The sequence below is a fragment of the Balaenoptera borealis genome (genome assembly GCF_965194805.1).
Source record: "Balaenoptera borealis genome assembly, chromosome: 12".
Taxonomy (NCBI): Eukaryota; Metazoa; Chordata; class Mammalia; order Artiodactyla; family Balaenopteridae; genus Balaenoptera; species Balaenoptera borealis.
This window is the reverse complement of record NC_138869.1, coordinates 107,772,282-108,925,714: the sequence shown is the minus strand read 5'-3', so window position 1 is coordinate 108,925,714 and position 1,153,433 is coordinate 107,772,282. Positions and strand designations below refer to the sequence as shown.

At 47.8% G+C, this 1,153,433-nt stretch overlaps 6 protein-coding genes, 7 long non-coding RNA genes and 1 pseudogene across 23 annotated transcripts; 7 read left to right on the top strand and 7 right to left on the bottom strand.

The window, feature by feature from the left end:
* Nucleotides 1-21,014: 21,014 nt before the first annotated feature.
* Nucleotides 21,015-26,336, bottom strand: LOC309607789. Its single transcript, XR_014232552.1, has 2 exons — nucleotides 23,454-26,336; nucleotides 21,015-22,680 (listed from the first exon to the last, which is right to left on the bottom strand). It is a non-coding gene; the product is annotated as an uncharacterized lncRNA (long non-coding RNA).
* Nucleotides 26,337-154,111: 127,775 nt separating this feature from the next.
* On the bottom strand, nucleotides 154,112-161,230 carry LOC309607502. Of its 2 annotated transcripts, none has more exons than XR_014232424.1 (3): nucleotides 159,005-161,226; nucleotides 158,762-158,880; nucleotides 154,112-155,327 (listed from the first exon to the last, which is right to left on the bottom strand). It is a non-coding gene; the product is annotated as an uncharacterized lncRNA (long non-coding RNA). The 2 variants fall into 2 exon arrangements; XR_014232423.1 differs by lacking the exon at nucleotides 154,112-155,327 and adding an exon at nucleotides 155,345-156,622 and having other exon boundaries at nucleotides 159,005-161,230.
* Nucleotides 161,231-228,188: 66,958 nt separating this feature from the next.
* On the bottom strand, nucleotides 228,189-250,220 carry LOC309607479 (uncharacterized protein). Its single transcript, XM_082346047.1, has 4 exons — nucleotides 243,886-250,220; nucleotides 236,924-237,871; nucleotides 236,202-236,317; nucleotides 228,189-232,987 (listed from the first exon to the last, which is right to left on the bottom strand). The coding sequence occupies exons 2-4, from the start codon at nucleotides 237,115-237,117 to the stop codon at nucleotides 232,932-232,934; spliced, it is 366 nt and encodes a 121-aa protein (XP_082202173.1). The 5' UTR covers nucleotides 237,118-237,871; nucleotides 243,886-250,220; the 3' UTR covers nucleotides 228,189-232,931.
* Nucleotides 250,221-251,282: 1,062 nt separating this feature from the next.
* On the top strand, nucleotides 251,283-253,404 carry FOXQ1 (forkhead box Q1). Its single transcript, XM_082346046.1, has one exon. The coding sequence runs from the start codon at nucleotides 251,416-251,418 to the stop codon at nucleotides 252,562-252,564; it is 1,149 nt and encodes a 382-aa protein (XP_082202172.1). The 5' UTR covers nucleotides 251,283-251,415; the 3' UTR covers nucleotides 252,565-253,404.
* A 24,373-nt stretch (nucleotides 253,405-277,777) lies between these two features.
* On the bottom strand, nucleotides 277,778-424,701 carry LOC309607020. The gene is made up of 3 exons (XR_014232187.1): nucleotides 422,937-424,701; nucleotides 379,257-397,979; nucleotides 277,778-285,046 (listed from the first exon to the last, which is right to left on the bottom strand). It is a non-coding gene; the product is annotated as an uncharacterized lncRNA (long non-coding RNA).
* FOXF2 (forkhead box F2) lies at nucleotides 302,087-308,147 on the top strand. The gene is made up of 2 exons (XM_082348064.1): nucleotides 302,087-303,608; nucleotides 306,579-308,147. The coding sequence occupies exons 1-2, from the start codon at nucleotides 302,456-302,458 to the stop codon at nucleotides 306,743-306,745; spliced, it is 1,320 nt and encodes a 439-aa protein (XP_082204190.1). The 5' UTR covers nucleotides 302,087-302,455; the 3' UTR covers nucleotides 306,746-308,147.
* A 201-nt stretch (nucleotides 424,702-424,902) lies between the features above and the next one.
* LOC309607294 (uncharacterized protein) lies at nucleotides 424,903-461,756 on the top strand. Its single transcript, XM_082345682.1, has 3 exons — nucleotides 424,903-425,198; nucleotides 425,652-428,633; nucleotides 452,967-461,756. The coding sequence occupies exon 3, from the start codon at nucleotides 453,392-453,394 to the stop codon at nucleotides 454,532-454,534; it is 1,143 nt and encodes a 380-aa protein (XP_082201808.1). The 5' UTR covers nucleotides 424,903-425,198; nucleotides 425,652-428,633; nucleotides 452,967-453,391; the 3' UTR covers nucleotides 454,535-461,756.
* FOXC1 (forkhead box C1) lies at nucleotides 429,872-433,434 on the top strand. The gene has a single exon (XM_082345552.1). It carries the CDS (start codon nucleotides 430,019-430,021, stop codon nucleotides 431,654-431,656), a length of 1,638 nt encoding a protein of 545 aa, XP_082201678.1. The 5' UTR covers nucleotides 429,872-430,018; the 3' UTR covers nucleotides 431,657-433,434.
* Nucleotides 442,141-932,075, bottom strand: GMDS (GDP-mannose 4,6-dehydratase). 5 transcript variants are annotated; one of them, XM_082345677.1, is made up of 11 exons: nucleotides 931,818-932,065; nucleotides 834,769-834,813; nucleotides 826,439-826,526; nucleotides 824,832-824,941; nucleotides 718,413-718,605; nucleotides 717,408-717,512; nucleotides 691,964-692,091; nucleotides 532,917-533,035; nucleotides 508,859-508,955; nucleotides 442,651-442,719; nucleotides 442,141-442,458 (listed from the first exon to the last, which is right to left on the bottom strand). In XM_082345677.1, the coding sequence occupies exons 1-11, from the start codon at nucleotides 931,917-931,919 to the stop codon at nucleotides 442,396-442,398; spliced, it is 1,119 nt and encodes a 372-aa protein (XP_082201803.1). In that variant the 5' UTR covers nucleotides 931,920-932,065; the 3' UTR covers nucleotides 442,141-442,395. The 5 variants fall into 5 exon arrangements, with proteins under 5 accessions (XP_082201803.1, XP_082201807.1, XP_082201804.1 ...); XM_082345681.1 differs by lacking the exon at nucleotides 931,818-932,065 and adding an exon at nucleotides 893,279-893,544; XM_082345678.1 differs by lacking the exon at nucleotides 834,769-834,813 and having other exon boundaries at nucleotides 931,818-932,066.
* LOC309608334 (small ribosomal subunit protein uS2 pseudogene) lies at nucleotides 589,793-591,322 on the bottom strand (annotated as a pseudogene). The gene has a single exon. The product of its transcript is annotated as a small ribosomal subunit protein uS2 pseudogene (transcript).
* LOC309607296 lies at nucleotides 739,274-789,597 on the top strand. Of its 3 annotated transcripts, XR_014232357.1 has the most exons (4): nucleotides 750,435-754,748; nucleotides 770,950-771,108; nucleotides 781,819-782,050; nucleotides 786,072-789,597. It is a non-coding gene; the product is annotated as an uncharacterized lncRNA (long non-coding RNA). The 3 variants fall into 3 exon arrangements; XR_014232359.1 differs by lacking the exons at nucleotides 781,819-782,050; nucleotides 786,072-789,597 and adding an exon at nucleotides 739,274-744,674 and having other exon boundaries at nucleotides 754,543-754,748; nucleotides 770,950-778,230; XR_014232358.1 differs by having other exon boundaries at nucleotides 781,819-789,597.
* On the bottom strand, nucleotides 894,667-913,513 carry LOC309607297. Its single transcript, XR_014232360.1, has 2 exons — nucleotides 898,096-913,513; nucleotides 894,667-898,059 (listed from the first exon to the last, which is right to left on the bottom strand). It is a non-coding gene; the product is annotated as an uncharacterized lncRNA (long non-coding RNA).
* On the top strand, nucleotides 917,547-934,478 carry LOC309607295. The gene is made up of 4 exons (XR_014232356.1): nucleotides 917,547-931,577; nucleotides 932,427-932,835; nucleotides 933,656-933,764; nucleotides 934,222-934,478. It is a non-coding gene; the product is annotated as an uncharacterized lncRNA (long non-coding RNA).
* Nucleotides 934,479-1,037,286: 102,808 nt separating this feature from the next.
* On the top strand, nucleotides 1,037,287-1,090,311 carry LOC309607788. Of its 3 annotated transcripts, XR_014232551.1 has the most exons (4): nucleotides 1,037,287-1,047,935; nucleotides 1,054,734-1,055,151; nucleotides 1,080,647-1,080,786; nucleotides 1,088,745-1,090,311. It is a non-coding gene; the product is annotated as an uncharacterized lncRNA (long non-coding RNA). The 3 variants fall into 3 exon arrangements; XR_014232550.1 differs by lacking the exon at nucleotides 1,054,734-1,055,151; XR_014232549.1 differs by lacking the exons at nucleotides 1,054,734-1,055,151; nucleotides 1,080,647-1,080,786.
* Nucleotides 1,090,312-1,153,433: the final 63,122 nt, after the last annotated feature.

The following is a 1,153,433-nucleotide window of genomic DNA, read 5'->3' as shown; positions in this document are numbered from 1 at the left end:
TTTTCTCCCATTCTGATGGTTGTCTTTTCATCTTTTTAATCATTTCCTTTGCTGTGCAAAGGCTTTTAAGTTTCATTAGGTCCCATTTGTTTATTTTTGGTTTTATTTCCCTTTCTCTAGGAGGTGGGTCAAAAAGGATCTTGCTGTGATTTATGTCATAGAGTGTTCTGCCTATGTTTTCCTCTAAGAGTTTTATAGTGTCTGACCTAACATTTAGGTCTTCAATCTATTTTGGGTTTATTTTTGTGTACGGTGTTAGGGAGTGTTCTAATTTCATTCTTTTACATGTAGTTGTTCCGTTTTCCCAGCACCACTTTTTGAAGAGGCTGTCTTTTCTCCATCGTATATTCCTGCCTCCATTATCAAAGATGAGGTGACCATATGTTCATGGGTTTATCTCTGGGCTTTCTATCCTGTTCCATTGATCTATACTTCTGTTTTTGTGCCAGTACCATACTGTCTTGATTACTGTAGCTTTGTAGTGTAGTCTGAAGTCAGGGAGCCTGATTCCTCCAGCTCCGTTTTTCTTTCTCAAGATTGCTTTTGCTATTTGGGATCTTTTGTGTTTCCATACAAATTGTGACATTTTTTGTTCTAGTTCTGTGAAAAATGCCATTGGTAGTTTGATAGGGATTGCATTGAATCTGTAGATTGCTTTGGGTAGTAGAGTCATTTTCACAATGTTGATTCTTCCAATCCAAGAACATGGTATATCTCTCCATCGGTTCGTATCATCTTTAATTTTTTTCATCAGTGTCTTATGGTTTTCTGCATACAGGTCTTTTGTCTCCCAAGGTAGGTTTATTCCTAGGTATTTTATTCTTTTTGTTGCAATGGTGAATGGGATTGTTTCCTTAATTTCTCTTTCTGATTTTTTGTTGTTAGTGTATAGGAATGCAAGAGATTTCTGTTCATTAATTTTGTATCCTGCAACTTTACCAAATTCATTGATTAGCTCTAGTAGTTTTCTGGTGGCATCTTTAAGGTTCTCTATGTATAGTATCATGTCATCTGCAAACAGTGACAGTTTTACTTCTTCTCTTCCAATTTGCATTCCTTTTATTTCTTTTTCTTCTCTGATTGCTGTGGCTAAAACTTCCAAAACTATGTTGAATAATAGTGGTGAGAGTGGGCAACCTTGTCTTGTTCCTGATCTTAGAGGAAATGCTTTCAGTTTTTCACCATTGAGAATGATGTTGGTTGTGGGTTTGTCATATATGGCCTTTATTATGTGAGGTAGGCTCCCTCTATGCCTACTTTCTGGAGAGTTTTTTATCATAAATGGGTGTTGAATTTTGTCGAAAGCTTTTTCTGCATCTATTGAGATTATCACATGGTTTTTATCTTTCAGTTTGTTAATATGATATATCACATTGATTGATTTGCATATATTGAAGAATATCCTTGCATTCCTGGGATAAACCCCACTTGATCATGGTGTGTGATCCTTTTAATGTGCTGTTGGTGTTTGCTAGTATTTTGTTGAGGATTTTTGCATCTATGGTCATCAGTGATATTGGCCTGTAGTTTTCTTTTTTGTGATATCTTTGTCTGGTTTTGGTATCAGGGTGATGGTGGTCTCGTAGAATGGGTTTGGGAGTGTTCCTCCCTCTGCTATATTTTGGAAGAGTTTGAGAAGGATAGGTGTTAGCTCTTCTCTAAATGTTTGATAGGATTCGCCTGTGAAGCCACCTGGTCCTGGGCTTTTGTTTGTTGGAAGATTTTTAATCACAGTTTCAATTTCAGTCCTTGTGATTGGTCTGTTTATATTTTCTATTTCTTCCTGGTTCAGTCTCGGAAGTTGTGTTTTTCTAAGAATTTGTCCATTTCTTCCAGGTTGTCTATTTTATTGGCATATAGTTGCTTGTATTAATCTCTCATGATCCTTTGTATTTCTGCAGTGTCAGTTGTTACTTCTCCTTTTTCATTCCTAATTCTGTTGATTTGAGTCTTCTCCCTTTTTTTCTTGATGAGTCTTGCTAATTGTTTATCAATTTTTTTTTATCTTCTCAAAGAACCAGCTTTTAGTTTTATTGATCTTTGCTATCGTTTCCTTCATTCCTTTTTCATTTATTTCTGATCTGATCTTTGTGATTTCTTTCCTTCTGTTAACTTTGGGGGTTTTTTTGTTCTTCTTTCTCTAATTGCCTTAGGTGTAAGGTTAGGTTGTTTATTTCAGATTTTTCTTGTTTCTTGAGGTAGCATTGTATTGCCATAAACTTCCCTCTTAGAACTGCTTTTACTGCATCCCATAGGTTTTGGGTCATTGTGTTTTCATTGTCATTTGTTTCTAGGTATTTTTTGATTTTCTCTTTGATTTCTTCAGTGATCTCTTGGTTATTTAATAGCGTATTGTTTAGCCTCCATGTGTTTGTATTTTTTACAGTTTTTTTCCTGTAATTGATATCTAGTCTTGAAGCGCTGTGGTCAGAAAAGATACTTGATATGATTTCAATTTTCTTAAATTTACCAAGGCTTGATTTGTGACCCAAGATATGATCTATCCTGGAGAAAGTTCCATGAGCACTTGAGAAGAAAATGTATTCTGTTGTTTTGGGATGGAATGTCCTATAAATATCAATTAAATCCATCTTGTTTAATGTGTCATTTAAAGCTTGTGTTTCCTTATTTATTTTCATTTTGGATGATCTGTCCATTGGTGAAAGTGGGGTGTTAAAGTCCCTTACTATGATTGTATTACTGTCGATTTCCCCTTTCATGGTTGTTAACATTGGCCTTATGTATTGAGGTGCTCCTATGTTGGGTGCATAAATATTTACAATTGTTATATCTTCTTCTTGGATTGATCCCTTGATCGTTATGTAGTGTCCTTCTTTGTCTCTTGTAATAGTCTTTGTTATAAAGTCTGTTTTGTCTGATATGCGAATTGCTCCTCCAGCTTTCTTTTGATTTCCATTTGCGTGGAATATCTTTTTCCATCCCCTCACATTCAATCTGTATGTATCCTTAAGTCTGAAGTGGGTCTCTTGCAGACAGCATATATACGGGTCTTGTTTTTGTATCCATTCAGCCAGTTTATGTCTTTTGATTGGACCATTTAATCCATTTACATTTAAGGTAATTATCGATATGTATGTTCCTATTACCATTTTCTTAATTGTTTTGGGTTTGTTATTGTAGTTCTTTTCCTTCTCTTGTGTTTCCTGCCTAGAGAAATTCCTTTAGCTTTTGTTGTAAAGCTGGTTTGGTGGTGCTGAATTCTCTTAGCTTTTGCTTGTCTGTAAAGGTTTTAATTTCTCCATCGAATCTGAATGAGATCCTTGCTGGGTAGAATAATCTTGGTTGTAGGTTTTCCCCTTTCATCACTTAAAATATGTCCTGCCACTCCCTTCTGGCTTGCAGAGTTTCTGCTGAAAGATCAGCTGTTAACCTTATGGGGATTCCTTTGTATGTTATTTGTTGCTTTTCCCTTGCTGCTTTTAATATTTTTTCTTTATATTTAAGTTTTGATAGTTTGATTAATATGTGTCTTGGTGTGTTTCTCCTTGGATTTATCCTGTATGGGACTATCTGCTCTTCCTGGACTTGATTGACTATTTCCTTTCCCATGTTAGGGAAGTTTTCAACTATAATCTCTTCAAATATTTTCTCAGACCCTTTCTTTTTCATTTCCTCCTCTGGGACTCCTATAATTCGAATGTTGGTGTGTTTCATATTGTCCCAGATGTGTCTGAGACTGTCCTCAATTCTTTTCATTCTTTTTTCTTTATTCTGTTCTGCAGTAGTTATTTCCACTATTTTATCTTCCAGGTCACTTATCTGTTCTTCTGCCTCAGTTATTCTGCTATTGATTCCTTCTAGAGAATTTTTAATTTCATTTATTGTGTTGTTCATCATTGTTTGTTTGCTCTTAATTCTTCTAGGTCCTTGTTAAACATTTCTTGTATTTTCTCCATTCTATTTCCAACATTTTGGATCATCTTTACTATCATTACTCTGAATTCTTTTTCAAGTAGACTGCCTATTTCCTCTTCATTTGTTTGGTCTGGTGGGTTTTTACCTTGCTCCTTCATCTGCTGCATATTTCTCTGTCTTCTTGTTTTGTTTAACTTACTGTGTTTGGGGTCTCCTTTTTGCAGGCTGCAGGTTTGTAGTTCCCATTGTTTTTGGTATCTGCCCCCAGTGGGTGAGGTTGGTTCAGTGGCTTGTATGGGCTTCCTGGTGAAGGGGACCGGTGCCTGTGTTCTTGTGGATGGGGCTGGATTTTGTCTTTCTGGTGGGAAGGGCCACGTCCCATCGTGTGTTTTGGGGTTTCTGTGAACTTAGTATGACTTTAGGCAGCCTCTCTGCTAGTGGGTGGGGTTGTGTTCCTGTCTTGATAGTTGATTGTCATGGGGCATCCAGCACTGGAGCCTGCTGGCCATTGGGTGGAGCTGGGTCTTAGTGTTGAGACGGTCATCTCTGGGAGCGTTCTCGCTGACTGATATTACCTGAGGCCGGGAGGTCTCTGGTGGTCCAATGTCCTGAACTCAGCTCTCCCACCTCAGAGGCTCAGGCCTGACACCAGGCCGGAGCACCAAGACCCTGTCAGCCACACAGCTCAATAAAGCTGGAAAAAAGCCATTTCCCTCCTCGGTATACATCAAGTAGGAGACAGCTAAATATGTAAGTATCTCAATGGCTTCTTAAGTGATGGGGAAGATGTGATTCATGAAGGACACCAGCTCAAGTTTCACAGCTTAGCTCTGTGATCTTGGACCAGGCAGTTAACTTATCTGTTCCTCAGATGTCCTTTCGTGCAGCACCTCCTCACTCCAGAGGCCCAGTCAGGTGCGAGGGAAGGGCTGTCGCTTGCAGGCTGTGCAGGGAGGGAGCCCGTGAGGCTGGCACAGGACACTGGCGCTGGCAGCAAGGTCTTTTTTGAAAAGATAATACAACGTGATCAAGTTGGGTTACTATACAAATTGAGTGTTCTTTAATATTCAAAACTCTACGGACACAATTCAAGACATTAACAGAACCAAGGAGAAAAATCATATGATCATCTCAATAAATGTAGAGAAAAGGCATTTGATAGAATTAAAACCTGTTAATCCACACACTTTCAGCAAAGCAGGGTGTAAGGGCAGGTCCAATGCCACCATCGCTTCCTCTGTATATTGAATGCTTTCTCCCTGAGATGAGGAAAAGGCAACTACATCTACCATCATTTCTAAGGCAGAGAAAGGATATAAAAGAAAATTTTGTAAAGAAAGAACTAAAACCACCTTTTTACAGAACACAAAATTGTGTACATGAAACTCCATAAAGAATTTATAAAAAGCACCTGGTCTAAGACATTTACTTAGCAAACTCACAGGACACAAAGCCGATGTATAAAACTTATTTGCATTTCTATATTCTAGCAACAAGCAATAGGAAAATTGAAGTTAAAAAGTAAAATTTGCAATAGCATCAAATATCTAGGAGTAAATCTAAGAAAAGCCGTGTACAACCACTCACTGGAAAACACAAAACGTTGCTGAGAGGAATTAAACAAGACCTATGAAGTGATGCAATAAACCGAACTCACTTTGAAAGACACAATGTTGTTAAGGTTCCAGATCTCCCCAAATTTATCTGTAGATTCAGTACAGTCCTTGATCAAATTTCCAGCTACTTTTTAGATATTGACAAGTAGATTCTCAAATTTATATGGAAATGCAAAAGAATAGATAAACTAATACTTTTTAATAGAAATTGGAAGAGTCGTTTCGTCAGGGGGCAGGGGAGTAGATATGAAGTTGGAAGGTGAAGGGGGAAACCTTCTGAATCCCTGGAAACTTGTGTACCTGAGCAGGGTGGTGGTGACACAGGCATTTATGGAAATAAAAACCCATCAACCTGTACAATGGAAATTAATGCTCCTTAAACAACTTACATGCAAGTCAAAAAGAAACAAGAGGAGAAGAAACAAAACCTGTCATAATGTCATTTAAAAATCTTTAGGATTGGTCCACAGTGCATACACCACATAAAAACCTGTGATATAAAGCTACCGCAATCCGTAAAGGAACATTTATAATCTTAAATGATTATATTTGAAAAAATAATGAATGAGCTCCTATTCCTAGTCCAGAAATTAGCACAGGAAAAACCCAACACATCCAGAGAAACCAGAAGGAAAGAAATCATAATAACACGGAAATCACTGAACTAGCAACGGAATCTTTTATTTTAAGGGTTAATGACTGAAGAGCTGTTGAACAGGTTCCTGGGGTAAATGAACCTTGGCGCGTACGGCCAGAATGGGAGAGTGAAGACCCGTAAAATATGTCAGGATCGATGGCGGTGAGAGGTGCAAACACGTTGGAATGGAAATCATAAACAAATATAAACGAGTCTTGAACAAGTTTATGTGATAATGAAAAACAAATGAGAAAATTCCTACAACAAACGATCAGTGTATTTCATAAACAGTGAACTAGAAAGTGGTCTCTGTCAAAGCACAGTGGACACAGCAGTCGGTGGGGAAACTTCGGAAGCACCTCTGTCGAGGCCAAGGGTGAGGCCAGGTTGCCCACGGCGATGGCTCACGTGTCACCTGGAATCCAGGTCCAGGCCAGAGTGTGCGTCACAAGAAATGGAACGGAAGAAGCATAGCTGGCGTTATTCCCTGAGTTCGCTCGATTTGCTGCTGAGCATACCAGAATTGAAAAAACAGTAAAATCTCCAGTCTTAAGAACAGCACAAATATATAAAATAAAATGATATTAAAATTATATTTTATATTAAAAATAAAACCTGGACTTCCACTGCTGGGGGCCCGGGTTCAACCCCTGGTCAGGGAACTAAGATCTCACAAGCCGTGCAGCGTGCCCCCTAAAAAAATTAAAAATCAAAAATTAAAAAATAAAATAAAACCTCTACACAGAGACTCCAGCAAAGCTAGAACAGAAGCCACAAGTGTTCAAAGTTATTTGTAAGAAATGAAACTGACAAATACCTAGAATATTTTTAAAATTTCCTCAAAGAGATAAGAAAAGGAAAAACAAATACAATAGAAAAATGACAAAAGATATGAAAAGGGAACAAAAAGCCCAACAGCCAGCGAACACTGAGGAGCGGTTTCACGGGGTGAAGTCGGCGGCACATCCTCAGGGTGGAGGGGACTCGGGGCGCGAGGGCGGAGTCGTGCGCTTGGGGTGAAGGCGAAGCGGCAGCTTTGAAGCTCCCGGGGTGGCATCTGGGGGCTGAGGTCGCGAGTCCCTCACCACCGAGAGGGCGCACCTCCAGGTGCCGTGGAGAGACCCTCGCTCCCCTGCACCCGAGATTCGTCCAAGAATTGCAAACCCCCATGTTTTAGTGGGGGCTGTAAACTGTAGTTGTGAAATAACCAGCTGTTAAAGTGGATGAACTAGGTCTACATTCATCAGCAAGGATAAATTTAAAGTGTTAAATTTTTGAAGCTGGTTATAGGATGTTATATGCCATGCACTTTAATTTATGTGATATTTAAATACACAGAAGAGTACATATTGTTTTTAAACACATGCACATGCAGTAAAAGTCTGAAACGCGTGGAGTAATACACACCAACTTGAGAAGAGGTGGTAGAGACAGAGGGTTTGTCTGTATTTAACTGTGTTCGTGATGCTTTATTTAAAAAAATAATGTCAGCAACAATACAGTAAACGTTAGCTTCTGTTCAGTCTCAACGGAAGGTAGTAGCTGTCTGTTGCACTAATCGGCTTTTTTGTGTTTAACATGTTTCCCAATTCAAAATAAGGAAAATGTAAAGCAGTAACCAAGTACTTTTATTAATAATTCAGGAAAAGGAAAGACCCTCGAAAGCAAAAGCAGGGGGTCAGGGGGTGGGGTCAGACCCCAGAAGCTTCGTCGCTGCCCAGGGAGGGTTTCACCGAGGTGGGTGAGGAGCCAGACCCTGGAGGGTGAGCAGGGAGGGGGGAGGGGAGGGGCAGGGCCCTGCTGAGGCAGCTGGACTCCGAGGTCCTTGGATGGAGCCTCTCCTGGGACTCGGGGTCTGCTCTCAGCACCCCCCCCGCCAGGGGACATTTCCCATCTACATTCCCCCCGGATCCCGGGAGGACAACCGTCCAGAGAAGCCTGGGTGGCTGGGTAGCTCAGAGCAAGCAGGCCTCCACCCCGCTTGCGACCCTCTCCAAACATGACCCCATTGCTGTCCAGCCCGTCTGGGACCCCGTAAGCAGGTCCTGCCTCCCCCACGCCGGGTAGAGGCGGCCTGAGGCCAACTGTGGCCACATCGGTTGGATGGGTGCACGGTGGCGCCCAGGCCTCTGGAATTGCCCCGACCGAGGCTGTGCGTTAGGGGGAAGCAGCCCCGCTCTGTAAGGGCAAGCTGAGGGTCTGGGGAGGACAGAGGGCTTGGAGTCGGCAGAGGTGACCCAGCTCCACCCTGAAGGGCGGCTTGTACGGGGCGGGTTTGTACCCTGGGAGCCTCATTTCCTCATCTGCAAAATGGGCCAGTACTTCTCTCACAAGGTTACTGTGAACACTTAAATCGATGATCAACAAGCAGTGCTCAGCTCACGTTACTGAACACATTCTAGGGCAACACCAGCAAGCGGCCCGGGCCTCTGAACCCCAGCTTCTCTGCTGCAGGAGCCAGGCGGGCAAGGCTGCCGGCGCCGGTGGGGAGGGTGCCGCCTGGGGCTCTAGCGCAGCTTGGTTTTCTTCTCCCTGCCGCTTGCGGACCAGAGTGAATGAATATCCTACCTATTAAGGGCCTCCACGGTACACAGAAGAGAGTGCGGAGGAACCCCGGCCAGGAGGATCAGGAGGTCGCGGTGCAGGGTGAGCCTGGGTCCCACGTCCCCGCGTGTGAAATGACCCCTCACAGGCCTCACATCCTGAAGCCCGTGCGGCCTGGACCCATGCTCTCTCCTCCGGGCACCGTGCTTAGGCTCCCCTGACCCTGCGGCGGCCCTGAGAGGCAGGCGCCTGATTCCACGTGTGAGGAGACTGAGGCGCGGGGGTCCCCCACTGTGCATGGCTCCACGCCGATCGCCGGACCAAGCCCGGCACAAGAAGAGCCAAGTCAGGAGAGGCTGCTGCCCGGACCGCGGGGAGTCTGCCCTCTGTTCCTGGGGGAGACCTGCGTCCCCCGGCTCCGCAGGCAATCGCTGCTTCCTGGGTGGTTTTCCGCCCCCGGGTGAGGATGCAGAGCAGGAAGCCCATCCCGTGCCCCTTGGTGCCAGGACTCTGACTGTGCCTGAGACCCTGGGACTCGGAGTCAGGGGGAGGAGGACGAAGCTGGAAGGGGCCTGAGCCCCACTCGGGGCTCGGGGTGGGCAGAGCCCAAGGCCGCACAGTGGGGCTCCCAGGCCCCAGAGCACAGAGGGATCAGGCAGGCATTGCCAGACTCAAGGCACCCAACGGAGTGCAGGACAGCCGCTCGGGATCCCAGGAAGCTGTCTGCCAGGCGGCCCAGGCCCGTGGGCAGCTAGCCGGGTAGAAGTCAGCCCTGGGAGGCCCATGGCCTGGGCAGCCGTGGGGCAGCGCCTGCAACGTGCACAGACCAAGTACCCATCCGCTGAGTGTGTGGGCAGGAGGGCTGGTGGGGCCTGGCTGGGATCCTAGGTACCAGCTACGCTTTGGGGCCCAGGGCAGGACCCTGGGTCTACAGAAGGATCAAGGATGGAGGGAGGTACTGAGCTAGGACTCTGGACATTTGTGGCTCCTAGGCGACTTGGGCTTTGAGGATGCAGGAGAGGTGAGGCTGGGCCTCCGAACTCTGGGTCTAAGTGGATGACTCAACACCCAGCCCCAATGGTGGGGCTAATGTTTCCATGCACTTTCTTCTCCAGGAACAGCCCAAGTACAGAGCATAAGGGATCTGCACCAAGCAAGTCCCAGGGGCTAATTTAGGAAACCGCAGAGGACAGAGTGGAGGGAAGCACACAGGCCTGACAGCGCAGAGCCTCCCCAGGTGGGGAGCAGGGGGTGACAGGCTGACAGAACAGACACAGCACTGATCCCCACCTGCTGGCGACGGCAAAACACCGCCCCAGGAAACCGTACCTGCCTTTGGTGAAAGACGGCTTTTCCGTGGTCCCAATCCTAAATAAGCCAATTAACCGATCACTGGAAGATGGGCTACTTCTATAATTTAAAAGTGAGTTCATTAATAAGTTAAAATCAATGGAGTCTTGACCAATATTTATAAGGAATGAAATAGGTAATAGGAATATCCACACATTGCACGAAGCAAGGTTGAATGCTTCTTCATGAAACTTGTTCCGATTGATGTAGAGAGGTGTCTGTGTGTCTCCTGAGTGCATTTGTGATGTGGATTTCAGTCAAAGGCTTGAGCGCCCCTCCTGGGAGCATTTGCTGAGACACTGAGCCAGGTTCTGCGTGAGAGCTGCGGCTTTAAAAGGTCAGCTCTGGTCCAGGGGAGGAGCTGAGGGGCCCAGTGTCCTGTTGGGAGGAGGAAGTGACACAGAGGCTCGAGGAGCTTCGGGTGGACAGCAGCACGGGGCCAGCCCTGGCAGGAGCCCAGAGTGTGTGCACAGAGAGCTCACATGCCCGCCACCCCCAGTCTGGTCCATCTTAGCTTTGTTCAGGGTACCGGCTCTCACGCTGCTCCTTCGGGCCGATTTCCAGTACGATCTCGTGGGGCCCAAGGGCTGAGCCATCTGGATTACACTGACACCTATGACATCACAGAAACAGATTCTTCGGGCTACAATAAAATTTTCTTACACAAGGACATCAAATATCTGCTTACACTTGAAGAAGTTTAAACAAGAGTCTTGCACGAATGTAGCGTTCTCTTTGGCCATTTTCCGTTCTGCAGTGGTGTTGAGAACCTTTCTCTGGCTGAAGTAATGTGGTGATATCATCAGATCTTTGCTTCCAGATAAATATGTACCAGAAAGCAGCTTCTGGCCCACAAGCACCGCTGCTCAGTCCTCGGCCCGCTCAAGACGACCCTCCCCAGACGAGCTCACCAACCAAGTTGTCTGGAAGTGGGTGTGGATGAAAATGGGGGTGCCAACCCAGCTAAGAAAGATACCACAATGGCAGTAGGTCAGGACCCGTGTGATACTGCAGGTGAGGACTCGGGGACCCACCACAGAAGGTGGAGACTCACCCACCCTCCCCAGGGACAGACGGCAATTTATAACTGGGAAATCGTCGTCTTTGGTTTAGAATGTCCCTTCAAGGCTTTCTTCTTCAAAGCGAAGAAAGCAGCACAGGGATTTAAGGGAGTTTTGGTACATTTAGAGATCAATTAGTCCGTAACCTTGAGTAAAATTATAAATTATTTAAAAATAGTCATTATAGTCTGCCTGAATTGTGATTTTCAGCCATGCTCTCTTCCCGTGGTTGTCCCTGTGGCACAACTGTGTCATTTGGTTTCAGTCAAAAGTTTTTTTGGAGCCATAAACTTTTCCCCAACTTTTTATTATGAAAAAATTCTAATGTATAGGGGCTCCCCTGGTGGCGCAGTGGTTGGGAATCTGCCTGCCAATGCAGGGGACACGGGTTCGAGCCCTGGTCTGGGAAGATCCCACATGCCGTGGAGCAACTGGGCCCATGAGCCACAACTACTGAGCCTGCGCGTCTGGAGCCTGTGCTCCGCAACAAGAGAGGCCGCGATAGTGAGAGGCCTGTGCACCACGATGAAGAGTGGCCCCCTCTTGCCACAACTAGAGAAAGCCCTCACACAGAAACGAAGACCCAACACAGCCAAAAAAAAAAAAAAAATTCTAATGTATAGAATAACTGTTGAAAAAAGGACACAATGAATCCAATTTAACTTCCATCCAGATTCAACAATTGTTACTATTTTGCTGTCTATGCAAACACACAGATATGTATACATATAATTACATGTAAATATAAATGTATATAAAATGTAAATATTCAATATACAATATAATGCTTATGATGTAAATAAATGTATATTAATATAGTTAAAATATTTAAGTAAAATGTAAATATTATAATTATAAAATATGAAATTATAAAAATATACATCACTAAGTATTTGAAAGTAAGTTTAGCCATCACGATATTTCACCCCTAAATATTTTAGGATGTTTGTTCTAAAAGTAAAAACAACCTCCTGTGTAACTATGATACCAGTATCACCATTAAGAAAATCAACAATTCCACATCTAGTATCCAGTCCACATTCAGATTTCTCTGATTGTTTCAAGGATGTTTTTATAGTTGTTTGGTGTTTTTTAAACAAGGCTCCAATCTAGGGTTACACATTGCATTTTGTTATTTCTCTTTAGTCTTTTTTTAACCTAAACCAGCACTGTCCACATATGCAAATATAAATATTCCAGCAGCCACATTAAAAAGTAAAAAAGAAACAGTTGAAATTAATCAATCATATATTTATTTATATGACTTGTATGACTAAATCATGATGATGTGAACATGTAATAAACATATTTTAAAAATTATACCTTTTTCCATGCTAAGTCTTCACAATTTGGTGTCTTTTACATCTGCCGTAGATCTTGATTGGGACTGGCATGGACACGGTGGTCTTCCCACCGGGAATCCCTGGATTTTCAGTGGTGTTTATTTTCTGCACTTTTCTTTTCAAAACAAATTCAAGGTTCTCTTCAGTCAGACGACTGACAATCGTGCCGTAATTTCAGGATCTGAGGACGCGTTGTGCTTCTCTGGCTGTCAGCGGTGGGGCCCTTGGTGTGAGCAAGTGTCTCGTGTTGACATTACCAGCCTCCTCTCGACCCCTCGCCGCCGGGTGAGATCATGGCAAACAAAGGGAAAACGGCCTTGCTGCTTTCCAGAATCTCAGCCCCAAATATGCACAGTAAACAAAGAGCAAGTTTATTAAGTAACTGATCGTTTTTAAAGAGAAGCAAATTAGGAAACTTGAGGTCTCTCTTAAAACTTAGTAAATAAGGGCACCCAGGTACACCAGCGAGTGCACAAAGACCGCGCTCCCAATTAGTTTACGTTTCAGTGGGTGTCAGGTGAGGGATCGGACATAACCTGAACAATCTGAGTCTGTGCAAGAAGAGATACGGAGAGATTAAAGCTGGAGGGCGGCCAGGGTGGCTCGGGGGTGGGGTGGGGCTCTGAGTATAAGCAAGGCCTTCGGGAAGGCCTCATCCAGGGGGAGTATTTCCGCAGCAGTTGGAAGAAAGGGAGGGGAGGGCGTATGGATTTCTGGGGAGTGGGTCCCAGATGGAGGACCACGTGCGCAAAGGCCCTGAGATGGAAAGGTGCCTGGAGTGAGAGAGAGGTAGAGAGGAAGGCGGGTGGGCGGACAAGGAGAGGAGGGCCCACTCCAGGGGCAGGACCAGCTGGACGCTCGGGAGACACAAACACACAGCCTGTTCTAGCAGCCGTGAGATCAGATGCGAGCACCAGGGGGTGATGCAGAAGGAGAGGTGGAGACATCCAAAGACTGTGCCCTGGGTCTCCAATATCAGGGCCCAGGGGAGATGAGAGCCCAGTGAAAGAGGCTGAAAAAGGCTGAAAATGGCCGGGGGAGGGAGACCCCAGGAGTGCGTGGTATCCCGGGAGCCACGTGAGGAAAGAGTTTCAGAAGAAGGGGATGGTTGACTGGGGCTTAAGGCTCTTCTACCTTCCCAGCGAAATAAGAAGCAAGGTCATGGTCTCAGCCCCAGGAAGGGAGAGGCGCCGTCAGAGGCCCGATGAGAGTAGAGGTAGAGCATCTCCAGCTGTCATTCCCTGTCTTTATCGGCGTGGACACCACCCCAGGCCACGCCCTCCTCATCCCAACCTTACGTGGAGAGGTCGGGCTCTTCACTTTCTCCCCATCTGCCATCTCTTTTGGCCCCGATTCAGCCCCCTTCTGCCGAGTGCAACCTTAACATCTTATTCCCTTGCGAGAGAGCTTCCAAGAGCTTTCCAATCACCTACTTCTCAAGTCCAGAGTCCCGGCTTCCCGTCCAGATCAGCTGTGAAGAACTGGTTTATTCGTTCACGTTACCTGTCCTGCCCCCACGTGACTCCCTGCCCCCGGGTTAGCTCTGCGTTGCTTTGTTACCTGCGTGACTTCTCGCCTTTGCAAGCGCTGCCCTACACCTGTCTTCTGCTGCTCCTTTAGCCTCTAGTCTGCCTCTCTTCTCTAACTTATTACACAAAACACCTATTTTCTGTGTCACCTATATCGGTATTTGCATTCATTTACTCCTTCAACAAATGTTTACAGAGTATGACTTCTGTAAAAGAAGAGAGATTTTTCTAAGCACCTGGCTGGTTTTATTTTACATATTTCTCTGTGTTTACCATCCACATCTTGCCTCTTTAACTAGTCTATACATTCTTATAACAAGAACTACAAAATTTACTATGTAAATTACATATTTAGCTACTTGGATTATAAGGTTACAAGAAAACCCAAGAGGGAAGCAATTGCACAGGAACTATCAAAGAGGAGATACAATATCAAAGGTACCCTTACGGAGCATAGGAGAGCTGTCAGCGAAAATAAATCACTTCCTTCATTGTGTTGGCTCAGTTCCTGCTAATGTAGCCTGGCGCCACCGATAATAAAAGTAATCCGATTTTTTTAAGGTGGGGAGAGGGAAACTTTACCCAAATCTTAATGTTAAATTTCCACAGACCATTTCATTTTATGATATTTAGGCACTGGGATATTTTCAATTGATTTAGCAAATAGTGAGTGAGAATTTGCCAATATTTGGCCAGCAAATATTCACCAGTCTGGCAATCAATGTTGGTTAACTCCCGGGAGAAGACATCAGGTTGAGCCAGGAATCTGAGGATGGTGGCATTAGTTGTCTTCACTTTAACCCCCTTTTCTCTTTCTCTTTGATTCCAAAATGGCAACTTGTAATTATGTAACTGAAAATAACTTCTGCAGACACGTGTGTTCTTTCCTGTGTAAGCATCTCCTGGGATGGGCATCTTTCTTCCACAACGAAATGTGCATCTTTTTACACTTGAGAAACATCCGGGAAGAAGTCAGACCCCCATCTGGTTGCCGACCGACTGCTTTCTGTGCGTCTGTCTCTCTGTCTGCTGCGCTGTCCCTCAGCCCCTCGTTTCTTCCCAGTGAATATGCACTTACTGCATTTTCCTCCGCCTCCTACTGTGTAACTACATATATATTTACATCTCGCTCTGTTTATTTAAAAATTGTTTTTCTGTTCATGAAACTAGCTGTGCTTTTGGTGGAAGATGTAGACAATATATAAAATATAAAGAAGGAAATGAAAATTACCCATGATTCCACTACCTTCTAACATTTTCTAGACTTTAATAATATTATTACATAATAATATTATATAATAGGTCCAATGTATCATGGCACACATTTTCATCATGAGGATTTTTCCATGGTAATAAGTATCCCTTAGAAAACATGATTTTTAGCTATGGTGTAATGTTTCACTGTATGTACAGTTTAATCGTTCCTTTTGTCAAACCATCTACCTGCTTTCTGATATTTAGCTATTAAAATGTTTCAGAAAGAAAGTACAGCCCTGATCATATTTTTGGTTGTCCTCTAGGATAAATTCTTATACGTGAAATTCCTAGAAGGTTCTTGATACATCTTGAAAATTTGCTTTCCTAAAACCTGTACTAAATTATTCCCTAAGCGTTCTGGGATGACGTTGTATTTACTGCACTCTGTTCCTTCCTAGTGTTAGACCAAGAAATACGAAAGCAAGCTGACAGAGTGATTTCTTTAATTTGTTTCTCATCTGCTCCTGTGGCTACGGCTGCTTCTGGCTGATGTGTCCAGGTCCACACCTCCTCCTGCCTTCCCTACTCTGGCCATCGGCGCTCCGCGCGCCCAGTTTTCCTAACTAGGAACCTCGGAATTGTCCTTGACAGCTGCGCTCCCTCGTCCCCCCGTGGTGACCCCACCGACCACGCTCTGGATACTGCCGTTTCCCTCGCCTGCTTCTCTGAACTCTGCCTTCCTAACTGGCTTTTCCATCACCGTCTAACCTTCCCTTCTTAGACTCCTCGGCGTGCCCTTGAAAAGTAGCTACAGTTATGAGATTCTCCCGTTTGCTGCTCAGGAGTACGACCAGGTACTTTAATGTGTCACGGAGTCTTGTCAGCTTGCCATGAAGTCACGCCCCCTCACCCCTGTGCTCCAGCCACACGAGCCAAAGACTGCCCTCCCCTGCCCTCTCACTTTGTCCCTCCTCTGCCTTTGCTGGAATTCCTGTCCCTTTCCTCGCTGGGAAACTCAGTTCACATGTCCCGTCTTCCCGCAGATGACCTGACTCCTTCAACTGCGAAAACCCGTAACTGAGCTTCCCGTTTGTTGTGTTTGCTGACGTGCAATGTGATCGTCTTCTCCTTGGGGCTCTTGGAGGTCAGTAACTGTGTCCCTTGTGCCAATAAGAGAGACCGGCACCTGCAGCGTGTGCTTCAGCGTCTGTTTGTTGTGTTGTTCTGTATGCTCTCGAGTATGCATAGCGCTGTCTTCACCTGGCCCCGTACGTGAGCCCAGGTGTGCTCACTGACCAGGGTTTTAAACTTTAATTTAATCCTTAGCAGGTTATTTGGATTGTCTTAAGAATCATATCAGTTCCATTTCTGATCCACTGCTTAGAAGTGAACGTTTTAAAGCCAGAAAAATCAGAAGCTTGCAGATGCTCTGTCCAGAGGACCCCAGACTGGGAACAGCCAGGGTTGCTTATAATTCATGGTCAGTTGATTGGATATTTTGTCTTGTCCTTAAAAATGTTCAACACTTAATGGGAATGCCCTGGCGGTCCAGCGGTTAGGACTTGGCGCTTTCACTGCCAGGGCCCAGGTTCGATCCCGGGTCGGGGAACCAGGATCCCACAGGCTACGCGGCGTGCCGTCCCCCGACCCCCCACAAAAGCAGTTAAGTCATGAGAAACTGGAAAGACCTAGAGGTTGCAAAAGACAGCAACTTCTGGCGTAAAAATAAAGATTACAAATGGATCCAGTGAATAGTTTCCGTTATTCGTAAGATGTTAGTGGTCTTTGGAGGAGGACCATTCTGTGGTCAATTCAGCTGTTTTCCATACGTTGGTTGTGGTTTTCCTCTTGAACTTGAACTTGCTTTGCAAATGCCAACCATAGCAGCTTTTCTTTTCTTTCCTTCCCCTTTGATCACAACCCTACTTGTTCTAGGATGGATGTGCTAATATGAAAGGTTTAATGGTTCTACAACAGGAAAACCAGCCTAAAATATTTTCCTTTGGCCAGAATTTCTCCTTCTCTTATCACCAGTTGCACCAAGGTTTCAGATTGCAGCATGTGGTTTACTGCGTGGAGCTGGGTTTCCATCAACTTTAATTCTGGTGAGCAGATCAATGTCTTCCTGGATACTAATACCCTTTTTTAGATTAATACTCTAAATATATGAACCCGTCTTATCAGATAACTTAAACAAGCAATCTCTGTGCATTAATTGCTATTGAGGGTTAATGTTATTTATAAAATGAAATCAATATAATCTCTATTGCTCATTAACTGAGATGTTCTGGGCTCAATTCTGTTTTGTTTTCCAATTAAGTTCTATTATTTTTTCTTATTGGCCCTTGAAAAATAGCTGTGGAAACAAACTTAATGGTTCTGAAAATGTCAGAGTCAACCAAACACCCTAATGGAAAACCCTATATATTTGAGTCTAAAAAGGATCCAATGTTCAATTATTAGAAATTGCAAGATACTTAGTTATCATATATCCATCCCTTATTCTACACTTTTTAAAAAATTGAGTGACTTAATGTAAAAGTCAGATAGAGGCTTTCTCTTGGTTCATTTCATTCTCTGAATAAAATCAAAAGCCTCCCAGCACTTTTGTTCTTGCTGGTACACTTGGGGCCAGCAGAATGGCCAGCCCTCCGCAGTGAGGAAGGGCATGTCCCAGAGGACGTCGCCGCTGGAAGCTGGCTGCCCCAAGGATCTGCTCAAGGCCCAGCCTGTGTCCCTCTCCTGTAGGCTCTTGGTTGGCTGAGTAACGGTCCCCAGAGACATCCCCATCCTAATCCTCAGAACCGGAGACTTGTCACCTCATGCAGATGTGATGGAGGATTTTGGGATGGGGATGAGATTCTGGATTGTCCAGGGAAGGGCCCTGAATCCTACCACGGAGAAGCAGGAGAGTCAGAGAGAGGACAGGTGACGGCAGATGCTGAGGTATCCAGGAGAGCGGGCGGCTTCCAGAAGCTGGACGAGGCACAGCGTGGACCCCAGAACCTCCTGAAGGAGGCTGCTCCACCATGGCTAGATTTTAACCCGGTGAGACCCATTTCAGATTTCTGACCTGTTAGATAATAAATGTGGGCCGTTTTAAGCCACCAAGTTGTGGTCATTTGTCACAGTAGCAACAGAAAACTAACGCAGGCAGGAGGGCTCTTCAGTGTGTGACTCTGGACCATTGCTGGAGCTGGCCCGGGCCTTGAGTGGCCCGTTCGGTGCCTTGAAAGAGATGACTGACCCGAGAAGGTGAGAAATTTCCTTCTAAGAGCGTTTTTAATAACGTGGCTCACAGTTTTGGAAACATGGGTAAAGCCCTGCCCCAGGACGTCTCTAGCTGAACGTTCTAGAACCTGCCTTTTCTCAGACACTGCCCACCAGTAGCAGGCAAGGACGATGGTGTTTCAGGATCAGATTTACCTGGCCTCTTCCAGGAACATGGTTTGGACTTTCGGAGGGTGTAGGTAAGTGGAAGCGATGAGGTGTGGTTTTCTGGGGATTGTTCTACTCACCATCTTTACTTTTCTTAGGCTAGTAAGTTTTGTTTTGTCTGTAAACTAATAAAATCCAATGTTTTGGGGGCAGGTCTGCCCGTCACCCGACACAGCACCTTGGTGTGAAGCAGAGAATTGACAGCCGTGTTGCTATTCACTCCAGAGCTTCTGGACCAGAAAGTCCTCAGGGAGAGAACTTTCTGGACCATTTTATCAAAAGGATAATCCAAATATAGCAAGATTTAGCCCACACAGCCTGGTAAAGTGGTGGCTGAGGCCGGTTTTCAGCTCATGTCCCTTGGAGACACGTCCTTTAGTCACTAGAGGGAAGGTCAGTGTCATAAAGAGGGACCACACTAAAACAACAAAAAAAGTGGGCCTTGGGGTGAACCCCCAGCCTCAGCTGAAAAGTGCCCCTCCTGCCGCAGACGAGCCCTCGGGTCCCCAGCTGCCGGGGACAACGCTCCCCCAGGCCCTGTCCACATGCTGAATGGACGTGACGTGCTCGCGGCCCAAGTTGTCTGAGCCATGAGCCAGGAGTGTGGCTTTGGACAGGTCGCCTAAACCTTGGGGGAACTCCACCAACAGGGGCTCAGAGACGGCACGATTCCTACCACCTTGGGGATTCGTTCAGGGATGCAGGAACAAGCCTTTACCCAGAATCCTTCCATCTCCAGACGAGCTCACAGAAGGTGTGTGTTTGCTGTACTTCAGGTCTTGTAATAAGCCCTTCGGTTCGTTCGTCACGGCCCTGTCACGGCTCTGAGAGGAGAGGTCGGTGCTGCGTCTGGTCACGCCCCGCGTGGGAGCCCCTGCCTGCAACCTCATGGAGTGGCATCTCAGACAAGAGATGAACCGGCCTGCAGAGCCCTGCCCAGCTCCGCAAGCCCCTCACCAGCCTCCCGCAGCCTCTGCACACGCACACTCACTGCCATCCACAAGCTGGTCTTCTTCCCTAAGGGAAACCCCACAACCTTTCTCCCGGCAACCTCAGAAGAAATGGGGGGGATGGCACAGCCCTGCAGTCGCCGCTGCATTTAAACAGCCCCCCCCCCCACTTCTTTATAAAACAAGACAACTGATGGCTTTTGCTTCTGTGCTTGTTTGGGTGGAGGAATTGCACAGAAGGCTGAGGTGCTGAACGGCCAGGAACAGTGACGAAATCCTGGCAGGGAAATCTGATGCCCTGACGCACCTCAGCCGGTGTCCTCAGCAGGTGTCAGCTTGCTTCTCCAGGTAACAGCCCCGAGAAGCCAGGCCCTGCTCCCAGACATCTAAGGGTTTGGGAAATATCCCCATCGTGCTGTCCAGGCACTAACCTTAGATTGTCTGGAAGTCCCGCTGACTAGACCTGGGAATGGCATCAGGATGTCCAGGACAGAGGTGCTGGGAAACTTCTGACAATAACTTGGGTGCAGACACTGCTCTGACTGCTTGTTCAGGCTGGTTCGCTTTTGTCCTGGTAAACAGTTTTACTGTGTATTTGTTTTAGTATGAAAATAACTTTTCAAACTCATTGGGTTAATTAATTGATTATTAATTGTTGCTGCCGTTTATTGGCTGCTGGCTATGCACCAGGTGGTGTATGGGATGTGCTACACGTCTCTTCTCTTTAATCCTGCTCACCCCTCCAAGGCGTAAGTGTTATTATTTCTGTTATCTGGACTGGAAAACAGAGACTCAGGTCCCACCAAAGCCAGAAGTTACACGATCGCGAAGTAGCAGAGGTGGGATCTGAACCCAAGTCTGTTTGTACAAAGCGATGCTCATCCCTGGTCCCACTGTTACCGTGCCTCTTACACACGAGTTCTGTGTTCCTTGAAATACTGGGGGTGGTGTCTTTGTGGAGCCCGAGGCAATAATTTCTTTTGCTTGCTTGCTCTTCGGAATATCAAATGTGGTTACGTGATTGATAGGATCTTTCTTTTAGATTCACTGACCTCCAGAAACATAACAATTTAAAATGCATACACGTATCCAGAGAGACCCAGGCTCTCTTTGCCCAAAGTACACACAGCCCAAGACACTTACCATCGTGTGCAGTGGGCTTCAGTGTTTCATCCCAGAGACTCTCTATGGGAAACAGATGGGAGGGATGAGTGAGAGCTGAGTCAGCCTCTGGTTCTAAACAGTCTGTCACCACGGAGCCATTGCCACTGGTGAGGAGCCCGGGGACCAGATGGGGTGAAACTGCCCTTCTCTGCTCTGGCGTCGAGGAGTCCTCCCCTAGACACGGCTCTTCTTACTGAAGGCCAGGGAGTAATGTCCTCACAAGTCACCATTTACTATGTAAAGTACAAACGAGGGGCCCCTCGTACAGACACGGTTCCCAAGACTGTTTCATTCATGTATTACTTGCGCTTATCACAGCCTTTGACTTTTCCCATGTGGACCCAGTGGTACATAGCTCTGCTCAAGGCTGTGTCTGACGGCCTGGATCAGAAGCATCTCACTCATGATTACAATTTTAGAAATCACGCCCCACTGAATTGTAGCTACCTTAAAACCAGATCAAAGTGAAGCTTAAAAGAATACTGCTGACAAAGCACCCGGATCAGACGCTTCCTTGTGTCATCCTATGAAAGGCAAGTGACAATAAACGTTATCGCCAACAAATTATTTCTATTATTAGAACTTTCATAGTATGTTGTATTTCTAAATATGGCCGTATTCTAAAGTAGTAGTTAAATAAAAGATTTAGACTCTGTTGAATCATATCAATCTCCCTTAATCGACTCTTCTTGTTTTCCCAGAATAAATTTCTTTAAAATATGAATCAATAATTTTAAGAGTTGATGTAATTTGTATTTTTTGTCTATTTTTGAGGGCAGATTGGTTGACCTCGAGCTAATTTGTCCAGCGTGGTAGCCACTCAGCTACATGTAGCAGGCGAACGCCTTAAAGGTGGCTGGCCCAGATCGAGAAGTGCTCTGAATGTAAAACACAGACCAGATTCTGAATGTAAAACATATCAATGGTTTTTAAATGGGCTGTTTGCTGAAATGATAGTATTTTGGGTATGTTGGGTTACACACAATATATTATTCAAATTAATTTTACTTCTTTCCTTTAAAAAATGCAGCAACTAGAGAAAAAGCACAGGTGCCTTACATTTGTGCTCTTGTTCTATTTCCATTAAACAGAGCTAATGCAGAGTCACCTAGAACACAGAGCCCCTTTCTGGGCTTTCAGCCATCTGAAAAAGCCAGAGTCATTCTTTTAACCCAGTTTCACTTTTAAGAATTCAGTGGAACCATCACTTACTAAGTTGTACCATTTAATTGTAAATCGTAGCCTAATGGCAAAAAACATGTAATTCACCTTCCAAATAGGCTCTCTTTACAAGCAAGGAGTGACTTTCTCTGGAAAGGTTTGGCTTCATAAATTTTAATTGATAGTAACACTAATAAACTAAGGGGGATTAATTTACAATTATGGTTTATAAGGAATAAGCAGTAGAAAACTCTGTGAATGTGCCATAATATATGCTGCATATAAATTAATACTACACTGTTATAACATTAAACTGCATTATTATATGTCTGTCTTCACGCTTGCCTTCTTGGCTTCTGGTAAATTGGCAGAGGTTTAAAATATGAAATTAGCTTCTTAACAACCAGGCATAATTAGTTATAACACTCTTCGATCAAATCATTAAACACGCACACATGCAATGACTTGTAAGAATAATTCACTCTGGTTTCTTTGCGGGTCGGATCTCCTTGTCTCACAGTTTCCAGTTTAGCCCAGATGAGCAGGTGCCCTTTGAGATGGAGTGAGGTTCCTGCAGCCTCTCTGGCAGCCATGGAGGAGCTTGAAGGCCAGCAGGATGCAAGCGTGTGTCACCTGTGAGCCTGTCATTTATGTGCGATGCTATTTTTGTTGTAACACTGCTGGTTCCTTTCCACCCTTGTACATACACACAGGTCATCCCTTTGTGAGTTTCACTGTCATTCACCCTGCTGTCTGCACAAGGCTCCTCCTTCTTTTCCTCCTTTAAAGACAAACGTCCAAGTTCTCCATCCTCCTTGACAACAGTATGTTGAGAAAGAAGAGGAGGGGAAAGTTAGGTCAGTTTAGTAAGCATGATCAGTTAAGAAAATGAGCTTCACGTGTAAAATATCCAGGGATGGTTTGTTAAAAAGCAGCTTCATGAAATGACATGCTTTAATGTTTAGAAAAACCATAAATGCTCCATTAAACGGTAGCTGTCTCATTATAGACTCAAACATTATGGCAACAGATGAAGTTTATTTACAAATTTAGTTTTTTTTTCTTTTTTTGGTTCATTAAAAAATTAATGTCTGAAGAGATTGGTTCAAGATGGCGGAGTAGAAGGACGTGCTCTCACTCCCTCTTGCGAGAGCACCGGAATCACAACAAACTGCTGAACAGTCATTGACAGGAAGACACTGGAACTCACCAAAAAAGATACCCCACATCCAAAGACAAAGAAGAAGCCGCAATGAGACGGTAGGAGGGGTGCAATCACAATAAAATCAAATCCCGTAACTGCTGGGTGGGTGACTCACAAACTGGAGAACACTTATGCCACAGAAGTTCACCCACTGGAGTGAATGTTCTGAGCCCCACATCAGGCTTCCCAACCTGGGGGTCCGGCAACAGGAGGAGAAATTCCCAGAGAATCAGACTTTCAAGGCTAGCAGGATTTGATTGCAGGACTTTGACAGAACTGGGGAAAACAGAGACTCCACTCTTGGAGGGCACACACAAAGCAGTGTGTGCATCGGGACTCATGGGAAGGAGCAGTGACCGCATAGGAGACTGAACCAGACCTACCTGCTAGTGTTGGAGGGTCTCCTGCAGAGGCGGGAGGGGGGGGGGCTGTGGCTCACTGTGGGGACAAGGACCCTGGCAGCAGAAGTTCTGGGAAGTACTCCTTGGCTTGAGCCTTCCTGGAGTCCGCCATTAGCTCCACCAAAGAGCTGGGTAGGCTCCAGTGCTGGGTCACCTCAGGCCAAACAACCAACAGGGAGGGAACCCAGCCCCACCCATCAACAGACAAGCGGATTAAAGTTTTACTGAGCTCTGCCCACCAGAGCAACAGAAAGCTCTACCCACCACCAGTCCCTCCCATCAGGAAACTTGCACAAGCCTCTTAGGTAGCTTCATCCACCAGAGGGCAGACAGCAGAAGCAAGAAGAACTACAATCCTGCAGCCTGTGGAACAAAAACCACATTCACAGAAACATAGACAAGATGAAAAGGCAGAGGGCTATGTACCAGATGAAGGAACAAGATAAAACCCCAGAAAAACAATTAAATGAAGTGGAGATAGGCAACCTTCCAGAAAAAGAATTCAGAATAATGGTAGTGAAGATGATCCAGGACCTCAGAAAAAGAATGGAAGCAAAGATCGAGAAGATGCAAGAAATGTTTAACAAACACCTAGAAGAATTAAAGAACAAACAAACAGAGATGAACAATACAATAACTGAAATGAAAAACACACTAGAAGGAATCAATAGCAGAATAACTGAGGCAGAAGAACAGATAAGTGACCTGCAGGACAGAATGGTGGAATTCACTACCGCAGAACAGAATAAAGAAAAAGAATGAAAAGAAATGAAGACAGCCTAAGAGACCTCTGGGACAACATTAACCACAACAACATTCGCATTATAGGGGTCCCAGAAGGAGAAGAGAGAGAGAAAGGACCCGAGAAAATATTTGAAGGGATTATAGTCGAAAATTTCCCTAACATGGGAAAGGAAATAGCCACCTAAGTTCAGGAAGTGCAGAGAGTCCCAGGCAGGATAAACCCAAGGAGAAACACGCCGAGACACATAGTAATCAAAGTGGCAAAAATTAAAGACAAAGAAAAATTATTGAAAGCAACAAGGGAAAAACGACAAATAACATACAAGGGAACTCCCATAGGTTAACAGCTGATTTCTCAGCAGAAACTCTACAAGCCAGAAGGGAGGGGCATGATATATTTAAAGTGATGAAAGGGAAGAACCTACAACCAAGATTACTCTACCCGGAAAGGATCTCATTCAGATTCAATGGAGAAATCAAAAGCTTTACAGACAAGCAAAAGCTAAGAGAATTCAGCACCACCAAACCAGCTCTACAACAAATGCTAAAGGAACTTCTGTAATTGGGAAACACAAGAGAAGAAAAGGACCTACAAAAACACACCCATAACAATTAAGAAAATGGTCATAGGAACATACATATCAATAATTACCTTAAACATGAATGGATTAAATGCTCCAACCAAAAGACACAGGCTCGCTGAATGGATACAAAAACAAGACCCATATATATGCTGTCTACGAGAGACGCACTTCAGACCTAGGGATACATACAGACTGAAAATGAAGGGATGGAAAAAGATATTCCATGCAAATGGAAATCAAAAGAAAGCTGCAGTAGCAATACTCATATCAGATAAACTAGACTTTAAAATAAAGAATGTTACAAGAGACAAGGAAGGACACTACATAATGATCAAGGGATCAATCCAAGAAGAAGATATAACAATTATAAATATATATGCACCCAACATAGAAGCACCTCAATACATAAGGCAACTGCTAACAGCTATAAAAGAAGAAATTGACAGTAACACAATAATAGTGGGGGACTTTTTTTTTTATTTTAATAGTGGGGGACTTTAAACCTCACTTACACCAATGGACAGATCATCCAAACAGAAAATTAATAAGGAAACACAAGCTCTAAATGACACAATAGACCAGATAGATTTCATCAATATTTATAGGGCAATCCATCCAAAAACAGCAGATTACACTTTCTTCTCAAGTGCACATGGAACATTCTCCAGGATAGATCACATCTTGGTTCACAAATCAAGCCTCAGTAAATTTAAGAAAATTGAAATCATATCAAGCATCTTTTCTGACCACAACGCTATGAGATTAGAAATCAATTACAGGGAAAAATACATAAAAAATACACACATGGAGGCTAAACAATACGTTACTAAATAACCAAGAGATCACTGAAGAAATCAAAGAGGAAATTTAAAAATACCTAGAGACAAATTACAACGAACACACGACGATCCAAAACCTATGGGATGCAGCAAAAGCAGTTCTAAGAGGGAAATTTATAGCAATAAAAGGCTGCCTCAAGAAACAAGAAAAATCTCAAGTAAACAATCTAAACTTACACCTAAAGGAACTAGAGAAAGAACAAACAAAACCCAAAGTTAGTAGAAGGAAAGAAATCATAAAGATCAGAGCAGAAATAAATGAAATAGAAACAAAGAAAACAATAGCAAAGATCAATAAAATGAAAAGCTGGTTCTTTGAGAAGATAAACAAAATTGATAAACCATTAGCCAGACTCATCAAGAAAAAGAGGGAGAGGACTCAAATCAATAAAATTAAATATGAAAAAGAAGAAGTTACAACAGGCACCACAGAAATACAAAGCATCCTAAGAGACTACTACAAGCAACCTATGCCAATAAAATGGACAACCTGGAAGAAATGGACAAATTCTTAGAAAGGTATAACCTTCCAAGACTAAACCAGGAAGAAACAGAAAATATGAACAGACCAATCACAAGTAATGAAATTGAAACTGTGATTAAAAATCTTCCAACAAACAAAAGTCCAGGACCAGATGGCTTCACAGGTGAATTCTATCAAACATTTAGAGAAGAGCTAACACCCATCCTTCTCAAACTATTCCAAAAAATTGCAGAGGAAGGAACACTGCCAAACTCATTCTATGAGGCCACATCACCCTGATACCAAAACCAGACAAAGATACTACAAAAAAAGAAAATTACAGACCAATAGTACTGATGAATATAGATGCAAAAATCCTCAACAAAAGACTAGCAAACAGAATCCAACAACACGTTAAAAGGATCATACACCATTATCAAGTGAGATTTATCCCAGGGATGCAAGGATTCTTCAATATATGCAAATCAAGCAATGTGATACACCCTATTAACAAATTGAAGAATAAAAACCATATGATCATCTCAATAGATGCAGAAAAAGCTTTTGACAAAATTCAACACCCATTTATGGTCAAAACTCTCCAGAAAGTGGGCATAGAGGGAACCTACCTCAACATAATAAAGGCCATATATGACAAACCCACAGCCAACATCATTCTCAATGGTGAAAAACTGAAAGCATTTCCTCTAAGATCAGGAACAAGACAAGGATATACACTCTCACCACTATTATTCAACAGTTTTGGAAGTCCTAGCCACAGCAATCAGAGAAGAAAAAGAAATAAAAGGAATACAAATTGGAAGAGAAGAAGTAAAACTGTCACTGTTTGCAGATGATATGATACTATACATAAAGAATCCTAAAGATGCCACCAGAAAACTACTAGAGCTAATCAATGAATTTGGTAAAGTTGCAGGATACAAAATGAATGCACAGAAATCTCTTGCATTCCTATACACTAATGATGAAAAATCAGAAAGAGAAATTAAGGAAACACTCCCATTTACCATTGCAACAAAAAGAATAAAATACCTAGGAATAAACCTACCTAGGGAGACAAAAGACCTGTATGCAGAAAACTATGACACTGATGAAAGAAATTAAAGATGATACAAACAGATGGAGAGATATACCATGTTCTTGGATTGGAAAAATCAATATTGTGAAAATGACTATACTACCCAAAGCAATCTACAGATTCAATGCAATCCCTATCAAATTACCAATGGCAATTTTACAGAACTAGAACAAAAAAATCTTAAAATTTATATGGAGACACAAAAGACCCCAAATAGTCAAAGCAGTCTTGAGGGGAAAAAATTGGAGCTGGAGGAATCAGACTCCCTGACTTCAGACTATACTACAAAGCTACAGTAATCAAGACAATATGGTACTGGCACAAAAACAGAAGTATAGATCAATGGAACAGGATAGAAAGCCCAGAGATAAACCCACGCACCTATGGTAAACTAATCTATGACAAAGGAGGCAAGGATATACAATGGAGAAAAGACAGTCTCTTCAATAAGTGGTGCTGGGGAAATGGGACAGCTACATATAAAAGACTGAAATTTGAACACTCTCTAACACCATACACACAAATAAACTCAAAATAGATTAGCGACTTAAATGTAAGACCAGATGCTATAAAACTCTTACAGGAAAACATAGGAAGAACACTCTTTGACATAAATCACAGCAAGATCCTTTTTGATCCACCTCCTAGAGTAATGGAAATAAAAACAAAAATAAACAAATGGGACCTAATGAAACTTAAAAGCTTTTGCAAAGCAAAGGAAACTAGAAACAAGATGAAAAGACAACCGTCAGAATGGGAGAAAATATTTGCAAACAAATCAACAGACAAAGGATTAATCTGCAAAATATACAAGCAGCTCATACAGTTCAATATCAAAAAAACAAACAACCTAATCCAAAAATGGGCAGAAGACCTAAATAGATATTTCTCCAAAGAAGATGTACAGATTGCCAACAAACACATGAAAGGATGCTCAACATCACTAATCATTAGAGAAATGCAAATCAAAATTACAATGAGGTATCACCTCACACCGGTCAGAATGGCCATCATCATAAACTCTACAAACAACAAATGCTGGAGAGGGTGTGGAGAAAAGGGAACCCTCTTGCACTGTTGGTGGGAATGTAAATTGATACAGCCACTATGGAGAACAGTATGGAGGTTCCTTAAAAAACCAAAAATAGAACTACCATATGACCCAGCAATCCCACTACTGGGCATACACCCTGAGAAAACCATAATTCTAAAAGAGTCATGTACCACAATGTTCATTGCAGCACTGTTTACAATAGCCAGGACATGGAAGCAACCTAAGTGTCCATCGCCAGATGAATGGATAAAGAAGATGTGGTACATATATACAATGGAATATTAGCCATAAAAAGGAAAGAAATTGGGTCATTTGTAGAGATGTGTATGGATCTAGAGACTGTCATACAGAGTGAAGTAAGTCAGAAAGAGAAAAACAAATATAGTATATTAACGCATATATGTGGAGCCTAAAAAAATGGTACAGATGAACCGGTTTGCAGGGCAGAAATAGACACAGATGAAGGGAGCAAACGTATGGACACCAAGAGGGGAAAGCGGCGGGGGGTGGTGGTGGTGGGATGAACTGGGAGATTGGGATTGACATATATACACTATTATGTATAAAATGGATGACTAATAAGAACCTGCTGTATACAAAAATAAATAAACTAAAATTCAAAGATTCAAAAAAAAATTAATGTCTGAAGCCACCGGACCACTGTCTGTGGTTTACATGCCAGACTGTTTGCAGGAGAGGACGCCGTGGTTTAGGGCAGTGAGATTTAGGGGCCCCGTGGCATTTTGTGTTTCCACTGGGAAGAGACAGCCACGGTCACGCAGCTTTTCCAGGTGGAACCAAAGTGACAGCATCCAGAAGGCTCCTGGCCCGGGCTCAGGCCCCTCTGAAGTGTCTCTCTGGACAGCAGCCCCACTAGCTTCACTGAAAAACTCCAGCCTGAGAAGAGCACACGGACCCGTGCCAGTGAGGATGGGCCAGAGCTGAGCAGGGGTCTGGGCAGGGGTGTCCCTCTGGTCCCCCGGGTTCCGGGCAGGAGGCCGGGCGATTCAGGGGCCCCTCATCTGCCAGGCGACCTCGCCTTTCTCCTCCTGCCCTTCTGGCTACTCTGCCTGTGGTGCATGTTCACAGAGAAGCCCCCCGAGGCTGGGCCGGGAGGTGCAGAACGCGGACCCCGAGGGGCTAAGGCCGCCCCCGCGCCTCCCGCACACCCCGCCCCCGGCTCTGCCCGCACCGACCGCGCTGGCTCAGGGGCCTCTTTGTCGGGCTGCGGCGGGTCCTTCCAGCAGGAAATCCCTGATGGCTCCTTTGGGAGGGACAGGCTGGGAAGGCACTGCCATCTTGGGCCCTGACACCATTGCCGGTGTTTCCCTGACTTTCTTTCTCAGTTTTCAGACTCCTTGGCTGCGCACACTTATTTGCTGAGCGAGCCAGCGCCTCGGTCACCAACTTTCTGCCCCAGCTTTCTGCCCCGCCTGCACTCTCGTCCTGACCAGGGACACAGTCTCTGTTCTTACGGCTCTTCTCCAGGAGGACCTCTGCCCCTTCCTTACGTCTACAGCCCCAGCTTCACGTCCAAGGGGACCTTTTCCCGATCATTCAGGTTTTCCTTCCACTTTTCCTGTTTCCTCGGCCGTCACTCCCTTGGATCCGGGCCCTGCCTTCCAAGGGGCCTCCTGGTCACCTGACCTTCCGAGGACCCGAGGTCATCCCGACCCCGCATCCTGCGGGATGAGCCCCGGCCTGACATCGACTTCTCCCAGCAGGACGGTGGTCCCGTCTGTCTCCCTGGGTGGGGCCCGCACTCTCCTGGCCCGGGCTTCCAGGGCTCTGTGAGCCCCTCGCCTCACATTTCCTACAGAACCGTCTCCCCTGATGGTCAGCACCGTCCACTCTCAAGCTGCCATGAAGCCCCCTGCGTGGGCGACCCCAGCCCCCGGGCCGCCTCTCACTCCTAACTCAGGGCTGTGAGTGATCAGACCTCTTTGGCAAATAACTGGGTCCTGTGTTTTGATACTGCTTCAATTTCCGCCCTGAGAAATCAGTCTCCTACTGCTTCTTTTTCACCCGTGTACATCTCTCTCCCCACAAGAATCTACACTCATGGAAGGGATTCCTTGAGGCTCTCAGATTCAGGGATTTTTGTTTCAGTCCAGGCTCACCATCCAAGGCCCCGTTCTGTGTCCTTCGACTCATTTCTTTCCCCCTGGACATCCATCAGAGTTGGTTTATTAAAGAGATTATTTGCATCATGTTCCAGTAAGGTAGTAAAATTTCTTCTAGTTTTTTGTTTTCTATGTAAAATTTTCTTTAAATGTTATTTTTTATTAGCTATTAGTTTTTGCTCCATGATCCCAACTGTTATCTGAAGAGACTACTTTCCAATAACAGGAAGGGTCTGGGAGGGATTCCCTTGGTTGTCCTGGGGCAGGAACTGAGGGAGTGGGGTTGTTCCCGGGGACTCGGGGGCTGGCGGAGGGGAGGGTGGGGAGGGCTCAGTGAAGATGGGCAGCGAGACAGGACTTGGGACAGAAAAACTTTGAGAAAGACAAACTTTGAGACTTTGTCTCATGGGGGCAGGCGGCTCCCCCTGCACGGCAAGGATCTTCAATAGAGCCAACGGGTGGGTTATCCCGGGGATGTGGAGTTTGGCACGTGGGTCCACGGATGTGGAGATGGGAGGGCTGATCCTGTCTCTGGGTCACGTGGACGGTCTCTCAGGGTTGACGTCTCCCGAGATCTCCCTGGTCTCTGGAGGAGAGACACAAGAAGAGTTTACAGGGACAGGCCATCTCACAACCCACAAAATCCTCTCATCATGGTCAGAACCCCACATGGCAAGGGGGGTAGATTGTATCAACTCCACATTCAACCTTAAAAATGGAGATTCAGAAAAGGTAAGTCTTATGTTAAAGAGCAAAGTGTCCAAGGCGTGGTCTTACTCCTTTTATTTAAAACCCTGTGTTTTATCAACGGCATCCTCTCTCTCCTGTTTCTCTCTCTGCTGTCACTGAGCTGGGGGGGCAGCAGACTCTCCTGTCCTCATAGCATTGCCTAGGGCCTTGGTCAGTCTGATTCTTCAGCCGCTAAAATGCTTGGCTGTCTGGTCACCTCTAGGTTTCAGGATATACGTCATCAATTGTGCATCCAAAATTATTCACATGGGATAGCTCACATTTTGCCTTTGTTAAGGCTGTTCTGTGGTCCCTTATTACTCCGTCATTTTCCATCATTATTTTTTAAAATATTTTGGGTCAAATATACAATTTATAAGCAATTATGACATCATCATTGTTACTACTATTTTAAAAATTCTATTCCACTAAATTGCCTTATAGACTGTTTCTTTTTTCTATGTCAGTTGCCTCCATATACCTGTAAGTTTCCTCACTCTCACCAGCTCTTCTAATTCACATGCTGGTGGTCCCCAGACCCCTGTTTCCAGTTCCATCTTGAGATAATACTTAGATGAAGGTGTTTAAAATTTTTTTCTTCAGATGATTTAATTTTGGCCTAATCCCCGTGGTTAATTTCCTATTGGAGAACATCATTTATCTTTAAAAATGCAAATTATTATTTCTCTTTTATTTTTCCTTAAATATACTAGAGAGAATCAGAAAATAGACACCATTTTATGCTCTATCTCTGATTAACATAAACTTGCTTTAAAATTAATACTTGTTATTTGTAGTAGGAAAAATTTGTAAGAGCCAATATGTCCAACTTCTAGAGAAATTGTTAAATAAATTATTAACGTTCATATTATAAAGTTTTCAAACACATAATGAGCTTTATGAAGAGCAATTTGGCAACATTTACGCTCTTTATCGCAGAAATCCAGTTCTAAGAACCTATTCTATGGAAATTCTCAGAAATATGGTGAAGGACTTACATACAAGGACGCCTCCTGAGCGTGATTTATATAAAGATAAAGCATTGGAAACAGTTCAAAGAATAATTGTGTAATTAAATACTATCAAGCCATAAAATCATGTTTTTGCAGATTAGGTATAATAAAAGTGCTCATTATACAATGTTGAATGAAAAAAATTCACAATATAAAAATATACAGACAGGGCTTCTCTGGTGGCGCAGTGGTTGAGAATCTGCCTGCCAATGCAGAGGACACGGGTTCGAGCACTTGTCTGGGAAGATCTCACATGTCGCAGAGCAACTAGGCCCGTGAGCCACAACTACTGAGCCTGCGCGTCTGGAGCCTGTGCTCTGCAACAAGAGAGGCCGCGACAATGAGAGGCCCGCACACCGCGATGAAGAGTGGCCCCCGCTTGCCACAACTAGAGAAAGCCCTTGCACAGAAACGAAGACCCAACACTGCCAAAAATAAATAAATTAATTAATTAAAAAAATATATATATATACAGACAGTCTGCTCCCAAGCTCCTTGTATACTCGCTAAATGGAACAAACTACTTTTTATGTATGTGTGCTTATTTTGCTTAAAATGAGAATTGCATTACTGTTATATTCTTCTGGTTTTCATTTTTAATATAATAATATAAATGGCATGTATTTTTCTAGCATTTATTCAAACACAGAAGGTATATAGAAAAGAAGAGCTGCCTGAAATAAGCCCCCGAGCACACGGAGCAGGTTAAGCTCGGGGAAGCAGTGGGGACTGGAGTCAGTGATGCTTGCCTGAGGGCCAGGCCCTCTGGACTCTTCGCCAATTAACATTTCACGGCGTGAGCTGGTGTGTGAGGTGCGAAGAAATGAGGACGCTTTCATCAAAATGAGGTGTCAAAAAAGATCTGGATTCTGCAGCCCCTTCTACTCTGAAGCACCAGGGAGGAGGGTGTGGACACCGGGCAGAGACTTGAAAGTCTTCTGCATTTAGTCACCAGCAGAGAGAGTTGTGAACAGCGAAGCCAGTGAAGCAGAAACAGATGGCTCTGATTTTCTTTGAAATGTAGACAGATTGAGGGGAAGAAGTTTGGCACAAGTACACGGGCGCTTTGGCCAAACTGAAAACATTTGAGAGATGGTATGAAACACTGGAGGAACATGAAAGTGCCCGAACACTCCCACCGAGTGTGATGTGATGGGGACCCGAGGGGACGGAGAGCTGGGAAAGGCGGGGCCGCGGTTCGCATCCTGGACAGACGGACACGGAAATCACCCCCGAAAGTGAAGGGACCTGTGTGACCTCATCGTCTCCACACTGGAAGCCGTGAGGAGGAGAGGGTCTCGTCTTCAAGGGCCCAGCTTCCCCACCCCGCCCTCTGACCCTCTCTCTGTGACTGGGACATGTTTAAGTTGCCTTTTGTAGAAAGCAAGGAACAAAAAAATTCTTCAACTCTACTCTCAGCAGTGATCAGAACAACCAGACAGAAGATGAGTGAGGAAGTAGAGGCCTCGACACCACGATAAACCCAGAGAGACACGCAGGACCCCGCAGCCAACAACAGACGCACGTGCCCCCAAGTGCACATGATGGTGTCCAGAACAGACCTTAAGTCTCCATAGATTTTAAAAGATAGACATCATGCAAAGTAACTTTTATAGTCATGACGGGGTGAAGTTAGCAATTAATAATAGAAGGAAAACTGGGGAAATCACCGACATGTGGAAATTAAGCAATACACTCTTAGTCAATGGATCAAAGAAAAGTATCACAAGGGAAATTAGAAAATACTTAGAGATGAATGAAAATGAAAGCACAACATGTGAAAATTTTCTAGAGATACTCATTTTAGCCTATTAGGGTTTTATCAGTTTGGATGCTTTGTTGAATAACAGATCTATTTCTGTTATAATAACAAAAACTCAACTTGAGTGCCTTAAACAATAGATAAAAAATTATTTTGAAAAATCTAGAGATAGTTCCTCAGGTGAGATTTGATCTAGCAGCTCAACTGAGAGGATCAGGATTCAGGATGCAGTTTCTCTCTGTTCCTCCAGTCAGCTCTGTCCAGGCAGGCATGCTGAGCCTCATGGTCACAAGATGGCTGCAGATGCTTCCTGGGCTCCATGCTTCTAGGCTCAAATCTAGCAGAAAATCCAAACTCTTGTCAACTGAAAAAAAATGCACAATCTGAAAGTTGAGAATTATGTTTTGTTCACTGCCCTTACTGAGGACTATAGCCTGGCACACAGCCTCTCCGATCACCCTGAGGGACTGTCCCAAAGAGGTAAGGGAGGAGCCAGGATACAGGAGTTTTTGCTGAAAAAAATGAAGTAGGACATTGAAAGATGACTACTAATCACAAAAATAGACATCTCAAGTTAGTGGCCTTAACTATCTAGGGCCAGCGTCCTGTTTTTCTCCATCCTGAATCCCCTATGGTGCGCCATCAGGGGCTGCAGTGGCTGACGGCTTGAGGGCGGACAACATCCGTTGTTTACTGAAATGGCAGGAGACAGGCCCTGGGTCATGTGTCCACCCCTCAACCAAGGTCTGTGGTCAGGACACTGATTGGTTCAAATCAATGAAGGACCCGCCTCTGAGCTGGGAGGAGGGGAGGGGGAGTGTCCGGTCCCATGTGACCTGGGAAAGCAGGGCAGTGGCCAAGACTCTGAAGAGGGAGTGGGTGTGGGCAAAGAGGACCCGATCATTCCACAGGTGTTTTTAGCCTTTTAGACTTTTTCTAGATAAAGAATATTTTTTTTCAAAATGGATTACTATAAATATTATTTCTTTTGTGATCTTCTTTCCTAGTTCAAGGTTATATGACAAACTTACTGGAAAATATTTTCAACCTTTTTAATAATAAGATGTGATTTTCATTAGGAAATTTGTATTACATTCCATGATAATGTCATACAGTGAAAACCTCTGAAGGTGACTGAATACTTTTCTTCCAGTTAGAAGCCACGTGGACAAGATAGCCAGGTAAATTGTGTGACATGTATAAAATAGCTTGCAAATAATCATGCAGTGTCCAAGAGGTAAACATGACAGCAGCTAAGTCTGAACAGTTTGACATGGGGACAGTAATTCACAGAATTAACAGTAATTTACAGAAAGCTTGTTTTCTCATTTCTAAGTGACACAGATGGAAGTGAAGAATTTGAAAATTGAAAATGCAATAATACATATGGTACAGGTTCTGGAGAAGAAAAAGCAAAATGAAATATCTCCTTTCTGTTTAGGAAAGCATGTTCCAGAAATCATGTCCTCCAGAGAAGTAAGAAATTGTGTGCTCGTGAGAACAAACTTCTATTTCAGTAGGTGCTGGGTAAATGTTTGTTTACAAAAGAAAAGTTTTAAAGGAATGTGTATGGGTTTGCTAGGGCTGCTGGGACAAGTACCACTGATGCGGGCTGGGGGGGATAAACAACAGAAGTGTGTGTCCCCGCGGTTCTGGGGGCTGCACGTCTGAGATCAGCTTTGCTTCCCCCAAGGCCTCGTCTTCCTCCGTCTTCACATGGACTTTCCTTCTGTGCATGTCAGGGTCCAAACGTCCACTTCTTATAAGGAGGCCAGTCCTCTGTGTTAGGGTCCACTCCTGTGGCCTCATTTTAACTCCGTTTCCTCCTTAACAACCTCATATCCAAATTATGGATATAATAATCTCACCCTCTGAGATCCTGGGGGCTTCCAACATATGAATGGGGGCACAGTTCAACTCAGAGCAGAGCAAACAACACATCAAACCACAGGAAAAGAGAGGAAGAAGTGATCCCCTAGGAAGGTGCTGAGAAACCTGGCCTTCCCTGTAAAAGTGGTTTTGGAGCCCATGGTTTGATGGGAATAGGGCCAACCCGCTCGGGGGTGCAGACTGGACTCGCCTGGGCCTTCCTGACACAAGGTTCGGCAGGGGTCTCTGTGACGCTCCTCAGCCCTCCCGTGTCTGTGTGCGGAGGGTCCACGAGGCCACAGGCACCATGAAACCCTGACTGCCACCCCTCCCGGTCAGTGACACCATGCCTGGTGAGGCAAGCTCAATGGCCATAACATCCCACGTTTAGGTGACAGCAGAATGGCTCTCCTGTCGTGTGGCCGTTGTGTCACAGAAAGCACCCTTTATCTGGATTTCCTCAATGGGGACAGACCTCTGACCCAGTACCACTGTCCTGGGACTCGGCTGTGCCCTGGAATCTCCTCGGTGTCTACACTTTCTGCTGCCAGACCCCACCCAGACACCCTGCTTCAATTAGTCTGGGATCGTGGCCTGGATAATGTTTTGTTTTTTTTTAAAGCTCCCCGGGTGATTCTAACGAGTTTGAGAACTGCTGTCCTTGATCAGTCCCCATAAAGTCTCTGCTTCCTACTCCAGGGCGCCTGCTTTGTATCAGCCGCTGCCTTTGCACTGGCCGTCCCCCTGCTAGGTTGTAAACTGGTCCAGGGCTGGGGTAAGCCTGGGCTCTTCATCTGGAGAGTCTGGTGCTTAACGCACACCCATCACATGGAGGCTACGAGGCTGATGAGGACGAGGACGTCTTTCCAGCCTCACTGTCTGTAGATGGTGGAGGTGGGTCTGAGGTCCAGGTGGCGTGTCTGACACCTAAGACCAAACCTTCACACTGTGTCATCACTCTCAGAAAACTCACTTAGACACATAAAGTTGGCTTTCTGGTGTTGGGGAGGGAAATGACATCAAATGGGGGAACTTTTAGATCCTTGGATAATTGGTGAAAATCTTAATCATCCCACACTGTGGAACTCAATTCTAATGAATACTTTCTAGAAGGACATCTGCATTCTACCTCAAAACTATGACCAAAACCTCTGCAGAATTAAGACCTTTCCCACTAGAATATTCATCTGGGTTTTCTTCATACAATAAACTTATTTTTAAAAGCATTTTCTCCTTAAAAATTTCTGTCCCCACAGTTTTGACGATGAAGTATAATTGTTTCCCTATGAATGAATATTTTCATTTATCCTGTGCCTTGGATGTCATGATCAGCAAGAGGGAAAAAAAATAGAATTTAAATAAATTCTTAAAACCAAGTTAGTTACCCAACTTCAGGAAAAGTTAGTTACCCAACTTCATAAAGAAATAGTAATCAATAAAGAAACTTAAGGAAAAGTTAGTTAACCAACTTCATAAAGCTACCATAATCAATATTGTGCTGTATTGGTGAAAAAGTAAAGAAATGGAATAATGGAGCAGAATAGAAGCCAGAAATAGACACACAAATATAGTCAAGTGATCATTGACAAATAATCAAAGACAATAAAATGGACAAATGATAGGTGTTTTCAAGAAATGGTGCTAGAACATCTGGACATCCACATGCAGAAAAACGAATCTAGACACAAGCTTTACTCCTTTCACAAAATTTAACTCAAAATGGATTATAGACTGAAAGGTGAGTACAGAACTGTAGAAATCTCAAAAGACGACAAAGGAGAAATGTAGGTGAAGTTGGGTTTGGCAATGATGTCTGAAATGCAGGACATCAAAAGCTTGATCCATGAAAGAAAAAACTGATAAGTGGGACTTCATTAAAATTAAAAACTTCTGCTCTACAAAAGAGATTGTTAAAAGCATGAAAATCCAAAATACGTAAAGAATTCTTAAAACCCAACAATAAGAAAACAAACAACCTGATTTAAAAATGAGCAAAAGGGCTTCCCTGGTGGCGCCGTGGTTGAGAATCTGCCTGCCAATGCAGGGGACACGGGTTCGAGCCCTGGTCTGGGAAGATCTCACATGTCGCGGAGCAACTAGGCCCGTGAGCCACAACTACTGAGCCTGCGCATCTGGAGCCTGTGCTCTGCAGCAAGAGAGGCTGCGATAGTGAGAGGCCCGCGCACCACGATGAAGAGTGGCCCCCGCTTGCCACAACTAGAGAAAGCCCTCGCACAGAAACGAAGACCCAACACAGCCAAAAATAAAATAAATAAATAAAATAAATTTTTTAAAAAATGGGCAAAAGAACTGGACAGACACCTCACCAAATAAGGTTTACAGATGGCAAATAAGCACGTGAAAAGATGCTCCACGTCATACGTCGTTAGAGAATTACAGCTAAAACAGTACACTCTCGTGAGAATGACTAAAATCAAAACACAGAAAACACCAAATGCTGGCAAAGATGTGGAGCAGCAGGAACTCTCATTCACCACCGGTGGGAATGTGAGGTGGTGCCATGAGGTGAGTACATGATTGTACTGTACGACCCAGCAACCCCACTCGCAGTGTAAGTGTCTACATTAAGCTTTTGATTGCCGAGGCATCCATTTCAAAGACATCCATCTGGAATAAACACTTTGGCAGCCGATGACACAGCCACTAGCAAAACAGCCAGGTAAGGAGCCAGGCCACCCCACCCGTGAAGTTCCCCTTTTAGAAAGCCAACCTAGATCTCTGACAGCTGAGCGACCCCACCTCTCCTTTCCTGTGCCCTAATTCCCACCGCAAAACCCTAGGCACCCCGACTAGACCCAGGTGAGTGCCCCGGGGCATTCCTAGCCAATGGCATCACTAGCTACACACACTTGGTATTGACCCAAATGAGTTGAAAACTTGCGTCCACACAAAAACCTGCACATAGATGTTTACAGCAGCTTATTCATAAGTGACAAAATTTGGAAGCAAACAAGATGCCCTTCGGTAGATGAATGGATAAAGAAAAAGTAGTACATCCAGACAACAGACTCCAATTCAAGAATAAAAAGAAACAAGCTATCGAGCCATGAAAAGACATGGAAGAACCTTAAATGCATATTACTAGGTGAAAGAAGCCAGTTGTAAAAGGCTAGGCACCGTATGATTCCAACTACATGACATTCAGGAAAAGGCAAAACTATGGAGACAGTGAAAAGATCAGTGGTTCTCATGGGGTTGGGGCGAGGAGAAGGATGAACAGGTGGGACACAGGGATTTTTAGGGCAGAGAAGCGATCCTCCTGTGTGATGCTGTGATGGGGAGGTACATGGTATCATGTATTGGTCAAAACTCTTAGACTGTGCGACACAGAGCGAGTCCCAGTGTATCAGTATTGGTCCATCAACTGTGACAAACGTACCGTCTAATGCAAGATGTTCACAAACAGGGGAGCTGTGGGGTGCGGGTCCATGAGAACCATCTGTACTTCCTTCTCAATTTTCTGTAAACCTAAAACTCTTTAAAAAATAAAGTCTATTAATTAAAAATTTAGCCCAATAAGTCATTTGGTTTTCTTTTCTGAAGTGTCGAGATAAATACTATACCTAAAAGTAATTTAATTTCCCATTCTTATATTTAAAAAAAAAAGAATGAAATGCAGCGTGTTCATTTGGGCTGTGAAATTAGAATGTTTTAACCTGAATCTTCAGTGTGAGTAGTTCGCCTCACACCATTTCAGCTCCAAGACCAAGAAATAGCATGTCTACTTTTATTTTCAACCCTCAGTTTATTTTTGGCATATAGATTAATTTCCCAGTAGAAATTTATACATACATGAAAAGATGTACTAGAAATTTATGTTAGAAACCTCACAGTTAATCAATTAAGATATCCTGAAGAACGTTGACTAGAAAGTAAACAGTCCCAAGATCGCAGCTGGGGTCACGAGAGTTCCTCTCCGAGACGTCCAATGTGGATTAAAAGAGATGATGTGTGTGACCCAGTTAGCATGGTGCCTAGTATGTGGGAAGAGTAAAAGGAAAACCACGCGACCCCGACCAGGTTGTGCGTGCGGTGAAATTCCGTGGCCCAGAGCGGCTTCTGGAAAACTCTTCTGTCCTCAGCTGCACCATCCATCCCCCTCTCCCAGAGGGCTCAGCAGGCACCTCTGTGTCCTTCAGACCTTGTGTGTCTCATTTTGTGGCTCTGAGTTAGCAGGGCATGCGTCTTCTGCATCCCGTTGTGAAGGACCCCTGCTCTTTGGGGAATTAGCTCTTTTGTGGTCTATTTATAGTTTCTACTCTTCCGAGGTCAGTTCTGGTATTTTATATGTTCCAAGAAAACCATACATTTCACTTCATTAAGTTTTTTGAATTTATTTGCATAGAGCTGAGCAAAATCACATTTTATAATTTTTTGAAAAATATTTATTTTTAAGAAGGTAATTACTAGGACATATCACACAATCTGAAAGGTATAAAGTGATACACTGTACAAAAATAAATCTCCTTTCTACTTCTGTACTTAGGAGCCCTTCCTGAGGGTCATTGTTATAAGCAGCTTGTTTTATCAACTTACAAAATTGTTCTCTGTACTTGGCCTCAATATCCCCGTAAGTATAGCTGTAATGTCAAATCTTATGTCAGAGGTTTGAGTTCAGAAAATATATTCACTTCATTCTTCACTCTTAACGAAGTTGCTGAACCACAAGGCAATTGCCTGCCTACTTTGCCCAGCAAAACATTCCAGCATTATGCTAATTCCTTCATATTTCTCCCATCTTGTTCCCAAAGGTAACCAGCTCCTTAGAGGGCTGCCAATTTAAAGACTAAATCTCAGATGGCAGCTCAGGGAAATCAAGAAAGTAGAGACCCAATGTTCTAAACTCATGCAGTTGTATTTAATCTGCTGAAATTTACCTTGTATTGAGAGTTCCAATAAAAACCAAAGCCCTTCCATGTTGTGTAACATTTTGGGGTTGCGTGTGAATCTTTTGAATGGCTTTGCTCAGTTAGGTAAATGGCCAGCATAGGGCACCTGTGATCGGGCACCCGAAGGAACACAGCAGGGGAAGTAAGTAGGGTGAGTAGCCAAAAGGAGCTTGCTTGTTCCTTTTTTTTTTTTTTTTTTAGCATTTATGAAAAATACACAAATGGTATTTAAATGCACACAACACTGATGAAAAGATTTTTTTTTAAAGATTTGTAACCAACAATATGGTGGAATTATTTGTTTTTGTTCATCCTTTAGTCAAACTAGTATTTAACAAAAGATTTAATATTGAAAGAAGAAGAAGAAAGGAAACCAGAAGAAAGTTGTGCTAAAGGGATGTTCCCGAGCGTTAGTGAAAGTTAGGATGTAATATTTTCACCTAAGAATACTTAGCGCACATGGTTGTGTAAGCCATTCATCTGAACCAGAGATTCCAAACTGTGAGCATTCAGGAGGTTTGGGAGCCAAAGACTCAGGTGATAAATGGTTAAAACTGAACACACTGTAAGAATTCAGGCTGAAGCAGACGCAGAGAAGCCTGAAGACCAGAGCCTGGGGACCTCTCGCTCTGCTGACCAGCTACAGGAGGCCACAGAGCACTGACAAGGGTATTGGTCATTCGAACTACTCAGAAGTACATTTCAAATTCTCAAAGCCTTGTTCAGTCTTTAGTTAATTGTTCTATATACCTTGCTTGATTTTTTTTACTGGATGTCTTCTGTGACAAATTAGGAAAAAATCACATTTTCTCTTCCCTTCTTAAAAATTTTTTTAAAGGGTTTTATTTTCAGAGAATAGGGAGAACTTTGCTGTCACGTGCCATTTTCGGTCATCAGCCCCTGGAAGTGATTTCTGAGTTTTCGTGAAAGCTCTTTCCCACCATCTTACAAGCCTTCCTGGTGCTGGGACCGGCCTTGGGGCTCCCACCACTGGGACGAGGGGTTAAATAGCCCCCTGCACGCCCCCTGAAGCAGCAAACAGTTTGCCTTTTTACACAAAAGCTGCATAAAGAGTTTTCCATGTTTAAGTGACATATGAACCAAACTCTGCAAAGTGCTCCAGAATCCCTTGAAAATCTCGAATGCAGAAAAGTGCCTTGAGCTCAGCTCTGCATACAACAAATTTCATGATTTTTGATGATCTCTTCGGCACCAGTGAAATTTTCCAAAGCCCCACGTGTAAAAGTAGAAAAGGTCTGTTTTTAAATTTTAATCACGTATTTTTAAAATTCATTCATACGATTAAAAAAGTGGCAAAAGGATGTCACAATGGGAATTCTCCCTCCCAGCCCCGGCCCCTCTGCCAGGTGCCCTCCCGCGTGGGACTGAGCGTTGTCGCTGAATGGTTTCTGAGGAGCCGCTGAGATCCCGGGGCGCCGAGGAGCCCAGGATCCTTACAGCCATGACTCCCTGCGTTGGAAACACCTGCACAGCTTGTAAAGCGCAGATGAGACGGGCTGGGTGTGTGATTCAGAGCTGGAGAGGGTCAAAATCTCCTGCAAATCCAGAGCCTGCCGTGGTGTAGACCACGCGGTACACTGGATGTTCAGGCCTGGCTCCGGAGCGGGGCTCTCAGCGTGTCCAGGGCGACCACACACCGTGCACACCTGGAGGGCTGCTGGCCAGGATCTTGCCGATAATACAAACTGTGTCTCAGAGAACCAACTGGAAAGCTTTGCTGGGTAACGACCAAGTCAGGCATCGCTTAATTATGCCCCCACTTGGTGGCACACGTGCGTGGCCAGGGGCCGTACAGGCTTCATGTTGTATCCTCACAAGCACCCTGGGGGTTGGGTACCATTGGGACCATTGTCATTGTTTCAGAAGTGAGGGCACCGAGGCCGAGGGAGAGAGAAAGTCACTTGCTCACTTTCACACGGCTTGGAAATGATAGAAGTCAGGTTTGAACGCTAATCTCTCTGTTCAATGTCTGTCCTCTGCGTTTCACAGACTGCCCGCCTCGCATTGAAAGGTGCGGTGGAGACAAATCAAGCTTCAAGGCTTAGGAAGCAGTAATTCTAACGAAGACGACAGAAATTGGGAACCTTCAGTCACGGCCACAAAATGAAAGTCTTAAGTGAAATGTTTTCTGTCAGCTGGTGACGAGCCAGCCTCAGTCCCTCCGAGGACAGAGCAGGCTTAAAGGAGAGGGGATTCAGGACGGCCCCGAGAAGAAGCTCCTCAGGAGGGCAGTGGACGCTGCTTCCTTTGCGACCACGAGGCACCGGCCAGGTGTCGCACGGGGAGTGGTGGCTCCCACAGCAGAGAGTCCATTTTTAATCCTACTGGAAATAGGACTCTGGGCTTGGTTTGTTAGGTCTCAATTTTGTCGTCTGGAAAGTGCATAAAAATGTCCAAAGGAGGGGAAATTATCATCTCGAGGAGACAATGAAGTCACAGGTGTGAGTGACAGGCACGTGACAGGTGCTCCGTAAGTGTGAGCTCTGTTTTCCCATTTCGTTGAATAACTTACAGAACTTCTCCAGAGGTTCAATTTTTTTGTTTGTTCTTAGAGCTAGCTCTAAGATTGTGTGGCGAGAGAATGAAATTTTGGCAAAAGAGAACTTTTAACAAGAGCTTATGGCCCTGAACTGCGTGTCAGCGCAGGTTCTGGGGGACGCTGATGAGGCAGACGCTGTCAGGGGGGCGGTTTACAAGACCCGCTGTGTTTTCTGCTCCTTTTTGCCATGAACCTAAAACTGCTTAAGAAGCAAAGTCTAGTTTTTAAAAAAGAGAGAGAATTTAAACATAAAGAAAAGCTGAGGGAAAGGTTTTCTACAAAGCCTGTGGCATCTCGCCACAGACCACAGACCCTCTGCTCCCTCCGGCAGGTTGGGGGCAGAATCACGTGACTTACCAGTAGAAAAGCCCACAACTGAGGGTCTCGCCCCCGCTCGCCCCGGGCTCTTGCCTGTGTGCACAGGTACGTGCGTGCATTTTCACCTGAAATCTGGGCAGGACTTTCTGGTGCCCCCTCCATATCTCGGTCTCCCTGTCTGTGAGAATTTACCTGGCTCTTCCCAAGTTACAGTCACCCTAGTAACTTTGCTTAATTCAATATTTTGATGTTTTTTAAACACACAAAACATGTTCAAACACTGGAGAATCATGATTCAGTGACTGCCCCAAAGCCTTGGGCAAACTTCTGCAGGTAACACGAGCTCATGAAGACAACTTGGGAGGGGCGTGGGGCTGGCAGGGGAAATCTAGTTAGAGATGCCGTGCAGCTTCACTTCATTTTAAGGAGAGCAGCGCCTCGGGGCCAGATGGTAATGACAGCAATCGCCTCACCTTATGGAAGAGGGCGTTTAATAGACCTCAGCATCGCTCACATTTCACACTGGCGTCCAGCTCCCTGTGGAGACAACACCCATGGCTGAGATTTCACACGGCTCCTCTCTTCCCTCCTGGGTCAAAAACGCAACGACCCAGGGCTTCACATGCACTTGGCATCAGGGTCTGGGCGTTGTGAATGTCTATACTCCAGGCAGCGTGTCGGTGTTTCTTGGGGTTTTAATTGTTTGACTCTTTGGAGAGCTGAATACACTCGAGCTGCCTCATCAAGTGCGGAGTTAAATGCAGCCGCAGCCTCGGGTCAGGTTCCCACGTGTGCCCGGCCAGCACCAGAAGCCGTGTGAGTGATCTGTGGACAGAAGTTCTAGGTTTCCTAGTGAAAATGTAAAAAGTGCACACCTTCCCAGCTGGCAAGAGCAGATAAAACTCAAACCAGCTGCCAACCTTCAGTCTCCTGCTAATCACCCGCTCCATCTGCTTTTCGTGACATTGACTCACACAGTTTTATCAGCCCCGGCCCTCCCCGCTCCTTCTAAAGTTACCAGGTGAAGGGCCAGGGCCCTGCAGCGGAGGTGACAGTGGGGCGGCTGGGACCTGCCTCTCCATGTCGGGCCTCAGATCCTTTCTTGGACGGATGGGGGTCTGGGCCCCATCTCTGCCTTTTCCACAAGCTCTCACCTCCTGAGCACCTGGCCCAAGGGAGAGCAGTGATGCTTTCTCCCGGGAGCTCATCACTTTCCATCTGCTCTGAGGCTTCTGTTATCACCCCTCTCTGTAGTATCCTTTCCCCTGGCTCCTTCCTTCCTGCCCAGACACATTCCACGGCCTCTTCCATCAGAACAATTTTGGTTTTGGCTTTCTCTCTTCTTAAGATACTGCCCTCATCCTTCCACTGTCAAGCTTCTAGCAGGAATAATACACACTATCTCAAGTCTCCCTCATCCTTTTGTTGTTGGTAAACAGCTTTTCTGAGATCTAATTCACATACTATACAACTCACCCATTTCAAGTGTGTGATTTCAATGGTTTTTAATGTATCCACAGACACACAGTCAATTTCAGAACATTTTCATCACCTCAGAAAGGAACCCTACACCCCTCAGTTATACTCTTTTAGCCCCTCATACCTCCCTTGCAGCCCTAAACAACATTTTTACTCTGTAGATTTCTGAGTCTATAAACTTCCCTATTCTTACTCTGTAGATTTCTGAGTCTATAAACTTCCCTATTCTTACTCTGTAGATTTCTGAGTCTATAAACTTCCCTATTCTGGACATTCTTGTGAATGAATCATATAATATGTGGTCTTTTGTGACTCACTTCTTCACTCAGCATAATGTTCTTGAGGTTCATCCATGTTGTAGAAAGTCCCAGTACTTTATCCCTTTGTATGGTAAAGTAACATTTCATCTTGTGGATATGCCACAGGTTGTTCATCTATTCATCAGTTGTTGGACATTTTAGGTTATTTCCACCTTTTGGTTATTATGAATAATGCTATTATAAACATTTAAATAATTTTAAAAGGATGACACCCTCCCCCTTTATTTTTCCCTTTTCCCCCTTTTGGGAGCCAGACATAAAAGACTAGAACATTAAAAAACAAGAGCATACATGGGGAAAATTAAATAGTGACCACACATGCCTAGGAAAGGCTCAGAAGAGACCTGAGAAGAACTTTTTACACCTCAGCTTGGTCCTCAGCATAAAGACAGCCTGCACAGACACACACACACACACACACACACACACACACCATAAAACAATAAACAAAATGATAACAAAACCCAGCAATCCCCGAGGAAGGGAGTAGGATCCAATTTACAGTTACCACATCATTCAGTTCAAATGGCCAGTCTTCAACAAAAAATCACAAGGCATACAAAGAAGTAGGAAAGTATGGCTGATATAAAGGAAAAAATAAATCAACACAAATGATCTCTGAGAAACAAAAATGGGAGATATATTAGATAAAAACTTAAAACAACTGCCATAAATATGCTCAAAGAACAAATGGAAGGCGTGGGGAAAGTCAAGGAAATAATGTCTGAACAAAATGAAAACATCAATAAAGAAATTGAAATCCTAAATAGATATCAAAAAGGTTCTGAAATTGTAAAGTACAATAACGGAAATGAAAAATTCACCACAGAGTTGCAAAAGCAGATTTGAGAGAGCAGAAGAAAGACTCAGCAAACTTGAAGATAGGACAATGGAAATTATTGAGTCTGAGGAATAGAAAGAAAAAAGAGTGAAGAAAAGTGAACAGAGCCTAAGGCACCTGAGGAAACCATCAAAAGGACCAGCACACCCATCGTGGGAACTCCAGGAGGAGGAGGGAAAGAGAAAGTGCCAGGTAAGAATTACATCTAGCTTCTCCTCAGAAGGCACACAAGCAAGAAGAGAGAGAAGTGAAGTATTTAAAGTGTTCAGAGAAACCAAAAGCACAGGCAACAAAAGAAAAAAAAATAGACAAATTAAGTAATTTTGTATATTAAAGAACATTATCAGTAAAGTGAAAAGACAACCTACAGAGTGGGAGGAAGATTTTGCAGATCATACATCCGACCAGGGTTTACTATCCAGAGTATACAAAGAGCTCCACGACTCAACAACAAAAAGACAACCAACCCAACTCAGAAATGGGCAGAGGACTCGAGGAGTTTTTCTCCATTGGTTCAGCATCACCCGTGTCCCATCTGTCAGAGAAGCTGCTCCACACAGGCAGGGGTGAGGGAGGGAGGGAGAGCGGGCAGCTGTGCAGGGCGAGGAGGACCGGGAGGAGCCCCACCCCTGCCCAAGGAGGCCTCTCACAGGACATTTGGATGGAGTCTCGGGTAGAAAACAGACATTTGCAGGAGGAGGCTGGGGGATAAGGCAAGACATTTGGTGCAAAGGGATGGCATACACACCTGACGAGGGGAAAGCTCGTGCTGGGTCAGAGGAGGGTCTCAAGAAGTTCGTGGTAGACTTGGCTTCCTGGGTCCTGACTGTGTAAATGTCTTTATTGTATTTTTATTCTCAAATGGCAGTCCCACTGGGCACAGAGTCTGGAGTCAAAGCCGTTCCTCCTCAGCATTTTGAAGCCCATCTAATTCTCATTTCTTTGTAGTAATTTTCTTTCTGGAAACCTAAGGGACTTTCTTTACAGTGAGCAGATTAGAACCTGCTGCTTTAAGACACTCTATTGAGGGGATTGTTCCAGGGCCGTGAGCTGCATGCCCGTCCAAAGACAACTGATAACGCACATCACAGATACAAACAATGCAGAGTCCAACGTGGAGATAAAGGGACTCCACTTACCACAGCACTAAAGACGGCAAAATGCCAAGGAGGAATCCCAGCAAGAAATGTGCAAAACCGACTTGAGGAAAACTGTATAATGGTTCTGAAAGTACAAAAAAAGTTGAGCAAATGGTAAGAGATGCTGTGATCGTGGGTGAAAAACGTGTCATTGTGAGGATGTCGATTTTCCCTGAGTTAATGCAGAAGTCAAAGAAAGACCTCAATGAAACGCGAGGAGGATGGTTTTTATCTAAGGTCCGGGAGCCTGGGCGGTGGGTCCCACAGTGTCTCCTGCATCCCCGCAAGTCCTCAATTGAAGCTGGACCCGGGGAGCCCCCTGCCGCTGGGTGCTGAGCTCTGCCGTCTGGAACAGGCAGGTCCGTCTGTCTGGAGCTGTCACGTTGTTCAGGGTCGGGTGCGGTGGGTCCAGAACCTTCCGTGTTTTGGGCTGACGTGGGTCCGTCCTCAACTCAACGTCCTCTGGAGCTTCACCCAGCTGCCTGGATGGTGTGTCCCCGGCTGGCGGGAGCCCAGCACCCACCCTGGGCTGGCTAGGGTGCCTCCCTGCCCGTGTCCTGAGCAGCCTGGCCTCGCGGGTGGTGTTTCCTCCCGGGGACGTGCAGGTGCCGTCAAGGCTCGCAGGCTTCTGGAGTTCACCCTCCTTCTTTCTGGCCTTTGGCTGCAAAGCCCAGGGGCTTGGGTGGGATTGAACCTGGCGCCCCCCCCCCCCGCAGGCTTGCCCCCTACAACACAGCAGTTTCGACAGAGAAGGGGACCCTCTCCAGCTCTGCCACTAATTTTCAGAAAGCAGATTCATGAGAGCTGCGCCAAGAAGGAAAATGGGACTGTATTTTCATGGTTTCTTGTACTTACATAAAGATGTCCTGGCCATTTACAGGAGAATCACCAAGAGTGGTCTCTCTAGGGTGTGGAGGTGAAGCAGCTGTTGAGGGAACGCATGGCTTCAGTCCTTCCATCCACATCGGTGATTATCAAGTCCGACCAAAGCTGAAAAGTCAGTGCTCTGGTTATCCATATGGAAAAGAATGAAAGTGAATTTCTATAACATACCATTTGAAAAATCAGTTCCAGGTAGAACAAATAAATTTGAAAGACAAACGTATACATTGTTCAGATGATTATATAGGAAAATACCTTTGCAAACCTAGAACAGGGACAGATTTATTATAAAAGACAAAAATGCACAAATATTAAAGAAAACACTTGATAAATTGGATCACATTAAAATTTAAGAATTTAATTTTAACTTAATTGATTAAATTATGTATGTTGCTCAAAAGACACAATAAAAAGGATGAAAAGAAAGACAAAAACTGGGAGAAAATTAAATTATTTTTATTACATAAAAATAATAAAGAGGGCTTCCCTGGTGGCACAGTGGTTGAGAATCTGCCTGCCAATGCAGGGAACACGGGTTCGAGCCCTGGTCTGGGAAGATCCCACATGCCGCGGAGCAACTAGGCCTGTGAGCCACAACTACTGAGCCTGCGTGTCTGGAGCCTGTGCTCCGCAACAGGAGAGGCCGCGACGGTGAGAGGCCCGCGCACCGCGATGAGGAGTGGCCCCCGCTTGCCGCAACTAGAGAAAGCCCTCGCACAGAAACGAAGACCCAACACAGCCATAAATAAATAAATAAATAAATAAATAAATAAAAAATAAAGGAATTCCTTTAAAAAAATAATAAAATAATAAAGAGTTTGTGTACAGAACACACAAAGAATTTACAATAAAAAGACAAACAATCCAATAAAAAATTGGGCAAAAGCCTGGACGAAATACTTAACAGAGGAGGAGGAAACATGTATAGCCCACCATCATGAGGAAGATGTTTCACCTGGTGGCAAAGGCTGGGCAAATGGCCCCCAGAGAACCCACTGCGCTTTGGCCAGACTGGCCAGAGCTGAGTCAGGTGGGGCCAGGGGCAGAGGGAGGGTGTGTGGGCCCAGCTCCGTGCACCGTGTGCGGGGTGTGAAAAGGCAGGCGCTCGGAAGAGATCTGGGATGGCCTGGTAAACTTGAACGCGCTTACCCCCTGTGCGGCAGCGACTCTATCCCCAGAGGAACCGTGGCCGGTGAACCAGGACACGTTGGCACCCACACCCGCGCAGCTCTGGAACAGCTGGGGACCCGTGGTTTACAGAAGCAGCGCAGTCAGCAAGAGGCTGGGACCTGCCGCAGCGACGGCCGACACTGAGCTGCTCGGTGAACGCAGCACGGATGCGTTTCATAGCACTTCAGTCAAAAAGAAAGTCATGGAAAGATGCACAACGTCAAATTCCAGTTAAATAAAGTGCAGAGGAAAAACAAACAAAAGGGTAGAGCTATACTATGTGTATGTACGTGTTCATATGTAATATCTGTATTACATCTATCTCTCTATTATCTATGTATATCCATCTACCTATCCAACTGTCTATCAGGAAAGCAAGGAAATGATCATCAAAATATTTCGGATGACAGTTAATTGGGTTGGAGGGTGGTATGAAAAGAAAAAGTTCAAAGAAGCTTCATCTGCATCACTGGGGATATTCCATTTCTTAAGTTCTTTGGAAGATACATGGGTATTTTTATTACTATTTAAATAGAACATGGATATTATATTTACTATTTTATGTGAAAGATACATCTCACAAAGACAGTTAATGGCGTAAAGTCTCAAGTTTTCTTAGCAGTTTTTTTTTTTCTTTTCCTTTTCAGGGTTTACGTCACTATCTTATGGGGAGAGATTGAAATTAAACATTTACATATCCACAAATTTAGATAAATTGTAACGTTAAAAAAAAAGAGACTAATTTGATGCCCAACAGTATCAGTGATGGATCCCCTTCTGTTCTGCTGCATCCGTCCCACCGTATCCTTCCCGCCTCACTTGGAGTCGGCTCCGGGCGCAGGTGAGAGAGTGTCCGCAAAACCCGCACTCGCGGACGCGCGGGTCTGCAGGCCTCCCAGCCCCCTGCAGCCTCGTCCTGTTGGCTCGGAATCCGGCCACATGTCAGCCTCTGGTCACAGTTGGCGGGTGACGCGTGGACGGCGGTGCCGCCTGGGACACGCCCAATGTGCCATGTGGACACCAGCACTGTCTCTGCGTTTTGCCACCAGGCGACAGCGCCAAGGAGATTGGGCGGAAGCCGAACAATTCAATAGATGACGTCCGCGGTGGAGAGAAGAGATTGTTTCCACAGTGAGACCTCAGCTTCTCACACTGCACGTATTTCTTGAAGCGGAAGCCCAGGAGATGCCCAGATGCACCCTTTGGTGAAGCCCTGGCCCTGGAACACGAGCCCGGGCTGGTGACCCAGACCTGGTGCACAGCTGAGGGGGAAACGTTGGTTCGCAGGCCTTTTTGAAGTCTGTCTGGAGTAAAGCTGAGCTGAATGCCGTCTGTGCTGTGCTTTCTGGCCTAGTTTACGCTGCCTTCTGGGAAGCCCTCCACTGGCAATGGGATTGCTTTAGAGAAATGATCAAAGAAAGTATCTCTAATCGTATGGTCTTGATTTCTGTGCAGCAGTAATGAGCCTGCCAGCCCCTGCCATTGTAGGAAACTATAAATAATGCTGCGTCCCTTTGATCACCAGCTCTTAACTCTCATCTTATTTACTTTCCAGAAACAAGCACTTGCCAATAATGGTAGGGATTCTAAGCCACTTACGTGGGGAGGCCGCATAGGTCTACGTGTTTGCCCCTGAACTGAACAGTTACACTTTTCAAAAACATGTGAATGTTTTCAGACCTGTGCCCACGAGGGCCCTGGAGGGAGGGGGCCATGCCTGGCGGGTCTGCCGGGGCCCACGGGACACACAGACCCCCATCCTGTGCCCTCCTGGTTGGTCCCCACGTTTCTGTCACTGTGTTTCTGTTTGACAGAAATTTATTTTTGAAATTATTAAAAATAATTTTCATCAATTGCTGCTCCAAAAGGAGACTTTGTGACGACGGGGCCGCTTGGTCTACTGTGCGTCGGACGTGGGGAGTTGTCAGACGTGTCGTTTATCTGTCCTCTGACCCCTGAGGGAATCCTGCTCCCATCCTCTTATAAAACAAACAAGCAAAACCCAAACACCTCTCATCTAGAAAGTGTGTGGTTTTGATCGCACGTCTTTTTGGCAGTGTGGTCTCCGTGTGGTTCTGAGGGGACCCCATGGGAGAGATGGCTGGTCTCCACTCTGGGCTGGATGTGGTCAGGTCCCGTGTGGCCGCTCTAGACCAAGAGCCGAGCCCCTGCAGGGGAGGTGCGCTGGCAGTCAGGCTCCGGAGAGGCCCCTTCTGGGTCTGTGTGAAATGACCGAGGCCCAGCCTGCGTTTCCACAGCCTCCTGTCTGCCCCAGGCGTCTGCCCTCCCAGCTCCGTGTCCCTGAGCCTCTCTCGCGGAACAATCCAGGTCCTCTCCTTACCTTCTTACTGATTCCCACCCCGGCCTCTCATCTGTTTTATCGGGGAAGGAATTCCAAAACAGTTCTTAACAACAAAAGCCACAAACATTCTTCTCAACCAAAGACGAATATATCCCGTAGGACTAGGGCTGGGAATAGAGAAAGTGGAATTCGGGTCGGGGACTGGTGCCCAGGTCATCGCTCTGCAGAGCTGGGGACTGCATCTCACCTGGAGGGTGGCAGTGTCACTTAGGAACCCCTCCCAGGGCTGTTCAGATTCTTTGCTGACCTGAAATTTGGTTGTGCAAAAATCTGATTCAAGTAACTAGACTCCTGGAGGTGGGGAGAGGCCTTTTGCTAAAAGCAGACGAGGCTTCATTCACTGCACTGGACTTGATCCACGTTCCTGGCAGCGAAGATGCTTCGGGAAGGACCACCAGGGCTTCCTGAAAGTTCTGGTGTTCAGGGGTCACTTGAAGCTTTGAAAACACACAGACTTCTGAGGTCACCACCCTCTGAGGTGGTCTCTACTGCTGAAAATCTTGAAAAAAATTGGGAAGGAGAAATCCTGTCTTCATGTGAGGTTTCCAGTCAGTTCGGTTCCAGACCAATGACACTCTCATAAGCATCTGAGAGGCAGCTGGTTGGCGGGGCCGGTCCCACCTCCCTCAGAATCTTCTGATGTTCACTGGGACCCCCACTATGCATGCTATGGAATGTTCTAGAATAAACTCCACGGTGAAACCCAAACAAGCAGTGATTGGGTCTAGGGACCAGGACAAACGGCCAAGAATTTAAAGGGCGAGCTGTGTTCTCAATAATCCAGGAGTTACTGAAGAGACTTCATCTGTAAAAGGACAGCAAAACCTGAAACCCAGCAACCATGGTCGTGGAGCCCACATCACTTTCAGAAAAGTGGGGGGGTCTCCCCCATGTCGATGGAATTTGAGTTCAACTCCTGAGCATTCCAAGACACAGTGATTCTATAGGCCACGAATATTCGTTATTTCCAAGTTCACCCCAAAGTTTGCCTTACATAACCCACGTTAGAGAACTCGCTCTAAAATGTGGGAAAATGTGGTAAACATCTCACTTGGCCCCAGGCGGGATTTCCAGCCGTGGAGGTAAATACAAGCTCTGAGTCAGAATAAAATCATGCACAGGATCGGAGACAAATCTGACAGTCTTGCTTTTTTCTCCATGCCTTACTTCTGCGAAAATGGATGAGTAGAGGAGGATGCAGGGTACAGCACCTTGAACTGCATATTCTTTTGGGTCACGGATGTGATGAGCAGATACGAGACGACTGGGAAGAAGGGGGCTTCTGAGCAAAACTCAGCCACGGCTACATGCTGGATAAGGGGCTCCACCCTGAAAAATGTCACTGAAAGAGAGAAAGCCTTGAACTTTGCCACTTTGCCTGTCAAGTTAAACAAGGAGAAGGGAGACCCAAAGATGGGGAAGGACAAAGAAAGAAGAAAAAATCAAGAGTAGAAGAGCCACTAGCTCCCTGGGCTCCAAACACTCGCTACCAACCCTCTGCCCACCAGCCAGCTCACCCCTTACCCCTCACCTAAGCTGCTGCCTAAAAGACAAAGTTTTCTTTAAAACAATGCCTCCAGGCCAAAGGAAGAAACTAGAAAAGTAGAACTACTGAAAAGTATGTATTTATTTTTCCAGTCATACGATGTCTTTGGTACTTTTCTCTGCCACTGGCCAAGACTAACTTGCAAACCTTTGACTCTGCAAGAGAGACATAATATTTTTTTTTAATTTTATTGAAGTATAGTTGCTTTACTATTGTGTTAGTCTCAGGTGTATAGCCAAGTGATTCAGATATATATATGTATATGTATGTATATATATATACTTTTTCAGATTAATTTCCATTAAAGTTATTATAAGATATTGAATATAATTCTCTGTACTATACAGAGTAAGTCCTTTCTGTTTATTTTATGTATAGTCGTGCGGATCTGTTAATCCCATGCTCCTAATTCAACCCTCCTCACCACCCCTTTGGTAACTATAATTTTGTTTTCTATGTCTGTGAGTCTGTTCCTGCTTTGTATTATTTTTTAGATTCCATATAAAAGTGATATCATGTAATATTTGTCTTGAGAGAAATAATATTTTTAAAAATTTACTAGGCACCCATTATATCAAAAGCATTATTTCAGGTGTTATTTTTTTGCCTTAGATTTTAATTTTTGTATATTTTTTAACTTTCCACTTTGAAACTATTTCAGATTTACAAAAAAGTTGCAGAGATGGGATGAAGACTCTCTGATGTCCATCCTCCAGGGTCCCCAAATAGCGACACCCTCCCCAACCTTGGAACTGTGTCAATGCCCTGTGCCCCCCTGTGGCTGTGGACCCCTGGCCAGAGGGGACTTGTCAGAAGGCCAGAATTCAGCTCAGCCTCCAGACCCCAGGGATCTGTCCTCCCCTCCAAGTTCTTGGTCAGGACCCCACCCAACTGTATGGAATGCTGAGCGTGAGGCTGGGTGCTCCCCCGTCTCAAGTCTCCCCTTCAACTGCAGGGGGCGTGCACTCAGAAGTGCTCCCTGGGGTCTCACACCGACCTGGTTGAAACCAGATGTATTGTGTAGAGCTCTGGTCACAGTGAGAGAAACACATCTACCGACCAGGGAAGAACGTTTGCAAGGAGATTTGGGCGCCTGCTTACTCGTGAGGAGGGTTGGGGTCAGGACCCTTGAGCACAGGCAAGATCCCCTCTTTCCCCCTACCCCTAAATGACCTAAATGGGAAAGAAATCCAAAAAAGAGGGACTATATGTATATGTATAGCTGATTCATTTTACTGTACAGTAGAAACTAACACAACATTGTAAAACAACTATACCCTAATTTAAAAAGGGGGGGGGGGCTTTAATAAGAGCCTAGCCAATAAATAAATAAATAAATAAATGACCCCAGAGAGCTCTCTGTTCCTTTCACCATGTGAGGACACAGCAAAGAGATGGCCATTTATGAACCAGGCAGTGGGCTCTCACCAGACACTGAATTTGTCAGTGCCTTAATCTTGGACTTCTCATCCTCTAGAACTGTGAGAAATAAAATTATCTTGTTTATAAGCCCAAAAAAAGAAAAAGATTTTATTTTTAGGGACAGTTTTAGGTTCACAACAAAAAGGCATTTTGTTTTAGAAATTTAGAAGACCACTGTGTAACAGTATTTGAAATTCTTGCATATTCTCAAAACAGAGTTAAATTAATCAGAAGAAAGATTGGTTTCTTAAAGAAACACCTCTGCTAGAAATCACTCTCCATTTTGCAATTCTTATTTGTGCTTCACAGCAGTTTGAGTTAATTTCTTTTTACAATAGTGAGGCATCGTTCAGAAAGGAAAAAGGAATTGAAAAGAGAGCCTTAAAACTTGATCTTCATGACATGACATGATACTATACATAGAGAATCCTAAAGATGCTACCAGAAAACTACTAGAGCTAATCAATGAATTTGGTAAAATAGCAGGATACAAAATTAATGCACAGAAATCTCTTGCATTCCTATACACTAATGATGAAAAATCTGAAAGAAATTAAGGAAACACTCCAATTCACCATTGCAACAAAAAGAATAAAATACCTAGGAATAAACCTACCTAAGGAGACAAAAGACCTGTATGCAGAAAACTATAAGACACTGCTGAAAAAAATTAAAGGTGACACAAACAGATGGAGAGATATGCCATGTTCTTGGATTGGAAGACTCAACATTGTGAAAATGACTATATTACCCAAATCAATCTACATATTCAATGCAATCCCTATCAAGCTACCAATGGCACTTTTCACAGAACTAGAACAAAAAATGTCACAATTTGTATGGAAACACAAAAGACCCCAAATAGCAAAAGCAATCTTGAGAAAGAAAAACGGAGCTGGAGGAATCAGGCTCCCTGACTTCCGACTATACTACAAAGCTACAGTAATCAAGACAGTATGGTACTGGCACAAAAACAGAAGTATAGATCAATGGAACAGGATAGAAAGCCCAGAGATAAACCCATGCACATATGGTCACCTTATCTTTGATAAAGGAGGCAAGAATATAAGATGGAGAAAAGACAGCCTCTTCAAAAAGTGGTGCTGGGAAAACGGGACAGCTACATGTAAAAGAATGAAAGTAGAACACTCCGTAACACCATACACAAAAATAAACCCAAAATAGATTGGAGACCTAAATGTAAGGCCAGACAGTATAAAACTCTTAGAGGAAAACATAGGCAGAACACTCTATGACATAAATCACAGCAAGATCCTTTTTGACCCACCTCCTAGAGAAAGGGAAATAAAACCAAAAATAAACAAATGGGACCTAATGAAACTTAAAAGCTTTTGCAAAGCAAAGGAAACTAGAAACAAGACGAAAAGACAACTGTCAGAATGGGAGAAAATATTTGCAAACAAATCAACAGACAAAGGATTAATCTGCAAAATATACAAGCAGCTCATACAGCTCAATATCAAAAAAACAAACAACCTAATCCAAAAATGGGCAGAAGACCTAAATAGATATTTCTCCAAAGAAGATGTACAGATTGCCAACAAACACATGAAAGGATGCTCAACATCACTAATCATTAGAGAAATGCAAATCAAAATTACAATGACGTATCACCTCACACCGGTCAGAATGGCCATCATCAAAAAATCTACAAACCGTAAATGCTGGAGAGGGTGTGGAGAAAAGGGAACCCTCTTGCACTGTTGGTGGGAATGTAAATTGATACAGCCACTATGGAGAACAGTATGGAGGTTCCTTAAAATACTAAAAATAGAACTACCATACGACCCAGCAATCCCACTATTGGGCATATACCCTGAGAAAACCATAATTCAAAAAGAGTCATGTACCACAATGTTCATGGTAGCTCTATTTACAATAGCCAGGACATGGAAGCAACCTAAGTGTCCATCGCCAGATGAATGGATAAAGAAGATGTGGCACATATATACAATGGGCTATTATTCAGCCATAAAAAGAAACGAAATTGAGTTATTTGTAGTGAGGTGGATGGACCTAGAGACTGTCATACAGAGTGAAGTAAGTCAGAAAAAGAAAACAAATACCGTATGCTAACACATATGTATGAAATCTAAAAAAAAAAAAAAAGGTTCTGAAGAACCTAGGGGCAGGACAGGAATAAAGATGCAGACGTAGAGAATGGACTTGAGGACACAGGGAGGGGGAAGGGTAAGCTGGGACGAAGTGAGAGAGTGGCATGGACATATATACACTACCAAATGTAAAACAGATAGCTAGTGGGAAGCAGCCGCATAGCACAGGGAGATCAGCTCGGTGCTTTGTGTCCACCTAGAGGGGTGGGATAGGGAGGGTGGGAGGGAGATGCAAGAGGGAAGAGATATGGGGATATACGTATATGTATAACTGATACACTTTGTTATACAGCAGAAACTAACACAACATTGTAAAGCAACTATACTCCATAAAGATGTTAAAAGAAATAAAAAATAAAAATCAGCTGCATCTTTAAAAGAAAAACTTGATCTTCAAATTTGGGAAGAGGGAGGGAGTTGATGACATTATAGCATTTTCCCAGTGGCGGTTAGGGAGCCTCGAAGTGCCGTCAAAGGGTTAGTCCCTGGTGATTTTGGATCAGTTTTCAGCTTGCTGTAGGGAGGGTCCAAGAGGACCTTGTTGTGAGAGGCAGGTAAGCCGGGAGCTGGAAGCGGTGATGGCTGACCCGTCCTTCAAGACAGTCGATGCCTCAAGGGACAGGAACATTCCAATCTACTACAAACCAGCAAACTTTTATGGCAGAGGGAGCCGAGCTCTGTCCTAACTGCTAATTGCTGTGTGTGCATTAGCCCGTTAGTCCTCTGGTTACCCCACCCTCACTCTGTGCCCACGGCGGGTGTGGAATCTCCCGGCCGGTGGAGGAGCTGGGATTTACACAGGGCATTGGTGCTGCAGGAGCTTCTCCCAGCCACGTCCCAGCCTGATTCCAGCAGCTGCCAGGGACCAGCCCCCTGCCCAGCATCCTCACGGTGTCTTCCAGCCACGGATGCTGGGACTCATTACAGCTGAGGACAGGTTGCTGTTTGCCTTGGGACACAGAAAGCTACACTTATGATTGTTTAATTGGACCTTAATATAGATGATTTATCTAGGCCCATTCATCCTCTTAAATCTTATTTCATTTAACATTTCTACGTTGTTCATTTTACAGAATAATGACTCAATCATTATTCTCCCCGAGTTCCACTTTGTAGTAAACGGAGTCCAAGTGATTTTTTTCAAATTAAAGAAGCTAATGGATTTGGTAAAGTTACCCATTAAGGGACCAAATATGGACTTTCTTTGCTTTTGTAAGGAAAAGGTTGGGAGCACTTATTTGGGGACACAGTTAATTTGCCATGCCATATCCATAGTTATTTGTTGTTGAATAAGTATAATCCTCAGTTTGATTATGGGAATATCATTGATCCATGTGTAAAATAGATTATCCCATTAGATCTATTATTGGCCAAATCTAACTGCTGGCGGCCACCAGAAACCTTGGCCTGCAGAGGAGGAAAGAACCAGAAACTGGGGAAGCCGGCGTTGACCTTGGGAGGGGCTGCTGTGACAAGCCATGGCAACCACACATCCTGCCCCTTGCCCAGAAAAGGACCAAAGGTTTGCAGACTGTTTCGGAGGGTTCATGACTGTCTAAAGCAGCTTTAATAAACACTTTTGGATTTATATAATACATTTCTGTCTTTAAAACATTCTATTCCGATTAAAATCCAAATTTCTAAGCTATGGAAACAGATGCATAAAGAAGTGAAGTGATTTAACTGATGTTACAGGACGAAAATATTAACATGAGAAAATGCATAGACTCCTTGCTCGCCTTCAGAAGACAGAGGTCCTTGAATTCAGTTCCAGCCCGTTTCCCCTTCCCTGACATCCCAGAGAGGAAACCTGGATGGAAGAGAGCCTGAGGGAGCTCAGTGAGCAGCCGTGGGGTAGGGGTGTGGGCTGGAAAGCTGGAGTCCGCGGCGAGCCAGCCGCAGCTCCCTCCGAGGTGCCCTGGGCTGCTCAGTCCTTTACGGCCGCTGGGCTGGGCTGGGAATGCGACCCGATGCTCATGTGCAATCACGTGACACCCAGGGCGTCAGGGCTGCAGCCCTGCGTGAGCTAGAATGCTGGTTCAGTAGCTTTGACCGCGGGTCAGCCTCAAACGGGACCCCGCTGGCCACGTTTTTCTTTCTCTTTTTTCTTCACAAGCCGAACAGACAAACAAACCTTAGGTTATGAACTTCTGCTCTAGTTTTAAACCCAGAAATGCCCGTGAGAACTAATATCTAACATGTTAGGTGGTTCCTCACCTCCCGAATTCTCTTTCCGCTGCATCTTTTCTCACGCACGCCCCTGTCCCAGGCCCCGATGAGGGTATGAAGACTCCTCTTTGGAGGCGCGTGTTTCGGCCAACCGCAGGGTCTGCTTTGGAGGCGTGAGGGCAGGCCTGGGCTTCTCAGCACACCGGGACCCCAGCCTCCTGGGACGTAGAAGTAACACCCTCGCCCTTGTCCAGGGAAATGACACAGGAACCTGACAGGCCACCGTCTTCCACGTGAGGGTGAGACAGAGGCTTACGCCCAGAGCAGGGACTGTGGCCACCAACCCACGGTGCTGCAAACAGGCGGGAAGCCTGCTCCCATGGTCACCATGTCAGCCTGGCCACAGACCGTCTCTGAAACACACAGCATCAGAATTGGAAAGGGTCTCAGGGATGGTGTAGTCCAAAAAAAGGAAACTGAGGGTCAGAGAGGTGCAGGGCTTTGTGCCCAAGTTAGGTCATGAGTCGAGAGGTGAGACAGGCTGGACCTCAGATCTGCTGGTTTTCAGCTGGGTTATCTGTCGGCAGTGTGTTGTTACCACCCTATTTATGGCTAAATAAATGTCTCCCTAAGAAACGAGTGTGCTGTACTTTCAAATGCATCTTAGCCTCTTTTTTCTTTTTATTGTGGCAAGATGCACGTAACATAAAATTCACTACTTTAATCATATTTAAATGGTGTTAAGTACGTTCACAGTGTTGTGAAACCAGCATCGCCGTCCAACCCCGGAACTCTTCCCGTCCTCCTCAACTGAGACTCGGGCCCCATTAAACACTAACTCCCCAGCCCCTGGTAACGTCTCTTCTGCTTTCTGTCTCTATGAATCTGATGCGTCTAGGGACCTCATGTGAGTGAAATCATACAGTGTTTGTCCTTTGTCCGGCTTGTTTCACTTAGGATAATGTCTTCAAGTTTCATCTATATTATAACGTGTCGGAATTTCCTTCCTTTTTAAGGCTGAATAGTATTCCACTGTGTGTATGGTCCACATTTTGTTTATCCATCATCCATCCATGGACACACAGGTTGCTTCCACCTTTTGCCTGTTGTGAATAATGCTGTTGTGAACATTATTTTACAAATATCTGTTCAAGACCCTGCTTTCATTTCTTTTGGGTACACACCCAGATGTGGAATTGCTGGCCCATATGGGAGTTCTCTGCTTAAGTTTTTGAGGACCTGCTTCCGGTTTTGTGTGGAGGTTGCACAATTTACTTTCCCACCAACTGTGCACGAGGGTCCCAGTTTCTCCACACCCTCACCAATGCCTGGTTTTTTTTTGTGGATAACAGCTGTCCTAACCGCTGGGGTTTTGATTTGCATTTCCCTGATGACTAGTGACGTTGAGCCCTCTGCAGGGGCTTAGCCTGGGCGCATAATCCGTTGTCCTACGGCGTCCCCCGCCCCCCTGCACACAGTGGGGGACACATGACGTCGTGGCTCGGCCCGTCCCTGGCTGTGAATGTTCTGACAGGTAGTCTGAAGTTGGAAAGTCAGCCCCCTGCGGCAGAGAGATGAGAGGGCTGGGCTGGGGGCACGGGTCAGCCGGCCTAGTCCGTTCCTCTCCTTCCCAAACTGCAGACGCCGGTCAAAGCCGCCGGCTCCCTCAGCCCCACCCTGCTCTCCATGCTCGCGGCCAGCTGCCTACACGTCCCTCCTTTCGGGCACGTGCCAGGCCGCTGAAATCCTCGGAGCCTCTTCCCAGCCTAGGGCTCCTGGAGGCGGCCCCTCTCCCACTTCCGGTTTAGTTTTGCTTTGACGCCTGCTCCAGACCCACACTCGCCCCGAGTCGCAGGAAGCCCGTCTCCTGGGGCCCTGGGGTCCCAGCCCCCCTGCTGTGTGTTCAAGGGGGAGCCACCAAACGTCATCGTCACCATCACAGTCGGTTCCTGCTTGACACCTGCGGGCTTTTCTCCCGCATGTGGCACCAGCTTCGTGAGCCGGCGTCAGTGGATGAGTGTCTGGGCCTCTGTGCTCCCAGCCTTCGAAGCACACACGGTCACACCAGCCCCAAGGCTCTCCCAGCCGAGCCGAGGCCCAACACCCAAGCATGATTTATATGCGTCTCTGTCCTACAAATAACCCTGGTTTCTGGAGCTTAGAGCAAATGAGCTGCAATTTGCGAATTTAGTACACAGTAAACATGCAGATCAAAGGAGCATATGCTTCCCAGGGAAAACCAGGGCATTTGGTCCCATCTTTAAACGTATGTGCAGGCACTGTGAAAAGATTCCTCCTTTAAATGAACTGAATGGGTGGCATTAAAAAAAAAATCCAGTGAATTAGTGACCTGAAAATAGCACAGTTCCACCCTATTTTCCTACTTTATTCTAATTTCTTTTCTTGCAAAGAATATACTTTCCTCTTAAACAACTTCCCCTCAGGAATTGGCTCAATTCCTAAAGAGATGCTGGAGTTACCACTTGGGAGCTCTCTTGCTTGGGCAGACTTCCTACAGGCCCCTCTTAAGGCCACTTGTCAGGTGGCCTTTCCGCTTTCTGTGAGTATCGGCGAATCTGGCCCCCGCCCCGCCCCGGTCTTCTGAATTCATTCTGCAAAGACTCCAGTCCTCAGGGGCCCCGACACCTTTCACAAGGTCCCTGGGCCTTAGCAGTTCGAGTGCTCCACACAGCAAAGAAAGTTCTGGGCGTCCTGGGCCCCAAGGACCAGGCCAAGCGCTGCCCTCAAGAGTCAGTTCCCCCAGCTCCCCAGTTGGTGATGCAGGTGGGGTGAAGGCTTTTATCCGTTTCCTATTGTTACCGTAACGAAATACCAAAACCTAAGTGGCTGAAGGCAACACAAACCTATTATCTTAGAGTTCAGTGGGTCACAGGTCCAGGTGGTGTCACTGGGCCAAAGTCACTATGTCAGCAGGGCTGGGGTCCCTTGTGGAGGCTCCAGGGAGGGCCCACGCTTTGCCTTTTCCAGCTCCCAGAGGCGCCCGCAGTCCTCGGCTTGTGGCCCCCTTTCTCCAAAGTTGGCGACGTCATCTCTGTCTCTGAGCACAGCCACGAAAGGGTTCTGCTGTTAAGGACCCAGGTGACCACAGTGGGCCTGCCTGGATAATCCAGAATAATTTCCCATTCCACCTGCAAATTTCCTCCTTCCTCGCAAAGTAGCATCATGGGTTCCAGGGACGAGGATGTGAACACCTTCGTGGACCAGTACCCCACCTGGAGGAGGCGAGGTGAGCCAGGCTACCTGTCGCTGCTCCTGTTGGGAGCGGTTCTCAGCCAGATCCCTGCACTTTCTACTTTTATCCAGCTCGGCCCCACATCTGTCCTCTGTGCCAAAGCTCCTTCCTTGCTGTTATTGCCATCTACATTTTTCTTTAAAAAGCTCGTTTGCATTCGGGTGTGATTTTCTCTCCACTAGAAGCTTCAGAGCCCATCTCTCTGAGTCTGCAGTCCCCCAAGGAGAGCTCTCGGCAGTCCCTGGGGCCAGTTATCAGTGGTTGTTCCCACACAAGGCAGAGCCCAGCCGGCTCTCCAACCACATTTCCCATTATGAGGAGAGGAAGGAGCTTGCTGCCTCTGGGATGTTATGCTCTGGAGCACATGCTCCCGACCAGTGTGAGTTTAACACCTTTGCTTTTAAAGCCCAGAAATTTCAGGGACGTCTTTCTATGTGTGTATCTGTAACTTTCAGAATGAGTTGCTTGTTTAATGCATGACTCTAAGTTATTGTGACTTTAATCATAATTATAAAAGAGTTTGGATTTTATGAGTCACGAGGGCATCTATATAATTTGAAAGACGGGACAGGTAAGAGATGTTATTTATTTGATCTGGGGACTCTGCTTGCTGTGAAGGTGGCTTTGTGGGCACCAAAGATGAATCTAGTTGCCAAGATTTTCCTTGAGGGCGGCAGGCAGTGTCCCTGGGCTTATTCATTTTCCTGCGTCCCTCATGAAATGACCCCAATAGTACAGTCTTCCTCAGGCCCTCTCTAAGGAAAAGCTTTCCAAGCTCTCTCCACGGGAACAGTTGAGACAGGGTAGCTGTGTAATCTTGCCCCTAAGGCTGCGGGGTGTGGCACAAGGCCGCCCACCCAAGAGGCTCGGGCCTCTTCCTTGGTGGTCATGTTGGGGGAAGAGAATCTGCACTTCCAGAATACTCACATGCCCAACAAGAGGCATGTGCCCTGGCCTCCCATACAAAGCCGACCTCTCTCACCCTCTCAGGCGGTGGGACCCACATAAAAATGATGTGTTCCTGGTGAGGCAGCCCCCACTCCATCTCACTGTGACCTCTGGTCTCACTTTCCAAATCCTACTTATCTGGTCTGACTTTGAACTTTTTCCTTTCATTTGTGCAACTGTCAGCTCAAGGCACTTTCTGTGAACTGAGATTTTCAAGAGCCCTGCAAGAACTGTCCCTTTCCTCCTTTTTTGCGTTTTGGTACATTTAGACCTTTCTTTCCTCTTGAAATTTCACCTCCACCCGTTCTCTTCTGAGAACCCATTATGGGCTTGACATGAAAAATGGACTTCAGTTAAAGCTTATGAAATCATACTATATTTATGATTTTTTTCCCTTTGATATATTTAACCATTAGGCCATGTAAAGCTGTAACAGACTCGCAACCTGCCTTCTAAAAACATTTCCTCGCAAGATCATGTTTGCCTGAGATGGTTTTCCTGCCTCTACAAGACAGATTTTTTACATGCCTTCACATTTTGTAATAAATATTCTTCACTCAGTGTTTTTGCTTCCACGTGTGGTACTGACTCCAGAGGGTGTTTTCCAGTTAAGTGTGTTTCAGAGCCTTTATTCTCATGTTTCCCATTAGACTTACCATGCTTCTCCTGGCAGCTCATCCTGCGTGTTTTTAACAAGCGGAGTGTTGGTGGAAGCTGATCAGTGAAGTAAACCCACCCAGAGATCAGTTCATCTGCCTGCTTTTACTTACTTAGCACCACAGACCTAAACAAAGGAGACACCAATTTCAGATTTTCTGGCCTCATTTTAAGGGTGTTCGTGGTACTCTGCACTTGGATGTCAGTCCTAGGAGACAGTGCAACTCACTGGAGGTCATTCAGAAGGTTTGTGATTATAGAGATGTTTCAGCAGGGGCCAGCAAAGCTTTGGGGTCTGCTTGGAGCTTTCAGCTCCTAAAATAATCTTGTGAAGTAAGTAGAAAACAGATCTAACAAGGCTAAGTGATTTGCCAAGAGTACAATAAATTAACACGAGCCAGGGCTAGGTGGGTCTTCTGGAAACGAGTTCAGGCCCCTCTCCCACCTGAGGTGTGGCCCCAGGGCCTTCCTGGACCTCCCAACTAGGTGTCTCCAATGAGGACTTGATGATAGCATGGACTTCTCGGCTGAGAGGCCCAGAGGGCACAAAACCAGCCTTTTGCCTCTGGAGTGGATTCTGGGTTTGCACACTCAACATGGAATCTGAGCTGCTTTGGCCGTGATCACCTGACCCCCTTCAAGAGCATGGAGGAGGGAGGACAGAGAAGTGAGTAAACCAGCCTGACCCCAGTGAGCTGGACTCTCCCAAGGACAGTCTGTAACTGTGACATGAAACCCAAGGGACATGTTGCAAGATGGAGTGTCTGTAACTGTTTGGTGTTTAGAACCGTGGGAAACCTTGTTTATTGTTTATGTGATTAAATTATTTCTCTTCAGCTTACCATCAGGGAAAGTGTGCACACGCACATACACACACACTCACACGCACACACACACACACACACACACACACACACATATACGTGCACACGCTTAATTAAAGACCAGCACAACCACTGCCTCCACCACTTCTGACATGGAAATTAATCTAAAGACAGAAGACAGAACATAAATAAAGGGACCAAACAGACGCATGGTTGTCACATTTGTTTGCCTCGTTCCTGTTTACTCCCTGTTTATGACTGTCCTGGAAAATTGCTCTGATCAAAAGGCTATCAGGACAAACCATCGTTATAGTGACTGAGTTTTCAAGTTTCCTTTGAATAAAACTCCTGGAGGATTGCATGCACAACAAACTGGACAACCTAGAAGAAATGGATAAAATCCTAGAAATATACACTATTTTAAGACTGAATCAGGAAGAAATAGAAAATCTGAATAGACTGATTACTGAGTCAGTAATCAAAAAACTCCCAACAAACAAAAGTCCAGGATTGGATGGCTTCACAGGGGAATTCTACCAAACATTTAAAGAAGAGTTAGTATTGCCCCTTCTCAAACTATTCCAGAAAACTGAAGAGGAAGGAACACCCCCAAACTCATTCTACAAGGCCAGCATTACGCTGATACCAAAACCAAAGACACGACAAAAAAATAAAATTATAGGCTAATATCTCCAATGAATATAGATGCAAAAATCCTCCATAAAATATTATCAAACTGAATGCAACAATACATAAAAACGACCATACATCATGATCAAGTGGGATTTATCCCAGGGATGCAAGGATGGTTCAATAGCCACAAATCAATCATCCACAAATCAAATGTGATACACCATATCAGTAAAATAAAGAATAAAACATCACATGATCATCTCATAGATCATTTCATGATTTAAAAAACTCAACGAAGTGGGCATACAGGGAACATACTTCAGTATAATAAAGGCCCTTTATGACAAGCCCACAGTGAACATCATTCTCAATGGTGAAAAGCTGAAATCTTTTCTTCTAAGATCAGAAACAAGACAAGAATGCCCACTCTCGCCATTTCTTTTTAACATAGCATTGGAAGTCCTAGTTACAGCAATCAGATAAGAAAAATAATAATAAAAGGCATCCAAATTGGAATGGAAGAAGTAAAACTGTCACTACTTGCAGATGACATGATACTGTATAGTCATACAGTTATATAGTTATACAAAAAGCTAATAGAACTGGGCTTCCCCGGTGGCGCAGTGGTTAAGAATCTGCCTGCCAATGCAGGGGACACAGGTTTGAGCCCTGGTCCGGGAAGATCCCACGTGCTGCGGAGCAATTAAGCCCGTGCACCACGACTACTGAGCCTGTGCTCTAGAGCCCTCAAGCCACAACTACTGAAGCCCACATGCCACAACTATTGAAGCCCGTGTGCCTAGAGCCCATGCTCCACAACAAGAGAAGCCACCGCAATGAGAAGTGTGCACACCTCAATGAAGAGTAGCCCCTGCTCACAGCAACTAGAGAAAGTCCATGTGCAGCAACAAAGACCCAACGCAGCCAAAAATAAATAAAATAAAAATAAATTTTAAAAAATCTAATAGAACTAATAAATGAATTCAGTAAATTTGCAGAATATAAGATTAATATATAGATATATGTTGCATTCCTTATACTAATAAAGAACTCTCAGAAAGAGAAATCCAGAAAACAATCTCATTTACAATCAAATCAAAAAGAATAAAATACCTAGGAATAAATTTAACCAAGGAGATGAAAAACCTATACTTTGAAAATTCCAAGACATAGTCAAAAGAAATTAAAGATGATATGAATAAGTGGAAAAATATACTGTGCTCATGGATTGGAAGAATTAATATTGTTAAAATTTCCATACTACCTACAGCAATTACATCAAGGAAATGCAAATCAAAACCACAATGAGATACCACCTCACACCTGTCAGAATGGCTATTGTCAAAAAGATAAGAAATAACAAATGCTGGCTAGCGTGTGTGGAAAAGGGAGCCCTCATGCACTCTCGGCGGGAGTGTGAATTGATGCAGCCACTATGGAACACAGTTTGGAGGTTCCTCAAAAAATTAAAAATAGAACTACCATATGACCCAGCAATTCCACTCCTGGGTGTTTATCCAAAGAAAACGAAAACACAAATTCAAAAAGATACATGCACCCATGTGTTCACTGCAGCATTATTTACAAGAGCCAAGATAGGGAAGCAACCTAAGTGCTCATCATCAGAAGAATGGATAAAGAGGATGTGATGTATATATACAATGGAATATTACTCAGCCATAAAAAAGAATAAAATTCTGCCATTTGCAACGACAAGGGTGGAATTGGAGAGTATTATGCGTAGTGATACAAGGCAGAGAAAGACAAATGCTGTATGATATTACTTATATGTGGAATCTAAAAATAAAACAAATGAATGAATATAACAAAACAGAAACAGACTCACAGATACAGAGAACAAACTAGCGGTTACCAGTGGGAAGAGGGATGAGGGGAGGGGCAAGATAGGGGTAAGTGATTAAGAGGTACAAACTACTAGGTATAAAGTGAATGATACAAAGATGTACTATACAGCCCAGGGAATAAAACCAGTATTTTATAATAACTTTATATGGAGTATATTCTATAAAAATATTAAATCACTATGTTGTACACCTGAAACTAATATAACATTGTAAATCAACTGTACTACAATAAAAAAAGAAAAAAAAATAGTGGGTAGAGAAATGACTGGTGATTTTTTTCTCACTGCTCGCATGACTTTCTAATTTTGTGGCAGGTGTAGAAATGTGTGGTGCATTCCTTCCCCTGGGGGGTGCTTCTGGACACAACTACAGCCTCTGGGGCCCACTGATCTGGGTTTGAATCCTGCTCCGCTCACCACGCTTGCTGTGTGACTTGAACCCAATCACTGTGTGCCTCGGCCTCCCCATCTGGAAGGTGGGGGCATCAGGAGACGCGGTGGTTGTGAAGATGCTGAAGGAGCACCCGGGTCCGGGGAGCAGGGCCTGGCACACAGGGAGCTCTGTCCCCGTCACTCCCTCTGCAGGAGGGTAGGACCCGGCAAAACTTAGATCAAGACATGGGTTGACTATGGAACGATTTCATCAGCACAAGTCACTGGCTCTGGTTCTCAGGTCGGGTTGTCGCCCAGAGGGCGGGGACCGTGGGCACCCGGGACCCTCCTCAATGGCAAGCGTGTCCTGCGATGAACATTCAACACACTCACAGGCGGAAGTGAGCACTGTGGCTCTGGTTCAGAAAAGGGGACATGTTAACTGGGATGTGGATTTGAAATGCCTGAGGAACAGACGAGCTGGGTAGTTGGGCTGAGTCACAAAGTCCGGGGAGGGCGGTGCCCGTTGAGTGGATGCCCGCATCTCGGGGGACCTGCAGGTCCAGCAGTGGGCTCTCCCATGTGTGCGTGCACCAGGGTGGTGCACAGGGCCAGGCAACCGTTTCCTTCGCCGTGCGGTTCCGTGCAGCCAGGGTGAGAATCAGAGAACACGGCCCCTGTGAACCTGGACCCCAGGGTTACTACTCACAGGCTCTGAAAGCTCAGGGAAATCCCTCAGCTTCCTGGAGACCTCGGTTCTCATTTGAAAAAGAAGGAAGCAGCGGGAAGACGTTTACCCACAGGCCGCTGTGAGGATTTAATGGGATGGTCAGCGAAGATGACCAGCACGCTCTCTGTGTGCACGTAGGGCTCACTGAGTGCTAAATGCTGGCATCATTTTACTGTTTACTTGAAAGTCAGTGGGTTGTGGGGGAATGGGGCCCGAGCCTATAACTCTTTCCTCCGGTTTTCAAAAAAAAGTAGAAATCATTAACTAAGCAGAAAAGAGCAAGAAAAGACATCTCAGCATGAAGCAAATCTCCTACCATATCCTGGAAGAATTACAGTCACAGTGAAGGTGCAGACTGTTTCATTTAAAGGAAATGTATATTAATTGAACTCTGCAAAGTTTAGACTAGGAACATTGAACACTGTGGCCAAAAGCGATTCTGAGTTTCTTATTCAAAGTCAGAGCCGTTGGTACCGGCCTTGTTGGGACAGGAGCTTACAGCTTCTGCTTTCAGGACAAGTTGGGAGGGCCCGTCCCATGTGCAGCCCTTCTGCCTGGAAGCTCAGAACCCCCCTGGAAGCAGCCCTCGGGCAGACCCCTCAGTCACAGGGAGGGTCCAGGGAGTACCCCACCCCAACTAGAGATGTCTGGCTTTGCTTTGTGGGTAAAATCTAAAGGCCCTTTATCCTTTGGTGAGTGTTCTCATCTCTCCCCCTGGATGCGTGTGCGAGAGGGGATAGGGTTCCCTCTAAGTGTTTCCACCTGCACGTCCCAGAGCTAAACCCATCCCGTTTCAGTTACGGCCTCAAATAATACACATAAACACTTGATACATCAGGGTAATTTATGTGGTCTGCTTGTCTGGATTTCCCCAAGAAATTCCACTCAAAATTCTCCCACATTTAGAGTGGGAAGAACAAATCTGTTCTTTGGGTTACCATGAAAGTATGCTATTCATCAAAGAAATTCATATTCTCTGAAAGTATGGTGATTCACGTCTGTGTATACATCACACTAACAACCACATTTACGAGAACAGTCGGAATGTTCCTGAGTGAGCCCTGCATTGATTTCTCACAGTCACCTGGATTCCTGTGTGTGAGCAATGCTTCTCAGACTTTGCCAGAATGTTCGGTGCCTGTCTGTAAATTGCATATGTGAATTTCCACAAAACATTTCCATTTTCCACCAGTTTGTTCCTAAAGTAGTTCCCATACTGACATTTATATTCAAAGCGTTAAATTTAGTAGCATTAACTATTACCTTAAACTCTGAATCAGGAAAAGATTAATTTCTTATTCTTTATTGTGCACACGCGTACATGATTTTAAGCTTTCAAAGCATACATGTATTATTTAGCATTACAGGTCTTTACACCTGGAAAGGAACTCAAACATTACTTAGTTGGACCCAAGAGTAGAGTGTTAACCGTCTTCCTCGGACTGGGGAATCTCACGTTCCTGCCTCAGTGCCAGGGGGTCCCTCCCCCAGAGGACAATTGCCTCTAGACAATGGGGCTCAAATGTGAAAATTCGGGGGTCTGGGAACTGAGAAAAGAAGATGGACTTTGTGCTGGGGAGAGAGTCCTCAGCCCCTGCTCCTTGCTCCCTCCTTTTCAAGGTTATTGGAGATGTTGAGCTGCACCCTATCAGTGCACATCCTTTCCTATCCTAAGAGCTTTCTGCTCTAAGAGTCTCTAAAACCCCCTGCGGGCCAGGTCCCTTGGGCTATGGCTCCAAACCCACCATTCGTCTCGGGAATTGTGACCTCCTACTTTCCAGTCTCCATGGCTTTGGGTGACAAGAGATATTTCTGAGGGTGCTTTGACTAAATTATGAGATCAACTCCACTCCCATTTAACTCATTATCAATTGTGTTTTGGTTGATTTGATTTGGCCTCTCCCATTTTCAGATATTTTTTAAAAATCTAATTTTATTTCTCTCTGGATTTTATTTTTAATAATAAGTTCACAGCATTTTCCCAAAACCAACAATGCCACATAGAAAACATGCTTTAGACTAAGAAAAAAATAAACATATTTTTCAGTCCTAAAACCAGAAGAGTTTTTATAACGGCAGCAGAACGCCTGTGATCACTGATTGCCAATCTTAACTGGAGAATCTTCCGTTGCCAGCGATGCGTCCTGCGTAAGTGGATAATTAAGCCGCACCTACTCCATCAGAGCTGCCTTATTGCTTCAACAGTAACTAAGACAACCCCTCTCTTCCGCAGCCTGCCCCCCGGGAGAGCGCTGGGACACCAGCCCTCCCGTCGGAGGAGTCCGACCAGTGGCCCTCGCTGGTTCCCGTGGACGCGCACCCCAGCGCCTGGTCCCCGATATGACGGGGGATGTGGACAGGACGAGTGGCCGGGGCCCACCTCACGAGCGGGTACCCGCCGCCCCCAGGATCCTACCGCCGCCAGGCCGCCATCAGCCGCCCCCGCCCCGGCTGAGGGTTCAGTCCGCGCACCCCATCCCCCCACGTTCAGATGGGCAACCCTCGACCCAACGGCCCAGACCCCGTGCACAAGCGCCGCGTCCGCCGACGCTAGACGCCAGCGCCAGCGTTTGGACGAGGCTGTGACTACACGGCGCCTCGTGTCCACTTTCAGCCGAACCCTCTGCCCGGTGCAGTCGCTGTCGCTTCTTCCCGTCTGCTTTGAAAGCTCCGGGGCCTCGGGGTCCCCCAGGTGACCCCGCAGGGCAGGCTCACCCCTAAGGGCTGGGGACCGAGGCTGAGAGGGGTGCAGCGAGACGCAGAGCCGACTTGGGTCCTTCTCAGGGGTAAATCGGCTCCCCTCCTGGAATACTTGTTCTTAAAGCTCCGTTTGGTGGATGGCGAAGGAGTCGGTGGCTCTCTGGGAGAAAGGGCGAGCCCCGCAGTCACCTGGGCGGGATCTGACCCCCCCCCACCCGCGCCCCCGCCGCCGTGGCCCCAGGAGCACCTGCCCGGGAAGGACACGGCTCCAAGGCCCTCTCTTTGTTCGTCTTTGCACAGCTGAGAAAGCTTGGGATTTTCAAAAGAAATTTCACTAAAACATCACAGGAGAACAAACAACGAATGAACAAAGAAGAGACAAAGAGCATAAAAACAGCCTTCAAAATTCCGCCGTGGAGGCCTCGGGGCTCACCTCCCGCCAAGCTCGCCCGCCTTCCGGCAGGCAGAGCCCTTCCCGAGCGTGTCCCCCGCCTCTGCCCCAGCCGCTGTGTCGCGGGAGAGGGTCCTGCTGCCAAGGAGAGAGGGTATGAGATGAACGGTCGGGGCCACAGCCGGAAAATGCAGCCGCCCCCGTCACCTCTGGCGGGCCCAGGACCACGCCTGGGAAGTGATGCACTTGGACCAGCCCCAGGGCCTTGGTCAGTAAGATGGGAATAAGCACAGTGCCTGCTGATGGGGGACGTGAGGACGGCGTGAAAGGACACATGGGCAGTGCAGGGCACAGCACTGACCCCTGGCCAGCCCTCCCGCAGGTGGGCTCTCACTGTCACCAACAGCCAACGTGAGCCTCACGTTCCTGCTGCCCCAGCCTGGCTCCTCACGGGCAGTGGCAGTGGCATATCAGGTGTGTGATGGGCTCTGGACCCTGGCCTGGGCTCTGCGCCAGCTGCCAGTGACCAGTCAGCCCTCCCGCAGCTCATGGGGACCCTCAGCCGAAGTTATTGGTTCAGGAACAGGCACAGGACCCAAGTGAGATCCACCAGGACCCAGTAGACTCAACCCTAGCACTTTGGTTGGTCTGTTGGAAGGAAGTTTCTTTTTTTTTTTCTGCTGGGGTATATGAGACTTACGTGGCTGGAAGGTTCAGCCGGCCCCTTGAGACCACCAAGGGAGGACCCACCTGACAAGTGAGCACCTTTAAAGATGCAAAGCCGAGAAACAGAGACAATGGTTGGTGGTCACACTGAAGCTGGGTTTGCCCTTGGGCTCGGCAGCTCTGGGAGACAGTTGGCTGTTTAGATTTTGGGCCCCCTCAGCTGCAAGCAAATCTGGAGTGAGCTCCCCCAGAGCGAGGTATGCTGTCTGGGCCTGCAGTCTCCCTGGAAGCAAGTGGCCCCCAGGGCTTGATGATCCTGTATTGAAGGCAAAGGGTGAGCCCATAGATGTATGAGATAAGCAGTGGGGCCACCTCTGTGGCCTGGGCTTCTCGATCTGGAGAAACAGCCAGAAATAGGAAATTTCTAACCATTGTCAAGTGAACAGAGAAAAGTTAATGTTAAGTCACAAACACGACACTGAACTATGAGGCATCTCTGGGCCCCGCTGCCCAGCTACTGCCTGGGGACAGTTTTACCTCAATAAAGTGAAGCCCCCAAATGTCAGAAAGGACCTGTGTCCCCAAGCGGTAGGTTTTGTAGAAAAGTATTTGGTGACAATAGAGCTGATTGGTAGCTCTTTGGTGGCTGCTCCAGCTAACGCTCTGCCCTCCCCACCCTGTGTTCAAGCAACTGGCGGATCCAGAAAAAACCATCCCCATAAAATATGAGTAATAAGCCGAAAGAATACGAAAGGACCATGTGCATAAACAGGACCAATTTTTAAGTAGAAGGAAAGGAAAATTAGAAGCAAAGAGCAAAGAAGAATACACTCAAAAAGAAGAATCGTTGCAGGCAATAAAAGAAAATTTTAGGAAAATACTTCTCCATTCTCTCAAATAAACTGAAGAGTAAATAGATTTTGGGGGGAGTTGGTTGAGAAATACCTTAAAAAAGAGATACAGAGAATATAAAAGGAGATTGCAGAACCCAGAAAGGCAATTGAGGATAACAATATAACTGTCAATGGGAAAAAAAATGGATAGTTTAGAAAACATTGGAATATACACCCCTACACAGTAGTACTGTGTACTACTACACAGTCAGTAGTATGAGAAAGTCACCCAGACTAAGGGAAATAAAAAGAGCTAGTGAAAAAAGATAAAATGAAAACTATATAAAGCCGGACAGAAAAGAACTAAACTGAGTATAATTGGTGTTTCTGAAGACTGAAGAGAATAAACAGGAAAGTAAAAGCACTCAAATATAATAGAATGAAACATTTCTAAAATAAATATAAGACCTGAAACTGAAGGTGAAAAGGACACACGTTGTACCAGGAAAAAATAATGACACCGAATTATAAACACTGAGTCATATCTTGGTAAAGTTATGGAGATTTAAGGATAAAGAGTAAACATCCAGCAAAAAGCAAGGCACTTGTGAAGATGAACCTCAAACTTCTCTTACAGGAACACTTGATGCTTCAAGAGGAAGTGAAAATTCTCTAGGATTCCAAAGGGGAAAAGCTTGGCCTAAGTGTGACTGGTAATTTCTACATAGTTAAAATTTTAATTCATCATATAAAAACTTAGGCATATAATAGCCCAAAACATTTTTGGAAAATTACTTGGTGATTGTATTTACTGAGAGAGGAATTAAAATAAAGAACGCAGGGATTCAGAAGGAGCAAAATGAAAGAACACGTGTGGATGTTGTACATAATTACAAGGAGAATCAAATGTACCTATTTAATAGGATAAGACCAACTGTCAATTTTCCAAAGACTGTACTTTTTAGAACAGTTTTAGGCTCAGAAGAAATCAAGAAGGTTCAGAAACTTCCTACAGGCGCTTGCCTCCAGCCCATGCAGTCTCCCTACTGTCAACATTTTCACCAAGGATGAGCTATATCGACACACCATAATCACCCAAACCCATACTTTACCTAAGGTCCACTCTTGGGGTTCTACGTTGTATGGCTTTGGACTCATGTATAATGACAGGTATCCATTATTATAATATCACACACAGTAGTCTCACCGCCCTAAAAATCCTCTGTGCTCCCCCATTCATCCCTCCCTCTTCCCCACCCCCAACCCCTGGCAGCCCCTGGTCTTTCTATTGTCTCCATAGTGTTACGTTTTGGGGAATGTCCTATAGTTGAGATCATACAGTCTGGAGCCTTTTCAGATTGGCTTCTTTCATTTAGTCATATGCATTTAAGGTCCCTCCATGGCTTTTCATGACTTGATAGCTCATTGCTTTTTAGTGCTGAGTGACGTTCCATTGTCTGGATGGACCACAGTTCATTGATCCATTCACCTGCTGAAGGACATCTTGGTTGCTACTAAGTTTGGGCCATTGCGAATAACGCTGCTATAAATATCCATGTGCAGGATTTTGTGTGGACATGAGATTTCAACTCCTTTGGATATATACCAAGAAGCGTGACTGGTGCATCACCTGGTAAGAGCACGTTTAGTTTCGTGAGAGACCACCGACCTGTCTTCCAGGGTGGCTGCAGCGTTTCGCGCCCCCGTCAGCAAGGATGCGTTCCTGCTGCTCCGCGTCCTCCACAGCATTTGATGCTGTCAGGTGTCCGGATTTTGGCGGTTCTCCTAGGAGTGTATTTAATTAACTCTGTCAATGTTTAAAACTTAATAGCAAGTCTGGTGACAAACGAATTACCAAGGAATGAGGAAAAATAAGGTGAAAAACTGAGAGAATTAAAGTGACATAGGAGAACATAAGTATTATAATTCTTCAGACAGTAAAAGTAATTCTAATGTAGCTTAAATATCTGGAAATGCAGCTGGAAAGAGCCAGGAGGAAACTTCAGTGCTCTTATGTCCTCATATGTAATATCGGGGAATCTATAAAATTACATTTGTTTTTTAAATCCAAAGTTTAAAAAAAATTTACCGAAAGAGTAAATGAAAGATAAGGAGGATGATTTTGGTGGCCAGAAAATTTGAGATCGGGGTGGATGGATTTTTTACAGTTTTATGTCAACTTTAGCCTCCAGCTTACAGCTTATTTCTGTATTTATTTTGGTTTCACAGAACCAAGAAACTCCTGTTACATACAGATAATTCCCTACAATCGAACCCTTTTTTAAAAATTTAACAGCTAAGCTTAGACTCTCAGCGAACTCGGATCAGCCTGGTCTGGAAGCCTGAAGTCCAAGTACTGAACGTCTGTGTCAGGCTGAACAACTACATTCCCAAGTGAACCTCTCGGCTGAGAAGGAAACCCTGAGCAGATTGCCCTGCCAGGTACCCAGTGTCATGTGATGGAAAAATGCCTTTCAAATATGCCCAGTCAACTTGGGCTGTCGTAACAAAACCCCACAGATGGCACAGCTTAAACGACAGACATACTTGTTTTTCGCAGTCCTGGAGACGAAGCCCAAGGTCAATGTGGGCAGCTGGCATCCGGTGTGGCCCCTCTTCTCACCGTGCGGCCGGCTGCCTCCTCACCAGGTGCTCACGCGGCCCAAAGCAACCGTGCCATCACTCCTTCACCCTCTACGTAAATCACGCTGAGCTGCTTGTTTTCACCTGTCCGACTGGCAAACGTCGGGAAGCCTGAAAACGTTCCCTGTATTGTGGGTGTGGATACAGGAAAGGTCTGCTGCAGGTGGGCATGCGGTCCGGGACGCCCTCGACAGTGGGCGCCTGAAACCCCATCACAGCTGTAACTCACCCGCCCTCTGACCCAGCAACTCCACGTCTGGGGATTCACCCCACAGGAATCCTCGTCTCCGTGTTCCATGAGGTCTGTACAAGCTTATTATTCATTGCATCATTGTCTGGCAGCAAATGTTTGGAGAAAATATGCACGTCCCATGTGAGAGCGGTTAAATAAATGGGTGCTCGCAGAGGACGTGGCCCATGAAATAAACAGGGAGAAACCTCACACGGACAAACGTGGAGCCATGCCCCAAACCTACTGCAAAGGTTCCTAAAAGAGCGTGATTTAACAGTGTGTATCATTTATTTTTTTAAAGAGAGGGAAACATGCATAAAATATCTCTGAAAGGATAGACACTTCAAAGGGGGATCAAGGAGAGGCTTGTCTCTCGATATATTTCTGGGTCAATTTTATTGTCATAATGTTTACTTTTTTAAATAATTTTTATTCCTTATTTCAAAGTTAGTTTTAAAATGTATGAAATGAAGCAAATAAAAAATATTCCTTCATAAGACTGGCAGACCCTGTGGGCTCTGGGAGGTTTGGATCCGCCATCAGTGTGGTGACTTCTGCGCTTCGTTGAGCCACCGACTTAGCTGTCAGGCCATGGGATTTTAAATCTACTGGGTTTATTTGATGCTCTATTAAAAATGATCTAATACATGAAAAGTTCTCCCTCTCTTGTCTTTGTTTACAAAATAATAAAAATCCCTTTCATGTACTACGTGAGAATCCCACATGCAAATTAAATTTTCGCTGCCTGAGTCTTCACTATTTCAAAGAATAACTGAAAGTTTTGCCAAACCTGTCATCTTAACCAGCTGAGCTATAAAGATTTTATATAATCCCATCATCCAAACAAATCAAGGACAGTGAACATTTTTTCTGTAGTTTGCATTGCATCCCGTTTTCAAGTGCCATGTTGGGACCCATTGGTGAGTTACAAAGATTGTTGGGTCACAAATAGCTTTTTGAGAAAATGAAGTACAATAGAACACAACAGAATAGAAAATATCCACGAATCACACATAATAAAAGTGTATGTTCTGGGCTGTGGTGAAAATTGTATTTCTTACATTCCAGGTGCTGAGGGTTCTGAGGACACAGTGATAAACGGGAGTAACCCTTTTCCAGCCCTAATAGGGTTTACAGTCCATGGGGGAGAGGCAGGCAGTACAGAAGCAAGAAATAAATAAGCCAGAGCAGATTATAAACAGTGCCCGGAAGGAATCAAGGAGATGCTGGGCGGAGGTACCGGGGTGGTAACGTCTTACTTACATGCAGGACCCACAGACGGCCGCTCTGGGAGGTGATGTTTAGTTCCACGTGGCGGATGAAGGGAAGCTACGCGTGAAGGTCCCGGAGAAGCAGCTCCAGGCACAGGGCACGCAGGTGCGGACCCCAGGCCGGGGAAGAGTAGGGGGTGTTCTAGGGATGGAGGCCTTGGGAATGTAGCAGGACAAGGCAGGAGAGGGACGAGCTGGACCAGGCCAGGTGTCCCGGGCCAGGGGAAAGGATTCGGTTCTAAGTTCAGCGTGAGGCTATGGAAGGACTTTCAGTTTAAAAATATCATCCTGGCTTCTCAGCCTAGGATGAACTGGAAATAGGTCAAGGTGGCTTCTCCAGGGGGCTTCAGGGGGGCGGAGAAGAGGGGTGGAGGAATCTGCCCTTGATTTGGAGGCGGGCTGGCGGGGCACCAATGCAGGGCAAGCAGCAGGGAAACGTAAGATGACCAGCCTCACGGCTTTGACAGCTGGTGACACCAGTACCATCGGCTGCATTTTTGTAGCCAGCTGCTTGTCAACAGACTTGATAAAACGTCAGTGGCGTGACGTGCGATTAGCTTTGGCCCCATGGACTGTGCTTCAGAGTGATGTGCTGACTTCACTTCAGATGACATTCTAAGCGTATGTTCACTGTCACATTTAAATATCGTGTATACGGTTGACTTTTGAACAGCACAACTTTGAACTGTCCACTTACGCGTGGATTTTTTTCAGTAAATACATGTATGTACTGTAAATGTATTTTCTCTTCCTTATAATTTTCTTAACATTTTCTTTGTTGTAAGAACACAGTAGATAATACATATAACACAAAATATGTGCTAACCGACTGTTTATGTGATCAGTAAGGCTTCAGGCCAACAGCGGGTTATTAGCAGTTAAGTTCGTGCAGGGTCAAAGTTACAGGCAGATTTTCGGCTGCACAGAGGTAAGTGCCTCTGACCCCAACATGGTTTAAGGGTCAATTGTTCATAGATTTCTTATGACTTTGAGCTATTCGGTTTATGCTGAAAAAACTTAGAGGCTTATATATGTAGAGTTTTCATTTGACCTGATAGCTTCAAATGATGTTTCATGTTGGCAGGACCCGTAGAGCTATTTTCTAAAACTTCATAAAATAGTAAGAACTTGAGCGATTTGATCATCTTGGAAGGTGACTCCTCATGAAAAATACGTTGTAGCTTATTCCTCACTTCTCGTCACGTTGGTTTTATGTCCTGCTCTGGCAGCGTGGACGCAGCTGAAACATCAGTGCTACATGGTGTGATGTGTTATTGATCTGGAGTCGGGTTAACCTTTCACATTCATTTTCAATTTTAAAAAATATTTTTAGCTTTTAATAATAATCTGTTTCTAATTTTAAGCAAAAATTTAAAAATATTTAAAAAATAAAAAATGATGAAAAAGTACCACTTAGAAATATTAGAATGGAAATATCCCAGTCTCTCTACGTTTATAATAATTCTGTCTTATATATCATAGTGAAACAAAAAAACATTCCAAACTGCACTTAAATGGTACCTTATACCAGGACCTCAGGAGAACACGTGGTGCTGAGTTCAGTTATTATCAGGGAACGATTATGAACTGAAGAATTCCTGCCCGAGCAGGTGCGCTGGGCTTATCCTGGCCTTTGGTAGAGAGGATGCCCGTGGGCCGCTCAGGCTGAGGCATCCACGGGCCTCCACTTAAAACAAGATCGATGCAGGGTTGCACTTGTGAATCACCAATTTGTAGATACCAAGTTCAATTTTAAATACAGGTATTGGGAGAAAGCAGATTTTAAAAGTCTTTTTTTAAAAAAAGGACTTAAACTAGAAGCCCAAGCCATTACATCCGAGGACCCTTGCTCTTTCCTTTGGCTTTCAAACAGTTAAAAATCTATTTTTCAAAATTAAATTGGAAGAGGATGTTTGCAGAACCACTGAAGCGCATCTCACAGCCCAAATGTTCCAGGGACATGGTTCAAAAACCACAGAAACACACAGTGCCTAGAAATCAAGATATTGATAAGTTAGGAGGGCAGAGGGCACATTAGAAGCTGCTCTGATGACCCCCTCCCAGGCCCCCACCCATCTCAGGGGTGCTCGGGCTAGGAGCCAAATCATGTCTGTAATTTCTGTGCAGTTTCAGAAGGGCAAGCAAAAGAGGGGGGGCCCAGATGTTGCCCCGCTCTGACCGCTGGCCCTTGGGCAGATAGGGTCCCCCCGAGCTCAGTTTCCTCGTCTGGTAACACCAGTCCCGCAGGGCAGTTCCGAGCAGAAAATGAGGAAAATTGTGTAAGTGGCCCCGGACAGCGCCTGGCTTGTAGGAAGTAATCACTGACCAGCAGACATGTTAATCAATCAATCGGCAGGGAGTATTCTGTGTCCCCGGATGCAGTGTCGAGTACAAGAACCAGAGCAACACACCAGGTGGCCCTCAGAGGCCTGGCCGCCAGAAAGTCACGTCCACAGTGGGGGAGGGTGGGGGACACAAAGGAGAGGATGGCGGTCCTGGGGCCAGGCTGTGCGGGGCTCAGGGTCGGGGGTTTTGTCTAAAGAACAAAGCACTGAAACTTGTATTCAAATGTCACGTGCTTGGTCCACTACTTCATTTCTGAGCCGTTAGTTTCTTGGGGCAGAGCTGGGCTGTGGTTCTCAGTTAAGGAAGCTTGGAGTTGGCAGTTGGGAGCTGGACTCAGGTGTACCGTGCACACCTGGGGGACACGCCTGGCCTCTCTGTATGTGAACTGAGCCCAAAGTCAGTGCGGTTCTGAAGGAAGAGACCATGACCAGTGACCAAGGTGGGAGAAGGGACTGGAGAACCTCCCTCACAACATGCACAGACAGCCCTGAGCTGAGGCCCAACTGCCCCTGACCGGACCCTGGAGGTCTCTGGTTTTAACTGTTTCCCGTTCAGTTAGTTCGTTCACAAGAGTGTTTTCTTAGGTGTTTTTCACCCATGAGTTTCAACATAGTTTTTTCCAGTGATATTTAACCAACTGACTAAACAATTGTTTTCCTGAATTCAAACTTAGGTTTTAAGAGCTATAAACAACACCTGATACCTACTAGTCCTCAAAGCATATATGTAGGTATGTGTGTATGCATGTAGGTATATCTATATATGTGCAAATATGCGTGTGCATATTATGTGTAGTGTAGGTATGTGTGTATATATGTACCTATGTGTGTATGCACATGTGTATATATGTATGCGTGCAAATGTGTATATGTGTATACATGTATTTGTATTATGTACATATATGTGTGTATGTGTGCATGTGTGTACGTGTGTATGCATGCACACACGTATGCATGTGCATTGTAGGTATGCATGTGTATATACACATGTGTGTACATGTGCATATATGTATGCACATGCATGTATTTGTGTGTGCGCATGTGTCTATGTGTATGCATGTACACATATGTGTATGTATGCCTGTACATGTGTCTATGTGTATGCATGTGCACGTGTGTACATACATGTGTCTGTGTGTATGCATGTGCACGTGTGTGTATGTACATGTGTCTGTGTATATGCATGTACACATATGTGTATGTCTGTACATGTGTCTATGTGTATGCATGTACACATATGTGTGTATGTGTGTGTCTGTACATGTGTCTATGTGTATGCATGTACACGTATATGTATAGATGTATGTGTATGTCTGTACATGTGTCTATGTGTATGCATGTACACGTGTGTGTACATGTGTCTGTGTGTATGCATGTACACATATGTGTGTATGTCTGTACGTGTGTCTATGTGTATGCATGTACACATGTGTGTATGTCTGTACGTGTGTCTATGTGTATGCATGTACACGTATATGTATATATGTATGTGTATGTCTGTACATGTGTCTCTGTGTACGCATGTGCATATAAAGCACTCTCTCCCCCCCGCCCCAAGACACACGTGGTTCCCTTTTACCCGCGTGGGAAGCCCCGAGGCCCCTGACTCTGAACCCGTGCTTCAGCACAGCTGTCAGCTTGCCCGCTCCCTTCCCGGGAGGCTTAACGTTTGTGGAAGAAGCTAAACTGCTTTCACACCTACAGAAACAGGTAAAGCAGACCTCCTTGTCTGAGTTCCTCCTGGAGAGAATAGAAGTGCCCAGCGTCCAGGCCTGCCTAGGACTCGGGGTGATGGGCCCTGTGCTGTCCACACGGGGGGCAGGTGGGTAACCTGCAGTTGGCATCTGACCTCCTGGACGCCTGTGTGCATAACCCGAGTTCCAGGAAGAAAAACAATCCCCGGGAAACCAAGCCAAGGGGTGGGGATGAGGAACAAAGGACGAGCACGGACCCGGGCAGCGGAGCTCGTGGCCCCGTGGACCGCCACCCATGCGGCCTGTGCTGCTGTGTTTGCTCAGTGCTCTGGCCACAAGGAGATACTGGATTCCCGAGGGCGGCTCCACCCGGCCCGCTAAAAGTCATCCCGCCCCCTGGGAGGCACGACCCCCGCCCAGCCGCTCTCACTGCCTGGGAGCCCGGCGGGCAGTGTGGGTATCCCGCCCCCCGCACCCTCGTGCCGCAGGCCCTCACCCCCCACTTTCAGGACAGCTGCTGCTCCTGGCCTCACTCGGCATTTCTCAAGCCGTAGGGAGACTCTAAGCGGTCTGTCTGCAGGGAAGGTGCTGTGGTCAAAAGGACAGGATGATTAAAGAAGAGAGAGAGAGCGAGAGATGGCTGGAATCCAGCTCTGAATGGTCTCCTCTGAACCATTTTTGAGTGTACAGCTTAGTGGTTGGGTTGTGCTCTCACTGGTGTGAGCAGACCCATGGTCCCTCTGAAAACACAATGTCCCTGGGAGGGACAGCGTATCAGGCACCGGGAGGACGAGTTTTCTGAGGCGATGGGCTCACATCCCTTCTGTAGCCGGAGAGGCAGGACAGACACAACCTGGGAACCACGGGGGCTCGGGAGCAAGGGAGAGAGACAGGGGCAGGATGTCACAGCCGACCACTGGGTTGCCCCACTCTAGGGCCACACCAGCCCCCCTCAACCAGACAAGGGGAGATGTCGGAAGAAAAAGAAAATGAATCTTTCCCGGATTATAGATGCTAATGGTTAAAATATACGGGCAAAAACCATGATGTAAAAAATTCTGTTAAAGATAAAATGAAAAACAATGTTTTTAAAAAATTTTTTAACTTAAAGATTTACCAGAATAAAGTATATTATAAAGTTCCTTGGTAGTTCCCAGGAATAGAATTCTCCAGTTAAAAGAGTCCAAGATATAAAGCCACCATCAGTGCAGAGTCGAGGAACGGGAAGAGGTCCTCCGTGGCACTCCAGGCCCATGGCCGGGATCCAGGGATGCAGCTGCCTCCTTCAAGGAGGCATACAGAAGTGCTCCTTGCTTTTAAAAAAATTGGGGTAAAATACACATAACATAAAATTCACCCTCTCAACCATTTTTGCGTGTACAGCTTAGTGGCAGTAAGTACATTCGGGATATTGTGCAACCGTCACCACCATCATCCTCAGAACTCTTTTCACCTTGTAAAACTGAAACTCTGTCCCCATTAAACACTAACTCCCCATTCCTCTCCCCCAGCCCCTGGAAACCACCCTCTGTCTCTGAACTTGATGATTCTAGGGACCTCGCGTAAGTGGAATCATACGATACAGGTCTGTTTGTGATTGGTTATGTCACTGAGCGTGATGCTGTCAAGGGTCATCCATGTTGTAGCCTGTGTCAGAATTTCCTTCTTTTTAAAGGACAAATAGTATTATATTCCATTCTGTGGACAGACCACATTTTGTTTACCCATCCACCCACTGATGGACACATCCCAGCCTTTGGATATTGTAAATAATGCTGCTGTGAACATGGATGTGGAAATAACTTCTTGCTTTTTAAATTCCATCACTATTGGACCAAATCTCACCACGTGACATTCAGCTGCCTTGTCAGGGTCCTCAGAGCCACGGTCAGGTCTTGTCTGTTGTTTCTTTTTACGATGACTGTGGTAGGTGATCCTCATTAAAGATGGTTTTGATTATTCTTTCTGACTTTCCGGAAGTTAGGATGGGTCATTAACTGGGGCTTTCTTGAGGATTGTCTTTCCAGTTCCTTTAAGGTTTACACCAAAATTCTGACTCGTATCAGGGATGAAAATCTTGACTGAAAATGAGTTAAAGTGATGTGGCTAAATGAAAAAAAATAAATAAGAGTTTGAATATGGTGTAAGACAATGATGCTTTCTTGGCTTAGCTGAAATGGGTCTGAAAGCCTAAATAATCAAAGATCTGGGCAAACAAATGTAGGAAGGAAGGCTTATATGGGAAATCAGCAGCAGGGGAACACAAGACCGGACAGGAACTTACAACCTAGCAAGAAATGTAACAGGATATTTATGTAATTTCTTAAAAGCACACTTTGTTATTTTTTAAAAAAACGTGAAATATGTATCAAAGTATAAATAGCCCACGACGATTTTGGAGTTGGTATAGCTTTTCCTTGTGGTGATGAACAAAAGCTTTATGGGCCCAACATTTACCTGATAATAGGAAGGCAGGTAATCGTTGCAACCTGGGCAAAGCGTGGCTGGATTTGGATGCTGGGGGGCAGGGTTTAAATCCCTATCTGCTACCAGGGTCAACTACTTCCCCTTCCTGAATTTATTTCCATCACTGTAAAATGGAGAAAATGATTTTTTAAAAAGCTCACAAGGATATTTTGAGCATTAAATAGCATGTGTTTTAAAGTGTCTGGCCCACGGCCTCTCCTTCCCATCCCTGAGAGGTGGGTTTCACTGGTCAGGCAATGACGCCTGTGTCGTCATCGTTGAAAAAAGTCATTTTGTCTGAGCCAAACTAGTTCAGTTGCTAAGTAAGAAAAAAAAGATACTTTCACAAATGAATGATTCAAGAAAGAGGTTCGGCCCCAGCAGATGTGCCTTTGGTTCTCCATCAGAGGTCTCCTTCTGCTGGGCAGGTCAGCACGTTGAGGCCAACTGTGTGAAGGGAACTGTGTGAGGTTTTGTTTTTTCCTCTGGGTTCTTTGGCATTTGGTCTTTTACCAAAACACTTGTGTCTCTGGGGCATCTTTTGGTCCCAGCTGCATTTAAGTGAACCCCTCCCACGCTGCGTGGTTCTCCTGGGGGCGTAGCTGTCCTGTGATACTTACAGCTGTGTCGGCATTTTGCTTTCTCATGCCGCTTGCAGCTCTTTGTATCGTGTACACAGTGAGGAAACGCAGGATGCTGGTTAGAAATGCTCTGGCCCATCCACTTCTTCGTGTGATCACCTGGAGACGTGTCTGGTTGCCAGTGCTAAGCCGTGAAGCAGGTACCTGCCTCGGGAGAGAACTGCTAGGTGTGGAACATGGGGAGGATTAGCCCAGAAAACCGGGATGGTAATCCCGAAACCTGCGTCCTAAGCTCATCTCTTACCCCGGCCGCTTGCTGGATGACAAACAGCCACCGTGAGCGAGCCGTCCTGAGCGTGTAACACCGTTTCTAATGTCATTTATTCAGTGCAAATTGAGTACCACTGAGCGGCTGGTACAGGGATGCCAAGGACGGACCAGGGCGAGACCCTCCCTTCCCCGACATCTGTCTGGGAAGATGGATAGTAAACAGTGGATCACAGGTGCGTCAGGGTCCCGACAGGAGGAGGCCGAGGTGCTACAGGACCACGGCTTCAGCCTCATCGACTGGGAGGTGGACCGAGTTGGCCGGCCCCACGGAGGGCCACTGCTCTGAACCCGTCTCGTCCAAACAGCTAAAGCCCACCGGAGGCAACTCCTTGGGAAGCCAGTCAGCACACCTCCTGTGCAGGGTGGTCTTGGGTCCCGGGCCGGGGCAGGGCAGTGGGGTCTCGGGGGATGCTCCTCGGGCCGGCCGTGTCCTCCACTCCGAGGTTCCCAGACTGGAAGACCAGTGGCCCCCGTGACCCAGGCAGGGAGGTGCAGCCCAGACCTGCCCGCTCCCTCCCGGAGGTGGGTCTACAGGGGAAAGAGGTACCAGGTGCCCCATTAGCATATTTTTAGAACAACTGCCGGCAACCCAGGCTTTGATCTCCTGGGCTTTCTTGTCTCAGAATGCCTGCTGTCCTGGCAGGAAGTCAGCGGGCTGTTGACTTTACTGGCAGATAAACAAGCCTCCTTTGACCCACAGAATATGGCAGAAACTGATTTCCTTCCCACCGCCCGCGGCGTGAGGCCGCCCGAGATGGAGGAAGCAGAGGGCTGAGCGTCGCGTGGATTCAGAGCAAAAGTCAGGGCTGAGTATCTAGCGAAACGCTGCCCGTAGAGGCAGGAAGGAGGAGAGGGCGTCAGAGTCTCTGCAACTCCTCAAGTGAGGCGGGGGGACGGTCCAGGAAGGAGAGAGGGATGGACCTGCTCCCCTGGACGTGTGCTTTGCAAGCACTGACGGCCGTTTCCCCGGTGGGTTTTCACTCTGCATCTGCTCTGTCTTATTTAGTGACATGATTGTAAATGAACTTCAAAGACAAAGAAGCATTTCGGTGACGGTGTAACTGGTACATTGAAAACTAAAACTTGGGGAGATAATCATAAAAGCAACTTTTATTTTTGTCCCTCTTCTACCCACTTCAGGCTGCTCATCGAAGTCTAATGGTACTGCCCCCCTTCCCCTGGTGAAACATCAGGCATCTCCATGACGTTCTGTTCGCTGTTCAATAGAAAATCCCACCAATACTGTAAGATATAAAAGCAAGCTTAATTAGGCAGCTACACTGCTCAGTCCGAATGGTAAACAGAACTCTGGACGTGATGCTCAGTTAAATCTCCAGCCCTGCCCCCAGCCGGGTGGGTGGGGCTGCCTCAAGGGTGGGGGGCGGGGGAGAGGGGGCCGGGAAGGGGCTGGTTCCTCTCTTTCCTCCACTTTGCTTATCAGGCTTCTGACCCGGCCGTGGGCAAGGGGCTCCAGGGCGCAGCGGTGAGGAAGGGTAAGGAAGTCTGTGTCCACTGATGCTGTCACACAAGGCGTCAGGGTCACTGAACCTGGAGGGTTGTATCGTTGTCTCCCCTGTGGGCATTTCCACGGGTTCACGGGGGAGGGGCACAGAAACATTTGCTTGTACTTCCCCAAATGAAGATGGTATATTTTCTCTGAAGAATTCCAGGAAAATACTCAAATGATTAGGATAATTTTATTTGGTGGCAAAACTGAGGCCATGTCAACAGAGAGCAGGGAATGGGTTATTTCCACGTGGACTTAGAACGGGGACGAACCAGGTTGATTCATTTTCTACGTCCTGGAGAACGGCCGGCCCAGCTTCTGTGCACGTGGCTGCTGTGTCCCTGTCCCTCTCCTGCCTGACCCTGGCATCCCCTGGGGAGAATGTGGCCCAGCCTGTGGCCAGGGTGCTGAGAAGGGGAGGGTCCTCAGTCCTGCCAAAGAGGGTGTTTGTGGCATGAACCTCAGAGCTTAGGTCCTAGTCTCCTGGAGGAGCAGTGAGTCTCCACTTTGGAAACGGGAGGATGTGACGACCCCATAAGATATGGGGGAATTTATGAGGTTAAGGATTGAAAGTACCCTTCACGTAGCCAAGTTGAATGAACATGGATTCCCTCCCTATTTCTCTAAAAGAGCTTACCATGAATGGGAGTCATTAGCGCCAATCACTGGTTAGGATAAATAGTACTGTCAGTATTCAAAATCAATTGCTTTGTAGATTAACCAGGGTGTTATGGGTTAATCTGAACCTTTATCACCATCTGACTTTGCTTTTTGAGAAAAATGTTACAGGATTTAACCAACTGTTTCTACATGAAATCTTGGACTAAAAACTGGCAAATGTAATGTGTGTGTGTATATATATCTATGGAGAGAGAGAGATTACATATATGTGTCCTCTATCTATTTCTCTATCTACCCAGATCCATCGGTCGATCGACAGATAGAATTTTGTTACCAACGTTCCCCGGCCCTTCTGCTCAAAGCCCCAAGAACATAAATGACATTAGTTAGAAAATAGATTGCACCCCTATCAGCTCTCTGACGGGTCTTCAGATGAACAAATACCCAGAGAACACTTGAGAGGGCTGGGTTTCTGCAGGGCAGCCTAGAGCACGGGGGGTCTTGCCCGGGCTTCGTCTGGGCTGGAACCGGCGAGCCCGGAGCTCCAGGTCCACGCTTCCCCTCCTGGTGGATCACCTCAGGCTGCTGGGGGGCCCATCCGTGCAACCTGGTGACACCACGTGGGGCCCGCGGTCTGTCCTGCCGGGCGGGCAGGGGCAGCCCCAACACCAGGAGCGCCCCCGGGGAGACCAGACCGACCCTGGGCTTCCCGCGGGCCGCGTGCTCCGGAGGTTCTCTGCGGTAACCCTGATCGCAGAGGCCTGGGACCGAAGGGCCAGGATTGGTGGCGTGTGTTTGTCTGGGGTGTAGCCCCCTCCCCCGTCTCCCTGTCAGTTATGTCACCCACCTGTCCCCCCAGCAGCTGTCCGTGTCCCCAGCCCAGTCTGGGGCCCCTGCCTCTCCTCCTTCTGTTTTCCCATCGGCAGCCTGTGACCGCGGAATGTGATCTGTTCGGCCTCAGTTGTGTCAAGATGAGTCACTGTCTTTGAGCCTGACTTTGAGCCGGTGTCACCGGGAGCGTCCTTCTCTCACACTGCAAACCCCTGTGGACTTGCAAGTGTGTCCACTGTTTCCTGACAGCCCTTCTTGTAGAGAAGCGGGGCGGGTGTCTGCCTGGGGTTGAGGGAAGGGACAGAAGCCGGGGAGCCGAGCTCTGGGACGTCCCGTCTCCAGTTTCCCAGCCACTCGATAGAGACGGGGCCTGGGGAGTGGGCCTGGCCGGCGTGACACCTGCGGGGTGTCCTGCACCTTCACAGCTGCCTCCTGGCAGAGTTTCCGCCCAGCTTGTTCAGCAACCACTTTAATCATTTTGCTAAAATCTTGACAGTTACTCTCACGAGCAAGTTGTTACAACAGGTTTCCGTTTCTGCCTTCCCTTGTTTCATGCACACACACATACACATGCACACACACAGGCACACATGCATACACAGACACACACACAGGCACACATGCACACACAGGCACACACACATACATAGGCACACACACAGGCACACATGCACACACATACACAGGCACACAGGCACACACACATACACATGCACACACACAGGCACACATGCATACACAGACACACACACAGGCACACATGCACACACAGGCACACACACATACATAGGCACACACACAGGCACACATGCATACACAGACACAGGCACACACACATACACATGCACACACACAGGCACACACACATACACACGCACACACATACACATGTGCACACACAGGCACACACACATGCACACACACACACAGGCACACAGGCACACACACATACACAGGCACACACACAGGCACGCACACACACACATGCACACACATACACACGCACACACGCACACACATACACACGCACACACGCACACACACGTGCACACACAGGCACACACACATGCACACACATACTCAGGCACACAGGCACACACACATACACAGGCACACAGGCACAGCCCCTCCCTGAAGCCAGCCAGGCTGCACACTGACTATTCCAGCCTCTCCTGCAGGACAGCCCTGTCCTTGCTCGGCCCGCCCCGTCCCCCTCCACCTGGAAGAGGGCACAAGGCGGCCATGGCCTTCCTCCAGCACCCCCCCTTTCCCCCACCCAGCCGGCAGCTCCGAGGGGCTCGGCTTCTCCGAGGGGCTGTGGCGTCGCCTCCGGGCATCAAAATAGCAAGTCCCCTCCTGCCCTCCCACAAAAGAAAGAAAACATCCTTGCGCCCTGGCCCTCTGCCAGCTTTCCAAAATAATTAAACTTCCCTCACGTTCAAAGAGACTGTTCTCCAAGCCCGCGGGGCCTCCGCGGCCGTGACCGGCCTGCCCTCTAGACCCTCCGATGACACGGCCGGAGACCCGCAGGCTGACGAACAAGCCTCCCGTGACCCGTTTCCTGTTGTCCAGGTGGCAGAGGCCTGTGGGTCCAGGGCCGGGGGCGGGGCCGCTGCTGAGGCCAGAGGTGCGTCCAGGGTCACCGGCCCCTTGGGATGGGCTCAGCGCGTCTCCAGGGCAGCCTCTCTGGGCTTCTCTGCCGGCGCCTCCTCAAGGCTGATGCTCAGCTTCTTCTCCCCGTTTCCTCATCCCGGGCCTCTGGCCTGTTGACAAACACCACCAAGCAGAAGCCCCATTAGACGTGGGAGCCCGGCTCTCTCACCCACTGCTGGGGTTGGAAGGTGTCGGTGCAGGAAGAAGAGCAAGGTCTTTGCGGCCGACTTGCCGGCTCAGGTGGCAATTGGCGCTGACCACGCAGGCTCTGGGCAAATACTGGCCTCCTAGAAATAGGAAGGAAGCTATTTCCAAATACTGGAAGCTCAGTTTCTCCACCTTTAAAACTGAGGTGACGTACATGATCGTTTTGTTTTGCTTTTTCAAATTACAGATCATCTGTGCAAAAGTCCTGGTGCTGGGCTTGCTACAAAATGTCATCAATACAGTATTAGCGTTATTATTGTGAAAAGCATGTTTTCCGTGCTTTTGGTAAATTTGTGTGAACTGGATCGTGAAAGGAACACAGGACAGCGACAAAATGGTAGACAAGGGTTGACCTTTCATTTTTCAAAACCCTGGAAAACATACTTCAATTTAAAAAAAAATTAAAACCTTGGGGGACTGTGAAAGAAAATGAATGTTGACTTCTGTTGGTGCTTGGGAACACCGGGTGTTTGTGTTGGGTACCTAGCAGCTGAGTAGACTTAAAGCTTTTAGGCCTTAGAGTCAAGGAATTCAAAACTAAGGACAGGAAAATATATAGAGGATTTGAATACAATTCCAACATTTTGAGCCCCAGATGCTCAGTTCCAGGGTTTAGCAAAATAAGCTTTATCTTTACTCTCCATCCCAAGGATGTGTACAATTTCATTTGAAATGCTCATTTGATAAGCTTTTATTGAGCGCCTGCTGTGTGCTCTGGAGACTCAGAGGTGAACAGAGCTGACAGTTTCCATGTGTTCCGGATGCTTAGAGCCTGTGACTGCGGGGCTTTTGTAAAAGATGCGGATTCCCGGGCCTGGCTGCTGGAAATGGTGACTCGGCTGTGGTCGGAGCCAGGCTTTATTGTTCCTGAAAGCCCTTCAGGTGCTCTTACCTGCAGTCAAGACTGAGTGAGCGTCTCCGAGGAAGGCCCTTGTCGGTCCTGTCAGGATGCTGGAGTGTGTCCTGGTGAGAAGGCAGGATGTGGAAGGTTTTGAGCAGAGGGGCACCGCGGTCTGATCCGCGTTCTGACCGACGTGGGCAGGCTGGAACAAAGACAGTACTCTCCAGACAGCAACTCCTAAGGGTTCTCATCACAAGGAAAGAGGCACATTGTTTTCTATTTCTTTGATTTTGCATCTACATGAGATGATGGATGTCCCCTAAACTTACTGTGATGACCACTCCACGATATAGGTAAGTCAGACCGTCACCCTCTACGCCTTATACAGAGCTGTCTGTCAATTATATCTCAATAAAACTGGACGAAAAAATAAAGTGTCTCTTTTGTGAATAGAAAGAAAGAAATACCTAAAATGCCTGACTTCAACGTCCCTGGGGGATGATTTCACACCCGGGTGACGCCCGAGCCCCACACCCATCCCCCTCACTTCCCGGCCGGGACGCTGGGAACCCCGCGGCACTCTGTGCTAAAGCTCGGACTCTATTCATGCCTCTGCACTTGGCTGTGAAACCTATCTTTTCATAGATTTTATTTTTTAAGATTTTTTTTTGATGTGGACCATTTTTAAAGTCTTTTTTGAATTTGTTACGATATTACTTCTGTTTCATGTTTTGTTTTTTTGGCCACAAGGCATGTGAGATCTTAGCTCCCCGACCAGGGATTGAACCCTCACCCCCTGCATTGGAAGGCAAAGTCCCTAACCACTGGACCGCCAGGGAAGTCCCTTTTCATAGATTTTTAAGTTGAGAGATTTTAAGTTTGTGACAGGCAACTCATATTTTTCGGGGGGTGGGGTTCCAGAAGATTCTTTCTTTTTTTTTTTAAACTCTTTATTTTATATTGGAGTATAGCCAATTAACAGTGTTGTGATAGTTTCAGGTGCACAGCAAAGGGACCCAGCCATACATATACACGTGTCCATTCTCCCCCAGACTCCCCTCCCATGTGTTTAATGGCGTCCTTTTGCGATATCCTTGCTGTCCATGCTCCCTAGCCTTCTGTGACAGCGGAGGATGGAATTTCATGGACGTTCTGAAAGAAGAAAGAGACAAAGAAAGTGAGAAAGCAAGTGACGGCTCAGCCCGTGAGGAGAGGAGCAGTCGGTCCCAGCCGCCCGACTGCTGATCTGGGCGACCCACCGGAGCGTCTGTGCTGTTGGGTGCCCAGGTGGTCACCGTGAGTGCCCGGAGGGGACAGAGCCAATCATTCACGAGCGTCTCGTAGGTCAAACCAGGCTTTCTGTGTATTTTTTTAGGCCGGGCATCGGGAAGGTTTGGCCTTCCTTTGCTCCTAAGTGAGGCCTCCGTCTGAAAACACAGACACAGATTCAGTCACTGCCACGGCCACGCACTGCCATCAGTGTCCTCGGTCGTCCACGGCCACGTGCAGGCAAAAGGGGTGGAGCTTCCCCTCCCTCAGCCTCCTGGTCGCTTCCGGCGTCTCCCCACCACCGTCACGCCCCGGATGCTGGCGGGAGTTGGTGGTGCCCTCGGCGAGCACATGGACGACCCAGTCCACACCCGCCTGGACACTGTGGGCCGTGCTTGTGCTGTTGCCACGTCACCCCTTCGTGTTGGGAGAAGAATGAAGGCCTTTGTGGACTGGAGGTGAAGTCAAGCTCAGACAGCCCCCAAACACAGGGCGTTGTGTTGGGTTTCAGAACATTTTCTCGTGGGTGTGTCGCTTTTGTATCTGAATGTCGTCACTGATGGACAAATCTACCCCTTCACACGCATGTGTCTCGAACCTACACTGCCTCTGTCTCCACAGGCTGGCGCGTCCTGGGCTGTGAGCTGGATTATAACCCAGATGTCCATTCTTTTGGAACCCGCCCCTGACCTGAGTGCTGCAATCTTCATGGAGTCCTTCGTGGTGACTTTATTGATGGAATTGAGAGAACCTCACACAAATCCTTATGCACTTTCTGAGTTTTTAAAACTTTACGTTTTTGCCCCAAATTTAAACAGTTATTCACAACTCTCCAATGACGCGTGATCCTGAGAGAAACCTCTCCCCTCCCCCATCAAGGAATCAAGTCTCAATTGTGGCAAAAAGTCCCTTTGCCCTTGGTGGCCTTACATGGAAAGTGATTTGATTGCTGACTTAGCAGCAACAAGAAAAGTAAAATGTCTCCTATTGCAGTCAGTCACCCACCAAAGCTGTGATCATGTGATGCTTAGTTTTAGATATGAGTCTTACATTCCCTACTCCAGCCGGGACATTCCTCTCAACTCTGTTTCAGGAGCCTGGGGTGTTTTATTGTGAGTTTGGGTTTGACTTCTGATCATAAGGAGCAGAAGAAAAATGAGAAAATAAATGACAGAATTTATAGCGGGAAAATGAGATCAGACGGAAGAGAAAAACATAGATCATGAAGATAATAAAGGAAGAATAATGACATAGGCGATGTAAAGCCCCGTAGGAAGGCTTGTAAGAGACTCGGGAGGTGCTTCTGAGGCCCTGGGAGACTCAGTGCCGAGTGTGGGGTGCTGAACGTGACGGTGAAACTCCCCGGAAGCGTCAACAAGCAACAAAACTTCTCAGAAGCCACATCAGGGACATAAATACTGCTCTTCTGATTCCTTCCGTGCAGGGACGCTCAGCTGGCGCTTGGGACACTTTGAGGCCCGTGATTCTCCACCGTGGGGGCCGCCCGGGCCCTGCAGGAGGCTGAGCTGAACCCACTGGCGGCAGTAACCCTGCCTCCCGCTGTGATCATCAAGCCTGTCCCCACATGTGGCCGGTGTCAACTGCCAACCTTGCCCCCAGTTGACGAGGGCTGGCCTGTGAGATGCGGGTGGGGCAGTAGGGAACAGACGTGGTGGGGAGGTTCATGTAATTCTCTTCCGTGTCCCTGCCGTGTCAGGGTGTCTGGTGGTGGGTAAGGGGTTATCCTGATAGGACTTAATTTTAACTTGGCTTTGACCCCCACCCCACCCGCCGCGATGTGCATCCTTCCCTGTTCCCGCAGCTGGAGGAGGCCTTCAAATCAAGCTCATTTGCCTTTGACAATCAGCCCTTTGATCCCACGGATCGGATTGGGGTGCTGTCCTGCCCTTTTGTGAAGGGCTCCAGCTCTGTGATCTCCTCAGTGCCCAGGTTGCAAAACCCAGGTGTAGACAAGGACTCAGACAATAGGAAGACTCATTAGCAGCCCTTTGAAGTGTGCAAACAAGGCCCAGACGCCTCCGCCTCCTTCCTCTCTCGTCCCAGCCCCCATCCAGTGGGAGCTGGAGCAGGAGGGGAAGAGCCGGTCTCTGTGCCAACCTTCATTTCAACACTGGGTCCAAAATTCGATTTAACGTCTCCAGCCCCCCTTCCTCTCCACCCTTAGGAGCTGCCCCTCCTGGCCTGGTGCGCCCAGGCCACCCGGGGCCCTGCTCACTGGCCTCCAGGATTCCTGACATCTTGCCCTCGCTCTGGGAAAGGGAAATGTGTAGACGTGCATCCTGGAGTGTGACGGCCCAGAGAGGCTGCTTCCGTGACCTCACGTACTCAACATGGGAAGGCAGGCGGTTATGGGGTGAGAGGAGAGACCAGGAATGCCGTGTCGGCTGGAGAGGGTCGTTGGGGAGCGCGGTGCTGATGTGGAGTCCGCCTCGATAGCCTTTAACGTCAAGGGCAAAGCAGCAGCGTCTCCTGGGGCCTCAGGGCACGGACCTGTGATGTCTCAGCAGGTGCCAAGTGTCTTCAGTCTCATAGCCGACCCTTCCTTAGGAAACACTTTCGAATGTCATCCCAGCAAACGCTCCTTGGGGAGGGGCTGGCAAGGAGGTTGGGGCCACGACCTCACTCGGGTCACCTGGGAGGTCACGGCCAAATCTGGAAGCAGGGGCCCCGCCACGCCGGGGGTCCTCGCCTGGTGTTTGGGGTGGTGAGCCCACCGTTCCCCCACACGGGTCAATACGAGGGGCCGGGGGCATCCACACCCGACTGCAGGGGACCCAAGTCACGCTGGTCCCTCCAGATCCTAGGACAACGCTCCTGCCTTCAAATGACATGGTCTCTCCTTCATGAGCAAATCTGAACTTAGTCATTCATAAGTATTATTTTTATTCCCAATGACTAGAGGTTCACTGCTGAGGAGCTTTTGAAAATATAAAGAAGCAAAACAAAACAAAAGAAAATCAGCCACCAGTCCACACTGCTATGTAAAGATCACTCTTGCTAACATTGTTTCTGTATTCATCCAGTTCTGTCATTGCAAAGATGTACATTTTTTAAGGAAAAGTCATTTACTACTTTTCCTTAAAAATTTCCTGAAAATCACAGTACACTTTGGAAGGCATTCCCAGGTGGTACGTGATTGCGGTCTCAGAGCAACGACCCTTAGACCGCCACGTGCATTCACTCACCCTGGAGCTTTCAAAAATATGGGTGCCTGGGTTCTGAGCTCAGAGATCCTTTTTTTTTTTTTTTTTTTAAATTGGTCTTGAGTGTGGCCTGGAAATCGGAATATTTGAAAGCTCCAGACAATCACGTTGTGCAACCAACCTCCGCTGAAAGCCTGCTCCTGGGCCTTCCTGCTAACGGCCACTGTCGCAGGCCAGTGCTGGACTTGTTGGACCTGACCTCCACCGACACTCCCGCATGTGAGGAACTACTCAAAATATCCAGCCAGCAGGGACTCGACTGCTGTCGGCAACGTTGGCACGTAGGCCCACGAGTGGAGCAGCAACTTGAAGAACTATAACGTAGGCGGCACCCATCCCGGCCCAGCCTCCATCCCCACGTCTCCCGGGAGGAGGTGGGCTTCAGGGACAGGCCAGCAGGTGAGAAGGCAGAGCGGGAGGGGGCTCTGTGCCTGAGACCCGCGGGCTCGAGTCTGCAGGGTGCGCGGCTGCCCACTCCTCCCGAGGTGCCACTCGGGGACGCCCGGCGCGCCTCAGACTTCCCCAAGTGCTGGGCTCAGGGTGGGGCTCTCTCATTTGCCATCAGAAAACGCTAATTCCCATTGCTAGAGTATTAAGTCTCCTGGCAGTTTGTGCCTTTGTTTTTTTAATAAACAAGATGGAGATTTTCTTGATGTGCTTTCTTTCCTTTTCTGTTTGTCTGAGGCACGTGCAGTCCCGAAGGGTCCCACGGTCGTTGGTGCCCCAGCAGCTTGCAAGTCACCGTGCGGTCCCCCCGCCTGCAGGTCCCTCAAAGGCAGCGCCGAGGTCTGAGGCCGGGGCCCCTTTACTGTGCTCCTTCCTCCTGGGTCTCCGTCCAGCTCACACTCTGAGGCTCCTGTCCGCAGAGGAAGGTGCTGTGTGGTGAGCACCTCCGAGCAGGAGGCCTAACCGTGGGGCTGCCCGGGGGTGCTGGGTGCGGACAGAGCGCAGCCTGGCAGCAGTACACACAGCCTCTCGGTTTGAATAATGTGAGGGCAGAGTGTTTGCCCCCCTGAGCTGCTGACCCAGGGGGCAAGAAGCAGATAAACCTAAAACACTTTGGAACCTGGTGCATGGACGGTGGGAAGTGAGACGGTGCAGCTGCTGTGCAAAACTGTCTGGCGGTTTCTCAAAAACGTAGAAGCACCACGTGATACGGCGATTCCACTCCTGGGCAAAGACCCCAAAGAACTGAAGGCAGGGTCTTGAGGAGATATCTGTGCACCTGGGTTCACAGCAGCTAAAAGTGGAAACTACCCAAGTGTCCAACAACAGATGATGGATAAACAAAACGTGGTCCATCCACACAATAGAATATTACTCAGCCTTAAAAAGGAAGGAAATCCTGGCAGAGGCTACAACAAGGGTGAACCTCGAGGACATGATGCTCATGAACTAATCCAGTCACAGAAAGACAAATCGTCCAGAAAAGCAGGACTCCGCTAATATGAGGTCCATGAAGGAGTCAGAGTCACGGAGGCAGAAAGTAGGACTGTGGTTTCCAGGGGCTGGTGGTGGTGGGGACTTTGTGTTTCATGGGGTTAGAGTTTCAGCTTTGCAAGACGAAAAAGCTTTGGAGACGGATGGTGGGGATGGCTGCACCACATTATGAATGCACTTAACGCCACTGAACTGGCACTTAAAAATGGTTAAAATGGTACATTATGTGTATATGACCATAATTTTTTTAAAAAACCAAAACCTTGCTTTTGTGAACCATACACAGAAAACAACACAAAATCTCCTCGGTGCAGCAGAGAATTGCTTTTGTTGCTGTAAGTGTTCAAAGAAGGAAAGGCCAGGCCAGGCCCGACCCATCGTACTAGAAAGAAAGGTGTTTTCCTCCTGATGCTTTGGCAGGAGGAGGTGACACTGGTTTCTCTCTCTTCATTTCCTGTTCAGTTTTCCCATTTCTCTACTCAGTGGAGACACACTTTTTTCTTTTCTTTTTCTCCAGAGACCCAGACTCAGAAAGGGCTAAAGAGAAAGAGGTTCCATGTCGGCTCCAGGAAGGCAGTGGGTCTGGGGGTGGCTGAGAAGGACCCCTGCTAACTCTTCCCCTGTGACTCCACCAGCCCCACTTCATCAGTTCTTTTATCAGTTCCTTCATATTTCTATAGCTATATCTTTATCTGTAATTAGATGTTTTTACCTTTAAAATACATATTTTTCCACTGAGAAAGCTAATATTAAATCTGAAACATTTTATAATCATTATAAAAGCTAATATTATAATATGAAACATTTTATAATCATTGTCATAGAATTCCTGAGATATAAATTCTGTTGATTTTAGTTTCAGTGGTAGATGGGAAACTCTTGAAAGCAGTGATCGTTCTAGAGAAGGGTTGTCAGTTGGGGGTGGGGATGGCTTACAGACAAACCCCCCACCCAGATCCCCACCCTAACCCTCTCACCCTCCAGATTTGGATGTAAACCAGTGACCTCATGGGTTGAGGAACAAGTGTCCTGAACCCACCTCACTGGCTGCCTCCTTGGCCCCTTCCAGTGCATATTTTCACATAAAATAAAAAAATGGAAGCAAAAGGAAGGGCAGAAGTTTTAATTTGAACACTATTCTGATGTTAACAGAATACGTTCCTCTCCAATCTGTGGTCCTCAGAAGCATGTAGAAAAATTCTCTTTACCTTAAATGTGTGTATTAGACAGGAGTGACTCAGCTATGCTGCAGTAACAAATAAGCCCCCAAGTCTTACCAACATGATAGCAGTTTATTCCTTTTCCACATCACAGTTCCTTCCTCTGACGGTGATGCTACCTGGAGGGCATGACCCCCAAGTTCAGGGGAGAGGAGGGCACGACCCCCGAGGTCAGGGGAGAGGAGATGAAGGGCTGGCCCAGCAGCCTGAGCTGCCTCAGCCTGGAAAGGACCCAGGGCACGTTTGCTCCCGTTTTCCGGGCCCAGGACACATGCACGGTGGCTGGGAAACGCGTTCAGTGCACACCAGACACCTCTCACACGGTGCTGTTCCAGACATAACTCAAACGTGTTAAATGGGCGGGTGAAACATGGCTTGGAATTAAGGAAATAAGTTATCGCTAAAACCTTTAACTCAAAGAGAAGTTACGAACATTAGTTTCAATTAGAAATTTAGCAAATTGTGTTGCATTTTTAAACTTAAGAACTTTAAAAACTTTTTTGCACATACGTCACATGGTTTTATTTTCTTCAGCCAACATTGGACTCCTACACTGATACACACATGCTCAGAGACCCTTCACGCTGGACTTTTTCTCAAGGACCTTGTGTGCTCGTGGTGACGTAGCTGCCTTTTCACCAACAAATGTTCCCGTTTGCAGGAGTTCCAGCTCTGCAGGGACTGTCTCCAGACCACGTGTGTTTTTGTCAAGTGTGCTGTCATAATGACTCCCGTGTAAACGGCTTGCCTTATAAAGGAGACATAGAATCACCTAATTCTAATGGAATTTACCTGACTTAGGAAACAAAGGCAGGGATTTAGCTAGAAATTGGCACGAGTGGCTCCCACAGAAATCAACAAGAGGACTGGACCCACACGTGGTCCGGCAGAAGTCCCTAAGTCACTGGCCCTCACCCGCGCCTGACCTTTTCCTGCACCGCTCTCCCGTCCTGAGTCACCGCCCGGGCAGCTCTCCGGGAACTCCGTGCAGACACGGAGAGCAGATAACACACTTTATAAGTCAGTGAATCAATGTCAGTTGTAGCTTAGGGCATGTCAGGGCTGTAGGAACAGCATAAACTTACACAGGGTGTGAACCAGGCACAGAACAACAGAGAGAGAGGCCGTGTGTTTTCACATCGGTGATTAACAATGCCAACGCACCCTCTGTTGACGCTGGGGCCGTGCCAGCTGCGGCGGCATGTGGGTGTGGGAGTCCCTTTGCAGCGGGAGCTGGCGGCAAGGGCCGACGTGCAGGAGCCGCCCGCGAGCCCTGCGGCAGGAAAGCCGGTCCTTCACGGGCCTCACCCTCCTCCCAGCGGGCCACCCACACGGAAAGAGTGGCTCGGCCTCCAAGACCTGTGAGCAGAGTTGTGACACGCAGGGGTCAGAGGAGGGGGCGTAAGGACAGACGCTGGTGCGACCTCGCTGGGACCCCCGAGGGCGGCCCACGTCACCAAGCACTTCTGTCCGCGCTCCGGCCACTTGCTCTCAGTTGCCTCGTAAAGGAAGCGGGTCCAGGCTGGAGGCCAGTGCGCAGTCGGGTGGCGCTCGCGCTCCAAACCCAGCCTGAGCTTCTCCACCTGCACGCTCAGCTTTTCTCGCTCTGTCACAGAGCTGATGCTTCCAGGTCCTGGGCAGCAAGGCCCACGCAGGGTGGGGGCGACTGGAGAGCCGGTCACACCTGCCAATGCCACCTCCACCACCTCCCTCCGTCCCGCCCTCAATACAGACCCCGAGCGGCCTGGCCTCTGGCTTCCGGGAGAGCCAGATGCCCGATTCCTGGATGTTTTCTGGCCTTAAGTGCGTTGGCAGCTTATCTGACTTGTGTTTTCAGTCGCACACCGTGAGGTGATGGTGGTTTACAGGTGGCAGCCACTGCCCTGGCGTGTCCCTGGGCAGAGAGTCAGACGGAGGGTGGGTGGGAGGCCAAAGAGGGGGCAAAGGAAGTGACAAAGCACAGACGTGTGCTGGGAAACTCGAAGATCTGAGAACAGGTTCAAACCAAGGAGAGGCTCAAACGGGAGCAATTCCCATTTGTGGTGTCCCTGCAGAAGAGGGACCAGGGAAGCCTGTGGGCAGAGCCCCGTGACAGGAGGCTGCTCCGTGGCTCAACGGATGGGAACAAGTTGCTAGAGATGCAGGCAGATAAACGGAGCAGAAATTGCTGGGTAGGACCGTGTAAACAGCCTTCAGAATAAAAAACGAAAGAGAAGATGGTGCGGCAGGATGACAACCCCACAGCTCCCAGCGTCCAGGGCACCCCGCTTCCGGCCGGGCCCTGGGGAGGCACTTCCCACGGCTACGCCCGAGTTAGGACGGGGAGCAGGGTCGCCAGACGGTGAGACGCTCGCCCGAGGCCCCCACGAGGTCGGGTGCCCAGTAGAGTCTGACTCTGAGTCCGTCCCTAATTGAGGAGTGACCAGAGCGTGCGGGAAACCCAGCCCCCTGGTGGCTTCCCGTCCAGCGCTGACTCCACATCTGCACTGAGTGGGCAAAGTCTGGACCAGAAACACAAAGATATGGGTTTTATCGATGTCTGGTCACCCATCGATTCACCACGGAGCACCTTCAGAGGACTCGCTAAATAATCCACAAGAGTTCCTCATGACTCTTATCCTCAAGGAAACTGGGGAGATAAGACTGACACCGAAGAGACAGGAGCAAACAATGACACCACCGGGTCAGGACCACCCGAGGTGGTGGCCGGGGGGCCACCAGCCCCATTCACACAGCGAGGGTGCGGGGAGCTACCCCGTCAACTTTCTCAAGGAAATAGCAAATTCCGGGTTCAGAGGAGCCCCTCTCGCCGCCACCATCACCTGGATGAACAGGGAGCCGGGGGACGGCGGCGTATTCTCAGCCTGCAGACGTGGCCTCTGCTTCCCGGTCCTGGGCGCCCCCCAGCATTTCAGGTGGAGTGGAGCAAACTACAGGGCAAAGGGGAGTTTGAAGAAAATACATGTTCCAAAGGCACCTCTTCACGCCTCCTCATCTGATGCTTCCCAGCCGGGCAGTTTTAGTTCCAAGGGGACAGGCCTGGGCCTGCCATCCCAGCAGAGGCCAGGCTCCTTCCAGAGCCATTAAATGATAACTTACAATGATTTATCTCCCTTAATTTACACAGCCACCCTCAGAAAGCTCTCTAAATGCAGGCTAGCCTGTTATCTTAAAAATGCATTCATCGGTAAAAAGCACAACGAAAGCCCTTAAAGCCATAAGCTAACAGGGCAAGTTCCTCCCAGGTGACCAGGGAGGACTCACCGCTCTGAGTCCTGAGTCTGGTCCTGGCCAAGGCCAAGCACCGGTCACGGACATGGACACAGCAGTGCATCTCCCGGCCACTGTTCCCGGAGGTGGATTCGGTCAGGACGGTGACGTGCGCAGCGCCGTACTGCGGGGACAGGGCAGGGGGAGTCGCGGTCAGGCAGAGCGTGAGAGCCCTGCGAGGTTCCCAAGTGCCAGGGAAGTAAAGACGCTGCACAGACAGCAGCTGGACCCTCACACCGGCACCTCGCTTCGCAGCTTAAATAAGCGATTTCCCTGTCGTTTAGCGGCATGCTGTAAGATGCTGGAGGAGGAGTCGGATTCCAGGGTCCCATCCACGTGGGAGACACACACTTGGCCACGGAGGGCAGGCAGGCTGGCCTCCTCCGACAGGAGGGTCAAGGCTGGTCCAGAGCAATGTCGGCCTAAAGGCCCTGCTTGTCAGGCCGGAGGGCAGAGGAGACGGACGTGTCGTCTACAGCCGGAAGGATGGACAAGCGTGGGGTTCTGGAAGAGGCAGCAACTTTGGGGAAAATCCCTCACCACTGGAGGCGGAAATGAGTACATTTTCTTATAAAACCAGGTCCCAGGGGTGTCCCCATATGGTGATGTCAGTGGTGGAGGCTGTGACCCCAGTATCCCCTCCAGGCCAGCAGGCGCCTCTGGGGGTCGGCTGGCTGTTTGGGGCAGCACCCCTGTTCTAGCCCCGGGACGGGGGTCCTGTGAGCACCAGTGCCCGGCCAGGGGGGCAGTCCTCAGGCCTGGTGCCCAGAATCTAAGTCCTCGCAGGGCCCGGCCTCTGGGAAGCAGAGAAGGAGCTGCCCCCGCTGAGGAAAGACGCAGGGGGGCAGCTAGCCCCCCTCGGGCACCTGTGGCCCTGAGGCTGCTTCCAGGATCGGACTTGGCGCTGGTTCTCACACCTGGAGGAGAAGCGGACCTGCCACTCACAGCTACACCGTGTGTCTGAGGCTGGATGTAGGTAGGGTGCCCAGCCGTCCCGCTTGCCCCTGACATGGGGCTCTGAGTGCTAAGACTGGGATGGTCCCTGGCCCACAGGACAGAGGGTCACCTAGGGCAGGGTGGAGCCTTGAGGGCTGAAGTGTTTCTGTCTGGCCGAGCTTTCTGGTGGAGAAGGTGATTATGGCAATGTTTAAACTTATGTGATAGGAGCAGGCAAATTATCTTCAGCCGGTCAAAGCCCCACCCTGCACCTTTGTGACTCAGTGACAGAGCACGGGCACCGGGTTGAGCTGGACCTGGAGGGGCCCACAGCGCCCCACCCCCTGCTGGGACAGCACCCAGCACACAGGGTCCGAGGATCCCTCCTCTTGAACGGAACCGGGGACCCAGTACGTTGTAGGGGCTCTGACGTGACCAGGTCACTGGTCACCTGGATAGCTTGTTGTTTCAGGAACCGGGTACATAGGCGAGAGGATGTTGTGGAGAGGCGTGGTTTGGGGTGCCCAGACCTCCTCTGAAAATGGCCCCACTGATCTCAGGATGGTCCCACCGTTCTCACACTGGCTGGATGATGGTGGACGCCGGCTCAGGACCGGCCAATTCCTTTCTCCCCCCAGAACGTGACGTGTGGCCACAGATACCATAGTTATGTCCAGGGGCTGGTTAACAACGACTTATTAGGGCCTTCCTGAGATGCAGGGGTGCTGGGATGAGACGCTTTTCCAGGGACGCCCACTGGGAACCACCACGCTGACAGGTAAGCGGAGGAGGCTGGTTTGCAAAGAACGTGGAAACTGTGGGCACGTCCAGGTCAGACGGGAGGTAACAGGCCGGCGCAGGAGGGAGGGGAGAGGAGCCCGACGGCTTCCTGCTGGTCCCGGAGGACGCCCACCCCCGCCCAGTGTCTGCAGTTCATACACACCCGGGGGGATTTTACCCCTCAAACCAGACGCACCCCGCAGAGGAGGAACTTGGATGTTGCTTGTTCCGAGCGTCTCTCTTCAGTAGTTCCCCCGAGGCTGCCGCGTGGCGGAGGGGGCTTGCCTCGGCTCCCCTGTCGGGAGGACACGTGCAGAGTCAGAGTTCGTGTCCCTTTGCCTCCTCGTGTCCTGAACATGCGATAGAGCAAAGGTGGAGTGAAAACGATGTCAACTTCCAAACGCTTCGCTTACCAACTAACAACGTGCTTGCAGATAATCACCCTGAGCTGAAGTTTAGAATCAGTTAGTAACGATTTCTCTTTCCCGTGCATCCCTAATTCAGATCGCTGCATTAGCACATTTGTGTAAGATTCGAGTATGTTCCTGCGAGCTTGGGCCACTCTCCACGGCAGGATGACGCTAAGCCCTCCCCTGCTCATCGGTGCCCGGGAGACCTGGGGTCTGGTTTGTGGAGGGCATGCCTCACGTTTCAGAAGTTCGTCCCGTGAAATCTAGGCTTGGAGGAGAATAGGGGCATTTCAGTGACTAGTTCAGCCACTCGGGTCGCCCGAAAGACTGGGCCCTTCTGTGGACGTGGAGCCCGGCCCGGCCAGCCCACCCGTGCTCTGAGGACCCCGGGGAAAGCGCAGCAATGGATTCAGTGTGGAGGAGTGCGGGCAGAGGCTGGGAAAAGGGCAGAGGCTGGGCCTCCCCAGCCTGTCCCGTCCGGGAACCTGGCTGGGGGGTAAAGTCCCCGGGAAGAGGCAGACCCCCGAGTAGTCTGGCTCTCCTGGACCAGGAGCCGGCCAACCACGGCCCCGGGCCAGATGCAGCCCCACAGTCACTGCTTCTGTAAAGCTCACAGAACACCCACGCCGTGTGTCTGTGTCTTGCCTGTGGCCGCTTTGCTGCAGCGAAGGGACGAGCAGCCCCAACAGAGAAAAGACGAAGGTATTTGCTCTCGGGTCCTTCTCAGAGGAAAGGTCGCAGGCCCTGTTCTCGGCCCACGCCGAGTCAAAGCATCAGGACGCCTGCAAGTGTTCTGGAACTTTCTTCTTTGCGACCAAGCCTGCTTCAGGCTGGACATTTACAGGAGTGGCGGGTTTGGAGTTAAGAAACTGTTATCAGAGCCCTTCCCTTGATCAACACTGACGACTTTCTTAGATAAGCCGTGAGTTTATTCCCAGGCTCCCCTCGGGATCTCGTGCTTTTCTGGGGCGGGTGCAGCGTTCGCTCAACTCTGCCACAGTGGCCGAGGCCAGGGGAGGGGGGACGCTGGGACCAGCTCACCACCCCCTCCCCAGGGCCCCCTTCTCTGCTCTGCGTGGGATGTGAAACCAAAATGTCACAAAGGTCACCCCTTCCCCCCCTCCCAGGAGCTCGCAATCGTACTAATGCTCCTGGTGACTCTACAAAGGCAGTTACAGGTCCCCTTCCAAAGGGCGGGGGCCAGGCAGAACATCGCGCTGTAAGCAAATCTGAAACAGAGATGAGTAATGGAGCCATCAGAAAACAGGGGAAAGAAAGCCTTTCACTTTCAGCTCTTGGGAGGATGTTTCTTCAAGGGCTCAGGAGATATTTTAGTCAAATTTAAAAATGTTCCAACAAGACATCAGTGCAATTGAGAGGACCACTTAATTAACACCTTCGGGGATGGAACGAAATCTGCTGACGGTGGAGGGCGGGGGTGTCTGGCAGATACACACGGGACTTGCCCGAGGTCTGTCACTCCTGTGTCACTCGGGAGCGGTACCTGCAGCCTCCACTGAGGAGGCAGCTGGGGACAGAGGTTGTAGAAAGCTACAGTTCCGTGGAAAGAGAAACACGGTTCCGGGCAGTCTTTTGAGAAACGTTTTGAAGGCAGCGAGGTGGCCCTCGAGGGAGGTCTGGGTAAAACACTGTTCCTGCTAAAGGCACACAACGCGGCGGGGGTTGGGGGGGGCGGCGCGGGCATCGTCACTGAGTCTGAACAAGCCTTGGAAGCAGGAAGATGCAGGGTCTGGGCAGTAGGTCAGAGCGCGTCTGTGGCAACACGCGGCAGCCGGCCCAGCCGCCCAGGCCTCCGCTTCCCACCCCAGGACCCTGAGCCGCAGCACCTCCCAGGAAGCCGCCCAGCGTGGCTCCTGAGCTGGGAAAGGTCATTGCCTTGAGTTTCTGCTTCAGACTTTCCAGACTGTGAAACTCTAGGGGACCAGGGGAGAGGGAACCGAGCAAAAGGGGAAAAGGAACAATATTTGCCTCTACTATCGTGAGAGATTACCGGCCAAACCCTCAGACATGGTGATTGCTCATGTGTTTAACTATTTTTTTAAATAGCAGATACCAGTGTGAACCGGTTTGGAGAAAGCGTTTGCAGGATAACAGCTCTGCCATTTGCAAACTCTGAGCGAGAGATTCCCAGCTCCTCGGCTGGAGCCGAGAGGCCTGAGCTCAGGGGGTTGGGAAGGTGAGTCTACGTGAGCCCCCAGCACTTAGCGCCGCCCAGCGCACCCGCACAACAGCCGGTTCACCACCCCCCCTCGCCCCCCGGGTGCAGACAGCCCTGAGCCTCTCTCTGCAGTTGGGGTAATGAGACAGACTCGGCAGCTTCGGCTGCCCTGGGCCCCGGTGGAGATGCTCTGCCAGCAGGACCGAGATCTCTGAACACCTTCTCTCTGCTGCCCTCACTCTTGCCAGATGTTACTTCCTGATGGACCTCGGTTAAAACATTTCCCATTTGGACTTGGAGGGATTTCAAATCTTTTCCTAAATGTGACTGTTTCTGACACAGATACTTTAAAACCAAGGGGGTCCAAACTGATTAAAGTTACAACAAATTGGGACTCTGGAAAGTCCATGTCATCAGCCAAGGAAAGAGATTAATCTGATTGAATAATGAGTTTCATCTGGATTTGCCCTGCCATCTGCTACAAATGTTTTCCAAATTGTGTAGTGTGAGGGCAGGGCTTCATGGAGGGGTGTATCAGCTATTGTAACAAAAGTAACATGTTCTTATCCTTCCAAAAAAGGTAAATCTTTCCCCCAACGTCCACATCATGTAAAACAAACACATGGAGACATGAGAGAGCAAGACTTCGAAAGTTGTAGGTGCCTCTGAGCAGTAAATCCCCCATGTCAGCCTGTAGACTTTTTGAGCATTGACACTTGTTCAGTTAACACCTGACTGTCTCTGAAACTGTCAACACACACAGCTTCTGATAAAGAGAACATCAGACCAGGAGGCGAACCTGGAGATCGCTGGCTTCAATCCACCAAGGTGGCAGGTCAGAGAAACGAAGCCACGGGAGCTGGGGTTCCGGGTCCTACCCCAGGGCCTGTCGTCGTGCAGGCGGCGACAGAGGCCGGGAGCAGAATCAGGGGCCGCGACCCACAGCTCCTCTTTCTTCCTGCTGTCACGTGTGGCTTTGCAATTCCTTCCGCTCTGTTTTATTTTGGTTTATTTTATTCTGTCTAGTGCATTTTTCATTTCATTTCCATTCGTGTTTTGCTTTCGTCTGTGTCCCAAAACACCACCACAGTAAATCATTGCAAGGTGGATAATATTTTCTCATGGGAACAATGATAAAATCGAGGACCGTGTTTCTAATCAGGAATGTAACATCAGGCAGATGGTATACACGAGCAACAGCTTTCATAAGGCAAAGATTAAACAACCACAACCTTTAAAACAATTTTCATCTCTCCAAGCCTCAATTACCTCATCTGTAAAATAGTTATAATAGTGGGGTCATCTCATAAAACTGAAGGGTTAGTGGAGAGCATGTAAACAAAGAACTTGACAGCGCCCTTGAAGTCCGGGGATACCCTTTGTTAACTGCCAGGTGCCTGCAGGCACTCTGCACATTCGTTGGCCGTGATCCCCCGACAGTGTTAGGAGGTGGGCGCCGTTATTATTCCCGTTTTAAACATGAAAATATAGATGCCCGGAGACACAAAGCAAGTGTCCGAGGCACGGGGCCAGTAAGCGACCCAGCTGGCATTTCAACCCAGATGATGTGACTTCACAGTCTAAAGGATCCACCCCTGCTCTGCAAGCGGAGCTGACATGTAAGAAATAATGTTAATATTTTTATTTCTTTTAAATACAAGAGTTATTATCCATATCATACAGAGCAGGATACATGTGCTGTGACCATCATTTCATAAAAGGCCTCATCAACTCTCAAGGTAGTGAAACAGCAAAATATAAACCTATTGACCATGGCATTGGCCCCAAACTAATAGTTGGGGGATACATGTCCAGTCATTTAGGAGCACTTTTTACGTTATATGAATATATGACCCATATTATCATAAAATACGGTCCAACAAAATATGAGCTCATGTTTCCTTTTTTTCTGAATAAATTTCAGACTCGACATAAATTGTCTGAAAGTATTGTGTGGGGCTGGTGTCCCATGCCCGCCGCTGTTGTTAAGGGCGTCTGAGCTGCTGTTTTCTGTGAAAAGCATGTTTTTTAAATTATGAGAGATGTAAATTGTCCTGAAAAGGATAGAGAATGAAGTAACATCGTTTCACACCTCCACCCAGCATCTCAGACCCCAACGCTGGATAAATTTCAACACTGTTTCATTAAAACTCTTAGGAAAATAAGAATCAAGGGGAAACTCTTTAACCTGAAAAGCGTAGCCCTAAACATCCCACGATTAACCACACGTCTCAAGCGCTGTTCCCTTTAAAGGTGGAAATGTCGAGACAAGAGTGTCTACTTCACCTCCTGTGTCCTGAGACGCTTGGACCTGCGGGACCAGCCACGACGGGAAGAGCCAGAAGAAAGCACAGACTGGACTGTCCCCACGTGGTGGTGGACGTGGGCTTTGCCGTGGTCAGTTCCTAGTGGATGGGGCGTTTGCTGGAGAATGTGGCTTGTGTGACAACAGTTCTTCGCTTTGGTTGCCGTCTGCACTCAGGGCTGCGGCCACGTGGTCAGTGTCAGGCCGTGTCCCATGGGTGTTGGGCCAGAACGGGCTTCTCCAACTTGGTGACGCAGAATCCCCAGATACAGCGGAGGGGCCAACCCCGCTCAGCGCGTGGGCAGGCCCCATGTGGACACCGTGTCACTGTGCTCTCTGCCACGCCACATGGGGCCCGCAAGGCCCAAATTGTCCCTGACTGTCCCTGAATTGCGTGTAGGGCATCGCCAAGGATTATCCCAAACTCGGCTAAGCCACAGAACCAGAGGATTACTGGCACCTTCGGGTGCTTGAATTTCCTGAACAAGGATCCCACTTGCAGCAGGAACCCCGGGACGGGGCGCCCGGCCTCTGGGGATGAGCCCGCCCAGGAAGGGGGCTGCGAGCTGCTGGCTCCCACCCCGGGGGGGCGGCTGCAGGGACGCTGGAGTCCTGCTTTGCTCAGCATCACTTACCAATCCCTTCAGCAAAGACCAGTCTGGTGTTGCTGTTCTAGCCCTTGGGGTGAGCCGGGAGCAGCTGTGAAGCGCCTGCCCCGGAGCCTGTAACCAGGGGCGGTGGGCGCTGGGGGCTTCCACTTTCTCCTTGAAAGCCCGTCAGCTTCTGCTTTATAGAAATGGCATGATGTTACTGGCCTGATCCCACCTCAGAATTGTGTATTTCCCTGTTATTTAGCGACTTAAAAAAGTCTCTAATAGCGCTTCTTTACCCTGAGGTCAAGTTTGTCTTCCCTAACGCCTCGATTCCAGTTTCTGTGTCTTTGGAATCTACCTGGGCCTCGTCCCCGGGTGCAGGGCCCCTGCTGGGAATTCCCAGGGGAGACCCAGGCCCGGGCGCTGCCTCCTCTATGGGGAGGACGGACTCCTTCATTGCCCCGCTCTTTCGGGTCCATCCTTCCCGGCCTCGCGAAGGTGGTTTGCCGTCAGAGCCCCTCGATCGCTCCGGGGCCCCAGGCCCCTGCCGGGGATGCCAGATGCCCCTGCCAGCCCCCAACCCAGCCCCCTCTGATCCCTGGAAGCACCCCAGCCTTTCTCACAAGCTCAGCTCCACGTTTGAGAGAACGTTTGCTAACGTGTTCCTAGCACTTCGAGATCGTTGCAGCTGGACAGATTTCAGATTATTTATCCACCACATTTCTGGAACCAGAGACTCGTGCTCGAAAGCCAGGGATGCCTCAGCTCTCCTCACCTTCGGCCGCTCTTCTCTCTGAAATGCATCCAAGGACTGACTCAACCCCCCACCAAAACACGCAGCCATCTGAGCACTTCCCGCGTGGTAGGAAAGTCGTGGAGACGGGGAGGAGCCCGCGGTCCCCGCACAGCTGGTGAAGGGGAGCCGCTTCCCAACAGGAGGATGCCGAAGATGCAGGTGTCTCGCGGGGTCACCTCCGCCCACAGCGCCCCGGGTCTCACAGGAAGAGGCAGAACATAAATCCATACGGTGATTAAATCCCAGGCCGCACTAGTTCCACAGCCTGAAGATTTATGGCCCTTTTAGACCAGAACCAACCCCAGTGCCTCCTGTCAGGCCTTCTCTTCTCTCTCCTTCCAAAAGTAAATATTTTGGCATTACAACAAGTGATTTTACGGATGGTTTCTCCCCAGATCCCAGAGCAAGCTGATGGCAGGATCAGCTTTTCACACATCTTTCAACAAAGCCCTTCATCAATGGTCCCACCCTTGCCTCTCTCCCCACGTGTGTGCGGTGTGAGCATGGACACGTGAGTGTAACACACACACACACCAGACACACAAATACACACCCGCTGCACACACGTGCACACACACGTGAACATGCACGTCTGCCTGACCCCGTGACCCAGGACCTCGAAAGACACCTGGGTTCTTGCACCTGCTACATTCTTTACTGTTGTGTCTTCCCTCATGCAGTCATTATAAATGTATCTATCGAGGGCCCCTGTTCAGGTGCATCCGGGGATGGGAACCTGAGTGAAGTCATCTGTTGAGCGCCTGCTGTGTGCTAGGCTGTGTCCTGGCTCCTCACCACCCCCCCACCCCGGGAGATGGATTATGATCCCATTTGACAGGCAAAGGAGTTGAGTCTCACAGAGAACAGTGAGCCTGTGAGCGACTCACAGCCCCTGACATGAAGTCTGCTCTTTCCGTGCCAGGGGCAAATCCTCCACATGAACCAGGTGGAGAGCTGGCTCAGCTGTGGCGCCATCACTGACCCTCCGCCCCGAGCCCCTGGCTCGGCTCCGGGATGGCTCAGGCTCCTGAGACGGGCACCTGCCGACACACCTCTGCGTCCAGGTATGGGCCACGTCCCGTTCATCACGGCGTGGTCAGTGCTCCGCGCAGCCCCAGATCCCTCTGGCCATGCTGGGTCCGCAAGCCTTTCACCGAAATCGCCTGTCCCGGGCGGGGCTGATGGCTCAAGATTGTACAAACAGAGGCTGGGACGTCTCCCTCTGAGCCGTTCTCCTCTCCCCTTCATGCTTGGCAGGAAGCACCTAAAGCGCCGCGCCACGCCTTGGGCAGGGACATCCCAGCCCAGCCGCATCAGGGAGGTCGTCCTCCTTGTCTGAGGCACAGCCGCTGTACCTGGAATGCAACAGATATCCATATACTTCCTCCATAAAGTCACAGCTAAAGGTTTGTTCTCAAAATCAAGATTAATTCTGCTCAATAAAATCCATTTCTAAAACCTTTTCAAAACCTAATAACTGGTGTTCTAGACCCTAATCTTCTTAGAATGCACGTTTCCTTCAAACCACTGCCCTCTCGCAGTGAACCACTGGGTAAGAGACGATCACGGCAAACGCGTCCTATACGCTACGCGTGCCAGGAAGCTGCCCCAGCGCTCTCCAAGTACTTTCTGCTTTTAATCATACCCTATGGATTAGCTGCTACTATCATCATCCCCATTTTACACGTGAGGAAATGCACCACAGGAAGCCTACGTTGCCAAGGCCACACGTCTGCTAACTCTGGAGTTCATGCTTTAGTTCTTTAATTTCTCATTTACGTAGGTAATATATTCATCCGGCTTGAAAATCAAAACAATCTAAAAAGGCCAAGTCTGCCCCCACCCCCAGTCTCCTGCTTTCTCGCTCACCACCCCGGACCCCAACTCCTTCCTACCTGCAGGCACAACTTCGACTACTTTCTGGAGCATCCTTTTTGAGCTGTAGATGCCAATGCAAGAGCGTGCGAATATGTTCCTAGGTTCCTCCCCTTGTTACACAAACCGCAGGTGCTGCGCACACCTGTGTCCCCGGTTAGTGATCTCCCTGCCGGACCTTCTCCCTCGGTTCACAAATGTCTCTCGTCTTTTACGCGTGCGCATGCGCCCGATGGACCTGCCCCAACCCAGGTAACCAGTCCATCCACGGAACCTTGGTTGTTGCAGTTTTTGCTACGTGCACAACGTCGCCGAGAAGAACCCTGATGCCCATCTTTTCCTGTGTGTTGGTTTATCTGTAGAACAAATTTCCAGAAGAGCATTTCTGCATCAAAAGATAAGCATTTTTATGATCTTCTTAGTACTGACAAATCCCCTCTATATTAACTGACCAATTTGAACACTTTCCTGCAATTTGAGTAAATGCAGGAAAATAAGTAATTTTCTTACAGCCTCACAGCAGAACGTGTTGTTAAATGTTCTTGAATCTTTGCCCATCTTACAGGTGAGTCTGTGTTCCTTGCGTTACCATGAGGGTGAGCAGTTTCTCCTGATTTCTTTCCCACGAGCCGTGCTATTCACATCCCCTGCCCATTTTTCAGTTGGTTTGTTGGTCTTTTTCTTGATGAAATCTGGGATGTTCTTTAACCATTTTGTTATAGTAACTCCCAGGAAAAATGGAGACAATATTAATAAAGAGAATTGCCATAAATATGACATTTTATCATAACTGTTTTAGGAAAAAGTTAAAAAATCTCCCTGATTACTTTTAACATTAAACTCTATTCATCAAATAAAGTAATTCATATTAAATGCTCTACAAATTCCAGCCTATTGGTTATTCATTAATATAATAGGAAAAAAACATTTAGAGACGATAATGTAAAAATGTAAATAATGAGATTAAGATTCAGACCCTGAGAATTTCACAAACAACAGGTGATTAATTTGTTCCAAGAAGCTTTCATCTGTACTCAGCTCACCCATGACCTTTTCAATAACGAGGAAATAAAGGAAAATTAAAAGCTTTTTCTTCTGTGACCTTTCTGAAGCACAGGGCCAATTATATTTAGTGTCTGAATTTCTCGAGATTTCTAAAATACTGTGTATTTTTTATTTTTGAAGCATTCGCAAACTCTTCATCCATTGCAGACCATCTCCTTAGAGACATGACTGAGGGGTTGCCCGTAGCAACCATCCTAACCCTCCGGACTATTTATATCTGCAGCCCTCAGATCTCAGGCAAGTGGTTGTCTTGGACTGTAGGTGCGCAGAGCTGTGGGAAACACTTTTGAGTTCCTACCCTTGGAGTACTGTGAATGCCGGAGCTAACTTACAGCCCCTCTGCTTTCCCCGGCCTGGGAAGGAGGGGCTGAGGGCAGGGTCTGGGGCACTGGCCTGGAGCTAGAGCACCGCCAACGGCCCCGAGCCTCAGAGGCAGACGTGCCGGTTCAGGCCCTCGACCAGGTCAGTGTGTGCGAGCCTCTGTGATCACTTGGTCGTAAAAAGCTGGCAGAGCCAGGACACTGCTCCGAGAAGGATACACTCGCAGTGACGTGTGTCGCCAGTCAGGATGTACTGAATGCTTATAGGGCACGGGCTTTGGGGAGAAATTCTGGAGCCCGCAGGAGCCACCTGCGGAACAAAACCCAACGCCACAAGGTGATCGGAGCCCTGGTCGACCCAGTGCCAGCAGGACTCGGGCGGCCACTTCCCTGCTGGAGGATTTGCAAGTGTGGGTCAGGCGACACTTCCTTATTTGCGACTGAGTTTACTGACCAGTGTGGCTCAGCCACGGGACCTTGGAAAGAAGGCCAGTTTGCACGCCTGTGATTCTGCCGCATTAAAGTAGATCCAAGTCCCCATAACTCCTCTCTGTTGGGAGCTGAGTCGTCTGCACACGCTCTGAAATCCCTGACGGGCTCCATCTGCGCACAGGGGGTCCAGGACCAGGTCATCTGTCCTGTAGCCACAAACACACTCCTGCGTGGGTCAATACGAACTCGTAGTCGGGCTGGTTCTGGTTCCGTCTCAGACAGGAATCGGTCTGTAACGAGTGGAGGGTGGCAGGGACCCTGCCCCCTCAGAACCGAGCGGAAGTGCAGGACCCTTTACAAAAACACGACCAGCACAACGGCGGCGAACTACAAACACTCGCTCCTTTTCACACTTCGCTTTCATGGCTAATTCGTCCCTTGAAACCCGAAATGCAAAGCTATCCTTTCAGGAAGACTGCCCTGTGCTCGCTGTGAGGGGCCTGGAAGGCCAGGCGAGGACGGGGGTTCCCGGGCATCCGGACGGCCATCCTGGTGTGTCCCTCGAGGACACTCATCCCCGAGGCCCGGGGACAGAGGCTCACCTTCTGGAGGAAAGCTTTGATCTCAGCTCGGAGGGAACAAGGCCCGACCTTCCAGACTCCCCTGTGCAGCCCAGCCTCCCTTCCAGACCCTTCTGCCCGCTCTGTCCTCACCTTGTCCGGCCGTCGAGGCTACTTCGTTCTCAGGGTCTCCGGCCCCGACTCAGGGCTGTGGGGCCCGGGGTCTCCCTCCTTCCCACAGCCTCTGCTCTGCTGCGACACCCCAGATGCCAGGTCACTTTCTCTGAAACTCCCCCGTCGACCCCAGATTTCTCCTGGTGGCACGTGGGGTCTGAGCTCCCTGCTGGGACATGGGCTCTGTGGGCGCAGAGACTCATGCCCCCTGACCCCGTCCTGTCCCCGTCCTGTCCCCGTGGCCGCGGACGAGGGGACTGAACCACATGTGCTACGTGGAGACCCTGAACAAATTGCTGGGTGAACGGACGAGTGAACCCGGGACTGTTCACACGCACACAATTTAGCGTCAAATCAGTGACCGTCAACATCGAATACGCTGCTCCTTACCGTTTGTTACCTTTGGGGTGTCTTCCTCCCACCCAGGTTCTTGGAAATTCTACTGTGGAAACAGTGGTCCTGAAAACTCCTGGGCAGTTACCTCTCGTCCTGGGACCAGGGCCTCTGTGGGGTGACTCAGCCTCCCAAGATCAGAGAGCGGCTCACGCAGTCTGCCTTCTGACCCATTTCTGAACATCTGTGTTGATTTTCCTTTCTTTCTTTCTTAAAACTCTGTTTGGCCCACAGTGTAGCGAAATGAGAGGTTTTGCGTTGTGTCCCGAGGCTGATGGACTCGCTGTACCCACTGCAGCTGCCAAAGGCCCCGGCGCTGTGGTTGCTCCTGAGAAAACGTCCGTCGTCCTGTGGCCCGAGGACCACAGGAAGCAAGGAGCGAACCCCAGTGTCAGCACAGTGTAAAGGGGGGAGCATCTCACACCCTCCCAGAAACAGGCCTACACCCCACAAGCACACACACCTGACACTGGTGTACATCCGACATGCACACACACCCCAGATGGGCACCTGAGTCTTCCTGACCCTGAACGAGGGTCTCCTGGAAGCCTCCTCTCCTCCTTCCCTTCCCCCTCCATCCTCCCATTCGCCCCCCTCATTCGACGCTATCTCCTCTCCGACACCCAGACTCTCCGTCACTGGGCTTCAGTCAGAATTTTCTGGGTTCCAGACACGGGGCAGGGGGCCATGACGTGGCTGCCACCCACCTCGCACTAAGAGCGCGGGGACCGGGACCCCCAGAAGCGGCTCTGAACTGCCGCTGGTCCTGGAACTTGTGTCCCCCTGGCTCCCGACAGCTCTCCCGATGATTTCAGTGTCCTATCACCCAGGGCCGTCAGGGACCCCATTCTGTAACCAGCCCGCAGCCACTCTCAGCCCTGGGTGACAGGGAACAGTCCCCCCGCGTTCCAGTAGGTGAAGGCTCTCTGGGGTCTCCTGCAGAACAGAGCTGGTCGGGGCATTTTCCAGCCTTACCTGTGAAGACCCAATTCTGTGGTTTCTCAGACCCTGTCTGCACTACCCGCCATGCTGGTCTGGCACCTCTACTGGACCTTAATTATTGGTCTGGTCACCAGGAAGTGTGGTGTCCCAAGGGGGATAAAGGGTGTCTTGCAAGCAATGGGCCTGGGGCTGTCTTCAAGCAAATGAGAGGGTGCTGACCTCCCACAGGGAAAGCAGGTCAGCCCTGCAGACCCAGCGGGTCAGGGAGTCCGGGGTCGTCCACCCAGAGGTCTCCGTTCCACGTGGGGGCCGCGCCTTCTTCCTGAGTACCGGGCACGATTTCCTGTTTCTTTGTATGCCTTGCCACTTCTTGTTGCCTCTTGGACATTTTACGTAACCCGGTGTAGGAATTCGGGGTTGTGACTTTTCCCTAGGGAACTGTTGTTGTTATTGTTCCGTGTTTATTTGTTTAGTCACTCTCATTGTGTGGCACTGACGTCTCTGCTGAGGTTTTTTCCTCTCTTTTGACTATTTTAAAGCCCGGCCGCCTAGGAGCTGAGTGATCAGAGGAGGACCGGTCAGCACAGGTGATGACTCACCTCACACCGGCGCTCCCAGGGCTGACGCCTGGGCCGGGGGCACCTTCACCGTCTCGGCGGCCTCACGGCTGCCCAGCGGCTGCCTCTGCGGGCCTCTGCTTTCTCCCGTGTCCCCCGCTCCGTCGACCAGGCGTGCGTGGTGGCTCAAGGCCCCTCTGGTGTCCAGGCGTGCGCATGGCCTCTGGGCGACAGGAGTTGTGGGGTCTTGTTAAGCCCCCGTGGGCGGTCCACCTCCCGGAGTCCCCGGTAAACACCAGCTAGACCCCCGCCCACTGCCCGCCCTGCCTCCCTGGAGGCCACTGCCTGGAGGGACAGCGCTCCGGGCCCAGCCAGCCCTCCAGCGGCGCCCGCTCCCAGCTTGAAGCCCCCTCGGGCAGAGCTCAGTTTCTGGAGCACTCAGGTGACCAGGGCAGTTGGTCCAGCATAATCGTTGCTTTGGGGGAAGAGGATTCGTTGCCCTCCCGTGTTGCTGGAAGTGACCCTTCCCAAGTGTTTTAATCATCCTCTCACGGTGACGCCCACTCCGAGGAGAACAGACAAGCAGAGCCCAACTCCGGCTCGTCCACCGCACCGTCCGCAGCTCCCCGACCCCCAAACACACTTGGCAACGGAAGCAAAGACCTGTCGTGTTTGGTGGTTTGAAGGTCATCGGGGTCCCCACTCCACAACGGTACCTGGCCCGGAGGCTGCTTCCCCTGCGGGTAGATGTGGCTGATGGCAGGGGCCCGGCGGGGGCTCTGGGGTCAGCTGGGACCTTTCCTTCTTTCCTGAAGCCAGACTGGCAAGGAGGACTGTCCCCGGCCTGGCTCTGGGGGCGGACACCACCCAGCCTCTTTTCCATACAGAGATTTTCAAATATAGACTGAGGGTTACCTTTTTAATCCCAAACCCCAAAGTAAGCTAATCATAACTAAAAATTTTTTAACTTTTATAGACACAGAGACTATATTGGTAGTTCTCAATGTAGTTCAGTTCATTAAAGGCCTCCTGATTTTTTATGTTAAAAAATATTTATTAATTTACATTATCACTTACTATCTTATTTAAAACATCTTTAAAATCGCTCAATAGTTTTACACTTTTACCCAGCAGAACTCTGTAGTTTATAATTGTTTGCCAATTCTTTTTTGTTAGAACTGTTAAACAGATACCAGGGAGGGTCATAAAGCAAACATCATTCTAAATGTTTACTTAAAATTATCTTTTGTTTATTAACAATACCTGTGAAGTTCCTAATTAATACAAACAGGCTCTAACTAACAATGGATCAAGTGTTTAACTATTACACTAGGTGTTTTTCACTGTGTAAAAATAGCATTTTATAATTTAAATGGAACAATTAAGACATTTTCCTTTTGATGTTGATTGTGACTTTCAAGAATTCTAATTTACTAATGTAATCCATTTAACTAGATTTGATGTGCCTCTTTTGAAATGCTACACTCTGTGCAGCAGTGCACAGGACACATACCTCTCCTGAGAACCCAGCTGTTCCCCTTGGGCCTGTAAGCTACCTCAGTTGTCCCTGGCCTGTGAGCAGCGACGCAGGGCAAGGCCCTGACTGGGTCAGGTCAAGGGACGGGGTGGGGCACGAGCCCCTGAGAGATAATGTGGGATGGGTGTAGGAGCTGCCCAATCCACTAGATCCAGACGCAGTGCCTGAAGATCTGCTTAAACCCCAGTTTCAAGCCTGCTTTCCACATGTCAAATCCCGTGTCTCTCAAGCTAAAGAATCATAATACACTTGTGCTGGGGGGCAAGTTTAGAAATCGTTCAGTGAATGCTATTCTTTTCACAGATGAGGAAACTGAAGGCCCAGAGAGGTGGCCTCATTGACCTGAAGACACACAGAGTCGGTGGCAGAATTAGACTGGTTCCCAGGTCTGCTCGTGTCTAACCAGGACCTCTTTCCGCTGCACCAAGGCTTCCGAGTCAGGCCCTCTGCTCTCTGCACCTCTGATTTTCTGGAAAACTCACAGCTGGAAGGTGATTGCCTGGTGCAGTATCCCCAGCTCCGTGGACAGAGCAGGGCCCCTGCCTTTCAGCCACAGACCGGAGAGGCAGCTGGAATAAGGGATGAATTTCACAGCCCCCAGCTGCCCCGGGAACCAGAAGGAGGAAGCAGGACAGCAGACCCTATGTGAGTAGGTGGGGAACACGTTCCAAAGGGGGAAAGCTCTGCAGGGAGCGGCTGGTCCCCTCCGCTCACCTGCTTGACAAACACGAGGGTTTATACAGAGAAGCCGCAAACAGCTGGTGCGGTGGTGACCCCTCGCAGCCCTCGCACACGCTCTGGAAGTGCACGGAGGTCTCGAGAGGTTACACACAAACGGGCAGTGGCGGAAGGGAGTCTGGGTCTCAGACACTCCACAGAATTGCACAGACACCTGAAGCCACGGCCACGGAAGGCCAAGAGTAACCTGGGGTCCCTGCTCCCTGCACAGGTAGCTTAAACGGTGGCTCTTGATGCAGGACCACGTGAAGACCTGGCCGAGAAGGGTCCCCAGCAAGCGGGGCCGGCGCCTTGGGCCCTGGTAGGTCCACACGGCTGGCTCCTTCGGGGTGACTCCAGCAGGTCCGGTCTCTACTTCTGGTTCCTGGAACCCAAAGAGGTGCTTCCCCGGGGCCGTGTGCATCCAGCTGCTTGTAGACTGAGCATTAGCTCTGTGTTACGGGATCAGCAAATACAGAGGTTCGCAGATCTTCCTGCCTGACGACACCCCCGACTCAAAGAGGGCCTGACAAACGCCCCCTGGGGTCAAAGCCCCTGGTTGATTGTTTCTTCCCCAGTGGACCTGCTGGAAGATAAATTACAGGCGATAAAGCAAGACCTCGTCCTCAGCGGATGGTTCTTTGCTGAAGGACCCCATGTCTTTCAACACTCCTGTTAGGACACAGCTTTCTGCCCGGGTCCCCTCCTGCTGTCCCAAGGTAGCTCCACACCTTCGGAAGCAAAGCCCACGGTATCACAGACCCAGAAATGTTATTTTCTTTTAGCCAATAGTACGTGTTCGGGCTTATGCCGACTCTATACTAGAGTCACACGGGTCATGATGTCAGGAAGCTCAGGACCACAGACTGTGGCCCAGGATGCCCGCCCCCTCACCAGCCCGGTTCTTTGACAAAGGAGGGCCCTGGCCCAGCGAGGTTAAGGGTCACTGCAAGACGTCCTGGCTGGATGAAGGCAGAGGAAGCCTTTGAAGCTACGTCTTCTAAGCCCCAACCTTCCAGTCTGTGGCCTTGATGTCACACGACATCGAGGCCAGAAGTAGGGACTTATGAACAGACGTAAAAGCAGGAGAAAAAGTACAATACTGCCCTCTGACAAATGCTCACGTTTTCTTTGGGCCAATCTTCTTTGCAATTATCCTTAAGTAAATATCCAGAAATAAATTTTAAATACAGCCCCGTGGTTCTTCCAAGGAATTGATTAAAGGAATATTCTGTAAGCGAGAAGGAACATCTTTTTGAACGTTTTTTGGAAAACACAAATATGATATGAAACCATAAAACTACACTTCATTGTGTATCTCTCCTGCTTGAAAAACCTTAGTGATGGAAAAAAGGGGCCTCTTGAGGGATGAGGGCAGAAACCCATCTCATCTTCGGGGAGCAGCTGCCATCGGTGGCGGGGGAGACGTGAGCTGCAGAACAAAGAGAAAGGCGCGGGGCTGGAGCCGAAGCGGGGCTGTCTCTTCCCCGACCCTGCTGGGGCATCACCTCTCGGGGGCCACGTGTGACTGTTCAGGGCTCGCCTGGGAGGCCTGGACAAAGGGGAATTTAAATGTGGTCGTTTGGGGGCCAAGATGCGTGACAATGCGGTCGGTTCCCGGGCTCAGCCTGGTGTTTGGGGGGCCATGTGGGGCTCCGGTGAGGCCTGTTTCCTGCGAAGTGACACAGGGACCACCGGCAGACGGTGTTTATAAATCCAGCAGCGGGGCCGACTGATCTCACAATGGGCCGGGTCACATAAACAGTTCATTATTCTACAAACAGACACGCACGAGCCACCTCAGCCAAGAGCGGCTGGGCAGTGACCATGGGAAACACCCCACCCAGGGGGGAGCCCGCCCTCCAGGCAACGCGAATGTGGCTCTGCCCACATAAACACGGCATTTAACTCAAGGCTTGTTTGTAACGGCTCCAGATAGCTGAGATACAATTAGGACTGAACACAGAGCTCTGAAATTTTCTAATTTGGGGGTTAATCTATTTCAACAGGCTCTTGGCACGCACGTGAACATGTGTGTCCCTGAGTGTGTGTGTGTGCGTGTGTGTGTGTGCACCCCTTGAGGTTTACTTACTTGGTAGCATTAATTCTAAAAGGACACGCCCAGAGGGATGTTATGAGGTAACATGTTAGAATGTAGACATTATAAACGGAATTTCTCTTTTCCCAGTAATTGCAAGCAGGTGAAATTAAATATAAGGAAAGAGAGAGAGAGAGAAACAGAAATAAGGAAGAACAGCTCTGGTTATCTGAGGTGAGCACCAATAAATACCATTGTTTCACACCCCTGGCAGGGTTTTGGGGGGCGGGGGGGGGCAGTAGCTTTTAACCCAGTACAATCTATTCAGTGCTCATTTGGCACAGATGCAGTTTGGAAACAGTGACGACTTCGAAGCTAAGTAGACGTAAGGAAATGAGTTTTAGATCAGTTTAGAGCTGAGTGACTTCTCGAAGGGGCAGGACAGCTGGCAAGCCCTTCGCTCGTGTCCAGACACCTCGTGGGGAGGCACCATGAGCAGTGCAGAGGGCGCGGTTCCAGGGGGTCGGAATGGCCCCGTGTTTGGGGTAAACCAACTGCATAGGGAATAGGATCTCTGAGGCCGTGCTCGGGTGATAGAAGCACAGCCCTGCTGTGGCCATAACACAGCGCTTCGGGTGACAGCACAGCTGCACGCCGGAAAGTCAACGACTCACAAGGCCTCACGTCTGGCAGCTTCGAAGGCTCCAGAGGGGCACTCGGAGCAGGAGCCAGGGGTGGGTAAGCTGGGGGCTGGCTCACCGCAAAAAAAAAAAATCAGTTTAAAAGGAGAGAGGGAGCTCCTACTTGGCCCAAAAGTATAGATTTTGGAGTAAATTTCAGTCTGAGACCAGACTTTTCAAAATGCATTTGGTTTTAAGCAGGCAGGTGACTTATGGAATGTGTTTTGGGGGTTCTGAGACCTGGGCTCGGCGGCTGCGTGGGGAGAGCTGAGCCCAGCAGGCCTTGTGCATCGCCCAGGCCCAGGGTGCTCAGCACCCACGTTGATGCCCGTGGGACCAGAGCAGGGAGAACGGTGGAGCCTCAGGAGATGCAGACAAAGCCCGGTGAGAGCCCGTGGCCTTGAGATCCTGCACTGGCGTCCCTGAGACTCAGGCTCATCCCAGGATCACTGCGCAGAGGGAAGGGGGGCTGCGAGGGAGGGATGTGGTCCTTCTCTCTGGCCCCACGTCCTGCGCGAGGACCGATGTGTACAGAGAGTCACTGAGTATTTGTCGCACCAATGATCGAATGTCCGAACAAGGGGACCCGGGAGCCCAGGGCCAGGCTGCGGAGACGTCACGGGCGTCGGTGCCCTCGGGGGAGCAGGGACAGTGCAGAGTCTGCTGGCCCCCCGCCCCTGAGGCCTCCTCACCCAGCTCCCTGATGCAGGCTCCCCCGTGGGTTTGGGCAGTGGGAGGCCTTGGTGGGGCCTGGAAGCAGGCGGAAGGGAAAAGCTAGGGTATTTCTTCCTCTCTCTCTGTTATAATTCTTCAGAAAGCAGGCGGTTGGAATCAAAGCTTGTTAAACACCCCGAGCTGGTGAGAGTGTGGGACAGACCCTCACGCCTGCTCTGGTGGGGATGCAGGTGGCACCAGCGTTTTGAGGGGCAATAAGTGGCATCCATCATTGTTTAGGAGATGCAGACCTTTGACCCCAGCAATTAGAAATCTGGAGATTGAGAGTCTAGGAACCTAAGAATCTGTGAATTTATCTAGAGTCTAGGCATCTATCTCACCAGTAGCTGTTTTATAACCACAGGCATTCAGGGTTGTCAGAGTGAGATTAGAAACAATCCAGCTCTCCATCAGTAGGGGCAATCTGAAATGAATTACAGTCTGTCCAGACTACGTAACATTTGAATCCTCCCAAAAGCGTGGAGTAGATCATCTGTACTGACCCGGCAGGGAGCCGCTGGCCTGAGAAGGTGATGTTCCCAGGGCAGTGAGTACAGGCCCCCGGCCCCGTCCACTCAGGAGGCGAGTGTCTGTCAGCTCACTTCTGTCTCGGCAGCAGTGGCTTTTTCTGCTTTGAAAATCATCTAGGATGTGAAGCATGGGGGTCCTTCTATCTACGTCTTAGTCATGGAAACTCCACTTTCAGTAAATGCTCTTAGGTAGAAGAAGAGGAGACCCCTCATTTTTTGTGCATCTTCTTAGTCAGAGTTTAAACAGCTGCTGACTCTCACCAAGTATCCTACCTTAAGGAAAAAGTCATCATTTCAAAAAGCAAAGCTCAGATCTACATTCAGTTGCTACAAAATGGAATGAAATAAACCAGCTGGATTCAAACACAGGTTCCTGAGCTGGTACCTCCGACGGATGGTTCACACAACACAGAGATGGGCAGGGCCAGACACTGGATTGGAATCTTGGTAAAACTAAAGGTCTTAGTTTGTGTAAAAGCATAAACTCATAGAGATGACAGCTATTCTAAGATTTTTTTAAGCAGTTTGTTTGTGGATCTCTTTTACGGCCGTCTTGCATCGGTGGGCCTCCGTCATGTGGTTGAAGAGAACTTACACTTTTCCCAGGAACCTGTTTCACTTCCAAAAGCACCTGGAACAGGGAATCCCCCCGAGCTGCCCCAGCTTCTCATCTTGGACCTAAAGGGACGTTTAAAGCTCACCATTCGCACAGTTAGAAGGTAACTGAGCAACGACTCCCCAAATCTCTCCACTCATCAAGTTATCATCAGAGTTGATGGGACTGCTTGTCTGCGCCAGGGGCTGTGTCCAGGTGAGGAGGAAGGGCTGTCCGGCCCCCGAGGGGCGCTGGGAGCGGGCGGGAGTGGAGAGTGGAGGAGAGGGGGTCACCCCTCAGCCCCGGGGGCGGGGGCTTTGGCTGGAGTCTTGGATGGGAAGGCTTCTGTCTTGACTGAGCCGTGAAGAATAAACATTCTGCACTGCACAATCTACCTCACTGGGCCATCATCCAGCACCCTTTTCCAGGCAGGCCTGTTTTCCACCTCTGACCAGAGCTGTTCTCCAGGACGGCTAAACCTCCCTGAGCTTTTGTTACCGATTTGCGGGCATGAGTCTTCCTCCGCCATAGGTTGTCAGCTTCCTGAGGACGGGAACCGTGGCATCTGTTGCTTTGCAACCTTCACGGCTCTCGGCTGAGTGTAAAGCCCGCGGCCGGTGCTGGGGAGGTGCTGACTGGGGGTGATGGTCCTCACGGGCCACCCCCCAGCTCTCCCTGCCCCGGTGCATCTGTGCAACCCTGTATCACACATCACGGCTGCTGTTAAATGTACCCGCCAAGCGCAGCCCAAACACATCCACAAGGCAGGGGCTTCAGACTTGCTTTACCACACCCCACGGTAAGAAAGATGTTTCCACCAGCCGTCACGCATGCATAGAAGGGAAACTCCCTCTGTGTGATTCATATGTTCTCACTTCATCTGTCTTTCTATTCTGACCTATAACTCCTATTCTGTCCTACTTCATTTTCAAAATGCCAGAAGTAGGTCCACTGAAAGGATGTCACAACCCACTAATGATTTCAAAACCCTGCTCTCAGGGTCCCTGACATCTTGGAGCTCCGTGAGAACCTTGGGTTGCAAACCTGAGCAGGACACGGCCCCCAGGAAGCCGCCTTTCCAGGGAGTGAGGCAACACATTAAAAGTAACTCACATACATTCTCATTAGCATTTCCAGAATTAGCATGTTTACGCAATTGATGTTTCTTTTTTTCCGGGAAAGCTATTCTTAAATCAGCGGTGCACATGACACCGTGCTTTGGGTATGATACTGTCCCATAACTGCTGTGCAGCACATCCGAGACTCTGAATATGCCACGTGGCACCTCGGCTAATTGCAGAAGCAGCTTGTTACACTCTCCCGGCAGCTGCAGTGACCCCCCCACCCCGCCCGCTCGAGTGGCCCATTCACTGGAATCTAAAAGGAGAACTTCAACCCCAAGCCCCCTGTGCTGTTACTACCAAAGACTGCCGCCGGGGTCACCCGCTAAGCTAGGGGTTGCCAGGCGTTTTCGGGAAAGAGCCAGAGAGTAAATCCTTAGGCATCCTACATCTCCATCACAACTGAATTCTGCTCCTGTAGCCCAAATACGCAAAGGAGGGGGTGGTCTTGTTCCCATGAAGCTGTATGTATGGACACCGAAGCTTGAATTTCATATCATTTTCACACGTCATGAAACCTTCTTTTGACTTTTCTTCAGCATTTGAAAATATGGAAACCGTCCTTAGCTTGAGGGCTGTAACCAAACAGGCTGGAAGCTGGATGTGTCTCCAGGGCCTGTGGTCTCCAGCCCCTGAGGATGGAAAATATTCCATCTCCACTGTGAGCCTCTCCACCTTAGGCCCCCGGGGAACCCTGGATCAGAGGCACCAGGCAATTTTCTCTTGATGTCTGTGCCGAGGACGGTCACGTGGAGAGAATAAAGAATTGTTTATAAAGATGCGGTCGCTGGGGGCAAGAAGCCTTAAAACAACTATAACTGTTCACAGAGGAGGGAGAGGTTATAAACGGAAGGCTGGCAGGGGTGTTCCCCCACTGGTGCTGTGGGCACAGCTCCTTTCAGGATGAAAGGCTAAATCCACCTTTGAAAACAATCAGGCTCGGCCCATCACGTGGTTTACCAGCGCCAGCTTCCCGGGACAAACCGTCACCTGCTTTCACAGTGCTAATCCCGTCTTCATCCGGATGGGAGGCTCAGGACCCAATAGGCAGGGAGCGGGATGAAGGGTTCCGTCACCAGATTGCTCTGATCAGTGCTGCCGGGTGGCCAGGGCCCACGGGACCCAGCTGGACCTTCTCCCAAGCAGGTGCCGATGACTTAGCCACACCTCCCCACTTTCTTCATCTTTGCTCTTTAATTTACCAAATTAATACACGCAGATTTTAGAAACAAATCCAGCCAGTTCCGAGCTAAGTGGAGAGAAGACCAGCTGCGTCCCCTCCTCAGCCATTCCCCTCCCGGCCAAAAACCCGCTGCGGCCGCGAGCAGAGTCCTATGTAATCCAGAACCCACGTATGTACGTTGTGTCCATGTTTGTGCCATTTTTGATGTATTTTGTCTGTTTTTCATTCTTTGTTCTTTTGTCTTCACGAGGTTCCGAGGCCAAGCGCCCATGCGTGTAGATCCCCCCGCGTCGTCTGCAGGGCGCGTTGCCCTGACCTGCCGCCAGGTGAGCATGGAGTTGGTACCTTGGGAAATTCCCAGCTCTTCTCCCCAGAAGCAGCCAACGGGGTAGTTGGTCTTAACTGCGTGTTTGGTTGTGGTGCACAGGCTCTGTGTCAGCCATACCTTCAGACCAGAGGGAATGTCACCCAAAGGCAAATTCCCACCGGCTAACAGAGAGGGCCTTGCTCCCAGGGATCCTCCCGCAGGGCGCTTTTGGTTTTAATGCTTCTCAGATGTGTGTTAACGTAAGCCCCCTGGTCATGTGATATCTGTGGTATTTGGGGCAAATTTGACTTGAGGGGATTCCTTCAGAGTCAAAAACATTTGACTGTGTCTGCAGAGACAGCCCCAGAGATGCTTTTAAAAAAGCTTTATTGAGGTATAATGTGTATGCCTGTATACAGAATTAACTCTCTTGAGTACACATGGAATGATTTTCAGTAAATTGATAGAATTGTGCAGCCTTCACTCCAACCTAATTTTGGAACATTTCCATCCCCCAGAAAGGAGCCTTGCACCCACTTGCGGTCACTCCCCTTCCCATCCCAGGCCCGGGAACCACCAATCTACTTCTGTGTCTGCAGATTTGCCTTTTCTGGAAGCTTCATAAAATGGCACCATACACTACATGGTCTTTAGTGAGTGGCTTCTCCCACTTAGCATAATATGTTTGCGGTTCATACAGGTGGTAGCAGGTGTCAGTACTTCATTCCTTTTTATGGCTGAATAATATTCCACTGAGTGGATATGGAACAGTGTGTGTATCAATTCACCAGTGATGGACGTTTTGATCATCTCCACTTTTCTGGCCATTATGCATAAGTCTACTATGTATATTTACATACAAGTCTTTGTGTGGACAGGCGATTTGGATGTTTTCATTTATCTTGGGTAGATACCTAACAGTGGAATTGCTGGGTCATATAGTACATCTATCTTTTTTTTTTTTTTTTTGAAATGAATAGCCCAGTTTGCTTTTCTTTTTTTAAAGAAATTCACGTTCTTTTATTTATTTATTTATGACTGTGTTGAGTCTTCGTTTCTGTGCGAGGGCTTTCTCTAGTTGCGGCAAGTGGGGACCACTCTTCATCGCGGTGCGCGGGCCTCTCACCATCGCGGCCTCTCTTGTTGCGGAGCACAGGCTCCAGACGCGCAGGCTCAGTAATTGTGGCTCACGGGCCCAGTTGCTCCGTGGCATGTGGGATCTTCCCAGACCAGGGCTCGAACCCGTGTCCCCTGCATTGGCAGGCAGATTCTCAACCACTGCGCCACCAGGGAAGCCCAGTACAGCTATCTTTAACATTTTGGGAAACTGCCAAACTGTTTTCCAAATTGACTGCACCAAATGTAAAGTCTGTATCTTTGCTACTTGCTTTTAAGAAAGACCTTGGGTCACAGGACCTAACGGGAAAGGAGTCGGTTAAGCCCACAGCAGGCCAGCTGGGGACAAAGTCCTGATACCTTCCGTCCTTTCTGTCCCCCCTGTCGCCTCTCATTCCTGCCCCTGGGGCTTCTCCTGGACTGACTCAGAAGAGCAGTGTTCCTGCTGGCCAGGCCTCTGTGCACCATCTCGACCCCGGCCAACAAAGTGGGTTTCTAAGGGCAAAGGGATCTACAGACACACACCGGGACCACCCCCACTTCTCCCCAGGATCAGTGATCACCACTGGGAGCTCCGAGGAGGGCGTATTCAATGCGTCTGCGTCTGTCTCCCTGGGGAGACCCCAGCAGCGTCACTTTCCTGCTGCCCCTTCACTATGATGGCTCCAGTGCCCCCCATCGTGGCTTAGATCTTGGAGTGTAGCCTTTCAAAGAGTAGGTGCCCCTTCTCTGGGGAGGGGATGAGTCAGGACGAACCCTCCTTGAGGGTCTCCGCAGACTAGCACGGCGAGTGCAAATTTCTCTACCCTGAGAATCGGACAAGGTCAAGAGAGAATTCGACTGTAGGCGGGAAAGCCCCCATTTGTGGTGGACATGGACTTACAGCAAGGAGGCCTCAGCTGCTTCCCTGGACCCCTAACCCAGGGTCCCTACTGTCCGGTGAGCCCGTCTCCCCAGGAAACCCCTTCACACCCCGTCTGAAACATCACCCCTGCTCCCGGGCGCGGATGGCTCCCTCCCCGGACCCCTGCAAGGCCCCGGCGTGTGGGCTCCACGGGTTCCCGGCTTCAGCCGGGCAGGAAGTCGAGTCCAGGCTGAACCCCTCACGCAGCGGGGAGCGGGGGGTCTCCAGTTCAAGGCACTTTCCCACAGCGCGACTGTGTGTTTTGGCTCTGCTGAAACTCTCAATTGAGTTCACACTGAAACACTAACATTAAAAGATGCTATGTGCAGCCATGTAGGAAGTTCAACTTTAAAAATAAGCTTGTCTTTCAAGTCCAAACATAATGTTTTGGGGTCATTGTGGTTCAAACCCGTGAGAAAGAAGGAGTCCCTCAGTGTAGAGGCAGCTCTGCCTGGGTGGGTGGGGGGGACCTCGGGGTCCCCGCGATTGCTCAGAAGCCCGGGAGATCCGCTCCCACCTGGATCCCTCTCGGGGACCCCTCAGGATGCCGGTCCGGGTGCCAGCCTTCTGTGCGGCGTCTGTAGCACCAGAAGGAGGGAGGAGAAGCCAGGGCAGCCCCAGGACGGGGCAGTGTGCGGAGAGGGGTTCCCGCCTGCAGAAGGGGCGTCTGGAGGCCACAGGCGCATCGCACTTGGTAAAAGAGGCTGTGACGACCCCGGCTCCTTGTCCGCACGAGTCGTAGCATCTAACACCGGTTCTCACCCAGGGCCAGGGAGCAGCCGCGGCTCAGACGTGTCCACACAGCAGCTGCGGAGCCGGATCCCTGCTAGACGGTTCCGCTGGAACTTGAATGGGCGACGCGTGACCTTCTGAAGGTCAGAAACCCTCTGAGAATCTAAGGCTGGGAACGCTCTCTCCAGAAAAACCCACACCAGCTCCACATTTTCACAAACAAGTCTGGGGGCTTCACACATGCTGAAGCCCCACGAGACCTCTTTCTCAGAGTCGTGTTTTACACTCCTTTTACAATATAGTCCACTTTGGGGAAATGAAAAATCTCCTACACTCTTTTTAATGTTGATTGCAAAACAGTCCACATAGTGTGGCTAAAAAAAGAGCAGAGCAGTGAGACGAAGCCTTTCCCCATCACAGGAGCCCCTCCCCACCCTCCGAAAGCCGCTGTCCTGCAGGAGCGGGGTGGAGGGGGCAGGGGGCAGAGACCACGCCCGGGGCAGTAGGAGTGGCTCAGGTCACAGGGCGACTGTGTTTCATTCTCGATATGTGATCGGGGCTGACCTCTGACAACCTGTAAAGACGGAATTGCATGCATGCATTTTGTATTTGAACTTGCCGTGGTCACACTTAGAAGGACCTGACCTGTCTTCTGACCCCTTTTTTTCCTCCTGGTTCCCCTGATCTTGCTGTATTTTACAGAGTCTGCAATACACACAAAATAAAGTATTCATATGTAGCTAGTAGTTCATTCCACCTCTGGAAAGAGACCGGGCAGGATGAGGAAGTTATTGGGTCAACTGTCAATAAAACTTTTTCCAAAAAAGAACTTTAAATAATTTTACCATTTTCTCAAGCAAAATAAACCTTTCCCTTTCCTAAGAAATACTGATTGCGGAGAACTATAGCAGTTCATTTGCTGAGTATGGTTATCAATTATTAGATAATCATTAGTCATTAGAACTTTAAACAAGAGAAGGAACTGGGGGCATCCCTGCTGGGAGCGGTGGTCCATGGTGCAGGCAGAACGGGAGGGAGGGAAGGCAGAGGAGACAGGAGTGGACTCGGGACAGGTGCGCTCAGGTATACCTGCCAGAACTGACGTCACACACACAACTGAGGAGGGACTCGGAGATCCAAGATCTTGGGGCTTATGTTCAATTGATCTGCATTACTTTATCGATCCTATGAATTAAGAATTTAATTTTTCTATCTTTCACTGATAAAAGCACTAGGAAATCAAGAGGCAAAATTATTTTTCTAGGATTTCACTGTTGTTGGAGCCTGAACCAGGGTTACTATTCATAATGTTGGCTCTTAACCTTAGAATCCCACTCCCAGGAATCCATCCTAGAGAAATAATCACACACACAAAGAGCCACGTCAGGCTGTTCATGTAGCAAAACACTGGAAACAGCTGACTGTCCATCAAGAGCCTCACATCCCAGACTTCAGACCCTCAGTTTGCTACACCATCGTCAACTACCTGTATTTTTACTCACTTTAACACTTTTTTTTACGTCTACTTTAAACCAACTACCCTTCTTTTTACTTAGCTTCATCCTAAGTAATAATATCCAAGACATAATAGGAATATGCAGTATTCCTACATATTTTTCTCCGATACACATTAACATTTAAAAATTTTTCCTGGGGGCTTCCCTGGTGGCGCAGTGGCTGAGAATCTGCCTGCCAATGCAGGGGACACGGGTTCGAGCCCTGGTCTGGGAAGATCCCACATGCCACAGAGCAACTGGGCCCGTGAGCCACAATTACTGAGCCTGCGCGTCTGGAGCCTGTGCTCCGCAACAAGAGAGGCCGCGATAGTGAGAGGCCCGCGCACCGCGATGAAGAGTGGACCCCGCTTGCCGCAACTAGAGAAAGCCCACGCACAGAAACGAAGACCCAACACAGTCAAAAATAAAATAAGTAAATAAAAAAAAAATTTTCCTGTAGAATTTATTGCAGTTACCATGTTATGATAACAAAAGCAGGTCATTCTTAATGTGCCAAATTCATTTATTAATTTGAATAAAAACATATGATCCCCATCAAACAAACAGAAATTCTAAATCTACTTTGAAATTGAATCGATTGAGAAGTATCTATTTGGAAATTATGTACCTACTATCATATTGTACCAAAGATAAGGCTGCTGTCTTCACAGAATAGTTGGATCGTTGGTAATCAATCATTAACCTAGTGAATGTTCCAATATTTTGGGAAATACTGGAAAACTAACAAATTTCTCTGGATATGGTTTATCTTACAGATCTAGATGAGATTAGTTTGGAAAAGGGGCCTCATTTAGTTCAGAAAATCTTCAGAGTCCAGTATAGTTCTGGGCTAATCAGAGACTAAAGAAAGTTCTTAAGGAGAAGTAAGCTTGGAAGTCAAACAGTTTTATTTTGAATTAGCATATTTTAAAAAAAGATATGGAATTAATGATCAGGTATCAGTTCGGAATTTCTGGACTTCACTCCAAGCCCAAGTGACCACTGACATTTTATCTCCTACCTTGAGGACCCCTTGATGAGAGGTGAAAGGCATGAGGAACACTGCCAGCTATAAAATAAATTGTACTTCAATGTCTATGCTCTCTAAAGATAAATCTTTTTTTAATATAAGAAACTCACTGAAACAAATGAATGCTAATTAACATTGCTATTAGAATAAAAATATTTATCTGTATGCTAGCTAAAATAATCTTATATACCACTAATGATACATGTACCCTAGGTTTGATAACTTAAGGAAATCATCCACACAGCAAAATATAATTCAGCCATTAAAATTAGCTTTTTTGGTATGGGAAAATGTTTGTTATGATGTTAAATGGGGTTCAAAATACAGCATAAACTAAATTTTATAAAAATATATATATGAAAAATTGAATGTAAATACACACAAATGATATGGTTGATTATCTCTAGGTGGTGAGATTAATTACTTTCTTTTTTTTTTTTTGAATTTTACGACAGTGAGTTTGCATTACTTTTAAATGGGGGTTTATTTTCAAGCCTTTTATGAAGCGTCCATTTGATGAGTCTGTGAGCTGGACGTTGCCCAGGGCCCCTGTGATACAGAGAAATGGACCAGGAGTGAGTGAAGTGCGGACGCTCCCCAAACGCTGCATCTTCCCCTCGGTTTCGAGCACTTCCTGCCCCCCATTAGGGTCCTCTGGTTTCCCAGTGACTGAAGTTGGAAGAAACAGAATAAGCCCTTCTGAAGACTAACAGATGTCCAGTAAGACTGCATGATTTGATTGGATCGTCAATAGCTGAGCCGCCTTGAAAGCGAGCCCCGGGGCGTTTCACAGGGTTCTCCACTTTTACAGATGGGCCCCGCCTGGCCTCCTAAGACCCACGAGAATCAGAAACAGATGAGGAGTCAGGCCTGTCCTCACACATGAGAACCGCGGACCCACCGAAATCTCACAGTCCTCTCTGGGAAAAAGGCCGTCAACCTGTGCTCATAACAAATCACCTCGATGGTGACGCGGGTGGTGATGTACGTGTCGGTGTAGGAAAATACGGTCACGTTCATAAACTGGCAGTCTGCTGGCAAAGCTGACAAGAATCTATCTCTGGGGAGCCAGAGTCTGTGCTGGACGTAAACACTGGCCACCAGGGCTGCAGCAGCCTGGCCCAGCCCCGGGGATGAAGGATGAAGGACAGAGCGTCCCGGCCTCGGGGGCTCTGGCGGAAGCTGGCAGCACTCAGATCCGAACACTGGGGCTAAAAAGGGCAACTGTTTTTTTATAATCAAATTTTACCGCGTGACAGATTTTTCTCATTCTTCTGTGGGTTTAGTTCTTCCTTTTCCCAAAGTCGTAATTACCAGTTTCACATCCTAACACTGAATAGCTGGAAAGCCCAGTCTGAGTAAACTATCTCTACACGGGAAAATGCAAGACGCTAATAAGGGGTGATTTTGATTTAATTCATTGTTTCGCGTCAGTAACAATCACAGAGTCCAATAATCTTTCCTGAGATTTTAATGGGAAACAATGGTATTTTAAAATTTCAGTTATTATTTTAGAACCAGACTCAGAAAGTTGAAATGTCCAAAGAAACTACCTAGCTCTAAGCCTGAGTCTCCGTCAGAAGCTCACTTTGACTGAGGAAGGTGCAGGATCCCTGAGGAGGAATCCAAGGAAAGGTAAAGGGAGGTGCCCAGGCTCACGTCCCCGCCTCCTGAAATACAGACACAGACACCAGTGAGCACGCATGCACACACACACAGACCCCTACACACACGAAAACGCACCACCCCCAGGTCGTGTGAATCACCGCCAACACGACTGCAAGGGCCCCGAGGTGCCGAGAGCTCCGAGGGCCCAAGGGGATGGCCCAGGCCTGGCCTCTAGGCCAAGGGGTGTCAGCTCTCAGAAGGTAAGACTCGGGGTACTTTCTCGGCACGAAGGGTGCCTGGAGGAGGTGCAGATGCTGTCCTGTTCTTGGACTCGGCCCGAACGCGGCCTCCAGCTCAACCAGCCTCAACAGCTACAGCTGGACTTACCCCTGTTGCTGCCCGTGGGGCCTCCAGCTGGTCAAGGGGGCACCATTCTCTCCCAGGCGACAGCGCGAGCAGGACGGGGAGGGGAGACCCTAACCCCGGTCGCTGAGGGTCCTCCATTCAAGCTTAGCTCAGGGCGCCGCATCTAGCTCCCCGCGGCCTAGGAATGTGGATTCCCCGTGTCCCACAGACGACGGCCCCCGTGTGCTAAGTGTTGGGCACACGACGACCACAAGACATTTTGTGTTTTGAGAGTGTGAAAGGCGTCTCAATCACTTTTACAACCTAGAAGTCCTTTCTGTACAGAATATCTGAAGCCTGTACCACGAACCTGGAGACTTGTGGCCGGAGTGGGAGAAAGCTCTTTGCAGCCAGTGGGCCCTGGCTCCCCCGTGTGCGATCGGCCTAACTGCCTCATCAGAGCCGACGGCCCCCGCGTCCAGAAGGCCCTCCGGGTTGTGCAGGTTGTGCTGGGAACTTCTCCTCACGGCAGTGGATTTGGGTTCCCGGCGGAGAAGGGAGGCCCTGCTGACTCAGGGACCCTCCGCCATAGTCTCCAACACAGACAGCCCCCGGCAGGAGCCCCTGGGCAGGGCGGGGGCTGCACCCTCCTTCAGCCTGGGTTTCCCATTTAGCCACTTGCATAAAGAAAGGCCTGGGGGCTTCCCTGGTGGCGCAGTGGTTAAGAATCTGCCTGCCAATGCAAGGGACACGGGTTCGAGCCCTGGTCTGGGAAGATCCCACATGCCACGGAGCGACTAAGCCCGTGAGCCACAACTACTGAGCCTGCGCGTCTGGAGCCTGTGCTCCGCAACGGGAGAGGCCGCGACGGTGAGAGGCCCGCGCACCGCGATGAAGAGTGGCCCCCGCTCGCCGCAACTGGAGAAAGCCCTCGCACAGAAATGAAGACCCAACACAGCCAAAATAAATGTAAATAAATAAATTAATTAAAAAAAAAAAAAGAAGAAAGAAAGGCCTGGGAACTCTTTGCTGAAATAGCAAATCAGAGGACGGTTTTATAGGAACCTGGTGACACAAAGGTTCTGAAGAACGTGTCAGACAGACACTGTGGCAGGTGAGGAAGGCCCACAGCCTCTGCCCCAGGGAGTGGGTTCCCCTGCACCTGCGATGTCCCCCGAGATGCGCTCACTGAGGCCCGGGGGAGGCACCGACCAGGGGGCCTGCAGCTCCTGGCTGTCATCCTGGGAGCGGCCTTTGTGGAACACAGAGACTCCGAAGGGACTTGGATGTGGATATCTGGGGACAGACAGGTGCACCCAGATCTAGACGTGAGCCCTCCCGGCGGGATGGTCTCCAGAAAGGAGGATCAAGTTCTGGGGACCCCCTCGCGCAGTGTCTAAGGCACCTCCTGGACCCATCCAGCTAGGATGCCACCTGCCTGTGGGTCAGCCCCGTCCGCTCCCTCCTCGTCCTGGTCGCTTCCCCAGTGTTCCAGGTCAGCTGGGAGGCTGGTCTCAGATGGACATGATTCAACAACCTTCCCTGGCTCACTGACAGGTCCTGGCACCAGGGATGCCCAGGGGAGCGCAGACCACGAGTGGGGCGTTCCCAGCTCCGACACGGAAAGCACAGCACCCAGCACCCCGCAAAGCCGGGAAGGCTCACGGAGCAGCCCTACGTGTAGGACGCTGCGGCCTCTGGGCCAGAAGAATCACAGGCTGAATTTTAATGCAGTTTACACTTAGAATTTAGAGGGGACTTAACGCTCCACCTAAGAATGTCTGTGTTCAGTGTGGACCTTGGGCTTAGACTCAGGGATGTGTGTGTGTGTGTGTGTGTGTGTGTGTGCGTGTGTGTGTCTGCATCTGCGTGCACCCGACACCCTAGGGGCCTACGAGACCTGCCTGGCCTCTAAAATAGTCTCACCTGAACCCCAAATATATATCTGCTTTTGCAATTAGAGATTCATGCCTTGGGCTTAAACATTAAAGATGGGGTTTAGGGTGAGGGGCAAGAAGAGCTGACTCCTGTCAGATGTAAACATCCCCGTCTGTTTAATCGGTTTCTTTCTTTCTCAGGATACAAGTGCCCCGTTGGTCTTTCACGGAGAAATAGCGACCGTCCGGCTGGCACACTTTGTGGGAGAGAAAACTGATCCCTAAAAGGAGTGAGCGTCTACGATGGGCAGGTCTGGGAGGAAAACCAGCCCTCCTGGCACACGGAGGAGGCTTTGTCATCCCACCTGTAGCATCTGCCCTTTAGCCCCAAATACAGGGTCAAATCAAGTCAGTTCTCCCCTAATTCCCCAGCCCTGGGAAGCGTCTTCCTTAACTCGGAGTCAGGAAATTGACGCTGCCCTGGGGCATCCACCGCATTCAAGGGGCAGGAAAGGAAGCATCCTGCACGGGGTGGGTGTGGGAGCGTGAGGCACAGACCTCACAGGTGACCTCAGGACTTCAAGGCAGGTAAGTCCAGTTCTGTGCTGAGTAAAACCACTCAGCACCTGGAGCTTGGCATCTCCACGCTGGTTCCCAAACAAGGTTCATCCCCACTTCTACTTCCAGTGTTTTCCAGGACCTACGAGAAGACTGTACGTTGAGGTCATTCTGTTTTACTTTATTCCAATAAGATTTGTATGAACAAGATTTGTTCTCTCTTTTTTCTCTTCTCTTATACACAGAAGAGTGAGAAATCACTGAAATGTAAGCTCTGTAAAGGAGAGACTGTGCTTGTTGTATTCTCAATTTCACCCCCATCTCATGACATGGCACATACTGAGCCTTCAGTAAATATTTACTTATTAAATGAATGGAAAGTATGGGCAAATAAAATATATTATATTTATGGGGATCCACTTTGTATCAAAGATTCTATTATGAGACCTGAGTATGTTATGGGGTTTGATAGCTCAATAAAAACATACCATAGAAAAGATACAATTTATGAATAATTATTTCTCGAAATAGGGTCCTTAGGTAGGAATGCTTCCAAAATCTGACAGTTCAAAAGAATACAGGACATCAAGCTTTTTGTAGTGGAGCAGTAGCTCCTTGGACTAACCCTCCCTGGACAACAATTATAAACAGTGGTCAAGAAAAGAGACTGAAGACACAAATGTTCTATGCTCGTGTACTGGAAGAATTAATATTGTCAAAAATGCCCACACTACCCAAAGTAATCTACAGATTCAATGCAAAACCACATTAGGGAAAGACATTTATTAAGAATAAAATGGAAATTCCAGATCTAAAAAATAGAATATCAAAATTCCAATGGCATTTTTCATGGAAATAGAACAATCCTAAAATTTGTATGGAACCACAAAAGACCCCAAATCATCAAAGCGTTCTTGAGAAAGAACAAAGCTGGAGGCATCACGCTTCCTAATTTCAAACTATATTTAAAAGCTATAGTAATCAAAACAGTATAAAATTGGCATAAAATCAGACACATAGATCAATGGAACAGAATAGAAAACCTAGAAATAAACCCACAAATATAGTAAATTAATTTATGACAAAGGAACCAAGAATATACAATGGGGAAAGTATAATGTCTTCATTAAATGGTGCAGGGACAATTGGACAATCACATGCAAAAGAATAAAACTGTACCACTATCTACGCCATACACAAAAATCAACTCAAAATAGATTAAAGACTTGAACATAAGACCTGAAATCTTAAAACTCCTAGAAGAAAATATAGGCAGTAAGCTCCTTGATATCAGTCTTGGTGATGATTTTTTTGGATTTGACATCAAAAGCAAAGCTAACCAAAGTGAAAATAAACAAGTGGACTACATCATACTAAAAAGCATCTTCACAGCAAAGGAAACCATCAACAATATGAAAAGGCAACCTTTTCATATGGGAGAAAATATTTGCAAATCATATATCTGATAAGGGATTAATATCCAAAATATATAAAGAACTCATACAACTCAATAGCCAAAAGTCAAACAATCTGATTAAAAAATGGGCAGAGGACCTGAATAGACATTTTTCCAAAGAATACATACAGATGGCCAACAGGCACATGGAAAGGTGCTCAACATCACTAATCATCAAGGAAATGCAAATCAAAACCACAATGAGATATCCCCTCACACTTGTCAGAAAGGCCATCATCAAAAAGAACACAAATAACAAATGTTGCTGAAGACGTGGAGAAAAGGGAGCCCTTCTGCACTCTTGGTGGGAATGTAATTGGTGCAGCCACTATGGAAAACAGTACAGAGGTTCCTCAAAAAATTAAAAATAGAACTACCATAATATGCAGGAATTCCACTTCTGGGTATTCATCTGAAGAAAATAAACTCACTATCTCTCAAAAAATATCTGTACCCCATGTTCATTATGGAATTACTTACAAGAGCCAAGACATGGAAAGAACTTAGGTTGTTGGAGGAGTGCATAAAGAAAATGTGAGATATATATATAATATATATGAATATTATTCAGCCATAAAATGTAGGAGATCCTGCCATTTGCAACAACATGGATGGACCTTGAGGGCATTACGCTGAGTGAGATAAGTCAGAGAGAGAAAGACAAACACTATATGACCTCACTTAAATGTGGAATATTAAAACAAATATACAAACCCTGGACTCATAGCTACAGAGGACAGATTGTTGGTTACCAGAGGCAGAGGGTGGAGAGTGGACGAAATGAGTAAAGAGGGGGTCAAAGGCGACAAATTTCCAGTTTTAAAACACATAAGTCCTGGGGATGTGATGTTCAGCATGGTGACTATAGTTAACAATACTGTATTGTATATTTAAAAGTTGCTAAGAGAGTATTTCTTAGAAGTTCTCATCCGAAGAAATGAGTAACTATGTGAGGTGATGGATGTTAGCTAAAGTTACTGTGGTGATCCTTTACCAATATATACAAATATCAAGCCATTATGTACACACTTAAAACTAATATAATGTTATATCAATTATATCTCAAATGTTTTAATGGTGTGTTTGCAGAGAAAGAAAATACTCTCTTAGATCCCAGCTTCCTTTGTGTAAGAAGCACACTTTTTTTCCTGGAGGAGCAGGCTCTTCTGAGATGCACACATACCTGTTCGTGTCCCTTCATCTATTCCTCTAGCAACCTGAGACATCACCTGAGGGAATTCCATGTTTCCGCCCTCCACAAACATCGTTACCATGAACAGCCTCACCCTGTCTGAGCCCCATGTGACAGGAGCACGCGGAGCCCTTTCCCTTTCTACGTCTGCTGATGTCTTGACCACATACTACAACTGAAAAGAAATGTCAGTGGAGGCCTCCACTGTGCTCTTCAAGTCTTTCTATATTTTACCAAGACTTCTATCTGAACAGCCAACAGCATCATTTACTCACCCTGTAGTATTACCATACTCTCAAATCTCCTTAGGAAGAAAAAGAAAAACTCCTGTCAAAATATAAAAACAACAACATGAAAGCACTGGAGAGAAACCAAAAGTAGGCCGAAGTGTAGGGGAGTCCACAGTTGGGAGAGGGAACCACTCCGGGGAGACGGCGTCTGGCGTTTCAGTCAGTCAGGTCAACCACGTGCTGAAATAAAAATCCACCACTCTTAAGAAGAACATACCACAACTGAGTCCCTACAACAAATCAACTGCAATTTCCAAAACAGGATTAAAAAACTAGACATTTGAAACTCAAGAGTTTCAATAGAGGCTGACCCAAGATGACCCAGATGTTGTAATTAGCAGATAAGGACTTTTAAGTTTTACTCTAGGACCTAAAGGGAATCAACCAGGAAAACTCATCAGAGAAACAAACATTTTTAAAGAATCAAATCGAAATTCTAGACCTAAAAAATAGAATATCTAAAAAGAAAAATGTACCAGACAAACATAAGAAGAGAGTGGAAATGACAAAAGAAAGATTCAGTAAAGGTGAACATCTATCTATAGAAATCAACCGATCTGAAGAACAGAGAGTAAAAAGACAGAAGAAAAATGAACAAGGTCTCAGTGACAAAAATCAGAAGATCTAAAATACACGCAATTAGTGTAAATAGAGTCCTGGAAAGAAAGGAGAGAGGGGGAATGGCACAGAATGTTTGAAAAATTAATGGCCAAAAAAATTTCCAAATTTGGTGAAAGACATAAATGTACATATTCAAGAAGCTCAAAAGAGTCCAAACACTTTAGAGTGATAATATATAGAACATCTCTACTCAAATACTTATCAACATTCTTTCCTGCTTTGTGTATCATTAGAACAGATGAGCCTATGACTGTTGAAATGTCTTTTTGCTCCTGATTACCTTGAGGTTGTCATGGAAACCATCCTTCTCTTACATCATCCTTGTTCTCATAGAGTATGATCAGAATACTTCTTCCTTTTAGGGTTTACCTGTTCCTAAATTATTTTAACATATAAGAATTTTTTAACTTTAAAACAAACATTTGAATTTGAAATACTACTGAACTTAAAAAGCATGGCATGGATTTCAAACGAAGCAGGAATTTTATTTTTTATTTTTATTTTTTTATACAACTTTATTGGAGTATAATTGCTTCACAATGCTGTGTTAGTTTCTGTTGTACAACAAAGTGAATCAGCTATATGCATACATATGTCCCCATATCCCCTCCCTCTTGAGCCTCCCTCCCACCTTCCCTATCCCACCCCTCTAGGTGGTCACAAAACACCGAGCTGATCTCCCTATGTTATGTGGTTGCTTCCCACTAGCTATCTATTTTACATTTGGTAGTGTATATATGTCCATGCCACTCTCTCACTTCATCCCAGCTTACCAATCCCCCTCCCCATGTTCTCAAGTCCATTCTCTACGTCTGCATCTTTATTCCTGCCCTGCCACTAGGTTCTTCAGTACGATTTTTTTTTTTAGATTCCATATATATGCGTTAGCATATGGTACTTGTTTTTCTCTTTCTGACTTACTTCACTCTGTATGACAGACTCTAGATCCATCCACCTCACTACAAATAACTTAATTTCGTTTCTTTTTATGGCTGAGTAATATTCCATTGTATATATGTGCCACATCTTCTTTATCCATTCATCTGTCAATGGACACTTAGGTTGCTTCCATGACCTGGCTATTGTAAATAGTGCTGCAATAAACACTGTGGTACATGTCTCTTTTTGAATTATGGTTTTCTCAGGGTATATGCCCAGTAGTGGGATTGCTGGGTCATATGGCAGTTCTATTTTTAGTTTTTTAAGGAACCTCCACACTGTTCTCCATAGTGGCTGTATCAATTTACATTCCCACAAACAGTGCAAGAGAGTTCCCCTTTCACCACACTCTCTCTAGCATTTACTGTTTCTAGATTGTTTGATAATGACCATTCTGAACAGTGTGAGGTGATACCTCATTGTAGTTTTGATTTGCATTTCTCTAATAATTAGTGACGTTGAGCATCTTCTCAAGTGCCTCTTGGCCATCTGTATGTATTCTTTGGTGAAATGTCTATTTAGGTCTTCTGCCCATTTTTTAATTGGGTTTTTTGTTTTTTGATATCAAGCTCCATGAGATATTTGTATATTTTGGAGATTAATCCTTTGTCCATTGTTTCATCTGCAAATATTTTCTCTCATTCTGAGGGTTGTCTTTTTGTCTTGTTTATGGTTTCCTTTGCTGTGCAAAAGTTTTAAGTTTAATTAGGTCCCATTTGTTTATTTGTGTTATTATTTTCATTACTCTAGGAGGTGGGTCAAAAAAGATCCTGCTGTGGCTTATGTCAAAGAGTGTTTTTCCTATGTTTTCCTCTAAGAGTTTTATAGTGTCAGTCTTACATTTAGGTCTTTAATCCATTTGGAGTTTATTTTTGTGTATGGTGTTAGGTAGTGTTCTAATTTCATTCTTTCACATGTAGCTGTCCAGTTTTCCCAGCACCACTTATTGAAGAGGCTGTCTTTTCTTCATTGTATATTCTTGCCTCCTTTGTCATAAATTAGGTGACCATATGTGTGTGGGTTTATCTCTGGGCTTTCTATCCTGTACCATTGGTTTATATTTCTTTTTTTGTGCCAGTACCATACTGTCTTGATTATTGTAGCTTTGTAGCATAGTTTGAAGTTGGGGAGTCTGATTCCTCCAGCTCCATTTTTCTTTCTCAAGATTGTTTTGGCTATTCAGGGTCTTTTGTATTTCCATATAAACTGTAAAATTTTTTTGTTCTAATTCTGTGAAGAATGCCATTGGTAGTTTGGTAAGGATTGCATTGAATCTGTAGATTGCTTTGGGTAGTAGAGTCATTTTCACAATATTGATTCTTCCAATCCAAGAACATGGTATATTTCTCCATCTGTTTTTGTCATCTTTGATTTCTTTCATCAGTGTTTTATCATCTTCTGAGTATAGGTCTTTTGCCTCCTTAGGTAGGTTTATTCCTAGGTATTTTATTCTTTTTGTTGCGATGGTAAATGGGTTTGTTTCCTTAATTTCTTTTATTGATTTTTCGTTGTTAATGTATAGGAATGCCAGAGATTTCTGTTCATTAATTTGGTATCCTGCAACCTTACCAAATTCATTGATTAGTTCTAGTAGTTTTCTGGTGGCATCTTTAGGATTTTCTATGTATATTATCATGTCATCTGCAAACAGTGACAGTTTTACTTCTTCTCTTCCAATTTGTATTCCTTTTATTTCTTTTTCTTCTCTGATTGCTGTGGCTAGGACTTCAAAAACTATGTTGAATAAGAGTGGGGAGAGTGGACATCCTTGTCTTGTTCATGATCTTAGTGAATGTTTTCAGTTGTTCACCATTGAGTATGATGTTTGCTGTGGGTTTGTCATATATGGTCTTTATTACGTTGAGGTAGATTCCCTCTATGCCCATTTTCTGGAAAGTTTGTATCATAGATGGGCGTTGAATTTTGTCAAAAGCTTTTTCTGCATCTATTGAGATGATCAATTGGTTTTTATTCCTTAATTTGTTAACATGGTGTATCACATTGACTGATTTGCATATATTGAAGAATCCTTGCTTTGCTGGGATAAATCCCACTTGATCATGGTGTATGATCCTTTTAATATGTTGTTGGATTCTGTTTGCTAGTATTCTGTTCAGGATTTTTGCATCTATGTTCATCAGTGATATTGGCCTATAATTTTCCTTTTTTGTGATATCTTTTTCTGGCTTTGGATTCAGGGTGATGGTGGGTTCATAGAACAAATTTTGGAGTGTTCCTCCCTCTGCAGATTTTTGGAAGAGTTTAAGAAGGATCAGTGTTAGCTCTTCTTTAAATGTTTGATAGATTTCACCTGTGAAGCCATCTGGTCCTGGGCTTTTGCTTGTTGGAAGATTTTTAGTTACAGTTTCAATTTCATTATTTGTGATAGGTCTGTTTATATTTTCTAATTCTTCCTGGTTCAGTCTTGGAAAATTGAACCTTTCCAAGAATTTGTACATTTCTTCGTGGTTGTCCATTTTATTGGCATATAGTTGTTTGTAGTAGTCTCTTACAATCCTTTGTATTTCTGCAGTGTCAGTTGTGATTTCTCCTTTTCCACTTCTAATTTTATTGATTTGCATCCTCTCCCTTTTTTTTCTTGATGAGTCTGCCTAAGAGTTTATCAATTTTGTTTATCTTCTCAAAGTACCAACTTTTAGTTTTATTGATCTCTGCTATTGTTTTCTTCATTTCTGTTTCATTTTTTTCTGCTCTCATCTTTATGATTTCTTTCCTTCTACTGACTGAGTTTTCTTTGTTCTTCTTTCTCTGTTTGCTTTAGCTGTAAGGTTAGATTGTTTATTTGAGATTTTTCTTGTTTCTTGAGGTGAGATTCAATTGCTATAAACTTCCCTCTTAGAACTGCTTTTTCTGCATCCCATAGGTTTTGGATAGTCATGTTTTCATTGTCATTTGTTTCTATGTACTTTTTAATTTCTTCTTTGATTTCTTCAGTGATTTCTTGGTTATTTAGTAGCACACTGTTTAGCCTCCATGTATTTGTGTTTTTTACAGTTTTTTTCCTGTGATTGATTTCCAATCTCATAGCGTTACGGTCAGAAAAGATGCTTGATACAATATCAATTTTCTTAAATTTTCTGAGGCTTGATTTGTGACCCAAGATGTGATCTATCCTGAAGAATGTTCCATGTGCACTTGAGAAGAAAGTGTATTCTGCCACTTTCAGGTGGAATGTCTTCTAAATATTAATTAAATCTCTCTGGTCAATTGTGTCACTTAAAGCTTGTGTTTCCTTATTTATTTTCTGTTTTGATGATCTGTCCATTGGTGTAAGTAGGGTGTTAGAGTCCCCTTCTATTATTCTGTTACTGTCAATTTCCCCTTTCATGGTCGTTAGCATTTGCCTTATGTATTGAGGTGCTCCTATGTTGGGTGCATAAACATTTATAACTGTTGTATCTTCTTCTTGGATTGATCCCTTGATCATTATGTAGTGTCCTTCCTTATCTCTTGTAACACTCTTTATTTTAAAGTCTATTTTATCTGATACGAGTATTGTTACTCCAGCTTTCTTTTGATTTCTATTTGCATGGAATATCTTTTTCCATCCCTTCACTTTCAGTCTGTATGTGTCCCTAGGTCTGAAGTGGGTCTTTTGTAGACAGCATATATATGGGTCTTGTTTTTGTATCCATTCAGCCAGTCTGTGTCTTTTGGTTGGGACATTTAATCCATTTACATTCAAGGTTATTATCAATATGTATGTTCCTATTACCATTTTCTTAATTGTTTTGGGTTTGTTTTTGTGGGTCTTTTTCTTCTCTTGTGTTTCCCACTTAGAGAAGTTCCTTTAGCATTTGTTGTAATGCTGGTTTGGTGGTGCTGAATTCTCTTAGCTTTTGCTTGTCTGAAAAGCTTTTGATTTCTCCATTGAATCTGAATGAGATCCTTGCCGGGTAGAGTAATCTTGGTTGTAAGCTTTTCTCTTTCATCACTTTAAGTATATCCTGCTGCTCCCTTCTGGCCTGCAGAGTTTCTGCTGAAAAATCAGCAGATAACCTTATGGGGATTCCTTTGTATGTTATTTTTTGCTTTTCCCTTGCTGCTTTTAATATTTTTTTCTTTGAACTTAATTTTTTTTAGTTTGATTAGTATATGTCTTGGTGTTTTTCTCCTAGGGTTTATCTTGTATGGGACTCTCTGTGCTTCCTGGAATTGGGTGACTATTTCCTTTCTCATGTTAGGGAAGTTTTCCACTATAATCTCTTCAAATATTTTCTCAGACCCTTTCTTTTTCTCTTCTTCTGGGACCCCTATTATTCGAATGTTGGTGCATTTACTGTTGTCCTAGAGGTCTCTGAGATTGTCTTCAATTCTTTTCATACTTTTTTCTTTGTTCTGCTCCTTGGCAGTTATTTCCATCATTCTGTCTTCCAGTTCACTTATTCATTCTTCTGCCTCAATTATTCTGTTATTGATTCCTCCTAGTATAGTTTTCATTTCAGTTATTGTGTTGTTCATCTCTGTTTTTTTGTTCTTTAGTTCTTCTAGATCTTTGTTAAACATGTGTTGTATTTTCTCAATCCGTGCCTCCATTCTATTTCCGAGATTCTGGATCATCTTTACTATCATTACTCTGAATTATTTTTCAGGTAAATTGTCTATTTCTTCTTCATTTATTTGGCCTTGTAGGCTTTTACCTTGCTCCTTCATCTGTGACATATTTTTTTGCCATCTCATTTTTTTTTTTTTTTTGATGGGTGGGATTATGTTCCTCTCTTACTGGTTGTTTGGCCTGAGGCTTCCAGCACTGGAGTTTGTAGGCTGTTGGGTAGAGCTGAGTCTTGGTGCTGAGATGAAGACCACCAGGAGACCTCACTCCAATGAATATTCCCTGGGGTCTAAGGTTCTCTGTTAATCCAGTGGTTTGGACTTGGAGCTCCCACTGCATGAGCTTTGGCCTGACCCCTGGTTTATGAACCAAGATCCCATAAGTCACATGGGGTGGCAAAAAAAAAAGAAAAGAGAAAAAGGATCAGAACAATAACAAAGAGTAAAAAATAAAATTAGTCTAGGAAACTAACAGATATGTTAGAAAGAATATAAAAATAAAATATAGATGAAACAACACCAGAACCACAATAGTTAAACAGAGGAGAAGAAGAAGAAAAAACAAAAAGGCAGAAAAGACCTTGGCTGTGTTGGGCGGGGCTTAGGCAGGGGTGGGGTTTAGGTGGTGGGCGGGGCCTATCCTTAGGACCCACAGGGCTGGAAAAGGTCGGGGGGCAGGGGGTGGCTTAGGCTCAATGCAACAGAAGTGGCCCAGGTGTGCCTCTGGTCTCGGAGAACGGGGAACTCGGCCTGGGAGCCCAGCAGGCTTCCCGGGCCCTAGTGGGAGGGGCAAATGCCCTCATCTCCTCTCCTGCTCCTCCGGTCTTGGAGGGCCACTCCCGCCTGCTTCTCCTGTTCTCCCCTGGCCTCCCTTCTATGCCCCCAGGGCCCACGCAGCCCAGGGGTGGGGGGGGTTGGAGGTAAAGGAAGCAGGAATTTTAGATGGTATCAAAGAAAGAACCTATCTTTTACTTTCTTAACTTTCAGTTTATCCCACAAGATAATAGTTAGAATGAGCCCTGAAATTTTGGTGGCTTCTTCCTTACCAAGGGAGATCTTCATTTTGCAACAGAGATTGTAGAGTTGCACAATCACATGAGTGCTTTGGACGGTATTCCTTGGAAAAGGCATGTCTATCTACTTAACAAACAGAAACCAGAACCAGCTCTCCAGACATTTCTCCAGTACAAAGAGGCTCCATTCTCACTGCTTGATCCTTCCCAACAGACTAGAAATCAGCCTTTCACCACAGACCAGCAACACGGAAGGTGGAGTGTGGCCCAGGCTCTTGGGAATCATCTACACTGACGGGCAACCCTAAGTCATCACCACCAACGCGGATCCCCCAGAGCAGGCTCCGTACTGAGACTACGGACCCCGGTCTCCCCACCTCTCGCTAAGTGTCTATTATTATCGTCATTATTTGCAGGAATTTGAAAAACGTGCTGTGTTTTGCAGACAGGGGCGATTGCCCAGGCCATGCATGGCCTGGAGAGCGAGTCAGAGGCTCCACCTTCTCCCCTCCCGGGCTTTGGCAGCAGGTCCCTTTCTGCAGGGAGGTGTCAGCGTGGCGTCGGGGACGTGTGATCTTTCCCAGCGGCACTGCCAGTGCCAACTCGTAGTAGGTCGGGCCTCTGACTTATTGATAGTGACGAGTCCATTAGAGCTGGCGGGCGCCTGGATTAACTGCAAGCAGCCTGGGTCCTGTCGGTGAGCAAGCACAGGCTGGGGGGAGATGGGGGTGTCACCTCTGCCTGGGCTGTCCCAGAAGGCAGCACAGGAACCAGAGAAAACGCATATAGTGATGCAGGGGGGAAGGGTCTGAGCTAAAATTATAAATATTTATGGCTTGGCACAAACCTTAAATTGCTGTAAAAACAGGACATTAACACACACACGCCTCTCCACGGCATAATTGGACTCTCCCTCCTTGTTTCAAACGCTTTTCCTTAATGCACGTAGCACAAGAAATGCCAGAATCCCACCCCTGGGCTCGTCCGCCTGCTGGCAGCATGCCCACCTGCTTTGAAATCTAGTTTATTGAAATTACCGCACGAATACTTGAAGGATTTTGAAAAGTGATTAATGTGTTTCAACCCACACGCATACACTTAAAGAAAGGCAATGCCTGCCATTTGGACAGGCCCAAATGCGCCTTGAGGTGGGCGTGAGCGGGTCTGTGCAGACGTTTACAAGTAGGTATCTGAGCAGAGGCTCCAAAGGCACTTCTGTTGGGTAAACACAGCAGCTAGAACCTGGCTGAGCTGGACATAGGTTCTGTAACGCAATGTGGCATTTGGTGATTATCTTAAATCATATGACTTGCTTTATATACAGTGGATGGAATTTTTTAAAATAGCCTACTTCCTTGTAAGATCAAGTGAATTGCAAAAATCCCTCAGAGAGACGTTACCCAGTTGCGGCTTCAAGAATTCCAATGACTCCTGGCGGGTCTATTTTAAATCCTGGTATCACTCACCCTTGGTATACTCAGATCTGAGATTACAGAATTTGTTACACAGGAGAGTAATTCATTGTAAATGATCCAAAACTGGAAACTTAAGAAGTTTTACATTGTAGGGCTGTGTGTAAACTTCAGTTAACTTTAGTGAGTGAAGCACAGCGTTTCAGTCCCGTCCTATCCAGCGCTGGGAGTACCCAACAGAGGAGGCCGTGTTAGGGAGGAAAGGTGAAGTGATCATGGACTCAATACATTCCCAGACTTGAAACCATTTGTTAGAAAAGGGCTACTTGGAATCAGGAAAGATGTATTCTGAAGCACTATACAGCTAAGTGGTCATCGCTTTAAACTATAAAACCCAACACACTACAATGCCGACCTTGTTACACCAAAGAGAGGGTCATGGCCTGAAAACCAGATTTGATCAGGTCACTTCCACTGCTTGAATACACACCTTACCTTGTCACTAACCTGTTATTTCTTCTGCCGGGCGTCTCACCAAGCCCTGAGCCCCCCCATCCGCTAACAGCACTTTCTATCACTGTGTTCTGGATGTGGGTCTTCCTTCCCCAGAGCTTCTTGAGGGCGGGGACCGCATCTGTTCTGTCCACCTGGCATCACACAGATTTGTGGGAAGAATAAACGGCATATCCTAAAGACGGAGGCCAACAGAGTTTTAATAAACACTTATAGCTGATGCTTCTGTTTGGGCTGGTGAATCCTGAGAATTGTGAGTGGGCCTTATTTCCATTTTCTGAGTTTCTGAGTTTCCTACCCCAACTCTGCTCTAAATTATATGGCTTCTAACAGGAACAAAATTTTCATAGGACTGATAAGGGTCAAGTTGATTTTTGATGTATAAATACAATCAACCTAGGAACTAAAATTTGAAAATAAAACAAACTATGTGATGTATGGGTATGACTTGTGCTCTCCGTAGAGTTTCTGATAATTCTAAACCTATTACTTTTCCTACTTGAGAAATTCATTTAACTGTCTGACTATTGACAGATGATACAAATGTGCCCAACACGGCCTCTGTAGGTCAGCTCCTGTCCTATTTCTTCACTGCACAAGACCCATTAGCTCAAAAGCCTGCCGACACCAAACTCAAATTTTTACACATCCAATTATTTTAAAAATAGCGCAAACAAGCAGCTTTTTGGCCATTTACAGTCTGTTCGCTTTGCATCCCCACAAAGCATCACCTGATAGTAGGTTAGAAGTAAAAGGAAGGAAACAGATGTGCTAACGCTAGTCAAAGAAGCTGCGATGACGATTTTAATATCAGACAAGAGTAGACTTCAAAGCAAAGGACATCTCCAGAGCAATCACGTCATTTTGCAGTGATAAAGGGGTCCAGCAATCTTAAAGGTGTATTCCCTTAATAACAGGGTTTCAAATATAGGGAGTGAAAAATGATAGAACTGCAATGAAAAATAAATAAGTTCACAATTACAGCTGGAGATTCCTAAAACTTCTTTTCTAAAATTGGTAAAACAAATAGATAGGAAATCAGCAAAAATATATAAAACTTGAGCCAAAAAATATCAACCAAACTGACCTAATTGACATTGACAGAACATTCCACCCAGGATAGCAGAATATATGTCCTGTTCAAGTACCTTTACCAAGATCAGCCATATTCTGGGTCACAAAACAAACCTTAATAAATTTAAAAGCATTCCGGGTGTACAAATTATGTTCTCTGATCCCGATGGAATTAAGTTAGAAATCACTAGCAGAAAGATATCTGGAAAATCCCCAAATATTTAGAAACTAAATAACACACTTCTAAGTAATATATGAGCCAAAGAAGAAATTTAAAGGGAAATTAGAAAATATGTGGACTTCCTAACAAGGGTTGAAAAAAAATCAATGGACGTTCATTATCCTTTGATGGTGTGAAATGATGATATTTGCATTTTCAAGTCACTCTGTGTGGGTCACTGGTGTCATCAAGAAGAGCAATTTGAAGCTTGATGGTAAAAGGAAGGCCTGTAAGGTCATAGCTGGAGGGGAAGTTGGGGTCCTGAAAAAGGTTTTGTGTATATGAAAAAAACGTATATAAAGTTTTCACCACTTTCATTGAAACTTAGCTCCCATTTCTGAAACTTCAGCCATGTCACACTCTCCCCACCACCATCTCCTCTTAAACTCTTGCTCAAGTTTGCCCTTGGTCTAGATTCCTTGTCAGGATCCACACTTCAGTCCAACGATGGTACCCGTTTCCTCTCCATCAGCCCCTCCAGCTGTGCTTCCATCCTGGTCTAACCGCATGCACGACCATCGTTGTAACCGACCTCCCGCAAATGCTGCACTGACATCCTTTGTCTCCCTCTCAGAAACCCACCCTATGCCTGACCTCGAGCTGGCACACAGGGGACATCACACAGAGCTGCCTGGTCTCACTCCAAACGCCTGATCTGCAACCCCACGAAGCCCCACTGAGCAGCGGTCCCACTGCGTGTCTCAGGAAGGCTCGTCCCATAACTGTTCTTTCTGCCCCACACCCCCCTTCTCCAGCCAAGTGACCTTAAAATGTTTACAGGATCAAGTTACCTACTATTAAAACCTGCCCATAGCTTCCAAACACACTTGGGATAAAATTCGCCTTCTTTCCTAGGGCCTCTGGGGCCGACCTCTGTGGCCTCAGCTCTCCAGCTCATCCTCTGCCTTCCCTCGCTCCCCTCGCTCAGGCCACACTTTGGGAGAGCCAATGGGGATGTTCACATCTTACCTGTTGTTCAGAGTCCGTGAGGTCCCCTTCCTCTGGGAAGTCTTCTTTCTTTAACTGCCCCTGCTTTGTCGCTCTCTGCTTTCCCTAAATTTCCATTCTCTTTAGAGTCTATCCCACATCATCTGAGCTCTGACTGCTACTCATGTTGCTTTTTTCTTGTTTTTTTTCACAATTGTACTCTAATAACCTTGTAGGTAAAGGACCTGTGTTTGTTAATTCCCGGCTACAGTTCTGACCACAAAATGGGCCTCAAACACTGAGTTTAGTGACTGCTCAGAAGCAGATGAGGGGGGAGCCTCTCCTGGGATGGGCGTGGGGAGGGGCTATGCCGTGGACACACACAGGCTCCGGTTCTCCCCTTTCTGGCTCTGGGACCTACGGCAACTTATGTAACCTGTCAGCATCAGTTTCCTCATCTGTAAAATGGGAACATAGTAGTACCTGCCTAATAAAACTGTAGTAAGGATAAGACGAGATAATTTGAAAAGAACGTACCCTAGTGCCTAGCATGTGGTAAGTACTCTATAAATGTTATCTGTTATTATATACTCATTTAATGAGGATTTCTTAAATGTCTACTGGGGAACATTCAAATGATATATGAGATACAGGGGAATTAACATTTGTTGAGCACATAACCTGTGTTAGAAATTAGGCTGGGCACTTTCCAGATTTAGGTAGGTGAGAAAAAAAGGATGTTGAAGGAAATTAAAATAACAACACAACATATCAGAATTTCTGGAATGCTGCTCTAGCAGAACTTATGGGAAAATTTCTAGCATTAAACACCTATATCAGAAAAGAAGAAACATCTCAAATCAATGACCTCAGCTTTCACCTTAAGAAACTAGAAAATGAAGAACAAATTGAAGACAAATCAAGCAGAAAGAAGGAAATAATAAAGATCAAAGTGAACATTCAGTGCAATAAAAACAGAAAACCAAGAGACAAAATCAATGAAATTAAACTTCTTGTTTGAGAAGATCAATAAAATTGATAAGCTTCTAGCCAGATGTATAAGAAAAAAAAGAAAAGAGGAAACAAACACCAGTATCAGGAGTGAAGCTAGTGACATCACAGCAGATTTTACAGATATTAAAAAATTATAGGGGAATATTATGAACACTTTATGCATATAAAATTGACAACTTGGATGAAGTGGACTAATTCCTTGAAAGAGACAATCCACCTCTCATTTAAGAAATACATAACCTGAACAGCTCTATATCTATTAAATAAATTTAATTTGTAGTTAAAGACCTTCCACAAAGGAACCTCCAGGCCTAGATGGTTTCAGAGGGGAAGTCTAGCAAACACTTAAGAAAGAAACATTACCAATCCTGTGCAAACTCTTCCAGAAAAATTTAAAAAGAGAGACTACATAGTTACTCACCTTTGAGGCTAGCGTTATCCTGATATCAAAACTACGTAAAAACATTACAAGAAAAGAAAAACAAACATACCAATATCTCTCATGAATATAGATGTAAATGTTCTAAATAAAATGTGAGCAAATCAAATCCAATATACAATAATATATGTACTCTCCAATATTATGTGTATATTGGATTTGATTGGCTGACATTTTGTCTAGAATATTTACATCTATGTTTATACATATGCATATACATATACATACATTATGATTAAGTGAGGCTTAACCCAGGAATGCAAGGTTAGTTTAATACTCAAAAATCAATCAATGTATTTTACCATATTATAATAAACTAAAAAGAAAAACCGCATGATCTCAATGGACACAGAAGTATTTTACAAAATCCAGCTTCACAGTAAACTGGGAATAGGAGGGAAATTTCTTCACTCTGATAAAGTGCACCTAACGGTGAAATGCTGACAGTTTTATTCCTGAGGTCAAGAACAAGACAAGGACGTGGCTTTCACCACTTGTACTCACTGTTGTAATGGGGGGGTCCCAACAATCCATTAGGGCAAGAAAAAGAAATCAAATGGCCCCAGATGAGAAGGGAAGAACTAAACCTGTCTTATTTGCAGACAACATAATCACCTATGCAGAAAATCTAGTGAACTCAAAGTAAAATGATTCAAGAATTAACAAGTAAGAGTAAGGGTGCAGGGTACAAGATCAGTATTAAATATCAAATGCATTTCTATACACAGTCAACCTTTCATATCCACGTGTTCGGCACCCTCAGATTCAACCAACCACAGATCAAATATATATATTTAATTTCAGAAAGTTCCCAAAAGAAAAACTTGAATTTTCCACATGCTGGGACCTATATACGTAACATTGTATTTATAAGTATTTATAGAACATTTACATTGTATCAGGCATTACAAGGAATCTAGAGATGATTTAAAGTCTATGGGAGGATGTGTGTAGGTTATATGCAAACATTTTATAGGGAAATTTGAGTGTCCTTGGATTTGGGTGCCCGCAGGGGCCCTGGAACCCATCACCCGCGGACACAGGGAGATGACTGCACTGCAATGAATAGGAAAAATTGGGGATTTTAACGAAAAACACATCACCATGTGCAATGCCATCAAACTTACAGCTAAGTCTGACACAGGTACGTAAGCCCCATACTACACTGCTGAGGAAATTCAAGTCCTGTATTAGTGGAGAGACACACCTTGCTCGTGAGCTGGAAGACTCAATATTGTCAAGATGTCAACTCCCTTCAGTTGATCTACATATCTGAAGCATCTGGTCAAAACCCCAACAGGTGTCCTGTGGTCCCCCCCTTCCCGTAAAGCCTTTCTTCACAAGAGGGTTCCGTCCAGCTTTTACCAGCGTCTAAGGCGAAACTCCAACCCCAAACAGGAAAGCCTGATCACAGACAGAAGACACACCTAAATTCTATTTTTGGTCATTCTTTCTTCTTTCATAGGTGATGACAAACTAGTTCTTTTTTTTTTTTTTTTTTTTTGAATTTTGATTTTGATGGATCTATTTGTAGGGAGAAAAAAAGAAAAGACGTTTGTTACAGGAGGATGATTAACTTCTCTGGAGGAAGAAGTAAAGCCAAAACTGAGACCAGCCAGATAAGGAAGGGCTGGGGTGTGAAGTTTCACCCCGGGGGGTGGTACCGACCGAAGTTCTCCTGAGGGGCCCCAGCTGTGCCGAGCTCGGGGCCCAGAGGGCAGCCTGCTGTGATGCGCAGGGCCCTGGTGTGTGAGGTGGCCGTCCGGGCGCCCACCCGTCTGCAAAGCCCTGCGTCTCCCGCCTCCTCGGGGCAAAAGCAGGGTGTTAGTGTAGCGGGCCGTGCTGTCCACGTGTGTCCATGGACACGGTGGCCTCCAAACGTTTGAACTGTCTGTCCGTCCTCCAGGAAAATCTTTGAATATCTATACCCTGAAGATGTATACTTACCTATTTATAAATTACTTGTATGCATATATTTGACCATATCAATCTATTACATGAATTGTAAAAAGTTGCAGAAATGACTTCTTTAAACATGAGACAAACCATTGTAAAACAATTATACTCCAATAAAGATATTAAAAAAAAATACAAGAGTTTATATAGAATGACTATGATCTTGATAAAACCAAAAATAAATAATTGTGTTTATACTTGCACAAAAAAAATAAAAAAATAAAATAAAAAATAAAAATGGGATGAAATCAAATAGATGTGCTCACTTTGGAGCAGGTTCAAGGCTGGGCCTCGTCGTCCATCATCATGGCCGGAGAGGACAGAGTGACCACGTGAGCAGGGGGTCCCAAGGCCTCGCCTGCCCCAAGCATCCACCCTCATGCTGGAGGACCACGGGCTACAGGAAAGCTGAAAACCACTCGACTAGACATTCTCTCAGGCTCTTCTTGTAGCTCAAAGAACCTATCTTCCCCCTTACTTTTCCCACCGCATAAAATACGATCACTCTCCCCAACCCGAGAAGCCTGTTTTGTTATTCCACGTGACCAGCCTCAGCTGTCACACCCTGCAGAGTGGGTAACAGAGAAGCTGGGTCAGAGAACCGTTCCCAAAAAAGAGATCAGAGAGAACTTTTTTTAACAGCTAAACATAGCAGACTAAGCTAGGCCCACCGTGTAAACCGCTCCTTTCCATATCAAAATTATCCAAAGGAAAATACCCAGAGGGACAGGCACCGCTCAGATTAGACGCCGCCCTGATGCACATGGTGCCCAGCGGCAAGTGTTCCTGGGACCCGGTTCATCCTAACCCAGGGCCCTGGTGCTCCTCCCACCGATGCCTTTGTTAAACTGCCAAGGTACAAAAGGAAGGAAGCACAGCCTGTGTCTCCCGCTTTAGGACATGGTGGCCGAGTGCTGCATTTCTGGCCAGGCCCCCCCCCCCAACCCCGAGAAGGCAGGGGCACCAAGAGAGATTCTGGGGCTTTTGTTCCAAGTTCACAAAGGAAATTCAAGAGGGCACCAAAACAAAACTCCTACTTGCTGACACTACAATTTAGCCCCTGAAGTGAGTTCTCTCTGAGTCAGTTTTCCCTCGAGGGCAACCTGGGAAGGAAAGGAGTGCTTTTCTCCTAAAATCAGGTTGCTGACCTCTTCAGATCTAGCAGCGGTGCTCTCAGGTCTCTGCCAGACGCCCGCTTCACCAGGAAGCTGGGGTCTCCAGCCCTGGAGCCATCCTGACACTTCTCCGGCCCCCAAGCGCTGGGAGGGCGGGTGTGAGTGATAACGTGGGGCCGGGGTGCATGAATTCCAGGCATAATTATCCTCACCTATTGGGCTGCGGCCCCGACATGCTCACCCCATCATTAAAGCGCAGTGAAGACGACGAGCGCTTCGTGCCGCGCTGCCCCCCGGGCCCGCCCGCCAGCATAGCGCGTTCCAGGAGCTGCGGCGCAGACCCGAGCCCTGCCCGTGCTGGAATGCAGCCCCTGACTGCAGATCAGTCCCCGTAAGCAAACCTGGCCTTCCCGGAGCCGGTGGCAGACTAACGTGAGCAGCTGCTGAAGAAAAAGCCTCGTCTTTCCTGCCAAGAACCCTCTGTCCACAGAGGAGAAGGCTGGGATTCCTGCAGACGTGCACGTGCAAAACAGTCCCCGCCGCTCGCCAGGCCCAGCAATGAACTCACCAGACCCCTGGAGGTAGCGGCAGTGACCAAGCGCAGCAGGACCTGCGGACTCTGAGACGGGCTGACCTTCCCTGCAGGCGGAAGGAACGGTGTGTGGTTGTAGACACAGAACCCCTCCACTGCCAGCAAACCGGGGCACAGGGCACGTGCGTGGGCTCCTCCTCGAGACGCCCTGGCACGCGTGCACACGGACACAGACACACGCACACTCCGAACAGAGACAGGCACGGGGAAAGCGTGGGCCCCGGCCCTTTTCTCTCCAAAGGGACTCTCGGCTCCCCAGTCCCGCAGGCGGGTCAAGGTCCCCTTTGCTGGTTAACTGGCTTCTCCTGCTGGGTCACCGCCCTCAGCAGCAGCAGGCAGAGGGGTCCCAGGTGGGGATGGGGCCACTGCCCAGCCGGCCCCGCCGGGGCCGCTGACTTGCCCTGAGGAGGGGCTGCCCAAGGCCAGTCCCAGGCGGCCCCCTCCTGCCTGGTCCCCTGGGGAGCACGTCTGGCCGACACGACAGGAGCAGCGTGGTCACAAACGGGCATAAACGGTGGCGTTACTATCTCGTCCCTCGTCTGGGGCAGATCGGCCGCATCTGAGCTCCCACCTCCCGGGCCTCCCTCCCCCAGCATGGCCCTGGGGGCTCAGGCAGCGGCAGCCTGGGTGCTGACTCACAGGAGAGGCATGACGGTGCCTGGGCCACCCCTTTGATGACCCACACTGTCCTGCAGATGAATAACGGGGGTGGGAGGGCATGGGGCTGGCAGCAAAGGTCGGTGAGACCCTTGCACGGAGTCTCTCGTGGAGAAACTCCCCCGAAGGCGCCACAGACGGAGGCCCTGTCGTAAGACGCTGCGGGGCCGCCCCAGGCCCTGCCCATCACACCGACCTCTGGCAACTGAAAGGGTGCTGTGAGTCCTTTCTGAGGCCCGAGCAGGCAGCCTCTACAGGAGGCATGGGCCCATCCGGGCTTTGGGACGGGGCCCCGCGAAGGGTCTGGGTGGCCGACGCCCTTCCAGGTGGCTCTATCCCCTGCCATCTGGGCCCGGGAGCGGCAGATGCCTCCTCCTGGGCTCATATGTTGGCACGTTTTATTTAAGAGGGCTCCATTTGGAAGACCACTGACGGCACAGAAAACGGCCCCAAGGGCAGTGCGTGTGCAAAGTCAGCGCCCAGCCTGTCTCCTCACCTGAGGGCACCGGGGACCGAGGCCTCTCTCAGCGTCCCCTGCGGTGCTGTCTCTCTCACCTCTACAAAGCCCACTTTGGGGGATGTTTGGACAATGAGTTAGCATCCAGCAAAGCCTGGAAAACTAGGGGAGAAAATAACAGTGGGTGTAAACCGTGGGTGACCCACCAGGCCCTGGAGGGGCGCTGACGGCGCTCTGAGCCTCCAAAGCTTCCCTAAGTCTTGCAGGCAGGGAGACAGCCGTCCACGGTGCAAACACCCGCACTTTAAAACTCTGAATGACAAGCTCATTTAAGTCCTTATTGTAAGATGTGCGCGCAAGGAATCTGCCCCCAGGTGGCCTCCTCACCCCTCCTCCGGCCGTCCCTCCTGCACTTTCTGGGGCCTTTTTGTGCTGACGACGGGTAGGCTTGACCCCGAGCAGCAAGCAGCACGGCCGCCAGTGGTGAAGCGGGACCCTCCCGCGGGGACCGTGTGCAGCTAGGCGGCTGCGCGGAGCTCAGGCGCGCAGTGGGGATTATTTTTGGTGGCATACTAATTCGTAACTAGTGTTCACACATTTATCAGGTTTATCTGTGAACAGTAGACTCGCGACACACGTATTTGTTGCATGTGTGATGATACACAGCTGACCACACACGTCGTATTTCCCTTCAAGAGACGACTGCGGTTGACTGTGGACAGCAGGGTCCCACAGACGCTTTCTGTAAAGGGCCGGAGAGTAAATACGTGGTCCTCGTGCGCCGTCCACGAAGCCACTGCAGCAACTACTCCCCCACCTTTGTAGCCCAGGAGCAGCCGTGAAAGTGCAGACAGGAGCCGGTAGGGGCACGGCCTGGCCTGCGGCCGAGTCTCCTGACTCGAATCTTCAGAAACTTCCCTCCTTCAGCAACCTTGGCTCTTGAACTAAGAATCGAGAAATAAGAGGAGAAAAGCAAAAGCCTCTAAGCATCAGAAGGAAAGATCGACAGTTTGTGACCCAGAGCTCCCCGCCTTGTACATCAAACAGCCGCCCAGCCCGTGGTCCCCACTGACTGACTTCCATTTTCTGAGATGTCCTTATAATCTCTTGGACAACTGGCCGGTTCTTGTAACGTTTTATCGGTGCACGGCCCCGCCCCTGTGGGGCAGCCTCTGTGACCAGCCTCCCCCGAGCCTGGTGTACAAAGCCCGGAGCAGATGCTGTTTGGCCTTTTAGAGGAAAGGTGAGGCAAGCCCTGCTCAGCTCATCACTTTAGGACCAGACTTTGGGGTCCAGGACCCAGCACCTGGCTGTCAGTTGTATCTCTCCCTCAACATACTTAATAAAGAGCCATTGTCTACATGCTTATAAATACAAAGCCCCAGAAGGGAACAAACACGAGTCTAATAATTAAAATGAAGTTAATTAAAGCAGCTCAAGTAGGTACCATCAACAGTAACATCTTATACAACAATTATTTGCCCAACATATTGACTCTGAGTCTCCTAAAATGCCAATTCCAGCTTTATCGCTAATTAGGGCAATTATTCTATTTGCTTGGGTAATAGCTGCTCTTTTCCCCCAAGTAAATTAAATGCGTATGCAAATATGCATCAAATGCCAAGATGGTTTTCATCCTCTGACCTTCTGAAACTTATCAGAGCCTTTATAAGGGTGGGGTTCTTCAGGAGAAGCAGCAAAGGTCACACACACTCCCACCAAAGAGAGACAAGCAGATGATGATTAAGGAAGTTAGCCTTGGGCCGCTACATGAAAGCAGTAGCTGAACGGTGAAATAAAACCCAGGCAGATATGAATTGGCGTTAGGAGCGATAATAGAATGTAAGGGCGAATGGAAACCAAGAAGCAAATCTACCTGGTTCTGAGGCTGGGACCTAACAGGTGAGTGGCCACAGCAGGTGACACTCAGCCTGCACAGGGTGGGGGGCGGGGGGGGGGGTCTCATGACCACCATGGATAAGGTAGGAATAGATAATTGCTCAAGGAAGTTTTCAGGAGCCTGAATTCGGAGACCACGCACCAGTGTGGTCCCTTGGCTGGACCCTGTCCCCTGCCCTGCCCTCCTCTGTCCCCTACTTCCCCTGCTCTCCTTCCTCTTTTTCTGTCCCCTCTCATACCTGCCGAACCCCTGCTTGCCTTTGGGTCCTCATCTTGGTAGGGCAGGAGGTCGGCCCCTCCAGGCATGAGGGGGACGGGTGGGAATCCAGCTCTCCCTTCCCTGAAATCACAGAGGATATGCCACCATGCTCATCGCTCATCGAGCTTCATCCAGGATCAGATGTGCCCTGGTACCGAAAGTGTGTCCTCTGAGGCAACAAAACACACCCTGCTTCCCATTTAAATGTTGACTGGCCGATGCGTGTGCAACTACATTTACTGTACCTTGTTTAGTCAAAGTGGTTGCACTGTCATCTAAGTCCTCTGTCCCTTCCTTCAAGGAGCTTACACTCTAATCGAAGAGACAAAACTGAGGCAAACATTTTAGAAAACAGTGAGTATTTCGGAAGCCCTAAGGGCAGGGCAGCAGGAAGAACACAGCGGCATCACGCATCCCACCAGGCATGAGCCTCTCCCACGTGAAAACTCCCGGCAGGGGCTGCTGACCTGGGGTCCGCAGACCCTCGACTGGACCAGGAGCCCTCTGACTGTCCCCACACGTGTGTATGCACAGTGACCTCAGAGGAGGGTCCCGGCTTCCCACCAGTTCCCGCAAGGGCCACGTCCACCCCACAGACACACACGTGCCCGTGAAGGGTCTGCTCTAGGGTTGTAGCAAGTCAGACAAGAGCACAGGTTAGAGCAAGGCAGGAAGCGGTCCCTGAGGAGAAGGGAGGTCCCCGCGTGAGAAGCGCTGAGACCGCGGGGGAGCCGAGGAGAGGAAGGCAGGGACCATGCCAGGCGCCCGGACAACCTCAGGGCAGAAGAAACCCTGGAGGAGAGAGCTGGGGGCTCGGGAGTCAGGATGCACACGGCCTTGGGGGGACCATCCCCAGGCTGCCGAGCTCCCCGCCACCCGAAGATGCTGGAGCAAAGCAGGAGGGCCGAGCCCTACCAGGTGGCCAAGGACACAAAAATATTAACTTTTAATACAAACATCAAGACCTTTGTTTGATCAATGTGTTCAAAGTCAGTTTTTGCTTGGGCCACGTCAAAGCTGAAATTGATCATCATGGTGGGAATTCTTATTCTTAATAGAACATGACACAGTCATGTGGACCTTCAAGCAAGTTCACCAATAGTGCAAGCCTGTCATGTCTTATTTCCAGATCCTTTTCTTGAACCTCCTTCAACTACTCGGTTCTAACATCAGTGTCCTTAACTGCTGTGAAGGAAAAGCAGTTATACTGGAAAGATGATGTCAGGGGCTCACCGGGGTCCAAATGTAAGACAGTTTAGCACCAAGGAATAATGGTGTAAAATGTAGTTGGGCGTTTGGGTTATTTTAAAAAGTCCCAAGTGAATGACTGCAGGATGATTAAGATCCTATAGTCACAGCAGCCGCCGAAGTGAGGATGATTTTAATATCAGAATCTTCTACAGCTGTAGAAACATTTTCTTGTCTTGAATTAACTTAGGTAAAATTGAAGAAAACCATTTAATGCTTTGAAAATTAGGTACACGTCTCTCTTTTCTGGTTCAAAGATAAAGACGAGGACGGGGAAGAGGAGTTAATGACAATTCATCACTCTCTGTTTCCACCTTGACTGGGAAGAAAGCCCATTTGAGATTTATTTTAAATGATCTGATGTAACATTTAGAAACATGAAGCAGATTAAAAATCCATGTGTTGTTTTTACAAAAATAAACATGGGGAAAACGTACAGAATATGTAAGCCTGCTACTTTGAGTTGAGCAAAGCAATTTAAGTGTGTATGAGTTAACTATGATAGCGCCCATCCTTCTAATAAGCACAGGGCGTAAAAATATCCTCTCCAATCCATGATTAATATGTTTAATTAGAGACATTTCACCTTGTAATAACTTGACAAGTATCCACTTCAGTTAGGAACGGTACACACACAAACCAAATTAATATCGTGCTTCCTCATTTAATGGAAAAATTAATCTGAAAAACGTAATTAAATAAGCACTATTTTAAAATAGACAGAGTGCCTCATTCTTCTTTTTCTCTCCCTTCCCCCTCCCTCCCCCACCTCTTTCTCTTTCTTCCTAAATGAAATTGGATTTAACAGAATCAAAAGGCTTTAAATCAAATCTGCCTAAGATCACTCATGAGTAAAAGTAAACTAGTGTCTAAACCTTGGCAATAAACGACTTAGAGAAATGTTTGCACTGGTTCCTAGGAAAGCCTGATGGATGAGATAGGAGCTTTCGTGCTCGGAGGCAAAGCTCTGACCTAGATAAACCCGGGGTGTCTGGAGCACCGTGCCTCTGGGACTCCGTCAGCCGAAGGGACGTCCTCAGACCTTTGAGCAACTATGTTGAAGTGTGGACCCCAGAGATGCTCACTTTGCACTGAAAACAAAACGAAGCTCTGTTAATGGTTTAGTGTAACACAAAATTGTTAATATACACAAAGTTCAGCGACTGAAACATTTTTCTAAAGACCGATTCAAGAAGCAAAATGGATAGAAAATACCTGGGTTTATTTCAAGGCAAGCCTTTTACAGCTGCAGTTCTGAGGGTATTGGAGTTGCCTCCAGAACAGGTAGTGGGAAGGTCCTCTGAGATATTTCTGGGTGGGGCCTGGGAGACCCCTACGTCGTCCTACAGCTGAGACGGACCTGGGGAGGGCTCTGTCCTCTTGGGGTCTTGCACGAGTGTATCAGCAGGAGTGGAGGAGACAAGGCTGGTCCACGGGGGGCATCTGTGACCCTTTCCCTTGAGTTCCTCCTCCCTCTACAAAGCCCTCCCCTTATCTGCCACCCACCCACCCATAAAGAAACCCTTCTTTAGCCAAACCCACCCCGCAGCTGAAAGAAGAAAGGAGGCACTCTTCAGTCTGCACATCAGGCCGTAAGTCTTTCCTGCATGGGGCTGGCAACCTCCCACCCCCAAATAAGGAAAGCGAGCTGGGTGCAGACGCTGCAGCACCACCTGTGTGCGATTGCCCCAATCCTGCAGGTCCAGGCTGTGAAGGAGGCTGATGAGGACGCCCCAGGCAGGCAGGAATCCTGTGTTCTTTACAAAGACTAACCATCCTTTTCTGCCAAAATGGTGGTTCTCAGACTTTGGTGTGGGTCAGAATTACCTGTGCATCGGAAGCATGGTAACAGTGATAAAAACACCTAGTTTCCACTGGGCACTTACTGCCAGGCACTATTAGAATTGCTTTATTTTGATTTCTCTGCAAGGTAATGAGGAGTAAAGCAGAGATGTGCAGCTAAGTATGTAATCACTGGTTCTGTGGAAACCCAAAACCCCTGATTCATAGCATTTGCCAGTTTCTCTGACGGAAATACTCCAGTTATGGCCAACTCCAGCTGCCAATGTGACATCACCAGACAGCGTGGGGAAGAGCTGGCCACAGGCTCTCACCCCATCTTACTGATGGAGAGCCAAAGACACTAAAGGTGCCAGACGTTCCAAACCAGCATCTCCTACCAGTAAAACCTGAGGGCGGGTGTTTGGACTCCACCAGCTCCACTGGTGGGTGTGAAGGTCCCCAAGAGAAGTAACTCTGCCCCGGGCCATGCTGGGGGGCGGCCCCCACATCAGCTCAGAGATAGAGGGACCCAGGCCCGGGTGTGTGTGTGTCTGTGTTCTTGGCCGAGCCAGTTTCAGCCAAATGTTATGGAGAGAATTTGGAGGAAATGACAGCTGTAATACTAGGGCTCACAGGAATATCAAACTCCACCCAGATGACAAAGTGGAAATCATATTTTAGAGTCCAGCCACCCCTCTTCCCAGCCACCAGAGGAAGAAAGAGAACTAGGAAGCCCCCAAGAGTCCTTTACCAATTCCCTCGACCATCATTCTCAAACTTCTTGGACTCAGGACTCCTTTACACGCTTACAAATTATTAAGGGTCCCCTAAATAGCTTTTATAAATATATACGTATATAAATATATATGTGTATATACATGTGTCTAGATAGATAGATAAGGTTTTTAAATATTTATTAACTCATTCATTTAAAATAGTAAATTTATTACATGCTAATGTACATATCCTTATCAGGAAAAACTATGTTTTCCAAAATAAACAAACAAAAAAATTAAATTCAAAAAAATTTTTTAACAAGAAAATTTTCTCAGAAAAGAAAAGGGGGCCTATTTTCATTGTTGCAAGTCTCTTTCATGTCCAGCTTAATAGGAAGTTGTGGGACTCATATCAGCTTTGCATTCAACCTTTTGCAATAGTGTGTTTTTTGGTTCAAATTAATATTATCTCTGATCTTATTAGAAAAATCTTGAAGTTTGGGGAAGTCGTAAAGCTTAGAGTGGTGAATAAAAGTTTTCCAAAATTCTAGTTTTCACTTCAAAACTCAAAGTTTATCATTGGCAAATAAATACCCTTAGTTTTCTTCCTTAAAGAAACAGGCTTGTTTCCTGCCTTTTGGAGAAAGTATCTGTCACCGGGTCAAATCTAGATAACCACGATTTTCTGCCCCTCTTTCTGGCAGGCAATGACGCTGTCCCGCGAACCGTGACCAGTGCAGTGGGCCCCCAGCCCAAGCCCTCTCTTGGGGCTGACGGGCACCCGGGAGAGCCTGGCGGGGCCCCACTCCTCCTCTCAAACGTGCCCAGGACCTGTCCTCCAGGGTCAAGACGAGACACCATCACACTGCTGCTCCCTTGCTTTTCGCAGGGCGTGTGGAGAAACACGGCCAGAGCCAGCGCTTCGCCCACCACTGCTTTGGCACCGTCAGAGGAACAGTGAAAGGGGCCCAGCTACCAGGACACCGTGAGAACCTCGGCCACCGGGACCAGGAGTGGTGTTGGGGGGGAAACAGACACCACAGCAAACTCAGCCCCCGGTACCACCTGTGCTGACGGGAGCCAGGAGAGCCAGACCGCGGTGGCTGCTTGCACTGGATGGATCCCACTCTTCTCTTTCCAGTGGAGAAAACGGGAGAAAATGAATCCTGCAGGTCATGACCCTTTGTCTCCCAACCACCATGTTGAAAATTCAGTGGTTCCACCATCCTAAAGCCAAGTCCCTCCATCAGTGACCACGTGTTCCTGCCCTGAGCCAGAACCTCTCAAAAACCCAGACGAGTGGGGTCTGGACTATGGTCCACCTCTCTCTGGAGATGCTGCCACACAGACGCTGTTTAGGGCACAGACCCCGAACTCCAACACTTTGCAGCCCTTTTTTTCTCATCTATCGGGAGGGAAAAATAATAGGACCCACCCCCAGGGGATCTTACAACAATTAAACGGGATAATCCGAGGAGGATGCTGGCCCCGTGACAGCCCTTTCAAAGCAAGGTTTACCACCGGCTCACTGCTGAAAATGTCCTGCAGAAGAAACAGTCACAGTTTCTGCCTTCACACACTAACAAACAGAAGGAAAATTCCACCTGGAGGGATGTGAGCCACGTAATCGGGTTGAGTGGCGCCCAGCATAAACTGCCGACTGCGGGTTATGTAAACTCTGCTCATTTATTAGCGAGGGAGTGGCAGGTGGGGGGATCAAGGTTGATTTGTTCACGTCTGGGACAAGGAAAAAGCCATGATTTTCAAGTCTGACCATGTCAGACTCCGACGGTTAAATGGGCAGCCCTCACGCTAATCCGCACAAGAGCAGGCAGGGCGCGGGGAGGGCGGGGCTGAGCGGGAAACACGGGGCAGGCCCCGAGCTGAGCCTCTTCCTGCGCACCGGCCCCTCCACAACCGGCCTTCCTTGCCAGCCCTGGCCACTCCGGCTGCAGCACCAGCTCCTCTGCAGGCTCTGAGGGCAGGGACCCCGCCAATCCTCCGACCAAGCCCGTTCTAACCCATGTGAACCTGGGGGGCTTCGACAGACACACAGATTTCCAGAAATACTGTTTACAACAAATGGATAGAAGTATGTGTTTGGGTCTGCAATAGGAGGAAGAGCAGAGAGTGGGCCTTGATTCAATTCACTTGTTTTTTTTTTTTTTTAAATGATTTTGCTTTTTTTTTTGTAAAGCTATTTTAATTAATTATTTAATATATTTATTTATGGCTGTGTTGGGTCTTCGTTTCTGTGCGAGGGCTTTCTCTAGTTGCGGCAAGTGGGGGCCACTCTTCATCGCGGTGCACGGGCCTCTCACTGTCGCGGCCTCTCTTGTTGTGGAGCACAGGCTCCAGACGCGCAGGCTCAGTAGTTGTGGCTCACGGGCCCAGCCGCTCCACGGCATGTGGGATCCTCCCAGACCAGGGCTCGAACCTGTGTCCCCTGCATTGGCAGGCAGATTCTCAACCACTGCGCCACCAGGGAAGCCCTCAATTCACTTATAATAAAATATTTGAGAGATTTTCAGTTAGGAAAGCACTTAGCTGCACAGAGACCTGAACCCTAGTAGCTTTAAAAGAAGGGCTCAATTTTCAACATCATAAGTTTCAATGTAAGCAGCTGCTAGTGTTGGTACAGGCGCTGAGTATTGCCAGGACTCACATCTCTGCACCTCTTTTACCCTCTCCCTCATGGTTGCAAGACAGTTGCTGCAGCTCCAACCATCACATTCACATTCAAGGCAGGACCAAAAGACCACATCAGCCACATCTGCCCCCTTTTATCAGGAAAGAAGAAGCATTCCTAGAGATCCACAGCAGCTTTGGGCTTATGATCTGTCACTGCGACCAATATGTCATCCCTGGTTACAAGGGAGGCTAGAAAAGTAAGTACCTGGGTTTATTCCTCCCCTTCACTTTTTGTAGTTCCTCTAGCGAGGATGTGGAGAGGAATACAGCGTAGGTAACAGGTTCCAGGTAAATGTCAGTATCACTGCCTTCACTGAACACACTTGCTCTCTCTGTGCTCAGCAAGTGAAGTTAATTTGGAGGAGTGGCTGTGAAGCTGCTGGCTTTTCCACCGTTGACTGTGATAAATCCTTGTTATTCTGCAGACACCAGGATCATCATTTTCCTCCCCTGGAGGACGGCTGTTGCCAGAGGCCCTTGAATATTAGCGAAGAATGGCCAAGAGCAAAGGAAAAGTGAAGCAGCATCCGTCACGTGCTCTACGCACTGGAAATGCTGAGCCTCAGGTGAAAAAATGGAAGTAAATGGTTAAAATGAGGAGGCGCCATCATTCCCCTGTGCTGATGTCGCCTGTTTAGCTGAAAAGAACAACTTGAAGAAAAGTGAGTGTCGGGCATTCACTGTCAGATGGAAAGCCTGTTACGAAGTCAAACCTGGGATGCGACACTTTTATTTTGCTGGGTCGCCTCCTCTTTTAGGGTCTCTGTGTTCAGGGCCAAACTTTGGAAAAATTAAACTTTGGGCAAAACAGGTGGAGAAATTTTTGCATTTGAGAGACTTCATCAGTCCTAGTGTTTCCACATTGCCCGGGCAAAAAGAGAATACCCCCTCCCCAGCCTCTCGGAGGCCTCATTAAGGTTTTACCCTCAAACAAGCTCATTGTACGCTCTTAAGAGTTAAGAGTTTAATAAAGTTTAAGATAATTTTCCAAAATGAAGGAAGAAGAACCACGTGTTCAGAAAGTATTCGGGCGAATGGGCTTCAGACGTGCATGTCAGCTGGGGATCAAGGGGAGAGGCTCAGGCCTCGTTCCTCCTGGGGACTGGTTCCTGGAAAGCACAGCAGAAACCCCACAACAGGTCATCGGCCCGGGAACGAGGAGGGCATGAACGGGACGGATGGAGCAAAGACACGAGGAAGAGTTGGGGGCGCGTCCCTCGTGAAATCGGCAAGTAGAGCAGAGGAAAGGCAGGTGACTTGTCTAGTAAAAGCCCCTCACCCACCGGGGCTGAAACCGAGGTCGGAAACGTCAGAGGTTGTCCCAGAGTCAGAACAAGGCAGAGCCCAGAGCAAAGCCAAGCCCTCGGGGACGGAGTGGACCAGCCAAGGGAGCCAGGGTAGGGGGCTGGGTGTCCGGGGACCAGAAACAGTGAGGAGCTGAGTGGGGACCCTTCGAGGCTGGTGCCCAGCGCTCGGGGCTCCGCGTCCCTCTGTGTCCAGAATCCCAGCCTGTAGCTTCAAGTTCTCATACCTCGGGCTACTCCGCAGCCATAAATCCATCCCAATGTCCTATAACTCAGCCCACATTTCTTCATATCACAAAACACCATCAAATTCCACGCCCAAAATAACTCAGTTACTGTCATTGGCAATACATCGCTTGTTGTTTGGGGTTGGAAGCCCCTCAGCGGGCACCTACTGGTCCTGCCCCTTTGGGTTTACGGTCACCTCCCCGGAGGAGAAAGCAGCTGTAAGTTCAGGATGAAAGAGCTCTGATTTCCCTTAACATCTTGCCTCTTGCCTCAGGCTCAGGGGCCCACGAGCCACAGCCCTGTCAGCTGGGATGTCTGTCTGTCTGTCCATGAGGAGAAATCCCTCCCACCTCACAATCTGACTTTCTGCTCGTAATCCACGTTAGCAAGGTTTCTCCTTACTGCATCCGTGCTTTTATTACGGGACCTTGATCCATTCTGCAGTAGGCGGGGCATGAACAAATGAAGCCAGGGAGTACCCCGAACTCCTCACACCCCCGTGTGCACCGCCGAGGTGGGGATGAGCCGCCAGAGGGACGGACCTCACGCGGGGACAGCGCCAGCCTGGCATGCGCGAGGCAGGAGGGGCCGGGCCGTGTGTCCTGGGCTCTGCCCTGTCCAGCTCCAGATGACAGGAGGACAGCCCAGGTTGCTGCAGGGCCCAGCCTCCAACATTCCACTTCCGGCCTGGAAACTCGGCACTTCCAGAGGTTTAGGTGAGAGACGGGCACAGACCGGTGCCTGAGGATAGGAGGCAACTTTCGGAATCTTCCACGTCATCCCCAGGCAGGAGCAGTGCAGCCTGGGCTTCCACTGAGGCACTGGGAAACCCAGGTGGTCACGGCTCCCGGACGGCTGAGGTCCCTCCAGCTCCAGCCTCGGGGGCACCCTTAGTTTTTTCCCAGCGATCCGGCCTGTGAACCAGAGAAACAGCGGGAAGCACAGCCTGCATCCGTTTCTTGCTTCTGCATTCCCGGCCCCATCCTACTCCATCTCAGCCCCATCCTACTTTCTGAGGGAGGACGTCCCACAGACACAAGTCTGACCCCAGTGACTTGCCGGCCTGCCAAGCCATTGGTCACCATCTGACATTTCCTTCTGCCCACACGTGTTTGAACTTCCCCTTAAGAAGGAGAAAAAGAAGGCTGTGGACCACAGACAGATGCTTCATGTATACTTGAGAAGGCATGGGAACTTTTAACCCATATTGATTATAAGAGTATGGGGAAACCTGAAATACATTTCGGAAATAGATATATACACCCCTCCATACACAAATATTCCACATATATTTTTTCATATCGTGATACTGGGATTTATAATAAGAAATACATACTTGGTTTTCATCCTGATTCTGGAACAGAGCTCCTAAACCTGAATTTCCTGAGTGTTGAGATGGTGACGGTGCCTTTTGGCTTGTTAAAGAGGTGACTTTGGAAGCACCTGAGGAGGGGGCCGGTGGCCAGGAGAACCCACCATCATTAGAGGGATAGAAGTTTCAGCCTCACCTCCTGACCCCGGGGAGAGGGGAGGGGTCGGAGGTTGAATCAATCGCCAACGGCCAGTGATCTAATCAATCGTGCCCATCTAAGGAAGCCTCCATAAACCCCAAAAGGACAGGTCTGGAGAGCTCCCGGGTTGGGGAACTTGAGGCCACCTGGGGACAGCGGTACCTGGGCAGAGCAGGGAAGCTTGCCCCCTCCCTTCCCCATACCTCTCCTACTTCCCGAGTTACATCCTTTATAATAAACGGGTGGTCTAGTTAATAGCATGTTTCTCTGAGCTCTGTGAGGTGCTCTAACAAACTGACTGAACCCGAGGTGGGGGGTCCGGGGAGCCCCCGATCTACAGCCAGCTGGTCAGGAGCACAGGTGATGACCTAGGCGTCTGGGGTGGGGCCATCCTGTGCGGCCGAGCCCGTGCCCTGCAGGCTCTGATGCTGTCACTGGGCAGAGGGTGTCAGAACCGTGAGGGCCCACCAGACACCCGGAAGCTCTCACATTCGGGCAGAAGAACCCACCCCGGTGTCCACGCGCAAGCTAGAAAATCAGAGCATCTGAGATCAGACGTCTCATGGGTCAGAAGTTCTTTAAAACAGTCTGCTGCGCTGCCTGTGCATTGCATTTTTCTGAGAAGTCTGTATCTTTCATCCAATTCTCAAACGGGTTCACGTCCTCGGAATGTTTAAGGACAATTCTCTTACATCAACCAACTCAAGACCTTTATCAGAGCCGTTCTGTTGATATTAATAACGCAATAAAAAGGTTAAAATGACTCTAACTTACACTATTTGATGTGATTTGGTAAAAATCTTATTTATAGACTTTTAACAATAATTTCCATTTGAACTGTAAATAATAGAACTAGACTTTGATACTTATGTCTAGCTATTTAGGAAAACGTATGAAATAATATTTTTATTCTTTTGAAAATAAATGGATACTTAAAGGGGCCTTAAGACAATTAGTTCTCTTTAAAAGTCATAAGCAAATGGCTGTATTTTTTCTTTTTTTTTTTTTTTAATTAATTAATTTATTTATTTTTGGCTGTGTTGGGTCTTCGTTTCTGTGCGAGGGCTTTCTCTAGTTGTGGCAAGTGGGGGCCACTCTTCATCGCGGTGCACATGCCTCTCACTATCGCGGCCTCTCTTGTTGCGGAGCACAGGCTCCAGTCGCGCAGGCTCAGTAGTTGTGGCTCGCGGGCCTAGTTGCTCCGCGGCATGTGGGATCTTCCCAGACCAGGGCTTGAACCTGTGTCCCCTGCATTGGCAGGCAGATTCTCAACCACTGCGCCACCAGGGAAGCCCCATGTATTTTTTCTTAATTTAATTACCAAATCCTTTCTTTTGCTGGTAGTTCAAGGTGAATCCATTCAACTTCTGTCTAAATTCCTACACATGTCAACTGTGAGACCTCAAGCCAATCGGGTTATTGCACAAATGCAGACAGTTAACCAGATGCCAGGGACCAAACCAGGTAACAGCTGATGTTGAAGACAGTTGATATCAACGCTGGATAATCTTATCGTCAAGAATAGGGTGAGGGGAAGGATTTGTCCTGTAGACCAGATGGAGGACACCGTCTGCTGTGCTGGGGGTCGGAGGAGCATAGCTGCCTGAGTGCAGGTGAACACGTCCAGGTGACCGTGAGCCCAGGACTCTGACACGGTCATACGCACGTGCCCACTCACGTCCTTCTGTTCCTTGAGGTCTCTGCACGAAGCCCTCCTCACTCCCCACCCCACCCTCCCCGCTAAGGGCCAGGGTGTAATTTACAGCATCACCTGTCACTGCACCTTTGATGCTGCTCTGTAATTATCTCCCACTTGTTTCCAATCCTGGCTGCAAGCCCCTGCTCGGAGGATTCTGACACATGTTTGGAGCTCAAGAGAGGCTGTTGTCTAAAGGAAAGGAGGGTCCACTCATAAATCATGAGCAAATATAAAAATATAGGGAACAAAACATGCATTTGAAACCTGCCTCATCTTTCTTGAATTGAAGCCCCAATTCAAGGATCTTTAAGTGCTTTCCATGAACACAGCAGAGATGCCCGAGCCCCGTCTCCGCACCCACGAGCGACCAGACGCCCATCACTCATCCCCGTCGGGCCCCAGCCCTGGGCGACAGATGTGCCCCTGCAGCCTGCGGGTTCCTCTGGGCTTGTCGACAGGGAGCCTTGCCCAGCAAGTGATTTGTACACTTTTCAGCTTCCTTGACAATTCAAGCCCCCGTGTGGCCTGTTTGCATCTCAGGGGACAGGTTTCGGGCACCAGGAGACAGTCACCCTTTAGCATCATCAGCTAATTAGCCGGCAGTGCTTCCAAATGGCCTTTGATTGAAGACTCTGAGGCAGAGGCAGTAGGAACAACAAGGTCCAAGTGTCTGTTAATCAAACAAAACCAACACTGCCCGGACCAGTCAGCTCCTGGGGTTCCCCGCCAGGACAGTGGACCCACCGACAGGGGCCATCACTCAAGATCACCTGAGGGCGACCTGGAAAAGCGTCCCGACCTGGAGACGGCGAGATGCCCCAAAGTGCCGAATACAGAGGTTCAGGGTTTTCAACGAGCCCACGAGAAGCTCTGCTGTCCAGCGGCGAGGCCAGCTCCCCGAGTCGCCCGGCCCACGAGAGGGCCGCGATCAGGCCGTGTCTTTGACCTCGGCCTCCGGTCCCCCCGTCCCAGCCTGTCCCTGGCGTCCCCCTGCTGCCCGGCCCCGTGCACCCTCCTCTCTCTCCTCTCGCGTCGCGATCAGATCAAAGCTGCGCTGAGATCAATACATCACGTCTAATCCGTCGTGTCGCTGCTTTGGCTGGACTGCAGGGCGGGGAAGGCTGTGTACTGGGGGCAGGAGGGCACGGGGCTCCTGCTGGGACCCAAGGCCTCTTGGATCAGCCCGGCACCTCCGCCGCCCCCTCGGGGTCAGGCACCGCGCAAGGCGCTGAGGACGAGGAGGGGGCCGCGCCCAGCTGCTCTCAGGCTGCGGGCGAGCCTCTGGGTCTCGCTGTGCGAATTCAGGGCAGCGGTTGAGGAAAGGAGACTCCGGTCTCCCCCGGCTCTCGGGGCGGGGGACGGGGAGGGCCTGGGCTGTAGCAACCTCTGTTCCAGGCTCCCTCACCCACACCCAGCCCCTTGGAGGCCTCCCCTCCGTCCCCAGGGCTCAGGGTCCCTCCTAACCCGGCCCCCTCCTGCCTCAGCCTCTGCCCCCGTCAGGAGTCCAGAATCTACTTTCCCGAGTTTGCTTCCAACTCAGATCTTCCGGGGCCCACGTGGTGACGGGGTTTCTTCGTGTTCAGTCGGGTCACGGCCGCTTCCTTGAGCTGCAGAGATTTCTCCTAGCAGATTTTCTTCCCTAATTTTCTTTCACTTTGGTCAGTAAAACAGTAGGAATCTGTTTAATGTTTTCCTGAAACCCCATTGACCAGAGGTTCCCAGATGTGTTAGACAATATTGTCAGGGCCTTAAGTGTGCCACCACTAATTCACCAGGTGCACACGGTTTACTGGCAAATACACAAGGTTTGCCTGAAAGAGATCAGACAAATTTAAAAGCGTGAGTGGGAATCAAAGGTGGGAAACTGTCCCCCAAAGAGCAAGGCATTCGTGGTCCATCCCATCTAAGCTGACAACATTTATTCAAGACCGACGTGGAGACTCACGGTGAACGTGACGCGGGAGGAGGGATGGAGGCTTTCTAATCGTCCTTCTGTTTGTTTGTTGAATGTTTGCAAGGGTCTGGGGTTGAATCTGATTGATGCACAATGTCAAAGCACAGAATTCTTGCTTCTCACGCACAGACTGCTCCCCTCCATGCAGGAGTTCTCAACTGAGAGTGACCGTGGCCTCAGGGGACAGTTTTGTCCTCACAACTTGTGGCTGGGGCAGGGGTGCTACCGTGTCTAGTGAACAGAGGCCGGGGTCAGCCTAGACATCCCGCAGCGCCCAGGACCGCCCACCAGGAAGGGTTCCCCAGCCCCTAATGCCGGCGGAGCACAGCCTGCTCCAAGGAACCGCCAACCTGCACGGTGCCCCGTGTTTCGCTTGGCCTGTCCCACAATCTCATCGCCTCTGTGTCACCCGGATGCGTTCACTTGTCCCCACGGGAAGACCATCCTGACTTCGGTCCACGCTGGGGCCCAACGGCTCTCCGCCTCCTCTTCTGGGCCAGCAGAGTCCCCTGACCACTCTAGCCCGTGCCCCTGGCCCAAGAGGACCATCCAGACTTGGACAAGATTTTTCATTTCATTGTGAGGCTCAGAGAAGTGAGTCGAATGGTTCCATCTCGCAACACGCGTACGGCCCCACAGTTCCATCCAGCAACACGCGTACGGCCCCACAGTTCCATCCAGCAACACGCGTACGGCCCCACAGTTCCATCCGGCAACACGGGTACGGCTCCACAGTGTCTGGACGGGCAGAACGCATGACCCCAGACCAGCCACAGAGGTGTAGACAGCCCCTTTCTGAAGGGCACCCGCACCTGCCACACTCAGGGCCTCCTGGCGAGAGTCATCTCCTGCGTAGACTACGATACACAGACCACCTTGCTGCCCTGGCCATGCTGACTGGCCCAAAGGTGACCCAGAAGAAAGCCTGGAATAAGAGGTCTGCTCACAGGAGTTCTCAGTACGGTGATGGACTGGACTGCACTGTTGGTGCTGCGTGTGGGCGAGGACCCGCGCAGCAGAGAAGCGTGGAGAGGTTGTGGGCGGGGTCCACGGATGCACGGGTAGCGGGGGCAGAAACACGACGCAGAAGGAAGACAGCTCTGCTGTGTACGCTTGTGCATCCCCGGGACGGAGGACCCTCACTGGCTCCCAGGAAGGCGTGTAAAGACTGACTTAGGAGGAGGGTGCCGTGCGTCAGCAGAGAGGAGCAGGGTGACTTAGGAACAGGGCGTCAGCAGAGAGGGGGGCCCGGGGCAGCTTCCGGCGCGTGTGCGCCTGGTGCAGGAACCGCCGGCCCTGTCGCCGAGCGGATGATGGGGGCACCGGTCCCCTTCACAGCATCCTTGCTTCCCTGAGGCCCAGCTGCGCCTCTGTAGGGGCTGCTTCCTGCTCTCTCCTTCTTACCTATGCGATTTCAAAACAAAATGACAGTAGCTCGGGTCCTCTGAGAGTCTCTTGAAATGCAAAAAAAATGAAAGGCCCATGAGACCTCATCAAAGAGAGAAGGTCCTGATCCTCGAAATGCAGAGATTTTACGATGAGAGGAGGCCCAGCTGCGTGGCCGCCCGGGGTTCATCTCCAGGACGTCCTGGCTTTCCTTCTAGTTGATGACTTGGATTAACAATGCGACAAAATCTCCCATTAACGATGGGACTGGAAGAAAGAAAAAAATATTTTTAAATGGTTCTTCCCTCCCCTGCTCCAACCACAGGGTGCTTCTTGCCAGATGGAACACAAGAATTTCTGTAGCTCCTCCTGCGTGATATAAACAGGACCGAGGATTCGATGAGCCCTGCCCCAGCCGAGACCCAGGACAGACCACAGCTCTGTGCCAGCCCCACCCCGCATGAGTCAGATAACTTGAAGCACCCTATCATCAAAGCATGATTTATTCTGAGGCCCTGAACCCACAGCAAAACATTGGATAATATCTAGCTTATTAATAAGAGATGAAAGTGTTATTTTTAGATTAGGTTAACCTAGAAAAATGTTGACTCAGTTTTGGCTTACTAAGATGACCAGGATTGTACACACTGACCACTCACCTGTGTGTGTGCTCAGCTGTGCTCAAGCCAACAGGCACAGACCTACTCTCCTAACTCCTGCTGGTGGCTGAATGGACACACATGATGTAGGTCAGAGTCTCTTCTAGGAACAAAATGCATTTCTCTTTTCTCTTAGAAAACATCTTGAAATCCACTCCAAACACTGTGCAAATCATGGCCCATAAGGATGTTACAGGATATTAACAGGGTGGGCTCTGACTGCAGCTTCACATGGAGTTAACATCTGCCCACGCCCCTCTTCAGTTTCCTTTGATGGGAGGGTGGATGGTAAACAAAGGCATGACACAGAAGGATTGCTGTTAGTTGTTGCAGCAGGATTTTACTTAGGAATTCATTTCTCTGTTCCCACACAGGACTAACTTAGAGTAAGGAAGATTACCAAGAAAATCTTTTTTCAGAAAAAATTCCCTCTGCTTCCTTTAAATAATTTCAGTAGCCTTGACAATTAAATAGACGAGAGTATTACATGTCCATATTGCAGATGGGGAATTGGGATGAGAAGAACCATCATCACAGAACACTTTCCTGTGTATTCTGGGAACCCAATTTTCTCATTCTAATTTCAGTGCAATGACCCAGGTGACATGTATTTCATTATCTGAGTGGGTTAAATGAGACCAGAGAAATGAAATAAAACTTCTAATTCAAAATTTTTGCTGTAGGACTTTCACTTCTGGCTCTAGTGGAGGAGCCTGTGTCAATCCAACCATCCTGCTGAGAAAAGTATAAAATCTGGACAAAATGCAAAAGAAGTTGTTGAAAGACAATGGACAGCAACTGAGTCAGCCAGGACTTGAGAGACCAAGAGCTCAGAGAAGAGGAAAACACAGCAGAGCACCACATTCTTCCTTGCTTTTCCTATCGAAGCATTTGCTATATCCTAAGTGGAGAAAGCAGAGACTCAGCGCATTCACAGGGCGTCAGATCAGAGTCCTGGGTTCCCAAGGCAGCAGCACTGGAGAAGCCAAGAATTTGGAGAAATGGAAACCACAGGGAAGTGAGCACAGCATCCTGCGGTGCACTTCACCTCGAGGCCTTCGCCAGTTCCTAGCCTGTGCACAATCAGAGTCCAAGGAACCAACAGGAGAATGCCAGCTAAGAGGCCACAAAACTGAGCAGAGCTGCCATAAAACTCATGGTACCAGAGAGAAAAGAGAGACCCCTGAGGGCTGGGACCCAAAGGCAAGGGGAGACTAGGAATGGTGCTGTCCACAGGAACCTGGACTGTCTCAGTCCCTGATGGGACCAAGGTGATCTGAGCCCATAGAACTCCCTGTTAGAAGGAAAGTAGATCCCATGAAAGATAAAGATAACATCATTCAGAGACTATACAATTTTTATCCACAATATCTAGCATCCAATCATAAATTATCAAGAGTGCTAGTAAATAGGGCCAAATAAATGAAAACTAGGAGAAAAATGTAGACAATAGAAACAGCCCCTTGGGTGATCTAGGTGTTGCTGTTATCAGACAGACTGTTTAAATAGCTCTGGCTAATAGCTAAGAGAATAGGAGGCAAAGACACAGAACTGATATTTTTTAAAAAGCTATAAAAAATAAAATGCTAGAAATGAAATATATAATTACCACAGTGAAGAATGCAGAGATGTGCTCAACAGGGAACTCAGCAGAGCAGTGGAGAGAATGAGTGGAAACAGGTTCATAGAAAGACTGACCAAAGAGAAAAAAATGATGGAAAATATATATGAGAGCGTAAGAAACACATGACACTATGGGAAGGTGTAACATACGTGTAATTGGAGTTCCAGGGGAAGGGACAGAGAAAAGGAGTAGAAGCAATATTTGAAGACGAATTGGCCAAGAAGTTTCCCAAAATGGTCCAAACACGAACCCACAGATTTAAGAAGCTCTACAAAATTGAAGCAGGGTAAATACAAAAGGAGAGAAACACACTTAGATCCATCTGAGTTACATTGGGCTAAAAACATCACAGGTCAACATGGCAAAAACCAAAACCAAAAAGAATCTTCAAAACAGCCAGGGGTGAGAGCAATGTGCAAGGGAGCAAAACTTGGACTTACAACTGACTTTAAAAAAAAAAAATGGAATCCATAAGACGATGGAATAACATCTTTAAAACACAGAAAGAAAGTGGTTGCCAAGTTCCAGACGTAGAAAAATATCTCTTAAATGAAAGCCAAATAAGCTATTTAGTTAAATCTATCCATGTGTAACATAGCAGACAAAGCTGTAAATATGCATTAAAAACACTATTTGTGCCATACGCTCCTCTGCTAACATCCATGCTCCTTCCCACCGGCCTACAGACCTACAAGGAAACAGATGAGATGGGAAACCACGAGTTATTTTTAAGAGCAGCCAACCAATTCCTCTCCTGTTTTTGCTCCAGTTTACAACTGCCAGCCAACTTTTACCTTTGTCTTTAAATATATAAAATGCTGTGCCTAAGAAACTATGTCCCTATATAAGTAAACTTCTGTGGTGATTCAAAAACATGAGAAAAATGAATTTAACTATTTCACCTGGCACCACCTAGCCGCTGAGGCAGGCAGCAGTGCCTTGCCCCCTCTCTCTACATGACCTTCCTAATGTTCCTGCTCTGGACACAGAAAGCTCAGGAGTGAGGTGTGGCCCTGAATAAAAGCATAAATCATTTTCTGGAGATGCATTGCCCATTGAGGGGTATGTGGAGACCGTCTGAAAACCTTTCCTTAATAAAGTCCACAGGGCGTGAGGGAACGATCACAGGCTTTGGCGGCAACAAGATTTTTTAGACGACTGTCCACATTGACCACTTCCCAGCTGAATGACCAAAGCACTGAGCCTCTCTGAGCCTTGTTTTCTCCATCTTCTAAATGGGAATATGAATACCCACATCAAAGAGTTGGGAAGATTAAATGAGATCAAGAATCTGAAGTTCTGAGTACAGTGCATGAGTTATACTTGGCCCCCAAATAGTAGGTATTGTTTTCACTACGCAGGTGTGTCGGTATGTCAGGTGGGAGGAAAGTGCCGAATAACAAAGCACTGAGTGGGAAAAACGAGAGCTAAGTCCGTCCTCACTGGAGAATGGTGAGGAGTGGGGCTGGGCGCTAACAAAGCAGCGTGGTATTTACACGGCGAGCTCCCTCTTCGGCGGGCTGTGAAGTTTGGTTGCCTTAGAGATGGTGCAGTCATTAGCAACCAGCAAAAATAAGCACGCTGCTGAGAATTTATAGGAAAATGCATTTAATTAAGTACCATCTGAGCCACCCACGCTGTGAACAAGGAATCTGGCAACAAGGGTGTTATGGTTGCCAAGTTCCTGCCAAATGTTATTTTCCTAAGTTCGTGTGTTGGTTTCTTCCTGACCAAGACCTGAACAAAGAACTCCAGATGGCAACGTGGAGAGAGGAAGCCCGTCCCCACAGACCAGAAGTCTCCCAGAGCCCTGAGAAGATTGAAAAAAACTTTAACAATATTTCCCCTGGATGGAGGAAGGGCGTGGGTACCGCAGCAAGCGTGAAGTACGGAATGATGATTGAACTTTAGGGCGAATTCTCTGAGGATGCCAATCGTGTTTTTTCATCTTTGAATGTGCCCTTCCCCCTTCCCCGCCAGGGGCCTGTGCAAAGCACAGGTTCTCACCAAGTGCTGGTGAGGCCTGGACAGGTCACTCAGAAAGCTCGGAGCACACGTGGCAGTGTAAAGCATGAGGACTAAGCACTTCACGTGTGTGTAAACTTTAGTCCTTGCAACAAGCCATGGCAACCGATTATCACCCTCAGGTTTTAGCAGAAGCCCCGTCTCAGAGAATTTCAAGAGTTTGCCTGTGAACACAGAGCTGGCCTCCAAACAAGGCCTTTCTGAAGTCAAAGGTCATATTCTAGCACTGTACTGAGAAACTGGGCAAAGTTCTAAAAAGTCCACCTTGACATGAATCGGTAACTAAGAAAACAATGCATAAGATTAAGCCCGGCCAATAGGGAAAGACAGGCCAGCATGAGAATATAGGTCAAGAAACTCAAATACTTACTGTGTTGGGAAATCACAGGACATTCTGTGTAACGAAGAAATTTGGTGTCATGGGGTCAGAAGCAAAAACATTCCAAAACGTCACGGAGGGCCCAGTGTTTGACACAGCCCTGCCCACCAGGGGAGCAGTTTCCCTACATGCAGTTTTAAAGACTCGTGCAGCCTCGGGCAGGGCTGTGGTTTGTACACCCTTCTTTTTCCTTAGCTGATAGAAAATGTGGGTGCGAAAGTTGCAAGTATAAATGTGAAATCTGTTCAGTCCCTTGTTAAATTTTCTCCTAGATGTCAGGTGGAATGCCAAAGAGAGACAATGACAGAAATCTTGTTTTTTGTAAGTCTTTGGAGATAGAAGATGCTGGAGTGTAGCTGTGGAAAGTACTTCTGTGGGAGCTGCCCGTGCGATTCTGTCCCATCGGGGTGACTCACCTCCACTCCAGGGTCCCCACCGTCATCTAGACCCATCGTTCATGAACTGAAGGCTCCCACTTCTCTCCCAAATGTCTCTACTGAGCCGCAAAGCCTGTGCTAAGTTAGCTTCCAAACAACTCCCATTATATGTCACAAACAGTTCAAGTTCAATAGATCCAAAGTCAAGCTCACCATCGTGTAAATGTCCAAATGTCCAAATGTCCAAATACGATCTCACTTGGGTGTCCCCCGCCCCCGCCACGTTCAGGTCCTCTCATAGCCGTGGAAGCTGGAGACACAAGGGTCATCTTTCATACGTCTCTCTGTCTCCCTCCAAATCCAATCAGCCCCCAGTTCTGCCGGGTCCATCTTTGGATATTTCCTGATTTCTCTCCGTTTCCAGAACCGCTCTTAGTTCATCTTTATTCCTCACCTGAAATAAACCAAGTCTCCCCATCATCCTCCCTGTGGTGATGTTCCGACAAAATCCACTCTCCACACTGCATCCAGAGGGGTCTTCGTGAAACTGAATCCGGTCCTATTACTTCAATGGTAAAAAGCTTTAACGTTTTCTCCAGACACTTCTGTATAAAATCCAAGTCTTCACATGCCATGCAAGATCCTTCATGATCTGCCATATTCTTATCTCTCCATTTTTGACCCTTGTCATTCCTACATTATTATTTCAAATGGTCTACAATAGATAGAAAGACAGGTAGATAGAGGAAAGATAGATAGGTAGATAGATAGATAGAGAGATAGATAGAGAGATAGAGAGATGATAGATAGATAGCTAATAAATAGATGATAGATGATAAATAGAAGAATAGGTGATAGATGAATAGATAACTACACAGATGATTGCTGACAGTTAGGAAGGGAGGGAGAAAGGGAGGGAGGAAGACCGCATGTCTGCTGGTGAAGCTGCAGCAGTGGAGCTCTGTGCAACCACAGACGCAGGCAAACAGTGCGGACAACGGGAAGGTCAGAGTCAACACACGGCCAGCGGAGTCAGTCCATCTTGAGAAGAAAGTTCTGATCTGATCTCATAGATGGTGAGGTCTGCAGAAGACCAGCCTCCTGGTGCAAATGCTGAGAAGAGAAGAACTAAATAAGGGATAGAAGAACATAAGATGGGAAACATGAGAGCAACAGCTGCAGAGCAGAGAGAAAAGATGCTTTCACACTGAACCTGGAGAAGAGGATGCATCAGTACTAAAGACACAGAAGTGAAAACAGCCCAGAATTCAGGATAGACACTTCTGCTTGGGATGGACTAACAGGGATCAGAATCACCCTCCCGCCTTAAACAACAACAGCAACAAAAAGGAAAATATGCTTTTCAGACACTGACCACAGGTAGCACAAGAGAGTGATTCCTGAGAGAAGAGAAACAAACGGAGTGAGCCCTGGGGTGGCTCCAGTGTGCTCCAGAGAAGTAACAGTGCCGGAAGGAAGCACCTAAACAAAGCCTGGCAGTCTCCCCAAGTCGAGTTGCCATGGTTGAAAACTCAGGGATGTCGAGGTGGCCAAGTTTGCCAAGGAGAGTAACAGAGAAGAGAGAGCTTCACAGGAAAGAGAGACCCACCCAGAGGGCACGCTCCAGTAATCGGAGGGCAGTTCCCCTCTCCTCTCCAGTGGAGGACTGACCACGTGGAAGGGAGGGAGGTGGGAGGGAGAAGCATCAGGGGAGCGGCCAAATGATCCCTGAGCTTACACAGGGCAAGGGAGCGTCGACGTTCCTACAACCAGACTGAAAAAGCCTTGTAACACGCAGTGCATTGGGTGTGCTCAGAAGGCAAGGATATCCCTGAAACCAAGGTTGCTCTGGTGCCTCCCAACAAAGCTTGAAAGCAAGCTTCAAAAGGACTGACTGTTTGCAAGTAACTTACTGTGTCCCAGGACAAAGCCCAAGCGTATTTAAAGGAATATACAAAAATACCCAACACCCCACAAGATAAAAAAATACAATGTCTGACATCCACTCAGAAATCATCAGATGTGCAAGTGGCAAGAAAATACATTCCATAATGAGGGGGAAGGGTGAAATCTATCACCATAATCAGACCCAGAGATAATACAGATGAAATAAATAGTAGACAAAGACATTAAGACAGTTGTAACTACATTCTATACATTCAAGAAGGTAGAGAAAAGGATGAGAATACAAGAGCCACATGGAAGATATAAAAAACAGCCCTAAACTTGGGAGAGGAATGCCTCAAAGCTTGCAGTATCTCTATGATATATGAGAGGGACATAGCAATATCCGCTTTCATTATCTAGAATGATCATACCATTTGTTGTCCAAACGAGTCTGCTTTTGAGAATGGAAGGGCACAATTGGTCATTACTTGGAACCACAAGCAGAAACGGAGACCACCCAAGGTAACTGACACGTGATGAGGGGAATATTCCCCCCTGAAACTCAGCAAGACTAAACCAGGGGCAAGAAGCTGTGTAGTACATGACCATCGAAAGCAGTCGGCGTTATAAAACTCCTGTATTTAAAGAAATGCTTTCAGCCTTTTTGGAAATCTCAGCCACCCATACTAATGCGTGCCATAAAGCTGCCTGAGATGAGTTTTTCCTCTGCCCCACCCCCCACTCTGCTCCATGACCACCCTGGACCTCGCTTTACTGTGTTGGGTCTGACTCTTCCACTGAGCGTCTCAGGCTTAGATTCTATGGTCCCTCCCCCATCAAACTTTCTCTGCCCCACAGGACCCCACTGTCAACAGAGCTAAGATAAAGAGTGTGAACGGGGGCTTCCCTGGTGGCGCAGTGGTTGGGAATCTGCCTGCCAATGCAGGGGACATGGGTTCGAGCCCTGGCCTGGAAGGATCCCACATGCCGCGGAGCAACTGGGCCCGTGCGCCACAACTACTGAGCCTGCGCGTCTGGAGCCTGTGCTCCGCAGTAAGAGAGGCCGCGATAGTGAGAGGCCCGCGCACCGCGATGAAAAGTGGCCCCCGCTCGCCGCAACTGGAGAAAGCCCTCGCACAGAAACGAAGACCCAACACAGCCAAAAATAAATAAATAAATTTATAAAAAAAAAAAGAGTGTGAACGAGTGAATGAGCTCTTTGGTGAGACAGTTACATCATGTTACACCCTGGAGGCAATGCCTCAGACCAGGGACTCCTGGAGTGAAGATGTCAGGTGCCCTCTGAGGGCAGGTGAAGCTGGCTTTTCAGGATGCCCCTCAGTCACACAGGTAGCTCCCTTTTGACTAAGTGTTGGCAAATACCCTGCCGGCTGGCATCCCTCAACACTCTAAATTATTTGCCCAAGTGAGCCAAAATACTTATGGCTGCCAGAGAGGAAGAGAATCTCTTGAAAGGTGAGAAACAAGTTCTCGTGAAGCCATCAAGTTTCAACCTGCTGGTGAGAAACTCCAGTCCAGGGGTCCAGCACGGAAAGACCCTGGTGTTTTGGCGACCAGAGCATCTCCCTCTGTTCTTGGGAATAATGAGATTATCACAGATCCCAGCGTCATGTTATGACCTGATTGAAATCTGGACCTAAACCCTTCCTGGAGGAAGGACAAATGTCTTTGTCTACTATTTATGAACCAGAGGAGCTCAGAGAACTGTTGTCACCACCTCTTCGAATAATTAAGGTATCTTATTAAAAAATTATAAGCTAGACTTTTTGCCAGGGACTCAGATAAAACATCCAAAGTGGGGGAAACGGTGTCTCTGTTTGAGTTAAAGGGCAGGTTCAAGGTTGGGGGATGGGGCGAGAGTCACCAGAGGAGGCTCCCAAGACCTGGGGCCAGGACGGACCTGGTGGAGCGGTCCCGCCGGGGGAGCCCCCGCTGCAGGAGAGACTGCCACGCACTGGTGACCGCATGTCAAACAAGACACCTCCCTCCCTCCCTCCCGAAGCTCGTCTTGGAAAACAGGCCTGTCCCAGCATGTGCGGAAAACACACAAAGCACGTTGAGCTCAGATACGAATCTGAATGCCATGGGAGACAGCCAAAAAAGCAGCATCTTCTCAGCCACTGACAATCTTTAGCTGCCTCTGTTCCTTGCAGGGCAGTGAGAGCTGGGACACAGCCTGGCTCCCAGCAGAGAACAGCTGAGCGCGGGGCGCACCTGCTCACAGACCAGGGAAGTGTGATTTGCTTGTGCCAGACGTAGTCTTGGGAGGACAAAACCGGCCAAGAGAAAAACACGCCTTCTCCAGTCTTCCACGGACAGTGGTCTGACAGTCTGCAAGCGTTTGGGCACTTCAGTAGGCAGGTTTTTGTAAATGCCTAATTAATAGCTACAGGTTGTCAACGTAGGCTGGAACACCGAGAAGACAAATGGCTGGATTTCGTTTCTCATCAGTGTCTTCAATTTTTACGTCCTCTGGCTTTGGCTGTAGAAGGACCACATCCTGGGAACTTAAGCAAACCAGAGCAGAACTGGACTCTCGCCCAAGCTTCCTGTCACCTTGGTCCCAGAATCAGGTCTTTTCAGAGATTCAAACAGGTGACTCTGGGCGCCCACACGTCCCCACACTTGATCGCTGACAGGGGGCAGAGCAGGACGGTGAGAAAAGTCAGGCTGAGCGTTCTTCCCCGGGTTTCCTGGGCCAGCAGGCAGCAGGGCCCTCAGGGTGACACGGCCTCTGGGGACCGGCCGCTGGCCACGCAGGACCCGGGTCTGCCCCAGGGACCCCACCGCTCCTCCTGCACCCATCTTCTCCCCAGGCCCCCCCCCAGTCCACCTGGGACCACATTGTGACCCAGGAGCGTGGTAGAAAGGGCGCCTCTCGGTTACACCCCCTCTCCCCTCTTATCTACCTCCTCTTGTTACTTCCTTTCTTGGCTTCTGTCCAAAATTTGTTTCTTTGGGTATAAATCCAGAAAGAACAAATGGTATCATGTAACGATGAGAAATCAACATGCAAATCCTCTGTTTGGTTCGGGGAGGAGCCTGAAGCGTCTGGTGCTCCCACGTCCCATCATCTTGCACACAAGGGTCCACGTGTCTGTAATCTCTCCATCCCCTGCTGTAAACGGCATACACAGCAGTCTCCCCTCTGCTGACCAATGCCCAGGGGGGCCCAGGTGCCACGCTGCCAGGGAGGGTCGGTCAGACCTTCAACTAGACGGGTCCTCAATTCTACCTGCAGGGAATGGGGAGGCTCATGACCTTTCTCAGAAAACACCCAAAGGACTCTGAGTGGCCAACCAAATACCAGGCAATTTGTTGATAGGCAGGGAAAGTACAGTGGGACTCGCCAGAGCCTGGGGATAAATCCACTCAGAATGAGCCCTGATTAAAGGAAAATAGCAGGAGCACTTGGGCCAAAGAAGAAAGAGAGAGTTTGCCTTATCAGACACCAGCACGCGATGTGAGGGTGCAGTGATCAAGACAGCATGACATTGGGGTAAGAATATATGACAAATCAACTGAACAGAATAAAGCATAAATCAGACTCATACATATATATGACAGTTTCACATTTGATAAAAGTTGGATTTTAAAATCAGAAGGGAAAATGGATTATTTAGCAAAGAAATTTATTCCTAACTCACATCATACACCAAAATAAATTTCAAATGGATTACAGAATTACATACAGAAAATTACCAATAAAAAAACTAGAAAGCAATAAAGCTAAATTCTGATCTAATCCCTAGTAGGGACAGTACTCCTAAGCATATTCACAAAAAAGATTGATATGTAGGACTATATGGAAATTTGAAATTCTCTACATAAAAAGAGCATTGATTAAATTAAAAGATGAACAATGAACCAGAAGGCAAGAACTTAAAACAATATGATAGGCAAGTGGTTAAAATTCTGAGTAAAGCTCTTAGTAAATGAGACTGGATTACTAGCTGTGTGAGTTTGGATGGATCATTTAACCTTCATAAACCTGTATGATTTTAATGGGGATAATAATTAATTAGATCTCATAGGATTGTGAGGATTAAAAGAGATAAAACAGCATTAGCGGGACTTCCCTGGTGGTGGAGTGGTTAAGAATCCGCCTGCCAATGCAGGGGACGCGGGTTCAAGCCCTGATCTGGGAAGATCCCACATGCCGCGGAGCAACTAAGCCCGTGCGCCACAACTACTGAGCCTGCGCTCTGGAGTCCGCGAGCCACAACTACTGAAGCCCACGCACCTAGAGCCCGTGCTCCGCAACAAGAGAAGCCACTGCAATGAGAAGCTTGAGTGTGCACCGCAACGAAGAGTAGCCCCCGCTCGCCACAACTAGAGAAAGCCCGCGCGCAGCAACGAAGACCCAACACAGCCAAAGGAAAGAAAAAAAAAAACAGCATTAGCATAGCAAAAGGCACTTAGTGAAGGCTTCCAAAATGTTTGTTGTAATTATTACAACTATTGTTAAATTATTTATTATAATAAATAATATTAAATATTTACATTCATAAGTACTGAATTTTATTATTAAATACTTCAATAGAATTATGAGTAAAGACTTGAGAAGGTAATTCAAACCAGAAGAATACAAATGGGACACCGTGAAAGCCGCTCACCAGTATCAAAGCAGCAATCAGAACAGTAGCGCATCTAAGCCGTAACTCGGGGAGTGCTGTGAATTCTTAAGCCTCGTTGGTATAATCTTCCCAGAGGGCAATTCATCAGAATGTATCAAAATAATATAAAATTATGTTTATATAAATTCATCTAATAGTTCTACTTCCAGAATTTTATCTAAGGAGACAGTCAGATATGTGCAAAAGAAAAAAGTGTATCAATATTATTAATCATAATAGCAAAATATCAGAAACAACATAAGGTCCAACAAAGGAATGTTCTCCCATCAGGCAATGGAATTCCATACAGCCATTGAAAATCAAATTGTAGAAAAATATTTAGAAGCATGTGAGAATGTTCACAAGTACTTCTTCAATGAATAAAAGTAAGGTACAATTCTGTTCTATATTTTATTTCAACTTTTTAAAAATTATATGTTTTAAATACATAGACAGACTCTAAATAGATGTATGTATATATGTGTTCATGTATATATCTGAAACAGAAATAAATACACTGTTTAGATCTGGATGGTAGAAATGCTAGTGATTTTTCTATTTTTTATATTTTCTTTGTGTCTTTCTCTATTTTCTATAATTTCTACTTATTTATGTGGATCACTTTTTTCTTATTAGCAAAAAATGCAACAAATATTATTTTAACAGCCCCTGTGATTATTTTCATCCTTATCTCATATTACTTTCCAAGCTACTATTTTTGTCTCAAATTGGAAATCAAGGAGGCCAGTCAATCACTCATTTGAGGGTCTTGTTTCTGCCCAGCCTGTGGTGTGAGCGCCTCTCCAAAGAGCCTCTCAATGCAGGTGATTGCTTGACCCACACAACCGTGCTGGCCACCTACCCCACTTCCTGTCCCCTTTTGGGGAAATAGAGGCAAATTCAAAGAGCTCTGGATCTGGAGCTCACGGTCCTGGTAGATTTCCTCCTACTCTTCTTCTCCCTCTAGTTCCCTATTCTTTGGTATTATCATATATTTTAATTTGTAATTTTATAGTTATTGCTTTGTTTAATATTTCTCTCTCTCATACTCTAGGCTCCAGGAGGGCAGGAAACCGTATCTGGTTTTCTCAGCACTATATACACAGCACCTAGAACAGCTTTTAAAACATAGTAGGTGTTCAATAAATATTTGGGGAATCAATGACAGGAGAGTGACTGTCAGTGGTGAGAGCTGTGACAATGGTGATGAACAGTGGCAAAGATGAGGATGAGGAATGAACATGCACAGAGCAAAATAAGTCCAAAAAGAGGGGCGGCCTTTTCTACCCTTTCGAAGTGGGTAATCAAGAAGAAAGATCTTCTTCTTCTTCAAGAGGTGAGGGTTGATTGTCCTTAAAATATGAATTGATAAATGCAGGTAGATAGGATGAGAAATGGGAGATAGAATCTCATTAAACAGAACAATATAAGGAAAGTGAAAGAGGCGTAAAAGAGAAAGACCCACGGGGAAACTGCCTGGAGCTGGGCGTGGCCAGAGCCCAGGACGCAGGGAGGAAAGAGTAAGAGAATAACCAATAACCAGATCACGAAGGCCTTCTGTTCCACGATAAGGAGTTTAGATTTCACCCAGGAGACCTTTGGAGCCTCTGAGAAATTCTGACGAGGAGTGACTTGAGCAAATTTGTATTCTAGAAAGCTGACTCTGACTGGGGCAAAGGGGGAAATGTGGAAAGGAAGAGATGGTTTGACTGAGGTGAGTCACGAAGCAAACAGAGCTTGGCCACAGTCTGGATTGGGGAGGTGGGTGCCTTGAGGAGGAAAGTCAAGGTTGACTTCCAACCTTCCAGCTTAGGCAACAGAGGACGGTGTGCAAATCAATGAAATAAGGAAAGTTGGAGAAGAAGACAGTGAGACCAAAACTCACCTCCTTCTAGATGCCACTTTCTTTGGGCCCAGAAATCTGCAAAGTGGAAATAAAATAACTGGGTAATGAATGGAGGCCACACATCCAGGTGTCATAATCCCCAGGTAATCCATGAACATTTCAAGAGGGGCCTTTTAAAAATGAGTGCGTTAAATGAATTAGTTTGGCTTGTTGGGGCTGCCCAACTATCATTGTTTTCTTTAAGTTTATTTGGATTAATATTTTTTATATAATAAGTAAAAATATAAGAGAAAAAGCAGGATAGAGGAAAAGGTAATAGTTAAAAAGTGTGTTTATAATAATGACAATTTTTTAAAAAGAAGGAATTCTAATGGTGGAACCATCTACATGGGTAATATTTAGGGCCATCAGAGACATGGCTTGTTTCTTCTCTTGCCTCATGTGTTTAATATTCCCAAACAGGAGCTCAGCCCCTAGTCACTATCATGACTGAGTTAATAGGATGTGTCTGGGCCAAAGTGCACCTGGGTTTATACACCAGCACTGCCACCTCCTAACTCTGGGACCTCAGTCTCTTTTGTTTCGTGGTGCCTCAGTTTCTTCATCTGCAAAACCATGGTAATAATTTCTACGTCCCTGGATTGTTGAGAAGGTTAAATGAGACTATATGTAAAGTCCTTAAAACTCACAGTAAGTCTCAAGAAATGCTAGCTGTTTTGGTAGTGATAAGGTTTCCAGGGCGTCTTTGTGCATTTTCATGACTTGCTGCACCTACATGGTTAGTTTACTTGTGCTGTCACAGGCTGAAAGCATCACACTTCTGTGTGCCAGCCCCAGAGCTGCAGACGGGCAGGGTCCTGAGCGAACTATGCCATCAAGCCCTAAGGGGCGGGAAGTAAACAATGTGAAACACAAACAGAATCAAACACCATGTAAACAACTGTGCAAAACTCACAGGGCCTTTGTAGATCCTTATAAAGACAACAGCAACAACTATGACAGTAAAGCAGTAATTACGGCAATTCACCTTAATGGAGGTGATTAAGCCGACTGAGGTCGGGAGCCTTCCCTGGATGGCCCGCTCGCTTCTCCCACTTAACGTCCCTGGGGTTCAGAAGAGCAAAGCAAGCGTACGGCCCCAAGTCTCCCTGCAAGGTTGAGGGAGAAACCCCCAAAGCTGCGCTTGGACTCCTGTCTGAGGGGCACGTGCTCAGGATGGGGGGTGGGTTAGGAACCTGGCCCTGGCTGGGCCACAGCCATGGCAGTGGCCAGGCATCTACTGAGGCTTCACTGTGTTTTCCCGCCTGGACGGCAGAGTGAGAGCTGCGGTCCTGCCAGTGGCCTGCAGGGCGGGACTGGGGTGGAGCCACAGCCGAGAGCAGACTGAAGTTAGGGGGGCCTCAGAGGTGGACTTTGATATGGAGAAGTATGCAGAGTTCTGCTGCAGACGGTGCTGGTACAAAACGTGTTCCTCAACATCCAGCCACAGCACCGCCCTGGAAACGCACTTCCACGCTTCGTTTGCTGTAAGGACAGAGCTGCAGCCATTTCACCAGGCAACAACCCTAAACCTCCCTCCCACCCGGTTCTACGCAAAGGAGAGTCTGTGCCCGGCCTTCTTCTCCCATCTTGCCTCTGACGGCCTCTGGGCTCCGGGGGCAAGGGCACGAGTGTCATGCTCTCAGCGACCCGGAGAAGCTGTGGGAACGGCCAGGGTCGCGGCCAGCCCCGAGGAGGGGGTGGAGCTCGCACACCCACAGTTCTCTCTCGGTTTGGGAATGACCTCTGCCCTCCGGGGGCGAGGGGACGTCAGGCCCAGCTCATGCCCTCCTCGCCCTCAGCCTGCCAGGGCCACCAGCATCCCCGCGTCCTCCTAGAGGAGGCGCGGGGATGGGCACACGCGGGCCCGGAGCAGGCTCAGCTCCCGCCCAGTCTCGGTGGTCTGGGGACCCACACCGCTGCCTCGGGCTCCGGAGGAGAAGTGCAACAAACAAGCCCTGTGTTTTATAAACCGAGCAGCTTCCCTCTGGCTTTGATCTGTTCTCAGTCAGCACAGGGACGGGTGTGGTGACAGCCAGGGTTCAGGATGGCGCTGAGGACGGCTGCTCCCCCGGGGCCGTGCAGGGGCCTCCATCCAGCGGGCCCCGCTTTGCTGCCCCACGTCTGCCCGGAGCCCTCCCATCGTCTGGTCTGGAATCTCACTCGTGTGCTTCTGCCTGCCCGTCCGTCTGTCCGTCCGGAGTCCCCGGTGCAGCTGTGCTTTGGTGTGCCAGCTGTGGTCTGAGAGGTTAGGGAAGGAGGCTGCAGGGCCGGGCGTGGACATCACCACCCTGAGACCTCAGAGATTTTGTGCCGTGTGTTCTCCACTTTCAACATGAGGTTCCAGAAAAGTTCCATCAGTGCTGACTAATGACAAAAGTTACAATCCATGGAGGGTCCACGAAACAACAAGCAACATACAGTCGCCCCTCAGTGTGTGCAGGGGAAATGGGTTCCAGGGCCCCCGTGGATACCAAAATCCGGGGTGCTCAAGTCCCTTGCGTAAAATGGCGAAGTGTTTGCCTATAACGGAGGCACATCCTCCCGTACACTTCAAATGATCCCTAGATGACCCATAACACCTAACACAGTGTAAATGCCATGTAGATTGTTGTAAATACAATGTAAATGCCATGTAAATACTTGCCAGTCTGTGGGAAATGCATGTTTTGCTTTTTGGAACTTTCTGGAATTTTTTTCAAGTCTTTTCCATCCATAATTGGTAGAGTCTGTGGCTACAGAGCCCATGGGTATGGAGGGTTTAATGTGTATTTACCACTCGTTTAATCCTCGAAAAGGGAGGTGAAGAAACTCCGGCTCAAAGAAGCTACGTGACTTCCTCGGGGGTCGTACCCGCTGGCGAGGGGCAGGGCTGAGGCAGACGCCGTGTGCGCTGATGGTGGTGGCCAGCGTGAGACAGGCCTCCCCATCTGTGCTGGGGCAGGGTGGTGGCCAGAGGTGGGTGGGCCCCCCCCCTGGGCCCCCCCTCCAGTGTGTGGAGCAGTCTCCTGGGGTCCCAGGGGACAGAGCAGCTAAGCCCGGGGTCGGGGTCGGGGGACCACGTTCCCACATCCAGGGCAGGTACCGCAGACCTGCTGGCAGCAGGGCCGTCCTGGCATCTCCCGGCAACACTCCTCCTGGGAATCAATTCAATCAGGACCCCGAATGGTGATGGACCTGCTCCTGGCACATCAGACAGACCCTCCCCTCCTCAACCCGCATCCAGGATCCCTTATGAAAACCCGACAGCCTGCGGGCCTTTCCCATTGATCTGGACTTGGGAGCAGAAACTACAGCAAAAGGGGTCTTCCCCCGATACGATTTTTAAGAATAAAGAGAGAGGAAAATTAAATCACATGTTTAGGGGAAAGAGATCCTTTCTTTATAACAACAACGCTAAGAGTCTAAACAGCCACCTGCCTGCGGTCAGTGTCCTGCCCCTTTGAAGCCCTTCAGCCTCCTTCCAGGCCCTGTGATCTCACGCCCCCTTTCCTCTCCCGCGTGGCCGGCTGCTCGTTCTAGATGTTTCTCCCGCGGCATCTCTTAATCGTCGGCTTGTTCAGCAGCCGCATCCAGCTGTAAAGGCTGTTGATGTCGGTTGTGCCCCTGCGTCTCTGAAACCTCCCAGCTTTCCACTCCCAGCCTCTGCCGGGTGAGAGCTCCTCACCTCTCTCACCTGGACTCGGGGGCTGCCGGCACCTGGCCGACTCCGCCTCATCCCGGTCGTGGCTCACGGCCCAGGGCGGGGTCCTCAGCTGAAGTTCTGGTCACCTGACACTAAGGGCACTGCACACACCCGAGGTGCGGGGCCCCTTCCGGGGCACCTTGCTCAGGGCTCAGCCGAACCTGCCCTTCCTTCCCCCCCAGACAGGTGCCAGGCCTGGCGCAGAAGCTGCTCTGGGAGAGTGGTCAGCATGGGCCTGTGGGACGCCCGGGGGCGGAGCCTAGAGCTGGGGGCACATTCAGGGCTGGGGTTCAGCTGCGGGAGCCGTGAGCCCCTGGCGGCTGCCTGACACCACAGGAGGGGTGAGGCCGTGGGATTGGGGGCAGGCGAGAGAGCAGGAAGGGGAGGAGGAGCTGGAGGACGGAGCATCTCGGGACATGACCCACAGAGGCGCAAGGGAAGGGCGGGGCAGAGACGGAGGTGATGGACGGGACGGCCACGGCGCCGCAGAGATGCCGGGGGGCGGGGGGGGGGGTCTGCCAGGGAGGGCCTGCAGGGGAAGGGCCTGCCGGGGGCAGCGGGGGGTCCGGGGTGCGCAGGGGCTGAGCGGGTGTGGGCGGGAGGGGCTGGTGGCCTGACGGCAGGAGGGGAGGAGCCACCAGGCCCCTGCTAGTCGCGTGGAGCTCGCGGTTCAAGCACACGGCTCCGGGAAGAGCGCGGGGGTGGGAGGACAGGGGACAGAAGATGCCCAGCGAGCCGCTGGAACGGGGGCAGGGCCGGGCTGGCTCTGAGCGGCCCCCCCACGCAGAGGGCGCTAGCGAGTCTGTGCGGACTCCCTTGGCCCCCAGCCCCCTAGCGGTTGCCTGGGTGACGGCCGCGAGGCCAGGGCCAGCCCCCCGTCCACGCGTGCCCACGCTCATCCATCCAGAGAGAGTCAGCGAGTGTGCTGGCCCAAGCTCAGCCCCCAGGGCTAACGTTCCTGCCAGGGTGCTCCCTCCAAGGGCCAGCCAGAGGCGGCACCGCCACCCCACGTGGCTGGAACGCTGGAAAGCCAATGGCCGGCACTGAAATTATTCCAATTAGGAAAGGTCTACGCCGAGTCCCCAGGTGACCAGGACAATCTCCCGACATCAGGAAGGGCTCCAGGCCGGCTGAGCCCATCCCGCTCATAGTGACATACGAGGTGCTGATTCTCCCCGGCGGCTGCTGAAATGCTCGATCCACCTACACAGAATTTACAAGGTCATTAGGAGTGAGCTGCACGTGAACCGAAGTGACATTTGGTGGTCTTGGGAATGGACTTGGAAAGCAGAGAAATCTCTGTGTTGTCCTTTGCACGCAATACTGCCCAGCGTTTACTGCGTAGATATCAGCCACGAGAGGCCTGTTTGCCCCCAACCACACCGTGGGGTGGCACCTTTAGTCTCCATTTAGGGGAGTGGAGTTGAGATGCAAACCCAGGTGGACCTGATTCTAGATCCAGATCCTCTGGGGGAGACGGTGTGAGCAACCAACCCTGAAAAGCTCTGCCTGTGACAGGAATGCGGAAAAAGGGAGCCTCCCCCCGCATACTCAGCCCCTGGAATCCTCCATCCCGATACAGCGCTCCTGGAGCTCCAGCTACGGCCAGTGACGTCCCCCGTGAAGCTTCTGGACGTCGCTCCTAACGTAGGGATTTCGGGGAATAAGGGGTCAGATGCTGGCCAAGCCACCTGCTGGCTGCACCACTGACCCTGGGCAGGTTATTTTGCTGCTGCCCCTCATCCGATGAAACAGGGGCATCAAGGTGGTCGGGAGGGTTCGATGGGGACGAAGTGATTGGCAGGTGCCCAGTTGAGGAGGCATGCCATAAATGTCCATCAGGTATTTTTAGAATAATCTCTTTCAAATCCTGTTTTCTTCACTATATAATTCAGACCTCACAGAAAGACATTTAAAGCTAATATTCCTATTTGGATGACGGTAGTTTCTCCCAGTATAATAGCCTCATTGGCCCTGCAGCCACATAAATTAACTCCTATTAAAATCTGGTAAATACAGTGAGAGAACCGAACAGATTCAGAAAGTTCTAACTCAGATCACAACCAGCCATCGCCCTTGGGCCTCTTGCTTCCCCTCTGCAGTTGAACCATACGAACGAGGACGGGGGTTAAATCACCGAGCCTCACAGCACTGAAATCCGAATTCTCTGCAGTGTCAGGACGTGCAGACTGTTCCGCACTGTGTTTGTGAAGAAGAGACAGTTGATAAAGCAGAGAATGCACACCGGAGAGACTGCCTACATCAAGATTACATTGTTTTTAAAAATAAAAACAAAATCCTGTAATTAGACATTGAAAGCAGTGACTAAATCACTAAAAACAATGGCAGACCACAGGAATGCGTCTGTGGAACTCATCATCGAGTCAGTCATGTGATTTTCGTGCACACATCCAGCGATGCCCCGGGGCCAGCAAGGTCGGTTACGGGTGTGAACAGGCATCCAGCTTCTTCCCGAAACTCATGCTGGGGAACAAAATACACTGAACCTTCGGATGCAGCAGTGTGTTCCCAACTCCGTGGTCGGGGCACCATGTTAGCAACTGGAAGTCGAACAGCAAAAATCACAAATCAGAGAAATCAGCAAAAAGGCAAATCAGAGCCTGTTAGCTCGACGCAAGCTGGTGGTTAAGCATTTACCAGCACTCCTTATAGATGTTTAATTTGGTCCAACTAAACCACAAAATTTCAAGCCAAAAACTAGAACCTATCTTGAATTGGTCTTCTTATTAATGGGACTCTTGACAGAGACAGACCATTAAAGTGAAATGTATTTATTCTGCTTTTATTTTTTTTAATATATGTATATATGTGTGTGTGTGTGTATTTGAAATTAATAAACATTTTTATGGGAGAAGAGTGGCCTGGTCCAAAGTGAGAGGAACCGGGATAAATAAATGATGCTTACTTCAGAGCGTCTTGCTTATTGTATTCATTGCCTGGCCTTATGGTTAAATCTCCAAATTTCTCTTTATTTAGTGATCGATTCATTTTCTTTCTTTCTCATTCATTCCCCTCCTTGCTCTGGTAAGGATTTATGATGATATCTGCATGTTAAATTGTTACGAATTGATGTACAAGGCTAGCCTTTAAAGGCGGACAGAATCCATGAGCGAAGGGACAGTGGAAGCAGACAGAGATGTTAGGGGAAGGCAAACAAGATGAAAACAGGGGTCACAATATTCATACAAAAAGATGTAATTCAAAGGTATATGAAGATTTCTCTAAATCGTTAAGATGAAAAATATATAATAGTCACAAACATGTATTCACCAAAAAAACAATTGCAGCAGAATTTGTTAATACACTCCTTTCAGAATTAGATCTAACAGAAAAACGGAAGTTAGGATATTTTGATCATAATCCAATAAAATTAGAAAAATATAATAAAAAAGCTTTCTTAGAAACTAAAGTATATCTTTCTAAATAATCCATTTCACAATATTGAAAATCAAATTTTAAATTAAATCTATCTCAAAAGCAATCAAAAAAATACTTTATACCAAAACAGATGCAGCTAAAGCAGTACTAACTGCTCTATCTTAAGATATTAGGGGGAAAAAAAGTGTAAGAAAAAATTAGTAGGAAGAATCAATAAAGATATAAGCTGGAATTAAGAAAAATAAGAAAAAAAAAAGTAGAAAAGATACATAAATCCTAAAGCTGATTACTTGGAAAGACCATTAAAATAGATAATGTCTTCATGGACCTGATTAAGAAAAAGAAAAGTAAAAGAAATATACAAAACTAGGGAAGAAAGAATACAGATACAAAAGGAATTATAAGAATAAAACGTAAATAGTATGTGTAACTCTGGGGCAATGAAAGTTAAAACCTAGGAAAAATTTAGTGATTTTTCTAACAAATAGAAAAAGGCAAAATTTCCCCATGAAGAAGAAAAAAATGTGAATATACTATAAGAGAGACTCAAAGAGTGATTAAAGATGTACCATCGAAAAAGATCCCAGAGCAGCTGGTTTCAGAGCTGAGTCTTGCCTAGTATTTCTGTAAGGTGAATATTAATGTCGTATATATTTGCCTATGGCATATAAAAAGATGAAAATTTTCCTAATTCACTCTCTAAAGCTAGTCTATCCTTAATAACAAAGCTTGATAAGATTATCACAGTACTCCCAAAACCCTATAGAAAAATATTATTTATGAATTTAAAATTTTAAAGTTCTGGATAAAAGATTAATGAATGAGATCTGAAGTGTCTCAAAAGAACATAACAGAATATGATCAAATCAGCTCTAACCCAAGGATGAACATGTATTTACTATTTGGAAACAGCAGCCTCACACAGGCACACCGCTGATGCTGAAGAAAGAGACCTTTTGTAAAAATTCAACGGCTGTTCTACCAACACTTCAGTTAAGTGGTAATAGAAATCGAATATGTGCTATATAATAGAGGACCAAAATACAAGAAACCTCCTTGTAAATGAAGACACTCTAAGTCACCTGCACTAAAAGCAGGAAGAAGCAGGGATGCCCATTCTCACTGGGACTATTCAGTGCGGCTTTAGCATCTGGCAAATGAAATGAGAAAAGAAAACAGCCCATATAAGCCTTGGGAGAGTGAAGGCAAACCTTCTTTCCTTGCTGGTGATGTGATTCTATACGTATCAAATTCAAGACACTTGGAGAAAAAAAAAAAAAGCATTAGAATTAATCAAAGAATTTAATAAAGTGTCTGTGTACAAGATAAACACAGAAAAATTCATAACTGTTTTTTTATACTGGTATTAAATAGCTAAAAATGGATATTGGGGAAATGTTTAATTCTTAACAGAGATGTCTATAAAATAGGAAAACATTCCATAAGAAATATTGTTCAGGTCATTTGAAGAATACCATAGAATCTTATCAAAAGACATACAACAAGGTCTGAACAAAGCAGAAAATCTATCATGTTCTTGAATGAGAAGATTCAGTATGATAAATTTTTAATCATCCAGAAATTAATAAATAATATAAAAACTGCAATTTTAATCCTATTAGTTTTGAGAGAAATGTGGATTTAAGTTATCTTAAAGTTCCTATGGAAAAATAAATGACCAAAGATAGCAAAGGAAAAAGTGTTTTTGTGTGTTGGAGGGCTGCAGTGGGCTGGGAGGGACTCGCCTTACCAGCTGCTAAGACACACCATAAAATCCCTCTAACACGATAAACAAAATGAAATGACATTGGCATAAAGACAGACAAATAGGTTAATGAAACAAAACAGAATTCTAGAAACAGATCTTAATTTATTGGAGAATGTAATAAATGACACGGTTGGTATTTCAGTTTGGTGGGTGGAGGTGGGTTTATTAAATAAATGAGGTTGGCCACATGGCGTTCCATCTGTAGAGGGAAAGAAAATTGGGACGGTGCCTCACACCTCACGTGAAACTAACGCTGAACAAGGGAAGGACCTAAACGCAAAAATAAACTTGCAGTAAATTGCAGTAAATTACAGTAAATTTCAGGACAATGCGTAAGTGACCTAGGGCATAGGAAGATCTTTTAACAAACAAGAAAAAAAGGGGGAAAAAAGGAGGGGGGCTCAGAATGTATCCACACATATATACACACCACGCAAACATACATACACATACATACATACATACGCACATACACATACCTACGACTGCAGAAAAAAATTTAAACATGTAAGGCAAAAATACAGTATACATAAAATCAATAGGTAAATGACACTCTGGGGGCAAATACCTGCAATGCATATAATGAAAGGAATGATTTGTAGATAAAGCCAATGTTCAATCACAGGCACAGTGCTTTCCCAAATTGTTAAGATAAGGAAAAGACCTACGACCCAAAGTGGCCCAAGGAAATGAGGCAATTCACAGAAATATACAAGCGGCACCATGTGTATGAAAAGAAGTTCAGCCCCACGGGTGGCCAAGAAAAGGAAGGACGGTGACACCAACATGGTCTTGGTAGGGACAATCCTTCTGACATGGTGACACCCACCAGCAGGGAGGTCGGCAAAGAAACTCACAGGCTGGCGGTGGAAATGTGAGGGGCTGCAGCTGACACTCTATTAAAAAAGTGTAAAGAAGCACACATCCCTCAGCCCAGCCACCCCGCTTCCAGGGATTTAGCCGACGGAAGTGAAAGCTTCTGTAGATGGAAGACATTTTCAGGTCCACCACTGCCGTGTTCATGGTGGTCGCAAGTCAGAGAGAGAACTAAATAGCTATTCACTGAGAACTGTGTGAGGACACGCGTGTGAACGGGCACAGTGAAACTTCACAGCCATTCAGAAGAACGGGCTGTGTGGCAGTTTCTAGAGAACAGCCCCGGTGTCGCCCAGCAAGAGGATGAACCCGCTGAGAGGGGCGCTCACAAAGTGGGGCTCCTGGCGGGACACACAAGGCAGGGTCGGGGACACGGTCGGGCCGCTGCCGCGATCCGGGTGGACTCTGTGTGAAGGAAGCCGCAGGGGAGCAGGGCCAGGTGAGAGGTTCTAGAGAAGGTGGGACAAACCCACAGGGGGAATCAGACGGGATTGGCCGGAAGGGATCTGGTTACACAGGTGTGTACCTTTGCCAAAGCCCATCACATGATACCCCCAAGGTTAGGGCTCTAGATTCTAAGTAGGGTTATCTCAGAAGAAAGAGTAAAGGAATGAACACTAGCTAAGTATGTAGTTAGACACAGGCATAGCATTTAGGGGCAAGTACACTGATGCCTGAAACTTGCTTTGAAATACATTTTTAAACATAAAATAAGATGGAATGATGGGTGGTTAGAGGGATGGATAGATGGAAATCAAGGTTAACCATGAAAAGATTAATGGTAGACTCTAGATAGCAGGTATAAGGGTGTTTTTCTAAATAAGATTCTTCCTACTTTTCTGTGTGTTTAAAAGGCTTCCTAATGCAATGTTGGGAAGGAAAGATCGACACCAATGGCTACAGGGGCTAAGCAAGATGCAGCAAAAGTGTACATAGGAAGATTCTATTTTAGCAAAATAAACAATGACAAAAATATATCCACGTATGTGTGATTCAACCCAAGTAATCAGATACAGTAATGTGAACATGAAGACAATTCTGTAAAATCACTCAGTCCCCAGGGGACGGAGGTGGAGAGTTGAGCGGGGTGGAGGTGAGGGAACAAAACAGAAAGAGGAGAGAGGCCCTCAGTATGTGACGGATGCAGGGTGGGTGGACACGGCACACGGTGGCGAGCTCGGGGGTACAATTCCAGATGATGTTGACTTTCTTACATTTTCTATACTGTTTTTCTACATGATCATTTGTTATATATGCAATTTAAAAGCTATTTTTATTTTGGATAATCATAAAACCAAACGAACACACAAAAAAGAGAATTTTGTCATCTGAATCTTAAAGAGGCCCCCAAATCGTAGCCTCGGGTCCCCAGAAACCCGGGACCTGCAGGATTCCAACAAGTTTACGGTCCCTTCTCAGCCCCGAGCTGCAACCAGCACAAATCCCCCTCGGGACGCGGAACATCCCCCAGCGAAGTGTCCTGCCCCGTCTCAGCCCCCGGGCCACCTGAGAGCCCAGCGTTCTCGAACTCGGCCTGCGGGGCTCGAGCTGCAGACTTGGCCTGTGCGCCTCCGACTTGGGGCCCACGAAGTGCCCCCTCCCCGCCGAGAGCAGCTGCCCCCCACACTTGTGACTGTCTCCAGCTGCGTCCCAGGGCCCTGCAGGCAGAGCAGGGGCTAAAGCGGACGCCGGGAGGACAGAGCTCTGAAGGACGGCTGGGGGCTCAGCCGCATGGGGAGCGCCACTGCGCGGGGCCCAGGGCAGGGCTTGCGGGTCCCCAGCTGGTGACAGACGGAAGCAGCCCCTCCGACCCCTCCAGGAGACAGGCTGTCCCCTCCCTCGGGGTCATCCCTTGCCCTGGGCACCAAGTGTGGCGGGAAGGGCCGCCGGAGGGGCCCAGGGAGGCCCCCGGGGTCCTAGTTTTCTAGAATCGACACCAAGGGCCGAGTCCCCCCTCCGCCAGTGACTAACCCGCCGACCACCCGCACCTTGATCGATTTCTGCCAGGGGGACTGTGCTGTTCCCGGCTGGGACCGTTGGATGGGGTGTTTTCAGGTGTGAGAGAAGAAAATAATAAATGCGACAAACAACATATCCATCTACAGAAAATAGAATTTCTGAACAAGAAAATGGTATTTACAGCAACTTAGTTGTTTTTTAAACTACACCAGCTAAGAGCAAGAATGTGAAGAAAGAAAGCTCCTTTCTAGCGGGAGCTGCATCGCCTTGTCACTAATCAACTGTCCCCTTTCCCAAACACGGGCCTGTGAACCCGGACCACCGTCTGCCCTCGGGGTCGAAGACCTGCCCCGGCTGTCCCAGCAGCTGCCCCGGGGACCACGTCTCATTCCACCCCTCACTCCAAAACCAGTAGGGCTCCTGACACCGTGAATGTCTGCCAATTTTAAACCAAAGTGCCCGGCACGCTCTCGGCGTGTCCCTCACTGCCCAGCCGTCTGGCACCTGGGCCTCTGAGGCGTCCTCCCTGGGCACTTACAGGCTGACTTCACCACCTCCCTTCACAGGAGCCAGCTGAGGGGCCAGGGCTCGCTTCGTGCAGGCTGGCAGTCACGCACACCACGTGCTGTTCCGTCACAGCCTAGAGAGCAGGGCGGGGCAGACTCGCAGGGGCCAGGGCTCGGAAGCAGCCCATCGCAGGGCTGGCGAGGGGCGGCCAGGGGGAGGCACCCACCTGGCTCGCAGGCAGGTTCCGGGGCTGAGCTTTGGGGCCACAGTTCTCACACCGACAAGGGTAAGCCTCAAACCTAAAGCTGTCTGGGCCCTAGGAAGATTCTCAAGGTGGACCGGGACCCAGTGACCAAGAGCCAATCCCATCCTCATAACGAGGGACAGTGGGGCTATGGCGTCAGCCTGCCCTTCAGCGCTGGCCTGTGAGGTCACGACCACCGCCCCAGATGCAGCCTCCCCTTGACTAACAGGGTCTTGACGCCTCTGCCAGACACCCCAGCGCAAGCTTCACACTTGATGAAAATCTTCCCAACTGTTTTCACGTGATGCAGTAACAGAAAAATCGTTTTTGTTGAAAAGACTTATGCACGCACACGCAGTGCTGGGCAGATCATAAAGTGGTTTATTTAATCTCTGCAGACACTCAGAGAGATACTGTTGCCGGATAAAGAGCTGGAAGGAGGTAAAGCTGAAATTTACACGCAGGTTTTCTCTGACCCCAGGGCTCACGTGGGGTGAGCCTTGAGGGCAGGACCTCAGGCCGACTCTTCCTCTGCACGGCACGCCTCTCTCGGCTGGTGTTTTCATCTCTAAGAGGGCAGATCGTGAGTTAAACTGAATAGTACTCCTGCATAGCCCAGCCTAATTTTGATGATAAAGTAGGTTTATAAACGTGTTGTAAGTAATGTGTGAATCCGTGGCCGTCTGCCTTCAGGACCCACAGAGCCCAATCCCACTCCCGTCCGCGTGGGGTCTCGGGGAGGGCTTTGCTCCGTCTGAGAAAAACGGTGTTGCACACACACAGAAACTGCCACCCAAACAATTCGCAGCTTGGGATGCTGTGTGTGCAAGCGGCTTCATCCTAACAGCCACGTGACAGAGCTGACCTCAGCCAGGGACGCAGCCAGGAGTAACCCCCAGGGAACCGGGCGGCCCGGTGGACGGGGCTGGGCCTCCGCGGAAAGGGTGAGCTTCGGTCCAGACCCCCCACCCAACTCCAACCACCGCCATCCCGCCGCCTCTGTTTCGGCCAAGAGCTCACCTTGTTCTGTTGTTCCGTGTGCCAGGCACTGTGTCCAGGCTTTACAAGCATTTCATTTACCACTTACAATAGGGCTATGAAATAGGTACAATTACTCTCATTTTTAGAAATAAGAAAAGCGTGCTTCTCGGAACAAGCAAAGTGCTGGCCCTGGGCTTTGAGCCCAAGAGGGCATTCTGTACTCTGCACCGCATTTGTAAATAAAATGTCTTCCACTTTCCACTGGGCAAAGCTCCTTCTTTGGTGCCCCTTAATTCCTTACCATGTTAAATCCTCTAACCAGAAGCCACAGATAAGGGCTTGTCCAAACAATTTCTTCAACTGGTCTTTTTTTAGAAAAATAAATACAGGTAGACAATGCAGGCTGAGTATTATAACATTACTTACAGAACACTGAATTATTTGTAAAGACATTCTCAGCAGTGCCAAGGCTGAGAAACCCTGAGAGAGAAATAGAGATTTAGGTGGGTCAGTTCATAGGTAAGTAAGTAGGTAGGTAGCTAGGTGGATGGATGGATGGATGGATGGATGGATGGATGGACGGGTGAATAGATGGAGGCATGGGTGGGTGGATGGATGGATGGATGGATGGATGGATGGATGGATGGATGGATGAATAGATGGAGGCATGGGTGGGTGGATGGATGGATGGATGGATGGATGGATGGATGGATGGATGGTTGGACGGGTGAATAGACGGAGGCATGGGTGGGTGGATGGATGGATGGATGGATGGATGGATGGATGGATGGATGGATGGACGGATGGATAGATGGAGGCATGGGTGGGTGGATGGATGGATGGATGGATGGGTGGATGGATGGGTGGATAAGACTATGCCCTAGAAGTTACTTTGAGTCAAAAGGCTGACTCAAAGCATCGTGATTATCCTTCCAGTTTTGGTATGATCTTGTCCGGTGGCTACTGGTCAGATCATTCAAATTTAAGATGTCTTTCTAAGCAGGTAATCATGCTATCAGTTGTACTTACGAATAACTTATCAGTAATACTGAGGAGTAATGTGGAAACTTACAGAAATGGCCCGTACCTATCATCATCTACAAAGTAGTTATATGAGAAGAGAGAAAAAAGAAAATACGAAAGATTATGTCAAGATTCTGAAACTATTTAATTAGAAGAGTAGTGACACCGTTCATGGAAATAAAGGACTTGGAAAAGGAAACCAGTTGTGTTGCCATGGCTTCAGACACGCTGAGTGTGAGATGACCATGACACGTCAGAGCAAAGATGCTTGGGAAAACAGTCCAAGACACGGGGATGGAGACAGAGTAGATCCAGGGATGAGTGTCTCAGCTGTGAAGTAACAGCTGAAGTCGTGACACAAAGATGTTTACCCGGGACGAGAAAGCAGGAGCACTGATGGGAACCCGAGCCTTGGTGAGCAGCCCCCCGGGGAAGAGCCCAGAGGAGAGGAGTAGGTCAGGAGACAGAGGACCAGAGGCTTTGATGTCGCAAAGGCTCAGGAGGAGAGAGTTGGAAGGACAGAGCGTGGCCCTCATGCAAAGTGCTGCAAGCAGATGAAGAGAAAGAAGGTGGAGGAAAGATCAGGTATTTGAAAAGTGCCTGGTAGCCTCTAGAAGGACGACAGATGCAGGTAATTAAGGGACAGGTGGTCGTTACAATGGAGACTTTCTGGGGAGGCCAGTTGTTTGAGGCACAGACCGTAGGATGAAACCTAGGCAGCGGCTGACTGAGCAAAACGCTCTTCTCTAAAATGAGAGCTACTTAAATAAGTCCTTTAAAAGTGTGGCAGAGGGAGCAGTTGATAAAAAGTGGTCTCAACTGAATCAATCGCTCTTCTATGAATATAACGGAAAAGGAAAGAATAATTATAATTATTTGGAATGTGAAAGTAAGAGGGAAATTTTTACTTTACCAATCAATACGTATTAGCCAAGAGGGATCAAATACTTAAATTCATTTCCTGATTTACCTGAAACAATCAGAATCTTTGGGGTCTATTTCCAATTACAAAAAAAAAAAAGCTACAGAGATAACTGGGCAGCAACAAAGAAAACGCTCAGTGTGCGTTAGACTAACGTCTGTAGAAGTTGTTCCTACTTTCCTTTTCAGATTAGATTTTACAGTTTCCAGGAAAAACTTACGTAAGATGTTTGGCATAAACTTGCTAATCAATGCTTATATTTCAAAAGCAAGAGTAATGAATTAGCTCAGTAAACTTGTTTTAAGGCCAAGGGGGAGAATGGTAAGAGAGACCTGAAGAGGTTCCAGTGACTGATGATCTATATAAAGAAAAGTGATGCAATGCGGGGTTGTAATAACTGCTGGCGCTAAGAACTGCAGAGTGACTTGTTTGCTGCTTTGGTGAGGCTGGGCCCTGAGTTCAATTACATAAACATCCTTTTTCAAGCTCATTACAGAGTCAAGAAGCCCAAATCCAACCCCTGTAATTGCAAAAGTATTTTCCACACTCTTAGCAAAATACAGAAACTGGGTCAAGGATAATCATCACTCAAATTTATCCTGTCTCCTTGAAATAAAACTTTGTAGCTATTCATTTTTTAAACCCGCCTTGCTCCAAAAGGTATTTAATAACCTTAAATTTATTTTCTATATAGCTATATAGCCTGCCTTAACATTCATGGTAGAATACACAACCAAAACATGAGTACACATGGCACAAATCAAGAACATGAAAAGTGCCCAGACACAGCCTCTCGGGGAAGATCACGTGGGGAAGATCCACGTTTGAGGGCAGGGGAGGACTTGAGCTCATCTAGCCCAATGCCCCCAAGAACTCACATGAGCTTTGCAAACCTGCCAACGTCGACGAAGTGAACTGCCTGAAACAGTCCTTTAACTCTGATCATAGAAGAACTAGGACTAGAGTCTTGGTTATTTTATCTTCGGTACAATTTTAGAGCTATCCCGACGGTTGTCACAGATTTTGTTAATGATAACAATAAATAAATAATAAGAATAACAACAATAATAACAACAAATCTTGGGTTTGTCGCTGTTTGCCTCAAATCACTTTTGGAAAGAATAGCAATACTTTTCAAAACTCTTCAGTTCTAGCGTGAGCTCATCAGAGTAAGAACAAGGTCACTTCCCTTGTCCAGCACCCCCTGAAGGAGCTAGAGAAAAGAGCCTCCTGATTCCTTTCCAGTAGAACTTTCATGTTGCATCTCCCAGAGGTGTCTGCATTCTAATAGAGCAAACAAGTCAACCCTTAGGGAAGGATATGGAAATTTAAGACGAAGTTCATGGCCCAAGACCACACAACAAACAGAGACAGCATCGGACAAGCAATCAGAGCGTCTAAAACCTGAGGCCAGTTTGCCACACTCCTGGTTACCCTCCTCCTAAGAATTTCAGAGAAAAAGAGGAATTCCTCACTAACCTGCTCCGCCTACTTTTAAGACCGATGGGAAAAGACCCCACGATATACTGCTGCTCTCAGGACTGCGGGAACCGAAGCTTTTGGCTCGGTCTCTCTCTTGGTCCGTCTCAGGGGAGAAGACCTCACAGGCATCCAGCCAGCGTCCACTCTGTTCCTGTCACTGTTCCAGGCACCGGAGATGTATTGTGAATAAAAGAGATGAAATCCCTGCCCAGGGGGGCCCGATAGTCTAACAGGGAAGACAGAGTAAACAGGCACGTAGAATGTGCAATGTCGGGTGATCAAGGCCAGGCAGGAAATAAAACAAGAGAACGGCAGGGTGGAGGTCACCTCCTGAGCACAGCAGTGAGCAAGGCCTGCCCGAGGAGGTGAAATTTAATAAGCCCCGGGTTATAGAAGCAGCACATGGAAAGGCCCTGGGGAAGAAGGTCCCAGGCAGAAGGAACAGGGAGGGTAAAGGGGCTGAGGCCCGACCCCAAAGGGTGAGCGTGGGAGTGGCCGGTTCGCAGAGGAGCCAGGCCCGGGGCCTGAGGGCAGGGGACCAAGATGAGGGGCCTGACCGGATCCTAAGGACAAGCAAACACTTGGAGGGCCCTGGTCAGGAGAGGGGCCTGCTTTTAATGCACATGTTAAAGGTCACTCTGGCGGCCGCTGAGGAGATCAGACTGGGAGAGAGGCCGGGGCCGGGGGTGCAGGGGACAGGGGCGCAGCAAGGTCCCTGCAGAAGACCAGCCGGGGACCTCGGCCACACCAGCCGCGGGCTTTCCAGGTAGGGTGGATGGGACGTGGTCGAGTTTAGACCAGGAGGGTGAGGAAAATGAAGGAATCAAGGCTCCAACGATCATGTGTCAGGGCAACAAACGAGATGGGGAAGACCCAGTTCTAACGTCGGCAATTTAAAGTCTGCGGAGCCTCAGGCCCATCTAAGGAGAGAGGCCACGCAGACAGCGCGGTGCTGAAGTCCAGGGCCCAGGGAGAGACCTTGTGGGAATCAACGAAGGACACTTAACTTAATCGACGGCATTTACAGTCCCAGGAAGAGGACGGTGCGGCCCAGGCCTGCGTCAGGGAGCGCAGGACGGCGGACGGAAGAGGGGTGCCAGCCCAGGACGCTGGCAGGAAGCTGCCTGTGAGGCCAAAGATAAATAAAAACAAACAACCAAACACGCCTGTATATTCCAGAAGCCCTGGGGGACGGAGGGCACGACCGCCGTGGATTTGTCAGCTGCTACCGACAAAAGTAGCACGAGATGGGCTGGCCCTTGACCACGTGACTGGCCACACGGAATTTGCTGGAGAAGATGCTAAGATTGGAAGCGGAAATAGGCCAGAGTGCGGTTTGTAAAGAGTTTTGCTGTGAAAGGGGAGGGAGGAGTAAGGCAGTAGCCGGGCGGCCGGTGGGTCAGGAAGGGCTTTTTAGGTGGAAACGTCTGGAACGTCTGTACGCTGTTTGGGATGAGGCGAAGGGGAGGAGAGTCAGTGGTGCCGGTGTAGGCTCTGTACGGAGGGGCAAGCGGAGGGGCCCACACACAGCAGGAGGGCGACTTGGGAGAGGAGCGGAGACGGCCACCCACCGTGACGAGAGGACAGCGAGGCCGGGACCGGGTGCAGGCAGGGCTTCTTCTAGTTTCTCAGATGAGAACCCAGATGGTCAGCCGAGCGGGGACAGAGAGAGACAGGAAGGGCAGGCGCAGACAGCGCAGAGGGGAGGCGAGCGCTGGCACGAGAGCTTGGGTGCCAGCAGGGTGCGGGGAGCGCGTGCGGGGATGGGGTATGAGAGTGACAGAGGAACAGACACGGAGGCGCCGGGGCCAGAGCGCGGGGGGCAGAGCCGCGCGGGGCGAGTCCAGACGCCAGCGTCGAGGTGCGCACGTCCCCTCCACGTAGATGTCAGGACGAGGGGAGAGAGGGGCCAGCAGCCCGGGGTCTACAAGGACCGGTTCAGGGGGAAACGGCCCGAGGAACGCAGAGAAGGGCGTTGCCTGCAGCTGTGTGATTCGAAGGAGGTGGCGGCACTGCTCCCGTGGGCTGCAGCCTCCAGGTGAGTGAAGAGCGAGTTAGGAACGGGGCCGGGGCTCTGGAGGGCGCTGTCTCACTGCCACGTGCCCCGGCGTCTGTCCCCTGGGCGCTGCGCACCGCGGGCCGGGCATCCTGTGCGCTGAGGGGCCACCTGTGCTCGGGGGACGTGAGCAGCAGCCCAAGGCTCCGCCCACTCGATGCCCGGAGCACACCCACCACCCACCCGAAGCGCCAAACAGAAACGTCTCCAGCCGTTGACAGATGTCCGCTGGGGGCACAGTCACCCCAGCTGGGAACCTCTGACCCTCCGCTGACCACCCTGGGGCCGTTCCCCTTTCCCTATTCAGCACCTGAGCGAGAGAGAGAAACAGACCCCGTGAAGGACCAGCTGCTTCCAAGAACATACACTGCGCTCCCCCGGGGCCAGTGTGATCCCTGTTTCAGAAACAACCTAAAGAAACCACTATTGTCCCACGTTTTCCGCTGGCCCTTGGGCAGAATTATCTTACAGTGTATCTCGCGAGCGTATTTGGTACTTACAGCTAAAACTCCCAGGAGGCAAAACATAAGCCACAGAAATTGACATCCAGGTCTCCACAAGGTCACATGAAAACCCGCCACGGGGGCTCCCAGAAAGGACTAGCCTCACCGCCCCCCAGTTGCTCCCAGATTCTGTGTGGGGCAGCGTGCTCACCGCCACCCCGCAGCGACGGGAGGTCGGGCACGCGGATCTCTGCAAACAGCCCCCATCGGGCACGGGCTGGCGGAGAGCCCGGTGGTACCGTCACTGTGTGCCCGGCCCTCCTCCTGCGGGTGCGCTAGCCCCATCCAGACTCACCGATTTCTAAATAACAGTGCAATCACCCTGTAATCTATGTGTTTAGAAAGGAGAAGCCACACACATACAAACATAATCACACGCCACTTCCTTGAAGTAAGCAGAAGGGCAACATCTAAAGCAAACAGTCTCTTTTGGGAAGCTCACTTGGCCACGGTTAACCATTGATGGGCCAGGTGACCTCTTCCTACCCAGGATCAACACTCAAAGCCAAGAATGGAAACCCGTCGAGGAGTCGCCTGGGAGGTAGCACCCCGGGCCCTGCTCAAGGAGACGGGAACTCGCGGGGGTGACCTCCTTTATGGGGAAACCTGCTCCCGCCCTTCCCGGCGCCAGGGTCCTTCCCGGCGCCAGGGTCCTCCCCGCCGTCAGGTTTCATCTGTGATCGCAGTGTGGACGTGGGGGATCGTGTCCACAAAGGCCATAATCATGCAGACTTAGACACTCAGCCAGAGCGTCCCGGCCGCACCCCCAACCCCTCTGTCTCACACCTCTGTCTGCTGTCCCGGTGGACGGCCAACGGAGCCGGCTCTTTCAAAGGTCAGGTGAGAGGAGGTCTGGGCTCAGTGAGACCAGAGGTTAATGAACCTCCCTTCATAAGGGGCGCGTGGGCGGAGACATCCGGCTGAAGCCGCCCTGCGATGACCTGTGGCCTTCGCGGAGCTAGGCCTCGACACTGCCCACACCCCCAGCAGCCGCCTAATGGGTTTCTGAACTTTTCCAGCCTGGAGTCGCCCAGTTTTCTCAGGGGGCGCCGAGCCTCCAGGCAACAGTTCTGGGGACCAAGCAGGATTTTTTGCCTCATCTCCCTTTCAAGACGCATACTTTCCAGATGAGCCCAGAGCGATGCTTATCCAGACACCTCACTCCCCGCGGCCGGAGGGAGGAGGCCCCGCTGCTTCTCTCCACTCGGCAGCCCAGCACCCCGTCCTTTCTTACCTTCTTCCCCCACGTGGGAACCACTGGGCTGTAAAGGAGATGTTTTCTGGGCAAAACAATTCTGGGCCAAAAAAAGGAACTTTGCATCTGAAACTGGGCCTGTCCCGAAGGAAGTGAACTGGGCAGGAGACCGGAGAAGGTGACGGGGCTCCTGGGGACGCTTGTCACGCGGCGAAGAGCAAGGGCATTTCTTTCACTCACCTCTTCAGTTAAACAGTTTATCAGCACCGGTTCCTGGCACCACTATGGACCCAGCTCCGGCTGTGGGTTTGGGAGAAGAGATAAAAGAAATGGACGACATTCATTCGTCTGAAAAGATTCGGGCGCCTCCTGTGTGTCGGGCCCTGCTGACGAGAGCTCCGTCTAAGAGGAAAGGCCTCTACCAGGCTTCTTAGCCTCAGCACTGCTGGCCTTCGGGCCCAGACGGTCCTTAGTTGTGGGTCTGTCCTGTGTTGTAAGATGTTTTGCAGCACCCTGACCTCTACCCCCGGACCCCAGGTCGTGACAACCAAGAACGTCTCCAGACATTGACAAATGTTTTCTGGAGAACAAAATCGCTGCCACTAGCCCACCACATCCCCACTGTTGAGGACATAGACAAATATTTGCAATAGAATATAAAAAATTTAGCAGTAGAGTTACATAAAACTAAGGTTGTTGCACGAAAGCAAGTCTAAGCATCTTTGCCTGGGAGTGATCACCCCCAAGGGGGTGATGCTGGAACGGGGCCCTGCTAAGAAAGTAGGCTTCCAATGGGTGACAAGAAAGACCAGGGGTGGGACATGCAGCCCAGGCAAGAAACAGTGCACAAAAGGCAGAAGGCAAGAAACAGGCAGCACACGTGGGGCACAGACGAGAGATGGCCAGGGAGCCCGAGAGAGAAGCACAGCCAGATTCCTGAAGGATCGAGACCCTGGCCTCTTTTTCTCCGAAAAAATGGATATAGGTGCGTTAAACTCAACAAAGTTTTAAAAATTTTTTAAATCATTGTCAAGAGTCCCCTTATTTTCAAAGTGAACGTCTCATGTAAAGGGAACAGCAAATGGCAAGCTCTACGCTGGAATCTTGATGGAAAATTTGAATACACATATAAAGAAGGCTGTGACCCTACTGTGAGTAATTCACTCCTTAAGATGCTGGAAGCTTGTTCTTCAGAGAACATCTATTCATTGCCCACTGACTTCATAAAATGCATGGTATTATCCCTTGTAGTTCTACAATTAACCTTTAGTCATACCATTTTCTTACATAAGAATTACTTAGACTGAATGTGAAACTCGTGTGTAGACGCAGGGCCTTTGATCTGGAGCACCGTCCACACAGGACCGATGATGTGCCGTTGTGAAATTCTAAGGGCTGAAATTCTCTGTGATGTTCGAAACAAAAAAAATCATTAAGTTTTGCTGTGTTAGACTGAGTGGTAGTGCTTTCAGTTTAAGTATCGGTGGTAAATCTCTTAGCTGAGCGATTCTTTTAAGGATGACTTATGTTAGAACAAACGGATTTATTCCTAGGCCTGGTAAGTACCATACAGTATGTAAAAGGCTTGAACATTTGATCAAATTGTATGGTTAATCCCCTAATTGCCCATTGAGAAAGGGTTTCAGGAATAATTACAGAACCTGGTCCTATTCACATGCATGGCTAATCCTTTCTAAAATCTTACGAAGCTCTTCTGTTCAACAATGTCCTGAGGCTGAAGTTGCCGCAGGCTTGATAGATGCTTGCTTTAAAATACTGCCCTGGACACCCACACAAAACAAACATATTTGTTTTCAAAGTGTCCATTGCATTTGAAGTAAGCGGCGTTGACTCAGGAATTTTTGACTGAGCTCCTCGTGTGTGTAACAAAGCCCTTTTTTCTTGGGGGTGAGGGGTAAACACTTATGAAGGTCAGACAGACTGATGTACCTTAGATGTCAACTCCTCTGAGAAGTCGTTGCTGAAGACCTAGTCGAGGTCAGACAGCCTCCTTTCTGCTCCCCTTGAGTCCTGGGCCTCCTTCCTCCATGCACGTGCTGGATGCTTGTGTTTTAGAGCAGAGAATAAGGAACCAGCTGGTAAATAACTAGAAAACAGTGAGGTCTCTGCTGATCTTGACACAATGGAGGCCAGAGAAGTCTGGGAGAGCTTCGGGGAAAGGGTGAGCAAAAGCAGGAATAACTTAGGCCACTTTCCAAAGAATCTCCGTGGGCCGCCTACTGGGACAGGCAAAAACTGGAGCAGCCCACAGTGGTGACTGCATTGAATCGGGTGGATCTAGCCCTAGAATCAACAAGTACAGAGTGAAAATTACACGAGTCTTTAACACAAAAAAAGGCAGACAGGTCAACTCCAGTAAAAACTTGTGGCATTTTCTTTGGACCCCCTCCACCCCCGACTTCTCTTTTTTGCTTCTTTCCACCCAAAGTTCCTTCTCCTCCAAACCCTGTCCAATTAGATGGGTGACTACAGACTCGCTCATTTTGAGGGGAAACTAACTGGACGGGGCTAAAATAGTAACCGGGTGGCGTGAGGCTTCCCGAAAGGATGTTCTCACTAGAAAGAGTGCAGAGAAGAACTTCAGGCAGAGCCGTGATGGACATCTGTCATTCTTGTTGGGCCACCTTCCACCTTCATTTCTTTTCTCAGCTTAGGGGTGTTCTGCAGGTCGTGATGGGGGGACAGGCCGCCCCCTCCGTGGAAGCCGACCTTGTCTCCCCGGCCTCTCTTGCAGCTGGCACACAGGCCGGGGACGTAGGCTCAGGAGCCAGGGATGCAAAGCAGGGGTGATGCATGGACCCCCTTCTGGCAGTAGCTCCCTCCGGTCGGCAGAGGTGGCAACCAGTGTCCCCTCGGAGGGTGGCCTCAGTGATGTCAGCGTCACAGGCACCAGTGGTCTGGTCGCGGAAACTGGCTCCCAGTCTGTGATGTAATCATAGGAATTTCCTGGCTCTGCAAGATGGGAAGATGGATTAGACAGATTGTCCAGGCCTCCCGGAGGGTCAGCACACTTTATTTTTAACACATTCTTTTTCTTCCAAAATTGGCCCAAGTTGGTTTCTGCTGCAGCTGAGAACTTTGACTGGAGGGGGTGGATGGAGCCTCGGAAAGTGGCCCCAGGACGGCTTCTCCCAGGTGACCTCAGGTGTGGGAGCCCAGGATGAGTCTGTGACGGATGCTAATGCAGGGGAGGTCACAGCTTCCTACCTCACAGCGCAAACACCTGTTTGACCGTCACGTGTCCTTTAGCCCAGGGCGCCAGGAGGGATGGGGGCTGAGGGTGAGTCGGGAAGGACAGGGGTCCAGGGTCTTCCAGACATTCTCCAGTTCTCAGCTCACACACCGCTCCTTTCCCTGCAAAACCCCAGTGTCCTAAGGTCCAAGTGCCAGCCCAGTGTAGGAGCCCCAAAGGGTCAGGGAGTCCAGTGGGGACGAGGGCCCTGGTTGTCCTGAGACAGAGGTCAGACATGAAGCACTAATCCGTGCTGCACACGCCTGACCTCGTCACATCATGAAGACCTAACACTGATCCCAGACTGGGCCCCCCCTGAGGCCTGCGGCGTCCGGGGCTCTGTCCGGGAGAGCAGGGGTGGCGGGAAGGTGATGGGCTCGAGCCTGAAGTCCTGGGCTGAGCCTCAGCTCCACTTGTGACCTCCCAACGCGATGACCCGGGTACCTTACTCAGCCTCTACCTGCTCACCTGTAAAATGGCTCCCTCCCTCCCACGCACGGGACATTCAGGCCAGTCACTCTTGCAGCATCTCTTGTTCTTCAAAGGAGTACCAGTAACAACTGCTGCCATGTTCTGCCTGGTGCTTCGAAGATCTGTTTTACGGTTGTCTCTCTTATCTTCTCAGAGTGAGGAGTTACACAGAAAAGATTGTTTTCCAGAAAATAATAAGGCCTTGTGATACTACCTATAATGATTTCTCTAATGAAATAGAGAAACATCTGTATATTAGGTACATCACCAATGTGCCCCGTTCTACAGTAGGAACTCACCTGTGATACCGCCTCCCAGGCTGCACCAGAGTTAGTCTGTATAACAGACTGGAACACGGCGCCAGTGATGGTGAAACACTGTGTCTCTTCTCTACCCTGAATCACCAGCTCTGGGGGAAGCAGCTGCCATCCTGGGGATACTCAGGCAACCTTGGGGCAAAGAACTGAGATCCCAGCCAACAGGCACCGAGAACAGAGGTCCACTCACAAACACGTGAAGTGGACGCGCCCTCCGCTGAGCCTCTGGATGACCACAGCGCTGGCCGACGATGGGACCTGAGCTGGAACCACCTGGCTGAGTGCTCCCCGATGCCCCGCCCACAGAAACTGTGATATAATAACTGCTTGTTGTCTTAGGGTGCTAAGTTTGGGGTAATCTGTTACTCAGCATTAGGTAGTTAATACATTACCTAATTGATACAATCACCCACACACGTGCACACACACATTCATTACAAGTCCTTGGCACACGATTTCAACCAGATAATTCTATGGCATCCTGGAGTCCTGCCCTCAAGTCGTCCACACAGGGGGAACATCCCTTCCTGATGTCCTTTAGTTCTTCAGCCAAGATACTTGAGTCCCTGGAGCCCAAGACATACTCACCTCACATCAAATTTCATCATACACCAAAGGGTATATTCTAGGTCGAAGAAAAGAGACCCTCTTGGTCTCCATGTTTGTATCAAGGAAAGACAAATAGAAATAAAAGTATCTGCCCTGCTAAAGAGAAAAGCCCTCATTAGACTCTCCTAATAGAATGAAAGGAGATTCCCAATTTTATAAGCTGTGGAAAGTCTGCTAAGCAGGGTAAGGGTAATGGATGTTTGGTGCATTGTCTGTTGGTTGAAGAGATTCTTCCGAAGAATTTATACTATGGGCTATTATCAAAAACAAATCAAAGAACCAAAATGAACGAACAGTTTATGCATATTATGAATTCTTAAGCTTTGACATATATGGGAATTTTATGAGTCCAAAGATACTGACTATTTAGTATTTAAGTAAAATGCAATATATAAACATATTCATAAGGATTTAAAAGATTATGCCTCAGATCTGTCATGACCTATTAAATTCAACATCCATCATTTAGTTAATCCTCAAATTCTTTGCCATCATCATGAGATGAAACACCCTTGCTCAACAAAATGATTTGTTTACTTACATAAAATGAGTCATGAAATAAAACTTTATTTCTGGTTTAGACTATAAAATCCAATAACTGAGTAATGAAACAAAGTGCTCTAAATACTAATAGTAAAGATACTAGTTAAAAATATTGGAGATGAGTTAAGAAAAATAAGTAGGCAGAAACTAGAATATGTAGGTGTGCCATAACTGATTTAACTGTGGGGTGGTGGTCTGCGATTTGAGTTACTGAAATGGTTTTCAAACAAGTTTGGCATGCTGTGTTCTAGACCTTGATCTATTACATAAGGAAAATCTTCATCATAATGCTGTTCAGAAACAAGAAAGGGAGCCTGTGGGCCTTTGAGAGGGACAAGTGGACTTGAAAAAAGATGGCCTTGCTCTTCAGACCCTGTAAAAAAACAGATCAAACAAATGGTACATCGGTGTGGGAAAAATACACTCTGATCCTTATTTTACACCATCCACCAGAATTAATTTGAGATGGTTCATAGACTAAAATGTAAAAGCTAAAACCATGAAGCTTTTAAAGGAGAGCATAGGAATATCTTTGTGACTTTGGATAAGCACAGGTTTTTTCAGGCAAAATATGGAGAACAGTAATCATAAAGTAAAAACAATTAGCCTTTAACAAAATTTTAAACTGCTGGTCATTAACAAACACCATTAAGAAAATGATTAGGCAAGACACAGACTGGAAGAAATTATTTGCAAAAGAAATATTCACATTATAGAAAGGACTCCTAAAACTCAATAAAAATAAAAGCAAGCAAGAGATTTCAACACTTTACAAAAGAAGGGATGCACGTGAAAAATGTTCAACATCACCAGTGATTAGGGAATTGCAAATTAAAACTACAATGAGGTACCACTAGGCACCAAATAGAGGATCTAAAATGAAGAAGGCTTTTTTTTTTTTTTGGCCGCGCTGTGCAGCTTGTGGGATTTCAGTTCCCCAACCAGGGATTGAACCAGGGCCCTCAGCAGTGAAAGTGCGGAGTCCTAAGCACTGGACCGCCAGGGAATTCCCTAAAATGAAGAAAGACTGACAAGACTTAATGTTGGTGAGGATTTAAAGCAATCAGGTGGAGGTATAAAATGGTACAATTACTTTGGGAAAAGATCTTGTAGTTTCTTAAAAACTAAACATATATCTACCCTATGATCTAGCAATTACTAGGAGGTATTTGCCCAAGAGACACGAAAGTGTATTGCTGCAAAAGATCTGCATAAGAATGTTTGTAATGGCTTTATTTACAATAGCCAAAAGGTGGAAACAGCCCAGGAGTCCGTCCGCTGGAGAATGGGTAAGTTACCTGAAGTGTACTCCACCAATGAGCTACAGTTTAGCAATGAAATGCAGTGAGCTGCTCATATGCACAAGGACACACATGAATCCTAAGAGCATTTTTCTAAGTGAAAGAAGGCTTTACACAAAGGGTACATGTCATGTGAGTCTATCTGTATCAAATTCTACAAGAAAAGTTAATCTGAGGATGGTGGGGACGGAGCTTGATAGGCATCGTGGAACTGGGTTGATGGTCACGTTCAACATCTTGATATGGGTTTGGGTTACACAAACACCGCTGTCAAAACCCAGAGGATAGGACGCTTAAGATTTGCATTCCTCTTTGAGTCAAGTTTACCTCAAAAGAGAAAAACTATGAGTAAATATCAAACTCACTCAAGGCTAAGTATTTATGGAGAGGAGGACATTCTTGAAATGTACTTAAAAATAAGATGCGTTGGCAGCCGGATGCAGGAACAGGTAGGCAAACGTAAGGCAGGTGTGGCGAGCTTGCTCGGCCACGGAGGTGGACTCTGGTGGAGACCCCAGTCCTCACTGTGAAACGTGCTGGGACAAAATTTCTCCAAGGCTATGAGTTCCTAACAACTACATTTCTTTAGTGTCAAACTCTCATACAGGGTTTGGTTTCTTCTTTCTTCTGCCCACAGAGTTCTAACCAGAACAACGGCCGGGAAGGCCTGACGCTGTGCACCTGGCCAGCTGGACAGCCCACATAGCCGGCGAGCTCAGGCCCCGTGAAACTCGTAGAGGCCTTTGAAGCGCTCTGTTCATCAGGAGACAAGTTGCCTATTTGACCTGTAATTTATAGCTAGGAGATACACGAGAGCCCACGGAATTTATACCTTAAAGTTCAAATATGATTAGGAAACGGTTGAGATAAAATCATGAATATCTGAGGCAACCAACAAAACTTTAAGTTATCACAAATCTGAGTAAGTTAACAAATTTTAAAATTTTATAAGAAATATGTTGAAGAGACTTCTAAGTGTGCTAGTTAGGACAGGATGCAGAGGCAAAAAGTCTGATTTCTTTGCAAACAATGTATGATTTGGTAACAGAAATAAAACAAACACATAGAAAACAAGCAGGTGACACTGAAACGTTGACCTGTGAGACAGATTCATAGTGCGTAAGACAGGAAAGCTCGGTGTGGGCGGGAGCTAACGACCTAGCTCACATATACGGCACAGCACTTTACAGTCTTCTAAGTGCCTTCAGACGTTTCCTCTTGACATAGCATTGCTGTGAGATGAACAAGGCTGAATATGGTCTCGATTTCACGGAGGAGCCTGAGATCACGTAGCTGGAAAGTGGCTCTCCAGGCGGGAGGGGAAGGGCTGCGTAAGCAGATCTGGGGGGCCGGTGGTTCCAGGGAGCAGGGGGGAACAGTGTAAGGTTAGACCAGTAAACCAAACTGGGTGAGTCAGGCAGAGCCTGCTGGTAGCAAACTCGGGAAAGGCAGCTCAGTGGGGTAGAGCGCAGATCTGGGTGCCAGGCTCGGGGGTCTGACCTCACACCCAGCGCTAACGTGTGACCTTGTGCAGGCTACAGTCCCTCATCCAAAAACTCGGAGGCCGTTCAGCACACCAGCTTCTCATGCTTTCCTTAAAGAGCCTCCCTGAATTGTCAGAGCCTCAAGCCCCCGGGAATCCGGGTCTCTCTCTCTCTCCTCCGAGATATTAGCTACTCTTGTAATTGCACAAGACATATCGTGGGGTCTCGTCACCCTGGACAGGGTCACAAGGGGGACAGCCTGGGAAGGAAGCTTCCTCCACGTGGCCAGCAGGGCTGGCTTCAAAGGCCCAGGTCGCACGCCCACCACAAAACACCCTGCCCTGTGGCCTTTCCCTACAGCAAGAACGTCAACAGGTGATGACAGTTGTAATAAATACCCACAGACACCTGCAGACCCCACCAAGGTTCTCAGAGCTCAGTGGGCAGCGCTCAGATGCACTTCAAGGGAGGAAACTTCTGAAACTTTAGGTGCCAGGTTTCCCCCGAATTGAAACAAATCTCACCGTGAGGCCCAGAGAGGTTAAGAACCTTGGACAGGTCACACAGCGTCTGGGTGTCAGTGCTGGGATGTGAATGCCAGCGTCCAGCCTGCAGTCAGCGCTCCGAGCACCACCTGCTCTGCCTTCTAAGTGGGATAGAACTGCAGCCCCCGAGACGATGGCGAGCGCTCAGCCAACCCAAGACCGAAGTCTGAGACTTTACATAAACCAGCAGACAGCATCAGAACCAGACAGAGTCACAGGAGAAGGAGAGACCCGACTCTCAGACGCAAGGGTCTTGGGATTCATCCCTCGCCCCTCTTCGCTGGTCCAGGAGATGCCTGCCTCCCAGCCCACCCGTGCTGACCGGGTCGGGCACCACCTGGTCGGGCACCACCTGGTCATGTCACGGGGCAGGCCCGCGCCGTCCCCTGACCCAAAGTGACCGCAGGCACGTCTGCGGAGCCCCGGGCTCCGGGCGGGGAAGGCGAGCTGAGGGCTGGAAGGGTTGTTTCTGTAGATGTCGGTCTGGAACAACACAGTGGGCACAGGCGAGGAAGGTCAAAACCATAACCGACACCCTGCGTTTGAGCCGGTGGCAACTGCTTAGTGACACGGCGCAGGGTGCACGGGCGCTAGGGCTGCAGCCCCCTGCCTCCTGGAACCTCCAGCTCCAGGCTCTGGGGGGGCCCCCGGACCCGGCCTCTGGCCGATGCTCTCCGTGGTGTGGATGCCAAACCTCCGGCCTGGACGACGCGTGACCTGAAGGCGGAGGCCCCAGAGTGAACGCGGGGCCCAGAGGAGCCTCAGCGCGGGGTGACGTCACCCCTCGTCCATAAAACAGCACTTTCTTTTATTTTCTTTCCAAACAAAAAAAATGATTTCTTCTGTGTTGCTTGGTTGCTCAACCAGGAAAGAGGAACTGTTTCTATTCTTTATCATCTGCTATTTATTCAGTGCAAGAGGCAGAGCCCGGCGCCCTGGAAAGTCCCGCGAACAAACTGGAAATTCTGGCTCCGTAGACGATCTGTTCACAGAATCGTATTTTCACTGGTTGGCAAGAGCGTGTTTAATGTTGCCTAGACTTTGCAGTTTCTGGTTTTTGTGTTTTGCAGGTTTGCTGGTCTTAAAAAGAACTGCAAAGTGGTGTTAGAGCAGTTAGATTAAGGTAATTTTTCCTTTTTTTCTGTTTCCTTTCTTAGTTTAGAAAGCAAAATATGCTAAGGGAAACTGAGTACAAGAATAAAAAGGAAAATAAATTTTATTTTAAAAATACACATTTTTAAAATAAAAAATGTGTCAGTGGGGTCAGGTGTTCTGGGGCAAACTTGTTAGGTATGTCACTAAAAGGAAAATGAAGAGAAAAGAAACAGCACTTCAAAAAATTTGAAATTGTACTGTTAGTTGGTCCTAGACTTTTTAATGTACATTCTCTAGAATGCTCACCATGGCACGGAGGAAAAGGCCTCTTTGTTTGTTTGTATTCATGGATGAAGAATAAAATAAGAATTAAAAAACACTCAGTAGAAAAAATGAGAGCACCCTCAAATTATATACCAGGAAGAAATACCCTAAAGCTTTACTTTACTGAAAATTAACCTCGTGGCAGAATGAGTAATTGAGATTCTGAAGCTGCCCAATTTCTGAGTGAGAAGTACATGGTTTATAGACCCAAGGAGAATGAGAAAACCCAGCTTCGTCAAGACAGGCTGCTAGGAAGGATGAAATTCCCCCGGATGATGAAATTCTGGTCCACAGGGTTTCAGACAAGTGTTGGGCCCGCAGTGGAAGCTCTAGTTCCGTTTCCAATTCTCCACCAACTCAAGGGGCCGCTTTGGCCTCGAAGCGTCTGCACTTGAGTTTTCTCACCTGTAAAAAGGGCAGCTCCACAGGGCAGTCCCCAAGGCCACGTGTAAAAACATGGATCTGTGGTCATTCGCATTTTCATCAACCTCAGTTTGCTTTTTGCTTGCCTTTTATTTAACCCTTTAATGTTCAAGAGTATGTCCAGTTGAGGTTCAAATATATATATCTGTTCATACACATCTCCAGAACACTCTTCATTATCTCAGCACACATCCCACTTTCTGGTGTTGGCTGAGACCATTCTGTGCTGCAGGCTGGAAACTTCCCTCCAGGTCTGGGAGCTATACAGCTCTTCCCCCCAAAGGCCCTTCCTGCTAAAAGCATCTTGTTCACCTCAGTGTCCCAACAGCCCTTAAAAGAAATGTTTTAGGCCAGAAGAAAACACCCCGCACAGAAGGAATGGACTCTGAGGCCAGGGTGACAGGTGCCGTAACGCAGCACAAAGCCCTTGCTGGTTATGGGGCCACATCCTTCCTTGGGGGGATTCCTGCAGCCTGCAGAATGGCTCTGCTCTCCTCCCATCGAGACCCAGGCTGTTTGATGTTTCTCTACCCCCCGCCCCACCCTAGACTCACGGGTCAGGTCACCCCTGCATTCCCTCACCCTGGCTGTCTCTCTCTGCGTGGCCCCTGCCCAGTGCCATAGCCAGAGCCGACCTGGCATGGGGATGCCGAGGGACAGAGGAGATGGGGTCGGGGGGCCTTCAAGACAGGTCAGATAAGCACTCTGCATTAACAAATACCAGATTCCTAGCTGGGATTTTTGCTTATTGTGACAGGCTGCACTGGGCCTGACCCCAATTCATATGGTACAGTCTCAGCCCCCAGCACCTCGGAATGTGAACTTACTTGGGGGTAGAGGTCTTTAAAGAGGTGGTTAAGGTAATATGAGGTCATTAAGGTGGGCCCTGATCCCACAGGACCAGTGTCCTTATAAGAAGAGGAGATGAGGACACAGACACACACAAAGGGATGACCACGTGAGGACACGGGGAGAAGGTGGCATCTCCAAGCCAAGTAGGGAGGCCTCGGGAGAAACCAGCCCTGCCCACACCTTGATCTTGGACTTCTAGCCCCCAGATCATGAGAAAATACATGTCTGTTTCAGCCTATGGTACTTTGTTATGGCGGCCCCAGGACATTAACATACTTGTCAAATACTCGTCTCCGCGGGCACTGAGGTGAGGCTGCAGGAGCCCATGCAGAGGAGCCAGGAGCTCTCACTGCTCGCCCGCCGACTGACTCACTGGGAACCACCCTCCCGGCATCTGGATCCGGCCGGGTCAAGTCAGAGCCAAGGCCGTGGACTTCCTTCTAAGACGGCTTTTCTTTAGGAGATGGGAGGGGTGTCAGCACATAACAGGTGCCCAGTAAATGCTGTTCACTCCCGGTTCCCATGCGGCTGGTGTTCTGAAGACGGGGCCGTGCACGGCTGACATGTGCGTCTCCAACCTCATTCACACAGCGTCTCACCAGCTGAACCCTCACCCGCAGGGTCAGACCTGGCCCAGCGTCCCACGCGGACACAGCCCAGCCAAGGAGCACGTGGGCTCACACAAAGCCACACAGGAGCACCACTCCCAACACACACACATGCACATGCACACATGCACACGTGTGCACACATGCACACATGTGCAATACACAGAGGCACACATGGGCACATACACACAGGCACACACATGCACACATGTGCAATACACACAGGCACACACTGCACACATGTGCAACACACAGGCACACACGGGCACACATGTGCACAATGCACACGTGTGTGCACATACACACAGGCACATGTGTGCTCACACACATGTACACATACACAGGCACACGCACACACATGCACACATGTGCACAGGCACACACACACACGCACATACACAGCCAGATGTCTCCTGTCTGCCCGTCCTAATGGGCTCTTCGTCTTGTGCAAGGACACCATCAGGAGAGACTCTGCCACCTGCCAACCGCCCTGCAGTAGCCACACTTCCTTGACCCCGAGTCGATGGCCCCGCGACCCTGGACTTGAGCATCTGCCCAGGCCCCGAGAGTCAGCCCTGCCCTGGGAAAGTGTGCAGGACACTTGGCCAGGGTAAAGGGGGGCTCGTCCGCGGAGGCGCTGGGAACTGCAGAGGTCTTGGGGCTATGCCCACCCCAGAGCCCGGCTGGGCATGGGTCCAGGGAGCCGTGTGCCCCTTCCCTCAAGGGCTCTTGGGGGGACAGAGGGCGGGAAGGGAGGTCCAGGGCTGCTGCCCACTGCTGGTCCGGGAGGCCGGGCAGGCCCCTGCTCCAGGCAAGGGCCCTCAGACTGTCCCCTCCTCAGAACGCCTTCCTGGGTCCCCTGCAACGGGCCAGGCGCTGCCTTGGGTGTAGCCCCTGCCGCCTACAGGCCCGTCCCACCTCCCCTGACGCTCTCGGGTCTGTCTGGATGGGTTTATGGATTCACGTTGCAAGAGGATCCCATCCCGGTAACAGAGCAAAGCATCCCAATCAAGCTAAAGATAAGCATTTCTGGAGCCTGTGGTCCTGCCTCACACCGAGAAATATGCCTCTTGTCGGGCTGGATCCCAGAGGAAAATGCTTCTCCCCGATGATGGCGAGGTCAGAACCCTCTGTGCTTGTGAAGCCACAGGCCTTCCTGGTCCGAACGCCCTTGAGGACCGTCACAGGCGGCTCAGGACTGCATGTCTCCGCCACAGAGGTGCTCCTTTCTCGTTTTTTTCAGTGGTTTCCTGCATAAACAGTATTTTTGCCCTCGTTCTTCATGTGTAGTGGATCTCCGGTGAGCAGGGATGGTGAGGAACAGGCCTCCAGGTGTTACGGCTCTTGGGAACTCCTTCAACAAGCGTCGTGAGGAGGAAGCTGTCTACAGAGGCAGTGGTTAGGGAGGGTCCTCTGCAGAGGAGCCCCGGCTTGGGGTCCAGGACGTGCTCTCAAGGCGCCAAAGCATCACGGCCGTGTGTGGAGTGGAGCTGACCCAGCACCACCAACTTCCTGCCCTTCCCACCAACTCACATGTGACGCTCGGGACACAGATAGCGCTGTGCACACGGTGCCGTCCCTCCTCGCGAGGCAGACCATACCCCGCTCGGCACGCGGCGAGCGCGGACGCTAACTCCTCCTAGCCGTCTACAGACGTGGCCTCCGGGAACCTGCAGACCTTGGTCAGGACAGACAGGCTGGTGAACAGCAAGGTCGGGACAAGGACCCACAGCAACACGAGGTGGCAGAACCGTGGACTTGGGCCCAAACAGACTGGACTCCACTCCCAGCTCCTTCTTGCCAGCCGGGCTTGGGGCTCGTCGCGAAGGGCTCTGGGCCCCCATCCTCCCACCTGGAAAATGGGAGCATTTCTGGCTCTGGACGGTGGTGAGGATGGAGACGGCACGTGTGACCTGCGGGGCAGGTCCAGCTGCTACCGTGACCCCCGGGCTCCTGCTCACCTCGATCTTCCTCGGCGGCGGCTGTGTTTTCCAAGGGGCACCTACAAACCCGCGAGCCAGCACAGGTACCGGAAGAGGGTCTCCTCGGTAAGTGTGTCTGGGGACCTGGCCCACCCCGTCTCCCTTCCCAGGGCCTGACACAAGGCCTGGCACACGGGGACCGTCCAGTGAAAGTGGAAAATGCACGAGTGGGTGAAAGATGGAGAGAAGCCCCTTTAACTCTGCAGGACCCGGCATTTCCAAACTTGTGTCAGCGTCCATTTCCCTCCAAATACCTGGGAGCTGCCATTCCAGAGGGGCGAGTGCATCCCCGGCCCCTCCCGCTGGGGGGCCCTGCTGCTGGGAGGTGGTGACGGAGGACCCAGCGCGGCCTCCGCTCCAGCCGTGGCCGGTTTTATAAACAGCCTAGATGTCCAAGGATGTGGCTCACGGCCTTTCTCCACCCCCCAATTCACTCAGAAAATGTTAATCTCACTGCTGGTCTATGAGGAAAAATAATAAGAAGGTTAGAACAAGGCAAATCTGCAGTGTATTCCAAGAGGAAATAAGAGATTTCCCCCACAGGCGTTAATGAATTAACTGAGTCCCGACTGCCAACAGTCAGCCTATAACACTATTTAAATTTCTCCCTAAGAGTGAGAAAAGGGTTGTGCCTGTCGACAATCACAAAGACATTCCAAGTGAAGTCACTGTATTTGCACAGCAGTCTTGGTCAGTGGGACCCAGCTCTCGGCAGTGATGGGGGGGTGACAGGCCCAGGCGTGTGGGTCCTCGGGACACAGCTGTGAGCCTCCTGGTCGAGGCCGCATACATGACTGAAGGACACGCAGCGGCCTCCCACCTCCAGCCTCTCTCCCAGGTCACTAACTGTCCCGGTCTGCTAGGGCCACCAGAGCTAAATATTCCAGACCGGGCAGCTTAAACAACAGAAATGTAATTCTCCCAGTCCCGGAGGCTGGACGTCCAGGAGGAAGGTGCCGGCTGATTCCATCCCTGGTGACAGCCGTCCTGCCACCGTGTCCGCACGTGGTGGAGAGAAAGCCAGGGCGTCTCTTCCTCTTCTTGTAGGAGCTGTAGCCCTGCCAGACGAGGGCTCTGTCCTCAGGACCGTGTTTACCTTTACCATCTCCTCACGGACCCTGCTTCTGAATCAGCCACCCTGGAGTGAGGGCTTCAGCGTGTAGATCTGGGGGACATAAACGTTCAGTCCACAGCACTGACGTCGTGCGGGGACCAGCGTCGCCAGCAAAGACCACAGCTCAGTTGTCCTGAAGCCACGACGCAGCCCGGGTGGAACAGGCTTGACGTAATGCACGGGCAGGATTCCTACAGGCAGCGCCGTCCACAGAGGGCTGAGCTCCGCAGTGAGGTGTCGGGAGCACGTCTCACTCTGCCGGCCCCCGCCTGACACCCATGACGTGCATGACACACATGGCCTGCTGCTACATCTTGCCCGCCTGACACGCCTGACACACATGACATGTCTGGTTCCAGGAGTGGCATTAAAGTTAAGAAAAACAGGAATACAGATGTCCCCCAGACAACCCCAGCGTGTATCCACAGATGATGGGTAAACACAATGTGGTCCACCCATACAGCAAAGTACGACTCACCCTTAAAAAGGAAGGAGATCCTGACACAGGCCACACCATGGATGAAACCTTGAGGACACGATGCTCAGTGAAATAAAGCAGGCAGGAAAAGACAAATACCGGGTGGTTCCACTTATGGGAGGTGCCTGGAGGAATCAGATTCACAGAGAATCTGATTCGCACAACACTGTGAATGCACGTACCATGACTGAACTGTGAACCTAAAAACGGTGGAGATGATAAATTTTATGTCATGTGTATTTTACCATAATTGTTTTAAATAGCATCAGCTATTATTAAAGACAAGAAACTTCCTGCAAAGAGGTCGTGGGCACCATCATCCTGGCCTCCTGACACTGTACCTGCCGGCGCTGGTGAGAGGCGGGGGCCCCGGTGAGGGGTCCTGGGGGCTGCGCGGAGGCCACAGGGGTGGAAGCCTCGTCTCGAGCCGGGAAGTCATCACCTCTTGACAGAGGCTTCTGTGGCTGGCATCTTGCACAATTCTTGCTCTCCCACGTGTTTCCTTAGAGCGTCTCTGCCTATGGATGCAGCACAAGCACACTGGCTGCGAGTCGCGGGCCTGGAGCAGCGCAGGCCCACGCGGGCCTTTCTGTAATTTGCTCCTTAGTCATTGTCTGGCCAGGAGGTCGGCCTGCAGCGCGGTGCCTCTGGAATATGGGCCTCTGCAGGGGCTGCACCGTGGGCGCGGTGGGCAGTAAGCCTCCGCGGCGAGCGCCACCAAAGGGAACTTTGAGGGATAAGAGCAGAGTTGTCTGGAAGTCATTCCGGTGAGATAGCAAAGAGGGTTTCCCCGGGCCTGCCCAGGCACCGACGGCTTGGAAACTTGGGGGGCCATCACGACGCCCCGCATGAGCGCAGGGCCAGGGTAGGCCCGGCCAGGAAAGGATGGCGCCCGCGGGGGATCCAGCCTGAGCCACCACCTCCTGCCCAGGCCGCCGGCCTTCCCGCCCCAGGGGCAGGGGGTCCCCACTGAGCCCACGGCGAGGGTCAGCGACGGGGTCTGCACTTGCACAGGGTGCTGACAGAGGTCCACGCCCAGCCCGACACCCTTTGTTCACGGCTCTTTGCCTCATAAATAAAATGGAGAGAGTCCAGCTTCCCAAAGCAGAGTGGGATTCGGTGAGAAAGGTCCCGGGGGGGGCTCGGGAGAAACAGGCGTGGACACCAACACTCCACACACTCATACACTCATATACACACATTCACTCGCACATATACACATACACTCACACACATGTACACACATGTGCACTCAGGCACCCACAGACACAGACACACACGTACATAGCCACACATTCACTCAAAAATATACACTCACATACACACAATCACACTTATACACACGTGCACTCAAACATACATACACTCACACACATACACACACGTTCACATGAACATATACACATATACTCACATACATACTCACACTCACTCACGCTTATATACACGTACACTCACACACACACACGCACCCTTACTCTCAGGCAGGCCCAGCGTCGGTGAGTACAGGCCCCAGCCCACCCCCGCCTGCCCCCCCCCGGGCAGGCTTCGAGGGACCACGATGGCCCTGGGCCTTCAGGTCCAGACACGGCTCTCGCCCCGCTCAGCCCCATGGCAGCATCTACACATCCAACCAGCTTGCACTTTCCCAGGAACCTGTCTGCTCTCCCAGAGCTAAGCGTCTTCATTCTTGAATCCAGAAATCTTACAAGACCCAGTCAAGCGCACATGGAATCCCTATGAGTGGAGTGAAATTCATTTCTTGCATATGTGTCCGGAGGGAAAGATGTATGACTGTAAAGAATAAGCTACCAGACAGCTTCAATGTCACCCTGGTTTTTCTCGATGGCTTACTATGTAATGATGGCATCACCCTGAAATACCCGCAGAAGTGGACGTGACAGAGGAACGCACCACCGGGGGCTCTGACTTGGCGTCCCAGAACCAGGACACGTCCGCCCCAGCATTGGCCCCGGCGCGGACGCTGGGCCAGGACCTCTAGCTCCTCGGCCGGGCCCTTCCGGGGACAGAAGGGCTGCGGGAGCACGTGGGAAAGGGGAGCACTGACCCCCGCACACCCGCACAGGTAAGTGGACGAGAGGGGAGGGACTCAGGACCCCCGGAGACAAGGCTGGGCCTGGCTCAGCAGGGGGCTCCCAGCCCCCGCCGCCCCTTCAGGGAGGAGCCAAGGTCACCCCAGCCCCGGGGGCCGCCCCCGTGCCTTCCCCACGTCACCGCTAGCCCTGCACTCGGGTCCTCGGACCCCACACTTCAGCACACGTGAGGTAAAGGAAACAGTCGTTCGAGGTGAGATGCGGTTCACGGTGAGCCCACTGGGCAGGCCAGGCGCCAGGGCCCCATGCGCACAGGTGCAATGCCCCTTCCGGGGGCGAACCCCTGCAAGACGGCTGGTCCGGTCGGGGCGAGCTTCTCAGTGGGTCCTGCCCGGAGCCCCCTCCCCTCGGCACCGAGGCCCCGCCCCCCGCGGTGCTGGTCCCTTGGCCCAGTGGGTGCTGGTCGGTTGCTCGCTCCACCGGGAGGGGAGTTCCGTGAAGGAGGGGCCGCTGGGCGGCCGGGTCTGGAGATGCTGGGCGCAGACCCCATCCATCCAGAGCTTGCGGAGGCCCCGCCTTCCGGCTCCACCCGACCTGGGGAGGCGCCGTGGGAATGCGGAATGAAGAGTGAGCCGGAGCCGCGCTTGCCTCCCCAGGGGGGCTTCGACGGTGGCCGGAAAGGAGGCCCTTGGATGACGAGGTGCTCTCTACGGACACATTTCTAAAGCGACCGGAGGGGCGGATGACGGCGCAGGCAGCGACGCCGAGGCAGACCGGGGTCCTGGGCCGGCTCGAGCCGAGAGGAGGGGCCGGGACGGAGGGCGGAGCTGAGAGGAGCCGGGCGCAGGGCGGGTGGGCAGCAGCCTGAGCCGGTCCCGGGCACCACGCGGCTGCCGAGTCCCCTGGACGCCCCCGCCTCAGTCTTCTCTGCAAAACGGGAAGATAACGGCAACCTCTAATCTCGGGTACCCCCTCCTCCTGCCGTTCGCTCACAGTTTGAGAACTTCCCGACGGTGAGATGTCCCCGAGTTTGTGGAATTAGCAGGAGAACATCTCGAGCAAGTCGTACATAAACGATGGGAGGGAAAGAACACGCCCCAGGCGGGGCGTGCTCAGGTGTTTAGGACCAACTCTAAGGAAACTCAACTCGGCCTCACTTTTCCACACATTCTGTTTTGCGCTTTTGGAAAATTTGCACCTGGGTGTAAAGCGTTCCTGCCAGCTACTTAGCTAACTGGGGGGCCAGGAGCCAGCCTGCTTGCAATAAGGTAATTGCCGCCGTAATTCCTTAACTGAGAGCAGTGATTATCTTTAGACAGCACTTATAGTTTTCCAAGGAGTTTATAAGGCTTCGTTCTCCCCAGGAATCTCGCATACCACACCCATTTCAGGATGGAGAGTCGGTAGAGGGGCCGGCCAGGGCAAAGTCTCTCCGGCTGTGATGGGGGAGAAGCTGCACCACCTCAAACAGGCAAGCAGCACGTGTCGCTCCTGAGTTTAAAACCAGGGCCCGCCCCCAGTGTCCACCAGACACAGGCCTTTCCTCAGGGGCCCCGTCCATCTCCCACGCCTCACCCCACCTCCCTGGACGCACCCCGGCCTCTGCCCCCCGCCCTGCGCTGTGCCCCGTGTGCAGTGTCCTCGATGCCGGCTCCCTGCCCCTCACTCGGAACACGGCCCCCGATCGAGCCCACTGGCAGCCCCCCAAGGAGCCTCCCTCAACACCCCCGGGCACGCGGGCCCTGGAGGGCAAAACTGCCCCACGCACGATCCCCGCCCTGGGCCAGGCCCCGCGCCTGTCTCGCATCAGAAGATGAACTTGCCCAGGGCGGGAACGGGTCCTCCCCAGCCTCGGCTTCTGGACCTGCCCCGGGACCCAGGTGTGCTCAGTGGTGCCCGGGGTGGGGGGGGGAAAGCATCAAGGGTCCTGCCCGGGGAGGCTCTGTTGTGGGCGCTCAGCTCTGGGGATGAGGTCTCGGGCCTCGGGCCGGGAGGGGAGGGGGTCTGATGAGGGTGCGGGACCACCCGCAGGCCGCCCAGCAGAGGGGAAGCCCACCCCCATGTGGGTGGACAGAGTGAGGACGGACCTCACGTCCCGGGAGGCCCCTGACGCCGCCTGCATTATCTCTGCCTTGAAAGTAAAATATCCGCCGGCAAACGACGAGGTTGCCATCCAAAAGCAGCTTGATGTATTTTCCCACGAAATCACTTTGCATCCTGAGGTTTTCTCTCCTGACTCAACATGCCCGCAATTGGCCCAGCTGCCCAACCAGTGTGGACCTCCCGGCGCTAAGCCCGATCGCGTCACCCCTGAATGCCCCCGCCCCGTGTCCCTCCCCTCGTCACTCACCTGGTCACTGTCACCACCTCCAGCCTTCCTCCCGGTCACCATCCCCAGCTCCCTGCACTCAGTCCAGAAGCTGCAGCTTCCTCCCCTTTCCGTGCAAAACAAAGTCCAGATCCCAGCAGCCTGGCACTGAAAGACCCCACGACCGACCTTTGTCCTAACCTGCTCTGCCCCGTGCGGTCAGGACCAGCCCCATGGGCTGTTTAGATGCACGTTGGAAGTGATGTGAAATGAAGACAGACGCTCTCAGCCACACCGGCTGCACTTCACGCGCCCAGGAACCACCCAAGGCTTGCAGCTGCTTACAGGGCAGCAGGATTCTGGAACGTTCCGTGCCTAGACGGGCCAGGAGGGAGAGGACGGGAAGCTGCTCTGGGCCGTTCTCCACCCAGCGAGGAGCACTCAGACTTCCTTGCGTCCCAGCAGGCTTATAAATTCATCACAACAAGTTCCCAGGTGTCCTTTTCTGGGGACAAAGAAGACTCTGCTTGAGAAACCCTGGGAGCAGCACCCTTGTGCAGGGGACCCAGGAAACCTGAGGACCCAGACCTTCCCTGGCATGAAGTGGGGGCACCGGGGTGGGTGTGCTCAACAATGACCCTCAGCAGCGCCAGGGGAGGGGTGTGATGGCTCGATGGTTTCACCTGTGGTCCCCAAGCCTGGTGACGCGTGGAAACCCTTCGGTGAGGGCCAGGCCCCCTCCCAGACCCACCGGCACAGAAGCCCGGAGGTGGGTCCCCGATGTCGACAACTGGCAGAGCCCCCAGGACTCCAGTGAGTGCGCTGGACTGAGAACGAGATTCTCCTCTTCCCTCCCGCCTTCCCCAAAGGCACAGGTTCCTAACGGTGAGCGGAGCGTCAGAACTCCTTTCTCCCAGCTGGATACAAACCCTCAGTCGGGGAAATTAATACAAAACTGGTGCCGGGGATGATGATTAAATTGCTCTTAGAAACACATTGTTGGGCTTCCCTGGTGGCGCAGTGGTTGAGAGTCTGCCTGCCAATGCAAGGGACACGGGTTCGAGCCCTGGTCTGGGAAGATCCCACATGCCGCGGAGCAACTGGGCCCGTGAGCCACAATTACTGAGCCTGCGCGTCTGGAGCCTGTGCTCCGCAACAAGAGAGGCCGCGATAGTGAGAGGCCCGCGCACCGCGATGAAGAGTGGCCCCCGCTTGCCGCAACTAGAGGAAGCCCTCGCACAGAAACGAAGACCCAACACAGCCAAAAATAAATAATAAATAAATAATAAATAAAAATTAAAGAAAAGAATAGATTAAAAAAAAGAAAGAAAGAAACACGTTGTTGACGTTTCCACAGCAACTGTCTCCTGAAAGTCCTGGCGTCCAAGGGAAGCCGGGCACAGCCCCTCCCTGTCCTGAGCCGCCCCACCTCTCACCTCCGGGTGTCCCGTGTCGCTCGCTGTGTCACGTCCAGCCCGAGTCCATTGTGTGCCTGCGATGTGCAGTCTGAACAGGTGATAGATTCCATCACGGAAACTTACCTGCGAGCACTTGTCAGTATCTACTGAAGCCTGAAACGCAAGTAAAAAACAATTTGTTTTCTCTCTGTTTATGGAAACTGTTTTTAAAATAACTGAATTGTGTCAGCATCAAAAACACTGCCTGGGGCTTCCCTGGTGGCACAGTGGTTGAGAGTCTGCCTGCCGGTGCAGGGGACGCGGGTTCGAGCCCTGGTCTGGGAGGATTCCACATGCCGCGGAGCGATTAGGCCCGTGACCCACAATTGCTGAGCCTGCGCGTCTGGAGCCTGTGCTTCGCAACAAGAGAGGCCGCGATGGTGAGAGGCCCGCGCACCGCGATGAGTGGCCCCCGCCTGCCACAACTGGAGAAAGCCCTCGCACAGAAACGAAGACCAAACACAGCCATAAATAAATAAATAATTTAAAAAAAAAAAAAAAAAAAAACACTGCCTGGTGCAGCTGCGCTAGGCTGACCGGCACTGAATGAGGAGTCCAAGGAGTTTGGGGCTTGCAGGGACCCTGAAAACCATGAGCCAACGGCTTCCTACGGCAGGGGACCCGCCCAGGAGCTGAGGCCAGACAGCGGGATCCCGCTCCCGGCCCTTCCTTCCCCGCTGCCCACAGCTCAGCTCGGCCCAGGCTGATGGGCGACCCTTCCAGGTGTCAGGCCCACCTTTGCTCCCGGACGGCCAGCTGTAAAAACGGACACTGTTTCCTGAACACCTACATCCACCTCACCCCACGTTACACCCCTCAGCCCCACTGACAGCCCTCGGGTGGATATCAGGCCCCCCACAGGGCCGATGAGGACATGGAAGCTTCCAGAGATCAGCGACTTCCCAAGATCACACAGCAGCTCTGGGATGTGAGTCCAAGTTTAGAGTGACTCCAGAACCTTTGCTTCACCACTGAAGACGGCTTCCCCAGACGCCATCTCCCTGGAGTCCTGTCCCTCCCTCTCCCCGTCTTCCAGATCGATTCCAGTGCAGTGGCCCAGCCCACCAGCCAGTCACCCAGGTTTTCAGCTCCGCAACACAGAGCCCAGGTTACTGAAATCTACCATCTAGGGCTTCACGTGGGACCCTCCAAGCCCCCCTCTGCCTAAGCCATCAAGTCCCTGCAGCAGCGTGGCAGAAGCTGACGCTGGACCCCTGTAGAGGTTCTCCCCGTTCCTTAAATGCTAGGACTCCCTGTTCTTTGCCCCTGCTGCCCTGAGTAAGGACTACATTTCCCAGCCTCCTGTGTCTATGTGTGGCCACGTGAGTGCATTCTGGTCAATGGGATTCAAGCAGAGTGTTGTATGCACCTCCTGGGAAATCCTGCATACAAAGAAGAGGGGCGCCCTTCCTTGCCCCTTTCTCCTTCCTGCTGGCTGGAATGTGAGTGTGATGGCAGGAGCACAAGCATCCACAGTGGATGATGAAGCCTAGGGAGTGACAGAACAGAAGGCAGGAAGGAACCCGGGCCTCTGAGGACCTGGTGGAATAGCTATGCTAGCCCCGGACTGCCCATCTTCCAATGTTTTAGGGGCACATCAAGCATTTTGGGTTTGATTCACTGTTAATTTGAGTTTTGTAGCACTGATAACTCATCTTATTCCTAATGGATACGGGCAACAAAATTGTGGGCAAATGTTTGCTATTTCACCTGTTTTCTCTAAATTAAACTTTTGTCACCTGCTGAGTGACTCATGCTGACTCTTTTAAAGCAGAAAAGGCTGCCTGTGCTTTTGGGGACATGTATATTCCTCTCCCTCCTGCATTTTGCTCTGTGATGGCGGGAGGGGGGAGTGGGGAGGGGGGAGGGGGCAGGGGGCAGGGGCACGGAGAACGACCAGAATAGAAAACAGCACCTTCTGCAACCCAATCACTCATGCTCTGATTCCTCATGGCCTGTCTGTGACTTTTGTTCTGTGTCATTAAATACTGACCAAAACCCACCAGTCTTCTGACCGGAGGGAAGCCAGGAGCCCTTGACCAGCCATACAGCTCACGCCTCAGACACTTCACCCCAATGACAGGCACCTGTCGTGATCTAGAACCTTCCTCCACCAAAGCACTGACTGTAGCGGTTAGCTTTCTCCTTCCTGCTGACTCTTCCCAAGGCCCATCTTTTAGACAAGAAGAGAGGCCGTATTCTGGGGAGGCCCTCTGTGGACAGGGACCAGCCCCCTGCAAGTCCTGAGGCTTCGGCCCCCTTGACCTGGCTGCTCTGCCTTTTAAATTCAGGCGTTCATCCCTTGGCCACCACTTCATACAAACTGGGAGTTGGTCATTTTCTAAGTGCCTTAGGCATTTATTGTCTCCTCTGCATCTAAACTGCCCTGGGATCTAAGGAGACACAGAAGGCAGACACGGCGATTTCTGCGGCGATTTCTGCTCTCAAGCTCCCAGACAACAGCCACGCACGTTTTCTTATGAGTCTATGAAAAGCACATAATTTTTAAATGAAAACATGGATTTTTGCGGTGTCTTAAACCAGAAACCAGAATCAGAAGTGATAAATCTGTGTAAGTGTAAATTATAATGTAACAATAATAAGAGTCTACAACTGTCCTCGCCCATCAAAGGAGCTTTTTCACTCATTGCAACAAAAAATAAGGCTACAAGGGACCAATTTAACAATGAGGTTGAAGCAGCTCAGATTTACTGCGAGTGCTCAGAAAGATGCATGTAAAACCATAAATTTTAGATCAAGTGGCCCTTCTTCTGATAGCAGAGCCGAAGGCAGCCCAGCAATACAGCAGGAGGGGCGCCAGCTCGGACACGAGACGCCGGCAGCGCGGCGGTCGCCAGCATCCTCCTCGCGGTCCCAGGGCAGCAGCCCTACCTCTGGTGCCACTCTGAGCCTGACCTGGGGCCACACGGGAGAGACGCCAGCCGGTTCCCAGCACGGGGGGACCACAGCGCTGGAGTCCAAGTCTAATGCTGTGGTTAGAAGCACAAACACGCGCCCTCAACGCTTAACCACACACACCAGAAACCTGAAGGAAGGGGAAAGCCCGACACTGATGCGGACGAAGTAACCCAGCTCACGCAGAGTCCCAAAGTGCAGGTAGTGGCCAGTGATAATGATAACAGTCTGCATTTACTGAGCACTTCCTGTGTGCTACACATTGTGCTGAATACTTTATATGAACAATTTCATTTCATCCCTACAGGAACTTTCTGGGAGGGTATTCTTACCCCGTTTGACAGATCCAGATCGAGAGCCAGTGGGGGTGACATGTAGCAAAAGAGGAAGAAGAAGCTGGAGCCCTTGGACCAAGACAGGGCCTGGCCAGCTCCAGGCAGCCTTCCTGGAGGCAGCTCTTCCTGCAGCGTGGATGGGGGATAATCGGGTGCCAGCATAAATCATACACAGCCTAACGTACGAGGAAAACTTGTTAGAAATTTAGGGAAGAGTATGGAAAAGAAGACGGCTGATTCTGTGAAGCCCAAAGCCAACAGACAGATTCATCAGATAATCTAGATAAAATTGAGCTGGCAAGGAAGAATTTTCCTTGTGAATTCACTTTCTAGCACCACCTTCGCTGAATTTCAGCCTTTAGGATCCTCTGGGTCCACAGCCCTTTCCTGGCTTTGGACAGGTACTGACTTCTGCATCCGTGAAACACGAGACATTTTCCCCCCAGTTTTCTCATGCACGTGCGTTTGTGTGTTTTGTAAGGTTCATGAGGTCCGTCAGAGCTCAGAACGATCTCCGACCAGAAAAGATGAAGAGCCCGGCTGCAGGCTTCCCCATCCCGGGGCTGGGTGGGGTCTCTGTCGGGGTGCAGCTCAAGGGCACCCTGGCCCGGAGTCTGCTGAAGGCCCACGGCGACTCCAGGGAGACCCTGGTCTGGTCACCCGGGGGCGCGGCCACAGTGAGAACACTCAGCAGCTGGTGGCGTGGCCGTGACGCCCTGACCAGGCGGGGGGGGGGGGGGGGGGGGCGCGGGAAGGCTGCGTGTCCTGCCCGGTCCTCCCCAGCGAGGCTGCCTGTCCCAAAGCTGGGAAGGAGGCAGGGCCGAGAGGTCTCCAGGCAACCGGGAAAATCCTCATGCAAAGTAAGACAGGGGGCAGGAAAATGAAGCAGACCTTTCAGCCCTAGAGGTGCCCCGTGCACACCTGCCCGCCTCCGTCTGCACCCACCCTGCCCAGCCCCCCTTTCCGTCCTGCAGAGACGGCGAGCTCAGCCCTTCCCCTCTGGCTCCACCGACCCCGGCCCGGGAGCCCACCCTCCGGAGCTGCTCACAGGAATCCCAAATCTGCCTCGCTGGGCAGCCAGAGGACCGTCCCCAGGGGTCACGAAATCAAGTTACTGGTCTTTTTCCTATTTGGAAAAAGAATAGGATGGAACGGAATGAAAAGACTAGAAAACAGCTGAGTCATGGAGTACACGGGGTAGAAAGGTTAAGCTTTGCTTCTTGAAACTTCTGTTTCTGTGTACGTGTGTGTGCGCGCGCGCACGTGCAGGATCACAGTTTAAAACTGTGTGTCTCACTCAGGAAACCGAAGGGCAGATCTCGGGTGGTCCACAGAGCATGATGGCAATGGCTTTCTGAAGAGCTGTGAAGTCACAGGGAAGAAAACAAAACCAGTGGGGACAGAGGACCCAGAGTCAGTTCTGGCCGTGCTGTGTGTCCCCAGCCAAGCCCCAGATCTCTTTGAGCTCCTTCCTCATTTGCAAAATGATGATGGCGATTCCTGCCCTGCCTGCCCCCCAGGGCTCTGGGCAGCTCAAATGGAGCAACGGTTGCTAAACATTGCACACGGCACAGAACAAGGCTGACTGGGGCCCCGTGAACGTCCGGTTTACGGTGGGAAGTTCAAGCCAGGAGGGGAAGAGATGGGTGAGAGGATTGATGGGAGCCATCGCGGTGCACCCTCCGAGTCCCCTCAGTGTCTGGCCGGGTAACAGTGCGGCGGACGCCTCAGGGATCCTTCTGCTGCAGTGATTCTCAGCAGCACAAGCAAAGGAGGTTTTAAGTTTGTCTTGTTGCTGCCATTGGCCCCGGGGCTATTGTGTGTGATAGCAGCCGAATGTCTGATGCCGGATCATTCCAGCTCACCCCACCCCTGCAGAACTGCATCACTATCAGGGTGGAGAGGCAAGCCCACGTGCCTGCCTTTTACTGGCGCCAAGGCTGAGGTTCTCTCCATTGCATGGAAAGATCTTGCCAAACACTGGTTCTCATGCCTTCCTGCATGAGTCATAGACTAAAGAATGAAGAAACGCTTCTGAATGACAAACAAGGAAAAAAGAAAAGGAAGAAAGCTAGGATGATGTGTTCTTGGACCACAACTCCTAGTCAGTTTACATGAGCAAAATCAACATGCAGATCTCTGTTTATAGAGCAAGCTGTTAAAGGACAAAAAAAAAAAAATCCATTCCTTTCTTCTTTTCTAATTGAAAGATAATAGACACACAAAAATCAAATCATAAAATTAGTTCCCAAGAAGAAAGGAATGTCGGCATCTTAAAGTGGGTGCATCCTTCCAAACTTGTTTCTGAACTAACAGGTGGATGGACACAAATGGAGACACAGGAAGATGTTACTTTACAACCCACTTTGTTTATCCATCAGTGTCAGAGAGCTTCACCCATGATGGCCAGTGGAGGGCTAGGACACTTCATTATGCTGTTAGAGGTCGTGTAGGATTCCCTCGTACGGAGGAAGCGCAATTTATTAATCAACCTCACTAAGGGACGTTTAAGTTGCTTCTGAATTTTTTTTTTTTTTGAGATACAGTTGACACATAACATTGTGTAAATCTAAGGTATAAAACATGTTAATTGGGGCTTCCCTGGTGGCGCAGTGGTTGAGAATCTGCCTGCTAATGCAGGGGACACGGGTTCGAGCCCTGGTCTGGGAAGATCCCATATGCCACGGAGCGACTAGGCCCGTGAGCCACAACTACTGAGCCTGCGCGTCTGGAGCCTGTGCTCCGCAACAAGAGAGGCCACGATAGTGAGAGGCCCGCGCACCACGACGAAGAGTGGTCCCCAGTTGCCGCAACTAGAGAAAGCCCTCGCACAGAAACGAAGACCCAATACAGCCATAAATAAATATAAAAATAAATAAATAAATAAAAGATTACTATTAAAAAAATGTTAATTTGATCCATTTATAGTTGCTTCTGAATTGTTGCTCATACAAACAATGGCAGGATAAATATCCTTACACATTCATCACTGTGCACTGGTCCCATTACCTCCGCGGGGTTCATTTCTAGCAGAAGAAAGAGCCAAAACCTGTCTGCGGTTCCAGCGTTAGTGCAAACCACCAAATCGCTCCATGGAGGGTGGGTGCCGGGTCCCACTGCCTCAGCACCTCACCAACAGGGGCTGTCACCAATCCTTCCACCTTGTTCCCAACCTGATAGGTAACAAATAATATTCCACTGCTGTTTTCATCGCCCGTCTCTGATTTCAGTGAGGTGTGAACTTACGAATATGGCTCGTTGTCAGCGCACCTGTACCGCTAGCAGTGATGATGAAAGCATGCTGTGTACTGAGCCCTGCGCTGAGCTCCTCACGGAATTCTCTCTTTCACGCTCACGATAACCCTGCAGGCAGGTACCGCCGCCCCTGTTTCACAGAGAAGAACAGAGGCTGAGCGAGCTTCACTTGCCGAAGGTCAAGGAGCCGGTAAACAGCGACCCCAGAACTCAGTCCAGGTAGACCTGCCTCCACAGCCATGTCCTCGAGCGGGGCTGTGCTTCCACTTACCTCCAGATGCCAGTGGGCTGATTCTGTGTTTCTTCTAGGGTTGATTCTAGCTGGGGGTGTTATGTGTTTATGCCCTTCGCCCATTTGACAATTGGAGTGTTCATCTTTTTCTTCTTAATTAGCAATAACTCTTCGTATATTAAGAATAATAAACTCTTTGTCATTTTTGGCTACTTTTTCTCTGTGGAATGTATTTACAGCCAGTTTACAACTTTCACTTCTGTTTATACTCAGTGTAGGGGTTTGAGCGAGGGCTGGAAAGAGCCTGATGTAGGACCCCTGACGCACAGAGGGTCACGAGCAGGCGGGCTGAGCTGATGTCACATTTAGCTGGTGACTCAGTCACCGAGCCAGGGGCTTGGCCGTGAGGAGGAGGAGGAGGGAGGAAGAAAGAGACGGACTGAGTCAGCTGAAGCAGCGGTTCCTGCTCTGTTGGGTCTCTTGCTGAGTTGCCCCTCCAGGACTTTTGCTGCCCCTTCTGCCATACCCCACCCCATCCCACCCCCCGAAGAAGTGGCTTTTGTCACTGGGGATGGTTCCAACGGAGCTAACCCTCTTCTTCTCATTCCCAAACTTAAATCTCCCTTTATTGAAGCAGAGACTAAGATTTGTTGACAGACCGTCCTCCAGAAAGCAGGTCACACGCCAAGGGTGGGGTGGGGGCGGTCAGAGGCCAGGCCTCGGGGCGCCACCCGGGCGTCTGGCAAGTTGCTCCAGGCTCTTGGCCTCAGGGTCCTCGTCAGCAAGATGGGGAAACGATGACAACGTCACACGGTGGCTTGGAAACGCTCATCAAGCGTTCTGCCTCATGGGACCCGAGTCTCAGCTGATGGCCTGCTGCCCACCCACCCTCCCCCCCGGGGCCCTTAGAGACGGAGCAGAGAGGAGGCCTCGTGGGCGCCCGTAGGAGGGTGAAGCTGCCGCGACCTCGCTGCCCTGCTCGGAACCTAGAACTTCAGCTTGTGTGTCTCCAAAATCGCCCCGCGGGACAGCGGCCGAGCTCAACGACCCAGCTGGAGGGCTGCAGGCTGCCTCTGTCTGCCGCCCACAGCTGCAGGCCCCAGGGGCTGGTCCAGAGCCATCCCGCAGCCCTAGGAGCCTCTGCCTTTGCCTTTTATTATACAGGGTGGCAGAGTTAAAGTTTACAAACAAGATCCCAAATACATCAGAACTCCTTGGAAGACAGATGAGAAAGGTGATCCGCTTAATTCACTATCGGGACCAAAACAATCCCCTCGCCAGCTGATACCCGATCCCTCAATACCGGTTAATTCCCAGCCACCCCTCCTAGCTCGCCCTCACCCCTCCTCTGGCCTCGGCTCGGCTGACCCTAGCTCTGCTCTTGCGCCCAAAGCGCTTCAGACTGGAAGGGGTGTTCCCACCACGCCTGGAGCCCGATTCCTTGCAAAGGAGGAAACGCACAGTTGACCGAAGTGCAATGCGGCCCAGGTGCGTCTGGCCAGAGCCTGGCCACCGTGCCCTTGGCCGCACACTTGCCAAGCCCTTCTGCACTCGTCATGTCCTTGGTCTCCCCCAGACCCTCCAAGCAGCACAGCTCCTGGTCCCCATTTCCTGACGGGAGCCAGGCATCAGCTCGCACTCCGCAGGCAGCCTCCCGCCAGCGCCCCCACCCAGAAGCCCTCGGTCAGGAAGACACAAGCGTCCCAGCTCGGCAGCTCGAAGTCAGGGCTGAGCGCTCGCTGGGCGGCCTGGAGGCCCAGGCTCTGGGCGCCCACGGTCCTCCCCAGGGCGGTCACGTTGGCATCAGCAAGCGGGTGCTGCCCCCCGCCCTCCAGCCCGTCCCCGGGCCTGTCCCATAGCTCAGCTCACCTGTGAACCGGGTGGCACCACAGCCCTTGGGGCCACACGATAGGAGGTAAAACCCATCACAGCTCTTAGGAGGAAGCTGGGAAATGCAGCCAAAACCAGCATTGCCCAGATGGAGGATTAGAACAAACCTACAAGAAGGGCTGGCATGCGAACCACACACACCCCAAGTTCAAGGGCACAGATGCCAAGGAAGGCTCGTCCGCGAGAGAAGCCACAGGCAAGGCCGGCTCGAGGCTGCTCTGAGCTGCTCTCCACCAGGAATCGTGAAGGCTTCTTTGGGATAATCCAGTCCAATCCCTGTGTTTAACCGTTGACGGAACTAACGTCCAAATAGGTTAGTTAAGGGACTGGGTCAGCTGGTCAATGGCAGGAAAGTGGCTGGAAGTCAGGCGGCTCCAATAACGCCTCACGCACGCTTCCAGGCACTTGGACTTCCCTCCAATCCTCTTTCACGTACAGACACTCACCCGCATGCATGCCTACACACACGCATGCACATGGGTAAACATGCATGCATGAACACACTCACACACCTACGTGCATACACACACGTACACACATGCATACACTCATGTGCACACGCATCTATGGCACATGTGCTCATACGCACATACACACACACATGTGCTTGTACACTCACATGCACACGTGCACACACCTGCACACACACATCCGTGCCTCTCCTCCTCAGGCAGGAACGTCGCCCCAGTGACACGCTGACCAGGAAGCTCTCAGAGGGGACCCTGTGCGCTGGGGGAGGTCTGATTTACTTTCAGCTTTGAGTTTGCACCTGACAATCGGCCGACACGCAGGCCAGCGGCAGCATGGAGCTGTGAAGTGACCATGGGTAAAAATGCTCAGGAGGGGCCCATGCTGGCGCCTGGTGCAGAGACCCGGCCGCGTCCCGATGGGTGCGGGCAGGAGACGTTGGTGTAAAGCTTGGGGTCTCTGTGGTCAGCCCGGGTCCAAGATCCCCCACCCCGCCCTTGACGTTGGGCAGCTGGCCATCCTCACGCGCTGAGTCCGGGCCCACGGGGGTGTCGCCAGAGCGAGTGAGATGCTGCACATTGGCTGCTGCCTCCCGGCCCAAAACAGCCAAACAGACAGAAAGGCACCGGGTTGGTCAACGCCCGCGGTGGAGAAAAGCGCCGTCCTGCCCGTTCTTTTCCAAAACTCCAGGTCTGCAGTTGCCCCCGCGGGTGAGGGTGGTAGCAAAGTTTCCCCAAACCCTCTCGAAACTCACCCGATCGAGAGGTCCTTTCCCGGTGGACGCCGGGCGCCCGGCCTCTATGCTGCTGTCCTCCACGTGCTGCCGTCCGAGCATTCTCAAGCCACGTCCTCTGGGTCTGCACGTCCCCACTAGATCACAGCGCCCGGAGGGCAACGGTGGCCCCACGTCAGCTGAGAACTTGACCCGGGAGGCGCCCAGACCTGGCACAGGAGAGCTTTCCTTCCACCCTGGCCAAGCGTGTGGTGAGCTCCTGAGAGCGTCTGTGAAGTCGCTGTTTCCCAAGGACTCAGTCCAGCCGGGGGGGGTGGGGGGGAGGTCAGAAGCCTGCCCCTCCTCACGCCTCTGACCCCCAGCCTCGCGGGGGCCTAGGGCGCGCAGGACCACAGTGCACCCGATTAGAGAGGCGGACACGTCCCTGACGGCCTGGCCTCAGAACCCACTCGGACACCCCGGGGCCGCGAGGCGGGAGCGCCACACGCCGGCCAGGGTCAGCATCCAAAGGCCCCTGGGCTCGCACATGTCCTTGGCTCACGAGGACAGTCTGGGCAGCCCCTTGGCCCAGAAAGCATCGCCAAGCTCCCTGTAAACGTCCTGGCAGCGGCCTAAGCTCGCGCAAGGCCTCGGGGGTGGGCAGGTCAAGCTCCCTGACTCGCAGCCTCCTCGGGGAAGAACACAGGAACCGGCCAGGGCCTGGGCGGCACTGCCTGCTGACCCGCTGCACTCTCGTCACTCACCGAGCAATCGTGCTGAGCTGACTGTCTCCAAGCAGGCTCGTGTTTAATCCTCCCCACGACTTACTCCCCCAGTGAGGAAACAGCTGCCGAGAGAGGAGGCAACTGGACAGGATTACGGGGCCAGAAAGGATGGGGGCCTCGGCCAGAACCACACCCCAGGGCCCCCCGCCGGCCCCATCCTCACAGACCGTCATGAGCACCCACTGTGTTCAAGCAGACAGACAGCGTCCCACACTGGCCGGCACGTCTAAGCAGACAGACAGCGTCCCGCACTGGCCGGCACGTCTAAGCAGACAGACAGCGTCCCACACTGGCCGGCACGTCTAAGCAGACAGACAGCGTCCCACGCTGGCCGGCACGTCTAAGCAGACAGAGGAGGGAGCGGCCCCGGCCTCCAGCCCCGCACGGGGCTCCGAGCAGGCAGGGCAGACCCCCCCCGACCCAGCCCCGCGCCCGCTCCTGTCTGGATGACAGCCGCCCGGTCTCCATGGCAAAGTGAATTGTCCTCCGCGAGTCAGGATGCCCTGAGGCCTCACTGCTACAAGCTCGTGGGTCCAACCAGCCGAACACATTCCCATCCGCAGGAGTCCCTCCGCACAATTCCAGTGCCCAATCCTTCGATGCCCTTTAAGATAATACAAGATGAAGAGAATACTGAAAAGGACGCATGATTTGCTTGAACTGACCTGGGTCTGGTAAACCGACAGGCCCTCAGAACTGTGCTGGTTTAAATGCACCTTCTAAAAAAAATAAAAATAAAAATAAATAATAATAATAAAAAATAAATAAATAAATGTACCTTCTTCGCAGTGAGCCACTGTGCCCCCTCCAGGGCAGGGGGACACTGGAAACGGGACGCAGATGGACTCCTCGGGAGGGGCCGTGAGCAGCTCTGTAAGGGCAGACGCTCTCTCTCACCATGACCCACGTCTCGACATGAATGGAGATCTGGTAAAAAGTGAAGAAGGTACTTTCATGTAAAGGTACCTATGGGGCGTCTGCTTCCCTCTGCTCCAGTAAAACATCCAACCCCACTGGCGGGCACCGCTGGAGCCCCCCGGCCCACCTCCCCTTGCAGCCACTGCTGCCACCAGCTCTGAGCAGGCAGCTTGGCCAGGTCTCTCGGGTGCCTGCTGGGACCTCTGGGCACCGACACAGGAAGTGACCCCGCCACCGCCGACCAGCGGGAGACAGAGCCGCGGGGAAGGCTCCTCCCTTTGTGGGTAAAGGCAGACATTTCCAAGACGCGTTTCTCCAGGCACGCGGGGAGGCCTCTGGGGGCCGGTCTCCCGCCATAAGGCAGCTTGTAGGACCTTCCCTGCCTTTCCTCCCTTTTCCTGCTCCTCAGCATGATTTCCCAAATCAACCACCTGCCTACAAGCCTCTCTCCCAGCCTCTGTCTCAGGGTAACCCAGACGAGAAAAATAATTCCCTGCGGTAAGATCCAACGACAATAGTTTTCAAATCAACAGGAGATGAGACCTTACAAAAGATGTTTCTGTCCATTTTTACTTTCAAGGAGGCAGCCCGGGAGACACGGATTCAACATTGAAATATACAGAATTCCAAACAGCATCTCAACAATTTGTGTGGACCATTAGTCAGAAGAGTTGAAATAGGGCTTTTGCCCAAATCTGGGATGTCTGGTGGCTGCAGCTCTACAAGAACAGTGAAGATAAAGTTTAACTTTACTTCCCTGAGGAGCCTGAGAGACAAAGAGGCCAAGAATATCAGGTCCAGTGTGGCAGGAAGAAAACGTCGGTCACATCAACGCTAAGCGGCTGTCACCACACCTGAGCTGAAACGGCTGAAGCATCCTTTAAAATGTACTTTCCAGAAAGTCGAAACCAAACATCCCACACTAAACAAATATTTTAGAGAGGAGGAGGTTACCCTCTGAGGGGTATCTGGAGTGTGATGGGTGAAGGACACTAACATGGCAATGCTCCCAAAATAAACACATGGAGCCTGGGAAACCAATATTGTGCTTCACCAAATATACAAATCATCCTGGGAGCACTCCAGAAGGACAGGGGTTGGCTGCAGACGGACTGCCTGTGTGGCTTGGACCACTCTGGGAGCACCTACGCGCTCTGCTTGTCGAGCTTACCAGTGACGATCAACCAACACCTGGAAAGATGCTCCAGAGAGTCCGAGACAGCACGGAGAAAGGAAGTTCAAAGCAAGACACCACAAGCACACCTGACCTGCGATCACTATCCCAAAAGCTATAGGGAAATGCCGGCCTTGGTTCTTCTGCACAGGAGTGCTGAGTGGGGAGACTGGAGAACCTTCCGGCTGTGTTCCAGGGCATGGGGTGGGGCAGGGGGGAGGGTGTCAGCCACAGCGGAGGCCAGGAGCTGAACGAGCTTCTCCCAGTCCCGGGTTTTCTGTGCCCCAGTTTCCATGTCTTACAAAATTAGGTTGCTAATATTGACAAAAATCTTGAGGAAGAAGAAAAGAAAGAGCCTAGTGGAAAGTGCTTTGTAAAAATAAACAGGATCATGTCAACTAGTATTTGAGCTAGGACAGATATTCAACTTCACCTAGAAAATCCTACGTTCATAGCTAATATGTCATCCCCACAAACTACCAGGAAAGGACATATTTAAACAAATTTACACTTGAAAAAGCTTTAACATGCCCTTAAGCACCACAGAAGCATCTGTCTCTCATGACCGATGAGCCGAAAAGTCATTCTCGCCTCACACTGCAGAGAAAGGGTGTCTTCCCCCTGGCAGCACTGCTTGAGCCCAGCTTTAATTAGAGCACAACTTTGAAAGCCACATGTATGGATTGATATAATTCAGGCTGGCCTCCTTCCACTTTGTAAAAATGGGTCAACTTTTCTTTGAGCAAGTTTAAAAACATTCCACTCTTTATTGGAGCTCCAATTTGTCACTGTAATTGATATTTTGAAAACAAGTACACGGCTAGAAATAATAGTCCCATTTGCTCAGTCTAGAAATTCATCCTTGCTGAGGCCCAGTCTCTATGATAAATCAGCAAATTAAATGAAATGTTCTAGTTACTGAGCATCAGTTGCTGCTAACAGGACAAAAAGGCATGTGCCGCTTGATGGAAAAGCAACCAACACCTTTAAAGTCATCTTGAAAAAAAAGCTAATCTGAATCTGATCGAGTCTCTCAATTCAATCACCAGTTACCAGGGAACGTGTATGGAGGAATAAGTTAAACGACACCATGGGAACACAGTCAGTGAAATCCAGAATGATGTGTGAAACTCAACATACAAACTTGGCCAGTTTTTCAACAAAAGAAAAGGGAAGAAAAAAGAGAGAGCGAGGAAGGTGAAGGATGGACTTAATTATTTAAAAAGGTAAAAAGACACACCAGCCAATCAAATTGCGTGAATTTTATTTGAATCCCAATTCAAGTATACAAACTGTTTTTTAAAATTACAACTTAAATTCCTGGCCATGAAGGAGAAACCACTACAGATTATTTTTCTCCCCCAAACAAATAGAAAATTGTACAAAACATAAATAAAAACGTTTTTAGACATAAGATATCAAACAATATGACTCTGATCCTGGAGAAAAAGAAACAAAGAAGCTGAGTTTTACAATCTCCTGGATTTCTGCCTGAAAGCAAATTTAAAACAACAGCAAAGGGCCAGGAGCATCCAAGAGGAGCTGCACATCTGAACTGAGGGAAACAGATCAGAGTTCAGGGAGGCCGTACCAGAGAGAATTGAACTGTGCAAAGAAGGGTTCCAGAAATCTGCACGGGGGCTCCTTGAGCCTTTGGCTGAATCCAAACCTGTGCATTCATAGGGGAAATTTCTACAAGGCTGGACAAAGAACTGAAGAAGAAGTATAATCAGAACAGTTCCCAGAGCTTTCACAGGGCTGGGAGGGATGCAGATTCTAACCAGCCGTAGTGGACACTCCTGCTTGAACACCCAGAGCAATATGTAGAGATGCCAGAAGTGGCACACCTTAGTAATAGGGTTAACTTAGCCCTAAAGTACAGACTAGTCTAGAACTGCCCTAAAAAGGGCTTAAATACAAACCTGGCAAGGATTAATCAGAAATATGTAACTTAATTTTCTAGCAAAACAAATTCCAAAACATTTTAAGAAGACAAAATCCAAACACTCAACGACCTAAACCCCATAACGTCCCACATCCAATCAAAAATTACTAGACATGCAAAAAAGAAGCAAATTATGACCCATAACAAGAAGGAAAATCAGTCAAAAGAAACAGATCCATAAATGACAGAGATGTTAGAAACAGCAGACAAGGACTTCTAAAAAGCTCTTATACGTATACTTAAAATCTCAAAGGAAAACATGCACATAATGAAGAGACAGAAGAAAAATATTTTTAAAAAGAATCAAATGGAACTTTTAGAGAAGAAAAATACATTATTTGTTGGGAAAATTTAATTGGACAATTGTAACATCAGATCAGATGCTACAAAAGAAAGGTCAGTGAACAGGAAGACGTTGAAATGGAAAATATTCAAATAATAAATAGAAGGGAAAAAAGACAAAACACACACACACACACACACACAAACTCAGCAACCTGTGGGACAATATCAAGTAGTCAAATACACATGTAACTGGAGTCCAGGAAGAAGAAGACAGAGAGTAGGTGGCAAAAACAAATTATTTGCAGAATAACGATTGGAAATTTTCCATCTCTGATGCAAACAACAAATCCATAGGTCTAAGAAGCTCAATGATACACAAGATGGATAAATGCAAACCATAGCGAGGAACATCATAATCAACTTGCTGAGAACCAATTGTTAGCAGTAAATGCTTTAAGTGGCCAGAAAAAGATAGATATATATCTATATTCCTATATTTCTATGCCCATATAAATGTGAAAGAAAGCAGATTAGCTGTTGCCTGGGGCTGAGGATGGGAAGAGGAGGTGAAATTGACTGCAGGGGCATGAAAGAACTTCCTGTGGTGGTGAAATTGGTGGTTCTATAACTTGACTATGATTGTGGTTACAGGAGTGTGTACATTTGTCAAGACTCATTTAACTGCACCCTTAATATAGGTACGTTTTATTACATGAAAAATGCGCCTCAATAAAAATGACTTTAAAGTAATATGACATCTTTAAGATAATTGAAAATTTAACGCTTATTGAGTATTTAATGATATTAAAAATTACTGTTAATTTTGTAGGTATGATAATGGTACTGTTATATTTTTAAATGAGTTCTTATCTTTAGAAGTACATAGTGAAATACAGATGAAATTATATGATATCTGAGATTTGTCTTTTAAAAAATGTAGGTGGCAGGGGAATGGAAGAAGTAAGGATAAAACAATATTGGCCACCAGCTGGTAGTTGTTGAAGTGGGATATTGGGTACATGGGCGTTCATTATACTATTTTCTCCACCTTTTAAAATAAGTGTTTGGAACTTTCCATAACAAAAAGCTTTTTGAAGTGCTTTAAACACATGAATGATGTCATGTGTTTATTCATTTAAAAATATAAACTGATCAACTATTTTGAGTGGCAGATACTCTGGGGCATAAAACTAGTAGAATAATATTGTCATAATATTTCTTATTGCTCCATAGTCAACACTCAGTTTAATTTAGCCAAGATTAAGGAGTTAGATGGGGGTCTGGTGGAATTTTGAAGGGAACTTTTCAACACTCCTAAAGACGTCCGTAGTCTCCATTCGGTGCAACTGCCCATCATAACTTGTACATGCTTCTCTTTAATATGGTAGCACCAGCACTAGGCTGCTGGCTATTGACCACCATCAGGATAATTTCTAATTCACAGATAAAGAGCTTAAATGAGAAGGAAGGGGGAAGAGAAATAATCTAAACTCCCTGATGGGGAATTTAAAATGGAGAAATTATATGTCGGCTACAATGTAGGGCACTATAAATTCAACACAGAATAGCTTGGGAACTATTCCTAGGGCACTAGGCACTATAAATTCAACAGAGAATAGCTTGATTCCAGTCTGGCCTGAGAACAAAGTCGGCCCCATAGACTGTAAGTGAACTTGAAGGCAGTGTGCAAACCAGCTGACACGGAAGACTCTGAAAGTGAAGAACATAACTCGAGGTACATGAAAACAGCAGTAATATGGAGAGATGGCTCTCTTTCTACAACTTGGGAAGAACTTGGTAGAGAAGTTGTAGGAATCCTCCAAACGCAAAAGGGAGAATTCAGGCAGATCACCATCAGCACTACACAGGACACGTTATTTTCATTTTTGCAAAAGCAAATATGCTGATTCAGTCTGATTCAGTCTGCATTTGCCAGCATGCTTTCTGAACATTATACCCAGTGTTCACATTCTGCACAACATGTTGTGATGCAGCCTTACACAATCCTGCCCGCCCTTTCCAGGTGGGCGGCGTATGCCAACAGACTGGCATGCAGCCTACTTCAGGTAACAACACAGACTCCATCCTGGGAGGAGGAATTAATTAGAAAGCAGCTGACCGCTTCTTGAATGGACCAGCCTAGGCTGGGAAAGACCAGGACAAGGCTCCTCCCAGCTAAAGCTGAACCCCAAAGTCCAAGGCTCATGGGATCATTTACGAAAAGAATGGAGGAGACCTTAGAACAGGCTGAGTCTGGCTTAGCACCAGGATCTGCCAAGAAACTAACTGGGAATAATGTAGAGCTCAGACTTCAAGCCAGGACTAGAAAATGATAGCCCTAACATTTTTAACACAGAGACCATCAGTTTTATTATTATTTATTGGACCTCCCAAACTAGGGTGCCCGTAGAATTTACTGTCCAAAACTGCAACACTTTTAACAGGAAGGGGGACCCTATAATAATAACATGGGGACAACAAGCAGAAAATGGGACTGTTCTGGGCAGTGAATATATGGTCAGACCACCTAAAACCACAGCATGTTCTGACAAACAACCGAGCCCCTCATCTTACATGGACCCTCTACACATCATGCAACACATGCCACCAATTATGTACCTTCCATTCTCACTGGCCAAGTCCATGGTGCTGTGATGTTGTCTGCAAACCAAGGAGATGCCTCAGAAGAAACCAGCCCTGCTGACACCTTGATCTGCAATGTCCAGCCTCCAGAACCATGAGAAATATATTTTTGTTGTTTAAGCCATCCAGTCTGTGTTATCCTGTTATGGCAGCCCTAGCAAACTAATGCAAAGGGTAATTTTTAAACTTTTATCAAATGGTTACCTACAGAGTAGAGAAGAAGGCAAGGTGGAAAAAGCAGGGATGAAAATTAAATTTTCCTGAATACAACTCAGGTTACAGCTTTGATTTTGAAGCCAGATAAGTATTACATAATTATGAAAAAACTAAAACAATGAAGGAAACAAAAAGCAAAATGCACCAAATGATGTTAACCTGATATCAAGGGTCCAATTATCTCAAGTAACTTTAAAACTCAGTAATGTGACTGTGTAGCTAGTGAGCTATATCCCCGTAGAGAAAAAAAACAGCAAGTAAAACTCAAATTGTTTTCAGCAATTACAATGTTAATAATAAAAATTGAAAGTGACATTCTGAAACAGGAATAGGTAGAGAGACACACACACAGGAATGATAAAGCAAATGAGTAGCTATGTTGATGTGATATTCAGCATAAGGGAAAATAGATATAGACACAAAATTTTAAAAAACCTAAGTGAAAACCTTGTAATCCCATAGTGGAATTGGAAATAGCATATATTTTAAGAAAGTTTTTTCCCTAGTATTGTCCATTGTAAAGTCCTAGAAACAATGACCAACCCAGGAGCAATGAACAGGTCTAGAACTCAGACTTTGGTCCCTCAGTACTATTTCTATCTATAAAGAACCAGGGATACTTTGGATAAATAGATAACTCCAGGTATGAGGCAGGAAATAGAAAATGAGTCTGGAATATCTTGTCATAGTAGAAGTCTAGGAAGCTATGAATGGATTTAAACAAGCCATATATGTGAAAGACCTATTTGTTAACTATGGTATTTATAGAGATGTGTGTATCTTTTGATGGATTCTAGAAGAACTATCAAATTATTTGAAAAGAAGTAAATAAAAGGAATCAGGCATTTAACCTTCTTTCCTGCACAGACGGTATTTCCAAGAGACAAAGAGCTGATGAGGAACTGTTTTTCTTCAAATACGTTTAGAGCTTGTAAATAAACGAGAGAATGTCGCCATCTTGCCACCCCTGATGGTGACGGGCACTTGTCAGGGCACTTGTCAGGGCACTTGTCAGGGCACTTGTCAGCGACGGCTGCAAAGACCAGGAGGCGAGAAGCTGATGGGGAGCTTTGAAGTGGATGAGTCAAGCTCACATTTGAATTCACTGATTAGCCTTAAGTCACAAGAAGAGCAACACCCTGTCATAATGAGCCTCCTGACAGAAATCCACAACATCATCAGAATTCTTGAAAAAAACATCAGAAGTGAGTATGGTCAAGCCTCTAGATCTGTCAATTCACCGGAAACACAGCAGGCAGAAGACTGTGTTAACGGACAGGACATAATCAGCAAAATCCAAATTACAGGAAATTTCTACAGGACAGACAACCTGCTTATTTAACAATTAAATTAAAAACAGGGAAGAAAGATCTATAGATTCAAGAAACTTAGAAGACTTATCAATCAAACGCAAGAGGACCTTATTTGAACCCTGGATTAATTAAACTATTTATTAAAAAATGAAAGCATTGGGAAAATTTAATTATGATGATATTTGGTAACATTATGGAAATACTGGCAATTTTTCAATGTTTGACAATGGTGATGGGGTTACATTTTTATTTTTTAAAAAAGAAGTCCATATTTTTAAAAGATATTGACGTAATTATGGAAGAAAAAATATGATGTCTTGGATTTGCTTCATAAAAAGCTAGTGGAAGATGGGAAGTCAGGGTGGGGGAGATACAGATGAAACAAGAGGGGCCGTAAGTTGATAAACATTGATCAGGATGTTTGTTTCAACTCTGACAGCAGTTCTTGTTCTAGGTTAAAAAGACAAAAGTGAGGTCTGGGGACTTGCCTGATAGAGCAGAGACATAAACCCAAGGTCATCCATCTCCAAGGTCTCCATCGGGGTCCAAAGTGGCCACACCTTCTCCGGGGTGATGGGGAGTTCGCCCCTCCTGCCCGCACTCGCCACGCAGAAGCCTGGCCTGTGGTCCAAGAGCTGGGGCTGCCAGCCAAGGCAGGGGTGGCACAGACCCTTCCCTGCCCGTGGGGAGGGCTGAGTGGGCCCTGCAGGCACCGTCGTCTTCTTCCAAGGACACAGCAGGTCCCGTCTGCCACCTGCCCCTCTCTCACCAGATCCTTGTGACAGCAGGACGAAGGAGCGGAGCCAGGGGCCTGGGCGTCAGAGCCCGCCCACCGCAATTCTCCTCGTGGAAGGACAGACAGTCTCCTCCTTTGACAAACATCGGGGAGAGTCTGATCTTTAATTTACTATAGGACGCGACAGCGTCAACGTTTAAAAGACAGGACTGGATAATTCACTGCAAAGGGAGGCTGAGTTTTTCTTGCCCTGCTTTTAAAACTTCCAAACTAAAGAACTTCAGGTAAAAGGGAAACTGGACTAAAGCTGGACCAGGAGGGTTCCTTGGACGTGGTCAGCTCTGAGGACGGCTCCATGACCCCAGCATCAAAGCTCTCATCTTACTGTGATAAATTACCCGGGGCTTGCTTGCATTCTGTGATAATATTCCCTACACGGTGCAGGGTTTGTTGTGAACTTCAGATCAGGCAGCTTTCTCCCTGACCTCTAACCCCCCAACGCGCACTGGGGCTGAGCCCCCATATCCTCACGCCCCCTCCCCTCTGCCCTTCCCATCCCTGTCTCTGGATCCTTCCTCTCCTCTCCACCATCACTGTGCCGACCCCCCGCCCCTCCCCACTCCCAGGACCCACCGCCTAGAGGGAGCTCCCACAGCTCAGTGGAGCCCACGGGGGGTTTCTTCTGGTTGTGACCCCTGGATTCTCCAAAGAATCTTCAAGCGCAGCCCTTGGGTTTGCCCCTTGTGGACCACGCCCGGACAGATGCTGGGTTCCTTGCCTAATCCGTGTTCCCAGCTGAGGACCAAGAGGAACTTTGGGAACAGAAGTGACAGAGTGCAAACCAGCAAGGCCAGGTCTATGACACGATGCACAAACACACCCGGGTTGGATCTGCGCCCCCCTCCCCCACATCCCCGCAGGTTCTTCCCAAGGGCTCCACATCTACAGGAGTAGACAGACCGAGGCGGCCTCGGCTGGAACCAAGTGTGAAGTGCTCCCCCCCCCCATTTTTTCACTATGAGAACGGGGTGTACAGGAAGCCGGGCTGGAGCTCTGGAGAGGACCTCAGGCCCCCTGACCTTCAGCCCCCTCTGCTTCCCAAGCGACGGAGCTTGGATCAAAGCCATGTCCGTGGCCTGCGGCTCACAACAAGAGCTGCTCTCACGGCATTATAGTGTAGACTTCTCCAGAGACCCAGGTCCCCAGGGAAGGCAATTTTAAGTCCACCTTCTCTCCAGACCCAGGGGCCAATGGTGGCTCCTGGCAGAGGGTAACCTGGCAAGAAGCTCACAGCTGGTTCCAGGTGTCAGGGGGCGTTGGGGTGGGAGAGCGTGAGGGAGGTGATTCCCTGGTTCCCTTGGTGCCCGGAGGCTCTGTGCGCTCCTAACCCCCCGGGGCCAGCCAACCATGTTTCCACTGGGAGTCAGGTCCCAGTCGACCAAGTTCCCACAGGCATTTTAGGAATTACACGTCAAGGTTTAGGCACTGGGGCGGTGAAGCACCATCCAATTACAGCAAGTTCCAAATCTGCAGAGAGTTTCCAATTAAGTTAGTTCTTGGTGTCTGGAGATGGATGCATTATCTTCCTTTGCCTAAAACCACTTCAGGGAGCCCAGCAGATCACTGAAATGTGAGCTCATCCTGTGCCAGAGTTTATTCCCTCATCGCCACAGAAATGAAAGGGCAAGGGAATAAATGAAGGAAAGAGTCTTCCATCCCTGCAGGTGTTTGGTCAGGCTCCACCTACAGGCATTTATCATTAACCCATCAACGGCAGATCGCCGAAGGACAGAGAATTAGGGAGCAGAAATCTCCAAGCGTTTCTAGGGAATCTGTGGACTAACAAAATACCGCACGTGAAACGTCTGCAGTGTCTGAGCTCGTAACCTGCACTGGCGTTGAGGGCATCGTGGACACAGATGCAGAGGAGGGATGCCCTTCTCCATCCATTTCTGTTTTCTTATATCTGCAGCAGGGGAAGGACTTCCTGGGTGTAAAAGAACAGTTAAAGGTAACGGAGCAAAGTCAATCACAAGGGAAACTGAACACAAATGCATTTCCTCAGCGAATGGCACAGCGTTCATGACGTGTCCTTCTCAAGGCAAGGATTGGGGACACAGCAGTGACGAAAAGAGACAGAACTCCTGGCCTACTGGGGGCCTGCATTTTAGCGCCTGGGGGTCTTTTTAACCTTCCAGGTGGCCCACTGCCCCCCATTCTCAGTGGGGTCTTCCTTTCCAAAGCCCACTCCCCACCTCCCAAAGTTCTAAGTCACTCTGAAAATAGAAAAGGTTTTCTTGGCGAGAATTTTCCCACCTCCACGCCACCCTCTTCCCCCTAAACCTGCAGCCGGCGGCCCACTAGTGGCCCAGCCCCAGGCAAGGGAAGGCCCGCCCCCCAGGAGTGACTTTCTGGTCCTTTCCCCACCAGGATGCTGGGATGGGGGAAGGAGAGCTTGCTGCTGCAGGCAGAGGGGGTCTACTTCCCTGGCGGGGACTCCGCAGGAGGGGAGAGGCGGGGAGAGCAACCGCACATCAGTGCACCCCTCCCACCAGGCCAGGCTCGAGCAGCCTGGAGCAGAGCCAAGGGGAGGGGCAGGACTCTCTCGGGGCGCTGAAAATTCACCCAAAGACCCCTCCAAGTCCCCAGCGGTGGAAATGCAGCTGCTGTAATTCACCCCGAGAAAGGAGCGGTGCCAAAAACCTATCTGGCGCAGGAGTCCCTCCTCATGGGCGTCATTTTACAGGCGGAGGAGGGAGGAATGCAGCCCCAGGGTCACACAGTCACATGTGAGTGGCAACGGGGCCCGGGGAGAGCGATCCTCTTCTCTCTTCTCTAAACAAAATCCCCGTCAACACGCCCAGCTCACTGGCACTTCCCAGACTAACCCGAGGGCCCTGAGCACGGCTGCGGGGCCTGGAGGGCAATCCCGAGATAGGTGGGGCTGCGGATGGGGAAGGAGGCGGGGAGGCGAGCTGCCCGCCAGGTGAGTGCCGGTGCAAAGCAGAGGCGCTCGGTTGCTTGGGGGCAGCGGTGTGGCGGCCGGGTGGCCGGGCCTGCAGGGCTGCTCACGTAGGCGTCTCTAAGATGGAACTGTCCCCGTGCCACCCAGGCCCTGGAGTGTCTCAGCGGCCGACCTGGCCCACACCTCAACCTGCCGGCCTATCTCCCGCATAAAACAGGCCTTCGTCCGCCCGCCCCCAGAGGTCAGACCAGGACAGCACTCACTCCGAATGGCTTCTACCCCGGCTCTTTACCTGGCGGCTTTCTTGTCCCGGCCCACTGCCCGCCCCAGGTCCTGGGGACCACGAACTCCCCGGCCCGGAGCTGAGCCCTCTGGGGCGGCTGGCTCCGGAAGAAAGCCGTTCCCCGCCCGCTCCCCACTCGCGCAGGCACGCAAGAAAGTCAGTCTGAACTCTGCAAAGGAGAGCTTCTCCTCCAACACCAAAAACAACAGAGCCCTCGATGGGCCCGTCATTTTTCGGGCCCCATGCTGAATGCCTTTAAAACTGCCTGAATGAAGATAAGACAGGGTTGTGTACGTTTTCTGCACAAATGGTGGAAAGTAATAAAATAAACATCGGGGGCGGGGGTCCCGCCTACTCGCAGCTCCGTCGCTATTTGCAACAAAGGCCGGAAAAGGACGAAACCTCGGCGTGGAAGGGCAGCGGGTTAGAAATGCGCCCTCGAAGGGCGGGCGCCCCTCCCGGGAGCATCTACGCCACCTGGGCGTCAGGCCCCGACGTCCCGCCGCGGAGAGATGGCCCTGTCTCCCCACCGTCAGTCGCCGCTGCCACAGAAACCACAGCGAACGTCCCGGAGGAGGACTGCGCCCGCCCTCGCCCTCCGGAACCGCCCTCCCGGGGGTGGGAGCCGCGCAGGCAGAACCGCACGGCACGGGCGCAGGGGACCCGCCGCTCCTCGCAGGGGCCACCAGCCACGTAAAGGAAGAGGCAAAGGAAGACAAAAGAAAATCTGAGGCCAACATGGGAGCAAGTCAAGGTCATCTCAGAAAGCGTAACCAATTTCAAGTCCACTAGTTTATTCATTAAAGAAGGAAACAAGACAGAGACGGTCCTCAAAATGAAGTCCCAAGAAGGACACACCATGCGGCTCCGGTGGGCGGTCACTGCAGAGTGTGTCCTGAGCGTTCTCCGCTGTTCGCCCCCCGCGCCGGCCGCGACGAGAGGGGTTGGCATTGGGAAGCAGCATCGTTTTAACCCCCAGAGAAGCCAACACACCGCGTGTAGCTGAGGGAGGCCGGGGGCCCCAACCCCGCCAGGTGTCCCTACAGGTGCCCCCCGGCCGTGCCCACTTGCCCAATTCGCTTCCGTGAGCTCCAGGGCGCGGGGCCCCTCCCGGGCGGGCGGACTCGTGGACACGCACACTCGCGCGCACACGCGCGCACCGCTGCCGCGCGCACGCTTCCCATTGGCGGGAGGCGGTGGGTGGGGCCGGGCGGACCCAAAACAAACAACCTGCTGCCGCGCCGCCGCGTGGCCCCCGCCTGGTGCGCGCCCGCTCCGGAGCTGCGGCCACCTGGGCCACCTCGCTCCCCACCCCTCTCGGTTTGCGCCCAGGCCCCGCCCCCGCGGGGCGCCGCGGGGTTATATTGGGCCGGGCTGAAGGTGGAGGCGAGACGGAGCCGCGGCTGGCCGGCGTGGAGATGCTGCTCCGGAGACCGGGGGCGGGAAGGCGACTGCGGGCGCCACGGCCTCGAGGACTCTGCTCCGTGGGCGACAGAACCTGAAGGCCGGACCCTCCCCCCCGGCGTGGGTGGCACGCACAGCAGCCGCCACGGTCTCGGCCCGCGAGGACGCCTGCCCGGGGCCGGGGACTTGCAGAAAAGAAACCCCCATCTCGGGAACGGAAAGCAGATGTGCACGCTTCCTCCTCCAGCAGGAACTCGAAGCCCCGCGCGCTCGGGCACCCGAGGCTGGAACCGCGGCCCTGCACGCCTCCCCCGAAGTCTCCACTCCTTGACCTGAAGGCAACACGCCCCCCCCCCAACTGCTGCCTCTCCGCCCCTCTCGGTTCACCCAATAAGCACAACCCCTCCAAAGAAGAATTCCAGCGGAAGGGGACTCCTGTCCGGAAAGCGACTGTCTCTCCAAAAGGAAGGCGAGCTCTGGGAGAGAGAGGCCAGGACCCCGGCCCCGGATCGCCACCCCGCCCCCGGCGCCCGCTGCCCAGGACCGCGCGGAGGAAAAGGGTACGCGCCGGGCGGGGACGGGCGCGGGCATGAAGCTGGAGGTGTTCGGGCCCCGCGAGGGCCTCGGGGACAAGCCGGGGAGTGACCTGGAGGGGGCGGGCGGCCGCGACGCGCCGTCTCCGCTGTCGGCCGCGGGCGACGACTCCCTGGGTTCGGACGGGGACTGCGCGGCCAACAGCCCGGCGGCGGGCGGCGGCGCCGTGGCGCTGGCGGGCGGCGGCGAGCGGAGCGCGGGCGGAGGGCCGGGCGCGGAGGAGGCGGGCGCAGCAGCGGCGGCGGCGGGGGGCGCGGGCGGCGGTGCGGGCGCGCGCGGCAAGCCGTACACGCGGCGGCCCAAGCCCCCGTACTCGTACATCGCGCTCATCGCCATGGCCATCCGCGACTCGGCGGGCGGGCGCCTGACGCTGGCTGAGATCAACGAGTACCTCATGGGCAAGTTCCCGTTCTTCCGCGGCAGCTACACTGGCTGGCGCAACTCCGTGCGTCACAACCTCTCGCTCAACGACTGCTTCGTCAAGGTGCTGCGCGACCCTTCGCGGCCCTGGGGCAAGGACAACTACTGGATGCTTAACCCCAGCAGCGAGTACACCTTCGCCGACGGGGTCTTCCGCCGCCGCCGTAAGCGCCTCAGCCACCGGGCGACGGCCCCGGGCCCCGGGCCGCGGCCCCCGGACGCCGCGCCTCCGCCGCCCGCGCCCGCCGCCCCGGCGCCGGCCACGCCCCGCGCGCGGTCGCCCGCTCGGCCCGAGGGGCGCGCCAGTCCGGCGGGCAGGTTCTCCGGCCCCTTCGCCATCGACAGCATCCTCAGCAAGCCCTTCCGCAGCCGCTGCTCCGGGGACGCGGGCCCCGGGATGCGCCCACCGTGGGGCGCGGCGCCCTGCCCGCTGCCGCCCGCCTATCCCGCGCTGCTTCCGGGCGCGCCCGCCGGGGCCCTGCTGCCGCTCGGCGCGTTCGGCGCGGCCGAGCCGCCGGGGCTGGGCGCGCGCGGGGCCGAGGCGCCGCCCCTCCTGCTCGCGCCCCTGGCCGCCCCGGCCCCGGCCCCCGCCAAGCCGCTCCGGGGCCCGGCCGCCTGCGCGCACCTGTACTGCCCCGTGCGGCTGCCCGACGCCCTGCACGCGGCCTCGGCCCGCGCGCCGGGCCCGCACCTGCCCGGCCCGCCGGAGACGCTCCTGGCCTGAGCGCGACGGAGCCGGCCGGGAACGCGGGCTCCGGGAGGGGGTGGGGGTGAGCTTTCCACCCAGAGGACGGAGACCGTCAAAGAAAACACCTCCACCAAACGTGCCTTAGAGCTAACGCCTTCTGATGCCAGTGTCCCAACTCGGTCCCGGACATTTCCCTTCGTCCTTTATAACTAACGTCACAGCGGAGCAAAGCAGCGCTTCACAACGGTCTAGTTTCTTGACCAAGCCTGTCCCTGCCCCCTCCACGGAGACTTCTCCCTTCCTAGTGTCCAGGCTCCGCCTTGTTCCTCCTGTTTTCGTTGCACCGTCCAGTGATTTGTCCCTTAAAAAGCAAAACAAAAACAAAAAAGCACGTCAGGAAACCATTCCATGGGATCCATGATACGACTACTGCGGGGGTACCGGCCCCGCTCCTTGCACGCGTGTGGCATCTACAGGTGTGGCTGAGGGCGGGAGGGGCCGGAGGACTGCCAGACATCCCTCTGCTCTTGACCCACGTTTCACTGTGCCAAAAATGAAAAATATATATATTGTTGGGGTTTGTAGTTAAATTATTTATATATTTTTGAAACCCAAATTGAAAATGTTGCAGGCAACGGTTACGGCTTTATTCGCGGTTGGGTTCTCTCATAACTGTGGTCTCCTTGGGCCAAACGGTTTCTTCCAAGGACAAGTTAACATTATGCATGTGGGGTGCCAGGACCACTGCCACGTGAAAGCAAGTGTGATTTTTATTTTTAATATTATTTTATTTGTGTCTGTGTACATGTTCATGTATGAATGTTATGAAACCCAGACATAGTGCTTATTTTTTAATAAAACTCACAATCGACTTCAGCACTTTGTGGTGATGGCTTGGAGATGGAGAGCTTTTTACACCCCCCTGCCCCCCACCTCCAAATGGGTTCAGGTTTGACTCTTAAGAAACTCTCTGTGGAGTTCCAAATATTTTCCTGAATAATTCAGTAAAGGTAGAGGCTGCAGGTTTCCTTACCTGACAAATTGCTGTACAAGTCTCCGGGGTGGAACGTCCATCAGTGGGATTTCTTAAACATCAAACCAGTGACCTCTCCAAGAATTCACTTAGTAGTTACCAGAGCAAGATAAGGTGTGGGCCCCTCTTCCCCAAGAATCCTTTAGTGGACAAGTTCAGCTATTAACAATCTTGGTGTCGAGCAGACATTGCCAGGTGAAGTGGTTCTGATCATGCTCAAAAAGCTGGAAACCATCTTGGCAAGGGGCTTTCTTAACACACGATTTCTTCAGGGCAGTGTTAAGAGCGATTCGAAAGTCAGCTTTTTTTGTCAAAACAAAACCCTCCACCTTTTTAGGAATGCCCAGTGCACCTGGGTGTGAACCCATCAGTAGTAATTTGTCACTCTCTCCTTTTGTAGGAGGGTAAGGTTTGTAGAGGTGGGGCTGCCAGGCCTATTTCAGTTGTGATCTGAGGAGAGAGGCCACCTCCGATGGGGCAGAGATGATTACCCATATTAAAACCGGAAGGTTTCCATCAGCAGAAGGACCAGAAAACAGTGTGCACATCAGTTTCTCAATAAATTCAAAGGCAGTAGAGCGCTACCAATTCATGGATTGCAGTCTTCGAAAAGGAATACAAAGACGGAAAACTTCAGAGGTTCTAAGTGCCGGCCCCATTGTTGTTCCTGCCGCTGGGCAGATGTCATCTTATCCAAGACAAGAGGATGGTTTGGGGTCTACGTATGGTGAAGTGGGGAAAGAGAGTGGAGTTCATTTCAGGATGCTGTGTTTTGGCAAGAGTTGGAGAAAAAAAAGCCCATCCCTAAGTGTAGTTAACAAGAAACAAGTCTTGACTGATCTGGTTATATCTACTTAGTAGTCATGAAGAGGGATAATAACAGGGTTGAATTATGACAAAAAGCACCCATTTAAGCAGAGATTTGCACCCACACGACCAATAATCAACAGAAAATAAAACTGAAACGGGGGGCGCGGGGAGCGGAGGGGTGGTCCAGGCTCAACGGGTTGAAATGGCGACGATCCGTCCGCTCAGGTCTCTGCGCTCCTGAAGCCGCACCCAGCGCCTGGGGAGCCCCCGCCCCCATCACTGACTCCGGCGGACCGACCCCTCCCCTCCGACTCTGCCCGCTCCAGAGGCCGGCTGCCGCCTGCCTCCACGTCGGGTTTGTAACGCCACTGTTTGCATTTCTACATCGATACACCGGGACAGTTCTGCAAATGGACAGAAACAGCAACGTAAAAAAGGATGTTTTCTCAGTCACAGTTCTCCCCTCCCCTCAAACGTCCTTCCTTCCTAATGAACACTCCGGACTTCAGGTGAGTGAGGGGTCCCCTTCGCCGTGTCACCGGGGACCACCAGGTTTTCTAGAGAAAGGCCAGGGTCACGGGACCTTTGCGCCCCGGTCCGGCGCCACGACCGCTGCCGAGCTCCCGCTCGCACGACCGAGTGGCCATCATTCCCGGTGGGCCCGGGCGGGGGGCGATGGAGGGTCGGGGTCCCGCCGCTGCTCCACAGCCCCAGCCCTGGGAGCTTCGGCCTCCTTGCGGCAGGTTCCCTGCGAGACCCCGCCGAGGTCCTCCCTTCCTGCATCCGCCCAGAAAATCCGGTTCCTCCTCCGCGCTCTGGTGGGCAAAGAGCAAGGTCTGCCCCTCCCCCGGCCCCAGCCCATCCTCCTCCTCCGGCCCCCAGCCCATTCCCCTCCCCCTTCCCCGCCCATGACCCTCCCCCAGCCCTCCCCCGGCCCCAGCCCATCCTCCCCCGGCCCCAGCCCATCCCCCTCCCCTCTCGTCCAGCCCATCCCCTTCCCGCCGCCCACCCCATCCCCTAACCTGCCTCACCCCTCTCCCCAGCCTCCAGGCCACGGGGGCCAAGGCCCACCTGTGCAAACACCAGGCTGCCGCGGGCAGCTGACCCTAGGCCGAGGAGGGGGCTCGGGACCGCGGGGTGAGGGCGGGTCTGTTTGGTTTGGGCAACGCCCTTTGATACCTGGGAGTCTGGGCCGTGGGCCAGGGTGCCCTGGGTCAGTTTTCAAAGAGCCCCCCAGCCCCCCCCCCGGGTGCTTTGCAGTCCCCTTTCCTGACCCCCGACCCCCGGAAGGACGCTCGAGGTGGCCTGAGAGAGAAACGCACGCCCACGCCGCTTCCTGGAGCCTCGGCCTGCAGGGCCCAGACCTGCCCCAGTGCCCCCCCCACCCAGGCCCCAAGCGACCAGGAGCCGGTCTGCGGCCTTTGGGGGCTGAAAACCTGAGCAGCAAACCGCTTCCTAAGAGAGAAGAGGAGTGTCCCAAATACGGGAAGCGGGGCACTGTGCCCTGGCGGCGGCCCTGGCCCTGCCACCCCTGCAGTGAGACGGCCACGCCAGGCCCTGGGTTCCTGCTCACAGCCTCACGCGGGCTCCCTCCAGGTTCTCGGTCCCACGTGGACTCTGCAGAAAAGAAGAGAAACGGAGAGAGTCTCCGCCTGGCCTGGGAGGACGGGCTCATGGTGCCGGGGGTGGGGGGGGCTCCCCAGGCCGGCGGGGGGCAGCAGCCGCAGGCCACCCTGTTGCACTGCCTCACAGCGTCACAGACGTGCCACTCTCCTTTCTCGGGGAATGGTGTGCACACACAAGCACACAGATGGCTCACTGACTCTCTCGGATAGAGCCTAATCTTACAGACGAGGAAACGGGGCCCAGCGAGTAGCTTAAACACTCCTTCCTGACAGACCCAGCTGGAAACCGAGACCCAACTCCAGTTCAGAATTCTCTCCACCATAACGCAATTATCAGCATAATTCAGACCAAAACATACTGTGGCCTGAACTTAGCTGAACTACTCAGGTAATCGTCTCGGTTCACTTTTATTAAATGGTAGGCAAGCTTCCCAAACTGGAAAATGGTTTCTTTCGTTACTGAGAGCTGTACCCTCACCTCACACAACTGTCCCCTCCTCTGCCTGGGAGGCCAGGCGCGGGGGTCACAGACCCTCAAGCGTCACTGTTAAGCGGTGCTCCTGGCGCCCTTTCTGTCACTCTGCCGAGCGCCAGCCCCACCCCTGTGGGGGGGCAGCCAGGATTCTGTGCTGAGAGGGTCTCAGGGCCCCCTCCACGGGCCCTGGTCTCTGGTGCCACAAGCCGGTGGGCACTCTCCCCACACGCCTTTCCTACTTTCCCCAAACAACAAAAACAGCCCCTTCCCCACCCTGGAAAGAAGGAACTTCTTACAATAACCTGCCTTGCAATTCTACCTTCTAAAAAAAATGCCAACGCAGTGGACTCACGTGACTGACAACTTTCTTAGGTGGTAAGGGACTTTGTTGGCATCACACGTACAAAGGTACTGCTCCTCTGTTTTACTGTTTTTTTAATTCTTTACATCATAATAGCTAAGCTTTGCCTGGGTTCTAGAAATTAGACCCCAGAGAGTCCAGTAAATATTTCCTGCTTTCTAAAACCACAATAGTTCTCTCTTAAGTAACAGACTTTATAGTTCTCTAATGAAACCATTAAACTTTTGTCATGCTTTAACAACATAATTTGTTAATTCTTAATGCTGTCAACAAGTGGCCCTAATAAGCGTCTTCTAATTTCGTGATCAAAAACATAAAACTGTAACTGCCCCCGATTCCAGGTCCTCTTTCAAATTCGCAGAGGCTCCGACATCACACGGTGCTGTTGCGTGGACCTCTCTGCTCGGCATTCAGACAGATGGGTGACTAGAAGCAAATGCTGTTCCTGTCATTCGCCAGCTTACACACAGGACTTACACCCTCCTTTTTGGTGAACTACAGCCCAACATAAATATTAACATAATACCACACTTCCCTTACCACTCCTGGAGCTTCTTTGCCACTCCTTTCAGGAAAAGTTTACCTTAGAAGATTTGCCATAACTGATCCTTTCTATCACATCTGTTTGGAGCCCAAAATAACATACATATTCAACGGCCTTGACATGGATTTGTTGTTTCTGATCACCAAGTTCTAACTGTTAAGGGAAAAGGTAGAAAAGTTTGGCAACCTGTGGCTGGCTAGGCTCACGGCAGCTAGATGTCTGGTAACGCTCAAAACCACAGAAGTGGTCCAGTCAAGGGAGAGCTCAGAATGGGAACTCGAAGACAAGCCTGAACTCTGGCCAAGTCTCTCGAAGCTGGGTGACCTCAGGGGAGGGGCCTCCCGCCAGCCTCAGCAGGACAAGAGGATTGAGCCAGCACCTCTCTCAGCTCATGGGATGTCACAGATGTCATGCTGACAGATGCTTTTTCTTTCCCTTAAACTCAATCAACTTGGGAGCAAATGTGTATTTCAGGGACAAGCTTCCTTAGAGCATTATTCAACATAATTAAAGTTCTCATAGACACAGCAAAACATATTGGAGACCACCAGGGCTCAACAGACATATATAGCTTGCCATTCTAGTGGATCATAACATGTAGCTCCAATAACATTTGCCCCCAGTGTGTTCTCAACAACTTAAATTTTGCACAGAATCCCAGCTTTCAGAATTAGGTGTAAAACACCAACATGCTTATTTCACAGACAGGAAACCAAGGCTTCGAGAGGCTGGGCTATTTTCCCGAGGTTTCATGATAAGCAAGGCATCCAGGGCTGGTTCCCGCTCCAGCGACAGCTCCAGGCCCGTGCTCAGACCCTGGGATGAGGGGATCAGACCAGCCCTTCGTTTGTTTATTGAGGAACAAAGTCCAAATATGCCAACGGCGCTTCTCTGGGTAAAAGAGTCGGTACAACCTGAATACGCACTAGCACCCAGGACTCAGGGCTGGAAACAGACGTGTGTCTGTGTGTGCACAGACGGAGCACGGAGATACTAATACTAAACACTGAAATCAAGTCAGTGTGGGCCGTCAGAAGGAGGGCAAACCTGGAAACTAGAGAAAAGCCCTGGAAATACCAACTCCTACAGTAACAGGTATTATTTAATAAAGTGAACTGCAGACACATCCTCAGGCCCGGGGAAAGAGGAGTGACAAGGGCCACACGACGCCTGCAGAGACCAACCCTCTTTGATGGGGAGCAAACATCTGTTCTGCCCCCCGACTCCCTCAGGCCCTGCTCACACGGTGGGCTGCTCTGCGGGTCCCCGCCTGGGGCCGGACAGCGGCCTCTCTCCCCAGGGCTCTGGACCTGGGGCAGCGGGACTCAAGCCCAAACGGAGCGGGGCTGACTTGTCCCTGGGACCCCAGGGAAGTGGTCCGTCAGGCTCAGCTGTGGGAGCCCTGGCTCCTCTCCTTTTGGGGAAAATCCTCCCAACTGGCCCTGCTTCACTCACACTTGTTCGTCCACGTTTCTGCCACCAGCGCCCTCAGCGCCACCCTGCGGGGTCAGCCCAGGCGCAGTGCCAGCCAGGCCTTTGCTGTGTGACCTTCCTCCTCCTGCTGGCCCTCGGAGGACACCCACAGTGCCCACGGGAGGACGTGGAGACGAGGAAGCTGGGCTGTGGGCAGCGGGGGTCGGGCCGGCAGTGCAGGCAGCGGCTCTGTCCCCCGCCCCCCGGGGGACGACAGCAAGTACAGGGGGCCTCGCACAAAGGAAGAAGCTTCCCTCCGGGTGAGGCCACGTGCGTGGCACTGAGACAGGCGAAAGGGACGGAAATGAGATCCTTGCCAGGGGCTGAGATGGGGCTCTCAGGGGCACAAGGGGACTTTTGGGTGATGGAAACAGTCTTCATCTTGATGGCGAGAGTGGTTTCAGGACCGTGTACGTTGGCCCAAACTCAGGACTGTGCACCGAAATGCACGTGCTGCTGTTTGTAGATTAACTTCAGTCACCCGCATCTGACAAACACTCACTCTTACAGAGAATGAGCCCTAAGACATACTGTACTGCCCAAACCAGGATGTTTCCCAATCCCAGCTGAAGCTGAAGGAAATAAAGCTTTACTTATGGAAGTCTGGCTATAACTGGAGGTCGGCAGGGGAGTATTTCCGAAGGAAAGATAAGCGTCCCGATACCTCTGAAATCATACGCAGGGGTCAGCTGCCCCCTCCTCACTCTGAGCCCGGCAGCCCCCAGCCCGGGCACCCATGGCACTCCACGCAGGAAGTGTCTCCAGACCACCCTGCAAACCGGACCCCTCCAGCATATACCCACGTGTTCCTCCTACATTCAGAAACACTGTTCCCTCTGGCTGACCAGTTGGCTGAGAACAGACCAAGGGACCGAGCGCCCAAGAGGGGGAGAAGCAGCCTTGCTGTGGTCCCACCTGACGCCCGGATTAGTTCCCAGAGCAGCTCCGCGGGCTGCTGCCAGTCTAGGGCCCGCATCAGGGTCCAGCACCCCTGCAAGGAAAGGTCACCAAGAGAGGGGCCCCAGATGGAGCCACCAGGACCAGGTGACACAGCCCCAGCCTTTCCACCACGCTCAGACCCCGTGGCAAAGAGATCCCTGCTCCCTGCTCCCTGACCCCGGCCTGCACCCTGGTTCTGTACCCACAAGTGTCGGGGTTCTGGGAAGTTGCGCAAACAGGACATTCTTGACCCGGACAGCAGTTACACAAGTCAGCGCTCTGAACCGAGATAATTATTAGTTCTGTGTTTATTAGCTGAACCCCTTTTGACTAATAGCCTCTGGGGACGTTTGTAAATGCAATAAAAGGCCGCATCATTGTGTCGTGCAGTGATGAGGCTCTCTCTGGATTCTGGCTGAAGCAAGTCCTCGGGCCGTGCAGTACATCTGCCCGGATGCGGGAAAGGTGAGAGCCGGGCCCCTGTCCCCTCGCGCACCCCTCCACCTCTGCTTCCAACAACGTCGGCAGGCGCCGTCTGCCAACATGGATCCAGTAAAGATAAATCTGAGCCCAAATTTCCAGTTCATAACCCCAGAATGACTTGTGACAGAAAAAAGATGTCTGGTGGCCCCAGGCACCCCTTCAAGCCATGCCCTCCAGCCGTCAGAGGGCCTTGGGAACAGCTTGCCCAGTGGGGCTTTCTTATCGAATCGCAGGAGATAAAAACCAGCCCAGTTTTCAGTCACAGTTGTTTCCACAGCATCAGGCCACATCTGGGCAGCAGCGGTTGCTTGCAGAGTGATTCGCAAAGGGACCCGCAGGGCCCTGCTGGGGACGTGTCCCCCACTCCCCTCTGCCCACCCCGTCCCCCTGCTGTCTCAAATGTCTCGAGTCACTCTGTCAAGGTATATAGTGAACACGGGGCATAAATTCTCCAAAAGGAGAAAAGAGAAAACAGGCACAGGGAGACCAAGGCAATCATGTTCCATCGCAAACACAACTCCCGTCCTCGTGCTGTAACCGCAGGGCCCGTGGACAGGCTTGCTGGCCTCTGAGTACTCACCGTCCACATACAAACACACCCATCCACAGACCGACACCAACGGCAGAGTCTTCAGAAACATTCCTGCTGCCAATCTTAAGCTTCTGCCTGCCATACTTCACTAGTGGAGACGTTAGGTATGAAGGAAACACCTCTGGTGACCAGCAGTGGGTTCAGGGAACCAGCAGTGAGTCCAGGGGACCGGCAGAGAGTACAGCCCATACAGTGAAGACGTTCTGCTGCCCGCAGGCCACAAGCAGCTTTCCCTCCTGGGGGTCCCTTTTCCTTTGTCCAAGGATGTGAGTCATACATTCAAGTGCATTGTTCAAGTGCGCTGGAATAAATCTGCTTTTGAATCCCTTCGACTACTGAGTATCCAAGTTAGAAGGCAAATGCAGGACTTAACAAAGCCCACAACCCACATTCAGCATCAGGCTCCGGGGAGACGGAGTGACGGGGCACAAAGGGGCATGAGGACGGCGAGCCGGCACGGGGCCACAGCCCTGCCCGCCCCTGCAGCTGGCTCTCGGTCCGGACGCTGCTCCCAGGCCCTGGCTCCCCGACGCCTGCCTGCGCGTCCCCTCCTTGTGGAGAATGAAGCCGTGTTGCTGGCGCTGAGCACGCCCGTAGCAGAGGCAGGCCCTGGCCCTGAAGCAGAAGCTGCCTGAAGGATGCACACGCGGGGTCACGTAACCACACACAGCCGCCCGCCAGACCCGGGGACAGACCCGTTCAGAGAGACCCCTCCCCACACGGCCCACATATGCTGCCCGCTGCTGTGGCCCCGGCACACTGGCGAATTGGTGGACTCCTCCAGCCAAGCTCACGTTGTCCTCCTGGATGGAGACCCAGGCGGCATCCAACCTGGGCTCGGTGGGAGCGCCTCTCTGCTTGCGCCAGAAGGATGACAACAAGCCCATGTCACTCCTTCCACTGAGAGAAATTCACTTAGACTCTGCAGGTCCTCCCTGGAGAGGTGGACACTCCCTGGGCAGCGGGCGGGTGGGCGGGCAGTGATGCACCCTCACCCCCAGGGCCGCGGCTGGGGGCTGGCCCACGGCGAGCCCCGAACCCTGACAGCAACGGAGTCTCTGAAATGCAGGACAAGAGGCTGGTGTGAGTGTGTAGTTGTTCCCCCTTTAATACAAATAAAGGGGTGCCGTTCACATCACAGTCATAATAATTCCATGTGTCAAGTACAACGACTTTTGCCCAATGGCACTAAAGTGTCTTGAGGAAAGTACTCTTTTCTAATGTGCTCAAAGGCACCATCTGAGCATGGCCCTGAGTGCGTGGGGCAGACTCTGTAGGTGACTGAGTTTGGCTCCCTGTAGGCACCCCAGTGTCTGCAGCTTGGGAAGGACAGGGGCAGGAGGTGTGATTGGGCACTGTCCAAGCGTGGAGAGTGTCCACCACCGAGGACATGACGGCGTCACCCAGGGCAGTGTGTACCGGGCTTCGGTGGAAATCAGTTGACAGAAATACACACAAACAGCAAATTAAGGTTGTGTCAAAAACGGGGGTGAGTGGCCTGAGCAGAGGGAAGGATGGGGTGCCAGGACGTGAGACATACAGGGAGACTCGTGTGAAGGAGCCGGAAGAGGAGGGAGGAGGAGAGAGCGAATCACAAAGACTAGAAGAGCCACATTTGTGGGGGGCAGGGGGCCCGGGAGCCAACGGCAGCAGGGCTGTCACGGACGGTGGGGTTGATGACTGCAGAGCGGCGCTGGGGGCCGTCACCACCGGGCGCCAGGCCCGGACATGGGCCATCGTGGCGGGTCCTGGTCCAGCGGGCGGAGGCCGTCCCGGGTCCTGGTCCAGCCCTTCCTCAGCTGCAAGGCCTGCCCCCAGGGCTCCCTGTGGACCATCTTGGGAGAGTTGGAACGCTGGCCAGGGGCAGGGGTGGGTGCTCTTTGGGCCCTTTGAGGAAAGACTTCCTCGGTAAATGGCAGAAGGGATGGAGGGGGAGAGTGTGATTGACCCTGATCCTTAAGGTGATGTGGAGTTAACCTACCCCTGGAAAGGGTCCTGCCTCTCCCGGGGCCCTGTCTGCAGGGTAAGGGACAGTAAGAAGTCACGGGCAGAACACAGAGCCTGGGGTCACATGGTCCTGCAGGTCCCAGCTCTGCATCGGGGGCTGTGTGATCTCAGTCACCCGAGCCTCTGAACCTGCGTCCGTAGAGCGGGCATCACAGAACAGGTCCTGTAGGGCTCACGGGGCAGCGGGATGAAGTCAGAGCACACACTCGCATCTACGCGTGGAGCACGGAAGCACGAGTGGTGATCGGTACTAATAGTAGTGACACGCCTTAGTCCTTAATGATGACGTCATATCCTCATCGATCACCTTATAATTATTATACAAGTTACACAGTTTACCACAAGGTAGACACTTGTGGGGGGTGGGGGAAGACTTCTTCTGTACCTTTCAACTAAATTACCTGGAATTTGACCTACAGGATTATATGATTTATGTTGCAAATCAGAGTTTGTAGGTCTTTGCCAACAGGCCTATCACATCACTCACGCCAAGAAATAGAAATCGCTGATGCTACTGATTGTGCAGTTAACTTATCTGGTCTTTAAAGGAAAAATATCCCACCTGCTTATGAACTATGGGAGGAATACTGAAAACCTGGGCCACAATGTGACCTCTTGAACTTTCCATAAGAAGTTTTATCTGTTCAACCAGGAAAACTCACTGCGGAGATACTGTTAAAATGAGAGTAACAAATAAATTGTATATTCCTTCTCTCTTTCTTGAGCAGAGTTGAACAAACAAAAGGTAAACAGAATTCATCTGCTCAGCTGTTCTCTCAGCCCAGGGATTGTGTTTGTTGTTCATGCTGTTTAAGTGGAAATGGGGCCTCTTAGCTCTGTGGCTTATGCACATAAGTGATTTTGTCATTTTAAATTGGTGTTTTGCTCTTCCCATCAGAAGCCTGTTTTCCATTTTTCTCTCAATCTTCCTGTTGCATTTACTCCTTGAGGCCTCCTTCAAAATACAGCCCAGGGTCCCCCCGACTGGGAAAAGGGCCGAATCTTTGATCCAAGAAGAAGGGAATGAGGCAAGTTCCTGCCTGGATCCTCCAAAAGCCTGTCTGAATCCTTTTATTTCCAAAGGAGCAGAAAGCCCTGCTCTGGCAGCGCGTCAGTAGAGCCAATAGGCTGATGACCAAGACTACAACAGAACCTCCTGCAGCTGAATCCCTATGTCACCCCACGCACCAAAACGCAGATCTGAAGTCACAAAGACGCACGTGTGGAAGCAAACCCTTGGCAGTACAAGAGGAAAGCAAGGAGAGGTTAAGTCTTCTCTACATAGGCAGGGCTCACGTGAGCCTAGTGGAAACCCTAAATGCTCTCCAGGGAAAGCAGATAAATTGTATTCCATAAATATGGTAAACTGCTACGTGCTTAAATAATAGGCAAATAGGGCATGTATTTGTGACCTAGCTGACAAATAAAGGCTAATGATAAATAAAAGCTTTTATAGATCAATTTTTAAAACTACTAAAAACCTAATGGAAATGAACAGTAGTCAAGACCAGCATGTTTCCATCCAATAAAGGCAAATACTCCATAAACACTCTTCATAATACAAATGCAAATTTAAGAAAATAATGACTTGCCCTTTTTCGTCTATTGGCAAAGACTTATAAGTTTGATAGAATGCGCATTTGGTGAAGTTCTGAAGAAATTGGCTGTTCATACAATGTTAATGGGGCTATAAATTGGCGCAAACTTTTTGCAGGGCAATTGGGCAACGCCTATTAAAATGTGAAATGCACATAACCTTTGACCCAGCAATTCCACTGCTAGGAATTTATCACAAGGGCACACTCTCGACTGTGCACGAGTGCACGTGTAAGGGTGTGTAGGGCAGCACTGTTTGTCAACCCCCAAAACTGGGGAAGACTTTTATACACCATTTATGGATCAAGTTTCAATTAACTGGGTTACAGCCTCACAGTGGACCGCTCAGCAATTAGGCCGTCAGTGTTATGGAATGATGTGTGTTTTGCATTCTGACAGAGGCCCCATTCTCAACACAGAGCTCAGCTTGTGTCTCCACCCACAAAAGTGCTGGTCCAGGAAATGTTCAGAAAGATTGTACCAAATACTTACATTGTACAGTCACCTCTGGGTAGCTGATGGGGCTGCAGGGACGGGGGTGTGCTGAAAGTAGCTTCTCTTTCACCTTGGATGCTTTTATTCCGGTCGGAAGAACTATTTTTTACCATTATTGTTCATTACTCTACAATTTAAAGAAGCCTATTTCACTAAAAGGGAACAAAAACCAAGGGGGGGAGGGGGAAGGAAGAAGAGGGAGGGTGGCAGGTAAGCTGGGGCAGAAACTTTCTCATTCTTTGGATTAGATGAGCCCTTTGCCTCTTTGGATGCAGACAGACACCAGCACATCTGAAGCTTTAGCAATTTTACCAAACTTCACAAGCACGATACCCTCTAACTTCTTCTATACATGAAACAAGGAAGTGCCAGCCTGCTGGGTCTGCCCATTTTCCCTGGTCCCTGCAAACCACGCTGGGATAAAGTCCTTACGATACCGGGAAGGCAGACGCGCCCTCCTCCCGTGACACACAAACTTGTGTTTTGCCTGATGTTCTGGGCCGCCCAGCGACCGGCGCCATGGAGCACAATGCAGGGAGCTCTCCTGGTTCTGCAGAGATGAGACAGGCGAGGTCAGGAGGCTGGCTTGCTTTCTCAGGCCTGGGCCGTCCTGGAGGCAGGGGGAGGGCTTCCCGGTGGCGGTGACGGCCTCTGCCGCTAGTGCACTTGAGCTTTTACCAAATACAATAGCTTTGTCTCTTCCCCTTTTAGATTCTGGTAGCTGACGGGAAGCTAGATTGATTTTTTTCACTTATTTCTCAAAGTTAAAATCATATTTGAGGTCTATTTTAGAAGATAATGGGTTGGTGTAGAGGATTATTTTTTAAGAACTCTGTAAAAATTGAGAGATTTTCAGAGGGCTTTAAAAATGACTTTTATGGAAAAGGAGGAGAGGTCAGCCCTGCCATGGGGCCAACCCTGCAGAAGGACAAACCCTGCAGGAAGAGCCACGGGCCCATCTCCTACAGCCCAGCCCCACACCGAACTCCACGGCCGTGCCCAGAGCTGGCAAAATACTCTCCTGCACTCGGAGGGTTCAACATTAACGAGCCTGTCAAGGAGCCGGGGCTGGGAGCCGGCCTGATGGGGAGCCAGCAAGCCTCGGCTGGACCCCTAATTGCTTCTTGCGCAACTGTAGGCCCGGCTCCCAGATCACAGGCTCCCGGGTCGGGCGCGAGGGCCCGGCTCTGCCAGGTTGCATAAGCCTTTGCATAGCACCATCATTAGTCATGAAGACGCAGAACAAAGGGCCATTCTGACCAGGGCGGCACTGACGCTGCATGGATCCGCTCTCCGGAAAAGAGACAGTGCTGGCACCTTCTACCCGGAAGGGGGTCCCCAGGGTTCGGGAGGAGGAGGGTCAGAGTGTCTGCTGCCTGCGGACTCCCTGGGCATCTTCTGGTCCTGCCGACGGCTTCTTGCTGCTGTTGCCGCTGTTTAATCTCCCACCAGGTCAAGACGCTCCGTCCCAGCCCCTTGGCCTTGCTCACCGACTGGGATCACACCTCCCGTCGGGCCTCCGAGCCTCCCATGTCCCGGCCTGGCCTGTCCTGGCTCCTCCTGGCCTGCACGAGGCTGTGCCCCGGCCACATGGGTCTTCCTCCATCAGAATCAGTATGTGTGAAATCAGGTTCTAAAGCGTTGCTGCCCGGGTTGCTTCTAATAAAACGAATACACAGAACCCGAATTTCAGGGGTAGAGAAGTGTCTTTAGAAATAATCCGGTCTAGTCCCCTGATTTTACAGATGGAAAAACCGAGGCCAGAGGAGCCGAGGAGAGCTGACTTTACCCACAGCTGGGCCCTGACGCAGGCCCTGCGTTGCCTTGATGCTCAGGGTGCACCGTGACCTCACGTGCTCTCTGTCTCCCACGTGACTTCAGTGTCTGCCCGAAACCTCCCCCCCCCGCCTGTCTGTTCACCTGGAGAGCCCAGCCCTGCGTGTGGGTGACGAGATAGTCATGGCAACACTGCAGCCTGCAGGTTAGTTTGAAGATAACACCTGGTCACCTGCACGGAGCCTCCTGACAGCACAGGGGCAGGGCCAAAGTTTCCCGAGGAAAAACCTTGAATTTCCCCTGATTTTGCCAAGAAAACTTGGTCTTTCCACCTGTGGTTTATAAGCGAGGCCCACGAGGATGGAGGACGGCCAGCGTCGCCCCTCCCCTCCCTCTGCCCACAAGGGCTGCTGCCACTCAGTCAGGCGACAGGGGGAAAACTGTCCTTCACGTTAAACTCACGTCCCTGAGGTGAGAGTTTGACCAGCCGGGATCAGGGAAGAGCCATGGGTGCTAAGAACCCAGGTTTTCACACGTAAGGCCAACGTAGAGGAACGCAGGCTGGATACTTAATCACAGGGCATGTAAGTGGGTCCATCGGCTGCACCCCAAAGGCGCCAGTTCATGGATTAACGTCCACCTATAGGGAGGCCTCTAGTGACAGATCAAAGAATTCTTTTTCACCATATCGGCCAATGAACTGGATAGAAACATCTTCAGACCTCTGCTCAGATGTCACGTTTGTGTGAGGTCTCCTCTGGCCACCCTGCCCGTCTCTCGTCCTTGTTTTCTTTTCCTCCTGGGCACCTGCCATCAGCATACCATCCATGGAACTTATTTATCTTTGTTTACTGTCTGTCCTCCCTACTGGAATGAAAGTCCAGGAGAACACAGATTCCTTTCTGTTTCGTTCACCACGGTGCACACCCCAGAGCTTAGCACAAAGCTTGCATAGCGTGGGGAGCTCTGGAGACAGTCACTGGGTAGATGGATGGATGGACAGACGGACGGACAGATGGATGGAGATATCAAATGTGAAGATGAAATAACCCAGGAGAGCGAGGGTAAATGTTAGATGACAAAGTCAACAACCACAATCATCTCGGCAGGTGAGAACGACAGTCTAAAGCTAGCAAGTGGAATTTAGCAGGCTGTAGAAAGCAATCCCACACTTAGACTTCAGGGAACAGTTGCACAAGCACAAGATGGGAAAGATAATGGGGCTGAACAGCAGCACATGCAAAACGGACAGCATCTCGGAAGACGGCCAGCTCGACCTGAGTCAGAATGACACCAGACTGTCAGAAAGCCTAACCCCTTGTGTCCCCACTAATTAGAATAATCATAGTTTTCAGTGTACAAGTGTCTCCATACGTTTTCCTTCATTTGAACTCACATCTTTTCATACAAACGTGAAATATTCATGTGAGCAAGGCTGTTCCTTGCAGTCTGCCTTGTAAGAACAAAGATGAGAAAGACTCTAAAAAAGAATGAATATGTGTATGTGCGTAACTGAATCGCTTTGCTGTACACCTGAACTAACACAACGTTGTAAATCAACTATACACCAGTAAAATTAAGATTTTTTTTTTTTAAAGGGAACAAAGATGAGAAACCACCTAAATGTCCACCAATAGGAACTGACGTGCCATGGATACAAAACAGTCTTTTAATGAAGACTCTTTTTTTTTTTTTTAATAAATTTATTTATTTTTGGCTGCATTGGGTCTTCATTGCTGCGCACGGGCTTTCTCTAGTTGCAGCGAGCAGGGGCTACTCTTCGTTGTGGTGCGCGGGCTTCTCATTGCGGTGGCTTCTGTTGTTGTGAAGCACGGGCTCTAGGCACACGGGCTTCAGTAGTTGTGGCACGCGGGCTCAGTAGTTGTGGCTCAGGGGCTCTAGAGCGCAGGCTCAGTAGCTGTGGCGCACGGGCTTAGTTGCTCCGCGGCATGTGGGATCTTCCTTGACCAGGGCTCGAACCCGTGTCCCCTGCATTGGCAGGCGGATTCTTAACCACTGCGCCACCAGGGAAGCCCTTAATGAAAACTCTTAATGTACTTATTTGGAGCAGTATCACAGGCAGGTAGGTAAGTGGAGGAGATCTAAGAAAAAAGAAAATAAAAGCCAATTTTTGTTTAGCTTTCAGTAAAGCCTTGTGACTCGGGTGATCTTTGACCATTCGCTTGGGCATCATCTGAGTGCTCATTAGAAATGCAGAGTAGCCGGCCTGATCCCAGACCCACTGCAACACAGTCTGCATTTTCATAAGATTCCCAAATGATTTCCACACACCTTAACTTTTGAGAAGTGTTGTTTTAGAGAAGGAATTTCACCCAGCTTCCTCACCTCATCCACACCCCGAGAAGGGCTGCCCCCCTCTCCCGCCAGCCTCCCTTCTCCAGCCCTTGTCCCGGGGGCCACAGAGCCCCTGCATCCCAGTGGCCTTGGGTGCCCCCTGAAAGGCTCACCGGCACACGCTCACGAGCTCTGGATTCTGCAGGGTCCTCCCTGATTAGCTCCGAGGTGCCCAGGGCTGAGCTGACACCGGTGGCTGATGACTTTGCCCGGTGACTCTGCTTCCCGCTTCCCGCTTCCCGCTTCCCGCAGGGGCATCCGTAGGTGGGCGTGATTGGCTCTTGTTGGTCGCACTGCTCAGGTCAGGACACCGGCTGGTGGTCATTTTTAGTTGTCACCATCTAAGTGTTCAGCCCAGCGGATGCAATCCCTGCTTCAGCTGCGTGTTCTCCTCCAAGGATACACAACAGGCAAGGTTAACCTCAAAGTCACCCAGGGATTCTTCCCAAATTCAAGGTCACAAAGTCTCAGCATGACCCCTCCTTCACCTGCCAGCACGAGGAAAGCACCGAGGCACCGAGCAGGACTGATGTCGGGGGAACCGCTCCTGGCGCTGTCAGCTCCTGCGGCCCATCTCCTCCTCCCGGAACCGACGGCATCTCCTTCAGCCAGGCACCAGGCTCACCCCATCTTCCTTCTCTGCAGCGATGGGCAGCCTGCGGCCCTCACTCCGTCAAGATCTCGAGCCAGAAGCAAAGCGTGCACACCAGCATTGTGCAGCTTGGAGCCGGGTGGGCTTGGTTCCTGCGTTGCAGTCACGGTGAGAGGCACACTGGCCTCGGGTTGCCTTGGCTCCCAGAGGTCCAACTAACTAGGATGCTAGCTGGCCAGCATCCTACAGGATCTGTACCCCGGTGGCCAAAAAGCCCCCACTCTGGAAGTCAGATCAGTCCAAGAAAAAAATGTACAAGTCTTTCTGATTCATTTCAGAAAGAATCAACGTGTGTGAGACTGAGCTATGGAAAGTGCTGACCTCTGGGAGAGGTCAAATCACCAGCTTACAGAACTTGGGGAGCCGCAGGCAGACGTCCCATCAGGATGACGTACAGCCTCGCTGTCGAGCCCAACTGAGGCTGTTCAAGCTCGTCTTCTCCACCTACTGAACTGCTTCCTGCACGAGAATCACTTTTTCTTCCCATACGAATTTTAATGTTCTAAAATTGGGATGTCTTACAGCGGAAGTACATATTTATCGTGTAGTGTTTCCTTTCTTTCCAAAAGCTATAATTAAATTGAAGATGCATCCTCCCCCCCAGAAAAGGGAAGCCCCCCACCCCTCGCACTTCACACCCACGGCAGCTGCACACACCACATGCTCCCAGCTATCAAGCCACCAAAGGCCATGGAGGAGCCTTAAACATGTATCACTAAGTGAAAGAAGCCAATCTGAAAAGCCTCCACACTGTGTGATTCCAACTCTAGGACATCCTGGAGAAGGCAACACTATGGAGACAGTGAACAGACCAGTGGGTCCCAGGGGTTTGTGAGGAGGAGAGCAGGGGATTTTAAGGCAGTGAAATCATACTGTGGTAAACTGTGGACTTTGTAAATAATAATGTACCAATATTGCTTCATCAGCTGTAACAAATGCACCACACTAATGCAAACAGTTAATAATAGAAGAAACCGTGGGAGGGAGGGAGGGGTAACTGGGAACACTCTGTACTTTCCACTTAGTTTTCTGTAAACCTAAAACTGCTCAAAAAATAAAGTCCATTAAAAAATAACGAGTCCTTTAAAAATTAAAAATGGAATTAACATATGATCAAGCAATTCTATTTCTAGGAATATATGGGCAAAGAACTAAAAGCAAGGACTCACAGAGATATGTGCACACCCATGTTCACAGCAGCCCTATTCACAACAGCCAAAAGGTGAAGGCAGCCCAAGTGTCCATCGATGCAGGATGGATAAACACAACGTGGTCCATCCAAATAATGGAACGTTATTCAGCCTTAAAAAGGAAGGACATTCTCACACCTGCCACAACGTGGAGAAACCTTGAGGACATGATGCTCAGTGACATAAGCCAGTCACAAAAGACAGATGCTGTATGATTCCACTTATATGAGGTCTCTGGAGTCATCAAATTCACAGAAACAGAAATTAGGAGGGTGGGTGCCAGGGGCTGGGGGAGGGGGGAACGGGACACTATTGTTTAATGGGGACAGAGTTCCCGTTTTGCAAGACAAAAAAATTCTGGAGATTGGGTGCTCAACAATGAAAATACACTTAGCACTACTAGCCTGTGTACATAAAAATGATTAAGATGGTAAATTTTATCCTATGTGTATCTTACCACAATTAAAAATTAAAGATAATGAAGAGATAAGTAAATATCTGGCCTAAATTTGCTCATGCGCAGATTATTCCTAGAGGAAAACGCAAAAACTGACAACGTAGTTACTTCAAGGCAGAAGGGTCAGGCAACTGAACCAGGAAGGTTCTCCACACATTTTGAACTTCTAGCATTTTCTTACCATGTACATTTCTTAACTTTTCAGTTTAAGAGAAGAAGTCTGGCCGACAACCCTACATCCCTTTCTACGGAAGCAGGTGGTTTGGAACTAGAGAGTGGGTTTGGGGTTTCTTCCCCACATACAGTTGTCAGTTTTTAAACGGAGACTTTACATTTGCGGCTCCATTATCTCAGTACTTGCAGCTCCATGAGTGAACCTTTCTGAAAAATCTGGGAAGCCATTTATTCGCAGGAGCCCAAATTTGCAGTCTTTGGTACCTAAGAGAACAAAACATGTCAATTGACGGTATTGCTTGTGTTGTTTTAATAGCAGTGGTGGGTTTCTGAGAATTCATCTCCACCCTGTCTTGCGCTTGTGTCCACTAACAGCCCTGCCCGGTATGATCCGGGGTGCATTGTGTGTCAGCACAGGCCTGAGTTCTCACATGTATTATGTCATTTAATAGCCTGATAACCTTAGACTCACCACTACCCTTCTCTCCCTTTTACCTATAAGGGGACTGTACATAGGACGGCTAGATAACCTTTCCAAGGCCTTGCTTGCTGCCTTAGAGACCGAGTTTGCACCAACTTTGCCCTATGGTCCCAAAGCCTGTGTGTTACCATGACCCCATGCTGCCTGGGACGGCCCTTCAGTGCAGGCCTGGAGTGCAGCCTGTGGCTGTGAAGCCCCGGGAGACTACGCTGCGGGCACGCTCCCCCCCAGGAGCCAGAGCTAGTCCCCCGAGAGTGCAAGTAAGTGGGCAAGCTCCCACGTCACTGAGTCTGCAAACCCCTGTGACGGCTGATGAGCAGACAGGACCCTGGGGAGCAGGTGGTGGTAGAAGGGCAGCCGACCTGCTGTCCAGTCCCAGCTCCCCGTCCCACCAGCAGCACGTCCTGGCTCTGCTGAGACCTGCACCACCCAGACGCTACCTTTAAAGGATTCTCTTATCACCAGCAACACCAAGGAGGAATCACTAACCACCAACCCTCACATGAAGCCAAGAGGCTCCGTGAAGGAGATGCTCAAGATTTCAGCAAATGCTGTGGGCTTAGCGTGTTTGAAAAAGTAACGCGAGTGTCTGCAAGGGTTCGTCCTGGCCCCGTGGGAAGCTCCAAAGTGGGACCTTCAGGGAACGCGGAGGCTGCACCAACACCCTAGACCCATCCACTGCGTCCTGAGACAGGGGAGCTGAATCCCGGCCCTGAGCTCACTCTGACCACCCCTCCACCAACCCGGCCCCTACATGGCCCTTTAACGACTTTAGAACAAAATCCCCAACAGAAAATCGAACGTGACAAACGCATCAGGGGCACCGGAGGGAACCACCCATTTGTTTAAGCCCCAAGCTTAGAATCAATTTTTACACTATTGTTATTAACCCCAGGGGCAGCCGTGCTCACAAGGACTGTGTACCTGGGTGCCCCCTGACACTGTACAGAACGGGATCGCTGCCGTGGGGGGCACATCTCATGAGGAAAACCCACTCAGGGGGGCTCAGACGCTGCCCTGTCTGGCCGAGACCCCAGCGCCCTGCCAGATTTGGAGATGGCCAGTGGGCAGGTGTGTCGTGCTCTGGGCCCTCCAGGGGAGTGGGCGTCCTGGACCACTGGCATCTCCACTGCGGACCCCACGTCTGCGACGCCGTCCTGGGCTTCTCCAGAGCAGCGCTGGTGGGAGTGGGGTCATTGCGTCATCCTGCACTCAGCAGGGTGGCAGCCGCCCACCCCCAGCCCACGGCTGCCCCTGACCTCCACAGGGTCACAACGGCTTTGCAATGAGGTGCGAGTTCTGGGCAACACGAGACCGCGTCACGGTCCGAATGTAGCACCGTTTACACAGTAAATCTGCTGTGACCACAAGAAGGGAGATGTGTGACGTGGAGGGAAAAGAGACAGGAGAAAGTGGCAAGACAAGCAGCATTAGAGAGTGACGCGTGGATGGGGCCGCGGAGGCTGCGGTGGCGCCTGAAGGGCGAGCGCTACGGGGCTCGTGCCCAGGTCCCTGCGGGGCAACAAGCGGGTGGAGGAGATGCCGCGGACCCCAGCCAAGCCGGGGAGGCCCTGCTCTGCTGACCGTCGCGCGTGTCGGGAGAGTGGAGGGTCCACAGCCCCCAGCCCCCTCCCTCCCAGGGCTCCTGTGACCTGGCGTCAGCCAGTGGCAGGGGCCCCGTGGGGGAGCGGGGCAGTGGAGGACAGTGGGCATCCCCTGCGACCTCCTCTCAAGAGTCAAGGGCAGCTCTCAGAGGTCTTGGTGACTAAAGATTCTGGAGCGGTTGCTTGAGGACCGAGAACACAGGACAACAAGATGTACTGTGAGACTCCAAGGAGACCTCCTCCGTAAGACGGGCCACGCCTGCCGGGACAGCTCCCTCCCCCTTCATCCTGAGCACACTAAGTGGCTGGCCGGCGGCGGGGGGCTGCAGGGGCCCTGCCAGCTGTCTTCGGAGGGTAACTCTGCTTCACCGGAGGCGCAGCTGGGAATTCTGGCATCAGCTGAACTGCTCATGACTCAAGTCTAGAAACCGAACATGGGGAGTCGGTGCAGTACTTAATTGTTTGAGCTGTGCGGTCTTTTGGTGTGCATGAACAAGAATAACACAGGCTTATCTATGCTACGACTCTGGAAATGTATTGATATGGATATAGAAAGCGGAGAAAAAAAAGAAAACTGTACCCGTAAAACCCTTCAGGATCGTACAATAACGCATAGTTTTGTCCTCATAAATATTTCTTGAGATAATGTTATCTTCAGAAATGACACATGTAACACTTGCTCATAACAATCTCTGAAAGAATGCAAAGATAACAAACAGCTGATAAACTATCACACACACCCTTCCATTTACTCCCCAAATCTCCCCACAGTCAATCTTGACATCCCACTATTATCCTTACATATGTGCACACACACATGAACTCATTCTCTCTCTCTCCAACTTTTCTAATTTAAAACATCATGACACCCCTCCAGCTCAAGAGACATAACTCATTCTTTTGAGTCGTTTTACAATATCCCATGGTACAGACGTTCCAGGGCATAGTAAACTCTCTTGGTGATGGACCGTCAAGTTGTTTTCAGGTTTTTGCTGTTAAAACAGTGTAGACATCACTGTGAATGGCAGAGGAATGGCCTCCAGAAATCCTCTCCTCCATAAAAGCAACAAAAGCACTGGCAAAAATGGTCATCATCAACTTTCTTTGACCTCTGCAAATTAACCAAGGCTTGCGATAACCCGGGGATATTTTATTCAGGTAAAACAGCTGAATCTCAGAACAGAGAGGGCTTTGTGGCCTTTTAACTCCCCTATTGCCATCTCCTCCTCCCTCTCTCCTTGGAGCCTTGAAAACCCACAGCCTGAAATCCCACTGAAAACCAGGAGCCTGGCAGCCACCAAAGGGGAAGGATGAGTTGGAACTTCTTCAAGGCCCCTTCCCCAGAGAATTCTCATTATATGGCTTCTAGGTGGTTCTATGAAAGACCCCACTTTATCAAATGACCTGACTCAAATAAAGTGCAAACAACGTTTCCCCCAGGGGTGTTTGTGAAAAACAAATCAGTAGCAATTGTGTAACATCATGACTGCCTGAAACAGTGGCAAAAATTAGGCTAACCAAAAAGCTTAAAAGGAAAAGCTGAGGAATGAGATGTCCAGAGAGGGCCTTGAAAACCTCTGACATATTCCTGGGATTCTACGAGGCCACAGGCATGTGCATGGCTCTCACATCCCAGGAAAGACCTGAGAGGGTTCTAATCTCTCACCTCTGGCTGACCTTGAGGCTCTGTGCAAAGCAAGTGATGGCTAAGGCAGAGACGCCATCTGCCCTGCCGGGGGCTGAGGCATGGCCCAACACACACTAAAAGACCTTGGCAAAAACTGGAAGATTTACTGGTTCCAGACACTTGAGGAAATTGTCCAGTCATGAGCTGACCACTGAGCTAACTGAGCAGAGACTTTGGTGACCACACATGACAAAGAATACAGACTTTACAGAATTAGTTCTGTTTTTTAAAAAAAAGCCACTAAACAAACAACAAAAGCAACAACAAACAGTAACAACAACAAACCCTGGGTGGGAGGGAGAATTTGATTTATAGAGTTGCCACATTATATTATTTAAAACATGCAGTTTTCCAAAAAAATTACAAGACATGCAAAAAACAAGAAATTATGGCCCACACACAGGTTAGACAAAGGCTTTACATCAGTAATTTTAAATATGTCCAAAGAAATAAAGGAAACCATATCTAAACAACTAAAGGAAAGTATGAGGATTATGTTTCACCAAATATAGAATATCAATACAAAGGAATCATTTTTTAAAAGACCAAATGGCAAATCTAGAAAAAAAATACAAAAACTGAAATGAAAATTCACTAGACGAGCTCAACATAAGATCTGAGCAGGTAGAAGAAAAAAAGTCTGAACTTTGTAAGACAGATTAATAGATGTTATCAACTATGAGAAACAGAAAGAAAAAACAATGGAGAAAAATGAACAGTGCCTCCAAGACCCCTAGAATCTTACCAAGCAATTTTACTTCTTCTGGACATTCTTAAGGAAAGGTGGCGTTTTTCCCCGTGAGTGTGGCACTAGAGACCTGGTGACTCTGGTGGGGGACAGCTCCTTGTCCCTGTCTTCACTTGTGGTGAGACGCCAGCAGTGCGAACGTCAGCACGGTTGTTCCAGAACAAACCACAAGGTTCAGAAAAGGTGTTCATCACTTGGAATATTTCACCCCATGTGTGGTTGTTACCCAGCACTCACTTGAAGGAAGCCTCCTTCCATGATCATTGATAGAATCCCAGATGAAGACAAGCAAAACGGTAAGTCAAGCATCCTTTTTAAGCTGAAAGTACACGTTTGCAGACAAGGTCTTCCTGTTTGCAGATACAGCTTCAACATGACAGGTGACAGTGGTGTCAGAAAGCAGCCGTGCCACGACTCCTGACCTGACTTGTCAGCCAGCAGACATCCAGCAAAGTCAGCGCCTGGCTTGCCTCTTCTCTGCGCTGTTGTGTGCCAGTCTCCAGCAAGACCATCACCTACTCCATAAGGTGCTTCTGTGGCTTTTTCATTTCTCATTTGACAAGTTTTAACAAGCAATTTTTGGTTTTTAAAAGAACTCATCCTGTCTATGTTAAAAATGTTCTATTTCTTTTCCTTTAAACTCTGAATGATAGGTCCAAAAATGATGTCACAGTTTAACTGGCACCTTAATATAATTTGAATTTTTTCTGTTGCATTAAACACAAGGTACATTCTTAATCTATAGAGCTGAGGGGGAAATAGCTTTCATCATATTTCCATTTCTTACTTGCAGTTTCAACCAGTTTCTTTGAATTAGACTTCTTTCTTAAGAGAAGGCCCTGATGCATGCATTTATCCTTTGCAGCATCTTTCTACACAGACAGTGCAGCTGTGCACTGAGAAAGCAAGCCTTCTAATCTCCCATTTTAAAGCCAATGAGTCATCCTTAAATATAACAAAATATATATATATTTTTTTAATTTATTATTTTTTATTTATTTTTGGCCGCGTTGGGTCTTCTCTTGCTGCGTGCGGGCTTTCTCTGGTTGCGGCGAGCGGGGGGCTACTTTTCGTTGTGGTGCGCAGGCTTCTCATTGCGGTGGCTTCTCTTGCTGCAGAGCACGGGCTCTAGGTGCACAGGCTTCTGTAGTTGTGGCTCACGGGCTCTAGAGCGCAGGCTCAGTAGTTGCGGCGCACGGGTTTAGTTGCTCCACGGCATGTGGGATCTTCCCGGACCAGGGATTGAACACGTGTCCTTTGCATTGGCAGGTGGATTCTTAACCACTGCACCACCAGGGAAGCCCAACAAAATATATTATAAATAAATTTCATTTTATTTTAGAATAAGATATTAAATTCTAAAATAGTAATAGTTTCAGACACAATTATAAAATTTAGAAATTTTTTTCCATAAAGTTGAAATATTAACAAAAACCAGATGAAAAGGTATAGTTACTTTTTGTTGTATTTCTGCATAAGAAACTTGAAATTACTTTTCTTTCTTATTTTCCCAAATGTTTTATTCTTGTTCCCTGACTATAGTGACATTGAACATTTTTTTATATATAGTTTTTCATATTTTCTCTTCAGTGATCTCCTTATTTATATAATTTGTTCATTTAAAAAACTAGGTTACCTTTTTCTTAATAACATAGAATTTTCCCCATTATAATTAATATTATCTTTGACTTTGGGTTTTTTTTCCCTTTAAAAATGAAGCTTTTTAATATTTATATAGTCGAATCTGTGCGTTTTATCCTTTATATCTATGCATTTCCTACATAGTTTGGATGGCCATCTTTATCACAATATTACAAAACTATTCTCTAATATTTTCTTCTAGTATTTTATTTTACTTTTACATTTATATATTTAAACTGTCTGAAGTTGGCGATTATTTATGGTGTTATGTATGTTTTTTTTCTTCCACATGGATAAACAATTTTTGCAGCACTATTTATTGAATAATTCTTTCTCCACCAATGAAATAACATGCCAACTTTATCATAAATGAAGTTCTTTCATACTTTCTCAACGTTTGAATTTGTTCTACTAACATATTTGTCCATCCGGTGCGCATACCTCTCTGTAGCTTTACGGGTAAATTCTAATGATATATAAGTATATACCCCTGGTCACTAATCTTCATTATCACAAATGTCTTCTCAGACCTCATGCCTTTACTTTTCCATACAAATGTTAGATACATTTTGTCTAGCTGAAAAAAGCTAATGGGATTTTGTTTAAAATTGCATTAAATTTATGTATTAATTTGGGAAGAATTATAGTTTTCTTTATTCATGTATTTATTTATTATTGCCTTATTAATCAGGTTTTACATTCTGTTCTTTGATAAAATATTATGATTTTTTTAAAATATAAGTTATTTTGATTTTGCTTATCCTTTGGTGTATTATGATGTTTGTTGCTGTGAATAAAATTTTCACCTTATTTTTATACAAAAAGTCCTGTTAACTGGCTTGGTATTGAGTCTCTTGGATTTTCTATGTACAGAAGCATTTCATTTGTAAAAAAAATTCTCTTGGATTTTCTATGCACAAAAGCATTTCATTTGTAAAAAAATAATTCTTTCTTTTTCATTAGTATATCTTGTAAAATGCTAAATACTAGAAATTACAAAAGATATCTCTACTTCCTGATTCTAGGGGAGATATTCTTAGTATTTCTCAACATAAGTAATTTTAATGATAGCTAAGGGAATTTGAGATTTTCAAAAAAACCATGTATGGAAATTATAGTAGGTATAAAGGAAGGTAACTAGTAAGAACAGAGAAGTATTGAAAGCTGTTAATCTCCGAAAATGCACATACGTACAACTTAACCCTACTTATTTAGAACATGCTAGAGAACACGAGAATAGTGAGCTCACATTCCACAGCCTCTGGAAAACCCTACTGCACGCTTGTGGGAGAGGGAGGGGAGAAGAGTATTTAGTATTATTAGGAAAGTGGTTTTCACCTCGAAGACCTCCGAAAGGGTCCCGGAGACCCTGGGCCCACAGACCACGTTTTGAGAGCCCTGTTGTAGGTGACTCCCGTCAAAACCTCAGAGATGCTGGACTGAGCTGGTCCTGAAGGTGGAGTCCAGGGCAAAGAAGAAAGAAGGTCATGACGCAGGTCACCTGGGCTTTCCTACGGCCTGTGGGGCTTCCAGCCAGGCTTAGGAGGCTCGATCCTTTGAGAGGAAGAGCCTCATACACACTCACGTGCGGCTGGCCTTCTCCCGCAGCTGCACGCTCCAAAGGAGAAAAGACACCGGCGGGCAGCCCGCGCGCCGTTCCTGCTTTCCTGCAGCTTTTCCTCGCTTCCCAGGGATGTGACTAAGTGCACCGTCAGCTTCGCACGTATGCAGACCATTCTGGAGACGGCCGTAAACATTCGGACTACACTGACTCAGTAACGGGGACGTTTTGGCTCCAGACTGTGCTGAACTTTGCCCATTCCAGAAATATCCCGGGAGACATTCCCAAGGCTCCGAGTGACGCAAACCACATTTATCCACTTACCAGAGACAAACATGAGATTGAGAACAGGACCTCGGCGTCTTCCCGATAACGGAGCCGTGCGAACGGGGTCCGGCCTACGGGGCTCGTCGCCTCCCCGGCTCAGAAGAGACCCCTCGGCGCTGAGCGTGATTTTCCTCCGAGCTGCCCGCTGGCGTGGAGGCGAGGAAGCTCGCGCCGGGCGCAGCTCCAGGGCCCCAGACGCGCCGCAAGGAGCACCGCCAGGCGGGCGCTGGTGAGGCCACGCGCTCAGCACGCGTCCCCGCATCACCCCGGCCCCGCGGGCAGGATGAGGCCTTCTTCACTTAGGCTTGGGGCACAGCAGTGCGTCAGCCCACACGAGAGGAGCCGACATGCGGCCCGCGGTCCTGACGCGCCGTCTGCCTTTCTATTTCCTGAGCGAGTTTTCTGTCTGTGTTGCTCTGCTGGGGCTGTGCTTAAACCGCAGACATTTAGTCCCTCACAGTTTGGAGGCTGGACGTCCAAGATCAAGGTGTGGGCAGGGTTGGTTTCTCCCGAGGCCCCCCTACTTGGCTTGGAGATGCCACCTTCTCCCCGTGTCCTCACGTGGCTGTCCCTCTGTGTGTGTCTGTGTCCTCATCTCCTCTTCTTATAAGGACATCGGTCCTGTGGAATTAGGGCCCATCCTAGTGACCTCATTTTAACTTAATCACCACGGTAAAGGTCCCCACCTCCAAATACAGTCATCCAGTCCTGGGGGTTAGGGCCCAAACATGATTTGGGGGAACATGATTCAGGCCAGAACACTGTTTCTCCCATTACCCCCTTGCGCTCCCTTAATTTCCCATGTGTGTCAGGCAGCGAGGTCCACCTCATCCACCTCTGACTCTATAGTGCTTAGAAAGGTTCCCAGCCCGGGACAAGGGTTAAATATGTATTTGCTGAAAATATGAAAGTTTTACAAATAGTCACAGGTAGATACACCAGCAACACAAAGATGAAAAGTAATAAAACAAACGAAAATCCTATTTTGAAGTGGCTCAATTCTATAATTTCATATTAACAAATGATCATTTATTCCCATACAAAGTACCCCAAAGGACTCTCGGTGATGCCAAAATAATTCTATGGATTTACTTAGTGTCTTTACACTATTTTAAAGATAAGGGAACTAAATAAACTTCTATAGTATCCTTTTCAGAAAGAGGTTTAGGACCCATTTATAAAGCTGCTCACTGAGTAGAGTGCATTTTACGCCGTGCCTTCCAGGAAAGCCTGCCACCCTGATAAGTGACAGCATTTTCACGATCCACAGCGTCTGCAGATTAGAGGAAAATGGGTTTCAGGCAAAATTTCCCCACATATACTATCACATGATTCAATTTCATATGTAAATGAACTCTAGAGCATAAGTGTTTAAAGCAGGAAATGAAGCAAATCTGGTGGGTTTTTCCCTCTCTCCCTCTGTCTAAAGAGAAAAAAATGGATGCTTCTCAGGGCACATGGCAAAGCCAGGACATTTACATCTTCCCTTCCATGAACTTGCAGACATCTGGACCTGCATCTGGAGTTAGGAGTCTGCGTCTCTGGCTGCAAGTCATCGCACACTGGATCTGGAAAATGATTCATCCGAAGGAAAAGTGCCGCAAAATGCAGCCAGCTTCTCGAAAGTCATGGAAAAAAGGTCTTGAAAAACAAAGTTGTTCTGAACTCCACAAAATTGGCCGGAAGCTTCAGAAGTCCAGGATTTTTCTCTGCTGACTTTAGGCCCCTCAAGCACCAGAGATCCCTAAAATGCCCCCCCTGGGAGCAGCAGAAACAGAAAGACCAGCTTCGTGACTGCTTCCATGGGCCGTCCTGTTTCACAGAGCCGCCCGCAAACAATCTCGTGTGCCACATTCAGCGAAAAGCACAATTTTAGGAAATGCAATCAACCTGGGGTCCCACTGACCTGCAGATAACCTAGTGCACAACAATGAAACCCGAAAAAAGATTTCACTTGAAACAAGGACAAGGGAAAAGAAACTTGTAAAAATAAAATACTTCCCCATTTCAGGAGCCAAGTCAATGAATTCTCGGAGATTTCGGGTCCCTGCCTTCGTGGGTCTGCCCTGGGTCCGAAGCCGTGTTGAGGGGGTTTTCCCAGGGCTCAGGGAGCACCCCCGGCCCCAGCACGCGGGGAGCAGGAGTTCAATTTCACCTCGGAGGCCCCATCGTGATCGTCTGCTAAGTGGCCCTCGTGAGAAATGACACCAGGAAACCTGAGACACATTCTTAAAGAGGACAGCGCAACTCCATAGGAGCCACCGAGCCACCCGGAGACTCAGAGGCAGGCAAAAGGGGGGAAGGCAATTCAAAGGCTATGGAGTTCTCCTCCAGCCCTCCCCCTGCTTCAGGGACAGGCCGGCGGCCAGGGGACCATGCATGTGAATTTCATTCAAAGCAAAAAGGATTTGAAAACCTTATTTTCACGTTCAAATGGTGATAAACCTAGAAAAGCAGGAAACCTTTGATTTTTTTGTTTGTTTGGATTTTTTTTCCTCTTTGTCCCCGGGACAAAGGAAATTCTTTTCAAAATAAGGAATTTAGCAAACTTTCATCAAGGTATTAAAAACAAAGTGAGGAGGGCAGCTCTGGGCCTTGGAATAACAGCCTTGAAGAATCGGTGTTCTCTCAAAATCAAAATGGGAAAGCACAAGAATGTTGAAGAGAAGTTTTTTGCACAAGAAGAATTTGAAGTAAAAATGAGGTCGAGAGAACAGAGAGGGCGCTGGACGAACCATCACTGGCTGTGTCTTCAGCAGTCAAACAAGGCAGGACAAAGCTGGAGAGCTCCTGCCCCGCTGTCCCTTGCGCGTGACCCTCCACCCCTCACCAGGGATCTGCCTCTGGAGGAATGACGTGGCGGCCACGACCCTGCTCGGCAGCCCAGCGCGGGGGGGGGGGGGCGCCCGGAGCTCAGGGGCCATCGTCCCCCCCAGACTCTGGGGAAGGGGTCTTGAACCAGCCTCCCCACATCCACACATCACAAAGGCATTGTCTGACAGCCTCCTTAAGGATGGACCCTTGAGCATACATTTTCTATCTTAAAAGGAAGACAACAGACCATTTTATAATCTAGGAATTGCAAAGCAGAGACTTTACAGGTAACATTTTAAATGAGAAGAGCTACCCATCAGGAAGGAGAAGAAAGGAGAATTTATAACATTTTAAATGAGAAGAGCTACCCATCAGGAAGGAGAAGAAAGGAGTCTAGGTTTACTGACTCTGCAGTAAACCAACTATACTGATATCCTAAGTGGTTTCTATACACTCGTTGGACGTTGTGTGATCAATACTTCATAGATACTAATAAGACTCACTGTTATAAACTCCAACCCATCATTCCAACTCTTCATCGTGCACCGAGCGTCCAGGGACGGGAAAGCCAAGCTGATGGCAGAAAATCTGATCACTTCAACGCCCTCTGCGCTTTCACTACCATCAGTTCTGAAACGAGGGTTCCTCCACACCCAGGAAAATTCTTAGTTTTCAGTCCTAGTCTCTTCGAAAACATTTTGACCTCACCAAAAAAAAAAGACCCATGAAGACTAAGAATTAATACTTCTTCCCTAACTCCCAGCCCTTCCTCCTTCACCTAGCTTTCAACTTACATTCTCTTCGCTCACTCTAAATCTCCAGAATTTCACAGGTCCCACGTTGGGGACAAATAGCAGGAGGGAAGATGGAAGTCACCTCGCTTTGTCACAGACCTGATGAACTGTCACCCTCTTAGGTCGGGATTACACGGCATTTCTTGACAACCGCTTTGTACCCACAGCCGAGATGGAAGACGTGTGTCTGCATCAGGTACTGTGTAACCGGACTGCATCTCATCCCAACAGTCCTGGCGGCGGGAGGATGCAGGAAATGACTTGGACCCTGAAAAAGTGGCCTCATTGAGACAGTGCGGTTCATAACAGAACAAGGGGGCTGGGAAGGGCTGGCTGTGCAGCCTCAGGGCACGTTGCTAATAAAAGTGCTGGTGAACCGCTGTTTTAAGTGCCCAGACCTATGATGTCAGCATTCATTTTGCACACAGGGGCTATTTACTACCCCATAAGCTGGAAGATGGGGAGATTATGGGTGAAAAAAATGGTTCCCAAACCGAAATGCAATCACTCACTCGCCAGCGCCCCAAGGACTCCAAGTCCATCTCCAAGTCCTCTCCAGCCAAAAGCAAAGTCCTGTGTCCTAAGTGGTCGAAAGCTTCCTGCCCTGATTCCATCCTCAATATTTATGCCACATCTGAGCCAGGACTGGGTCAGCCTGTGTATCTCTAGGGAAAAGATGCTTGTCCGTGTCCCACTGCCTGCAGCCAAGGTGACAAGGCAGGGGGAGAGGAGGGGAAGAGGGGGAGGGGGCCTGAGAAGAAACCCCCCACATCTTAGGTCCCGTTGGCGTGGGGTGCAGACAGCCGACATCAAAGCCAACTCTTCACACCTCACCTTACATGGACTGTATTTATGCGCCCCCTCCCCGCACAGGCTAAATGCTGCGCTTAGAGACACAGAGCCAACTGTGCCTGACCCACAGGAGGTACTCAGAAAACATCTGCCGACTGAGCAAGTTAGGTGCGCTCCCCCTTCTCCAGCCCACGGTAAAGGTGAGAAAGCCACATGCTGCCTCTGGGAGAAAATGTATGTGCCTTCCCCCAGCCCAGGGCAGGAGCTGCGTTACTCAGGAACACGGGGAAGGGTCCCCTGTCCATCAAACACATTGTCCACTTGATGAATACACACTGAATTTCCCCCCTTTGTATGAGAAGCTGATTCATTCATATTCAACATCCATTTCTGGTTCTATACGCCGGAAGAGAAGGTAATAAAGACTATATCTCTCCTAAACTCATGGCCAACATAATACTTAGTGATGAAATTCTAGAAACATTCTCATTAAATCAGTGGGGTCGGGGGGGGGGGCAACAGGGAATAAAATAGCCACTCCCTCCTATATCATTTACCATTGTCTAGATGTTGTAGCCAATGCAATAAAACATGACACAGAAATACGAGGTACCATGTTTGGCAGCATTTCCCAAACATGTTCCTTGGAACACTACTTCCCTGAAATGTTAAACAGTTTCTTTGGTGCAAGACTTCTCAATGCCTTAAAAATCCTGACATTTGCTATGAGTCTCCAAGAAGGGACACATTATCCAGCATTTCCCAAAGTTTTAAATATTGAATTGTTTTTTCCCTCTGAGAAGTCTTGTGTTCCTCGGAACACCCTTTGGGAAACTCTGACTACATTTGTTTCTAGTCCTCAGATACTTTAATTTGTATATTTAGTCAAATATATCCATTTCTCTGAACTAAAACAGTAGTTAAGAATAAGGGCTTTAGAGTAGAAAACCTTAGGTTTAAATCCCACATCCTGGACTGACTGAGGGACTGAGCGGATGTTCTTTCATCTTCTTTGACCTTCAGTTTTCTCATCTGTAAAACAAAGATCATGACATCTCTCTTACAAAATATTGTACATATTAGACGTATAATGCATGTAAAGTTGCCTACCCTCAGGTATAATTAAAAATTCCAATTAAAACATCCATGAGATATCACCTCCGTTATGAAATAATCAAAACTAGGAAAGGGCTTCCCTGGTGGCGCAGTGGTTGAGAATCTGCCTGCCAATGCAGGGGACACAGGTTCGAGCCCTGGTCTCGGAAGATCCCACATGCCGCGGAGCAACTGGGCCCGTGAGCCACAATTACTGAGCCTGCGCGTCTGGAACCTGTGCTCCGCAGTAAGAGAGGCCGCGATAGTGAGAGGCCCGCACACCGCAATGAAGAGTGGCCCTCCCTTGCCACAACTAGAGAAAGCCCTCGCGCAGAAACGAAGACCCAACACAGCCATAAATAAATAAATAAATAAATAAATAAATAAATAAACTAGGAAAGATGCATGAGGTGCATCCTCTTTTATCACGGCTGGTGAGGCTGTAAATTGTTGCAACTGTTAGAGACAGTAATTTGACAGTTTAATCAAAAGCCATAAAATTATTCATATCTTTTGATTTAGTAATTTCACTTCTAGGATAAAAATTATGACAAAGATGTTTGTTGAAGCTTTTTTATAGTAATAAAATTTCGTAAAGATTATCAATGTCCATCAATAGGGAACTAATGAAATAACTCACAGTACAGGGGCTACACATTTGTCATTTGTTGGCTGCCCCTCTGGGGTGTTTCCTATTGTGCATAATCCTGTTGGGAGGAAGTACCTGCCAACCCAGAAATCGGGGGCCTGAACCTCTCTTCTCCCCACACGCCCAGGGCAGGCATCTGAGTCCGACTTGTCCAATGATCACCTCTCTCAGGACTTTGAATCTCGAGCTGATGAAGAATTATTCGTTTATAAATTGTAAATACTCTACCTTAGGTATTTCCTGATGTGTGCATATGTGTGCGTGTGTGTGCATGTGTGTGACTGTGTGCATGTGTAAGACTGTGCATGTGTAACATCAATGTTTTTCTAAGTGTCATCAGAGGTGTGTCTATCTTATTATTCTTTTCCAAGAAACATCTTTGGTCTGTAAATTATCTCAATATTGCAGAGGTAGGTTATCCATTTTATTGATATCTGCCATGATCCTTATGATTCCCTTCCTTCTTGAATGCAGAAGGTATTTGCCATGTACCCGCCGACCCTATGTCTTTTGAATTTCCTCCATAATGAGTTCTGTCTCCCCAGGTGGCAGCCAGAAACTCGCCTTCCCAGCCTCCCTGTACTGGGTTCACACCTGAGATTTAGACTCTGCCAGTCAGACCCTCCCATGTGAGACCCACTCTGAGACAGACCAGTGCAAGGAAACAGGCAGCAGGCCTGGAATGGAGAAACTCCCTTCTGGCCAGGTGACTTCAGGGGCATGAACTAGTCGAGGAGACCCTGATGTCCAGCGGTCAGTGTTAGTGGTGCCGGCAGTGGCAGCAACTACAGGGGGTCCTTCCACACCTGTTTTGGGGTGGAGTTCAATGTCATTCTGGTGACGCAGCCTCCAAAACGGACTCTTCAGCACTCCCAAACCAGAGAGCCTTTAAGTGTCCTTTAATAAATGCATTTTCTACTGAAAGCAGCCAGAGTGGGTGCTGTTGCTTCTCAGTAAGAATTCAGACTAATGTGCTGTTTCTTTGGATGGTTTGTATTCACCATAGGTTAGAAACTCAACAAACCACTTTTGATTTTCAAAGTATGAATCTTTCATCTACTTAACGACCACAAGTAAACTCCCCCTTCAGCTTTCTCGAAACCCTGCACTCGACTCTCATCTTTGCATCATGACTGTCACCTTCATCCCTTTAATCAGAGTGACGCCCCTCCACTCCTCCCCCAGCCTCCTGAGCTCCAGACCTGCACGTGTTGCCTCTACCACAGTCGGAAGAGTGCTGCACTTGCTAAGAACCTCCTCCAATCGGTCACCTACCCGTACCAATCCCACAGCCAGACTTGAGTGCCTACAGCGTTTAGGAATAATGTGCCTCTGTGACCAAAATGAGAAAAAAATCAGCATATCTGCAAACGTACGCCACTAAAATGTGAGCGCCTCATGGAGAAATGGGGAAAGATGACAGCCAAAAGCTTTGTAACCTACTGGGCTATATTGTAAAAAATCTGGCGATGTCATGTGACCGTAACAGGACAGTGGCTATTTATGGGGGTGACAGCCTAAAAGGAGAAGAGCCCAGAAAGCAGACTTGATGACCGTCCGTCTGTTAGTGCTGCACCTCTCATCACAAACAGCTGCCCCCGGAGTGGAGCGCCCTGGTCCTCGGTACCCTCGACATCCCGAGATCACTCCTTAGGGCCTTTGTCTCTGCTGCTCCGTCCGCCCGGTCTTCCCACAGCCGGCTCCTCTGGGTCATCAGATCCCAGATCAATGATACCCCCAGGTCCTCCATGGCCGACCACCTACCCGACGTCCATGTCTCAGCTGCATCATCCTGTTGCATTATCACCTCCGATACCGAAGGGGGCGGAAGGCCCTTGTGGCAAAAGGATTATTTGGATCTGAGTACCTTTAAGAAAAGGCAGACACAGGAGAAGCTCTGAAAACCTGGCAGAGGTCGCCCTCAGGAAGGGCTTTGCATTTATTAGGGAATCTCCGTTTGTCAGTGTCTCCCTCTCTGTACCAGGGAGCCGCCGAGGACTCAGCATTACAGAGACTCTAATCACCCGAGAGGGCAGGAACTTCAACCTCCATAACAAGCTCATACGCGTTCGCCCACTTCTCCTGATGACCCACCGTAACTGACTCCTCCAACCTCAACATCTGTCCTCTGTTTTTACCTGAAGATGGTGTTAAAGTGGAGGCTTGGCCGTTTCAGGGAGCGACTCCATTTTCCTGGGTCTCTCCTGTGTATACAGGACAGGATGTAGACACATTGTTAAACTTGTGCTTGTTTTTCTCTGGTTAATTTGTCTTTTATCGCAGGGGGGATTCAGCCGCAGAACGTAGAAAGGTAGAGGGAAAATCATTTCTCCTCTCCCTCATTACCACCAGAAATGTTCCCTTATATTAATTTGCTTGTGGTCTGTCTTCAACCACTCTTCTCTATCTGAAAAGTTGTTTGGTCCATTTGTGTGTTGTCTGTCTCCCCGAACTTAAGCTTTGAAAGCAGAGCCCTTGACTGTCCTCCCCTCCCAGCACCTAAGACAGTGCCTTGCCCAGCGTAGCACTCAAAAATGATTTTGGAACCAAGGAATGAAATGAGAGCTCTAGGGCCTGGCCGGCCCCACCCCCTCCTCTGCTCTCCTCCGGGTCGTCCTCTTCTATTGGGAGTGCGCTTCTGACAATGAGCCAGGGAAGTCACGAGATGGTCACAGGAGTTCCAAGCAGGCACCCTTATTTATCATCTTTACTAAGCACCCCAGGGAAGGGCTCCAGGTGCCCGAGGCTGACCCCATGCCTGCACGGGGCCAACCACAGGGGACAAGTGATACAGACAGGCCTGGGCCTGGGGGTCCCAGCTGCGTGGCGGCCCCGGGCCAGCACCAAGTGGGAGGAGCAGGATGCCTCAGGGATATGGAGATGCTGTCACTGGTAGGTAGAAGGGGGGACAAGACGCCTGGCAAACAGAGAAACAAATCTAGAAAATTCTCTAGATAACGCAAAGGTTTTTAAACACATTTTTCTCCCATTCTCCAACGTACTGCTGTCTTTTGAAACTCCCAGTTATTAATGAAAGTGTCAACCTGTGTGACCTCAGGGTTTACTTTTCATCTTCCAATGACTCCATTTTCCTAGTTTCAAAGGGCGAAGATGTGTTTACCTCTCTCCCACTCTAAAGGATTAATGGGAGGTTAATAGACATTAACCTAAGTTGTTCACCTTCTCTAGAAAAGACAAAGTGAATAGCAAGGAAATACAATGCAAAAGGGAAATTTAGAATCTTTTAAAATCATGTAAATTTTCAAAATTTAAACCTTTTCTTAAAGTAGTACTTAAAGCTTTAGGAAGCAGTTTACATGAAGATGACTTTAATGATGCAAATGAGCTTCTCACAATCAGAAGTAGCAGAAATTACATATCAACTGAAATTCCACTTTTAACTCAAGATGTGAAAGTAAGGTGCCCTATGTCCTTTCATCAGAAACATGAATGCAAACTAGAAAACTGCAAATAACATAGGCCAGGAAAAGTATTTCTAAGGGGTGTTACCTACATTGCCCAGCTCTTATCTTTCCGCTGTAGTGACACCCAAACTCCAGACATCAATCAAACTGTGGCCTCGAAACAATTTCCTAGTTAGAACGGGGTCGGGAATACATTATAATGAATTCAAGATACCCCAAATTACCTATAATTTTCACATTACTACAGACATATTTGCTGCTGTTGGAAAACAAAAGCCCCTCCCCCCCTAAAAAAAAAAACACCTTACTTTCCAGTCATACTTACCTGCTAGATGCACCTACATTCTTTCCTTTTCCTTTCTGTTAAATCCCTACATCCATAAAACACACAACAAAGCTTTTTTTGTAACTGACTTACAAATGGAAATGTCTTCAGGCTCAGCCCTTTTCTAAGAGCCTTCCATCCACAGCCGTTTTCCACAGGTAGAAACCACAAAAGGAAAAGATGTTTATTACATTCGGTCCTCACTGGGTTCAGCAGGGCCCACTCCCTCTGCCCGATGCCAACACACACCCTCCACCTGACCAGCAACTGACCGGGACCAGTGAGGCTTGACCCTGCCTCCCTGAAAAGTGCTCCCCACAGAGATCTGCCAGCCCTGCCCCCTCCACTGCACCCCTCCCCGACACTAGCCCAGACCCCCAGTGCATTCTGTCCCCCGACACAGATGGGCTCACAGAGGCCCCGTCACGCCCAGCCTCCACCCCAAATCCTGTCTTCCCAGCGGGCCTGCTTAGCTGCCCACAACCATTTCGTCCCAAGACCTGGGTTCTGGAGTTGGGTTTATATTTCCACGTCCCAAACAGCGTTTCCTTTCCGTGGAGGGAGGGGTGGGCGTTTAGAGCTCCTTTTGCTGAATGAAAAGTTGACAAATGCAAACAACTCACTGTTTTTCAGATTCTTAGCATATTTTAACTCCAGAGACTTGAGGATGGAATAAGTGACTCGGACCCATCAAGTGGGTCGTCTCGTTCAAAGCCCAGAACTGCGCGCAGCTGGGTCTCTTTCTGCCGCGCTGCCAACACCCCACCCCATTCTCACTCACTAGATAAAACCAAACAAAAGGGGCATTTGCTTTTTCCAAAAATATACTATCCCTCCAATGGAAAATAAAGTTCTGAATCTATCCTGGGCCTGCATTGATGAGGAAAGTCATGTGAGCCTTACAATAGACAGCAGAGTGATGTGTGAAAAGACTGAAAAGCCACCAACCTGGAGATGAAACTTTAGCTGTGAAAGCCAGTAATGAAAAGAAGGAAGAAAACGACCCCCCGAGAAAGAAAAGCTATTTTGTGCCAGATCGTTTTAAGAGTAAGAGTTTACCTGCATGGTTTATTTAAATGGCTATTAAGCTGCGAAGGTGTTTATATATGTAAAATATGCATATTGGAAGAAGTCAGCTGGTAGTTTCACCCTCGAGAGGGAAAACCCAAAGTTCATTACCAGCCGTCGGTCTACCGCAGAGAAGCCTGCACACCCCAGGGGCCAGGGATTCTAAAAAGGCCATTCAAGCCACAGGTGGACCCCGCGTTTCTCCATTTCCCTGTCCTTCCGCTTTTCTTCCCTTAAAAAAATTCTTACAGAATTTGCATTTGATGAGGTTCAAGAGGTCACTTCCCCTCCCCTCTCCTGCTCGGTCACTGGAGCAGCCACGTCCGGGCCACCCTCAGCGCCGACAGGCGGAGGTTTTGCGCTCGGACCGGCCGCCCTGCGGGCCGCTGCGCCCCCGGGAGAGGCCACGCCGGTCCCGAGCACAGGCCGACAGCCAAAGAGCGGCCCTGTCCCGTCCGCCTTTTCCAGGCGGTATCTGGAGACGGTCCGACACGGAGAAGGCGCGGCCGAGCATCCGACGGGGACACTTCGAAGGCGCGGCCGAGCATCCGACGGGGACACTTCGAAGGCGCGAAAACGAAAACGCTGTCTCCGCTCCCCGTGCCCGGCTGGGCTGCTACACTTGTCGCCCTCCGTGCCCCGCGATGCTGTGCCGCTCCCACCCGACGAGGCTCCCTCCCCTCTGCGCCGCAGCGGCGCCCCGCCGAGCGCTCGGGCCGCCCTGAGCGGCGGGTGTCGCGGCCGAGGCGGGGACAGGCGATGCCCCTGGAGCCCGACGCGACCGCGGCCCCGGATCGATTGTGGAGCTGGGCCCGCCGCACCTGCTCCGTGCCCCGGGCTCCGGGCTCCGGCCTCGCGCCCGCGGGTCGCGCGCGGGCCTCTTCGTCCCTCTTCTCCTGGCTCCGTTTCCAACTCTTCATTCTGACGCTACCTCGAAAGCTAAAACGAAGCCCCGGAGTTGGGGTGGTGCTGGGACAGGCGCAGGGGCCCCATCGTCCCTCGGCTCCGCGGGCCGCGACGGGAGGTCGCCGGGAAAGCCGCGGGGCCAAGGTCAGGGGTCTGCGCCGCGCATCCCAGGCCCGAGGTCTGCTGCGCGCCCTCCGCGTGCGGCGCGCTGTTCTCTAGGCGCTCGACTGTCTGAACTCGTTTAATCCTCCCCCGAAGCCCTGTGGGGCAGCTGTTATTCCATCCCAGTTCTGGAACTGACGAAACTGAAGTGCATAAGAAAAAGTAACTTGCTCAAGGTCGCATAACTAGTAAGTGCAAGGTGTATGGGGGGTAGCGATACACAGGTAAAATTAAATGGGCAAAATAGCATTTGTGACCTTAGTATATATTTAATATTAGTTTTTCAAACTGCAGGTTACATTTTCCGAGTCAGAGCTGCGAGAGCCTAACGGGGTAGCGCGGCGTAACCGGGGCGAGAGACCCCTCACACCCGCCGCCGGGGCGCTTGGTTAGGCTGGACGGAGAGGGTTCTTCGCCCGCCTCGCCGCCTCCCAAAGGACTGGCCAGAGCCTGCGCCTGTTGCAAACGGGAAATGCGGCGGAATGGAGAAAATTTCCGTGTAAAACAGCAAACGTGGGCGGCTGTTTGCGGTAGACCCTGGCCGGCGAGGAACCCTTGCCGCCCGTGCAGCCGCGCGCCGGTTAGTTTTCTTTCCGCGCTTCTCCGCTTCTCCGTGGGCTCTCGAACCCGAGGGAGTGCAGATCAGCCGTCTGAGGTTCCGCCGACCCCCGGTGAGCGAGTCCAGGTCCCACACACCCGGGCCGCCGCGCGCCTGGCGTTATTACTCGGGCGCTTTGCGTTTCTGCGAGGCACACTTCCCTCGGGACAAACGACGCTCTACCCTCCTCGATCGAGTGAGCTCCTCTGCCAGAGCTCAAACACACAGACACACACACCCCGCGCCCTGGTCTCCTCAGTGCCCCGCGCCAGCCCCCAGGCACTCACCCACCGTGCTGCGAGGGGGCGCGCGCCGGCCCGGGTGCTGCGAAAGTGTAGGATCCCTCCAGGAGCCGCGTGATCTGGTGCCCGGAAAACATCCCCCAACCCGGGGAGAATTCGCCCTCGGCGGTGAAGACACGGAGCCCCAGCCACAGCTGGAACACGCCGGAGAGCAGAGACCCCAGCCCGCAGAGGCGGGCTTAAACTGGTAGACAAAGACCCACCTTTTCCTTATTAAGGACCCAAGCAAACGTGCACGTAAGAGATCGCTCAGGGAAGGAAAGATCCCAAGGACGCGTGAGGCTTACAAAGTACCTTTACACAGCGCTTTTGTTGGATGGGGCCAAAAATAACAGTATAAATGTGTATATTTCAAATTGTTAAAAAAATTTTTTACAATTTTTATTTCATCTTTATGGTCACTGTGGGAGGAGGCCCTTTAAAGTTTATTTTTAGTATTCCCATTTTAGGAAGGAAGGAAGGAAGGAAGGAAGGAAGGAAGGAAGGAAGGAAGGAAGGAAGGAAGGAAAGAAAGAAAGAAAGAAAGAGAGAGAGAGAAAGAAAGAAAGGAAGGAAGGAAGGAAGGAAGAAAGAAAGAGAAAGCAAGGAAGAAAAGAAGAGAAAGAGGAAGGAAGGAAGGAAGAAGAAAGAAGGAAGGGGGAAAGGAAGAAAGGAAGGAAGAAAGGAAGAAATTGAAACTCACAGACTTACCCAAGGTCACCTGGAGCAGGTGCAACTGTCAAACAAAATCTAGGGCCACCTATGACACCACATCGCTGCTCCGGCTACACTGGGGGTTGCTAAGAACAAAGGTAACGTGTATGGTTTGGGGGAGCAGGAAAAATCAGACAAATTAACTAACAAATATTTATGAAATATTTGTACAGAGTCCTGGTACCGACTGGGCGTTGGGGATAGGGGCCAACCAGGGCCTCCTGGTTCACTATGCCCCCCCACCCCTGGATCCCTTCACACCCCAGCCTAGTTCAAAATCCTCCACAGGCACTTTAAAACCATATGAAAAAGTCTTTCCAGGCTGGCCACTGTCTGGGTAAATGACTGGAAAGTACTGTATGGTCCACAAGGATAAACACACACACACATACATCACACACCTACGTAGCGATACATTCAAAGGACACGTGTGACCTTGCAATGAAATGAATTCTGTACGTAGGAGCTGGTGGACGTGTGGAGGCAGCATGGGGGCGACTCTGGTGACCGCACAGACGAGCGCCCCTTCCACAGCTTGCTGCCAAAGCACACACCCAGCCCCAGTGATGGAGGGAACGTCTGTCACCTCCTGGCAGCTCCAGCAAGCAGGGAAAAGCCAAGAAACTTGGGGCTGGAAGTCACTTGGGGGGAGTGGGCAGCAGGATAAAGAGTTCTGCTTATAAAATACACATCCAGAAACAATGTCCCTGCCCTATTTCCAGCTTCCCTAAGGAACTGTGCTTGTCTGCACTAAAATGTAATTTTAGGTATGAGAGAGCCAGAGCCAGAGGGCATGGGGAAGAGTAATAAGGTGCCTTTTAAAAACACGACATCTGTATTTGCCCTGAAATATTTCAGCAAGAAATGAAAATAGAGAGACAGACAAGAGATAAATGAAGCAAGTGTGGCAAAATCTTGGTAACTGTTAAATCCAGGTGATGGGTATACAGCCCTCCACTTCTGTGCGCTATGAAACTTTTAGTACGAAAAAATATAAAAAGAACAATAAAAACTCAACCTCTTCATTTTATTGTATGTAAGGTATACCTGAATACCGTTAATTTTTAGGATTTTTTAAATAAAAGTCAGACTACATGGAGAATGCCTTCTTATCTCCTAAAAGATAAAGTGCAGCTCCTGACTCGGTGTCGCAGAGGAAAGGCCAGTAGGGGACATCTTGGTCTCCGGTTCCAAATCCAGCAGACCTGGCCTTTCCACTCCCAAGCCCACCACTACCCTGCCTGTTACCCTGCCTGGGTATGCAGCCTGCCCCAAAGGACCCCCAAAGTTCCCTTCTATGTTGCAGACTTTCGCCAGGACAAGTGTAGGGTGCTTTCCTTAGTTAAAAGGAATGAGAAATAATAAAGGCAAAACGTTGTCTTTCTGTCACTGTAGACCCAGAAGACAAGAGGTGGTCTTGCAGCCTCTTCGCGGTAGTCCAGAGTGGAAAGCGCTTCCCCGAACCAAGAGACTGGCTTGTCCGGGTGCCCGGCCGTCTGTCTGTCTGTCGTCTGTTTTCTGCTAGACCTCGGCTCCCAGAGCTCCAGGCGGGCTGCAAACGAAGACGCCGCCCCGGCCCCTTGCTGGCTGTGGGAAACCAGAAGGGCCAAACCAAAGCCAGACTTTCTTCAGCAAGATCCAAGCATGTTTGCAAAGGAGGGCGCATTTCCGTGGAGGGGTCCCAAGCATGCGACTGACCTTCTATTTTAAGGGCTGGAGGGGTCGGGAAAGCAGGGTGTGTCCTAAGGTGGCCAACCGAGTCCGAGGTGAGCGAGTATATCTACAGGACTCAGTCCGCCTGGGGCCGGGCTGCGGGGCTGGGCGCGCGAGGCGGGTTAGGGACCCGCGGGGACGGCGATTCCCGAGGGCCTGGCGCCACCCAGCGGAAGCGAGAGGAACTCACGCTCTTTCCACGCGGGCGCCCAGGAGGAGGGGAGGCCAGCCAGGGACCGAGACACTAGGGACTTTCTCGGACGGCTGGAGGGTGACACTCATTGACGGCTCCAGGAAACCATGCCTGGCCTTCCCGGCTCACCCCTCTCACCAGCAAGGACACCGCTACCCGCCAGGCCGAGACTCCTTTTGCCCTGAACCCCGAGATGAAAAGCGCTTTCCCCTAAAATGCGAACCACCCACAGAGACACGCTCTGGTGGACGCGCCTCGGAGCCGGGTGTGCGCTGGCCTTGCGCTGCCGGCACAGGGCAGAGTCCACGTGGGGGGAGGGACGACCAGGCCGCGTAAATCATCTGGAGGGATTTTTGGCCTGAGTCCCTGTTTCCGAAAGGTTGCGGGATGGCTTGGACGTTGATTATATAGCGTTCCCGTTTCAAGTGCGCGCCCCTCCCCATCGCAGCCCGTCTGGTGTGCGAGGATTGTTTGAAAGGAAGGAAGCATTCTTGAAGTGGCGGGTGATGGATCGTCTAAACCCTTCTGGGGCGTTTGGGGCGGGGGTTTGGAGGCAGCTCATCCATAAAGACCCCCCTGGAGAGAGGGGGGCTGTTCTCCAGCCCCCCACCACGCAGCCTGGAGCCCTAGGCCTGGACCAGAACCTCCTGGCCAAGGGGGAGGCGGGGAGGGGGTCCCGGGCAGGTGGAGACGCCTCGCCTGGACCGGCCGCCACCGAAGCCCTTCAGGTTGCACGGCGGGGGCGCTGCAGGGTGATTTATTGGGGGCGGGGGGGTGACGGCAAAAAGGCTGGTGGGCTCCCAACACCAGTGTGTCAGGGCACAGGGTGAAAAGCGGACCCTGGGATGCTCTACTTCGACTCCTTGGGGCTCCAATGCCAGCTCCTCAGGCGCCCTGCTACATGTGCCTTCCCTTGGTATAGATTTCTTTTCGAACCCCAACCCAAAACCTGTCCGTCCACCTTTCCCAAATTGGAGGAGGGAAATGGGGCGGGCGCGTAAAGATGACTCGGGTCAAACCATTCGAGGCTGGATGGGCTGGGAACCCCTGGGACCAGGCCGCAGCCTCTTCCCTCCTGTGGAGCTGCAGCCCTCAGAGATGTCCGTCTCAGCGCCCTCTGCGCCCGCCGGGCAGAGAAGACTGCCCTGGGGTTGCTACGGGGAACCTGCGGCCGCTCCCTCCTTGGGAAGACGCGAACCTCGACAGCAAGGTGGGCCTGGGGAGGCGGCCTTGGGGCCTGTCTAGGCGCGGCCTCGGGTGCTTTCCCGGCCTCTCAGTCCCAGCACCAGCGAGCACTCCCTCCCCCTCCTGCGGGCTTCCCGGGCGACAGAGGGTCAGGCCGCCTCCGGAAAGGACCGACCACCAGGCACGGGGGGGCAGGGTGGGGGGGGGAATGGGGGATGGGTCGGAGGGAAGGCTTCCGAAAGGCAGCTCCTCCAAGGCGGCGTCTGGGCGCCCCGAGGTCCCGAGTCGGGCTCTGGGCGCCGAGCACGTTTTATTTATCCCTGCAGAGGATGCTGGAGGACAAAAGAAATATTTGGACGTCAGAGCTGATTTATATTTTTGGAAGAGCTACGTTTCCTTTTCTGAAGAGAAGCGAGTGCGCCCCATATCCTGAGCGCAGCGGGGAGACAGGAGGGGAGTTTTGATGCTCCAGGAAGTTCATCCATCGCGGCTCGGGCCCCGCGGGGTTCGCTGCCCCGGGGGATATTTATTTATTGGGGGGGGTAGGGCAGGAGGAGAGGAGGCCAGCCAGACGCGAGAAGAAAGCCGGCCGCGGCCGGGTTGGGACCTCCAGGGCGCCTCCAGGCCCGCGGACCCGCAGCGGGCCGGTCTGGCCTCTCCGTCGTGGCGGAGTGCGTCCGAGGCGCGGCCTCGCGACCTCCGAGCGCGAGCGTTTGGTCGGTGCCTCCGCAGCCCTGGGCACGCACCCTCCTTCCTTCTGCGCCCGCCAGCCGGCCCTGCCCAGCATGCCACCCACCTTCCTCCCGAGCCTGGGGAAGCAGAAGCGGGGCACGGGGCCTCCTAAGGGGGGGCTGCGGAGCAGGGGCCCAGCAGGCTGGGCGCAGGGGAAGGGACTTGGGGCTCACTAAGACACAGCCTGGCCCCACGGTTTCTGTGTCATCAGTGGGGGTTCCCTTCCAGCACCCCAAGCCGCCTCATGGTGGTCCTGCGGAGGGGCACCCCACCCACACTTGTTCCGCTTTTTTCCTCCCAAGACTGGGAACGGGTGGGACAGGCTTCCTTCATTTTCCTTCGCCGCTGGAAGCTGCCTGTTAGGAGTGGCCGTCCCGGCCATGGAAAGCCTCCTCGCAAGCCCCGGGCCTTCCCCACATAAACGCAGCGGGCTGTCCGCGAGGCCCAAGGCCGCTCCACTGCAGAGCCGAACCGGGCAGACGGGCCGGCTCCCGGGACCACCCCAAAAACGCGTCTCCCAGGGTAGGAAGCTGGGCCTTGAAGCCCGGGCAGCGCAGAGGTGGGAAGAGGTGTGGCCTCCGCAGGGGCTCTGGCAGGCTGGACCCCCTTCCGCCTCCCCAGGCACCGTCGATTCCCGCCAAGAGGGTGATCAAGTCTGCCCACCGCCAGGCGCAGGGGATCTGGGGCCCATCCGCGGATCTCTCAGGAAGGTGGCTATAAAAAGAGACCTGCCCGGAACACAGGCGTTGGAGAGCGGAAGAATCTATCTAAATAAACATTTGGAATTGGGTGGCTGCTTTCAAACCCGGAGGTCTGGGGGCTCTGGACCGAGGAAGGCGAGCAGACGTCCACAAGGGTGTAAAATTCCCGCTGTTACCGCTCTGGCCCAGGTGCCCTCTCCAAGCCCGCCCTGGCGCCTCCTCCTGGCCTCGCGGCCGTGGCCACATTTTCTATTCTAAATAAGCGTTTCTAGCTTGGCCTCTGGGGCGCCTCCCCACACAGGCTCACCCCCTAGGCCTCAGCATGCAGCGCCCACCGCTGTCTGGAAAGGCCTCTCGACACACACGTTAACTTTGTACCAAAGCACAGGCTGGAAGGGTGGTCGCTTTGCATCGGAGTTCTGCTGGGCTGGGGAAGGAAGGGCGGCCGCGGGGCCAGAGGTGCCCGTGAGGGGAGGTTTCAGAGGGCCGCCAACAGGGTGGGTCTCTCCGGTGGGCAGCTGGTTTAGTCTAAGCCACTTCATGTAAAACCCACGCGGCAGGGGAAGCACGCTAAGAACATAAAACGTAAACCACAATAATGAGGAGATTTCCTAGAATAAAACGCCGATTACAGGACAAAATCAGAGAAACCCAGGCTTCCCGAAGTTTACATTTCCCTGCGCTGGAGCAGGGGCGGGACGTTGGGGTTTGCAGCAGAAAGGAATCCGCGGCCCAGATGGAGACAGTCTACCCGAGGGGTCAGCTCAGGGTATTTCTGAGAAATACAGGGGCACCCCTGGTATTTCTGGTTAACTGAGGAGCGCCTGGCCAAATCTGCAATCATTTTAAGGAACCATACCTTTCCTTCCCATAAGAAAGAAGTCAAGACTTTTGTTGTTTATAAGACAGTGAAAGTCAATCAGGAAGAGCTCCGAGACAGGGCAGCCTCCTGAGCAAAGCTATTTCAGAGACAAGCACAACTTTCCTTTTCAACCGTCTCCCACGCAGAAATTCAGGTATTCCTGCCAGGGACAGAGAGTTGGACATAACTGGTTATTGCATGCATTTTCACCCAGGGGATCTGTATAAATCAGTAATTAAAACAAACTTCTGAGACTTTGTTTTGCTGCCCCATAGTGGAAGCAACACTGGATGGAGACCCCAGACCTGAGCTACAGGCCAGCTCTGTCACTTGCCCACATGTGACTTTTGGCAAATCGTCTGACCTTTCTGAGCCTCAGTTTCCTTATCCCTAAAGGGGAAGGTACTGAGACCACGTGGCGGTCACATGATATGAATGTAAAGGCTTATGCCTGTGAAATCTACATGGAACACATTTCTAGACTTGGGGGGTCTCTGCCAGGGGAACAGTTTTCACAGGCAGAAGGGGAGTCTCCAAGAAAGAGGTCTGAAGAAGGGCCACTTCCTGCTCAGATAACTAAGAAGGGCACCAACCTCCGGACAGTCCTGGAGTACAGGGCAGCACTAAGACCCCTGTGGAGAGGGGCTCCAGCTCTGCAGACCTGCTCTCCAAAGCCTACTGCCTTTCCAGGACCTGCCTGGCCTTCTGGAAGACTGCCCAAACTATAAGTGGGCATTTCTTGCAAATTCAGAGGGTTTGTTTAGGTAAAATGGATACCACTGTCACTTGGATGGGAAGGGAGATTTTTAAAATCCTTGATCATTGAACCAGACAAACTGGTAGAAACTAAAAATGTATAGAGTTTTTGGTTCTTAATGAGTATCTGTGGACCCCCTAAAATCCCAGGCAAACTGAGAATATTTTTTTCTGGACGAAGTCTCCATAGTTTCCATCATATTCTCAAAAAGACCCCAAAACTGGGAACTACTGGTGTGTAAGGTTATTACTAGCCCTGCCTGGATTTTAGGGTCAGTGCTTTTTATTCTTCAATCTCTGGGTCCTAAAACCTTTTAGGGCCTGAGAGCCAGGCCCTAGAATTCCCAGGTGCAGAAAATCAGAGAGGGTCCAGTGCCAGCGATATGTCCACTTGCTGGATTTTTCCCAGATCCAGTGCCCACCACCCCCATCTCCAAATGAGATGATTGCCTTCCTGGTCCCTCTGCTTCTCAGCTGGGCCAGTTCTCTTCCCACTGCTTGCACACACACACACACACACACACACACACACACAGAGAGAGAGAGAGAGAGAGAGAAGGCTGTGTCAGGGGAGCTGCTTTCAGATATTCTGTTCTCCTCACTCCAGTTTCTATTGTATTTCATTGTTTTTCAGACATTTAAAGCATTGATTTAGTGAACACACTCTATTTATTGAATACTTCCACTTCACTTATAATTAAGTTATTCCCTGTAAAATGACAAAAGGGGCAAGAGAAAAAAATACCATGAAATTAATGGGGCCCTATCAAAAAGAAAAAAAAAAGCTCACCAGTCACTCAGAAAGGAATTCTTAGAAGTGGAAACAACTGCAAACCCCCTTCCCCAACTCAACCAAAACATCCCATCCGGAAAAGAGCGGCTTGTTTCTTTTTTCTATTGGAAATGAGCAGTAAACTGAGTTCATTTGGGCCGTGTTTTCTTAGCTGACTCGCAGCTACAATCAAGCCATTTTGGGACACATTCCCATGTAGGTACCAGGGGTGCTCTGGAGGAAGCTGTCGACGCCTGTTCAGCTAATTTAGGTTTTCTTTGTCTAATTACAGTGGAGCTTAGGGAAAAGGAGCCGGGCTCAGGGCAGTAAACTGACACTCGGTCTCTGTGTGTGGTATCCAGGCAGGGTTTGATGGAAAAAGCCTGCTTCCACTCAACTTCAGGTCACTGTCTGGGGCCAGCCCAACCCAGCCCCCCGCCTCCCCCTCGCACCCCTCGCACCCCTCCCTCTCCTCCCTCTTCTGCCCCACCGGCACACTCGGCCAGAAGCAACCCCAGCGCTCCTGGGCACGGAGAGCGGGTGCAGCCCCAGGGCCTGCCCCGGGCCTGTTCCACCCAGGGGCTCTGGCTGCCCCCCTTCTCCAGACCTGGCGCCCTCTCCCTTTCTCCCCGCCCCCGCCCCGACTCCCCAGCCTGCCCAGAGCGCGTGCTTGCACCCCGGTCCTTTCTGAGCAGCCGCAGAGGGGCGCCTGGCCCCGCCGCCCCTGCGGTCCGCGGTCCGCAGCACCTCCCCTGGGGGCCTCCCCCCATCAGCCCCGTGCGGCCCCGGAGGCTCCCAGGCCTCCTGTTCTCCTCCCACTTCCAGCCCCGTCCCTGGTCAGACGACGTTTCCTTGCACGTGTAATCCAATAACTAACTGTCCGGTCTCACTGGGAGTGATTCCTCCGAGGGCACATCCTCTCTCCCAGCCTCTTATTTATACGGAGAGGACCCAGCCACACTGGGTGGGGTGTCGTCCCACGGAAGCCAGCCTCGAGATGGCAGGCACGCTTGGGTGGGCGGCGTGGGGCCTGGGGGTGTAAATCCCGTGACAGCTGCACACCCCTTCAGGACTGGGTACAAATACAGTTATCTCACTCCTGTCACTCGGCGCGGCCTTCTTTCTGCATTTCGCACAAAACATCAAATGGCAAACGGAAAGGAAGTGGAAACAAATGCAAACGGGAGTCCTATTCGACCACGTTTCCAGGGTCTCTAAAAAGGAGAGTCTTTAAGGAGCCTGGCCTCTGCCCTCTGCTAACAGCGGTGGGAGCCCGCAGGCCCGTCACAGGAGGGTTGGCACGTTACCTTTGGGCGTCGCGGGCACCCCGGCGTGTGGCGGAGGCGGCAATGTCTAAATGAGCTGACAGACGGTGTCAGTGCGGGCGCAGGGGCAGCGGCTAAGGAGGTCTGGCGGCGGCACCCGCGGCAGCACCACTCGGCCGGCCCAGGACCGGCCGCGAGGAGGAGGAGGAGGGGGGAGGAGGAGGGGGGAGGAGGGGGGAGGGGGGAGGGGGAGGAGGGGGAGGGGGAGGAGAAGGGGTGGGTCCGCTCCGCCAGGGGCGGCTGGCTTTGGGATGGGGGGCAGGGACGCTGTCCGGGACTAAGAGAAAGACGATTTCCTAAAGTCTCGGGGGTCGAGTGTTGCGGGGCGGGGTGGGGCGTCTTCCCGGCACAATGTGAGTCGGCCTGCGATCCCGCGGATTGAAAGGGGGTGGTGGGGGAGACGGGGAGCATCCGAGAGAGGAATTAAAAGGCCGAGAGGGACCCCGGAGAGCGAGGAGAGAGATAAGCGAGGGAGCGGGCGGCCGGCCGGGGGGGAGGAGTGAGCGCCGGCCCAGCGCGCCCTCCCCAGGGCGGCGGCGGAGGAGGGGGCAGGGCGGGGGGGGGTGAGGGGGGCGGCGGGGGAGGGCGCGGGAGGGAGGAAGTCCGAGAGACAGAGCGAGCCGCGCTCCTGAGGGGAGACGTCGGGCTCGTCCCCGGGGTCCCGGCCGCGGTCCCCGCTCGCTCGCGCAGCCGCCCGGCGCCTGGCCGCTCCGGCTCCGCGGCCCGGAGGCCGCCGCGCAGGCCGGGCCCGAGGCCCAGGGAGGGATGCGCGGGGCGTCGCCTCCGGCCCGCGGCCGCCGCCAGAAGCCCCGGCGGAGCTGAGGGAGGCGACGGCGGAGCGCTGGCTCGGAGCGGCCGCGGCTGCAGCCCGGGCGGCGGGCTAGGGCGCCCGCCGGGCCTCTGGGTCGACCGCGCTCCCGCGCCTTCGCGCCCGGCCCCGGGCGCGCCCCCGCCGCCGGGCCCCGCTCCCGGGCCCCCGATGACCTCCGAGGGCGGGCCGCCGCCGGCCCCGCTCCGCCGCGCCCGCAGCCCGGGCCCCGGCGCGCTCCAGGCCGCCCTGATGAGCCCGCCGCCCGCCGCCGCCGCCGCCGCCCTGGAGGCCGCCTCGTCTTCGTCGTCGTCCGCCTCCTCCTCCGGCGCGGCCGGCGCGGCCCCGAACGCCTGCAAGAGCGCGGGCGGCGGCGGGGGCGCGGGCGGCGGCGGCGCGGGCGCCAAGAAGGCGAGCTCGGGGCTGCGGCGGCCCGAGAAGCCGCCCTACTCGTACATCGCGCTCATCGTCATGGCCATCCAGAGCTCGCCCGCCAAGCGCCTGACGCTCAGCGAGATCTACCAGTTCCTGCAGGCGCGCTTCCCCTTCTTCCGCGGCGCCTACCAGGGCTGGAAGAACTCCGTGCGCCACAACCTCTCGCTCAATGAGTGCTTCATCAAGCTGCCCAAGGGCCTCGGGCGGCCGGGCAAGGGCCACTACTGGACCATCGACCCGGCCAGCGAGTTCATGTTCGAGGAGGGCTCGTTCCGCCGCCGGCCGCGCGGCTTCAGGCGGAAGTGCCAGGCGCTCAAGCCCATGTACCACCGCGTGGTGAGCGGCCTGGGCTTCGGGGCCTCGCTGCTGCCGCAGGGCTTCGACTTCCAGGCGCCCCCATCGGCGCCGCTCGGCTGCCACGGGCAGGGCGGCTACGGCGGCCTCGACATGATGCCCGCGGGCTACGACGCGGGCGCCGGCGCCCCGGGCCACGCGCACCCGCACCACCACCACCACCACCACGTCCCGCACATGTCGCCCAACCCGGGCTCCACCTACATGGCCAGCTGCCCGGTGCCCGCCGGGCCCGGGGGCGTCGGCGCGGCCGGGGGCGGCGGCGGCGGCGGCGGCGGCGGGGACTACGGCCCGGACAGCAGCAGCAGCCCCGTGCCCTCGTCCCCGGCCGTGGCGAGCGCCATCGAGTGCCACTCGCCCTACACCAGCCCCGCGGCGCACTGGAGCTCGCCCGGCGCCTCGCCTTACCTCAAGCAGCCGCCCGCCCTGACGCCGGGCGGCACCCCCGCGGCCCCGGCCGGCCTGCACACCAGCATGTCCACCTACTCGCTGGAGCAGAGCTACCTGCACCAGAACGCCCGCGAGGACCTCCCAGGTAACACGGGGCCTGGCCCCCGGGGCGTCGCCTCTAGGCCTCTCCGCTCTGGGTGGCCGAGGCCCAGGGGAAGCTGGCACCCTATGGGGGGTGGGGTCGGGGTCACCGGGCCTTCCCGGACAGGCTTTGCCCCTACGGGGCCTCCACAATTTTCACCCCTAGGAGGATGGAGTCAAGTGCTTGCGTCCTCGGGCTCTCCGAGTGTCCCCACGGACTGCAGGGCTCAAATCTCAGGCCTGACTTAGCTTAGGGAGAAGCCTTGTGGCCTTAGGGGACCTTGGCCAAGGCACTGTGGCTGCTTTCTTTTGTCTTTTTTTCAAATTGGTTTTGCTGTGCTTTCACCCAAAAGTAAATGTCCAGAAGGGAGATGCTCGGTACCTGCCGTGTGCGTGGGGAGGGGCTCCGCTGGGCGAGGGTTGAGAGGAGGGGAAAGGAGGGAGGGGCGCCAGGAAAGCAGAGGGGTTCCAGGACCCTGCACAAAAGGCAAATGTTGCCAGGGAGGAGAGGCACCAAGCGGTGGAGGAGTCGCCTGCCTCCCCCCACGGTGGACCCAAGTTGATGACACATGGGTCCGGCCTAGGCCAGCAAGACCTGGGGCCCGCAGCGAGGCTCCCCTGAGAAACGCCTGCCCGTTGGGCGCCCCTTGTCGTGTTGACGGTGTAAATTGTGTTGGTTGCAGATTATGAAAATTTATTGACTCGCCCAAGGCGGTGAAAGGTGGGAGGGGACAGATGGGGGTGGAGGAGGGAATTTGAATATTTAGCCAGGTTTATGGGGACAGTGGAGATAAACCCTTACGTTAACCCCTCGGAGGCAGGCTGGTCTGCCTGGCAGGCGGGGGCTCTAGCTGACACTCACCCGCCCCGATTAGAAGAAGGTTCGCAGGACGACGACACCTACATTTCATGTCCGTGCATCGGTGTGGGGCAGAGCGTCGGGGAGAAAGGAAGCCCAGAAATGGGCTAAAGATGTTGGTTCCCTGGACGGTGAAATTTCCCAAATAGGCCTTTTAAATGCGGGTCTCAGAGGTTAACTAAACAAAGACAGTCTGGGCAGGACCACACCGGAGAGGATTTTAGCCTGACTTAACCCACTGAGAGCGGAGTCTTGTTCAGTTTTATGGGAATTTCAACAAGTAACCAACACAGACGACCCTCCCCTCTTATTTTTTTTTTTTAATCCCCCTGGGACGGGCTGTCAATCACCTCTGAGCCCTGGCGGCGCGCTCTGCGCTCTCCCGCCCACCCGCGCCCCTCCCGGCTCCCCGCTCCCCGCTCCCGCCGCCCTGCTCAGCCGCAACCCGGACTCCGAGGCGGGTCCTTGAAACTTCCGCGGCTGCCGTGAAACACTTCCCTCAACGTTCAAAATCGCGCAGAAATTGCCTTCTGACCATTTTGTGAGGCCGCCCTCGCCCCACGCCACACACCGCGCGCACGCACGGGTCCCAGAAGCGCGGGCACCCGGGAGCACGACTCAGTCTAGAGGAGAAGGGACACTGCCTTGCCAGCCCCCCGGGAGCTCGCGCGCCCTCCGGGCCGAGTCTGGGAGCCCCGAGGAGGCCATGGCCCGGCCGGGACGCTCTGCTTCTCCCCACCCCCCAGCCGTGCTCTGGCTCCCGCCCCCTCGAACGCTCTTCCCCGCGGGGCTAGCTGGCGTCTCCCAGGCCGGGCCTCGGCCGACCGAGAGCCCAGGGCCCCTCGAGGAGTGGGGAGGCCGAGGAGGTGCCCCGAGCGCGCGCTCCCAGCACGACCCCCGGGCGGCCCAGGCCCGCTTGCTCGGGGAGGCCCCGCGGCCTTTCTGCCTCCCGAGAACCTTTCAAGAAGGAGCCGGGCTCTTAGGTCCTTCGGTCCCATCAAAGCGCCGGGCCCGCCGGCTAGAGATGCGGGAACCGGCACCGCGAGGTGCTTTAACGCGGGGGCAAGCGCACCTGCGCGGCAGCGACGGCTCACGTCGGGGCGCGCGTTTGGCCACAGTCGGTGTTGCCGGGCGCTGATGGCGGGGCCGCCCGGTGGCTCAGCGAGCGCTGGATGCGGCCGGGCGAGGCGCCGCGGGCCGCCGGGTAAGGTCTTCGCGCGCGCAGAACGACCCGGCCCTGCACCCGCGTGGGCGGGCGGTCCCCGCCGCGCACGCGAGACTAGAAAGGCCTCGGGGAAAAGGGCCCAGCCCAGCCCGGCCCCGAGAGAGGCCCGGGCCGGGAGAAGCGCGGGGCCCAGCGAGCCGGAAGCCCGGCCAACTGCGCCCCCGGGCCGGAGGCGCCGAGAAAGCAAAAGCAAAAGTCGGCGCCCGGAGGCCTGGCTCAGGCCCGGGGAGAGGCTGCGGGCCGGCCCGGCTCTCCCAAAGGCTCCCCGCGCGGCAGAGGGGCCGCAGCCGAGCTCTCACCCAAGGGCAGGCGCTGCTCCCCGGGGGTCCCGCTTCCCTCGAGGCACGACCCACAGAGATGCGCGCGTTTGTTCTCGGCCCTTCTCTGGCCGTGGGATTGTTTTCTGTCACCCCCCTGGCGCGCAGGGCCTGCTCCTCGGAGCCGGCTAGTTGGTTGGGAAATAAGGCAGGGGGGGCTCGAAACCAGAAACGGGGGAGACCGTGGTGTTTCGGGGGCAGGGGCTGGGCCTCGGCAGCACCGGCTGGAGCCCTGCGGGCAGGGACCGGGCCCAGGGGCTGTTAGAGCCCCGCCCAGCCTCTGGGAGTAACGGACACCCGGGCACGGAGAGCCTGGCTTGGCGGGGACCGTGCTCCGCGGCCCCGTGTAAACCAAAGGAGACCCCAAGCCGGGATTCCTGAGTCGTCCTGTGGCCTACAGTTTGAAACTTTGAGAAGCTTCTGGCACTGGGTTTCCTCTCGCAGTTTTACCGCAATAGACAAAAAGGCCAGCCCCCTGGGAGTCAAAAGTTGAATTAAGTTTTCAAAAATTATGTGCCCCGTCCTCAGCGGAAGAAACGTTTCTGAAAAGGTTTCTTTTCTCCCTCCTCGCAGTGGGGCTCCCCCGATACCAGCACCACTCCGCGCCGGTGTGCGACAGGAAAGACTTCGTCCTCAACTTTAACAGCATATCCTCCTTCCACCCCTCGGCCAGCGGCCCCTACTACCACCACCACCACCACCAGAGCGTCTGCCAGGACATTAAGCCCTGTGTCATGTGAGCGGAGGGAGGGGCCGGGCCAGGCCCTCTCGCCCCCGGGGCGAGGCTGAGGCGGACTCCTGCAGCAGCGTGGCTGCCAGTAGCACACGAGTCGCTCAGCCAGAGTCCCCAGGCCAGGCAAGCATCCTGCGCTGAGGTTTGTCTGCCGTTGGCAGAAGGACAGCCCCAAGGTAACGCCCCGAATTCGTGCAGGCTCCCAGAGAAGGGAGAACTCCGCTCCTTAGCCGAGGTGGTGAGAACTCACCACGCGGAAAACACAGGCATGGAACTCTGGGGGTTCCCTTGCCTTCAGTAATCAGGGTCTGAAACACGCAGAGGGGCTGTGTGTGTGTGTTTCTTTGTCTATGGAAAATGCGTGTGCTTTTCTGAAAGGCAGTGCCGAGCACAAGATTGCAAGAAAGCCTCATCTTGTTGCCTGGCTCAGGGGGAGAGCTGGGCTTTGCCAAGCACTACCTTTGGATGCAGGTGCCAAAGAACATGATCAAGGAAGTATTTAGCAACAATGTGTCTAGTTTAAGAAAGTGGTCTTCAGTATTGTGACAATACAACGTTTTTTACAAGGTTGTTTTCTACCACCATAGTTTAAAGATATTTTTATGACCTTCGTGTATACTCACACTTTGCTTGTATTTTAAAAGGAGGATATATTTGCACTTACGTATACTTTTACAGTTTGCCAAACTATTTTGGTGTAAAATTTTTTCAATAAAATGTATATAACAAATAGTTGCTGGGGGATCTCTTTCCTCCCCGGGCATCCGATCGCCAGGTCTCCTCACCAGCGGGCAGTGCAACTCTACACTGGGCGGGCTTTTTTTTCTAAGTCATGTAATTGACGTGGTGTGGGGTCTGTGCCTTGAGCAGCACAGGCCGGGTTCTGATTGTGGGTCTTCTCAGGAGAGAAAGAGAATAAGAAACGTTTTCTATTATTTCTTTCCTTCACCCTCGCTCTTTCTGGCTAAACAAAAAACAGAAGGTGAAAGGAGCTTAAAAGAAAACCAGGCAGGATAAAGGCTTGAGGAAACCAAGTTTCGTGCCCCCTTTGTTGTCTTTCTTGTGCGCACGGCGAGTTCTGCCCTTTGCTCTTTCCTCTCGCCACCAGCGCAGGGTGGAGTGATGGGGCAGAACATCACCCGGGGCTGCCCTCGGCCCAGCCGGGCTCCAAGCAAGGGGTAGGTGCCCAGTGCAAGGGCCCCGGCTCCTTGGGTGGCCGTCAGATCCCCTCGCCCAGAGGGGGAAGCCCGTGGAGGGCGTGGGCAGTCCCCGAGCATCAGGGACAGAAGCAGGACGAGATGTCTGTCCCCCCTCCGGTTCAGGGACAGCGCCGGCCCCCACTTGTCTCCCTGTTAGTCACTCTGCTCCCTCCTCTCCCTCGCAAGGGAGTGATGCTTTCCCTCGGGATTCCCTCCGAGCCCTTTCCTTTCTCGCTTGGTTTCCTGAGGCTTCCCAATCACAGATGCTACAGGCAGAGCTGCTGAAGCTCTGGACAAAAAAGAAAGGAAACAGGCCGATGGGTATCAGCCCCGCCTGCTCTGACCAGCCCCGCAGACTCACGGGCAGCGCTGGCAACTATGGACCCAAGAGCGAGCAGAGAGGTTCTCCAGGTCTTGCTTTTGCTTTTGAGAACTCGCCTTTGATTCTCATTCCCTGCAAGCACTGTCTCTCAGTCAGTCACCAGGAACGGATACCACTGGGTGGGCGTCTCCCACACAGGGATTTTGTATTCTGAGTGAGTTTCAGTCCAAAGACAGTCTCAGTAAAACATCTTGTTTTGAAAAGTCCTAACCATCTGCCTAATCTTTAGGCTTCCTTTCTATATTTTCCAAAATTAAGCAGGGATTTAAACATTTGTTGTGTCCCATTATCACATTTGCAGTTAAATAGGGATTTTTTTTTCTTTTATTCGGGGCTACTTGGGGGCTGCTATAAATTATGAAGTCAGTCTCAGAGTTTGCTCTGACCACAGTGCTGTGTTTACATTCCTTCCGAGGCAGCCGGCATGGTCGTAATTTATATCCTAAACACTTGCACGTAACTTGTTTATACAGAGAATGACAGGACCTGGGAGGGAAGGCTGTGGCCGCCGGGCCTCGGCGAGCCCAGCGCGCCCCCTAGTGGTGCGAGGAGGCCCCGCGCATGGAGATGCAGGGTCCTTTATCCTATGCAGGAACTTTCCCCAAATGACCTGTTTTGTGGTGGTTTTCCCTACTCCTCCGACGTGGGGACGCCGGTCCTCTTTACAGATCCGCACAGGCGGACCTCGGAGATACTGTGGGCTTGGTTTGAGACCACCACAATAAATACTACAATAAAGTGGGTCACACAAATTTTTGGTTTCCCCAGGCATATAAAAGTTATGGATACACTATGCTGGAGTCTGTTAAGTGTGCAATAGCATTATGTCTAAAAAACAATGTGCAGACCTTAATTTTAAAATACTTTACTGCTAAAAAAATGCTAAACTTCATCTGAGACTTCAGCGAGTCACAGTAGTAATATCAAAGATCACTCATCACAGATCACCATAATAAATATAATAATAATAAAGTTTGAAATATTGCAAGAATTACCAAAATGTGACACAGAGACACAGAGTGAGCAAATGCAATTGGAAACAATGACACCTTTTGCATGGCTCTATTGCAGGGTCGCCACAAATCTTCACTTTGTAAAAAACGCTCACTCTCTGGGAAGCCCACTAAAGTGAAGCCCAATAAGAAGAGGTGTGCCTGCACTAGGTCCTGGCTTCAAGGGTCCAAGCCATGGTCCCTGATTCTGGTTCCTTTCACACGTGCTCCCCAACGTCACATACAAGACCTTTGCATCTGGAGTGGCAGACACAGGTGCGGTGGCCCCAGTGTATCAGAATCACTTGGAGGGCTAGTGGAGCACAGGCTGCTGGGTCCACCCCACCCCGTTTCTCATCAGTCCATCTGGGGCGGGGCCCCAGAGCCTGCATTCCCAGTAAGCTCCCAGTTGATTCTGACAGTGTTGGTCTAGGAACCACACTTTGAAAACCACGGGTCCAGGAGGGCAGTTTGAATTATGGATATTTTACAGGTTCAGATGGGTGGGTATTAAGGCTTGTGCGTTCATTAGTTAAGCAAAGATCTGAAAAGGTTTTTCAAAAATAGTTTGTCCACAGAAAAACTATGATGGATTACTCTGTGATGGATTACTGGCCCCTGGGAAACATAAGGCCTAATTTTGAGCCCTGCACCAAGAAGTAGAAACTCCCCATTTTTATTCAAAGCAATGATATGTCTTGTTTTATTCTAGTAAACTTTGCAAAGAAAAGTCAGGTGGAATCACTAAAGTCTATCGACCTCAGTACTGTGAGTCTGGGTATGTACACAGCAGTGATGTCACAGTTCTCCAGATGGAGGGAGGTGGTGATTGGAGCAGGCAGGAAAAGGAATTCCTTTATTGGTGATAAAATCTTTAGAGGGTGGAACAGAGGGAAAGCAAAGGGGAGCTGCGACCTCAGTGACCCCCAGATACAGATGGGTCAGGCAGGACCCGGGGGGGGGGGCGGGGAGAGGGAGAGACGGAAAGAGAGAGAGGAGAGATCTGCAGAGGAGTGTCTGAAAATATCTCAGGAGTTCCCGTCCCGACGTGAGCAGAGAAGCCTTTGAAGCTGGGCTGCCATCCTGTGAGGCCACCGCCATCTCCCCAGGCCTCCAGGGCCAAGGCATTGGTTGTAAAGCCCACGTACTTCTGTTTTCCTTGGCTTCTGCCTGGATTCTGGGGAAGTAAGTGAATTCTCTAGTTGTGCGTGCTCAAATTTTCTGAACTGCTGCAGCAGCGTCCAGAGCATTTGGGGAGAATCATCTCGACTTACATTTTAGAAAGTGGAAGTCTGATTTCTGGGGGAAATCTTCAGGTATTAGATGGAATTAGCGCCTCCTTCCCAAAAGAAAAACCCCTTTGTAGATTCCTATATACCTAATTACTGTGCATCATGGTGATTAATTCAAAACAGGCACCGGCTTATTTAGCATGGAAATATATTTTAATATATTTGATCAGAACGGAAATACATTTTACCAAACCTGTCTCCATGAAACTCTATCTGAGCAAGGACAGACACCCCAGATGCAGACACTGGGCCAGGGAAGACCACAGCTCACGGACGTCAAGCTCAGTTGGGAAAAAATGAAAGTGCTGGAAGTTCTTTAGGAGTTCAGAGCGCCCTGGGTCTGCAGCAATTGTCTCTCGGGTCCCCGGGGGATGCGAGGGGCCCAGGGCTGGACAGCCAGTCCTCGCAGCCTGAGTGTACAGGAGAGAAGAAGGGGCCCGGGGGCAGCAGGGAGGCTGGTGCCCTCCAGGCATTCCCTGTGGAAGGGCCCCCTGCTACCCCCCCAGCCCAGGAGCTGCTGTCTCACAGACGAAGAGACATGGAGGGCAGCCTTGGCCACGGCCAGGCAGGGACTCTGTCCCCCGACGGCACTGCGCCACCCAGAATGGGCGGAGCTCCCCGGAATCACAAGCCGCTCCCGTTTTGGTGAGTCTAGGGGCCTCTGTTTTCCATCTCATCTTCGATCCCCAAAGGCAGCCCTCGGCTACATCACTGGGACTCTGTCCAGGACCACTTTGTCCACAAGGCGGTGTCCCCTCACTGGGGTCTCCCCTCCCCTGCGTGACCCCTGTCACGTGTTTCCCTCACTCCGTCCACCCCAGCAACGAACAGGCAGACGCAGCAGTAAGTCGTGTGGGGTGAGTGGCTGAACCGCAGGACGACCCCTGCTAATGGCTCTTCTTCCAGAAGGAAAAGAACCTCCATCAGGAAAGAATCACTTTACTGGGTTGAAATTCCAGGTGACCAGGCTGGTCTTTGGTCCGGAAGGAGCAAGTCAGTGGCTGTTACTCGGTGATTTGTACACACAGCGGTGGGTCACAGCCCCAGAGCCTGGCAGGGGGGACCTGGGGAGCTTTAAAAACCACCCAAGTCACCCCCAGCCAGCAAAGTTGGCTCCCCCGGGGGCCCGGCCTCGGCGGTGCCCAGAAGGCCCCCAGCTGCCTCGGCTGCTCGGGCGGGATTGACAACCGCTAATGAACGCTATCTTGTTTATGTTTCACAGAAATCCTTTAAGGAAGGCCTTATCGTCACGGGCTTGCAGAAGAGAAAAGGCTGCCCAGCTGTGTTTAGCTGGGGTCCACACCAGTGCCCTGTCTGTAAAGCAAGGGTCCCCCACCCTGGCACACCGCCTGCCACCTGGGCAGCTTCGGCAGATCTGTGCCCAGCCCCCCGCGTGGTCACGCAGAATCTCCGAGGGGTGGATGGGGCGGCTCTGGCCCCCGCTCTCCGCGGCCGCCAGGTGTAACTTCACAGTAATCAGTTACGCCAGTTCTTCCTGAGTCGGGGTGGGAGAGGCACAGACGGGAGGAGGGGAGGACGGGCGGGGGATGACGGGGGAAGGACCAGCCAGGAGGGACTGAGGCCCTCGCCCTCCCCTGGGCTGCCTGGGCTGGCGGAACCAGGCTGTGCCGACGCACGGCACCAGTAAGGACGCAGGGTCCCCAGCCCCTGTGCAGCAGCAATACTCCAGCAATAGGGGCCAAGTAGGGGATCCCCCCACTGACTGGGAGAGCCAAACAAAGGCTGCCTGGTGCCCGGGCCAGGAGCATCAGATCCAATGCTTAAAGAGCACACATGGGCAGACGGGCACACACACACATATACATGTAGACGTACAGACGCACATGGCCACACATAGACAGACGCACCCATAGACACACATGGAGACATAGAGACACCTACACAGTCTTCTGTTCAGTTGGGGTCCCAACCCCAAGTACTGAGATGCTATTTGATTACACCTGCCATCTTTCCAAATCTCCAAATTGACCACAACAGTTTAATAATCACCTTCTGAGGTTTCCTTTTCTAAAGGCAGGAATTTCCCCCTCCTCTAGTTCTAGAAGCATAAAAACAGCCTCTTTTCAATTGTTGCTTTTGTTTTCAAAGGCTAAGCCGAGCCCCCTGCCAAAGGCAAGTCCACGGGCTGGAACCACGGCGCAGGGCAAAGTTGTTTAAGACACGAATGGCACTTGGAGGGGCCCTGGCCGCTCCTCGAAGGGGCGAGGTCCACGTGGTCTCTGCACCGTCCTCCTGTGAGCCCTGGGTGTCCCCTGTGGTGACGAGAACAGGTCTGGGGGGCGGGGGAAGACCTCTTTCTTTTGGATGACCCTCCTTCACAGCAGGCCCCAAGCCCCGAGAGGAAACAGGCAGGTGGCGGGCAGGGGGACCTCCGTCTAGGTATGAATCGACCAGTGAACTTCTGACACCAGCTAAAGATGCTGCCCCAGCCTTGGGGGTTCCCTGGTAGAGGCAGCTGGCCTGCAGACAAACTAAAGCCCACAGACAGTCCCCTCCCGACAGTGGGGCGAAACCCTGTTTCTTTGCCTGCCCTGGAACTCGCTCCTGGAGAAAGTTCACACACTAAGGAAAATACCCCCAGAGGTCTTCAGACGGCCTGTCCCACTGGCGTCCGTGAGTGTCCCCCCCCACCGCCAGCAGCAGCCTGACTCCTTGCACAGGGACAGACAGACAGACAGAGCTCACTGGACCCTAGCCTTGCCGCTGTGGCATCGCTTACACTGTCTGGGCCTCCGTTGCCTAACCTGGGCAACAGGGTACTGGTACCCGTCTCCAGTGTTGGTGGGATGATTACAGGGGCTACAGAGCAGCTAGGTCCTGGCACACGGTGCAAAGAAGCAGGGCCTGGTACAGCTGCAGAAGGCCCAGCCTTCTCCCTGGGGATGGTCCTGAGCAGGGACAGAAGGATGGCAGTGTCCAGTGCCTGCGCAGGGCGGGTTATAAGGCTATCGTCTTAGTTTGCTGGGGCTGCCGTAACAAAGTGCCGCGAATCAGGTGGTTTAAACAACAGGAATTTATTTTCTCACAGTCCTGGGCCAGAAATCCAAAACCAAGACGTTTCGAGGGGCTGGTTCCTCTGAAGCCTCCCCTTGGCTTGTAGACGCCGCCTTCTCCCTGTGTCTTCGTGTCGTCTTCCTTCTGTGCGTGTCTGTCTCTGTGTCCAGATGTCCTCATGTTATAAGGACCCCAGTCATATTGGATCAGGGCCCACCTACATGACCTTACTGTGACTTGATTACCTCTGTAGAGACTCCATCTCCCAATAAAGCCACCAGGGGATTAGGACTCCAACGTGACTTTGGGGACACAATTCATCCCGTAACAGCTGTAAACCAAGCTCAGAGCTGAACAGACACACACTTGGTTCCTTACGGTTCCCCCCACCTCCACTGTCCAGGCAGCTCCAGGCTGAGCCAGCTCTCCGAAGGCTGCTGAGGGGAGCCGGGCCATCCAAGCGTGGCCTTCCCCTCCATCTACGCCCTGCGTGGCCAGAAGCTAGGTTTTGTTTCCTTTGGGGAGCAGAGTCCCCCCCCCCCCGCCCGCCAGCCAGCCTGCATTCTTTGGGCAGAGCCTCCAAGATACGACCCCACCATTCCCTGGAGGTGTGCTAGCCCTGAAGCTGCGTCAGACGCGGCCCCGCATCCAGGATCACACCTCCCAACAGAGAAAGGCTGGGGAAAAGGTTCTTTCCTTTCTGATCTGGGGAAGAGCTAGTGTCATTAGCACAGTGTCATGAAGATGGCGCGTTAGGAAAAGCAGCTGGCGGGCCCCAGACGCATGATCTGTGGTCCTCAAGATAGTCTTTGAGGTTCAAGTTACTAAACCCGTTTCCTAGATGACAAACTTGCTCACCATTATACCAGTAACTGGGAGGGCTGAACTCCCAACCTGGATCCACCCGGCTCCACACATCTGACTTGGGGGGTCGGCAAAGAATGGGGGAGGGGGGAAGCCACGGGGGCGGGGGCTCACTGGAGGGCAGGCAGGCCCAGCGTGCCAGGGCATCTGGCAATCCACGAGGTGCCCATGGTACGTCAGGGCGTGTGTCCAGGAACCTCCAGGGCACAGCCTAGACCGTGCAGACCCGTGTTCTCATCACACAAGAAGGAATGGACCCCGAGAGGGCCTCCAGGGCCCCCCGCACCCGACCCAAGCTCCCGTGAGAACCAGCACACGTCAGCCCCCGACGTCCCACTGTCGGCGAGACGGCTCTCTGGGATCTGAGCTGAGACGGTTCTGCCCCACCCTCAAGCCAGCTTCTCACCCAGCGCCAGGGTATCGGCAGGACTCCCAGGCCTGGTGGGAGGGGAGGTGGGAACCGGCCCATCTGAAAGCTGCTCCCGGGGAGAGGAGAACCGGCCGCCACATCCAGAGGTCTGGCCCAGACTCGCAAGGACTCAGACTCTGCTCCGCACGTTTCCTCTGCGAGCTGCAATGTCCCCACAGGCTCAGGGACAAGACCTGCCCTTGGAGGGACCCCTAGGAGGGGGCCCAGCCGATGCCCCCCGGGGAATGAGCCTTCCTCCTGCCCGTCCTCCGCCGAAGCCCAGCGGCAGCTCCACCAGCCTCCCTGCCGCCCTTCCAGGACCAGAGCGGAGGCTGAGTCATTGAGGGCTTTAATTTGGAAAACAAGATCACAAAAGCAAGAAAGAAACCGCAATTTTATTAACAATCACATGCAGAACAAGGTCAAAGTTACAACTTTCATTTTTCTTCCCCAAATTCAGTGCTGGCATCAGATGAGGCTTTTCAGAGTTTCCAAGGGAAGGAGAGGTAATGGCAGGGAAACGCGGAAGGTTTGTTCGGGGACTTTGTTCCCTTTACCATCAAAGCACAGATGAAAAAGTCAAATCTGATTTAACTGTTGTGGGCAGGACAGGCTTTTTAGAACAAATGAGGGTACAGGGATGCTCTCAGGCACTGAGAGCCTGAAAGCAAGTGGGTCCTGGTGGGAAAGAGCTCAAGGTGGAAACGAAGCCCTCCAGGCCGCCGGGCTGGCTACCTGGGCCCTGGAGGAAGGATGGGAGACCGGGACCCTTGTGGAGCCGTGCCTTGAAGACCACCCGGTTCTGGCAGTTTTTAACAGCAGCCCCTGACTCTCCGGCAGAAGCCCAGCACGGGGCGGCGGCCGGCTTTGTTGTCCTGCCTTCCTGCCGCCCTCTTCCGCAGGCCGCCTCTGTCACTGCGTTGTTTGATATTTTCAGATCCGGCCTGAGGCAGATGATGGGGCCACAGGAGAATCCTTCAGGGTGTCTTGTTTGGTTTGGAAATATTTAAATGTCTGCTGCATTTCCTCTGAGAGGGGAAGAGCCAGGGCCTGGGGGAGAGCCCTGCCCTCTGGTCGTAGCCTGCCCAGCCCCTCCGCCTGCACCCACCCTCGGCACCCAGGGACACTGCAGCCCTCCCAGACGCCGCCCACAACCTCTCTGCAGGCAGCTGACCCGGCTCGTCACTCTTCTTAAGCCAACGTCGCGATCGTTCATGATTACAGAAACCTTCTCGGCTCCTGGAGAAATCACCCGCACGGCATTAAGCTCCGTGGTGAGACACATGTTTTCCATAGATTTTAAATGCTAGTGGCCACTGCAGATGAACAGAGCCTTTGAGAACGAAAAGCGTGTAATTAAGACATAATCTCTCCTGCTTTGTAACATATGAAGCAGTAAATGGCTACGGAGACTGATTCAGTTCTCCGGCTTCCCCTTGGCACGTGAGTGCCCTGCACGCCACGGGAAGCCACAGGTTCTAAGGCCTCGGTGACCGTCACCACGTCCCAGGCCACGGCCAGGCCGATTGCAGCCCAGGGCACGCCCCTCCCGGCTCTGAGATTGACACGAAGGCCCCCGTCCGAGCCCCGTCTGGCTAGACAGACAGAGGGAGGTGGGAGCGCAGGATCTGAGGCTGATTAACTGAGATGGAGTGAAATAGTGACCGAGGCAAAGGCTGGTGGTAAAGGAGGCCTGACTGCAGACACTCTCGGGTCACCACCCCCCGCCTGCCTCAGGAGCGGCCCTGACTTTGGGGGAAGGCGAAGCATGGTTTCCCCATGTTCTGCCTTTGTCGCGTTAAGGGCTCTTCACTCTGTGCCTCTCCAGGTGGGGGGCATCCCATCATTTCCCGTTTCTCCAGGCGGAGGGGCCACCCGGGCCGTGGCTGATCGCCAAGCCCCTGGCTTCGCCCCCATGGCCCATGCAGAGTCTCTGCACCGAGGTTCGTGCCAGAGGCTGTAACCTTAATCTCGCTGCTGAAGTCTTAGCAGAAGCCCTCTCTACGAAGCGACATTCAGGAGAGATTTCCAAGATGTGCAGCTCATCTGGCCCATGTTCCACCCCCCCCCGACGCCAGTCCACCCGGGAGCTGAGGGCCTGGGAAAGACGCGTCCACACGTGTGGAGTCGCCGCGCTGAGTGGTGCCCGGGCCGCGGGACGCTGCGGGGACGACGCGCTCGGCGGGCGGGGGCGGTTGGTAAGGACAGGACGCGTCCCCCTCCACCGGGCAGCCCGCCAGCACTGCTTTGCTTCTAACCCGTGGACTCGGGATCACACGAGCGGTGGGCACATCTAGCTCCGGCCACAGGAAGATTCCCGAGCTGCCCCCCTCCGGCCGCCAGCCCCACTTGGTCTGCAGTTCACAGGCCCTAGCGCCCTCCCTCCCCCAACTTCCTCTCTCCTGTTAAATTCATCTCTGCAAGCGGCCCCAACCTTTCCTTCTTTGTTTTTTCTCCTTATCTTGGAATGCTTCTGTTTTAATTTTTAGCTTTTTGACTCATTATCGTATGCTTTAAATAGTACTCCAGTTCTTCATGGACGCACACACATCCCGGACGGGCAGGGGGTCCGCTGGTACAGAGAGTGACAACTAAGCCCCTCCGGCCCTGCCCGACCCTCACCCCCAGCAGGCGGTCGCAGGGCCAACCTGAACACGTATAAGCATAAAGGTGTGAATGAATTTTTATCATTTCGGTGTGCACCAAAACTAAATAAAGTTTTCTCCAGCTTCGCAGCTGGTTATTTCCTTCTCATTCTCGTGCACTTGCCGATAAGACCTTAGAGGTCTTGCTGAAAAGAGCTGTGAGTTTCCTTAAAAGCACACATCTGCCCACAAAATCGCTTTCCTAGTGTGCGGAAGGAGACTGCACCTTTTCCGCCTGAACGGTTACCAGGCAGCTCAGATTCAACGTCCAGAAAGAGCGCGGCAGCCGGGGAGCCCGCTGCGGGGAGCTGGGTCCCAGAGAGCCCGCCCTGAGAGCCCGGCCAGAGGAGGGCACCCCGGCTGCGGCCTGTCCCCCTCGGCCCGCTAGAATCTGGGGGCCGCGGGGAGGATGCTGCCTGAGGGAAGCTAGGATTTACGCAGTAAGAGGGCGAAGCTTCACATGGACACAGATGCCAGGGGCAGGGTCTGCACCAGCGGGACGAGGAAGGAGAGGACGAGCTGCCCCACCCCCGACGCCCACTCCCCCAGGCAGCCGGCGCTCCGGGCGCAGCAAGCATCCGAGTCTGAACCCGCCAAAACCTCGAATGACGGCGACCTCGCGGCCTCCTGATGAAACGATCCCCCGAGTCCCCGCTGGCCACGGACATGAGCATCCCGTCTCCATGGCAACCAGGTTATCGTCATCCCACTCAGTGCCGGCTCACCCTCCCCGTTGAAAAGGGAGATGTTTGCCACGGGGCTGCTGCCACCGCCGCCCCCCAGGGCATCGCTGCCTCTGCAAGGCCAGAGCCACAAGGCCGAGGAGGAACTCAGCTAGCTGACAAAGCAGCCGGGACGCCGTGCGGCTTAAACTCCGTCACCTCCTTTCTCTTCTCCTCAGTTTTCCGACCTCAAAGGTTCACTGCTCTGGGAGTCCCATGTGACTAAGAGGGGTACACACAGACGAATTCTTAAGCCCAAAACTTAAGCTCCTCAAAAGCTACCGTTTTCACTCATCGTTACAAAATTTTTTTAAGCATTAATTAAAGTTTGAAAAAAAGAAAACAAATCACCTAGAACCCACACTTTCAGCGATTTAAACAACGGGCGCAGAAGGAACAAGAAGGGCAGGAGTGACTCAGCAGGAGCCCTGCCCCCGGCAGCCGGTGGTGGATGGGCCACAAATCCAAACTATTATGTAAAATCACCCACTTTTTAAATATTGGCTCATAGTATTTTTTTAAACACTGAGCCCTCTAAATTATATACCAGCTTTGGTATATAATTTTGCATCCACACAAAGCGTGAACAGAAGAAATCGGGGAGCCTACATATTTTTGCAATTTTAATAATCAGAACATATTTGAAGAAATATTCTCCATAATATGAACGGGTCTTAGACCTCCGAACTTATTAAGAGGACATTGAAATAATGATGTATCTAAAGAAAAGATGGGGGTGAACCTCCTCACCATATATTTCTACCAGGAAAACACCACTGTCTCATGCATATAATTTAGAACTCATCTTTACCATGAGACGTCTACTTGCAGCATAAGTGCACATCGATGGAGGATGAAATGGAGACCATTCTTGGACAAACAGTGAAGTCACGATGACAACATAGGCCAGGACACCTGGGGCCCACACAACTGGAAGAACAGCTTTGAAGGAGTAGTCAGTTATAAGGAAAAAAGTCCCTTTTCAATGCTGCAGCTGAAGGAAGTAAGCTGTAGCTCGTGTCATAAGTGAATGTCACCGTGCAGTGTCGGCAAGAGATATCCGTCTTGACAGTGAGGGGAGGAGGTGGCCGTGCCGAGCACAGACAGCGGCGGGTGTCGCCGTGACCTGGAGCCGGGGGTTAGTTTATTCACAAGTCGAGCTCACTCAGGTGCTGGAGTTTATCCGTTCCTGACTCCATGGCATCTTAGACCCTGGGCATATGGAGACAGCAGAATTGCTGTGGGCCTCACTCCCATAGAGCACGTGGCCTGATGGAAGCTGTGAAATAAACCCAGTATCCAAACACCTACCTAATTGTAAAAAAAGTGATGATGAGTGCCGCACAGGCATTGGGCAGCCCATGGAAATGCCGTGGGTCCTGCCTGAAAATAAATGGGAAAAACCCAGACAATCAACCACAGGGGCTGTGATTGGCACCCAATTCGCAGCCCAGGACTCTTGGCTGAGACTGTTAAGGCATAAAGGTCCTTCAGGGGAAAACCTGAAAGCTGAAGGTGGAAGTATCATGTGACTATTGAGATGGCATTAAAAGCAATTATACCCGAGACAGAGTTAGGATGCCCCAAACAGATCACATCAAGGAAGATCATTTTTTACAGCAATGACCTTGCACTTGGGGCCACCCTCACCATGGTAAACCCAAGCTGGACGGGATTTTGTAATTGACCCTGGAGACCGTCCCCCACCCCCAGGATGAGGAAGCCTCCGTCCACCCCCAGACGACTTATGAGGTACCTGCCTTCCATCCTGAGCTTACGATCTACCGTCACCAAAAATGACTTGCTATTGAGACAGACAACCAAGCCTTGACTGTAAAACAGGAGCTGAATAAAGATTTGTTTTGTTTCCTGCTGTGCAGGCTTGAGGAAGGGATGAAGTGCTAGGGAGTGTGAAGCCGGCAGGCAGAGCGCCCTCAGGCCGACTCCAGGCGCGGGGTCCTCTCTGGATCCCCCTCTGCCTGCTTTACGGACGGAGGTGAGAGTCAGGCTGTGTGATGTTCACGTCAGCTCCGATCGGGAAACAGGACTCTGGCTCTGTTCCCTCCCTAGGCCATTCCATTGCCAATCACAATATGGTTCTAGCAAAGGTGCCAGAAAATATGCAGGTTAGTGCTTCTTAGAGTTTCTTCTCAAGATCCGCGGTCCAACCACTGCAGTCGCGGGAAAGCCCAGGCCGAGCCTGTCGACCCTGACGGCCAGCAAGTCCCTCCACGAGGCCATAGAGGTGTCGGGAGGTGGGAAACATGGACTTAAAGACGACAGACTTGATGCTCTTAATCCTCGTCAGTATGAGGATATGAAACAGGTTGTTGTGCAGATTAAATAAGGGGATTCAGGTCGAGTGGTGCAAACAGTTCCAGGCACACAGTATATGCTCATTAAGCTGTCCCCGGGTCATAATTCCCTGCTCCCCGTTGGCTGGCAAGTCCTGAACTTTTCTGGCCTTTCCTCATCAAAAGCTAAGGGAGGGGGCCAGGCGGTCTCTGAATGTCTTCCTGGCTCTAAACCTCTAGAACTAGGGGACAAGAGCCTGTCTCAAGGGCTTTCAGACAGAAACCTCTTCTGAGGTTATAGGGCCCACGTAAAGATCTCAGTTTCCAGGACAAAATAGGGAGTGTGGCTCCACCGGCCTCGTTTGATGCCAAGATCTGGTGCAACCCCGAGGCTGGTGTGGGGTCATAAGTACCTTGGCCAATGCAGCTGACAGGAAGCACCCCCAGTCCTACACTCAACAGGATGAAAAGTGAGTAACTCCTAAGTTGTCACATTTGTGTAGGTAACAGTTTTCATCTTTGTAGTAGTTACCACTGTCAAACACCTGTATGTGCTAAATACCATAGCCGATGCTGTATAACGTTTTCTTTAATCTTCCCAATAACTCTTCAGGTAGACTTGTATTGATAGGAAACAAGGCTCAGAGTGGGCAAGCAACTCGCCCGAGGACACAGGGCTATGACCTCCACGCTCAGTGGTATGGCTGGAATTACGCCCAAGTCTCTGGGGCTGCAAAAGCCCCTTTCTCTTCCCATCTCATGCCCCAGACACTTGTTAAATGTTTTCCCAGGAGGGACTTTCACTGACGTGCATGAAACAGCGGCTCCTCGACCACAGCCACTGGCGCCCCCAGGCAGCAGGTGCAGGGAGGGGGGACACTGGGGGCAGTGGTCTGCTCAGAGCAGGTCACGGAGCGGCGGCAGGGCTCCGCTGGGACGCGAGGCCCTCCAGGGGGTCATCGCCCTCAGTGGGAAACAGAGAGGCCGAGGATGCTGGCCGCACAGGGGGGACAGCCACGTCGCAAATTCCTTCCCCCCGCGGCTGCTCACGGCTGGAAAGACAAGCCTGCCAGTGTCGTCCACCCGCAACGCGAAAGGAGCCCCGAGCCCTGGAGGATGGACCACCCGGGAGAAGCCCGGTCAGGATCAGGCCTCCCAGCACCGAGGCGGACCGGGCGCTCCACGACGAGAAAGACTCCACCGTGAAAGGCTTTCCAAACCCCCATGGCCCGAGCATCAGCCACGCCGCCACGGGAGCGGGGAGAGGCGGTCTGGGGGCCACCCGCCCGCGGCACTCTGGGGACACCCACCCGCCCGCCCCCCAGCGGGCCTCGTCCTCCTCCCTCAAAACCTGCTTCCCTGCCCATCCCCCCTCGAGCCCCGCATCACCCTGCCTCACCCCCCGGCCCGGGTCGCCGTGCACTCTGCCGCCGACACCTCAGGACGCACGGAACACGGGCTGTGTGTGTAGCAGACCCTGCTTCCACCCAGCGGCAGTGTCAACAGCTGGTTTTCACGGGTGAGCTGGGTGAGGCTCAGGGGTCCCTGACTTGACCATGGCCACAGAGCACGTGACTGCGGAATCGGGCTTCCAGGCCATGACAGGGGGCCCCACCCGGCTGGCGAATAGATATAAACCTAGGACAAGCTCAGCCATGGAAAGGACCGTCCAAAAGCAAAGATGTGCCCACGCGTGGCCCTGAGCTTCTCTGAAATTCCCATGAAGCCAGGCACGCAGCAGCAGATAGGATTTGGGGACCAGCGGCCGTAGGGCCATTTGAAGGGTTTGCTTTCGGAAGAGGGTCTGAGCTCTTCCCCATGCTCACCAGCTTCATGACTCGGCAGGTCACACTGAGCCTCAGTTTCCTCATCTTCAAAATTGGCACGATCATCGCTCCTTGGGGGGTGTTTGTGTGTATTATATAATTCACGTGAAAACATCCATCGCAGAGCCAGGCAGCTGGCGTGAAATACACGCCCACTGAAAAGGCGTTCATTAAGAGCATTATTGAGATCATTCACCTACCACTCGAAGTGCACAACCCAGTGGCTTTTAGGATATTCATAGAGTTGTGCAACCATCACCACAATAGACTTTAGAGCATTTGTCATCACCCCAAATAGAACCTCTGTACCCCTCAGCCCTCACTCCCATTCTGTCCCAGCACCCCTACCCCAGCCCGAGGCAACCGCTAATCCACTTCCTATCTCTGGGTTTGTCTAGTCCGGACCATTTCCTGAAAATGGGATCGTACAATATATGTCTTCTTTCACTCAGCATTGTGTTTTCAAGAGTCATCCATGTTGTCTCAGTGCATTTGTTTTATTGTTGAATCATTTCATTTTATGAATACACTATATAGTATTTATCCATTCATCACTTGTTGGGTATTTGGGTCATTCCCATTTATTGGCTATTATGAACAATGCTGCTGTGAATATTTACGTATAAGATTTTGTGTGGACATATATTTTCCTTTCTTTTGTGTACATACCTAGGAGTGGAATGTCTGCAACATATGGTCACTCTACGTTTAAGCTTTTGAGGAACCACCAAAAGGTTCTCAAAAGAGGCCGCTCCACTTTACATTCTCACCAGCGATATATAAGGGTTGCAATTTCTCCCCATCCCTGTCAACACTTGTCATTGTTTGTCTTTTCATGTATAGCCATCCTTCTGGATGCGAGGTGGTACCTCATTGTGCTTTTCTGATGGCTAATGATGTTGAGCATCTTCTCATGTGCTTATTGTTCGTTTGTACATCTTCTTTGAGAACTGTCCTTTCTGATCCTTTGTCCATTTTTAATTGAGTTATCTTTTTATTATTAACTTGTTCTTTATATTGGCTATAAGATCCTTATCAGATACACGGTTTCAAAATATTTTCTCCTATTCCGTGGGTTGCCTTTTCACTTTCTTAGAGGTATCATTTGCAGCACAAATGTTTTTAATTTTAATGAAATCCAACTCATCAATTTTATCTCTTCTCACTTGTGCTATGTGTGTTATATCTAAGAAGGGTTTGCCTAACTCCAAAATCACAAGATTTACACCTACATTTTCTTCTAAAGGTTTTATAGTTTTAGTCTTATATTTAGGTCTTTGGTTCATTTTTAGTTCATTTTTTATGTGGTGTGAAGTACGAAGGGGTCCAGCCTTCATTCTTTTGCACAATTTGATAAAAAGACCACTCTTTCCCTCATTGAATTGCCTTGGCACTCTTGTCAACAATCAACTGACCATAAATGTTGGTCTGATTTATGGATCTTGAACCCTGTTCCACTGGCCTATACGTTTGTCCTTATGCCAGCACCACACTGCCTGATAATTATAACTTTGTAGTCAATTTGAAATCAGGAAGTATGAATTCTCCAACTTTGTTCTTCTTTTTCAAGAATATTTGACCACCCTGAGTCAGTCCTTGAATTTCCATATGAGTTTTACAATCAGCTTGTCAATTTCTGTAACAAAGCCAGCTGCAATTTTGTTAGGGATTGCATTTAATCTGCAGATCAATTTGGGTAGTATTGCCATCTTATCAATATTAAATCTTCCAACCCATAAACATGGATGTCTTTCCATTGATTTAGGTCTTCTTCAATCTCTTTTACCCACGTTTTGTGGTTTTCAGAGGATAAGTCTTACATTCTTTTGTTAAATTTATTCCTAAATTCTTTTGGATATGAAAATTTGGATTCTTGTAAATGAAATTGTTTTATTAATCTCATTTTCAGATTGTTAATTTCTAGTGCATAGAAATATAATTGATTTTGCATATTGCTCTTGTACCCTGCAATCTTGCTTGAATTTCAACTGAAAAAAAGGCCAAAGGAAAGTAGGCTATGATACCAGGAGGCTGAGGGGCAACTCTGTTTTTTATCGAAGACAGAAGTGCTACTGGGAGAAATCACTCAGATTCCTGCACCGAGGCAGCCCTGCTGCCGCAGAAGAATTAGGAAATGTGTTTGCTTGTTTATTCATTAAACAGGTATTTACTGAGGACCTTCTATGAGCCAGTCTGCCTGGGTTTAAACGCCGGGTCTGCCACTGGGCAGGACTGACCTGCCCATGGCTCAGCTCCCCTCCTATAAAATGTGGGGAATAGCCCCTGGAATAATGGTAAGATCTTTGTGAGGGGTAAACGAAGGCCCTAGACGGTGTCTGCCTTCGCAGGTCTTAGCTCGTATTTTTATTACGCCCAGACACTAGACTCAAAAGTGAACAAAGACAACATTCCTGCACTCACGGAGCTTATATTTTAATGGCAGGGAGGGGTGCGCAGGAAGGGAAACAGACAAAGAAATAGAGCAACAAAGATGTCCAGTGGTGACAAATGCGGTGAAGAAGAGTAAAGCATGGGGAGAGGGGGAGACATCTCAGGTGGGGCAGGTTGGACTTCCCAGGTGAAGGGACGTAGCCATAGGGACCTGGAAAGGGCGAGGGAGCCAGCCCAGAGCAGGACCTTCCAGAGGAAGGGACAGTCGGTGCAAAGCCCTTGAGCAGGGACGGGGTGCCATGGGGCGGGGTCTGAGGTGTCCTGGGTGCGGAGGTGGGACAGGGAACAGCCGGGCCAGGGCGAAGGTGTGAGGGAGTGCGGCCAAGGGCCACATGGGGCAGGAGGGAAGTCTACCTTCTCACACAGGGCTCCCCACTAGGGAGACGGACCGGCCATCTCGCTGGGTGATGGACCACAGCGAAAGGACGGCAGCTGTGCAGTGTTTCCCACAGCCCTGGAGATGGCCCAGCTCTGGCTCCCAGGGCTGTGCTTGGCAGGTGGCCGGCCAGGCGGGTCTAAGGCCGCTCTCAGGCCTGGTGCCCTGTGCTGGGCCCCCTCCTCGCCAGCTCTCGTGACGGGTCTGTCTAAGCCAAGGCTTCCTTCCGGGGTGGCAGGAGCAGTCGGGGTGGGTCCCGGAGGCCTCGTTTTCAACTCTGAACAGCATCACTTGTGCTGCAATCCATCCATCATCACAGCAAACCCCGGGGCCGGCCGGAGCGCAGATGGGGATGGGGAGATGCGTCTTTGCAAGAGGTGTGTCGGGCATCAGAGGAGGCCGATGGGACCACTGCTCCTGAAAGCAGAGAGAGCAGATGCAGGTCCGCCCACCTCTTCACCTCGAGACCAATAATGATGCGTACCTTCTACTGCAGTTCCCGCCGGGGACTTCTTATCAGCCTTTCCCGGATCAAGGAGGCACGCCGTGGCCAGGGCTCCTTGAAGAACCAGCGTTTTCCTAAACCCAGTCTTTCCGTTTGAGGTTGTGACATCTTGCGTTCTGCTCTTTTCCCCCGAGCCTGGTGACCTGGGCAGTGCCATCGAGTGATTCTGAATGTTTGGGCTGAAGCGTGGAAAGTTCCTCACTGCAGGCGGGCATCAGGGACAAGTGATTTCTGGAAGGTTCTGCACTGAGACCTGGCCTGGTCCTGACCACCGTCCAGCGCTAGTGCCCGCAGGCAGTGGGATTACATTTAATCAGTAGATTCCAAATTAGAATACGGAGGTCAGGGCTAGAATTTTAATTTAGAGACGGAAATTAGGCTCTAAATTAGTGGTTGAGGATGTAGGCTCGAGTCTGACCGCCGGGCTCGAGTCCCGGTTCTGACACCACCACCGCCGCGTGACCTGAGGACAGAGCTGAACCTCGCTGGGCCTCCGTGTTCTCGCCTGTGAGGTGGGTGTGTAACAGCACCTGCTTCGTGGGTGTCTGCACAGGTTAATGACGCAGTACGAGGTAAAGCATTGGAACACGCGTGCACACGGCTACACCGTGCCGGCCGTGACTGTGAACAGTCCTAAAAGGGCAAACGAGCTTCTAGCACAGGTTAATGACGCAATACGAGGTAAAGCATCGGAACACGCGTGCACACGGCTACACCGTGCCGGCCGTGACCGTGAACAGTCCTAAAAGGGCAAACGAGCTTCTCGGTCAGACCCTAAGCTTGGCAGCCCCACTCGGAGATGGTGGGTCGGGGCGAGGGGCACAGGGAAGGCACCTGGGCGGTAATCTCTGGACCCAGCCCACCGCATCTGGGGCGACAAGGCGCAGAACAAAGAGAGTGGAATCACACAGGACGACGGTGAGCCACGTTTGTATGTTTAGTCTTCAAAACCCTCTTACGACCATCATCGCCATTAGTGACGAGGAGACAAAAGAAATGACGAAGGCGGATCCCAGTTGAAATGCTCGTTTCCCAGGCGTCTTCCCTTCCCTACAGGATGGCCGTGTGCGAGCTGCCGCATTTGTCAAGTGTAGGGGACACACACGTGTGTCACACTGTTAGGGACCCTATAGCCACTGACCTTGTGTGCCCAGGGAAGAGCAGGTGGTGTGCGATCCCAAAGCTTCAAAGCTAAACGAGTTGACCTGTGTCAACCCACCTCATTCCGCACCCTCATTACCTGCTCCACTCCTTTTTATAAGGAAGCAAACAAGAAAACTCACATAGTTTTAATTGTACACAAGTCGTTGTTGTTATTTTTAGGACTATGTTTCTTCAAATGGCTGTAGATATAAGATCAGCTTTTCTCTTTTGGGCCAAAACACTGGTTCTACTACAGTTAAAGCAAAATAGAGGTCTTTCGTGTGGGAATAAGATAAACCCACTGTGTTTCTTCCAGCCAGGTCCGCTCTTCAGAGCACGTTCATCTGAAGTCCTGCTGTCTCTGACTTAATTGTCCAACGTGTCTCTGCCTTTTAAACAGCTACGGAACAGATCTGTGGAAAACTGGCTGGAATCACCCACTCCTGTGCACAGGCGTCCTCGGGGGGCAGGGGGGCCACGATGGGGAGCTTTTCTCTGCCCACGTGACCAAGACCCACTGCCCTTGCTCGCATCAACTGCAGAACGTAAGGGTGGCTGTGGTTCTTTGCATGGAACCCGCCCCAAAAGGATTCTCCGCTCCTGGGACAGCGGGCAGCATGCCTCTGGCCCCGACCTGTCCCCACATAGCCCTTCCTCTCAGAACCCGCCAAGAGACAGCCCTGACCACTCTAGTGACGAACGTTCCGGAAACTGTGGAGACCGGAGGACCTGTGCCTTTGTCTCCCGCCAGAGTCATTCACTTCAGGACTTTGGGAATTGATGACTGTGTCCCCCAATGCAGCCCCACCTGGTGCTCGGGGACAACCATGCCCTGCGCTCTGGGGGTACCAATGGAATGTTACCTACGTTCTGTCACCAAGGTTCCGCACATGCGACTTCAGGTCATCTCCACCTCACCTCTTTCCGCTGAAAGCGCAGAGTTTTGGCAAGTCTAAGGCTGCACAATGGGTGAGAGGAAGGGCCAGGACTCCAAGGCCTTGGAGCGTTTAGGAAACTTTGGGAAGAAGTGGCTCAGAATCCCCTGCGGGTAAAGGGACGGCCTGTTGTGGGAAGACGCTCCTCCTCCCTCCAGCGTCTTCAAGAACATAGGCAGCTGCCCGGCTCCCGCTGGATGGCGCTCTCTCCGCCCGTCTCCACCGGAGCCCGGTGTCACGGGCTCAGACCCCCCCTTCAGGAGAGAAATCCCGAGAAACCGAGGCCAGGGCTGCGTATCCAAGTAAAACATTCCTGCTCACCTGTGTGTGGTCACACACAGCTCACGGAATCACCTGTTCTATATGCTGCACAGGTAGGAGAAGACATCCTTTAAAATGACAGATTTGAACTTGGAACTTTAAAAGGGCACTATTATACCCCGACTTCCCACTATCCTTATGGACAAAGCCAGCAGAGTTTATGCCAGCATGCCTATTTTAATGACCCATCATAATGTTATTTTACATAATTTGAATTTTATTTTAAATCATGTGTTGCTTGATGTCTTCTCTGGGTGCTCATATACGAAGAATCAGACGCCGAGATAGAGTCCGCTGAGAGCAAGGCGATGTCCGAGGAAGGGCCCTGCCAGGTACTCTGTAGGGACTCTCCCTCCGGACACGCCGTCCGCCCCGTGAGGGGTTTCCTGAATCCCAAGGAGAGCAGCTGGGATCATTCCAGAAACATCTATCATTCCAGAAATGCTATTTCTCCCCACAGAATTATTGTAGAGGGGGAAGAAGATAGAACTTAAGTAAAAATTCAGAGCATGGCTTTTTTGATAATATAGACGAACCACCATCTATATCAATCTGCCGTGACTCACATTTGGTACTTAGTAAAATTTAAGAAACGGACATTTGGGATAAACCCCTGCATCATACACCGTGGACAGTGGAGGGGGCCTGGGAGTTGCCTACTGCAATCGAGCCCCGCTTTGCTGCCTGCAGGTCTGAGACCACCTGCCCTAACCCGCCGGCCTCTCTCCTCCTCATCCAAAGACCTGGATCTTCATGCACCATCTGGCTAGAGAAGCAAGAAGACAACATCCTGAAGCTATTCCTTTCACACACCTCCTCTGCTTTCAAGGATTATCCTAAACAACTCTGCAATGTTTTCCCAACAAGAAAAACTTAGTGTAGTTCTATCTTAAATGACCATCTCGGAAAGAGGGAAGTAGAAGGCAAATTGACTAAAAGAAATAATCTGCAAACTGTCTGGAAAATAGAAGGCGGGTCTCCTGATAGAAACACCCATCAGTAGTTCTGAGTAAGGCGCTGTTAGGAAATTAACTCTTTACGTTAGGTTAGGTGTGCGTGCCCAGCAGTGCTTTAAAAATGACCTGAACAAGCGTTAGGGAGAATGTGGAGAAATGGGAGTCCTTGTGTGTTGCCTGTGGGAATGTAAAATTGTGCAGCTGCTGTGGAGAACTGCATAGTGGTTCCTCAAAAAACTAAAAGTAGAATTACCATATGATCCAGGAATTCCACTTCTGGGTATCTATGCAAAAGAATTGAAAGCAGAATCTCAAAGATATTTGCACACCCATGTTCACGGCAGCATTATTCACAACAGCCAAAAGGTGGAAACAACCAAACGTCCATCCACAGATGACAGATAAACAAAAGCTGGTCTCTCCACACAGTGGAATATTATTCAGCCTTAAAAAGAAGGAAATTCTGACACAGGCTACAATATGGATAAACCTTGAAGGCATTACGCCCAGTGAGATAAGCCAGACACAAAAACCATACACTGTATGATTCCACTCATATGAGTGGTCAAGTTCATAGAGACAGAGTGTGGCGAGGAGGCTGGCGGGGGGCCTAGAGCTCAGTGGGGACAGAGCTTCAGTCTGGGGAGAAGGAGGTTCTGGAGGCGGGGGAGAGGAGGGTACCACCGCACTGTGAACGCACCGAGTGCCACAGCACTGCAGACTCGAAAGTGGTTCAGGTGTTCAATTTTATGTTTTACCACAATAAAAAAAGGGGGGAGAAAAGCTGATCCGTACTGCAGGAGAGGGAATGGCCCCCTTCTTGGTCCTACAGTTCTCGGCTCCTGCTTGGCCCTGAGGACGACCCTCTGCGCTGTCAGGGGGGGCGGCCCTCAGCCATGGGGGACGGGGTGCAGCTCTCGACACCAGGGCAAAGCCTCCTTCCCCTCCCCATCACTCTGGGATTACTTCCAGGAGGGCAGACAGACAAGATTAGCCTCAGAAACAAAACAGATAAGACACTGAGAAAATGGTAGGAACACACACTCTGCAAACAACTGGATTCAAGAATGTGTGCAGTGTAAACACGGGAAGAAAGCCATCTGCCGGAAACCGGGGCTGGAGGATGGAGCTCGCAGCCTCCCGGCTTCACCGGCAAGCTTGGGCGGGGGAGACGCAGTTGACAGGTAACAGCCTGTGAGTGTGGGGGCACAGGTGTGTTGACCCGATACACTTGCGTGTTGTGAAATGCAGGTTGTCACATAATTGCCATTTCTTTTCTGTGGCGAGAACATTTATCATCTACTCTGTTAGCAACGTTCAAGTATGTGATACAATACGATTAACTATAATCACCACGCTGTACGTTAGAGCCCTAGAAATGATTCATCTTATGACTGGGCTCTCCCTTTTTAAAAATTGTTCTTGGGGTTTTCAGAGCAAGAGGTTTCCTTTTGTGGCACAACAGCGCCATCTCATGGACGAAGCTCATATGACACAAGGTTTCCTAAAAGCCGCCGCCCAGACAGCTGGACTCTCAGGGCGGGCAGAGAGGACGATGCTATTTTTACAGGTCAAATAGGTGGGGCACAAATCAGAGTCTCACATTGCCTCCACTTTGCTCTTAAGATTTAAAAGTCTTTTTGGCACTTGAATTTGAGATGAGAGTCTGATCGCTAGCTTAGTTTCCCACTGAAAACCCTCACAGAAGAACACGCCACAAAAACGTGCAATCCTGCTCGTTGGGAAAAGCAAAGGAAACCTTACCATAGCCGTCAGGATGAAACTCTGCAAAGAAAAATACCCCTTCCATCCTCATCACCCTTACACGTCAGATCTGAGCTCTCTCATTCCCCAATTTTAAATTTTATTAGGACGTGTCCCATGATCTCTGCTGTTGCTTTTCTGTGCTGTATTTTTAAATAAATGTGTGAAAATTTATTCTGGACGTGTGGGATATCTTGGATGTGTTTGTCAAGGCTTAAATGGGGAAGCATTTTTTAATAAACATTGTTTATATTTAAGGTGTACAACATAATGATTTGATATCCATGTACATAGTGAAGTGCTTACTACAGTCAAGCTGACTATCCCTCTCCTCACAGAGTTGCCGTGTGCGTGAGTGTGTGTGTGAGAAGAGAGCTACCGACATCCACTCGCTCCTAGTATTTGTGATCAGTGCCGTGTTATTAAGTTCAGTCGTCACCCTGCACGCACATTGGGTCTCTACTCAGTCATCCGACAGACGGCAACGTTGTGCCCTTTGACCCCATTTCCCCTCCTCCTCCCCATCCCTGGCTCCTACTTTCTGCTTCTGTGAGTTGACTATTTCCGATTCCACGGGTAAGTTAGATTGTGCAGTATTTGTCTGTGTCTGGCTCATTTTACTTCATAATGTCTTCCAGGTTCATCTATGTTGTTGCAAATCACAGGATTTCCCTCTTTTAAAAAAAAAATATATAGACACAGATATAGGTATAGATATAGATATAGGTATAGGTATAGATATAGGTATAGATATAGGTATAGGTATAGATATAGGTATAGGTATAGGTATAGATATAGGTATAGGTATAGGTATAGATAGAGATAGAGATAGAGATATAGGTATAGATATAGGTATAGATATAGATATAGGTATAGGTATAGGTATAGGTATAGATATAGATATAGGTATAGATATAGGTATAGATATACAGATACATATAGGTATAGATATAGATATAGGTATAGGTATAGATATAGGTATAGATATAGGTATAGATATAGGTATAGGTATAGGTATAGATATAGATATAGGTATAGATATAGGTATAGATATACATATACATATAGGTATAGATATAGATATAGGTATAGGTATAGATATAGATATAGATATAAGTGTAGATATAGGTATATAGATATAGGTATAGATACAGGTATAGATATAGATATAGGCATAGGTATAGATATAGGTATAGGTATAGATATAGATATAGTTATAGATATAGATATAGGTATAGATATAGATATAGGCATAGATATAGCTACAGCTATAGATATAGGCATAGATATAGATATAGGTATAGATATAGATATAGGCATAGATATAGATATAGCTATAGATATAGGCATAGATATAGATATAGGTATAGATATAGATATAGGCATAGATATAGCTACAGCTATAGATATAGGCATAGATATAGATATAGGTATAGATATAGATATAGGCATAGATATAGATATAGCTATAGATATAGGCATAGATATAGATATAGGTATAGATATAGATATAGGCATAGATATAGCTACAGCTATAGATATAGGCATAGATATAGATATAGGTATAGATATAGATATAGGCATAGATATAGCTACAGCTATAGATATAGGCATAGATATAGATATAGGTATAGATATAGATATAGGTATAGATATAGCTATAGCTATAGATATAGGCATAGATATAGATATAGGCATAGATATAGGTATAGATATAGATATAGGCATAGATATAGCTATAGCTATAGATATAGGCATAGATATAGATATAGGTATAGCTATAGATATAGGCATAGATATAGATATAGGTATAGATATAGATATATCACATTTTCTTTATTCATCCATCCATGGATGGACACCTAGGTTGTGTGCATGCCTTGTACATCATGCTGCAATGAACATAGGGATACAGATGTCTCCTCAAGATAGTGATTTCATTTCCTTCAGATACCAACAGTTCTTGAGGGCTCCCTTTTCTCCACATCCTTGTCAACCCTTGTTATTTGTGGTTTTTGATGACAGCCATTCTGACAGGTATGAGGTGATACCTCACTGTGGTTTTGATTTGTGCTGGGGAAAGTAGGTTTTCATAGTGACTCTCAGCATTCATTTGACAAAGATTCTTGAGTCCCTGCTCTGTACCAGCCACAAGGAAGCTTCTAGGGACACAACGACAATAGCCCAGGCGGAAACATCGTGTCCTGACTGGTCTTGCAGGACCTCGGAAGTGTGGGCTCCCGGTGGACGGGGCAGAATTCTCTGAGCTCCTGGAGGATGACTCAAATCCTGGAATTTCTTCAGTGTTTCCCGTATTCTTGCTGATTCTGTGTCCAGTCCTTCACTTCGTGGCTTTTTTGGGCTTAGAGAGCGAGTACAGGTCGGAAAAAATTTTGTCGCTCCTGCCACTGCGGGGGCTGAACCAGCAGAGGCTGGGGGTCTCCATCAGGCTCCCTCTGGGATCATCAGGCTCCCGCTTTGGGGATCGTCCCATCAATGTACAAACATGCTGTCTCTTCTCTCATTAAAAAAAAAGGCGGGTCTCTCTCGACCCCATTTTCCTCGTCTCCCGTCCCAATCCTCAGCTCACCTCTGGAGCAGAATCCTCAGCTGAGCTTTGTCACCTCTGTCTCCTTGCTCTCCGGACTCAGTCCAGTGGCGCCCACCCCCGCTCCAGTCCGTCCTCGGCAGCCCCTGACGGACCCCAGTCTCCCCCTCTCCGAACCCCTTCCTCGCGGCCTCCAGGACTCCACCCTGGGGTCTCCTTTGAGGATTCTTGTCTTCCTAACACCAGTACCAGAGAGCATGCGGGCTTCACCGGCCCAGGGCTGTAAGCACCGTCTGTATGCTAATAACCCCCCCCCCACCCCGCTGCTGTCCCCAACCCAAGTCCCACCCACCGGAGGACCCCAGCCACACTCCCCAGAGCCTGCTGCCCCGGAGCTGCCCCCAGACTCTCTGCTCGCCAGCCCGACAGCGTCGGGTCCATGTCCTCTTCTCTCTCTCACCCGCCACATCTCGTCTATCAGAAAATTCTTTTGACTGTGTCTGCAAAATAGATCCAAACCCAACCGCTTTCCCCCATCCCCACCTGGCCCCTGAGGTCTCTCACCTGGCTTTTCACCGGGACCCTCCTCCCCCTGGGTGCCCTCCTTCGATTCTCAGCACCGCAGTCGGGTCTCGTCACCTCCCCACCAAACCCCGCAAATCTCGAGTCCCTGCTCTGCCTACAAGGTCCGACGTGAGACCTCCCCCGACTTCACCTCTCTGACCTCAGCAGAGAAGGAAACAGGCCGTTTGTTCTAGGCTCACGAGATAAAACCACACTAATTGCGCGAAAGCACTGCTTTCCCAAGGTTCTAAGAAAGCCCGCGGACACGTCCCCCGCAGGTCCTCGGGCAGGGCTGCTCTGGGATCGATGCCCTTCCTGGTGCCATGCGGACGTCAGCCTCCACGCCCCTCTTCCCTCCAGCATTTCCCAGAGAAATCAGCGCAGGGCGGCCGTCCCTCCGGAGCCCACGCCTCTCCGAGGTCAGAGCCCCGAAGCCCAGAGACGCTCCGCAGATTGCCTGTCGCCCCGCCCCCCAGGGGATGAGTTAGGGGAGGAGCGGACCAGCGATGGAGGCTGGAGGGGGGAGGGGAGGAGAGGAGAGGAGACCCCCCCGTAGATTTAAGGTAAAATGTGTCAGCTGGTTGTTCGATGGGATTGGAAGGTCTCCGAGGAAGCCCCGCGGAGGCGGGACCAGGGGACTCCCCGACGAGGGACTCGGAGCCTCCACCCCTCCAGGTGCCCTACCCCACCCCTGGGCATCCCTGCCCCGGGCCCACCTGCCCACAGTCTGGAGCTGGCTCCCCTCGGCCCCCTTAACAACACCCACAGGTAGGACTTGGTGACCACGCTTTTGAGATCGGGGCCGCAGGGTCCGAGGCTCTAACCAACAGCGAGAGGCTGAGGGCATCAGGTTTCATGAGGCTCTGGGGTGACACGCCGGGCTGGACCCCGAGGGTCTGCTGGTGTGGCTTCACTCCATTCATCACAGCTCTTTATCATCTTGAACATTCCCCAGCAGGGCCGGCCAGCCTCCAGGTGTGACCCCCCACGCCATCACTCAGGGCCCCGGGCTTACAAGGGCCTCTGCTGTCGACACTGGAAAATTCTTCCAAGTTCTGTACACGGGGGCCTACGTTTTCATTTTGCACGGGGCTGCCTTGCGGGGTGCTCCCAGAGTTCATTCCTGTTAACTGGCCGTGTGAAGAAGCAGTGGTTTAGGAAACTTTGAGTTAAACAACGTTAGATAACTTCCTCTTCTGAACCACAACTTGTAGCAACAGTTTAGATCAGAAACTCCTATTTAGTTATCTTCCTGCCAGTAGAAAAGCTCTATTTATCACCACACAGATGTAAACATACAGCCAGACCTCAGGGATGCTCTGGGGTGGGGTCCAAACCACCACTATGGAGCAAATCACACGGATTTTCTGGTTTCCCAGAAACTTATGAAAGTTATGTTTACCCTAGATTGTAGTCTATTAGGTGTGCAAAGGCATCGCGTCTAAAGAAACAACATACTTAACTTTAATTAAAAAAATAATGTTCCTTTTGGTTATGGCTTAGATATGAAGATGAAGGAGAGGGAAGAGGTAGGGTGACTTGGTTTCTGGCATATGTAGTTGGGGTCATTGCGATGTGATGTCATTCACTGAAATGAGGAATATGGAAAATACCACCTTTTTGGTGGGGTTCATGATTTCAATAATGAGCTTTTTGAATTTCAGGTATCTTGGAGATATCCAAGTAAGGTTACCAAGTAAGCAGTTGTATTCATTAAACTGGTGGTGAGAAGAGAGCTCTGGGTTAAAGATATAATTTTATGAATATAATTTTTTTTTGAATTTTTGAATTTTATTTTATTTTTTATACAGCAGGTTCTTATTAGTTATCTATTTTATACATATTAGTGTATATATGTCAATTTTTTGAATTGTATGAGGAGTGACTGTGTGTTAGACAGTTTAGAGGAAGGATTTTAAATGAAAAAATAAAAGAGGGTAAAATGCTCTTTAAGAAGCGTTAACTGTTAATGGTGAGGACAGAAGAGTGAATAATCCCATGATGAAAACTGGGGGAATGTGATATTTTTTTCTATCTGTGACTCAAATAGAAACATTGTTTATAAAATGAATAAAGATACCTGAAGATATCTGGAAAGAAAAAAAATAATGTTCCTAGAAAAACGGCATCTATAGGCTTGCTCACAGCAGGTTTGCCACAAACTTTCAATTTGTAAAAAAACACAATATTTGCGAAGTGCAATAAAACGAGGTCTGTCTGTTCTGTAGATTAGACTCTGTCCCCAAAATAATGCTTCTCAAGCATTGATATGCAGTGGATCCCTTGGTGGGGGAGTTTGTCTTGGTACCATTAGTTCAGGCCCAGACAAGGCATTTCTTGGGCAGCCCCAATGCCGCTGCTGGTCCGCAGACCACACTTTGAGTAACAAGGTTCTAAAATGCACCTGCGGGCAGGGGGCTTAGCCCTGAGGGTTAGTTCTGTCTCCAGTTCGTATGTTGTTTCATTATTTAGTGACCAGGTGATTCAGGAGAAAGGGAATCTCTCAGAGCCTCAAATTCTTCAAGTACTGGTAACTTTTCCTACAATGACTTCAAGGATCAATGATTTCACTTACGATCATTTCAAAGCTGAGTCGTTTTGCAATAATCGTCTCATTTTAACAAGCACCTTGTGAGTGAGGCAAGGCAGACAGCATGACTCCAGTTTTACAGGTGAAGAAGCGAAGGCTTAGGGGGTTGGGTGCCCTGCCCAGGGCTGCAAGCAGGTGCCACAGCGAGGCCTGGGCCGTCCTCCTTGGACTCGGGGCCTCGAGGACGTAGGCGCACGTGAACACGCCAGCGCCCCTTACGTACAGGGCTCCCGTCTTTACGTCAATCTTCTTTACAAAGAGGTTTGCTTTACAGTGAAGTTTTAAGTTACTCTTCTTTTGTCATCACCGGATCCTTTCTCTTCCTTTTGAAAACAGCTCATTATTCTTTTTTTTATCAGAATGATAAATGTTCATTGTTTAAAGAATTCAAGCAAGACAGAAGAGTACTAAGAAGTCAGTAAAATCTCACCGTGTCGGATGGGACCTCTGCTAACATTTTAAGGACCCTTCTTCCAGTCGCCTCCTTATGACCTGAGGGTGACCCACTGGGGGAAAGAAAGGGCAGGGGTTTCCTCTGGTCAAATAATTTTGAGAACCTTATGTATATTATATTCCCCACCTGAAGGTCACAGAGAACATTAGTATTTTAAAGGCTCACAAAACCGCGGCAGCAAAAAACGTTGACGTTATAAACAGTGCTGCAAGAAATATCCTGAATTAGATGTTTTTCAGTTGTGTTATTATTTCCTTAGGGGAACAAGGCATTCACATTGCCCTACCCAAAGGCTATGGGCGTTTACATGCCCACAAAGATTTCCCATTTTCCAAATGCTGCCACTAGCAGATTTTATCAATCCCTTTGCCCTTTGTTGACCTGATACACAAACAAAACTAACTATTGTTTTTACTTCTTCCTTTGATCACTACGGAGGTTGAACATCTTTTCTTGTGTTCATTGGTTAATTTGTAAACTGCTTGTTCATGTTCTTTCCAAATTTTTATTTGGGTTTCTTTTATATTTTTTTTCTTTTTTGAGTTCTTTGCCTCACAAGAAAATTAATCTGTTACCATGTGACTTGCAAATGATTTCACCAATTTAGTTTTCAACATGCCTATTTTATTTCATTTTGCTACCCAGTAGTTTTAAATTAGTACACCATCACATACATGGGTTTGGGGATTTCTGACATGCTTATTTGAAAGACGTCCCCCAACCAAGATTATAAAACTGTTCACCCCTGTTTTCTTGTAACATTTTATAATTTCTGTATTTCAATTAAAGCCTCAATCCATCTGGACTTTATTTTCACGTGGGGACTGAGGGAAGCGTCTACCTCTACGTTTGTCTAAATCACTAGCCTGGAATCACACCCCATGTATCAGATAATTAATTTTTTTTTTTTTTTTTTTTTATGTTTGGCTGTGTTGGGTCTTCGTTGCTGCATGCGGACTTTCTCTAGTTGTGGCGAGCGGGGGGCTGCTCTTCATTGCGGTTGTGCGGGCTTCTCATTGCCGGGGCTTCTCTTGTTGAGGAGCACAGGCTCTAGGTGCGTGGGCTTCAGTAGTTGTGGCACGTGGGCTCAGTAGTTGTGGCTCACGGGCTCTAGAGCGCAGGCTCAGTAGTTGTGGCACACGGGCTTAGTTGCTCCGTGGCATGTGGGATCTTCCCGGACCAGGGCTCGAACCCGTGTACCCTGCATTGGTAGGTGGATTCTTAACCACTGTGCCACCAGGGAAGTCCCCAGATAATTAATTTTTTTACTCTAAGATGACATGATGTTCTTTAAAATTTATTTTATATTTGATATCCAGCATCACTCACTTTTGGTGTATAGCTGCATGCGTTTTGAGAAATGTAGAGAGTTGTGTAAACAGCACCACAAGCAAGATACAGAGCAGTCCCAACACCCCCCAGATTCCTTCTCACCGCCCCTTTGGAGTCAAGCCGCACCCCGTCCCTAACCCACGGCAGCCCACTGACCTTCCCAGTCCCCAGCGCGTGGCCTCTCCCATGACGTCATGGGGATAGGAAGACGGTGTGGCTCTGACTGCAGTTCCTTCTGCATCAGCTCGTCCTGGGTGTGTCAGTAGTTCACTGTTTCTATTGCTGAGCAGGGTTCTACACATCTTGTTTATCCGTTTGCAGCTGAAGGGCATGTGGAATGTTCTGGGCTTCCAGTGATTATGAATAATGTTGTTATTATGGACTGAATGTTTGTGCCTCCCCCCGCCCCCTGCAAATTGATCCTAACCTCCAATGTAATGGAATCAGGAGGTGATCAGGGAGGGAGGCTGGAGCCCCCAGGATGGGATCAGTGCCCTTAAAGAAGAGAGCCCTGAGAGCTCCCTTCTGCCATGTGAGGACAGAGAGAGAAAACAGCCGTCTCTGAGGAAGCAGGCCCTCAGCAGACACTGGACCTGCTGGCACCGTGACCTTGGATGTCCGGCCTCCAGACTGTGAGAAGTGAATGTCTGTGGTACGAGCCCCCAGCCTGTGGTTTCTGTGACAGCAGCCCAGATGGACTAAAAGAGTTGTCCACAGGTTTCTGTGAAAACACACATTTCATTTCTCTTGGATAAACATCCAGGACGGGAGGCACTGGGTCACGTGGTAGGTGTTTCCTACTTGATACGAGGCTGCCTTGCTGTGTCTTCCAAAGGGGCTGCACAGCTTTGCATTCCCACCAGCAGGACGGGTGTTCCAGGTGTCCTGAATTCTCATCAGCACTTTGCGTTCTTAATTTTGGTTTTTAATCCATTCTAATAGGTGCATAATGGTAACTCACTGCAGTTTTAACGGCTCTAGTGGTTAATCATGTGTTTATTTGCCATCTGTGTATCTTCTTGGGTGAAATGCCCGTTCCAACCTTGGGCCCAATTTTTACTAGGTTGTTTGTTTTCTTATTTTTGAGTTGACATGGCAACTGACTTACTTGCTGCATTTCATATCTGTGTGAGTCTCTTTCTGGATCCCCTGTTCCAGTTCATTAATCTACCTGTCTGTTCCCAGGCCAGGACCACATGGTTTTATTACTATAACAGTTTTACTACTGTAAGAATGCATTTCATTCATGTAAGACAAATCTTCCTTTATTATTCTTTTCAAAATATTCTCAGTTATTTTCAAATATTTATTGCCAGATTAACTTTAGAATAATTTTGTCACGTTCTCCCCAAATTCTGTTGAGGTGTTTACCTGAAATGATATTGAATTAAAGACAATAATTTAGGAAAAATGACCCTTTGTGCTACTGTCTTCCAATCCAAGAAAAGACAAATCTTTCCCTTTAGTAAGATCTTCACTTGTGTCTGGTGGCTCGGGTTTTTTTTTTTTTTTTTTTTTTCAGATATTTGTATTTAGTCTGTTTTCACATTCAGCAGGACCAGAGTCAGGGGTAAAATCAGAAATGAAAACAGGACACAGGACACTTCTTGGCAGGGCTCTGCTTCAGTCCCGACCTGGAAAGGCTGGAGGCTGGACCAAGACAATGCTGGTTTTTACATCTGTCCTATTTCAGCTATTTGTAAAACCTGCAGCATTAAATCTGAGGGTTAGAAAAGCAAACAGCCACAGGCAGAGTGAAGGCCCCATCTCTTCCTACAGCCCATAACTCTCCCGGCGAATGAAAACGCTCTCAGTTCACGCTCCACCCGAGGGAGAGCTGACCTTTCCCAAGGCTTCCAGAGGAACCCACGTGGCCACTGCGGCCCGCAGAGGCTCCTACACGGGACACATTTGTGACACGTGAAGAATGCCACTCTCTTAGTTTTAGTCTAAACATAATCCCACACGATTCTTTTTCTCTTGAAAGGAGCAAATTTAGCCTGATGTACAAAAGAATTCTTGTGAATACGGATGCAATTCATGAGCCTGCCTGCCAAGTACCTGAACTCTCTCCCTCTTAGTGATCAACTGATCACAGTGATCAATGCCATCCCCAGATCTGGTGTTCCCAAATGTAGCCTTCGTTCCATTTTCGAGAAACACATTTCTATCATCTACGGTTTTAAAGGAAGAAAATAGCTCGTGTGCATCTGACTTCACGTCTCTCAATAAACTCTCAATAACGCGAGTGTTCTCAGCTTCTGTGAAGGAGCTCGGGCCCAATTCACTTTGCTCCCCGGAACCTTCCCATCCTGCAGAATTCAAGTAGGTGTTTTCGTCACGATAGAGGCTCAGTGTCCTTATAAGAGACCCCAAATCTCAATGGCTTAAACAGAAAGAAGCTTATTTCTCTTTACATAAAAGTCAGAGCTGGCTGGACACTTCAGCTCCATGAACTTGGCGGTAGGGGGGTGGGGCCAGGCTCCTGCCTTCCTGCTCCATCCGTCACGCTTCGGATGTGCCCCACCTGTGCCTGGCCCTTGACCACAATGACGTTCCAGCCGTTAGGAGACAGGGAAGCGGACGGAGAGGCCAGGCCCCCTCCCTTTAACAGCAAGAATCAGAGACTGGACCTGCCCCTCCCATGCACGGACCTCTGACCCGTGTGTCAGTTACCTGTTGTCGCATAGCAAACCGCCCCAAGACATAGTGGCTTAAAACAACGAACGTTTATCATTTCACAGTCTCTGCGGGTCAGGGGCCTGGGCGCCTCCGCCCCCAGGTCTCTCCTGATGCTGCTGGCAGCCGGGACCGCGGCCTCATCCGAAGCTCTGACTGGGGCAGCACCTTCCTCCCGCGCGCTCTCACGGCTGCGGGCAGGACCGGATCCCTGTGGGCTGTTCCTTCCCACACAGGCCCTCCAGAGGGCAGCTGCTTCCCTCAGAGCAAGTGGGCGGGACGGCAACAGGGCCCCCAAGGCGGAAGACACGGTCTTCCAGCGCCTGATCTTGGAAGCGAGGCTTCCTGTCTCTTCCAGCCCGAGGCAGAGCGCAGATGGGGACAACCCAGCTTCCCAGATTCAGCTTTGCTTTCGCTCAGACAAGACAATGAATAAGACAGACAGAAAGCGGGGTTACACGGCAGCCCACCACAGTGGGACTCCGTTCCGAGGCCAGACCCCAGCTGTGCGCAGGTCGGGTAACGTCACGCTTATTTAAGCATCTATGTGCCCAGCTCAGCACTCCCCACCCATCTGAGAAAGAAGATGGGAACAGATCTAGAGGGGTGAACAGCAGCCTCCGCCCCCGTCAGCGTTAGGAGATGTTTCCAGGGATTTCATCAGGATGGCCAAGGTCACGCGGTGACTAAACCCCCCGAGTCCCCGCCACTAACTGGACGAGAGGCGAGATCTGGTGAGTGTGGAGCAGGTTTGGGCACATCCTCAGACACAGCCTCCCTGGGGCAGCTCGTCCTCCCGGGCTGCGCCATGTACCCCAACTCGTGCTGCACCGTCACAGCACCAGGGAAGGGACAGCAGAGGAGCAGGGGCTGCTCCCCAAGGCTTCCGCTCGGAAGGGGCTTCCCATCCTAGCATGTCTGACCAGCCAGGCTTCAAGGGGGCGGGAAAGCTCAGTGTCCTCTGCGCTCGGAAGGGCAAGAGGGCCCACAGGTGGAAGATGCCTCGGGGGGCTCGAGCCGGCCTCGGCGCACACGACAGTCCTCGCAGGCAGGGGCCCGGCTTGGCGGCCGCGATGGCTCCGGACCTGGGCTCCCGCCCCAGCCTGCACACGGTGCCAGGGATCCCAGGTTTGGATGGCAGACCGTTAGCTCACTTGTGGCCAAGAGCAGTTTGGGGCTTAGTGCCGAGTGAACCCTGTGAACTTGGAGCTCATTCCAGCAGCAGGAACTGTAAGGGCCCCAGAAAACCCACTGGTCCCTGGTTGTCCCGGGGCGCCACCTCTCAGTCACTCAGTGCCCCGGGGACTTGTTAAATTGCTTAGTCCCCAAACAGTTCGCACAGCACTCTCAGCGTGAACAGCCCCGATGGGGAAGCCACACAAACATGAAAGGTCCGTATTTTCTCCCACAGCTGTTGTGTACTGCCGGGACCTATCATTTTTCTGAATGGGAATCCTCACCACAGGTTTCTGGTCCCAGATCACGGCATCTTTCACGGCTGCACGTGGCTTCAACACAAGCTCCCTCCCAGCCCCAGGACCGTCTGGTGATGGATGAGGAGTCCGGGCTGCTTGAACCCACCTCTTGCAGATAATCCCCAACTGCTCTGCTGAGGAGGGCCAGGCCTCCTCTCAGGACGGAGGCTCTTTCCCAGGTGGCACATCTGTGCCCTTCAGTGACTCTGAAGATTTCTCCATGTGGGGAGGGTATTGCTACCGTGGTAATGGACAGGCCTCACAATCTCATGCCCTCGCACGACACAACTTTATCTCTCATTCACTTAAAATCTCGAATGTTGCGAGTAGCCAGCTCCAATCCACAGAGGTATTCAGAGACAGGACAACGGAGGGTCCACCATCGTCAACGATGCTTCCAGGTGCGCCGTTGGCACCTGCGTCCCACCCACAAAGATGGGAAGAAAGAAAGCAGAGAAAGCGCACTGACTCTACCAGTCTGTTTGGGTGGCCATATCTAAGCACCACAGACGGGCAGCTTAAACAACAGAAATGGATTTTCTTATGGTTCTGGAGGCTGGAAGTCCAAGATCAAGGTGTCGGCAGGGCTGGTTTCCTCTGAGGTCTCTCTCCTTGGTGTGTAGATGGCCGTCTTCTCCCCGTGTCCTCGTATAACCTTCCCCCTGCGCATGTCTGTGTCCTAATTCCCCTTCTGATAAGGACACCAGTCCTGTTAGGTTAGGGCCCACCCACATGTCCTCATCTTACCTTAATCACCTCTCTAAAGACTCTTTCCAAACACAGTCGCATTCTGAGGTCCTGGGCATTAGGACTTCAACATATGAATTTGGGAGGGCACCATTCAGCCCAGGACACATTCTGAATCACATCAGATCACAAAGTCACGGCCAAAGTCGATGACACGGCCCACCCAAGGCAAGCTGGCTGGGAAGCACCCACACCCACCAGGCATGGGGAGCAGGGTCGCGGGGGCTAGTGAGCCAGCTCTGCCTGGCAGGGGTCCTTGCCTCGGGGGCGCTTTCTCCTAATTGCCCCAAACCATCATACTCAGATTGTCCAGAGCAGCGAATTAAAAGCCCCAGAGATTCTCACAGGACAAACACGAAAGTAAGTCAGCTCACTGCTACATTTCTCTACTTTGTATCATGATGAAGACCAGACACAGGTTCCCAGTGCTTTGCAGCACGTGCTTAATGTAGACTCTACCTTCAGAATTTTAGTTACACCTGGAGACAATCATTACTGTCCTCACTGTCATCATCTAAAGAGTAAACAGTGTAGCTAAGAGAGACCTGGGGGAGTGGAGGTGCTGAGGACCACACAGGGGCCAGGGAAGAGTGTCCCAAATACCTGCCGTAATCCCAATCCTTACATTCAACCGAACAAAAATGTCAGTCCTCCCAGAGTGCTGACTTTCCAGATGTCTGTGAAACTCTAGCTGGAGCCAGGATCAGCCCTGATGAACCGCAGCTTAAATGCCAGCTGATGGGGCTCAAATACACATAAGCTTCTATTCGAGCCGACAGCTAATTCATGGAGAACAAGTCTCAGCAAAATCATCAGGACACGTTTCAGCGGCCGAGACGGGCTTCCTAACCATCAGTTCATCCTGAACTCGGGTCATTAGATATTCCTGCCTGGGCCGTGAACTTCATAATCACCTGTGAACCATAACACGGAACGATCTTGGCAAGAGAGGGGCATCCATCAGAACAAACGATCACCTGTCCCCACAGGAGCCTTTAATGAACTCCAAGGGCTGTTTTACCTTCAGGCCTCAGGATCTCATGCAGTGGCTTCTTTCAGGGCAGATGGTCGGATAGTGAGCAAAACTTTTCCACGTGCCTCAAAAGGCTTCTGGTCTGTGGCAGAGGACGAAGGTATAGTAAGGAAACAGAGGCACTCTTCCTAAAAACCTGACAAAGGTGTGTCCACACTTTCTCCTTCTTATAAACAGACGCAAATATCTGTATAAATATAGAGAGATGTGGTGTTTGTTTTTATGCACTAGATTCATTGCGTACAAATAGGGGGTCTTAGCATTCACACTTCACTCCCCGCGGAAATCACTCCCAGCTCGGGGGAGGAATCATTCTTCCGTTTTCTAGAGGCTGCACAATCCTTCATGTTGGGGATGCACCACCATCACCATCTATTGAACCTTCTCTCTGCTGACGGGCATTTACTTTGTATACATCCTTGCCAAAGGGAACAAAGCTGCTGAATTGTCTTTAGGAAGTTAGTTACTGCAAGTTATACAATACATGTGCATATGCATGCGCATTCACTGAACAAATAAGGTGGAGATTCCATCCAGCAACGAGGACCTTCCCGCACCTCAGGACTTAGCACTCCCCCACCCAGGACTCCCTCGGATGCTGTAAGTGTGGTGCCCACCTGGACTGTATGCTCCCAGCATCTGTGCTGTATCCCAACCGCCCCTGCTTTCCTTCCTTTCTCCTTTGAATGTCTTCAAGTTTCCCAGTTTCTAAGCTTCCCAAGTAAAAATCATTTTTCCTCCTCTGATCCCGAATATTTCCATTACTGAATTGTAACAGAATTATTGGGTTCCAAAAAGCATCTGGAACGGTGATTCTGAAAGTGCCTGGGGGACTCTGGGAGGGCTCAAATCCCTCACAAACCAGGCCCTTGAGGAGGGGTAGGGGTGACAGCAGAGCCGTGAGCGCAGGAGGGGGCACAGTCTGAACGGGCTCGTGATCGTGAACGACCCCCCAAGAAAACCCAGAGAAATTCACAATGACAAGAATGTTCCTTGCACCCACCCAGAATAATCTCCCCTTTGATTAACTCAAAGTCAACGGTAGTGACCTAATCACAGGAGTGAAATCCTGCCACACAGGCAGTCCCGCCCGCACTCAAGGGAGGGGACTCTCTGGGGGCACCCCCAGGGCGGGAGCCGCCTTGGGACTCTGTGGGGACAGAGGGGCTGACAGGCTCGGAAATGCTGATCTAACGCCCCGATGATACCTAACGACACCCTGACGTTTGCTAAGCATCTGGCACAGCCTGGACAGGTCCTGTTATAGGTCCCATTTTACAAATGAGGACATTGAGATTCAGAGGATGCCACGGCTTCCAAAGGTCCTGCTATCATGGGAGCACCAGGGACCCAACTGGGATCCGTCCTCCACCCGGGGTCCCTGGCTTAAGAGAGCGGTGGTGGGGACAATGGAGGTTAGTCCACAGCCGGGCTTTCAAGGGGACAGTCACTGTCGGCAGATCACACGGGAGACCCCCACGTCACAGCCCTCCCTCCGCACTGCCCTCCCGCCACGTTGCCCTCTCCGTGGGTCCCTCACCCCTCGATCTCCGTCTCCTGCCGTGTCTCTGGACTCAGCCGCCCTTTGTCACCTGTCCCCACCACAGGCCTCCTCTTCCCCCGGGTCACATGGTGGCCAGGTCCTTTCAAACACAGCTGGACAAGGAATCTCTCTGATGGCTGCTCACGCCCTTTCCCTCTGCTAGGCTCACCTGCCCTCGGGCCCCCAGGCCGCCCTCCCCAGGTGGTCCTCCTTCCCGCTGCCCCGTCTCCCCTCAACCACGCCGTCTCTGCCGATTCCAGACCGTGCACAGAGAGATGTTAGGGGACGGGACACACCCTGGAGAGGCCCCCGAAGGCGTGCAGATGCCCCCGCCCCCATGATGCTCCATCCAGGGGCCCGCCGAGGGCCTCCCACTCCTGGTGTCCCCTGCCCGCAAAGCCCCCGGGTTTGAAGACACCAGGCCTCCCAACCCCCGAAAGAGAGCTCATCCCAAAGTGTCACTCACAGCTAACGCTCTCTTGCCAGGGACTTGGGTGGGGTGGGGAGAGTTAGTATTTAATGGGGACAGAGGCTCAGTTTGGAGGATGAGAAAGTTCTGGAGACGGACGGTGGTGACAGCTGCACAACATCAGGAATGTACCTAACGCCACGGAACCACTCGCTTGAAAACAGTTACATGGTGAATTTTAGGTCACGTAAATTTTACCACCATTTTCCAATAAATAAACACCGGCCTCCGGGTCCAGCCTCCAGGCCCCCTCTCAGTGACAACCCCCCCCACCCATGCCATCTCTCACCAGCTGCCCAGCCCCTACCGGCCCACCCAGACAGATCCTGGGTCCAGACCTGACACCAGGTCCCTCAGACACTTCTGGTGGGAAGGGAAACGGTGCAGCCGGTCTGAGAAACAGTTTCCTACAACATGAAACATACACGCACCATGGAGTGCAGGACTTGCCCTCCTCAGCCTTTATCCCAGAGAAGCAAGGGCCAGTCCACGCCGAAACCTGCACGCAGGTGTTCACAGCAGTTTTGCTCGTAATCACCAGGACCTGGAAACAACCTGAGCATCTTTCAAAGGGTGGATCGCTAAGCTGTGGGACGTCCACACAAAGGAATCGTACTCAGCAGTAAAAAGGATTGGACATTGATGCGTGCACGTACGTGATCAGATCACACGGCTGTACGCTAAAAGAAAAAAGCCAGCCTTGGGAGATTACATTGCATGCTACATAATTTCATTTACACAATACTAAGGAAATGGCAGGATTATAGAGATGGAGAAAAACCAGTGGTTTCTAGGGAACAGGGATGGGGAGGTGAGGTGACTCTGAAGAGATAGGACGAGCAGGTCACTTTGTGGGGACAGGACAGTTCAGAATTCGCTTGTGCTGGTTACATGAATCTGCACGTGGGATAAAACGGCATAGAATTACACACACACACACACACACACACACACACACACACACACAGATGAGTCCAGGTAAAAGCTGGTGCCACCCGCTTAAGGCCTGAAGTCTAGTTCACAGTGTGATGTTGGTGTCCTGGCTTTGACACACTACAGTGATATAACAGGTTCCTGTCAGGGGAGGATGGGAGAAGGGTATCAGGACTCTGTATGATTTTTGCCATTTCTTGTGGGTCTATAATTATTTCAAAGTAAAAAGTTAAATTATTTTCTGAAAAAAATCTAGACTCTTGGGGCTTCCCTGGTGGCGCAGTGGTTGAGAATCCGCCTGCCAATGCAGGGGACGCGGGTTCGAGACCTGGTCTGGGAAGATCCCACATGCCGCAGAGCAGCTGGGCCCATGAGCCACAACTACTGAGCCTGCGCGTCTGAGCCTGTGCTCCGCAGCAAGAGAGGCCGCGATAGTGAGAGGCCCGCGCACCGCGATGAAGAGTGGACCCCACTTGCCACAACTAGAGAAAGCCCTCGCGCAGAAACGAAGACCCAACACAGCCATAAACAAACAAACAAACAAACAAACAAACAAAATCTAGACTCTAATTGCTAGATAATCAAGAATCTATAACGTATACCCGGCTCCTCTGCGTCAAGGACTATCTCATGAAGGAGCGACATGACCTCCAGGACTCCTCGCGCCGCCCCTCCATCAACTCCTGCTGAAGCTGCAGGCCAGCAACGCCCCCTGAGCTGGTCCAAAGTCCTCCCACTGGAGTGGCTACTTTCTACCCCCCCAATCCTACTGCTGGCAGGAGTCGTGGAGAATGGGCCTCGGGAGGCCGGGAGAGAGGAGGGGAAGACCTTGAGATGTGTGTGTGGGCACGTGGCTGGGTAAGTGTGTGTGCATGTGTGCACACGTGCGTGCTGTGTGTGCATGCGTGTGCACACACGTGGTAAGTGTGTGTGCACGTGTGCGGGTGTGTGCAGGCATGTGTGCATGTGTGTGCACATGTGTAGGGGTTATGGGGGAGGAGTGGCTGAGAACAGAGTTACCAGTTACCTATTTTCCGAGAATTGGCTCCAGGTAGACAATGGTGTTACTTGCACTGGTCCAAGGTTCCAAGTTCAGTCCCTTGGGGCTACCTTAACTTAGTTCCAAAACCATGGAACGTCCTCTCGCCCCACTGGTTCCCAAGGGGCCTGGGATAAGGGAATGGAATACATGGGGGTCAATACTCGTCCTTTGATAACCCTCAGTGTGGGTATGGGATCTACTATCTCAGGGGATATGCCAGGTGAGCAGAATGGGCTTCAGAGTCACTGCACTTGAGTTCTCACTAGCTGCCTTCGCACCCACTAGCTGTGGGACCAGGAGCATGTGATTTAACTTCTCTGGGCCAGAGCATTCTAACAGTTAAAACCAGTAGTTCATATATTTTCAACACTTTCTGTGTGTCAGGTACTGTGCAAAGCACTTGCCTACCTCACAACTTTCTTGAACAATTAAATGAACTTATGACTCTTACATGGCCTGGCAGAATACCTATGTCAAGAAAACAATCGATAAACTCTGCACTTAAATAGTATCCTTATTACCATAGTAACCGAGAGCAAAAAGGAAGCACACTTCTCAAATGGCACAAGGATCTCTGAAAATAGCCGCAGATGCTGAATTTTTTCAAGTGCTGAAACAACCCAACTAACTCTGATGTGATTTCTCGTCATCAAGTGTGCGCTGCCCTGGACATTAGTCACGCTCCCTGAGAACTTCAGCACAAGCAGCCCATGTGTTTGCTGTCACGTGTCATGAAGTTGAATTTCTCCTCAAAAGATTAAGTGCTCCCCTTAGCGTTAGCAACTTAGAAGACACAGAGCTATTTCCTTTCGTCTAACTATGCAATGATGCATCAGCCAAAGTAAATACAAAGAACAGAGTTAGGTAAAATTGCTAGGAACTTCAATGAGATGTAGACCTGAAATACGTTAAATAACTTAAGTAAGGGTTTGGCTGAATTGTGGAAAACAATGCCAGATAACATCTGACATAGGAGAAGGGCTGATTTAGAGAAGTTTTGTAACAGATGGCTGTTAAATTAGGACTTTAATCCTCTTAAGCAGACTCAGTAAATATAAATCCAGGGTAGGCTGACCTCTGCATACTAACGCTTTATCCTTGCTTTTAGCCTGGGGTGTCTGCCTTCAAACACTGAGGGTGGTGTGGTAGGGGGAGGGTGGTGGTGTATGTGTGCGTGTGTTTGGTGTGCGTATTAGTTACAATCAGCACCTCAGAGTAAGAAAAAGGACATGCCCAACCCCCATCACAAGGGACTCCTATAGGCAACTACAAAAGTAAAACATCAAGTTAAATAGACAAAATTCAGAGATTTTCAAGTAGATTTTCCCCCCTCAAATGTTTTATTCTTTCCCTACCTCTCGCACTTTCTTCTTCCTTGGAGCTCAATGAAATCTTTGGTTCTCCAAGTTTAATTTTGCATTTCACTTTTTATGGAACCCAGCATGTGCTTTCAAAAGCCAGTTGCGACCACTGTGACTTGGGTTTGCCCCTTTCTCCACCTGGAGCGAAATAAGATAAACGTGCGATCACACAAGGGCCCCGCTTTCCACTGCACCACGTGTCACTTTGCCCTGTGGAGGTGCAGACGTGGTCTTTTGGGAGAACATTTGGAATCAAACACATCTGTTTGGATTTATTGTGAATGAAGAGGTTCCAAGCCCTAAGTAAAATGGAAAAACGATTTTGTGTGGTTTTCAGAGCAAGTAAAATGGCCCAAATCACTCACATTTCCTAATCCCTGGTACAACCGCTAGGATTCCCCATCTTCCTTGTGAGTTGTTTTCAAATCAGTTACGTCCATACTTTGGTCTCTTTAATCTTCCTCCTTGGCTTTCCCTTCAGGGTAGTTGTAGGGTTTCAAATCTCTGATCCAAACTAAGTCTGTTGGCAAGTACATGTCTCCCAATTTGTTTTTTAAATTACATTTTAGACCCTTAGGCCCAAAGAGAAAACACCTGGAAAACAGGCGTAGAAATTCACTGAGCAGCTTTAAAAATAATTCAAATGAGCTTCATTCCTGAGCTGAGGTTTTTATTAGCTGATGCTAATTCTCAAAAAAGTAGACTCCAACAGTCCAGAGCTCAGGCTCTTAGAGGTTTACCTGTCAAATGCATAAGAGAAACTTTGAACTACAGCTGCTTTTCCCTCTCTACCTTTAGGAGAGACCCCAAATATCAGAATAAATTAGCTAACGTTGGCGATTTTGTGAGGGGAATTAGCAATAAAAAAAGGCAATACCTTCCCATGGAATTTTTCTAGAAGCCATACATGATAAACTCAATCTGCCGTTCCATTAACAGGGCTTTAAAAGGGAGCTGCTGCTCAGAACTAGGGTCACTGGGGTATCACAGAATCTTCAGCCATGAAACAGAAGTCTGCTGCCGTGCAGCAAATCAGCCTTCATTCTTTATTTAATGTATCATGTTGGGTGGTTACTATGTTCCAGCCATGGGCTGGGTGCTCAGGACGGAGATGGCCTTTTCTTCGTGGTCCCACATGTCACTAAGGCTCTCGTCTGCCTGAGGCTCCACCTGGTACCACGACCTCAGCCTGTTTACAGCTGAAATCATCACCTCCTAAATACGCCCCTCCTCCTTTGCCTTGCAAGTAACAGAAATGCATTAAAAGTCGACTGTGAGGGACTTCCCCGGCGGTCCAGTGGTTAGGACTTCTCCTTCCAATGCAGGGCGGGCCGGTTCGATCCCTGGTTGGGGAGCTAAGATCCCACGTGCCTCGCAGCCAAAAAACCAAAACATGAAACAGAAACAATATTGTAACAAATTCAATGAAGACTTTTAAAATGGTCCACATCAAAAAAAATCTTTAAAAAAAAAAAGTCGACTGTGAAAAAATGGGTTACGGACATAGAGGGAACCTCGTCGAACGCAAGGATGAGAAGTACAGTCAAGCCCCAAGAGGGACAAGAACCGGGAAATGGAAATCATGTGAAACCATGGCAGGGCAGCTCTTCTGCCACCTCCATTTCTCCGTTTGTGCTTCTCTTCACTTCTCTGTCTGTCTGTCTGTCTGTCTCTCTGCCCTCTTTCTCTGTTTCTCAACAATGGGGCAAAGATGGCTGCTCCTCTGTTCCCAAGGTTTTATGTCCTCCCAGTTCAAGTTCTAACCGAGACTGTTTAGTGACTCCAATTTTAATTCCAAAGTCCTAGGAGAGAACATCTTATTGATACAGTTCAGCTATGAAGTTAAATATAAGTAGACAGACCTCCTAGGGCGCCATGTCCTGGACCCCACAGGCTGTATCACGGAGTGGTTGTAGCGCTGACTAGTTGTAGGACCTCGTCACTGGCCTCTGGCTCTCTTTTTCTTTGTCTATAAAATAGGTTCTGTCATCTCACACCAGTCAGAATGGCCACCATCAAAAAATCTACAAACAATAAATGCTGGAGAGGGTGTGGAGAAAAGGGAACCCTCTTGCACTGTTGGTGGGAATGTAAATTGATACAGCCACTATGGAGAACAGTATGGAGGTTCCTTCAAAAACTAAAAACAGAACTACCATACGACCCAGCAATCCCACTACTGGGCATATACCCTGAGAAAACCATAATTCAAAAAGGGTCATGTACCACAATGTTCATTGCAGCTCTATTTACAATAGCTAGGACACAGAAGCAACCTAAGTGTCCATCGACAGATGAATGGATAAAGAAGATGTGGCACATATATACAATGGAATATTACTCAGCCATAAGAAAAAACGAAATTGAGTAATTTGTAGTGAGGTGGATGGACCTAGAGTCTGTCATACAGAGTGAAGTAAGTCAGAAAGAGAAAAACAAATACCGTATGCTAACACATCTATATGGAATCTAAAAAAAAAAAAAAAATTGTCATGAAGAACCTAGGGGCAAGATGGGAATAAAGACGCAGACCTACTAGAGAATGGACTTGAGGACACGGGGAGGGGGAAGGGTAAGCTGTGACAAAGTGAGAGAGTGGCACGGACATATGTACACTACCAAATGTAAAATAGATAGCTAGTGGGAAGCAGCCGCATAGCACAGGGAGATCAGCTCGGTGTTTTGTGACCACCTAGAGGGGTGGGATAGGGAAGGTGGGAGGGAGGGAGATGCAAGAGGGAAGAGATATGGGGATATATGTATATGTATAACTGTTACACTTTGTTATAAAGCAGAAACTAACACACCATTGTGAAGCAATTATACTCCAATAAAGATGTTAAAAAATATAAAAATAAAAAATAAAATAGGTTCAATAACAGTACCTATCACAGAGTTACTGTGAGGATTAAATGAGATAATGCAGATAAGAAATTCATCACAGCCTGGGAAGAGAACACGCCCCAATTAGATGTTACCTATTACTGCTATCCTAAGGTTATTTTGAGTCCATCGTCTGGCAGTTGCCCAAACACGTTTTCTCGAGGAAACATTGAACATAGCTGTTGGGTTCCCAGTTACACCTGGTCAGATCTTGGAAACCCACGAGCCCATTCATGTCAATAGTCTGTCCAGCGCAGGGTCCCATCTGCACACCTGCATCACGTTACAGCTCTAATACGTTCTCTCTAAACTCTCCCCCAGCGTATCTTCTTGGGAATTTCCAGAAAATAGACTCCCCAACACCACCCTCTTGCTCATCCACTCAGGTCCTGATCTGATGCCTCCCCACTGTCAATGCCTTTGTAGCCCAAAGAGGTGCCTTGTCATCGCCTTGCAGTGAGGACCCTCATGAAGAACACTGCCTTGTTGAGGATGACACCTCGCCACGTCCCCACAGGACCAATGTGCCTCCCACCCCAGGTGCTCGTGGCTCTTATTCCCGGCCCCCTCCAGGCTCACTGCTTTGAAGGCACACAGGTTTTCACACATGCATGGACAGATGCATATAATGACTGTGGTACTGGTTGTGGAATCGGTTGTCCAGCTGGAGTCCTTCCCATCACTGACGCGCTGGTGACGGTTGGTGTTACTCAATCTCCCTGAGCTTCAGTGTCTTCTGCAAAACCATCCTGACCCCCTTAGAGATGTGGTAAAGATTAAATGAGATGGCGTATTTAGAGTCTTGGAGATTTCCAGCTTCTAGAAATGGCAAAGCAGTTTATACCAGACTAACCTTCCTGCCAGCATCAATTATAAACTTTGAACGAAAGATAGGATACAGCTATTCTGAGGTACTAGAGAGCAAAGAACAGAGGCAGAAATTGGAGAAGATTCAACTCTTGAAAGATAAGATGCAGACAGAGTGAAGATCCCCATTTACCCAATTTGTCCTCCTCGGGCACTTCTTCACAGGCCCCAGGGGGCTCGAGACCAAGCAAAAGCAGTAGTCACTGGGGGCTCAGATGGCAGAGGCCAGAGATTGGGGCCACCACAGTGGCTAGAAGAGGAGGAAAGAATCCCAGAAAGAACGGAATCACAGAGGGCTTAATTTCCTGCTAGCATATTCCATGCCGACATTTTTCATAGGAATGTAAGTAAGCCAATCTAGAATTTCTACAGCATGTCACCCACAGTGCCCAATATACGACAATTACATGAAAAGAAGCAGGAAACTATGACCCAGAGTCGAGAGAAAAAGCAGTCAACAGGGCAGATTCACAGATGACCCCAAATTACTAAATAACAGATACGTTTAAAAAGTTTGCAAGAAAAGATACACAGATAAAGAGTTAGAGGATTTTAGGAGAGAAACAGAAATTCTAAATAAATAAATCTCCTAGAATTAAATACTAAATATCTGAAATTTTAAAGAAACCTGCACAAAGCTGAATATTTCAAGATCGATGACCTCGAAGACAGATAATTTCAATAGAAATTATCCAAACCGAAGACCTGGAAAAAATTATTCAAAAAACAATGCATAGCGCCAAAGTCACATGTGAGATAGTGTCAAGCAATCTAACCTATGTGTAGTTGGAGCCCTAGCAGGAAAGAAAAGAGAAAATGGGACAGAAAAAAGATTTGAAAAAATGTTGGCCAAAATTCTTCCTAATTTGATTAAAAACAATCCCCAGACATTTAAGATGATTACGTCCTAAGAGGGATAAATACAAATAAAACCACACCTGAGCACCTCGTCCTCAAGTTGTTAAAAACTCATGAGAAAGAGAAAAATCATAAAATAACCAGAGAAAAAAGGACACATTAATACTGCTGCCTTCTCATCAGAAATATTGGAGGCCAAAACAAAGTGAAGTGACATCTTTAAAGTGATGAAAGAAAAATATAAATTGTAAATATCTCTGTCCCATGAAAACATTTTCAAAAATGAAGGCAAAATAAAGACTTCACCCTACAGGCACAAGAGTGTCGTGCTGCAGGGACATTTGAAAACCATCTCACTGGTGGTCGTGTGGAAGAGGTGCAGGAACAGAAGTTACTGAGGAAACCCTCCCAGTGGGCAGGTCAGAAAGGAGGGGACAGAGGTGAGGGGCGTCCAGTCGGCAGAGTCTGCAGAACTTGGCCAGAGAGGCAGGTGGCCTGCAGCTGCCCAACGTAGGAAGCAGAGGTTTCACAAAAGAAGCAGGGTTTTGTTTTAATTTTATTTTTATTCTAATAGGATGGACTGAAAGCATTGGGTCATGTTTGATTTGATTTGAAAGGATACAGAAAAGTGACATTCCTTTCCTATCTGTGTTTGTATTGTTGGATTCACACTTGTTACAAAAATAAAGCTGCCAACAGACGTTCCTGATCTTGTCCCTCTCCACCCAGGACCCTCCCCCCTTGTCTGAACCACTCTCATCGCTCCTCCGCAGGGATGGGGCAGGGCAGGGTGAGAGGCAGGGAGAGAGGAAGGGTATCTTTTTCACTCATTACATTGTATTAATTTCTACTGGTTGGTTTCTACTGAGGCCTCTCTCCTTGGCTTGCAGACAGCCGTCTTCTCCCTGTGTGTGTGTCTGTTTCCAAATCTCTTCTTCTTATAAGGACACCAGTCGTATTGGATTAGGATCCACCCTAAAGACCTCACTTTAGATTAATCACCTCTGTAAAGACCCTGTGCCAAATAGAGTCACATATGAGGCCCTGAGTGTTGGGACTTCATCATATGGCAGCTGGGGGTAGGGACAGTCCAGCCCAGAACACAAAGGGAAAGGCAGCTCATCCAGGACCCAGAAAGTCTGTCCCTGCACGTAAGACAGAGCCCGCCCCATCAAAGCTCATGCCAGCTCAGTCTCTCAAGTTCAAGCTCCTGATCTTGTTCCCCAGACTTTTGCACAATGGAGGGGCCTCTTCAAAACTCATGGCATATTCAAAACTAAACTCTTTCTAGTTTTCCCAGTGAAATGCCCGCAGTTCGAAGGCTGATCTTATCAAAGGCTGTGTCAGCACAGAGCCTTCTGCATTTACACACGGACCTCTGGAGAAAGCCACATGGTGTCAAGAAGAAGCTGGGCTGCAGCCTCCTCTTTTGGTACCAGATTGATATCCAACACCCTTTATAGTCTTGTTTTGCAGCTTAAATTGTATATTCCCCAAGTCCCCGGCTGAATAAATAAACTGAATTAGGGATGGGGGTGTGCAACTCTGAATAATGCTGGCTCTGGTCTGTGAAATTCTATATGGCTTTGTCGGGCACCTAGACAGTTTTTCTTGCCCCACAATGACGGTTCGATTCTCACATTAAACTTTTAGTTTGATACAGGGCCAAAAAGTGCAGGCTCAAGAATCCAAAATGACCCATTTTCCTAAGCAAGCCCCTGGCGAAGCCAGTGATCTGCGGGGGATGGAAGGGGCCCGGGCCCAGCATCTGTGGTCTCCCCGAGGAGCAGGGGTTGTTTTTACGCACACTTTGATGTGGAAATACGAGAGAACCTCGAAACCATTGATGCTTTCGCGTGGACATTTCACAGGGGACATCTGCCCAGGTGTTCCCAGGCCGTGATGCCGTACGGGTCAGGGAGAAGGGGACCAGCACAAGTGGGCAGATCAGCCAGAGGCAGAGGTGCCTGGCAGCAATGTGCCACACAGACAGGACTCCGTAGCTGGGCGTCTACGAGCACAGACGCCGAGGCAGACCCTCCGGGAAACAGGAAGGATGTCTTCCCTGTGAACCGCAGGCCTGAGCCTCCTCGGGGTCCCCACTGATGCATTTCCGTGAATTAAGACGGGACCTTGGGGAAGGGACAGAAAGCGGCTCAGGCCAAGGGCCAAGACTGAGTAAGCACCTTTTGCCTGCAGGGGAGCAGCGCTGGGTGCCACTGTCCGGCCTTGGCCTGGAGAGGACAGAGGGCGGCGGAGAGAGGGGTGCAGGGCAGAGACTGGGGGGGATCCTCAGGCCTCCCCCCTCCAGAGCCTTCCCGCGGGGACCACTTCCCCGCGTGCTCCTCCCTTCCTGGGGATCAGCCCCTGCCCACAGGTGACCAAACCCCTCCCCTCTCTGCCGGTTACTGGCTGCGGGATCTTGGCAGCACACACTATATCCGCCCCATCTATAAGGTGGGCTCAGCCCCTTCCCCGCGGCCTGGTCGCGTGGGTTTTGTAAAGCACTGAAAGAGCCTGGCCCGCTGTTCCCACTACTGTCCTTTCCGAGGCTCCAGGTTCAACTCCTCACGGATTCGCCCACTGGGGAAGAGCATCGTCTGCCTGTGGCTCCGCGAATGGCCCCTGTGGGCACCCTGCTGGCCACCCCTCACCACGGAGGCCCAGAGGCTCGGGTTTCCTTCCCAGGGCATCTCAGGAAATCCCAGGTGCCCACAGGAGAAGGAGAAGGACCTCGGCACAGCTCGTATCCCAGGGCGGACAGCTGGGGCTCTCAACGTGGTGGCCCCAGAATTGGAGGTCCTTTCCCTGTAAAAACCCAGACAAAGCAACAGGATATTAACCTGTCAGAGACCATCCTCCCTGTCCTACAAATGAAGGTCTGTTTCCCAAAGTAATGCTCAGGGAAGCCCCAGGCAGTTCAGTCTTGAACTGGTTCTCATCCCCCAGCCTGCGCGCTCCTTCGGGAGAGACTGGGGTTACTGACATTCGTGCCCTCAGCGCCTGGCAGTGCCTTGTCCCTCGTCACCACGGTAACGGTGCATCCAATGTCTGGTGAAGGAAGGAAGGAAGGAATACATACACGTGTACATAAGCCTCGGCTTCTTGGAACTCATTTCTCTAAGCAATATTGACAACCCTGGTAGCTATTACACATCAAAGCCTGAATTTTCTTATAAAATGAGGATAAAACATGCCTGAAAGTTAGGATTGACTCCAGAATTCAACCTACAAGAATGGGGTTTTTCAAACTAAGGGTCTCACCCCATTCGTGGGTCATGAAATCCTTTTAGTGGGCTGTGACCAGCATTGTTTTATAACAAAACAGAGGTAGAACATGAATGAACATAACAGAAAACGTGATTGGGAATATCAGAGTAGGAAGTAAAAGTAAGTATTATTTTGTGAGACCTTTGTTTAGTTACGTACGTGGGGGAGTGCTGGCTGGGAGTGTCAGACGTATTTCTGGTGTGCACGTGGCACAGGGGCCTGACAGGCCCACGGCTCCGCGGGGATGGCTGACCTGCCGTGGGTTCACCCCAGATGAAGCAGGGCAAGGTCCCCAGGCCAGGGCAGTGGCTACTGCTGTCTTTGCAAAACCCTCTGGGATGCGCTTACTTTATCTCATTGCAAAGAACAAGTTTCTGAGTGAAAATCCCAGACCCTTGCAAGTCTGGCGTTTGCTATTTGAAGGCAAAGGAACCACACTTAGGACTAAATTGGCCTCTTCTCAAGGGAAAAGTAAGCACTTGCTCCAGGACCTTTTAGAAGGAACTGCAGGCAGGCCCTGTGGTGCCCACGTAAAGTCTTGGATCCAAAGGCTTACTTTAGGAGGAGGGTATCTAAGGCTTGGAACTACAGATTCATGGACTCTCGGAGTGAGAAAGGGCCTGAAGTCAAGGGACCAGCTGGCAACACCAGGGCCCAGGGTCCACCCAGCGCGGGGCTCCAGCAGCTCTGTCGCTCCACGTCAGAGCTTCCCCAGGTGTACAGAGCTCCTGCCGGAGTTGCTGGGCCCAACTGAGGGCCCCCCAGGGGCTCAGTGATTGTTCTAAGGAGGACGAATTAGTCAACACCACCCAGGGAGATGAATCGTCACCCCCGTCCTTACTCAGAGGCCACCGCCACCCCTCAGCATCTCCCAGCCTAAGGGGCACTGGGTCACCCCGACCACTTGTTCTGGGCCTCACTCTGCCCCCCCTGCTGTGTCCAGCACCCAGACATTCTGGCGGTGGCAGGGACGGGTTGTCCTCTTGTGCACGTGGGGCCTCCAGGGCCAGAGGGGACCAGACGGCGGAGCCTGCCTGGAATCCCGTTCCTGTCCCTCTTTCAACCACAAGCACAAAGCACGTTCTGCCCCCCACTCCCTCGGGACGTTTCGTGCACGGGGAGAGCAGGGCGTGCCTCCCGGGACGTGAGGGTGAGACCAGAGAAGCCTCCGGGCCCAGTAGGCTCGGGTCCTCGGTGACCCCAGGCTCCTCCGCGGCTGCCTTCGTCGTGGGGAGAGCCGGGCCCACCGGCTTTTCGGGCACCGACACCAAGGGTCCCGCTGGGCCGTCCCCGGGACTGGACGTAGGGCCCCAGTCCGCGCCCCGACGTGTGCAGGTGCCGCGCAGGTGGGCGGGCACAGGCCGGCCCCCAGCCTCCCACCCCTCCAGGGCCTGGGCTCGCAGGCAGAGGGGCGCCTGCACCCGGAGCCCGCGTCCGGGTGTGCGCAGGAGGCAGCTGCTGGGCTGCAGGACGTGGCCCGGGGCCGGGGCGTCGGGGGGCCTCCCCGGGGGAGGCGTGGCTCCCCGCGGCAGAACCGAAGCCGCAGCCTCAGCTCTGCTCCGCTGCCTGGGCCCTCCCGGCTGCCCCCCAGCCGCCCGCCCAGCGGGGCCCCCTTCGTGGGAGGGGCCGCTCACGCGGGACGGGCCGCCCTGCACGCCGCACCCCTGCGACTGGCGGTGCGCTCGCCGGCCCCGCCCTCAGCTCCGTGCCGTGTCCGGGCCTCGGGTCCTCCGGCGCTGGTCCCCCCGCGGGGCCTGGAGACTCGGCCGCCACGAGGATCGGGCGCCAGGGCCGCCCCTCCCAGCTGGGCAGCACCCGCCTGAGGGGCGCTCCTGTGCCCGGGCCGTGCCCCCGGGAGCTGGCCGCAGCAGGCACGTTCTGGCTCACCCTGGGGGTGGTGACGACCCGCCGGCCGCGCTGCACTCGCACCCGCCTCCTCGCGCTCTCCCTTGACCCCACGGGTCCCTGGGACTTGGCAGGACAGAAGTGCTCCTCAGTTTCCGGAATCAAGTGTTTGGCTCCTGCAAGGTCACTGAACTGGACGTGGGGTGGCCGGCGCGGCGCTCACAGCCCTCCCGCTCCGTGACACAGCCTCCGCAGAAAGCAGGGCAGGACACCTAGGCACCTGCGAGTCACCTGCGCCCCTTGGCAACGCATCCAGGGCTCCACGCTCTCCCCCGTGAGCCAGCCGTCACGAGGAAGCTGCCACATACGTTTCCTCCGCCAGCAGCACAGTGTCAGGCTTTGTCAGGAGAGGGCCCTGCAGAGACATTCCGGAAGGAAGGGCTCCTTCCTGCCCCAGCGGGCTCTCCCGTCAGCCTCCGGCACACTTGGCATTTCTACAGCAGCAGGTGGCGCAGCCCTTCCAGCCCCTCAGCAGAGCAACCCTGGTGCGACGCCTCCTGGGAGGAGCTTTCTCTGGCCGTTCTAGGTGCGTCGCTCTCACATTCAGGGAGCCCTGTCTGCGACCTTCCCAGCAAGGCCGGCCGCCAGGTCAGGGACCAGGACCCCTTTCTGGGGCTCTGTGTCTCAGCCAGGAGTGGCCACTCCTTAAAGTTCACTTCACTTCTAACCAGCCGACCCGTCAAGACTCCAACCCCTCTTAGTTAAGAATTCTCTACATTAAGCTTTCCCCCTTCAATTTACTCCGTGGTTTCTGCCTCCTGATTGGATCCTCGCTGATACATTGCCCAAGCGGCTATCATTTTCCCCGGAAAAACAGCATTGGCTTTCTAGACCCAGAGGAGGGAGACCAAGCCAGCTGACGATGTAGAAATCATGCCACATAAGGGACAGTTGTGTAGAATCAAGGGCAGGGAAGGAAGTGTTGCCAGTGTGACCTGCTGCCTTTGAGTCCCTGATGCACTGGCCATGGAGATGGGCTTGGACCTGCTCGGCTGGACTCAGAAATCAGACAGAGATAAACAGACAAAAGCTCTGGGCAGGAGGGGGGCAGGTTCCAACTCAACCTATGCAAGAACATTCTAGTCCTTCCAGCTGCTCGGATGGACATGCTCTGCTTCCGGTGGCCTGAGGCTGGCCTGAGCGAGGGGGCCAGGCTGGACAGTCCCCTGGGCAGGAGTCTCAGCGGGCGCTGGGGAAAACGGAGAGGATTTCTCAGGATTTTTGAGCGATTTTAACAAACAGAATGGAGAGCAGAGCTTTGCAAAGATAAAACAATAAGAAGCTAAATAAGAACATTAGGTTTCTCTGAATGAAAACCTGGGTCTTCATGTCATTCTAACATGGTTGTAACTAATAATGTCATTGTAAACAAGTTTCTCACCAGTTTTTAATGTTTTGGTATGGAATATCTATCTGGCTAAAAGCAATGTATCAATAATAGCGCTAAAAACACAGTCATGTTGGGACTCTACGTGCATTTACCCATATGAGCAAAATACACTTTCAGCTAAGGTAAAAATAGTACTACCAGCATGTATATATTGTATAGTTCTATATTTAATTTTTAATTTGATCGTAAAATCTCATTTACCATTTTCTATCTTAGGAACCCAAGGGCTGTTTAACACAGACACTTATGATGAACTGAAGTTACCATGAGACTGTTTAAGTAGTGAACGTTAAGTGCACATGAATTTATACTTCTATAAACATCTTCTTGAGCTGCACATGACATAGTTCTGCTAGCCGAGCTGAGAAAGTCAAGCCTCGTTTCATCCTTATTTCCCAATCAAGAAGCAATGATTTTATCTTCACCGATTTAAGTTAACAAGCCTGACCACTATACAAAACAGGTCTGGCTAATCAATCTGGTAGTTTAACAAATACTTATTACTGTCTTTTGCCGGGCACTCTGAATACAGCAGTGAGAAAGACAAATATGGCCCCTGCGCTCACAGAGTGAAGAAGTCACGTTTCATTACATTAGTGGCACAGACTCTGAAGCTTGCTGGGGTGCAGAGCAGCCCAGGCTGAGGCCTGGGGAGAAGGCGTGCCGGGCAAGGCCGCCCTGGAGAAGGGACGCTTAGGCTGAGCCTCAAGGTTGGGCAGGAGGAAAGGGGTGGGCAGGGGGCGCGGGTGCTGGCCCAGGCAGAGGCAACCATGCGCGCGTCATGGAACTGCACACCAGATTCAAGGACCTGAAAAGCCTGCAGACCTGCAGTAGCTGAGGCCAGCGTGGGTGAGGGGCACAAGAGATGCGAAGAGATGCATGCAGGCGGGGAGGCGGGCCAGGAGCCAGATCCTGGGGCCTCGCGAGCCACGTACAGATGTGGAGCTTTGTTCGCCACCTTACTTAGCTTTAGCCCATTTATCTTCATTCTCCATCTTAGCATCATGATCCATTAAAGCATGTGTGTGCATGTGTGTGTGTGTGTGCGTGTGTGTTTACATGCACGCACGCATGAGTGTGTGTGGTTATCGGTCTAGACGTAAGAAGTACTTCTTACCGCTCATCGTAGTCAAAAAACGTGGGAAAGAGCGCTCATCGTCTGTATACTGGGAAACCACTGAAGGCCTTTCAGTCACAATGACAGGACCAGATTACATTTCAGAGTTCCTCCTGGTTGCAGAGAAGAAAGTGGCTGGTGAGGACTGAGCATGGGGCCGGGAGAGACGTCAGGTTGCCTTGGGCCTGGGCGGTACCGGCAGGGATGGAGACAAACCTGAGAAGTATTCAGGGAAGAGAAACCATGATTAAATGTGCAAAGTGAGGTGATGGGACGAGTCCCGTCTGCCTTCCAGGATGCCGGCCGAAGAATGGCCTGTATGGTGGGACCATTTTCTACAAGAGGGCATCAGCAGAGGAAGGACGTTGGCCTGGGGAACGAGAGGCCCCTGTGAGGGACGTCAAGTTGAAGTTTCTGCAAGATGTCCACTCGGAGATGTTGAGTGAGCTGCGCGAGACATGGGTCCGGGGCTCAGGAGGGAGGTTGGGACTGGAAACGAGCCTGAGTGATTCGCTCGTTGGGCAGATAGTTCCCACCCTCCTCCCATGTACCAGGCGCTGTACATTACATCCTAGACACACATTAGTGAACAGACATGATCACTTCCCCCTTGGAACTTGGAGCAACTGCCCTTTAAATGAAAACATAAGTCGCAGGAGTGGATACACTTGCAAAGGGGCAGAGTTTTAGATAGAGTGAAATGGGCTTAAGACTGAAATACAAGAGGAGGCGCTGGCAGAACAGACCAAGACAGAGACAAATTAACTTCTTCTGCCCTAAAGAGCGGAGAAGCAAAACAGTTGCAAAGAGGGGGGCGTGTAGGGTCAGAGTCGGCGCAAATCCACCTGGGATGACAAAGTCATCCCCTGCTGGGCAGCAGGGCTCAGCTTTGTGACTTCCAGGGGTCACTCTTAGAATGAACACGGGAAGAGACATGGGAACCTGTGAGTTCCAGGAAGCAAAGTACCAGCTTCCACCATCATCATTGTAACAGTGATGTCCAAGGCCAGGGCCAGAAACCACAGCTGCAAAAAGTTAACCTGTCACCCTCCCGAATTATCTTTGTTTCAGAGATTAGAAACTGGACAGGGCTATCCAGAAAAGACCAAACAGAAAAGACAGTAGCATTTGAAAAAAAAGAGGAAACTGAAAAATAAAGCAGATGCATGTTTCCTGGCATTCCTAGTCAACGGCAGGAGCTACTTGTTGATGTGTTGATTTATTCTCTAATCTCTGTATGAAGATGCATACAGAATTATGCATTTAGTGCTTTTATGATACTAAATAACCTCACAAATTGGAGAAATCCCACTCCCTCCAGATTATCAGCAAGTCTCACTAATGAGGGGAAATTATCAAAGAGCTTCATGCCAGAGCTTTGGCTTCTGACATGATGGAGTCCCACCTCCCTGGGATGAAGGATTGTGAAGCACCCTGGGAATGTGAAGATCATCTCTGCCGTTGTTATTGATGTTCGCTGTGATCACTGAAGGAGAAATGAAAACAGCAATATGGGACCACAGTTGCATTCCAGAACGAAAAGGAAAAAGGACATTAATGGAAAAACAAATAAGGTCTGTACTTTAGTTAACAGTACTGGACCGAGGTCAATTCCCTGCTTTTGAGCATTAAAATGCAGATGCGTCTGATGGGAACATTAGTGGAAGCTGGAGGAATGGTACACAGGCATTCTCTCTACTTTTCTTTTTTCAACTTTTCTCTAAGTCTAAAATTATTTCAAAATGAGCAGTTCCTGTTCAAATGCAAAGAACCACTAAATAAAACTCTAGTTAATTAAGACTCTCTGAGTCCTCAAAGCAGGTTTCAGAGTCCGAATTGCTCGTTAACTATTTTCTAATGGGTTTTCTTTGTTTTGGTTCATGTGATAAGCTTAGATGAGGTAACATCACTTCCATATCAGTGTAAGTCTTCAGAATATTTTGACACTTTGCTTCTGCAAGTTCTTCTGCACCTAAACATAACAAATCACCCCATTTAGATCTGCCTCTCTAGAAGGAGGCTGCACTCCACACATAAGTGTGTAACAGCAAGCAGAATAGCTTCAGTGGCTCCAAAACCACATGGGTCTACCTTTTTATTTTATTATTTTAAATTTACTTTCTATTACTCCAATAAAATAATTTTGTATACTTGATATTTAATATCTACGTCAAAGTATTCTCGGCCCTTCACCACTTTCTTTCTAACCATTTTCAAGCGGTCCAGTTTAGTCTGCAGCCCATGTCAATTGATGAAGCATTTATAAAGCACAGACCCACCCCCATGTAGCACCCACCCCCAGGTGCTACTGATTCACTCGGCAAAAACATGTTGAAACAAAGCACGGTGTGCAAAACATTGGATGGTCTCTTACTGTGATGTCTTCAACAATGAAATCTGACTGTATCATCAGGAAACACTTGCCCTCCTGTCCCAATTCATTCTATTATTTGTAAATGCACTAAGTGTTACTAGTGGAAGAGTTTGCCAAAATCAGCAAAGTCAGCTTTAAAAAAAAAGCCTGGCTCTTTGGCTCTGGACATCTTTTCTGGCGGGCTGCTTATGTCTCTTTCCCAGCTCAGGACACGGATGCTGACCACAGAGGCCCTGTGTGAAGCCTGTGTCTGGGGCCCCCCAGCAGGAAAGACCTTTCATCTCGTCCCTCTTCATGTAAATGCAGGTCGTTGATGCATAATGCACGTCAGCATCTCGCTGAGATACGGACAGAGGAAGTCCACACGGAAAGGGTTATTCGGAGTGCCCTTGATTCAACAAGAATGATCTCACTGAATGCGCGCCAAGCCATCTGCTAAAGGACGATTTGCTCAAAGTATCCACCAATAAAGAGCTGCTCCAACCCAAACACAGGGAAGCAGAGAGGAGACCCCTGTATGGGACCACAAGAGCGCAGGGCCGGGACGATGCTGGGAGCCCACGCCGTCCCCCCCGTCCTGCTGATAGATGTGGCCTTGACACGGTAGCGTGGCCACGCCAGACACAAGGACGGCCTGCCAGAGTTCTGACACAGGGTCTCCTTTACCAGCCTTTCCACCGCTGAACCCTCAGCTTTCTACTCTGCAGAAGTGTCCCTGCTGGGTGTGTCACTGAGCCTCAAAAGAGAGCGTCGCTCTGAGCCAGAGCCCCTTTCACCACGCGCTCCTCCACGTGCAGGCAAAGTGCCTGCGGTCGCTGGGGAAAAGCACCGAGGAAGGTGGTGTCACCCACTGAAAGGTGACGGTGTTGAAGCGTGTTGTGGAGACGCTCTTACACCAGTCACCCATATTTGCACCCCTGGAAGGACTCATTCAGTTCTGCTAGCCGTAGAAGGACAGTCCCTTCAGAGGACAAGCGCATGGCGTTGGTCAAAAATAACACCAACGGAATGGACTGTCAGAAATGGGAAAATGGGGCACTAACTTCATCTCATCCCCCCAGACGTCCCCCCTGCTGCACGGGAAGAAGGGACGTTCCTTGGGCCCCTACGATCAGACCTGGGGCGCAGGTCTGGGCAGCACTGGATAGCAGGGGGCGGTGTTGGCATACGTTGGTGGACAGCCTGCCACCTGCTGAAGGAGAGACAGACCCACTAAAAGTGGGATAGTATTAGGCTGGGATAGTGGGATAGTGTCCCATAAGGATAAGTATTACCTCATGAAACTTGTTGCTAGCGCACGTGTGCACTTACGTGCTCAGTTGCCACAGCGCTGTAAGGCGTGCTGCGTATCACACAGTTCCCAGGCGAGAAACCTTGAAACACCTGGCACACAGAACACGCCCAGAGTGGCTAAAATGACCCTGTTTTAACAGTTCTGCAGAGAAAGGTCTTCCCCAGAGACCACCTCTGGGCCGCGCCACATGCGTGCTGCTCACGTGTCCAGACCTGCTCTGAGGTGCCCTTCGCCTCTCTTTATTCCTTTTCTTTCTGCTCCTCTGGTCGCATAGTTTCCATCTGCCTTCAGAGTTTGCTGGTTCTTTCTGCTGCCAACTCACACCTGCTGTTGACCCATTAGTGAACTTTTCACTTTTGTTTTTGTGCTTTTCGACGCCAGAACACCCCTCTGGGTCTTGTTTTATAGTTTCTATCTCTTTAGTGATGTTCTGTATTCACGAGTCATTCCATCGTACCCTCTTGTAATTCTTTAGGCGTGGTTGCCTTAGTTCTTTGGACACACGGTAAAACCTGCTTTGAAGTGTGCACCTTCCTGACCCGACGTCTGGGCCCCCGAGATCGTTTCTACGGCCTGTTTTTCCCCGTGTATTGGCCACGCTTTCCTGTTTCTCTGCATGGCTCAGGATATTCTGTTGAAAACTGGATTTGCACAGTGTAGTGTAGTAACTCTGGACATTGACCCCCATTCGGGGGCTCGATTTTCTTGTGAATTGAGCAGCTTGTTCGCTTGGTGAGTGACTTGGCTGTGAAGCTTGTCTCCATGCCCGTGCAGCCTCTGACATCCCTCAGATGGTTTCCTTGCTTGCATCCTTTCACCTGGCTTCCTCGGGATCACCCTGGACCCCACCCAACCGCCCGGCAAGCCAGATGGAGCGCCAGAGCTGCGGCCACGTGTCTCCCCCAAACGGCAGGGCTACTCCTTGACGGAGATGCTCCTGCCCTCTGTCGCTCTGACCTGGGTGTCCCCCTGTCAGAGGGGGGAGGTGGGTGAGAGCTGTTCGGCCTCTGTCGCAGGAGATGGGGGTGGTGAGGTATGAACATGTCTATCGTGTCTTTAAAAGAGTCGTTGGGAAATACATTCCGCGTCACAGGCATCAGCTGAACCGCAGAAGTGTGCCTTGTGTGTGAGCTCACCTAAGGCTCACGGCCATCCCGAAGGTACGGAACACGCGCCCATTCGCAAGGTGAGGAGATGAGGCTCGGGGGAGCAATCTCAGTGTCACGTGACCAACGAGCAGCGACCCAGGCTCGGAATCCAGGTACGTGTGACGCCGAAGCCCGTGTTCTTTCTGCTATATAGGCTGCATCTTCCAGTAAGAAGAAGGCAACTTAAAATGTCCTGAAGGTCCTCACAGCCGGGAAGGACCCGACGGGTCATCCAGGAGAAGCCCTTGTCTTTGTGCATCAGATCGTATAAACTCTTAATTTAAACTGGATCACGGCTTTATTGTGTTGACTGGAAACGTGACCCATCGTGTGTTCCGAGGCGATACAGAGATCCTTGTCACTGGACTGAGCAGCGTGTGGCTGGTCCCTCTCGCAGCCCCACACCCACCTCTGATCGCCACGTGTCCCTGTACTTACCTCATGGGTTTCTTCCTTTACAAACTGTAATCACTTAGGATCTCCTTACGACGGATGCTCAACAGTACTCATCCGAAGCCGTTGACATGCATTGTTATCGTTTAATAATATCGCTAGTTATACTATCACGAGTAATACTATCACTAGTAATGCTATCACTGGTAATGCTATCACTGGTAATATCAATCCTATCACTAGAAATACTATCACTAGTAAGGCGATCACTAGTAGTACTGTCACTAGTAATGTTATCGCTAGTAATCCTATTACTAGTAACACTATACTAGCAATATCAATACTATCACTAGAAGTACTATCACTAGTAATGCTATCACTAGCGATGCTATCACTAGTAATACTATGCTAGTAATATCAATACTACACTAGAAATACTATCGCTAGTAATGCTATCACTAGTAGTACTATCACTAATTAAACTATCACTAGAAAAGTTAGAAGCTATTCTTTTTCACTCAGATGATTAGGATGTAAACGTCAGATTCCCCTTTGCTCGAAGCTCCGCTGAAGCAGAGGACATGTTAAATAGTCCATTGTTAAATGACCATTGACCTGGCCGTTCCCCATCAAGGATGGATTTTTTGTTCTCTATTTTTAAATTATTTCAACATGATTTGCCGAAAACGAGCCCCTCGGAGGCTCCTGAGGGCTGAGTTCTGGCTGAGCAGGAGGGGCTGTAACAGCTGGGCATGTCTTTTTTGTTTGACTGATTTTTGTTGGGTTTTGTTTTTGTTTTTGTTTTTGATGGCATGAAGTTACTTTGACAATTCTCCCTTGAGCTTATTTCTGAAAAGTTGATTCAGGCTCTATTTATCTACACAACTGTGCTTTAACTACACTGGGTGCCTCTCACGTATGTTCACATGCATCTCAGGCCATTTCTAATATGATTTAGTTTCTAAAAAATAAATATATTCTATATTTACTGTGTCTGTGTCATTATTTCTTAGGGGTTGTAAGGTATCAAGAGTACTGATTCTTCGTCAGAGAAACGTGTCATTCTAGAACTGTCTCTGCCTCTTACTAACTAAGGTCCCTGAATGAGTGATAATCTCCCAAAACATCAGTTTTCTATCTACGAAATAAAGATGGTAATAGGACTTTCCTCATAAGACTACTCCAGGGATTAAATGAACCAGCATAGCGTAAGTGCCGACATGATCATCATTCACTAAATATCAGCTATGATTCAAATCAGAAGAGTATGACTTTTCTAAGACAGACCAAACAAGAATCAAGACTGTAAATATCACAGCCAGACTAAGGGAGCAACAATCAGAAACAGTCGCGTGGCACGTGAGGGCCAGCATCCCACGCCCTGCCCCCGCGTGAGCCCCTCGGCCTTCTGGGATTGACAGAAAGGAGGGGCTCTGCCCACCGAGCATGACCCCAGGGGCGACCCCTCTGCTTGGCCAGGACCCCTCTCCCCGCAGCCTCCTGCACAGGAGCAGCAGAACCACATTTAAGTGCTCAGGTCTGGTGCTTTGGCCAAGGCAGAGGCCCCCGATCGCACTGCGCCGTCCCTGAATTAAGTAGGAGTTTTACCGGGGGGACAGCAATTCCCCCAGGGCCAGCTTGAGGGCCCGGGATTTACTGAGCTCCAGCCGGGGTCACTGCTGCACGGCGACACCAGCACTTCCAGCAGGAGACATGCGCAAGGAAAGACGAGGGACGGCACGGCTGGGGACGGCCCGGTGATGGAAGGCGGCAGGTAGCGGGGTTCCGAAGGCGGAAGCCGCCTTCATCAGGAAAACCAGGAACAGTGGGATTTTACTTCCACTGTCTTCTGGCGACAAGATGGGCCAACAGGGGTGTGATCATTAAGTTTGGTTTCAAGAACAAGAGGACCAGCGTCAGTCACCTGTCTCAGAGTACCATGAACTCCAGCCCTCCGTCAGCTGGATAAGCGGAGACAGTCAGGGATACATGATGCAACCTGCTGACGAGGGCCGCTCACTCCCAGCACCCACGTCTGGCTTTGGGGAACGTTTCTGAACGTGGATTTTAAGACACCGCTCAGACGGAAGGTGAGAGAGCTCAGTGTCGCGGCCCTTAGAGGGCACCACCCCACCCTGCCCCGGCCCCCGTGACCAGCAAGACCTGCAGCTCCTCTGGGACGTGGGTGTACAGACCTCGCACTCTTCAATGACCTCTGCCAAGTGGCAGATCCCCTGGTCACTGTGCTCGCTGACTACCAGGCTGGCTTTGAACCGCGGACCGTATGTCCCCAAGCCACAGTCTCTTTCTCAGTCTTTATTGGTCCGAGGCAATGAATGGGTCAAGGTCTTGGAATTAGATGAACAGTATTTAGATCCCAGCTCTGTGACCTTGAGTATCTTAACTTCTCCAAACATTCAAAACATGGTAATAGAGACAAACAGAGTAAACTACTGGAACAGAGTGAGGGACAAAACCCAGGAGCTTAAAGAACAGAGGAGTTTCCCGCTCTCTCACATAATGGTTCCAAGCGGGTGCCCCGGTTTGCAGGGGTCAGACCCAGGCTAAGGGCACCGCCGCCTCTTCTGCCCATGGCGTCCACAGCAGCTGTGGTCGCCCCCATTCTCGTCATTACAGAGCAGGCGGACAGCACAGACGGCGCACATGGGGGGTCGCCTGCAGCCCCTTCGTGGATGCCGTCTCTGTGCTGGGCTGGAACAGTGCCGGGGGCCACGGGAAAGTCCAGCAGACATGCCCTGTCAGGCCTGCCACTAAGTGAGCATAAAACTATTTTCTCTAAAAGACGTAATGTTAAGTCATGAAAAACCCAGAAAACAGGCTGAAAGCCGCACCAGATCTCTGAATCGTACAAGAGTGTGTGAAAATCCCCACCCTCAAGCGTGCTCCCTTCACTGGCCCCGATTCCAAGGTCTCCTTCCTGTGTGAATCCAGTAAAGCAGGAAAGCCGAGGGCAGGCATAGGGCCGACTCCCTCCCCCAGATCAAAGACCCCAGGAGCCCAGCACCAGGGTCACCGCAGCCGCCCCACGCAGAGACCCTGGCCCAGCAAGCCCCCTGCTGCTGCGAGAACTGAGCCTGGGCGCGGCGGAGAAAAGAGAAGGCCGTCAGCACGTGCGCCGCTCACCCTCGAATGGGGCCCCGGCTGCATCAGGGGTGGGCCTTCAAGTCATGGCACTCAGTGACATCAGCCGGTCACAGAAGGACAGATGCCGGTGACTCCACTCACAGGAGGGTCCCCGGTCGCCCAATTCACAGACAGAAAGTAGAGCAGACGTTACGGGGAGGGTGGGGCTCGCGTTTAGGGGACAGAGTTTCGGCTTGGGAGGACAAAAGGCCTGAGCTGGGCGGAGCTACGGCTGCGCGGCACGTGAACGCGCTCAGACCACCGAGCTGGCGTGAAAAATGGCTACGATGGCAAACGGTGCCGTACCTGCCACGGCTGAGAAACGTGAAGGGGCTAATTCCGAACGTCCCTGCCCGACCGCAGGGGAACACGTGGGCGCAGGCGGGGTGCGGGGCTCTTGGGGGCTCCACTGCCCTCCAGGCCTTTGGCCCCCGAGCTCCTCCCAGCCCCGCACTCGGCCACCTTCTGGGCCACGGGACGGGGCACGTGCGGGCCGGCCCTCCTCCGGGCCCTCCAGGCCATCCCTGTCCCTGGGGCCAGCCCAGGGCATTTTCCCCATCGGTGACAAGCACGTGGACGCTGGGAGCCGGCGAGCGGGACGACGGCGGTAAAGGCCTCAGGACCCGGGGGGCTGGGCCTGAGCTTAGCCACGGGGCCGTGTCCATCCACCCCCGGGAGGAGAGCGCATTTCCTCTTCTCAGGACGCAAGCCTGTCGCCTGGTCAGGACCGGTCTGGGCAGCCGTTCCAAGGGCCACCTCCAGCCGCCGCCAAGCCCGGGCCCACAGGCTCGCCACCCCCGGAACCGTGCGCCCCGACAGCACGCGCACACGCATGCGTGGACCTGTGCCCGGGGCGTGCACACGCGTTAATCTGTGCCCGCAGCCCGGGCTCAGGGGGCGCAGGCCCTCCACGGTCACAGGATAGAAAAACCCTCACGTTTATGGTGCGTCCTTGTGCATATGTAAAATCTGCACACTTTGAACGTGTGCAGATTTTTCAATGTAGTGGGCCCCTTGGGGTTTGCACACCGCTGGCTCTGGGCCAGACAGCATCTGCCGCGTTGAAAGGGACCATTCTTTCCCCCGGCCCCTCCCCAGGCACCTCCTCCAGGGAAACCTGAGCAAACGGGGCCTTTCCCGGAAGGCGGGCCAGCCCCGCGTCCTCAGAAGCCCGCGCTCAGCTCGGGCGCCCAGCCCTGCGGCCAAGGCGGCCCACGTGACCCCTGAACTGTGACCCCGAGTCCCAGGGTGCAGCCCGTTTGTCAGCACCCCCATATTTATGATCAGAGACTGCTGGTCTCGCCTGCAAAGCCATCGTTCAGACTGCCAGTCAAGTCCAGGAGTCCCAGCTCTCTGCACTCCCTCCCCACCCATCTCCTCAGCTTTGAAGAAAGGCCATTTCTTCCCCCCAGGTCTCTTGTCTGATGACCACTCCGATTTGGGGACCCAGTGAGGAGAGGACACGGCCACGTTCTCTCTGCTGGAGAAGGCACCCGCCAGGAGCCCAGGAGGAGACGGATCAGTTCTCACCACGTGACCTGATGCTGGACACAGGCCTCTGGTCGACGGGCCAGTCCCTTAGCTTCTCCAGGACACCATGGGCTGTATTTCCTAAAACACAGCTTTACAATCTTCGTTTTCACTGTAAAACAATTTAGCATCGTGTGTAACTCACAATACGGCTTTGTCAACCCCGTGATCTTCGTGTGTTGATATTTTCCAATCCTGACTATATGAATGTTTCAAGGGGCAGCCCGTCCCATTCAGAGGGTGCATGGGGTTCATTCCCATCACTGGACACTCAAACGCAGCTTGTTTCTTCCACGGAATTATTTCCTTGAGATGAATTTCCATGAGTGACGCGAGCCTGCCCACTGGTATAACCATTTTCCAACTTGCTTTCGGAAAAGCTTTTAACAACTTATAACAACTAAAGTGAGCATTTTTTTTTTTTTTTTTTTTTACTGCAACCTTGCCAGGAATTAAATTAGTTTTTGCTGACTTAGTAGCTAAAAAAAAAAAAAAAAAAGATAAACTCAAAATGTTATTTTAATTTCCATTTCTTTGATGATTAGTAAAGTTTTTGTTTCCCTTAAACTTCATGCATTTTTAAAACAGCCCACGGCTACACCTTCATCCACTTTCTCTAGATTCTGCTTCAAAGCAAAGAATGCAAACAAGGCCCGAGGGGGGAAAAGGGAGCTGAGATCATGTGAATGGCCTGTAAACTGACTTTCCAGTGCAAGTCACACACTTCCATCTCTCCGGAGATTGAGCTGGGAGCAAAGAAGTCATCTCCAGGGAGAGAAAAGGTCGGTCAGCATCTCCCTCCCTTTCCTGGGTGATGGGGGTTTCTGTGCTGACACCTGCTCTCTCCCCGGGGCCGGATCCTCCTGCGGGCTCTCACGGTCCCGCCAGCATCACCCCCTTTCCTCAGCACCTGCCCCCAAATGTAAGCTCACCCTACACAGCTGTTTTGTCCTCAAAGGCCATGCTCTGGCACACACGTTCCGGCTCCTCTCCAGGAGTCCTTCAGGCTTGCAGTCTTTCTTTTTTCCAGCTTTACTGAGATATAGATGACATGAGACACTGTGTAAGTTTAAGGTGCACAACATGATAATTTGATGCAGTTGTGTATTGCCTGTGATTCCCGTCATAGCTCCTGCAGGAAGCTCCATCTGGAGCCGATGGGGACACTGGTGCCTGAGCACAGGCCATCGGGGACTTCCAAGGGGGGAAAAGAGAAAGGTTGAGGGGGAGGGAGCTGCTTCTAGGTGAAAAAAGGCTTAAAAGACATCAGCCAGTTCCAATGTGTGGGACGCACCTGGATCCTGATCCAAACCAACAGCTACCAAAAGATTATGACATTCATGAGACGACGAGAAATTGCAACACTTACTGGATATTTGATGGCACTGAGGAAGTATCGCTCATTTTTTTGGTGTGATAATGGCATTAGGGTTGTTTTTGAATCCTCACCTTTAAGGGATAAGTACTAAATACGAACGGATGAAATGATATATAATGTCTGGGGTTTGGTTCAAAATAACATAAGAGAGAGGGAAGTGCTTGGGGCACAGGTGTAACAAGAGTAGTCATAGTTGGTACACATTAAATATATACGATTTTCTCAATTATACCTCAATAAAACTTGAAAAAAAGAAAACAGCACTCATAGGTGAAGCTGTGTGGTGGGGACATGGGGTTCATTAGACCATTCTGTCTACTCTTGCATTTTTTTTTTAAACAAAGCTTAAAAAAACGAATGGTGCCTTTTTATAAATACCTTTCTAGACACTGTGGAATGACTGGATTATTTTTCTCTTGTGTTCTGTCAGTATATTTTATATCATCAATATCTAATTAGTGAGCCAACCCTGCCATCCTGGAAAAAAAGCCCCTCAGTCAGGGTCCCTTGTTCTCCTAATGGACTTTGTAATGCATATGTATAAATATATGAAAAAAGAAAAGACTAGAAAGGAAAAACACAAAAACATTAACAGTAGTTATACCTGGATGGTCGATTATGGGTGATTTTTTTGTTTGTTTTTTGCAAATATTTGTCAATAAACATGTCTTAATTTTTTAAAACTATCATTTAAAATAAACGACATCGTGGCATCCCATAGGCAGTTGCAGGACTTCGACGAATCCTATTCTATTGGAATTTTGTCCTGTTTAATTATTCCAGAAACACAATCGGTTGGCGATTAATAGATGCACACAGGTAAAAAGTGTGAGATCACCCTGCCCTGTTATTTTTAAAGCCTTACTCAGTATCGGACTCAGACCTTTCCCCACACGGCCAGTATTTTCTGTTTTCATTCTTCTCACTGCTCACCCTGTGATCTAAGACTCCTTTAAAAATAAAAAAAACAAAACTACTCAGGAAACTTGAGAGCGGCTGGGACCAGGGGCCCCGTCAGCCCTCACACCTCTCGTTTCTACCGCCGCCCCGCGTTTCCGAGATGCTCCAGCGCCGACACGGTTGACACGCGCCAGAAACCGGCACACGCCCCGAATGCTGCCCTGAAAGCTGTGAAGCGGGTCGGCCAAATGCAGTCACAACCGTCGTAATAGCTGTCGGAGGAGCACCTGAGTTCTCAGATGCTTCCAGAGAAGCATCTTCCCACCCTCAACCATCCTGGGACAAACCAACCGTAAGGAGGAGCTCGCAGGCTTCCTTCCTGCAGGTATGCTTATTACCTGGCCCAGCCCCGGCTCCCCAAGGACACCTTGAATCCATCCCGTCCTCTATTGTTTCAAGCACAGTGATGTCAAGATCAAATTCCAGAGCCACCTTATGATCTAAAGAGAGCCCAGACCTTCCAGGTAGGGGAGGTTGGCCTACAGGAGCCACTTACACACCAATTAAAAATAAACAAACCACGATATAACAGATACTGGCAAATAAATAACCCTCTTTTAAAGAACGGCTTTCAGTGGTCCAAAGGGAATGAAGGTTTGCCCAAAGAGAGGAAGGAATAAGATGATCTGGCTCTGCTCTCAGTGACAACGGTGCCATTTGTAAAAGCACAGAGCCCTCAAAACCCTCCAGGGTCCGTTCCCCTGGCCGCAGAGGCAGGACCCCAGGCACCTGGCCGGTCAGCATCCCGTGAGGGGAGGAACATGACCCTAGGGAAACTGTGGGAGGAGGTACTTCGCCCAAGGGGATCCCATTCGGGAACATTATTAGGGGTCACAAGGTGACAGAGCTTGCATTCAAACGAGGCCACGTTCTTGGGGAATTCAAGTATCCTCTGAAGAAGCTCATGGAGTTTTAATATAAAGCAAGTAAGTATTTTTGGATCCATTTTATAGCAGAAGTAACAAATTTTCCCACTGTCTGCAAAAGCACAGAATAGTTTTGGCATTTATCTGTTTTGCTTGATTAGTCTGTAGTTGCGAGACTGTTCATTTGGATAAAACCTATTTGTCGTCTAATGGATCCAAATAATTGGCTGATCTCTGTCAAGTCTGCTTTTGTGTTGTTTTTTGGTTTTTGTTTTTTACTTTATGCTCAGCGGTCCTGGCTTTGGGGAACTCCTTTCTTTGTGTCTACTCAGCAATCGAGAAGAATCATTTTTAAACCAAAAATAGATAAATAATAGACCTTAGCAATTCCTTTGATTTGCAAAAGCAATAAACAGACAAAGAGCAGCGGGAAAGCAAGGGCGGAGGTGGAGAGCGTGCAGAGTGCCCCTCGTGCCCACCCTCACCTCGATGTCCTGCCTGCCTGTCCTCACTGCTGGCCTGGCCTCACCTGCGGCCTCAGTCCCCTGAGGGCAGAGGGCAGCTCGCAGCAAGACCTCAGCAGACGGCGGCAACTAATTTCCTAGCCGAGGTTCCCTTTGTTGGTGCAACGCTTTAAAGCAAATGCCCGGGATGGTCTCCCAGCCTCCAGCCTCGGGTCCTGCGGGTGCAGCTCTGGAATACAGATGTGATGGCAGGAGGCCCATTGATTATTTTGGACCATGAGGTTTCCCTGAAAATGCACCTGGGAACAGAGAGTTGGAAGAGGCCTGGGTCCCTGCTGACACTGTGATGCTGCTACATCACCCAGGGATGCCTAGACATGGACCTGCTTTCCATCACAGAGTAAACTCCTATATGTGGAAGTCACTGCTATTTGAGGTTTTCCTTCACATGCAGTGGAACCAAATCTTAACCAAAGAAAAGAGAGAAACTACTTGGGAGAGTTTATTGATGCTTCTGGTGCAGGAGTTTACCTGATAACCAATATGGCAAAATTCCCTTTGCACCTCAGGGTTCCCCCTCACCCCAGAATCTTAGCCTGTGGACCTTTCTCCTTTCTTCAGGATGGGAGTCATGTTTCCCTTGCCAGATCCCTTACAGAATCACACAACAGGACTTTTCAGCGAGCGTTGCTTTCTCAAGGTAGATTTCTCCTGTGAATCTTATGCTCATTTTCTTGCAGGCGTCTCCCTTTTGCATGGGGCCTCTCACCACAAGGTTGCCACGTCACTTCGTTGTGATATTTTCTTCAGGTGCCCACCCCTTTTTCTCCATCTGTCAGGAATTGAGCTTCCAGTAAGAGGAAGTTTCTTTTTGATTCAGTGAATTGATGTAAGAAGAGGGGCAAAGCTATTTTGATTAGGGTGTGTTTGCTTAGATGCCTTTTCCAGCTGTGAAATTCAAGAGCTCCTTTTTGAATTCTCTCTGTCTGCAAGGCCCTCCCAAGAAACAAAAGTCTTGTTCAAAGCGAAAATGCATAACTCTTCTTCATCTCAGAAATAATGGCATCTAAGGGAAAGTCCGTGACAAGGTTTGCTTCCTTCTTTTAAGCTTGCTTTTACACAGAATGGTAAGTGGAATTTAAGATTTGAATTTTGTGAAAACTGTCTTAGTCCTTTTGAGATGCTCTAACAAAATGCCACAGACTAAGCAGCTTAGAAGCAACAGATGTTTCTTCCTCATGGTTCTGGAGGCTGGAAGGCCGAGTGCAGGGTGCCAGCACGGTCGGGTGAGGGCCGCATCTGAGATGCAGACGGGTGGCTTCTCCCTGGGTCCTCACAAGGCGGAAGGGGTGAGGGAGCTCTGTGGGGCCTCTTTGGTAAGAGCACTAATCCCTTTCATGAGGGCTCCATCCTCGGACCTAATCACCCCCAAAGGCCTCACTTCCTACCACCATCACACTGGAAATGAAGTTTCCAACATATGAATTTTGGTGGACATAAACATTCAGACCATGGCAAAAATAATACGGTTTACTTAGTCATTCACCTTAGTCTCTAGACTAAGGATGGACAGTTATAGATAAGTAGATAGATAATAGATGGATAAATGATAGACAGGTAGGAGATAAAAGAGAGACAGAGAGACACACACAGAGAGAGACACTAATGGACTCATAAAACGACTGAGAGAAAGTCTAGTTCAATTTCTTTCATTTACTGATGAGGAAATTAAGGCCCAGAGAAAACCAGCCCCGGTTTCCCAGTAACACCTAAAACCTGGGGTCCTGACGCCCAGTGCCTATCGTGGCCGCCCTGCTTCACTCCCAGTGGAAGTGGCCAGGTTACACTAAGTCACGCCACAGGGAAGCAGCCCCAGGTCTCCAGGCTCCCGACAACAAAGGCTGGCCTCTGGCTCCCACCACGCCCACAGCTGGTCCACGGGAGGGCCTCCCGCTCGCCGCGGCCATCGGGCACCAGCCACCGCCTTGGGTCCCAGCATCTCAGCGCATCCCCGAGTTCACAGCCGCCAGGAAGGACGCACGCGGGCCTTCCAGCACTCTTCACGCCTCCGCGGGGAAGCAGCCTGCGTTGCTGCCTCTTGCTCCGGGGAACGTCCACATGCGCTTCGCCAGGTATTACAAAGAGGGGGGCTGGGGGGCAAAGGAAGATGCACCTGCCAAACCTTTCTCAAGATGACACAGAATTCACCTCCGATGGAGCCTTGGGAAATCACAGCCCCAAGTCCCAAGGAGCTCTTGGCATCTCTAGCTCTGCCTCTTTATCTTTAGATCTGAGACTTTACGATCTTAAACCCTTAATGCTGTGGCCACGAAGAAAACTCTGTTTCTGGAGCGCGCCGTGCTGTCAGCTAGATGTTCCGCGGAGAATGTGAGGCCTGCAAGGAATGTCGTCTTCTCTAGCTGTCCCCGCGAGGCCGTCTGGAAGATGTTATTATCACCATTTCACAGCTGATCAAACTGAGACTCAGAGGATTAAAGCCAGTGGACCAAGCGCATCAGTCAGAACAAGCCAGGTTCTCCTGCGGTGACAACACATCCTAAGATCCCAGTGTCTTAACGTGCGTGTGTTCTTGCTCCTGGGGTGTGGCCGACGTGGTATTCACTTTAAAAATATTTTCAGGGGCTTCCCTGGTGGCGCAGTGGTTGAGAATCTGCCTGCCAATGCAGGGGACACGGGTTCGAGCCTTGGTCTGGGAAGATCCCACATGCCGCGGAGCAACTGGACCCGTGAGCCACAACTACTGAGCCTGCGCGTCTGGAGCCTGTGCTCCGCAACAAGAGAGGCCGCGATAGTGAGAGGCCCGCGCACCGCGATGAAGAGTGGCCCCCGCTTGCCGCAACTAGAGAAAGCCCTCGCACAGAAACAAAGACCCAACACAGCCAAAAATAAAATAAATAAATAAATAAATAAAAAATTTTCAAATGCCTCTTCTTTGACATTTGAAAATTTTGGTTTTTCTTTTAACTCTTTGAACATATGTCAACAAAAATCTCACCTTTCTTGGATCTTATCATGCAGCATTTTAAAATTTATAGTGGTCTGTGATCCGTTTTATCTACACCTATCAGAAAAGTGTGAGCTGTGAAGTTAAATGTGTGAGATGTAAACTGTTTTTCCAAATTCCTTTGGGGAGTCTCTGAGGAAAACGCATGCAGACCACTAAGTTATCTGATGTAGTTGAGTTTTAAGCAGGAAAGATCCCACTAGCATCAGAAGACAGGCCACTGACACCCTGTGGCCAAAGTGGCAGGATGGTCATACAGTAGGGGTCACGGGGGCCAAGGGATAAATGGAGCTTGGGCTCAAGTCCTTCTCACTGCGAACCTTACGGATCTATAAACTTACCCTCTGGTTATTTTTCCAGCTGCTGAACACAGAGTTGGAATAGAGGACCCTCAACACGGAACCCCACGCCCCTCCTCACCTAAGGAGGCAGGACTGTTAGGGTGAAAAGGACCAAGCTGAAGACCCTGGGCCGCTTCTCCCCACCAGAAGAGTCCATCAAAAGCGATGTCATGCCCCTGGGTGAACTGCCAAAGAGCTGAAGATGTAAGGATGCTCCGTGACTCCCAATTAACTCCCCTGCTGGACCAGCGTGGACTACAGAGGGTCCCGGGGGTGACAGGTTCACTGTTAATTCCATCATCTGATGACCCCACGTGCACCTGTTGTTCTACTGTAGTTTCACTACTAGAACGACTCAGCACAGCCCCGGGCACCCGATAGGCAGCTATCAATTTGGGAAATGCTTTCTTCTGTTTCCCAATAAAACCACCAGAAGCAATCTTATTTTACCTGCTAGGAACAGCAGTGCAGCTTCAGTCCGACCCTGTGCCAGGCCCCATCTTCTCTCTTGATCCCACCTGCAGCGGACCGTGTTCACTTCCCCGTCCCAAGGACATGATGCAGGCCCACCACCTTGGTGCTCTCATTCTTCCCAAGCCTGCTGAGAAGAAACAAATACATCTGACACCTGGATGTGTGCCAGAGGGTGGATGTCGCCCCCCAAGAATCAACCTGCTCCCTCAGCAGAACTTCTGTGTCCAGGGCCGGGGAGCGATGGGCATCTCTCCCTGCGCAAAGCCAGAGGCAAGAGAGCACGTGCACCCCTGCTGCCACCAAAGAGCCACGGCACTTGACAGGACTCTGTGTTTAGAAACTAATATGAACTACACGTGAGCCACAGCCTGCCCCGTTTCCCGAATCACCCATTAGCCTCCCAGCTTTGAGAGGAAGCCAGGGCAAGTCCCTCGGGCCACGTGCAAGAAGCTCTACCACTTGGGGCTGTGACAGGTCTGATAGTGTCTCTGTGAAATGTCTCTGCAGATCAGGATACTAATGGTGCCCAGGAGATCACGGCTGAGGCTGGGCGTCCCGTCATGGAAGTTAGCGTCATGGAGACGACAGCATTTCAGTAGAAGAAAGACCACCCAGAAATAGGAGCTCTCTGGAATAAGGACTTCGATCTCCCCAACAGACAAAGAGCTCCATCCAGCAGAGGCAAAGGATGAGGCGGAGAGAAAAACGTGTAATCAGGATAAAGAAAGGCTGTTAAAGAGTCCAACTTCAGACCCAAAAGTCTTGAAAAAATGAGGACTGTCATAACATTTTCCCTTCTTTTCTCTATTACATCCAAGTTATTTTCTTCCTCCTCCTAGCCCCTAATATTTCATACAGGATATGTTTTATAATTTGTTCTATGGGTTATGAGATATCAAGAAAGGATTACGACTGAACTAGACTAGTACATAGAGGAGAACGTAGACCTTCCATGAGAAACGAATACAGTGGCTGATGGGACTTAGGTTTCCCCTTTGGGGAGGAAAATTAGTTCTTTTACTTTTCTAGCTTTATTGAGATAAAATTGACATATAACACTGTATAAGGTTAAGGTGTACAATGTTGATTAGATACGCTTATATATTGCAAAATGATTCCAACCATAGCATTAGCTAACACCTGCATCACATAATCCATTTCTTTTTTGTGTTGAGAACATTTAACAGGTACCCTCCTAGCAATTCAAGTATATAATACAGTGTCGTTAACTACAATCACCACACTGTACCTTAGATCCCAGGAACTTATTCAGCTTCTAACTGGAAGATTGTAATCTTTGACCAACATCTCCCCTTTGCTTCTACCCCCTAGCCCCTGGTTACCACCATTCCAGTCTGCTTCCTTGAGTTCAGCCTTTTTAGATTCCATATATAATTGATATCATACAGTATTTGTCTTTCTCTGTCTGATTTATTTCACTTAGCATAATGCCCTCAAGGTCCAACCATGTTGTCACAAACAGCAGGATGTCCTTCTTGCTCATGGCTGAATAATGTTCCATTTTATACATATTCACCACATCCTTTTGATCCATTCATCCATTGATGAACACTTAAGTTGTTTCCATATCTTGGCTATTGTGAATAATGCTGCAAAAAATGTGGGAGTGCAGAATCTCTTTGAGATCCTGTTTTCATTTCCTTTGGATATATGCCCAGAAGTGGAATCACTAGATCAAATGGTAGTTTTATTTTTAATTTTTTGAGGAGCTTCTATACCGTTGTCCATAATGGCCGCACCATTTTATATTCCCACCAACGGTGCACAAGAGTTCCAATTTCTCCACACCCTCACCAGCACTTGTTATTTTCTGGATTTTTTTGATAGTGGCCATCCTAATGGGTCTGAGGTGATACTTCATTGTGGTTTTGACTTGCATTTCTCTGATAATTAGCAATGTCGAGCACCTTTTCATATGCTCATTTAGCCATTTGTACATCTTCTTTGAAGAAATATCTATTCAACTCCTTTGCTCATTATTTTGTTGTTGAACTGTAGGAGTTCTTTATATTATTCTGGATAGTAACCCCTTATTAGATATATGATTTGCAAATATTTTTCTCATTCCATAGGTTGCCCTTTAACTCTGTTGATCATTTCCTTTGATGTACAGAATCTTTTTAATTTGATATAGTTCCATTTGTTTATTTTTGCTTTTGGTGTCAAATCCAAAACAAACGAACAAAAAAAATCATTGCCAAGACTGATATCAAGGAACTTACCCCCTCTTTTCTACTAGGAGTTCTACAGTTTCAAGTCTTATGTTCAAGTCTTTCATCCATTTCATGTTGATTTTTATGTATGGTGTAATAGAGGGGCCAGTTTCATTCTTTTGCATGTGGCTATAAAGTTTTCCGAACACCGTTTATTGAAGAAACTGTCCTTTCCCCCTTGTGTATTCTTGGCTCCTTTGTCATAACTTAATTGACCATATATACATGGGTTCATTTCTGGTCTCTCTATTCTGTTCCACTGATCTATATGTCTGTGTTTATTCCAATACCATACTCTTCTGATTACTGTAGCTTTTAGTTTAGTTTGAAATCAGACAGGGGGAATGCCTCCTTCTTCTCTTTTAAGATTGCTTTGGCTATCTGGGGTCTTCTGTGGTTCCATACTAACTTTAGGATTGTTTTTTCTATTTCTGCGAAAAATGCCATTGGAATTTTGACAGAATTACATTTAATCTGTACATCACTTTGGATAGTATAGACATTTTAATATTAATTCTTCCAGTCCATGAGCAAAAACATATCTTTCCATTTATTTGTGTCTTCTTCAATTTCTTTCAGCAGTCTCTTTTTAGCATACAAATCTTTCACCTTCTTGGTTAAATTTACTCTTAGGCGCTTTTTTTTTTTTTTTTGGTGCTATTGTATATGATTGTTTTCTTAATTGCTCTTTCTGACAGTTCATTGTTAGTGTAGAGAAATGCAACTGATGTTTGCATATACATTTTGTAACCTGCAACTTTACTGAATTCATTGATTAGTTCTAACAGTTTTTTGGTGGAGTCTTTTTAGGGTTTGTATATATAATATCAAGTCATCTGCAAACAGAGATAATTTCACGTCTTCCTTTCTGACTTGGATGCCTTTTATTTATTTTTCTTGCCTAATTGCTCTGACTTCCAGTATTATGTTGAATAAAAGTGGCAAGAGTGGGCATCCTTGTCTTGTTCCCAATATTAGAGAAAAAGCTTTCAGGTTTTCACTGCTGAGTATGACGTTAGCTGTGGGTTTGTCATATTTAGTCTTTATTATGTTGAGGTCTGTTTCCGCTATACACAATTTGTTGAGATTTTTATCATAAACGTATGTTGCATTTTGTCAAATGTTTATCTGCATCTGTTGAGAAGATACTATGATCTTTAGCCTTCATTTTGTTAATGTGGCATATCATGTTGATTGATTGCTGATGATGAACCATCCTTACATCCCTGGAACAAATCCTGCTTGATCACAGTGTATGTCCTTTCATTGTGCCATTGATTTCAGCTTGCTAATATTTTGTTGAAGATTTTTGCATCTACATTCATCAGGGATATTGGCCTATAATTTTCTTTTCTTGAATTGGCCTTGTCTGGTTTTGCTATCAGAGTAATGCTGGCCTCATAAAATTAGTTTGAAAGTCTTCCATCCTTTTATTTTTTTGGAAGAGTTTGAGAAGGATTATTAATTCATCTTGTATGTTTGGTAGAATTCACCAGTGAAGCCATCTGGTCCTGGACTTTTATTTGTTGGGAGGTTTTTGATCACTGATTCAATTGCCTTACTAGTCATTGGTCTGCTCCTATTTTCTATTTCTTTATGATTTAGTCTTGGTAGGGTATATGTTTTAGGAATTTATCCATTTTTTCTAGGTTGTCCAATTTGTTGGCATATAATTATTCATAATAGTCTCTTATGATCCTTTGTATTTGTGTGGTATCAGTTGTAATTTCTCCTCTTTCATTCTAATTTCATTTACTTGAGTCCTCTTTTTTTCTTGGTAAGTCTAGCTAAAGGTTTGTCCATTTTGTTTATCTTAAAAAAAAAACAGCTCTTAGTTTCATTGATTTTTTTCTATTATCTTTTTAGTCTCTATTTCATTTATTTCTTCTCTGACCTTTGTTATTTTTTCCTTCTGCTACTTTTGAGCTTAGTTTGTTCTTTTTCTCATTCCATGAGGTATAAAGTTAGGTTGTTCATATGAGATCTTCCTTTTTTCTTAACGTAGGCACTTATCGCTATAATATTCCCTCTTAGAACTGCTTTTTCTACATCCCATAAGTTTTGGTGTGTTGTATTGTCATTTTCATTTGTCTCAGATATTTTCAAATTTCTCTCTTGACTTCTTTTCTGACCCATTGGGTGGTCAGGAACATATAGTTTAATCTCCACATATTTCTGAAATTTCCATGTTTCTTCTTGTAATTGATTTCTAGTTTCATATCATTATAGTCAGCAAAGATGCTTCGCTTGATTTCAGTCTTCTTAAGTTTATTGACTTGTTTTGTGGCCTAACATATAATCTATCCTGGAGAATGTTTCGTGTGTGCTTGTGAAGAATGTGTATTCTGCTGCTCTTGGATGTTATGTAAATATCTATTAGGTCTATCTGGTCTAATGTGTAGTTTAATGTCCTGTTTCCTTATTGATTTTCTGTTTGGATGATCTACCCATTATTGTAAGTGGGGCATTGAAGTCCCCGACCATTACTGTATTGCTGTTTATTTCTCCCTTCAGGTGTGTTAATACTTGTTAATACTTGTATTATATATTTAGGTGCTTCTATGTTGGCTGCATAAATATTTACAGATGTTATAGCCTCTTAATGAGTTAACCCCTTTATCATATATAATGACCTTCTTTGTCTCTTGTTACAGTCTTTGGCTTAAAGTCCATTTTGTCTCATATAAGTATAGCTACTGCTTTCTTTTGGTTTCCATAGGCATGCAATATCTTTTTCCATTCCTTCACTTTCAGTATGCTTGTGTCCTTAAAGCTGAAATGAGTCTCTTGTAGGCATCACATAAATGGGTCTTTTCTTTCATTCAGCCACACTATGTCTTTTGATTTGAGAATTTAGTCCACTTACATTTAAAGTAAGTATTGATAGGTGTGGACTTACAATTGTCTATTTGTCAATAGTTTTCTGGTTGTTTTGTGATTCCTTTCTTCCTCTCTCATTCTCTTTGTGATTTGATAATTTTCTGTAGTGGTATCCTTAGATTTCTTTCTTTTTCTCTTTTGTGTGTCTACTATAGGTTTTTGTTTGTAGTTACCATGGGGCTTTTATAAAACCTCTTTCATTTGTAACAATTTTCAGCTGCTAACAACTTAACTTCAAACATATACAGAAGCTCTGTATGTATACACTTTCCTTCCCATGCATTTTACATTTTTGGTGTCACAATCTACATCTTTTTATATTGTGTATCCATTAACAAATTATTATAGTTATAGTTATTTTAATATTTTATATTTTTTATCTTTATACTACAAATATAAGTGATATACATACCACCATTAAAACATCAGAGCTTTCTGAATTTAACTCTATATTTACCTTTACCAGTGAGTTTTATTCTTTGATATGTTTTATTGTTACTAATTAGCATCTTTTTATTTCACCATGAAGAACTCCCTGTAACATTTCTTGTAAGGCTGCTCTAGTGGTGATAACTCCTTCAGCTTTTCCTTATCTGGAAAACTCTTTACCTCTCCTTCAATTCTGAAGGACAACTTTGCCATGTAGAATACTCTCTATTGACAGGTTATTGTTTTCCTTTCAGCACTTTGAATATATCATGAGACTCACTTCTGGCCTGCAAAGTTTCTGCTAGAAAATCTGCTAGTAGTCTTATGGGGTTTCCCTTGTATGTATCAAGTTGCTTTTCTCTTGCTGCTTTTAAGATTCTCTCTTTGTCTTTAACTTTTGACCGTTTACATATAATGTGCCTCAGTGTGGATCTCTTTGGATTCATCTTGTTTGGAACTCCCTAGGATCCCTGGATCTGGATGCCTCTTTCTTTCCCCAGGTTAGGGAAGTGTTCAGCCATTATTTCTTTGAATAAGCTTTCTGCCCCCCTCTCTCTGTCCTCCTTTTGAGACCCCTATAGTGCATGTAATGGTCTGTTTGATGGTGTCTCATAAGTCCCTTAAGCTGTCTTCACTCTTTTTTGTTATTTTTTTTTGAATTTTTGCTCCTCTTATTGGACGAATTCCACTGCCCTGTCCTTGAGTTCACTGTTTCTTTCCTACACCTGACCTAGTCTGCTGTTGAATTACTCTATTGTATTTTTCAGTGCAGTTATTACATTGTCCAGCTCAGTGATTTCTGTTTGGTGCTTTTTAATATTTTCTATCTCCTTGTTGAAATTCTCATTTTGTTCATCATCGTTCTCCTGACCTCAGTGAGCATCTTCATGACTGTTATTTTGAACTCTCTATCAGGTAAGTTAGTTATTTCCATTTTATTAAGGTCTGTTTCTAGAGTTTTATCTTGTTCTTTGTTTGGAATATATTCTTGTTTCTTCATTTTTCTTGGTTCTCTGTGTTGGTTTCTGCACATTTGATAAAACAGCTACCTCTTCCAGTCTGGATGGAATGGTCTCACGTAGGAGAACCTCATCAGTCAGCCCAGCCTGAGGTCTTGTTTGTCTCTCAAACCTTTGTAACTGTCCAAGCCATCTTCTTTGTTCCTGGTGCTTCCCAGTAGTAGAGGGGGTGCCAAGGCCCATCAGTGTCTCAAAGGGGAGCATTACAGTCAGCACCTAGATGCAGGTTGATTGGAAGCTGGACTGTCAGACAGTAGCTAGGAAAATATATAGTTAGGGCACTTCTAGGGAAAAACTGGGAGATGAGCATTTTTGCCTGCTCTCTGTACTTGGTCTGGGTCTACAGCAGTGGGGGGTGCTCCTGCACATATTAAGAACTGTTTCTGTGTTTGCTACAATCCTGTAGGACTCATGAATGCAAGCCCTGTGGGCTATCAGAGCCGGGAGATGCAGGGACCCATCCCTCGGGTGACAGCTGCTAACGTTGGGGTGCAGATGTATGTACACACTCCTTTGAGGGAGATACTGACAATTTGGGGTGGGTTAGAAGGATACTGAGGAGGCATCCACTGATTCCCTAGTCTTGGGGGAGGACAGTAGGCAGCCTCTAGCCTCTGGATGTGTGCTACAGTAGAAGCCTGGGCCTCAGGCTTATAGTGTATGCAAATAGACCCTTTTCAGGGAAAAACTGGGATGTAGGGCTTTTTGTCTGTTCCTTGGGCCCCTGGCAGAAAGCCACAAAGTGCTCTCTCTAGAGACTGTTAAAAAGTGTTTCTTTGTTTGCTATATATAGTCTTGTGGGTTTCATGGACACATATCCCATTGGCTTCCAGAGCTGGATGTTTGGGGGGCTTGTCCTTCATATGAGAGTCTTAAAAGTTGGTATGCTTGCCGTGGGGTCCAAATTCTTTGCTCCTCCCTACTGGACAGAGATGTGCCAGGAGTGAGGTTTATGGCGAGAGTGTGTCTTTGCCTTTCCTACCAGTTCAAGGTGGGTATTTCCTCATTCGCCCAATGTGTAGGAGTCACTCAGCTGGTTTTGGAACTTCTTCCACCCACCGAGATGGACTTGCTCTGCGGATAGCTGTGCAGTATGTCCACAGGGGGAGGAGATCTTAGAAGCCTCCTCTGTCACCATCTTGGAAGAGAACCCAAAACGAGTTCTATTTTTTACTGCACGGTGAATTGTTGATGTTCAAAAGCTTAAATGTGGGAAGAAGGGCATGATGAGAGGCGAGTGACCACAGCGGAGGACCGTGCTGTGCACGTGAACTGAGTCACCCAGCATCCCCGCTGACACCCTTCCTATGTGCTGCCCTGTATCTCAGGAGCTGGAAAACTAGAGTTTTCACTGCATTTCCCCAGTTCTTCTGCATCTAGGGTTCAATAGCACTTTAGGTCCCACTATTTAGAAACATTAATGCAAGTTTGGAAAGTCTGTTTCTAATATTTCTGCTGACAGCACCATTGCGGAGGTGTCACCTCTCTGTGCAAGCAGTGTCCATTTACTGGCTTGTGGGACCTTGAAAAGCACCGCCCAGGGCAAGTATTTAGCCCGTGTAGATTGCACCAGGCACAGCATGGTTCTGGATCCAGCAGCACGAGGAGGACCTACCCAGGGGGGTTTCCTCATGGTGCCAACTCCCTGTCAGGGTAGCTCCCGATCATGGCAGGTGGTACGGCTCTGGAGCCTGCAGCTGTGGCCGCCGTCTCCCTGCATGGTTGAGGTCTGCTGAATCAGAGAAGAGGCAGTCACTTCTTTAGTTCTTCCGGGTGGCTTTGGGCAGTGATCTTAAAAGATCAATCTGGAATCTGTTTCTTCAGTCTCCCCAAAGAGTCTGTACACCATGTAATATCCTGGAATGAATCCCTTTCTACTTTAACTAGATTGAATCCTGTTGTCTTCAAGTGGATCCAGGCAATACACCATGTAGCCCTTGGCTGTTCCTTTCCCTGCATATCCTTTTTGTCACTAAACCAAGTCACTACACGTGGATCTAGAATATATTATTCATTCTCCTTGGCCAAACCACAGGCTTCCCTTTTTAAAAATGCAACTTGAGATTTACCCTCCATGAAGCCGTTTTAGATGAGTTCAGAAACACATCCCATTTCCTCTGAAACTGTAACTTAGACACTTAGTAACGGCTCTTTGGGGACTCCAAGAACATTAATCAGTTTCAGAACCAGAGTCAGAATACTTCCCCTGGGAAGCATTTTTCACATGAAGTAAAAAGTACTTTGACCTTAGCAGAGCAGATGAAGACTTAAAAGAAAAGCTAGCGTTGAAGGCTGGGATGGTGAAAGATGTGAAAACTCACTCCTCTAGTCTTTCAAGCTATTCCTCTTTCCGTTTCCTTATCTCTCTCCTTCCCACAACACTGGGCAATTGGCAGCAAAACTAGATGCAAGTTAATCATACCAATGACGGCACTCTTTCCAAAAAAAATGTCCAAATCTGTCAGCAAAGCATTTCCACCTTTCAGGAGGCCCTGGAGCCCAGAGCCACCTCCCGTGTGCCTGCGACCTCTCTGAGCTGCACGTGCTGGGTGCTGAGGGGGGCAGGCGGCTCCCGGCCGGCACACACCAGCCACAGCCCTGCCCTCTGCTTTCCCAGGGGGTCTCTGTCCATTTCTCAGCTGCAGACTTTCCATCTGGCCCAGAGCAGGGGCAGATACGGACGCAGAAGCAAACTCGCCAGCAGCTGTAAAGAGAAACTTGCAAAGGAAAACTAAACGAGGAGAGGTCATTCCAACAAATTTGTGAGAAACAATTTAAAATGCATAAATTGTATTTCTCTTTAACTGTGATTCCCAAAGTCTCTGCTTTTCTTCTTTTAACCTGTAGTTGCCTCACTCAGAGTGGTGCCATGACCCCTCGAATAACCACATCGTCAGGGTTTGGTAGCAGCACCAGCAATTTTGAAAATTAAAAGAGGTGATAACTGGCAATTAACAATCATCTACATTTCGATATGTTTTACAGCACTAAAGAAAAATGCAAAGCGAGCTGGTTCCTTAATCCTATGTGTTTATGGGTCGTTTCCAAAGCTCAATGTTCTTTAAATAATAAAACCAACACGTTCTCTAACTCAAGAAGTTATGGTGTGAAGTGTCACTGAACCAACATCTGGGATTTGGAACTAAAACTTCATTTGTAGAGATTCCCTAACTGGAAGGTTGTCTCCCTTGCTCAGGACACCAATCTGTAACTACTTTAATTATTCTTTCCTTCGATGAGTGGACTGTAGTACCTGCCTTTTTGTTCACAGGTGTATGAAATGCTTGTCTCACCAGGATCAACCAGATGCTAAAAAAATTTAAACATTTCCAAAAATTATAAAAATGCATTTTTGAGCATTCTAAGCACTTTTATTATTTTCCACCTGTAATGTGATCATCACTGAGAAGTAGAAAGGCGCTCAAGCACCTTGGCTTGATAATTCCCAAGGAAAGTCCCCACGACAAGGACAAGCCGATGAGCCTCATAAACTTGGCATATCGCAGGAATCTGCTCTTTCAAGACGTGGTAGAAACAAAGGGTGGGTGGGCGCCTAGAAAACTCCTAGCTTCCACTCCTTCTGCAACTTCATCTTTAAAAAAAAGGGGCAGGGTGTTCCACAGTCCAGTGGTTAGGACTCGGCACTTTCACTGCCAAGGGCCCGGGTTCAATCCCTGGTTGGGGAACTAAGATCCTGCAAGCCGCGCAACGCAGCCAAAAGAAATTTTTTTTAATTTTTAAAAAAAATTAAAAAAGGCAATTTCTGAAAAAGCTTTAAAAGGTATGTTCAACTTTGTGCAAATGTCACATGCAATCATTTGGAGCTGCTCCCAGTTATGTTTACTTAAAGGCAAAGATCCTTTTTTTTTGCATCCTCTTTTTTAAAAACTGTAGACCACATTATTAAAAATAAAATTTGGTAACAAACACAAACGTGTTACTAAAAGTGTCGTAATTGCTTCGGAAAATGTGCAAGCACATACATGTTTGGAATCCCTTCTTTTCATCATTTAGACAAACGTTTGATTTCCTGCTCTGAAACATGTGGAATATCATTGTAAACAAAAGTCTCCTCTGATGGGCTTTCAGGCTTGGGGTCGCTGTTGGGTGCTGAGAACGCATGGACTTGAGTTTCTCACTCTCCGCTCAGGAGACAAGACACAGCAGCACGTGCAGTAATCACTCCTCTTCAACCAGGTGACAAACCAGGGTGACGATCGTCCCCCTCCCCGTGCCCGGTGCCTACGTGACCTTTTCTCTCCACAGTGTGATCCCAGGAATTAACCACAAGAGCTGGTAGCTGCAGGGCTCGCCCTGCGTGCCAGTCCTGCGTTATCACGTGGGCCTCTCACACTGTCCCTGGGAAGCAGGGCCAGTCATCACCCCCGTGTCCCGCTGACCACACTGAGGCTCAGGGACAGTTAACCTGCCCAAGGTAAAGCAGCCCAGCACCAGCCCAGGTCTCTGGTGCCGGCCCCCTGTGCTCAGCCATCACATTGCTGCCTTTAATGCCTGCCTCTGCTTAATTAATCGGCCACATTTCCCTTTCATCAGGCCTAACGCAGTCGGCACTCTGAAACGCGAAATCAGAATGATGATTACAAAGCCAAATGACACCAACGTGCAAAATAAGAGTTCCAGACACTCAGCTCACACTTGAGACTTTTCTGCAGTGCATTTCCTCTAAAGACCTATACAATTTACTTATAAATTAAGACTGTATATCAACTTGACTCATAATCAAACACATCTCAGCATTTACTTCAGGTCAAGTTAAGTCTAAACGTGTCATAAAATATTTAAGCTTCCCCTGTAAATAAAAAAAAAAAAAAATGGAGCTACTTAATTTTACCCTTGAAAGATTTGAGCTTTACAATGCCGTATATTAAAAAGATTTCCCAGGCCAAGACAGGACCACCAAGAAAATTAAACTTTCCCTTCTTCATCATAAGTACTTACAAAAAAAAGCACTGAACACTGAAGAAAAAATAGGTTAAAAAGAATGGATGAGGGGCTTCCCTGGTGGTGCACTGGTTGAGAATCTGCCTGCCAATGCAGGGGACACAGGTTCGAGCCCTGGTCTGGGAAGATCCCACATGCCGTGGAGCAACTAAGCCCGTGAGCCACAATTACTGAGCCTGTGCGTCTGGAGCCTGTGCTCCGCAACAAGAGAGGCCGCGATAATGAGAGGCCCGCGCACCGCGATGAAGAGTGGACCCCACTTGCCGCAACTAGAGAAAGCCCTCGCACAGAAACGAAGACCCAACACAGCCTTAAAAATAAATAAATAAATAAATAAAAATTAAAAAAAAAAAAAAGGATGAATTCACATTTTTTTTTGTAGCTGACATTACACAGGAAGAGGCTTCAAGCATCAGCAAGAAAATCAGACAAGGTCATCTCTATTGCCTCCCTATTTTTTCTGATTTTTATTGGAAATATATTAAATATACACAAAAAGTATCCTCACTCAGTTCAACAATTGTCAATACATATCTTATTTATATAAATATTTATATAAAACCCACCCAATACTCAGTTCCTTCAATTACTTTGAAGTAAATACAAGGTATATCATTTCACCTAAAAATATTTCCATAGGCATTTCTAAAATATAACTACTCTTTTGGGGGGGAAAAAATAACTGCACTATAATTATCACAACTAAAACAATATGACAGTAATTCTCTGGCATCATCCGATATCCAGTCAGTGTTCACATTTCTCTAATCATTTCATGATTTCTTTTCATGGTCTGTTCAGTAGGGTCTGAAGTCCACACATTGTACCCGGCTGATATGTCTCTCAGGTCCTTTTTCATCTATAGCTTCCCTCTCTTTTTCCTTGAAACGTATTTGTTGAAGAAACCAGGTCATTTGACTTACAGCACTGTCCGTGTTCTGAGTTTGCTGATTGCATACTGCGGTGTCATTTAAATGTCCCCTGAACTCTGTGTAATTGGTAGTTCATTTTAGATCCTTTCTGAGATTCAGCTTTGCCTCTTCTGAGATTGGTCAGCTGTATGATTTTTCCTTCCTTCCAAAAAGAACAAATCTATACCATGACCTCAATACTATATACAGTGTACAGCTACTGTGGATGAGGATTTTTTCTGGGAAATTCTTTGGTGGGGAGGATACGTAAGGTCCTCACAAGGTCTAAAGGAAAGAGCACGTACAAACCTTAGAGCCCAACAGACCTCGTGGAAGAGCCACCCCCTACGAGTTATGTGACCTTGAGCCCGATAGTTACACCTTGGTTATTTCATTTGGAACAATAATACCTTCCTTAAAAAGCTGTTGTAAAGATTAGAAAGAGTGACACATATAAAGCATCAAGCACACCCTAAGTTTCTAATCACGGGTGTTATTGCTCTAGTACTCTGGAGCTCTCAAGCATGGCACTGCCCTCTGCCTGGCTCTTTACCACTCTGTCTGCTGACCTACATCCCTTCCCAAGCTCCAGTCACCCACTGCCTTCCCAGGAGGTGCTCCCAAACCCCCAGGCTGAATTACCAGTAGCTCCTCTGTGTACCCACTGTCTCTTGAGTGATCAGCATTTATCAAACAACTAAAATGTGAGCTACCTACAGATAATGCCTCTGTGTCTTTATTTAAAGTTGTTTTAATTATAAAACATTTCACACATTAAAATGCAGGAAATATTATACATATATATAAATATAAACAGTTTATATATATATAAACTGTTACTTATTTACCCTCTACCAAAATTAGGCAAGTATTAATATTTTATCTAATTGGCTTCATCCTTCTCTCTTTTAAAAAAATATAATATTACTGACCCAGATAAAGCCTACCCTTATACTTCATCCATTTGCTCCTTCCCAGAGGAAATGTCCACCTTAAAGCATATTTTTGTACTTTTATTTCATATATACGAATTTCTAGTCAAGAAATACCATTGCACATATTGGGTCTTTAAGGTTTACATACATAATATCAGGCTGTATGTATTCTTCTGCTATTTGCCTTTTTTTACTAATTTTTATGCTTTTGAGATTTGTCCATGGTGTAATACGTACCTCTTCTCATTCACTTTAATTGCTGTGTAGTATTCCATTGTACAAATGAATTAAAATCCACTTAGCCATTTCCCTACTGAGGGGCAGCTGGGTTGGCTCCAACCTTTTGTTACTACAAACTGTGCTCCAACAGCCAGCTGGGGACATCTGTTCACATGTTAGCATTTCTGGCGGGGGGGGGGGTGTTGGGACGGGGGGCGTCCTATCTCCATATACCAAATCCTATAGCACAGTGCCTGAAATATTAAGTGCTCAATCGGTTTTTAGTGAAGGAAGACATAAAAATATGAAATTTTTCATTCATCCAAGCATGAAATGCTGATGGGCATAAAACCAAAACATCACTGGGGCCCAATTATTAAAGACACAAAGTTCTCCAGGAGCATTTATAAATATGAATAGACTGATATTTCTTGGCTGGAGCCACAGAAATTCCTGTTCAGATGAATTACAGGGGAAATGAAAACATAATGCCAGAGAAAAGCCACCATTCTCCAGGTTGACTTCAGCTGTGTATCTAGTTCAGTTTTGAGGACAGACTGTCAATTGTTACCATGGATGAAACTGAAGGCCAAGTCAACCACAGAGCTCTGATTTATGGCCATGAGTTGCCAAGGGGTCTAATACCCCACATCATCATGAGGTCTTATTCATTTTCATGGGAATGATCAAAACTGGGTAAAAGCATAAACAAAAACACTTTGCCCCTAAGTGGCTATTGGGACACATTATGCCACATGTTAGAAGCCAACATCAAGATCACAAAACTACTTTAAAAACCTAATAATTGATGCTATTTGAGGGAAAAAATACGCTATCGGCTTCTGATACTGCTTAGGAAACTAAATTAGAAAACCTCTCAACTTTGTCATTTTCCAACTTTCCCAGCTATGAGCCTCCCACATGCAAAGGCAATACCAAGGATCCATCCAGCCCAAATTACGAAACCACCTATATCTTCCTTAACCAAATGTTTGGCAGCGAAGATGAGATGATCCTTAGACCACTTAGATCCATTCCCTGGAGCTGAAGACGAAATAAACCTTCCCTGAGGCACAGGCTGCACATGGGAAGGTGGACGCCTGAATGAATTTAAAGTCCTGGTTACAAGGAAAGAAGGAGGAAATAGATCTTGGGTAGATAACCAACAGTGTCAGCAACAGTCCACCCCTTTAACTTGCCCATATCCCTATGCACGCCTCTTGTCCTGATTTAAGATGCTCATGCCTACATGAAATATACTCACTCCTGCTCCAAATCTAGGCACTCTGAGTGATGTGCAGGCTTCATCTTCAAGTTCCTTCTCATACTCAAGCAATGCACAGAAAAAACCAAGAGTGTTGCAATTAAAAAACAAAAGCCATTTGAATATATAATATAGGCCGGCTTTCCCCACTAGTCATTGGCTGAGTGATGGGATGGTGTAGAAGGCTGAGGGGCTTGGCCAGAAGAGCAGAGCAAAGTCTCCAACAGTCTCAGAGTGCTTTGAGGATAAAGCCCCACTAGAAAGAAGGAGTCTAAAACAAACAGGTCTCCAGCTCAAGACATTTGTCAGATTTTGAAGCTGCAGGTAGCAACAGGGGGGGAAGAACTAAGATACAACCTCTAAATGGCAAAACAGTTAGAATTCAAAGCTGAGAAAGGCCACACTCAAAGGACAAGGATAAACCAGAGCTGAACCAAGTTTTCCAGAAACCTTGGAAACCAACCCAGCCTCAACCCAGCTCAATCTCTGCTTTCATTGAAGTAATCATCCCTTTATTCTACATGCTACATGGAAGAAAATAAAGACCTTTGCTGATGAAAGGTATTATTCAGAGCGACTGAGGTTCTTTTATAAACGTTCAGGCACACAACAAAGAGCCAGGAAGATGTGACCAAGAGAATATAAACAATAAAAGCAGATGACAGAATATCCAGATTTTGGAGATAGCAGAGAAGAATATTAAAATAATTAAAATATTAAAGAAATCAGTGGAAAAGATAGATAAAAATCAATGAAAAATGGTTAATTCAACCATTAGAATTAGAATATATACAAAATAATCAAAGGGACATTCTAAAACTAAAACACACAGTACCTAAAATTAAGAACCCACTGGGTGGGGATAATGGTAAGCTGGAAACAAGAGAAGTGAAATTGAAGATAAGTAAATAGAAAAATATATTAACTGAAACATAGAGAGGAAAAATAATACTATAAAGAGACACATGGGGTACATAATCAAAAAACATAATATAATGTGATCAAAGTCCTAGAAGGAGAGGAAAGAGAGATTGAAGCAGAAGCAATACATGAAGCAGAAGAAATAACAGCCAAGAAAGTTCCAAAATTGGTGAAAAGACATCAAACCACAGATTTGAAAATCTCAGGAACCCCAACCAGGGTAAATCAAAGAAAACCATACCTAGGCATATCATAGTCAAAGTACTGAAAAACCTGAGAAAAGTGAAAATCAGATAAATAGCCACAGTAAAAAAGACAGGTTATCTCCAAAGAAGCAACAATAAAACTGATGGCTAACTTTTCAACAGAAACTATGGAAACCAGAACACAATAGAATGATGTCTTCAAAGTGCTGAAAACCAACCTAGAATTTTATGCTCAGTAAAACTGTTCTTTGAAAGTTAAAATAAAGACACTTTACAGACAAAGGCTGAGGGAATTAATCACCAGCATACTGGCACTATAAGAAATACTAAAGGAAGTTCTTTGGGTTGAAGGAAATTTATCATAGATGGAAACGTGAAACTGCAGTAGAGAATAAAGAACACGGGAAATGGTGACAGCTACTCGCTGTCTTGATTACTGTAGCGCTGTGGTGAGTTCTGAAGTGTGAGCCCTGTAACACTGTTCTTTTCCAGGATTGCTTTGGTTATTCTGGGTCCTTCAAATTTTCATATGAATTTGAGATCAGGTTGCCAATTTCTTGAAACAATGCAGCTGGGATTATGATACAAACTGTTTTGAGTCTATATGTCAGTTTGGTGGATATTGTCATTTTAACAATGTCTTCCAATTCATAAACATGGGATGTTCTTCCATTTATTCAGTTCTTTTAAAACTTATTTCAACAATGTTTTGTAGTTTCAGCATACTGCATAAGTTTTTCACTTCTTTTGTTATATTTAGTTGTAAGTATTTATTCTTTTTGAGGCTACTGTAAATGGAATTGTTCTCTGAATTTCATTTTGATTGCTTCTAGCATATAGAAATGCAGTTAACTTTGTATATTGATCTTGTGTTCTGCAACTTAGCTGAACTTGCTTATTAGTTCTAATAGGTTTTTAGTGGAGTCCCTAGGATTTTCTATATATAAAATCATGCCATCTACAAACAGACATAGTTTCATTCTTCATTTTCAATATGGATGCCTTTGATCTTTTTTCTTGCTTAACTTCCCTGGCTAAGTTCCCAGTATAAGGTCAAATAGAACTGGCAACAGCAAATATCTTTGCCTTATTTCTGATCTTAGGTGGAAAGCACTCAGTCTTTTACATTAAGTATGGTGTACTTAGCTGTGTGTTCTTCACAGATGTCCTTTATCAGATTGAGAAAATTCCCTTCAATTCCTAATTTTTGAGTGTTTCTATCACGAAAGGGTATTGACTTTTGTCAAATACTTTTTCTGAATTGACTGAGATGATGATGTGGCCTTTGTCCTTCATTCCATGGATACACTGTGCTACATTAATATTTTTTTATGTTAAACCAAAAATTCTGGGATAAATCCCACTTAGCTATGGTGTACAATCCTCCTTTATATGTTGCTGGATTCAGTTTGTAAGGATTTTTGCATCTATATTCATAGGAAATACTGGATTGTAGTTTTCTTGTGATGTCTTTGTTTGGTTTTGGTATCAGGATAATACTGACCTCACAGAATGAGTTGTTAACTGTGCCTTCTTTTTTTTATTTTTTTTTTAAATTTGTTTTAAATCTATTTTTGGAGAGTTCAAAAGTAAAGCCTTCTGGACCTGGGCTTTTCTTTGTCGGAAATTTTTTTTTATATTTATTTATTTGGTTGTGCCGGGTCTTAGTTGCAGCCTGTGGGCTCCTTAGTTGTGGCTCAATGGCTTCTTAGTTGTGGCACGTGACTCTTAGTTGCGGCATGCATGTGGGATCTAGTTCCCTGACCAGGGATCGAACCCAGGCCCCCTGCATTGGGAACTTGGAGTCTTATCTACTGCTCCATCAGGGAAGTTCCGTTTGTGGGAATTTTTTTAATTACTAATTCAATCTCTTTACAGGCAGTTTTCGGACAGAAGTACAGTGAGAGCACCACGGCCACCCTTGCTCTAGGTAGTGTGGTGTGGAAGCTGGAGGGTGATCAGGAGCTGTCTGGTGACCGAAGGGTCAACAAGTGGTATTTCATGGGGATTAGATTTGAACAGGCTGGCGGACCCGGCTCCACACGGAGGCAAAGGCGACCTGAGCGGAACGGGCACTTCCAGGCACCGCCAAGGACTGCCCCCTTCTGACTTCTGTGTTGCTACCTTCCCTCGGGTGAGAGGGGCTCCCCACCCCGCCTGTCAAGCAGAATGCAGGTGCAGTACCACATCTTCTACCTCTTTGGAGGAAAAGCCAGAAATCCAAGTTTTAATTTTTAAATTCCTGATTTTTCAAAAGAATGACTTAGCATGTTGGGAAAGAGCATGTGAATCCAACAAAACATGCCTGCAGAATGCATCTGAGCTGCGGTGACAGGTTGCAACCTCTGGGTGACAAGGCAGTTGTCCTTACGGCGTGTGGCCACGGCCAGGCCTGCTCTAGGAAGCCCCTCGCAGACGGAGTGGGCTGCTGGGCCCGGCACCCCATGGGGCACCCCAGCGCCCCTCGTCCCAGGCGTGGGGGATATGCTCCCTGAGGAGCTGACCCGTCACCTTCTATGGTCCTGTCTGCCGTTCCCGGTGTTGATGAGCTGGAAACAGAGACGGTGTGAGCACCCAGGTGATCGTTCCTCCAAGCTGGCGGACAACCCACGCCAGAGTCTGTCCAGGCCAGGAACTCACCAGGTGACCCGCAGGGGCCGGCAGAGCCGCCGCCGTCTGCCTCCGTCAAGTTCCTATTCTTTTCATGGCTTATTCCCCCCTGCAAGAGTGAAGCAGAGTAAAGCAAGCTTGCACTAACTAAGCCCTGGTCCCGATTCCTGCCCACCTCAAGCCTGGGCCTGACGCGACGGCCTGGAACAGGGAGGGAGACTTCGCATAACCCTCACCGGACTGTTTCCCCTGCACCCAGCACGGCGCAAGCCACCCACTCCCAGTAGATACACAACAGGCCTCACACGCGGTGGGTCCAGCAGCACAACCCGTAGCCCTGGAGGGTGGCCCAGGCCCCCTCCTTCTCTCCTGATGAGCTGATGACCACAGCCTCAAAGTCTGGAGCATTTCATTATGAATGACGGGGTCCTTCGTCAGACGGACAGTCGTCAGATCATGTTGCATTTTGGTTCAGAAGTCTCCTCACTGGACGTAGAACTGAGTCCCCGTGGCAGAGGAAGCAGGGCCTAGGACCCGACTGACCCTGGCCGCCCTGGCCAACCTGCCCCACATCCCGGCACCACAGTCCTCCTGGCCAGGTGCCCCGTCCGCAGGAAGACACAGCAAGGCCTCCCCGGGGCTCCTGGCAGCTGGACACTCAGGGAGGGCGACTTCCCCTTTGAGCCGAGGCCTCCCGCAGCACCTGGAAGTGTCCCTCACGGTCCCTGGCTAGGAAGTCAAGGAGCGGGATTCCTCCCCCCCGATCCCCCAGCACCAGATTCACCTCGGCACCAACACCGCCAGTCACAGGGCGGAGCGCGTGGGTGCCCTCGGCTTGCCCTGTGGTGTCGGCGTGATGACCCCCCATCACCAACAGGAGGGGCCTGGGGCCACCCCGCCTCGGGGCTCCGGCTCCCGCCCGGCCCCTCCCCCGAGAGGCCCCCCGCCGTGGGTGTGGGAAGCGAGGCCCCTAACAGAGCAGGGCTTTAGTGACAGAGCAGAGCTGGGACCATAAGGCTCCCAGCCTCCGAGCTCCCGGGCCCTGTGTCAGCCGCCGCGCTGTGTCACTTCACAGCTCGTGCAGACGCGGCCCAGCGCTCCCAGGGCAGAGGCTTAAAAGTGCAAGTCGGGGTTCTAGAAAACACAAGAAGCTGACAGCCCCCCACCACGCCAGTCGGGGGCCGCGGGCAGCTCAGCGGAGGGAAGGAGCCCCTGACCGATGCTCTCACAGGGGACAGCATTTCTACCTGGGCAACTGGGGGGTGGGCAGCGCTTCTGTCCCATCGGGAAGCGAGCCAAAGCCCCAAAGCATCCCGACCCCGGGAGCCGCCCTGCTGTAACACTGACTCCCCCACAGGCCCGGGAGGCCAGGGTCTCAGAGCTTCAATCCGCATGTGCTCACGTGCAGAAAGGAAGGGATTCCAGGCACACAAAGAGTTGTCTTTCCAAAAACAGCAAAAGCCCAGATGCCTTATTCCGCAAACTTTCTTCACACCCGGAGCTCAGCCTTCCCCATCCAGCGCGGGCTGGTGGGTGCCGGCCGGGCTCTGGCGGGAGGCGGGCTGCGCTCCCCCCCTGCGGAAGGAGCGAAGGTGTTGATGAGGCACGTGTGCGTTTCCACGGGCTTCGAGAAGGCGTTTCTGGGCGGGGTCAGAGAAGGAGGCTGCCAGGAAGCCCTCCGCCAGTCTTGTTTTCCCTGAACTTCTGGCCCCAGTGGGAAAGGACATTGAAACTTCATTTTTAATTTTCAGTTATGGCCCACGTGCTGAAGGGTTACAGCCTGGGGTTTAGAAAACCAAGCCATGAAAAAGACCTGACATGCTATGTTCAAGGCTGGTCTGCCAGCCTACGATTCCTTCCAGGACACAAGCCCAAAGGCACAATCTGGGACGGTGATATATTATTCTATGCGACAGTGACATCGTACAGTTAGGACAACCCTGTTCACATCCCCCGAGTTGTGAGTTTATATCAATACTTCAGTCTGCAGGTTACCTAATGATTTCTACAGGGCTTTCCCACTGGGACTTGATGGACCCTCATCTCTCAGCTTTCCTCACGCTATCATTTGAGGAGTAAGCCTGGGGCTTTGATTGTATTTCTTTGAGGCCAGTTTTTGAAATGATGTGTAGACCAACCAGACCTGGCAATAATCGAAAGAGGGGAAGTTGGAGAGAGAGACAGCCAGACTCAGAATCAATCAGTGCTCAGCGGATAACTTAACCACCAGTAACTTAAGAAAGCAAAGCTCTTCAAGAACGACCAGCTCGTGTCTCTCACTGGCACCACTGAGGGATTCCAGAGGAAAACTGGCGACCGCAGGAAAGCTACCAGCTCCCAGAGGGTCTTGTTTGATGCTCAGTGCTTTTCTTTTCTTTAAAGTTGAGTCATCAGGTTCATAGAGACAGGAAGCAGAACGGGGGTTCCCAGGGCTGCAGGGATGGGGAGGGGGCTTAGTGTTTAATGGGGACAGAGTTGCAGTCTTACAAGACGAGGCGCTCTGGAGACCTCTTGTAGAACAACGTAGACTTAACACTACTGAACAGTTAAAAATAGTTAAGGTGGTAATTTTTATATTATGTATATTTTGTTGTAAAAAAGGAGAAAAAGAAGAGTTGAATTAGTTGCCAACATACACAAGTCAAGACATCACTCTTACAAATCTCGGTTCCCCGCTGCCCTTCTGCGCGGCCAGATCACGTGGTACGGCGGGCTGCCCGCCCGTGGGGCTGTGAGTGACCGCCCCAGGTCAGCTGCGTGGCTCTGCCTGTCACGTCCCAAGCTCCTGGGTCTCACACTCCTGTGCTGGAGGACACTCTCCACACCTGCCCCAGAGCAATTAAGATGCAAAATTTTAAATGTGCTTTAGATCCCATTAGAAAAGTTTTTTACAACACACTCGTAGCTACGCTTAACAAATAAATTAGGCAAATAGCAAATGTGGCCCCACGGGAGGGCTGCACCGGCTGGCCGGGCCACACTCAGAGGGGCTTCTGTGTCGCCCTTGCAGCCCAGGCCCCCCTCTGCCGCTGCTCCGGGCCGGCCGCCCTGCCTGCTTCTGCAGACTTGGGGCCACTCAACAGGTCCTGAGGGACGAAGGGCACTGGTCCTCCTTCCAGGACACCCGCCTCCCACGACCCCCAGGCCTGCGGCCAGGGCCCTGAATGGGGACAGTGTGTGATCTCAGAGGGCCCATCCGTCCACTCCTGGGCAGCAGGAGCCCAGCCCACCGAGAGCCAACTTTGGGGAAGGTCTGTGGCGTGGAATCTGTGCCCTGGAAGGAAAGGTGAGTTCCCTGGCTGGTCGCTGCCGGCAATCACAGGCTACCGAGCCGCCTCTGGGGGTGACAGCCGGGGGCCACCAGCCCCCGGCCCCGCCCGGAGCAGCCGTGCACAGTCACCCCTCCTGGAGTCCAGAACGTTCCTCCCTGTGCAGTGTTTGCAGGATCCAAGGACGGGTCCCAAGTCCCAAATAAGGAAGAATATCTGAAAACGGGCACCAAAGGAAAAGGAATAAATGGTTGTGACGTTGAGTTTTGCCGTCAAAGCACTTGGAAAGGCCCACAAGCCTGACATTATTTTTCCAAGTTGTGGTCCTTAAGGTGTTGTCCGAAAAGTGTCAGAAGGACCCAGGGAAGGACAGAGAGGCCTCGGTACCGTCTGTGTCAAGATGTCCCTGGAAGAACAAGCAGTGAGTCCTAAGGGCAAAAGCAGGAATTAGCACAGGGAGACTTGGGCCCGGGGGTCTGGATGCCCACATTTGACAGTGACAGTGACCTTTAGAAGTGAAGGCGGCACGTGGCACAGAGCAACCCGACTTTAAAAGCCATCAGTGGGACTTATGTTTTCATTTATGTTTTATTATTTTATGCAGAAATTCCTGGTTCTGGCAGCTCATAGAGGGAACCACAAGAGGAAATGGGTGAGCTGTGAGGAGCGTTGGATTGAAAATCCTATGTTTTCAAGAAGAAAACCTACCACTGTTTTCTGCATTTCTTTGCTGGAATTTATTACTCATCCAAGCACAACAGATAATTGAGTGGGGCATTCTGCCGTCTCTCCAAAAACAATATGGCCACATGTCCAAAAGTCCACCGTTTCCAAAACCTCATATCCATCTATAAAGGGTCCCTCTATGGTAAACATCTCGTACCAAATAAATCCTGCTGTTGTCACTGAACAGGCACGGTTCTTTCCATTTCTTATGTGGGCTTTGAACAGACCATAAATCCATTGATGAATTAGTCAGATTTTGACCACATTTCTTTCCACAAAGGCGAGGTGAGCTACGATGAATTTAAGCCTAGAGGCCTGCACAGGAAAATCCTACAAATTCCCTCTTCATAAATTGAGGATGAGACGTGCGGAGGATGCCAGCGAGTTCTCACTCACCCCCAGATTCCCAGGTCGTGTATTAGCTCTTTGGACGAATGGCTGGGAAAGCTCATCCTTCCTTGGCTCTGGTCCAGCGTACCAGCAACCGCCCGCGGCTGTAGCTGAGCCACTGCCCTTCCGGGGCTCAGATGCCTGGTCCCCAAAATTAGGCCCTGTAGGCTTCCTGCCCTAAGACTCCATGATTTTGTCTTTAATTTGCAGGAGGCAGGGAAAAAAGATCAGATAATATCTTGGAAGAAATGGGCAGAGGAGTTGGAAGAGAAATTGTTGCCGGGGGTCATGGCAGCCGCTCTGTCTGCCGTAGCCCAAGGGAAGCGGCAACCCTCTTTGCTCTGAGATCAGAGCTCAGCCTTTCTAGTTCCCAGAGAGACGCTGCAGCCTGAGCCTGGCAGCCCCGACGGGCAAAGAGAACTTGGCCTGAAGTGCGTCATCGCCCCAGCTGCAAAGAGCCCCGTGTTAGGCACGTCTTCACCTGGGAGGAGGGCACCTTATCACCGCATTCAAGGGGAGAGGAGGGGAGAGAGGCCACATTATTGTTAGTTAATTTCTGCTCTTGTGACAGGTACAGAGAAACAATGGGAAGATGACGTGGGGAAAGCAAAGGTTCCAGGAAAGGTCCAGGTGTATCACTGAACAGTGAAGTACTTATAAATAAATGATGTCATATAGTCACAAAGGGGTTTTTAAAAAACCTTACGCTACACTGGGTGTACACAAAGAAGCCAAACACTGCGTGCCTAACAAGGCTGTCTTTATTCCGTGGATCCCAACCCTTCCTTCAGCCTGTAAGGAGACCGCAGACGGTCTGGAGCACCCCAAGTTCAGAGGAACATTGGGACAGTGGAAGGCTTCCAGGAAAGTGCCGCCAAGTGAGTTACAGGCTGCAAAGGGCAGTGCGACAGGGGAGGGTCGGCAGAACGGAGCCCCAGGTAAGCGCAGCAGCTGTGAGCCCACCAGCGCCAGCACAACCTGCAAATAATCACCAGGACCCCCGTGAAGGTTTCCCTTCTCCCCAGAACTGGGGCCGGGCAGCTGCAGACCACACCTGGGCTCTCGGCCAAAGAGCCAACAACATATTTATAACCTGCAGATCCAGGAGCCGCGGCTGCTGGCCTGAGGGACGGGGGTTAGCTGTCGGCTGCCAGAGACACGGTCCCACGGAGGGTGACCAGCCAGGCAGAGTGGCGTCCGGGTCAGTGCAAGGCACGCACCGGTGCTCTCGCCTCTGTCCCCTCCTCCCACCCAGCCCTTCCCCTCGCTCTCCTTCCCTCCCTTCCCCCTCCCGCCGCCACAGTGATGCCCGCTCCTGGCCTCCCGTTTCATTCGCTGCTTCAGTCCGGGGAGTAATGAGATGTTACAACAGACCACCCTTGAGGCCTCAGTGACCCTGCAGACCAGCCTCCAAGACCACAGGGTCTGCAAAGACGCGCAGCCAGCAGACCGCCAGGGTCACAGGAGAGACCAAGGAGGCCACTGCACTGCCTCGGTCCTGCCCACCTGCCGCCCAGCCTGCATCTCGGACAGCAGTGTGGGTCAGAGGTCAAGGATGCAGTCTTCTGGAATCCTGAGTCTGTCCTCTTCCACTTAAGCAGCCTGAACCTGTCTTTCCCTCAAATGCACAACCTCTTACCCTAAATTTAATTTTTTAAAAAACCCAGAGGCAGGAAGATGTGGGAGAGTTACTTCATCTTCTGTGTTTGAAATCAGTGATCCGAGAACACATGGCTTTTAGGTGCACTAACGTGGCCATTACCTGGGGCAGTTTACAGATGAATTACTCATGCTTCAGGAGAAGCTCTCCCGAGTCTTTTCTTTCCTTTTTTTAACAATCCTGTGTTGACTGAGAACAAGCAAGGAAACCAGCATGGAGAACGCCGTTAGCCAGCCCACCTGGAGGGAGAGGTGTGTGGCTCCACCTGGCCTGGGGGGCAGCCCTGGAAGCTTTGCCATTACAGGCCCCTTACACCTGGGAAGCTAAGGTTCTACCAGGGTCTTCCTAACCCGTGTCCACTCTTCTTCCTTAGAAAGAAACCTCATAAACGTGACAACCATCCTGTAGTTCAGATTTGGTCAGGGTTCCGGGTCCACCTGTGATCCTGTGACCGGCGGTTGTCTGGGATGTAAGGACACAGGACAGAATGTCTGCTGACCCAGACATGGAGTGTGGATGGGTGGACAGAAAGGCAAGCAGTGTGGCCAGAATTCAGCGCTGACTTGGGGTCGGAGCTGCCTCTACTTCTTTGCTTCCTTCCATCTGTTCTGCAGCTTCCCCAAGACCCCCAGAGTCCAGGCCTCCTCCTGCCACCTGAGCCCCCGTCTTGCAGGCTCTGGAGCTGCGGTGTGAGGTTCCACAGGGTCTCCTGCTCACCTGGTGTCACAGGAGCAGCTGGGCAAAGCTGGAGGGGCCACTGGAGGAATTCAGGCCCAGGCGGATGAAGGCCAATGTCCTACGAGACAGTGGAGAGGTGACGAAGGGCCCAGGACCCAGAGGGCCCCGAGGAGGCAAAGCTCAGGCAGCACGTGGGGCCGGGGTCCCAGAGACCCCAGGCTGAAGACCATGGCAGAGCATGAATGGATGAATGGATAAACAGAATGTGTTCTGTCCATACAGTGGAATATTATTCAGTCTTGAAAAGGAAGGAAATGCTGACACCTGCTACAACATGGCTGAACCTTGAGGGCGTGATGCTCAGTGAAGTAAGCCAGTCACAAAAAGGACAAATCGGGTAGGATTCCACTTACATGAGGCACCCAGAGTAGCCAAATTCATAGAGATGGAGAGTAGAATGATGGGTGCCAGGGGCTGGGGGAGGGAAAATATGAGAGGTAAGCATGTAATGAGTACGGATTTCAGTTTTGCAACATGAAAATGTTCTAGGATGGATGGTGGTGATGGTTGCACAACAGTGTGGATATGCTTAATCTTACTGAACTGTACACTTAAAAATTGTTAAAGTGGTACATTTTATGTTATGTGTAGTTTAACTGCAATTTTAAAAGGGTTAAGATAGGTTTTTAAAAAGTGAACCTGGGGAAACCCCAGAGGTATTCTTGCTAACATCAGTAGGATGTCCACCATCATCACAACCATTAACACAGTACTGGTGACGCTAGCCAAAACAGATATGACAAAGAAATTAGATGTAAAAAAATTGAGAGGAGGTGAACCTATTACTGTTGATTCATGCTATTACTACAACCAGGAAACCATACGAGAATTAACCAAAACTACTACTATAAACAAGACTTGAGGAAGGTAGAAACAAGGTCAACATTAGACTCTACCACGCCTTTGTTCAACTTAGGAAAATGTGTCCCATCCCGGTAGAAAAGGCACCTCTTCCTGGTCATGGGGTCATAGCCCCATGAGCACGCTGCCTGGCCAGGAAAGGGCAAGCTGAGTTCCAGCCCCATGCCCCCCTCAGCTGGAGGCCTTGTGCAATGACACAGGTACACAAATGCACACTCTCAGTAGTAAGATAGAAAATTAACACGTAGAAGTCAACAGCTTCACACAAACAAACAACTCTCCTTCAAAAGATGGGGAAGGCAACACCACTTACAAGATCAGTAAAAGAGACAAAACATCTAGGAAAAACTTAACAAGAAATGTGTAAACCTTCAGAATAAAACTTCAAAATGCTCCTGAAGAACACAAAGGTAGAATTTTTAAATGGAAGGACATATCTTGTTCTTGACAGGAAGACTCAACATCAAAAGATACCAACTCTCTCTACATTCATTTTATTAAATATGAATACCATCTCAATTTTTTAAAGGGCATTTTTCTGGAACTAGACAAGCAATTCTAAAGTCTATATGAAAAAAAGGAAAGAGAACCAAGAAAATTCTGAGAAGAAAAATGAGGGAATTATTATTAATTTTCTTGGATGTGGTAACGATGTGAATTATGCAAGAAAACGTCCTCCTTTCGGGAGGGGCGCACTGACATGCCGTCTGCACCTTCTGTGTGCGTGCACAGGCTCACACACATCTGTGCTCACACACACACACACACACACACAGCTAGGGCAAAGGTGGTAACTGCTATCAATTGTTGAATTTAGAGGGTGGATACATAGGTGATCATGAGTAAATAAATAGGTGATTTATTTATTCATAATAAAAAGTTCAAAAAAGGTACACCATAAACAAAGTCAAAAGACAAATGACAAACTGGGAAAGAAAAACTATTCGTAAATCATATCATAGACAAGGGTTCGTCTTCCTCAAAACCCCCAAGATCGACAACACGGAGGCTGGGATGGCAGGGGTGGGGATTCCACACCCATCAAAATTACAGAGGTGCCTACTTTTGGCCTGACTACCTGATGTCTGGGAATTTAGCCTGTGGATGCTCCTCACACACACGACAGATTCCAAGTCGATCCACTGAATCATTGTTTGTTCCAGTAAAAGGCCGACAGCACCACAAGCATCCCTCCATGCGGGGTCAGATGACCTCAGCACGTCCACCCGCAGAGCAGCAGGTGCCTCTGGAAAAGAAGCTCCCTGGGCGCGAAGCCGAGGTCCGCAGGATGCAATATTAGGGGGAAACTGAGGTGTTTGGGGGTTGAAAAGGAAGAAAAAGAAGAACATATTTTTATTTGTTTATATTTCCACAGTGAAATACCAGAAGGACACAGCACACACATCCTCCCCAGATACACACACAAAACTCATCAAAGGAGCGGCCCTGCAGCTGGGGTTTGGGAACGGGAGGCCAGTGACCCAGGTGGGAGGAAGACATCTCAACGTCTGCCTTTTTACATCTTTTTTCTACGTAAACCATGTGCATGGATCACCTATTCCAACAATAAAATTCAAAAGAAAAAGAAAAACATCCTCAAGAACTTCTGATTTCTAGATAAGGATTTCCTAACTGTTGGTGAGACAATCTGAAGATTCTTCTCTGAGTCATCGGGCCAACACCTTGATTCCTGGCCGCCTCTGTGACCTCGGTCACCTCCTTTAAATTGTGCCAAATAAGGAGCCCGCCTCTCACCTGGTGAGTCGGGTCCCTGTGGAGAACTAACCTCAACAATCCAGAGCAAAAAACCCCTTCCTTCGGTGACTAGAAGCGTGGCATTTGCTCTAAACTCTCCATCAGCTCTCCCCCAGGCTCTGCTCGTATAGACACAGCCCGGCTTCTCCCAGGGGCCTCGGGTCCTTTCCAGATCCTTCCTAGACAAATATGGAGGTGAGACAATCGAAGGGCAAGAGCATTGGTGGCGATCCGGGAGGGTGGGGAGAAGCGCCGCTCCTTGTGGTCTTGGCCAAGACACCAACGCAAAACACGTCACCACCCCACCGAGCCACCCAGATGCCAGGAGGCCGCACGCGCTGATTCTGTCCATTCCAGCCTCTTCATAAGGGAGAAAAGCCAGAGAGTGTGAAAGGCCTGCGCTACGCGCGTGGAGCGCGGGCCCACCGGAAAGCCTAACCCTCTCCCAGAAGCCCCCTGCTCAGGGTGAAGACAGAATATTTTGCAGAGCGTAGCTGTCTGTCGGGAGGACGTCCTGGGCTGCCCGGGAGGCGATGGGGGACAGAGGCTCAGGCAGCACCCCCAGCCTGACACCCCGCAGTGGCTCCTCTGCGGGCGAAGTCAGCTCGGAAGAGAAAAGCGCTCGCTGAGAAGCCGCGCAGCCCGGAGGTCCGGGCGAGGGAGGAGGTGCATTTCGTGGGCCACCTGCAGGGGCACGGCCCGGGGCTTAGAGCCGCCAGGAGAGCTCACGGGTCTCCCCGACAGTCGACCTGGGCCGCTGCTCAGGCCAGCAGGACAGGCCCAGCGCCCGATGAGTGCCCTGTGGCCCCAGCGCGCTACTCACCTACCCAGGGCCAGGCCAGCTGGGGGTGACAGCCACCGTCACAGCCTGGCGCCCCCAGGGACAAAGCCACCCCGATTTATCTTCCTAAATCCTCGGCCTTTCTCCACCCCCGACAACTTTAGCTCTTTCTGTTTTCGTTTTACGCAATAAAATTATACAGGGCAATACGATATTGAAATACAGAAGATTAGAGATTTGGGGCTTTCCCAAGTAGGGTAACGTCTGTCATCTCATCACTCAGAGCCCCTCTGGAGAGAACAGCAGGCTGTAGGGGGCCTCCCAGCCCAGCGCCCTCCTGACCAATGCTCACCTAACCCATCAAGGCCCTGGATTTTTTTTCCGGAAAATTGGAGAGAACAGTGCTGCTGGCTCTAGCTAGTGACCGGCAGCACCAAACCCACGGAAGCAGGCGGGTGGTGAGCTCAGCCCCGGGCCTCGGCTCGGGCCACAGCGCCTGCGCCTCCCCGGGTGTCCCGGAGCAACCGCGTTCTCCCAGGACGTGTAAACACAGCTCTTCGGGACCAGAGAGGGATGACAAGGCCAGGACCAGGGAGAGACCCCACTCAGAGCGTTCTTGATAAAAGAGCAAACCTTGGGGACCCAGGGGTGTGCACGTCTCCCCATCACAATGGAGGGGCTCACGCTCCCTCCTGCTGTGGCAGCAGTGCCCTCAGAGGCCCCTCTGATTCACAGTTCATATTCCTAAAATGAGGTAGCAGCCACGCGAGTCTGTGCTTCAGAACTACCGAGTCCCGACACGTCTGCCCCTCAGTTTCCCTTCCTTTCCTGACACATAAAGCGGGAGGGTATCTGGTGACGCCCTGGTTCGGGGTTTGCATCAGCCAGACTGAGGGTGAGGGTGTGCATGCCGCGTGTGTCGGTGGGTGTGTGTGAGTGTGAGTGCCGAGCGGGGGGTGAGCACGTGGGTGGTGTGTGGGTGTGCGTGTGCGGGGGTCAGAGATGGAGACAGAGCATCTCTTGGGTGGCTGGGTCACATTTTAAATCACTGGTGAACTGAAGCCAAACAATTCAAATGAAGAATTGCCTTTTTCATTGACTCAAGAAAGGCTGAATAGCTCTGGCAGAAACTCCTCCAAATTTTCACCCTTGGGCAGACATGGTCCAGCACCAGACAAGAGGTTTCAGCCCCAAAGAATCTGGCAGGAAGTCAGAAGCAAGGGAGTCAAGTGGCCGAGACCGTCGCCTGGCCCTCGTGGTGGCCAGCCTCTGCTCCCGTGGGCGCTGGAGGCTGCATCTGCAGCCTCGCCGGACACGGTCTCTGCGTCCCGGGCGACAGGGCTCGGCTCACCTGGCCGCTGGGTTACGTCCCAGGAAGGGATCTGTGAGCTAGTGTAAAGCCACCTTTGCAGAAACAGCATGTGCTGTAGACTTCACAGAAAAATCCACACACATACCCCAGAGCTACCTCCTCTGCAGAGAACCTTCTGTGCTCAGAACACCCTAATAATCCTTCCTGTGAGATACTGACACACAGAGCGTGTTCTGTCATTAAGTTCAGAGGACAGGTGTGTAATGTTCCAGAGCACCTGCCAATACAAAACGTGAAATGGAGAATTGAGGCCCTTTCCAGACATGTGCCCCCAAAGTACGCGTGCCCGAATCATCTGGATAAAGCGCAGACACACGTGCCACTCGATGAAGCTGACGAACAGACGGAATTCACCACCTCACTCTGCATGTGTCATTAGTTCCCGGAATGATCGAAAACAAAAATTCTTCCAAAAACTAAGCGTACAAATGTGAGCTGCCTACTGCTTGCCGAACAGTCACCTGTCACTTCTTCACGGCCAGGCTCTGAGGAGACAGGCAACCGCGAGGCCGAACCTGCCCTGTGACAATGACAATGGGTGACAGAGGCCACTTGTCCTACGCTCCTGCCACAAGCCAGACACTGTCCCACGTGCTTTATCACCACTTTCATGTAATTCCCAACAACTGAATTACAGTTGAATTACAGTCAACTCCATTCGGAACCCCTCTGTCCCAAACATTGCCAGCAATCCCAGCCACTGGTCAGGGCGAACCTGGGCTCCAAGGGCACATTTGAGACCTGGGGGCTGAACTATCACCATTTCCTCATAAGTGCAGGAGCCTCTCTCAATAGGGACAGAAGCTCATCACACTTATGCTGTTGCCTTGTGGCTGGCACAGCACCTGGCACAGGCTACTTGTCGAATAATAACGTTTTCGTGCTTTCCTTCTGTGTGGAGAAGGCCTGTACCAAGCCTTGAGTCACACCAAGTCCAAGAGGGGCCACCCCTCCCTCGAAAGCCCACTCTGGGGCACTGTTTTAGAGTCACCGTCGTTATCCACCTGTGCAGGTGACACTGGCTCATGAGAAATGCACAGGGGAGAGAAAAGCCACAGTATTTCAACCACAGTAATTAACAGACGGCCCCAATTCCACTGTGCTCAGCGGGGTTCACAGAGCCTGAAATACCTGTGTTTGGTAACTGAGGTTGAGATGATTATCAATGCCGGGTGCAAAGCAAGATCAAAGGAGTCCCCAGAGTTTCTCTCGTCTTCTGGCAACTCTCAGCCCCATTCTTCTCCGCATCGCCCACTCTCAGTGCCCGTTCACAGTCAGGGCTTGACAAACGCCTCTTGCAAAATCACAGGGCACAGCACATCCATCTCGGCACCTAAACACCAGGAAACCATCCCCCAACAGAATAGACAGACGACAGGAAAGAGGGCTCTGGTCCCATTGTGGGCGGCCTCTTTCCACGTGGAAGCAGCACCAGAGCCCACGCACCAGCTGCCCCGTATCCACCCTAGACGCACCCCGTGTAGTCTGGGCCCGGTCCAGCCTCCACAGAAGTGTTTCCCAAGAGGGAACCCAGAGAACAGTGGTCTGGGAGATAATTCCACGGTCAACCTGTGTGGGGCACACACGCACTTCATGGGATTTCAAAATGTGCTTTAGCAGCTAAAGGTTCTGAGAAGGCCTGCGGAGGAGAAACAAGCTTGACTCTGCACAGAATTTCCCAACCGCACGATCCAGATGACTAGTGATCTGTGGCACTCACTTTAGGGATGGTGCCCAAGGGGAACAGTTTCATCATCTCACTCTGGAGAAGTGACAGGACAAGCCATCCTTGTCATGAAAATATAAAAAGGACACCAGAAAGGGATCCTTTACTTGAAGTGTTTTCTCCCAACACGGCTCCAAAGGCCAAAAACACCACCTCCCAGTGAAATAATTCACTGCTTCTAGGACACTGAAGACCCTCATGTTCCACAGCTGAACGCTGACAACCTTCGTTCTCTGGGACACGCCAACACACTGCCACTGGTGACAGCAGATGAGGCTGACACCAGTGCCAGTCGTAGCCAGAAACGTGGGGGGCTTGACAAGCAACTTTCCCGACAGCGGTATGAAGGCGAGACAGAAGAGAGATTGCTGCTTCAAGGGAGAGAAGGGAAAAGAGCTGTTTTCAAAGTCTGGCGTCTTTATTAAGAAAACATTATATAAATGCAGATAATTCTTAAAATGTGAATTATCTTTGCTTTGATAAGACCAACAATTAAATGACTAGATCATAATCATCACCCAGAATCAACAGATCTTAAAAATGCCCGTTGGTTTCACCGATTTACAGTCGATCCTCATTATTCACAGAGCCTGTATTTGCGAATTCTCCTACTCACTGAAATTTATTTGTGACCCCAAATCAATACTCTCAGAGTTTCCACTGCCATTCATGGACATGCACAGGGCAGTAAAGAACTTGAGTTGTCTTTTCGTGGCCTCTTCAGTGGCCCATTTCCACTTTTCTGTGCTGCTTACAGTGGCCCCCAAGCAGGGTGATGAATGCCGTCTCGTCCTCCTAAGGGCAAGAAGGCCGTGACGTTCCTCAACTGCGTGTATTGGACGAACTTCATCCAGGTCTGAGTCACGGTGCTGTGGGCCGTGAGCTCAGCGTTAAAGAATCAACAATAAGTATTAAATAAGGTGTCTCTGAACAGAAGCTCACGTAAAACAAGGTCCTCTGTTAATCAGTTGATGAAAATGTTGTGACCAGAGGCTCACAGAAACCTGACCCTGTGTTTCCCCAGGAGCCCTGGTCAGTGTCTCTAATTCAGAGTCCGTGGCGGCAACGTTCCAGAGCTGAATATCACCAGTGATGAGAATGGACCCTGATATATTTGGGAGAAAAGCAGGAAGAAAAGTTTCCTTCAAGAAAAGGTCTCAGAGATTGAGCAGGATTACTTCCGAAGGTGAGCAAGCTGCCAGGAGCCCACCTCCAACCTGCTGGTGAGCCCTGGATGAAGCCAGAGCCCCTGGGTCAGCAGCCGGGTGCCCTCCGGTCCTTGCCGGCAGAGGACGCAGGGCAACGCACTGAGTGCCGTCCGTGGCCAGCCTGCTGACTCAGCCCCAAGCGAGACTCTCTCGTACCTTCAGAGCTTTCTCTTGATTCCTGGCGGAAGCCCTGAAAGGCAGAACTTCATTCACGTCTCAGGTCTGCTGCTCTGAACTGTTGCTCTTGTCTGGGCTCATTTTAAGTTGCGATCTACTGGATTTGTAACATCATGATGATCAAGGGCAACTGTGACTTCAAACAGCCTTAAAAGATCTGATGATGTCATCAGACTGGTTTTCAGACCTTGTAACCTCGCCCTTTTCTCTAAAGGAAAATCCAGGAGGCCGTCGCTTGACGGGGCCATGTTACTATGCCTGCAGCCGGCGTGGCTGCCTTGACCGCACCGCGCGCCTGCTGACCGGGAGGAGCCATTTGGTCCCGGGGAGAAGCTCAAGGTCAGAGCAGCCGACCTCGAGGCCGCCACGTGGCCCAGGCGTGGTTCTGAAGGAAGAAAAGTTCAAGTCTCTACTCCTGCTTCCTTAGCCCCAGTGCCCTCTCTCCCCACACACACCAACACACACACACACCAACACACACACCGACACACACACGCACACACACCAACACATGCACACACACCAACACACGCACACCAACACACGCACACACACCAACACACACACACCAACACACGCACACACACCAACACACACCAACACTCACACCAACACACATGCACACACACCAACACACACACACCAACACACGCACACACACCAACACACACCAACACTCACACCAACACACATGCACACACACCAACACATGCACACACACCAACACACACACCAACACATGCACACACACCAACACACACACCAACACACACCAACACATGCACACGCACACACACCAACACTCACACCAACACACACACGCACACACACCAACACATGCACACACACCAACACACGCACACCAACACATGCACACACACCAACACACACACCAACACACACACACACACCAACACACACACACCAACACACACCAACACACGCACACACACCAACACTCACACCAACACACACACCAACACATGCACACACACCAACACTCACACCAACACACACACCAACACTCACACCAACATATGCATAACAACACGCACACACACCAACACTCACACCGACACACACGCACACACACCAACACACACAACACTCACACCAACACACATGCACACACACCAACACACACACACACCAACACACATGCACACACACCAACACACATGCACACACACCAACACACACACGCACACCAACACACACACACCAACATACACACACCAACACACACACACACCAGCACACACATGCCAACACGCACACCAACATACACACCAACACACATGCACAACACACACACACACAACCCTCAGCAAGATTAATTTTGCTCAGTCTTTTAAAACCTACATGCTTCTAGACTCAGCCCATGAATAGAAATTTATAGTCAAAGAAGGCTGATTTAAAGTACGTTCAGTGGAAAATCACTACCCAGAAAAGCCCTTTACAGTCAGGCACCCCCAGCCCCCAGGTACCGCGTGCTTCTTCCATGACGCGATGATTCTACAGCTATAAAGAGATACGTTCTGAGTCTGAAATGGCACATTTTTCCTCTGAACTAATGGAAAGATCCTTGGGCGATTTTGAGAGCGGGGCTCAGTGTTTGTGAGGAGCGAAGAGATTCAGGAGGGCTTCTGCTCGGCTTGTCGAACACACAGGGAGCTCGAGAGAAACAGGCCCAGGTCCGCTTCCTCAGCCTCATCAGCCTCAGGAGGAGCTTTTCCACCTCGGACGAATTTTCTGGAAGCCCAGCGAGGCTGCTGCAACCCCATGAACAGTACCCGAGGCACCTGTGGCCACCTCCGTGTCAGCGTGCACCTCGGTCCCAAGCCAAGCGACGCCCAGGCTCTGTGGGCACGTTCGTCCCGAGGAGCGGGCCCTGCGTCCTGCTTCCTGGGGAGGAAGCCCCTGGTAGGTAGGTCCCTTCACCAGCCTGGCGGTCCCACCGGCCGCACACGCTGCTGCTTCTCCGGAGGCGAAGGGGGAGACGTGACAGAGAAAATAAAAAGACTTTGCTCGGGGGAAGAAGCGGTGAGGGGGCAGCGGAGGGCTTGCTTGCTTCCTTTGAAGCTTCAACAGAGGCAGGTTCCCGGGGTCCTGGGACCCCGTGGTAGGAAGAGGCATCTCCTGACTTGACAGGCCTTCGTCTTGCTGCGCCCTGAACCTGCTTGGTAACTGAGGGCCGCGAAGTACGTGTGGCTGCCACAGGCGAATCCAGGGGTGTGTGTGTGTGTGTGTGTGTGATACGAGTTTTTTAATGTTTCTGTTTTGCTGTCTTCGAAAAAAGCAAAAAGCCACATGAAGGCACCAGAAATGGCGGTCAGGCCAAGGAGGACAGCGCTGCGGGGCAGGTCACCCAGCTAGGAGCTTTCTCGCAGCTGCCCGACCTGCGGCCCGAGCCCCCCGCCCACGAGGAGAGCCTGCGGGGAAGCCGCGCCGGCGGGAGGCCGCTGCCCGCGCCCCCGGCTCGGCGGCCACGAGGTCCGTGAGCCCACGAGGATGGAGACGCGGGGGGCCTGCACTGAGGGCTCCGCCTGAACGGCACCCGAGGCTTCTGAGTAAACTCTACGCGTGTTACGAATTCTATACGGGCCGCCATGCCAAGGAAACTTGTCAGGAGTTCGTCCTTCATGAAACCCCTTTTTGAAAATCACAGGAAAGAGGGAAAGCCCTATTTTCCCTTTCGTTTCTGAAGGACGAGAGTTCCGTGGTCTGGAAGCTTCCTCCCGAAGCCCGTGGAAGTGAGGGCAGGAGCGAGCGTTCCCAGGAGACGGACGGGGCTGAGAGCAACCGGCAGCCGAGGGAAAACAATGAGCTTTACGTTCTTCCAGAACAAATTGCACACTTTCCCCGGCTCATAAAGGCTTTTTACGCAACCTCGCTCGGGCAGTGCCCGGGCAGGGCGCGCCTGCCAGGAGGTAACCGCGTCCCCGGGGCGCCAGATGCCCTCGGAGCCCGTTCACCCAGCTCCCGGCACCCAGGGGCGTCTCCACCTGCCGGGGCCACCAGGCTTGTCCCCGCTGCGCATCCAGCCTTCGCGCCCGCGGAGGGCGCATCGGGGCCGTGGGCGGAGGGAAGGACAGATGGCCGGGCACCCCCACGCCTGGGACACGGTGAGGGCGGCCCGAGCGGGCCAGGGACCCAGGAGATGCTTCCTGAATGGTCATGACCCGCGCGTGCTTCCGCAGTCACGATCATCTAGGCCACCACACCCACGTCCTCGCCACCTCTGATACCAAAGCACGGCCTGGGACTTAGAAGTGAAAATTCAGAATGTGCGCCCTGAAAATCTTCGGCAGAAGCCCCCCTTCTCTCGGGAGACATCAAATTACCGACTCCATCCTCCTCTCGGTCCAGGCGGCCGTGCTCCCCACCAACAGCGCGGCCGCCCCACGAGGCAGACAGTCCCCCGGCGGAGCCCCTGCACTGGGCAAAGTGGACGAGGCAAGGAAGGGCCGGCGGAGGAGGGCGACGACCTGAGACGCATCACCGAGGGTGCTCCGAACCAGGTCCAAGAAAGACGGACTCGTGGACGCAGCGGCGAGGGACAGCCTCCCGGCGTCCAGGCATCCTTCCAGACAGCTATGAACACCTGTGTTACTTAACTTCACTGTTACTCATGTTACTATAGCAATACTCGTAATTATCATCAAATATTAATCATCATATTAAAATCATTATTTGAATTAACTAACCTGGCCACCCATGGCCCCTCGTAGTTGAGGTTTCCCAAGGGCTGGATTTGTAGGTAGGTGACACGTCCGAATCCTCAGCTGCCCAGCTGGCTGGATCGGGGGGATCCCCAGGGAGCAACCCCCGCCCGGGTAAAGGGCCCCCACTGGGTCATTCACTGGTGCCCCAGGTCCGCCCTGAATTCAGAAAGCAGTGCTGCGTCGGGTGAGAGGAGGATGTGCCCCTCGGGTGCCCCTCGGATGCCCCCGGACAGCCCGCTGCGGTGAGCGCCGGCCCCCAGGCAAGGACCTGGCAGCGGTGCCTGGGGTCAGAGGGGTTTGGGGAGCGCGCTCACGCCGCCTCTAACACAAGTCTGCCTGGACCTGCCCGCAGGCTCCCACCGACCCACACAGGAACGGCCTGCTCTAGGGGCGGCTCTAAGGAGGGGCGGCCGTGTTTTCGGAGCCGGCGCGGGAGAAGGGGCGCAGGAGGCAGCGCTGGGTGGCACAGCACACACTTGGAGCCTGTCCGGCCTTGGCTGCCTCCCGCAGGTACTCTTGGATTTGCACGTGGAAGGAGCAAAGTAGAAAAGCAAGGGGATTCCAGCTCACTTACGGCTTTTCTGCCCACATTACGGAAACAGACCCACCAAAACAGGCCCCAGTGTGACTTGAAATTCAGTGGCTCCTTCTCCCTAACGAGGGGACTACTGCCTTCCGCCTCCCTTGGGGAGGCCCTTGACCCGCAAATATTCAACCTTAAACCCAGACTCAGCCGGGCGGTGAGTCCTGCCTGCAGTCTCCCCTCCTGCCGCGCGATGGCGCCAGAGCTCCACCCGGCCCCGCGGCCGCGCCAGGAACATCGGAAGCTCCGCCGGGAACGCGTCCCTCTGCAGCCAGGAACGGGTTAAGACCCGTGGGTTCCCAGCTTCCAAACTGAGTTTATGGAGCTACGAGAGAACACTTGGCATCAATACACAAAAACCCGTAACAACTAAATTTGCAAAAAATAAACACAAAATATGGAACCGACCTTTAATGCTTAACCCCAGCTCTAGCATCAGTTATTGCACTGGGCGTGTCTAAAACAAGCTGGTCCTGGACTTTTTAACGACCCCTCTTCCCTGAATGCTGGAAGGGCAGCAGAACTGTACTGGCTGTCTTGCGGCAAACTTCCAGGTCCTCCGCCTCTGCTGTCCTCAGAACCTCTCTTCTGTCTCAGGCTGACATCACACAAGAGCCTGGGCCCTTCTACCCGGGAAACAGCTCTGGGGGATGCCCAACAGCCCGTCTGCCCGGAGCCAGGCGTCCCCCACCCCCCACCCCCCAAAACCTGCTCTCCCTGGGAAGCCAGAGCCATTTGCCCTGGAGCCTCCCAGGCAGGGACACACACACACACACACACACACACACACACACCCCAGCCCAGGAAAACCAGAAGAACAGCCCAGGAGCAGTCAGCCCTCCCCTCACATCCCCCTTTCCCACAGGCCCCCCACAAGCTCGGAGATTAGATTCAGGCAGAACCAGAGGGAAATCAATACCCTCAAACTTTTCCCCACTGCCCCCACTTGTCTTCACGTTAACTTGCAGCCCCTTCATTTCAGGAATCAGCAAACGTTATATAAACGATTTACCATTTTAAAGGTGAGATAACATCAGAGCAGAGGGAGATAAAGGGCTTTACTGAAACTCAATGCCCTGGTGGTGGGAGCAGCTGGGGCTCTTTCCCGCCTTCCCAGGGCGTTGGGCCCCTTGTTTATCTCTTCCTCTCACCAAATTACTTCGGGCCATTTACACCTCTCACGACACCCACTTCCCCCTCTTCCCATACCTCCCAGGAGGCCCTCTGCCTGCCCCATACTTGTTCCTGGGGAATTTCCAGGCCCGGCCGCCAGCAGCTTCCGGAGAAGCTCCTCTTGATGTGATTAGATTGATCTGAAATCGCAAACAATGCTTTTCTAGATTCCATTTTCCCACTTCATAATTTAAAACCTGTATCATCAGACATCAAAGAAAGGTTTAGATGGAAGAAAGCATCACCCCACTACCCTAACCACCATTTCCATTTTGCATTTTCTTTGACATTCTTTGTTCAAAGGAACCATCACCATTTCATATCTGCACGGTGCTCCTAATGATGATTTTTCGTGACCCTATTAAGTTGATGTTCTCATCCACGGGCATCTAGTTTCCTTCCGAAGGTTTTGCTTCAGAGTTTGCATTGTTAAAAACCTCACTTGTGTTTAAACCCAACTCACATTGCAGTGGACTGTGTCATTTGTGGATATCTACACTCTAATATCTACTGCAATATACAAAGGGCTTTTCCCCTAGATTCCGTAGCTCTCTCTGTTTCCTCTAAAGCTCAGTGAGATGGCTCATACACACTCCATCACCAGCACTGACGTGCAGGCCCCTCCGCTGTGACAGTCCTCTGAGAGGCGGCCAGTCGGGCTCTTCATTTGCAGAATCACACTTGAACACACAACTCCCGTCAGCGTGTGCTGGTCGGAGCAGAAACCTGAAAGTCCAGTGGCCTTAACTGGAAGCTCAGAGACCCAACCCGCTCTTTCATTTCCTATTTATAATCACCGTTCTTTCATGTCCTATATTTACAGTTGACTTTCTCAAAGGTTCTCCATTGAGATCATTTTATAAACATCTCTTTTAAGTTAAAAGAGACACATTATTCTCTCCTTTGAAAACAAAGTAAACCGAGGCACAGCTCAGCACTGGTGCTGGCCACCTGCCTGCCTGCCTGGAGCTGCTGCGGCTCGAGGCACGTGGCCGGTGATCTGGTGGCCCCACCGTCAGGGTCCCCTGGGCTCCCCTCTGCGGCTGATGCCTCAGCTTGAAGAGGGGAAGGTTCACTCCTCCATCAGATGCTGCTTGCAGGGCTCAGCCATTCGTTCCAATGAAATAATTGAGAGAAGTTCCTTTTTTCCACAGGCATCCTGCCTGCACTTCATCATGTGTATTATTTTGGATCTGCTTCAAAAAGAAAAATGGCCTTTCATGGTGTACACCGAATGTGGGCAGAAATTGGACCAGGCAGACGTTTAACTCCACACTGAGATGGAAACTATTCGCAGAGAACACCCACACTCGATGCAGGAGAGGGTGCGGGCCCCGCAGACACAGCGCCTGGGGGTGACCCCTGCCCAGTGCCAGCTCTAGGTGGACACCGTCCGCCAGGTGGGCTGCAGGCCCCTGCCCCCCAGCAGATGGCACGGCCTTTCACCCGGCAGGAAGGCCCCAGAAGGTTCCTGACTTTGGTACAAACACCACCTTCTGCCAGGCGTAAGTATTTGCTCTGAGCCTGTGTGTGGCTGGGTGGCTGGGTGACTGGGTGGGGAGCCCTCATTTCCCTCGGAGTCTCCCGACAAGAGCCTGGGTTCTTGCTGCACTCAGCTCCCCAGACACTCAGTTCCAGGGTGTCAGATGCCAGGGTGCTGATCTTGCTGCCCCAGACTGGACCTGCCGTAGGAGGGGGCGAGGCGGAGCCCTTCCATCACCACTGCCCCCCAGATCCCTGCCCCTCCCCAGGGCACAGAGGAAAATGGATGCCATAGAAGCAATTTGCACTGAAGTGTTAGAGTTCATGTATCTTTTAAAAAAGAAAACAGAGGAGGCATCCTTGAACAAAAATACCCTACCCCCTCCCCAAAAGAAAAAAAGTCCAGCCAGCGCACAGAGGGCCCACCCTGCGTCTCCGGCACAGCCTGGCCCCCAGTGGGGCTCAGACTGAGTCACATAACCACAGGCATTCTGCTTTTTAACAGAAGGTGGTCTCCACGAAAGACCCATCAAACCTCTTCTTCAAAATTTTGGTCCCCCGTTTGATTTCTTTTCTGAGCTCACCTCCATTCTCTCCTGCCATTCCCCCACCCCAGCTAATCTTCAATTTTAAATATAATATAAAATGGTCAGAAGTGGGGCACAGTGGAGGAGGATGAATTGAATCTATCAAGACATATATTCGAGTGAACTGTTCACAATTCAAACTTTTCCTAAGACAAAGAACAAATCATGTACCCATCCCCTTTTTTCTCTGCCTAATGTAGACACTTGCAATAGTTGTTTGTCTGGTGGATAAAACTGAAAGTTACACTGATATTGGAAAAGCAGATCCAGACACATCAGAGAAATTTGTTTTTCAAGCGACATGACCAAGAACTTCGAATCCAGCACTTGACCTGTATTTAATATTACTGTGACCTGCTAGGGGATGCTTTCTGGTTACCTACTTGGAAAATGTTTGGCACTGCTGGAAAGTAACACAACTCTTTCATGAGATCCACAACAGGCTGTCAACACCATCTGATAATTGAACCTCCCTGAAACCAGCAAAGGTATAGAGATATCATCAGGAAAGGTGACATACCAACAGTGAGGAGGAAAAAGAGAGTAAGAAAAACTTGTTTACTTCATTTAATGCATAATCGAGGAAAATTCAAACTCTGCCAAACTAAGGAGAAATATGAAACACAGATTTTTCGAAATTCATTTAAAAGTAAAAGGAAATGTGATTGCAACGCACTAGCCCTCTCTTTTAAAATATCCAAAGACACGCTAACATGGACCAAGCATCACAATCTGGGTAAGTCTGAGCCCATTCCAGAAAGAACAGGTGACGCTAATGACAGTGATGTTTACTAGAAAACTAACCTACCTCCCGCAGACAGTGGACGCTGTGACCGATATTACACAAAATGTGTGGCTGTATTTGCCTTGATGTGAGGAAGGTGGGCCCGTTTGTTTTCCTATTATGTAAAACCCCTGCCAGACTCCTGCCAAAACATTTTCCCAGTAACATGTCTGCCTGCCTTTGGACGGGTTCCTTACTAAAACAAATACACCAACCAAATCATCTTTGATAGCAAGGACACATAACGGCAAACAATGAAAACTACTAGGGGGTGTTTCTTAAGAAGGCACCAGGCACCATGCAGAATCACCACACAGAGCAGGGCAGCTCCCCCTGGCTAACTGGGCCGGCCCCCAGGAGGCAGCAACTTGGAGCAAACGGGTCTTTCTTGGCAAGTGACTGATGGGGCAGTGAGGGGTCCTCTCCCTAATAAGTCACAGTGTGTATATATGTTGTCTGCTTTAGAGGACAGATAAGTATAAAAACAAACTATTATTACAAGCGCACACTCCAATAAAAAGAGAATGTCTCCTAAGACGATACTGGCACCTTATAAAAGTGTAATTTAACCTTATCTAATCTGGAGCCTGTTTCATCATAGGGATGACCAATAATGTAAACCTTTGTGCGAAAGGGAGCAGGAGAGGCCCAGGCCAGCGGGTGGGCAGTGGCAGCCTCTCCTGGGACGCGGCCGCCGCCACTGCGAGGCCGTCGGTGCAGACTGGGTCGCCCGGGACGGTAGGTGAGAAAATGATGGATGAGTCGGGTACGGCGAAGCAAAAATGGCCGAGAGAAGCGTTTCCTCTTCCCATCTGTTCAGGAAGGACGTCAGCAAGACAGACTAAACACAGGCCCCGGTGCGGGATTTCGCGTGTGCCTGTGTGGACACCACAGCCCGGCCTCTAAAAGGACCTTCCTCCGTACGCAGCGGGGACAGGCAGGGAGGCCAGACACCCACGCTGGCTGCTCTTGAAGAGAAGCAGGACAGTCCCAGGCTGTCGCCACAGCGGGCCGGCGGGGGCCGGGGTCCCCGGGGAGTCTGGCCCAAGGTGCCCACCGCCTACTGTGGCTGCCAGCAGGGGGGACGCACCCGCCAGGGCCAACTTCAGGCTCTTTCTGGGAAGAGAGAGGAATTCCTGGCCTGGGGGGCCCCTGGGTGGGGTCCAGCACACCTCGCTGCCCTGTTCCCCGGGAGAGCAGAGCCCCTGCTCTGGAAAGGGTCCCCCCTCCGCCCCCGCAGGCCTGGCTGAAGTGGGCGTGCCTCCTCTGGCTCCGCCCCTGGCTCTTCCTACTGCACTACTAGCCTTTGGGTCCATCTTCCAGGCCCAGACGGAGTCCCAGGCAGGCAGAGGAAGGACTCTTTCCCGCAAAGGGAAAAGGCCCTGCCCCTCTGTTCATCCTCGCTCCCACCCACCTCTTGCCTTCCCCACCCCAACCCGATTCGACCAACGGCCTCCTTGCCTTGGACACCGGGGCCGGGTGGGACTGCGGCCGAGGAGCCAGGGTGACGCGCTGGGTGGGAGCTGGGTCTCGTCCACTTTCAGCAGTAGGTGGTCTGAGCCTCCGTGTCCCTCTCTGTGGCCTGACAGCCAGGCAGTCCCCCCACGGGCTCCTGAAGGTCAGCCAGGCTTGAAACCTGACATCCGCTGCCCTGTCTCTCCCCCCTCCTCCCCCCCCCCCCCCCCGGCCAGGTCTCGTGAGGGCAGAGCTAAGTGTTGGTGTTTCCAGCAGGGTCCTGAGCTCTCCTGGCCTGCAAGGCCCTGCCTGGCTGGTCCCCCTGAGCGTATAAGGACAGGCCATGAAGGTGGGTGGGCGTTAAAGATCAGGTCATCCTTCCTTTGCTTGTTTCCAGGAGAATCGTCCTGGGGGCAACCAGATGGAAGGGAAATCCAGGAGAGGAGCCCAGATCACACTCAGGACCAGGAGCAAACGCACCAGCAGGGGCCTCTAGTAGAGCACCTCTAGAACACGTGTGTGGCTCCGCCAGCCCAGCACAAGTGTATTTGCACACACAGTAGACTCGGGCATTGAGGAGGATGGACGTTCTCCCCGTAGTTACCAGTATTTACCTCCACAAAGGTGTCCGGCCCGGGGCGACGCATCCTGCTGCTGGGATAACGCTGAACAAGGAAACCGCCATATATGTGTCGATTAAGTGGATTAGTCCACGTACCATCGATCTGAAATGAACATTTTAACATGAAATTGAGATCGGACTTACCACCGACAAGGTTTAATAGTTCAACGTTTTCTTCTCTTGGTGGCACATAAGCGATGTACCTTAACATAAAGGGCATCTTAGGGCCAAGGACACAGCAGGGTAAATTCATGAGGGACGGTGTGTGACCTCGGGCAAGTCCCTCACTCTCTCTAAGCCCAGTTTCCTCCTGTGTAAGATGCAGATAACAGCGTCCACACCAGGGTTAAATGAAAGGATTACTCTCAACGCTGGGCAGGACGACCAGTGAAGTCACTGCCGTCTGAGGGCCCGCGGTGAAGACCGGAGAGCTGTCCCATCAACAAGTTCACCTTCACCAGGATCCACGCGCTGCCCCGAGCACGGGTCCGCGCGAAGAGGCCAGCTTTGGGGCGTGGAGAGATGTTCTCATTCGGCTGGGGTCTCTGTGACCCCAACCAAAGGGGACCTCGGTAAAAGTAAGCTCCGGGTTTGTTTGTTTCTCGCCCTTAATTTAGAGTTTAACCCAACTCCACTATTGGCCTTAAAAAATACGGGAGCGACCACAGTGAACACTACGCACGTGGCCCCTTTCCTTTCATACATCTATTCCTACTTATTCTGTGGAAATTTGCCTCCCTATTCGCCATAGTTTATCTTTTCTTATATCTTCGTTTCCAAACTAAATAGCGCTGACCCGAGCACACCCCTCTCCCGCGCCAGCGGCTCGCGCTGCTGCCGGCGATGCTCCGCCGCGGTCAGTCCGGTGCGTCGCGCGTCGTGCGGGACTTGGAATGGAAACGCGGTGGGGATGAGGACCGATCCGCAGCCGCCAGCTCCGCCTCCCCCGCCCTGTTCTCCAAACCGGTTCTTTGAAGGTTCAGTTTTTCATAATTAAGACTAAGAAGCGGTTAAAAAACAGAAGTACTTTTTCCTGGAAACCAGCGGTCTTAATTTGCAGCTTTTATTGGCAAACCTGGCTGCCAGTAAATACATTCCTTGACATCTCCCAGAATGTAATTTACTTGATGAGGAGGCCCTGCTTTTTCTGTAATGTGCACATCAATTAAAGGGGCCGCTAGGAAGGAATGTGGCCGGTGGCTGCAAGCGTCCTACCAGGTCACCTAGGGTCCCGGGAACAAAAGCGCCCAGGCCTGTGCCTGGGTGTCCGAACCGGTCCCTCCAAGGGGCCTCCCGACCGGACTCTTCCCGCCGGGGAGCTGGCTAGGTTGCAGGGTGCGAAAGCCAGGAGCCAGGCGGGGCCCTCCGCCGGCGAGGTCTCCCCCCCCCCATCCCCTTCCTCAGAGCCCCCTCCCGGGGGCCGCTCGGAGGGGCTGAGCCGGCGGGAGGTGGAGCGTCGGGTCGCCCACAGGCGGCCGCAGACGGCAGGGGGCGCTCGGGGCGCGTGCAGGGCCGGCGGGGGTCGGAGCCCACCGCGGCGCTCGGGTTGGCCGGGGACCTGCGCCCCGGAGCCCGGAGTTCCAGCCTCGGGGGTGGCCCTGCGGCTCCCCTGCTTCCCCTCCCGGCGCTCACGGGGGCGAGGCGGGAAGCCTGCGGGGGCCACCGGGCCGCGCTCCCAGGTGCAGAGGCACGCGAGGACCCGGGAGGCAGGCGGGACGGAGCCAGGTGCCGGCGGCCCCGGCCGAGGGCCCCGCGGCCGCCCCAGGGCCTGGGGGGAAGGGCAGCCGCGCCCCACGCGCACGGACTGGGCGGGCGGCGCGTCCCAGGGCCCGGGGCTTCCGAACTCAGGCTCCTCAGGCCGCTTCCGGGCGGGAGGGGGCGCAGCCCCGCGCATGGGGCCCCCGTGCTGGGCTAGAGAGCCGGAAGCCCGCCGCCCGCGGGACCAGGCCCCGCCGCCGCAAGGTGCGCCCGGCCCTTCCCCGCCCGTGGGGCCGGCCTGTCTGCGGGTCTGTCCGCGCACCAAGGCCTTTCCTCCGACACCCGGAGCCCACGCGTGGATGCAGAAGGCGCCCTCGCGCAGCATCCGGTGATGCCCGCACCGCGCACCCCGGGGCCCCGCGGGTCGTCGGCCGCGCCCGGGATGAGACCCAGTGGCGGAAGCTGGAGTGGCGGGGCCTCTCCCCTTCCAGGCCAGGCTGCGCCCCAGTCTAATGGGGACCCGGATGGGAAGAAACCGAGGCGCGCAACTAGTCCTGTATGTTCATCCACCCTTAACAAATTTTATTTTTGTCCTTGATGGTTAACGACAGGGGACAGTTCGCATCTGCATCTAGCTCTTCCTGGACAAAGCCCCAGTCATGCGTAGCCGGGCACCGAGGGTAAAGCTTCCCGCGAGTCCTGTGGCCCTTTCTTGGTACTCAGCTCGTGCTGGGTCCCAGAAACGCTCTGGGAGACCGGGCTTTCCTGCAGAAGGGCGACAGGTGGTCCGAGCCGGGGGAACCCCGAGCAGGTGCTGGCACACTCCCTCCCGTGAGAGTAATTAGTGGGACGGCCCGTCGTGGGGACTCGGGGGGCATTAAATGACCCCATCCTATAAACCTCCTGTGGAGGCTGCCCTTAGGAGGGCAGCTGTACTATTCGTTCAATCATGGACATCACTTTGTCTTTAAAACAATCAAAAAACAAACGCTCTTTTCATTTATCGTAGGAATTATTTTTCTACTAAGGAGGGGACTGAATCAGGAAGACTGCATTAACAGAACCTGTACTCAGAAACCTCCCAGCTAAGAGAGAAGTCGATCTGCCCCGAGTCTTGGCCACTCAGACGTGGGGTCCCTGTCCCTCCCTCTGCAGATGACCAGCACTTCCTGCCCGGCGGAGGGTTTGATAACGAAAAACGGCCACTGACACCCGCGTATCGCCTCCCACCCTGGGGCTTCAGGTCTTCGTAAACGAGGCCACATGGAGAACTTCGACAAAAACCTAAATAGCTCAAAGACACCTCAAAACAGACGTGGCTACAAATGCTTGCGACTTCAGTCTAGCGGGGAGCCTTCAGGTCGCACTCTCAGATACCATGCCTCTCCCGACAGCGAAGGGCGAGGGGGTGGGAAGGCTGCGCTCGTGCAGAGACCCCCCCGCCCCCCCCCCCCCGGCTGCCCCATCTAAAGGGGCGGCCCGCCTTTCTTGACTCCCGAAGCTCCCGGTCAGACCGGCCCTAACCCCCCGACGGGCCAGCTTCCCGAGCCTAGAGCCGGGGCGCGGATAAGCCCGGACAGCGGGCGGTGAGGGCCTGCGCGTGTCCGGGGAGAGTCGCTGGCCAGGGCTGGGGGGACGCTGGAAAGTTCCCGAGGGGTCTCTGACAGGAGGACAATCCTTGCACCTTGGGCTGGGCTCACCGCCCCTCCGGAATCCTTTTCTGGACTCGCGGGGTCCCCTCCCCAACCCCTATTCCGTTTTTCTTGAATTGAGAAGAAAAAGAGCTCCTCCCGCTCCTGGTGGCCAGCGTTAAGACACCACCCCTCCCCCTCTTCCTGCGGTGTCACCATGCCGCGAATCGGGCATTTCCTGGAGTGCTCGCCACCTCTCCCTTCCTGGTGCTTTTCCAGCTAAGGCCCCTGAGGCCTGTTTTGCGTATCGCTGTGACGTCACGCCCCTCCCCAGAGCTGAGACCCCTCGGGGGCCCCGGGAATTGTGACCCCGGCTGGCGGGTCAGGGAGGGGATGGGGCGGAGAGGGCCAGCGACAGTCCCACCAAACATCCATTACCGCTGTCGCCTGCGGGACCTTCAGGCCGCAGCCGCGAGGTGTCAGGAAAGCAGCCGAAGGCTTCCTGCGGGGGCATTTCTGCCCATTGAGTTAAGGGTTTCGGGGAGACAGTGGTTGAACCACCCGCGGAGCAGCATAAGGGGGCATCAGAAACTCCAACCTGAAAACAAAAACCGTAACCTGCTCCCCAAAGACTTCATTTCTGCGCCTTCATGTTCAAATACCGCCACCGACAACAATAATAAGTCGAGTACTTGAAATACAATCAAGCCCTTTAGTGGAGGTTTGCTTCCGAGGAAGCTTATAAAACACAAACGCAAAGATCTTTTCCTGGCGAATATCCAGAGCTCGAGCAGGAGAAAGGTGATCTTCGTAAACTGCACCCCGCCTTTTTCCCGCGCGCCAGACACTCATTTCACAACGGCCAGTTTTATACCCGAAGCGGGGCCCAGCACAGCCGGCTGTCGGATTTGCAGTTTACTAAGGAGATCTTTCCACCTCTCGGGCCGCGGAGCCGGGAGCAGGGGAGGACGCGCGGGGACCGGGGTAGCGCGGCACCACGTCTCGCGCACGAGCCGGGCGCGGCCCGTGCTGGAAAAACGGCCGAGTCGCCATCGCCGCGTAGGTGCCAGCGCACCGCGCGCGGTGGAGACGCGGTTCAAAGGCCGAAGTCGCCAAATGCCGAGGCGTTCGGGGCGACCACTGACTTCCTTAGCCTCCAGGCTGAAGCCGGGGCGCCCACAAGGCCTCGACCAAAGGGGCAGAATCCGTCCGGGTGTGGGGCGGGGGCTGGACACGAATGCACTTTTCGTGTCGCGGGGCTTCTCCCCCCCTCCCTTCCCCCACAAGTGTTGAGGAGTCTCCTGCCGATAAATCAGTGTTTTCCTCCAGCCGTGGAGACAGGGCCTTGCGGACGCCCAGGAAAGGAGGCTGGAGCGGCCCAGGCGCGGAGCAGGCCAGGCAGTGGCTGGGAGCCAGGTTTCCGGGCACCCGGCTGGTTCAGAAAGAGCAGGTCCTCGCGTCTCTCCATGTCAGGGTCCACTCCGAAATGCAACATTTTAAAACTGCACAGGCCCGCGCCCTAACTCCTAAACTGCAGCTGCAGCTCAAATTATGCAGAGGAGGAAGCCGGATTCAAGCCGGGAAGCCAAAAGGGTTCCCAACACGTCCTCGCAGTTAAAGATTGTCAGGAATTGGAGGGTGGAGGTGTGAGATGCGCCACGCTGCTCATCTTCACAGCCCCCTAGACGCGCCAGTTCCTCCAGCTTGCAGGAAAGGGCCGGAGGGGCTGTTCCAGATTTGCCCAAGTGCAGAAGCGCGCTGCAGAAGAGGAGGCCCATCTTCCTGCCCGCGGTTTCTCTCCTTTTCCTTCTTCCTCTTCCCACTCCATCCCAGTCCCCCGGAAACTGCAAGTCTCAGGCGCTGGCACAGGGATTAGCCTCTGTGCTCATCCCCAGGACCCTCGAACCGCCCTGCAGGTGCGATTCTGAACGTTCCCCCAATCACACCCGTTATCTCTGCGAGCCAGCAGACACGCGCGTGCGGAGAGGAAGGTGGGACGTATTGACTTGCTTCTTGCCATCACACCTGCTATTGTCACTGAGCCCGAAGGCTGACCCCTGCTCTGAGCCGAAAGGTGCTGGACTCGACAAGAGAGGGCGGTCGCGGCGAATCCCTAAGAGGAATTCGGGGTAGCCTCCAGGCTCCAGCAGCGCGCGCCGAAGACACCCCCGCCGCCAACCACGGCCTCAAGACTCCTGGCAAGGCCCCATATCCCCCTCCCTTATTTCTACTGGGGAGGGGTCGCGGGGACGGTGAGGTGGGGGCAACAACTCCGCCCCCACCGGGAACGGAGCTCGGCTGTGACTGAGCCCTTAAAACCGTGCCCTTTGTAACCCAGCTCAAGACTGGAGAACTTCCAGGTGGGGAAAACTGGAGACCTCTGGGAGCCCGGGAGCCCGGGAGCCTGGCGATCGGGCAGGGGAGGGGAGGGGAGGGGAGGGGAGGGGAGGGCAGGGCAGGGCAGGGGAGGGGAGGGGAGGGCAGGGCAGGGCAGGGGAGGGGAGGGGAGGGCAGGGCAGGGCAGGGGAGGGCAGGGCAGGGCAGGGGAGGGGAGGGGAGGGGAGGGCAGGGCAGGGCAGGGGAGGGCAGGGCAGGGGAGGGGAGGGGAGGGCAGGGGAGGGGAGGGCAGGGGAGGGGAGGGGAGGGGAGGGGAGGGCAGGGCAGGGCAGGGCAGGGCAGGGCAGGGCAGGGGAGGGGAGGGGAGGGCAGGGCAGGGCAGGGCAGGGCAGGGCAGGGCAGGGCAGGGGTGGGGTGGGGTGACCGGGGAGGGGAGGGGAGGAGTGGCCGGGGAGGGGAGGGGAGGGGAGGGGAGGGGAGGCCCGGGAAATCCCGGCGCTGGAGTCGGCCAGGCCGGCCAAGGAATGGGAGAGAGCCAGCGCGAGTTGGGGCTCGAGGACGCGGTGACATCTGGGAGCGGCGGACGGAGGAAGGGTCTGCGGGAGGCCCGGAGGACCCAGCAAGTCTGCGGGAACAATGGACGTCCAGCGGAGGGCCCGGGGTGGGGGACAGGGCCTGGCGCGGGCGGCGGGGCGCGGGGGCGCACGGCTGCGGGCGCGGGAGGGGCGCCGGCGGGGGCGCAGGCAGGGGCGCGGGCCGGGCGCGGGAGCAGGACGGGCGGGCCGGCGCGCGTGTGGTCAGCCCCGCGGTCCTCCGCGGCGGGGCGCGGGCCGGCGCGGCTCGGCCTCCGGCTCCTTCGGAGGCGTTCCCGCCTCCCATTGGCTGCCGCCGCCGTGATGGGGCGGGGCTCCGCTGCCCGGAAAAAATGTAACTGCGTAAAAAAGTCCTCGCCTGGGTGACGGATGCTCAAAAGTTCAGAAGTTTTCCCAATGCTTCCTTAAGCGGCCGGCGCGCGAGAGACTGAAAAAAAGGTGACGCGGACCCGGGCAGGCAGCCGGCGCGCTGCCCCCCGCCCTGGTTATCTGGCCGCCTTCGCCGGCGGCTGGGGCAGAGCCTCCTGGAAGCGCAGGCGGCGCGGCGAGCCGGACGTCTGCTTGTTTTCTAGTTCGGGCTCCTTTTTCCCGTTCCCGCCTGGAAGCTGCCGCGCGCGTTCTAGGCCGTCGGCCGAGTCCGCGTTCGGCCCTCTCCGCCGCCCCGAGCCTCCTCGGCGGCCGGAGGCGCCCCGGAGCCGGGCGAGCGCAGGGGAGGCGGCGGCCCGGCACCAGCCCGCAGGCCCGGACTCGGACTGGGCGGCCGGCCCAGCGAGGGCGGGGGGCGGCGGCCGGCGGCGGCGGCGGCGAGCGGGGCCATGCAGGCGCGCTACTCCGTTTCCAGCCCCAACTCCCTGGGAGTGGTGCCCTACCTCGGCGGCGAGCAGAGCTACTACCGCGCGGCGGCGGCGGCCGGGGGCGGCTACACCGCCATGCCGGCCCCTATGAGCGTGTACTCGCACCCGGCGCACGCCGAGCAGTACCCGGGCGGCATGGCCCGCGCCTACGGGCCCTACACGCCGCAGCCGCAGCCCAAGGACATGGTGAAGCCGCCCTACAGCTACATCGCGCTCATCACCATGGCCATCCAGAACGCGCCGGACAAGAAGATCACCCTGAACGGCATCTACCAGTTCATCATGGACCGCTTCCCTTTCTACCGAGACAACAAGCAGGGCTGGCAGAACAGTATCCGCCACAACCTCTCGCTCAACGAGTGCTTCGTCAAGGTGCCGCGCGACGACAAGAAGCCGGGCAAGGGCAGCTACTGGACGCTGGACCCGGACTCCTACAACATGTTCGAGAACGGCAGCTTCCTGCGGCGGCGGCGGCGCTTCAAGAAGAAGGACGCCGTGAAGGACAAGGAGGAGAAGGACCGGCTGCACCTCAAGGAGCCGCCGCCGCCCCCCCCGCCCCCGCCGCAGACCGGCCGCCAGCCCGCGCCCGCGCCGCCCGAGCAGGCAGACGGCGCGGCGCCCGGAGCGCAGCCGCCGCCCGTGCGCATCCAGGACATCAAGACCGAGAACGGTACGTGCCCCTCGCCGCCCCAGCCCCTGTCCCCGGCCGCCGCCCTGGGCAGCGGCAGCGCCGGCGCCGCCGCGGTGCCCAAAATCGAAAGCCCCGACAGCAGCAGCAGCAGCCTGTCCAGCGGGGGCAGCCCCCCGGGCGGCCTGCCGGCGGCGCGGCCGCTGAGCCTGGACGGCGCGGAGCCCGGCCAGCCGCCCGCGCCCGCGCCCGCGCCGCCGCACAGCCAGGGCTTCAGCGTGGACAACATCATGACGTCGCTGCGGGGGTCGCCGCAGGGCGCAGCCGCCGAGCTGGGCTCTGGCCTCCTGGCCCCGGCCGCCGCGTCCTCGCGCGCGGGCCTGGCGCCCCCGCTGGCGCTGGGCGCCTACTCGCCGGGCCAGAGCTCCCTGTACGGCTCCCCCTGCAGCCAGAGCCCCGGCGCGGGCGGCTCGGGCGGGGGCGGCGGGGCCGGGGGCGCCGGGACCTACCACTGCAACCTGCAGGCCATGAGCCTGTACGCGGCCGGGGAGCGCGGCGGCCACGTGCAGGGCGCGCCCGCGGGCGCCGGCGGCTCCTCGGTGGACGACCCCCTGCCCGAATACTCCCTGCCCCCGGCCACCAGCAGCAGCTCCTCGTCACTGGGCCACGGCGGCGGCGGCGGCCAGGAGGCCGGCCATCACCCTGCGGCCCACCAAGGCCGCCTGGCCTCGTGGTACCTGAACCAGGCGGGCGGGGACCTGGGCCACCTGGCGAGCGCGGCGGCGGCGGCCGCGGGCTACCCGGGCCAGCAGCAGAACTTCCACTCGGTGCGGGGGATGTTTGAGTCGCAGCGGATCGGCCTGAGCAACTCGCCGGTGAACGGGAACAGCAGCTGTCAGATGGCCTTCCCCTCCGGTCAGTCCCTGTACCGCACGTCAGGGGCCTTCGTCTACGACTGCAGCAAGTTCTGACCCCTCCGCCCTGCCCGCCTCCCAGCCGAACTAAACCGGGCCCCAGAGCAGGAGCAGCCAAAAGAACCCTCGATGCAAAACCGAAACCAAAAACCCAATTTGTGAAACGTTCACCAAACCAGCGAACAGAATCCCTCCAAACTTTCAACTCACCAGCACGAAGAAGAGTATTTTCTTAAAAGACGGATTCGGAGCCACCTCCACTTTGCCTTAACTAAATAAACAAAACCGTAAACTGTTTCGTACAGAGACAGCAGAGTCATGGTTTGTTAAAGGACAGTGTTACTCCAGATAACACGTAAGTTTCTTCTTCTCTTCAGAGAGCACGCTTTCCTCCTTCTGTCCTGTCCCTTCCCCTGCCGGCCTCCTGCCTTCACGTCTCACCTGTAAAATACTATTTTATCCTCTGTTGAAAGGAGGTAGGAAGTCCCCGTATATGAAAATCGCTTTCTTTTTTATCCATGGACTTGTTTTAAAATGTAAATTGCAACATAGTAATTTATTTTTAATTTGTAGTTGGATGTCGTGGACCAAACGCCAGAAAGAGTTTCCAAAACCTGACGTTAAATTGCCTGAAACTTTAAATTGTGCTTTTTTTCATTATAAAAAGGGAAACTGTATTAATCTTATTCTATCATCTTTTCTTTCTTTTTGTTGAACATATTCACTGTTTATTAATAAATTACCATTCAGTTTGAATGAGACCTGTATGTCTGGATACTTTCATACAGCTTTAAATATTATAAGAAAAAAAGATTTCAGAGATTAAGACACTAGAAATTATCAATTCTCCTTCTAAATCTCTGAAAAAAATGGAGACACCCTCTATTCCTTGTCAAATTTCACATAAAAGTCTCTTTTTGTTTAGATTTTTTTTTTCCCTGCAGCATCTTCTGCAAAACGTACTGTATAGTCAGTCAGCTTGCTTTGTGGCTAGTAAAAAGAGATTTTCCTAAACAGATCTGAGTTGGCATATACACAAATTCATTTCCTCAGTAATGACTGCACATGATTTGGAAATTTTAAGCCCATGAATCAGCAGCGGTCTTACCGCAGTGATACCTGTGTGTGGAGAGAGGTGGCTGTGCCTCCAGGTACCCACATGAAGATCTGGCTTGTGTATCACATCGAAAAACTGCGATGTGTATTAGACATCCCTGAGAGCCAAATGCTGGATGATTTTCTTCCTATTAATTTCACTTCTTTTTAAGAGCGAAAAAACCCAGCTTTTAAATGTATGTATATAACTCATCCACATCTACAGTCCTTCATGTCTAACGCAGAAGGATTGATTTAAAAACAAAACATGTACGGCGGGTTGGAAAGGGATATTTAATCTTTGGGAAACTATTTTAGAAGATATGTTTGTTGAACAGTTATTTTTTGAAAAAGATTTAAAACAATAACAAGAAGGAAGGAGCAAAGAGCAGGGCATTTTAGTCCAGGTGGTTTCTTTTCAATCCCACTTTTCTTGTTAATTTACAGTTAAACCTAGGGGGCAGTTCGGATCGGCCCTCCCCCTTTGTAAATAACCCAGGAAATGTAATAAATTCATTATCTTAGGGGGATCTGCCCTGTCAATCAGACTTTGGGGAGATGGCGGTTTGATTACAGTCATTCAGGGCCTTTCCGTTTGTTTTCGAGATAATACAGTTTCCTGCTATCTGCCGCTCCGATCTAGAGGCAACACTTAGCAGTAATTGCTGTTGCTTGTTGTCAAAATTTGATCATTGTTAAAGGATTGCTGCAAATAAATACACTCTACTTCCAGTCAAAAACTGCTTTACGTGGCCTCTGATTTGCTGGGTCCCTGGCTCAGAGTCGCAGCCCAGCGGCCGGGCTGGGCGCGCAGGGCGCGGCGTCCCCCGGGGTAGGCGGCCGGGACCGGCCTTCCCGCCGCGCGACCCGCTCCGATTCGCAGCCCTGGGCCTGGGCGGCCTCGCGCTTCCCAGGGCCCCCACCCCCACCCCTTTGGGTGGTGAAGGGGAAAAATCTGCAGACAAATCTCGTCGTTCCCGCGTCGGCCCATTCGTGGGAGCCGAGCGTGGAGCGGGGCGGGCGGACAAAAGGACCGTGGTCGGAGCGGGGCTGTCCGGGCGCGGAAGGGAAGCGGACGCAGGTGACCGGCGGCCCTGTCCCCTCAGACGGGCACCGCTCCCCGCCCCACCCCCCGAGGCGGGCAGCGCGGGCGCCGGGAGCCTGACCTTTCCGGCTTGGCTGTCCCACTTCTCCGAGTCGGGGACAGCGGTGTGGACCCGGACCCGCCCGGGGTTTCCGGCCGGGGTGCGTCTCCGCGGCCCCGACGCCGGCCTCTGGGACCGGACGCTCCTCGTCTAATTAGGGTAACGACGCGTCCGGCCGCTCGCCGCCCACGCCCGCGCCCCGTCCTCCCGGACCGGGAGGGTCGGGGCGGCCGCGCCGAGGGGAAGGTATCCGGAGCCCGGGGCGGAGGGCCCGAGGGACTCACCGCGCGTCTCAGCCGGGCGCGGGGCTCTGGCTCCGCGCCGCGCTCGCCGCCTTTGTTTGGAGGACGCACGTGTGTTCGTTCGGAGCGCGGCGGGCGGCGGGGCCACGGGCGGGTCCCGCTCCCGGCGCCCGCGCGCCCTCCCCTCGCCGGTCTGACGGCCCCGGCCCGGACGACCTGCCCGGCGGCGCTGGGCCCGGGCGGCCTCCCCGCGCGCTGCGTCCTCGCGCAGCGTGCGCGGCCGGTTTGCGGAGGCCTCGGGGCACCTGGAGCGGCCGCGCGGGTGGGCGGCGGGGCCCGCGACCCCCTGCGTCCCCGCGGCCTCGGCTGCCGGCCCAGGCCCGGCCTTCGGAGCGCGGGCGCCGCGGCGAGGGTGGGAGAGGGCCGGCTGGGCCGGGCGGCGCTTCCGACCCGGGCTCGTCCTTTCTGGGCCCCGAGTCCGGCGGCTGGAGAGGGAGCCGGGCGCGCGGCGCTCGATTCCTAGGAAAGGCCGGCGAGAAGCCCTGGCCGCAGCCGGGGAGTGTTTCTGCGCTCGCCTTGGGAGCCTCTTAGCAATCATTTCTGCCTTCTTCATTCCCAACGTTTGAAAGTTAGGCCTTTAAGAAATGCGTCGAGGAAGGCGTTTGAGTTATACGTATGCAGAGAAAGTTATTTCTACGCGAGTTGCCCACGTCGTTCAGAAGCTGTTTGAGCAGGAGGGCACAAGTCTGCTCCTTAAGCTGATTCTTAGGACCACTTATGTGATGTTTTCTACTCTCAGTACATTTGCTTTTGGCTTCTTACACCAACTCCTGCCACCTAAGCCCTGGGAAGCTGGGGCCTCCTTATTCGGAAGTGAGCACTCCTTGTACTTTCGTGCTTTGATTCGTACCTTTTTCGCAACAAGGATAATTTTGCTGTAAAATATTCTAAGAAAAACTCCCTGATACTTTAACCAGTAGCACAGTTTGAAATTAGCCTGGGACACCAGGAGGGACCCAGCGGGCAACTTGGCTAATTTGGGAGTGTCAGCCTCTGTAGAGAGTTTTAGGGGAATAAGGACTTTTGCCCTGCGTGTGACAGTGGGCACTCCTTAGCAGTTTTTACCATGAGCAGGTAAACGTCAGCGCGCCACACGCCATACACAAGCTTGCATTTGGGGTATTGTACGCGTGGCGGGCACTGTTCTCAGGGTTATGTGTTGGCAGCCCCTCTGCACCAGATGCATGCAAACAAGCACACACTTTACAATTTATCATGCCGTGCAGTTTGTGTCATTAATAATCGACATTTTCAGGGGAATAAGGCTCAATTGTGCTGGTGGCCCGTAAGCCCTTGGCTGTTTCCTGCGGGGTCAGAAACAGGGTCAGGAAATAAGAGTGCCTTACAGCCCTATGGCTCCCCCGAACTTTGATAGGTGGAAGAGAGACATAGGACCTTTTCTCTTCAGCCCTGTTCCCTTTGGAGGGGTCTTGGTTTTTTAAGGTGGAGAGCCGTTAGTTTTGTTGTTAACGGTGTAAAACCCCAGAGAGGCCTGAACCCTGTGCTGGTCCGGGCTGCCTGGTGGGGCTGCCCAGGAGGGACAGGAGGCATCCCTGGCGGATCCAGGCCCTGACTCCCTTAGCAGGGTTGTCCCCTGCTGTCGGTGGCAGTTGGAGTGACAGTTTCTACCCCACCCCACATCTTGGAGCTTCTGGAGAGGGGCCCCATTTGCTTCTGAGCCCAGTTCCCACCGCGGGGTCGGCCCTGGTGTCTCGATGCCATCTCTTTGGACTCCTGTTGACTCATTTTGTAGAGCCATTAGCCCTTCCCACCCGGTCGTAAACAAATGTCGCTTTAGGGGCAAGATTGATGGTGGCCATGTAATAAAGCTGGCCAGGCGGGACAGAATCTGATTCTGTGTGAGCGGTTCTTCAGCCGGGCAGGGAGCTCTGGGGGGAGTCGGGGAGAAAAGGAACCAAGAGACTGTCAGAGTGTTCACCCCAGGAGTTGTGGGGAGCAGGAAAGCAGAGGGCCGCGAGGCTCCCGGCAGCACAGCCTGACTGATTCAGGCAGTGGCCACCGCGAAAAAGCCGGCTGACGTGTGCCAGGGGCCTAAACACCAGTTTCAAAACCCCCCACTCTTCTGAAAGCTCCTATTTCAATTTAGAAGGAGGCCCAGAGGTTCCTGGGAAAGAGCTTTTTATTAATGGCACTTTGGTGGCACCTAAACACAGTCTTCCTTTGCTGTCTGGGCCCTGTATCGGTAGCTGGAACTTGGTGGCCTGCTGCCCCTTTGCTCCACGTCCCCGTTTTTGAGTGTGAATCCATCATCAGCACTAAGTTCTAGATGTCTCTACCCCCCTCCCCCCTTTCTGTCCTCTCCTTCTCCTACCCTCTTCCTCCCAGGCCCCCACAGAAGGCCTTGGGGCCCGAAGCCCCTCTAGGACGTCCCCGCGCCAGCCTGCACCGCCTCCCCGGGGGGCGCGTACCTACCGTGCACGGGGCCCGGGCCAGATGCGGCAGCCGGAGCGCGCACTCAGGCCCCAGACAGACCAGGACAGAGCGGGCCACACAGAGAAGGGCTGGCAGGTTTCAGGTCCGAGTCCGGGTGCGAAGGGGGCATCCTTCATCCAAGGAATTCCAGCTCCAAAACCCATTCAGGAGAACGAAAGCCGCTTCTCCACGACGTTCTCCACGGGATTAGGAGTGGAAAATTGAGCAAAATGGACCACGTCTGCCTTACTGGAAACCAAAATATGGTGTAGGGAGCATAAGGGCAACCTAGGACCTTTGCTGTGCCCTTTCCTATCTTACCCTGGCTCCAAAGAAGCCCTCTGCTTTACATTATTTTGTTGTTGTTGACTTTTTCCCCTCACTGATTTCAAATTTGCAGCATATTGAGCGTATTATAGGGGATACCGTACGATCTGGGATTTCCTTGCCTTGAGGCCCAGGCGTCTTCAGACAGGAGAGAAGGGTGGAGCTCCCAGAGGAGACACAGGACAGGGGAGGCCGGTCCACCCGGTCCTGAGAGAGGGCCTGGCGTTCATTCCTGCTCAGAGTGGTCGGCCGGTGACCCTGCAGGATTCAGGGGTGCTTCCCCAGGCCTCTCGCTTTTCCACTTTTCCACGTGGCACCTCCCTCTCTTCTACCAAAGAGCATCTTCTCTCTCTGGTCTGCCTTTGGGTTCCTCCAAGCCACTGCCTGTCCCCTTCCCCTAGCCGTCCCTCACGTCACTCCCAGGAAGGACACTGGGTGGGCTGCTCCTTTGCCCCCGAAGTCAACACAGCTTGGTGCTACTTGGGTGGCCCTGGGAGTGCAGTTTGCGAACCCAGGGAGTGAGCAGTGGGCAGGCGGCCAAAGCCGGGTGGTGGGACCCCGTGGCCTAGGGAGCAGAGGAGGACCTCTCCATGGGCTCCACCAGGACTCGGTACTGGAGGTTGGGGAATGACGGGGTTTGTTGTAGGGCTTTGGGGACGATTTAGATCAGAGATGAGAGAGGGAGAGAGAGAGGAGACAGACACCTTCCCTCCTCCATTACCTACCCCAGGGAAAAGGCAGGAAAACCAACACATTTAGCGCCATTAACTCTTAAGGCCTCTGCATTTCCTTCAGTATAAAAGCAGGTCATTGGGCCCGGAGGCTGTGCTGGGTCTCCTTAATGGCTACAGATGTGCAAACCAGACAGGAGAGGGGACCATGTGCTTAGGCGGCAGCGATCGGATTCTTAAAAATCTGCGAGTGGAGGAAAAACGAGAACTCTGTCCTCTGAGTTGAGCGAGCTCGGCGTCCCCCGCGGCGCACCGGGTCCCTGAGACCCGCCGAGGCCAGACCCGACCCCGGTGCACCCTGTGCGCAGCGCCTGGGTTCAGGCCCGGTCGGAGCCGCCCCGGAGCCTTCCGTGCGGTCCCGAAGAGGATTTTTATCATTGTCACCCCGCAGGACACACGGGGACAGCGGCCGGGCCTCGCAGCTGGCCGATCAGGTCCCGGCGAGAGGAGGCGGAGGGGCCGTCGGGGAGAAGACGGGAGGCCCCACCGCGGCTCCCACGGCCCGGGCTGACTGGGTGCCAGACATTCCCGGAGGGACCTCGGCCCCGGGGCCCCGCGGGGGCTTCCTGCGCGGAGCCTCGGTTAGTGCCGGCAGTGGTTTCCAGTGTTTGGTGACCGAGAACCAACCCAACGCAGCTCGGCTTTGCGGGCCGGTCCCCGGGTGGGTCGGTGGAGCCGGGGCCGCGGGGCGCCGTCGGGGAGAAGCGGCGCGACGGGAAGGCCTCGCCGTTTGGCCCTTGCCTGAAGGCTTCCTCGCCATTAAAAGCCAAACTCCAGCCGAGGTCCTGCCCCCTTCCAAATAGACACTTCCGCGCCCGGGCCGCCGCTCCAGCTCCAGGCGGGCCTCACAGCCGGCCCGGGCCCAGCGCCTCCCGTCGGAGCGGCCAACGCCAGAACCCCGGCTGCAGCCGCCTCCCCCGGTTCACCCACCCTGCTGTTGGGAGTCAGGCCTTCTGAGCGCTGTCTCCTCGCGCGCCCTGGGCGCACCGGCGCCTGGGCGAGGCTGGGGCTGAGCCGCGTGGGACTTTCGGCTTCTTAACTGCAGCTCTCTGTCGCGTCTTAGCCCGCGCTGGGGCTCAGGGCGCTGGGACACGTGCGCGGGGTCCCGCCGCCAGGGCTGGGGGAGGGGCGCGCGGCCGGCGCATGCGCGCGCTTGGTCCCTCTGCGGTCCTTGTCCTGGGATCCGGGCCCCTCGGTGCGGCCGCGGCTCGGAGGCGGTGGGTGGCGGAGCCCGGGGCCCCGCATCCTCGTCGGAGCTCCTCCGCGCAGTGGCTTCCGCGCCGGGAGCCCCAGTCCCCGAATCCAGAGATCAAAGGGGGCGTCCGCTGCGTGCGACCCCTGACCCTGGAGGCAGGGCGGGAACCGGGGTCTGGGGTCAGGCCGCGGTCGTCGGCCTCCCAGCTGGGACGCTCCAAAGGAGGAAAAGGGTGAGGGTGGGTGGTGCTCGGGACGGGGCCTGCGGATGGCCTCCTGCGGCCGGTGGGACGACCCGTCGCGGGTCTCGCGGAGTGGGGGGGCAGCGGTGGCCTCGCTAGAGGCTGGAGAGGCAAAATGGCTGGAGAGGCAGTCGCGGGCTAATCGCGGTGGCACAGCCCCCGGGTGTGCGCGGGCGGCCTGGCCTCGGGACAGCGGGGCAGCGGCGCCAGACCCTGGGGAAGGGGCCACTGGACGGTGGGGCAGGACCCAGAGCGGCTCTGCGGCCCGGCTGTCGCTGCCGTGCGAGAAAAATTAAAGCTCGCCATCTTTGGAGAGGTCCGGTGTGGCAATGTTAGGGCGTGGAGATGTTTGAAAGAGCCGTGCCCACACACACACACACACACACACACACACACACGACTTTTTGGTAAATCTCCAAAAATTTGGTAAATCTCCGGCTCTTCCACCCCACCCCCCCAACGCCATCCATGGACCCGCCCGGCTGCGGGTTGTGAAAAACAGATGACTTGTGAACTTGGACTTACTGGCACACATCTTAAAACTGAGAGTACCCGGCTGGGATTCCCAGTACACATAAGGTGCCTGGGGTGCTTTGAGGCTTTTTCTTGGGGCTTCAAAAGTTATTTGTAAACAGTGTATCTATGGTTATTCTGAAACGAAATTTTGAGGTGTTGTCTCCTGCAATGAGCTTTAATAACGAAGGTCTCATTCCCCAGCAGCCGACCGACCAACCAACCGGGGTTCCTGTGCATTTTGGGGGTTGGTGTTGGTACAGGCGATTAAGGGAGACTGAGAGGAGCCTGCAGCAGTGTCTGTACTGGTTTCCTGGCGCAATCACAGACCTGGAATCCAGTTTCCGAAGGAGCCGTCTCGCGTGGAGTTTAACCTCAAAGCACTTCAGCCCTTCCCTCAAAGGTCGGCAGCCTGTGCTGCCCACGTTCGCCCCTACAAGCTGTAGAGGTGTGTCAGGTTTTCAGGGCTGGGCCCCAGTCTCTCCTCCAACAGAGGCAGCACACAGCCCACCGCCGCTTGGCAGGCAGGTGTGACGCAAGCTGAGGCCCCCGCTGCCCAGGTACCCACGCGCCGTGCTGCTCACGTAGGGCACGAGTGTGGGGCCTCACTGCTTTGCTCTCATATTTGAGTGTAAAGTTTCACTTTCTTAGCTTTTACTTAAAAAAATCAAGGTGGAAGATATTTTATCACATCTAAAATGAACAGTCAAAGCTGGCAGAGCAGGGAAAAAGGGGAAAATAAGTTCGCTGAAACTGAAGTGAGATTTAAGGTAGAAGAAACACTTTAGTAAGAATTGTCTTCAAGGATGTCCAAATGAAATTCACAGCCCAGAAAGAAAGCACAGAAATACTCAAGCAAATCTGTTCTCTTTTCCTCCTTTTAAGCACACACACAGGGAGGCCAGGAAGCCCAATTACCCCTCACCCCACCATCGAAGGTGCAGGAATAGAGAGAAGGTTGCAACCAAAAATACTTCTTGTGTCCTTCAGACCCGCTGCTCCAGGCCATTTGGAGAATAATTTAACACCAAGGCACCACTGGAGCCCCATTAACCCCCTGCCTGGACCCTCTCCAGTCCTCACTGAGGAGCCTTTGGGTGACAAGCCACGGAGCACCGGAGCCCGGGTGTGGGATTAAGTTGGGGGCTCAGGGGGTCAGAGGAAGAGGAGGAGGGGTGCCTTCCATCGGGTCAAGGCTAAGGGGAATGTGTGTGAATGTGTTTGTGAGCCTTGTGAGAGTGTGTTTGTGACGGCGGGTTTGCGTTGTGTCTCCAAGTGTCTGTGAGTGACGTTGTGTAAGATGGCATGCTTGTAGGTGTGTATTTGTGCTTGCATGTATGTGAATCTGTGTGTGACTGTGCGTATGTGAGTGTGTGTGTGCCCACCAGCCCCCTAGCCCTGCAGGCCCCGCCTTCCAGGGACCATCTGTTTCCAATTAGCAGCATCACGATTGGGAGAAGGCCTGTCCTGGGGCAGCTCCCGAGCCCCGGGTGGGCCAGCTCAGGCCCCCAGTTCTGCTCCATCGGAGCCCAGGCCGCCCCAGCCAGCATGCTTTCACAGCAACTGGGGCAGCCACACAAAGAGCCCTCTTTCCTGCCACCGGCTGCTGGAGCCTGGGTCCCCCCGCCCCAGATCATAAACCTGCCCATGAAGACATTCAGAAATAGTTCAGCTGCACTCACACAGGCATGTGCAAAGGCTGGAATTCCATTTGCTGTGAAGTTCTATTTTATTTTCCTTGGAGGGGGAGTGAGGGGGAGAGGAGTCCTGACCTAATTTGTTCTGGGGCGAAACATGGTATTTCACGCAGAGGTTTCCACCTGTACGCAAACCCTGGCTTAATGCTGGTGGATTCCACACGCGCGTGTCCACCTGCCTGAACCTGCACAGATATGCCCTACACGGCTCGGGAGCACACGCGGTTAAAGCCAGGCCCCCAAATGCTGCTCTCAATGAAACCGGATTTCTAATTAACCTGATGTAGTTCATGTGCACGCTATCTAGCATATATTAGGCACTTAATATAAACTGGTTGAATGACTAAATCAAAATTAGATTTAAAAAGTGATCTAGTACTGAGAAGAGGTTGGAAATAAGTAGTGTGTGTAAGATTCTAGACCACAAGCAAAGGCATGGGCTCAGAGACCTCTGGGTAACCCAGGGGCCTGGCATGGAATGTTCCAGCAATATTTACCCTCCTTCAAGTTTCTTCTTCTAACCACCTCCCCCCATTTCTCAAGGCTTCTTTTGAGATGGTGGGAGCCCTCTGGGTTCTAATTATAGTCGCAGAGACCAGAGCTGGTGTGAATGCCGCCTTTCTGCAGGACCTGGGCTTCCAGATCGGCTGCATAGAGCGGCTTACCGTGACCAGGTGGGGAAAGCGAGGTCCGGGGCAGAGACTCGGGAGGACGCCCCGGCCAGGCCGGGCTCAGGCCAGGCCGCAGCTCTCTCAGAAGGAAGCTATTTCACCCCAAGGCATGGATTTGGGTATTTTTGTTCTGGGGTCCTTATATAGCTGCTTTTGTAACTTGGAGACAATATCCACAGGGACTGTGTTAATGCAGGTTAAGAGAAAGGATATTTTTAATAAGAAAAGAGAAAAACCATTTGAAAGCCCCACAATTTCAGTAGTCTAGCGACATAATTTCAAGGAAAGTGAATATGTGATTAAAACATCTTGATTACCAAAACCGATCAGAGGAGGCCTGGCCAAAAGTAGAGTGGGCGCCGCCGGAGCCCATCCCGGCTGCTGCAAACCTCGGCGGCCGGGCGCGGGCGCGGGTCCGGGCGCGGGGCGCAGGCACCGCTGGGCGCTCAGGCGTTGGGGTTGGTACTCATGAGCTCCACGTCGGCGTCCACCATCTCCCTCACCAGCTCCTGCGGGGAGGACGCGAGCGCTGGTGAGACGGGAGCGTCTGGCCCCCTCCCGGGGCGCCCCCTCCACCTCCACCGCGGCGCTTGCAGCGGCCGGCGCCCCCTCCCCGGCCCTCCTCGCCCTCCCGCCCGGGGCGCCTAGCCACCGCGTCCCCTCCCCGGGCCCGGACCGGAGCGGCCGGGAGACGCACTCACATCGAAGGCGACCCGGGGCTTCCAGCTGAGCTTCTGCTTGGCTTTGGTGCAGTCTCCCTGCAGAAAGTCCTGCGGGGCGGGGACGGAGCACACGGGCGGGCGGTCGGCGGTGGCCAACAGGCTCCCGGGTCCCCCGGTGGGACCCGGGGTCCCCGGGAGCACACGCGGTTAAAGCCAGGCCCCCAAATGCTGCTCTCAATGAAACCGGATTTCTAATTAACCTGATGTAGTTCATCTCCCGGGTCCCCCCCGCGGGCCCGGGGTCCCTGCCCGCCGCCGCCACCGCGTCCCGCCGGCCTCAGTGACCTTCTTTTCTGCCTCGTGTTGTCAGGGACGCCGCCCCGAGAGCCGTGTCGGACTCGCGCTCCTCTCACGGAGCGGAGAGGGGGATGCGCCCTCCGCCCCTCCCCTGCTGTGCGCGCCCTCCCCCCTCCCCCCCCCACCGCTCCCATCCTCCCCCCCCACCGCTCCCATCCTCCCCCCCACCCCGTCTCTCCCCCCCCCTCCCCTCCCGGGCGCCCCGCTCCCGCGCAGCCCCGCGCCCTGCACACCCACGCGCGCGGGAAGAGGCGCGTCTCTCCGAGGGGCCCCTCCTTGCTGACCAGGCGCTGCCAGCCCTCGGCTGCCTGCTCCGTCCGTTCTCTCCCTTCCTCAGAAATGCTGATCTGGACCCCCTCACCCCACCCCCCGCGAAGGAGCGGCCCCCGCACTCGCACTCGGGGCTCCTCTACCCCCGCAGCCCCTTCCCCGCCGCCCGGCTCCAACGGCGGCCCATGTGCTCACTCGTGAGTTTCTCATCCCAGCTGACACGACCTTATCAAAATATAAAAACACATAAAAAAGGACGAGATGACTCAAGTAGTAGCCGCTAGGCCTCCCTGCGCAGGGAGGGAGCTGCAAACCGCCAAGGCCTCCCGGTTTCCCTCCATTGAAGAGACTTCCTGGGAAGGAAACCAGAAGAGCGTCAAGTATTGCCGCATCCCAGCCCTGCCGCTTGAACAGGTCCTGAGGACGCATGGATGCCAGCAAGAGGGATGAGAATTTCAAGATGATTCCAAAAGGAAAGGGAGACGAGAAGGAGGAAGGAAAGAAAGAAGAGAAAGGAAAGAAAAAGACTTTGAAATAGACCAAGCCGGGGGTAAGATGAACAGTTGGCCCCTCCAGATGCAAACGTGTTCCTCCAACGGTACACGAGACAGGAGCCCTCAAACGGAGGCCAGCGAAGGCTGCCTGGACACAGGCGGGACTCTGCACACCACACATACCCCAGGAAGACACTATCTCTTAGCCACACGGAATACTGAAGAACAGCCTAAAAACCATGGCAACAAGGAAAGTAACATGCTCAAGCTGTAACTGAAGGCTTCTGCCCCACGTCCTCCCCAGGCTCCCGGAAGGTGGATGGAGATGGCGAAGGCGCAGGGGCGGGCAGGACCCGCTCTGCCCACCCGGCCCTGGCCCAGCCCCCGGCTCACGTCCGCTAAGGCGTCTGGATCCACTTCTGCACCGTTTGCCTGAAATCTGCTCCAACACGGCCCATCCAGCTGCTCTCCTCCTCCACCACCCAGCCTCACATTTTAGGCTGGAATAAATCAAGTTCCCAAAGGCACTGCGTTTCGCTGAAGGGCTGACTTCCTCTCCAGCATTAATAATAGTCAAACAAGTTATTTCTGCTGGCCTTAAAAGTCCATAGGCAGAGTCTTCAGGAAAAGTAAGACGCAAATATTACTAATTAGCAGTTTAACACAGTGCTACATGGAGCTGGAAATACAAGTGGAAAAACAAGTGAATTTATTTTTCTCTCCTTTCCCTAAATAAACTTGTGTAGACTTCAGCGATACCTCTGTTCAACTCTGAGAGTCACACAAAGATATGCATTCTTTTTCCCCAGAGGGAGCTGTGAAACGTGGCATGAGGAAGCAACAGGGCCCCTCAGTTCCACAGCGGTCACGGTCACGGTCACGGCTTGAAGGGGCAGGGCCGCTGTTCCCTTCCCACACCTGCCGTGAGGTCACCGGTTCTGCAGAGGGTGTGAGCCGGGCTCTAAACTCCTGGTTAGCAGAACCCGAAGAACCGGTGCCATTTCAAATGGCCTCAGTAGGCTTGGAAAGGGTGCTTTGCATTGTAACTTGGTTTCCTGTATTTTTCTACAAGCAGCTCTTAATCTAAAAACAAGTAGGGAACTATAATTAAGGAAGAAGAAAAATGGCTTTCAAAAGCTCAGAAACAGACGTTGCTACTGTGCAAGGATTTCATTGAAACCAGAGATGCACCAGTGAAACTTCCCAGTGTAGTTCTGAGCCCAACTCCTACATTCCAGCTGAGCAGCTACCTTTCACCTTCTACCGAGGCTCTGTCTCCCTCCAATCTGATTAGACCGAGAGATCTTGTGAAGGAAAAGGACGAGGTTCCATTAAAACGAAACGGTGGCTCTGGACGCCAGCTGCTCCAAGCTGACATCTAGCCCAGCCCCTGGGCTTGCGCCCCAATCCACGTGTAGGGAAAGATGAAGGACGGACGTCCCAGCTTGTTTTACCCTTAGCCCCTCCCGAAGGGCTTTCGTACTTCTCCCCAGTGTGTCCTTTAGGGAACCGGTTTGGGGCGCAGCAGTGGAGGTGCACGTGGCCGGCCTGCGGGGGAAGGAGGCTGGGAGCTGTGCTCTCCCAGGGCCACTCCCAGTACTCCCTGCCACTTCTCACAAACCCTCTCCACTAGGGTGTGGTCAGCTCCAAGGACGGGCGAGGAAGACGTTCATCTGTTCTGTTCTTTTCTTCTCTTCTGACCGTTCAGTTCCTTCTTTATTTATAGGCTTAAAGCCTCGGTATGACAACAGGGGCCAAAGCTGAATGAAAGTGATGATTTTATGTACAGTTTCCCAAGCGCACGTCGTGCGCTGGGTGGTCTGGACCTTTCCTTTAAAAGAGAGACGATAAAGCTCTGGGGAAAATATGAAGCACTTCCACGTGAAGATGACGTTTCCCGAACTCTGGCTCCTGGTGTCCTCCCCGTTTCCACAGGTGTTCCTTAGGTGAGTTTCAGCCTGTGATTTATTCTTGTCAGATTCAATTAGGGTTAGCTGAGCATTTTACAGCAGCAAAGCAGCACGAGCAGGGAAGACGTGTGTGTCCAGATGCCCTGCCCCTTCATGGTCCGAGGGCTCCAGGGCGCCTGATGACTCGGGTGGCCTTCAGGGCTTGTCCAGCCAGCAACCCTGAAGCCCGGGTGCCGGTGGTCAGAGTGGCAAACCCCAGCAGTTAGGAAGGCGTGTTTTGCTGCAGTAATTTTTCCGGCTTTCCTGGCTTCTGTTCTTGTTATAGTGAAGTGATAAAGGGCCAGACCAGATCCTGGAAAAGTCATTAGGCCAGTTCCTAAGCCCACAGTAGTTAACGCAAAACCCAGGAAAGCAGGGCCCATGCTGTGTCATTGTCTTACACTCTCACTACAGTCTTCTGGGCACCATTTCATCCTCATCAAGATAACAACACACCTTTAATACACCGGTTAGATTTCTTCCCTTCCCCCAATCTTACTTTCCTTTGGTCATTATTTAGCACATTAAATCCCTTTGATACTCAGCCACTTCCCTGAAAATCACTGTGGTGAAAGCTGTTAAGCAGATTCTATCACATTTCTTTTCAAAGTTCATAGTCTCATTTCTTTTTTTTTTTTTTTTCATAGTCTCATTTCTTTTTCTCACTCTTTCACTGCGGTTACATTAGGAAAAGTTTAATTTTTTTTTTTTTTTTTTTTTTTTTTGCCACGCTGCACAGCTTTCAGAATCTTAGTTCCCTGACCAGGGATCGAACCCTCACCCTCAGCAATGAAAGCACGGAGTCCTAACCACTAGACCGCCAGAGAATTCCCAGGAAAATGTTAATACTAATATTAACATTAATATTAATTTCAAGTGATGTGTTTCCTCAACAGGCCTGCCTGTAAGTTTTGCAAAGGGCATCTGTTTAGGTGGAGAAACATTCTGAGAGTGTGAGCTCTTTTGGCAGGATGCTGTCAAATTTCTAAAGTGCATACTGAAAGATCTGGACTCGAGTGACATAAATAAGGAGAAGGGCACAGACGACCAGGACGACAGAAGCCCTGCTTAAACATCTTCAAGGATTTAAGACTCGGATTGTGAGCGCCGCTCCGTAGTCATCGCTTTCCTTCCACTTTTCTTAAAAAAGCAAAATTGAGGAATAGCTGAGGTTCCAAGGGAATAAAAGAATGCCAGTGAATTTGGTTCTTGATGTCACTTGATGCTAATGCCTTCCTCTTGGGGGAAATGCTCCTTTTTCGAAAGACAGAACTGCTAACAACGACACAGTCAATGGGAAAACCTGTAAAGCTGCACGGACCGTCCCAGTCACGGGTGGAGATGCGCAGCTGACAGTCGGTGAGAACGGGAAAAAACAAACAACAAAGTCTGGATGTTCCCCCAGAAAGTCTGCAGTTGAGTCTGTCTCTGTCGGGCAGGTTAAACTCTTCATGTTCACATTTATGTCCTTTGATTGAAACCTTCCCAAAGAGGCAGCGAGCCCAGAGCAGTTCGCACCGCGGCAGCCTGAGTGAGGGTGCCCGGCGCGGCCCCCCCCCCCTTCGCCTGCTGCACGTCAGCACCAGGGAAGCTGAAGCCCGGCCTCTCCTCTAATGACAGCGGCGATAAGAGACGAGAAGAAAACGGCCGTCTGGTCTGCTCAGGAAGCGGCCTCAGAGGGGCTGTCTGTCAGCGGGGCTGCCGTCGGGGAGAACAATACTGGGCTCTCCCCCGGGGAAGTGCAGTCCGTCAGTACCGGCTCCACCGGCCACTGACCGTGGAGACAAAGTGGCAGAGGAAGCCGAGTGAGCAGCCCGTCCCGGGCGGCCGGGACGCGGGCAGGACAGGCGCACTGAGCCCTGGATGCTGGCACCCCTGCCAGTGGCCTCGCAAGTGAGCCTCGGGACGTGCTGTCGGGACCCCAGGGGGGCGGGAGGTACCCGAGGGGATCTCCAGGACGCTTCCCCGCCCCCCCCACCCCCGCCGCTGATCCCATGTTTCTGGGCTGGGGACCACTCACTTCCAATTGGTAGAATTTGTCATTTGGAACCAGCAGCTACTAAGAGCTACCAAACCAAGGGGGGAGAAATACATCCGCCTCCGAGCGTACCCCAGACTCGGATGAAGTCTATCCGGCACAGCAGAGCTTTCTGAAAAAGTGAATGAGAGCACTGTCTTCCCTAGGTGTCCACTTGTAAATCTGTAAATAAAGCCTACGGTGGGGGGAAAAAAAAAAAGCATTCACTTTATAAAGGGAGAACCCGATTAACGGCATTTATAGTGCAGCCTACATAGAGATGCATCTTTTTTCATTTGTATTTTGAAAATATGATTAGCAGAAAAAGACAAATGTAGTTAGGGAAAAGGGAAGAAATACAGACACACAATTATACAGGGAAATACAGGACGAAACACACCAATTTCCTTTTAAATAGAGCTTTAAAAATATCCTGGGGAAAGTCCTTTCAGGCAGACGTGCTCGGGAGGAGCGGAGACGAGGACAGGTGCCTTCCCGCGTGGAGCGGGTACGTGCCCCACACCCAGGCCGGCTTCTGTCCTGGCCGTCAGCCCCAGGCTCCCGTCCCCGTTCCCGGGACAGAGAAGCAGGCCCCGGGGACGCCCCAGCCTTCTGCACCGGCCGGGCCCTGGGCCTCCGGGGCCTGTCCGGCTCACCCAGGCTCAGCCTGCGTAGGCTGGGCAGAGGAGAGTGTTTCTCGAAGCTGCCCCAGGAGGTTTGGGGGCTGTGGAGGCACAGGTGGGTGTGTCATGGGTTGCTCTAAATAAAATAAGCCAATAAGGTTTGGGGGTGCAGCCTGGCAGCACACGTACTTCCGAGGTGCCACCTTCCTGCGCCTGGCCTGCACCTGTAACTGAACCGCAGCGCTCACTTCTCTGTTAGCTTTACTCCTTGGTCTGCGGTGCTCATGGGAGCGTCAGCCCAGGGGAAGCTCGACTAAGTCCTGTAACTGGGGCCTCTGGATTCTGATTCCTTCCCTGATGGTCACTCTGAGCAGCTGACGCGGGGCTGACTTGCAGTGGCAGCGCAGGGCTGGTTAATGAAAGGGAGATAAGGTTGTTGGTGACCTCAGCATCCCGGGCTTCAAAGCCAGCACCGTCTTTGTCGGAAATTACTGGTTACTGTTAATAACTGGATCTAGGGTGTAAATATTACCCAGGCTAGTAGGAGGTGACACAAACCCCGCGGAAAGGAGATAAAGCTCCTTTAAGTGGACCGATTAAAGAGGGTTGTCACACAGTTGGCTGGTGGCCCTCTGGAGCACGAGGCCGGGCCGCTCTTCCTTTGACACTTAGTACTTTCTACCCTCCAAGCACTGCACATACACCAGCTCATGAAACCTCCAGACAATCAAAATGCAGCTCAAGAGATCTTGTATCTGCTTCAGGTGGCCTCTTTCCTAGGGATGAAAGACCTGCAAAGCACCTGCAAGGCACCTGTGGGGCGAAGGCACGGCTCCGTGTTCACTCACCTATAGCCTGATGGCCCCTCACCCAGGGGGGCCGACTCAGGCCACCCGTGACCGCCACACGCACAAGGGGAAGGCAATTTCCTTTCTAGTTGTTAGATTACTCGGTCCCTTAGAAATCCGCCCGCACCCTCACCCCCGCCTTTGAACATTAGTTCTAAAGAGTATTGTAGGTAATATGGATGTTCCTGTGACACGGATGGCATAGTTTTTCCTTTGGGGTTTTTCTCAGCTTGTATAGTACATCAGGTCACTCAAACTCAAGAAACCTCACTTCAATAATCCATCCATCCATCCTTCCTTCCTCCCTCCCTCCCTCCCTCCCTTCCTTTCCCCCAACCAAAACAGAAATGACATGACGGTCATTCAAACATACATTCCCTCAGTAACTTCTTAAGGCATGCTAAGGCTAACCAGGCCACTGACAGCATCCAAATCCTTGCTTTTTGGTTGCTTCTCTGGGGAGTTTCATATTTGAGGAAAAATTAAGACGACTGCTATGACGTTTGTTAGTACGGTTTTTGAGAGACATGGGGAAAGATGAGTATGAAGACGAATCTTTAGGTTTTCTACGATTCTATCTGTCCATTCATTTGGTTTCCTGTCAATAGTGGGTTTACCAGGCTGTGGCGTAGCTACGCTACCCGGTTACCGGGTGTATTTTCTTTTCTATCTCTGTAAGAGAGACAGAATCCCATTCCCGAACACGGCTATAGAGATACTTAAACCAAACAACTTGACGAACATCACAAACCCATCTAGTGGCCGCGCGCTGGGCCAGAAGCCAGCACTCACAACACCCAGTAGGACAAGCCTTCCCCAGAAAGCACTGCAAACAACATGCTTTGTGGACGCTCATTTGAGTGGCCAAGAGGCCTCTGAAGAATGAAGACTAAACCAAGTGGAGACATCAACGCGTTCCAGTGCTGGGTGACAAGACGGCCAGAGCAGAGGAACACTTATGGTCCAGCGTGCGTGAGGCTTCTGGACCCCGCAAGCTAACTGAAGGTGGTGGAAATGAGACTGTTGGTTACAAGGGAAAGGGGTCGACAGGGAAGGTGCTGCAGGACCCTGCGGTGGGGGGGGGGGGGAGGCCTTACACCGAGGGTGTGTCCGGTACATGAGGGTGTGCATTTGTCAAAGCGGGTTCAGATCCGCGCGTTTCACCGCACACACATTTTATCTCAATAACAGAAGCTCCTTAGACGCTGACAGCACAGACACCACTGGGGAGACCTGGCTTCATCTGTGGCTCAACCACTGAGCTGTGTTGCCTTGGGGAATTCTCAATGCTTCTGAGCCTCAGGTTTTAAATCTGTGAAATGGGGAAACACGGCCCACCAGGCAAGGTCGCTGTGAGGATTCACGGTTACACGTGGAAAGCAGCTGGCACCATTTCTAGTTCATCATGACAGCAGGCTGGCTAGTGTTGCTTTTATCACCAAGGTGGAGGGAAAGCAATTCTTTTCATATCTTGTAGTAACATCAAGGATGAAAATGTAATCTTCTAAAGTGGGCTGTCTTATAATTTTTCTTTTATAGTTATGTCGCTTTTACCTTGCACCCTAACCTAACTTCTGTTTCTAGATCATCATGTTTTGAATAATGCTAACAGACTTGGTATTCTGTTTTTCCGCAATTACTGTAATCATTTCACATGCTCTTGACTATTGCCAAACCTTTACGGCCTTAGACGCTGGGGAAGCAGCACTGGACTAGACAAGGCCTGTCATGAGCTTCTGTTTCAGCAGGAGGGACAGTCCAGAGGACAGCAGACGTGAATAAGCCCGTCTCAGCCACAGGGAGTTCAGGGCAGAAGGCTGAAGGGGAGGGGAGCTTGAAAACCAGTGGCAGGCCCTTCTTGAAGCGGTGACGTTTATCAGAGACTTGACTGATGAGAAAAAGCGTCACGTGAAGCTTTGGGGTAGCAGGGTCCTTCGGGGATGGAGGGAAGGCCACTGAGTCTGGACAGGGTGACGAGGTGGTTGGAGCCCAGAGGAGCCTGGCGATCACACTGGCCCCCGGGGTAATTCCCATCACGGGACCCAGGACCTTCGCAGCAGAGCCATGTTGTCACACAACTTTATCCTGTAGTCACTGATGGTCCCTTAGAGCACCTGCAGCCCGTGGGCCACAGCTATAAACTGGCCACCTCAGCCTGATGTAGTCTGAAAGTCTGATTTTCTGATGCCAATGCAATTTTTGAAAGTAAGTGTGGGATTGACTTCTAGCTCCATGTTTTACAAGGGTGGGTGAGTTATTTTTGCCCAGAATGCTCCAACTCTCACACACAACCCCCTTCCCTCCTAAAGATCTGCCACTCTTTGTTGTGCTTGGGTCACTCAGCCTGGAAACATCGGGCCGCTCTTGAAGGGATGAGGTCTGGGCACCTGCCCTTGAGAGGCAGGACCGTGCCCAGCGGGCCTGCAGGACACAGTGCCCACGGGGCCTCCCGGGGCAGAGGGCAGCGCCTGCTGTGTGTGCAAGGAAGGGCTGACCCTCTTCTGGTCCAGCAAGGACACCGCGGACCTCCTGAGGGCTGCCTGCCCTTCGTCTCCTCCTGCAAGAGTGGGTCCCTGCCGGTGTTGGGCGCAGCTTGAGCTCCCCTGCGGCCACGGCCCCTCTTCTGCCCCATAAGGTCTCGAGAGGATGGGACACAGCACCTAAACCTGCTTGAGTTTAATTTTTTTTTTTTTTTTACAAAATCCTCTGTGTGTGTGTGTGTGTGTGTGTGTGTGTGTTACGTAAAGGTCCACACATCTGCAGAGAAAGAACCTGCTTTACTTTTAAGATTTGTGCACCTTATCAGCCTCCGACTGAGTCCAGAGTCTGGCTTTGCTTGGAGTCTGGGGCGGCTTTGAGCATGGGCTTGGCTGGGTGTCTCCGACCTCACCGTGGCCGCCGAGCGGGGTGATAGCGGCTGGAGACCAGGGGAGGCCAGGGGACGGTGGCCACGCAGGTGGCGGGGGACGGTGGCAGCCAGGACCAGGCATAGCGGTGACGCAGGAAGCGGGTGAAGCGGGGCCCACTTTGGAGGAGCAGGCAGAGGACTGGCCGGGCGACAGAGGGGTGGGAGAGCATTCACGGAGGACACCGGGACTGCGGCCCCAGTGAGAACCTCTTCGCGGCGTTCAGAGACTCGTGGGAACTGAGCGCTGCCAGCAAAGTACGAGAGTCACATTTTATCACGACCCCTCGGCCGTTAGATGTTGTCCTCTTTTCAGGGAAACCTCTTGTTTTTATGATTATGAGACAGAGACCCTTCCAAAGGATTCCTTCTGTAGAATTACCTGCGGTCTCCTCTGTCATTCCGTGGACACACTGTCTTGTTTTGAATCTTGATTTGATGCCAAACCTCTCAGCGGAGGAAGTCTGGTGAACCCCGTGTGGGAGGGAGGCCCCTCAGCTCCATCCATGCCCCCCCAGCGGGCAGCCTGGCCGTGCCTGACCGAGCAGGGAAAGGGTTAAGCCAGCTGCGTCCACGGCGTCCTGCCGACACGTCCCCTTCAGCCTGCGGCTGCTGCACAACAAAGCACGAGGGGGCCTTTCACATGACATCATAAAAGCCTGATTTATCACCAGCCACCAAACAACTAGAAAATCATAACATCCTTTCAGGAAAATGCAGTGGAAAATAATCAGGCTGACTTGATGGAAGCTTTGGAGGGGACTCCAAGTGCGATAGGCCGCCCAGCAACCCTTGGCAGGTGCTGCGCGTGTGGCCAGGGCGGCCGACGCCATCGAGGCTGGGGTCCGAGCTGTGCGCTGCCCATGACCGAGCGTGGCTTTCGTGTCCACAGATACAAGAGCTTGGGTCACACTCTGCCAGCTCAGTTGAGATAACAGTCCAGTGCGTGTGAAAGTCTTCTGGAAGTGACAGCTGTACGCAGACATGAGGAGTTACTGGTCACAGAAATGTAGGCGCCACCCCGCGTCACGTGACCCCCAGGTCACGTGACCCCCACCTGCTCCTTCCCAGGACGCTGCCCTTCGTTCCGTGTCATGTTTCCAGAGTGTGTGCCCGTCTAAGATGCGTCACCATCCTTAACAACCCAGGGGCCAAGAGACGACGCAGAGGAGACACCGGAAGCACCCCAGGAAATGCAGGGCTGGCCGCCGCCTGCCCCCAGGAGTTGGTCCCAGGGACGTCCGCGCCTCCGAGCGGTTCCTCGCGCTCGATAATTGGATAAAACCACGGAGCAGGAGCGCGGCTTCTCTGACAGGCATGATGCGTCTGCAGACAAACCGGAAAGGGGGCAGAGGCCGACGGGAGCCTCCGGTGGTTCCAGGGCTCCGGCCACAGCAATTCCACACAGCCCGCTGGCACCAACAGGGGCCCGCCTCGGCCAGGAGACGCCAACTCCGAAGGCCCTGGGGCTCTGGGGTGAGGGGGAACCGACAGGGCCAGTCTGGGGCAGAAGCTGGGCAGGAACGCAGCCCTGGACTCGTCAGAGCGACTTTCACTTGGTTTTGCTGCTTCCCCTCAGGTGTGCAGCGCGGACTCTTTGCAGGATCACAGGTGCACCGAGCAGATGCCCAGAGAAGCTTCCTGAAAGGCTGGGGCTCCGTGCGGCCCCGCGAAGGGGAGAGGCCCTGGGCGGGAGGTGCTCAGCCCAGCCCCAACCCGTCAGCCTGCAGAGGGGCCTGCGGGCACCTGGGGCCGCCCCGCCCCGACGGCCGCCCACCCCGGCCCGAGCCCCCAGGGCCTGCGGCGAACGGGGATGCCGTGGACGTGGACGGGGCAGAGGAAGGCCAGACAAAGCTGGCCCTGTGCCCGGCTCTGGGACCGGAGCCCCGCTCCGTGAAGGAGGCGGCGGTGGGACAGCAGTGTCAAGGTCCCGCCCGAGCCCCTGCTCACGCCCCAAGGACGGCCGACGCCCGCCCGGTACTACGGGCCACCCTGCACCTCCTCGCTGCAGCCCTCCCCGTGAACGGCGGCCTCGGCGGAGCCCCGAGCTCTGCCCCGGAGTGGAGCCGCACGACGGGCAGGGGACGTGGCGCGGGGGGCAGCGGCCTGGCCCCCGGCCCGGCGAGCTCCACGCAGGGGCCGCACGCGCGCGGGCTGACCGTGCTGGCGCGGGAACCGGGCTCCAGACGGTCCCCAGGAGAGCACCCTGGACACCGGAGAGCCCGTCCAGCACGGCTGGCTCGGCCCGGCGCCAGCTGCCCCGACCGCAGCGCGGGTGTTCGCGGATTGCGTCGCGCCCGGCCGCTGCGGCCACACGTGGGCACTTACCCCAGAGCCCCCGCGCCCCCCCGCCCCGGAGCCTCCATCCACCACAGCACAACCTCTCGGGCTCAGCCGAGGCTGCAGAGTCACGTTCCGCAGACCAGGAAACCGAGGCTTGGTCACAAAGTTACTGAGTAGGGGGCGGGGGCGAGCTTCAGACTCTGGCTGCTTTGCTCCCCAACCCTTGACCGCAACCCTAAATCGAGTGAAAGCCCCACGTGGGCAGGAACTGGATCTCGGCCACGGGCGGGACCACGCAGTGCATGGCTGGGGCTTCCCGGACACGGGCCTCCCCACCCCGAGGTCTCCTGCGCGGCCCTGCTTTTCCCCGTCGGGGTCCCTGCAGCCGACCCGGAGTCTGTAAGGACTCTACCGTCCGCCCCCAGGGGTGAGCGCCGGGAAGGCCAGCACACAGCAGGCGCTCAGCAAGGATCTGTTTCGTGGATCAGGAATGTTTACAGCCAAGGTCAGTACTTTCCCCCGTTTCCCCCAAAGAAACACACCTGCCCCCCTTCCCACTGCGTTGACACCATCACCCCTGCCGCCCCAGTTTAAAGTCACGGCGACTGTGACTGCCTCTTCCGCCCACATGTTTTTTCCCCAAACCTCTCCCAGAACTTCGGCTGGGGTCCTCTTTTCTCAGCCCTCAGGCCACGCGCACTTGTGTGACGACAGTCCTCCACAGACCCGCCCGGCCCCGCTCCAGGGCCCCCCTCTCCCTGGGGTGCTGTTCCTTCCCCCAGACCGAAATCTCCATTGTTTGCCAAGCCATTCCTTCCTAGAAGGCCAGCTCTCCATGTGGACCTACCCCCTCCCACCCGTCCCCCAAGGACACGCACCCTCCCAGAGCGCCCCATCCTGGGAGCGCAGGGGTTGGGCACCTGTCGCGCCCCCCAGGGAAAGGAACTCTGTCGAGTCTCTTCCGCCCTGATCACAGCCTGGTACGGGTGCTGCTCACAGCGACTGCGCAAGAGAGAGGTGCTGGAAGGGTGACTGTGCTCCGTGTCTTAAGTTCTCTCCCCGCATTTGCTGAGGACAGGCCTGGAGCTCTGTAGTGGGGGCGGTGCTTTAGCGTCGCCTCGCTTTTTGGGATTTCCCTGGGTTGTTCGTTAGCAGTGACAACATAAGCAGCGTGGTTATTCCGGGGAGAAGAGGACCAGAGGGAGCTGTTTTAGGTGGAATTTCACGTCTCTGACGTGTCTGCACATTTCAGCGTCCACCCCGACCGCAAGAAAACCTTTCTCTGCAATGCGGTGCTTCTGAGTCGCTTACATATTTCAAGCTGCCTGCGGAGTGGCATTCAGCAACGTGGGAGGTTCCGTGGGTTATTTTATGTCACTGTTGAGGGCTGCTCCATGATGTACGGCTTCAGTTCACAGCCAGCAACACAGTGTTACTGATTTTATACGGGAAAAGCCTAGAACAAGCATCTGTTTGGCTAAACCCGTATTCCTTGCTATTACAGCGAAGAACAGCTTCGAACACATGCTAAGAGTTTCCAATTGAATTCTCCTCTCTTCCTTTATTGCCTCCTCAATGAAAAGGCAGACTTGTTTTGCATGGAGAATCATAAGGTCTTTTAGTTTCGCAATACCTTAATTCATGGGTAGTCGAGCTAATCACCACTCCCAAATGATGAAACATCGAAACCATTAACAATTTTACATGAAAGCGTTTTCGTAAAATAGCTGCATTTTACAGGTCTACGTGTAGACATGCTGTGGAAATCGCTGGCTGCTGCCTGTGTGTTGAATTTTCCTGCCGGCCCTGATGGAGGCCTTGCTGATAAAGGACCTAAAATATGAATAGTCTTCTCAGAGCTCTTCTCTGAATTTATTGCTCTAAATTTCCAGCTAAAAGGGCTGTAAAGGCAACACTCTACAAAATCAGAAATAAAGAGGTCATGCGCTTAATTTTAAGGCATCCTTTTAAAATGCAGAAATGTAAATACAATTCTTATTTTGCTTCAAGTGTTGACTTATAATACTGTCTACGAAATACCATTCATATGCCTGGTTTCAGGTTTTGCCACAGGGCTGGGCCTCCCGGGGTGGGAGGTGTGCACCCTTCAACCCTCGGGGTCCTGACCCGCAGCGGGCCTGTGACGGCCCCTCAGGAGCAGGTGTAGGGGAGAGGAGCCTGCCGCTCCGTGGGGCTTGTACTGTCGTTATGACTCATCTCAGCCCAGGTCCCGAGGATGCATCGTTGGCTTCTTAACAGACGGGAGAACTCAGTCTCAGAGGTCAATTCAGGGGTCAGAATAGCTGATAATTCTCAGTCTCTAAATTTAACAATTACGCCCCCAACATGGAACCCGGTGGGACGCTGTGCACGCAGCCTCCCATGGAACATGGTCAATAACACTGTTCAGTTTTCCTAATAACACAGCCCTTCAGCTACGATTCCCAGAGGAATGAAATCCTGTCACTGCATCTTGTAACACGAAAGCGTGTTGCACAAGGTGCAGATGCAACCAACCCAAATGTTCCTGCCTCAGTGACCACATTTCCCTGGTGCGCGGCCAAAGGGCATCTCTTCCTTTGGGCTCATCCCCACCCGGTCTCAGACAAAGGCCACTTACCCAGGTGATTCTCCCCAACCACCTCTTCTTGAAAAGTTTATTGCATCCTTCTCTATAAAGACATTTTCATGTTGTTTCAAAGATACCCCTTAGATACCATGGTCCTAACGGCTCTTTAAGAAAATTGTTCTAACATGTCTTGTTTCTTTGCGCAGGTGACCAGTTCCTGGTTTCATAAGAGTTTTCCAAGCTCATCTTTCAGAGAGCCCTAAAGCACAGAATGGCCTTTCCGGCCTGTCTCCTGGCCCATGACCCTGACTCTCACCTTATGGAAAGGGCCCTGCTGTCTGGACCCTTCCCCACCCCCTGCCCAGCAACGGCTCCCGTGGCCCCAGCGTCCGCGGGGCTGCAAGGCGGCTCTGAGGCTGTAGCCTCTGCCCCACCCCGCGGCTCACTCTGCGGACACTGGTGTCACCCACATCAGGACCACACTCGCAGCACCGAGGGCACTAACCGTGGCCGTGGCCCCTCGCCCAGCATAGGTGTGAAGGCCGGACCCCACTCTGGCTCCTCAGCTCTCCTCTGTGGCACTCAAGGGTCCCGCCTGTGCCGAGGACACCACCAGCGACACACATTAGTCTCTTTCTTTTTTTTTTTTAATAGGGAGCATTTTCTTTTTTCTTTTTTTTTTAAATTTTATTTATTTATTTTATTTATGGCTTTGTTGGGTCTTTGTTTCTGCGCGAGGGCTTTCTCCAGTTGTGGCAAGCGGGGGCCACTCTTCATCGCGGTGCGCGGGCCTCTCACCATTGCGGCCTCTCTTGTTGCAGAGCACAGGCTCCAGACGCGCAGGCTCAGTAATTGTGGCTCACGGGCCCAGCCGCTCCGCGGCATGTGGGATCTTCCCAGACCAGGGCTCGAACCCGCACCCCCTGCATTGGCAGGCAGATTCTCAACCACTGCGCCACCAGGGAAGCCCAGTCTCTTTCTTTAAATGGAAGAGGCTCCTTGAGGCGCTGGCCCTTCCGAGTGTCTGCCCAGACGGCCTGTTCCAGTGGCACCCAGGACATGGGCGACATGCCCCCGGCATCGTGACCAGGCAGAGCCAGGAATACTCAGGAGACTCTGGCCACTTTTTGTTGCATTTTAATTACCAAGTAGGATAAAATGTACATCCAGAGAGGAAAAGCCCTCTTAACTCATTGTCTCTTGACTAAATGTTTTAAAGAACTGCGAGAGTCTTGTTATACTGGAAAAAAAAAAAGGAACACACGAACGGAACAGAAAAATGCCCCACGGCTGTGCCGTGCCCTCAGGGGCAGGCCCAGCTGCAGCGCCTGGGCAGGGCCAGGTCAGCAGGGGGGACTGGGAGCCACGTGCCTGCGCCCCTCGCGGATGCAATCCAGGCCTGGCCTGGCAGGGCAGGGTCCCCTCAGAGCGGCGTCTGAATAGTTCTGGCCGTGCTGGGTTCCACCACCTTTCACAGCGCTCACGCCCCTAGATCTGGTCAGGCAGGGAGCCTGCCCCAGCACGTAGGCAGCGGCCCACACTCACCCCTGTCCTGTTCCCGCCACGTCTGAGCTCACACCTGTCCTGCAGGTTAGGGCGCTCAGCGACAGGTTCAGGAGGCCGGGCTGACGGAGGCCCCTGAGCACCGCTGTCCTCACCACCCTCACACCCACGCGGCCCCGGGTGGCATTTCCAGTCCTTGCAGTTGAGGGACCGAAAAGGGAAAGAGACGTTCTCCTGAGATGCTCCGGGAGCTCAATTCCTGGTTCCTGGGTCACCAAGGCTCTAACTATGCCGTGTGCACAACTGCTTTAAGTGCAAGGACCGACCTGGGCGCCGGGGGCCGCAGACTACAGCACACTGGGGTCTCACCCGAGGTCACCCATCCCCCATCTCTGACCTTGCAGAGCACGGACACAGACGTGGGCCTTTAGTCAGGGTCACATGGGCGTGACTGTCAGCATCCCCATTTCCGGGGTGACCCTTCAAGGTCTACTGACTGGTCTTTAGCGGGCAGCCCTGCTCTGCCTCACGCAGCCGGGGCGGCGGGGGGGAACTGAGTGAGATACGGTGTCAGGAAGTCTGCAGACCTGGCCACCTGGTAACGACAGTGTCCATCCTTCTCCCCGTCCTACACACGTCACTGCACAAATGCCCTTTCTCCCAAGCGCACATCAGCAAAACCCTGGGCTGTACCACCTCACACTCACCTGCTGCCCTCTGCATGGGACTTATCACGTTCTCCTTGCTGACAGCGTCCCAGAGCCCAGAAACGTCTGTCAGCTCAGACACCATCGAGGGCCTCCTTCTGTCCACATTCCACGGCTTGTCCTTGCCCTGCGTGTTGGATGTGCACAGGCGCACACACGCACGTGCACGCACGTGCTGCCCTGGCCTTCTCCCCACACTTGGCCAGGTCACTGGCTCTGGCTAAGCATCCGCTCCGTCTCTCGGGTTTGTGTGTCTTACTCTATAGCCTTCCAGTTCACCTCCGGTCACCCAGCTCACAGACCCACTGCATTCTCGGCTCCCCTGCCTCTCCTGTGCCTTCAGGTGGGTCTCCTGGGGGTCCTGGTGCTAGTCAGATACGGTTTACTCCTCTGACCCTCAAGGCATCACCCCGATGCCCTCAACTGGTGTCAGTTCTCATCTCTGTTCTGACTCATTCATATAATTTGCTTATCATTCAGCTTGGACTGTAGTCCACTCTAGGAAAAAAGATTAATTTTTCCTTTTCTCCATGAACAAAGATGGTGCTGTGCTTACAATGGGACTTCAAAAACAAGTGCAGGGATTCCCTGGTGGCACAGTGGTTAAGAATCCACCTGCCCTAAAAAAAAAAAAAAAAAAAAGAATCCACCTGCCAATGCAGGGGACATGGGTTCAAGCCCTGGTCCGGGAAGACCCCACATGCCGTGGAGCAACTAAGTCCGTGCGCCACAACTACTGAGCCTGAGCTCTAGAGCTCACGAGCCACAACTACTGAGCCCGCGAGCCACAACACTGAAGCCCGTGTGCCTAGAGCCTGTGCTCCTCAACAAGAGAAGCCACCGCAATGAGAAGCCCGCGCACCGCAACGAAGAGTAGCCCCCACTCGCCACAACTAGAAAAAGCCCGCACACAGCAACAAAGACCCAACGCAGCCAAAAAAATAAATAAATAAAAATTTTAAATACATTTTAAAAAAAACAAGTGCAAAAGATACACGTATATGGAAAGACATCTCATGTTCATGGATTAGAAGAGTTAATGTGCTAAGAGGACAATGCTACTCAAAGTCATCTACACATCCAGTGCAACCCCTATTAAAACTCCAGTAGATTTTTTTTTCCTTTGCAGAAGTAAGAATCCATCCTAAAATTCATATGAAATCTCAAGGGCCTGGGAATAGATGACAGAATCTTAAAAAAGAAAAAGTTGGAAAAAGTTTGAAATCACTTCCTGATTTCAAAACCTATTACTAAAGCTATGATAGTCAAAGCTGTGTGTTTCTGGCATAAAGACAGATGAATAAACCAATAGGATAGAACATAGATCCCAGAAATAAACCCTTGTATACATGGTCAAAAGATAAAACTGCTAGAAGAAAACATGAGGGAAAAGTTTTATGACATTGGATCTGGCAATTATTTCTTGATATGTCACCAGAAACACAAGCAATAAAATTAATAATAGATAAACTGGACTACATCAAAAACTAAAACTTCTGTATATCAAAGGACACAATGAACAGGGTGAAAATACAACCTACTGAATGGGAGAAAATATGTGAAAACGATGTATCTGATAAGAGATTAATATCCAGAATAAAGAACTCCCAAAACTTAATAACAATAAAACAAACATCCTGATTGAAAAATGGACAAATGACTTGAATAGACATTTCTTCAAAGAAGACATAAAAATAGGCAATAAGCAAATGAAAAGATGTTCAACATTGCTAACAAATATGGAAACACAGATCAAAACCACAACAAGATACCACTTCACACCCATTCGGATGGTCACTTTAAAAAAAATAAACAACAAGAGTTGGCGAGGATGTGGGGAAACTAGAACCCTTGCACCCTGTTGGTGGCAACGTAAAATGGTGCAGTCACCATGGAGAACAGTATGGAGACTCCTCGAAAAACACAGAATTAATATATCATCCAGCAATTCTACTTCTGGGTACCTATCCAGAAGAACTGCACCCTGTTGGTGGCAATGTAAAATGATACAGTCACTATGGAGACTCCTCAAAAAACACAGAATTAATATATGATCCAGCAATTCGACTTCTGGGTACCTATCCAAAAGAATTGAAAGCAAGGTCTTGAACAGACATTTGGACACCCATGTTCACAGCAGCATTATTCACAATAGGCAAAAGGTGGAAGCAACCCAAGTGTCCATCGACAGATGATGGATGAACAAAACATGGTCCATACACACAATGGAACATTATTCAGTCTTAAACAGGAAGGAAATCCTGACACAGGCTATACAACATGGATGGACTCTGAGGACATTGTGCTCGGTGAAATAAGCCAGACACAAAAGGAAAAACAGTACACGATTCCACCCACATGAGGTCCCTCAGGGAATCAGATTCATAGAGACAGAAAGTAGGAGGGTGGGCCCAGGGACTGGGGGAGGGAGTGAGGAATTATTGTTTAATGGAGACAGGGTTTCGGTTTTGAGAGAGTAAAGAGTTCTAGAGAGGATGGTGGTGATGGTTGTACAACACTGTGAATGTAGTTAATGCCACTGACCTGTACCCCTGAAAATGGTTAACGTGGCAAATTTAATGTACATTTTACCACAATAAAAAACTCCATGAGCACTCAACTTGAAAATAAATGCATCGCTTCTGTACTGAACCACTAACTCTGCCTTGTCTTTGGAAAGGCGTCACGCCACAGCCAGTTCTCCAGGTGGTACCTGTGCCTCCAGGTGGCACCTGAGCCGTAATGTTTGTGTGCTTCGCACCCAGTACAGTGCTGTTTACACCCCGAGACTCAACACACCGAATCTAGAAAAAGGAGCAGGGATGAATGTAAGGATTCCGGTTATTCTGTCACATTTCTAAAGCTAACTCAGCCAACTATTTCATGTTCAACTGACATATATAGGTATCCTTTTTAAGTGAAGAATTTTCCCATTTAAGTAAAATATTTACTTTTTTTTTTTTTTTTAAGGTTGAAAGCCCTTAACATTTTAAATACAAAACTAGAAAGAAGAGTAAAATGATGTCCGTTTATATGGCCCGAGAGCTTTCTATCTGGCCATGCGTATGAGGTCTCGGTGAACTACAATTTTGGAGCCAGGGTCACATCTTCATGTCCAGCCACGGGTTCCCTGGCGAGGGAGCAATCTGTCCAATCACGATCACAGCCACCAGGGCGGTTTGGAGTCTGTGCTGAGGCTCCTCAGGAGAAACGGGCATGGGGGTGCCGTGGAGGGACCATGTGAGGGGGCACAGCACGTGCCTCCCTGAAGCCACACTGACGTCCTGCACCAGGCCCATCACAGAGAAGGGTCTGGTTTCGGTGGGTGTGAGCATCTTCGATCTATGAGAGCCTCGGGTCACCCACCATGGGACTGCGGGAGACTGAATGTTTAAAAATGCAGAATTCGTTCTTTCATCCAATGGCAGCTGTCATCATGTAAAGGTGGACAGGCTTGCATGGCCTCCCCCGCCATGGAGCGTGTGACAGCTGTCCCAGCCTGTGCGGACTTCCGGCATCACTGGTCCTCCTCAACCCCGTGTCAGGCTTCCCGTTTGCCATGGTGAACTTGGGCCAGCCTTGGGGAGTGCGCAGGCACTTGAAAATTGCATTGTGACGCAGGAAACCGAAGCAAAAAAAATGATTGTAACTGGAATGTCCATTTTTTAAAAACAGTAACATCAATTTTAAAGCCACCTCGTTTCCCTATAGTTTAGCATGGGCTCAGTCCTCCCTAAACCCGGGCTGCACGTGGCAAGCCCGGATAAGCTGAGAGGGTGCTGTGCACTGGGCCCCAGGCCGCCACGCGGGTGGGTGGCGCTGTCCCCACCCCAGGGACCCGCCGTGCCCCTGACACAGGTCTTAACTAGCACCTCGGAGGACACGCAAAGCCACCCACCCGCGTGCTGACAGGCTCAAGGGGCCTGACGGGACTGGAATGACTTTTTTACGGTAAAGCCTAGGACTTGAGCTACAGGAGTTTGAAAATCTTCATACGAAACTGGAAAGGGTGGGGCTCATGGAGTGTTAGGCTTACGGCACCCAACACCCAGGAAAATGAAATCGTCCCCCACTGCCCAGAAGAGGAAGGGCCGCCGCAGCCTCGGGGACCCTGAACACACCGCGGACAGTGTGTGTTTCTCCAGAAAAGCAGAGGACGCGGTGGTGACGAGGGGCGCATCTGGCAGAAGAAAGGGGGGTGAGAGAGACCAGTGGGAATCACCCCTAGGTGAGAGTTGCCGGCGGGGGGCGTGCAGAGGCTGGCCGTGGACTCCTCCTGTGCCGGTTCTTGGCCACCGGCTACCTGAGTTCCACCCGCCTGTTGGCTGGGTCTGTGAGATGCAGGCAACACGACATCACAGAAGATGACGGCAAATCTAAAACCCAGCGACACGCGGGAGCTCGGGGTACGGGGGGCGCGGGAGAGGCCTGGGCCTGGGGGCTGAGGAAGGAGAGCAGAGCCGGTCCGCAGCCGTTCAGGGAGCACCCGGCGGGGAAGGGCTTCAGCTGAGCCCGTCACCCCCGGGAGGCCCAGGAGCGGCCTCGGTCCCGGGGAAGAGGGGCCGGGCCGGGAGAGGGAGGGCCCGGCCCTCGGGGATGTTGGTGGCACGTTCTCAGGCCGCTCGCGGGAGTACTGGAAGATAAACATTCACGTGGATCACAAATGTCACCTCCACAGCTGATGTTAACTTAGGTGCTGTCATGAAACCCAGGCAAATGCCTCGATTTAAGAAAAAAAAGATGAATTGGAAAAAAAAAAAAAGGGAGTTCCCTGGCGGTCCAGTGGCTGGGACTCGGTGCTGTTACTGCGGGCCCCGGGTTCAATCCCTGGTTGGGAACGAAGATCCTGCAAGCCTCTCGGTGCAGCAGAAAAAAAGAAGGAGGAAATGAAAGAAATCATCCCAATACTTCCCCCGTTGACTGATGACAACGCAAGTTTAGGGATTACTCCCAAGGAGCGTTTTGTGCCCTGAGCTGGCAAGATGAGGAGGGCAGCCAGCCGGGAGGAACGACGCTTGTTGAACCACTGACTGGTAACGAGGATTCAGAAGCACACCTTTCAGAGCTTACGAATCCTCGGGAGGGGATGGACAGAATGAGGGTGTAGATTTGCATCTGTTTATTTTACGACATCGTAAGAGATACGACCGTGTCCCTTCATATGACGTTTCCTTCTAGGATATCCTTTGGGGAGGTGTAAAACCTAAAGTAGCATTTTTTATGCCACAGAACTCCCTGCTCAGAGATGGTTTTTAAGGCCATATGGTAGCTTTTCTGGAGCGTGCCCTGGTGGAGGAGAGCGAGGGAAGCCCACGTGGGCGCCTCTGGAATCTGCTGGGAAGCCTGGGGAGCGAGGGGCTCGGGTGTGGAGGCGTGCAGGTGGGGCACGGGGAAGCAGGGGGTCGGCCCAGAAAAGGCGGCCCTTTAGGAACCCAGCCCGGTCTAAACTGGGGACCCCTCACAGCGCCCCGTCTTGTTTTGCTGTATCTGAAGCCCTCAGAGCTCCCTGGGGCAGCAGGAAGCCAAGCTGCTCTCCCTGCAGCCGCACGGCCCCGCAGAGTCCGTCCAGCAGCCAGACGATGTTTCTGGGCGCGGTGGTTGCTGGGAACCACCGGGACCCCTCGGCTCCGACAACGGGCTGCAGGGCCCGAGGGGACCGCCGTGGCCTTGTCCCCACTCTCCCTGCGCCAGGCCGCCAGCCCCCAGCTGCTCCCTCAGCTGGCCAAGCACACACCTGCCTCAGGGCCTGGGCCCCTCGGACGTCCTTCCTCCGAAGGTCACTTCCGGCACGGCCCGCGCAGACCCTCACTACTGCAGAGGCCTCCCGGCCGAATCTCCTGCTTTATCCTTCACAGCACACGTGTCCCCGGCCTGTCCTCCGTCACGGGCTGTGTCGCCCATCAGGACGCAAGTGCCCCTGGGCCTGGAGCAGAGCTGCGCACACTGCCAGCACCCAGAGAGAATTTGGGGGATAAACGCTCCGTATCCGCACGTACCGCCTGTTATAGCTTCTTTGACAATAATAAGGCTAAATGCTGCTTACAAAAAAAAAAAAGGAACCCAATACAGTTTTTACTTTGGTGATTCTTTCTATCAAATTAACTCTGAAATGTTACCTGTTCTTACTCCAAAAAACCCACTCTGGATCCTTAACCATTTGTTTCTAAGATCCAGAATCTGCTCTTCGCTACTTGAACCTTCTCTCAACCTTTGGTCAAAACCAAGAGAGGCTGGGCCGGCCTGTTGGCCACAGAGATTTCTGAGTCCTGCGTGCACCTCCTTTCTTCCCAGGCAACCCCCAAGCTCCCCCTGCCACCCCCCACTCACACAGAGCCTGGGGTCTTCTCCCCACTGGAAAGGGGTCATCTCCCCTGAGAAGAGCCTTAGATGAGCAAGTGTCCCCTTCCCCCTAGGAGGCTCCCTCCACCGTGTCTGACCCAACCTCTGCATTCACAACCCGGACCATCAGTGGTCGACAGTGATCCTCTCTTGAGTCTGAGCAGGAGGACCGGAGGGGATGTGACGTGTGGCTCGGCCGGTGCTGTGCTGGAGGTCTGAGCCGCACGTAGCTGCTCCCCAGTCAGCTGCAGGCCCGGCCTAACCGTTAGAACATTGCTAATGTTTAATGTGTGAGCATAACATTTAATTTGAAAAATCCGAGTGTAGCAGTAAAAAGGCTGCACGTATGGGTAGAGACGTCTTTACCTCACTGATATGGAAGGTATAGGGCAGTAAAAACACTTTGAAATAGAAGTTAAAATAGTCCTAACTTTAGCATTGACGTTTCACTCCAGTGGGGTTCACCAGAATCGCTTACACACGACACGTGTGCTGCATAAATACGTATGTCTGTCCACGGACAGCTGGCGTTCCACGTCTGTAACTCACAGAGTCTGTAGTTGGGACTTTATCTTTTCCCACGGTGTTCAAAGGTGGCTTATGCTTTTAAGGACGCACAGCATATAGTCACGACTACTTTAAAGGGTTTCAATTCCATGTGCAGCAGAAGTAATGGGCCAGCCTAGGAACTGAGGATGGTAATGACAATTAATATAAAAGGGAAAGGGACGCGGCCCCTGGGCTTGTTAGGGCAAGAGGAGAAAGGCTTATCTTAGGCTCACTTTATACACTCTTTCTCCCATTCTTCTTCTCGGGTCAGAATGAGTCCCTGATAGGGATGGTACGGGACAGTTTTGCTGCTGTTCTGGGGTCCTGCCTGGTCTTCCTCTTTCCCTGGGACCAGAGCAGAGGGCCTCCTGTCCTCTCCTGGGCTTTACGGATGGTCACTGGGTTGAGATGGGGCAGAGGGAAGCGACAGGTGATGAAGGGGGCGGAGTTTGTACCTGTGTCTGCCCCACCTGACGGCTGCCACCTGAGAAAAACAGAACTTTTGCACATTTAATCATGTCTTAAGTGTAATGAGGAAGTGTGCTGTCTGAAAAAGATCCCACTGAGCTAAAATAAGCTCATAAAAACCATCCTTATCTAGCTGTTTGGTATGTTTGGGTTTGTTATATCAAGTTGAGTTAGATAATGGGTAGAATATTTCCTTCTGGGGAGCTTGTTTCAAATTTCAGTGACCTAGAGGATCTAAACTTGACCCCATCACATTAACAGGTGTCAGCCAAATGGACCACAGACAGGGGTGACAGCAACCCTTCCATTCAGGTGGGCTTGCGTGCACGTGGATCCCTTCTGACCTCGTAGGATGTGGGGGTGAGGATGTGGCAGGTAAGTGGGTCGGCACCTGTCCCATATTATGGCTGAAGAAACAAAGGCTCTGGGAGCCCCCGAAGGCCAGGCAGCTGTGAGGTCCTGGAACTGGGAGCCTCCATGCCTGCCTCTCCTCCCGCAGCCCCTGTGTTTTGAGCTGTGCATCTGCTGGGCTCCCCTCCTGTTGGTCCTGAAGCTGCACCAAGACCAAGAACACCGTCCACGATTGTGGAGAAACAGGGCAAAAGTGAAGCATCAGAGACCCGCCCCTTCTCCCGCTTTTCGGCCTGAATGCACTGGGAGGGGACCCTCCGCCATCACTTACCTGAGGGTGGTCTACCCACCTGTCGAGGTTGAAAAGAGGTTCCTGCAAATTTAAGAAGTTATACAGACACTCAGAGACCCAAAGGCTAAGTGAAGAGGATTTTAAAAGACCCCGAGTGGCACGAGTTTATCCCCACACCACCAGCTTTTCATGTGGGGCTGGGACCGCTGAGTAGTCACAGAATGCCAGGACCCTGGGGCTGGGGTCCCATCTGAGTTGGACCCTCGCCGGGGGAGCGGTGGGGGGGTCACCCCGTAGCGTCTACAGCTCCCCGAGGTCACAGTGTCCTGGTACCTTGGCACGAAGTGAGCTCACTGGATGACGGCGGAATCAGGAACTAAGCTCACCTCTGACACCACGAGCCTGGCCGTTGCACAGCCGTTCAGGGAGCACCCGGTGGGGAAGGGCTTCAGCTGAGCCCGTCACCCGTGGGGTCCAGCAGGTCAGAGCCCAGCCGGACGGGGACGCACCGGAGCCCAGGCGCAGCTGTGCCCAAACGGGCCCTGCCGTTGGCTCGGCAAGGATGCTGGCTGTGTGGGGGGGGTCGGCGGCATGTGGAGGCAGAGCGGAGGACGCCAGTCTGCTCCACGAACTGCTAGGTGGCCCGACCCAGGGCGCTCGGCCTGCCACTCTGCCTAATCTATCTGGAACCATAATTCAAGAATGAGATTGCCCTGGGTTTTCTCCTCCCACCATTAAATTCCATTCAATCATAAGAGGCAAAATGCAGTCACGCTCAAGAGCCAGATGTTATCACTACAGACCTTCCTTTATAAACCGCCGTGAAACCTGAGCGCTTGATGAGCCCAGCTAAGCAGCTGCCCCTCTGACCCGACTGCATTACACTGGCCCCATCAATTCAGGCTTCAGTGTAAACACCGTTTCCCAGGGCCCCTCGTGAAGCCGGCGGTGAGGAGCAGCTGACAGAGCCTAAACATTTTTTAACAGCAATCTTGTCCTACAACACCGAGGGGATTTGCCGGGTATCTGGGGCTTTATAAAACCATATGAACATGCTGAAAGAATTAAAACCCTTTAAAGACGAAAAATTGATGGTGACAGTCCTTTCTGAAGACCGGTGGGTGTGACTGGGTAGCAGAGTTGGTCTGACACACTTTTGTAGTTTTTCAAGTGACACACTTGTATTACGTTTTTCTTCTTTCTCAGATGTTTACTCTAAGGTGGCCATTTCAATTAAAAATGAAAAAATGCGTCCCTCTGACCAGTAACTTGGACAGTTTAAGTGGATCGAACATAGTCATTGTACTGCTTAGGTTTCTCCTGATGAAGCGTGGGGTCCTTTCCCCGTTCAGACCCCGAGGCAATGTTCCCAAATCTCCCCAACTCCGCTCGAGGCTGATGTTCTAGGGAAGCCGGGTCCCTACGTGAGCCCCAGACAAACGAGGCAGTGACCACGACCCTGTCATTTATTTACTAACATTACAAATGGACGAAACTTGGATTTCTGTACGATGCAAGAATATATTTACGATTTGTAAGTAAATATGCTTCCATGTAAAGTTATTTCAAAAGGGAAGACCAACCTTGGAAATAGCTGTCTAATTTCTTTTTCACTTTGTATAAAAACAGTACTTAGTCACTTTTTGGCTTAACTTCCAAATAAGGAGGATACTGTCACTTTTTGTTAAAATACTAAAATAGTATGTTGGTAAGCAAATAAATGTATGATTATAAGATTTCTAAACCCTAATAGAGTACTTTGAAAAATGTGTTATCAAAAAGATTTAACAACATCTTTAAATCGTAAATTGGAAAAAAAAATAGGCAGAAAACGCGAATATCTTCAGAGACATAGAGGGAAGAAAAGGAAGCACAAACATCAAATCAGAACATTTTCCACTGAAGGTAAAAAAATACCGTCGACTTAGAAATAGGTGTTTTGGAATATACGTTGCTTTTCACAACACATCATCTGAGTTTTGCCAAATCACAAGCACTGGGGTGTCTCTCAGGACAACAAAGCCAGAGAGGTAACAGGGATTCTCATGCTGAACTTCACGTCCACCGGGATTAGTGACGGAGCACACGCGTGTCTAACTCTGTGAAGGAGACTCTCCACCTGAAAACCCAACGCCGAGGCCTAAGGAAACGTCCGGCGTGGAGGGTGGGCTGGCAGCTGCCCGAGCCTCTTCAGGGCGGCCCGCTCATCTCAGTGTCACCTTCGCGTCACCTCGGAGACGGCGGCCCAGGCCCTGCAGGCTCCAGGGGTCTGGCCCTGTGCTCCCCAGGTGCAGGCTCTCTCTGGGACACAGAGTCTATCATCTTTAAGGCTCTTCCCATCTTTCCGATCAGTATTTGTTTCGAGAGAAAAACGACTTTGTGAGTACTAACCACCTTCTGTCCCTTAAGTAAAAAGAAACAACGTGCGTTGTGTGTTTTGCTGTTTAAATGACCTCAATGAGCTCAGGAAGCCTCCACATAGAAGCTCCGCCAAGGGCCGTCAGAGCCCGTCCAGTGACGGCAGGTGGCCGCCAGGAGGCTGGCCCCCGAGAGGCCTGGGGGCTCCTCAGGAGTGCCCGCCCAGCACTACAAAGCCTCTTTAGGCCCATCAAGCCCCTGGAGGATCACACGTCCACCCATCGGGGCTGGGGGGCCGGGAGAGGGAGTGCAAGGTTGAGGCCCAGAGGCAAGAAGCAGGCTCTGCGTTCAACTCCCAGGACCACACTTTTCTCGCTTCGATTTGACAACGCTATTTCAGAAAGAAGGGCTTCTGTGGGCTCTTCCCACCCGAACTGGGGCTTTGGGAAACTTGCTGGTAGTCACAGGAACCTTTCCCACTTCACGTAACACGCGCTGGAAGGTGGGATTTGTCAGTTTCTGAGACATCACGGCTGGTAACTGATGCGGTGTTTCCCTTAATTAATGAGCAGGTCAGTCATCTAAATGGAACTGGTTTATCCAGACAGGGACAAGACAGAGAAAAAGTACCTCAATATGAAAAGCCGGAATATTCTCCAAGTTGGTTTCATAATTAAAAGGACATTTACATCGAGGAAAACTAAGTAGACACAGATTCTGGAAACATAATCTTCCCAAGGTAACAACAGCTCAGTAGTAGTGCAGAGATAATCATCTCCTGACGTCTTCTGTCTTCAGCTGTATTTTTAGTTTTCACTCTGCATTCCATGGTTCCAAAAGCCGAAGTCATCTGCAGGTCAAACCATGGCCCGGGGTGAGTACCTCACACTTCTTAACAAAATGCATCTTCGTTCTGAAACAGAAAACTCTTGCTCTGAGGCTGGATTCAAGGAGCCACGCCTCTTACAAGCTCTCCACCTTCCCTCCTCCGGTGCGAGGCGGCCGGGCGGCACACTTTGCTCAGTTTTCCTGTCACCGTGTAGCTGCAGGGCTTTTCGAAATTCTAGACAATGAAGCTCATTTCCATGCTGCTCACCTCCCAGCAAGCGCGGGCCTCCAGGAGGCTGGAGTGCACAGACGGGGCAAAGATCTGATGGCCGCATCCTGCAAACCACAGGCCGTGCTGTCACCAGAGCCCTGAACTGACCCCTCCCCAGCCCCCCAGGCCCTGTGGGGAGGCCAGGCCTGGCGGGGGCTCCCCAAATCCTGCAGGAGACGTGGCCACGCCAGTGCCTTGGGGGAGGCTACCCCAGCCTCCGCGCCCCGTTCAGAGGAAGCACCAGCCGAAGGCAGCTTTCCCGCCCACGGCTCTTCCGTGAAGCAACAGGGTGACCAGGAGGGATCAGGCCGAGATCACCAACAGCCCAAGCTCCCCGGAAGGCGGCTCCGGGTGCTGGGCTCACAGTTACGGATGTAAAAGCCACTGAGAAGGTAAATGGAAACTTGGGATGAATGGCATCGTCCCGATGATTTAAGAGGCGAGCATGTCATGCTTTCCCAAATACGTACAGATTAAAAATAGGCAAAATCACACATCCAACACCAGCACACACTTCCTCTTTGTATTTCTTTTTTTAAATAAATTTATTTATTTTTGGCTGCGTTGGGTCTTCGTTGCTGCACGCGGGCTTCTCACTGCAGTGGCTCCTCTTGTCGCGGAGCACGGGCTCTAGGTGCGAGGGCTTCAGTAGTTGTGGCTCGTGGGCTCATAGGCTCTAGAGTGCAGGCTCAGTAGTTGTGGCGCGTGGGCTTAGTTGCTCTGCGGCCCGTGGGATCTTCCCAGACCAGGGCTCGAACCTGTGTCCCCTGCATTGGCAGGCGGATTCTTAACCACTGCGCCACCAGGGAAGCCCCCCTCTTTGTATTTCTCCAAAAGAGTGTTCTGTCCTGGGTTAGCCAACGCCCAGTCCCACCCAGTACAATCACACCCGGGTCTGGCTTCAGGAACGACGGGTGTCAGAGGTGCTGGCCCTCTGAAGCCATTGCTGTGTTACGTTTTCCGACGTGATAAAGCCATGTGGTGCCCACGTCACACTGAACGGATGGGACAGCAGATGGGAAGGGCAGGGGGTGGACAGGCCTGGGGGCGGTGGGGGGAGGATGGAGGGGTGGTGATGGAGCGGTCCCAGAGCACCGATGGGGGCCTGGGTGTGTGTGCGCGTCTGTGTGCCTGTGTGGGCCCATGCGTATGCACAAGCACAGACATAAAGAGACCTAGAGTTTTGCGGGATTCTTTCAGTAGGGAGATAATTCTCAGCAATGAAAGTCTCTCTGAAATGGCCAGTTTCATGTCTAGCGTTCTCTGTCACTATTTCAGTCTTTAAGATTAATGTAAAATTAGAGACATTTCCCAATGACTGGTCTCCTTAGTCAGCAAAATCAGATGGGGAGAGAGAATTCAGAGATTGGTCTCGAGGGTCCCGGGAAACAGCAGACGCAAAGGCTGCACCTGGGAGTAGAGAGAGGACCTATCTGGCCACCAGACTGAGCGTCTCCCAGAGGGACCAGGCCCCTCACCGGGCACGGAACGGCGGCTGGATTTCTTCACGGTCTCCACGCGTCTCACGCACGTTCTTCGGCCCCACCTCCCATCCTGCCGGTGGGCAGCCGGGGGTCTCAGGCTGGCGTCCCTCCTGGGCCTGTCGGGAAGACAGAAGGTGCTGGCTCTGCAGCCCCCCACGCCCAGCCGGACACCTCAGCGGGATTCGGAACGCACCACCCCGTCCCTAATTCCCCAGTTTTAAACACAGCATGAAACAAACCGTTGATCAGCCCACAGTAGCTGGCAGAGGATCAAGCAGGCCCACCATGGCGTGAGCTCTGGCAAAACAGATGAGGTTTGGGATTCGGAGGGCCTCTCCGGTTTCCGGCCATGGCCAGCATCCTGGCGTCGACACCGTCCCAGGTGTTTGGGCTGCTCCCCTCGGGGGGCGCACAGCTCCACAGCTCCCGAGACGGCAGGGCGGGTGCCAGGGCCGCGCCGGTCCCCTCTCCCCGCCCCACCACCTTCTCAGTTCGATAAAGATCCACGTTTCTTCCTTTGACTTCTCTTCAGCTGCGTGTCCAAGGGCCTTTCTTAAAGTAGGCTTTCTCTTTTTAGAGCAGTTTTATCTTCACAGGAAAATGACACAGGAGGTACAGGGAGCCCCAGTGAGCCCCTCCCCAGGCCCTGTGCAACCCACCCTGCTAACACAAGCTCAGAACAGCATCCTTGCGGCAACTAATGGACCGAACCGATACACTGACTCAAGTCCGTACTTGACACGGGGCTCCGCTCTGTTGTACCATCTTCTGGGTTCTGACAAACGTACAATGTCACATATGCACCATCACAGGACTGTACAGAATAGTTCTGCTGCCTTGAAAACAACCTGTACTCCACCTATTATACCCCGCCTCTCTCCCCTTTAATCCCTGGGAACCACTGATCTTTTCACCGTCTCTGTAGTTTTGCCTTTTCTAGGATGTCATATAGTTGGAATGGTACAGTGCGTAGCCTTTTCAGATTGGCTTCTTTCACGGCATATTATGCATTTAAGGTTCCTCCTTAATGGTGACTTGTGGCTTGAGAGCTCATTTCTTCTTGGCGCTGAATAATATTCCGTTGTCTGGGTGGACCATGATTTATCCATTCACCTACTGGAGACGTCTTGCTTCCAGTTTTTGATAATGATTAATACATTTGCTATAAACAGTCACATGCAGCTTTTATGTGGACAAAAGTCAGGTAAATACCTAGCAGTGGGACTGCTGGATTCTATGCTAAGATTATGTTTAGCTTTTTAAGAAACTGCAAACATTCCTCCAAAGTGGCTGCACCATTTTGTTTTCCCAGCAGCAATGAAAGAGGGACCCTGTTGCTCCACATCCTTGTCAGCCTTTGGTGTTCTGGATTTTCAATATTCTAACAGGTGTGCAGTGGTGCCTCATTATGGTTTTAACTTCCCTAATGACATAAGACGTGGAGCATCTTTTCATGTGCTTATTGGCCATCCGTGTATCTTCTTTGGTAAGGTGTGTGTTTAGACCTTTTGCCCATTTTTAAATTGGGTTGTTCATTTTCTTATTGTTGAATTTTCAGAGTTCTTTGTATATTTTGGATACCAGTCCTTTATCAGATATGAGTTTTGCAAACATTTTTCTCAAAGCTTGTGGCTTTTTTTTTCCTCAACAGTGTCTTTCACAAAGCAGAAGTTTTTAATCCTAATGATGTCTCACTTATGAACTGTTTTTTCCATGGGCTGTGCTTTTGGTGTTTTAACTAAAAACTCCAAAGTCACTAGATAATCTAGACTTTCTCCTATATTATCTTCCAAAAGTTTCTTAGTTTTCCATTTTACATTTAGGTCTATGATCCATTTTGACCTAATTTTTGTGAAGGGTGTAAGGTCTGTGTCTAGATTCTTTTTTTTTTTTGCATGTGGACATACAGTTGTTTCCATACCATTTGCTGAAAAGACTGTCCTTTCTCCACTGAAACGCCTTTGCTCCTTTGTAAAAGGCTATCTGACCGTGTTTGGGAGGGTCTGTTCCATGGATCTATTTGTCTGTTCTTTTGCTGACATCACGCTGTCTTGATCACTGAAGTAGTGACAGCTCTCTGACTTTGTTCTTCGGTGTCGTGGTAGCTTTTCTGGGGGGTTTGCCTTTCCATATAAACTTTAGAATCACTTTGTCAACATCCACAAATATATCCTACAATATTTTCCTTCTTTAGGAAGAACTTGTTCTAACTTCATTTTTTTACACGGTAAGTCTACTGGTGATAAATTTCCTTAATTTCTATTTGTTTGAGAAAGTATTTCTCCTTTGCTTTTGAAGGATAATTTCACTACACACAAAATTCTGGGTTTTTTTTTTTTTTTCTTTCAATCCTTTAAAAATTTCACTTCACTCTCTTATTGCTTGCATGGTTGCTAAAGAGAAGTCTGATATAATTCTTACCCTTGTTCCTCTATAGATATGGTGGGTCTTTTCCCTCTGGCTTCTTTCAAGATTTTTTCGTTGTCTTTTACTTTCTGTACTTTGAATATGACATACCCAACCATAAATGTTTTGGTATTTACTTTGCTTGGAGTTCTCTGAGCTTCCTGAATCAGTGGTTTGGTGTCTATCATTAATTGTGGAAACTTCTCAGCCATTTTTACTTCAAATATTTCTTCTATTCTTTTCTCTCTTCCTTCTCATCCTGGTATTTCCATTATGTGTATGTGATACCTTTTGTAATTGTCCCACAATTCTTAGATATTCTGTTCCAGTTTTTTGCATTCTTCTTTATCGTTCTTTTAAGTTTTGGAAGTTTCTTTTGACGTATCTTCAGGCTCACTGACTCTTTCCTCAGGCATGTCTAGTCTACTGATGAGCCCATCAAAGGCATTCTTCATTTCTGTTACAGAGTTTTTGATTTCTAGCATTTCCTTTTAATCCTTTCTTAGAGTTCCCATCTCTCTGCTTGCATTACCCATCTGTTTTTGCATGGTGTCCACTTTTTCTGTTACAGCCCTTGGCATGTTAATCATAGCTATTTTAATTTAAAGTCTGATAATTCCCAAATCTCTTCCATATCTGAGACTGGTCTGATGCTTGCTTTGTCTCTTCAGACTGTGTTTTTCACCTTCTAGCATGTCTTGTAGCTGAAAGCTGGGCTTGATATATTGGATAAAAGGAACTAAGGTAAAAGGGTCTTCAGTGCGAGGTCTTGTGTTTACCTGGCTAGGAGGTAGGCTGTGTTTATCGTCTGATGTAGCTGTAGGTGCCAGAGGCCAAAATTTCCTCCAGGGTCCTTTTGTTTTTGTTTCCCTGTTTCCCTTTGGGTTTCCCTAGAGACTCCTTCTTAAATAGGGTCTGAACCTTGCAGTTTCTTGTGTAATTACACAGGAGGCTGCTGATGTGGTGTAAGTGTGAGAGAAGGGAAATACTGCATAATCCTACGATGACGTCTCATTCTGTTACTGGGTTTGTGTCCCTGGCTGTGACCTTCACAGCTGCTTCTCAGTTTACTGCTCCATCTTCAGGGAGATGAGGGGGCTCGAGGGGGTGGAGGTTTGCTTCCCCCACATCGGTCAGGCCTGGGACAGAGCTTCCCTGGAGGGAAGGGACCAGAGGGCTCTGGACACATTCCAGACTGGTTACTTTCCTCATCCCCCGGCAAAGGCGTGAAGTGACTTCTCTCCTCCTTCACCCCGGGAACCAGCAGCGCTCCTGGAGATAAAAGTCATGGATGCGGGGCCCTGAATGCTGGGCCCTAAGAGTTCTGACCTCTCAAGAGTCCATGTTCAGCCTCTAGCAACCAGCCAATCACCCTCTGTGCGTGAGACCAGCCCAGTGGGAGGTTCTACTCATGCTAGCTCTGCATTCACCTCTCTCTCCGATCTGGGGGCAGCGTTTTGCCCTCAGTGCTCCGATGGGTCTAAGAAGAGCTGGGGACTTTCAGCTGGTGCAGCTCATTTCCTTCTTGTGAGGACATGTGTACACGTTGGAGGGAAACCAGAAGTGAGTTCCATGGACTTTCATTTTTCTCCCCAACTAAATGCAACTCAGATCAAACACGGGATGGTAACACATAAGGCAGGGACAGTGGTAAAAACCAGATAGGTAGAACATTTTAACTGAAGACTCCTTCAGAGGTGAGAAGATTAAAATAGATTTTATAATTATTTTTCCACATGACATATTTATAAATTCCTGTAAGGAGGGATTTCCCTGTTCCAAAATATATTTCCAGGCATTTCTTTTGGTTATTTAAACTTATCATAAAAAATCACTTAAAATATTTTCATTTACACAAGCAATGGGATACAGCCCAGTTGCCGTGTCACTAAACACTACGAGGGCTTCATTATTTGTTTAAAACAAGAATCCACCGCAGCACTGTCTAACACCTGGAACATGGTGGCCAAGTAACACATTCTCTCAGTGAGATCTGTTTACCACCCTAGACAAAGCTGCTTTCCAAAAGATGTACACAGCCCCAAGGTGTGCATGCACACACACGCACACACTCACTGCACACTGGCTGGGGCTCTCACGTCCGGAGCAGCCGGGCCTCTGTCCTGACGCCTGGACACATGCATCTCAGAGGAGCAGCGCCTGAGTGAAGCACCCCTTTGCACTGGGTCCAAACCCGCAGGCGAGAGCCTGGGACACCCTCCTCCACTGAAGCTCACGGACCACTCCCAGCCATGGGTGGGTGGGAAAGAACTTTAAAGTATAAATAGAGCCCCAGACAATGACTATATTACCTTAGAGGTGACAATAGCATGAAATAATTTAGGTCAGCTGATGCCAGAGCCGAGAGGCTGAACCTTGACCCCGATGGTCACCAGGTCAGGCCAGGGTGCCCTCGGCATGGCTGCTGGTCTGTTCAGGTCTGCTCTTTGCTCCCCAGACTTGCTGATATGGGCCCTACAGGGAGTTTAAGGCCCATGAATGGCCCTTGGGGTAATGACGGGCCCTATGGATGGACCCTCGCCTGCATGTGCCGTGCTCTCCAGGCCTGCAGGTCACCTCTGGGGGTGAGTCTGGCCATTGCCTGTTGCTACAGTTCACTGTGTCCCATAGTTTGGTAACGTACAGAGTGTTTTATTGCAGTCAAATAATATCTTGAGCTCTCACAACAGCAAACGGCAGGAACTTCAAAGGGATTCCAGTCCAACTGGAACCATCACTACAAAACAAATTTTAGCTTTATTGTTAGCCAGACCGCAAAGGGGCAGAGATGGTGCCAAAGTAAATGCTCTTGAAATCTCCTCTATATATTATCTTTGAACAACTAACTGGTCTCCTGGAGACAAGGGGGAAAAAAAGGAAAGAAAACAAAATAAAAGATTGACAATGGAATATATTGTTCTTGGATGTGTGGTATGGATAAACCGTAGTCGTGATGCACAAATACCTGTTGAATTGATCATTCATTTCAGCTAGTCTGTAACTGCACGCATGAGGCCGGTGCCGTGGACTGAAATCAGACTCACTTTACAGATTACACCTTCGGCGGGTTGCAGAGCAGAGGTCCCCCTGCCTATGAGACCCTAGTGTCCCTCACCACAGGCTGTTCATCAGACCATTGTCACCGTCACCAGGTCACCAGAGGTGACCTTTACTCATGAAGCATTTCTCTGTGGCGAATTCCCAACTTGTGGGCCCTTCGCCACCCTGACTTCTTCCCGAAGACTCCAAAGTGACAAGACGTGGCTCTGGGCGGCCAGCTGTGTGGGCAGGACAGAAAGGCACTGAGCTGCAGTGACCACACGGGGGCCTGGCCCATATCAGGACTGAAATGTTGGGGATCCCAACCCCAGATACTGGAGTCTCTCGGTCTGCGATAGGCACTGTCTTCTTAAACCTTCTGTCTTCCAAGGTGCTGTATAGCCCGAGGCTGGGAAGATACCAGCTCTGATTCTGACTGTGGCTCTGTTTCTTCCGTTGGGAACGGCGGCTGTCTTCTGCCCCTACGTCCCCCGCCCCCCAGGAGCTGAGCCAGAACGAAATGTCACCTCGATAAGGTCCGCTGAGGTCGTCACATTAAAGGCACAGTGAATTCCAGGGGCAATGCCGGAGCCGTCAGAAGCACCAAACAGTCGCCCACAACCGGCCTTGCTCCGAGAGCTCCTGGCCCCAAACTATGGGACTCGGTCTGCAAGGACGTCTGCTGCGGGGAGCCCAGGCGTGCTCGTCACCCTGACACTGATACAAGCGACCTGAAAGGCTGCTTCTCATGACGATCGCCCTGGGTGAGGCTTCCTGGAGAAAAGTCCCACAAGTGGGCTGGACGCCATTTAACGCTTGGTCTGTTCTGTCTGACAGTTCACACTCAGTGCTGCCTCCTGAGGGGGCCAGGGGTTGAAAAGGAGAGAAGCAAAACACACACAGACACACACATGCACACACAGACATGCACACACACATGCACACACGCAGACACACATGCACACACACACCCTGGGGAGGTGATGGGCACAGGGCGTGTGTCAACGCAGGCAGGAATGTGTGCGCGCTTGCCTCATGGCCGTGTCCTGCCACCCGGACAGGCCAGCACTTGTCGCAAAGTGACAAGGCTTCTGCTTGACAGACACGCATGACGGCACACTGCAGGGTCTGTCACATTGTTGGAAGAATCCCTCAGTCTGCAGGCGGTTGTGTTGGAGCACGCAGGGCTCTGATGGGGCTGGGAGAAATCAGCCCTGTGCGTGCGGAATCAAGGCTCCCGGGTCCCCACTCAGGACCAAGGCCATGGCTCTGAGGATGGCGGGAGGTGCCCCGCCCGGCCGGCAGGGCTTCCTGCAGGCTCAGGGACCAGTCAGGCCCACCCGCCGTCTTGGTCTTCCTGGACATCTCAATAAAGGGCTGAAGCTGAGTGAAGAATGCTATGAATCTGATTTTCAAGAATCCATTTAGCATATTCACGTGGAAATGTCTTCTTCTGATTTTAATGGAAGGATTGTGGGATTTAAACTTGGAAGAGCCGGCCCCACATCCTGGACCCTCACTTACAAGGGCCCAGCCTTCACTGTTTGGTATGGGCTTATGACAGCTCTGGGCTTATGAAACGTTCTCTTCTAAAACTGCGATGCTTTCTAAACACCGACAATTCACCTTCCCAAGCACGCACAGTTGTGAGAAATTTGATGGGATTCATTTATGTATTTGCTAATTTATTCTAAGACAAATACAAAGAAAAGAGAAAAAGCAGTCGATGTCCAGAAAGATCTTGGCGCACTTTGTAACGTCACCCACTTAGGAAAACCCCAGCACTGTTTCAGGGCCCAGCAAGGTCTCCTCCTCTGCCCTCAAGGACGGGGGAAGCGTATGAAAATGTCATGATAGGCTGGCTTTGGCGAATAAAAGCTTTAGACACGAGAGGTGTTTTCATCTCACCTGTGCTTTCCCTAAATTCGTTTTCATTTAACTAAAAAGTTCCTTTGCATAGTCCAACTTTGTATTCACAACCCACTAGATGAAGTCCTAGGCTCTTGGCTTTTGAAGCGTAACTGGTCATATTTCACCTGTCCTAAAATCCCCTAGATTAGCAACACAAGTTCTTCTAGCTTTAGGAACGGTATATTTAAGAACAGCTTCAACAGACCTGGTTCCGTGTAAATGGAGTCCACCATCTCTTAGCTACATGCCTCACACGAGGCACGCGATCTCGTCACGCCTCAGTTTCCTCATTTGTAACATGAGAATAGTAACCATAACACCTTATTTATAGTGTCGCTGAGGAGTGACTGAAACAACATATGAACACCAGGATGTGGAGCAACCGGAACTCTCGGACACCCCTGCCGGGAAGGCAAAAGGGCAGAGCATCCTTGGAAAACAGTTCAGCAGTGTCTTAAAAAGTTAAAAATACACTTCCCATGTGAGCCAGCAACCCCATTCACAACTATTTACCCGACAGAAATAAACACGTGTCCACACAGACCTTGTACGTGAACGTTTGTAGCAGCAACATTCACATCTGTCCCAAAGGAAACATCCTGGTGGCCTTCAGCTGCTGGTGTACCCACAGGATGGGGTGCGACCCAGTGACACACGGACCACAGACACGGAGAACGTGGTGGATCTCGGCCGCTGTCATGTGAAAGAAGCCAAACACAAGACTCCAAATGAAAGACTCCCTTTCTATGACATTCAGAAAAGAAAAGGCTAAAGTGGTCAAAAAAGGTGGCAGAGGGACTCTGCAAAGGGGCAGGAGAGAACTAGCTCTCCGGGGTGACAGAAACGTTCTTGGTGACGGTCACACAGCTATGTCTGTCGCCAAAACTCGTCAAATTGGAACTGCGAGTGAGTGATTTTTTACTTCTAATAAAGTGCACCTCATTAAAGCTGGGAGGAGGGCAAGTGTGGTACCTGGCCCCAAGCAAACTGTTATGTCTCCCCCTTTAGTTGTCACTTAGAATTACAACGCTGTCCTAGCTGTGTTAATGCTGCCTTTCACCCAAGCCACGCTGACCTGACCTCAGGCTTAAGTGCTGCTTTTCCGCTTCAAGTCCTTCTGACACAAGATTGCCCCTTTTTTACTACTTACCTACCCCCCTGCCACAAGGCAGTGAGATTTTAAATAGTACGCAGGAGTGCCAAGTGTATTACTCTTGTTTTCAACTAGTACCACGGCGCTACAGGAGCACCCATGGCCCGCCGAGGTTCAATCGCGGATGCAGAACCGCGGGTACGGGAACCGCGGAGATGGGGACGGACTCTAAGTTATGCTCGATTTCCGACTGCACAGGGGCTCGGCGCCCTTAGCCCCAGTGTTGTTCAAGGGTCAACTGTATACGGATAGTACAGTTCTTTGTTTGCTAAGTGACTAGTAATAAAGTAAAAAAACCCGCCAGAAACCTATTTAATCTTAGAAAGTAGTTAAAAGGCCAGTGAGGCTATATTCCTCCTCTCTCCTTATGTTCCCAGAGCGCACTGAAGCTCACGCTTCCACGCTCAGGAGACAGGCTCCCTCCCCAGGGCCACTGCCCTCCGCCCTGCCATGGGACTCTCCCCACTGCCTGGAGTGGGGCAGGTGCGGGGCACCCGCGTCCAACAGGAGGAACCAACCAAAGAAGGTGAAAGGGAGGAGAGGGCACAGAAGTGGGGATCTTAGGCTCAGGGTGAAGAAAAGCTATGGTTGTTTCACTCAACATTTCTTGGGGTTACTAATTAATAATGTTTTGTAGCATCACATGCCGGCGCCTTCTTTGGCACACACCCGAAGCCTAATTTCTCTTTCCCGTTCTGGGTGATGGAGCCGTAAGGCAGAGGGCAGAGTCAGGCTCTGAGACAAAGCGCTGGCTGCACCCTGGGAATGCGGGCTGGCTCTTGATGACGGTGGGCTGGTCAGTGGTGGGGGGAGGGGGGCTGGTGGCAGAATGGGGGCCTGTCACTCTAATCCCAAGCCTGTTCTGGCTGGGGCCATGGCCCGAGGGGGGCGCAGAGCCCGGCGACCGACCTCGGGCCCCGCGCTCTGAAACCTGAGATGATGCCCTTCTTCCCTGCACAGCAGTGTGGAGCGTTCGGTGGGTGTTCTGACTTGTCTGGTTCCCAGAGGAGGAGGAATCCTGCCAAATATGTGTAATCTATGCTGCTGTATGCAGTCAGGGAAGCCACACCCAGAAGCCAGTGCATGGCTGCAGAATGAAAGCGCTCCTGCTCGAAGGCCAGATGGAAACGTCGGTGCAGGGGAGGAAGCTGGAGAGCCTGGGCCTGCGTTCTCTGCGAGACGTTTTCTCCTTAGGCTGCAGTAGACGTGCACCTCTCTCTACCCTCTCTGAATAATCACTGTATTCTTCTCTGTGAGGGTGGTCATTGCAGACAATATTTGCATCTCTTCAAAGCAGCTAGGTAGATAGGTCCTGATTCATTTGTATTTACGTCAAGAGCCAAAAGGGACTGCACTGATCTGCGAATGGCCGTCTCTCTTCCTCTGAGTAAAGCACTTTGCCGTGTTTGCTAAGGCAGCACTGGGTGAACGCTGGGAGGTATGATCGGAGTCGACCTTGGGGCTGGGCTCCTCTGCGTTTCAGGGCTGGCGTCACTATCCAGAAGGGTTCAAACCACTCACCATCTGAGGAATCAGTAAGACAAGGACTGAACACACTAATGGACCATCCCAGGGTGCAAGACAGTTTTTTTTTTTTAATTAATTAATTAATTTATTTATGGCTGTGTTGGGTCTTCGTTTCTGTGCGAGGGCTTTCTCTAGTTGCGGCGAGCGGGGGTCACTCTTCATCGCGGTGCGCGGGCCTCTCACTCTCGCGGCCTCTCTTGTTGCGGAGCACAGGCTCCAGACGCGCAGGCTCAGTAATTGTGGCGCACGGGCTTAGTTGCTCCGCGGCATGTGGGATCTTCCCAGACCAGGGCTCGAACCCGTGTCCCCTGCATTGGCAGGCAGATTCTCAACCACTGCGCCACCAGGGAAGCCCAAGACAGTATTTTTAATGAGTTTTTTTTTAAGTTAGTAAAGCTGAAACTTATTTTTTTATAGTCAGATAATAGCTACCAGCAGCGCCATCTGTTGAAACACTGCAAAACTCCATTTCCTCCGTCCCAAGGAATAGCTACTTTAAGTAAAGAAAGAGGAAAATGTTTGGGATCAAGGGCAGAAATGGAAGTTTATGGGGTTTAGTCCATTTAGTCCCCAGTTTCAGGCAAAATCACAGCTACGATTACTTCCGAGACGAGAGGAAAAGGCTGTGTGGAAAGTCCTCACCTCACCAGCACCCTCCCCGCCTGCCTGAGGACACAGTCCCTCCCACCACGGAGAATCACGTGCTCAGGCCTCGCCCGCAGGCCTGCTCGGCTGGGGACGGCGGGAACACGCAGACAGGGTCTCTTGCTTCTCAGGACGACTGGGTGTCAGGGATGGAGGGGCCCAGGCGCCCACCCTGCAGGAAAGGGGACAGGGCCCGGGCTCCAGGTCTGGACCTTGCCCAAGGTCAGACAGGCGGTGAGTATCAAGGTCACGACCGGAATTCAGGCCCCAGGTGTTCTGAATTTCAGCCCACACCTCCTTGCATTGCACTGCAGGCCTGTCCCTCCATGGTGAGCAGGGGCTGGAATCAACTCATCCGTCCACCAGGCAGCCCGGGGGCAACTGGGTCAGGTGCGGGCCAGGCGCTCGGGAGACAGAGGCAGTGGACGGGGCCGCAGCGTGGGCTGCTGCTTAGTCGAGGTTCCTGGGACAGAGCGACACGGACACGGGGACCAAGGGCGGGAGGGAGCCAGTCCTGCTCTCCAGCTCCCTGGTGGCCTGGTCTGTGTGTCCCTGGGGAGCCTGAAGGGTCAGGAGGTGAAGGGCTGGGAGGGCCAGGGGCCTAGCTCAGTGAGGCGGGCGAGGGCAGATCACGGGGAGCCTTGGGGGCTATGGGCGGACTTGGGGTTCCATTCTGAGTAGGTGGAGGAGGTGGAGCCCCGGGGAGGGCTCAAGGGAGCAGTCACGTGATCTCGCTTCGCATCAGGTGTCGCTCTGGCTGTTGTCCTGAGACCGGGCCGGAGGGGCAGGAGTGGAGTGCCTGAGGATGCCGCAGGGGTTCCCGGCAGAGAGCACGCGGCTCGGCGGGAGGAGGTGGCGGGGCCGGGTTCTGGGTACACGTTTCCACGTAAAGCAGAGTGAACAGCCTTTGCTGATGGAGGAGAAGCGGGTGCGAGAGAAAGAGAGGCTTCAGCACAAACCACCACCACGTGTCAGCCGTACTACACCGCACGTCGGAGGTGTACACAGATTTGGGGGGTAGTGTTTTTTCCAACTTCGGGTATCCACCAAGAAACATGAATTTATTTTAAAAAACTCAGCTCTCCATATACACACATGACGGGACGTCATGACAGGACTCTGACAAATTGTCACTTGCCCTGGAGATCACCTACAGCCAACGCTGGAGAACCCGTATTTTTACGGTTGCTGCTGTTAGTTGACTTTCGTATAAAACGGTCTTGCTCTGAGGGCTGCGTGGAGAAATGAAGCTCCCTCATCAGCACCAGGGGCCGTCACAGGCTGAGCAGCTCACGCCAGATACGTGTCTGGAACCACTGAGGACACCCAGGAGGAACGGCTGGCGTGGGCCCGCGTGTCACCCGGGCTGGGCTGGCTGCAAACACGGACAGGTGTGCCCTCCACGTCCCCCTCTCACGGGGCTCTGCCCTACGCCCAGCCACTGCACACATGAGCGAGAGCCCGAAAGATCACCTAAGTGCAGGCCTCTGACACGACTCTGCGATGAGCTCTTGAAAGCTTTCACTGGTGATGAGAAAGTGATTTCTACTGCCTGAATGAACTGTCTCTTGACTAACATCATCCAGCAGTGGAGCAATCAGGGACGTGCCCCCTGAGTCACAGCTGGCATGGAACGGAAGGGAAGTATGACTGAAAAACTACACCCACCACTCTGAATCAGAGACGTTATTAGCATCTTGTGATACAGACACTGGGTATTGGGAGTAAACATGTTTCTGGCAACCTGGGCAGGTGAACTTGTAAGTCCCGCATCCAGCCCAGCACCGCCGACATGCAAATCTCCTTCCTTTTCCTCTTCTATTTCATTCCCAGGGTTTCTGTCCCTTGTGCCTTTCCACTGCCTACAAGCTACCGGAACTCGGGATCCGTACGCTCCAGTGTCCTGCCGCTAGGGGCTTCCTAAACGCCCTCTGAAAAACTAATACAGTTAAATTAGAGCCAGGATCTCCTTAAGTCAGGTGGACCCTACCTGGCCTAATGAATGAATACTCAAGGCTTCAAACTGCACAGAGGGCAGAGGGAAAATGGGCAGGAATGAACAGAACAAGACCAGTAAGAAGACGGCTTTTGTTAAGCAAAGTGAAACAGTTGCACACTTACATATACAAACGTTTCTTCTAAAGGAATCACCTTGAAGCCTCCTGTTGCGTACGCCGGCCTTGGTTCAAAATATTCCTGGAGCGTCTACAGGGCAGGTCAGGGAACCCGATCTACATGCTTTTGCTTTAACAACTTTCTAAGGCTCATAATTCACACGTACAAAGACCTGCGTCCTTATCTCTGTCCCATGTGTGTCACATGTCCTATAACACGTTCTCCTTATCCCTGGTTTGTGCTATTTGATTATGAGGCCCCTCTGTGCTGCTTTCTCCCTGTTTCTTGCGCTTGGGGTTTGCTGAGCTTTTCGGATCTGTGTGTTTATAGTTTTCATGAAATTTGGAAAAATTTTATCCATCATCTCTTCACACACCTCTTCTGTTCTCCCCTCTTTGCGGGGTCTCCGATTATGTGTACATTTGGGCACTTGAAGTTGTCCCACAGAACTGACACTCTGTTCATTTTCTGGAAAATTCTTTTTTTGTGTCTCATCTCACATGGTCTCCACTGAGCTCTTCCTTCGCAGTGCAGTCGACCCTTTATTCCATCCGATGTCATTTTCGCGTTGGACACGGCAGATTTCATCTCTACGAGTCCAACCGTCTTCTTTATATCTTCCCTCTAACTTTTTTAACATATGGAGCAGGGTTCTAAAAATGGGCTTAATGCCCCCTGCCACTAATTTCAACATCTGGGTCAGTTCTAGGTTGGTTTTGATAGATTCTTTTCCTCTTCATTATGGGACATATTTTCTTGCTTCTTTGCAAACCTGGTGATTTTGGGTTGGATTCCATCCATTGTGAAATTCACCTTGCTGAGGCGGTTAATATTTCTACGTTGTTACAAATACTCTTGAACTTTATTCTGGGACACAGTTAACTTACCTGGAAACAGGGTGGTCCTTTTGGATCTTCCTTTTAAGATCTGTTAGGCAGGTCTGGAGCAGCGCCCAAGGCAGGGCCAATAAATCCCCACTACAGAGGCAAGACCCTCGGACACTCCAGCCAACGCCTGTGGACAGTGCCCTTTTCCAGCCCGGCTGGAGGGAGCAGGCTGTGCCTGGCCTGGTGCGCACGTCTGGTGCTCCAACCCTTTTGGGTGGTTCTTCCCAGCCTCGGGTCGTTTCCTCACACGCGTGTGCTGGTCAGTTCTCCCTTGCACACGCCGGGGGCCGCCTGAGCAGCTCTGTCCTCAGTCCTCCTGCCGGCCGGCCTCCCTGAGCTCTCATCTCTGTCCTCGAGACCCAGGGAGTCTGCCGGCCTCTACCGACCCTGTCCCCTTGCTGTGCCTTGGAAACCCTCGCAGGGCAGTGAGCCGGGCACGTAAGGGGCTGACTTCACTTGTTTCCCGTTCCTCAGGATCAGGGTCCTTGCTGCCTGACGCCCGGTGCACCGAGAGCCATTTTCCCATGTTTTGTGTTTTTGTTTTGCTTGTTCTGGACAGGAGGGAAAGTCTGGTCCCTGTTGCTCCGTCTGGTCCGGATGTGGGCACCCCCCATGCCTAGTTTTATTATCACTTGGCATGGCCATCAGCTGGACGAGGGTGGCTCTGGATGGCTTTTGACTGCTTCAGAGAAAATTACACAAAATTGCGGTGGATAAAGTTCTGTCAGCAGCAAGCACAGCCACGGGTTGGCTTCCTGTTCATCGTTAACTGAGCAAGTACTACATGCTCCACAAGTGGGCTGTGTTTATGCCCACGATCTCATTTTACTCTTTGTAACAACTTTACACAGTAAATACTATGGTTCCCCTTCTAAGTATAAAGAAACCGAGACTTGCCCGAGGCAATGTAGCTGGTTAGCGGTGGGGGAGAGCTGAAAGCCAGCTCCTCTGAAGCCCAAGCCTGTGCTCTACTCATTGCTCTCCCAAATGTACTAACAAGAAGGCCACGGGCCACCAGAAATGTCCGGGAACAAGGACGGGATCATGAAAACACGTAAGTGTGCGTGATGGCTTGAAAATGCAGAATGACAACAATTACCCTGTTTCACTGATTCTAAGGGGTCGCTGGCTGAAAGGGGCACCATTACATCCCCAAGAAAGAAAAACCCTGCCCATTAAATTATGACATAGTGTTTTAAATCTTCAAATTAAATTTTAAATGTTAAAAAAATCATTTTAAGATTGTTAAAATTAAAATTTTAACAAAAAAAAATTTAAGTAAAACTGAAAGACTCAGATTTAATGTTCTTTAGGGTCATATACAGTCATCTGGATCTCAATATTAGAGTTGTTAAAGTTTTACAAAATGCATGCTAAAATCACTTAATTAGTGCAGTGTCAGTTACTGGTACCTACTACCTGCCATTGCTGCATTGACCCAACAACACTAAGAGGGCGGCCTCACAGTCTGCACTGCGGGGAAACTGAGGCTCAGAGAGGTCAGTGGCACGTCCAAGGTCACACAGCTGGTAAACGGTGGTGCCGGGTTTTGTTATTTCTACCTGATATGCTTGTTTGAAATAAATCCATCTTACTACATTATGTGTTTTCCTGCTGGCACGTCAGCCCTGTGTACGTGTGCATGGGTGTGTCGGCACACAGGTGTCGCCAGGGGGCCGAGGGAGGGAGCCAGGTGTAGAGACGGACAGCAGTGGAGACAGGGTCAGTGAGCGTGGGCAGGGTGAAATGTCTCATCCGCCCACAACCCAGTGAGTGAGCAACTATGCCACAGATATTACATACACTCAGAAAAAGCCTGAAGATTATTTACTGTGGCAGTAAACCAGCTTTTAAATTAGAACATACATCTGTTCAAATGAAAAACATCTATTGCCTCTGTAGATTCCTACTTAGTTTGAGTGTGTTAAAGACACACAAGCTCTGCTTGGTGAGCACAAGTGTCGAAGCTGCTGGATTAGAGGACGCCCCTCCAACCACCCCGCAGGGAGGATCCACTCGGGGGCACCACTTCCTTTGGTTCCCTTGTTACTTCTGTCCATAGAAAGATTCACACTTCTTTCTATGAATAAATTAAAAAACCCCAAACTGGACTTCCCTGGTGGCGCAGTGGTTAAGAATCCACCTGCCAATGCAGGGGACACGGGTTCGAGCCCTGGTCCGGGAAGATCCCACATGCCGCGGAGCAGCTAAGCCCGTGCGCCACAACTATTGAGTCTGTGCTCTAGAGCCCGCGAGCCACAACTACTGAGCCCACGTGCCACAACTACTGAAGCCCGCACACCTAAAGCCCGTGCTCCACAACAAGAGAAGCCACCGCAATGAGAAGCCCGCGCACCGCAACGAAGAGTAGCCCCCGCTCGCCGCAACTAGAGAAAGCCCGCGTGCAGCAACGAAGACCCAATGCAGCCATAAATAAATAAATAACTAAATAAATTTATTTTAAAAACCCAAAAAACCCAAACTTTCCTGAAGGTACAAGTGAGGGCTTGGCCACTCACTGTGAAGGACAAGGGTAGCGACCGCAAAGCCTCCAGAGACCGCCAGTCCGTGGGAGAAGAGCAGGAAGGTGGGCCGCTGTGTGGCAGCCTCGCTTCTGCTACGGGCTACAACTTCCACAGGGAGTTACCTCAGACACCAACGGATCTCTGTGCCTCCTGCAAAAACGCTGAACCCATGAAGGCTTTGAAATAGCACAGAACATAACTCCCTTTGGGACCTCACATCAGTAATATTCTCCCCCAAATCACAGATGTGTTAATGCAGAGACTGCTAAAATCCCGGCCCAGCAGTGGGATGTTTTTAATACGAACGTCTCAATTACGTTTCCGATTTCAGAAGAATAAGAGGCTGAGCTTTGCAGGCAGGTATCACTCAAGTCCCAGGAGCCCCTGCTTCTCCCAGGCGGCCCAGAAACACAGGGTAGCACGTGCACAGCCCTTCCTGTGGAAGGACGTACCGGAGCCACTGTGGACGCGTCTGGGAAGCCGAGTCAATGTCCGAGGCGGCTAGGTACCCCCAGTCTACCCAGAATGTCCCCTGTTTCAGCATTACAAGAACCCCCTCAGTTCTGCACCAACTAGGCTGGCTGGTCACCCTATCAATCAGACTCAACTAGGAATAAAACAGAAAACCTAAAACCGACTTCTTATAAGTTATTCCTAAACACAAAACAGTGCAACAACCGGGACCTCTGCAGCCCTGCGTTCTAAGCCAGTGGTTCTCAAAGTGTGGTCCCCAGACAAACAGCACCAGTAGCACCTACGAACATGTTAGAGAAACAAGGGTGGAGACCCCAGGCCAGAGCTGGTGCGTCACACTTTGGGGACGAGGCCCAGGAATCTGGGTGTTAAGAAGCCCTCTGTGTGCTTCTGATGTGCCAGCAAGTTTGAGGACCTCTGGTCTAGACAGTAAGTAGGCGGCAGATGAGATGCCAAGTAAGACGAAAACGGGAAAGCTCACGAGAGAGAGCTCTTCTCTCCTAAGTTATCACTTACGTCCACTTCTGATGACTCAAGGTGACCTGGGAAAACACTGCGACCCCACGTCTCCAAAAAGTAACACACTGAGAAGAAGGGCGTCTTCAGGGGCAGTTCACACGTGTCACACCTTCCACGGCCACATGTGAATCCTATTTACGCTCGAAAAAGGAAAAGGGTGCAGGAGAGAGGCTCCTCCCGGGCCCACTGCACCAGAGCCCAGCTCCCTCTCCCCGGCTGGTGCTCCGGGCACGGCTCCAGTCACGGCAGCCTCCCGGGACCTGAGAGCCCTGGCCGGCGCCTGGACCTAGGAAACCGCGTCCTGCAGCTCTGCGTCTGCACGCGCACGCACGCACGTACGGGCACTGCAGGGTCTGCACCGGACACGCGTGTGCAGTGTCACTGGAGCGGGTGGGAAACCCCTGGAGAGTCAGAACTCAGATCACCTCGGTGCAAACTCGCTTCCCCAAGATGCCCCCCGCCCGTGCGTGCATCAGGAGGGGCCCCCTCCCTGCAAGCAAGTTCAGCAGAGGCTCTCTGTGGTTTCCAGAAAGAGCTGAGTATTTTGTGGTGGCTTCTTTTATCTCTGGGGACCTGGCTTATTAGAAAAGTGCACAAAATCACTGACCTCCTGATGGTCAGGAGGTGAGCAGACTCAGGACTGCTGCTCTGAGGCCAGCGGATGGGTCAAGATGGACGAGGAGGTGCCACCAGCGGGCACGTCCGGCGGGGGAAGGGAAGGGGCTGCACTCCAGGCCCGGGGCACGAGGGCGCGGCCTGGGGACGCGGGGAGGGGCCCCGGTTTCCTCCGCTGCAGGGGTGCCTATTTCCTCAGGAAGAGCTGGAGGGGTTACTCCTCAGGATGGTGAAAGCTGTCTTGTCACCTGGCCAAAGGGAAATTCCAAGAGCCACTGGGAATCGCGGGCACACACCCACCACAGCTGCGGACACGGAGGGTGACGACCCCCAACCTCCGTTTTCACACAGAACCGCGTGTGCAGCTCAGCGGCAGGGCCTTTAAAACCATTAATCCCATGTGCTCCACAGGCTTCACCGACTCTAACTTAATCTCCAGGTGTTACTAAAAAGCACACACCCAGGCTGTGCTGGTGAGAGAAGGATGGACACCGCCATCGAGGAATCAGCCGGGGAAGAAACGAACAGGAGACGGTGTATCAGGCTGGAAAAACGAGCTTGGGAGTTTATGTTTTAAGAATGGAAAGAAAAATAAAGGAAATGGGAGCAGGGGAAAGGACAGGACACCACAGGCATGGGATGAAAGGACCCAGGGAGGGCCCGGGGCAGCCGGGAGGGTCTCCGGGAAGGGCTGGAGCTGGGAGGTGGGCTGGAGGGGCCGCAGAACAAACCCCCCCAGATGCCGGGCTCCACGCAGTCTGCGGCCCTTCTCACGGCTCCGGGGCGCGGGGCTGGCTGCTCCCGGAGGCCTCAGACGGCGTCCCCGCCTTTTCCAGCTTCTGGAGCCGCCCGCGTTCCCAGGCTGCTGGCCCTTCCTCACATCACGGGGACCCGCCGCCTCCCTCTTCAGGTCCCTCGTGATGACAGTTGGGGCCCACCCGGAGGTCCAGGGGCACCTCCTGTCTCACGACCCTGAACTCGATCACCTTCAAAGTGCCTTTGCCGCCACAGGTCCCAGGACTGGTACAGACACGTGTTCAAGAGACCCCATTCTGTCTGCTGCACAGACTGGGGGCGACGCAGCTTCAGCACAGGGTCCTCTGCTGATGGAAAACTGACCCAAAGTTAGATCCTTCTGCGTGCTTTCCTACAAGGGAGGCCATCAAATGCATAAACTTCCCCCGAAACTGGATCTCCTGGTTTATCTGTTTTGTCCATCTCTTCAAGACTCTCCTTGGGAAGCTAGCGTTTAATTTGAAATACTTCGTATTTAACAACGTGGCACAAGTTTTACCATGTACAGAAGTGCCGGAAAGAGAGTATTTCTTTAAGGAAATGTCTTCATGCTCCTACTGATTTATCTGAATATGATATTTCTTTCATTATGTAAGAAAACTTCTCACTTTTATTCTCAACTACTCTTGAAAGGTTTTATTTTTATTCTGAATTCAATTGCTGTGTTTGCTGGAAAAAATCAGCAACCCTTTCATTTCTTTTTCATATATTCCGAAAAGTCACCAGAAGAAAATTGAAAACTAAAAATTGGATGTTCAGAGCAAACGGAGCTCCCTGTGTCACTAGCAGCTCCAGGGTTGGCGGGGGGCAGGGGGGCGTGCAGGGGGGGAGTCTGGAGTAAGCGTCATAAACAACCAATTATTAGTTTGTCCCTTGGAGTGGGGAGCAGATCTACAATCGTTCGGCTCCTACGCACTCTGAACAGGGTCAGAAGCTGCACAGGAAGGACCCTGCAGCACATTTCTGATTCTCACGTGTGGCTAGAAAGGCTGAGTTAAAGACACCCTGTATCAGGGATGCTGATCTGAGGAGGAACACTGCAACATCACAGGACAGCAACATCTGTGTTCGCTGCTCTGCAGATCTGAGCTCCTCTGCGTGACGGACATCTGGCACGGCAGGCAGAGGTGCTGGCGGGAAACTCGCCGGGGCCCGTCCTGTCCCCCTGTGGTCACTGGACTCCAGGCACCTACGTGTCCTGGACACAAAACTCCATCCCAGCCCTGTCTGAAATCTGAGACCATTTCTGTACTTGAAAAGATGACTGAGACACAGTGACAGGAGGCAAGGAGAGAGGTCGGCCTCATCTTCTCCTGTCCAGAAGTCAGAATAGCCAAGTACACCGCCAGGAAAACTGGCCGCGGCCCTGTACAGGTAGGGCGCACGCGGGAGGGGCCCAGGGGTGCCTGCTTCGGGAAGCTCCACGGGACCGACGGTGCAGCAACTGCGACGCCCCTCCCCACACTCACTGCCCCCTTCCGTGTCCCCCCCAATCCCCCCCTCCCCATCCTGGACAGCGGGTCCATCGCTCTATCCAGAAGGGCGAACTATGCCACGCTCCGGGTTAGAACTACCCAACGGACCCAATTCTTCACATAAATTGTGTCTATTATTCAAAAGCGCAGGTGACCCTCCTTTCGTTTTGAACGTCTCGGCGTTTTCGTCCCACGGAGGATGACGTACACGGGAGGGCAGTCCTCCACCCTCGCAGGCCCAAACAGCACTGCCGGCTGCAGGTCCCCCAGCACCGAGGCGAGTTCCAAACCTAAAGACAGGCCTGTGCCATTTCAGGATAAATGTTCAAATTTAGGAGAAATGAATCATATGTCATTTTCTCATACGTTCTTTGTGATGACAAAACTAAAAATAGAATAATTTATTCCATTCTATTTTCTTACATTAGGCCATCAGAGCTAAGGGGCTGGGCAGAAGTCTTCTCATTTTAAAATTATATATAAATACTAATTATAAGTAACGAATAAAGTTATTGGTAAATAAGTGTCTTCCTTTCCATATCTCTATAAATGTTTCTTCCTTTTCTGCAAGCTTAAAGTAAATTCCTTAAAGTGAATTATTTTTGCTTGCTGATGACGGGCATGACAAATAACTGTATTTGCGGCAAAACGTGTTCCGATTCAAAGAGAAACAGTTCTTCCAAAGTGGCTAAAAGCTGATTCCCAACATAGGAGTTTGCCTCTTCGTGGGATGTGATGTTATGAGACCTCAGATGTCCAGATGCTGAGATGGGGCGTGACAGGCCCTTCTTCCTGGACATGGCTCTCTGGGCGTCACGGGAACCGGACCCCACATGGGACCGGGGAGATTCTGGAGAAAGCTGCCGCGGTCCGCGTGGTCACAGCCGTTTCTCAGCAGTGGCCGTGCCGACACAAGCCCAGATCCCGTCCACTAGAGGAGCCCGGCCTGACTCTGTCAGACAGCCGAGCGCGTGGGCTTCCCCACGGGCAGTGCTGTTGGGTCGGGTCTGCTCCAGAACTTGGTTTTCAGATCCACGTTAAGGACTCGAAGTATCACAGTCCTCTTCTTTTCTTCACCTTTGACACAGGCTTCTTGTACAAATGCGTTCAAGCCCACGGTCATCCCACACAAGAGATGGGTTTCTGGATGTCGCTGCGCCTGACTTCCTAAGGCCCCGTCGACCGCGCTGATCACCTGTCATTCGTCTGCCACGATGACAGGATTCGGCAGACACGACCGCCAGACCAGACACAGCTCTCGACCCTAACAAGGGGACACATCTGCCAAGGGGACAAGTTCAGCTCTGACACCCAGGCTTCCCACCCCTCGTTCTCACTGGAGGCCCTGTGGGAACGCTGGCCTCTCTCCTCTGAGGCCTGTGGCAATCATGCTCCTTTTTTCCCACTCTCAGGTGAAGAATGCCCACCAGTGAACACTGGGGGAAGCCCCCCTGCAGGCCGACCATCAGAGCACAGCCGAGGTCAACCTCTGGGCTGCACGAGCCTGGGACTTCCACCCGCTGCTCTCTCACCTGTGCGGCTGCGATCGTCCTGCTTGTACATGTTTCAGTACTGCTTTTTTCACTCAGCATCTCAGCGCAAACTTTTCCCTTGGTTATTCCACGGTCTGAATGAAGGCAGCCTTCAACGGCTCCATTGCACTGTGTCCACTTGAAGCTTTGTGCACAATTATCCTGCATGATTGGACACCGGGGTCCACAGTCTCTGAGCCCCGAGAACGTAACGTTAGGGGCAAACGTTCAGGTCCGTAGCTCAGGGAGGGCGAGGAGGCATCTGGCATCTCTTACTAGTTCCTGGCTTATAACTTTCCAAAGTCTCTTGCTGTCAACAGAACTGGGCATGGAAACATTTATAACTGGTGGTTTGTGGATAAGAGAGTAGTATTTTAGCAGTTAAGTGAATCTCAAGTTTCAGTACCTCTCAAATGTTGTTTACCCAAAATTTCAATATTATTATTGGTTGGGAAGAGGAGGAATTAAAAGTACATCCCCATGTGCCGCCAGAACCACATCTCTGCTAACCATGCTTTTACGTGACTTGAAGAAAGCAAAGCCCAGTCACAAGGTTTCGAGGTCAAAACACGGGCTGAACAGACTGTGATCTTAAAAAGCACCTGTCTTCCTGCCCACCTGCTGCGTCAAGGATTCTGGGTCTCAGAAGCGGGGGAAGATGCTCGAGGACACGTAGCCGAGAGGAGTCAGGAGCGGACGGCTTCCTGGGGCCTCTCTTCCTGGCCTCACAGGAGGCACCGCACGCCGGCCACGCAAGGCGGCCTCTGTCCTTCCCCACTGCCCACTCGAAGCGCCCGGAACTGGGACTCAGAACGTGCACCTCCACCGAGAAACAACACTACCTGCAGTCACGAGGTGTGCCTAAAGTATTTTGATTCGCATTTTAGACGTGTTACTGGGAAAACAGGCTTTGGTTGGTCAGGGCTGGTTCCCCATATCACTTAAAACATGCTTTCTGGGAGGAAAATCCGTTACTGCACTAAGGACATCATAAGATGCGCCGCACCCTCCCTACGCACACAGGTAAATAAACTTCTTAAACGTTTCCTAGAATCAGGAAATGTATAAGCAATTGAAGTGAGAATAAACAAATCCATTCTCATCCACTTTTAATGGCACAGTGAGGAACTGTCCAGAAGCACTGAGGGGGAAGGCCCGGTGCTCACCCGTCAGGCCTGGAGGCCACGGCCATGAGCCACTGGCCCACCAGGCCTGGACGCATGGGAACAGAGGTGGCATCTCGCGAGCCTCGGGGCCGGGAAGCCTGTAACTGCAGATGCCGGGCGCTCCCAGTGACCATCCAGGCTGCTCAGAGAAGGAAAGGCAGGTAAGAGGGGGAGTCTGAGGAGGGGGCCCGCAGTGGGGGCCCCTGTGGTCCACACACAACAGGGCGCAGGGTGGGCAGAGCTGAAGTGAAGTGTGACATTAACAGCGAGGCAGTTTAGGTGTAAAGACCGTTCTCCATGGGGAGGAAGCCCCATGGCATCAGATAAGGGCGATAAAGTGGCTCCGACTGTGGGAAAAGCAGGCTTGGTTTTCCCTCAAACTATGCCTGCTGTAAACTCCGCTAGAATACTCCTTTTCAGTTAAATCTAGTAACTACTCTAGGAATCCCGAGGGCACGTTGAAGAAGGACCGGACGGCCAGGTGGGCCCGTGGGGCCGTGAGGACATCCCGGGAGCCCAGGGAAGAGCCCGGGTACCCGAGGAAGCAAGAGGCCACGGCGCTCACCTCCTCCTGGGTTGCATCTCACAGCTGGGAGGACCAGCAGCTCTGCTCAGAAAGACTTATCTACAAGGTAAGTACAACGTGGGCCAGCCCCTCCCGGAAAGGACAGGTGACAGGGTGTGCGACGCGCTCCAGCAGGGCCGCTGTGACCCCTGGGCGGCCCGTACGCGGCTCACAGGCTCAGCCCTGCGGCGGATGGTCGGGTCTGTGTCCTCTGATTCCCCCCCCAACCGCCCCCATAAGCTGCCCTCGCACAGGCTTGAGATGCTGCTTCCATCAGAGGAAAAGGGAGAAGGAGGGACTGATCAGCAGTCTGTGCTGTAACCAGGCTTTAGAGCTGGGACGGAGGGTTTGGAGTCTGGGGGAAGGAAAAAGTCGCTCCTCTCAGCGGAAGTGGTCTTTCGCTGAAACCTGCCCAGCTCGACGGGGCCCAGGCCCTCCAGAGTGAGGAGATGGCACGTCACACCACAGCTTCTGGCTCCACCGTGGAATTATCCCTGGAAACAGTCAGTAAACTTACCTGCGTATATAAGACGATAACACAAAACCCACACAAGCTCACAAGGTAAATGACTTCTGATCTTAAAAGATCGTTTTTACGTCGCCCGAGTCCCCAGAGTCTGAGCCCGTGCTCAGCGGCAGGTAACCCGGGACTCACCGCCTGTCAACGCGTCCCCGCAGCGGCTGGGCTCTCACCTCCTCGCCTTCAAGTCGACTTTGTCTCTAAACCCTGCTGATACCCCGCCCCTCCCGCAAGACAGGGAGAGACATCTGCGTGCACAGGCCTGACAAGCTGATCCGCATCACGGCTGAGACCACAGCAGATACATCACCAACCTGGGAGAGGCAATCCATCAAACTGATGGATCCAACCCCCGACACGGCGAGCTGATGCTCGAATCCCTCCTCTGCATCTATCTGTGGGGTTCCCTTGCGCAGTCATCAGACACTCAATGGCCACGCGCTCTGTACCCTGCACGGAATCAACGGGTCGTGGTCCCACAGACCTTCAGCCACCAGAGAACTGAGCATCCACCACAAGGCACCCAAAACGTACGACTGCGTAGACACGGCCCACGTTGACCCGGAGCTTCCTGAAGATGGGTCAGAAGACCAACGCTATCTGGGCACGGAATCTTGACTTTCAAACTTCCACTGTCAATTTAACTTTAATCGGTAAATGATCTTTTGAAGTTGCCAAGGTCAGTGTGTGGGTCCTATGAATCTCCTCCCTGGGGGGTGAGAGCTCTCCATGGTCTGTGGGGTAGGGAAAGCCGTCTCGCTTTTCCACAGCGCCCACTGAATTTGTGGGGGGCTTAGCTACAGATGCGTGAGGGGACGGCTACACATCATCAGTTTCTACAAAGTTCTAATCACTCAAAATGGGCATTTAGAAAATAAAACCCTATAAAGAATACTGGAGCCAAGCGAAAACTTGGGACCAGAGAGGAAAGGGCAGACTGGGCCGTTCAGTTTGACTTTCTCAGCGTGAAGACTGGGAAGGATCGATGCTTCCCTAAAATTACATAAAAAATTGTTGTATTCGAGCACTTTTCCCCTGGGGAGAATCAGCTTCCACGTGCTTCTCCACGAGGCTGAAACCAAAAGCGGGCATGGGGGACACAGCCTCTGAGTGCAGCCCCGGCGCGCGGCTGTCCCGTCCCTGCAGGTCCGGAGCCCCCAGACCACTCGCAGCTGCTCTGAGATGAGCCCTCGCAGACCGGTAACTTCTGGGCAGCCTTCTGGAGACCGCAGGGCACCCGGCCTGAGCCCTGCAGGCCAGGCGGCCCCCAGCCGCGCACGTCTGCCACTCCTACCTGGGCACAGACCTGACTGTTACGTGGTCTCCGGTCACTTCTCTAAGGACACACGGACACTCGCACACCACGACGGCGCTGACCTTTATCCCAGAAGGAGAGCATCGCTGGGAAGCACGTGGAGAAAACCATTCGGCCACTGTTTGCACTGAACCCGCCCCATACACAGCCTGCACATTTGGGGTATTCCTCGCCATTTTCACACATTCAGTCCACCTCACTTATCTCTGTGCGTTGGGTCTGTCTTCACCCGAGACTTCGGCCACCGACGCACCCTGGGCTCCACCCCTTAGGTGCCTTGGGAAAGTTGGAAAGTTCTTCGGTGGGACTCCGTGCAGTGTGCCGGCCGCACAGGACCAGCTGGGTGGAGGGGTGCTAACAGGGCTTCACAAACGCCATCCTGAGCGTCCAGGGTGACAGGATGTGCCAGCCGGCAGGCATCCTCTGGCGAGTCACCCACAGCAGGTGCCCTGCAAACCTGCGCCCGTCCCTCCCCCACCTGAGTGCCGGCGGACACCTGACACGTGTCCTCTGTTTTAACTTCCAGGGCCGGGACCGACTCTGATTCTCTCCGACACCCAGAAACGGACTCTAGGACCGAGACAGGCACCTCCAAGAGGGGAGAGGCTCGGGGCTCCCGGCGGACACAGCGGGTGCTGACTAACGCAGGCAGGTGAATCCAGAGTCCGCTCTGAGGGGTTTCCTTTGATAACAATTGCAGCAGTTTACACTAATATGGTATCTTTGGTGAGATCTCAAGCTGGTTCACACACGCTAAGCTCCCTTCCCAGTACTTTTGTGTAGTTTAGCACGGTCATCCTTCATTCAGAAGATGGGGAAACGGATGCTGAGTCAGGGGAACGTGAAGATGAAGCCAAAGGCGCCACTTTCAAACGCCGCCTTCTATCTTAACCCCTATGTATCTGACCCCAGGGTTTCCCCTCGCTGTTTCCTTTTGATGAATAAACTAAAACCACTGCCAGTGGTTTACATGAACAATACCTGCAAAAACCACACCCTGACCTACTGTCTACGTGATGGTCAGGGCACAAAATGTCACACAGACAGAAGATGCAGGAGAAATAATGACATCGTCGACTCACGTTTAAAATAAATATACACTTTACTTTTGAGCCTGGGATACAGACCATAAAGTATAAGGGTATCAGAAATAAAGTCCAGCTGCCTGGAAAAATTATAAAGATGAGGAAGGAAGACAGAAAAGAGGTTGAATTACTTAAAAAAATAGAGCAACGTCATGAAAAATGCAGACAAGGAAAGGAGAGTATTTCTAGTAGGCAGTGGATGGTTTGGTTTGGATTTCAGCAGAGGCCGGGGACAGAACAACCTAAACGTTATTTAGCCAGGGTCGGGGAGGGCAGCCGAGGAGCGGGGCACCTGAGTCAGGAAGACTGACGTCAACCTAAGCGTGTGTGCAAAGGTGTTCCTGCTGACGAAAGCCGAAAGCCACGGCCGTGGGGTCTGTGTTTGCCCCAGAGCAATGAAGCTGTGAACACAAGACTATGTAGGATCCAGACTCGGATGTGAGGCAGCTGGACGGGAAGAAACGTGACCTCGGTGGACACTCCCACTGGACAGGCAAAGGCTTTGTTTCACGTTTAGCCAGACAAACCCGATGTCAGGAGGGAAGTACCGGCCTTTTGGTAAATATGTTAAAGAAACCAACAGTTAGCCCCGTGGCCTTGGCCACCGCTGTCCTGATGGGACAAGCCGTCCTGGCTTCGCTGCAGTGGGGGCTGAGCTGCCCTCACGCCCTCGGGGCCGGGGTGTGGTCACCCAGCACCACGCAGTGACCGGGCCAGGCTCTCGCCGCCCACCCCAGGGCTGTTTGTCCCTGTCCCCACCCCTGGCTGCTCGGCCTCCCTGAGCGCCGGGGGAGGAGACGATGCCAAGGGAGCGGCAGCCACCCGACCTGTAGGGCAGCTGCGAGGGGCTGGTTCACGAAGAGAGCATGTCATATTCACCAACCCGAGGACAGACCACATCCACGGGCATGCAGGCCACGTCCACGGGCCCAGAACAGGCTCCGCGTCCACGGGCATGCAGGCCACGTCCACGGATGAGCCAGGCTGTGAGAACGGCTCCTCTCTCACCTCAGCAGGTGGCACTCGGCACAAGGACCTCAGAGGAAAATCACAACTGTTCTGACCCACATTCTCTCTCTTTTGTTTTTCCTATTGATCTGATCCACAAGCCGTTAGAATTCTGATTTCTTCACACTGTCACTGTAAGTTAACATTTTTAGCAAGAGAGCCATCCTCAATCAGGTCACTCCTCTTCATCTGGGAAATGTAACAGTAATAAAAACTGTATTTTGGATACCTGTTTTGGACAGCATATCCAAAGCCTACTTCAATACATTTGACTGAAAGTTTTACCAAAATAGGTGCACAAAGAGGAAGACACTGCAAGCCTAACCTTCCAAAACTAAAACTAAATCGAATATTTCTGTTCAACATCTTAACATGCCTTAGAGAAAACTCGACATATTCCCCCAAGTTCAACTGTGGTTTTAGAGGATCACAGTTGCCCCGTTTCCTCTGCTGACCTATTTTCCAAAAATAATAGAAACAATCTGAATTTAAAATGTACCGTGCCTTTCTAATATCACTCTGCATAGAATTAATTTCATTCTCAACAAAAATCCCTGAAAAATAGGGAGACATTTCATTATAAAGTCGAAGAATATGTAAAAAAATGAATAAAAGCGTATTTAGATTGATCTTCTTGGAACGACTGTTAAGGACCCATGTTTATGAGATTAACAAATCCCTGTCTTAGGAGAGAAGGGTCCTCCCTGTTCCCGACATTGCCCGTGAATCACAACAGCTGCGAACTGTTTAAGAGTCAGTCTCCACCAAGAACCTTGTTTAACTAACTTAATGGAACTGGTTAAGGGGACGCCTCAGAGTGTGACTGGTCAGTGGTCAGAAGACACCTGTCAAAGGACAGGTGGGTGATCTCAGAGGCAGAGGGACTCTGTAGGGCTTAAGGATGACTCCTGGATGGTTGTGAGACTCACAACAGCAAGAGCAGGAAGGAAGGAAAAGAGGTCAAAATGCAGGAAGAAGAAGAGGGTGAGAAGAGAGGGGAGGAGGGCCGAGCGCTGCCCAGACAGCGGAGGGTGCACCGCGGGGGAGCCTGGAAGGGGCCCCGGCGCCAGCATCCCCACGGGGCCGGCGTCTCCACGGGAGACCTCGTGGTCCCTGCACCACGTCTCCGCAGTGCCACTGCTTCATCCCCAACCCGGAACGCTCTCTGGGTCTCTTTTTAAGCCACAAATCTCCCCCAGATCCTACTGTTCTCGTGCCCTCACCTGGCGCTCCCTCAGACGTATGTGTGGTTGGACCTTGTCTGCGGTGGCCCAGGTGCACGTTCCCTGTGTCTTTTGAGGGTGTGTCTGAAACTTTAAACTGACAGTTAACTAGAATCATCCAACTCTTCCTCCTCCTCAAGGTGATTAATAATGTGTTTTCCACACAGCAGGAGACACTGTGGTCCAGCAACTGGTCAAAGTGATTAATTCAGTATTTTCTCCCAGTAGAGCCCTCTCCAGAAGGAGCCCAGCTCTGTCAATGCCTTGATTTTAGTCCCGTGAAACTCAGTTCAGCTTCTGACCTCTGGAACCGTCAGATAATGCGTTTGTGCAGTTTTCAGCTGCTCTGTGATCGTTTGTTGCAGCAGCAATAGGAAACCAACATAGATTTTCGGCTGTAAAAGTGATGTCCAGCTGCCTCTGAGAAGCAAGCACAGAGACGGGTTTTCGCGGGAAGATTCCTGCGGGAGGAAGAGGATGAGGGGGCAGGGAAGTGACAGATGGCGGCTGGTCTCTAGCCCGTCAGTGATACTGAAGTTCCTGGGGTCGCCCTGGAACGTGCTGGACCCCGGGGCCTGGAACAGCCTCTGGGAACAGACTTCCGCAGAATCTGAGGGGAAAACCACCTCCTCACCTTTCACCAGGACCGTCGGCTCCACCATAGGATCAAGAAGCAGAGCTGGCCGCACTAAGCAGCAAATGGCCTTTTCTGCCCGAAGATTTCGGGGCCAAAACTAAAGACATGTTGAAAAACACGAAAACATCAGGAGCTGAAGAGCTCGAGGAAGGCTTTCAGATGTCTTCTGATAACTAATGGCTTCACAGGCCTGTACGATGCTGCTGACGGCGATAATTACAATGATGACAGTAAAGAAAGCACCTTACACTCAGACGAGCCTTCCACCCTTACGAACCAAGATGCTTCGCCTCCCGCCTTCCAGGGCACGTCAGTTTGGAACTAGGTCTCTGCTTATCCCTGAAACGCAGTTTGCCTGAGCTGAGGCAGGAATCGCCTTCCAGTTCATGTCAACTCTCTGGCATCAGCCCTTTAAGCCCCTGAGGAACCTCGAAGGCAGGCGCTCGCGATGGAGGGTGGGGAACACGTTGGTCTGGCCCCGCGGCTCTCGGACACGAATGCTTAATATATGAATTCTTAACCAATCTCCTCAGACCGAGTTTCTGAGACTGACCTCCTGCATCCAAAGCTGCCTGGCCGGGGACCAGCTCCGGCTCACGACCCCCCGCCCCAAATGCCCCTCTCAGGGCCTCAACTCGCCTCACGGACACGTAGCCCCAAACCCGACTGCCTTCCTCTACACCAGGCCACCGGCGCCCCGAGGCCCTGAGGCCCCTGCCCCGCGAAGGGAGTCCTGTCCCTGGGTCCCCGACGGGGAGACGGCACCCCAGTTCCCACCACCTGCGCGTCACCACCCGATCTGGTCCCTGACCCTGTGCCCTCCATCTCTGCAGCGTCATGGCGCCTGTCACTGTTCTTCTGGCCGCCACCGCCTGGTCCAGTGAGCGCCCCACTGCTCCTGCCCTGGCCCGGCCTGCAGCTGCCAAGCCGACCCTCCCCTGGGGGAGACTCGCTGCCGGCTGAGGGCCTTCCCTCACCCACCTGCTACAAGGACTCACTTCCACAGCAGGAATTCAATAAACACTCCTGCTGAATTAAATCTCTAAGGCCTCAACCCTATAGGGATACTCTATATGTGCTGATATACCTTCCGAGAAGCTGAAGGTAAATAAGAATTCTATTTTAAATGTATGTGATGAATGCACTAAAGGATTCCTGCAACGAATCCTAAAAACTGCAGAATCTTTTAGTACCTGGGCACTGGCCCGTCTCTTAGTTTAGGGCTGCACTACAAAAGGCACAAAGCGGACCTGGCTGTTAGGTACAGCGCCTGCTTGGAACAGCGGCTGAGCGGAGCTGGGCGTTCAGCAGCGGGCCGGGCACATCAGGCGTGACTGTGCGGGAGGTCCAGCCGGGCTGCCGAGCTCGGAAGCAAGAGCGTCAGCCGTGGGGGCAGCTCGGAGCCCTCCGGCCGCGGCAGCCAAGTGAGCGCTCAACCGTGCCAGCAGATGTGCCGGTGAGTGAAGAGACCAGCCTGCCCTGAGCCAGGGGTGTGGAAGCGAAGCCACAGGAGGCCTCGAGGGAAGAGACAGGCCGCTGCAGACAGACAGGGACGGAGCTCTGGGGGGCCCAGAGTAGCTAGTGTCCACAAGTGAACACTGTGCTACGAAAGACAATCAAACTTGCTAAGGAATTATGAGCCTTGTCGGACGCACAGAGCAGAACAGGTGGAAGAAGGAAACACAGATAGTGTTATCTATGAAATCTCCATGAAAAGCCTTCTGAATTACAGTTATTTCAGAAGATAATTATGGCTTGATAGAACGGGAACAGCACTGCTGATTTAAGAAACAAACAGCAAATAGGGATTCCTAAAATTCTGGAATACAGATGTCAGCGGCCGGAGATGAGAGGGAAGAGAGAGTGGCTGGTCGCATCTCCGGGAGGAATTCTCTCCTGTGAGTGACCAGAGCCCCTGCAGGTAGCGGCTGAGCTCGGGGACAGATTGCTCTTCCTAAAGAAAGTAGCTGCAGAGGCTACAACACATTTCCAAGATGTTGGAATTTATGTTGTAGATGTCAAGAGGTCATTACTATGATTACAAATGAGGATAGTCATTACCTGCTCAGCTTTTTTGGAACAAAGGTACAGATTTTATAGGAATTCCCTATTGGTACAAGGAATGAAAGCATCTACATTAAGGCTACCGGGGAGATTTTTGGATGCAAACAAAAAAAATTTTTTTTTAATATAAGGGAAGGTATATAGTTATGTATGTTCACCGAGGTATTTAAGTCTTTAACGGCATCATTCTAATCTGGATCTAATCATAAACCCTTCAAGGAAAAACAGGAGGAAGTCGGGGGCATTACGGTCGGGACACAATTATTATTTCATTAGACGTAAACGCTCTTGAGGGGACAGGAGCCGAGGGAAGAGCCCAGGCTTTAGGAGGAATGTCACCCACCCTGGGGGTTCCGTACAGGGTCTTGTGAAGCACGGGGGCCGCACTGTGGAACAGCTGAGACTCAACTGGAGAGACTGAAACTACAGCTCTCTCGGTTAAGTTCAAGGAAGGAAAAGGGCAGGAAAGGCCAGCGCGATTAAGGAGGGATAGAAAGATTAGTACGAGGAGCCGAAGAGGGAGGCTTACAATACATAAACAGTGATTTCGAGATATAAACTATTTATAAAATACAAGCAGTGAGAAGTTCAGAGAATAATTACAAAAGAGGAAGCATTGTGACAGCATTCCACGCCGTTGCGCTCGGGCAGTTATAAAAGCAGAGAACGCTGGGCCTGCAAGTTGACGCTTACAGAATAAGGAGCCCGGCCTCTCCTCTTCCAGGTCCCGGAGCAGAGAGAGGGGCTCGCCCTTCACTGCTGTGTCTGCACCCCCTCCGCCTGGCCCCCACCATCCAGACGAGGAACAAAGGAAAGCAGGGGCGTAGGGGTGGGATTAGAGCCCTGGAGGTCAGAAGGATCCGGACCGGGAGAGATGGGCGCTTCTGTCAGAGCTGGAGGAGACGGATCCGCGGGGAAGGGAGGGTCCAGTTTCCTGCTAAGGGCAGGGACGTGTGCGAGGGGGTGAGAACAGCTACGGGGGAAGAAGGGACCGTTTCAAGACCCCCAGTGTCCAGGGATGGCGCTGGGCGAAGCTCTAACTGGTATTTATACAAGTCCTCTGCTGACAGATCAGATTCCTGAGGTCTGGAAAGTGTTACCCAGCATTATTCTAAACAGGGCTATGAGATAGAACAAGCAATTATGGGCCATTTAACTTAACATCATTTACAGAAAAATATTAGGAAAAGTTTGCAGAGGGGACAACTCAACGAGCATATGGTAATTTGATTAGAAACAGGCCACATGTTTTTACTGAAGGAAGGTGTTGCTTTAACTAGCCTGTTGGCCTTCTTTGAAGTTACTGCTTTCCCAGCTCTAGATTTTAACTCAGGAATTTTTTCTAATATCTATAAAGAATGCGAATAAACATTAAGTATCTAAGCAAAGAAAGCAAAAACCAATCACAGCAGAGGACATTAGAAATACAATGGCAAGAAAATCGAATGTTAAAGACAAATAATACAGCAAGGAAAAACTTAGCTCCATCACCCAGTAGAGTTTAAATCAAGACATTTTTCATGGAAAATAGGTGATTTCAATTTCGGTCTGTTAATGTGTTTCCCATGCCACTTCCTAAAATGCTCTGCAGAAAAAAGGCAATTTTTTTGTTTGTTTCACTGAAAAAAAAAAAAAAATCTTAGCTTTTTTTTTTTTTTTTAAGTGAACTGAACATTTGGCGTCATTAAATTTGGTACATTAGGATGAATACTTCCTAATCCAACCTTTGTGAATTTTCCAAGTTAAAAATTCTCAAACAAAAAAGAAGACATCTTCGTTATTTTAAATTAAGTAATAGGTCAATGTTAATTTTCTCCTATTTACTTGACAATTCCATACCACTGAATAGCTACTGAATCTTCAGAAAGAGGGTCAGAAAGGATAAAAATCAAGATAAAACAAGAATAAAAAAATCAGAGTACCTATTAGTGTTTGCTAGAAGCCCTGATTATACCATGTTATTGACTTTTTAGTGGTTAATACATACACTTCACCAGTGATGTCCTTCTACTTTTCAAAAGGCACTCGACTTGAGTAACTGACCTATTCCTCTCCACACTCTCCACGAGGGCCGCATGTGTCTGTCTCGTCCATGCTGAATTCTTAGGGTCTAACACAGGATTTGGTAAACATTTGCTGAATGAATGAATAACTAACAATAACAGCATCAATACTGGTATTTTACCACGTGCCAGACACTGCTCTAATGAGCGCTTTGTGTAAGTGACTCTCTTAATTCTCCAGCAATTCTTTGAAAGAAGTTTGACTATTAATCCCATCTTTAAAGACAGCCAAACAGAGGCACTGAGAAGTAACACGCCTGAGATCACACATCTGGTAACTCAGGCCGTCTGGCCTTAAGCCCAACCCCGCTTCTTCCCTGCACACAAATGCACGATGCCAGGGCTCTGCGTACATGTACAGGCAGAGAAAACGCCAGAGGGGACAGAGGTACAGGACCCAAGTATTCGTGTTGCCATCACCAATGCTGGGATTCAGGGGCAGTGGGAAATGTAAAGTCCAATTTCCAGGATGAAGCCCCCCACAGCAGTAAAACTCCTAGACATTCAAGGGAAGCCCAGAGGTGCCCAGAGAGGGAACCAGAACACGGGACTCCGCTCAGCTCAACCGCACGCCAGAGCCCTAAGCTCAGAACAACACTTTCAGGACTTTCCACTCTGGAGCAGAAGCAGGACCAAAGATTTTGTGGCGACAAAATCAACGAGGGAAAGGCTTTCGGCTGGGAGGTCTGCTCTGTACAGAATCACTGGCGGCCTCTTTGGGGTCAGCGCTGGCCTGTGCTGCGTAAACAGCCTGCCTTGGTCTGAATCTCATTCAGAAAACAATGTAAATCTTTATCTCCCTTTAGTCTTGCTTTAGAATACCGGTGTTCTATGACCTGCTTTTTCTCCCCAAATTTTCTTTACAGCATTTTTTTTCTTTCCATCATTCTGGACCCACTGGACTCTAAGAAGATCTAGTTTATGTGTTTGTCTCTGGGGTGTCCTAGGTGCTGAAGACACAGGATGAGAGCTGATCAGGAGAACAAGCTTTTCTAGAAAGCGAGGAAGGATGAGAAGGAGGCTGTGGTACTTGGAAGATGGACTTGACCACAGAAAAGGGAAGGACACAGCTGGACACGGAGAATTACACGTCTCCCCACATCGAATGCTTCTCAGACCTCATGCCAGCGACCCCCTGGGTGTGTTGTTTACGGCACAGACCCAAGTGCAAGCTCGCGGGCGGGCTCCAGGTCTCATCCCCTTTCACCTGGAGGAACACCATCACCCCCGAGGCAACTCCAGGTAAGGCTGTCAAGCCGATCCAAGTTCTGGGAAAACTGCTGTTCTGAGGAATGAGGTGAAAAGTTTAGGCTCACCACACAAGAAGGCTTGCCCGACAGAGCCCTGTGCTGAGTGGAGTGGACAAAATTACCGCAGGCTTCAAAATCCAAGACCAGAGGCAGTAAAGGGGATCCGGGTGGTGGGGAGAGCTCGATGGGTGAGAGAAGAGCCTAGGAAAGAGGAGGGCACCCTCACGTTCAAACACCTTTTGTGCAAACAGAGTTGCAGAAGAGGTACGACAGGGACACTGGCCAGAACAAAAGGACGGAGCCTCGCCAGGAAAGAGGGTCCACAGGGACTTCAAGAACCGTCTCGTGAGCCCAAGGGTCCTTATCAACCCCACACGGTGCCCAAGGATGGCTGACAGACAAGCTGCTCTTAACGACCTCCTAGCTTTGGAAACGAGAAGGGCCACGGTGAAGTTGTTACAGGGGTTGACGGTTGGCTCCGTCCGTTTTCCACTCTGAGATGACAGTTTTCATTTGCGAGCACAGAAAAAAAGCTGCCTGTTTATGTCCCAGGAAAACGAGAGCCCGTGGCCCATCTGTGGGCCTGGTGGGAGGCTCCACAGCCGGGTCTCCTTGCTGTGTCAGCAGGAGCGTGCTGGTGTCCCCTCCCTGGGACCAGCACATCCTCTGCTGGCCACACCCACCCCCATCAGCACCATTGTTCACTGTGTGTCAAAGACCGGCCCCGCCCGGGCCAGGACAATGCAGCCTCCACAGCCCCAGTCGCCAAGCACTGCTGATTTCCTTTCCTTTTTATTCGCTCCTGTGAGTAAGAGCGCATGAAATGAAGTGTTTTCTTTTGTTTGAAACAAGACAGTTTGAAGGGTGATTACCGGTGACAGGTTCACTTTCGATCTTTCTTCACCGTGGCTTTTCTGATCTCAGAAAGTTGTACAACAGATAGGAATTCGGTTCAAACACAGGTAAAACAGGTTCCAGGATTCTATTTTCAGGGTTAATATACATTTCGTTCGGGAACCACCACGTTTGAACATTTCTCTCTGAAGCTGCTGCTTTCTATCACCTTTAGGTACCTTTAAAACGTTGAGTTTTGTCACCACAGTGAACGTGGCCCACATTTAAGTGACAACACCAAGCTACAAGTTCTTATAAATCTAGGAAAGGAGCACGTTATGCTCAAACAACCTGTAGGTCATTTCTTTATACAGGAACTTCTTTTCATTTTTTTGTATTTTAAGATTTAGTATTTGATTAAGTATTATTACAGATTGGGACGGTAAGAAACATTAGTAATTAGTGGCTAGTCGTGTTTTTAAAAATACTAAAGTAAATATCAGGTGGAGAAAGGAGCATCGATAAAATTGAAAGGCAAACGGCAAACTGCGGGGTGAGGGGCAGGGGTCAGAGAAATGCCTATGTCAACAAGGGGGATTCTTTCACCCCTCAAATTAATAGATAATGCGTGTTCAGTCATTCAATAAAAGTCTGAATATATACAGGAACTTCTGTATTTAGAAATTTATGTGTTTATCCACCCATCCACCAACAATCATTAAGCACTGAGTTTATCATCTAAGATAGTAAAAAAGGTCCTTCTCCTCAAAGAGTTCGGAGAAACTCTTTGGAGAAAAACACGTAAACAGATGAGTATAGTAAATTATAATAAGTGTTATAATATAGTTCTGTATAGCATATAATGTATCAACAGATACAAAGGAAAAAGTAGAAAGTTCAGTGGTGGTAGTATGTCGGCCAGAAAAGGATTCACAACCAGGACAGTACTTGAGCTGAGGCTTAAAAAGTGTGCAGGGCTTAACACCGCTCAGGTTTTTGCGTGTGTATGTGAGTGCATGTGTGTGCATGTGTGAGTGCGTGTGTGTGTGTGTGTGTGTACGTGAGCGTGTGCACTGGGATCTCCAGACCCTGCGGGTCATGGGGGGCCTTGGAAGGCAGACGTCCTGCAGGTACCGGGGCTCAGCCATCAATCAGGCCACTACCTTGATGGGATCTGCCTTTGATCTGAGCCTCCATTTCTGAAACCAGCTCTTTCCCTGGGTGTGTGTTACCCTGTTTTCCTTTATACAGCAATGCATTTTGTGGCGAGAATAACACCCCAAATTCAATTCCCCGGGCTCTGGTTTGGGGAACGCGCACTGAGGGACGACAGAGAGCCCGGGGCAGAGCTGGGAAGCCTGGCTGCAATGTCCAGTTAGTGTTTTCCCCGCCGGTGGCCGGGGGTGGCCCTGCCGCCAGGGCCGAGGCTCTTACCACTTCCGTTGGCCGGTAGTACTTGAGATCCACGGTCACGTGAACTTTGCCGGTCTCCTTGCACCTGCCCACCTCGTTTTCATTCTCTCCTTCCCACCTGGAAAGGAGACAAAGAGCTGATCAGTCCCAACCTGCCTGGGAGCATCGGGCCAGGCTGCCGGGCAGCGCGGCTCCTCCCTGCAGGAGCCAGAAGCTCATTAACTCAGGAAACACCGGCCGGTGCTTACCCGTGTTATGAGGGCAACAGCGGTTCTGAAGCCTTTCCAGATCTATGTCAAAAGGGCAGGCCTTTTCCTTCCCCTTTAAGGAAAAAATCATGGTATGTTCAGAAGTGAGACCTCAGAAATGAACAGATTAGCCAGAATAAGGAATTGGGCAACTTTCAGGGATCTCAAAGATTCTGCACCTCTTTAGACTACTCTTGATAAAGTCAATTATTATGAATTAATCTCTTCTGTCTCTCCCTTCCTTATTTTTTTTTTTATTTTTCTAGTTTTAGGAGTATTTATTGTAAATTGAATGCATTCCATTTTATAATAAGTTTCATACCCTAATTAACCATTCATTTCATCCCCGTATTCCATACAAGTGCCCTTGCTGTACCCAGGCAGCAGTTGGTCCCATTGATAAACCCCAAATGATTAAACCTCCAAAAAGTGCATAATGAATCGGTTGATTTCCTGCTAAGAGATGGTCTTTCAGCATCTCTTCTTTCTCTGATTCAGCTACGATGCTATTTGGACAAGTCTTCTTCCTTAAACATCCACAGTCGACAACAGTTCAGGATCCCAATAGCAGCCCCCTCTTCTCATAAGCTGAGGGGCAAGTTCACAAGTTTCAAGACCAGCTTCTTGCTGGAGTTCCATTTTATGTTCTCACTTTTACAGAAATGAAGCCACTGGCTTAAAGCTGACCTCTGGATTTCTACAAACTAATATCCAAACAACAAAAAATACTATATAATTTGAATTATTTCTACAAATGGAACTTTTCGGCAAAGAAAGAAAAGAAGTTACCAAGTAATGTCTGACTTCAATGCTTATCCTCAGGCCTAGTTTGCTTTACCAGCTGGTGAGGAATCCTGTGACAGGACAATTCTGTCACAGTGGAGATCAAAGGAAAGAATAGAGCATTAAGTTGGTTACTTGACTGTGTAAATTACAGGTGCCATTGAAGATGGACATTAAATGTTGATCGTGGTTGTATTTTGGACATAGGTTGGGTATCAGAGACTTAAAGTGGTCTCACAAGCTTTATTTCTAATCAACCCCTCAAATGTTCTATCCTCAATTCACTTTTTGATAGCATAAGGATAATATTTCATTGTTGGAGGAGTGATCCGTTTATGAGCACGCTGGATTTGCCAACGTAATAAAGGCAAATATGAAAAACAGCCCACAACACAGAGAGAATTACAGCATAATATGTTGAACAACAAAAAAAAATGTACAACTGGCATTTTCCATGACTTTTATATTAATGACTCAAAAAAGGGTGTTTGGTAATTTACTTATTTGGTTTAATTTCTTACCCTTGCCTAGACTTATTTGGCAGGATCAGAGCTAAGTTTTTGGAGCATTCACCTGGATATGGTGGGTGGATGTTTTAGAGTATGCCGACTAAAAGTGCTGTAAAACGGGAAAGGCTGAGGGGCTGGTGAGCCCTGTCATCTCTGACGGATGAAGACCAAACCTTGGCCAATATCCACAGTAAGGGAGAATATTTGGTAAAGTCATGATTTTTAAAAATTGCCTATCTAATTCTAAAGTTGGTTGTTTTAGTGGAACCTCTCTCTGGTGACGCTTTCATCAACAGTAAAGGATATCTGTTTCTCAGGAGCGCGTTTTAGTTTTATTTTTGTTCACATTTCACGCTCGCGAAGAGAAACAAGCTCCGCACACGCCTTCCTGATGGCATCTGCACGGAGCCAGAGGGTCCAGAAGCACGTTTTGCTGTTTCTTCCAGCTGTGGCTCGGCATGTAATCTGCGATGGGTCAGGCTGACGTGGGGACACGGACACACGTGACACCGCCCGTCGTGGTGGTGAGTCTGAACGGAGGCCACAAGCTGGAGGAATGGTGATTCAGACCCACATATTTACAATGAATCTTTCTGAAACCACACACGTAGCCACATACATATATAAGTCGACGAGGCCTCGGGAAAGGCGTCCCCTGACCGGGGTCACGTGTGGCACAGGGAACGTGGCAAAGCTGGTCGCGTCTCCAGACCAGGGGCTGGCGGACTGTTTCTGTAAAGCACCAGACACTGACGAGCTCAGCTTTGCCATCACGCGAGGCTCTGCTAAGTATTCTTCCTCATTCGCTGCCTCCTCCTTCTCTTCCTCATTGTCATCTTTTTAAAAAAATTTTTAACTACCCTTTAAAACAGTAAAAACATCCTTAGAGGACAGTAAAAAACAAGCCTTGGCTGGGGTCTGGCCTGCAGACCGCAGTTGCCCCCCTGCTTTAGGCGATGAGTTACTGACACATCCTCACCCTTGACCCCAGGAAAGCATCCGGTTCCGGTCCACACCAGCAGGCTGACGGCCGGCTCGGCGGGACCTTCCCCGGCTGCTATGGACTCTCTTGGGCTGCCCTGCAGCCTTGGGCCAACACTGGCACCTGTAACAGCAGCTGAAGCGGGAGGAGACGGCCAGAGCCTGCACTAGAAGTGAGCTGACGCCGTGCAGGCACCTGCAGGCCGCTCTGCCTCTGCCCGATGCTGCCAGGCGGCCTGCAGGCGCGGCCACGGCCACGGCCACGGCCGTCTCTCAGGGCACGGCGCTGCCCTGCGATGACTATGGCTGCGCTGAACAGCCAACTGTCCCCAAGGGAAGGGCTCAGAGCAGGACAGCGGCGCAGAAACCGCTTTCTAATTTGCACTAGGTCTGCAAGAGGGCAATAAGCAAGAGTGTCGGCCAAGGGCCGGAAAGCATTGTTACAACAATACACAGGACACTTGTGTTAACCAGTAAAAGGTAAGAGCTAACTTGTCCTAACAGGTAGTGTTATGACTCAAAGCAGAGCTGCAATGTTCACGAAATGACAGTGGCCTGACAGGAGGTAGGGGATTCAGCTAATTAACAGGAGTTACTACCCGCTAATTCAGCTCAACAGCTCACTGAGCAGGGATCCAGTATAATCCAAATTTGAAAATAAATTGTTGGCTCCTAATAAGCATTAAATAGCAATAGAAAGCACTGAAGAATCTAGCACAGTAAGTCAAGATGAGGCGCTATTAAACTCTCCCCAACCAGGAATCCCTCTAAGGAGCAAGCAAAGCCAAGTGAGCAGCCGAAGGCAAGTCGGGGACGTCACAGACGCACGCAGGGATTATTATTATTTTTTTTTTTAGAAATTCACGTTCTTTTTTATTTATTTATTTATTTATTTATGACTGTGTTGAGTCTTCGTTTCTGTGCGAGGGCTTTCTCCAGCTGCGGCAAGCGGGGACCACTCTTCATCGCGGTGCGCGGGCCTCTCACCATCGCGGCCTCTCTTGCTGCGGAGCACAGGCTCCAGACGCGCAGGCTCAGTAATTGTGGCTCACGGGCTCAGCCGCTCCGTGGCATGTGGGATCTTCCCAGACCAGGGCTCGAACCCGTGTCCCCTGCACCGGCAGGCAGATTCTCAACCACTGCACCACCAGGGAAGCCCCAGGGATTATTTTTATATTTTATTTTATATTTTATTATTATTTTTTTTATTTAATTTAATTGTATTTTTTTAAAAATTTTTTTATTTTACTTAATTTATTTTTATTTTATTTTTTTTTTTTTTAAAGAGCGCAGGGATTATTTTAAGGAGCACTACTTGACGAGGGTCCACACACGGAGACGGGAGGTCAGCAGCGGCTACAATGTGCTCGTGATGGGCACGGGGCGCCCTGGGAGTGTCAGCAGGTCCTGGGCGAGGACGGTGCTGGCACACACTTCTGTTCCTTCCTCAGACCCCCTGCAAAAACGAACACGCTGACAAGGGCTGAACGACAGGAGAGACGAGAAGACCCAAGTTCTGGGAGCCGGAGAGGAGACGGACGAGTGTTAAAGGACTGGGCAGAGGCCCCAGAAAACAGACCTGCAAGCTGGCAGTGGGGAGGCTGAGCATGGGTCCACTTGGCCCCCGGGGAAGCCCAGATACTCGGGACAGGGGGTTGATTAAACTCCCCCAGAAGCAGCCCGATGTCCAATCCCCTCCCAGGGTTGGCATCACTGGGCAGTGGCCTCACCCTCCGTCCTGAAGAAGGCGGCAGGATTGAAGGCCACTGGGCCCTGCGAGCGTGCAGCCACCACACGGAGAAGAGGAAAGGTAAGTGGATTATACGCTGAACGCCCAGCCTCCTCTGCCCTGAGGGGGTGCTGGGGTCAGGCTGGTCCCGTTCCAGGGAGGAGGCTGGGGACTCTCCTCTGGGTTCAGATTCTCCAACTAAACGGCCTCCAGAGCTCCCAGAGCACCCAAGAGCCCCCAAGCTCTATGTCCTCAAAAACCCCAAACAGCTCTTTAGGCCCCCACTTGTAAACATGATCAGAAAACCGAGGATTACCAGACACACATACGAAGACAGAAATCACAGCAGACAAGCTGAAAAACAGCAACTTGGAGGACACAAACAGGGAAGATAATTAAAAACAGAACAAAACAACCAAAAACTCACACACATCACTGCTAATATCTTCAGAGAGACAAGGGAAGATATCAAAGAAACAAAAATAAGATACTGAATAAAAAAGGACAATTTGAAAAAAAAGATTTAGAAATTGAAAAAATTCAGAAATTAAGAATTCAAGAGAAGATTTTGAAGACAGAAATGAGGAAATCTCCCAAAAAGTAGAGCAAAAAGATGTAGATATGAAAAAGGAAGATAAGATAAATCAGAAGATGGCCTCAAGAGGTCAGTATAATAGGATTTCCAGAAAGAGAGTAAAGAAAATAATTATCTTAAAATATATGAAGAAAATTGATCAGAGCAGATGAACATGCATTTCCAGACTGAAAGGGTCCCACAGAGCACGCAGATACCATCTCACGGAGTTTCAGAACACGGGGACGGGGAGGAGGTCCCCGGGAGCTCAAGGGGATGGGAGTGGCCCAGAGTGGCCCCTGGGCTGCCACGGCAACACTCAAAGTAAAGGCAATGGAACAACGTCTTCAAAGTTCTGAAGGAAAGTTATTTCCAACCAAGAAATGTACATTGGCCACCTTGTTAATTGAGGGCAGGATAGAGATATTTTCAGATATGCTTGGTCAAAAAATATTTGCTTCCCATGCACCATTCTCAGGAAACTAATTTAGGTTTGGCTTCACCAAACCACAGAAATTTAAAAAGATGTCAGAAAATCGGGGATGACAACCATGCACCCGGTCCAGGTGGGATCAGGCCGGAAGGATCTAGAGGGGCTGCTGCAGGCGACGTGCCCGAGGGTAACCCACCGGCCCGAGCACCTTCAGGGAAGACGGAGGGGAAGTGAGTGACAAACGCACGGAGAACGAAGCAAAGACAATTGTGAGGTCTATGGTAAGCAAGGGACACCTGTTCAGAAAGGAAGAAGGAAGTTTCTTCCTTCTTCTTCAGGTTTGAAACGCAGACCGTAGGTCTCCAGGCGCTCAGTGTCCCACTTCGCTTCCCTTAATAAGAATCATTGTTACTAAATAAGCGGCTCCAGCTGTTACGCTGAATGAATGAATAACCAATTACAACAAAAAGGGTGAAATTTAAATCCCTGTTCCCGCGGTTCCAGAAGAAGGCTGTTCCCGTGACTCGCTGGAGGGCAGGCTTCCACACCAGGACCCCCTCCTCGCGCAGCCCACCGATGCGGCACAGTCTGCGCCTTCATGGGGAAGCGGTCTGGGGGCTGAGCGGGTGGCAGAAGGCCGCACGGGAAGGGCTCCCCCCCACGCGGCGGGAGAGAGCAGACCGTGTCCTCCGACAAGGGCGCTGCATCCTATGGGGCCCCCCCCAAACGCGGCTTTCAGTAAGAGTTGTCCATTGGTCAGTATTTCCTCTGCTTTCTTCTTTTCCACCAGTATCACTGGAAACTACTAAACAGAGAAGCTCTCCTTTCAAACTGTCCTCTCTCACACTTTATCTGTAGGAAATCCGACGGGTGTGATTAACTCACTGGACAGAGCCTTGTGGCGTCAAGCCTAATGAGGCCTAATGAGACTGGCTCAAGAGATCAAATGAAAGACCAGAGACCACGGTCCTCAGCTGTGCGGTGACAGCGGCTTCTAAGACAGCCTCCGCGTTCCTGCACTGCCTTTACGCGGCTCTTATCTGCCTGCTTTATTTGTATTTATTTTAACTCAGGTGGGGTGTCCTATCCACCCCCAAAGAATGTGGGTGAAGTTTCTCCTGCTTTACAGCATGAAGCGAACTGTACGGTGGCCTGACCAGGGGCCCGCAGTGGGGAGGTGGCGATTTCGGGAGCAGAGCCCCACTCTGTCTGAGCCCCATCACAGTTCAGGGCTGTCTGCCCCCTGCACCTCCTCTCTGGCCCCGCCTCATCCCCCATCTCCCTCCTCCCACCTCCCACAAATCCTCAGCTAGCACCTAAAAGTGCCAGGTGCTGAGCCGAGCCGGGTGCTGAGGACGTGGGCCTCTGTCCTTAAAGGGCTCGAGGCCTGGCGGCCACACAGGAGGCATGTGCATGGCAGTAGAAGGCAGACGGGGGCTGTCAGAGGGCCAGGCGGGCACCTGGCAGGATGGCCGGGGCAGGGTGGTGGCCTCAGGGAGGCCTCTAAGCTGAGACCCGGCGGGTGAGCGGGCGGCAGGTGTGCGTGTCTCTCGCTGCACCCGAGGTGGCCAGGCTGTTCCAGCCCAGTTTTCAGCCTGCCCGCTGCCCACAGCCAGGTTACTAACGCTCCTCTGCGCCTGCTCTCATGCCGTTCCACCCATTTGGAAGGCTCTCCCTCCCCTGAACTCCCAGCCACGTCTCCCACTTTGGCCAAAGGCCCGCTTAACTCCACCTTCCTGACGACATCACTCCAAACCTCCATCACGGGGCTGTTCTTTCAGAACTGATGTGATAAATTTGCACAATACCATCATCTATTTGTATATATTTGTACATAATGAGTTCTTATTATCATCTAACTAGAACCTACACTTCTCAAGGGCAAGGAAGTGTCTTGGTTCTCTTAGATGATTTTGGCTGTGAGAAAAAAAAGAAAATGTGCAGAGAGCACGTTTATGGAGCGTCCGCTCTGTCTTCAGTACAACGCCCCCCGTTCCATTAGGTAACTTACAGAGGCAGCAGTTATTCTGAGGATCTAATGGATCCTTAGTTAAAGAACTTAAATGACCTGCTACCCAGTGAATTGCATCAACCGTACATGAAATGGAACAAGGGTTGCCCCAGCCTCCAAGACACAAATAGCATCAGGGCTCACGTCAGACCTACACACGCTGCTAACACAAAAACCTGTCACTTGAATTAAGGTTCACATGCCTTCAGGCTGTTATACTTTGGGGTTTTTTAATGGGTTAAAACCCCAAGTATCTTAGAAGTTCATAAATATAAAATGATAGTAGGGGGACTTCCCTGGTGGCGCAGTGGTTGAGAATCCGCCTGCCAATGCAGGGGACACGGGTTCGAGCCCTGGTCCAGGAAGATCCCACATGCCGCGGAGCAACTAAGCCCGTGAGCCACAACTACTGAGCCTGTGCTCTAGAGCCCGCGAGCCACAACTACTGAGCCCGCGCGCCTAGAGCCCGTGCTCTGCAGCAAGAGAAGCCACCGCAATGAGAGGCACGTGCACCGCAACGAAGAGTAGCCCCCGCTCACTGCAACTAGGGAAAGCCCGCACACAGCAACGAGGACCCAACACAGCCAAAAGTAAATAAATAAACAAACAAATAAATAAATAAATTTATTTTTAAAAAATGATAGTAGGGCTTAGACTTCCCAGTGGCGGGAGAGATTCTGTCTCAGCAGTGAGTGGAAGCTGGTAGGGAGAGTCTAGTCTCTACACAGACATTTCTGAAGGCCTGGGTCTGGTCAGAGCGTCTCCACCAAGTTCTCACGGTGCTGACACCCAGCTTCTCAAGAGGACTGATTCTCCCAGCTCCACGGAAGATGCAAGTGATGATATTTCTACCCCTCCGTGTCAGAGGTTCCACTCAACTTGCTTAGACGGTATGGGCATCAGACAAGTAGTAAGCAAGCTGTCAGGTGGGGCTGCAGCTCCGGGGGCTCAGAGGGGGAGAGTCTGAAGAGACGTGGCCGAGGATGGCACATCTAAACACGTGTAAATGTACGGAACTTTCCGGAGGAAAACACGCAGAGCCACAGGGACTTCCCTTCTCCCGACTCCCGCCCAGCCCAAGCAGAGCTGCAAAGTACGTCCTGGGGAAACTCTGTTCGTCAAAAACGACTGACCAGAAGGATGTGCTTTTCTCCAAAAGCAACTGGACACAGTCAAGGCTCAGGACGTTCTCCAGGATCGCCTCACAGCAGACACGCCAGCCGTGGGACACAAGCTCACACCCGGGGCCTCGACACCCAGCCTCAGGACACAGGCTCACGCCCAGGGCGTAGACGCCCAGCCTCGGGACACAGGCTCACGCCCAGGGCATAGACACCCCCCCACCTTAGGTGCCCTCCGGGCAGCCTCCAGGCCCAAGGGCCAGAAATCCCACCCACCAGGAAACAGTCCCCAATTAGGGGAAGAACGTGCACAAACACAAAATGCTTATTATCTCAGCCAGGAGGCGTTTAGAAGTGAGTTTCTTTTTCAACGTATAATAACGTTTGCCCTTGTTGTTTTGACTGAAAATGTAGATACGATACCACAAACTATGATAAATATTTCCAATGGCTAAACATCTCCCCAGCAGCAGACGGTGGTTCTCACATGGTTGCAGGCTATTTCTACAACTCTCTTCTCAAAATTTAACAAGATTAATGACAGAAAATTAGTCAAGACAAGTATTGGCCTGTTTGGTTTATGCATCACTTCAGCTATAGGAGAAAAGCACTTCCTTTTCACATTACTTAGTGATAAGTTGATGGGAAAGTGAAACGCAAAGCCTAACACTGACAACAACCCTGACAACACAAACTCCTCCAAAAACACACGTGCGCGCACACACACACACACACACACACATACATACACATACACACACACACGTACACCTACATACACACATACACAGATACACATAGACACACATAGACATATACACACACACACACGTACACCTACACACACATACACATACATACACATACACACAGACACACATACACACACGTACACCTAGATACACATGCACACATACACATAGATACACATACACACATAGACACACATACACACATACACACACATACACACACATGTACACATAGATACACATACACACATACACATACACACATACACACACAGATACACATACACACACGTACACACAGATACACATACACACACATATACACATACACACACGTACACATAGATACACACACACACACACAAATATACACACACAGACACACACACACCGGGATGTTCTGGGAAGAAAATATTTGTTGTCACAAGGGTGCCTTCTCAATGTAAACAACCAAATGGGAACTTCATTGCCAAACGTGACCTTAAATTTTATCAGGACTGCATGTGGTACTGACCTGCTCCCCTGAGTATCTTCTACTGACCCAAAGTCACATGCATGTGCTGTTTTCCAACAAATTCAAAGCAAAAAATCACTCAGTGATGTCAAAGACTTAAGAGCAGACATTTGTGCCAATTCTAAATGTATAGATGGCAACCCATTTTTCAAGTCTTTTCAGTGAAAATTTCAACAGATATTTTCAAAAACAGTAGAAGAAATGGAAAGTGACAGCAGATAGTAAACAGCTAAAGTGAGACTCTTACAGATACTGACTGGTGTGCCGTATGACAGGAAAGCCATATGATAGGAGGTTACAGAGAAAATCCAGGAACTCAGAGAAAATACCTACAACCTTCCTTTGAGCTCACAAAGCAGAGCAGGCAGGAACTCTGAGAGGGCAGAGGGCCTCCTGTCTTAACTGACAGCACTGCGGTCGCCGACCCCGTGGACATGCAGCCCTCCCCAGGCCTCTCCGGCTTCCTGGGGTAGGAAGAGTGGCGCCCCTTCAGCTGTCACCACCCTGGGAGCATGGTCCCTACTACCCCGACATGGGGTACTTGGGGCGACCAGGGGCCTTCCGGGCAGGACTCAGCAGACAGGCTGGCTGTGGACACCCACCGGGTCTCAGTGACCAGGACTGAGGACCCCAGGCTGCAGACCCCGAAGGACCGGGGGGGATTTGCTTCCAGAGACAGAGCGGAGGCCCGAACTGCACGGAAGGAGAATTATCCTGGAAGGATCCTCCCATCTCGCTGTTTCATCACAACCTGGGCTCTCGAATGCTCACGAGCCGGGCCTTGGCTTCTCCTGTCTCTGTGTTCTGGTCGGGCTTCCTTCCACGGGCTCGCAGGCCTCAGCCCAGTTCGGTAAGTTGTGTGCTTCTGACACACAACCCTCATGTCACGAAGAAAGGATACACGCGAACAGGATGGAAAATGCGGTATGAAGCTTAGACCCGGACCCCCCTCATCAGCGGGCGGCCGTCGAGGGTACAGGGGGACGTGCGTCACGGTGCCTCCAGTGCTGGGGTGAAGCTGAAGGGGGCGCGGCCACGGCAGCCTTCTGGGCTCGCGCTAAACGATCATTCGTGCTACGTGAACATGCTTCCGTTGGCCTAGCCCACCTCTCGCCTTTCTTCTAGAAGTAACATCCCGAGTGGGTGGAGGACCCGTCCACCCCCCACCCCAGCTCAAATTCCCCCGACAACAGGACCAGGCCCAGGAGAAGCCTGGCCACACTCCGGCCTCAGTGCCTGGTCTGCAGGTGGTCACGGGCCCAGCCGAACCGGCCAGGGTCCTTCGTGTCCCCCTGGCTACGCCAAGGTCAGCTGTAATCCCTTAAAGACAAAAGAACTCTGACTACTAGAAATGCTCATTCACTTCTCTCCCCTTCCTAATATAGACACTTTGATTATGCTTACACGGCTTTGTTTTATTAGCATGGATACCTCACGCATTAAAAAAAATAAGAATTTATATATATCATCCCTCACAACTTTTGGAGCTTAAGAGAATAACAAAATGTCATGCTTTATCCCTTAAGAAAACACGAACAAAAAGTGTACTTATTTTTAGAAAATAAGATGTGAAATTGCCTCTACTATAGAGTGAAGGGTATTCATTTCCCCTTCCCCTGTAGTCTTCATTCTAATAAAAATGTTGGGGGATTACTTAAAAAGCAACATAAATTCTATATAAAAAGATATTTATCTATATAAAAAAGATACTAAAAAAGAACTCAATCCCGACACAAGCGATCCACAATACATTTGTAAATCCACAAAAGAATATGAATAATTTTCTTGAAACATGAAATATCTTCTTTAAAAATGAAAGAGGGCATAGAGATATTCTAGATGACTAAATTGCCTTGCAAAGATTATTTTATATCCTCCTGCTTTTTGATTTTACTTAATGCGCCAACTCCCAGCATTGCATTTAAAATGAAAATGCCTACGTGTTTGCCTTCCTATTCTTTATCATCTCTAATGAATATAATTAGTCTCCTTCACAATGTTTTTATGCAAAACAAATTTATAAGTCAGGTAGTTAAGTAAGGAAGAAAATGCAGGTGAATGAAAAATGACATAGAAGGTGATTCTAATTGAAATTTTGCTCTTCATGCTACAATTTGGAAGCAAAATCACCTAAAGGCTACTACAAACAAGGATATTGGTCTTGGGTTTACAGACTTCCACCTTCTCTTGGGACTTAAGCATCAAATGTTTTAAAATGCCACGTGTTACAGGAAAGCATGTGAAATGTTTCCCAAAAGATGAGCTCTTGAACCTTCTCCAATTTCCAATGCTATTTTTGACAGACTGCTATTATAATTTTTGAAGTAAACAAACTACTGTATAAATTAAGTTGTTGGAAGAACTTGACTCCTGCAGAACTGGGGGGACTGAGTCGCCATCGATTCTGGGATGACCCACGTGCTCCTCGGGCTCAGAGGGGACCAACATCATCAAAGCCTGGGCTCTCATCTCATATCAGAGACCAGGGCTCCAGACACCCTAGCTGTGCACCTTGGAGATCCCCATCGTCTCCTGGTCGATCTCTTTCAGACCGTAGGGAAGAAGAACGGGAGGTACTCCTCCAGCTTTTCAGACCTCTACATCTCCCCAAGAGCATTCCCAAAGTCACTGATGGCAGGAGTGGGGCGTCCAGAGAACTCTTTTTATCTCAGTTTATCAGCTGATAAATTAGGTCCAATTCCTATTAAATTCAACTAGCATTTAAGCGATCCCTGGAGGCCTGAGGGCAGAAGGAAAGAGGAGGGAAGGAACTAAATCAGCTGCAGGTGCTCACTGGATGACAGTTCTCATGGGAAAACCTGGAAATCTTAGGTTTTTTCATTTTCCAGCAATCGCCCCTACTCCCATCCTGCATGCCACACACACACACACACACACACACACACACACAAACCCTAAAATCAAACTCTCAACATCTAAAAATTCTTTTTGCATTATTGATTCATGTAAATGTTGATTCATTTAGCAAATGTCTGCCACTGTGCTGGGCAGAATGCAAGGTTCAGAAAGGACGCAAAGCAGATTCTGCCTTAAGGAGAGAACTGTCCAGTCCACCACGGAAGGCGAAGTCACAGGTGACTTCGATCAAGGCCCAAAGGGGGAAGGGCTTGGACATGGTGACTGTCAGGCTCATTTCGAACTTGAGGTCCTACGACTGTCCCAGGCTTTGCTACTCAGAGTGTGGTCCAGGCACCAGCAGCCCCTGCACCACTGGGTATCCTGTTAGAAATTCGGAACCTCAGGCCCCGCCCAGACCTACTGATTCCAAATCTGCATTTTAACAAGATCCCCAAGTGATTTACAGCACCTTAGCGTTTGAGAACTTCTGCTCAACAGGAGACAGATGCAGCCAAAAGGTGTCGTAATTCTGACAAAACTGCGGATTACTTCCCAGAGAGGAGGAGAGGTCTCTACGCAACCAGAGCAGGGCACCTGGGCCGTTCCTCCCTCAACTGCCTCTCTGCTAAGCGTCTCCCTTACGTTCCTTCTGGTCACATAAGCACGAGATGCTGGTGTGACTTTACTTTTCTGGGTCCCCAAACATATCATCAGTTGCCCAATCTTACTGTTTTCACATTTTATTTGTCGCTTGTATTCACTGTTGACAAATGTCATTTTCCATCAATTACCCATTTCATCATTAATAGCAAACACACAGAGCTTACGATGCACCAGGCCCTGCTTTAGGTGCTTCACAAATGTTAACACATTTAACCTTCACCCCGACCCTGTGTGGCAGGGACCCTTATTATCCCCCTTTTACAGATGAGAAAATGGAGGCGCTGAGGGTAACTAACTCCCTGGGAAAGCTGCAGAGCTGGGATTCAAACCCAGGGAATGTGGCAGTGCGGCTGTGCTTTTATACCTCACACGATATTATGCCACACTGTGTGCAGAGAAGGACATGACCGAGTCATGAAGGAGAGAAATTAAACCAGCATCCTTGGGGAAAGAAGTGCGTGCCCCGAAGGCCTAGAGGCTCAATACTATCCTTGGCCTTCCAGGCTTTGCTCCATCTCAGTGTGTTTTCTTTGCTCGTTTCTGCCTGGTGTCTGACTGTGCAGAAACTGTTCCCAAGAAGGACTCGCCGGCCCTGTCAAAAGCCACAGCTGCAACGGGGACGGCGGGGACGGGACCCGGGAGCAGCCGTGACTACCCTGCTTGTCCTCCAGCTGAGATCGGTATGCGGCTCATGGGGCCGAGAGAAGATCCAGGGGAAGGAAATTGGAAAAAAAACAAACAACGGAACATGACTTGCAGACAGCATTCATAAAGCCATCATGATTTCATTATCTGGCCCTGAGAAGGAATTCTGCATTTTCAGACACACTGTGAGGAACGTGCGATGTACGCATTCTGTTCCCACAAGCCCAGCGATGCAGGTACGGGGCACGCAGGTGGGAGCTGCCACCGAAAGAAGACTCAGACAAGAGGGGCAAAGCAAGACCTTTAGTTCATCTGGGACCTCAGCACCTCACGCCCGTGTCTCTTTTTGGAAGAATTCAGGAAAAGGGCTCAATTTCACCAAAATTTTATATAGCACTCAAAGGCAATGTTTAATATACCACTAAAAGTTTGACTTGTGGTTTAGTTTGTCATTTGAAACAAAATGAAGGTCACTGCCTGAAACTTGCAGTAGATTTTAGTGAAACTGACTCCAGGGCTTTACTGCGCCTTCCCTTCGGATGGAGAAGTGGGAAGAGGGGCGGGCTCAGACCCGCCAGGAAGCTGCTACTCAGCTTTGAAGGACAGAACAACACTCCCAGCGGGTAATCCACACAACTCTGTTGTTTGTGTAGGATTCTAACATACCGTAAGCTTGGAAAGTGCTGGGTTAAACAAAGTTAAACAGATTCCTTACTGGTGATTCTCTAAGAGGGGTTAAAATATTCAATATTCTCCAAATGAACTAGACATGGAATGCCTTTCTAAGACATTTCCTTTTTAAAGAATTCTTAGTTTGTGAAAGACTGTGCTAGGTATTAAAAAAAAAAAAAAAAGGTATTTGCCCATGGGACTACCTACGGACAGAAGGACAGAAGGATGACCTGGTGACTGAAAACAACACATCGTCTCCAGAGTGGGAGAATGACCAAGTTTCATACACTTATCAAAAGAGAGTCTTGTTTGGGGATTCATTTGTAAGACTACCCCTAACTTCAAAAAATTGTGTGTAAGTTGACGTCTTACTACAAAAGCATGTAAGTTCATTATAGAACATTTGGATATAGAGAAATGTATTCAGTAGAACACTGAAGGTCACACATAATTCTGCCATGTAGAAACTGCCATTTAAAAATTTTTGTGTGTTTTCTTCTAATCTTTTGTATGCATATTTTTAGGGACTGTAGATCAGCCAACAGATCCTGTTGTTTTTCACTTAATATTGTCATAATCATATTTCATGTTATTCACGTTTCTCCTCAGCATTATTTTTAATAGCTGTATGATAACAGTTGATCAAACTCACTTGAATATCCTTGATGATGGGCACCTAAGTTCTTTTTTGATTCCTTTTATTGAAAAATCAACTATATTGAGATTTACAAACAAAATGTGTCACAAGTGTATAATTTGATGAGTTTTGAAAGATGCGTGCACTCATGCAGACACCACTGCAATCCAGATATTCCCCCCCCTCCCCCCCCCGCCACAGATGCCCTCTCCTTCTCCCAGTCGCTCTCCCGTCACGCTCAGATTCCTATCAGCACCAGTCACCCTTCCCTAGAGCATCGCATGCGCGGAATTACACAGTCCGTGCTCTTCCTCCAAGTGTGCCAGGTGTCCACTCCTTTTCACGAGTGAGCAGTATTCCTCGTGCGGACACATCATCTGCCAGCTGATTAGACACTGGTGGAGTTAACGCTTTATGAGGACTAAAGTTGTTATGCATATTCATGGATAAGTCTCTATGTGGACATACATCTTCATTTTTCTTTGGTAAATGTCTAGGAAAATCACTGGTCACGTAGTAAATATAGACTTGGTTTTATAAGAAAGCCAAAGTGTTTTCTGAACTATTCATACTTCCATTAGTAATGCATGAGCATTCCGGTTGTCCCAGCATCCTCAGTAATACTTGGCTCTGTTGAGTTTTTCCATTTTGCCATTCCAAAGGGAGTGCAGTGGTACCACACTGTCGTTTGAACGTGCATTTCCTAGATGATGATCTCACTGAGCATCTTTTCATGTGCTAAGTGGCCATTTGTGGAATTCCTTGTGTGAAGTGTCTGTTCAGACATCTGGCCCATTTTTTAAATTGAATTATTTGTCTTCTTTCTTTTGAGTTACGGGAGATCTTTGTATGTTCTAGATGTAAGTCCTTTGTCAGATGCAAATATTACATTCATTTTCTCCCAGACCAGTGTTTGCCTTTTCCTTTTCTTAGTAGTCACTTTCAAAGAATAAAGGCTTTTAATCATGACATTCATTTTGTCATTATTTTCTTTTATGGTTCTTGCTTTTGGTGTCCTAAGAAATCCTTGCCTTTGCCCCCAATTGATCTAAACATTTAAGACAAACACACACAAAACAAAAAGCCATAGAGAATGATAAATTGAACTACATGAAAATGTAAAACTTTGGTATTTGCAAGGCACTGTTAAGAAACTGAAAAGGCAAGTCATGGGCTGAGAGAGTATATCTGCAAAACATAAAAACTCTCGTAACTCAGGAACAGAAAACAACCTCAGACGTTTTTCCCTGCCCCAAAGTTGCAAAGCTTTTCTCCCATGTCTTCATCTAACAGTTTTCGATTTCCACTCTTGCATTTATACCTCTGCTCCATTTCAACTAGTTTTGTGTGCGGTATGACACTCGGGTTGAGATTCACTTTTTTACCCCATATGGCTATTCCTGACTCCAGCACCATTTGTTGTAAAGACTATCCTTCTCCAATTAATTACGTTGACAAGTTTGTAAAAATTCAATTGTCTATATAAGTGTGTGTCTATTTCTGGGCTTTTTTTCTGTTCCCTCGATCTGTAAATCTGTCCTTACATCAACATCATGCAGATTAAGCATTAAAAGAAATCTGAAAATCAGAGAGTAAATGTTCTCCAGCTTTGATCTTCTTTTTCAAAATGATTCTAGATCCTTTGCATTTCCACATAAATTTTAGAATCAGCCTGCCAATTTCTACCAAAAAAAAAAAAAAAAGCTTGTGATTTTGTTCAGGAATGTACTGAATCTACAGATTAATTTGAAGAGAACTGGCATCTTATCAAGTCCTCCAATCCAAGAACATGGTGTATCTCTCCATTTATTTAGGGCTTTTTTGATTTCTCTCATCCATGTCTTTTAGATTTTGGTGTACAGATCTTTTGTGTATTTTATTAAGTTCACTCTATTTCATTTTTCTGATTCTAGTGTAAGTGGTAATGTGCTTTTTTAAAAATTTCAATTTCCAGTTGTTCAATGGCAGTACGTAGAAATACAATTGACTTCTATATATAGACCTTGTATCATGTGATGTTGCTAAACGCACTTGTTAGTTTTAGTAGCTTTTTGGGTAGATTACTTAGGTTTTCTATGTACTACATCATGCTATCTGTGAATAAGACAGATATGCATCTTCCTTTCATTTCTTTTTGTTTTTTTCTTTTGGCTAGGATCCAGGACAATGTTGAAAAGGTTTGATAAAAGCAGACATCCTTGCCCTGAGCCTCATTTTTAGGAGAAAATTATTCAGTCTCTCAACATTAAGTATAATGTTAACTGTTGGTTTTTCTCAGAGGTCATTTATCAGCTTGAGGAAATTTCCTTCTATTCCTAGTGTGTTGAAAGTTTTATTTTATTTTATTTTATTTTTTAATAATAGTTGTTAAATTTCGCCAAATGCCTTTTTCTGCCTCTGTTGAAAAAAATCATATGGCTTCTCTTTTGTTTTCTTAATATGGTGAATTACATTGATTTTCAAATGTTAAACCAACCTTGCATTTCTAGAATACATCCCACTTGGTCATGGTGTACCAACTTTTTATATATTGATAGATTCAATTTGCTAATATTTTGTTAGTACTTTTATGTTTCTTTGTTCTTGTGGAATACTAGTCAGTATCTTTCTTTTCATGTAACATTTTTATTTTTAGCATCAGGGTAATGCTGGCCTCATCAAATGAGTTAGGAAGTGTTCTCTCTTCTGAGTGAGTATAGAAAGGGTATTATTTTCTTTCTTAAATGTATAAAATTCAGTTTCTTTAACAGACATAGAACTACTAAGATTTATACATATCTTGAAGTCAGTTTTGGCAATTTGTGTCTTTCATCAAATTTGCCCATTTCCTCTAACTTGAAAAAGTCATCGGCAAAAAGCTGTTCATAATATTTTCTTACTATTCTGTTCATGTCTGGAGGATCAGTAGTGATGTTCCCTCTTTTATTTCTACTACATATAATTTCTGTCTTCTCTTTTTTTCCTGGATAGAGGTTTATCCAGGTTTTGGTTGCACTGATTCTCTCCATTGTTTTCCTGTTTTCTACTTCATTGATCTCTGTTTTTATCTTTATTATTTCCTTCTTTCTGTTCGCATTGGGTTTAATTTGTTCTTCTTTGTCTAGCTTCTTAAGACGGAAGCTTGGATAACTGGTTTGGGCTCTTTCTTCTTTTTTAACGTTAGTATTCAAAGCCACAAATTTCTCTTCAAGCATTGCTTTGGCAGTATCCCACACATTTTGATATGCTGTTTTCATTTTCATTTAATTCAAAATATATTCTCATTTCCCTTGTGATTTCTTTTTAAACCTGTGAGTTATTTAGAAGTGTGTTGGGTGGTAAGCTCTAGAAATGTCAATTAGGTCAAGTAAGTTTACTATGTTGTTCAGGTCTTCTGTATCCTCAGATATTTTCTGTCTACTTGTTCTGTCAGTTACGAAGAAAGGAGTGTCGAAGTACACAAGCATAAAGTTCATTTGTCTTTTTTTCCTATCAGTTCTGTCAGTATTTTGAAGTATCTATAACTGGGTGTAGATACGTTAAAAAGTATTACATTTAAAAGTATTATGTGTTCATGAAGAATCAACCCTTTAAAATTATGAAATGACTCTTTATTCCTTCTAATTAAATGAAGTCTATTTTGTCTCATATAAATATAGCCACTCCAGTTTCCTTATGGTTAGTGTTTGGACGTTTTATTTTTTCATCTTTTTACTTTTAAACTATCTATGTGTTTATATACAAAGTGTGTCTCTTGTAGACAGCATATTGCTTTTTTTTTTATCAAGTCCAACTATATCACCCTTTTAATTAGAGTATTTAGAGCATTTACAATGGATGTAATTATCAATATAGTTATTATTTGTTTTCTATCCATCCCATCTGTTATTTGTTCACACTCCCTCTTCTCCTGCTTTCTTTTAGGTGAGTATTTTTTAGGATTGCATTTTGACTCCACTATTGGCTTATGGCTATTTTTCATTGTGTTTTGTTTTAGTAGTTTCTCTAGAGTGTGCAGTACATACTTTAACTAATTGCAGTCTGTCTTCAAATAATATCATACCAATTCCCAGCTGGTGTAAGAATCTTCCAGTAATGATGCACTGCTTCCATCCTGTCCCCACTCTTTGTGCTACTGTTGTTATACAATTTATTTACATACGTATTAGAAACCTCATAATGTATTGTCATTATTTTTACTTTCAACAGTCAATTACCTTTCAAAGAAATTTTGAAACGAGGGGAAAACTTTTATATTTTCCCACATTTTGGCTATTTCTCTTGCTCTTCATTCTTCCGTACAGATCCAAGCTTCAAACTAGTATCATTTTCCTTCCGTCTAAATGATTGCTGGCGATGGACCATCTCAGCCTTTGTTTGTCTGGAAAGTCTTTAATTCGCCTCCATTTCTGAGATGGTTTCCTCGGGTACAGAACTCGAGGTTTAGGTTGCTTCCTGTAGTTTAAAGATGTTGCTCCAAGGTCTTCTTGCCTTGCATAGTTTCTGATAACAAAACTTTCCTATATTTGTTCCTCTGCAAATAATTCTATTTTTTCTCTGGCTGCTTTAATTTTTTTCTCTTTAGCATTTATTTTCAGTAATTTGGGAAATTTTTGGCTGTTATTTAATTCTTTTCCTGTGCCCTCCCCGCTTTTCCCCCAATACTCTGATTACACATATATTAGATTGTCTGATTTTGTCTCACAGGTTAATCAAATCAAACTCTGTTCTTTTTTTTTTTTTTTTCCTACAGTCTTTTTCTTCCTGTGCTTCATCTTGGGTCATTTCTAGTATTATGTCTATAAGTTTACTAGTTTTTTTTCTGCAGTATCTAATCTATTCTCAGTGCCAACAGTGAGCTTTTCATTTCAGATACTTAATTTTTCATCTTTAAAAGTTCCATTTGGCTCTTTAAAAAATAAATATATTTCCTTATCTCTCCTCACTATACTCATGATTTTCTTAAAATACTTGACATAGTTATAATAGCTATTTTACCTTCTTTATGCACTCATACCATCATCTTTTTTATTCCTCAGTCTGTTTTTATTGATGTATTTTCCCCTTGGTTTCTGGTCACATTTTCCTCCTTTATGACAGTCCTACTAATTTTTGGTCGAATGCTGAACATTAAGAACTAAGGAAATCCCATTTACCATTGCAACAAAAAGAAAAAAATACCTAGGAATAAACCTACCTAAGGAGGTAAAAGACCTGTATGCAGAAAACTATAAGAAAGTGATGAAAGAAATCAAAGATGACACAACAGATGGAGAGATATACCATGTTCTTGGATTGGAAGAATCAATATTGTGAAAATGACAAAACTACCCAAAGCAATCTACAGATTCAATGTAATCTATCAAATTACCAATGGCATTCTTCACAGAACTGGAACAAAAAATTTTACAATTTGTATGGAAACGCAAAAGACCTTGAATAGCAAAAGCAATCTTGAAAAGAAAAACGGAGCTGGAGGAATCAGGCTCCCTGACTTCAAACTATACTACAAAGCTACAGTAATCAAGACAGTGTGGTACTGACACCAAAAGAGAAATACAGATCAATGGAACAGGATATAAAGCCCAGAGATAAACCCATGCACATATGGTCACCTTATCCCTGACAGAGGAGGCAAGAATATACAATGGAGAAAAGACAGCTTCTTCAATAAGTGGTGCTGGTAAAACTGGACAGCTACATGTAAAAGAATGAAATTAGAACACTCCGTAACACCATATACAAAAATAAACTCAAAATGGATTAAAGACCTAAATGTAAGGCCAGTCACTATAAAACTCTTAGAGGAAAACGTAGGCAGAACACTCCTTGACATAAATCACAGCAAGGCCTTTTTTGACCCACCGACTAGAGTAATGAGAATAAAAACAAAAATAAACAATGGGAGCTAATTAAACTTAAAAGGCTTTTGCACAGCAAAGTAAACCATAAACAAGAAGAAAAGACAACCCTCAGAATAGGAGAAAATATTTGCAAACGAAGCAACAGACAAAGGATTAATCTCCAAAATATACAAACAGCTCACACAGCTCAATATCAAAAAAACAAACCACGCAATCAAAACATGGGCAGAAGACCTAAACAGACATTTCTCCAAAGAAGACATACAGATGGCCAACAAACAGATGAAAAGGCTCAACATCACTAATTATTAGAGAAATGCAAATCAAAACTACAATGAGGTATCACCTCACACCAGTCAGAGTGGCCATCATCAAAAAAATCCACAAACATGACTTCCCTGGTGGCACAGTGGTTAAGAACCTGCCTGCCAATGCAGGGGACACGGGTTCGAGCCCTGGTCCGGGAAGATCCCACATGCCGCGGAGCAACTAGGCCTGTGAGCCTCAACTACTGAGCCTGCGCGTCTGGAGCCTGTGCTCCGCAACAAGAGAGTCCGCGATAGCGAGAGGCCTGCACACTGTGTTGAAGAGTGGCCCCGCTTGCTGCAACTAGAAAAAGCCCTCGCACAGAAACGAAGACCCAACACGGCCAAAAATAAATAAATAAATAAATAAATTAAAACAATAAAAATAAAAAAATAATAAAATAAAAACAATATTATTAAAAAAAAAAAGAAACAGAGACACAGACGTAGAGGACAAATGTATGGATACCAATGGGGAAGGGCGGGGGGTGGGATGAACTGGGAGATTGGGATGGACATATATACACTATTGATACTCTGTATAAAAGAGATAACTAATGAGCACCTACTGTATAGCACAGGGTACTCTACTCAATGCTCTGTGGTGACCTAAATGAGAAGGAAATCCAGAAAAGGGGACCTATGTATACGTATGGCTGACTCACTTTGCCATACAGTAGAAACTAACACAACATTGTAAAGCAACTTACACGCCAATAAAAATCAAAAGAAAAAAAAACTTTACGCTTTTGAGTCTAGATTTTACTGTATTCCTTTGAAGAACACTGGGCTTTGCAATGGTCAAAGGCTAAGTTATTTGTATCCAGTTTGATCCCTTTGAAGTTTGTGTTTAAGCTTTGTTAGCCTGGGTCTAGAGCAGCCTTTACTCTGGGGATCAGTCCCATCACTGAGGCATAGCCCTTCTGGAATCTTACTTCATCCTCTGAGTGAGGATGGTCACTGAGTGAGAACGAGGTCTCTCCATTATGGCTGAAGCTCATGTGCTTCCCAAGCTTGGGAACGCTCTAAGAAACCTTCAATTCCACCTCCCGGGCAGTTCCTCATCCAAGCCTGTGGAATGTCTTCTTAATATTCAATAAGGATTCAGTGGGATCCTTATGCACGTTTTGGGAACTCTTTTTCTTTGCAGATCATCACACCTTTCTAGAACTCGGCTCCACAACATCCAGGTGCCTCAGACTCTCTGAATTCTGACCTCTACCTCCTCAGCTTTCAGCAAACGGTTGTTCTCTGTTGAAGTTCCTCTTCCACGCTCCCTGGTGGAGACCATGTCTCCAGGAAAGCCAGGTGATTGCAGGGCTCACCTCACTTGTTCCTTTTCTACCAGGGATCACGGTCCTGCACTGCCCATCGCCCAAACAGTGTTTTATATATTTCATATAGTTTCCTGGTTTTTCAAGATAGAAGGTTTAATCTGATTTCTATTATTCCATCATAGCTAGAAATGGAAGTCCTTTCTTATATTTTAAAAGTGAATCTTGGAAAAATGTCTGAAAGATCTTCAAAAAGTTCAACACAGAATTACCATATGACCCAGAAATTCCACTCCTAAGTTTATAACCCAGAGAACTGAAAGCAGGGAGGGACTGAAACACATATTTGTATACACGTGTTCACAGCAGCTTCATTCACAACAGCCAAAAGGTGGGGGCCACCCAGGTGTTAACGGATGATGGATAAGCTACACGTGGTCCATCCACACAATGGAATATTACTCAGCCTTAAAAAGGAGTAAAATGCTGACACAGGATATAACAGGGCTGGAACCTGAGGACATCAGGCTCAGCGAAATAAGCCAGTCACAGAGGGACAGATATTGTGTGATTCCATTGATATGAGGTCCCTGGAGTCATCAAATTCAGAGACAGAAAGTAGAATGGTGGCTGCCAGGGGCTGGGGGAGGGGGAGGGGAGTCAGCATTTAATGGAAACAGAGTTTCAGTTGGGGGAGAAGAAAGAGTTCTGTGGATGGATGGTGGTGATGGTTGCCCAACACTGTGAATATACTTAATGCCACTGAACTGTATGCCTAAAAATTATTAAAATGGTAAATTTTATGTTATATATATTTTATCTCAATAAAACAATCACCAAAAGAGAATCTTCCATCTGTAGTGAAGGATTTCCCCCAAATCTTTCAAATATTCCAATAAAAATCTGACTTCAAAATTTGTGTAATGCAACAAGTAGATGTAGTGTGTGGATCATTTTGGTATAAAGGGGAGCGCTGGCCCAATTGCAAGACTCAAGTGAGATCTGCAGATTAGACAGTACTCACTTATCAGTGCGATTTCCTGACTTTGACGGCTGCATTGCGTTCATGTTCGACAACGTCTCTGTTTATAGGAAATACACAGTCCAGGGGGATGGGGCCTACTCTCAATGGTTCAGAGAAAAGAATTATGCTGGTCATGTATTTGAAACTTTTCTGTAAGTTTCTATGGTTTCAAAAGTTTAAAATATAAAGTGAAAGTATTGAAAAAAGTTTGTGTAACGTTATCACATTGATCTGTTAAGAGCAATTAGCAACAGTAAAGTCCTAGTAAACTGAGTATAAACCATGATACAAAATTTAAAGTTAAAAAGTAAAAACCTTAAAAACGTATTTAAAAATTAAGAAATTTTTAAAAAACTGAGTTAGATGGTGACAAACATTTGACTTTCACTATAAGTGGGACCAAGCCCCTGCTTCACGCTTTACAAGCGCAAAGGGGGAAAAAGACAAAATGCAGGCAGAGGAGCGAGCAAATGTCTGACAAACGTCCGTCAGTCATACTCACACGATGGTTTTTCCGATGTGCAGAAACGACTTCTCCACGAATTCCCGGACGCTGTGGACCTCCCCCGTGGCTATGACAAAGTCCTCGGGTTCATCATTCTGCAGCATCAGCCACATGGCCTAGAAAGAGAGGCAGAGCCACGTGAAAGCTGCACCCAGCTGCCCCTCGGGAACTATCATGTCACCAACGCACACCGCCGGACAGGGACAGGGCTAACAGGTAAACCGAGGCACACAAAAACTCTCAGGAGCTTATCTGAGCACACGTTGATTCCAAAGGTGTTCAGGAGGCTCCCCACCCAGGGACGGGGGGGCAAGGCTTTTACAGAGGAGAAGCGAAGCGAAACAGAGCAAAGCAATTATTTTATTATCTGGGAAGCCGGGTGAGCTGCTGGTGAAGTTTCACTTCCTCGGATTCTGGTGCGGTGACTCTGGCTACCAAGGGCTAACGGCCTCCTTGTTTAGATGCTTTAACCTGTGTAGCCAGACAGTGACGACGAATCTGGTCCACTATCCTAACCACGGCAGTCGTGGTTCTCAAACTCTAAAGTGCGGCAGAATCATCTGGGGACCTCTGGGTACAGCCCAGGTGCACAAGCTGGGCAGCTGTTGCAGCACCTCTGTCTGCAGCAGCCCAGGTGAGACGCACGCAGCAGGACCTTGGACTACAGCTCACAGGTATGAGATGTTGAAGAGCGTCTGCACCGAATAACCTTTTCATAGGATATTTAAGAATCATGGAAGGAAGGCAAGAAAATATCATTTAAGGACAGGTGTCTATCCTCCAAAGTAGGACCAAATTTCTTAACAGTAAAGTTGGAAATTTACCACTGCGGTGACATGGTAAAGCAAAATATTCAACAATCCTTAATGGAAAAACAATCATATAACGAACGGCACTTTTAAAAAGTTATCTGGCAGTGAAGACATCTGCGCAGAGTTAAGGTTTCAGTAGCTGTGTTTGAAGGTCAGGGGCTCGGTGGGTGCGTCTCGCAGATGGGCTTTTTCAAGGAGGGCCGGAAGCCTAGCTGCATGTAAAAGACCCAAAACACGGCCCCAAAACTCAGCTCAGATGGCTCTCACCGTAGCAGCCAGGCCTAGAGTTTCTATAGCTTGGAGCCACAAACTGATTTTAAAGATTTTGTTTATACAGACAGAAGATGAAGATTTTACAAAATTAAGTATAGCTGGTATCTGACAGCAGTCTCTTTAGGAAAAAAATCTAAGACAAAAAAAAAAAAAAACCACAACTCAATGTAATAACCTATAATGAAAAGGAATCTGAAAAAGAATATACATATGTATATACACATATATAACTGAATCACTTTGCTGTACATCTAAAACTAACACATTATAAATCAACTATATACTTCAATAAAAATTCTTCTAAAAATCAATTTTTTTCATCACTCACACCCACTTTTCAAAATAAAATAGGTGAAAGCAATAGTCACCTCATTAGAACACAATCCCCAATATTATGTGCATTGAACTCTTGTTCTGACATTTATAGAAAACTATTGGTTGGTGTCTCCCTAGCTGCTGTTGGATAAGCTGAAACATAGGTTTCTGAGATCAATGGAGCAGCTTATTTTCTTTTAGAAAACACAATCAGCAAAGTTTAATTCTTCTTTATTCATTTCAATTTATGGCAGCCTTCTAAAAAATAAAAACGCGCACATTTCTCCTGTACTCGAAGTTTTTTCTTGTGAATATTTTGTATTTTGGTCTACTTCCAGATTGTTTTAAATTGTATTTTTGTCCTACAGAAGACAAGGCTTTCGGCGATTTCACAGGCCTTGGAGATGCGGCCCACGGGTGGGACGCTGGAAGCAGACCCAGGTCAGGGACATGCTGAGACGCATTGGACGAAATCGTCCTGGCAGGAGAGGGGTTTGTTCACATTCATGAAAGATCTGCAGTTTTGTTTTGCATTAAGAGATTATAGTTGATGAATTTATTTATAACACTTTAAAATTTTTACATGAATTATATTAATAATAAAGCTTGATCAGTTCTCAAAAGGCACAAAATGCAAGCTGTCCTCTTCATCGGGATGGTGCGTGCGGCCCCAAGTGTCAGACCCTGGGCCAGCGCCCTTGGCTGTTCAGCTCCTCAAAGGTGCCCTGGTCGTGGGCACCAGCAGAGGCGAGAGGCCCCTCTTGGTGTCCGCGTCTTGCAGGTATCCACCCAGCCTGGAATACCCTCCTCCTCTGCCTGGGAACCCTCCAGCCTGGGCCCTGGCATGGCCTGTGTCTCTCCGGGTTTCCCTGGGACGATGGCACAGCACACTGGCTATACTGGCCCGAGCTGCCCTTTGGGCACCTCCCCAACTAAGCTGACCCTCTCACGGGCTGCGTGCACACACACGCACACACACACACACACACACACACACACGTTTTGGCTTTCTTCAAAATGCTTCCAAAGTTTTTAGGAAAAATTAAATTATGCTTCTGGCTAGAATTTCTATCTGAACGTTTTTCTGAGGGATTAGTGTATGTACTTAAGGGTGTTTTACTTGAATTTCCATTCTAAAAATAACATTTCAAATAGGTCTTTCAGGACTGCTCAGCTTATTTTATTTCTTTTAAACACTATGTTGGGCTGGAACGGTTTTGAAAAAATCATATTTTTAATCATGTGAAAGAAAGCAAGGGCTGCTAAAAATAAAAGGAGAAAACACGATGACTGGTTGCGGGTGGATGGCCTGAGACACCGGCACCAGCTCCCTGGCGCTCGGTCCATCCCCGCCGGGAATCTGGGCACGCAGGAGGCCCTCGCTTTCACCACAGTGAGTGCCAAGAATCTGCCCTTTTCTTTTCCAACCGACCATCCGCGGCCTTTGACCTACCAATTTCTAGGCATTTCCTTTAAAGTTCATACTGTCCCAGACTCCAGCCTGGGAATGGGAGGGAAAGGATATACAGCTCCAGATTTATTTGTTATTACTGAATGGTTTACTGGTTTTAAAACGCAGAGGGAAAGGCTTTGTTTGAATTTCCACTGAGCACAATGAATCGTCTCTGACTGGTAAATGAAGACCGGTGACACTCCAGATCAGAAGATGAACAAGTCTGTGCTCTGCGGTGATCGTGGGTTAGTAATTTGCCACCGAGCCGGGGCCGGGCAGCCCATCGCGATGCTCCGTCGTGTCCAGCACAAGGGCCCCTGTGTGGGAAGCGCCCAGGCCTGCACCTCCTCACACAGCTGCACACGCTGATCTGGTCCATTTCTTCCCTGATGGATGGCACGGCCGAGGCAAAGGTTCACCTCCCCTCACCTTCCTGTTCACATGCGGGACATGTGACCCGTGACTCGGCCGGCCACCCCTGTGCTCAAGTCCCCACCCAGCTCCGGCTTCCGGTGCAGAAACGCTCCTGAGGTGACAGGTTTCAGGCGTCTGCACTCTGGGCCCATCACTCCTGGAATGAGGGGCCCCATAAGGATACGACTGACTTACCCACCTCCTCACACACTTATTTACCTCTGCCCTGACCTGATCACCAGTGCAAACGAAAACATCGCCTGCTTTTTATTTTTTAATCCATCCCACAGGGAGGAAAGACAAGCAGTTAAGGAATGTACCAAGGCTTGGGATTCTTCAACATCAAAATGTCCCTTGACGGCAAATGGACAGCGCAGCTCTCCAACCATGTCCCATGTTCACCTTGCTTTTAAGGCATATAAAGTCCAGGCGGAACCCGACTCCATGTCGCTGACGCTTGAAGGCCAAGTCTAGGTGGTTGTAAGTATCCGCTCCATTTGGACATGTGCTCTCTTGTAACTATACAGTGAATCTATCTGTTTTACAAATCTAATTTAGAGAAGCCAAAATAAAACTTTCATTTAAAAAATTCGCCACCCCCCCAAAAATATTCCCCTCCCACACCTGCTCTTCGGCCGTACAGATCACGAACGCCACAGTCACAGTGGAGGGGCCTCCTCTCTCCTGGATTCGGGAGCTTGCAGTGGCTCCCAGCTGGACCAGTGGTGGAGAACAGCCAAAGTGCATCACCACAGCCGACTAGCTAGCCTTGATTCCACGCGTGCCTTTCGGGCTGTGATGTGTGTTTGTCTTGAAAACCTGGATTCGACAATTGCTTCCACCTTGCCATTAACCTCCGGCTCAGTATCCAAGCCACGGACACTTATTAACTGAGCTGTCATCCATGAATAACGAGATTTGTTAATCAAGGTTATGTTTAACTATGTTTATTTGACTGCTGCCTTTTCAGCCCTGTGCTTTTGTGCTTTACGGGCTACTGTCATAAAAATAATCTAAACATATACACGTACATAAATATATACACATATATATGTATAAAAATAGGGGAGAAATTCTATGAGATAATTCTAATAAAAATCAGAGGCATTTGAACAAATGGAGATTAAAATTCCCCATAAAGGATTCTAAGTGTGGAACTGTTCACATACATTTTCTTTAAGCTCTGTTGTTCAGTAGCTGTTTTCATCACGATAGCCTGGTGTTTTCAGTTTGAATCAGGACTTCAAGGAGTCCTGGGCTAGGCTGGGCCTTATGCTTTGTGGGATGCACATAGTTCGGGCGGGTTAACCCGGGGGAGTACCCCTTACTCTGACATAGTTGGGAAACAGGTACTAAATGACTAACAAACACGACTGTATTGAGAAAATCATCTAGCATAAAATCAAAACCTCAATCTATTAATTTCTTCACGGGTAAAAATACTGTTGTTTGTGAATTCCTTTGATTAAGGGTCTTTTCGACATTTTAAAAGTACAAAGTTACTGGACAGGAAAAAAATCGTTAGACGATACATTTTAAAAAACACCAAAAATAATAAAACAAATTTAGCAGGCTATCTAGCTCTTGCTATTAACATATCATTCAACATTGATACCAATGCACTGAAAGAGGCCAGACCTACACTTGCCCTGCCCTGCCCTGCCCTTTTGTTCCAGCCAGGTCCACCAAGCTACGAAGTCCGAGGCTGGGGGTAACAACATACAGCCTGAAAGCTCTAGTCCTCTGGGAGTCCCTCTGACCCAGTTTTCTGGAACACCATCTGCTGTCTCCGTATGCAGAGTCAGGTAACGTAGTTATTTATTGATCTCTGCGTACATTTTCTCTCTTCCACGCGCTCCTCTTCTCTTCCAGGCATGCCAGTTATGCGTGTGTTGTATCTCTCTTCTTCTGTGTTCAGGTCTGTTACTTGCTGCCTCATCATATTTATCCTTGTTCTCTTCCATATTATTTTATGTGATTTCCTCCTGCTTGTTCACCTGATTGTTTCTAATAACACTTATTTAAATTTTTCTTGCTAATGTGACTTCAACCTCTGGAATGATTTTCTCTCTCTTGTCCATGTCTTTACTGACTACTTCTAGCTTAACTCCTTCATTTATTTCCTTTAAGTCCAGGGTCTGCAAACGTTTTCTTAAAGGGCCAGAGAGTAAATAGTTTAGGCTTTCGAATACTTTAGGCTGTAACACAGCCCCTCAGCTCTGCCGCTGGAGCACAAAGCGGCCACAGACAACACAGCAAGAGGTGGGTGCAGCTGTGCTGTTTACAAAACCAGCGACTGGCCCACGGACTCTAATCTGCCCACCTCGGCTTCTGGCAAATGGAACCAAACTGCGCTGCCTGTAAGCTTCTTTGAATCCGTGGTACTTCCCTTTGCTGCTACTCCTTATGACCCGTACGTGCTGTTGGTCTGTCTCGTTTGGGTCCTTGTCCCCCCTTGCAGCCCTCTCCCCAGGCCCACTCACCTTTCCCATTATTATTCCTGTTTGAATGAGGCTGCATATTTGCTGTGGAACGGTATGAAGAGGAGCAGGAAAGTGCAGGGCGGGCCTGCAGCTCCATTTCAAAGTCCTCCCAAAACCCCCTCTCCAAAACCATGACCCTCTCTGCCCCGGGATCCGGCTGCCCTCATTTCCCGGCACTGGGCTGGTGACTGTGGCCCCCAAGCAGCCCGAGCCCGATCAGCCTGCACTGCCCCTCAGCCAGGAGGCCAGGCCCCGACAGTGAAACCGGGGTCCCTCCTGCCGTCCTGCAGGAAAGGGTGGGCATCGATAAAGACATCGTCCAGCCCTATGGAACGTCATTTTGTGGGACTTCTAGGACTGGAAGTTAATCTGAGCAAATTCTACCTCCAGACATGTGTGCCCAGCACAACATGCTCTGAGTGAGCACGTGAAGATGGGATGTACCCAAGGTTATGTGACCACGTAAACAATACAGGGAAGAACCAGAAGGGAAAACGCACATACAAACAAAGGATGCCGCTTCATCGGCCATCCCGAAACTCTGGCTTAAACCTTTTCACTGCTCAGGGCCCTGAGTTCAGAACCCGGGAGGACGGCTCCCCCCTGCTTCCCGGGCTGCTGGCCGAGATGGCCTCCCGCACAGGCTGGGTCCTCCGTGCTGGGCCGCCCCCCAGCCCTCCTCCCTGTGCCCCGTCCCCGCAGCCTCTCACCCAGTCTGGCCCAGCTTCCTTAGGAAACAGAAGCTGCAAGGCCTCCTAAAGCCGCGGGAGGCCCCGCCGTGCCCCTCCGTGGACTACTGTGGCAGGCACAGCCCAAATCCAGACAAAGGGCAGCCCCCCCCCATGAGAAAAGCAGTAAAGTCGCACCGTGACAGGGCATTTAGGATGGGCGGGCAGTCCTGTGATGACTGTTTCAATACAGCAATGAAATCCCTACGTTTGCCTTCCATAGACGCACTGTTGCCTGTGCTGTAGTGTCCCCGCACACCTCTGCCTACCGCGCACCGTGCAGTGACGGCCAGGCTGACACGAGCTCGGGGACGCACACCTGGCACACGGGCCGCGACACCATGACTGTCACAACGCGCTTCCCAGAAGTGCTGCTTCCTGGATCCCAGCCGCCTACCCCTTCCAGGCGCTTCCAATACCTGCTCCCACTCGCATGCCCGGCCAGCCACCCAGACTTCGCTCCTGGCTCAGCGGGGGCCGGGGACGAGCTCCGGCTGCACAGCAGAAGTGACTCCACGCCCACGGCCGGCCACCTGCCCGCCGCTCCCGGCTCGTGGCTCCCGGCCCAGGGCCGCCTCAACTCACGCTGGGGAAACAGCTCTGACCTCGCTGTGACCTTCCCCTCACAGCCGTCCTGACCCCCCGGTTCTGCCTCTCGTGTGACTCTGACCTCAGGGATCCAGCTTCTGGGCTGGTCCTGGGCTCCCCTGAGTGCCAGGTCTGAGCCTCGCCACGGACCTCCGGGTTCCAGTGCTGACAACCATCGGTACCGGTGACTAACCCCGATAAACACATCACGCTATGGGCATTAAGGGAAACGCAGGCGGGACTTTGCAAGCTAAGGTTCCCTAAAACGGAACTGCCCCACAGAAATGCAAGGCAAGCCACACATATAACTTAACATTCTCTATTAGCCACATTAAAAACGGAAAAGGAAGAGGTAGAGCTAACTTTAATGCTGTATAAGCCAGTATATGCAGTACACTGTCGTTTCAATAGAGAATATTATCAAGGTATTTTACACTGTTTTCCTATGCACTGAGCCTTGGAAGCCCCGTGCACGTCCTGTGCTCACAGCACATCTCAGCTCACCAGGGCGCCCCTTGCGTGCCCACGAACACAGGAGGCTGGCGGGCACTCATGGGGCAGCCGGGCCACGGAGCCGCCCTGCGGAGGGAGAAGGGCCGCCTCTCGTCTCGCCGCTCAACCTGCAGGGCTCCGTGGAGACGGCCTGCTCACCCCGGGACACAGCTGGCGGGATCTTCCCCTCCCCTCCCTCCGTCCTCGCTGTCTCCACCACCCGACTTCTCCTGCAGTGACTGCACCGGTGACGCCAACTGGAAGACAGACCTCGAAAAGTGGTCTAACCAGCTCCCAGTTCATGACCGTCTGACTTCTGAACGCCTGTCTCATTCGTGTACAAGTGGGCAGTGACACCACACCCCTGCCTCCCAGTGGGAACAGCGGGGCGCAAAGACCCAGAGAGGCACTTACGGGCACGATGACAGCAGGGCTCAGGGAGCAGGCAGGGGCGCTGGAGTCTGTGCTTCAGAGTCTCCTGGGAGGTTAACACACAGATCGCGGGCCTCCTCCAGCCCCAGCGAGGCCGACTCAGTAGGCCTGGGTGAGGCCTGAAAATCTGCACTTCTAGCAGGTTCCAGGGCAAAGCTGATGCTGCTGGTCTGGGGACCACACCGAGAACCAGCGCGTGCTGTGGGCCTCAGACCTGGAGTCAGACCACCCGGCTTAAACCCCGGCTCCAGGAGTCACTGGGTCACTTCTGGAAAGTTCCTTAATCTTCCAGGGCCTCAGAAAAATGAGAATAATGGCACCAACTTCATAGGGTCGTTTTTAGGATGAAATCCGCTAAAATATGAAAAGTGCCTGGAACACTGCCTGGGACAGAGTAAGCGCTCAGGGACTGTTGTTTATCACGATGATGGTGACGGTGATTACGTAGCTGCAGAGGGCTCCTGGCACCTGGGAGAACCTAGTTCATCTCCAGGACCAAAGTCCTGCGTCCATACATGGCACGCAGAGTGAAAGGGTGGAGTGAGTTTAGTCCCCATTCTGTAAGTCAGAGCCACGGACTTTCATAGTTGGAAGGGACCTCAGAGATGCTGTCATTCAATTCAACTCATAAAAAGGCGGGGAAGCAGCTGAAACCAGAGAGGTTATGTGATCTGGCTGAAGTCACACAGCTAGTTTGGCCGGAGGTGGGACGAGAGCCTCAATCCCGTTTCGTTTTCTTTTCTCTGCATTACACTCCCATGCATCTTCCTGTGGAAATACTGCTATTATAAATGGTCGTTAGGAACAGCTGCGTGGACTTCTGCGGACCAGCCCGGGGACCTGACCTGTCGGTCAGCAAGTATTTACGGAAGCCCACGAAGTGCCAGGCACTGGGAGGATGGCAGGTGGGGGCAGACACGGGAGGTGCTGCGCCTGGCTTAGGGACACCCACCTTTTACACAGGAAAAAGGCTCTAACAGTCCAGCATTTGACGTAAGGAGGAACTTCTGAGACATAAACTCCAGGGAGCCTCCAGGAGACATCAGGCGTGGGAGCTTCCTACAACCTCCGTCCCAAGCAGGCCCACCCACCCCCAGCTTGAGCTGCAGGCGTGCGGCCAGGGCTACACTCAGCCAGGGGCCCGTCCCAGTGCCTCCCCTCCCCCAGTCCCGTATCAAGGATGGACACAGACATATTCTGGGCCAATCGGGGTCTCAAAAAAGCCTGTGATCAGAGGCCCAGAGACTGAATGCGCAGAATGGCACTGGGCACCGGAGATGCCTGACTGTCCTGGGGGGTGGTCAGCGCCCTGCTGAGGCCGCGGGGAGGCCTGAGGCAGAAGGAGCACCGCAGAGCCCAGGGCAGGACACCTGCTGGGCGAGAGGTGGGGAGGGCGGGACCCCAGGCCTGGGGGGAGCGAGGGGCAGGCGCCCGGAGCACGGCAAGCGACTCCACCGCCCCGGCCTGGGAAGTGCCCCACCGCCCCCCTGGGATGACTCCTTTTCCACCTGCATTTCTTCGAGCTGGTTTCTGCTCCCTGTGCCACAAGCTCGGAGGAAGACAGCTGGGGACCAGTCCCTGCCTGGGGCGGGGGGGTGCAGCCATGCATCAGCGCCGAGAAGGCAGGTCCAAGGGGTGAGGCGGCACCCGGGCCCCAGAATCCTCAGGGAGGAGGGAGGAACACCACGTCCCCGAGCCAGCCGGGACCAAGGGGCGACCGCTGACCGCTGGCCGGAGCGGGGAGACGGCGGGCACACCTCGCGGCGGGGGGACTCTGAGCATCCTCACCCATCTGCCCCTTAACCCACGAGCGCGGTGCCTGCCCGTCCAGCATCCCTGAGGACCTCGGCCCGGCACAAGCCGCATCCCTGCAACCAGGGAACTGGTGCCCATTCAACGCATTCACTGAAACTCATTTCAAACGTGTTTCACCACAGCATCCTGATTCACAAAAGTCAGGATTTCAATTTAAAAGTCACTCTCCCCTCCATACTCTCAAAACTACGCTTGAATAGATTTAGATTTAATCATTCTGCCTTTAATTTCTGGTTGCTAAATACAAGAACACCCCAACATAAACACTACATAAGCTTTGATCTTCTGGGAGGTTAAGTTGCTCTTTTTAACCTGGTCTTGCCCATGAGTGTAAAGTTTCTGTTATCATAATTATTTCCTAGATGCTGACTCAGTAGTGTCCTTGATTGAGAGAGATGGGAAGGGAAGCTAGTTCTATTTAAGAAAACATTTCTTGTAGCAGTAATATTTGAGCCTAGTGACACGGGAGGAGAGAAATTCCACTACATATAAAAAAACCAGTAATTTACAGACTACATCCCCTCCACACTGCTGAAAATTAAACAAAAAGCTCCTTTATGTTCTCCAAATTAAAAAAAAAAAATCAAGAGAACTCCTAAAAGTTTGATTATTTTAAAAACACATAGATAGTGACAGGAGATTTTTCTTTTTGAGTCTTTATAACTTTAGATGAAATTTAGAAAATCAGGCCTTTGATAAATTGAATTAATATTTTCAAAATAGTTAACATATCAAGTCTTTAAATATTCTACAATGCCCCCCCCCCACCAAAAAAAAGAAAAAAACAACCAAACAAAAACTTTAGAGAAGCTTAACTCAAATTGCTAGACTCTGGAGAATAAACCTTTATTTTTTGGTGACTAAAATTTTCTGTAGTCTGACAAGTACCAATGACTGCTCAAGTCCCACGATTAAGAATAAAAAGCTGTCTAGTCCTGTGAAAAACCAGAAGCGGTTCTCCTGGCAAATGCTGACGGTCAAGGGCTGAGGGGCGTCTTTTCTGTTAACACAACACAACATCTTCACATGCATCTCACAAGAATGAACAATGTCTTCACTGTCCTCCTGAACACTAATTTAGGGTTGTATTTTTTTGCTGTGTCAATGAGTGTCAAAATATTGTTCTTCTAATACATGAAAGTATTTGCATGGAGCTTTATGACTGATCTTTAGATGTTAGCCAGAGGCAAAATAAAACAGAGACACTCCAGTTGGGAAATCTCCCTAGTAATGAAAAGCAAGAGTCTTTAACATATTCTGCCTTTCTGCCAATTTTTTTTTTTCCAACTGCACAATGGTTTATTTACCCCGCAATTGGTGAAATTAAAAGTAGTATCGGACACAACAAAACTATACTTCAACAAGTAAGACCCAAAGGATTCCATTTCCCTGAAAATGAAACAGAAAGTTTTCAAGGAGGAAGACAGAAACTCCAAGAGGAAATTCTAAGAGCCTGACATGAATATACAAACCATATCAACCGATTACAGAAAAGCCAAGAAACACTGTGCATTTCAACTATGAACGGAGAAACTTTTTCTAAGTCATGCATTTCTGCATCATCTCATCCTTAGATGCTCAATGGCCTACAACTATCTGCATTTATCCCAGTTATTAAGAAAAACAGGGCCATCACATTTTCTGTCTCTCCAGAGTTGAAGAGCCCACAGCCAGGCATCTGATGGGTTTTCCATTCTGTTCTTTCCCTCCTTCCTACTAACTATCGGGCCATGGTGGTTCTGACGGAAAAGACACCATGTCCTGTCACAGAGGCGCTGGTCCGGCTGATGGGTTACACACTAGGAAGCTGAGGGTTGGGCCCAGCTGCTGTCCGGGCAGAGCAGTCCTGCAGCTCGGTGCCAGGACAGGCCCAGCGAAGGCCACACTTGCACCACAGAAACCAGACCAGCCTTTCGAGTCAAGTGTCGGCTTGCAGACAAGTAACTTCATCAGCTCTGAAACAACCGCCACAATGTTCTTATTGATCACGAAGGCTCGTGACGCAAGACTTGGCAGGGAGGGGATCTGCGCTGGTTCCCTTGGCCCAACTTTCCGAGAAGAAGGGCGCTTGGGGTGGTGTTTACGGAAGACAGATGTTACTCAGTGATTGATGCGAACCTTCCTGGGAAGGTGTGCAACGTGCCGGGTCTCCGGGATGAACTGCGCCTGCTCGACATTCATGGACGTGCTAGCATTTTCACTGCACTGCACTTACCAAGGGGAAAGGGTGCTTAGAAAGCTGACAGCTGATAACATCTCAAAGCTAAATCTGAAGTGATCGGCTAGGTTTTTCTTCTTTTCTGTGAGACACTAGGTAATGCTGATAATTTTGTTTTTAAATCCATGTTGTTGATTTAAGAACAGTTATTGAACATTTGCTCCAAAAATCATAAATTAATTTAAGAGGCTAGTAATTTTCAGGCAGGAATATGTGTGCAGGCAGAATATTTAGGGTCCTTTTACTGCTCTTGCAAATAAGCCAGTGTGACGATCACACTTTCTGTTCAATCCACACCGAATCTCCAGTTCCCATTTCTACGAAATTCCTTCTAAAATCACAGAGGGACAGATAAAGTGGCAAGGGGACACACAGGGAGGTGCTGCTGGACCAGAGCCACCGGGCCGACCCCAGACTGGACAGCAGATAAGGAGCCCTTCCCACCCGGCCCTCCACCGTCGGCCAGAGCGAAGCCTCGTAAGAAAAATGAAGAAGAACAAATTCAGTTCAGAGTCCAGTGAAAGGATCACACAAGTGGGCTGAAGCATCAGTGAACTAAGTCTCCAAGGAAGTCAGCTCTCCCCGGACAGGGAGAGAAATCCCGTGTCTCCCCACGGGTAGCCCCACAGGACTGGCGGGCAGGGGCTGAGCCCGCGGTTGGGGGGCTCCGATGGCAGCTGCCCCACTGCCCCTGCCCCCGGCACGTGTGCCTCTGCATGACTGACTCCAGGACACAAAGGGCGGAAAGAGAAGCAAGCTCATGCCTCTCATGGAAGCTCTGGGCTGGGGACAGCGTGGCATCCCAGCCGGGATGGCGCAGGGCCACCTACCAGGCGACCAGAACGGGCAGCTCAGTCCCACGAGTCACCTTTGTCTCTGACTCCGTGTTAGGTTAGGACCTCTGAGAAAAGGGATGAGTTTGGGGCGTTTGCCTCTAAGAGCAAACGGTGTCCCCCAGTTGGGGAAACCGCGTCACCCGCTGGGCCCCTGACCTGCTTTAGCGGAGATGCCCCTCTTGGCGGCCCGTCCGGAGGGTCCAGGGGGAGCAGGGCCAGCACCCAGCTGATGCCAACTCCTCCTGCTGCTAGAAGTGGAGGGCGAGGATGAAGGAGCAAAGGAAAAAGAGTGAAAACACCGACCTTGCTCCCAGCAGTAGCGGGCGCTGGCAGGCGAGGAACCTTTCTGTGATCAGCCGTCACCTTTTTACAAGGTGGGGCAACTCCATGAGCTGAGCCTGTGGTGTGAGACCCACACACCCACCGCCCCCAGAAGGCAGGACCAGAAGGCCTCACACGGTGATGCGTCTTCCCAAGTGAAGTGTTTTACAGGAAAACGGGCCATCAAGGACAGTCTCAAGGTTATGTAGTGAAAAGAACGCGGACAGAAGCCCTAAGACTCTGGGCCTATCACGCCAGGCAAGTCACTCACTTCACGCCTGGTTTTCTCGCACGTCACAGGGTTTAGGGATCCTATTAGAGCATCTCTTGAAAGTGCTTTGTGATCTACAAAACGTTACTGCTATTACAAGGGATAATATTATTAGAGAAAATGCCTGGCTAATGCTGAAGAGATCAGTGATCCGTAACGATCACCAAGATACAACGTGATAATTCCACAGCCTGTTATCACTCTTAACACGAAAACACAGCATTTTTCAGAGCACTAATTCTTGAAAAAAAATGTGTTTTAGAACAGAAATCTGCAATTTCAACATTTCCATCCTTAAGAATTTCTGATTCCTTGCCCAAAGCAGGTCGGTTATATGCAAGTTTTGAAAGAGTATAAAAATCCTGGTAGGGATTTCCCTGGTGGCACAGTAGTTAAGAATCCACCTGCCAATGCAGGGGACACGGGTTCGAGCCCTGGGTCGGGAAGATCCCACATGCCGCGGAGCAACTAAGCCCGTGCGCCACAACTACTGAGCCTGCACTCTAGAGCCCACGAGCCACAACTACTGAGCCTGTGAGCCACAACTACTGAGCCTGCACTCTAGAGCCCACGAGCCACAACTACTGAGCCTGTGCGCCACAACTACTGAGCCTGCGCTCTAGAGCCCGTGCTCCGCAACAAGAGAAGCCACCCCAACGAGAAGCCCGTGCACCGCAACGAGGAGTAGCCCCCGCTCACTGCAACTAGAGAAAGCCCATGTGCTACGAAGACCCAACGCAGCCTAAAATAAATAAATAAAATAAAACATTTTTTAAAATCCTGGTAATTTATATATTTGTCTTCTATGTGGGTTTCTGCTATTTCAGGAAAATAAATCTGTGCTATACAGGTGGATATCTCAGGGGAGCTTGAACTCATTTCTTCTAGATAGTTAGCTTCATTCATTATTGTTCGTGTTCCTTGGTGTTATACTGTTCCCAAATAGTCAACAGTTGTTGATAGAAAAACAGATGTTCTTCCAACGTTTCTCAAGGAAGTAGAAAAGCCCATAAATAGAGCCTGAACTGAGGCATGATCGGAAGATTTCAACTAATGAAATCTTGAAACAAACAAACCTTTTAAAACAAATCAGTTAACTGGAGAGCGTGCTTTTTGGGACCGGATTCTAACTTCAGTATAACAAGAAGTCTAATGCCATCCTTCATTCAACAGCATTGTCCTAATTAGTTTGGTCTAAATGTCTCCACACTTTACTGTTTATTTTGGCGTAAAGAGCGCCCACCTCCACCACCTCTCCTCCTGGGGGGCGGAGGTGTCACCAGGGAGGTTGGGTGGGAACAGAACCCATGAACAGGCAGCATGAAGGCAGGGCTCTGAGAAACCCCTCCAACCAGAGGCGACGGCCCTAGACAGTGTGCCAGAGAGGGGATCAAGGTGGAGCCCCAAGAAATGTTCATTGGCCATTGTTTTCATGGAAATAATCAGAAGGATTTCCCTAACGTTTCTCATTAATTTCACCGTCTTATTTTACAGATGGAGAAACTGAGAAGGGCTGGGGAATGACCTTCCAAAGGTCACGACTACAGAACGAGGAACAGAAGGCAGGTTTCCTGACCCTGGGGCCGGTTTCCACCCGGTCCACCCCGTCTGGATGCAACGGCAGGAGCTCAGGTTTGATAAGCGGCTGCCTGAAGACACCCCCTGTGCCAGCCTCTCCAGCACCCATGACACCCCCGGGGTGGGGAGGCGCAGGCCCTGCACCCCCCAGGCACACGCCGGCCTAGAACACAGCCAGGACGTGAGGGGCTCGCGCAGGCACGTCCCAGGCTCAACGTGGGACCCTCTTCCTTTCCCAGTTTCCAGCCTGAATGTCAAGGGGTCCTCCGAGATGCTCCCGGGGTCTCCCTATTAACGACTCTCTCCGGACGTCCAGTGCACACGTCCTCCGTCACAGGGGTCAGACCGGCCCACAGACTCGCTGCGCTTTATGAAGATGATGGAGATGGGGGCGGGGTGATTATCTGAAGGATCCTTGCCTTTACAAAGGTAACCTCTACACAGAACCTGAGGGTTTGTGACACACAGCCCCTCTGAGGGCAGCAACATGTTTGATTCCATGATTAATTCTGTTTGACAGAGACACTAGGTTAAGTTAGGAAACCTAAGCTACTATGTCTTGAATCATTGGAAACTGAAAAGTAGCAAAGATCACAGAACTTTCGAGAGTTGGGAAATTTGTTACAGGTTTTGGAGATAAGGAAACTGGGCTCCATCGAGACATTCCAGATGGCGAGAGACGGGCCTGGTGCTGGGGCCCACGTCCATCTTCCAGGCCAGCCGCCTCTCCAGGTCGCCACGTAGGAGGCAAAGGGCCCTGAGAATCACAATGTAGGTCAGTGAAGAAATGAGTGTAATATTTAAGTATCTGCTCTTACACAAAAAGCAGGAAGGACTTTCCGGTGAGCAAGGTACTTTACTTTGAAAAGTGGTTTCTCTTTTTTAACACAGCACTGGAGAGGCCAAGACAGCTTCACAACTGCAGTGCCTTCAGGGGCCGCGGCTGGGTTCACCCCTGGTGGCCTGCAGAGGACATTCCCTTGCAGAAGCGGCTGTGAGCACCTGCGGGCAGAAGACGGTCCCCGTACGGGGGTGCGGAAGGAGCCTCACCAGGTCTTCTGGTTATATCAGAGAAGTTGTACATCTGAAATGCTGAAAGCTGAGAGTTTTGTTTAAAAAAAAAAAAACTCTCAAATTTTAACTGTTAGCTAAAAAAGAAAAGAAAATTTTAAATATCGCCTGGACTAAACAAAGCATAGCCATGGCCCAGCTCCGATGCAGGCGGTAAGGACCCCAATAGGAGGATCTGTTCTTGAGGATCCCACTTGGGTGTCAGGTCAAGCAGGACCCTTCAGACTCTGCTCACGTGGCCCCTACCAGGCACGCTGAACCTCACTCACTTCACAGGAAAACAAGGGACGAGACAGGAAATGTGGCTTCTCGGTTTGTTTACAGTATAGAATACTCTTCTTTCCCACTTCTTCTGAAATCCTTCATATAGGAAATGTCAACCACAAAGAGGATATAATTTTAAAACCAGAAAGATATTTTCCAACACCCCCTTGCCCCAAATTTCATTAAATGCACAAGAGAAAACATCCTTTGTACGATAGCTAATATCATTACAAAGTAATTAGTCGCAGAGGTCCTATAAAAAACCCACCACCCACCACTCTTCAATTTCAGTCACCGGAAATCAGGGAATTCATTATTTGGGGACTAAAAATACCAATGCATCTAATTTAAATTGGCGGTTAAGAAAAAAGACAAGCAAGATCCGGCCCTGCTTCCCCAGGTTCTTCCCGCCTTTGTGAACGTACTTCAGACAGCAAACGACAAAGACGGACAGTCCTGTCCTGGGCCTCCCCCGGCTCCGGACGGCCACCTCTCCTGGCCCCCCGACTGACCTTCCCGTGCAGCCAGACGGGCTGACAGAGACGTCAGGCAAGTGCTGAAAGGGGACTCGAGCATCTGGCGGCGAGTCTGGAGCAAGTTTCGCTGCAAACTCTCTGGGGGCTGCCGCACTCCAGTTTCTCAGGAATGCTTCATGCCCCTCGTCCCTCTCGGAGAGGTCAGGGAAGCCTGTGACACCCCCGAGGGCACGGCCGGACTAAATTAGCATGAGATAACTTGGACTCTCTTCCAAACATGAAAATACAAGGGACGGAATTTCATTAAAAGCAGAAGACGACGTGATCCAAGTTAATCCCAGCTCTAAGCTGCTGTAGAAACCGGTGTTTACGTTCCACGCTCCTCCTGGGACAGAGGTCATCGGCAACCATGCCGGCCACGCCAAGTGGCCAACGTGACCTCGGCTGATGGAACCTTAGTTTCACAACGAAGCTAAAAAGTGGGTTTGGGGTGTTAAAATAAGTATTCAGCCTATTTATGTGTGACTCTACGAAGCAGTAAGATCCCGAGGTCAAAAATAAACATTTCAGTACTTCAACCTTTCAGTATCTTTTAAATCAGGAAACAGGAAACTTTAATAGGTAACGTGAGTCATTAACCGTATGTAAGTGTGTAAACATGGGAATATCTAGTGTCAATTTAGTAAGGCGTATAATGTCAGAGAGTGCTTTCTATTATACCTACAAATATTTGAAAGAACACATTGTAAATATTTAGAATGATAGTATAATGAATGAGATATGTGCAAAAAGCGCAAGGATGACATTTCATCATCTGCTTCTAGAAAATTTAATCGGAAGGATAGCTCTAAAGAAAGTCTCAGTGTATCGTGTCAGTAATATATGACCAAAAATGTATTAAAAAATTCAAACTTGGATGCTTATCTTGGAGCCCTTCTACTTCAGCCAAGGAAGGGCTATGCTTACTAATTCTTTGAGGAATAAATGTTTCTCATTAGCTACTATACCATCATGTAAAGTATTCGCTTTGATTTAAAAACACTTCTGTTTCTTTCAAATAGTCATAATTTGTGAAAATTGGCACTTTATTATAAACTATCATTCATCTATTGACATTTTGCAGACTAAAAGTTATGCTGTGCACTTTTAAACATTTTTGTGCACTTTTAGACACTTTTCACTTTGCACTCCTTCTGACATTCCTTGACTTTATTGTAAAAGATGAAAGGTGTACAAGGATAAGCCCTGGATGAGGGACAGTGGCTTACTTTGTCTGATTCTACTACACGTTACGGCAAAGTACTCAGTGATACAAATTATTTGCTAGAACATTATACTTTAGCTTATGTACTGGTGTGAATACGTCCTAGGAGAGTCCTGTTTTGACGCTGTGATTCTCGGTAACCTGCCCCCGATGACTTCACAACGACGGACGCTAACAGGACACACACAACAGTTACAGAGGCAGAGACGAAGCAGCCAGTGTGGCAGCAGACGGGGGTGTCATGTGTGAGGAAATAACACTCCTGGATGTAACAGCTGGGTTGAGAAACTCTCTCCGAGCTGGAGGAAACAAAATATTTTAACCTGTGAAGGGGGAGCTGTATTCAGACTGAAGTGTGAACAGACGGCACAGGGAACGCAGTGACGGACCAACGGACGTGGTAATTCCCTGCGGCTTTTCATCTATCGTGGGCCTTTTCAGATGCCTGGTGGGGCTCAGTGAAATTCGCGGCCCCAGGACTGAGCCGTGATTTAGCCAATTGGAATACTGAAACCCAAGTGTCAACCTCATTACTTTTAAGCTCTAACAAACCAAATTTGATTAGTTCAGACATGAAATGTTGATATCCTTTAGGTAACACAGAGTTTAAGCCTAACTTTCTAACGATTTCTATCTTTTGCTATGAAGGCTAAATAAAATCTTAAGATTTGGGGCTGTTTAATTTTTGAAGGCAGTGATTATTAACTTTATTGGGGTCATGAACCCCACTGAGGATCTGCTGAAAAATGAGGAGGGTGCCTTCTTCCCTGAAAAGCACACACACGTGAGCCTGCACATGGCACGTTTTTGCCCAAGGTTTTAAGGGATTCACAGACGTCCTGGAAAGGCTGGCTGTCTTTGGACACTGGGTTAGACATTTTTGATTCACAGAGATAACACTGAAATCTTCACTCATCTTCCACTCGCTCGCGCTTCTGTGCAGGCCACGTCTGCGGAAGGCCAGGTTAAGGCCGGTGCTAAAAGCTGAGTGGGACGCCTGGAAAGATAGGGTGCAGTCCCTGCAGCGGAGGCGCTGGTGCAAAGCGAAGCAGACCCAGCTGAGACTGCCCCACTGTCCGCACGGCCACCCACAGCTCTCCCAGGACCGCAGCTTCCTTGTCTGGGACTCGGGCCCTCGGACGGTGACCCCAGTTCTGGGACCGAGACAATGGAGTGGACAGTGCTTTCTTTGTAAATGGCAAACACTGTACAAATGTTAGCTGTCGGTTTTATGAAGTCAAACTTGCCTTCCTGTTTTGAGAGGCAGCCAGTGGGCAGGAAAGCAAAAATTATACCAGGGAAGTCAAAGTGAAGAGGAGGAGAATTAATCACAAGAAGTGTCCATAATGGTCTTCTTAATGAGGGGAGAAGATCATTTAACCAAAAGCATCCAATCAACGGTTTTGAAAAGTTTTTTAAATGATGATCCTTTAAAAAATAAAGCTGCCAAGGCAATAAAGGAAGAAGTGCTGGCTAGAGCTTGTAGCATAGGGCTTTGACTTACTTAATGCATTCTTTTTTTTTTTTAATTAATTAATTTATTTATTGGCTGTGTTGAGTCTTCGTTTCTGTGCGAGGGCTTTCTCCAGTTGCGGCGAGTGGGGGCCACTCTTCATCGCGGTGTGCGGGCCTCTCACTATCGCGGCCTCTCTTGTTGCGGAGCACAGGCTCCAGACGCGCAGGCTCAGTAGTTGTGGCCCACAGGCCCAGTTGCTCCGCGGCATGTGGGATTTTCCCAGACCAGGGCTCGAACCCGTGTCTCCTGCATTAGCAGGCAGATTCTCAACCACTGCACCACCAGGGAAGCCCAATGCATTCTTTATTGGTTCACAAGATACATAAATAAAATACACTGAAATTAAATAAATATAATAAATAAAAGGTTTATAAGACAGTTACTTCTGAAACTCACTGATTTCTTACCCTTACGTGCTAAAACACCTGCCCTTCCCTGGGACTCAAACAATCTATTCTTTTGGAGCTAAGATATCTAAGCTTGAAAATACGATTACTCTACAGCCCGTCAGCTGCAAGACAGTCAGACCCCATATCCCACGGAGGACGGCGCCTCTTTCTCCCAACTTAGGATGGAGAGACCGTAAGGAGAGCCTGGACATTGGACAGACCCGGGCTAGAATCCCAGCTCTGCTACCTAATGCCTGGGATGATGGGCAAGTCACTTCAACTGTAAAATGAGGGTAACAAGGCCTCTTTTGTAGGCTTTAAACAAATAAATGAGAAAATGAGTATAAAGTGCCTATAACAATGGTTGGCACATAGGAGTAGGTCAATAAAATGGTAGCTGCCATTAATTCGCACTAATGATGCCATTCACTAAGTAAATGAGGTGCAAATGTGCCCCAGCTACAGCACTACATGCTTTGTAAAACACACTCACAATCTGTCATCCGATCCTCACAATAAACTTGGAGTTAATCAGCGTGCACTATGGTTTCCCTTTCACCCACGAGAGCACAACGGATGAAAGATGTTAACTGATTTGCCAAAGTCATACAGCGGCAGACACGAAGTGGCCCAGTGGAGACTGTCCGTCCTACAGCACCTGGTGTGTCCAGCCAGCAGGGCATCCTGTGTCACCAGCATCCACTGGTCCAGCACAAGCTATTAACACTGTAGATATTCAAGAAAGGAAAAAGAGAAGCGTTATCTGGGGGGGGTGAACATATAATCAGGAGGCAACCAGTCTCAAGAGAAACTGGAGAGCGGAGGAAAGAAACGGGTGATAGGGTAAAGCCTGTGGCCCTCCTGAGGGTGGGTCACACAGACCCTAAGAGTGACGTCTGTGAAAATAGCACGACAGTGTGTCAAGGACACGCAGCCCTTGGTAATCTCCAGCATCTCAGCTATTTTCAGTTACTGCTACAAAGAAAATACAGTGGGAAATGACAACAAACCGAAGACCACAACCAAAACCCATGCTCTTTTTTTTTTTTTACTCCTGAGGGTGGGGCAAGGAAGGACTAAGCTAAGGAAAGAGTGAAATCTGTTCTTCACAAGTGGGAAGCACTTAGTGTATGTAGAGCAGTTCTGGTGGACACAACTGCCCCAGTCCTTTCGTTCCACCTCCAGCAAGAAAACAAGGCCTCCAAGTTGAACTTCTGAATCTGCGTGTCAATAAGAGAAGACGCCTTTCCAATATGAAGAGGTCTTCGAAGAATTTCAGTGCACGAGTACTGGGACTGCATCCTCAGAGGCAAACACTTTACAGATCACATTTAGCTCTTAAATGAAAGCAGCTCGAGCAGAGACCTCCCTGGGCGCAGCAGAACCTGCCAGCATGTGCACGGTCGCCCAGACTGACTTCCCGAAGGACCGTCCATCACTGGGAGTTGTTTACAGCAACTTTGAAAATAGGGTGGTGACTGTGGGGAGAGACTGATGGGGAGGAATCGGCCAGGGATTATTACGCTACCAGAGAGAAAACTGAAAATGAAAAGACGCAAATATTCTTTATTTCTTCTCAACTTCTCTGCAGGTGGCAGCTTGTTAGCAACTGGTTTCTGGAAGGAGGCTTTACTGGAAACATTACCCCTATGTTCTGTTGGATATTCCTCCTGTTTAAGCTGGGATGTATGTTTCAGAGCAAAATATAAGGTAAAGAGATCACACAGGGACGCTTTGATCACCACCACCTGGGGCTTCTTGGTGAATGGCAGTGACTGCAAGCCCCTATCTGCAAGCATGAGGCTCATGGGCGGGGTTAAAGCACATGGCCGAGAGGATTTCCGCTGTCTCTCTGGGTGATGGAGAAATGCAGGGGAAGTTCAAGGGGAAAAACAGAGCATGGACTTGATAGTTTACATACAGTCAGGGCAGTTAGAAAACACTGAGGGTCCACTATTTCAGCTTCAAGATAAGTATACTATTTGAGAGAAAATCTGTAAGTTATTTGGGTTAACCAAGCACTTTCTCAACAGCTACGGTGGTCCTTGGAAAGTATTAGCATCTACTGAAGTAATAATTCCTCAGATGGAACTCTGTGCTTTTAATGAGATGATGAAGACGGGCCTGTCCGTGGCTCAGAGTGGTTAGGGCTCCGCTGAGTCAGACGTGGGACGTCAAATACCAGTTGGCGTTAAACCATCTCACAAAAGGGCTCTGGGTGCCTCAGGACCATACAGGTGAAGACGGGGCCACCGCTCGGCTGAGTGTGTGACCGCAGAGGCAAGTCTGAGTTACCTGCTGCGACAGCTTCACAGCTTCACGGGCAGGAGAGCGAGCGCTGCACTCAGGGGGGGCCAGCCGTAGACTGGGAACTTGCGGCCAGCAGGTGATGCTGCTGGGGGCTGGCCCAGGTCTCAGCTCCTGGTGTTTGATGTGTGAGTTCTAAGTGGCCAATTCCTCTTGAGAGAGTGTGGGAAAGAAACTCCATTGAGGTAGTCACAGGTTGTTCCAAAAATGTCAAGATTTTAGTCTCCTTGGAATGGATTTAGAAGATTTTAACATGTAAGGGTGCAGCTTGTTCTTATGAAATATCAAATCCATTAATAGTTTGTTTCTTACAGTTCAAATATTTATGATTAGGTCAAAAGTTCAAACCACTCTACTACATGACGCGTGTTTGAAAAATAGGAACTAAGCTGAGTTTTTGAATAGTAGCTTCAATTTAAAGCACAGAAATGCCTACCACTATTCAAAAATCAACATCAGCATAGCGTAAAAATTAATGAAAGGAAATCTTGAAAGAAGAAAGTCATGGCCATTGCTGTTTCTTGCAAAATTCCCAAAGGGCACTGGCTATATCGGAGGCAAGGCCTTATAAATGTATGAATCAAAACCATAAGAATTCCGCTTCCCTCTCTCTCTCTGAGCTGCACTGTGAATACAGATACGGCTGCAGAATACAGGACAGTATATCATCTGGTGAGGAGAGATAGACCGTCTCCTAAACGGCTTGTGCCTCATCACTCCGGTGTCACAGGGTGAACCTCCCCGTCTCGGGCAAATCGCATCCTTGCTGTACAGCATCTATCACGAGGGCTTTCTGGGTACGAGGAAGATACAGAGTAATGAGTTGATGTGAGATACGGGGTAGATCCCACACGCCAGACAGGCAGGCTCGCAGATGAATTATGAGGCCGATTCCTTCACAGCTGCAGAGAGTTTTCAGATTTTGTAAAACAAAACATGATGCAATCTCTCACTAGGCTATTAAAGTGGATTAGGGCCCATCAGCATCCCCACATGATGACTGTGTGTAAATGTGCAGACACAGAAAAACACGGGCATAAAAACACACACTCTGTCCTTCTGTCTCACCAAAAATCTAGGAAAGATGTCTCAAACTACGGCTCACATTGAAAACACATGTGCAGCAAGCTACAGTTCAGAAAAGCCTGGTAACTCATGTCAGGGTTACCACTTGAAACCACTTGACCCAAACTAAAAAAGGAAAAGCTTCCAAAGTTTTCCTTTGTGCTTATAAAGAAGCACATTTCCCTATTTAATTATTGTAGTTACCTTTACCAGCCACTCTGACTGAATCACAGACGTACAGAATTTTAGAGCCGCACGAGACCCTCGATGACCTTCAACGACGGAAAGGGAACCAAGTTTCAGAGTTGAAGTTAGAGCCGCGAGTCAGAGGCAAAGTCAGGACTTACTAAGGAGGGATTTCCGGAAGCCGGCAGGTGCCTGCGCATCCCTGGAGGCGGGGGCAGGGCCCCGGGGACGTCCACTCAGTGGCCTCTTGCCTTTGGCTTCTTCCCCAGGACACGTCTTGTGGATACAACTACTTAATTAAAACCCATAACACCTAATGTGATTATGAAAATAAATAAGATAACTCAGGGACCCAAGCCTTCAAGAGACGAGGTGGAGAGTCTGCTCGCAGGCGGGGGGCGGGGGGAGGGCGGTGTGCGGGCGGCCTTGGGAGGACCCCAGGGCCATGTTGGCGTCTGCATCTTCTTCTGTCACACAAGGGCCTCCTGCCCACCCAAGTTCACCTCTGGAGACCTTGGGAGGGCCGAGACTGCGTAAGTGTTGACAACACAACACGAGAGTGACAACACGACCCGGCCCTCTCCTGCCACCGCTAGATACCATCCTAACACCTACGTGAATCAAAGCATCTACGAGCGCGGCACCCACGCTGGATGGGAGGGACTCAAACCCACCACGCTCCAAAGCCTCCTCCGTCTCCTGGCCCGCAGGCCCCAGACACACCCTTCTTTGAAGCCTGCACCTACAGAGCCATTCACGGGCCAGCCCAACGCCCTGCTGGGAACCCAGGGACAGGGGGAGGGGGGCCTGGTCAGGAGTCTCCCTGTGGCCCAGGTCTCCTTTCTGTAGAAACGTGTGTCGCTCTTCTCCAGGATACAGACATGCTCTGATACAATTTTCAAAGACAGATGTTTGTTTCTAACTGTCGGGTATTTTTTCTTCAAATTTTCTCAGTTTTCTAAAGTGGATGTTTACTCTTTCCTGTCTTTACAGTAAAATAGAAAAGGGGACCTGGGAGACTGGAGGGGGGTTTACAGCGGTTTTCCTGCACGATGCAGCATGTGTTTCGCCACCTCCCTTGCCAGGCGTGTCCAGGCCTTTGCGCTGCCACCGTCCTGGAACAACAGGGGCAGCCAGGGAAGCAAACGGCTGGACTCAGAGGCCAGAACCTCCATCAGTCTGTGAACTGACAACCAGGTACAATCTGGACCTGACGACACAGCACGATCAAGAAGATACAGTCACGGGAGGGCAGTGAAGAAGCACCATTTCTCTACTTCCTCTGAGTTTTAAAGTCACGGGGCAGCCACTGCCCTTCTTGAAGCCAATTTTGTTAAAACAGGTAAATTCCCATTGAAATCTGAGGTGCTCCTGCAGGTACGGGGGCCTACAAGGCGCTGAGCAGTCTCAGATCCTGACGCTCACGTGTGACCTGTGGCCACGGCATCACCTGGGAGTCACCTGGCTCTCAGGCTCCAGCTCAGACCCACGATCACAGGCTGCATGCAAATCCCCAGAGCGCTGCTCTAGCTCTTTTCTACCTGGGCACTCAACGCCCACCTCCCCCCATCCGCCACCCTGGAGCCCGTCATGACGGGAGACCATCCAGGAGAGGGTGAAGACAGGCTCTCCTGCATCAAGGGCTCCCAGGCTCGGGGGTCGCGGCTCGAGCTCATCAGCCGAGGAAGCAGCAACACCGAGCATGGGCAGGTGGCCACCTGGCAGGTGCCAGACAACCACCAGTGTGAAAACAGCGGCTGAGACACAGGATCTGGTCACCCCTCACCCAGGACGGCCTGACGACAGCAGAGCCCATCACTGGTGAGCCCCCAGCAGGTGCCAGGCCCCGTGCGGTCCACAGCCGTCCCGGCCCACACGGCGCGTCCACACAGGCTGCTGCACTCCTTTCTGCCGGCAGGAGCGAGGCTGGACGCGCCCCTGTACTAAGCACCGCACGGCTCCTGAGGAGCTGGGCATCTGCCCGCCGTCCGCCCACCACTCCACACTGCTTCCTACGGCGCAGGCTGCTAGGGACATGGTGAAGCTTCAGAAACATTCTGATGCGGCAATTCCAGGAAGAAAAATAATCTGCGCGCTTTTCTGTTTTATATTATTTCTGTATTTCTTTTTGACGTCGTTCCAAACTTATTGCTGAAGGCTGAGGTCGCCTTGTTTGGGGAACTTTAAATACACACACACACACACACACACATCTACATACACACACACGCACACGTGCGCACACACACATATGCACACGCACAAATACACATAGTAGCAACTCCACGCGGGAGACCTTACTTCAACAGCAGGTGTTACACCATCAGTCTTAGGGATTTCCTAAGATCGCAGTAACATGAATATATCTAGGAAAGGGGCACGTACAGCAAGTATGTGCTCCCTCAGTGCAGTGGGAGCTCCAGCAGCCCTGCGGACGGGACAGGACTGGAGCTGAATGAGGCGCTCCCTGGGCGAAGGTCACAGTGTAGCGCACTCTCTCTCTGGGGGGGGCAGGGGAGGATGGCACGGACAGCAAGAAGGTATAAGATGCCTTCCTCATTTAAAACACAAACTGGTCTCTTCAGGCAGCTCACCGTGAATAACGAGCCAGGGAATTAAAAGCTTTAAACCTGTTAAAGAAGCAATATTAAGTTTGGTATAAATATAGCTGAAATAATCCAGACAGTTTTATGACCTTACACCCCAAATAAAGGTGAAATGCTGAATTCTTTCCCTGGAAATAGTGGTAAACACAGCTAACAGATGGAAGAGCTGAATGGAAATTTCAATAAAGAAGGCCACAAAGAAGCATTTGTAAGCTCAGGGGTGCACGCTTTAAAAAAAGAAGCTGAAAAATGGAACTTTGTTTTATTTTGATAGAGTGCCAACACAGTACTGCATTCCTTAAAGAGCGAATAAAGGCTTGAGTTAGACTGGCCTTCTCAACACCTCTCGAAAAGCCCCCTTGGGTCTCATTTTGCTGGGATGACTATTTATATGACAGGTAAGGGAATAATTTTGCTGGATTCAGTTACACCCGGGCCTCTGTGACCCCCGGGTCAGAAGAGCAGAGGCAGAAGTGACAACGCAGATAATTGCCTGTTTAGGGTGATGGAGCAGTGACTGAGGCCCAGATTATAACACCTGAAAGATAAATGGTCTGGCGTGAGGTGCAGGGGGGCAGAGGCGAGGGGCCGGGCAGCGCAGTGCCCAGTGGCCGGACTCTGGATTCCGCAGGGAGGGGCACGTTTCCTGACCTGGAACTCACTCCAGCCTGACTGTTCCAGCATCTCAAATAGGTTAGTTTGTAAAACATGCCATAAAACAGAAACTCAGCCCAACGTCCCAAACTGCAGGATTAGAGTAACATTAGTTAACGTGGCCCTCCATTAATTTTCACCGTAACCTCTGCAGGCCGAGACCTGCCCCAGATCCATTATTTTTGTCTGTCACTGGAGGGAACTTTCCCTTCCTGCCAGCCAGGAAAAAGCCTGCTGACGTCCGCAGTTCAGACCTCAGCGCGCGGACCGCGGCCTGACCGCTGTGGGCCAGGCCTGCACCAGCTCCTCCGACAGGACTTGGCCCCGTAGGTTTTCTTTATTTTTTTTTTCCTCTAAGGCAGAAAAATGGCTGGAAATGTTTTCCAAGCCCGACAGCCCCTGCCCTCCCGGTTCAGGTTGCCTATTGCCGCGCCTGCCCCTTCCTTCTCGAGGGGTTGCTGAGGCCGCCCAGGCTGCTCCGTGGACCAGGCCTGGCCACGCCGTTCACAGGCCAGGCCAGCCCTCCTCTGGCCGGTCTCCCTGGCGGCCACTGCCTTTCTGCCCTGGGCCCACGATGCCACCCGACGGGAACCTTCAGGATGGGTGTCTCCTGTCCAGGGCTCCCCTCCGACCCAGGGCCCCACTCCTCAGCCCCGGGGACGGTCTCCTGACCGATGGACCCCTGCTCCGCAGCTGGACAGCTACCTCTAGGTGAATCCACGTGTCTGGTGGGCTAGGGCCTGGGACTCTCCCCAGACCTTCTTCCTCCAAATCCCTCCAAAATTGACCAAAGAGCCATGAGCGACTTGAGAAGATTATGACTTGGAAGGAAACTTGGTGACCCAGGCCACAACTTTCCAGGAGAGACGGTGCACTTGACGCTCGCTATGGGGACACCGTGCGATGATGTGCACCGTCTTGTGAAGAGTGTCCTGTGACAGCAGGTGTCCTGGAGATGCTCCCCCTGCCCCCATGGAAGAGTCCTGTGTCAGTATCAGCACAAGCGCGGTTCCATCCCGTGTGCCGGCCCGTCCCTCGAATCGATAGAGGGAAAATACGTTACTGAGCGTCGCAGGTGAATCAGGCTGACGGAGCCTCCGTCGCGATTGCTGCTCCGGCTGAGTTCGGTCTCCTGAGGACCCTTCCCACCGAAGGGCCCCTCTAGCCACACACAGACCCCCGCCCTGCAGGACAGCTGGCGATGGGCTCTGAGGGGGGGCACGCTGAGCACACCCCCCCACTTGTAGCCGATTGCTGACACGCGTGAAGAGAGACATTCTGGGAACTGCACCTGAGGATATAAAGCTTTGTTTTCTAAGCAGTCATTTCCGACCCTCTGGGAATGTGTGACACTGGGCGAATCCCTTCCTTCTCTGAGGCCCAGTTTCCTCGTCTGTAAAATGAGGATGAGACATGGGGTAGCCCAGGGGTCTCATCAGGATTCAATGTCATTACTAAGCCTGGTGGGACGCAGAGACTAGATCCCACGTGTGGCAACACTTGCCGCTAGTCGAATAGCTTCCAAGGCGGGAAAGGTGGCCCCGCGGCTCCCTGGGGGTGGTCGGCACCGGCCGGGCGCGCGGTGCACAAAGGCCTGTGCCCCTCTGCCTCCGAGCTCCCGTGACACTCAGCCCACCCGCCTCCACCAGGCACCGGGAGCCTGAGCCGCCACACAGACCATCCTGCCTGCCTTCCGGCTCCCCAGCCTGTGGGCCGGGGGCCTCTCCACCGCCTGCTTGGCAAGAGGGGGCAATGCTGGACGCCAGGCCCAGGGAGAGGGCAGCCTCCCACCCCAGGAAGCTCCGCCCGCTTCCTCTTCCGCGAGGATCAGCACGGCTCACCACCTCTCCAGGCCACACGTCGCACGTGTGTTACAGCAGCTCCAGTGTCTGAGGGATGGCAGTCTCAGAGAAGGACCTGCCTTTTCCTTCTGCCTTATTCTACACCAAGGGGACCTTCCTTTTAACTGGGGCGGCTGGATTGCACCCCGAGATTTACGAGTCCAAGTCCACACAGAGGTCGGACGTGGTACGGACGTGATGATGCAGCACCTTTTTTGTTCTCATGTATAAATTTAATACCATGCTATGAAGCAACCAAGCTTTAAATTTTAAAAACTAAACCAGATTCTTCTTCTTCTTCTTCCAGATCTCATTATACACACAATTGGAGTCTGAAGAATTACCTGCGGGAAGTGAGTTTTTCTCTGTGCTGCACTTGGACAAACCTGCCCTGTGCTGTCAGATCCCTGCGTCTGTAAGCACGGACCCAGAGCGGGAGGCCCCCGCTTCGTGGAGGTGGCACAGGACACCTTGCTGGTCGGAGTAGGCTCTTGGCTGTGCTTAGGGGACCCCCCTCACAAAGGAGCCCGCCTGCCAGGTCCCTCCGCAGGCGTCCGAGCCAGCTCTGCCCCTGCTGCTAGTGGCCCTGGCCGTCACCCTCATCCCAGCCCAGGTCACTCTGTGTGAGACCCGGCTACACCGTCGGTTCGGGGAACACGGTGTGCTGTGGACGTCCTCTGGAACGGACCCTGCTGGCCGTAACTGCCTCTCCTTTCAACTTGGCCCTGAAAGATGAGTCACTGGCTTCCAATACTCTTAATGGTTTATGGAGCCTTTTACAATTTTATAGTATTGTAGGAATAATAATTTAGGAGTAGCATGATCCTCTCAAACCAGCAATTTTTTTTTTTTTTTTTTTTTTGGCAAAAGTTGATTTTCAGAGAATCCCAGCTGTCCTGAAATACTGATGAGCAGGGTATAAGGGGCCAACTTCAAACACGATCCCGTCCCCACCCCTTGCCGCCAAGGTCAACAGGCTGCACAGCACAGGCTGTTGTACTTGGATCAAAAGGCCCCAGAGCTGGAGGCCTGAAATGCAGCCGATTTTATTACAAGCAAAATTAATTCAATGGAATTCTATTGAAACTGCATGGGAGGGAAGGGAGTTTGGCCTGGTGTAGTCCAGACTCACAGAATTTGGTCCAACTCTCTCATTTATTTCCTTACTCCAGTCTAGCCCCAAAGAAATTTCTAGCAACAGACCTAGTTACATGTGTTCAAAAAGCAAGAAGGAAAAACAAAACACCCAAACCTAAGTATGTTCTAAGGGTCACTGTTTCTCGATGCACAGAACCAAACTTAATCATCTTCAACTGAAGCTTCATTATCTTGAGTAAGGTCGATGAGATAATTTCTTTGTCTCACCAGAGGCCACAAAATGCTCCCAAGCCTTAATCTTCTAATGATCTCTTTCAAAGTCTTTGTTAGGACCAATAAAAATCTGAATCTAGAGCAAATGGGACTGTCATGAAACACCACGACGGTACCACCCACAGAAGGAAGTGCCTCGTGGCCAAATGCCTGATTCTCACAGCTCGCTGATTTTAACTCAATCTTGGTGAAGAGAAATATTAGGAATTGCTAGGAAGTCATGAATATGGGCAAAATTGCACTGTCGATCAAAATGAAATAAAATATTTACAAAACAATGTCACTAAATGCTTACACCGTGCCAGGCGCCACGGACAACCCCCCGCTTGCCTGATTCCCAGAACCCTGTGGCCTGCCCCTCAGAAAGCCGAGGTCAGAGAGGTGACGAGGCTGGGCCACGCGGCTCAGTCTCCCCGACAGCCCCTCCTGCTGGGAGGCTGGCCCCTGAGGCCGGACAGCCGCAGCCTCACCGGACCCTGACGTCTTAAGTGGGGCCCATGTGCGTCCCGAGGGCGAAGGGTGCCTCTCTCCCCACGCACCTCTGGGCTTGACTCGACAGACGTCAGCAGACACTACATGCTGAGGTCAGGAACCACGCGTCTGAAATGACCCGAGAGGAGGGCACGGTCCCCCAACTCTTCGTAATACAGAATCCGAAGCCAGGTGTGAAATGGAACAAGATGCACGTTGCATAAAGCTAACGTGTCCTTTTTCCTTACGAAGCACCATGATGCTTCACACTGGTGATGGCAATCCTGCTGGAAAATGCACAACTTTGGCATCTTAAGAGGTAGCAATTGTATTACTACCGACAATACGCGAAAGACACAGATGTGAAAACATCAGTACAAGTGACGTGACAGCGCAGCTCACTCATTCATATTACTGAGCTTCAAACACACACACTAAAAGGACACCAGGCTCTTGGTACTTAGTGGCAGAAAAGATGTTAACATGTTAAGGTTAGCTTGGGTGACTTACAAAGTCCTGCCCCTTCCCCCTGGGTCTCTGGCCAGCCCTGGATTTGTGATAATCAGGTAGCTGGTCAGGCTGGATGGGCCAGTCTTTAAAAAACAAAAACCAAAAAAACTTCTCAACTTTAGTCAGGGCCCTGACACCAGTAAAATATTCAGAGGTTCAATCTGCTGTGATAAAAGTTACATCTTGCATGTTACAGGTGGGCTATTTATGACTGCCAATTAAAAAAAATTCTAAGCATAATGATACGAAACAGAGACCAGAAAAGTTCATTTGTAAGTTTTCATAGGCCTGCCTCCTCCCCCTCCCGGGCCTGAGGATGGCCAGCATCTGTTTGACTTCAGGGCTGTCTGGTCCTGGAAGGAATACTGGCTACAGGAGATGGAGAGGTTGGGACAGAAGGAAAGGTCGGGGGCCAGAGGTGGTGGAAGTTTAGAGCAGAGTCTGGGGCCAAGAGGACGGAGACGTTGGAGGCCTCTGGGCAGAGGCGTACGAGGCACTTCTGGACGCACGGCTTTGCGTCATGTGACTGATACCCTCTGCCACCTCTTCTAGAGGCTGCAGAAAACAATAAAGCAACTTTTCAGTGCTTCTGTGGGGTTGGATTTTTACTTCTTTTGGATGTAACTGACCATAGGGCAGCCTAGTTTCCTCCACATTACACGCAAAACAAACTGATTTCATTCTCTGGTCCATCACAGATATGCCTTTCAGATCTGAAAAACAGATCGCGGCAACACACAGATTAAAATGGTGCAACTCTATTTTAAACATCACTACTCAGAAAACATGCAGAAAGAAAAAGACAGTTTTCCAGAGTAGTTTTTCTATAGACGTAATCTGTGTTACAGCATAAATTGTTTTTCTAATAAAGCATAAACAATGACTTTTTAGTGTAACAAGGCAAGGATCAAAATAAAAATGTGCCCCAAGAGCACCCCAAAGTCCTAAGAAGCTGACCCATTATCTTCTAGCAGAGACTTATATTAGCCAAACAGGATTAGGAATGTAATTCACGAAGTTCTTTGGCCATAACAAATCCAGATGGTTTATAGTTGAAAAATAGGATTAGAAACATGTTTTTATTTGCACTAATAAATCTTCAGCATGAAGTATAAAAGAATAAAAATGGAGCTATATATAGAAGGTGGGTTAAGAAAAATTCTAACAAGTAGCAAGAAAAACAGTTTTATCCGATGAAAGTCATGATGTTATACAGTATACAACTGTTAACAGGTTGCATCATTAGGCCTCATTTCCTGGAACAGAGTAATTTAACCATGACCATGGCAACTGAATGCCACGGTGGTATTTGGTAGACCTTTCTTATTCCTGAAGGACAGCACGGAAAAACTATACTATACTCAGAAACGCTTCATTTGAAGTTTTAACAATGAGGATAACACCGCATTCTGGAGACATCAATTTCGCAGAGAATGGCAGAGTATTACTGTAGGGAAAGGGCCCGCGATGCGTCTGGAAGACCAGGCCACGGTGCCCCGTGATGGCTCCAGGGCCCGGGCTCAGGGGATCTACTACAGACAAACGTGCGGTCGCGATGTCCCAGGACAGCCCTGTGCGCCAGAGAAGCACTGTCACAACAGAGGTCTCCAAAAGCTTCTAGTAGCCGCAGTAAAAAAAGAAATAGGTGAAATGAATTTTAACCATATATTACTTAATCTAATATATCCAAAGTGTTATTATCTTGACTTGTAATTTATATAAACAACTGTTGAGATATTTCACGTTCTGTTTTGTGCTCCTGGAAATCTCGCGTCCAGTTTACATCTACAACAACCTCAGGTCAGACCAGTCCTGCTCCAGGAGCTCAGCAGCCTCGGGTGGCGGGTGGCCGCAGTCCTGGACGGCAAAGTCCAGCACAAACGAATCCCCTCTCATCCCTGCATTGATTCAGGGACCAAGATCCTTCCACCCCGCGGATCCTTCCATCCCAAGGGGCTCAGAGACCTTTGCTTCCAGTTGGTAGACAGGAAAGCCCGGACGTGACGGGTCATTCTGCTCTGAAACAGGCTCTGGCCTCCTGGACGCACAGGGCAGCCAGAGACGTCGGTTCGGCCCGAGCAGCCGCCTCCGGGCAACAACTCAAGGGAGGACCTCAGATCTGCAGAAAGCTGGCAGGGTCTCCACCCGCATTGTTTTCTCACGAGCAAAGCAAACCCCGTGTTCCCAACATTCCAGCACTGACTGGGGTCACCAGAGAGGAGGAGACAAAGCCCGCCTTGGATTGGGGTCAGCGGCCGGGCATGAGTGGCTGCAAGGCCAGCACCTTCCCTGCTGGTGGGCGGCCGCAGGCTCCCAGCCTGATGGACCTGGAAGTGTCCCGAGCGAGGTGTGAACCCCAGCTGAGCTCCACGCGGCCGCTGTGTCTGACCTAGGCCGCCGGTGGATGTATGGTCACTCTGGCTGAGTAACACGGGCCCCCAAATCTTAGTGGCCTAAACCCGCCACCTCTTATCGCTCATGAGTTCTCTGGGTCAGCCATGCGGACAGAGCTGCTGTCTGGGGCCTGCGCCCGACGACGCCCAGGCTGGGGCTGGACAGCTGGATCCTGGGGGCAAGCAGGTCAGCTGGGACCTGTGTTCTGTCTCGGCCACTCTGCTCACCGAGCTCTCACGAAGCCCACCCGGCTGGCGAGGGTCTGGGGCGGCAAGCACGGCCGTGACCTGCCACACGGGTGACCTGCTCAGCACCCTGAGCTCCAGAAGGGCTGCTGTCTGCTCAAGACCCAGTCACTCCCACCAAGAGGTAACAACTCCCTTTTGTAAAACACATTCCTAGCAATGAAGCCCGGAAGGGTGCCGATGAAGGCGGTGAAGGGGCCCAGCAGAGACGGTTCTCAGCCAGGACGCTGAAATATCAGATAAAGAGGGAGATGTTAACACGACAGTGGTTAAGGGGCAAATGCACCCAAACGAGCCACAATTTCAGCGTGACGTTACAGTGTGTCCCAGAGGTCGGTCTAAGGAAAGGATGTTCAAGGTCGCACTCCGTACCCCACACAGGATGGTATTTTAATAACTCCACAGAAATGGTAAAATAGTGAAGCATCAGGACAGTTCAACTCAGTTCACCAAAGTTCGTTAGGTCAGAGCCCTCAGTGAGGTTGGTAAGTGCGATTCAGAAAGAGGGACGCGGCGATGCACTTGGCCGAGAAACGGGGTGACGGTCCGGCCTGTGGGAGGGGCGTCGGCTGGGGGAGGGGGACCAGGGCTGGGCTCTGGGCCAGACTCTCAGGACAGCAGAGCCCAGGGGCCGAGGCTTCGGGGCACCCCGGGCTCGGGGTCCACGCGCCGGGCTTCAGGCTACAAACCGAGCCCAGCCCTCGCCGGCAGGTGGGTGCACGAGGGCCCAGGTGCTGCCCACAGCCTGAGCCCGGGGGCCGAGAGCCCTCAGGGCAGTGCCACCCACCCTCCCAGGGGACTGGCTTTTGCTGTGAGTGCAGCAGGTGTGGCACCTCCCCAACAAGACAGCTGCAAATGACATGACACAATTAAGGAAATCTGTCTGTAATTTGTGGCATTTTCATCATTCTGAAAATCATAATTACTTCAGAAAGAAAGGACAAAAGAATGACTACCAATTACTCAAAAAAAAAGAAAAAAAAAAGAAGAAAGAAATCGAGTAAATTGAGTGTTGCGTAGGATGACCAACTACAGATGCCCTGAGATGTCACCAGCTCAGGGACCCACGGCCGTGTGCCCCAGCAAACACAATCCTGCAGTCACTCAGGACTCTCCAAACTCATTTGTGTCAAAACAAAAGTTTCCCACTTAATAAAATGAAAGGCTGACAGACTCAAACATTTACGGCATGTTTTTTTGGGTATGCCTTAATCTCCCCCTTGGCTAACTTGCCATCATATAAATCAGGCCCTTAAGTTATCATTGTTACAGTAGCAATAAAAATAATAATAAAAGTACTGTGAGGTCAGAAAATGTCAAGAACAGTCAGAAAAATGAGAGAGACATAAAACAAAGTACAAAAGCCTAGCCAGAATTCGGAAAACTCAGGCACTGTACCTCCAGGTGTGTTCCAGCAGGAGGAGGCTGCCGCTGCTGGTTTACTGCATGAGTCCCCACAGAACCCCCAACTGCTAGCCATGTGCTAAGTCCGCCTCTGCAAGCAGGGGCCCCATTCTCCGCCGTGCTCAGGCCTGGCTGCCACTAATGGGAATTTCGCTTCCAATACGGGAAAACAGATCTCCAGACGTTCTTTTGGATTTATGGCTTGTTTGTTTTTTTTTAATCTAAACATTAATTGGCTTAACTCTGTCTCGTACAACAAAATTAACACGTAAAGTCTCTGGGCCCAAATATATAAAAAAGGCAGGAGAGGAAGCCCCAGATGCCTGAAACACTTTTTTTTTTTTTTTTTTAATTTATTTATTTATTTATTTATTTATTTATTTATGGCTGTGTTGGGTCTTCGTTTCTGTGCGAGGGCTTTCTCTAGTTGCGGCAAGCGGGGGCCACTCTTCATCGCGGTGCACGGGCCTCTCACTATCGCGGCCTCTCTTGTTGCGGGGCACAGGCTCCAGACGCGCAGGCTCAGTAGTTGTGGCTCACGGGCCTAGCCGCTCCGCGACATGTGGGATCTTCCCAGCCCAGGGCTCGAACCCGTGTCTCCTGCATTGGCAGGCAGGTTCTCAACCACTGCGCCACCAGGGAAGCCCTGAAACACTTTTAATGTGGAGCAGGTAGAAAGATTTTCCTGAGTTACCAAAGAGAGAACTTCGACTCTAAGGTAGCAATAAAGCATAAGTCAAGTTCACAAGTTTGGACTATTTTTTGTAGGACACGCACTTCTGTAGACCTGGTGGCTGAGATTGCTGTGCTGATGCACTGCTGTAAAAGCGACGTGTGCCCAGGGCCCCCGGGGAGCCCAGCCTGCAACGCTCGCCTGCGACCTTGGCAGGTCCTTACACCCTCCCAGGCTCAGCTGCCCAGATGTCAAATTGGAATATTAATGCCCAGAGGTTAGAACGGGCAACAAGAGAAGGCTGGGCCAGCCGGCCCAACGCAGGCACAGAGGAACCCTGAGTCACGAGGCGGGGACCAGCTGGCCACCAGGGCCACGGTCGGGGGGAGGGGAGGCACACAGGTGCAGCGTGTGTCACTGTGGACACCTCCGGCCCTTCAAGGTCTTCACAACCAAAAAGCAGGGCAGGGGCGGGAGCACAGAAATGGGTTCCTTCCTGGGGCTTTTTTGTGGGTTCCTGAGAGGTGTGGGTCAGTTCATTCACAGACATGGGGTCAGCAGAAACGCCTAGAAAATCTGATGGACACGGTAGGCCGTTTCTGACACTCCATCAGCAATGGCGAGGGCGGCGGCGAGGGCTGCAGGGGACGGTACCACTCCTTCAGGGAGGAGGATTCCACAGAGCCCTCCTCTCGGGCCACACGTCAGGAGTCTGGAAGCCCCACCTGGCTCCAAGGCTCCTGATTCAACTCAGCATCTGTATTTTAGGTCAAATCACGTTCAAAAACCGTATGCTTGATTTAATTCACTGCCAGATCCCTGCACTTTCTTTGTCCCCCTCCCCAGTCTGTTAGTGCCACATTGTGACGTCATCCTGACGCCGCCCACCCGGATTCAAGGGCACGGCCCCGACATGGCTGCGCTCCCCTCAACGCCAGCCACAGTGTGGGATCCCTCGGCCACTGTAATCCTGACCAACCAGCTACAAATTCAGGGGTTCCCATGACCCCCCTCAGATTTGATAATTCATTAGGATGACTCACAAAACTCAGGAAAGCACCGCAGTATGTGAAGGACACAGACCAGGACCAGGCAGGGGGAGGGACACATCGGGGACCCCGGGAGGATTCCAACTTGAAGCTTCCGTGTCCTCAGGACACAAAACCCTCCCACACACGTGTACAGTCACCAGCCAGGCAGCTCCACTGAGCCTTGGTACCCAGAGTGATGACTAGGGGCTCATTACGCACTTGATTAACTGAATTCCTGGCAATGCGGCTGAACTTGATCTCTAGCCCCCTCCTCCTCAGAGGCCAGGAGGTGGGCTGCCCTTGTGTGGCTCAGAGCTCCAGCTCTCCAACCCGGCGGGTGGCCAGCCCCATCCTACTAGCTAGTAGCCCACCACGAATAACCAAGATGCCCCTGCACTTAGGAAATTCCAAGGGTTTAGAGCCTCGGTTCCAGCAGTGAGGGAGAAAGGCCAGTCAAATTCTCTATTATACAAGTCAAATATAACTGGATAACAAAATGTCCTTAATACAACTTGCTGTCGGTTACACAGCTAAACTGTGCTTGCATTTAAGAGTGGCATATAATCTCACTCCTGTTTAAATAATAACATACATTTATTAGCTCCTACAATTAAAATGATTTTTGATTCACTCTGATATCTTTTATTATTTTTCCCCTTCTTGTGTCCATATACATTTTTTTTGTCCCTAAGTACATGACATTGCATTTATTGCTGTTGAAGTTCTTATTATTTTTCATGAAATGTTCCCCCCTCACTCTTTCCATGAACAACCTTACCAATCCTATTACTTGCTGACAAATCCAGACATAAACAGCATCACTCCAGCGCAACAGCTCAGGAATAATCTCTCAGGGTTTAGGGGATGTCAGACAAGCCCCTTCGTCAAGAAGATGAACCATCAATTAATAATAACAGTAAAAGCCCACACTCACGGAGTGTCCTCAGTGTGTCAGGCACAGCCTGGCAACAACCCAATGGGGTAGAGACTCCGGTTTTCTCTGTTGCACAAACGAGGAAATCGAGATTTAGAGAGATTCAGTGACTGGTCCAAACTCATGAGGAAAAAGGTGGAAGTGGGTTTTAAACTCAGTTGTTTGACACAAGCATCCAACTCTTAACTGCCATTGACTTATTTACCTGTTTTAATGGAGACAAGGCAAGTTATCCATGAAATTTCCAAGTTTTTCAAAATATCAAGGTTTTCAGTAGTTATAGTTAGAACTGAAATTAAATTTGAGTTTTCTTCTATATCTGAATATAACCAGGAACACGTACGTGGTTTTAAACAAATGTCAATTCGCTGACAACCGTCCTGATGCTTGGGGATTAAGCGTGAGGAAGGCTGTTTGCTCACACCCGCTGGCTCCCTCACCTCTAGTGGTCGCTGAATAACGTCCCCAAAGATGTCCATGCCCCGATCCCCTAACCTGTGAGCATGCGACCTGACACAGCTCAAGTGATGCAGATGTGCGTAAGGGTCCCGAGGAGGGGAGGCTGTGCTGGTTACCGGGGCGACCAGTGTGAGCGCGAGGTCCTCGTAAGGGAAGCAGCGGGATGAGAGAAGGCACAGGACGGAGTGCTGTGAGGTGACGTGGCGAAGGGACACAAGCTGAGGAATGCAGGTGCCTCCAGGAGCTGGAAAGGCAGGGCACAGCGCCTCCCAGAGCCCCCAGGAGGAACACCGCTCGGCCGGCTCCTTGATTTCAGCCCTTGCGACCCATCCAGACTCTTTACCTGAACTATCAGGTAAGTTGGTGTTTGTCTTAGTCTGCTTGGGCTGCCACAACAAAATACCGCAGACTCGGTGTTCAACAACAGACAGTGATTTTCGTACAGGTCCAGAGGCTGGAAGTCTGCGGTCAGAGCACGTTCAGCTCCTGGCCCGCAGACAGCCGCCTTCTCACTTCTTATACTAACCCCCCATCACGAGGGCCCACCTCATGAGCTTCTCTAAATCCAATTATCTCCCAAAGGCGCCACCTCTAAATGTCACTTCGCTGGCTGGGGGGGGTGGGGGGGGGTGGGTCACAGTCCCGTCCACAGCAGTGCCGTTCTGAGCCATGAAGTCTGGTGATTTGTATCAACAGCTGCAAGAAACTAGTATACTTCTTTCCCTGATAAATGATACTAATATCTTACTATACTAGCTACAGTTAATAATACTGTATTGTCTATCTGAAGTTAAGAGAGATCTTAAAAATTCTCATCACAAGAAAAAAATTGTAACTGTGTGTCATGATGGTCGCTAACTAGACTTAGTGTAATCATTCTGCAAAATATATGCAAATATCAAATCATTATGTTGTACACCTGAAACGAATACAATGCTATGTGTCGATTATATCGCAATTAAAAACAAGAACAGGGCTTCCCTGGTGGTACAGTGGTTGCGAATCTGCCTGCCAATGCAGGGGACACGGGTTCGAGCCGTGGTCTGGGAAGATCCCACATGCCGCGGAGCGGCTGGGCCCGTGAGCCATGATTACTGAGCCATGATTACTGGAGCCTGTGCTCCGCAACAAGAGAGGCCACGATAGTGAGAGGCCCGCGCACCTCGATGAAGAGTGGCTCCCGCTTGCCGCAACTAGAGAAAGCCCTCGCACAGAAACTAAGACCCAACACAGCCCAAAAAATTAATTAATTAATTAATTAAAAAAAAAAAAAAAAACCAAGAACAACTAAAGTCTTACTTCCTGTTTCTAGAATGTAGGGTGCAGTGGGTACAGTTAGTAAAGATGAAAACTGAGTATGTTTTTTAATTTTAATGCTGTGTACGTCATATAATCAAATTATATTTATTTTAAAATTAGTTTTTAAACTAACCAAAATATTACATGTAGATAATATAAGAAATTAAAAAGTGCTAAAAGACTTTTAATAAAAAACAGTTCCCTCGTTCCCTGCTCCTCCCAACTTGTCAGGCTCTAGGGCCCTTTTCAACCCTTGTAACCATTTGGTAAATGATGTGTTTTATTCTTTTATCGCCGGATGAATCCATTTTAGGCCTTAACTATTACCTAGTATAGCAATAGGGGATATTTAGTACATTTACACACTTGTTTACCCTAATTTCCATCTATAATTACTTCTCAATTTTTGGTTAAATCTATACTCATAGTAGCCACTATTAATTTCTAAATAAATATTTTCACTCCTGAATCAACTAGTGGATCACGATTTCAGTTTCTTAAAAATCCCTTCCCTCTCTCTACCATACTTAATAACTGTTGGGTTTTTTTCATTTGATTAGTTTTGCTTATATATCTGAGTTCTCTCACACCCTTCAACTCTCTGTAAAAATGTAATTCTCCACACCCTCAAACCTGTCAGAGTACTTACTGGTTCCTTTTCATTTTCCACCTGGAGACACACCTCCTGAAACCTCCACCTTCAATCACTGACTGTTTGCTCTCGACCTTCCTCTGCTGTCACCCTGAGAATGTCCTTCTCCTCTCTTTGTGTTGCATCCCCTACCTCCTGAATCCTATGCCTTCATCTTTCTTGGCTTATCCCCTTGTTTTGGTGGAGAATGTTCTCCAGTAGCTTTCTCAGAGCAGTGCATGGAAGATAATTTCTTTTAAAATGATGCATGTTTGAAAATGTCTATAATATTCTGTATAGGTTTAGAATCCCAGATTAAAAATCATTTCCAAAATTTAGAAGGCTTTGCTCATTTGGCTTCTCATTTCTGTGTTGGAACATAATACAATGGCACTTTTACTCCTGCTTTTACTCTGGATCATTTGTAAGAAACCTGCTTGTACTCCTAGAAATTTTAGGATCTTCTCTTTAATCCCAATGTTGAAATTTCACAGTAATGGTCTTTGGTGTGGGTCTTTGTTCATTCACTGAGCTGGACACTCATAAAGCTTTTGCAATCTCAAGATTCCTGTGCTTCAGTTCTGGGAAATTTTCTTCAAATAGTCCTTTGATAATTTCCCTCTACTCCCATGATGAAATTCTTATTAGATGGTTTCACTTCTCAGTGCCTTCTCTAGTTCTCATATATTTCATCTTCATGTGGCTCCAGGGCTAAGTTCTTGATCCAATTTCTCTGTCTACACTTACCCACCAACAGTGATCTTTTCCAGACTCAACAAATGACTTCCTAAGGTTTCCTCGGGGGGGCACATTTTCCAGGGTCATTTTAAATTCCCTGACGTCCCATGTTCAATGGTAGTCTCAGAACCCATGATAACATGACCATGCATTTGTGATGCCCTTCTCTACTCTAGAACGGTTTTAGGAATTTATGAGGCTGTTCTAGGTGTACAGATATGGGTTAAGGAGAGCCTAAGAGTTCCAGCTGCCTTCAGAACAGTTACAGGAAATGCTCCTTTAAAGCAGGTCTGAATCAGCATGGGAAATTATGAACGACCTCTTTCCAGAAGTTCATGAAATGAAAGCTGGATGTATGCCCTTAAGATGTCCAAGGACTTGGAGTCTGCTCCTGTGTTAATAAGTGAGTGCAGGCAAGTCCAGGAGACCTGCATGCTCCTGAGCTGACCTGGGTGAAGGCTGGGGATGTCTCACATGCACAGGTGACAGACGGAGAACACTGTGAAGGCAGCTCATCTTCTTACTTTAAAACGCCAAAGGGAGTTCAAAGACCCCTGGGGGATAATTACTATCCTTCCCCTCCCTGCTCTGCAGTTACACGGTCACCTGGAACTCCGGGTCTCCCACTCGGCTTAGTACCCTAAATGCGCACAAACTCTCCGTCTCAAGTCTCAGAGCTTCTCCCAGATGCTCCAGACTTAAAAGAACAGAAAATGTGACAGTTCAGGGCCACAGATGAAGAAATGTCTGTACCCAGCATGAGGTATAACATGCTCGGGTCTGGCAGGACTAGGGATCCCCAAGGACAGCAGGAAGTGAAATGATGGAAAGTGCTTGACTGCTTATGTGGGAGTGACTTCGTTTCAAATGGACCCTTCGAAATAAAGGGTGGGGAAGTGAGCGGTTATCCCATGTGGACACGTTTTAATGGGAAGGAAAATGAAAGAAAACAATAAAACCAACAAAATACGGCATTTAGATCTTTACGAGGAATTTATCCACACCTTTTGAAGTGAATTTACAAGCCACGTTTTCAATACCATAACCAACACCTAGTGAGTTCTTTCTTCTTTTACAATAAACCCATGGGGATTCCCACAGTTCAATAATTACATTCCAAACCCTTTTTCTTCATATTTATTTCAACTCTACTTTGAACATTTCTCAACCTAAGATATCCTCTAAAAAATCCGTTCATTGAGACAAAACTTGGAAAAGTGCAACACCGTATAAACTGCTGAGGTCATGCAAACATTGGGGTGAACAGACACCCATCTATCGCAAAACTCACGGAGAGGGAATCGTGGTGTTTTGTGGAGGCATGTTGTGCGACGCGAGCGCTCAGAGTTTGCTGGTTGAAAGCCTGGGGGGCAGCTGTGGTGCCGAGGGCAGAAGCAGAGTCAGCTGCTGGGAGCACGGCAGCCCTGGCACAGTGTGGCCTCGGCCTGACCTCAGAAAGAACAGGGTCGATACGCTGCCTGAAGATGATGGAATGAGTGATATCGCCTTCCAAAGTCTATCAACTCTGAATACTGATAGTGGTCCCCAAAGCACTTTATAGATTGATCAAAAGCTACATGTATGTAGTGAAAGGACCCTCGTATGTGTAGATACTGGACATACTTGTCATTCTTACCCCAAGGACATAAAATTCACTTGGAACCTTTGAAAAGGAGATAGACATGTCCTATTCCAGACTAAATGTAGTTAGTTGTTAATAATATCCTAAATGTTCTAAATGAATGCATTTTTATATGCTACCAAAGACTCCGAGGTAGTGACTTTGTTTTTTAGGGAACTCTCAGTTACACCGAAAACCCATGGGGCATCAAAATTACACAAATGCACACAATGTTGGTCTCACTGCTTTCATGACCGTGTGGAATCTAACCTTCCAAATGGCCCAATCGCTTTTTCCTGTATTTATCTTTTAAATCAGCTATTAGAAAGAGGATCTGTATTTCCTCACTGGAGAACAATTAAAAACTGCAGAAAACTTTCAGCCTTAAAAATAATAACCATGAAGTAACAAATGGGAAAATTAGTAGGAACCAAGCCTTGAATTCAAATAAAAGCTGAAGATGATTACATGTAGACATGAAGTCCACATGAAATCCTTCAAGAGTAGAATGAGCTTTGCAATGTAAGGATCCTGTAAATAGATGTTCATCCATGTTAATAGTCATTCACATTGTATTACACCCAATTTAAACAGCTCTTTGCTCTAAAGCTATGTAGGAAACATTTGCAATGTGACCCTAAAGAAACACTCAGATGAGTGTTGATAATTCATCATAAGTACATCATGTGCATTTACGGTGGCCAGTGAAGCCAGGACAGGAGGAAGTCAAGGCCTGGCCAGTTCCCTTCTTTCCACCAGAAGTTAGCAGGAGGTCTATAGGCGAAGAGAAAGCGTAACCAGTGCTGTGACCTCAGGTGGGAGGTGTTCTTCTTCCAGTGTAAGTACAGGGTGTGTGCACACGTCTCCCAGAGAGGGCTCAGCAGCCGTGCACGGTGGACCCCTGCCACATGCGGGCAGGAAGTCCACCCAGCCTCAAAACTTCTCCCTGAGGTTTACAGAGAACTGGGGTCCCTGGTCATTTTATCTCAAGTATAACATTTGTTATTTTTCATTAAGATAGTGCTCCAAAAAAGAGGACGAAAAAATGAGGATGGTCCAGGTTATAAACTATACTTTTTTTTTTTACCATGTGTATTTTCAATCACTTGGGGTGCTTTATAAAAATACAAATTCTCAAGCCTGACTTCTGCAGACTGCAATTAGGTAAGTTGGTGAGGGGCCTGGGAGCTTCTAATTTTATAAAGCTCCCTGAGTGCTCTTAACGATCAAGCCATGTTTAGGATTTCAGATTTGATGCTATTTTGGAGAGTTTCTTTGGGATACTAACTTCTCAAATCATAACATTCAAATTTCATGTAAATTTGGAAGACTGAACTATGTCTATTTGCTCTTTCAGCAACATAAAAATCTACTGATTTGCTTCTTCATTTCAATTAAAAATAACAAACACAAAATATTAATTTGCTGCATTTTCCATCCGAACACTTACTTTGTTTTAGTAGCAAAAAACCCGAGGAAGCAGAGAATAAGGCTTTCCCTTCCCTGGCACTTAGTAAAACTCTCCTTCCTCAAACCATAGTGATTTTCACTCATTTGATATGTTTGTAGGGGTCCTTTTCCCATTCACTAATAAGAAGTCGGGGAAATGTTATTTCACTTTCGATGAGAAATGTTTATTCAAAAGGCTCAAGAAAGCAGGAAGAATGGTGTCACTATACCCACATCAAATGGTCACTAACTCGTAATTCTGCTGTGATAAAGGAGATTTTAAATCTTAGAGCCGGCAGGATAAAAGTACAGGTGGACCTGGTAAAAAGAATCCTCTCACATCTCTCTTTAGTTTAGGTAATGGATGTCGTAATAGACTTGTTTCTACCTATGCGACGTTCTATCGGATTATTTTGCGAGGTTCTGATGTGGGTGATCACGCAAAGCATGCTGGCAAGTACCTGTCAACACCATCACCACCACCATCAGCATCAGAGTTGCCAACATCTAAACATATTCGCAGTCTGGAGGACTGTAGGTACACTGTGTTTAATCCCCCGCTGGAGTCCTATGAGGTAAGTACTAGTACGACGTTCATTTTACAGCTGGAGGTACTGAAGCACAAAGGAGTGAAGAGACGGTCCCAGGAAGTGGCAGGGCCAGGATCTGAACCCAGGGGTCCGGCTCCTGTGCTGATGCCCCGGCACCACGTGTGCATCACGGACGTGGCTCCCGCGGACCACAAGGAAAGCTGTGCCCCTCCGTGGGGCGAGGACAGGCTTGGCCACATGTCAGACCCCTGCTCTTTGATGACAGGCAGGGCACTCGAGCTTTGTTCCAACTCTGTCTCTGACTCATTGTGCGGTACTAACGCTATGAATGTCACAGAGTTATTTCCTGGCTTTACACACACTCAGCAGCACTCCTGGAAAACGCCCTCTTGCAATTCTTTTACAAAGCAGTCAAAGGACAGGAGGTCTTCACACTTGCCCAGTTTTGGTTTCAATCCATTTGTACCAGCTTCAGAAGAACACTCATCCTGTAATTCTAGAAAGTTCAACTGTGGCTGTATATGGAAGGGGCCAATCATGCCCAAATTCTGATTTGAGTTTACTTCTAATTATACAGCCATCAGGCACACACGCACACACACACACACACACACACACACCTTAAGAGAAAATTTTTAAGGTTTTAGAAGCTATTATTGAAAAATGCAACCCCACACCACTGTGTTATCATTTTCAAATAAGTGACCGTAACGGGCAACTCTGAAAGAAACCAGATTTTTAAGGATGTATTGAGTCAACTTTCCTGTACTCAGTTCTTCTCAGGAAAGGGCAGAACCTGTAGAACCACTGGGCCTTGTGCAAGCCCATGTGGGAGGCTCTGGAACAACCCCAGCTTTCTGGAAGTTGATCTGTGCGGGAGGAGCGGGGCTGGGGGAGCGGGACTCTCGTTCTGATCAGAAGGGCTCCAGGCTCTCCTCGCAGCCAATCAGCCCACTGACTCTCCAGGAGCAAGCATCCCTCCTGGCGGGGTATGTGTCTGGGAGCCGTCCAAGCGCCGGTCCCCGAGATGCCAAACAGAGCCAGCACTCTGAGCCCCAGCGCCCGCCTTGCCATCAGGTCCCCCTTCTGGTCGGGCCCGCACGGCTGGGAGAGTGAGAGCCGGCCCTGCTGACACCCACAATGGGGTGTGAGCTGCAGGCCGCGACACAGACCTGCTGGCTTGAAGACAGGCTCCTGGCTCGTGGGAAGCAGCCTCAGGAATCCAGCGAGGCAGCAGCCGGACGTAAACAGCTCAGAAAGCCCCGATCTGACTTCTGTCCCATGGATGCTGTGCTGGGCCTAGCGAGCACTTCCCAAGCCAGTAAAGAGGCATTTCAATCACCACGGCTTATTTTTAAATATGAACTTTCAAAACCTTTACTCCCAACAATTCCTAGGACATCATTTAGTTCAAAGATGAGCAAGGGAAGGAACCTGGAGCCAGAGGATGAGGGGGAGGGGAGGGGGAGGGGAGGGGGAAGGGAGGGGGAAGGGGGAGGGAGTGGAGGGGGAAGGGGGGAGGGAAGGAAGGGGGAGGAGGGGGAGACGGAGTAGGAAACAGGGAGGGGGGAGGGAGGGGTACCCCTCGCCAGGTCCAGGCCCAGAGCCTCCTGGCAGGAGAGTCAAGTCCCTTCCTTCTTGCCCTCAATGTTCAGATAACAAAACAGAGGTTCCCTTTAAAGTGCTGAGTTTCCCAGGATTTAATCCCCAGTGATGGCCTTGTTATTCGGGTCAGACTGCACATGCTGACCAGACCCTGGGCTCCAGCCGGGCAGGGTCTTCACCCAGGATGGGCCTTGACGCGTGACTCCAAGGTGCTTATACTAAACTCCTTCCCTCCCGTTTTCATTTTCAAATCTGAGAACTCTGATGGGTGCATTTTTAAACAGGAAAACAATAATCAACATATACCCTTATTTTAAGTCTGAAGATCTTCATTATTGTCCAAGGAGGCGAAGGAAGGCAGGAAAAGAAGACCCTGGTTCTCCTTCCTTCCTTGGTCACGTTCTAGAGCAGAGAGGTGTCACGGAGCCTCACATGGAGAGGAAAAGGACGCAAAGGGGGTCAAGAGAAATGGGGGGGTGGGAGACTGGAAAAGGCAAGTCTCGAATATGTGTGTGTGTGTGCTCTTCATTTAATGCTGTTAGTGTCATTAATGCACAACAGATCTGAAACGGCTGACTTCAGCGTGACATCCCACTAAACTAGACAAACCATCTGGGGGCTCCCTCACTGAACAGACAAGACAACTCACCCCCTGCTGCACACACCTCCCACATGCTTACATCAGAGAAAGAATGATTTAACGAACTCTCCAAGGGTTAAAGCTAGTGGGTCATTCACACCTTGGTGTCCCTTTTTCTTTAATAATTAAAATCACTACTATTCAGGGCTTGTGTTTGGGAAGGAGAGCAGGAGGTGGGGACGCATCACCTGCTCAGGGCCAGCCTGGACCTCTCCCTGTGGCCGCCTCTCCCTGCCTGCCCTCCACCCACCCTGACCGGGCTGCTGGGCGCCGCCCACACGGGGCCGCCGTCTGAGAACCATTCACGCTGAACGTGCCAGGTTTTCAAAGTAAAGAAGGTGCAGCTCACGTATATGTGATACAGGGGACTAAAAAGCCTTCAGATTCCCAGAGCCCTGCGTGCGAATCCCAGCAGCTCCACACACCGGGCGTACTGATGCTGGTGAATTCCTCACGGGCTCTGAGCTTCTAGTGCACCCATCTGTAACAGCGGATGATAACACAGCCCGTCTCAGGAGGGCTGCTGTGAGGCCTCAAGTAGGTGACGCCACGACGGCGAGCCAGTGCGCTGACGGGCCTGCTAGCACCCGCCACCTCACAGCACCGCCCGGCAGGCATCGGCCCTGGGACACGCGGCTGCAGCCAGGCATGCGCTTCTGCATCTGAATGCACAGGGGCGGCTTGAGCCTCCAAGAACAGTCACCCAGAAGATGTGGATGCACCAGAGCAAAGCTCCAGGGAGAACTTCTGCAGGACAGAGCTCCGGAACTCCTGAAAGGGGCTGTCCAGTTCAGGGCTGTGGGTGCCACAGATCGTGGCCACGGGCAGCCACCTGACCCTTGCTCGGAGGCCAGCCCACTTCCAGGCACTCTTTGGGACACTCAACCCTGGACCTGGGACCCAGCAATCAGCACAGCCTGCCTGAGGCCAGAGTTCTCTGTATAATGCCCCCATTCTTGGAGACCACGTTGGAATGACCTTTCAGGAAGGGAGAAATATACTTTCTGGGAGGAAGCTGAGCCCAGTGGCCTTGATGGGGGACGTAGGTATGCATTTCTAGTTTGCTCCTTCGAGTTTGAAAAATGCAAGCCACGCTATTTATACGAACAAGAATGTTCCCTTGTTGGAGAATACTACATTCCTGGATTATTGCTGTTCAAGCTGCCAGCCCTGGTAGCTATTCAGTAGATAAGTAATTAGTAACAGTTTTGTTGGACCACGAATATCAGAGATTCATACCCTTTGAATAGAACCTTAATACAGCAGTAAAGGTTTATAGCTACATAAAGCTGTCCAGCTGGAGTGGAAGCAACCCGCAACATTTTCCATGCAAACCCACACCCATGATGTATTTACTCCCCACCCCACCTTGCTCCCGTGGCAGAGGCAGGGAGAACGAAACAGATGTTTGCACGAGAATTTTCCCAGGGCTCAATTCAAGAAGCTGAACCAGTGCGCCCGCCCGAGCGGATGGGGCGGCCCACACTCCCCCAGAACGATGGTTTAGGGACCCAGGGAGCCTCAGAGAGACCTTTAAAGTTGGGATTCTATCCGTCTGCGACACTAACACTGACCGTCACCAGCTTTCAAGAGGGGACAGGGCAGAGCGATCATATTTTTAGCTCGTTGACGTTTTCAGTGTGTTTATATATATCTCGGAGAAAATACCTCACCCAACGACGCTACCCATCCCCACAAATAAACGACACTGGATGCTATCCGGGCTGAAACAGGCACTGACCTTAAAGAGCAATGTCGCAGTCACTGCTAATAACAAACTTTGAATTTGGATATTTAAGCAAACTCTGTTAAACAAAGACCCATATTCGCTTAAATAGAAAAACTGAGATGCAGTAGCACATAAGGAAAGTGAAAACAAAAATGCTGCAACAGTTTCAGTTGATTATTTCAATGTAAAACAAAATCTACTACCTAAAATATTTTAACAAAGTAGCACAAGTCCTCACTGAGAATTTGAATTATACATATGTTAAGATCATCTTAGTGAACATACACGTGCCAGAGTCTCCAGTTAGCCTGGGGGCCTTGTATACAGTCGGTACTCAATCCCAGTTACTTGACTTCAACTGGAGGATGAGACAGAATTCCATGAGATTAAAAAGAAGAAAGAAGGTTTCTACAAAGCAAGCCTTTTCTAAAATAGGCATATCTCAAACTAATAGGCAGGAAGCGTATTTAAAAAAATGTTTTTGCTTTAGGTCTGAAAGATTTTCCTTTCCAGCTATAAAACAGCTGAAATCCTGTATCCTCAGCCCAACGTAATTTCACGCCTAATTTATGGAAATGGAAAACCAAAGGACCCTGGGAGGGTGAGGACAGGCAGGAGGGACGGATGGTGTGACACGAGCGGGAGGGCAGGAGGTGGGCTGGGGGCGACCCTGGTAGGGGCAGGCACAGTGAGGGTCCAGCAGAAGCTCGTGTTAGGAGGGGAGCAGGGGAGTCGGCTGAATGAACTTACGGTTACCCTTTTCCCCTCCCGTAAGTCTTCTTTTTCCTGATACTGTCTGAATTTGAAACATCTAATTTAATCCGTTGGAGGGCCAGTGTTCCTTTTATTTCCTGTCTGTGCTGAAGCAGTCGCCTGTTTCAATTACGACTTTCCCGGCTCCTCCGTCTCTCGCGCTCCAGCTGGCTCAAGTGCACTTCCTTGGAAGGTAAAATGCACTAACCGTGCTGATCACAGACTGATAGCCTGAGAGCCACAATATTTAATAGCTGCGCTGATAAGTAGGTTTAAAAAAATCCATTTTTGAGCCTAAACAAAAGGATATTATGTAGCTGTATGTTCAATTACGACCCAGTTAAATTCTTTTTCCCATTAGGTGGAACTTCACGCAGGCAGCCGACATAATTCAGTGTTAAAGCAAATGTCACCAGCACTGCGGGCTTGAGAAATGCTTCCTCCTGCCTCCCCGTCAGTGCTGCTGACTTGGGACCAGCTTGGTGCAATTATTTCAAAGAACACCACTGTGGGACTGATACGGCCTTCTTGCAAAACCTTGGCTGGCTAAAAATAAGACTGTTTTGTAGTCGAGATGGCAAAAAACGTCTCTGGGCTGTAAACACCAGTCAATGTATTTCTTTTCTGCCTTAGGAAACCACATTTTTTTTTCTTCTTTTTTCCGTCCCTCCTTACTCATAGTGGAGTTTAATTACAGTTTAATCTCTTTCAGGGAGCAGTCCTGGAGCCCTTATTGTTCAACCACAGTATTATCAAGGCCACAGCTACAATTTATGGCAGAAGGCAGAGGCTCCCCTTAGAAAACCCCCGATTCCCCCACCCCCCGAATACATACATACATACATACATACATAAATACATAAATAAACACGCAGTGCCGTTATGACCGACTCACACTGCACATTTTTATGAGGCCCTAGAGACGCCAGCCCAGTAATTAAAGAAATACCTGCGAGGCGTGGGTCAACGCTCACCCTGTCCAACTCTGCTGGGTCAATAAATCTGAAGGAAAACTTTTAAGTTAACAAGACTATTTGGGCCTCCAGTTGCCGAAGTGTTGGGTTACACTGAGGGGAAACGAGGCGGGGAGAGAGGGGGCGAGGTTCTCGGGAGAGAGCCAGCTCTGCACCCCGAGGTGCAGGCAACGCGGTGGGAACTCCACTGTAAGGCCAGGGTGCACACGGTCAGGAGTTGGTTTTTGCTGCTTGAAGCTCAGAGGTGTCTGATTTTGCGTGCGTATCTTGAGAGAGTTGCTGCAATGCCAGGGCCCCCAGGAAAGAAAAGGATACTGACTTGACCATTCACCAGGAGAACAAAGCCGAGGACAAGGTAAAGCCAGGACTCAAGGGTGAGATGGAACGGTCACCAGTACTTGGTTTCCTTTACTGTCTTCGTTCTGTAACTGCTTTATGGCCAGTGGATTAATCAGCTCATTTTCTCTGAGGAAGCAGGAACAATTAGAGTCTTTTATTCAGCTCACAGAGCAAGCTGGCTACCTGGAGGGTTTGCTTTCGCGCATGAACTTGGCTCTAATGGAGGCCTTTCCAACCCCGCGTCCTTCCCCCAGCCCCTCTGGGGCTGCACCCAGACCCCCTCAACCATCCCAGAGGCTGGTCCCCTAACCAGCAACCATGCCTTGGCCACCTACATTTCTGGGGCCATTCTGCTTTTCTCTCCGTTACTTCAGGGATTTGGGGTGAAAAGCGCTGCTCTGTGCTAACACTGCCAGTGAATCAGAACTTCAGGGCCAGCTGTCCCCTCAGCTGATCACACCACCCCGAGTCACTAGCTCCCCCACTACCAGAGGACACATAGATCTCTTATTTATCATGAATTGTATACACTTCCACTTGAAATTACAGAAAGTCAAAATGTGCTAAAGTAAAACACAAAGCCAATAAACAGAAAATTCTAAAAACTTACTAGAGATTCACTTCTAAGCCTTATCAATAGACATTTTTACATGACAGAAATGTGTTTATTCTACTTTGTGCTTCCCCCAAGCTCTTTACTATCAGATGCTCACTTCCACTGGCAGCTGAAATGCATTGCTCTTGATGTTTTCTAGGCTAAGGTCATCTCTGCAAATTCAAAGGCAGAGAACCCCAGGACCTCAGTGGAATATTTTTCCAAGTGCTTCAACAAAATTAAAACTTTTGTTTGTGGGGGAAAAAAAAAAAAAGTCGCCAAGTATCCTGTAGCCAACCTTCTAAAGAAGTTGAGTGGCTTTCTATATCAAAGAGAAATTAAGACAAACATCTTACTGTCTGTATTAGAGTATCAACTTTCCTCCTTTTTTATCTCATTGTAGGAACTGATGGGTCCCTTTCCTGTCACATAGAACTTATAGCTCCATCTTTACATTCTTAGATTTCCATAAGGTAGCTTATTGGTTTAGCCCTTTGAGATGGTTCAATGTCATGCTGTTTGATTTTATGAAGTACTGATTTAGGAAGTGGTCTGAAATGTATGCTTTATCTTTCTTTTTTCTGTTGTGTTCTATATGCACTGAAGTATTCTAAGACACACTGTTTGTTTTCTAAGTAGGGGGAGCATGTATTATTAAACATATGTTCCTGTGTATTGAAAGGGTACACATCCATGCCATTTTGTAAGGCTGTATGGTGTTGTGCTGTATGGCTCTGATGCAGCCCATAAGCATTCCAGAGCCGCAGTTCTCAAAGTGTGATCCGGGGACCCTGGAGGTCCCTGCCTGAGACTCTGTAATTCGGTCTCCAGGGCAAAATTATTTTTCTAATAACACGAGGATGTTGTGCCTTTGCCATTATCCTTCTCTCATGAGTGTGCAGGGGTCCTCCAGAGGCCACCTGAGTTGGGACACTGCAAGACTGTCAGAGCAGATTAGAGCATCCAACTGTCTTCTATTCATCCAGACATTAAAGAGATTTTTTTCAAATGTGAAACAATGCTACTCTTCTTACAAATATTTTGTTTTTAAAAACAGTTATTCTTCATAAAATATTTCTACCATGTTATTTTTTTTAAAGAATTAATAAATATCTCTTAAATATCACCATTTTATTTTCTAATATGGTAAATATTGGTAGATACAAGCCACAAAAGCAAAAGTTGCTTGAGATCCTCAACAATTTTTAAGAGGGTGTTAAGGGGAGGGGATGGGGCTCTGAGATGAAAACAGTTCACAAAACTCTGGTCCACGGCACTTAGGCGGTTTCCAGTTTGGGGCTCCTCTATCGCACGGTTTCAGTTTATATGAAAATGTGGATATTTGTAACTGCGATCTGTCTGTAAAAATGTATCTAGATAACCAACTTTGTTCCAAGTCCAAATTAATCCCTTACTTTGGAAGAAGTATTTAGCCATTCAAAAATCAACCTTAGAGCCTGGAAGAGAGTTATCCCCACTAGTAAAATAGGTCTTAGTATTTGCTTATTTGGGCTACTTAAAATATTGAATACTACACTAAAAGTTCTTATAAATTTAAAACTCTGTTCTTATAAATTGAGATCTTAGTTTTGGATTCAAGAAGCAGATTCCTTTGGATCAGGGCTTATATTGTCAAAGCAATTCAAGTCATTAAAAGTCTCTGAATTTGGGCACGGGTGCCCCATCCATTGTCAAAGGAAACCGTGCGGGCACCACGGTCGTCAGAGACCCTGGTCTGTGGGCCCATTTGTAACTTAAATAGGGCTGTGGAAACACCATTTCAACTTGATCCATTTTGGATTTTGGTTCAAAAGCCTTCTGTTATTACAGCCATTAGTATGTGCCAGTGACGTATAATGGATTTGAATTTGCCCAGGTTAGAATTTAGGATTCTTACATTTCAAAACAGGAAGAAGGCTCTGTTGATATTTTCACACACTAATACCTATAATCGAAACCTAAGATTTTATTTAAGCAATAGTTATCTTTCAAAAATAGAAGCATAATAGATACCACTCAAATTCACAAATCAGCTAATGGTTCCCTCAGAGTTGAAAGCCACAGTTCACTCTATGTGTCTGTCATTGTGCCGCCATCAGGCCTCATCAAGTGCTGACATGCCCAGTCCTAATGACAAATGTCATCTGCATACATGGTCTTCATTTAGACCCAAGAATCTCAATATTGGGGGTTGGGGGCAGAGGTAGTCTGTGTGCTTTGGAAAAGCATGTTCAGTATTTTAGTTGTGTGTGTTTTTTTTTTTTTTTAGTTATAATATTTATTTTATAATTCAAAGAACAGATTAGAGAAAGTGAGATTTATTGACAGCGATCTTGTACTTACAATGACAGATTTTTACTCTCTTATAAAATCCCTTCCTTGCTTCAATCTAAACCGAAGGGTAGAACCATGGACTGTAAACCCCACAAGAGCAGGAACATGTGTGTGTTTCATGCTGTTTGGCAATGACCATAATGTGAACCCAGTTAAAATTCACTGGAAGAATTATGGATGAAAGAATGAATTTCAAAAACTGAAATATTGTTCTAATTTTTAACAAAGATACCAAAACAATTCAATGGGGGAAAAGGAAGGTGTTTTCAATAAAGCTCTAGAACAACTGGATATCGTACAGAAAAGAATGAATCTCCACCCCTACCTCACACCATGTACAAAAGCAGTTGTAGGTGGATCACAGATCTTGAGATGAAAGCTAACACTACAAAGCTCCCTGAAGAAACATGACCACGGAGACAAGCAGATTCTGGAGAAAGACACAATAACACTAACCTTGAAGGGAAAATGATAAACCAAACTTGACGACGATCAAAGACTGCACATCAGAGGAAACCACGAAGAAAGCGAAAAGGCAACCAGAGACCAGGAGAAAATACTCCCATTGCACACGGCTGACAGAGGACTTGATTCTACACAATATAAAGGACTCCGACAAATTAACGCAGGAAAGCCAGGAGCCCGAGAATTTTCAGACTGAGCACCATCATTTGTCCAGGGCAGTAGAGTCAGAGCAGCCAGCAGGGAGGAAGCCTGGGCTCATCCAAGCAGCCCTGCTACCTGGCCCCCATAGGAGTGGCGCACAGTTGGTAAAGGAAATGGCAAGAGGCTTCCAGTTTAACCAGGGAGGCAGAAAAGTAAGTGGGAAATTATAACGGAGCGCGAGACGGTGCAGTGAGAGCCTCGAGGGGGCGTGGCTGAGCACAAGGGCAGCCCTCAAGGTCACAACCTGGTTTCATCTCCTTCCAGTCTTATTTGCGTTAGTGCCCCTTCCACATACACACTTGGGTCTCACTTGCCCATCTCTGTAAGCTCTCACTGACACCTCCTGCACCAGCGTATGCTGTGTGTGTGGGTCTGTGTCTGTGTGTGTGGTGTGCATGCATATACTGACCTACCTACCTCTGTGTCCACTTCTGTATCTCTCCCTCGGGTATATGTAATTAAGTTGAAGGTCCCTGTCTTTTTCTTTTTCAAAGATGATTTTACATCAGTTATTTTCCATGAACACATCTGGTGTTTCTTTAAAGCCTGAATTTACTAAATGCCATATGTAATGAAAGAAGGATTTGTGCTTTTTCAACATAAATCCATTTTATTTTCTCCAGGCTCCTCCTTCTCTACTCAAAGCTGATGACTTCTTAAACCAAAATGGTTGGTCAGAATCCAATCAAGAATATAAAGGCAACTGAATAAATAAAACCATGAAGTAAGTGTAAAATATTAGTGTCCAGACATCCAAGATGTATGCCGCTACTATGAAACTTCCACAGCTGTACCGGCCTGGAGCCCATGTGGTCCCCCAGATTTAACAGGACCCATTACCAGTAAGAGTTTTATTTGCTTAATAAATTACATTCTAAAGCACAATAGCCTAGGTTCATAGCTGTAAAATTGCCAAATATTGTCAATGACCACTCTCTGGTCGTAAATAACAAAATAATCTATGACTCATTGGATTTTTGATTCCCAGGGCAATTCTTTCTCACCATTACTCAAAAATGTAAAAAAGTGCCTCTACGTGGCATTTTATGGAGGTTATAAATTACTCAGAGGAGACGACACAGGACAGATTTGTTGGCCAAGTAACAGGAACCAGCCAACCAAGTGTGTAAATTAAAGAGCCGGTGACAAAGACGAGGGCTAGTGAAAGAATTCTGCAATCTAGGGATAGATCAGGGTTAACTACGAAAAGAGAGGAGGGAGTGGAAGGAAAGTGATGCACAAACCACTCCCGGAGCGTTTACGCGACCGCTAGGGGCGAGCTATGAAAATGGTCGGACCATGGCCTCAAAGAACAAAACTCAGTTATCCTTGGAATACAGTTTATGTTCACAGTCTCAGGGGGGATACTGAGATCTAACAGGTGCCACAGAGATAAACCCAGGATGGTTATTTTTTTTAACTAATATCAATTTTCAAACTGATTCAGTTGATTAATAGTTCTTCCATTTATTCAAAGAACAGATACTGAGCAGGTGCTGTCTGCCCACCCTGAGGCCAGGGGCCGGGGCACGGACATCAGTCAGGCGCAGCCCTGCCGTCCTGGAGGCTGGGACGTGGGGCGGCCCCGGCCTGGGATGGTGCAGACTGAAGGCTCCTAACCTAACTCGGCCGGGGTGGGAAGGCCAGCTCAGGAGCAGCTGTGCTGGGCACGACCAGTGGGAGGACAGCGGGGAGGCAGGATGGAGACAGTTTTCAGGCAGATGGACCAGAGTGAATAAAGGCGGCCTGGAGAGCCTGGTCTGTCCAGGGAACAGACAGGGAGATGACGGGGAGGGAAGGGGGGCCATCGCAGGGGTCTCCTCTGCCCAAGGGGGTGAGGACAAGGTCAGATCAGCTTTGGGAAGGTTACTCTCCTTCAGCGCCGTGGCTCAGTGCATCAGGACACTGATGATCGAAGTCAAGCGTTTTTAAACAGAACAATCTTGGAAACTAAAAAGTTATCTTGGTGGCAGTTAATTATGAAAACTAGAACAGACTTGGTTGTCTTCTTTTTACATGCACTGAACACGTGAGAGCCCGGTGCTTTTCCTGGGAATCGGAGGTGGCGGCCGCAGCAGGGTGACTCGGGCGGGCGCTGAGATGGGCTGCCTTGTACCGGGCTCGCCGGCCCCTCCTTTCTTCGTGGGGCTCTTTCTCCTTGTTGTTCTCAGGACAACTGGCAATGGTTTAGGACGGTTCTGACAATGTGAAGTAGAATCTTGTTGATTAGTTTGTCCCATGCTACGAGGACAGAGTCTAAAAGCTTCTTTTAGTCTCTTATGACTTAGAGGGACTGCTGTGGTGGGTCAATTCTCAGGCCCACTGAGGCTGAGAGGATGAAATAATTCTTTAAAAACTTGTACCTTGTCCGTGGAAATACGTCCTGTTTCATAGGAGTCAACCAAGAACAGAGTCCTGAGGTTTTTCTGGTATTCGCTATGCAGCTATGAAGTTTGAACTGCTCTGAACAGACATGTGGACCAACAAGTGATGCAAGTTTACTATCAGCTAAGTTTCATTCATCTTTATGTCCCCCACACCCCCCACTGGTATTCTGCACTTGGTAGGTGATTAAATACATCTTGTATAAATGAAAGAAATGCGTGCTGCTTTTAATTTTTAGTAGACTATTACATTTTACTGTATCTTCAACATATAAAATTTTATATGTATGATCACTACCAGTATTTTGATCGTACACAAGTTTTTTTAAACTAGAGACCTCCATGATGCTTTGGGGGACTTAGCGGCAAAGTAGGTATCTGGCCTCTTGCGTGGGAGCGTCCACAGGTGTGACCTCTGGGCCTTGCTGAAGGCTGCGGTGCTGCCCGTCGCCCGTGGACAGGAGAACTCCACCTGTGATAACAGCGACTGCTGGTCTGCAGTCCCGTTTTGCTCTCCACCGTTCTCCGAATAAGTTGGATGGTCCTTTTTTTTTTTTTTTTTAGAAACTGTTTATTTTCCGTCCACCTATTTCCATTTTAAGAGGTTGCAGAAGAACAGTTTAAGACCACTCAGTGGTCGTTCCTACCCACTCAGCGGCCTGAGCAGTGGGGTCTTCAGTGGGGAACTGCGGAACAGGCACGGGGTCACCTGCACGCCTTCGGACCAGTCCGCCACCTCCGGCTGAGCAGCAGGGAACTCAGGAGCTGGAGCGGTCCATTCACCCTGAAATCCCTCCTTGGCCACAGCCTTCTCAGCTGCTGCCTGCTCGTCCTTTCCAATCTCGTCAGGGTCTCTGTAGAAGCGGAGGTCAGGCATGACCTCCCGGGGTGTTCACGGAAGATGGGGCCGCGCACGCGCAGAACTTCCCGGGCAAGCACCCACCACAGCAGACCCCCCGAGTGAGCTCCCTTGTTGTCGCACGGGATGGCAATGTCCACATACCACAGAGGAGAGCCTGTGTCACACGGAGCAGCGGTAGGCAGGTTAGCGTAAGAGGCCTCTGGGAGAGGCAGGTGGTCAGCCCTGGATCAGTAACCACCGGAAGTCCTGGCTCCCGGAGGGCTGCCTGGGTCTGGTTAGTGAAGGTCCCAGGAGTGAAGCGGCCAGCGACAGAAGTGGCTCCAGTGACAGCAGCAAACTTCAGCCCAGCTCGCTGGCCAGTATTCCTGGAGGATACGACACTGACACCAGCTGGGTTTTCAATGGCAACAATGGCACGAGCTGCCAACAGAAGCTTCTCCCAGGTTCTCTTCAGATTTATGATGTAGATGCCATCACTTTTCCTTTTGTAGACGTGCTGTTCCATTTGGAAGTCAAGGTTGGTGCCACCTAAGTGGGTTCCTGCTGCAAGGAATTTGAGGACATCCTCCCCCTTCATTTGCAGGACATCGAGGGCTCCGGACATTGTGAGAGCTTCCCTGTAAGTTACGATGCGAATCCAGAACAACACGGTATGGATCCCTGCCTGACTGGCGTGGAAAGAAGCTTGATGGTCCTTTAAAGCAAGGACTGTGTTCACATAATCCTCTTTCAATACCTAACACAAATCCACTACCTAATTTTAAAATGTTTTGCATCCATAATTTTAGAATTAGAAGCTCTGGTGTTCATTCATCTTATTCATCTAACTAATGTTTACTGAGCACCTACTATGCTCCTGGTACAGCGCTGGATATATAAAAATAACGACATGGAAATCACAGTCAAGGAGGAGAAGAGAATTAGGGTTAAGATATGGGAAATGCTAAAATACAGCTCTGTATACAATGCCACAGGAGCACAGTGGAGGGAGGTGCTGTGCTGAATGGGATGAAAGCTGGGCTGGAGCAACGCTTACAGAGGTCAGATCTCAGCTGAGGACCTAGTAGGATGCAGGGAGCTCACAGCCCAAGAGAGGCCGTGTAGCCTGGGCCAGGTGACGGGAAGGGCAGGGTCACGGGCCTGGCCGCGCAGGGTGGGCTGCGGGACGCCTGGCTCTCCCGGCCACTCATGTGAGGAGCTCATGAAAGGGAGGCTGAAGGCAGCAAACGGGGACCGGGTGAATCTTACTGACGACTTCAGACTTTTGGTAGAGATGCAGAGAGAACCAGAGGTTCCCAGTGGAGCAGCTGTAGAATCTTCCAGGAAATTCAGGAGGAGGATGTGAGGGAGGCGAAGAAGAAAGGGAAGGGAAGGGGGAGAGGGAAAGGAGGATGAGGAGCGAGGGGAGGACACAGAGGGGAAGGAAGGGAGGGGAGGGAGGGAGGGAGGGGGAGGGGGAGGGAGGGGGGAGGGAGGTGAAGGGGAGGGAAGAGGAAGGGGGAGTGAAATTATTTTAGGAACGACTATTCCTAAGTCATTCCTATTTTCATCTGATTTACGAAAAAGAAGGAATTCTTATGGGCTTCCTTTTTCATCTGAAAACTTTACATGATGTCCCAGGAGACAGAGAGAATCATAAAATCCCTAAAGAGGTGCCTTGGGAGTAATTAGTTCTAGATAGCTAATAATGGATGGTTGAGAAAACAGAGAAAGCTCCAGAGCTTTTAATAAGAGCATCTTTCCAAGGATTACAACATCCCCACGAGACCCTTAAGAGCTTCAAGTGTAAGAGAAAAAGCAATTCACTGGCCTTCCTTTAGAAAAGAAGTCTCCACTAACTTATGCTCTTCAAATATGATTTAAAGCAAAAACTTGTAAAAAATATTTCTTAGCACAGTCAACTAAACACAGAATTGTCCCATCCTATTGTTCTCTAGCTGGAAACTGAAATATTGGGGGAAAGTCACAGAATAAACTCCATTCATTGTTTAATACAACTAGTAATACTTGGTTTCATATAAAGAAAGGTAGGGACTGGATTATAAATCATACTTGCTTCTTGCGAGCACATTTTGAAAATCTGGCATCACAAACATGGTGCATTGGTGCAGCCCCTGGCTCCGGGGCGACCTGAAGCCTGTCCCCCTTTTTGTGTTTCCATTTTCACGTCAGCAGATCTCACCTGTTGATAAGAACTAATACTGACCACAGAATTGTAAACCCAATCAGAATATCAGTTCTGGGGTAAGAGTCTGACTAAATCTACCTTGGCTACCAAGGGTTTCCAGCTCCCCAGGCCCGGAGGTTTCATTCCCTTCCTCACAGAGACGGGAATCTTCTCACAAAGGATAAGCACCCACTCCCAAAGGACCATGGCTAGAAGGGCTTTTTCTTCCTTCTAAAAGAAGGGTAACTTTTGGGACCAGAAAGACTATCAGAACTTTATGGCAAGTCTTGCAATGTTTTCAACGTTAAGACCCAAGATAAGGGTACCTGGGAAAAAAAAGTGCAGCTGCCTTTGGAACATTCAGGGCCCACCCAGGCTGCTCTCTCAAAGTCTGTCCATGTGCCACAGGGCTATTGTGAAGACTTAAATGGTGTAAGGCTCAACAATATAAAAGCTACTTTATGTCTATAGTTTTAAAGAACTCTCAAGTGGAAGATGAGCAGATTTAATTTGAAGGTATTTAATGTTTTTACCAAAAAATCTGTGTCTGTGTGTGTGTGCGTGTGTGTGTGTGTGTGTGTGTGTATTTCAAAGCTCACATATTGAAACAGTTCTGCTTTATAATTAGAATTATAATTCTAAATTTCATTATACAGAACCAATTAAACAACTGGTATTTATTTTATGATTTTGTAAAATTTCTTGACATTTCAGTTTCTGGATATTTCAGTTTCCAATGAAAAATGATAGGATGAACAGTTCTGTGTTTAGTTGACTTGTACTAAGAAAAAGAAAGATGTTTATTTTAAATCAAATGTGAAAAAACGAGTCACATTTGGGGACAATAGGACACATGCAATAAAACATCATAAATTCTAAGACAAAACATACGTGATCGTGCTACAAAATACCCGTCTGTAAAAGGAAATGAATTCTGCTGTGGGTTAGACCCCCCCCCCAAGTGCATACTACATCTCTTTCAGCATAAAAGGCTGGGACTTGCTCTATCTTGAAATGCTTTAGGATCATTTAAGACATTTTTCCCCAGTGCATATACTGCCTGCAGTAAAAAAGCAATTCATCTAGTTAAAAATTTCCACAATTCACCTCAGGTTTGAGGCAAGTTTAGAGTGTCAGTCACCCCATAAGTAATACGTTTAACCCACCAAGTGATCATGTGCAAATGTATACAGAAAAAGTGATATTTTCACAAAGTAAACATTAGATAACTATTTTTGGAAAAAAAAGTTACGGTAGAAAATCTCAGTGCCTTTGTTTTTGCTATGAAATTCTCAAAAGAGGCTCCTGTGGTCTGGACTTACTGATCACACATGAAAAGGTACCTGGACAGAGGTGGCAGCCCTGCCCAGGGGCTCGAAAGGGGACATTCACTCCACTTGGTGAGTAACACCATGGAATAATCCATTTCTTGGAAAACTAGGAGGAAATTAGTCTGAATTTTTGTTAGTTTTTCTCCTTTGTGATGACTCACATGCTTTGAACCAAGCTTTATTAAAAAGAGTCAGTAAGTTGCTCAAGTGAGATTTAAAAAAATAAACCCACTCCCATTCATGCAAGGTAAGGAACAAGCCTTTCGATTCCTTTCTTTCTTTCTTTCCTCCTTTCTTTCTTCCCTTTCTTTCTTTTCTTTTTTTCTTTCTTTCTTCTTTCTTTCCTCCTTCCTTCCTCCCTTTCTTCTTTCCTTCTTCCCCCTTTTTTTTCTTTTCTTCTTTCTTTCTTTCCTCCCTTCCTTCTTTCTCTCTCTCTCTCTCTCTTTTTCTTTCTTTTTTCCTTTCCTTTTTTCTTTCTAATGAAAAAGAACAGGAGCAGTAGAAGGCCAGGATGAGTGTGCAGATAACTTCCTATTTAATCCTTCAGCTCTTTGGACGGCCCCTTATTCTGATGTCCTCTCTCGCTTTTACTCTTGCAAAGTTCGCTCACGAGAAAACCCAGACTGGTAGAATATTGCAAAGCAGAGAGAAAAAGGAAGCACTTCAACTGGTAAAAGCAGTCTGTGCATGACACAATACATTTCCCAGCTCTGATACGTGGTGTCTGCTAGTAACACCGCTGTCTGCAAAGGAGAAGTCGCTGAGCAGAGGGCCCGCTGTTCCACGAGTATGGGCGCTGAGCTGAGCGGAGGCCTGGCCTCCATCTGACCCTGACCCTGACCGTCATGACCGGTGAGGTGGCCGGGCAGGGCCGGCAATGGCAGAAAAGTAATCACTTACTCCCTGACCCTAACCCATCCCATAGCTCTGAGCACCTACTGTGTGCTCAGCTATGCTCTCGGCGGCATTTACGGGAATTCTGCCACACGTTAGCAGCTTTAATCATCTCCACTCATCTCTACCATCTTAACAGAAATGGTATTTTTATGACGTCCTTCTAGGTGAGGAAAGTGAGGTCCAAAGAGCTTATTTAGCTGTCCTAAATCACATCAACTAAGGACCAGGCTAGGGCTGCATCCCAGTTCTGTCTCATTTCAAAGCTCAGGAACTCCTGATGGCAATATTACAGGGATTCCACAAAGTACCACTGTTAGATTTATTCAGGTGCATTAACCCTCTTCTACAATACAGGTATCCGGGACTTCTCTGGTGGTGCAGTGGTTAAGAATCCGCCAGCCAATGCAGGGGACACGGGTTCAAGCCCTGGTCCGGGAAGATCCCGCATGCCGCGGAGCAACTAAGCCCATGAGCCACAACTACTGAGCCCACGTGCCACAACTCTGAGCCCGCGTGCCTAGAGCCCGTGCTCCACAACAAGAGAAGCCACCGCAATGAGAAGCCCGCGCACCGCAATGAAGAGTAGCCCCCGCTCGCCTCAACTAGAGAAAGCCTGTGCGCAGCAACGAAGACCCAACACAGCCAGAAATAAATAATTAAATAATTAAAAAAATAAAAGACTCCCCCCCAAAAAATACAGGTATCCAGAGAGGAAAGATGTCAGACTGCTATTGGTAATTCAAAACATTTGGCTGTGTTTTCTATTTTTTTTATAACTTTAATAGAAAAGTAATACATTCTCATTGTAACAAATCAAAGAACACAAAAGTATATAAAGACTTTCTCCACCTCTTTCAAACAAAGTTGAATTCAACCCATTGACCAAGTACAAAGTTTGGCATTTTTCTTTTCATACCGTTTTCTCTGCTCATGCTAACTGCAGCAAATAGATACACACAGACACATTTTTTTTTTTTTAAGTTGCGGAAGCTTTTCTTTTTGTCTTTTGACCACAGGACACCGCTTCCATGGGAGTTTCAATGGAGGAGTGGCAATAGGGTTTCGGGAGACCAGGGAAACTGCCCGAGGAAAGCAGGTCTGGTAAGATTATCAGAGTTACCATGTCATTAAGAAAACATCCTTCTGCTTCCTTCTGGAGCAGGATCTAGAAAGCCAGTCACTGGTGAATTAGCCATGGCCGCGCTTACGAATAGCAGCAGGGCTATATACACGTTGGTGTCCACACACACCTATGTCATCCGCCGCTGCCCTGCACACACACTCACACACACACACACGATGCTGCTGACGGCCTGCGATCTGCAACATGCCTTCCCGTTCCAGCACCAATGGGTCTGCATTTTCTTTCAACTTGGCAAGGTTAAAAACCAGACTCGTCATAAGTGTGTAATGTCTTGAACCAAAATAGACTTCCTTAATGATTTGTTTTCTCCAATTTCACCACAAAATGTAATGCAGCCAACAAAAGAACTATTCTTCCCCGCGTATAATAACATGTTATTCAACAATCATGCGAGAAAGCCTATACATGAGACTGCCAAGGATCTGAAATGGAGTTTCTAACTGAAATGTTTGGGAAGAAATCTTTTTTTTTTATTTTTCACGTTTCACTCCAAGGCTTTGAGTGAAGTGATATAAATATCTAGGAATATACAGTTTTGCTTTACTACTGTAACGTGTTTACAGAAGTAGTTATGGCTTACTTTATAACATGGGCCACTGAAAACATCAACCATAAAAACATATACAAATACAAACAAGTTCTCAGCAGGCCATTTACTTTGTAGCAGAACCAAGCACATTAACTGCTTCTGTCCTTGTGAGGGCAAACAGCTCCCAGTGAGGCTGCCTTGGGAGCACCGCTCGGCTCTCTGGGGAGCTCACAGCCCGCAGGCCACTCGCTGGGCGAAGAGAAGGGGGAGGGGAAAGGCCTGGTGGATCCTAAAGGAGGTTATAATAAAATGAAGTCATGAGTTTCTTCCTTTTTTTTTTTTTTTTAAGGAGAATGCAAAAGAAAGAAAAATTATAATGCTGTAAAGAGCTAAGAAAAAGGGGAAAAAGTGAAATCACTTTATTAAGTTTCCAGAAATATATAGTTGGTCTTAAAATATGCCTCCTAGTCACCAGCCCAACAGAAAACTACACAAGATGGGAAAACGTAAAATCCCCATCTGAATGCACATTAATGCAAATTCACGGTATAAATATGACAATGGATAACAATATTACCCAAAATCTTCTGGATCTGTTACATTGCTGGGAAACTTAACTGAGTATATGAAAATGTATTAGCCAAGAGAAAGCAGAGCTAATGAATTTTAAAAACTAGAATATCAAGGACAGATTATTGTAATGACTCAACTTTGAAATGACTCAAAGTTAGGGTTTCTCTAAGTGAAAGTTTTCTCCCAAGTGAGAGAAGAAATGCCACCTGGGCGGTGGTGGTGGTGGGGGAACTAGTACAAGCACACACACTCAAACACACACACACATATACCCATAGACACACATAGATACACACACACACACACATACACACACATATACACATACATATACACACACACACACACACAGACACAGACACACACACATACATGCACACACATATACACATACATATATACACACACACATATACCCAGACACACATAGATACACACATGCACACACATATACACATACATATATACACACACACATACCCATAGACACACATAGATACACACACAGATATACCCACATATATAAACACATGCATACACACACTCTATACACACACATACACACATGCACACACATATACACACACACATAGATACACACACATATACCTACATATCTAAACACATGCACACACTCTGTACACACATGCACACACATATACCCATAGACACACACAGATACACACACACACACAGATATACCCACATATATAAACACATGCATACACACACTCTATACACACATACACATGCATACATACATAGATATACACACATATACACACATATACACACATGTACACACACATATATACCCACATATATAAACACATGCACACACACTCTATACACACATATACACATACATGGACACACATAGATATACACACATGCACATGCATATACACACACATATATACAAATGTATACACATACATATATACAAACACACATACCCATAGACGCACAGATACACACACACATATACACACATATATACCCCCATATATAAACACATGCATACCCACACTCTATATACACACATATATATATATATACACACACACATATACACACATGCACACACATATACACATGCATATATACAAATGTATACACATGCATATATACACACACACATATATGTACACACGTATTGTGTATATATACATGTAATACACAGGTGTATATACACACATATGCCCGTACACGTATATATACACACACATTCACATCATGTATGTAGCACACACATATACATAAACACTAGATTATAAAAATCAGTGCACTCTGCATTTTGGATTTCGGTGGGGAGCCTGGGTTTAAATCCCAGATCTACTATTTGCCCGCCTTGTGATCCTGGGTAAGCCATTTCACCCTCCTTTGCCTCAGACTAAGGAGAGCACCACTTACCTACAGGGTTACTGAGAGACATAAAAAGTTAACACAGGCAAGGCCCAGGTGTCCTACCTCGTCCGTAGCAGGTGCTTATGCTAGTAAACTCAAGAGAGAGTTAACTCAATGGGCTTCAGCATTTCGTGTGGAAACTACTGGCTGTAACTTGTCACATCAGGAAAGCTTCATGGAAGAGGTCTGTTCCTTGAAGGATACTTCTTTCTAGCCGTTTAAAAATCTGCATGTGGGGTCAGGTTTCTCCACCAAGACAAGAAGATGACAGGCAGAAGCTGCGGGGGTCATGCTCACCTCACTGCTCCCTTGTGATCATGAGAACATACAATAAAGTAATATCGTGCATGCAGGCAACCTTCATGCTAAGCAGAAACTACTCCTGCAATTTAGAGTGTTTCCTTTGGCGACCTGCACAACAATAACTACGTACATCAGACAAAAACTTCCGTCTGATACTAATATAAAAGCCCTCTGACGATATAACCATTATTTAACGAAACTGTGTATTTCCTAATCTGTTGTTATCGTTTATAAGCTATCTATCTTGACTCAGCAGTAATGAAATGAGACTCACATGCTTGAAAACATATTTAGCATAAATTTTAAGTGGGGAGGAAGAACTCAGGGTGATATTTGCTATTCATGCATTACTGAAAGATGTATGAACTTTATTATGAAAAAATAAAAGGTGGATAAAGAATCCCTTGGTAATAAAAACGTACACATAAAAAGTACTGGATTTCACAATCAAAATCCAATGAAAATTTTCCCCCTTTGGCAGTCAAACAAAAATTCCAGGAAAATAGTTTAAACTCCCTTCACAAAGTTCAAATGTAGCTATTGGTTATTAACTTGCTAATATAAGAGATAATATTTTGGTATAGATATCTGACCAATAATTGCTTATGTGCCCTATAAAGTTTAGAATTTTTTTTGCATTAAATATATTTAATATGCAATTATTATCATAACAGTCCAACATCTATTTACTGTACATAATTCTATTCAGATGTATTACAATCTCCTAGAATTCTGCATATTTAAATTTTAATGTAAACCATTCACCTAGAGGGATAAGAGGTGCTCGTAATTATTCTTAAGAGAGAAGAATGTTTTAAAGAAGCAGAAAACACGTATACACTGAAGAATATGTTCATTTAGTTTCTAAAATTCTGATAAGCACTGTAATTTACACGATGCTCTGTAACATAAAGTCTCAGCTTTCAAAAACTATCACGCATTCCCCTAAATTCATCTTTTACAGATTCAAAGTATCAAGGAGGATTTCATGCCTGTAAGCCTGAAGAACACTCTGGCTGGTCACTAAGTTGCTCGGCACACGTGGGTGAGGGCCTCAGCTGGGGACCTGGCCCTGGGATCCTAGCTCAGACCCCACGGTCATTAAGTTGCTTTGTGATTTCAGTGAAGTCCCAGAGCCATAGGTTCCAAATAGGAATTTACCAAAACAGTCATGGAAAGTCCTGGCAGAATGGTCCTCCTGTGTCTTCCGTACGTGGGCTCTGCACATGGACACACATATTACACCCAATTACAGCATCCCAGAGTGAGGGGGAGTCTAGAGAGAGGCAATTACTACAGCAAAGGAGACAGGAAACATTCTCTTTCATCGCTCAAGGAAACAGAAATTGTTCCTTGTCTCCCAGCAAACATGGGAAAACTCTCTAGCGTTTCAGCAGTTAGTGGGTCTCCCCAGAGGTGTGGAGAAGGCCACGTTAAATCCTGCTGAGCTGGCAGCCCTCGGGGCTCCTTCTTAGCGGGGCTGCCAGGAGCCGCTGCCGGGGGACGGGCCAGTGGCCGGGGGCGGGCCCTTCCCGGAGCGTGCCTGGCAAGGGCAGGACGGGCGGGGGCGAACGGGGGGCGGGGGGTGGGGAAGACTGCCGTTTCTTTGGTAATAAAACTGCAATTTATATAAACTATAGGAGACTTGGTGGGAAAGTAAAAGAGGTAATTGTTCGCATTCCAAACGTTTTAATATATAAACTGTGTAACCATCACTCATGAGTAGCGCAGCTGCTAACAATTTCTTCTTTTTTTTTTTTTTCCCCAGGATAGAACTCATGCTGAAGCCAAGAGATGTTTCTCTAGTGAATGATATTTTGAAACTCGGGTCAAAACAGAACTGTGACATAATAAATTTTTAAGAAGTCAGGAAAGCTTGTAGTCTGAAATGTGAAGGAAGCCCCAGTTTTTACCCCAATTAGGAAGGACCTTGTCTGTTTCAGCGCCCAGGACAGCGCGGGCTCAGTCCGGAGGGAGGGGCCGCTCCCTGCACACATCTGTTTCCAGCGCGAGGCTGGTATGCAAACTATTGTCCATTGGAAGTGTGTGGGGTAACGTCTGCCAGGGTTAAAGGCTGGGTCAATCTGATCAAGAAGCTAAAATTAGCTTCTGTGTGTTTTCCTGAAAAGAAAAAAAAAATACTGTAAAGCTCTTTGTTTTCCTTCAAGGGCTGTTCTCAGATTTCAGTTTCTGGTGTGTAAACTACCAGGAAACAGACGGCTCTGACAAGTGACTTCTTGTTTGCTGCCTTATGCGTTATGAAACCCCGTGACAGGTTACCTGAGCTGAAGGACGCTTGCAAAAAGTAAGCCTTCCGACCCAATTCACATTTTCCCATTTAAAAGTATTAGTGTTATGAAATTATTCAAAGTGAATGCATTTGGAAATTCAAAACCAGAACTATATTTTAAAATATGTGATGGTTTGGCAAAGCCCAAACATATTAAGAAACTCATCATTCTGAGAAGTATTGGGGTGAGTTCTAGGTCACAGATTACTGGTAGGCTTGACAGTGCTCTGATTATTTTCATAGGAAGTGAGTTCCTTAAGACAAAAAAGAGGGGGAAACATTCACATCAGAACTCCACGCCAGTAATAATTTGACAAATTCAAAGAGCAGAAATGAATCATAGAGACAAAACAGGCAGTCATGAGATAATTCAAGAAAAATATCAATATGCTTTTAGGCTTAATAGTTAATGTTCACATACATGGGAGACAGGAAAAAAAGAGAATGAGAATTCTTGGTTATGTTTAAGACTTTGTGATGAAGGCAGAAATAAGCCAAAAGCAGAAGCATGTCTGAGATTTATTTACACCCTCAGAGATTTGTTTTTTCTTATAATGGGTAAGTTAGATTACAATGATCTAGTTTTGCTTCAGCAAAATACCTCTTTAATATTTTAACTACTTAAATATTATTAATTAAAAAAAATAATACAATGAAATGTGATTTTAAAAAGAGCTATAATGTAACAAGTATTTTTGGGTGTATGTGTTTTACTACAGTTAAATACTTTCCTGATAAAGCGACGTCTGAGAGAAGACATAAACAGCTTTTCCCTCAAACACAAAATGTTATAAAAAATACCTCAACCAACATGAAAATACTGTGTATTTGGGTCACTTACACCACAGGATTTCCTTTTTTCTAAACATCCTCTCAATTTCAGTGACTTTAAATTTAGAGCTCATTAAAAAGATTTGCATGGCATACCAGAAGTATGTAAAATATTTGGCAAAACTCACTTATATATAAAATTTACTTATTTGTAAAATATATATAAAATTACCTGATTTTTATATTTAAATGCCCTCTAGAACTCTACGTAGAATGACAGGTACCCACTAGATGTTTTATTATTTTTCTTGGGTCAGAAATTACTGGGGAAAACACCCATTATACATTTTGACGTGGTTAATAAAATTCTATACTATCCCTATTTTCTCACCACCCACACTTCAGTTTAAAATCAACCCTCGTTTCACAGTTCTTTTTTGTAAACGGGAATCATAATATTAAACTGTATACAATAGCTGTCTGTCGATCCATCAAACCTTGAAGTTTCTGGATAAGCCTTCCTAACTGTATCATCTAAAGCATAGCTGACGCCGCCTGGTCTTCAGGGTCCCTAAGTCGTCGCACGGCCTCGCCTCCCGTCTGCTCCACCCCTGGGGATTCCCCTCCCCCCTCGCCCCCGGATTTGGCGTCTCCTGAAGTTATGACCGGATCTTCCCTCCTTTCCTTTTCCGTACTGCTCTTCAGTAAACTCATCACAGGTACGGCTTCAGACAGCCCTGTTTTAGCGTAGGGCTCTCTACCTCAGGTGCGTGGATGGCCATGGCGGGTGCGTTGGCCTCCGCGATCAGGTCAGGACGTACGATACGGCGAGTCCACGGTGAGGCAGACCCAAGCGCCGCTTCCACGCCAGCGCAGCCGTGGCCAGCAGCATCACCAGCGCCTCAAACGCACGCCCACCTGGCCACCTGTCGTCTCCTGGAAAGCTGCTTCCCCTACGTGCCTCACGCGCTGACGATGCTACCGAACCCCGCGCCTCTGGGACCCCCTCCTTCCAACGGCGTCAATTAGCTGCCCATCCAAGACGGCCTGTCGCTCGAGCCCGGGGGCTGCGGCCCCGTCCTCTTCCACTCGAAGGCAGCAACATGCAGGAGGCCCCGGGGCTGCGCCCGCGGCCGAGACGACCCAGGTACCCGCCTGTGCGGCGCCCGCGGGATCTTCCCGAGTCACCCCTGCTCCTGTCAGGCCCAGCCCAGCACGGGCTCCCAGGTACCCGTGTTCAGTACCTGAACGCGCCACCTGACAGCCTCGTTCTCAAGTGGGGATGAGTTCAACAGCCAGGATGTGAGGATTAGATGGAATAATGTGTGTCACGCGCCTGGTACACTGGAATGCTCGGTCTTTGCAGCTATTATGTGAACATGCTCACACTGATGCAGTGCTTTCGTTCTTCTCCACCTTCTGCCTTGGACTCTGGGGCTGCGCGTTTGCTGCCTTCTCACCTCCTAAGCGAGATTTCAGAAGGAGGGGCAGTCATTACTGCATTAGATCACCTCCGGCACCCAGCACAGTGCCTCACATACCCTAGGTGTGTACTAAATACTTTGTCTTTCTGAAGTCACTTTTTCTTGGGCCAGAAATTACAGAGGTGGAGGAGGAAGGAGGGAGGGAAACCACACAGGGTTTTTTTAAACTTGTTTTAAACATCTAAATCCTTTACAGTAAGTCCCCTACATATGAACAAGTTCCATTCCGAGAGCACGTTCGTAAGTCCAATTTGTTCTTAAGTCCGACAAAGTTAGCCTAGGTGCCCAACTAACACAATTGGCTATATGGTACCGTACTACATAATAGGCTTACAATACTTTTCACACAAATAATATGTATATAAAAAACAAATACAAAAAATTTAAAAAGCATTTTTAATCTTACAGTACAGCACCTTGAAAAGTACACTAGTACAGTACAACAGCTGGCGTCCAGGGGCTGGTACACACGTTCACATCTTTGAAAGTTCGCAACTGGAAGGTTCGTATGTAGGGGACGTACTGGGCTTGCAAAGAAATCAATCCCCTGTAGGAGTCAGTCTCATTCAGGCTGCACTGGGGCACAGCACCTGAGGTTGCAAGACCCACAGCTGAGAACATTCCCGACGAAGTTTAACGTACAGAGTGTCCTTCAAGATATCAGACTCGGAGAGAATATATCTATAGCAGACACAGCAACCTAAACATGTCACAAAACATAACTTTAAAAAATGTATTAGACCAAATGTATTATAAAACTTAAGGTTCGCAAAATAGCAGACAAATAAAAGTTGGCTTAATTAAGCTATTTGAATAAGTACAGCCAGTCTAGTTTGAAGAACTAGTTCAAATATCTGTAGTCAGAGGACCGTGGAGTATTCCTCAGTAGAAAGCCTAGGGGGTCTAATGTATATATAGATACAACATTTGAATCAGCAAATTGTTTTTGTACAAGTAGAGGCTCCTAAAATTATGTTAAATGCTTAAAAGTTTGGTGTACGTAGCATCATTTTCACTTTGCTTAAACTGTTAATATGCTAAGCAAATCCTTTCTACAGGTATTATAAAGGTACAGTTATGAATCCAAATTAATGAGGCAAGTTAAAATAGCCTGACTTTAATTAAACATACCTGGTTACTTTTCAATTCTGAAATCTTATCAAGAAAGACCTAAGCCCCCTTATAAGCTTCAAACTGCTATCTGAAATTATTTCACATTAGTAACCCTTGAACAGTGCTGGAGTTAGGGGCGCTGTGCAGTCAGAAATGCACGTATAACTTTACAGTTGGCCCTCTGTACCCACAGGTACTTTGTACAGGCGGTTCCTCATCTGCGGATTCAATCACCCTTGGATGGGGTAGCACTGTAGTATTTACTAAGAAATCCTTATAATAAGTGGCCGTGTTGTTCAAGGGTCAATTGCATGTATAAAATGAAGAATTCGTACGGTGATTATTTCTTATAATTTAACAAATATCTACTGAATACACATTAACTTCAAGGCACTACATCATATGTTTAGAAAAGAGTCCTAAGGCAGAATCTCTGACTTTAACAATCTGTAAATCAGTTTTATTAAAAGATAAGGATTTGTTCCATTGCTTCAACCCCCACTGGCTGAAATGGCTTCCAGGGGATCCAAAGGAACTGCCTCTGTATTTTCTGATATTCAGAGACAACCACATGTTCAGGAATTGAGAAAGCCACTGTGCTTGCTCAGGCTAAGACACCGCCTCAGGAAAGACCTGAGAAGACCTTAATCTTTTTCACCTTAGGATGATCCCTGGCACAGATGCACCCGACAACAATAAAAACAAAACAAAACAAAACAAAAGCAAACCCTGGGAAGCAGGAGAATCTGATTTCCAGAGTTAACTTTTATCTAACTCGAATGTCAAGTTTTCGACCACAAAGAAGAAATAGGAAAGTATGACCTGCTCAAAGGAATGAAATAAATCAAGGGAAAACATACCTGAGGAGGCTTAGACTTTGGACTTACTAAACAACTGTACAAAAAACATGCTCAAAGGGCTACACAGCAAAGTCAGGAAAATGACAGAGGATCGATAAAGAGACAGAAATTATAAGAAGGAACTACAAAGAAATTCTGGAGCTGAGAAGTAAATAAAATGAAAAATACAATAGAAGGGTTCAAAAGCAGATTTGGGCAAGCAGAAGAATCAGCAAACTTGAAGATAAGAAATGTGAAATTATTGAGTCTAAGGAACAGAAAGGAACAAAATGAAGAAAAGTGAACAGGACCTAAGGGACAAGTGGGACACCATTAAGCAGATCAACATACACACTGTGGGGGTCCCAGGAGGAGCAGAGAGAGGAAAGGGCAGAGAGAGTGCCTGAAGAACTGATGGCTGACAACGTTCAAATCTGATAAAAGACAGGACTCTACAAATCAAAGCAGCTAGACAAACAAGTGGGAAAAACTCAAAGAGATCTACACTAAGACCATGTAATCAAACTGTCAAACAATTAAGACAAAGAGAGAATCTCTGAGAGATAAATTAGGAGTTTAGGATTAATATATACACACTACTATATATAAAACAGGTAAACAACAGTACCTGCTGTACAGCACAAGGAACCATATTCAGTGCCTTGTAATAACCTGTAATGGAAAAGAATCTGAAAAAGAGTGTATATATGTGTGTGTGATTTTATATTTACACATATATGCACACACACATACATATATGTGTGTGTGTGTATATATATATACACACATATCACTTTGCTGTATACTTGAAACTAACACAACATTGTAAATTAACTATACTTCAATTTAAAAAATTGAACAGATGAAAATAGCAATACAATTGCAAATTACTAAAATCTGTCAGCTTTCAAATCATTAAAAAGAGAGAGAGAGAGTCTTGAAAGCAGCCAGAGAGAAGAATCTCATCAGACACAAGGGGTCCTCAAAAAAGATGTCAGCCAATTTCTCAACAGAAATCTTAGAGGCCAGAAGAGCCACTGGTTGATATATTCAAAGTGCTGAAAGAAAAACACTGTCAAATGAGAATTCTATATCCAGCAAAACTGTCCTTCAAAAAATGAAGAAGAAATTAAGACTCCCCAGATAAAAGCTAAGAAAGCTAAAGGAGGCTAGACAGTAACTCAAAGCCATATGAAGACATGAAGATCCCCAGTAAAGGTGGCCACAGAGACGTTATAAAGCTAGTGTTATCGTAATTTTGCTTGGTAACTCTGCCTTTGATTTTCTACATTATTTAAAAGGCAAGTGTATGAAAAACTACTTAGTAATCTATGGTACTGGGCACACAAAGTATAAAGATGTAATCCGTGACATCAATAACAGCAAGAGCTGTAGTGAAGTTAAGTTGGTATACATTCAATCAGATTATTGTAACTTTAGGATGTTAAGTGTAATCCACATGGTAACTACAAAGAAAGTGTCTATAGAATGTACACAAAAGGCAATGAGAAGGGAAAAGGTGAGGATTTGGTTTCAGTTCTGCCATTTACTAACCATGTAGCCCTAGGCTGGCCACTTAACCTCTTGGAATCTTAGTTTCAATTAGGGCTAATACCACATGCCCTGACTGTTTTCAGAGTCAGAGTGAGGAACAAATGATCTAATATAAGTAAAACACTTGAGTAAACGAACCTTCCATAAAGAATCTGGGTGACTGATGAGAACATACACTTTACGTGAACTGACATTGTTCTGCCTGAACTTGCATTTCTGACATCTGTAATATCTATGGTCCTGTCCCCCCACTGTCTTTATATATAAAGGAGGATGATGTGGGCCCCTGGCCATTTTCCGCTCCATCTACAAATAGCAGTATTTCAGGAGTGGAAGATATTCTCATGTTCTAATTAGTAATGACACATCAATTTTTAGTTATGTGGACCTCATGGTAGTAGCCCAGGAACCTCCATGTACCACTTGAATGTATATCTTAAAAGAAAATAAAGTATTAATTCACCTCCTTGGCCCAGCCTTTGGCACAGCTGTGTAATGATGAGGTACCCCTCAGAAGGACCACGTTCGACCGAGGAGTTACGTACCTCCAGTGGGACGCAATTAGTTCTTAGACGACCCACAAGAAATTGGTTACCATTAATACCACTGAAGTTTACAAATGATTAAAAACCCAAACCTGAACATATTCGGGGCCATCTGCGCACCTGGATACAGTCCCTTGAGCCCAGGAGGAAGCAGATGCCCCCTAACCTTGCCTGTAGGGGTGCCCTTCCTGAGATGCCTTTAGAGATCTACACAGGACCCCCACATCACACCGACCAGGCAAATAAAGGGGCCAAATGACTGACAGCCTCCAGTATAATGAAAAGAGCTGCAAGTGAGTCAGGGATCTGTAGCAAAATTTAAAACATTTTAGTGAAACCAACGTAATGATACAAATAACTAAGCTTTTTTTCTTTTTTCCAGATGAGTACCAAACACCAAGGTCCCTGGTAGGAGAGACGGGGACCAAAACCTCCAGTGCAGGTGAGCACTGCTTTCAGCACATCTAACAAGAGACGCCACGCTCTCCTTCTGTCCACTCGCACCTGCGATTTCTCACCATCAAGGCAGGAACATCTGTGCCCGTTCCACCCTCACAAATGAGTCACCCGTGGTTTGTCACAGCGTCACCCTAAACACTGGCAGCCAAACATCCAGCTTGCATGACAACAGCCGTGTGCACAGCGGTGCTCTGTGCAAAGCCAGGGGTGTGCCCTGAGTGCACGTGCTCCGCTAAGTCTCCAGGGCGGCACACGAGGCCTGAGCCCCTCAAGACAAGAACCCTGCTAGCATTAAAGCCAAAGGGAGTATCATGCCTGGGGTTTGCTTAAGAATAAGACAGGCTGAGAGCAGTGGGTCAGAGTATAGATTAAACAAGATGGAGCCCAACTTGATAAACGGTGGCAGCTGGCTGAGGGGTACTTATGTCATACTGCCTAATGTTATATGTTTAAAATTGTCTCAGATGAAAAGTTTTAAAAAGTGAATTCACTTTTAGTCTGGTACATATTTGGACCACGGCTATCTCAGCTTTCTGTTTTTCCAACAGGTTTTATTTAGAAAGTGATAACCCTATATCCTCCATCGTCTTAGTCCTTTTATCTGTTGTTTGAAGGACTCTTCTTACAACCGACTGAGTCTGTTCTCATCTGTACTGGTCACGGCTAAGGCCAGGCCTCTCTCCACTGGACGCCTGTGCTGGGTCTACCGCTTACTGAATCACAGTTTCTCTCCGGGGCTCGCTCTCATCTCGCGGGAGTTGCAGGAGAGGGATGTCTCAGAATGGACCTTCGTCTTACTAATGATTGACACCGTGTCTGGGTAAGAAAACCTTGATTAGGAAGAATTGTCCTCAGAGTTTTGACGGTCTTGCTCATCTCTGCTTCAGTGCCCACTGTTGCTGATGTGACATCCAATGTGAGTCTGATTCTTGTTAGGTTGTGGGTGTCCTGTATTTATTTCTCTAGAAGCGTCTTAGATCTTCTCTTTATTCTTGGTCTTCTGGAACTTGACAACCATGAGTGTGTATGGCAGTCCTTCTTCCTGATCATCCTTCCATGGGCCTCTCAACCCAAAGCCTCTCTTAAAGTTCCGGGAATTTTTCTCTATTGACTTTTAGTTGGAAGTTGGACCTCCCAGAATTATCCCTTAGGCCTTTTGTTTGTTTTCCCATACTTTCTGTTTCTTCATCTTTTTGCATTATACCCTGGAATAGTTTTAGTTTTCTCTACCCACCTTTTATTGAAAAAATTATTTTAGCAATTATATTTTTAATATCCAAACACTCTCTCTTGTCCTCTGATTGTTGCTTCTTTTGTAGATTCAAGTCTCATTTTGCGAAGGTGGTGCCTTCCTGAGTCTCTGTGGATACTAAGTAGAAATGAAGAAAGGGGAAAGCCAAAAGTTAGGTCTGTATATGAAGCTGGGCCTACTGACTGGTGAGCTTTGCTTCGAGGGGAGTCAACTATTATACTGAGGGTCCCCAAAGACCAGATATAAGGTTTAGGGAACCCAGACTACCTCAGCTATGCTGGTTCTACCCAGGGAGCTTGTTCAGATCCTGTAGAGAAAAGTGTTCTGATTTCACAGGGTACAAGCGGGCACGTCCAGGCGTTGCATATACGGACCCTTAGTTAATCCCCAGGCCCGTCAGCGTCTGAGACACGTGTCAACTCGACCGCAGAGATTCTCCCGGCTGGCTGCGTAGACAGGCTCTCCCCATGTTCTTCGAGGCCCTTGATCTTCAACCCGTGGTCCTCAGATCAGCAGCGCCTGTGTCACCTGTGAACCTTGTCAGAAATGCAGGCTCTCAGCCCCACCTGAGAGCAGCAGGTGCAGGACAGAGCTCAGAGGATTCACACGCAGGTCAGAGTCCAGAAGCGCTGTTTAAACCACAATCTCTTCTATTCCACTTGGTTCTCGGTCTGCTCTGTATTCCGAAAGCAGGTAAAACCCCTCATCTGCCCTTCCTTTTGCTGTTACAAGTATGTAAATCTTTCCTCCTTTTACTATCTTTCTAATGGGGCCTAAGCTGGTGGTAGAAACAAGCCCATGTGTTCACTCCACTTTCAGAAATGTAATAAATGTGTGAAAACTAACGTGTTACATGGTTTTGCTGGAGCTGAGTGAAGACTGGGTGCACAAGAGAGAAACTCCCTAGAGGGTACTTTTTATGTGCAGCATTTTGCCCCCAGGGTTGAAGCGATGACCTTTTTGTCCTGAAGGACATGCAAATGCTACCACGCCTGTCCGCACAGAAGACCAGCACCACCTGCCAGGACTCACTGGCTGCAGGGGATGGAGACGTCGGGGGTGGGAAAGTGAGGCAGGTGAGGGGGCCGAAGACCCTCTGCCCTTAAAGCCAGCTGGCCACGCGGACGTCAGCTTGACTGTGAACATCCCGTAAGAAAAAGACTAACAAAGGGTCTTTGCACTGAGAAAGGGCACTTACAAACCCCTCTAAGGCAACGTTCACTTTTCATTTCTCCCTTTCAGCTGCATTTCCTCGAATGCGGGTCGAAGCAGGCGTGGCCGTGTGAAGCCCGCGGTACCCCTTGCTGAGCGGGGCCCCTGCGGCCACTTCCAAGCCCCACGTTCACCCGCAGGGTGCTCGGCCACTCGAGGAAGGCAGTCTTGGGCTCCTGAAGACCAGCAGCCCCGAGTGAAGCACCGTCGGCCCTGGGCCTCTGATCACCCACACAAAGGATGGAAAATTGCCGGCCCGCTGGCCCCCTGTCCAGCTCGGCCGCAGCGCAGCCCGCGGAGGCCCCCTTCTCTGCAGCTGGCGCCCTGAGGGGCAGGGGTGGCAGGGATCTTTGGGTACATTAATCAGCAGGGCAGTCGGCCCAGGGTCGCCTCCCTCTGGGCTTCCCGGCCCAAACTGCACGTGTCAGCGACCCCAGAGAAGGGGAGACCCCGGATCTCACTGCAGGCATCAGGCCTCCTCCGCCTTCGCAGGGAAAGCTCATCTCGGGGGTGTCAGGATAAAACACGACGAGCACCAGAGAACCCCGCTTCACGGCACAGTGAAAGGGGGATGCCATCATAGGGACTTTATAAGGCGAAACCTGCATCCTGAAGGCCACACTGAAACCACTTGTTTTTTGAGGTTTCTTCCTCTCCCTCTCCTCCCCTTGCTGAGGGAACATAACACAATGTAATTAAACAGTAAATTACTTGAGAGAGAAATGTTTAGGCTCATGACAAATCTGGGCCAAAAACAAACTTCACACCCCACACATATTTTGGATGACCTCGTTCTGGCAGCAAAAGGAGAAAACTGTAACCAAGGTTGTTTACAGTTTTCAGATGGAAGGGCAGTGGGCTGAAGACTCTTCATTATTCAGGAGTAAGGTCATTTATGGAGGCAGAAGTTAGCACGAGCCCAAGTTGCTCATTAAATAAACAAAGTGAATTAAGAAGTAGTTGGTTAGCTTTTCTGTATTCCTAGTCAACGCCTATGTGGGAAATACGCTCTCCTTCAAATCATTCTGTGTCTATTCCTGCAGAATCCCAGTAATCCTGCTGGTCAGAAAACAGAGACCTGTGCATACACGCACGATGGGAGCATCAGGCCGGGCTTAGGTTCCAGAGAAAATTTATTACAAATTTAAAGACATTATTAAGGGTTAATATTTTAAAATCTAGTAGTTAAAGTTGAAAAGGGAAAAGTTACTGATTTGCAGGTTAAAATGTTTGGCATGCTTTGAAATGAAACCAGCTGCTACCTAATTTCATCAAGTAGCAAGAAAATGAAAGATACTGTATAAGGTTTCATTAGGGGTCCACTGAAGGTTTAAAAACATTTAAACCTAAGGTTTAAAAGGTTTAAAAACCTAAAAGAGAGTCCATTTAAAATGTTTGCGGCCGTGGAAAAAAGTTGGGTGATTTCAAGATACTAATTTCCATCAGCAGAAGGGCCAGGACCCAGGGTGCCGCACTGCCCCAAGCGGTGGGTGTCCAGGGCACCACCATCTGTCCCCTGCCCGTGGCCCAGTTGGAACCCATCTCTTCCTGGAGCGTGACGTCTGTGTGGACAGTCAGTGAGTCCCTCTGTCGTTAAACACTAAAACACAACAAACACTTTATGCACAGGGCTTTTGGGAGATTTGGTTTAAACACTGGCCTGCATTCGGTTTTTAATTCGCTTGTGATTTGAATACAAGATTCCACTACCCCTACAGAGAATGACTGAAAGGCAACTTCCTGTTAAGCTGTCTCATCCGCAGTAATCCCAGAATGACTCATTTATTTTTGGCAGATACCGCATTCCTACGGTGAGGATCTCAGGCTTAACGAGGCGTATCCTGAGCTGCCCTCCCCCAGTCCTGACCCCCCCCAACCCGTCCCCACCTCCCCCAAGCGGGCAGCCATGGGGACATTCTCCTGCCCTCACCTGCCTGGTCAAGACTGCACTGTGCACGCTGCTCTGATCTTGCTGTTTGGTCTGAACACATCTTAAGAGGTGTTTCCACTTCATGGAGAACGTTCCTGCTCTCTGCTACAGCTGCAAGCCAACCACATTGTAGATTTATCGTCATTCGTTTAACTGTTTTAAGTTAGGTACCAATTAGTTCTCTACGGATGGGCCTAGGCTTCCCCGCACGACCGCTCCTTAAAAGACAATTGTTTTTGGATTTTAAAATCTTGTCTTGATTCTTTTCCACGGCTCTAACTAGGTATAGCAGATCACTTGAGTCATCTTTTTGGTCCTTGAGTTTGAGCCAAAATCAACACCTGTCGTCTATCTATTGTCAACAATACTGTATTCTATTTTTAATTTTTATATTTTCAGCACGCATTTACTGAACATCTACTACTGTACGTCTAGCCCTCAGTATCCACTAGGTACCAAGTGGAGGGGGGTGAGGGTGGGAGGAGGCGATTTTAAAGCATCACCAGTGCGCCTTAGGGGCTTATAGTACCGTTAATGAGACAAGCCAGAGACAGCTCAGAAAGGGCACAGATCAGCATATGCCCCGGTGTCAAAATAGCCGTTGCGTGAGTTTACATGTTTCTAGGTAAGCCAGTAAAAAAACTTTTTAAATTATTTAAGATCGCAGGTGTTTTAGCCAGAAATATCTGCGTTCACATGTAGACTCTGTCACTGACTGCCTGCATGGCCTGGGGCAGCTGCTCCGAGCCTGTTTCTTTGCGTACACGGAGAGGTCTTCCTCTTGCTTCACGGGACGGCTAAGAAGGGTGAACGAGACCACACACGTCAGCGCCCCAGAGATGATGCCCCGGGCGGGGCGGGGGGAGGACAGAGCCCTCCTGGCCTCTGGCAGAAGGACGGCCTACTGCCCAGAAGGAGAGAGAAGGAGGTGATCCGGGGGTGAGCAGGCGGAGCCCAGAACTGGTGCCGGGTCGGGGGGACTGGCAGGGAAGGTCTCCTTGCGGACAGGACGCCTGGAGCCAGCCTGGTGGACAGCACGCGGGGACAGGCCGGTCCGAGTCCAGAGCAGCGGCGGAGGGAAACCGCGGAGGGGAGTTACGGTTGCGTTCTCTGGGGAAGGCGGTGCGGGGTTCTTATGCCAAATTCTGGGAATCTTTACCCTGCTTTACAGAAAATTACGTGAAACAAAGGTGAAATCAAAGGAGATATGTTCCTATGAAATAATCATCAGCCGAGTAGTGTTCACATTTAAATCACTAAATTACATTTATGTCCTTTTAGGTTTGATGAATCAACTATTTGATAAGTTCTTAGACTTTCTGTATTTCTAATTCAAATAGTAAGTGCAGGTAAATGGGCAGAAATATTAACTGAATCATTAATTGTACTAAGCCATGAATAAAATTACACGTAGCAGGTGCTTTCTGATTACAATTCCCTTTTTTTTTTTTTTTCTTTTTTTTGGCCACGCCGCATGGCATGTGGGATCTTAGTTCCCTGACCAGGGATCAAACCCGTGCCCCCTGTACTGGAAGCACCGAGTCTTAACCACTGGACTGCAGGGGAAGACACAACAATTCTTAAAGATACCAATTTGATAAGAGTAAAAGATAACTCTCAATTTAATGCTCCAGAGGGTCACTAAGGATTTTTTTTCATTTGCTCTATTTTTTTGTACATATTTCTTGATTCCCTAGTGTCTTATCACCTCTAACAGATACACGTCTCTTTTCCCAGTGGTTCTGTTGTATCACTGAAAGACAAATGCCTAACCCTGGGCTCAGATTTTGACATATGAAATCCAGCAGAGACCAGACTGAAGGCTCACAGATTGGTGAGTGTAAGTAACCACAACTCCACCAACTTAACAACGGTTACACTGTTTCACTGAACTCAGAGGGGCATCTGCATTGCTACTTCCAATTTGCATTTATCCTTAGATGTCTGTCAGTATTTTCTATGATGCTACTGAGTAAAGACAGTTTGTTTCACTGAATCTGAAAGCATTTGAAGAGCGCTGCTGGGTATTTTATGATGAAGTAGCTAATGGCCTGCGTTAGTAAAATAAAACTTACTATTTCAGTTTTCAGGAAAATACTCTTAATATGAAAAGAACCTATAAAAGGGAGATTGGTAAAAGTGGTCAGTACAGAGGTCACGTTAACGTGTGTCTCCTTGAGAATTTTGTCAAGTTCTGCCTCTTCTTATAAAATTCTATGGATGCTTGCAAATCCCTTTCTTCTGCAGCCAAGGGCTCATTCAGCAGAGAGGACACCTGAATTACATAAATCTCATGACAAAGTTACATTTCTGTGCAGAGCGAGGCTTGTCAGGAAAAAGGTAATGAAGAAGAATAGCTTAGACGGAGGGATTTAATGATATCCAGCTGCTACTCTATGTTGCTTGCTGATAAGACTTTGTTTTAAGTTTACAATAGAGAAAGTTTGGGAAAAGGCTAAAACTTCATCTACAGGAAGTGCAAGTCTTTATATTTCGCTTGTTCAATTTCCCCTAACCCTTGCAGTTATGTTCATACAAGGTTTAATTTTCAGAATGTTCAAATGCGTCACCCAAGGCTTTACAAATAAAATTTAAATTGCATCCAAAAGTGTAGAATACTGCACCTTAGGGAAAAGACACTTAACCTATCTGGGCTCACCACATGTTCAGATGATAAGATAAACCTGAGAAAGCACAGATTGTTAAATGTTTACTACAGTTGTCCGTCACGATTGTGCTGATTTTTCTGCACTTACACAGGGGCAGGGGGGTGGGTGAAGAGGGATTGCTCTTTCCCAATGGGGGGCGGGGGGAACGCAGCCATTTCTTCATAACATACAGTAAGTTACCATAAAATTTGACAAATGCAATCTCTGAAGAATGTTAAAACCTAAGCCAACTGCATTATATTGAGGATTCAAATTCCAACACGATCTGGCTTCCTGATCTGTTATTAGGAGTGCTGACCGGTGTGCTGGTCACCCGGCTCCTAAAGCCGGAACTTTCTATGAGCAGGAATGCATTAGGATGAACCCTCGCCTGGTAAAGGAAGTTAGCAGGAAAATTCTGTGGGAGCAGAGCGATTATGACTCTCTAAAGAAAGAGCTTCGTATCTGAAGTGTGAGCACTACCCTCCTGAATTTACTGCTGCAGGAGCCCAAGAGGGGAAGGAAGGCGGGATGTTCTTTTAGGCTAATGAGACCTTCCTGCCTGCCGGGAGTTCCTTCCCCAGCGGGTGGGAGGGACGGTGGGAAGAGCGGGCTCTGGGCGCTTTCCCACAGGTCTGGACAGGATCTCCTGCCCGGGTCCAGTGCTGAGAGGAAGCCGTGCGGGGAGGGCGCCCGGGGACCAGCCCCCAGGGCGGAGGAGAAGGGAGGAGGAGAGACCCCACAAAGAAAAGCACTGCTGTTTTTTAAAGGGCGAAGGTACCCGAAGGTCAGCAGCAGGTACCTGTCTGGAGGCATTTGATGCTATTGGGGCAAACCTCCCACGAGCTGAACTCACAGGAATGCTCCATCCTTGCAGGAAGCCTCCAGATACAGGAAAAGCTAATAAAATGAAAAGGGAGGGGCTCTGCCTTCCTTCCCGAACTCAGCTCCCACAACGTCTCACATTACAGATTTGCAAACTAATTACTTCGAGCCAGACATATTAAAAAATTTCCCTTTACAACTAAGTGAACACAGAGAGAGTCAAAATAGAGAACTTGGCTCCAGACTGAGATAGGGCTCTGAATTTAAAAGCCTAATTAAGGCGAATCCTGTTTGCCATGTAGTTCTCTCAAACACTAGCATTACTGAAATTACTCCTAACGACTTAATTGATTTAACCAATACCTCACATAAAGATTAGGCAGTAATTCGTTCAGCCTGCAGAAGCTGGAGTGTTAAGACTAATGAGGTTTTCTATAATGGTTTTGGCTATTTTTTTTCTACATAAATTTATCTCTGTGAAATTTTGGGTTAGACAATTTTACTTTAAACAGACATATGAATGTCAGTCAATATCGAAAACAGCTAAATGGAATGATTTCTTGAGTAGCATTAAGATGCGTGTGGGGGGGTGGAGGGATTCCTTTTCTTCCCCTTTGAGCTCCCTTTTGAAAGGGGAAAGGGAAATGGCCACATTCTGTGACTCATCACCCCTTGGAGTAGCATTCCAAGTGTGATTTACTTAATATAGCCTATAAATCACCTACAGCAGAAATAATCTCAAGATCTGCATGTAAACAAAGCTATTAAAATATTACAATCACTCTGTTTGCTTAGTGCTCACATGGCCTATCTCATCTCAAGGTAAACAGCTTTTTCCTGAGGTGAGGCATCTAAAATAGCGTCCAAATTACCTGCCCATCGAAGAATGCTGAACTTAGGCAACATATCGTATCATCTAAGTACCACAAGTGCGTGACTAGGAGAGGGACGATTACACCCTAGCTGACATTTTTCTGCTTTCAATTTGCTGTCCTGGTTTGTAAATCAAAGTCATCTCATTTCATAGTTGGCCATGACACTCGCTGGTAACTATTAATCGCAGGAAAAAAATTTCAGCTCAGGAAAAAACAGTGAGCATGTTCTCTGACTACATTTGTTTTAGGCATTTGCTCTGCAGCAGTCACAGGGCATTCGTTTTTAAACAAAAAGTGAGTCGGGGACCCAGAGGGATATGCCTTTTGGTAACACTTCTGACTCACAAGACTGTTTCGGGTGGTCATCTGTAACTGTAAGCGATCATCCTCCAATGACTACTGGGTTGAAAACTGTAAACCATCTGCAATTACTAGCATGATCCCTAACCTCTGTAAGGTGGTAATCCAGTATTGGTTGTTAGCTGTCAAATTTATTTCCCTTTGGTGAAATACACCCTGGATTTAATTAGCAGTCATTCTTGATACTTTATGGAGCTGAGCCCAAGCGCTGTGGCTTTGACATTTAACCCCTGACCCTTAAATATTTACCAGCTTTTAAACTGGTTGTGTACAATTATCCCTTCAAGTATATCTCAGATCCATCATCCTGCCCACTGCAGTCAATTCCGAGTCTGATGTGCTGCTCCGAACGATGCTGTGACCTCACCCTGAAACTGGAAACAAAACCCCGCTGCTCCACCACGAGCCCTGCCAGGCACGGCGGAAAGCACTCCTGCTAGAGCTTCCCGCGGAAGAGCGGATGGGCTCCCACTACCAGTCCCACCACAACTGGGACCGGCGGGCGGCAGGCTGAGGGGCCGGGGGCTGCCCTGGGCCCCGAGCCTGTGTGAGGATGTCCGAGAACCGTTCGCCTTTAGCGCACAGTCAGGAAGGGAACACTCTGGGAACTGCTTTCGTTTGTTCGCTTGTTTGAAATCAACATTACGGAGGCATGATGTGGGAAGTGTGTGTTTTAAACCCTCCCAAGTGTCCGGGGCAGCAGCCGCCTGGACGGAAGCCCTGTGCGGCAGGGGCCCCGCGCTTTCCCTGCCCTCCTGTGGGACGCCCGCAGCATCCCATACACAAAACAAGCGCACTTCAGATGCTAGGATTTTAGAAACACAGGTTAATCCCAAAGACCGGGAAAGGAAGAGCCCTCAGCGGGCAACACCAAGTGTTAGAAGATAGACGGACGCTCTTCTACTGTGACATCTCAAGACCTCGCCACCAGGCAGGCCCCGCAGGAAGGACGAGGTCGCCGGCCCTCCCTGCCCCGGCCGAGCCCAGCTCACAGTAGGTTCTCAATTCTCTCCTGACTGGGCAGTAAATACACAACAGCAGCTTCATGCAGGCGAGCACGCCGACCAGAGACGCCAACCAGGCTTGTGCAAGTATTCAATAGAAAGAATGTTGCTGGGAGCGAGAGTCAGAGCCGGAAAAACAGGGGCACGAGGTGGGAGCCCCCAACCCCACGCCCACCCAAGCGAAAGGAGTGGGCACAGCTCAGGGGGCCCCGCGTGCTGAGTCTAAGTTAGGGCAGGACGCTGGGTTCTGGCCACTTTAAGAAACCAACGTCTGCGCCACTTCCACAGAGAGCTCTGCGTGGAGACCACCGGTGCTGCAGCGTCCAGCCCATGGCCGGCTGGGAGCGGACCAGGCATGTGACAGCCCTAGCATGCGGTCATCGGGGCGGGGGGATGCCTCGGTGACACGCTGGTGCCCATGGGCCGGGCAGCCACCTCTGTGGGGGGGCTCACTGCTGCGGGATCAAGCCCCACCGGACTCATCGCCCAAACTAACATACACACGGGGCCTGAGATTTCAGCGTCACGCGGCTCCCCATCTCCCCGAGGCCACACGCGGACGACGGCAGACAGCGCTCCAGGCGTCAGACACTGAACAAGCTCTACATTTCAATTCTCTGGAATTTTTCCCAAGCTTTGTTAACTAATGTTTCAGCGATGCAAGAAGATCCCAAGTAGGAAAAGAAGAAGGCCGGCAAGTCTTGAGCACTCGTCCATCTCAGGGAGCACTCGTCCATCTCAGGGAGCACTAGAGAGCGGGCCCCTCTCCGCCAGCCCAGGCTTCAGAACACCCCGCACCCCTCAGGGCACTCCTTGTCTTCAGTCTGCTCTTAGTTCAAAGGTGAACTTCATGCAGGGAGGAGGCTGACCAAGCATATTTCAGTCATTGGTAAGAAACAGGACACTGGAAAATCGGATGTTTCCTTCCAAACACTCGCTGCAAAATGAAATGTACATGGAACCCAACAATTCACAAGGAGCTGATACCCACATAACTGAGGCTTTTGAAATGAATGATTCCTTCTAAAGACCCATGTCACGGCTTATTAGAAGTCACCAAATCTTTTTTAAAAGTCACTTTTTTGCATCCTCAAACAAGTAAAATTGTTCATTTAAAGTATTTTGGAAAATTGGGAAGGGGGAAGCTGTTAATATTAGAATGAGGAAGAGAACAAATGAAAACTTAGTATTTTGCACACACGTCACTATTTTCGTTGCAATGTCACTGCCACAGAAATTGTGTGTGTGTGTGTGTGAGAGACGCACACTGTGAGGAGCGACGCTGACACAGGGTCCAGAGGCTGGAGGGCCCAGAACTTGCCCCGTCTGCTCTCTCCTCATTCCCCACGGTCCAGGAAGCCCTGCAGCCCTACCTCTGAAGGATCCTCTAAGGTCACTTCCTCCCCGTCCTCCCCACATGGTCCTGGTCCAGAGCCTTCCTCGTGTCTGGTCGGGACACCCCTGAAGTTCCGAGTGGCCGTGACACTACGCCCTCCTCCTGGGGCCACCCCATTACTCTCATTCTCTGCGCTCAGGCACGTCGGGTTCCCTCCACGAGATCCTGCTATTTCAGACTTCGGAACTTTCTGTACAGGCCATTCCCTCTACTTAAAATCTCCTCTGTAACTTCTAACTCTACTTTTTTTTTTCAGGACTCAGCACAAAGGTTCCCCTCCTCCAGGAAGTCTTCCATGGTGTGATTTCCTACCTGCTCTCCTCCTGAGCGAAGCCCAGTACACACTGAGTGGTCACCGTACCCTTGAGCCTCAGGGAGGCTGACCGACCACAGCACTCGTCTGGGACAGTCAGAGCTGTCCCCTCTCCAGACCAGCAAGGGGTCCAGGAGGGGTCGGCCCATGGCTCTACCCGTGGGACCTCCAGGAAAGCTGTGGGCGTCACTGCTTTTCTCCTGATGGAGGAGAAGCAGCCTGACTGCTCTTGGCAGCTGGTCTACAGCCTCTCGGGGACTGGCCTGGGGGTGGTGCGTGGACATGGGGACAGCTGGGCCCTGGACGCCGCTGGAGCAGCCGGGTGAAGCCCGCCCACCTCTGGACGTCAGGTCATCTGCGACAACATATTCTTTAATAGTTAAGGCCATTTTGATTCAAGTTTTCTGTTACTTGAAGATAAAAATATCCTAATTTGGGGACGGGGGGAGGGAGGGAGGAGATAAGCTGCCTGATGGTCCTTGCCTTCCAAGGCTGCCTTGAGACAGAGGCTCAGATTGTGTATTTGTCGTAAGAAAGTACCAGGCTCTCTGCACGGCTGGGCTCTGCCTGGGTGGTAGCCGTGGGCGGCGTAGATTATGAGCCACATGCCAATGTGACAGCACCACTGCCCACACCCAAGTGGGTGGCCCTCTGAGCGGCAGGGGCTGTGGCCTCGGGCAGGCAGGTCCCTTCACGCCCTGGGCAGGCCGTGGCCCCATGGGGCAGAGGAGACGAACACCGGCCCTCCTGGGTCTCCCGACTCCTGGGTTAGAAGGAAAGAGCCCACATCAATGTACGCTGAAAATCGCAATGACCAGGACACTCCGTCGCAGGACCAGGCTGTGAAGCCAGCAAGCACGGGCCTCCCGCGGGCCCCCCCGAAGACAGTGGGTGGGACGGAGCGCCAGGGTCACAGCCGTCTGAGGCGCTGGCTGGCGGCGATGCCAGCTTCCTGTCCAGACTCGCTCATGCAGCAGCGTCCTACCCTCACCGTCAAGGCGATCTCAGCAGTGACCGAGGCTGCAGGGACACCCACCGCGGCTGGGCAGCGAGGCCACCGCTGGTGGGCCCAGAGCTGGGGTCCGCATGCAAGTTCCTCTCTAAACCTTATATTTCTCCACGTGTGGTGTGTGGCCAAAATAAATGGTCGAAACAAAAAAACCCACCACCAACTCCCAGCAGAACGAGTTGTTCTCTGGCCAGAGGCCGAGGCGGCGGTGCTGAAGGCCGGACGGTGCATTTGGTGAGCGCTCCACCGTAGGCCTTAAGACACTTCACGCTACAGCAGACCGCCCCAAATGGTTTCTGCCCACTTCAGGATTCAACATAAAATTCTTGCCATACCATACTTTTTGCATTTACCTTGAATTTTAAACTCAAAAATACTTGGCATATTTTTTTAATGTTTAGTTTGAAATTTCCCCAAATCACTGACAGATAATCTTCATTATCAGAGGAAATCTTTCAAAACTTTGCACTGAGAAACAGAACGACCTACACCTTCTTTTATTTTATTTTTTTTCCTGGAAGGAACTGAAAAAATCAGATTTCAGCAGCGTTTTTTTGTTTGTTTTGTTTGGAATATTTTGGTTGGCAATTATGGCAAAGACAATGAATGTACAAGCTGCCCCAACTGTATCTATCCAGCAAATTTTAGTAGCATTACTACATGAAAGTACATTTCAAAATAACTTTCGGCTGAAGACCAAACACATACTTTTTTTTATAAGTAGGCTAACTTCTCTCTTAGATAATTTCATGCAAGTAGAAGAAATTAATAACAGAATTGTATTTGTAATCTTAAGGTAACATTTCTTAATGTGAATGATGATGATTAAATTAAGTGGCCTATTTAAACAAAACGGAAAGTGGGCCTAAGAAGAGAACTTTGGGCTGCATTGTCCTCGTCAGTAAATGCTGCTAAACCTCAACGCGCTTAAATCACGTTTTCCTAGTATCTTCCTCAGGTTCCAACTGAGTATGAAATGTGACTCTGGTTATCCATGAAAAGTGGGAACACTTGAAATGACGGCAGACAAATAGTTTTCACATCGCACGGCATTTTACATCTGAGATGGGGTCATCTGTCAGTGCCACCATCTGACTCTGATGACCTCACTGTACCTCACAGAGAGACGTTGTTCCGCCATGCCTGGCTTTACTGCAGTTCACAGATACTGTGTTTTTTACAAATTGAAGGTCCGTGGCAACCCTGCATTGTCAGATGATGGTTAGCATTTTTTAGCAATAAAGTATGCTCTAATTAAGGTATGTACATTTTTTGGATGTAATGCCAATGCACATGTACTAGACTACAGTGTAGTGTAAACTTTACACGTCCTGGGAAACCAAAATAGTCGTGTGACTTGCTTTATTGCGATGTTTGCTTTATTGCAGAGGTCTGGAACCGAGCTTGCAATATCTCCGAGGTGCGCCTGTATTAAAAATAAAGTAAGTGGCTTATATAAGGTCACAGACTGAGTTAATGGCAGAAAGCATGATAAATTTCATATTCACAGTTTACTATCCCACATTCAAGACTGTATTTATGTTTTTAGTGGAAGAAAAGTATGTCAAGAATCTCTCTGCAGCACTTCTTGATGACGAACACAGATGCACACACATACACACATAGCACATGTACACATATAAACACAGCTTCCATAGAAAAGGCACACTGATTACAGCAGAATGATACACCAGCCCATAACCTTATTTATTAGCCAGCCACTTCACTGCTCACAAGTACTGAGTGGATATTCTAAGTGAGACCTTCTCCAGTGGCTCTTGACGACGCTAGTCTGTTCACAGGGCGCCCTTCTAAGTCCTCACAGGATATTCGTGCAGGACGCACAGCGGGCATGTGTGAAGCCCAGGCCTGCCGGGTGAGCCCGGAAAGGCGCTTGCCAGGCCCCCTTGATAATATGAAGAGGGGAGGGGAAGGAGGGACCTAGAAACCACGCCTTCTAATGGCTTTTTATCTCTCAAATTCTCTAAACCAAGAAAAGGAAACACAACTACTCCAACATAAAGTGAACCATAATTAAAAAAAAAAAAATAATTGGGCTTCCCTGGTGGCGCAGTGGTTGAGAGTCTGCCTGCCAATGCAGGGGACACGGGTTCGAGCCCTGGTCTGGGAAGATCCCACATGCCGCGGAGCAACTGGGCCCGTGAGCCACAACTACTGAGCCTGCGCGTCTGGAGCCTGTGCTCCGCAACAAGAGAGGCCGCGATAGTGAGAGGCCCGCGCACCGCGATGAAGAGCGGCCCCCACTTGCCGCAACTAGAGAAAGCCCTCGCACAGCAACGAAGACCCAACACAGCCGAAAATAAATTAAAAAAAATAATAATAATTGAGTTTCTCGAGAGAGAGAGTAGGAAAGATGGGAAAACTGAGTCTGGGAGGAGAAACAGAGTCTGGAAGGCACGGGACACAGAGCAAGAGGACGGTCTCACACCTCTGGACATCCTGAATTACAAACCGCGATTTCCTCCACTGAATTCTTAAACTTGTAATCTGTATTCTGGAGAACTCGGGCCAGGCAGAGCAGGAGGTGAAAGCTGCAGAGGTGACCAGAGGCGAGGTGGCCCAGCTGTGGAGCACAGCCCAGCGGAGCGTCTGGACAGCTCTCTAAATGCAGTATTTACAACCTCTATTTTTTAGGAGGTAGCAGACCTTGCTGTGATCCAAGAAGGCAGAAAGTCTGGCAAAAGAAATGATTACGGAAAAGACTCTTGGGGAAAAAAAGCAGCTGACATCATTCCTGACTCTTCAGATGTGTTTAATAAGCATCACCCGGGTGCCTTTTATTGGAGAGGGGCAAATGTTCCGAAGAAGTCTAGAAGATGGCTAGAAGGATGACAGCGGCAGCAGGACACTCCCCCTCAGCCAGTGTGAGAGACTGAAACAGAGATGCCTGTCCAGGCCGTCTTGGGGTTGAAGTCCCACGCGTGCACATGGCTCTCGCATCTAGGTCCAGACGCACCCCTGGTTCTCTGCCCCATCTCCCAGGCCTGAGCAATCTCCCCGCCCTAAACTAACCGGCGCTCTGATCCCAGCTTTCACTCTGCTGGATGTGCGTCAGCCCATGTTTCTGCCCCATTACAGCATCACACGCCCCGGAGGGAGGGCTTACAGCCCTGGAGTCGGCTGGATTCACTCCTCCCCTCTGCCCCGATGTTAATCAGCTGGTAGACTGTACACGTCTGCCCGGGCAGCATCTCTGCCAGCCGAGGCTGAAGTTCTGATCTGTGCTGGTCTGAGCCTTCACAGACAGCAAGACAGACGTGGCCCCTGACTTGAGAGTTTACAGCCGAAGGGGAGCTAAGCCCTGTAGGCAGAGGGAAGTGCACGAGATACAGGGCAGCGAAGTTCAGGGTACTGGGGGGTCCACGGCCAGGGCATCGAGCCAGGCGTTGGCAGCGGGGGAGGATTCTGGGGAAGGGACATTGAAACGGACACTCGGAGGATGCGAAGTGAAGGCGGCAGGAGGTGCCGGCACTGCGGTTACATCCTCTGCCTGAAATCCATCTCGAATTCCAGCCTTTCCCATCCGCCCGGCTCCCCGCTGCCTACGGAGCGAAGCGCAGACCCCTTGGCTTTGCCTCTGGATCCTCCGCGGTCCGGCACCAATCCATCCTCCCTGAAGCAGGCATCCCAGCGCGCTTCCCCCGGTCACGGTCCTGCTCCCAGCCTCTGGACCCGTGCCTGCCTCCACCCGGAATCCCAGGCCTCCAGATGCAACGAAGCTTTCGGTGCCCAGCGCCAGTGGCACCTTCCCCGTGAAACACCCGGGGGCCCCTGAGCCACCCACCTGAGTCCAGGTCCTCCCTGCCCTCAAAGCAGAAGCACTTGACACTTGCTACTTTCTGCCTTGGGTCACTTAACACGCTTTCTTTCCCAAGTGCCAGGCGTGTGCCTACCAGAGCAGGAAAGACAGTGAGTTCCCTTTGGGAGGCTGTGCTTGGGCCAGCCTCTGAGACACCAGGGAGGGGATGTCTACAGGGCAGGCTGTAGCGGGCCAGGAGCAGGGAGAGGGCTGCACCGGAGACAAAAACGTGGACTGAGAGGGCACGCGGCCACGGGGCTGGGAGCCGAGGAGTCCCCGGGCAGGCGGGCGGGGCTGGCAGAGCATCAACCCTCCGGGGGGCCGGAGAGTCCCCTGTGGGGGGCTGTCCTGAGCACCATGGTGCTCTACCCCCAGGTGCTGGGAGTACTGCCCCCAGCCACAACAATCCAGACTGTGCCCAGACACTGTGACATGTCCCCTGCGGGGGGCACAGTCACCACCGCCCGAGAGCCACTGGCCTCGGGACCTGTGAGCGCAGGTCCCAAGTATGTTCTCTCTTCCCGTGATTTAGACACTTGCTGATTAAATTAAATGTAAAGTAAGCAATCGGTGAGCGGCTATGACGTATAAGGCACTCATGCCAGCACTGGAGGCTGTGCCACATACTGAATACCTCTTTACAGAATATCTGGAAAAATGCTACATTTCAGGGGGAAATCTGGTAACAGGTGTTCATAAAGACACATGAACACTGGAAGCATATAGATCAAAGGCTCCGCATTCAGGCACCCACAGGCTACATGCACAGCGAGGGGCCTGACGTGTCTGACCACCTTCCCTGAAGCAGACAACGCAGGTGAAGACGCACATGATGCTGTTGTCTCCTTTCCTTGCCAGATGCAGAAGCGCTTGTTGACCTGTGAATAAGAGCGAAACGTGAAGCCTTCTGATTTGTAACTTGTGAACACACAGTAAATGTCCTCAGCTGCCGTGCAGTGAGATAGTTTTGTCATTGAAAAAACAAATCCTGGAATTGCTGTGGCTGCGGCTTTTCCCGGAATTTGACTTTCTTAAATCCTTGTTATGACCTCCTCACTCTAAAAAGACTAAATGGTAAGAAGAACCCTGTTACGCCCAAAGCCAGCACTTCAGACGGACGCTCCTCACTGTGGCACCTGAAACGGCAACACGGTCGGAACTACGATGACAGAGTTTTGCAATCCCTTCTCTCTAACAAAGAACTTTTCAAAATCCTTTTCGTGGAGCCAGAATGGCTCAGAAAAAGTAGGTGTTCTTTGCAAAATATGCAGTTTACTTTTCACAGTAAGGAAGTTAGGCCTTAAACAGCTTTTGTACCTGAAGACACATGTACGTAACATTCCATTTGTCTCCCTGTAAACGGTCCTTATGTTCCCATGGAGGACACCAGTCACATCCTACTTCTTCCTAATTCTCCCCATTCAGACACACGCAGGCTCCTGGGCCTTCTGCTGCAAATAAAGGCACAAACTGGCAGCAAACAGATGGCAAACCTCCGCACAGTTTCTTCCTCGTGCCAGGCTGCTCTCGGATGTAAATACATTCCCAGACTGTGTTAAAAACGGGGCCCTTTCTGGTTGCGATTCGGTTTCTGTCACCCAAGTTCTGTTCCCGAGAAAGCCCTTGCTGTGGACACGGGCGTGGAGGCCCCTCCACGGGGACGCAGGGAAGCCTCATCCAGGCCCCTGAGCTATGCCTGTCGTCTGGTCAGTTTTCAGTGAACTGACAACGCCGGCCTGTTTATCGGAACTAACCGGGCTGGCCTCCACGGGGTGGGCCAGGCTCCCAATAAGCCCGAATGCACCTGTTAATTTTGCCTCTGGGTAAACAGTTGAAAACTCCTCAGCTATTTCCTCAAATTGGGTGGAAACAAAGAAACATGAGATTAAAAAAAAATGTCTAGATTAGGGAATTGGAGATGCATTAATTTAAAAAGGGAACAGGGTCAAACTAGGGGCTGGGAGGCTAATAAGTACAGAGCACACAGCAGGGTAAGAGTTCACTTAATTTACCCCGAGATCTATTCCAGACGCGGCCAATGAGAGATTATTGGATCCAGACCTGTGACTGCTTCCTAAGGCCAACCTCACTTAAGTGCCACCGCCCGCCTTTCAGAAATATTGCTAGCACCCCGACCTGTTCACGGGAGGGGGGCTTACTCAGCTGGCAGCCCCCTAACTTTTGTTCTCTGTGCTGCTCCCCCTAATTCCCTCCTCTGCTGTGGGAATCAGGCAGAGCAGCTGCCATGCAAACTGCAGAACACCCAAGTTGATCCTGCTCAATGAGATTTTTAGTGCTTTATTACACGGAAAGCCAACCCCAAGGATAACAGACCGTAGACAACAGCAAACGCTCTATCAGGCCGGCGGTATGCGGTTAAGGGCTCGGAGATTTACCGAAGGGCTGTGGGAAGGGACGCCCATCAATCAAACGCTCTTTCTTACACACTGGATTTAAAAAGAAGGAGAAGAAGGATGGAACTTCAGACAGCTTAGTTAAGATATTTAGAACGCATGTGTTTGTTCCAAACAGGAGGGGAGAGCTGAGGGATCAGCTGTCATTAAGACTGTCTTCTAACCTTTTAATTATTATTAATGTGGAGACTTACAAGACTGAGAAAATGTATATATTTTATTGCAAAAGGAAATCAGTTCTAGGTGTTTGCTGATGTCACTTAAACATTTAAGTGCTTTTGGTGAGCAATGATATAATACTATACTCACATTAAAGGGGTTTATTGGAAATAACAGACTTTGTTAAAGTTAGGAGCTTCAGGGCAGGAATGCGCTTCTTGCCTGTGCAACCTCAACTGTTTGAAAACACACAGCTGTGAGGCAGGACACAGGCACCTAATGGGGAAGGCTTTTTTGGGGCGGTGATCCCGGCAGACCAGTAAGGAAGTGATCACCAACACTAAACCACCGGGAGCTTTCCCTCACCTGGTGTTTATACCACTAAACACCACATTTAAAAAAATAATAATGAAAAACAAGAAAAGCTGGACTGGAGAACTACCCACAGAACATGAAATAAATGCTCTAATGAAAATCCGAGGTGACTGGACTGTCATCTCTGTAATGCGAGCATCTCCCAACCTCACACCCCTCTTCTGTTTCTTATTCAGAACAAGCACCTTTTATTTGCAGAGATGCACTCTTTCAAATGAGAAGAAAGTGGCAGGCCTCTGGCAGACACCGCCGAGCAGTGGCCACACATGTGTGCGCCCGTGTATGTCTGAAACTGACCACCACGCTGGGTCCTGGCCCCGCGGGCAGCGGACAGGAAGGAGGCAGTGCAGGGCCCCTGCCTGTACCACACGGGGCCCCTGGGACCACTGCTCTTCCGTGGCCCCAGTGACCGATGCTCTCCCATGACTGTCCCTCCAACCACTGGGTCGCAGTGGCAGCAGCTGATGAAGACTCAGGGCATCTGCTCGCCCTGGGATGAAGGCAGGGACCACACGCGCAGGGGGTGTGCCCAGAACTGAAAGTCAAACAACAGGTTCGATTTGCTGGTGCTTCCTTTGGGTCAAATCTCCCAAGTACATTTTCTATAACAAGGAAAGATTTTGCCTAATGAGTTGACTCAGAAATGAAGTCAAGACGTCCGTTCTAGACGCAGAGATACCTCTGCTGCTTCGTGCTGCACAGCAGTTTTACTACTTATCTTCCACAAGCCTGACCCTTCCTGAAAGGATGCTTTTCCTCGTAATTCACGCTTTGATGATTTTGCACTCGATCTTTCTCATTCTCACTTTTTCCTCTGGACTTCCATTGCTAACAACCCTCGACTACTTTTCTGTTCCTGGGGGCGGGAGGAGGAGGCAGGAAGGGGCCGCCTGCCTTGCGGTCTGCTCACCACTTAGAGAGTGTCCTCACTTCTGTCCTTGTCGGAAGAGGGGAAATGCAAGGGGGCCGTGCCAGAGTTTCTTCCATTTCCTTTCTTTCCTCCTCACCAAGTGCACACAGGAAACTTCTGAAAACAGCCCGAGACATGCAACGCTGCCACACGGAGCACAAAGCATCGGGTCTTTCTGTAAAGGTTGTCTCAAGGTTACGTAGGAGATAACAGGGCGCGTGTGTGCACATGCAGACGCCATGGACGTGGGGCTGGACAAGCTGTCCAGATCTGCCACAGAGCAGGAGGCTGCCAGGACATCAACATGTGATGCGATGAGTTAACTAAACTAAAGAGAACGCTCATAATTGCGCAATCATTCCAGCAGTTCAAGGCTCGGTTAAGATGGCCTGGGAGAGGTAACCATTTACCGTGGGTGGTGAAACACGCAAATCCTACCTGGATCAGACCGAGTTATTCATTTTAGAAATCCCCTGAGTCGAATGAATGAGTCATGCACGTAAGGTGTATTTTGTGTTTTATTTCCTCCACTCCGATACCAGTGCCAAATCCCCCCACTCCCCCGCCCCACCCCCGCCTCTAGCACCGTTCAGAGGCAGACAATGCCACCACTGTTTCTAGAACACAGACACGGTCAAGAGTGGAATAACATCATGATGCCCTGGGGGGCAGGGCAGCTGAGGCTGTGTCAGCATTTCCATTATAAAAATCTCTTTTCAAGGACTGATATCTCAGTTGTAAAAATTCATACCCAGGTAAAACTGGTTAGCAGAAACTATTTCGTTCTGTAAAACGGGAAAATGTATGCATTCAAAAAGTCATACTTTGAACGCACACCAATTTCTCCTACACAGACGTGGGGCAAGAGGCCTCGGGGAAAGGGGAGTCCCCGTCTGTGGTGGGGGGCACAGCCTCGGGCGATGGCAGGCACCTCGGTGGCTTCATTTTACCGAAATCAAGGGCAAAGAGACCCCATGCTGAATTGGGATTTCAGTTTTCAAAACTCAGATTTTGTCGTTGTCAAAACCAAAAGACAGTAAGACTCATGACCACCTTCTCTCCTCTGACACCATCCATCCTTATACAACAGTGGTTCTCACCCGCTGGGGGGGTTCTCCCCCAGGGGGCTGTGGCCACGTCTGGGACGCCTGTGGTTGACACCCCAGCTGGGGTTGCGCTACCGGGGCCGAAGCCGGGGGGCTGCTCCCAGGGTTCCGGACGGCAGGGGTGGCGAGGTCGGGACTGCTGGTTAGTTGCCCGGAGCCCCGCAGGCCACCCCACCCCGGGGGAGACTCGCAGGAGGCAGGCCTTGCGCACAGACCCTCTCCCTGGGGCCTGTAAGGTTCGCCTGTGTTTTCTTTATGCATCTACTGGAAAGGAGGCACGTCGACATCCCACATCCAGTACTCGGCCTCTTCCCTTGGTCGTACTTTCCTGCTAAGGGTGACTTTTTCTAAAGCACAGAGACAACCAGAAAAAAGAAAGAAAAGGAAGATGAGAAATAAGTGGCCCTGTGCGAGGCCCCGATGCCTACTTTCTGTTTTCATTAGGGGGAGGCGGCCGCGCTGGGGGGCCAGAGCGTGTAGTCTGGGCTCACGGGCACCAAAATCCTTCCGCTCGCCTTGTTCATCCATGACGAACGCATCGCCAACGTCCGCTTTTTATCTACTATCCATCAATCATCTCCACACCGCGGGTCAGGGAAGACACGAGGGGCTGTGTGTGCCCTGATGACCCACGATGGGAAACGGGCGAGGAAGGCACAGACGAGACTCAAAGAAGAAGGTCTCAGGCCCGACCTCAGCACGAGCGTAAGCATCTTCTCCAGGTGCCACCTGTTTGCTAAAACCATCAAAGTAACGTATTCTGGTAATTCAAATGTCAAGTCCTTTTCTTCCTTATTTCTCCCATCGAGGGGAAGATGTACTTATTAAAGAAAGAGAATGACGGGGGCTTCCCTGGTGGCGCAGTGGTTGAGAATCTGCCTGCCAATGTAGGGGACACGGGTTCAAGCCCCGGTCTGGGAGGATCCCACATGCCGCGGAGCAACTAGGCCCGTGAGCCACAACTACTGAGCCTGCGCATCTGGAGCCTGTGCTCCGCAACAAGAGAGGCCGCGATAATGAGAGGCCCATGCACCGCGATGAAGAGTGGCCCCCGCTTGCTGCAACTACAGAAAGCCCTCGCACAGAAACGAAGACCCAACACAGTCATAAATAAATAAATAAATAAATATTAAAAAAAAAAAAAAGAGAACGAGGGCAAGAGGCGGAAGGTAGAGTCCCATCTAGAGGAGAGACACAGCCCTGGAGAGTGTGGTCGCCCCAAGTTCGGGGACAGCCGACAGCACCCCGCAAAATGCCACTGCCAGGAGAGGGTGTGACCTCCCTCATTGGTTATCTTGGTAGCTGTCACAAGGGCGAGGCAAATAATGTCGAACAGCAGAGGAGAAAGAACGGAAGGATAACATGTTAAGCAAAGTAGTCAACTGGATGAAGCAATAAAAGTCTTACTTTTGTTACCAAAATACAGCGTGGCCGACTAGCAGCGTGACGGGGAAAAGTGTACACAAGCTCAGCCTTCCAGGATCTGAAACATTTAAAATGGAATTTAAATTTACTTTGCCAACAAAGTTTAGGCATCGTATCATATTCTTTCTCTCCACTGCTACTACTGTTACTGCTATAACACATGCACACACACACACACAATGTGTAACGAGGCATGTATGCACATCCTGGGGAGATTCTGGCGTTGTGAGGTTGGATTTATAAACATTCATATACACTGTGTGTCTGTGTATCCATCTCTCAACCCCAAAACCTCCCACAAGAGTCCCACATCCTCCGGAATCTGAAGGACCGCACAATGAACACTCACCAAGGTGCAGGCGGGGGAGAGGTAAACCTCGCTAAGGGCGCATAGGCAGCCTCGAGGGGCAGGTCCTGCCCTTCGGGGTGTGGCCAGCGAGGGCAAACGTGTTAGCTGTTGGAGGTGACTGATAACAATGGTGTCCGTGTGTTTAAAATGCCTCAACAGTTTTCATCTCCTGATTCTGGTGAATAAAGTCACTGAACATGAGGACCTTCTCTGTAATTCGCCTGGCCCTGGCGCTTCCTCACAGAAAGCTGCACTCTAACCCACCTGCGGGGACGGGCCGTATCCATTCCTAGTTACAACTCGGGACCTACACTCTCTCCCTTTACTTCCGTAAGTCAGAGAAGTCCTCCTGGCCCTAAAAACATCCCTGGCTACCGTATGGTGCCAGACTTCCCCACCGGTTAGACAGGAGCTCTCCCCGCGGCTGGGAGCTAACGCGTTTGCACTCTTTGCATTTCACAGTCCGCGGCTGCACAGACTCCCCCGCTGGGACGGGGGTGCCCAGCTTTGCTCAGGACAGGTGACACTAGCAGCTGCCCATCTGGACAAAACGCAAGAGAGCAGAGTGAGCCCCTCACCCCCAACAGGGTTCAACACGCAGGGCCGCTCCACCTGGGCTGCGACGTGCAGCTTCAAGAGCCAGACTCAGAGGGGCCCCTCGTTCTGCTGTGTGCTTTTGATACCTCGCCCCGGGACCAACCACTTTACTGCCAACAGGGCCTTGGGGAAGTAACCGCTCATTCCCTAAGTCTGTCTTGAGCTGAAGGACAGCAGTTCTTCAATGCGATGGAGAGAGAGCGCAAAAATATTAAAGACCACTCATGAGTTTTTAATCACATGCATAGTCTAAGAAATCAAATGAAACCGGCCCCAGGACGCAGACAGCTGTGCCACATGCTAAGGGAACGGACAGGCCCATCCACAGGGCAACACCAGCACCCAGCGGGCGAATCCAACCTCTGCAGACACGCCCGAGGCTTCTGATTAGAAAATTACCACTACCAAGTGACGAAGCCAGAGGAGGACCAGGCCTTAGACGGATGGAGGGAACCACACCAGGACATTCACTGCAGGGAACCGGGCTGGGCCTTGCTGCTCACCCCTCTCAGGAGATGGCCAGCCGTCAGGAGCACGGGCTTCCTGGAGTTCCTCTCAGGAGATACGGCCTGTGGACACATGGGGGCCGCAGGTCTGGGTCAGCTCACGCTGGACCCGGGCTGGAGAGGGATGTCCGGTCCACGATCTCAGCTCCTTACACTTTGGAAACTGCAGCTCGGCTCCAGCTAATGGCTGGTTGACGTAGGGTCACCGTAGGGCTCATTTGGAAAGTGTTCCTAAACTTCCTTTTATCAGGAATGGCCTCTTAAAATGGAATATACTGGCCTCCCGCTTGTGGGTCTGAGAACCAACAGCAGAATGCAGATGCCCGAAGCCTGAAAGAGGGACGGCCCTGTCTTTCTGGCATCATCAGGAATATAATGAAATGCATCTGTATTATTCTTTACATTTTGTAGCAGGACTGATCCACGGACCGTGTGCAGACTTGGTTTTGTTTACGAATTAAGTTGAAATATTCTGACAGTCTAGAGGTTGCCACTGTTAGAAATTGCATTTCCGTGATTATAAGCAAAGGACACCGAGGTCGGCATCCTGGAAAATTCACCAGATTGATTTTAGGATAAATTCTGCCATGTCCACCCCCAGCCTGTGTTACATGTATGAACACGTGTCTCACCATATCAGAGCCCCGTGTGTATTACGTTCATGAAGATCTACGCCCTAGACGTACGAGAAAAGTCACAGAGCTGAGAGCTGGGAGCCTTACATCTCATTAGTCTGTGACTCCAAACATCTCAGCACATTGAATAAAACATATAAAATCAGACTAAAAGGATCCGTAATGTTAAATCTTCAAACAAGAATGAAGCCTGGAGAAAACTGCTTAGACGTTACCCCTCATTTCTTGCAAAGTAAGCTCATATTTAAGTTCAGATGGAGCGGGTTAACAATGACTATTTTTACTGTTAAAATGCCCCAGGGAAGTTATAAACGCACCAAATATGCTATTAACCTTCCTTTATATTGTGTGCAGCTGTATGGCTTTGTACCAGGGACCAAACTTCCCAACCAGGCCAGCAACGTGAAAGAGGCTTTTTTTCCAAAACCTTTCAATAACAATGCTTTGCTTGTCACTAGATTTCCATTTCTTTTTTTCTACTATTTCACACTACTATTTGGTTTAGATTTTACTTATTCCAATTACTTTTCACTGAGGAGTGCATTATGTATTACCGAACAGGAATAAAAACAGGCAAAGAAGTGTCACGAACAGAGGTGAGTAAATTCAGATGTTTATTTCTGATGCCCAGAGTCAACGCTTTCTTAACTCTCAAAATCATTCTCCCTGACCAGTTTCAAGAGGTGTTTTTAACGCTTCTGTAGGCCTTCCTCAGCATCAGTAATATTAAGGACGGTCAGTCGATCTTATGAGAATTCAACAAAGATGATGACGTTTAGTCTCTTTTTCTTACTGTCTACATGGGAGGCTAAACTCTACTCAGCTTCTGAAAGGGAATTTTAATGGCTTTCGATCATTTCCGAGCGCCGGCAGAGGCTCCATTAAAGGAGAACCGTCAGCCACATTTCTGGGCCTTTGTTTTTTCATAGGACTAAGATGGAAGCAGAGGCCCTGAGGTCGGCTTCTCAGGTCTGAGGGGACACACCCTGTCCTCTGTCCTACTGTTTACACTTTATGAACTTTGTACTCAGACCTGCACAAAACGACGATTCAGCCGAGGCCCTCACAGCTGTTAACTGACCAGTGTATTGTCACGTGATTTCTTTTTGACATCCAACCACAGCACCTACCCAGGAGACAAACAGTGGACGCTGCAGAAGTCCCACTAGGACCCTCGCGCTGGGTCTGCTCCGCTGACACAAGTGCTTTCCTCACAGCGAGGCCGTCGACAAAGTCGTCACTGAGATGGTTCTCATGAGAGAGACAAGAACAAAAACTTCTTCAGGCAGAAGGTGAGACCAGGCTAAACTGCAGCGCCCTGAGTGAGACTTCAACACAAAGTCAGCTCCATTTGGTATAAAGCTGCGGAGTTTTCGCGGTACCGGCCACCCAAGAGCGCGGTGAGACAAGTGTAACTGCCTTGACGAGTCCCCTCCTGCTGAGACTGGAGTCCAACCGCTGCCCCTCCTCACAGGGCTGAACTTCCCATCTGGCTTCTGCTTTTGCTTTATAAGTCAGGAAAAACGACACCAAAGCCCTTGCTTCTGAGCGATCTGTCCAGAGACCACAGGCCGTGGACGGGCAGCTGGAGTGTCTGGGCTCGGGCAGCCCCGCCCTCGATGGCACGGACGGCTCGTGAGCCCAGCGCCCTCCGAGGTGCCCTGTGCACAGTCGGGGGCCGCACAGACGACGCCACAGCCCTTGTGACAGTCACATTCAAATCGTAAATCGTGACACTTGACTGCATCCAAAGAATATCATAATTTACTTATTAAATGCCTTCAAATATTTTCATCCTTGTTTTAAGAAAACAGTACTAAGTCCAAACTTTACGAAACTAGAGAATCTTGCTTAACGATGGGACTGGAATAGAAGCCGGCAATGCAGACTGGCCTGCACTGACCACAAGACTGTCCTGCTCCTCACTGGTCTTCCAGACCTCAGCTTCTAGTGGGGAAGAGAGACTAAGTAAACAACCATTTAAAACCCCACAAAACAGCTACATCATAATTTGTTTTTTAAAAAAAGGAAGAGATGATATCCTGTAATAACCTATAATGGAAAAGAATCTGAAAAAGTATATATATAGATATATATACAATATATATATGCATAACTAAATCGCTTTTCTGTACACCTGAAACACAACACTGTAAATTAACTATACTTCAATTTTTTAAAAAAGATAATCAATGAGGAAAAAAAAGGAAGAGAGAAATTCAAAATAAATCACTGACCTGACTTTAATAATACATATTTTTAGATACTGGGAGTACACAAATTAGATATTCAGTTAAAACACTATAATAAATTCTGTAATTTTTTTTCAGTTAAAAGAAGTCGCTCCATATAATGGGCTACTACTCAACAATAAAAAAATATACACAACAACAGGGGTAAATCTCAAATGCATATGCTAAGTGAAAGAAGCCAGACCTTCAAATGCTACTGCTGTAGAATTACATTTACATGTTACTCTGTAAAAGGGGGAACTATGGGGTAGAACACGCCATGATTCCACGGGGTGAGACACGGGAGGAGAAGAGGGAGCTGACTACAGAGGTACGGGGTAGGGGCGATCTGCTGAGGGATGGGCTGCCCTAAATCTTGACTATGGCGGAGGCTACAGGACTACACGCAGTTACAAAACCCGCAGAACCACAGACCAAAAAGGATGAACTTCACTGTGTACAAGTTACACCTCAGTAAACCTGACTCAAAACCAAGCAGCTGATATTTTTCACTAATATATGGAGAGTGACCGAAAACAGACGAAAAGAGTCTTAAGATCGTGTGTTGCCAGCCACGAAAGGGAGCCTGGTCCACAGGTTTGGGTTTTTAGGAACTTGGTTCGGAAGGTAAAGGCCTGCGTTTCGAAGCTTCAATAAGTCAAGTTCTCCACCTCACTGAGTCACATGGGACCAAATGCTGATGCGAGGGAGGTAAGAATCCCAGCGTTCCCGCTCCTCCCAGGGTCAACCAGCCGTCTCCCCTGGTGCCATCCACATCTGCTCCACCAGCTTCTGGCCAGCGGGCAGCATCTGGGCCAGAGCTCACCCTCCCGTCGGGGCAGGAGACACCAACCCTCTCCATTCAAGAGCGTAATTTACAGAAACCAGCTCTGTCTTTCCTCTGCCTTCCAGTTAGTTAGTGCCCTGCTTTTGAGCCAGGTGCCCGGAGAAAAGCCTGACGGGTCACCTGCAGGCACGATGCTCACAGGACAGAGGGCTCCTAGGATGCGAAGGACAGAAAGCTGGACCAACAGCTCCCAAGTCCTGGGCTGACAATGTTCATTCCAGATGGACAGGTGTGCAGTCAAAGTGGGGAAGACGATGGGACGCGGTTAAAGACCACGGTCTGCACGATGAACTAACAGCACGGGGTACCCAAGGGTTCTAGAACGAGGAGGTTAGCGTGAGGCTGCTGTCTGCCCTGCACCTGAGTCAGCCGTTGCCAATGTTAACAACTCTGGTCATTAACGGTCTGTCTTACGTGAAGTCAAACTCTTTCTTGTAAAATGTTATTTTGACCTTTGGAACAATATAGATGATTTCTACTCCCTCTACTAAATAACAGCCTCTCAAGTGTGAAAACGAAGCTTCCAAGTTTCCACTTTAGGCCAAAGCATATACTGAAGTAGTTTCTAAGAAATATTTACAATTGCCAGCTAAATGATGCTAATTCCTCGACCGCAGTCACCAGAAATGTCATTCTCTGTCCACCATTCTCTGGTGGCCAGCAAGTCAGCCCTGGGTCACTCAGAAGCCCTAGGAGCTGAAAGGTCATATAATCTCAAAAAGCAGATGCCAGAAGGCTCTGAATGTTACACCAGGCAATGGTAAGGGGTGGGGGGGTCGGGCGGGGGCACTCCAGCTTCGGATACCTGGGGCACAGCCAGGGGTTAGTCTTACCCCCGAGCCAGTGGGGTGAGCAGCTCGGTCCCGCCTTCCAGAGGGAAATCAGGAGAGCCTGGCTCCTGTGAAAAGAGCAGCCTCCGGGGCTGGATGCCAGCGCTGCACAGCCTGGCCCAATTCCCCTGATCTCAGGGCGTGAAGCAGAAATGTCAGTGGCTAAAGGTCATCTCTGCAATCTCTCCCCTCCAAAAGCGAAAGACCAAGAGGCACCCACAGGTCACAGAGAAGCTGGCCAACTGGCTGGCCTGCTGTCACAGCCCTGTCTTACGGCAGATGCACTTCCTTCCCCGACCACAGCGATTCCAGGGGCTTATGAACACGCTTGGTCCCATTCAACTTTTCTTCTGAGAAAGTTCGTGTAGATTACAAAGACAAAATATATTTTATCTCTTAGACCGAAATTTAGTTAAAATTCAAACTGAAGAGCAGATATTATTGACTACGTTTAAGAACAGAGACATTCCACAAACCTTAAAATAATAAAAGAGCCTCAGAGAGGACATTTGCTTCAACCCCTTTCCCAACCATCGAAGTTTTAGTTACTTTAAACCTTGGAGTATTTGACTAGGATTTACAGAAAATAACTCGAACAGGAAGGGAGATGATGATGAAAGAACAGATATTTCTGCACTAGAACTCCTCATTCTTCACAAACCAGACCAATAAAAATAATGTTTTGTTTGATGAGTTAAGCTCATTTATTTATTTTAGAGGCTGTGGGTGATCCCTCGGTATTGAAAGAGAAATAAAAACTATTTTGTTTAATATTTCAAACTGAAAGAGCGGTTCTCCCTTTACATGAACATACCTTGGACAGGAGAGATGCGAAAAGACAAGGGCTCCTGCTGGCACAGCATCGGGAGGCCAGGGAACAGCATCGCCAGAGCCTGTCAACAACACTCACCAGTGCATCAGGTGCTGGGACAGCACAGCAAGCTACTGAAAAGACCTGGCTGAATATTTCAAATGTGTAGCTCAGAAAAGTTCTTTGCATTAGCTAGAATAAGGTCAACAAATATTAAAATCTTTCATAAAAAGAGCCTATGATTTATACATCCCCACATCTTGCTATAGCTCGTACTGATCTGTCTTTGCCAAAGAATCTTCCCCAGTTGCACCCAGCAAGCCTCAGATTAACTTGAAAACATCTAACGTCTTATTCATGTAGTATTTTCCTTGGTAAAAAATTGTGGATTTATTATTTGGTGCTATTGAGTGATATTTTTCTTTAGGTTAAAATAATGAGCATAATTGAAAAGTTGGTGGAGAAGAGAAATAATGTCTATGCACACAATGATTATAACATTGTTAAGAAAAGTCTTTCCAAGCAGCATTCTCTCTTCCAAATATAAAATCCGCATCAGCTTACACCAAACGCTGAGCAAACATCCCTAAATTAGAGAAGTTAAATACTGAAGTTATACATAATTTATTAGAAGTAGCAACTGCTTAGAAGCTAAACTAAGTACGTTATTCTACTTTTTAACATGTAAGGAAGGATGCCTATATTTTCACTCCACAGAATAGGAAGAAAAATTTCTCAGGGAATGTGACTTTAGACATTAAATTCAAAAGCATCTGCCTTTGTCTGTTGCCTCAATGGCCTTTGTCACCTGTGACTGGAGAAGGGAGGGGGATTTATCAACGAGCTGCAACCGGGGGTCACACTCACAACCGCTAGTTTCTCTGAACACACTGAGGAAAACTCGCCACAGGAAAAACTCTAGCAAGTCAAAAAGAAAATGTTTTAGGATTTCACCCTAGAGGGTATATTTTTCCTATTTGTTTTAGTACATTTTTGTGTGTAGGATGAGTGGCCTGGAAACAGCACCCGCAAACGCTTGGCTGTAAACCCTGAAGTGTTATGTAATGTGTCCATGTAGTAATTCCTCGTATCGCACTTCCAAACACAGGAAAACGTGTCCGTGTGCGTGTGTCTTTCCAATATAATAGGGGCGGGACGGGAAGTCTCCTGGTGATTTTATTCAACACCTCTAAATTTACATGAAGTATCTGGGTAGTTTTTTTTTTAAAAGAACTTCTACATAGCATGAGAATGGGCTATTTTATACTAGTGATTTAAAGATTCTGACACCTCCTAGAAGCTTTTAAAACATCGTATACATTAAAATCCCTCCTAAGTAAAGATTTAGACGTGCTCACCTTTGCTTCAGCTCATGCAGTGAGAACACCTGCACGTGTACGTCTAAACAGCACAGAAGGTGGACAGTGTACAAATCCCTCTACCTTTGGCATTATTGTAAAGCACACACGTATCAATAAAATGCAAACATGTCACATGCATGTGACTCCCTTCATATCTGTGTCTTGTGAGAACTTCACAAATCACCAACCTTTAAAGTTATGATAAAATAAAAAACAAGTTGGGTAACATATTTTCTAGTGTGTAGCCTTAAAAAGACATTAACCAATTTCAAACAAATTAGCCAATAAACCAACAGGAAAAAAAGTGGTCATTTTCAACTGATAAGATTAAATCATCTAAGAGAGGCAGGTCATAACATTTTATTTATAAAAAAATTTTTAAGTCACCTTTTACAAAAATAAGAAATATGTTCCCTAGTTTATTATCAGTTCAAAAACAATCCGAAGAAGATAAAACATGTAGATATGAAAGAGTTATCTATAAAACTTTTCTTATTCATTGGTCTTACTGCATAGGAATGGCACTTTGATTAATCTTTCAAAGCAGGGATTTGGGAAGCTATAGTTAACCTCTGTATTAGAAAAAAAAGATAGGGAATTTCAATACAATGTATCTACATAATGTAGTTCCTAACAGCATTTTTAAAAACAGAAGTATAAATTTAAAGAACCGTGACAAAGGAAAAACGATGAATTAATAAAACAGCATTCCACTCTTATTTTCTAAGATTAGAAATAGTACATTATTTATTTTTACTATAAATAAGAAGATTTTAATGATCAGACAACTGGGCAAAGCTATGAAGCAGTGGGTCAGTCTATGGCGACACGGATTTTTCTTTTTACACAGTGGACATGAGCGTGTAGCGGTGGGTGGAAACAACCCTACGATCCCCATTCCCAGTCTTCATCCACTTAGGAGTGTTTACTACATGTGGCAAAGGTAGGTTTGCTGGTGATGAACTCAGGATAAAATGGAAAAAATGTGAACCTTGACCTTCTTAACACCACTTAAAAATCAGAACCAGGCCCCTCCGTACACCACCCCACGGCCTTCAGCTCGACACACTGGAAACCTGACCCCTCGTCCGAGCAGAAAGGATGCTTGTCAAACTCCAGCTAAGCGGCAACCCCGCGGCGTCCCCCACTCTGCTGCCTCTCCCCCGCCACCAGAAGACAGAGAGATTCTTCTAAATAAAGTCCAATTTCATGTGGATTCTAGAGTTTACAACAATGTCCGACGTAAGAACTATTTTTGCCTTGTTTTCAAAGTTCATTTGCAAAACATATCACAGAGGTTATAAATCTGGACTCAACAAGAAAGAATGTTTACATTTTTATTGCTGGAGCATAGAAACTCCACCATCTGTGTTCACTGGGTCCCTCTTCATAGCATTATCATCTAAACCGACCGAAGTATCCTAACTTCATCGGCCCTCACCTCAGACATCAATTGCTTTCTGTAAGAAATATTTCTCAACTAAGTTTCTTCCCTGTTTTGTCCTTGATTATAGAAACTTTTATTTTATATCTCCTCTCTCACTTCTTCAACCTGGTAGATTTGCAATAGTGGAAAGAGTAGTAGCAGAGGGCAACAATTCTGTAAAATGTAGCACATGCACAATTGATTTGTGTTTATTTCCAAGAAAAACAGAGATGCCCGAAAATGCCTGTTGTCCTCTATTTTTTCCAAACTCAAAAACCTGAAACTAGGCAAAAACGAGGTGAAATTTTGCAACAAATTGAGCTAAGGTGATAAAATCCATGGGGGAAGAGGAGGAGAAGGAGGTTAAATGACATTAAAAAATATCCAAGTCTTCATTTGATTAACTTTAATCTAATTAGAAAAAGTCACTGCTCGGTTCCCAACCAAACAAGGAGGCCTCAGAAGGTTTATGTAAAAAGAAAAAAAAACAAGGTTAGAGCAGCAAAAATAATGCTGAATTAAAGCACTCGGAGGCCGACGGCTTTGAACCTGGGCTCCACCAGCCCTGTAGCCGGCGAGGCCGTCTGCAGAGGCCCGGCTCCTGCTAACAGAGCCCCCATTGTTTCCAGAGGCAGTGAGAAAAATGCTGCTCTATATCTGCTCACACCACAGCCCCAAGAAAGGCGGCCGAGGGTGCGCAAGCCCCGGGTCGGAGAAAAATGCGGGGTTACACACAGCCCCTCCCCCCTCCCCGCCATCCCCACTCACACAGAGAAACACACCTTTCTGCTAGAAACTACCCGAGCTCCACTCCTGGCACGCAGACTGCGGTAAAGGATGTTACGGTGGCGCATAGTGTACACCTGGAAGTTTCTGATTCATGCGGGATTGGGCCTTTCTCTGCCCGCTGCCCCCCGCCCCCCCGCCTGCACCTCCAGCTCGTGCCTCAGCCGGTGCTGCCTGGCAGCCGGGAGAAGGGCACCGCCCCTGGGGGGAGTGCAGTGCTCCCGCACCCGCTCACAGTGTCTGCGCAGTAATTAACGATGAATGCTCACTCCAGACCAGACAAACATTAGACAGCGCAAGTGTGGGTATACACGTATGAATGGGCAACGTGGCCGGGAACAAAGGGTTTATTGTGCGAGCTGAATCAGTGCAGGGGACACGCTTTAAGAAAGCTGGAGCTTCACAGAGTTTACATTACACACTGGAAAAGAGGCTTAAAAATGTTAAGTGCTTGGAGCTACCGCGGGCCACGCAGAAGGCAGGTCGCCGGGCGCGAGCAGGACCCAGTTTTCAGTGAAGGGCAGGCCTCAGCCACCAGAAAAGCAAGTCCACGGCCACTCGGACTGGCCTCTTGAAGTTCAACAATAAAACCTGCCGAGATCACAGCGAGGAACACATCTGAGAGCTTTTTAAAATCGTTCTCTATAATATACGGGTTTTATTCCAAACTTTGGAAAAGGCAGAGCTGGGAGGTGTCTGGTTGGGAGCTGGGGCCGCAGGCTGGGGACTCGGGCGGCCGCTCTGCTGCCCTGGCAGGACGGCCTGCTCGGGTCCTTTCCAGGAAGAAAAACCACCCAGCACAGCAAGCTCACAGGATGATAACAGAAATGCAGTTTTTTGGTTTATACATTAATAGTTTTGGTAACTTTTGAAGTAGCACCACCCCCCAAAAAAATAGTTAACAAACCATCAGTGTTGTCCTTCAGTTTCTGCAAAACTCTGCTTCAGACAAGTCGCATGGATATATTCAGCCAGGTTTCTCAATTTACTTACAATAATTTTACAGAGTCTATGTGTTTCCTTCTGATGATTTTAATTCTGGTGAATTCTTTAATACATGGAAAAATGACTTTGAACTCAAAAGCATAAATTGTAACAATTTTTAAAGTTGAAATATCCACACATTGCATTTTTAAAGGGCATGCTAATACAGTCAAAATAAGGGAGACTTTAAAACAGTGGTTAAATCAGCATCATAAAATAAGCCTTACAGGTTTTCTACAAAGAAAAGTTTTTTTCCTCTCTGAAGTGTTAATGAAGACATATCTTATTTATACTATTATAGGGTAATACAAGCAATTAGGCACGAGTCTTAAGAGGTAACAGTAAGGTTACGTCTGACAGATTTGATAGGGTTTGTGGGCAAATACAGGCAGAAATAATTTTGACAAATCTAGAATCCATCCAGCTGGATTTTACAACACAACTCTGTGCACTCAGACCACCAGAACACTTTACATCCTAAGGCCCACTCAGCCTAAAAACGGAAACCTCAAAGCCTTCCCTAATTATTACACGAGAAGGTCTCCACCACAAAGATCCTTAGAAACAAGCGGACACGCATCTTAGATACAGATAAAGGTATAAGAGGAAATTTCCCTTTATTGCTTGAGTAACTTTGAATTATTCATAAGTATGACGTAAAGATGTTTAATAAAAATAAGTCAGTAAGTCAAGAGAAAATTCTGAGAAAACAAACCAGAATAAAAGTTAAAATTGGCTGAGAGGTGAAACTAAAAGAAAACCCACATTCAGGAGCCCTGACAAGGGAAGGCAGAATGTCTGGAGGTGGAAGAAACATCCTGTTCTTATAGGTGTTTTCTCCCCAGTGAGGCCGCTGTAGGAGTGCAGGGTCCTGAAAGTTCACCTTGTCTCCCAACAGCTGTTCTGCAATCAGGAGCTGTTCACCCATAAATGTACTCACCAGTCTATGCTAGGCGGGTAACCAGGTAACACTGGGAAACACTTTCCTGTGTTGATGGGGTGAGTATACAGATGAGCAGGGGGGCAAGTGGGGATCTGGGCTGAAAGCACTTAGTGTCATAAACTGAGTGCATTCCCATCACTAGATCGCCTCAACCCAAGGGGACAAGAACGATGGAAGGAAATTGAGAACATGGCTTTGCAGAGCACCGAGGTGGGCATTTTTACATCCCTTCCTTCATTTAATAGTTTGAAAGGCCCTTTGAGTTAAAGAATCTTACAGATGATGAAATTTATCTCAGAGGTGGCACACGGGACAGTGCTGGGGGTCATTCCTAAATCTCTGACTTTAGTTGAGGGCTCTTTCCAGACCCTCCGCTACACAGGTTGTAAGTAGATGTTGAGTAGCTGTAGAATGTACAGGAATATATGACATAGACTGTGTATCCAGATACTTGATATCCAGGAAAGTAGCTCTGTAACCAGAATCTTAGAAAGCAGTAACTGTGTTACTGGAAATCAGGAGTACAAAGGTACAAACCTCGAGTTGCAAGATAAACAAGCACTGGGATGGGAGGTATTGACTACAGGCAACAGGGCGGTGTGGCACACCTGAACGCTGCTGAGAGAGTGGATCCCAGAAGTTTTCACCACAGGGAGAGAAAACCTTTTCCTGGTATCTATGTGAAATGACGGATGCTAACTTTCTGTGGTGATCATCTCACAATGGATGTGATCAAGTCATCGCACTGCACGCTTTAAACTTACGCAGGGCTGTGTGTCAAGGACATCTCAATAAAACTGGGGAAAAAGAGGAATCAAGAGTAGATTCCGTATGACTATTTTAAATCTAAAATGTTCGTTTAAAATTAATTACTCATAATTCACACGCACTTTCCTTCTAAAAGTGATTTAAGGACATCTTGTAATGTGAATACCCACAACTGAAATGATAACATGAGAAGGAGATATTGAGAAACGGATCCGACACCACGTCGTGACAGTGGGATGGACATTGGGCCCCACTCGGTCCCCAGCAGATGGGCAGCTGACGCAGGAGGGGCCCGGGCGGCACGGTTCTCAGGATGCTCTGCTCTGGCACGGGCACAACCGGGAATGTTTGCAAAGGTGCCTCTGTAGATGCTCAGGTGTTCCTTTGGTTTCTGTCCTTTGTGTTTTAAGGGCACCCTAAGAGAAGGCAAAGGCCCACAGAGATCAGCCCAGCAGAGGCACACGTGGTTCAGGTGCGTGCCTCCTTGGCCAGCTAACCCGAGGCTGCAAAGAAGAGCCGAGCAGGGGTCTTTCTTTTCGCAGCAATGATTTCAGACTCTCTCTGCTCTTGGCAGAGGCTGGAGGGCTGCGCAGATCTCGCAGGTGGGGTACGTGGGTGTCCTGAACCGGCCATCCGGGCCCGGCCACAGCCATTAGGTGTTTACCCAGGAACGTCTCTGACATTGTTAGGAACTGAAAATCCCAGGACCATCTTACTAGCAGGGGAAGAAAGTGGATGGAAATGTTTACAGGCAGAAAAGAAAGCACTGAGGGTCCGCAGGAAGATCCCACAGAACCCACAATCTGGAGCACCGTTCAGGAAAGAGGCAATTCTGTCCTGGGTCATTGGGTGGGCTCTCTCCCCGTCACTCTGGAAGACGCCTGGTAAGGACAGGAGTGGTCACCCCCAAACACCGCCCGGCCCTCCTCCTGGGGGCGACTGTCATAAGCTCGGTGGGCTGGCTCCTCAGGACGTTCCCCCCGACCCCAGAAAGGGGAGGCGGCCTGTGTCCCTGGAGGAGGTGACCCTAACAGGGCGGGGGGCTGCAGGCGGAGGGGGTCTCTGACCATGCCTGCCGCCCCCGAGGGAGGGGCCGCCCTCTCACTGTAGGAGGAGCAGGTCACACGGTGCCTGTGCCCTGGGCAGAGCGGGGACAAGGCCGTGACAGGCGGCTTCTGCCCAAGGGCCGCTCAGGCACCTGCGCTGACGTCTCCAGCTCGAGAGCGTAAGTGGAGAAATCGGTGCTGGTTTCTCCCAGTCGCTCCTGCTCTGGTGCTGGGTGACAACCGTGGGACTGCTGTGACCGGCTTTAGGAAGAAGTGTGCTTTGTGGTCCCTGCTGTGTCGCTGGACCATGAGGAAGCCAGGACACGCCTCCCACTGCCCCCGATCGGGAAGCTCAAAGAAGGGCACATCGTCCAGCTCGGACTTTCAGGCCCATCATGCCCTTGACTCGCAGAAGCAGAACACGTGCCCATCAATCCGCAACTCCACTCTCTCTCCCCTCCCCCAAACAGCCCCCCACGCGTGCCCAGAGCACGGCTGCAATGCTCCAGGCCAAACCATCACCGAGGCTCCTGCCCGCGAGGTGGAAGCCTCGGATGGGCCGGGTGCGCCCCACCCCCGCACATTTGGTCTCTTCAGAGGAGGAAGTGCGCTACAGTGCTGGCCGCCCGGGAGATAAACACCTTTAAACACTCTTCCGTCCACATGCTCCTCTTCAAAGAACCCTTACTGTCGCTACACCCAAGACGCACCTATGAAGCTTAAAAAGTCATTTAGGAGTAGTACACAAAACACACCAGTAGTTAAATGAAGCCATATGATTAGCTTTATTTTTCTCGATATCACTTCTCATAGACGGCAGACATGATAAATTTGACCGAGTAACTGATTTCTGTAAGCAAACAAATGCGCACGGGCCACGGGGTTGAGTGCCACCTGCCCCAGGTGCTGGGGGCACGGCATCCCCCAGCCACAGACGAAACACATCCAGGCCTGGGTGGCTTCCCCTCGTGCCCTCCAAACGGGACACAGCCATCCGCGCCCCATCCCTACCGCCCACCGCCGCCCACCCCCTGCACGCTTAGACCTTATCGTTATCTAACTACGCTGTGAACATCCAGACGAGAGGCCCGAGTGCCGTGGGCTGAGAAAGGGCCGGCCGGGGCACAGGCGGGAAACCCTCCAGCTGGGGCCTGCTCGTGACTTCTTGGCCTCACTGTTTGAGACTTTCTGGCATTTTTATTGCCTGTTGTCTCAGTGATAATGTGCAAGCATAGAGATATATTAAAACCCTAAGTAAATATATTCAAAGAGAGAGAAAGAATAGGTCATTCGAGAAAACAGCACGAGAACATTAATTCTGAAGTAGCACGTACAGAGAATGCAGTAATTTAATTTTTTAAATTGCCATAAAAGTGTTAGTTAAGGCCATTATTATTTCAGTTGAGTGCTTCGGGGAGCACAGACAAATAAATAAATTATAAATGACATTCCATGAAATGAAAAGCTGAAAGCAAGCCCTGGTGAGCTGGACTTCTCCTGTCCCTTTTTGTTCCGGAAATACTTCGTGAAATTGTGAAAGCACTAATCTACAAAAGAAAAGCATAACTACCTTCACTTCAGATTTATCTGTTCCACGCTAATACAACAAAATTGCTGTATGAAGCTGCCATTGCTAATAATAAGGAGAGACAATTATGATGTATTCTTGTAAGGATTTTTTAAAAAGTTACAAACAGCTCAATTCTTTCCTTATTAGTCACATAATACTTTCTGCATGAACATAGTGCAGACTAAGATTAACATCATGGGACTTCCCTGGTGGCGCAGTGGTTAAGAATCCGCCTGCCAATGCAGGGGACATGGTCCGGGAAGATCCCACATGCCGCGGAGCAATTAAGCCCATGAGCCACAACTACTGAGCCTGTGCTCTAGAGTCTGTGAGCCACAACTACTGAAGCCCGTGCCCCTAGAGCCCATGCTCTGCAACAAGAGAAGCCCCCGCTCGCTACAACTAGAGAAAGCCCGTGTGCAGCGACAAAGACCCAACACAGCCAAAAATAAAATATAAATAAATTTTTAAAATTTAAGGAAAAAAAAAGATTAACATCATGGCAAGAAACTTGCCCTTTTTTCTTTTTTTTTTTTCTGAATGTGAACAAATACACGGTATTGATCTCAAAGCCAAGGAGCCCAGAGGTGCTGGCACATTGTGCTTCTGGTGACGTGGGATCATCTCTGGGCTCCAGACTGTTTCCTGGGCAAATGAAGTATGAACTCTAAGTGCGAGCAAAGCACGCTCCCTCCTACGACTGGACAGTTAGGTTCCCAGATCCCTTTTTACAAATGAATCTCTCCCTGGCCCATGCACGATCTCCTGCCCTTACTGTCCTCTGTCTTTACCCGTGGACAGACTTCCACGCCCACAGCAGCAACGTGGCCCGAATGCAGTGCTGAGGGGACAGAGGACGCCCACCAGGCTGCCAGCAGCTTCCTTCCCACAAGGGGGTCAGATGATATTTTAACTGTAATAACTCGATCCACATTAACGATAACAATTCAGTACTTACTATTTCTATTCTTTTGCCTATGACTTGCATGATGTGTGATATATATGCCTAATAACCAAGAAAAATGATGATTAATGCTTCACGGAAAGGCTGAAGTAGAAATGAACACATTTGTTTGTAACTAGACTCTTCTAAATTCTTTTCCCCAACTGCTCTGTCAGAACTTACTCTCTTTGCAGGGAAAAGATAGCCCTTTGGATGAAACAGCCCCCATTTGCTAGCTACGTGTGACAACATCCAAAAGGGGTACAATATATCACCCAAACAGCTCACAAACCGGCTGGTCACATTATTTATTACGAGCCACACATGTGACAAATTATTTAACTCAGTTGATCCTAATAAGTCAAAGAGCAAGCAATTAGCTAGCGCAGTCAGAGGGCTGTTTGTGGAATTTATGGAAGCGCTCAAGCGGCCCGGCACTTCAAAGCCCCATTAAGGGGAACCTTTTAATGACTCACTGGAGATGACAAGCATTACACAGCACATATGGCAGCCGAGAAGCTGGCGGCCGATTCTGTTACCCTGGCCTCCGCGGCTGCCCCTCCCCGGCTGTTTACGTGTCTTCAGCGGGGGCTGGGCTGCGTCAGCATCTTGGTGCTGGTGCCACAGACCCGGGCTCTGGGAGCCGCTGGAACCCCACACTTTTCTGGGTCTGGGCGAGTTATTCCACAGGCGAGGAAAGACAGAAAACTCAGACAGCCAGGGGCAGCGCGGGGACGTCCGACGAGCGGTCCTTCCCGCTCTGTCCCTGTACTTTATAGAGGCTATGTGACAGTGAGAACCCACCTTCCAGGCTGTCGGGAGGGCAAGGGGGGTGCCGTGGGGACGAGGAGGGTCTCGAGGTGAGCCCCAGGGATGCCACGCGAGCGTGCGTGCCACTCGGCGTCGTGCACTTCCACCTCCTCCCAGCACTTGCCCTTCAGGTGGCTGTCACTCGGGCCGGGGGCACAGCCGCCCCGCTTTGGGAACAGCTCGAGGCCAGGGCCCCACTGCTCAGGGGGAGAAGGGAATCTGGGGCAACGGCTCTGACAGCAGGGCCATGGTGTCTCTGGAGACGGGCACACATGGGTTTCGACCCTTGGCATCCGGGCGGCACCGGGGCAGAAGGAGGGAGAGACCCGGCCTGAGATGCCTGCCTGGCAGCTGAGAGGCCCGAACCCGAGCGCTTGCGTGTTTGTAAGTGATCACGATCCCAGCTCTTAATCAGGGGTGTCGGCTGCCTCGGCAAGGCCAGCTGGGTGGGTGGGAGGAGCCGGTGACAGCAGCCAACCGCCCCCTGCCCAGGCCCCTCGCTGGGAGGGAGAGGCGAGCGTCCAGCCACACGGGGGGCCCACCCCTGCCCACCCCTCACCTCCTGCATGAAACCACCAGCGGCTGCGCTTCCGGGTCCCCCAGGGCCACAGCAGCACAGCTTGTGAGAGGCGGCAGCCCAGGAGGGGACTGCCGTCTATCACGGGGCTCGGGTACCCACACCCCCCCCGGGGACAGCACTGCCGCCCAGCCTCCGGGCCGCCAGTGCCAGCAGTCATTCTGTTCCTGACTCGAGTGTTTCACTCTGGCCTGATGGAATTTCAAATTTATTACCTTGCTTATATGCAAAAGCTGATGGAAGAAACGTGAAATGTGAGAGGCGACACAGAAGGACGTGGACGTTTCTTCCACAGTGTGTTTTAAACGCTGACCCTCCCTCCCAGTGCAGCTTCAATCCAAGTCCTGATAGAGGACTGGGGACCACGGGCAGCCTCTCAATTATACTGTTTTGAACAACTAAGTACCATGGCGGGGTGGCAGGGCGAGAGGGAAGACACACTCATTTGAAATAACATCAATCAGTCCCAGTTTCCACGATTCAAGGGGCCACGTGAAAGAATCTGTTTAAAAAAGAGGTAAAAAATGAGCTGTAATTATTGTGAGCATGACCTCACAATTCTAAGTGTTCGATGTCAACGTAGACATAGAATTCTATCCCTTTAGAAAGCCGGACTTTTGGGTGGGAAGCACGACGGCCTACCCACGCCACGAAGGAAGCAGAAGCACGTTCTCCCACCAGGGGCCAAGGTCCCTTGGGATGGATGTCCCCTAGTGGGACCAGCAGTGGATTCAGAGCCCTGGGCGGAGCGAGGGACTCGGGGAAAACGACAACTCGAAAAGATGCCAAAGACTCGTTTGAGGATATTAGATAAAATCGTTTTATAAAACGCAAGAAGAAAAATTCCAATATTTCTAAGTATCCTAATGTTATTTAAAATATGAATATGTACTTAATTTAGCAAATTAAATATTTATTTAGTCACTTAACCATTTTGTCCACATTCCTTACGGTTGAAATATTCGGTTGGCTCAGAGTATTTTTTGTTTCTTCCCTTTGGAAAATATGGGACGGCCTCATATTTGAGGTTACCTATTCCTGGGCATGTATAATTCAAAATAAAAAGAATACAAAACTGTAAAGTACTGTAAGAATATCCAAAAGAGTTCTATTCCAAAAAAACTCTTTCAAATGAATGAATTTGAACTAATGTAAAAGAACATCAATCTTGATGTTTATGATTCAGATTTTATAGACAATATTTGAATAACCTTTATTTAACCAAATATATTTTATTTTCAATCTTTTTTCCATTTACATACTACATAACACACACACAAAGACTGGAAAGGTATGTGCCAACACAATCTCTGTTAGGATTAACAAGATTTTTTTAAGTATATAAACGCTAAAGGATACATTATAAAAATATTTTAGTCATTTAATTAACACACACATGCACACAAAATAAAACCCATGGCACTCTATTATCATCTCAAAACGGTTAAACACCAGAATTACACAGGTAGATTAGAAATCTAAAGAGATTTTAAGACTGTGGAATCTTGATAACTAAAGTCACTGAAGCATTGTAGTATATCAAGACGTTCTCAATGGGTTTTTTTATCTTGGAGTATTGCCAAATATTTTCACAATTTCTATTTGCCAAATATTATGCCAAGGTAAACCTGAGAAAGTAAAATGTGCTCAGAATAAGAATTAAGATTGTTAATCTCATGTTCTAAACTACGCAGGGAAAACCATCTTATGCCGTCCTGGATTGCATCTGCATTAAACAAACAGATAATTCCATGTCGGTGACACTAGAGATACGACCTGCGTTTGGGGTTACGCTGAGGAGCTGAAGGTGATAAGAAGAGAAAAGGCTCTGAAGTGAAACGTAAAGAGATCATTTATTGATTTATATATAATCTTTCATCTTTAAGCAAAGGATGTAATCCTCATGATGCAATAAACAGACTCCGAAGATAAACGTGAAGATTCGTTAAGGAAACAAAGCTCTGCCCAGGTTACTGGGAGGCTGTGGGGTGAAGCTGGAGAAGGTGGAAGGGCTGGGAGCAGAAGACCCAGGTTCATGGGGGGCTTTCAGGCAATTCCTGAACTTCTGTGATGTGACACTCCCTCACCTAACAGGGGACAACCATACTACCCAGTGCCATCGTGAGCACTGATTAAATGAGGTGACGTTTTCTGAAAACGCTGACACATGACACAAACGTTAGGTATTAATACGGACATTTCTGTTCATTTCTGCAATGAACTTTTACCTAGAATATACCATGAAATACAACTCTCCCCTTCCGTCCTGATTTATAGTGAAAAATAAGATAACTAATTCTCCTATGTACAGTGTTCTCTGATCACCTTTCCCTCTTCCCTTGGCAGGCAAGCCAGGAGGAGCGACCTTGCAGGAAAAACTACCTCGGGTAACAGCTGTGACTAAACTGCCCGAGTAAAACCACTTCCTGCCACGACTCGGAATCAGAGCCCCCGTCCTTCTGGGGACAACAGAAGAGACTTTCTCACAGGTTGATGGACAGCAGTCCCCGCAGAGCCACCTCAGAGATGCCGCGCTGCTGGAACTGTCACTTCCAACCCCCAAGGTCACAGAACGTTCCTGAAGTCTCAGGGTCAGACCCACAGGAGAGTGGTCTCAGTTTGCTGCGGATTACCGGATGGTCAGCGGAACCACTGACGGAAAAAGTTAAGGGGCCCCAACGGGGAAGGGATGGGAGGCGCACGCTCTCACCAAGCGGTCGCACCCTCTTCAGACCTGGGACACTCTACATAAGAGCAAGCCAGACACGGCCAACGCGGTCACTGACAAACACCGGGAGAGGTTTAAAGACCAACCTGGAAGGTGCACTGTTTCCTTGGCCACCTGGCCCGGCAGCCTTGTACCGTGTGCATCTCAGGAGGAAGGGGTAGAGGAATGTCACATTGTTTGAGGGATGCTTCCTTTGGGGAGTGAATTTATACAACTTACAAGATCTAGAAGCAAAATGCTCTTTGAGGCAAGTGCCCAGGATGTAGAGGTCAGCCACACCTGTCTGCATTCTCCAGCTCACCTGAGCACTTGACTGGCTATGTCCTGGTCCAGCGGTGATGCGTAACTGCACAGAGAAATACCATCTCTTGAGAAAGTCCTCCAGTCAGCTATGCAAACCAATCTGCATTAGTTAATACCTCAGGGACATCCTTCCACTGTTACAACCATAGGTGTTCTAAGGGATGATGCAATGTGTTTACCCTCAAAATTGCAGCCCGCGACCCTTGGGGAGCCCCTGGCTCTACAGGTGCGCTCCGGAGCGTGTCCACATAGACGGTGGACTTGCAGTCCCATGGGTCTAGGCTCTAACATTGCCACTGGTCACGTTTACAGAAGGGTGACAAGCGTGGAACGAACAATACCCATCGATGTACATGTTAATGCTCTGGACAGGTATTATTTAATCCCTAGAAATAGGAACTGAAGTATAAATGAACCCAGTGTACTTTCTGCGGAATCTAGTGGAGAACCAGGTCAATGATTAGATATTTGGAAAATAACACTTAAAAATAAAACTTAAAAGACTCCAATAAAAGGGTATTTTCCCAATAGAAATGCACGCAAGAGAGCAAATGGTAGAAAGTAGGGTTTGAGGCAGCCCTCACTTTCCTACATTTTCCTGGGCCAGAGCCATCATCCTGCTCCCCATCAGGTATGGGGACTGACTTCAGTGAGCTTGCTGCTCTGGTACAGGTGGACCCGCTGAAGTCAGAGGCTGTGTCGTATTCACTGCATCATCGGTCCCCAGTGCAAAACTGGTTAAGTCGCAATAAATGCTAGTATTTGAAAAATATTCCCTATATAAATTATTAAAAATTGTGAATAAATAAAGAGCGAGCCAAAGAATTCAAGGATTATTTCTAAAATTTAGTTATGAACATGGAAAAGAAAATAATTTACTTGAGATTTTCTATTTAAACAGGTAGTGGGTGCAAAACATAGAAAAATACTTAGATTTAGGTGAGAAGGACAACTTGGCTGCAAGAGGAACAATCTCGAAAGTCCACCCGGGCAGGTGGCAGAGCCGCTCAGAGTCCTCAGAAGTCTTCGAGGTGCAGCTCTGGATGGTGTGGGTGTTGACCTGCTAAGGAAGCCAGCTGGCCAGGTGAGTAAACGCAAGGTGACCTCAGAATTATGAGCTGATACAGGCATTCTTATGTTAAATAAAAGACTATTCCTGAAGAGAGAAATATATTCTTATTTCTTAGCACGTCACCCCGGTTTTTATATTGAGATAGTAACAGGCAAGTTCTTTTCACTATAGGTTTTCTGTCCTTTTTACTTCTCTGTGTTTAAGCAGCAGAAAATCTAGTACTGGAAGGTAAACATCCTGACAGATGATCCACTAACTGCCAGGTCACCGGCAGGACAGACGCTTCTGTGGGTTGGTCTGGAAATGCGCTGTGGTTCTAAGACATCTCTTAAAAGACATCTCACCACCTTCAGGTAAGTGAGTTCTGATCTGGACACAGTGCAGGAGACCGGAGAGGGTTCCGAGGGGCAGCTGGTCCCTCCCGGCCTGGGCAGCTCAGCCTTTCCAGGTGACAACCCTGTCGACCGTGGCTCTGGACTGGAGGGGCTCGGGGGCACTGCTCATTTTGCTTCAAGAACAGATGACCTTGTTCCCCATCTATGGTGTACAGAGCACCCTGGTGAACAGGAGGAGAGAGACCGTGGATTGCTTTTACTCTTCAGCAAGCAACCGGTGTGTTATTTGCTCGTTATGTGAAGAGTGGTGAGTGATGCTGTGTTCTAAGTGGAGGTGGTCCCAGGCAGGAAGGCAGAGCGAGACAGCGAGAGGGGAGGGAAGGAAAACTTGCACAAGTATTGTACCGTTGTAAGAAGGCCTTCAGAACGGTACCGGGCTGAAGTGCGACTTACTACCCTCGCTCTACCCAGTCCTGTAAATGCGCCGTTTGGATCCTAGCCATTCCGTGAACGTGCAAGCGGCTGCTAGAGCTGCTGTCTCTGCCAGGATAGAAAGTGTGCACTTACGCAGCATCTTTCAACGCAAAGGTAGAAGCAATACGGTTGGTTCAACATTTTCCCAATTCCAACCAAATTCCATCAATATATTCAGATGATCATCAGAAGCAAAGATAACTTCCAGCAGCAGAAACGACGCCCCACACCCAGCTGTAAATCTCAATCACTGCCCACCCACGGGTAGGCCTCTGCCTGTCTTCTGGTGAACACTGAAATCAGCAGCTAAATCTACACCCTGACTAGACAGCATTAGGTATTTAGTAGAAAAATTAAACTAGAAATAAGGATACGTGTTGATGAGATATGATAGTAGAAATCAAGGATAAAGAAACGAAAAAAAGAACATCCTGTTACCTTGACACTTTCAGACGAACCAAAGGTAAAGTAATTCCTGAGGTATATCCTCTAGATGGAAACAGAAGAAATTTTAGAAAAGAATATTCTTCTGTTCTCCGTAAAGAAGACATCCACCTATTAAACAGAAAACAGGCAGGAGAAAAAGAAGGCATAGAGGATCAAAGTGACCAAAGAGGGTGGAAAAGAAGGTTTTTCCTGCAGAAATGGAACCCGCGACACAGGTGATCAACCTGGACGTACATCCAAAACATGGAGGATATGAATAAGGAGATGAAACAATGAAGGAAAGCTACGTTATATATATTATATACTTATTTTTATATATTATATATATTGTATATATATAAAATACCCCACACAACACTGTAACCAATTTGCAGCCAAGCCCTTGGGCTTGACGATCAAACTTGTAAGACCAAAGTTTTTTAAAAATCATTAAGCAATTTAAAAAAAACCAAACAACTGAGATTAGAAATGACGTTGGCTTACTTTCTAGGAAAAGAGAAGGCTGAATACAGGTTTAAGGAAAGTGATTTTGTAGTACACCATCATCAATCTTTCCCAGGCAGCCTTACCAGGGCAATACTGATGAAGTCACAAGAAGCGGATCTGAAGAAATAACATGCTCTTTAAACTGCAAAGATGCGATTAAAAAAAGAGCCGCATAAATGAGACAAATTTATCTACCCCAAAACGCCTGCTCTGTTTTTCACTAAACCACCCATCTCTCATCTCAGTGTTTTAGCAGGACTGCCTCCAACTTTCATCCCAGAAATCCTACTGAGTTTACTGGAAATAACGGGATTCAGATTACTCAAATGATGAAGAGCATCTGCTTTCCTGCAAGATGCGCAACGGGAGGAAGCAGGAGACATCACTCAAGATCCGGTGCACGGAGCAGCCGTCAGAGGAGCTCAGGCAGAGTCACAAGAGGAAGGAGCCAACACAACTTCGGAGGAGCACAGAGAGAGCAGGGATGCCAAATCGTGCAGCTACAGAAAAAGTTAACAAAGTCTTTTGCCAGATAAGGTCCTATGTCAAGGATCCTTCGTCCACAAAAGATAGTCAAAATGATTACTTCTGAACGCACATAGAAGTAGGTTTATTTGTGGTAAGTATTTTACCTTTAGAACTTCTTTTCTAAGTCAACCAAGGAAGGCACTGGCTTAAAAACATGGTGTGGCATTTCCAAACTGTAACATCCAGTTTACTGCTGTCTAAATTAAGCATCTTTACCAGGCAGTAGGGCTCTGAGAATTCTTTGCAGCCCTTGGTCCCGCAGAACTGGAGACAGAGAAAATTCATGCCCAGGGCTCTCAGTGGGGCTGACCAAAGGGCTATTTAATTGGTTTTTCAAATGAAGATAAAATATTACTTAGAAATAGAAATATTGGTTATAGTTAAAATCACCATTTAGCTAAGCACGCGTAAGGATGTACGTGTGCATATGTGTGCACACGAGCACACACACATGCACCCAAGACACACGACAGGCTGGAATGAAATACACCAGCCTGTGATCTGAAGTGCTCTTAGGATAGGAGGACAAGTGGACCAAAAAATTCCCTATTTTGCAATTAACTTAGGATCACTCAAAAAGAAGAGAGAGAAATAATGAAGAAACTCTACACACAGACTTAGGAGGGGGAAAAAACCCTCTAAAATTAATCTTAACACCATTAGCAATAGCCAGCACGTGACCTATAGTCATAGAAAGTCAGTGACCAAGAAACTCCTAACACTTTTTGTTGCTGATTCTTACAAGCACCAGCATGGCTATAGGTGGGACCTTCCAGTTCTCTGGCTCTTGAACTCATTATGTGATGATGTCCAAGCATGGACTTACAAGGGTCCGGCCACATGACGTAATAGAAGAGAATTCCCGGCTCTCTAGTTACAAACCCTTGGGCTCAGCTCCAGTTTTTCCACCTGTAAAACAGAGCTATTAAGGCCTATCGTGCGTATTTCGTGAGGATGAGAGCAAGAGGGTGTGTCGTTTACCCTGGTCAGAGCAGCTCCGGAAATGGGGCTGCCTAGAGAAAAGGACCACTCACCTGATGTGTGGCATGAAAAATAAATACAAACTTTAGACTTTATTTCTTAAAAAATAATTTTATAGCATTAATCACAACTATCCACTGACCTATTTTTTTATGTACCGATCAATGGATATTAAAAGTTACTAATAAAAATGAAAATTAAACACAAATTAAATATGTTAAAGACTATTTTTAAAAAGATCTTTCCACATATATTACAAAACAGATTTTGATATTTAGAAGGGCCCTCAGATATAACATCTCTCTATTCTAAAACCCTGTATTGCTGAAAAAAATTTATGTGCATCTATGACTTACAGAGATACACACAGATTAAAGAGCAGACATGGGACAAAAGTCAGCACCCCTGGTACCTAGATACCTTCCTTCTACCTAAATATCTACTAATTATTCTGTATATTAAGCCGAGTGATTTAAAAGTTTCATTATTAAAATATTAACATTAAAATTTTAATGTTAACTTAATTTAAATATAAAATATACCAAAAAGGAACTCGTGTTTTATGTTTCCTTATTAAAAGAATATACACAAATATACTGTTACATGTTTATTTAATCAAATCTAAGTATTCTTTAATTATTACAAAATTTATTACCTAGTTCTAGTTCATTTAGAATTGATGGGTGGAACACAGCCACCTAAGTAATATTTAGCATATAATTTTCAACTGGCCAAGACTTTGCTATAATGGAATTATAATTAGAGCAGGAGCCTGAATTTAAGGAAAAGGGCACAATCGACCTACACGTGGGGACAATGACCTGACAAGGGGTCATTGTCCTTCGACCCCTTGTATCTCACTTTTCTCACCCACTGGTCCTAAGCACCCAGTCAGACATCCATGTGAAAAACAGATCCATTCAACCATTCGTTAAACTTATACATTTAAGGACTTTATGAGAATTATCAAAAGATCAAAACACTGCCGATGAAGGAAAACACAAGCTAGAAGGGCGATTTACATATAACTCGAATCATCCCATTTAATAAAAAGCACAAATCCCAGAGTCCTGGGGAGGAAAGGATGCAGGTCCAACTACAGAAAGCCTACAAACAAGACTGATGGTCAGTTATGTCTTCACCAAAGTGGCATTTTTTGCCAACGAGACTCTTGGCAGCCCTTAAGGGCTCAGCTAGTACGACTGACCAAATATGGTGGGGAATGTGAAAACACCGCAGATATTAGCATTTATTTTTGAGGCTAACATAATGCAGTCCACAGGCTTGCCATCGGAGCCTGCAGCCACTAAGTGATAAGTGAGGCGGTGGAATTCAAATAATCCATTGGTTCACATCAGTGTCATGCTCGTTTGTAAATGTTCCCAGTCCCCTCCGGCCCTAAGGGTACCTCACTTGCTTTTCAGGGGCATAACTCACGGGCAGTGTATTAAAAAGGGAGTTAAATTATGAGAGCACCAGTTAGCAATGATTTACTCATTAAAAAGTGCATTAAGCTCGTGCCCTGAGCCCCTCGACCTTGCAGCTGATCGCTCCTAAATGGCTTGAATAGAAGTGAGTTATTTACCTACTGGCAGGGGCCCAAGATTTATCTATTTAAGCCACAGAGTTCTATCATTTATCTGTAAGCTCCCTGCTCGATGTTAAATTTTGAAACGCTGTTTTAATTATAGGAGGAAATTACGCTGAAACAAGTGAAAAGGAATATAGAACTCTGATAAAACAGGAAGTATTTAAGCAATCTGGCACCTCTCTCCTGAGAAGTTAAAAGGATGCTTCAAATAATTTATGGATTTAAGGGGATAACGCCCTTGTTATAAAGAAACAGGGGCAGAAAGCCCGGACATTTCAGGGGCACTTGACCCAGAAACGTCCTATTGGACTTCTGATTCTGGAAAAGAGCAAAACTCTGTAATTTATTAGAAAAGCCTGCACGGAAATTAATTTACAGCCTCGTTATCTCCATGCTACAGAGATAAATATAATTATTTCTCATTTTGAAGTTAAAAAAGAAAAGCTATCTGAGAATAAGTGGATTCCCCCACTCATCCTCTTTCTGTGTGTTTATCTTCATCATATATCAAATTAATGTGTCTGTGATCCAAGTAAAGAAGTCAAGTGTTTAATCTGAACTTCATGTCACTTTCTCAGACCAAGGAAAAGCAGGAGAAGTGGGGGAATATGTCTAACCTGACACTGGGTGGAGACTACAAAGGCACAGGGACACAGCAGTGTTTTCAGGGTGCTGAAAACGCCCCATATTTTTGGTTTATAAAAATTGCTGTGGAAAGGCACGAAGTGACATCATGGTTGTTTCTTGGCCGCTGAGGTGCCCTAGGTGTCAAAGGGCAGACAGGGTCCATCTCCGCGGGCTGCCCAGTCTGCGGGCCGCCCACCTCCCTCCAGCGTTTCCATCCTTTCCACCTCCTGTGTTACTGCCCACCTGCCATCCCCACAGGACACGGCCCTTCGGTCTGGAGGAAGAAGCCTGCAGACTTTCTTCACACCAGTTGCCTGGCGGGCCAGCCTGGGGCGCGGCACGGCCATCTAGCCTCAGGCAGAGGCCAGCTTTGCCCTTTCCTCATGTGCTACACCCCAAAACAGAGAAGACTTCTGAACTCACTGGCCACCCTGACGAATCAGGGTGCGCGTGGTCCTCAGGCCGCTCTGAGGGCTGCTGTCTGCAGAAATGCCGAGGACGGGGGACCAAAGGGACTGAGCCGGGAATCACAGCACGCTCTGCAAAGTGAAAGTTTCTGTAACTTACAAATAACTTCCTGCTTGGTCATTTGTCTGAGAAAAGAAGAACAGTTATGATATTTCTCCTCCCCTCCTCCCAAAAGGTAAAAGCAATGCCAAGAATGTCCTCTAAAAATATAACATTAATTTCCAACTTCAAGAACTTAACATACTGCCATCAAGTTCAATCTCCATCAGAAATCCATTAGGGTATATACTTTTAGGACCTATCAAACCCTTCTTTCTCAGTTGTGTAATTCTGTTGGAATTTTACTGTAACAAGCACTAAAATATCAATGGGAAAAGGATAATGACCAGAAATGGCACAGATTTTATTCTGCGATAAATCAAATAACTTCACCACACCTCAGAGAAGGAAAGGGGAACATAATTATAGGCCCTGTTGTGTGGACACAAGTGGGCTTCACACTATTAGGACACTGCATCTACGGCAGCCTGCAGACCCGACAGCGCCTTGGTTAACAGCCTCCTAGATGAGAGAACGCCCGTTAGGGTGACCTGCGAGGACACCTTCCTCTGACCCGGGGGTTTTGCAGTGAACAATGGCTACCTGACATCGTGTTTTATGTACTTCACTTCAATTAATTATACTTTTTAAAAATCAAGAACAAAAACAATAATTATTTTATTACATTCATCTACACCAACGACTGAGGGTGAAAATGACTGATGTTTGCACATCCGAGGGGGCACTGTTTGGTTATTGTAATAAGAGATTAGATCTGACTCTTAGCAGATGGTAAACTTACCCCAGCAGCTTCAGGCTGTAATTTGCATAAACGATTAAACCAGCAGAGGTCCTTCTTATTGGTTAGCCCTCATTAACAACTGGAGAAAATGTTTCTTATTTTCTTCTGTTTGTTCTTAGATTTTTACTCTGAGTGGTGGTGTTAGCAGTGGCCGCTGCTGCCACTTTAAATTATTGACCACTTCCGCCGTGCCAGGCTCTGCACAGACACCCATTTTCGCATTTATTCATCATAACAAGCACATGAGATTAGTAACTCTGTTATACCCATCCCACAGATGAGAAAACAGAGGCACAGAGAGGGCAAGGAACTTGCCCTAAATTGGAACCCATGACAGTCTATTCTAGGGCTTTATTCTTTACCAGTTATTTAGCAGCTGTATCTTCAATAATACTTTAAAAATAATCCTAACGGAAACCTTGCAAGTAGACATTATTACCATTTTGGAGCAGGGACCACATACTTGGGGAGGTTTACCAAGTTGTGCCACTTCTACAAATCCTTTTCACTTGTCCTTCCTCCACACCCTCAGTGACACTGTCCCAAGGCAAATGCTCACTACCGTGGGCCTCAGGACAGCTGAGTGGTGTCGTCTCCAACCCGGCAGCCTGACCTTTCCAAGTCCAAGCGACCATCCCTCTGAAGGTCAAAGCGAGGCATCCAACGTATGGGGCGTGGAACAAACGGGGCCTGTGAATGGCTGTGTCATCCACTCATATCCTTGGCCTGTCTCTCAACGTCCAGAAAAGATTATGCTAATTTGGAAAAATGTTAGGGGTAGTCCTGGATGATTAGAAAACTTCTGATTATTTTAAAGAAATGGTCAACTTCGCAGAAATATTTGAGCTCCTAATTTAGCCAGACAGGCTAATTTTTTTCCACTTTGTTGGGGGTATAACTGACAAAAGTTATATATAGTTAAGGCACACACTTGATATTTTGATGTATGTAAATACTCTGAAATGACCCCCAAAACCAAGCTAATTAACATTTCCATCACCTCACAGGTAACCTTTCTCTTTCTTCTTTCATCGTGACATCACTGAAGATCTACCCTCTTTGCAAGTTTCACGTACATGGTACAGTATTAACAATGGTCACCACACTTTTCATTAGGTCTCCAGAACTGCTGATTCTTAAAACTGGGTTTACCACTCCTTCACTGCTGGGTCACGACGTGGGTGAGTGGCTGGTACAGAAGTGGTACCACGCGCGGCGGCCGGATCACCTGGGAAGTTGTTTAAAAATGCACATTCTTGGGACCCATTCAGACTTGCTGTGTGAGAGACTCGGGGGGGCAGGGTCCCCAAGTCTGTGCTTTAACGACAACTTCCAAGCCATCCTACTGCAGCCAGAAGGCTGAGAACCTTTGAGCGAGGATAGCAGAGAGGAGGAGCCTGAACCTGGGAAACAGTACGGGTGTCAGAGGTTACACGATGGCGCCAGTATCTCGTCTAGATGCTGAAACGGCCCGTGAAACCACAGAGCTCCAGAGTCAACCGACTATCAACATGCAATAGTTACGTCTAAGTGATACAGCTAAATATATAGATTGTTACGGGCAATGTTTAACTTCTGAAGGTTTTAGGCTTTTGAAATTATTCAAAATCCAGTGTTCTCTGCAGGAAAAACTATGAATAATAAACTTGCTTATTCTGACCTCACAAATTCCACATAGCAGAAGCAATACAGTAGAGCTTAAGCAGCACCTACTATTAAGCTACGCTCATATTTAAATGCAGTATTTCTTTTCTTTTGGGAGAGACTGAAGTTTACACCCACAGAGAAAAGCAACGACACACACACTGTTACCTAGAAGTGGTCCTCCCCGGCCTCTGACAGCAGCCAGCCTTCCGAACCTAGAACCTGCCTGTGTGCATTTCGATCACACATCTTTTACCAAAGCCCACAGTAAATCCACTTTTAATTAACCTTTTAACACCCTGTATGAATTACTTACAAATAACTTTTGGATCTAACAGACAGAGCCACAGTTAGCAGGTGGCTTAAGTTCAACGGCGTTTGGGACAGGGCAGTGTTACTCTTGCACCGCGCGTGTAAACGTGGGCGTCCACCGCACGCCTCGGCCCGCTCTGCTGAGACCTGGGGCTCGCTCGCAGCTGCACGGCGTCCCCACCGCAGGCCACGTCCGGGCGACACACGTGACTGTGCCCCGCGCTGAGCCTCCTGCTGGCACCGCTGCCAGGCCCCTCCGCCTTGTTTACACCAGAGCTGCACTTAGACCCGAGCCAAAGAGAGAAGGCCGGGGAGAGAGACACGAGCACAAGGCCAGACCCTGACTTTCACCACCCCCCATCCTACCCCAGTGTAAGAAGGTGGACCCGGCCTGGGAGGTGCTCCTGGAGAGGCCAGAGCGTCGGGGCGAGTGTGGCAGAGGCCCTTCATCACCCCTCCCGCCGGTCCCAGCCCCGCTTCCCAGTTCAGTTGCCATTTTGGGCCCTCCTCACAAATTGAACCCTGTTTTCCAAATTGGCTGGAGAAACGTTTTTGCCATGCTGAAATCATTTCCAGAGCTATATCGGGAAACCTGAGGCAGCCGGGCAGCCGGACAGCTGGCCTGTGAATAAGGTGCATTGAGGCGAAATTGGATTCATGTGAAGGGCCGTTTATGCGGAGGGGGTGGACGTGGACGGAGAGGAATTGATGAATATAAGAAATTAAATTAGCTCAAGCAGCCCTTTAGAAAACATACTGGAGAATATGTGACCTGCTGTGAACCTCGTACAAACCTGAGACCTCTGGGTCTCGAGCGGGGAAGCTGGGCGGGGAGCCCTGGGCAAGGAAGGGGCTCCCGAGCCTGGGGGGCTGCGGAGAGTCAGAGGGTGCAGGGGGGTCGTGAAAGCCAACCTGCAGCAGGAGATGAGGGGTCAGCCCAGCGATGAAAACCATTCATTAACCCATCATGGAATACCTGACACAAAAAGAAACATGGCTTTTCACCTTAGCTATCACGGTTTTCTTCAATGAAATGAAATCAGGACCTATCATGTTCTTGAAAACTTATTGATCGATTTTTGAGCCTAATGCTTTAATTGACTGCAATAATATTTTGCTCACACTTCTAATCTGATCTTCCTGTCCCTCCGAGAAAAGCCATGGGGACTCCCCGGGAAGAACGACCTCAGTCACAAGCCAAGGGTTTTACAGACGTTTACTCCTGTCCTGTGAAAATCGCCTGCTGTGAAAAACTGGCCCTTCGTTAAATAATCATCTAATTTTAATATCAAAACATTTAATAATATTAAAACATTAATAGAAGGGAATATATTACATTTCTTAAATACTGCTTAGTGCTTTCTTTACAATTTCAAAGTGAAAACACACATTTATCTCATTTTCACCTATATCTTTCTTATTGTATAGAAAGTAAGATGTTACATCTACTGTTTTGTTTCCACAAAACAATCTAGTAAAATTGTTCCTATCTAGTAAAGGAATAAACATATACCAGATACTACAGGCTACTTTGCCGAAAGCTTTAGAGAGAAAGAGTATGGGAATGAAAAAAATCACGTTTTTAAAAGTCACGTTTTTAGGGGCTTCCCTGGTGGCGCAGTGATTAAGACTCCGCCTGCCAATGCAGGGGACACGGGTTCGAGCCCTGGTCTGGGAAGATCCCACATGCCGCGGAGCAACTAAGCCTGTGTGCCACAGCTACTGAGCCTGAGCTCTAGAGCCCACGAGCCACAACTACTGAGCCCACGTGCCACAACTACTGAAGCCCACGCTCCTAGAGCCCGTGCTCTGCAACAAGAGAAGCCACCGCAATGAGAAGCCCGCGCACCGCAACGAAGAGTGGCCCCCGCTCGCCGCAACTAGAGAAAAGCCCGCGCGCAGCAACAAAGACCCAACGCAACTAAAAATAAATAAATGAAATAAATAAATTTAAAAATAAAAAAATAAAAATCACGTTTTTATGCGAAAGATTTTGAGCTCCACGGGGTTTGGGGATGATGTCTTAACCTCTTCCCAAATACGCTCCCAGTGCCCACTGATACTGGGGTTGTAGCAATAGGTATTTGAAATATATGTGCTGGGAGGGCTATGGGATTTTACTTATTAACAATCACATTTAAAAAATCACATCCCCTCAGTATCTTCCAAACAAAAGACACTGTTTTCTCTCCATCAGTCTCCATAATTGAGAAACAGATTTGGCGTCTTCTAGAATTCACTTGCAGGTGGCACGCTGCGAAGATGCTCTAAGGCCAGGGAGGCCCCAGGGCCCGTACAGCGGTCTCTGGGGGTTTCAGCCCAGGGGCTGCGAGTGCGGAGTGGCGTCGGAGGGCGGTGCCTGGCCAAGCCCGCCTTCCATCTGCGCACAGAGCTCCGGCCTCAGGAGGAGCGGTCTCTCCAGTCACTGCGCCGTTTTGCCTTTTTGAGAACTCTGTCACTTAGCATAGAGGGGGTTGGGCTCTAGACGAAATATTTACGCTATATCTAGTCTACCTTAAAGGAAGGAATTAACACAAACGCGCAAAGTGTTGACAGTAGTTGACTTTTTGAAAACAGCACGTATAGAAGAAAGGTGATTTAGCGAAGAAATCTTTCTCTTTGACGTGCCTGCTTTACGTTTAGAATTTTCACAAAAATTGTATGCATTACATATAACACATTCACTTTAAAACGGCATCTGACTTGAAGGCACTTGACTTCAGCCTTCCTGATCCACGTTGAAAATCACAGCCTATCCAGGCTCAAAGGGGAATTGTACTCAGAATACGATGAGGGAATGTGCTCTACTTGTTTAAAAAAAAAAAAAGTAAAACCAGTATCAGCATTAAAAGTGGAAATCTTAGAAAAAAACAATTTCTAAACACTCCAACATAGATGGAAAGCTGCTTGAATCATGTACCATGTACCTGTATTACTGGCTAAATGACTTTTTATAAAGGAAGTGACTATGTATGTGGGGACTTCTAATTTTTAACTAGCGTGACTTATCAAAATCACTCATCTAAAAAAAATTATATATAACCAAACCTCCTTTATGGTCCCAATTTTGCATCTTTAATGCTTATCTTCTGATGAGCATTAAAGAAACGTAAATTTTCAGGAATTCATTGGGAGGTGCCTTAAGGTTGCTAGAATGAGGCTGCCTTCCCCATCATGTGATTGTAGAGTGAGAATTTAGCTGCATTTTTTTCTGCGGGACAAAAATGGCACATGTTACGAAAAACTAAACAAAAGGCAGATTGCTAGTAGATGGCGTGACTGCAGGAGACAAGGGTTCAGGAGGTCAGCTGAGTTCCAGCTCCAGCTTTAACGCCCCAGCGCCAGCGAAGAAGCAGAGAGCATCTGCACCGCTCCAGAAGCAGGGCTGCGGCCACCACCATCCACAGGCGCGAAGCCTGCAGCACGGGGGCTGGTGTGGTGCGCACAGGTGAGTGTCTGTGGCAGGTCCGGCCACCACCATCCACAGGCGCGAAGCCTGCAGCACGGGGGCTGGTGTGGTGCGCACAGGTGAGTGTCTGTGGCAGGTCCGCTGGAGTCTCGTCAGGGCGGCGAGCCCCTCCTTTCCGAAGAGGGATGCCTTCTGCCAGCTACCACACTGCCAGGCAATTCCTATGCCATGATGCTTTCTTTTCTTAGGCAATGAGATGTTTTTACATCAGAATGGGGTGCTCTCAATTTCGTGAAATTCTGACACATCATACGAGGCAAAGGATGTGTGCTTGCAAAATGTGTATAAATCAAAAAGGTATTGCTTTATGCTTTTACTGCACTGGGAGAGCTCACGATTTCAAAGCACCCTGTGGGGTGGCCTTCTGTGAAATGAACTTTGACTCCCGATGCTTTCGATGTCCTCATTTTTATAAATTACGTTGCTGTGATTTTTCTTCACTCTCACCCAAGACACAGTTTTAAGTCTATACAAATAATTCACATAGCCTAAAAGGAAAGATTTTTTTTTTGAAGTTTTCATTCAAATGTGAATGGACAGTGCTGTCAACTGCCAACCTCCAGCTTCTTGATGAAAAAGGGCTGGCGAACTAGTGGGGCCCAAGCTCACTGCTACCAGAGCTGGACGGGGACCACGGGCAGGACAGCTGGTCTCCATCTAATGCTCAGTGAGGCCCAGACAGCCTTTCTCCGGAAAGCAGCCCCTTCATACCTGAGCACATCTGACACTGTGTGCAGGGCGGACCCTACCCAGGCGGTGGCCCTCCGTCTCCCTTCCTGCTTGGGGCTCACAGCCAGCCCTGCCCCACGAGGAGAGCCTCGGAGCCTGCCCTCTTGCTTCCGGGCACAAGAAGACTTACGAAAGGAAAGAAACCTTCTGAATTAAATTGCTCGTGTTTTAAAAAAATTCAAGGCACGAGATGGTTTAGAAACGACCCAGTTCAGTCTCTGTGCAGACGCCATCACCTCCCTCCCCAAGGGGCTCAGCCACGGTCAGCGTCAGGGAGGGAAGGAGGGAGCGGACGGCCTCACCCAGGGAGAGCAGGGCGGCTGCCCTCCACCTCCTGGGGCCGCTGCGCGCGGGGGCCCCTGCGGGTCCCAAGGTCAGGTGCTCCTCGAGGACAGCCTGGAGCAGCGTGCCGCCTGGGAGCTCCGGGGATCCGGAACGATACCATCACCAGAAGCTGCATTTTCCTCTCAGTGACAACGCACACGCAGGCCAAGGCCGTGAATGCACCCTTCGTCCCTCAGTGGAACTTCGTTTAGAGCATGACCACGTTAGGTCAGCTAAGCATACGGCGCACGCCCCGTTGAGACGGACGGGCAGCTCGCACATCAGCAGGTCTTTGTCCTGCGTGGGCCCCATTCTCTCTTCTTCACCACCCATCTGGGGAGGGCCTGGTCCAGAGAGCAGCCAGGAGGCGGGCCGCACCCCGGGAGCTGGGCTGGAGGGACGGGGCGTGAAGCTGGGGCCCGGGCCAGCCACCCCGCCCCCACCTCCCCCACTGCCCGTCCACTCTGAGGCCCAACCCCCGTCCTGTGCGTGGGGCAGAACAGCAGTGCCCTCCCTCCTCACCCGGAGGGTGCTGGCTTGTCTGTCCCTTCAGTAAACGTGGACCAGGCGTAAACACGCGCCGGTGCCACGCCAGGCCCGAGGGACCAGTGACAATCACGCACGAGCCTGCAGGAAAGACGGCACCCCCTACTCAAGGTAAATGAAGAACAGGACACAAGGCAGCCTGCAGACGGGTTCTCAGACCAGAGATCGGAGCAGCCTCGTGGAGCCGCGTGGAAGGTGAGGGTGCCGGAAGCGTCGCATCGCGTCAGCCGCCCTCTGAATAACTCACAATGCCCGTGATGGGCCAGGAGGTGGACCGGGGCTGGGGGTTTAGGAGTGAGCGGGGCCTCAGAGCACAGATCACAGAGCTAGCGGACCGCAGCCGAGACAGACGCCACGAAGGAAGGGACAGAACGGAGATGACGGCCGTCAAGGTGCCTTGTCAGCTATCGCGACCTTCATCCATGCCGGTCTCTGCTGAGAAGACTGAAGCGGAGGTGGGGGAAGAAATCAGGAGGCTTCCTTTGCCGCCCGCCCCATCCATCCAGCCTGTGGAGCTGGTGAGACGTCTACTGGAAAGAACACGTACAGTGTCGGATTCAAATGTTACCAGTGCTATTGCTTTTCTGAATGCTTTGATCTAATACTTACAAACTAGTATATTTAACAATATCTAACTTCGTTACTAAGAGGAAATTTAAAACCATGGTTCCCGTGAATCCGGGTTACGTGGAGAGAGAGAAAGGGAGCAGTGGCTGCAATTCTCCATGCGGCAAAGAGGGGTAAACATGACCTGAGAGGTCTGTATAGAACTGGCTCCGCCAGAGAGAGAAGACCTTCACTAAGAAAGCCCCGTACGAAGGCTGCAAGGAACCAAGAGGAAAACCCCTTGGGCCATTCCAGGAAATGAAGGAAAAAAGCAGAAGTTTTAGTAAGTTTACTATAAAAAAATATTAAATTTCAAAGCCAAAGAACAACCTCCTAAGGCTGCTGAAGAACCTCAGCTCAGACTGTTTTGTAAACATGACCTAATCTTAATAGAAGACACATTGGCTGGGCTCTGGCAGCAAAGACGCTGGCCGAAGAGAACACCGTCACCTGTGACAGGATGCCCGCACAGGCTCCCACACCGTCTGCGCTAACGTTTAAGATGTGAGCCACTTGCTTTCCACACGGGAAGGGGGGCGGCGAGGAGCAGGGGGCCCCACCGGTGCCAGAGGAGGGGCTGCGGGAGAGGCGGACCCCCTTAGGGCCTGAGACGGGGGAGGCCCGCCCCCGGGCAGGCGGTTCCCAAGCACATGCGGGGGGTACCCACTCACCCGAGCCATCCGATGCCTGCGCCACACGTGGCTTTACAAGCAGCACTGCCGGCCACCTTAGACGCCACACAGCAGAGACCCCCCCGCCCATCTTTTTATAACTAGGCCCTTGAATTTAAGAGCTAAGCATTTACTGTCGTTAAAAATACGTTCAGAAGGAATCCATGCTGGTAAGTATGATATCAGACTTAAAGATAATTTATGCTTAAGTATAATATACAGATAAAAAGGACACATGTTATAAGCACATGGATAAATGTGTTTTCAGAAACTAATCACGAAGTTTTATGATCACCTTCTACCAAGCTTTAAAATAACGTGACAATATGAGACAACAGTGGAAACAAAAAACTGTAGCCAAGGGGGCTAATAGCTCTGGCCGGAGGACACGGGATACGTCGCTGACTTCTTCTGGTTTTCATTTCCACGTCTAATCAAAGCAGACAATTTCTAAGTGAACCTTCGAGTCTAAAATGTTATTCACTGAAAACAGAGGCTGCCTAACTTCCAAACAGTGCTTCTGGTTGCCATCACTTCCAGAGTGTTTCAGACACCTCGCTCACGCCAAGCTGCTGTACTAGTAACACACTCCTATCCGAGGGGGACGGGCCACACTGTGGCTTTTTCTTCCTGCCTCGGCCATTTCCCCAACACATTTAACTAGCAAGGAATCAAAATCAGCGCGAGGCCGAGGGCAAGCAGGCCCTGGGAGCCGACACAGTTTCCAGGTGAGCTGGAGGCCCCTGGGCTCCAGCCCCAGGCCCAGGGGGCGGGCAGGCCTGGAGTCCACCCACCGCCCAGCACCTGGGCTGCAGACGGCCCGTGTTAAATAAGGTACACTTCCTGCCTCAACTGTGGAACGTAATTCTGATTTTTGACCACGGCAAGTTCTTAGTGCGTCTATTCTGAATTTGAACAGTGTTAACACTTGGGCTCGGTAATGAGACGTCCTTGCTGGCACTGGTGGTGTGACTAACGGTGCACGTGCTCTCACCTATCAAAACCACACAGGGTTTGTCACATTAGCTGTTTGCCTCAATACAATTAGAAATACAGAAGGAAAAATACAGAATGAATGAGATTATTCTAGGAGCCAGGCTACCTCATTTGGGGAATTGCAGTAACTCTTTCAGATCAGTTGAAGATCATAGATAACTGTTTCCAAAAACTAAGTCATCCAAACAGAAAGCACTGCTGCATCTTCCCCAAATACTTTGTGTACCAGGAGAATCTGTGCTCTTCCCCTCAGGGTGGGGCATTTTCAGATAGTAGTTTTTGAAGGGCTGTCAAGAAATGTGCTGTGGCCTCTGGGACGTGTGGCAACCACATATCAAGTGTCCCTGGAAAGGCACATGCCCACCCCCTTCTAGTCCATCATCACCACATACCGCGTGCTTGTCACTTAGACACTGCAGAAACCAAAGGAAACACACCATTCTTACCAGCAGGAATTCGAATCTGCCTAGATGGACAGACACACAAACAACTAAGTAACAAATCACTGCCACAGAGGCTTAGACAGGGGAGAAGGCCTACTGTGGGTAGGAAGACTACCGCCCAAAGGTAAAAGGGTACATACAGTTTTATACAAAGGTGAAAATACTCCAAATTGAAACATAAAAGAATAGCCTAATGGGCTGGAAGATCTGGAGGGAAGTTCCTTTACAATGTCATGTGCTGTGTCATATACAATTGCCAATTGACTCAAAGTTCCAGAAGCGTGCAATTAGTCTGCATGCTGAGTGTTGAGGATGTGAGAGTATTTAAGATGGCCAAAAGGGAAGGTTTATTTCTCTAAATTTCCTGACTCTTAAAACCCAGTTTTCACTCTAGAGGCACTGTCCGGGGCCTTTCAACCTTGCGCAGAGCTAGTGAAATTTACATGCAGGACCAGAAGCGATGGTAAACATGAAAGTTACTAACAGACTAATAAGCAAGAAAGCATGAAATGGCAGTCCTTCCGAAAATGTCAACTATATGGACCAACGGAAATGTAAGTTTGCAGTAAACTATTTTTTCCCAGATAACTGACTAAAATAAGCCAAGGGTCCTTGAGGAAAGTCTCAGAAAACCAAGTACCATGCGACTAGAGACATAATAACCCCAAATGACCTACCAGTCCCCAATCATCTCAACAGAAATTCAGAGCTTGATCATCTGGAAAATAGTTGAAATTGTTATTTCTGAGAAATTGCACAGGTATGCTTAAAAAAAGTCTATTTAAATTGCTACTTCAGCCACAATAATCAGATTATAGAATAAAAATACTAAGAAGCCATATATGACCACTTATAATGTATCTATTAAAAATTCATTAGATTAAAAAATACCTTTACAATTGGATATGGTTGTATATTTAAATACCTGGGTCAAATAACAGATATAAAAACATGCAGATCATTTCAGTTGCAATCACAATGTTTCTCTGGAATTTGTTTAACATATATGCCATTTCATTATTTAAGTTCATAGAAAACAAGATGTTCAGTCCAGAAAGTAAACATCAATAGAGCAATGTGAGAAAATCCAGCATTCTGGGAAAAGCTGAACTTTCCATTGACAAAAACTTAAAGATATGCTATAAAAACAGCAAGCTCTCCTCATCACAAAGAGCCTCATTTCTTCCTATGAAAGTATTTATTATAGACTGTACGGCAATCGGGAGATTCACTGTTTTGTTTATGAAGTTTCTAAATAGCTAATTTTCAGATATTCAGTAAGGAAAGTAAACACATTACCACAGGAAACGATGGTTAATTATTATTAGTCTTTGATGGTGTCTTTTTTTCCAACTTCAGAATCAAATTTCTACAGTGGTTAACATTGAGTTTAAAGTCATACAAAAACATGGCCATGATGCATGGTTTTACCTTACAAGCTACTTCCTGTTTTCTGTTTCCAATGCAGTGTTTTGTTTGTACACATGGAGAACTGGTCCATGCTACACGTTCCCTCTCATGCAGATTTGCTCAGTGGGGATTTAATCCAGCACCCTTTTTTGCACGGTTCCATGGAGTTAGTTGCGCAGGACTGAAGGGAGGACCGGGAGCAACTTCTAATCCAAAAGCTACTTCCGTCGAGTCCAGCTCTCTGTGAGCACAAACACCTCGGACGTGGTTATCCCACAGTTTCTTTGGTCTAAAACATTTACAAGGGCAGTGCGAACCAGGCACTAATGTCACGACAATTTTTTTTTTTTAACATTGAGAGCACCTTTACTCGTTTCATTTTCTTTTGTCTTCCTCAATTAAAATACAGCTTCTGAGCTATTGCATTTCCCTTTCATTCAAAGCCTGTACACACAGAGCCTGACACGGAGAGAATGTGCTCCTTGTTGGAAAGCTTGTTCTGTTTCCTCCAAACCAGATAAAGTCCGCTCAGATGTGCTGATGGGCGCCTCCCCCACCGTGCCCCCCCAACCTCGGATGCCTTTCCCGTCCTCCTCCCGCGTGTTCTTGGGTGGGCAGAGACCTGGGGAGACGCAGCCACCAGCCGGCTCACTGCTCTCCTGAAGCACATCTGGGCTTTATATCAGGCCTTTAATTAATCCTCAGTGAAAGCCAAGCTATGACATTTTGACTGGGCAGGCTCCAGTTCTGGACAGGCCTTGATTTATTGCGACTGAGTCTCCACCAACTTTGATTTATTTCAGCTTTGGGGAGGAGGGCAAGCTCAGAACAGAAAAGCGCTGTTGAGTGTAGAACACGTGACATGAGGACAGGACCTCCAGACTTCCGAGGGCCGCAGGACAAACGGTGCAGAAGAGAACGGCCTCTGAGAAAGCCATTTTCAAAAAATCTGATTCAAATAACGTGAAGTTGTACAAAACGGAACAATCTTGGGTGATAGGAAAGGGCTCCTGAAATAGCTGGCTGGTGGCAGCAGCCTAGGGAGCCCAGGCCTTATCTCTGGGAAAAGGGGGACCCCCCGCGGGGTGCCTTGGCTGGGGAGCCGGCCGGCCTGGCCCTCCCTCGCTCCCACCTGCGGGAGAAGCCCCGGGATGACATCCCTGGTCAGCTTTTGGCTGATGAAGGAAGGGCAGATTTCCCGCGCTGATTTTTTTCGGGCAGACAGAGTAAGTCAAAGAAGGCGTAGTCATTTGATGAAACAAAGACAAAGGAGTCAGCAAGTTTAACAAATAAATTTGTATCTGCCCTGGGAAGGCCTCTCCTGGCTGAGGCCTCGACACTCTGCTGTGGGCACTGCCCACACATCAGGACGGTGACCCAAGTGCCAAATAAGGGTGTGCAGATGCCAGCCACGGCCCCAGCACCGGGCGGAGCCTCTGACTGCTGGGGGCCCTGATCCCTCCCTGGAGGGCGACAGCCCCGGAGCTCGTCCTGGCCGATGTCACAGGGAACGCGCGGCTGACAAAGGAAAAGTGTCAGAAACCCATCAGAGGTAAAGTTACGCTCCCCAAGGGGGACGATGGTAGGAAACCGGGTTGGAAGCAGAGGAAAGGGGACAAGGGCACGAGAGGTTAGCCACCTGCACATGCCCCGCCCTCAGTGTCCGGAGCGGGGTCTCCACGCGCTCCGGGCAAGTTGCTTGGCCAAACTGCGCACCGCTTCTTCATCGGCCAGACGGGGATGAGACGCTTATTCTGCAGGGCTGCGGTCCAGCTCTCCCCACGTCGCAGCTGGGCGTCCTGGTGCTGAAGACACTGCCGGACACGGGACGCAGGAGGACGGGCGCTCACCCACGCACCTGCCCACGAACCGGCACACGGCTCCGGGTGTGGGTGGTGGGAAGGGCCCTCCGGGGTGTCTGGGCGCCCGCGTGCAGGAGCGGGAACCCTGCGGCTGCGCGTGTGCCTCCGCCACCCTCACCGGGCACGGAAAGCACGCATCGCCTTGTCCTCACCGCACGCCTGGAGATGCTGTTCCCAGAGACACAGCGCTCTTCACCCGGAACCCATGGTGACTGACACTGCGACAACGGGTGCGCACGGCCACAGCGCGGGGGCTGGACTCGGGGTGAAGCTGACGGACAGCGCTGTGCGGCGAGCAGCACGTGTGGGAGGGGGGTCCTCTGGGCGCCCGGGCGCTGGGAAGTCCGCGAATCCCTCAGAATCCTAGGTACGACTTAGGCCAAACCAGAACCCAAACTGCTGTCAGTTAAACAGCCAGAGATGACTTTGTTTTGTCATTGAAGCCTATTCTAATTTTTATGACTTTAAAAAAAGAAAATCTGAAGTCAAAGTTATCTGAATACATCTGTTCACTGCTCTTGGAATCTAAGCTTTCGCATCTCTGTGACATTCCAGTTTCTCGGAGATTCTGAGGAAGCCGGGGATTGCGGAGCCCAGCTGAGCAACGGCTGCACATCCTCCAGGCCCACGAGCTGCGGCCGCCGGGGGTGCGCGCATCCCGGGTGCACACAACCCGGGTGCACACGTCCTGGCTATACACACCCTGGGTATACATGTCCCGCGTGTACACCACCCACGTGAGCACGTCCCAGGTGTACACGTCCCGGGTGTACACGAGCCGGGTATACACGTCCCAGGTGCACACGTCCCAGGTGCGCACGAGCCAGGTGTACACGTCCCGGGTGTACACGACCCAGGTATACACGTCCCAGGTGTACACGTCCCGGGTATACACGTCCCAGGTGCGCACGAGCCAGGCGTACACATCCCGGCTGTACACGACCCGGGTATACACGCCCCGGGTGTACACGTCCCGGGTATACACGTCCCGGGTGCGCACAACCCGGGTGTACACGACCCGGGTATACACGTCCTGGCTATACACACCCCGGGTATACATGTCCCGCGTGTACACCACCCACGTGAGCATGTCCCAGGTGTACATGTCCCGGGTGTACACGTCCCAGGTGCACACATCCCAGGTGCGCACGAGCCAGGTGTACACGTCCCAGGTGTACACGACCCGGGTATACACGTCCCAGGTGCACACGACCCGGGTGTACACAACCCAGGTGTACACGACACGGATATACACGGCCCGGGTGTACACATTCTGGGTATACACGTCCCAGATGTGTACAACCCGGGTGTACACGACCCGGGTATACACGTCCCAGGTGTACATGACCCGGGTACACACATCCCAGGTGCACACGACCCGGGTGTACACATTCTGGGTATACACGTCCCAGATGTGCACAACCCGGGTGTACATTACCTGAGTATACACGTCCCAGGTGTACACGACCCGGGTGTACACGTCCTGGGTGTACATGACCCGGGTATACACGTCCCGGGTGTGCACGTCCCAGGTGCGTACGTCCCAGGGCTCCTGCCCTCTACCCCCCTCCCCCACAGGTGCTGGGGAGCAGGGGACTCGGCCCTCTGGGTGCACACAACCTCCTCCTAATCTCAGCAGGCCCGTGGGCTCCGGGGGTCCAAGGCTCCCTGAAGTGTGGCCACAAGGCCCCTGTCACTCGTCACCCGTGTGCCCAGCCCCACGCGGGCAGGGACCGGCAAGCACCTGAGGTGGGGCCCGCGCACACGCACTGCAGCCACGCCTGGGGGAGCAGGCAGGGAGGGGCGCAGCGACCCTCGGCCTGACCCAGACGTGGGGGCTTGGACGCACAGAAAAGCTGTCAGGAGCCATCCCTGCCCCTGTCACTTGTGAGCAGGAAGATGAGGCTGGGTTGCTCCATCCACGGGTCTGGGCCACGAGCCCACCCAGCAGCATCTCCTGGTGTGCACGTGGTTTCTCCCGGGTTTGACCATGGGCTTCTGGGGAAGATGCTGCACGTGACTGCATTAACTTTAACTGCCCCCCAAGCACCCAGACGACCTAAAGCTCCATATGGTTGGGGGGTGTGGGGAGATGGCAAGCCAAGGGCCACACGGTCCCACGTACCAGTTTCCAAAGCCGAATTTTAGGAGAATTTAACAAAGAAACAAATCTGCCAAAAGCGATATATTGTGACCTATGAATAGACAGAACTTTCTAAAAATATTTTTAAAGTTTTGTTTAAGAAACCAAAAACTGTGGATAAACAACAAGGTCCTACTGTATAGCACAGGGAACTATATTCGATATCCTGTGATAAACCATAACAGAAGAGAATATGAAAAAGAATATACATATATATAACTGAGTCACTTTGCTGTACAGCAGAAATTCACACAACATTGTAAATCAACTATACTTCAATAAAGTAAATTAAAAAAAAAGAAATCAAAGACTGAATACATACTTTGGGCCATACAGTGTGAAATAAAGGAAGTAAAACAAACTCTCCTAGGAATGGTCTACCTTAAAGGGGACTTTCAACTAAACTAGGAGAACACTTTTCTTATGGGACGTGGAGTCTCTATTTTCCCAGATGAACAGGCCAGTCATCTCATAGAGCAAACGTCCACGACTTGCTCCTGTGTACAAAGCAGGGCAGTCACAGGACGAACGTGAAAGCCACCCTCCCCTGTGAGCCAGCGTGGCCTCGGGGGGGGTGTACACTTACAAAAACACAAACAAAATTTTATATCAACATGGAGTTATAAATAATATGTTGTATGCCTGGATATTAGAGGCACCACCCATCAATAAGAGGACAATACCGTTTTTTATACATTCCTTTTCTTATATTTTTCACTTACAAGTTTCATCTAAGGTTTCTCTTTGCCAAGTAGTTGTTCTGATTTTCTTTTGGTAAAAAATATTTATTGGAATGAAAAGTTTTCTGTGAGATACATATAATTTGAGTTATGACATAAACTTCAGTAAAGATTGTGTCATTCTGATGTCATCACCCAGCTGACACAACTACCCAGAAAGCAGCAAGGGTGCTGGAAGGTAAACCTTCGGTTCAGCCGCATCTCCTGCTTTCTGACTCGCTGCTCCTGGTCATCACTCTGACCCTCCCATAAGCACCTGGCAAAGCATGACGTGTCTGCCCCTCGGTTCTGAGGCTGCAGGCGGGGGATGGAGAAGGGGGGCTTTGCGGTGGCTATTTGCTCACACATGGTTGGGCGTGTATTGGAATGAGCTGCAGTATCCTGTCTCTTCATATTTTTAAATAACTAAAATTGAGAGCGGAAATCCAAGAATCTGGAGTCCTGGGTTAAAATCCCAGATTTGCCCCCAGACTCCTGGCTGACCCTAAAGGCAAGCCATTTTCGCCCCAGGGGAATTAAAACATCCACAAAACTGTACCAACTTCTTCCAAAAAATGGTTTGAGATCCTTACCAAAAAAGATGTTGTGTACATGGAAAGAATGACATGGAGTCACTGAGAACCTAGGATGTCAGTCACACCAGTAAAGTTACAAGTGCTTAATTTATGTGTACTGCTGCCCCTAAGAAGAAAGAGAGCACACCATGAGCTTACGACGTTCCCTTTAAACAGATGTTTGGAGCTTGTAACTAGCAAAGCTTGGCAGTCTTCAAAACCATACAGAAAGGTGCAGCTAAAACGTTCTCCAACATTAAATGGATTCTTACTCTGAAGTTAAAGCACTTGTAAAGTAAATTAAGTTAGCCCAGAATTCCACTTGACAACTGGGATTCCGCCTCCCTCTGAATTACCTGTCTGAAAGAACAGAGTCACAATGTATCTGTCTGGCCTAAATCAAAGACCCAAAGATATATACTCCGTTCTTACAGTTAATCCTGTGTCAACAACTACATTCTTTCTCAGGTCCGTTAGGTAAAAAACTCCGGGATTCTCTGGATTGCAAAAGGATCTGCTCTAAGGCTTGAGCTGCCTTCCTTGTTACTGGTGCCCTCGGTGTCACGGCAATTCTTGTGTGGCTGCTGTCCCCAAGAAGGTTGAAGTCGTGCACCTGTGGCCTTGCTGGTGCTGGGAAAAGCCTGGGAAGAGAGTCCTGTGCCTGCCCCCTTTAGCAGCAGGGACAGCCTGGCCGTGGCCCCATCTGCTCCTCGGTGGGACAAGGACAGGCCACCGACTGTCAAGTCACACGATTACTACAGAGAAAAAGTACAAACTGCTCACCCCAAACGACGGCCTTATACGAGCACCCAGGTTTTCTTTTTTCATGGATGCCCTTCTTCAGGATTCCATACACGTAAGAGCTGGTGTTAAAATATGAAGCTCTGTGCGTGAGAAGGCAGAATCTAAATCCACAAATCTACAGAGTCCCGGTGCAGCGCTCACTACGGCGGGGTTAGCTCGAGGTGTGACCTGAATGTGGCCAATCCGTAAAGTGTAAAATATATACCGGGTTGTGAAGACTCAGTACAGAAGAAAATAAACAGTGTAAAATGTCTTGATAACACTGTGTATTTTTAACACACTTAAATGGTATTTTGGATATAATGGGTTAGATAAAATATTAAAATTAATATCACCTGTTTCTTTTTACTTTCTCAAATGTGGCTACAAGAAAATTTTAAATTATATAAAATTAAATGGTTTGCATGTGTGGCTTGAATTATTATTATTATCCAATTATTTCTATTGGATGGTCATGTTCTATATCATCTCTTATCCTGGTAAGGAAAAAGAAATAAATGTTAGCTTAAATTAGTCTAGAATAACTCATGAAAATTGAAAAAAAAAAAAAAAGATGACATTGGGCTGTATAAATTATTTGTTTCATTTAGGGAGTTCACAATGTCAAAACACCAAAGCATACTCTGCACCATTAAAAACAATATAAATTTTATACTAGATGGTAATTAGACTTTTATGGAAAAAGTGTTTATCAAGCTGGAATCTTATTCTCGGATTCTGAATCTTACAGCGCATACGGCTCTAGCCCCTCACTGTGAAGATAGAAAGGCGAGACTCGGAGTGACAGAGTGAGTGTTTCAGGCTCCACAGTTCGAGGTAGCAGCACAGGCTGAGGAACCAAGACCGGGCGGCGGGGTCGCTCTCGACAGCACACGACCCTTCTGAGTCAGGCCACACAGGCCGAGAAAACGCTAGGTAGAGACCCACAAGATTCCACGCTCCATTTAGAGATAAGTTCCACACGCACCTATTTTACTTTAATAAAACAGCTCATGAGGTTAGTGCCCTCTAGGAAATATGATAGACTATTTCTCTGAATAACTGAGTTTTAGCTTTAAAAAAATTGCTATGGAAAAATTGGTACTGTGCTTTTAAGAAAAACTACTGATAACTCCGGAGAAAGGGCAACTGATTAATTTCACCACAAAAAAGCTCACTACATGAACCAGTACCTAGAATTGTTCCACATTTATGACCGTCATGGTGACTGATCCCTGTGTGAAGACGCTCTGCCTTATTTACTCATCCCAGTGACAGAAGCACCTCCTTCAAGGTGGCCCAGTGCACGATGTGTTCCCAGAGCCTGGGCTCTGCAGGCGGGTACAGTGAAGGTCTAGTTCATGTCTAACACAGAGAAAACAGCAGTGCACATCACATATTTGATCTGGGTAATAGATGGGCCATCCAAGAGTAACGTTTCTAAAAGTCATAAGCTTTCCCTACATACAGATTCGTCTAACCAGAGCTGGGAAGCCGTCTCCAGGGGCATGCTAATGTCTCCCAAGGAAGGCCCATCAGAAAGTTCAGCTGCTCTGTCTCTGGACCATTAACACTGTATGTGGAGTGAGGCTGCATCCCCAAACACCGGCCGTGGAAAAGTCATTCTTCTCAAATGAAAACTGGCATGTTAAGTGTACCCTCTGGGTTTGGGGCATGTTTCCCATCCCCAAATAAAATTTTAAGCACAAAGAGACAGAAATGCTCTCTCCTGCTGCTAACTGTTTTATTCAGTCATCTGTCAAATAAGGGAAAATGGCAAAAAAAAAAAAAAAACAACAAACCTTTATATTTTCATTTCCTTGTGCCTGTTCTTGCCGCCATTTAAAAAAAAACCGTGGAGCTCGTCAAAAGAACAAGCCACGGTCAGGAGAGGGACACGCCTTCCCCGTCGCACTGGCTCATTCTCCAGGGAACAGAGTTGCCGCAGAGAAAGGACGATGCCGCACGTGTACAGTAGCAGCAGTAACCACTGTGACTCGCAACATAAAGTGACCCATTAAAAGATTTAACTGTTCCTCATTAACTTCTATCGGCCTCAATTTTTAACTTTTCTCCTCCTCTTGAAAGTAAAAATGAGCATTCCCTCCACCTGTGTGCTCCTTCATGCGGCCGCATTCAGGCTCAGCGAGGTCTGGGGCAAACACCACAAACAACGAACACCCTGGGCAGAGTTTCCTTGAACGTCTCCAAACCCTTCCTAAAAAGTCCGAAGTCTGAGGCTACATGGTTTAAACTGAGGGGAAGGATCAGAGATTGCATAGTCCTATTCTTCTAGTGTTTATCATTCCTAACCACTAAAAAGAAGTAACGTAAAGTTGAGTCCTTTCCACATGCTGGGCGTTATGTTAAGCACTTTAAATTTATCTTATGCAGTAAAATTTGTGAAAAGTAGTGCCCACCGGTTAATAAACATGATACCTACAGAGAAAGAGAAAAAGATGCCCTGAGGGTCTTCCTCTCTCTACAGCTTGTGTATCTGAGCTGCACTGTGATACTGGCCGGGGTGGGAGGGGGGCAGAGGGAGGGATGAACAAAACCTTTTGATTTGTTTCTAAAAACAATGATGTTATATTAAAAAGTAGCCTTTCAGAAAATGAAAAGTAAGTGCACATTTGGTCAGAACATTTTCAAAATATAGGAATGCTACAACAAAAAAAATACAGAATTTCACCTCCATATGCACATTCACCTGTGGAAATATATTCGATGCCAGGTGATCTCCGCCTGCACTGAAAGAAATCACCTTTTAGAAGCAGATTTACCTTCTCTCCTGTCACACAAAATAGGAACTGAGTAGAGAGACTCCTTCAGTTATAAAACTTACTGTTATTATTTATCGTTAATTTGATTATTGTTGCTATACGATCCTTTTAGAAAACTGGTTAATATATATACTCTAGTTCATATATAGGTATGAACAAAAAACGGAATATTTTTCAGCCACAAAAGGAAGGAAATCTTTCCATTTGCAGCGACGTGGATGGACTTGGAGGGCATTATCCTAAGTGAATAAATCAGACAAAGAAAGACAAATACTGTCTGACCTCACTCTCATGTGAGAAACCTAAGAAATACAGCAGGCAGAAAACGGAGCTCACCAATACAGAGCACAGGTTGGCGGTTGCCGGCGTCGGGGAGGAGTGGGAGTAAACGGCGAGCCAAGGGGGTGAAGGGGGTCAAAGGTACAACCGTCCAGTTCTAAGACACAGGAGTCCCGGGGATGTGACGCACCGCAGGGTGACTACAGTTAACGGCATTGTGTTGCATACTTGAAAGCTGTTAAGAGTAGAGCTTAAAAGTTCTCATCATAAGAAAAAAAATTGTAACTATACAAGGTGACAGGTGTTACCTAGACTTATCGTGGTGATCATTCTGCAGTATATACAAATATCAAGTCATTACGCTGTACACCTGAAACTAAAGTAACGTTATACACCAACTAGATCTCAATGAAAAAATAACTATTGTTAGCTGACCCTAATTTAAGAAAACTTGTATTGCTGTAAACATGTCGATTCCATTCACAGTCACCTCAGGTGGCTGGCATGCAAACTTGGTGGCCCACTACCTACAAGAAATTTTAGAAGCAAGTTTTCCTCCTCAAAGAACAAAATGGTGTAATTCTTTTTAAAAGACTATATTTCAGTTGCAGAAAAAAATACTACTACTATGTCAAAACTGACAATAATACGCCTTTTTTCACCTTGGAAACTTTCGACTTGAGAGCAGCCTCTAGTGCAACTTCCCCATCGCCCCAGCGGAGTTCTGAGGCCACCGGGGTAGCAGCAGCGCTCAGAAACCGCAGGGCCGGCGGGCTACAGCGCGCACGCGGCTGCTCGGGGACAGGAGCCCCGGCCAGGTGGTTCCGCTGACGGACGCCCCGCTTCTTTATAAAAACCGGAGAAGCAGGGACGGGCGAGCACAGAAGTGCAGGTACGGCACGACGGAGAGCCCACAGGAGATTCACGTGAGTACGACAAGCACGGCTCCGCATGGTGTCCCAGCGACACCAACACGGGGTGGCAGGGAGCACGAGAGGGGGAAACGACACAGGAGGCGCAGACCGAGAGCCGCACGGTCGCCTGACGGCCGCGAGCCGCCAGCAGCCCTTCACAGGCAGGGCTACAGGGCGAGAAGCCAATCGCAGCGCCCACGAGTTACCATGACACGCAACGGGGAGCCTGTAAAGCCCAGGCTGAAGGGGCTACACACGCTCTGCACCCCGGCTGCTCGCTGTGCACTTTACACCACGGTCACGACCACACGAAGCCCACGTGGGGCGGCACCGGCCACGGGTCCTGGGAGGGGGTCAGACCGCGCCGGACGCGGGCCAGGGGCCGCGCGAGCCGAGAGCCTCGTGCCCGGGGCCAGGGCAGAGCCAGGCCCCCTGCGACGCCACGTGGGGCGGGCAGATACCTCCTGCCGCGTCCCTTCCCATCTTCGACCAGAGAGTCTCTGGGAGGGAAACCCTGGCCCTCCGAGCCCCCTCCCGTGCAGAGCAGAGCGGCCGCAGGGCGGGCTTACCAGAGGTCCGCGGCCTTCTCTTCTCCCCAGCGAGGGCCCAGGCCACGGGGGCGCTCACTGCTGCCGCCGCCGTGGGTCACGGGAGACGCAAGGGCCGCAGCGTGGACTCCCGGCCGTGAGGAGAGAGGAGCCCCCGCGGGCGCCCGTCACTTGCGGCTGAGTGTGGCTCCTAAGTGACGGGCAAGCACCGGGTGACCGTCTCCGCGTGGCCGGCTGAGGCGTCACGCAGCACGCTCGTCGGCTACGTGACCCGCTGGAAGCCACAGCGGAGAGACCGCGCGGGCCTGGAGCCGTGCTGAGACTGGACTGTTTCGTCTCAAGCCAGTGAGCGTCTCTGAGGAACGAAGGGCTTCACCTGCCACACGAAGGGGCTGCAACAGTTCCTTCTGTTTAAACTAAATGGACCAACGAGGCTGCTCCGGTCCGAGTCCACCCCTTGTCGGTGCCCCTGTTTCAGGCGCTCTGAAGGCTCCGCGGGCTGCAAGCAAGGGTGAGCATGCACGCCAGACGTGGAGGGTGCGTGCGTGCGTGCGTGCGTGCGCGCGTGCGTGTGCATGCGCGCGTGAAGGCGGCCCAGCCAGCGCGGGGAAGGCCCCTGCGGGGGCCGGGGGAGGTTCAGCCCCCGACCCGACGGGAGCGGGCGCGGCCGCCTCAGGCGGGACAGGACCTCGAGTGCCACCCTCCGGTCACCAGCCTTGGCTCCGCAGTGCAGACGCTGCTGCTGGCCGTAAGGAGAAGGACGATGGTCTCTGCGTTTCAGAGGCGGCCGGCCGGCAGCAGAGCCGCGGTGGGAGCCCGTCCACGCGCCGGCACAAGGCAGGCTCTCAGCCCTCGGGTGCTGGTCAGGGACAAACTGAGCTATTCTCTCTCCAAGTCTTATTTTGGAGGAAGAAGGATAATAGCATCTATCTCACGAGACTGCTGTGAAAGTCAGCTTGTAAAAAGTGTCAAGTAGTTTATACATTCAGTACTCAGTAAGGTCTTAAACTTGGAAATAAAGGCTAAATGTATATTTGAATGAATGGCGTTTCAGATTCAGAGAAAGGTCTTTTCTTTAAAACAACAACAACTGACACATAGAGCAGGTTAAAAATAAAGGGCCGTCCTGGAGATTATGGTTTCCCAGTTATTCCCACATAGGCTGGCCGCTCCTCCAACCCACTACGGAGATGGGAAATGAGCTGCAGACACCGTCCTTTCACCTGCTGAACGCGAGCTCACGTGATTATCATGGTTTCCGCAGACGGCAGCCCTTCCCGATCAGATCAGGAGGCTTTAGCTCCTGCAGGAAGGAGGGGAGGCCGGCAGCCACCTCTTGGCGGGAGAAGGCGGTTCACGCGTGCCCAGCGCGGTCAAGCGCGGGCCGGGACCCTGGAGGCTCCCGCTGCTGCAAGAGGCCTTGGGGCGCAGAGCCAGGGCTTCCCACTCCGGATGCTGGTGACCCATCAGAGACGCTTTCGGCGGGGGTTTAGATCCCCCCACCTGAGAGAGAGGGAGGGGTGGGGCCCAGGGGAGGAGGGAGGGAAGGAGGGGAGGGCCAGCGCCCTGCAAGCCAGGAAAGACCCCACGGGAATGTCACCTAAGCCTCCGCAGCCTGTTCGAGCCCACGAGCCTCCCGAGGTCCCACACCGGGACCTCGTTAGGGCTCATTTTAGCAGGTGACTCACTTGGCTCAGCCATTCGCTGATGCTTTGGTTTCCCAGAGCCTCAGGCAGACAGTTCACGACAATGAGGCTTTCAGCCGCCGCTGACAGCAGGCGGTGGAATTCAAGCCACCTAGGTCCTTTCTTCCAACTTCTCACTTCAGGTTTTTTGAAGATAAGGATCAAATGAAATGATTTCTGTTAAACCTGTATTTCCTGTACAGAGTTGATACCTTCTCCAAATTACATGATTGTACAACTATTAAACTAATACTCACTGCAGCGGAAGTCTGTGCTCAGAACGTGGAGCTAGCCTTTTAGCTCTGGCTCCTCACATGTTGCAGCTTCTTCCCAACCCAGTTCCTCGGGCCTGGGCTCCATCTCACAGGGCAGGGGAGGCCCTAAAGCCAGCGGCACAAATGCTGGTTTATCCCTAATTCCTGGTGAGGGTCAACGCTGGAGGCCAGTGAAAACAACAGCCGTCACATCTCACAAGAAGGACTAAATGTACCAAGAACCAACCCTGAAACGCAGTGCGGATCACAGTCAGGGGCCCGGCTGGAACCTGCCGTTGGAAGGCCAGGCCTGCAGTCCAGGGCACCTCCCTTCAAAGCCAGCCTTTTTCCTGTAAAAAATGCAAATAATAACTCCTGCCCTCCTAACCGTGGTCTGACATCTGTCAGGAGAATCAAATCCAAAGATGTAAATGATAAAGCACTACACAAACACAAGAGGATAACCTTCAGGGCTTTAAAAAAAAAAAGGTCCAGTGAAAGCGCTTTGTATTTTGTTTTCAAACTTGAAATTTAAGATCCAGTGAAAATCAGCAAGTAATTCTGGACCCAAAGGAGGCACTATAAGAAAAAGCATATGAAACCATGAAGCCCGGGATTCTGATCTCTGCCCCTGCGCAGGTGAGCAGGACGGAGGTGCCGCTGCCACGCCCGGGGGGAGCGTGGGGACTGCGTGGGCCTGCCAGGAATGCAACCTGCCTCCCAGGCTCCGCCCAGGCAACCCTCACCCGGCAGCGGGGCTGCCAACCTCCACCCACAGGTGAGCCAGCAGACGAGGGCAGACCCGGACACCTGCATCCGTGCTCTGAACATGGGGAGGAAAGGACGTGGCACTCGGAGAACATAAAGATCCTGCAGGACCATCCTCCTTCCTTCACAGAGATCTCCCACAGCTACTATCAAAAAACTCTGCCTACGAATCTTTAAGTCAACTTTTACACGTATTTAAAAACAAAGATGGATCGTTAGAAAGTGAGCTGCTATGAGTGTGTGTGTGTGTGTGTGTGTGTGTGTGTCTGGGGGTCGGGGGAGGGGAAGGAATGGAGAGAGAAAGTTTCCAAAACAAGGGAATCTGTGATGGATATCTTGCTCTATCAAGAAGAATCCTGCATCAAATGACACTCTTGAAAACTGAGAGGAAACACAGTGAGGGTCTCACAAATAAAGAGGTTTCTGAAGGAGCAGATGTCAACATTATCAGTCACACAAAGGGCACTTGACCTTGTAAACTAATGCTACTTCTGCGATTTCTAAATTTCGTCTTGTCAATCAGGGCCAATGTATCATTCTTTCTTTCTATGTTTTCCATCTGCTCAGATATCCTTCTTTTAAAAACAGGAATAAAAATAAATAAAAATAAAAATAGGAATAAAGTCTAATAATAGTAGAATCTAGAGATCATCAGGAAACTTACCACAGAATGAGAACGTATGAGCACTGCTCAGTGTTCCTTCACGGCAGCATGCAACAAGAGAGAAAACTGCTTGAACACATTTTGCTGGAATCAAGTAAATTCATCATAACTAAAACCTAAATGTGGTAAGAGCATATTCACATTTGCTCAAGAGTGGAAAATGTCTTATGCTAAGTATAGGAAACAATATGTTAATAGTAAGGGGAATAAAACACATCTCATATTTTCTATAAATTCGTTTTTATAAATTTTATAAAGAGCTGATCAGATAGGGAGATTCCATTCATTTCAAGTATTTATGGGGCATCTGTTCTGTACCAGGCAGGTTGCGAGGCACAATTAAAAGAGAAACAAAATCCAGTCCGTGCCTTCAAGCAGCTGAGAGGGACAGACACAAGATAACCAACCACATCCTTTCCTATGTTTGTGGAGGAGTGATTTTATTCTCCGAGATTTCAGATCTTAGATTCTACAGGAAGTAATGAACAATGATTTAAGCTCGACCATTTTCTTTAGAATACGAGAAAATATAGCAAAAGTGATCTCAAATATTTTACGTAACTCACAGATAGCGGGGGACTGCAGAGTAATTTCGTCTCTTTCTTTAGGATCTTTACTAATAATTTCCAAATGAGGCTTCAGTCAACAGCTCAGACCGTTTCACAGATGGTTTCTCAGTTTTGCCTTCAGATAATTCTGCTTCTGTAAAACCTCACTTGTGAATTATTTGGGCTTCATGGAAGCTCCATCCATGATCTTCTTTGCTAAAATGAGAGGGGATCTTCACGCAACAGTCCCCCAGGTTCATCCACTCGGGCATATTGAGATTGCAGGCAGAATACAACCACGGCCTCTAGAACGACTCGAAAGGCTACGTGGGAAAACCCTTTGGAAATTTGGTCCCAAGAGATGGTGGCTTTTGAAGATTCTTTACAATAAGGCATCAAGAACATGGAACAAAGTCAATACCCTGTTTTGAAGCTACTTAACTAGCAAGTCAAGGTGTCAAACACTTCATTCCTGCACAATATCTATTCCAAACAAGAGCCCAGAGCATTGCCTTCTGCAAATCATCACTAAGCGTAGGTGACGTCATACTTTCTGAGAGGCAATTATATCCATATCACATGAGGAGTCTTGTCACTGCAATTAAAGAGCCAGTTTTCATTGTGGGAGGAAGCAGACAGGAAGCGGGCGCCAGCAGGGACAGGAGGGAGGGTGGAGGGGCAGAGAAAGGACAGGGCCGGCCAGCAAGGAGGGGACGGCAGCCGAGGGACCCTTGCCAGACACTTGAGACAAGAGTGAATGAGTCCCACCATTTACACGGTTATGTTCAGGAACTGACCCATGACTTTCTTGGGTGTGAGTGGTTTGGTGGCCCGCAGGGTATGCAGACACAGCATCGGGGAGGGGGGGTGACCGGGGGGGGGGCACAGGCTGCTGCTCAGTGCGGCTAACTGCTGCCCCTGAAAAGGTGAGTGGCGTCTACACACCAGACGCTGCATCTTCGGAGAGGGCAGCCCACCACCCTACGCTCGCTTCTTCCTCTCTCCACACAGACACACACACACACATTGCCAAGAACCACTTTTCTAATTTAAAGTCAGATGCTCAATTCTACCTTTTTAAAACACAACTGAAAATCTGATCTCACAAGGTACCCACCTCCATGTTTCTAACTTATCTGTGGATGAAAACTTGAGGAATATCCATCCTAGAAGCTTCATTCGTTAACACAACGAAGTAAACAGGGCCTGCAGTTTCTAGGGTGTGGGCCATGGCCGCTCCTGTGGTGTCATCCCCAACCCGTGAAGACCTGGCCATGGAAATATGGCAACTACGACTTCCTGCACGTCTGCTGGGTGCGGTCTGACTGGAGAACGGGGTCAGGTACCGTTGACTCTTAGAGACGCAAACCCAGCAGGAAATCAAACTCCTCTCCTGAGTGTGAAGAAGTGATGTCCCAACAAGCAAGCTTTCCCTTAAGTGAAATCTCAGGAAGTTTAAATGCATCCTTTCCTTCCAGATCTGTGTGAATTAGCGCCAGGTGCAAAATGCCAGCAGCAGCCTGGACAAAGAGGAGAGGGGGCCTGAGACACAGCAGTCACCTCCCCAGCTCCGTCACCAGGCTCCCTGCTCCCCCCAGGTCTCTGTCACCTGCTGAGACCAAAGCTGTCCTGAAGGTCAACTCACTTGGCGGCCAAGGAACAGGGAGGGTGGGCGGTTCCCAGCTCATTTCCCCAAACACACCCGGTGCATCCGGGCCTCATCCAGCCGCTGGGAGGGGTTCAGGGAGACCCGACAGCCAGCTCAGCGGCGCTTAACTGCCAGATACTCTTCCTCCCCTGGGACCACAAGTGGCAGAAAGAGAAAAGGACAGAAGGTAATTTTCTGTCTCTCTGGGAAACGGAAAGTCACCCGGATCCCACTGTTGCCCTCACTTCAGCCTAAGGCAGGGGTGTGGCTCAAGCATCAGGCCTGGGCTGGGGACCAGGCGGCCTTCACCTCCGTGGTCACCTCGGCTTTGAGCAATCACGTCCCCTCAGATCCCTCGTCTGTAAGAGGAGGACGGACTCACCCTGTCTGGAGGGTTGTGCACGTTATAGAAAACGATGGATATGAAGTTTCTGGCATGTAATACGTGCCTAACATTTGGCAATTTTTCTTATTTTTATTTCTGAAAGTAGCTTTTTATTACTAATCTGGGCTCCCTGACCAAAAAGAAAAAATTAAAGGAATATATTAAAATTCAGCTGAATCTCAAAACTTCTCCCCTAATAATGTGAAAGTCCCCGGATTGCCTGTAGGCCAGGTTTCCCTTCAGGAGCATCTGTCCTGTCAGCCGCGGTCAGTAGAACCTCACGATATGTTTAAATGGCTCTTTGCAGAGTCCTGGAAAGAGCTCAGACTCGGGTCTCTTGATTACCTGCGTATCCCAACAGCAAAGGACCATCCTGTAGGTGGAAAAGCTTAAAGACTCTTGTGGCCTAGCCCTTAACAATAACTTATCTCTCAATCTTTTCTGGCTAATTCTATCAAGGTGCAACCACAGTGGGACCTCGTTAGCCAAACGGCTACTGTTCATTTTATTTAAGCTCAGGGCACCATTTCCCAACTCCGCACTGCTAGACGTTAATGCCCACTTTTCACTAGAAAGGGGGCAAGGTAAGATGTGTTTGGAAAACCCTCTACTACTCCCAGCAGGCCTAGTGCAGGCTCACATATGCTAAGTTCTGAGAAGGTGGTCTTATAGTAAAGAAATCTGCTGACCTTTATGCAATATAGCATTGTCTTGTCAGGAGGGTTTGGCTTTGGGCAGGGTCATTTGTAGCAACTAGAACCACGGCCATGGGAGACAGTCCACAGAGGTGCTGAAGGAATAATGTTCCAGGCACTGCCGCTGCACTGCCGGTGCAATGCCGCTGCACTGCTGGTACACTGCCGGTGCACTGCTGGTACACTGCCGCTGCACTGCTGCTGCACTGCTGCTGCACTGCCGGTGCACTGCCGCTGCACTGCCGCTGCACTGCCGGTGCACTGCTGCTGCACTGCCGGTGCACTGCTGCTGCACTGCTGGTGCACTGCTGGTACACTGCCGGTGCAATGCTGCTGCACTGCCGGTACACTGCTGGTACACTGCCGGTGCACTGCTGCTGCAGTGCTACTGCACTGCCGCTGCACTGCCGCTGCACTGCCGGTGCACTGCCGGTACACTGCCGCTGCACTGCCGGTGCAATGCCGGTGCAATGCCGCTGCACTGCCGCTGCACTGCTGGTACACTGCCGGTGCAATGCTGCTGCAGTGCTGCTGCAATACCGGCTGCCTGAGCTCACCCGGACGTGGCACACAGCACCGCGTGCTCTCGTGAACACGAGCCGACGCTCCGAGTTCATGCCGAGTTCATGACGGGAGTCAGGCGTGAGAACAGGTTGCGGTTGGGGCACAGAAATATTTAAGAAGATGAAGGTATTTTAGAAGTTTGAATTGTCAACTGACCTTATCCCATAAGAAATGCATATTTTTGAAAACCTGTGTTTGTTAAATTGTGTATTTATAGCCCCGAGCCATTAGCGCTACAGCAATTTTTAAATAGTCATTTTTTTCTCAAAACACAACAATAACTGCAGATGTTAATTACAGCAGCTGGGTGGTAGGTATATGGCTGTTCACTGTAAAATTCATGCAACAATTCTGCATCTTTAACAATGTTTCTAATAAAATAATATAAAAGATGTAACTGCACATGACTTGTTTATTCTAAAGTACCATATAATTTAATATAGTTTTTATATTCTTCATTTCAAGTTGAAATACCTCTTACCCACTCAAATAATTTTTAAATCATTTTGATCTAGGAAACAAGACTAAGAACAGAAGTTAGTGAATCTGAATCAGCAACAGGAAATGGCTTTGTATAAATTGCTGGAAAAATGTTTACAAGGAAGAGATAGATTCTCATCAGGGATGTATAGCACATTAATGCTGATTTTTAACAGGATGGCTATTATGTCCTTTTCACAGATGGATAAATTGATGTATAAAACCTTGTTAAGACTGAGGCTCACTGATCCAGCTGGGATCACCTACACCCAGTCTGGCAAATGCTCTCTACTCTTCATCATTAAAATTCATCCATAAATAAGAACGTATAAGTCACTTAATCTAAAGATTTATGAATACAACATGTTTACGTATAAATGAGAGGGATTATATAATTAAAGCGTATGTAAATGAGATGTTATTATGACTTGTTTGATCTGTGCTGGCCAAGGCTTCTTTACTCTAAAGCTGATTATAGCGCCAGGATGCAGATGTGTTTTAAACAAACAATGCTTCTCATTTTTCATTCTTAGCCTTGTTGATTTTAATTTTGGCCACACCTACTTCTACTCATAAGTCTGTGAAGTAACCTCATTTTAATATATTTAGAAATGCAAAGGATGGTAGTATTTCTTAAAATGGAGATAACGAACTATGGATTCTTATTTAATGATGACACCTTTTTAGAAATCATGAAATGTTGACTTCTTTCAGAACCCATAAATGAGCAAATGCTTTTTAGAGCATCAACATGTGTTACTGTCGGAGCCAAGGGAATCCTCAATATGCAAAACCCACCTGTATTATGGAACAAATCAGGTGTTGAACGCCAACGAGAATGACTTAACTTTGTATGTGTGTTTGTGAAATCTGAAAATGTGACACTCTTACTGAAAAGCCAGAACCTCTTAACCCTCACGTCTTACTCTCCCGGATAGCTTGGCTCCTGCGCTTGCTGTACTGACACATCTCGGCAAGGAATCTTGAAAATGACATCATTTGGGAAGACCTTTTTGAAGTCTTTGAGCCACAGTGTTTCTGAAACACTTTCCCGTTAAACAAATACAAATGTGGGCCCTTTGTGCCAGGGTTGCACGACACCCAGGAGCAGTGCTACCCTCGGCATTTGGGGATGAGGTGACAGCACGGTCCTTCCCGCAGACCCACTGAGCTCACGAAAAGTTTTCTTGTTACTTATGTGTTTATGTAACAGTCTCATGCCTTTTTGTTGAATTTTTCTGGCCTGTTTTCAAAATGTCATTTATCTTTTTCCCTGATTGAAAAAGTTTATACATACTCATTACAATATATGGAAAATACCGAAGTATACAGAAGAAAATAAACATAACCAAAAATAAGTATTACTAACATTTTGATATACTGTTTCTCACACTATCAAAATCTATTTCTGAGTTCCAATAACAAACTTCTTTTGTACCCCAGTGCAAAAATATAAAATAAAATAGAATGAAATTTGATCTATTTGGTTCCCGAAACTGAAGAACAAGACTTTGGATAAAGATGGATACCTACAGAGCCTTCTGTGTAGCTCTAAGTAAATGCAGAAGCTAAAGGGTTATACACCAAAATGATATTATTGAAAAAATAATGCACTTATTTTTACAAAACTTGCCTCATATTTTTAAGAAGGTAAGACCATACAGGTTAGACAAAAGAAAGTTTCAGCTTCTCTTGTTAAACATCTCCTTTCTCCCACTTTCTTATTACTTCTGAAAGTATGGTCTTACATATTTTTAACGTAATGTTCTTAAAATATATCCAAGGGCGACTATCATAAAATGCTTCATTGTATTTACAGTTTAGAAGAACACATTTAAATGATCTAAATGTTAGGTTGTTCAAAATTTTAAATCAGAAATCTTTTTGTCTGTAATATAAATCAGAATTAGGTGTTTAAGTATGCAACATTTTTAATTGTTACACACAAAAATAATAACACTCTGAAGCTGACCTCTGGGTTAGCAAGTGAACTGCTTGTTTGCTTAGGAAACCAGATCCGGTTTCCCAGAGAGGCATCATTGAGGACAGAAATAGTCTCCCAAGTACAGGAAATCTGTAAGCACCTAAACAAGGACCAGCAGACTCCGGGACAAACACAATGTCACCAACATGCTCCTTCACGTCTGGCCACAGAATCACCACGGATATCTAAAAGCATACTAATGCCGGAAAGGTAAGAGGTAATAATTTGTTTAAAGAAAAATCATACTACTTATATATGTAACATATGTAACCCAAACCAAAACTTAATATGCACATAAATCCCAAGACTGAAAGTTTGAATTTCCCTTTAACTACACCCGTTGTTCTGCAATAGCGTTATTACTAGCATCTCTCTCTTTGCTCTTTATTTAATGGGCACAATCACGGGTGTGAGTCACAGGCTACCAAGCACACAGGTAATAAGCAGAGTCTGAACCAGTCGCTCTGTAAGAACAGCACTCTGGGAGTGATTAGTACAATAATGTAAACCTGAAGGTCTCAGATTATACAAATTGAAATCAGGCAGTATTTCTTGCAGGTCTGAGAACTAGTTCTGTTATAACAAGATGCTCTCACAGTTAGTTACGCGTGTCTTGGGCAGGGATGAGGGAGCGGCACAAGGAAGACGCTTCAGGAAGGAAAGAACACCATTTACTTTTTATCCATCATCCAGACCACTGACCGGCACCTTCACTTTGAATGATTAAAAGACGGGTTGTGAGAGGTTTCCCCCTTCCAGGGGGGTGCGGGACACACCGCTGACCATCCAGCCGGGAGGGGGCACAGTGTGAGCTTCAACACATCTGCATGAGCACCAGCGTCCCTGCCACCTGCCGCCACCTCCAGGAGAGCTCTCCCCGAGGCCTGGCATCCGGATGCCAGCGGATACAGGTACTTAAAGACCAAAACGCGAGGGTTCCTACCTCCACGTAGTCCTTGGCGTGGCCCCAATCTCGTTTGGCGTCCAGATTCCCCAAGCTGAAACATTCCAGTTGTCCAAGGTAAATCTTAGCTACTGACCGGCTAATTTTTCGAGTAACAAAATTAGCTCCTAAAAGAGACAAAAGATGCATTATCAGTCAAGTGCATTTGACATTTAACAGTTTGGTGAACCAAACACAATCTCAGCCTCTGGGCATTTCTTTCATTCTTTTCCCCCCTTTAAAATAATAATAAAAGAAAAGAAAATGAAAAAGACCATTAACTGTCATTCAGACGAGCTAAGGAGCTCTCGCTCTGAGTGTCACATCAGCTCCACTGCCATAACAAACATTTGTCTTTGGGGGACGTCTTGGCATTCCTCATTTGCTGCTGTAACATGCGATCCAGGCACCCAGCCAGAGAAAAGCTCTCGGAATGCCAGTTTTTAAACAGAAAATTCAACAGGGTTGGACGAAGGGAAATGCCAGAATCAGACCACCCTGATTTTTTCAAGAACATAAACATCATATATTCCTATTAATAAAACTACTTTGGGGTTCACGGGGAGAGAGAGAGGAGAGCAACTTAGCTCCCAGGGTGTAACTAAAGAAAACGAAGAAGAAATGCATAAATGGTGATCACCCTTATTTAGAAACCTGCACAGCCAACCGGTGCTAAGTCATAAGTTTCTAGACTATCTGTACTCACTACAGTGTCACCTTCTAATTTCATCCAAGTGTCAGCTGCAGGATAGGATTCCTGAATTCTGTATAAATATTTTGATATGATTGGATGAAAGGTGTCGTAAACTAAAGGAGTGAAATTGTTTTAAAGTTCTCTGGTCTTTAATGAAAGCTTCTGTCCACTTTTAAAAGATCACAAAGAAGGACAAAATTAAAAGGCACTTCTGAGATAAGTTTATCTATACCCCTGTATCTAGGTAAGGTTATCACAAAGCACCAGGTAATGCCAAAATCTCAAGGTAATTAACAGGCACATGAGCTAGTCAATAATGGCTTCAAACAGTTTAGACACATTACCATCATAATTTATCACACAGCAATAACTTTAGCTTTGTTCTTTTGCATAAGAAACAGGGAGGTGAATGTTATGAGAAAGCTTGGGCTTCTAGAGAAACTGGCACAGAGATAAGGGGAATTTTTCTAAATAGGTTTTCTCAGTTTTGGCAAGAAGATAGCCCCGTACAAGTTCAAACACGTACTAGACTCACTTACTACACAAACTCAGTAGACACATTTCAATGCCCTATCATTAAAAATGACGATAAGACTTCCATGGAAATCCAAATTTTCAGTTTCTCTTAGCAGTTGATAGAGTACTTGAAGAAATCCAGTTTCAAATTTGCAGGGCAGCTTATAAAACACAAGCGCTCCTTCAAAAAAGAGCCTTTGAAAATGAAGTATTTATCAGGCACAATCCTTCTCAATCTATTACCAACTAGCAACTTTTTATTTTCTAATAATTTAAATTTATAATTAAATTTAGACTTGATGCCTATCTTTGTGTTTTAATGTCAGGACTATACCATCATGCCAAAATTTACTAGATAAATGTGTGATGCCAAATCATCAGATGAAGCTCCCAACACCAAATAGCTCAGATTATTCTATCTACCAGTAAAGTAATGCTTAGGGGTGCAGTGGAAGCACTGACGTTGTTCCAACATTCTACTCCGGCCTGCTGTTTATTCCCTCAACCAGCACTGAGTGAGCACCAAGCAGCAAGCCCTGAGCAGGGACAGCAGGGAGTGAAGAGGAGGCCCCCCTGCTAAAGTAGCCCAGAGAGGGGGAGATGGACAAAGCAATCCCTGCTGCCAGAAGTGAGATGGCAGGTCTGCAGGGACGAGACGAGTCAGGGCCCTGTACACGATGCCGCAGCGACCACAACTCCGCCCCTCTGATGAGCAACCCACGAGCTAAGAATTATTACCCGCATTTTGTAGATGACGAAGCTGAGATTCAGAGAAGCTGTGCAAACTGGCCCTTCTAAGCCAGTTGTCCGATTCGGTCTGTGTGGCTGCAAAGCCCAGGCTCTCACCTGCCAGCACTTGGAATGGCATGCTAGTGGGTACGGAGCCTTCCTTCTCGGGATCCAAAATGATCTTGCATACCTAGTCAGTTACTTGAAATTTCTAGTTCTTAGAACTTAATTTTAATTTTTTATTTATAGTGGCTTGAGATGTAATTCACATACCATACAATTCATCCATTTAAAGTGTACAATTCCATGGCTTCTAGTACATTCACAGACTGTGCAGCCAGCCCAACAATCAATTTTAGACATTCTCACCCCCCCCAAAAGAAACCTGCGCCCTTTAGCCATCCCGCCCCATCTTCCCCCAGCCCCCTGGCCCTGGGCAACCACTCATTCATTTTTTCGTCACTAGAGATTTGCCTATTCTGAACACTTCACATACATGGAATCATATAATATGTGGTCTTTTGTGACTGGCCTCTTTCACTTAGCCTAACATTTTCCAGGTTCATCTATGTTACATGAATCAATCCCTCCTTCCTTCTTTATGGTTGAATACTATCCCATTATGCGGACAGAGCACATTTCATTTATCCGTTCATCAGTAAATGGACATTTGGGTTGTTTCCATTTTTGGCTATTGTGAATATTGCTGCAGTGAACACAGATGCACAAGCTTCTGTGTGGGGATTATGTTTTAATTTCTCTTGGGTAGACACCCACAGATGGAATCACTGGGTCACAGGGCAGCTCTACAATTAACCTGTTAAGGAACTGCCAGACTGTGCTTCACAGCAGATGCAGCAGGTGACAGCCCCGCCAGCAGGGCACTGGGCTCTCACGTGCCCACACCCTTCCCAACAGTCGCTAGGGTTCCATCTTTTTGATGACAGTCATCCTGACGGGTACCAAGTGGTATCTCATTGTGGTTCTGATTTGCATTTCTCTGATGACTAATGACTTTAACCCTCTACGTCCTCATGTACTTATGGGTCACTGGCATATCTTCTTTGGAGAGATGTCTATTTGGATTCTTTGTCCAGTTTTTAAAGTGTGTTACTTGTCTTCTTAATACTGAACTGTAAGAGTTCTTCATACATTCTGGATCCAAGTCCTTTATCAGATATATGATTTACAAACATTTTCTCTCATTGTATAGGTTATATTTTCATTTTCTTGATGGTGTCCTTTGACACACAAAAGTTTTTTTTAGTTATTATGAAGTTCAATTTGCCTATTCTTTTTTTTTTTTGGTTGTATGAGCTTTTGGTGTCATACCCAAAAGGGCTTCGCCTAGCCCAAGGAAGGTCTTGAAGAGTTTCTCCTATATTTTTTAATGAATTGTATCGATTTTGTTCTTACCTGTAGGTATTTGACCCAATTTTAGTTAATTTGTGTGTGTGGTTAAGATGAAAGGGCCCAACTTCATTCACTTGCATGTGGATATAGGGCTGTCCTGGCACTATGTGTTTGCTGAAAAGGTTATTCTTTCTCCTATTTGAGTTGCCTTATACCTTTTGTCGAAAAGCAATTAACCATAGACGCGTGGGTTTATTTCTGACTTTCAGTCCTATTCCAATGACCGAAACACCTATGTTTAGGACAGTACCACACCTTCTTGATTACTATAGGTCTCTGGTAAGGGTTCAAATCAAGAAGTGTGAGTCTTCCAACTGTGTTCTTTCTTCAGACTGTTTTAGCTATCCTCAGTCTCTTGAATTTCCATACGAAGTTTAGCATCAGCTTGTTAATTTCTGCAAAAAAGCAGCCCGGGATTTTGCAGGGATGGTGTTGAATCTGTAGGTCAGTGTGGGGAGCGCTGCCCACCTCAGCAACACTTCGCCTTCCAGCTCATCAGCACACGGGCTCTTTCCATTGCTCTGTGTCTTCGCAAACTGCTTTCAGCAGTGCTCAGTAGTTTCTAGACAATACGTTTTGCACTGCTTTTGTTAAATTTGTTCCTAAGGACTTTATTCCCTCTGATGTTATTATAACTGTAACTTTCCTTAATTTCATTTTCAGATTCATTTTAAACATTATTACTGCCACCATATGCTTCGTTCATTCCTGGGAGAGGCTTAAAATGATTTTTTTCTCCATTTGTTCTCTTCATTTTCACTCCTTATCACACAAGACTGCTGTTTTTTGGAGAGAACTATAATCAAATCATGACACATGAGGGCTGAGGCCTTAGCAGTCACTTTGTCCAGCCAGCGGCCTGACCCAAGCCGTGTCCCTCACTTTCCCGCCTGTGCTGCTGTCACCAACCCACCCGCAATGCAGGACGCGTCCCTCCCCAGACTAGATCACCTGAGTGGTTTTGCTATTACAGCACACTCCAATTATGGAACTCCCATAATTATGTACATAGATACTTGATCTCTAAGAGCCTTGCACTACAAGACCATAGCTAGGAAGAAGACCGAGAAATGGAAAGTCAGCCCAGTGAACTGACCAAAGGCTGCTGGTCACTGGCTCTGCTACACAAACCATGTAACAGTCCCCGCACACCACAGGACAGGAACACCTGCCAGGCCAAGTCACAGGGACACCCAAGCAGAGGACAGGGCGCTGCGGACCACGAATCACTACAGACACAGATGGAATTAATATCATCACGTCCTTGTTTGTAAAACAAGGATAATAACAGTACTTACCATGTAGGTTTGATGTTTAACTGAGAAAATCTAGGTAATGTGATTAGCAAGTTCTCAATAAATGTTACCTATTATTACAATTATTACATTACAATGTTAATGGTACCTGTAATTAAGCCTCAATGAAAAGTTCAGATTTCTTAGTTCTTTTATGACTAAGTCTCTTAATTCTCTGATTTTGAACGTCTGAATAAACAGCCAGAGGCAGGCGTGTGGACTTACTTACACACCCAAAGCACTAATAAACATTTCTAACCTCATAGTAGGTTACTTTTTCAAGGTAAACTCATTAACCAAGGAAAATAGAATATCCATATAAATGTATACTAATAAGAAAGAGACCTGGGCTTCCCTGGTGGCACAGTGGTTAAAAATCTGCCTGCCAATGCAGGGGACACAGGTTCGAGCCCTGGCCTGGGAAGATCCCACATGCCGCGGAGCAACTAAGCCCGTGCGCCACAACTACTAAGCCTGCGCTCTAGAGCCCACGAGCCACAACTACTGAGCCCACGTGCCACAACTACTGAAGCCCTTGCGCCTAGAGCCTGTGCTCTGCAACAGGAGAAGCCACCTCAATGAGAAGCCCTCGCACCGCAACGAAGAGTAGCCCCCGCTCGCCGCAATTAGAGAAAGCCTGTGCACAGCAACGAAGACCCAATGCAGCCAAAAATAAATAAAATAAAGTAAATATATATAAAAAAAGAAAGAGACCAGTTAAAACGGGTTTCAGTCCAAATACTGGCTCTAAGATTGAGATCATGAGTTTTGCTAGCGTTGACAGAATGAAAAATACAGAGCTTTTGTTTTGGCAATACAGCAAACAAGAAAAACTGCCACATTAAAAAACACCAAACTACGCTGGATAAAATACTATTATTATTTATTCAAATTCAAAGCTGAGTCTCCAAGACTGCCCAAGTCATGGTGGGCCCAGCGGGGTCAGGGCTGGTAGCAGGGCGGGAATGCCATCTGAGGACCTGGAAACAGCTTCATCTTTCATTTCCAATCTGAGGCAAAGGGTGAGGGCTTTCAGGTAGATTCTGGAAGTAGGGTTACACGCCCTGTGAGTTATTTTTAATTCTGTTACTTGTATCAGTGCTATGGCCTTAAATGTCTTAACGTCTCAGTTGTCTTATCTATAAAATGGGATAATAATCGATACTAAGGATCAAATGAGATGCTAAATTAAAAGGCTGTAGAATACTGTATCTATCAGTCATAAAGGTTTATTGTCTTGGATATTTTTACTGTGATAAATCTTTTAAAATAGTAAAGCTTTTTTTCTCACGCGTCTCTCTTTATGTGACATTCTCCGCTGTTAACCCAAGGCTGGGGAAAGGTGAGAAGAGCTACACCAGACGGTCAGAAGGACCCAGGTAATACTCATCCCTATCATTCAAAATAGGATTCTGGAACAAGACAGCAAGTGTGAAAGCAAGTCTTCATGGGAAAGTAATTTTCTAGATAACTTCAGTGCAGCAGAAACCAGTGTGGTCGTAGCCCAAAGTCCCTCCCATGGGTGACGCCCTCAGGCTCTGGGGGGCAGGGCCAGGCCCGTGTCCAGGCGGGAAGGACGGGAGGGGCGGCTCCAGGGCTCGTGGGGAAGGACAGCAGAGGCAGGAGAGCCTCCAGGTGAATGTAGCCTCTGGGCTGCGATACCAAGCAGAGCAGACTGAGGACACGGCCGAGGAGAAGCCTGTGCCTTGCGGCCTGTGGCGTCCGGGGAGCCCCCCGAGTAGGCCACCCGGGCCTGACCAGCCTGGGGCGGCTGCACCAGGGACACTAATGAGATGAGCAGGGGTGGAGGCCCTCCGCCCTCACCAGTGAGCCGGGTAAGACCACCCGGAGGGGACCACGGGTCAGACGGGGCGGTGGGTCTACCGTCCATGGAGCCAGACACGGGCAGAGCCAGGAGCCCAGGAAAGAGAAGGCCCTGGGCTGATGGGCGCAGACACAGGAAGGGCCCGGCGGAGCCCACGCCACCTGCTCGGCCACCAGGCGAGGGCGCAGCTGAGACCAGCAGGCCTGCGGGCAGAGAGCTGCACCTGGGCCTGAGGACACCAGGGGCCCCTGCCAACACGAGGTCCAATCGGCCACATCCACGTCCCACACGCTGGACACCACCTCCCAGAGACCCAGGGGAGGACGGCAGGCCCGAAAACCTGGCTTCGGAGTCACACTAGGGTAAACAGAGAATTACAGAAAGTGTACATTTAACGGTAACTGCATTAACTTCCTCTGGCTGCCATAACCAATTACAAAACCCAGGTGGCTTCCGTAACTTCTCACCGTCTGCAGGCCGTAAGCCTGCGATTCCGCGGGGTCACGTTCCTCCTGGGCAATCCAGGGAGGAAGCCTTTCTCTGCCTTCTGTGTCGGGGCTCCTGGTCCCCCTGGGCCATGGCTGCATCCCTGGGTCTGCACACCACCGCCTCCTGCAGGGTCTGTGTCGTCGCCTCTTCTGTTTCTTATGAGGACACCTGTCATGTAACCGAGCGGGACCCCATGGGGCCCTGCGGGACACACGCCCCCCGCACATGCTCTGCTGCAGCTCCTCTCTGAAGTACCCAGATCATAGTATCTCACGCATATTTCCTGAGGTTTTCAGATGCTAAAACCACCACCAAGTGGAGGAAATTAACTACTTGTTGATCCTGAGCACAGAGCCCGGACCCGGAGGCTCCTAAGGGTTGATGACCATCAACCAATCAGAGAATCGTGCACGAGCTGATCACACACGCAGGACGCCCCTCCCTCACCCGTCCTTTAATCATGCTGGAGCCCTCGGGGAGTTCGGAGTTTTCTGGGCACAAGCCACTTGCTCTCCTCGCTCGGCCCTGCAATAAACCTTTCCCTGCTCCAGACTCAGACGTTTCGGTGTGTTTGGCCTCACTGTGTGTCGGGCACAGGAACTTCGTTCGGTGACAGTCTCTGGATTTAGGATCCACCCGTGCAATCCAGGATGATCTCTGTCTCCAGATCCCTCACTTGATCACATCTGCAAAGACCTTTTTCCAAATAAGGTCACATTCCCAAGTTCTGGGAATTAGGAAATTAGGATGTGGGCATATCTTTTTGGGGCCACCACTCCACCTGTTGTAAGAATCAAGGATTAGAACATTTGAAAATATATGATGAAACGTGAATCAGGCATCGTTAGATTTTTTTAATATAAATTTATTTTTATTTATTTATTTTTGGCTGCGTTGGGTCTTTGTTCCTGTGCGCGGGCTTTCTCTAGTTGTGGCGAGCACGGGCTACTCTTCGTTGCAGTGTGCGGGCTTCTCATTGCAGTGCGCAGGCTTCTCACTGCAGTGGCTTCTCTTGTTGCAGAGCACGGGCTCTAGGTGCATGGGCTTCAGTAGTTGTGGCACGCAGGCTTCAGTAGTTGCGGCTCGTGGGCTCTAGAGCGCAGGCTCAGTAGTTGTGGCGCACGGGCTTAGTTGCTCCACGGCACGTGGGATCTTCCCGGACCAGGGCTCGAACCCGTGTCCCCTGCATTGGCAGGCGGATTCTTAACCACTGAGCCACCAGGGAAGTCCCAGATTATTTTAATGTCATCTTAAGGGTAATTATATATCTTTCATGAGCAAAATTGTCAAACAGAGTCTCCAGCTGTAATAGATTAAAGGTGATAAAATAAGTTTCCTCTCAGTTTTAGCTGTGCTAGTTCACTTCGGTTACTTTGAATAGCTCCCCGATCTCTTTTTTTTCAGAGAATACACATTTATTTATAATTTTGGATTGGAAATGCTGTGCATATTCCCATATTTACCAATTTCCTTTCTCATCCTACTTTCTTGAATCTTTCTTCTGACATAATTTCCTTTCTTCTTAAAATGCATTCTTTAGAAGTTCCTTTAAAGCAGAGAAATTGGCTCGATTTTGAAAGACAGTTTTGATAACTATACAATGCCAGGTTGAAAATTATTTTCTCTTAGCATCTGAAGGTACTAATACACTACCTTCTGGGTTCCATTTTTTTGCTCTGGATAAGAGTGTGGCCAGGGTAACTGTCATTCACCTTTTTTCCTCTCGTGAGATTAAAGACGCTTCTTTGTCTTTTGCATCCTGGAGTTTCAGGTCCATGTGTCTAGATGTGGTTTTCTGCTTGGTGTACACGTGTTCCTGTATCTGTGCAATACATGTACCTCTTCACATACCGCCTCTTCTTCGCTCTATTTTCTTCTTTCTATTTCCTCCTGGGAAAGAACGTTAGACCTTCTCACTTTACCTGCCAGTCTGTTAATTTCTTTTTTTTTATAATTTCCCTCTCTTTGTCTTCTCTGCAATACACCTTCCTTAGATCCATCTAATTTTCTCTTAGCAGCCTAATATTTAAGTCATGCATAGAATTCTTTATTTCAATTTTTCATATGTAAAGTTCTCTCTGCTTCTCTTTCAGATCTGCCTATTTTTTATATTCTGTTGTTGCTTATTTCTTTTTTATGATTTTTCATTTTATTTATTTAAACATATCCTGGTAATTTTATCTTCTAACCTGATAATTCTAATACTTAAAGTTCTTAGGGGACTGATTTCTTGTTTTATCTGCTGACTTTGAGTGATGGTGACACTGCGAGTTCGAGGTTAGTCATCTCAGTCTGCTGGAAACCAAGGGACACGTCTGAGAAGGACGGTCTCCTCCCGAGAGGGTCTGGCTTGTCTCTGGTGGGGACACAGAGACACTGCCACCTACTACAGCCCCAGGGTAACACGTTCTGCTCCCCACTTCCACACCAAGGCCCCAAGCTGAACCTTCCAACTAGAGAGGCTGGGCGGCCAAGAGGCCTATTCAAGTCACCGCTTCCCACTAGGCCACCAGAACTGTGCGGCGCTGTGGTGTCCCTAGTGGTCCCCGCCTACCAGTGGGCAGGGCTGCCAGGAAGACAAAGACAGACCTAAAGAAATAAAGAAACTTGTTTACTCTGCACATCTGGATATAATGTGAACAACTGTGCCACCCTGGACATATTTATTTTTCTTTTCATGTTAGACATTCAGAAAAATTTGATTTTTACCTCTTCTTTTCTAGGGAGTACGTCTGTACAGTGAATGCATGTATATAAAAATATACGTAAAAACCTGAAATTTGTCTCACTGTTTTGCTCACACTATTTCTCTACTGAAATACAACTATTTGTAATGATTTTTTTCACACAGCAGGCAAACTATACTTATGAAATTCTGACCCACAAGATCACCCTGCTTTTGCGGACCTTCCCCCTGGGCCTCACCTCCCCTGAGGTCCGATGACCGGGACCCACTGAGAAGGCAGGCAGCGGGACACACGGGCTCAGAGGCGCCAGAGCCAGACCCTAATACCCTGGCTTTGCTCCCAAGTCTAATCCTCATTGTGTGCATGTGTATATATACACATGTTCCTTTTCTGTTAAACTTTCTACTCTAATATCACAAAACACCCACATAATTTCCCCAAGTCAAATATCTTCTAAAACAAAAATTGAAGGAGGGCTTCCCTCGTGGCGCAGTGGTTGAGAATCTGCCTGCCAATGCAGGGGACACGGGTTCGAGCCCTGGTCTGGGAAGATCCCACATGCCGCGGAGCAACTAAGCCCGTGAGCCACAACTACTGAGCCTGCGCGTCTGGAGCCTGTGCTCCGCAACAAGAGAGGCCGCGATAGTGAGAGGCCCGCGCACCGCGATGAAGAATGGCCCCCACTTGCCGCAACTGGAGAAAGCCCTCACACAGAAACGAAGACCCAACACAGCCATAAATAAATAAATAAATAAATAAAATATTTAAAAAAAAATACTTTAAAAAAAAAAAAAAAAAAAAATTGAAGGAAAAGGAGAACTGACAAATTTTACAAAACATATACCTTAAATTACCAGCATTAAACTTTAAGATGTGAATAGTAGCACACTTACTAAAATTAAAGAATTAGATCATCTGTTAAAACACAATCTCTGCCACAATGTTATCACTTTAACAGCCTTTTTTTTTTTTTTTAATACAAAATTCAACACTGGACAGTGGCACCAAGGGCAGAAACGCCGAGGGAGACCCAGTGAGCCCCCCGGGGACACCTCTTCTGCTCGTCCCGTTAGACAAAGTGACTTCTTTTCAGACGTGTGTTTCACGCTGGCCCTGCAGTCACACTGTCCAACTTCTAAGATGCAAAGAAGCGCTGAGTGTGGGGCGACTTTAGTCGGGACGTGTGCCCATGCGTGCACGCGGCTGTGTGTGAACACACACGCAAACGTGTGTAACACTATCCCTTCAGCAGCAGACAGCATGTGAAGTGATCGCAATTCCTCTAATAAAACTTCTATTCCACTGCCCAGCACTTCATCCAAAAGCTTTTGATTTAAAGATTTTTTGGAATTAGATAAAGTACAAAGACAGTTTGGATGATCTTCACTGGCAAACAGAAATCGTTCCAATGTACCCTGAACCCCGCACGACCTCCGCCTGGGGCCCCGGGTCCCACCCCGCAGCGATCTCGGCCGCCCCGCCGGGCAGTGCCTGGGCCGGGGCTTGGTGCAGACGGGGTGGGGAAAGAAGAGACCCGGGGAAGGTCACGGCTGACGGCGCAGGCCGTGGAGATCAGAGGACCTGCACCTCGCCTGCCGCCAAGCCCTGCCAAAAGCAACAGCGTTTAACTGCAGGTACTCAGGCCCCACCAGGAGCGCCTGCAGAGACCCCAGGCTGACAAGAGGCCCATTCATGACGCGAGCTACCACTTCCCGGCAACTAGCCATAAATACGGGTTTAAAGAGAGAGGTTCAAGCTCCTTCGCTGCTTGCATCAAATGCTCATTGCCTTTCCCGGGGGAGCTGGATCATTCCGGTTCCTACATCCTCACTCCAGGGCTGGTCCTGGCTCGGCACTCGGCACTGGGCTGCAGGATGCCCTCCTGTCCTGGGTGCAGCTTCTACGGCCCGGGGCCAGGAGCTCCCCCAACCCACTGCGACACCCAAACGTGTCCGCAGGCTCCACAACTTCCCCAGGAGAACACAAAGTGTCCCCACTGAGAGCCTCCGCCTCACTCAAACCAAGCCTGACAGAGACAAACTCCCACCAAATTACAACAGGTTTCTGTGTAGCGCTGACCTTGCCACAGAAACACTGTGATCCTGTCTCTCTATTCACGTGACGTGCTGAGCAAACCATCAGGGAAGGAAGGAACAAAACACTGAGCTCCGGATGAGACAGGACCGAGGGGACGCCAGGTCCGGCCTTGGGAGGGCCGAGGGGAGAGCACACATTTGGGACCCACTTATGACATTTCAAGTCCCGGGGCCAAGGCTGGATGAGACCCAGAGAGGGGGGTGGGCAAGAGAACAGAAATGTCCAAGAACCAAACCTACTGACTGCATGTAGAGGGGCCGGGGAGGAGGAGGAAGCGGCAGTGACGGAAAAGGAGAGAGCGGCGGGGCTGAAGCAGCAGGAAGGCCGGGAGGCGGGGAGGCTGCGAGGTGGGGAGGCCGGGAGGCCCTGAGACCAGCAGGGATGTGGCTGAGGGAGAGAAGGAGGCGAGCCAGAGAAGCAGCAGCAGCTCCGCAGCAGAAGGGACCAGGGACACGGGACGGCCCCCCACGCCCCACGTCCCCTGCCCTCCAGGCCCGGGGGCTGGTCCCTCAGGCCCTGGACGCCCTCACTGCCCGCAGCCCCACTGGTGCATGCTGGCCCCGGCCCTGGACCTGCAGGTCCCCATCGGGCCTCGGGTCACCCCAGGGGACACACCCTGACCTCACTGCTGCTCCCTGCACCTCTGCTGACCTGACTTCTGGGTGTCACCACTTGGCGACCAGCTCGCCACCCACTGGCAGCCCTTCCTCATTCACCCTCCAGCCGATGGCTCAGGTCCCACGATTCCGCTTCCCTGACTTTGCTAAATGGCCACTCCCCACCCCGACCCAGTCGAGCCTCTGGCAGCCCATGCCTGGGGGCAACCTAATGCGCTGGCACCCCCAGCGGGCACCCCCGAGGCTCTGGTGCCCTAGCCGCAGGGCCTCAGCGAGGTGACAGGGAGTGCCTTCCCCAGACCCTCACGAGGGGGGCGCAGTGAGACCGAGGCTGATGTGTCCTCAGTTCCGGCTGCAGAGAAGAAAGGGGTTTGAAAAGGTAAATTCAAGACAAAAAGACAGAGGGAGGCACCTGCAGGGTCAGAGTCTCAGCTGCAGCGGCCCTGGCCACACACGCCCTGGCCGTTCCCACGCGTGGGGACCACGCACCGACCGTTTTAGTTTCGCCGAAGGTTAGTGGGAGTTTTGCCGTTTCTAAACCCGGATTCCCACAGACACACAGGTCCCAGTTCAGGGATGGATTCCTCCGGGGGCCGTGACCGCCACGGCTGCCGGATGCTCTGCGGCTCTGGGTCTCTCTTCCCTCTGATCTGCTCTGAAATCTACAGAGCAACGAGATGGAGAGATGAGGGACACGGTGCAGGAGGGCCAGACTTTCCGTCCCCCGAGAACACACCGCACTCACACAGGACAGAGCACACCTGGGAACAACACAGACACGTGTCTATCATCCTTTGAAATCAACTCTTAATGTAGAAATGATTTATTAACATTAAAAAACAACTTATCCTACATCGTTCTGGGTCACGTTTGGGCCGCACCTCAGAACTGAGACACGGCGCTGCGTCAGAAATGGCAGTGCTTCTCCCTGACGACGCGCGGACGGATGTGGATTCAGTTCCTTCTTCAGCCTCCATCTCTACTCACAACAGTCCTGATACCTGAGAAGCAGAGCAGGGCCACTTCACAGAAATTCCATGTTCAAAGTAACTTTAAAAAAACAGTATCGGCTTATAGCCATTCCAGTGGAAAGCCTGCAAGGTAAGAAAATCTTCCAAAGGCCTTGCTTCAAATTCTTCATCTGATAGAAAATGGGGACAAGACAAAGGTCTACGAAAGGCGGCAGCCGCGTCTCCTTCCACAGTCAGCTCGCTTGCTCTCCTGATGCGGCTCCCGTTACTCTCTCCTGTCACAGAAAAGTAAGCGAACGCGCCACCCGAGAAACAGAGGAGCGCAACGGTATCTTCCCACTGCAGGCGAGGCTGCAAAGCGGAGGGCGACCAGCCCTGATGGAGGCTCCACCCGCACCTGAGGGCGTGGGTCCCTCCTCTCCTAAAAGCAATTTCACGTTCATAAGCATCCATCTTGATTACTCAGCAGCATTCAGCGGTGTCTACCAAGGTCTCCTGTCTACCTGTTAGAGGGGCGAATACGTGTCACTCTTTCACATGCGGTGTAGTGGCTCATGACAGTGCTGGGCACAGTAGATGATATTCATTTTTAAAAGGATTTTCAGTCCCTGCCTTATATTTATTTCCGATAAGGAAACCCGTTGTTTGCAGGTTAGGAAACACTCCTCAGTGTTTAGCACGTCAGATGAAACGCCCATCACCATCTTCTGAGAGCACTGGCCTGAGGCTGCCCCCAGGCGCACAGACCAGCACTGAGGCTCCGAGCCGGGCTCACTTGGTCTTCCTCCAACAGGATTCCTCAGTGGGCTTCTGAGAATCTCCTTCCTCTTCCTTACAAAGAGGTTTGCTGCTTCTGTACAGATTCATTGTTGGGATTTTAAGAGGCACCTGGGGCCAGGCCGAGACGTTTCCTGTGAACTTCACTGTGGCCTCTTCAGCGTCTTGTGGGCACTGGGGTTTCCCCTATTCCACCGATAAAATTATGCTGAACACCTACCTTCCTCACGGCCAGGAAGTGTTTCTTTGCGATCAGACTGTATTTTCACTTCCTTAATTGCATCCCATTATGGGCTACTTATCCTCACGTACATCCTGCTTTGGTGCCTTTTAAGAAACCTGAAACTTACTAGACATTTAAAAAGTTGTATTGTAATGATATACCTATTCTGGCAGAAATAAGCCTTCTTTAACATCAACAACTCTGCTCACTCCGGGAGTGTTTAAGTGACCCATCGCTAGGGTCCATCCAGACCAGGAATGTCTGTGTAACAACACCTGGAAGTGTCCATTCAACCAGGGATGTAGGAAGATGGCAAAGGGTCTGTTGAGAGGCTGAGCCCAAACTCTAACTTACTGAAGGTACGCAGAGGACTGAATGCCCCAGGGGTCCATCAGCCGGTACTACCAAGGTCAGAGAAGCATTCAAGGCCAAATTCTGCTGACCCAGTGGGAAATGCTGAATATTCTCAAAACCACCTGTCTGAAGTTCTCACCCTCCTGGCATTAAACTACTCGAAGGAGGAACCACAGTCACGGCCCCCTGCACGAGAGCTCGGCTGGCCACGGGGCCCCTGACCCAAGAGTCCACGGTCCTGAGGCTCCAGGGGCAATGCGTCCTCCCCCTGGGCTGTGCTCCCCACACACGTGGGAGAGAGGCCCCCTTCCCAATTCATGGTCTCAGTACGTAATCTGATACCCAAAGGACTGCTCCTTGCGTCCTTAGGTCCTGAGTCTCACAAATTTCTTAATTTTTTAAGAAAACGAAGCCAGTGCTGTCCTCACTTGGCCTCACCCCTCCTCTATCAGACCAGTTGTGTCTCAGCTACAAGAGCTGCCAATCCCACTCTGGATCTGGGCTCAGGCTAAGCTTACACGCACATACATGTGTGTGCAAGTGTCTAACCAACTAGAAAGGACGCTCAGCGGTTCCGGCAAAACCTCCAGTGTCCCTCACCCCAGCACACCACGACCACAACCTAAGGAGCTGAGCTGCCCCAGCAGACTCTCTCTGCCGCGCCCCTGGCAGGCGCGTCCGCCTGGCTGGCTCTGTCCCCAGCTTGTCACGATGCTTTAGGACCTGCCTGTGCCCTGGCCAGAAGCAGCTGGATTGTAAGCAAGGCTCTGGATCCTCCACTGAGCTTATCGTGGCTCTTTTCCCATCTTCCTTTTCCTTCTTTACAGCCAGTATTTTCTACAGAAAAAGTTTTCTTCTACAAAGGATGACCCCAGAAGACTAACATGGGTTTAAATCCTTTCTCCAGAAGAATCTTTTCTGCTCAGAGTTTAATCTCTAACTGAACTCTGGGAATTAAACACAGTCAGCAAGTGCAGAACACCGTTCTTACCAACACCTGGTGCCTGGCGCTCAGGGGATTACTTTGCCCCATCTTGTCTTCCTGAGTCACCAGTTACCAAGGTCTGAAAGCTTAACTTCTTCAACTTGTTCAGGAAAGACAAGTCACCTGTCCCTTTATGAATTTTCCCCTTTATCATTCCTGTCATGATTATCACATTTTATTATCTTTTAAATTTTTTTTATTTTTATTTATTCATTTGGTTGCACTGGGTCTTAGTTGCGGCAGGCGGGCTCCTCAGTTGCGGCTTGCGTGTGGGATCTAGTTCCCTGACCAGGGATCGAACCCGGGAGCGAGGAGTCTTAACCACTGCGCCACCAGGGAAGTCCCTATGGTCACATTTAAGTTGTGAGGTGGTCACAGGTGGACCCCCTTTCTCCAGATGCAACCTCAGCAGTGGTGGTGACAGTAGGATGTACTAATTACCCTGCGTACATTATTTCCTTTAATGCTCACAGCCCCCTAAGTGAAGACCGTTATCACCCCATTTCACAAATGAGAAAACCAACCCAAGGCTCAGAGAGATGAAGAAACTTACCAAAGTCACTCGCTTAGTGAGTGCAGGCGCCTGGCTCCTCATCCAGACTCCCGAGTCCTCACCTGAACCACAGCCAACTGAAAGTGCGAACAAAACCCCGTGATAAACAGGGAAAAGAAAGCTTTGGCTCAAACTAAATTTTGGGGAAAATGCCATTTTGAAAAAACTTGTAATTTATCTTACAATTAATAAAATTTAAATGATAATTGTACTTGTGGGTTTTTTCTTAGTATCGCCAAAAAGTAAAAGTTTCTTTTCTGGTTTGTAATTTCTTTGACAAAACATTTTGCACTTCACAGGACCATTAATAAAAACATGTGAATCATTTTTAAAAATACTTGAAGGTTTCATTAATTTTCTCAAGGGTCTCTCACAGGCCTTTGGTGTTTATCCATAATCCTTCCATATTCATCATCATCTTTTTCTGGCTTCACTAATTCAAACGTTCGCTGGCTTAACTGCCAGAACCTCACTTGCAACTGGCTTTTCCCGTGGTTCCAGCAGTTCTCCAGCAGCACTTACATCTCCCCTTCCTGCAATTCAGGGGTGTCTCGGTGACTACTCTAAGCAAACATCCTGACATCCTCAGTGTTTGGTTCAAGCCCACCTCTAGCGGGCAGGCCCCGTGGGTGCACGTCTCAGGCCCCAGCCGCCAGAATCCCGCACGGAGGGCTGCTCCGGCAGAGCCCGGCCCCTCAGACGCGGAGGGTCCAGAAACCAGCCTCTAGGACTCAGCCCTGCCCTACAGGAGGAGGGAAGCAGAGAGGAGGGACAAAGAACCACGAATGTTCTCAGCCCACCAGGAACTGTGCTCATCTTTTTCACACCTGCTCCCTGCTTCTGCTTCACAAGGACCCCACAGGTAAGCAGCGTACACTGCTGTCTCACTGGTCCTCTCGACACTCCCGTGAGGCAGACGTCGTCATCAACACAGAAGAGGACCGAGGGCTGCCGAAGTCCCGTGGCCAAGCTGCCGCGGCCCAGGCCCGGCTCTGCGAAGCCTGAGGCGCTCAGCCCCCGCGGACGCCGCCTGCCTACACGTGGGGGTCCCGCTACGTGACACCAGACAGCTGCCTGCTTAGTTTCAAATGCAAATGCCACAGAAATTGCAAAACATTAAAAAAAATCAATATAACAGTCCCAGAAGCCTCATCTCAGCCGGTGGGAAAGGACTTGACTTTATTTAGTGGTAAACCCGCCTCGGTTAGACCCAATATTGCTTCAAGTCTTTCATGTTTAAGCAATTACACCTCGTCTCTGCAGAGAATAACAGAGGCCGACAGCTCTGCCATCTCCAAGTGTCAGAGTCCACAAAGGTGACAGTGAACCAGATGATGTCACTTCGTGCCAACCAGAGGCCACCTCGACCTTGGTGGGTCCAAGGTGAGTGGCCAGTGACCTAACCGTGAAACTCATACAGAATGGTTCTGCGTCAAGCCTGCAGTGCTCTGCTGAGCTCTCACGTGAGATTACTTATGCCCTGATTTCACAATGGGCGGCTAAATTGTTTCCAATAAATTAAGGCTATAATGCTCACCTAAAAACCACAAAGCACCTTTAACAGACAGAAACACAAATAAAACATCGGGCTGTTTGATACTGGTTTGCATGTTCCTTGATATTTCTATAGCACCACGATTTAAATTTGCTAGCCAGACCGACAAATACTTAGTCATGTTTTAAAAGATTATTTTATTTACAAACAGACATACACATACAGAAAGAGGAGTGCTTTCTGCCCATAGGATTAAATAAAAGCATGTTCCAGCTATTTAATTTGTATCATGCATTCTATTGTCCCCTAAAGCCCTAAAATACCTGTGAATTTGAATAATTTTAAAGGAAAATTCTCATATACAGTGAACCTCTCACAGTAACACTACCATAATCCTATGTATGCACTGAGAGATGATCTCGAATCCACTTTAATGGTCATCTTATACCATAGCCAGGACATGGAATCTAGGGTTTATTCCCAAAGGAAAGCTTTGTTCCTGTCATAATTTATAACAGAAGATAAAAACGCTCATTTATTTTGGAGGTGGAGGGAGGGTCATGGACCCAACTTGATGTGGGTCTGTGGACCAGTGGGTCACTATAAAGTGAGAATTCAGCCCCAGATGGTTAGAAGAGCCCTGAAAAAACAACTCTGTTCTCTGGGCTTCCCTGACTTGGGTCTGACCTGCAGTTACCAGAAGACCTAAGGCCTAAATGGTTTCACATGAAGCTATTTAAATCAGATTTCCTTTCTCCTGTGTTTAGGTTAAGTGTTTGCTAAAGTCTAGGAAGGATTTACTGCAAAGTAAAAGTGATACATGAAGAAAAAGAAGATCCTGGTCTTAGAGATGACATTCGTCTAGATTTGGTGGTAACATCTGGGGCGAGTAGGGCTTGTCACCTTCAGCACGACTGACACTCGGGCTGTGGGATGTTTAGGAGCATTCCTGCTCCCCCAAGATGCTGGTGACAACCAAAAAAGTCTTCAGATATTATCACATGTCCTCTGGGGGCAGGTCATATTCTCCCCACCTCACCCCACCCCCAGCTGAGAACCTCTAACCTGGAGTATTAATCTTATCTTTACAGCATGAATAAGGCACAATCTTTAGAAAAATAAAGGTGAAAATTACCCAAAATTTTATTATGACTTAAGTAGTTAATTTTTACAGGAATTATAGTTTTAAAAAATCTGAAGATTAACTTATGATAATAAATATAGTTAGACATTTTAAGAAGCAAAATACTTGGCAGTTTAAAAAAAAAAAAAAAAAGCTCAAGTCTAAAACTTAAAACCACAAGTTCATGAACCTTAAAATGCCAGATTCTCCCAGTCAGGTGAATACTGTGTTTAGACTGATAGATATGATTTCTTATGAAGCCCATATTTAGAGGCATGTGCTACAGCATCTAAAAATGGCTTGATACCTAAACAGTAGCAGTACACCATCCATTTGCGGGAGTCTTAAACTGTTAATTACGGGTATATTTAAAGTACTTTATCACTTCTCACTGCCACATGGTTTTAATGTATTGTGTATTAGCTCTGTTTTTTCTCCTGGCCAACTCTTGGTGATACTCAAGATCAGTTTTTTGCTTCATATCACATTTGTATTTTAATCTCATAAAACTAATGTTGTACTGTGATTATTTCTGCTAAACATCTGAAAGGCATATTGCATTTAGCCAGATGAATTCATGTCTTTTACCAAAGACACGAGCCGTCGCTTCATTCCATAGCGAAGCCCCAGCTCTGCTCCAGCGCCAACTCCAAAACGTGTACATGTGCTTTTTCTACAGACACGAGCAATGTTTATGTCATTCCTCCCATCCCCATGATTATCTCTAGCCTCAGTGTTGACAGCTGTTAGTGCTGTACCTTGGGCAACTCATTCTCATGCTGCTTCAGCTTCTTCATTGATGAGACAAATGGAATGGAAAGATCTCTAAATTCCTTTCTATCTCATAAATTCTGAGGGTATTTGGGGAGAACACATACAGGTGGATGTCCACTGTTTGTCCCCTAAAAGCTCTTTCAAAGGAAGGGTATCATCTCATGGGCTAATATATATCTTTAAATTTAAAAATTTTTAAAACTAGAAGTATGTGTGAATTTCCATATACACATAAAGAAATGTGTAAGTTATACAAGTTTGTCAAAATATTTCTAGAAGTACCTTTAGAGTATTAAAAATGCAACAAAGCAGCTCATGGGTACAATAACTTTCCTAATAGGCTTGCTTTTAATGTTCCGATTTGTAGAATAATCTCAGATTTTATTATGATAAGCAATGTATTTGAAAAGAAGCTACTTTCTTTTCATGAGCTACTTTCAAGTAATTTTAAAATTTCTCAGTATATTTTACATAGTTTAATTTATATAGTTAACAACTTTGTGACATCAGTCTTATTAACTGATTAGCTTTTCAAAGAAACAGCCATAAAAGCAAAAAGATTTTTGCATGTGACATTTTCCTCACAGAAATGTAACAGTTCTAGACAATAAACACAGCCTTTATTTTCTAAATAGAGAATATATAAATCTGTATTTTCAGCAGAAAGGTGGCACCACTGCCACATTTGTGGCAAACAGAATGCTACATGTATTTATGTACATGTAGATATAGAAATACATAAATTAAACAGATAAAGAAGTTCGAGTTTGGAGAAACAAAAGGAGAAGAAAAAGTTTTTCAGATACGTGTCCAGTTTTGTACAATTTATCCATGAAATAAAGCAACTATTCTTTTAATTTAAAAAGAACAGTACATTTTTTTATTTTGAAAAGTTGAGTGCTTATGAATAAAAGCACCATGTTAATATCTGTGAATATTATTATATAATACATAGTGGTAGTTATTCACAGAACATATGATGATACAGACATTTTCATGCCTTTATGGACATGTAATTCTAGAATTTAAACTATCATTCATTGCTAATTTGCAGTAAATGTTACTCAAGTGACTACACTTTCTAAAAAGCAAACCTAAAGCATGAGCACATGAGCCAACCAGCCGTCACTGAAAGAATGAGCAGAGATGGCAGAGGGAAATGGGCCCCGTCCCCGGATTACGGCTTTCTTCACTAGATCGGTGATTCCCAACTGCCAGTTCTGTGCCAACCACAGGTGACCCCGACTACCTTCAGAGCTACTGTGAACTTCTCATCATATAACAAAGTAAGCATCCTTAAAGAGAACCACCGAGGACTGCAATGGAGAGAAGACACACACTGCGGGCGAAGCCTGGTGACAGCGCGTCCTGAAGGGAGGACGGCTGGGCCCCGCTCAGCTGCCAGGTCACCTGGGTGCCCCCTCGGTACTTCGGCAAAGCACAGGAGAACCCCCAACTGACAACACACTTCAGGAGTTCTGCTATGGGCGGGTTAACTTCTGACTCAATGTGACTTTAATGTTTATTGGAAATCTTTCTATCAGACTGTCTTGCGGCCTCGGGAGAAACCCATACTAAACCCAAGTGAACCGCTTCTTGCTGTTGAGGATCTAACTATCCCCCGGGGGCAGGGGGGCAGCAGACGTTTTCTTAGAGGGCAGACAGTCAACATTTGAGGCTTTGCAGGCCCCAGGCCCCCACTGTGGAAGCAGCCATGGATACCGTGTGACACCTGGACGTGACCGGTCTCCAAGGACGCTGCACTTACAAAATAACCAGGTGGGCTGGAGTGGGTCCACCAGCCATAGCTTGCCAAGCTCTGGTCTAGAATATCTTTGTATTAAAAACACACTTCTTCCATACCTTTTGAAGTCACCAGTTCTCATGAAATGTTACTCATGCAGTCAAAAGGGGCCTTGTCAATTGTTTTTTGTTAGAGAAAAAGTACATGTCCCAAAAAAGTAGCATCCGTTTGGGCTCTACTTAATCGGGCGTTTGTGATGATGTACCTTAGACGAGACTGAGGTTTACCACTGCACCAACTAGAAAAACAGTGCTCCCCGAGATAACAGGGTGAAAGGGCTGAGGTGCAGACAAATGCTCAACCTACTTAAGAAAATAAACTCACTCAAAGTACTAGAGCAATCATAGGCGTACAAGCTAGCGGCAATTACAAGTGAATTCTGGGGGCTTCCCTGGTGGCGCAGTGGTTGAGACTCTGCCTGCCAATGCAGGGGACACGGGTTCGAGCCCTGGTCTGGGAAGATCCCACATGCCGCGGAGCAACTGGGCCCGTGAGCCACAATTACTGAGCCTGCGCGTCTGGAGCCTGTGCTCCGCAACAAGAGAGGCCACGATAGTGAGAGGCCCCCGCACCGCGATGAAGAGTGGCCCCCGCTCGCCGCAACTAGAGAAAGCCCTCGCACAGAAACGAAGACCCAACACAGCCATAAATAAATAAAAATAAATAAATTTAAAAAGTGAATTCTGGGTATTTACTAAAGTATATCAGACAGAATCTTTACTTCAAAACAGTTTGCTACCAACTACTATGTATAAAATAAATAAGCTAGAAGAATATATTGCACAGCACAGGGAATATAGCCAATATTTTATAATAACTACAATGGAGTATTACCTTTAAAAACTGTGAATCACTATGTTGTACACCTGAAACTTATATAATATTTATTGAATGCTTATTAGCAGGTAGGCACTGTTTTAGATGCTGCTGACTTAAGAACATAATATAGTCCCTACCATGAAGAAATTCTCAGTCTGGCAAAGAATCTCCTTAAAAAATAACAATTAACTGTGACAAAACAACAATACTATTATCAGATTAATTTAATATGAAAATTAATTTTCAAGTTTCAAGAAATGCTGTAAGTATTAACTATTAGATATCAGATAAGTATCGCATCAGTTTCACATATACTCTATTTTAATTATTTTCCATTATTCGATTATATAAATGAGATATCATTGGTTCTAGATATATAATAAAACAAAACAATGTGGTGTGTGCTACAGGTCAAGTTTTTAAGAAACATTTAGCCCTAGATGCAGAACATTATGTATGGAACTACCTACTGTTATGTAGGTGGAGACCTACTGTTACATTTGAGGTGGAGACGCTTGCACTACTTCTGAAGGAAAGTCAACAGTGGGCCTGAGGATGGGGCTGGGAGTCGGTGTGAGGGAGGGAACTCTTTTCTCCTTATACCCTCCTGTACTGTTTACTTTTCTTTAAAATAAAAAAAGAAGCATTACTTTCAGTTTTGATTTGCATTCCTCTAATAATTAACAATGTTGAGCATCTTTTCATGTGCCTGTTGGCCATCTGTATGTCTTCTTTGGAAAAATGTCTATTTAGATTTTCTGCCCATTTTTTGATTGGGTTGTTTGTTTTTTGATATTGAGCTGTATGAGCTGTTTGTATATTTTGGAGATTAATCCCTTGTCAGCTGCATCATTTGCAAATATTTTCTCCCATCCTGTACCTTGTCTTTTCATTTTGTTTATGGTTTCCTTTGCTGTACAAAAACTTTTAAGTTTAATTAGGTCCCATTTGGTATCACCTCACACCAGTCAGAATGGCTACCATCAAAAAGCCTACAAATAATAAATGCTGGAGAGAGTGTGGAGAAAAGGGAACCCTCCTACACTGTTGGTGGGAATGTAAATTGGTGCAGCCACTATGGAGAACAGTATGGAGGTTCCTTAAAAAACTAAAAGTAGAACTACCATATGATCCTAGAATCCCACTCTTGGGCATATATCCAGACAAAACTATGATTCAAAAAGATACATGCGTCCCAATGTTCATGGCAGCACTATTTACAATAGCCAAGACATGGAAGCAACCTAAATGTCCGTTGACAGATGAATGGATAAAGAAGATGTGGTACCTATATATACAATGGAATATTACTCGGCCATAAAAAAGAACGAAATAATGCCATTTGCAGCAACATGGATGGACCTAGAGATTATCATACGAAGTGCAGTAAGTCAGACAAAGACAAATATCATATGATATCAGTTATATGTGGAATCTAAAAAAATGATACATATGAATGTATTTACAGAACAGAAACAGACTTACAGACACAGAAAACAAACTTATGGTTACCAAAGGGGAAAGGTGGGAGAGGAGGGATAAATTAGGAATTTGGGATTGACATACACACTACTATACATAAAATGGATAAACAACAAGGACCTACTGTACAGCACAGGGAATTGTACTCAATATTTTGTAATAACCTATATGGGAAAGGAATCTGAAAATATTATACATATCTATATCTGAATCACTTTGCTGTACACCTGAAACTAACATCTGAATCAACCATACTTCAATAAAAACATTAATTTTTAAAAAGAAATATTACTTTTAAAATAAATTTTTTTAAAAAGTGATTAACATCAACAAAGAGAAAAAACAGTTCTCATTAGGAGGTATGCAAATAGAGGATGGGGGGTTACATTTAAATTTATCTTCTTCTTCTACAACTAAATGTTTTTCCCTATCCTAACCTAACCCGAAACAATTGAGCTGTATTTCTTTTTTGCCAGTGGAAAAGTTGAGGGGGGAAGCACAGAAACCCAGACAAAATGCACCAACACGTCTGCGACTGAGGAGGCCTGACGGTCGATCCCCAGCACCGCTGCCCAGTCCGGAGGCAAGGACAGCTGAAGCCTTCCTTCTCCTGCCCTCTAGTCAGGACACCCAGAACCATGGAGCTGAGTGAAAGAAACATTCCTGGCTGCCCGGTCACTCACTTTCTTTTCCAACAACAGCTTCCACAGCCCATCGTGGGAATTTTTAACTTACGCAATTATAAAATAAAAATGTATTGCCACTAAACACACCTGTATAAATGTCACTTTAATCTTTCCTCATGACTTGCTGGTTTAATTACGTGGCTACACAGTCACATAAAATTTCATTGACGAAGTTATAAGCATTACTAATTGTTGGGCATGAAACTACTTACGACGTTGGATTTCTCATTCATTCTCAAGCTAAAAGGCTAAATGATAGTGAAATTTAATAAAACTTCTTAGAATTAGATTATACAGATAACTTTTACTTTGTAGAGTGCACATGTTTGGTAAAGATTTCTCATGCTTCAGTATAAGTCAGAAGTAATGAAAGGAGTACACATTTTCTTACTTAAAACCTAACATCTGCAACAGGAGAGCTGGCATGTTGCTAATAGTCTCAATGGCAACCACGAAAAGGAAACAAGCCAATGCAAACAAATACGATTTTCCGAAAAAAAAAAAAAAATACCAATAATGATTCTAAATATAAGAAGTGATTTCAAATGTATCTTAAGACATACTCTAGAAGCACAGAAACTTCGGGATGTCTGTTTAAATGGAATGTAAAATAAGAATACTGAATAGCCAACTGATTGAAAGTAAAAACAGAAAGACGCCACAGGTAGAGCCTTCATGAGTGACAGTGACTTGGGGAACAAGCCCTGGTTCCTGCTCAGCTCCTTGCATTCCAAGGACACTTCCCCTGACACTCAGGTTAAAACTCACTTGATGCAACCTACCACAGGAAATGGTAAAATTGGGACACTGCTCAGCATCACGTTGAATAAAAACTCTAACAAAGTTAATAGGTAATTAAGGCTGGATTTACATTTCCTCATTTACCACTTCTGACATTCACATAGTTAAAAACAGATGTGAAACATTCCCGTTCTGTACAGCACACGTGCAGAACACACACACACACACACACACACACACACGACGTTCCTGCTGTGGAGCGTGACACTCTCTTCCCATCAGTACCTATACCAACCTCTCCTGGGGCTCTCATGATTGAAGAGGATGCCATTCACTGCAAACAGATTATACGCCTCCCGGAAGTTCACCACAATCCAATAGGCATAGAGCTTTGCTGCCCCTGTTGGAATAATTTTTTAAAAGCAAATAAAAGACAGCGATTGTTATAAAAGACAGTGTCTTATTATACAAGACAGCCATTTTCACTTAAACAAGTAACAACGTGCAATATTTACAATATGTAATGTATCAAGATAGGGAAAAAAATGAATCAAAAGCCAAAGACAAAATAAAGGTTTCTTTGCCAGTTAATCACGCGACAAGGAAATACTTAAGAATTTCGTCCTTCTGTAATAATCACAGTTCGTTCCTTCACAATCCAATTCACTCAACTGTAGTGTGTGCAGTATATCAAACTGACCTTTCTTAGGTCTTATCCCCTTTTTCTTAGTTTTAAAGAATTAGGAAGTGAAAAATACGGGAGCTTAATATTCTAGCGGCTTTCAAATTTTGTCATATATGTTTGTTTGTCTGTTTAAGGGTTTGAGCTCAGGGAGAATTTCATCAGGGAAATGGAATCAAAAACACCAGGCCATTATCACTTCAGCACAACCTCAACAGTTCAGCAAAAAGAATCTTGCTGGACCTAATTTTCCTTTTAAATCGGTGCAGCAGGTTTCACCCTGGAGGAGACCGCAGCAAGAACCTGCGGTGATGTTATAAAGCGGAAACACACCATTGTAAAGCAATTACACTCCAATAAAGATGTTAAAAAGAGAAAAAAAAAAGACCCAACACAGCCCTAAATTAATTAATTAATTAATTAATTAATTAATATTTTTTAAAAAACCCTGCGGTGAGCACAACGCAAAGCTGTGTGACCGGCAAGCCCGGCCCCTTTAAGGCTGCGTCAGCGGCGCTCTCACAGCACGTGACCTCAGCCACGAGCCAGGAACCAGGAGCCGAGCCCAGGCGGAAGCAGCCCAGGAGCACAGAGAACCCAGCCCGTGCGCATCCTCACCGTACGGCGAGCGCGGGTAGAAAGGCGTGGTCTCCTTCTGCGGTATTTCCTGCACTTTCCCGTAAAGCTCGCTCGTTGAGGCTTGGTAGAACTTCACAGAGTTGATAAGGCCACAGGTCTTCACTGCATCCAGAAGCCGTAAGGTGCCGACCCCATCGACGTCCGCAGTGTATTCAGCCAGGTCAAAAGAAATCTGGAAAGAGCAGGTGAAGACGGGACCACATGAACGGGCACCAGCCACAGAGACGCCTCAGGGGTAACAGACTGCAACTTCTCCTACTTTGAAACATCATGCTTGTGAGGAAATATCATTCTCTCGCAGCAGAATCAGAATATGGATGTCATCTGTTTCTAACATCAAGTGGCTGCAAAATACCTTAAGAAATAGGTATTAATTACCTACGGTAACATGAGGAACAATTTAGCCGCATCCATCACCTCCTGATTCTAGGCTGAAGTCCCCAGGGCCGTGCTTTTCAAGATGCAACCTCTGCTCCTCAGAATCACCTGGGTGTCCCTGAAAAATTCAGATGGAACCAACCTCTTGGGGGGCCTAGGAAACCCACATTTTTAATGAGTCCCAGTTGACTTTTATGCACAGGTAAGTTTGAGAACATGTGATCAGAACACAGTTGATTTTAAAAAGAATTGTTTTATTTTCTATTTTTAATTAAGCTACAAGATTGACTTTTTAGTATACTATATACATAATATATCTTTTAATTATAAAACACACTGAATACAGAAAGATGCTAATGCATATTGAGTTGATTGACTTTTAAGAAGAGGGTGTTAAGGAATAATCCAGTGTTTTGCAGTTCTCGAATGTTTTCTTTAAAAATAAATGTGACTGGTGTGCTTTTTTCTTAAATCATTTCTAAGCACAATAAACAAATTAACCTAATATTCAAATCTCCTAAACTAATAAGGCTGAAAATCTCTGTCTCTGGTTTATTCACAGGCCAAATACAGCTGGACACCCAGCCACACTCCCCATCGTCTGCTGAGGCCTCAGCTTCCTCTAGGAGCCCCTCTCTGAGCCGAGTGTCCCCCGATTCCTTCTGTCGCCTTGTCCTTGGCTCAGGGCATTCAGGGAACTTCCGGGCCTGCCCGTCAGGGACCTGACTCAGGTCACAGAACTCACCCCTGTTCTCTAGGTCAGTAAAGCTCACAGGCAGCCATGAGACAAACAGAAAAAAGTATGTTTCACCCACAATCTTTCAAAGCCAAGAAAGCAAGATTTGGGGCTATTTTATTCTTTTTACATAACAGTTTATTGCAATACAATTTACATACCATAAATTCACCCTTTTAAAGTTTACAACTCAGTGGTTTTTAGTATATTCACAGCATTCTACAATCATCACCACCATCTAATTCCAGAACATCTTCCTCATCCCCAAAAGAAACCCTGTACCGATCGGCGCTCATTTCCCATCCGTCCATCCCTAGCCTGACAGCTACTGACCTACTTTCTGTCTCTATGCATTTACCTATTCTGGACATTTCATCTAAAGGGAGTCACATCTAATATGTGGCCTTTAGCGACTGGCTTCTTTCACACGTCATATTTTCATTTCTCTTGGATCTATACCTAGAGTCACGTCAGGAGCAGCAGAGCTGGGGTGAACACAGGCAAGGTGCTCGCTGAGAAAGCACGGCACAGCCGTCCCGAGGGGCGGACTCTGCGAGGGTCTCATGACAACCTCGGGCACTCGGACAAGACATAGAAACGCACATGTGTGCAAGCGTGCACCCACGCGCACACACACGCACACACACACGCAGTGTGGCCGACAGCTTCCAGGGGCTCACGGACTGCAGGTGAAGACCCCCGCACCAGGAGCTCCTTTCTAACACCAGGAACCTGTCAAGCCAGGATCTAAATATTTTTACATATAAATTCATACCCAGTAATATTTTTCATCCTTTGGCTGGGATCACCCAAGTTTGAACAGCAAAGAAACATTGTTTTTTTTCTTTCTTTGGCTATTTTTTCATTGGTATACACACTAAACAGCTACATGAAGAGAATGGCTAGTGGTACATACGCTGTGTAGATCCCATGTTATGTTCACGCTGAACCTCAATCACTGGAACACAGATTAAGAAGCCTCTGCACAACTTAAAAGCTTTTACATATGCTAGGGAATCCAGTTTAGATAATTAGCAGGCCCTTCTTCAGAGAACATAAACCATGGAAAAGAATTAAAAGCACTTAGGCTGAAAAAAGTAACTGAGGCAGGGGAATGGCGTGGGGTGTGGCTCCACGTACACAGATTTTAGGTGACTCCATCAAAACTGAAGCGTGGGGCTTCCCTGGTGGCACAGTGGTTGGGAGTCTGCCTGCCAATGCAGGGGACACGGGTTCAAGCCCTGGTCTGGGAAGATCCCACATGCCGCGGAGCGGCTGGGCCCGTGAGCCACAATTGCTGAGCCTGCGCGTCTGGAGCCTGTGCTCCGCAACAAGAGAGGCCGCGATGGTGAGAGGCCCGCGCACCGCGATGAAGAGTGGTCCTCACTTGCCGCAACTGGGGAAGGCCCTCGCACAGAAACGAAGACTCAGCACAGTCATAAATAAATAAATAAATAAATAAAAGAACGTGAATTTCAAAAAAAAAAAAAAAAAAAAAAACCTTAAGCGTGTGTTTGATATTTAAAATGCTGGGGAATAGGATTGGCTGATTAAATCCAACTGTCCACAAAGTATTTTACAATACAGAGTAACAAATTAAGTGGCTTCCTTTAAAAGAAAAACATGAGAATAGTACTACTTTCAGCTTGATAAACCCCTAACAGTTACAAGTGTCATTCTGAAATACACCACGGCATCAGGGATCTGGAAAGTCACGTACAGCCCATGGGCCAAACCTGGCTCTGTCCTGTTTTTGTCCTAAAGGCGTCTAGGAATACAGACACACTCATTGGTTGATGTGTTTTCTATGACTGCTTTCACACTGTAACAGCAGTGAAAATATTTACTATCTGGCCCTTTACAGAAAAAGCTTTCTGACCCCTGAACTGAACCACAGTTACATTCCGAGCCAAGACTGAGTAGTTTTCAAAATCGTTATCATTATTTTCCACATTTTCTCAAAACTACAGGATGGCTCTGGAGTGTGTTTCCAACCCGACACAGGCCACCGCTTCAGAGGCCTGAGGACTCGGACAAGAGCAGGCGCTGATGTCACCCAGCAGGGAGAACAAAAAATGGACGGATCAGAACACCCAAGTCTACAAGAACCGTCCTGCCCTCCCCTTGTAGAAGCATCTTCTGGCGTGGCTTCTGGAACCCCGCATCCTCCTAGCTCTCCCCCCACTCGTGGGGGGCAGCTTCCCGGGCTCTTGTGCCACCCGGCCACCCCCTCTCCAGCCCCGGGCTCAGCACTGCTGCTTCTCCCCTCCCCCACCAGCTGTCCCGAATCAAACTCCCGTCTGCAGGCCCGCCCGGCCCTGAGCAGAGCCCTCATGTCTCTTCCCATCTGAGGACATCATCTCACACTCACCTGCCCCGAACGGAATTCTTGACGCTGCCACCAAAGCGCTTCTTCACTTGTCCCCTCTCCCTCTGCTGAAATGGCACCTACTCCCCTGACACTCCCAACGGAACCCTAGGGAGCCTGGACGACTCCTCCGCCCTCAGGGTTCACGGACCCTAAGCGTGTCTGCCCACTTCCCTGCCCGGCCACCTTTCACAGGAAGCACCCCAGGAGCCCTAGCAAGTTCAGCTGCGGCCCCTCCCACACGACTGCGGCCTCAGCCTTGGACTCGCGTCCCCTCTGTGTGCAGTGCTGGTCCGTCTCCCCCCCCCCATCTCTGTGCAAACGCCCCCCTTCACACGGGCCTGCCCTGCCTTCCTGTCTACCTAAAAAGCCCAAAGCCCCTCATCTCTGTTTATCCAGCCTTCACGCTGATCTGATTACTTACTCACCGTCTCCTCCACTAAAACAAAGCTCCCGAGAGCAGGGATGCCGTCTCGTGCTACGGGAGCCCCCGTGCCTGAAACACCGCTTGTCCAGTATTTGTCGGATGAATGAAGACAGCATGGTAACTACTGAGATTTAAATGTCAAACATACAAATATCAAAATAAAACTACAAAAACTAGTGGAAAAAAATGGGCTATCAGAATGACAGAAGAAGGTTGATAATTTAATCGTACTGAAATAGGTAAAATTTCAAGGAGCGAGGTTGAAACTCTATGTAAACTTTCAAAACTTTAGCATAACAAATATGACGAAGGCTTAACGGTTCCACCACATGGCGATGTACAATTCAGAGCAAAGGAGACCATCTTAGGCCACAGCTGGGAACCGGGTGTGGAGGAAGCAGGTTGGTGAAATAACCAACGACCTGGTCGCCGACACGTTCGCCCGCCAGGCGCTGTCAGGGCAGTCACAGAGCCTCCAGGAAGCAGGGCATCTGAAGCCACGGGAAAACAGTAAATTTCAGTTCAAATATGAAGCAGATTGCCCTTATCGACATTCAAAGATACACACAGATATCCCCAGAATTACCCTCATTTACAGAGAGAGGTGGTAAATCACAGCCTTTCCTGAAACAACGACAATGACGATTTAGGCACGGTCCCCCGAGGGCGGTGGGGACCCAGATGCAGGAACTGAAGGTCTGCCCTGCACTTCCGCACAGCCTGCAGACTGGGACGTAAATTCTGGAAGTGTTTTCACTGTAGCAGGCTGCGGTCCCGGCAGGCCTGGCTCAGAGCGCGACGCCTCACACCAAAGCAAGCAAAGAACAATGATGATTCCACCGTCCGGAGCAGACGGCCCGCTTCACCCCCCCCGAGGGCTCTCCCCGGGGCAGTCGCCTTGTGACCCTCACGTCGTCAACTGCCCGGAAGCCCCCCAGCACAGGAGCCTTGCTTGTTTGTGTGTGTGTCTGTCTCTTCTGTTCTCCTACCAGGGAGAAGCCTGCCCGTCTCACAGAAGGTGCTCCAGAAACAGAACCTGAACGAACGCGATGGCCTGAAGCCTGAAGTGTGGACACGTAATTTCTCAATGACCCTATCATACAGTTAATAACGCAGTGAAGTTCACACAGGCAGCAAATTTGAGTTTTAAAACCCCAACGAAGGAGCCACGGTTTCCTGACTAGAGACGTCGCCTCAGAAGAAGAGAAGATCGTTGCTGCAGAAGAGCTGTATGTGGGAAAAGACACGCCCCGAGGCCAGGGCGCCCCTGCAGCATCTGACTCCCAGAGACACGGGAGCTGGAGGTGCTGGGACCACACAGGCAGCCGCGCCGGTCGCGGCTCCCCGCGACTTGGAATCTGCAAGTGAAAGTTATTAATCAAGGAGAACAACAGTAAAACATCCCTTTCCAAGTGAATCAGGGTCTCGGCGAGCAGCCGCCCTCCAGAGCCGCCGGTTCCTTAGCAGCTGGGCCGAGACACAAAACTGTGTTAGCGGAAGGGCAATCAGAGCAAGGCGGGCGCGGCCCGAGGGACCCCGAGGGGTCCAAGGGGTCCAAGGTTCCCTGCCGGGAACAGGTCAGAAACGGGAGTGAAGGGGCCACAAGGCGACACCACAGGGATTGAGGGGGCGTGGCCGAGTGGCTACAAAGTCTGGGGCGGTGGACGGAAACCTAGAGAAGACGAGAGCAGGACAGAGGAAAGAAGGGCTCGGGGAGGAGACGGCCCACATGAGCAGGTGGAGATGGGGGGCGTCCTCGTGGGGGGCAGCATGAGCCAAAGGACAGACAAATGCCCTGCCCGTGCTGGGAGGTAAGGAGTCTCCAGTTCAGATGGAGAAAAGGGACGGAAACAGAAGGAACTGACTAGTAAACATCAGGAGAGGCCGTTCTGGAGGAGGCCTTGGATGCAGTCTGCAGCCTGTTCAGCAGGCGGTGGTTCCGGAAGAGAGGAAGGGCCTCACTTCAACCGGCCTCCTCCCCGGGGACTCACACCCAGGCCCAGCGCAGAACCTTTCACTCCCGACATTCGTAAGCCCAACTTTATATGATTTTTCCTTATTTTACCACAATTGTATTTTTTGTTCAAAAACATTTATAATGATAATTTGAAACATCTAATAATCGTAAGGTTATTAGTCCACCGGAGTGGTGAATTCTAGCCAGACTAAACAAAGGAGACATCTGTGTGAGCCTTCCTATGCCCAACGTAAATTCATACGTAGTTTCGTAAGTTTTTGAAATACTTCAAGGTGACTAACAACTCCCACGGGGAATCAGAACGTTCACCGTGTCTGGACAAGACACCACCCCAGGCTCCTGAGGACTCTGACCTGGCGAGAGCCATCCGTCCACGGCCCACGCGGGGCCAGGGCTTCCACTCTCACCCGACTGCTCAGCACACGGCAGGACGTGAGACTTTTGTGGAACAGACGAAAGGCACGTTTCTTCACAAATTTACTGCTTATCCATTAAGACAAACTGAAACGTTGGTTAATCCACCTCCCTAGTCTCAGGGTTGCCTAAAGCGCAGCTTTCTTTAAGAGCAGGATTCTGCCCTGAGGCCCACGCTGTATTGCTTCCCAAACCTGCCAGCTCCTCCGTCCACTGACAGGGAAAGGACGGTCTCAAGGACAGTCCTTCAGTTTGAGAATCTTCACTGCTGCCAATGTTGGGTTCTCCCCCCACTTCAGTGATCCAGTTCCTCGCCATTTGCTGTAACCTCCAAGAACCTCTGATCCCATTCTTGCTTTCTCAGTGAAGACAGGCTATAACTCAAGAACAAAGATAACAATTAAACTCCTGGTTTCACAGAAAATCGTAACTTACAAATACTGTGACTCCACCTATCACAAATGAGCCACATCAGACATCTTTTCCTGCCCACTTTATAGAGGCTTATCAGCTGGTGAAAAACAAAAACCTGCCATGATTTTCACATGGGACAAGGGCACCGAGAGTAACGATCTAGTTTTTCTAGAGATTCCTTATAGGCAAGCAGAAGTAAGAAGCAAGCCTACCTGTGAAATTAATCACACTGGGACAGTTGGCCAAGGGTCCACAGGGTCCCTGGATAGAATTGAAGGGGGCAAGGGGGTTGGGGTGAGAAACCAGACATCTTCATTTTCACTAAAGTCTACCCGAGGTTGAGAACTTCTTCAGGTTTGAGTGCAGGCAACGACCCCACAGTAACAGCACCAGGTGGCACGCCCGCTGTCTGCCATGGGGGCAGGGTTGCTGGGGGCCGCGCAGTGTCACTCTGCCCGCCGCTGCTTTGGAGGCTCAGGGGTTATCGGACCCACCTCAGGCTCTGCTGTACACTGTGCTACGTTGTCACATCGCTGGATCACAAGCCTGGCTTTTAAATACTGTGATGTTAACATATGAATCGAGTCAGTTTCCTCTGTAATCCTCAGTGTTATGCTTTGTGTTACAATACTTGTAACGCACTTATCCTGAGAATATCCACAGGCTTCGTCAGATTGCGGAAGTCGACAGCCTAAGAAAGGGCAAGGGTGTCTCTATTGGTGGCGGTGACAGATTCCAGTATTTTAGAATGTGCTTCGAGAAGAAAAGCCCCCAGTCTCGCTCAGAACCCACCTCCCCCATTAACAAGCTCCCTTCGCCATGTTGGGGTCTGATGCACATATCCTCAAGGCACACGGTTACAGCTTCGATTATTCTATGGTCTGAGTCATCGATAGATTCCTGACCTCCAAGACTAAGTACCAAAACCACACAAGTACACTAAAGCATTCATATGACACCGGAGTTGGACACATAATCAAAAAGTGAATAATCAAACTAGCTTTGAGCCCTAGTTTATAACGTTTACAACTTTAATCTTCCGAATTATTTTGATCACACATACAGGAAATGATCTAACTGCCCTGAAGCCCACGCTGGCAAGGGCACAGGAGTGGATAGAGGGATTATCTAAATCAGGGGGACTTAGCCAACAGCCTTAAAACATTTAACTAAGGGATTAAAACTATTTGTTAAGGATAATCCAGAGATGACTACAGGATTTAATTTTCGTTGCACACTACCACTCAGGTGATGGGGATCTGGGGAGCCCTGAGTACAGACAAAACCTGAGCAGTTATTCAGGTTGCGCACAGGAGGACCGAAACCGTGTCCACTATTATTACAAAGCATCACTGCTGTCTTCCGACTACTGTCACTACAGTTGGAGCGGCCACTACTATAACACTGAAGTAGGAATTCAGCACTTAACCTTTGCCTCTAAATAGCTAATCATTCTTTAGTCCACAGACCATCAGAACAGCAATCACAACAAAACAATGAGAACGCCCTGAAATGGTTCAGAGGGTCTGGGAAGCTACAATGTGCGCAGGTGCAGTAATGCAGGTCGCCGTTTTCCACGGGAAGAGAATCTCGTTAAGACGAAGCAGAGAGAGAATTTCTGGCAGGGAAGCAGCTCAGGGAGCTGTAGCCCCACGGCGACAGTCGTGTCCAAGTGTCTGTCAGTCATCACAGCTTAAGAGTGGCCACAACAACAGCCTGTCACGTGGGACAAACTGTTTTCTGTCCTTTTTGCCTCCATTTCTCTTGACCTTTTTCTTCCCAAAATAGCATATAGTGTATCAATTTTAGAAGGAATAATACAGAAAAACTATCTAAGGGGGGGGGGGGCGAAATGTACAAAAGGCTTGTTTGTTTCACTAAGTAATGGAACCAAGCAGAACCCTGCAGGGCCCCCAGCTATGAAACCAAGCTGTTAATGATGAGGACGACAGACTCACTCTGATGCACAGTCCTGAGCTGTTTGACAGATACTGTAACTGCCACCAGAGGGAAAAGCTAAGTGCATGATGACCGGACTGTAGTCATGACATAACTGCTCCGTCTTGAGCAGAACTGAGTCCATGGCCGGCACAATTCCAAGAACTGGCCTCGAGAGAATGGGATTAACACTCTTGCTCATAATAGTCTATATCTTTGTGGGCATCAAAATAATTGTAGCTTGCTCTGCCCGTATATGTAAGCGGGCAACTAAAATTGTCAGCAAAGAGATGCTACAGACCCATGTCATCATCTTCCCCTCTGAGAACACGGCGCCTATGTCAGCAGGAAGAAGGTACAGAAGACGCACTTCGCCCCTAATCATGTAGAAATGGAATGATGTCTGACAGTGGGGAAATGAAAGCAGCTCTTTTGTCCCTTTCCTGTTTGCCCATTTCTGTTTCCCTCTAACCCTGAAAGAACCTAAGTGGCCTGTTGATTCTTTTCCTAGATTAAAAGAAGAACAAAGAATTAAGCAGTTAAAGAATGACGAGCTCTCTACCCCAGAAGTCCCCTTAGCAACTCTGCAGGCAGATCACTCCGGCAAGATAACATCTGAAGAGAGTCAGGGTCTGCACACCATGGAGAAGGATGCAGAACCCAACCTCCTGCCTCGACGATTCACTGAGATTCTTCCCTTTAAAAACTGCCAAGGCTGAGAAGAATCTTCAGAGTTGGTCTTGGGACCTGAGTCCACCTCTCTTCTCCTTCTCGGCCGGTTTTCCTGATGAAAGCACCTTTCCTTTCTACTGACACTTGCCTCTGGAATTATTGGCTTTTGAGCAGCGAGCAGCCGAACCTGAGTTCGGTAACAGAAACATCTGACAAGAGACCTAGATGTTCTGTTGAAAATATTTTGTTGAAAGCCCTGGAAAGAAGACCCAGAAGCTCAAGACAAACAAGAACTGTGTAGCAAACTGGCAACCAAAATAGGGAAAACAGGGGGAAAGGTGCATTCATTAAACTAGAATAATTTGAAATCATGTCCAAGAAAGAATAAAGTGGGGTCCAAGGACAAGGATCTAAAGTCAATGAGAAGTGCAGCGGGGTTTAGACAAGGCTGCTGGGGAACCAATGGGCAGGGGGGGCAGGGGCCTGGGAAGGAGGCAGTGGGAGTCTGCCCTCTGCTTGCTGGGGAGGACAAGGGCATTCCATTCCCAAACTGCTGTTGGAAGCAGGTGGGTGGAACAGTGGTAAATACCAAGCTGCCCTCTGTCTCAGAGAAAAACTAAACTGCAGACAAGTCACGGAGACTGACGGGCATGCACGATACTGTAAAAGTCTACTCACTCTGATGGAAATGCCAGCAGATTCATAAAAAGGTAACTGACAGTCCCGCTGGAGGGGAACTCAAACGGGGGTTGTCACTTTCACGGTGAAAAATCTAGCAAAGTGTGCAGTAATGAGCAGAACCAACGAGCGGTTGAAGATGGGTCAGAGCAGAAAATAAAGCTGGCCTTGCGAGAGTTGATATTGCCTCGTTCCTTTTGCAGAGTTCTTTAAGAGCTAAATAAGCACACGGGCAAGGAAGAGTAAGGAGGAAATCAAATCGTGGATATGATTCACCGAGATTGTCAAAGGCCTTGACACATGCCTTTAACAAAGTAATTACAATAACTCCGCCGGTGGTAGAAAAATTCCATCTCATCTGCCGACAGGGGCGCCCCGTCCCTTCCCCTCAGCCCCACCCCAGCAGATTGAGGACTTACAGACGGAAAACCAAAGCAGGAACAAAACATATAAGCTGAGAGAGCAAACACAAAAAGCAGATGCTGTCCGTGGCTGGTTTAGGGGCTGTCTTTATTTAATGTTTTGAAAACAATCTGGGAGAGGAGGTAGACTACGAAAATCTCCCAACTTTCATTGTTTTTCCAAAAAGTGAAAGTCACATTAGAAATAGTTAATTGTAAGATCTCACGGAGCTGCCGAAAAGGCTGGAAAAGTGGCAAGACCCTTCAAGGTGGATCAGGGAGATGGTGCATTTAAGACAGGAGAGAAAAAGACATAGAGTGGCAGTAGCCACATCCTCAGAGTTCCAAGTATTTTCCGAAGATCTCGGGCGTTGGTTTGATGCTGAGAAACCAAGAAAACGTGGAGTCTCCCCCAAAAGAGCAGAGAAACAGAACAGAAAGCAGTGTCCCACCGCCCATGCATGGGGGGGGGCCGTGAAGTCCTGGTCATCATGCTTTAAGAACGTCCTCTGGAATGCAGAGAGTTCTAGAGAATCTAAAGAGAGCCTAGAGCACAAGGAAGGTGCTCAAGGAAACAGAGCAGCTATCGCATGCAGAGAGGGTTAAAAAGAGTGAGATTTCTTCGGTTGTGAACTCTAAGCCAGGAAATGGGTACAGTGACTCAGGCTTTGTGAAATAATAAAGGATATGAAAAGAAAGATCATAAACCAGATCATTAGGAGTCCAGAAGACCTGAATGAGGCACACCCTTCGCTGAAGTCTGATTAAGCACTAAATTAACAAAACAGAAGTCTGTCTTCAACTGAGTGGTGTCTGAAAAGCAATTTGCTTAATATGCTCCCTCTGGAGCATTTCATGCTCTTGAGAAGCAGATTATGCATAAAAGAAACCATGAATTTTAGAGGCAGGGACTAACCCCCATCCTGTTCTCCACCGTGTGCCTGGCCCGGTGCCTGGCACACGGTGCTATTTCTTGAGGGAACAAATAAAAAAGAGCAAAGTATTTCAGTATCACCAAACATAGCACATCTCCTCAGAAAGGATGGTGACTTCGAAACCGCTCCTTCCCCTCCAGGTGCTTTTTCCTAAATCCCATGTGTTAGTCCTACACAGGAACCATTCCCATAACAACAAAATGATGTAAAAACCTGATGTAAGATTAAGGCAATTCAGCAAGATGTACTAAAGTAGTCTCTAACAGGAAAACATCATTAACAATAGCATTACTGTTATTAGTGTTTTTAGTATGTGTTTAGTGGTATTAAATATTATTTTTAAAGTAGTATTCTTCTATAATAAAAAAGTGTATAAGAAGATATTAGCCACATAGTTTCAAAATGTGAAGAAAATGCTGTGTTTTCATGGTTTTTTTCCACATTGAAACTGCTGTGTCGTACAAATTTTAGATTTTACAGGAAAACAAAGGTCACGTTGGACAGGATATATGTCTTATTTTCTTTTGAATATTGTCCAATTTGATACCTGCTGTACTGCAGGTCAACATCTGTTCCCCTGAGGTCTGGGAGCTGATGTGAGCAAGTAGGTACACGAGGATGGGAGGAGAGGGGGGACAATGGCTGCACCTGCGTACTGCATGTCAGGGAAACAGACACATGAAACCAAGAGGAAACTGATTTCAGAGTAAAAGGGGAAAATAATCAGAATCCAAGTCAGAGTTTAGTGGGGAAAAAAAAGAACTAGAACTTGTGAGTCCTCAGAAGTAGAAAAATACTAACTTGCTATGACAGAAATTCCCTTGGGTAAGGAAAAGATGCTTATGGATGTGTGATAGATAAATGAGAAACAAGAAGAAAGTGACACAGGAAGTTACTGATAATAATTAAAATGCTAGGGCTCTACTCCTTATTTTGTCAGTAACCAACAAATGTGTCTCTCTAAGCCTCAGTTTCCTTCTCCTAAATAAAGTCCCTTCCAGCCCTTACTCTTCTGTGCGTTTGAGGGTACCACACATGTATCTAACAAACATCCATATGACTGATTTGAGGATCAGTGGAAACAAGCGAAACAAAGGCTCAATCTTCTATTCCAAAGAGCCAGTGAGTAACGTAACCAGAGGTGCAGTCAGGAAAGAGGGCTGGCCTTGAAGGTGAAGGACATCCAGGCATCGCTGGCCACCCTGCCCAGTACACTGAAACTGCTCCTGGTGACCCCGGGGTCCTCTGTGAATCTACCCCCCTCAACACTGGGTCTCTCATGACCTTTACACAGAGGCAATATTCTCCAAACAGGTCTCCTAGCCTCCTATCTGGCCTTTCTAAACTCCACCCTCCATCCTACCAGAACTATCTTCCCAAAACTTAATATCTAATCAGGTCACATTCTTCTAAAAGTATAATGGCTCCCCACAGCTTTCAGATGAAGTTCAAACGTCTTAGCTTAAATAATACAAAAACAATTATTTACTCATTCCTTCAAGAAACACCACTGAATACCTGTCATGTGCCTTCAACACAGTAAAATGCGTGACCATGTTTTAAGGCCACAACCCCCATCCATGCCACTCTAAGCAGAGCAACGAGGAAATTTAAAGGAAGAAAATTTCAAATACATAGCTGCGTAGTCCTAACTCAACGCGGAAGCTACTGAAACACAAAGCCGTAGGTGAGGCTCAGCTGAGGACCTGCTGGAGATCAAGGCTGGAACCAGGCAGGGGTGGATTTCAGCTCTCGTGAGCAACAGGGCTAACAGCACCGACGGAGCCATAGTTGCTGTTTAAGACCAAGGACTGCGGCATAATTATGCAGCCCATGAAAGGAAGATGAAAAAAGCTGCTTCTGCCAGCCTGAAACTATGAATTTTTGTTTGTTTTAATAGAAGGCTAAGTTGTCTAAAATGAGAGGCACACAGCAGCAGACACATCTTCATAGGAGGATCTGCCAGACAGGTTTGCCACTGACTGGACCAATTTGATTTCCGGCATCAGAGCTAGATGGAAACTCTGAGCCACAATATGGTTCTGGACTAGAATATTTTAGAGGCTGGGTGGTGGCAACCACAAAGTCATTAACAAGGGGTAAGACAGAAGGGGAGGGGAGGTTCCTATTTAATAGGAGCCTGCAAATCAAATTTTTGAAAAAGAACATTAATGTTAAAGAGAGAACCAATGAGATCTACAATTCAGGAAAGAATTTACTCCAGAGGAAATGAAAATAATACCACATTCTGAAAATGACCTTAAAATACTTCCCCCTTTAATATCTCTTTAAAGTTGACTTTAAAATATATCTCAAAGAGACCAAGAAAAAAATAACATCAGCTAAAAACAAGAGATAATTTTTGCAAAAAGGCAAAATGAAACAAGAACAGAGTTGGAAAAAACTCAAAATTCTGCAAATAAAACAGTCAGTGAAATCCAAACTATGAAGATTGAAGACAGGCCCAAGTCTTTAGAAAATACACCTAGAAACATCACAGCCAGAGTAGATGCCAAAAGAATGGGTACATTTTGTGCAGACTTGGGTCTTTCTTCAATCCTCAGCATCTAGCACAGTGTCAGGAATGGAGCCGGAAAACACACAGATCCAGTGAAAAGAAGGAGAGAGGCAGGGAAGGGTGATGGGCAAGGAAACAAGGAAGAGCTGGACTACAAAACCAGGGTCTTCAAGAGCCGAAAGGTGGCACAAGTTTGCCAGTCTTGAACCTGCCTTGGAGGAAGCAGGGCGGGTCAGCGTGTGCACGCGGCTCGGGGCTGCCTGGTGTTGCGGGTGCGGGTCTTTATTCTGAGCAGGACCACTTTGTTTCTGGATGCACAAAGCTTAGGCATATTTACGATGGTTGGCAAAGTGGACGACCTAGAAAACTAGTGAGTGCCAATAATTTCAAGTTTCAGCATTTCTGTTATTCAAAAGAACATCACTTTCCTTTAAGATTTATTACAGTAAGACAAGGTCTTAAATCAGAGGTAATCTGTAAATGATGTTCTTTGTGTTCTTAAAAACGTCTGAGAGGGCTTCCCTGGTGGCGCAGTGGTTGAGAGTCTGCCTGCCAATGCAGGGGACACGGGTTCGAGCCCTGGTCTGGGAGGATCCCACATGCCGCGGAGCGACTAAGCCTGTGAGCCACAATTACTGAGCCTGCGCGTCTGGAGCCTGTGCTCCGCAACAGGAGAGGCCGCGACAGTGAGAGGCCCGCGCACCGCGATGAAGAGTGGCCCCCGCTCGCCGCAACTGGAGAAAGCCCTCGCACGGAAACGAACACGGCCAAAAATAAATAAATAAATCAATAAATTAAAAAAAAAAAAACAAAACAGCCTTCCCTTCCTCTCCTCTTTCTATTGCATCACCACTGTCCTGATTGTTAAAAAAAAAAAAAACGTCTGAGAAAGTAACCTTCCCTGGGAGTTCTCTAAAGTGAAATGAGATGTTGGTACCTGCTCGACCTCCCTGAAATTATTATGGCTGCTCTGGAGATTAACTACCCGAGAAGCGCAAGTGCCGTCTGGGCAGGTCTAACGTGAGCAGAGGTGCGGGACGCTTCTACGCTGCCCACCCTCAGCTGTCCCGAGCGTCCATCTGTGAAAAGCTCCAACAGTCTCCCCCACGAAACCTAGTCTTTCACCACCTTAAAGAGAGCAGAAAACATATTAAGACTTAAATAACAGAGAAAGTTGCATCAAGTTCATAAGGATGAGGTGCCGCACGATCACAAAGGTTTATTAACAGCTTATCTGCAGACTTCTTCTACACGAAGGTAGAATTTACATAAAGGAAAACTGCAAAATGAAAACGACACGAGGGGTGAAGGAGTGGTCTCCTGAGACCCTGAGAAGCACAACGATTCTAACCCCCGGCACGAAACTTGAATCTAGCATTAGTTTTACTTATCTCTCCGTTCACTGCTATTAATTTAGTGATCTGGGGAGCTGTCAGGGATATTCGGTAAAAGCAATTTATCTTTCAGGATAATCTCCAAACCACTCTCCGAAAATGTTCAGCTTTAAACGACATGGAATTTGAGAGTGAGGGCCTGGGTGGTGATGGAAGGTGAGAATAAGCAAAGAAGCAACAGGCCACGCTTTTTCAGTGGCCACGTTGAAAGCACCACTCTCTCTGCTTCACGTGGTAGAAACACCGCAAGCCAACAGCGGAGCCCGAAACAGTCCTGCCGTGGGAAACAACGCCCGCCCTCCGCGGTGAGAGACACGCAGGGCCCTGGGCGGCTGCCTACACCGCCCAGACCCGGCTGCGCCAGAAGCCTCATGCTACTCGAGAGGCAGGAAAGGGGCTTGGGAAATGGCCAGGGAGCCCGCGTGGGAAGGCGTGAGAAGACAGCCCATCCAACTCCCTCATTCGTGTCAAGGGGAAAGAAGGCTGAGACTGAATGTGGGAAGGGAAGTGTTCAAACCTTTTTCAACTGTTTTCTGTTCTTTTCTATTTATATACATCCATGTAAAATACACTCAAAGTATAAAACCCACCGAAACTTGTAGTGTCTCTTTGACATGCAAGTGTCTCTCATTTTATTTTACTTTCACTTTTTGCTTCAGATACACTGAGTCGTAATATTTGCAAAACTGGCATTTGATCGACCTTAAGTACTCTTAGTTTTTTATTCAATAAACATTTACAGAGCAACTTCAAGACCCTGGCATGTTCTAGGCACCAAGCAAAGATCCCTGCCCTCGTGGGGCTTACCTTCTAGCGATGGGAGAAGAGGACAATGTAAAGAAGGAAAATCTAGGGTAAGTCCAATGAGATGAGCGGTATGGAGGGAAAAAGAGCAGGGAGTGGAGATGGGGAACGTCGGCGAGGCTTCCCTGAGCAAAGGAGTAAACACAGGAACAGAAAGAGAGCAGCCACAGAAGCTCAGCTGCGCGAGACTCTCAGGAATAGCAAGCGTCCGGGACCAGCCGTGGGCCGGGCACCCGCCCAGTGCCGTTCCAGTACTCGGTCATTTAATCACCATGACAAGTCTATGAGTCAGGAACTACTATTATATCTTTTTTACATCTGGAAAAAATGAGGCTCAGCGCAGTTAAGGAGCCTGCCTAGGTCACAGTCGGTAAGTAGTAGAGATGGGCTTAACACCAGGGAAAAAGTAATAATACACGGGGAGCAACCAAACCACCACCAATACACCTCACCACACGCTCCTTTACATCAGTATTCTCTACACCCACAAGCTAGACACAGAGCCGGCGACCTGATTTTTCTGTGCAATTTAATACCAGGATGATGCTTCATTTTTTCCAAATACAGGCTGGCTGTGATTTAAATCAGGTTGCCTATGATAGTATATTTTTAGGTCGTTTTCCATAATCCAGAATATATTTTCCCATAGATGCACTATGGTAAACAGCGACTTAGTTTTCACACAAGCCTATCTGATTCAGAATGCAGCTAAATAATACACAAATTCAATTTTAAAAAGGAGGGAGTAATTCTTACTTAGTGTTTCGGTCTTCCCATGAGGGAAATGATACACTATATTCCATAACTTGTAGCTTATAATTTTCACAAAGCATCAAGAAGGCAAACCAAAAATAACTCTTCAACAAGCATGGAGAGCACATTACCAGGCCCTGGCACGGTGCAGAGTCTGGGAACAGAAAGATGAATGAAGCACAATCTCTGTCATCAAGGAGCCCACAGTATCTCAGGACACATACACGCAAGGACATCTTTAATGCCAGTCAGAGCTTCGGCAGGCGGTGCCAGCATGCAAGAGGGAGGGAGCGAATAAACAGGCCCGAGGAGCCCGGATGAGCCAGGGCAGAGGGCCGGTCCCCGCTGGACAGATGGGGAGGGCACAGAGGGGAAACCAAGGCTCAAAGGCACAGGAGGACTTCCCCTGAAAGAAGAAATCACCAAAGCAACGTAAAATTAAGAAAAATATTCACTGCAGTCCTAGAACACAGAGAAGTGTTAATCTGACAACAGAAAACGCAAGAATTTTTGAGCGCCATGAAGCACGTATGACCAGATCGATCAGGCAAAAATAATCAGCGCTGAGTTACTAGTAACGACACAGACAGAAGCCAAAGCCTTAGACGAAGTCCCTCACAGCCCCGAGGGACCTGTAAGCCCGTAAGAGCAGCCACCTGGCTGTAAGACACGGTCCGGGGGAAACGGGCCACAGAAGCTGCCACGGTGATGCCCCCACGCTTCTCCTGGAGAGGACAACCCACTCTGCAATGGGGGGGCCACGGACAGCTCAGAGTGGGAGACGCGGAAGCCCCGCCTCGCCGAGATGCTCAGGGACAAGGCGGGCCACCCCAGCCCCGGATCCCACCGACAGGGTGAGCAGAGGGGGAAGCTGGGACGAGGGACTCCAGCAGGACCCCCAAACACAGAGCGGCCAAAGCATTCACCGCTGCCCCGTCCGGGGGAGGACGGGAAAAAAGGCAACTCCCACCCCCACCAGCATCCCCACAGGGACCTCCACACCTGCTTTATGGAGGACTGTGCACCTGGGGAGATGCAAACGGGGGCGCGTCACTGTTCTCCCGCCACTGCCCCGACTGTGCCACGGCGGACGCCGCTCCCTGCGCAGCAGAGCTCTCGGACACACAGGGCGGGTCCTGGGACTCGCCGGCGACTTGTGACACCACCACTCCCATGTCCTCACTGCTGCTCCGAGCAGCCGGGCCACGGCTCAGGGCGCAGGGCGCGGAGGCCACGCTCCGCTCTAACCCTCCCCCAACCCAGCTCCTCTGCCTGGAGAACAGAGCCCGGCCTGGGGCAGGACCACCTCCTCCCGGGCCTGCTCAACTGCCTGTAGTACGTATCATTTCTACTTGAAAGTAATTTCACAGAATGCAGTCACGTGCCCACACCTAGCTACAGAGGGAGCTGGAAATGTAATTATTATAGAAGGCCATGTACTCAGATAAAAATTCAGAAGTCTAGCCCCAAGGAGAGAACAGAAACTGGATGACAACCAAGCTTCTCTGCCATAGCCCCCAAGCAGATTTCCAGCCAAGGAACGAGATGCCAGGCTTCCTTGGAGCTCCACCAAGTTTCCCGGCAACTCCTGTGACGCCCCTCCCCCCGAGCCAGGAAGGAGGAGAGACAGTCGCGGACCCCAGGAAGCTGGCGCTCACACCCGATGCTCTCCCCTCTTCCTGCTCCGCCTGCGCTGAAGGCTGGGGAGAGGCAGTTAAGGGGTGGAGGGAAGAAGTGCTGGGAGAGAGCAAAGCTGGTCCTGAGGCTGCTTCCTAAGCCCTGAGGAAGGAACGGGGAGAAGCCGTTGACTCTCTAAGAAGGGGAGGCTGTGCCGCACCAGGACCTCTGCTTCAGGCACAAACCACCCGTCGTGCAGAAAGAGAACAGGACCCCCTCAGCATCCCGGGCGGGGGGGGGGGTCTTCCTATTAGGGGCTGTGGCCTTCTGGTCTATTCCCAGGCAGCACACCTGGAGGGGAAGGCCCCCTTTTGGCCTGAGACCCCCCAGAGTTTATCCCCACTGACCATTTGGTGGTCGGAGGCCCCCTGCGAGAGCAAAGAGGCCCACAGCCGCTGAGGCGGGCTCTCCAGCCACCAACGCTGATTGGTTCACACCTGCCTCCATAAAAAGAACGGGTGATGGAGCGTCACAGACACGGCAGGAGGGTCAGAATCCAAACCCGGAGGGAGGGGAGCAAGCTGGGCGAGGCCAGGGAAAGGCCCTTCATCGGTACGTTCAGGGAGATCTGAGGATGCGCCACCTCAGAAGCAGGAGAAGATCTCTATGAAAAAATAGAGAACAACTAAGGACCAAGAAAGAGCACAGGAAATTAAAAACACAGCTGCTCAGCTAAGATGCTCAGTGGAGAGAAAACCAAATTGCTGATTCGAACACCAACTCAGTAATCCTCCCGAATGTACGGAAAGATGATGAGAACACAGGAGAAGCATAACCGTGACGGCCAGGGGCTCCTACAGTCACGAGGCTGAGAAGGAAAGAGCAGGAATCAGGTCCATGGAAACGTCCCTGAGGATCAAGGCCCTGAGTGCCGACCGCAGACACCCAGACCCCGGGGGGTTCCTAAACGTGAAAACAAAGAGAAAGTCGCCACGAGCCCCCCAGTAAGAGTAAGGGAGGGAAGGGAAGGAGAAAATCCAAGGGGGGCAGGGAGGGAAAGACAATTCTAAATGCTAACAGCAGTAGAGCAATAAGGGTACAAACCCGAGGGAAAGGATTATGACCCCAGAGCTGAAACAAGATGTAATATTAAATGTGAAGACAAAAGAAAACCATTTTTTTTAATGAAGAGACTTGGAAAGCACCCCAACGCATTCTTCTCGGGTAAAATATTATTTGAGGAAGTACTTCAAAAATAATCATAGTAAATAATTCAAGCAATGGGCAGCAAACTATGAAGATAATAAATCTTAATTAGCCCAAACCCTGTTTAATAATGCAGTTGTGGGATTAACTGTAATTGTTCAGAAAGACAGTAAAATAAAAAAAAGATATAGTAAAAGAATCTGACCTAGTATTTAAAATATAGATTACTTCTAAAAACCTAGGATTCAAGTAGGAAAGAGGAGATAAGCAAAAAGCATGCACAAGATTTCCTTTTATCCTTGGCAAGGATGCAGTCAGATGCAGATACTATTAAATTCTTGGAATTCATAGTTTCAAATATTCTTATGAGAAACAACCAGCCGAGTATAGTTGGAATGCAGAACTCCAAAACAGCTGGGGGTGGACTATGGCTGAAATAAAATTAAATAAATAAGACACATCAGAAACAGAAGAAAAGAAAGAGAAAGCATAACAAGTTTTAAAAAAAAAAAAAACCGAAAACATACAATACAATGGCAGGGATTGGGACAAATTACGACAAATAAATCAATAATCAAAATAGACATGAATGCCTTGAATCTTCCTATTGATACTCAAAAGTTCTTTGAGCATTTAAAAAAAATTAGATACTATTTTCAAGACACCTACTCAAAACATGAAGCAGAAAGACTGAAAACTAGGGATAAACAAATGCTAACAAAAATAAAGTAAAAGTGGTAATACTAACATCAAATAAAGTGTAATTCCAGAAAATAGCATGAATCAGGAGAAGGATATTTTATACGGTTTTTTAAAAGTAGGCTATAAAAAGAGAAAACATCGTCAACACAAAGCAACATACTAGTTTCCAAATATATAAAGTGAAAATAATTAGGAATGCAACAGAATTAGACAATACAATCATATTTGGGGGATTTCTATATGTCTGAGAATTTGAAAGATGAAGTAGTCAAAAATAAATAAATGAAGGGAGCTGGGGAGGGAGGGAGAGAGGGAGGAGGGAGTGGAGAAGTGGGAGAGGCAGGCGATCAGGACAGGACACAGGGTGTCACTGGGCAGATGGAGAGCGCAGCGCCCTGGGGTGGATGAGAGGCGGGGGGCTTGGGAGGCTGGCGGGGACCAGATGAAACAGCCCGGCGGTCAGGAGCGGTCAGGAGCGGTCAGGAGCGGTCAGGAGCGGTCAGGAGCGGCGGGGCGGGTCTCCCCTAGCAGAGGGGAGGCGCAGAGGTCTGTGCTGGGCGCACGGGACTCCCTAGGTGCACGGGGAGCGGGCGCAGAGGGAGGGGACCAGGGGACTCCCGGAAGGGGCAGTGCCCGGCTCTGCCTCTGCTTGCACAGCAATAGAGGACTCTCCAGGCCTCCAGGAACCGCGGCCGTGGGGCGGGAGCAGAGACGGCTGCTGAGCCAGCAGCGCCAGGAGCACGCGTGTCACTCGTCTTAAAGCCCCGCCAGGCCACCGCGAAGGCACAGGGTTCTAGTGAAAGGACACAACAGGGTTAGGAGGGAAAACCAGTGGTGCTTTTTGTCTATACACGTGGAAATGAAATGCTTTCCGATGGCATTAACAATTTAATATTTTGGTACAGATATTTTATGAGCAGGACAATGTATTCGTAAGTGTTTAAACCTGTTATTAAATCCTATAATGTGTGTCTCTCTCTGAGGTCCACCTGCCCCTCATCTCTGCTTGCCCCCAGCCTCACTCACTCAAGATCCCTCAAAGGCTCCCCAGAGCTGCTGAATGCACTTCAAGGAACTTCTCAAAGCCTTCCGTCCTCAGTCTCCGACTTGACTTTTCCACCTATTTCCTGCCACCGTGCCTGCGTATGCCCATGACCATCACTACAGACCCCTTTTATGGCCCACACACCAGAAGACTGTCAGTCTTTTTCTCCCTTAAAGCAGCGTCTCCTCTCCAGTCTGTATTAGTCATAACTCCCATCACAGGAACAGCTGTATAAGGAGCTACAGCTCAAAGCTGGGGCTGCAGTCATCAGCTCCTAACACAGAGCAGCAGGTGAGAGCCCGGTACCTGCTGGGACCACACACACCTCTCGCTGACCCAGCACAACAGTCAAGTCCACAGCACCTTTCATCCAGGAGGCTCCCGCGGGTCAGAGAATTGAAGGACTCACCCCGAGATCGCAGCATCAATAAGCTGGTGTGCCAGGATTCAAACTTAAATCGCACCCCACCACGTGCTTTTGTGGAACCCAGAAATCCACAACAGTGAAATTACACATAGGAGAGGTAGAGCTGATGTTCAACAAAGTCGTTCGGTCAGAAAGTACCAGAAACAGAAAAGGAGGGAGGAATCACCTGGCCTGCCTTCAGTAAGAACCCCCCTCCGCTTGACGGTTCCTCTGGGTAATTTTCCATCCACTGACCCCTCTGCTCCTTGACTCTACTTCCCACTGTCCTTCTTGGACTTGGAGCTTCTCTCCAATTGCAATTTCCCATTGCTGGTCTTGAATAGTGTTCCCTACCATTGTAACAAGGGTTGGAATTCATTTTTTCATCAACAATGTTTCATACTAAGAACGTGAATTCAATGAAGTAAGAGTTCAACGATAAGGCGATGAAACAAAATCCATGTGTTTAACAGGTTTTATCCTGAGTCTCCTCTGTTCCCGTCACTGCTCCAGGCGTGGGGACCCTGCCGTGAACGGAACGTATGAAGCCCTGGCCCTCGTGGAGCTTAGATTCAGGTGAGGGGGTGGACAGAGCACATTCAGTGTGTCCGGTGGTCACAGTAACAGACGATGCTTCACAGAACAGCACGCTGACCACAGCCAGGCATCATTCTAGAAGCTTTGCTGTGTGAACTCAGCTGCTCCCTGTGAAGACTCTATGAAGGTGGCAGTTCCAGCCCTAAGTTACATACAAGGCAACTGGCACAGAGAGGTTGAGTTATTTGCCCCACGTCCCAGCACGCTGATGAACAGCAGAGCCGGGGGTCAAGCTCAGGCGCTGTGGCTCCGAGACTGTGCCCTGCACAGCACAACCCTGACCCTGCAAGGCCAGGAGGACACAGTGGCCAGGGAGGCCTGCAAGGTGGCATCCCTGGAGCGGAGACCTCAAAGCCATGAGAAAACGGGCCACACGAAGATCTGGGGAAAGAACGCTTCGCCTGGAGGGGACAGAAGCACCAAGGCTTTGGCGAGTCGCGGTCGCAGCGGAGAAGTTAACGTAGACGAGTGAACACGGAGGGGCCTGATGGAAACCAGGTGCATGCGGCAGGGGCCAGCGCGGTCACAGAAGAAGGTCGCCCCTCCCAATTTTGCTAGACAACACTACCACGTGACATAGTTTACACTGACATTCTGTTCTGTAGCCATAATTCACACAGCTGGTCAGACTTACTTTTTTTTAAACCAGCAGCTTTATTAAAATAAAATCCGCATTCATAATTTGAGATATAATTCACAATTCTGCATTTTAAATGTATGATTCCATGGCTTTTAGTATATTCTCAGATATGGGCGACTATTGCCACCGTCAATTTTAGAACATTTTAGCGATCTCAAAAGAAACCGTACCCACTATCAGTCCCCTCCCTAAAACCACTCTCCCCACCTTAAACAACCACTAATCCATTTTACCTCACTGTTGTCTATTTTGGATATTTCATGTAAATGTGGTCTTTTGTGATTTGCTTCCTTTACTTAGCGTAATGTTTACAAGGTTCATCCACGTTACAGAACTGTCAGTACTTCATCATCCCATCTTATGGCCAAATAATATTCCACTGTATGCGTATATCACATTTTGTTTATCCATTCACCAGCTGGAAATATTTGGATTGATTCTACCTTTTGGCAACTGTAACTGATGCTGCTATCAACACTCTTGCACAAGGTTTTGTGTGGACATATGTTTTCATTTCTCTTGCGTTGACACGTAGGAGTGGAACTGCTGGAGGGTATGGTAACAGTAGGCTTACCCACTGGAGGAGTTGCAGACTCTTTCCAACGTGGCCACACCATTTTACATCCCATCTGTGCTGTATGAGGGCTCCAGCTTCCAACTTCTGCACCAACACTCATCATTATCGGGCTTCTGGATTGCAGACATCCTAACGCGCATACAGTGTTATCTCACTGTGGTTTTGATTTTCATTTCCCTGATGACTAATGATGCGGAGCGTCTTCTCATGTGCTTATTGGCCATTTGTGTATCTTTTTTGGAGAAATATCTATTCAGATCCTTTGCCCAGTTTTTAATTGGGTTATCTGTGTTTTTATTATTGAGTTCTAAGAGTTTTTATGTTTTCTAGATATATATTCCATATCAGATACATGATCTGCAAATATTTCCTCCAATTATGTGAGTTTCTGTTCACTTTCTTGAAGGCATCCTTTGAAGCACAAAATTTTTAATTCTGATGAAGTCCAATTTATCTATTTTTTCTTTCGCTACTTGTGCTGCTTTTGGTGTCAGACCTAAATATCCATTGACAAATTCAAGGTTATGAAGGTTTACTCCTATGTTTTCTTCTAAGAGTTTTATAGTTTTCACTTTTACATTTAGGTATTTGAAATTGACAAGCTGATTCTAAAATTTATATGAAGTTACAAAGGATCGAGAAAAGTTAAAACAATCTTGAAAAAGAACAAAGTTGGAGCATTCACACTCCCCAAATTCTAAATTTACAAGCAACAGTAACCAAGAAAATGCTGTATTGGCATAAGGATAGACATATAAATAAATGGAATGAAATCTAGAGTCCAGAAATAAACGCAGGGGTCTATGTTCAACTAACTTTCAACAGGGATGCCAAGACCGTTCAAAGGGGAAAGAACAGTCTTTTCAACAAATGATGCTGAGACAACTAGATAACCACATGCACAAGAATGAAATCGGACCCTTATCTCACACCACATACAAAACAAGTCAAAATGGATCAAAGACCTAAATGTAGTAGCCTTAGTTTTATAGTTAAATTGATTCATTCTTTACCACCAACTTATTTTACTATGGTTTCACCATTCCAATATTCTTTTTTGATTCATCAATTTTTTGGTCAAACTGTATTCTCAAATGGTTTTCCAAGGAGTGCCTAGGTGCTATATAACCCATCTTCTGTTTAAAATTTGTTTTTAAAAGTCTGTCTAAAAAATAATCTTAAAGGGAAAACTGGATTTATAAACTATAAACAAAAGTTAGGTATCAGTTGGTGACAAACATCATGGAGATAAGGCAGGATGGATGAGGGATATACTTAGAGATTGAATTTTAAATGGAAACATACTGTCAAAAAGTTGTTCCCACTTCAATGTTTTTCATAATCTTTCTTTCTTTCACCTCAGAGGGTTCTTTTGGAGCTAATGCTGAATAAAATGAAAAAGCATTAATCTGAAGATTAACAGTTCTTTCAATGTCACTATTATTTATTCCTTAAACTGAAAATATCTTGTTATGAAATCCTACCCTCTACTAAGATGAGGGACTTAAATGTTGAAGACAGTTTGAAGCCATACAGCTCTGTTTCATAATAGGTTCAAAGAACCTCAGAAACAGACATAAGAGACTTATGACCCCAATGTCTACACGAGGAAAAGTTTTAAATGCTCTAGCAGAAATCCCAAGTATGACACGTAAAGAACGCACCTGGATTCAACAGCTACGTGGTGAGTGCCTGGCACCTTCAAAGCACTGTCCCTAAAAAGGAATCCAAACTCAATGGAGTATTCCTGTCTTCACAGATTAGATGATATTTTGAAATAATGCCAGAAAAATCTATTAATCTTGCCTGGTTATGGAAAAGCTCTTGATGTGCAGGTTATTTTGAAAAGATGGAATTTTTTTGGAACATGCTTTCTAACTAAAAAAAGTCATGAAAAAAATAAGAATACATCTAACATGCAGGGTCTCTGTCGGAATATGTAGAATCTTGGCCAACATAAGACCATCTTCTACAATAGTTTGATAATAAAGTGCATGCTTCCTAAGCTAACATACTTGTAAAGGAGTATCAGAATGAAAATCAGAGCCCATCCATGGGATGACTGACCGCTTAGCCATAATTCATCTCTGCAAAGAGAAAGCCACGATGCTAATGTTGTTGCTCTCAGATGGTGATGATGATACCATTTATTTCTGTGGCTGCATCAGGACCCCACAGAGGTTTTAGGTATTATCTTATTAATATCCCTTACAGCTCTTTGAGGTACGGAGAGAACACATATTATTTCAATTCTGCAAATTGGGAAAATATAAATAAAATACTTTACTTAAAATTCCAGGGAGCCCAAGCACTGTCAAGCTAAATGACCAGCAAGGATTCTGCTCACCAAGCCATAAATTTAGAATGCACTTGTCACTTATACCCCGCCTGTTCTCCAAAGAATCTGCAACAAAAAGCAAAACAAAAATTTCCAAGTGGCAACAGCAGCAAATTCCAAGGGCACTTCTTAGAGTAAGACCGGCCAGGAATGAGGAGCTACAACAGGAACTAACATTTTCCTCAATTATAATAGTACAGTCAAATTGGAATACAATAGCATTTAGCACGTTCTTGAATTTTGAAACCTGCCTTGCAATACGAAGGGATAAAATCATCTCAGGACTAAACTGACACCTTGCGAAGGTAAGAGAAAACACAGCCCCGGATTAGGGCCAGAGCCATTATTTTAAGCTGCAACTGCACCCAAATCCTGTTTACTATGACTCCCTTTCCAATGCTACGTTTGCCCAAGATTATTTTGCCCTAAATTTCTGGTAAAGAGCTAATGTAGGTATTTACATTTTGACAATGAGACATCTATAGCACATGTGAAATTAAGACCTGATGATACATTCACGGGATGCCCTGTACTATATACCATGGAATTAAATCTCCTGTGGTTACAAGTCAGCTGGGGACAAAAAGGCCCTTCTCTAAAGAGCGCAAAGCATTCAGAAGTCACTGAAATAAACATTCACCTGGGTGTATATCTCTACATTTTAAACTATTTATTAGCCCTTTTTAGAGAACGATGCCAAAAGGCTACAGGGCAACCTTTAGAGAACAACAATTTAAAAAGGATTTATTAGTCGTACCACACCTACTGCCAAAAGGGGCAGAGGTACATGTAAAGCAGCAAAATTCTCAAAGCACTTTTTCTGGGTACAGGGCTCAGCAGGAAGCAGGAGCAAGGGAGGTCATGGAGAAGCCACTTTTCATTCTCCCTTGGTTACAACTTCAGAACAACTCAAAACTTGTCATTTAGCAACTTACTATAATATTAACTAATTTTAAAAATTAAAGTTTTTTTTCATCTTAAGTTCTTCCAAATGAAAAAGATATGCTGGGGAGTTCTGACAGCCTATGAGCTGCTAGACACAGACGACTTGATACAAAGACCCCACCCTCTGGGGTTGGTCGGATATTGTCATTGACTGAGGCTTTCTGAACTATCACTGGGCCTCACAGCTGCTACTGAAGCTCTAGACTTCTGGTACTGTGAGTCAGGATGCAGGAAAAGAACTCCTGAACACTCCATCCACTTACATTTCTTACAATTGTACGGGGAGAGGTTAGGACTAATGGAAATAAGGGCTGTGGGATAAAATACCAAGGAATACAAAGACAGACCCTGATTTTCAGCAAGTTTTAAATGGGTTTCTGGTGTTTGGATTTAATACTGCTCTTTAGAAAATTATTTGAGCTAATGTTTGACATTAGCTGCTGAAAACTGTCTATAAAACACAGCAACTAGAATTAAACTAATAAAATCTTACCCAGTATCAATCCATAGATTTAATCACTAGATAAGGGTGATTTGAAATGAGTATAGATAGTTTATAAGTGAGAGCCTCTAAAGGACTTAAGAAGTACTTACGGGTACTTATAAACAAAGTCCTGCTTTAAGTAGTTTGAACATTCTTGCTAAAATCTTGTTTGCACTATTAGTTTGCTTAGTGGAACCTTTTTTCAGAGACTGTTACGGTGCGTTTTAATAAGGCTGTGTCTGGAATTGCTCAAATCCTAACTCAATGGGGCCTGGATTAATAAGGTTTTAAATTACCTCAGAACACAAGGCCGTGTGCAAGATGTTAAGTATCACCAGGGTTCCGGAGGTTCAACCGTATGGTCCACCTTCAGAGCAAGAAAACTGTCAGTCCTCCAGGGATAATTTACCCCAGAGAAAACAACTGCCCTCTATGATTTCAACTCTGGAAAGGAATCACGTGGCTTGGAGTGGACAGACACAGGGTTCACACCCTAAATCAGCTGGCATCTTAACATGTGAACTCAAGTGTAACAGTTTTCACTTCTGTCAGCTTATTCCCCATCAGAAAATGCGGGGAGACTGAGGAAGCCTCAATCCCACAGCCCATTCCTCAACTCAGTCTATCAGGACCAACGCCTCACCTTCTTGATCTTCCATTAATGCATTTAAAACCCAACCATCTGTCTTCTCCATTCCAAACCCAGAGTGTTCAAACTCACGGAAAAAATCACAGAGACAGACCGATCGGCCCACATACAGCTTCCAAACTCACGGGATCCCTACCACTCAGCAAGCCTTTGGAATGCGTATCCCTCAATGACACTGTTCCGTGTGCCTTAAAACTCACTCCTTTCCTTGGTTTCCAAACACTATCAACTCCTAATTCTTCTACTTCTCTCATCACTCTTCACCAGGCCCTTGTCACCCAGGACACCCTTGACTCTCAGCGTTCCCAAAGACCAGCTTTAATCCCCATAGAACTCACTCCATCAGACCGAAACACTAATCACCTCTAAATCCTCATCTCTAACTCGACCTTCTGAGCTCCAGAAAAGCACGTCCAGCTGCCGCTAGGACAGCTTTGCCTGGACAGCACCCCCCCTCCCCAGCACCCTCGCCCAGTTGCACCGGCAGAAATGCAGAAATCATCCAATCTTTTGGTTTCGGGGTGAAGGAGAAGAACTGGGTTCTGAATCTTTGTTCACAGCAGTTCGTTTTTAACAACTGCCTCAAAATAGGTTTTTATTTATTAATAGGTAAACCTAAAAATGAATATTTTACATATTGTTTTTGTTCTGTCTTATGTATATTCTCTATATTAACTAAAAACACACTTTTCAACATCATTCTACTAAGTCTGCCCACCAATAATTTTTCACCACCTTTTCCATTCTGTAACCAAAAAGCTAGCAAAGTATTTAACTTTCCCCCCAAATAAATCAATCATCACAAAATTACTTTACATCAATTTGACCTTTAAATTCATTTACATGAATCCAAAGTGCATAAAGTTTTCAATCACAGTGTTCAAAGCAGTTAGGGGAGCAATTTCCAAGGCATATTGCAAATATTTTGCCCTCAAATGTAGAAGTGTTTTGAGTAATATACTTAGTGTAAGCTCTAAGTAAGAGGAGAACACCAATCTGCTGTAATGTAATTTCTTGTCTTATAATTTTTCCTAGAGGTAGATACAAAGTGACCAGAAAGAGAGTTTCATATAGAGTAGTCTTTGTACTCTTTAAAATATAATAGAAAATAACGAATTACTTTAAAAACACCTAGACTGATGTGAGCAAGTTTTGATGGGGTGGAATCACTGTGTGAAAGCCTCATCCTTCGACAGCTTCAAGGTATGAAATTCGGTGTCTCCGATTCCCTCGTCGGAGCACTCATCCCAGGAAACCACACCCTCAAGGTTTCTTTTTATTTTTTGTGGCAAATAAAAAGCATGCAGCTCACTGAAGGAACACCGGACCAAAAGCAAATGATACCATTATATAATGCACCATGAGCTTTCCCCTAATTTAAAAAAAAAAATGATATTCTTTTACAATTCTAAGCATATGCACCTCCAGAGAACATTATCTTCCTGGTTATTTATAATGAAAAATTCTATGAGAAATTTACCCTTTAGGTTAATTAATGTTCTCTTGCTACTTCTCATCTTTTCATTCACATTCTCTTGAATGTGAGATTATATAGCTTAGTACTCTGTTTACTCATTATGTTCTCAAATTTACTCGGTTTTCTCATAAAAGGACCTAAACTTTTCATTTCTTGGTGTTTGAAGTTTAAAGCCATCTGCACTGTTGAAAACATCCTCTAGGTCTTCAAAGTTAAATTGATGACATTTTAGAGGAAAAAATTGTTCAAATAACTGTAGGATTCTCAGGAAAGCAGTTAATTCAGCTGTGCAAATGGGTATATTCTCATTTCTTGTGTACCTGGTTACAAAAATCTTTTCTGGTTCATCTGTAAATGAAATATCAAAACTTAAATGCTTCTTACCATATTTGATAAAGAAAGTATACTGTGGCTTCATTTTATTATTTTGTTTAATTTCAGAATATTTTAAAAATTATAATTTCTACCCCATTTACTTCTGAAATACAAACTCCAACATTTGGAATTCACACCCTATTTACATTTAAAAATGCTTTAGAAATAAAAGGTAATAACTAAATAGAAACCACATCATCCTTCCTCATTGTTTGATTAAGAGGATGTAAATCAGCTCTTCATCAGGCAGAAACATTTTCCTGGCACTAAATCTCAGAGGAAGACTATTGTCAACATCATTTTTACTGAATACAGAAGATTCTTATTTGCTTTTTCTATTCATTCTTCATTAAAAATTAAAGTACAGTTTGCTTTGTAACTATTTACACCCATACTTCTCACACTTACTTATGACACGGTCCTTCTTCAACGCTTGTGGGGTCGATATGTTATGGGATGGACTCAAAAACGCTCCTCCCGGCCACATCTGTCAAACAATGCTCAGCTCATCTACTCCTGACAAGAGCTCTGTAACTAACAGTTCACTTCTGAGCTTGCGGATAAGTGAACGACACGCTCATATTCTACACTGCTGGACAAAAAGAGAAGCATATCTTACAGACACTGGACTAAAAATTAAGAAACTTAGCTTACTTTTTCCTCAAGGTACATCTGTAGGTCATGATATTAGAAAAAAGGCTAAAATATTTTAGATCTTGAATAAGTCTTAGACCAACTAGTGTTTCCTGCTCTTCCCATGAACCCTGCCAAAGTCCTCCTGCTCCCAAAATGGTCTCGGGATGTGCTCCAAGGCAGACACACCGAGTCTCTCCGTCCACGGCGCTCAGCTTAGCTTGGCAGACACCCTCACAGGCCACTCATTTTCTGGTTTGTGTGTCAGCTCCTGCTTTCTATCTCATCTGCTTCACCAGAAAAACAAGTTGCTGGATTGGTAACTGAGTTTATAAAAATGAAAACAGGAAGCGAGGTGAAAGTGCTGGCTTACTATTTTTTTTTTAATTTTTTAAAAATTTATTTATTTAATTTGTTTTTGTCTGTGTTGGGTCTTCGTTGCCGCGTGCGGGCTTCTCTAGTTGCGGCGAGCGGGGGCTACTCTTCGTTGCGGTGCGTGGGCTTCTCATTGCGGTGGCTTCTCTTGTTGCAGAGCACGGGCTCTAGGCGCGTGGGCTTCAGTAGTTGCGGCATGCGGGCTCAGTAGTTGTGGCTCACGGGCTCTAGAGCGCAGGCTCAGTAGTTGTGGCGCACGGGCTTAGTTGCTCCGCGGCATGTGGGATCTTCCCGGACCAGGGCTCGAACCCGTGTCCCCTGCATTGGCAGGCGAATTCTTAACCACTGTGCCACCAGGGAATCCCCAGAAGTGTTGGCTTACTATTCTTATCTTATATTCAGTATTTCATTTAACCTTTATAACAATCCAAAGAAATGGGTATTATTTTCTAATTTAATGAATAAGTTTGTATCTAGTTCCGCTTCTTGATGGACCCTGTCACACTTGAGAACACATTTTGGGTCTTCTGTTCCCAGACTAATTCCCCACGTGGACGTTCAAATACGCTGAAGGCTCTCCACTCTGTATCTGCTGACACTCAGGCAATGAAACCATTAGTGAGAAGCGGCCGGCCCACCTCTCCGCAGGGAAAAAGTGCTCCTTAGGTGGCTTCATGTGTATACGCCTCCCACGTCCTACACTAGACCTGTGAAAGTAGCAACTTGAGGGGTGGGGAGCATTACCTTTAGATGTGCAATGAGATTTAGGAACCAGTGGTTTGGAAGACTGTACTTCAGAGATCTTAGGACCCATAGCTAACTGCTGGCAAAGCCAGAATAGGATCCAAGACTCCCAACTTGAAGCCCTGGGCACTTTCCACAAGGCCACAGAGACAAGGTTTTTAAAAGGCAGGGAACCTGTTCCACAAACACATTAGGTCTGAGCCCGGGGAAACCTTTCAGCCATGTCTGTATCATTCGTTTTAAACAGAATTCCCAGAGCCTGTTATGTTGATAGCTAAGAGAGCTCATTAATCACCTAAAAGCTGGGGTCTGGGTAAACATACAAGTTGAATAATAGATGGCATTTTTCCCCCCTCAAGTGTCTGCTTTTCCACCTTTAACTTTTTTATAGAATTTGTTTTTAAAAAACTATTTCGTTCTGCTTTCCATAGTGACTTTAACATCATCTCTGCTACAAAAACCAGCAGGTCTAGAAAATACATCATGGATATATATATATATCATAGATAATACAGATATATATATAGATATAGATAGATAGATGGATAGATAATCATGGGTGCATATAAACACAGAACATCACAATTTAACACAAGAAGGTAATCAACAGACTCCAAGGACAAATAAGATACAGAAAAAAAGTCTGTGTCACCTCAGTGGGGTTTTCAAAACGTCCTGAATGATTTTAAGAAACATACTGAAGGTATATTCATTCTATTAAGAGATGAGGTGAAGGTAAATATATGCATTAATCAGGGCCTGCAGTAGAAGAAAATCATGACCAGGACATTTCAAATCGGAATAATTACTGGCCCACATCCAAGTAAGTGACATCACACAGACATCAAATAGAAAGAGGGGTGTCTGCCACTGAGTATGGGAAGTTTTGTCTCTTGAAATAACATGACAAAAGTTATTTTTCTATCTTTCATATTTCAAGAAAAGGAGACATAACTCACAACTATGGAAGGTTCAGGGGAATTTTTGGCTCTAATTTTCCAAAAGGATTTTGAATTTTTGTCTTCTTGAAAAAAGAATGATCAATGAAGGAAATAGGCCCCATAATGGGGCTTGAAAGGCAGAAGAAAAAGAAACTCTACCCAAAGCCTCTTCTCTTTTAGTAGAAGTGTCAACTCTGAACCAAGTAAAGGGACCCTAAAGAAAGAAAGAAAGAAAGCAGTGGAGAGAAGAAAGGTAGGAGAAGAGGGAAAAAACAAAAATATAATAAAAGGGATTTTAAAAGAACCATAAATTAAGCCTGAAAGTCTTGGATTTTATTCAAAGGACACTGAAGTTCTTGTAAAAGGCACTGACACATTCAAAGCAGCGGACACAGGTCAAGGGGGGATAAAGCAGGTCTAGGAGAAGGATAAATCTAGCAGTGAAAATTCAATCTGTACCAAAAAATCAGAGATGAAAAAGATGAAAATTGGTGAAGAAAAGATACTACAAATGGAAAGGGAAAATAAATATTAAAATATGATCAAAGTTAACTAATCTCAATTAGGAATGGAAAATGAAGAAAGCTGTCTTCATACCTTAATCAGCAAAATTCCACAAAGAATCAAAAAATATGTTATGCTACTCATCAAAAGACATCATTTAAGATGAACACAGCCTCAATGGCTAAAGGAAAAATATTAAATGGTCTAATATACATGTAATTAAAATACAGGCAAACATCTCTAGATACCATAGCTGAAATCATCATAATTTAATGAAGAACCATAATTTGAATCCTTCAGATCCAAGAAACCTGATGAACCCCAAGAAGGATAAACACTTACAAAACTACAAAGCTTAGGACACACTATAATGAAATTACTGTAAACTAGTGATATAGAGAAAATGTTAAAAGCAGAAGAAAAAAGATCTACCAGGAAACAAAGACAAAAATGACTGGAGATTACTTGTCAGATGATATAAAACAGAGTACAAAGGAAGGAAGATTTTAAAAGTGCTGAAAGTTACTGGAATTCTATGCCCAATAAAAAGTAACTGTCAAAAAAGAAGGTGGAATAAAGCATTTGTTTCAGAAAAAACAGTAGCTGAGAAAATTTATTGAGAGCAGACAGGTACTTCATAAAATGTAACTGGAAGTTCTTCAAGTTGAACAAAAACTACATCAAATGGAAATTTGCATCTCTGCAAAGAACTGAAGAATGTCAAAAATAATAAAGATACAGGTAAATAAGACTTTTTTACTCTTTTAAAAATTTCTTTAAAGTTGTTTAAACCAAAAATAACAATATATTGTAAGGTTAAAAAGATATGTGAAAAGAAAATCTATGAAAATAACTATAGCACAAAAACCAGGATGAGAAAATGGAAGTATACTGTTGTCAGCTTCTTACATTACATGGGAAGTGGTCTAATACCACCTAAAAGTACAGGTAGCGAATGATAAGAAAAAAGCGCTAGAGCAGTCACTAAAAAATTTAAACAAAGATGTACAGTACAGACAAATAGGATGGAAAGTTGATTGTTTAAATGTTTTAAAATACCCAATTCAACCCAAATAAAGCAAAAAAAGATAAGGCCAAGAACACGTGACAAATAAAAAACAAAAGATTAAACTATAGCACTCACACCTCACCATAAAGATATACAGATGGCAAATAAGCATATGAAAAGATGCTCCACGTGTTACCAAGGAAATGCAAATTACAACAAGGAGACACCACCACAGGCCTATAGAATGACCCAGACTACAACAGTGACAACGCCAAATGCTGGTGAAGATGTGAAGTGACTGGAATTCTCATTCACTGCTGGTGGTGTAGTAATATCAGAGATAAAATACAGAGTACTAAGCAGCAAGACTTAGAAACTAAACTAATAGAGAAATCTTAATTTTTAATAATTTCTCAGTTCTACTCTTTAAATTAGGTTTGCTGGAATGCTTCCAATTTTTTAAAATTTATTTTTAGGGAGGCAGAGTTTTAGCTTAACTTCATAAAAATATTAAAATAACTATAGATAACATTTTGCAATGCCTTAATAATCATGAGAAAAGACTACAATGAACACAGATGTATACATTTTTTTAAAAATCAAAATCATCATAGAACCCCATAACGGGAAACACTCAAAAAAACTGAAATTCAATGGGGGGAATCACTAGTACTTAATGTAAGTGAAGAAGAGCGACTGTTTTAATAGCTACAATAAATGCCTAAAAAGAAAATTTGTAAAATTAGGAGGATGACAGAATTATCTGAAAATAACACATCTACTTGCATAGGAAGGCATTTGCTTGAACCACACATAGATTCGTTTTCCTTAAATCAGAGACGGAATGTTACTTTAAAAAATGTAAAGCCTGAAACTGTGCTTATCTACGATGCATATCTGGAAAAATAAAACAAATGTAGAAGGTTCTTAAAAATCATTTTCCTCTGAATGTCTTCAGCTCCTGTGCCCCCAGTTGAGACGGTCGGTCTTGTGCTTCCTCTCTGGCCTGCCGTCGCTGGTGCGTTTGGCTTTAATCAGGTGCCGGGCAGGAACTCCACACCCCGCTGCCTCTCTCTGATGAGGAGGGTCAAATTCTACAAACTGGCGGGTTCTGCTTTTAGTGACTCTATTTGATGAATCATTTGCTTTTAAGTATTTGAAAAGGGCATCAGTGAAGCAGTAGCCCCCCTTGTTGCTATTTTCCGGTCTATTTATAACCAGACACTCCAAGGAGCCCGATGCTGACCCTCTTTACCTACTAAACCTAAAATTTAGGAAGAAGAACGGATAAACCGCCTAACATTGAAATAACAGTCGTGATCAAAGCTGAGGTACTTGTTGTAGAGGTCTTAGGACCATTAATATTAAATTAGCACACTAAGAGACCAAGGTGCCCTCTTCTAACAACCAAGAGAGATAAAATGAGTACTTAAAGGCTGAGCACAGAAACTCAAGGATTCAGTCTCTAGAAACAGTAAATACAGAATTAAAGACATAAAAAGAGAAAAAGAGCCAAAAATTAATATAATAAGCAAAATATTTATGACTCAGTCTCCAGATCTTGTCTGAACGGATTCCTAAAGCTCTCGTCCAGGTGTAGGATATTACAGGTACTAGCATCTTGGAGTGGCGGGACGTAGCGGTCCCATCCACTGACGACCAAGTTCCAAACAAGCTCCCATCCCACACATGCACGGCGACAGCTCCCCACCAGGCCACGCACAGCCCGCTCTCTCCAGCTGCAGCCAGCCTGCAAGGTGACACTAAGGAGGCATGTGCCCCCAGCGGGGAGGGTGGCAAGGAGCCGGGCTTCCTCAGCTGTACCGCTTTGATTCCGAGGTTACTACAAAAGGGCAGAGTCTCATTAACACTCGGCCAACTGTCTCTCAACATCATTAAAATGCTAACGCAGCAGGCCAGCCGTCAAATGGCCTTGGTGTTATCCTATGAAGCCAAAGGATGAGAAAAGCTGGACTTGAGGACCAGGGAATGCTTTCCACTGAAACCTGAATTTCGTATCTTTTTTATGACCGACAGGCTCCCTACACCTAGCAAGGCAACGGAGCATGGAACAGCACAGACGACACATGTGAGTTACACCAAAACCAGCAATACGTAGTGCCAAAGAGATGGGGGACAGGGTCTAAAGAAACCAGAGTGGAGCAAAAAACTTTTTTAATTTCTTGGGGCGAGGCGGGGGTCTGAAGAAGAACAGAACCAAAAGATGAGCTGGAGTATGAAAGGTAAGAAAGGTGTGAAATGTAAATGAGTATGAAATGTAAATGAGTGGATGTTTGACACGTGCATAGAAAGAGCAGCTCCTGATCCCTAACTGGCAGCAACTCATGTTCTGAAAACCAAGGGATGATTTTGTAGCATTCTTCTGGTATCTCTTTACATCTGTGAGGTTCATAAGGTAAAAAGAAGTATGGTGATGCTACACATTATTCAAAATATCACAGAGATGCCATCATTTTTAAAAGTTAAACTTTAAAAGGAGGGGGAAAATCACAAATGAAATCAATTGTTAAATCTTCTAGTAATTATGCAGATTACAAAAATGAAAATCACCACCACATGTAACACAGTACGATGCTGAGCTTCTTAGAAACACAATATGTGTTATTATGTATATACCACAGGTGCACAAAACACTTTAGACTGCAATGTGTATCTTTGAATTTCACTGTCTATTTGACTATACATGAGAACAGCATTCCTAAAAAAGATAAGGTTTTGCTTTACATATATGTAAGTAATTTGGAAATCAGTCAATTAGAACATTCCAGGCAAACAATTTTGAAGCTTTAGAACACACTAAGAAAACCCCCCTAAAACTCTAATCAGCTTTCCTTCTGAAGAATAATAAAACTGTTCAGTTACTTGTCTTTTAAGAAACTGGGTGTTCTCAACACATAATTAAGAATTTTTTAAATTATTTATAATTAACTTCTATAATTTATTTCCTTAAATACACAGATCCTGGGCCTACTTAGCAAGCCATGTCAGGCAATATTGAGGTAGGTCCTAGAATCTAGGTGAATGACTGGCAAACTGTATTCCCAGAGGCGTTTCAGGCAATTTTCAAATAGCCAACTTGAATTTCATTTTAAATTATTTTGAAAACTATACTCATGTAAACTACATTAACATTCAAAATAGTGGCAACTACCTCAATATGTATTTATGCTGTCAAGTTAAACTCATTTTTATCTAGACTTTAGCATAAAGCTTCTCCTGCCGTATTTACGTGCACTTGAAACACTTTTAAATGTGTCATTAATTAGGAAGGTTACAAGCTACAAAAGGACAGGACATATGTCGCTTCCTCATAATAATTACCTGTTGGATGAACAAACTGTTCTGTGCTACAATTTTCGGAATTCAAAACATAAAAACTTGGTTGGGGGACTTCCCTGGTGGTCCAGTGGTAAAGAATCCACCTTACAATGCAGGGAATGCGGGTTCGATCACTTGTCAGGGAACTAAGGTCCCACAGGCCGTGGGGCAACTAAGCCTGTGCGCCACAACTACTGAGCTCGCGCGCCTCAATGAGAGAGCCCGTGTACCGCAAACTGCAGAGCCCACACGCTCTAGAACCCATGCGCCACAACTAGAGAGAAGCCCGAGCAGACCACGCGCCGTAATGAAAAGATCCTGCATGCCTCGACAAGGATCCCGTGTGCCACAACGAAGGCCCAACACAGCCAAAAAAAAAAAAAGGGGGAAAATAAATAAATAAATAAATAAATAAAATATTAAAAAAAAAAAACAACTTGGTTGCAACTGGGAAACCTGAGGAGCGGGCCACGCAGAGGTGAAGCCCCTCCCCAGGGAGCCTTCCACGGCCCGGGTCCCCCAGACCCTCTCCAGAAAGCAAGGATGCAGCAGCCAGCAGGCTTCACCCCAATAATGAAAAATAAGAGAACGTGAAAGGCTCTCTAAAACAAGTGTATCTGAAATACTCAAAGAGGTAAAAGAAGTATAGCCACAAAGTAAGAAGAGGTGGATTTGAAGAAAGCACTAAACAGAAGTTCCATACAGTTGGCTAAATAATAACAACAGGCATCAATGGATAGGCTGAATAGTACACAAAACTGTTCAAAAACTAGCCGAACTACCACTCAAGAATACAGGCAAAATTAAGATATTTTCAGACCAAGGTAGAGCATTTATAACTCACACACCTTCACTGAAACACCGCTAAGGGACTTAGCTGAACAGGAAGGAATTTAGACTCAAAGAGCAGGAGCGGGGTGGCAGGAGTTAAGAGTCAGAAAATTAACTGGTAAACACACAGGTAAGTCCAAACAATTACAGGCTATATTGAAAAAGAACAGAATAATAAAAATGACTAATTGGAAAGATATGCAAACAGGGTAGAATTAAATTACTGGACAGCAGTACGTGGCCCTGAGAAGCAGCAGATCAATTAGTGTCCTGAGTAGGCAGTGAGAATTATGATTTGGATTTAGAGTTTATAAAGTATGTGTGTTAAAATTAAGCATAACAGCAAAAAGAATACAAATTGAAAGTATAAATTCTGAAGCAGTAGCTGAGGAAAAAGAAATCTAAAAAAAATCAAAGTAACCAAAGGCAAGAAAGAAGAAAAAAAGGAGACAAAGAAAAAGTAGAAAACACACACTAATCAGATAGAAATAAGCACCTATATATCAGCTGTAAGAATAAATGTAAACACTTTAAATTCTCTATTAAAGTGATAAACAATATAACTGAAGTTACAAAAAAGGAATGCCTAATTCTCTTTTATAAGTATATACTAAAGCAAAAAGAACAATGAATGGTTGAAAATATAAGGAATAGAAAAAGAAATCCCAGGCAAGTACTTACAAAAAGAAAGTTGATTCAGTAACATGAATGCTTTTTTTGCTTTAAATCATAGCATTAACAAGAATAATGAGGCATACTACATATTGGTAAAACCATCCCCCCAAAAGATGTGATAATCATAAACAAGGAAAAACAGATAAATCCACAATGATAGTGACAGATTTTAATATTGATACTTTGTGGGATTGCATCTTCAATGCAATCGTTCAGGAGAAAAAAAAAGACTAAAATAAATAAGCTTAACATTCAACGGAAGAAAAAACAGAACAAAGTACCCAAAGAAAGCAGACAATACTAAAATTGAATTTTTTGTTTCTATTTTGAAAAGAAACCTCATTTATTTCCATTTGTATCCACATGTTGCTAAACCTATAAACTAAGGTCCAACATAAAAAGATGCTGAAAGAAATCAAAACTTAAACTATTGGCTAAAATCTGATGAGGGTGTGTGGGTGTGTGTGTGTGTGTGTGTGTGTGTGTGTGTGTGTGTGTGTGATAAATATTTAATGAGTACCTACTAAATGGCCAGGATAAAAATGGCCATTTAGTGAGCTTAGAGCCTATTGATATAAATATTTAGAATTCTTAATGTGGGCATGTGCACACATACACACACACAAATGAAAATGTCTTTCCTTTTGAACTTGAAAAAAACTTCAAATCAAGCATTTATTGACTTCATACATGCTGTTATTAGCCAAGTAAATTCAACTCACATGCTGCATGAATAAAGACTATGCCAGCTCAAAAGAAAGTACTTTCTACATTGTAGCTTAATCTTCGGGTCTATAACTGAACGAATGACCATTCAGAATGAATGAGGATGCTCTTCACGTAGCTAGTTGCCAGGTCAACATGTTCCTGGGCAACATGAACACATTTCAAGCTGAAGTCAGTATTTGGAAAGTGAAAGATGAAAAAATAATGGGCAAGTTCTTTCTCAATGCTAACTAACCTACGTAGGAAATAATGCTTGCTTGACTGAATAATCAACTCCATAAAGAAGATTCACTAGTCACATGGTAACTTATCAAGTCTCCCTCACTCGGAGATGTTATCGTTTAAAAGAAAAAAAAAAAGTTTTTTGCTAGATGGCCCTTAGAGTTCTTGACACGACAAAACAACTTTTTAAATTAATTTTAAGATTGCTTAGCACATTTTGCTCACATGCACAAGTTTTACTATTATATTTTTAATGTAAAAGTTTAACCCTCAGAACAATCACTTTAGTTCAAGTAGCACCACTTGGCTGCCAAATAAAAACAGTGCTCCACAGGCAGAGGGCGGTCAAAGGGCCACCACCTGGTCCTGGGACGCAGACCCCCTGGGCTCTCTGGCCATGTGGCTGTCCTTATGTCAGGGTGCGGAAAACCTCCCAGCTTCTCTCAAGTCGAAGTCAGGAGGCTCCGCCCGGGCCCCCCATGCACACGCCTTCACTCCGAGGTCACTGGCCCCATTTGTCACCCTGCTGATCGCGGGCGTGGCCTGTCCAGCCTGAGGCAAACATCTTCTGTATGCATCGTGGGTTTAAGGAAGTGGCACACAGGACAATACGGACTTTCCAAACACAAAGGCATGCGAAAAGACCTTTGCAATTTATACATGAAACATAAAAAGATTTAATATCAGTACACAATCATTTTTCTTCGCAAATGAGAAAATGCTCTTCAAAACCAGCATCAAAACCATCTGGGGTTGTCATTTTTATTTTCTACATCACTGGCTACAGGTGCAACCTTGCTAAGAAAGTCAGTTTTGTCCTTTGTATGATCTGCGCACGTTCTCAGCAGGACGTTTAATCTCGGCATTAACGTTTCCTAAACTGCTCGAAACCGCTCTCAGGATTTCCTAGGAATTCTTCCCCAGGGCCGGTTTTGAAGATGCCGATGGAGCCCGCTGCGGGCGGGTGAGGCGTGCACAGCGGGCCACCAGAGTCACGGGGGTGCTGGTGTGCAGTGACCAAGTCTGAAGTAACTACTCTCCCAAACGAATGCTACGGCTTCGTCGGTTTACCGAACGTTGCCTATGGAAGAGCTCTGCACTAATTCTGAGATGTTATCAAGAAACAGGAAATGAGTCAAAAATGTTTTTCCAAAGAAGGATATGGATCATATAAGAAATAAGACAATAATAAGGTCAAAGAAAAACAGAACAAAAATTAAAATAAAAACCCCAGAAACTATGAAATACATATCAATATGCACATAAGCAAAAATATTATGGTAAACTAGGAGCTGAAACCAGAGAATGACGGTATCAAACAAGAGCATTTAGTCTAAAATGGCTTCAGGAAGACGCAGTCCCTGTCGGTCCTTTTGAAGCTGGGTGTTCTGACCTGACCCAGAGAAGAGCACGGCCACGGGCATGGCTGAGGCACGGGTGGCAAGTGTGGTGGAAAAGGCCACCCGGGACCGTCTGGGAGGACACAAAGGCGGCCAACACGAGGAGCGGAGCAGGCAGACGTCTCTGACACCAAGGGCCACCCCCCGTTCCCTTTCCTTTGATTTCCGGTTTGCTCAAAAGGGGGTTTCGGTGATTTTCCTTAAGGTGGGAGATTGAGAAAGGTGGTTTTTATTTGAATATATCAGATATGCAGACATAGAGGGGGGAATTCTTATAAGAAAAATAAGTGCAGGAGAAAAGTGTTAGGGTCTGGAATAAGAACAGGAGTGATCAACATAGTGGTTAAGTATATTTCGTGTATTAGTAAGACCCAACAACAGAATTCACTGAAGTCTGCATAGCAAATAAGAGACAGGATTCTTCCAGAAACAAACGTAAGGAAATCAGAGGACAGCAGACTACATTATAGTTACTGGACGAAAAGGTAAATGGCATGTCATAATACAGGCTTAACAAGAAATCATAAATTTATGTTTCATAAAGTTTATGAAAAGTTCTTTTATTAAAAACATCATAAATGAAAAGTGAAAACTTTATGAACTTATTGCATCATCAAATTGGTGTTCTATACTTTCGATACAATTGATACATTTATTACCACATCACGGTCCTTTTCTTCTGCACTGTTAGACTAAAAAAAATTCTAGCGTCTATAGTTCTTTTAACAAAGGTTTAAAAAAACTTTAGAATAGTTAAAGGAAAACAAAAAATTCTTGGCAAAAGAACAGCCTTAAAGATAGCAACTATAAAAGGGTCTAATGAGGTCTTACGTATAAAAAGGCCTCTTACCTATTTAATAAGCTCTGCTGTGGATCTCTATTTTAGCTCCCCTTAACAAACATCTTTTAGTGTAAAAAGAATACTTCCACTCAAGCAGCGTTTCGTTGTTTAGTGTAACCAGTAAGGGTAAGTTTGCTCACAATGACATGCATATCAACACCCTTATGAGTGGAAAGAAACGCAGACAAGAAGATAATTTAATTGAAGTTAAATATGTTTCAAGTTTCTCTCAGTGGAGAAAAGGTACACATATTTTTAAATCCTAAATCATTTACCCTCTGCAATTATCTCATCCCCCAGAACTCCAAAATCAATTTGACTGGACTTTCATTTCTGCTTTATAATAGGAAAAAATGACACATTTCCAAATTTAATTAACCAAAACAAAGATTCCTAGGACACCCCATGTAATTCTGAGTGGACTAAACAATACATCTTAGCTGCTCAGGACAAAAGGTCATTTGGAAGGGATGTGCCTTTAAGGGTTTACAAAGGCTTGGTCTTCAGTCCTGTAATAAAAGAGGAAGCACATCTCAGTAAAGGAAGGATGCCCACTTTAAATAAGGAAATGGGTTTGCAGGATGCACACAGGCTGCTTTCTATTAATGATAAGGACAGTCTACAAAAAGAGCTCAGACTACTTTAACTTTCATGTAGAACGCCTGCAGAGAACGCCTAACGTAAACAGAACGACAAGTAAAGTGTCCACTAGCCACTTTATTAAATGATTTATGTGTTCATAATAAAGGCCAGTAAATACTGACGACTATATTCCTTTTAAGACCTGTAATTACTGGTGTGATGATTGTATGCCAGGATCAACACCAATAATGTTTGGGGAGAGAAGCATACTTTAGAGGTTTATGAGGATAATTATACAAGATAGATGGCTTTGCTATGTGACTTTTTTTTTAAACCGGGGGAATGAGGAGGCGGAGGTTTCTTAAAACCTTTACCATAACTTAAAAAAAATGTTATATTGTATTGTATATGTTTAAGGAATGTAAAGCATTATGTTAAAGTTTGATCTCCTTCAAGACAGAAAATAAATCCAAGCAACATCCTAACAAATATTAATTTAAATTTAAGTTTGGCCATCACTTTTTGGCTTCTTCCATCTCTCTCCGTCTGTCTCCCCTCTGCCCTTTGTCTCACACACACACCCTAATCAGATGTTTCTCAACTACAATAAAATAATTTACAACCTTATTTAATGACTCAGCTGATGACGGTCCAATTGTCGACTTGCCCTGCCTCTGACCCCTCATCTTCCTTCTCACCATTGGGTGTGCAAAAGCAGATAAATTACTGACCCAGCAAAAACCCATTACAATTTGTCCAGGGCCCTGGGGCTTCCAAAAATTGCCCCGATGACGAAGGAAGACCAGGTTACAAACTGCACCTATGGTCCAGCCCAACGTCTGCACACAAGGGCAGTGGCGGATTTCACAGTGCCAGGAAGCATGTGCTCGTTCTACAGGACTGTGTCAACCACCAGTTCTACTATGAACTATTCCTGCTTGTCTTCTGGCAGGATCGGGGCTGACCCCCTGCTGGATCACACAACAGGCTGAATAAGTGTATACGCGTGGGGTTCCACGCGGCACCCCAAAAGAGAAAAAGTTTATCTGCAATAAGGTTAACTGGAATTTTGACATCAAAACATTTCAAAGAAATATTTCAAAGAAGCTACTTTAAGCATGAATATAAATTTTGTGTCGTCTTGAGTTACATGTCGGAGTGTGGAAAAGGCAGCATGAAATACTATTTTCCATGCTCTGGGTTCCTTCAGGATTTCAATGTGGTCCTGAGCAAACCTCTGCTGTAAAAGAGACGACATGCATTTCGTCTGTTGAGCTGTTTCCCCCCCCCGAGACGAGCACCTCAGGGACAGTCCAGACAGCGGACAGGGCGGAGGAGGAGGGAAGGGCGCCCACACGGCGACTCCCCACGGCAGGTCCCGCACTGCAGGCCCCGGTTCCCGGTCGCTGCTGGTCGCCGTCTCTTTCCTCCACAAGAGCCGGAGCCTTCTGTCTGGACCTTTTAAAAGGTGATTTCCAAATAGAAAGTGACCAAGAATACACGCGTGCCCACATTTTCTGAGGGTACTTCCAGGGATGGTGCATGTGACTGCCTGCCTCAAATCCGTGAAGCTGTAAAGCCAGGGAAAAGAGGACGAAGACAAACTTTAATTCGGTGTTTGTAAAGCACCTGAAGGATATTTTTTGCTCTTTTGATTTCAGCATCTGAGAATTTGCAGGGAGAGGAAACACAACTTCAAATGTTGCCTCACTTTCTATTTTACGTGGACCTGGTTCCATATATAAAATGCATATAAAATGCTTTCTTATCTAAAATTTCCCCAAGGGTTTGCAGCAAGCGGAGTTTGTACAACAGACTTGACCACAGCAAGTCTGAAAGGCTCTAGTACTCTCCAGGGGTCAAGGACATGTGTACAGAGAAGAATTTTTAAGACTCACTGTAACAGTTCCCTTGGAACTATTACTTTCTGGTGGGGAAAGTGATAGATATTTTTAAAAAGTAGCGCACTTGCCAAAAGACGTATCGGCTCCAAACAAGGCCGTGTGCACTGGACAAACGGTAAAACGGCTGTAAAGTGCTTCACTAAATGTGGGCACGCTGCAGGCCAACACACATCGCTTGGAAACCGTGATGTGTAGCCCATGTTTCACGAAAATGTGAAATGTGTGTTATCCTCGGGACTCAATACCAATACAACAGCAAGGCTTCTCTCCAATTCCTTTATTATAAACAAAATCAATTACTACCGTATCAAATCTCTCACACGTAAAAATGATCATATTACTCTCCACCGGGGTCACAAAGGCCCACGGGGCGAGCACGTCACGTCAGTAAACGAGGCAGGCCAGGTGCGGCTGCAGTGACCTTGTGCAGTGTTTCTCAGACTCGCACGGGCCTAAAGGAGTCACCTTGGTTAAGTGCAGGGGTTCTGGGCTGGCGCCCAAGACTCCCCGTTTCTAACAAGCTCCTTGAGAAGCAATGGCCTGGAGACCTCTTTGCCCTTCCTGCTCCTTTGCCTCGGATGACAGTCTCCACACAGAAATGCAACCAGGCTCAGTGCTAAGGAATTTCTGCAAAGAAGCCGGAAACCCATCCGTTCAACAAGTACGCCAGCCTCGTCTGTGTTCCAGGTGTTCCAGGCATGGAAGGTACAGCAGTGAGCAGACAGGCAAGGATGTGTCAGGACAGACGCCCGACAAGACAGACGAGTGCGACAGACAAGCCAGCAGCAAGTGCTGCGGGAAAAAAGCATGAAAGAGGGGTCGAGTGTGTGTGCACGTGTGTGTGTGTGTGCAGTTCTAGACAGGGTGACCAGGGATGGTCTCATTGAGAGCAGGGCATGTGAGACCCTTGAAGAAGATGCAGGAGAAGTTCTGAAGATCTCTGGGGAACGAGCGAAGTCTAGCTGTGAAAACTGAGCTGAGTGTCCAGGGTCTGTTAACCTGGGCCTGCGTGGGCTCCAGGTGGCTGAGAGGCAGAGACCCGGGAAAGACAGGCATCTTAAACCCTAAAGCTTCTCTTCTGATTTTAAATGTGAAAAGTCTAGTCATATATTTAGGAAGTATTAGGCTCCTGGCCATCACTTTCTGGCCTCTATAGTGGTAAGACTTTGCAAATACAATTAACATTTTAGTAAAATGCTTTATGAAAAAAATAATCAGCCATTTTTCTCAGGGCCTCCTTTCTCCTTCAGCTGTATTGAAAGTGTATAATCTTACGATCAGAAGTTTTTGAAAATGCACGCACACGGAGATCCACAAGGAACAAGGGCAGATGTGGGAGTCTCTCAGTGATCAAAGGGTGGAATAAAATCCCAACAGAAGAGAACGCTCTGTTGGCCTTCATCTAGGAATCTGCTGCCTCTCGTCCGTCAGCGGGAAGATATATACACGCTGTGAACCGCGTTTCTGGTCGCGGTGCCGGGCCTACCCCGGACACACGCATCTATCCACCGGTCTCTCTGTGACCAACGTCAAGCATCTGAAAGGAGGGTGGTCAGGTTAAGGATGCCTGCAGAGACAGTAAATCTAATTTGCCTTTTATCCTCCTGATACAGAATCCTGTGCAGCTGGGAATCTCAGTGTCAGGTGCACAGGCTTCTCTGGGACGTCTACAGAATGTCATGTCTGCAGTCTGGATACTGATCTCATTCTTGGTACTGTCTTCCTTTGCTGCCTGTACTTTCCCACTGTCTAGTTGCTCCCTTAGTAACATTGAGCTTATTTTCTCCTGGCGTATTGTATGTATCCTCACACTTGCCAACACTCCTGAAACCCTTTTCAAACTAAGTTCTGGAGTCCATTCGTTCATTAAATATTTACTGATAGATACTATTAGATGCTCGGCATACACCAGAGAACAAAGATCCCTGCCCTTAGGGAGCTTACAAAAGTTTTATATATATATATATATATATATATATATATGGACAAGACAAAAAGTAACTTGCTCACAAGGAGTCTGATTTAATCAACAACATAATTAGTAGTAAGATCTCCACTCATTATTGTAAAGCTGCTAATTCACTGCTAGTTGAAATGCCTTCCACAAGGTCAGAGTCAAAACACTGCCAACATGTGGAATATAACTCATCTTGACAGACACAAAATAGTTCCTCTTCGTGATCTGCTATATAACTCACTGACTCCCAAGAAGAGAGCGCAAAGAAAAATTTTAAGAACAATTTGGGATTTTCCAAATCTCATTTAAAACATTTTTAAAAGTCACAAAAATGAAAGCAAAATAAATAAAACCCATGTAACATGTGGTTAAACCAAGTTACTGGTATTTACTCAAAGGAAAGAATATATTAAATCTTGCAATCAGCTGAATGAATAATCACACAGGAAGAGAAAGACTGAGGTCCTTGGAATTCCGGTCATTTCCTTTCCTGGATTATTTTAAATTGATATTTTCTTCATTTGTAATTTGAGCCAAACCATATGACCAGTGGAATAATAATTGCATAATCACTGAATCACTGATTCATTAATCAATGAATAACCACTGCTGACAGAAACCATAAACCCCACCATGCAGTTAATAGTGAAGAGCTCCGTGAAAAGTTCCCAAAGCATCATGTTATTCTGCTCTTGAATTGATAAACTAGAACAATATTTATTTTCCTCAAAAATTATCATATCGTTTGGTGGGAGGTGGGAGGGAGGGTCTCCATTATTTTTGTCCAAGGAAACCTTTACAGACATTCTGGAAAAGATGGACATTGAAACAGGTCAAGTGTGGGACAAATCCTTCATTTTATCACTGGCCCAAATGTTGTTCTCTCTTCTTAAGCCTCCTTTAGAGTACATCACAAGGAGAAAGTGGCAATGTTTGATTCCTAAGAAGAAATTTATTTCTTAAAAGGATGCTCTCATGATATAAAAGCCTTCTGGAAATTTACTTTCTAAAGGAGTTAAATTTCCAAGGTTCCATGCCATGGCCTTTTGCTGCACCATTTTCCCTGCAACGTGCCTGTACCTGGTGCCTTAGAGCAGGGGTCCCCAACCCGCGGGCTGCGGACCAGGACCGGTGTGTGTCCTGTTAGGAATCGGGCCGCACAGCAGGAGGTGAGCGGAGGGCGAGCGAGCGAAGCTTCACCTGTCGCTCCCCAATGGCTCCCCATTGCTCTCCATCGCTCCCCATCGCTCCCCGTCGCTCGCATTACTGCCTGAACCACCCCCTACCCTCCATCCATGGAAGAACTGTCTTCCAGGAAACCGGTCCCTGGTGCCAAAAAGGTTGGGGACCGCTGCCTTAGAGCCTAAAGGCACAGAGCAGTAGTGCCTGACCCAGGCTGCCCATCAGAATCACTGGGGGCTCGTATCAAAACGCAGGTTCCTGAGTTCAACTTCTAAAGAGTTTGTTTCAGTAGCTCTGAGGTTGAGGCTTAGCTATTGTATTTTTGATAAATGCCAGCATGTTCCTAATGCAGTCTATTTATAAATAAATATTTTGGCATCACCAATCCTGAGCAGAGTATGTACCCCTTGAGAGGCATATATAATGGTTTGCAGAGATATGAAAAAACATTTACATTTTTATATCTATTTTTATCTCTTTCAATTTTTGAGTTGAATGATTTATAATATACAAATATATGGTACAGGATTAAGCATACACAATTTATAAACATATGTATCTGTGCAAATGCATGTATGTGTGTATATAGGGGATTCATATTCAAAAATATCTTTCTGATCAAAAATGTGCACTGGTCTGTAACAGGAGTCAGCAGGCTTTCCTGTCAAAGGTCAGACAGTAAACATTCTGAACTTCGTGGGCCACAGACAATCTCTATCGTATATTCTTTGTGTTCTTCTTTTACAACCTTTTAAAAATGCACGGACTGCCAGCTACAAAAGACTGCATACTGTACAATATGATCCGTTTCTTTGAAATGTCCAGAGCAGGCAAATCTAGAGAGACAGAAGAGACGCTGGGAGTTGCCAGGGGTTTGAGAGGCTTGGGGAAAACGGAGAGTGACCCTAACAGGTATGGGGGTTCCTTCTGGGGTGACGACCACATTCTAAAACCGATGGTGGTGAGGGCCCCGCAACTCTGTGAAGGTACTGAAACCACTGAACGTGCGCTTGAAACGGGTAAATGCACAGGAAGCGAATTCTCTCACTGAAGCTCTTAGAGGAAACGTTAACAGTTGCTCCCATCTTGGCGCTGCACCTGACCCCTAGGTTACAGCCTGCAACACGTACCTAGAGCGGCAGCTCTCAAAGCGCCGCCTGGGGGCCCCCGCCCGAGCGAGGCAACCACCCTGAGACCACGAGGAGCGGGGTGCAGGGCGAGGGCGGCCGAGGGGGGAACAGAGGAGCCGCCCACCCGCAGCAGCGCTGGGAACGGCTACAGCATCACTGGTCTGGCTTTTCCAAACCTCCTGCCACATGAGAAAAGTACACTTATGTAAGCGGTTTTCCAGGATTCTGTACCTTGCAGCTGAACAAAATTCTTTACGAGCTCAGTGTCCCATCGTCCCGAGTTCACACCCAGAACACGGTCTGGACCCGGCTGGCCTCACCAGGTCATTGGCCATGGAGGGCAGGCCTCGCTGTGGGACAGCAGAGGTCAGGTCCGCTGTTCCCCCTCTTGTGCTTCTGAACCCGGGCTTTGATCTGAGTGTCCCCTCTCCGCATCTTCTGAAGTTCAAAGCCCCTCCATCCTTCAAGGCCAACCCCACGAATGAGTCACCCTTCAACATGCGTCTTCCTGTATTTCCCCAGGGATCACCCACTATTCTTTCCTCCCCACTCTGTGCCTCCAAAGGCACTCAACACTTTCCCTTTTACCATCTACTCATTGCACTCGACTTTCTTACTCATGTCTGTCCCGCACGCCACATACTTATCACAGGACTTTGCACTGAATAAAAGCTCAACTTGTCAGTTATATCAATACTACTGGCCACAATCAAGTTCTTAAGGAGACAGAAAACACCAGAGGATAGCGCAGGAGTACTCGAAACCCCCTTCCACAGGTGACCCCATGTCTTCGGCCCGTGGGGTCCGGGGGGGCCTCAGGCTCCAATTTATCCCACTACTAACAGGGAAAAGGCGGTGCTTTCCTTCCAACCAACTCAGCTTAATATGTGTACTTGTTACCTAATGAAAATCAACAAACCCTTAACTCCTTTTAAGGTCAATGAAGGAAATCAGGGAGACTTAATTAGAGGGTGAAATAAAGCCCTTTTAAAGAGGATTTATGACCCTTCTGTGTAAAGCATTTAAGATAACAAGGTGTTGATAAATTAGGCTCTGGCTGGATAAAGATCTAAATACACCAGTGACACAGATGATGAAGTTGTCTTTTATAAACACACATTACATGAATAAACCAGCTTATTGATTCCTTAATATGTTTGCTAAATGGAAACAAAATCATTGCTTTTCAGTGCCCTACTGCAGAACGCCAGGTTGGCTAGCTATTGGTACCGAGAAATCCAAACGATGTCCAGTGCGGGCAGGTCTGTCTCAGGGATCCCTCAGCACTTCTACTATCCTAGGCTTTGCCATCCACACTATGCACACAGACATTCCTGGCGTTACCCAGCATAGTATTTGTCTATTCCAAACAAGCAGGGCTCCAGGCAAAATGCCAAGAGAGTTTTAAACAATAGAATCATATATGCTGATTAATGATAATTTTCTTCCTATAAACGTTAGGAAGTAAATATAGGCTATACTGAGGGTTAGTAGTTTTCCCCATGAAGAGTATTCTATGGGAAAAATAAACTGTCGAAAAACCCGCTTTGTGGAAAGACTTCAGAGCCTTGGGGATGCTGCCATATCGTACGAAACTTGCTAAGCAGAGTTCCCCCAAATAATGTCGACACGGACCATCCCGTGGCACCTTGAGCCACAACACACTCTCAGCAGTCAGGTTTAAAATAAAGACTCACTACATGCCTCGGTCTCTACTTATGTTCTACCTGGAATTATTTTCTGGAGGCAGGAAGGAGGTAAAAACTTGAACTCAGGAGATAAAGGAACCCTCAGTAGCATCAGGAGCATGGACATCATTTCTCTAATACGAGGCACCTCCGCCTACAGAGCACTTAGTGGGAAACGGTGCAATCACACCGTCTGGTGACAACACTTCGTAGGCCTGGAGCTCTCACAGCACCCCTGTGCCTGGCACACGCCTTCTGAGTGCTGGTTTTTGTGAAAAGAAAAGAAGAGGAGAGAAGAGGGGAGGGGGGAGGGGAGGGGAGACAAAAATCCTAGCAGAGTTTTACAAATGGTCCAAAAGGAAGGCAAAGCAGACTGATTCCCAGTCCGTGGAATCAAGGAGTTAGATCACCCTGCAGTAACAAGAGCCTTCAAGTAAACATTCCCACTGAAACATGCCTCCTGCATCCCAGGCCCCTAAAGGGCCCACGCGCCGCGGGGGGTCTGCTCATCCTGGACGCCCAGGAACAAAGGGGCTGCATCCTGGCAGTGTTTCCAGAACGGGGTTGGGGGAGGGGCAGCAAGGGAAACTGACTATTAAAGTCAGAGACCAAATGGGCGAGAGGCTGCATCCTGCGTCCAGAAGGAGAACACCGAACGTCTGTGACGGCCTCGCTGTCCAGCTACATGTTAAAGCCATTTCTACAGATGAGGCTGCGACAGGGAGCGCCTGGGGTCCTGAGCAGGAGAATCTGCCGTCTCGGGATTTGGCTCTGCTGCTCCCTAGTGTTTACAAACTTCCTGACCACCAAGATCTGCAAGTTGCTAACCTGCACATCATTTCTCAAGTAGCCTGAAATGAAGACAGAAAGATAACGAGTGAATGAAGACAGGCGAGCGGGGGGCAGGGGGACAAGCAGGAAGGGGGCAGAGAAGACGGTGGCACAGCAGTGCAAAGCGGTCACAAAAGCCCACGTCCTACCCGCTCTCTGCCACAACCTACCTACAGTCTACCTGCCTCGGCCCCCGTGCTTTCACAGTTAACCTTGAACCCTGAAACAAAGAAGGGGAAAGACCTGCTCACCAAAGAAGCCCTTAGGAAGCAGAGCCTGCGCGGAGCTCGGCCACTCTCCCCGAAGCCTGCCCCTCCCCGCCCCTCCGGACGGGACACAAAGCGGGTTTTGTCCCCAGCCCGGCACTGGCGGGCAGCACGGGCGCGCTTGTTGAAAAGCAGCTGTTGCTGACAGACTGGGAGCCTGGAAGCCAGAGCTAAGTGAAGTGGTTAACCCACATCCCCTCCCCAGCGATAAAGTGCTTTGATAAGCAAGCTACGAAGGCAGATGCTGGAAGGCCGGCCAGCGCGGCCCCCGGGGTGAACGCAGGCCTGTCTGCTGGACCCTCGACGCTTCCCGAACTCAGCATCCACCCCTGGCCCCGACCCCCCTGTCCTCCCCGCTGGCAGCAAGGCCTAGTCTTTGACATGTCAGAGCAATATCCTGTTCGCACGGGGAAAACAGACATAAAAAATAAAAACCCTGCAAGGAAACACCTCTTCACGTCGCTTTTTCTCCAAAGTGTTATCCTAATTCAAACCCCTCCTAGAAGCACAGCATCAAAGCAAACACTCTCCCAGAAATGCACTCATCCCATCAATGGCTGCTCAGAGACACAGGGACATAAAATTTTCTCCAACTTTTATTAACAAAATGAAATGTGAAGTTAAATAGTGTGACTAACTTAGAGTCTCAGCTACTAAGCACCTCCGGTCATGGAGGTGCCACCTAAACACAGAGAGCCAGGAAGCCTGGACACCAGGCTGAGCTCAGAGAACACTTTCCTCTGAGACGCGAGCGTGGCCCTCACCTAAGGGTGCCGACTGGAATCCCGCGCGCATACTTCCTCTGTGTCAAATGGCTCCTTCTACCGGAGTCAGAGGACTCACTGATCACACTTCTCTCTCTCTCCACAGAAGGAGAAAAAATACAGATGAGGGCGGGGCCTGGCCGCCAGGTCACAAGAAGGATGTAATCAAAGGCTCCGTAGTGATGCTGGTCCCGGGTGAGCATTTATCAACGTTAATTAGAATCAAGTCATGGGATACTGTCCATTTGGCTGAAATCCTTCTGAAGTAAGTATAATTTTATAAGCATGGTGTTTAGAGACAGAGTCAACGCTGAGTGTGTGAACAGAGACCAGTTACTATTCAAAGCATGCGTATTAGGAAACCGTGACACGATCTCTTGGACTTACCTGCATCACAAAGGACAGCACTTCACAGCAAACACGTTAGCAATGTTATCCCGTAGTCGTTATTTATTTGTAAAGTAAAACATATCAGCTTTAAGAGCTGCAGAGGACACCGTGAGGTGGAACCAAAGGTGACAGAAGCATGTTTACTTGCAGAATCCGGGCTCTAAGGTGGGAAGTAACAAATGCTCAAAAGAGTATCGTACTACGTACAATGCACATAATTTAGATCCAAAAAGCGCATACACGTGTGTGCCTATACAAACGGAATTTCTCAACTGCAAAGCCTTCCAGAAAAGGTGAAAAAAAAAGAGAAATAATGAGATAAAGCCGTTGAATAAAGCAGTACTAGCCAACTCTTTTTCTGACACTTTTTTCATACTTGTCAGGGGAGGGAGATAAGGAAATCTGGGCAGTGATTACAATACCAAAAGTATCCCCCAAATCCATCGTACTCCTTATACTAATGGTAGTCTGAGGAGTCAGTTTCACACGCAAGCAAAAATATTTTTCTAGTGTGCGTACTCAGGGCCGCATGCGGCACAGAAGCGCGCTCGTACACATGCAGGAACTGCTAGAAACTCTACGTTGAGTACAAATTTCACTTTTTAGTTATGCTTGGATAAATTCCAGGCACTAAAAAATCAGAAGCAGCCTGAATATATACTAAAACCAATACCCAATTCACACACTAGATTATAGTCTCATTGTAATGGACATCTGATATAATCCACTAGAACACAAATCTTCTGGCAATTCTCTTTAGAGGATCTTGCATAGTTTGAGTTGCATTAAAATTTGAGCACAAAGCTCCTTGCAAACATAAACCACCAATCTAACTTCACAACACAATGAACTGGAGGAATGGGGGAGAGGCCATGACTGCTGGAGTCCCAGAGGGATCTTTGCCTTTGGAAAGCAAATTCAGCACAGAATTCCTCCAAAGGAGCAAGTTGTCTGGCACGATTATTTTTTAACTGAATTATATCCAAGTCATTCACAAAATTTTTAAGGATAAAATCACATAAAGTAAGATTACACATAGTGAATGTTTTAAAAGGGCACTGTCACCCTGTAAAGACTGTTCCACCTGGGTCCTCACGATGGGATGTGCGGCCTCAGAGGACACATCTCACAAAGCCTGCGGGTCCTCACGTTCCTCCCTGCCTGAGCCCGCGGCGCGTGTACCACCTCGGGAGGACGCAGAGAAACGTCAGCCGTCTACAAGCAGAACGAGAGCTCGCACCCAAAACCAAACATGCTGGCACCTTGATCTTGGATTTCCAGCCTTCAGAACTTTGAGAAAATAAATTTCTGTTGTTTAAGCCACCCAGACTATGGTATTTTGTTGTGAGAGGCTGAGTTAAGTCAACTCCTAAAATTAGTTATTAATTCTAATTTTTCTCTAGATTCTGTTGGATTTTCCTCTGCCCACAATCATAATCATCTGCAAACAACAAGGGAGATTTCCTCCTTCCCAAACCTCTATTCTCATTGTCTGGTTTTTGAGTCACTCACCTGCCTCACTGCACGGGATCTGCCCTCCGTTAGGACGTCAGACAGACGGTGTTGAGGGCAGCCTTCTCACGCCCAATACTAGAAGGATTTGCATAACTAAGCATAACATTCTTGGTACATTTTTTTTTTTAGCTACACTGGCAAGGCAGACTAATGCCCCCCCCCCCCTCCAAAAGATGTCCATGCCCTAAGACTAGGAACCTGTGACTATGTTATATGCTGGAGCAAAAGGGTTTTGCACGTGTGATTAAGTTCAAGATCCTGAAATGGGAAGACGGTCCTGGATTAGCCAGGTGGGCCCAATATAAGCACCAAGGGCCCTTTTCAGGGAAAGAAGAGGCAGGGATCAGAGTCGGAGGAGATGTGATGACAGAGCAGAGGGTGGAGTGAGGCAGGGCCACAAGCCCAGGAACACGGGCGTCTCTGGAAGCTGGAAGACTAGAAGACAAATCCTCCCCTAGCGCCTCCAGAAGAAACATAGCTCTGATGACCCGTTGTGGACTTCTGACCTCCAGAACTATAAGATAATACATTTACTATTATTATTACTATTAATATTATTTTGTGATAATTTGTGACAGCAGCACTAGGAAACTAATACATACACTACAGCACATTTTAAAAGTTCCATTATTACCCAATAATCTTCTGCTTCTGGTAAGAAAATACATAATTTTTCTCCTTTATTTAAGTAATGTGATAAAATAGAGATTGACATTAAAATGTTAAATACTTGGATTCCTGGAATGAATCTCAACTGGCTAACAATGCATTATCCCTATTATACATTGCTGGCTTTAGTTTGCAATTATTTTGTTTACAAATTGTTGTATGAAAGTTCGTAAGTGAGATTGCTCTGTAATGCTCCTTTCTCTTTATATTCTTGTTAACTTATACTATCAAAATTATACTACTTCCTAAAATGAATTGGGGAGGATTGCTCTTTTTAAGTTGCCTGGAAGAGACTGATGCCGTGTGACTTGACCTAAGCGTATATCGAGCCACATGATATATCACTCAGCTCAAGGGAGTTCATCATGTTGTTCAATTCTTCTGTATTTGTGTGTATATATATATGTCTGCTTTTAGCAGTTATAAGGAAAGTAGGCTAAACTCTCCTACTATGGTTACAACTTGTCTACTTTCCCGTTTATTTGGTCAGCTTCTGCTTTATATAGGTTGCCTTAGATGGCTAAGTACAGACAAATTTACCATTGTTATCTCTTCTTGGGAACTGAAACTTTATCATTATAAAGGTAATATATCTATAACAGTGCTTTTGCCTTAAAGTCTTTTTCTCTTGTATTTAGAAAGACTTCCCCAAAGAAGTTATACCTAAGCTGGGAGTTAAAAAGATGAGAAGAAATCTATTAGGTAGAGGGGAAAAAAAAATTCCAGACAGCAATGAGAAGGTCCTAGAAGCAAGAGAAAATACAGCTCTTTCAAGGAACTTGAAATCTTTGGTTATCTAAAATCTGTTTGTAAGAACAACAGTCTCTGCCCTACACCCCTTCCTTGCTGGCTGTCGAAGTCCTAATTTTGTTCTGCTGTATAATTCACTCTGCTGTGTGGTCAGGAAACACATGGTCTGGCCTCAGAAGGTAAATCATGATTGCTGCAAACCAATTATGATAATTCTATTTCCCTGACCAAGGAGATATGAGGAAACACCAGGAAAAGGTTTTCCCCTCTAATAACACATTCATGGAAGGAAACGTGGATGTCTGGAGCTATAGCAACCCTTTTGTGACAATGAGGGGACTAGCCCTAGAACCAAGCTAATACGATAAGGCTGTCGGGCCAAAAAGATGGAAGGAGCTTCTGTCCACGTTGACACTACTGACCTGGCCCTGTGCCCAGACTTCCTGTTATGCAAGTTTAAAAACTTTTCATTGTTTAGGGGACTTTCAGTTGGGTTTTCTGCTCCTTGGAGCTAAAGCATCCTGTTATATCACCTCTTGATATTTTTATCCCCAGTTTTAAGTGATACAAGATTGCTGAAAAATAGTTAATTTCAAAATTGAATACCTTTGTAAGAGAATATTTTGTTTTCTTTTCCCCAAAACACTGATATACATATATATTCCATGATAGTCTAAAATATTCATAAATTTAATTTTTAAAACATTATCATAAAAAATATTACCATTCTATAATCCTTAAAAATTAATGGTCTTAGGGATTCTTTTTGAAAATAAAGTTTCCAGGTCTGGTCATGATAAAGTGAAAATACAAAGAATTAAGAAATAATACATAAAAAGAATATAATTAAATTCCAGGAACACACACACACATTCACACACAGATGCAGGCTAGCATGAGACATTTCATAAGAGTTTGGGCTCTACTGGACTTTTCTGTGATTTTCAACAAATTAGGAAATATTGATACAAAAACAAATTTAAATTTTTTAATTTTTCATGACAATTTTTCACATCCTCACTTATACCTATTAACCTTTTATAGCTGCCAGATCAAATACTTGTATCAAAATAGTTCAAATTTGAGAAAACTATAGAAGAGAGAGGCACACATTTCTAATCCAATAACATACTTACTCAACAGACTAAAATTTCAGAGCACACAATTTTAAGAAATAAGAGGTTAAATACACTGAGAAAATTAATTTTCAGCTTCAACATGATCAAGCAAAAAAAAATCTTGATTTTTGTATTATAACCACAGAATAACTCAAATTAAAATATTTCTATTGATGAATGTACATTGCCAACTACCAAAGCAAAATAATCAGAGTTCATTTTTTCTATAATTATACATGCAATTTACACAAGAGTGAATTACTTATATTTATGCCCTCCATCCATGGAATTACTTCAACAATCAAAGCTTTTACACTTGATCTGTAAAGACCAGTATCTTCTTATTTATTAGCAAATCAAATGTTTCCATATATTAAGAAAATTTTAATTTCTACAAGAAACACATCAAACCTGCTCATTCAGAATTCAGAATAAATTATACTCATGAAAGAAACCAAAGGGTCAAAAGAGTACATTCAGTTCTCATGGAAAATGAAACAAGAGCTGCAAACCTCCATTCTGACCTGTTGAAAAGCAGAAATGTCATTGTTCCTCCAATGCAGAATGTAACGTTACACGTCTCCATCACAAGAAGCATTTGCAAACATTAAAAAGTAAGCAGTCCAGAAGAATCCTCTTACAAAGGAAGAAAAAAAGCCTAATTTTTGAACTGTCTGCAGATAATAGCTATAAACCTTGGACAACATCAACACAACACAACACAACAGCCAAGATATTCCAGCGCATCCAAGCACAGATTCTGGAGGGGAGTTGACCCTTAAATAAAGGAATGACTCCAAGTGACTTTCCTGTTTTTCATGAATTTCAGCCTGAAGGCAGGCTCCCATTCGTACCAAGCAGAGGCAGCAAAACCTACAGAAAACCCACTGTTTTACTGGCTCGAAGAACCAAAGGACAGAGTTTGGGGCAATGACAGCTACTGGAAATGAGGTTGGCAGGGATGGGTAACCCCAGTAAAGACAGAGACAGAGAAGACGATGCACAATTCTGTGTGTAAACTCCGCCCACATCTCTGGCTGACCTGTAAACCAGGATAAGACTAACTGAACTGTGATCTGAGCTACTGCCCAAACTCAAACCACCGTCTGCAGCTTGAGTCATCCAAATCAATTTTTTTGCAAAAACAAAAACAAACAACAAAAACCCAACATCATTAGGAGGAATGTACCAGAAGCCAGAAAGGAGAAACTGATGCATTTCAAAAGGTAAGATAATCAAGGAAGGTTGATGCTGAGATGGTCCTAGATGTTGGCATTAATAGCTACTGTAACCCTGATCAAGGACAGTTAGGAAAACACACTCAGGACGAATGAAGAGGAATCTCATCAGAGAGACAGAACTTATGAAAAAAAAGAAAAAAAAAGAAAAAAATTCTAGAACTAAGAAACATCCTACTGAAATGAAATGAAATGGGCTTAGCACCAGATGGGTGATGACAAAGGAAAGAGTGGGCTAAGTTGAAGATGTAGCAAAAGCAACTATCGACTCTGAGGAGTGAAGTTACTGAACAAAATGAGAAGAACGTAAGGACCTGTAGGACAATGTTAAAACAGCCCTGTTACTGGGCTCCCGGAGAGAAAGAAAAAAAAAAAGAGTCCAGAACAAATAAATTTCCCCATTAGGGTAAAAGTCATTAATTTACAGATTCATAAAGTTCAGCAAACACCAAGCAGGATAAATAAGAAGAAAAGCACACTGAGGTGGACAGTGTAACTACCGAAAACTAGTGAAAAGAGAGACGTGCCTGACTGTCAGCTGGCTCACGGTTTGGGACACGCACAGTCCTCCTGCTGCTGGCACGTCTGGGTACGACCACTCTGGTATTTGCACTGCCCAGAGTCTTGCCTCAAGAATGTCAGAGTATGTTCTCTCTTCCTCGACCATCTTGTCCCTCAGCCTCATGCAGGGCTAAGCTGGTGAAGGAGTGGGAACATGAACTTGGATTTCCCTCAGTTCATGTGCTTCTCACCACATCACCTGAAAAGAACTAACCAACTCTGAGCATGACACACAGATCTGTGGATTAAACATGAGGACAGTCACTTTAGCACAGGGATTAAGTTAATAGGTTGGGCTTTGCGGTAAAACGTGTTTGTTCTTAATTTTATGATTTTCTAGCTGCCTCAAAATCATCATCTAAAAAAACCTTACTATTATTACACCATGATGAAGATTAAACGCTTAGCTCCATCTCGCACATACAAAGTGCCCAGTAATTGTTTGAAATAATAACGATTGTCACAATGAAGTTTAAACAAAAAACCAAAGTATTCCACTTTATTAAAACAAAACAGGAATCTAAAATAATCCACAAATGAACCTATTTACAAAACAGAAACAGACTCACAGGCACAGAGAACAGACTTGTGGTTGCCAAGGGGGAGGAGGGTGGGGGAGGGATGCACTGGGAGTCTGGGGTTGGTAGATGCAAACTATTACGAATAGAATGAATAAACAACAAGGTCCTACTGTAAAGCACAGGGAGCTATATTCAGTATCTTGAGATAAACCATAACAGAAAAGTATATGAAAAAGGATGTACGTATGTGTATAACTGAGTCATTTTGCTGCACAGCAGAAATTCACACTACACAACATAGTAAATCAACTATACTTCAATAAAGATAAATAAATAAAAAAGCATTAAAAAATAAAATGCTAAAAAAACACAAAAAATAAATAAATAAAACAAAAATTATTGCAACTTACTATTTGCATTTCATAACATAAATGAATCTAAGACACCATAAATTGTAAGATCACTCTATTTTAAGTTGCACACAGAAAGAAATAATCTTCCCAAGGGAACCAGAGCATTCAACTGCTTGTATGTCACCTCCTGATTGATTTCAGAGGTGGTAACAGGTACATCTTAAGGTCAATGAAGTAAGGCACATGTATTATGTATGTGCGTATATATGTATACACACCACATCTTCTTTGTCCATTCATCTGTCGACGGACACTTAGGTTGCTTCCACGTCTTGGCTATTGTAAATAGTGCTGCTATGAACATAGGGGTGCATGTATCTTTTCGAATTAGAGTTTTCTCCAAATATACGCCTAGGAGTGGGGTTGCCTTTAAACGCTGAACAATATGACAGGGCTCAAATCTGCACAGGCAGAATGCCAGGCTCTGACTGGCGTACAAGAGGCTCCACGCGGCAGGAAGACACAAGGTGGCATCTATTATTACAAACTCACACGTGGGAGACCAGTGGAGACCAGTGGTTTCCAACGCCGGCTGCCCTCTGGAGTCACTTCAGGTGCTTACAAAGCCAGGATACCAGGAAGTAAGCCCAGACTAACCAGGCCAGACCCCCCAGGGCTCAGGTCCGGGCACCTGCACTTCTGTCAAAGCCGCACACATGGACCGCGAGGACACCCCACCTTACCGCGGGAGATTTCATTTCCCACCAGCACCCTCCGTGACTCTCACCACCAGTCACCTGTGCCCAGGTAAGAAAGCGCTGACCGCAGGCCAGCCTAAAGCGTTCTGATTTAATTTAACCTCACGAGGTTTTTAAAATTAAAAGCGTCTTCCACGTGCCTGCGGGGGTGCTGAGGACAGGCCGGTCTCTGCGTGAAGGCAGCATCGCCGCAGGACACGCACGTGCTCAGATGAGGCGCACGCAGCAGCCCCGGGGTCCTGGCCAAGCCCCCCCGAGACTGGGCGACGCCTTGCCCGGCCAGCGGCCTCCCTCCCGAGGACATCGCCCGCGTCCCAGGCACAGCACGCGGCACCGGCCGCCACCTGCTCCGTCTGCGTGTCCCCACTGACCTGGGAGCCCCTCCAGGGCAGGGCCCCGTGACGGAGCCCCCAAGTGCTGAACTGCATCTGTATTACCCAGTTTTCCCAAGAAACTGACAATTCCACTAATATCTACTCTCAAAACCACAGTTATCCTTCAAATCACAAATTAAATTACATCTTTTCCATTAAAACCTGCCTGTTCCCCTCAAATAAAATGTCACCATAGTAACCCGCTATAATAAAATTAAAGGCATCGGTGTGGGGAAATATGGGAAAATAATTCCCCACCTTCTTTTCTGTTTCACGCGCTAGGGGATCAACACTGGTGTCGAGAAACACCGTCCAGCGACCCTTTCTGTGATGACAGAAATACTCTGTATCACTGTGTCCAACAGCCGTACGTGGGCCAGTGCATGGGAACTAAATGTTTAATTTCATTAGTTTTAATTAATTACAATTTAAATGGAAGCCGTCGTCACAGACACCACGTTGGGCAGTGCAGGCCCAGTGGTGCACCTCGGTACCCCAGCACCGGCGTTTCCTTCAGTCCCATCCTAGACCATCTTTATATTAAGCCCTGAGATCGAGTATGTCAGTGACAGAAGGTGGAAAGAGAGGTTAATAAGCCAGCAGAAATAATACCCCTAAAATAAAGACACTTAAGCACCGGTACCAGGATCTATATCCAGCGCGTTTGATGAAAATAAGTACTAGGCAACTAGGACACCAAACCAAAACCAGAGAGACAAAAACAAGAAGCTCATGAGGATGGGATGATGATGGTAGATTTTCTGGTATACAAGCAGGAAAAAGAAAACAAAAGAGATTTTAATTAACTGAAACTCACCACGTCAACAGTATGACACTGACTTCTCAAAGAAGCTTATGTCATCATAGCTATACATAGGCAGAAGCAGTTTCAGAATGAGGGGGGATGGCCCCTCCCCCCTCAAAAGGCTGGAGAGCTGCATCTGGGTTAAGGATTAAGTCGGGGTCCATACCAAAAGCAGGGCTGGCCCCAACTGGAGCAGGTTTTACGGAGAAGGACCAGGAGGGCATTGGCCGGCTCCGAACCACACCTGGGGAAAGCTGTAAAAAAGACCATGGGGCTTCCCTGGTGGCACAGTGGTTGAGAATCTGCCTGCCAATGCAGGGGACACGGGTTCGAGCCCTGGTCTGGGAAGATCCCACATGCCGCGGAGCAACTAGGCCCCTGAGCCACAATTACTGAGCCTGCGCGTCTGGAGCCTGTGCTCCGCAACGGGAAAGGCCGCGATAGTGAGAGGCCCGCGCACCGCAATGAAGAGTGGCCCCCACTTGCCGCAACTGGAGAAAGCCCTCGCATAGAAATGAAGACCCAACACAGCCAAAAATAATAAATAAATAAATAAATAAAAATTAAAAAAAAACATTATTTATTAAAAAAAAAAAAAAAAGACCATGAGTAATTAACTGGGAATAAAGATAGACCACAATATGTCTGGAAAAACAGTCAAGTAGAAGAGAAATTTAATTTTTTCTTATTCCTGAGATAAAAGTTAAGGGCGGGCAGATTTATGATGAGCACAGGAAGAGCTTTCAAACGGAGCTGTCTGGAGGTAGAAGGAGTATCTTGAAAGGCAACCACCAGAGATATTCAGGAGCATCTCAACGCCACACCCAGTGTCACCAGAAAGGAATGGGGGAGGGGTGGTATCAGAGTCCAGGCTCACACGTCCAGGGAGAGACCAACGTTCTCAAAAGGAAGGGGTCTGGTATTTTCCTAACACTGTCATATGAGTCAAAGGTACACCTGGACATTCCAACCCTTGACCTGTTCTATCCATGAGAAGAGTGGCCGTCACCGGTTTTAAACTGGCTTTAAAGGTTCTTCATCTCCCTGCTGGCAGTGACCCCATTACACACGCCCTCCTGCCCCTGTTTCTTTACAAGACTGACAGAGAGCTACATGTGAAAATGCATAATTATTAGAACTATTACTTTCTCTGAATTTGAGAGAGGTTGAAAAGCTGATCATTAATATAATAAATATTATTAAATATATCATAGTTTTATTTGTAAGTTCATTATCATTCCCTTTCTAGAAAATCATTCATTTATTTGTGAAAGCTTAAAAATGCACTACTGTTCAAATCCTCTGGGGGGAAAAACTGTATTTTATCCTTGAATACTTTTTAAGTTTATCAACCCAAAATATATAATAAATAATTCTGAGAGAACAAAGCTCAGAAGCACTGACCTGAAAATTATATAGAATAAAAAATATGAATTTTTTAAAAACTGGAAATAGAATTGCTCCATTTTCAGCACTAACATTAGAGTCTGTCTTTCGAATTTTTTAAATTTATAAAATAAGCTTTATAGCTGAACTGACAATAAATAATACAACCACGTTTTCAAAATAAAAGAGCCAAAGATCACATCAGCAAACACGAGCCTCTCAGTTTCTCACTAGACTTCGTTCTCAGTTCTCTAAATTGCTCTCTCTATTCCATCAGCCATAGAAGTGATTTTAGTGACATAAACACCCTCATTTCACAGATGAAAAATCAACTGAGGTCACAGAATCACCCCCGGAACAAGGGTGGCCCTTGGGCCTCCCGCCCCCAGATCCCGCCCTCCCTGCCCCTTGGCTGCCCATCACGACCGCCTCACGTGTCACCCTCCACAAACGCTGGGCAGGAGGGTTCACGAGGATCGGCCTTCCCTTAAATTCCCAACAGGAAGCACGTCTTAAATATTTTTATCTTATTTTCAGGTTCTTGATAAACACAGGTGAAAAACGAACAGCAAAACAAAATGAAGCGAGTTTCTGAGTTCTGTGATTATTTAAAGCATCTTCATCAATTCATCCAGAAAGTACTGATCGGGCAGCTACAATGGGCCACCACCACCCAAGGCTTCATCCTGGTACAAGCCATCCTAGAAGGTGCCACAGGGACAAAATCTCTGCCTTCGTGGAGCTTATACACAGAGTATGTTTGCTAATGGTAAGTGCTGTGGAGAGAAACAAAAGCAGAGAAGGGAGCTAGTGCAGGGGACACCTCGCTGAGGAGGGGACACCTGAGAAAGACCCCAAGGAAGGAGGCAAGCCGTGAGGGCAGCTGAAGGAGGAGCGGCCGGAGGGGCACGGCCGCCAGGGCGGCTGCAGGCGGGACGGGGGAGCGAGCGGGAAGGGCCGCAGCAGGCCCCGCAGGGCCGGGGGGAGCCACGTGCTGCTTGGACACGGCCCCCCACCCGCTCACGGCACTCAGCGCGCAGCATCTACCCCTGGGCCGACAGGCCAGCACGTAAGACACGGTTATGGCGTGCTGGAGACAGGGCAACTTGTTCCTGTGGTTGTGGCAGTCTCCCCGAGTCCATCTTCGGTGTCTGGAGCTGCGACTCTGAGGAGTGAAAACGATGTCCTACAGGGGTCAGGACTCCAGGCCTTGAGAGAGCCAGCCCACACCACTGAGCCATCTCCGGAGGACGCTCTTCACAGCCCAGTGCAGCGGCAGGAGACAGGAGGACAGAGGAGGGACACGTGCTGACGGACGTGCCAGCTCATTCGCCGTCCGGGACCTTCACGGCACGCCAGAAGCTTCCAGCACGGCTATCGCTAGGAATTCTGACTTTCACACCGGGGACCCTCGGCCAGTGCAAGGCTAAGAGACCGGCGGCTGAATGAAACTGAGCACTCAGTGAGGATCTTTCACTCGGTATTTCCTCGATCACAGTTACGCCTGGATCAGCACGAGAAACCAGTGACAACACAGCCGGCAGCAGTCCCTGCAGCCGCCTGAGGCGTTCTCACGGCTGCAGTCGCCTCAGGCACAGGGCTGCTCGCAGAAGAGTCCAGAGAGCCCAAAAGAAGCCTCTGCCTCGTGCACTGAGAGGGCAGGAGCATCGGGGCGGGGCGGGGCGGGGGGACACCCTGAGAGCCTGAACGGTCATGGACAATAGTCATTCTTCGGGTGATTTTCTGCCTTCAATAAATATAATCTATATATTAGGAAATCTCATAGAACTATTCGAGTAGGTCCAATTCGAAAAAACCACTATTGACTATGTTGTCACTGCTTTGCTTTGTTGGGCTCGAACATTTGCTGCTTATGGCAAACTGAGGAAGAAGGATTCCCAGCTTAGGATCCTGGGACCGACGTGGAGATGCACAGAGATCCCAAGAAGAACTGTGTGAGCCATATCATGAGTCTGCATTAAAATAAGAAAAAATATGCTTTTGCTTTACTGAATACATACCTAAACCACGTTCAAAACTACGCGCCTGGTAAAATTTTAAGGCCAAACACTCTTCCTTCATGCATCTAAAAACTAAAAATCAAAGTACAAAAATAACCATTTTCTTTGTTACTGAGCCAAAGCACCAAGTTTTAAACTGTAACGCATGAATGTCATCTTCAGAACAAGTTCAGAGGATGAGTCTAAAACCTGTATTGAGAGACGAGTCCTGAAGGGAAGGATCAGCTGGGAACAAACAGACAGCAGTTTAAATTCCCAACACCGATGTCCTGGAGCAAATCGACAAGCTTTCTGAGCCTTCGTTTTCTTACCTATAACATGAAGACATGACTCGCTGCTCCTTGCTTGTAGGGTAGAGATATCACACAAAGCCTCCGCCAGCCAACACATCGTACTTATTACCACCAGTTTGCTTTAGGGTCTGTTTCTGTTTTTTGGTTTGTTTGTTTTGTTAATATTTTATTTATTTATTTACTTTGGCCTCACCATGCGGCATGCAGGATCTCAGTTCCCCGACCAGGGATGGATCTCGCGCCCTCTGCAGTGGAAGCACAGAGTCTTAACCACTGGACCGCCAGGGAAGTCCCTTCAGGGTCTGTTTTCGGTCAGGTCCTACAAACACAGTGTGTGCCCCCATGAGCCACAGACACACGCTGCTACACACAAGCCCAGGACCAAAGCGTCAGGAGGACAGAGATTCTGTCCGATCACTGCTACCTTCCCCACACAGAGCACAGTGCATGGAACTTAAAATACTGAATATGTATCTCTTTTGATTAGAAGGAAAAAAGGAAGAGTATTTGAATAAACCTCAAAGTTGGGACCAGCCTTAACTTTTGCATCAATTCCTGCTCTAATAATAGACTCTGGCAGTTCTGACCGTAAAGATAACCAATAAGGAAGATCTTTAATTTCTTAAAGAATTCATTTGTCCAAAGTGGTAGACATTTCTTGTAAATTTTTTCAATTTGCAAATAAATACATATCCATACTTAAAACGTCAAAGGCCAAAAAGCACAAGTATTCACAACCATAAACACAAGGGGCTGGAAACTATGTAAAAACAAACAAAAACAAACCATAATAAGTGCTACGTATGATTCTAGTACTACAAATAAAACCAAACTATAAAAACTACTAATACATAAACTGTTTAAGAAAATGATGATCCTACAGCTAAAACCTTCATAGGGCTGGCTCTGGCAGTCATGTTCCAAATTCAGTAAAGGAGCCTGATGCCACAATGGCTGCCAGGAACATGCGAGCCGAACACAATCCCAAGGGAACAAAGCATGTGGAGCACAGCGTTTCAGCAGCCCTGAATAATACCCCACCTGTCGTTAGGTCAAACAGTTTGGCCCACTTCCATAACGAGACAAAAGTCACTTTTGTTGCAGTCGGGGAAGCTGTTTGAAGGTTGGAAGTACTCTGAGTGGTTTGAAAAGCACAGCAATAAATAAAACTTGTTCAGGCCCCTAACGTTACTGGTCAAAAATAGCCATGAATTGACAGACATTACTAGTTGAGCTACATGCCCAGGTGATAGACAAATTGAGTTATATAAATAGGTGACCTACAAATAAAGATATCAAGAATGAATAATTAATGACAGACCATGTGGAAAAGCTATCTCACAAATTTAGAACATTAACAAATGGCACCTAATGAAATGGTTTTCAAAATACAAAGAGTAGATCTCACATTTTCCATCACCTGAAAAGTAGATCTTGTCATAAATTATGTTTTCACACATCAAACTGATGTTAAAAGGTAACTCAAGCTCAGGGAACAACTTTAGTATTCTACATTTTTAAAAGTCAAACTGTTTTTAGTTAATAATCACAGTTGTATAAATGTAATTACTGTATTTTTTCAGTCCGTCAAAGTTGAGTCAAAGTATTTTGGAAAGGAGGAGAAAAAATACCAACGTCAAGAAAAGGTTTAAAAGAAACTTGAGGGAGGGGAGGAGAGGCTGACAGAGGTGTCTGTCCGCATGCTAAGTCTGTTTTCCTCTTTCCTGGGGTCCCAAGGCGCCTATTCCCACGCCCCCCAAACACTTCTCCTGGCCGCCTCACCCCTCCCCGCTAAGGGACTCTGGTGGTCCGGCCCTGCCGCCTGCACTGCGGGGGCAGAGGGTTCCGGGATGGGCAGTGCAGCTCGTGTGGGAAGAAGGTGGCCTTGCCTCCCCAGCTTCCGGAAAGGGCAGGCTGACTTCACTTCGGGTAATTCTCTAAGAATTCCACAATATGCCACTTACAGAGTGCTATTTTTTTTTTTTTTTTTGGAGGGGGGAGTCCTTCTAAGCACTGCACTTATATTCCTATAAACTTCACAATAGCCCTATGAAGTCAGTCCTGTTATTATCTCTCTGTTATAGATAAGGAAACAGGCAGAGAAAGATTAAATGACCTGTCCAAAATCACAAAGGCCAGAAAGTGGCAGAGGCAGGGCCCAGGCCCCGAGCTTCAGAGCCCGCCCTCCGAGCCACTCTACGCTGCTGCCCTGAATCCCGCCTCTCTGAAATCCTATTCGGAGCACATAAACGGCAAACCAAGCAAGAAAGACCAAAAAACGAAACTGTGGTGTAAACCATTTTCTATTAAAAGTCTTACGATATTGATTTAATTACAGACTGACACTGAAGGGGGGCAGGACACGCCACCCCAAAATACGCCACTTTGGCTTAAGGGTTATTTTGAGCCAAAGGTACCAGAGAAAGAGCGGGAGTAGGGAGGGTGTCCTGACCTCTCCTTTCCTTTCTGAAAGCAGGAGAGAAACTCCCATGTGAAACACGCCCTCCCGACGCCTGGAAGCTCTCATCGGGAGACCAGGGCGGAGGCCAAGGAGCCTGGGAACACAGCCCTCAGCGTCCGCGTCTCTCCGCGCACTTCGGCTCCTTTTCCCAACTGCGCCTCTCGGTTCAACCTGGTGTATGAACACCGAGGCCTCGCACTTCTCTGGGTCTTCGTTGTCCTACGGGGGCTCCCAGGACAGGTAAAAATCTGTACGCTTTTCTCCTGCTCATCTGTCTTCTGTCAATTTAATTCTCAAGCCCAGCCAGAGACCCTAAGGGGGTAGAGGTAACGTTCTGCCTTCCCTACAGTGTAAATCTCATAACAAACAGATGACAGGAAAGCAAACCAAGTCAAAATAATAAAATTATAAATTCATGAAAAATCCAGGCTCTTGGAGAGAAGATGGCTGTGGTGCCCTCAGCTCTCTGGGTTTCGGAGCAGCCAGGAAACCAACCAACCAGACAAACAATTTTACATAGCTTTTGGATCAAAATAAGGAAGAAAAAATGTAACATCTGACATTCACAATGATACACATGTCCATATCTAGGAGAGGAGAGGCATGATTTGATAGCAGTTAAGCCGTTAATGTGTTAAAGACCAGAGAACTTAGCTCTTTTCAGGGTGGTGTAAAAATCTGAAAAGCTAAAAGGAGGTCAGGCCACACAAGTAGAGGAATACTTGCTGGATTAGGGGAGGCGTTTGCAAGGCTGGGTCCTCAGAACCCATCCTGCCTGAGCAGAACAATGGGGTCACCCAGAGAAGTCTGGGGAGCCAGCGGGGAAGGAGATCCTGGGACACAGCGGCGACCAGATGAGGGAAGGGGATCTGTCCACACGAGAAAGGAAGAAAGACTTAAGTTAAAAGGAGAAAAGTTCTTCTCTGTCTCTCCAGAATTAAGACTTATAAGTGTCTCATGCATGTCTCAACTTAATACATGCAAAAATTCTCCAAAATAAGAAGTAACTCACAATATCAAAGGCTGCTCACCCAGTCGAAAGCCTGTAAGTGGAAAAGTCTATCATATTGTAGATAAAAATACTCAAAACTTACCAACGTCCACCATATTCTAGGCACTGAAGAATCTTTGAGGATAGAAATTTATCTACTCAATTCACCTATAACAAGAAGCTCAAGAAGTTCTATTTTTTTAAATACGTAATTTATAACCATCACAATATGACATTTTAATTGCTACACTCATGGTATAAACAACGTGTTACAGGTACTCAAAGCAAGACTCATATAGGGCGCTGGTGTGTTAGGATGTAGCTGGAGCCAGGTGCCCGAGATGCTGCAGAAGGTCCTTTTCCACCACATCACCTCTGAAGAGGAGATTATGGTGAGAGTGAAGCACATTCACAGTCAACAGGCGGCAGGCAAGTGTCCCCAGGCCACCACCTCACGCTTCTTCAAAATAGGATCAAGTCTTAGCCAGTTAATCATGAAAGTTACAGTTTTCACTCTTATTACCAACAATACAACCAGGGGCGGTCTTTTATACCTGACAATAGGTTTTAATGTCATAAAACTAAGAGATTTTATAGAGAAATGGCAAGTAAAGAAAAAGTATTAATACATATTCTTACCCCTCCAAGCATCTTTAGTTTATTTCTAGTCATTTTTGCACAAGCATGTACCCTCATTGTAATGTGTCTACAAGTTTATCATCCTATTTTACAGAAAACTTAAGTCCAAACGTTAACGACCGTGTCTGCACACTCACGTGGGAAGGTGCCCCCCCCTAGCCCTACAATGGCTCCACGGATGAGAAGAGCCGGCCACGCGGACCACCAGTTGGGTCCCGGGACAGGGCTGGGACTGATGCTGAGACCCGGGGGGGAGGAGGCTGGTCCACTGTCCCATCCTCGTCCCCAGACACCCACCCAGGGCCAGCATGAAGTCGCTGCCGTGGGAACAGACCACAGGTCCTGCACTCCTGGGTACCCCAGCCGGGTACCGTTTTTACACCGCGAATCTCTGGCCACCTAGGAAGCCGATGGACGCTTTCTCAGAATAATGCGTTTAAGGATACAAAGTAAAATATGTAAAATTACAAAGGAAACAAGTTATATATGATATGGTAATATATGCCCTTTATTTATTAGGACCTAGCAATTTGATGAAGGAAGACACTAGCACTGAGGCTGGAAAGGTAATAAAATATACTAACCAAAACTACATCTTTCTATATGCTTATAGGCATTACTCATCCTGAGGACCCTTTAAAAGAGGCTAACAAAGGGAAGGAAACGCCACGACAAGTCAGACGACCTCAGAAGCCGCTCCAAGTGCGCCCGTGGCCCCCAGCCCAGAGGCGTCCGTCGGTCCCAGCTCTCCTGACCGGGCCCCGGGCCCCCACCCACTGCACGTCCTCTCCTCTGCTCCCTCCACTCACTCCCCTTCCCACTTCTGACACCCCACGTGCAGAGCACGCGTCACAGACCCGCGCCACGCGGACACGGCTCGGCAGCCTCGGGACCGGCCCTCCAGCGCTAAGCCAAGCACCACCTTCCCCTAAGATAACAGATGCCCGCCCAGCAGAGGCCAAGCTCACTGTCTCTCCTCTAGCGCCTTCCTCTGCGCCGGTCCACAGACACAGCTGCTCTTCAGCATCTGCTTTTCCTGCAAGTGTACCCCAATATCCCCACATCCCAGGTGTTAACTGGGCCAAAACCAGGACTAAAAAAGCAAACGCTAAATCCCCATTCTAGCGCCTACAATAGCCAAATTAGAAACTTCTGAGAAAGCGTGCTCAGAGCCTATGAGCTCTTTTGTTCCTGCATCTCTTTCTTACCCTGGTGAGTCAAACTTAACCAAGAAACCTCATTCCTTTAGCACAAGAGCAAGGGGTCAGGCCCAAGCAAGGCCCCTCATGATTCCTTTCCCTGAACCCATCTGCCCTGATAATGAATTTCCCGAGGACAAAAGCAAGCCTGTGTTCTTTTATACACCCCACACAGCTGCTTCATACTTTATAAAAGGAGCTCAATAAATGTTGAATGAGCAAAAAAACAACAAAGTAAATATAGGAGACTAAAGATGGCCTAGAGGCTGGATCTCCAAGCAAGAATAAGCATTCCATATTCCTTTACAACAAAACTGAAGACTAAAAAAGTGTGAAAAACAGATGGGATACTTTACTTAAAAAAAAGAGAGAAGGAACTAAAATTCTAAACCCTCAAACCCCAAACCCCCATCCAGCCACCTACGCTGCCATGTTCAAAATTTCCAAGACAGCAGAATGGCAAGCAATACGGTAAAGACAGAACACCAGCCCCGACACGGTCCCGTTAGGCTGCTTGTGCCCATGTTCTGACTTTTAATGTGACCCCGAGCAGGTCACACCACACACCCAGGCCTCAAGTTCTTAGCCTCTAAATGCAAACACTACCATTCAGGCCTCAGAGGAAAAATGAGTAAAAACAATGGGAAAGGCTTCTGTCAATCTGTAGAACGCCTCTTAATTAACGCAGAAATCCACACGTGAGCCAGAGGGCTCATGCCAGGCTGGGGGGGCGGGGAGGGGGGCAGGGCGGGGAGGAGGTATGTTTGGCCATGAATATATCTTGCACGTTTCACTTTCCCTTTACACAAGAGGAAACACATGCCATAGGACAAAGCTGGTATTAATGTATTTAAAAAACAGCTTATTTTGTTTCTACAATTTAGATGCCCTAAAATGTTTAACATCTGAAAGGAGGGGTAGGCCCCCTGTCCCCAACACTCAACACCATGACTCCCCAAAGTTCCAAGGGCCGCTCTTCATGACACACGTGAAGAAAAGTAGGACATCTAGAAGGCTTTGGGATGTCCACGCTTTTTTTTTAATAGAACTGGTCGAACGTGGAAGTATTTTTGCTCCAAAATAGGCTGGAATTTCCAATTGTCTCAAAGCTTTTAGGCATATGAACTGTAGATTTGGGGCTCACAGCAGTAGGGAGTGGACTGTGGGAGTTGGGCTTTGTTTCTGAGTGACCAATTTCTGCAAACTCAAGTTTAAGGGAAGATACTGGAAGTCATCCAAAATCAATCTCCTCTCAATTTCATTATTTCAGGACAAGCAGCAGAGCCTTCACACTGCACGGAACAAAATCAGGAAAAGCCAAGAACAACAGGCATCACTCTTTCAAGATCAACTCATCAGGACTCAGCAGAGGCAAACACAATGAAGGATCTGTGAGCTGCTAGAATAACAACATTTTCACTTTGTTATTCACTGGGCCCTAATCTGAACCCTATCTTCCTGTTCCAAATGCCATTTCAATATTTGAAATCTCTATAGCTGGTAAAATCACAAACACATCTGTGAATTTCTATCCCCTTAAATTAGATGAGTGGGTGACCTTTCTCTATCTGGGGTTCAGATATTCTGCATTAACATACTGTTTTCTTTTTGCATATATTCTTTGTATCCATCTGAGGCTCAATGACCCTTCCCTGGAAATATCAACTCTCGGTTTTGTTTTCAACATTGGAATGTTTAGATTAGACAGTCAGTGCACAGGGAAAACGAATACAGCTCCCACCTGCCACGACTCCTGTGAACGTGTGCACAGGCCACCCCTGCGCTGACTGCGCCAGGGCATCTTGGGAGCAGCTCCGGGCAGGGGGGGCACCTTTCCTAACCATATCTGGTTGCTCTCCGTCATCCTGCACCCTGGGGAAGTGGGGGCAGGGGGCCCAGCTCCAGGGCGGGGAGAAGTCGCTCAGCAGACACAAGGGAAAGGAGCACAGTCAGTCCTGCAGAGACGGCCTTCTGCCTCAGACTCCAACCCAACAGCCCAACACGCTCCCCTTCAGGAAATAGAGGATCGTAGAAATAATGACCCTGGGGACCCTGCAAGTGCCCTACCCTCCGAAACCCTTAATAGTAACTGACTCAAGACAACAGTGGACAAGATGTTCCTTCTGACCTTCCCGGTCTCACCTCCTGATGCCAACCTAGAACGTGCTTCGGGCTTTTTCATCACGATGGGACAACATCTTTTGGCTTTTATGCCATTCGTTTAGTGAGTTTTTAAAATGTGGTAAATTCCACACAGAATAGTAAGAAAAAATGAAGATGGGCTTTGGGGTCATCAGAGCTGAATTAGAATGCCACTTGCTGGGTATTTAATCTCTGGTAGGTTACAAGGTTGAACAATCTCATACTGCTGATCATTTAACTATTTGGGGGCTACAAAATGGCAATTTCATATGACTGAACTACATAACTAACAGGCGCCTCAATTTTCAGTAAAACTGAGATAATATCGCCTACAGTGTAGAAGTGCATCCAGTAGTCTCACAAAAAGCTATTTCAATGTTTTTACTAAAGCTTTGTTTGTAAAGTATATTAGTAAATGTTGGGTGTCAGATTCTCAGTGAGAAACCCGTGTTTTATTTTTTAAACTTCTGAAGCAAGAAAAAATGATCATGGTAAAGCCACGGCTTTGTGCAAAGAACAACAAAACACAACTCAGGACAGAGCTGTGTGCCTCAGCCTGGCAACACGCAGAGTGGCTGCAAGGTGCCCTCCCGTGCGGCTCGGGAGAACGGCCCTGCCCCTTCCCGGGATGCCCAGACCCGGCGAAGGGCCACACGAAGAGCCGCCGCAGGCACCAGGCCACCTCAGGCCTGTCTGCCCACGTCCCCCTGCCCTGGGCTGTCCCGGACTTCAGTCCTCTCCTCACCTAAGCCTTTGGATCTACCAACCAGTTCTGGGCTCACTCCTCCGACCCTGGCAGCCCTCGAGGGACAAAACACTAGCATCTGCCTTTTATGGATAAGACGAAGCACAGTCCAGAGGCGCCCCCGGCTCCACGCAGCCGTGATGCCCCACCCCCCACTGGCTCACGTGGGTCTCGGAAGGGCGCAGGTTTGCACTGGAGCCTCTTGTCTTCTCTAGGGTATCCGCCACAGACACGCAGGGCAGGGCGGTGCCCGCATTCCCATCTGCCCTCACGGGGCTCTGGAAGGCCAGGCTGGACGTGTCCCTCCCCTGCAGGAGGGGGATATTCGCAAGGTGGGCCCCGAGACATAGCCCAGCCCCAGAGTGCCTGGCGCCCAGGAGGACAGGCAAGCAGAACACGGAGCAAGTACGAGCCCACGTCCAGCGCCCCCTCCCCAGTGCCACAAATTTCAGGGGGTTTAGCCACACGGGGAATCCACCTCACTTTCTAACACGATTGATAACTATCTCTGCTGTTCACCCCACCTATGAAAATAATGACACGCACAGTATAACATTCAAAAGGGAGACGAGAAGTAAGATCCAAAGACACACAATGCAATCCGCGTTCGCTGCGTGGCGCGCACCCATCACACACGGACGCACGCTTTCCAAGGACCCACTGCTCAAACCCAAAGCATTTGCCGGCAGTTTCCGTCACCCGCCCCTCCCCCGATGCGCCCCACCATCCGGGAAAGCGAGGCAGCGCGAGAGGCGAGGCCACAGGCCTCTCCTCTTGTCTGGCCCATCCGCTACTGGAATCTGGAGTCCCGAGTTCTGACGGCGATGGGCCGGTGGCAGCGCCAGCAGAGGGCGCTGCGGCAGGCGCGGTGGGTGCCTGGCCACCCGGCCCGACGAGGACCAGAGCTGCTCACACAGTCCAGGGCACGAGTCCCTACCACGTCCGTCCCCCCACGCTGTGGCGAGGTCACCGCTTGTCAGTGCCAAAAACCCACTCACATTTTTGGTCAAAAGTTGTAAAATTGATTCCTAAAGTTCAGTTTTCAACCGTGAAATTGGTAGGGCTAAGAGCATCTCATCCAGTGTTTTCCAAACTGGAAGTGACGGTGGAGGGTCATGAAGTCAATTTAAAACACACTGAGAAGGACGCACTGCACCTCGTGAGGACGTGTGTCGCTCTGCATCACTTCTGTTTTCAACACACATACGCGTGCACACTCAACACGTGTGCAGTAGAATTCTTTACAAACGTATTTCTTACTGTGGGTTCCAGTGGGCAAAAAGTTTGAAAACATTGATCTAACCTAATAGCCTTATTTGGCAGATAATAAAATTGAGCCCCAAATGTTTAAAAGACTTACCCACAATTACACAGCCCATTACTGGCAAGTACTCAACCCTAACTGTTCTGCATAAGATGTCTTTTTTATTTTACTTTATTTTTTTAAATTAATTAATTTATTTATTTGGTTGCACCGGGTCTTAGTTGCAGCAGGTGTGCTCCTTAGTTGCAGCTCGCCGGCTCTTTAGTTGTGACATACGAACTCTTAGTTGCGGCATGCATGTGGGATCTAGTTCTCCGACCAGGGATCGAACCCAGGCCCCCTGCATTGGGAGCGCAGAATCTTAACCACTATACCACCAGGGAAGTCCCAAGATGTCTTTTTTAAAAAACACATCTCCATTTTCTGTAATTCTTCAAGCCTCATAAAAAACCAGCATTCATCTAAAACACAAAATGCAGGCATTCACAAATTTTTCAGAGAACTGAGCAAAAACCATTGAAACAATTTTTCCAAATGACTTGGCAAATCTGGGCTCTAAGGGTAAAATCACACAGAGGTTAGAAACCAGACACTGGTTTTTAATCCATACGAGATGAGACACATTTAACCCAGGCAGATCCCTCACAATGCCAGGCACTTGATGAGAGCTAACGTCCTCCTCGGTCACACCTCTTTACTTTCCCATCACACAGCCTGAGCGTAGAGGGGGCCAGATCACCAAGACAACAGAAAATCTCCCAGGACAGCTAAGCTAACCGCCCCAAAGCCGTATTCTCATTAAATAATTATTAATAACAATTAAAGCATTATTAGATAATCTCTAAGTATTTGTGACAGCCCTAAGAAAACACGAAAACCATAGGACATCTTGAGTTACTCTAATGGGTTATAAAATTAAATGAAACGGGCATAACAACTGTTTAGGAAGTAAGAGCAAATCAGAAATACTCAATCTGCAATGTCACTTCACAGGATGACCCGGCTACTTCTCCGACACTGTGGTTACTTCGAGAGAGCCGGGGCTGAAGGTCACATCGACCCTCAGAAAGCAGGTTTGCCTTGACTGACAACAAGGTCTCCACTTTCTCATCCGACTTCGAGCTCTCTGAGTATTCTTAAACGTGACTATAGTCTATTGGGCAAGCCCATCATCAAGTAATTTTAAAATTATCATGTATTTATCATCTGCTAGTGATTCCTGACAGATATACCCTCGTGGAGGTCTATTTTTACCAAAACATTCCAGTTACTTGGGGGGCAGGCATTCTAATGTCCCACATTAACAGAAATTATTTCAACTTGAAGAGAGAGAAACAACTAATGCTAAAATAAACAGTACTCAAGAGTCAATAAATCATAAGTCAGTCACTCAAAATTATATGTCTCGAGGACAGTTCTGGGTAGAGAAAACCAAATTAAGAAATATTTTATCAAATGCCCTCTAGATGTGAAATACTGTGCTAGACTCTATATTTTAGGTAAATGCAGGCAACCTACTTTTCCTGACTAAAGTCTCAGGCCAGATGATAAAAGTTACTCTCGATCACATAACCTCAACCTCTCCCTTCATCCTTGTGGGTACTTTCCACACAAACCTACGTATTTCCAAGTACCTCTACTGGTGACACAGAGGTCCCTGCATTTCTGGGTCTGGAAGGTTTGAGGGAGGGAAAGGACTTCCTAAATCACATAGACCATAATAAACCAGTGAACCAGGGGCAGCCCTGTACATACACTGTTGGGAATGAACTGGTGGTCGAACACTGGAGAAGCTGCTTATTTGTTCAAGCGGCAGATGGAGACCCAATTTTCCAATCTCTAAAATTGCTACCAGATCCTAGATTAGTCAATTACCCTTCATTTCACAGCAAGTAGCTATAATAAAATAATCCAAGTAAAATTCTTGAATTCAACTTTCCAGGAGTAAGAGTGTTGGTTTACATACAGATTGAGCAAACCAGAGTGGCTAGCCCCTTCATGAGAGACTTTCTAATGCGACTAAAGTGAGAGAACCAGCCTTGCAATTAGTCACATAAAACCATAACCAAATTCAGCAGTCAGTACAAAATCCAGCGGCCCTATCATTTTTCAAGGTTTTACCAGTTTTCCCAGGCAAGCAAAGAAAGCCTAGGAAATATCCCAAACTAACATGTTCACACTTAGAAAAGTTTGCCTCTTCTACAATGTTTAACCACTGTCAGGGGATCCTTAGACTTATGAACGTGTTGTCTCTTCCTTAAAGAAAGCAAAATCTGTTTTTCTTGCCTTAGACAACTGCAGTCCCACTCCCATATCCGCATCTTCCCCTCTTTCCCTTCTACCCATCCCCCCAGATACCTGTAACAGGGGTCACACTATTTTCATTTTTCTCTCACTTTTTTTTTCTTTCACTATAGCTCTTTAACCTCACGAATCAATCAAGCCTGTTTTCTCACCAAATCAAGTAAATAACTGAAGGATGGTGTCCCTATAACTCAAGGTGAAGTGATGAAGCCTCCGCGCCTACATCCTCAGCGGTCGTGTGCCCTTACTTCCAACTTCTCTCACTTTTCACACGTCAGTCTCATCCGAGGAACAAAGTCTACCATGAGCGCCTACATCCTCAGCGGTCGTGTGCCCTTACTTCCAACTTCTCTCACTTTTCACACGTCAGCCTCATCCGAGGAACAAAGTCTACCATGAACTTTAGACATTTACAGAAACACTCAAATCCAGGATCTACCCTACCTAGCGGGGTGTGGTAGATGCACCGGCTGAAAACACATCCTGTCCCAAAGGCAGGCTTCTCTTCTTGCAGAGTTGACAGCCGGAGGCCACCCCGCCGACAGAGCCTAGAACCACCGGGGTCAGACGGTTCACCCAGCAAGTCTGTGTCTTGAGGCGGTAACTCTTTCTGTCTGAGCACTGGCCTTCCTGCCTGGGGGGCAGAATCTATAAAAAGCAACCTGGCTTCCCTTTGCTCTTTTCATCCCTCTACTAGAAGCAACACAGTTCAAAGAAGCACCTAGCCTCGCACAAAGAAAATCATGCCCCACGTAACTCGGTTCCCGTCATTCTGACACAACAGAGACACTTGACTAAGATGCAGACCTTCCAAAGCACACGGGCAGGGCAGCGTCTCCACTGAGCTCTCCAGAAATAACCAACCCAGAGACGGGGGGCTGCTGGTCCTCCCCAAAGCTGCTCTCCGCAGCCCTCAGGGGCTGGGAAACTCCTTCCAGGAGCCCGTGAGGAGGGCCACCTCCCAGCACTGGCATACTTCTCACTTCCTATACTAGACATTTTAGAGAAAGCTGTTGATAGACTGTGTTCTGCCTGCACACATCAGTTCAGTGTGCTTTATCTCCCTCCGGGCCGCACGCTGGCCGAGAATCACACGATGAAGAGGCAGCGGCGGGACTTCCAGGCCCTTCGTGGTCGAGATTATGAAAGAAGGGCTTTGACGAAGAACGCTCGGGCTGACTGTAATAGTTCTCCTTTTAGGACATTATTGTTGCCATGTGTTTGCTGCTGTCTGGAGCAATAAAAAAGCTCTGAAATATTTGTCTGTGTCCTTCATGGACTCAGGAGTTTCCATAAGAGAAATCACTTGGAAAATTACAATATTGCTCCAAATAAAATATTAACATAAAAAACCTGTTGAAATGTTGAGCTAAAATACTAAAGAATTATGACCGCAGATGTAATTTATGAGGATCTGAGGGCCCCAGCCTCACAAAGGCTTTTCCACCCCTGCGAGGCCACGTCTGGGACGGTTCCCCACACAACACAGACCTGCCAGCCCCAGAGAACTGGTCTCGGGGTCCCCGGATGCTCGGACAGAACAGATCAGGATGACAGGGGAGGGGCACCCTGTGATTCCACCCCGAACAAAAGCACATCTAATAACCAAGAGCCAGCCCTTACAATTTTATCCGTAGAAATTAAAATTCTTTCTTTCTTCTGTATGAAAAATAGAGGCACTTTTTCCTTCTTTCCATCATCCTAACTGTAGATTGATTTCCTCCGGTCGAAGGATTTTGGCCTTGCAACTATAACAAGTGACCAGAAGTAATAATTACCTACAGGAGAGGAGGCTAGTGCAACACTGGTGAAATAAATCATCTTTCGGTAGCCGTGAGTTCTCTTCAAACTTAACTTTAGTGGAAATCTTCTCACTAAGAAAGTCTCCTACAGAAGACGTTAACTTGCACTCAGACCCAGGGTTTCATCTTTCAGATTTAAGGACAGATTACTGATCCTCAGCACCCGGAAAGTGCAGGTGCTCAGTACCTGCTGTGCAGCAGCAATGAACCACGTGCCCCCTGAGCGGCACCGCCTCTCCTCTGGAGCAGAAAACAAGCTCCGTGTCTTGAACTTTTAATGATCCCAAGACCTATCACAGTTCGACTCTTTGTTCTAAAATATTATCAACATCAAAGAAGCTGTGATTTTTGCCAAAATTTTAGATTGAGTGAAGTCTCTATAATCAAGGTAGATTATCTATGTTGCCCAAGTTTTGTGTCCTAAGATTCTTGTTGGCATTTCTGTATATACTCTGTTGACATATGTTGTTTATACAAGTAAGGTCTTTGTTTTTCCTAACCCCATGAGAGCTGAAAAAGGAACTTTGGACATAACACTTAGTTCAATGTTTATCTGCTTCACTTGTCTGCAAAGTAATATAATCCATTCATACACCGGAATGGAGAAAAGAGAGGGGGTTAAAAAGGTCAAAAGGAGAAATAGAAGCTATAATAAAATGCTGTGACACGGAGTATTAATTTTACAGATGAAAATGTTATGGAAGAGAAAGGCCAAGTGTCTTGCCAAGGTTACAAGGCTAAATCAGTGATAGTGGCGGGGTCAAGAGTTAAAACACCCTGCAGTCAAGAGCAGAATGTGGAGGATACGTTAAGTGTTTAGTTAACGCTTCTAGAAGTGAACTAAGTGACTCATTTGCAAAAAGAAAGTCTGGCTAGAAGTTAACTTTTCTGTAAAAATGGCAACAATAGGAATCTGCCTGCCTGCACCATAAGATCTGCATAAAGGGGGACAGATAATACATGGAAATGTCCTGCAAACCAAAGGACACCAGTTGGGGTAGTGTTCCCCCCATCAACCTGCCCCTGCCTAACAGCTCACGCCTTCTAACAGCAAAGCTGTTATCTGCTTTCTCTTAGCCACCGATTCACTCGTTGAACGTTCATTGGATGACTGTATGCATAAATCACTACGTGAGGAGCCAGGGCCAATGGTAAAACAAAACAAAAGAACTCTCTCTTCAAAGAGCTTTTAGGGGACTTCCCTGGTGGCGCAGTGGATAAGACTCCGCGCTCCCAGTGCTGGGGGCCCGGGTTCGATCGCTGGTCAGGGAATTAGATCCCACATGCATGCCACAACTAAGAGTTCGCGTGCTGCAACTAAGGAGCCCACCTACCGCAACTAAGACCTGGTGCAACCAAATAAGTAAATAAATAAATAAACATTAAAAAGAAAAAAACAAAAACAAAGAGCTTCTAGGTTAGTCTGAGGAATAGTAGCCTAGGACGCAATGAACCATGGGAAAAAAGCGCTCTCTCAACCAGGCCGCAGTTCCCAAGACCTCAGCCGCCTTTATACAAAAGGAAGGAAGGTCTAGCTGTGGCCAGACCACAGGGAACTCAGATGGAATTTTCATCCAGAAACTACTGAAGGATTGCAAAAAGGGACTTAATTAGCCTGAACCTGGTTTACTATTGAATTTGGGAATAAACAATGAAATGAAAGTCAAGTAGAAGGCTCGAACAACAGATTGTTTGTGAGATGGTAAGGACGAACCTGCCCAGAGCAACAGCGCCAGGAGCAAAGAGCTGACGCTCAGAGGGTGGAATCCAGTGAGAACACTCTGAGCCAGGACAGCAACGAGGCAGGGAGAGTGGGCAGCAAGGAAGAGAGAAGAGGAAGGGGAAAAGGAGAAGCGTGTCCAAAGCACAGAGAGAAGAGAAGATGCAGGAGGAAGGTCTCCGTAGAAACTACTTGCCCCTGAGTGCCTGGTTATTTTCCACTCTGTGCTGCTCACTGCCTCTGTAAAGTCATTGGTGAGGCTGACTTGTGTGACCTTCCTCCAGAGAGGAATTTTGCTAGCTTCCGTCATAAACCTAAGGGTTCTAAAAACTTGTGAATGCCTAAAACTAAATCCTGGGCTTACAGTTTTCTGGACGACCCAGGTGATGTGATTTTTGGATGACAATATACTCGAGGGCCTCCTTGGGGTTACACCTTCTCAGGAATTTCCCTCCACTCAGCTCTGCTGAGACCAAAGCAATTTTCCTGTGGAACCCTCTGGAGGTGGAACTAGGGTTTCCATCTAATTCATCCTAAGCCTAGCGATAGGCCCTTTGATTTCTGTCTCATCACATAAGACTGTCAAACTGAAGTTCCAGCTGGCCAAACAGGCAAATGCTCTCAGGATTAAAACAGCCTGAACATGTGGCTTACCTCTCCTACTTTTCTGATAACTGCTTACAATCTTGTTCACTCTTCAATTATTTTAAGGAAATTTAAGATATTCTTTATCCTGTATTTTTAGTTGTTTTCAATAGAAGATTTAATCCAAATAATCTAGCCTACCATATCACTGGATATAGAACAAAACAATGAATTCAAATCTCTATATACAGAAAGTACTGTAGTAAACTAAGAAAATATCTGGTCCAAAATCTCCTGGAAATAAGAAGGAAACAAATATAATAAATTCCTACACTCAGAAAAAAAATAAGTATTTACAAAACTGAGATTAACATAGTCACTTGATAGTTATAAACAAAATTATTTACCACTAAAAAACAAATTATTTTATTAGGCCAGCGACCAGCAAATAAAGAGAAAATACTCCTGACAATGTACATCCCAAATATCAACACATCTCTTAAATTTTCAATGCAGCATTCAACCTGAATAAACAATAGATTTTAAAAACTCGTAAGTTTATAAAATGACCTGTTTTACATTGCTTTCTAGGATTTCAATCACAAGCTAGAACAACAAAATCAAAAATCCTTGTTTCTCTATCTTAATTATAGTGGCATAAAACCCAAAAGTTTTTGGAATAGCATTTTGATTTATACTGATACTAGTTCAAATTAAAACAAATATTTTAAAATATTTGAACTCTTACTATAATGTTTATAATGGCATAAAATAATTTGAACAACTCCTCCACAACCAAAGTGGAATATATACTTTAGAGTATCAAAGAAGGATTTAGCTGAAGTTTCAAGGTCTCATCACTTATTAGTTCAAACTATCAGCCTAACAGAACTAAAAGGAAAAATGACACTAGGTTCATTACATGATTTAAGTATAAAGCACTGCCATGATAAATATTTGGAAATTCCAAGCTTTTATAAAAGCACCCTTTATGTACAATATCAGCATTCATCCCTTTAGGGTGTACAATGTGAACTGCCTCAGGGGGATTTATCTCATTTCGTTCTCACTGTACTCTCCACTTCTGAGTTGCCAACTAAATTGCTTCTAGGTTTATAGTATAGGAGACTTCATCATGTTTAGCTGGAATTGCTTACTTTTAAAGTATGCTGATAGAGAGCCCAATGTGTTCTGAAATATCCTCACCAGATGTCTGGGTGGATGGGAAACCAACACATATCAAAAGGTGACCCCCAAATACCACTAACTGTATAATACATCCTCATATTTAACAAGTTCAGCTGACCAAAACACATTAAAACATCTTCAGGGGAACTGAACTTAATTCTTACATTTTTCCACTGCTAGGTATTCAAATTCTATTCAGTTTTCCCTTTTCGCTTTTTTTCCCCCCTTTCAGGATCTCCATGAATGTCAAGTCATAATGAGCTACAAGTACAGTTTAAATACATTTAATATGACTGGACAATGGGACAGTTGGATATCGTTAGCAAAATAGGCTTCACAATCTTGGTCTGAAAACTGGAAGTTTAGTCACTAGAGCAAAGAAAATCGTAGACTTATTTCTTTCCACACCAGCCAGGCCAAACCTAGCATAGAATATTTAATTCCAAGCATTATACTTTAGGAGGGATAAAGACAAATGGTAGATGCTGGGCAGATGAGAATCAGGACAGTCCTGGGACCTTGACCCTGACAGGAAGAGTGGCTTCAGGAAGTGGGTTGTGGCCCCCAGGAGGGTAGGCTGGACCCAGCTGGGGGAGGGGTGTTCCCACGGGAATAATCATCCTTTCCAAGTTAAGAGAGGAGAAATGTGACAAAATAATTGGATTTGTTTTGCATGATTCCTAAGGAAGAAACTAGAAACAACGGATGTAACACCAGCTACAGGGAGAGAGAGTCTCAAATAGAACTGTCTGAGGACGAAATGGATGAAACGACCCTCTCGGGGTACGTGCGTGCTTCTCACCGAGTCACCTGGGCACCCCGTGCCGTCAGCCTCGGCTTGTGCTGCTCTCTCAGAACCAGTGCCCTTCTATGACCACCTGGCGGAATATGGCTTCAGTCTTTCTAGCTCAAACGCGGCCCCCCTTCTGCAGTTTCCCGACACCGCCCTTTCTTCCAAACAGCCGTCATCTTTAGAATTAATCGTCCCTCATCCAAGATCACACACACTTTCCGTGTCCTTCTACAAAGGGATCACTCACACTGAAGTGTGGGGGCAGGAGAGAGGGGCTACACCATCATCTTTTTCGGGGGGGCACCTGGGCAGGGCCTGGCACAGTTTTAGCGCCTGTCATGTTGTCGGCAATAGATGTGTTTTGAAATGCAGAGAAGAGTCAAATACCAGACGCAGACTCAGGTTAGATGACTTTTTTTTAGGACGCTGAGAGTCTATAGTTGTAGGAAATGTAGAGACTTGGTTACAGCCTCTTCCCAGTGAACACAGAAGATGTTCTACCACTGATACCCCTATCGGTGAGCATGGAAGAAGGAGATTCTACAAACGTTCCCTTAAAATGAAATAGAACTCAGAACCTGGTGCATTCCTCTGGAGAGTAAAAACAAAAAGGTCACCAAGAACTCCGTAGGTAGAAGTTGGGAATTTTAGACATTCCAGAAAAAAAGAACAACTTTTAATGGCAATATAAATGATATTCTAAATGAAGCAGAATGTTTGATGGATAAGGAAAGATACTGGAAGGCTGTCAGGAAATACAGAGAGGTGTGTGTATTAAGCCAATCCTTATGATTATACAAATTTATAGAAAAGAAATTATTTATTATTCCACTTTCTGGGCTGTATTTTGAACTTGCCCATTGACACATGCCAAAACTATGAAAGTAGGGCAAAGCAGGAAATCTATAGTCTCACCACCAACTCTGTTTCCAATGTTACCAGTCTTTCCAGATGTAACCAAATGGACTGAGAATTAAGTTCAAGCATATTTAGCCTCTGCTAGTCCTGTCGGGCATTTAGAAATCTCTAATTTAAAAAGAAAATCGGTCTACAAGACCACAAAACATTTTTTTGTATTTAAAAGACAAAAAAAAAACTTGAAAAAGTACAAATAAACAGACCAAAAACCTGTTTTTTGCATTATGTACTCTAGTTTTTATAAAATAAGAAAGAAAAAAATGATGAGAAAACAAAATCGTAGATTTGTCTTAAAACGTAACGTCAAAGGTGTTTCATCTGGTCAGGACAGATTCAACTAGTCCCCTAACAAGAGGGAGTAGTTAACGACTATAATAGTACCTATTAGAGATAGTCAGGGAAAAGATCCAAACAAATAAGAAAAATGCATGAGAGAGCACTTTAATGATAATGTCCAATATAAATGTAAAGTCACAAAGTCATTCTGCATGATTCTTCAAATTGAAAGACACGTAAGATTATAGTCATTGAAATGCTGCTTATTATTTTAAAAAGAATTATTTTATAACATTTTAATTCTAAAAATGACACAAAATTGAATGCATATTATGAGTCCATGGAATTCAACAGACTAGAAAGAAAAACATTTAAAAAACGCAGTAAAACCTAGGTTCCAGTGTTAAGATTTTAAATAATTTTTTTTTTGATTTTCCAACCTTTCTCTGATGTTGTTGCTTTTGTAACTTAAAAACAAGATTTTATTTAAAAAAATTTAAAAGACCTGGTATAATGGGAAAAAAAGTGCTTAAGGGAGAAGACATTTCTCAAGAAACAATCCTGTGCTAATTCCCAACGATCTTCTGGCCTAGATAAAGTTCTTCATGATACCTTGTCAACAGGATAATCAAAGGCAGGCCCTTTGAGAAAACAGGGAGATTCTAAGTTGTTTAACTGACCCTCCCAAGGGGGCTAAAGGCCAACACTGACACTCATCTCTGGGGAACCTCCTGCTGGATGCACCAAGGGCTCTGCTCAAGTCTGTTCTGTTCAACATACACGTCAGGGAAGTGGACACAGGCTTGGAAAACACACTGAGTGCATTAGAAAGTGATAAAGCTAGAGATTGCAGCTATACTGAACACTGAATAAAGCTTTCAATTTGTTTAATCACTACAGACTGGAAAAATTTAACTTAGATCTATAAGATGGCAACTTAAATCTGAAGCCCTCCAAGAGGTCCAAATATTAAATTATAAAAGTAGGGCAGAGGGAGACACAGTTAATGGGCCAAACATCTGAGAGAAACTTAGGCATCTGAATTGTCACTCAATAGCACAGTACGACGGCCAATAAAGCAAGTAAGAGTTTAGTCTGCACAGAAGAGAAGATGGTGGCCCTGGGGTGCCATCTGCTTTACTAAACCCACATTTTACAAGGGACTTTAATGAAATAAGCACTCAGAGAAAACGGGGCAGATTCAAGGCTATATTCAACATTTTAAGCGTAAGTCATGCAAGAAGAGGGGCAGACACCTCGGTGGAGTTTGGAGGTCTGGGGACAGCTGGCACCGAGGACGAAAGAAGCAGATCTGGGTTTAAGACAGCGACGTTTCTGACAAGCCTGGTGAAGACAGTCAGCTCAAGGCTGAGTGTCCCGACAGAAGCATGGAGGAGCTCATGCCCAGTCGCTCATGCTGGGAGGCGACAGCAAAGATCCCTGCACCACACACGAGACAAGAAGGACTATCTGTAAAATCCCATGATCCGTTAAGCCAACTAACGTACAGTACAGGCACAACTATGCCAACACTGAAGACAGATTTCTGCATGGAATTTTCTCATTAAAAATAAGACAATTGGTCATTTCCCCTGGTTTGGAATTCTGAAGCCGTGGACCAGCTGGCATGCTCCCTCAAGCACTGTACTCCGGCATCCAGCTTTACAAGGCAGCACAGACGGCCACACGTCGCACAGAGTACACTTCACCCCGAGGTCCCTTCACCCCAGGCTGCACCTTTCAGGGGCCGCATCGCACAGCCGCGGTGTCAGCCCCCTGACGCAAGCACACCTGGTCCTGGCCACGCTACCACCCTCCGTCAGACAGTGTGTACCGCACCGGGCATCACACGTTCACCCAGCGTGAAAACAAAAGTCATGTACAAAGGAAAGAACTCAAGTACCCAGCGGGCCACAAATTTGGCATCAACCTCAGCAGATACTGTCAAAGGAAGAACGTCTACAATTCCGTATCTTATTTCACTTAGATTTTGATATGTGCACAACAGTAAAATACGACACGAACCTATGCCTCAATACATCTAAATGAACTTTTCAATAAGTAAAAAATAAAAGAATTTTAAGTGGTAGGAAAGAGTTGTGTCATAGTTTTTAGTTAGAAAAGCTTAGCCTTTCCCAATGGTACATAAAATAAATAATAATGCCTCTGAAAGTCAGTGGTGTCTTGGATTCAATGAAATACAACGTGTTTCTTGCAAATTTGGTGTGTATTTTAGACTACATGGCCCTTTATTTTTACTCTGTCTGTAACAGAATGGAATTCTAGAATTGTGGAGTTGGAAGGAACCTTGGCGGTCACTTGGTCTAACTCAATCTAGTATGTGAATCCTTTCAACAACATATAGTGGATGACAACTTCCAAAGAAGCTGAAAGATTCCCATCAATTGTGGAACCTATCAGAGAAAGCATGCAATCCACAAGAGGATTTCTCAAGCAAATCACATAAAGCACCCCCAAAAAAAGGTCTGACCTAAGAAAATTAAGATTTATGTTCAGTGAAGGACGCCACAAAGTTAGCACAGAAGTGACAAACTGGAATAATGTATTTGCAACATATTTAACTGATAAAAGATTTATAGGAATTCCTATAAATCAGCAAAAAAAATGGTAGAAGAACCAAATGGACAAAGAATAGGAAAAGGCATTTCACAGAAAGGAACACCAGAATGTCTAATGGCTACATAAAAAGAGTTCATCCCTGTTATCAATCAGAGATACAGCTATGACATTATATAACTGTCCTCTAATTTACAGGATAAAAATATAGATTTTAGTATTTAGTGAAGTGGCACAGAAAGTCTATTAAAAAGAACCCCACATGAATCATTTTATAAAGTAAATTTTCATTTTATAGTTTAAAGTGGTAATCCTATTTGTTTTCTAAATTAAGGTTTATACACTTCAGCTTGTTTTGAAGCAGCGTAATACCTTTACAGAGAAATAAAGTATATTTTATGATTTCCAAATAAATATGCATATATATCTCATTTCTTTGATTACTAGAATTTCCTTATGTTTTAGAAAACACAACAATCTTGTAAACTTGACCACAGTTTAAGCACAACCCAGTAGGGGAAATATTCACTGTGTCTGTCTCAGAAATAAAAATCTTAACGTTAACTGATGCAGTGCAAATCACTACATCAATGGTTTGCCATTTTAAGGAAAATGACAAGTTGGGTGACAGGTATTACTAGGTCAAATGCAATTCAAATCACTAAGGACAACATATGGTTAGTTCTAGAAAATATTTCAGTAGGCTCTCAGGCTATGAAGGTCGCGTATTGCTCACTGCTTCCAGGACTAAGCAAAAGAAAGGGCGAAAAATAATTCTCACCAGCCTGGGAACAGTAAAAACATCTTCGACCTGCGTCAAACAAGGAGGTTCCCAATTCAAACAGACAGATATCAGTTCTGAAGTACAGTTATGTCATGAAAATCCCAAGCAAGTCACATGATTCTGCCAAAAAAGCCAACATCCGCGTATACTTTAGTTGTGTGTATACACACATCTAGAGACCACTTTAGTTAGTGATTGTAGGTTTCATATTTTAAAATGTCCATATATTTAAGAGTCAAAGAATAAGTTTTTTGTCTTTTTTTAAAAAGACAGTTTCTGAAGAAAGATATACATTGTGCGTATACTGACGGGCAATATGAATCTACTTTACAGGTTTCATCTTAATGTTACCACGTTGTGCACAATACACAGAAAATAATGCTATTTGAAAGGAAAAGGAAGAATAAACTATGCAAGTTTGCAAGTTGAAGGTAATAAATGAGCAGAAAGAATTACAAGAATATCCGGAAGTCCAAAAGAGGCTGTTCCAGACCATGGGATTTTCGGAATCTGAAAATTTTGTGTCTTCCTACTTTATTATTATAGGTAAGTGTACACACAACTCTCCAGAGAATAACGTCTGGCCTATTGTTTCTGAGGGCGAGCAAAACAGATGGTTCTAGTCAAAGCCCTTCCCTAGCCCCCGCCTCACCCGCTATCTGCTGAGGGTGGTGGCACGGGGGTGGCCGGAGGGAGATGGATGCAGCTGGGGAGGGAAGCGGGGTTTAAATCAAAACGGACAGGTAGAGCAGTGAGGGGTGGATGGAATGTAAATTATGTTTGGCTTTAAATATCAGAGTTTTAATGTTTTATTAGTAATAAATCCACCTTCTCCCCCCTTAAACTGCTGTCACAACATGTATTAGTGGCCCCTGACAAATGCTTGAAATCTCTGCCATCATTATTACACAGGAAAGGCTTTGAAAGAATTCCAAGCAATCCATCCATGTCGTACTTTGACAAAGCAAGTGAAAGGCAATGGGTAGAGAAGATATAGCTCTGGAGAAGGAGTAAGAAAGCCTTAACTCTAGCCCTGGTTCTGCCCCTCAAAACCTAGCGGGGGGACCCAAGGCAAGGAGCTGAATTTCTTTGAGATTCAGTTATCCGGTACGTAAAATGAAGGAATTAGATCCTCCAGTTATATAAGAAGGTAGCCAGCGGTCTAGATGGCTAGGGTGGCGACAACAAAAGAACTGTCAAATAGATACAATGTTGCCAATAATTATACTCCATAATTAATTTTCAAGTATTTTCTAATTAGTGCCACAACTTGAAAAGAAAGAAAACCTTCAACAAGCTACCAAAAGATGAGAAAACACTGTATAAAGCTGATTAAATATTTTCTTATGTTAGTAAAACCAAATAAGCTAGGATGATATTTTTTAAATTACACATATTTTAATAAGTGCTCTTCAAATAATGAAAATTTAGTCACAAAGAAACTAATCTATTTAAAAATTTTAAAGCCTTTATTGCAGCTAGCAAAAGACAAGGAACAATCTAAGAATTTGTATGTAATTTATAACTTCAACTAGAAACAAATTCTTAAATACTTATAGTAATTGCACAGAAGAAAGGTGGGGAAAAGTATTTACATGATTATTTGAGTTACACTTACAGCAATCCCTGCACAAAACTTTTAAGATTTCCACAAGTCATATAAGGAAACTTATAAAAAGCTCAGAGTAATTATTTTAGGAATGCCCTAATTGGGGTTAAATTATTAATAAGACAGATAGTAAGCTTCAAAAACCAACCTAAAAACAAGTTTGCCACCTCGAACGCATGAAACGTCACTAAATGGAAAACGAATCTGGATGACTTCAAAATAACTGAACCTCTGCTAGTTATAATGTTGGAATCTTTCACTTGGGAATACAATAAATACAATCACAGCTAAGAGGAAAAGACGTGTTTTTATTAGTATGAGGTATCTTTCTCTGACGTTTATAAACCCTAGGAATAAATGACAGTTCCTTTCCAAATAAAAATTGAACAACAAAAAAATCTTGGAAATTAAAACTTTTAATTATTTTTTTTCTGCCAGATGATGAATTCAGGCTGTGCTAGTAAAATTATAATGTTGGCTTTTAAAGATATATTTTTTAAACTTTCACTTTTTGTTTTCTAAAATCATTGTCTATATTTAACCACTACATTTCTCATTATAAACTCCCACTTAGCGTATATTTAGTAGAGTTGCCAATACGGATGTGACAAACTCATTATCCCACAATTCAAACATCTAGTTTCCACTCTTCTGCATTACATTTTTTAAAAGGTAAAAAGTCTACTCTAGATTAGAATTTCAAATATTTCTTGAGAAAACCATTTATACTAAAATCTGTCCACTGATTCTTCCCCAAAAGTATGGTTTTGAAAAGAGATTGTTTGAACTTTTCATCCTTAGCTTTCATTACACTTATGTTTACATTAGACAAGACATACAATTTACATTGATAAGCATAACACTACTGCAAAAACAAATCATATCATCATTGAATTTTAGGGTGGAAGAGATCTCAGAGAGCATCTGACCTAACCCTTCCTTCCCAAAGCCTCACCCCCCATTTTACAGATGTGGAAACTGAGGCCCAGAGAAGTTGCACTTTTGGTTCATGAGTTTTGCTTTTCAAGACTAAAAATGCTCTGGCTAGTCTAATTCCTTCTATTTCTTCTCATGAAGAAAAAATACCCTGTGCTAGTATTCCGAATGCTTTACATTTCAATATATTGATCACACACATAAGATCAATGAGGCTTAAATCACAGAATAATTATATAATTAAAACTGGTTTAAATAAATACATATCTATAAATTTTTCAATATAGTGAAATCCTTAGTTATCTTTTAGATTTATCACAAATTTCTAAGAGATAAACAACTTACAAATTTTCAGACATTAGCCACATTTAAATATGTTTTCTTAATGTCTTAATTGTTCCAACCATCAATATTTCCATCATTATAGTGATGTTTCATGAACATATCTGTATACGCAACAAACTATCTTACTTAATTTTATGAAGCTCTGTTGATAAAGGTCTAAAGTCACAATACAATTTAAGTAAAGTACAGATTATTCATAAGGGATTTGACAGGTGACAACAAAACATATGTCTTTAGTTTAACACAGATGGAAGACTGCAAATAAGAAGTCAATAACAGCAACAAAATCTGCATAACTGAGAAATCATGATACTACAGAGAGCGTCAGGTCACAGAGCTAATATTAAACAAACAAACATGTGATTGGAACACTACACGAATGTCGTGTGCTAACATCTGGAATTAAGATCTACTGCAGTGGAGAAAATGAGGTGCCCCTGAAAGTAAAGGTGAGCATTAAATCTCTGCACTTCGTTGCTGTTGTTTTACACGGAGAAATGTAATTCTTATCTCACTAAAAATTCTCATTTGTATTAGTAATTTCAAGACAATGAGTAAGCTGAGTCAAAACTCTTTGTAAACTTATATTTTATTATTAAAGAAGATAAAATTAACCTGCAATGTTTCTATTAAATATTTCATGAGCATATGAGCTGACATTGAGATTTCTTTTTTTTTTTAATGTGACACTGTTCGTGTCAAAATTTTACTGAAATGTTTTTACTGAAAGCACTAAATGTAATTTATGCTATATTGTAAGGAACGAATTTTCACGGTTTGCGATTTAAAATCTTTGACCAGATAACTGCGAAACCAGGATATTTATGTTGTCAGTTAAAATACATCTTTTCCCAAATGATATATCTATAAATTCTTTCAGAATTAGGGTGGCAGAACACATATGAAAAAGAGAAAGAGAAAATTCAACAAAGCTTGTCAAAAGAGAAAACTTGAGAAAAAATGACAAGCTAATATTTCACACTTTAGAGACTTTTTAAACTGTGTTTTATGGATTAGTCTCTGGACCCTGTGCCAATAAAGCTGCACCACCAAGACTCATCACCATAAGAGATGTTCAGCTTGAGAAGTAGAATCCTCAAGAGGGAACCGAGAGAATGAAGCAGGCAGAGAGAGACAGAGAACTAGAGACATCAAATCCATGTGGAATCATTCCCCAAAGAATACAAACGATGGGCAATACAATTATGAACGTAAGTGTTCAATCCAAAAATAAAGATGCAACCTGTAAAAAAGAAAAAAGGAATTTTAAAAAGGATAAATTTGGGGCCAAAGTTGGACTTCAGGCATTTATATTAAATTAACTAAATTTTCCACTGATTATTAATACTTCACGAAAAACAATGGTCACATGAGAAAGTAGGCTTTGGGATCATAGTCTCTCCTGTCTAACATACAAATAATTTTAGAATATTTAAATATTTTAAAATATTTTTATCAAATTTTTTTAAAGCACAATTTGGGCATAGTTAGAATGAAAAGCTAAGAATTAAAAGAACAAACATTTTGACAGTATAATCCTAAATAATAGAGTGTACTGTATTTTACTGATCAACTAGTATGCTACCTAATTAATTATACGGAAGGTAACACAATTAAAAAAAAGAAATACTCAAGAGAAGCATTACATAAGCTATCATTATATTATAGTACAAATTTTCAAATATCTAAGATTTTGTAAGATTCATTTTACAAATGTAAAGCCATCACAAATCACAATTAGTTATAAGATGCCAGTAAAATCTTGAAAGACCTCTATAACTCACATAAAATCTGTTTCTCAGTTTTAAAGTGCATTAAAAATTATTTATAAAGTGCATCCTTCCTAAAATCCATTTAAAAGTTTGTAAGCAAACTGAAAATTTTTAAATTATTCTACATTTAATTACTTATGTAAAATAGTCACAACATTTTATCACGGAAAACTGATGTGCTGATGTAACATGAAGAAAATCAGTATATTAGTTTGAAAACAATGTCCTTCTGTGAAATTTGCCTACTCTAGACATGATTCTTTCAAATCAAGCAGTTGGAGGAAGTGGTGTTGCAATATTGTCCTCTTTTTTGAAAAAGGACACATAAATAATCTGCAAGGTACTCTTCCACTAAGAAAAAGCGCATGGTCTAAATCTAATGATGACCAAAGAGGGACAAAAAGTATAAAAGAAAAAGTATACAGGCACCTGCAAAACATACTATGTTCTGGCTAAAAGTTGTTTTCAAACAGCACATGTCAACCTAAAACAAATGATATATATTTCATTCTAAATCTAAAACACATATAATTGATATTTTGATAATGCTTTATGAAGAAATTTATATATAACTGTCACTAATTCAAACAACATAGGCTTTGATTTTAAGAACTATATGATGGTGAAAGTTCGTCTTATAAAATGCCGTTTAATTAATTAAATTGAAAGCTCACAAAATTATAAAATAATTACATGTTTAGGATCAAAGTCAAATTTGGATTATTTCAAACCTTTCTTAGTTCTTGTACTTACACAGCCCACACTACTAAAAAAATGAGAGTAACACAGACCTAGCTGTGCAGACAAACTGAAGTTAACACAATAGCTGACTTCAACCAGAAAAACAGCACACGTGTAAGTATGTATCTTCTTTTCTACTGATCTGTGACAGGGCAGACCCACTCCATCACTAACAAGTAACCCACGGCAGCAGGGATATGTCTTCCACCTCGTTAAACGACACCGAGGCCCAGGGCGGCGTGCAGCGGTGGGACTGGCCCTGGCAGCCCCGGCCCTTCCCGCGGTGCAGCAGCTACAGTCAAGTAAGCCTTTGTGAAGTCTGAGAAATAAATTATATTCGGTGTTATTTTTTGAACCCAGAAATGAGGTAAGGGGCTGTTAAGATATCAAATTTACTAAGAAAATAATTATGTGAGAAATAAGTTGCTGTCACGAGAGAGACTTGCCAGGCGCTGCATTTGAGCAAGCGGTTAGACACACCTTTGGAATCAGTTTTGTGACACAGAGGTTGGTCTGCGGTACTAAAGCGCATGAGAGCAGATCGGAAAAAGCCGAGGAGCAGGGGAGCGTCTTCCGGAACAACCTCACCATCACTTCGAGGAAGTAAGAAGCCTTACGAGGCTCCCAGGGAGGAGATGCTGAGCTGATCCTCCAGTTCAGGACACGCTACAAACTGCTCTTCTATAACCTGCTTCCATACCTCACGTTTCTAATAAGCACGATTTTACTTTATTAGATCCTCATGCCTGTGCTCTCACCAAATTCAAACCTGAAACCTGAAAACTCCCTTGGATATCTGTGGGCAGCCACAGACGGGCCCTCATAAGCAGACGCGTATTAAGTATTAATTATAATGATGACTGCCACCTTTTATGGCGATGATGTCATTATTTAGGAATGCTAATTAAGACATTAAATGACTTGTTAATTGCAAACGCATTCTGAAGGAATCTCTTTGTCCTTGTACGTTGAATAGCAAATCCAGCGTGGGGACCAGACCATAATAGACCGCAGTTCTATTTTCTAAAATGCTGACATTTGAGCAAATGTTCCCATGGAATGTTTGCCTGCTTCGTGGACTGACATTTCCTCCTGGTAACTGGCTTAAGTGAGAAGGCGGCGTCCAGGCCAAGCCCCACAGCCTGCAGGCAGCGGGCCATCACTCGCCGCCGCAACTGTGTCCGGTTTCTCTTTTGCTTCCCCCTTGCCCCTCCGCCCCCCGGCCCTCTGCCGCCTCTGGATTTTGACACGCATATTATCTTAGCTGATTTCTATCATCTTACGGGACTGGGTGACATACCTTCAAAGATTAAGCTTTCCCACCAGGGATTTGTCCAGAAATTCAGTGTATTACAGCTTCTCACAGCCTTCTTCATTCTCCTACACTCCTGTGTTATCAACAGTGGCTTTCTTTCCTATTTTATGTTTAACTACAGGACACAGGCGGCCACGCTGATAGAAGTCGGTTTACACTGTCACTCATCTCTGTTCTAACTGCCAGGCTGACTTCCGCCGTCTGTAACGCTCTGCTGCCATCTATACGTAGAAAAGGGCACAACGCTCTTCCACCCCCCGAAACTCCCCCTGTTCCAAAAAGAATCCTGTCTCTAATCCGGACAGATGACAAGGGAAGCTTCTGGAGTAATTTGCTTCCCCACAAAAAAGCTTCCCTGGAAGCTTAGAAGGAATTTCTATTTATTTCTCTGTGAAGCAACTTTCGGAAAAGTACTGAAGATGCATTATTTAACATAAACCAAAACCAACAGTCCATTATTGCTGTTGATAAATTTTAGCGAATATGGCCACTTCTACAGAGTTATGATTGAAAAAGAAGAGGCAACAAGAAGTTAAAGTTTTAAGTCACTTAAATAATTACAATAAAAATAATTTTGCAAAACTGCAATCTAAATATCTTGCCAAATGATATGATCAAATGATCACTTTCATAATATTTAATATAAAGTAAATGTAAAGAAACCAGATTAAAAAAATATATCTACTCACATTATTTAAACTACCAAAAACTCAAATACTGTGGTTTGATAATCACCTAGTCTCTGTCAAACGCCCAAATGCTGCCCTTCTAGGGAAGACAGAGAAACGAGTCAGAGCCCTGGAGCCCTCGGCCTTCCCTGTGGTGTGGATTACACTGAGCTGTGCCGACAAATGTCAGTGTCAAAAAAGCACACAAACAAGAAAAACACTCCGGGGTGAGCCATATAGGAACCTTAAGCAAAACAAACCAAAAAAAAAACCACAGAAAACCTTTCCTCTTTCCTCTGCTAAAACCGCTGAACAATAATTAATCATTAATCTACTTGGTAAAGGCAGAGATTGATATTTCCAATCTGGACTAATCAGGTGTGTCAACAGTCCTAGAGAACACTCCTTAAAGGTTTATTTTGTCAACACTACTAATTTCTAAAAGACTTTTTACTGTTAAAATAACTGGCACCAATGAGATGTACGGGGGTGGGAGGGGAAAGGACTCGGGAGAGGCTGTACCCTGATACAGCAAACAAAATGAAGCGTGCACCCTGGGTGCTCCCCTCCACCGACCTGCCATTCACAGAAAGTTCACGACTGCTATCAGTGCAACGCTTGCCACCCAGCAAACACCCTATTTTAATCATCGACACTATGACCGTATACAAGTTCGGCTCATCATTGAAAATTCAACATTTTCTAAGGAACTGTCAGTCCAAGTGATTCTAATGACAAACTTAACATAGTTTAACAAGCCAAACCAAGCTTTATGCATATTTATTTATAAAGAGAGCAAATTTAAATTCATCATGAATGATTTTTTAATTAACATCCCTAAACAACATATACTTCATGTGAATATTACTAGAAGGCTATCATAATGAAACCTACTAATCTTTGATGCTAGACATTTTTCAAAACTGGAAATCTAAACTAAATAAATCCTCATACAATTTATTATTTGCTGGCACTGGTAAGGTATCCAATTAATGATTTACAGTAGAAATATATAAAAAAGATATTACACATTAAATTTCTTTGAAATAGAAAAGGTTCCACTTTATCTTACTATACGTACCAACTTCAAGGATCCAACTTTAACAAAGAGAATTCTAAAAATTCCATCTGTACTAAAAGGATAAAGTAGAAATCTTGTTTGATACCAAGCTCTATGTGATGTTTTAAAGGAACAGATAAGTTTAAATTCTTAAATTTACATACTCTTCTTTTTGGGGGGAGGGGGACAGATACATTATCTATGGTATTAAACTAGGTATTATTTATGTCTACCTCTTAATTTATGCAAATTATGTATTCTAATCTAATTGGGAATCCAAAAACAGTTCTCCATTCATCATTAAAAGTCCAAAACAAAATGTTTCACTCATAGTACCATCACTGACTTACTACCGGTTTACTATTTGTGTTTATAGATACGTCTAGAAATTAATATTAATATAAACATGTATATTTAGCTATTTGCATTAATTTTGGCTTAATTGTGCAAAGCTAAAATAATACTTTGGATTTTATTTAGTAAACAAGTCACTATTGTAAGTGAATCAAGAGTACCAAACCCAACAAATATACCTTTGTGTGGTCCACTAATTATGAGAAAAATTCCAAACACTACTAGCTGTTATTAAAATCACAATACCACCTAGAGCTAATAAAACAGAACAATCTGTTTGAACAGGAGAGGAGAGCTTTCACAGTGTTCTCTCTCATATAAATTCTTAATGGAGTAGGAAGGACTTTTAAGTGGCTTTAAATTTGAATTCGATTGCTCAAATCTGTAACAGGCTTCCAAGGAGAATCTGAACGACGACACACAGGGACCCGCCCGCAGTGCGCAGTCCCACTCGACCCTCACGAATAGAAGATAAAGACGCTCAGTGTCTTCCTAAGAACCACAGGAACCCATCAGCCAAATTCACATTAGTGGGGTTCGTGCACTACCAGTGCAAACATTAAATCGTAAAGTGAAAAAGGCTTTTTCTGTGTGCTGCAACTTCACCTTGTAACAAACCAAAGAGGTTTGCAAATGTATTAAATATCACAGGGACTGAGCCGCACAGGTGACGGACAACAGGATCCATCAGAAAGAAACGAAGACTGGAGAACGAAAGCAGAAAAACACAACTTCACTGGAGCACAGGGGTCCGTCATCGCCCAGGCCACCGCTCTGTTCACCTAACCCTCTACCCCTGTCAAGGAGCTCACCTTTCCAGAAACAGACACCCTGTATGCAGTCCACGGGGACGTCAGGCCTACATGCAAACACACCTTAACCATCCTCGGGTTCTAAGAGCCGCACTCACTGCTCTTTACCAAGTAAAGCCCTCCTGCCCAGGAGGTACCTTCACAACTTCAATGTTAACAATTTGGTAACACACTAGAGTGATTTTATGTTGCTCTAAGCACATGTGAGAATTATATATGAATATATAAAAATTAATTTTAGACCTCATAAAATACATAAGGCTGTATCAATTTACACATCTACCAAGCAAAATAAGTTATCTTCAGAGACCCAACATGGAGTTATAATTTGCATATGCTAAAATGTGGACAAAAACGTATTTGCAGTATTAAAACAAGTATTTATTTTTCAATCTTAGAAAATAGGTTAATTGACAGTAAACTGATTTGGCAATTTTTTGTTTGTTTGTTTTAGTATACTAATAAGAACAAATGACTCTTTCTAGTTATCAAGCTATTGGTTCTTCTGACTCCATAGGAGCAAATGTCCTTAGTCTCCCATAGCCTTTAGGGAAACGTACACACCAGCACAGCACTCGATATCAGAACTGTGTATTGAATTGAACTATCGTAACCAAAAAGACTGTGGTTATCCCGGAGGAGTTAGTCCTGTGGATTTTGTTTTAGCGTCACTGACAGGCTACCATCACACCCTGCGGGGTTGGATTCGGGGACCTTCTAGCTACACAAACACTGCTCCTCTGGGTTCGTCTTAACCGGGTCCCGCCGGAAAGAAAACACAAAGCTCTTAACTCAGACCTCCTGCAGTGTGGTCAGCGGCGGGAGTGACAAGAGAGGTGAGCCTGGGCCCACCGGGGTCCTGCGCTGCCCGCCCCGCCCCGCCCTGGTCTCCTCGGAGCAGCCCTCTGACAAGCACAAGGCAGCGTCTGACAAGGTCCCGTCTGGCCTCCCTCGTCACCAAATGCAGGTTCCGGGCGGCCCTTTGTGAAACAGGGGCTGGGCAGGTTCACGGACCTCTTCCACCTCAGAATTCTGTGGCCCGTTTAGTAAAAAACAAGGGTCTGAAACATCGCTTTTCTCTTCATGATGTGTCATGACAGGTGAACATTTCAGCGGCAGGAACTACAGACATCTGAATGGGGAAGACCTTCTTGCACAGAGTTCCCAGCAGCAGGGTGGCAAAGGGCAGGCGCCCACGGGCAGCAGCGACGGTGCCCTGCAGCCGCCCGCTGCCACCGTGGCCTCCGTCAGCCTCAGCGAGGAGCGGAGAGCACCCGGATCAGAGGGCAGAGCAGCCCGCGTGCGCCCCCCCGACCCCCCCGCAGCACCGCCGCCCTCGGGCTGCACCGGCCCCTCCCCAGGAGGGTGGCTCCTGCGCACAGGACGGCGGGAGGGCCTTCCCGAGGGGCTGACACCTGAGCACAGGCAGGGAGCAGTTAGGGACCAAGGCCGTGAATATCGAGGGCAGAGCAGCAGCACGGAAGCAAGTGCAGAGGCCCATAGGGAGCAGCGTGTCCTGGGACCCGCAAGACAAGGTGCCCGCCCGTTTCACAGGTGACGAATGGGGCCTGCAGGTGACGCGATCTGCAGCCAGCAGCACGGGGCCTGGGCTCTGGGCTGGGCCTGGGCCTGCGTCCTGGGCATCCTGACGTGGGAAGTCCTGCCTGCGCTCCAGTGCCCACGGACACCTCCTTCCCTCTGGCCCCAGGACACAGGCTTCCGCTCGGAAGCTCTCCGCACAGCAGTGCGCACGCGTGAGCCGCCGCATGGAGTGCACGAGGCACGACGGGCTCCGGTGCAGCCAGGCGGGACGGGCTGGGCCTGACCCAGCCTAAGGCCGCCCTGACAGCCCCTCCCCGACGGCGAGAACGATGCCCCTGGCCCCTCCTCGCTGCCCTGCTCTCCTCACGCTCCCTGCCGGCTCGCCAGGCTCCGCAATGAATACACGGGGGAGCGAGGCCCAGGAGAACAGTCCTCCGTGCTGTCTGTGGGCCCCGACCCTCCTGCACCTGCACAGCGAAGGCCACACTGGTGCTCCTGCTCTGTTCCGGAACTGGGTGAGTCAGGCGCGAAGCGCACGTCCCCCCAGGCACCTGCCCTGCCCCGTAACGCAGTCCTCCCAGGGCACCCCGTCACCCCCTGGGTTAGAGCAGCCCCAGGAGGTGTGGGCTTCCTCCCCATAAATAGGAGACAAATGGCGGGGGGGCTAGGAGCAGCCAGGAAAAAGCCACTGGAGAGGGCACTTCTGTCTCTCAGGAGATGAAACTGCGCGGTGCCCTCGCCGGGGCCCCGTTTCTTTCCCAGCTTCACTCCCTGCACTGGCTTCTCTGTCTCCCGGATGCTGAGGCGCGGCCGGGCCACCCCGCCAGCCTCTTGGCTCACAACCAGCTCCGCTTCCTGCCCTGCTTCCCGGGCTGGAAGTCCCACCAGGAAGACAATCAGACTCGGCCCCTTCGCTCCCATACTCAGATCTGCTGGCCGGTCCCGCACAGCTGGACAAGGAAATCCTGCCCCGCACGCCGCCTGCCCCAGGTACCTTCTGGGCACGTAGGCCTCCTGGCTGTCATGAGACAAAATCAAACAAATGACCGACAGAGAGTCGAAAGGGAGACAATAAAGATAATTCAAGAGTCAGAAAACAAATGACACGGAGGGAGTTATTCAGTTTGAATAAGAGAAAGTCAAAGAAAGACTTAATAACGGTCTTGAACACTGAGAAGGGATTTGAAAATAGTTCTCAAAACTAAACAAAGAAGAGCAAATGACTTTCTGTCTCCACAGAAGACACAGGAAAAAAAAAGCTTAAGAAGAAACTTAGGTATGTGGGGAAAGCTCTTAAGGTGAGGACTATTTTACATTAGAATTATTACTAATGGAGATCATCATTTTCTTTGATGGTCTTTAAAATAAGTTATCGAATACCAAGATCTGAGTTTTGATCCTGGATTGGCCAGTAACCAAATGTGTGACTTTGAGCAGCAGGTAACTTCACTTATAAAATGAAAATCATACTAAATTATTTCTAAAGTTCCTTTTAGCTCTAACATTTCATGATTACATCATTTTCATTTTAAAAAAATAATAAAGGCAATTCCAACATGACATTGTGAGACCAAAGGGTCATACTGGGCTAGATTTCCTGTAGACAGATCTCGTCCAACAGTATGACTTCAAGAATGAAGTATGATTATCAAAGAAGCTGTGAGGAATGGTGGAAAACTCCAAAGTCATGACAGTAATGAATGTTGAACAGATAAGAAATTTAGGACAGAAATTAATGAAAAATATTATTTACACAGTAAAAATTTTAAAAGAACAATAAAGCAGGCTCCTAAAACATTTCCTCATCAAAATGGGCAGGACTATGTATATTGGATAACTTGTTCCTACTTGGGTGATATCACCACGCTAGGTTTAACTACTTTTAATAACTAGTACATTTCAGTCGTCTCTCACTTTCTCCTACATAAGATCAAATCAGCCTCTCAATGACCTACACTTCATGAGTCATAATTTTTCTGTTTATGATTCAGAAAAATGTCTTCAGTCAGTATTTCCCAGACTGCTGTGGGTTTATTCCAAGAACCAATTTCATCTTCATTGGTTTCCTACAGGAAACCAGACCAACTTCCTATTATTTTATTTTCCTTACTTTTAGCATACCATAGCCCACATCAAATTAACTGGAAGTGAGAGTGATAGAAGACTCTATTCTGCACAAAGAGAGGCCAACACAAACAATGCCCGGTCTAGAAGTCACGGATTCAAAATGAAATGCAACGTGTGCTAATATTAGAGCTTTCTTTCAAAAGAGCTCCAAACCAAATAAGAAGAAACATATTTTAATTAACTTCTTACAAACATTCCACTGTCAGAAAGAACTTTTGTTTAAAAACTACTGTCTATGAATACAATAAATCCTACAAAGCTGATTAATACAGAGAAATTAATTATAAGGAACAAAATACGTGTTTTCCATCCTAACCCCCTAACAAGCTGCTAGGAGAACAGGTAGGCAGCTGAAGGCCAACACACAGAGCTGTGGAGGGGTGGGCGGGGGCACAGCAACGTCCCCCCAGCCAGCCGCAGTCTGTTGTCACCCCCTGTCCTTCCCAGCCAGCCCCTCCCCACACCCACCCTTTCCACCACTGAGAATCCATCTGACATTAGATCACACAAGGAAGAGGGGCATGGAACACGGGCTTTCCAAAGACATTCTGACAGTGGCTTGCACTCATACTGTTCCTCCAAAGCACTAGGAGTACCCGGGAAGTACACGTTCTCACTGACTACACGCTGCTCGGAAAAAGATTTCTGAATGTGGAGAATTTTGGTATAAACATGTATCAGATTCTTCTTAGATTCTTTCCACTCTCAGCTTTACAAGCTCACATAGTCATTAGCTGGCAAGGAATTTATACCAAATTCATAAGCTGATGCATTGAAGGAAGAATGCATTTAAGGCGCATATTACACACAGATAAACCAAGAAACCAGAAACATTAGCACAGCGGTTCTCAAACTGAAGCCCCCAGATCAGGGTCAGCATCACCTGGACACATCCTGGAAAAGGAAGACCTCACAAATCAGACAGGTTGCTGGGCAAGGCAGGACTTTTCTAGAAAAGAATCCACTCAATTTACAACCCTTCATAACCCTTGACTTCTACGCCCCCCCCCCCACCTTCCGGATAATTCCTCTAACGCATCACTAAAATGCTCTTCCTAAAAGCCCCAAATCATCCCTACCCTAACCACAAAGGCCACGACGTCTGCTTGCTCCTCACTCCTGCACACTCATCTGAAGCCCTAGCGCGGCAGACACCACCTCCTGCCTGAACCGCCTGGTCTGTTGGCTCCCTCACACAATTCCACCCTCCTGCCTCTTTGACCCTACCTCCCTGCCACCCATGACTCCCCCCACAAATGCTCCCAGGCCCCAAGGCTCCATCTTCATCCACTCCTCTGTTTCCATCTGCTGCCTTGGCTTCGGCCTCTCAAGAACTCCCAGGACTGAGCTCCAAATCTCTCTCAAACCTCACAGCATACTTTAAATTGCCTTTGACCTGCATTACCTGAATGTCCTTCAAGTACCGCTGGTAGGACGAGTCCAAGAGGGAGCCTCTCACGCACCCCCCAACTCAGCAGTCCCTCCTCGGACGCCTGCTTCTAGCACCGGGACCATCAGTCATCTGGCCCCAGTGCCCTGGAGCAGCGCTTCCCTTCCTCCCCAGCCCCGTATCTTGTCGGCAGAGGGTCAGCCCTACAGGCCTCCTGTTCCATCCTCCTCATGCCCACTTCGACTGCCACCACCTTCACCCAACAACTTCCTACTCTTCTGAAGCCCCCACCTGTAGACTCACCTCTGAATCTATTTGTCTCCTGTTCAAAAACAAGACCAGGATGCCCACTCTCACCACTTTCATTCAGCGTAAGTCCCATAAGCCACAGCAGTCAAAGAAGAAAAAGAAATAAAAGGAATCCAAATTGGAAAGGAACAAGTAAAACTATCACTGTCTGCAGATGTCATGATGCTATACATAGAAAATCCTAAAGATGATACCAGAAAACTACTAGAGCTTGTCAATGAATTCAGTGAAGTTGCTGGATACAAAATTAATACACAGAAATCTGTTGCATTTCTATACACTAACAATGAAAGATCAGAAAGAGAAATTAAGGAAATAATCCCATTTACTATCACACCAAAAAAATACCTAGGAATGAACCTACCTAAGGAGGCAAAAGACCTGTACTCTGAAAACTATATGATAGTGATGAAAGAAACCGAAGATGACACAAACAAATGGAAAGATATACCATGTTCTTGGATTGGAAGAATCAATATTGTCAAAATGGCTATACTACCCAAGGCAATCTACACATTCAATGCAATCCCTATTAAATTACCAATGGCATTTTTCACAGAACTGGAAAATATTTTTTTTAATTTGTATGGAAACACAAAAGACCCCGAATAGCCACAGCAATCTTGAGAAAGAAGAACAGAGCTGGAAGAATCCCATTGAGCAAAAGATGCTAAACATCACTAATTATTAGAGATGCAAACACTAGTCAGAATGGCCATCATCAAAAAGTCTACAAATAATAAATGCTGGAGAGGGTGTGGAGAAAAAGGAACCCTCGTACACTGTCATGGGAATGTAAACTGGTGCAGCCACTATGGAGGACAGTATGGAGGTTCCTTAAAAACTAAAAAGAGGGTTATCACGTGATCCAGCAATCCCACTCCTGGGCATATATCCGGAAAAGACAAAAACTCTAATTTGAAAAGATACATGCACCCCGATGTTCGTTGCAGCACTATTTACAATAGTCAAGACATGGAATCAACCTAAGTGTCCATCGACAGATAAATGGATAACGAAGATGTGGTACATATATATAATGGAATATTACTTAGCCATAAAAAAGAGAGAAATAATGCCATCTGCAGCAACATGGATGGTCCTAGGGATTATCATATTAAGTGAAGATGGCCAGACAAAGACAAATATCGTATGATATCATTTATATGTGGAATCTAAAAAAATGATACAAATATACTTATTTACAAAAAAATAGACTCACAGACACAGAAAACAAATTTATGGCTACCAAAGGGGATAGCAGGGCAGCAGGGGGAAAGATAAATTAGGAGTTAGGGATTAACATACACACACTACTATATATAAAATAGATAAACAGCAAGAAACTGCTGTATAGCACAGGGAACCATATGTCTTACAGTAACCTATAATGGAAAAGAATCTGAAAAAGAATATATATACAATTGAATCACTTTGCTGTACACCTGAAACTAACACAACATTGTAAATTAACTACTTCAATTTAAAAAATGGCTAATTAAAAAAGAAACACGTAGAGACTGCCCAAACACAGCCCACCTCCCTACGTGCCCACCTCCCATTTCTCCCACCAGACTTCTTGCTTAGGACCTAATAAGCAAGACCTAAGCAACCTAGGACGCTCATCATGTTGCAAACACATCCCAAGTCTTCTCTCTTCTGACTCTCAGCCTTGTATTGTCACCTCAATTTCAACTACCCGTTACCACTAATGACGTCTGTAAACTTCCACCCCGAACCTACTCCTTGACACCATGCACGATCTCGTGGGAGTGAAGTTCTCTCACCCCATCTCTAAAGACCCACAGACATCAGCGCCAGCCTCTGTCACCCCTGGGAAAGGAGTCCCTCCATGACAGAGGTGGGTTTCACGCATCCCTGGGTCCTCCACTCCACCATGCACGCAAATATCGTTGAAGGGCTAAACTATCTTACGAGCCAAAATTCATCTTCGATTAAGCACCATTTCTGCCAATTAACAGGTCTTTAGGCAAAGCAGGCAAAACACAATAAAACCAGGTAAACTTCACATACAGAGCCACTTAGGAGGAATCGGCTCAACCTCCTGTGCTTTCCGTACTCACGGTACAGCCACCCTACGGTAACAACCAGACACACTCAGCACCACTTCGTGTACAGAAAGCATATCAGACTTTTCGAACTACAAAACGTTTTGGAAAAAGGAGAAGACTGACTCATTTAATGCTACCATGACAGGGGAAGGCCTTCTATACATAAATCTTTATAAAATTTCCTGCGTCTTCCCACCATGCCGGTATAGGACTTCTAGAGGCGATAAACTATCGACCATCACAAAGGAAACGTCTTAATCTAAAGGAAACTGAGTAACAGAGCACTCATTCCAAAACATTCTGTTTTGCCTGGAGATACCAAGAAGCAGCTAGATAAATTAGAACGTGGAAGATGGGCTAACTGCCTCAGCCCAGGATAAAGTCTTCACGCCTGGAGTGACAGTTATTGCTTCGCTATATGAAAGGGGGGACAGCTGCTCAAGGCATGGCACGCAGGAAATACCCTTTCAGATGGAAAATACATTTAGAATCACTTAGAAAAATAGCCCTACTTTTCTAACCTAAAGCCCCTGACGCCTTCCGCAGCCCAAAGCTTAAGCTTGGATACAGAACAGAATCATCGGAGATTAAGAAAGGAAAAAATTACCTTCCGAGACAGCAGAGACAGATAAGAAGTATCATTATTGGCTGATCTGTCGTCATCCTCCAAGGTTACCATCTTAGAGAAAAATGTACTGTGAGGGTTTACGCTCAAATTTGAAATTTGGTATCAATTATAAGACTGAGCTTTCCACTTGCTTCTCTTACTATGTTCTACCTTTGGTTTCATTTGATCTAGTTTATAATTTCTCCCTTAAACTAGCAGAGATATAAAGCAGGCATATCGCTTCCATTCCACTCGAAGTTGGAGATGTGGAGAAATAGCCAATCACCCCAAATACTTTCTGCAGTAAGAGTGCTGAATTCACTCATTAAACAGCAAAAAATGCTGCTAGATTTTCTGTTCCTTTTTTTTGGTGGCGGGGGGCAGGTGCTGTTTTAACTTAGAGTCATTTGCTTTTATTTCTATGCTCCACTGACTATCCTGATTGAATAAGTATCTAAATAGAACTCATACCATCCCTGGCTTCAGTTCACTCACTAAGTTAGCACTATAATACAGCAACAAAAACTTGAATTAAGCAGATTGCCAGAACCCTGGGGATTGGCTTCTCAGGTTTACTGCAATTTGTTCTAGAAAGAAAAACTAAGGAGAGGTAGATAGACCACCAGAGAATCTGTCTGAATAAAGGGAAAGAAATCAACATGAGCTGTGTCATACTGAGGAGGCAAGAGGCTAAGAAGAGTTTTTCTTCCAATAATTTTTACTACTCACAAGAAAAAGTTAAGTCCATTAATTTTGACATACTGGCACTCAAAAATACTACTTTCTCAGCCAGTAATATCATCACTACCAAAAATTAATATTAAAATAGAAGTTTTATTGACTTAATTTTCCAACATTTGAACCAAACACTTCGTTCACAATGTGAGTTGAAATGGCAGAAAATACATCCAAGTGAGGTTTGTGGCTGTAAGATCAGCCCCGAATAAATAAATACTTTTACTCTGTCGGCAGTAACATTTTATTACATTGTCCAATAACAGAAGACACACTTTTAAAAAAATGTATTAGCATTTCTGTAAGGACTCATTAATACCCAAACTAATACCAAGAATCAAACTTGAGGACTAGGATTAGTGGTTGTCGTATTGTGTTAAGAAGCAACGGACAAAAGTAAAATACAGAACTCAGGAACACAGCCAGAGAAATCATGATAAGGAAAACGGCTCACCTTGACGTGGCTCTGGGCTCCGAGGTTGTAGATCTCGGTCGGCTTCACTTCATTGATGATCTTTACGAGGCAGGTACTGTCGGTGAGGTCACCATAGTGCAGTTTCATGTCTTTAGGATTGAAACGCATACCATTAGATAGAAGGAAACAACGTAGGCCCAATTTTTTAACATAGCAAAACTGAAATGTATATTCTGAAATTCTGAAAGCCAGATTGGTTCTCGAGTAGCAGTCTGTAACTGTCACCTGTAAAGAAACTACATAGTAGAAAGAGATTCCCATTTGTTGCTATGTCTATAAAGGATTTGTAAAAACTCAGATGAGCTTTTTAAAAAAACATAATATCATGACAGATGTTACACAATCAGCGTATCTTATGGCGCCCCGGTGGCTGTAAGACATGTCACATGAGAATGAGATTCAGACAAAGAAAATCTGGAAATAATGCGTATACCCTCGAACGAAATATGTAACACATTGATAGTAGTGAAGATAGCTCTATTCAGATACTTTTATCTAGCGATTTTTCAGTCCTTCGTAAACATCAGTCCTTAAACCATCCATGACGTGCCTGACGTATGCATAACTGATTAGAGGACAACTAGCTTGCTCTGACCCCAGATCTAAGCAGATCCTCACACTGATTTCCCTAGTGTAAGAAGGTGACACAGGCAGATGGGCAACCTGCTAACTGGATACTCTCATTAATTTTACATAATATTGATCTACATCTAGGTCCAATGGCAGTACCATTCTACACTTTGCACAAAATGATGATGATTTTCAAGGAGGATTCACTGAATAACCTAAATATTAAGGTGGAAAGTGTACTGGTAGGTCATCTTCCTGATGACATCACTACCTGTACAACTAACCCAAACCTTCCAATGTTCAGGGCCCTGAGGTGAATACAAGCCACCTGGATCAGCCCTGCTGGCGGGAAACACCCTGTGTCCTCGTCCCAGCTCTGTCTTTCGTGTGCTATGGAGGCTTGATAAAGTCACACCCTCTCTCTACTTCCATCTGTAAAATGGTCTCATTCACAACCTCAGGAACTGCTGTCAAGGTCAAATGAGAAAACACCGCAACTGTGTGATGTACTCCCTGCAATTGTGTTACCAAAAATAACGAACGACTGCCAATACTGACAACCGCCTGTAAAGCAATTTAAATACATTTTTGACTGCCATCTGCTTTTGGACCTGTCTTCACCAATTATTTCTAAAATTAAATAAATGTACAAAGACTGCTTGAGTTGATTAAATTAGACCAAACGTGAAAAGTAGAGGAGGGCTCTGAGTGTGGAGCTGATCTGACTCGAGGGCACAGGGACACCTGGAGACGGGTGATCAAAGGCTTGTCTGCTCTGGCCTCTCGAGCAGCATCACCTGATGGTACCCTCGTAACGGCCTAACCGCGGTGACACCATGGCCCAGGGCAGCAGGCAGTGAAGGGTTTTCAAAGCGTGCAGATAGCATTCAATGCAGGTAACTCATGGGTAAATAACTGCGATTTGATGGGCTTTGAGAAAAATGACATTTGAAAATACCTTATCATAATATAGGAAGTTACACAGAAAGAGAGTTTAGAAAAAGAAAATGACTTACTTCCTTCAATATGAGCCTGGGGGTTCTTATACAGATGTTCAATTCGACCAGTATTGAATGAACTGGATCGCCGTACAATTCCATGGACCTGCATTTTTATCGTGTGGAAGGATAAGAATAAGTTATAAATATGCAATGAGGATTCGTAAGCAACGTTATTCCGCTAATGTTTCGCTTCGTGAAAAAACATATAACTGTCATTTAAAGACCTTATTTTAAATTAGCAGAAGGAGTTCTGCGGCTCACTCTCCCCCCACCCCGCCCCCGCCCACAGGCAGCTCCCTCCATCCCTCTCCAGTGTTTCTACTGCCAATCTCGACGAAAGTAATTAGATAATGATGTGACTTCACAGCGAGTGCTTAGTTGTAGATACTCAAATGTCTCCTTTTCCAAACACACACACACTTACGGTCCTACTGCTGACAAAAATATCTCTTCAATTTGAAACCGAAGACAGACCATGCGAGGCTGTATCGGTCACACAGCCTGGACCGCTCTTCAACCCACAGCAGGAGGAGAGGGCTCTGGTGCCTCCAGCCCTGCCCGGTGCCCTCCGAGCTTTGCACCTGGCACCGATTCTTTAAATAAATACGTATCTGGGTCCACAAGAGAATCAGGGAGCCGCTGCTTTTATGCAGCTGTGTAGAAAAGCTAAGAAAGCTAAATAGCATAGGTTAGGGACAAGACTTACGTCCTATGAGATTTAAGGCATGAAGGAAACTCAAATGAAGGGAGGATTTTTTTTTTTTAATTTTTATCTTTGACTTAACCATGACAAGTGTGAGGGGAAAAAGTCACTGGAACCAGAACACATACCTGTCCGATGCCGAAGAAAAGACTATTTGTGTCTGATACATTGGAGACATTGTTCAGGACCTGGTCTCACTCCCTCCTTTGTGCTGCCAGCGCTAATAGCAGCTTATGTCACCGGCTGCCTGTGTCCCAGCGCTGCTGGTGGCAGTTTTAGTCTTTCTCTTATTTTAGAAGCGCTCCTTCTAATGCTGGGTAGTTTCATTTGCAGCTGAATACACTTCTATATTTTAACTCAGTCGTTTTCTGTCTATTTTGAACAAAAATTAATCCTTGGCAAGACTCAAATATTCCAAGTGCAGGGGGGAAATTATAAGCACATAAGACTTTCTTTCAAATAGAAAGAAATGTCATCGTCACTTTACATGGCATACATGAGAAACTGACTTCTGCAAAGGATACAACACACCCACAATTAATAATTCTGTTGGTTAGATGCTTTAGCCAAAGAGCTAAAACCACATTATTTTCCAAAAGAACTAAACCCAAGAAAATTTTGTAAACATGAAAATATTTTAAGACAGGAACATCACAAACTTGGTTGACATTTTGGGAGGCTAACAGTAAAATCTAGGAAACATTAAATTGCAATTTGGGTTTACGTATCCATTACGTAATTTAAAAGTAGAGAGAATAATACTTACATTAAGCTTAGAATTAATTCAACTTCATGGTCTCCAGTTTTTCAAGTTGTTAATTATAAAGTTCAACTACTCTGTAAACTTAATAAACTTTGTTTAATAAACACCAAGTTCACATATACACCTATATATATCAAAACTGGTGTTTACCACCAAAGTTATTTCTGAAATACATAGATCTCAGATGTAAGCTGAGCTTGATTTCATTGGATAGAGAGGAATTCATATGTTCTAAAAAACAGATAATTTAGCTTTGACAATGAAAAAAATAATAATATGATTTAGTCTATTTTTTTCTCTTGATTGCTGGTTTCTGGATAAGTCAAATATCCCAACAGCCCAAAACAAAGAGAAATGCTATATACATACACATTTTATATCTACATAAAGGACTGATAAAAATATTCAATGACATTGATGGATGCAGTATGAAAATCAGACAATTACCCAAAGTCACAGCAAATAAATAATATAGGACTTTACTGTCACACTTATAACCAAACACATTAAGCACTAGTTTTGGGTCTTTTTTTAATACAAAAAAAAAAAAAAAAAAAGCTGTGTTTTAATTTCCCCTCACTCCCAACTTTTGGTATGTGTATACAGGGAAAGAAAGACCTGCCAAATACTTAATCCATGACAGCAAGTATTATTCTAAGAACTAATGAAAGCTGAGTCTGTCTACTTCTGAGACAGGTGAAATACAAACTTTAAGACAAGCCAAAATGTGTGCAAACTGGATAATCTAGTTAAGAATTTGAGATTAGCGGCTTTTTCTTTACAGAAGGGAGGTAGGCAGGATTTTTTGTTTGTTTTTATAAGGATTTTTGGAGAAAAAGAAACGAGTTAGGAAACCAAACTGAAAAGATAAATGAGCTAAATTTGATTCCCGATAAAATTAATTAAAATCGTTATTAAATTATAGCAGTTCAAAAACAAAATTTCTGAAAAACTGAGGTGTTAAACAGAAGTGAGCATTTTTTTTTTTTTTTTAAAGATTGATTGATTGATTGATTGCTATGTTGGGTCTTCGTTTCTGTGCTAGGGCTTTCTCTAGTTGCGGCAAGCGGGGGCCACTCTTCATCGCGGTGCGCGGGCCTCTCACTATCGTGGCCTTTCTTGTTGCGGAGCACAGGCTCCAGACGCGCAGGCTCAGCAGTTGTGGCTCACGGGCCTAGTTGCTCCGCGGCATGTGGGATCTTCCCAGACCAGGGCTCGAACCCGTGTCCCCTGCATTAGCAGGCAGATTCTCAACCACTGCGCCACCAGGGAAGCCCGAAGTGAGCATTTTTGACAAAAAAATTTCAAGTCCCATTTAACTAAGTGATGAAAAGGAAAATTTCAAGTTCTCACGATGTCAGAACAAAGTTGGTTTGACTGCAAGATCGAGAGTCAGATTAGGCAGTATAAATGCACAGAAATGCTGACTGATTGATTGATTGATTGATTACAGTCAAGAAAATAGAAAATTATTACCATTGGATTTTAAATTCTTCAGTGTCTAGATTTCTCTTGGAGGCAAGGATGCCTCCCAGGGATGTTTAATGCAACCTGCTTCTGGAAAGTCTAGATGACGTCGGTCACATCAGCACACACGGCAGTGACCGTGCACAGACACTGTTCTCTGTGGACATTAAATCACTGAACCTTCACAACCACCTTCGTATCGTGACTCCCATCTTACAGGTGGGGACGCTGCCTGAGACCACGCCACCAGCACGTGGTTCTGTTAAAGGTGGACGTGGCCCATTGTGCCAACACTCAGTATGGTTTCAGAGCGAAAGCCACAAAAAGCTTTGACTTTTTTGCACCAAGGCTTCTATCAATAGGATTACCAACAACTCAGAAAAAAGGATCCACAGATCAAGAACGGAAGCACCGGAACTCCAGTTCCAACAAAGGTCTCCCAGGGATGACTGCACAGCCCTTCCGCCCCATTTCTCTTCCACTCTCCTGAGGCCCCCTGGCTACAGTTCCTCTCCTGGAAGGGAAACCCACGATCTACCTGTTCTCTAATTTTACATTCTGATTCGCTGTGTTGTCATGGTTACCAAGTTAATTAATATAGATTTCTCACATATTCCCAGATACATTCTAGCTTTTAAAGGGTTTGACTTTGTCTTTCATCTTTCTGGTTTCTCTTTGTATTTTGCACAAAGTAAGTACAAAAGTATATTGCTGGCTTATCTGCTAACAATGACGCTAGGAAGGCACCTGAAACCAGAGGTACCTTCACAGGAAGCTTCACTCCTGTGGTTTTCCTCTTTCCCTGGTGACGAGAAGGAGCACGCAGAGCTGGGACCCGGGCAACGTCACACACCCGCCCTTCCCTGACGCGAAGTAACAGACCGGACCAAGGGCCTCCTACAGAATCTGCGTCCCTCGGCCGGTCAGCACCAAACACTGTGCCACCCGCCTGTCCTGTAAGACTAAGCTCCACAGGCCCACAGAGCTCCTCTGGACTGCCGTCCACGTGCGTCTCACCTGACCTTGGTGGCGACCTTGGGGACACGTGCACTCATCATCTAAGTCTCCGAGAGGCCGCGGAGCCAGCAAGTGGCGGGAAAGGATGAGGACGCGGTCCAGCACCCAGCTCAGGGGCTGCCTCGCCACCGCGAGCTGGATGGCCTCGCTTCACCTCCCTGCTCTGAGCTGCCTGACATGGTACAAAGGAGAATTACCCTCTGCACTTCAACAGTGTGTAGAATTAAATCCATAAAGCTTTAAAGGATGATTTTCTATAAACGCTGAGAATTCTTGGCTCTCCTCATCATGAGATGATACCTACAGACATTCTATAAATAATGAACACGTGTTAGACCCATTCTCTTTATCTTTATGCCCCCCTTGCAAAATGTTTAATCTGGAGCAAAATTCAAGAAACCAGCAGCATTAAAAACTTTAAACCTTTAAAGGGTCCCTTCTCAGTGAGGAGTGGACCCGGGATGAAGCAATCCATCTTTTTCACGTTACATTGTTCGTTCAGAACATGATCAGATGGGACCTCCCTGGCGGTCCAGTGGTTAAGGTTCCGTGCTCCCCATGCAGGGGGCAAGGGTTCAATCCCTGGTCAGGGAGCTAAGATCCCACAAGCCGCATGGCACGGCCAAAAAATGAAGTAGTCCTATGCCTTGATGTGGAATGACGTTTGTAATATATTGTGAATTGAAAAAAAAAACAAAACAAAAAAGAACATGATCAGATGCACGGATTTCAGAGGACAGGTTAGGTGACCAGGCCCCGCAGCTTCAGAAATCTAAGGTGTGTGGTCAGACGAGGTACTTAACCATAACTAGTTAATCTGTAACATATGAGATTCCCTTTCAAGGCATACACAAACATCTCTCTCTGCTTCAAGGTTAGCCAGGCTTTTTATACCTTTACTTTGCTCCTTTGACTAACTGCGCTACGTCACCTCCGCGCACAGGCTTGTATCCGCCTTCGCTGCCCCATCTTCCCTCCCCAGCCCACCTGGCTCTGCCCCTCAACCTGCTTCCCTCCAGCTGAGCATCCATCGGGTCCACGCCTCCCCGTGCTCATCATGAAGGCTGACCTCACCCCTGCCGGCCAGGGAAGCCTGCCCCTTTCTTATGCAGGAAGATCTCAGCCTCGGGATCAAGCCTGCTCAGAATCCGCAGCTCCTCCTCCTAGTGTTCATTTGTTCCCAGCGACACTCTGCTACCCCAAAGTATATTGTTTCCACAGTTATTTCTGGGCCTTGTGATATTCCTTCCACAAAGACTAGATTCAAAATAATATGAGAGCTCAGGGAACCAAGGTACCCCAAATTAAGATACCTTAAGAAATGCTGTTCATCTTCACCTTGGAATTAAAAGAGCTCATTTGAACCTCTAGTTGCAGTGGTTCTCACACCATAGGACCCAGGAAAGCAGCCACCGCGACAGCTGGGGGCTGTTAGAAAGGCAGGTCTAAGGCCCCGGACTCATCCGCCTCGTCTTCGGTGGGGCCCAGGTGGCTCTGAGGCTAAACGCTGGGAACCCTCTGACTTAGAAGGAGGTGCTCGTCCAAAATTGCTGATGTTGGCCCTCTGGATTCAGGTGTGGATAGGGGTGTCCCCTCTCATCTCACGGGAGGCAATTTTCTAACCCTGTTACTTATTTTGCTCGTGTTCTGGAGCAACCAGGGGCTGCTGGTGGTAATTCTGGAAATTTTCCAATGCAGCCTCTTCGAAAAATCACTCTCACATATACTTTGACCTAAACACCAAAAGATAAAGCCTGTGCTATCATCACATCCCAGTTAATAAGCCTACCCTCCAATTACATCAATCTCTTAAAAGTGAAGACAGCAGCCTAGGAAAACTGAAGACAGGACAGATAAACACCCTCTCACGGCCCCCATTCCTACGAAACTCACAGTCCCCTGTGCGCCAAGGAGGAAGCCCTTCCGGTCATGCCGTGCAGCCCCGAGCCTTCCACCTGAACCGCAGGGGTATCGCCTTCTGCCCTCTCCTCTCCTGCCAATCACTGTTTCAATGACTCAGCCCTCCCACGAACTGTGATTTGCCGAGTGGGCCTTCTATGGTCTTTCTTTATCAGAATCCAACCTGCTCTTACAGTTTCAGACGCCAACGGAAGGAAACACCCGAAGCGCACCTGGCTGGCCTAGATTCTCATGTATTCCTGAGTCTCTGGTCCACTTAGGAGCATGACGACCTGTTTTCAGGGGTCTGGCAGTTCCCGAACAGGCCGCCTACATGGAGCTCCGCCTCCTGGGCACGCCCTCCTCCGGGCCCTTCCCAGTAACACTGACATCGCCATCCTGCTGCCCGAGGAAGCTGACCGCCTACCGCGTCCGGACAGACCCCCGCCCCCACTCCTCCCCGGCGCCTCACACTGCCTCGCCAGCTCCCTCTCCCTTGGGGCCGGCCACATCCGTGTCTGATGCCTCAGGGCCCCGCGTCCACCTCGGAAGTGCATCTCGGGACCCACACAGCTCGAGCACTCCTGCTGACACACCACCTCTTCTCCAAAGCTGCAGGGACCGTGAGGGGCTCAGGGCACACCAGCAGGGCGTGGTGTCTCGGCGCACTGCACATTTTAAGCTGAAGGAGCCTGAGAAAATCACAGAAGCGGGAAGGTCACCCTGACTTTCCCCCCGCCCTTCTCCCCCGAAGCAGCCAGGTGGGAGGTGCCCTCCCCACACCTGGAGGAAAGGAGCATCTTTACGTCCCAAGACAAGGGGAGGCCGGGAAGAATCCCACCCAACAGACCTGGCTGAGCCACCGCCAGTCCTACACTGACTGCAGACCCCTGGACCTCATTTCTCCACCACTGCCCCTGCTCACCTAACCTAACACACAAGTACTCAGGCCTACCCGCCTCCTTCGGACCCTCATTTTCTCAGGAAGGCTCCCAAGTCACAGAAAACTTACATTAAATACATCTGTATGCTTTCAGTTTAATTTTCAGACCCAGCCAGGGACCCTTAAGAGGGTCGAGGAAAATGTTCTCCTCCTCTACACTAAACTGACAAAGACAAATAAACAGGAGAAACTTCTGCTGTTTTTTCAAACTCCGTCAGCTTAAAATATTCACATGCCAAGGGGCCATGTTTGGGGGTAAGGTGCCCTGACCCATCACCATTACTCAGGTAGCTCCTTCTCTTGGCTCACCCGGTACACAGCTGAATCACTCACCCGGCTCCAGCTACCGAACGACTCTTCGCCTGTCCCAACCTCTGAAACAAGATAAGTACGTCTCTCTCGCAAACCTTTCCTTTTAGAATTATTAAAGCGCCAAGTTAGTCCAGCCTGAATAAATCTCAGTCTTCACCTAAAACCAATACTTCTATTCTACATATCACTCTAAAATCCTCTGCTCTGCAGAATATGAATTGATCGCTCAATTATTATAGGAATCTATGTATATGAACATATGTGTACATGCCTATTTCCATAGTTACATTTGCCTTTTTTTGATATCATTACAAGATGTAGAAGTAGCCATTATTAGATAAAGGCACAGAAGGTCTAATCATATCTGCTATTAACCAAAGTCTAAAAGTCAAAGTTCACAGAAAAGATTACGCGTTACACTAAGAAAACTAGGTTCCTTTTCTTCAAATCCTGTTGGTGCTTAAATGCCAAATTCCTTGCTATTGTTTTTGCATTTGTCAACATGGCATCCAAAATTATTAAGGTAAACACCCCCCACATCAGGCCAGAGAACATGTGCCACTGCGTAGGCTTCTGTCCTCTGCAGAGCACAGAGATTTCTAGAGATGTGCATATCTGAAAACTGTTCTTAAAAAGTGTAAGATGTACACGCTAAGATACATCCATTTAATATGTAAAACCCTTGTTTCTTTCAAGGAAAGCAGAAAACGTGTAAGGAGGAGGAGGAGAAGGAGAGAAGGAAGACAAGGGCAAGAGCAGCAAATGCAGAAGCTCCAGCTTCCACGAAATACTGGCTGCCGACTGGAAAGCAAGCATCTCTAAGTGTCAACTTTGCATTCAGGCTTGCCAGGGATCAGCTTAGTTTTTACTGCTCTGTGCAATTTGCGAATTAAGTGACTTCGCTGTGAGTGGGACTTTTTTATGTAACACATGACATCATAAATTAACCCTAAGGACGGTACAGCGTTCAGCTCACCCGGTTGCTGGTTTAGCTGAGAATGCGGGAAGCGTGCAAAGCAGGGAAACAGCAAGAATAGGGGGCGGGGGGCTGCCAGCGCGCCAGCAGATAAACAGCACAATGAGCTGGCGCTGTGACCAGCCAAGAGGCACATTCTTCCCCTGATTTGGACTTGTTATCAGAGCTTCCGTGGAAACACACACAGAAGGACAGCAGAGAGGAAGCGGGAGGCCACGGTGTCCACGGTATCCCGTCGGCCTGTGCCGGCTCATAGGGGACTCACCTCGTAGCCCTTCTCCAGCAGGAACTCGGCCAAGTAGGAGCCGTCCTGGAAGACAAGGAACATCAACAACCGTCAGACCCATCGTGGCCAAGACCAAGGGTTTTGAGAACAGCATTTCAGAGGCTCTAGGAACTTAAATAAGGCTCACGGCAACCAACATGAAAATAACACAGACAACATCCGACGTGAACACCGAGTGGTGCTCTGCTGTCCACTAAGCCTCCCATAGACGGGCGCTCGTCTGTGCCCACGGGAGCGTGGGAAGGCGCTGGCATCACCACGTGCACAGGGAAAGAAACCGAAATCCAGGGACACGTGGGGGCAACAGGGAGAACATGAAGCTTCAAAAGCTGATGGATCTGCTTTAGGTTTTGCCGCTTACTAGCCCTGTGAAATACGCAACACGTGTGCGGCCAAGCAGACGGCCCTGGTGCTCCTGGGACACAAAACAGGAATCTGACTATTTCTGGGGGTGCTGTAGAGAAGGAGACGCTGGAGCAGGGATGAGACAGGAGCTGCGGGGCCTGGGGAGAGGGCAGGGAGAGTGTGGGGAGGAGGCTGAGAGCACAGCGGTGTTGACACCACTGGAAAGAGCTGCCACAGGGAGAGGGGGAGGTGTGGGCCCTCCGGGGAGGCCCTCCAGGCACTGGTGGCCTTGGCTTCGAGCCCAAGGGTCTGGAAAGTCACCCCAGAAAGGGTGTGGGGTTTGAAGGTGGGGTGGGGGCGGGCCGTAGACAGGATGGCGTTGGTGTTAGCCCTGAATACACGTGCAGGCGCACGCGCACGCGGAGTTCAGTAAAAGCGAGGTGCTTACTTTTTATGAAATAATGGGAACTTCATTTGTATGCATCTTAAATCATGCAGTTAATCTCTACGTTAAGATGACGGTGTCTGACTAAACACAGAGATTCTCAGCTCGTTTTTTTAAATTCTTTAAAAATGTCTAGGTGAGGATGGAGGTTCTAGGTAAAATACCTCATGCGCCACTTTTAGGGAAAGAAAGTATGAGAGCCATCTGATTAAACCGTTAAGAGGCCACAAGGCACAAAATCAGGGTTCTAGAAATACGGGGAACATCACCAGCCCTGCTCAGAAAATGAGCTGGGTGGATAGTTCACAATCAATCCTGTAACTGCCCTTCTGCTTTCAGCCTGGGCAGGTCCCCTCTGTCCCATCCAGACTTAACATAAAAATGAGAGGCTCCAACTACTGGAAATCTGTGTGCTCAAAACTGGTTGGGAATATCTGGATTTTCTTTGGTTTCCTCAGTTCGTAAAAGCTTAAAATATCCCTTTGAGCTTCAGAAGTTCCTACCAGATATTCCAGGAAAAAGAAATATAAAGCAGGTTTTATTCCTATCATTGCTTGACTTAGAGCTGGAACCGGAGACACCCTATGGGTCCTGAAAATGAGAGGGCTGCTGCGAGGGTACTTACTGCATTAATGCAGAAGTCACGCGTGAATTCAGGCAGGATGACAAGGCGAGGGGGACAAGGGACACATTTTGTGGTTCATTAAAACCCCCATCAAGTTTTCTTCTGACTTGCTGACATAAATATTCTGGTTTACAGACTCATGTGGAGAAGAGAAATGGTCTGGCACATTCCTTTTCCTCTCAATCTTACGATATATGCACAATTGTGTGGTTTTACACACCCAACATGCAAAGTAAACCAGATAAGAGAGCTGAACAATTCACACCCCGACAAGCCAGGTCGATCTACAGGACCATCAGAAACTTAAGGATAATCAATAGTCTTATAATTAATTCTGAAAACAGCTTAACAGAAAAAGCATTTACAACAATAATAATTTTACAGTAGGTCGGACAGCCCTAGAAAGTACATTTTGTTTTGCTCTTGGTGGTGGTGGTGTCATTTTGAAGCAGGCAACACCGTACTTTGCACATTTTTACTTTCTTTCGGAATAAAAAGTTAAAATGCTCTGTGCTCCACCACGGTTGCCGAGAATGTTTAAAAACAAAAAGGCAGAGGTGAGACCGTGGGGAGGGGCTGTGACTATTCAGAGGCTGATGTGAAACAGGCCTGCCCAGGGCTGAGCCCTGTCAATAGGTCTTGCTCTTCTCACCCAGGCCCTCCTCAAACTTTCCAGCCGGGCTGGAACATTCTGCCCCAGCAGTGGCACCCGCTTCCTCCTCACTTCCTTGCCAGGTCTCCCAAGTGATAGGGCCGGCCGCACAATGTGGGAACCGCGGCAGCGCGAGGCCCCTGGACCCCCCTCCCCCGGCCCCCAGACCCCTGCACCGAAGCCCCTCTAGGAGGACGGGCCGTTCGCACAGCACCTCCCCCAGACGGAAAACCACAACGTCACGGCAACTGAGAGCCACGGCCAACACGACATCTGACTCTCGACTCCTGGAGGCCGAGGAGCTGACGGACTACATGTCCGGCTCACGGCGAACACAACTCATCTGGGACAGACTCCAGCCGGGCTCACGGCGAACACAACTCATCTGGGACAGACTCCAGCCGGGCTCACGGCGAACACAACTCATCTGGGACAGACCCCAGCCGGGCTCACGCCGCGCGCCAGAGACGCTTTCACTGGCGAGCCAGCACCCCAACCGGGACTCTGTTCAGTTCGGTTTTGCACATGGTTATGAAGACAGTCTCCATTTCACATTAAATGTTGCACAGCTGGAAGTAAGCACCACGGCTTTAACATTTTCAAGACACAGAAATATGTTCTGTCTTATGCTCGCAGGAACTCACGGGGAAGGCAGGCAGCCCCTTGGCACGGGCGTTAGGGAGGCCCGTGGAGGTTAGGGGCCTGCCTGGTGGCGCCCACAAGAGGGGAAGCCAGGACTAGAAGCCGGGGCTCCCACGACTGTGCCCTGGGAAACCACCTCCTCCACCCAGGGCCCACCAGCGCGTGCCAGAGCCCAACAAAGCAATAAAAAGACCATAACAGACTCATTTTTAAACCAAATGGATTCAGTCACTTTGCATGACAGGGTATCTTACGGATTAAACAGTCCTTCTAGTTTTAACCAGGTGACCCAAACGCAGAAGGTCCTGTAACTTTAGGACAGCCCAGAGCTCGGGGGGAGGCAGGACACAGGGCCGGGGCCTTCTCCAGCCTCATGTGGGCACCGCTGCCTCTTGGAAGCAGTGTCTGGAGGTGGACTTGGGATGTACGTTTCAGGCTGTCGAGCCAGGCGGCAGGGCCACTGCCGAGGGTCCAAAACGGGAGGATTCCGGTGTGCCTGGTGCCTGCAGCCCCCGTCCTTGTGCTTCACCTTTCATGGAATGTTCCAGATACACACCTATACAATTCACAGGAATTCCAAAAATTGAATCCTATCTTGACTATAAGATAAAAATTACCGGGGCTTCCCTGGTGGCGCAGTGGTTGAGAATCTGCCTGCTAATGCAGGGGACACGGGTTCGAGCCCTGGTCTGGGAAGATCCCACGTGCCGCGGAGCAGCTGGGCCCGTGAGCCACAATTGCTGAGCCTGCGCGTCTGGAGCCTGTGCTCCGCAACAGGAGAGGCCGCGATAGTGAGAGGCCCGCGCACCGCGATGAAGAGTGGCCCCCGCTTGCCGCAACTAGAGAAAGCCCTCGCTCAGAAACGAAGACCCAACACAGCCATAAATTAAATAAAAATTTTAAAAAAAATTACCTAAAATTTCACATCTATAAAAAGCTGAAGGGAGCGCAGAAAGTTTCCCCCTTCTCCCAAAGGCCACAGAAGGCTGAAATAGCCCTGACCAAGCCTCATACCCACCCATGTCCACACACGTATGGCCTCATACCCACCCATGTCCTCAAACGTATGGCCACCTACCTTCCTGCAGAGAGGAGAGAGCATTCCTCTTCTCTCTCCAAACATGGATTCACTTCTAGCCCACAGGACAAGTGAGAAGGACAGCTTCTCAGATGCAACTTGAGAACGCGGGCCCTCTGAGCTGCGCCTAAATCAGACTATGTTTCTGCCGAAGCACCGTTGGGCAGCTTCTTTGAAGAGGGTAAGATAATGAGCAGTGCTGGGCTGAAGAAACCAGGCCTCTAATAAAATGAATTCCCTTGTTTAGATCACCTCAAGCACTGGGAAGTAAAATACCCCTCCTGTAAGGAGAGAAAGCACTTGCACACTGCCTGCCACGTGCTTTAAGTCTCTGTGCCTTAATTACTCTAAAATAAGCATTTTCAGCTAATTGCAAGTACAATATCAAAGTAATCTGTACCTCCAATGAGAGAAGTACAGACACCTCAAAGATTAACAGAAGATGCCGCTTTGAATTAGAATGAAGACTTCAGATGGGAAGATTAGCCACTGCAGTGCCAAGATTCCAGAGGCAGAATGCGAGGGAAAAGTATTTTCACCTGGCTCACGCTTGCAGCACAAAGCATTGGATAAAATCTCTGTCACACTCACACAACTCAAAAGACCATAGGGATTATTAATCCCACTGTCTCATTTTGCAGCTCAGGAAACTGAGACTGAAAACATTAAATGTTTAGTGTCCAGTCACACAGTTAGGAAGTAGTAGAACATGAAAAATAAAAAAGGAAAGAAAGTAAGAAAAGTAAAAACAGATCTCTCAGACCTCAGAATTTTTAACTAAAAACTACTGTGAAAAGAGCTACAATGAATAGACTGGACTAATGTGTACAGTTGAGAACCAGAGGGAAGAACAAGAACAGAGCCAACAAGTGTCAGCAGAGTGAGCAGTACCTGACTGGCCACGAGGACACCATCATATGCAAAACATATAAATAACCTTGGCTCCTGTAGTCTTGAAAGCTGAAGATTATTTCCCCATAAAAGTTGAGGTCGCCCCCCACCCCCAAGAACTGCCTTTCACTCCCTTTGATCTACCTCCCAGTAGAAGGAGTGATCAACAACCCCTGCAAAGCAAAGACTGATGGATACTCCTTTCTAACCACCCCTTCCTGCAGACCCCCTGCTGGGGAAAGAGCCCCCTAGGGGGTGCTCAGCGGCTGCACACACACCTCACACGCACCTCACACGCGCACACGGCACATGGATAAGTGACAGTGGCTCTGCTGCAAACCAGGACGTCCCAGGAAATTGTGATGAGCTGAAGCTTAAAGGCAACATTTACAAAGAGGCTGGATACCCCCCATCAGACTACACATTGCTCTACCACTGCCCTGATATCTTTCCCCCAAGTATTTTCAAAATGTTTCTAATGTTAATTTCAAATTAACATTCAATTTCAAAAGATTCTAATGTTAAGTCTCATGGCCAACGGTAAACTAAAAATAAAATATCATAGAGGGAAGAAATGACCTAAAAGGTTAATTTCAGAAAATATTTTTTCAGTTTGCTAGGTTAAAAAAATGCTATGTTTTTCTTTTCATTTTTTGATTAGTATAAAGACTGAAAAGGTTTTTGTGTTTATGACTGTGTGTACTATTTCTTCTGGGAATTACTTATTCTTATCTTTTATATTTCTTATACATTTTTCTAGTAGGCTGTATTTCTCCAATTGGTTTTTTCTTCTAAGCATCTAGAACGTATATAAAATTGGCTCATTTTTATCTCCTAAAAGCCACTCAAAAAATATTTGGAAACTGGTGAGCAGATTTTTAGTGGTAGAACTCCCAAGATAACCTGGCTTAAAATCCACGTTCCTTTCAAACGGCAAATGATTATTGTAAACTCTTAGTTTAATGAGCAAAGAAGAACGAAGACACCGAAACCTGAACTCCAGGGGCATCTGCACAACCCAGCGCTTGTAGCACCACCGACCTCATCACAGCGAAACACATTTCTGTGATTTAGGCGAGCGCTGTAAGAAAAGTGGGATTAGAGGGAAGAGCTGCTAGTAAGGTATAGAAAGATAATGTCTAATTACACTCTTAGAAGAAGGACAACACACACATTCCAACACCGTCCCAGAGGTGTTTAAAAACCCTCAAAAGTAAATCCTAAGGCATTCATCAAGTGCATACACGTGTGCTGGGTGTACGTAATGCAGCTGCATCAAGCGTGAGCTAGCCTGTCCATCTCCACACGAGTACAAGTGCCCACAGAGAACGGCCTCCTGCCCACGTTCTCGCCTCTTTAAAATGTAAGCTCCTTCAGTGTGAACCCCTGTGCTTTTTCTCTCTCCCAATCTCCCTTTCTTGACACTCATGCTAAAATTTCTACCTTTCAGAGAGAAACAAAAGTCCTCACGTGACCTGGAATTACTACAAATGATGATGATAATAGTATTAACAACAAGAGTAAGCACTTATTTAGTGCTTAGGCTATGTCAGCCACGCTCCCAATGCTTTACGGTCATTAACTTTTCAATCTTCACAGTAACCCTGTGTAGTTAGCACTATTATTATCTCTGTTTCACAAATGAGCAAGCTGAAGTGAACTGAGACCAAGTAACCTGCCCGATATCCCAGCTAGTAAACAGAGCAAGGATCTGCACCACATATATATTTCTAATGAATGATTTACGTGGCAATCTGCTCCACTAATAGGATCAATCACTCCATAATGATGGGCCTACAGATGTTTTAACATAAAATTTGGTCTCTACAGAATTTATTAACAAAGCAAAGTGTCACAGATTAGTGAGTTTCAAACATTCCCTTGGCCATAGGTGTCAGGGAATAGAGGGCAGAAAGGAAGGAAGAGATTTAGCCCCTGCGCTCTTGCCCTGAGGGTATCTGGGAAGCCAGGCACTTCCTGGCCGAGATAGGATTAGACTTCAACGCTGGTTTCACACAGATCAGCATCCCCACATGCGGACAGGATGAGAAGAGCAGCCAGGTGACCCGCGCAGCTAAGCAAAGTGTTCTGCTCTCAGGGAGCACCCACCAGCAGATGCGGGAGTCACGGACAGAGGCAGGGCCGGCGGGGAAAAGGAACGCTATGAACTACTTCCCCACCGACCTCGTCCGTACTGGATGGCACGGTGCCCTGGGGAAATCAATCACCACCCTCGAGCATGAAATCAAGGTGGGAAAAACAGAGGAAATACAAGAAGCATATCCCTGTCAAAACCCTTTTAAAGATCTGCTAACTGACCAGTCCAGCGCTGCTGTGAATGACTCCTTTCAAGTTTAGAACAATATACTCACTGAAAGTTTGTATAACTCAGGGCTCCAAATACATTGATAAAGACTTGTTCAGATCTAGAGAGAAGTTAATAATAAATTACCAGTAAACTTCATGCTTAAAATAATCTCTTTGTAGTAAATATATACATGAATTAAAACTGTCCAGAAATGGAAAATAGAGCTTCTCTTTCTTTTTCCCTTTCTCATTATCTCTCAAAGTGACAGTCCCTACAATTAATTAAAGGCTGTTTCTTTGCAAAGTACATACTTGCATAGTTCTAATCGCCCAAATGATGTATAGAGGAAATGATTTTTTGCAGGTACTCTAAAACAGAGCTGCACTTTGTCCAGGGTTCAAGGCCACGCTTAATGAAAAGCTTTAAACTTGGAAGAAAAAAATGCAGTACTGAAAAGAGAAGAAATATTAAATTTTAGTATTTACCTGATTTATTAGCATTTCCTTGTGCCTTTCTTTGTAGCGTTTGTGCCCTGGCTAATGGAGAAAGACAAAGCAAATGCTCTTTTGTTGACCGACTTTAAAAAAGTCCTAAGAATAACAAAAAGACACACAGATATTGATGACTATATCTTTCTGCATTCTACTGTACATTCGGTTGTTACTTCAATGTCACTGTTGGTGACAAGTAGAGCCTAACTATTTGCAAATATTCTTGCTCTTTTTAACCCAATTTCTTTCGGGGATATAAACAGTTAAGACCATTCCTATCACAGGCACACGCCATGACAGAAATGTCAGTTATGGGCACCCTGAGCCATTTCAGACCTGATCTGCAACCATGGCGTCCCCACCAAGCTGGAGACATTGTAAATCACAGAAGAAAGATACAAACTGAGAGCTGTGATTTGTATAAGTTAAAGTCACTGAAAGACAGATGAAATTCAAGCATATGCTCACAGGTGTCCGTGGAGAAGTCTGTAAGCATCTACCCAGAAAGCTGCGTATCATCAAACTAATAACGCTGATGCTCAGAGCAGAGGACAGGTAAAGAACGGAGTGTCTGCAGGCAGGTTCACCCGTAAAACACGATTCTGGGGACCAGGGAATCTCCGCGTTTATTGTTGGGTTGTGCTGTATTATGCACGAAGGTTCTGCCACTCAGAGAAGGTATCGAAAAACACTTTGGGGGAAAATCCCACATCGAAGAGCATGGGCCTCCACCTTGCTGGCAGCGGTCTCTCCAGTCCCTGCCTCACAGGCCGTACAGCCTGGGCACGTTTCCCCCAGCTTAGCACAACACAGCACCTATGACAGTGGAACTTCTGCAGGCTCACCCTTTTGGTTGTTTTCATCTTGTCATTGTGCCCTCTTTCACCAACAGCAATGGGGCTTAGCTCCTACTCAACCATGACCTTTTGTTTTCAAGGAGCTTCAAAGGTGTATTTTTTAATGTGTATCCAGTATAAGGACATGTCAACCATGTACTTCTTAAATCTCGACTTAATAGGACAGCAGGAAAACAGGATCCAGACTCGACTCTACTGAAGACCAGAGTTTTGTAAGGGTGTTGAGGGTGGGGTGGTCCTTCAGGTGAGAAATAATGTCCACGCCAACAGGGACTGTATACGACTCCCCATCCTGGTCTCAGGAGCACCCAGCTGCAAATTCCCAACCTTGCCAGGGGCTCAGACTGAAAGCCTGGTGTCCCTAATTCCGTCCAACAAGATCCATCCACCTGTGGTCTAGGCTTGTAATACTGACATACCACACAGTGGTCTGCTTCTCAGCTATTCCCGCCCCTAATACGTATGACTTATTCAGGATACTTGACTACGTTTGGTAGATCTGGATCATCCATTTAGAAAAACCGAGTATTTTTTTTTCTATCAAAACACCAGGCTTAAAATTCAGGTAAGCTATCACCTTACACTACACCTTTCAGGAGATATAGCTAACGCGATCTTACTTATTCCACATATGTTCCTCAAAGTATTTACTATTTCTATCAAATTAATAACATCTTACATTTCTCTAATTCTTTATGGTTGCTAAGTTCTCTAAGATATTTCTCCCATTTATATCGCACAACATCCCGGTGAGATAGCTGATATTATCCCCATTTTTCCAGATCAGATCACAGATTAGAAAGCTTAAATCCTTTACTCAAGGTCATAGAGCTAGTGAGAGAACTTGGCAGAAGATGAAATCAATTTGTCTAGTCCTAACTACGTGTTATTTCCATATTACTTCTCCTTCAATCATAATAAAAATGTTTCAATCAAAACAAGATGCCACAGAAGTTTTTTAAAGCTTTTCAATTAACTAATAAATGTATATAAAAACTCATATAAAGTTTAGTAAAAAAATTTTTTTAAATATCATCACTTCTGCAATAATCCATTAAGAATGATTGCTTAAAATAAACTCCCTTCAAACGTACAGAACAAAATGCTCGTGCGTGTGTGTGTGTGTGTGTGTGTGTGTGTGCTCACTCAAAGGGATTACTGATTATTGCCATTATCCCGAAGATAAAAGAAAGTAGGTCTGTACTCTGAACGATAAAAGCAGACCCTGCAATAATCAATGAATGGATAAACATCTATTAATGTCTAGAGGATAATGCAATGTGATATGGCAAATAAAAAAAAGGATAAGTTGCGTTTCCTACCCTTTAGGAATTTATAATCTAGTGAGAGGACGAGGAATCAACACATCACCATCATCCCCATCTCACCAGCTGTCACATCAGTGCCAACATTCATTCACTGTGTCCTTGTGATGCATTAGGCTGGTGCTGGCCAATAGAAATACTATGAGCACACGTGTCATTCAAAATTTTCTGGTAGCCAATTTTAAAAAGGTAAAAAGAAAAAAAAGTAAAAGTTAATTTTAATAATATGTTTATTTAACTCAATCTATCCAGAACGTTATCATACCAATATGTTAATGAAAAATTATTGAGATATTTTACATTCTTTTTTGCATTAGTCTTTGAAATCTGTTATTTTGCACTTACAGTACATCTCAAGTCAGATCTAAATTTTCTTCAGAAATACTTTTTCAGAGATCTATATTTAGATTTCATAATATCTGTATTTAGACTTCATAAACTTGACAGTTGAAAAAGTAAATTCACATACCTAGGTTTTATCAAATACATATACTTAAAATTTTTCCAAAAACTGAACTAAATACCAAAAACTCATTTCCCTTTAATATTCATATACACACTGGCAAAACTGGTGTACTCTTTTTTTTTTTTTAAGAAACCCTGACTTGACTTTGGGGAGCACATCAGTTTAAACTCCGTGTCTGCCCCAGCTCACTCACTAGCTCTGGGCCAAGAGCGAACGACGACTCCAAGGAGTCTGCACAACTGGAAGCACCTCCAGCACCTGCTCCCAGTTCCTTCTCGAGTCTTTACAGCCAGTTTACGTAATGCTATTAATAACTGCAACTAATAATGTATATTGATTCATGTTAGAAAGATGTGTAAAATCGTTACTATTGATTTGTATTGTGAAAACCTTTAATTTCTACATAAATTCTCAGACGTCCCTAGTTGATCACAAACAAGCTGTCCTTCCCTTAGAGCTTCAAATTTAGCTCATTCAAGAGCAGTGTGACATGAGTGAGAAAACCTAAGTCACACCATCATGTTTTCTTCCTTTTGTTTCAAGACAGAAAAGAAAACCTTATACTGGAGCAAATATTACAGAAATTCTGTAACCCTCGCCCCGACTCTACTGCTGAGAGTCAGCAAAGACCCAAGATCACTGCCTTCTCGGTCCTCTACTTCCTTCCACGGGTCTATAAACTGGCGGTGATTCACAGCTTTTCATGTATGGGTGGGACAATTTTTATATGGCATCTATGACACTCCTGACAGAGCTTGCTTCTGAATATAGTGGTATGAGCAATAAGCTCATTCCACAAGAGGCTAAACAAGGTTAGCCTCTTGTTTTAAAATTCTAATGAAAAGATTTGACGTGACATAGCTAGAGTAGTGTCATGATGGAAATTAACTTTTTCACATCCATCTGAAATTCTCCTTTGACATATGTAAAACATTCAGAAATTTGTTATTTCTAGCCAAAAATTTACAACATTTCTTTGTAAATCTTTAAATCCTTTGAGATAAAGGGTAAACAACATACTACCAGGCAGTGATTTGTATGTCGCAGTACAGCTTGTGTTAAGGTTAAAAAAAAAAAGTACTTGAAATTTTAAGTCAATTGATCTTTGACATTGTTAGGGAGACCTTGTATTCTACAGGAAATTGTTTGATGATCTAACTAAATATCTTTAAGTTTTTGTAAAATATCTTTTTGTCTTTTCTCCTAATTTTCTACTAAAACTTCAATAACTGAAATAATGCCTTTGCCAACTCTCCATCTAAAAATGGTTTCCTCTTTTGTGCATTAATCCAAACCATTTTATAGGTGGACAAAGTTATAAGTTCATGTCCTGTTAAAATTTTTTTAATTTGTTAGATATTTAATTCAGATTTCAGGCAAGTAAGTGCATTAATTTCTTTTCTGAGCTTTGAGAGGCAACTTCTAATCAAATCCACTACAGATTTGTTGAAAATATCCCATAATATTTCCCACCCTATTGTCGTTAAAATTTTTTTTACACAACAAGCAGCTTTTCTGTCTCACTCTGGCACAGGAAACTGCAAACGCCATTCGCCGTGGAGTCTCCCTGTCTCTTCTTGTCCTCACAGCTCTGATCATGATGCCGCCTTCTGCATCTGCACTCAATTCTGCAGCTGCAGGTGAGCCTTTGGTTTAAATTTCAAAATTGGTCTATACTTAATTTAACTAGAAAAATGGTGTAGTTTTATCTTAAAATTATAAACATCTCAATTTATCTACCAACGCTGTTGTGCATGTATCACTGCAAGTCATGCTGTCTGTATAAAATACTCAAATAAATGCATTACAATGTCAGATAGAAAACAGAAAAAAAATCTGAAGTGAATAAATTAGCTGACACCAACAAGATCTGTGGGAAAGAATCAGTTAAAGTGAATGTCCTAACAAAACAAGAAAGTGTGTTTAACAGAAATATAGTTTACGTTGCTTCCATTGTAAAGACCCCATTCCTCAAGCCATGGCAGGCACATCTTAATTGTTCAGCAGCAGCATATGGCTTATGTCTCCAATTCTGGGCAGTGTGGTGACGGGCTGTGTCCTCAGCAGTTTGCGTTTGTTAACTTACTGATTCTCACAGCTGTTTAAAGTATTTACCCTAACTGCCACCCTATTACAGACAGTGAAACTTAGGCAGAAGCAAGTAAGTGACTTACCCAAAGTCACACAGCTGCTAACCGGGGAGCCTGGGATTTAGACCCAGAGAGTCTGACTCCAGACTCGTCCCCGCCCCGCACTGTCCTCAGATCGACAAGGGCACCGAGCTGAGAGAGGACACAAGAGGTGCCAGGTGCCTTACAAATATAAACCAAGCTGCCTTGCGACCAGAAGTAGGGAGCCAAGACTGACAGGAAGGCATCATTAAGGAGGAGAAAGATGGAGCTTAAAGACACACACGGGGGATGAAAAGGGAAAGCGATCAGGGTGAGGAGGAGGGGATGGAGAGTGCGAGCCAAGGCTACTCGGTCCTGGAGGAGGAAAGATGACCCACTGACCAGTTACCGTGCAGACCAGAGAATGGCCCCCAAAGACACAGGAATGTCATCTCCCACCAGAAAACAGTTCTGCAGATGTGATTCAGTTAAGGATCTTGAGCTGGAGAGACCATCCTGGATTATCCGGGTGGGCCCTGAATCCAACCACAGGTGTCCTTGTAAGGGGGAGGCACGGAGGCATCTCAGGCAGGTAGAGCAGGAGGAGACCACATGGCCACGGAAACAGAGACTGTAGTGGTGGGGTCACAAGCCAAGGGATGCTGGTGGCCACGGGAGGCTGGAAGAGCCGGAATCGACTCTCCCCCAGCCTCCAACGGGAGTGCCGCCATCCCACACTTGGCCTTCGCAACTGTGAGAGGATGTACCTGTCTTCTAAGTCCCCAGTTTGTAACACTTGGTTACAGCAGCCTGAGGAAACCCATACGGTTACTACAGGACCACTCAGAAAATTCAGGATGCAAACGTACCTCATACATGAGCACGGAGCATCTAGGAAGCAGGGTTTCCCAGTGTATCTAATGACAGAATGCCCAGGCCCTTGGAGCGGGAGGGCTGGCGGTGACAGAGCACCTGTGAACACTGGGCAGCCCTCGTGGGTCCCTAGCAAAGCCTGGAAATCCCGACCCAAGGCACATCCTGGAAGGCATGTAATTCAGGCAGAGAAGTCTGAACTGTATTCAAACAAACAACACAGAAGGTTTCTGAGAAAGGCTGCGAGAAGTTCACCACTTGGGTGAGGAGACCTAGGACGACATACACCTGGACCCCGGTGACATCACCGTGGCAGAAAACACTGCTTTGGGAAATGCAACATGTGACAACACAGCGGCCTGTACTGCAGCCTCCTGATAAGACCATCGCCTCCAGGAAGTGATCTCAGTCTCCTGAGGGGCACTGACAGGCTGAAGTGGCTTTGGAGGGTGACAAATGAGAAACGGCATGAAAGAAGGGAAGAAGCATTCTTCTCAAGAAAATATGCAACGGGGAACTAAATAGCAGAGCCTGCAAGTAACTGAAGGACTAAAATAAAACAGAAAAAGCGCACTCTGAAGGATTCCATAAAAGCCAGCAATGAAATACCCCAGGGGGTGGAGCCAGGCCCACAGAATGCCCCCCAGGGTCCCTGCAGGAAGAAGCCTGGGCCACTCAGAGACTCCCTCGGGAACGGACGACCTCGCAGGAGGAGAAGACCCACACTGGGGAGGAAGTGGGCCCACAAACCCACCAGCTTTCTCCAACTCTAAGACCCCGCGCCCGACCTGGTCACAGGCCTGTCTGTCATAGCCACATGCACAGCTGCAGTAATCAGTGAATGAAAACTACTGCGCTCAACGAGGGGTAAAATTCAAAGTATTTAACGAGCTGTGCAGCACAGGCACTAACCCACTAGAATGGTTGCCAGTTCACGTGTCCACGGGTGGGAACCCACCCATGAATTCGCCTTCATAAAACTGTTGACGTGCCCCACAGCTGAAAATGAATTCAGAAAAGGCAGGAAAAGAGGGAGGAGGAAAAAACTAACACCACTTAAACACTATTCCTTTGAACTGACAACAGGACCCCAGGCTTGGGAAACCACAGGACGGAAAGGAAGGACGCGCAGGTAGGCTGAGAGCCGCTCTCCATGCACTGGCCACCTGACCAGAGCCTGCTGGCAGCTACACTCAGGGCCCGGCGGCCACACACCGGGCACCACAGCCTCCACGTGTCCGCTGGGCACCTTCTGCAAATGCTAATTACAGGCCAGGAAGTCTGGGTTTAGCTCTGGTTGCGTCCCTGTCTCCGTCTCCGTCTCCTCTCCCTCTCCCGCTCTCCCCGCCCTCCTAGAGCATAAATGCGGGTCCCACTGGTTTCAGGCTGACAGTACCCACCTGGCAGCAACCGTCTGACAGGTCAGTGCCCAATAATGGGCACGTGTATTTTCTTATAAGGCGCAGGTAAATTATGGCGCTTGAGCAGAGACCTCATTATGTAATTTTTACAGCACGTTTACTACAAGCCAGTTTCAATTTTATGTTTTTGTCTCTAGGCCTTAAACAAAGGGGAGAGAAAGTTCATATACACATTTGAAGGGGCTATTTTCTAAAAACAACATCAGGCTAAAAATAGGGCCTGTTATGGGTTAAATGGTGTCCCCCTGAAAATTCATATACTGAAGTCCTAACTCCCAGGCCCTCAGACTGTGACCTTATTTGGAAATAGGGTCATTACGGATGAAATCCGTTAAGCTGAGGTCACGCTAGAATAAGGCGGACCCTATTCTGACATGCCCAGTGTCCTGACAAAGAGGGGACATTTGGACGCAGACGCACATGGGGAGACAGCATGTGAAGATGGAGCCAGAGACTGAAGCAATGCTTACAGAAGCCAAAGGTACCAGATGCTGCCAGCACGCCACGCGGAGGGGAGAGACCGGAACGGAAGCTCCCTCGAGGCTGGAGAAGGAGCCAACCCTGCAGACACCTCGATCCCGGGCTTCCGGAGCCGGGAGAAAATAAATCCTGTTCTTTAAGCCCCCTGGTCTGTGATGCTGTGTTACGGCAGCCCCAGGACACTAATACAGGACTCGAAAATGAGGCGCGGCCAAGGAAGAGCCAGGCAGGGCTGGGGGTTCAGCAGGGAGAGCTCCGGTTCTCTGCACCCAAACCCCACCTCCGCCTGTACCTCCGCCTGTACCTCCGCCTGCACCCGCACCTGCACCTGCACCTGGAGTCGGCGTCGGGAAGCAGAGGCCCGAGCCTGCCATTCCTGCCCTCGGGGCCCCACCTTCGGGCCCCGCAGACCTGCTCTGGCCCAGAGCTCCTCCCTCCCCGAGGGCCCCTCCTCCCTGACCCTCCTGACACCCGGGTCCCCACGCGTCCACCATTTCTTCACAAAGTCCTTCCCAGCTCTCTCCACCCCGGCTGAGTCAGAGCCCTGCCCCGTCAGCACACAGCTCTTTCCTTCGCAGCTGCTGTCACCTACCCCGTGTGGCAGTGTGGATGGCCCGCGGGCCGCCCACTGGACGGCAGGACCCGGGAGGATGGGACCATGACGCGGAGGCTCTGGGACCCAGCACGCTGTCTGTCGGGCACTCCGAGCGCTACTCACATTTGCTCAGTAAAGTAAAACTCCATGTCCGCGGGTTCCTCATCTCCCAGGTCCTATTCACCAGCAGACACGCAGTGCCCTGTCCGCACCATATGCATCAAAGCTGTCTGACGGGCCGTCTGGCCTCCCTGCCCTAACACACAACACCCAAAGGGCTCTCAGGCCCCCACTGCCTGCCTGTCCCGACAGCGCCACCCCCTCGTCTGCCTCACTGGGCCTCAAGCAGCCCCGCCACCAAACGCCCAGCACACGGCGGAAACGGCTGGACTACTCCTGCCACCAAGCTCAGGGAAACTTAAGCAGATGGCTCCGGTTCCAAGGCAGGGGAGCCACAGGAGACATGGAAAAGGGAGGGTCCCTCCACGCACTCGGCTTCCCCCGGCATCAGTGTCACAGCCCCATCGCCAGCCCCGCAGCCAAACGTGAGGCACCTCCAGGCAACCAGGGGCTCTTCAGTCCACACTTTAGAAACCACCAGCCCGTCTGGTGAAACCTCAACTTTCTCGTGAAGAAGTCAAAGCTCTCAATTAACTATCAGCTCCATTCCCAACAGCCTAACCAAATAAAAATGAACATTTCAATGCACACATTCCTTATTCTGAGTCCAATGTGCCCCGCCGTGGGTGTGTTTTCACTCAGCCATTCGTATGACAAATATCTGTCGATGTTCCAGATGGAGTGTGTCAGAGACAAGCCTTGCCTTTGATGACAGCTGTGTCAGTCAATACATGTACGAAAGATAACGGGAGATATTTACCGCGGGCAGAGCTGGTAGAAGTATTGTCTGAGCATTAGCCTCGTGAACAGCCCTACAGGTGGGGTCGATTGTTACCCCAGTTTTAAGGGTTAGACACAGAGTCCTGAGGAGGTGAGGTCAGGTCCCGGCCACAGAGGCAAACAGTTTCAGAATCAGACGTCCTGACTGCTGAGCGCAGCGCTATTTCCAGCAGCCGCAACGTGGAAACAACCTGTGTCTGCTGACAGATGATGGACAAACGAGCGGTGGTACACACACACCATGGGATATTACTCAGCTATAAAAAAGTAGGAGATCCTGCCATTTTCAACAACATGGATGGACCTGGAGGGCATTATGCTGAGGGAGATAAGTCAGACAGAGACAGATACTGTGTGATCTCACTTATATGTGGAATCTAAAAAAAACCCCAGAAAAAGAGATCAGACTTGTGGATTGTGGGTCACCAGAGGCAGAGGGGGAGGGGGAAGGGGCCTGGAGGAAAGGGGTCAAAAGCTACAAACTTCCAGTTATAAGACAAATCCTAGGGATGTGAGGCACAGCATGGTGACTGTAGTAAACACTGCTCTTGATATATAGGATAGTTGTTAAAGAGAACAGAACCTAAGAGTTCTTACCACAGAGGAAAAAAAAAATTTTTTGTATGTATATGAAATGATGGATGTTCACTAAACTTACCGTGGCAATCATTTCACAACATACGTGAGTCAAGCCATTCTGCTGCACACCTTAAACTTACACAGTGCCGTGTGTCAATTATATCTCAATAAAACTGGAAAAAAATCAGATGTTTTGTAATCTTTTATCTCACAGTCTGTTAGGTGCAGACACAATACACACTACGATATAGTTTTTATAAACTAAAAAACACAAAAAACTACACAGCATAGTGTTTGTTTAGTAACCACTCGTGTATGATGACACTATACAGAAAAGCAAGAGAACACGCAAATGTCACGATGCCGGTCACCTCTGGACTTCGGCAGGTAGAACACTCAGAGAGCTTTCGCCATGATTCTACAATTTTTTTAAGTTGGGGGTAGCTTAACCCAAGTTTTCATTTTATCATTATGCTCCATAAATTACATAGATATTACATATTAATGTTCATAAATCAAATATTTTCTAAATAAAAATAAAGTACATGGCATGAAACAGGCCCTTAATAAATGGTGAAAATTATTCCTTAAAGTGGAAGGGATTAGAGCATGTCAACAGGCTGGGGAGGGGAGCCGAGGAGAGAGGTGGATGGACAGACAGAAAGGAAGAGTAGCTGCCGTGACCGGGAAGGGAACGGGCTCAACAGAAAAGGGAAAAGGCCTGGTCTGAGCAGGATGGACCAGGTCTCCCCAAAGCCGGGAGAAGGACGGGTGTAGATGGAGACAACTTGGCAGTGGGAAGAGAGGAGGGGGTATGTTTCAAGAACTGAAACACAAGATTATTTGCTCAGGACCAGACTGGCTGGGGAGCTTGAGGAAAGAGGCTGACTTAGAATATTTACCGACAGGAAAGTGGAAGAAGACCCATCACATAAGGTGACCACTGAGAACCCAAAAGAGACTGGAAACTATGAGTAAAAAGGGGACCATACATGTATTTGGGTTATTTTTTTCATTTCGGCACAAGCACAGGTTAAAAAAAAGAAGAAGAAAAAGAAAAAAAAAGAATACTCCAAGACTGATTTAGGGTTGGGAGTTTGCAGAGAGGTAAAAAAGAAAGACCAGGACCAAGGAGCTGAGAGTTCTATTCCAAGAATAATTCAAGTCCTTGGCCATTGGATGCAGACCTGGGGAGGGCAGAATGGAGCCCAGATAGGATGGTGACCAAGGAGAAAACGGAGAACGTGGAGGCTCAGCCACTTACGAACCTCGAGAACAGGTACAGGAGGAAACAGTGCAGATGAGTCCAGGGTGCCCAGGCTGTCCACGGGCAAGGAAGAAGGGTCCCCAGTGACTAGGCTGGAGGTGCCAGCATCTGCACACACATCACCGTGCCACCTCCCACCATGCGGAGGTGCCCTCTGGGCACACAGCCTCTCTCCACAAAGCTCTCGGTGGTCACCGCCAATCCACAGGTGCTGTCACCTGACCTGAAACTGGCCTTTAGTCCCTGCAGCAATCACTAAGATATTCCCCCAACTTTTAACCCTGAAAAGTTTTAGATCTACGTGATAGTTGATGAAACACCATTAATCTTTCACCTAGATTCACCGGTTAAGAGTCTTTCACGTTTGCCTCGTCTCTCTCCATGTTTACACACACCTGCACTCACTTTTGCTGTTGTTGTTATTGTGGTTGGCTGGAGAACCATGTGCAAGTAAGCTACAGACATGATGATACTTCACCCTTAATGACGCTTCCTTAGCAGGCAGTTTCTCAGGATCTGGAAATTCTCCTGTGACCTCAGTACCATTAATATAGTCAATCTTTAAGTTTCCCAACTTCCCTCAAAGTGTTTTAATAACTGCTTATTTTCTATTCCAAGACCCAGTCATGGTCTGTACATTGCATAAAATTGTTAAATCAGTAAATTTTACAGCTGTGGAAAAGCAGTGCTTCAGCGTCTGCAGTGGTGAGCAGGACCGACCGGAAGGCAGAGGAGCAGAAAAGGAGGGAGACAAAGCAGCAAACTCCCTAGAGAGTCCAGAAAAGGTGGGGGGAGCGTGAGTTCCCAAATGAGGGTGGTGATAATGAACATGTAAAAGACGGGCAAAGTCAGCGGTTACACCAGAGGGCAGACAGCAGAAGCAAGAAAAACTACAATCCTGCAGCCTGTGGACCAAAAACCACAGTTACAGAAAGATAGACAAGATGAAAAGGCAGAGGGCTATGTACCAGATGAAGGAACAAGAAAAAACCCCAGAAAAACAACTAAATGAAGTGGAGATAGGCAACCTTCCAGAGAAAGAATTCAGAATAATGATAGTAAAGATGATCCAGGACCTCGGAATAAGAATAGAGGCAAAGATTGAGAAGATGCAAGGAATGATTAACAAAGACCTAGAAGAATTAAAGAACAAACAAACAGAGATGACCAATACAATAACTGAAATGAAAACTACACTAGAAGGAATCAATAGCAGAATAACTGAGGCAGAAGAACGGATAAGTGACCTGGAAGACAGAATGGTGGAATTCACTGCTGCGGAACAGACTAAAGAAAAAAGAATGAAAGGAAATGAAGACAGCCTAAGAGACCTCTGGGACAACATTAAACACAACAACATTCGCATTATAGGGGTCCCAGAAGGAGAAGAGAGAGAGAAAGGACCAGAGAAAATATTTGAAGAGATTATAGTCGAAAACTTCCCTAACATGGGAAAGGAAATAGCCACCCAAGTCCAGGAAGCGCAGAGAGTCCCATCCAGGATAAACCCAAGGAGAAACACGCCGAGACACATAGTAATCAAAGTGGCAAAAATTAAAGACAAAGAAAAATTATTGAAAGCAGCAAGGGAAAAACGACAAATAACATACAAGGGAACTCCCATAAGGTTAACAGCTGATTTCTCAGCAGAAACTCTGCAAGCCAGAAGGGAGTGGCATGATATACTTAAAGTGATGAAAGGGAAGAACCTACAACCAAGATTACTCTACCCGGCAAGGATCTCATTTAGATTTGATGGAGAAATCAAAAGCTTTACAGACAAGCAAAAGCTAAGAGGATTCAGCACCACCAAACCAACTCTACAACAAATGCTAAAGGAACTTCTCTAAGTGGGAAACACAAGAGAAGAAAAGGACCTACAAAAACAAACCCAAAACAATTAAGAAAATGGTCATAGGAACATACATATCGATAATCACCTTAAACGTGAATGGATTAAATGCCCCAACCAAAAGACATAGACTGGCCGAATGGATACAAAAACAAGACCCATATATATGCTGTCTACAAGAGACCCACTTTAGACCTAGGGACACATACAGACTGAAAGTGAGGGGATGGAAAAAGATATTCCATGCAAATGGAAATCAAAAGAAAGCTGGAGTAGCTATACTCATATCAGATAAAATAGACTTTAAAATAAAGAATGTTACAAGAGACAAGGAAGGACACTACATAATGATCAAGGGATCAATCCAAGAAGAAGATATAACAATTATAAATATATATGCACCCAACATAGGAGCACCTCAATACATAAGGCAACTGCTAACAGCTATAAAAGAGGAAATCGACAGTAACACAATCATAGTGGGGGACTTTAACACCTCACTCACACCAATGGACAGATCATCCAAAATGAAAATAAATAAGGAAACAGAAGCTTTAAATGACACAATAGACCAGATAGATTTAATTGATATATATAGGACATTCCATCCAAAAACAGCAGATTACACGTTCTTCTCAAGTGCGCACGGAACATTCTCCAGGATAGATCACGTCTTGGGTCACAAATCAAGCCTCAGTAAATTTAAGAAAACTGAAATCATATCAAGCATCTTTTCTGACCACAACGCTATGAGATTAGAAATGAATTACAGGGAAAAAAACATAAAAAAGACAAACACATGGAGGCTAAGCAATACGTTACTAAATAACCAAGAGATCACTGAAGAAATCAAAGAGGAAATAAAAAAAGACCTAGAGACAAATGACAATGAAAACACGACGACCCAAAACCTATGGGATGCAGCGAAAACAGTTCTAAGAGGGAAGTTTATAGCTATACAAGCCTACCTCAAGAAACAAGAAAAATCTCAAGTAAACAATCTAACCTTACACCTAAAGAAACTAGAGAAAGAAGAACAAACAAAACCCAAAGTTAGCAGAAGGAAAGAAATCATAAAGATCAGAACAGAAATAAATGAAACAGAAACAAAGAAAACAATAGCAAAGATCAATAAAACTAAAAGTTGGTTCTTTGAGAAGATAAACAAAATTGATAAGCCATTAGCCAGACTCATCAAGAAAAAGAGGGAGAGGACTCAAATCAATAAAATCAGAAATGAAAAAGGAGAAGTTACAACAGACACCGCAGAAATACAAAGCATCCTAAGAGACTACTACAAGCAACTTTATGCCAATAAAATGGACAACCTGGAAGAAATGGACAAATTTTTAGAAAGGTATAACCTTCCAAGACTGAACCAGGAAGAAACAGAAAATATGAACAGACCAATCCCAAGTAATGAAATTGAAACTGTGATTAAAAATCTTCCAACAAACAAAAGTCCAGGACCAGATGGCTTCACAGGTGAATTCTATCAAACATTTAGAGAAGAGCTAACACCTATCCTTCTCAAACTCTTCCAAAACATTGCAGAGGAAGGAACACTCCCAAACTCATTCTATGAGGCCACCATCACCCTGATACCAAAACCAGACAAAGACACTACAAAAAAAGAAAATTACAGACCAATATCACTGATGAATACAGATGCAAAAATCCTCAACAAAATACTAGCAAACAGAATCCAACAACACATTAAAAGGATCATACACCACGATCAAGTGGGATTTATCCCAGGGATGCAAGGATTCTTCAATATACGCAAATCAATCAATGTGATACTCCATATTAACAAATTGAAGAATAAAAACCATATGATCATCTCAATAGATGCAGAAAAAGCTTTTGATAAAATTCAACACCCATTTATGATAAAAACTCTCCAGAAAGTGGGCATCGAGGGAACCTACCTCAACATAATAAAGGCCATATATGACAAACCCACAGCAAACATCATTCTCAATGGTGAAAAACTGAAAGCATTTCCTCTAAGATCAGGAACGAGACAAGGATGTCCACTCTCACCACTATTATTCAACATAGTTCTGGAAGTCCTAGCCACGGCAATCAGAGAAGAAAAAGAAATAAAAGGAATACAAATTGGAAAAGAAGAAGTAAAACTGTCACTGTTTGCGGATGACATGATACTATACATAGAGAATCCTAAAACTGCCACCAGAAAACTGCTAGAGCTAATTAATGAATATGGTAAAGTTGCAGGATACAAAATGAATGCACAGAAATCTCTTGCATTCCTATACACTAATGATGAAAAATCTGAAAGAGAAATTATGGAAACACTCCCATTTACCATTGCAACAAAAAGAATAAAATACCTAGGAATAAACCTACCTAGGGAGACAAAAGACCTGTATGCAGAAAACTATAAAGACACTGATGAAAGAAATTAAAGATGATACCAACAGATGGAGAGATATACCATGTTCTTGGATTGGAAGAATCAACATTGTGAAAATGAGTATACTACCCAAAGCAATCTACAGATTCAATGCAATCCCTATCAAATTACCAATGGCATTTTTTACGGAGCTAGAACAAATCATCTTAAAATTTGTATGGAGACACAAAAGACCCCGAATAGCCAAAGCAGTCTTGAGGGAAAAAAATGGTGCTGGAGGAATCAGACTCCCTGACTTCAGACTATACTACAAAGCTACAGTAATCAAGACAATATGGTACTGGCACAAAAACAGAAACACAGATCAATGGAACAGGATAGAAAGCCCAGAGATTAACCCATGCACCTATGGTCAACTAATCTATGACAAAGGAGGCAAAGATATACAATGGAGAAAAGACAGTCTCTTCAATAAGTGGTGCTGGGAAAACTGGACAGCTACATGTAAAAGAATGAAATTAGAATACTCCCTAACACCATACACAAAAATAAACTCAAAATGGATTAGAGACCTAAATATAAGACTGGACACTATAAAACTCTTAGAGGAAAACATAGGAAGAACACTCTTTGACATAAATCACAGCAAGATCTTTTTTGATCCACCTCCTAGAGTAATGGAAATAAAAACAAAAATAAACAAATGGGACCTAATGAAACTTCAAAGCTTTTGCACAGCAAAGGAAACCATAAACAAGACGAAAAGACAACCCTCAGAATGGGAGAAAATATTTGCAAACGAATCAACGGACAAAGGATTAATCTCCAAAATATATAAACAGCTCATTCAGCTCAATATTAAAGAAACAAACACCCCATCCAAAAATGGGCAGAAGACCTAAACAGACATTTCTCCAAAGAAGACATACAGACGGCCAAGAAGCAAATGAAAAAATGCTCAACATCACTAATTATTAGAGAAATGCAAATCAAAACTACAATGAGGTATCACCTCACTCCTGTTAGAATGGGCATCATCAGAAAATCTACAAACAACAAATGCTGGAGAGGGTGTGGAGAAAAGGGAACCCTCTTGCACTGTTGGTGGGAATGTAAATTGATACAGCCACTATGGAGAACAATATGGAGGTTCCTTAAAAAACTAAAAATAGAATTACCATATGACCCAGCAATCCCACTACTGGGCATATACCCAGAGAAAACCATAATTCAAAAAGACACATGCACCCGAATGTTCATTGCAGCACTATTTACAATAGCCAGGTCATGGAAGCAACCTAAATGCCCACCGACAGATGAATGGATAGAGAAGATGTGGTACATATATACAATGGAATATTACTCAGCCATAAAAAGGAACGAAATTGAGTCATTTGTTGAGAAGTGGATGGATCTAGAGACTGTCATACAGAGTGAAGTAAGTCAGAAAGAGAAAAACAAATATCGTATATTAATGCATGTATGTGGAACCTAGAAAAATGGTACAGATGAGCCGGTTTGCAGGGCAGAAGTTGAGACACAGAGGTAGAGAATGGACATATGGACACCAAGGGGGGAAAACTGCGGTGGGGTGGGGATGGTGGTGTGCTGAATTGGGCGATTGGGATTGACATGTATACACTGATGTGTATAAAAGTGATGCCTAATAAGAACCTGCAGTATAAAAAAACAAACAAACAAAACAACTAATACTAAACTTTCATTGGGTTATTTGTATGGAAATAGGTTAATATAAATGTTTCAGACTTTACATGAAATTTCTAAAAATCTTATATTTGTATTTGTATGGAAATATGTATGGAAATATGTTAATATAAATGTTTCAGACATTAAAAAAAAAAAAAAAAGTCAGCGGTTACAGGGCAGAAGAAAGGAAGAGTCAAGTTGACTGGGAGAACGGTACATATTGGGTGGGGTGGTTCGGTGGGAAAAGATGATTTCGTTTTAGGCATTTTGAGTTTCAGGCAATAACAAAATATTCAAATGGACACATCCAGCAGGCAACCTATGGTTATATAAGACTGGAATTTAATTAAATTATATAATCTCTAATAGTCCTTGTAGCTCTTAAAGAGCTAGGATTCTATGACAGTATCAGAAAAAGCCAGGCTTCATGGCTCCTTCAGGTATTCGACTGTAAGTAACTTCTTCTCTCGCTCTGGCATTCTTGTGCACTCAAACCTGCTTTTTAACCACCACCCCCCGCAAGAGGAGAAAAAACTGTCTTCATAATGTGGATGTCCAATTTTTTTTTCTTGCTTCTTCAACTAGACAGTAGGTTCCTACAAGGGAACCAAAGATGCAGGACCAAAAGGCAAAAGCAAATAGGGTTCCATTTTGACTGACGCTTATCCAGTTCATTCTTAAATTTAGAATGCCTACATTCTTTTGATGTTAGTCAAAGACAGTATTTTGGAGCGAAAAGAAAAATAAAACATTCAGAAAACTATTCAGTTTCGATGAAACCTAAAAAAAGTTACAAGTTGGGCAAATTGCAAAAGTGATGCTCTGAAACAAATCATGAGGATAATCGAGACAGAAATCCTTAACTTCTGGCCCAGCAGACTCTGCTGAGACTTGAAAACCAACCTCACACACACGTTCAAAGCCCTTCATTTCAGTGCTATGTGACATGGGCTGTTAGCTGAGATGCATGCATGAGATTCTGAACCTAAACTTTCCAGCAACTTACTCCAAGAGCGTAGGATATTTTGATAATATTCCAAAGGGGGAGGAAAGACCTAGACTCAGATTGCTATAACTTTGAAGCCCTGGAATGAAATATCTCTCATCTGGCATTAGGACACTGGAAACCTCTGCATCATTCTGGGTCCTCGCTCTGGTGTCCCACCTTTACCAACGTAGCCCAGCCCTGGCCACATCTACGCGTGCCGCCACCACCTACCATGGAGAATAGCAACAGTCTCGCACTGTTCACAGAGATTCAGTTCTTAATGAGATGCTTACAAAGCAGATCATGCTACAAATCAGGACTTTCTCTAAGATTCTCAAAAAAATATAAAGATGTCTCCAAGCCTAGAAAAATGCTTCAGAGAAATTCCCCTGAACATACTAGATAATTCAGCAGCTTAGAAACTAAAAGTAGTTAGATTTTATGCATAACGAAATAGATGTTGCTGACAAGATGTCTTAACAAAATATTTGTATATTGACTCACATTTAAAATATGTTAGGAGTATCCCTATTTAAAAGACTCCTGTGTAAAAGCCTCTCTAAAGGTGGCGTATTAGACATTCTCAAAGTGGGGCACCCACACCCTAGAACTAATAAGCCCCCTGTTTCAGTCCAGTGTTTTGAAACACATTTTTACTATTCCTGGAATCACTTTCACATTTTGTCAGACGCTGAGTGAGCAACAGGGTAAATAACATTTCAAAAGCATTTTTAGGGCAGTAAAACCTTAAGTTCCCTGCTAAAGGGGCTGATCCAAAATAAATTAAATGCTGGTGTGACTCAGCCGAGTGTGGTCAGTTCTGATGCATAGTGTGAAAACCTCCAGTTAATAGATCTATTCAGGGACTCAACACGCACTTGGGAGTCATAAACTGGACAGCCGAGCGTAAACACCAGCCTGGGCGCCTGCCCACATCTAAAGCATTGGCAGTGGAGAGCAGGGATTCCCAGAGACCTGCTGTCCCCCTGTGCTGTGTCCTATCAGTTCTGTGAAAGCGGCGGAGTCGAGGGGGCGAGGCCTCGTGAAAAGCCCGAGGCAGAGGCGTGGAGACCAGGAAGCAGAGCAGAGACTGCTCCTGTGGATTCTACTGGAAGCCCGCAGATGCAACCCGAAGGTACTGCTGGCTTGCTGGGCTCCCAAAGCACCACCGAAACAGTTATCAATCACAAATTAGACTTGGAGAGGGCCTCAGAGGTCAATTAAATCCACCAGGGAGGAAACCAAGACCTTGACAATAAAAAATACAGAAAGATTAAAAAAAAACAGAAACTGTCTTTTTGCTTGCCCAAGGTTGCCTGAGACAGCTTAAGGAGGTTACAGGTTTTATCTTAGAGTAATTAACTAACAGGGAAAAGGCAGACAATGATTTTTTTATTAATGGGGAAAGACCATTGAAGAGCCAGTGGTCGGGTCTGAAGAGACAATCCGTTCAGTGGACGCCATTAAAAGGGATGTAAGGACAACAAGATGGGTTACCTCCTGATTCATTAACCAGACTGCTACCGATACGGGGTCATTTATGTGTTTCCTTCTCTTTGGAAACCTAACAGGTGGACAACATAAAACGCTGACAAACAGGCATATTCGATGAACGTGCACGTAAGGATCATACAAGGTGTGTATCACAGGTTGGCTTTTCAGGCACTTGAGTGCAGGTCCATTAAAAAAAATAAAAAATGTGCAGAGCAGAGTAGAGCAGCTGTCCCAACACAAGCAGCCCCAGAGCTGAAAACATTCCCACGCCAGTTCCCCTGAATCCAGTCTGTTTTATGGTCTTGCGTGGATTCAAGGAAACAGAACTACTATTTAAAAGTGCCTTGACAAAGAAGCCTTTAAGAAGCATCAAAATAAAGTACTTTGAAGTGTTTTTTTCACCAACACGCCTCCAGCTTTCCCTTCTTTTCCTATTTGCTGTTCCCCAGAACCCAGCTGTGGCTATATTTAACTGACTTCACAAGCTGTGGGCAGACTGAGCTCAAGCACATCCCAACCCAAGCTGTGTGCGTTCACTGAGCCCCAGGCTCTTCGGTTTAGGAGTTTTCTTTTTCTTTTTTTCCCTTCTTTTTTTTTTTTTTTTTTAAAGTGTCTTAAAAGTACCTTATATATCCTGGAAACAAGAAAAAATACTTAGAAGACCCTCCATGTCAGTTTGCTATGTAGGTTGGCCCTGAAATTTATTTTTCATCAATAACAACACGGTCTCAAGGCTAATACTGCCATGATACAGGATTCTTGGTTACAGTTTGTACTTTATTATTTCTGCTAGAAAATGCTCATTCCACCTAGGACATATTACTGGGGAAGAATCAACACTTGTCAATGATTTTCTTTTAGAGATAGATGTATAGAGGTTAACAGTATTAGGAACTGACTACAATGACAACAAAATCAAAACTTCCTACAGAGGTGAAATAAATTCCTGACCTCACTGAGTGGGACCCGTCTGGCTCTAAAGCCTGCTTCTCCCACTAACACAAAACTATCTCCCTGGAATTCTAGGGCACGGATTCCAACATCCAACCGGCTTTGTCATTTATTATGTGGTCCTGTGGGAAAATCACTACTTTTGGCTTTAGTTTTCTCATCTATAAATTAGAACTTGAACTCTAAAATAATCTCTGAAATTATTTCTACCTATAAGAAGCAATTGTTTCAGATTAATAATGCACAATAATTCAAACAAAATAACATTCAACAGACTGAATGTTTCTGCAAACTTTGATACTGGCCATATATTGACTTCTAATCACTCAATAAATTTAAAAGTATTATGGTTAGCTAATATTTCAAAGTGTATCAATACTTTTTGTTATGTGATACCAAATATAAGTTACCTCTTTCCATTCCACAAAAAATTATACAGACCACAGTTAAAGTTCACAGTTTCCAACTAGTTTGAATATTTAGCAATTTTGAATATAAATGATTGAACTGCTTTTACACTTGCAAATTTCCCTTAGAGATGCCTGAATTATTAGTGATATACTAGGATGTACCACAAAATGTATTTTCATGTTTTTTGTCTACAAGGTAAATTCGCTTAAAAATATTTAATCTTATTTTTAAGAGTAAATGAAGATTCTTAAATTAAAATTGAAGATACCCCAAAGGGAAGTATAATTTTCAAAAATAATTGTCACATAAATATGAATGAGTCAGAGTGAATTCAGTAAAGTTTACAACAAATGTGCAAGACAGCCATTTGCTAGCTATATAATCTTGTGCAAGTAAGCTGCATCATTTCCTTGAGACCATATAAAACTAAGAAGATGAATTCTTATAATCAGTATATGATAATGTATAAAAGCTCTTAGTGTAATCTCTGGCTCACAATAATATTCAGTATTATTACCTTTATTATTATTATTTATTAAGCATTGCTACCAACAAAATGCATAGAAAACTGCTCTTGATCTCTAAAAAGGTATGTACAATATTATTAATCTAAAATTCAATTTTCCAAATTTCAACCTCTCTCACCCTTTAAGAGCTTTTTGACATTTATGTACTATTTTACTTTTTCTCTAGATCATTTTGCTTTGTCTTTAACCTCATTCTAAGCAAATGTCAACCGTGAAAACACACGTTACAAATGGAGTAAATACTTTTTTCCTAAGATAAAATAATTATCTGATTATTAATTTAAAATGTACTCCTTAAAATATTTCATGTTATCTTACCAACAGTTTTCAGAAACACTGATCTTTTAAACTGGCATTTGCTCATCTGTGCTGGTTTCCAAATTAAAGTTTGAATCTTCTGGTAGAAAGTCCACCAAACTTATAGGCCATACACAAGCTGACAGGTCTACGTCAGAAACACAGACATTTCTCTAATATGAAAATATTAATGTTGTAAACAAATACCTAAGTCCATATTTTTATCTCCTTATAATTTGGCTTTATTTCTTTATAAATAGTATTTAAATTTCCTTTATTAAACAGAAAACTAAATTCAAGAGTACCTTCCTTAAAAGGCTATTAATAAGCTAACTAAATTCACTCCAAGTATTTTATTGTTCAATTTGGAAAGTATTTAAAAGAATAAGAATTTCTTCCTGCTACTAGTGACTGCAATTAGATGAGAAAGAACTTAAAAATTATCATTTTGCAGATGATGCAATTGTATACCTAAAAAACAAGAATCTATTAAATTAGCTGGTTACAAAATTATTCAAAATCAAGAATCTTCCAATTTATAAACAATAAAGTTATACTGGAGGAAAATATCCTACTTATACTAGCAAGAAAATTTGAATACCTAAAAATGGAGTTAACAAGATATTAACAGGAATCATATAAAGAAAACTTTAAACTCTTCAAAGATGTATAAATAGAGGTATTTTAAAATATTCAAGGACAATCTTTGTTCTTGGATTAGAAGATTCAACATTACAAAGATATACACTGCACTCCAATTAACCTTAAATTTGATTCAATGCCAGATTATAGGGTTTGGGACATAAAGTGGCAAAATTATATGCTAGAGTCAAATAAACATGCAAGAATAACCTGGAAATCCTGAAAAAGATTAGTAGGAGGGCTAGACTCCTGTTAGTCATGAAAATTATGTATTATGAAAACATAATAAAGGTTGACAGCTGTCAATGATGCAATCAAAACCTAGATTCAGTCCCAAACGCACAGAAGAATGTAGTATAAGATATAGGTAGCATATTTCAACCAATGGAGAAAAGATGGATTATTAAACAAATGATGCTGGGAAATAGTATTTTAGGAAAAAAACAAAGCTACAGCCCTACCCCAGTCCTTAACACTGAACTATATTTCAGGCACAACAAAGCTTAAAAACGAAATCATAAAAATACTAGAATGGATAAATGTATTTATAACCCTAGAGCAAGGAACATGTTAAGCAGGACACAATATCCAGATCATAAAGGAAAAGACTGATGACTGACTACAGAAAAATTAAAAATTTCTTTAGGGCCAAAAAATACCAAATAGTTAAAAAGCAAATGAGAAAATGGAGGGGAAAAATTATCTTCAATATGATACAAAGAGCTAAAGTCCACATATAGAAAAAGCATGTCTAAGAAGAAAAACAAATAGTTCAGTAGGAAAAAAGACATAGCTATGAACAGGTAGTTAACAGAAAACATAAATAGATAATAAATACATATGCAAAGATATTGACCCCTACTCAAAATGAAATAAATATAAATCAAAACGAGATATCAACATCATACTTTTTACCCAGTTTTATACGTGTATATGAACAAGAATGTTTAGTCCAGCAAGGGGCAGATTTCTATGTAGAATATAACATTTATGCACATTTTAAAGGCTGCGTACTGGTATATGCATCAATATATTTCTGCAAAGATGCGCCAAACCCTGAGTTCTGAGGGGAGGAGAGTGCACTGGGGATGGATGTGATGACAGAGGCTTTCTACAGCTTGACTTCTGCCTCATCCATATAATACTTCTGTATAAAAGGTAAGAAAAGTATTTATTAAGGCTGCTTTTATGTTCTCATATGTAAGTGTTCTCTGTTCTTCCCAATGATACATACAAATCCAAGTCATAATCACATTTACTAAAAATTCAAATAAAAAGATTTGATATTTCATGGTAGATTTTAGGCACAAAAGTGGAAATTAAAACATACAGGATATTTAGTCTTTCCTCTTGAGATGTTGGCCCAGTCCACATGTTTCTGGACTTAAAAGGGAAATGGTTGTGAATACATACAATGATCCTATTTGGGAAATCTTTTACTTCTATTTCAGAAATTCTATTCAATATCAAAATGGCATATTAAATAAATTTTCTGTTCTGTTCAGATTTCTGTTAATGATTTTCATTAACTAACACACAAAAACAAGGCTTGAAAAGCACTCTTATACTCAAAATTAAATTAAGATACTAGGAAGTGGTTAGGATCTATAATTCTGATTTTGGCACATAAAATAGGAAAGAAAGTCAAGGACCACAAGCATGTACCAACTCTTTTCCAACTCAAATTCAGTAAAAGATTTTTCCACCTAAACTTAGGCCACTCAACAGCCATGCCACTTACAACTTGTTCTTTCAACTAATTCTAAGTTTATAGTATTTGACAAATAGCATATCAATAAATGCATGCATTAACATGTAATTACATGAATGAAGAGGGTAAAAACTGAATTTTTCAAACTATTTATCACTAAGGACCTGAACTTCTGGCCATACCCAACCCTGAGTTGCATTTTATCTGGCTAAAGGCAAGTTCAATAAAAGCCTCTTATTGAGGAGATGCAAAAAAAAAATTTTTTTTAATTCTTTTTAAAGTTTAGCTTTGACCAAACCAGGCAATTCCAAAGAGCACTGTAATAGGTTGAACCATATGAAATGTATTCAACAGTTTACCTACAGTTTTTTACCTATTTCATGTGGCTCGACCTCAGAGTAAACCTTAAAGAGACTGATTACTTTAATCGATTCTCATAACATTTCTTTAATTTTTTTCAACTCATAATGTATGTAACCATACTTCATTTTTTAAATACTTTCCCAAACCAGAGGTGAGGCTCTTCCTCAAGAGATGCTCATTCTCTGGTCCTCCCACAATACTGGCAGAAGTGCTCCATAAATGCTGACAAAGAAACAAACTTCTTTAAATGAGGCTTTATGTGCCCAACATGATATAATGTGGATGATTCAAATCATAGGGGTATGTTATCACCCATTAAAAGTTTATATATAACCAGGTTTATCTCTACTATTTCTTAATAATTATACTTAACAGACAAAACACAAAAGGAGATGAGAAAGTACAAAAAACACAACGTTTTTTTTTTCTCTTACTTTTGACAATTGAGAGATCAAAAACTTGGACAGTTTCCAAAAATTAAGTAGATTCATAGACTGACTTGAAAGGTAATTACCCTCTGGGTATATATCTTTTGTGGCCAAACCTTGTGACCAAATGCCCCAAATTGATTCTGGACATCTCTCACGTAAAAGGAAGCATTTCACTTCCTTACCACCAACAGATGACAACTCAGCATTTCAGCCTAATTGCATCTGACCGACAGGAGAAGACTAGTGTGTCCCAAGCAGAAGATAAGAAGAACATAATTGCTTTAAATTTTTCAAATTCAGGCACCATGTGCACAGGAGTTGCTATTAATGGAGCACTTGGGAAAACCATATCCTTAAGAAAAATGAAGTGTGAGGAAGAACCCTGATGCCAGTTTCCTCCTAAGCGACAGCTCCATCCAACTGCTCTCTCCCATAGCGGAGGGTGAGGATCCTTGTTTCTGCTGAAAGGTGTTTTTGTGAAGATTTTACAAATGTGAGTTGAAACTGAGGTATGTGAAACCAAATACAACAGACCAACCTACTTACAAAATCAAAGAGCTATAAAGAATAAACCAATCACAAAAGAAAATTTAAAGTTTTTTGGCATTTATTAGAAGTGAGTATTAGGATTACTTTTTTTTTAAGATTCAAGGAAGGTAAGATACTTACAAGTTGTTGCTAAATGTTAAGAAAAAGCTAAGTAGATGGTATAGTGTTTTTTCTTTAAATCTTCTCAGTTGCTACTACTTTCTGCCAGAGGGCTTAGAAAATCAAATATATGGTTCAGTACCTTAAAAACTGCTTCCCCCATAACACAACATATAGTTGTGTTACAACTTACAACTCACAGTTTCAAGGCAAAGTGTGAAAGATAAATACTAGGGGCAGAGAAATCACTCAAAATGAATTGAGGTAATTTATTTATATGTATGTTCCTATTACTGCAACCTAAAAAAATGCTCTTACTAATAAAATGGTATTGATCTTTTTTTATTAAGAAACTGTAATGAAGACTTCTAAGTCCTAGAAGAGAGAGGGCCATGCCTCGCAGCGTTATCCCATGGCATATGCCCAATAAATAAACGATGAAATAAACATATGAACTAATAAGAATTAGGCACACAACCAAAACTGATTTTCACAATAAAATAAAAAGTCTTTGGTTTTTTAAAACATACTCTTAGAACATGTCTTTGATAACTATTAAAATAAGACTGTATTGATACTTTGGTTTTTTCTTAATCAAAAAATTTTAAGTTTCATAATGTGACCAGCAAAATAAATTACCTTCTTCTTATCCTAAAGTCAGGTAAGGAACAGAGAATATGATTCAAAACATCACTGTTAAAAAAAAAAAAGATAGATTTAGGAGTAGATATTATTTTGTCTCTCTGCATGTGAGCTTTCTAATTTCTACACCGAATATGCTTCTGTTTTCCTTTCACACACCAAATAGCAACCCATACTTTCTTCAATGTCCTATTAAAATGAGAAGAAAGCAAAAAGCACTCAGAGTTCTAAATAAGAGCCAAATGCCAGAGCTTTGCCCACGTTGCTAAACTTGCCAAAGAGAACATAAAACTATCCCCAAATTGTTATTATTAAAGAAAAACACAGAACTAATTCAGATTTTTTTTCCCTACCTATGCACACAATAACCCTTTATTCCTTTGTATTTCAGAGGGATTTTGCTGTTGTGTAAAGTGCAGAAATGAGTGATGAACCACTAACAACTCTATCTGTAATAGCAGTAGAGCACAGGTTGTCTTCAGAGCCTCAAGACGTACCAGAGCAGAGCTTCTCAAACTTTACTGTGCATCCAAATAATATGACATCTTGTTCAAAAGCCGGTTCTGATCCCACGGGGCTGGGCGGGGCTGAGACTCTGCACAGCTGTGAACCAGGCTTCGGGCAGCAAGGTTCTGGAGAGAACTCCCCTAAGACAAAGTGCTCAGGGGCGCAAGCATGTTTACATTCTTTGCCTTCTTTCTGAACAAGGACACTATGGTACGGTCATTTCTGTGGTGGAATGGGAGCTGTCAGTCTCAGGTTCGTTTCAAGTGAGCCAAGAAACAAGCATGTGGTCAAACTCCACGTCTCAGCCCACTGACCGAGGACAGCTGATCCGGTGCCCTGGATACAAAAGATCACCCGTCCCACGGTGAATCTCAGCACACAAATGCTGGCTTGACCGAAGGTGTCCGTGCTCATCTTGTCATGTGAGCAAATATTTTTGCTGCCAAAAGGAAATCTACAGACAGAGGACAGACTTGCCAAAGAAATTACGGCTTCAGTAATTAGGAAACCACAAGCCACTATGCATCTTGCTTCAGTCAGAGATGAATGGGAACGCTTGCAAAAGTATTTCACCACTAGCCTGCTTTGTGAAAGAGAGCCACGGGGGGGGGGAAAAAAAAAAGGAATTTTTAAATTCCTCTATTACCCAATACAATTATGTGTTTCAGCCTAAACCGATGCTGGCACCGGTCATCAGGATTCCTTCGTTCGGCAAGGGTAAAATGAGAAGCAGAACAAACAGACCGTCTGTGTTGGCCTGGCCCTGTGTATCTAGGAGAGACATCTCTGTTTGGAAATGCACATTGAAACCTGCCTGCCTGATACAGTTCTGATTCACTATTGTCTCTAAAATGATCACTGAAACGAAAACGAACCTCAGCCCCCAAACCACATCCAGGCCTCCCTCCTCCCGAAAGCACCTTCTTTCAAGTTCAGCTCCCACAGTGGCCTCTTCATCATCTTGCTGGTTCCAAATCCTTTTTTTTTTTCCCTTCATAGTACTAGGAATGTTAAAAAAACAAACAAAAAACATACATGACTTAGATGGAAACAGAAACCAAAAGGCCGTCTCAGTTCACATTCAAATAACTCCTCTGAGAGGGAGCCTTAATTTATACGAAGAAAACATTTTCCAGGGTCTGGTGAGAACAGAACACAAAAGTAAAGCACAAATGTCCTAGTGACAATTGCTTGGGTTTTTTCTTCCCCTGAAAAATGAAGAAGAAATATGAAGCAAAATTTCCAATCAACCTCAAATCCATACCACCTTGATGCCAAAATAAAATGGTGCTCCCCATGTGATAATGCCTCAGAGGGCCTCAACGTAGGAAACTGCAGCCTCGGGAAAAATCACAGATCACAGCTGGTTACTCTTCAGCAAAAATCCCCATTGGCCACCTGCTGACCACTTGACTGTACTAAGACCATTGCCCTGCCTTTCCTTCACTGGGAGGGGAAAACGGCGGGGCTGGGAGCTTAGCAGGATCCCTTCCGATGACTCCCTAACCTTCCCTCAAACCAGTACATCCAGATACGGTCACTGTGGCTCTTCCCTCTCCAACTGGCACAAATGGATGCGTCTTTCCCTCAGTGAGTCCACCTTAATCAGTTCCCTAGACTGCCCAGGGAGTGAGGTGGTCCTTCCCAAGTCCTTAGTGATTTGTGACAAACCCAGCCACTTATATCAAGAATCTTCTAAGTTAACTCTACAGGAAAAGAAGTCATCGAAAACAAGAGTAGGGACAGAGAGAGGATCAATAATTAAATGCTCTGGATAAGCAATCACAAACAAAGGTACTTGGCCATACTAAAAAAAACTGATTGCACTTTCCCTCAATATTTTAGAATTTTGACACTTTACAAAATACAACCAAAATCTCTCTACCATCTGTTAAGTTAAACAAAGCCCAACTTTGAGGATATTAAATGTAGGCCAAAAAGTTATTTTTTAAATAACTTAAATACTAGGGGCAGAGTGATTTCTCTGCCCCTAGTATTTATTTATTTTTTAAAAGTCTTTGTAAGTAGTATGTACAAACATGCAGTTTTACAGTCACAGTATATTAGCACCACACACAGGAGTGTAAATGAACAAGGAAGCCAACAAAAAATGATTTAACCACAAATATAATTCAATCCTTTTAAAGTTAATAGGAGGCAACTATGATCTATTTAAGCCTAAAATTAACATATTTTAAAATAAATTTTAAAAGACAAATGTAAATCTCTCTACCTATTAAAAAACAGGTAGTACTGTATTTTCTGAAAGATTTTTACAGTAGTTTTTATCTTTATAAACTGCCACTTACGCCACATACAACACCTGAACTATGAGAAGGGTGACTTTTGGACGGTGACTCTTCAGCAGGAGGAGAACTGACGGCCAGCGTCCAGCTGCTGCTTGTGTGTCACCACAGGTTCCCTCCTGAACCTTCAGGAAGCCCTGAGGGTGACCACCATGATGACCCCACTTGATTTACACAGAAACCATCTCAGATAGAAGGAGCCCAACTCCAAATTAACTGATTTAGATGTGTATTTTTAAATTAATTCTGTAAAGACAACTCAGTTTACTAAGCCAACACAGATGACAAATATTCTAATAAATGTCACTTCCCTAAATCTCTACTGTGATTCTTGCAAAACACACTCTACACCTCTTTGAGACATTTTTAATAAACTTTGTCCAAAACATTATGCTAAGATAATTTTAGAGTATAGTCTCTAATTCTATGTATGAGTTTCACTCATCGACTGAAGCAAGCTATTTACACAGCGATGAACAACATGAGTGACAGCAGGTGTTCACAGAGCACCTACTGTGGCCACCAGCCTGAACGTTTCCAGCACTGGGACAGGATTTACCAACCGGGCAGAGGACAGGATCCAGGAAAGCTGCAGGGAGCTTCCACATGTTTCTTTGAGGATTTTGTTTCCATTTAGGTGGACTTGAGGGTCTGGAAATTCATTTTCAACATCATAACAAAGCTGTGCCGTGAAGTGCTGACCCAGAGGAGGCTGGGGAGACCCTGGGTCCCCCCCATGCCCTGTGGACAACTTCTCTTGGACAGAACAAGATCTCACATCAGGCGAGTGAAAAAATGAAGGACCTCGACGGAGAAACCAAAGCACCCTTTTAAGCAGAGTTACCATTTCCCGAACTCTCCCTGAAACACAAATAAGGGTTTGGTTTCAAAGGACTTCCTGGCTGTGACTCAGGCTGCAAAAAAAGGCAGAATAAAAAGAAAGCCAAGACCTCAACCAAGCAAGTCACTAATGACAGGAGTCACTGTCAATAAACTTAAAAGCGAGATCTGCCACAGATAAGCTACAATACAGCTAATTCACTCAGGAAAACAGAGAGCTGGCTCTGTGTGCGTGTTTTACACCACAATATATTCACCAAGAAAAATAATATACTGCCAAGGAACATCTTAATGACACAGGAAATTGTCTATGCCTGATAAGGTCACTGCTTTCAGAGGCAAAACCTCTCGAGACTATACTGGCCCCAGAGCCACATCAGGATATATATTCTAGTGCTGATTTAAAAAAGAAAAAAGAAAAGAAGCCCATTTTCCAAAGATGGAAAGCACACCTGACAGTGTGGGCATCTGAGCTCTAGTCATGGTTCTGCCTGCAGCTACGTGACCTTGAAATCTTGAGTAAGACACGGTGTACAGAGGCCAAGTTTTGCTCTGGTGAAAAGGAACCCGATCAGACAAGTTTTTAGTGGTTCTCAAATTCTCCTCCCATGGAACACCAGTGTTCCACAAATTAAGACTGTGGTTTTCTGCAGCCAAAATCAAATAATAGACATCTGTTCACAAAGTTCTTTCCCATAATTTTTTTTCTTATACCTCTGGGGCTTAAAACTATGTGTCTTCCATGAGCAAGCATAAACTGACTGCTTCACAGAAAAGAGTAAATTTGCTTTTGTGTTTCTGTGTTAGAGTTCTAAACTTCATACTTAAAACAGTCACATGTATTGCTAGTAAAGTTATTCCTGGTATAACTGACAGAATCAAAGGTACTAGGTTTTCATGTTACACAAACACACACACACACACACAGAGCCCTTCCTGGTGCTTTGCGACGTGGCCAGATTTGAGACCCACTGGATCAGTTACGTCTAAAACGTGGTCCTGGGCTGAGGAGGTGATGCACACGCCCCCCTCGCTCCCACCACTTCCCAGGAGCACGGAACTCTGCCCTGGTCTCTGGGTTCTGGGGCCACTGCAGTCTCACTCCATCCCTGCCACTCCGTGTGCCCACGGCCACCTTCTCTACCACCCTACCTGCTCTGTGACCACCTAAGAATAAAGATTAGATGAGCAACAGCCCGTCGACTGAGAAAACGCTCTTTCTCACTTTTCTCCAGCACTACAGCGCTGATGTGAAGCTGTCATAAGGAGAGTTTGGGAAAGCTCTTAAGATGTCCAGTCAAGACTGCTGTCGTGCCTTGGAGGCTCGGTTGGTGATACTGAATGACGGTGAGCGTGTGGCGCACAGGACAATAAGAAACTATCCCAACAATGAACAGGGACTAGAAAGACGCCAGCGGAAGGGTGTAAAGTCATGTATCTGCCTTCTCAGATGATACCTGAGAAAACATCTGACGCCTGACATTTCAGGGAGGAAAAGAATCACCAATGAAAAGCCAGAGGCCCAAACCGAGTCACGTCAGACGGGATTCTCAAGCATAGGAGAGGCAAAAACTAGACAGCCTGTATCAGCCAGAGCGCTCCAGAGAAACGGAACCAGCTGGAGGGGTGTGTGAGTGTGTGTGTGTGTGTGTGTGTGTGCGTGAATGGAGAGATTTATTACAAGGAAACAGCTCACGTAATTAAAGGAGGTTGAGAAGTTCCACGGCGGGCAGCCTGAAAGCTGGAGGCCCAGGAGGGCCGATGGTTACTTCCAGTCCAAAAGCCACTAGGCTTGAGACCCAGGAAGAGCCCATGCTTCAGGCTGAGTCTGAAATTAGGAAAAGACTGCTGTCCCAGCTCAAGGCCACCTGACAGGAGGGGTTCCCTCTGACTTGCGGGAGGGCCAGCCTTTTTGTTCTACTCAGTCCTTCCACTGATGGGACGGGACCCACCACATTGGGGAGGGTCACCTGCTTTCCTCAGTCTACACGGTCAACGTTCACCTCATCCAGAAACACCCAGAAGCACGTTCGACCAAATGTCTGAGCACCCGTGGTCCGGTCAAGCTGACACATGGGATTCACCCTCACAAGTGCAGCCTTTGTCAAGATGGTGCCCATAGGCTTCACCTCTCCCTAAACCAGAATTAATCTCCTAACACAGGTAATAATAAAGTCATAATCCAGCCTAACATGACACAACTATCCTACGTACACTGAAAATGATCTAGCCTTTCCCCGGGAGAGGAGGTAAAGTACTAGAGTGGCGTTCTCCTGCTTGATGTCCCATAAGCTAAATACTATGATATAAAATTAATAACACTTAACTACTATGATATCAAGTCAGTACACCTTAAGCTACAAGATAAGGGGATCAGAAAGGGAAGAAAAGATAGACAGATAGATAGTAAGGAGGAAATGCTCAGGACAGTTACAGCCCTTGTTCTGTGACTGGTCACAGGGTTGCAGCTGCTACTTATAACTATCTTCTCTCACTGCCCGTCCGTATTTCTTTGTCTTCAACAAGCACCTCAGCCTGTCGTGGTTCTTTACCTGGTGGGGTGACCCAAACCTTCACTCCTGAAGGGTCTGGGACATGAGTAGTCCTGCCTGCGTGGCTTTGCTGTGGTTTTCCAATGTTTTCCACTCTTCCACTGCAGAGCAGCTGTCCAGCCCCGTGGCCAGGATCAATCACTCCGCCAACCCTGTAACTCCCTTCTTGGCCTGTTGACTCGCAGGCCTGAGGAGCCCAAAGTGGCCGGTGAGTCTGAACTTCAGTTCAGTGGGGTCACTGCTGTGTCTCCTGCTGGAAGCATCCCTCTCTCTGGAACTGAGACCTCTAGGCTGCAAAGCATAAGGTCACAGGAAAAGAAAAAACAATTTTGCTGATGGCTCACCAGGGGTAACAGTGAGGGGTACCACTGCCATTTCGAGCCCTTGGCTCCTGGACCCATGAATCCTCACCGTGGAATAAACAGCACCACAAGGTGCAGCCGATTCAGAGCAGACAGGGCCTCCTGGGGAACCGAGCCCCAGCTCCGCAGCGGACAGCCGGCTCTGTGACCAAGCCTTGGACAGGCCATTCCACTGTTCTGTCAAGTTGGCTGCTCAGGAGGGTGGGGAACATGGTGAGACCAGTGGCTTCCACGAGCCTGGCCACTGCGGCACCTCACGCGCTGTGAAGGGGGTGCCCTGAGCAGAAGCGATGCCGCGGGGAAAGCCGTGACAGTAGAGGGGAACTCTGTACGTCCGTGGACAGCGGTTTGGGCTCGGAGGGAAGGCAAATCCGTATCCCGAGCAGGCGTCTAGTGCAGTAAACGCTGCCCTTCCGTGAGGGCAGTGGTCCAGAGCAATCACAGTGCCGCCAGGGAGCTGCCTGGTCATCCGGGGGACGGTGCTCTATCAGGGGCCCAGTATGGTCCCTGCTGCTGGCAGACCGGGCTCTCAGCCTTGGTGAGCACAGACCCACGTCGCCAGGCCCACACATCTCCCCCATCCCTCACCACGGCCACTCCACTCATGAGCCCGTCGGGCGAGGACAGGGTGACTGGGAAAGAGGCCGCCCAGGAGCCACAGGACGGATCACCTGTCCGCTAGATCATGAAAATCCTCCTCTGCTGAGATCTCCCTTTGGTGGGCACTCAAATGGACACAATATCTTCCCGGTTTTGCCCATTCAGAGAGGTCCGTCCACATACCTCTTCCTCACATTGCCTTGTCACCAACTTTCCAATCACGTTCCTTCCACATCCCTGACCGTCAGGCCAAACCACTGGCCACAGAGGTAGGTCAGCACATAACTGCACACCTGGCCATTCTTCCTTCCAAGCACAGGGAACCGCCAGGCGCACAGCTCAAAGTTCTGCCCACCAGGAGGGATGCCTTTCGTCACTGCCCCTCCCAGAAAGGGCCACAGTGCCGCTCAACCCGCCATCTGGTGGACTTACAGGCCCAAGTCTTCTCCTCTTCCATCAACTACCATCGGGAGCTCCTCCTGAGGCCACAGACGGAAGACGGTGAGCGGGGCAGCGTAAGGAAGTGGACCGTGGGGACTCGGGCTCCTTCTTCTCGTGACCCCTCTGTGCCCCCCAGGCCTGCTCGAGCCCACCTGCATAGCCCACCTCCACCTGAAGACGGGGTGCTGCCGTGCACACCAGCCTCACGGCCAATGGCGCAGGTGGCACCCGGCTCGGGCTGCACGGTGACCTGGTGGGCTGTGGTGAAGTGCTCAGCCTCGACTGCGGGCCAGGAGCAGACCAAGAGCTGCTTCGCATGCTTCTCAAGAGGAGAGGCATTTTCTGTCGGGCGTGGCGAGGCTCTGCTTGTCGGCGCTTGTGCTGCGACGCACCTGCAGCGTCCAACAGCTCCAAACTGCATCGCTGCCCATCCCTGACGTTTCAGGGACGTGGCATCTGCTGGATCATACGGCCCGGCTGGCAGAGGAGCGTGCGTGGAAGGCTGGACCCTCTGCAGAGCCTTCTCCTGTGCTGGGCCCCGCTCAAAACCAGCAACTTTCCCATCGCTCAGTAAATGGGCCAGAGTGACACACGCAGATGAAGAATACATGACCTGCCAAGTCCAAAGGGGCTGGCAGGTGCTGTGTCTCTGCTGTGACTGTAAGAGGGGCCAGTCGCGACAGCCTGTCCTTCCCCTCAGGAGGGTATCCCGACGTGACCGTGCCGCGGGGCCCCAGGGACCTCACGGAGGTAGAAGGCTTCCAAACCGCAGTCAGAATTCTCTGCCTCCCTGTGACGTGCAGACGTCTCTCCACTGAAGTCCAGAGCACTGCACGGGCCCAGCAGCATCTCCTCCATGTAACAGACCAGCGTGGTGTCTCGTGAAGGGAACGGGGATCCAGATCCCAGCCCACTGAGTTCCACCCCAGGGCTGGAGAGCTGACAGTCCCCCGCAGCGGGACCGCGGCAGGGGACCACAGGCCTTGGCCCTGCAGCACGCCGCTTCTGGCGGCCCCCACCGACAGGTGTAAAGGAAAAGCACCTGCCAGGGTCCGGGCTGAATGGCAGGGAAGGCGCCGATGTGCTCACACCTGGCGCAGCAGCCGCGACCGGCCCCGCTCGGCTGAGCTCACTGTAACGCCCTGGCGCCCCCAGGACCCAGCGGCTCTCCGCGCAGGCTGGGTGGGCACGGTGAACGGGGACTGACCGGAGTCACCTCCTCTGGTAGAGGCGTGAACTTCCACGGTCCCCCCAGGGAGGCAGTGTCCTCTTGGGTCACCATTTTCCTCAGGAGAGGTGGTTCTAGTAGTTTCCACTTGGCCTTTCCCACCATCGCAGCCCTCACTCTGCAGGTCAGGGAACCAAAGTGGGGATTGTCTCAGCTGCTATGTCTATTCAATCAGGCATTCCAAAACGGGGGAAATAACCCCAAGATGGGCTCAGGCATCCACTGGGCCCGCCGGGAGGGGACCTCAGGTAGAATGCCGTGGTCGTTGGACCTCCGCAGGCCCCACTCTGACCAGTGGCATTCTGGGTCTTCTGGAGTTAGTGTCACTTCAGGGCCAGGGTCTCCTGGAATTAGGATCAATTTAGAGCCTGAAAAATCCAACTACTTCCTTTTCCCCAATACACAGTTACCCTAGTGAAAGGCCGCAGGTCCCTCTGGCGAAGGCTGGGGGAAAGACTAATGGCATCAATTTCGGGCAGAGTGCTGGGGTCCCTCCTCGAGAGGAGCTGGCCTCCCCTTCGTTGGAGGGCTCTGGGTCCATAAACTGGCTCCAGTCTGCGACCTGATTGAGGGATGTGACGCTGTTTTTAGGATTCAGGTCAGGCTTCTGCCATTTGACCTAGAACATTTCTGCTCACACAGTGGCAGCCAAGGCTGGGCAGGAAGGGTCCACAACAACAGACAGCTCCCCTCCCTGGGCACTGTCTCGGGCCGCAGCCCTTTTCTAGGGTGCCTCTCCCATCTTTGTTCTTTCTGTGCTCTCCTCCTCTCCTCCTCCCATCCGTCCTCAGAAGAGCAGGTGTAGCGGCAGTCCTGATGCTGCAGCTCTTCCCATGTCCCCTCTTCAGCCCTCGGAGCCCGTGCAAACAGCAGGGAGGGAAGAGGACGATCGGTTCTGCCCGCCACAGGAGGCCCGCAGGCCCAAACTACCTCCACGCCCGAGAGTGGCACCTGAACACATCAAGCCCTGAGGTCTGCGAGCAGAAGAAGTAAAGGGAAGCAGAGGGTCACTCGCTGCTAACAGAACGCGAGCCTCGGCACGCGGGGCCTAAGGGCTCATCGCTGTAAATGTGAAAGAGCCAGCACCAGTATTTGTTCACTGTTCAGAGAGAGGATTCTCTGTAGAGAAAGCCCCAACTGTGCTTTCAGTTCATGTACCACAAACTGAGACCTCTACGATGCTTTCTCTTCTCTTTGCTATACTTCCTGAAGTTGAATGAATCAGTTACTTTCTTCAAATACTAGCCAGAACACATCAACTGCTTCTTTTAAAATAAACTCTCAAAATGGGGCAAAGTAGATGCCAAATAAGAACTCTGTTTCTAAATATAAATTTAACACAACCACTGTAGGCAAGATCAAAATTATTAAAGGAACTCCCCTTCTGAATATTTAGAGAAAAAAAATGTACTCTCAATTTCCATGGATTTCTAAGTCTTCATAGTCAACAACAGAACACAAATAATACTTTATATTATAAATTCCATCTGAATATATTCAACTGACAAGACACAATGTAGAGATTAGGAACTATATCATGTGAATACTGAGAGTTTAAGTAGTAGATAGAGTGTTTGAAAAAGACACTGAGAGTCAAAGAGAATTTGTGGATTTCATTTTAGATTCCACCATCAACTTTATAGGGGAAAAATTAAAAATCATTCACCTTCTTAATATCTGGGATAACTTCAAACACAGGCAGTGTTACAGTCACCAGACATAAATCGGGGACAAGTGAGCAACTGCAAGGCACTCTGAGGAACTGAAGAGTAAACCACATTCCTATAAAGGTGGTTCCAGCCAAGGTCCAGCTGATAGAAAAGCGGCTTAAAAATCCTCACAAGAAACAGCTCGCTCAACAATAGTAAACCTAACAGTTTAAAGCAACTCCCGCACACCCCAAAAAAAGGCAATATAGTTTTAAATCTGCTGGAAAAACAGAGGCACCAAGAAGTTTATGATCACAACTGCAACTCGATGAGGCCATTGAGAGTAACTTACTTTTCCGCTTAGTTCCATGAAATAGTTGCCAGGACCTGGGATCTTTAACTCACACCCCTGCTGCAGCAGAAGAGCACCCCCAGATACAGACTCAGAGGGAGACAGGCACAGAGAGAGCTCAGTCACGTTGAAGACGGCAATTCTGGACTCCCGCTCACTGCCTGGACAGAATGTGCTATACAGTGGTATAACAGAGGCTAGTGGACCCCATCCTCTCGGTGTAACTGTAAGAAAACCGCGTTACTTCCAGATTGCTCTAAGTCCTTTATCCTTGTTACTGCATATTCTAAACTAACCAAAAGAAAATTTTTTTAAGCATAATTACATTGAAGACTCACCCATTTGTCCAGTTACCTTTTTTGGAAGACTTAAAACTCTAAAAACCAATACACATCAGACTAACAGAAATTACTACTTGTAAGTATCTATCAATCAAAATGATAGCATTACAAGTTACAAATCCACAATGGTAAGGGAATTCAGGAACTCATGAACCTGAGTTCAGGAGTCTGTGTTCTTAATCTGAGGAGTAAAGTATGAAACTGTCACACAAGTTTCAAGGGTCTCATGAGCTTAATAAATAACAGAACGATGAGCTCTTACCCACATTCAAATGACAATAAGTGTAACAACAGAAGAGGAAGAGGGGATGAAGAAAAAATTTAATTTGTTCAACATGGAGCCCCTTTGGCAAAACAAAATGACTTATGCAACACTCTAAAGAAAAGGGGACGGGGAAGGGGGGGAAGGGGGAGGAAGGGAAGGGAAGAGAAGACAAAGGAATGGTGGGAGGGAGAGAGAGAGAGAAAGAAAGAGAGAGAGGGAAAGGAAGGAAGGAAGGAAGACGGGGGAGGAAGGGAGGAAGGGAGAAGTGGGCATGCTTACTACATGCCACAAAGACCAAAAACACAGCACAGAGAGGATTATTGCAGAGTAAAGGGTTATGATTTAATACACACGCACAAACACAGCTTAAAATTAATAAGCAATCAAAATTAACAAGTAAAATTATGATGAAAGTGCCAGAAACCACAAAATACACATCCAGGCATCTTGGAACAAAAGATGGGACGACAAGGATTAAATAAGGATGAGATTAAGGCAACAAGAAGAAATATTTTTATGTTCAGGCTGGGAAATGACCAAAGGTAATCATCATCATGACCAGTACTTCCTGACTACATCTTTCAGTGCTATTTGCTGGGCAACAATTCTCCATGGGTCTCTCGTGTTTTTACACATCTTACAAGCAGAAGCACTGCATGTCCTGTTGTCCCAAACTGTCTTTTCAAGGATGTCTGTACAGTGAACAGCTTTAGAAGATAAAGTATCCCCTCCAGAATAAGCTTGCTTGCTGTCCATCATAAAAGACCCAGGTTCCCTAAGCTCGGGGCTCCTTTCCTGTAAGTAGCCCACTGCACACATGGACCTCGCCCTCCGTCTTCATGTCCCCGCAAAAATACGGGCTCAGGCAAGGAGAGCAGGAAAATGTGACACCTTGGTGACTGCTATTGCTGTGGGTAATAAAGCCTTTTGTCTCTGACCTGCGAGTCTTAAGTCTTCTGCCAGCTCCCAGGAAACCGGCCAACTAACGTGTCAGCTCGTAAGGAGGTGAAATCTCAGACCCTTCACGGTGCTGGAGAGCAATGAACATTTTAGAAACATGATCTCCTAAGCATCCCATTACCATATAAGAGAGTACTCCCATCACTTCTATTCATAGATATATTCACTGAACAAATATTTATCAAGTGCCAGTTATGTGCCAGGCCCTGTTCTAGGTGCTCAAAATAGAGTTGTGGAAAACTCTGAGGAAGTCCTTAACTTCCTGGAGCACAGACCACCAATGACGATGAAATCAGGCACAGAGAACTTAGGGCCCTCGCCGGGGTCAAGTGAGCAATGCCTGTGGGTGGTGGAGCGAGGATGCCCTGGGCAGTAGGGCCCCTCAGGGCCCACCCCTCACCCACTGCGCTGCAGGGCCTCCCAAACTATGGTGATCAAGGGCCCAGCCACGAAGTTTCCGAAGATCAGGGCACCTCGGATCATCCGGCACTACCTCCCACTAAAAAAAAAAGGACTCCTGGAAGAAATATCTGACGGTAGATCTGGGCAGCAGATTGTTCCAGAAGGGTGGAGAAAACAAGAAAGTATCCAAGAGTACTGGAGCTGTACCTGAAGGACTCTGGAGTAACCTAAATAGACTCCCAAGAGGCCAAATTGCACATCGTTGGTGATCACTGCAATGGATGGAAACACACGAAATGTGTCCATGATATTGTACTTTTTAAAATTCCACCTTAACAGGACGTTAGGTGTTATGAGATAAACTGTGTCCTCCCAAAACTCATATGTTGAAGTCCTAACCCCCAGTACCTCAGAATGTGGCTGGATTTGAAAACAGGGCCTTGAAGGAGGTAGTTGAAGTAAAATGAGGTCACGAAGGTGGCCTTAATCCAATATGATTGGTGTCCTTATAAGAAGGCATTAGGGTACAGACAACACAGACCAAGGGAAAACCACGTGAAGGCAAAGGGAGAAGACAGCCATCCACGGCGAGATGAGTGGGTGAGAGATTCCTGGGAATGAAGTCAACCCTGCCAACCCCAATCTCAGACTTCTAGCCTCCAGAACTGTGAGAAAAGCAGCGAAGTGCAAAAACGACACAAGAAAGGGCAGAAAAACAACTCAAATGGCAGACAAATTTGAGTTGTTTTCTCAGACTGTAGAATTAAAAACAGATATCTTCCCAACGCTGTAGAGACACCAAAGACAAGACGGTCTACGTGACAAAACACAAACCGCCTAAGCCCCACGTGAGGCAAGGATACATTAAAAATAAAAACTAAGAAGGCAGAAGTATATCCAAACTCACCTGCTATGCTGGCCATTACAAATGAATTTAACTCCCCTCTACTAAAGATAAAGTCTCTCAGATTAAGGGAAAAAAATAAGATACCACCTCTCAAAATAACCCGGTCTGGTATATATCCAACAGATAAAAATAAAAGAAAGAGGGAGTAGCAATATTAATATAAGACAAAGTAGGCAAAAGTTATGAGACGTGCATGGAAAATAGTCCCACAAAACCTAAAAGCGCTAGAAGAGCACACACCTCTCCGTCTGGTGTACTCTGCAGGAAAAGTTGTAAAAGCACGGAAGATTGGAATTATCTAATTGATCAAGTTAATGGCTTTGTATCAGACCTCATATATATCTTCCTTTTAAGCATTAATGGAACATTTATAGAAACTGATGATATACCAAGACACAAAGAAAACCTCAGAAAGTTCCTAACAAATATAAATAGCACAAAGCCACAGTCTCAATTACCAAAGCAATAAAATTAGTAACCAATCTTAAATTTAAAATATTAGAATTTTTAAAATACTACACTAAGTAATTCATGGAATAAAAAGAAAACCAAACATGCAATTCCAGGTTATTTTTTAAAAAACAAAGTACTACTTATCAACACTTAGGAAATATAATCAGATATACTCCAAAGAAAATGTATGGCCCTATAGCCTCTTATTATTAAACAAACAAAACAAAAATCTTCCTGTCCACTTGCTGATACCTACAGTTTCTTCCCAGAAAAGGGGGTGGGGGGTATTATTCATTTACACTAAGAAATGAAACAAGCTAAAGCACAAGTCTATAGTTTAAGATGACACACGTCAGAATGAACCAGTTTTAGGCTGGATTGATAAAAGTAACCCCAGATGCTGCCATGTTGTTACAGGGCGTGAGGTAAAGAGGGTAGGAACGCATGGAGCCCCAAGTTTAGAAGGGTTCAAGCAGAGGCTGAGGACAGAGCAGGGAGCTTAATATGGATTCATTTTCCTCAGTGTTAAGCACTCTAATCCTAACAGAGGGGGCACAAGCTGAAGCCACACAGGCAGGCAGTGCAAACAGGAAGGTCTGTTTCACGTCAGTTACGCAGGGAACATGAAGTCACCTGAAGGCCTGTGCAGGCTGTGGCCGCTGGTAGTTCTGATGATCGAGAGCAAAAGGAAGTTTCTAGGTTTGGAACCGCTGCAGTAGCAGTTTCCGTAAGGGATATAAACCCTGTTTCTGAGATTACAAAATGGACACTTCCATACCCACCGAGTATTCGGCTGACACCGCATTCGATCAGTGTTAGGAACAGCTAGCATACCTCAAGCTAGCTGCGTGTGTCAGGAACTGGGTAACCCCCCTCATCCTAAGGACCGGAAGGGGCGGGTGGGCATCGCCAGATTCCCCAGGGGCAAAGTGAGCTCCACCAGTGGCCAAAGGCCACATAACTAGCAAGGGCGCAAGTCGGATTCCAACCCCAGATGTCGATACATCCTGACTATTAAGTAGAACTATGAGGCTTCCTAGCAGGTTCTACAGAATTACAGCCTTCTTGCAAACACTAACTAGTCATGGACCTTGGACACTCTCCCTCGTTCAATAAATACTTGTTGAGCATCTTCTGTGTTGTTGAAGGTTCTGTGCTTAGATGCTGGAAGCTCAGAGTTCTCAAATCTCCAAAAATGTGAACAAATGTACTACCCACTTCAAAAAGTTTAGGGGATTAAATGAGTAAATGCTTGCAAACATACTTTTAAAAAAGGACAAAGCACTTTCTCCCATTCCTTCCTGTTAGGGTATTTTCAGGTCTTACATAGAAAAACGTAGAAATCCATGTTCAAATCCACCCATTTCATTTTTTTAAAACTATGCCTGCAGAATATTTCACATTTTTCTAGATGAAGCTTCTTCTGTTTTAAGGGTATGATCGTCCTAATTTTTTTTTATTTCATTTTCATCTCAAATACTGTTCAGATGGTCAAAGAACAGTATAACAAATGGGAAAAGAATTGAAAGGCACCCACTTTTTAAAGGCTCCACAACATATTCAAAATACAGGAAACAGAAAAGACCTGCAGCCGGGGAGCAAGAAGCCTGTGTGCATCCCGCCCGCCCTTCCTTGCAGAACAGGGGAGAGTCTCTGCCCACCCAACCACACCAGCCGGAGAATCCGATTCGTGGTCACAGTCACCTGGGGACTGGCAAGGGGAACCACAGCAGAATACAGTCATTTCAAAGCCTCCCTCCCCACCGCTCAGGATTCTCATGGTTGGCCAGATTTGGAAACCTAATAAATCATCACATTTTTGTTTCTTGAAAAAGATGTTTTAGTTATTAACATTAGTTAGCTTAAAAAGCACTAATTCAAAAAGAGAACAACACATCCTCAGCAGTGTAAGAATGGCAATACCTTTAAATACTAAATTTTATTACGAATTTCTTCTGAGTTAAAAAAAAAAAAAGTTAAAATCAATTCCATAACAAAATATGAAAATGGCTCAACCAAATGTGTGCAAGCTAGGGAGCAAACTAGGCACAGTCTGTATTATACGTTACTCAATGAAATAGAAATGGACAATAAACTGAATAAAAGAAATATACAAGCAAAGATGGAATACAGCCAAAGAGCTAGTAAAGGAATGGCAAGTTTAAGGTGACTAAAATATCATTAGCCTTTAAGAAGACTCAGCCAATTTAAGCAGTTTAAGAATAACAAAAACATGGTTCCTGGGCTTGACAGAACTAAACCGGAGTATTATAGAACTCCACGAGGAAATTCACTGCCAAGAAGGTCCGCCACCTTGGCCTTGAGGAAGGTCCGTCAGTTCCATGGCCCTGCAGATCTTCCTGAGGGAACCAAGGTGGGTAGAAAAGGAGGGCAGCCCGCCACCCTCAGTCTCCACAAAACACAGCGACAGCAGCTACATCACTGCATCAAACTCGACCCCCCATCACACTCCCACCGTGACACCCAAGCCTCGAGGAGCAGAGCTGCTGAGAAATGAACCTGTTGTGTTTCAACACACACACAAGAACAGGCACACGCCCTCTCAATCTGCCATAAATCGAGTATCCATTGGGTCTCTATTAACAATAACAGTAATGATTATTTTACATCCAACACTTACACGGTCCTTCAAACATGCTCTAAGCACTGTATACTCATTAACTCGGAGGCCACGTGCACAAGCTGTATTGTCTCCACCTGATACAGCAGTGCTGTTTCTACTCCCACCTTACAGATGAGGAAACAGAGGCAACAACAGCAATGTTCCCACCAAGCCGCCCGTGGACATAACCGCATCACATAGAAGTTCCTCAGAGTAAAGATGCTCCGATTTGTCCTCACGCAGCTGATGACATCAGACGTGGCCTCCAGGCAAAAGGTGACCCTGGCAACATTTGACCCTGAGGTCCCAGGCTTCCCCATCTACACCCAGAGCTGACGGCCTCCCCACATCAGCCACCCAGGATACCAAGTCCATTTCTGCTAATTAAAAAACAGTATCAGAACAGATTCTGCTTCACTGTATCTGCTGATGAATTACATATTAGCAGTGTTCTTAAACATGTTATCCAAATTTTTTGTCTAAAAATTTTATCTCACTGTTCAAAGAATTTTAAGTGCTAGGAAGCTACAATAGGGCAATGTAACAATGTTTTAAAAACACAGATTTTGAGGTCAAAGGCTTGGGCTTTTACCAGCTGTGTGACTTCAGCTAAATCACTTCATTTCTGCCCCTCATCTGTGAAGTGGGTACACGTCTTCATGAAGTAGGGCACGAAGTTCCTAACAGCAGCTGGTGAACAAGCTAGTCTGGAGGGGACGATGGTGGGCGGGGAACAGACCAGGGAAGAAGCAGAGGATGTCTGCAGAAACCAAAGGGCAATGGGTCACCTCGGGACCAGGTGCAGAGACAGCCCAGATCTGCCAGAGACAGCCCAGATCTGCCAGTTCCGGGTGGGGAGAGGGGACCATAAGAGCCCCAACGGATTCAGGAGACCGGGGGGCGGGGGGAACAATATGACAATCTAAGGAGAGATCCTTCTCTCACCGCCCTCCTCAGAAGCCCACCCCTGCAAGCCCAGGGAATGAAGCGGGGGATTCGTCTAGAAGTGATGGCTGAAGCCCCTCCCACCAGGCTCCACACAGCTCAGCACACAGGCCAGGAGTGGGCATCAGGCCAAAGGCCAGGCATGGAGGGGACGCTCTGAAAAGCTGTGGCCATCGAGGCACTCAGAGGAGTAGGAAAGCAACCTAAGCAGCTGGAGGGCCAAAGGAAGAGATCCCTGATTTCAGAAAGTTTGTGGGCAAGTGGCGGAAAGAACAACAGGAAAGGGTACAAAATAAACGGAGCTGGACCCAGAAGGGCAGCTGTGGTAGGAAGAGGCACGTTTTCCTCCTCGGAGACTAAAGAGGGGAGGAACCGTCCAAGCACAGTGAGACTGTGAAGGGATGGAGGTGTGGGACGGGCTTGATCTCAGTAAGGCAGGAAAAGGACATTTTGCTAAAAGGGACGGGCCTGTGTGAAACCCGGAAAGATGAGGAGAGCACGACAGATCTGGAGTGGTGGCTATGAAGACTAAAACAACTGGACAATGACAGAAGCACAGCTGGCGCCCTAAGTCCGGATTTAATAGAATTTCCCTGTGATTCCCCTTCCAATGTCTGAACGTCCATATGCTGACTCTTCCCCACGAACAAGGATGTTCTGATGCCAAAACACACCCTTGGAAACACACTGCAAGGATACAAGATAATCCACGCCATGACTAGGCACAGAAGAAGAGGGACGCGATTGTCAGAAGAGAGCAACTTGAAGTCTCTCGGCGTCCTTTCATTGAGTAGCCGCCTTGTGCGGGGGAAGCTCTGCTCTCTTTGTGGGCGTAACAATGAGTAACAATGTTGCTTGTCTTCAGGAGCACTGCCAGTTAGCCCAAGAGGCGAGAATAAACGCAAACCACCACACTGCACACAGAAAAGCATCACGACAGCAAAACACACAGACATATCATAGAGCAATTCCAACTTAACTGTAAGACAACTCCTTTATTTAAAAAAGGCAATCGGTCTTCATAATAAAAAATTTAAAAGTATCTTTAAAACTTGATTTCAAGAAGTTGTAGTATCAACCCACAGGAGTACAAAAGGGTTATGAAAAAAAAAATCATTCTAAGGTTCTCCATTTTGAAATTTGGATTGACTGCCAAAGTCAGTAAGATCAGTTAAATTCTCACTTAAAAATAGAAATGAAATTTCAGATAGTACACCCATCCGATTACACTAAAGATGAAAAAAATCCTACACAGGAGTGGCACAATTTCTTGACAAGGGCCAATCATGAAATACAAGTTCTCTGCAGGTACATTAACTAAGTAATTCTCAGTCTGTGGTCTGAATGGCAGCACCTGGGCATGTGAGGCCCGCTCAGGGGTACAGGCCTGAACCATCGATGGCCAGAGAATGGTCAAAGCTGGCCACCAGCACAGGCAGAGATGCCAGAGGCTAGGCAGCATCAAGGCATATTTCAAAATATCAAAGGCCCTCTCTTTCTGGAGGAAAGAAAAGAAAAAGAGGGTCAGGATCTCACCTTACAGAGCCCAAATCAAAGACACCTGGGTCCTTCCGCAGAGACTCTAAGGCTGCAGAGAGACGTACACACCAGAACTAATCGGTTTTCTCAGTTGTCCTCTGGACCAGGGATACGGCCAGAGTGGTAATCACAAATTTCATAATGAATCTTGATCTTTTTCATCATTTGAATTTAATAAGGAAAAAAAAGGGGGTATAAGCAAACACAAATGGTTTGGAAAATAAAGTTTAGGAGCTAAAAGCTAATATGAAGGTTGCGTTTTTCCTTTCCTTTTTCTCATTGCCTTAGGAGAGGACACTGTGAGATCCAGCTGGAGGGCTGCCCACACACTACACTTCACCACTTGAGGAACTTGTCCCTTTGTAGGACAAGTTGAGACACAGCACATGCCGATTAAAATACAGAGCAGGATGCCACTCTGGAATAAATCACAGCTCACGTGGACAAAGCCCCCCAGTCATTCCAAAGAGTTTTTCTGAGCGTTTCCAAAATATTTCATAAACAAAAAGATTTCTTTCTCCGATGTTCCGAAGGCATGAGAACCAACTGGAGACTCCCAGAAGCCTCCTTCATGAGGTATTCCCTCTCCAAGTCATCTGTAGCAATATTACGTAAGTCAGATCTATGAAATTCCACTTTTAAAAGGATTTATCAAAAGGTTCATAGGAGCAAGGAAGATAACACTTCTCAATTCTCAATTCCCACCCACCCCTCTCTTCAAACTATGTCTCTCCCGTCCCTAAATGTCATCTGCATTCATCCAAATGATCAAACACACACTCAGGGCTCATCCCTGCCTCCCTGCTCTTCACCCCCCACATCCAATCCATCAGCAAACCCTACCAATCCAACTTCAAAACATCACGCACATCAGTCTCTCCACCTCCCAGCCAAGACTCCTGTCCACTCCACCATCTCCTCCTGCCTGGACCACCCCACCAACCTAACTGGCACCTTCTTTCCCACTCTTGAACCCTCATATCCACGTGGCACAAGTGATCTTCTTCAGCTATGAAGGAGATCACACCACTGTCTTGGTCAAGTACGTTGGTCAAGAGCACAAGGCAAAACCAGGATTTGCATTCCGGTGCGACTCCAAGGCTTCTCCCAGGTTCTGAAAAGGGCTCATCAGTTAGCTCCCCAGTGAAGTGTACGAGGATACATCCCAGCGAGGGAGGAAAGAATGAACGTCGAGCCATGTTACAGAACAGCCTTAAGTGTTTTAAGTTGATGTCAAGAATAACAATATCCTCCTGCAAAACATGGTCGCTGCCAGGGCAGCAGACTGCACAGATCTGTATCAGCACGGTGCTCTCGTGTCCACACACATCCCCATTTGTTCCTGAAAATACTGCACTCTTGTAATCGCATATTCTTTATATCAGACAATAGTCAAACATTTTGATCAAAATCACTACTTCTAAATGTGTGTCCATTCAGATATCAACTTGGGGGATCCAACAACGTGGAAGAATTAAACTATACCTTCGACCGCTGTCTGGAGCCAACAATAATGATACTCTAACAGCTGTTTTATTCATTTCCACAACTAAACTGCCAAGATTTGTACTACGTCTCTCCTGCTAGAATCAGTCTACCCACCCTACATGCAAGTTCCTTCACCTATTTCCCAGATCAGTAATAAAGACACTCAGAATTTCTCCCAAGACAGAATCAATGCCTCAGCAGAAAACTCCAGCTGCCCTAGGGCCATTTTTAGAGAACTGGGGCCAAGATGATGTTATAGCTATTAAACATATAACTCAGTTCCCTCAAATCTCATCAGCTTGTGATTAAAAATTAAGTCCCACTCAGGTGTGGGCACACTGGCCCACCTGGCTCTAACTGGCAGGTCTGGGCCTGCATCCTGAGGTCCAGGGGGATTGCATGCGTGCTCACATCCTTTCCTCTCCTGTTCAACCAACTCCCCACCTCCCTCAAGCACCTCACATTGTTACCATTCCCATTTTACAGATGAGGAAGTGGAGAACTAGAGATATTTAGTAAATATCTGTCAAAAAATGAATCAATTAACATACATTTGTTAAAATTTTATTCTGTTAAACACAGGATTATATCCTTAGCAATGATTCTCAAACTTGGCTTCAAATCACCAAAGCTGCCATTACTGAAGCCGCCAAACTGGCCCCGGGAATCAATAACCTTCACCGTGTAAAAACCAAGTGTGCATATAGACAAAAACATGCAGGGAAAGTAGGAAAACGAAACCTGCTCATTTTTAAGATTTGCTGGGACTGCTGTGATGTTCTACTATACGATGTTATTAAAATATTACTTGTACGTCAATTCAAAAATCACTCGTTTATGTTATTGCAATGGAGGCCTGGGCCTATCCCTTAAAAATAGCAAAGGTACCAACTAATGGAACCTGGCATAAATCCACCTACTTAGCTTAGCTGATCGCCAAAACAAGGCCCAGGGCACTGTTTACAGATTTCCACTACAGCATCCGAGTGTGTGAAACAAGCGAGATGGAGGGGGTCTGCAACAAGCCCCTACAGCTACTTCTGCAGAAACAAGTGTTAGCTGGTCTTCCTCGAATAAATTAAACTTGCTAGAAGAACTTCAACTCTGTATCTGGTGTCCCCTCCAGGTACCTTCAAGCATTTGGTCTAATACACACTGAAGACCACTGTCTAGTTGTGTTTACTAATTAAAAGAAAACAAAAATCCATTCTGTCAAGCAAGGACTGAAAACCGCACAACCACCTACACAGATTCACTTATCAAGATCTGAGTAATCAAGGTGCAGGACTGAAACTACTGGCCGATACACACTGAGACTCTCTAGTTGCTGGTGTTTTAACCCAAATGGGCACCGAAAAGAAGTCTCTACTTGAGTATTTGCCACATTTCAGAAATAAATATATGTACAAGGATATTTATTTATATATAATGTTATGTGTACGGTAAATTAGAAACTTTCAAGTAAAAGTGAAGTCTACTGTTAAACATCAATGATACTCTATGTTTAGAAACAATAAATACTTTAAAAACGTTGCCAGATCATTAAAATATCCTACACAATTCCTCCTCTTTGGTTTTACCACTCTTTATATCTTTCTTTATATCAGGTCTGCTTTACTGATTTTGCAATGGAATCATTTAGGGCCCAAGATATTCTTCATTCCAAGCCAAGTTCATAAAATAAATGGATGAGTAAGTTGGGTTGAGCCGGCCCTTTCTGTGCTGGCGCAGGAGAGGACGTGCCTCCAGCTGGTCAGCCGACTCGGGCGGAGGGAACTGTACACCTCTTCAGATCCCGCTCCAGCGCCACCCTGCTGGTCTGGAACGAAGTCACAGCGCCCAGCCGGATCTACAACACGCTTGGGAAAGAAGTTCCGTTCTTTGATTCATCGCCTGACAAGCATTCCCAGTTCTCTGGATTTGATCCACCTGTGGCCCCATCAGTCGCAGTCACAGGCCTGACTCTCGTCCCAGGAGATCTGAGCCACTCCTTGGAAAGGTACCAAGCTCTTAGATGAAATACAAAATGGAAGCACAAAAATGCCTTGCAGTGTTCCATGGAGAAAACACTCATATCAGGAGAGATACACTGTTAAGTGCTTGCCATCCATCAACTCACCTCATTTTACCCCCCCACAAGCCCACGAGGCAGGTACCAACACTATTCCCATTTTTTGCAAGAGAATACTGAGGTGTAACATGAAATTAGCGAAGCTCTGCCTCAGATGACGTGCCAAGTAATAAAACAGTAAAGATGCATACCCTAGGCTGTGGCTTCACCTGACTTTCTTTCACTGTAAGAGATCATATAAAATGGCATCCACATTACAAGGGAACAGCGATGGTTTTCAAGTGGAAACTGCTTTATTTAAAGGGATGGTTATTTTTAAATGTTTTCAATATAGTCAATTACTAAAGAGCAGAAAATTACTAATTTAAACCAGCACTCCTGTTTCAGCATCAATGAATTCAATTCTTGCCTCTAAGCCACTAGAAGATAACACCCACAGGTCATCTCCCCAGAAGCACAGAAGTCGAGGCTCCAGGCTCCCGCAGAGCTGTCAGCTCCCTCAGGACACCAGCAGCACTCACCCAGGCCCCTCGACAGCGGGCAAATTAACTACCGACAACTCAGGCGGCCAGGAGGCCCCACTCTTGGCAGCAAGATGCCGGTTTCCACCGAGGAGGGAGGATTTAGAGTCAGGGAGTGATGGGGGCACAGGGGCTCCTGCACAAAACGGGACTATGGATCTGACTATTTTACCCAAATGCTCAGAATTCTCTCCTCAGACACAAAGTTCAATTTAGCTAAAACTCATCAGTGGTCAAACAGAAGTAATTTTAGCTTTTCCATATTTAATACTTTACTTCCAAAACCAAAGGTAAAGCTGCCTACAAAAATAGTATCAAGAGCTTTCTTTTAGTCTCTGCAGCTGCCTCACTGAACTGTCTGAACTGAGCAGTCACATAATCAACCTCCTCCTTGAGCTCCCCAAATGCTCTCCTTTGATACGGACCAGGGTCACTACTGAAGTAGGAAAAGGTAGTAAGAGGTTTCCATTCTTATTCTTTGCAGCAATGGACTACTTCCCAGGTAATTTCAACTTTAAAGAATCCAACAAATAGTTATTGCCTCTCCTACAATGTTTAAGATTCTTTACCAAATGCTGCAGGGGTATCAAGGTGAGCAAGTCTCGGTTCTCAAGGAGCTTAATGTGCAAAATAAGGGTAAGCTGATAACCCCTTAACTCTAGCACACTGCGGAGGGTCAGAGGCAGACGAGGGCACATCTGGGAAAGGAGGGACCAGGAAGCTGTCCTCAAGTACCTGACACTCGAGCTCCGTCAGGACGGATAACAATAGGGAGAGCAACAGGGAGAGGCCCCCGCCGGGAAGATACCCCACCAGCAACAATGTGGGCGGTGAGGACGGTGAGGGAGGGTGAAAGAACAGCCCACTATCCACTGTGGCCAAACCTGTGATGACCTTGTGGAAGGGCTAGAATGCCAGGCCTGTGACTCAACTCACAGTATCAGCAACAACACTCTGAAGAAAACAGACCTCAGACTTCTGTGACCTGGGGGAGAGTGACCCCGGGAAAACGAATGGCATGGCAAATCCCCGGTTAGGGTTAATGAAAACAGACAGGAACAGTGGTGCTGAGAAGGGACAAGGACAGATCAGAAAAATGAAAGGGACAGAACATATGGTAATAAACTGGTCTGGGAAAAGGGAACAGAAAACCATTCAAAGGGAACAGATGTTTTGAGCTTGAGTAATAGGAAGACAAATCAAGCTAATAACAGAACTAGGAGCTGGGGGGGAGGAGGGGCGGTCGGGAGTGTAGATGTTTCTTCTTACCCGTGCTGACTTCAAGGTTTAGGGAGAAGAGCCGGTAGAGATGTCAAAAGAACAACCATTAACTCAGGCTAATGTGATCTCTGGAGCATCAATTTTCCAATCCATAATGGTGACTCCCAAAACTACATGACTCTATTGTCAGAATCAACTGGGGAGCCTATTCCAAGCAAAGACCCTTGGGAGCTCCCTGGTGGCCTAGTGGTTAGGATTCTGGGCTTTCACTGCCATGGTCCCAGGTTCAATCCCTGGTCGGGGAGCTGAGATCCCATAAGCAGCGTGGTACGGCCGGGTGCGGGGTGCAGGGGCGGGAAGCAAAGACCCCAGACCCCACCCTGAGAAGCCCTGACGAATGAGGTCTAGACAAGGCCCAGGGACCTGTATTACTCAGAAGCCAAGAATGGGGCCCTTGTTCACTCTGCAGTTCATCACCTCCTGTCTCCGTGGTTCTGAGGATACTTCCAGAACGTACTCACTTCGATGGCATGTGCAGAATGAGAAGCTCGCCCACCTCTCCAAGGGCTGGAAACACACTTCCACATCTGAAGCCGTTATTTCTCGGTCTGTACTGTACTGGTCATGGGGATGGGCTTCGCTGTTCCACCACAGACTGATGGTTTAGGACTACGAGTACCAATCCCTGCAACTCAAAGGTCAATTCTGCTCAAACGTTCTGTGACCAAGATACCTCGCGACTCCACAACTACTAGGCTGATGACAACGTATGGCAAGCCGTCCTCTTTCTCCGCGATGGAGTTCGGTTGTATTACGGGATGACCTGCACGATCAACATAAACCTTTCACAAACTTCGCTAACTTTGATGTATATTTCAATAAACGTCTTTCTACTTCAAACCCTCCCACTCCTACCTCTTCTCCTTTTCGCCTCAGTTTCAAGACAGAGGTGACGTCATTAAGTCAAGAAGACCCCTCAGCCAACGGAACATGAGACAGGAGGGAAGGGGGCAGGGCACAACCCTTAAAGAATGATGTAGCCGTTGAGGACACGACAGAAACTGGTGAGAACTGATTAGGTCCAAGATGGCAGAAGATTCAGCTTCCACTAAACCTTGAGCCTCATTATATGCTCACTGTAATACATCAGCTAAATGACACACCCACAGGTGCCATGTCAGTTCTGAGGCTGACCATCAAACACCAAAAAGTGGGCAGTGGTCCAGTTCGTGGAAATCCCCACCCCTTCTCCAAAACAGTTCGAATAATCTTCCCACTCATTAGCCTATGAAATTACCCAGCCTAAAATCCCTAACCACTCCATATTTCAGGGCTGCTCTCGCTTTCTGAGATGGCCCACGCTCTACCCATGGAGTGTGTATCTCCCAAAATAAACCTGCTTTCCCACTTAGCTCCTGGGGCAGGGTCCCTTGCCTACCTGCTTGTATCCCACACAAGCGTCCTATAGTAATAAATCTACTTCTTGCCTACCACTTTGCCTCTCACAGAAATCCTTCTGCGCTGAGACATAAAGAACCTGGGCTTCAGTAAGTCTTGACACCAGGTGAGTGATTTTAACTAAAAGACAGTGGGTTCGAGTCCCAGTCTGGGTTTTGGCTGGGTTCACGTCCCATCTGAGGTGCAACTGGGTTCTAGTTCCATCTGAGGTGTGTGGTTTCAAAAACATTCAACTTGCAACTTTTATGAAAAGCACAAAAGGCTTTTTCTTTTATTTTATATTTTATTTCTAAAGAAAATAATCAGGAAGGGAAAAAAGAGCAAGTGTGGGATGAAAACCTGATATTACAAACCATGGGAATTTTTTTTTTTTAATGTTTGTAGTAAAAGAGCAAACACACTTAGTATTAGAGTAGCCTTAGCCCCATCTACTGCCAGTTTTCTCTTGTTAAAAAAAACAAAAAAAATTTAGTAAAAGACAATCTTTGACACACTCACTGCACTCTCTTTATACAACACTTCTGTCTTAATTCTTACAGTTATCTTATCTTACTATGCAGCTAATCTCATTATCCTCATTCCTACAAACGAGGAAGCCAACCCTTGGACAAGTTAAGTTTTGGTTCCAGGTCTCACTTCCTGTACGGGGCAGAGCTGGAATTCCTGCCCAGAGCTTCCTCAGGGCAGGGTCCTTGGCCACGGTCCTAAGGGCATGCCACAATCCAGGAGAGAACGTAAAGATGGGAGGAAACCAGCTTATCTTGGATCCCACCTATGCCCAAGTTCCCTCACTTTCCCTTACATGACATCTATTTGTGTTTTCCTGCAGAGACCGGGCTCCCTCAGGAAAGAGACAAGTGTCACTCACGCCTGACGCAGCACCCATCACTGCCTGCCACAAAGATGGCTGTTAACAGTGTTGTGAAGGAACATGGCCAAGCAGTTTGCTAGGGCTTTTCCACGGGCTCTCATGGCCCACGTGCCCACGGCCTAAAGGGGGCTCTGCAAATGAACAGAGGCATTCCGGTTGACACAATCACTGGGGTGCCGCTGGCACTTAGGGGGTGGAGACCAGGACGCTAGAAGCACTGCAGCGCCCAGGACAGCCCGCATGGCTGAAGGCTGTCCTGTGTCCCTCACAACGTTCAGAAGTCCTGCTGGGTGTTCCTGTGCGGAAAAACAAAACTTGTTCACAATTATCTGAATGCAGAACCTAACTGGGTTTTTGCGTACGCACAAAGTATGTGCTACAAAGCATGTTAAGGAAAACTACGACTTTATGCCAAATTTAACCAAATTAGACCATTTTAAAAAGATGGTGACGCCAACATGGCCGCTAGTGCTTGCTGAGCTGCCACCACCACCCGCAGATGTCACAGTCTGCACCTGCGGCCGTCACATCCGGACTCCACGGTAGGGGCAGGCGGCGGAGCACCTCGTGTGTTCCCACGCAGCCGCGTCTCACGTTTATACGCGGAAACACAGAGTCTCCTGACAAACTACTCACTTCCCTTTTTCTCTCTTGGTTATAGTAAAAACATTGTACGGACTTAAAAAAACATAATGTGTGTCGTTAAGATACGTTATCTTAGCCATGAATTTCATTTTAAGATTGTAAAGGCGTCAAATATACATGAAATGGCCACACGGACCCCTGAAATAGTGGAAGCTTAGTGAAAGTGTTATTAAAAAAGGCATATAAATATTACCTGTCTTTCTCAATTCAGTGTGATGCAAGTCAAGCCAGGTAGTTCCCACACCTCAGGAAGTCCTGACTTAATCTCAGCTCTGTCAGCAGTTTGGACGGTGTGCATGAGGTGAGGTACCCAGTGATCAATGCACTTTTGTATTCTACACACACCAGAGCTTAATTCTTAAATTCACTGTCATTTTTGAAGCAACGTACAAAATAAAACTAATTTAAAACAATTTTAAAGTAGGAGGAAATGGCATTAAAATACTCACAGTGCAAAATTTTTTTTAAACTTTATAAGGAAATATGAAAAATAAAGTTGGGGAAAATGTGCTTCACAATTTTTAAAGGTCAATTCCTTACGGAATATTTTTTAAACACACACATACATATAAAGTTGTTTAAACCCAATAAATAAACATTGCATCTAAAAGTATTATAACACTAAATTATAGCTTTAAGCACTTTCTACCAATTTTCACTTCCTTACTTTATCAACTTACTTTATCATTACAATGAAAGATTCCATTTATCATCATGACAAAAGAGATTCCATTTTCATACCAAGCCACCAAAATAAATGAAAGATAAGTAGAATTAAAAAGTGCTACCCACACATACTTTTTTTGTTGTTTTATTTTCCTAATCATGGGGGAGGGGCAACACCCATGCAACTTTGTCTACACTCTTCACACACAGCAATAGTTTTTAAAAGTCACATCAATTTCCTGGACAGAAATTAATACCTCAACAAAGACCCACTGTTGAAGACTCCTGGCTACCACATGGCTACCCGCGTACAGAAGTGGAAAATCAGCAGTCGATGGAACATATATCAAGACCATCCGACACAGTAACACTGCTTCTGACCCAGCACAGCAGAGCCATGTTCAATAAAGGCTATTCTGTTAGTCACAACCACTCCTTAAACTTTAGTCTTTGGAATTGATCACTGGGTCATGAGCCCTCACCTCTGGCACACCATCCAAACTGCTGACAGAGCCTCTGCTTCACAAAAAAGGACAAGAAAACATTATGTTTAATCATCTCAATTAAGACTTTGGTTTCCTTTCTGAGGTAATTATACTCGCACGAAGTTTTAACAAGAGTAAATAAAACCATGGTAATTTTAAAACATGTTTATAAAAATTTATTTCATCTCTTCTCCGGCAAAAGTTTTAACCAGAATTAGCAGAAAGGAAAAAAACCTGATTTGAACTTCACCTTCTTTTCCCTTTTCCTACTATGTAACAGAAGTGACTCCGTCCCAGAATGACTCTAACGACTCTGCCCAAAAATGCTGAAGCAAAAAGAAAAGGACCCACATAAATAGGAAACTGGACATTTAAATTTTTGAATAGGTGTTTTATTTTCTAATATACCTTAAGCTTATCAGAAAAAGAATCCTAATTCCAGGAAATCTGTGATTGAAAAACAAAAAGAACCAAAATTAAGATGCTATGTCGTGATCTGCTAAAAAAAAAAAAAAAAAAAAAAGCAAGTATCCCAAGGGTTAATTTTACTTGAACTTTATTGCACGTATATTCCAAAATAAAGCAAATATTTTGGCATTTTAATGCTTTTTGTCTAATGTTAGTGGGAAGCTACAGAGTAAATTCCTTCTCATGGAATAAAGTAGGTTTTTAAATTCTTCTTGGGAAATAATAAGTCCACAAAAATTACGTGTTGATTTTTTAGGTACTGTGTGTCTCTTCATTTTCCAAAGAACAGAAGCATAAAACAAAACAATATGAACCATGCTGACAGTATAAATTTCTATATCTATTAATTTTATTTGTAACTATGGAAAGTATGTCAAAATAAACATATAAATTATCATAACATTCTAAAATGACAATTTGGGGGGACTTAACTTCAGCCAAAAAGGTAAATAATGTTCATGCTTTTATATAAATCTAAACAAAACACAGTATACAGGTCCAAAAACTTGTAAATACTAGTCAGTGACACATTTAAAAAGGCAATCTTCTGCCTTAACATTCTAAGATTGTGTTAAAAAAAAAAATCAATTCTCAGAATGGTTTTTATGAACTGGTCTCTCTGAAGTGAAAACAGCTGCGAAACAGAGAAATCCTCACGGACTGAAAATGCAGACGCTACCAGACTTGAGCCACCTGGTGGCTCGCCGCCCTCACTGCACCGGGAGGCGCCCGGTGGCTCGCTGACCTCACTGCACCGGGAAGCGCCTGGTGCCACGCACACGCCCTCGAACTGCACTCGCTTCTGTCTCACTGCGGGTGCCAAGACCAAAGAGAACCTACACTCACCATTAGTCAGGAGCGCTCTCGGTCGTCACTCCACCAAGAAGCACTTCATACAAGGAACTGTCGCCAGGCACGGAGCCCACTGCTGAAAACCCACCATGGCAGGTCTCTGTCACTGTTTTCATGTCTTTTCAGCAGTGATGCCTACACTGCGTGTTGAATCCAAAACAAATTCAAAGTCACTGCGGATCACACAGAGGCCTGCCTGTGGTTTACTGACCTCTTGCCTGGGTCTGGGCAGCTCAGAACAGAGCAAACGTACTCCTAACAGGACAGTCTTAACTGCCAGCAAGGCGGCAAGAGGTGCTCAGAGACAAGGATAAAGAAACCCAGAAAAAAGTTAAAGAGGTAGAATCTGTCAATAAGAGGAAAGTTGCAGAATGTCAATCTTTATGTCCCTGCCTGACATTAAATTACGTCCACCAAAAGAATTCCCAAAGAGATCCTTAAGGTGCTCAAATTTTTATAAAAGCAACACGTCCATCTTAAAACAGAAAAGCCTAGGAGCTAAAGGGCATCCCAGCCGCTGCTGCCACGGCTGATTCCACTGGCAGGGGCACTAGGCACCCCCTGTCAGAGCGCCCCGCACTCCTCCCTCATCCCCATGGTTGAAGGCCACAGCTCGCCCAGTGGAAACATGGAAGGGACAGAAGCTCTCTGAGGACGCCTCTGGTTCACCCTCCTGCCCAGGTTCTTGGTGGAGGCTAGGCTGCTATAAAAAGACTAGCTTCCTGAGGAAGGTGGATAGTTTTGGGAAAAGAACTTGGCTGGAAGGCGGAGGCTCCTTTGCCGGCTGTTTCTCCAGCTCCTTGTGTGGTCCTGAGTAAGCTGCTAACCTCGACCACGTCAATGGTCAGGTCTATAAAAGTGACCACACTTCCCGTCAAAGGCCTGCCTGGTCCTGCACCGTCCGCCTTCACAGGGGCGCCCGCGGCTGGAGAGGTCTGGCCTCGCCGTGAACACATCAACAAGGGAGGCTCAGGACACTGTCACAGGACGTCTTCCTCGGCGCAAATCAAAGGGCCTCACTTCCTTGGAAGGCTCTAACAAGATAAGATGGCTTCCATTTTCAAAGCTTCCCAAGTCCAGGCTGCCGTGAAATAAACCGCACTGCGAGGAACACGGGCCCTGCGTCCCCAGGAGGCCGCAGCAAGGCGGGGCGACCAGGGAAACACTCCCGAAGAGGCCAGCCCTCCTGAGCCTCTCCCAGTCTGCAGGGCCGAAGGGGAGATTCGAGTGCCAGCCCTTCCGTCACTCTTTAAGAAATCACCACTAGGACACGACAAGGGTATCAGTGGGAGGATGGGAGCATCAGTCAGAAGGCCTGGGTTCAGATCCCAGCTCGGTCCTTCCCGGCCCACATGGGGCAAGGAAGCAGTGCACGACGCCCAGGGCAGGGGGGGAGGAGGGTGAGGTGAGCCTGCTGGCGGAAGGGGCAGAGGAGGCAGGCCTCGACCGGGCGCCGGACGGCCATCTGCCTTGACCACGACCGGCAATCGGGCACGTGGACACACGCACACGCGTGTACAAATCCACGCGACCCCCAGGACTCCACGTCTCCTCAAGGAGGGGCTACCTTGTCAACAGCTGTCCCCTCACTGCCCGCGCCTCATAGCAGGAAAAAGTACTTGTTAGGAAGTGAAATGTGTCCAAAATACTGAGAGGCTTTGCGGGCCCTGCTCTAAACTGATGTACTTTGTTTCTCCTTCAGTGACACAGCTTTCAATCTGTTTATTTTCCTTTTCCACAATGTGAAAGCACGCTAGGACTCTTCAGTGACTGGGAGGTCCAAGGTTATATCAATAATTTTTAATCATGCCCCAGAGATCACTGGATTAGAAACAGAGAATGAGGGAATCGAGCAATAAAGAAAAGTAGAGCTGCAGACAGAAATGAGAAAGGGGATTTTTATTTTCCTGAGATAAGGTATTTTACAGGATCAGAAAGTTATGACTGTGAAACTGGAAGAGGTGAGAAGTGTGGAAACTTCAACACCACATCAGATTTCTCACCAAGTTCGAGAAGAAGCAAGCACTGTGCACGTCCTGGTGTCTGGAATACACGCAGCAGAGATCACGGGGCCTAACCAGCAGAGTCCCACTAGTTCACGAGGTGCCCCGAGCCCACCCCTAAGACCACTCTTCATCAGGATGGCAAGAAACAGACGTCAACAATTCAGGTGAGGCAAACACCTGCCCCTGCTACCCCAGAGAGAGAACACAGTGTCCTTATTCATAAAGCTGAGTCTCTAATTTCTAACAATCTATTCATTTGAAATGCAATTTCAATTTTGGACATATTCAAAAATGTAATTTTAAAATGCAATTTCCTATTTCATCATACAAAAGACTTTATAATCCTATAGTGTTCATTTTTTATTTGTCATAATGGTATAAATATTTAGCCTAATTTACTTTGTGTTTTTAACTCTCTCTCTGCCTTTGACAGATAAAATTTTCTCTAACATTGGTGTGCCTGAATGTCTGATTTCAACTCAAATGTTTTTTTGACGATGTCGTACTTCTCTCTGTACCCTTTAACTGGGAGCAGGGGGCCGGATGCACGTTGGGGAATGGAGTTGACTCATGAAAACCAGGTAAGGGGGAACAGTCCTGACGGCCCACAGGCTCAGAGACTAGACTGTGACCTGCATCCTGGCAAAGGAAGGGAGGCCCAGAGGAGTGACTGAATTTAACATGGCACCAAGTGTGTTGTGGTTTATCTCGACAGAATACACTGCTTCTGACCTGAAATTCCTCTCACTCCAATAAAGATGAGCTGGGCCCTTGGCTCTGGACCACAGTGGACAGTGCCTGAAGCAGAGGAGGAAATACAGAAGGTCCCAGATCGTGGGCACAGGCCTGGAGAAGCAGTCCCAGTCCTCTCTACTTGACAGGTTCTACAGAAAGTCAGCCTGAGTCATTAGCAAAGGCCCTGGATGGGGGCTGTGCACCCCCTCTGCCTGGATTATTCTGCTGCCTTTTCATCTGAAAGGTTTCTAAGAACTTTTCTTGGTGTGTCTTGAATGGTTCATACTTGTTAGTTTTATAGGAATGTGTGTTCATAGGAAGCCTGTTAATCAAATTGCCAACATAAATTACTTTTCCTCATTTTTGAAGCCCTGTCCAATTAATAAAAGGCCAATGCTTATGTGCTCAAGTTATTTGAGGCCACCGGGGGGCTGGAGGGAGTTCCATTTATTGATTCAATGCAGTCTTTCCTGTCACTTTGAGGACATTTACTCAATTTTGAAATGAAAAATGATGGTAAAATTGGAAAAGAATATGTAAGAAAAGAGATTTCTGAAAAACAATTCCCCAATTTAAAAATAATACAGGCTTCCCTGTCAGGCTTTGCTGCCAGCTGTTATTCAAACGTGTGCTCCTGCCAGCGCAAGGCGGCCGTGGGGAGGCCGACACCAGCAGGAAACCAGGGCATTTATGATGGAGTTCCTGTTATTGACCTACTCGTAGACACAATGCCAAGTTTCTTAGACACAGTCCAGTAGTCCCACCGTGGAAGCCTTGTGTGTGTACCGCTGTGACACTTAGGCTGCAATTTTTGTTTCATGTGTCAATATTTTTTTAAATGACTTTTAAAACGTCCCTCCACTATTTCCTGTAATGGTTTAGAGAAAGTGGTTGACTCTAAAATGAATTCTCTGTGTTTTTTACATAGTGTCTAACTGGTATACCAAAGTAATGTATTTAGTTAAGGTAGATCCCAATGTTTTCTTCCTCGATGGTACATTTTGACAGATGACTTTCAGTGGCCCTTTTAGGTGGAGGATGGAAGGTGGGGGGGTAAGGTGGGGGAAACACCTTCACAGCAGTACAAGAAATGGTCACATAATTTTTTAGGAAAACTAATGCATTTTGAACAAATAAAAATTACCAGTAAGATAATATCAGCATGGACCAAAATATATCAGCATTTAACATTTTTCGTAAGAAGGGAGGTGGGGCAAGGGTTTGGTTTCGCCTGAGGTGAGGCTGAGGTATCTCTGAACAACCTGACTTTCAAACGTCCTTACTTCGGTGACACGCATCCCTAAAGAAAGCTGTTTTGGGCAGTGACAAGACCAGTGCCTCGGGTTGTCTTTGCTTCAGTGGTGCCAAGTATACATCACGTATGAAGTTCCTGTCACCAGGCCACGGACGTTAACTAGTGTCTAACTATTACAGGGGCCATTACCCCATCACCTTTGTTGGCCTGATGCAGGAGGGGTAGTGTCTGTGCTGCCGGTGTGGGACTCAGTGAGAAAACCAGGGATCATCACATCATCTGTCGTTACGTCACTGAGAACACGTGGCAAAGCACTTGGGTCCACCGCTTGGCCACAGCACTCCTCCTCAGCCCCGCCCCTCGTGCATCAGGAGCAGTCTGTCGGCTCTCTCCTACACTTACTTCAAGGCCAAAGGCTAAGATAAGCATTGTTTCCATAACAAAAATCAATCTACAGTATGTGTGTCTTGACAAAGTTTTTCCTAACACTGACATTTTTTATGTGAAAAGTTTTACAAAGGAAAATAGTAACGACTGATATGTACTGACCATTTACTATCTGACAGGCATTATTCTCAACACTTGAACATACATTTTCTCACTTAATTCTCCAAGTAATCTCCAAGGTAGACAGATCTCCACTTTGCAAATGAGGAAGTTGAAGATCCAGCATAAGCTGGCCAGAGTCACGCTGACAAGAAGTGGCAGAGCTGACGCACCCAACACCAAGCAGCACGGTCTGTGGTCTAAGACGCAAGACTCCTCATCCTCTGCTCAAGACACCATTAGTTGCATATAAAACTTCCTCACTGAAAAGGCCATCTCCTCAAGTCCAATCCTGCAGAAAACCCCACACGTTCTGCCTCCAAAATACATTCCAAATCTGACCTCTTCTCACCATGCCTTCCCACCCGAGTCACAATCTCCTTGTGTCCAAACCATCCTAAGGGCATCCAGCTGATCTCCCTTCTCCCGCTGCTGCCCTCTACCGTCCACCCTCCACGCAGCAGCCAGAAAGAGGCTTGTCGACTCTCAAATCAGACCATGACACTCTTCTGGTTGACACCCTCTGTTTGTTTCCAGTTTCATGAGGATAAAACCCAAACACTCTGCCAAGTTCTAATAGGTCCTGAACGACGTGATCTCTGGACACATCAGAGGCCTTGCCAGGGAGCTCTGACACCAGAGCCTGAGCACCTGACGCTAGCACCTCCTGCGATCTGCTCCCCCAGATCGCTACATGGCTGACTCCTTTTCACTGCTGTGTCCAAGCCCTGAGGGCCTTTTGTTTGTTTTGCAGGGCTTCTGCATGTGTGTGAGAGAGAGAAGGGTGTTGATAATACCATCGATTTCCTTAATAGATATACTACCATGATGTGCTTTGTTTCATCATGTGTCAGTTTTCACAGATAGTTTCTTCCAAGCAACTTGTCCATTTTTCATTGAAATACTTTGACAGTAGAACAGAGAACATAACAAAAAGCACAGATATTCAAATCTGAAGTCAGACGTCCCATTCAAAGTGCTGTTTCCTCTGCCCCTGGGTGGCTCTGGGTCTTACAGCAGGTGGCGGCGCTGGATGGCAAACCCCAGGGGTGCCCCTGGGGAGCACCGGAAGGCACCAGAAGCTTGGCTATACTTATCTCTTGCATGAACTCATGCATCTCTTTAAGGGCTCCTTTGTCAATTCCATAGTAAACAAGGGAAAACAACTTGAGCAGAATCCAAATGGCCATTACGTCAACTTCAGACCCAACCAGCCCACTGTCGCCCACCCAACCTCATATGCATATGCTACTTTGTCTGAGTGACAAGATGCAGATCATAAAGCAATGGTTCTCAAACTTTCATCTGTATCTGAATCACTCATTAAAACACAGATTGCTGGACCCCTCCCTCCAGAGTTCCATTCAGAAGGTCTAGCGTGTGGCCTGGAGATTACAAACAAATTCCCAGTTGATGCCACTGCTGCTAATCTGGGGAGCATACTTTGAGAACCTCCGTGTAAAGATTTTCCAGGCATATTTGTTCAGGAACAGTGCAATTAATATTCCTTAATCTGAGGATTTCCTTACTTGCAATCTGGGATGGCTGCTTCCAGGGGCCATGAAGATAGGATAAGCACATTGGTGAACCCCCAGAAATCCGCTCAGTGTGATGTTCACAATAATGCCACTGAAGTTGAGGATGACCATGAAAACCTAAGTTACTCAAAATTAGTTGCAGCTGCATGTAAGTTAAAAGCTAACACATGTCACATAAAAAAAGTCTGGCAGTAGTCAGTCCAGGGATGGTGTGGCTGTGGATTACTAGGTCAACAATAATTGGGGAGCTAGGCTCCTTCTACCTTTCTACTGTCGGAGCTCCAGACATCACATCCACAAACCAGGTAGCAGGAAAGAGGAAGGTGAAGGCTAGGGGGCACTTCTCCCAACTCCTTTTAAGCAGCCCTTCCAAGTCCCACAAAGCATTTCCACTTACATTCCTTGGCCAGAATTCAGTACAGAGTCAGAGTGACTCTAAGGAAGCTGGAAAATGCCATCTTTTAACTAAGCACAGAGCTGATCCAAATAACACAGGAAATGTGTTTATAAGGAAGAAGAGAAGAATAGTAATCAACTAACTGGCTGTCTATGCCACAGTGAAAACAAAATATTGAGGTTATACAAAGTTTGGAATTGTAATCAAACTTAGAAAATTTGTATCAAATTGCCCATTAGCTTATTTACCTACATTGCTTCTAGAAGTCTTTTGTTCCTAGAAGATGCTCAACAAATATTTGTTGAAGGAATGAACACCATCCATGAGAGCAACTTACACACCACCATTAAATAAAAATAAACATGGTTCTCCTATTAGACCCCTCCTTCTCTTCCGCCATGGAAGGCCTTCCCATTGGAAGGTTATCCTGGGAAAACTGGGAATATGAACACTGCCAGAGCAATTTTCTTAAGGACTAAGGGGTTACACAAGTGAATTCCTCTGGGTCGGAAAAACTGAGATCATTTCTCTAAAATAGCACCTCGGGAACCAAGAAGTTAAGCGCATATATATATCTATCTATATATAGAGAGAGATAGATATATATCTCCTTATCCTTCCCTCACCACTTTGCAGGGCCTCAAAGAGGTCCTGCTCAGCCCACGCATCTTAAATGCTCGCAGGGAACTGTCCACGTGGTTGTTCAAAACACTCAGACTGTGGACGAGCTCAGTGCCACTGAAATTCCCAAAGGGAAGTGAAAGCACTTTGGAAAATAACATGCCCAACATGTGGTAATTTGAGAGCCCACATTTTTGAAAGACCATTTTTTACCATTTTCTTCAAGTAAAACTTGCACATTTTTGTTAAATAACTGAATTCTGAGGCCTGCAGAGTGGACTATGCTAAGAAAGCCGTGAAACCTCCATCTCAGCACTGCTCACTATCACCATCTTTATTTAAGGAAAAATAAGGATGCCTTGGGTTCAGGTGCTCTAACCTTCTCAGCAGCACAGACGCTCACCTGACCTGCAGCTCTGTCCAAGCACAGAGCAGGGACATGACTGAACAGACCCCAAGCTCAGCTCTAGACACCCCCTCCATCACGCCGAGATCGCCACCTCTTTGGGCTCTCCATCACCGTACCTGTTAATGAGGGTCCTGCCCCCAGCAGTGTGGGCCCCTGAGTCAGCGTTCACCGGGCCATTGCAAAGAAAGAAGGATTTAAGATAAGGTCAGAGAAGCCCAAAGCTCAACACCCAGACTTCTTACAAAACCTCTACTCTTGAGGTTACTCCCTAACTACTCTGGTGTTAACTACCCTTTATTGTAAATGACGGCAATACTCAGTATTAGTATATGACAGGGTTTGTGTTTGTTTGTGTTATTTTAAATATCCCTAGGAGACAAAATAAAAGCACTGGTAGCCCCGTACGGGACCCAGAATTAACACATCTTGGAGGGTAGACGCTGCTGAAGACTCCCTTCCAGCGGGTCCCTCAGTCAGGCTGGCTTCTGAGAGCCTCCCCTCTAGGGGCGCAGTCCCCGCACAACACGCACATGTCCTCGGCCAAGGCCTCCTCTCCAACAGGCAGGCCCCAACACCTGCCGTCCGGGACTTCGCGAGCGCCGAGTGAAAAAAATAAAAACCACGCTCAAATCCTGAAGTATGAACCAGCTTGAACACACACACACAGCTGAAGAAATGAATCCGAGAAGAACTTCTACTGCCTATACTCTTTATATGTAGCATTATCAAACATGTACATTTACTAAAACCTCTGAAAATCGGGTAAGTAGTCCTAAAAAAGGACAAAGTAGGATACATTAATTCTTAAACTAAGGGGAAATCTATCTTGGACGTTTCAGCACATGACTTATCACAGTGGTTAACACGAGGTTTAAGACTGATTCTCAAGCTGCTTCAATGAAACCGGGGCTCCGTGAACGAGTGCCCGGCTCAGCACGACCAAGAACCGAGCTGATTCCGTCTGAACAAGGCAGCCTGGGCACGCGTAGAGGGACACAGTGCTGTGGGCAGCACAGGAGAAAAAGACACTAACTGTTCATCCCACGCTCCAGAGAAACAAGGAGCGTCACATACATGGAGTTTTCTGGCTACTGAAGGTTGCCCAGTTTAGATTTTTTATTCTAGTTAACAAGTGTGTCTAGAATAGCTCAGAAACACACCCATCTTCCACAGGTGGCACTGCGGGAACGCGAGGTCGGGGCCAGCCCAGCGCGGCCGCTGGGAGAAGGCGTGAGTAAAATATGCGCATACGGTACCAAGAGCACCTGGCCTGCACACGCGAGATGCACAACACACTTTAGCTGTCGCCACACAAAACGGCCCTGGCCGGGGTCTGCTCACCACCCAGGGTCCTAATGAAACCCCGAACGTGTTTATCCATCCCTCCCAGTGCAAGTCAGCCCTGGGAGGGAGCCGAGCGTGGGTCAGAAGTGCACATGAGGCTCAGCACTGACCCCGAGACAAAAGAGGACGTCAGCTGGGGGCTTCCTCCCGGCAGTGGATTTCTTACTCCGAAGAGAGAGAGAGTCAGACAGAAAGCGGCAGGGCAGGGAGTCTCCTCCTAAGCCTTGGCCTCTGGACACGGTACCTGGAGGTGCTTCAGCCACCCTGCACCCTCTCCAATCACACGTGGCTCATCACTTTTGAAGCGTGTGATGACTTCCTAACAGCAGCCTTATCTGTTTACTTGTCTATAACGTCTGCCCTCCCGCCGCGATCCCAGAAGCAGAGGAAAGCTGTTCGGGGGGTGCCTGTGTAAGGTCCCTTACGTGGGTTCTTAACCACTGAGGCCGAGCCTCCCTCTGGCTGCTACCCCTGTTCTTAGCCCTGGGCCAGAGCCCGGAGGACGCCCACCCAGCACTTGTTGAAGAAGTAATTACCTTCTTCCCGGGGAGAATATTTGACAAGTATCTGTTTTTCAAATAACGTATGATTATTTTCAACGCGTCCTGATAGCATTTTCAATGATTCTTTCTCCTATAATCCCCAAATTTGCCTTTTAAACTTTAGATAAGACCAGGACAGTAGTGCTATCTGTCCTACATGTTTAAGTAGGGCTTACGTCCAAAGATGTTCCTTTTTGGGGACTTCCCTGGTGGCGCAGCGGGTAAGACTCTGCGCTCCCAATGCAGGGGGCCCAGGTTCGATTCCTGGTCAGGGAACTAGATCCCACATGCGTGCCGCAACTAAGAGTTTGCATGCCACAACAAAGGAGCCGGTGAGACGCAACTAAGGAGCACACCTGCCACAACTAAGGAGCCCATCTGCCATAACCAAGACCCGGCGCAACCAAGTAAATAAAAAAATAAAATAAACATTAAAAAAAAAACCCAAAGATGCTCCTTTTTAGTGAAATTCCTCCCTCAAAAAAGCAGTAGGCAATTTTTTTTAACTCCCAAAGGACCTGTAAGGCAAAAAAACAATAATTTTTTTCATGTTAGTATTATTAAAATCTTCTATGCTACAGGATCAGAAAACATTAGTGAAAATGAGTCCAGAAAACTACTACAGAATTCTAAATTCCCATAAATATTTATTCCACTTGGAAACAAGACTTCTAATCTGTCAGGTAAGCCAAAATGGGAATTAAAATTAAGTACTCTTGTCAGACATAATACATCAGCAACTTTCCCACCGCTTTTCCCAGTTCAGTCACCTAAAATTTAATTAAACTTTCAACAACTGATAATTTAACCCATCCCTTCTGAATTATAGTTCATTCAATTAAATAAATATAGCAGAATTGTGTGGAGAATTTCATAGTACCTACTTGTTTTTCATTTAGAAACTGTGTTAAATTTCTCTGTAATTCAATTGATTAAAAAGTCAACTAGATGTGATATTTTGTGATGTGATAAAGAAAAGTTACACTACCTTCGACATGAACTTTTTTTAACATCTGGATTTAATTATAAAATAGCAATACCTCAACTAACTCCTTAAGTGGCCTGAATGTTATTTTCTACTTGGGAAAGTTAGAGTTCAAGAAGGTCTTTCTCAATGACTTAAAGAGGCAAGCACACGAACAGGTTAATGATTTAGAATTTTCCCAAACTTAGACAAAACATTACTTCAGCAGGAGCATTTGCAGGACTACGGTTTCGAAGAATATGTATGACAGGAAAAGAAACGAAAAAAATCAAAGGCACAAAATTTCAAGAATATTACAACAATTTTTAGAACATAATCTTAGTTACAGGATACTCCTTATAGTTAAAACTTAAACACACAAATTCTCTGAAAATTGCACAATCCCGAACTCAGGTTTCTATAAAATTCCTATAAAGGGTGTAGCTGCTGGAGAAAACATCCTAGGTAGCCTGTGCATTAGAAAGGGCCTGCTTACTCTTTTTCTTTTAGTTATCTTTTTCAGTATACAGAAGTTACATTGACTTTTTGAAAAATTAGAAACACTGAGTTTACTACTTGAGAGTGACCTTAAGATAATCTTACACTTGTGTGTAGCCCGACACAGACTCTGACCTCAGACTGTAGGGCACATTGTTATCTTCCTAAAAAGTAAAAAGAGCAGTTATTTTCTGAATAGGTAGTTCTGTTTTTTTTAAAAAAAAAATCACTTTAAAATTTTAAAAAGAAAAGCACCATCTTTTCCTATCATTTCTTCTGTGTGCTTTTGTCCTTTTCATTTCTCTTCTCTAGGTTACTCCCTCTCCAGGTGACATAAGAACCTCAGGGTCACAGAGGTAAAAAAAAATACTCCCCACTGTACCTCATTTCCCAGTATTTTTTAACTCACTAAAGGGAGCACAGGCTCTCCCTGCAAATATCTGTTCACAGTACATATTAGAAATCATAAAACCCTGATGCAAAGAAAAAGTTCAACATCAGGGAGCAAATGTCTCTCAGGAAAGCCACTTTAGACCACCGTGACTCAGGAGTGGCTCCACTCTTTCGCACGGAGCAGCCCCCTGATTTGCGGCCGTCGGAGCGGCCCGAGGCAACCTCTGCAGCGCTGAGTCCTGATTCCCGCGGCTCCTCAGTCTGTCAGGTACTAACATGGGACCAGAGGCCCAGGAAGCTTTCTGCTTTCCATTTACTTCATTCATAAAACGAGAATAATACAGACCCACCGGTCTGGAAAAGCAGCTTTGGGAATTAAACGAGAGTTTGATGTGAACTCACTTTGAAAAGAGAGCGGATAAGATACAAATTTATTTTGTCATAAAGGTGCAGGAAATAATTCTATTATTGGGGGGTGGGGGGCACAGGTAAACAACACATGACACCACGCAGGCCTGGAAGGGCAGAAGCACCACCGAACGAGCAGGCCTAGGGCGTGGCTGGTCGCAGTGCCACCAAGGAGGCCACCAGCCAGGGGCTGCGTCCCAGCGCGCCCAGACCCGCAGGAGCAGACCCGTCCCGCGGGGACGCGGGAGGACAGCCAGCGAGGGGTTGCGGAGGCGGCCAGAGGAAGGGGTGACAGGCCGGCTCGGGGAGATGGAGGCGGAGCCGCTGGACGTGGGAGCTGCAGGCCCGGCTCGCAGAACGAGGCACACGCGCCGCCACCGAGCCACCGATGAGGGCAGCGGGACCCACCCTCGAAGGCGGAGAAGGACAGAGCCACCACTACTCAGGGGCTTCTGGTCGAATAAAACATTCGGTACAACAACGTGGCAAACATGTATTCGGCCCCTATCACGTGCACAGCACTGCACCAGCTGCCCGACCAAGGGGTGCCAGGACGCTCCGGACGCTGCGGACGTTCAACCAAAATCAGTGCTTTAGCAGCAGCAGCAGCAGCAGAATAAACACAGTAAAGACTGTTCATTTTTTACTTAAAGACTTTCAAAATTAAAATAAACCTGCCCTTGAGCTCCTTGGAAAAATAACTGATTCCAGATTCGGAGCAGAAAAACACGTGGACTGTCCTGTCCCCCTGGAGAGCAACGGAAGCCGAGACCACCAAGGCTGCAGCAGAGGGCTGCGAGGCCGAATGCAAAGGCTCCCCAGGCCACAGATGAGGCCACGGAGCATCAACAAGACACAGGGACTGGAGTACACGGAAAATGTTCAATTCCGTGAGTTCATAAAGATCCAAAAAAAGTTGGTCATTAGAGGATGGTATGGAAGAACGCATTAAAAACTGACAAAGAAAAAGAACTGATTATTTGTTTTGCCTTTCCTATATCTCAGGGTAACCAAATACTTGCAAGCTTCTCTTTTTAGAAGTATTTCAGCTAATCAGTGAAGAAGGAATTACAGAATTCAATTATCACCACTTTGCAACCGCTAATAAAATAATGGATCTTGATGATGACCCTCAATGGCTGCTGACACGACAAGAAGAAAAACAAGACAGTACACGCCTCCTGACAGGAGTACACAAGGCCAGGTGTGAGCTACTCTTGCCCTCACCCACCCCCAAACCAAGACTGAATTTGATCGAGCCTTTAACCCTAAATACCAAATCATAGGAAATGCCAGGAATGAAAGAAAGAGCACCATGGAATGCACCAGCCGAAGTCAAACTATGGAAACAGGACGCAGAAAACAGCCCGGTATCTTCAACCAAGAGATGTGACAGAGAGACAGAGAGAGACAGAGAGAGACACAGACAGTGAAAGACAGACACAGAGGCAGAGACGGAGACATTGAGAGAGAGAGACAGAGACAGAGGGGAGAAGGGAGAGAAGGATGGGGGGAAAAGCAACAAGGAGGCAAGAAGGGAGAGAAGGGAGGAAAGGAGGGAAGTGGTTTAAGGAGGAGATTCTAAGAGTTAAGAGACATCAGCACGGACTTTATTAGGACCCTGGGGCAAACAAACAAGTTACTAAAAACAATTATGAGACAACTGGGGACATTTGAATACTGACAGATATCTGATTATATTAATTATCATTAAGTTATTAAATACAATAATGTCAAATTAGTTATTTTGTAAGAGGATCATTTACAGATAAACACTATACTAAATACGGCTGCAATAATGTACCCAGAATTTACTGTTAAAAATTTGGGAGGGGGGGGTCATGGAAAAATATAGGGCTACACCTGAAATAAATTTTGCTGCAAGCTAATAATTGTTGTATCTAAGTGGCAGGTATGTAGAGGCCCATTCTGCTATGATTTCTACTCTAGTATATCCTTGAAAATTTCCTTAATGAAAAGTTTAAACTAACAAATAAAATTGCCTTAAATCATTTTCAGGATAAGGCAGAATATAAATGAAAACGTTAAATATCGGGGATTAAAATGTTTTTTTAAAGAGAAAAATATATACCACTTTAAAGAACTCATATCATGAAATAATTTTAATTTCTAATTTTATAGTATTTAAGGTTCGGAAATACACGCCTAATGTTAAACTCTGTGAAGTGAATAAGAGCCAATCTCATTTCGTACTTCCTAGATTTATGATAAATTAAATGCGAACATTTTTAGAGAAGCTTGCTCTCCACTGGCTCAAGTTCATACAAAACCAACTGTGACTTAGAGGAAGACGCATGTGCTCCAGGAGGCCCGCACGCCTCTGTGAGGCCCGCAGGGCTGTGTGTGCGTGCGCGTGTGTGAGCGTGTAAGTATACATGTGCACGCACTTACTGCACTCATGCTTTTCTGCGGAGAAAGATCCAGGCTTTAGTCAAAACGGTCCGTAATCCAAGAAGAGTTAAAAAAAAGAAAACCCCAAAGAGCCCTGACTCACATAGACGCGCTACTGTCTGTCCTCCTACGTGGGAGCGTTGTTTCCGAGGACGAACGGGGTCACTGAGGCCAGGCACGCCCCTCCACAGGACACTGCACACGCGCTCGCAGGGCACACCTCGACCTCCCGCCAGCAGCTGCCCCGGCCTGGCGGGACCCCACCCACTCGGTCCTCCTCGAAGAACCTGAACTCGGCCCTCCCCCGCTGGGGGCCTCCTGCCACCGCGTCCCCGGGCCCAAGCCCAGCATTTACCACCTGTCACTGTGCGCAGGGGCCCATGGGGCGCCCTGCCCCGCGCACCCCGACAGGGGCCCAGGGCCAGCCCAGGGAGGTGGGTTGCGGCTGCCGCTCCCAGGCCTCAGCGGTACTTGGGGGGCAGCTCAGCGGGAGGGAGGGCCCGTTTCTCTAAGCCCGGGCTGTGACACCTCGGAATCCGCTTAAGACCTCCTGCGCCTCTCTGCGCCCCGCCGCCCCCGCCCTCTGCCTCCTTCCCACCTCCCTTCCGTTCCCGCCAACCACCCTAACCCCATCGCTAGGAAGACTGCCCTTCCCCCCGGGCTTCCTCTTCTCGCTGGAGTCCTCACTCCGCCCCTTACTCTCCTGAGTAAGGAGAGCCTGGGAGTTGTTACACGAGTTTTCCTGTAATACAGGCCTGCAGTATATTTTTAATATACTGTAATGTTGCTACAATACAATATTTATATAATAAAACGTAATAGCGCATGGTATATAATACAGTATTTTACTATTAGGAGAAGGTTTATATTTGTGGTTTGTTGTTTAATTTTAAAGGAGATATATAATTTCACCGATTTGCTTTTGAACTAAGTCTTTTACTGGGGTATAAGATGGGAAAAAGGTCCCCCAACGCTTTGTTATACCCTATGTTTAAACAGTAAACATCAAACTATGCTTATAATCATTTTGTAAATGACTCATGAAGCGATGGTACCCTTGCGAGGATTAAAGATGCAAAGATCTTGGCACACAGGGCTTGGCACATGTAAGCCCTGGACATGTTTTTGCTGCTGTTCATAATCCTAGTACTACCTAGATTATAAGTAAAATATCTCTTGATGTGAGCAGCTGAGTTCAGGGCATTTTGATACAAATAAGTGAGCTCCTTGAGGGCAAGGTGGCTCTTCCTCTTCTCTGACCTTCCCAGCCCCACCAGGACCCTACACAGCCTGTGGGAGGAACACAGCCTGCGGGGGGAACACTTCCTGCGGGGGGCGGGGGGGGAGGACACTTGCGGGATGAACCCGAGCCGAAGTCCATCAAGAAACAACAGCCCTTCTTTGAAAGAAGGAAAGACAAGATGGGCTTTGCTCCAGATAATAAAAAAAAGCCAGGCAACATTTTAATCAAGTTCATTTAGGCTCTGGAAGTATTCCAGCTGTGTCTGAAAGACAAACTGACTGAAAACAGATGCTCTCTGGTTGCAAAGCTGGTGAGAGAGGGCTGGCACTGCTAACAGCCAGCATTACATGACGTGTGGCCCATGGGTGTGCCCTGAGGTCACACCTTACCCCACAGCAGCGCCCTTCTCGCTGGCACAGCAATCACCCCATCCCAAGCCTGATAAGTCATTTTCTCACTCACCCCTTTTTTAAAAACATCTGCAGAGTTGTAACGAAAATCTCAGGAAACAAGAGGAAAAGAAAGCTGAAGGGTTACAAAAAATTCATCTGAATACCAAGATGCCCAGAACCCACCCTCTGGAAATTGGGAGGTCAGAGGAAAGTGATAAAAAACAAAACGAACGCCATCCTTCTGTGCCACAAACCAGCCCAAGTCCCCTCTCCTCCCAGATACAGAGGAAAACCAAAGAATGGAAACATCTCCGCCCCCAAGAAGCGCAAGACAAAGCCAAAGCAGTTAGATCAGATCTCGGGAATTACTAAACATCTGCGTTTATACACTGTTTCTTGGATTAAGAGCCTGTCTCTGCCAGAAATTAAGGGATTCATTTTTGCAACATACTTTCACATCCCAGAATGGAAAGCAGGTGCTTACTTTATCCACCTCAGAGAGCACAGGACATTAACATTACCTTAATTTTTATCCTTCCCATCTGATAATGCTTCAATAATCTTAAATATGTACGTCTGTAGTTTTGGATACTTTATATATTTTAATGTGTGTACATTTTATAGTGTTTCAGATTATAACTGCCATACCATTTACTATAAACTATCTTATGGGCCAACAACCCTGCAATTAAGGGTTACTTATCCTCATTCGATAGATTAAGAAACCGAGGTCCCCAGAGGGTAAAGTTTGTTGCGGGTCGCGAAGTCCCAAAACCGGACCCAGAGCCTCCCAGGGGCCCCTCTAAGCCGGGTGAAGGCCCTGCCCCTAGCCAGCTCTCGCTCGTGCAGCCCGTCCTGGCCGGTCAGGCTGCTCTGGGGGAGTGGTGAATCATCACTAGCCCTCAGACTTTCTGGTTTGCATCCGGATCAGTGTGTTTGCTATAGACCAACACTGATGATCAATATCGCAGCAAAAAGGAAGCAGAAGCACCTGTAATTACACACTAAGCTAGGGATCCCAAGGGAACGATTGCAAAGCAATAACAGGGTAGAATAAGGAAATGCTTAAAGGGTGAAAGGAGAGGGGTGGATTCAGGCCAGTGCCAGCTTCCATCTGGACCAAGACCTGCAAACATCCTTAATGCCCCTTCCAGGGCTAATTAAATAAGAATCCACTGTTTGCTTTCTCAACTCTCCTAAGGCACAATTACCACCCACAAAAGTCCTGCCCCTACAGCTCTGCCATTCGGGCAGGTGAACTCTGTCCCCATGATAAGCTGCTCCCACCCCAAGCCCTAAGGCCTCACCTGAAGAACTGGGGAAAAAGTGCGTGTGTGCAGGGGGGAGGGGGTAGACGACTGTAAAAAGAAAGAAATGGGGGGGAGGAGAAAACTACGAGGAGGGAGAGAGAAAATAATCATGCAAGGGACCATTTCTAAAAGATGACACCCGGCCAGACTAGCAGCCAAGATCTCCACCCTGTGCTCGTCTGACTTTCCAACACTTCACCACGTCTCCATGAGACCAAGCTTCCACTGGTCTCCACTGAGAAACCCAGAGAGCCCTGCCCTCAGCCAGGTGGGACCCTCCACCGTCATCCTCCCAGGACGAGGAGCCATCCCAGGGCTCGCCCTGTTCTGCACACTCACCAACCACATGCTTGTCTTTTCTCGGGACTGGCTTTGGGTGCAGAATCCTGCTTCTCGGGTAGAAATAACAGAAAACCTGTGAAGTGAGAGCCTCCTCTACAGAGGGGCCCAGGGCGCAGTCCACAAACTCTGCAAGTATACGTCAGAGCTGCAGCACACCAGAGAGATCAGGGCCACCACCAGCCAGATCTAAGCGTTAGATTTACATACAATAATTGTGCTTAAGAATAAAAGTGCAACCAAATCCTGGCATTGCTGTGTGTTATAATTAAACTGAAATATTAATAAATCAAGGTAATGAAGTGCTTTCGTAGAGTATACCATCAACAAAAGTTAACTGAAAAACAGACCAAGAGCAACAGTCCCAAGAACAAAGGTATCAACACCTCCCTACAGGATGAGCACTGATGGAATATGAGTACCTGAAATTGCAGTCTTCAACAAACGTTACAGGAATTTTTCTTTAAAGTGTTTGCATTTAACATGTCAAAATTAATGAACTCTGATCCTATTTGCATGTATTCCCCTAAATTACATAATCTCACTCAAAATAGAAAACCAATACAAACAACTAACATGTGAACCAAAATATACAAGCAGACGTCTGTGACGACTGTAACAGAGGCCAAGGAGGTGCCGCGTGGGTCATGTGAGGAGGAATCTTGAAGATGGGGTTTCCTCACTCCTGAGATCCAAGGTATGCTCCACGGCCTCCTACAGGCCCTCACACTCAATCCGTCCTTGCTAACTCCTACATTCAGAAGCTTCCAGAACAATTCCAGAGCCACCGTAAGAGCCTACCCTACCCTAGGCAGTAACATTTGCTGAAAGGCAGTGAAGCGAATTAGAAACAGACAAAACAGTAAAAAATAATAACAATAATAATGCTGCCGGTGATCGGTTCTGACTGGTATAATTATGGTGGTGGTTTTTTTCCCCTGATACTTTATACCTTCTTAAACTTTCTAATTTTTCTATAGTAAGCGTGTATCACTATTTTTAAAAATTGGGAAAGTGTTAAGGAAAAGAACAGCTTCATCTTCAAGTCACTATCACAATCTGCTTTAATGGGTGGTTCTCTGCTCAAGCTCGCTCTTGAATCACTGGGATCATTTCTACAAACAGCCAAATGTAAATCCCACCCTAAGCCCAGCAAACTGAATACGGAAGAGCCAAGACTTTTTCAAGCTCCACACGTGACTCTACGTGCCACCAACGTTGAAAGCTGTTCACGCTTTATAGACAGTTCCTACTTCAGCTGCAAAAGGCGAATGTCTTTGGAGAAGACTGAAATCAAAGGTCAAAACACCACAAAGAAAAACAGAGTATTCTTTTGGAATGAGCCCCAAATCTAGAGAAATTACTGATTCCAGTGAGAATGTCAGTAATTCCTAGAGCGAGCAGGCGAAAAGAAACCTCAACAGGAACTGCCGAGATGCATGCAGTGAGTGAGGTGGCAGGTGAAGCCCAGCGGAGCTGAAGGGCTGGGTGGACAGGCCAGGGCTGTTTCCTTGGGATTCTAGAATAAAGGGCAGTTCTGCACAGGTGCACCTCGGGTCGCAGGGGTGCCTGGATCTCAGTGGCCACGCCAGCAAGTGAGGACAAGGCGGGGCCAGATCCCTCGGGGCTCAGCCACATGCACAGCTGCCCAGAGATCACCTGCAGCTCCCCAAGCGCAGGCTCGCACACCTGTTCCCACCTGCTCAGTTCTGGTGCCCACGCCATCTGTCCTACAGGGAAAGCCAGGCACCAGCCCACGAGCCCCTCTGCTCCCCAACTCGGGGCCCAGGCCACCTGGAGCCTCCTCTGAAGAGCCTGGCCAGTGGCGAATTCCCCAAGTCCTTCCCAAGCCCAAGCGACGGTGGACGTCATCCACAGTGGTCAACATCCTCCTCAAGTCCAGTTTCCATTATACCAGCTGGAAACTCCAAGCTAGGAAAGCGAGGGGAGACGTCCAAATCTTCATTCCATACGCGTATTCACCCCTGTTCCGGAAAGCATATTTAAAGAGAAGAAAATCAGCCCATACAGGAGAAGTGATCTGTGTGGTTCAAAAAGCCCAGCAGGAATGTCAGGTTTCCTGGACCCGACCCTAAGCCTCTACTAAGCGCAGTGCCCCATACAGAGGGTCTTCTAAGACCTCCAGCTGGGCTCCCAATCAATGGCCTTGTCTCCACGAAACAATTCCTTCTAAAACACACCCTTGTTTTTAGGAATTAAACCCAAAATTCCCATAATAACAGTCTGGCAATAGTATAAACTTTTCGTTATGCTTAAATAGCTTAAAATCTATATGCGCAAACATTAGTAAAGATTAAAAGACAACTCAATGGAAAGAAAATACTGTATAAGCTGAAATAATTCAAAACTTCCTAAATTAGTCAAAATAGCAAAATGGACGAGGGGGTGAAATGAAAAACCACTACAGCCCACAGAACAGCTGAAAGAAAAAAAACCAACAACAATAGAAACAGTTCAGTATTTGTTCTAACTTCTATGTCTCCTTTCCAAGGTTTATATTTAAATACAGAAAAGCAAAACTCTCTGAAAAATCCATTATCTTTATCACCTCTCCTCAAAAACAACCCCCCCCAAAAATCTTCCTATTCACCCTTGAGAAATTCACTTAATACCCACCGCCCACATACCCGGGGGGTTGACCAACCTCACAAAACCAGGTCAAAACCACTCAGAAGCTCCCCAAACTTGATTTCAGTTTCAGGTTCCCGAGTTAAACTTGAAACAACACAGCAGTAATTTGCATATTCCTTCCAAGCACACTCAAAGGACAGCCCCAGGACCAGAGCTGTCAGGATGAACTGGGATCCAGGCTCTACCGGCTGCTGCTGGTCTTCTCTGGGAGGTGGGAGTCTGCCCAGAGCACCAAAGAACATGGCAAAAAATGAAATCTCAAACCACCAGCTCACTAATGCTCACCAGGCACCTTTCATGGTGCTCAGTATTTGGTGGGCACAGTATTCTATAGACAGCAACTCCACACTCCTTCCGACGGCCCTGGTTTCCAGTGTTCAGCCCGCTCTGGGGCATACAGTCATGGGATGTATCTTACCCTGGGGTCCAGAAAACATGGTCACCGCAGGCCAGAAGACTTATATTTGAGTCCTGAGAATCAGACAAGTGAATAACTTATTTTTAATAAAACAATTTTCAATGGTGGCCCACACACAGTCAATAGACCAAGGCCAATCCATGACACATTTGTAACCCGTTCCTTTACAAAATGAGGAAAATGAACATACGTAGGTCACACAGCCAAGAGTGTGCAATCTGGTGACTGCTCTTTATTCTGACAACACATCCTTGTCACATTTTAGTGGTACTGGTAGCAGGTAGGAATTTGCTATTCTGAAGGTTCTCCCTTTAAAGATAAAAACTTGGCCACCGTATACCATTCTCAAGCTTTTAACAGTCTGTGAAATCTGGGGCCTGCTGATATTCAGGACTCCTCCTCGCTCATCCCCCTCGACCCAAAACAGGGCCCGGCAAGAGCATCTTCTCCTCATTCCCAGCAGACTTCCCAAACATCAAACCGCAACACTGCTGCTCAGCACTTCTCACTGTGAAAGGCACTTACACCACGTGAAACGAATCACAACAGCCCCACTGACTGTCCTGCTCACGTGCACTCTCGTGTGGATGACGGCAGCATGCATTTACACTGCTCAAGCGGCTTGGACAGTCTCTGAGCCGTTTCTGCACGTGCTGTGCAAGGTCAGGGCTCAGATCCGTCATCCACTGCTGCAGAACCCTGTTACCACAAACTCGGCAGCTTCAATCTCCCCACGCTGACTAGCACGCATTATCTATGGACCTGGAGCCTGGCGTGCTTAGCCAGGTCATCTCTAGGTTACAAGCCAGGTGTCAAGTCTCATCCAAAGCCTGAGTGGATCTAAGGGTTCACCCCATTCGTCAACAGAATTCAATCACGGTGGCTCTAGGACCAAAGGCCTTGCCTTCCTGCTGGCTGTCACCCAGAGACCACCCTAGTTCCTAGGTGTCATCCACAGCTCCCTGCCAACAAGGCCACTTGCTTCCTCAAAGCCAGCAAAGGAGGAGTCTGTGGAGTTTTTATTTTGTTGGTATTTTTGGTGTTGACTTGCAATATTATATTAGTCTCAGGTGTCCAACATAGTAATTTGATATTTTTACAGATTATACTCCAGACAAAGTTATTATAACGTACTGGCTATATTCCCTGTGCTGTACATTACATCCTTGTAACTTATTAATTTTATACCTAGTAGTTTGTACCTCTTAACCTCCTTCACCTATTCTGCCCCTCCCACCACCCCTCTCCCCACCCCTCTCCCCTCTGATCACCACTAATCTGTTCTCTGTATCCGTGAGTCTGTCTCTGCTGTTTTCACTTACATGTGGAATCTAAAAAACAAGCAAACAAACAATTAAAACAGGAGAACTCTGTATTTATATAACAATAATGATGGTGATGATAGAACAGCTTTTTTATTAGGAACAAACTGGCATAAATTCCAGTGGCTATTAAAGTGCCTACCACAGAGCTCAGTGCTAAATAAATATTTGTTGAAATGATCCATTAATGCTCCTCATTAGATGAGGTTCCTTGAAAACAGGGACAACGGGTGTTCTGCATAATACCAAAGGAAGGAATATCTTGCTTACCAGCAGAAGGCATGCAAAAATATTTGTGGGATAACTTAAAATGTGCAAAGAATTCCAAGATGAAGGAAATGAATGAGGGCTGGAATGTGAAGGAAGCTAGAATCTGAAGACAAATACATGTGAACAGGCCAAAGCAAGAGAGAATTCCCAGTAAGTGCAAAGTGGGAACAAGCATATCATCTGCCTACCAGTCTCTCTTTGCTGCTGTAACAAATTTCCATAAATGTAACAAATGACCATAAACCACAGTGGCTTAAAACAGCCCTCATTCACTACCTCACAATTCAGCAGATCGGAAGTCTGAAATCTGCCTTGTCAGCCAGCCTCCGTTGCTTTCTGGAGGCTCCAGGGAGGATCCCGTGGCCTCTCCCAGCTTGGGGAAACCGCCCGTGCCGCTTGGCTCTGGCCCCTTCTCCTGTCTGCAAAGCCAGCCCTGGCCGGCTGAACCTTCCTCACAAGGCCGTCTTTTCTGACACCTCTGTCTCCCTCCTCCCCACTGAAGGACCCCCACGATGCCAGACCCCACAGATAAGCCAGGATCATCTCTCATCTCAAGATCCTGATTTTAACCACATCTGCAAAGTCCCTTTTGCCACGAGAGGTAACACATTCACAGGTTCCAGGGACGAGGACATGGACACCCTGGGGTGGGGTGGGAGCATTACTCTGCCCATCATAGTCTGTTTATGCAACAGTAAAGAAAAACACCAGCCTGGAGTAAAACACTGGTGAGGGAATGCAGAAGGAAGCTAAATTAAAGCAACCCTAGCAGACGGTGAGATCCGGAAGAAGGAACGAAAGCTCGGCATCCCTGTGCTGACAGTCGCCGGCGCCGAGGCTCAGGTCACTTTATCACTCTGGGTGTTGGTCATCTCTAAAGTGAAGCAATCCCTGCCCTGCCTGCATCCCAGAATACCATGTAGAACAACGGAAATGCTTTTTACATGCTTTGAGAACTACAAATTAATATACAAATGTAAGATATTATGGCTAATATCACAGTGAAGCAAAGTCACACATCAGCAGTGTGGGATCGTAAACCACACTGCTTCATCCCAAAAGCCCTTTGATCTTGTTGAGCAGAATCCTGAGGCTTGATTTACGTAGAAAAAAGCATTCCTTAAGTGCAAAAATCAGACTCTGCTTAACAAAATATTCACGTTGCTAGAATATATTCTTGCAATAACATCAAAACTCATAAAAATCTAAGATAATAAATATAAAGAAAGAAAGAAAGGGGGGAGAATTGAAGTATAACTGAAGTAACCTGGTTAACTTCAATCATGAAACTAAAGGGGAAAATGTTAGTTTTAATACCAGGAGGCAGGTACCACAGCACATTCTGGGCGACAGGCAAGCAGAGCAGAATACAGGGCTTCCCCGTCCACAGCTGCGTCCAGGCCAGGACGGGACACTGTGTGGCCGGGATCTCTCACCCGCGCTCCAAGCTGGCATTTTAAATGGCTTACAGGTTATTAGAACTTGAACGTCATGCTCTCACCTCACACTCAAGAGGAACAGAACTGAATTCACTCTCTTCCCCAGAGCACTGCTGTTCCTTCCCAGGGACAGCATTTCTGGCCATGGTGATACCAGCCAGCCAGCCTCCAAAAACAAAACAACCTCGAGATCTCCAACTCTCCCCTTCCTCACCACCCGCCCCCGTACCTAACTAATCACAGAGTCCCGTTGTCCCTTTGATTCTCTTTCCTTCTCCACAAGCAACGTCGTTTGCATCTACATCCTTATAATCTAGCAGGTCTTCCTGGCTCTCCTACTCAAATTCACTCTGTGCGTCTACACCATGCTGCCCTCTCCTCTCACTCTCCCCCACGCTGGGAACGTACCACACATAAGTCATGTATTATACGTGATAAATATAAGCACCAGAATTTCATAAGCGGTGTGTGTCAGGCACTACACTAGGCATTATTAAGATCATCCTATCTGATCTGCACATCACCTAGTGATGTGGGTATAATTAACTGCATTTTAAAGAAAAGGGAATTAGGGTTCAAGATTATTAAGTAACTCCCGGAAGGACGTTTTTGAAAGCAGGATTTGGGCCCAGGTTGCAGACTCACCCGAGGCGGAGCTCCACTCATGCCTCCGCTTATTTAATCAAACCCACACCCCTCAACCTGCTCTTCCAGGCCTCCCGGGACCTGCACGTCTGGACTTCCAATATACTATTTGCCATACTCCATCCACACGCCGCCCTCTCCGCGGAGCTCAGTCCCTCGCCGCCCCCCTCTCCCAATCTGACCATCCTCTGAGGCCAGCCCACGGAGCCCTCCCGACTGCACTAGTCCCCACCGCCCTCCTTTCCCTGCTACCATCTGCAAAGCCACTCCTCCTTACACTGACGGACACAGGCACACCCTCACCTCGGCACCCACACGTCTGCTTCCTTCCCTACCTACTCCGGGTCCTGTACCATGTCTTACACTCTGCACTTTACACGCTGGGGATACTACAGGGAACAAAATATTTAAAAGTATATGCTGGTTCAAATAATCGTACACCTAATATTCAAGTACAAAACAAAATCATCTGATTTTAACCTCTTATGTCTCTGTCTATAATACTGGCTCAAAAATTAGTTATCAAACCCTAAAACAAATATCCATCGTCTGGCTGACACTAACTCACCATTAGGAACTATGTTGGGAGTATTCTGTTAAACTCAAATTTGATCAGCCAAGAAGAAAAATTTGACCTGCCCCCTAGGTTATGTCATCACACAATGACAGTTCATAAATGCTTCGTCACTTGGTCTATGATTCCCTGGTGCATACATAAATATATCTGATCAAATAATTGGCAAGGTCTCCAAATGGAATAAATGTGAAAGGCTGGAAATACAGCTTTTGAGATAGAAAAGTGATAATGAAAATAGGAAGATCCTTCACGAAATACTAGACTATGAAGATTTCTACATCAAAAAGAAGAAAAAAGGAGCATATAGGGGATCCTTCAGCAGCTCAGCTTCCTACAAAGAGGCCTCACAACTAACCCTTTTAATACCATGGCATTCATAACCAGAAACTTCCAAGCTAAGTGATGCTCAATACATCTGTTGAATTAATCATACTATGGATCATTTTTATTTAAGGGAAGATCTCCTCGTGATTCAGTGACTCGTTTATTATTATCATAGCAATTAACATGCTGTAAAATTACCTGTCAAATTACTTGTCCCCCCTAGACTATCAGTTCCTTGAGAACAATATCATATCCATCTTGCTGGTGGCTATATGCCTAGCACCTAACTCAACACAGAATAAATCTCAGCAGATATTTACTGAACGAATAGATCCTCCACTATTAAACACTAAGCTCAAAATACAGATTCTTATATTTTTTAATATTTCAATCCAAAAAATAAATAACAGGAATTTTAAATCTTTCCTCACCAAAAAAACACTTCATTTGGTAAAACCTACCAGGGCAGACAGCTCAGAATTTCCACTTTAACCTTACAAATTCTAGCAAAATACAACTCATATGTGAGTTTCTTCCCAGTTTACACACTTAATTATAAATTCACTACAGTTAACAGTCACTGGTTTTATTTTTTTTTAATTCTCCTATTGGCCTTAGCTTTGAAACTGATATTAAATGACTGCACTGCTTAAATACAAGACTTTTTTGCACACAATAAACTATAATTAGTGTTCAATCCTAAAGTTATAGCACGCTCCACTCCGAACAGACTTCGCCAGGTGATCCCTTCATATTATAGATTAAGAAAAAATTAAGGCTATACAATTAATTGGTGTTAAAACCCAGCCTCTGATTCTCAGGTCCACGCTCTTTCCTCAGTTAATCGATTAATTATGTGTAATGTTAAGACATAAGGAAAAACGTTTCACCGCGTAACAGTCTTTGACCAAAGCAGGACAGGACTGAAGATGTCTTTCTCATTCCCAGTTATGCCAAACCTTTCCTCCGGGACCACAAATCACCGTAAGGAGGATTAGAGTCCAGTCCACGGCCCACAATCCTCTCACACGGGAAGGTAAGCCCGGCCCCCAGACCTGCTTTGCGCTGTAAGACACACCAGACTTCAAATCTGTTTATAGCCTGTGGCTGATTCCAAATCCCAGGGAACTTTCCGTCCTAGGCAACAGATTACCCCCACGGAGCGAGGCTGACTTTGGTGCCTTCCACATTCAATGTCCTTTCCCCATATTGGAGTACTCTCACTTATCTAGTTAGCACTGTGAAGAGAGGTCCATTCTAGTCATGGGGCAAACGCCCTATTCCATGCCAGACTTCTTTTCTATTCCGTAGGAATAACTCTTCCAACCTGGCAGCAAAGGTAAATACCCTGCCCAAATCAATGCAGCTCCTAAGTAGCTAAGCAGTAACTCAAACCCACGCTGGCCAAGAAATCCAACTCTCCTTCCACTTGTCCCAACACAGAGTCCCAGCATCCAGGGAGTTCGCAAGATAAGTCATCAACGAATTAATTAACGGTATGACCTAAATGACAGCAAAGAAAATAAAATGAGGGGCATATAACGTAGCGATTAATACAGGCTTATTTTACTACTATAATCCATATCTTTCCACAATTGCAAAAACAAACAAAAAAAAACTCTTGAATATGCTTTATTTTTCAAATTTGACACACAATCTATTTACCTCTCCTTAGAATTGAATTCTAGTTATAAACTTGATAGAAAATAAAATTACTGGGATTTATGTTTCACCTCTGCCTTTGCAAACAAGGACGGGAGTGACCTTTGGGCAATCTGTTTAACCTCTTCGTTCCTCAGGGGTGACAAGAAAGCCGCCTCAGAGGAGGGCTCCCTTGCTCCAGAAAGGAAACAGGCGTAAAGCCCACTAAGCGGTGCCTGGCTCAGAGTGAATGCTCAGCACACCTTAATTACTGTCATCCACCCACCATCACCGCCATTGTCACCACCCAGAACATGAGTGTCACAGGAGGCTCATTTTTGTCTGTTCTGTTCACTGTCGTATCCCCAGTGCCTGACACATCGTTGGCACTCAAACATCCATCGACCGAATTAATCATGAGCACTAGTACTTCTATTACTAAGTACAGGATGATCTGCCCCCAAATGTAATTGCCTCCAAGAGAAAAGATTGATTAAGCAAAAAACAAAAACAAAAAAAACCTCACGAAATTGCTACTGGAAATTTGGGGGATATGAAATAGAGAACCGCTCTCAGCCCGAATGCAAGGCTTCCTGGAGGAGAGAAGAGAGGAGGCTCCTCTCAAGTCAAGGAAGCATCTCTTCAGACTAAACTACCACCCGGAGAAAAGGCAAGTGCAAAGTATCCGTTAAGAGCACTCTGCAGGCCAAAAGATTTTCCAGCTTACATGACGGGGTACAAGAGTCTAGAACAGGAGACTTCTTAGTCTCCTCAGGAATCTGGGCCTCGACAGCAAGGACGAACCCCACTCTGCAGAGAGGAAAGAAGCACAGCAAGTGATCCCGGAGCTGTAACTCCAGTCCACATGCAGGTGGAGAAGGGCCCCCGGGGCCCCCGCCCGCCTCTCTCCACCACCCGGAGACCTTGCTGTCCCTGTGCACCCTGGGCCGCGGGCAAGCTCTGCAGCCACAGGCTCCAACCAGACCGCCCCCACCCAAGCTGCAGCCCCGGCCCGCTTCTGAGGGCCCACGAAGTGGCTGCTGGCTCCTGACCCTCCACCGGGAGGTCTGCGGGCAGGGAAGCCACTCTGCTCCCCCATGTCCATTCCTTACCGTAAAACCCTCAGAGAACTGGGAAGAACGCTGGGCAAAGGAGCCACCAGGGGTCTTCAGCAGGCTTCAGAGAGCAGCCCTCTGCCCCCCTTCCCCACCCTCACCCCAGACTTCTCCTACGACACACTCCTATTAACACAGTGATGTTAATATCACCTAACCAGCATGGTAAAGCACTAATCAAAAAGCAGCCTTTAAAAACAACCTGCTTCTCAAGAGCAGTGAACTTGTGCAGTTTGCCAACAATCTGGCCAACAGAGCTAGTCCGACTTGACACAGGAGAGAAGGTCCTGAGAAAAGACTAGTGCAGGAGGTTCTCAGGCAAGTCTGAAGTTCTCCAAATCTCAGTTTCCTTGCTCAGTATAGGGAGGACAGTGAAAATACCTACCACCCGCAGTTAAACGAGATAATTTATATAAAATGCTGGGCACACTGCCTGGCCCGCAGCAATCATTCTATCAATGTCAGTGAATTTTTTCTGTGCCCTCCCCCCAATAATTATCTACCAAGTGTCCAGAATCCTGGTTAAAGGCAAACATTTTGCCTCACTCCTTAAGCCTGATTCTTTACATGGAATCACAGCCAAATAATTCCAGTTTAGTGGAAACCTCTAACAAAAGTTGAGGAAAGGCTGCTTCAAAGGACAGGCAAGTTGAGAACTCCACACCTCAAAGAAAGCCGTTCAAGATCACAAGGACAATTAGCAGCTCTTCTAGTTCATCTCAGCGGTCAGGTGGTAACTAATAAAACTCCCCTCGACTTCAGCCCTGGAGTCCCGAAGCCCCACATGGAGACAGAAGCACTGGGCTTTCGCGCGCAACGGGGAGACAGGCCGTGCTCAGAAGTCTGCAGGCTCCGGAGGCAACTCTAGCTCGGGACAGCATACGCCTCCAACGAAGCGAGCGTCCGAGTTCTCTAAGGAATGGCCTAACGTGAACCCCCTTCTCTAGTCCCTGTATTTTATTAATTTTCCTTTGTAAGTTAAATACTGAAGACTCCTATTTAATTGCCTCTCAATCTTTTCAAACTGCAAATATTTTGTCAAAATAAGATGTTAAATGTTATAAAAGTTAACATAAAGTCACCTTTTCCTTAAATACTGAAATAGATTTGATTGCTTTTCAGGTGTAATTTATTATTATTCAATTTTACAGAACACCATGCTACACATTTCACTACCATAGACTCCTTTACCCCAATTTTTCTGGCTCAAAGCAGCCCCTTTGCTGTTGCCAGTGAAGGACAGTGTTGATCAGTCCTAGCTCCAGTGCTAACCGGCTGTGTGACCTGGGAAATCACACCTTCTCAGTCACCCTTCCTCCTCCACACAATGATGGTTATTTAACTCCAGTACTAAGATCTCAACGCGCACGCCAACGGAATATTTATTTTTAATTCAATGGTTAACATGAGTACAAAAACAGTAGGAAATCTATCATACAAAACTGGATACGTTACTTTTTTTCCCTGAAATGGGTATTTTCTAAATCCTTTAAATCTGAAGTTACAACCAATCATTTTATCTCCTAAATTGCAACTATGTTGGGTATATACTGTCCAATTCCCCGACAGTACCCTGAAATGCCTTGCTTCTACCCAACCAACAACTGCATTCTGTTCTCATTTCTACAGACTTCTACAACTTTCAGGCAAGTTTTTCTGCAAGATAATAAACATCAGTAAGTAAAGACTTAATTATGAAGTATTTTGAGTACCTAACCTTCACCAGCTATGCTAGACATAGGGGATAAGTGATTAAGACACTTTTTTCCTAAACCCAAGGAGTCACAGTCCTGTAAAGACATAGCACTGTGCCATCTCTCCCATCCCTCTCCCAGGCAGACATCACTAATCTATCACGCGCCTCTGCCTTGAACTGCACACAGCTTTGGCTCCGTGATTCCATGTAGCCATTACCAATCAAACAGGCTTATTTTAATAGACTTCATCACATTTCACTAAATCTCCATCTACACAAGTGATGATTCTGATGCCGATACTGGAATGCAGAAATTTGCAGGACACCAAATATGGATTAGAAAGTAAAACCAGAAGATGTAATATCCCCGTCATCTATTATGATCCCACTGAAGCATTATTTAAAAGGGTTAAGGAAAACTGTGGAAAGAATGGTACTTCCTGCCAATTCTCAATTACCATTTTCCAGCATCTTAAATTAATTCTTAAATGAAGACGATAAAGCCTGTGAGAGCCACCTGAGTCTAGGGAATCTGGGTATCTGTCTTAAACATGCTCTCTTTAAAGGCTATGGTTGTCTGATGGCAGCTAGAACATGCTCAAAAGAAAATAATTAAATTAGTGAAAATAAAAAATAAGGCCATAAAAATAAAATTCTGAAACAAAATATTACGGCTTAAATAATCTGCCTGACAGCTCAAAGGGTCCATCTCTTTCCTCTACGCAAGACTTGGTAAAAATGCGTTGTCTTCCAACAGCAGACAAATTAACTCTTCTTGACCAGGACTAACTTGCCAACCATTTAAAGATAAACGCTTTGCCTTCCATGTGTCACGGTGCAGAACTCTGGACTTGGTGCTTGCTTAGATGTCTGACCACAGCTAAAGTGCTTCCTAAGGAAAACCTAGGCTACTTGCAGGTGTGGAGGACTTCAACATGTCAGTTCTTCCATATTTAAAGCACCAATATTAATTTCGTACCAAGGACACCTGACAAGGTAATCTACAGTTCCAACTTGCCTACGCTCCTGGCAGAGACGAGCTTGATGTAACAGATATCAGAAAGGGAAAAATCCACGAACGCTGACCGTTCAGTTCTCTAAAGTCTCCACCTATCGAAAAGTGTGCTCCCACAGTCCGTCGGGGTAACAAGAGCGTCCTGAGGAGATGACTCGATCGAGCTCATTGTGCGTCACGTTGTTCTGTGTCCCCCTGAGAGTTTAGTACTAACAAAGCTCCACGTGCCCACCCACTCTGCCTCGACGGTCAGGAAGCTCAAAGCTGAATTTCATGCCCACCTGGCAGCCGTCCTCAGTGCTGGGGACACTACCTCCATCTTTCTACAGCCTTCACTGCAGACTCCTATTTTTTTCATTCTTCTTAGGATGGTCCAACGCTGTGTTTTTTTATTGAAGCCACCTCAGAATCTTTTTGGAAATAAGCTAGGGGTACAAAATGTAATAAATTCTCTTTCCTCCCATTATTACTGTGTTTGGTCCTCATGGCCCCCCAAACTCTCCCCTCTCTGCACTCCTGTACACGCTGTTCTCCCCAAACACAGTCCTTGCTACTGCCAGCATTCAGTGAGGTTGGATGAACCAGGCATGTGGCCCCTAACATATATGTAAAATACGGATTTTGACATGTGCATTAAGTCCCTCAAAAACTGTGAGATCCTGGAGGGCAGAAGAGTACAGCTTACGTAGGCTCTTGCTCCCAGCAGCCTCAATGCAAGCCTTGCACCCTGCAGACACACAGTAGAGACAAGTTCTGTTCATGGGAAGAGTAAGTCAACACTTTGGAAGCCCACTAGGTGAAGCCACATGGGAGGTAGTAAGCTCAAAAGAAGGTTTCTACCCTAAAGGAGTTAACAAACCAAAGAACTAAGCTATGTAAACTACCTATGTAGCCAACATGGATTGCACATCTGTAAATACAGAGAATTGAAAATACAAAGCCTGGAATGGTTGCATTTGGCTGAGGCTCTTAGCTGAGTTAAAAGGAGTAAGACTTGTGGGGGCATTCAGGCGCAAAATAATGACCCCACGGAGGCACAAGGCAGCAATATTCAGGGACCAGCAAGAACATTTCCCCGGGTGTAGCAAAGAGCAAGCACAATTAGACCATGAGGTGAGCCCTGGGGGTGGCTGGCGGAGGGCCCTGCAGCGGCAATGCAGAGCACATTTCACAGTAGTTGTGAAATGATTCACAACTACTGTCAGGAAGAGACAGGAGCAAGAAAGCTGGAGTGACCGCTGACAGTGAGCACTAGAGATGCACAGCACACAGGCACCCTGGCTACCTGCACGCCTTCTCAAGGGCCAGCGGGGGACAACCCATGCAAGAGCCCATCTCAGCACAAAGGCCACGACAGCCCTAAGGGCCAGAGCAGCGGTTTCAACCTCACCTTGAATCTGAGACCTCTTCTTAGAGTGAAACAATCCCTCTCTCTCCCCTACTCCCCCTGCCTCTCTCCCTCTCTCCCTCTCTCCCTCTCTCTCTCTCACACACACACGCACACACACGCACACACACACAGAGCTGTAACTTAATGTGGGTGGCTTACCAGAGGCAGTATAACAAAATGGCTTAGAGCAACTCTTGGGTTCAGATCTCAGCCCTGACACTCAGGAGGTGTGCGCCCTCAGGGAACATACTTAACCTTACTTACTAAGCCAGGTGTAAAATGGGGACAAAAACTGTACTTGCCTCTTACATAGGAATATATAAAATGTTCAGCGGAGTGAGTAGCTCAACAAGCTCTCACCCAACACGACTAAGAAACTGGACGGCAGGTATGGCTCTCCAGACCCTTTGCATTAACCTCACAGCACTCCGAGACCCTCGATACCCACGGCGGGAGCCACTGTGCTGGGAGATAAATGTGAAGCAGAGCAGTAAACTCCACCAGCAGGGATTTACGTGGCAACCAGAGTTCAGCACTGTGCCAGGGGCTGCAGAAGCCAGCACAACACCCAGCAAGTGAGGGGACAATGCACTGGGTGGGGTTGTAGGGAAGTGGGAGATACTGGTGCAGAGGTTAGAAGGAGCCTGACCCTCAAGCAGGGGTTTTAAGGTGGAAATGAAGTGGGGAGCCAAAACTGTCTGTCCAGGGAGTAGCTTAGGAAGACAGCCTGGAGGAGGCCATTCAGCACCAACCCGACCACTGCACTCCCGGCCCGAAATAAGGTTTCCCTTCTAACCTGCATGGATTCACGCTGCTGGCACTTCAGTAGGCATAAGCCACACCAACAGAGTTACACGAACAGTTTAACTAACTTCTCCATAATATTGAAAGTATGCAGGCACTTGACTGAATTTGAGGGTCTCTTACTCAGCCTCAGATCTCTGTCCCTCCCACCCACCCCTCCCACCAGTTTTCAAACCCGCGTTTATTGTAATTACCTTAAACACAGCACGATGCATGAGTAACTAGGAAGTAATCAGGTATCCAGCAGTTACAGCTGTCTAACGCCCTTTGACTGTACGTCCAGACAGTTTCTAACCTCTTTTCTCCTGCCACAGAGTCTGAGAGCAGTGTGAATCCCAACTGGACACTTCCTAGCGCTTTGACCGCGGGCCTCGGTTTCCCCATCTGTGCAGAGGAGATCATAAAAGCACCGCCTCAAAGAGCAGCTGGGAAAACTAAATGAGGTCCTATCAGCCAAGTGACCGCGCGTAATAAGCACAGCCTGCGTGCGCATTAGGATTATCACCTTTATTCACCCCATCACTTCCTGAGCACCGGGTGACGGCACCGCCACCGCCCGGGGGGACCCGAGAGGCCCGGCCCCGGCGCCGCCCGCCCCTCGCGGGCCGGGCTCCGGACACTCCTGAGGGTCTCGGGCAGGGAGGGGACCCGGCCCGAGCCCGGACCAGCCTGCCCCACGTCCAGGTGCGGCCGCGGTCTCGGAAGTTCCTGCGAGGTGGGCTTTTAATGTGTAAGAAAACACAAAACAGGAAAACATTTCCTGGTCTGTGACTGCACAGCACCGCTCCCTCTTACTTCCTCCGCGACCTGGGACCCGGGCGAGGGGACCGGGCAGCAAGGGAGCCCCCGCGCGCGGGCACCGGCCTTCCCGCGGCCCGCGCCCCCGGCGCCCCCGCGGCCGCCCCCCCGCGACGCCCCGAGAGCACACGTGCCCGCGGCCCCCGCCCCCGCTCACCTGGCCCGTGATGCCCGTGATGAGCGCCACCTTCCTGGGCTTGCCCGTCTCGCCGTCCCCGGAGCCGCGGGCGCTGGGGCAGCCCGCCGCTGCCTGGGCCATGTCCGCGCGCGCTGAAGAGAGGCGCCGACCGACGGGGGTGTGCCGCGCGAGCCTCCTCGCCGGCTGCAAGGACCAGCCCCGCGCCACCCGCCGCCGCACTCTGACAGGGCCGCCTGGGAGGCCGGCGGGGCGGGCCGTGGGCGGGGCGGCCGGCCTGCGGCCTGGCGGGCGCAGCGTCAGCCGCATCACCCCGCGACGCACCGCCGCGCCGGCGGCAGGCCCCGCCCTCCCCGCCGGCGGCCTCACAACCAGAGCAGGCCCCGCCCACTGCCGGCGGCGCGCGAGCCGGGCGGGGCGGGGCTTGTAGGCGGCGCCTGCGCGTGAAGGGCGGGGCGTCGGGCGGGCCTGCGCGGGCTTGTCCAGATCCTCAGGAGAGGCTGGGATGCCAGGTCTTTGCGCCAGGCATGCTCCTTGCAAGGGCTGGCAGTGGACGGGGCGGGCCGTCGGCGGCCTGACTTCACCATCTCACGCTGCACGTCTTCCCCTCCACCCTCCCGAATCTCCCAGGAATCGTCACACTATCCGAGGATGCTGGGAAGAAGTAAGGGCAGACCTTTCCCTTAGGAGAAAGCCCTGAATCCCGTCCGAATCTAGGGGTCACGGACCCTGGGTCATCGGCTTTGATAAGTAATTCCTGGAAACCTGCTGCAATGCCCTTTGAGGAGTCTGGTTCTCTGTTTCCTGAAGGGCACTAGCGTCACAAGGCCCCTGAATGGGGTCACGGATAGGGGAAATGACCGGCCTCACGCCTAACCTGCATTCTGACTCTTCTCGCGTTTTTCTGAGGCTTGGAACCAGGCACGAGATTCCAAGTAACTCGATTCAAAATGCTGTAGTCAGAGGACTGGCAGAGCAAGACGAAAGTCTCTGGTCCCACCCATGTGCAGCAGAAGGAAATGTTGAAAAGACTGCACAGGTCAGTAAACCTGGACATGCCGAATTTCAAAAAGTAATTCAGATGCAAGGTGGCGTCCTAGCTTGATGTCTGTCGAATTTGGCTTCCGTGTGGCAGCTCCACGTAGGGCAGGGAGAGATGAGGAGCTGACTCAGACGCTGGCAGGGTAGCAGGTGTGTGTACCTAAGCATTGGCCGGAACCAGGGAGGAGAGAGGAACTTCCTTGTCCCCACTGCTCTGCTTCTCTGCCCTGTACATATTCCTCTCCCCAACGGATCAGCACAGACGAGCGCTTGAAATCACAAACTGAGTGACTAGGAGGTGCCCAACCTAACCTGCAAGACCCTTACAGACTTGGGACTTCCCTGGCGGTCCAGTGGTCAAGACTCCGCTGTTCCACTGCAGGCGGGGACGCGGGTTCGATCCCTGGTGGGGGAACTAGGATCCCGCATGCGGGCAGGGCCCGTACAAAAAATGGGGGTGGGGGGGGAAGACCCTTACAGCCTTCAAATCCCAAAATAGAAAAGCTCAGGATTTCTTTAAAAATCTCTCTGTCCCCTAAGCATGTCAGCAATATGCCTTAGCTTTATGGATAGACTTGTTTCTGGATTCACTTGCCTCTCCCCTGTCTGTTCCATTCAGAGAATGACTAAAGGAAGGTCTGTTACTAGCCCCAGCAGAGGGCTGCATCAGTGGTGAACAGAGAGGCCCTGAGGCAGAGGAGAGGAAACCCTCTCACTAGGGGAACTCGCTATAACCAAGAAATGTCTTTGAAATCTACTAGATTCTATTAAAAACTTATGTTTGTTTTAATATAAATATGCTTTGAATTAATTTGCAGATAAATTATTTAACATTCCCCCAAATTGCTGAAAAAATGGATCCTTAGGGAGGACGTGCCAAGTTCATCTGGCAGCCGAGACCTCCGATCACACTGCTGGCCTGTCCTGGTAAGAAGCATGACAGTGGAAGACCCATGGAAAGAAAATCAATTATATTTTAGGGCCTGCAAATAAAATAATTACAAAATATTGAGGGAAATGGTAGTTCAGAGATACAGTGGGAGGTTTAAAAAGAAGGATATTTCTCTAGAAAAATTCTCTGAAGAAAGGTGATGAGACAGGAAGACAGGAGTACAGCCGTTTTGGAAAAGGACCGGGGAATGGCCTTGAGTTAGTGGGCTTGACAGGCCCAGTAAAACAAAGCACCTAAAGGCCTGGCCTTCTGAGACAATAACCAGAGACCCACAGGAGTAGAAGATTATCTCTGTTCCACTGATGAACGTACATAGTTTCCAAAGAACAAAAGCAGGACTGTAAAACCGACACCTAGCAGAACCACCGAACTGCCAGTTCCCTGAAAGATATAGATAAAGGCCTGACACACATTCCTAAGTTGTTTTTGCAGGAAGCAGACGAAAACTGCTGACTACAAGCATGTGGACCCCAGACCTATTGAAACCAGATGGTTGATGATGCTCGAAACTTCACCTTGACGCCAGCGAATCGGAGACCTGGGCACAAGCTCATCAGGCTCCTGCATCCCCTCCCTCACGTGGCCTTTAAAACCCCTTCCCTGAAAGTCCTCGGGGAGCTGGCATTCTTTCATACCTTCTCCCTGGTGCACCAGCTCTCCTTCCAATAAAAAGCTTTGCTCGCCTAGGAGTCTTGTGGGAGTGACACTCATTTCTATGGTCTTGCTGTCCCAGAATCTGGAGAGGGCCCGAGAACAGTGGTAGAGCAGTATATTGGTTTGCTGAGGCTGCCACAGATTGAGAGCTTAAACAACAGAATTTTGTTTCCTCACGGTTCTGGAGGCTGGAAGTCCAAGATCAGGTGTTAGCAGGGTTGGTTCCTTCTGCAGCCTCTCTCCTTGGCTTAGAGGCGGCTACCTCCGGGTAACAAGTGTCAGAATTGAGTTACGCTGGGACTTCCCTGGCGGTCCAGTGGTTAAGACACCACGCTTCCACTGCAGGGGGCGTGGGGTCAATCCCTGGCCAAAAAAAAAAAAATTGAGTTGCGTTGTTAGGACACACCCAGCTGATGTCGGAGGGTTGCTCCTTGGTGGTATGGGAAACCCTCCCCGAAACACATTGGAATTGTGTCCAGAACCTTATAACATGTCATCTAAGAATGGTGATTGCAGTTGGTAAAAAGCTGTTGCCAAGGTCACATAGCTAGTAGCTGGTTATGGTAAAAATCATGATCGGCTCTTCCAACTCCATTCCATATTCTATTGGGAAAACTGAAGCGCTAAAGCCCACATTTCCCAGGTTATGTTGCATCCAGAGTTTTAGAAATTGAGTTCCACCAATCAGACTGTGACAGGTGGAAAGGAAACAGGCACCATCTTTCTCCTGCTGGTCACATAGTAGAAAAGTTTTCGGCAGCTAGGTTCCAAGTTTAGGTCTGTCACAAGTTGCATGAGTACCGGAGCCGGTCAGGGTGGTGGCGGCAGCAGCTTCCTAAATTCTGGCTTGGAGTTCTGGGGGTGTGCCCTTGACATCAGCAGCCCAGTGATAACCCTCTAGCTTCTCTTCCTCCACTCCTTACAAAGTTTTTTTTTTTTCTAAACCACGGTTTTTATTGAAATCATTGTAGATTAAAATGTATTTGTAAGAAATAATGCAGTGACATGCCATGTACCCTTTAACCAATTTCCCCCACGGTCACATGCTCAAAAACTACAGTGCAACATCACAAGCAAGATATTGACATTGATACAATTTGCTGCTATTATGCAGATTTCCCCAGTTTTACCTGTACTCATTTGTACATACGTGTGTTTAGCTTTATGCCATTTTATCACATGTATAGGTTCGTTATCTACCACCAAGATCAAAATACAGAATATCTGGCAACACAAGGATGCCTCCTGCTGCCCTTTCACAGCCCCATCTCTCATCCCTGGAAACCACTCATCTGCCCTTTACTTCTCAAGTTTTGTCACTTCAAAAAGTATTATAAATGGACTCATACAGCTTGCAGTCTTTGGGAACTGGCTTTTTTCACTGAGCCTAAGTTTCCTGGGGGTCCATCCCAGCCGTGTGTATCAGCAGCCCATCCCTTTTTATTGTTGAGTAGCAATCCATGGTGTGGATGCCCCAGGTTTGTGCAGCCATTCACCCACTGAAGGATATTTGGGCTGCTTCTAGTCTGGGGCTGCTACAGATAAAGCTGCTATGAACATTCATGTACAGGTTTTTGTGTGACTATAGTTTTTGCTTAGCCCAAGAGTGTAATTGCTGGGCCATATAGTAATTGCATGTTTAGTTGAGGTTTTTTGTTTGTTTGTTTTGTTTTAAACTTCCAAATTGTTTTCTCGCAGAGTGTGTTAACAGAATATCTTGCCCTAAATCCCTTTCTACGTGAATTGCCTTCGGTGGTTTCTGTGTCCCACTTTAAACTCTGATGGACACAGCAGTACAGACGAGACAGAAACTCCAGACAGGTACCCTTAACTTCCATTGAAAGGCCAACAAAATGGTTATGTGTGTGTGTGTGTGTGTGTGTGTGTGTGTAACTGAGAGAGAAGGGCTGTAGCAGGGAAAACATCCAGGGGGAAAGAAGAGACCATTTCCTTTTTATTTTCCCTCTATTTCAGGATTTATACCAGTTTTCCAGTAAATAAAGCAGGATAGAAGTAGCGAATTTTTAAGTAAAATCTTATCAGCTCCAACTCCACTGGAGATGAGACAACTCAGACCTCTGTCTTCCACTGTGTTTCTCTTCACAATAAAATTAACTTGTGTGAGTCTCCTGTCTTAGGATTTGTGGCAGAAGCAGCAGAGTTTTAGAAACAGAATCGGAAGGTTTGTGAGGACTTCCTGAAATCCGTCACCTCCACTTTGGGTTTCCCACTTGACAAATGAAATCACAATATGGCAAGTTTTTTAGACCGTGATTTTAGAAAAGGGAAAATGTATCCAAAACAATCAAAGACATGTACTTCTCACATCCTCACTCATACAATTTCCCATCAGATAGCTCTCTGTCTTCAGGCAAACGTGTATTAGAAGGATGCTTTCTGGGCCCTGTTATACACACTCTATCTCTAGTGGAGCATGTGTGCCTGATGTCATCTTGCCCCTACCTCCTCTGTTTTTAAAATTTCAGTTTTTAGTTGGACTAATAGTTTTCAAGCTAGAAGAGCTCCACTGGGAAAGTTTTCCCCTCTGGTAATCTTAGTTTCTTAATTCACAAAAATCCCAGGGAGAAGAGCCTCGGGGTCACTGCTGTACCGTCTCATTAGAATCTCCACTCAAGGCACACAACGCTGTTTTTCCGTTACTGGCATCAGACTCAGGGGGAAAGCATGTGAAGCTTTAAGTGACCCTTGGCTCTGATTTTCAGCATTCTCCTCTCTGGACTTTGGGACACATACGTGCTCAATCCCCCTTTGTGATATTTCCTAAAGCTGTGACCAATAAAAAGTGAATCTCCCATAACGCAAAACACTAGAGTAGGGGTAATACATCATTCTTTAAATTAGATGAGGTAATAAAACACCCTTGACCGCCTAGGGAAACCTTCCAGTTCCTGGCTACTACTCTGACCCTTATAATATGTCAAAATTGCCTCAAGGTTAAGATATAGGTGTCATTTTTAATTGTAAGAATTCTAATTCCAGAAAACTTTACCCTTCTGTACTAACATGTTGAACATAGTCAGGATGCTGTCATAAATTTCCAGTTTCTCCAGGCTGAGTCCACTTTGGCTTCCAATCTTCTCTCCAATACCTGTGTGCCCAGGAAGGTCTGGGCTAGGGGCCCAATGTGTGTAGGTAACAGAGGAACATTAGGATTATAAAGACACGCACCACAAAGCCTATGCATTAGAGAATTTGCTAGACCTGCTGGGAGACATGGTAAGAATTTTGATGCTAATGAATTTTTTTAATGACCCCTTCTTTCCCACCGAGAGAGCTTCCTTTGACCTCTGGGAGGCACGCCTTAAGGAATCTTCTCTAGGACTAGAAATGGGGTAGGCTGGGACCTGGGCCCCTTTGCTGCAGGGCTGCAGAGCTCGCACCTGGACAGACGTCTCCTGGAGCAACAAAATACAACGAAACTACATGGGCCTAAAAGTCACTGCACGCATGTGCAGTGGGGGCAGATTACGGACAAAAAGCTACAAAAAGACCAAAAAAACCCAGCTGCCACTTCTGAAGAGCTGAAGCAAAAACAGGGTACTGCACACGGCCCCTGCACTCAACAGCACCAAAGGGGTGGGCACACCACCTAAGCCAAACCCCTGGACACACCCCTACCCTCCCCATATACGGAACCAGCTCGCCTGCCCTCCAGGAGTGAGCGAAGGAATCCCTTACTTGTTCTGGCTCCCCTCTGCTGTAGCAGGGGCCGCACTAAAGCCTTGCCTGAATTTCTTGTCTGGCCTCTAGTCAATTTCTATTGATTGGGGAAGGCCAAGAACCCTGGTCGGTCACAGAAGGAGGGCTGAAGTGTACCTGGGCTCTGTCCTTGATTGTGTCCTAATCATTCATAAGAAGATTCACTTTTGGTGTGACGGTGGGTGGAGCCACCAGATAATCCTCAGGTGCAGCTCTGCCGTAATTCATCCCAAGTGCTTAAAGCTAACAGTAAAGCCCCGAGAAAGCAAGCTGCCCCTGCAGGAGCCTCACTGAAGGGCAGTGAGGATGGTGGGGACAGAAGCTTCAGCTGCCAGGGAGCAGCACAGAGAGCTGGGGCCTAATCAGAGGCAGCGGTGGTGCCGGCACCACGACTGGCAGCAGACAGACCCTGAGGCTTGAGTCCCAACACGAAGACCGGTAGCAAGTGTTCAAGGAAAGCAGCACCCGTGTGAGTGTCGGTTAGTCTGAACTCATCATGATAATTCCGTTCCCCTTGTCAGGGCAAGACTGACACGTACCTGGGATGCGACCCTGTGCCATGAGACATGATGGTGAAGTTGTCCTGCTGTCGTGTCCCGGCCCCCCGTGGGAGACGTCCTCCCCACTAGGCAGCATCGCAGAAAAGAACCTGGCAGCCCCAGAAGCACCTGAACGGACACTAAGAACATACCACCCTCTGGCACGCTGCCAGGGAAATGTGGGGCTTTGGGGCTCCCTGGTCGGGAATCTACCCCTGAAACCATCTTTCCTGAGGCCAGGCAGCCTGAGAGAACTAGTCTGTTGCTTTGTTTCCTTAGAATTTTTTTTTTTAACCCGTCTCATCCTTAAATATTCTCCCCTTTTCTAAGCCTGGCTTCATGTTGAAAAACCAAGATTATATTTTAGCGGATTTATCCAGAATTATCAAAACCTGGTGCCACCTGCATCTGATCCACAGATTATTACTAAGCCAAAAATCGGAGTCAAATGAACTTTTGGGGGCAGTGTGTTAGTCTCGTAGGGCTGTCTCACCAAAGTACCACAGGCTCAGTAGAAGGAATTTAATCTCTCACAGTTCTGGAGCCTGGAAGTCTGGGACAAAGGTGTCAGCAGGCCTGTGTTCCCTCTGAGAGCTCTAGGAGAGGCTACTTCCTTGCCTCTTCCTGGCTCGTGGCGGTTACCAGCCATCCTTCGGATCCCTTGGCTTGGAGGCGCCTCCCTCCACCCTTGGCCTCCATCATCATGTTGCGCTCTCCCAGCGTGCACCTGCATCCGAATTTCCTCTTTTTATAAGGACACCGAGTCACATTGGGTTAGGGCCCACTTTACTCCATCTTGACCTTGTCTTAACTTGATTACATCTGCAAAGACCTTATTTCCAAATAAGGTGACATTCCCAGGAGGCAGGGGTTAGGACTTGAACATATCTTTTGGGGAGACACAATTCAACCCACAAAAGGCAATGTTGGTGAGTCTATTAAAAGGCTGATGTGTTAGTGGAAAATCATCCTTAATTGGAAGATTTGAATGAACTCTTGGCAGCGTGAAAGAGAAGAGTCAAAGGGCAGATTTAGGATGGCTGGATTTAAACAGCGAGGTGCTTGGATGACCAGGAAGGAGAGTGTGAAAGGAGGCTGGGTAAACTTTTCTGAGGATATGGAATTCTCTTGGGTAGCCAGGGAAATCTTTGGGAGAGAATAGTGTCTTCCATTTTTCCAGCACATAAACCTGACAGCCATAAGATGAAACCCTGCATACGTTGTTTCATTATTTGTCACAATTCTAAAAGGAAGTAGCTCCATTTTCTAGAAAAGGAAGTTGGAGCGTGAAGAAGTAAATTGCTTAAAGTTTACTTAGTAAATAAATGGCGGGGCCAGGAATAAAATTCAACTCTGATAGCAAAGTCCATGCTCTTTCCATTCACAAAAGTAATCTTGCATTAAGTCAACAGATAATTATCACATGCCTACCATATGCCACGTACCGGACCAGAGGGTCCACACTGCCTTCCACAAAGGTAATCATTGTTTACATTTCCACTAACAGTGCTTAAAAGTACCTGATTGTCTAGCCCATTCACCAAACTGTGTATTCAAACTAGAATTCTTCAAAATCTGATGGTATAAGTGGTGTCTTGTTTTAATTTACATGTTTTTGATTATTAGTGAAGTTGATCATCTCTTCAAATGGTTATTTTACCATTTTAATTTATTTTTCTCTAAACCACTGTGTCATGCATTTTGACCCTTTTCTGTCGGAGTGTTTGTCTTCTTACACATTTGCTGAAGCTTTTTATGTATTGTATGTATCCAGTAGGTATCCAACATGATGGATAGTAACACTGTTATTTTATGTTACAAATATTACTCCCTTTAAGTTGCTTTTCATTTCCCTTTCTTTCTAGTACTTACTTAGAATGATATTCCCCACAGCAAGATTGTAGAACTGTTACCTATTTTTTCTGTATTTGTATTTTTATGTAAAATGTAATAAAATATGTTTTTTTCTCAAATGATAGCCATTATCTCAAAGCCATCTACTGATTACTCTACTTGTCTTCTTTGTATCTTTAATTACAGTTTACATATGAATCATACTAGAATCTTATTTGTTTCAATTGATTTAATTATCTATTCCTTTTTCAATACCAAACTCTTTTAATATAATAGCTTTATTAAAAACATTTTTGTTATATCATTTTCCTTTTTATGTCTTCTTTTTCAGAATTTCTTTTCTACTTCTGTATTTTTCTCTTCTTGAAAAATATCAGAATCATCTTGTCAAATTCTTTCCACTGGGATTTTTAGGGGGGAATAACAATAAATGCACAGGTTAATATAAAATATTTATGGGACTTCCCTGGTGGCGCAGTGGTTAAGACTCCACGCTCCCAATGCAGGGGGCCCTGTCTTGATCCCTGGTACGGGAACTAGATCCCACATGCATGCCACAACTAAGAGTTTGCATGCCACAACTAAGGAGCCCGCAAGCCGCAACTGAGGAGCCCACCTGCCGCAATTAAGAACCCGACACAACCAAATAAATAAATAAACATTAAAAAAAATTTATGTTTTTATAGAATTGTTTTCCACCCTTTAATTTAGGACTTTAAAGTTTATAGTTTTTTGGTCACATAGCTCAAGCACTTTTCATTTTGATTCATGCCAAGGTTAGCTGGTGTCTGAGAGTTAGTTGCCTGGTGGTATGGGGACGCCCTCCACATGTTGGACACGGTGACCAGAACCCTTAATCGGTATCAGAGAAAAGGGATTTGCTAGAGTGGCCCTGGCTCACACAAACATGTGGTTTGTTAAGAGAAAGGATAAAGGGTGAGGGACGAAGGACGATTGACCCCTGGAATGGCTACCTGGTCATCCATGGTATGAAGCTGCCATCAGTTCCTAATCCAGTGAGTAAGTGGGTTCCCTGAGCTCTGGGAGTTGCTCTAGCAAATTAGTCAAACCCCCAGAGAGAATCGTCAGTGTCCAATCTGTAGCCAGTCAGTCAGAAGCACAGGTAAAATCCTGGGCTTCTGCTTGGTATCTGAAGTGGACGGCAGTCTCGTGGGTCTGAGCCCCTGACCTGTGGGATCTGATGCCGTCCCCAGGTGGATAGTGTCAGAGTTGAGCTGAATTGTAGGACACCCAGCTGCTCCTTGGTGGTGTGGGAACTTCCCCCCACAAACACACATTGGAACTGGGTCCAAAACCTTATAAAGTGTTATCTAAGAATGGTTAATGCAACTTGTAAAAAGCTGTTGCCTGTCTTTTTAAAAATCCCTGGAAAAAAATTTCCCATAAAGGGCTAATTCACAGAGTTGTAAAGGGCATTGAGAATAAATAGAAGGAAAAGTTATAAAGCATTTACTCACAATAACACGCATCCCACTCTGCTATGCTGGGAATTCCATTTATATATGCAAAGTTTATATGAACTTCTTTGGGATAGAGCAAAAACCTTTGATTGTATTTAGAAAAAAGAAGAAGAAAACACCATGAAATAGCAAAAAGGAAAGAGAGGATTCAAAGATTCAAAGGGAATGGAAACTCTTGGCCAACTAAAAAATTTCACACACACACCCCAACTCTTTCTCTGCCTCCTGATTGAAAGCTCTAAGGCATGTAAACACTAGAAATTAGTGTTTCCTGCAAAAGCCTTCTCAGAGTATACAAAATCAGAACAGAGTTCTTAATGAATTAAGAAACTATTGAGAGAGCGCAGCACCTCTGGAGTTACCAGCTCCTCAAAAGCAGGACTGTGTATTTTATTTCTTTCAACCTGCCCAGAACACACTGGAAAGATATTCAATAAATGCTAGCTGAATTGAAATCTTCATGAGAAGCAGATGACGCCGTTCCTCGAACTATTAGTTCTTTTTTATGGGACTAGCTTAAAAATTAATCCATGTAGATGGTGACATTAAGGTCAAGAATATTCTCCTTCCTCTTCCTCACTCGATTTGTGATGCCTTCTCAGCTTATTGTATTCACTGTTCTTCCCTAAAATACAGAGACTGGTTATCCGAATTATCATAAAAAATTACAAACAAAATTGCAAAATTACAAAGTGCGCCTATTAAAAGTTTTAAAAAGTCATTTCCTCAAGAGAAAAGACTTTAGTGTTCTCTTCAAGTCCAATAAAGGGCTTTGAGAAAAATACTGAGCAGTTTTCTTTCTAAGGTCCAAGAAAGACAAAAGGGACCTAAAGTGAAAATCAGATTGAACATTTTACTTATTCAACCTTCATCAGAAAATATTTCTAAGTGCCGACTGCATACCAGGCAATGTGACAACTAATTGTTCACACTCGGTTATCTGGGAAGTAGTATAATGTGAATCATTACAGATCTTTGATCTGCAGCAGCAAGATAGCTCTCTATCTTTGGGCGGCTAACTGGAAAATAGCACATGGAAGTAGGTAAAACTCAAGGTGTCTCTATCACTCTAGCTCTCACTCCATGTTTATCATAAACCAAGAGGGAAAAATCTCAGACATTCTCACTTAGGCGGTGTTAACAGATCACTGTCTGATAGGGTGAAACAAGCCTTGGGCACTGCTCTGTTACCTAAACTTCCAGTAATGAAATTAAGTGAAATGAAACTAAGCATTAGTGAATAACATAATTCGGTTCAGTGAATCAGCTATTACAGTTACTCCAAAATCATAATGAACCAAATGGTGAAATTTTTCTGCCACTTGAAAACCCATGATGTACAAAACTAGATCAAGTGCGTTGCATTCTTAAGCAACACTGAAAGTCTGGATGAAAGACATTTCTAGACCCACTGGCTTCCCTAAGGATCTATAGATGTTTAGACTCTTTCAGAGCCGCCATGTGGACCACCAGGGCAGACCTGGAGGACCATTCTCAGGAATGAATCTAGGAGTTATACTAGGTAGGTGTAAATGGTTCCTTATCCTTTTTGCTACTCTGAATTTAATCTGGAATGAGAGAATTAGGATCTAAAAGCAAACAAGCAAAATGGCATCCAAAGGTAAAACAAGGGATTGAACCTAACAAGGCAAGTTTGAAATAAGATTGGAGAAGAAAGCTGAAAATAGGCAGAGATGGGTCTTATTCGCCCCTATAAGGAGTCAGACGGTTACTGACATTTTGGGAGGGACAGTTCATCTCTGGGGCATTCAGGTTAGGGTTTTAGTGACAGTGTTAGGGATGAAGGCCGCAGGGGGCCCAATCAGCTTGTGGACCTTCTTCTGATTGGCTGGTGGAGGGGTAACAGGGTGATGTCTCAGGAATCTCAGTCATCAACCTTCTGGTTCCAACCAGTCTGGGGTCTAGATGCTCGTGGTCAGCATGTGGTCACCATCCTCCACCAGGTGGGAATGGTGGGAGGGTCTTAGTTTCTAAAGAACAACTCAACGATCTGCGTCAGATTATTATCTCTATCCCTTCAGGAGGCACTAGGGGTCCTGTGACTCTACTGTTCCATTCACTCCTGGAGTCTGCTCTTTGGAACTGGGGAACGCTAGGATATGAAAGCCTTTCTTCTACAAGCAAGAAACAGGGGGACACAGAGGGGCATTTGTACCCAGGAAGGCCCCTCAGTGTCCTGCTTGGTTTCAAGCCAAGTTCAATTTTCTCTTTAAAATTTTTAATCAGATTTTATTTGGGAATTTTAAACAGATTCCATATTTAGCATTTTCCTGAATACTTATCATTTTATTTTTCTTTTAATCATCCAATGCAGAGAAAATACAGTGGTGTTTTCATCAAGTCCATCCTGATGCCATCTCCTCCTCCCCTGCAGGTGACCCGTGTGTAGATGACTATGCTACTTTCCACGACCACCGACCGGGACGTGAAAGGGCTGAGGAGCACAGATTTCCTTTGGTTGGTAGATAGAGACTTGACGGACGCATTCTGCTCCCAACCCTTCCATAAGGCAGGCCCCAACTCTACGCTGGAGATGCAACATGTGCATGTCTTCCGGTCATGTGTTTTTCAAGGGTTGATGGTTATTTTTGCCTGCAGACCCTCTACCCCTGCCCTCCTGGTCACTTCCCATGTGACTGAGCTGCCTCACCCCAGGGCCCCTCCCTGGGACAGCCTGAAGCAATGGGGTTTTGGTGAACCTCACTGTGGATGTGATCCCTGCCTGGCAGCTGCTGACCTGCTCTTCTTCCAGCCCTGAAAGCAAGGGCCTGGGTTTCCGAGAACCTGTAGCTGTTGGGAAAATTAACTCCTCTCTTCCATGGTGCACACATGCCCTTACATGGTGCCAGGAGTGATAAAAAACTAATTCCCCTAATTCTCCTCTTTGGCTAGGAATTTTCTCTTTCCTTTCCCACTGGGTCTCTGAAGGGAGGGGAGGTGGCAATGAATTTGCTTGTGTATTTATCACCAGTTGCAAGGCTGAGCTCTGTGTAAAGAACCGTTCATCTGGCAGGATGACTACACATTAGGATCACCTGGAGAGCTTTAAAAACTTACCAATTCCTGGGCCAAACCCCAGACAAATGGGATTGGAATCGCTGAGGGTGGAGTCGGGGCATCGGGAGATTTTAACAGCTCTCCTGGTGTTTCTAGTTTGCAGCCAAGGTTGAGATCCCCTGCTCTTAGCTCTACATTTGAAACTGGAAAATTAGTCTTTAGTTGACAAGAACTAACTTAGAAAGATCTAAATTTCAATCTCCATATCAGTGGCGTAAGATTACACTTTAGAATCCTCGTCAAAAATGTTCAGCGATTCCCCTTCTTGAGCACCGTGTCTTTTTTTAAAAAATTAATTACTTAATTAATATTTATTTTTTGGCTGCGTTGGGTCTCCATTGCTGCGTGCGGGCTTTCTCTAGTTGCGGCGAGCGGGGGTTACTCTTCGCTGCAGTGCGCGGGCTTCTCATTGCGGTGGCTTCTCTTGTTGCAGAACACGGGCTCTAGGTGCACAAGCTTCAGTAGTTGCAGCTCGTGGGCTCTAGAGTGCAGGCTCAGTAGTTGTGACACATGGGCTTAGTTGCTCTCCAGCATGTGGGATCTTCCCGGACCAGGGCTCGAACCCATGTCCCCTGCATTGGCAGGAGGATTCTTAACCACTGCGCCACCAGGGAAGTCCTGACTGTGTCTTTTTCTTGTCTCTAAATCTTGTAGGGGATTTTTGCACGCCTCCCTTACCTTGCAGGCGTAGTCTTCTGAGACAGACACAAGGAGTATAACTAACCCAAGTTAATGCCAGGGCAGTGTAAGACGGGTAAAGACATTCCCTTTTTCAATTCATTCATTCCCTTTTCCAATTTCACTCATTCCCCTTTTCAAATTTGTTATCAGTTTATTCCACGAATATCAAATTATGTGCAAGGAAGTATTCTCATCTAGTGTGGGATAAAAAAGATCCTTGGGACACTTCTGTGGTCTTCAAGGGTGCTTTTGGTCCAGCTTTCTACAACTAGCTAAACTCACGGCAGTGTGTGATGGCTTGAGTGAGGTTCAAAAGTTTTCTATTTTAGGAGTGATGGAGTGAAGCCCAAAACAGGCTGGGGCCGCATGGCGGAGGGTCTGTGTTGGGAGCTTGCTCTTCACAGGCCATGGGGAAATTATGAAATGGGGTGGGTGGTGTGGTGGCCTGACGACAAAGTGGCACTTCAGGAGATTATTTTAGCTTCTGGATGAGCAGTGAATTGTGACAGGAAAAAAGTAATTCTAGTTGAGGCAGGGATACTAATTAGAAGACTACTTGATAGTCCAGGTTGACATGAATTAATAATGGCCTGACAAAACTCATCTATGGTGCAGGAAAATCAGAACTGTGGTTGCTTTTGGGGGAAAACTGGGGAATGACTGGAAAGGGTATGAGGAAACTTTTGAGGGTGGTGGTAATATTTTACATATTGATAGGGATTGGGTTAAAAGGGTATACTCATTTCTAAAAATCAGTGAATGTACATGTTAGATTATCGCACAAGAAAAACTGTCAACAAATAGAGAAGTGTAGTTAATGACACACACACTATTTAGAGGAAGTGTGCTAATGTCTGTAATTTATTTTGAAATGTCTCAAAAAATAAGATGGATTGATGGATGGAAAGGTATGTAATAAAGCAAGTGTACAGTAACACGTTCACAGGAGAACCTAGATGGTGGGTATGGATGTTTGCTATAAAATTCTTTCAACTTTGCTATCTGTTTAACATTTTTCATAATAAAATGTGGGAGAAAAAAGCGTCTGAAGCAGGGAACGGGGGCCAGCGGTACTTTAGAATTTGACGTGATAAACTTGACGTCCCACGAGCTTAGTCAGGACACCAGGCGGGTAAACGCACGACTTACTCACAGGAAGCACTTCCTGAGCCCAACCAAGTGCCCAGATTCGTGGTAAGTGTTTTACATAGTGTGTTTCCCATAGTGTGTTTCTCATCCTCACAACAACTCACGTGGAAAAGAATTCACCTTCATTTACAGGTGAGAAAACAAAAGCTCAGACTGGTCAGCAGCCAAAGGAACAGGGAAGCCAGGAGAAGTTGGAGGAGGAAGATGACACGTCTGAGAGGAAGGAAGGACATTAAGGTGGTTCTGTCACCAACCCTTTCCAGTCGGGTCCCAACAAGTTCCTCCTGCCCTGTGTCACTTGAGCCAGTAAAACGAGAGACAAGAGATGCGGTTCGGTTCAGAACAAAGCGAAGAGCTGTTCTCTCATCAGAGAACCGACCTGCAAGTGTGGGCTCCGCTCTAGAGCACGTGGTCTGCCGAGGCGGGGCGGGGCTGCTTTACAGAGTCTCGGCAGGGGGCGGGGCTCTCGCGGGGCTCTCGCGGGGCGGGGGGAGGTCTCTGCACACGGCCCGCCGCCGCCGCCATCTTGAATCGCGGCGTCTCCGGCGGCACTTCCGGCCCCGGCTTGAACTGAGGTGTGCGCTGCGCCCTTTTCCACCAGCAGCCCGGGCCTGACGGGGGGGGGGGGGGGGGGGGGGGGCGAGGCCTCTGCACCGGACCCCTGTGAGCCAGCGAAGCTGCCCTGAGCACAGAGGAAAAGGAAAAAGCTTAGACTTTATTACCCACACTCTATTTTTATTTCCGGGGAGTTGTTAATGGGCTTTGCTGGCGACAGAACTGTCTAGGAGGAAGCTGGACGTCTGTGGCTCTTGGTGCGGGAGAGGCTGGAGATGTGGGTTGGGCGGTGGCGCAGACTCAAGGCCTCCTGCCGCAGAGTCGAGAGCAGGGGGGCGAGTGACCTGTGAGGAGGGGCGGGGGAAGGAGGATGCCCGGGGCCGGCGGGGAGGACGGGGGGAGCCCCCCGCCCCATCCGAGCGCGGGGACGGATCCCGTGGGGCCGGGGGCTCCGGGTGGCGCTTTGTCCCCCCGTCCCTCCTGACTCACCCCTGGGCGTTGTGACCTGCCTGCGGTTCAGGCTGTGATTTGTCACTCAGCGCAGTGTCCCCTCATTCTTTTGATTCTTTTTTCTTCTCTAGCTCCATTTCCCAGTAATTTGGGTTCCACCTGTTAGGACTGCCAAGTGGACGCCAGGGATCTTCACTTAGTAACCCGGGGGAGTCACGTCGTCAGCCCCTCTTCATGACTCTGTGACCGTGCCTGGGCTGCCGGCACACCTGCGTGATCCGGTCACGGTGCCACCACGGCTGCAGTGTCGTGGTCAAGTTGCAGTGACGCTGCTTATCGTTCAGCTGGTCACAGGCAATTGTATTTTGACCATTGTCCTCTTGAATTCTGTTTCAGTCCCACACGATTTAGTGTCTGGAAGAAGTGGAGTATTGTCACGAGCTGAGGAATGAGATTTGAAGATGGTGATCAGCAGGCTGAGCTGATTCAGAGGAGAAGTAAAGGGATAGAACTAAGGTAAGACCTTGGAAGACGGCCTTCATTTGCTGTCTGACTTACTAAGTGTAAGACCTTCTGATTTCAATGTCCACAGATTTTCTACTATCAATTTCTAACAGTCTATCAGAGAAACAAATTATATACAAATGAAATTTTACATTAATTAATTTTAATTGAGGCATGATTGACATATCGCATGGTATTAGTTTTAGGCCTACAGTCTAATGATTTGGTGTATGTATTGCCAGATGATCTTCACAGTAAGTGCAGTTAGCATTTTCCACCACACATAGTTACATTTTTCTTGTGATGAAAACTGAACATATTTACACTCTTGGCAACTTTCAAAGAGACACTACAGTATCATTAACTACAGTCACCACGCTGTGCATCACATCCCCAGCACTTACTTAGAACTGGAAGTTTGTACCTTTTGACCCCCCTTCTCTCATTTTGCCCATCCCCAGCCCCACCTCCAGCAGCCATCAATCTGTTCTCCATATCCTTGAGCTCAATTTTTTTTTTTTAAACATCTTTATTGGAGTATAATTGCTTTACAATGGTGTGTTAGTTTCTGCTTTATAACAAAGTGAATCAGTTATACATATGTTCCCATATCTCTTCCCTAAAAGTTGAAGTATTGTTGATTTATAATATTATATTAGTTTCAGGTATACAGCATTGTGATTCAGGATTTTTACGGATTATACTCCATTAAAAATTCATACAAAACAATGTCTGTATTCCCCTGTGCTGTACAACATATCCTTGTTGCTTATCTAGTTTATAGATAGTAGTTTGTATCTCTCAGTCCCATATCCCTAATTTGCCCCTCCCCCTTCTCTCTCTCTTGCGAAACCACTAGTTTGTTTTCTCTGTCTGTGAGTCTGTTTCTGTTTTGCGTATACATTCATTGGTATTATTTTTTAGATCCCACGTGTAAGTGATATCACACAGGAGTTGTCTCTGTCTGACTTATTTCATTAAGCATAATATTCTCTAGGTCCATCCATGTTGCTGCAAATGGCAGAATTTCATTCCTTTTTTTAATGGCTGAGTAATATTTCATTGTATATGTACCACGTCTTCTTTATCCATTCATCTGTTGATGGGCACTTGGGTTGCTTCCATATCTTGGCTATTGTAAATAGTGTTGTTATGAACATTGGGGTGCATGTATCTTTTCGAATTAGTGTTTTCATTTATTCTGGATATACACCCAGAAGTGGAATTTCTTGATCATGTGGTAGTTATATTTTTAGTTTTTGGAGGAATCTCCATACTGTTTTACATAGTCTGTACCAGTTTGCACCCTCCAAGGCTGCTGGACCCTGCCCTGCCCCCTCTTGGGTTCAGTTTTTAAAAAGATTTCACATATAAGTGAGATTATTCAGTATTTGTCTTTCTCTGTCTGATTTAATCTCAGCATAATGCCCTCAAGGTCCATCTATGTTGTCACAAATTGCAGGATTTCCTTGTTTTTTTTTATGGCTAAATAACATTTCATGGTGTGTGTGTGTGTGTGTGTGTTCCACATTTTTTTATCCATTCATCTGTTGATGAACACAGGTTGTTTTCATGTGTTGTGAATAATGCTGCAGTGAATATGGGGGTGCAGATATCTTTTTGAGTTAGTGATTTTGTTTCTTTTGGATAAATACCCAGAAGTGCAAATCATATGGTAGTTCTGTTTTTAATTTTTTGGGGAACCTCCCTAATGTTTTCCACAGTGGCTGTACCAGTTTACATTCCCACCAGTGGTGCACAAGGGTTCCCTTTTCTCCACATTCTCACCAACACTTGTTATTTCTTGTATTTTTGATAATAGGTGTGAGGTGATATCTCAGTGTGGTTTTGATTTGCATTTCCCTGATTAGTGATAGTAAGCATCTTTTCATGTACCTGTTTGCTGCTTTTATATCTTGTATACAAATTATTTTAAAACAAGTTATGTAATGAGAAGGAAATTATTAGAGGTTTCAAGAGTGTTGTTTCTATAAAGCAGTGAGGGCAATTGCCACATTTCAGTGGAGGAGGAAATACTGGATGATGAGGAAACTGAAGTAATTAATGTAGAGTTGGAGACCATTTCTCAGGGCTGAGAAGAGAAGTATTAGAGTTCAGGCCCCTACGGTCCCTCAGTTGGAACACCTGGAGGCTATGACTAGAGTGAGGGTTGACCTAGAAGTAGACTGAGCCTATAGTGATCTCAGTTCCTATTTGGAACTGAGTATTAATTACCCACTTTATCGACCGGCGAAGGAAAGAGTAAATCTTCCTTGAAGGAAGATAACATCTAGAACCTCTAAATATTTTTATAAATGATGTCCAACAGTCAGTAAAAAATTACTAGGCATGGCATATCTTATGACTGAAAAACAAGAGAAGAAAAAAAGGACAATAAAAACAGTCCCAAGGAAACCCAGATATTAGAATTATTGGAAAAGGAATTTAAGATAGTTATGATTAATATATCAAGACACTAGAGAAAAAATGGAGGATTTGACCAGAAAATTTGAATTCATAAAAAAGAAGCAAATGAAAATACTACACCTGAAAAATACAATAACTGCAATTAAGAATTCAATAAATGGGATTAAAAGAAGATTAGCTACACAAGACCAAAATATTAGTAAACTAGATGAAATATCAATGTAAAATATGCAGACTGAAGTGTAGGGAGTAAAAAGGGTGGATAATAGAGAAAAGAGTGTACATTGACCCTTGAACAACATGGGGGTTAGCGATGCCACCTCCCGCACAGTTGAAAGTCTGTGTATAACTTTATAGTTGGTCCTCCATGTCTGTGATTCCTGATTTGTGGATTCAGCCAACTCTGGATCATGTGGTACTGTAGTATTTATTGAAAAAATTTGCATGTAAGTGGACCCGCACAGTACAGACCCATGTTGTTCAAGGGTCAACCGTATTATGTGTTCTTGAAACTGAAGTATCCAAAAGAGAAAAGTACAAGATTGGGTCAGAAACAATATTTTAATAAATAATGGCTGCAAATTATCTGAAAATGATAAAAGACAACCAAGAAACCTTAGATTCAAGCCTAAAAACCCAAAGCAGGACGAATTTTTTTTAAAATACAACTAACCACATTATAGTCAAACTATTAAACCCAAAGACCAAGTGAAAGATCTTTAAAAGCAACTAAATAAAAAAGGCACTACACCTGCAAGGGCAACAGAAGACTAATAACTGACTTCTCAATGGAAATGATGCACGCCGAAAGGCTCGTGGAATAACATTTTAAAAGTGCTGAAGGAAAATAATTGCCAGCCTGGAGCTCTACACTAAACAAAAATATTTTTCAAAAATGAAGGCAAATTTAAGGCATTTTCAGACAAAACTGAAAATATTCATCACTAAAAGACATGCAGTAAAAGAAATACTAAAGGAAATTCTGCAGAAAGAAGAAAAATGGTCCCATACAGAAGCATGGACGCACAGGACAGTAATTAAAGAAAATGAAAAAGGATAATATGAGGGAAAATATAAGTATTGACCATATAAAGCAATAATTTAGTGTCTTATGAGGATTAAAATGTATGCACAATTAAAAGGACTGAAATAAATAAAGAGCAGAGATTTATAAAACAAAAACCAAATGTTCAATAGAGAAAATAAGCAAAACAAAAAGTGTCTTGTTTGAAAAGAATAATAAAATTGATAGAGCCTTCATGAAAAGAAGCAAAGGCACAGATTGCCAATATGAAGGGGAAAAAAATGGGACAACCCTGAAGTGCTACAGATATTGAAAAGATAATAGGGACTATAGTGAATAATTAGATGCTATTTAAAGTTTTGGCAAAGTTCAGAAATCCATAGGAAAACATAGCTTACAAAAATGGACACAAGGAGAAATAAAAATTCATATATCTATTCTAAAATCTGAATCTTTAATTAAAAACTTCCACAAAAAAATCCCACCAGACTCAGTGGTTTCACTGGTGAATTCTTCTAATCATTTAATGAGGAAACAACAGCAATCTTCTACAAATTGCCTCAGAGGGAAAACTTCTCAACTCTTCTGTAAGGCCAGTATAATCTTAATTCCAGAACATACAAGAAAGGAAAATTATAAGCCAAATTCTAGAAAAAAATTCTTAAAAAACTTGCAAATAGACTAATACAACATAAACAAGTGGGGTTGATTTCAGGATGCAAGGTTAGTTTACCACTTGAAAAATCAGTCAACATAAAATTGCCACATTAACAAAGAAAAGGTGAAAGAAATATTCAACAAGATGTTGTACTTATAAAATGTGAAAGACTTCACAGAAAAACTATTAGAATTCATAAGTAAATTTAACAAGTTCATTAAATGAGGTCAACATACAAAAATGTATTTTTAATATTAGCAACAAACTAAAAGAAAAATGTAATTTAAAAGATGATGGTTTACAGTTACTTTAAAAAATCCAATCAGCTTATACAGAAATAGTCCACCCAGTTCTAATATATACGTGAAAATGAGTGGGCCAGTATAGCAAAGGTGTTCTTTAAGAACACAGTTGGTGAATGTTATTGCTACATATTAAGACTTAAAGTGATAGTAATTAAGACAGTATTGGTACAAGGATAGACAAATGGACCGATAGAACAGAATAGAAATTCCGGAAACAGACTACCCTGACTTATTATAAAGATGATACTACGGTATAATGGGGTGGGGATGGTCTTTTCATAAATGCTGCTCTATGGACTAGATACCCACAAGTAAAATAAATGTGTCTGGAACCCTTCTTCATGTCCTACACAAAAATCAATTCAGGAAAGACTGTAGGTCTAAATGTAAAAAATTAAGGTAACAAAGCTTCCCCCCGCCATATTTTATGGAGATCTAATTGACATACATCACTATGAGTTTCCGGTGTAAAGCATAAAGGTTTACACATAAAGGTGACTTACACACATCATGAAATGATTTCCACAATAAGCTTAGCTAACATCCATCATCTCAGGTAGACACAATAAGAAGAAATGGAAAAGAAAAAGAAAAAAAATTGTTCTTGTATTGAGAACTCTTAGGATTTATTTTCTTAATTTTCATATGTAATGTACAGCAGTGTTAACTGTAGTCATCCTGTTGTACATTACATCCCTAGTACACATCTATCTTTTTTAAAATTAATTAATTAATTAATTTATTTATTTTTGGCTCTGTTGGGTCTTTGTTGCTGCACACGGGCTTTTTCTAGTTGAGGCGAGCAGGGGCTACCCTTTGCTGTGGTATGCGGGCTTCTCATTGCGGTGACTTCTCTTGTTGCGGAGCACGGGCTCTAGGTGTGCGGGCTTCAGTAGTTGTGGCACATGGGCTCTAGAGTGCAGGCTCAGTAGTGGTGCATGGGCTTAGTTGCTCCACGGCATGTGGGATCTTCCCAGACCAGGGATCGAACCTGTGTCCCCTGCATTGGCAGGAGGATTCTTAACCACTGCGCCAGCAGGGAAGTCCCCATATCTCTCTTATAACTATGAGTTTGTACCTTTGACCACCTTACTCAGATTCCTTCTCTGCCCCCACCCCAGGGTTACCACAAATCTGATCTCTTTTTCTGTGAGTTTTGTTTTGTTTGTTTGTTTTTTTAAGATTCCACATAAAAGTGAGATCATACAGTGTTATGTCTTTGTCTGACTTAATTTCACTTACCATAATGCCTCAAGGTCCATCCATGTTGTCACAAATGGCAGGGTTTCCTTGTTATTTTTTAATGGCTGAATAATATTGCATTGCAAGTATTTCCACAGCTTCTTTATCCATTCCTCCATCGATGGACACTGAGGTTGTTTCCATGTCTTGGTTATTGTAAATATGCTGCTATGAACATGGGGGTGCAGATATCTTCTCGAGTTAGTGTTTTTGTTTTCTAACAAAGCTTGTAGAAGAAAGCATAAGGGAATATCTTCATGACCCTGAATTTGGCAAAGACTTCATAAAAAGCACTAACCATAGTGGGAAAATGTGATAAATTGATACATTGGAATTATTAAAATTAAGGGCTGCAGTTCTGCAAAAGATACCACTATAAGAGTGAAAGGCCAGCCACAGACTTAAGGTAGATATTTGCAGAGTATGTACCTGGCAAAGGACTTGTAACCAGTTAGAGATATTAAGATTCATAAAATCAATAGGGGAAAAACAGGCAATGTAATAAGACGTCCAAATGGAAGCTGAGGGCAAAGCTGGCTCAGGAAGCTGTTGAAATAAATTTCTAGGCAGAAGATGGAGCCGCTTCTGCCTTGGGTGCCCCGTCAACTATCTGAAACATAGTTAACTTTTGTGTTCCTTCCTCTTAACCAGAAACCAGGGTATCTAGTCAGCCAGTCCCCAAATGCCAAGCCGCCTCTGGGCCTTCTCACCCCAAACAGGGATACTGTGTGGCCCCAGCCAATCAGCTGTTTTCTGTTTGTTTCTTCTTTGATCTTTATTCTTTACCCTATGAGAGGTTCTTGCCTTCTGCCCCATTTTGCAGTTCTCCTAGGCCTGCCAGGAAGTGACCTTCCTTACTTACCTGGTAAGGCTGCCAGGAACCCTGTAAGCAAGGCACCAGGTTGATGTTTCCAAGGGGCTTTATTAGTTCCATAAAATCAACCTTAGTTCCTTAAAGCTGTCTGGTCATTTCTGGGTCTATGCATGTCTCTCTCAAATATGACATACCAGTCAAAACCTTGGTAATAGAACCAGTGTTTCCAACTGGGTCCTGTCACAAGGAGAACAGATTCTTATTGACATATGCAAGTAACTATATTGACATGAAAATAATAATCTCACTAAGAGTTTCCAAATTCTGGAGAAATCAGGTAGGGAGAAAAAGATAAAAGTTTTAATTCTGCTTACAAAGCTATAAATTACCAAACTGCTGTAAGTCATAGTTAGCTTAAGAAGAACAATTTCCTTATATCTGGAAAATAAAAGATTAAAGAACCAGCAATATTTCAATACAAATAAGTCATAAAAATGATAATCATCTTCATCAGTTCATTCAGTTCCATGTAATTAATTCTGGTTCTGCTTGAATCCAGTTTCTCTATTATGTTCTGGAAATTCTTTTCTATAATGTTCCGGAAATCTTACCCAGTTCAGTTTGATGATCTTGAAGTTATTAGAAACCTGTATTCTGTAGTACTTGTCAGAGTCCTTTCCATGAATCTCTCTGATGACGCCCTTTTGCAGAAACACTTTTGCAAAAGCATCAAACAGTAAGCGTACATAAGTGATAAAAGACTTAAAAATGGCATGGTTAAAGGTCTGATTAGAGTTCATTACAATTCAATTGATAAGGAAATTTGGTTATTCCTGTGACATATAACATTTTAAGATAATAAGTAGAATTATGACTGATAACATTATACGAGGACATCAGAATTTCAGGAATTTTATAGTTTCTAGAAAATTTATATTAAAAAAATTCGCCCTTATACTATGACCTAAGAAGGTTTATCATTATTTATTTCACAATATTTCCCATGTAATTCAATATACCAAGTAAGCTAGTTTAACATCTCTTCTCCTCACCCCTCCTTTTTTTTTAAATAAGGAGGGAGAATAAATCCTTTAAGATGTTCCAAGGGCCTTCTGGAAATCTCAAATTAGTTCAAGGGCAAAAAGACTTCATTTAGAATTTGAATTTGGGGAATTTTATCAAAAATATCAAAAAGGTTTGCACACTTGACTAAATAGGATCACAGAGTATTATGAAACAATAATTATCCATTTAACCAAACTGGCAATAAAAGATTTCAAAGGCAAATGCAGAAGGTTACATAATTATGAGCAAAACCAATCAAATACCTAATAAAGCACAGAAAATAATTTTGATAAGACACAAAATCTTTGCTTTCTAGGCAGATCACTTAAGAGGTAAAGAAAAACTTTTAATAATCTCTTATCAGGATCAGACCAATAATCTAAAAAAACTTTGTCCTTTTACAGAGAGAGAAACTAATTTTAATTTTGTACCACCTTACTTTTGATATTAAACTCATTTTTTTTTAAAATTACTTATTTATTTATTTATTTATTTATGGCTGTGTTGGGTCTTCGTTTCTGTGCGAGGGCTTTCTCTAGTTGCGGCAAGCAGGGGCCACTCTTCATCGCGGTGCGCGGGCCTCTCACTATCGCGGCCTCTCTTGTTGGGGAGCACAGGCTCCAGACGCGCAGGCTCAGTAATTGCGGCTCACGGGCCTAGTTGCTCCGCGGCACGTGGGATCTTCCCAGACCAGGGCTCGAACCCGTGTCCCCTGCATTGGCAGGCAGATTCTCAACCACTGCGCCACCAGGGAAGCCCCTAAACTCATTTTTTAACTTAAATACATTAATTCCAATCTTAGCCAGCTTGACCACACATAAAATTCCTATCCCAAGATTTCAAAAAATAAGCCTTCTGTAATTTTCTATGTCTATTTTAGTTTGTTCTTCATTTTCTTCCTTCTCATTCTGAAATAACTGGCTTTTAGGACAAAATCACTTTTATTTCCTCAACAAAAATACATCTCCATTCCTTGTACATTTTCTTGCCAAAAACACGTACCCTACTTTTCTTGCATACAGAGATATTTCCCTTATTATTTCTAGTAGTTTTTTTTTTTAAATTAATTAATTTATTTATTTTCGGCTGTGTTGGGTCTTCGTTTCTGTGCGAGGGCTTTCTCTAGTTGGGGCGAGCGGGGGCCACTCTTCATTGCGGTGCACGGACCTCTCACTATCGCGGCCTCTGTTGTTGTGGAGCACAGGCTCCAGACGCGCAGGCTCAGTAGTTGTGACTCATGGGCCCAGTTGCTCCGCGGCATGTGGGATCTTCCCAGACCAGGGCTCGAACCCGTGTCCCCTGCATTGGCAGGCAGATTCCCAACCACTGCGCCACCAGGGAAGCCCTCTAGTAGTTTTGATTACGTATATTAATTAGAATTTTTAACCCTTAGAAACCTTAATTTCTAGTGAAAACTAAGAAGTAAGCAATTGTGTACTGTCATACCAGCATTCTTTAGATTGACAAATTTATAAATATAGTTCATAATTTCTAGAAACATATGCTTTTTCATGCTGTGGGCTTTCAGTGTAGCACAAGATATGTTTACTAATAAACCCATATATCTTTAGTTTCTCTGTAATAAGACAAGAGTAGGTAATTAATGCTTCATTATTTTATCTTATTTGGAAATGATCTAGATGTTTAATTACTATTCATCATTTAATCTAAATTAGCAAAAATTCTAAGGTTTCAAATTACCAAAGAGATTTGGAAAACTATTTTTAAGTACACATACTGTAAAACCTAATTACTATTAAAAACTTCACCTAAAAACTCTTATCCCACTTACATTTATCTAAATTATTTGCTCCCAGCGGTTATCTTTAAACTACTCATGAAAACTTCATGAGACATTAGACAGAGTCAGCCATCATCCTAAGCTATTTTTCCTGCAGACAAATTTTTGCAACAGAAATAACGTGAACTTATTTGCCCGACAAACCCAGGTTAAGACTGTAAGTTGTTTATCTGCATTATATTGAATGCTGATAACTTTGAAGACATGTTTAATTAAACCAACAAACTTAAACTAGCTTTTATTTATTTATTTATTTATTTTAAACTAGCTTTTATTTACCAAAGATGATTAGGGTTAAGTTGTTTTTTTTGTTTTTTGTTTTTTTAATTTAATTTTTATTTTTTTGGCTGCGTTGGGTCTTTGTTGCTGTGTGTGGGCTTTCTCTAGTTGTGGCGAGCAGGGGCTACTCTTCGTTGCGGTGCGCAGGCTTCTCATTGTGGTGGCTTCTCTTGTTGTGGAGCACGGGCTCTAGGTGCGTGGGCTCAGTAGTTGTGGCTCGCGGGCTCTAGAATGCAGGCTCAGTAGTTGTGGCACACGGGCTTAGTTGCTCTGTGGCATGTGGGATCTTCCCAGAACAGGGCTCGAACCAGCGTCCCCTGCATTGGCAGGCGGATTCTTATCCACTGCGCCACCAGGGAAGTCCCTAAGGTTAAGTTTTTATATTTCTGAAAGTATTTGTAGGTTTACAAGACAAAGACAGAGCCCCTGAATATTGGCCTCTAGCTGGCTGATCCATTTCCTTATTATTTGTAGGAGGGCCTGGGAATTTGCTGGGGAGACGGGGCAGTTTTAAAGAAGAAGAATTTATGTTGGAATTTTATTTTAAGTCTTATTTCTGTTTTTTCATCTTGTTAAGGGAGTCCCTAAAGCTTGCATTATACTACCTTGTATCTACTTTTTATTTTGGTCTTTCCATAGGTGCCAATAAGACAGTTGTTTAGGATGAAAGCTCTGTAAGTTTTTTTTTTCAAATATAGAAGTTTTTCCAATTCAAAGACCCATCACCTGGCCGTTGACAAATAGGATTTATTCATCTCAATAGTGACTCAAACCAATAAGCCTTTTTATGGCTTAACCAAGAATGAAAGAGGCATCTCACAAGAGAGTACAAAAGACACAGTCCCCACAAGATCTAGAGAGTCTGCTCCCAGAGTTAGCCTAAGAAAGCAAAGCCTTCGTTATCATGGCTGTAAGAACGGTGTAGTGAAAATGGTGTCTCTGGTCTCTCATGGGAACATGAGAGGCCTCCAGTCATCCCCCTCTAATCTGTGACAGTGGGCAGGTGCTACTCAAATGGGACTTTTCCAGCGCTAGCAAAACAATGAAAGTTGGGATGACAGAAGCCATTTATGGACCCCTTACAACAAACTCCCCTGAGAGCTGGCACAGCTGGACAAAGAAGGCTGCTTGTGACTTTGTGTCTTGGAATCCCAGTCTGTTTGAATGACCACCAGATGCATCACAGTATGTGCACTTTCTGGAATGGCAGAGGCCAGATTGAATATTCTCACTGGTCACAAAGCCAAGCTCTCAGGACATAGAATGACGCAAACGGAAAACCTCATCCCGTTTTTACGTAGGGGACCCACAGCAAAGTTTGTCTAAACAGACACCAGTCTGGGGAGAACCACGACCTCATCAGTGTGTGAGGCCAGCTTGAACAACAGCCTCATAGGACCTACGCCTGTGTTCTACTCCATGGTTTTCCTCCTTATGACAAATGGCACAAAAGACAAAAGAAAAGTTACCGTCTTTGAGAGGAACAGAGTCAGTAGAAAATAAGATACTCAAAGCACATCTTTACCAGAGTCACTATACCCAAGGAACTAATTTACACAAATATTTTCTCCTGCTGATCTAAATTCGGACAAAGAAAAGGGCTCTCACCACTCACAATATTAACAGACCGACCCTGCATGCAGAGATCTGGGAGACTGATGTGGTAAGAATTCTCTTCTGCCAGTGCTTGTCTGAGGTCCCTGGATCCCTCAGCTGCAGCAGCCCTGGGGCAAGCAGTGTCCAGCCACTGGAGTCTCCTGGCTTTCTTGCCAAAACTGAAGAGGAGGATGACTTTTCCTTCCTTCTCTTCTAGGTTCCTTGGCTGGTCTAATAATTAAATTGATGTAAGATAGATTGGCAGGAGGAAAACAAATGTAATTCCTACATACGGGAGCTCATAGAAATATGAGACTCAAAGAAGTCAAAGCAGATTGAAAGCAGGCTGCTTTCATACCTTTTAGACAAAGAAACAATAACTTTGTGAAGAATTGACAAGACAAGTTTGGGCTTTGGGTAGTAAATTAGTGAAGAAGTAACAAGTTTTTTTAATACAGCCTTCTCGACTCTGAATTCTCTGTCTCTGGCGATAAGGATGTCTCACTACCTCCTGGTACAGAGAGGGTACATTTCACAAGGGAGATTTATTTCATACCTTCAGGGGACCAAGGAGGGTAAGAGTGTCCTTCATGCTTTGGCTGTTTCTAAAGTAACTTTAATTAAAAATAATCAGAGCTTCCCTGGTGGCACAGTGGTTGAGAATCTGCCTGCTAATGCGGGGGACACGGGTTCGAGCCCTGGTCTGGGAAGATCCCACATTCCGCGGAGCAACTGGGCCCATGAGCCACAACTACTGAGCCTGCGCGTCTGGAGCCTGTGCTCTGCAACAAGAGAGGCCGCGATAGTGAGAAGCCTGCGCACCGCGATGAAGAGTGGCCCCCGCTTGCCGCAACTAGAGAAAGCCCTCGCACAGAAACGAAGACCCAACACAGCCAAAAATAAATAAATTAATTAATTAGAAAAACGTCTCTGCCTTTAAAAATATATATATATATTAAAAAAAAAATCAATATACCAAAGTGGCTTATTTTGGGGTGGCCTGCCCTGAGCCCCATCAAGTCCAAATATTTTCATTTTAAAATAATCTTTATGCAAACTATGGGTGTCCAGTGGGTCCCCACAGTAGTAAGTATGGCTTAGTCACATCTCAGGACCTACCAATTTGAGTGTTTTTTTTTTTTTAATTTATTTGTTTATTTATTTATGGCTGTGTTGGGTCTTCGTTTCTGTGCGAGGGCTTTCTCTAGTTGCGGCAAGTGGGGGCCACTCTTCATCGCGGTGCGCGGGCCTCTCACTATCGTGACCTCTCTTGTTGCGGAGCACAGGCTCCAGATGCGCAGGCTCAGTAATTGTGGCTCACGGGCCTAGTTGCTCCGCGGCATGTGAGATCTTCCCAGACCAGGGCCCGAACCCGCGTCCCCCGCATTGGCAGGCAGACTCTCAACCACTGCACCACCAGGGAAGCCCCCAATTTGAGTTTTTAATAAGGAAACAAAATGATTTTATTTAATGTCTCTCTAAAATGTAAAATAGGATATCTTTTCCACAAATAGGTATAATACTCCATTCTTTATAAGCATACATTTTATTACTCTTTTGAAATTCAGATAAAAACATTTAACAGCTGGATATCTCATCTCTGCCTGGAATGATAGGGTATGCATCATAGAAGGCGTTGGAAAGTCTTTTATATGATTCCTTGTAGCTGACCCATCATCCAGTTGTTGATGGTGGAGAATCACTACTAGATCAGGGACCAGATTTTCCTTAATAATCTAATCATCATCCTGTTTCAAAGTTTTGGCTTTACTCACCAGGGAGTGAGCTCTTGGAGATCTCCTCCAGACAGTTGTGAAGTTTGCGGCACTGAGCTCTATCAGTGTTTTACAAAAAATTCTCTTCCTTGAGGACTAATCCTAGTGTTTATGAGACAGCATATTGTCCTGAGACGTTTAAAATATGTTGCTTTCAATTTTACTACTTTAAAAGATTTATTGAGTGCCACTGAACCAGAGACCTTTGGAAAGGTCTTATTACGAAAAAAGCCTCAGGGTTGAGTAAGCCTCTTCCAGGAACAAGAAAATTAAAGATGATGAGAATCCAGGAAAAAAGCACACAAGTATATGTACAAACATCAGTCCTGTTTTATTTGTCTCAAGATGGTATCACTGAAACATCTTACTGACATCTATGCAAAAATACCACGTATCTTTGGTCTTTGAAAATTCAATTTTAATATCTTCACTCAGTTTTTAATGATAGGGCTGTTTAGGAGTTCTCCTACCAATTTTAGATTGGTTTGAAGTTTTATGGCATAAGGCTTGCCATTTTCCATACCAGAAGTCACTTTATTTGAATACCAGAGTGTGTTTCTGCTCAAACACTGACAAAGATGATTGGGAAAAAAAGGTGTGAAATCTTATTTTATTGCTACCAGAAAATATTAGCTGTAAGGTGGAAATGTGAGAAACCTCCCACTTTGCAAGAGGAGTCCAGTGTATCAGGCCTCTTGGCTCCACTGAGATAGGTGATAGGTAGTTAGGACTCTGTACCTAGTGCAGAGTTACTGTCTGTAGCTAGTTACTGTCATGTCAAGAGAGGCACACTGTTCTTCGTCCTTCCCTCTCCCTCCCGACTAGAACATGGACATCATGGCTAGAGGTCGAGCAGCCAGTGTGAGTGACAAGGAGGAAGCCCTGTGCTGGGGACTGTAGAGCAACAAGGTGGGAGGAGTCTGGCTCCTGACGGTAATGGAGATGCCAGCCCAGCCCAGGACGACGTGAGGGGGAAAGGCCAGGTGGCTCTTAACCTTGAGGGAGACATTGAAGGGGATCAGAACAGGCCACCCCCAAATATCCCACTTAGGTATAAGGATTATTTTGAACTGAAAACAGTTGAGAAATAGCAGACCCCGGGAAAGCTTTCTGCCCTCTCCCTGTCTGCTTAAAAAGCAGGGCATAAATTTCCCTTGTGGAGGTGCCTCCCCGCATACCAGGGGGGGAAAACAGTCTTTATCACAGGAGGTGGAGGCCACACCGAGATGCGTCTTCACAGACAAACCTTGCTGAATAACCCTTATTTTCCATTGGCTTCTCCCATACATTTACCTTCTCAAATGTACTGCCCCTAAAAGCCCAAACCTTTTCCTTTGTCTTACCATTTCTGTGCAATTTATCACCCTTTGTTAAAATAGTATATAAACCTCTGGGTCTGATCACCTTTTGGGATTTTCACTTCATTTCTCTGAGGCCCCCCATATACACATAGAATAAACATTCAGCAGCCTTCCCATGGGCTCTGTCATTTGCGATGGTGGCACGCCCACTTGAGAAGTGCACGAATTTCCTGGCAAGGTACTTTGGACAGGGAAGTTCACCCCTTCCCTCGGGTGGGATATGCAAGAGGGTCCAGGTTTGACTCCATCCTGTAGGTACAGTTTCTATTGTATCAGGAAGGGCTTGGTGGCCATGCTGTTTTCATGTCTCAAGGCACAGTGGGAGGCTGGGTACGGAGGGCCGTGGGCTCTGGCCGTGAGGACCTGTACTTCCGCGGAAGCCCAGTATGAGGCAGCAGTCGGTCTCTGACGGTGTGGGGTTGGTGAGGGAATCAGTCTCTCGTGATGGCAGCCCCTGCGGGCCTTACAGGCATTGTGAGCAGGGGCCCCAGAGGAGCTGCTAAGGCCTCCGAAGGCAGGGATGCTTGGGGTGGGTGTGGCGCTAATGGGAGTGCTTGTTGTATTGCCGTTTGGACCGATTGCAGAGACTTCTGTGCAGAAAGTCTCATTTGAGTTGGGCTGATTTGTGAGTAACAGCATAAATGGGCTTAGGTAAAGTTGTAAATGAAGAACATGTTGCCTCCAGAATCTAAAAAGACCTGAATGACGTTGAGCTTTTTAAAATGTGTGCCAAGAGAGTCAGTAGTTGTTTCTGACAGTGTCAGGGATGGAGTGACCCTCGACTTACCAAGTAATTTTCAGAATTTAACCAAGATGATGGGCCTTGTACTGTGTGGGGGGCAGTGGTCATGCCCTTCTTGTGAGCTCCTTTGTGAGTACTTGTATGTCCTGAATGAGTCTGTCAAATGAATCTCCTTGGAGGAAGAAGCCATCAGTGTAAGCTATAGCTCTGTTCTTGGAGAACACTGGATGTGGTTAAGATCTTGCTTGCAGAGATTCTGTGTTTTAAACTCTGCCCATGTCTCTGGTTGATCCCTGAATCTTATATGTACATCATGTATATGTGGGACAGACTCCACAAACAACTCCAGCAGCAAAGACTAAAAGAGCTGGACTGAGATTTCAGCTGCTGCCAAGGTGACCAGTATGCTCCAGGCTGCCCAGGACCCTCCCATTTCCAGGAACCCCTGTCAGTTCCAAGCAAACTGGGGTGTGTGGTCACCCCAACTGCTTTCCCAAAGACTGGGTTTGCAGTTTGAATTCAGTGACATTAACAGCCTGCTAAAACAAACAACCAAACAGACAAACTTCAGGAAGAATATAATCAAATCCAGAGTCTCCACAACATAACATTCACAATGTACAAAATTATTAGACAGGTGAAGAAACAGTAAAATGTGACCCATTTTCAAGAGAAAGACAATCACTGGAGATGGATGCATCATTAAAGATGACCAAATTGTTGGAAACAACAGGCAAGGATTTTAACACATACATTAACCACACTCACGTAAAAGAAAATATGGGCATAATAATTGAAAAGATAGGAAATCTCAGAAGGGACCTAGAAACTGTAAATAAGAACCAGACAGAAATTCTGTCTCAAAGACAGATCAAGAGAAAATTTTCCGATCTGAATAACATGGAGAAAAAAGGATTGAAAATATAATGAATAATCTCATGGATATTTGGTACAACACTAAGAGGTTATGTAACTGGAGTCCCAAAAGGAGGAGAGAGAAAATGAGGCAAAAAAAAATATTCCTCAAGTTTGATGAATGAATGGGCAGATCATTGAGTGCTGCAGAACTACTGTGATGTCAGAAAAAAAGGACCTGTTAAAGGCCTGTATTTTTCCTGGTTCTTGGCAGAGTTTTACCAATACTGTACAAGGAAAACTCGATAGTTATTTAAAAATTGTGGCAGTTGTGCCAACACATTATTTGTATATTCTCCAAACACATTATTCGCTTGAGTCCACAGTTCACTGACTTATATGTAGTTTATGCCATCATTGGTTTCAGTTTGTTTCAGTCAGTCCTTTAAAGAGTGGTACCTGGTCCAGATGGATCCATCCTATGGATTAGATCATTGTCTGCGCACCTGGAGAGGGAACATAGGCTAGAAGGCTGTCCTCCTGCAGTGCTGGTGCTAAAAGGAGCCTAGTTTTGATTGAATGTGCCACCTGTATACACACTCATTTGGTGTATGTGGATTCCTGAGGAAACAAAATTTGCATCAGCTTTTTGAAAGTAGGAATTGTATCTGTACTTTTGTAGTTCCTTACAATGCTCTTGGACATAGACATTATTTTCTTTTAATTAACAAGAAAATGTTAGTTAAAAGCTAGAAACTAAATCCCTTAAAATAAGCCTTTGCTTAGTTTAAAACTGGGTCCCAGTGTTTTGAAAGTTTGTCTTCTGTTGGCGAGCCCCATTCCTTTCAGCCAGATTGGGTGGATGTATCAGGAAACCACGAAGACTTTGGTGTATTCGAGTGTCAGAATTTGCACGTGGCTGGTGACAGGCATTCTCGGGGGGTGGTGTACCCATCAGTTTCCTAACTCTCTTTTCTCTTCCCTATAAGTGATGAGGGCTCCTCTGCTTTTTAGGACATTCTCCCTGAGCAGACACATCCTGCCGCCAGCTCCCTCTGCATTTCTCTTTCTGGAAGTAACTGAAGTTGTCATTCTCCTGGCTGCTCAGTATGCTTTTTAAACAGTTACTTGCTTCCTCCTTCTACCCACTCCCACCTCCTCTTCTCCAGGCTGTTTAAACTGGAACTGCTACCCTCAGTCCAGGGAAGTAAAACAAACCCATGGTTTCCCCACGCCTGTGCCTCTGTGCCTTCAGGCAAACCCTAAAGGGAGATCCTTTCCTTAAACAGCCACTTCCCTGTCTCTATTCACGGGACACATTCGCTCTGTTCGAACCCTGGGGTCTGACCGAGGCTTCAGGCCTTGGGGGCAGGGGTCTGGATTTTCCCAAGTTTGTTAATATTTCCAAGGACAGTGGGTCAACTGCAAGAACCTTGGGGAAGGGGGTGGTCTCATAACGATGAGTCATGTTGTTTGTTTATTCATTTATTTAAAAAATGTTTACTAAGCTCCTACTAAAAGCCAAGCCTGTAGGTGTTGCCGGTAGGAACAGCGTGTGCTGGGACCTGGGGCACGTGCAGCACAGCTTACAGGCCAGGTACAGCTCTAAGTGCTTCACGTACGTTAACTCAGCAAATAGGCTGGCGTTTGGTCCCAGGAAATATTTATATGGTGTGGTCAGGACAAGGACAGAGTTGGTGCAGGCGAACAGCCCTTAGGAAGGCTGACAAACCGCACTGACGGGGACTCCTGAATTCGCCAGGCGAGGCTGAGAACCAACCCGATCCGGCGCCTGGGCGAAGGGCTGCCGCGGCAGCCTGTCCCCCAGGCTCTTGCTGGGGCCGAGGGACACCCGCCTTTGGCCCAGCCTGGACTCAGCACAGACAGTCTGAATGGAGGCACAGCACAGGTCCCCCAGCTTTCCCGGCCAGGCGGCGTGGCTGGTGCCTGAAAAGGCCCCCCGATGACTGAAGGGACCCCTACAGGAGGGCGCAGCCTAGAGCCACCGTCTCTCGGGTGAACCCAGCCTGCGCGTGAGGCTGCGTGAGGCCGACACCCAGGAGGTGGGCAGGTCCACACCGAGCTCACGGGGGCCTGGGACTGTGCACGGCTGCTCCCCTGGGGCAGCACTGGCCGTAGGGCCCCCCTGCCAGCCAGGATGGGCCCAGGGCTTGACATGTGCGGAAGGAGGGGGAAGACCAGCTTGCGGCTCGGGGGTGGGGTAGGGGGTGGGGTGGGGGGTGGGGTGGGCGGCGGCAGCCGCACCACCAGGGTCTCAGGCTGCGGTGACAGGCAGGAGGGTGCCGGGAGCCCTGGGGAAAGGAGGAGCCCGTGAGCCCTGGGAGATGCCGCAGGGCCGCTCAGGAAGCCCAGCTACCAGTGTGGGATCCGAAGCAGGGCTATCTTCAGTGTAAATATTGTCAGATCACATGGGACGGTGCATCCATGAGGCGTTTCTGGAGCAAATAAGGTTTCTTTCAGACAACTCTGTTGCAAATGCCAAATGAATTTTAACCCAGATGGAGCAGAGGCAACCCAGGTCAGACCCATTCAGAGTCTCCTGGTCCCGTCCTCAAAAGAAAAGACACCTTGAACGAAGGAAGCCTTGTGGCAGGAACGGTGTGGTGGCCGCAGAGGCTATGTGAGCCGTCAGGTGCCATCCGGCCGGCCTCCTACCCACACGCAGCTCTTCCTGGACCTTCCTGCACTCTTTTCCTTTTTTCACAGCTTAGCTCTGACCTGGCATTGGAAAATGCATTAGGCTTTGGTACTTTTTATAGGCTGTATAACAATTGTACAATGTGAATAGAATAAAATAAATGTGTGTAAAATAGAAAAAAAAAAAAGGATCAAACCCATCCTGTCTTGGAGCCTCAGGCCCTTGAAGATTGGCTGAACTAGGCACTCAGGCTGTCCGCGGGTCCATTCTGGTTCACGGTGGGCCAGCAGCCCTCGGCACTGGCCCCGCCTCAGGGAGGTGGCACAGAGGTCCATTTCCAAAGGGGCCACGCTCCTGGGTTCTGGCTGTGTTCTTGTTTCAGGGCTGCTCCTCGGGTGCTACCGGCTGGACAACATTTTCCTCCCTTTGTCCCCGGAGTGCAGTGAGACTAGAGTTTCAGTGTGACACCTGCGAAGGGCCTGATACAAGCTAAGACAGGAATTCATGCTTCAGAGCATTGTTTTAGTCGTGAGAAGAGTCTTGATGCAGCAAAGGAAAGAGTGCATGATAGTTAGATATTCAGACTTAGACGTTTCTCCAATATCCTCTCTTCTTCTCTTAAGAAAGAAGTCAGAGAACTTTGGCATTTAGGCAGGGGTCTGTGAACCCCAAATCCAGCTTGTGATTTGTCTTTATACAGCCCTAGAAATGAGGAAGGTTTTACATTTTTAAATAATTAATTAATTAATTAATCTTTGGCTGCGTTGGGCCCTCTTTGCTGCGCATGGGCTTTTCTCTAGTTGCGGCGAGCGGGGGTTGCTCTTTGTTGCGGTGCGTGGGCTTCTCATTGCAGTGGGTTCTCTTGTTGCAGAGCACGGGCTCTAGGCGCGCGGGCTTCAGTAGTTGTAGCATGCGGGCTCAGTAGTTGTGGCTCGTGGGCTCTAGAGCACAGGCTCAGTAGCTGTGGTGCATGGGCTTAGTTGCTCCGTGGCATGTGGGATCTTCCCGGACCAGGGCTCCAACCCGTGTCCCCTGCATTGGCAGGCAGATTCTTAACCACTGCACCACCAGGGAAGTCCAATGGTTTACATTTTTAAAGGGTTGTTAAAAACAAACAAACGAACAACAAAGAAGAGTAGGTGACAGGTACAATATGATCCTCAAAGCCTAAAATATTTACTCTGTGGGCCTTTGGAGAAGTCTGCTGGTGACGTCTTTTAGATAATGTTCCAAGAACCTAGTTAATTTGAATTAAACAGCCACACTGCTTCTGTAAATGTGTTCTAACATCCAAATTCATGGTAAAATAAACTTGTTCCTCAAAAACAATGCTTTGATTTATGGACTTGTGTTTTTCTGAAGGTGAAATTTAAACTTGGCACTGCTTTTCATGACTGCCTATCCTCTGGTTGGAGAGGATCCGCTGCCCTGCATTTCCACTCTCAACTGACAGATATTTATCAAGAGGACACAATGATTAACAACGTTGAATTTTGCTTCAAGTCCTGAAACACACATTAGAAAAGTCTGACAGGTAAAGGGGTGCCGCGTGAGTGCCGTGCGAGGGGCTTGGGAACACAGAAAAGGGGACGCTGACTCAGTATTGGGTTACAGGGCTGCACCCTCACTCCTGTATCCTGTGCCCTGTGGATGTTTTTAGTCTTTCCTTTTTTCTCTCAAAACAACGTTGCAGTGTGTAGCCTTGTACACAGCCCATTTCATCCACCTAAGACAGATTCCCAGGAGCGACATTGCCGAGTTGAAGGCTCTGGGCTGAGAGACTGAACACACCAGCAGACAGCGACCAGAGCCCTGACCCGCAGTCTGCAGCCACCAGCCTAGGAAGCAAGTCATTACCTCGGTAACCAGTTCCGCAAGCCAAGTCACTGCCTGTGGTATCCAGTCCAGGAAGCCAAACAGCAGCCTCTGTGACAGTCGGCCAGAAATGGCCAGGACTTGATTAACAACTGACAGCTCCCCTACCTTTCTCCCGTTTCCAGCGTAGGACCAACCAGAGAAATCCGAATACACACCCCTAACCAATCACTTGGACACCCCTCTTCTAGTTCGCCTGCCGACATCTTCCCCACGTCGACAACCTCCAGTCAGGGCACACCCGAAGCTTCCCTTTTTCCACTGTAAAGCTTTCCCGCTTCTCCTCCTGGCTTAGAGTCTCTGCCACACTTAATTATGGGATTGAGTCCCCTGCTAAAGTGAGCTCTGAACAGATGGCTTTGCTTTTCTCATTTGGTTGGTCTTTGTTCATTTCCACAATTGTAGTGAAGGTCCCACCGAGCTATGGTCTGCACTGCCTGTTGTCATGGACCCCAGGCTGCAGCCAGGTGTAGACCCCGGGCCTCTTGCACCTGCTCATAGTGTGGGCTGATGGCTCAGCATCAGGTCTAAACTCCACTCTCTCTGCATTGAGGTCCTTGGCTGTTTATTCTCAGTCTGAAACCCAGATTTTATTATTGGTTCCCAATATTTTGGCATCCTTGGTGTAGTCAGGCTATTCTTTTTCATCCCTTTTTGCTGCTTTTTGCTTTACTGTTGTTTTGCATTGTGCTGTCCTAAGAAGGAGAATTGCAGGGTAGGACACAGGCTCCAGAAGCCTGTTGTTGAGCTGACCTCACAGATTTGTGCATTTGCTGCTCTCACCAGACCTGCATCCGCTTGGACGAACATTGCTGTGGGTCATCAGTAAAACCGATGAGGTTCCCTTTCTCTCTTGATTTTATGTCCTGAGAGCTTAGCTTTGAGAGGGAGAGTGTTCTTGCTGTTTTACTGCCTTCTGGGGGCACAGGTTGTGGGGTCTACATTTGGCTGACTGTCTGGGGGCCTGAGACATGGGGTTCACAAGCATTATCTTCCCACTGACTGTTGCCAGCTCTCATGGGGTTGTCTAAGTCTAAATCCTCTTCTTATATGTACTGTCTTCAACCCTAATCCTTGTGCCTTAATCATCAGGGAAACGCAAATCAAACACACAATGAGATGTAACCTCACACCTGCCAGATTGGCTATTATCATAAATACAAGAAATAGCAAGTGTTGGTGAGAGTGTGGAGAAAAGGGAGCCCTTGTGCACTGCTGGTGGGAATGTACAGTGGTGCAGCCACTGTGGAGAACAGTCTGGAGGTTCCTCGAGAAATTAAAAGTAGAACAACCGTATGACCCAGCAATTCCACTCCTGGGGTATATATCTGAAGAAAATGAAAACATTAACTCAAAAAGATATATGCACTCTTGTGTTCATTGCAGCATTATTTACAATAGCCAAGACATGGAAATAACCTAAGTGTCCATTGATGGATGAATGGATAAAGAAATTATTTTATCCCTTCCTTACTTCTTACACACACACACACACACACACACACACACACACACACACACAGTGGAATATTACTCAGCCATTAAAAAGAATGAAATCATGCCATTTGCAACAACATGGGTGGATCTTGAGGGCATTATGCTAAGTGAAATAAGTCAGATGGAGAAAGACAAACACTGTATGATTTCATTTATATGTGGGATCTGAAACCAGAAAACCCATAAAAAACCCCAACCACGTTCATAGGTACAGAGAACAGATTGGTAGTTGCCAGAGACGGGTTGAGGTGGGTGAAATGGGTGAAGGGGGTCAAAAGTTACAAATTCCAGTTATGAAATAAATCAATCATGGCGTGCAATGTACAGCATGCTGACCGTAGCGAATAATAAAATACTGTCACATATTTGAAAGTTGCGAAGAGAGCAGATCTTGAAAGTTCTCATCACAAAAAATTTTTTGTAACAGTGTTTTATGACACATGTTAATGACACGTTTTGGTGGTCATTTTGCAGTGTATACAAGTATCCGATCATTACGATGTACACCTGAAACTAATACAATGTGCTACGTCAATTATGTCTCAATAACAACACCAACAACAAAAATCGAAAACGAAACTACAGGAGATATTCAGTCTAGATTAGAATATCCCTTTGGACAACATTTGGGAGTAAAAGCAGTGCTTTCATCTCATTTTGTCAATGGAGTTGAGGCTGAAATTGGAGACCTAATTTGAAAAGAGAAGTTAGAATGGGAACTAGCCCCTTCAGCTCTACTGCAAATCTGGCAGAACATTTTGAAAAGGACTTTAGAACAAAAATGAGACAGAGTCCAAAGCAAAGTCACAGTTCGGCGGAGCAAACAACCAGTTGGTCCCAACCAACCACCTACTGACAACGGTGCTTGCAGATCTCCTAAGCTGGAAAAAAGATCGTCCCATCTTATAGACACCAACACACAAACAAAAAAAGGGAAGGCAAAGATAAATCCCTCATTGAGGGTGCTGTGAAGAAGGAAAAGGGCCCAATATCCTGCCATAAGTATAGATGGTCATGCTGGTCGATTGCTGGTAGATGCTCTTTCTACATCAAGCCTCCTTTAGTCAGCCTCTTCCTGGGAGAAAACAGACCACACAGCTGGCAGGAATTTCAAATAACCGACTGTTTTCCCAGTCTCCCAGCTCTTAAATAGAACCCTTGGGCGCTGCACTGAAAAACAGTCCTTTCTGCCCTGTGATCCCAACCCTGCAAATTTAAAAGAGAGAGACTTACTCTGCAAATGGAATTGTGGTGTTAAATGCACTGCAGAGGGACTGTCTTGAGGTCCCAGAGGACTTTTCTGTTTTAATCACGCTGGGTGCTCCGTCCAGTATATCTGAAGCAGACAACAGGTAAGGATCACAGGTACTGTCAGCGTGGGGTAAATTTGCTGTAGGATTTAATAGAACTTTGAACTGTTTGGTAAAAGGTGATAGGTATAACATTATTCTCCGTAATAGCTAGTATAGTATACGTATAGCAGCCCAATAAAAATACTCCTAAATATTTGACATCATTACATTTAGTTTAAAAGGAAAAACTTTGGGAACCTAGTAGTCAGTTGAGAAAATGTCATAACCTTGCATTTTGAGAGACTGGTATTTCCATTAGACGATAGTTATGGGAACAACCTCGCCAGGGCTGCTTACAGCAAGGCTGGTATTCTCCTGTCCTGTGTGCTGTGGGCATGATGCCACATCCAGCACTTAAAGAGGCACTCGGGTAAGGCACTGGGCCTGCCTGGCCTGGGGGCCCAGTACCCACTCGCCAGCCCACTGATGGCTGCTTCGGAAGAGGATGGACATAGTGCTGTGCCCTCCACATACTGTCACTGACACACCGGGATCCAGGTTTACACAGAAAAGGTTGGTTTGTAAATGTTGGCAACTGATTCACTGAAAAATCGACCAGTGTTGTGCAAGGAAAACAAAATGCAGGTGGGCGGTACCCAGCCCACAGCCGCGGCGTGTTGCCCTGTGCACGGGCCAGGGCACTTTCTAGGCTTCTTTTAAGGCTTTTGGAGACCATGGAAACCTTCCCGGGGCACTTTTCCTCCAGTGCCCTGTTGCAGGTGGGGCACCTTTGCTCTCATGTTGTATCCGGTGAGTTGGTGCTGCGTCGATACCCTTGTGTCCATGTGCCAGTCCTGTCTCGTGCCCTTGCTCTATGCCCTCCTTTCTTTCTCCCTCCCTCTCTGTCTCTGTCTCTCTCTGTCTCTCCTACTCCACACGGGATCTGTCGCAGAACCAGGGGCGGGGGCCTGGGAGATTCAGGCTCACTTCTTTAAGACCTTACAACCAAAGAAGAAAAAGCTCTTCCAAGCCACCTACAGCTAGAAACAGTCCTGGGATGGGCTTTGATTGGCCCGGCCAATGTCTGGGGGCACTTTGGGGTCACTGTGATGACAGCCCCTCTGGGCCATGTGCTTGGAAATCACATTTCCGAGAAGAGGGGCGAGTTAGGCAGGGCACCCAGGGTAGTGCAGGCCCTGCAAGGATCCTCTTCCCTGTGGAGGAGAAGAGGGCCACCCTCTGGGGCCGGGGTCGGGATGGCTCCGTTTTGCCGTCTACAAACCAGTTTGCACATTGCATTTGGCATTATGTTGCCATGTGTCTGCTTTCATATTGGAAAAAGTCTTAGAGAGTATGGTAAAATCCTGTTTCTTTCTGGAGAAGATGGGCAGATGAGTGGGGAGGCTGAGTGGTGGTGAGGCTCTGGGTTAGAAGGTGCCATGACTCAGTAGAACAAAACCTGTCCTGGCCGCCTGGAATCAAGATTTGCAGACTGTCTCAGTGGGGCCCGCGGGCAATCCACCTGGGCAGCCGGGAACCCCCTGAGCAAATGCCACTTTGTGATAAAAATGTATTTTATGGGTCACAGTGTGTCCCGTAAAGTAGAAGCTTTAAATCTAAAAACAAAACTTGCTGATGTGAGTTGATTATAAGGAAGCAGTTTGATGTGTTTATATGTAAAGGTAAAGGTGTGAGAGGCTTTTGTTGATTTTACATGTTTAAGGGGTTGGTCTGTTGTTTGTGATAGAGAGCCCAGCTTTGGGATGCCGGGGCTCCTGTGAGGCTCCCTTTGACTCCCCCGAAGGTAGGGCCCAGCGACTCTCTGCCTGCGGCGGTCTGAGGCAGACGTGCTGCTGGTCTGTGCCACGATCGGGGGGCCTCAGACACAGCATGGCCGGTCCCCACCCAGAGGAGGCAGGATCCAGGTCCCTGGGCATCTGCGGGCTCCCCGAGCAAATTAACTGCCCCACAGCTCTCTGCGGTTTGCACCAGAACCAGCCTGGAGTGGGGAGACGTGTACCCTTAATCCCCATTTTTACTGGATCGGGCAAGGCTAGTAGGCATTCAAATTAGCTTTTATTTCATGCTTATCTTGTGAGTCTAAGTGAAGACCCATTCAATGAAAGAAAGATAACTTGCTTTTAGCTCCACCCTTGGAACTATAAAGTTGGTTTTAAGAGGCCTAGGCAAAAGCCCAGCCAGTCTCTGGCTGTGTGACTTTGGGTAAGTCATGCCTGTGCTCTGGACCACAGTTTACTCATATGCAGAACAAGGGGTTGGACTGCGCCCTATTGAAGGTCCGTCCCAGCTCCAGTCAGGGCCCAGCACACAGCATACCCAGTCAGGTTTCTCTTACTCATTTCTAAAAAGCAAGCTTCTGAGAATGTTTCTGACTATACTGTAAAGTCAAAGATAAAATAATTATTGAGTGAGTCTGTTATTTTATGCCATTCCTTTCCTACTAGCTAATCTACTTTGCGAAATATCCTGTGATCTGGTGAAAGGGGAGAAAAAGAAATTGTGAACCCAAAACTCACATTTCATTCTAAGTTAGTTCTACAGATTCGTTCATTAGTCCCTTAGATCTCCACGGAGGACAGACATGTACACCGGCTGCAGGAGAGCTCGCATGCAAAGTTGGCAAGAAGGGGAATCTTTAAAAGCCTACAGTGCTAATGATTTTTAACAAGTGTAAATTTTAAATTTAAATTAAAACTCACTAACACTGAGTGCTTTCTAATTAAGGCCTTTACTGAAAAGCATGTGCTGTGATTTGCATGCTGTACACAGCATTATGGTTGTTTATTTGTGGCTGTTTTCTCTCCGGCCTGCCCCTAGTCCACCCCACCATGGTCCCTCACCAAATCCAGCCCACTGGACAGCATCACGAGTGTCTTTTGGACCAGATTTTCTGATCTCAGGTCCAGGATTTTATTTCTTAATGATAATAATACAATATATATTTTAAAATATGAAATATGAGTATAAAATTCTACTGTATCGCTTTAAACAGGAAAAAATTTAAAACAATATACAAGGCTAAAGTCTCTCTGAGAGTCTTTATGTACTTGGCTATTAAACCCCACAATAGAGTTTATTCTCTAGAAACATGTTGGCAAACTGCGGGCTGTAGGCCCAGCCTGGCCTGCTGCTGGGTATTGTACTGCTCTTGAGTTAAGAATGGTTTTTATATTTTTAAATGGTTGTATAAGTACCCACATGATATCCTCAATTTTGCCTCTTGGTTCTCAAAGCCTAAAGCATTTTCTGTCTGACCCTTTAAGAAAAGTTTGCCAACCCCTGCCCTACTTGAAAGGGATAAATAACTCATCTGTGGTTTCAGCAGTGCCTACTGAAAGGAATGTGTAAAGTCTGGTAATAAAAAAAAGAGTGAGAAAATTTTATTTAGATGATGCACCAGTACGTATGTTTATAAATGTGTCTTTGACGATATGACCAGTTTCGTTTTATCTTGTTGATGTGATTCAAAGTCCTCCTGTCAGAGATTGCTCCACCCACAGATAAGTGATATCAAATAAAAATACAGTAAAAGAGAAGTCTTGTCAGAAGATCCTGACCTGATAGTGGGTTTATAAACTAATCAGCAGGCTGCACTCTTGTAATGTTTGTAACTCCAAATACAAACTTGTTTTTGTCTCATGGGTATGTTGCTCAGTATGTTGATAGGAAAATTCCCCTGTTGTTCCAAAGCTCTGTCCTGGGCAAGGTAAACAGTGGTGCTTGTCTGGCTGTGAAACAGATAAAGTATCCCATCGGCTACTAAGACTTGGAAATGAAAGACGCCCCGTCTCTTGAATGCTCTACGCCCGAGCCAAGAGAAATAGATGGATCATCAGGCTTTACAAAGGGAGTTCACAGTAGTCTCTGATAGGATGGAATAATATCTTTGAAAGTTTCAAAACAGAGATAAGATTAACTCATTTGTATTTCTTGGGAATTACTCTTTTGAAACAATGAGGAATTCCAGCCAGGTTCAGGCTGTTCTGGCAAACGGTCAATACCGCCACCTGCTGGCCTAATCTAGGAAGGCTGTTTGTGTCAGCACTTACAGAAACGGGGGTAAATGGAAAGCCCTGTTATTTACAAATAATATTATTTACAAAGGAAAGAGTCTGTCCTTCCTTCCCCTTGCCAGTGGATTTCACAGAAATGTACCTTTATGTGTGATTTTTTTTTGTATGAGCTGATGTATATTGGCATCACATATAGCTACAAACCATTTTTGATATTCTTATGGAAGTTTCGGGAGTTATAAATCTTTGTGGTGCTAATAATTCCTCTTGTAAATACTTCTGGTTTCAGCTTTTTTTTTGTCTTTTCATTTAAAAAATGTACCTAGAGTGAAGACGAATTAAGGAAAAGAAGGTGAAACTTACCTTAGCTAGTTGTATCTCATTCATTTAATGTTTTGTGGGAGGAAAGTTTAAAATTATTGGTTACAGTGAGGGTCTGTGGTTACTGACTCATTGTACTTTAAATCCATTCTTCGTTGATATAGAACACTATAATTTTAATGGAGTTACTTTGATTTGATCATTAAGGCCTTGAAGTTTATATCTGTATATACCCTTTTGCTGCAAACCGTCACTTCTCAATAAATGTGCTGGGAACTGCACATTTGATTTTAGAAATTAATTTAGTGAAACGTTTTTGCTACTACCTCTGTAATATGGCTGCTTTTGACATTACTTGTGTATTAGTTTTGAACAGGATGTTAGTGTGCAAACACTTTAAAACATAGACGCTGCATGGAAGAAACACATATAAGCAGAATTTGTGCAGCTATAATGGGCCAAATTATTTAAAAGTGGGGGTGAAGGGACGGGTTGATTTAGGGAAATCTCCATAAATGCATAAATTTTGTGTATTTTATGATTTTAGATCAGCTAAAATATCTAAATCTGCACAAAATGATAATACTACACTTAAATTTTCCAACATACGTAACTTGAAGACAGGGAAGTCTATTCCTAGGCAGGATTTTAGAATGCTAGCTAAAAACCGACAACCTCCTTCCACACACAAAAAAGCCTATTAATTATAGATTTAGACTTTAAAATAACTTTTGTAATATTGGAAGTTGGGAATAGATAATTAAAGTATGTCTGTATGAGCACACCAATCAAATATTTTGGTTAAAAACAGATTTGTTCTGTATCCATGAGGCAACTTAAAATTCTAAGTAAGTTTTAAGATTGTTGGAGACTAGCCCAGGTTTCTTACTTAGTGGTTAGAGCCTAGTCAGAGAGCTTGGCATGTGTACTTCTTAGACATCAGTTCAAACTACTGCTCACTAAAAGGACAGTATGAGTCTTTGAACTGAGAGATTCCACAGCAACCACCTGATCCAACCCTTTTTTGGGGGAAACGGAGGTCCTGAATGGCTAGATTAGGTTGTCTGCACTATTAAAACATATTTCTTATTCTTTCGGCCACGCCGTGTGACTTGTAGGATCTTAGTTCCCTGACCAGGGATTGAACCCGGGCCCTCGGCAGTGAAAGCTCAGAGTCTTAACCACTGGACCACCAGGGAATTCCCAAAACGTGTTTCTGAGTCGGGACTGGGATGTAGGTTTGAATAAGCAGTGGGTGTTTGGACTCTACTTCCTGCTTGAATGGGTGAAGTTGCGTAGCATAACTAAGCCATTCTTTTGGACTCTTGTTCACACATTAATTGGCCCACTTTGTTTCCATCATACTTTAAAAGTCTTTGGGGCCTTTATTTCTTATTCGTATTGTGTGTTGATGCATGAAATGCACAACATAAAAACCCAGTAGGGGGACTTCCCTGGTGGCATAGTGGTTAAGACTCTGCGCTCCCAGTGCAGGGGGCCCAGGTTCAATCCCTGGTCAGGGAACTAGATCCCACATGCTGCAACTAAGAGTTTGCATACCATAACTAAGGAGCCCGCGTGCTGCAACTAAGATCCCATGCAACTAACTAACTATTTTTAAAAAAGCAAAAACACCCGGTAGAGTCCATGTGATTTCACAATTAGGGTCTTACATTAGGAGGATGAGGTCACCAGTAGACTTTAGGACTCCGAGCAGCCTTAGACCTGCTTACAGAGGGGAGGTGCGTGGCGGCAGGGAGCAGGGAGGGACGGTAACTTACGCAGACTCTTACGTCCTCCTGCTCTCTGCACCGCCCTGCCTAGGCGGGGTCCTAGGCGGTGAGCCTCCTGGTCACTCACTCACGCGTTCACTCACGCGTTCATTCGTTCACTCATTCATTCGTTCACTCATTTGTTAACTCGTTCACTCATTCATTCACTCATTTGTTCATTCACTCATTCATTCGTTCACTCATTCATTCACTCATTCACTCACTCATTCACTCATTCATGCATTCATTCAGTATCTGCTGTGTTTATTGAGAGCCTATTAAAGCAGCACTTCTGTTAAATCATATATGGAAGGAGAAAAGAGGAGAGATTAAAAAAAAGTGTGCTTGTATTTTTTCTAAATCTTGTTTTTCTTCTTGTGGGTATTTTTAATCCTTCTCCAAGCAGACCAGACTCTGAAGTTTCCTTGCCTTTTCCTTCTTTCCAGCACCGTTCCCCAGGGCTCCTCCTGCTCAGAAGCAGCATCATGTTGTATTAATAAGGACTCCTGAGACATCTAGTTTAGATGCATATTTAGAAAAGCAAATTTACAGAAAGCTGGCATACTATATTTTTATATTAAATTAATATGGATTAGTCCCTGTATGACTGGCTGCATTTTTACCTCAGTCCTTTTAGGATAAGACAGCAAGTCTTTCTTCCTTCTCAAAAATATACTTTAATAATAAACATTAATTTCAAATCCTCCAATTAGGGATCATAATTTGGCAGATTATCTATAGAGAAGTTTTTTTTTTCCTTGTTTATCTGGGATCTTTAACTCACCTGCAGTTTTAGTCTGCAGTCTAGTCTACTTTGTTTAGTCTACTTTGGTGTTCACGAGTGTAAATTTAGTATGAGAAGTATCAACAGGATAAAATCATATAATATGAAGATGTTGCTAATATCAGTTGGAAAACCACAAAGTAAACTAATATAAATGCTTTTTTCTTAAACAATTTAGAAATCTATTGTTTCACAAAGTAGGAAGTCAGGGGTGAGAGAGTCCATTGTCGTCAGCTCAGCATCACCGTGAAAAACTCAGGTTCCATCCGTCCCTGCTGGGATCTCCAGCTCATGGGACACAGAATAATACACACACCCACGCCCCAATCCCTGGAACCTGGGAATAATGCGAGTGACAGTTCATTACAGGAAAGAGCCTTATTTTTTTAATTGTAAATGTTAGTCTGCATTTTTTAAGCAGATGAATTCATGGCTGGGTTACTTGCCATGGCCCACTGCAAATGTGGTGTTTATGTTAGAGCATAACAAGCTGCACACGTTACTGCCTACAACCAAATGAACATGTGGCGTTTAGCAGTCACATTACTTATTTGAAGATCAGGAAATGATTTAAACATTGTACCTCCTACCATTAGATACTATGCATGTATTTCACTGTTGTAGTTATGTTTTGGGAAATCGGTCGTCGTGCAGTGCAGTATGACTCTTTTTCATTTACAAACAATGGCAAACAGGCTCTTAGTGCTTTCGCACATAACGTGATTTTCAGGTACTAATTACTGATGTTAGGAGGGCAATTCTGGGATTCCCAAATCCTCCCTGTCTGCACCTGCACTGCCGCTGTTCCTGTCTAAGCCCCTACTCCTGCCTTGGCTGCCGTGGTCGCTTCTACCTGGTATTTCTGCTTCTTCCACTCCTGCCTTCCCAGCCAGTTCTCCACAAATCAAGGAGTGGCTTTAAAAACTGTGGTAAAGAAGACATAAGATTGATGATTTCATCGTGTCTAAGTGGACAGTTGAGCAGCATGAAGTACATTCACGTTACTGTGGAACCATCACCACTATCAACTTCCAGCACTTGGTGGCAAGCTTACGACCATGTTCCCCCCGGCCCCGCCCCTCCACTGTGGGACGTCTGGTCCCGCACTGCCTCGGCAAGGCGCTGAGTTAGCCGCACTGGACCCCGGGTAGCTGTGAGGACCCAAGGAGGTGGTGCATTTACAGTTAACATTTGGGGGGATTGGCTGTCAATTATGTGTCATCTTTGAAGCATGCCGTACAGACAAAGCACATTTCCAGATTACCCACTAGACGCGGGTTCGTGACCAAGGCCGGCTCTGGACGACAGGAGCCCAGGGTCACCGATGGTCCAGCTCTAGAAACAGTAGTGATGGAAACCACTTCAGACCCATCAGAATGGCCACAGTTAGAGGACTGGATGACTCAGGCGTTGACAGGAATGTGGGGAGACAGGGTGTAGCTCACAGGCATGCACACTGGGCAGTCATTCTGCAGAGCGGTTGGTTTCTGTGTGAGGCTGAGTGTGTGTTTGTCCTCTGACCCAGCAGTCCCCTCCTGAAGTTGTGCAATGTGCTGCTTGCACAACTGTGGGCCGTGCCCTGATTCCAGACCACAGAATGAGCAGCCGGACTGTCCGGGAAGAGGGCCCCTCGCCTGCCAGGCGTCCAGAGACCCAGGCCTGTCCCAGCACCAGTGCCTGAAAGAGAAGAAATGAAGCCAGCATGTTGCCAGGATTAGAAGGAAAGCAGTCACACCACCAGCGAATCAGCTTGTCGTGGACCCGTGAAGGTCTAAAGCTGAGTGTCCTTGGGGAGGGAGACCTCAGGAGAGGGTGCAGGAAGGGGTCTGGGAGGACTGAGCCCTGAGAGCCACTGCCTGGCGTGTTGGGTGATGGGGACCGAGTGGGTTCACACAGGGGGAGTGTCGAGGCTGCAGGGTCTTGAGGACCCCCTGGCTCAGCAGTCGGCAGGGGCGGCAGGCGAGGGGCCAGCGCTGGAGCAGTGTGGGGGGCGGCGAGGGCCGGGCGAGGCTGCTGATGGAGGGCTTCCCCTTCCTCAGAAGGAGATTGTGGGAAAGCCTTCCATGGTCCCCAGATGATCGAGGAAAGTGCACGTCACGATCGTGGAAGTCCTGCCATTCTGGGGGTGGGATCCCAGCTCTGATGAAGTGAGCACACGCTCGAGGTGGTCAGCGGGGCCGCTTGCTGCCTTCCCCACATACCCACTCTCTTAGTGGATTGCAACTTTCTCAAAAGCAGAGCCCAACATTTATTCTGCTCTGTGTCTCCGTGATTTGGTGCAGAATCTGGGACACAGCTCTTCTCAGCAAGTGTGAGCAAAAGGGGCGAATCTGGGGACAGTTGGGGCTGCAGAGTCAGGTGGACCTTGTTGAGGCCAGAGAAAGGCAGGGGTGCAGGTGGAGCCCCAGACGCTGAGGGGCTCCCTGAAGACCCCCTTCTCTGTCTCTTTAACAGGAGGGCTTCCACCTTAGCCAGACCGTCTGCTCAAACACCAGGTGAGGGTAGAGTCGCTGCTTCTAAACATGTGGCCTGAGGGAACAAAATGCGGGGCAGGTATTGATTGACAGGTGATGTTATCCTATAACTCGCCCACCATGCTTACTTTGGACAAACCTTGGAAGGCCATCCATCCCAAATTGCAGTTTTAACTCAGGTTTCATGCTGACCTATTCTGACCCATCCAACAACCAAGAAAGTTCTGGTTAGAAACTTGAATAATGGTTGGAAATGAAAAAACAAATTACCCACATTCCAAGAGCTGCTGCACCTAGTAGGAATTTAATTCATGTTGACTGATTTATTTCCCTGGAATAGATACACTTTATTGTAATGCTTTGTACCTGACCATCCACAAAGAAAAGAGGGGTCATTTTTTTTCTAAAATTGAAGAAGACTATTGAAAATGTAAATGCCAAAGAGATTTTTTTTTTTCGTATTTAATTTCCACAAATCTTGACCTTTGCTAACAGAGAGTTCAGTTTTGGCTTCTCTGTGGTATTTGACAGATTCCAACTGAAATATAATCTTTAGCCACAATAAATGTTAGTCCCTGGAATGGAGACTTGTGGAATGGTTTAGTCCAACCCGTTAAGGTCAGTTTATCAGCTTTACAACAAACAAATGCAGACACACTTCCAGGACAGGCTTTGTTGAGTTTGCTCTGGTACCAAGCAGACCAAGGTCTCAACCGTCCTTGAGAACGTGATCCTGTCCTCGGAGGGAGGTGCATTTCTGTGCATATTTTCCGGTGATAGTAATGCACGTCTGTGGACATGAAAATATTACCAGATTAGACGTGCGATGGGCTTTTGAACGCACATTCATAGTTTTATATGCACGGGTGGGGCAGCTCCTTCCACAGTTCACTCTACGTTGCCCACCTCTGCGTCCAGGCACCTGGGGGTATGGCACCTCCTTATCCTGGCAGTTAGCCACGGCCGCGTGACCGGCCTTGGTTAACAGGATGTGGTTGGTGCCTGGTTTTCCAGCCTTTTCTTCTCCTGCCACAGCTGTCATGGAAGCATTGTCAGGTTGGGTCCCTGAGTAACCGGGATGAGCAGAGTCACTCCTCTGACCTGCGTTGGGTAGGTGGGTGGGTCTTCAGTAAGAAATAAGCTGAGACATTTTGGTTGTCTGTTACTGCAGCATAACCAAGCTAGTCCTGACTGATACAGTAAACTACATATTTAGACACATAAAGGTGCATACATGGATGAATATGCATACAGGTGTGCATTATAGGAATAATGGACCCAGCAATGCACTCACCAAACTCTGTTTCCTTTCCTTCCTGGGCACAGAGATAGGCTGCATTGGTCAGCGTCTCTTGCAGGTAAGAGTTCTTTCCAATGAAATGTAGGAAGAAGTGATATTAGCTGTTTCTAGGCCTGGTCCATGGAACATCTCCCATACAATTCCCCCCCATGTTTTCTCTTTTCTGCCATCCAGACACCGAGAGTCCAGGGAGGCCCCTGAGGCCCTGGGTAGTGGTAGAACCGGGATGGGTCCCTGAGAGGCTGCAGAGAGCAGAGCCCTCATTGCCCCGTGACCCATGGCAGGCTGTGATTTGATTAAAAAAAAAAAAACACTTTTATTTGCTTAAGCCACTGAGATTTTGGAGTTAAAACTAGCAATAGTTGGATACTTCCTTAAAATAAAAGGTACTTGTTTCAACCTCAAACCAGCATCATGCTTCATGGGGAAATAGAAATATTCTCATTAAAGTTAGGAACAAGACAAGGATTTCCACATTTACCATTATTATTTAGCATTGTTCTGGTGCTACTAGCCAATGCAGTTAGATAAGAGAAATAAATCATGGGTTTAGCTATACCAGATAAATTGTGGGAGGCACTGACCCTAATACCTGCAAAGATTCAGTATTTGATAAAGGGAATCCATGAAGATTCAAACATCTAAATAAAACTGGATCCCTGTCTCAAATATTAGCTCCATATAAATTCTAGATCTAACAAAGCTTTAAACGTAAAACAAATGAAACAATGAAGATATTAAAGAGAGCATGGAGAAGATTTTAAAATAATCTTGGAGTGGGAAAGGTCTTTCTAGTTACGATACTCTTCCAGCCTCCACAGAGGAACCGCAGCCACCTCTCACTGGTGGCCTGGCTGGCAGCACGCACTGGGTGCCGGGGGACCCTGGAGGCATTTGTGTCTCCTCTTCCCTGAAGGTGCTGTCCTGGTCCCCTCCCAGCTCTCCTGGAAGATGTGTGTGTGTCTGGAAGAGTAACCTGGCACCAGCTGGGGCTTATGCCCTTTAAAATGGACTTTAAATGGATCTACATTTGTAAACCTCATAACACTTGTTAGAGATAACACGATTTAGTGGTACCAAACCTCATCCAGATGACCCAAATGATATCCTGGGATGACCCTGAAATGGACGTACTGTAATCAGCGTGGTGGCACCTGGGAATCGGGCCATGCCTGCTGCAGTGCTGATGGGCCGACACGTTTTCACGGAGCCCTTACCTTGCGAGCTCTGACCTGGGTGCAGAAGCTGAGGTCAGCGCCTGTGTGTGTGTTTATGTGCATCCCTGTGTGTGTATCTGTGTGGGTGTGTGTGTGTGGGTGTGGGGGTGTGTCTGTACACCCCCGTGTGTTAGGGGGTGATGGTGGGAAGTGCTCTTACCTGAAACCAGAAAGATTTAGAAAAATGGTTCCCGATCTGCTCTCTCTCTCCTTTTTCTGCCCTACCCACCCCCACTAAGAATTCTTGTGCACAGTGAGAAATAATAATAACTACCATTGTTGAGTGCTCACTATGTACCTGGTGCACATTGTCACTAGCCTCCCTCAGGGGATGAAGCAGCTGAGGCCTAGAGAGGTTAGGTCACTTGTCCAGGATACAGCAGCTCAGGGACGGTGGCCGAGGGATTGGGGGTGGGCGGCGGGACACTGAGGTCCTTGCTGTCATCTGCTGAGAGCATGTAGCTCGAACGTTTCCCTGCCCTGCTGGGCTCCTTTGGGTTGTCCCGCTGGGGTTGGTGGGATGTGAGTGCGGGTGATACCTGCCACTTTGGGCACCCGATTCCTTGTGCTCCCTTCCCTCCGAGCCGGTGGCAGGGATGCTCCAGGCAGGCACTGCTCCATCAGCTGGGCCCAGAGGGCCGCAGGGCACAGCGAGACCGCTGGATGGACCGGAACGGACACACTGCAAGCAACTGAATTATCTCTGACGGAGGAGGCCCTGAGGGTCCAGGCTTGTTTGTTACCCTAGCAGAATGGGGTTCATTCTGACCCATCTAGGGCCCTCGGAACTTGAGTCTTACAAGATTTGGATCCCTAGAGAGCAAGGGAAGCGTGTCAAATGGTCAATTTTGGTACCCATTCCACCGGCCTGCGGTTACTTGTTGTGCGGCTGAGATGTGCTGGAGGGTTTCTGCTGAGGAGGCTGTGGTCCAGGGGCCCCCGTTCCTGCACATCCTGGGGATGAGAGAAGAGTGGGAGGTGCTTGGAGGTGGGCGGCTCCAGTCCGTAATCTGATGTCTGTGTTGACTTTTGTCCTATTATGAAAAAGTGAAGTAGGATTTCTAGGATCCTTTATATGAGGGAAAATAAGGTCCAGATGGTTTCACTTGTCATTTCTTCCAAACATTTAAGAATGAAATGGTAATAATGTTACACAGACTTTTCCAGAACATAGGAAAAAGGGAATACTTTCTCTTCTTATGAGGCCAGTCTACCTTGAATATCAAAATCTGAAAAAGACATTACAAGAAAGGAAAATTACAAGATGCTAAATTTCCTAACAAAATTATTAGCAAACGAAATCCAGTGATGTGTAAAAAGGATAATATCAATACATTGTGCCAAGTGTGCTTTATTCCAGGAATTTAGGGTGGTTTAACATTTGGGACTCAATGAATGTAATTCATCAGATTACTAGAGAAAAAAGGGGAGATCATATGACTGTGTTGATCGATGAAGAAAAATAACTGAATAAAATTCAACACTCCTTCATGATAAAAACTCCCAGCAAATTAGGAATAGGGAGAAACCTCCCTAACTGGATAAAAAATATTCACAAAAAGCCCCACTCAGCAGTGGAGCTGACAACTGTGGGGAAGCTGAGGGCCTAACCAACCAGACTTCGGACGCCCACAGAAGCTTGTTTGCTCGACGTGTGTGTGCGTGTGCGTGCACACGTGTGTCAGCTTCAGAGACTTTGTTACACTCTCTCCAAAGAGACCCACACCTGAGCGTTTTCTCACTTCCGTGTTGATTGAAACACTGAAAGGTTGAAACTAAAGGAACAAAACCAAACGGGCCAAAATGAAACCTGACATCCACCCAAGACGCCTTCCTGCTGAGGAGCTGCTGGGATGGTACACGTGGGGCCTTCGAGCGGGTCCTGCCTGGAGTCTGGCCTTTGGCTCCTCGGTGCTGCTTTGTTCCTGGAGCTTCCCGGTCGTTGAAGAGGGCGGACAGAACATCAATTCCATCTAGGCCAGTGGTTCTCAGCCTTGAGAAATGGCCAGACAAACCTCTTTTAAAGAAAAAATTCTCACAGAATCCCTCAGTGTTTAAATAAATTATCTTTGTTTTAATAATTATATACAGGCATAAAACTATGTGTAAACTCCCTTTACTTATAAATTGTATAGGTACCTTACAGAATTTTATATTGTAAGTGTACACTTATATTTATAATGATATATCTATTAATCAGTTCTCTAAGGGACTCTCTACCAAATCACTGCTTTCAATGTGAATATGGTGTTGACAATTAAGGTTTAGTTTTTTTCTATTTTTAATTTGGTATCATCATTTTATCCTCTTCCACAAAATGGTTCTATTCTCCCATCATTTCTCTCTACTCAAACCATTAGGAGGTTTTCCTTTAGCTCTCTGCTATGTCTTTTGCTTTTGTTTGCCTCAAAGCATCATTGAGATCAGGGTGGGCAAACCCAGCCCAAGCCCGGCTTTGTAGATAACACCATATCGGGACCCAGACACACCGTTTACTTAGGTATTGTCTCTGGCTGCTCCACACACTCACCAAGCTGAGGAAATGCGACAAAATCCAAAGGGCCTGAGAAGCCTGGAATATTTACTCTCTGGCCCTTTACAGAAAAAGCATGCCCACCCCTGATTTATATGATAAACCTGTTGTTTTAGTAGCACACTGAAATTAAGGCGGTATGTTTTGGCACTCACAGTCTCGTGAAGCCCAGTGCAGAAGTGGACGTTGTATTGAGGCAGCTCCCAGTTGTTGGGGGGCAGGCAGCCAAATAATTCAGAATGTGTTCAGATTGCTGTTTCTGGAGTGACTTAGACCGCTTCATGCCGCCAGATGCTAGGTCTGTAGCACTGATGATCAGTTAGAGCGAGCAATTTATCGGCTAAGGCAAACTCATTGCTAATTTATCTAATTTGCATATTAATGTTATGTTACAGTATTTTCTTGGTGTAGGAGAAAAATGGACATTATTCCATAAAATTTTATTGAAAACCTACTAGGAACCCAGAAATGAACGAGATACACTTGTTGGCTCAAAGTTGTGTGGAGATGGAATTTAGGGTCTGCTTTATTTCAAGACAGGATTCATATTCAAGGTGTCCCTAACCCCCCACGTCTGAACCATTTTGTGGGAGTCTTAAATCATCAGCCAATGCAAATGGCAGTGAGTTCTCCTGATCTTCCGCAATCTGTGCTCCACTTAAAAGTACTTCGTTGGAGGAAAGTGGTCAAGAAAACAAGACTGGAGAAAAACAAGGGCTTTTCCTTTTGTAGTTTTAAAAGAGGTACTTGGAACACAGCCTCCGAAAGCAGAGAGGGTGTGTATCCATGCCTCCAGCCGATAAGTTCTTGCTGGGGGCTCTCCGTGTGCCAAGCACTCTGCCGGGCGTGGGGAGACAGGTGTGCATGGACAGGTGTGCTTCACCATCGGTAACTCCCAGCCTGGCAGGGACACCCGAGCACCACGGGACCCTGCAGCAGGGGACGTGGGGTTCAGCTGAGGCCTTGAGTATGCGTGTGTGTGAGAGAGGCTTGGAGAACTGTAGGAAAATTGCAGCATAGAGCCTGAGCCCAGGTATGTTAGTGGAAAATTTGAGGAATGAAAAAATGAAGACGTTTGCAGACATGTGGATCGTGTATCCCCGAGGTATTGCAAACTCTGCCTCTCAGCCTCCCCTTGCTTTGGCCTGGGGTCCACGTCAAGATGTCCAGGCCTGTCCCAGAGATAGTTCACAGCTCGAGGTGGATCGACAGTCAATTCTACCCTTTTTTCAGGAGGAAGTTACACTTTGCCACCCACCTAGTTTCCACATAATCTCAGAAGTAATAAAGCAGACAGACCAGTTTGTGTTTGCCAAAGTCTCTTATGCACTGAGCTTGTAATATATTGGCCTATTTCTCCTTCCCCCAAAGAAGGAAACTTTGCTCTCATATTTCTTTCTGAGCGAGACAAATGCACAGACACATATTTCATGGGAGTTTGAGTGCCTAATTTCAAGTTCAAGAATGCTCCTTGGTGATACTTTCTCGTCCCTCCTCATCCAGGCCGATTAGATACAGATGCTCTCAGAGGGAGTGGAAGGGTATCTTGTTCTGCAGAAGGTTAATTGGGAGGGAATGTATCGTGGGAGAGATCTGTCTGGGCGGACCTTACTGAACGGCTGTGTACGTCCTTACCACCAACCATACACCCCTCTCTTTAGAGTGGTATTTGCAACCAGGTTCACTGAAAAGCACCTCTCTGAATGAAGCCGGTGGTAACGGCCCGCTTACCCACTTGGTAAAACGGTCCTGAGCCGCTTGCTCTGCATCACGGGCCACGTCCTTCAGGGCCTGGCCTGGCGCCCTGCAACCTGCCGAGGCCTCTCAGGCAGGTCATTTTGTACAGTTAGGCCTCAGTTTCTCATCCAAAAAATGAGACGTTTGCACAGATGACCTCTAACTCCCTTCTGGCTGTAATGTTCTGTGAATGAGTCTGTTGAACATGTTTAAAATCCCTAGACAGATGGACACGGAGGTTGGAAGTTTTTTTAGTCAGCATTTTATGGGGAAACCAGCCTGATCACAAAGGCTCTGCATGGCTTGCTGCTGTCATTTATGCCCATCAGCTGTTGGTCATGATCATACTTCGATTCGGTTTTATTTGAAGGAAAACTGGGATTGAGGGACGGCTGTGAATTTGGGGGATGACAGATGACACCCCATGGTTGTCCCCCCACAAGCTTTTATCTGAAAGATGACTGTTTCAGAACACCTGGCTTCTCTTCGTGAGTACCATGTTATTCTCATTAAGAACAAGAACATGGACAATTATATGAAAGTGTGCATTGGGGAAAAATTCAATACATTTCCCAAGGGACTGGACACACAAAGCCAGCTTTGGACCTGCACACCCAGGCCGACTGGCACAGCCCGGGTGAGAATGCTCGGGTGAGGGTGATCACAGTGCGGGGGCGTGAATTCACTTGTCCCCAGACACGCAAAGGCTGTTGCTCCGGGGGCAGGGTGGCTAGCGTGGGTCCCCCTCCTTGGCCCTCTCCTGGGCTTGTGTCTAAAGCACTTCTCTTTTCCCCTTTCCGTCTTCTCTCCTTCCCTCCCTACCCTCCTTTCTTCCCCACTGCTTCCCCCTCTGTTCCAGGGCAGTAAACATGGGCAAATTAGAGAGACGTAATAACAACTGATGTCCTGTTTAAACATTTGACAGTCATTGACAGAGCCAGCCTAGGGAAATGCAGGGGAAAATGCAGGGAAACCAGGTGACAGCTTTCCGCCGATCGGAGCACCTTCTCCCTGTCCCGAGCGTGTGCCCGGTCATCTTCCCCTGGTTGTGCAGTGAGTGCGCAGCTCGGCCCTGGCCGTGACCGCAGGGCATGGCGTAAAACCGAGTTACTGACTTTTGTTTGGAGTAGGAATCCTTCCTGCTTGTGCCAGGAGCATCTGTCCCTTGTTAGACACACACACACCACACACGTGCACACACATGGTCACACCCACAACCCAACACACATGCCACACACATCCTCTACACGTGTGCACACATACACCGCCTACATGCGCACTCGCTTGTGTGAGCACACCCCCAGCTGGATGGGGAAATCAGGCCCGTCCAGAGAGACACAGCCAGGAACGGGGCAGCCTGAATGGACGCGGATCTAATGAGTGAAGGCTCTTTGCTAATGAAGAGTTTCCCAGACTGCCTTTTCCACATTCTAAAGCTTGATGAAATGATGCTTTCACAGTGATGAAAAGAGGGCATGTTTGCCAGAAATCTTTTATTTAACTATTTGCTTGGTTTCAGTATCTCATGATTTTAAAACAAGGCACCGCCCCCCCCCCCCCCAGTCCAGACACACTCTCGTTGATGGTGGCGGGGGTGCAGTTGGACACACGTGTTCCAGGGTTTGCGGCCATCCGGGAAGGGGACGTTTCTCCCCACCCGGCTGAGGAGGCCTTTCTTCTCAGCAGCAACTTCTCTCCTGGCCACACCAGTAAGGACCGAAGAAGCCCAAGTGAGAAACCGACACTCTCAACAACAGGCCAGTGAACAGTTCATGGAGGTGCCTGCCCGCCACCGGGCCCAGACTGGGCAGTGTGTTTGAAGAATTGCCATGGCAATGACAGTTTACGAGCATGAGTCACTTTTCTGTTTTTAGGGAGCCTTGCTCTGCCCATCTCTTTTAGCACATTTCCACTGGGTGTGATCTGGCTGCCAAGTGCAATGTGGCAGCAGGTTACTTGAAAACATTTCACAAAAGGCCAGATTCCCTAGCCCTGGCTTACCTGTGGACCACATATACGGCTGTAATTGCAAACAGCTGCCTGCCCACCATGGCACAGTAAGCGAGGCCATTTAAAAAATGTTAAAAATAGCAAGTCCTGGAGCAGCCAGTTCATTTGTTGATTCAGAAATGTTTGCCACCAAGAAGGGTGTTCTGAACATATACCCCAGTTAACACTTCAAAGAAGGTTCACTCAGGCCTAGCCCGATGATTAACCTCAGCAATTAATAATAATAATAATAATATAAGAACAATAGCTTCCAGTTGTGCAGTATTGACGGTGTGTACTGCTGCTCTAAGCGTCACACGTGTACTAACTCAGTGACTCCTCGTCCGCCGGGAGGTAAGTACTCTCCTGTTTCACGGAGAAGAATCTTTCTGAGAGAATGGAGGTCTTTGTCCACATGATGGAGGCTCTGTTCTTTGTGCACAAGTCATCCTGGGAGACTAGAATCCTTCTATAAAGAGTGCGCCTTGGCTAGTCTTGTGAGGGGCTCGGAAAACAGAAAGAAAGTGAGGAAAGAAGAAAAGGGTGTGGGAGGGAGGGAAGGAAAGAAGGAAGGAAAAAGGACGGGGGAGGAAGGGAGGGGGAAAAGGGAAGGTTTAAGGACTGTTGAGCAGGGCTCCTTCTGTGGGACTTCTCAGAGTGGGAACTGTTGCTCAGAGGAGGCCAGCATCACATGTTTCCCAAACCTGACCTCAGACCCACTGTTTCCAGAGCTGGTCTTGTCGACCCTGTACTGGAGTTGTCCCTGAGAGCTTTAAACAGTGCCCTCATGAGGTACCTTTCTCTTTTAAGTGCACGTAATCCTAGGGGTTCTTAACACCTTTGAGGCATCTGGTTCCTTAAATATTTTCCTTCACAGCAGTAGGCACACGAGGCACTCATGTAAGATTGCCTGTTCCTTCTTACAATGTTTATTGAACATTTACTATATGCTAAGAGATTTGGGGAAGATATAACTTAATAAAGTTACTGGGTGTGTGGAGGTGCTGAAGAGTGGGCAAAGTTATAAAAAAAAAAATATAAGGGCATTCCTAGATGTTAGTGGAATTTTGTAATCACATGCGAACTAACCAGCAAAAACTAGAAAGCCTTGTCCACCTAAAACCGGTTGGTATCACCACGACATGCAAAGGTTCATGTAAAACGCTTTAAATGATCAGTCCTGAGAGTATCATTGCCTGTTATGATAAGTTGATGGTGTTGATGATAACTAAAAAGACTTGGTAAATACATAATTTTATTTCCCCAGCCACACTTTGTGGTAGGACAGGTGGTGAGCTCATTTGACAAGTGGCCTGTCACAAAGTTATTTACAATGAGAACCACTCAGGACAGAACTCGGGGTAAGTGATAGATGCATTGGAAAATCAGCGTACACAGTTTGTGTGTGTAGGAGACTTACAGCTTTCCCTGCTACATTTTTTCAATGCCAGACCCTGTCTGTTGACATCTGATGTGTACCTAAATGAAACCTCATGGGTACAAGGTGTCCAAGACCATTTAATTTCTTTGTTGGCATGCATCATGGCACTCACATTAATTTGACTGGTTTATTTGAGATAATCATGTTCCATCTCAATCTGACTTTCTGCCCCAGGACATGTGTTGGGCATGGAAATTAGGAGTCAAAGCAGGAAGGTGTCACGGGGACTCAGTCACAAGTCCCACAGAGCTCCCTGCAACAAACAGAAAGCTGCTTCAGGCAACTGAGTCGTAATTCTTATGAGTTGTGGGGCAAATGGATTGATGTAAATTCGCTTGTACATTAGAGATATGAGAAGGTATGTCCATGGAGGAAATGAGGTGTCTATTCCCCGCCTCTTCCCCTAGGTGAGCTGATGTGAAAAATAAATTTGTATTTAAATGTTTACAACTTAATGTTTATTCTGCAGTCTTTTCTTGCTCAACCTCATTAAAAACAAGGGAAGAAGAATGAATGATTGTCATTCAATGGTTAACTTGTGCAAAAATTAGCCACTTTACTAAAATCCAATGTGCAAATCAGGTAGAGAGGTGACTACTATAGTGGGAAGATCCCTTGTGACTTTACTGAATTCATTTAGTAGTTCTAATGGTTTTTTGGTGCAGTCTTTAGGGTTTGCTGTATATAGTATCATGTCATCTGCAAATAGTAACAGTTTTACTTTTTCCGTTCCAATTTGAATGCCTTTTATTTCTTTTTCTTGCCTAATTGCTGTGGCTAGGACTTCCAATACTATGTTGAATAAAACTAGTAGAGTGGTCATCTTTGTCTTGTTCCTGATCTTAGAGGAAAAGCTTTTAGTTTTTCAACTGAGAGTGACGTTAGCTCTGGGCTGGTCATATATGGCCTTTATTATGTTGAGGCACGTTCCTTTCATGCACACTTTGTTGAGTTTTCGTTTCATTTTATTATAAATGGATGTTGAATTTTGTCAAATGCTTTCCTGCATCCATTGAGATGATCATGTGATTTTTAGCCTTCATTTTGTTAATGTGATGTATCATACTGATTGATTTGCAGATGTTAGACCACCCTTGCATCTCTGGAATAAATATCAGTTGATTGTGGTATATGATTCTTTTTCTTTTTTTAAATAAATTTATTTATCTTTAAAAAAATTTTATTTATTTTTTTGGCTGAGTTGGGTCTTTGTTGCTGCCTGCAGGCTTTCTCTCATTGTGGCGAGTGGGGGCTAGGCTGCTCTTCATTGTGGTGCATGGGCTTCTCATTGCGGTGACTTCTCTTGTTGCGGAGCACGGGCTCTAGGGCACACAGGCTTCAGTAGTTGTGGTGCGCAGGCTCAGTAGTTGTGGCTTGTGGGCTCTAAAGTGCAGACTCAGTAGTTGTGGCACACGGGCTTAGTTGCTTCATGGCATGTGGGATCTTCCCGGACCAGGTATAGAACCTGTGTCCCCTGCATTGGCAGGTGGATTCTTAATGTGCCACCTGGGAAGTCCTGATTGTGGTATATGATTCTTTCAATGTATTTTTGTATGTATTGTTGCATTAGTTTGCTGTTTTTAAAAAATATTTATTTATTTATTTTGGCTGCGCCAGGTTAGTTGTGGCATGCAGGATCTTTTTTCGTTGCGGCATGTGGGCTTCTTAGTTGCGACATGCATGTGGGATCTAGTTCCCCATCCAGAAATCGAACCCAGGCCCCCTGCATTGGGAGCACAAAATCTTACCCACCAAACCACCAGGGAAGTCCCAGTTTGCTAATATTTTGTTGAGGAATTTGGCATCTATGTTCGTCAAGGATATTGGCCTTAATTTTTTTTTTTTTTTTGTGGCATCCTTGTCTAGTTTTGGTATCAGCGTGATGCTGGCTTCATAAAATGTGTTTGGAAGACTTCTCTCCTCTTCAGTTTTTTTGAAGAGTTTGAGAAGCATGAGTGTTAACCTTTCTTTAAATGTTTGGTAGTATTCACACGTGAAGCCGTCTTATCCTGGGATTTAGTTTGTTGGGAGATGTTTGAGATTACTGATTCAATCTCCTTCCTAGTTATTTGTTTATTCAGATTTTCTATTTCTTTATAATTCAGTCTCGGAAGATTGTATATTTCTAGGAATTTATCCATTTCTTCTACGTTGTCTAATTTCTTAGTGTATAATTGTTCAAAGTAGTCTCTTACGATCCTTTATATTTCTGTGGTATCACTTGAAACTTCTCATTCATTTCTGAAGTTATTTGAGTCCTTTCTTTTTCTTAGTTACTCTAGCTAAGGGTTTGTCTATTTTGTTTATATATTCAAAGAACAGCTGTTATTTTTTTGATTTTTCTGTTGTTTTTTTAGTTTCTATTTCATTTATTTCTGCTCTGATCTTTATTATTTCCTTCCTTCTACTAATTTTAGTATTCATTCTTTCTTCGTTTTCTAATTCCTTTAGGTATAAAGTTAGATTGTTTATTTGGGATTTTTCTTGTTTCTTGAGGTAGGCCTGTAATGCTATGAACTTCTCTCTTAGAACCAGTTTTGCTGCATCCCATAGATTTTGGTATGTTGTATTTCTGTTTTTATTTGTCTCTAGGTATTTATGATTTCTCCTATGATGACCCATGGGTTGTTCAAGAGCATGTTGTTTAACCTCCACGTTTTTGTGAAGGTGTCCCCTACCTGGGCTGCATGTTCCTTCATGTTGTGGCAGGACCACAGCTGCTCCTGCAGGGCACTGGTTGGTGGGGCTGTTGCTTTGATGGCTGTGAAGACTGCCCTCAACCACTGTACACCCTGGGCGGGGGTAGGGTTGGTGCTTGGCCGGCCGTGAGGCTGAGGTGCAGGAGTGGGCAGGGCTCTCAGTAGGGCACACCCACAGGAGCTAACAGATTAGAGGGAGAATTTCAAAGTGACACTCATAGCACTGGTGCTAGCAAGGTAGACTGAGATCACAGATATGAATCCAGCAATGACTCAGTCCCTGGGGAGCATCCCAACTGGTTGCAGCCTCTCTGGCTGATGCAAGAGTAGTAAGTGGGTCCCCTTCACTTATGGTCCATGTGCTTTTCAGTCTGGTGTTTTGTGATGGTTTTTAGGTTGAGTCAGTCTGCATGTGGACCCTTTAGGAGTGGATTTTCTGTTGCCTGCAGCCTTATAGTCTTCCTGCTGGTTTTCAAAGCCAGGTGTTTGGGGGTTTGTCTCTCATGTGCAGGATCCAGGCGGTGGGGTGCCTGATGTGAAGCTCAAATCCCTGTCTCCTCAGGGAAAAAATTCTTACCTTTGTGATCCCTCCCAATTGTGGATTGCCATGGGTGGGGTGTGGGGTTTTCCTTGGTGAGACCCTCTCTCTGCCTCTCCTACCCATCCCCATGCTGTCCTTTACCCTTTGTTGTGGATTCAGTTCATCTAGTTTTCACGTTCCTTTCCGAGGAAATTATTTTGCACGTAGTTGTAGATTTGTTGTGTCAGGGGAGGAGGTGAGTGCAGGATCTTCCTACACTGCCATCTTGAAGCTGTCTTTCATGCTTCTTAACTAGTTGTGCTGGAGTAAGGCAGGCAGGGTTCGCCAGGAAAGAGCTAGCTATGGCCAAAGGGAGGAAGGGGAGGCCCAGACAAGTGCCCAGGCAAGTAGAAAGAACCCCCTGTCTCTATGCATCTGCTTCTCCTGGCCAAGTGCCCTTCCTGCACTCTGGGTAATGTACATACGTTCTGGCCATGCTCTGTTAAACTCAAATTATAGTATCTTGTTCCCCTCTGCAAACACAGAGCCAGTATGAATGGCTTTCCCAATAGCTTTAGTCAGTGGAAAGACTGAGCAACAGAACCCAGCCTGTGGCCAGTGAACCTTCAGCCCAAGCAAATCAAATAGATAAAGCTCAGATTTTGTCTACATGGCAAAAATACATGTGTATGTCTACAGAGGTGAAAGGTTGAGTGCGTTAAGGAATCAATAAGGACATGGCTGATGGAGTAAATAAGCTTCTAACACACACACACACACACACACACACACACGTCAAAAAAGTGGTGACTGAATCTCCCAGGTGTGTGATTAATGTATGATGTACACATTGTGTTTGATTCAGGAAATAATGAATATGGAATGTGAAGGAGATGAGTTAGGGGAGGAATATCATGATGATGTTTCTCTTCAAGTAAAAAAAAAATCCTGATTTCATTAAATTTTTCAACATCAACAATACCAAGTAATTATACAAATAGATATGTCTGTTTAATTTTGGTAGAAAAACTTTCCCCAAATTGAAGCAGAAGTTGATATTAAACTTTTAGAAATTAATTAATTAATTTTATTTTTGGCTGCATTGGTTCTTTGTTGCTGTGCACGGGCTTTCTCTAGTTGCGGCGAGCAGAGGGCTACTCTTTGTTGCAGTGTGAGGGCTTCTCATTGTGGTGGGTTCTCTTTGTTGCAGAGCATGGGCTTTAGGCACGTGGGCTTCAGTAGTTGTGGCGCAGGCTCAGTGGTTGTGGCGCACGGGCTTGGTTGCTCCGCGGCGTGTGGGATCTTCCCGGACCAGGGCTTGAACCCGTGTCCCCTGCATTGGCAGGTGGGTTCTTAACCACTGCGCCACCAGGGAAGTCCCAAAATTTTTTCAATTACGAATTCGTTCTTTGGACACTCTACGATTTCCAAAACCGAGATAAGAATGTTACTAAGGAAAGTAACCCAGTTGGATAGGTAAGTAATCACCATCTAATTATTACTGATCCTTTCAAAAGGGACATTTAATCTTTAGATAATTATTTGAAATTTGACAGTCGACTCCTTACTGAAATCATAGGCTCACTGCCTGCTCTTCCCTATTATTCTTTCTTTTAGAAATAAAACTATTTATTCTGAGAAGGACTACATTGTATTGAAATTAACCAGGCAAAAAGAACCCGAGAGTTACTGTATGTGATCAGAGCACAGACTATTGCTTTATGCTAAAATGAGAAGTTTAAGATGTCTTTACTTATATGAATTAAGAAATAAGGGCTGTGTTGAATATTATAATGTAAATAAAAGACATTCTTGGAACGTATCGTTTTAGGAATGCCTTGTTGCAGGCAAATGTCAACTGCCAGAAAAATGAAGATAGATTGAATGGTCCAGGAAGTGAGCCAGCACTGGGCTGATGAAGGGCAAAGCCAGCCACCCTAATTTGGTGTTGGCTTACTTCTCCCTAACCCTTCCCCCATCCTGGTGCCTCAGAGAGACATAATTTAACATGTGGCCAGTGTCCTATTTAAGTTCCTGGCTTCCTGAATTTTGTCCCCCCCGCAACAAAAACCATTATCCCAATTACTTCTGTCTTGCCTGACTAGTCAGGGGTAGGTAATTGAGGCTGCGTGTAAACCTTTCTCCCTTGCATCCCACTCAAACATTTATCCACACGACAGGGCAGCAACATCTCATTGCATAGACTGGCACGTCGGAAAGCCAAGTATTGGTTGTCAAGACAGCCTTGCCTAGGAAGTGACCAGCAGTAAAGTCTGAATTATTGTTGGCAAAGTTTGCAAGACTTTCTGTTCCAGGAAGAGGGAGATGATGACCATGAAACTCGGAAAAATTGGTTTGGGGCAAATGATATGATACATGATACATTTTCCTGCTATGGAGAATGGCATGAACAGAAGAGGGGAAGGCAATCCAAATGGTCTTTGGTTAAGAATGTGTTAGTCTCTGAAAGTCTGCTAAGGTATGTGTTTAGGATCTGAAATTCACAGGCGAGGGGCGGACGTTTCAATTTCTGTATTCATTTCAGGAATGTGAGTGAAAACAAAACTGCTTAGAAATTATCCTTGAGATTTTATGGTACGAGTGCTTACTATGCTGTGACATTTTATGGGAAGAAATTTTTAAAAAAAGATGAATGTGAAACTTAGAGAAAAGGAATCCTTAACTTCTTTGCCCAAAAAGAAGGATTTCTTTTCTTTTCTTTTTAACCAATTTGGTTAGAATTTTCTTTTAGTTTTGGCAGTTGGCATTGTAAACTCTGGGTAAAGAGGTTTCTGTTTAAAATTTTTAAAAATTCCTCAGAGCAGTAATTTCACACCCATGTAGCCCACACTTGGGTTCACATCTGAGTTTTCCAACCAGGACACTTACTTGGGCCAGCTTTTCGGGGTCAGTTTTCTACAGTACATTAGGTTGGTTAGAATCCACCGAAATGCTCTGCAAACACGGGTAATCGCTGCTTCATCCCTGGCTGCAAGACGCTGTCAGCTTCAGCCTCCTGCAGGGCTCTGACTGACAGGAAGTGTGATTTACACATTTCTCAATGGATACATTCTCTTTTCGCCCATTAATCCCTGTTTTTTTTTTAAAATAAAAGGCTTTTTATTACATGTGTTTATATCATTCCTATTTGTGGGTTATGACAGATTCAGTATGGTTTCTGTTCATGACTGATTCTCAAAGAACTCAGCTGAGGAAGCACCCATCAGCCAGACGGACCGTGTCCTCATCTGCTATTATCTGCAAAGGGCAAGCACAAATTCCACTTTCTGAAACATGTAGGTCATAGAGGTAATTCTGTTTTGTTTTTATTGGAGTAAAATTGCTTTACAATGTTGTGTTAGTTTCTGCTGTACAATGAAGTGAATCAGCTATAGATATACACATATCCCCTCCCTCTTGGACCTCCCTCCCACCCCACCCCCCAACCCATCTAGGTCATCACAGAGCACCGAGCTGAGCTCCCTGTGCTATATACAGCAGGTTCCCACTAGCTATCTATTTTACACATGGTAGTGTATTTATGTCAAACCTAATCTCCCAATACATCCCATCCTCCCCTTCCCCTGCTGTGTCCACATGTCCGTTTTCTACATCTACCTCTCTATTCCTGCCCTACAAATAGGTTCATCTGTACCATTTTTCTAGATTCCACATACATGCGTTAATATATATTTGATTTTCTCTTTCTGGCTTACTTCACTCTGTATGACAGTCTCTAGGTCCTCCACATCTCTACAAGTGACCGAATTTCGTTCCTTTTTATGGCTGAGTAATATTCCATTGTATATATGTACCACATCTTCTTTATCCATTCATCTGTCGTTGGACATTTAGGTTGTTTCCATGTCCTGGCTATTGTGAGTAGTGCTGCAGTGAACATTGGGGTGCATGTGTCTTTTTGAATTATGGTTTTCTCAGGGTATATGCCCAGTAGTGGGATTGCTGGGTCTTATGGTATTTCTATTTTTAGTTTTTTAAGGAACCTCCATACTCTTCTCCATAGTGGCTGTATCAATTTACATTCCCACCAACAGTGCAAGAGGGTTCCCTTTTCTCCACACCCTCTCCAGCATTTATTGTTTGTAGATTTTTTGATGATGACCATTCTGACTGGTGTGAGGTGATAACCTCATTGTAGTTTTGATTAGCATTTCTCCAGTAATTAGTGATGTTGAGCATCTTTTCATGTGCCTCTTGGCCATCTGTGTGTCATCTTTGGTGAAGTGTCTCTTTTGGTCTTCCGCCCATTTTTTAATTGGGCTGTTTGTTTTTTTGATACTGAGCTGCATGAGCTGTTTGTATATTTTGGAGATTAATCCTTTGTCGCTTCATTAGCAAATATTTTCTCCCATTCTGAGGGTTGTCTTTTCATCTTGTTTGTGGTTTACTTTGCTGTGCAAAAGCTTTTAAGTATAATTAGGTCCCGTTTGTTTATTTTTGTTTTTATTTTCATTACTCTAGGAGATGGGTCAGAAAAGATCTTGCTGTAGTTTCTATCAAAGAGTGGTTTTCCTATGTTTTCCTCTAAGAGTTTTATAGTGTCCAGTCTTACATTTAGGTCTTTAATCCATTTTGAGTTTATTTTTGTATATGGTGTTAAGTAGTGTTCTAATTTCATTCTTTTACATGTAGCTGTCCAGTTTTCCCAGCACCACTTATTGAAGAGGCTGCCTTTTCTCCATTATATGTTCTTGCCCCCTTCATCATAAATTAGGTGACCATATGTGCATGGATTTATCTCTGGGCTTTCTATCCTGTACCATTGATCTATATTTCTGCTTTTGTGCCAATACCTTACTATCTTGATTACTGTAGCTTTGTAGTATAATTTGAAGTTGGGGAACCTGATTCCTCCAGCTTCATTTTTCTTTCTCAAGATTGCTTTGGCTATTCGGGGTCTTTTGTGTTTCCAGATGAATTGTAAAATTTTTTGTTCTAATTCTGTGAAGAATGCCATTGGTAGTTTGATAGGGGTTGTATTGAATCTGTAGACTGCTTTGGGTAGTATAGTTATTTTCACAATATTGATTCTTCCAATCTAAGAACATGGTATATTTCTTCATCTGTTTATGTCATCTTTGATTTCTTTCATCAGTGTTTTAGTTTTCTGAGTACAAGTCTTTTGCTTCCTTGAATAGGTTTATTCCTAGGTATTTTATTCTTTTTGTTGTGATGGTAAATGGGATTGTTTGTTAATCTCTCTTTCTGATTTTTTGTTGTTAATGTATAGGAATGCCGGAGATTTCTGTGCATTAATTTTGTATCCTGCAACCTTACCAAATCCATTGATTAGTTCTAGTAGTTTTCTGGTGGCATCTTTAGGATTTTCTATATATAGTATCATGTCATTTGCAGACAGTGACAGTTTTACTTCTTCTTTTCCAATTTGTATTCCTTTTATTTCTTTTTCTTCTCTGATTGCTGTGGCTAGGACTTCCAGAACTATGCTGAGTAAGAATGGTGAGAGTGGAACATCCTTGTCTTGTTCCTGATCTTAGTGGAAGTGCTTTCAGTTTTTCACCATTGAGTATGATGTTTGCTGTGGGTTTGTCATATATGGCCTTTATTATGTTGAGGTAGGTTCCCTCTGTGCCCATTTTCTGGAGAGTTTTTATCATAAATGGGCATTGAATTTTGTCAAAAGCCTTTTCTGCATCTATTGAGAAGATCATACGTTTTTTATTCCTTAATTTGTTTATATGGTGTATCACATTGATTGATTTGCGTATATTGAAGAATCCTTGAAGTCCTGGGGTAAATCCCACTTGATCATGGTGTATGATCCTTTTAATGTGTTGTTGGATTCTGTTTGCTAGTATTTTGTTGAGGATTTTTGCATCTATGTTCATCAGTGATATTGGTCTGTAATTTCCTTGTTTTGTGATATCTTTGTCTGGTTTTGGTATCAGGGTGATGGTGGCCTTGTAGAACGAATTTGGGAGTGTTCCTCCTTCTGCAATTTTTTGCAAGAGTTTGAGAAGGATGGGTGTTAGCTCTTCTCTAAATGTTTGATAGAATTCACCTGTGAAGTAATCTGGTCCTGGACTTTTGTTTGTTGGAAGATTTTTAACTACAGTTTCAATTTCATTACTTGTGATAGGTCTGTTTGTATTTCTAATTCTTCCTGGTTCAGTCTTGGAAAATTGCACCTTTCCAAGAATTTGTCCATTTCTTCGTGGTTGTCCATTTTATTGGCATACAGTTGTTTGTAGTAGTCTCTTATAATCCTTTGTATTTCTGTGGTGTCAGTTGTGATTTCTCCTTTTTCACTTCTAGTTTTATTGATTTGCATCCTCTCCCTTTTTTTCTTGATGAGTCTGGCTAAAGGTTTATCAATTTTGTTTATCTTCTCAAAGAACCAACTTTTAGTTTTATTGATCTTTGCTATTGTTTTCTTCATTTCTATTTCAATTATTTCTGCTCTGATCTTTATGATTTCTTTCCTTCTACTGACTTTGGGTTTTCTTTGTTCTTCTTTCTCTAGTTGGTTTAGGTATAATGTTACATTGTTTATTTGAGATTTTTCTTGTTTCTTGAGGTGAGATTGAATTGCTATAAACTTCCCTCTTAGAACTGCTTTTGCAGCATCCCATAGGTTTTGGGTCGTCATATTTTTGTTGTCATTCGTTTCTATATATTTTTTTATTTCTTCTTTCATTTCTTCAGTGATCTCTTGGTTATTTAGTTGTGCATTGTTTAGCCTCCATGTATTTGTGTTTTTTACAGTTTTTTTCCTGTAATTGATTTCCAGTCTCATAGCATTGTGGTCAGAAAATATGCTTGATATGATTTCAGTTTTCTTAAATTTTCCAAGGCTTGATTTGTGACCCAAGATGTGACCTCTCCTGGAGAATGTTCCATGGGCACTTGAGAAGAAAGTGTATTCTGCCACTTTTGGGTGGAATGTCCTATAAATATCAGTTAAATCTATCTGGTCTATTGTGTTATTTAAAACTTGTGTTTCCTTATTTGGTTTCTGTTTGGATGATCTGTCCATTAGTGTAAGTGGGGTGTTAAAGTCCCCTACTATTATTGTGTTACTGTTGATTTCCCCTTTTACGGTTGTTAGCATTTGCCTTATGTATTGAGGAGCTCCTATGTTGGGGGCATGAATATTTATAATTGTTATATCTTCTTCTTGGATTGATCCCTTGATCATTATGTAGTGTCCTTCCTTATCTCTTGTAACAGTCTTTATTTTAAAGTCTGTTTTTTCTGATATGAGTATTGCTACTCATTGATTTCCATTTGCATGGAATATCTTTTTCCATCCCTTCACTTTCAGTCTGTATGTGTCCCTACGTCTGAAGTGGGTCTCTTGTAGACAGCATATATATGGGTCTTGTTTCTGTATCCATTCAGCCAGTCTGTGTCTTTTGGTTGGAGCATTTAATCCATTTACATTCAAGGTTATTATCAATATGTATGTTCCTATTACCATTTTCTTAATTGTTTTGGGTTTGTTTTTGTGGGTCTTTTTCTTCTCTTGTGTTTCCCGCCTAAAGAAGTTTCTTTAGCATTTGTTGTAAAGCTGGTTTGGTGTTGCTGAATTCTCTTAGCTTTGCTTGTCTGTAAAGCTTTTGATTTCTCTGTCGAGTCTGAATGAGATCCTTGCTAGGTAGAGTAATCTTGGTTGTAGGTTTTTCTCTTTCATCACTTTAAGTGTATCCTGCCACTCCCTTCTGGCCTGCAGAGTTTCTGCTGAAAAATCAGCTGATAACCTTATGGGGATTCCTTTGTATGTTATTTTTTGCTTTTCCCTTGCTACTTTTAATATTTTTTCTTTGAATTTAATTTTTGTTAGTTTGATTAATATGTGTCTTGGTGTGTTTCTCCTAGGGTTTATCCTATATGCGACTCTCTGTGCTTCCTGGACTTGGGTGACTATTTCCTTTTCCATGTTAGGAAGTTTTCCAGTATAATCTCTTCAAATATTTTCTCAGACCCTTTCTTTTTGTCTTCTTCTTCTGGGGACCCCTATAATTTGGATGTCGGTGAGTTTAGTGTTGTCCCAGAGGTCTCTGAGATTGTCTTCAATTCTTTTCATTCTTTTTTCTTTATTCTGTTCATTGGCAGTTATTTTCACCTTTCTGTCTTCCAGCTCACTTATTCGTTCTTCTGCCTCAGTTATTCTGTTACTGATTCCTTCTAGTGTATTTTTCATTTCAGTTATTGTGTTGTTCATCTCTGTTTGTTCTTTAATTCTTCTAGATCTTTGTTAAACATTTCTTGCATTTTCTCAATCCATGCCTCCATTCTATTTCCAAGATTCTGGATTATCTTTACTATCATTCCTCTGAATCCTTTTTCAGGTAGGTTGCCTATTTCCTCTGCATTTATTTGGTCTTGTAGGTTTTTACCTTGCTCCTTCATCTGACATATTTGTTTGTCATCTCATTTTTTATTTTTTTTTTGATGGGTGGGATTGTGTTTCTCTGTTACTGGTTATTTGGCCTGAGGCTTCCAGCACTGGAGTTTGGTAGGCTGTTGGGTAGAGCTGGGTCTTGGTGCTGAGATGAGGACCTCCAGGAAACCTCACTTCGATGAATATTCCCTGGGGTCTGAGGTTCTCTGTTAGTCCAGTGGTTCAGACTCAGAGCTCCTGGAGCTTCAGCCTGACTCCTGGCTCGTGAACCCAGATCCCGCAAGCCATGTGGGACAGCAAAAAAAAAAAAAAAAGCAGAACAATGACAAAGAGTAAAAAATAAAATAAGATTAGAAAACTAACAGATATGTTAGAAGGAATAAAAAAATAAAAATGTAGATGAAACAACAACCAGAAGGTAAAACAGAACCACAATAGTAAAAACAGAGGAGGAAAAAAAAAAAAAGCCATAAAAGGCCTTGGCTGTGGGGTGCAGGGCTTAGGCAGGGGCAGGGTTTAGGTGGTAGGCAGGGCCTATGCTTGGGATCCACAGGGCTGGAAAAGGCCCTGGGTGTGTGGGGGGTGGGGCTTAGACTCAACACATCAGGAGGGGCCCAGGAGTGCCTCTGGCCTTGGAGGGCGGAGGACCAGGTCCAGGACCTCAGCAGGCTCACTGGGCCCGAGTGGGAGGGGGAAACGCCCTCCTTGCCTCCTCTGATCCTCCGATCCCAGAGGGCCCCTCCCTGTCCGCCTCTCCTCTTCTCCCCCCGCCTCCCTCCTATGCCTCTAAGACCCACGAGGCCTGGAGGGGCCGGCGGAGGGCGGAGGGCCTGGCCCAGGAGCCCAGCAGGCTTCCCGGGGCCCGATTGGGCAGGGGAGATGCTAGGCATGCTTCCCCCTGATCCTCCGAGCCCCCGAGGGTCCCTCCAGGCATGGGAACCTCTCCCTGCTCCCAGCCACCCCTCAGGGGTGCCGGTCTTGTCCGGCCTCCACTTCTCCTCCCCCCTCACTTCCCCCTATGTCCTACCTGGTTGCTCGGGGGTTCCTCCCATCTCCTTGGGCGTCGAGGTCCCCCACCAGCGTCCGGCAGGTGCCCTAGTTCTGGGGAGACGCAAACTCTGCGTCTTCCCGTGCCGCCATCTTGACTCCCCCCCTCCATAGAGGTAATTTTGAAAAGAGATTCAGATAGAAAAAAAAACATTAATAAGTAGACAAAGAATGTCTCCTGCCATATCAGTAAACAAAGGTTGTTGAAACCATCAAGCCATCACCCTCTGTAGCTGACCTGACAGTGTATCCTGAGGGAACTTAGGATGGAGAAAAACAGGATTCTGGCCATAGATAGTTAAGATACGTATCTAAGGAATAATTTCAGTGAGCCCAGACTCTTGCATCTTCCCATAGATAGAAAAACACTAAAATCATTAATTTGAAATGCATGTTTTTTGTGATTAGCAGTAATCTTTTGATGTTTGACTACATGTGTTTTTGTTGTTGTTGTTTTTGTTTTTGCTTTTTTTCCAGTAAAAACTCCTGTGTATCCTGGATCCTCCCTTTCCTCTTTGGAGCAGTTCCTCAGGGCGATCTGAGAGGCTGTCTCCCGGGCTATAGTCCTCAGTAATGTCCCCAAATAAAACATAATTCTCAACTTTTAGGTTGTGTCTTCGGTTGACAACGGTCTCTCTACTTTTCTGTATGTTTGAGCATTTTCACAATAAAAAGTCTAAAACTGACCCTCAGTATTTGTGAATTCACCTGCTCACTAACTACTCACTACTCATTATATTCGTAACCCCCAAATCAGCACTCAACAGGGCTTTCGTGGTCATTCCCAGAGCAGCAAAGAGTTGGAGCTGCCTGATGTGGTCCAGGCCAGGCTGACGCTCCACGTCTTTGGTTCACCTCTCAGACTGTAAACAAGTGTCCTTCCATGGGTCAATTTAGGGCCCAGTTTTTGCACTTTTGTCCTTTTTTGGTGTTTATGGTGGCCCCCGAGAGAGTGATGGTCCTCCTAAAGGCAAGAAGGCTGTGACGCCCCTCAAGGGGACAATGCCTGTGCTGGATGAACCTCACCCAGGCCTGAGTCACGTGCTGTGGGCCGTGAGCTCAGCGTTAATGAGTCAACAGTAGATCTTAGATCAGGTGTCTCTGAACAGAAGCTCCCATAAAACATGGTTCTGTGTTGGTCAGTTAACAAAAATGTTGTGACCAGAGGCTCATGGGAACCTAACCCTGTGTTTCCCCAGGAGCCCTGGTCAGTGTCGCTGAATCAGTGCACTGCAAATAAGGAGAGTCAACTGTGTTTGTGTATAAATATACCTCATGTGCATCTAACTAGCACTGGGGACCGAGAGCTGGCCCAGGACGTCAGCTGTGGTGCCCGGTTATCAGTTAGGCTGAGGCTGTCCAGCTACTCCCGCCTCCTGTGTCCTCGGTCCACTGTCCCCTGATCCTGTTCTCTAGGTTGATATGTTATCCTCGATGTTCTTCAAATATTCTTCTTACTATAATTATTATCATCATCATCATCATCATTATTATTTTCTTTTAGTTTTGGCAATTGGCTTGTGAATTCCCCAGTAAAGAAGCTCTGTTTAAATTATATTAAAGTAAAAGCTGGAAGGTGTATCCTCATTATCCCTTCCCAAGGTGTACACTGTCTATATGATGAGGAAACACTGAGCTCTCCATCACTGGTGAGATGCTATTCATCCCCCAGGCCTGACACAGCACCTGGCACCCAGTAGGTGCTCAGTTGGATGAATGGAGTACTAATTAAATGTGGAGTCATAACATGTATTAATTTAAAAATCTTACAAAATAGGTAGTGACTAATGTTTAATGTAGCAGCTGGGAAATGCTGCCCTCAGGGCAGAAGCTGTCTTGGATGTTTAGAGACTCAGTATTGGTTACAGAACCTGTAAAATGCACAGAAAATTTACTATAAATGTCTATAAAACACACATATTTCTTGTGATAAATAATAGAGTTTATGTATTTTATTGGCTTGGCAACTGACAGCAATAACTGCAGATAAACAACTGAGGGAAACTTTATTAGTTAGACATAGAATAATAAAATATTGCCCAGGGGACAGAAAAGCAAATTTAAATAATGATATTCTGGCTTGGGAATTATTTCACAATTAAGGTAACTTCTATCAAGAGGGCAATATTTTCCAGCTGTTCTCTGCAACCTTTAGCATTTACATTATGCTTTTTATTTTTCTGAGTAATAGAAGCAGCTAATTCTAAGCATTATAGTTTATTCTGCATTTGGACACCATGCTTCTCAAGAGCTGGTTTTTTTTTTTTTTTTATCCAGGCAGTTGAACAGGATATAAATGTCATTTTAATAATAGGAACTGAAAATTTAATAATATGGTATTAAACTGTAAGTATAAGTGAATAATACTGGTCCTAGTTCACTTTATTTCCTACATAATCCTGGCCTATTAACGGAATTTCTATTCAAAGGAATGCTGTATTGCAAGATTTTTTTTTTTTTTTTAAGTAAAGAAGCTTCCAACAGAAACACAAAGAAAAAAGGAAGATAAATGTTGAGATACGTATATGGATTGTTGGAGCTACTTATATGAATACTTATATCGATTAAATTTTCTTTGCCTGAAATACCCAGAACAAAACAGAGACATAAAGGTGGTTTTCACTTGGAGCATTTTCTTAATTCTTCATGTAATTTGGCGTGTAAATATATGTATATATCCAAGAATACATTGGAAAAACGAAAAAGTATTTGCATAAAATGAAAGATAACATGGAACAGAAGTGAGCCAGACGTTAGACGGTGTCTAGAAACCAGAAGTGCTGCTGAGGGTTTGTGTTCCTAACTGGGCTGAGTGTCGCTCTCATGTCGCCAGAGAGAGGTTATACGACGGCTGGAATTAAGTCTTTTAAAAACAATAACCAGAGTTTCTCTATGTTTTATTTTGGCACATCAATGGAAATATGGCTAGGTTGTGGCAATAAAAAAAACTCTGTTAGCTATTTTATACGCTGAGTCAGAGAATTTTCACTGACATGAAGAAAAACGAAAATTATAAATTAAGAGAGATGTTTGATCAATTAAAATGAACAAATATATTTATTATACCCAGCTGCTGTGTATTTAAATCTTTTCCTGATAAAGACTTGTTTTTCTTTCCTTTAGCTTTTCCAGTCCGTTTTACATTTCCCCCTTTCTTCTGGGCACGCTGCCTTACACCCATCCGATCACACTTCAGTCCACTTTCATTGACAGCCACGCGGCAAATTCCCACCCTGACCAATCTGGGATGCAGAGAAAATCTAAAGTTTTCTTTTGCTTGTTTGCATTTTGGAAGTTAAGCAGAAATAAACCCCAGTCTTCCGCTTCCACTGGCCCTAACAAATTACGTTTTTTTTTAGTTCTTTCAGCAGTGAGGAATGGAAGATTAAAGAAATGGGATACTCTTAATAAACCTTTTCTCCATAGACATTCCTTCTACGACAGCTGCGTCCCTGGAACCCCGGTCTTGGGGCTGAAAGACAGATTTCAAGCAAGTACTTTCTCTGCACCCACCCATCAGGTTCCAGAAGCTCGCCTGCTCACAGGTGACAGGCTTTTGTGCAACTCAGCCTGTGGAAGGCCAAGGGGGAGTACACACGGTATTTTTATTACAGGACTGTCCTTCTTAAAACAGAACCTGGGAGCCTGTGGTTTGAATTATAGAGTGTCTCATGAGAACTCCTGGCGTCTGGTTTGACAATCATCCTTTTAAAAATGTAGTCTTTTGTGAGCTTGTGGCCCAAAATGATATGGTAAAACTGATGCTGGAGACTCACGGTTGTTTAAGTTGCAATAGTTATGCAACTAGGAGAAGAGAATAGATAAGATTGAACACTGGAGGAATTTAATAAAATGGAGCTTATTAATGGAAGCCCTCAATAATATCTATCTACATAGTGGGGGCTGAAATGACGGCCCCTCCAAAAGATATGTCCATGTCTTAATTCCCAGAACCTGTGAATGTGACCTTTTTGGAAAAAGGGTCTTTGCAGATGTGATCAAGTGAAGGATCTGGAGATGAGGCCATCTTGGATTATCTGGGTGGCCCTAACTCAAATGACAGGTGTCCTCATAGGAGACATACAGGGGAGAGACCCAGGGAGAAGAGGAGAGGCCGTGGGAACACAGAGGCAGAGGCTGCAGTGATGCAGCCAAAGCAAAGGTACACTGGGAGCCACCAGAAGCTGGAAGAGACAGAGGACGGATTCTCCCTGAGAGTCTCTGGAGGGAGCGTGGTCCTGCTGAAACCTTGATCTCAGACTTCCGGCCTCCAGAACTATGAGAGGATACGCGTGTGGGGAAGACAGAGGATGCCCCCGAGTGAGCAGTAACCAAGGGTGACACAAGAAGCCAGCGGGGGCAACGCTTGCCCTGCTCAGGCCCAGGCCCAGCCCCTGAGTTACTTCCTGTCCTGCATGTTGGGCCGGAGTCTCAGAGGCCTGCACATGTCTCTGAAATGTCCCTCCGTGTCCTAACATCACTCTCAAGGGTCACCCCTGATGCTCTTAGTGAAAATAAAACACATCTTCCGTGAAGTGTCCCCAAAAACTCCACGAAGAAGGAAGTGCCACTGAGCAGTAGATACCACTCCCAGGCAGAGGCCAGTCCTGGATGACCTCGCTGACTTTGGGGTGTCCCCAGGGGGAAGCAGCTTGCGCTTGCCCACAGAGTGTGTGGCGGGACTCATTCAGTTGTGACCGTTACCCTGTCCTGAGGTTTCATCCTGGGGGAGAGTCTTCCTCCTGAAGGCTGATTTCTTATGATGCAAAACTGGGCCGATCTGCTGAGGCCCAGGTGTTCCAGAAAAGACATCGCATATATGAGATGGACACACGGGGCCTGAATTCGGTCCCGAGTTAAGAGAGTTCATCGAAGAAAGTTTTGGACTTTTGAGTTTCTTAACTGTCACATGCACATTAGGGGACGGGACATTTTGTGGAAGGAAAGCTTGCTCCCTTCCAGCTTCTCCCCCCTCGGCACCCCTCCCTCTCCCACTTGTGGGTGCCCCCTTTAGATGTAGAGGAGGGAGCATTATGTAGCACCTCACTCCTCAAAGACCTGCAGCACCCACACTACCTGGGAGCTGGTCAGAAATGCAGAGTCACAGGCCCCACCAGACCAATAGAATCTGAATCTGCATCTTGACGAGATTCCCTGGGTGGCTGGAATGCATGGTCAAGTTTGAGGCGCGTTGACACAGCGGTTAAGACGGGGGTTAAGTCTGCGCCAAATACCGCGCGCCCAACAGTCGTGGCTCTGATGCTGATCACAAGTCCTGCAACGTATTAACTGTGTAACCGGGGCGAGTTACTCCGAGTCTCTGTGTCTTGGAATCCTCGTTTGTAAAATGTGCAGAGAAGTACCTATTCTGTAGCATGTGGATGGGATCCTGTGGTGGAACAGACAGAAAGCTCTGGGTCACTGGGGCCGTGGAGATGGTAGTCAGCCCTTCCCCTCCTTCACCCTCCTGGCACCTGGGACCCAGGCCCGTGCTCTTAGCAGGAGGGAGGTGAGAGCTCTAGCCTGACTTTCCGGTGCTCAGGACAGGGAGCAACTGTCGGCCCTCTCACTCATCTTGGCTTTCACCTGCCTTATCCGTGGGTGTTGAGATGGCAGTGGGACCCCTGAACAGCACCCTGCTTTTATTATTTCATTAGGGCTTTTATTAATGTGGTCATTTCTCTGCAGTTGAAAGAATTCATGAGTTTCCAATTTACAAATGCAACGTATTTTAAAATTGCAGTTTTTAAAGGTTAAGTTGTAAGCTGTAGGCCCCTAGAACCAGTGTCCTCTGGAGGAAGAGCCAGTCCCTCCTGCCCTCGGTATCTGGGAATTAGGCCGTGGATGCCGCACAGACTGTGTCTAGTGGTGGGTGGAGAAACGTGCCCCCTGGGGCAAGGCAGGGATTGGAAACACCGTGGTCTGGTGCTGTGGTCTGGTGCCGTGGGAGAGGCTGCACATGGTGGGGAAGGCGGAGCGCCATCCGCCCAGGACACGCCTTTGGCTCATCTCTGAATCCCCTGTGGCTCATTTTATAGTCTGCAGAGTCTGTTTTGATGGGTCTCTGCCTGGAAGAGAATTTTCCATCTTCTCTGTTAAAATCTTCAGAGTCTTTGGCACATGACTTGACCCTCATGGTGGATGGATTGCTTTGTCACTGAGCAATGTGACACTTACAGTACACAGGCATTTTCCCGATGTGCAGTCCTAACCCAGTCCCCTCCTGCCCACTTATTTCGCTTATATTGAGGGAACTCAATAAAAATACATGGTGGATGGGCCATCATTATTGCTTTAACAGTCAGCGCAGATGTGGGAAAGGGAAGCATATCAAGAAATGTGAAGATGACAAGGTTTAACGAAGGAAGGGGAAGTCGAGGAGCGCAGGAGAATGCACTGGGTGATTTTTTCCCTAACGCTCTTCGTGTTTGGCTTGGAAGCAAAGAACTCTAAGGATACTCCATGAATTATTATGGTAGCCACTAAATTTTTCTTGGAAAAAACCGACTGTCCCAAATCTTGGATAACTGTCAGCAATAACGCCAGAAAGGTCAAAATACAATCTTTCTGTACTTCTGAACATCATGTTGGCTTTCTTCCAGCTGTAGACTTTGCTGACACTGCCCCATGGAGCCGCCACTCAGTCAAGTGACAACTTCTTTTGCCATCGAGACCCATGAGCTAATGACTGTCAACCGGGGAATGTCCCCTACCTTCTCCCCAGCTCAGCCCATCATAACCGGTTATCACTGCATCTGTGGGCGGCCACACGGCTCGTGCGCTGGAGGGAAGCCACGTCCCTGGATGCTGACGCTCTGGGAGCCTGAAGCAACTTCCCAGATAATTCCATCCGTACAAACCCTTCACTTTTCCCTTACTGATTGGAATATTTCAAGTGAACCTGCTCTCTGTGGCCAAAATTGTATTGCAGTTGCCTCAGTTCTCTGTCCCTCTGGTCAGATATCAAAAGAGTCTTGCCGCTTCTTACACATGGGGCTGCGTACCCACACTCCGCAGTCCACCAGAAAGTCTCCCAGGGCTTAACCGGGACTACACGTATATACTTGCACATAGGAACGCCACAGCCTCCATTAGCAAACAATCATCCAGATTTGGGGCTTGAATTCACATCCAGTCTCATACTTGTTTTTATGGAGGGGAATCGCCTACTGAGTTAGGGAGGATTTGGGGAAATGGTCATTGGGGAGCAATAGTGCCAGTGGTTAAGTTACTGAGTATATACTGTGTGTTAAGTGTGTGAAGCAGTTTTCACTTAAACCATTTGGCAACCGAGGTCGACAGCACGGACATTTGAGAGTTTTAAGTTCCCGCCCAGGGTTTCTTGACTAGAAAGTGACACAGTCTGGATTCCAGTTGAAGTCCAGTGATGCTAGAGCTTCTGGTTTGTGTGTCTTACCAATAAGAGATGGAGAACACGTTTGTTACTAGTACATATTGAACTAGAAACACTCACAACAGAAAGAGTGCAGGTCCTGAATACGGATTCCTTTCCACATTGGAAAGAAAGATGGTGGGAAACTGTCTTCCACGCTGATTCGACCCGCCCACTGGCCCCCAGAACTCCCACTCCTCTGGGTTCCCTGCTTCTCATCGTCTCTTTCCAGAAGAACACAAACTCCTCCTGGACCCACATTGAACATTCACAAACTTTCCACAAGTTTCAATAACTAGTTGTGGCTTTTTTTTTAATACTCATGGGTAGCTGGGTCCTGGAGAGCTTTCAAAGTCCCCTGATTTTGCCAGCAGACTGAAGAAGGGAAACTCCAGTCGCTGGAGATGAAGGGGCAGAGGGAGGAAATGGTGTGTGGCCAGGCGTGAGCCGTGTGTGTTGGCTTTGGATGACAGTCCTCTCTTGCTCCGTGGGCCTTAATTGGCTGATAGAGTGATTGCCTTGGCCAAGGGTCCAGTTAATACCCAACATTTGAGGGTTGGTTTTCCAACCCCAGTTGGATGAGTTTCTTGGCAAAAAAGGGTAACTGCTGTAACTTCAATCCACTTCCTTGACTCTGCACCCACTCTATAATGTAAGGATATCACTCCGTCTGCTTAATTCCAGACAAGGATCTGTGAGCAGATGGGGAATTTGAATTTTCAAATTTGAAAAAAAAAAAAAAAAAGCAGAAGTGAGTGTGAGTTTTATGTGGTTACCTTGATACTCCCTCCATCTTGTAGAAAGTATCCTAAGTCCCAGTGTCGGAAGGCAGGATTGCAGAAGTGAAACTGCTGTGCCTCGAGGCTCATGCTTGCTGCGAAGCTGTGATGAGTGGCCAGCTACGATTGACTGTGGGTCCAGGGAAACCTGCACTGAACTAGAAAACAGTGACTCTGCCCCTGGTGTGGGAGGTGGTCTCGGATGGGCAATGCCGTGGTCGCAGCCTGGAGGTGGCTGTTCACTCTAGAACAATGGCAGCAGTGTGCCCTGGGAGCTGCCGCTTCTTAGGCGCGTGCCCTCAAGCCACTTGATGTGATTCATAAAGCTGGGGTGATGAACACTGTCCTTTGTTGCAAGGTTGGCATTATGAATACATGTGAAAGTTCGAGGATGTTCAATCAACGTCGCTCCCTTCCCATCCGTCACCCGGGGCAGCTGGCACAGGTCCGTCTTGACTCTTTAGGGGCCTTGGTGCTTCATGCTGTCTTGGAGAACCACGGAGGGCGTGATGCTTCGCTTCTAAATCTCCGCCCCACGATAGCAAATTCCTAGGAAAACAAGCTTGGGAGATGCTGTCGCTCCCCCGCCGGGTGTAGCATCCTAGCAGACAAGCTGTCTTGGAGCCTGAATTTCAGTGTTTTCACTCACCCTGTGTCCTGCAGGCTGCCCACTCACTACTGCTTCTCTTTACAAGGCTTGGCCTGGACGTTTTTCCTTTTTCTCTTGTTTACCAGATGGAATGAAGCCTGTTTGTTAAAACTTCCTTCCCCTTGATTTACTTTGACCTGATTTTGAAAGCAGCAAGTCACTTTATTCAGGCTGCTGGAAAGAGCACTAAGCCAGATGTCGGGGTGCCTGGATTTCTGGAGGACATTCTTCTTCTCTCCGATGAGACGTGACGCGTGAAGTAGGCGCCACTGGCAGGAAGCCCAGCCTCTGTCGCACACACGTGCTCACTCACGTCTGGGCCCCGAGCTTCCCACCTCTGTCCACAGGGCCAGCTGCATCGGGGTCTGTCTGCTAATCACTCCTGTGTGTTACCCAGCCTACCCGGTTCCCCTGGTGCGTCTGCTGTGGGTAATTCAGTAGCTGAAGACAGAAGCTCCCGATTACAGGGAATCCACGAAGCACTGGAGTTTGTCAAATGGTCCAGCCCAGGTCTGTGTCATTTTGTTTTGAAAAGAAAGAAAACTCATTCAAGACTCCTTACCTTTATTCTTGACTTCTGAAATGATCACTGTGGACAGAAAGCAGGTCGTTCTTCAAGAGTTATCAGCAGACCTGGCCTGCCTGGGGACGGGCTTCCCCTGACGGTGAGGAGCTCTCAGTCTGCGCCCACCTCAGCATCCTGGCCAGCGGTGGGCCCTTCAGTCTTTGCCTACCCCTCCCTTCCTTGGCTCCTTCGCTACGGCAGACTGTGCTCCTGGGGGAAGGAGCATTTTACTCTGCTTCCCAGATGTTGCTCTTTGGAAAGTGGAACCAAGGGGAATGAAAGGCATTTATTCATGTGTTTGTGCATTTAATCAATGATTCTTCATTGAGCATCTGTTATGTGATGGGCAACAGCAGATTGAGGTGGGGGTGGAGGGCACGCAGGACAGGCAGACAAAGAGGCAACTGTGATATCACTTGTCTTGTTTGTCAGGGTGAATGCTGGGCCCATAAGACACTCCTTGGGAGGTGGAGAAGCTTTCCAAGAGGGAGCAGTGCCTCAGCTTAGACCTGAAGCGTGAAAGGGAGCCGGTCCTTCATGGGGTGGGTGGGCAGCAATGTCTAGTACAAGGAGGTCTGCAGGTGAGAACTCCAGGCAGGACAGAGGTAGGTGGGCCCTCCAGGGTGGTGGACCAGGAGGAGTCTGGGGGATGCTTGGGACCTTGGTGGAGGCCGACTCAGGGCTGGCCAGGGACCCTGCCTGGTGAGGGCCTCTGAGGTCAGGTCTGAGTTCTGGGCTCTGGAGCAGCCATTTCTAGCATCTATGAGGTTGCATTTTTCTCCATACCCTCCAACTTCAGCAGTGTGTGAGGAAGTGACACGTTCTAGATAGTCGTGTTGATGGTGTGGAGCAGGCCCTGTCCCGTCCTTCAGAAAGAATGGTCCAGGGCAGACGCAGAATCTCCCCGTGAGACCAGAGTGACGGAGACAGCAGAGCTCCCAGCAGACTAGGCATTGCTGGGGTCGCTGCAGAACTTCTAAGAAATGCAGCCTGGAACCCAGGTCTCACAGATACGGTGATGAAATCCTACATCTGGAATCTCTGTGTGGGTAAGTAGTGTGTGGGCTAGTCTACCTGAAGCTTCTAGACTTCCTTGCTTAACTGTATACCATGGACGCCTTTCACCCTCAACCAGTTTTCAATGAATGCTAGAGTGACCAACTCTCTCAGTCTGCTTGGGGTGAGGCGTCTTGGTGCCAGACTGTTGGCTAAACCGAGGGAGCTCTGGGTAAACCGGTGTGAATTAGTCACCCTGAGAATGTCGCCTTGTGCCAAGGCCTCTGTGCTGTGTGGCCGCATCTACTCTTTAAAGCAGTGCTTTGAGGGGAATGTTCCCTCAGTTTTAAAGAATTTGTAAACAAGAGATGAAGTGAGTTTCCCAAGGCCACTTACCTAGGAAGTGACTGAGTCCGGATTTCGTTAGGTTGCCTGGTTTAAGTCCAGTGTATTAGTTATCTACTGCTGCAAACTTGCCAGCTTAAACCAACAATAAAGGGTTATTAGTCCACAGTTTCTGCAAATCAGGAGTTCAGCAGGAGCATCCGAGCAGGCGGTTCTGGCGCAGGGTCTCGTGAGGTTGGGGTCCAGGTGTCGCTGGGCCGGCAGCATCTGGATGCTGGGCAGGGGGTGGAGGGTCTGCCTCCAGTGGCACCTGCCGCGGCTGTTGGCAGGGAGCCTCAGTCCCTCTCCGTGAGGGCCTCACAGCATGGTGGCTGATGGCCTCGGAGGGCGTGACCCCAGGGAGCAAGGAGGAAGCCGTGGTGTCCTTGTCATCCAGCCTGCGGAATCACGACCTGTCCCTTCTGGAGTATCCTGCTCCGTGTGGCAGGGGCCGCGCTGGTGAACAGCAGCAGGCGGGCATCCCTGGGGACCTCCCAGACCATCGGCCTCAGCGTGTGTCTCGCAGTCCGTCTCAGGTGGGTATTGGGGAGGAGACTGTGGGAGGAGACGTGGGAAATGCACACGGGGGAGCACGCACACACGTGAGTATTCATTATGTTGTAAATGCCATTGTTCACTTACTCAAATGAGTGTACTTTTAAGATAGTCACCATCTTGGTGGACTATGTATTTATCCTGATATTTATCTTAATGTTTCCATTACACCAAATACTTTCCTTTTGAATGTTAATTATGGATGACTATCCCTAATTTTCTAAATTTTATAGTATGAACGCATGCGTTACTTTTTTTTTTTAAAGGAACTCCTTTATTATTTATTTATTTATTTATTTATTTATTTATTTATTTATGGCTGTGTTGGGTCTTCGTTTCTGTGCGAGGGCTTTCTCTAGTTGCGGTGAGTGGGGGCCACTCTTCATCGCGGTGCACGGGCCTCTCACTATTGCGGCCTCTCTTGTTGCGGAGCACAGGCTCCAGACACGCAGGCTCAGTAGTTGTGGCTCACGGGCCTAGTTGCTCCGCGGCATGTGGGATCTTCCCAGACCAGGGCTCGAACCCGTGTCCCCTGCATTGGCAGGCAGATTCTCAACCACTGCGCCACTAGGGAAGCCCCGCGTTACTTTTATACTTAGAAGAAAGTTTATTGTTAAAACCATTTTTTATGTATACATGTTAACACCTATATGATGACCACAGCTTGGAATTCTTGGGACCTCATAGAAAGCAGTCTGTTTAGATGTTTCAGAAGGCAAACTATATATACTGTTACTAATAGACACAGTTATATGTAGAATTATATATTCCATTTTAAGTACAAATGCATTCCATTACCTGGAATCCAAATCAGAGGAAGACAGGGAGGTCAAGAAACCACGGATGCCAACCACGAGACGTTGGATAGCAGAGAAATGGCAAACGCTTGGAGTGAATTTTACCCCGTCTTAGCACGCGTCGTCAGGTGGTCCACTTTAATTTGAAGGAGCTGGAAAGCCACACTTTTTGAACCTTAGTTACCTCATTAGTAAAACAGAGGAAGACAGTGACCCTGTGCTTTCAACTCTACAGAGCTGTCGTAGAAAACAGAGATGAGAGACTGCATGCGGCCATGCTGGGGAAGCCGGCGAGCCCCAGCCCGGAGGCAGGTGCCGGCTGCGGGCACGTCTTAGGGCTGCATCTCTGGAGGTGCCCTGGGACTTCCCGCAGGCGGGGCTGCCACCCCAGCCATGCCCGACGGCTGCCCTGCAGCCCTGGGAGTCCTTCTCTGAGCTGCACGTCTCGCCCCAGGTGGCAGAGGCTCGGCGGCCGTGTTTCCCCGTGCCGCCGCCTGGCGGGCAGGCTGTGTGGTTGGAGACGGGCTGCTGGCCTGGGTGGGCGATCAGGTGGGCTGGGTGTGCACGAGGCCTGGTGCTGGTGCCCACAGGGCTGGCATCAGGCCACAGAGGCTCCTAAGGAAGCAGGCCCAGATGGTCGGTCCCAAAGGCGGTAAGGGGAACGTGCATGGAAACCCATAACACTGTTTTCACATGCCTGCCACACTACCAGGCCAAAACCAGGAGGGGAGTTGGGTTTCATGGACAAATATTTCTTTTTCACTCCTTTTCTTATAAAACTATCCCCAACCTGTCCGAATTGTCTGGAAGCCATTCGTGTGTCAACAGCAGGCAGTTTTACGGGGATGGCGGGAGCACATTCCCTGCTTGGACTCTGGGCTCCGTGCGGAAAATGAGCTGCTGCTAATGAAGCCCAGCTGAGAGCCCCCGAGGCCTCCCTGTAAGTTTTATATTTCAGACCAGGCTTCTGCTCTGGTGCAAAGAGTGGGTGCAGGTAAATGGTTAACAGCCGATTCTCCAGAGGGGAAAAACCCGGAATTGTAGCATTTGCCAATTTCCATGGTGTAAGTATTCTCACCACGGCCAAGATCAAGGTACTGACACAATATCAGTGATTGCAGAGTTGGTAAGAGATGCAGAGCACGTGTGAGCCTGCTCCAGGACACCACTGGGTCCAGATTTACATGTCAGATGCACCCTTTACACCTTTACCTCGAGGCAAAACGAGCATCTCAAAATCAGCATGGGCAGAACTGGACTAATGACCTCTCTGCCCCACACCCAGCTGGCTCTCTGCCAGGGTTTCCTCTCTGAGTGCGTGCACAGCACCACATGCAAGTCAGACCCCAGACATCACAAGTCACCCTTTACGTCTTCCTCCTTCCTCACCACCACATCCAAGCCATCACCAAGGCCTGCTAATTTCACTTCCTAAATATTCACAATCTGATTACCTCCCCCAGCCCCTGTCATCACTGTTGATTGCCTGCATTATTGCAAAAGGCCAAGTGGTTTTCCTGTATCCACTCGTGCCCACACATACACTCAACCCATTTCCTAGTATTGAGAGAGAGAGAGCCCTGAAAAAATGCAAATCTGAGAACATTATTCCTTTGCTTAAAGCCTTTGATGACCTCCGATGGCTCAGGATAATAATCAGAATCCTTAGGGTGGCCTGAAGGGACATGGGTCTCCTGCTGCCCCTTCAGCCTTAATCCCGTGCTGCTCTGGTCCTGTGCCCCTTGCTCCTGCCCTGGCCATGCTGCGTGTCCTTCAGGTCCTCAAACACGCCGAGTCGTTTTCCGATTCAGATCTTTGTACAAAGTGTTCTCTCTGCCTGGAGTTACTTGGTCTGACCAACTGCCCATTCTTCAGTCTCAGCTAAAAGGTCGTCTCAAACCTCCCTCTGCTTTTATCTTCCACAACGTCCTGCTCTTGGTTAGCTCTCCCATCAGCAGTGTAGGAAAGTCCTAGTTGCCTCATATCCAAGCCAACACTTGGTATTATCAAACTTCAAGATTTCTGACAACCTGGTATAGTGGCATCTCATTGTGATTTTTTTTTTTAATGTTTCATATCCTATCTCATGTATTTAGACTTTTTAAAAAATTTTTATTTATTTATTTATTTATGGCTGTGTTGGGTCTTCGTTTCTGTGTGAGGGCTTTCTCCAGTTGCTGCAAGCGGGGGCCACTCTTCATCGCGGTGCGCGGGCCTCTCACTATCGCGGCCTCTCTTGTTGCGGAGCACAGGCTCCAGACGCGCAGGCTCAGCAATTGTGGCTCACGGGCCTAGTCGCTCCGCGGCATGTGGGATCTTCCCAGACCAGGGCTCACACCCGTGTTCCCTGCATTGGCAGGCAGATTCTCAACCACTGCGCCACCAGGGAAGCCCTCATTGTGATTGTAGTTTGCATTTCCTGGGTTACTAATAAATTTGGGCATTTAAAATGTTTATCGCCCATTTAAATTTTCTGTTGTGTGCAATGCCTGTTCAAGTTGGTAGCTCATTTTTCTATTGGGTTGTCTTATTCTTATTAATTATTAGTAAGAACACTTTACATATGATGGATACCAAAGTTTGTGAGTTACATGTATTGCTAGTATCTTCTTCCATTCTTTGCCTTGTTTTCTCTTTTAAAGATGTCTTTTAATGAAAATAAATTTCAAAATTTAAGGTTATCAAGTGTTTTTTCTTTTAATTTCTAGTGCTTTTTGTATTCTTTAGAATTTCTGCTTGTAAGGGCCTGTTGAGCTAAACTCTGTCAGGTTTTGTTCTTCTAAAAAGGTAAATAATTTTCTCTTCATTCTTGGAAAATTAATTTGACTAGGTATAGAATTTCAGGAGGATCATAATTTCCTTTCAGCATATTGAAAAAAAATGTCCACTCTTTTGTGGCTTTCATCATTGCTGGTAAGAAGTCAGCCTTCAACATAATTCCTTCCTTTTGAAGGTTTCTGTCTTTTTTTCTGACTCGTATTTAAAATCTTTGTTTCTGATGTTCTTCAGTTTTGTTATGATGTATCTACCTTTGGATTTTCTTATTTATCCTGCAGGGAATTGACTGGGCTTCCTTAATCTGAGGGTTTGAGTCTTTCAACAAGTCTGGAAATTTCTCATTCATTCTCTCTCTCTTGTTTTTTAATTGGACTATAATTGCTTTACAATGTTGCATTAGTTTCTGCTGTACAGCGAAGTGAATCAGCTATATGAATACATATATCCCCTCCCTCTTGGACCTCCCTCTCACCCTCCCCATCCCACCCATCTAGGTCATCACAGAGCACCGAGCTGAGCTCCCTGTGCTATATAGCAGGTTCCCACTAGCTATCTATTTTACACATGGTAGTGTATTTATGTCAAACCTAATCTCCCAATTCATCCCACCCTCCCCTTCCCCCCCATGTCCACACATCTGTTCTCTATGTCTGCATCTCTATTCCTGCCCTGGAAATATGTTCATCTGAACTATTTTTCTAGATTCCACATATAAGCGTTAATATACGATATTTGTTTTTCTCTTTCTGTCTTCACTCTGTATGACAGTCTCTAGGTCCATCCACGTCTCTGCAAATGGCACTATTTCGTTCATTTTTATGGCTGAGTAATATTCCATTGTGTGTATGTACCACATCTTCTTTATCCGTTCATCTGGTGATGGACACTTAGGTTGTTTCCATGTCCTGGCTATTGTAAATAGTGCTGCAATGACCATCGGGGTACATGTATCCTTTTGAATTATGGTTTTCTCAGGGTCTGTGCCCAGTAGTGGGATTGCTGGGTCATATGGTGGTTCTATATTTAGTTTTTTAAGGAACGTCCATACTCTTCTCCATAGTGGCTGTATCAATTTACATTCCCACCAACAGTGCAAGAGGGTTCACTTTTGTCCACACCCTCTCCAGCATTTATTGTTTGTAGATTTTTTTGATGATGGCCATTCTGACTGGTGTGAGGTGATACCTCATTGTAGTTTTGATTTGCATTTCTCTAATAATTAGTGATGTTGAGCATCTTTTCATGTGCCTCTTGGCCATCTGTATGTCTTCCTTGGAGAAATGTCTGTTTAGGTCTCTTTTGAATATTGCTTCTTCTCCATTTATATCCCTTATGTCCTACTAAACTCTAATTAAACATAAATTACAACTTTTCATTCTCTCTTCCATCTCTTTGTGTCTCTGGGTTGCATTTTGAATAATTTCTTCATATCTACCTTCTGGTTTCATAATTTTTTGTTTGGTTGTGCTTAATCTACTGTTTAACTTGTCTAATGACTTTTGAAACTTAATTATTATAATTTTCATTTCTAGAAGTTCTACTTTAAATTTGATTCTGTTTATAAACATGCTTGGTCATTTTAAAAGCTCTAAAAGATTTAAAAAGTTATTAAAAGATTAAAATACTTATTTTATATTTTTTGATAATTTGTATGTTTAAAATCTTTACCTGGCCTATTCTGGGTGGGTATATGTCTACCTATCTATTTATCCACCTATTATCTATCTATCCATCTATCTACCTATCTATCTCTACGACACAGAGATATGCCACCATATTCTTCTTCAAGGGAAGAGTTGATGCCCAGCCGTGTGGAGGCATGAGGTCAGCAGGCAGCCTCCGTCTGCAAAGTGCCGCCTCCTTGCCTGTGCCATGCCCCGCCCGCAGCAGCCTGGATCTGGAAGCTGCGTGAGGGTGTCAAGCCTGGCACAGGATGACTCTGATGGACAGTATTCTCACTAGTGCTTTCTGCTGGGTTGACAGGGTTGTGTCAGAGGTACACTGAGTTCAACTTTCCTTCTGCTCAGTCATGCCTTTTTTCCATCCCCTTCACAGTTACTGATCCTAAGAACATCTGTATTCCAAGTTCTGGCCTGGCGGCTGCTTTCAAAACAACCCAACCTACAATGTGTGCGGGTGTGTGAGTGTGAGTGTGGATGTGTGTGTGTGCAAGTGTGTAGCCGTGTGTGTGAGTGTGTGTGGATGTGGGTTTGTGTGTTCTGCTGCTGCTTACTCACGGCACCCTGTTTTCTTCCATGTTTATGCTCCTGTCACTATCTGTTGGAATTCTGTGAGATGTATTGAGATTGGGCTTCTTTTGAGGATATAAGAGATTTCTGCTATCAGTTGCCTGGCAGTATGACCGACTTGGGACGAGTGTGAGTTAAAGTGTCTGTGTTTTTTCAAACCACAGACGTAGTATGTGTCATCTGCAAGCCCCTGTCAGCGGGAATGTGGTCATGGATTCTCCAGACAGGCTCGCTCCTCACTCCCCGTTTCTGAGCTGGGCCTGTTCCCAATGACCCTGATTCTGAGGCTGTGGACATTCTGGACCCCACCTGTATGTAGTGTTTTCCTGCCTTGGGTGGGCTGAAGCCTTCATTTCCTGTTTTCCTGCCACCATGGAGCTCTCCAGTGGAAATGGAAGGTCACAGAGTTCAGTGCGTAGATTCAGGGTGAAGGCTGGTTTGGGTCTTGCTTCCTTTCCAGTGTTTCACTTTGAAACTGGAAACTCTTGGTTCCGGGCGTCAAAGTGAGACAGACTTCTCACTTTATTGCCAAATGCTGATTCATAAAATTGTTACTTTCTTTTGGTTCATATTTATCCAGACTTCCTTTATTTTTCTTTTTTTGAAAGGGGGCTGAGTCATTTAGGGCTTCTAGTCCTCCACACTGACGGACACAGATGTCTGGAGTCATGTTTAAGTAGACGTAGGATGATCCGTCAGCCTCCAGCCCCCTCCCCTCCCTGGAGCCTGGGGGTGGGACTGAAAGTTCAAGCATCTAATCACGGTTGGGTCTTTCTGGAGACCAGCCCCACCCTGCAGCCATCCGGGAGCCACCAGGATTGGCCTCCTTAGAACAAGTGATGTTCCTGTCACCCAGGAAGTGCCAAGGGATTTAGGAGCTCTGTGTCAGGATCTGGGGGATGGGCAGAGACCAGTCTGTATTTTCTCTTGTTTCTCATCCTGCCTTCCCTCCCTCTACACAGTCTCCCTGTTTTAAGACTCACTCTCCTTGATTTAAGTTTTGATGGTTGTTTTCTCAGCTGCCTCCCAGCCCTCTGACCTGATTGAGCGTGTCTCTGTGTTCATCTTACTACATCTACGGGACGCTTCTCAGAGTTGGTTATTTCCGAGCAGGACAAAACTGTTCCAGGAAGCGATCATTCCTGCTGATTCCATCCTCAAAGATTAGCAGTCTTAACATTCGGGGCACATCTCACTATAGCAGGTGCAAGGAAATAAAAGACTGAGTAAAGCACTCTCTGGTGATGCTATAGTAGTCATCAAACGTTCGTGGGCATTGATTACCTAGGACTCAAGTGGACTTGTGAGAACACAGATATGGGGCCGTGCTCTCGAGTTTCTTGTTCAGTTGGTCTGGGACAGAGCCAGGGAATGTGAATTTCTCCCGACTTCCCAGGGACCACACTTAGAGGACTGCCGTGCTGATGTGATGAGACAGGTGGTCACAGAGCTTCACAGTGGTCAGCAGGCAGCGCTCACCGTTCAGCAGTGAACTCAAAGTCAAGCTTAAAGTGAACTCTGTCCAAAGGAAGCCACTTTTTTGGGCTCCTCGATTTCTTTGAGGCACAGTCTGCTCACTCGTTTCCATGTTGTACATATTTAATCGTCTACACATGAAGGCAGAGGAGGTGAGGGGATCTTGGACCCTAAAGGTGAGGAAAATGCCATCAGAACTGTGCCTTCCCAGCCTCCTGTACACAAAGGAAGATGAAGAATGGCTAAGGGGTTTCTGCTGGTGTCTCCATGTCAATATTACGGATTTTAATGGTTGACGAGAAAGAAGTGTTACAACGTTTCAGGGACCCAGATCAACCAAAGGCTTTAGATATAAGTAAGACCGAATCTTACTTAGAGCAAGAGCCAAAAAAATGAACTTGTACCAGATACACAATACAGATAAGACATACCGAATAAGCACCATTTTGATATTGATGATAAAATATGAAGGTCATAAAAATGAAAACACACCAAAATTTCCAAAACCAATGACCAGGAGAATTTCTGAAGTAATGGACCAGCACAACTGTAGCAAGGGACCTGGGTGAGTGACTTGGCTGCAGTTTCCTTGGAAGCTGCCTAAACCTCGTCTGTTCTCAAAACTCACGTCTGCAGTCACAGCTAGTCTGAGAAGGTGACCCTAGCTTTTTTTTTTTTTTTTTTAAGATGAGTGATAATTGTACTCCAGAAAGAAATTAGAATACAAGTAAGACTAAAAATAGAAAAGCAAATTTAAATCCATAGAGTTAAATCTTTAGTAAACTAGCTTGGGTGTAAGTGCACTCATCTGTTTTATATTCATTGTAATATGGTGTCCCCTTGACGTGCTTAGAGCATCAGAAAGACTTATACCTATTAAATCTTTGGAAGAGTCTGATTAATTTTTGTTACCAATCATTTGGTTTAAATGTTGAGTCAAATTTGTTAACTTCATAACTTTATATTTAATAGTTATTTAATAATATAGCTTTTTATTTAACAGTTAGGTATATGACAAGAGGGTGTAAAATATTTAGAGAAGTGTGAAGTGTTTAAAAAAGAGTCAGTGGGCAACAAAGTACAAATGATGGTGAGCTTCTTTTCCTCTCCATATATAAAAGCTTCTCAGATATTGAAGAATTTTTATCATAAAACAGATTGGCCAGTTGAAGAGACAACTAATCTCTTTTATAGAGAAAAGGGTATTATTTATTGGATATAGAGTATCTTACGGTCTGTATTTATCAAGAGATTCCTTTCTCAATTGACAAATTTTTGTTGATGTGATTAGTCTGCAGGTTCTCCCTGCCTGTTTTTCACATAGCTCACTGCTGAAGCTGTAATTCTTTTTTTTTTTTTTTTTCCAAAAGAGCACTATTACTTATTATCTGTGACCATTTTTCAATTCCACAAGAGAATAGATGAACTGCACAGTCTCTGTAATCTTGTAAAGGCATTTGGCCTGGAAGATGCTCCTTGGCTGTGTGCCAGTAACAGTGGCTCCAGGGACAATGTTTAGTTAGTCCAAAGTGAGCAACTTTAACTTTTACTGCTTAATTTCTGCTCAGCTCTTCAGAATTGGCTCAACATTCAGTACTAGGATGAAGCTTATGAAAAGGAATTTCCATGTCCATGGAAGAACCAAGACTGCTGAGAGGTTACGGTATGAAAACCGAAAAGGAAAAAAAATCTATCCTAAACTGATTTTATTAACTGTCGATAATTACTTTAGAGTATTTAATACAGTCTCCTACTGTATCAACCTGTATCAGGAAGCTGCATTCACACAATCCTTCTGGGAAGCCAGTTGGTGGCCCAAGCTGGCTCGAGGTTTGATGAGAAAAACCACCAGAGGGATGGTAATTCTGCTATTTCCCTCTTTCCCCCTCTTTCTCTTCCCTTCCGGCTTTACCCACCTTCTCTTCGGGCTGTTGAAGATATATTGCCTTTCAGTACTTACAGATGATGTTTTCATAGGCTCTAATGAGGTCCCAGCAGTTTCTAACAATAACAGGACATTCCCGTTCCTAAGATATATTACGTGTTTTCCCTAATCTTTCTCCCTTGAATGAAATGCTTAGAAGTATGTTAGCCCCCAATTCCCTTTCCTTTACCATGATAGATAGTCCAGTTACTAAATAGAGCTAAACACTTTGCTATGACTTTTATAATACTCACTTGATTTTGAATAGAATCTCACAAAGAAGAGCACTTGTGTGCTTTGAATGTGCTTTCTGGTAGATCCCCTGAGCACGGGCGAAGCACCTGTTTGCCATCCTGGCCAGCCCTGTATCCTGATGGCGATTCTGGGGACGTTCCCTGGTCGTTGTGGGGAGCTGGTCAGGGCAGATGCTCCCCTGTCCCTCCGGTTCTGATTCTAGCCCCACATGAGCCCGACCTTAACAAGGACTCACCCCCTTGGCCCAGCTGGCTGGAGAGGTCGCGTCTCTGGCTGCCAGACGAGGAGATGGTGTTTGGGAGGAGATTTGTGGCCACAAGCTCCCCCCGCTGCCTTCTGCGGAAACGGGCGGGAGCCAAGTCTAGAGGTAGCTTTCTCCTTAAAGATCAGACACGTTAAAAGTAAGCAACAAAGAAAGGGCTGCGCCGTGTCCCTGGCGAGCATCTGTGATGCGACACGCGGGCACTTGGGCAGAATGGGCACCCAGCTTTGAGGGGCTGCGGTGCAGGGCTGCCTTTCAGCCGGAGGGGCTCTGAGGGGGACGCGCGCCGAGACCCCGGGGCGGCGGCTCTAGTTTGCTGCTGGGCGCCAAGGCCGGGTGCCTTTCACTCTGCCCTGAAGCCAGCGTGTTATAAATGGGCAGGTTGGGTCTCCAAACCAGCGAGGAAGCCAGCTTGAAGAATCGTCCTGGGAGAAGCAGGAAGCATTCGTTCTCCGCTTGGAAAGCCGCTGTGCCCTGAGAGGCCGGCAGCTCGCAGGGCCTGAGGCCCGCGCCCTCGGGGTCGCCGCCCGGTGGCCGCAGGTCTCGCCTCGTCCCGGGCGTCCGCTCCCGGCCCGTCCTTCACCGCTCACGCTCGGGGCTCGGTTTCTGCTCACCGGTTCCCTTTTGAGATGACCTGGGGACAGCTCCAAGGAGCCTCCCGTTCCCAGATCCCTGCGGGAGAGACACAGCGGGGCCGGTCCTCACGGCCTGTGCTGACCCTCGTCTTCCGTCCTGTTGTCCAGCCAGCTGCCTTTGCGCGTCACGCTCGTCACGACTGAAACACGTTCCAGCCGGGCGCAGAGGCAGTAGGCTGGTCATCTGCTCCACGCGGGCCCCGGGCCCCATCCTCGTACCCCGAGTCCTAGCTGGGGGGGCCTCCTTCCACCCTTGAGCAGGTGGGCCTGCCCCCCGCAGGATGTTCTTTGTAGGGTTGGAGCCCGGGATCCATTTTACTTAGTTGTTGTCTGTCCATTTCTTCGAAACAAGCCGTCTGTCCCCAAAAAAGGATCAAATGGAAAACTTCATAAATACTCCAAATGGTGGAAACAAGAAGTGGAATAAAAGTGATGTAGCTATTCACAAAAAACATGCTGTCATTTCTCCTCTGTAAATATATACTATTCATTTTCAGAAACAGGCTATGCCTAAAGCTGAAGAAGAACCCTCACGGCCTCCCCGGCTTTGGGACACTGTCGAGAGCTGCTCCCAGTGATGTGCGGGTGCCCTTGGGGTGTGTGGGACACGGCTGCAGGGCCAGGGAAACCTCTGAGAAGTAGGTATGGTTTCTAGTGCAGAAATGCAAAGCGATGCTTGGAGGGGTCCCCAGGGGCCGGGGTCCTGTGACTTGTTGGACAGATACTTTTTCAGCCTGGGTGAGTGACATCATCCCAATTCCCATGAGCTAATTTCTAAGCCATACGCAACTTCTTCCTATAAACCTTATTCAGATAATAATAATAATAACAACTAGCATTTGGAGATGCTTACTATCCTCTGGGCACTGGGCTAGGACTTCTCTGGACAAGGACCGACTCATCCAGCCTCGACAACAGTCCCCCGTGGTGGGCAGTGTTGCCATCATCCCGTTTTACAGATGAGGAAACTGAAGCACAAAGGAAGGACTAGCTTTCCTGATGGCGCAGCTGAGACTCATACCCAGGTCCTTGGGCGCCAGAACCTGTCCCCTTGTTAGTATCCCTTTATTGTGGATTAAGAAAGGACTAGAAAAACAACCAGAAGTACAATGTGAACAAATTAAATGTTTTTTTATTGACACTGTTTGGACTTCATAGAAGATTAAATGAATATAATTATGATGGGATTGCTTGACCTATAAAGTACAACAAATGGTGTTCGATCTAATCATGGGTCCTTGTAACTGAGAGGCATGGGAGTTTCCAAACTGACAGAAGCGGGGACCCTGTGAAGGTGGGGGTGAGCCTGGAGTGGCGTGGCCGCAGCGAGGGGAGGCTGGCAGCCCCCAGAGGCTTCAAGAGGCAAGAAACAGACTCTCCCCTAAAGCCTGGGGTGGGGGGAGGATGGAGTACAGCCCTGATGACATTTTGATTTCAACCCAACAATACTAGGTTCAGACTTCTGGCCCCCGGAGGTGATTACCTAAATTCTGTTAATTAGAGCTGTAATCATTCAAGGGCAGAGGAGTGAGAAAAGGAGGATTTAGTGTCTTATCCTCTGTATTGCATTAGTCTGAACCAGTACTTGCATACATTTTGACGTAGTACTCGTTTTCACTCTTAAAAGTTATTGAAGACCCTAAAGAGCTTATCATTATGTATAGTTTATCTACATATATGTACATTAGAAATTAAAACTGAGCAAATTGAAAATACTTACTAATTCATATAAAAATAAAAATGGTAAACCTGTTACATGTTGACATAAAAACCATAATTTTGTGGAAATGGCTATATTTTCCAAAACAAAACAATTAGTGAGTAGAGTGGCATTGTATTACATTTTTGGAAAACTTCCTTTCTGGCTTGGTAGCTAGAAGACTATTGGATTCTCTTACTTGCCTTGCATTCAGTCTGTTGCAATATGGTGTTTTGATTGAAATGTATGGAGAGAATCTGGGCTCACATACATGTAGTTGCAAAAGGAGGAATATTTTCAGACTTTTGGATAATTGTAATTATTCTTCTTTGAGTCTTCATAAAAATTAAATGATAATTTTTAAAAGTTAGTTGTAATGTAGAATCTGAAAAGATATCAGTGAACTTTTGGAACCATGTTCCTGTAAAATCCATTGGTATATTTTGTACTTTGAATGGATCTTTTTCACCCATGAAAGACTTTTATTTATTTGTTTATTTTAAATTGTGGTAAAATATACATAACATAAAATTTACCATCTTAACCATTTTTAAATGTACAGTTCAGTAGTTTTAAGTACATTCACTTTGTTGTGCAATCATCACACCATCCATCTCCAGGGTTCTTTTCATCTCGCAAACCTGAAACTCTGTCCCCATTAAACAATAATTCCCCGTTCCCCTGCCCCCCAGCCCAGGACAACCACCGTCCTACTTTCTATTTCTAAACATTTGATTACTTTAGGTACCTTATGTAAGTGAATCATCCAGTATTTGTCCTTCTGTGGCTTATTTCACTGAGCATCATGTCCTCAAGGTCCATCCATGTTGTACAGATACTAGCATTACCTTCCTTTTTAAGGCTGAATAATATTCCATTGTATGGATGGACCACATTTTGCTTATCTATTTAATAATCTGCCAGTGAATGCTTGGATTGTTTGCACCTTTTGGTTATTATGAAAACTGCTGTGAACATGAGTGGACAAATACCTTTTGAGACTCTGCTTTCAATTCTTTTGGTCATATTATCAAAAGTGGAATTGCTGGATTGTATGGTAATTCTATCTCTAATTTTTTGAGGAAATGTTTTCCATAGCAGCTGTACCGTCTTACATTCTTACCAAGCGTGTACAAGGGTTCCAATTTCTCTACATCCTCACCAACACTTGTTAGCTTTTGTTTTTGATAACCGTATTAGTCAGGGCTCTCCATTCTCCAGAGAAAGAAAACCAATAGGATGTGTGTGTGTGTGTGTGTGTACGTACAAACATAAATATTTATTTATGTTTATGTTTAAATTTATATATACTTATTCTTATTTATTGTAAGGAATTTGCTCACATGATCACGCAGTTTGCCAAATCCCCTGGTCTTCAGTCAGCAAGACTGAACTCCAGGAGAAGCGATGGTTTAACCCCAGTCCTAAGGCCAGCAGGATCCAGACCCAGGAAGAGCTGATGTTAAAGTTTGAGTCAGAAGTTAGGGAGAGACTCTGTCTCAGCTCAAGGCCGTCAGGCAGGAGGAGCTCCCTCTTCCTCAGCCTTTTTGGTCTATTTGGGCTGTCAACTCATTGGATGAGTTCCACTCACATTAGGGAGGACAATCCTTTGACTCAGTCTTCTATTCATATGTTAATCTCACCAGAAACACCCTCACAGACACACCCAGAATAATGTTTGACCAAATGTCTGGGCACCCCCTGGACCATTCTAGCTGACACATAAAACTGTCATCTCAGTAGCCATCCTAGTGAGTGTGAGGTGATAGCTCACTGCGGTGTAGACGTGCGTTTCCCTAACGACTAGTGGACCATCTTTTCATGTGCTTATTGGCCTTTTGTTTATCTTCTTTAAGAAATGTCTATTCGAATCCTTTCCTCATTTTTAAATCGGGTCATTTGCTTTTTGTTGTTGAGTTGTAGAAGTCTTTGTATATTCTGGATGTTAACCTCTTGTGAGATAGATGCTTCACAAATATTCTCTCCCATTCTGTGGGCTGCCTTTTCACTCCGTTGCTTGTGTCCTTTGACGCACAGAAATTTTTAACTAAAAATTTTTTCTGTGATTAAGAAAAGTATAACATGAAATTTACCATCTTAACCATTTTTAAGTGTACATACAGTTCAGTAACATTAAGTATAATCACATTGTTGTGCAACCAATTTCCTGAACTTTTCACCTTGCAGAACTGAAACTCTGTACCCATTAAAAACCAGTTTCCCATTTGCTCCTCCCATAACCCATGGCAGCCGCCATTCTACCATCTGCCTCTGAATTTGATAGCTCTTATGGGTGGAATCATGCAGTATTTGTCCTTTTGTGACTGGCTTATTTCACTGAGCATCATGTCCTCAAGGTTCCTCCATGTTGTAGCAGGTGTCATAGTTCCCTGACTTTTTAAGGCTGAACAATATTCCATTGTATATATAGACCACATTTTGTTTATCTATTATCCATCAGTGGACACTTTGGTTGCTTCTCCCTCCTGACAGTTGAGAATAGTGTTGCAATGCACATGGGTGTGCACATATCTGTTGGAGACCCTGCTCTCAATTCTTCTGGATGGATACCCGGAAGTGGAATTACTGGATCATAGGTTAATTCTATTTTTAACTTAATGTAATGCCTTACTGTTTTTCACAGGGGCTGCACCATTTTACAACCCCACCACCAACAGAGCACGGGGGTTCCAATTTCTCTACCTCCTTGCCAACGCTGCTTTTCCTTTTTTTAAAAAATAGTAACCATCTTAATGGGTGTGAAGTAATATTGTGGTTTTGATTTTCGTTGCTCTAATGATTAGTAATGTTGAACATCTTTTCACGTACTTTTTGGCTGTTTCTATATCTTCTTCTTTGCCCATTTTAAAATCAAGTTATTTGGTTTTTTGTTGTTGAGCTGCAGGAGTTTTTATCTTCATATTAACCCCTTCTCATTTATATGATTTGTAAATATTTTCTCTCATCTCATAGGTTTCCTTTTCGCTCGGTTGATGGTGTCTTTTGATGCACACAAGTTTTTATTTTTTATATAGTCCAATTTGTCTATTTTTACTTTTTTGCCTGTGGTTTTGGTATCGTGTTCAGGAAGTCCTTGCCAAACCAATGTCATGAAACTCTTCCCCTATGGTTTCTTCTAAGAGTTTTATAGCTTTAGGTCCTACATTTAGGTTTTTGATGGATTTTGAGTTAATTTTTGTATATGTATAAGGTAAGGGTCCAACTTTTGCACGTGGATGTCCAGTTTTCCCAGCACTATTTGTTGAAAAGACTATCCTTTCCCCAGTTGAATGGTCTTGGTACCCTTGTGGAAGGTCAGTTGACCATGTATGTGAGGGTTTATTTCTGGGCTCTCTATTCTATTACATTGGTCTATATGTCTGTCTTTATGTTATCCATTCATGATTTTGTAATATCATTTATTGATCACTTTGAAGATTATGGTTCATGGAGTTTTTTACATTTTCCAAATGTTGACATGTTTCACTTACAATATCAAAGTATCAGTATCACCACCAAACTCATCAAAAAGTCTTAAGGCATTGGTAAGCTGCTCATGGGGGTAGATACAAGATTTCCTAAAGCCTGATTTTTACTAGGTAGCTCAAATTTGTATCATTGCCAACAAGACTGACAGCTGTTTGCCTTGTAGTGACAGGGCCACTGCTTTTGTTGCAGGGTAATATCTGCCAGCTACCCATATCTGAATCTACGTATGGTATATAATTTCAGGTACTGATAAGGGCTGGAGTAGGGCCTGGGGCCTGGGGAGGCTCCCTTGAGGAGTTGTGTTTGAGGGCAGTTCTGAATGAAGGGGAGGAGCGAATCACGGGAAGATCTGGAGGTGGAACGTTCCAGGCAGGGGAAACAGAGGGTGAAGGCAGGAATGGAACAGCAGGAAGACCCGCACGGCTGTGGCGGGACGAGCAAGCGGAAGGGGGCGGAGGCGGATCTTACAGGTGCAAGAGCCAGGCTGCGAGAGCTCCCGGCCACAGACAGGACCTTGGGGTTCATTCTGAATGAGACGGAGGCCCCTGAGGGTGTGAGCAGGGAGTGCTGTGACCTGGCCTCTTAAGTGGTCTACGCCGCGTATCGAATGACCACAGACTCAGCAGCGGGAAACAACGCACGTTCATCACGTCACGGTTTCCGTGGGGAGGGGTCTGGGCACGGGGCCTCCCAGGACGCCGTCAGGGTACCGCTGGGCTGGGCTCTCACCTGGAGGCTGCGGACGCCTCGGGCTGCTGGCGGGATCACCTCCTGGGCCTGTGGGACTCCAGGCCCCGCGTGCCCCCCGAGTCAGCACCGGGAGCAGGACTGCAGAGCAGACAGGCGGAGGCGACACACCGTGGCGGAGTCACTCCACGGCCCCGCCCCGCTTGGACAGGGCGACCGTGAACGTGGGTGTCAGGAGGTGGCGGTCCAGGAAGCCACAGCGAAGTCCGCCCACGGCACCTGACATGTGCTCTGAAAGGCCCTCTCAGGCTGAGGATGGAGAGGAGACTCCGTCTATCTACAGGGCAGGGGCGGCGGGGCTTCAGTAGTCCGCAAGGCCTAGTGACAAAAGGCGGTCTTCGCTGGAAATTAGGAAATCAGGAAATCACTCGGGATGTTTTTGTAACAAATATTTATTGAACCCACTATGTGAGGGGCATTGGACTGGCTTGGGGATTAAGTGAGGAAGTCAGATTTCTCATTTTTGAGAAAACATTGACTTTAGAGGGCAAAGGGCAAGCGTTAGTTGACGCTGGTTGAGGAGTACGTGGGAGGTGAGGACGTAGTGCCAGCCACTTGGGGTGTCTCCATAGAGCTCGGAGAGTCCGCAGGCAGAGGAGATGGGAAGGAGCTTGAGGGAGCCCACAGTCAAGAGGGTGTTTTGTGTATGTGTTTTCTTTTTGTGTGTTTTTTTTTTTTCAGGCTGAAGGGTAGGAAGAGTGGAGAGACAGAGATCGAAGCTACAACAGTGGGACATTCCTGAGGAGAAGGGTAAGGGCCATGAAGAGAATTATCTTAAAAAGGAGGGAAGACGTCTTTTCTGAAACAGTCTCCATAGTTCTGCCTTTTCCAGAATGTCACATAGCTGGAAAATACGGTATGTAGCCTTTTCAGATTGGCTTCTTTCACTTAGTAATACGCGTTCGAGGTTTTTCCATGTCTTTTCATGGCTTGATAGCTCACTACTTTTTAGTGCTGAATAATATTCCATTGTCTGGATGAACCACAGTTTATTTATCCAGTCACCTGCTGAAGGGCATCTTGATTGTTGGCAAATTTTTGCAATTATGAGTAAAGCTGCTATAAACTTCCGTGTGCAAGTTTTTGTGTGGACATAAGTTTTCAGCTTCTTTGGGTAAATACCAAGGATCATGGTTGGTGGATGGTACGGGAAGAGTATGAGGTAGGTTCAGTAGAATTAAGTTTCTTGAGAGTGAGACTGTGTTTTTGTTAAGGAAGCATGACCGCACCAGAAAGAAGCAAAGGAGTTGAGGGTATATGTGCAGAAGTGACTCATCGCTGAGTTTCGGCTGAACAGGTTTAAAGGGAGGGCCTCACCTGAGAGGCCGAGTGTATGACTGGACGCACCTGGAGAGGGAAGCATGCTTGCAGCTGCCCGTTAGAGGGGCTGAGAGAGAAAGAGAAGATGGTGAGAGGTAGAAGTTTTTAATGCTGTTAGGAACTGTATTTTCCTTAAGAATAGATTAATTCTTCAGGAAGGAGACCTTCAGCATATGCAGCCGAGGAAAATAAAAGGAAGGGGAAGCACAGTCAAGTCAAATAAAAAATTACTTGTTGATCATCTCCTTTGTGCCCTGTTGTGTGCCCGCCTTTGGCGGGGGACACTTCTGGTTTATTTGGAGCCGCCGCGTTTTCTAAGCCTTGCGAGTCAAGAACTGAGCCAGAGTGCTCTGCCTGTTAGAACCCCTGTGTACAGAGAGCGAGGACGGGGAGGGCGGGCAGCGGCGTCGGGTGAGCGGTGATGCTTCACGGGGCTGCTTCTCACACTTCTGCAGCCACCTTCCCCTCCACCTGCTGTGCTCACACCTTGTGAGTGTGTACGCGTGTGTGTGTTTATCCCCCAAAGCACAGGACCTGTGACCCTGACATTTCAAGTAAACTTGCCAAGGCAATGAGGTGTCCAATTTAAAATTCAAGTGTTCTGGGTATTTCAGGACATGTGACCAATGTTCAACACGTTCATTCCCATCCTGTCCCCCAAGGACACCCAGCGTAAGTGGTGTGCTGGAGTCGTGACCGCAGCGGCCCTGTGCCTCGTGAGACACACCCGAGGGAACTTCTGAACCGGCGGGCGGGCACCACAGGAAGCTCGCATCCCCTGTGCGGCGAGCAGACCTCTGGGCCCCAGGTGAGGGCAATGGCGCTGTCTCCCGTGACGTTGTGTGTTTCAGGCTGTTTTCTGCTCAGACCCTCCTGTGTCATTAACGTATGAGACCACAGAGCAGATGAACGCGGCCTTGTGTTTGACCCAGCATCGGGATGGGAGAGCTGGCCGTCAGAGGAGACAAGTTCGTTTGTTCCGTCCGGGGTTGACCCGCCGGAAAAGGCCGTCCCTCTCTTTGTGTTCATTCCTTTTTCAACTTGTCCTGTGTTTCTTATCAGTGTCTGCCAGCCATGAGGATTAGTGGCCTGGAGTTCACCCTCATCGTCACTCTCTGCCTAAATTATTTATCTAACCATTTGTATTGATAGTTTATGCTGGATAGGCGAGGGACTATTCCCCGCCCCCCTCCCCCCCTCCCCCGGAAGGATTTCCAAGGGGATGGGAGGAGACCTAGAAAAACACCAAAAAATTCTTTGACTTCATCTTTGGACTTGGGTCACACTTCAGGGCGGTGGGTTGGGCGGGGGCCGGGGGGATGGGGTGAGATGGAATGTAGACCAAGGCCTGGGTCCAGATCTGAAATCACGTATCTGGCTGTTCCTTTTATCTTTTCTTTGAGGCAAGACTTCACTTCTTTTCATGCAAACTCAGGCCAAACTTGTGGTCAGGTTCTGCCCATCAAGGGAGCTAGGATGAGAAGGAGGTGGCAGGCAGGTCCAGCTCCCACCAGGAAAGCCCCTTTCTCACGCCTCCTTGGCTTTCGCCTAGCACTCAATTTCTTCTAACCGGTGAAAACCGAAGCCGGTATTCAAAAGAAAAGCACAAATTTGGTACCTTGATTGGTGAGGTTCCTTCTCATCATGTTATTCCCAGGGCATTTGTCGAGGCACCTGCTGAAGCCCTGTTCTTGCCCAGATGTGTTTCTTGTGCAAAAATGGTTGCCCTGACCCAGACCTGCTTCCAGAATGTGTGTCTCATCCCTTCCCTCGGCAAGCCTGCAGGTCCTCTTCTGGAGCCTCCTTGCGACCAGTCCTCCAGATTCTGGCTCATTCATTTCAAAGACTGTTTACTTTATTTACTGAAATTGCATAGTTTTTTAAAAAACAATTTGAGCTTGTATATGAGTTCTTTAAAGAGAGGGGCTTATGTCCTCTGCTAATTGAGATTTTGGCCTGTTTTTTAGATTTTGATATACTTACTTGGAAATTGATTTTAAAAATTTGTAGATAATACCATAAAGACCCTAGTAAATAGCATTAAATTTAACTTTTTACAAGAGATTTGTTGAAAAGTTGTTTAAGGTTTCAAGGGCAATTTGTACTTATTAGATATCTATCCTGTTGGCCTGATATAGGACAAAGTGCTGAGAATAAAAGATCCAAGGACATAACCAGACTTCCACTCCTGGGCATACACCTCCAAAATGAGTACTATGTCCACCAAAGATGTGTGCAAGAATGCCCATGGCAGCATTGCTCTTCAAGCCACCACCTGGGTTCCAGATGGCAAACATCTGGTGACAGAAGAGTGTGGTGCAGCCTTTCAACCTACAGCAATGTGGTGGGACTGGTCACAGCTTCATGGCACCACCTGGGGACCTGTGTTGAAGCGAAAGTGGGCATCTCCCAAGAGCACACGCTCTACGGCTCCACTTATATTAAGTTCAGAACAGGCATAACCCATCTATGGTGACAGAGGGCAGAAGAGCGCTGACCTCTGGGGTATTGGCTGGGAAGGGCGGGGGTGGGCGTCTGCGGTCCTAGAAATGTGTCCATCTTGATCTGCTGGGGTTATACAGTGGGTGCACGTGTATAAACACAGGCTGAGCCATACGGTAAGATGGGTGCATTTTCTACATGGAAATTATACCGCAATTAAATAGCTTAAAAGGAAAAGATGGACAATACAAAGTCCCTGACCTCAAGGAGCTAATAGTCTAGTAAGAGAGAAGAACGTGGAAGGGAATCATTCCCTGCCTTGTGCCGGGAGCTCCCCTAGAGGTTTGTAGGAGGAGCAGCAAAAGGACACAGGAGGCATCACTATCACCCTGACACTGCTCTCCAGATCGCCAGATCCAGAGAATATTTCCCGGCTCGTCTACTTTTTGACCTCTCTGTGGCATTCGGCTTTGCCAGCTGCACTCATTGTCAGGAACACCCTCTTCCTCACGTAGCCTCATGGCAACACTCCCCACGGATCCCCTCCTCCCTCTCGCTGTTCTGGTTCTTTTCCTTTCCAGCTCCTTCCCCGGGTCTTGTCACCCTGAAGGGTCTGTCTGTGGCTGTCTCTCTCTCACCCTGGTCTCCGGGCAACCTCGTCCATCCGGGCCCACGGTTTTAGCTGCCCTCCCCCCGTGTCGCTGACTCCTAATTTGGTGTCTCCAGCCCACATTTTCATCCCCACCTTCAGAGCTGTGTACGGACGTGCCAGCTGGACACCGCCCGCCGGGTGTCCTGCAGAAGCTCACATGTAACATCCCCAAACCGCGCTCTTGCTCTGCCTCTCCTCCCAGTCGCCCCTCTTTCTGTTTTCCCTCATCCAGGAAATGGCCGCTGGGTGCATCCTTGCCTTTTCTCCCAGGCTCAGTTAGAGGATCTCTGTCTGCACGTCTGTCTCCCTGGCACACACGGTTCACGCTCAATCAAAGCTGCTGTGCACCCGCCTCCAGGAAGCCCACCTGGGTTAATGCTTGGTGGAGCCTGATTAGGCCTACCATGCTGTGTTTTCTGACCGGATTTACCCTTGCTCCACAGCCTTCCTGCCTCCCCCCAGCGCTGTCTGATCGTGGGTATCCTGGGTCCTGTGTTCCTTCCGTCAAGTGTCAGAACCGCAGTTACTGACTTGAGCAAAAGGAGGATGCACTGAAAGAGCTGGATTTGACCTTGGCGTAACTGAGTCCAGGGGCTTTGACTAGGTCTCTGCCCTCCAGTGTGCTCTGGCCCTCAGACCTGCTCTCCTGCCTGCTGGCCTCACTCTCAGGGGGCCACGGAAGGCTCTGACGCTCCATGACTCTGTGGTTGGTACTCCTCTCCATGCCTCTCCACCACACCTCCCAGAGAGTCTCTCTGGCCTTGCTTGGCCCATGAGCTCCCCTGGGCTGACCGCTGAACAGGGCATGGAGGCTCCAGGGTCCAGACCAGTGCCCACGCCCACCTTGGGAGCTGCTGCGGAGCTGCTGTCAGAGGAGGGAAGGAGCGTTGACGGCCCCCCACCAAGTCCGCTGCCGGGAGGGGCTGGCCACAGCGCCGCATTGGCGGCAGCGCCGTGAGCCGAGCCTCACCGGCCTCCCTCCCGGGCGGCAGTTCCGCCTCCGCGTCACCCCACCCATCACTGCCTCTCCCTCAGCCACGCGGTTCCTAGGACGGGTCGTTGTCAGGGACACAGCAATCGAAGAGAGGGACCCTGTCAGCCTGTACTTGCAGTTCGCCCTCTGCCCTTACGCCCCCTGCCCTGTCCCCTGTCTCGGGAGCGAGGAAGGGAGATGCAGCCGCCGGCCGGGCCGGGCCGGGCCGGGCCGGGCGGGTCGCTGGGAACCATTGGTCAGTGCGCAGAGCGATGCTTCTGGGGGGGGGGGGCTCCTTCCTCCGCACGGCGCCCGGCCCAGGCTCCGGCCCCCGCCCCTGCGCCCCTTCAGACCGGGAGCGGCAAGCGTGTCTGGGGAAGAGAAAGAGCTGCCGCCCTACAGCTGACGCCAAGATGAGTCAGGACAGTGCACGGAGCTCTGGGGGCCGGGCCCCCGCCCCCGCATGTGCGCCTCTGTGGCCTCCTGGTCTGCTGGGACATCATCCAGGTCCCAGTCCTGGCTCCGCCCCTGAGGTTCCGCGTGCGCTCACACCTGCGCCGACCCCGCCGTGGGCCTCGACCTTCCGTCAGTAGAATGAGAAGCAGGGACACAAACAGTCCTTTTAACTCAAAAAGTTTCTCTGATTCTGGGGTGTTTCACTTGGGGAGAAAAACCACCACACACGCAACAATACAATCCTATATCCTGGAGTTGATTTGATAAAAATCACCATACACCATTGAAACTCTCCAGTAACTTACTAGTAATGCATTTCCTGATGAGGGGAGGGAAGGCCGTGGTTTCTTTCTGTTCTACTGGCTCAATGTGTGCCGTTCCCTAAAATAAAATCAGCTTGGTACAAAGCCGCTGAAAGTTTTATGTGGTCTTAGCACACACCACACCTAAACTCAGCGGGACATTGTTTCCTTGTTACAGGGCACGTAACAGAGAGCCCCAAATAATGGCTCAGCTGTCCAGCGTACACTTACTGGATCAGCAAAGTTAACAAATGATATCTTATTCCTGGCTGCTTCTGCTGAAACGCGATCCTTCCAAAGGCGAATAAACTGTTCCCACTCGGTGACCTTCCTCCTTTCAGGGAATGAACATATTTGCTTCTCTCCAGCGAGGCCTTTTCCCCTCCCCGCAGAATAAACCAAAACATCTGGAGAAGCTGTGGGATCTCTTTCAAGAAGATTACACGTTCTTTTCGGCTCTGACTTTTCTGGGAGATGAATCTTGACGATGTGAAATTAGAAGCTGGTGTTCGGGCTTCACGGGAGACCAGCCCGACCGTCCCTGGGAAGCTGGCCCATCTCTCTCTCTCTCTTTCTCTCTCTCTCTCTTCTTCTCACTCTTTCCTTGTGATGTTTCCCTGACCCTTGAGAACACAAGGCGCAAAGAAACTGCCCCCTCCCTTCTGTCTCCCTGGCAGGGAGTGGCCGCCTGTGAGGGACTTGGCATTGCTGACACCTTCTGCCTGTCCTCTGGGCGCCACCTGAGGCCCGGGCTGCTGGTCGCTGGGCAGGTCTGGTCTCGGCACTGGACACCCCTCAAGGCCACCGAGCTCCTACCTCTGATGGGAGTAAGTTACGGCCTTGAGGCAGGCGGACTGGCTCTGTCCCGTTCGCAGTGAGGGGCTTTGCAAGTGCTGGCGTGTCATCCCTCATCATCCCCTAATCGTGTCCTGTGTGACGGGCATGGGCCCGTTAGGGACAGGGCACAGGGACCACCTTCAGGCTGAGAGGGAGGACAGGGCCCAGCTGTAGGGCAGCCTAGGAAGGAGTCGGTTGCCCCTCAAGGCTCTGCCCTCTTTGCTGCCAGCTGGAAGCTGCTGGTGAGGCTCTCCAAATCCAGCTTTCACTGATGTTTGGTCAGAAAGAAAAAGGGTGGGGTGAACGGTCGGTCGCCCGAGTGCCAATGGTGACAAGCATTTTGACCACTACGGGAGCCGAGCCGAGGGTGTGGGTCCTGAGTCACGGGCGCTGGGAGGATGGGTGTTTGGGGAGACGACATACCTTCCCCCAGGGTATGGGCAGCGGGGGCTGTGTGTGTGTTTGGAATAAAGAGAGCGATGGGAAGACCAATAATCGGGGTGGAGAAAGGTCTAAAGAGCCTGCCTTGTGTGCGCTGGCGGGCTCGCTATAGGTGGAGTGTGAAACATGAACTGTTTACACAGCTCTCATTTCCTTGTATTAAGAACACAGAGCGAGCTGGGCACGGAGCTCAGCGGGGCTGCCTTCTTCTCGGCTGCAAACCACTTCTTTAAGATGGACCCTTAGACTTTGGAGGAAGCCGCTTTCCACCAGACCTGGCAGGGCTGGAGTAGCGCGTGCCACCAGCTGAGCAAACAAACCTGAGAAAGAGAACTTGGGTGCACTCGGGTTAGCGGCCCCGGGCTGGAAGGCTCCCTCCCTCCCCTCCTGCTTGGCCCCGTCCCTTCCCAGTCTCCGGGGTGGCGTGGGGATGGGGGCTTCCGCAGAGGAGGTCCTCAGGTAGGGGATGGGGCCCTGCAGCGCGTTGAACGTGAGAGATTTACAGTCTTCTACTCCTGACTTTTGTTTAATGGAAACCAGAGGTATAAAAACTAGGCAGCAAGTAACACCATAGCAGGAAATAAAAGGGGTGGGAGGGGGAGAAAAGGGTACATTTGAATGGGGCGCAGTCTTTATCAGCCCCCCTGCACGCAGCTGATGTGGCCTCTGGCGCCCGATGGGGGTTGCAGAGCTGTCTCTGGAGGGTCACCGGGTCTAGAAATCCTGAGAAAGACGTGGCCTTTGGTAAAATCCCAAACGGGCTTTGTCAAGAGTTTTCCTCTTTTGCTTGGAAATCTTTATTCTAAGAAACATTTCATACATTTGTTTCTGGTTTGTTTTATATTTTCCTGGAACTAGTTGGGTTAAAAAAGTACTTGATGCCTGAAAAGCCCTTTATGGTGTGTGCATGTAAAGGTGTCTCTGTGTGGGAAATACAGGATATTCATACTTTTTCTTTCAGGGAACTAGCAAGCTGAGCAAAAGCTGATGTTCTGAACCTTTATCCATGGTTTCCAAGTGGGTGTTTTTTCCCCGACGATTCCTGAGGACAGAACTCTCACTTTTCAGTACAACTCCCTGCGCGGAAGAATAAATCCTGCTTTTAGAGCCTTAGGTATTTCTTCCCTTTTTTCCACACTCACACCTGGGTTCTGATTCATCAGCTAAATTCAGGTGGAAGAAATCAGATGCTTATAAAAATATTCTAAAAAGTCATGCCTAACCTTTAAGGGGAAAGGGCTAGATGTTTCATTAAACATTTATCACTTTTTGGGCGGGAAATAAACTTTATTTTCCTCTCTTGGGGAATTACCCAGAAGCAATAAAATGCTCTTTTATAACTGAATATCCCAGTTTACATCTCGTGGAACGAAGCAAAATAAATATAAAGTTTAAAAATAAGGTCATGGCCCATATATTTTAAAAAGCGTTGTCACCATGGGCCAACGCAGCTCAAATATGTTTCTTTCATGTTTAACTGCATGGGGGTGCACAGATTTCCCCCCCTAATATCAGTCTTGTTTCTCAATTAACTGTCTGATTTCTGCTGTAGTGTTTGATTAGAAAAAAAAAAGGAGTAGTGATGGAATCTTACGTCTTATTTAAAAAATAAAACATTATCAAAATCTGAGAATAATTCCTGGGAATGAATTCCTTTTCTCCCTTCTCCACTTGATCCTTCAAATTTTTCTTTGGTGGCTTTACTTTTGTTTATTTTCAAGTTTCACTTTCTCTTGGATTTTATATGCACCTTCTCTGCGAAGAGTTCGTCCTAGTTTAAATGCCTTCTCCCTGCATATTCAAGTATCAGGAAGGAAATGGTATGGGGCCCGGGATTTGCTCCCAAACAATGCAGGGGTGTGAGAGAAGGAGGGGATGCGGGTGAGGGTGCAGGTGAAACCAGCTTGGTCGTGAGCTGATCACCGTTGAAGCTGCATGTGGGGCACACGGAGGTTTATGACATTATTCTCTTTGGAATGTGCTTGAAATTTTCCATAAAAAAGTTTTCCTCAATTCTCACCAGTCTTCACGTTTCTCTTTTACTGGACTCTGGGTTGTCAATCCATGTTTCCCTCCTTGAGACCCCAAATGTTTATTCTGGAAAGGACACCACTTCGCCCAGTTGACCGGCTCTGACGATGGGATTTTTGGAGCTCTTTCTGAAGAGATTGTGAGTGGAAGGCTGTCCTGTGGCTATTTCTCAAATCCAGACTCCTCTAGAGCAGGTGGGCGAGCTCTCAGCCGCCGTAGGGCATCTGTCTAAAGCACCTACTTAAACTTGTAACACATTGGAACAGGCATCTTGATACAGCCCCTGTTAGACACGGGGGCAGAGGAACTCCAAAGGGAAGAGTTCGAACTCTGTCCACAATTGGGGATTGGATACGTTCAGAAAAAGCTCATGGGACGTCTGGGTGAGGGCGTCACCCACTGAGGCCGGGAGGCAGAGATGGACTTGAACCTCTGAAAGTCTTTCCACTTTACCAGGCTCCTCAGAACACAACAAAACTTACTTTTATTCTCTCTCTATAAGGGTAGGATGGATAACTAATAAAATCATAGGTAGATAATGGTATCAGAATTCCAAATTGCTTCAGTAGGCAAGAATCATGAACTAGAGGCAACAAGGTAAACTATAATATTAATGGTTCTACGTCCTGCATTTGGGTGAGAAGGACCAATGGCAGTTGTGTAGCAGAGACCTGACATTAGACACATACAAAAGGCCTGGGATCTCAGAGGATCTAGTCTGAGCCACGGTGAAATGCAGTTACTGAAAAAGCCAACACTCTTCAAATTGCATGAATGCATTTATAGCATCCAGATTGAGGGAGGTAATAGTTCCCTATCAGGGTGCCACACTCTAAGAAAGGTATTAAAGCACTGGGAAAATACAGAAGCAAGTGAGTAGGATGGAAAGGAGGCTGGAAGTGATCATTTATAGGATCATGAAAGGAAACAGAAGTAGCTAGGGTCACAGCTTTCTAGATGGAGGACAAAAGGGGCCCCAGGAAGCTGGGAGGTACTCACAGGGCACAGAGAGGGGAGTTTGGGAAAGCAACCTTGTAACGCTGTTGATGAAATCCTGGGCTCACCCCCGAGCTGCACCGGAATGAATTGCATTCTAATCAGCACATAAAGGACTTTGAGAACGGATTTAATAGGTAGACCATGCAGGTCCCAGACCAGTCACTGGGCACCAAATGTATGGGGCAGATCCAAATAACACTACAAAGGCTTTGAAAAGTGACCTGACCTGAAGACCACAAAGACGATGGGTGGGAACTTGCAGCCTGAACCAACCCAGGTTGACTGTCTGCTAAAACAACAGTATCAATATTTTCTGTATATTTTAACCAGACCCAGAGTCTCATAACGTAATAGTCAAAATGTGACCCAGAATTACTTGGCATAGAAAGAATTAGAAAAATATCAACTGGCGTGGCAAAAGGCAGTCAACAGACACCAATAAGGTGACACAGATGTTGGAATCGTATGACAAATATATTAGAGAAACTATTATGAAAATGTTCCAAAAAACAATTGTGAACACAGTTCAAAGAAATGGAAAGAACTGGAAAGTGAAATAGCTGAAATAAAAAACTCACTGGATGGGCTTATTAAGATAATATAATTTGTTCCTAAGGTAATGTATTAATTATAAGTGTATATAATTTAGTTTTTTAAACAATGACTCTTGTTAATGTTTGCAAACTCCTGAAAATTTAACAGTCAGCTCTTGTGAGCCGATACAAGGCAGCTCACAACACAACTGTCTACCGTGAACAGTCTGTGTCAGTGGACAGTAAAATATCCTGCACTGTAGGACTTGCTAGAGAATTTAATATAGAGACAGACACTGTGAAACACCAAGTGGGGGCTGAACGTGCATTTCTAAGTAGAGTTGACTTGTGTCCGGGGAATGGACGTACTTTGGGAAATGCTGACCCAAACGAACAACTCACCCCACAACGCTCTAACCCCACGCTCCCCCGGCTGCGTTCTCATCTCTCTCTGGCTCTGCAGCCACCTAAACCCTTGCATCCACCCCAGCCCCAGGCCTTTAATCTTTTCTGTGTCTTCTTTCTACACGCTCCTCTGTAACTCATCTCTTGGCACAAAGCAAGCCCTCGTTACTGTTTTCTTCACAGACAGCAGCCAAGTTTAAAATTTGGACTTAACCAGTAACAATTTTCTCCCATTGCTTTTTCCCAGATTTAAGAGAGAACCTCAAAACTGTCTCTCACAGTATCCATATGCTTTGCAGCTACTAAATCACAGACAAGATGGAGACCATCTCGTAAGCTTGGCAAGGCAAACCTCTGAGAGAGTTTCAGACAGCAGTTCCCTTCCTGGTGGCCAGATGATCTGTCCTCAGATCTCTGTGTTGACCTTCCTCCCACCCGAAACCCTCATTAACAGGAGTGGAAAGAGCCAAAAGTCCGAGATGATGTGATTTCCCCCCTTGGTTCTCGGATGGACAATCCATCACAGGCTTTCGTCGGCATCCCTGGGTCTTGTTTGGGAAACGCTACTTTTTATTACTTTAGAATATGTTTATGTCCATGAATATCATCCGGAACTACAGGAATTTGACTCGATAGCTAATTTCTCTTCATTTGCACACAGCTGTTTCACCCGTGTTGGCAATTTTCCTGAAGAAAAATGTTGCCCCTGGTGGAGTGGGAGCGTCTTTCGATGTTGCCGGCGTTTCAGCGACAGATGACGTGCTAGAGCAAGCTGCTGTCCAGGGGTGTGGGCCCCCTCGCCGTGGCCCGGCGTGCGGATTGTGAGAGCAGTTGGGGCCTGGGGCGTGAGGGGCTGGCGGGGAAGAGTTTGAAAACCTGAAAACCTGCCTATCCCTCTTTGGGAACCAATATTTAAACTTAGACTGGTTGGAATAATCAAATTCAGAGCAGAAGCTGACACCACAAGACACCATCTCTCCACTCCTTTTGTGGGCACTTTAAAGTCGTAACTTAGACTTTGACAAATTGGCGTTAAGGAAGATTTGTTAACACACTTGCGGATTACCAGCATCAGGTGGTTGGTTTGCTTTCTGCTGGCTTGTTCAAGAGGGTGGGATTGTCTGCACACACGGTGCAATTCATCAGAGTCAGCGTCGGGTCTCTTTTCTATAAATAGTAATACACTTCCTTCCTTTAGACATGCTGGGTATTTTGGAATATGTAGATTTATTTACTTTTTTTAACTACTTCTAAAATTTGTGGTCTCATCAGAGGGACAAATAAGTTCCAGCATTTTTCCTCTTCCTTTGCGCCTTTAACTCCTGAGATAGAGCTTGTGGGGCTGCCTTGTCCAGTCGGAGACACTGTTCTCAGCGTCACGTTTTTGATAACTTCTATTTGTAACACTGATCGTAGTTTCAAGATCTGGGACTCCATTTAGTCATAAAGAGATCCTCTAGGCTGCAGAGGGTAGAAATAATAGATATATCAGGTATTCTAATTATTTGCCAGTCTTAATGGGCAAGATATAACTATTTTTATTTCAACCAGCTTCCGTGTTGCTGATGGTTTGCAAATACATCGCATACCTGTGTTCACATTGGTCCATCAGCTACGTGGGCAAAGTGTACCCCCATGGAAATGAATAAAATCAACGTAATCCTTTTGAAAAGAAAGAACGGCAAATCTTACCCCGCTTATTGTACGCAGTGTTTGGCTTAACTCAATAATACATATATAATTTGTGATGGGTTAAAAATGAAGTTATCTTTCTTATAAAGATGGTTGTATTGCTGCTGTTACTGTTAAGAGCTAAGGAAAATCTTCCCTTTCATGTTTGCAGAGTTACACACCCGCCTTTAATCTGTGGTATCAGCGTTTGTCCAAAAGCAGTTGTTTTTGAGGGAGGATGGTCCAGGCGAGGCAAAAGGAAAACAGAAAATTCTTTTAAAAAGAAAAAAATGAATCTGAGCTGTATATTTAAAACAGAGAAACTAGCACTTTCCAAGGTAAATGAGAAAGAGCTTATCTTATTTTTCTCAGAAAGAGATTTGAAAGCTAATCCATTTATGATTTTAAAGTCATAAATGGATTGGTAAAATAGTGATAGATTCAGTGTGTATTTTATAGTAGCGCGGAATTTAAAAAATAGGAACTCCTACAGTATTATTTCACCCAAAGCATAATAAATACAGAGAGGAAGGTCACTGGAGTTGATGATTTATAAAATACTGTAGCTCAAGAGACCTCTAACATGGTGAGGAAAAGCTTGAAAAGGGCCTTATTCTGCGCAGCGTTTGCAACATGCCCTTCCACCAATTAACACGAAGACGAATCAAGGGAGGCCAGCTTTGCCTTTTTTCTTTCGGGTCAAGGAAGTCACTGAGATATAATTTCGTGTCCTACTTTAAGAATTTGGGATCAGTGTTATCCTGATTTAGGCCGTGTTTTGATGGATTATCCTGGGAAAGGAGAGTTGCCACAGTGCGCGGCCAATTTAATTCCTCCGGAAAACGACGCCGTGGTTTCGTATGTCTCCCGCGAAGTCCACGCCGGGGAGAGGAAACCTGAGCGCGAGGCTGGTCCCAGGTGCTGGGTTTCTAGGGGCCAGGGCCTCACCTGACAGGTAGACACTAGCACGTTCAAGTGATAGATCAGACTGTGAACTTCTCTCGGGCGGGGATCGAGGGGCATCAGACAGGAAGAAAAGATTCTAGGTAGAATCAAGCTTCACACTTCTCAACCGTATCCAAGAGTCACACGTGTTCTCTTCAGTTCCTTGCCCTGAGGACCGGCCTTCAGGGACTTGAGTCCAGGCCTAAAGCCCTCTCAAGTGTCCCCTGACTTCGCCATCTGAGACCCGGCCAAGACTGGTTGAGGTGGCCTGTCCTACTGCAGGGAGCTCAAACGCGCTTACTTTTGCTTAATTAACAGTGACGAGACTGGTGGTCTTTCAGGGGATTCAGCAGTCATCGTTACATGGTGGTTCTGATCTCTTCAGTTTATGCTCCACTTGTCTGCTGAGCAGCCGCTTGATCTCTGGATATAGTTGGGCGCGTATGTAGTTTCTGAGCGAGTGCTGACCCCAGCAGCGCGGCGGGCGTGGTGCCTTGGGGATGGCCGTCGTTTGCTCCCCGCTGTCTGAAGCTGTACGGAGCATCCCCAGTGCCTGGCTCCCGCTGTCGTGGCCGCTGGGGCCAGCCAGGCTCTGTCCCTTTCCAGGGCAGGGACCCTACTTGCTGAGCGTCCCACACCACCTGCTTAGCTTTGATCCTGGAAAAAACCAGGAAGCCGCTAGAGCTGGGTATTCTGCTCAGGTGACCAGGATGGAGCAGAGTTAACGAGGCACAGATGCCCAGTCGAGGAACACACCGAGCGGCTGGGCGTGCGGACCCTCAGGTTTACACCTGGCTTCGGTGTGTCTGGGGCTGAATCCTGCTGTCAGCTGTCAGCCTGTCTTCACAGCAACGCTGAGTTTTCCATCGAGCAGGATGTTAGATTAGCTAAGTCATCTCCACCTGGCTTTTGACAGCAGAAGAGGTTGGGAGAGGGAAGAAAACCTGCCTCCTACTTCTCCCAAAGCTGAGGAGCTGGCGAGTGTGTCGCTCTTTATAAATCCATAGACTTCTCTTTACATTTTCATGCAACACAGACAAATGGGATTTTAGATCTGAAGTTCCAGAGAGACTGCTTAGCAGGGTCGTTCTCAGCTTAGGTCATGCCCCTGGTGTCTAGGGAGAACGGCTGTCAGGTTTAGCAAATAAAACTACAGGAAGTACAGTGAAACTTGAATTTCAGATAAACAACAAATAATTCTTTAGTGTAAGTATATCCCAAGTATTGCATGGGACATACGCTAAAATATGACTTGTTGTTTATCTGAAATTCAAGTTTAAGTGCGTGTCCTGTATTTTATCTCGCAGCCCTCCTAGGGGTTCATGAAATGGGCCTGGATTACTATTTGCGTGTAGTTCTGGGGTCTTTTGGGCACGCTATGACAGGCCTACGCTTCCCAGAATGATCTATCAGTTTGCTTAGGTGACACGGGGAGAGACTCTGGCAGTGAGGAACTACAGCAAAAGGTATTTTCGTGTAGAAGCGGCAGTCTACTGTGGGAAAGAAAAAGGCAAGTATGACTCTGGGTCTTTGGAGTTCAGGCTTCAGGGAGGGGAAGTGCCTCGCAGAGATCTGATGTGTAGTGGTTGAAAATAATATTCAGCTGTCACAACTCGGTTTAAAACTGTGTCTTTCTATCATTCTTGCCAGGCTCACACCCTGTGAAAGTCAGGCAGGGAGTATATTCTATGACACCAGGCTGATTGCGGCCAGATGTTAATCTCGCTGTTTACTCTATTTTATTGCTGTTATATTATCTTTTTACTGCAGAACAGTGACATGTAATGAAGCTCCTAATACACAGTAGTCAAAATCGGCAAATTACAAGGTCTGGGAAGCCTATGTTCATCCTGAAAGTTTTTTTCAATACCTTCCCCCCTTTTCTGAAATCCACTCATTTATCTTATAGCTAAGAGCCCTGCATTTACACTCTGAAAAAACATCCCCGACTCCTGGGGAAAATACGTTGATGTAGTTATTGTTTTCGTTATCGGACATCACGTTCCCATTAGGACGGGAAAGAGCCCTCCCCGCCGAAGGGGAGCTTCCCGGAGCGCCAGCTTGCTGCGGAAACACGTCAAGTCCCACAGCGCCCCCGGCTGGCCGGCAGAGGGAGTGCGCACCTGTGGGAAGCAGCCGGGAGGAGGTCGGCCGCCCGCCCCCGGCAGATTCCTTTGCTGGTCCAAGCACAGGCGATGGGGGATGGAACATAAGTGGGTGGTTGGAATCTGGCCATTTTGAGGAAGAATAGCAAAGACGACATAAAGACGTGTCCATGACACTAGACGGTAAATAAGAACGAAACTCTGAATCGTCTGAAAGTGAGTATTTCAGTATGACGTCGTTGCACAGCCTCTGAGGCTTTCCCCTCTCCTCTGCGTTGGGAGAGATGCTCGCAGACAAAGAAAGTTAAAATCGGGCGCAGTTCTCAAGAGAGGGAGAGGCAGCTGGATCCGGCGCCGAGCCTGTAAGCGCAGGCAGGGTTTCAGTTTGCTCGGGGGCTGCAGGCGCCTGGGTGTCAGGTGCTGTGGCTGCAGCCCCCGGAGGGCGGCAGGCGTCCACTTGCTCTGCGCTGAGAGCCCCTGCGATGTCAGCAGGCCTTCGTCCGTCCGGCCAGCGCCGTGGCCCACCTCCCCTCTCCTTTCGGACGTCTCAGTGTCAGGGGTGGGCAGCGGGTCAGGACCACCTGGTCCAGCCTCTGGTCTCACACTGTAAGCCCCAGGTGACTGGTCTAAAGTCACAGTATCATCTCTGTCCGGATATTTTATTTCCACCGGCTGCGGTGTTGCAAATGACCTCGTAGCTTATTCTGTTTTTAAACTTCTCGGTTTTGGTGGCAAAATTGATCTTCAAAGAGAGGTTACACAGAGGATGGATTGTCGTAGAGGGACTTGGGAGGTGGTTACCCAGGTGCCTGGCCAAACCTGCTCAGATACTGGCTGTTATTGCTTTTAGAGTCTGTTTGGTTCACGGAAGTGTATGAAGTCACACCCCCAAACAGATGAAGGGTTAGTCTTGGTCTGCTGGTGAGTTATTCTTCCGCGGCCCCGGTATGTGAAGTCGAGGGTAAAGCCTTACACTCAAGGCGGGTCTAGAGCAAGGGTGCTGTTCTTTACGGGCGCAGGTAGACCAAGTTAACCTCATGGCCAAATTAAAATGCTTAACAAAATGGAGCGATCTTTTAGTAAAACTAAACAAGGCAGATAAACTCGTAACATCTCAGATACTTTAGTTTTCTTTCATAGGCCAAAGAACTCTGAGTGTGTTTAATTCTTCTGAGTCTGAGGTTTATAAAATTGAAGAACCTGAAAACAAAAATCCAAAAACCAAAAAAACCAGACTCGGGTTGACTGTCCTAAAAGGTAATGGTCCTTAAAGCATCTTCATAGTTTGGGCCAGGCTGCCAGACTTTTTAAATAAATTGTGGTAAATAGAGCGATAGAAACGAATTATGTGTGGAGGGTATTCTCTCAGAAATCTAGTCTGGAAATCTCATTAGGAATTAGTTGCAAACCATCCTCCTTCACCCATGTTGTTGGGTTTATTTGGTCACTACTGTCCCTGTGAAAGGCAGCTGTTGGCCGTTTCGCCTCTGGTTTTCTGTGACCAATTTCCATAAAGTTCGTTTAGCAGTTCAAACTTTATTAAGACTCTTGACAAAAACAGCTGCTAGAAGCGCAAAGGAATGTAATAAAAAACACAGGGTCAGAAACAACCAGAGTCTGTAAAAGCAACATCCACAGTGCCCACGCCCCCCCAGGGGGGTGCAAACCGATCACAGTATCCGCCTGGACCGTGGGACCCCCGAGTGGGCAGACAGTGGGACCCCAGGCTCAGCCAAGGCTCTGAGGCTCGAGGCTGCCTGCCATCAGCCAGCTGACAACCTAGTTAGGGTCCGGGCAGGGTGCCAACAAAAGAGCAGGACCAGAGCAGGCTTGGTAGTCCTAAAGCGTGAGGAAGCACTGGTGCAGATTCATTTTATGCTGGTTTTATTATGCAGTAAAAAAATCTCCAACACATACTCATTTACTAAAAAGAAAACAATAAATGTTCAGTTGATTGTAATTTCCATATTCGCACAAAGGGGCACAAATTAGAATCGGCCGAAGGCTCTGAGATGCGCTTGGAAATCTTGGGGAAAATGTGGGTTTGAATAGAAATATGCAGTAGGGATCAGTGTGACAACCCACCACAGTTACGCTTCGTGGCTTTGGGGGATCTGTGATATGTACTCCATGTGCTATTAAAATGACATCTAGATATTTCAGGGAAAAATGGGAACACAAAAACTGATGTTGCTTTCCACAGAGAAAACAGAAAATTAGAAAATATAGTTTATCTTTGTGGGTTTTGCCTGAAATCACAAAGGAGGCAATTTGCAGAGGCTGGAGTGATAATGGAAGGAAGGGAAGCAGGAGCTCTCTCCCTCGGCCCCCTGCCCCTGGCCTCCAACACACACCCCGAGGCAGGGGGGGGCCCTCTGCACAGCCAGGGCGTGGGGTGGCCCAATCCTGTAGCCACTCGCTCCCTCGCTCATTCAGCAAACACGGGAGAGCTTGTGGGCGCCGGCCAGTGTCCCAGCTGTGAGGACGCAGAGCTGAGCAGGAGCCCGGCCTCCGGCAGGTCCCTGCTCAGAGGAAGGCAGACTGCCTCGGACCTGAGGGCCTGAAGGTCAAAGACAAGGCAGCAGTGGACTGAGAGCTGGACACGAAGCGGGCCAGGCAGCGAGGAGGAGGTGGCGGAGGCCCAGGCTGGAGGCTGCCGACCCCTCCTGGCAGCGGGTGTGTGGCCGGAGCCTGGGCTGCACGGCTGAATGCGGCCCCTCCCTGCCTGGCCCGGGGAGGTGGCCGGGGGCTTCTGCTTTTCCCCCTCAGCCTGGCTGCCTGAGGACGACCAGGGCCTCGCCGCCCTTCTCCAGAGTCACCACTTGCTGGAAGTGTCACCTGTCCCCCCCCCGCTGCTGAATCTTGTTTAAGGACAAGTGAATACCTTAGTTGTGCAAGTTCCCCCGGAGGGTCACAAGCTGGGCTTGTGCTGGTCTGTGTCCTCACAGAGGCTGGGTGGGCGCTGCTCAAGCCTTTCCCTTGAAGGCTGGACGCGGAGAAGACACCAGCCATGCCCATTGCAGGCTCTGTCGCTCCAGCAGGATGGGGCACAGGTCGGCTGAGGCCGATGCAGACGGTGGGCAGCGTCCCTGGGGCAGAGGTCACGGCACTTAGCGCCGGGCTTGGGCGGGTCTGTCCCCTCCAGCGGCCACATCTTCGGTGGGCATCAGCCCGGTTGGGAGTTGCAAATCTTTTTTTGGGGTGTGTGCGTGTGTGTGTGTGGGTGTGCGTGTGCGTGTGTGTGTTACCTATTTCCAGGCAGGCTTTGTTTTATTGTACTTTTGGGCTTCACAGATACGGAGTTTTTTACGAATTGAAGGTTTATGGCAACCTTGCATTGAGTAAGTCTGTTGGCGCCATTTTCCCAGCAGCACTGGCTCACTTCATGTCTCTGTCCCATTTTGGTAATTCTTGCAATATTTCAGACTTTTTCATCATGACTATATTTGTGAGTGTCTGTGATCGTTGATGTTACTACTACAACGTGCTAAAGGCTCAGATGTTGGGTAGCATTTTTTAGCAATACAGTATTTTTTAACTAAGATAATGTACACTGTTTTTAGACATAATGCTGTTGCACACTTAATAATCCACAGTATAGCGTAAACACAACATATGCACTGGGAAACCAAAAAATTCGTGTGACTTGCTTTACTGCAACTGTCTGGCATCAAATCCGCAGTATCTCTAAGGTCTGCCTGTATTTTTTGCAGTTTTACTGAGATAGAATTCACATGACATACAATTCACCCATTTACAGTGTGCACCGGTTTTCGGTATGTTACATTATTAACTTTAAAAAATCCTGGTAAAGTCTGTACAACATAATTTTTTGTCATTTTAATAATTTTTAAGTGTGTGATTCAATAGCATTAATTACATTCACAGTGTTGTGCAGCCATCACCACGTCTATTGCCAAAACTTTATCCTCACCCCAAACAGAAACTCTGCCTAAAACCAGAAACTTCTGCTGAAGTTATTAAGCATTTACTTGACATTCCCCCTTCCCCCGACCTCTGTAACCTCTGACCTTTCTGTATGTATGAATTTGCCTGTTTTAGATATGTCACGTAAGTTGAATCATACATGATTCGTCCTTTTGTGTCTGGCTTATTTCACTTACCATACTGCCTTCAAGCTTCATCCATGTTGTGGCCTGTGTCAGAATTTCCTCTTTTTGTGACTGAATAATATGACACTGTATGGAGAGACCACATTGTGTTCATCCTTCACCTCTCGAGGGACAATTATTTGGGTTGCTTCCATCTTTTGCCTATTGTGAATAATGCTGATGTGAACATGGGTGTATGAGGATTTGTTCCAGTCCCTGCTTTCAATTCTTTTGGGTGGAACTGCTGGGTCATACGGTGATTTATGGTTTTGGGGGAAACACCAAACTGTTTTCCAAAACTATTTTTTATTCCCACCAGCAATGTAAGAGGGTTCTAATTTCTCCACATCCTTGATACTTATTTTCCATTAAAAATATTGTTACAGCCAGCCTAGTGGGTGTGAAATGGTTTCTACCGTGGTTTTGATTGCATTTCTCTAGCGTCTAATGATGTCAAGCATCTTCTCATGTGCTTGTTGGCCATTTGTAAATATTCTTTCGAGAAATGTCTATTCAAGCCTTTGCCCGTTTTTAAGTTGAATTATTTGTCTTTTGGTTGTTAAGTTGTTGTTAAGTTGTATATACCCATCACTCAGCTTCAACAATTATCAAAGCATGGCCAATCTTGTTTCAACTTTACCCCACCCACTCTCTTTATATGTTCTGGATATTAAACCCTTATCAGATACACGATTTCCCAATGTTTTCTCCCATTCTGTAGGTTGTCTTCACTTTCTTGGTTATATCCTTTGATGATTTACAGCTCTTTCAAAGATGGTAAAAGGGGTTTTATTCCTCCTTCTCACCCGTGTCTCTGTGCTGCCCCTTTGCTCCAGGACGGCAGGTGGTCCAGTGAGGGTGGGAGAGGAAGGGGCAGACGGAGACCTTCTCGGTCTGGTTTTCTCAGACAGGGGCTTTCTTTCCTGAGGGCGTCACCCTGTAGGAGAGAAAATTCCTCATGGTGAATTAATCATTTCCCACTTTCAAAGTAAGTATCCCAGTCATCTCCTCACTCCTGAGCAAAGTCCTAGCGCTGCTTGGCTGTGTCTGTGTCCAGCGCCCCACGTGTCCGGCTGCCGCCTCCCCCTGGGCCGTCGCGGCTCGCCAAGCCTTTGTGTCTCCTGTCCTCGGGATGTGTGAGAGTGTTTCCAATTAAGTCAGGGTGTGGGAACCTAGTCCTGTGATAAAATGACAGGAACCTCAAAGCTGGGGTCATTGCAAAAGAGGCCGTTCACGTTTTCCATCTGAGTCCAAACTGGACTTGGCCTTCTGCAGAGATTGGTCAAGTTCCATGAACAGGGTCGGGCCACCCCAGCTCCCAGGCCCCTTCTCAGCCTGCTCTGTGCCCACACCTGCCGCCAGCCCCCTCCACTGGCCGCGCCCAGCTCGATAGGTCCAGAGGGCGGCAAAGAGAGATCCCTTCCCCCAGGACTGTGCCAGGGAAACTCAGCCAAAGCTTTGTGCTTTTATTTTTTAACTTTCATTTTGAAAAATTCTAAGCATCTGGCAAAGGAAGCCTCCAGGAACTCACCACCCAGCGTCAACAATTTTCAAAGCGTGGCCGATCTTGTTTCAGTTTTACCCCGCCCACTCTCCCTTGCCCAGTACCATTTTGAAGCAAATCCCAAGCCTCATATAATTTCATTCATGAAGCTTTCAGATCATATCGCTAAAAGACATGAACTCGTAGGTATAAAGATATAAATCCATGATCACACATCAGCAGTATTAACAGTGGTTCCATATCATCTGACAGCCTCTTCACTCACATTTCTAAATGTCTCATCAACGTCTTTTTAATTATTCTAAGATCGGTTTGTTTCCATCATGGATCCCAAGAAGGTTCATGCATTGCATGTGGTCAGTATGTTTCTTTTAATCTGTAGACCCCTCACCCCATCTCCTTTTTCACCCCATACACGTATGTGTTGGAGAAACTGGGCTGTTTGTCCTGTGGAGTTTCCCATAACCTCAGTCTTAACTGCGTCACAATGGTTAACCTATTTCTCTGCTCAATTGGTGGTTGAATCAGCCAGTGCTGATGGTGTTAAGTACAAAGTCTATATAAACCCTGACGTGTAGCTACACGGGGTTTTCAATAAACCAAGTCTGGTTCCGGAGAGGGCGGCCGGGAGCAGGTTGCTGAGAGGTGGTCCTCACTGTAGCCGAGGCCCCTGGCGCTGGTCCCAGGAAACGTGTGGGGCGGTCCTGGGGAAGGAGGTTGGGATGGGGGGCGGGATTCAGGAGGACATTCACTTTGTAGTATTTGAAATTTTTATGAGGATATATTTATACATTATTTGTGAAATACAAAAATGAGCTTTAAAATAACGAAGGGGAGAAAATGAAGACAGTGAATCGGTTTGGCACGCGTGCTCGACACGTGGGTTGGCGGCAGAGGTGTGAGATGCGTGAGAAGAGCCGGGGATTCCGACAGGGGACAGGACTCCCGCCGGCTCCCCATCAGCCCCCGCTTCTCCCTCCAGCTAGAGACACGCGGGAGGGGCCCCGTCCTCGGGCACGAAGCCCCTCTCGCCAGACCTGTGGGCACACGGCTCCCTGAACGTCGTGGTAACCCTCTGCCCCACCTGCTGTGCTTTCCGGGGTCCCGGCCCCGTAGCTCACAGGCGAGCAGATGCAGGGGTGACACGGCACACGGCACTTCTGGGGGCCGAGGGACCACCGGCTCTGTTGGGAGGCGCAGCTTGACCTTTAGTGACACGACTTTTTAAAAAATAACCTTGAAATGGCCAAACTTCCCTGCCAGCTCCCTGGAGGGAGAGAACAGAGCAGGACGCCAGCAGCCTGGCCCGAAGGCAGGGACCCCGGGCGGCGGAGGTGCGTTCACCTGTATTCCCTTCTCCCGGGGGAACCAGTTCATACAGGTATCCCCGTTCTCCAGGGAGAAGAGAGTGGGTGCAGGGAAGCTTTTCCCTCCAGAGGACTGTGGTGGAGACTCCATCCCAGGAAGTTTCGTCGGGAAGACCTGCGGAGCCAGGGACAAACATGTCCCTCTAAGGGCGCTTTCATACTTCATTCAGCTGACTAGCGATCCCTCCCCTGCCCGGGGACTCAAAGGAGAAACCAAGTCTTCAGGTGCCTGCCCTGGCCACCACCCCACACCGCCTACCGTGTGGCTCCTTAGGGCCGGCGCTGCGCTCGGCCTCACGGGGTCGGGCACCAGCCGCAGGCGCAGCAGAGGCCTCGGGGGACGGGGACCCGCGTGGCAGCGGCGGGTGCAGCTCGAGTGATGCCGGCAGAGCGAGCGGGGAGAAGCCCCGACAGGTGTCCCGCTCCGGGTTAGACGCTGCACTTCTCAGGTGAGTCCGTCAGGCGGGAGGCCGGTGGGCGCGTCCTCGTGGGCACAGGGGCTGCGCAGTCCGCCGTTGTGAGGACGCAGCCCCGTGGCGCCCTCTGCCAGCAGCCGCCCAGGGCGTGGGCATCAGGGCCGCGCTGCCTGAGAACTGCCGAGGCGCCAGGCCACCTTCCAGGGCACCAGGTGCTCAAGCTTTAAGTGAGGCTCCGGTCGCACGGCTGTACTTGAGGAGCGTCGCAAGCCTTTCTTTGAATCAAGCGTGCGTGGTGCTCAGCGAGAAGTTAAAAGTGGGAAGTCCTGTGATGTTTAACATTTTTTCAAAGTATTAAAATGACACTTCATAATTTTGCAAATACAATTGAAAACAAAACCAAAACGTACCCGTGTATGTCTGTTGATCCCACCTACCTGTGTCCTTGAGCTCTGAAGCCATCACAGGCTGGGAGGTGGGTTAGCTCGAAGCTCACCCCTCTCTTCAGTGGGTGTTTCCTTCCCACCTCAAGGCCTTTGTAAGACCTGGGTGTCCATCGAGCCCCAACTCTCATCTTCTCAGTTCAGGGGACACGTTTATTTCCTAATCAGCTGGCTTTTCAGGCCCTTGGGTTTTAGTTCTCTGTCCAGCCCCGGCCTCTTTTGTGTCTTCCTGGGGCCCTCGAGTCCCATCTTCAGACCCTGGGGAGCTTCTAGGTCCTGAGGTCGTTGTCACCCTTACTCTGCCTTCAGCTGCACCCTTTCCTTGTCTCATTGGCTGCTGTGCTCAGTTAATTTATTCATGTAAATGAAGGAATCAGAAAAGAAAACATAGCAACTAAATCAGGGCAGAGCCCAGAAATGAAGGAGGACTTTATGGTTTTAACGTTTTGATTGTTCAAAGAACGTTATTTTCCCCATGGCTAGGAATGAAGGTTGTTGATGTATATAGATGGGCAGGGCTCTACTGGGATATGGGTATTTATTTTAATTTTATGATTGTAACTTCTTAAGTTAAGTCATCTCAAGGCACAAGTACAGAGGAATAACAATTAGTTAATTGAAATATGTGACTGGTATAAAATTACCAGTTTAAAAATCAGTAAAACATTTGAAGATCTTTCTTATTCATACAAATCAGGACTTTGTCTTGGCCAAGGACCCAGTTGCAAAAGTAGAGGGTAATTCAACCTCATGTAATTCCCCAGTTCAAGCTGTGATGGTGGACGTCCACTGCACTCATTTTATTTTGACATGGAGTGGTTAACCCAAGCTCAAGTGTTTGATAACCGCAGTGTACGTAGCAGGCCTGGAAACACGAGGCTCGTTCATTGTCTCAGGATCCACTTTTACAGCAATAAAAGCCAGAGAAGGGGGGAGAGTAGAAGAAAGAGAAGCAGAAGGGGAAGGAGGAGAAGAAAAGGAAAAATTCTTGGCATACATTGTTCATGGGCAGGCGATTTTTATTAAAACGGGGCTTGGATCAACTCTGGAAAGCTTGATAAATCCCTGATAAGAACATCCCAGATGTTCTCATGAACTTTCTTGGGGGGTTTGTCATTTCAAGTTCCTGCGATTTGCCCTGCGGCCAAAGATTGGGACGTTCCCAGCATCTGCCAGTGATTCTTCAAAGAAGCCCCCTCCTCACCTCTGGACGTTGAGTGCCAGCTGGAGAGGCCGCAAACTGGATCAGCCTGATCGAAACTGTAGTCGAGCCTGGAAGCAATGTTCCTGCTCACTTTTCCAGGAAGTGTTCCGAGAAAGAAGGCATTCTTGGGACCCTTCCACTGCCTAACAGGGATGGGTCTGTGTGTGGGCAGAGTGTGGGCTGCCTTCTGTGACCCCGTGCATTTTCAAGTCTGCTTCTTGAAGGCCTGAGCAATGGAGAGATCCGCCCAGAACCATTTATCCACAGTTGGCTGCTTGACATCCCAGGCTTCTGGGATTTAGAGACGAATACAGCAGCGTCTGTGTCCTTGGGGAGCTTACAGGACGCAGAGGGAGATGTACGTAAGCTGACGGAGACCAGGGCATTCTCTCCCTAAGGCTCCGAGATCTCAGGTTTAAGTTCCCATCGTTAGGCTTGATAGTTCTGACACCTAGGATTTTGTTCTCCTGTCTTATATGTGAGTTCACTGAAGAAAGATTTGTCATTAGCTATTTGTCCTCATCTGATTGCTCTCAATTTTGTAAAATATACAGTTGGGAAAAAGAAAACACCTCAGATGATATAGCTGGATATCAGTCATCTGAGCTATGTTAGACCTTATTCAGGAACAGGTTCAAAGTATACCAAACAAATTCTCTTGTCCTACCCAAAGAGCATCAAATTTCATCATTGAATTTAGAGGGATTTTACTTCAAATGAAGGTATATCCTGGTTTAATAAAAAAAAGAGATCAACCTTTAATTAACGTTAACTACAAAAAGATGGATTTGCACTAGAATCCGTTGGTCCATCCCCCTGTTCTTAACGCCTTATTGCTGTTACATTCATTTAATGCAGGAATAGACCTGGAAGAGAGCTTGGTCCCAGGATGGCGTATCATTTTTATTTTGAAAGCCAGTGCTGGTTGGTTGGTAGTGGTTGCCTGGAGCCCGGAGTTGAGGAGAACTCTGAATTCACGTGGGAGCTCAGTGCCATGACTAATGAGCGATGGGCAAGGGTGGCGATGCCTCTTATTTGCTGACTTCCTTTCGCTGAGGATAAGGAATCAGACGCCCAGAATCCACTGACTTACAGAAAAGTCCCAGCGTGAGCTAGTTGCAGAGCTCGGAGCAGGAGCTGATTTTTCACCTGCGAACCGGAGCAAGCAGCGGAGAGACACACACACGTGGCCCTGGCTGTGCAACGGCGATCGTGCTCTTGCAGAGGGGTGTCTGGCTCGCGTTGAATTTCCTGTCCCCTGGAGGCCCTTTCGTGGAGGTGGATGGGGGAGGGAGAGCAGGACATGACCCAAGCTGTAGAGAATGGGGTGTGTGCAGTGGCAAATGGGAGGGAAGGTATTTCTTGCACGAGTGGCCGGTGGTTAGTCACACTTGGTTCCAACCCCGGTTCCAAACCTGGCTTATCTTTAACACCCAATCTACCTCAAGACAAACAATATAAAGCAGAGAAAAACATTTTGGGGTCATTTGGAAATACTTGCGTCACAGCTTGAACGGCCAAGGCGGCAGCAGAGCGTTGGGGTGAGGACGGGGAAGTGGCGCCCGCCTCCTCGGCTCAGGCCTCCAGCCCCCTACCCCTCGTGCAAAAAGTACTCTTGTTAGACGGTCCTTGCCAGGATTTAAAAACTGTTGTTTTGTTCCCGAAGTTCTTTATCCTGAGATATCTCCAAACGAGGCTTGCCCCCAAAATATCAAGAAACATTCCGAATTTCAACATATGCACTGAGCTGAAGAGAATAGCATATTTGGAAAGAAGAAAGAATTCCACTGGGGGATTTCTATGCTAAGTAGCAAAATTTGAGGTCTAGAATAATAAAAAGCCAAAAAATTTTGTTGGATTCTAACGGAACAAAAGACCAACTATGAGAAAAGCAATGCAAACGCCAGCAAGTACTCACTGAGTCTGAATCCCAGGGTATAACTGCCTGATCAGAATGGAATCCTTGAATTCCCTTCTGAAGTTTTAAGAGGAAACGGTTCCGGGTACTTTAGTTAAGTGAGATCCAGTTGTGGGGTGTGCAGGTGTCGACAGCCATCTGGGCCCTGATGGACGTGTGCCCCGACTCTCGGCTCTGTTCTCCGTGCCTTGGTTGTTTACATCTCAGTTGCCTTTGTCCACCACTCTTGAGGCCCTGATCAGATTCTCTCCCTTGTACGAAGCTTGGCCTCGTGATCTCACTCGCTGAAGGTCTCTTTCCACTGTTTGAACAGCCCTCACATCTGCCCTGCACCTACTTTAATGCCACCGGTCACTTGTGTCGCTCAGTTATTTTGGCTTCTCTGCGGAGCAACGAGCAGGTGTGTCTGAAAGTGCTCCTGGAGCCCGGCTCTGTGGCCTAAACCCTCTGGTACCGGGGGGCCCTATTTTGTGAGCAGGAGGAGCTGCCCCCAGTTCGCTTGCCTTGGGACTGGGGCTTGATCCCTCCCTTTACAGGGAGGCTGCCGCTTCGCACAGGCCCGCCCAGCGCCCAGGTTCAGGGTGGCTGGTATTCTGTGACAGTGTTTAATCCTGTGAAGAGCCGACACCACAAACCCAGACCGTCTGGCGCCGGGCGGCCTGTTCGTGCCCCATCGACAGGGACGCCCTGCCACGATGGCTCCACGCGAAGGGAGACCCAGGTGGTGGATGGGTCCCTGCGCAGGTCGCGCTGAGCCCGGGGCTGGGTCGCCTCTCTGCGGGACGTCGGGAAGGTTGGGGGGACTGCGCCTTCTCTTCTCTTGTTGAGCCCTGACCAAATAATGTTTTCTAACAAAGCCTGTTCCTTTGCTCACACTGTGTGACTTCTGGGGTTTTTCCTGAACCCAGTGCGTGACCCGTGGACACTCAGATGGGACCTTGCTGAGCAGGAAGGGAGCCGCCTGGCACGGAATCCGACTGCTCAGCTGCGTGGAGCGTTGTAGCTCCTCTACTTCGGGAGGAACCTGAGGAAAGGAGACGCAGGGAGACCTCAGGAGGCGGCAGGGTTGCGGCGGAGATGGCAGTGAAGCGTGGAGGATGAAGGGCGAGGAGTGCAACCGGGACGGCTTCCGCCAAAGCGCCACAAAGGGAGCCCGGGACCGAGTCCCGTGCTGACCCCACGTGCACTCGGGCAGAGACCCTCCAGGTCTCCAAACCTTGTCATCCGTGGAGACACGGGGTCCTTCCCGCCTACGATGCTACGACTAAAGCTTCTCAGGCCCTTCCCGTCCACCTGCCATGTGGATCCCCTTTCCTTTTGTCTTCCATGAACAGACCCGACTTTAATTCTGCCTGCACCCTGGAGACTCTTGGTTTCTCCTTCTCCGTCTCTCTCCTCCCAGCCTGTCTGCCCTCCTGGATGGCCGTGGGCGCCTCTGTGCTGGGCCAGACCTGCTCTGGGACGGACACCACGTCCATCCACCCTGGGCCAGCGCAAGCAGGTGCTGAATTTAGTTGAGGAGAAAACAAGGGCAGGTGTTGGAAAGGATGGAGTGCTGTGGGAAGGAAATACTAGATTTTGTGGGTCTGGGGGGCGCTCCATGTGAGCCCTTGGAGAACGATGAGTCTCGCCCAGTGCAGGTGCCCACAGGCTCCAGCTCCAGGGGTGTGAAGGATGACGCTGGGCCAGCTGCTGGCTCTGGGAGCATCGCTGGGCTTCCTCCTTCCCTCTGAGCGGAGGGATACAGAGCCAGCCTCTCTCTGGGAGACCCAGGGCTCCCCTGATGGGCAGCGTTGGCCGGAGGACTCCCTGGGGCGCGGCAGGAAAGCCCTGATCGCACAGCCGTCAGGATGCTGCCGCCCACCTGGGCTCCTCCCGGCCGCTCAGGCTCAGACGTGCCTCACCGTCTGATGCGCTCCAGCCGCACAGCTCTCCCCGTTCTTACAGGTGTTTCCCCTGTAAGAGCCTTGCACGCTGCATCCTGTCTCAGCACCTGCTTCCCTGAAACCAGGACTAAGAGTCAGCCTCGCTCTTTGGGTCAGTGCCAGCAGACACAGGGAAGAAACTCACATGCCTGCCCCCAAAGTTTGGAAATTTGAACTCCGATGAGTTTACAATATCTGTTGTTTCCGACTCCTGGCCAGTAATTTAAACAATCGGCCAGTGTCTACAGAGCTGTAAGATGAATCAGGTCTGCAAGACGATGAAAAGCTTCTTAGCCGTGTGTGCAAGGAGACGTGGTAGAAAGTGATGAGCATGGCCTGACATCAGGGAAGAAAAGAGTTGGTACAGAGTGGTTCTGCTGATCACCCATAGCTTTGATTTGAAAGCCTGCCGCAAAATTTCCTCTCCAATGGCTCAAGCAGTTCCACTCTATGAAAGCACTGCAGGCGTAGCTCGGAGGATATTTGGGTTAGCAGGTGAAGACTGTGGGAACTCTGTCTGGGTACTGATGCTCGGCATTCACTAGGCGCCCTGGGAACTGTTGTTGGTGGAAGTAATGATTCTGAGATACACGGTGAAGATGCGATGTGTTCAGGAGGGGATTGGGCCGTTCCAAGGGCACTCGCCAGTTGTTTGGGGCATATGGAATGGCTCACAGGACTGGGAACAGGGCGCCGACCTGGCTGCCTTGTGGGTGTGGTTTTCACAGCATCTGTATAAAGCGTTTATTATTATCCCCATTTTGCAGGTGAGGAAACTGAGGTTTAGGGTAGTTAACTTATGCAGCTGGTCAGTGGAGTCTGGCCCATGGCTGTTTTGAGCTTGTGGGGTCTCTGCTGTTTTCAGAGACTAGACTAATTCAGCAACTGCGTGATCGCCCTGCTCTGGGACGGACGGTCTTATTTCCAAAAGGTAGGCACATTTGCCCTGTTCTCTGGGCTGGAAAATACAGTCCCTCAGCAATCAGACTGTCAGCCCTTGTGGTCTGAACTATACCCAAGGACCCAGAGGACTCCTGATAGTCCTAAAAATGGGACAGTCTGTTCTAATTTTTAAAAAACTTTTTGGCCGGGCGGCACACGGGATCTTAGTTCCCTGACCAGGGATCGAACCGGCGCCCCCTGCAGTGGATGCGTGAAGTCTTGACTGGCTGGACCGCCAGGGAGGTCCTGGGACAGTCTATTCTGTTGGGAGACGAATGTCAATGCCTCTTTGAGCTGATCCTTCTATCCACACCTTAGGAAACCTGTTATAAAAGTGTCTTAAAAATGTATTTTCTCTTCATACAAAAGAGATGTGTTCATTGTAGAAACAGTAGATACACAAATAAACAAAATGAAGAGAATTTAAAAGCATCATGATTTCATCATCCAAAGATACCTTGCGCACACCCTTCGGTCCTCTGATGAGTTTGCTGCCGGTTCCGAAAACCTTTCAGCGGAAACCTCGGCATTGACTTTTCTCTCCACAGCACGTGGGTGTTGGACATGGGGAATTTGTGATTTTAAGATATTCAGAGCAGATATTGGTTAATCTCTGTTTTTTCTACTTGTCAGAACTTATGGTGATAAATTCTTCATATCTTTAATTGCGATACTCTGTATTTAAATATAGTTATTAAGTCTTTATGAGTTTATTATATACGCTGCTCTGTAATATCTTTTTCTTTACTTAAAATCATGTCGTGAATGTTTTTCTATGTAAATACATAAATAACCCATGACCTGATTTTAAGTGGCAGAATGGCACCCCGTGTTGCGTGTGTATGGGTCTTTTATCAATAGGTAGCCAGTCATCTGTTGCTGGATATTGAGTTGTTACCTGACCCCACCCCCTTTGCAATCACAAACAATACTCCTGGGAAAATCATTTTATTAAATCTTTAGTGTTTTTCCCTAGGATATAGTCCTCAAAGTAGAATTTCCAGGTCAAAAGGTATGTACCTTTCTAAGGCTTTAAAATACTTTTGCCAAATAACTTTAGCGAAGAGCTATTCTTACCACCAATCCCACAATAGTCTATGAGGGTGCCCATTTTCCTACAACACGCTCTTGCCAATATGTATATTTTAAATTGCCAATTTGATGGAAAATATTTTATTTTTAAGAATCTGGAATGCCACTGTTCCTTGTTAACTTTTTCCCCCATGGCTGCTTTTCTAAAAAATGAACCTGTTCTTCTAAGAAGGAATTCCTGTGTCTTTGATGTCTCTGGCTGGAAATGCCTATTTTAAAATATAGGTTTTGTTATTATTCAAGTATGGTGAGGCCAGCAAGATACAACTGCCGCTGAGAAAATAGTTTGTTAGTCTCAGTTCCCAAGAGGGGGCCCATCGTGCCGCTCAGGACCACACAGGGAAGCACCAGCGCTGGTCAGGAGGCCAGGGAGATATGCGCAGAGCCTTTGTTATTGTTTCTGGGGAGGAATAGGTGAGGTGGGTAAGTGGGCTCAGGATTGGCCAGGTTGGAACATCGCAGTGGGGCACAGGGCTGTCCTGGTTGACTGGTACCCGGCCCTGGGGTGACGAGGGCAGGGGGACAGTGCCCAGAGGGTGAGAGCCTCATAAAGAGAGCGGTAGTGGTGTGGGCTCTGGGTGGTTGGTTTGCATATAAACCTTGCAGGTGCGTCCTTTACCATCTCTAGGAGCTGGCTGGTCCTGGGAGGGGCAGCACCTCCAGGGTCATCAAGGCCCCAAGACATCGACATGTCAGATACAGACGTTAAAGGGCGTGGTTCATCCCCCTGCCGCTGGTTCATGGATGGTGTGTGTTGAGAGAGCCCGTGGTGTTAAGACACTCTGGAGTCGGGTGGGGCGGCTGAGGCTGTGACCCCTCCTTACCGTCCAGGGAGGGAGGCCAGCGGCCGCCACCACTCAGGCCCAGGCAGCACAGCGAATGCCAGCTCGTTGTGGGTGCCCCCTGTGCACCACTGCACACCTGGGTGGGACCAAGGGCAAGCCCCTCCCCCCGCAAGGACCATTAGCGACAGGAAGGTGGAGCCTCAGAGCCCTCTCCCAAAACGTGGACGATGTCAACTCCCGGCCCCGTCAGAACGCTCAACGTCTCTTAAAAGAGGAGGGCGGAGTCTCGTCAGTTACAGTCGCCTTTTCTCACTACGCCGTACGCTATTTTTGAGACATTTGTTATACATCCTGTCTAGCCACGGCTGTTTGCCAAGGAGTGTCCATTCACCCTCTGCTATTTGCGGGCACACTCGCCCTGAGCTGGGTTTCCTCAATCCAGCCCCCGCTCCGCGGTTCCCTCTCGCCTCCACCCGCTCCCGCTGAAAAACGCAGTGAATTGATGGAGAATTGGGCCACAGAAGCCTGTTATTGGAAGTGATGGGATACAGAAGGATTTATGGGCTGGATTTTTTTTTCTTCTCGAAGAATTACAAGCTAACCCCAAATTATAGCAAGAATTCTTAAAGTTCAATAATTAAAAGCAAAAGGCAGTCCCCTTGGGAAAAAAACAGTGTGGTCTGGAAGATATCTTTCAAATTGAAGCAGACTGTGTAACTCCCAAATATTATGGATACAAATTAGCTATATTTGATCACTGGATCTTATTTACTCTAATTGTCTTCATTTCTGTGGTTTCCTGATACATTTTGGTGGTGAGAGCAGGCTTCAGATTACAAGAGAGAGAGAGAAAGAGACATGGAGAGAGCGAGAGAGAGAGAGAGAGAGAGAGAGAGGGAAAGGGATTGAGAGAGAAGCCTCTGTCAGGAGATAATGTGTTTTTCCTCAAAGACATAGAAGTCTTATAAATTCAGACCAAAGGTATGTCAAAAAACCAACAAATTTTGTACGTAAAATGTTTTGCTTGTCTCTTGGAATGATTGATGTGAACCTGAGAAGAATTTGAAATTCAAGCAGCCAAGTAACCAGGAATTAGGACCTTATCTAAAATTTAGGCAAAAACTCCAGACCACTGCAGTTGAGAAATCGGGTTAGAAATCTCCTGAGAAGTGGCTTTCCCACAAGATTTCTGATGCTTCCCAGCTCTGAATGGATGAGAAAAATGGCAAGAATGCACCATTGCTTTTAGCATCTTTGTCACTCTCTCTGGTTTGGAGTAAAAGTAGAGAACCAGAGGATGCAAACAAACGAGGAAACCAGTGTCCGTTGAGGGACCCATCCGAGTCTCAGGGCCAGGCGGCCTGGGCTGCGGGGAAGGTTGAGGGCCAGTTCTCTTCTCCAAGTTTTCCTGTTCCCAGAACTTCTGTCTCCAGTGGACGTGGTACTTGTTATTACAGGGGATGGCCTGGCAAGCTCTCTCCCCTGAGACCTGGATTCAAACTCTGGCTTGGTTCGGAGGGGAAAAGGCTGTGGTCTCGACCCAGACTCTCGTGGGCATCTGTCCACGTGACCCCGATACACACGCAGCCTGCTGTCGTGTTGGCGGCCGTCCCAGGAGGGTCGCAGAGCAGGAGTGGGGGGAGATGCCGTCAGGAGCCTTGCCTTCATCGCGTTTGCCGTCAGCTGGAAGCCGTCCTGCGGCGTGGTGAGCACTTTGTGTCGGCTCCCTGACCGCACGTGCCACGCCTTGACCACACGGACCACGCGTGGGCGGGAGTGCGGCCAGGGCTGCGGGAGCTGCAGTGCAGCGCCTCGTGCACCCACTGGCAGGACACAGGGCCGCCCGGGAGCCCGCGGTGTGGCGGTGAGCGTGCGTAACCGTGCGCACGCGCTGGGCCAGGGTTGGGGCGCGGGGGCGTGGGCTCCACGACCGGGCCCAGCTGCTCGCGTGCCTCTGACAAGCCGAGGCCTTGCCTCTGTCTTTCTGTGACAGCAGATCTGCTCCCAAATGATCTGTTCCTGGGGAGATACGTTTCATGTCCTTGTCTTTAAACAAACGATCCAGTAAACACAGCCCTTCGTGTCCCCTGCCCAAGTGCCCAGACCCGACTCCTGTTCTGGCCGCGCTGGACCAGCCCCCAGATGAGGCAGCTGGTTCCGAGGGGGCGGCAGGGCGGGAGCTGCCCTGGGCGGGTGAGGACAGAGCCCCGTTTACTTGTTATTTCCCTACAATGTGAAGCTCATTCTTCTCTTTCTCCAGAACAGAACTCCAGTATTATGGATTCAAGGAAGCGTTGTCAATCATTTGGGTTTTTTTCTCTCCATATGGATCCACGGGCTCTCACAGGTTTTCCTGACTGGCTTTTGGGACAACCCTGTTGATTCCGATGAGATGGCATTGCTGTTGACTCCAGGAGGGAAGGGGTGAGGGCGAGTTGGGCTGGAGAAAGGAAGTGAGGGTTGTTAGAACTGGGTACAGAAATGTCCACTCGAGCGTTTGGTTCTCCCATGGCTATTTGGGGGCAGAGGATTCTGTAAAGATCATGAGGCTTGCCAAAGCTTTCCACCTGTTTCCGCGAGGAATTTGTTTAAAAATCATACATAATTTAATAATGTTTTGCTTTAAGATGCAATATTTTAAAATAAATGACTCCGTAGTTATCACTGTGCCTTTTATTCTTCTAATTTTAATTTATATTTGCTAGAAACCTTTGCTGAACTTTCTCCATGGATCATCGTTTATTATTACCTACTTGGTGTATGAAAATAATCTTTGTTAAAAATAAATTATATTTGAGTTTATTTTATAGCCCAGTATCCCGTAGCAAAAATCAATATCTACATCTATCATCTATCTATCTATCTATCTATCTATCTATCTATCTATCTATCTATCATCATCGTCTATCTATATCTCTCTATATATTATCTATCGTCTATCTATATCTATCTATCTGTTATCTATCTATCATCGATCTATCCGTCTATCATCATCATCATCTATCTGCCTATCTATCTACCTACCTATTTATCTCTCTCTCTCTTTACAACACTTGATTAGTTCCATTATTTTAGGCCAATGACATTTATTTAGTTCTTGCTTGTCTCCAACTTGCAGTAACATAACCTTTCATAAAACATATGTTTAAAAGTTTACAGTTTACAGCCTGTGGATTTAAAGCCTCACAAAACCAATAATTTATTTAAGTTCATTAGTTTTAATTCTAGATGTGTTTCTGGTGTAAGTAGGTTATTAAATCAATAGCCATAAATGGATCTGTTCATTCATTTTCAATGAAACCCACAGACCCAGCACACGTGCGTGCAGGTAGCATGTACCTTTCTGCATCACCACTTCGAAGTGAGTGTCGGTTTGAAATAGACTAGAGTTGTATCAAGATTACATTTCACATCTATGAATTTGACTCTGTGAGTTCAGCAAAAATAAACAGATATTAAACACTGGTCGGCCACACCCATTTGTGAACATATTAGACCTTGGAGGGCACCGAGGTGTCTGGTTCTGAGTGCTTGGTGCCTTCAGTTGTGTAAGACCACTTGCGCCTCTCACAGTGTAAGCGTCCCGTCAGCTGATCCCGATCCTCGGGCTTGAAGAGAAGCAGCCTCTGCACTTACAGGAGCATTTCGTGGTGTTCAAACAAAAAAACAGCCAACATTTCCAACAACGTGGGCCTTTCTGAGGTTGTTCAAGGCGATCCCCCTGTTTCTCTTCTGCACTGATTTCAGCAGCTGACAGCAGGGAAGATGCAGCTCCACCACAAACAGATGGCACACGGAGGGTATTTTCAGCACAGTGTGAGGCTCCTGGTCAGTTTCCTTCTCACATCTACTTCTGTGATGTTTCTGAGACCCTTTTCTGAACTTCCACCTGCACCGAGCCCGTCTCCCGCCGAGGAATCCCAAGGTGAAGACGTTAGTGTGTGAAAAACTCAAAACAAAATCCACAGGGCTGATGAGTCTTCGTGTGGTCAGGGCAGCTCTGTTACACGTGTGGCTCGCGTGGAAACCCCTGCCTCAGCCTCTGCCTTTAAAGAATTTTGAAGGGGCAGCCGCGTTCTCCTCGAGCATTAGACCTCACCTGACCACCGTTTTTTGGTTTCTGCCTTTAAAAGAACTGTTTTATGAAAATATGCCCTGCACTGAATTGAGCTTGGCCGTGAATTTCAAATAGAGCTAATTGCCTTCGAAATTTATTTAGTTATGCACTAAATGTTAAAAATAGATCATTCAGAATTAGAGAGTGAATTTGGGCATTTCTGACCACACATGATAATGCATTTCTTTGGGGCTGAATGGTCTGAGTTGTCTTTTTATGGAATAAAAATGTACATGATGGTATGAGACGCTCCAATTTTCTCTGTTTTGGTTATTATTCGGGTCACCTGAAACCGAAAGTCCCTTTGCCTCATGTCACACTTGTGTCCCCAGGCCTTGCCAGTTCCGTTGCACAAGGTCACGCTGAGGGGGGGCGGCGGTGAGGGTGGGCGGTGCTGTGCTGGGTCCTCAGGTGAGCTGGGCCTCCCCCTCCCCAGCCCTCCGGGCGTTTCCAGCTGTGCCCTGGCCCGGCCTGTGCCTGCACAGCACCACGGGGCGGGGACACTGGTCCACGGGCAGGACGGCCTCCCTCCACTTCCCCCACTGGCGGCCTTGCCGTCACCTGGGAGGCCGTGGTTTACAGGGGAAATGCGGGACAGACATAAACCGTGCATCACCAGTTAGAGCCAAAAGCTGTACAGAGCTTCTGATACACGTGTCTGTGACGCCTCACAGAGGCCCTGCTCTCCTGGAAGCCGGCAGCCCTGGGCGTCTAGGCCACTGGCGGGCATCGAGTAGCCCCTAAAGTGGAGGGAACCCCGTTTCTTCCAAGTTCTGAGCAGGTCCATTCCCACCCCCCATCTTGCCCCAGCTCAAGGCCGGTTACATGCACCTGCGTCCCTGCCTGCGTCCTGCAGCCTCGGCAGCAGGAGCCCCTAAGGGAGGAGAAGGGACACTCCACCGCAAGGTCGTGGGGAAAAACCACGTCGGGGTGAACTGGGCCGAAAAGCGTTCCCCCAATTCATGTCCATTTGGAACCCGTGGACGTGACCTCATTTGGAAACAGGGTCTTTGCGGATGTGATGCAGTTAAGATGAGGTCATGCTGAGCAGGGCGGGCCCTAAATCCAATATGACTGGTGTCCTTAGAAAAAGGGGAAATTGGACACAGACATGCTCGGGCAGAAGGCCACACGGAGGTGGGCAGAGATTAGAGTGACGCGTCTACAAGCTGAGGGACGCGAGGGTCGCCAGCAACCACGGGGGCCAGGAATAGATCCCCCCGCAGAGCCTTGAGGAGGAACCGCGTCTGCCGACACCTGGACTTCAGACTTCTAGCCTACAGAACTGGGCGAGAATAAATCCGTGTTGTTTAAGCCACTTGCTTTGAGGAAACTTGTCATGGCAGCCCTAGGGAACGAATGTAGCGAGCTAGTTAGAACCATGAATATGTCGTTAATAGCTCTACACTATAGAATGAGAAAACAGAGGTAAAACACCAAGTTAGAGGGGTTATCAGTGGCATTTAATGCATCTTAGCTCGGTACAGATGGGAATGTTGCAGGTATTTCCCATGTGTCGCTCCTCGTTGGGTGAGACTGTCAGGGTCTCCCTCCCCACCCATCTCAGTGAGACGCCTGGGCCTTTACTCTCCTTTGTGTCAGATGATGCACAGTAAGAGGCATTTTCTCCTGGGTCACGTGATACGGGAACCCTCCCCCCCACCAGCCAGCACGTGAGCTCTGCACGTGGGCGGCAGAGCAGGACGCCATAAGGTCTGGGTGACCCCCGTCTCGTGTCCTCGATGGAGCTCACGTTCCCTGGGTGGGGTCTTGGGCACAGCCTTGGTGCATGCTGGTTTCCCTCTTTCGTCCCAGACCTCATTTTCTGTCTGCCCCAAACAGTGCTAATTAGGAGGGGACGTGCGTTGGAAGCCCCCAGTCTCTGAACACAAAGGCAGGCAACGTGTCCAGCAGGTGCCGTGTGTGTCGTGTTCACAGCGGCGCGATTTCTAACAGGCCCCGAAGCGGAAACAACCCAGATGTCCTCCCAGAATAAGAAGGGATGCACACATCGTGATGTGTTCACGAACTGGGCAACCGTCCAGCAGTGAGGATGAACCTAGGCAACCGCACAGGTGGGTCTCGCAAACACAGGGCAAAGCAGAAACAAAGGCACATAGAGTTCCTGCCGTGCGGGTCTATCTGCATGAAGTTCAAAAACAGGAAAAACGGAACGACAGCACTAAAAGGAAGCGTAACAGCTACCATCAGAGGCGTGACAGGAGCAGGGAGTCCCAAGGGTGCCGGTGACGTCTGCCTCTGGATCTGGGGGCTGTGGTTATAGGTGTGGCCCCTTGGTGAAAATCCACCGGGCAGCTCACCCGTGAGGGGTCGTATTCAACGATATTCGTATGGGACTCGCGAGCCAGCCCCCTCTCCCTGTCCTCCAGTCGGGGCCCGCGGTCATCAGAGGGTGGGCCACCAGGAACGGTGAGACCGACCACCAGAGCCCCGACCGAGCTTCCTGGGGGGGCCGCTCAGGTGTGCAGACCCTGACGGCTGCCCGGAGACAGGGCTGCTCCGGTCGGTCCTTTCTGTACCACAAACAGCTCCGGACAACCTCCTACGCAGGGCGGCTCCATTCTTGTGTGACCACAGCTTCCCTTCAGAAGTCAGGGTCTCTGCCGGAAACACGTGGCGGCTTCAAGTTACACTATTTTAAGGAGGACTTAACGAGGAGACTGTTTACAAAGTTGAAATCAGGGTACGTGGAAAGGACACGCAGTATCCGGTGCAGGGCTGTCACCCTGCCCTCAGTGTCAAGGGCCAGGCGGCTAGAGGTTGGAGCGTCCTGCGGGGACCGCCACCTCAAGGAGGGCTGTGCCCTCGGTTCCGGGGGCAGCCGGTCCGCAACGACGCTCAGGAGATGCTGCAGGAGAAAACGCTCGCTCTCCACTGAGGTCGGTACCGGTCAGTCCCCCAGCGCGGAGCAGCGTGGCGAAGGCCGCAGGCAGGGTCTGGGGGCCACACAGAGGAGCCTGGGCGGGCAGGGGCCGGGGCTGCCCATCGCCCGAGAGCCGGCTCTGGAAGCCAGCGGCCCGGCGGGAGAACAAAGTGGGCTTGCCGTTGCCTAATTCATTAGCTGTAAACGCCGTCTTGGAAATGCTTTGATGACTGACATGGCCAGGAACGGAGGCTTACAGTAAGTTAGGAGATGGAATGAGTTCCTCTGTAGATCATCCTGGAGGAAAAACACAGCGATGAGGGGGTGTTTTGTTTCGTTTTCCCGAAACTTCTCGTCTTGAAGTCTGTCCTGCACAAATGTGACACGGCCTGAGACCCGCGAGGTGGAAGCCGAGTGATCTGGGGCTGTGGGCGGACATGGGGCGGGACACAGCACGCAGGCGAGGAGCCTGGGGTCCAGTACCCATCTCCTGCCTGAACCCTGCTCTCCGCCTTCTGTCGGTCACAGCACGGTCCACCCCGAAGCTCCAGCATCACAGCCACGTTGGAGGACTTGTCGCCTATGGGCTTTTCCCTCATCTCACGTGGAAGAGGCGGGAAGAGCGCGTGGAGGGTCACGGCTTATGTCTGTGTGAACCGTGCATGACCCTGCTGGAGTGTGATGGACACTTAGAGACGTGCCCACGGGAGCGAATACCTCAGAGGATTTCCTCACCGTGGCCACCGCCCGCCGGGGCGTCAGGGTCGCGGACCCTTGGCGGACGAGTCAGGCTGCGTGACGGGTGAGGTGCGGGAGGGCACCTACACGAGGGCGAGCCGGCTGGAAATCAGACCAGCCTTCTTGTTTCTGGTCTCCTTGGAAAGTGATGGATTTTCCGGAGGAGAAGAATTACCAGAGAAAAATGCTTGCTTGGAGTTCTGGAAAGGAAAGAAAAACAAGATAGTTAAGTGGGACGGGATGAATTGAAGATGATACAGGAAGTGCTGGGCTGTATGTTACAGAAACGGTGGCGTATCAGTCATTTGTGTCCAAGGTCCTTTTACTTATCTGGAGGATGTGAGAACCATCCAAGAAAGTCACGAGTGAACGTCGTTAATTCCAAGCCCTGACTTGCTTGAGAGCAGAAATGTTAACATTTGGGATGATTTTAGTGTAAAAAGAAGACGTGTTTATAGAAGCTTAATCAAAAGCTTCAGGCTGACACTGGGCTTAATAAAAATGTCCAGCTCTATTTGTGCTACTTTGTTTATCCCTGGAATTCCGTAGAATGAGTCAGAAGGAAAGTGCTTTCATGTACGTCACCACTCCATCAAATTCACTGTCACCGTGGGCTGCGGACTTGATGGGACCAGCCAGACTTCACAAGTGCTGGATTCTCTGGGTCCATTAGTAACTTTGAGGGGTGTTGTAACCGCAGTGGAGCTATGGGGTTGAGGCCTGTAATAACCAGCCCTCGCGTCTTGGGGCCTGCCCCACTTTCGGGTTGTGTTTGCCATATAGGATTACATAATTGGCCAGCAACTGCATAATGGGTCGTAGGTAATAATGGCATGGTCTGACTTCCTAGGGGGCCCTCGCTTTCTGAAAACCAGATTCATCCAAAACCTTAAAAACCAAATAAATATTCTTTCAAGTGATTACTGCATTCCAGTTGTCATCTGGCTTGTAATGACCGGTTTTCAGTGCTGGGTGATGGCCTGAGCCGAGAATAAATCTTGCCCCAATCCTCCGTGTCAGCACAGGCATTAGAGGCCATAAAGCACGCTCGGCCTGCCTGTCAGCTGCTCCCATGGCCCGAGTACCAGCTCTGTAAACCCGCCCGGCTGGCCCGAGCCGTCGCCCAACAGACATTTTATGGCTGCTTTTCCCTAAACCAGATGAAAATGATTATAAACTACAAGGGCTCTTTTGATATGACCTATTCCTAACCAGGCTGTTTTCGGGCGGAGCGGGGAGGCAGGGGAACGTTGCCCCCGCGTGCGGGGGGTGTGAGGAGCGAGTGCCGCCCCCTCGACACCCACATGTGACACATCAGAAGAGGGTCCCCCTCCTGGGTCCCCGGGACGCGCGTGCCTGCCCCCCACGGCTCTGTGCGCCGTCCATCCGCCTCTGGGAAAGAATGTTCGACATCCGAGCTATTTCGAGCAGCATCCTTGATGTCTGGTTTCCCGGGCCGTGTCACACCACGGTGATCGCGGGCTGTTAGCATTCATACCTCGGCTATTTGTCTTGGCAGTGCCCCCTGCTTTGCTCACTGGACGGAGTCAGGCCAAGGCGCCCCCCGCACACGCACACGCGGGAAGGGGCGCCGTCCATCATCGTCTGCCAGCCAGCGGGACGCCCGCTGGGGCCGGTGCGGCCAGGGGGCCAGTGCCCTCCATCCGTCTCCTTCTCCCTCCTGAGCCGGGAGGAAAATGTTGAGGCAGAGATTTTACTCACAACCTTCTGGACAAACTTCGAAGGAAATCTGTGAGCAGGTCTGGTGGGGTTGAGTCAGCGGTGACGATGGGGTGGGTCGGGGGCGGCCAGGCCGAGGGCTGAGCTGGCCCCCTCCTCCGAGGAAGTGCTTCCCCCCCTGTTCACAGCAGGACAGTGCACGTGGTGGGAGCATGTCTCCACGGGCCCCGCTCCGGGGTCAGGAGCCCCAGTTTCCATCATTTGAGACCTTGGGGCTCCTCAGACTCGACAAATCCGCCTGATGCCCAACGGGAGAAGCATGAGCAGGGGAAGCCCAGCCTTAACGCAGAAGCCTCCCTGAGTCGGAGGTAAATTGAACAGCAGATTGTCGAGTTTGAGAGACAGGACAGAGAGCAGAGAGGATGGGCACGCGCTGGGTGACGTTCAGCTGGTTCAGTGTCAGACAGGATCCCTGCTGCTGGCCTCGGCGAGGGGAGCAGGGGTCGTGAGCCTGCGTCACCCGAGGTCGACCGTCAAGTCCTATTTCTGTGTCTGACGCTAGACTTAAGGAGACGTTTGCCAAGGGTCCCAGCTTGGTTTCCTCATCAGCTGTTCCTGGAGGTTCCCATACTGGACCACATGTTCATTTAAAAATCCTCCAGGGTAAGGGAGTCTTTGGGCAATTTTAAAATAATCTGAGATGACATTCCACGGACACTGCCTGCGGAGACCACCCTCACCTCTGCTGTGTCCGGAGCTCAGCTCGACCTTGGTCCGGGTGGGAGTCGGGACCGACCGAGAGTGACCATGGGGACAGGGCTGGCGTAGGAGGCGGGAGCAGGCCAGCTGAGAGCCTGTCGCTGAGGACGCGGTAGGAAGGCCTGCTCAGGCCCGGTGGACGGCGATGGTTAGAGATTTCACCCAAGAAGTTATCTCCGTGGGAGGAAATACCTCCAGGCATCTTCCCGAGTGAGCACTGAGTGAGCTTGTCTTAAAAAGGAAAAATTAATTTTGTAAAAAGAAGGTCACAGAGAAGTGACCCGCGTGTGGTCCCGGCTGGCCGCGTTTGGGGGCTTCCCTCTACCTGGGGCACCTCTCCTCGTTTTCCCGCCTTCACATCACTTTGCAGCTGTTTCTCACGGGCGCAGAGTTGGTTATATCGCTTTGCTCTCCCACGAAGGTCGTGGGGCCTCAGGAACGTCCTTCAGCCTCTGACCTTTAGTCAATTCGTCTTGTGACTGGGAGGAATATTAAGCACCTCCTGGAGTTCCCATGATCAGTAAGCAGATAAAGGCACCACCGCCGCCTGTCCCGTCCGTCCCTCTGCGTCACTAACGCCACCGGCTCCGCAGGCTGCGTGCTGTGGGCCCCGGGAGCCCAGGCGTGGAGTCCTGGGAAGCAGGCCCTGAGGCTGGTGCGGGCCGGGGGCTTACGGGGCAGTCTGCCCACAGCGCCCCCTTTGTGGGGCGGGAGGGAGGGGAAGGGAAGACAGGCTGTTGCCGAATCAGAGGCGGCGGCCTGCCCCTCGGGGCCACGAGGCCAGGGACTCTTCCAGCTGGTCCCGAGCAGCGGGGAGGCAGCGTGGCCAGCTCCGTCACTGCTTCAGTGTCGCTGCCCTGCTGCATCCCCGCCTCGGAGGTGCGTGCAGCTGGTCCGGCATCCCTGCCCCTCTGCGTCCGTGGAGGCTCGTATAGACTGACTCCGTGTTCTCTCCGTAGCCAGAGAGATGCCACCCGACGGCAGCAGAGGCCTCGGCAGAGGATGGAGGTGGCCCTCTGTGCGACGGGGGGTGAGGGGACCCAGGGCCCCCAGAGGGTCTTCAACACAGAGAGCCGAAGTCTGGGGAGGGAACGCAGTGCACGTCTGTTCGGAGGGCTTTAGAGGAAAGTCTGCAACCCTTCTGCTGTGGCCCCCATGGAGGAGGGGAGACAGATCTGCACCCGTGAGCTGCTGGGCCGAGAACCGGGCCAGGTGGGCTGGTGTTCTGGAAAGTGCCTCTTTGTGTGACATGAAAGTGCATACCTTTTTTAAAAAAATTGAAGTATAGTTGATTTACGATGTGTTAGTTTCAGGCGTACAGCACAGTGATTCAGTTTTATATGCATGTATACACACACACACACACACACACACACATACATATACACCTCTCTACTGAAAGAGCACATCCTTAAAAGCTGCACCTTTGGGGCTCAAGTACTTGGGCGTTTTGGTGGCAAGCAGTACTGGAAGGGGCCTGTCCTCCCTGGAAGACCCCAGGAACTGGCAGCCCCACCCCTGCCCCGCCCCCGCCCAGGTCGTGCCGGCCCAGGGGCAACATCGCCCTGTCCCAGGTGATCGGCCGGTTCCTCTCTATCTGCGTTGTCTCCACCTTGGACCCTCAATCCTTGGGTTCATGGACGATTCTGGGAAGGGGGCCCTTAGGAGAGCAATGTTGGAATTTCATGTTTTGATTTATTACGTGAGAAAATCAGAATTTGACTAGATCTGTGCCTCAGTTTGTGGATCACATCAATTTAAGTAGGTTTGAAATACTGAAATGACTGTCACGTTCTTTTCTGGTTTCTGAAACACCACTATCAGAGCAATGGCTTCATAAGCATCAATTCGCAGCTCCTAAACTCAGGTCTGGAACAAAATCTTTACTTACCTGTGGGAAAAACAATTATGGTGTAAATATTCATAAAGTTAAATTTATTAAATTTCAGGTCTTCTGTTTTATTCTGATAATACATCATTATTATATTTTCATACTTTTTTGGTATAGAACTTTTCTTCCTCTTATGAAATATTAGTGATTTTAGACGATGGGATTTTAAAAATTGATTTTAACTTGGCAAAATACAGATTTGGCAGTATCAATTTCTCAAAATGTTTCTAAATTTTATTATCTATGAAATCTAAGGAGTCCATTGATTTGATGACCTTTATATCTTCAAATGTAATTGCAGTTACAATTTATAAAGCACTGTATAGTTTACATAACATTTCTGTATCTAGAATCATTAAAGCACCAAGTTAAAAGACTGGAACTTAATGGCAACCATACAATAATTTTATTCTTTTTCATGACAGTCCCTGGAAACCAGCTGTGCTGGCTTCTCTTTTCTCTGGATAAAATCTGGGATAAATCCTGTGATTTTTCTAATCACACTACATTAGGGAAAAAAACCCCCTCTGGTCACTTCTAGTCCTCAAACAGTTTAAATTTCATAATTAAAAGATCTACTTCAATGCAAAAATAACAACTGTAAACTTCTGGGTTTGGGGAAAGAAAATGCACAGCACAAGAAAACTCTGTCCAAATACCTCTCTCCCCTATTTCCTTCAGGGGAACCATTTCCTACTCTTGGATGGTGTTGGGCTGAGAGCTGCAAAGCCAGCCTCTAACTAGTAGAAATTAGTTAGAAAATGTAGTAGAAATACACATCTGAATATAACTATTCTTGTTATGTTCAAGGGGATAAAAGACAACCTAAGAATTTGGGCAGAAAAAGGACTATGCCAACAAAAAAGAAAAGCAAATTCCAAAGCTGAAAAATTCAGTGACCATAATTCAGAACTTATGGGTGAATTTAACAGCACATTAGTCACAAATGAGGAGACATTCAGGAAGCTGGAAGTTAGGTCCAAAGAAGGTGCTCAGAATAAAGCACAGTAGACAAAGGATGGAAAAATACAAAAGAGCTGACAAGGGACAGAAGATACAGTATTAAAGTTTAACATCAGCAGGAGAGAGAGAGAGAGAGAACATACAAGCGAAATTTTGGAAGGCATATGATTAAGAACTTTCCAAATAAATCATAAATGTAAAAAATCTGAAACATACCTTAAACTTCACAAAATTTAGGAAAATAATATTATTTATAAACTTCCCAACACGTCTCTGAAACACTTTTTTCCTACCTGTTTTGGCTGCACCCTCTCTGATCACCTCTTCCTAAATAGCAGTTTTGCAATACACTGTACCATTTTCTATAGAGAGAAGAGAAAGATAATTCACACTTCCTTCTAGCGTAGTTGATTAAACTTTAATTTTTATTATTGGGGGTTTACAAAATTTTACTTTTCAACTCATATTTGGTCATAATACCTAAAGTTTAGGATTGTTGTTAAAATTTGGGAAAGCTTTTTATGAAGTGTAGATTTCAGATTCTCTTTCACAGTGACTAATCATCAATACTCTTTGAATTGATCATGTGCATTGACAAGTTTCATCAAAGGCTAGTTAGGACAACTTGTGAGTTTTATGCTATCTTCACTGATGCAATTATTTGTCACAGATCAAGAAGACATTGAAACTTTTCCTGATGTGTTCAGACGATTCTGGCATCTTCATTGATTAGATTTTCCTATAATTCAACCCTACTCATGATTTCTACTCAGAATTTATCTCTTCCTATTGATGAATTACTGTTTTTGAAGTGATCTGAACATTCTTTTGGCTAAAATTTAGCACTCTATATCAGAATGTTTCTTAGGGATTCCATTGCACATCTTTTCACTTTTGTTTGTATTCTATTGAATTTAATATGAATTTTTCTCTTAATTCTTTAATAAATTTAAGCTTGCCAAAGGAAGATATACAGCCAAACACATTCATATACATCCAGATCAAGGCTCTGTAATTTCTCATTTGTTTTATTAAAATGTTTCATCTTTCTAAATGCAGTAAAACATGTGTTTCCTTTTTGTCCACTCCCATCCAAAAAGAAAGAAGAATGAATTTTTGTCTTGACAAGTATTGAAGACCCTATGCATACAATTTTCATAGTGATGATTGGAGGAATTTCCTGCAGACCAGCTTCTGAATCTATGGATATAGAGATTTGTTTCTCCTCCGATACCCACAGCTGGTGCCGTAGGACTTACTCTTATCTCTGGCCCTGCATCTTCAAGTCTTGGTGCTGGACCGGTAGACACAGTGTGCAGTAGAGATGCTCCCAGAAGCCATCCTCCGTCAGGATGATTAGCAGTAACTTGGTACAGGAGAGTGCCTGGAAGTCACAGAAATCTATCCCATTATCTCCCCAACCCCACTAACCCTCCACTGGAGCCCAGGGGCCCTGCAGCCTCTCCAACTCACCCTCTAGAGGGAAAGTGTGGTTGACAGGAAATACAAATGGAAGAAGACTTTAGCTCATTGTTGTCAAAGTACCTTAGTTTCGCAAATTTGATTGTGTATAAGCACACGAGCACATTGTGAGGGCCTCTCGTGCTCATGTGGACAGTCTCCTAAGGTATCCACTCAGGCCCCCAGAAGGAGCTCATACAATGAAGGGCCCTGAAGCTCCAGCTTTGTTAGTTTTACAGTAAATCTGCCTTCAACATCTATTCATTCATTCATGATTTTGTTGTTGTTGCTTAAAAAAAATTATACTCTGTGCCAGACATCAAGAAGTGTCAAGAGATGGGGCTTCCCTGGTGGCGCAGTGGTTAAGAATCCGCCTGCCAATGCAGGGGACATGGGTTCGAGCCCTGGTCCAGGAAGATCCCACATGCTGCAGAGCAATTAAGCCCGTGCGCCACAACTACTGAGCCTGCGCTCTAGAGCCCGCGAGCCACAACTACTGAAGCCCACATGCCTAGAGCCCGTGCTCCACAACAAGAGAAGCCACCGCAATGAGAAGCCCACGCACCGCAATGAAGAGTGGCCCCCACTCGCCGCAACTAGAGAAAGCCCGCGCGCAGCAACGAAGACCCAACGCAGCCAAAAATTAAAAAAAAAAAAAATCTCTTAAAAAAAAAAAAGAAGTGCCAAGAGGAATGTAGCACCGTGAGTGATGCAGTTCTCTGTCACCTGCAGCCTCCCCACCACCCTTCCCCACTCTACAAGGGCAAACTCTAACTCAGATGTCCTGGTGCGTTGCTCCAGGATGTACACGTCCTTGGGGCAACAAAGGAAGAGTTCAAAATATCTGTGTTGAGAGAGTAATGACTGTAATGATGGTAACAAGTCAGGTTAATTCTAATTCTTTGCTTTCAGTACAGTTAAAGGAAAACTTTATCAGCTGGTGGATCATTAAAAATAATTTTGATGAGCGAGCATTATGTGATTTTGGGGATATAACTCAGAAGTTCAAAGAATTGAGTGACATTGCCTCGACAAATCCTTTACTTACTATTTACTTATTTATGTGAACAGGGCGTCTTTATATTTACATGTATAAAACAAAAATTAGTAAAAATAATTATTGCTGACTTGCGTCTTATTCTAACAATAAGTAGCCCATAAATCCAATTAAAAATTACACACACACACACACACACACACACGAAAATTTGGGGGAGGTTTGAAATGGGCAGCGATTACTGGGTGTCCTTTGTAGCATACCGTTCTGGGTCATCTCTGAGTTTCATTGTTTTTGAGCTGTTTTAGAACCTGTAAATTGAAGAAGTTACATCGTAATGCAAATGATTCTTGACCATAGAAATGTAAATATATTGTGTCTGGTGGAGATTCAATTAATTATTGCCCTGTGGATACTGACCAATTTTGATCTATCTATCAGTTCATTTCAACATTTCTAATTACCTCTGTGTGTGTGTGTGTGTGTGTGTGTGTGTGTGTGTGACTGCATTTTGAACGTGTAGTAATAAACATCTTACTGGTTTCCTCATTGGTTAATAATGTAAGTAAAATCTCTGATGTGCTTATTTTATTTTTTTTAATATTTAAAAAAATTTATTTTATTTATTCATTTTTTTTTGGCTGCCTTGTGTCTTCATTGCTGCGTGCGGACTTTCTCTACTTGCGGTGAGCAGGGGCTACTCTTCGTTGCGGTGCACGGGCTTCTCACTGCGGTGGCTTCTCTTGTTGTGGAGCACGGGCTGTAGGCACGTGGGCTGCAATAGTTGTGGCTCGTGGGCTCAGTAGTTGTGTCTCGCAGGCTCAGTAGTTGTGGTGCATGGGCTTAGTTGCTCCGCGGCATGTGGGATCTTCCCGGACCAGGGCTCGAACCCGTGTCCCCTGCATTGGCAGGCAGATTCTTAACCACTGCGCCACCAGGGAAGCCCTGATGTGCTCATTTTATATTTACCCACTAGTCATGAAGATTTTACCTTTTAAAAATTTTATTGTATAATTATATGAGAGAAAACCTTACCTGTGTGATTTCTACTTTTGGAATTTATTGAGATTTTATTTTTGCCTAATAAATGGCCAGTTCGGGGGTTATGATTTTTCTGTCATGACATGGCATTAACCTCTAAGATCCAGGGCAAGTAAGATTATGTGCTCCTGCAAATTTTTTCTTACAATCAGGATAAAACAACTTCCATCTCAAGGGCTGTGTGGGTGAAGAGGTGTCCCTACAGGGCGCCTGAGCGGACAGGTGTGGGAGTGGGGCTTGTGGAGATGCCCCAACCTTGTCACCTGGCAAACAGGTCCTCCTGCTCAGAACCATCTGGTCGTCACCCTCCGTCACTGTTTTGGGCAAACGGCAAACACAGGTCCACTCACTGTGTCTCCGAGTCTCTGTCCAATGCCCCCCTCGAGCATGACATGTAAAGTAACGGCTCTTTCTGATTTCCAATCAGCCATGAGTTTTTCTGAGCAGAAATAGTCCAAATCCTCTCTGGTTTTCTCTTGTTATACCCCCGATATCTTTCTAGTCAAACACCCCCCAACAGCCATCCCTGCCCCCCTTGCTGCTAACCCTGACCACTCAGAAAAAAGACAACAAACTCATAATTTACTGAAATTGGACTCAGATGAGTGCTTGGTTTTGTCTGGAGCCAAATGATTGTATCCACAAAGTAACCAGAAAGTTCCTCACTGTGTGTCAACTCCACTGCTAGGCAGAAGAAGCAAAGCTCAACCAGGCTGAGGCCCAGTACCTCGGACGCTCCCAGGAGGTGACACGCACCAGAGTCAGGGTCCCCGCGGCACTGCGGAAATGAGAGGGACGTCCCCTCTGAGTGGACATGACCGGGCCGAGGTGAGAGGAAGACATTAGATCCTTTTCTGGGAGTGGGGGAGTTTGGAGAGGGCGGGAGGCGTCTTGGGCTTGGCAGGAGACACCTGTGCCTGGGGGCAGTGAGGGGAGAGAAGAGTGCGGGGCACTGGGGGGCCGCCAGGGCAGATGTCCCCGGGCCTGGGCCACAGCCCAGATGTCTGCCAGGACCTCGTGCCATCCCCCGGGATGGGAGGATGTGAAGCGTGCGTAGTGTCTGTGTGAGTGTGATGTGTGCCCCCGGTGGGGAAGAGGCCGCCGTCCCGTTACAGAGCGTGGGCTTCATCTCCAGGGCTGCAGTCTGTGGCTGTGTGTGAGCTCCGCTCAGCTCTGACTCTTTTCATCTGCTTCCCACCGAGCACTGGACACTCCCAGGCGTCAACTGGAATGGCCCTGTGGGCACCAAGTTCAGGTGCCGCGCGCTGATGACAGTCTGCTTGGCTCAGAGCTCCTTGGCTGTTTCTCCCTTCACTCCCCAATGCCAGCGGAAAGGCAGCCCCTGCCAGCCCAGCTCAGCGAGGACGCTAATCAACTCCAGCAGACGCGCCGTTTATGTCAGGTCTGCTAGCGGGAGCCAAGGCTTGTTAGCTTTGACTCCAAGCCAGTTCTCATACGCACGCAGGCACACACACGCACGATGCACACACGCACACGTGCACATGCACACATGCGCGCACACGTGTACACACACGTATATACGCATGCACACACGCACACATACACACATGCACACATGTACACAGATGTACACACATGCAATGCTCTCATACACATACACATGCACACAACGCACATGTATACACACATGTGCACACGGTAGCATCTTTACTTCCCTGCCACCCACCTTCTCATCAACCATCCAGAGACCTTTCACCCACTCCTAGCAAAGGTCAAGATCCTAGGATATGTTCTGTTTTCTGATAACAGAGGAGCAGATTCTAACATTCCCAACAAAGCTACAGTAGATGTGGTTTTAGGAACAAGAATCTGCTCCGCTGGATGCCTCAGCCCACCGAGTCTGGGCACATCTTGTGAAGAGGGTGTCTGCTCTCACTCTGGGCAGGGCCGGGCTGCTGAATGTCCAGGACCTGCCCTCCAGGAGTGCAGAGGAGGCCCTGTCTGGAGCAGCTGCTCCCCCCACGGCTGATTCCAAGCTACTGATGTCAGGGCACCGGCTGCAGGGTTGGGAAGAAAAGTACACGTTACGTGTCTCCCCGGCCAGCGGGAGCCAGCGCAGCACATCCCTGGTTCCGGGTCAGCGACGGCTCTGAGCGCCAGTCAGACAGGACAGTAGCGGACTTTATGGAGTGTGTGGGATCAGATTTGGGCGTGTGGAGGGGGAGGGCCTGAAAGTGATTTGCGCATTCAGATTTCCCCAAAATCACCTTTGGCAAAGTAAGAGGCCAGTCTGGTGGCATCAGATACACTCTGCTGAGGCGAAGCCGCCGTGTCTCCTCGCGAGGGTTCGTCGGTAAGGAGCGCACTGAGGGGTTGCAGACCCTGGGAAGGGGCTTGCCGGCTTCTGGTTTGTGCCCCAGGGGTCTCCACGCAAGAGCAAAGCGGTTCTGTGAGATTTTAGGCCTGGAAAAGACCTCACAGTTATCTAATCGAGTTGCTTCCTCTCCATTCTCCAGCCCTATCTGGGGCAGAAGTGCACAGGCGGTCTGTGGTTTAGGTGCACAATGTGACCAGTTTCGTCTACCCATGAAGCCATCACCCCCATCATCTCCTTTTTTTAAAAAAATTATTTATTTAATTTATTTATTTTTGGCTGTGTTGGGTCTTCGTTGCTGTGCGCGGGCTTTCTCTAGTTGTGGCGAGCAGGGGCTACTCTTTGTTGCGGTGTGCAGGCTTCTCATTGCAGTGGCTTCTCTTGTTGCAGAGCACGGGCTCTAGGCGCCCAGGCTTCAGTAGTTGTGGCTCGCGGGCTCTGGAGCGTAGGCTCAGTAGTTGTGGCGCACGGGCTTAGTTGCTCCACGGCATGTGGGATCTTCCAAGTCCATGGCTCGAACCCGTGTCCCCTGCATTGGCAGGCAGATTCTTAACCACTGCGCCACCAGGGAAGCCCCCCATCATCTCCTTTTAAAGGTAAATTATTCTTTACTGGAAGAAAATTCATAGATAATGTAACCCACCTACAAATGTGTTTTTAAAATCAGTACAAAGGTCAGTTGCTAATGTAGCTCTGCATCAGAGCGCCTAGTGAGGAGGTCTGACCATGAGGTTTATGTAGTGGATCGTCAGGAACGACGCTGTGTAAAGGCGAACAAACAGGAGCGTCAAACACAACGAACACCTTAGTGACCTGTGAGATGTTTTTCAAAAATAGTGCCAGAGTCTTGTTACAGTTGCAAACAACGAAGGGTCCCCAGATTTTCGTGATAGCTGCATACTTAGCCTGCGCAAAATACTTGGAGTTCGTAGGCAGACGGACTGAGGATGTGTCACAGCTGTGCAGCAGAACATTCGACAGCCTCTGGGAACGCGAGATCATGTCGGGAGCCCCACGCATCGCAGGGCGTCTAACATCCCAGCCCCACCCTGCAGACGCTCAGAGAGCTCCCCGCCAACTACTGTCACGGTCCCCAAGTGCGCGCTGCTCCTGGGAGAGCTCTGGTGTCATCTGATACACGTTTTGCAGAAGCAGTTCTTGTGCTCTGGGTGAAGTAGTGAAGTTGCTCTCAGTCCTAACGAACCTAAGGCCCAGCTCACACTGAGCAGCCTGATAGAACTTCACCGCAGAGCAGCAGGGACGTGGGGACCCTGGCTCTTCCTCCTGCCCGTCCTGACCCCCTACGGCCAGTGCAGGATGGCTGCACAGTCCGGGCCCCTGTCCAGACACGGGTACCACTGAGGAGAAGGGGACAACTCAGAGATGCCCCCTCTGTTGGCTTCCCTCGCTGGAAAAATGGGCCAGTCGTGACTGGGTAAGATGACTCAGGGTCTACCTGGGCAGGAGGGAAAGTCACTGCCAGAGGAGAAGATGCCTGAACAAATGCAGGAGTTAAAGGGGGGCCTGGGATGCGGGTTTGGCGACCAACGGTGTCCAGTCTGTTGAGAGGCCGGTTGAATGTGGACTGATTGCACGTGGGGTGGGGACAGAAAGGAGACGCAAGTGAGCACGTTGAGGCTGGACTCCTGAGATCTCCCAGGACGCACGGAGGAGGCCAGCGCACAGGGAAGAAGCCTTGGCTCTGAGGGCCCCGCATCTTCCCAGCCCTTCCTCGCAGACGATCAGGTGAGGACGCTGGTCTCACTGGTGCCTCGCAGGTCTCAGGGCTGCAGACCGTGCTCCCTGCATGGCTTCCTCAGGGCGGGGAGCAGTGTGGGGCGACTGAATCCCTGAGTGTTTAGGCCCCGGGCTTGCCCGTGATCATCACACGCTAAGTGCTTGATGGTGCTCCGTGAACCAGTGGGAAGGTGGCTGGCCTCACCGTCTACCGTCTGGGCTGCTTGTCGGGGCTCAGCCTGAGGTGCCAGCACACATCACCCCATGTCTCCTGCTTACTCATCCTCCGCCCTCTGGGTACCAGCGTCATTACCACTCCTGCTGGGAAACCTGGGGGAAATGGTAACGTGAAGAACTGCCTGCAGAATTCCTCTCAGGAGTGTCGCTGAAGGGGCGAGTTTGTTTCTGGAGATGAGGGCCTGGCCAGCAAGGACCCAGAGACACTTCACGGTCTTAGAAAAGATCGGGGACGTGAGGGTGGAAATAACAACAAGGACAAGAGCAAGAGGCTGGTTGAGGGACTGCGGGGACACGAGGGGGGATGGGCGCTGAGACGTCCGGGGCAGGTACAGGGGGGCCCAGCCTCTCGCCTGGGATAACCTGCTGGGCTGTGGGCGCCCTGGCCCCGTCCTCCTAAAGGCCCCCGCGTGTGGGAGTGCAGACTCGTGAGTCAGGGGAAGGGGTTGCTGCCAGGTGTGGTGACAGAGGGCGGTCCCCGGAGGTGAGCGGGGAGTGACATCTCAAGGTCAGCGGGACAGGAAGTTGGAACCTGAGGTGACCAAGGAAATGTTAGCCTCAGGGCACTTACAGGAATCCTGCGGAGGCCCGGCCTTCCCACAGGATGTGGGCCGGAGGCATAGCCAATTCTGTCCGACTCCTAGAGGACCCGGTGGGCCCAGCTGACCCCTAAATTACACAATCTCCGCCCTTCACTCTTCTGGCCAAAAAGTTGACACAAAGGACTAAGAAGCCCAGGGTCTCAATGTCCCTGTAGATGCAGCCACTGCAGACCGTGACGGCGCCTGGCAGCCCCATCACATCCCCCCGTGCATTCGTCCCACCTCGTACTGGTGATGCTGGAGGCTGCCGGGCCCCAGGAGCGTGAGGACGGTGGGCTCTGGCCTCCTCTGTGGAGGGACTTCTCGCATTAGACCAGCTACCTGCTTATCTGGACTTTCTGAGGCGCTTCCCCCCCGCTCTTTATTGTGAACAGTCTGCCATCCTGCTGCCCTCAGGAGTCTGGACACTCATTTAGAGGAAGGGGCGGTTGAGTTGGGACCCAGAGGGTGAGTTGGAGTTCGCCAGGCCAGGAAGGAACGGGCGTGGACGCCGGGTTGATGAGTCACAAGCGCCCGAGGGTCCCCTCAGCTCCGCTTGTCTCCATCTCTGCTGCGACCAATCAGAGCCCAGACGTCCCTGGAAGCGGAATAATCTGCAAAATGGTGCAGATACGGGTCTTCACACTTTTAGCTCTCAGAGAGACCCACATGCATGCGGACACACACGGACACACACACATTAGAACACAAAGCACTCTTTTCTCATCCTCCAGGGTGCAGGAAGCTCTGGGTGTGTGTGTGTGCGCGCGCGCGCGTGCGCGTGTGTGTGTGTGTGTGAGTGCGTGTGTGTGCGTGTGCGACACTTATCCCGTCTCCTAGTGGAACAAAGAACGAGGACAGGGTGGGCAGGAGGAGTTGGAGGTGCTCTGACAGTTACACGAGGGGGATCCTGGCGGGGTGGGGAGCAGCCGTCTGGATGGTGCCGTGGGTGCAGACGCGGTTAGGATGCATTCTCCAGACAGGCCGTCTCCGTCCAAAGTCGGGCTCTGCATGTTGGAGCTGTGTGAGCCCCTGGCCTCCCCGGGGCTCCTGGTTTCTGTTTCCGAGAGTGTCCACCTGATAACATCCATCAGAGGACGGTCTCGGGCTGGAAAGAGCGAGCGCAGGTGGAGCGCATCGGGACAGTGCTGGGCGCATGCCAGGCGCTCACTGGGGACCGGTCGCTAGTGGGTCTCAACGTCCCCTTTAGCTTCCCACTCAGAGGGGCGAGTGGCACTGACTTCTGTGTCTGGATCCAGGAGCAAAGCCTCTCCTTCCGCTGCTCCCCCATCACTGGATGCAATAGTAGCAGCCAGATGTCAGGTGGTTCTTGTGTAAGAGGATGAATACCAGTTGCCCAGGAAGACTCCAAACGTCCCTGAGAAGTTTGAGGCCAATAAAGTCTCCAGGGCACCTGTCAATGCCTGTATCTGGACAAACATCGAGTTAAGAGGGGGCAATTTGGGTTGTCTTCCTTGTCCTTCAGGGGATCCTCAGTTGTTTCATCTCACAAATAGGGATAATGTGCTCTGCTCTTATTATTTGTGCAGTTCAGATGGGAATGTCTAAACAGAATCCCCTGTAGAAGTGTGGCCCAGGCCATAGGTAAAAATGATACCTGCACTCATCTCCTGCCTGGTCCTATTCTGTTAGAAACAATGATTTCTTCGGGGATGTCTCAAGCCACATGCAGGAAAAGTGGTTGACATAATTTCCCTGTGACTGCGCAGCGTTTGGGAGATGAAGGTAGTTATAAATATAATATATGACCACTGTCGTCTGTGGTGATTGACAGTCTTAAGCTGCCACAATTCAAAAGCGAGACAGCCAGTGCTGGGCAGCTGTTAAGGGCCCTGGAGCTGAGGGAAGGTGAGAAGTGTAGCCTATCATGGGTGTCATTTTCTTTCCCAGTGGCCCCAAGACAACTTCTGTTGGGGTGATTGAGGGGGCCCTTCAAGAAGGCACCGCCCAGGTCTAGTTTCTCTATAAAACCTCCCTGGTGGAAAGTTAGCTGTATGGCTTTCAAACTAGCTACTTTGAATGACTCTGTCATTAGGAAAGAATTTAGTGGCCTTACATTTAATATAAGCTAATGGTTTCTGCAGGATTTTGAGCAGCAAAGAGTAAGTTTCAGCAGCCTCCTGAGAAGCGTGAATGACGCACAAGCACTAAAGCACCTGAGAGCGCTGTGTGCCCATCAACGGAGCAGAGCGTTTATGTTGAGCCGAGTTACTTACATATGTCGGGAAACACGCTGGCCCAGGCCTTCGTGTGAGCGGTCAGCCCCTTACTTCTCTCATCTGCGTGGCTGGGTCTTGTTCTTATTTCCAGTGTCCACTGTAGTTGTGTGGGTGTTTTCACACGCAAGAACAAGATAAGGTTCCACATATCCACAGACAGATTGACTTCATGGATGCAGATGTGGTGGAGAAAGCACCTTCCATCACGTCAGAACAGAGCCCAGTGAGATGTGGCAGAGATTTGTCAGTGGGGTCTGAGAGGCTGTTAATTAGAATTGTTTTCTGACACTAAAATGTTCTGAGTTCAACACTAAAGGTGTAGAGACGAACCATAATTTGACAGCTCTGAAAATGTATGTTTCTTCTTTCTTTTTCCTTCTTTCTTGCTTTCTTCCTTTCTTCTTCCTTCCTTCCTTTCTTCTTTCCTTCCTTCCTTCCTTCCTTCCTTTCTTTCTTTCTTTCTTCCTTCCTTTCTCCCTCCCTCCCTCTCTCTCTCTCTTTCTTTCTCTCTCTCTCTCTCTCTTTCTTTTTCTTTCTTTCTTTCCTTCCTTCCTTCCCTCCTTCCTTCTATGGTGAAATACATATAACAAAAAGTTACTGCTTTCACCATTTTTCTGTGTACGATGCAGGGACATTAAATGACTTTACACTGTTGTGCAACCATCACCACCATCCGCCTCCAGAACGTTTCATCTTTTCCCAGACTGAAACTCTGTCTCCTTGAAGTATCTTTCACTGTTACTGAAAGGCTGGTAGAAGGTTGAGATGTCATCATAGCGACCCATGGAAACCCATGGACAGTCCCCCCGGGGGGAAACATTTGGAGCTGTGTCTCATGGGAAGGTCAGCCCTCCCGGCAGCTGGGTGGGGCCCGGGTAGCAGAGGACAGGTACTCAGGCCACGCGCCCACGTCGGGAGGGCCTGCGCCGTCTTGTCCCCTGGGACTCGGCACTTCCTGCAGTAACGATGTGGAGGAGGACGACTCAGTGTCCCCAGTGTTGCCGACAACTTCCGTTCCTTTCCTCCAAGCTGACCCACTTCTCCATCCCCCTCGGGAGAGCAGGAATATACTAACAAGTTCTCATTTATGGCCCAAGGCTGGTGCTTAAAAAAATCATCTACAGATGCGGCTATTGCCAAAGTGCCCCCCAAAAATTATCTTTGAGCAAAGGGAAAAGTATTTGTCACTCCTAGTGTGGTGAGTTTTCTCCAAAGTAAACAGCAGTGCCCTTCCAAAAACAATCCATCTGCCTGCTGGGTCATAGGTATTCCCATTCGGCCAGAGCCACGAGGAGCCGGGATTTACCCAGCAGCACTGTCGAGAGGGCCCTTCATGGCTGAGGCGTCTTGTTCCGCTGTCTGGGAAAGGCCTGCAGGAGGGAGGATGGAGCCTCCCAGGGAGGAGAGAGGGAACAAGTGACGGGGCCGTGGCCGGGACGCGGCGGGGAGGGCTGTGCCAGCGGCCTTGGCTCCGTGGCCGAGCTGCCTGGGCCTGGTACCGGGGGCTCCGACGACAGCCCAGCTTCTGCGGGTCCCCTGGCTTCTCAAGGGAGGAGGGGGGCGTGCAGGGAGGGTGGATTATTTCTGGGGACTTAAAAACATTTAGGAATTATTTTCTGAAACATAACTCTAACGTTTCCTGTTTTTACAATCTAGAGTTGCCTCGGGAGCCTGCAGGGTCAGTGAACTCCCCCGGGGAGGCGCGAAGGCCACGTGCAGACATTGCGGCTCGCGGTCAGAATGCTGACACACGGCGTGCCCACGGCCACCAGCGTTGGGAAACAGCTGTCCCCACGGGGTGGACGCTGGCCTGGTGGGAAGAGAGTCTGGGAAGAAAGAAGCAGAGAGGAACGGGAGCCACATTCGTGGCAAGTCTGCTGCGTGCCGGCCACCTCGCCCTCTCGTTAAGGCCTGGAGAGGTCAGGCTCCGAGAGCTGAGGCAGCTCGTTCACAGACACGCGGCTTGAGTGTCCAGTCCCACCTCCTTGACTCCACAGATCACGGTCTTCAAACCTCGCGCTGTTGCCAAGACAGTTCAGGCCCTCTGACTGCGCCCATCTAGGAGAAAGAGTGTGTACTAGTCAGGGTTCTCCTGAGAATCGGAGCCAAGAGGATGGATATCTATCTATCTATCTATCTATCATCTATCCATCATATATCTATTACCTATCTGTCATCTATCTATCTATGTATCTATGTATCTATCTATCATATATCTATTACCTATCTATCATCTATCTATCTATTTATCTGTCATCTATTACCTATCTATCATCTCTATCTTTCATCTATCTATCTATCCATCTATCATCTATCTATATCTATGAGAGAGGGATTTACTATAAGGAATTGGCTCACACAGTTATGCAGGCTGACCAGCCAAGATCTGAGTTGACAGGGGGTGGATGGGAGACCCAGGGGAGCTGATGGTGGACCCAAGGTCCAAGTCAGAAGGTCTGAGAACGAGGAGAGCTGACGCAGTAAATTCTGGTTCAAGGCTGAAGACAGGAAAAGACCAATGCTCCAGGCAGAGAGAGTGGATTATCTCTTATTCAGACTTTTTGTTCTGTTTGGGCCTTCAGCTGATTGGATGAGGTCCACCCGCATGGGGAGAGCCATCTGCTGTGTCAGTCAACTGATTCAAATGTGAATCTCATCCCAAAACACCCTCACAGGCACACCCAGAAAAACGTTTGACCAAATATTTAGGTACTCCATGGCCCAGCCAAGTTAATGCATAAATCACAGAGTACTGATTGTAAAAGGATTTTAGATAGATCACTTCAAGAAGAAATAGACATTAGGGAAGTTACAGGAAAAGTTTTTTGGAAAGTTTTAGCAATAATATTTTACATTCATATAATAATAAAATGATAGATTTAATATGTAAATCTAAGAGTTTTACATAGATAAGTAGTTTTTTAAAACCATCTTTGAAGTCAGGTACTAATATTCCTATTTAACAGAGGGAGACACTGAGGTAGAGCCACCATGTCTTTTGCAGTTTTCTTTCTGTAACAACCACTGCTTTTGAGTAGATCAGGATGATGTATTTTAAATTCAAACGGATAAAAAAACGTAACCATCAGTAGGTAAATTATAGTTTTGTTTGTCTAAAAATCTTAAAAATTTTTTTAAATTAAAAAATATCTAAGTTATTACTTGGTGTACTCAGATTTTTAAATGCCAAACTCTTTCCAGAATAAAGTCTGTGTGGGTATCAGATGGTCTGAATAATTTTTTTGGTCTTAAATATATAACACATAGCACAGATTTAAGCTATTGACCACCAGGGACGGGGAGAATGGTTAAGAAAGTTGGAAGAATTAGGCAAGAGCCTAGAAAACTGTCATTTTATTGGAAAAAGAACATGACTCAGTTTCATGCTGTCCAATGGATGCTGTGTTTCTTTGTTCAGTGGGTGCCCAGTCCTCTAAGGGGTATAGGAGGAATTCTCTGGATGGAGTGCAGCTCAAGTTCTTGGGGGAACTTAGCGATAGGCTGTGGAAGGGATCACCATCCTGGAACTTTTGCTGAACAAGATCTCCAAATGTCCCAGCTGGGAACCAAGACAGTGATTCTAGTATGTGAAGCCCAGAGTCGAGTAGGTTTCCTAGAAGAGTCCCAGTGTCAGCTGAAGGGCCTGGAGGAGCTGTAATGAAGTGTCAAGGCTGGGGGGGCGGGGAGGAGGGCAGGGTGTGTTAGGAGTGATTGATAACAGTTAGAAGTGTCCAGATGTTTTTATTGCTTTAAATTTCGCTCCCAGGATTGTGTTTGCAAATAGATTAGTAATGCCAGTTATGCTCGTGCTTAACCTTTAACCTGTTGTGTAACTCATCATGTCTGCCTCTGGCCTGGACCTCCCTCTGAGACCCAGGTCTGTGCATCCCACTGCCCGCTTGACGTTTCCTCTGAGATATCCCAGAGCAGCTCAGTTCTGACGTGTCCAGAACCAAAGTCAGGTTTCTCCCTTGGAAGCCTGGTGCTTGCTCAGCTCCTCATCCCGACAATGGAGGTTGGTGAACCAGCCTCCCAGGTGCACGCGAGCACCTCGGAGACACCCCGGCGCTTCCCTCGCTTCCCCCAACACCCACTGCGTCTCCATCCCCGGCCCCACCTCCCCGTCCAGGCCCCAGAGTCCTTCCCTTGGGCCATCGCGGTAGCCCATTCCTCCTACGTCCTCTGTTGCCCATTTGGGTTGAGTCCCCACCCTGCAGAGAGAACAGTCTTGTTCCGGATGAGACGAAAGCCACATCAGTGGCTCCCTCTGCCTTAGGGGAGGACGCTCCCCGTGCGGCACCCAGGACCCCGGCGGGGCCGGGCCAGCTCACTTCACCTCATCCAGGCCTCTTTCCCTTGCACCCTGTGCCCCAGCCCCACAGCAGCTCCTCAAGCCCCCCGGCGGCCCGGCCCGGCCCACGGGCACGGCCCTCTTCTGTATTGCTCCCTCTGCCTGCGCGTCATTGCCTTCTAGCTTTGCCTAAGGAACGCCCAGTGGCTCCCCGGTAGTGCAGCCCGGCCCTGCTTCTCCCAGGAGTCCCTTCCCCACGTCCCCAGTGGGTCAAGCCCCCTGTAGGAAGACCTCAGAGCTCCCTTTCGAAGCTTTTGTTACACGCTGTAAAGTAACAGGTACTCACATGATCATTGAATGACTGTCTCCGCCCCCAACACAGGCAGGGACAGTTTCTGGTTTTACCCTTTTGATTTGGGGATGGAGAGAATAAATAAGTGAATCCCAACCGAGCAGGAAATGGTTAATGGCTTTGTGTGGCTGCCATGTGTGCGGGAGGCCTGATGGCTCCGCCCGGGGGGAACCACATCGTGGCTGCTCCCCCTGTGCCGTTTGCTCTGATTTAAGCGAGATAAGGAGCAGGGAAATGGCTGTGCCGAGGACATCCCGAGAAGCGCACACTTTAAAGATTACGCTAAACAGCCTCTGGCAAGTGAATCTGGAACATCATTAATAAGATTTGATTCTGCGGAGATTAACTTTGAAAACATTTCACCAGACCTCTTACTTTGCCCCTTTTCTTCATTGTAAGGAAAAGACAGAGTGCATTCTGCGTATGTTAATTTCCTAATTTTCTAGTGATCTGTCTCCTTTCTTACTTCTTCTATGATCCTAATTTTGGGTGGCTATCTCTGCACAAGTAGGTCTTACTTGGGACCTCTCTGAGGTGAAACACCCCCACAAGTTTGGAGGATACCAGGTCTGAGGAGAACTTTGGAATATCTTGGGATCCAAGGTGGTTCAGCTCAGCATCACGTCCATCGATCTGATGGTCCTTCATGACTTCTGTTGGTTTCCACCAAAGCGTTTCATGTTACACAACTGAAGGTTTGTGAAGAAATTTAGTAAGTTGAACCAACAGGTCAGCAAGCCTTTAGTTTTCCCAGCTTGCTAGAGATGAAAGTTAATCTCGGTCCAGAGGCGTTTAGCAAGCGGAAGTTTGAGTTTGGGGTAAAGCTCCTTGATTTGTGAGCATTTGCTGGCGCTTCATACCCTATCTGCATTAACATTCTTAAATTACACAAAATTTACAAAGGCAGTGGAAACAAGAAGTCATCGCACCTCCGTGGGGATTTCGGCGATATTGTAAATCAGCCGCTCTTGCTCTGAGGGCCGACCGGACCTCTTGGCCTTTGGATTTTCGGAACATAATTCAGTCTCAGTCTTGGGTTCATCTCTGTGTCTTCTTCCCAGAAGAGCAGGAAGAACGTCCTGGGAGTTTTCGGATTACAGTTTATTAATGTTCTTAAATCATCTCAAAAAGGGAAATATGACCCGAGTAAAACAAGTAATTTTTTTTTTAATGGCCATCAGAACAAAGCCTGCTGTCTTTTTTTTTTTTAAATAAATTTATTTATTTTATTTTTGGCTGCATTGGGTCTTAGTTGCTCCGTGCGGGCTTTCTCTAGTTGTGGCGAGCGGGGGCTACTCTTCGTTGTGGTGCACGGGCTTCTCATTGCGGTGGCTTCTCCTGTTGTGGAGCACGGGCTCTAGACGTGCGGGCTTCAGTAGTTGTGGCTTGCAGGCTCAGTAGCTGTGGCTCGCGGGCTCTAGAGCGCAGGCTCAGTAGTTGTGGCACACAGGCTTAGTTGCTCCGCGGCATGTGGGATCTTCCCAGAACAGGGCTCAAACCCGTGTCCCCTGCGTTGGCAGGCGGATTCTCAACCACTGCGCCACCAGGGGAGCCCCAAGCCTGGTGTCTTAAACTGGACAATTAATTGTGAATTTGGCTGCAAGAAGCCCAGAGAACTATTTCAGCTTCTGTTGGACTTAAGTCACATTCTCATCACCATGTATTCATAAGTATATTATGCTTATGAATAATAAGAAACATGTCTGTGCATTTTCCACATAATGCAATATCAAGAAACTTGAGGCCAGCTTTCAACAGCTGAAGCAGAAGTTTTGACAATTTTCTTGTGAATTAGAATCATTCCGAATTAGCAGCTTGGTGAGACAGTCAATTTGGACAATTTGGACGCCACAGTGATGTCTTGGGTCTGATGTATTTGTTTTGGCTGTCTGGGTGATTCCAAGTCAGCGGACGACCACTGGTGGAGAAAATGGGGTGAGGCCCTCCGAGCATGTACGTCTCCTTTCTGGGCAGGTGTTTAAATGCGTGATGGTAAGAATTTGCCTTTCCTGAGTGGAGGGAATGACTTCAGAAGGTCTAACATTTTTCCTCTTCATTCTTGAAACCCAGACAGCACTGGGAACCCCATGAGCCCCTGATGGCAATTGTGGGATGAAAGGTCTTAATTGACAAAAGAGCCCCTTGGCTAAATTCTCGTCTCTGTAGAACTTGTCAAAAGTGTTCAGTTTCAAGCCAAAAAGCTGCCAGAAGGAAGGCCAATCACTAATGACAGAAAGATTAGGAGAGCAGAGATCTGCTGGCTGCCCAAAAGCACATAATGAGGCGAAGCTCGGGGGTCGGCTAAGGGCAGTTAGCCCACGCGGGTCCCTACGAGGAGTGGCCTGGTACCCTGCGCCCACCTCTGCATACCCTTGCTTCCCACCCGCGGAGCAGTGACTTGTCTCTGCCGTAAGAAACTGAAAATATGATGATCTGAGTATATTTCTAATTCAGTGTCTTTTTTCTCATTGTGCGTCTGCGCTGTTCCAGGCTTCGGAGTAAATGGAGGCATAAAGGAAACAAGTGACTGCCCAGGGTATTTGCTGGGGGCACCCTATCGGGTGGGTCCCCTATACTCCACTGGCAAATACATGCGCAAACACACACACACGCCGAGAAGACCCTATACAGCCCATTGTGGGTTTTCTGCAGGCTGTAGAAAACCTCCAGGGAAATTCCTTGCTTTTCTGAGTTATCTATAGAGCTATAAATATGCTATTTTAGTTCAGCTGAGACAGTTTAACAAGGAGGCAGAGTTAAGACACGTGTTAATGGTCCTGAAGACCATTGTGCCCAGGCCTTGGTGATGGTGGCTCTTGTTTGCCCTTGGCTGTTGAGGGCAGCTGTGCAAAGCTCCATGTTAGATCTAGAGGCGGTGGGGACTTTTCCCACTGACTTTTCCTCAGCCATAGCCCCTGTTATGCCGAGTCACCAGAAGAGGCCAGATGAAGGAATGGACTCGAATCTCTCAATCTTGGGACTTACTGTTGGTTCTGATTACCTAGAAAAGAAGTTGGAGTTTAGCTAAAGAGGCATTTTGAGTGTTTCTATATTCTCCTAAACTGTGGAATCGCTATCCCTATCAATACCCTGCCCCTGACTCCTAGCCAATGAGGGGAATTCGTCTTCACCTCCTCCACTCCCGAGCCTCTGTTGGGTTACAGCAGTGAGAGCGTGGCAAAGGCAGAGGATCCAGGAAGAGTTGATGGATTTCCAGAAAGTTCCTGGAGGGAAAGGGGCAGGTGGGCACAGAGAAAGGTGTGCTTCAGCTGAGACTGACTTGAAGGGGTCTTTTTGACAAGTGTGGAGAGAAGGAGAGAGGTTTTAGGAGAAGTCGACATGTAACGGAGACATGAAAAGAAAACGAGCATTTGGAAAGAAGACTTTCTGGGGTCCTTTATGTGCTTTTGTTTGTTTATTTGTTTTTAATTCATAGACTCCCCTTTGGCATTTTACAGAGACCCTGGTAAAATATATTTTAATTGCTTTTCTAATTAAAACCTTGGATGTCAGACAGTATTTCTTTGCATTCAACACCTTGCCAGGAATGGGTGACAGGGTGTCCGGTTTATGTGGGGGACATATGTAACTGAAGCCCTGCCTGCAGGCTGCTGGGCGATAGCTACATCAGAGACCCAAACGCCCAGATGTTTGCTCTCTGCTGTGCTGAGTTTCTCCACACGAGTCTGGTGTGTTGGATGTGGAGACATCCCAGTGTCCCACTGCGATGCCCTCAGACCACAAGAGTCAGGGCCTCCAGTAATAGCTGGAGTAAACCAGGGACATAAATATCATCATAGGCGCTTGTGCCTGCTTTGAATCAGTACACTCTTTGAAGTAAAATGGCTTGTTTTCAACCTTTGTGTAACCAAGGCAGGGCAAGGACTTTAACACTAGAAAACACACTTTTCTGTTTTTTGAAAAGTGCCGCTATTTTCAAAAACAAAAGAGAGCAAAGCCATCACCACAAAGTGAAATGGTCAGCATTTGCCTGGTAATTTTCCATCTGTGCCATAGCGACTTTCACTAGCAATTTAAAAAATCCTGTCATAAGCAGAAAACACATTTGGCCACGAAAGTAAACTCCCTTCCCTGCTAGTGATTGAATGTGACTTCCAGGTTTATAAACTCACAGGCCACTCACATCGCGTTAGTTGTTGAACTGGGGCGAGGTTTGGCTTTGAAAGATGTTTACAATATTTTTCGAGTTTTGTAATAAGCAAGTGTCCAGTGAAATTCACCATGTGGACAGCAGGAACGGGATGGCCTGACAGTTTTCTGCTTGTGTTTCCAGAGTCAGCCGCCTGCATTTCCAGCCCAGGGTTGCTGCCTCAGTTGAAGATAGAGGCTTAAATAATATCAAAATGACATGGTGATGCCGAACTAGAAGATGTTGAGAGACGTTATCTACAGCATTCTACGTACCAACGCTAAGTCAAATCATCCTTTCTCAAAGTTTAGCAGATTAAAATTTTACATTTGCCGTGGGCAGGAAGCCAGCCATTTCTGGAAACGTAAGAAAGGTACAGATCTGTATCTTCTTTATGTTTTCATGTAGTGCGAATTCACTCTGCTCAAATTATTCTATTTGAACCTGGTCTGGAAACCTGGGTTGGCAAGTAGCCACAGCATCTGTAGAATGACTCAGTCATCCCGGTTGACTGTATCCTGGTGACTCCCAGCCCTCAACTTGGCTCCCAACCACCATCACCAAGATGTTCTGGGCTGGCCCTTCATGGACGTTGCCCCCAGGCCCCTGGCATTTGGAAGCCCCTGTGGCTTTGGCTGTGAGGTGGAGCCTCTGATGGGAATGGAGAGAGGGTGGCAGAAGTGGGATAAGGTGTTTCCTGGGGTCCTCAGGTGTAATAAGACACACAATCAATCTGTGCAACCCCAGGGCTGTCTGTTTGGCAACTGTTTCCCCTGTTCCTTCCATGACGTCTCCCAGGCTGCTGCATCGTGCTCTCTGGGGCAGCCCCTCTTCATTTCAAGCCTGCACTTTGTACTTTTTTTTTTTTTTTTAACCAGATTCAGTACAAAAATGTTAACAAGGGTGGAGGAGGAAAAGGAAGACATACTGATTGGCTTTAATGCCCTCCATCCCTGCTCCCCAGGCCCTCATGACCCTCTCCATCCGTGTCTCCATCCGTGTTGGTTGCATGGCATTTCACCCTTTCTCCTTCCTAGTCAAAGTGTTCAACATGCTACCTTCCTTGCTGAAGTCAATGTAAATTAAAATCATTTTGAGAGCTGATCTAAGATACCTAAATATTAGTTAAGCATGTGTTTGACTGAATGTAGTAGAAAACCTGAAGATGTTTACAAAATAAGGAATTTATTTGTGTCAGGTAACAAGAAATCTTAGTGTGGCCAAAACAGGGCTAATGCCCAGGCTCCATCGACCTTCCTGCTCTGCCATCCTCGGTGTGTGTGTCTTCATCCTCATGGTGGCAAGATGGCTGCTGCACCTCCAGGCACTGTATTCCAGGCAGGAAGAAAGGAGATGAATGAAGGAAAAAGAGCAAAAGGCTGAAATGGACAGACCTACTGGGTTTTTCCTCTTTAAAAAGCTTTCTGGGACACTGTCCGAAGACGTCTACTTACATCTCATAGCCCAGAAGTGGCTCTCGTATCTACCCTTTGCTGCACAAATTCTGTAGCTTCCGTATTAGAGGAAGGGACTGTATGACTCTTGAGCAGCTTTGTGAGGACTTTAATACCGTTTAAGATAATCCATAGCAAATAAACATCTCGGTTCCAACATGTAAGTAGACCTGAGCAGGGTTTAAATTAAAGAGTTGGGATTACCTATGTGCAGGTGACCCTCTGTGTGAGCTGGTCTGAGAAGCTGCAGCTTAGCCAGTGTCCCTGGCCTGATGCAGGTAGTACCTCCTTTCACCTTTCTCCCAAATTGTTACTATGAAAAAGCTGGAGGGGTTTTATGGGAATACCTGCATATCCATGACCTAGATCCTACTGTTAACAGTTTCCTACGGGTGTCTTATCATATAGCTCTCCATCCACCAAAACCCCCATCAAGATATAAAACAGAAAAGTTCCCTTATTCCCCCTTCACAATCAGACAGCTGCTGTTTGGACTTTATCAACATAGATGACTTAGCCTGTTTGGGGGCTTCGGATTAATGGAGTCCCACAGTAGATATTCTTTGAGTAAGAAACTCAGGATAATATTTTTGAGAATCACCCAGGTGTATCATTGCAAAAGCTAATTTATTTCACTCATTTTATAAGAACCAAGCAAACTCTGCATCCCGGTTGGGTCCAAATCACCTATTTTCGAGGCTTATTTTTTAAAATCTCTATAGGGAGCAAAGAACTTTAAAGCTATCAGAGCAATGCTGCTCTTCTCTGTGGCAAAGAACGTAAACTCCTGGAAATAAAAATCTTTATTTCACAAGAAGGAATGTGGGTTTGGGAACTTCTAAATGACTCATTTTTTATTTCATGTCTCTAAGAGATATAAATTAGCAGCAGCAAAATCTTATGGCCCTTTGAGTGCTTCAGCCCGTGAATTGTAAGTTAAAGTTTGTTTAGCCGTTCGGTGGGGTTTAACCATACCGGAAAGAGCTGTTAAGTATTTTATGGTGTCTAAACGCGCTTGCAACCCTGGGCGCCATTCTTGTCCCCTGACACATTTTTGTTCAAGTGAGAAAGGGAACGACAGAATGCACATAAAAATATTCCCAGTTAACAGAAGTTTAAATGAATTAAAAAAAGAAAGAACACACATGTTTGCATTTAGACATGGTATAGGGCCAACTTTTTCACGAAGAGCTCCTTATTACTTTTGCTCTAAGTGATTCTCTGAATGTTCAATGTTTGACAAGGGGAATTTCCCTCCCCTGCTCTCCTTCCCTGATAGTCTATATTAAACTAATTGCTTTATTTTAACAAGGGGGACCCTGTTTCCCCCAACCATCCTTCTGACCCACAGCTTGAACTTCAACTCTGAGGATCTTTGCTGAGAGATAATTGCACCACCGATATGATTTAAGGCGCTTTCTTTCTGGTGCGTGAAGTCTTCCCCGTCTCCAGAAACATTGTTAACTCTCAAAGGGTCAGATTCCCATCCTACATAATTCTTGGAGAGTCATATAAAAAATCTGGCCCAGAGTTTCCTTATCATTTATAATTTTCAAAATACTCTCAGAGTCACATAACTATCTAGTGTTTCAGAGATGAACAATTTGCTGTTTTTCACGAATACAAATTCTCTAAAGAGTAATGTAAGGAAGCCAATAGGATTAAGACTGTCCCAGGGAAATTGTAAATAACTCGCCCGCCATAACCTACGGTGCCCTCATCTCAGGCCTCCATTTATAAATGCCCGCTTCTTCAGCTTCTTCTAAAAAAGTCCTCATGATTGAAGTGAACACACACGGAAAACTGGCATGAGGTGAGGGATTGGCCTTCCTGCCATGGATGGAGAAATGGAGCTGGGCACCACTCTGAGGGCCCCCAGCCTCAAGACTCAAGATTCTCCTTCTCTGGAAAGTTCCCCCGACCTACCTGCTCTGAAGTCCAGGGCAGCAGCACTGAGTTCTGTGGTTGGCGTAACCTGTGTTTTCCTTCCACCTCCCCCATTTTCCTGGCAAGAAGCTTTCTGCACTTGTGTACTTACACACACACAGGCACCTAAAACACACGTACACGCCCCACAGAGAAATCCACATACATCCCACATCCAAGTCCTATATGCAGACACACATGCACACACACTTTCAAAATGAGCAGCATTATATTTAATTTATTTACCTTCTCTCTGGTCCTTACTCCCTAAGGAAGAATCTTGCTCTTTTGTGGTAGGCTAAAGCAAATACTAATGCTAACTCTTTTGGAAGGCATTGGGTCCGTCAGTGATGTAAACACAGTGTATATCCAGGCAGCTTCAGCCAATGGAACGTGGAGGAACTGGCCTCTGAAGACCCAGGTCCTGCCCTGGCTCCGGCACGTTTCAGTGAAAGCATCTTGGACAAGGTGGATTGCCTCTCTGTGGCTCGGTGATCTCACCTGCAAAGTGGGAATAAAATGATCCGCCTACAGCATTATCGTGAGGCTCTATAAGACGCAAGCATTTTAAATCTGTAAAATACAGAAGAGTTATCTCCGCTACCAGACAGCCGTCTCCTTCTCGGCGAGGATCACACCTGAGCAAGGCGGCTCTAGGATCCCGAGGAAAGTGCTAGGATGAGTGTGAACATACCTTCAAGGAAACAGAAGTGAAGTGAGATCTATGCAAAGGTCTCTTTAGCTCTATGCTATTACAGGGGATAATGGGTGTGGGGACCGCGGCGGGGCTGCTTTACTGCTGGTGGGCTTGATGCCGGGGAAGCAGACGGCAAAGGCTGGCCGTGCAGAGCTCGAGGGGAGACGGGAGGCTTCCTAGAATCTTCGGGAGACCCGGCGCTGCCATTCACCCCTCCTAGGACTGCAAATCCTCCCTGCACACGTCTTCCCTTTCCTTTGGTTCTCCACTGGGAATCCTCCCCAGATGCCAGCAGGGGATGTGCCCCTCTACACAGCACCAGTGACCATGGTGCGGAGAGAGCCAGGGACCACGGCCAGTGCGTGGGGGAGGGAAGGAGGAGGGATGCCCAACCAGTGTCTTACACTCACGGCAAATAACTGGCTTGTGGGAGCTATCAGTCCATTTCAAATAAGCCCGGGCCATGGCCTTCTTGCTCCTTTCAGAGAGCAGCGTTTCATTTCATTGTTGGAACTGGGGAGAGGAGATGAATTTCCTATCCCACTACCACACGCGGCTCAGCGCTCTGCTGTGTTGATTTCCGCACGCCCCAGCTCCTTTGCAGCGGGCTCCCTGGGCCTCTTGTTCTCGGTGCCTTTGATGGTTTCTTTTCTTCTTGTCTCCGTCCTTCTACTAGTGCTGTGGTTTCTCATGGAGTGTCCCTCCGCTCGTGGGCCCTTGCTTTCAACCCAACTCTTTCTGTTATTTTTCATTTTGAATCCTTTCCAACCACAAATTTCCCATTTCTCTCTGTGGCTAGTTGGTAGCTGATGGAAACCCAGTGGCAATCAGGCTATAGGTTGGCACAGCTTCAATTTCTGAGCGAGTGAGTTATGCCTTGGCTAGAGAGATTGTCTCCAAAGCACTCAGCCATCTATTAATCTAGCATGGGCGTGGCATCAGTCACCTGGGCAAAAAGACAAACATTTGGTGTGGTCTGGATAAACTCACCGTCAGCATTACAAAAACGGTCCCTGGAGGAAGTTCTGCTGATGGGTACATTTAGCAATATTGCGTGGATGGTACCAGTTTGCTCCTAAATGGCCAAGCCCACCTCCTCCTAAAGCCTCTGGCTCCCCAGCTCCACCCGCGCCTCCTACGGCGGATGTGATCTTGTCCTGTGCTCTGCCCTGACTGCACCCTTATGCTGAACTTGCTGCAGTTATTTGTTTACAGATCTGTCTTCTGCTAGATCAGGGCTCAGCCACGTTGTTCTGTAAAGGCCAGAGAATAACTACTTTAGACCTTGTGGGCTACACGGTCTCTGTCTCAACTGCTCAACTCTGCGGTGATGGCGCAAAGCGACCGTAACCATATGTAAACAAGTGGTGTGGCCATGTTCCAATAAAACTTTATTCATGGACATTAAAATTTGTATTTCATCTGATTTTGACATGAAATATTATTTTTCTTATTTTAAAAAACCATTTAAAACTGTAAAAACAACTTTTAGCTCACAGGCTGTAAATAGACAGCAGGCGATTGGACCCACCCACCGTAGTTTGTTGAACCCTGCACTTTCTAGAGTATAAATTCTGAGGGCTGGACTTTTCATGTTTGTATATTCTAGAGGCTTGGCCCATGATACTTAATAAATACTTGCTTAATAAAAGAGTAAACTAAAGAATTTCTTCTGAATGTATGTCATAAATATAATGCATGTTTATTAATACGTATTATAATATTATATAACATTATAATATAATAATAACAGATTGTATTATATAAATATAATACTATAAACTTATATTTGCCTAGTTCCTTACAGCTGGACAAATACCTTCACAAACACTGCTCGTTTTGTCTGTGTGCCTGTGACGTCGGAAGGGAATATGCAATGAGCCTGTGTTACAGATGGTGGGGTTTATCCCAGAGTGCATTTTGGCTTTTGTGAGCACATCATACAAACACTGATTTTCAGTGGTGTCCAAATAATTACCCCTATAGAAAGTGCCTTCCTGGTTTTTGTTGTTTAAACTTTAATTACTTCTGGAGATGTTTTAGGTGATTTTTGGACACGATAATGTGTCAGTTCTCTAGAACACATTTCAGCTTCTTGGGGACTTTAGTTCACATCTGGGAAGAGAGCAAATTCCATCAGTCTTCATGAACAAGACGTCGGCGTGAAGTCTGGACAATCCACTGTCAGTGGGGTCATCTCTGAAGGAAAAAGATGCCATCCATGGGGGTCAGGTGAGCCTCAGGTGCAGATGGTCGCCGAGCCGGCTGTTCCGTATTGATCACAGAGCCCAGATTTATTCTCGGTCCTTCTCAGCCTGCTCTGTGCCCAGGGAGGCTGGTATCCAGTTGGGTTTGACCAGTGGACAGCACCTGTGGGATATCAGAGGGTGGGGCAGAAAGATGTTGGAAGCTCCTCCACCTGTCCTGGGTCAGCAGTGCCCATGTCCCCCGCGGGGAGCACCTGCTTGCCTTACCTTTTGGGGGGGGGGGCGGTAATCGTTTTCCCTGTTGCTACTGACCCCCGAACCTGCCCAAACGTCTGTAATGATCTTTTCATTAAAAGTTTTCCAGGTGAGCCATCTGCTTCCTATGTAGACCTGGCTGACCAAGCCCTCTATGAGGTCTGACTGCAGGACCCTGGGAACTGGTGAGTTGGGGGCCCCAAGTCAGAGCCATAGCTTCAGAAATTCTCCTGCTAAAAACTTCCTCTTTGGGTCACAACCGTAGACATTTTCTTTGACTTTGCCCACATCACAGTGAAGGAGCCTCAATCATCTCTCCTTAGAGTGGGCTGAGGAGCCGGGTTTGCTGTGTCACTCTCTGCTGTGACATGGCGGCCTCAGGCCCTGGAGAGATTTTGGCTCATCTGAGCAGTGGAGTGGGGCTGTAGGGAGAGAGGAAAGCTGGGACCCTGCTTCCAGGACGGAGCCTTCAAGGACCAGGATGAGGGCCTGCGGCACCCATGGTGGGAAGGAGGGGAGAAAATGGACCCTCCAGGAGCTCAGAGACTGGAGTTGGGGATACTAATGCTAATTTGTGTCTATTTTTTCACATTTTCACCACCACGTATGAGCCCTCTGGTGTCTTCCATATTGGTATTTCTCCCCTCATCATTCCAATAGCTTTTTAAAGATTGAAATATAGTTGATTTAGGGTTAGTATAGTTGATTTACAGTGTTGTGTTAATTACTGCTGTACAGCAAAGTGACTCATTTCTACACATATATTGATTCTTTTTTATATTCTTTTCCATTATGGTTTATCCCAGGACATTGACTATATTTCCCTGTGCTATACAGTAGGATCTTCCAGTGGTTTTTTATGTGAGTTTTACTAAAATCAATGCTTGTATCTATTGATTGGTATTACTGTTTTCCTATTTTTCAATTTTTTCATTTCTGCTTTTAGTTGTAGAAATTCCTTCTTTCTGTTTTCCTTAAGTTCATTCTGTTGTTTTCTTTCCAAGTTCTTAAACTGTGTGCTTACTTTGCTCATCTTCCATATTTCCTTTTTAGCAACATCAGTATCTAAAGCGACCCTTTCCCTCCGAGCACTCCTTTAATTGCGCCTCATGGGTTTTGATATATGTTGTTTTCTAAATACTCTGCTGTTTTGATTTTGATTTTTCAGTGACAGAAGAATTTAAAGTTTTAAAAATATTTCTAGATGGTAGGTTTGTTTTCTAGTGTCTACTTTTATTATTAATTTCTCATTTTATTGCATTATGATCAGAAAATGTTATTTTTACTTTTTTAATTTAAAATATGTATGGAGGTCTTCTTTCTGGCTGACTAGAGTCAATTTTTGTGACTATTAATAGGTCATTTGGAAAAAAGAGTTATTCTCTGATTTTAGGATATAGAGTGTGATATATAGCAATTACCTCATATGTTGTTTAGGTTTTCTGTTTGTGTGTGTGTGTGTGTGTGCGTGTGTGCGTGTGTGTGTGTGACTACACACATTCAACTTTTCACCCTTAAGAGTTTTTCACTTATTTAATTTTTTGTTTTTACTTTCACCACGTGCCACTCTTTCCCATACATGAATTTTGCAAAGGCAACAAAATCCACGTCTGACAGGTCGTCCTATCTCTCCAGATCAGATGAGCTCAGAGCAGTGTCTTGGCCCTGACATGTTATGCAGAGGCACAAGGCCAGCCTTTGAAAGCACAAACAGGGGAAATTTGGAAAGAGTGATGTGTCATAACAGTCAATATAACTTAGATTAGCACAGCTTTGGCTTGGGACCCAGTGGTTGAACTTTCTTATATGGCAGGCATGTATCAACACGGGGCCTCAGAACACTTACCTGCACAGTGGCCAGGAAGGACCAGGTGCCACTGTCTGCTTGTACTCTTATTTTCGCCTTCCCGTTTTCTAAAAGATGGGAGCACTCATCAAGGCATGTAAATATTAGAGCATCAGGGCACATAAATCAAGGCACGTAAATATTATAAGAGCCAGAGCATGAATGGGTTGCCCTAGATCAGGCCAGGTTGCCATAGATTCTGAGCAAAATTAGTATCTTGGAGTTTATGATTACTTGGTTACAAATGCACCTATAAGGAAAATAGGAGAATTTTTTAAGCCATAAGTAATTGAAGATTATAGATGTTTTAATATTCTATTATGGGATATTACATGTTGGAATTGTTATTTCAGATATTTTAGCGAGTTTTTAATTAGAATGTATGAACGTACAGATTATTTAAAAAAAACAAACTTGGAAGTGTAATTTCAGAGTTATTTTGTTATGTTAACTCGTGGAGAATCATTGCAGTGGTGCCAGAGGAAGGGAGAAGGTCAAGGTCCTGTTAGTTTCCTTGTTTAAGTGTAATGGCTGAGCTTTGGAAATTATGAACCTGTAAGCTTGAAATCAATCCCCAGCAACATTCTAGATCAGATCACTGAGTTAACATCTGCCAGCAGAGATCACCCATGGAAAGGGCAAAGCCCACCACTTCTTTTCATTGGGGTTGTGATGAAGATCTTACAGATGGGAACAGAGTGAATGGCCACAAAACATCGAAATCTCTCTTCTGATGGCTGCCGAGGCCCAAGCTGAGTGAGGAAGGAGAGATCATTCCAAATCTTGTTAACTATTTCACCTAAATACTATTGGTAATGTTTTCGTCAACTAGAAGAGACAGCCTAACCCACTAACGGCCTCCTGTGATAGGGAAGCAGCAGGGCAAAGAGAATAAAAGTGCAGGTTCTGGAATCAGATGACCTGGATTCCGAACCACTCGTGCTCTGTCGTGGCCTCAGAAGGTTATTGTTTCATTCATGAATTAATTTACCATTTCAACAAGTATTATTGAGCTCCTAATATGTGCTCCATACATTTGTAGGTTTGGGGGAACCAATAGCAAACAGAATACTATAAATGAATGAATGAATTAATTCCTGTCCTCTTGAAACTTATATCATGAAGCTTACTTATATCATTGGCGATAAAAAACTACATAAAATATATGGCTGTCAGACTGTAATTGGCACTAGACTAAGAATGAAGCTGGGAAAGAGGGCAATTACAAGGAACAGCGTTTTTATATTAGAGCATCAAGGAAAGTCCTCACTGGGAAAGTGATATTTTAGCAAAGACTTGAAGGAGCAATTCAGGCCAAGGGAACAGCAATTGTAAGCATCCTGAGGTCGGAATATGTCTACTAATTTGAGGAGCAGAAAGGAAGTCAGAATAAATGACAGGTGAGATCAGGGTTAGTCTGGGTCTAGTCAAGGACAAAAGTATAGTTTTTTCTTGTTTTTTTTTTTTTAATGCTGCAAGATGTTTATGATTGAGAAATTTTGTAGTATTTTGTTTAGAATCTCATTCCATTTCCCAAAAAATCAGATGTCCTAATCATACGTTGACATCAGAGTTTAATCATATTATTTTTTACCTTTTTTTTTTTAATCATTCTTACATTTAACCATTTTTTTAAGTGTACTACTCAGTACTGTTTAGTGTATTCACGTTGCTGTGTAACAGATCTCTACAACTTTTTCATCTTGTAAAACTGACTCAATACCCCTTGAACAACTCCTCAGTCCCCCTCCCCCCAGCCTCTGGCAACCACCCTTCTACTTTCCATCTCTATGAATTTGGTTAGTTAGATCCTTCATAGAGGAATCATACAGTATTTGTCTGTCTTTATGTCAGTACCATACTCTTTTGATCACTGTAGCTTTGTAATATGTTATGAAATCAGGAACTATGACGCTTCCAACTTTGTTCTTTTTTAAGATTGTGTTGGCTATTTGGGGTCCCTTAAGATTCCATATGAATTTTAGGATTTTTTTTTCTGTTTCTGCAAAAAATGCCATTGGCATTCTGATAGGGATTGCACTGACTCTGTAGATTGCTTTGGGGACATTGTAATGGGGGCATCTTACCAATTTAAGTCTGAAGTCTAATTTTAGTATTTTAAATCTTCCAATCCATGAACATGGAATGCTTTCCATTTATTTTTCTCTTCTTTAATTTCTTTCAGCAACATTTTCAGCTTTCAGTGTACAAATCTTTCACCTCCTTGGTTAAGTTTATTACTGAGTATTTTATTCTTTTTGACGATGTTGTGAAAAGGATTGTTTTCTTGGTTTCCTTTTCAAAATGTTCTCTGTTAGTGTGTAGACACGTAACCCATTTTTGTCATACTAATTTTTTGAATAGGGAAACTTAATACAAAAATTATTAACTAGTAAAAGAAGGATGACCTACTAAGAGATAGTGAGAACCCTAAAGGAAATGGAAATAGCAGATGTAGGGAGAGCCACTGAGGGCTGAGTCAGAGCACCTGAGGAAGGTGAAGCTGGACGGTCCTCTCCCATCCCAACATATTCAGACTCATTGGAGAGGGTATAACATGATCCCCTGGGTAATCTGGGAGTGGGCATCTTTGGATCTCTGGCAGCTGAGCTATAAGAGAAAAGTCAAACACCGTCACCTTCCCCTGCAGTGCCCTCTGCTGACAAAGCTGGGCCTTGCACCAGGAGAATATCCCAGGACCTGCTCCAGCATCAGAAGGCAGGCAAAGAAGGATGCATTTGTAGCTAAGAAGCCACAGTGACACCTGGCACAGGAGGTGCTGGGGGCTGCTTTCATTGGAACTCATACACCATTAAAGGGCTTTTACGAAGAGCAAGACAGGATGCCTTTAGAGAGTTTTGAGCAGACGACTGACACGATCTCATTCATGCTCTCAGCAGGATGATTCTGGTTGCTGGCTTGAAGATGGACTGATGGCAGGTGGGGGGGAAGCCCGCTAGGAGGCTGTTGCAATAATAGTAAAATAATAATCTAAACATGTCGTTAAACCTTTATGTAATAAAGGAATCTAACTGGGACTCTCATGATATCTTGGTTAACTTTATCATGGCTAACTCTAGGTCTAAATAAGAAGCAAAGTATTTTTTAAAGAACATTTTAAAAATCAGTCACCATGAAATACATGCTGATTTTTCTAGTAGTTGAAAAGATATAGCAACAAAAGCAAAAATAAACAAGTGGATTACATCAAACCAAAAAACTTCATACAAAAAAGAAACATGTATAACCGAATCACTTTGCTGTACATCTGAAACTAACACAGCATTTGTAAATCAACTACATTCCAATAAAAATTTTTTTAAAAAAAGAAACCATCAACAACATGAAAAGGCAACGTACCGAATGGGAGAAAATATTTGCAAACCACACATATGATAAGGAGTTAATATCCAAAATATATAAGGAACTCATACAACTCAATAGCAAAAAACCAGTAATCCAATTTAAAAATGGAGAAAGGACCTGAATAGACATTTTTTCAAAGAAGATATACAGATGGCTAACTGGTACATGGAAAGATGCTCAACATCGCTGTCAGGGAAATGCAAATTAAAACTACAAAGAGATATCACCTCACACCTCTTTATGGTGACTATTAACAAAAAGACAAGAAACAAGAAGAATTGGCAAGGGTGTGGAGAAAAGGGAACCCTTGTGCACTGCTGGTGGAATGTAACTTGGTGTAGCCACTACGGAAAACAGTACAGAGTTTCCTCAAAAAACTAAAAATAAAACTACTATGTGATCCAGCAATTCCACTCCTGGGTATGTATCTGAAGGAAATGAAATCACTATCTTGAGGAGATAGCTGCAACCCCATGTTCACTGAAGCATTATTTACAGTAGTCAAGACATGGAAACCATCTAAGTGCCCACTGATGGATGAAAGGATAAAGAAATGTGGTATATATGTGCACCACATTTGTGACCATATGGAGGAAGCTTGAGGGCAGTTTGCATTATTCCCAGTCAGACAGAGAAAGACGAATACTGTCTGATCTCATTTACATGTGGAATCTTAAAAAACAAAACTCATATAAACAGAAAACAGATTGGTGGCTGCCAGAGTTTGAAAAATGAATAAGTCCTAGGAGTGTAGTGTACAGTATGGTGACTATAATTAACAACACTCTACTGCATATTTGAAAGTTGCTAAGAGCGTAAATTTTAAAAGTTTTCACCACACATACAACAAAAGAAATTGTAAATATGTGAGGTGATGGATGTGTTAACTAACCTTATTGTGGTGATCATTTTACAATATATACATACTTTATATCACCACGTTGCACACCTTACATTTACATAATGTTATATGTCAATTATATCTCAATAAAGCTGGAAGAAAAATAAATGAAAAATATGCAGTAGGAAGCCCTCCTTCTACCTCTACCTGCTATCCATCTCATTCCCATAAAACTTTTGTTTGTTTCTTGTGCATCTTTCCAGAGTTTTTAAATATAAATACTAGCAAACACAACTATATATTTTTTATCTCTCCTTTCATTGTTACTCAAAAGGAATATACGATACTCTCAGGTTTTGCACCTTGCTTTTTTCACAAAATTATTATTATTTTTTAAAATTTTTTAATTTTTTATTTTTTTTATTCAAGTTGTCTTTTTATTCCTTGGTAGAATTAATTCTTTTTTTTTCACACACACACACACACACACACACACACACACACACACACACACTGTATTTTATTTTTACCAGAGATAAATAGACTGACATCAAGCATTGTACATGGATGACCACAACAAAAGCAACAATGATTGCAATTACCAAACATGAAACACACCCATACTATGTCATAATATTGACATTCAGTCCAGTAATCCTCCACTGTAGCAGCTCCTTTACTTTGCAGTGAAAATTGATTATCACAAAATTATTGATCTGGAGATTTTTCCATATCAATATATAGAAAGACTCCTCATTTTTTCAAATAACTGCATGTTCCATAATTTAAATAGTTTCTAAAATAATGGAAATTTGGGGTGTTTCCAGTCTTTTGTTATTATAAACAATGCTGCAATGGAAAGCCTTGTTTATATGTCACTTTGCACGTGTGCAAGTCTACCTGTAGGATAAAGTTACAGAAGGGAAATAATGGGTTAAAGGGTAATATGCATGATAATTCTGACGGCTATTGCCAAACAGAGCATCGCTGGACCAGAAGGAATCTACACTACCACTGCAAGGTATGAGGGGGCCTGTTTCCTCGAAGCCTCACCAGTGAAAAGTACTAACAACTTTTGGAGTTTTGCCAAGGTGATTGATGAAAAATGACATCTTGGTATAGTTTTAATTTGCATTTTTCTTATACTAAGTGCAGTGAGTATCTTTTCCTATTTTTCATATTTCATATTTTTAAGATAAAATTATTCTCTGTTCCTATCCTTTGCCCATTTATCTGTTAGATTGTTGGTCTGGGCTTTGTGTTTTTAAGTCAACTGAGAAATGTTAGGCGCTATAAATTATTTTGGGTCTAAAAAATGCCATCACATTTTTAATGTTGTAAAACTTACAGTAAGCCTGCTATTTTAATACTAGTAAGTATGTCTTTTTCTTTTTCTTTTTTTTTTTAAATAGTATTTTAAATTTATTTATTTATTTATTTATTTATGGCTGTGTTGGGTCTTCGTTTCTGTGCGAGGGCTTTCTCTAGTTGTGGCAAGCGGGGGCCACTCTTCATCGCGGTGCGCGGGCCTCTCACCATCGCGGCCTCTCTTGTTGTGGAGCACAGGCTCCAGACGCGCAGGCTCAGTAGTTGTGGCTCACGGGCCCAGTTGCTCCGCGGCATGTGGGATCTTCCCAGACCAGGGCTCGAACCCGTATCCCCTGCATTGGCAGGCAAATTCTCAACCACTGTGCCACCAGGGAAGCCCAGTATGTCTTATTATACTACAAAATAGTTTCTTTGTTCAGAGGCTGAAATTTTTTTTTTTTTTAATATTTTCTTCATTCATTCTTTTTTTTTTTTTAATTTATTTTATTTATTTTTTTATGGCTGTGTTGGATCTTCGTTTCTGTGCGAGGGCTTTCTCTAGTTGCGGCAAGTGGGGGCCACTCTTCATCGCGGTGCGCAGGCCTCTCATTACCACGGCCTCTCTTGTTGCAGAGCACAGGCTCCAGACGCGCAGGCTCAGTAACTGTGGCTCACGGGCCTAGTTGCTCTGCGGCATGTGGGATCTTCCCAGACCAGGGCTCGAACCCGTATGCCCTGCATTGGCAGGCAGATTCTCAACCACTGCGCCACCAGGGAAGCCCCAGAGGCTGAAATTTGAAATTTCAAACATGGTTTGTGTGTGTGTGTGTGTGTTTGTGCATATAATGATGGCCTTTTTATAAAGTCACATGAGGCCATAACACTTTACTCCAAAAAGGGAGACCAAACTCAAGTGAGGTCTCTGGAACACAGCTATGCCGAGGCTTAGAAATAAGGTCTCAGATTAACCTAAGCATTGCTCCCACTGAAGGGGATAACATTTCTAATTACACTTCTAATTATTTTAATCTCATTTGTTGAACAGATTCCAGTCTAAATCATTAATAGCAAACCAGATTCCTGCATCGGCTGTTTGGATGGTGTACAGGGCATTATATTTATACTGAACTCCATTTTATTAATAATTTTAAAAAGCATAATAGACATGAAATAGAATGTCAGAGCTTGTCATCTTGTCTAACCCCCTCATTTTACATAGGCTATTAATAGGGCCTTTGATTTTCATGCCCCCTCTTAATTTTCCTTCACCTTTCGATATGCTTTCAGTTCTTATCAGAACACCTGGTTGTAGGTAAGTCCACCCAACTTCCATGCTGCCTGATGCCCTACACACCTTAGCACACACAAGGTCTTTCTTGTTTAGTTCGTGGCTATTCCAAATTTGAAGGGTCACTGGAGAAAACGCTCTAGGACAGTAAAAGTTCTATTTTTTTAAGTTGATAGGCTTCAGTTTCTCCATGGGTCCATTAAGGATTTTTGATTAGAAGTCTTCTAATGTTCCCAAAGATCCAACCATCGCTGAGTTTGTGAGAGGAGAGAAAGGTGGGGTGATGGATTCTCCACTTTCCCTGAGGAAAGGGCTGCCCTGTTTGGGGGGCAATGTTAATATTTCTGCATAGTTTTGTTACATTCTATTTCCTGAGGTCATAACAGTCTGGGTTCCAATTACATTCCTAGAATAATGAGCCTGTTACAGTAAATGAACATTTTCAAGTGCGACTGATTAACCATCTATTGAATATGCCGGCACCTAACAATTTTCCTCTTGGCAGAAGGAAAGAAGGAGGCATTTGGGTGACAGGAAGTCATCTGTGAAACGTGATAGAAAAAGGAGGATGAGAATTTAAGACGGTTCTGGCGTCTCTCGTGGCTTCTGTTCAGTCAAGGCTGCCGGGAGATAGAGGCTACGGACCCTTTCTGCAAATGTCGAGGCTCCCTGACTCCAAACCGCTTCCGGGTCCTGACCCCAGAAATCACCTGGTCTAAGTTTGTCCCCTTTCTTCTTTTGAAAGTTGTGATTGATACCAAATGACAACTCAGGATCCTGGCTTTATTGGCTTAGCACTATCACAAAGAATGGAGTTGGATCAAGTAGCCTGTGTTAAGAGTAACCTTCAGGAATAGATTTTTTTAAATGTTAAAAACATAGTTTTAAACAAAGCATGTTCTATGCAACCATACTGCCCCTTGACTTTCTGATATTTTCATACGGTACTTATCGAGGCAACTTTGTGACTGGACATACACGTGGTGGGTGTTCCCATTAAAAAGGCAAAGAGGAAACGGGTCAGTAGCTGTCGAGTAGGAAGTCCTGATGGAGAAATCCCCTCCATAGGATGCAAAGAAAGTCCCCAGACCAAGGATGGAAGAGAGGGACAGTGAAAGCATTTCCGTCTACAGGTCTCTATCTATGCCTGCTTTTCCTACCAAACAATTGCTAATCTTGCAACATTTCACATACCGGTGAGAAGAACGTTGTAGTGTAGGATTCCATGTCCCTTTCTGGCCGCACAATTTTCTGTATGAACTTGCACAAGTTTCCTACCTTTTCTGCATCCGTGTGGACTACCCAAGGTCAACCAAGTAGGAGCTCCATTTGCACATTTGGAGCTGGAGACCAGATGTGGTATTGTCACGACAGCAGAGTCTGTTGGTTTGGTGGATGTGCTCTTTTCCATTCCCATCAGAAAAAAGGATCAAAACCAGTTTGTATTCGTGTAGAACAGACAGTAACATTTGTTTATAATTCTGTCCCAGGACTCTGTTAGCTTTCCTGCCCTCTGTATCAGTCCAAGGAAAGACGGACCACTGGACATCCAACAAAACCTCACGTTAATTCATTACATTGATGGCATCCTGCTGACTGGACAAGCCAAGTGAGCAGTGGTGAGCCTGTCGGAGTCTTGGTAAGACACGTGCGCTTCAAAAGGTGGGGGGCAAACCATACAGGAATGCAGGGTGCTGCCAGTGAGTTAAGGTTTTAGGGGTCCGGGGGTGACCAGATGTCCCCTCCAGAGTAACACATAAAGTGCTGTATCTTGTATCCCTAGCACACGTTGCCCAGGCTGCCTCTTTGACCTCTGCAGGCCGCTTTACATGCCTGGGAGGTGCTCAGGCCTGTGTGTTGGATGACACGGAGGATAGAGCAGGGAAAGGCTCTGCGGCGGGTCATGCTGCCTCAGCCCTGCCCCTGGGGCCATACAATATGGCAGACCCTGCAGTGTCAGCGGTGCCCGTGGGGCTGGACGCTGCGTGGATTTGTGTTAAACCCCCATAGAGGAGTCTGAATGTCTTCTCTGGGGTCCTGGAGGCAGGCCATGCTAATTCCACCTGCAGGGCACCAAGGCCCACAGCCAACGGGACGGCCGAGAGTGAGAGGAACTTAGGATGGGTCCAGAAGACAGGATGAAAAGTTTCAATCTTGGCCCAATAAGTGCCTGCAATGGTGGGGTGTCGTTCACCCCACGACCTCCCTCTTGTAAATCTCCTCTCAGGAGCAGTCCACAGGTACCATGGAAGGACCACTGCCCCACTGGGCAGGTCTCCCCCACCGGGCAGGCCTCCGTGTGGTAGCCATGGTGGTGGATCCCTTAGGGCTCCTTCCAGCAAACCTGCTGCGCGGAGTACAGCTGACTAGCAGCCTCAGGCCACGGTCCCTGTGGAGCCACCATGGCCGTCATGCCACGGCTGTGTTCCCCAGCCTACACCCAGCCAACGACTGCGCACGTCGGAGGTAAAGCTGGCCCCTTCCTGCAGACGCGGATCCTTCACTCAAAGACTCGCCAGCCTGGCTGAGACTGTCCTGCTTCTTGGAGGACCTGAGCTGAGACAGGTCATCAGTATCTGTCCACTCAACATCCAGACGCACCTGCTACTATTTGGATTCCCACACTAAGCCCCAAAGAACGGTGCTTCCACCTGACAAGGTGCAACCATTCTTGGAACAAAGAGATTCTCACCCTCTACTCAAGATGAGGGAAGCAGCCGTCGCTGTACCCACTTCAGAGAGGCAGGTGTGCTGTCCGTCGCTAGGCTATGGCATTAGGTCTCGAATTCAGCAACGAGCCCATCTCAGTGTTCTGTCACTTAAAGTTTCCTTACATCAAAATTTGTATAAAATAATAAGGGGCAGGAGGACAAGAAGAAAAAATTATGTATATATAATTTATAACATACAAATTATATGTACAAATGTATAACTATATAACATATAGAACACACATATCAAATAAATAAATAATATGTAGAACACGTATGAAAATATATATGTATAACTGCTTTCATTCCTGTCTCTGTAACTGATCATGAGACCATAGTTGGTATATTTTTAAGTATCTTTGTTGATATATAATTTACATATCATAAAATCCATCTATTTAAAGTGTACAATTCAATGTTTTTTGGTATGTTTGCAGAGTTGTGGAACCATCACCGCAAACATTTTAATCACCCCCAAACCAAACCCTGGACAGTTACTCCCCTTTCCACTCACCGCCCCCCCGCCCCAGTCCCTGGCAACCAGTAATCTACTTTCTGTCCCTACAGACTTGCCTATTCTGAAAGTTTATATTTCATATAAGTGAAATCATACAATATGTGGTCTTTTATGACTAACGTCTTTCATTTAGCATCATGTTTCCAAGGTTCCTGATCTTTTCATAGTTGATATTTATAATCATTTAGTAACTGGCACAATGTATAACAGTAATGCTTATTCTATAGAGTTTGTATGGAGAGGACATGCGTTGATATGCATAAAATTCTCAGGACAATGCCTGACAGAGTTAGTGCTTAATAAATTATGCTATTTTTTTGTCTTTATAAAAAGACCTCATTTTAAAACTGTGTTTTTTCTAACTATAACAATAGCACATAGAGGAAATCCAAGATCATTCACAATAGCCAGTATCAACACCGTAATCCCCATCACTGCTAGCATTTTGGAACACATATAAAATATACATATATATATATACACACATATATATAACTTACTATACATATATATGCATTTATATGCATATATATAGTATGCTAATGTCATTGAAATATAGTTGATTTACAATGTTGTGTTAGTTTCAGGTGCACAGCAAAGTGGTTCAGTTATACATTACATATATGTCTATTCTCCTTTAGATTTTTTTTCCCTTATAGGTTATTACAGAATATTGAGTAGAGTTCCCTGTGCTATACAGTAGCTCCTTGTTGTGTATCTATTTTATATACAGTAGTTTGTATCTGCTAATCCTAACCTCCTAATTTATCCCTTCCCCACCTTTCCTCTTTGGTAACCGTAAGTTTGTTTTGTATGTCTGTGGGTCTATTTCTGTTTTGTAAATTAGTTAATTTGTATCATTTTTTTAGATTCCACATATAAGTGATATCATATGATATTTGTCTTTCTCTGACTTACTTCACTTAGTATGATCATCTCTAGGTCCATCCATGTCACTGCAAATGGCACTGTTTCATTATTTGTTATGGCTGAGTAGTATTTGTTACAGCTGAGTAGTAGTACTGTATATATGTACCACATCTTCTTTATCCATTCAACTGTCGATGGACATTCAGGTTGTTTCCATCTTGGCTATTGTAAATAGTGATGCAGTGAACATCAGGGTGCATGTATCTTTTCAAATTATGGTTTTCTCTGGATATATGCCCAAGGAGAGGGATTGTAGGATCATTAATTTAAGCTCTTATTGATTGCTTCAGTTGGTATAGAAATACGTGTGGAAACAAATGACATTAAATGTCTTATATTCTGGCCTTATTGAAAAATCATCAAATATTTTTTAAAATGTAGGGTTTTTAAAAGAAAAAGTAGTGATTACCACAATAGTTGACATGAATTGAGATTTCTCCTGTCTCTTCCAGTTTGGACCCCGAGGTTCGGGTCGGGTTCGGTTCGGGTCGAACCTCTGGTTCGGCTACAGCACGAGGTCTGCAGGCAGTGGTCAGACTCACCAGGCTCTTCTGAAATGTAGGAAAACACTTCAAGTTAGTCTATTCGTTATTTCACTTCAAAACTTAGGTCCCCCAAATGCGTTCTAAATATCGGAATTAAATGTGTATTATTCTTACGCTTTTCCTGTTTTATGTTTTTTTCTCCCCAAATTAGCTTACCACGTTTGAGGCTTGTAAAACTAATGTTAGAGCTTGCGGATGGTGGTGTTTTTTGTTTTGTTTTTGGCCGTACTGTGGCTTATGGGATCTTAGTTCCCCGACCAGGGATTGAACCTGGGCCCTCAGCAGTGAGAGCGTGGAGTCCTAACCACTGGACCGCCAGGGAATTCCTGGGATGGTGTTTAAAGTACTCTGCTGGAGAAGAAATTAGGCTAGAAACCACCTGAATTGCCCACCTTTCTGCACTCCTGATTCCTCTATTGCTAACTCGGGGTGTGGGGAGGATTTCCTCATTTCCTGTGCAAGGATCCCCAGCCCTTTAGGGGGCCCCCTGAGGACAGTGGCTGCTGGCCTCTGAGGAGAGCAGCCCAGCTGGGGCTGAGGCAAAGCCGAGACCTTCTGGAACCCGTGTCCCCTGAGCTTGGAGAAGGTGGGCCTGACCCCCACGCCCCATGCTGTGACGGCGGCTGTTGTGTGTTGGTGCGGCTTAACTCTTGATTTCAAATTCTCTGGACTCCTGAGTCTTGCCCTTTGAACACCCAGGACACCCAGGGAGAAACCGCGGCCTCGGATGCCTGGGAGGGAACGCTGCTGGTTTCCACAGCAACCGAAGACTTAAGGGCAGTCCTCCTTGGGTAGAGTTTTTGTTAATTTTTTAATGGATTTTTTAAATGGCCAAATTATGACTCAGCTTCCTTGTTTGTCATGGAGACAAGGACTCCCTTCTGGGGCTGCCATAAGGGTGGGGCGACAGGAGGCAGGTGATGTGCTGGGCCGGCCGCCTCGGAGAACGTTTTCAGTGTTAGCCGTTCTCAGATTTAATTCATTCTCTGAATTGTTTCACACACACATACACACAAGCACACTCCTTAATTCTTTTTCTTTAAATTTTAGACTTTGATGACTTTTCTGAGCTCTTCACATTTTCAGTTTGAAAAAGTTTTCATGACTTTCAGATCATTTTTTTCCTTCGGCATTATTCATGGAGTCAACTTGTTGACACTTTATCGTGATAAGGCGTCGACTTCAGACAATGTTACTGGAATTTTCTGACTTACGTGGAGACATGTCAGTGTTGCTGCCGGTGTGGCCTCTGCCCATAGGTCTGTGAACTGGCCACCCTGTGGGCTAGACAGACGGGTGAACGGGCGGTTCAGTGGTTTTTCAAAGGAGGACCAGCCTCCCTGCCGGGCCCTCAGAGGAGGACCAGCATCCCTGCCGGGGCCTCGGAGGAGGATCCGAGTCCTTGCCTGGCCTCCAGGCTCCTGCCTGCACCTCCAGCTTCCCCTTGGCCTCCCCCCTCCTTCGTGCCGTGTGTCTTTCTCTAAGTGCTGCGTGTCCCTCCTCCTCAGGAGTGTTGCACACCTGGCCCCTCACCCAGACAGTCCCCTTTGCCCCTCGACTCCGTGTGTGCCAGCTTCCACCCAAATGTCCCTTCCTCAGAAGGTTATGTGATCATATGCCTCCTTGAACTTCTACTTCATGTCACAACATAATTACAATTGCTATAAATAACAAATTGTGAAATTAACTGTGCCATATCTGTTTTCCCCTAGATCTGCACTGTCTAATAGAACTTGTGACACTGTCGGAAATGTTCTGTAATCTGCACTGCTTCATACAGTCACCACTAGCTACTTGTGGCTACTGAGTTCTGGAATGTGGCTAGTGCCCTGTGGGATTTGTATTCATTTAAATTTAAATTCAAGTAACCACATAAGGTCGGCCACCACTGTGTTGGATACACAGCTATGGATGACCAGCTCCCCAAGTCTCTCTGTCACCTTCCCTTTCAGGTGTCTGTGGATGAATAAATGAATTGGACTAATTGAATTTGACCAAGGAGCTTGTGTATTTCAAACCAAGTGTCCTATACGAAGAATATTGCTCTGACTGGTTTCACACACTCAGCAGGACAAACTCTGCTATTCTTCTCCTTGTTGGGTCAATGATGAGAACTTTCCAGGGCTTTACTAGGCACTGCATTGTCTGATTAAAATTCACTAATTGCCCAACTGGCACCTTGATATGGATTGCATGGTCCAATAGTTTCTAGGAAGTAAGACCAGGAATGGAATTATTACTCTGATAGAGACCGGATAAAAATTTATAAGGAATGAGAGACACCTACGCAGGTAAAAACTCTAAAAAGCTAATAAAATTCTTCAAAGAAACAGGCAAAGATTGTTGGCTTAAATCAAAGATTGATGAAAACAAAACAAGCTTTGAACAGTGAAGCTAAGTTAGTTCAGGTATCCAGAGAGCTTGCCCGGGCTCCACAATGGGTGCTCCCCACCAGAGCTGGGTACACAGATCTCTGTAAATACGGAGCTAATTTCTAGTGACTTTACCCATACAATTCAGGACACTCAGTTAAATTTGAACTTCACATAAAGAAATTCAATCTAATCTGAAAATTAACTGCATTTCCTGTATTTTTTACTTGCTACATCTTACAGCCCTATTTCAAATACATGGGAATAAAACAGCCACAGAAGATGAAAGTGTGCTGAACCAGAATATATATGTCCTGACTTAAGAGTTCAATGCTAAGGAAGTGACTGAGAGTTTTTCCTTTTTCTTGTCTCTTTGTGTCTCTTTGCTAGAAACTCCATCTTTTCTGCATGGTTTTCTCCTCTTGATCTGGGCCAAGTTTTAGCATCTTTCAGAGTTTTATTGCTATACTGATGATGACTTCAGATGGTAAGAATTTCTGTTCTTTACAAAAGCAGCAGAAAAAAGGCAATGGCCACACGGCCTATGAGTTCCTAAGGATAAGAACTGTGTGTTTAACCAACTTGATAGCCTCAGAGTCTAGCATAGTGCCTGGCTCAGAGCAGGTAGTCAATTGATGTTTGCTCTTTCCTTAGATTTATTGAACAAGTTGTGGGGCAAGGGGGCAGCTGGACAGAATCGTCGCCAGTGTGATCATATGTGGTTCAACTTTTCATTCCCTTTGGTTTTCACAGTGCCTCAGATATAAGTGGATCTCAATAAATGCCGAATGAATTGAACTCAACTGATTTAAGACCATGTGATTCCTTTCCATTAGGGTAGATATTTCTTGAGAAACATTTTTATTATTTAGCATATCATGGAAATTTGTATTTGCTACACACCTCATAACCACACTTATTTTATTACTTTTGTATTCCTCTGGGTTTCTTGTTCATGGTACACAATGCTCCCTGGTGTGACAGGTCTTGGCGTGAGTAATTCCAAACCTCAGGGCTCTCTCATCATCCAGCCCAGTGCAATTACATGAGCACTTGAGATTCTGGCTGAGTTCGGAAAGTGGATGTAAGTGAAGCAGACAAGGTGGAAAGGAACAGAGCGACATCTGGAGAGGAGCACGGCCAGGACTCACGTCTGCCTGCCTGTAGCTCACCTCCCCCCTCCTTGGTCTCCACGCTCCTCCCAGTGAGCACATGATGGGTCACAGGACTGTCCCCCTGGGCTGTGCTGGGGTCTGTCCCAAGTCAGCCTCCAGCCCCTCCAGGTAGGCAGCACCCAAGGCATTGCATCAGTCGTTTTCCCAAGCACAGTAGCTACGTTTGGGTCTGATCTTGTATTCCCTGAAAATAACCCTATGTGTAAAATCTTAAATAATCTTTTAAAATCTCTAACTTCTTTGAATTTTCTACACAAAATTCATGTACAAGAATTCTAGCTCGGCCACAACCCCTTTAATGAAATTAAAGATAGAAGGAAAAATGAGAAAGCTAGTTGTCCAGGTGGTAGAATGTTTGGGTTTAAGGTATGCACACTCTTTCCTGGATCTCTAAGTTAGATTTTAAGCTTTTAATCAAAATTGTAAGCTTTCAGGATGGTGCTAAGAGATGGTCCATTGAGCTGCATTCTTAAAATATGAAAGACATCCAATCATTCTACAATCCCTACATTGTAAAATTTTATGTCTCAACTATAGTTAATTTTCCATCACCCAAACTCTTGGCTGGACTTCCACGTTTTCTCAATAATGACTTCTCTTACTTGGCTAGTCACGTTAAATTTAGCAAAAGCTGGGATGCCAATCACCTCTGCCCCAGCTCCGCCTCTATTAGGTCATCTCTGATGCTATCTCGGGCTTCTTTCATCGCCTTGTGGGTCTCGCCATCACTGGGTTCCACGTTTGTAAGAAATTGCTTATTTGGCTATCCATCCAGGCAGGCCCATCAGACCTTTCACATCAACTCGCCTGAGTCTGGAATCTAAACCGTTGGCTGCAGGAAGCAGGCCTTCATGCTCCTGCCTTAACACAGGAGAGAGGGGTGGGGTGTTTTTTTTTCTTTTTTAAAAGGTCATCTTTTTTTTTTTTTTTTGGCTGCTTTGGGTCCGCGTTGCTGCGTGCGGGCTTTCTCTAGTTGCGGCGAGCGGGGGCTACTCTTCGTTGTGGTGCGCGGGCTTCTCATTGCGGTGGCTTCTCTTGTTGCAGAGCGTGGGCTCTAGGCACGCGGGCTCAGTAGTTGTGGTTCGCGGGCTCTAGAGCGCAGGCTCAGTAGCTGTGGTGCATGGGCTTAGTTGCTCCGCAGCATGTGGTATCTTCCCGGACCAGGGTTCGAACCCGTGTCCCCTGCACTGGCAGGCAGATTCCTAACCACTGCGCCACCAGGGAAGTCCAGGCGGGGTGTTTATTAAAACGCTTGTCAATGCACCTCCCTGTGCGTGAATGTTTTCTAAGTAAGAGGTAGGAACGCTCCATCTTCACAGAGAGCTGTGGCTTCAGGAGAGAGAGAGGCCAAGATTTCCCCCTTCTCTCCTACACCAACCGCAGTCAGGTCTGTTTATGTATTGCACGATGACCCTCTGGGGCATGAAGAAATAGGGTGGAGACCAGGGTCAAGGATTTTCAGGTTTTACCAGTGGACAAAGCACAGAGGAATATTCCAGGGATTCTGATTCTAGCAGAGGGTGAGTGGGGGAATGTGGTGTGTTGTTTCTGTCTCACACGTGGACGCGGGGGGTGTGATTTGGTCTCTGCTCACCTCCTCCACCTGGACTCTTATGAGCCCCTGCCCTGCACTCCAAGCTACATTCGGGCCAAAATAGTCTCAGCCCTCAGTGGTCTGTGCTCACCTCTACTGTTCCTTGACAGACTGATTTTGAAGAAGTCTTTTTATCTGTCCTCCCCGTGCCTACCCTCCCTGCTCACACACACACACATACACACACACACTCTTAGATGATTACACCCAGACACACGCATACACTGGGACAGATAGATGTGTCCACTTAGATGCACACGTGGCCAGCACATGCATACGCACAGGCTGTGAGCACCTTCAGGGTCAATACCGTGTCTAGGTCTCCGCTGTAACCAAGATCCTTGCTCAGAGCGGGTGGTCAATAATAGCTGTTGAATAAATGTTAAATGAGGAGCAGGGCCCAGAAGTGTGCACCTCTTAGGGTCAACTGCTGTAAATATTTGGTCAGGAATTTCCCATCATTTCTGATTCTAATTGAGAGTGTGCTGATTGCAACCTGGACTTGGAAGGCCAATTACTTCTCCCCAGTTCCCCCAAATACACCACATCAGACCAAGCTGGAATATATATGACCAGGGAGCTGTCAAGAGCAAAGTCAGTCCATCCTTCAATTAGTTTCCATCAGAGAATTAAACAAATTAAAAAAACAAACAGTTCCCACTCCTGAGCAAACACTGTTTGAACTGATAGTAGGTCAACAAGAGCATGGCGTGGTCAGCATACACCAACAAGCGAAGAAGCAAATTACTGCCAACCGTCCAAGATCAGCCCACAATACAAATAAAAGCACATGTACATATAAAATAGAATAACATCACGAACCTCATGCAGCAACAGGACTGAGAAATTACAACTTCATGAAAGATGTAAATGGAGATGATACACACATACGCATACATGTGTACATAGATACATAGATGGATGATGGGTGGATAGAAGGACAGCTGGATAGAGAGACAGATGGATGGAAAATGTAAAACAGATTGGGGGAAGGCAGCCTGTTTTAACTTTCTGAGGCTCAAGATGAGATGAGCAAATTTGCAAATCCATGTGCTTCAAGATGGTAGCAAGTGAGAGCCTCTGGGTGAGGTTGGGTGGACGCAGTAGAGAGAGTCTGAGTGAGTGGGAGTTAAACAGGTCACTCCAGCCCCTTTGGCAAACTCCCCTCCTGCTGGGACAAGACTGGGGGGCATGGGTAGGGGGGACGATGCAGGCAGAGGCCGAGCAAAGGGCGAAATGAGGTGACACAAAGAGGGAGAGTCAGCACGAGCACACATCCCCACCCTGAGGTCCAAGCCTTCACCTCAGGAAACTTTCGGGAAAGATCTTCAGTGCCACCCAATGCTTTCTGGAACAGGAGTTGAGTTTCTTTATTTTCCACACCCACTAACACTAAGACTGTGTCTCACGACCCAGTGAGCTGTGTGATAATATCTCCTGACACAGACTGTACTTTGCAAAGCATTTCCACACTTGCGGTCTTACTCGGCCTGTGTCTGAAGACAGGCTGCTTCCGTGCCCACCTGCAGGTGGCGGGGGGGACGGCCGAGCCCTCCCTTCCCTGAAGCTCCACCCGAGGCCCTGGATGTTCAGTGACCCTACCACACAGGGCCTTCCAGGGACAATGTCCCAAGGCCCTCAACCTCAGGGCATTTCCTGAAGCCTATTATCTTGCGGTAAAAGAAGTTTTCTTTCTTTCTGATAGCTCAGAATTTCCCTCCAATGCTCATATTCCTCTCCATGAGATACATGTAAAGATCCTTGCTACTCAAAGTGTGGTCCATGGACCATCAGTGTCACCATCACCTGGGGTCTTGTGAAAATGCAGACTCCCAGGCCCCAGCCCAGACCTGCTGATTCAGGATCTGCATTTTAACCACATCCCAGGGGACTTGTGTGCACGTTACAGCTTGAGAAGCATGATGGTTCTATATAAGTGATAAATGTTTAGTATACATGGAAATTCTTAATTTTTAGATTTTGTGGATAAATGCAGTATTTATAAGTATTCATCCCATAGATTTTGTTGGTAGTTTGCCAGCATACTGAATACTAATATTCTAGAGGCTTTTATCCCTTGCAGTAAGTTGGGGAGAGGGTTTTGTTATTGATGGTCACCACCCCTAATATTATAAAGGGCATGGATTCTAAAGCCCAGAATCAGTGATAGGGCCTCAGGGAGTATCAAGAAGAGGGAGCATTAGGGGAAACTGTGGACTATTGTGGACTCTTTTTGCATATTTGAGACAAATACCTTAATTCCTAGGTAATCTAGGAATTACTAATCTACATTCACAATAATAATATGCACTAAACGAATACAGCTTTATTTACAGCAGCAGGAATACTAGATTGGGAAAGTCTGCTGTTCATGTAGACCTCGCAAGACTTATAACTAGAAGGGGGGAGCCATTGTTTTGGTTTGTCATGGTGCATTTAAAATTTACCAAAGGAATTGGAAGATGGGTATGTGAATATCAAGTAACTGACAGAGTGGAAATTCATAATCACAGAATTTGAAGCATCCAGGGAAGGAAGCAAATGACTTTGCCTCAGCACGTGTACACAACACACAGTAAGGATGCACGACAGTTACACACGCAGGAGTGGGACTCCTGGATCATATGGTTGCCCGGTGTGGGGAGGGGGGGATGGACGGGGAATTTGGGGTTAGTAGATGCCAACTATTACACATAGAATGGATAAACAACAAGGTCCTACTGTATAGCACAGGGAACTATATTCAATACCCTGGGATAAACCATAATGGAAAAGAATATAGAAAAAGAATGTATATATGTGTATAACTGAGTCACCTTGCTGTACAGCAGAAATTAACACAACATTGTAAATCAACTCTACTTCAATTAAAAAATGAATTTAAAAAAAGGATGCACGTCGGTCCCGTCGGGCAGTGTAACCCTCTTGCGGGAAGGCGGGGCTCTCATCCACTTCTCTTCCGTATCCAAGGCTCTTAGCCTAGTGTTTGACACACAGAACGTGCTCACTAAATACTTTTAAATTTTAATAACTCAAAGTCATATTTCAGAGAGTTTTGCTAATCTGTCCAGAGAAGAACTGACACATCTTAGAAACATTTAGCTGGACACAGCCTCCAAAAGCAAAGGAGCTTCAAACCGTGGCCCTAGATCTCTCCTTCCAGGCTCCTCACACTGACCCCCTGAAGATAAAATGCCTAAAAATCTTCCTGGCAGAGCAGCAAGCCCGTGAGTACCTGTTGAACCGGTGAGCAAGTGAACTTATCTTTTCAAATCCCTTCACTTGCCCGCCTTGAGAAGTGGAGTCCGCTGGCTATAGCAGGACGTCAGGCCGCTGGGTGGTCGCAGATGCAGGTGATGTCTGGCCGAAGTTACAACCGGGACCAGATCATCTTCTCGAAAGAAGGGTGATACAGAGGTAGCCAGAAGCTGAAAAAGTAAATTGTTATTCTACACAAATTTATTACTCAGAACAGAACTCACATCCTTGGAAAAGACTTTCTTGATAAAAAAAAATAAACTTAAAAAATTATAATATATGATTATTGTAGAAAATGTATAAAATACAGCAAAGCCTAAGAGGAGATTGAATTTCCTCATACCCATCTCTGGGAGATGGCCATGGTTATTATTTGGATATAATTTCTTTTAATCTTTTTTCCATGCAAAACACATTTATAAAATCAGAATCATTTCATTACTGATTTTATGTTGTACCCCTTTGATCTAACATCATAGCATGAAGTATTTTCCAATATTAATAAACATTCTTGGAAAATATCACATCGATGATGGCACATGAGCATAAACAAAATATATTTAAAAGTTCCCTCATGTTGCTGCTCTAAACAACACCGGGTTAACTATACCTGCAAGTCTTGTCCCATTTCTGATTATTTTCTCGGGGCAGTTTCCTAGAAAGTAGAAACGGCTTTCAAAAGGACAGCAGCTCACTCATGACTTTGGGTGAAGCTGGAGAAAAGCAGTGGTTGGGACCATTTCAGGCCACATTTGAGGGGCACACGTCCACCAGGCCGGGCCTCAAGGGGACCTGGGGGCCTGCACTCAGGCCCATCAGATTGCTGAGTTTCTCTTGAAGAGTTTCTTAAATATCCTGGCTTCTAAAGGAGAGAGAAGTTCTCCAATATTCACTCCTTTAGCTAAGGGAAAAGGGGGAGAAAAGTATATTATTCCTTGAAAGAGAAAGTAATATATTTTCCAGCAATGTGATCTCATCCCTCACATCTTTGAAGGACTAGTGTTAATCCGAAGTCCATTCAAGTTAATAAAGTGTGCCTTTCCCTTACAATGACCTTTTGTTGGAGGTATTTTAGGTTTGTTTTTATAAATAGTTCTTACTTAAATGAGAATCTCGTTATAAAATTACTGTAAAAGTCAGTTATCCTGTGTCAAGGGATATAGAGCAAAAGCTGGCTTTTACCCAATTTAGAAAACGCATCGTCCTTTTGAAATGAAATTACTTCAATCGATTTTAGTAATAATGCGTTACTTATATATGGATGTATGTATATGATATAATACACACACAGGTGTCCATGTACAGTAATGCATAATTACATACACAAGTATGTAGTTATTTGCAGTCCACAAAACATTTTTCAGCCAGGATTCCTTTTGCGATTCATAATAACAGAACCTTGGGCATGCTACATGCTGCTTCACTTTTGCTGGTGAGAATAATGAAGCTTTAGGTTCACTACGTCGTCCACGGTCACCTACCTGGTTCACTGGTGACTAGATGCCACCGTCCCCAACACCCCGATCCCTACGGCTACTCAGATTCCCTAAGACCCTTTGTGGATGTGGTAACTGCTTAATCAATCTTGGTTTCAGTTTCATCTTGCAGAACACGAAGGTGACTCTCTCCCCACCGCTTGTAGAGAAATTACGAAGACAAGTGAATTAGTCTGAACGCTGAACACACACACACACGCGCCCTTCCTATTTTCAGAAAGGATTTGAGGTGGTTGATACCCACATTAGGGGCAATAATAATTTCACTGAAAAAGACAACAGCAAAAAAGGTTTAAAAATTAAAAATTACAGAATCTGTACTATTTATTACACACTGCACGTTCAGAGTCTGGAGTGCTATCAAAATGAGAATTTTCCTTCTCATCAATGAAATTTCAAAAATCAATGTAGTTCAGAAAATGCAGCTGTGCTCTGCATTGATAAGAGTGTGAAATAAGTAGGTTACAAAAGAAAAAAGACCCTGGCTGGACCTGGGAAATCGAGGAGGAGTGGTCCTATGGATAAAAATATAAGCCATAGAATACAAACCCAGGGGCCAAAGTTTCCAAAGTCCACCTCAGAAAGTCATCTGCAGGGACACCCCCGAAAGCTTTAATTTTCCTGGACCTCAGTTTCATCATCTGTAACCAAGAAGCAAACGTATTTTATGGGTTGTTATTCAGAAGGTAGACAGTTTTAGACAGTTTATAGGAGGCTGCTTTGTTAAATCACCTCTGCAATTTTACCCAGCAAAATCTTTTAAAATAGTAATCCTTGGAGAAAATCAATACAATGTGAAATACCCTGCAAATATAAAGTGCGATGTAAATGCTTCGTGATGAGAACACAGATGAGGTCTGCAAATTGCCGGTTCTTCCTCTGACTCAGCCACTGCAGAGTGAGTTTGGCAACTGTGATCTTGCAAAGTACAGATTTAAAAAAAATGAACATAGCACCTTTCTGACAGATGTTACCCCTCCCAGCAACACCTGATGTGTAAGCCCCAAATAATGTCAGGGCACAGTTGGCTCCGCAGCCGTCAAGTCAGGGACAGGCCCGCCTCCCCACCCCTATCACTTCAGCCTCGAGGGACAGCCAGGGGCCCTTCCCTGCTCGGTCCTGGTGGATCCTGATGGATCCTGATGGCCCCGAATCCTGCTGGGCTGAGAGCGTGACTCCAAGCTGGTTTCCTAAAGGCTTTCTGGACAGGTGACTTCAAAGTCATGCCCCCAACGCTGGAGCTGCATTTTCACATTGTAGCTTTCCAGCTATGTCTTGGTTTCAATTTCCAGAAGGGGATTCTTTCTCTCTCCCTCCCTTTCTTTTTTTTTTTCCTTTCTTTTCTTTCTTTCAAAAGTAAAAAATAGCAGCTCTGAGTGATCATTCTGTCCTTGCTGCTTGCTGTAAGATCGCTGGTGCCCTCTGTAGCTCAGGTGGGGCGGTTCCCCAATTTTAAACAGGGGAACATTCGAATTTTAGTCAATAAAGAGAACTAAATGTCCCCCAAACAAACGTATATATGTGTGTGTGTGTGTGTGTGTGTATATATACACACTATAATGTGTATATACACAATAAAAATAAACTATACACTATCATGTGCATATACATATGTATACAATAAAAGAACTAAATATCCCCCAAACAACATATGTACACACACACGTGCGTATGCATGCGTATATATGTATTACATAATGTTTGGAGAATATTTACACATGCATACACATACACACACACACACACACACACACACTCAATAGGTCTGCTCTGGTTCCCCCGTCAGATTTTCTGAATAAGCTCTGAGACTCACTGGAATCAAGCCTCTCCTTCATCCCGGTGCTGAGATTTGGCCTGGTCCCTTCCTGCCTGCAAACGGCCATCAGGACCCACCAACCCCTGAGCCGTCCACCCAGCGGGCCTCCACCCGGCGACACAATGGGATCATTGCGGGGTGGACGCCTTAAAACTCGCCTGATGCCTGGGCCCCAGGAGGAGGGATTCTGATGCAGTCTGGACCCCGCATTCTTCAGTGTTTTCCCCCAGTGTTGAGGGGAGTGGCTGAGGTTAAGAACCACTGGCTGTGTCTTACCTTCGATTCCCTCCCCCCATATTTTCACCCTTTCTGTACCCCAAGACCAAAGAGGACGAGTCACAAGAACCCAGCCGGGCCCACTCCCGTGGTGAGATCCTCACCTTTGAGCTCGGGGGCCCTTCGGGTTGACCAACCTCCCCACTTCCCAGCGCGTGGACTTCTGTGCTGACCCGGCCACACAGGCTCCCGCTGCACCGTCGGGCCTGGTGGCACCAGCGCTGTTGCCTCTCGTCCGTTCTCTCCCCAGAACCCGCGGAGGCCTCGGGGACCCCACAGGCTGGTGAGGCGGTGTCTGGGCCCATCGGAAGCTGCGGACGTCACCCACGCTCCCTCGGGGACCAGCCCGGCCGCCCTGCCAGCACTGCCCCGCTCCCCCCTTCGCTTTGATGTTAAATCCAGCCGCTCTTGCGCAAATGTGGCCTCTCAGGGCACTTGTTCCACCCTCAACGGCCCCCCGCAGCCCCGGGTTCGAAGTGTGATGGGAGAAGGAGGAGGAACAGGGAGAAGACCTCGGTCTGGGCAGCAGGCACTTCCTCTCTTCCTTACTGATCCCGCAGGCTGTCAGGGTGGCCAGCGGGCACGCGTGTGCGTGTGCACGCGTGTCTGCCCCCGGCGTCCACGCTCTCAGTGCTGGGGAGCTCTGCCGTCTGCGATATTGCTGTGCCTGGGTTTCTCTTGCGTAAGCAACTCAATAGGATTTACCACGTGCCCCTCCCCCCATCCCCCGTGTCCCCCTCCCACCGGTCGGGGATGTAGTGAGGATGCCGTAGCCTAATTCCTGAAATGATTTTAAATGTGTGCAAGGGAAAGATTCCACAAGACTCCAGTGTCGTCCAACTCCCGCTCGGATGGGGCACCACCCCCAAACCTGGCCTGGGGGGCTGATCAAGTGTTCTGGACGCCCCCCGGATGGCAGGTGGGCAGGCCCATGGTAGGATGTCTGGGCCGAGGGAGGCCTGGACTCCCTCCCAGCCCGCAGGGCTTTGTGCTGTCTTCACAGCTGGGACCAGCGTCGGGCTTGGGCAGCATGATGGGAATAGACGTAAGTCCCCTGGGGGCGGGGGGGCCTTCTTCCATAATCTGATTGGATGTCTCGTGCCTGGAGAGAGAGATGGACACCAAGGCCAGCACAGCCCTGGGCACCCTGGTGGCAGTGGAGACGCTGCCTGATGGCTGCCGAGGCCACTCAGGGACCTGCTGGCCTCCGGTACGATGCACAGGAATTCGGAAGGCGGGGACGAGGGAAAGGTGCGCTCTGGTGACGCCCGCGTGACTGGCGTCCCCAGACAGACCCAGTATCTGAAAAGTAACCTGTTGATCCCTCTCCTCTTTTCAAAGGCGATTTAGGAGAAGCTTCTGGACTCAGGCAGCGTTTGTTTACGGCCGATTTCAGTTGTCAGTTGGAGGCTCGTGTTTCACAGGCCACATGTGTAAATGCTCACTCCCTCACTGTTTATGAGAGGCAGAGCCCGAGCTTTCCGAGTGTGCCCTGGCTCCTCTGGAGGGCCCGCCGGCTGGTGGGGGCCGGGGGCGGAGGAGGTCAGCGCCCCCTCCGTCAGGAATCTCGGAGCTCGCCGGAAACTTCCAGCACGTGGGTGGTACATGTATCAGCTGACGGGGAAAGCGAGAGCGTGAAGGCGGCCACCCAAGACTTCAGGTCACCGCTGACACCACTGTGGGAGCTCAGATCTCAGCGCTGGGAGGGCACCTGCCGGCCTGGCCAAAACAAATCAGCCCTGCTAGGGGTTCAGTGCAAAGGAAGGGGCTGAGGCCCGGGGAGCTCAGGGTCGCACTTAAACCAGCTCAAGTAACCGGGCCACGACGAGGCGATGCCCTGGGCGTTGTGGGCGGACAGAGGGCCGGGGCCCCGCCGCAGATCCGGGGAGAATCCCGGCCGAGGTCTAGAGACAAGCCGGCTGTGTTTCAGCCCTTGCTCCGGCGGTCCTCCGCAGGCAGGATATCCCACCACTCTTTGTTGTCTTTAGGCCTGACAGTCCATCTGGTTTTGATTCAGGTGGCCCCAGGCTTGCCTCAGAGGTGAAAAGGGTGCGCGCTTAAATTGAATTTCTCACAAATTTCAAACCAGAAGGATCCCCGTCTTCTCACACAAAGCCCGTTCTGCCCGTGCAGCCCCCCAGCCCCGGGAGCCTGGCATCAATCAGTTTCACCTGTTGGGCTGAATGAGCCCGTGTTAGTCTAGCGAGAGGGGCCAGCACACTCAGACAGTGTCTGCACGCGCTTGAACCAGAGAGGACAGGGTGGCGACCTCTCGTTGACCTCCTGGCACTTCTGTTCCCGGCGGGGACCGTGGTTCTGGGTCCTGGGAGGGCAGGACTGGGTCCCTGGACACGTAACGGGGCTCTCTATCCCAGCTGAACAGGATTGGGGGAGAAGGCAGCTTTGTATCTAAAGGGGGGACATGTCTGAGTCTGAGCCATTAAAATTAAACTGTCCCTTGAGGCTGCTGCATCAGGTAGCAGGACTTCAGAGGAGAAAGGTTTAGACTTTTGCCCCCTCGTTTCAGAGGTCAAAGAGCCCTCAGGCCGTCGGGCCGGGCGAGGAGGCGGCGGAGCGTCTTGGTGGGATGCCTGGGCGAGGGGGCACGCCTGCCGAGAACGTTCCTACCCGGAGGGGTGTCCCTGTGTCCAGGGGCCGCCCGGGCACCCTGGGGCGCTGCTCTTCGTCGTAACAGTGACTTCCCCTGATGAAACACCACAAGTAAACGGAACGAAGAGAAGTTGCATCCTCTAACACAGGGACCGACAAACTCCGGCTGGTGGGCCAAAGCCAGCCCGCAGCCTGTTTCCACCTAGAACGTTTTACTGGTCCCCCCCCCCCACACGCGCACACACACACGTGTGCACACACACGCACACACATGCCACTAGCCACGTGCTGTCCTCGGCTGCTTTCTCAAGCACAGAGTCAAGTAGTTGTGACACTGACTGCAAAGCCGAAAGTGTTTACCCTCTCATTCTATACAGAAAAAGCGTGCCAACCCTGCTCTAAAATGTGGTGCTTCTGTGTTCCTTTCAAGGATGCTGCTCTCCAAACTGACCCAGGCGATAGGAGGCCACCTGAGGGCCCGGTGGCCGCACAGCCATTTAATGGGCTCTGTGGGGAGTTTGGGGATCAACTTACACCTCCACTGTCTCCTCTCTGTGAAAAATGCCCCCTTTAACCTCAGAGATTCCTAGGTGCTCTAGGACGTCAACGATAAAAGAGACCTCATATCATGGATAATCTCCTTGACAACTTCTTGGCTGTTCTGGAGCTTCATTTTCTGTCTCTGTGGGACGCCTGTTCCACAGGTCCTGGGCTGCTCCGAGTACAGTCCTGTCGCCTTCATGTGACAACACGCCGGGTCCTGCCTGGAGCACCAGCCACGGAAAGAACCACGGACGTGGGTGCCTTCCCGGCACGGTCTGGTGTGGCAGCCATGGATGGCCAAGTCAATGTCGATGTTGCTAAAACCCCTATTCCTTCTCTCCACCTCATCCACCATCTCTCTCTTTTCAGAACGAAGCTTTAGTTTGCAGCCGCAAAGGCTAAATTAACCCGACACGGCAAGCAAAGCTCTACCGTGGCCGGAATGTGAGAGAGGGGGTGGGAATTAGTGGACACCTGAGTTCCGTTCCGCCACTGCCTCACCGCACGGTGTTACAGCAAGGAGTTTACTCAAATAGAACATTTTAAAAGTCATCTGCTATACAGCCCTTTCTCCTTCTTTCTAGAATTATATTTTAAGGAATTCAGGTAGAAAAAAATGATACACACATACATATGCCTATGTGTGTGTGTTTCATGTATATATGTTTTATGTGTGTGTGTGTGTGTATATATATATATATACATATATTCAAAATGTAGAAATGAATGAGATGTGCCTTCCTAAGCTACCATCTGTTCACCCCAGCTTAAGGACAGAGCTCTCTCTCCCATTCTGAGCTCACGCAGAGCTCCTGGGACAAGAAACCAGACCTCTGTTTGCAAGATTTGACATCTGCTTTCCTGTTTGGTTAAGTTAGTCCTTGTAAAGCAAGATGCAGATATATTTTCTGACAGGGACACAAGCTCTTTACTATTATTATTTTCCTTTATTCGGGACAGGGGTTCTACTGGATGGGGCGGGGGAGGAACCTACACTCCTCTCTGTATTTCTCACAAAGTGCACGTAATTCCAGGAGCCTCGGGTGAATGGATCATGAGTGAGCAAGACGCCGGGGTGTGAAGAGGCCTTGGAGCATCTCTGTCGGGCCCCCTCTCCCCCGGCTCTGCCTGGAAGACGTCCTCCCCATCAGGACCCGGGCACTGGCTTGGGCGTTGTCCTCCTGGTGTTTTTCAGTTGTTATCATGTCATCATCTCAGGCGGTAAAGTTGTTAGACTTCTTTTGGAAGAAGTAATCAAAATCCGTAGCCCCTTTGCAGAGAGTAAAACGCAGAAGAGAAGCAAAAAGAAGGGGACAGCAAAAAGCAAAGAGAAGGGGCGGGGGCCAAAGGGAGGGGCCCTGCTGGCATGGCACTTCACCTGTCCCCAGCCGCCTCTCCACGCATTATTCTGGCACTCAAGGGAAAATGAAGCCTGCTTTCCTATTCAGAAAAATAGCATCCATGGCAGAAGCTGGCCACACTGGATAACAGCTGGAAAGGGCTCAAAACGAGGTAAAAACCTTGGAATGTCTTGGTTTTCAAACACACACTGGATTGTTTTTTCCAGCTTCATCTGTCAGCATCGGGCGGGTGGTGGTAGTGTCATCAAGGGCCTCTCAAGGTTTTCATGGGGAAAAGCAGCTTGAAACGATCCTATCTCCACAGGAAAAGCAGATCCGTGCCAGGGTCAGCCATCTGAAGCTCTGATTTCAAGAGGAAAGCAGAGGGGAGTGGAAGAGAGAGTCGGCCTCTGCCTCTGGATGAAGGCGACGCTCTCTGTGACTTGGCTCGCGTTTTCCTGCAGCAGAAAGAGGGCAGCGTGATTCTGGGTCACTTTGTGACAGGCGGACCACACAAAACAAAGGAGGGCGGTGCTGCGAGCTGACGGCTGCCCCGATAAGCCCTCCAGGGTACCATTTCAAGAAGTACGTTAATGGCCTCCCTACAGAAGAGTCCCAGGGGTCCCTGAAGCTTGACCCCCAAACTTGAACTCTACCTGAACTGATTTTTTTCTTTTTTTTTCCTTTTTTGAGGTTTGAAAACATTTAATCAACTCTCCTCCCAGGACATTTGAGTTCTGTGCACTCCTGCCCTTGTGGGCTCCATCTGGAAGAAGAAGTGCCAAAACCACCGCTGGAAAGGCGGCCCGGAGGTATTTTCAGTCCGCCTGGAAGCAGCAGGTAACGGAAATCTTATGAGACGGCTTGTTCTCAGGAGATGATTTTGGGTCCAGTTTTGCTGACCAAAGCATTCCCTGGGTTTGGATAAACCTTGAATTAGCAGCTGCGCTTGGAGGCACTGGTTTTGGTTCTAATTGCAGCTAAAGTGCTTGCAAGCCCTAGCCCCTGCCCTCTCACTCTGCCATCCCTGGTTTTGTCCCCTGACATAAGTGCTGCCTGGAATCCCAAAAGCGTTTAGCTTCCTTCCCTTCCAGAAACGCAGGGCTATGGTTGGGTAAATCATCTCAATGCTTTCATTTCAAGTCACTGAGCGTCTACTCAGCATCAATAATATTCCCATCATACGTTGGGAGTAAGGGAGGGAGCCTGGTACCCTCGAATTCAAGGGACTCGCCTGGCAGAAAAGGCAGACACTCTTTCATACGACGGTATAAGTAACACTAACGGCCCCAGTTAAGTATAGCAGGAACACACAGACATGGTGGGAATGCATCAGAAGTGAATAATGGGTTATTTTTAAATAATGGATCACACAAAGTTCTTTCCCCCAAAAGCCAGTCGTCTTAGGAAGTAGTTTGTTCTGTTTTGTTTAAGAGTCTAAATGTATAGACCACGGAGTGGCAAGTAGTTTTCAATGCTGAGCTCATTTAATGGATTGGTGGTTGCTCTCTGGGGCACTGGGTTGAGAAAGATTCTGAAGTTGTATTTAGTCTCAAGAGGAATGGTGCTGCGATTGGCTGGTTGTCCTGGAGGCCTTGTGTGGAGAGTGGTGCAGATACGCCAGTCCTGAAGCAGGTACGGCCCACGGATGAACCAACTCAGGGTTAAGACATAGCTTGACATGTACTTCCTCAGCCCCCGCTGTGAACTGCAGAGAATCTCTTTGTGACAAGGATTCTTCTGGCACTGATTTGTGAGCACAGTGAGTCCCATGCTGGTTCCTGAAATATAAGAACGCGAAGAAGAAAAGTCAGAGACAGCAACACGTCAGAATATTGATGTCCATCTAGACCCCCCTCTGAGTTTATAAAGGGTCTCCACCCCAAAGAACAATCAGAATAAAACCTTCCTGCGACAGTGCTTTAAGACTGAACTCACCCTGTGGCCTGTCAGTGGGTATAGGTGGGGGGACTATTCGTGAACTTCAGATTCACTGAACAAGAAGTAGGGATTTCTGAGTAGAAACCTAAGTATCCATCTAGAGATGTGACACGTGTGCTTGTGGAGACACGGTATTCCCAGCTAATTTTAGAAGATTGAAGGCCCAGCCTGGGCCATCCTGACAGCTGGTCACCAGGCAGCTTCTGGCGGTGATGTACACAGACATATTTATCACCCCGAGGGCTCCAAAGAGAAAGTGGAATTCCATGACCAGAGCGCTATAAAACTGTCTGGGTATTTTGGGTATTATTCTTATTACAGTTCTGTTATCGTGAAACATGTTTCCATGTAGATTTCTGTCTGCTGGGCAGTATTGGTCCCATAAATCCTGCAGGAGAGAATTGGCCCACTGGAGTTGGATGCTGGATATAGCATTTCTTCAACATCAAGAGAACGGCCACACATTTTTTTAATTGTTTCCCTTGCAAATAACTTTGAAACAGCCTTACAAAAATGTTTTCCTCGCTCCACTCCCCCGTGAGTTAAAAACGCACCCCCACGCTTGCCAGTTGGCACCATGTCCTGTGACTCCAGCAGGCGCGCGGTGATAGGGGGGATGAGGCAACTGTTAGGGTGGGGAGGAGCGCTCTTCCTCGCAGCGTGCAAAATGAGCCTTTTGATTTTTAACTGATTCCTTAAAGCAAAAGCACTTCTCACCCATGGGCATTGCCTAACTGGGGGACATGGAAAATGAATGAAGGAACAAGCCTCAAACGGAGAGAGTTTACTGCTCCCACTTCAGCGCTAATTAATCACTGTTGTCAGTGAACTGATCAGGTGCATGGGGTTACACCTCCCAGAGTCCTTGCCTGGACGTCCGGGGGTGGACGTGTGTCTGGGGCTTCGAGCGGTGCTGGGAGCGCAGTTGCAACCAGCTGGGACCCTTGCTCACACAGGCCTTCTGTGTAAAGGATGTTGTGCTTCAGTATGGGCTTGCGGTTCTAAAATGAGATGCTTTTCTACTTCAATTATATTGCGGTGGATCAAACATTACAAAATAAGCCTCAAATAGGAGTGTAGCCTTACCCCAAACGAAAGCATATGTGTGAGTGTCCAGATGCAATGGTCAGATGTTGACACCTTGAACTACACGGGCTGTACCTGCCAGGTTCAGGGCTTGCTACAGGCACAAATTGTAAAGAGGACAGAAATGTGGTTTTGACGCTTTCCCAGCTCTCTTGCGTACCTTTAAAAAACACTTTAAAACTCTGTTCCTCTGCCTTTTTATCCAATGAGAGCCATTGGTTCTGTCCTCCCCTCTCCCACCTTTAAGCTGTTCTGTGTTCGAATCCACAGGGGTGTTGTCACACCATGGAAAGATCGTTGGGTGGGGAGTTCTTTTATTCATTGATTTATTCAATAAATATTTGGGTACCTATTGGATGCTGAGCTCTGGGCCACGAATTAGGGCTGTAACACTAAGCAAATCACTGTGAAGTGGGGGAGACAGGTATGAATCAAAGAGTCACAGGAATGAGTTTACAATTAAATCCACAGTAAGTGCTGTACTATTAACTGGGGCTAGCAAAGCATAATGGGGGGGTTAGCCTTGTCTGGGCGAGGGGATGGGTTAGGCAAGGGAGTCAGGGAAAGCCTCTCCGCTTTGCCCAAGAGTAACGAGATGAACGGAAGGAAGAACCTTTCCACATGAGCAGCGTTCACCTGCGTCTTGATGAGGTCCCAGGATGCGGGATTGTCAGTGCTAAACTGGGACCATCCCTGGCAAAACTACACGTAAGGATATGGGGTGTGCACAGACCCCATTACAGAGGGGAGCATGGCGCTTTTTTTTTAGAAATATCCATTTTAATTTTTATTTATCTATTTATTTATTTATGGCTGTGTTGGGTCTTCGTTTCCGTGAGAGAGCTTTCTCTACTTGCGGCGAGCGGAGGCCACTCTTCATCATGGTGCGCGGGCCTCTCACTCTCGCGGCCTCTCTTGTTGTGGAGCACAGGCTCCAGATGCGCAGGCTCAGTAGTTGTGCCTCATGGGCCCAGTTGCTCTGCGGCATGTGGGATCTTCCCAGACCAGGGCTCGAACCCGTGTCCCTGCATTGGCAGGCAGATTCTCAACCACTGCGCCACCAGGGAAGCCCGGAGCATGGCGCTTTTAAGGAATGGAAAGGAGACCAAGGTTCCTGGGAAAAGCACCCCACCCTAGATGAGATCCAATGAGAGAGACAGATGGAGCCAAACCCTTCAGGGCCTTAAAGGTCATGTTAAGGTCTCTATCCTAAGAGCAAAGAAAAGTGCCTTAAGCAAGTAAATGACAGAGTCTTATTTCCCCTCAAAAAGTTCATTCTCCTTAGGATATGGAGACCATTACCATGTGAAGTTCAGAAATCTTTTCCTCAAGGAGAGCTGGCTGTGGTCCCTCAGCAGCAGGGTGCTGCAAATGTCTAACAGCTGGCTCTTGGGGGCTGGGGGGCAGTGCGGGGGGGTGGAGACCCCAGTTAGCAGAACTTGCCAGTTTCCATGGTGGAAAGCTCCCACCTGGTCGATTTCCAGCTACCACATGACATCACTGAAGGCAGAGTTGGGAGAGATGCCACACGGACTCTAAGAGCCATGCTGGTTCCTTCCCTTCCCTTCCCTTCCCTTCCCTCCTTCCCTTCCCTTCCCTCCTTCCCTTCCCTTTCCTTCCCTCCTTCCTTTCCCTTCCCTTCCCTCCTTCCCTTCCCTCCTTCCCTTCCTTTTCCTTCTTCCCTCCTTCCCTTCCTTTCCCTTCCCTCCTTCCTTTCCCTTCCCTTCCCCACTTCCCTTCCCTCCTTCCCTCCTTCCCTCCTTCCCTTCCTTTCCCTTCCCTCCTTCCTTTCCCTTCCCTTCCCCACTTCCCTTCCCTTCCCTCCTTCCCTTCCCTTCTTCCCTCCTTCCCTTCCTTTCCCTTCCCTCCTTCCTTTCCCTTCCCTTCCCCACTTCCCTTCCCTCCTTCCCTTCCCTTCCTTTCCTGAAAAACTAGAGGCACTGTTCAAACAAATTCTGACTCCAGTGACCAGTAAATTTAAGCCTTTCCCTTGGCCCCTGAGGAGTTCTGACACAGGAGAGGGTTTTAAAACCCTTCTACTACATGATGTGAAAATGTGATAGGCATGGGCCTGGCTTGCTACACTGAATCTGGAGGGTCACAATGACATAGAAAAAATAGAACACTGATAGAAATGTAAAAATCACACTAGGTTAATAAAAATCTCTTTAGAAACCATGGAAAACTGTCTACAGCCTTATGTGATTCAGGATGTCTATCAGAGAGCTGAAGGCCAAGTTATATGTGATGCCATGACGTCACTGAGGTTTCTGCTCTCTTGCCACACAGGTTGAAAAATTTTGGAATTCTAACCAATATTTTAAAAGCAAAACAAAAAGTCCACAAAACTTCAGGCTCAGAATACTGTGTGCCTCTGGCCTTGCAAAGAAGAAGAGCATGCATCATTTTCACCTTACCTGGACAACCAGAGTTGTAGAAATTCAGGCACAAGGTGAAGGAAATCTGCATTTCTTGAGGGTGGGGATAATTTCTTACTCACTTTTGTATCCATAGTGCCTGAACTTGGGGTCAGGTTCAAATTAGAAGTTAAAAAAAAAAAAGATAGATATATAGATAGGTAATTTGTTAACTTGCATAAAAAGATATGTCTTTAGTATTAACTTTATAATTATCTGTCATTAAAAGCTATCTTATTGGCTCAACTTTAGTATAAATAAGTATTAGCCTTTTCAGAAAGGATAGCTTACTAACTTTTTTCTTTTAATTTTTAAATAAATTTTTATTATGGAATAGATGTAGATGGACAGAAAAGTTCTGAGGGAGAGTTGGCTGAATGAGTGTTAGTTTCACACAGGGCGGGCGGACACTTAAAGGCTGCAGTTACTGAATCCCTTCTCCAGCGGGGGTCCTGCCGCAGCTACAGGAGAGCCGGCCCTGCTCTGTCCTTAGGCCTTGTGGGTGAGGGAGAGTGGACTATCGAAATTCTCACCTCCCTTTATTTTCTTTTCTTTCTGTTTGGATGTTTTCACGGGTCTCCCCATAAGTCCAGAGGGTTCCCATAAGTCGACCTCCAGTTTCCCCTATATTAAGAGCTCACATTCCTATGGTACATTTGTCACAATTAATAAACCAACATTGATACATTATTGTTCATTGAAGCCCATAGTTTAGTTGGATTTCCTGAGCTTTTACCTAATGCCCCTTTTCTGTTCCAGGATCTCATCCAGATAACACATTACATTGAGTCATAATGTCTCTGAAACCCCTTCTTGACGGTGACAGTGTCTCAACTTTCCTTGTTTTGGATGACCTTGACTGTTCAGAGGAGTACTGGCCAGGTGTTTTCTTTATATTTTCAAGACAGTCCTTTGGGTTGGAATCTGTCTGACATTCTTCTCCTGGTTAGACTGGGGTAATTCCAGTGTTTGGGGGAGGAAGACCATGGAAGGAAAGTGCCATTCTTACATACTGTGTCCAGGGTGCATATCATCAACATGACCTATCACGGTGATGTTGACTTGTAGTGCTTTTCAGGTTTCTCTCCTGCAAAGTTGTTCTATTTTTTCCCCTTTCAACCAGTACTCTTTGGAAGGCAGTCGCTATGCACAGCCTGCTTAGGGCGTGAGGGGCTACGCTCACCTCCTTGAGATCAGAGTATCTATTATTTGGAATTCCTCTGCATGAGAGATTAGTCTCTTCTCCTCCATTTATTTATTTATTCAATCATGTATCTATATCAGTACGGACTCATGGATATTTATCTTGCACTTTAGGTTCTAATTCAGTACTACTTCGTTTATTTTTTTGCTCAGATTGTTCCAGATTTGGCCATTGGGAATCCTTTCACTTGGCTCCTATGTCCCTTTGACATATTCCCATCACTGGGGATTTTATTTTTGGGCACTTTGTTACTTTCTGGCCCTACAAGATGCTCCAGGGTCATCTTTTATGTTTCCTGTCCCAGTCCTAGAATCAGCCGTTTCTCCAAGGAGCCCTGGTTCATTTTGTTGAAGAAGATCTTCTAATGAAGATCTTAGAAACCAAGGCCTGGATACTAAGTGTGCTCATTTCTTCTGGGGTGTCGTTGCTTCCAAGCCCTCTCAGCTATCAGAGCATGGAAATATATGTGTGTACTAACCTATGTATTTATAGGTATCTTTAAATATTTCTGTATACATACATCCATCTGTATTTATGTTAAGCAAAATGCGGGTTCATACTGACGTATCCAGCTCTAATCTATCACTGCATGGGTCATTCTAGCCTCTTCCCCTTGCGTGTCCACAACTTCCCGCTCCAGTAGTAAGAAACCTGGCTCCTACCACCTCTCATCCATTTTCTTATTTGTTCAATTCCAGACACATATATGGAGGTTTCAGAATTGTTCACCTGTAACTTCATTGGAAACAACTTCCTCAACTAGAGGACGGTGCTAACTGCAGGTCCTTCTGCCTTTAGTCTTGAGTACTCCATTCATTTTCAAAGTTGCTTAGGTCAGAACCTTCCCCCATCTCCCTCTGTGAGGTGTTTCATAACTTCGTAATACAGTTAGATGCTCTTGCCAAAGTCTGCATTCCATCCTACTCCCTAACCTATTAAATGTTTTTTAAATTTTACATACATTAGGGTTCACTCTTTCGGCTGTAAAATTCTTTAACTTTGGACAAAGGCATAGTCATTATCTACCAGAATAGTTTCTCCACTCTAAAAAACTCCCCGTCTCACTTATTCAACCTCTCCCCACCCCAAACCACTAATCTGCTTATTATCTCTATAGTTTATCTTTTCCAGAATGTCATTTAATAGAATCATACAGTATATTGCCTCTTATGACTGGCTTCTTTTGCTTAGAAATATGCATTTATGGTTCTTCCATGTCTTTTTTTGCTTGATAGCTCATTCATTTTTATCACTGAAGAGTATTTCATTGTATGGATACACCGTAGGTATTTTTATATCCATTAAACTGCTGAAGGACATCTTGGTTCTTTCCAGTTTGGGACACTTGTGAATAAAACTCCTATAATCATTCATGTTCAGGTTTCAGTGTGGGCATAAGTTTTCAAATCAATTGGATAAATACCTAGGAGTAGAACTACTGGATCATATGGTAAGACTGTTGTAAGAAACTACCAAACTGTCTTCCAAAGTACCTGTACCATTTTCCATTCCTCCCAGCAATGAATGATAATTTCTTTTGCTCTGCACTCTCACCAGCAGTTACTATGGTTAATTTTTAGATTTTAGTCACTCCTATAGTACAAAGTGGTATCTCGTTGTTTTTTTGTTTTGTTTTAATAGTATTTCTTTTTTTGATATATTTATTTATTTATTTTTTGGCTGTGTCAGGTCTTAGTTGCAGCGCACAGGTTCTTTGTTGCAGTGTGTGGGCTTCTCTCTAGTTGCAGCCCGTGGGCTTAGTTGCCCCACAGCACGTGGGATCTTAGTTCCCTGACCAGGGATCAAACCCGCGTACCCTGCATTGCAAGACAGATTTTCAACCACTGGACAAACAGGGAAGTCCCTCATTGTTGTTTTAATTTGTACTTCCCTAATGACAAATGGTGTTGAGCATATAGTCATATGCTTATTTGCCATCTTCGTATCATCTTTGGTAAAGTGTCTCTTCAGATCTTTTGCCCATTTTAAATTGAGTTGCTTGTTTTATATTGTTGAGTTTTAACAGTTCTTTGTATATTTTGGATACAAGTCCTTTATCAGATGTATGTTTTGCATATATCTTCTCCCTGGTAGTGGCTTGTCTTTTTATTCTCAAGAGTGCCTCTTACAGAGAAGAAGATTTAAATTTTAATAAAGTCAAACTTACCAATTTCTTTCCTTCACAGACCACACTTTAGTTTTGTATCTGAAAGCTCACAGTTTCATGTCACATAGATTTTCTCCTACTTTTTTTCTGGAAGTTTTATCACAACCAGCATGTTGATATCAATAGTGTCAGATATAGAACATCTCTGTCACCACAAGGATCCTTTGTATTGCCCTTTTATAGCCACACCCACTTCTCTTCCCCCACCCTTCTTGCCTCCTGGCAACTGCTAATCTGTTCTCCATTTCTATATCTTTGTCATTGCCAGAATTTTATATAAATACAATCATATAGTATTAACATTTTGAGATTGGACTTTTTTTACTCACTGTAATTTTCTGGAGATTCATTCAGGTTATTGCACGTATTTATAGTTGTGTTGTTTTTTTTAAATTGCTAAGTAGTGTTTCATGGCATGGACGCACCACAATTTATTTAACCATTTACCCATTCAAGGACATGGAGGTTGTTTTCACTTTGGGGGTTATTATAAATAAAACGATGTGAACATTTCACGTACAGGTTTTTTTGTGTGTGTAAATATAAGTTTTCATTTCTCCGGGATAAATGCCCAGGAGTGCCATTGCTGGGTTGTATGGTAGTTGCATGTTTAGTTTTTTTTAAGAATTGCCAAGGTGTTTTCCAGAGTGTCCGTACCATTTTATATTCCCACCAGTATTGTATCAGTGATCCAGCTTCTCAGCATTCTCACCAACGTTTAGTGGTAGCATAATTTTTTATTTTAGTTATTCTGATAGATGAGTGTTGATGTCTCATTGTGGTTTTAATTAGCATTTCTCTAATGGCTAATGATATTACATTTCTTTTCATGAGCTTATTTGCCATCTATATACTTTTCAATGAAATGTTTGTTTGCGACCTTTGTCCACTTTCTAATTGGGTTGTGTATTTTGGTTACTGTTGAGTTTTGAGAGTCTTTTATAGGTACGAGTTCTTTGTCAGATATGTGGTTTTCAAATGTTTTCTCCCAGGCTATAGCTTGTCTTTTCATTCTTTTCACATAGTAAAAGTTTTTAGTTCTGATGAAGTCCAGTTTATCATTTTTTTCCTTTATGGATCGTGCTTTTGGCAACAAGCCTAAGAACTCTGCCTAGCCCTAGTTCCTCAAGATTTTCTCCTATGTTTTTTTCTAAAAGTTTTATAATTTTACGTTTAAGTCCATGATCTATTTTGAGTTAACTTTGTATAAGGTGTGAGGGTTAGGTCAGGGTTCACTTTTTCTTTGCCTATGGTTGTCCTCTCGCTCCAGCACTATTTCTTGTAAGGCTGTCCTTCCACTGAATTGCCTTTGCACCTTTTTTAAAAATCAGTTGGGTATATTTGTTTGGATCAATTGTGCAGATCAATTTCTATGTTCTCTATTCAGTTACATTGATTTATATGCCTGTCAATCCCCTAATATCACACAGTCTTGATTACTGTAGCTTATATAAGGAATCTTGAAATCAAGTAGATTAATTTCTTCCACTTTATTTTTCTTTTTAAAATTGTTTTTACCTATTCTATTTTCTTTGCCTTTTCATATAAACTTAGAATAAGCTCATCTATATCTAAAAGAAATCTTGCTGGGATTTTGGTAGGAATTTCATTAAATCTGTGTATTAGTTTTCTCTTGCTGCTGTAACAAGCCACCATAAACTTAGTGGCTTAAAGCAAAAGCAACATGAATTTATTCTCTAAAAGTTCTGGTGGACAGAGTCTGAAATCAGTGTCGTGAGGCTGAAGTCAAGATGTTGACAGGGCTGGTTTCTTTTGGCAGCTATAGAGGGAGCATCTGCTCCTTGCCTGTTTCAGCTTCTGGCGGCTGTGATGCCCTTCTCCCTCCTCAGAGCACATCATCCCACTTCTTGTTTCCATCATCATATCTCCTACTTCCCCACCTGTGTCAAGTATCACTCTGGTTATGTCTTATAAGGACACTTGTGATGATATTTAAGGCCCACAGAATAATCCAGGATAATCTCCCAATCTCAATATCCTCAGTTAAATCACATTTGCAAAATTCCCTTTTGTATATTAGGTAACATTCACAGGTCCAAGAATGAAGAACTAGATCTTTGAGAACTTCATTCAGTCTACTACAATTTGTACATCAATTTGAGGAGAACTGACTTCTTTACTTTGTTGGATCTTCTACTTCATGAACATGGTATGTCTCTCCAATTATTAGCTCTTTTTTGATTTCTTTAGTTATCATTTTGTAGTTTTCAGCATACAAGTCCTATACATGTTTTTGTTATATTTACACTGAAGAACTTCTTAATTTAGCAATTAAAAATGGAATTTTATCTTTAATTTTGGTGCCCACATGTTCATTGCTAGTATAGAGAAATACAGCTGATTATTGTATGTTGGTTTTATATGCTGTGACGTTGCTGAACTTTCTTATTAGTTTGTTAGCTTATTAGTATTATTAGTTTAGGAGTTTTTGAAGGTTCCTTGGGATTTGCAACATAGAGCATCGTATTATCTACAAATAAAGACAGTTTTATTTTTTCTTCTTTGATCTGTGTGCCTTTTTTTTTTTCATCTTCTTGCCGTATTGCTCTCACTAGAAGTTCCAGCACTGTGTTTTCTGAGAGTTGAGAGAGAAGACATTCTTGCCTTGTTCTTGATCTTAGTGGCAATTTTAAAATCACATCAATCATCAAACATAATTTAGAAAATTCAAGAGGACAAGGAAAATGTATTTATCCATATTTCACTCTTCCTCTTGCTCTTTCTTCCTTCCTGATGTTTCAAGAGTCCTTTTCTATTTTCTTACTTTTTAGAGAACCTCCTTTAGCTATTCTTTTAGAGTAAGTCTGGTGCTGGAAAATTATCTTCATTTTCCTTCATCTGTGAATATCTTAATTTCCCCTTAGTACTTGAAGGATATTTTCACTTGATGTACAATTCTGGGCTAACGGTTTTAAATTAATCACTTAAAACATGTTGTGCCACTTCTTTCTGGCCTCCATGGTTTCTGATGAGAAATCTGCTGACATTTGAATTGCTCTCTTTTTTTACCCTATAAATTCGGGTCCTTTCACATCGTAGATGAGACGAAAGTACCCAGGGAGCAGCCTGTGGATGAGGCACTTCTTTTCAGGGGAGCCGCAGCCACTGCCTGGAGCCTGACATCCTGCCCTTCAGCAGTTTAGAGAAATGGGGCCTGCTCAGGGTTTGCAAACACCTGGCCGGGAGGGGTCTGAGGCTCCTCTGAGCTCCCCAGCACTGGAGCTCCATTCTCAGGAAGCAGCCCCAGCATCTGACAGCATCCACCGCACTTCCTGAATCTTTGGAAAAGAATTTGCCAGGGGCTTCCAGAGACTTGGGCCAAAATCCTCACTTGTCCTCCCACTTGAACAAGTTACCAGACCTACCTGGGCTTCGGAGTTTTACCTTTGAAACGAGAAGACGGGGGGAGCCAGCCTCTTGGGTGCCTCAGCCCGGGTGCCCGTTGTCCCTGTGTCTTGAGGAACCCACAGGCCGGGCGGCCACCTCTGGGCCCCCAGCGGCCCCTCCCAGCCTGGTTTGCGGGGAGTCTCCCTCATCTCCACCTCCAGGTCGCCCCGTAAACCGCATGCTCCTCTAGCCCCTGCTCAGAAGAGGACTCTGAGCAGGGGCTGAGGCCTTTCACAGAGTCCTCCAGGCCTTGGCAGTCTTGCTGAGGGGACGGGGTGTCTGCGACAGTGTGACCATGGCTCCCACAGCCTCGGGGACACGCCCAGGCTCGGGCCAGCTCACAGAGGCCGTGCTTTCGGAGTGAGTTCAGCGGGCCTGACGGGACCCACGGCCCGACCAGCTGCCAGCCACACACAAGGTTATCTGTGGGCAGAAACCGTCACCGTCTATGTCTGCTGGGATTTTGGCAGCCACGGGAGGGACGGTGCATCCCTACAGGCCTGGCTGAGTCAGATTCCCTCCGGGCCAACAGTGCCGCCGTCTGTGGCCGCCAAGGAGAGACGTTTTGGCAGGGCCCAGCGGTGTTTTCCCCGGAGGACAGGGTTACCAGCTCTCGGAGGAGACAGGCCTGCATAGGCAGAGCTAGAAGGGGGCTGGGATTCTGGAAGGACCTGGATGGTTCTGGGAAAATCTGGTAGCCATTTTTAACAGGAAAAAAAAAAACAAACCAAGGTGTGGGAGTGAGAGCGTGGAACTTCTTGGAAATGAGGAGAAAGAAAATAACACGTCCGTCTCCTCAGCCGTGACCTTGTACCCCGGCGGCCGGCTGGGCAACTCTGCTGGACTTTCCTGATGCCATCTCAGATCCAAAGGGTCCAAAACTGAGGTCACCCTCCCTCACCCTGGCTCCTCTTCCCATTCTGTCAGTAAAGCCACCCTTCAGACACCAGAGCGGGGCCTCGGGGGAAACCTCTGATTTTCCCTTCTTCACGGCCGTCTCTGGCTGTCTCTTGCTCTGAGTCAGGATTTCAAAGTCATTGTTCACAAAAATGAACAAAACTAAAGTGACCACGTAAGAAGAGGAATCTCCAAAAGGAGAACTAAACCAAACATCGGAGTAAACCGGGGTATTTCCCACTGCTTCATCCCACAGGCTCCGGCCCAGCCAGGACACCTGCCCCAGGCCTCGGGCTCGGAGCCCACCCAGCCCACGTGGAGCCCATGTCCCGCACCTCCCCCTGGGCCCAGGCCCCCGACCCGACCTTTCCTGGATTTGCTGTCCCTGTTCCTAAGGCGCTCACCCCTCCTCCCACCTGCCCTACGAGACGTCCTTCCTTTGCCTTCTGAACTCACAGTAACTGTCAGAGCCCAGCTCAGCCATGCAGCCTCTGCCTGTGGGGCTTCCTGACCCGTCCCTGACCTGGGGTTCTACTGGACCCACAGCAAGGACAACGGAGCAGCGGCTCCCAGCTCGGGCCCCAGAGCCACACGACACCTATAAGTGGGAGCCATGCAATTCCGGCTGAGTTGCTTAACATTTCAGAGCCTTTGCTGTCCTTTCTGTAAGATGCGACTGATAACTGTACCTAACTTACAAGGGTGAGGGGAGAATTAAAAGGATATTGCACTCAGTGTGCTTAGTACAATGTCTGGCAATTAATTAATAATCAGTCAACAATTCTTGTTGTCACTGCTATCCTTCTTCCTACTCTCTCATTTCTGCTTTCCCGTTTGCTCGTTTGTTTTCATGTGGCCATCTTGTCGACCCCTACTAACTTGTAAGTTCTTGAAGGGCAAAGACAACGTTATCTTTGTATTATGTTCTGCCCCGTGGTGCTCACACACACGCACGCACACACACACGCGCGCGCACACACACACGCACACACACGCGCACACACACATGATGTTGTTGGAGTCATGCCGGGGGCTGAGTAGATGGTGGATGGACAAAATTCCTGTCTGTCAGTGTGCAGGGTGGGTGGAGGCCTGGGGCCCCCATCATCTGTAGTGATGAAACATGGGCCTCGAGTAAAGAGGCCAGGCTGCCAACCAGGAGAGGCAGTGAGGGAGCTTCCAACGAGCACAGTTATTTAATCCAATGTCACCCAAAGGAAGGCTAGGATAACGTGCTCTGACTTTGGGGAATTTATAAAATAGGCAAAGAACAACTGATAAGGACATGACAGCTTCTGGATTCAGGATTTCAGGCAACGTGTGAGGAGAAGGTGAAGAAAGGAAAGAGGCAGAAAAGGTCCCAAACCGTAGCCCCTGGTGATGGCCGTGTTATGGTTTTATCTGATCCAGGAACAAAAGAGAGACAACTCTTCCATGTCAGAGTTTTAATTCTAGCACTATTTCTTGTCAAACAAAACTGAACTCAAGGTAAAATTGAAGGAGAATCCGATAGAAGGCAATTGAGGACAGGCAAAGTGAACCAAAATAATGAAAGAGGCCTTTATCACATCGTGCCCCAAAACGGAATGAAGAGACAGGCCCCAGCCCTCCCATCCCTCCCTGGTTTCCAGGCCTGGGGCCCCCCAGAGGCAGACTTCCTACCCATCCCATTGTTGCTTCAATCCAGCCCCAGGGCACTGATCTTATCTCTTCAGGTTTATTCATTTGTTTTCCTATCTCTAAAAATGCACCTTTGTATAGAATCTGGGCATGGCTGCAAAATTACCCAATTCTCAGCAGGGTCTGCACTAATCATGGCCCCTCCCTCCTACTCTCCCACTTGGGACCATCAGCACACCTGAGCCCTTGTCATCAGGCAACATCCTTAGCACCACAGGGGGGTGAAAAATAGAAAGGCACATTTGGGGTATAAAGACCAGTGCTATTTTGGCTTTGACCAGACCAGCAGAAGAAAAGGATCCTTCAAGGGAGAGGGCCTTCCACTAAAACGGAAACAACCACAAAACAAAACAAAATCAAGAACGCTGGAATAATTAGCCTCTCAATATTGTAGCAGTCTGTTTCTTAGCTAAACTCTGTTTTGTTTTCAGTACTACATAGATCGGGGTTGGTGGGAGATGGAGGTGGGATGTTTGCATCCTGGCCTGTGCGATTTGTGCAAATTCCCAGGTAAACTGAGTCAGTTAACCAAAGATATAAGGAAGAAATAGAAATGGTTGTCCCAGGGTAGGCCTGCCTTTACAGATGCCACATTTCAAAGTCACGTTTGCTGTCACTACAATGAGAACTCGGTCATGGCTGGGGCCACTGCCTCATCCACTGGGCAAAAACAAACATCAGAGGGAGAAATGTGCTGTAGCCACACTGGGGGGAAAGTGTGCCATTGCTGATGCTTTAAATAATCTGAGAATGTGTCCCAGTGTTAAACGTTTCAAACGTTCTACTTATATTAGATGGGTTTGAGATGTAGGGACATCTGTGGGACTAAAATAAAACAGTCTTTCCCTTGTCCTGGAGAACAAAGCCCAGAAACTAAAGAGCCAAGTCTTGGTTATCAGAAGGCCTATTATCTGCTCTTTATCTAACATTACTTTGGGGCTAGCTTTGGGCCCCTCTGTCCATCTTTCAGCCAGAGAGCAAGGGAACAGAGCCCAACCTTACAATTCATCTAAGCAACGCGTAACTGAGATGGCAAATCTGCAAAAAACCCAAAATTAGACCAACTCAAAGCAAGACTCTAGTCCCCTCCACACACAGACAGCACCTTGGAGAGGCAAATAGCGGTGCCTTTCAGATGCTCTGCTTCACTGCCCCCCACGTTGAGAAACAACTGGGTCAGAACTGGTCTCCGGTCGTTGCTGTGACCAGGAAGGGCTGCCTTTCCCTGGGTCTCAGGATATGTGCTTGGTAACTTTCCAGACATTTATTGCCACAGTTCAGCCCTGTGCTGCCAAGGTCGGAGCCAACAAGGGCGTCTGAAAATGTGCAAAAGTGAGTTCTCGCTGACTGCTTGGCCCAGGCCTAGCCTGAGGGAAGAGAACCAGACATTCTCCTGCCAGAAGCCAGTCCCCAACTTCATGGAAACTGGGGATCATTTCTGATGCTCTTTCTGACTCTGCCAAGGTTCAATGCAGCTGCAATCACTCTACCTCCAATTCAAGTATGTCCGTGATCCTAAGATCTTGGAGGCATCTGGTTCTTCTTCTTTCTTTCTTTCTTTTTTTTTTTTTCTGGCCGGGCCACACAGCATGTGGGATCTTAGTTCCCTGACCAGGGATCAAACCCGTGCTCCCTTTAGTGGAAGTGTGGAATCTTCACCACTAGACCGCCAGGGAAGTCCCCGGAGATGTCTGGTTCTTAATCATTAAATGCATATTAATAAAAACCAATGTGATACGCCATATCATGATATATTTATCACAATAATCCAAGAATAGTATATATTAATATAAGGATATTATATTAGCTCTATATTAATAGTCTATTACTAATTAATGTTAATTATATTAACTATAGGTATAGCTAATTGTATTAACTCTACTATAAGGTAAGAGTAATATGTTAATATAAGAATAGTCTATAAATACTCGGTTCCTCTGCATTTGTGAAAACTGACGCACGCTGCAATGGTAGATGCCGGGCTGCTCTATCCAGATGCTGACTGTCGGCACCCCTGGCTGACAGCTCAGCTCCCAGCCCCCCTCCAGGAACTGCTCTTGGCCGAAGCCGGCTACCTCACCATTTCCTGCCCTCTTCCTGGGGACGGGCTACATCCAAATAACTGGGTGATGTGCAGTATGGAGGCTTGGCCCCTGACCCCAACTTGGGCCCGCTGTGTAAGACATGGGGCTCCGTGTGGGGCAGGCTGGGACCATCTCCCTCGGCCCCATGCTGCCTCCTCTCCCTTCGGCTGTGACTCCTGAGAGCACTTCATGCTGATCTTCACCTCAGAGTCCGCTTCCTGGGGAGGTTAATCGGCAGCCTTTGGTCCCGGCAGGTGTCTGCCTGACCACGTGCTCCGTGGGCGCAGTGCTGCCTGCCCCCAGCCACTGGCCGTCGTGGTGGAGCGCTGACGGTGTCCGGGACAGGCTGGTGGCGGTGACTCTTACGCTGGCGGTGACTGGATGTCACAGGCGTAGAAGGAAGGCTCAGTATGTCAAGTGTTTGATAAACTTGGGAGAACTAAAGTATAATGACAATGCAATCAGGCCATCGCTACACGCCATAGAGTCTTTGGAAAGACTGAAAGGGATCACTCAGCAGTTAAAGGCTGGGTACAAGACCCTAAAGTGATTGTTGGCAAAAGGTAAAGAGACTCTGGTGTCCTGCAGCTGAGGAGCAGGGGCGGTGAGTGCCTGGCTCGGGATTGAACAGAGACGAACCAGAGGAAGCTGGGCTCTCACTGGGGCAGCCTGCTAAGCCGGGAGCAGGGACCTGCTAGGGAAAGGACGCCATCCTCAGTCGCAAGGTGAGGACGTTTCGGGGATGCACTTGGGAATCTTAAATCCCAGATTCTTTTGAACCCCCAGGCTGCCAGAGGTGACCCCTCCTGCTTGGAGGCCACTGCACCTTCCCCTTGAAAACAGCGAAGGGGCCTCTTCCTTGTAAGACGACACAAGCCCCTCTCCGGAGCTGCCCTCGCCTACCCTCTGGCCAGCCCTGACCATAAGCAGGGCTGAGTCACAGCACAACCTGCTGGGGGCGCTGGGTGAAGCTGGCTAAAGGCAGGGGCTGACGTCGGGAGAGCACACACAGGGCTGGCTGTCCAGGGAGCTGAGTGTAAAGTCGGATAAGGAGACGTGAGGGAGGTGGAGGAACCTGCCAGGATGTAAGATTTGACACCTGGTGAGGCCCCTCGAGGTGCCACTGACATGCTGTTGGACGTTGGAAGAAGTGACGGTTCACACTGAGTAAAGTAAGAAGGCTCGATCTGCAAGAGCACACGGTGGCAGAGAGGATGGAAGGCCCAGGAGGTGGGTCTGCCAGAGCGCCTCCGCCAGGCGATGCCAGAAAGCGCACAGATGACCGCCGTCTGTAGGAGGGACTTCAGGGGTCTCTGTCCACGACAGCACTGAGGGGGGCACGGCGGCCCGGAGAAGCTTGGGAGCCACTCTCCTCTGCAGGCAGGGCTGACCCCAAGGGGGGCGTGAAGCGCAGGCAGCAAGGTGACGAGAGGCCAGGTGACAGTGCTTCCCCCTCAGCGATGGTGACGATCACACGCGTGTCAGGATTGGAGGGGCAGCCAGAGGCCTGTGCTTCGGGCCACGGGGATGACAGGTGACTGTGGTGACACTGCGGCAGAGCGATGGGCAGTGGACAGGAGCTGCACAAGCCCGGTCCCCACGACCGGAGACACCGGGGAGGGACGAGCGGGAGGCGAAGGGCCGCGGTCCCAGGAAAGAGGCGGGATCCTTGTACCCAGTTTCCAGACCCGAGCGTCCCGGTAGCCCATTGCCTAAAGAAGGGCCCGGTCACCGATGAAGACCTAAGGGACCTGTGGCCACCGAGCGCTGGGGAAATGGGGGTGCCCAAATATCCGAGGGTGGCTACTTGGTTGAGTGCTGGGGGTCCCGGGTCAGGGCCGTGCCGGCGGGAGTGGAGAATGACACGCCGGCGGAAAACGGATACACACTGGTGAGCTCCTAGACCCCAGCAGGGCCAGAGTGCCGGCACCGTGTCACCAAGTGACCGCGAAGCCAGAAGTGCCCAGCACGGGCTGAGTTCCATCAGCTCCAGCAAGCCGTCAGGGGTGAGCCCAGCAAGCCATCGTCACACGTACAGTGGCTGTGGCCCTTCAGGGGTCAGGCCTGAGCGAGGCCAGAGGGCCCAGGTGAGCCGTGGGGCAGGTGGCCCCCCATGGCCAGCTGGTGAAGGGGGTCCGTGCTGAGACTTGTTCAGAGGGTCAGCGCGGCACGGGACCCTTGTGAGCCAGAAGCGGATGCCGAGGCACAACAGCCAGGCCCAGGGCTGGTGCTGAGGGTGGAGCCGGCAGGTCAGCACCGAGGCCGGACGAGGCGCTCGCTGAGGGTGCGAGAATCTAGAAGGAGGGCAGCTGTTGTCGCCTGCAGGGCCGCAGCTGTGCTGCCACCTTCTTCTGGAAAGTTCCCCCAGGACACGCGGCCCGCCAGGCTCAGGAGGAGCGTCTCTTCATGAATTTACTCCGTGACAATGTTCAACAGTTATCGTGCGTTTGCCATCGATCAGCGGCTGGACTTCGGTGACATCAAAGGCCAAGACCTAGGTCCCTCGTTCAAAAAGTAAGAATTTCAAGGCAGCAGCTGCAGAGCATGAAACCACACCGGGCGTGGATGGTCCGCCCCTGAAGCAGGCCCTGCACAGCCTGTTCTCATGACACTAGCTTCTAGCCATGGAGACAATTAATGTGTCAATTACAGTGAATTATTTTATTGCAGCTGTGAGAAGTGTTATGTTGGAGAAATGCAGGCTGGTCCCTATGCAAACTTACAGGGGACTCTCTGTAAGACCCTCTGGGCCGGGGGGCCGTGTGTGCGGGGTTCCGGGGGCAGGGTTTGCAGGGACAGAGACTTCAGGGATTTGAGAACCATGGCCCTCACTCCGACTCCTCACCACACTGTGAACTGCTCACCTGACAGCTGGCCAGCAGCGGGTCTTATTCGAAACCATCTCCAAGTCAGAGAAAATGGGCCACAGACACATGGGTTCCTCCAAATGCCACACCACACACTTCCTTCACAGAGAAATGGCTCCAGAAAAAAAAAATCATTAAAAGAAAAAAAATGTTGTTAAAATAAAGTGAATGGAAACATAAGAAGGTCCTTCACTGGCTTAAGAAAATAAACCAAAATCCAAAATATTCTGAGAAACACATTAGGGAATTAGAGGGGATCAAAAAGTCCACCACAGGGCCAGTCATATGTCGGGTTCAGAAACGGGTTTAATTCTGCACTGACAGCAAGGAGACCTCAGTTCCATCCCCCACACTCCAGGTCTGAGAAAGTCATTTCAGCTTTCTGTTCTTTGCCTGAATAATGAAAAAAAATGTTAATCTGTCATTTTGGATTGCATGAGTATGATGAGGGGACTTTGAGCTAGCTCTTCTGGAAACACAAGCACCACGTTTACTCAGGACGAGGTAACCTCAGGTCAGCGCCCACCACTCGGCCACACACACTGCGGAGAATTCAGACTCCACCCGACTGCGCTGTGACACAGGTTTTCCCGAGACGCCAGACCTTCACAGGTAGCCACGCCCCTGTTGGGCGGGGCCTGCGCGACGTCTTGCCTCTTCCTTTGTCCACCCTTCAGTCAAGCCCACCTGCCCTCCACGACCACAGGGGCAGACGTCAGTTTTCCCATTTTGCAAAGTGTATACAATTATTTAGTACAAGAGAAATATAATATTTCATATACATAGTGAAAGGGTAGATTATCAAATGTACTGGGAAAACTACTGACCTAGCTGGAAGAAATTCGAGTAAGCTTGAAGTAGGCCTTACGAGTAATAAAAGAAATTTAGATAATTATATAATTTTCATGAAAAGCCCTTTCTAAAAACACCACCAGACTCACAGACATAGAGAACAGACTTGTGGTTGCCAAGGTGGGGGAGGGCTGGAGGGGGAGTTTGGGGTGAGCAGATGAAAACCAGTATATATAGGATGGATAAACAACAAGGTCCTACTGTAGAGCACAGGGAACTGTATCAATATCCTGTGATAAACCATCGTGGAAAAGAATATGAAAAAGTATATGTATATGTATAACTGAGTCACTTTGCTGTACAGCAGAAATTGACACAACATTGTAAATCAACTAGACTTCAATAAAATTAAAAAAGGAATAAAAATAACACCAAAGGCAGAGATTATAAAATAAATCATCAACAGATCTGACTACATACAATAAATTCCATAAATCCCATAAACCCCATAAGCAAAATTAAACGTCACTTCACAGAGCAGGACAATATTTGCCATATATATTCCAGATAAAGTACCAAGATCCTTTATATATAAAGAGCTCTTGAGAGTCAGTATGTGAAAGACAAATTCTCTGTCT

What these genes read in the sequence shown, in the direction of transcription:
- FOXC1 (XM_082345552.1), top strand. Translation starts at nt 430,019, where the DNA reads ATGCAGGCGCGCTACTCCGTTTCCAGCCCCAACTCCCTGGGAGTGGTG.
- LOC309607294 (XM_082345682.1), top strand. Translation starts at nt 453,392, where the DNA reads ATGATGCGTCTGCAGACAAACCGGAAAGGGGGCAGAGGCCGACGGGAG.
- GMDS (XM_082345677.1), bottom strand. Translation starts at nt 931,919, where the DNA reads ATGGCCCAGGCAGCGGCGGGCTGCCCCAGCGCCCGCGGCTCCGGGGAC. An exon ending in TCACGGGCATCACGGGCCAG is followed by an intron (nt 834,814 to 931,817) that starts GTGAGCGGGGGC and finishes CTTGTCTTCCAG; the next exon opens with GACGGCTCCTACTTGGCCGA. An exon ending in TGCTGGAGAAGGGCTACGAG is followed by an intron (nt 826,527 to 834,768) that starts GTGAGTCCCCTA and finishes ATAAAAATGCAG; the next exon opens with GTCCATGGAATTGTACGGCG.
- LOC309607479 (XM_082346047.1), bottom strand. Translation starts at nt 237,117, where the DNA reads ATGACGGTCTGTGAGGATGGGGCCGGCGGGGGGCCCTGGGGTGTGGTT. An exon ending in CAGCTCAGCACGATTGCTCG is followed by an intron (nt 236,318 to 236,923) that starts GTGAGTGACGAG and finishes GCTGTGATCTAG; the next exon opens with TGGGGACGTGCAGACCCAGA. An exon ending in GGAAAGGACCTCTCGATCGG is followed by an intron (nt 232,988 to 236,201) that starts GTGAGTTTCGAG and finishes TCTGTGAAACAG; the next exon opens with GGGCGGCGGTACCTGCCTGC.
- FOXQ1 (XM_082346046.1), top strand. Translation starts at nt 251,416, where the DNA reads ATGAAGCTGGAGGTGTTCGGGCCCCGCGAGGGCCTCGGGGACAAGCCG.
- FOXF2 (XM_082348064.1), top strand. Translation starts at nt 302,456, where the DNA reads ATGACCTCCGAGGGCGGGCCGCCGCCGGCCCCGCTCCGCCGCGCCCGC. An exon ending in CGCCCGCGAGGACCTCCCAG is followed by an intron (nt 303,609 to 306,578) that starts GTAACACGGGGC and finishes CCCTCCTCGCAG; the next exon opens with TGGGGCTCCCCCGATACCAG.